Here is a 1,153,433-nt window from a genome sequence, read left to right on the forward strand (position 1 = left end):
TTGAACCCAACCTTGGAATGTAAGACAAACGCTGTTATTGAAGCAGGACGGCCTAAAATGTTTCCATAAATCAGTAAAGGCTTTAACCTGTCTGGGAACGGGGTTCCGCTAGGCGAACCCCGTTCCGCTAGCAGAACCCCTCGCCAACATCCAATGAAATTGCAGGGCGCCAAATACAAATCAACAGAAATCTCATAAATCAAATTTCTCAAACATACAAGTATTAGGCACAATTTTAAAGATACAATTCTCGTTAATCTACCCACAGTGTCTGATTTAAAAAATGCTTTACAGCGAAAGCTCCACAAACGATTGTTAGGTCACCACCAATTCACAGAAAAACCCAGCCAAAGAGAGAAGTCACAAAAAGCACAAATAGAGATAAAATAAATCACTAACCTTTGATGATCTTCATCAGATGACACTCATAGGACTTCATGTTACACAATATATGTATGTTTTGTTCGATAAAGTGCATATTTATATCCAAAAATCTAATTTTACTTTGGCGTGTTATGTTCAGTAGTTCCAAAACATGCAGTGATTTTTCAGAGAGCCACATCAATTCACAGAAATACTCATTATAAATGTAGATGAAAATGCAAGTGTTTTGCATGGAACTTTAGATAAACTTCTCCTTAATCTTTTTGGGATAGGGGGCAGCATTTTCACTTTTGGATGAATATCGTGCCCAGACTGAACTGCCTCCTACTCTGTCCCACATGCTAATATATGCATTTTATTAATAATATTGGATAGAAAACACTCTGAAAGTTTCTAAAACTGTTTGGATGATGTCTGTGAGTATAACAGAACTCATATGGCAGGCAAAAACCTGAGAAGAAATCCAAATAGGAAGTGAGAAATCGATTTTCAAAACAGTGCCTGTTGAACTCCGTGAGATATGAATGAGGATGTACTTCCGAGGGCCTCCACTAGATGTCACCATCTTTCGAAACTGGTTTGAGGATTCTACTATAAAGGAGGGGCTCATAATAGCTCTTTGTGTGAGTGGTCTGGCAGAGAGCCCCGGTCTCATGACGCGCGAGTTTGCTCTCGTTCCAATGCTTTTCTTCAGACAATGAAATTCTCCGGTTGGAACCTTATTGACTCATTTCCCTCTCATTCAGTCCTCCTTCATAGTAGAAGCCTCAAATAACATTCTAAAGGCGGTTGACATCTAGTGGAAGCCTTAGGAAGTGCAACCTAACCAATATTCCACTGTGTATTCGATAGGGGCTGAGTTGAAAAACTGCAAACCTCAGATTTCCCATTTCCTGTTTGGATTTCTTCTCAGGTTTTTACCTGCCATATGAGTTCTGTTATACTCACAGACATCATTCAAACAGTTTTAGAAACTTCAGAGTGTTTTCTATCCAATACTACTAATGATATGCATATATTAGCATCTGGGACTGAGTAGGAGGCAGTTTACTCTGGGCAAGCTTTTCATCAAAAAGTGAAAATGCTGCCCCCTATCCCAAAGAAGTTAATGACTCAATCATGGACACCCTTACTGACAGTTGTGGCTGCGTCGCGTGATTTATAGTGTCTCTACCTTCTTGCCCTTTGTGCTGTTGTCTGTGCCCAATAATGTTTGTACCATGTTGTGCTGCTGCCATGTTGTGTTGCTACCATGTTGTGTTGCTACGATGCTGTGTTGTCATGTGTTGCTGCCATACTATGTTGTTTTCATAGGCCTATCTTTATGTAGTGTAGTGGTGTCTCTTGTCATGATGTGTGTTTTGTCCTTATTTTTAATTTTTAATCCCGGCCCCTGTAGGAGGCCTTTTGCCTTTTGGTAGGCATTTATTGTAAATACGAATTTGTTCTTAAACTGACTTGCCTAGTTAAATAAAGGTTAAATAAATAAATACAAATAAAAACATAGCGTAAATTATTTTTAAATTTTTAAATTTGAGTTTAGTTTATTAATTCGGCCATTTTAAAAAACAACATCATTGAGGATTACACACAAAGTCTGGGACTTATTTCCATTGTGGTCCTCTTGAGACAAGATGGCTATACAAGATCGAACACAGTATGGCAATGAAATAATAAAACAAAAACATAAAAGAACATCTATCTCATCATTCCAGTTACATCATAGGGGTTATTCATACAGGCACAGAAGACATCAAACATATTTTTACTTTATTTTTAAAGCTGTCCAGAGACGACATTGTTTTTATAGGCAACTCATTCCATTCTGAGGCTCCAGTATACAAGAAAGTACCGTTCCCAGCATTACTCCTGAACCTGTATAAGCACACATCAGCAACACCTGATCTGGTGCATCCCTAACACGAGGAAAGTAATCACTTAGATATCTAGGCGCAGGACCATAAATATGCCTGTAAACCAAACCTAGTCTAATCTGGGACACCCTAGCCTCAACAGGCAGCCAGTTTAGTTCCTGAAAGCAGCTCCTGCCTATGTGAGTATGTTGACTCAACTTCAACACTACCCTGATTAATTTATTCTGGGCTATCTGGAGCTTCCACCTCATACATTTAGATAAGCCCCCAAACCAGGAAGCACTAGCATAGTCAAAATGGCATTGAATGAGGGCAGTAGCTAGCACCTTCATGGAGTCCTTATCAAGCAACTTGGACTTTCTAGACAAAAACGTAATCCTTCCCTAGCACCTTATTGCCCATGCTCACACCCCCTCAAGCTTCCATCAAGGATACATCCCAAGTAGCTAACAGAGGTTTTAGTAGTCAGCACCTCACCCCCTAACTCCACTCTGATTTCAGACAACCTACACAATTTAGTTCTGGAACCAAACATAATTGCTTCAGTTTTCCCTAAGTACAGAGATAGCTTATTATCTTCAAGCCATTTGCTAATGTTAGTAAGCTCTGTGCTAAGTAGGCTCTCCAACATAGTTTTACTTGTGTGAGACACCAGAAGTGTAGAGTCATCCGCATAAAGAAAAAGATGGCAAGAACAAGCATCTTTCATATTATTAATATCATGAATATAAAAACAGCAGAGGCCTGTTGAATTTATTATGGATTTATTATGGATAAATGAATAAAGAATATCCCCATTTTAAATAGAATTGTATCTAGGTAAACTTATACTCTGTTGTATAAGTAATAGACAATATGAGTTCATAAGAATAAATTGTGTGACAGGACAAGGAGTAATAAAATGTTAATGAACACCATTCCAACTAGGCAGGAACAAATGGGTTGTGGACTGTGTAAACACATAAGGTCGTTAGCCTATGGTTGACCCAACTGAAACTTAGCTCTGGGGTTTTTAGATAAGGCAGTGAGTGCATTCCTAGGGTTTCTGTTAATTAAAACTGTCAGTTCAGTGGTGATCGATAATGTTGAGGGGTCAAAAGTTATCTGGGAGTGTGTTAGTAAGTTAGAATGAACCTTTCACCTTACTTTGTCCTGGTCGAGAGGAGGGGATTCGGTTAAGGCAGTGAAATGACGTCATGATCTGTATATAAACTGATGCATGTGTTTAAGTGGTAGCGCGCTCCGAGAATAAATTCTATTACCTATTATTTAAAGACTGGTCTGCGCCTATTTTATGCAAACAAGAAATCTTACAAATTCTCATAAAATAGATTAAGGGCTTTCAATTGATGAAAGCACATTGTCATAATTAAATTATACTAACAAGGCCCAAGCATGCTCCCCTGCGGAACACCACAACTCATTGGTTTTGCCTGAGACAGTGAACCATTAACCTCTACTACTTGCTCCCTTCCTGATACATATGACTTTATCCAGCCTAGAGGGATACTGCTTAACCCCAGTGCCTCCAGTTTGGAGATAAGAAGACAGTGGTTAACTGTATCAAAGGCCTTCTGTAAGTCAAGCAGTACCATTCCACAGAGATTTCCCTCATCAATCTCTTTCCTGATTAAGTCAGTCAAGTAAAGTAGACATGAATCAGTGGAGTATGTTTTTCTAAAACCCGACTGAAAATCATACATTAGACCCTGTTTGTTAACATATTCATTCATTTGCTCATGTTCAATTCTCTCCAGGATCTTTGATGTTACACAGAGGTTAGATACAGGCCTATAATTCCCAGGGTCAGACTTTATCCCCTTCTTATACAGAGGTATAACTTTAGCTTGTTTCATGTCCCTGGGAAAGGTGCCTTGTTCAAGAGAGAGATTAACAATATGCGTAATACAAGGGCCAATTTGCTCAGCAGAATCTATTAGAAACCTTGCAGGAATATTATCCAGGCCTGTGGCTTTGGAGCATTTAAGCTCTGCTAGCATACTGACTATTTTGGCTGTTGCTACCTTTGCAAAAAAAAGAGTTTGGCTGAACCCCTAACTCTACATAATACTTCTTGACTTGGTTGCTTCCATACAAACCAGAACTGGTGGGCAGCTTTCTAACCAGCTTGCTGACAACAGAAGTTTAAAAAAAGAGTTGAATTCATTGGCAACCTCTGCCTTTTCTTATACCATCTCCCCTTTGATGTTCAGTCCAATACTGTTTCGTTTGTTTTTTGGTAGTACTACTACAGCCTAGTTCCTTAAATGATTTCCAAAGCTTTTTAGGGTCATTATTTTCTCAGCAAAGTAACCCCTCTTTAGCTTCATCCATCCTGCTGTGTGCTTCATTTCTGTGATGTTTATATAGGACAAAATCATGCTGCTCTTGAGAGTTCTTAAATGCCTTATTCCTTGCTTGGATAGATTCTTTAATCTCATGATTAAACCAAGGGCTAGATCTCTGCTTTACCCTGACCCATCTAATGGGAGCCATCACATTCACCACATCAAGGAATCTACATTTAAAGGCTTCCCAGGCACTGTCTACCCCTACACTATCTAGCACAGGTGACCAGAGTCAATTTTACCCACTTCCTCCCTAAACTTTTCTACACAGTATTTTTGAGTCCTCTGATTCTAATGGTTTTGTGACACTTAAATATATATTGAAAAATCCTCCTTGTGCAAAATGTGATAAAATGATCACTGATTCCATAGACTAGTACTCCACTGCGATATTTTTGATTTATCAGACACCAATACTAAGTCAATTGTACTTTGCACTGTTTCACATATCCTGGTGGGATCTTTTATAATTTGGGTCAGAGCAGGTGATCTAAAAAAGTGAATAAATACATTGTGGGTTGGGCTATTCTTTTTTGTGGACATCAGTATTGAAATCCCCTAACAAAATGATTTCCTTCAACAGCGAATCATTACAGTTTGACAACACAATTTCAAGACCTTCATAGAATGCATTCTGCTTGGGCGGCCTATAACACACCCCCAACAAAATCGGCTTGGTTTTGGGAAGGCAGATATCCAGCCAGACAATCTCCAGATCAGCGTTTAAATCTGATCTGACGTTAAAAACAATGTCTGATCTTACAAACGCACATATCCCCCCACCGTTCTGATCCTTCCTGACAACAGAGTAATTACTTAACTCAATTTCTGAGTCACAAACAGATGAATCCAACCATGTCTCTGTAAAACATAAGACACCCACCTCTGATTTGCAAACCAACAGACGTATCTCATCGATCTTCGGTTGTAGGCTTCGGACATTTAAGTGCACAAAATGTAAGCCCTTCTCCCCAAAGGCCTCATTGAATTCCCGATCCACTTGTAACTCGCCCCCCACTGCACTGCCATCTTCCCACTGCCCTGCAACCGGTGGCCTCTCTGTCGCCATGGAGCACCCCTCCCCAGATGCCACTCCATCGTCCTCACCACCATGTCCCCCGTCACTTGCCTCTGGTTGCCTCCGCTCCGCTGTGGACCCCCCCTCCTCCGGTGCACTCTCCACCCTCGGTAAGTTCTATTATATATATATAATTCCACAGGATCCATAGCTCTATGGATTGTCTTTCAGAGCTTTCCTCCTTGCATCTCAACTGTGGTTTCACTGGTGACTTTTGGCCTAGGTTGCTCCTAATTTATTTGCTTCTTACAATGCTGAATAAACTCAATCAATGGTTATATAATTTTGAGGAACATGCGTAGATAGCATTTTAATGACAGAAAATGCAATGCAGTTTTCTTTGTCACAATTATTTTTGTACCCTTAATGTGTGCGTGCGTGCGTGTCTTTTTGTAAATGTTTGTGTACTTGTTTGTGTGTACTACATGTGTGCCTATGTGTATTCACACACACACGTGTATTCATTCAGGAATCTGACGCAGCTTCAGCACGTCGAAGGCCATCGCCGCCCAGAAGGAGCAGAGCCGGAAGATTCCCTTCAACAGGTGGCAATTTTCTTATTACCACTCTTCTCCACATTCCCCATCTCCGCTTTTCAGCTTTCTTCCTAATCCTGTCAGAGGTCAAATCAATAGTGATAAGAAGCAACAGTATTATTCAGCCAAATTATATATTTTTTCGTTTTCTGTAAGTTATTTTTTTACTTATTGTCTACATAATGTTGCTGCTACTGTCTCTTATGACCGAAAATAACTTCTGGACATAAGAAAAGCATTTACTCACGGCAGCCTGCTTTCAATGGAACAGGCTCAGATCCACGCCTTGTGTGTGAAGAAAAGATACGGGAAAAGGCGACGCAGATCTGGGATCCTTCTGAGAATCCAGAGGCGAGGAGTAAACTCCCAATGCCTTCCATTCTCCTTGCTAACGTGCAATCGTTAGAAAATAAAATTGATGACCTACTATTAAGATTATTCTAGAGCATCAGCTGTTCTGGATAACTGTGTGATAACGCTCTCGGTAGCCGATGTGGGGCGGCAGGGTAGCCTAGTGGTTAGAGCGTTGGACTAGTAACCAGAAAGTTGCAAGTTCAAACCCCCGAGCTGACAAGGTACAAATCTGTCGTTCTGCCCCTGAACAGGCAGTTAACCCACTGTTCCTAGGCCGTCATTGAAAATAAGAATCTGTTCTTAACTGACTTGCCTAGTTAAATAAAGGTAAAATAAATAAAAAATGTGAACAAAACCTTAAACAGGTTAACATTCACAAAGCCGCTGGGCCAGATGGATTACCAGGACATGTACTCAAAGCATGCGCGGACCAACTGTCAAGTGTCTTCACTGACATTTTCAACCTCTTCCTGACAGAGTCTGTAATATCTACATGTTTCAAGCAGACCACCATAGTCCCTGTGCCCAAGGAAGCGAAGGTAACCTGCCTAAATGATTAATCAAATTAAATTTACAAATACAGCCCCTCTTACATCAGCTGATATCTCAAAGTGCTGTGCAGAAACCCAGCCTAAAACCCCAAACAGCAAACAATGCAGGTGTAGAAGCACGCCCCGTGGCACTCACATCGGTAGCCATGAAGTGCTTGAAAGGCTGGTCATGGCTCCCTTCAAATGCATCCTCCTGGACACCCTGGACCCACTCCAATTCGCATACCGCCCCAACAGATCCACAGATGATGCAATCTCAATCGCACGCCACACCGCCCTTTGTCACCTGTACAAAAGGAACACCTATGTGAGAATGCTGTTCATCGAGTACAGCTTTGCGTTCAACACCATAATGCCCATGAAACTCATCACTAAGCTAAGGACTCTGGGACTAAACACCTCCCTCTGCAACTGGATCCTGGACTTCCTGACGGGCCATCTCTAGGGGGTAAGAGTAGGCAACAACACGTCCGCCACACTGATCACGTCCGCCACACAAATTGAAGGAGCTGAAGCTTCCGGCGCCGACAGAGATGGCCGCCTCGCTTCGCGTTCCTAGGAAACTATGAAGTATTTTGTTATTTTTACATGTTATTTCTTACATTGGTACCCCAGGTAATCTTAGGTTTTATAACATACAGTCGGGAGGAACTACTGGTTATAAGAGCAACGTCAACTCACCATCATTACGACCAGGAATACGACTTTCCCGAAGCGGACCACCCAGGACAATGGATCGGATCCCAGTTGCCGAACCAAAACAACAACGCCGTAAAAGGGTCACACAAAGCGGTCTTCTGGTCAGGCTCCGAAGACTAACGTTCTTTATTTCACAGAAACATGTCTCACTCGAGACACGCTATCGGAGTCGGTACTGCCAGCTAGTTTCTTCACGCATTGTGCCGACAGAAACAAGCATATTTCTGGTAAGAAGAAGGGCGGGGGGGTATGCCTTATGATTATTGAGACGTGTGTCACGTTCGTTGAATGGAGGAGACCAAGGCGCAGCGTGATATGAATACATACTTTTTAATGAAGACGAAGAACACTTAACAAACTATACAAAAACAACAAACCGCACCGAATACTTGTGCAGGCACAGTCAACTAGACATAGACAATAACCCACCAAATTCCCAAAGAAGATGGCTGCCTAAATATGGTAAACGATAAACAGCTACCTCTAATTGAGAACCAATCTACGCAACCATAGACATACATAAACACCTAGATGGTAAACAACCCCATAAACATACAAAACCCCTAGACAGTACCAAAAACACATACATCACCCATGTCACACCCAGGACGTGACAACGTGGTGTGATCATAACAAAATATAGGAACTCAAGTCCTTCTGTTCACCTGACTAAGAATTCTTCACAGTCAAATGTCGACCGCATTATCTACCAAGAGAATTCTCTTCAATTATAATCACAGCCGCATATATTCCCCCCGAAGCAGACGCATCGATGGCCCTGAACGAACTTTATTTGACTCTATGTAAACTGGAAACCACATATTCAGAGGCTGCATTCATTGTAGCTGGGGATTTTAACAAGGCTAATCTGAAAACAAGAATCCCTAAATTCTATCAGCATATCGATTGTGCTACCAGAGCTGGTAAAACCCTGGATCATTGTTATCCTAACTTCCGCGACGCATATAAGGCCCTCCGCCCTCCATTCGGAAAAGCTGACCACAACTCCATTTTGTTGCTTCCAGCCTATAGACAGAAACTAAAACAGGAAGCTCCCGTGCTCAGGTCTGTTTAACGCTGGTCCGACCAATCTGATTCCACGCTTCAAGATTGCTTCGATCACGTGGATTGGGATATGTTCCGCATTGCGTCAAACAACAACATTGATGAATACGCTGATTCGGTGAGTGAGTTTATTAGCAAGTGCATCGGCGATGTCGTACCCACAGCAACTATTAAAACATTCCCAAACCAGAAACCGTGGATTGATGGCAGCATTTGAGCGAAACTGAAAGCTCGAACCACTGCTTTTAACCAGGGCAAGGTGACCGGAAACATGACCGAATACAAACAGTGTAGTTATTCCCTCGGCAAGGCAATCAAACAAGCTAAGCGTAAGTATAGAGACAAAGTAGAGTTGCAATTCAACGGCTCAGACACAAGAGGTATGTGGCAGGGTCTACAGTCAATCACGGATTACAAAAAGAAAACCAGCCACATTGCGGACCATGATGTCTTGCTCCCAGACAGACTAAACAACTTCTGTTCGCTTTGAGGACAGTGCCACTGACACAACCCGCTACCAAAACCTGCGGACTCTCCTTCACTGCAGCCGACGTGAGCAAAACATTTAAACGTGTTAACCCTTGCAAGGCAGCAGGACCAGACGGCATCCCTAGCCACGTCCTCAGAGCATGTGCAGACCAGCTGGCTGGTGTGTTTACAGACATATTCAATCAATGCTTATCCCAGTCTGCTGTTCCCACATGCTTCAAGAGGGCCACCATTGTTCCTGTTCCCAAGAAAGCTAAGGTAACTGAGCTAAACGACTACTGCTTTGAGAGACTAGTCAAGGAACATATCACCTCCACCCTACCTGACACCCTAGACCCACTCCAATATGCTTACCACCCCAATAGGTCCACCGACAACGCAATCGCAACCACACTGCACACTGCCCTAACCCATCTGGACAAGAGGAATACCTATGTGAGAATGCTGTTCATCGACTACAGCTCAGCATTTAACACCATAGTACCCTCCAAACTCGTCATCAAGCTCTGTTCAACTGGGTACTGGACTTCCTGACGGGCCGCCCCCAGGTGGTGAGGGTAGGTAACAACATCTCCCCTCCGCTGATCCTCAACACCGGGGCCCCAAAAGGGTGTGTTCTGAGCCCTCTCCTGTACTCCCTGTTCACCCATGACTGCGTGGCCATGCATGCCTCCAACTCAATCATCAAGTTTACAGACAACACTACAGTGGTATGCTTGATTACCAACAACGATGAGACGGCCTACAGGGAGGAGGTGAGGGCGCTCGGAGTGTGGTGTCAGGAAAATAACGTCACACTCAATGTCAACGAAACAAAGGAGATGATCGTGGACTTCAAGAAACAGCAGAGGGAGCACCCAACATTCCACATCGATGGGACAGTAGTGGGGAGGAAAGAAGGTTCCTTCCTTGGCGTACACATCACAGACAAACTAAATTGGTCCATCCACACAGACAGCGTGGTGAAGAAGGCGCAGCAGCACCTCTTCAACCTCAGGAGGCTGAAGAAATTCGGTTTGTCACCAAAAGCACTCACAAACTTTTACAGATGCACAATCGGGAACATGCTGTCGGGCTGTATCGCCGCCTAGTACGGCAACTGCTCCGCCCATAACCGTAAGGCTCTCCAGAGGGTAGTGAGGTCTGCACAACACATCACAGGCTGCAAACTACCTGCCCTTCAGGACATCTACACACCCGATGTCACAGGAAGGCCAAAAAGATAATCAAGGACAACAACCACCCGAGCCACTGCCTGTTCACCCCGCTATCATCCAGAAAGGCGAGGTCAGTACAGGTGCATCAAAGCAGGGACCGAGAGACTGAAAAACAGCTTCTATCTCAAGGCCACGACTAACATTGAGTGGCTGCTGCCAACATACTGACTCAACTCCAGCCACTTTAATAATGGAAAAATCACTAGCCACTTTAAACAATGCCACTTAATATAATGTTTACATAACTTACATTATTTATCTCATATGTATACGTATATACTGTACTCTATATCATCTACTGCATCTTTATGTAATACATGTATCACTAGCCACTTCAAACTATGCCACTTTGTTTACATACTCATCTCATATGTATATACTGTACTCGATACCATCTACTGCATGTTGCCTATGCCATTCTGTACCATCACTCATTCATATATCTTTATGTACATATTCTACATCCCTTTACACTTGTGTGTATAAGGTAGTTGTTGTGAAATTGTTAGGTTAGATTACTCGTTGGTTATTACTGCATTTTCGGAACTAGAAGCACAAGCATTTCGCTACACTCGCATTGACATCTGCTAACCATGTGTATGTGACAAATACAATTTGATTTGATTTGACGCAGTTTTGCCTTGAAGAATGGGCAAATAATCTCAGTGGCTAGATGTGCTAAGCTTATAGAGACAACCCCCAAGAGACTTGCAGCTGTAATTCGGCAAAAGGTGGTTCTACAAAGTATTGACTTTGGGGGGGGGGGGGGGGTGAATTGTTGTGCACACTCAAGTTTTCTGTTTTTTTTTTGTCTTATTTCTTGTTTGTTTCACCCACAAAAATATTTTGCATCTTCAAAGTGGTAGACATGTTGTGTAAATCAAATGATACAAACCCCACAAAAATCTATTTTAATTCCAAGTTGTAAGGCAGCAAAATAGGAAAAATGCCAAAGGGGTGAATACTTTCACAAGCCACTGTAGACGAAGAAGCATTCCAAAGTTCTATGCAGGTAAAGTTTAGTCTTGACAAGTCAGAAGGCAACAAAGATATTGATTGTATACATGGAGAAAAAAAAGAGACCTTATTTAACAAAAACCTTCATGTTCCACCCAATTAAAAAGGTAGATCGCAACAGTAGCCCAGGTGCTGGTGCTGAATGGCCAATGTGATGTACCATTGATATGCCTGGTTGGTCCCCTTGCAATTGAAACGCTTTTGCATGCAGAACCACGATTGCCTGAGATATTCACCTGAGGTTTGGAGATAGAACTGACTGCAGACAGGAAAAGTTTAATTAGCTTTCATACCACCTAGCTTTGTTATGGTCATTGCTGTGACTTTTCTGTTGCAGTAATTGCCATAAGTCATTTCTGCAACAGTCATCGCCGTAACAGTCACTTCTGTAACAGTGTTATTTGGTACTGTTGGGTTCTATGTCTTCATAGACGATACATTATCGGAAAGCACAAGTTAAAATGCACTTGGAAGCTGTTCCTTATAAAAGTAATTATGTGTGTATGCGCAAAAAAACATTTTTTAATTTCTGGTCATGTCCAATGTGTATATTTTGGTAATTGTGTGTGTGTGTGTGTATGTATGTATGTGTGTGTGTGTGTGTGTGTGTGCATAAAATGAATGGAATAGTGGCAAAAAGGGTCTTTCTAAAATCCAAAAACCTATAAAGATTATATTCTAATTTCACTGCTCGTTTCTTGGCTCCACCAAACCTCCCATGTGGGCGGACTGTCTGTTGACGTTTTTGTCTGATTACAAAATGGGGCTCAACAGTTCTCATATCGGGCCAAATTCCAACAGTTTTATATTAAGTGTATTTTTTTCACTTTCTTTGTTGATTCAACTACTGCACACTACTTTATAGTGAAAACTAGAAGTAGGGTTACTACCTCTGTCATGCTTAATCCCACTCGCCTTCTCTGGCGCTCAAACGTCGCCAGTCTACTAACCACCGGTCCTAGCACCATCATTAGTCAAACCTGCTCCCTATCATTATTCACACCTGGACCTCATGACCAATATTTATCTGACTATCACCTTGATTACTCTCCCTTTATTTAGCCTCAGTCATCAGGCAGTTGGTTTTGTCTCGTTCAGTACGCTTCATGTTTTGTTTATCTACCTATTATTATTTATAAATGTGCCTTCTGCACCTGCTTCCTGACTCCCAGCAATTACGTTACACTCTAACTCTATCGGGGTCCATGAAAAATACTGTATCTGAATTTGGGAGATGCGTGACTTCCCCAAGAAATATGTAATTATGAAAATGATCTAATTAAGTCTGACCAAGGCATCTAACAATATTGTGTAGGAAGTCCTAATTCACCTGTGGAGGGAGTCTAGTTGCTGTGTTTTGCATTTGCCATAGGGACTAAACAAATATTTATCTGACAATGTGTAAAATACTGCAAATCAGGTTTGACATGAGCTGTATGTTTGAGTGAGTTAAGTCAAGTATGGTAGCAGCCAAGCAATAGTCATTATATAGTAATTTATTCAGTTTTGGCAGATGTCATCTGTAGGGCAACTTACAGGGTTTACTAGAGCCATAGTACAATACTTTATAATTACAACATTTTACAGCTGCAGTTCAAATGTTTTTTACATGGAGCAATGGAGACATGTGCTGCTGCAAAGAAACCGCATATAATGTGAACACACAGCCGATCGGGAAAAGTGTGCAACATGTTACATGAACCCTCTGTCATAAGCCAGAGAGCACCTTAAAAGAAAAATTCAATCATTTTGAATGTTATCGTTTTTGGGAATCTTCGAGCAATGTTCTATCGATTCTCAGTGTCATTTCATGTACTTATTTTGCCATCTTGGGCAGAAATACAGCCGGTATAGGTCAGTTTATGTCAAATGTCTTCACTACATGTCTATAACAGCTTGTAAGGCTTGATGAAAGAGCGTACAAGCAAAGGGTTTACACAACATATTCAAGCAGACAGGCAAACAACTGACACATTGGCACTTCCTGGATACACTCAAATCACCTTCCTCTTAGCTGAGCATAGACTAGCACTCATCTTCATGTACCCATTTGAGACTTATGTACATGAAAGTTGATTCGATTGCACATTATAATGAAGTAATGATCACATAAAACATGTGTCTTTGAATGTATAAAAGCAGATTGCATTGACAGTGTTGACACTATGCACATTGAATGTAAATGTGTACATGGTTGAAGTGGACCACAAGCAATTTGGGTTCAAACTTTTCAATCAGAATACTTTATATTCTACAACACTCTTCTTCAAATAGAAAAATGATGCAGATTTATGAACATATATTTCTTCAAAATAACATTTTGTGGGTAAAGACCTATTCAATATTGTCCAGTATACACTACATGACCAAAAGTATGTGGGCACCTGGTTCTCTAACATCTCATTCCTAAATGATTGGCATTAATATGAATTTGGTCCCCCTTTTGCTGCGATAACAGCCTCCACTCTTTTGGGAAGCCTTTCCAAAAGATGTTGGAATGTTGCTGCTTCCATTCAGCCACAAGAACATTAGTGAGGTCGGAAACTGATGTTGGGAGATTAGGCCTGGCTTGCAGTTCATCCCAAAGGTTTTCGATGGGGTTGAGGAAAGGGCTCTGTGCAGGCCAGTCAAGTTCTTCCACACTGATCTCGCCAAAACATTTCTGTATGGACCTCGCTTTGTGCATGGGGGGCATTGTCATGCGGAAACAGAATAGGGCCTTCCCCAAAATGTTGCCACAAAGTTGGAAGCACAGAATCATGATTCCAACTGAAATAGCTGAATCCACTAATTTGAAGAGGTGTCCACATACTTTTATATATGCAGTACAAGTCAAAAGTTTTAGAATACCTACTTATTCAAGGGTTTTTCTATATTTTTCTATTGTATTTTTCTATTATTCTACAAAAATATGAAATAACACATGGAATCATGTAGTAACCAAAAAATGTTAAACAAATCACAATATATTTTACATTTTAGATTATTTAAAGTAACCACCCTTTGCCCTGATGACAGCTTTGCACACTCTTGGTATTCTCTCAACCACTTTCATTAGGTAGTCACCTGAAATGTATTTCAATTAACAGGTGTGCTTTGTTAAAAGTTAATTTGTGGAATTTATTTCCTTCTTAATGTATCTGAGCCAATCAATTATGTTGTGACAAGGTAGGGGTGGTATACAGAATATAGGGGCGGCAGGGTAGCCTAGTGGTTAGAGCATTGGACTAGTAACCGAAAGGTTGCAAGTTCAAATCCCCGAGCTGACAAGGTACAAAATCTGTCGTTCTGCCTTTGAACAGGCAGTTAACCCACTGTTCCTAGGCTGTCATTGAAAATAAGAATTTGTTCTTAACTGACTTGCCTAGTAAAATAAAGTTCAAATAAAAAAAATTGCCCTATTTGGCAAAAGACCAAGTCCATATTATGGCAAGAACAGCTCAAATAAGTAGAGAAACAACAGACTTTAATAACTTTAATACAGTCAATATGGAACATTTCAAGAACTTTGAAAGTTTCTTCAAGTGCAGTCGCTATGATGAAACTGGCTCTCATGAGGACCGCCATAGAAAAGGAAGATCCAGAGTTAGCTCTGCTGCAGAGAATTGTCACGTTCGTCATAGTGAGTGAGGCTCAGCGTGATTTGAATACATTCTTCTTTTATTAACGAAGAACACCAAACAAAAATAACAAAACGAACGTGACGCTATGATAAACCGAGTGCTGACACAGGCAACTACACATTGACAATAACCCACAAAATACCCAATGAATATGGCTACCTAAATATGGTCCCCAATCAAAGACAATGATAAACAGCTTCCTCTGATTGAGAAACAATCCAGGCAACCATAGACATATAAACCCCTAGATATGCAAAAACCCCTAGACAATACAAAAACTAAACAAACCACCCGTGTCACACACTGACCTAACCAAAATAATAAAGAAAACAAAGTTAACTAAGGTCAGGGCGTGACAGGAACCCCCGCCCCCCAAAGGAGCGGACTCCCGGCCGCAAACCTAAACATATATGGGAGGGTCTGGGTGGGCATCTAACTTTGGTGGTGGCTCTGGCTCTGGACGCTGCCCCTTTTACATTGAGCCCTCCGCCCTTGTAGCACTGACCCATGGATCATCGCCGGAGGCTCATTACTGCGGATCATCGCTGGCGACCTCGGACTGGGGACCTTCGCTGGAGACCCCAGCTGGGGACCATCACTGCATGGATCATCACCGGAGGCCCCGGGCTGGGGACCGTCGCTGGAGTACCCGGGCTGGGGACCGTCGCTGTAGACCCCGGGCTGTGGTCCGTTGTTGTAGGTTCCGGACTTTGGCCCGACATTTGAGGTTCCGGACTGTGGCCCGTCGTTGGAGGTTCCGGACTGTGGCCCATCGTTGGAGGTTCCGGACTGTGGCCCGTCGTTGGAGGTTCCGGACTGTGGCCCGTCGTTGGAGGTTCCGGACTGTGGCCCGTCGTTGGAGGTTCCGGACTGTGGCCCGTCGCCGGACGCTCCGGACTGGGTACTGTCGCCGGACGCTCCGGACTGGGTACTGTCGCCGGACGCTCTGGACTGCCAAGGCACACTGTAGGCCTGGTGCGTGATGCCGGCACTGGTGGTACCGGGCTGGGGACACGCACCTCAGGACGAGTGCGAGGAGCAGGGACAGGGTGTACTGGACTGTGGAGGCGCACTATAGGCCTGGTGCGTGGTGTCGGCACTGGTGGTACAGGGCTACGGACACGCACCTCAGGGAGAGTGCGAGGAGCAGGAACAGGGCGTCCTGGACTGCCGAGGCGCACTATAGGCCTGGTGTGTGGTGTTGGCACTGGTGGTACATGGCTGGGGACACACACCTCAGGGCGAGTGCGGGGAGGAGGCACAGGATACACTGAACCGTGGAGACTCATTGGAGATCCAGAACATAGAGCTGGCTCGATACGTCCTGGCTGGATGCCCATTCTAGCCCGGCAAATGCGAGTAGCTGGAATAGAGCGTGCCAGGCTAGAATAGCGCACTGGAGACACCGTGCGCATCTCTGCATAACACCGTGCCTGACCAGTTACACGCTCCCCATGGTAAGCACGAGGAGTTGGCTCAGGTCTCCCACCTGACTCATGCAATCTCCTCGTGTGCCTCCCCAGAAAGAAAAATATTGGGGCTGCCTCTCGGGCTTCCGTGCTAGCCGTGTACCTTCATATCGTCGCCGTTCCTCTATTGTCTGGTATTTCTCCTCATAGTATCGCCGTTCCGCTTTCGCTGCCTCTCTTTCCTCCTCAGAAAGGCGATACTCCCCTGGCTGTGTCCAGGGTCCTGCCCCATCCAATATTTCCTCATTAAATCAGGTCCATCTCCCCATTAAATGCTGCTGCTCCTCCTTTTCATGCTGCTTGGTCCTTGTTTGGTGGGGTACTCTGTCACGTTCGTCATAGTGAGGAGACCAAGGCGCAGCGCGATTTGAATAAATTCTTATTTTATTAACGAAGAACACTAAACCAACTACCAAAAACAAAACGAACGTGAAGCTATGATAAAATGAGTGCTGAAATAAGCAACTACACATAGACAATAACCCACAAAACACCCAATGAATATGGCTACCTAAATATGGTTCCCAATCAGAGACAAAGATAAACAGCTGCCTCTGATTGAGAACCAATCCAGACAACCATAGACATATAAACCCCTAGACATACAAAAACCCCTAGACAAACAAAACCACTAGACAATACAAAAACAAAACAAACCACCCATGTCCCACCCTGACCTAACCAAAATAATAAAGAAAACTAAGATAACTAAGGTCAGGGCGTGACAAGAATAAGGTCATTACCAGCCTCAGTCATTGCAGCCCAATTAAATGCTTCACACAGATCAAGTAACAGACACATCTCAGTATCAGTGACCCAACACACCTCCAGGCTGTGTAAGGGCTATTTGACTAAGAACGAGAGTGATGGAGTGCTGCATCAGATGACCTGGCTTCCACAATCACCCAACCTCAAACCAGTTGAGATGGTTTGAGAATAGTTGGACCGCAGAGTGAAAGAAAAGCAGCCAATAAGTGCTCATCATATGTGGGAACTCCTTCCAGACTGTTGGAAAAGCATTCCAGGTGAAGCTGACTGAGTGAATGCCAAGAGTGTGCAAAGCTGCCATCAAGGCAAAGGTTGGCTACTTTGAAGAATCTCAAATATAAAATACATTTTGATTTGTTTAACACATTTTTGGTTAGTACATGATTCCATATGTGTTATTTCATATTTTTGATGTCTTCACTATTATTCTACAATGTAGGAAATAGCAAAAATAAAGAAAAACCCTTGAATAAGTTGGTATTCTAAAACTTTTGATTGGTACTTTATATACAAAAGTATATGGACACCACCACTTTCATTTAAATGATTTGCCACATATAAGAATCCATGGAACAGTAATTTCTGTCTTTCCATAGAGGGCCATATTATATACATATAAAACATATTTAACGAGAAATGGAAGGTGAACTTGCCTGAATAAACATTTAAGATCAGTGTACAGTAAGCTCCATAGTATTGCCCTTCTAAGAAAAATAATTCTGTCCGTCTTTCTTTACCTCTCCCTCTCGCTCTCGCTCAAACACACCTAATCACACACCTTAAATTGTAAAGACAGCCACTCACATACTCATGGCACTGTTACACTCCCCCAACAATTCCCTTTCACTTCCACCCTCATACCATAGCAACCTTTACCACCATGAGTACTGATTCCAACTGTCTGAAATACCATTCAGTGCATTGGTCATTGTTCACAAGGGTTTATATTAATTCAATTAAGTCGACATTGGACAAAGATTAGTGCAAAAAAAAGTCAAATAGCTAACCCATGTACAGCATGTCAAACTAATTTGGAAAAGGTTGGTGTATTAATAATTTATAGAGCTCCCAAATAATAAATAGACAAATAAATAAATAAACAAGCAGGCAAGCAAGCATCAACAAACACATTTTTTTCTTCATTGTAAAAAAAAACACAAAACAACTCAGGAATCCAGTGTCCGACTGTCACCATATTTTGGGAAAATTGTTTCTGATTGATGAATCAACTGCCAAGGCCATAATTGCCAATGAAATAGATAACCCGCAATGAATGACAGCTAGAGAAGAAGTTAGCTAATGCTACAGTCAGTTAGACATCTAGCAGATGTGTATGGTTCTTAGTTATGTGTTTGTATGTTCTGTTTGTGTGTTTCCAGCATGACTCCATGTGAAAGGCTACGTTGACATCGACAGAGCCGCGAAGATGAGCGGGCGGCTCGTGAACACATTGCAAAGAAATTAGCTAGTTCAACCGAATGGAAACATCTAACCGTCCTGCCACAATTGTCTACTGAACATTAGCCAGTGCTGCAACATGTACATTGTTCCTGTTTTCCTAGCCAACAACCCATAAGCTTTTCTTCTTAGTGGTCCTTTGCAGCTCTCCAATGTGCTTTAACACCCCATTGTAATTTCCACAGCCATTTTATCTCATTGGGATGAAACATTTTGGACTCAATGCAATAGCTTGATCCAATCGGTGGATGAAACCAAGGTGTCCTGACGGGAGGGCTGGTCGTAAGGTGTCCTGACACAGTGTTGCACGGTGTATCATCAAGTCTGGCTGTATGCCTATCTGTCTGTACACAGAGTCTCCAAGGTGGAGGTTGGGGTTGGAGGGGCTAAAGCACTGTGGCATTGTGGCCCTCCATCCGTGGCAGCCTCGGGTCCTGCACCGTCCCCATGGTGACCAGCAGAGGGAGGCTGTCCTCGGCTTTGGCCGTCGTCGAGTGGCTCAGCGACAGCTGGGTCCCCGCCACTCCTCTCTGGAGGGCCACGGGTGGCGGGGGAGGGGGCGGTGGAGGAGTGGGGTTGACAGAGACCGGATTCTGGTGGTGGTGGGCTGCCTCTAGGGGTAACCCTTGCTCCTGGTAGCCATAGCCGATGTTCCCGCAGGGGAATCTGCGAAGTCTAAATAGAGGGACCGGGGGTAGGGCGGCGGAATCTAACAGGAGCGGGGAAGGGGTAGGATCAGTGGTACACAAGGAGGTAGCCTGGGGTGGTGGCGGAGGTGGCAAAAGCGGCCTGCAGAACCCCTGCTGTTGCTGCTGCTGGTTTTGTAAGAGCTGCATCTGCTGTTGCTGCTGTGGATGGAAGGGGTATGGTGGCTGGAACTGCTGCTTGTGCTGCTGGAGACTCAGGGCCCCCACCGCCTCGGGCACAGTCCGTCCCTTGTGCTCCTGCCCCTCGCCTGGCACCCTCCCACCTCCAACTCCCCCACCTCCACTGCCCACTCTTTCCTGCTTTTGCTGCAGCTGTTGTTGTTGCTGCGGTTGTTGCTGATGCTGCTGCTTCTTCTGCTGTTGCAGCTGGAGGAACCAGGAGCCGTAAGTGGGGTTCCACAGGTTGGTGGGTTTCCCATTGCGACCCTCCTTATCCCCAGGGTGGCCCTGGGTGAAGGCCAGATTGACGTGGCCACCGTCTGGGTTAGGTTGCTGGGTGGAGATGGGGGGAGGTGCCTTGGAGGTGGCTGTGGTTATGGTGAATGTCTGGGGATGGGGCTGGAGTTGTTGAGCCATCGCCTGGGGCTTGCAGGTTTCGGGGAGCTGGTTGGTAAGGAGGAGGGGTTGTTCAACTCTTCGGTTCTCCTCGGTGGGCTTGGGGGCTGACGATGGCGGTGCGGGGCCCACACCGTCAGGCATCAGAGTGGACACCAGCAGGGGGGAGGCCGTGGGGTCCTCAGGGCGCATGGGTACCTGCTCCTCCTCTTCAGGGAGGGGGCCATATTCCACAGGCAAGGGAACAGTCACCACATCGGGGTCCTGGAGAGGATAGAGGAGCAATGTTACTAGCATTAGACACAAACAATTGTGAACAACAAACTATGATATTAACATTACAAATGTCTGAATTTGTAGAAATTCCCAAAAGGAATATAGATTTTACACGGACATACAGGTTATGAGCTATGTCACTTCTTAAAATAGTCAAACATATTAAAATAATCTCTTGGCAGTTAGACAGTCATAATAATACTTGAGCACATTTCAAGTGCAGAGGTGTTGACTCTCAATTGTCACGCTCCCTACCTGTAAGCAGTAGTCAATCCTTTCCAAGATGGTGGAGAAGTTGGGCCTGTCTTCCGGTTGATGCTGCCAACTCTGTGTCATTATCCGGTACCTGAGAGAGAGGGAGACACACACACACACACACACACACACACACTCCAAAATGTTTCTTCTATTTGAACTTTGCACAAGTTGACTAGTCTCTAGACAGACGGTTTACTTCTGGCAATGTATCAATGCTCCAGCGGCATCAGTTGGGAAAGAAATTGGAAGTGTCACCGGGAACGTCCCTGCCATATCTACTTGCAACCTTAGCTAATCATGAGCACAATTCCTGCCTGCATTTTAAGCCTCGCCTACCGAAACTTGTGATTTGTCTGGAGAGTTGGCTGTCTGAAGATTCCTTTTGAAATGTACAAGAGAAGCTGACATTCTCCTCAGACCTTGTGCCTTTGCTGCCTAGCTCACGATGCTCCAAGGTCTGGGATATCCGAGACCACACTTTGACAAACAGTTAAAAAACATGTTCCCCCATTCACTAATACACTTGACAAACTCGCACACAATGATGGCAATAAAGTGTAACATCCCACTAGTTTGAGTGATTACTGTTGGAAAGTCAGTGGCGGTTAAACTGAACCCATTATTGGCAGGGCTGATTTGCCTCTTGTGTAATATGCTGTGGTAATGTGAGCTAGTCATGATGAAGTTTACTACATGGGGACTGTGTCTGTTTTTGTGTGAAAAAATTATCACAGAAGAAAAGGGTGGCGAGCACGTGATAGTTTGAGAAGTTATGGGTGTGTGTGTACGCTTGAATCCCTGTGTAAGTCTGCATACTGTGTGTGCATGGGTGAAACTGTATACTGTGTGAGGGTGTATTATGTGTGTAACAGAATAAGTTCCATCCCTGTCTGAGTGTCAGTTCAGAAAGGGGCGGAAGTTGACTGAGCGACAGTTCACTTTTCAATCTTCACTAGCCTGCTAGCTCACATCTGCTACATGTGTTTGGGTGAAGTGTGATAGTTTTGGTGGTATTTTGGACTTACACAGGCCCTGGGCAGTTTTTGGGAGGGTCCATCCTTCCCCCACTGGTGACAAACTCCAACACTTCCTGGTTACTGCGACTGGGATAGGGCATATAGCCCAAAGAGAAGATCTCCCATAGCAGCACCCCAAAGGACCTGAGAGAGAGGGGGAAAGAGGTAGGAGGAAGAAGGAGATGGGGGGAGGGAAAGAATCATAAAGGTGACAGGGGTGAAGGAGAGAGGGAGAAAGTAGTGAGGCTTTCAAAAGGTGAAAAAGCATATTCTCCATTAGGACAGAGAGGGGGAGGTGAGGTAGACTGGAGCGGTGAAATGAAAGGGGGTGACATTCAAGATAACTAAAGTGTTATTGAGAGTGTGTTTCAATGAAACGTACCATGTGTCTGTTTTGGATGTGAAGATCCCCTCCATGAAGGCTTCCGGAGGCATCCACTTCACAGGCAGCATGGCGCGCCCACCCTTTCTGTAGTAGCTGGCCCTGTGGGGAGACACAGACACACACACAGTTGATTTTGTTAGTGCTTTTGCAGGACTCCATTTACTGCACAACAGGTAGAGAAAGGGATGAAAAGAGATAGGGCAGAGCCAAAGTTCAGTCACACCAGTGTTTCCATAGAAACAGCACAACATCAGATCTAATAATTGGATCCTCCTTTTACACAGCGATAATGCGCCGTGCTGATCCAATCAGTGGAATTTTACAATAACTGTAACAGAACGAGTGGACGCCCACGAATGTACTCAGTCCTCCTTATCTTCAAGAGAAAGGGGGGGTATTTAAATTTTTTCACAGACCGAGTTGTTTTAAACTGTCTCACGCACCTGCTGTGAGCTTGTTATCTGATAGGCAGCAGAGTTATCAGTTTCATCTTCACCAGTCCCGAACACGCACTGAGAAGATAAACGTTAACTTGGAATTGCACCTTCTGATTTTGCATTGTTTTTTGGCTTGCTTCTCTAGAAATTCTGGTGGCCATGACAGATGGTAAACGTGAGTTGCCTTGGGGGTGTGGTTTGATGTGAGTATTTCTTGGGTGTGTCCTTGTAGAATGTTTTGAGGGATTGACGGCCCATGACAAACCTTTTCATTGTCCTGAGGGGGAAGAGGCTCTGTCACACCTCCTTCACAACTGTGCAGGTGTGAGTGGGCCATTTTAAGGCCTTTAAGGTGAGTTTAAGGCCTTTAAGGTTGAGTTGGACACCAAGGAACTTAAAGCTCTCAACCCGCTCCACTGCAGCCCTGTAGTCCACGATTAGCTCCTTGGTCTTCTTGATGTTGAGGGAGAGGTTGTTGTCCCAGCACCACACTGCCAGGTCACTGACCTCCTCCCTGTAGGCTGTCCCATCATCGCCGGTGATCAGGCCCACCACCGCAGTCAACAAACTTCATGATTGTGTTGAATCAAATCTAGCTTTATTTATACAGCACATGGAATGCAACACAACAAGAAAAAACGAATTAAAACAATGAAAATAACTGAAAGAAAAACTGAATGAAGCTAAAATGGTGTGTTTTAAGATCTCTTTTAAAAATGTCCACAGTTTCGGCCGACAGGCTATTTCAGAGGCTGGGGGCACAATAACTAATGGCTGCCTCGCCATGCCTCTTGGTCCTAGGCTTTGGGATAGTTAAAAGGCCAGAGCACCTGAGGGATCTACTGGGTACATAACTTAAAAGCATGTCTCACATGTATTAGAGTGTACAATTCTTATATTGGAAGAATTGTATTTAAAAACCAAATTGAAGAATCTTATAATGAGGGATCTCAGGCTAGTAATAGGCTAGTAATAGCGGTTGAATAGGCTAGTAATAGGGATTGCAACCATTTTGGCTGATCATTTTAGAACGAGAGGGTCCAGATTATCTAGCCAAGCTGATTTGTACGGGTCCAGGTGTTGCTGCTCTTTCAGGACTTTAGGTCTTTGGATTTGGGTGAAGGAGAAGCGGGGCGGGTTTGGGCAAGTTGCTGCAGGGGGTGCTGAGGTGTTGGCTGGGGTAGGGGTAGCCAAGTGGAAAGCATGGCCAGCCGTGGAAAAATACTTATTGAAATGATCGATTATCGTAGATTTTATCGGTGGTGACAGTGTTTCCTATTCTCAGTGCAGTGGGCAGCTGGGAGGAGGTGCTCTTATTCTCCATGGACTTTACAGTGTCCCAAAACTTTTTGGAATTAGTGCTGCAGAATGCAAATATCTGTTTGAAAAAGCTAGCCTTAGATTTCCTAACTGACTGAGTATATTGGTCCCTGACGAGTTAGATTTCACGGGGGCTCGATGCTAATGCAGAACGCCACAGGATGTTTTTGTGCTGGTCAAGGGCAGTCAAGTCTGGGGTGAACCATGGGATATGTCTGTTCTTAGTTCTACATATTTTGAATGGGGCATGCTTATTTAAGATGGAGAGAAAAGCACTTTCAAACAACAACCAGGCATCCTCTACTGACAGGATGAGGTCAATATCCTTCCAGGATACCCAGGCCAGGTCGGTTAGAAAGGCCTGCTCACTGAAGTGTTTTAGGGAGCGTTTGGCAGTGATGAGGAATGGTCGTTTGACCGTGGACCCATTATGCACGCAGGCAATGAGGCAGTGACTGCTGAGATCCTGGTTGAAGACAGCAGACGTGTATTTAGAGGGCAAGTTGGTCAGGAGGATATCTACGAGGGTGCCCATGGTTACGGATTTAGGGTTGTACCTGGTAGGTTTCATGATCATTTGTGTGAGATTGAGGGCATCTAGCTTAGATTGTAGGATGGCCGGGGTGTTAAACATGTCCCAGTTTAGGTTACCTAACAGTACAAACTCTGAAGATAGATGGGTGGTGATCAATTCACATATGGTGTCCAGGGAACATCTGGGGGCTGAAGGGGGTCTATAACAAGTGGCAACGGTAAGAGACTTGTTTCTGGAAAGGTTCAAATTGTTTGGGCACAGACCTGGATAGTATGACTGAACTCTGCAGTAGATTGCAACTCCATCCCCTTTGGCAGTTCTATCTTGTTAGAAAATGTTGTAGTTAGGGATGGAAATTTCAGGATTTTGGGGTGGCCTTCCTAAGCCAGGGTTCAGACATGGCTAGGACATCCGGATTGGCGGAATGTGTTAAAGCAGTGAATAAAACAAACTTGGGGATCAGACCTCTAATGTTAACATGCATGAAACATATGCTTTTACGGTTACAGAAGTCAACAAATGAGAGCGCCTGGGTTAACCTCTACATCACCAGAGGAACAGAGGAACAGAGGAGGAGTAGTATAAGAATACGGCTAAAATAACTGGTCGTCTAGTGCGTTCAGAACAGAGAGTAAGGGGACAGGTTTCTGGGCACAGAAGGATAGATTCAAGGCATAATGTACAGACAAGGGTCTGTATAGGATGTGAGTACTGTGGAGGTAAGCCTAGGCATTGAGTGACGATGAGAGAGTTTTTGTCTCTCGAAGTACCATTTAAGCCAGGTGAGGTCACCGTATGTGTACAAGGCATATAGACATTAGGGAGAGGCATGTGTAGCCGACTAATCATAGAGTCAAGTGAGTAGCTAGGTGAGCTGGAGGCATGGAGATTCAGACAGCTAGCAGGCCGGGGCTAGCAGCAGGCTAGCAGATGGGCCTCAGGGGAACGTCACAACGGGGCGGCAGGGTAGCCTAGTGGTTAGAGCGTTGGGCTAGTAACCGGAAGGTTGCAAGTTCAAACCCCCGAGCTGACAAGGTACAAATCTGTCGTTCTGCCCCTGAACAGGCTGTTAACCCACTGTTCCTAGGCCGTCATTGAAAATAAGAATTTGTTCTTAACTGACTTGCCTGGTTAAATAAAGAAAAAAGAAAAAACAGGGGAGCCTGTGGAAACCACCTTGGACAGTTACGTTGGCAGAACAGTCGTGATGGATCGACGGGGCTCTGTGTCGGCAGCAAAGGGTCCAGGCCAATTGGCAAAAGAGGTATTGAAGCCCAGGGATTATCTGATAGATTTCTTTGGCTAGACGGGGGATGGGCTGATGGATTTATCAGGCCATCAATGGTTGAGAAGAGCTCTCTAATTATTCTGATTATTAGTGATCAAGTTACAAAAATTTGCCTGTCTGGCATTTCAAATTGCCTTGTTATATATTCCAAGTGTCTCTCTCAGAATGTCATAACGGACCTGCAACTTTGACTTTCTCCACTTCAGCTCTGCCTTTCTCCATTTTCTCTTTAATTGATTTGTTTCATCACTCATGTAAGGGGCTCTCCGTATGGATGCTGCCTTTTTCAACTTTTCTGGAACTATGGCATCAATGGTTGCCCTTAATTTGCTATTAAAGTCATCAACAAAATCATCACAAGAGGAAGGCAGAATAGGGGATGGAGTATTGATCATACACTCAATATCTGTATCAACTTCAGATGTAAGACAGTGTTTCTTAATAATGTGGTTATGGGTGGGCCCAGTAGAAAGCCCCATGGTAATAACCAGGTCAAGAGTATGGCCACGGTTATGGGTGGGCCCAGTAGAAAGCCCCATGGTAATAACCAGGTCCAGAGTATGGCCACGGTTATGGGTGGGCCCAGTAGAAGCTCCAAGCTCGTCATCAAGCTCGAGACCCTGGGTCGCGACCCCGCCCTGTGCAACTGGGTACTGGACTTCCTGACGGGCCGCCCCCAGGTGGTGAGGGTAGGCAACAACATCTCCACCCCGCTGATCCTCAACACTGGGGCCCCACAAGGGTGCATTCTGAGCCCTCTCCTGTACTCCCTGTTCACCCACGACTGTGTGGCCACGCACGCCTCCAACTCAATCATCAAGTTTGCGGATGACACAACAGTGGTAGGCTTGATTACCAACAACGACGAGACGACCTACAGGGAGGAGGTGAGGGCCCTCGGAGTGTGGTGTCAGGAAAATAACCTCACACTCAACGTCAACAAAACTAAGGAGATTTTTTTCCATTTTTTTTTCGCCTTTATTTAACCAGGTAGGCTAGTTGAGAACAAGTTCTCATTTGCAACTGCGACCTGGCCAAGATAAAGCATAGCAGTGTGAACAGACAACACAGAGTTACACATGGAGTAAACAATTAACACGTCAATAACACAGTAGAAAAAAGGGGGGAGTCTATATACAATGTGTGCAAAAGGCATGAGGTAGGCGAATAATTAAAATTTTGCAGTTTAACACTGGAGTGATAAATGATCAGATGGTCATGTACAGGTAAAGATATTGGTGTGCAAAAGAGCAGAAAAGTAAATAAATAAAACAGTATGGGGATGAGGTAGGTGAAAATGGGTGGGCTATTTACCAATAGACTATGTACAGCTGCAGCGATCAGTTAGCTGCTCAGATAGCTGATGTTTGAAGTTGGTGAGGGAGATAAAAGTCTCCAACTTCAGCGATTTTTGCAATTCATTCCAGTCACAGGCAGCAGAGTACTGGAACGAAAGGCGGCCGAATGAGGTGTTGGCTTTAGGGATGATCAATGAGATACACCTGCTGGAGCGCGTGCTACGGATGGGTGTTGCCATCGTGACCAGTGAACTGAGATAAGGCGGAGCTTTACCTAGCATGGACTTGTAGATGACCTGGAGCCAGTGGGTCTGGCGACGAATATGTAGCGAGGGCCAGCCGACTAGAGCATACAAGTCGCAGTGGTGGGTGGTATAAGGTGCTTTAGTGACAAAACGGATGGCACTGTGATAGACTGCATCCAGTTTGCTGAGTAGAGTGTTGGAAGCCATTTTGTAGATGACATCGCCGAAGTCGAGGATCGGTAGGATAGTCAGTTTTACTAGGGTAAGCTTGGCGGCGTGAGTGAAGGAGGCTTTGTTGCGGAATAGAAAGCCGACTCTTGATTTGATTTTCGATTGGAGATGTTTGATATGAGTCTGGAAGGAGAGTTTGCAGTCTAGCCAGACACCTAGGTACTTATAGATGTCCACATATTCAAGGTCGGAACCATCCAGGGTGGTGATGCTAGTCGGGCATGCGGGTGCAGGCAGCGATCGGTTGAAAAGCATGCATTTGGTTTTACTAGCGTTTAAGAGCAGTTGGAGGCCACGGAAGGAGTGTTGCATGGCATTGAAGCTCATTTGGAGGTTAGATAGCACAGTGTCCAATGACGGGCCGAAAGTATATAGAATGGTGTCGTCTGCGTAGAGGTGGATCAGGGAATCGCCCGCAGCAAGAGCAACATCATTGATATATACAGAGAAAAGAGTCGGCCCGAGAATTGAACCCTGTGGCACCCCCATAGAGACTGCCAGAGGACCGGACAGCATGCCCTCCGATTTGACACACTGAACTCTGTCTGCAAAGTAATTGGTGAACCAGGCAAGGCAGTCATCCGAAAAACCGAGGCTACTGAGTCTGCCGATAAGAATATGGTGATTGACAGAGTCGAAGGCCTTGGCAAGGTCGATGAAGACGGCTGCACAGTACTGTCTTTTATTGATGGCGGTTATGATATCGTTTAGTACCTTGAGTGTGGCTGAGGTGCACCCGTGACCGGCTCGGAAACCAGATTGCACAGCGGAGAAGGTACGGTGGGATTCGAGATGGTCAGTGACCTGTTTGTTGACTTGGCTTTCGAAGACCTTAGATAGGCAGGGCAGGATGGATATAGGTCTGTAACAGTTTGGGTCCAGGGTGTCTCCCCCTTTGAAGAGGGGGATGACTGCGGCAGCTTTCCAATCCTTGGGGATCTCGGACGATATGAAAGAGAGGTTGAACAGGCTGGTAATAGGGGTTGCGACAAAGGCGGCGGATAGTTTCAGAAATAGAGGGTCCAGATTGTCAAGCCCAGCTGATTTGTACGGGTCCAGGTTTTGGAGCTCTTTCAGAACATCTGCTATCTGGATTTGGGTAAAGGAGAACTTGGAGAGGCTTGGGCGAGTAGCTGCGGGGGGGGCGGAGCTGTTGGCCGAGGTTGGAGAAGCCAGGCGGAAGGCATGGCCAGCCGTTGAGAAATGCTTATTGAAGTTTTCGATAATCATGGACTTATCGGTGGTGACCGTGTTACCTAGCCTAGTGCAGTGGGCAGCTGGGAGGAGGTGCTCTTGTTCTCCATGGACTTCACAGTGTCCCAGAACTTTTTGGAGTTGGAGCTACAGGATGCAAACTTCTGCCTGAAGAAGATGGCCTTAGCTTTCCTGACTGACTGCGTGTATTGGTTCCTGACTTCCCTGAACAGTTGCATATCACGGGGACTCTTCGATGCTATTGCAGTCCGCCACAGGATGTTTTTGTGCTGGTCGAGGGCAGTCAGGTCTGGAGTGAACCAAGGGCTGTATCTGTTCTTGGTTCTGCATTTTTTGAACGGAGCATGCTTATCTAAAATGGAGAGGAAGTTGCTTTTAAAGAATGACCAGGCATCCTCAACTGACGGGATGAGGTCAATGTCCTTCCAGGATACCCGGGCCAGGTCGATTAGGAAGGCCTGCTCACAGAAGTGTTTTAGGGAGCGTTTGACAGTGATGAGGGGTGGGCGTTTGACTGCGGCTCCGTAGCGGATACAGGCAATGAGGCAGTGATCGCTGAGATCCTGGTTGAAGACAGCGGAGGTGTATTTGGAGGGCCAGTTGGTCAGGATGACGTCTATGAGGGTGCCCTTGTTTACAGAGTTAGGGTTGTATCTGGTGGGTTCCTTGATGATTTGTGTGAGATTGAGGGCATCTAGCTTAGATTGTAGGACTGCCGGGGTGTTAAGCATATCCCAGCTTAGGTCACCTAACAGAACAAACTCTGACGCTAGATGGGGGGCGATCAAATCACAAATGGTGTCCAGAGCACAGCTGGGAGCTGAGGGGGGTCGGTAGCAGGCGGCAACAGTGAGAGACTTATTTCTGGAGAGAGTCATTTTCAAAATTAGTAGTTCGAACTGTTTGGGTATGGACCTGGAAAGTATGACATTACAAAGATGATTGTGGACTTCAGGAAACAGCAGAGGGAACACCCCCCTATCCACATCGATGGAACAGTAGTGGAGAGGGTAGTAAGTTTTAAGTTCCTCGGCGTACACATCACAGACAAACTGAATTGGTCCACCCACACAGACAGCATCGTGAAGAAGGCGCAGCAGCGCCTCTTCAACCTCAGGAGGCTGAAGAAATTTGGCTTGTCATCAAAAACACTCACAAACTTCTACAGATGCACAATCGAGAGCATCCTGTCGGGCTGTATCATCGCCTGGTACGGCAACTGCTCCGCCCACAACCGTAAGGCTCTCCAGAGGGTAGTGAGGTCTGCACAACGCATCACCGGGGGCAAACTACCTGCCCTCCAGGACACCTACACCACCCGATGTCACAGGAAAGCCATAAAGATCATCAAGGACAACAACCACCCGAGCCACTGCCTGTTCACCCCGCTATCATCCAGAAGGCGAGGTCAGTAGAGGTGCTTCAAAGCTGGGACCGAGAGACTGAAAAACAGCTTCTATCTCAAGGCCACCAGACTGTTAACCACTAACATTGAGTGGCTGCTGCCAACACACTGACTCAACTCCAGCCACTTTAATAATGGGAATTGATGGGAAATGATGTAAAATATATCACTAGCCACTATAAACAATGCTACCTAATATAATGTTTACACACCCTACATTATTCATATCATATGTATACGTATATACTGTACTCTATATCATCTACTGCATCTTTATGTAATACATGTATTACTAGCCACTTTAACGATGCCACTTTGTTTGCATACTCATCTCATATGTATATACTGTACTCAATACCATCTACTGTATCTTGCCTATGCCGCTCTGTACCATCACTCATTCATATATCTTTATATACATATTCTTTATCCCCTTACACTGTCTATAAGGTAGTAGTTTTGGAATTGTTAGCTAGATTACTTGTTGGTTATTACTGCATTGTCGGAACTAGAAGCACAAGCATTTCGCTACACTCGCATTAACATCTGCTAACCATGTGTTTGTGACAAATACAATTTGATTTGATTTGATTTAGAAAGCCCCTTGGTAATAACCAGGTCCAGAGTATGGCCACGGTTATGGGTGGGCCCAGTAGAAAGCCCCTTGGTAATAAGCAGGTCCAGAGTATGGCCACGGTTATGGGTGGGCCCAGTAGAAAGCCCCATTGTAATTACCAGGTCCAGAGTATGGCCATGGTTATGTGTGGGCCCCGTAATTTGTTAGATAAAGTCTATAGATCTCAAAAGATTCAGAAATTCAAAGGCCTTGGAGTCAGTCTCTGTCACCCAACACAATGATTTTATCATAGTTCTCAATGAACATAGACGATAGTTCAGAGAATTCAGTAAAGAAAGTGGGGCAGGGCATTGGTGGCCTATACAGACCAAAAGTCGCCAAATGAAATGGTCTGACACCCGAGAGCAATAGTAAAAATAGAGGTTTTCCTCCCAACCTTTTTCAATAGAATATGAAAAGTTGTAGTACAGGTGGAGGCTTCAATAAGAGTGGCACTACATCCTGAACACAGCCATGTTTCAGTGAGAAATATGCAAACAACTTTGAGCTCGGTAATGAGGTCATTCATGAGAATGGTTTAACTAGTGATTGCTCTAACATTTAAAAGTCCCATATTAAATGAGTGTGGGCCACTCTGCCTGTGGGGCGTCTGCCTAGAGGTAACCAATCAAATACGAACCAAATTATTAACGTTACAACCACGTTTTCTGACAGTGTCCAATCTACCAGAATGGTAGGAGTTCACAGTTTTTATAAACTCAGGCGGAGTTAAAGGAACATCAATTAGGTTACTCACAATAACCGTAGTGCCATTTCTATAGGAGTTCTGACCTTAGTTCCTTTATTTATGTCTTTGTGTTAGGTTGGTCAGGGCGTGAGTTCGGGTGGGTAGTCTATGTTATTTTTTCTGTGTTGTGTTTTTGTGTTTGGCCTGGTATGGTTCTCAATCGGAGGCAGGTGTCGTTCATTGTCTCTGATTGAGAATCATACTTAGGTAGCCTGTTTTCCCCATTTTAGTTGTGGGTGATATTTTCTGCTTAGTGTGTCTGCACCAGACAGAACTGTTTCGGTTTCATTTTTGGTTCTCTTGTTGTTTTTTGTCATTAACTATTAAATATCATGAACACTTACCAAACTGCGTATTGGTCTGATCTTTCCTACTCCTCCTCAGAAGAGGAGGAGAATCGTTACACTCAGTTGGTTATTCTGACAGGGAGAACTGGAGCACTACCAGACCCTGTCTGTCAGTCTCTAAAACGGTTTGAGATGTTGCTGGAAATAACACTGTAACCCCATGTGGGTGCTGGTTGCTCCCACAAAAATAAACATTCCCGTCGTTGCAAAGCTTTTTCAGGTACTTGTTTAGGGCAAAGTGTCGTCTGAAATGTACCGAACCCCTTTGGTAGCACGGGAGGGAGCCAGAGATAATTATTCTCTTCCCTGTGCTAGCGAGTGTCTTTAAAAACATTTTGCAGTCCTCCCTAAGTTCCTCAGATCGCCTAAAACTAAGGCCACGTGAGTGACGATGGTGTCAATATTGGAGTAGTTGGCCAGAACCGTGGGCAGGAGAGAGTTGATGTCATGGACACAGGTTCCTGGGTGACAGTGGTCCACGGACCGTAGGCAGGCCAAACTCTCTCACCATTGAGCTGCCCACAATGATTGTGGTACTGATGGAATGGGGAAACAACCTTCTGAACTGTGGTGGCCGTGGAGGAGGATGCCACTGGGCGGCCGCTGGCTGTTGGTATACACCCAGGATCTGTGCTGACTCCAGGGACTGGTAGGTCCATCTCAAGTGGGGCAAAGTTGTTTGATAGCTGGATCGGATCTTCTCAGATAGATGGGTGGCCACACTACCTCTCCAATCTCCTACGCCTTACGAATATCCAGTCTTCCATGGGCTAAAGAATTGAGCTTAACATCTGTCCGTTGGATTGAGATCAACGCCGGCCATCTCATCGGCAGCTTTGCTATAGCATTTAAAACTGAGATTCTGTTTTCCTGGGTTACAGCAAGGTCAGTGTACTTAGAAAGCAAATGTTCCTTTACTCACAGACGAGCTAACAGCCAAAGGATCTGTTCTGTAAAATGCTTGATGGTAGTGCATTTAGGGCAGACAAATTGCTGTCCATTTTCCAGTTCCCCCTTATCTTCATGTGATTGTCTGGAAATCATCTAACACCTGAAGTATTTGTGCTCAGCCATGGATAAAAACACTGGTGGGCTTGAACTGCTAGCGTTAGCCTGCTCCATTTTCAGCTAACTGTTACTTAACAGGAATCCGAAACACAAACTTGTGGTCTCAGTCGTAAAGACTAACCGCATTGCGGAATCAGTAGCAATACAACTTCAGCTATGAATAAAAACGATTTAACGAAACCGATTTCATAAAAACAACAAAACGAGTGTAGACAGTACACTGTTCTGTTGCACTCTCTGATGACGTGGCTCTTCAAAGTGGAGTCCAATAGACACTGAATTAGATTCTCCCCAGAAACACGTGGCCACTCAGTCATGGGTAAATAGGTAGTACAAGAGCACACGCCACTGTGGAAAACACCCCTGTGGGCCCCCCGTGTTGACGGTCAGAGTGGCAGAGGTGATGTTGCCTACCCTCACCACCTGGGGTCAGCCCGTCAGGAAATCCAGGATCCAGTTGCAGAGGGGGGTGTTCAGTCCCAGGGTCTTAAGCTTGGTGACGAGCTTGGAGGGGAGAATGGTGTTGAAGGCAAATGTATAGTGAGATGAACGGATGATGGAGGAAGCTTTGAATAGGTCAGTAAATACATATTAAGATGGTTTCTCCCTCACCATTTTAACTGATACCATTCAATTCAATAATATAAAATACAATACAAGTAAAAGTTGTCTAACAGAAAAACAAGGTCAATGATTGTTTGAGAAATAACGACGTGATCTTGTATAGAAGTTAATTCTACGCTTTACAGATATAGACGGATTGGATTAGATTCAGGCCGGTGACGCAGTTACACTATGCATGTTTTGCCATGGCCCTGGGTTGGTTTGAGTTTGTTGCTGATAGTTAATACAATGTTGTAGTCAGACATGAGTTAGCTAGTACCACAATTGCTGCATAAAATATTTATTTGTGTACTAGACCTGGGTTGCACCTTGGAGGCTAATGTGACTGTTTGGTCTAAAGTACACACATTTAGAGTGGCATGGAAATATGATAACATTGCTAAAGTAGTAAAAATAATTAGTAGGAAACATATTTTACTTTAGAGAGCTGCCAATATTGCCATAACTGTTACGAGCAAAGTTCATCAGATAGCTAGCAATGCTAATGTTAACTAGCTCAATTACGGGAGTACCCTCAATCTTAGTTAGCGTGCTAAAGTTATAACGTAAACTCACTCACTGTTGTCGCCTTGGTCCGTACAATTGACCTTATTTTAGCGCCCCAAAAATGCAATACTTCCAGATAAACTGTAATGTATGAGCTCCACACTGCCCAATTCTGCATATTTCAACAAGGCAATGAGCTCCGTCGGGTCGTTTTAAAAATGGCGGGTGGGGAAGCTAAACTAATGCGTGATAGTGCGAAGGACAGTTGTCGTGTGGGAAAACTGCTTTTTTTCACTCGATCTGTCCAACTTATCACCTTATCGCCTCTAAAATGTAAATAAACACTATAAAGAGTTTATATAATGTGTCATTACATACCTATTTGAAGGTTTGTGTCGAATTTTAATCGGGTTTTTAGGGCAGTTCTAAAGTGATCTTCAGAAGTAAACAACGGCTTTGAGAGTCATGATCGCATGCAGTGATGGCGCAAAAATGACTAGGTATCCCCCCTTACCCCCGTCACTGTCCATTTCTTGTTTTTAAACGATGAGAGAAGTGCTACACCTGGTGGTGAGAGATTGTAAGACAGAAATAGTAACTTTATGCGTGATGCACGTTACGACATGACACGCCATGATGTAACGGCGGGTCCATTTTTTCCCAAATTTCTCCAATACAATAGAGCCCTTAACATGTCGATCAACGCGTGAATAGAAATATAGTTCACACCCCAGATTTTGAAGTCAACACAGTCGCTACAGTCCCATTACTTTTCTTTGCAGCCTCGTTTGAATGTCGCGGTTGCGCACATTTAACGGGATGGGGTGAGTTTATCACAATCATGACAAAAGGTTTTCCTACTAATTATTTGCCTTCTTTTGAAATGTATCGTGTTCCCAAGCCAAATCCGTTTTGTATTCAGGTAGGCTAAAGTTAGCCAGCTAGTTATTTAGGTTAGCTAGCTAGCTAACTCTCCTATATAGCGATGATAGTGATAATGATTATCAGATACATAACCAGCATGTTCTAGTTGCCGGTATACTCACCACCTCTAGGGACCAACAAACTCCAACCACCTATTCCTGCATAATATTGTCCTTCAGCAGGGGAGGCAAACCAGTTGGCTGTGCATCCTGCTGGAAGCATGCATTGTATCGTCAATCCGTATAGGGCTTTAAAGTTTAAAACATCTGTGATCCTTTGAAAGTGAAACAATAATTTACTTATTACGCACTGAGGTACCAAACTCTATTTTAGACCAGACTAACCTTGTGACCAAAATTATCCTATTTATACTTTGTAGTCAATTTTGACACTAAAATAAATGTTTCATATGAATCATATTGATGCCACATAGGCCGTTTTCAAAGGGATAAGTTGTTTTTTAGGTTCAGCCACAGACTCCCATCACTCTCCCCTGCGATTCGCCTCATAAAAACTCTACCTGATGGACTGTGCGACGGGAGTTGTTAAAAAACTGGCAAGCGTGGGAGGCCTGTTGAAAGAAAGAAGCATGTTTTGATGTTTATATAGTTTCTATATACTGTAGTATATCTGTGGTGCTTTGGTGGAAGTGTTTATGTAAGGCAACTTGGATTTATGGTATTTTGTGATACGGTTAGTCAGTGGCGATTTCAGCTGTCCCATGATCCTTGTACAAACAGAGTTGACATTTGTTGTCATAATCCTGACAAAGGGGTAATTCCACAAAGGGTAAACCCCATACCAGCCAGACATACAGTCAATGTTGGGACACAAATGTTGCACCATTTATGTTTAATATAAAAAGACATGTAATTCATAAAGCTATCCATCTCTTTGAGGCTTTTTAATCAGGCCTGAGTCACATCGGTGTGCATGTGTCTGTCTGTACGTGTTGGTGTGTTTATGTGTGTGAGTAAATGAGAATATAAGTGGGAGGAAATGATGGAGAAAGAGAAAAAAAAGAGTATATCGTAGGCTATATGGAGGAAAAAGGAAAAAAGGTATAAGTCCTACTCCAGTTTTCTTTTCACCTCATTTAACACCTGATTTACTTAACAAAGGGTGCATCCACGAATGACATGACATTGGCTCAAGTGGGGTGTGGGCCTTTACTCTAGTGTTCTCTATTGCTCCTCTATTGTTCCTCAAGCAAAAGGAGGCTGATGACATCATATCAGCACGCAGACCAACTCTTTGAATGCCCTACTCCTTGAAGTTTGAGTTTATGTTTAAAAACACGATTTCTAAATCACGAGGATGCGGAGGTATTAGGGCTGGGCAATATGGCCTAAAAACTGTATCTCTATTTTTTTTATTTTTTTATTTAACTTATGGGCAATTCACGATATATATCTCTTTAAAAAAACTTTTCTCTAAATAAGTTTTGTTGCACAATTAAAAGGTCAACACACTGCATTTCAAACAGTCAGGAATTCAAAATTATAATTCAAAATTATACCTATCCCACTAATAATGAAATGATTTAATCAAGCATTTCATATGTTTTTATCAAAATGCATCATTTGGCAGGAATACCTTCTCAAACATGTGAACTTTCATGCTCCTTAAAAACAAACTTGTATGCCATCTGTAAATACAAATAAATTTGTTAAATTACGAGCCTAGTTGATTTGGCCACAGAAAAAGTCAGCAATCTTCCCACTAGCCATGATTGGCTGAGATAATAAGTTGGCTGGAGATGCCGAGAGATGAGTTTGGAGTATTCTGCGGTGTAGAATCTTGTGCTCGTTATGCGTAGATAATCCTTTCTACTGCAGTTTTTTCTAACGATATAATGTTAGCCATGGAGAAGTGCAAATATATTGCTACTGCTCTCAATAACATTGCTGCCCTGAATTTATCAGGCGCTATTGACAAAGGTCAGTGGAAAAAAGGACGATCGTGCCATGCTGACTCTCTTTGACTCTGAACATTTCTTAAAAGGGGTTGCAGTCTGCCTTGAAGCTTTCATCCATGTATACGGGTAAGAATCTAGCTACAGTTTCAGGTATTACATGTTTCTAATTTGTCAGAAAGTTGTTTTCATTACAAGTTAAATACTTCTTGTGACTCTCAAACCCGGATACGGGAGCATAATCATCGCCTGACACTAATTAGCATAACGCAACGGATATAAAATCTTAAAATAGGAAAATCTTCCTATTCATGAAAATCACAAATGAAATATGAAATATATTGAGACACAGCTTAGCCTTTTGTTAATCACACTCTCTTTCCTCGGGTCTAAGATCAAATTTCCCAATGTCCCAAGGTATAGATTGGGGACACTGCCCTGTGTAGGGATGGTGCCAGGTTTCCTCCAGATGTGACGCTTGGCATTCAAGCCAAAGAGTTCAATCTTGGTTTCATCAGACCAAAGAATCTTGTTTTTCATGGTCTGGGAGTCCTTTAGGTGCCATTTGACAAACTCCAAGCGGGCTGTCATGTGCCTTTTACTGAGGAGTGGTTTCTGTTCGGCCACTCTACCACAAAGGCCAGATTGATAGAGTTCCTCTGTGGAGATGGGAGAACCTTCCAGAAGGACAAACATCTCTGCAGCACTCCACCTGAGTGACCATCACATCCCTTGGTCACATCCCTGATCAATGCCCTTCTCCCCTGATTGATCAGTTTGGCCGGGCGGCCAGCTCTGGGAAGAGTATTGGTGGGTCCAAACTTTTTCAATTTAAGAATGATGGAGGCCACTATTCTTGGGGACCTTCAATGCTGCAGAAATATTTTGGTACCCCTTCCCCAGGTCTGTGCCTCGAAACAATCCTGTCATGGAACTCTCTGACAATTCCTTCGACCTCATGGCTTGGTTTTTGCTCTGATATGCACTGTCAACTGTAGGACCTTATATAGACAGGTGTGTGCCTTTCCAAATCATGTCCAATCATTTGAGTTAACCACAGCTAGACTCCATGAAAGTTTTATTTTTTTAACGGAGCACTGGAGATCAATTTCGAGTCTCAGAGCAAAGGGTCTAAATACAAAGGGTCTGAATACAAAGGGTCTGAATACTCCCTCTGTTTAGTTTTTATAAATTTGCTAACATATGTTAAAACCAGTTTTTGCTCTGGGATATTGTGTGTAGATTGATGAGCAATTTTTTAATAAGGCTGTAATGTAACAAAATGTGGGAAAAGTCAAGGGGTCTGAATACTTTCAGAACGCACTGTTTTTCCATCAAAGTAGATTTTTTATTGGTAAACTTGGATCTATTTGCTTAGAACTGGTCTATCCAACATGGCATAGCAGTCGGTCGTGTGTTTGTCTTGTCCTGTGTTATTAGTCTGTAAATAGTCTGTTTTTCTTTTTTTTCATATATATTTTAATCTCACTTTCCATCTCACTTTCCATCCGCCTCACCCAATGTGGTATGGATCTGCTATTTTTATACCTTATGACTGGAACCTCCATCCGAAACTAGCCAGCAAACTAGCTCTTGTCATTGTTTGCCACTGCTAGCGCTCCTCATCTCAGCTCAGACAATTAGCTCAGAAAACACCAGCCAGCTTGAGCTCAGACCATTACCTGCCAGTCTGCACAGCGCGATGTCAACCCAGAGCATATCGGACTGCTGACACATCACCGGATTCCTGCCACAAGCTCTGGACCATTGCACCGGATCATCGCAGCTAGCTAGCTGCAACCGAGTGGCTATTGTTGGCTAACGCCTCGGTCCCGAAGCAAGCACCAGTTAGCCTTGAGCTAGCCTCAAGCTAGACTCATCTCTTGGCTAGCCGACGGAGTATACCAGCTAATTCTTGGGCTACAATACCTCTTTTGCCAATTGGCCTGGACCCTTTATTGTCGACACGGAGCCCAGCCGATCCATCACGACTAGTCTGCCGACGCAATCGTCCGATGTGGTTTCAACAGGCTTTTCCACTGCGATGTAGCCGAAGACCCATCTGCTAGCTCCGGCCTGCTAGCTTTCAGAACGCCATGTCTCCCGCTTACCTATTGTAGTAGCGACTACTGAACGGCTCCTATTGCTGCTCATTGAACCCTATGGATCTATGGACCTGGCTACACAGCTGATGCCAGCTGGACTGTTCATTAACACCACACATCATTTTATTTATCTGTCAACCACAGTCTCGAACTCAGGTCCTGTGTGTACCTAACTGACCCTCCCTGCCCATTCATCACCATTTACCCGTTGTTGTCTTAGCTCTCCCACCAACACCTGTGATCGCTTTATGCCTCTCTCTAATGTCAATATGCCTTGGCTACTGCTGTTTCGGTTAGGTCTTATTGTTTAATTTCACTCTAGAGCCCCCAGTCCTGCTCAACATGCTTTAGATAGCTCTCTTGTCCCACCCCCACACATGGGGAGACCTCACCTGGCTTAACTGGTGCCTTCAGGGACGCAACCTCTCTCATCGTCACTCAATGCCTAGGTTTACCTACACTGTATTCACATTCTAGCATACCTTGTCTGTACATTATGCCCTGAATCTTTTCTACCATGCCCAGAAATCTGCTCCCTTTATTCTCTGTTCCCAACGCACTAGATGACCAGTTCTTATAGCCTTTAGCCGTACCCTTATCCTACTCCTCCTACGTTCCTCTGGTGATGTAGAGGTTAACCCAGGCCCTGTAGCCCCCTGTACAACACCTATTCCCCAGGCCCTCTAATTTGTTGACTTCTGTAACCGTAAAAGCCTTGGTTTCATGTTTGTTTTATTCACTGCTTTAGCACCTTCTGCCAAACCTGATGTCCAAGCCTTGTCTGAATACTGGTTTAGGAAGGCCACCAAAAGTTCTGAAATTTCCATCCCGAACTACAACATTTTCCGTCAAGATAGAACTGCCAAAGTGGGCGGAGTTAGCCTGCAGAATTCTGTCTTACTATCCAGGTCTGTGCCCAAACAGTTCTAGCTTCTAATCCACCTTTCCAAAAACAAGTCTCTCACTGTTGCCGCTGTTATAGGCCCCCCTCAGCTCCCAGCTGTGCCCTGGACAACATATGTGAATTGATATCCCCCCACCTATCTTCAGAGTTCGTACTGTTAGGTGACCTAATCTGGGATATGCTTAACACCCCGGCCGTCCTACAATATAAGCTAGATGCCCTCAAACTCACACAAATGATCAAGGAACCTACCAGGTACAACTCTAAATCTGTAAACATGGGCACCCTCATAGATATCATCCTGACCAACTTGCCCTCCAATTACACCTCTGTTTCTTCAACCAGGATCTCAGCGATCACTGCCTCATTGCCTGCGTCCGTAATAGGTCCGTGGTCAAACGACCATTCCTCATCACTGTCAAACAATCCCTAAAACATTTCAGTGAGCAGGCCTTTCTAATCGACCTGGCCCGGGTATCCTGGAAGAATATTGACCTCATCCTGTCAGTAGAGGATGCCTGGTTGTTCTTTAAAAGTGCTTTCCTGCATCTTAAATAAGCATTCCCCATTCTTAAAATGTAGAACTAAGAACAGATATAGCCCCTGGTTCCCTCCTGACTTGACTGCCCTTGGCCAGCGCAAAAACATCCTGTGATATACTGCAATAGCATTGAATAGCCCCTGTGATATTCAACTTTTCAGGGAAGTCAGAAACCAATATACACAGTCAGATCGGAAAACAAATGCTAGCTTTTTCAAACAAAAATGTGCATTCTGTAGCACTAATTCCAAAAAGTTTTGGGACACTGTAAAGTCCATGGAGAATAAGAGCACCTCCTCCCAGCTGTCCACTGCACAGAGGATAGGAAACACTGTCATGATCATTATCACATTATCTACGAATTTCGATAAGCATTTTTCTACGGCCGGCCATGCTTTCCACCTGGCTACCCCTACCCCGGCCAACAGCTCTAAGCTCCCCGTAGCAACTTGCCCAAGCGCCCCCCCTTCACCCAAATACAGATAGCTGATGTTTTGAAAGAGCTGCAAAATCTGGACCCGTACAAATCAGCTGAGCTAGACAATCGGGACCATCTCTTTCTAAAATTATCTGCTGCAATTGTTACAACCCCTATTACTATCCTGTTCAACCTCTCTTTCGCATCGCCTGAGATCCCTAAAGATTGGAAAGCTGCTGCAGTCATCCCCCTCTTCAAAGGGGGAGACACTCTAGACCCCAACTGTTACAGATCTATATCCATCCTGCCCTGCTTTTCTAAAGTCTTCGAAAGCCAAGTTAATAAACAGATCACAAACCATTTTGAAACCCACCATACCTTCTCCGCTATGCAATCTGGTTTCCGAGCTGGTCATTGGTGCACCTCAGCTACGCTCAAGGTCCAAACAATATCATAACCACCATCGATAAAAGACAGTACTGTGCAACCATCTTCATCGACCTGGCTAAGGCTTTCGACTCTGTCAATCACTGCATTCTTATCGGCACCCCCATAGAGACTGCCTCGCCTGGTTCACCAATTACTTCTCAGATAGAGTTCAGTGTGTCAAATCGGAGGGCCTGTTGTCCGGACCTCTGGCAGTCTCTATGGTGGTGCCACAGGGTTCAATTCTTGGGCCGACTCTTTTCTCTGTATACATCAATGATGTCACTCTTGCTGCTTGTGATTCTTTGATCCACCTCTACGCAGACGACACCATTCTGTATACATCTGGCCCTTCTTTGGACACCAAACCTCCAAACGAGCTTCAATGCCATTACAACCCTCCTTCCAGTGCCTTCAACTGCTCTTAAATGCAAGTAAAACTAAAGGCATGCTCTTCAAACGATCACTGCCCACACCCGCCCGCCAGACTAGCATCACTACTCTGGACGGTTCTGACTTAGAATATGTGGACAACTATTTGCGCATTCATCTTCTGCACATCTATCACTCCAGTGTTTAATTGCTAAATTGTAATTATTTCACCACTATGGCCTATTTATTGCCTTTTTATTGCCTCCCTTATCTTACCTCATTTCTACACACTGTATATAGACTTTTCTATTGTGTTATTGACTGTATGCTTGTTTATTCCATGTGTAACTGTGTTGTTGTTTGTGTCACACTGCTTTGCTTTATCTTGGCCAGGAAGCAGTTGTAAATGAGAACTTGGTCTCAACTGGCCTACCTGGTTAAATAAAGGTGATTTTTTTTTAACTGCTATGAATACACATTCCTGTCCATCTCCAACTGTTTGAACAACATTGCCTGTTCACTTTGTTTAGATATTGAAATCAAGTGGTTTACCTAGATAAGATGTTTACTTCTCAGAATGACAATGTATTGCCATTTCCCTATATACATTTTTTTTTATGCTCATTGCACATTAACATTATAGACAGACTAGACAGCTAGCACATACGTTTGTGGCTAAAATGCTGCTATTGCCACACATGGCAGAAACTGAGCCTTAATTTCCACAATCATGCTTATTGATACTCTTGTTTTAGTAGGATCTGCTCTGTTCTACATTTTAGGAGTTGAGACATTGAAAGGGTATCGTTAGAAAGGTTAAGTTCTGGTCCATTACAGTAGAATAATGTCTCTAAGTGTGTCTGTCCATATGACTGTTGGACCAAACATCAAATGCAAATAGCGAGTTTAAGCTTCTTCTTTTCATGGCAGGGGGAGGGACTTGATGTCTGTGTGTGGGTGGGAAGGTGCACAGTGCAAACAGCATATAATGAGCGAAGGGGACGCGCAGTGGTGGAAAAATTACCCAATTGTCATACTTGAGTAAAGGTGGATACCTTAAAAGAAAATGACTCAAGATAAAAGTGAGTCACCCAGTAAAATACATTTTGAGTAAAAGTCTACAAGTCTATCAAACGTGAAAGTATAAATCATAAAAAATCCTTATATTAACCTTTCTAGCGCAGGCGTTCCGCTAGCGACCCATCTGGACAATATTTGATGAAATTGCAGAGAAATGTATATTTAAAATTCATGAAAATACATGTGGAATACATCAAAATAAATCTTAACATCTTGTTAATCCAGCCGCTGTGTCAGATTTCAAAAATACTTTACGGCGAAAGCACACCATGCGATTATCTGAGGACAGCACCCCGCATACAAAACCATGAAAAACATTTTTTCAACCTGGCAAGTGGGCCACGAAAGTCAGAAATAGCGATATAATATACGCCTTACCTTTGAAGATCTTCTGTTGGCACTCCCAGTTACCTCACAAATGGTCCTTTTGTTTGATAAAGTCCTTCTTTATATCCATAAAAACTCAGTTTAGCTGGCACGCTTCAGTCAATAATTCACCGGTTTCCCTCCTTCAAGATGAATCCCAAACGTTACCAATAAACTTATCCAAACAAATCAAACAACGTTTATAATCAAACCTTAGGTACCCTAATACGTAAATAAACGATACAATTTAAGAAGGAGAATAGTATGTTCATTACCGGATAAATAACAAAGAATGTGCTTTCCTCCACGCACATGGAAACACTACAGCCAAAATGGGAGCCACATACAACTTCCAGCTAATTGTTCCAAAAACCAGCCTGAAACTCTTTCTAAAGACTGTTGACATCTAGTGGAAGCCCTAGGAACTGCAATCAGGGAGGTTTTCGCCTTATAATAAAAGTGACAGCCATTGAAAACAGTGGTTATTTTGGGGGGTTGGCTTGTCCTCTGTTATATTCACTTTAGAGTGTTTTCTATCCAAATCTACCAATTACATGCATATCCTAGCTTCTGGGCCTGAGTAACAGGCAGTTTACTTTGGGCACGCTTTTCATCCGGACATCAAAATTCTGCCCCGTATCCCAAAGAGGGTTAAGCAAACCAGACGACAATATTTAAATGTTTTAAATTTTTATTATTTACTGATAGCCAGTGACGGCCTACACCGGCCAAACCCGGATGACGCTGGGCCAAATGTGCGCTGCCCTATGGGACTCCCAATCATGGCCGATTGTGATACAGCCTGGATTCGTACCAGGGTGTCTGTAGTGACACCTCAAGCACTGAGATGCAGTGCCTTAGACTGCTGCGCCACTCAGAAGCCTGAGTATACTATAACATTCCATAGTCAGTACCACTCCTGATGAGCGAGGGATACTACAGTGTGTAGTATAGTATTCTACAGTATACTACAGTTTACTATAGAATTCTATATTAAATTGTAGTATTTTTTCATGTGTGTTATAACATTCATCCTCCAATTCTTTGTGACGGCAAACTGAGATTTGGGTGGTGGAGGTGATTTCCTCATTGGGTTGTGCATTCGTGAACGGTGCAGTGTGGATTGGAATTGCAACTGGGAAAACACCTCAAGTCAGTATGCAATCACAAGGACTTTGAGGATGAATAAAACTGTAAAATTAAGATTAAGATCGCTTTATTCATCAATTGTACACAAGGTCCAACCAAAATGTGGCTTCTACTTTTAACCTCCTAGCCTTCCTGTGTTTGTGAGACATTATCATTTGCACCAAAAGCTATCAAATTGAAATGAAATGCCCCCAGCAATCTTCAAATTGACATTCTAGATAGAATTGGCATTCTACAACTAGACATAAAGTGTTTGGTGCCATCATGGCAGCCATTACTAACTAAACGGTGTATCCATGGATCGCACTCAGATTAAAAAAAAAAAAATTGTAATCGACTTTGTTTCCCAGTAGAAGAAATGGACTGTGTCACTAGCAACAGACACAGGCAGTAATAAACAGAATTATAAACTAGATAGTTTGGGTCCTGGATAATGATTGTCTGAAAACTGTGGTATATTTAACTAATAAGGCCCAAGGAGGTGTGGTATATGGCCAATATACCACGACCTAGACACAGCCATTAGCCGTGGTGTATTGGCCATACATCACAAACCCCCGAGGAGCCTTATTACTATTATAAACTGGTTACCAACGGGTGGTTTGAGCCCTGAATTCTGACTGGCTGAAAGCCATGGTATATCAGAATGTATACCAGGGGTATAACAAAATATTTAGTTTTACTGCCCTAATTATGTTGGTAACCAGTTTACAACAGCAATAAGTCTCCTCAGGGGTTTGTGATATATGGCCAATACACCACGGCTAATGGCTGTGTCCAGGCACTCCGTGTTGCGTCATACAGAAGAACAGCCTTTAGCCGTAGTATATTGGCCACATCTCCTTGGGCCTTGTTTAAATATATATTTTTGTAAGGATCGACGCTGATAGACGAGAAGGAAGTACAGGGAGTGAACATTTAATTAATTAACAATGGACATGAAACTGGACAGGACAGCGTCTGGCCATGAAAACATAACAACATTAAAGCTGACTTGGGGAACCAACTGAGGAACAGACAGATATTGATGGGGCAATCAACAAGGTGAAGGAGTCCAGGTGAGTCCATTGAGCGCTGATGAGTGTAATGATGGTGACAGGTGTGCATAATGAAGGTATAGGCAGCCTGGTGCCCTCGAGCGCCAGAGAGGGAGAGTGGGAGCAGGCGTGACAATCATTATTATTTTAAAGGAGTGGGGCAGTCCCACTCCTTTGGTATTTTGTCATGTTTGAAAAGAGATAGACAGATTTGAAACTTAGGAGAGATGGTGCTGAAGTAGCAACAGGCCATACTCCAACTCATGCTGGCAGCGGTATATCGTACATGTGCTCCAGAGGCAACTGCCCAGAACGCCAGACCACCCCAGTCCACATATACCTTTATCGTAGCTGGGTTTAATGACTTTTTATTATGGCAGTACCTATAAATGTCTCTGGCCATTCCAAAGTCCCCGATCTTGGCCACTCTCCCCGGTCCTTTGGTGGTCAGCAGGCAGTTCCGGGCCGCAATGTCCCTGCAAAATGACAAGACAAGAAGAACCTTACAGGGGTGTATTCGTGTTAGTGTGTGTGTCTCTGTCTATCTGTGCATGTGTGTGCTCATCTGTATGTGCGTTAGTGTGTGTGCGCTCATCTGTATGTGCGTTAGTGTGTGTGCGAGCTTGTCTGTCTGTCTGCGTTAGTGTGTGCGAGCTTGTCTGTCCGTCTGCGTTAGTGTGTGCGAGCTTGTCTGTCTGTCTGTCTGTCTGTCCGTCTGCGTTAGTGTGTGCGAGCTTGTCCGTCCGTCTGCGTTAGTGTGTGCGAGCTTGTCCGTCCGTCCGTCCTTCTGTCTGTCGGTGTGTATCTTATCCCCATGGTAGAATAAGGGCAAACAGAGGACTCAAAACACATATCTGTGAGAATCATGTAGTGTAGCCCATTGTGTTGTGTGCATGTTGGTTTCCACTCCCACCCTTAAACAATTGAGTGTGATTATTGGAATAACAGATTAATGTATTAAAGCATTAAGCATTAACTGAACTGTTTGAATTCGGATTAAACAAAGCAATGTTATTCACAGCCAGATTTAGCATATGCATACATTTATTTGTATGGGATTGTAATAAGATTTAAGAGGCTGCAGAATTTGAGTGGTATGACAAAGCAGCAAACACACTCTTCGAGATATTGCATGTCGTCAATGCAGGTTTTCCTCAAGAAAATATAGTCTAGTGACACGTACTCACACGTAGTGGCCTCAAGGATGATGATGGTGGCTGTGATTTGTAATAAGGAGTCGTGCTGGTGTGTGTGTGTATAGTGTGTGTAGCCTAGTGCTTCTGTGTGTTGTGTTCGTGTGTGTGCATGCGAGGGTCTGCGTGTGTGTCTGTAGCTACACTCCTGTGACACCATTAGGCAGTATAATTGTTGACAGCACATTTTGATGTAAATTAGCTTTAATTGGGCTCGTTTGTCATTGGATGACTTGCAGGAAGTTGCGGGTTAAAGGGAAAATCCTGTCACAGGTTAAGGACGCAGTGGAAACCGAGCAAGGTGATTGCTGGGGTTGCGGGGGGAAGCAGGCAAACCGTTCTATTCCCATCTGTTTTTGTTTGGGAGGGTGTGAATGTGGGGGACTGTGTCTTTGTGGTGTGTGCGTGCACTGCTATTTGTGTGTTTGTGTGTGCGTATGTATACAGTAAGTGGGTGAAATGAGTGTCTGTGTGCGAGAGTGTATTTGTATGTCATTGCATATTGTGTGGGTTTGATTATACATTATGTGCACACACATAAATCCATGTACAGTATGTTTCTCTACCACATTAGGCCTACCGGTGTATAAACTGGTTCTCCTCCAGGTATTGGCATCCCTGTGCTATGTCTCTGGCCACGTTGAGCAGGTCCTCCATGGATAGACTAGAAGGGTGCTCCTATAGAGAGATACCAGATAGAGAGGAAGAGATCAGGCTCATATATACATAGGGCTTGATTCAATCCGTAGAGCTGAAGACCTGCTCTACAGCACGATTGAAATTTGAAGACAATGTTCCCGTGTTCTCAGAGACTGTACTCATGGTAAACGCTGTCTGCTCAATTGGAAATTACCTTAACATTTCAATCGCCCTATAATGCGGATCTAAATAAGAATTTTTTCTTAACTGACTTGCCTAGTTAAATAAAGGTTACATTTAAAAAGTGTGTATCTTATCCCCATGGTAGAATAAAGTCCAAACAGAGAACTCAGAACATATATATGTGAGAATCGTGTAGTGTAGCCCACTGTCTTGTGTGCATGTTGGTTTCCACTCCCACCCTTAAAACAATTGTGTGATTATTGGAATAACAGATTCATGTGTAAAAGCAGTCTCTATGGGGGTGCCACAGGGTTCAATTCTCGGGCCGACTCTTTTCTCTGTATAAATCAATGATGTCGCTCTTGCTGTGGGTGATTCTTTGATCCACCTCTATGCAGATGACACCATCATGTTTCGGGCTAGGCCCCTTAGTTCCAATGAAGGGAAATCTTAACGCTACAGCATACTATGAAATTTGAGAAAATTCTGTGCCTCCAACTTTGTGAACAGTTTGGGGAAGGCCCTTTCCTGTTTCAGTTGACAGGTCCATACAGAAATGGTCCCCACAACAATGTTCCAACATCTAGTACAGTGCCTTGCAAAAGTATTCATCCTCCTTGGCATTTTTCCTATTTTGTTGCATTACAACCTGTAATTTAAAATAGATATTAATTTGAATTTCATGTAATGGACATACACAAAATAGTCTGAATTGGTGAAGTGAAATGATTATTATAATTTTTTTTTAAATGCAAAAATATAAAAAACTGAAAAGTGGTCCGTGCATATGTATTCACCCCCTTTGCTATGAAGCCCCTAAATTAGATCTGGTGCAACCAATTACCTTCCGAAGTCACATAATTAGTTAAATAAAGTCCACCTGTGTGCAATCTGTGTCACACGATCTGTCACATGATCTCAGTGTATATACACCTGTTCTGAAAGGCTCCAGAGTCTGCAACACCACTAAGCAAGTGGCACCATGAAGACAAAGGAGCTCTTCAAACGGGTCAGGGACAAAGTTGTGGAAAAGAACAGATCAGGGTTCGGTTACAAAAAAATATCAGATACTTTGATAATCCCACAGAGCACCATTAAATCCATTACTAAAAAATTGGAAAGAATTCGGCACCACAACTAACCTGCCTAGAGAGGGCTGCCCACCACAACTCAAAGGAAAGGAATATGCTATGTCTGGGGCAAACCCAACAACTCCTATCACCCCGAGAATATCATCCCCAAAGTGAAGCATGGTGGTGGCAGCATCATGCTGTGGGGATGCTTTTCATCGGCAGGGACAGGGAAACTGGTCAGAATTGAAGGAATGCTCAATGGGGCTAAATACAGGAAAATTCTTGAAGGAAACCTGTTTCAGTCTTCCAAAGATTTGAGACTGTGACGGACGTTCACCTTCCAGGTGGACAATGACCCTAAGCATACTGCTAAAGCAACACGAGTGGTTTAAAGGGAAACAACTGAAACAACCTTTCGGTTACTAGTTCAACACTCTGACCACCAGGCTACCTGCCACCCCAATGACCCTAAGCATACTACTAAAGCAACATTCGAGTGATTTAAGGGGAAACATTTAAATGTCTTGGAATAGCCTAGTCAAAGCCCAGACTTCAATCCAATTTTGAATCTGTGGTATGACGTAAAGATTGCTGTACACCAGTGGAACCCATCCAAATTGAAGGAGCTAGAGCAGTTTGCCTTGAAGAATGGGCAAAAATCCCAGTGGCTAGATGTGCCAAGCTTATAGAGACATACACCAAGAGAATTGCAGCTGTAATTGCTGCAATTGGTGGCTCTACAAAGTATTGACTTGGGGGGGTGAATAATTATGAACACTCAACTTTTCATATTTTTTTTGTCTTATTTCCTGTTTGTTTCACAATAGAAATTTGCATCTTCAACGTGGTTGGCATGTTGTGTAAATTAAATTATACAAACCCCGCAGAAATCTATTTTAATTCCAGGTTGTAAGGCAACAAAATAGTAAAAATACCAAGGGGGTGAATACTTCCGCAAGCCACTTTACAAAGCCTTCCCAGAAGAGGACGTGTCCACATACTTTTGGTCATGTAGTTTATATGCTAATATAGCCTAGTGTATTTATGCAATGAGGCACATATAATTGTATTCAAACTAAATATTAATGAATACCTGATACCATTAGAGAATATACTGTATATATAAGTGCATTCTAAGAAACAAAAATTAAAATTTTACAATAAATTGAATACCCTAATTCCACCAAATCCCAGAACTTCATGTTTTATTTGTCCATTGCCGGTAAAATATTTTAAGTGCTATTATCCAGTCAATATGTGATTGGAAAAAAACAACAGTTATCCACTATGCAACTGTTGCATTTATTACAAATAAAGAATCAACTGTTGCATTTATTCAAACCTTTTAACAATTTGGCAAATGTAGTCAAACTTACTTTCCAAGGTTTCAGAAATCTCTGCTCCAAGGTACCATCTCTGGCTGTTGTGACTTAGAGCAAGACAACATATTCCTCTAAACAAAAAACACTTGAGCTGTGCACTAAAGCACTACCGCTCTGAACTAACGCACTGTACATTTTAAAATATACAAGACAAACTGGCAACTGAACTGACCAGTCTGGGTCGCGTCTCTCTCAGGAAACTCTTGAGGTCTCCTCCAGCCATCAATTCCAATAGGATGAAGCGTGGTAGGGCCTGTAGACTCACCCCTATACACCGCACTATGTTCTGGTGGCTGAATTTACTGCAGGGGGAGAGGAATTAAAAAAAGAGAGGGGGATGAATGGAGGGAGGAGAGAGAGGAAAGGAGGGAAAGGAGGGAGGAGGAAGAAGGAAAGAAGGGAGAGAGTTGAGGATGAGGGGGAGATAGAGGGAGGAAAGGGGAAAGTAAAGGGAGAAGGAGAGGGTTTGAAAGGAAGTGAGATTACAGTACATGGTTGCTGAAGAATGGTCTGCCATGGAGCATGTTTGCAATATGTCTTCAACCAAAAGCTGTGTGTAAGTGTGTGTGTGTGTGTGTGTGTGAGAGAGAGAGAGAGAGAGTGTTTAAGTGCGTGTGCTTAGGTTTGTGTGACTGTAACTAGGTTTCCATCCAATTGCCGAGATATGTTCATGTTAATATTTAAAAATCTGCATAAAAACAATATGGACATTTTTCCATCAGTGATGTGTTTCCATCAAATTGATTTGTTGTGGATAAAAGGCTGTGCGTGATGAGGTAGTTCACATAAAAATAACTTTTGTGGTTAAAGTCCCATGTACCAAATAAAAAAACATAAGTCACATTTTCAACTCCACTGGCAGTTTTGTCACAAAAAACGGTTGCGTTTTATAGCATATCATATGCACGCCATCTGGTTTTGGAGCATGCTCTCTAGACAATAGTTAGCTGACAAAATGGGGGTAGGTTTTAAATTATGAAATGGAATGAGACCAACGTCATTTTTATTGGATAATTGGCAGCCAAGTGTTTGTCATCGTGTCACGAGCCTTCAAATAAAACCCTAGATATTTATTGGAAATGTGCATGAAGCTCATCACTGTCCATCACTTAACCACCAGGAAAGTTAATCAAAACTATTTAATCTTCCTATAAACTCTAATGCTTTTCCACGTTGTAGTGGATAAGCATGTCATCGGGTGGCTCCAAGTTTACTTTGATATGATGGTTTATTATATAAATAATTGCGCATAAAATAGTTTCCACCGCAATTGTCACATAATTAATTTTACCGACACAAAAAGATCCCACCATGTCGAATGAACAAATTGTCTGTCAACATTTGTGAAATTGTACCAACACTTTGTTTCCATCACACCTGTTATGATTTATTTGCATACAGTATGACTTTGCTTGCATGAAAACTGTGGATGGAAACGTGGTTCGTGTTACCTGATAATGAGAGCCTCCATGAGAAAGTCGAGCTCATCCTGCTCAGAGCACACCTCAGGGAGTGTCTATAGGGGATGCACACAGAACACACAATGAGGACATTCAGAGAGAACATAGACAACGCTGTGTAGACAGATGTGCAGAACTAAGGATACATCTGCACAGGAGGGCTCATTGCAGGGCTCCATCACAAGTTACCTTGGTCTCAATAGGACTCCCCTGCCTAAATAAAGGTTGAATAAAAAAATCAACATAAGCTCACTGAAATGTTGTGAATAAAATACGTACCCAATACACACACATTCTTGCTGATATTACAGATGAATGAAGCCCAGTATATTCATTCTGTGTGTAAGTTTGTTTGTCTATTTCTTGTTTTTTTGTTTGTGTCAGGGCTCACCTTGACTGCTACTTGCATGGGACTGGGCTCTCCAGGTATCCCCACTGCCATCCCTTCATACACTTCACCAAAGGCACCATGTCCCAGACCCCTATACACATACAAGGAAGAACACGCACACATGCAAGCACGCGCACACACACACACGCACGCACGCACACAGACAAACAAAAGGGCTCACAAACTTTGAGATGCATATTGGTAAGATAATGTCTTATAGACCAAATGTAAAGCGAAAGTATCCCTCCATAATGCCTTCACAATGCACTCACAGTACAAACTACAACATACAGTGGCTTGCGAAAGTATTCACTCCCCTTGGCATTTTTCCTATTTTGTTGCCTTACAACCTGGAATTAAAATGGATTTTTGGGGGGTTTGTATCATTTGATTTACACAACATGCGTTGAAGATGCAAAATATTTTTAATCGTGAAACAAACAAAAAATCTGACAACTTGAGCATGCATAACTATTTTATAATTGTACCTTTATTTAACCTGGCAAGTCAGTTAAGAACAAATTCTTATTTTCAATGACGGCCTAGGAACAGTGGGTTAACTGCCTGTTCAGGGGCAGAACGACAGATTTGTACCTTGTCAGCTCGGGGATTCGAACTTGCAACCTTTCGGTTACTAGTCCAACGCACTAACCACTAGGCTACCCTGCCGCCCCAAAGTCTGCCGCCCCAGATTCACCCCCCCCCCCCCCCCCAAAAGTCAATACTTTGTAGAGCCACCAATTGCAGCAATTACAGCTGCAAGTCTCTTGGGGTATGTCTCTATAAGATTGGCATATCTAGCCACTGGGTTTTTTGCCCAGTCATTGGGGTGGCAGGTAGCCTGGTGGTCAGAGCGTTGAACTACTAACCGAAAGGTTGCAAGATCAAATCCCCGAGCTGACAAGGTGAAAGTCTGTCGTTCTGCCTCTGAACAAGGCAGTTAACCCCCTGCTCCTAGGCTGTCATTGAAAATAAGAATAGGTTCTTAACTGACTTGCCTAGTTAAATAAAGGTCAAATAAAAGTAAAATTGTCCTGCTGGAAGGTGAACCTCTGTCACAGTCTCAAATCTCTGGAAGACTGAAACAGGTTTCCCTCAAGAAATACCCATCATTTAGCACCCTCTTTCCCTCGATCCTGACTAGTCTCCCAGTCCCTGCTGATGAAAAACATCCCCACAGCATGATGCTGCCACCACCATGCTTCACTGTGGGGATGGTATTCTCAGGGTGATGGGCGGTGTTTGGTTTGCACCGGACATAGCGTTTTCCTTGATGGCCAAAAAGTTCAATTTTACTCTCATCTGACCAGAGTACCTTCTTCCATATGTTTGGGAGTCTCCCACATGCCTTTTGGCGAACACCAAAATGTGTTTTCTTATTTTATTTCTTTAAGCAATGGCTTTTTTTCTGAACACTCTTCCATAAAGCCCAGCTCTGTGGAGTGTACGGCTTAAAGTGGTCCTATGGACAGATACTCCAATCTCCGCTGTGGAGCTTTGCAGCTCCTTCAAGGTTATCTTTGGTCTCTTTGTTGCCATTCTGATTAATGCCCTCCTTGCCTGGTCTGTGCATTTTGGTGGGCAGCCCTCTCTTGACAGGTTTGTTGTGGTGTCATATTCTTTCCATCTTATAATAATGATCTGTACTTCTCCACTACTTTGTCCCTGACCTGTTTGGAGAGTTCCTTGGTCTTCATAGTGCCGCTTGCTTGGTTGTGCCCCTTGCTTAGTGGCGTTGCAGACACTCTGGCCATTCAGAACAGGCATATATATACATAGATCATGTGACTGAACATGTGACACTTAGTTAGATTGCACACAGGCGGACATTATTTAACTATGTGACTTCTGAAGGTAATTCGCTGCACCAGATCTTATTTAGGGGATTCATAGCAAAGGGGTTGAATACATATGCATGGACCACTTTTCTGTTTTTTATTTTGTAGAATTTTTTTAAACAAGTAATTTTTTTCATTTCACTTCACCAATTTGAACTATTTTGAACTATTATATCCATTACATGAAATACAAATAAAAATATATTTAAATTACAGGTTGTTATGCAACAAAATAGGAAAAACGCCAAGGGGGCTGAATACTTTTGCAAGGCAGTAAGCATTCACAGTTGATGTCATTGATTATTGGGTGGAAGGAAAGTGGGCCTATGGACAGTATGTGTACCAGGTGGCTAGCTTAACCTTTCACAGTGATCTAACCTTCTCGGACATCTTAAGTACTGTCCCCGACCAATAAATGCCATGGCTTTCAGAGATCACTGGGTCAGCTGAAATGCTGGTGCTTTGTGAGGACATCACAGCATGTTAGTACAGGAAACGTTACCATATAAAACTATAGTATGTATAATATAATAATAAGGTTGAAACAAGTACTTTTATAACTAACCCAAGATAGACCACAGCCTGTTGTTTCCAATGGAAGCAAATTAATCATAGTGGGAAGAATAAGCAAGGAGGTGGGCAGAGCCAAACAAGAGCTAGCGAGATCCTATTGGTGTGTTCTAGCATGTATTTGCATATTTCCGTTCGGGAACGCCTACCTTGTGAAGTGAGCGTGTGCAATAACTCAATTAGTCCTTCCTTGCACTCCTTCTGAAAAACGCAATTATTATTTTTGTTTTTACTTTGGCAAAGGTTAAACTCTACAAAACTTGACCCACTCTGTTCATAACAGATCCTACTTTTAGGATCAGAAAATTAGCACAATGTCAGCCAAAATCCATCTCGCTCGATCTTCTCCCATTTCCAGCCACTGGGCTTCTTCTCTGAGCGGAAATGCCAACCGGATGCTTCTGATTCATACATTAGTGATGTAACCTTCATCAGTGATGTAACATCTGTCTCATTTAAACGTGTTAACCCTCGCAAGGCTACAGGCCCAGACGGCATCCCCAGCTGCGCCCTCAGAGCATGCGCAGACCAGCTGGCTGGGTGTGTTTACGGACATATTCAATCAATCCCTATCCCAGTCTGCTGTTCCCACATGCTTCAAGAGGGTCACCATTGTTCCTGTTCCCAAGAAAGCTAAAGTAACTGAGCTAAACGACTACCGCCCCGTAGCACTCACTTACGTCATCATGAAGTGCTTTGAGAGACTAGTCAAGGACCATATCACCTCCACCCTACCTGACACCCTAGACCCACTCCAATTTGCTTACCGCCCAAATAGGTCCACAGACGATGCAATCTCAACCACACTGCACACTGCCCTAACCCATCTGGACAAGAGGAATACCTATGCGAGAATGCTGTTCATCGAAAACAGCTCAGCATTTAACACCATAGTACCCTCCAAACTCGTCATCAAGCTCGAGACCCTGGGTCGCGACCCCGCCCTGTGCAACTGGGTACTGGACTTCTTGACGGGCCGCCCCCAGGTGGTGAGGGTAGGCAACAACATCTCCTGTACTCCCTGTTCACCCACGACTGTGGCCACGCACGCCTCCAACTCAATCATCAAGTTTGCGGACGACACAACGGTGGTAGGCTTGATTACCAACAACGACGAGACGGCCTACAGGGAGGAGGTGAGGGCGCTCGGAGTGTGGTGTCAGGAAAATAACCTCACACTCAACGTCAACAAAACTAAGGAGATGATTGTGGACTTCAGGAAACAGCAGAGGGAACACACCCCTATCCACATCGATGGAACAGTAGTGGAGAGGGTAGTAAGTTTTAAGTTCCTCGGCGTACACATCACAGACAAACTGAATTGGTCCACCCACACAGACAGCATCGTGAAGAAGGCGCAGCAGCGCCTCTTCAACCTCAGGAGGCTGAAGAAATTTGGCTTGTCACCAAAAGCACTCACAAACTTCTACAGATACACAATCAAGAGCATCCTGTCGGGCTGTATCACCGCCTGGTACGGCAACTGCTCCGCCCACAACCGTAAGGCTTTCCAGAGGGTAGTGAGGTCTGCACAACGCATCACCGGGGGCAAACTACCTGCCCTCCAGGACACCTACACCACCCGATGTCACAGGAAGCCCATAAAGATCATCAAGGACAACAACCACCCGAGCCACTGCCTGTTCACCCCGCTATCATCCAGAAGGCGAGGTCAGTAGAGGTGCATCAAAGCTGGGACCGAGAGACTGAAAAACAGCTTCTATCTCAAGGCCATCAGACTGTTAAACAGCCACCACTAACATTGAGTGGCTGTTGCCAATACACTGACAATACACTGACTCCAGCCACTTTAATAATGGGAATTGATGGGAATTGATGTAAAATATATCACTAGCCACTTTAAACAATGCTACTTAATATAATGTTTACATACCCTACATTATTTATCTCATATGTATACGTATATATACTGTACTCTATATCATCTACTGCATCTTTATGTAATACATGTATCACTAGTCACTTTAAACCATGCCACTTTGTTTACATACTCATCTCATATGTATATACTGTACTCGATACCATCTACTGCATCTTGCCTATGCCGCTCTGTACCATCACTCATTCATATATCTTTATGTACATATTCTTTATCCCTTTACAATTGTTTGTATAAGGTAGTAGTTTTGGAATTGTTAGCTAGATTACTCGTTGGTAATTACTGCATTGTCGGAACTAGAAGCACAAGCATTTCGCTACACTCGCATTAACATCTGTATGTGACAAATACAATTTGATTTGATTTGATCTATGGTTCAACCGTTTTCAAACCGTTTTCAAATGTGAGGAAGGCACTTTAGCTTTTAGCATGGAAGTCCATTTAACTGAATTGCTCTAGTTTGCAAAGCAGGAGGAACATTTACATTCCACTTAAAGATGGCTGAAGATAGGATTTCTGGTCCTGTGTGACTCAGTCAGTAAAAGCATAGCGTTAGAAATGCAAGGTTGTCGGTTCAATTCCTGCAGTTTCCTGCAGTGTGAAACCCTCTGTATTTTCAAGTATTGTGATGGCAACATTATGTTATGGGTATGCAAGGTAGGAGTTTATCAGGATCAAAATATATACGAAAGGAGCAAATTCCGGGTAAGGAAAACCTGCCTATTTATTTTTGAGAGGGACAATTATACAAATTGAGTGCCAAAGACACACCAGAATTGCTTTCCAATAGGTGTTGAGTGTCCCCCAGAGATCCAGTCTCAGGCCTTACTTTAAATCTGCTTAAAATTCAAAAACTGCTGTCCATCAATGATTCACAACCAAAATTACTGAACTTGTTACAATTTTTTAGCAATTTTTAGAAAAACAATGGATGCATTGGGAAAGTATTCAGACCACTTCAAATTGTAGAATAATAGTGAAGACATCAAAACTATGAAATAACACATGTAATCATGTAGGAACCAAAAAAGTGTTAAACAAATCAAAATATATTTTATATTTGAGATTCTTCAAATAGCCAACCTTTGCCTTGATGACAGCTTTGCGCACTCTTGGCATTGTCTCAACCAGCTTCATGAGGAAGTCACCTGGAATGCGTTTCAATTCATTAACAGGTGTGCCTTGTTAAAAATGTATATGTGGAATTTCTTTCCTTCTTAATGCGTTTGAGCCAATCAGTTGTGTTGTGACAAGGTAGGGGTGCTATACACAAGATAGCCTTATTTTGTAAACGACCAAGTCCATATTATGGCAAGAACAGCTCAAATAAGCAAAGATAAACGACAGTCCTTCATTACTTTAAGATATGATGGTCAGTTAATAGAGAACATTTCAAGAACTTTGAAAGTTTCTTCAAGTGCAGTTGCAAATACCATCAAGCACTATGGTGAAACAGGCTCTCATGAGGTCCGCCACAGAAATAGAAGACCCAGAATGATATCTTCTGAAGAGGATAAGTTCAGAAATTGCAGGCCAAATAAATGCTTCACAGAGTTCATGTAACAGGCAAATCTCAATATCAACTGTTCAGAGGAGACTGTGAATCAGGCCTTCGTGGTTGAATTGCTGCAAATAAACCACTACTAAAGGACACCAATAATAATAAGAAACTTGCTTGGGCCAAGAAACACGAGCAATGGACATTAGACATCTGTGTCTCAACACAATCCTGTCTCGGAGCTCCATGGACAATTCCTTCAACCTCATGGCTTGGTTTTTTGCTCTGACATGCACTGTCAACTGTGGGACCTTATATAGACAGGTGTTTGCCTTTCCAAATCATGTCCAATCAATTGAATTTACCACAGGTGGACTCCAATCAAGTTGGGGAAACATCTCAAGGACGATCAATGGAAACAAGATGCACTTGAGCTTAATTTTGAGTCTCATAGCAAAGGGTCTGAATACTTATATATATAAGGTATTTCTGTTTTTTATTTTTAATAAATGACAAACATTTCTTAAAACCTCTTGTCACTTTGTCATTATGGGGTATTTTGTGTAGATTGATGAGGATAAACATGTATTTAATCCATTTAAGATTAAGGCTGTATTTAAACATTTTTTGGGAAAAAGTCCAGGGGTTTGAATCCTTGTCGAATGCACTGTATGTTGCTCTAAGAGTTGTGTAGAGTTGGTAGAATCTTATTCAAAATTATTTACAGCTGAAATTGCTGCCTAAGGGCCTTCCACCAAGTATCAATTCTGGGTTGTGAAGACATTCGCAATAAAGACATCTTCGTTTTAAGTTTGTTATTAAGTTATTAATAAATTTAAAAAACTTCTATACTTTTTCTTTCACTTTGAAAATGTGCAGTAGATTGTGTAGATCTGTAGGAAAAACATCTAGTTTAATAATTTTTTAGATAGATGTTTCAGGCAGCAAAATGTGACAAAATAGGCACTATGTGCCTAGGGGGGAATTCCGTCAAGAGTTATTGTGTGGTTAATGGAACAATTCCCTTTTTAGGCAATATTCTCTCTACCCGTATCCAGACCTTGAACTTAAGAATGATAATATTATGCTATTCACCAACTATTCTTTTGGGGTGGATATCAAAGACATGAAGGTGTGGCGGAGGTGTGTCTACAGATATGCCGTATTTTGACAGTGACTCAATTCCCTCATAATTGTACCACGAATAAGGTCGAGCGAACCTACCGGTTCCAAGTGTAAAAAGCATCTAATTTATTTTTTCTGATGGAAATAAAAGCATTCTCCATGCACTGTAATTTAAAAATTGCTAAGTGCTATTAATAAGAGAGAGGTAAAAAGTCATCCATTTCGAGAAGGGGATTGTAAATACACAAATAAATAGTTTTAGATGATTTTTCCTTATGATCCCTAGACACGAATGAGAAACCATATAGAAACAAACTGAAAATCATATCAACATGACATGTATTGCGGCCCCTTTTCAACAGAGACTAAAAATAGCTGTGCCTTTATTCAGAGTTTTTATTCATCCCCTCATAATTTGCGGGGATGAAATTTGGAGACCCAAGCTATAGGCAGGCCTCTGCAGCACCAAACCTGCATAGTTGATTGAATGCGCTTTAGAATGGTTTAATTATTTGCAAGGGCTTTTCTCAGTTTTAGGCTATTTTACCATTTGTATCATGTTAAATATTAGCCACTATTGGCAGCCTCCGTCAGTAATACCCACATACATTTATATTTTCCTTTGTAGGAAACTAGTTTAAATTTGTAACCTTTCTTTTCTCTGTCACGTCCGGTGTAGTTGTTCCTGAGAGTCGCTAGCAATAGTGGATTATATAAGGCTCACATTGTGTAATAATTTGTGTCACGTTGGTAACCATGATTCGGGAGACAGGCACAGGAATGTGAAATATATATATATGTTTTATTATACCCTAAATTACGGCGTGCCGTGTAAAGGCACTGGGACGAAGACCAAACAAACACGTAACAAAAACAAAGGGTAGAAACCCAAAACAATAGAGTGAGGAGTACCTTGAATAAATAGCACATGTGCACAATGATTAACACACCGGACGAGACCCGTAATCATCTGGGCAATCCACAAATGCTCAAAAGCCAAAACACACAGGACAGGTACTCACACGTACCAACGGACATTGTAACAATAAATCGACAGCGCCGTGGTGAACAAAGGGCACATTTGTACACAGTACAACCACTACTGATTGTAATACAAATACAATCAGTAGGAATAGGGCGCAATGAAAGTTCCAGAGGGATCCATGACAATTTGGGACATGTAGCCCATATGAATTATTATGGAATTCAGACCACATGTAGCAGTTTAAAGATGGAACCTGGTGCACGGTTCACGATGACTGGACTGTGGTCATACAGTTCCATGACTAGTTGAGGATTAGGGTTGGTTTATAGGACTATTGTTCAACCCCTATTGTACACTTCCAATATTTCATGGGTTGAATTTGAATATGGAAACTTTTCAGGATGAATCAAACCACTGCATTTTGGATTCATCAATATATTCACTGCATAAAGGATCTCCAAACATGTTTTTTTTTTCTCATTTTATTGATACATACTTTCCTAACACAAGAATTTGACAAAATAATCGACAAGATCAGTGTATTTTCAAGTGGACCTGTTGAAGTAGAAATGGCATATATCTAAATATCAAAATAGGCATATATCTAAATGGTTTTCTTTCACTGATCTCTATATTCTGAACCTGATCTCTCGATGTATTCTAGTGAGTCTGTTGACAAAATTTGAATTAAAGTTACACCGTATTTAACATCCCGTTAAATTTAAGATAAACGCGCTGAAAACCCTATTGAATGAAAACTCGACCAGCAATTGGGAGGATTTTCAATGGTTGGATTACATTTATTCAGTGCCTGCAAGGTAGCCACACCTATAGAGCCCATTACGCACCTGCATAGGCAAGTCTGAATATCAACTACTGAGAAAGGTGTAGGAAAGGTGTGTGTAAGAAATGTGTACATTTCCTAAGTCTGAATCGGCCCCCTAGTGAACACCACCCTGATGTGTGGTGAGATTTCTAGCTCAAATGACTGCTGTGGCATCACCCAGGTGGTAGTGGGTGAGGCAAGTTTTAAGACAGCTGAAGTAAACTTATTCTAATTGTTGTTGTTTATGACTTTTTGAAGGCTAGTGTACCTTGTGAGGGAGATGTTGCGTCGGGGCACCTCCTTCAGGTCGTTGACAGAGGCGGACTTCCCAGCGAAGCAGTAGTTGGGGTTGTAGTCAGTCATGATGGTTGAAGCCCTCAGCTTGCTCAGTTTACAGTCCGGGCTCTGGAGCTCCAGCTGAATGGACTGGAGCTCTGTATGCTTACGTCTGTACACTGCATAGACAAGAATATACATATACTATGAGGAAATATGGACAGTTATGTGAAGGGTTGTAAAAAAGGACCCATGTTGGTACATCGTCAACAGACGCTTCATATGCAAACGTAAAACATATGACGGGTGATAATAACAGGTGCTTTCTTCTGGTGCTTTGCCAAATGTGTCATGACCCTTTAATGTATATAGTATGAAATGTGCTTATGAAATAATACTGAAATATCTACGTAGGCCTTATAAAGGGTTCACTACACCTTTAGAAAGCATACTCTGTTTAAAGTGTGACCAAATATTATCATAGTATGTCAAGAACATATGTATATGCAGAATGCAAATAAACGATGTAGTATGTACACATGGAAACAAACACACCACATGACATACACAGAAGTCAAACAGTGGGACAGCCACATACAGTATGCCACACGGCACTCCCCTCCCCCTCTTATACATATGTACACATACACACATTAACACCCTAGAGCGCTGCAGCAGACAAACAAACGGCTCCGACCAGGGCTGCAAACACATAAGTTGCTGAATTTACAATATGTGAACTTATTTATTTATGATGCACGGTAATGCACGAGCTCTGTCAACTGCCAGTTAACTGGTTGTCCATCATTAGTGTCTTTCATTCATCAGTGTGTGTGGGTGGGTGTGTGTGCGCGCTCTCGCATGTGTGTGTGAGTCATTCATTGTTGCAATGCCGCCACACGTCTTCTTCCCCCACCTGTACATCATGCTGATGTGATGAAGCCACCCCCCCAAGGGTATTTATTCCAGTAAGTAAGTGCTTTCGGATTCTGTATAGAAATCTCCAGGGAATCTACAGCCTTTGTAAGTGACAGTGTGGATGAGTGGGTGTTTGTAAAGAATGTAAATGCAATGTGTGTGTGCATTATTATTCCTGTGTGTGTGTTTATGCACATACAGTACCAGTCAAAAGTTTGGACACATTTACTCATTCAAGGGTGTAGTATAATAGTGAAGACATCAACTATGAAATAACAGTTATGGAATCATGTAGTAACCAAAAAAGTGTTAAACAAATCAAAATAGATTTTATTTTTGAGATTCTTCAAAAAAGTAGCCACCCTTTGCCTTGATGACAGCTTTGCACACTCATTTGAGCCAATCGGTTGTATTATGATAAGATAGGTGTGGAATACAGAAGATAGCCCTATTTGGTAAAAGACCAAGTCCCATATTATTGCAAGAACAGCTTGCCAAAAAGCAAAGAGAAACGACAGTACATCGTATCTTTAAAACATGAAGGTCAGTCAACACGGAACATTTCAAGACCTTTGAAAGTTTCTTCAAGTGCAGTCGCAAAAAACATTACGCGCTATGATGAAACTGGCTCTCAAGGGGTTCCGCCACAGGAAAGGAAGACCTCTGCTGCAGAGGATTAGTTCATTACCGTTACCAGCCTCTGAAATTGCAGCACAAATAAATGCTTCACAGAGCTCAAATAACAGACACATCTCAACATCAACTGTTCAGAGGGGATTGCGTGAATCAGACCTTTATTGATGAATTGCTGCAAAGAAACCACTAGTAAAGGACACCAATAATAAGAAGAGACTTGCTTGGGCCAAAAAACACGAGCAATGGACATTAGACATCACCAACAAATTAACTTGGTCCAAGCACACCAACACAGACGTGAAGAGGGCATGACAAAACCTATTCCCCCTCAGGAGACTGAAAAGATTTGGCATGGGTCCTCAGATCCTCTACAGCAGCACCATCGAGAGCTGGTGCAGCCACGCCTGCTATGGCAACTGCTCGGCCTCCGACCGCAAGGCACTACAGAGGGTAGTAGTGCGTACGGCCCAGTACAACACTGGGGCCAATCTTCCTGCCATCCAGGACCTCTATAACAGGCAGTGTCAGAGGATGGCCCTAAAAATTGTCAAAGCCTCCAGCCACCCTAGTCAAAAAATGTTCTCTCTGCTACTGCATGGCAAGCGGTACCGGAGTACCAAGTCTAGGTCCAGCTTCTACCCCCAAACCATAAGACTCCTGAACATCTAATCGAATGGCTACCCAGACGACCTCCATTGCTCCCCCCCCCATCTTTTACGCTGCTGCTACTCTCTTATCTATGCAGAGTCATTTTAATAACTGTAAACTACGTACATGTACTGTACATATTACTTCAAGTACCTCAACTAACCAGTGCTCCCGCACATTGACTCTGTACCGGTACCCCCTGTATATAGCCTTGCTATTGTTATTTTACGTCTTATTCTTATTTTTTAGGTATTTTTTAAAATCTGCATTGTTGGTTAGGGCTTGTAAGTAAGAATTTAAGGTCTAAGGTGTCTACAGGTTGTCTACCTGTTGTATTCGGCGCATGTGACAAATAACATTTGATATGATTTAATTTAGACTGGTGGAAATCTGTCCTTCAGTATGATGAGTCCGTGTCTTTGTGAGATGCAGACTAGGTGAATGGATGATCTCCTCATGTGTGGTTCCCACCGTGAAGCATGGCGGAGGAGGTGTGGGGGTGCTTTGCTGGTGACACTGTCAGTGATTTATTTAGACTTCAAGGCACACTTAACTAGCATGGCTACCACAGCTTTCTGAAGTGATCCCATATGGTTTGCACTGGTAGGACTATCATTTGTTTTTCAAGAGGACCATGACAACACACCTTCAGGCTGTGTAAGGGCTGTTTGACAAAGAAGGAGAGTGATGGAGTTCTGCATCAGAGGACCTTGCCTCCACAATCACCCGAACTCAACCCTTTTGAGATGGTTTGGGATGATTTGGACCGCAGAGTGAAGGAAAAGCAGTCAACAAGTGCTCAGCATATGTGGGAACTACTTCAAGACTGTTGGAAAATTATTCCAGGTGAAACTGGTTTAGAGAATGCCAAGAGTGTGCAAAGTTGTTTTGGTTAATACTTGATTCCAAATGTGTTATTTCATATTTGTGATGTCTGCACTATTATTCTACAGTGTAGAAAATAGTACAAACAACGAAAAACCCGGGATTGAGTAGGTGTCGAAACTTTTGACTTGAACTGTACATGTGCGCACATAACATGTGTTCAGATGCAATGGTGTGTGTTGTGTGCTCACAGTACAGTATGTATGTATGGATAACCCCAAATACCCACGTTTGCAATATTCCTCATGCTAAAAGTGTGCGTGCATATGTGTCCCCGAATAAGTCTGTGTTTGTATCCTATGCATTTCACCACCTACTGATCATGACTCCAGACACAGCCAACAGCAGGGTAGCAATGAGGGCTGAAGTCCCCACAGACAAAACCAGGGCCAACTGGGACAGGGAGGGCTGGGGAGGCAGGGGAGACACCTCTGTCAGGGGAGAGAAGAGATCAGATCTGGGTCAAATACATCTTATTTTAAGAGCACCAAGACATTAACTGAATATTAGTGATGGACACTAAACTATTGCTATATATTGGTTTAATAAAAAACATTCCAAATGTGTGAATGTTCACTTCTCTGTTCAAGTGCTTGCTGATTGCCCATCGAGCCAGGTGTGAGTGTTCGGAGAGTCTAAACTTACCCATATCAAACACTATGTGTGTGTGCGTGCTGTCAGGACTTGCCCTTTTGGGTGAGGATCATATGCGCCAGACCCCCCCCCCCCCCCTCTCCCACCACAGTTTTATAACGGTCGTAAATACCTGCAGGAAAACACTCTCTCCCACTCATTCAGAAATGGAAGTTAAATTCCATTGCTACCACAGAGAGAGATGTTGCAGTACGGTAACATCAAATGGTTGAATAATTAAACTATTTCTGTAATCCAAACAGTTTGAAAGGTCCATGGGTACTTAAAGAACAATTATGTCAGAGCAGTTGTTTTGGGATCTCATTAAGGTTGGTATAACAACATAACTGTATCTCTGAATGTGTATATTTCCCAGTTATCAGGTTTACATCTAAATGCTGTGGAATTAACAGTTGAAGTCAGAAGTTTACATACACTTAGGTTGGAGGCATTTAAACTCGTTATTCAACCACTCCACGCATTTCTTGTTAACAAACTATAGTTTTGTGCATGACACAAGTAATTTTTTCAAGAATTGTTTAGACAGATTAGTTCACTAATAATTCACTGTAATCACAATTCCAGTGGGATAGATGTTTAGATACACTAAGTTGACTGTGCCTTTAAACAGCTTGGGAAATTCCAGAAAATTATGCTGTGTCTTTAGAAGATTCTGCTAATTGACATAATTTGAGTCAATTGGAGGTGTACCTGTGGAGGTATTTAAAGGCCTACCTTCAAACTCATTGCCTCTTTGCCTGACATCATGGGAAAATCAAAAGAAAGCTGCCAAGACCTCAGGAAAAAAATTCTAGACCTCCACAAGTTTGGTTCATCCAATTTTCAAATGCCTGAAAGTACCACGTTCATCTGTACAAACAATAGTATGCAAGACAAACACCATGGGACCACGCAGCCATCAAACGGCTCAGGAAAGAGATGCGTTCTGTCTCCTAGAGATTAATGTACTTTGGTGCGAAAAGTGCAAATCCATCCCAGAACAACAGCAAAGGACCTTGTGAATATGCTGTAGGAAACAGGTACAAAAGTATCTATATCCACAGTAAAACAAGTCCTATATCGACATAACCTGAAAGGTCACTCAGCAAGGAAGAAGCCACTGCTCCAAAACCGCCATAAAAAAGCCAGACTACGGTTTGCAAATGCACATAGGGACAAAGATTGTACTTTTTGGAGAAATGTCCTCTGGTCTGATGAAACAAAAAAAGAACTGTTTGGCCATAATGACCATCACTATGTTTATAGGAAAAGGGGGAGGCTTGCAAGCCGATGAACACCATTCCAAACGTGAAGCACGGGGGTGTCAGCATCATGTTGTGGGGGTGCTTTTGTGTAGTAGGAACTGGTGCACTTCACAAAATAGATGGCATCATGAGGCAGGAGAATTATGTGGATATATTGAAGCAACATCTCAAGACATCAGTCAGGAAGTAATTAGTAACCGGAAGGTTGCAAGTTCAAATCCCTGAGCTGACAAGGTACAAATCTGTCGTTCTGCCCCTGAACAGGCATTTAACCCACTAGGCTGTCACTGAAAATAAGAATTTGTTCTTAACTGACTTGCCTAGTTAAATAAAGGTAAAAAAATAAAAAGCTTGGTCGCAAATGGGTCTTCCAAATGGACATAGACCCTAAGCATACTTCCAAAGTTGTGGCAAAATGGCTTAAGGACAACAAAGTCAAGGTATTGGAGTGGCCATCACAAAGCCCTGACCTCAATCCTATAGACGATTTGTGGGCAGAACTGAAAAAGCATGTGCGAGCAAGGAGACCTACAAACCTGATTCAGTTACACCAGCTCTGTCAAGAGGAATGGGCCAAAATTCACCCAACTTATCTTAGCTTATGGAAGGTTACCCAAAACGTTTGACCCAAGTTAAACAATTTAAAGGCAATGCTACCAAATAATAATTGAGTGTATGTAAACTTCTGACCCACTGGGAATGTGATGAAAGAAATAAAAGTTGAAAGAAATAATTCTCTCTACTATTATTCTGACATTTCACATTCTTAGAATAAGACAGGGAATTTTTACTAGGATTAAATGTCAGGAATTGTGAAAAACTGAGTTTAAATGTATTTGGCTAAGTTGTGCGTAAACTTCCGACTTCAACTGTATATTATTAAGTATGAAACTATTTGTGAGAAGATGAAATGTGATGTTAGCCTTCTAAATGAGAATTGTTTTTCATATAATAGTTTCACCAAGTCAGGAAGCACGGCCATGTGAGCACAGACATTGTGGCAACGTGATGGATCCGCCCTCCAAAGGTGAGTGCTCATAAACGACTGCTAACGAAATGTACATTAGACCAGAGAACGTGAGGATGCAGTCCACACGTAGAAATGGGTAAGAAATGTACATCTCTAGAGACCAGTACATTGTCGGGTTGCTACGGGCGTGTAAAATGGTTCTAGCTCTACATTAGACCAGCGTCATCAGTACATCAGCGTGAGCTGAAATGTACGAAATGGTTAGAAACTCTGAAACTCTCTCTCTCGAAGAAGACTTCACAGGAACATTCAGTTTGCAGCTGTTTAAGTACTTTAGTCTAGTAAACTCAACCGAGAACCACCGGGTGGTACTCTGAAAGACCCATTCTAAAGACCCATTCTACAAAAGACAGGGTGATCTCTGGTGGACAACCAGAGACTTACAACTCGAGACTTCATGTCAAATTACTCCCTGTAGATGGATTGAGTGTTTTCAACAGACAGACAGCAAAGACATACACACGTAAATATGTACATGGCAATTCTTTAACCTGTTAGTACTCTAGGGGCAGTATTTCATTTTTGGATAAAAAGACGTGCCCGTTTTAAGCGCAATATTTTGTCATGAAAAGATGCTCGAATATGCTTGGAATTGATAGTTTTGGAAAGAAGAGACTCTTACGTTTCCAGAACTGCAAAGATTTTCACTGTGAGTCCCTTAGAACAAATGCTTCGGGCAAAACCAAGATGTATGACCGACCAGGAAATGAACAGGATTTTTGAGGCTATGTTTTCCATGATCGCCTTATATGGCTGTGAATGCGACAGGAATAAACGGACACTTTATCTTGTTTCCCCAAGGTCTCTGCAGCATTGTGACGTATTTGTAGGCATATCATTGGAAGATTGACCATAAGAGACTACAATTGCCAAGTGTCCCGCTTGGTGTCTGCGTGGCATTTGGTGCGCAAAAGTCAGCTCCCAGTATTTTTCCATTCGAATCAGACAACAAAGCAGGCTTCAAGGACGGTGCTTTCAATGGAGAGATATATGCCAAACCACCTTCAGGATTGATTCAAACAACGTTTTCCATGTTTCAGTCGATATTATGGAGTTAATTCGGAAAAAAGTTCGACGTGTAGGTGACTGAATTTTCGGTTAGTTTCGGTAGCCAAATGCATAGTAACAAAAGGGAACGATGTGTCCTACACAATAATCTTTCAGGAAAAACTGGACATCTGCTATGTAACTGAGAGTCTCCTCATTGAAACATCTGAAGTTCTTCAAAGGTAAATTATTTTATTTGATTCCTTGGCTGGTTTTTGTGAATATGTTGCGTGCTAAATGCTAACGCTAAATGCTAAGCTAGCTATCACCACTCTTACACAAATTATTGATTTTCTCTGGTTCTAAAGCATATTTTGAAAATCTGAGACGACAGGATTGTTAAGAAAAGGATAAGCTTGAGAGCAGGCATATTTATTTCATTTGCGATTTTTAGAAATCGCTAACGTTGCGTTATGGTAATGAGCTTGAGGCTGTAGTAAGGTGAAAGCACCAATTTGTAAGTCGCTCTGGATAAGAGCGTCTGCTAAATGACTTAAATGTAATGTAAATGTAATGTAAATGTAACGATACCGCATGCGGGATGGGGCGGACTATGAGGTTAAAATGAGCGGCCGTTCATGTGCAAAGTATTTGCATTTCCTTGAGCATAGTTATCAGCTGTATGTACGTTAGTGGAATTCCTTTGTCTCTCCCTTTCCTTCTCTTTTGAATCCGTCATATCAGTTCAATCCACTAGGGATTTTTCATTGCATTGTGTAGTAATCAATGTGTAAGCTCTCCTGTTTGTATGTTTATGTAATTCTGTGTGATTATTTAGTTAGTTAGTAAATAAATAATTAAGCCTAGTTGTATATCGCTGATTCATCATTTATGCTAGGGTTCGTGTAGATATCCAAGAGTTTTGCGACATTCAGAATGAAACTAAAGGTAAATAGGAATTAATGAATTGACTGTGACTGATGTAACAGATATGTATATCTTTAGAGTTTAGTCGGGAGAAAGTAACTCGTTAAACAACTTTTTCCACGGTGCCCCAGATTACTACTTAATTAATTGTTAAATTATTCATTTAATGGCGTAATAATTGAACGTGGTATGTAATAATTTTATAAAATAACAGTCAAACACTATTAATGATAGTCAAGGCTCATTTGTGTGTCAACTACCTATTTGTATAACTTTTCAAATATCTGTTTCATTTTTACTTACTGTCCACAACTGGATCCAAACAATGTGTTCAATTGCAGTTTGTGTGTGTGTGTGTGTGTGTGTGTGTGTGTATGAGAGTGAGAGAGAGTGTGTGTGTCTCTGACCTGTTGATGAGTTGATACAAGACACACCGTCGCGGGCCAGTACAAAGTCCACGTCACAGTAACACAAGGTCCCCTCCTCGTTCTTGTGACATTCGCCCGTCTCACAGAGGCTACAGTTTAGCACGGGGCCGATGATCACCTCTCCGTCACTTTCCATACCTACAGGCACAGACACCGGACATGGTCAACAGGATACATGCTCCGTCATGGTTCAGTTCCCACTTTTATCGCCCGGGGCTTGAACCAGGAACTTCCGGCTACTAATCCACCTCACTAACCTTTTACCTTGCCGGTTGCCGCCCTATAGTTCATAGAAAGTGTTAGTGTGATTGTCTCTCATTTCATCATCTGTTACCTTTCAGAGGGTCCAGGAAGGTCTCTCCCTCTGGGCTGATGAAAGAGGAGCCGTCGTCTCCATCCTGCTTTGGGTCATTAGCTTCAGAGGTGCTGCCACCTAGAGAAAGGGATGAGGATGGTGTTGGTAATAAAATAACACAATTAGTCAGTGAACTTATTACAGAGTACCTTAATGGCATAAATGTTTTATTTAATCTAAAGTGCTACCTGATGAAATATGTAATGACAGATAATGATAATTTGTTAGACCAACCAATGGCAAAGGGACAACCTACCTTAACATGTTAAGGCAAGACTGGAGATGTAATGTCATATTAGTTTTGTTATATATTCATGTTACAATGCTATATACTGTATATTTACTGTAAATATGTTTTCACTTACCTCTATAGCCCCCTCCTCCACCACCGGTTGTACAGGCACCACCCCCTCCCCCGAAACCCCCTCGGGTCTCCCAGCTGAACTTAATGCAGGGCTGCCCCCCCTGGCCTCCGAGTATGAGGGGTCTCCCGCCCTGAGACCCAGGGTTACTGTCATGCCAACCTCCGCCTCCACCTGACACACACAAAGACACAAAGGAAAAACCTCAAGACAGTTTTACGCTGAAATAAATAATGTACACACATTTACAGATACTTCTTGGATATCCAATAAATCAATTGATCATTGATTGAGTGGTTGATTGATTGATTGATTCCTGGATTGTCATAGTATTTGAAAGTTGCAAGTAAGTCTTCACACGGGGCACAATATAATGTAGATGTAGGATGTTTTCATGGGATGGGCAATGATAATATTATGATTATTTGATTCAAACTCCTTAACATCCACCCATTCACACTCAGGTCCATTGTCTGAAATAACATCACAAGGAATGCCTCCGGCACCAAGACAGTAAATACCCCTGTATCTGAACAGAGACTTGGCAGTAATTTGTAGTTGGGGCCTCCCCCTCTCCTGTCACAAGCAGGTTCGAGCTGTAGTCGGCACTAAAAACCCTCAATTAAACCTACCAACACTCTCCCGGCTTGCGTCTTGCCCTAATCTCTCCTCCTCTTTCTCCTCTTGGTTACAGAGAGAATGAAACAAACAAAGTAAATCCAAAACTTGTAAAAAAAGAACACCATATGAATGCCAGCAACAAACAGCACAGGCAGAGTGAATATTTCATTTCGCGCTCACCAGGCTCCACTCACAGTAAGCCTAAGGCCTACTGAACAGCCTAATCAATATATTATGTTCTGCGAGGTGCAGTCAACTCAAAACGAGTGAATAATGGAGACCAAGATGTGTACAAAATAACGGTAATGGAGAGGCGTTGTGTTTGCACCCAGGGTAGAACAGGAGAGAGAAAAATCGTGAAGGAATAGACATGCAAGATTGTCGTCTTGTCCTGTCTTGTTTTACTAGTAAGAAAGATAAATATGACTATGCACAGAGGTAGCAAGGCTATGAAACGCATGCATCAGGGATGGAATAGAAGTACATAAATGTTTTTTTAAATAGCATGTTAATGTATGTTTCTATCTGGGAGCAAACACATTTTCTTAGGACTGTCAAACGATTTACTTAACAGATGTCTACCTGGAGTACACCCAGGCAGACATACCCTCATAAAGACACTAAAACATAACTACCAATCCAATTAAGTGATTGAGTACAAACTCAAACTGTTACTGTTGGACAATATACTCAATAATATTCTCTATTGCCATTAACAGAACTACACAAGCAAAACTGGAATACACCCAAAATCAGTGTATCTTATCCAATACGACATTCTACAGTAAATCTCTTGCATTTTGCAACTCAAACTTCAACCCGAAACATCAAACTTTCCATTTTCCTTGCTGACAAAAACAAAAAACAACTGTATACAAGCTGATTTAGCAATAATGCAAACTAACATTATCTATCCACTCCAAAGGATACTCCAGAGCACAAGCCACTGAAAACATGCTTTAATTTATTAGGATCCCCATTACCCAGCGACAAAAATGACAGCCAGTCTTACTGGGGTCCGTCATATAACTAAAAAGACATTACAGACAAAATACTTCACAATTTAAATTAGCATGTAGTGTGAGTGCATCTATCAATTACACATACATGTCAGTACATGTCAGTACATACACAACAAGTAGGTCACATGTTGGAGAGACAGTGTGTTGTGAGGTTTTTCTTTATATGTTTTTTGAAGCCAGGTTTGCTGTTCACTTCCGCTACATAAAATGAAAGGGAGTCCTGTATATGAGATGGAAGGGAGTTCCATACACTCATGGCTCTGTATATTAGATGAAAGGGAGTTCCATACACTCATGGCTCTGTATATTAGATGAAAGGGAGTTCCATGCACCCATGGCTCTGTATATGAGATGGAAGGGAGTTCCATGCACTCATGGCTCTGTATATTAGATGAAAGGGAGTTCCATACACTCATGGCTCTGTATATGAGATGGAAGGGAGTTCCATACACTCATGGCTCTGTATATGAGATGGAAGGGAGTTCCATACATTCATGGCTCTGTATATTAGATGAAAGGGAGTTCCATACACTCATGGCTCTGTATATGAGATGAAAGGGTTCCATACACTCATGGCTCTGTATATGAGATGGAAGGGAGTCCCATGCACTCATGGCTCTGTATATGAGATGGAAGGGAGTCCCATACACTCATGGCTCTGTATTTGAGATGGAAGGGAGTTCCATGCACTCATGGCTCGGTATATGAGATGAAAGGGAGTACCATACACTCATGGCTCTGTATATGAGATGGAAGGGAGTTCCATATACTCATGGCTCTGTATATGAGATGGAAGGGAGTTCCATACACTCACGGCTCTGTATATGAGATGGAAGGGAGTTCCATACACTCACGGCTCTGTATATGAGATGGAAGAGAGTTCCATACACTCATGGCTCTGTATATGAGATGGAAGGGAGTTCCATACACTCATGGCTCTGTATATGAGATGGAAGGGAGTTCCATACACTCATGGCTCTGTATATGAGATGGAAGGGAGTCCCATACACTCATGGCTCTGTATATGAGATGGAAGGGAGTTCCATGCACTCATGGCTCTGTATATGAGATGAAAGGGAGTACCATACACTCATGGCTCTGTATATGAGATGGAAGGGAGTTCCATACACTCATGGCTCGGTATATGAGAGTTCCATACACTCATGGCTCTGTATATGAGATGGAAGGGAGTTCCATACACTCATGGCTCTGTATATGAGATGGAAGGGAGTTCAATACACTCATGGCTCTGTATATGAGATGGAAGGGAGTTCCATACACTCATGGCTCTGTATATGAGATGGAAGGGAGTTCAATACACTCATGGCTCTGTATATGAGATGGAAGGGAGTTCAATACACTCATGGCTCTGTATATGAGATGGAAGGGAGTTCCATACACTCATGGCTCTGTATATGAGATGGGAGGGAGTTCCATACACTCATGGCTCTGTATATGAGATGGAAGGGAGTTCCATACACTCATGGCTCTGTATATTAGATGAAAGGGAGTTCCATACACTCATGGCTCTGTATATGAGATGGAAGGGAGTTCCATGGCTCTGTATATGAGATGGAAGGGAGTTCCATGCACTCATGGCTCTGTATATTAGATGAAAGGGAGTTCCATACACTCATGGCTCTGTATATGAGATGGAAGGGAGTTCCATACACTCATGGCTCTGTATATGAGATGGAAGGGAGTTCCATGCACTCACGGCTCTGTATATGAGATGGAAGGGAGTTCCATACACTCACGGCTCTGTATATGAGGTGGAAGGGAGTTCCATACACTCATGGCGCTGTATATGAGATGGAAGGGAGTTCCATACACTCATGGCTCTGTATATGAGATGGAAGGGAGTTCCATACACTCATGGCTCTGTATATGAGATGGAAGGGAGTTCCATGCACTCATGGCTCTGTATTATACTGTACACTGCCTTGAATTTGTTCTGGACCTGGGGACTGTGAAAAGACCCATGGTGGCATGTCTGGTGGCGTAAGTGTGTGTGTCAGTGTTGTGTTGTGTGTAAGTTGACTTTGCAAACAATGTGGAATTTCTAACACGTTAATGTGTTTTATAAAAACAAGAGGTGACGCAGTCAGTCTTTTCTCACCTCTTAGCCAAGAGAGACTGGCATGCATAGTATTAATATTATCACTTCACTACGTATTTCATTGCAGCACAATACATATGACTGGACAATAATTAAGGTAAGATAAAACTAGAGCCTACAGGACATGCTTTGTGGAGTGTGGTGTCAAAAAAGCATAGCATCTCTTTATTACGGACAGACCTCTACCCATCAGTTTACAATCTAAGGTAACACCAAGTCATTTAATCTCCTCAACTTGTTCAACAGCCACACCATTCATTACCAGGTCTAGAACTTAGGGACTATTACTGGCCACACATTCCAAAACAGACTGCAACTCTTTGATAAGAGTTTCAGTGACCTCCTTAGCTGTGGTTGCTGATGCGTATATACGGTTGAATCATCAGCAAACATGGACACACATGCTTTGTTTAATGTCAGTAGCAGTTCATCGGTACACATAGAACAGAGTAGAGGGCCTAGAGAGTTGCCCTGCCGTACACCACAGTTTACATTTGACATTAGAGAAGCGTACATTAAAGAAAACCCTTTGAGTTCTGTTTGATAGAAAGCTCTGAATCTGCACTGAAATCTAACAATACAGTTCCCACAATCTTCTTATTATCAATTTTTTTCAATCAATCATCAGTAATTTGTGTCAGTGCAGTACACGTTGAGTGCCCTTCTCTATAAGCATGCTGAAAGACTGTTGTTAATATATTTACAGAAAGTGGCATTGTATTTGGTCAAAGAATATTTTTTCCAACAGTTTGCTAAGAGCTGGCAGCAAGCTGATAGATCTGCTGTTATAGCAGTGAAGGCTGCTTTACCACTCTTGGGTATCGGAATTAATTATGCTTCCCTCCAGGGAGTGGCTATAGAGTCAGCTACCATCCTCAGTAGCTTTTCATCTAAGTTGTCAATGCCATGTTTGTCATTGCTGTCACAATCGTGAGGAGAAACGGACCAAGGCGCAACGGATGTAGAGTTCCACATATTTATTACAAAGTGAAACTTAGCAAAAACAAAACAATAAATCAATAAACTAAAAACGAAACGTGACTACGTGGTACACAAAATAATATCCCACAAACACAGGTGGGAAATATGTTACCTAAATATGATCCCCAATTAGAGACAATGATTACCAGCTGCTTCTAATTGGGAATCATACAAATCACCAACATAGAAAAATAAACTAGAACACCACATAGAAATAACAAACTAGAATACCCCCAGTCACGCCCTGACCTACTACATCATAGAGAAACAAGGGCTCTCTATATGGTCAGGCTGTGACAATTGCTGATCAATAACAATCTTTTTTCCACCTCTCCCACTACCTTTACAAAATTCAAACTTGCAAATGCCTTTCTTTCAATATTATTTTTTTTATACATGTGTTCAATGGCTCACTCTTCATTGTTTGTATTTGCCCACAAGTAATCATAAAAATAATTGGCTACATAAAATTGTTTTGTGATGAAAAAGCCATTCAATTTAAAGTACTCCAAAGTTTTTTCCCTTCGTTCTTTCTATCATTGAGCTTGGCTTCATAATACAATTTATTCTTATTTTTGTTGAGTTTAGTCACCACTTTTACATTTGCAGTAAGCCAATTGGGGTCACTCCTCAATTGTCTGGTGTGCCTTGTTAAAAGTTGACCATAATTACCTCGACTAACCTGTCCCCCACACATTGGCTTGGTACTGGTACCCCCTTAGCATGTAGCCTAATAACAATAACAATAGCCTTGTTATTGTTATTTATTGTGTAACTTTTTTTTACTATAGTATATTTAGCAATTATTTTCTTACTCTGCATTGTTGGTTAAGGGCTAGTAAGTAATTTTAATAAAGCATTCACGGTAATGTCTGCACCTGTTGTATTCGGCTCATTTCAGATGAGTGGTAAATAATAATATTGATTTGTTAATAGAACTCAGTAGGGGAGCCCGCCTTTAAAATGCTGTAGTTTTAGTGAAATAAAACTAAAAGAGGGAGCGGGATACAGGAGACCAGAATGGATTCCGGGCACACACAGAGGCATGCATACGCACGCACGCACGTACGCACGCACGTACACACACACCAAATTAGTGTCATCCGTATACAAGCCGAAGAACACCATCCCAACCATCAAGCACGGTGGTGGCAGCATCATGTGGGGGTGCTTTGCTAAAGGAGGGACTGGTGCACGTCACAAAATAGATGGGATCATGAGGTAGGAAAATGATGTGGATATATTGAAGCAACATCTCAGGACGTCAGGCAGGGTAGCCTAGTGGTTAGAGCGTTGGACTAGTAACCGGAAGGTTGCAAGTTCAAACCCTCGAGCTAACAAGGTACAAATCTGTCGTTCTGCCCCTGAACAGGCAGTTAACCCACTGTTCCTAGGCTGTCACTGAAAATAAGAATTTGTTCTTTAACTGACTTGCCTAGTTAAATAAAGTTTCAAAAATAAATAGTTTGGTTGCAAATGGGTCTTCCAAATGGACAATGACCCCAAGCATACTTCCAAAGTTGTGGCAAAATGGCTTAAGGAAAACAAAGTCAAGGTATTGGAGTGGCCATCACAAAGCCCTGACCTCAATCACATAAAACATTTTTGGGCTGAACTGAAAAAGCGTATGAGAGCAAGGAGGCCTACAAACCTGGCTCAGTGACACTAGTTCTGTCAGGAGAAATGGTCCAAAATTCCCCCAACTTATTGTGGGAAGCTTGTGGAAGGCTACTCTAAACGTTTGACCCAAGTTAAACAATTTAAAGGCAATGCTACCAAATACTAATTAAGTGTATGTAAACTTCTGACCCACTGGGAATCTGATGATACAAATAAAACCTGAAAGAAATAATTCTCTGGATTTGTTGAGTTTAAATGTATTCCAGCAGCACGTTCGAGCAGGTATATCTCACTGATCATCCCCAAAGCCAACACCTCATTTGGTCGCCTTTTCTTCCTGTTCTCTGCTGCCAGTGACTGGAACGAATTGCAAAAATCGCTGAAGTTGGAGACTTTTATTTCCCTCACCCACTTTAAACATCAACTATCTGAGCAGCTAACCGATCAATGCAGCTGTACATAGTCCATCTGTAAATAGCCCTACCTACCTCATCCCCATACTGTTTTTATTTACTTTTCTGCTCTTTTGCACACCAGTATGTCTACTTGCACATCATCATCTGCTCATTTATCAATCCAGTGTTAATCTGCTAAATTGTAATTAAATAAAGTAAAAAAATAGTTTGAAAAGTAGTTGCTTTCTCAGATCTGTATTCAAATAGTTTTAAGTTGTAATTTTTTGTTGTAGTCCTCTCCAAAGTAACTTCGATCCCCCAGAAATGTTGTTACTTTCCACAAACCAGAGTTACAACTAAAGTCATCCCAGGTCTGGCACACACACACGGAAACATACATATAGTCAAGCAGTTCTTTACAATACACACAGTGATTTACCTGCTGCTCCAGACTTCCCATTGCGCCCTGGTACATCGAGGTCGTCCATCAACTCATCCTGGCTGTCGGATTGGCTGCTGTACCCACGTCCCCCACCCCCACCTGCGATGATCAGGGGGATGTGGACACCCCTCTGCACCTGTTACCATGGCAAATTAGTCAGTGTGACGTTATCAATCTCTAGCAGAGCCATACTCAACAGACGGATCAACAAAAATAATTAAATAATCGGAAACCATTTGATCCCTGGTACCATAAGATCACACATAAGGTAGGGCAAAATGTCTACAATTGCAGGAAATTAGCTTTAAAATTGTAACATTTTCTCTCCGGCCCATGGCAAAACGTGTAAATTGCAGGAAATTAGTTTTGAAACTGGCAAAACGTAATAGAATTGCAGGAAATTAGCTTGGAAACGGTTCTATCTGCCAATAAGAGGGGTGTGAACAGGAGATCTGGGACCAGGTTAGGCATTTTACTACATTATTCTACTTAATCTTTATAAATACACACATACATACATATGTATATACATATATATATAAGTATGTATATCTATATATATATATACACATCTATATACATATACATATGTATGTATGTATGTACATATATACATATATATATAAGTATGTATATCTATATATATATACACATATATATACATATACATACATATATATATATACATATATATATACACATATATATATATATATATATATACATATATATATACACACATATATATATATATATACACATATATATATATACATATATACATATATATATACACATATATATATATATATATATATATATACATATATATACATATATATACACATATATATATATATACATATATATATACACATATATACACACATATATATATATACACATATATATATACACACATATATATATATATATATTTATATATATACATATATATACAGTGCCTTGCGAAAGTATTCGGCCCCCTTGAACTTTGCGACCTTTTGCCACATTTCAGGCTTCAAACATAAAGATATAAAACTGTATTTTTTGGTGAAGAATCAACAACAAGTGGGACACAATCATGAAGTAGAACAACATTTATTGGATATTTCAAACTTTTCTAACAAATCAAAAACTTAAAAATTCGGCGTGCAAAATTATTCAGCCCCTTTACTTTCAGAGCAGCAAACTCTCTCCAGAAGTTCAGTGAGGATCTCTGAATGATCCAATGTTGACCTAAATGACTAATGATGATAAATCTCCGTATAAATGCACCTGCACTGTGATAGTCTCAGAGGTCCGTTAAAAGAGCATCATGAAGAACAAGGAACACACCAGGCAGGTCCGAGATACTGTTGTGAAGAAGTTTAAAGCCGGATTTGGATACAAAAATATTTCCCAAGCTTTAAACATCCCAAGGAGCACTGTGCAAGCGATAATATTGAAATGGAAGGAGTATCAGACCACTGCAAATCTACCAAGAACTGGCCGTCCTTCTAAACTTTCAGCTCATACAAGGAGAAGACTGATCAGAGATGCAGCCAAGAGGCCCATGATCACTCTGGAAGAACTGCAGAGATCTACAGCTGAGGTGGGAGACTCTGTCCATAGGATAACAATCAGTCGTATATTGCACAAATCTGGCCTTTATGGAAGAGTGGCAAGAAGAAAGCCATTTCTTAAAGATATCCATAAAAAGTGTTGTTTAAAGTTTGCCACAAGCCACCTGGGAGACACACCAAACATGTGGAAGAAGGTGCTCTGGTCAGATGAAACCAAAATTGAACTTTTTGGCAACAATGCAAAACATTATGTTTGGCGTAAAAGCAACACCCTGAACACACCATCCCCACTGTCAAACATGGTGGTGGCAGCATCATGGTTTGGGCCTGCTTTTCTTCAGCAGGGACAGGGAAGATGGTTAAGATCATGCGCATTTTCGCAGCTTTTTGTTAAAAATCGCGCAACATTTCAGCACCCTGCTACTCATGCCAGGAATATAGTATATGCATATGATTAGTATGTGTGGATAGAAAACACTCAGACGTTTCTAAAACTGAACGTGCGTTTCATCGAAAAGTGCAGGAAAATCTGATCACTGAAAATGGGAAAATATATCCATGGGCCAATTCAACCCGTTGTTAAACGTGACCCACATTAAATGGGTCTGAGGTTGCAATACCTACAGCTTCCACACGATGTCAACAGTCTTGTCATTTGTCTCGGATTTGTTTCTTGGTCAAACGGACGCAAGGCAGGGAATTTCTTCCAGTCTCCGACCGGATGTTTTGGTTGAGAAATATTTGGACATGATATCAGAACGTGGAGCTATTGAATATACATCGCCCCGTGATCATTTTCATAGATTATTCACGTTTACTAATACCTAAAGTTGCATTACAAAAGTATTTCGAAGTGTTTTGTGAAAGTTTATCGTCGACTTTTTTAATTTAAAAAAATGACGTTGCGTTATCAAACTCAGTTTTTTCCTTGATTACACAGTCTTCATAGATCGATATCTAGGCTATATATGGACCGATTTAATCGAGAAAAAAAAAACCCAATAGTGATGTTTATGGGACATCTAGGAATGCCAAGAAAGAAGCTTGTCAAAGGTAATGAATGTTTTATATTCTATTTCTGCGTTTTGGGTAGCGCCGGCTACCGCAAAATCTGTCGTGTTAGGTGACGTTGGAGTATTTTGAGGGTGAATGTCATCAGATAATAGCTTCTCATGCTTTCGCCGAAAAGCATTTTACAAATCTGACTTGGTGGATAGATTCACAATGAGTGTAGCTTTAATTCACTACCTTGAATGTGTCTTTTAATGAATGTTTGAGTTTTATCAAAAACTATAGGTGGCGCTCTGAATTTCCGCTGATTGATGTTCCTGCATGGGAACTATATTCTGCGTCATCCTTAAGAAGTTAAAATTGATGGGAAGATGGATGGAGCCAAATACAGGACCATTCTGGAAGAACCTGATGGAGTCTGCAAAAGACCTGTGTAACGGCGTTCTTCGTTTGTGGAAAGAGAGTCGGACCGAAATGCAGCGTGTTGGTTACTCATGACTTTAATGAATGAAATGCGGTACATGAAATAACTCAGAAATACAAAACAACAAACAGAACGTGAAACTAATTACAGCCTATCTGGTGACTACAACACAGAGACAGGAACAAACACCCACGAAATACAAAGCGAAACTGAGGCTGCCTAAATACGGTTCCCAATCCAAGACAACAAGAATCACCTGACTGATTGGGAATCGCCTCAGGCAGCCAATCCTTTACCACACCCCTAATCAGCCGCGATCCCAAATATTACAAACCCCAATACGACAACAACATATAAACCCATGTCACACCCTGGCCTACCCAAACATATAACGAAAACACAAAATATATTGACCAAGGCGTGACAACCTGAGACTGGGACGGAGATTTGTCTTCCAACAAGACAATGATCCAAAACATAAAGCAAAATCTACAATGGAATGGTTCAAAAATAAACATATCCAGGTGTTAGAATGGCCAAGTTAAAGTCCAGACCTGAATCCAATCGAGAATCTGTGGAAAGAACTGAAAACTGCTGTTCACAAATGCTCTCCATCCAACCTCACTGAGCTCGAGCTGTTTTGCAAGGAGGAATGGGAAAAAATGTCAGTCTCTCGATGTGCAAAACTGATAGAGACATACCCCAAGCGACTTACAGCTGTAATCGCAGCAAAAGGTGGCGCTACAAAGTATTCACTTAAGGGGGCTGAATAATTTTGCACGCCCAATTTGTCAGTTTTTGATTTGTTAAAAAAGTTTGAAATATCCAATAAATGTCGTTCCACTTCATGATTGTGTCCCACTTGTTGTTGATTCTTCACAAAAAATACAGTTTTATATCTTTATGTTTGAAGCCTGAAATGTGGCAAAAGATCGCAAAGTTGAAGGGGGCAAGGCACTGTATATATATACACATATATATATACACACACATATATATATATATAGCCAATTTCATTAGGTATTCACCTGGAATGCATTTCAATTAACAGGTGTTCCTTGTTAAAAGTAATTTTCGGGAATTTCTTTCCTACTTAATGCATTGAGCCAATCAGTTGTGTTGTGACAAGATAGGGGTGATTTACATAAGACCAAGCCCATATTATGGCAAGAACAGCTTAAATAAGCAAAGAGAAGCGCCAGTCCGTCATTACTTTAAGACATAATGGTCAGTCAATCTGGAAAATTTCAAAAACTTTGAACGTTTCTTCAAGTGCAGTCACAAAAACCATCAAGCGATATGATGAAACTGTCTCTCATGAGGACCGTCACAGGAAAGTAAGACCCAGAGTTACCTCTGCTGCAGAGGATGAATTAGAGTTACCAGCCTCAGAAATTGCTGCCCAGATAAATGCTTTACAGAGTTCAATTAACGTACACATCTCAACTGTGTGAATTAGGCCTTCATGGTTGAATTGCTGAAAAGAAACCACTACTAAAGGACACCAATAAGAAGCAGAGACTTGCTTGGGCCAAGAAACACAAGTAATTGCCATTGACCGCCGGAAATCTGTCCTTTGGTCTGATGAGTCATAATTTGAAATTTTTGGATCCAACCGCCGTGTCTTTGTGAAACACAGAGTAGGTGAATGGATTAACTTTGAAAGGGAAGCTTGGGGGAGGAGGTGTGATGTGTGGGAGTGATTTGCTGGTGACACTGTTAGTGATTTATTTAGAATTCAAGGCACACTTAACCAGCATGGCTACCACAGCATTCTGCAGCGTTACACCATCCCATCTGGTTTGCACATAGTGGGACTATCATTTGTTTTTCAACAGGAAAATTACCCAACACACCTCCAGGCTGTAGAAAAAGGTGGAACGGAAGTGCAACTAAGGTACACAATAGTAAGTTTTGGTAGATAGAAGGTGCTCTTTGGTAAAAGGGGTAAATTGGTCATCAAAAAGAAAGGAGGACCAAGGCACTCTTCATATAATTGATGAAAATGCCTTTATTAGTATGGCATGTTTAATAGAAACAAAGTTTTTTTTAAACAACGCGTTTCGGCTGCATGGCCTTCGTCAGGGAGTACAAAGAAAGAGGAATACAAGGTCCTCTTTTTAACAGCTTATCAATTAGCCCTAATTGGAAGAGGGAGTGGTTACACAATTGATGGGACACACCTAGCAAGCAATTCTATACACATTGAAACACTGTAGCTATGTTATCATAAAAATACAACTCCAAACTAGAAGTATCAGAACACTAAAAGGTAGTTCCTAACCTTAAATATGACTGGGAGACGTGTCAAGAATAAGAAAGCTAAATATACCATAGTACACTAGAACACAGAAAAACATGAACAACAACAGTCTAACCATAGCTGAGGGCAATAGAGCAAAATGTCCACTAGATGACAGCAAGGCTGTGTAAAGGCTATTTGAACAAGAAAGTTAGTGATGGAGTGCTGCATCAGATGACCTGGCCTCCACGATCACCTGACCTTAACCCTATTGACAATGTTTGGGATGAATTTCATAGTTTTGATGTCTTCACTATTATTCTACAATGTAGAAAATAGTAAAAATAAGGAAAAACCCTTGAATGAGTAGGTGTGTCCAAACTTTCGACTGCTACTGTATATATTTTGTTTACGCTATATTTTCGCCACAATTGGCAGTTACAATTCTTGTCTCATCGCTGCAACTCCCCAACGGACTCGGGAGAGGCGAAGGTCGAGACTTATGCACCCTTCGAAACACAAACTGCCAAGGCGCAGTGCTCCTGTACACACTGCTCTCTTAACCCGGAAGCAAGCCGAACCAATGTGTTGGAGGAAACACCATCCAAAGTCAGCTTGCAGGCTTCAGCCTGCCACATGGAGTCGCTAGAGCATAATGGGTTAAGGAAATCCCACCAGCCAAACTGTCCCCTAACCCGGACGACGCTGAGCCAGTTGTGCGCCACCCTATGGGGCGCACAGTCAGGCAGTGACACAGCCTAGGATCAAACCGAGGCTGTAGCGATGCCTCAGTGCCTTAGACCGCTACGCCACCCGGGAGGCCCTGGGTGTGAACAGTTTTGATTCTCATGGGTTGCGAGGTGGGGATTTGTTACTTCGCCGATAAATGACAATATTCATCTGGAACTTTGACAACCAGGAAATTTGTGTGACTTTAACAAATAATACTTCAATACCACTGTTCTAGCATATATTATACATTTAATGGATGTGTGTTTAGACCCGCTTCAGCCCAGCTTCAATTAAAAAGGAATAGCTGAAGGACACATAAAAAAACATATTCATAAATCTAAATCATCTAATATATCCCCTTTCCTTTCATTTATTTTCCTAACTTCTGTTCCTCATCAGACTCCTTCCTTCCTTCCTTCCTACGCATATCTGACAGTTGAAAGCAATATGAAATACATCTTTAGCCATATCAGTGATCAAGGAGGGCAAGAAAACTGGGAAAGCTTTATAAGACTATCGGGACGCGGCCTTCTCACCTTACCTTGAACACATAGGTGGCTCCGCCTCCTCCGCCCCCGCCCCCTTGGACCCGCGTCTTGTTTTCCAATGGCATCTGCTCCACACAGATCTTGTTTAGGATCTCGTTGGTCTACCAATGAGAATAGAAAAAGAGTGAATCCCTCAGTTTCTTTAATCAGGGCAAAATAACTAATTTGAGACATTGTATGTCTGTGCAATCCAGGCTTCCTCATAAATCATGCATTGATGTCAATGGGAGATATCCGCTGAAGTCAGTCCCAGGACTGTTTGTGGTGTCTTGCCAACTTCAACAGTCATTGTCCAGCGAACCAGATGTGACCAAGACCATATGAGTTGGCAAGACAGCACAAAGTGATCTGGGACCAGGCTTTTTACTGCATTTAGTGTGTTATTCTACCCAATCTGCCCATCGGCAACTTGGGCTATTGTAACAAATGAGAGACGTATCGAGAGCCAAACGACTAGCGGTGTTGAGGACAGGTAATAATAACCAAACAGCCAAGTCAGACCCGTCCTTCCAACCCAAAACTTTTCATCAACCTTGGCCAGTATGGGAGCAGCGAGAGCTCAATTTCACACAGAATTACCCCTAACCCCCACCTGTTGCTCTTGCCATCCTGCTAGGGTTGAGGCACATAGTTTGTATGTGTGTGTAATGGGATACAACTGAAATGAGTCTTCCACATTTAACCCAACACCTTAACCCAACACTTTAAGGCAGGGGGCTGCCTTAAATGACATCCACATCATCGGCGCCCCGGGGAGTTGTTAGGGGTTAACAGCCTTGCTCAAGGGAAGAACGGCAGATTTTGCCACCTTGCTGACTCTGGGATTCGAACCAGCGAACTTTTGGATACTGGCCCAATGTTCTTATCCCTAGGCTACCTGCCGCCCCGTGTGTGTGTGCATGCGTGCGTGGTGTGTTAAAGCCTAAAAGGATATTAATACTCCTACAGAGGGGAGGCTGTTTGAGAAACACTGAACACACCAACACCCTGAACTAATCATTTTTATAGCACCAACCACCTCTGGGAGTATCTACTCCCTTCGGGACTATAGACCTGATAGAGTCTGAGACCTCAAATGACTGCAGTTTCCCATTGACAATGTGTCTGGGCCACCTCTCTGCTTTCCCTTGTCTGACATTTTTTTTGATCCATTTTCCAAATGATTCCTGACTGAGAACCCCAAAGTGTAAGACAAATCCGGGATGAGGCCAAAAACAACATGATGGAATGAGAGTGAATTCATTCCAACAACGTTTACAGGTGAAATGGCAAGGCAATCAATGGGATTACAATTCAAACGTGTTCCCTTATGGTGTGAGAGGAGTTTTGAGGATGTTCTTCTTTTTCCGTATCCCTGAGACTTCAACATTCCAGTTTGGAATGTCGAGTTAGGCCATGCGGTAGTCTATAATAGGCTACTTATGGACTTCTGGCGATCTGACATAATTTTGTATTAGGTGTATAAGTGATAAAGCATTAGTGAAAGTATAAGTGATATATTCCACCTGGCTTATAAGAAGGCACAATTAAGCATTACTATAGCCCCAAAGACTCCGGAATAAGAACCTTGGTTTTACCTAGGTCTGTCTTCATTGTATTTGTTTTTTCCCCCCAAGTTATCAGGCCCTTCTTATAGCTATAGTCCTCTTAGATCTACAGTCCTGGAAAAAGGTATACCCAAATGCACTTCATCCCCCCCAAAAATATGAATTAACCCAGAACCATTTAACTGGTGATGGTTTGTCCTGTCAATAAATCTTTCTGATCGATGCAGAAACAGAGTGCTCTTTTTTCTTAATTTTCCTGGACAGTCAAAAGTTGAAGTGTCTTTTGGATCTACTCAGTCCTTTTAGCTCTGAGTGCCTTCCTCAGAGGTAGGAGATAGTGGCTGATTTGGGATGGGGCTTAAGTGTGAAAGTGTTGAGCCTTGACATTTATTCAGAATCGTTTTGGGGAAGATGGTACTCACATTGGGGCAGGCGTCCTCTCCTTTTTGGCCCACCAGGATGTGAAGCAACTCGCCCTCCTGAAGCAGGAAGTCTGCTGTGAGTTGGACACCATGTGACTTGGCCATGGTCAATACACTGCGACCTCCAGCTGCCCCACAAGCTGTGATCCTGTTTTGGACATACACACAAACGGAAAGGCATGAACCGCCAGTGCATGGCATTAGAAATAATTTAACTTAAAGGTCTACCCCACCAAATTCACATAGAAATGTGAGTTATAGATCTGTCACCCCCATAGAAACCAAGTCTGATAAGCTGTAGATCCGTTCTATGTGTGCTATTTCTATGCTTCCCGTCCCTAAGGTTAGCTTTTGAGTCTTTTTAATTTTGGTTATGTACTCCAGCTTTAAACAACTGAAAATACGATCTTTATATATACAGTACCAGTCAAAAGTTTGGACACACCTTCTCATTCAAGGGTTTTTCTTTATTTGTACTATTTTCTACATTGTAAAATACAAGTGAGGGCATGAAACTATGAAATAAAAATATGGAATCATGTAGCAACCAAAGTGTTAAACAAATCAATATACAGTTTAGATTTGAGTTCTTAAAAGTAGCCACCCTTTGCCTTGATGACAGCATTGGCACTCTCTCAACCAGTTTCACCTGGAATGATTTTCCAACAGTCTTGAAGGAGTTGCCACATATGCTGAGCACTTGTTGGCTGCTTTTCCTTCACTCTGGGGTCCAACTCATCCCAAACCATCTCAATTGGATTGAGGTTGGATTATTGTGGAGGCCAGGTCATCTGATGCAGCACTCCATCCCTCTACTTCTTCGTCAAATAGCCCTTAAACAGCCTGGAGGTGTGTTGGGTCATTGTCCTCTTGAAAAACAAATGATAGTCCCACTAGAGCAAACCAGATGGGATGGAGATCGCTGCAGAATGCTGTGTTAGCCATGCTGGTTAAGTGTGCCTTCAATTCTAAATAAATCACTGACAGTGTCACCAGCAAATCACTCCCACACATCACATCTCATAAAGACACGGTGGTTGGAACCAAAAATCCAAAATTTGGACTCATCAGACCAAAATGACATATTTCCACTGGTCTAATGTCCATTGCTAGTGTTTCTTGGCCCAAGCAAGTCTCTTCTTATTATTTTTGTCCTAAGGATCGGCATTCCGTTAACGGGACAGTTGTAAGTGATTCAACGCGTTATATCAAGAACTAAGATTTTAGAGTAAATACAAGTGTCTTATTTCGACTGAAAGCTTAAATTCCTCTTAGAACTCTCCCTCTATACTGCCCCTGTTGGAGAAAGTGCGTACCCATAGTAAACTGAAAATATTTTTTCCCAAAATTGCTAATATATGCATATAAAAATTATTATTGAATAGAAAACACTCTAAAGTTTCTAAAACCGTTTAAATTATGTCTGTATGTAAAGCAGAACTCTCAGGAGAGCCATTCTCCCAAACACTCTGTGAACAACAGAAAAGTTGGGTCAACTTTGACGTCATCGCCAACACCCTTCCCAGGCAGCTACGGATCCAGGAACAGTCTCTATCTGTTCAGCGCGATGTCTGCTTTCAAATGACGCGTTCATTCTGAGAATTGCACGAGCCCTGCACGTTTGGCGGGCGAAATTGCTCGTGTCCTTCTCAAATACAGGCACTCTATTGCGCGCGGCCGATTTGGGGAACGGTCTTTTCCAAGATACACAAATTGAAGCCGGTTTGTCTGTTCGCGCTGATCATTGTTTTACATGTTAAAAACATCATAAAGCTCGATTTTGCACATTGTTTGACCAGTTTAATCGACATATAATATGTAAATTGGAAGTTTTAATGCGCAGAGTGCTGGACCAGAAGTCATTTTTGATGCATTCCAGCTGAAGCTGTTAGCATATGCTAATACAGGGACACACAACGTGAAACCAAACGATTTATTGGGTAAGTATGACTCCTTCTACGTCTTCTGATGGAAGAACATCAAAGGTAAGGGTATTTATGTGGTTATTTTGGGTTTCTGTGGACTCCAAACGTAGAGGAGACATATGCTAATATCTGAGCGCCGACTCATAGTATAGCCCAGTGAACGATGTCTGTAACGTTAAAAATAAATGTAATACAGCGGTTGCATTAAGAAGAAGTGTATCTTTGTAAATATATGTAGAACATGTATATTTAGTCATGTTTATTGCTTGTTATCTGACGTTATCTGTCGGAGCTATCATCATTTCTCCTGACATTTGAGTAGCATGTTTTTTTTTTAAATGTCGTCACCTGAGATTTATGGATATTATATAGCATATTATTGAAAGAAAATTAAATGTACTGTGTAACATGTAATATTACTGTCATCTGATGAAGATTTTCAAAAGGTTAGTGAATTATTTATTTTTTAATCCTACTTTTAAATTTTATTTTTTTCTGGGACAAAATGGCCGCCGCTTGCCTTTTGTTTCGGTGGTGATCTAATATAAATATGTGCTATGTTTTCGCCGTAAAACATTTTAGAAATCTGACTTGCTGGGAAGATAAACAACTTGTTTATCTTTCATTTGAGCTATTTTACTTGTTAATGTGTGGAGGTTAAATATTTTTAGGAATATTTTTTCGCATTGTGCGTTATGCTAATGAGCTTGAGCCGTAGTCACGATACCGGATCCGGGATGGGTCGGACTATGAGGTTAATATAACTGCACTGTCCAATTTACAGTAGCTATTAGTAAGAAAAAATGCCCTGCTATTGTTTGAGGAGAGCTCCTGACAACAAAACACTTTTTTTAACGCAATAGGTTTGATAAATTCACCTCTGAAGGTGAAATGTGTACTTACATTCTGAAATCTTGCTCTGACTTATCATCCAAAGGGACCCAGAGATAACATGAAGTGTCATTTTGTTAGATAAAATACTTTTTCATATCCTATAAAGGTCCATATAGCACGCACAATGGATTTTGTATTTCCACCTGTTCAATTTGCAAAGAAAGGAATCTGTGAAAATCTCACCCTAAACATTGTTTGAACAAGTCAAATCACGGGAGTATCTGTTCCTCAGAGATCCTAGAAGGTAACAAGACTTCACTATTTCATTGGGGGTGTAGTATATCCTATAGGATACCATATTTGGTGTCCTATAGGCCTTTATGGCATGCCGATGACGTGGGCGGCCTTCACTTGAACAACTCTATCTTTGTCAAATAAGCCCCAATCGGGGTGAAACAAAGCTAGCTAGATAGCCATTGAGCTGGGCTTTACGGGAGTATCTGTAAGCCATATTTTTGCCAGAAATGACATACCCAAATCTAACTGAGAAGAGAAAGGCCATAATGTATTATTCCAGCCAAGGTGCAATTTAGATTTTGGCCACTTGTATGTGCAATGTTTTAGACTGATCCAATGAACCATTACATTTCTGTTCAAAATGTTCTATTAAGAATGACCAAATGTACCTAATTTGTTTCTTAACATTTTGTGACTAGGGGGCAGTATTTAAATTTTTGGAAAAATAACGTTCCCATAGTAAACGGGATATTTTGTCAGGACAAGATGCTAGAATATGCATATAATTGACAGCTTAGGATAGAAAACACACTTCCAAAACTGTAAAAATATTGTCTGTGAGTATAACAGAACTGATATTGCAGGCGAAAGCCTGAGGAAAATCCAATCCGGAAGTGACTCATCTTTTGAAAGCTCTGCGTTCCAATGCGTCCCAATTGAGCATTGAATGGGCTATCAACCAGGTTACTTTTTCTCCATATTCCCCAAGGTGTCTACGGCATTGTGACGTAGTTTTACGCATTTATGTTGAAGAATACCCGTAAGCGGCTACATTGCTCAAGTGGTCACCTGATGGCTCTCAGAGTGATTATTGCGTAAAATACAGAGGTAGCCATTATTCCAATCAGTCCTACTGAATATATTATCGAATAGATATTTGAAAAACACCTTGAGGATTGATTATAAACAATGTTTGCCATGTTTCTGTCGATATTATGGAGCTAATTTAGAATATATTTCGGGACTGCAATTTCTGGGCCATTTCTCAGCCAAACGTGAAGAACAAACGGAGCTATATTGTTTACACAAATGCTTGTCTAGCTTTGGCTGTAAAGCATATTTTGAAAATCTGAGATGACAGGGTGATTAACAAAAGGCTAAGCTGTGTCTCAATATATTTCACTTGTGATTTTCATGAATAGGAATATTTTCTAGGAATATTTATGTCCGTTGCGTTATGCTAATTAGTGTCAGTCGATGATTACACTCCCGGACCCGGGATGGGGAGTTACTAGAGGTTAATAACTCTTCATGTTCAAAATTGTGCACTCTCCTCAAACAATAGCATGTTATTCTTTCACTGTAAGAGCTACTGTAAATTGGACAGTGCAATTAAATTAACAAGAATTTAAGCTTTCTGCCAAAATCAGATATGTCTATGTCCTGGGAAATGTTCTTGTTATCTTGTTACTTACAACCTCATGCTAATCACCTTACCCTACATTAGCTCAACGTCCCGTGGAAGGGGTGCCGATCCCAAAGAAGTTTTAAGAACGAAAGAAATTCCACAAATTAACAAGGCACGCCTGTCACATTCCAGGTGACTACCTCATGAAGCTGTTTGAGAGAATACCACGAGTTTGGAAGCTGTCATCAAGGCAAAGGGTGGCTACTTTGAGGAATCTCAAATATAAAATATGTTTTGAATTGTTTAACACTTTTTGATTCCATTTGTGTTATTTCATAGTTTTGATGTCTTCACTATTATTCAAAAATGTAGAAAATGGTAAAAATAAAGAAAAACCCTTGAATAAGTAGATGTATCCAAACTTCTGACTGGTACTGTATATAACGACATCAATGTTGACACATGGGACAACCTGAGGAGCAGACAGATATAGAGGGGGTAATCTTCAAAATAATGGAGTCCAGGTGAGTCCAATATTAAGCGCCAGAGAGGGGGTGCGGGAACAGGCATGACAGTACCCTCCCCCTCGAGGGGTGCCACCCGGTGTCCCACCTGGGCAAGCCTGACGGGCTGGCCGAGGCATGGGCACTGAACAAGCTGGCTGAGGCGTGGGAGCCTGCTGAACTCGCTAAGGCATGGGAGCCTGATGGGCTGGCTGAAACATGATGTGGGGTGGGTGCCTGCCACGTCCAACCAAGGCAAGAAGACTTCTCGTGCCAGCTAAGGTGTGGAAGCCCGATGAGCTAGCTGAGGCACCCCCGCTTCCATCAGCGACGGCACCCGGACCCGACATCACCAACTAAAACAAAAACTCCCTGATGGTGTTAGCATTCTGTGGTATCAACGCTGGAGACGAGAAGCAGGTAGAGAGAGAACATTTCATAAACAATGGCCATGAAATAGAACAGGAACAGCTTCTGGACAGGGGAAAAAAAATAACGACATCAATGCTGACGCAGGGAACAACCTGAGGTGCAGACAGATATAGAGGGGTAATCAACAAAGTAATGGAGTCCAGGTGAGAGAGAGAGAAAAAGAGAGAGAGAGAAAGAGAGGCATAAGAAGCAGCCTCTTAATCACCGTGTGATTGTGGGTTACTGGAGCCGGGTGTAATAAGTGTGTGAGTCATGCTATTTAACCATTAGAGCCACACTCTCTAACCCAAAGACTCTGGTTAGCCAGTAATGCCCCGCTCGTTTAAGGAGGTGGAAACGATAGACGATTGCTGTCCGTGGACGAGAGAGCGAGGCTATAGATTTTTTATAGGCCGCTTGAGGGTTGGGAGGGAGATAGAGAGAGAGATAGAGTCTGTGCATGAGTGTCTAAAGCAAATCTGTATTGGACATTCTCCTAAGGATGTCAAATTAGACTATTGAGATGCAGCCCCTTTGTTACGCCTATGATGAAAGGAGGCCAATTTAGATTATTGAGATTGAGACTGTGTGCTACACCTACCTAAGCCAAGTTAGACTATTAAGATTCAGCATATGTGCTACATCTCCAAGCCAATTCAGACTATTGCGATTCAGTCTGTACTGTATGTTACACCTATCATGAAATTAAGCCAATTTCGACTTTTGAGATTCAGCCTATATGTTACACCTACCATGAAAGGAAGCCACTTAAGACTATTGAGATGCAGCCGGTGTTTTGATTTACCTGTAGCTGCCAGTCTCCGGCACTCTCCAGATTTGGATGCCTTTGAATGGGCTTCTGGTTACCACGGTAACGTTGATGTTGCTGTTCCGATATGAGCTGCTACACTGGGTTGGGGTGGGCCCCTCTGAACCCACTGCCCCACAAGTGTGAAAGGCCCATTTGGTGTCTGTAAAACACATTGATTACACATACATGAACATTTGCACACACACGTACACACACATTTGCACATGCATGGACACGCGCAAACACACACACACATGCACGCACACACACACACTCACAGGCAAATGAAGACACTCATCATTCAGAACACTGTTCAAACTCATCACATTTCCCATCACACAAATTGTGCCTCATCTTTCATTTCACTTCAACAAACCCCCCAACACTCTATAGTCTCACATCAATAAACCCCAACATAGTGAAATGCCAGAAACAATTTTTCCCTCCTACTCGTCTAACTCCTGATTGCGAGCAAGATATAACAGAATAAATAAAATAAGCATCTTCATCATGTTTCACTGTAGTAAAAAATGCCTATCATCACTGTCTGAAGAAAATCTCCAAACTCCATTTTGTCCATTTACATTTTTCAAATGATTTGAAGGCAATGAATATGTACTCCGAACATTTCATGACTCTAGGATCAAGAACATGTATTCCAAATAGTTTCTGAAGTTGGGTGTTTGTATGTTTGTAATCTCTCATGGACAGACTACGTAAACATAAATGGTATCTGTAGATCTCTTATGATTACAACGGGATGAGTGAGATAACGAGCAGCATTAGGAGCAGCATTAGTTAGTGCTTTGGACAAAGCATGATTTCCCAGGGAAGGTGACATTTGGCCCATAGACTTTCCGGTAACTTACAAAGAGAGAGGGTGGAGCTCTTCATTCCGGTTCTGATCCTCATTCTATCTCTTCTCTGATCACGTATGGACCCAGAACTGAATTGAGCATCTGACCTATTACCAAAGACTTTAGTTCTGGGTTAACCGAGATTAGTATATTCATGAATGGTAAAATATGGCATTTTCATCTGACAGCCACGCTGGACAGTGGGAATGGCACCATTTCCATCGTTCCCCCAAATCAGGATTTAGTGACTCGATCAGTGTTGTGGTCCAGCCATGTTTATCTGAGAAGACTAATCTCATGCAAATCTAGGCAAAAAATAACTCCCCATTCGCTACAGCCTGGGATTACACTGCACATGAGGAGAAAAGTTTGAGTTTGCTGCGCATTCAAACTGATTTTGCCATGTTTCACTGTAGTAAATTGAAACAATGGTAAGTGCAGTGTTCAGTATGGTTTAACCAGTTTAGAAATGACGAGGCAGTAAAGAATGATACAGTGGCTTGCGAAAGAATTCACCCCCTTGGCATTTATCCTATTTTGTTGCCTTACAACCTGGAATTAAAATGGATTTTTGGGGGGTTTGTGTCATTTGATTTACACAACATGCCTACCACTTTGAAGATGCAAAATATTTTTTATTGTGAAACAAACAGGGAAATAAAGACAAAAAAATAGAAAACTTGAGCGTGCATAACTATTCACCCCCTCAAAGTCAATACTTTGTAGAGCCACCTTTTGCAGAAATTACAGCTGCAAGTCTCTTGGGGTATGTCTCTATAAGCTTGGCACATCTAGCCACTGGGATTTTTACCCATTCTTCAAGGCAAAACTTCTCCAGCTGCTTCAATTTGGATAGGTTCTGCTGATATACAGCAATCTTTAAGTCATTGATAGAAGAATTTGTATGTTTAAGATAACAAATAAAGTATTCCACCCTGAAACCATATAATTGTGTGAAATGTGTTAGAATCATAAAACTATAATCTGATGATGTGTGTGGTTTTAGTCAGAATTAGAACCAGGACATTTTGTTCCTGTTTAGCTATGTAAGCAGGGTGCAAGTGTGAAACAAAGGATATGAGGAGCTATAGACAGACAAGTTGTGCTACTGTGAAACCAATAACAGGACATTCTGTCCCCACCCATGGAGGGGAGAAATTGTTAGGCTTGCAGAAAATTATGAAACATGTTGCAGATTATAACAAACAATGTATGTGTGTAATGGAAAAGTAACTGTCTGAGCAAGGCGTAACTTAAGATTTGAACATGTTTGTGTGTGTGTATAAAAATATTTTCTCTGCACTTGAAGGTGTGGTGGTTAATTTCTGTATTATCAAATGAGGAGAGTCAAACTTAACACACGAGTCAGAGATATACTTAAAGTACATCTTTAATAATAAGGGCTTTGCAATAGCAATGACTTTCAACAATTCACCATTTCTAATGAACCGAGTGATAAAACAAAAGTACAAAGATCTTTTATAGCCAAGATACACCGCTCTCAACCTACATGACAAACAACAGATACATAGAATGGTCACAAGTTTAAGATTTGTATGATAGACATCTATAATACATAGCAGACAGCAACTGCTGTTGCAACAGTTTTCATTGTATAGACCAGTGTCTGGTCCTCCTACTCCAAACTGGAGCCATCTCACCCTGGTACGGTACAGCACAAAAACATTACCTCATGTTCTCTGGAATGCTCTTTAGGTTTTATCACCCAAAGACATCGTACATCTCCTCTGTCAGTGTTATCTCATAGAGGGCCATCCTCAATAGAACACACACACAATAGTTAACAGAATACTCTATTCTGTCAAATAAAACAACCATTATAATGCAATACAAGCATTATAACATAATCTTGCAATTTCCATGACAAAGGGCAGAGCGCTCTCTGAATCAAGAATTGATCTATTGCAGGCTGAGACTGTCTATTTCTTTGAATTGGAGATTTACATCCTTCAGGAATTAGACAGAGATATAAAATAGTTCAGTTAGAACATCGGGATAGAAATTATCGTGACAGTCATACCACAGATTCTCAATTGGATTGAAGTCTGGGCTTTGACTAGGCCATTCCAAGACATTTGAATGTTTCACCTTAAAACACTTGGTTGTTGCTTTAGCAGTATGCTTAGGGTCATTGTCCTGCTGGAAAGTGAACCTCTGTCCTAGTCTCAAATCTCTGGAAGACAAATAGGTTTCCCTCAAGAATTTCCCGAAATGTAGCACCATCCATCATTCCTTCAATTCTGACCAGTTTTAAGGCTAGAAGTGCAAAGGCTTTAAAATATCCAGTAGAAGTAAATGTATTCTTAAGCCAGTCTTCTCTCCACCAAATACTTATAAAGAAGCTGTGAAGTCCCCAGGCCGAATCTGTCATTTTCAACCCAGGAACAGCAACCGCCTACAGACTTGTTGGTCGTTGCCCAACGTAAATCCATCCCTACTTATTCTATTATTCCAGGGCTGGGGCCAATTGATAACCGATCATGCTCATACACACACAGAGGTGCATGTAGGTACACACAAACACACACACAGGTCACGCTCTGCTGAACAACAAGAAAGGGAACGAGAGGAACAAGGTGTGTGGTCAATGTTAGATGTGGCTTCTGATTATGTAACTGGGGTATGATCAGATACAGTAGTAAATCGTTGACCACGACCACCACCTTGTGGTTGAGTTCATGGTCAACATACAGTGGGGAGAACAAGTATTTGATACACTGCCGATTTTGCAAGTTTTCCTACTACAAAGCATGTAGAGGTCTGTAATTTTTATCAACTGTGAGAGACGGAATCTAAAACAAAAATCCAGAAAATCACATTGTATTATTTTTAAGTAATTAATTTGCATTTTATTGCATAACATAAGTATTTGATCACCTACCAACCAGTAAGAATTCCGGCTCTCACAGAGTTTTTCTTTAAGAAGCCTTCCTGTTCTCCACTCATTACCTGTATTAATTGCACCTGTTTGAACTATTTACCTGTATAAAAGACACCTGTCCACACACTCAATCAAACAGACTCCAACCTCTCCACAATGACCAAGACCAGCGAGCTGTGTAAGGACATCAGGGTTAAATTGTAGACCTGCACAAGGCTGGGAAAGCAGCTTGGTGAGAAGGCAACAACTGTTGGCGCAATTATTAGAAAATGGAAGCAGTTCAAGATGACGTTTAATCACCCTCCGTCTGGGGCTCCATGCAAGATCTCACCTCGTGTGGCATTAATGAGGAAGGTGAGGGATCAGCCCAGAACTACACAGCAGGACCTGGTCAATGACCTGAAGAGAGCTGGGACCACAGTCAAAAAGAAAGCCATTAGTAACACACTATGTCGTCATGGATTAAAATCCTGCAGGGCACGCAAGGTCCCCCTGCTCAAGCCAGCGCATGTCCAGGCCCGTCTGAAGTTTGCCAATGACCATCTGGATGATCCAGAGGAGGAATGGGAGGAGGTCATGTGGTCTGATGAGACAAAAATAGAGGTTTTTGGTCTAAACTCCACTCGCCGTGTTTGGAGGAAGTAGAAGGATGAGTACAACCCCAAGAACACCATCCCAACCGTGAAGCATGGAGGTGGAAGCATCATTCTTTGGGAATGCTTTTCTGCAAAGGACCAGGACGACTGCACCGTATTGAGGGGAGGATGGATGGGGCCATGTATCGCGAGATCTTGACCAACAACCTCCTTCCCTCAGTAAGAGCATTGAAGATGGGTCATGGCTGGGTCTTCCAGCATGACAACGACCCGAAACACACAGCCAAGGCAACTAAGGAGTTGCTCCGTAAGAAGCATCTCAAGGTCCTGGAGTGGCCTAGCCGGTCTCCAGACCTGAACCCAATAGAAAATCTTTGGAGGGAGCTGAAAGTCTGTATTGCCCAGCGGCAGCCCCGAAACCTGAAGGATCTGGAGAAAGTCTGTATGGAGGAGTGGGCCAAAATCCCTGCTGCAGTGTGTGCAAACCTGGTCAAGACCTACAGGAAACATATGATCTCTGTAATTGCAAACAAAGGTTTTTGTACCAAATACTAAGTTCTGCTTTTCTGAAGTATCAAATACTTATGTCATGCAATAAAATGCAAAATAATTACTTAAAAATCATACAATGTGATTTTCTGGATTTTTCTTTTAGATTCCGTCTCTCACAGTTGAAGTGTACCTATGATAACAATTACAGACCTCTACATGCTTTGTAAGTAGGGAAACCTGCAAAATCTGCAGTGTATCAAATACTTGTTCTCCCCACTGTACATTGCTGAACAATGAGAAAGGAAAGGAACAGGGTGTGTGGTCAATGCTAGATATGGCCTCTTATTATGCAATTGGCACAAATCATTGACCATGACCAGTGGTGGAAAAAGTACCCGATTGTAATACTTGAGTTAAAGTAAAAATACCTTAGTAGAAAATGATTCAAGTTAAGTGAAATTCCCCCAGTAAAATACTACTTGAGTAATAGTCTAAAAGTATTTGGTTTGAAATATATCAAAAGTAAATATATCAAAAGTAAAATATATTTAAGTATCAAGTAAAAGTATAAATAATTTCAAAGTCTTTATATTAAGCAAACCAGACGGCACCATTTTCTTTCAGTTAAGGATAGCCAGGGGCACACTCCAACACTCAGAAATCATTAACAAACTAAGCTTTTGTGATTAGTGAGTCCGCCATATCAGAGGAAGTAGGGATAACCAGGAATGTTCTCTTGATAAGTGTGTGAATTTGACAATTTCCTGTCCTGCTAAGCATTCTAAATGTAACTAGTACTTTTGGGTGCCAGTGAAAATGTATAGAGTAGAAAGTACATAATTTTCTTTAGGAATGTAATGAGGTAAAAGTTGTCAAAACTATAAATAGTAAAGTAAAGTACAGATACCCCAAAAAACTACTTAAGTAGTACTTTCGAGTATTTTTACTTAAGTACTTTACACCACTGTCCATGACCACTAAATTGTAGTCTTCAACCATAGACGTTGACCATGAACACAAGGTTATGTGTAAGTCTCTCTCTCTCTCTCTCTCGATCTCTCTCTCTCAATTCAATTTCAAGTCAATTCAAGGATTTTATTGGCATGGGAAATGTATGTTAACATCGAAAATGCAAGTTAAAACCTCTTAAAGCTAGGGAGCAGAATTTTCACTTTTGGATAAATAGCGCGCCCAATTTCAACTTCCTGCTACTCATGCCAACAATATAAGATATGCATATTATTAATAGATTTGGATAGAAAACACTCTGAAGTTTCTAAAACTGTTTGAATTATGCCTGTGAGTATAACAGAACTTATGTAGCAGGCAAAACCCAGAGGACTAACTGTTCAGAATTTTAAAAAAGCCCATCTCTCTTCCCTATATGTCTTTGCCATTGGATATTTAATAGGAACCTATTTTCAGTTCCTTCACTTCCACGCGATGTCGCCAGTGTTTGGAATATGGCTGAGGTTATTCCTTTGTCTTATCAGGAAGTAGGCCAACTCGGGACAGGGGACACTTTTGTGAGTTGCGCAAGACATGAAGAGCAGAGCTTTTTTATTTTCGATCATGTATTGAATACAGATTACCCCGTCTACAATTTGATCGATTATTAACGTTTAAAAATACCTAACGTTGTATTACAAAAGTAGTTTGAAATATTTTGGCAAAGTTTATAGGCAACTTTTGAAATATTTTGTTGTGCCGTTGCGTTTTTCTCAGCTGTTTTTTTTGTTGATCAAACGCGCTTTATAAATGGACCTTTTCGATAAATATGGACGGAATTAATCGTACAAAAGGACCAATTGTGATGTTTATGGGACATATTGAAGTACCAACAAAAGAAGCTCGTCAAAGGTAATGCATATTTTATATTTTATTTCTGCTGGTGAGGATGGCTGCAGGCTATCAGATAATAGCTTCATATGCTTTCGCCGAAAAGCAACGAGTGTAGCTTTAATTGAGTATCTTACATGTGTGATTTAATGAAAGTTAGAATTTTATAGCATTTTATTTGAATCTAGCGCTCTGCATTTCCCCTGGCAATTGGCCAGTTGAGACGCTAGCGTCTCCCCTATCCATAAGAGGAGATAATAAAGTGAAATAAACAATAAAAATGTACATTAAACATTACACTGATGGGTTCTGACTTCTAAACTTGAAATATTGTTAATCATCAGGCATCTTATGGAGCAGAAAATAATGGTTATCTGTAGGAGGAATGTATATGTTTTGGTCAATTCATGTTGGATATGAGCCAGGGTCTCGGAATGTACTAAGTAAGGGAAAAGCAATAACATGTTTGAGTTCACTGATAAGGGTGAGCTGGGGATTCGTGAGGAATGGGGGCCGAGGTCAGGTCAGGTCACATTAAGGGCGAAGGAACAGTTTATTATCCACATCACTTACCTTCCTGCCTTGCAATACAGATGTAATGTTTAGAGGGAAGGAGGAGATTTCACCCAAATTGGGGTATATATACTTGTGCTGGTGGGAACATATCTTTGTCTGTTCAGCTATCTGACCCTTTGGGTGAATAACACTCACAAAAGTTCCAAAAGAATAAAGACATTTCCAATGTCATATTATGTGCAAATAATAGTAAGTACAACATAGAAACTAAATACAAATAAATAATGGTTGTATTGACAATGGTGTTTGTTCTTCACTGGTTGTCCTTTTCTTGTGGCAACAGGTCACAAATATTGCTGCTGTGATGCACTCTGTGGTATTTCACCCAGTATATATGGGAGTTGATCAAAATTGGGTTTGTTTTCAAATTCTTTGTGGATCAGTGTAATCTGAGGGAAATATGTGTACTCTCTGTTTAGGGACAAATAGCATTCTAGTTTGCTCAGTATTTATCTTAATTACTTGTCACATTGGAAATGGTTATATTTTTGTTTTCACGTGATTTGGTTGGGTCTAATTGGGTTGCTGTCCTGGTGCTCTGTGGGGTCTGTTTGTGTTTATGAACAGAGCCCCAAGACCAGCTTGCAGACCAGCTTGTCGGTGATGGCTTTGTTGTGGAAGGTTTGGGAATCACTTCCTTTTAGGTGGATGCAGAATTTAACAGATATTTTCTGGATTTTGATAACTGATTAGCGGGTATCGGCCTATTTCTGCTCTGCATGCATTATCTGGTGTTTTACGTTGTATACTGAGGATATTTTTGCAGACCAATATGGTGTTTTGTGTATTCTTGGTTGGTGAACAGACCCCCCCCCCCCCCTCTCTCTCTCAAGATGTGCTCCCACAGGGTCACACACAGGAATGGGAGCGCAAAAGGCATTGGTGTGAGTAACAATGGGGAAATGTTTGTTTGATAACTTTGAAAGTAAAATTGCTCAGTAAATGTGCTGCATAAACCTGTTCCTTTAGATCATTTGTGTCACGGGTTGATGGTCACTAGACTCAATGCTGTTTGTTATGTATTAATCTCTTATCCGTTGATAGTGATTGACATCAGACTGGAGGTAGACTGATAATGTATCTCTGATTCTGTAGCCAATGATGTTGTGACTTCCTCCCAGCCTCTTGGGCTGGTGTTAACAGAACATTACTGTCTGATAAATATATAAGTGCCTGTTAGACATTTTCTCTGCTTCTGTGCGGGAGGTGTCCCCGTGTTGCAACTTGTATTAAACCAGATTAATTTTGATTGACTTTATCGGCGACTGTTTTCTTTTATTCACCTGAACATCCCCTTTAGACTCCCACATAAGGATTTCTTTTTGACACCAATGAGTAGTTAGCATATCAGATTAAGTTCTGCATTGCTGATTGTCTCTCCTACAATTCCTATTGGATTATAATTGATTTTTTGTGGATTTACTTTTCTTTTTTTTTACTAAATGATCTGCATTAAACTAAATTGAACTAGCTTAACAACTGAATCAAATGTTTATTTTGTGACCTTTGAACTCTGGATTATTCATTGAATTGACTGTTGACTTGATTTGCTTTGATTGCTGGGTATAACCAATGCAGAAAGCCTTGCTGCATACACTTTTGAGTTGGTTTATGATTTATGCTGCTGCTCTATTGCTGCCATTTCATGACTAATCAAAGCTTTAATCTGATGTTTTAATGGTGTTTTGCTTTTTATTGTTTTTGTGCATATTCATACTGTTTCTATACCACAGAAAGGTAAAGTGGTCAAACTTCAATCCTTGTTTTATACAGCACGTATGTTTAGGAAAGGACAGGTGACTGTTATAAACGTTAATGAGCATGAAATAGTTTGATCTGTCTTTCACCAGAGACAGATGGCTATTTCATGCCTCTGACTCATTATGCACACTGCTAGTATGGTCATTGCATTGGAATATAACATTAAAAGGTTGTTCCACTTTGACTGGCCCATATTAATGCATGAAGGAAGATGAGTATGAGTTGAATTGGAGTCTCTAAGAAGTCCCCAGTCTATTTAATTTCAATATTGTATTCCAACATACGCACGCACACACACACAGTATCTTGTATTGTGGTGCTCATTATCAGTCACATGTCTGTCCAGGTGATTAATACCTCTTCCAAACACATGGGTTGTGTCTCAAATGGCACAGTATTCCCTACATGGAGCCCTATGGCTACTGGTCTTTAAGCACTGTATGGAATAGAGTTCCATTTGGGCCACAGACATGGAATAACAACAGCTCACAAACAAACAACTCAACACCACCATTTGATTTAACGACTAGTAAACAAGTATGTATTCTGCGTGTGGAATGTGGCTAATTAGCGACTAATAACAACGGTAACAGACAAAAAAAAAAACATGTTCCCCCTGATCTGCATAGTCATTATGGACCGATTTTGTTTAGTGCAGCTGTCAATCACTTGCTATTCTGCTGACAGGAGCCAATCAGATCGCTTCAGTCGGTCTCCTCTTCCTCTGTCCTTGGTGTTGTAAAATAATAGGCATACACACTTTCTCTCAAACACGACCACATACACAACTACTGCACACACTCATTTTGAAGTTGGTGACGAGTCCCTTTCCCATCGGGCGGCGAAGTAATCACAGTGAGAAAGTGAAGTGAGCTCATCAACTGAGAGTCTGTGAGAGAACTCTGTTGTTTCCCCGCATAGAAACGATGAGTCAGCAGTGAGAGAGTGACTGCGTCCCAAATGGCACCCTATTCCCTATATAGTGCACAGCTTTGACCAGAGCCATATGTACATTATGTAGTGAATAGGGTGCCATTTCAGACACATACACTGTCTGAGTACACACCTCATTGTAGGGTTGGGTTTCAGAGAAATAAAGGTGCAGAGAGACTTCATTCAACAGATCAATACATATAGATGGGCGAGAGAAACAATGAGGAGAGAAAAAGAAGGGGAGGAAGAGAAAGAGAGGTGAGAAAAAGCAGGGGAGAAAGAGGGAAGGAGCAGGGGAAATGAGAGAAAGAGTGGGAAAAGGATAGAACTCAAAGAAAGCAGAGTGAGAGACAAAACAGTGGAAATGAGTAAGAAGGGTCTGAAAGCAAGAAAGGTTAGAAAGAGTAAGTCTGAAAAAAAGAGAGAACAAGATGGGACAGTAAAAAAAGGTGTGAGAGAGAGCGAGTTATGAGAAGAGCGAGGTGCAAAGAAGAGCAGAGAGAGGGAGGTGCGAAGAAGAGCAGAGAGAGGTGCGAAAAAAGGCAGATAAAGGTGCAAAGAAGAACAGAGAGAAATGCGAAGAAGAGCAGAGAGAGGTAAGAAGAAGAGCAGAGAGCAATGAGGAGAGATAGAAATGACATTGATGTTTCCCAGGGTTAATCATTGAGCATGATGAGGAAGGAGGAGAGCTGCTTCAGAGTGACAGGCCCGCTGAACTAAAACACTCATCAGGCACTCACACACACTCATCAGGCTTTCTATCGTTTCCACCGCAGGCATCAAGCACATCAGCACTGGAGGGTTCCAGCCAAAGGGAGATGCAGAGCGAATATTAAAGCCCCCTTCAAAGTTGCCTATCAGAAGGCCAAGCCATAAATGCAAGTCCACTTATTAATCTCCTGGGAGAATGCCTATGATAATCCAAGGCCAAAGGACGAAAAGAAGGCTGACCCCGAAATCAGAGAGAGTCCTGCTTTTTTGAACACCCAATATATTAGATAGCCATTGTAATTTAAACACCATATGAGGAGGACTAGTTTACAGTCTTGGCTAAGATCCAGTCAGTTTTGGAAACCTATGCCAATATTCCGAGGAGACCACTAAAAATCACCATTATCAACAAATGATCAACTCTCATCATTGAATAACACATCGTCAAAAAACGTAGATGATATTTGAGATTCAATGATTGTGTGATGCTGTGGCTAGGCGACCTGTGTTTGAAGTCACTCGATATTGCATTATTTAATGGACACAGCTCTTACTTAGACACATTCTGGTTCCTCGTATCTTAATCACCAATAAAAAACACCTCACAGTTGGTTACAAAAGGTCTGTTACCAGGTTGATGCATATCGGATCAGGCATGTCAATTAATGCTTGAGTAGCCTGTGTTTGGAGGATAATTTGGCAAACCGTGCCAATATATCCTCCAAACACCGGCTTCGAGGGCATTATCACTTTTATACAACGGGTTACCAACATATTCAAATAAAGATTGACACATTTTCAATAAAAGCTTGATTTTGATGTATTTATTCATACTATTTCATCCTTCCACAAGATATAGTCCAGACACAAATCTAAGGTTGCTACCCAAACCGACCAGTCGTTCAGTCTTTTTGTTCTGTATCTACGCGACCCAGTTGTTTGTTCTAAATTGCCATACTGGCTGGAAACGTTCTTATCCCTTGCTTGCAAGCTAGCCAACTACGGCTAATTTACTGTAATGTCAAATAGCCAGAATAACAACGAAGTAGCTGCATTCACATTTGTTTAAGCAGTTTTCTAGTAAAATTGGTTGGGATGCATCCATAACAATGAGCTAATGATGCACGATTTCACCTGGCATAAATGTGCTCTCTTATCAGGACATGACTACTGCCCCATAGCACTCACATTGGTAGCCATGAAGTGCTTTGAAAGGTTGGTCATGGCTCATATCAACACCATCATGCCGGAAACCCTAGAACAACAACAATTTGCATACCGCCCCAACAGATCCACAGATGACACAATCTCTATTGCACTTCACACTGCCCTTTCCCACCTCGACAAAAGGAACACCTATGTGAGAATGGTGTTTATTGACTACAGCTCAGTGTTCAACAGCATAGCGCCCACAAAGATCATCAATAAGCTAAGGACCCATCGGACTAAACACCTCCCTCTGCAACTGGATCCTGGATATCCTGACTGGCCACCCCCAGGTGGTAAGGGTAGGCAACAACACATCTGCCACGCTGAACCTCAACATGGGGGCCCCTCAGGGTTGTGTGCTTAGTCCACTCCTGTAGTCCCTGTTCACCCACGACTGAGTGGCAAAGCATGATTCCAACACCATCATTAAGTTTGCTGACAACGCAACGGTGGTAGGCCTCATCACCAACAATGATGAGACAGCCTATAGGGAGGAGGTCAGAGACCTGGCCATGTGTGATGCCAGGACAACAACCTCTCCCTCAATGTGATCAAGACAAAGGAGCTGATCATGGACTACAGGAAAAGGAGGGCCAAACAAGACCCCATTAACATTGATGGACCTGAAGTGGAGCAGGTTGAGAGCTTCAAGTTCCTTGGTGTCCATATCACCAACAAACTATCATGGTCCAAACACACCAAGATAGTCATGAAGAGGGCATGACAATGCCTATTGCCCCTAGGAGACTGAAAAGATTTGGTATGGGTCCCCAGATCCTCAAAAAGTTATACAGCTGCACCATTGAGAGCATCCTGACCAGTTACATCACCGCCTGGTATGGCAACCGCTTGGCATCCGACTATAAGGTGCTACATAGGGTAGTGCGTATCGCCCAGTACATCACTGGGGCCAAGCTTCCTGCCATCCAGGACCTGGTGTCAGAGGAAGGCCCTAAAATTGGTCAAAGATGGTCAAAGACACCTGTCACCCAAATCATAGACTGTTCTCTCTGCAACCGCACAGCAAGTGGTACCGGAGCGCCAAGTCTTGGTCCAAAGGCTCCTTAACAGTTCTACCCTCAAGCCATAAGACTGCTGCACAATTAATCAAATGGCCACCCGGACTATTGGCATTAACCCCCCCCCCCCCCTTTGTTTTGACACTGTTGATACATACTGTTTATCATCTATGCATAGTCACTTCACCCCTACCTACATGTACAAATTACCACATGTACAAATTAAGTAGAGTAACCTGTACCCCCGCTCATTGACTTGGTACCGGTACCCCCTGTATATAGCCTCCTTACTGTTATTTTATTGTGTCACTTCTTTTACTTTAGTTTATTTAGTAAATATTTTCTTAACTCTTTGTTCTCAAAACTACATTGCATGTTAACCTCTTAAGTCGACCCTCTACTTTTTTGAACATTCTGTTAAAAATCGCGCAACATTTCAGCGCCCTGCTACTCATGCCAGGAATATAGTATATGCATTTGCTTAGTCTGTGTGGATAGAAAACACTCAGACGTTTAAAAAACTGGTTAAATCACTGCTGTGGCTTTACCAGAACGGCATTTACATCGAAAAGCACAGGAAAAACTGATCACTGAAAATGGGAAAATATATCCATGCGCTACTTGATCCCATTGATAAAGGTGAACCACAATTAATTGACTGAGGTTGCAGTACCTACAGCTTCCACACGGTGTCTAGAGTCTTGTCATTTCCCTTCGAGTTTTTTCTTGGTCAAACACATGCAGGACACCGTATTTCCTCCGGTCTAGGACCGGATATTTTCGTTGAGTTTCTAGCCGGACATTTTTCCAGACGGACAGCTAATGATCTTTACATCGCCTCCTGATGAATTTTATCGCTTATTAACGTTTACTAATACCTAAAGTTGCATTACAAACGTATTTCGAATTGTTTTGTGAAAGTTTATCGTCGACTTTTTGAATTTTAAAAAATGACGTTACGTTTTGAAACGATGTTTTTTTCGTTTATCACACAGTCTACATATAACGATATCTAGGCTTTATATGGACCGATTTAATCGAAATAAAGACCCAAATAGTGTTTATGGGACATCTAGGAGTGCCAACAAAGAAGATGGTGAAAGGTAATGAATGTTTTCTATTTTATTGTGCGGTTTGTGTAATGCCGAAATGCTAATTATTTTGTTTACGTCCCCTGTGGGTCTTTTGGGGTGTTGCATGCTATCAGATAATAGCTTCTCATGCTTTCGCCGAAAAGCATTTTAAAAATCTGACTTGTTGCCTGGATTCACAACGAGTGTAGCTTTAATTCGATACCCTGCATGTGTATTTTAATGAACTTTTGAGTTTTAACTAATACTATTAGCATTTAGCGTAGCGCATTTGCATTTCCAGAGCTCAAAAGTTCATTAAACGCAAGCGTCCCGAGTAGAAGCAACAGGTTAAAGGCTTATAGGTTGTATTCGGCGCGGGTGACAAATACAATTGGATTTGATTTAAATTCTTTGTATATATCCATAAAAATTATGCCAATTCATGATTTTGACTGGCTGAGAAAACCTGCCTACTTGTCTATCTCATCCCGACGCCCAACATATTCATTACTATGGGACAGCTGGAGATTGAAATTGAATAGTGAAACAATGTTGCAAATGTCGGAGAGACAAGACATCAAGGTTTATACAAATCTCTGATGTTGAAAACTAAATGTTAGTCTAAAAGAAATGTGAGATAATGTCTAGATGCTTTTAATAGTGGAGATCAAGTTTATAAATTGCCTGGCTGGGCTGATGAGACCATGGATCGCGCAGTCTGATGGAACAGAGTAAATAGGCACTTAAGCGTCATAGATTTAGCCGGTGGTAACTTGCAGAATAGACACCGACTGGAATGAGGTTTTAACCAATCAGCATTCAGGATTAGATCCACCCGTTCTATAATGAAGGAAAATGACTGCAAGGGAGTGTGTTAGCATGAGGCTGTGGCTAACAAGTCTTGACTGAACTGTGAATTTCACTCTTTGCAATGATGCTGAAGGGAATGTCATGAACATCATCTTGTTGCTTGGAGGAGTAAACAAGATGGTGATAAATGCAATTACTCTGAGATTCTCAGAGTATAAGGGCACTGGCATCAGCAGCCAGACAGGTATTTATAATGTCTGCGGTGGTGCTATTGGCTTGAAGACAAAGCGACAAGACAAAATACATGATTACTTCAATGATTATACTCCTGGAGAGTCAGTGTTGCGTGCTGTGTAAAATGTATCTAAAAGGAGCCAATTCCAGCTCTGCACTATCCACAGTGGTAATTTATGCAGTAGCTCGGTGCTTGGAAGAATCGAAGGTGGAAAATGTCAACTCTGTGAAAGGAGCTACATTTACATTCTATGGAAGCAAATTGGAACGTTTTGCAGATCAAAACTGTCCGTCCTGCTCCATTTAATCCAGAGTGAGATGTACAGTTACAGACGTGGGGATGAATCCAGTAGGTGGCACACTTACTTTGTTTGAGGAAAAAGCACTGTGCCTTTTCACAGCACGTGTGGAGTGAGTGTGAGTAGAAGTCATCCTGGGTAAGTGTGTGTGTGTGTGTGTGTGTGTGTGTGTGTGTGTGTGTGTGTGTGTGTGTGTGTGTGTTTTGTGTGTGTGTGTGTGCGTGTGTGTGCTTGTCAGTGAGCAAGCAGGGAGAGGATAGGAGAGAGCGTCTGTGTGTGGAATCAGAGACCATTGTTCTAGCTTGAGATCAGAGACAAAAATGTATCATCTTCCCTCTTAGACTGCCTTTTCTGTATACTACAGATACTACAGATACTGAGATACTCACAGCCATACGACAACAGGTGGACACTTACAGGCAGTCAGAGTTGGATGTTCTGACAAGGTTCTTGAGTTTCCATTGGACGGGGTGGTTGTTTTGATGTTCTGATTGGTTGGTTTCATTGGCAGTTTAGTGTTGCCAGTTACTGTAGGAGGAAAGTCGCCATTGGCTGAGGAGAGAAACAGACAAATAGCAATTTAGTGACATTCTTTGCAAGCCATATCTTTCCACAGCTCTCTAAATGCTAAACAGTTGAAGATAAGCAGGGTTGTGTTCATTAGGGACCAAACAAAAAGAAAAAAAAACTGAGACAAATGGGGACTACCTAGATTCCCTCATTTTCATTTTGCGTTGCAAAACATTTTAAACACTTTAAGTTTTTTCCCTAATGAACATGGCCCAGGGTTAAGTTTGGTGAATATTTGGCTGCATAACCCAATGACTGTATATATGAATGGACAAAACCATTGGTCATGTGACACCATTCATTCCTATGTGAAGACTCAATAGCGCATTGAAGCCAAATTGAGTCGTTTATGATGGTGTCTCATGGAGACTTAACATGCGCGGTTTGAGCTACTCCAGGAAGTGACTTCGCAGGGTAGCTCAGTGCTCTCATTGAGATTTTAAAATAATCGGTTGGAGACATATATCTGGTGTATTAGAAGCAATTATTGGTACCATGATTGTCCTCATAAAATGTTTTTATAGAAAGATTGACCACGAAGATTGTCATTTTTCCATTCACTATAATGGTGGTGCTGTTTTCTGCAAACAATGCCTGCAGTATCGGTCGGCCGTGAACTTCCGTGGCTTCAATGACACAGGGCAGTTGTTCTCCCCTGGGATATCTGAAGTTATACACAAGTTAATTTGTAAGTCGCTCTGGATAAGAGCGTCTGCTAAATGACTTAAATGTAAATGTAATACACTGTCGGTCTGTCCAATAGGGGGCACTCTTTCCTCAAGACCAATAGAGGTTGATATGGTGGTGGTGGGTAGGGGGTGCTTAAATCCAAATCCGCCCCATCTTCCTCCATACCTAAGTCACTAAGCTAATTGGATCCGGGGCTTTCATACCACTAGCTCAACCCAATCAAGCCTCTGGACAGACCAACCACCTCAACCTACCCCTTTTCCCCATCAACTTCAGAAATATATTTCCGTTGATTGGGTATTGCGCCTTTGGATATTAGGTACTAGCCTTTTCAGAGGCTGTAAAATATGTCCTGTCAGGAGGGCTATGACAATATGGGACTGCATACTGGACTGCATACTGGACACAATTACTATGGTGCAGTGGGGAAGAGGATAATGCTCTTTCCAATAATCAGCTGCCAGGACCAGGGGTAAATCCCAGTCTCTGATTGGTCTGAGCAGAAGAAATAGCCAATCAAGGGATTTGACGTTCCTCAAGAAATTATACAACAAACCAACCGTTCATAAAAAGGTAACAAAAAAGGCATGATTGTTGAATTGAACTGCTGAAATAGTAATTTACAATTTCATGGTATTGTTATTATCAATGGAAACCAATGTGGTTAAAAACTTCTTCAGGCTAGGGGGCACTATTTTCACGTCCGGATGAAAAGTGTGCCCAAAGTAAACTGCCTGCCACTCAGGCCCGGAAGCTAGGATATGCATATAATTGGTAGATTTGGATATAAAACACTCTAAAGTTTCTAAAACTGTTAGAATTATGTCTGTGAATATAACATAATTTATTTGGCAGGTGAAACTCCGAGGACAAACCATCAGGTTTTTTTTTTTAGGTCACTCTCTTTTCAATGAGATTTCTATATGGATCTATATTTCCAAGACACTTGCTTGCAGTTCCTTTCGCTTCCACTAGATGTCAACAGTCTTTAGATATTGGTTGATGTTTTTCCTTTGAGAAATGAAGAAGTAGCACTTTCCTATCTGGGTGGATAGCCAAGTGGACTGTTGTGGTAGGGGCGCACGACCTGAAAGCTCGCTCCACTTTGTTTTCATCCGGTTTTGAACACAGTTTATTCCATCTTAAATTGTATTGATTATTTATGTTTAAAAACACCTAAAGTTGGATTAGGAAAGTTGTTTGAAATGTTTGGAACAAGTCCACAGGTAACTTATTAGATACTTTGTAGTCATGTTGCGTGAGTTGGAACTGGTATATTTTCAGAATCAAACGTGCCAAACAAAGGGACATTTTGGGGATATAACGACAGAATTTATCGAACAAAAGGACCATTTGTGATGTTTAATGGACATATTGGAATGCCAACAGAAGAAGATCTTCAAATGTAAGACATGAATTATATCGTTATTTCTGACTTTTGTGTCGTAATGTACCTGGCGGGTTAAATTATGATTTTCATGTGTTTGTTTGATGGGGTGCTGTCCTCAGATAATAGCATGGTTTGCTTTCGCCGTAAAACCTTTTTGAAATCTGACACTGTGGCTGGATTAACAAGAATTCCATCTTTAATCCGATGTATAACACTTTTATGATTTATGAATTATAATTATGAGTATTTCTGTTTTTGTATTTGGCGCGCTGCTATTTCACTGGGTATTGTCAAATCAATCCCGTTAACGCGCGAATGGATCATTAAGAAGTTAATAGTCTCTAAAAACCTTTCTAAAGTCGAAGGGTAGTTCTGATTAACTATCCATTGTCAGTGTCGATGTGCGAAAAGCAGCATCACACTAGAGTCTTTGTCAAATCCATGTGAGATTCATTCAAATGTTAATAGCCAGGTTATATCATACCTGACTCTGTCACTCACTTGTGAACATACTGTTTGAGCAACTGTGACATTTTGTCTATGAAAGGGACTGTGATCTATCTGTTGGATATCTGTATTAGAATTTCATTAGCACTCCAAATGTCTTTCTTCATCTTTCATTTCCACTGAAGACACTTTTTTTTATATAAAACTTTGTTTTGACCCTGATCAGAAACTCTTTAAGTTAGAAGACCATTGTAAGTTGTAAAAGACGACTGATGCACAGAACTCCTGAACAGAAATAACTGGCAATTTACTAAGAAATTGCATAGTAAAATGGCAACACAAGAATTACTTCATTAAATCAAGCAACATTAGGCACCAATTGGTTACCAATAGTTTTTTTGAATTCTGTCAAATAGGTACAGATAGGTACCCGAGTAAATATGCAATAGTACTGTAAAAAATAAGAAGCAAAGTCCTATCAATGGTGTTCAACCAGGTGGCATGACTCAGAGGTCAATGCTGCGGTCACCACACCACTGGAGAGTAGAGAGTCTATGATATTGTATTGATCTCCATCACCCACATCTCGCAGCCTTATTTTGCCACCTTCTGCTGCAATCACAAACCTCTGTAACCACTCTATGTGTGGTCAACAGGCCCCTGTCCTTCAATTAACCAGTGGGTTACAGTATATTGCTAAAAGGTGCTTTTAAACCATTTTTGGCGCCTTTTCTTGTAGCAGTGGAGGCACTGCACAGCGGGCATTTTATTCTATATTAAAAGTTTTGCAGTCAACAACTGAAACATTTATTTATGAATTTATGATGTGACAAAAATAAATCACCAAAACAAAGCCTTTTCTGTTTTGGCACCAGGTCGTCAATCCATTTTCATTGTGAATGAAGAAGGAAGTAAGGGTAGCCCAGATGGTAATACCGACTCGGGAATGGTGTGGTCGCACAAACAAACCTCTTCCCTTTCATCCAACATAAAGCAAATAATTTAGACAAAACAAACTTGGTCCTTTTATATTACTTACCTAACACGGAGCTAAAGGACCGCACCATTTAGCTCCAGATACATAATCTATCCATCTCTGGGAAGCGCACAGAGGACTCTGTTTGCGACTAGCTTGTCTGAATATCAAGTCGAGAGCCGACTGCATGTTTCTTAATTATGATGACAGGTCACATGAGAGTCCTGCGTCGTATTGGCTTGCCAGCTCTTACTGGCTTGCTGAAAAGACATATCATCCCTTTCCCCCCACAAATCGTTCCACAAGCATTATGGGACATTGTGAAAAATGTCTACCTTTCATCTTTGTCTCTTTAATCATCTCCTAAAAACACATCCCTTTCAGTTCCCTCCACCCAGCTCCTCCGCCACCACTATCTCCTTGGGCTGAACTGCTCTCGTTCATCACAATATGGCAGGGGGCTCCCACCACAGCTGTGCACTGTACGTACCGACTCTAGAGAATGCCAACCAGCCAGGTTGTTCAAGATTAAGGTCGGAATTGGACAACTATCCATGTCCTGAGGATGTCGGATTGAATTAACCCTTCATTTAGAAATTTGACCTTTGGAGAAATGGAACGCTACAGAGCAGCAGGAGCAACAAAAACACTTCGAAATTTGACATTTGGAGCAACTTCGAAATTTGATGTATGGAGACTGTGGAAGAACGCATAGTTCTGCAGTGAGACTGAGAGCTTGTTGTGGAAAACATGGGACAGACGTCCATTTTCTTTGCCAGGCCACAAACATTTCCTACACTATGTTGCCTATATTTGTCACACCCTGACCATAGAGAGATTTTTATTCTCTATGTTGGTTAGGTCGTGGTGTGACTAGGGTGGGCCATCTTGGTGATTATATATCTATGTTGGCCTCCTGGCGGGCTGTATCACCGCCTGGTACGGCAACTGCTCCGCCCTCAACCGTAAGGCTCTCCAGAGGGTAGTGAGGTCTGCACAACGCATCACCGGGGGCAAACAACCTGCCCTCCAGGACACCTACACCACCCGATGTTACAGGAAGGCCATAAAGATCATCAAGGACATCAACCACCCGAACCACTGCCTGTTCACCCCGCTATCATCCAGAAGGTGAGGTCAGTACAGGTGCATCAAAGCTGGGACCGAGAGACTGAAAAACAGCTTCTATCTCAAGGCCATCAGACTGTTAAACAGCAATCACTAACATTGAGTGGCTGCTGCCAACACACTGTCATTGACACTGACCCAACTCCAGCCACTTTAATAATGGGAATTGATGGGAAATGATGTAAATATATCACTAGCCACTTTAAACAATGCTACCTTATATAATGTTACTTACCCTACATTATTCATCTCATATGCATATGTATATACTGTACTCTAGATCATCGACTGCACTCTTATGTCACTAGCCACTTTAACTATGCCACTTTGTTTACTTTGTCTACATACTCATCTTATATGTATATACTGTACTCGATACCATCTACTGTATGCTGCTCTGTACCATCACTCATTCATATATCCTTATGTTCATATTCCTTATCCCCTTACACTGTATAAGACAGTAGTTTTGGAATTGTTAGTTAGATTACTTGTTGGTTATCACTGCATTGTCGGAACTAGAAGCACAAGCATTTCGCTACACTCGCATTAACCTCTTACCTCTACCTGGGACGCTTGCGTCCCAACTAGAGCTCTGGAAATGCAAATGCGCTACGCTAAATGCTAATAGTATTAGTTAAAACTCAAAAGTTCATTAAAATACACATGCAGGGTATCAAATTAAAGCTACACTCGTTGTGAATCCAGGCAACAAGTCAGATTTTTAAAATGCTTTTCGGCGACAGCATGAGAAGCTATTATCTGATAGCATGCACCAATACACTACAACAGAAAAGCACAGCAGGGGACGTAAACAAAATAATTAGCATTTCGGCGTTACACAAACCGCACAATAAAATAGAAAACAGTCATTACCTTTCACCATCTTCTTTGTTGGCACTCCTAGATGTCCCATAAACACTATTGGGTCTTTATTTCGATTAAATCGGGCCATATAAAGCCAAGATATCGTTATATGTAGACTGTGTGATAAACGAAAAAAACAGCGATTTCACAACGTAACGTCATTTTTTAAAATTCAAAAAGTAGACGATAAACTTTCACAAAACACTTCGAAATACGTTTGTAATGCTACTTTAGGTATTAGTAAACGTTAATAAGCGATAAAAATCATCCGTAGGCGATGTATATATCATTAGCTGTCGTCTTGGAAAAAATTTCGGGAGAGAGCTCTTCCGGAATGATCTGGGCGGAGACCGGAGGTAAGCGGTGCCCCTCTTTCGGTTCAACCAAGAATCAAAGATGATTAAATTCACAAGATACTCGACTACATGGGGATGCTGTGGGAGTTGAATGCTCAGTCTTATCTAATTCGGCTCACTGTTAACAATTGCTGGAAGTGGCGCAAGGATATTTATTTCCATTTTCTGTGATCAGGTTTTCCTGCGCTTTCCGATGTAACGCACGTTATGTAATAGCCACAGTCGTGATTTAACCAGTTTTAAAAACGTCCGAGGGTTTCCTATACACACATTCTAACCATATGAACGTACTATATTCCTGGCATGAGTAGCAGGGCGCTGAAATGTTGCGCGATTTTTAACAAAATGTTCAAAAAAGTAGAGGGTAGGAGCAACAGGTTAACATCTGCTAACCATGTGTATGTGACAAATAAAATTTGATTTGATTTGATTTGTATGGTTCCCAATCAGAGGCAGCTGTTTATCGTTGTCTCTGATTGGGGATCATATTTAGGCAGCCTTTTCCCACCTGTTGTTTGTGGGATCTTGTTTTTGTGTAGTGCCTGTTAGCACTGCATTGTCATCAAGGTTAGTTTATTGTTTATTGTTTTGTTTTGCTGTGAGTTTCACAAAGAGATAAAAATATGTGGAACCCAGATCACGCTGCGCTTTGGTCCAGTTACTATGGCGAGCGTGACAGAAGATCCCACCAACAACGGACCAAGCAGCGTGCCCAGGAGGAAAGCCAGAAGTGGAGGATATCCTGGACGTGGGAAGAGATTATGGCAGGAGACAGAAGCTTGCCTTGGAAGCAGGCGGAAGTAGCGAGGGAGCAACAATGACGACACCGGGGTTTGCGGCCCCGACGGAAGCCCGAGAGGCAGCCTCCAAATATTTTTTGGGGGAGGCACACGGGGTGGTTGGCGGAGCCAGGGTTTGAACCAGAGCCAACTCCCCGTACTCACCTTGTTATGCCGGTCAGGCACCATGTTCTGCGGTGATATGCACTTTGTCTCCAGTGCGTATTCACAGCCCGGTGTGTTCTGTGCCAGCTCCTCGCACTTGTCGTGCTAAAGTGGGTATCTGTCCAGGACAGGTTGTGCCGACTCAGCACGCCTGGTCTCCAGTGTGCCTCCTCGATCCAGGATATCCTGCGCAGGCTCTATGTGCCGTATCTCCAGTGCACGTTCAGAGCAAAGTGTGTCTTGTGCCAGCTTCCCGCGTGACGGTGTTCATTTGTCCAGGACGCGTTGTGCCAGCTCTATGCTCCAGACCTCTAGTGCGCCTCCACAGTCCAGTACGTCCTGTGCCACCTCCCCGCACTCGCCCTGAGGTGAGTGTCACCAGCCCGGTGCCACCTGTACTGGCCCCATGCATCAGGCCTCCAGTGTGCCTCCACAGTCCAGTACGTCCTGTGCCTCCTCCCCGCACACGCCCTGAGGTGCGTGTCTCCAGCCCGGTACCACCAGTGCCGGCCCCACGCACCAAGCTTCCGGCGACAGTTCCCAGTCCAGAGCTTCCGGCGACATTTCCCAGTCCAGAGCTTTCGGCGACAGTTCCCAGTTTAGAGCTTCCTGCGACAGTTCCCAGTCCAGAGCATCCGGCGACAGTTCCCAGTCCGGAGCTTCCGCCGATGTTTCACAGTCCAGAGCCGCCATTGATGATGAGGTATCCGCGAGCGGAGCCTCCTCCGACGGTAGATGCCCACCCAGACCCTCCCCTAGTCAGGTTTTGCGGTCAGAGTCCGCACTTTTGGGGAGGCGGTACTGTCACGCCCTGGCCATAGAGAGCTTTTTATTCTCTATGTTGGTTAGGTCGGGGTGTCACTAGGTTGGGTCATCTAGGTGATTATATATCTATGTTGGCCTGGAATGGTTCCCAATCAGAGGCAGCTGTTTATCGTTCTCTGATTGCGGATCATATTTAGGCAGCCTTTCCCCACCTGTTATTTCTGGGATCTTGTTTTTGTGTAGTGCCTGTGAACACTGCATTTTCTTCATGTATCGTTCGTTCGCTTATTGTTTTGTTTTGCTGTGTTTCACACAGAAATAAAAATAACCCAGATCACACTGTGCTTTGGTCTAGTTATTATGGCGAGCATGACATTATTACTAACAAGATTTTCTTAAACATTGATTTCATACTTCATTTGACAGAAGTTCTTTGTCAGCTTAGAGCAAAAACTTATTGGGCTTTACTTGTGGCTGGCGCTAAGGAGGCACAAGTGTCAAACCCACAATAATTTGCAATTTTGCCATGTAAAAACTGGTGCACAGGCATTTTCCAGCCTTAACACCAGGTTTGGCAATTTACCTGTCTAACATCAGCTCGCTTGCTCTGAGAGGGAGGGGTGGCAATATTTGATGTGTTTTAGCAACCAGGAAATTATGTAGTGCATGTCGCACCTTTTATACCTTCCCATTAGTGCTGCATGAAATTGTCACTTTTAATCTTGTTTTTATGTGACAAAATGTACAGTTGTTTGAAGCTGGTATAAAAAAAAAGTGAAAGTAAAAGAAGCCGAAATGGAACATATGAACAGGAAGTATAGAGTATAGAAATAGCACACATCGAACATATCTACTACTTCATAGACTTGTGTTCAATGAGAATGACAGATCTACAGTATAACTCTGATTTCTATGTGAAGTTGGTCGGGTAGCTCAAAAAGTTACACATTGCAGCTTTAAGACCAACAAAAAGCAGGTCTTAACGGTAACACTGTTGATAAATGCATGGCTTTTGAGAGTGGAAGCGCAGCCTATCCAGCCGTGATGCACAGTGTCCATGGAAGGACAGATGTGCCTTTTGTGGTGGTAAATCTCGTACTTCGAAATAATTTTTTAAACGATTTGTTTCCCCCCATTTTGTTTAATTTGTCTAAAAAAACAAGCATAGCCTACCTTCCTCTTAATCAAGGCTTATTGAGCAGCAGCGCATAGGTGCATCATTAGCCTTTGAATAAAGGGTTTAAATGGTCTACTGAGAGTGCTTTGGAATATTTAGTAGGCTATCCATACCCATGTTTAAAGAGCCCCCTTTTCCGAGACATGCTCCTCACTATTCAGTCCTCCTATAATGCCATATCAAAGGAAGATTTCTTTGAGAATGTGCCTCGCACGTACGCAACGATAATATTGACAGGAGCCTAGTATTTTGTATAGACATGTAAATGTTATGATTAAAGAAATATAGGGCGACATGTGTACATAGTTCAATGGCATGAGAGAAGTGCTTCATGATATTATGCTTCTGACCCAATCATATTTAGAAATATTGTTGTTGGTTTAAAAAACATGTCTTTCATTCAATTTGATTTAATTTGCCTTTAGGGGGAGAATGTACCTGGCTCGAATGCAATCCCAAATGGCGCAGACATCAATTCAACATCTATTCCACATTGGTTCTATGTCATTTAATTGAAATGACAAGAAAACAATATTGATTCAACCAGTGCATGCCCAGCAGGATGCAAATTAATCTGCTATTTCTGGAGAAGTGCAAATATGATCTGTAAAATGGTCCTATGATGTTGATAAAACATTACACATGTGAGCGACATTCCCCCTTTCTCTTTATAGTGGATCTTTATTTGGATGTGCGTAAAACGCTTGTTGCCTTGTCTGTATTATGGTGCCTACAACCCTAACTGTTTTTAGACATAGCCTCTTTAAAACAAGCTTTTGTTTTGTTTTTATTACAACATGATTAGAATTATACTATGTCTTTTTAGGCCTTATCAAGAGCGTAGTGAATGTAATCTTTCGTATTGACTATCTCCAGACTGCAATTTACAGTAGACCTAGCCCCTATATTTGGGGTGGCAGGTAGCCTAGTGGTTAGAGTGTTGGGCCAGTAACTGCAAGGTTGCTGGATCAAATCCCTGAGCTGACAAGTTAAAAGCTGTGTCCCTGACATTGTAAATCAGATCATCATTTCATCAATCATCATTTGTTCTTAACCAACTTGCCTAGTAAAATAAAGTTTAAATGAATAATAATATATCATTGTGAATGATGTAGCCTACATTTTAACAATGTATTTTTATATTAAAGCAATGCAATTAGAACAATGTGGACTGCAAACATGTTCAACATATCTCGCAAATTCAGGGCAGACTATTTAACGAACTAGGCTATAATGGACTAACAATTCGAATTTGAATTGATGACAACACAATACATAAAAGACCATAAATACACAACTTGAATCAACCACATATTTAGCCATGGAGCACATTCTGATTGGCCAGTGAGGGGCCAAGCCTCAACACACTCAACACACTTGTTTATTCATCAAAACCCAGCTTTTTCCCTCCATCACGAGCTACTGCGCCCATAATTCCAGTTGTGAAAATATAAACAATATTTCTGACACACCCCCGAACCTATAACGCTACCGTCAGAGCTAAGATTTACCATTGCGTTAGGTTTGTTAAAATAGAGCCCACCTGTTAATGCTGCTGTGCTTGTCTTCCTTGCATGAACACTTGTACTTGTCTCTTATTACTATCACCGATTTTTCTGATAGCTGTTTTATTAAAGGGGCAATCAGCAGTTGCTATATCCATTTTTGGACTTATAAAATAATGATATGTACCCATTGATTCTTGAAGAAAATAACTTATAAACGCTTCATGGTTTTAATTCAACTGTCGTAGCTCATCAGAACCCAAAATATAAGCTTATAGGCAATTTTTTTAACTACATTTTGAAGAAAACTAAAAGTTCAATAGATGGACGATCATGGAAAGCAGGATAGTTCCTTCCAGTGGCGAACCGTGACTATTGGAGCTAGTCCCTCAGTTGCGGAAAAATATTTGACGTCATACATATAGATAGAGTCCTTGGATGCCTGTGTATACAGAGCATGACTTGAGACCTATGTAGGAGAAGCGATTATTTGATGACAGAGTCAAACGGTCCTAAGCCACGCCTCGGCTGTGGCTCACAGAAGCAACACACGTACACAATGGTTGCAAATATCAATAGCGGAACCACGTTAGAAGATAATACGGTTGGGTCGTTTCAAATAATCATTTGCCAAAACAAACAGTCTGTCACGTTCGTTATATGGATCCGACCAAGGCGGAGCGTGGTATGTGTACATCCTTATTTATTTAAAGAATGAACACTGAACAAACTAACAAAATAACAAAACGAAACATAAAGCTATACAAATGAGTGCTGACAGGCAACTAGACATAGACAAGATCCCACAAACACCAAAGGGAAATGGCTACATAAATATGATCCCCAATCAGAGACAACGATAAAGAGCTGCATCTGATTGGGAACCATATCAGGCCACCATAGACATACAAATCACTTAGACCTCAAAAGCCCTAAATATACAAAAACCTGAGACAATACAAAACTAGCGTACCCACCCTAGTCACACCCTGACCTAACCAAAATATAAAGAAAACAGAGATATTTCAGGTCAGGGCGTGACAGTACAACGACCCCCCCGGTTCTAGACGCAGCCCCCCCTCTTTACGCTGATCCCTCCGCCATTGTACAACCGGACCGTGGATCATCGCCGGAGGCTCTGGACTGCGGAACATCGCCGGAGCCCCCGGACTGGGAACCGTCACTGGAGACCCCGGACTGGGGACTGTCGCTAGAGACCCTAGACTGGGGACCGTCGCTGGAGACCCCGGACTTGGGACCGTTGCTGGAGGTTCCGGACTGTGGACCGTCGGTGGAGGTTCCGGACTGTGGACCGTCGGTGGAGGTTCCGGACTGTGGCCCGCCGTTGGAGGTTCCGGACTGTGGCTCTGTACTGGGAACTGTCGCCGAATGCTCTGGACTAGAAACTGTATACACAGTACACCGGAGACACAGTACGCAGAGCCGGCGTAGGATATCCTGGTCCAAGGAGGTGGATGGATGCCCATTCTAGCCCAGCAAATGCGAGGAGCTGGAATAGAGCGCACCGGGCTATGAATGCGAACTGGAGACACCGTGCGCATCACTGCGTAACATGGTGTCTGACCAGTCACACGCTCCCCACGGTAAGCACGGGGAGTTGGCTCAGGTCTAACCCTTGACTCTGCCAATCTCCCCATGTGCCCCCCCAAAAAAGTTTTTGGGGAGCTGCCTCTCAGGCTTCCATGCTAGCCGTGTCTCCTCGTATCGTCGCCGTTCCTCCTGCGCTATCTCCACCTGATTCCATATCAGGGTCTTGTCCCCTGTCATTACCTCCTCCCAGGTCCAGGATGTCCTCCACTCATCTTTCTCCCGAACCCAGGATGTCCACTCCTCTTGAACATGCTGCTTGCTCTTCTTGTGGTGGGATCTTCTGTCACGTTCGTTATAAGGATCGGACCAAGACGTAGACATACAAAAACCCTAGACAATAGAAAACTAGTGTACCCACCCTAGTCACACCCTGACCTAACCAAAATATAAAGAAAACAGAGATATCCCTAGCGGCGGAATAAATTCAAACACACAACTACTCACATTGTTTCAAGACCACGGACAGTACATGCTGTCAGAGAGAAAAAAGTTGCGCTGTATTCGATGTTCTATCTCCAGCATGCAACAATAAAGAAATGCACCACAACACAGAATGTCAAGTACCCAGTACTTCCAATTGCAATGTCATTACCTTGTTTTTACCACACAACCATTGATCTAAAGTTCAAATAATATTTTACACATTGTATTCAAAATGATATGAACGAGATAGCAACAAAAAGCAAGCTGTAGATGAAAACAAAAAGTCCCCTCACCATTATGAATATGATTTTAAACTGTCCATTCTCCTGTCCTTCTCTATGAAATCGGCAATGACAGGTTCATATAGCTTGTCTTTTGATTTTAAAACCGAAAGAAGTTATTTTCGATTGAGATCAAAGCCAGAGCTGACAGTCGCGCCTGTCCAGTGGGGTTCCTGGAATATGTCTTGATCCTTTTTAGTTTAGAAAATGCTCTTTCTACTGACGCAGTGGACACTGGAATGGTAAAAACTAGACAGGTAAGCAGATACAATTGGTGCATACTATCAATTAGTCTCTTCTGCTGGAGAAAGTGGGGCAGATCAGGCAGGCTCTTACCCTCGAAGTCAGACATTGAGTACACAACGTTGAGTTCTGTTTTAAGCCGCGGCAAATCAAAATTAGGGCCATAGCGTTCTTTGAGATTTGAGAACGCAGCGCTTGGAAATCTTGGTTTTCCCTATATATTGGGAACATTTGTGGGTCAAGGAGGGCAAGGAACATAAGCGTTTCATGGTTATTGAATCTGTTTCTTAGCTGACAATGTTGTCGCTGATAGCACTGTGTTGCTGTTGGTACTGCCTGGGAATGTCTCCTTGCATATGTGTTGTGCGCCCCCTTGGTACTCCGGTCTCATTCACAGTGTCCTCGTAGATGGAATCAAATTGACCTTTTCCCTCTCTGTGGTGTTGCAGAAGTCGTCCACCCTGGACAAGCAGAACTGCATGTCAAACTCCCTGTTCTGCAATATTACAAACAGCATGTCGGAGTATGCAAATATGGAGTAGAACGCGGATAGCAGAAAGCAGAACTCGAAGCTTGTCAGGTGCATCATGTATCCATCTGCGCTGTGAACGGTGTCTTCATCAAAGTCATCGTGATGGTCCACTATGTATTCAAAGAGTTTAATGAGTTTAGCCTTTTTTTCATACACAGTGCAAACTAAGTGTGAGGAGAAGTTCCATCGTATTGGCGCCACTCTGGGTAGTCTTCGCTGGCATATTTCATCCAGTAGTTTGACAGATCTTCAGAAAAATGCTGCTATGCCACCCCAATATTTTTTGCATTCTATTAGTTTACCAGCATCTTGCGACATCACCTGATTAAGAGTGTGCGCATATCAATGAATGAATGAACAGAGCTTGTGGGATAGTTTCTTTCACCTTGGCTTGTACTCCGTTTATACCAGAGGCCATGACTGCAGCCCCATCATAACACTGAGCCACAACTTTGGCCTTGCATTCACATATCTCTAAAAAGCTGATCATTCAGGCAGCAACCGCTTCTGCCCATTTATCCCCAGTTATATCCTCAAATTTCCTTTCCTTCACATCACCATCGGTAGTGTAACGCAACACATAAGACATTTGGGCTACATTGCTGATGTCTATCGTCTCGTCAACCATGATGGTTACAAAGGGGGATTTCACCAATTCTACCTTCATGACACCTGTCATTACATTCACGACCGCGTGTATCAGGTCATTTTGGATTTTGCTGGAAGTGCTTGTGAGCACGGTAGCTGTAACCAAATGGCAGTCTAACGTGCTGTCATGCTCAGCCAAGAAATCCACTATTTCCAAGTAGTTTCCCTGATTAGCTGATTCTTTACCCTCATAATGTCCTCTGAATGCTAATTCTTGCTTGCCTAAAAAAACAACCGTATGAATAAGGTGCATTAGAATCTCCATTGTGCCTGACTTTATCATTGTGAGCAAGTGTCTCATTGTGCCGCTTCTCGTTAATAAGAAGGTCTACTCTTGTTTCTCCAATTGTTTTTAAACTCACTGTAGCTCGCAGGTGTGAAGCTGAGTTTTGGTGTCGAAGTGCTGACTTTGTCAAACAGGCTAAATCTTTGAAAACAGTTGTCCAATTTGAGCTATTATCGCTGCTGAAGAGTAGCTTTTTTGTCAGCTCTCAGTCGGTTATTAAAGATATCTGTACCCCTATGGAACCCATCCAACTTGAAGGAGCTAGAGCAGTTTTGCCTTGAAGAATGGTTAAAAATCCCAGTGGCTAGATGTGCCAAGCTTTATAGAGACATATCCCAAGAGACTTGAAGCTGTAATTGCTGGCTCAACAAAATATTGCCTTTGGGGGGGGTGAATAGTATTTGTATTTAATATTCCTGCCACCAACAGAATTCTATATATACTGTATGGGGCATACAACAATCTCAGCTCTGTAGATTTTGCTGCGAAGAGACAGAATCAATAGATTATTTATTCTGGTTTTGCCACTACGTAGCTTGTTTCTGGTCACAGGTTTAGGAATGGTTAAAAAATCACAACATGCACTTAAAATTAACCTTGAAAATTGCAGTGTTGGGTGATTTGGAAAGCCAAATAATACTCGTAAGAAAGGTTTTCATCTTTACCTCACAATCTGTGTATACTATACGTTTAGAAAGGTTAAAAAAATGATGTAAAACATCACAGCACAATTTAAAAATGTATGGCACATGGAAACCAAATGAGAGTGGTCCATGCTGATCGGTGGGATGGGCTGAGTGTGGCTGAGGGTTGGAATTAAAGAGCTTATGTTTGGTAATGCATTATTGGTATGTTACTGCTTTATATAAAAGTGCCATGTATGCAAAATGTGTATGTGAAATGTAAATATAAAATGTATATATAAAATGTATGTAAATGTCGTAGAAAAGCTGTAAAAAAAAACAAACAACAAAAAACACTTCGGGGGGTGGTGGATCGGTTAATAAAATACATTTAAAAAACTTTAGAGCGATAAATACATGTGTACTTTGTTATTGAATAAAAATAATAATAATATATATAAATATATATATATATATAAAAAACAAAAAAGCTCAATTCCTTATGGTAGACTGAACGTCTTAGTACATTAAACAAACTAACCTTTTCACCACACAAGAACTACAGGAAATATACATTTTTACATCAGATTGGTGGTGTTAGTATAAAAGGTCAATATCTTCGGTTTAGTAATAGTGATTTTGTCATTTGCGCCTGTCCATAGTGGGTAGCTATGATTTTCAGACAACGGTGGCAAGAAAAAATGTGGGCGCTCCTCCTATTAACGTCTCTGGAATGACATGAATTAGTGGATTTGAGGGTTAACGCTATTATTCCAATGAAAGCCAACCCCTGTTGCTATTTAGAAACCAATGTGTTATGATGATTCGTTGAAATGATCCAGTCAAAAAAGTGTTGTTACCTTCTTCGCATTGGCTGAGTTAATAAATGGCTACTACAGGCTCTCATTTATCAACTGGTATGCAGTATACCCAAGTACATTGAGGTGTGTCTGTCACTGCAGTTATTATCATTACTCCCACATTTATAAACCATTTACTAGTCATTAGTCAAATGTTTTTGCAGCCCCTAATCTAGTGAGCGCTATATGTGCTTTATAAATACTTTAAATGTTTTGAATGACATGTCATTTCTCAAAAAAAGATGGACATGCCATTCATTGGTAGATATTCCAGCAGTACCTGGTAAAATAATAATCACACAACACAGGATATTTAAGGAAATATGTACACATTTGTGAATAACTAAATTAGATGGTTTGGGATGAGTTGGACTGCAGAGGGAAGGAAAAGCAGCCAACAAGTGCCCAGCATATGTGAGAGCTCCTTCAAGACGATTGGAAAATAATTCCAGGTGAAGCTGGTTGAGAGAATTCCAAAAGTGTCTAAAGCTGTCATCAAGGCAAAGGGTGGCTATTTTTAAGAATCTCAAATATATTTAACACTTTTTTGGAGTGTGGGGGTATTTGGTATTTTTTTAGGATCCCCATTAGCTGTTGAAAAAGCAGCAGCTACTCTTCCTGGGGTCCACACAAAACATGAAACATGATATAGAATGACATAATACAGAAGTACAGCTCACTACATACATAAAAAAGGCACATGTAGCCTACATATCAATACATACACACAAACTATCTAGATCAAATGGGGGGGTTCAATCCAAAAAATATTCAAATTAAAGCTACTGCATTTCTATACAATTTAAAAACTCTAAAATGCTATTTGGAGAACAGCAAAAACAAGCAAAAAATTACCCCAGCCGTTATCTCATTGGTTGCTGTAGCTTCATTCACCTCAGTCGGTCTACAAACACATAGCCTATTAGCTATACAATTATCTGCAACACATTTACTAACAGCACCGGGATTAAAAACTATAATTTAATATGCACAGGGGTCTTTAGCTGAAAAAGTATTTCATTAACAAAAGGTAAACAAATACGTTTGCTTTAAATAACTTTTTGTGTGCAGTTTTACAGCAGATTTCCTGAAAATATACACTTTGTGCCATTATTTATGTTATGTTAATATTTGGGGCGGCAGGTGGTGGTTAGAACATTGGGCCAGTAACTGTAAGGTTCCTAGATTGAATCCCTGAGCTGACAAGGTAAAAATCTGTTGGTCTGCCCCTGAACAAGGCAGTTAACCCACTGTTCCTACGCCTTCATTGTAAATTAGAATTTGTTCTTAACGCTTTCCTCAATGCCAAGAGCTATTCAGCTTTACCAATTTTTATAAGCATGCCTTTATAATGCACTATTATCAAGCTTATAAGTCTATGTAGAAAGTTTTCAATTGAATCAAAATGGCTGATCATACATGGGTTACATAAATGCATTATAATGCACAGCAACACCTATGGATAGGGTGTGTGTAAGGGAATGCCACATGGGAAGGGGATGTCAAATTATATTTCCTTAGCATTCCTTGCACACCCTTGATAAAGCATTAGACCTGTCTGTGTTGAGTAATGTTTTAAGTATACAATGATTATATCTCCGTTTATGTGGGATTGTCTCAAGTGGATGGTCTGCACCATGACTAATGCACCTCTTAAAATGACAGATTGGCCATTTGCAGAAATCTGTTTTTTCTATTGCCTTTGGCCAGGAGCAGCCAATTGTTCCCAACCAAATGCAGTCCTTGGCACTCTCCAATCCTAGGGAGGGACATTGCACTGATGATCCAGTCATGTGTGCCAGGCCTAGAAAAACAGTGGAAGCCACATTCCCAGTGACATTAGTTTTGGAGTCGCTACGGTGACCTACAGTGGATACTCTGCATAATGTGCATACGGTAGTCTATGTTTTCCTACTCCAACATATTATGGGTTGCATCACAATGTGAGAAAGATCCATATAGCTAATGCTGATCGTGCAGACTGATCGAATTTGATCAGATCAAGTCAAATTGTATTAGTCACATACGCAGAATACAACAGGTTTACAGTGAAATAATTACGTATGAGCCCCTAACCAACAATGCAGTTAAAAAAGTATGGATAAGAATAAGAAATAAAAGTAACTAATTAAAGAACAGCAGTAAAATAACAATAGTGAGACTATATACAGGGGGCTACAGAGTCCGGTACAGAGTCAATGTACCGGTACAGAGTCAATGTGCTTAGGCACCGGTTAGTTGAGGTAATATATGCATGTAGGTAGAGTTATTAAGTGACTATGCATAGATGATAACAACAGAGTAGCAGCGGTGTAAAGGTGGGGGGGGGGGGGGGCAATGCAAATAGTCTGGATAGCCATTTGATTAGATGTTCAGGAGTCTTATGGCTTGGGGGTAGAAGCTGTTGAGAAGCCTCTTGGACCTAGACTTGGTGCTCCGGTATTGCTTGCCGTGTAGTAGCAGAGAGACCAGTCTATGACTAGAGTGGCTGGAGTCTGGCAATTTTTAGGGCCTTCCTCTGACACCGCCTGATGTAGAGGTCCTGGATGGCAGTAAGCTTGGCACCAGTGATGTACTGGGCCATTCGCACTACCCTCTGTACTGTCGTGCCTTGCTGTCGGAGGCCGAGCAGTTGCCATACCAGGCAGTGATGCAACCAGTCAGGATGCTCTCGTTGGTGTAGCTGTAGAATCTTTTGAGAATCTGAGGACCCATTCCAAAACCTCCTGAGGGGGAATAGGCTTAGTCGTGCCCTTCTCACGACTGTCTTGGTGTGCTTGGTCCATGTTAGTTTGTTGGTGATATGAACACCAAGGAACTTGAAGCTCTCAACCTGCTCACTACAGCACTGTCGATGAGAATGGGGGCGTGCTCTTTTTCCTGTAGTTCACAATCATCTCCTTTGTCTTGTTCACATAGAGGGAGAGATTGTTATCCTGGCACCACATGGCCAGGTCTCTGACCTCCTCCCTGTAGGATGTCTCGTCGTTGTCGGTGATCAGGCTGTGTGTCATCAACAAACTTATTGATGGTGTTGGAGTCGTGCCTGGCCGTGCAGTCATGAGTGAACAGGGAGTTCAGAAAGGGACTGAGCACGCACCCCTGAGGGGCCCCTGTGTTTAGGATCAGCATGGCAGATGTGTTGGCACTGTGGTGTTGAACGCTGAGCTGTAGTCATTGAATAGCATTCTCACATAGGTGTTCCTTTTGTCCAGGTGGGAAAGGGCAGTGTGGAGTACAATAGAGATTGCATCATCTTTGGATCTGTTGTGGTGGTATGCAAATTGGAGTGGGTCTAGGGTTTCTGGGATAATGGTGATGTTGTGAGCCATGACCAGCCTTTCAAAGCACTTCATGGCTACAGACGTGAGTGCTATGGGTCTGTAGTAATTTAGGCAGGTTACCTTAGTGTTCTTGGGCACAGGGACTATGGTGGTCTGCATAAAACATGTTGGTATTACAGACTCGGACAGGGAGAGGTTGAAAATGTCAGTGAAGACTTAATATATATAGGGGTGGACCAGAGTAATATTGCGGAAAGATTGTTGCTTCCATCAATGTAATTGTCTGCATCATTTCCAATCCCCATATCTTTTTTTGGTAAATATACTTGTCCATATACATACATGTGCATACATAAACATTCATACATATACATACATACATACAGTGAGGGAAAAAAGTATTTGATCCCCTGCTGATTTTGTACGTTTGCCCACTGACAAACAAATGATCAGTCTATAATTTTAATGGTAGGTTTATTTGAACATTGAGAAACAGAATAACAACAAAAAAATCCAGAAAAACGCATGTCAAAAATGTTATAAATTGATTTGCATTTTAATGAGGGAAATAAGTATTTGACCCCTCTGCAAAACATGACTTAGTACTTGGTGGCAAAACCCTTGTTAGCAATCACAGAGGTCAAACGTTTCTTGTAGTTGGCCACCAGGTTTGCACACATCTCAGGAGGGATTTTGTCCCACTCCTCTTTGCAGATCTTCTCCAAGCCATTAGGGTTTCAAGGCTGACATTTGGCAACTCGAACCTTCAGCTCCCTCCACAGATTTTCTATGGGATTAAGGTCTGGAGACTGGCTAGGCCACTCCAGGACCTTAATGTGCTTCTTCTTGAGCCACTCCTTTGTTGCCTTGTGGCCTTGTGTTTTGGGTCATTGTCATGCTGGAATACCCATCCACGACCCATTTTCAATGCCCTGGCTGAGGGAAGGAGGTTCTCACCCAAGATTTGACGGTACATGGCCTCGTCCTTTGATGCGGTGAAGTTGTCCTCCCGTGTAGTTCTGGCCTGATTCCTCACCGTTCTCATGATCATTGCAACTCCACGAGGTGAGATCTTGCATGGAGCCCCAGTCAGAGGGGGATTGACAGTTATTTTGTGTTTCTTCCATTTGCGAATAATCGCACCAACTGTTGTCACCTCCTCACCAAGCTGCTTGGCGATGGTCTAGTAGCCCATTCCAGCCTTGTGTAGGTCTACAATCTTGTCCCTGACATCCTTGGAGAGCTCTTTGGTCTTGGCCATGGTGGAGAGTTTGGAATCTGATTGATTGATTGCTTCTGTGGACAGGTGTCTTTTATACAGGTAACAAACTGAGATTAGGAGCACTCCCTTTAAGATTGTGCCCCTAATCTCAGCTCGTTACCTGTATAAAAGACACCTGGGAGCCAGAAATCGTTCTGATTGAGAGGGGGTCAAATACTTATTTCCCTCATTAAAATGCAAATCGATTTATAACATTGTTTACATGCTTTTTTCGGGATGTTTTTGTTGTTATTCTGTCTCCCACTGTTCAAATAAACATACCATTAAAATTATAGACTGATCATTTCTTTGTCAGTGTGCAAACGTACAAAATCAGCAGGGGATCAAACACGTTTTTCCTTCACTGTACATACATACATAGATACATACATACACGTACCTGTATAGATATACATACTTTTTTTTAGAATATACCTTTATCATTCCCGCAAACCCTACCACCCTTCCCCCATTGGAGTAAACTAATAAACAACAACACTTAGGCCTCTACCTTCAGTTTATGCATATTATACACATTTTACAGACACAATCTATTTTATAATAGTTATATTTTGCTTGTTAGTCCTTCCTCTATTTCTGATGTCTATCCAGTTTGATGTCTATCCAGTTTCTATTTGTAACAGTGCTATTTCACAACATTTCTGAACCTATGTACATTTTACAGACCCCGTATGTTTTACATTAGTTATCTTGTTATTAGTCCCACCCTTCAGCTCCATTCAACGCCTCCCATCTATCTCCTAACACCATCCATTTTGGATTTCTATTTGCCATATATTTTTCTCAACTGTGCTGTGATGTTTCACAAAAGTACTGAACCTTTCTATTCTCATAGCTTTGACAGATTGTAAATTAAAGACAAACATTTTAGTTAAAATACTGATATTATTGATTGATTGACTATGACTTTTCAAATCTCCCAGTGTTGCTATCTGCAGTGTTAGTTCTAGGCAAATGTTGCAATTCTTCAGCTATTCCTGGACCTGTGACCAAAAACGAGCTACATGATGACAATACCAAAATAAATTATTTAATATCTCTGCCTCCTCACAGCAAAATCTGCAGAGCTGGGAAGATTGTATCCCCCATATAAATAACATTCTATTGGTTGCAAGAATTTTGTATATTAATTTAAATTGAAAAATGCAATGTTTTGTATCCGACGTTGTTTTGCGTGTCAATTCATAAACCATGTGCCATGGAAAATCTCCTCCCAACTATTTTGAAATGTATATGGCACATCTATCAATTTTTCTGGCCATTAAATGAATTTGGTGTAGGTTTTTATTTATCACACTTTTCTTTAACAATTTACGTTCTTTAATGCAGGGCCGACAGACAAGTTTCTTACTTTTTTCCCCTTCAACTTGCCTCCTCCATTTTTATGATAATTTCGCAATTAGTTGGTTGTAATTTTGGGTAGAGCAGACATTTCCATATGTCTGTGTTAACCGCATGTGTGACATAACTCCACCAGTCTTACTTATGATATCATTCTCAAAGGTATACCTTTTTTAAACATTTCATCGAAAAATATATATATATTTTTAGTATATTTGAGTTTTAACACTATTTGTTGTATTATTTGTTCTGTCCTTTCAGGTGGATCAAACTTAAGCCCTTTGTCAGAAGACACATGCCAGTTGTTCAGCGCATGCTCGCAGTACATGTTCTGGTAATCAGTCTGGCCCTGCAGCCTTGTGAATGTTGACCTGTTTAAAAGGTCTTACCCACATCGGCTGCGAAGAGTGTGATCACACAGTCTTCCGGAACAGCTGATGCTCTCATTGCATGTTTTAGTGTTATTTTCCTCAAAGCGAGCATAGAAGTAGTTTAGCTCATCTGGTAGGCTCGTGTCACTGGGTAGCTCTCGGCTGTGATTCCCTTTGTTCTTCCCTTTGTAGTCTGTAATGATTTGCAAGCCCTGCCACATCCAATGAGCGCCAGATCTGATCCATCTGGAGGAGGATCTGCCTGGTGATAGATGATGTCAACCCATTTACTTCAGAAAGTGTTCATACCCCTTGACCAATTCCACATTTTGTTGTGTTACAGCCCAAATTCAAAATGGATTAAATGCAATCTACCCATCTACACAATATACCCCAGTCTAAGGTTGTTTGCACTCTGAAGCAGGTTCTCATCAAGGATTTTCCTGCCTGTATTTGGCTCCATTCATTGTTCCCTCTATCATTACCAGTCTCAATGTCACGTTCTGTCCATTGTTCGTATGTGTTTTCCTTGTTTTAGTGTTGGTCAGGACGTGAGCTGGGTGGGCATTCTATGTTGTGTGTCTGGTTTGTCTATTTCTATGTTTGGCCTGATATGGTTCTCAATCAGAGGCAGGTGTTAGTCATTGTCTCTGATTGGGAACCATATTTAGGTAGCCTGTTTTGTGTTGGGTTTTGTGGGTGATTGTTCCTGTCTCTGTGTTTGCACCAGATAGGACTGTTTATTAGGTTTTCACATTTCTTGTTTTGTATAGTGTGTTCATGTATAGTCGTCTTTATTAAAAACATGAATAACCACCACGCTGCATTTTGGTCCGCCTCTCTTTCACCAGAAGAAAACCCTTACACTCAAAGTCCGTGCCACTAAAAAGCATCCCTACACCATGATGCTGCCATCACTATTCCTTTTGGTAGGGATGATGTTAGACAGGTGATGAGCTGTGCCTGGTTTCTCCAGACATAGTGCTTTGCATTCAGACCAAATAGCAACATTTTTGTCTCATCAGACCACATAATCTTTTGCCTTATGATCTGTATTTCATGTGACTTTTTGCAAAGTACAGGCGTGCCGTCATGTGCCTTTTTCTCAGGAGTAGCTTCCGTCTGGCCACTCTCCCATAAAGCCCATGTTGGTGAAGTGCTTTAGAGACTGTTGTCCTTCCGGGAGGTTCTCCCATTTCAATCAAGGAACTCTCTGTGTCAGTGGTCACCTCCCTGACCAAGGTCCTTCTTGCCCGGGTGCTCAGTTTGTTCAGAGCCAGCTCTAGGCAGAGCCTGGGTAGTTTCATATTTTTTTCCTTTTCCCAATGATGGAGACCACTGTGCTCTTGGAAACTTTCAACACTGTAGAAATTGTTTTATACCTTTCCCCAGATATATGCCTCATCACAATTCTTGGAGATCTACGGACAGTTCCTTGGACTTCATTGTATAGTTTCTGCTCTGACATGCACTGTCAAATGAGATATCTTATATAGACAGGTGGGTTTCTCTCTAAAGTATGTCCAAACAATTGAATAGGCCACAGGTGGACTCCAATCAAGTTGTAGTGACATCTCAAGGTTAATCAAAGGAATTGGATTTACCTGAGCTCAATTTGGAGAGTCATAGCAAAGGGGTGTGAATACATTTCTAAAAACATGTCTTCACTTTGTCATTATCTGGTATTGAATGAGAAAAAAATACAACAAAATGTGGAAAAGTCAAGGGGTATGAATACTTTCTGAAGGCACTGTAGATGCCCTGATCCTAAAATCAAATATAATCAAAGTTTATTTTGGTCATGTACACAGTTTAGCAGATGTTATAGTGGGTGTAGCAAAAAGCTTGTGTTACTACAGTAGCCCCTAACAATGCAGTAAAATATCAAACAAGTGCACAAATAATAAAAACAGACAAATTAAGACAAATCAAGAAATGTCGGAACAAATCCAATTAACAACCCAAATAGCATTATCCAACCGTAATCCAAATGCGGTCTATACCTGTATATATACAGGATTCATTGACGCAACATATACTAAGAATGATATGTACAGCAGTAGATATATTAGAGGGAGCCAGCTATGTCAAGAACACAGAATATAAATAAATATGCAGTGTGTATAAGCAGTGTAACAACTACAGTATGTAAATACATGGTACAAAACCCCATTGCAAAATGGATAGAAGTGCAGAAAAGTAGCTTCCGGACCGGAGTCCGGAATATAAATATAATGTGTATGTATGTGAATGGTGTATAGACAGTATGGACAGTATGTGAACAGAAAAGGAGTGTACAGCAGATGAGCCATGACTAGAATAGTATATACATATAAAGTGGGACATATGAGGTAGTGTTGATATAGGGTGATTGCAATGGTACTGTTTTAATACTATACTATACACCTAGTACTGAGGCCCATCTCTACACCTGTTTTAATACGATATGAATAACATAGTAATAACAGTGAACTACACAATCACCCCATTCCTGTTTCAATTTGAATTCATATCCTCATCAGAGCCAGACCTCGATTCATAATTTACTTTCTGCCTACCTGACTGAGCAGGCAGATTAATTAGTGAAATCAACTGTACTTTAGGAGAAGATTTCAGATTTCCGCAGATTTCCGCCCCGCAGAACCTCATTTTGTCTCCTTCGGTATTTTGTATTTTTTAATTGTATTTATTTAACCTTTATTTAACCAGGTAGGCCAGTTGAGAACAAGTTCTCATTTACAACTGCGACCTGGCCAAGATAAAGCAAAGCAGATGGGTTTAGTCATTTAAATCACACCCGTTTTTCCTTAATGACTGACTCACTGTCCGTCTTCGAAGAGGCATCAGTGGCAGCTTGCTATTCTGGGCACAGAGCAGTTACTTGAGAGAGTTAGGGAAAGACAGAGGGATATAGAGCATGTCTTTCTCTCTTTTCTTTTCTCCAAATGTGAGACACAAATGTCATGACGCTGTTGTTTCTCCACTGATATAACATCCCAATCTTCGTTATGGATAAAGTGGGAAAGGCTAGACAAGTTTTGACCTTTAATATGTATGAGAATATGTGGACACTTAAGCTCCCGGACTTCACCCATATCGTGGACAGTGAGAGATTGTCTATACTGATATTATGTAGGAGAGATAAGTGTATATCTCACCAATGATACCAGAGGTGAAGAAATAAGTAAATAATGTCAATGTTTGACTTTAGTCATAATTCAAGATATGTATTTTGTCTAGAGCTGGGCTAGCGGGTAAGATATTTAAAATGATCTTGCTTATTAGGTATTTTGTTCAAATACTTAACCAGAACATAACAATCGTTAAAGTATGAATATAGCAGGAGAAAGTCCTTCTCCGATATCAAGGCATATACACACAAATTATTTGTGCATGAATGATTGTATATTTGGTAAACATCTAGAAGAATTTATACACTGCAGCAAAAAAACATTAAACGGGCCAAAAATGTAGATATTTTAACATATAATTGAAGCTTACAGCCATTATTTCTCATTTCTCTGTAACGGCTGTCCTCTTCGTCTGATGAGGAATATGAAGGATCGGACCAAAACGCAGCGTGGTAAGTGTTCATGTTGTAAATTTAATCAAAACTGAACACTCAACAAAATAACAACAAGGAATAACGAGTACGAAACAGTTCTGTCAGGTGATACACACAAAACAGAAAACAACTACCCACAACTCATAGTGGGAAAACAGGCTGCCTAAGTATGGTTCTCAATCAGAGACAACGATTGACAGCTGCCTCTGATTGGGAACCAAACCAGGCCAAACACATAGAAATACAACACAGAACAAAACATAGTATGCCCACCCCAACTCACACCCTGACCAAATGAAAAGAGTGACATAAAAAGGAACTAAGGTCAGGACTTGACATTGTCACTATAATTGTGACAGATTGTAAATGTAAATTATAGTCTGTTCTTAATTGACTTAAAACCTCTTAAAGAGCATGTGAATTTTTTAAAGCTTTTTTTTAAAAATCGCGCAAAATTTCAACGTCCTGCTACTCATGCCAGGAATATAGTATATGCATATGATTAGTATGTGTGGATAGAAGACAGTCTGAAGTTTCTAAAACTGGTTAAACATGTCTGTGACTATAACAGAACGTGTGTAGCAGGCAAAACCCCAAGGAAAATTGTTCACAAAAAATATATATATATCCCTCCGCCAGTACTCTGTATGTCTATGGCAATGGAAAATAGATTGCGCCCAGTTTACAGTTCCTACAGATTCCACACGATGTCGCCAGTGTTGGGAATTGGGTTGAAGTTAATCCTTGGTGAAATGAGCAATAGGCACTTCCTGTCATCGGGTACACCGGGGGAAGTTATGAAAGGCAGAATATCGACCATGATTTCAAGACTTGCTGCTATTGAATACAGATCGCCCCGTGATCAATTTGATCGATTATTAACGTTTACTAATACCTAAAGTTGGATTACAAAAGTAGTTTGAAGTGTTTTGTCAAAGTTTATAGTCAACTTTTTTAATTTAAAAAAATTACGTTGCGTTTTGGAAAGCTGTTTTTTCCTGGATCAGACAGGCTTCATAAATGGACATTTTGGGTATACATGGACGGATTTAATCGAAAAAAAAGAACCAATTGTGATGTTTATGGGACATATTGGAGTGCCAACAAAGAAGCTCGTCAAAGGTAATGAATGTTTTATATTTTATTTCTGCGTTTTGTGTAGCGCCGGCTACGCTAATTATTTTGTTTACGTCCCCTTCAGGTATTTCGGGGGGTTGCATGCTATCAGATAATAGCTTCTCAAGCTTTCGCCGAAAAGCATTTTAAAAATCTGACATGTTGGCTAGATTCACAACGAGTGTAGCTTTAATTGAGTACCCTGCATGTGTGTTTTAATGAAAGTTTGAGTTATATCGAGTACTATTAGTTGTCACTCTGAAATTTCCCCTGATGTTGATCCCTGTACAGGGACAGCAGTCATATAAGGTTTAAATAAATTGTTAAATTGTCTTCTGCTATTGAAAGTCTGAAATTTTTGCTTTAAACAAGTAAACTCTGTTTACAGATGCCGTATTTATACTGAACAAAATATAAACACAACATGTAAAGTGTTATTCCCAGCTTTCATGAACTGAAATAAAAGATCCCAGAAATGTTAGATGCACAAAAAACGTATTTCTCTCAAATTTTGTGCACAAATTTGTTTACATGCCTGTTAGTCGGCATTTCTCCTGTGCCAAGATAATCCATCCACCTGAAAGGTGTGGCGTGTCAAGAAGCTGATTAAACATTATAATCATTACATGGGGTGGCAGGTAGCCTAGTGGTTAGAGCGTTGGACTTGTAACTGAAAGGTAGTTAGAGCGTTGGATTTGTAACCGAAAGGTGGTTAGAGCATTGGACTTGTAACCGAAAGGTTGCAAGATCAAATCCCCGAGCTGTTAAAGTAAAAATCTGTTGTTCTGCCCCTGAACAAGGCAGTTAACCCACTGCTCCTAGGCTGTCATTGAAAATAAGAATTTGCTCTTAACTGACTTGCCTAGTAAAAAAATGGTTAATCTTGTGCTGGGGACAATAAAAGGACAATCTATATTGTGCAGTTTTGTCACATAACACAATGCCACAGATGTCTCAAGTTTTAAGTGAGCGTGCAATTGGCATGTTGACTGCAGGAATTTCCCCCAGAGCTGTTGCCAGATAATTTAATGTTAATTTCTCTACCATAAGCCACCTCCAGCTTTGTTTGAGAGAATTTGGCAGTACGTTCAACCGGCCTCACAACCAGCAGACCCATGTAACCATGCAAGCCCAGGACCTCCACATTCTGCTTCTTCACCTGTGGGATTGTCTGAGATCAGTCACCCGGACAGGAGTATTTCTGTCCAATAAAGCCCTGTAATGGGGAAAAACTAATTTTATTGGCTGGACCTGGCTCCCAAGTGGGTGGGCCTATGCCCTCCAATGCCCACCCAGGGCTGCACCCCTACCTAGTCATGTGAAATCCATAGATTAGGGCCTAATTTATTTAAATTGACTGATTTCCTTATATGAACTAATGAACCCAGTAAAATTGTTTGAAATTATTGCATGTTGCATTTATATTTTTGTTCAGTATCTCACAGCAGTAAAATAATCCTACAGCAATAGGAAATGTGAATTAAAATGTGGATTATAATTAATGGCATTTTTTGCAGGGGTTGATACATGTCTTGTTAGGGCAAATCAGGTTTGACATTTTATAGTGGAAATTCTAAACTCTAGAAGCCTTTTTAAACCTTCAATACACTAGAAGCGTGCATTTACTGCTGTGCAGGATACGGCATCTGTAAGCAGGTATTGTGGGTAAGTTGAGGAGATATGAATGTATTACTTGTTATGTGTTGATTGGGTCCAAAGCCCTTGTTTTGTCTGTCATAAAAAAAAATGCTTAAGTCAAATAACAAATTATGTGTGCTGTAGAACATCAATGAAATACTCACAGGCCAGGAAGCAGTCCATACTGAAGGAGATGTTATCCAGACAAATGGCTGATCCTGGACCTGGTCCATTGTCAGCGCTGAACTGGAGCCAGAACCTGAGGAGAAACAAAATCTGATCTTTGAACAGTAGAGACAATCTGGATTTAGAACACAACATAAATGACCACAAGCTGCATCAATCAAGTCCTTGAGATGAGGGGAAGATGAAGTATATCTGCTTGGTGATAAACTTCCTTAATTAAGTGTATCATTCAAGTCTAGGATAAAATAAAAAAAAAGGCTAGATTCAATCCATAACGCTTAAGTTCAGTGTTGTAACACGATTGACATTTAATGGCAGTTGTTCCGCAGTAAAATCTGCATATGCTGGTTCAAATGGAAATTACGTTTAAATTTCAAGCGTGGTACTAAAGTATTCTACTAGCACAAATACATACTTCAAAAACAACATTGTTGATTGCAACCTGAATAATGAGTTTTACGCCAGTACTCCAGTAGGACATGTCATAATAGTCTGCTATTAGAAACTGCAAATAGATAGAACACTGATGGATGACCACGAAGACCACAATTTACATTACTGTGACCCTGTACTGAATGTACAAATCTACTACACTGAATTACCTATTTTCCCAAGCATGTGCGCCACACAGAGTTGGTAGAATAACCAATTAAAAAAAAAAAAAACCTGAGTTTGTGTTTTTCACCTACTGCTCTTTTCTCTTCCATTTGCAGAACACAGAGGAGAGAGAATATAAATGACAGACTACTGTTGGGAGCCAAATCTGAAGACATTCACATACTGTGCTTGCGAAAAAAATCCACTTGAGTTCATAAGGTGCAAGGACATGCATTTTAATTAAGAACGTGAGCAGAACAAACTCCATAAAACCGGAAATAGAAACTGAATCAATATCTGAAAACCAGGATTAGCTTGGCTCCAACGATAAAGAGAGCCCAATCAAGCACGCCGAGATGAAACAAGTCATCCAACCTTTTTCCTTCTTTTTAAATTTTTTTTAATATCAGGTCCTCACACTGAAGAACAAAAAAATCAAGTGCTAATTGTAGGAAAAGGCGGGTGAATGGAGGCCTCTGTATCGATTTTTACTACCCTATTTTAAAAATACAGGGTGATACAGTGAGCGATAAGGAGAATATTGGGACCCATGATGAAAGGGAGGCTTATCTTAAAATGTAATGTAAATACTGAAATTCGGAAGGAAGAACTGAAGAAAAAAGCTATGCATTACTGTGTCTTTGGACCTGAAAGGCGAAATGTGTTTTCTTTCATCCTAAAAGAACACACAATGCATCGTTGTGGTTTGCTGGTTCTTTTATGCTTTGACGTGATGCATGTTTCAAATGTAGTATGATCCTATGATCTCACAATCTAATGAAGCAGTGCCCCAATTTGACCGTGTTACATATTCATACACTGCACTCTGTTTTTCCAAAGGCCGTGATTGGCCAAATCACTTGTCAGTCTGTCAATGGAGCAACTTGATTCGCCTTACCAGTCAACAAGTCCGTAGAGAGGAAGCATAATGAGTCTCCAGCCTCTCTCCGTCTTGGGCTCGCTGGCAGAGTGCCACAGTCTGCGCTGCTCCTTAGGTCCTGTGCTGTTCTCCACCAGCCACAAAGATAGCGCCCACCTCTGGCCACCTCCGGAACACATCCAGAACCGTACCTGTTGGGGAAATCACATTATATTATGAGTCAGAATAGGAATTGCATAGGACTTGACTGAGACACACATTGACATCTCAAATCATCAGATTGTGATGTTATACTGTCATAATTACTAGTTCAGAAGTAGTGTACGCACATCCAGTTACTTGTTCCCACAGTGTTATTAAGTGCAATATTTTGACCAGAAAGGTTTTACTCCAGCCAGACCTTCATGGAAGACATTTGGGTCTAAACACTGCACTTGATAAAACTGTAGAGGCAGTCTGAGGGTATCTTTCTTTAAATGGAAGTTGTAGTTACACCTACAGATTCATAAATTGTCTCAGCTGTACACCATGCCGTATTAATATCCCTATTCCATGTTGCTCATATTTTTCTCTAATGGAACAACAATACTCCCATCTAAATGCTATATTTCTGTCTCTCCAATATGCAGAGCTGACTATGGTTTCCCTATAATCAACATTTAAACTATAATTTCTATGTGTAGTACAAGGTCTTCTATCAAAGCGTACTCCCTCACTTAATTGTCATTGATCCAGATTTCACCTTTGCAAAACTGTGAGAAGTTCCCTGACATCAAGATTATAGAAGTCAAACCGTGTTTGCCCGGCATTACTTGAAGATGGACATGATCTGCTACTAATGCCCAAGCCAATATACTCTTGAGATTGGGTGCTGCGGCAGACAAAGCAGACAGGCAGGCAGGTAGGGTACATTGGACAGCTCAGGGTCGTGTAAAGAGAGATTGAGGTGCTAATCTGGAATCACGGCTAATCTTTAGTCCAGTGCCAAGGAACTGCTGACTTCGGCTAGCTAGAATGTAGCTTTAGGCACTGTTATAGGACTGAACTTTACTTCAGACATAACTCAGTAGCTGTCGCTCAGAGGCCCACTTTATGTCCCCCTCTATCCTCTCTTTCACTTTCTTTTTTCCCTTCTTCCATTTTCTGTCTCCCATAGATTCTCTCCTTGTGCATCCTATGTCTGTGACGATACCCGTATCGCCAAACATTTTCCATGGGAAAATGAAAACATGGTGTGGGCCAAACTCTTTGGTCTTTTAATAACCTGTTGTATGTAAGATACTGATGCTTGTATAAGTATTCACCCACCTTGGCATTTTTCCTATTTTGTTTCCTTACAACCTGTAATTAAAATGTATTTTGGGGGGGGTTTGTATCATTTGATTTACACAACATGCTTACCACATTGAAGATGCAAAATATGTTTTATTGTGAAACAAACAAGAAATAAGACAAAAACCTTAAACTTAAGCGGTCATAACTATTCACCCCCTCCAAAGGTAATACTTTGTAGAGCCACCTTTTGCAGCAATTACAGCTGCAAGTCTCTTGGGGTGTCTCTATAAGCTTGGCACATCTAGCCACTGGGATTGTTGCCCATTCTTCAAGACAAAACTGCTCCAGCTCCTTCCAGATGGATAGGTTCTGCTGGTGTACAGATATCTTTAAGTCGTATCACAGATTTTCAATTGGATTGAAGTCTGGCTTTGGCTAGGCCATTCCAAGACATTTGAATGTTTCCCCTTAAACCACTCAAGTGTTGCTTTAGCAGTATGATTAGGGTCATTGTCCTGCTGGAAGGTGAACCTCCGTGCCAGTCTCAAATCTCTGGAAGGCTGAAACAGGTTTCCCTCAAGAATTTCCCTGTATTTAGCGCCATCCATCAATCATTCAATTCTGACCAGTTTCCCAGTCTCTGCCGATGAAAAACATCCCCACACCATGATGCTGCCACCACGCATCACTGTGGGGATGTTGTTCTTGGGGAGATGAGAGGTGTTGGGTTTGCGCCAGACATGGCATTTTCTTTGATGGCCAAAAAGCTTCTTCCATATGTTTGAAGAGTCTCCCATATGCATTTTGGCGAACACCAAACATGTCAGCTTGCTTTTTTTCTGGCCACTCTTCCGTAAAGCCCAGCTCTATGGAGTGTATGGCATAAAGAGGTCCTATGGACAGATATTCCAATTTCCGCTGTGGAGCTTTGCAGCTCTTTCAGGGTTATCTTTGTTCTCTTTGTTGCCTCACTGATTAATGCCCTCATTGCCTGGTCCGCGAGTTTTGGTGGGTGGCCCTCTGTTGGCAGGTTTGTTGTGGTGCCATATTCTTTACGTTTTTTAAATAATGGATTCAAATGGTGCTCAAAGTTTTGGATATTTTTTTATAACACAACCCTGATCTGTACTTCTCCTCAACTTTGTCTTTGACCTGTTTGGAGAGCTCCTTGGTCTTCATAGTGCCGCTTACTTGGTGGTGCCCCTTGCTTAGTGGTGTTGCAGACTCTGGGGACAAAAAGTATTTAGTCAGCCACCAAAAGACACCTGTCCACAACCTCAAACAGTCACACTCCAAACTCCACTACGGCCAAGACCAAAGAGCTGTCAAAGGACACCAGAAACAAAATTGTAGATCTGCACCAGGCTGGGAAGACTGAATCTGCAATAGGTAAGCAGCTTGGTTTGAAGAAATCAACTGTGGGAGCAATTATTAGGAAATGGAAGACATACAAGACCACTGATAATCTCCCTCGATCTGGGGCTCCACGCAAGATCTCACACCGTGGGGTCAAAATGATCTCAAGAACGGTGAGCAAAAATCCCAGAACCACACGGGGGGACCTAGTGAATGACCTGCAGAGAGCTGGGACCAAAGTAACTGTCACGGTTTTCTTCTAACTCCTCCTCTGACGAAGAGGTGTAGCAAGGATCGGACCAAAATACGGCGTAGTTGGTGTTCATGTTCTTTAATAAAGGAAAAACTCAAACATGAACATAATACAAAAAACAAACAACGTGAAAAACCGAAACAGCCTATGCTGGTGCAAACTAACACAGAGACAGGAACAATCACCCACGAAACACTCAAAGAATATGGATGCCTAAATATGGTTCCCAATCAGAGACAACGATAATCATTTGCCTCTGATTGAGAACCACTTCAGGCAACCATAGACTTTACTAGATAACCCTACTAAGCCACAATCCCAATACCTACTAAAACCCCAAGACAAAACACACCACATAATAAACCCATGTCACACCCTGGACTGACCAAAATAATAAAGAAAACACAAAATACTAAGACCAGGGCATGACAGTAACAAAGCCTACCATCAGTAACACACTACGCCGCCAGGGACTCAGAAGAAGATTGGGAGAATGTTACATGGTCAGATGAAACCAAAATATAACTTTTTGGTAAAAACTCAACTCGTCGTGTTTGGAGGACAAAGAACGCTGAGTTGCATCCAAAGAACACCATACTTACTGTGAAGCATGGGGGTGGAAACATCAAACACTCTAACGTTTCCAAAAATAGTGTCTGTGTATAACAGAACTGATTTGGCAGGCGAAAACCTGAGAAAAATCCATTCAGGAAGTAGGATTTTTATATTCATTGCCATTACAGTATCCATTGACTTAGGACTCAAATTGCAGTTCCTATGGCTTCCACCAGATATCAACAGTCTTTAGAAATGGTTTCAGGCTTGTATTTTGAAAAAATGAGGGAGTAAGAGCAGTCTGAAAGAGTGGACCCTGCCGTGTCAGAGCTTTTTCGTGCGCATGACCAAAGAGAGTGCCTTTCTTGTTTAACTTTTATATTGACAACATTATTGTCCGGTTTAAATATGATTGATTATTTAGCCTAAAAACAACCTGAGGGTAGAATATAAACATCGTTTGACATGTTTCTATGAACTTTACGGATGCAATTTTGATTATTTTTTCTGCCTGTTGTGACTGCGTTTGAGCCTGTGGATTATTGAAGAAAACGCACGAACAAAACAGAGGTTTTTTGGATATAAAGAGAGACTTTATCGAACAAAAATAACATTTATTGAATAAATGAATGTCTTCTGAGTGCAAACATATGAAGATCATCAAAGGTAAGTGAATCATTTTATCTCTATTTCTGACTTGTGTAACTTTTCTACCTGGCTGGTTACTGTTTGTAATGATTTGTCTGCTGGGCTATGTTCTCAAATAATTGTAAGGTATGCTTTCGCCGTAAAACATTTTTAAATCTGACACCGTGGTTGGATTCACAAGAAGTTCATCTTTAAACCTATGTTTAATAGTTGTATCTTTTCTGAATTTTTATAATGAGTATTTCTGTATTTGAATTTGGCGCTATGCAATCTCACTGGATGTTGGCCAGGTGGGACGCTAGCGTCCCACATACCCTAGAGAGGTTAAGGAGTTCCGTCTTTCGAATTTACTCTTAGAGATTTAAAGAACTCTTACATTTCAGTCATCAATCAGTCATTCATTATTATTTTCCTTCTATCAGTCTCATCTGAATGTCGTAAAAGTCTTGGTTATCTGCATGAACCCTAGTTTCCATAATGAATCAGCAATATACAAATTGGTTTAATTATTTATTTACTAACTAATCACAGAAATACATAACAAACAGTAGATATTGGTTACTAACAATGATAGAAAGGTCCCTAGTGGGCTAAGCCGATATGACAGCTTGGTAGAAAAAATGTCTTCCCTGTTGGAATCCTCGGACGTCCGGTAGGGTTCCTCAGAGTGTCTGGTTCACTTTCCCAGAAGTCACGATGTCTTTCGTGGTTGTAGGTAGTTAGAATGGATACTTCAGAGTACCATCATTTCGAGCCATGTAGCCTATGTGCCACGTGGTATGGTCTTGTCATTTGGTAGATTTGTAGTGCCAAATATTTCAATATGTCACGTCAGCTGCATGTTTTATAGTCTTAGAAATTCAACCATTTGCAAACTTAGCATACACCGGGGTTTGCGTGGTCTGGTGTGAATTCCGTCACGAATGGGTTTTTATACAGTTCAGAGAAAAGGGCAGTTCCATGACGCCGACATAATGTCTAGTTAATATTTATATGAAAATCCATACTCTCATTTAGAAGGTTAACATCACATTACACCTTTTCACGAATAGTTTCATGTTTAATCACATACGTTTCAGAGTATTTAGATGTAAACCTGACATCTGGGAAATGTACACTTTAACCTCTTAAGTCGACCCTCTACTTTTTTGAACATTCTGTTAAAAATCGCGCCACCTTTCAGCGCCCTGCTACTCATGCCAGGAATATAGTATATGCATTTGCTTAGTCTGTGTGGATAGAAAACACTCAGACGTTTAAAAAACTGGTTAAATCACTGCTGTGGCTTTACCAGAACGGCATTTACATCGAAAAGCACAGGAAAAACTGATCACTGAAAATGGGAAAATATATCCATGCGCTACTTGAACCCATTGATAAATGTGAACCAGAATTAATTGACTGAGGTTGCAGTACCTACAGCTTCCACACGGTGTCTAGAGTCTTGTCATTTCCCTTCGAGTTTTTTCTTGGTCAAACACATACAGGACACCGTATCTCCTCCGGTCTAGGACCGGATATTTTCGTTGAGTTTCTAGCCGGACATTTTTCCAGACGGACAGCTAATGATCTTTACATCGCCTCCTGATGAATTTTATCGCTTATTAACGTTTACTAATACCTAAAGTTGCATTACAAACGTATTTCGAAGTGTTTTGTCAAAGTTTATCGTCGACTTTTTGAATTTTAAAAAATGACGTTACGTTTTGAAACGATGTTTTTTTCGTTTATCACACAGTCTACATATAACGATATCTAGGCTTTATATGGACCGATTTAATCGAAATAAAGACCCAAATAGTGTTTATGGGACATCTAGGAGTGCCAACAAAGAAGATGGTGAAAGGTAATGAATGTTTTCTATTTTATTGTGCGGTTTGTGTAACGCCGAAATGCTAATTATTTTGTTTACGTCCCCTGTGGGTCTTTTGGGGTGTTGCATGCTATCAGATAATAGCTTCTCATGCTTTCGCCGAAAAGCATTTTAAAAATCTGACTTGTTGCCTGGATTCACAACGAGTGTAGCTTTAATTCGATACCCTGCATGTGTATTTTAATGAACTTTTGAGTTTTAACTAATACTATTAGCATTTAGCGTAGTGCATTTGCATTTCCAGAGCTCTAGTTGGGACGCAAGCGTCCCGAGTAGAAGCAACAGGTTAAGTGACACCGTTATGTGTTTCCTGTCCTTCATGAGATCACCAAATGAAACACACGTGTCATAACTGTCCCTTAAGTGTCCACAGACCATTCCCACCTTCTCAAAGTAGAAATATGATTTAATTCTCGCATTTTGAGGAATAGGAGTTTGGCCAAAAGAGGTGCTTTGTTCTCTTAGACTTTCTCAATACTGCATGACAGTTTCTACCAGGTATTTATGACCTGTGGTAAAGTTACACAAAGTGAAAGGGCTAAGTGAAGTTAAGACATTGATGCTGTCCTAACAAAAACACCGTACTAACCTCTAAATACAATATTAGCCAACTTGCCAGACAGACACCTATCAAGAGGCAGACTTTTAAAACCATAGCCATGGACTCACGATGTCTCGACCTGACTGACAACCTCGCTGACCAATAATGCATTTGAAATTCTCCATTATATATTTCTTGTCATCAGATTGACAGGCACGGTCTCTTATGTTTATTGATTGGGTTGACCTCGTGTCTGGAAATCCTATCCCTGGGAAATATCACCGACTTCTTATCTTGCTAAACCACCACTATCAGGGTTGGGATCAAACTTCTGTCAATTCAGGAAATACATTTTAAATTAATAAGTGAATAAATGTCCACTGCAGCTCTTACCAGGTCAGTGTAAATGTGTGCGTGTGTGTGTGCGCGCATCTGTCTGTCTGTGTTTTTAGGCAACTAGTTATATGAAAACAAAGTGCTCCAATGTATTCAACTAGGACTTTTCAATCCATTAGATGAATTCATATCCTTAAGTAAGGAGAGCTCTTCTTATTATATCTAAAAAATGTATGTTTAGTCATTCAGCAATACTGCCATTATCAATAACTTAGTATTTCAAACCAGTTTCAAAAGAAACACAACTGTATTTTTCTTCACAGTGTGCCTGTTTGCTTCCAGATACTCCTCTCTTACATAATTTCTGTCCATTCATTCATGTTTTTGTTTGTTCTCTATGTGCTAATACACACTTTGTCTCTGTCCCAAATTACACCCTATTCCCTACATAGTGCTCTGGTCTAAAGTAGTGCACTGTAATGGAAATAAGGTGCCATTTGGGACACAGACGGTGTGTAAGTCTGTTTGCTTAGACTTAAAAGACCACATCTGCACACAACAGGAAGGCTTTGTGTGTGTGTGTGTATGTGTGTGTGTCTTTCCTTCTGTCTGACTGTCTGTGAGTGTCTGCTGTGTATCTATCTCTGTGTGTGTGTGTGTGTGTGCATGTGTGTGTGTGTAGGAGAAAGAGCACTCCTTTGCTCTCACCTCACATGGAGAGTTCCGTAGGGGAGGAGGGAAGAGAGGGCTCCTGAGCAATGCGGACCCCTGCTGACCCTTGGACAGTCCTCCATCCACACTGAACATGGCACCTGGAAGACAAACATCACACAAATAAATAATGACAGAAGATTGTACAAGCTTCTATGAAACATGTTGGGCATATTTTTTTATTTTTTACTTTAACCCCTGTTTCTCCCCAATTGGTAGATACAGTCTTGTCCCATCGCTGCAACTCCCCAACGAACTTCGGAAAGGAGAACATCGAGAGCCAAGGATCTTCCGAAATATGACCCTGCCAAGCCACACTGCTTCTTGACACACTGCATGCTTAACCCGGAAGCCAGCAACACCAATGTGTCAGCTTGCAGGCGCCCAGCCTGCTACAAAGAGTCGCTAGAGCGCGATGGGACAAGGAAATCCTGGCCGGCCAAACCCTCCCCCAACCTGGACAACGCTGGGCCAATTGTGTGCCACCTCATGAGTCTCCCGGTCACGGCCGGCTGTGACACTGCCTGGGGTCGAACCCGGGTCTATAGAGACGCCTCATTTATAATCCACATAATAATAAAAAATGTCCTGTTGCTGCAGGATTATTTTCCTGCTGTGAGAAACTGGGTCAAATTAAGATACAGGGTCTGTACACAAGTACAGGCTTCAGCATGCTTTCATTTTGGCTGGCCCTTAGCCGAACTCGACTAGCCGAAAATAACTTTGCTTGGAAAATGAGAAAAAAGCGACAATAGTACAGTTTGTCCATTTTGAGACTCCATAGCCAGTATACACATTAATGGAAGATAACTTACGTAGTCGGTCATACATTTTTACATTTTTGCCGAAGAGTTCTTAGTCGCACAATTTCACATTTAAGACATTTGGTGCCGTATTTTTCTATCAAAAAAATTGCATGAAAATGAGTCTCATTGAATGTCAATAAAGATTTAATTGACATTTCCGTACTGTTGACCAATCACTGACAAAGGGGCGTAAACTTATGCTCCGAACCTCGGCTTGCCTCCAGAATAATGTGTGCCCGAACAGCCGAAAAAACCCTCACCAAAGTCTAAAACGAACAAAAACGTCACAGAATGTTGTCAATGCGCCACAGGTTTAGCAAGAGAGCGATAACTTAAATCAAATGGCATCTGTAATTACATTTTAGAGTCTACCAAACTGTTTCGGCTGGGAAGCATGCCAGGAAGTTACCCCCTTAAGGGGTAACAGAGTGATTTGGGATAGCTAGGGTTGGTGGACATGGCCCATATGATTGATAAACTCAGCAAAAAAAGAAACGTCCTCTCACTGTCAACAGTATTTATTTTCAGCAAACTTAAAATGTGTTAATATTTGTATGAACATAACAAGATTCAACAACTGAGACATAAACTGAACAAGTTCCACAGACATGTGACTAACAGAAATGGATTAATGTGTCCCTGAACAAAGGGGGGTGGGGTCAAAATCAAAAGTAACAGTCAGTATCTGGTGGCCACCAGCTGCATTAAGTACTGCAGTACATCTCCTCATGGACTGCACCCAATTTGCCAGTTCTTGCTGTGAGATGTTACCCCACTCTTCCACCAAGGCACCTGCAAATTCCCGGACATTTATGGCAGGGAATGGCCCTATCCCCCACCCTCCAATCCAACAGCTCCCATAATTTGCAAATAAATTCATAAAAAATCCTACAATGTGATTTTCTGGATTTTTTTTTCTCATTTTGTCTGTCATAGTTGAAGTGTACCTATGATGAAAATGACAGGCCTCTCTCATCTTTTTAAGTGGGAGAACTTGCACAATTGGTGGCTGACTAAATACTTTTCTGCCCCACTGTATACATATTTAAGTGACGACATGTCTTTAAAAAGCACTGATGATTCACCTGAGGATGATGGACAGCTAGGCCGCACCTTCTTTGGAATGGTGCGAACACGCCTCCAGGAGGATCCCTTGGCTGCAATTGGCTGCCATCCGCACTCACCGTCCTCGAAGGAGCAATAGCTGCCATTGAGAAACTGACCTGAAATTGAGAGATAGCGGTAGAGAGAGAAGAGAGTGAGTAGCCTCAAACGAGCTGTAACTGCAGATAAATTGACCTAGGAGAGAAAGAGCGAGAGAGCAAGAGAGTGGGGAGCCATCCAAACAACTTGCTTGTACAAGTCTGAAAGACATGAAGATAATTAGACCTCTGAGTTAGACCTCTGGGCTGGGGTGTCGGAGAGAGGGAGGAGAAAGAAAATCAGAGATATCAAAATAAGGGAAAAAAGGGGAGGGGATTCAAGCCTGCTGCGAATGGGGGTGTCTGTACTGTACACAGTATTTAACTGCCTAAAAGTCCCTTCATAGGGGGTAGGTAGTTGTCCAAGCCTTCTAGTAGGACCATTAGACATGTTTCACATAGAATTTGCCAAGTTATCTCAGCAAGGATGCATGCTGCTAACCAGTGGTGATTTTAGCATGTAAATCTTGGTGGGGCAGAAAAATTTAATTGGGATGCATGCCAGCACAGCCACTACACAACACAACACTAAACACTACATTAATTGCACTATATCGGTGACAAATGGTGCCCACAAACTGTTAGGGCCTACATAAAGCTGTCCTAACAGCAAACACCCAACAGCAGTCTCAACATCTTACCACTGGTACACCTGGCTATCAGTAAAGCCTTATCAGGCAGCAAAACAGTTCATTCAGGCTCATTTACTGCCTTTAAAAAAATACATAGCTGACTTGCTTAAACAAATGACAATTGGGATGTACAAACTATGGCATAAGGGGACGACAAGCGGATAAGAGGCAATCCGTCATTAATGAGCGAGCTAGGATGACGTAGTCAATATAACTATTTGTTCAGCACTTTTGAAATGTGCAGCGAACATGGGCCATTCAGTTCAAATCAGAACTGTAGGATAAATAAAGGGGACATATAAGCAGACAATGAAAGCTCTTATAATATTTCATGATTACACTTCTCTAAAACAGGTCATAGGCTCCATGTGCACTACCAAGTCAGAACAGTAGGCAAAATTAAGAGGAGAAAATAGACCAAATGATTAGGCCAGTGATTGCTTTACAATGCTTGCAGTTAGCCGCTTATTCCATCCAAACCACATTGTTGAATTTGCGATTTCCAACTTGTTGTGTAATGTTTATGTCCAATGGCTGATGAGCACCAATGTATTTTATCAATAGTTTTTCTTCATGATTTCTCTTTGTATGACAAGGATTGACCATGCTGGTCCTCTATGAACATCTTTAGAACAATCTGGCCATGTACTCTTATAATCTCCACCCGGCGTGGCCAATAGAGGACTGGCCTCCCCTCAGAGCCTGGTTCCTCTTTAAGTTTCTTCCTAGGTTCCTACCTTTCTACATCTGCATTGCTTGATGTGTGGGTTTTATGCTGGGTTGCTGTATAGCACTTTGTGACATCTGCTGATTTAAAATGGGCTTTTTAAATACATTTGATTGATTGAATTTGACCAGCAGAGACTTTGGTCCTCTAACCTGGGCGGATGTGTAAAATAAAAATCTGGGGGACATCCACCCCCACCCTACGCCACCTTCTTCCATCCTCAATGTCAATGTCAGATATTTGATGACATCATGACATGAGCTGAGCTAGATTCTACTTTTCTTCTTCTCCCTTTTCCAGTCAATGAGTTTTGGCAACATGCGTTGTCGTGCTTAATTAGATTAAAGGAAAAGATAAATCATGGCTGGATCACATTGAATAGGTTATGCCGAAGGGTAAGACAGTGTGCTTTGGTACTCAGAGTCGCGAATATCCCATGGCGGGTAGGATGACGCAATTGCAGGGCACAGCTGTAAGTGACTGAAGGGGAGGGAGGGAGGGAGAAAAGAGAGAGTGGACAGAGAGACATGGGAGAGAGTGGGTGGGGGGGAAGGAGAGAGAAAGATAGAAAGGGAGGGAGAAATGTGACAGAGAAAGAGGGAGGAAAGAAGAAGAGAGAGTGAGAGAAAAGATCATGGGCAGGGTGAGGAGAGTAAATTGAGAGAAATACAAAAAAACACATGAATCACTGGTAATAGTGCCTAATGGAAAATAAAAAAAGTGAAGTAATTCCCTCTCAGATCTGACAGATTGAGAGCGAGAGGGAGAGCGAGAGACAGAAAGACAGAGAGGAGAGCTCTAGGTTCCCAACACAGTTTAATCAGCCTTTATGTCTTTACTATCATGTTGCAATCATCAGGAAATGGGCTGGTGATCCATTGCTTTTACAAAAGTAGAGTAATATAATTTGGTACTTTCTCTTTCATGTTTCTGTTTTACCCACTTCTCATGTCAAATACAGTCAATCCAATAAATGAGATCAATGATGTAACTAGTGTTGTCATAGCCATGGACAAATAACTACTCAACATTTGACAAGGTAGAATGGCATTATTCGCAGATAAGATATAGCAGAGCATTTGCCACAAAGCGTGAGCAAACATTTGATATTGGATGTGTGTTGGATGCGTAACGAGCGTCCTAATCATGTTATAAACACCTCTCAAGTCACTCCCTGTAGAAAGACCATGGCATCATGAATTCCAGTGAATATGAGGCTGTGCAACCTCTGGTTGTTATACATACTGATTTCCATGCATTTCATGTTTTAAGTGGTGCTTAATTAAACTAATTATACTCAGAATCCCTTTCATTAAATAGTTTGTCTCTCTGGGGCATCTCCAACACACAGCACATTCAAATGTACACTACCTACTGGATTAGCACGCACGTAGTGTCATTAGCAGGGAAAAAGCCTCTTATCTCGCTAGCCCCCCCAGTTTGTCAACCTATAAGCACAGGGGAGCAGCCATCATGCTAATAAGTGGCACACAGGAGGCTAATCATGCACTGTGGGGGCATGTTCTTAAGTCAGCTTCATATGTATGTGCATGGAAGGTAAGTCATTTAGTATAAATTAACATTCTGTATGCTTTTCCGGAATTCACTTCAAATGTATTTCCAGAGATATGTGTATCGACACACATGCAATTATATATGTATAAATGATAAACTACACACACACACACACACACACACACACACACACACACACACACGCATCATGTACCTAATTATTTTTAGGGAGCATTGATGGCCAAATTCAATTGCTTTGAAGTAATCATGCCTTAAAGAACTACTATCTTCTATATTTTCAGTGTACATCGGGAAAAAACTGAGGACTGTGCATTTCAATGGGCACGACGACCTTGCACACAAACATATCCAGCTACACACACATATACAAATATCCAGGGCTAGGGGACTTTCTAACCCAACTTTGGCAGAACAATTATTCCTGAGCCTTGAGATAACGAATGTGTACTAGAATCAAAAATTACTACCACAGGAAACGTCAAGGGTGAGAAGCAGATAGGCTCTACTCACGGCACATGTTCCCTTCATCGTCGCCGAACGGGCAGTCCATCTTGAAGTCACACAGCTGTCCAAGAGGGACCCCTGGGCCCTGGTTACAGTGGTACTGGCCCTGGAGGGTGATGTTGTGGATTGGGTAGGGATCTGGAGAGAAGCAAAGAGAGAGATAGAAACATATCGGTCAACAGAGGCCAATGAATCATCATCAGAATGACATGATTGAGGCTTTAGGGTCTTAAAATGGACACGTATGCCAAACTGGTATTATGTAGGGGAGAGTTGGGTAAGACATTTTCTTTGAGAGACGCAGAGTAGGTGAAAGGATGATCTCCGCCTGTGTACTTCCCGCCGTGAACCAGGGAGGAGGAGGTGTGATGGTGTGGGGGTGATTTGCTGGTGACACTGTTAGTGATTTATTTAGAATTCAAGGCACACTTAACCAACAAGGCTACCACAGCATTCTGCAGCGATACACCATCCCACCTGGTTTGCACTTAGTGGGTCTTGACGCAAGAGCACAAAAAAAGAGCTTTGAGGACACCTCACCCTGGGTGAACTTGATGGAAGATTTGGGTTTAGATGATCCATAGACACAGCCACCAGATCACTGCAACTAATAATAGCACTGCCACCTCACGACACAGCCACCCGAAGCACTGCAACTAGCAACTAGCACTGAAGTGCGAGTTGCACTTCAGTGCGAGGATACGCCGCTTTAAAAATAGAATTCAGAGCATGGGTTGACTTGGTCCTGAAGAAAGAGTATATAAGAAGCATGCTTTCAATGGAAAGGCATGATAGTGCTACTTGACTTATCACTGACAGACAGCTCGTGATACTTCAAATATCATCAACCTAAAAGGTAATATCTGACTTTCATACTCTAGAACAATTGTATCCCTTGACTTCTGATTTCTGAATGAGACATACTGAGACAACTACCCAATACACTCCTTGTGCTGAGTACATCCACCTCCTAACCGGAGTGGATAAATAGCATCAGTGGTGTTACAAAGGGTCTTGATCTCGAACCGTTCTCTTCACTAATCTGTAAATCATAGTACAACTTCTAGTAGGAGAAACAGATACTGAGTGATTGGATAAGCCTCTAGAGCAATTGTGAGTGGAAGAACATACTCTTTGGGGACCAACCAGGTCAACCTACGCTAAGGTAATTAACCGCTTGTTGTAATACATATATAAGGCATTAATAGTAGTAAGTGTTTTGATGATGTGTGATGTTATAGATTAAGGACCAGAAAGAAACTGTAATAACGTATACAACTGTGTGAACTGCAAACATTGAATAAAAAGTAGAAACTAGACCCAAAACCCTAGGGGGAGAACACCTCTGACACTCCCAATCTAGGGAAACAAGTCTAGTTTCTGCACTAAAGACAATATAATGGTTTGGACAGAATAATCATTTTATTGTAACAGGTATTCTCTATATTAATATTCAAGTAGTATTAGTCGACGGACATAGACTGTAAATCGTAACCAAGTTATAGATTACGTGAGTCTAGATATAAGAGCATACAAAGGGAAAGTAAAGCAAGCGGTACTCTAAGTCTGAATGATATTATCTAAGATCCCGAAACCAGCCTAACGGCATCACATAAGGCTAATCTCTGAATAAAAGGGCAGGATACATAACCAGGTCAGTCCGGCGGACCTGTGAGTCACCTGTTAGCCGGGTGACATAAGAACGTGAGTGAGACGACTTGTATCACTCTCGACGGGGGTATCTTAACGGACCTATAGCAAAATCCCCTACCGCGACAGACTATCATTTGTTTTTTAACAGGACAATGACCCAACACACCTCCAGGCTGTGTAAGGGCTATTTGATCAAGAAGGAGAGTGATGGACTGCTGCATCAAATGACCTGGCCTCCACAATCACCCCAACCTCAACCCAGTAGATATGGTTTGGGATGAGTTTGACCGCAGAGGGAAGGAAAAGAAGCCAACAAGTGCTCAGAATGTGGTAACTCCTTCAAGATTGCTGGAAAAGCATTCCAGGTGAAGCTGGTTGAGAAAATCCTAAGAGTGTGCAAAGCTGTCATCTAGGAAAAGGGTGGCTACTTTGAAGAATCTCAAATCTCAAATAAATGTAGACTTGTTTAACATTTTTGTTGGTTACTACATGATTCCATATAAGTTATTTAATTATTTTGATGTCTTCACTATTATTTTACAATCTAGAAAATAGTAAAAATAAAGAAAAACCCTTGAATGAGTAGGTGTCCAAACTTCTGACTGTTACACAACATCCTGAAATATACTATATCCCTACACATGATCAGAATTCATGTGAACATTAGTTTCAAAATATATGGGATAAGTTGAGCGACAGGACAGTAAGTTAAGTCGCCTACACATTTCTCTACTGAATAAAATATTACCATGTGTATCTTTATTTCACAAACACAATTCAACTCAATAACAATTTTGCATCCACACACCAAACATACACTTTCTACTTTTTTAAACACTTTTAACACGGGCCCTGTTTTTACTTCATATCCCAGTGATAATAACTTACATTACGCTTGGAAAGAAAACTTCAATTTGCTCAACTTGACATTGACTCAACCATTGAATGCTGAAGACACATTTCGGTTGAGTGCATTCACTTGTGCAACTGACGAGGTCCTTTCCCATTCCCCATGGTCATTGGTCCAACTTACCCCAAGGCAAACATTTTTACTATAATAGACCACACAGCTACAAGGATTCACTTTCGTGCTAGGTTTACGACCACATATCGAAGCTTTTTGAGACCCCAACTTAAGTACAATCTTAAAAAGATCTACCTTGGTTTAGATATAAGCATCATGAAACCTCTAACACACATGTGTCAAACTCTTCCATGGAAGGCCGAGTGTCTGCAGGTTTTCACTCCTCCTTTGTACTTGATTGATGAATTAAGGTCACTAATTAGTAAAGAACTCCCCTCACCTGGTTGTCTAGGTCTTATAGGAAAGGGAAAATAAAACCCACAGACACTAGGCCCTCCATGGAATGAGTTTGACACCCCTGCTCAAACACAATAAATTCATTTGACTTGGTGAAAATCCATTATTTGGACCTAACTTGCTTACCACTTTTTCTGTGTGGTTTCTTCAATCACAGACTTCATGAAATAATGACCTCTTCCTAAATATTTGTTCAAATGATTGATTTTGGGTTTCCTAGAAATAAGTGTGGCTCAACTGACCCCACTCTCCCCTACCATTTACAACAAAAAGTATACATTGTAAACATATACACACACATGTACTTTATATACATATGATATGCTACCATGTTATAAATGCAACACGCAACAATTTCAACGATGTTACATAAGGAAATCAGCCAATTGAAATACACTGCTCAAAAAAATTAAGGGAACACAAAAATAACACATCCTAGATCTGAATGAATGAAATATTCTTATTAAATACTTTTTTCTTTACATAGTTGAATGTGCTGACAACAAAATTACACAAAAATGATCAATGGAAATCAAATTTATCAACCCATGGAGGTCTGGATTTGGAGTCACACTCAAAATTAACGTGGAAAACCACACTACAGGCTGATCCAACTGTGATGTAATGTCCTTAAAACAAGTCAACATGAGGCTCCGTTGTGTGTGGCCTCCACGTGCCTGTATGACTTCCCTACAACGCCTGGGCATGCTCCTGATGAGGTGGCGGATGGTCTCCTGAGGGATCTCCTCCCAGACCTGGACTAAAGCATCCACCAACTCCTGGACAGTCTGTGGTGCAACGTGGCGTTGGTGGATGGAGCGAGATATTATGTCCCAGATGTGCTCAATTGGATTCAGGTCTGGGGAACGGGCGGTCCATAGCATCAATGCCTTCCTCTTGCAGGAACTGCTGACACACTCCAGCCACATGAGGTCTAGCATTAGGAGGAACCCAGGTCCAACCGCAACAGCATATGGTCTCACAAGGGGTCTGAGGATCTCATCTCGGTACCTAATGGCAGTCAGGCTACCTCTGGCGAGCACATGGAGGGCTGTGCGGCGTCTCCAGACTCTGTCACGTCTATCACATGTGCTCAGTGTGAACCTGCTTTCATCTGTGAAGAGCACAGGGCGCCAGTGGCGAATTTGCCAAACGTCTTGCACGGTGTTGGGCTGTAAGCACAACCCCCACCTGTGGACGTCGGGCCCTCATACCACCCTCATGTAGTCTGTTTCTGACCGTTTGAGCAAACACATGCACATTTGTGGCCTGCTGGAGGTCATTTTGCAGGGCTCTGGCAGTGCTCCTCCTGCTCCTCTTTGCACAAAGGTGGAGGTAGCGGTCCTGCTGCTGGGTTGTTGCCCTCCTACGGCCTCCTCCACGTCTCCTGACGTACTGGCCTGTCTCCTGGTGGCGCCTCCATGCTCTGGACATTACGCTGACAGACACAGCAAACCTTCTTGCCACAGCTCGCATTGATGTGTCATCCTGGATGAGCTGCACTACCTGAGCCCCTTGTGTGGGTTGTAGACTCCGTCTCATGCTACCACTAGAGTGAAAGCACCCCCAGCATTCAAAAGTGACCAAAACATCAGTCAGGAAGCATAGGAACTGAGAAGTGGTCTGTGGTCACCACCTGCAGAACCACTCCTTTATTGGGGGTGTCTTGCTAATTGCCTATCATTTCCACCTGTTGTCTATTCCATTTGCACAACAGCATGTGAAATGTATTGTCAATCAGTGTTGCTTCCTAAGTGGACAGTTTGATTTCATAGAAGTGTGATTGACTTGGAGTTACATTGTGTTGTTTAAGTGTTCCCTTGATTTCTTTGAGCAGTGTACATACATTTGGCAGTAATTTATGGACTTCACATGACTGGAAATACAGATGCTCACAGATACCTTAAAAAAAAGGTAGATCAGAAAACTAGTCAGTATCTGGTGACCACCATTTGCAGCGCCACACATCTCCTTCATATAGAATTGATCAGGCTGTTGATTGTGGTCTGTGGAATATTGTCCCACTCCATCTTGTGGATGGAATTGCAGAATCTCCACATGAGACCTGGACAGAGTCTTAGGACAAAGTCAGGGAAATGATCTCGGAGGAACTGAAGATGGACCACAGGAAGATTGAGGTGGAGCGCGCCCACAGGACTGGAAAACCCACTACCGGCCCAGGTGACAGTCCCAGGTCGATGGTGGTCAAATTGCTGAGGTTCAAGGACAAGGTACCTGTTCTGGAAAGAGCCAAGAACTTGAGAGGAACATACATTATCTTAAACGAGGACTATTTTAAAGCTATGCGCAAGAAGAGGAAAGAACTTATCCCAGCTATGAAAGCTACCAGAGCATTTGGGGACATTGTCCACCTTCCCTCCCAAAAGCCTGGAATGGATGAGAGAGCCAGGCCTATGTGTTCATTGGCTTGGCTCTCTCATACCTTTTCCACATGATGTATATCTCCAATAATCTACCTAGGAAAGGGCTGAAAATGCCCATACTAATATTCACGTCATGATCAAAAGTATGTGGACACTCATCGAACATCTCATTCCAAAATCATGGGCATTAATATGGTGTTGGTCCCCCATTTGCTGCTATAACAGCTTCCACTCTTCTGGGAAGGTTTTCCACTAGATGTTGGAACATTGCTGAGGGGATTAAGATTTCCATTCAGTGGAACTAAGGGGTCTAGCCCAAACCATGAAAAACTGCCCCAGACTATTATTCCTCCTCCGCCAAACTTTACAGTTGGCACTATGCATTGGGGCAGGTAGCGTTCTCCTGGTATCCGCCAAACCAAGATTCGTCCGTCGGAATGTCAGATGGTGAAGCGCGACTCATCACTCCAGAGAAGGTGTTTCCACTGCTCTAGAGACCAATGTCAGCAAGCTTTACACCACTCCAGCCAACACTTGGCATTGCGCATGGTGATCTTAGGCTTGTGCGAGGATACTCAGCCATGGAAACCCATTTCATGAAGCTTCCGTTGAACAGTTCTTGTGCTGAGTGTTGTAACCGAGGACAGACGATTGTTATGCGCTACGTGCTTCAGCACTCAGTGGGCCTGTTCTGTGAGCTTGTGTTGCCTACGACTTCGCAGCTGAGCCTTTGTTGCTCCTAGACGTTTCCACTTCACATTAACCGTTGATCGGGGCAGATCTAGCAGGGCAGAAATTTGACAAACTGACTTCTTGGAAAGGTGGCATTCTATGTCACTGAGTTCTTCCGTGAGGCCATTCTACTGCCAATGTTTGTCTATGGAGATTGGATGGCAGGGTGCTCAATTGTATATATCTGTCAGCAACGTGTGTGGATGAAACAGCATAATCCACTCATTTGAAAGGGTGTCCACATACTTATTTTTATATATATAGTGTATCCTGATGCCTAGTCACCTTACCTCTATACATATCTACCCCTACCATTTCAGTATCCCTTCACATTGTAAATATGGTAATGGTACTGACTCTGGAACTGACCCTTTATATAACTTACTTCCTTCTGTTCTTCTTATTTCTATTTCCTGTGTTTTTGTTAAACTCCACTTTATTTTATAGTATCATATTTTTACTACTGGTATTGCTTACTGCATTGTTGGGAAAGAGCTGGCAAATGAAAAGCATTTCAATGTACTTGTGCACGTGACAATACAACTTTAATATAAATACTCTAACAATATTAAGGCTGGTTTGCCCCCTAGGGCCACCGTACAATATGAAAACAGGATATGAATCACTCTTTCTCATACCGTCTCAAGGTCTAGAAAGATTTCACAGGTCACAAACAAGTTTCACCTTATAATGACATTTCCCGTATCACCGCCCAGAATCAGGAAGCCACTGTTTCGGTCCTGCCATTTGATTTCTTATTTCTTACTGGTATATTATACAGAAGCCACAAGGGGAAAATATGTGTGCCGATAAGGAATGGTGATAGCTCGGCTCTGTTATGAAATGCTGATTGTCTGGCTCTGTTAAAGTGATGATGCACTGTGAAAATAAACTGCGAGACAAGAAATGATGGAATACTAGTAGCCTAGAGCTTCTTTCTCCCCCTTATGATTTCTGTAGCCATCATCAAGCTGTCAAGAAGAATGATGATAAGAATTTGTCTTTGATAGGTTTGATGAAGTTAGTGTCAGTGGGGAGCAGTTTTTGCTCTTTGAAAAGTGCCAAAATAACCAACAGCTAAGTAATGAACAACAATATTAAACTCTATTACTATCATATTGTGTCAAGAATGTTAGTCAGGCATGTCGGCTTGGACCTTACTGGTGCCCTATTAAGATAAATGTAATATATTATTAACATCATGGTCATTTGAACCTACTCTAAACAACTTGGAATAATACACTGATGATACCAATATGGGTATAAGGTGTCCATATTAGGACAGCCTCTAAGTCAGTATGGATGCACCACCAACATACAGAACAGCCAACCAACCCACATTTGCCAAAAGATTTACATGTGACATGCTCAGTATGACAAATTAAAAGAGACAGATTGAGATCAGGCCGGTAAGTACATCTGGGGGAAATATTTTGATTGCAAGATCACGTAAAAACAAGAAGTTCCGAGACCTCATTTGAATTCAACTTTCACTGTGGCTGGGTTAAGAATTTAACAGTGATTTGAATAATGACTGATTAAGTTAGTCTATTGAAGCATAAGCCATAAACAAGTCTATGGCAGATGTGAATGTGCATTTCTGTTTTTCTAATTTGGCATGAGAGGGTGAGTCACCTCTAATCACAATTATTGTCGGGACCGACATCTGGAGAATCTATTGAAAAGTTTTCTGTACACAACTCCATCAAGTCTAGCTTGTACTCTAGGGATGACGTTTGTTCTTTAACAAGCCTCTAATAAGGTACCTTAGTTATCTTCCTTACTATCCCTGCTGATTATACAAACAACATTACACCAATAATAATGCTTTGGACTTCCCTAATTGTGTTTGTCATTAAATGTACTTTAAAACATTTGCGTGAGTCAATGAGTAGAAGTACTCCAGAGTTGCTTGTATATTACGAACAGAACTGGACCATTTATTTTCTTGTGCGGTTGTAATTCCATATACATTTCCCTACGTAATATATTGTTTGCCTTAATATATCGCTAAACTATTTGAATTATTTTCTTATTCTTTCCCATCCAAGTCATCTATTTCCCTGTTTTAACCCATTATCCAACAACTCTTATTGCCAAAATAGACAATGGTTACGGTTTAATTTACAGTCTCCTATTATCTGGTATTGTACTTAATATTTTCATGGTAACATAGTAATAATCCAATAATTATTTAATAGTAGGTTTTCTTTGGGATTTATGGAAACAAGCACTTTGTACTATGTAGTGACCAATTCTGTTGAAAGAACGACCAGAAAGTACCCATTCGTACCACACCATTTCCCTGTAAAACAGTAGGCAAACACCTGCTGAAACAGGACAATAAAACTGAGAACTACAACCAGAGCCACATATACTGTAGTCTATATTATGGCTCTGATTACCAACACACCACTGCCTTGTTTCAATAGTGGACTTTCCATTTGATACCCGGTAGTTACCAATTGTGTTGAATGTACCAGAAAGTACACATTTGTACCACAATGTTTCCCTATAAAGACTAGCAAATACCTACTAAATCAGGACAGTTAAATTAAGCACTACCACTACACGACTGCTTTGTTTTCATACTGGGCTCTCCACTCTCACCCAGGAGAATCTGGGGGCTTCTCAGGGGTCACACAAGGGTGAGCACTTCACTCACACAAATCTCTGGTGGCAGAATGGGGAGATATTCATGGAGATTTACAGTCGGCGGAATCCTAAGATGGATGCCCCTGACGCTCCCTCTGGACAGTGAACAGGACAGGAGGCATTCGCTCAAGAATTCAATTAACTGCCCAGAGCCATGCTCTATTGGTCAGAGTACAGCCCAATCACGATCCATCTCTGTCAGAGGAAGCCACTCAGTAGGAGGAGAAGGGGGATCTATGCCGGGTGCATTGCGAGTGTGGAGACCAATGTGACAAAATGGAAAATACATGGAAAGAAGCATCTTCGTTTCATTTTGACAAACTTTTGTGTAAAGTGTGTCTCAGAAATTATATTCATGGATTGAAATGATGACTGTTTACTTAGTTATATGTAAAATAAACAAGATTACAATGGAATTAATTAGTACAATAATGAACTGCTAGCAATGTTAAGTATCTGAAGTATTTTGCCCAATAAACAACTTCATTCAAGTAAGAGAAAATAATAGTAGGAATGATGTAATATGCAATGGTGCATTTTCAATCAACTGAATAAAATATTTATCATTAAATTGACATGTCCCTGCACATTTTGATTGTACACATTTTTTGGTTTACCTTGTTGACTTTTGTCCTCCATATATCCTATTCATTACATACGTCACATGTCAGATGGATGCCTTGGCCAGAAATACATTTGAAAGAGACATACTAAGTGTCTTGCAGACACAGTGCAAAGAGACATGTTTACTTTTCTTTTCTCACCTTCTTTGAAGCCTTCGAGGTGAGACTCACTACTAACGTGGACACGCCTAGCCCTCTGGGAGAGTGAGGGTATAGCAACAACAACAAAATGAAGCTACCAACATGTATAGAGTGGCAAGGTACATTAAAGCACCACAGAGTGGTGGGAGTGTGTCTTTTTGTAAAGCCATGTGCTACACTGAGTCAGCTTTGATACATTGGTGGTCCCCTGTCCTTGATGTACAGTTGTTTTCTCTGTTGGGTCACAGAGGAGCTAGCGATGCTCCCAGCTCCCTTTCAAATGAAAATCATCACACGTGGAGTGATTTTAAAGTATGGCGGCATTTGGGGGTGGAGCTACTATCTAGTCTACTGATTTGCAGGGTTTATAGTCATTCACCAAAGCAAAGTTATCAAATTAACACCGCACTTGAATTCCGTATTATGAGCTCATGAAATACTATTATGAACAAGCCACTTAACGTGACCTCTTTGTGTATATTTTGAGTGCATGTGACATGTAATTATTAGTTGTTTTCTGTTGCAAAGCCATAAGACATACAGGAAAGTAGTTTTTTTTACAAATCTATGTACCGACACTGTAATCACACTAATGAACATCATGTATGTTATCACCATGTTATCATATAGGTTTTAACGACACCTCAGAAGTTCAGATCATTTAAGTGTAGGCCGAGTTCTACCACCTCAAGAAAACAGCAAAACAAAACGTTGAGGTCGTTCAATCAACATCAATGATTTCAATCTCCATTCAAAATCTATGTTCTACTCTCACAGGAGACTAGGCTGATCCAGATGTCGGCTGTATTTGGCATCCGTCGTTATATTAACATTTCACCCAACTAGCCCAGGGCAATTGAAGACCTCCTCAATATCATCAAATAAGACCCGCAGCTATGGTTGCATCTGAGAGGGTGGGTTTGTAATACGGATATGGTTTGTATTGGTAAAGAGAGGGACATTTCTCACAAGTTGTTTTTGGAAGGGCCTAAGGGTGGAGAACAGAGGGATAGAAGAGGAGATGAGGCTGAGAGCCGCGAGATATAGACAGGGTGGATATTTTAGCAAGTTGAGGATAAGTGAGATTAAAAGCAAAACATCACTAATTCATGCTATTAAAGTGTTTTGTAAGTAAAAAAAAAAATTCAGTGGGGTGAGATACATCTTAATTCTAAAAAAAGCACAAAACGCTTTAACATGCATAAATGTACGTATGTTACATTTGCAGGAGTACACACACACACACACACACACACACACACACACACACACACACACTGGAATTGTTTATGTGTGCTACATTGTGTTTGCCTCTTACTACTTCCATTTACCAATACCCATGTCATGCATTGTGATTTTTTTCAGGTCCCTTGATCACTATATTCATTCCACTTGGATGAGGCCATATCTACAAACCCAATGCATTTATTGATTCATGAGTGTTTCACTAGCTGGCCATTGGGCCTAACATTTACTAGGCTGATTGGCATGAGAGACAATAAAATCTCAATTACGCCAACCATCGCCAATCATCCTTATTAGATTGCAATTGGGTCTTTAAATTCCGTTCCTACCACTCATTTATTTTGTCTCATTCTCATCTATGCTCGTTTCCCATATGGCATCCTATTCCCTATATAGTGCACTACATTTGACCAGAGCGTTTTGGCCCCTGGTCAAAAGCAGTGCACTATGTAGGGAATAGTGTACCATTTGGGACGCATTCTATTTCTGTACTCGATCTCAGCAAGTGGATACATACCTATTCTGTGTCCATCATTCTTAGGTAATTCATGTGCAGTTTTTTTTGTACAATAGACCGTTGACTTTGATTCCAGATCAATTCACCAAGATGCTAGCATTGTGAAAAAAACTGATAATTGATAGAGTTTAACAATAGGATGCCTCCTGTCTCAGCCTCCAGTATTTATGCTGCAGTAGTTTATCTGTCGGGGGGCTAGGGTAAGTTTGTTATATCTGGAGTACTTCTCCTGTCCTATTCGGTGTCCTGTGTGAATTTAAGTGTGCTCTCTCTAATTCTCTCTTTCTCTCTTTCTTTCTCTCTCTCGGAGGACCTGAGCCCTAGGACCATGCATCAGGACTACCTGACATGATGACTTCTTGCTGTCCCCAGTCCACCTGGCCGTGCTGCTGCTCCAGTTTCAACTGTTCTGCCTTATTATTATTGGACCATGCTGGTCATTTATGAACATTTGAACATCTTGGCCATGTTCTGTTATAATCTCCACCCGGCACAGCCAGAAGAGGACTGGCCAACCCTCATAGCCTGGTTCCTCTCTAGGTTTCTTCCTAGGTTTTGGCCTTTCTAGGGAGTTTTTCCTAGCCACTGTGCTTCTACACCTATATTGCTTGCTGTTTGGGGTTTTAGGCTGGGTTTCTGTATAGCACTTTGAGATATCAGCTGATGTACGAAGGGCTATATAAATACATTTGATTTGAACACTAGAACCGCCAATGCCATCTTATTGGTGTCATGTGAATACATTTTTTATTATTACTGTATCTCTAAAAAATATATATATTTAAAATAATATACAGTACCAATCAAAAGTTTAGACACACCTACTAATTGAAGGGTTTTTATATATGTTTACTATTTTCTACATTTAAATGCTTCCATCCATCCATCCCTATACCCGACACTCTATCCACTCCACCACCTAACTCATTTCACTTCCCTGGCTCCCCAGAATAGAAGTGATTGATGGGTAAGGTGAAACCCTCCCGCCATTGTGTAGCAAATCACTGAGTATATACTTGCAGTAACGCCCCATTAGAGGCCTGCAGCAGCATGTTGTAATGGTTAGGGAAATGGGCCAGGGTAGAGGAGGTTAGAGGTTCAAGTCCCCTGAAGGGACTTGCTGTTGCCTTATCTGGTGTACTTATCCATTGGTGACAATATGTTAGAAATATCTGCAAAGCGAAACAAACTAGAAGTGTATAAACAGGAGTGTAAACAGGACTTAACATATGGTATGACAAGTGATGATCCAGTGTTCATAAGCAAGGGTTATTGTCATATGCCCCTGTGCTTTACTATGGCACAGACAGACAGAAACTGAAACACATTTATTATTGACACGATCTGTTAATGAACTCATGTGCCAGTCCTTTATTTCGCTAACACTCCTGTTTCTTTTGTGTGAGACAAACTGGGAGAGTGCGGACGGCTGCGATTCTCCTGAATAACAAGCTCATCTGTATGCCAATACAACAGCCGGTGCGAAATACAGACATGTCACCGGTGATATGCCGGAGACATTTCGACTTGTCAAAGGGAACAATGAGCCTAAGCGATAGATGCGTCAGCACTCAAGTTGCTTTTGGGTAATGCATGGGAATCACTTTTTGGCCCCTTGGCAGATGAGTTCATTAGCGTTGCAGGATGAAAAAAGCTTAAGGACACATTGCTTGATTAATTTGGCCTGTGTGGCTGTTAGCTGACGAATATCTCACCAAGCCACGGCTTCAGTAATCGCTGTGCAGGGAAGATGCCACAAAAGGAAGGAGCGTGTCAGATTTAAGAACTATCTGTAGATCTTAGCATTTGCGGGTTCTCTCAAATTGCAACATTTGATCTGAGGCACGGTCACAAACTCAAAAGACTGCCGTGAACTACATGTTCAATTTACATGAATTCCGTTGATCAAATATTGTACTTATCATGGCCTACACACCGAGAATGAGACACAAATACAAGTTCTGGTGTGCAACTCTTAACCCCAACGTACTACAAAACGCATACGCTGGGATTTGGGAAGCATATACAGGGCGTGAATAATTTGGTAAATAAACTAACATGGACAAAACAAGAAACACGAGTAGTGTACAGACATTAAAAACAAAGAGTCAATAACACCTCGGGAAAGAACCAAAGGGAGTGACATATATAGGGAAGGTAATCAGGCAGGTGATTGAGTCCAGGTGAGTCTGATGAGGCATTGATGCGCGTAACGATGGTGACAGGTGTGCGTAATAATGAGCAGCCTGACAACCTCATGTGCCGGAGAGGGAGTATGACCCCCCCCCCCCCCGAAGCTTCACAATACCGATCATTAATAGTCCCAATTAACTCATTACGGAAGCAGAGACTGGAACAAATAAGGCAAATAAGCAATCCCCATAAGGGATTTGAGTTTGAGAGTGGGCCTTATCAAACACACAGCAGAGGCAGGTAATTCGAGCCAGGCCTAGCGGCAGGTGCTCGAGGGACGAGCAGTACACTGCGCACAGTTCTCCTCCATTGTTGATCAGCTGATAGCTGTTGTGGAGAGCTGGTGCGACGGATTAAGGTTTAGCTTGGAGAGACATGCAGAGGTGGATGGGTGTACTGTTGAAATGTACCCAGGTGCTGTTTTAGGAAAGAACAGAGTGTGCGTGTGTTGTTGGCCCCAGAATGGGGACGTTGTGAGCTACCCAACAGGAGAACAATTAGAGTCTTGTCTAATTCTTGGATTTGCATGAGCAACAGCAATCTGTTCTGTTCTGTTCTGTTGTTGGAGGTCTGAGAGGCACTGTTACGCAAATAGTAGGGATGAGTTTTATGTGTGGAGCGGGTGCCTGCTTTTGTGTGTGTGTGTGTGTGTGTGTGTGTATGTGTGTGTGTTGGGATCATCAAATAGATTTTTGCATTAAATGTAAAGTGCTGCATGTGGAAAATGAGGAAGTAATACAGCCAAAATACATTTGCTTGCATCGATGTGCGTGAGCATTCAATATGTTTGCGTCTCTGATAACTCAATCATGATAACTCAATGGATCAGTCCGGTGCATTTCATTTGATAACATCTGTGAGTTTTGGGCTCAATTAGACAGCTGCCAGAAATAATATCACTTCAAACATTATAAATCAGTAGATTTACTGACAGAATTATTGAACTGCTCTGATTCAAAAAATTTTTTTTATTAAAGCACCTCAAATTGAATCAGAAAATTGGAGCCTTAAGACTTCAGAGTCAAAGAAGTGTATTTATTTTCTGGACTAAAAACACTGAAATATTCTGCTTGAACAATCAGTCTCAGCCTCTCCATAGAGTGATATGGTTCCCTTTCAATAAAGGCTGGTAGATTTAAATGTACCTTCCTTTCGGTTCAAACAGAAGACATGGAGTACAATAATGACCTTTTAAGGGAGACATTCATCCTAAAAAAAAAATGTTAAAATGTTTGGGGTGTTCGAACATTTGTAAAAACCTAGAGTTGAAAGGGGTTTGGATTTACATGTTTCTAGGACCATGGTTTCTTGGCTATATATACGTAGTTCTCCTCAGTAAACTTTTATCTCTTCTTGTCGGTGTTAAGACTCAGAGCGATGCAGTAGAACTGTTTAAAGGGGAAACTGTGTATCAAACTGAAGGTTGTGACTACCTCCTAAACTTTTCTGTCACTGTTTGTTAGAAGATAAGTTGTCTGCACTTTGATGTGCAATGGTTCTTAAAGTTTAGTACTTGCAGACTACTCTGTTTGCAGCTTCTATCTAGTAACTCACAAAACAGATTTCTGAAAAACATAGTTAACTTAAGAGTTTGGGACATTCTCTCAATTGACTTTTGTGTAAAGTCTGTGCCTAAACAGTCAAGCTCCATGGTGACGCTTGGTCACTTGCGAATATCAATTTAGTGCGGACATCCCATCAAGTATTTGTCCACACTCTGTTTCTCTACTTTTACTGACACACAACAGCTGCTGTAACAGTGATTTGCCTGTTCTAATAACCCAAAGTGGAAAACTATAACTCAACTTGTTACTCTTTTGAAATCCACATCTTATACCACATTTCTATAATAATGTACACTTCCTCAAAACCTCAAAGCAAGGGTCCCTACTTTTCTGCATCCAGCTTTGAGGAAATTGAATCAGCAGGATTAACCTAATTTAAGGACCTCTCAAGGTTCAAATAGAGCGATACTATCCCCCTGTAGCACGCCATCCGTGCATTTAATTCCACAACATACAGTAATTGGGTTAGCATCCAGAACGGCAGCCGTTAAAATCTCCAGTTTAAAACATTTGCAAGGCTTTTCAAACACCCATTGCTGTGCCATCAAAGCTTTAGCTATGAAAGCAGCAACTGTTTCCAAAGTTCACTGTAATTCCACAGAAGCAAATACAGTTAATTTAGCTAATTTAACTAAGTTTTTCAATCCAAAGACAAATAATATGAAATAATGATAATAAGATGAAATAATAAAATATAACATTCATATTACATAAATATTACATTTAAGCTATTTATTCAGTTATTTTATTTAGTAATTTTCAATACATCACTGAGAGCATTGTGCTTGGAACACAGTAAATTGAACAAAAAGGAAGTGTAAAGATGTGAGCAAGGAACCTTTGACACTCGATTCAAGGCTACAGAATAATGAAATGTATACTTCACATGCCTTCAAAGACAGGCATTTTGGTAAGCTTTTAATTAATATGTATTTATTGTTTTGATTGTGTTATTGTTTCATTTTTTTGTTTATAAATATGTGTCTAACTTTTTAAATCTGCACTGTTGGGAATGGGTTCATAAGTAACATTTCACTGTAGAGTCTACACCTGTTGTATTCAGCACATGTGACCAATAACATTTTGTTTGATTTAAATAAAGTAGGGGGAACAGTAGATGAGAATTTTTGAGCGAATCAGAAATGTTATCTACATAGATGTGGATGTACAGCACCCACTTGAGGTAGACAGTGCCCATATAACCACATATCCAGGACCAGATTAGACAACTCCAAATCCTAACCTTCTCTATAAGGAACTATTAGTAGAACCCAAATATTTGATCTTGGATCAGTCTTTAGCCTCAACTTCTACCCACTCCACAGCACAATCAGTAGCGTGCAGACACACAACACAGCAATTGCTAGCTTAGATGTTCACTTACCCACTGTGCAGTTGGTGGTGAAGCCCGGTTCGATGGTAGTGGTGAAACCCGGGTCGATGGTGGCAGTGGCGTCCTGCTCGATCGGCCGGTCATAACTGGCCTGGATCCTGAAGGGCGTGGTTCCGCGGGATCCCAGGGTGAGGTGGACCACCGCCCAGCTGCCGAGGAGAGAGATGAGCATCAAGATCAGGGCCACTAGTAGACACCCCGGGCGACAGGACCCCCCGTGCCTACTGTTGGTGTAGGGGGTCAGAGCAGGGGTCCCCTCTTCCTCCAGCTGAGTTTCCCCCTCCATACTGGTCTCGGGAGAGGAGGCAGACTGGGTTCCCGTAGAGCCTGTGGGGTTCGAGTCCCCCTCCTCCTCCCCTTGCAATTTTGGAGGGTCCCCCTCTTCCTTAGCCTGGTGGTGCATGCCCCTTTTCAGTTCCCACCCCTGGGTATTTTCCGCCGGGTTATGGGTGGACAAGCTTTTGGTGGAGACTCTTTCTAAAGCTGACAGGTGGCGTGCGTAGATGACACCCTGCACCTCAGTGCGAGAGGTGGCTGAAATGGAGTGTGCAAGTGTGTGTGTGTGTCAAAGTCAGAATGGATGTGTGCACACTTCACACACCACTGCTAGCCCCTGTGTGCAAGTTAGGGGCAGAGGAGATCCTGAAGCGAATGCTCTCCCCAGCCAGCCACCGCCTGCCTTTGTGTAGTTCAACGTGGTCCATAATTTTATTAAGCAAATTGCAGCTTATTTCACTTTGGCTCCGGGCTACTGACCAATGATTTATCCCTCCCTCTTTCTCTCTCTCTCTCTCTCCTTCCTCTCCTCTCTCTGTCCAATCATCCACCATAACCATGTGCGTTTCCTGTCATATTTACCTATGACACATGTGGCCTCTCCCCTCTCTATTGGATCAACATGAGGAAGTACAGTAGCTGTGGATGTGGCTACTCAATTAACACTCAATTACAAACGTGCACATACACGCACAACACACACACACACAGACACACACACTTACTGTGTGTGTGTCTGTGGTACTTAAATTGACGTATATGGTTAACTCTTGTTTCCCATGCATTTTACATCATTTAACCTTTTAGTGACATCACTGTTGTTTAATGTTGAAAATATAGATGAATCATTAGTTAATCAATTGAAATCTTAATGTTTTAATAACGTAACAAAAAATCAATCTTAACATTGCATGTGTTTTGACAGAATGATTGTCAATTCTTAATTTAATTTAGTGTACAGTTCCAGTCAAAGGTTGACACACCTATTAATTCCAGGTTTTTCTTAATTTTTTACTATTTTCTACATTGTAGAATAATAGTGAAGACATCAAAACTATGAAATAACAAAAAAAGACACCAAAAAGTATTATTTTATATTTGAGATTCATAAAAGTAGCCACCCTTTGCCTCGATGACAGCTTTGCACACTCTTGGCATTCTCTCAACCAGCTTCATGAACTACCTCTGCTGCAGAGAAGAAGTTCATTGGAGTTACAAGCCTCAGAAATTGCAGCCCAAATAAAAGTAAAATATACATCTTAACCTCAACTGTTCAGAGGAGACTGCATGAATCAGGCCTTCATGTTTAAATTGCTGCAAAGAAACCATTACTAAAGTACACCAATAAGAAGAGACTTGCTTGGGCCAAGAAACATGAGCAATGGACAATAGACAGGTGGACATTTGTCCTTTGATCTGATGAATCCAATTTTGAGATTTTTGGTTCCAACAGCCTTGTCTTTGTGAGACGCAGAGTAGGTGAACGGATGATCTCTGCATGTGTGGATCCCACCATGAAGCATGGAGGAGGAGGTGCGATGGTGTGGGGGTGCTTTGATGGTGACATTGTTGGTGATTTATTTAGAATTCAAGGCACACTTAACCAGCATGGCTACCACAGCATTCCGTAGTGGTACGCCATTCCATCTGGTTTGCGCTTGATAGTGGGACTATAATTTGTTTTTCAACATGAAAATGACCCAACACACCTCTAGGCTGTGTAAGGGCTATTTGACCTAGAAGGAGAGTGATTATAATTTTTTTGTTTTTGTTTTGGAGTGCTGCATCAGATGACCTGGCCTCCACAATAACCCGACCTCAACCCAGTTGGGATGAGTGTACTGCAGAGTAAAGAAAAAGCAGCCAACAAGTGCTCAGCATATTTGGGAGCTCCTTTAAGACTATTGGAAAAAACATTCCAGGTGAAGCTGGTTGAGAGAATGCCAAGAGTGTGCAAAGCTGTCATCAAGGCAAAGGGTGGCTACTTTGAAGAGTCTAAAATATAAAATATATTTAGATTTGTTTAACACCTTTTTGGTTACTACATGATTCCATTTGTGTTATTTCATAGTGTTGATGTGTCTTCTACAATGTAGAAAATAGTAAAAATAAAGAAAAAACGAGTAGGTGTGTCCAAAATGTTTACTGGTACTCTATGTGGGAACTGCTTCGACTGGGAGGCATGCAACAGGCTTTACCAGGCAAAAGTGTGTCTGTGACGGCAAATACAGCGCAGCTGTATGGGCTGCTTGTCCAATCAGCATCCAGGATCCAAACAACCCGTTTTATAAATCTCATTTAGACTCTCAGAGGTTACGTCCCAATGGCACCCTATTCCTACATAGCACACTTCATTTTACCAGAGCCCTATGGGCCCTGGTAGAAAGTAGTGCACTATATAGGGAATAGGGTGCAATTTGGAACAGATTCTCAGAAAGGAGTGTAATGATAACGACCTGTCACTGAGCTTTAGACAAATGGACCTTTGCGGCTTTGTGTATAGTCCTGCGTTTCTCAAAGCCCATCCATAGACCACAATTTACCCTCATTGTACGGAAACAAAAATAGACGAAAGACTCAGTTAGCTAGACTACTGCCCGTTTCCAATTAATCTAATACATTTCATCATGCTATTCATAATTTAGTTATTTTTAGAGAGGGTTTATTTTGGATAATGTGCTCTCGCTCTGTTTGTGTTCATTTGGTGGGTTGGGGTTGTTAAGGTTGTAATCGGATTGGCCATGTTTGTTTGTCATTAGCTTTTTATCCATACACATTAGTTTACGCTGTATACATCCAATGTCATTGACTGTAATGTGCTAGCAAGATGAACTCTTGCCCACCATCCTTTGTCTATGGTAATAACAGTATAGTATATGGCTGGTACAGTAGGTTATAGTAGATAAGGTAAATATTAAGGTCAATGTGAATGTAGCACATCATTGAACATTTATATGGAAATATTTGGATGTCTGGAAGCTTTAAATTGATGTGGCGTGCTGTTGGCCACTGTCTTGAAACTGTACACACACACACACACACTGCTGTCTCAGCTGACAGCACTGCAGCACTGGCATCACAGTGAAGTCCCCACAGACTTTTCCTACCTTGAAGAGACATGTTTCATTCAGAGGCCATCACGAAGTCAACAGGACATAATGATAGACCTGTCACTCCAGGCAGCCTTGTTTTGCACTGTTTGTGTGTGTGTGTGTGTGTGTGTGTGTGTGTGTGTGAGAGAGAGAGAGATTGTGTGTTTTGCAGGACTATCAGGGTCACAGTTTAATGGACTCTTCCCCCTGTGTGAAATGTATTTATTCTTCTCAGGACTTGATTGCCTTGTCACAGCATGATTTACATGCAAACTGCTCCGACGTGCAAAACACTCATTCTCCAGTCCCATCTTATCAGTAGATTATGAAAATAATGTACAGTCCTAGTACAACAATCAAAACAACATAAATTGACAGGGAAATAAATCGTAACCAAAATATTTCCGTGTCAGGTAAAATAACATTTCCCCCCAGGTAATCCTTCTATAATTTTCCTGCGTTTATTTTAAAAACACTGTGATACTGAGGTTACCTTGTATCATATGGTAGCTGTGACATCATGACATTTTTTTTTGTGTCATTTAGTTCGACTGCACGACTAGGCTCCAAAGATACAGCCACGAACTGTCCTGTATCACTGCCCGTACGAACTGCAACTCTTCTCGACTAGGCTCCAAAGAAACAGCCACGAACTGTCCTGTATCACTGCCCGTACGAACCGCCACTCTACCTGACTAGGCTCCAAAGAAACAGCCACGAACTGTCATGTTTCACTGCCCGTACGAACCGCCACTCTTCTCGACTAGGCTCCAAAGAAACAGCCACGAACTGTCCTGTATCACTGCCCGTACGAACCGCCACTCTACCTGACTAGGCTCCAAGGAAACAGCCACGAACTGTCCTGTATCACTGCCCGTACGAACCGCCACTCTACTCGACTAGGCTCCAAAGAAACAGCCACGAACTGTCCTGTATCACTGCCCGTACGAACCGCCACTCTACCTGACTAGGCTCCAAGGAAACAGCCACGAACTGTCCTGTATCACTGCCCGTACGAACCGCCACTCTACTCGACTAGGCTTCAAAGAAACAGCCACGAACTGTCCTGTATCACTGCCCGTACGAACCGCCACTCTACGCACTGCTGTCAGACTGTATAATAACTCAAATGTTTTCCCCCCCAAAAACAATGTTTAACAATCACTATTTAACATTTCAGTTTCCATTGTGAAAAATGTCCTGCAATGTTTTAAGTGTCTTGTATTCTATTTTAGGAAATGTATTATTACATTTTAAGTTAGTTTTTTCTTTTGCTATTCTCCACACAATTTCATTATGATGTATATTCTGCCATTTTATCTGTGAGCTAGAATCAATAAACTCATACTACTTCAACTTGTAAGCATAAAGTATTGCCAATGGCAGTCTTCATGCAACACTGAATGTAGCATCAATCAATCAAATGTGAATTGTACTGTAAACTGTACAGCAGTTTACATTATACAGGATAGCAATTATTATACTGCAAAAGTTATAGTCTGGCAGAATCAAGCTAAATCCACATAAAAGTCCATGACAGCAACACTATAATTGGTTAAAGCACAACCATTCTAGGTTCAAGTCCCAGTAACTCAAAGGGGTTAACTACCCAGTAGAGTCCCAGTATGTATCTATAGCAACAGGGGAGGATCATAGCCTAGTATGGAGACATGGCTTAATATTATAATAGAATTTCCCCTCAGACACACACAGCCAAGCAGACTTTGATCATGCAGGGACTGTGGATGGTTAACATCACATTGGCTTTTTATATCCCTGAGATGAAATCGATTGAAATCGAGGTGGCTGGAAGAGGTCTGGAGGTAGAGGTGTTTGGAGATTGCAGGATCAGGGTATCTATTAAAGCCACATTGGTTTCGACTGTCCAATAGCATACTGCACAACAAGTGGGGCCTGCCGCGCAGAGAAAACCGTTGATAAGATCGACCGCTTTGACAAGCCAGACTGTGTGAATGCTACTTCCTCAAAATTAAATGGGAAACATTTGAATGTTATCTGTCGAGGGGGCTGGGAACCTGGTGCGCCACTCCTTCATGTGATTGGGTGAGAAACGGTGAGGGGCATGCGGTGGTTGGGTTTGCTCTGTGTGGTCAAAGGGAAACCAATAGAAAATGCAAAATCTGACATGCTCAACTCAAAGTTCTGCAAATAACTCAATCTTCCATTCAAAGTTTCATTCAGGTGAAAGGTGAGTACAACTGTTTTGACTGTTTGTTGTTGTCGTGACATCAAGCAGCATCTAAAATCGCACCTCTCATTGAACTATGGACCTTTATTTCCCAGAATTCATGAAAATAACATAGTTTACTGACCACTATGAAGCTTAACTCAAGGTTAGCAAAGTTGTTCACAGCTGAGTCACAAAAGTGACTTGTCCCGCCTTTCTATGCTAAGCAAATTAGCTAGTGTGAGAAAGCAACAATCAAAGCGAACCCTCAGCTATTTCATTGTATACAATTTTCACAGGAAGCGAAACAAACAAACAAACCAGGAAGGAAAAAAGGACTACTACTAGTGAGTCGGCGAGGGATTTGTGTTGGGGTGGCAATTTCACATGCCCTAGAAACACCAACAGAAGCACAGCAAGCAATGAGACAGGCAGGAACACACAGTCAATGCCCCTCTCTCTCAACTCTCTCGAACTGATTCAGGCCGCGTGAGGCAGCCAGCCTGGCTCAAAATAAAAGAGAGAAAGATTGAGGAGAGAGAGAGGAATATGAAGAGAGAGATAGTGAGAAGGACGGAGAGAGATTTGTAGGCTCTGAAATCCCTAAACTTCCATTGAGCTCCAAGTCGACCCCCATGTCACAACTGACAAAAACCTTTCAAGACCAAACCATGTTGTCTCTTTGAGTTCCATCTCATGGTCAGGGAACCATGCGGCTTCAATATGATACACTGTTCACACTACTGAGTAGAGTCAAATTCAGCAGTATTGTGGTGGCCTGGTTACACATCTACCAGAAAGGTATTGTACAGGCATTGTCCTTTCCAGCAAAGTTGCAACAACTATGGTGGGTGTAGAGAAGAAGCAAGAACATTCATAAAAAAATATATACTGTATATCTGAGCCAGAACAGAATGGTTCAGGTCGGCACGCTATTGTGAAAAGGGCATGAGTCAGTTCCTCCTACACCTCCCCATACAGAGACACAGTCCATCCCTAATCTTAGGCCTAAAAGACACAGGAAAAAATTGAAACAGCACTGACTGTCAATATGCCAGGCTAAGTGGTCAAATTGAGTGACATTGATATAAATTAATAGTGTTTAAGGAATCCAAATGTGGACTAAATAAGAAGACAAGTGTGGGGACGATATGAATGACGAAAACACAACTGACAGTAACTGTCATCCCACGTGGGTGTTGTGTGTGCATGTGTGTCACCCACAAGAATATAGGTGAAGTCACAGTAGCTGGTGGTGTGTGTGTGGTTACTTAAGTGAATAAATAAATCGGGTCCTTGTGAGTCGGCGCTCCCCAGGCCAGCTGCTGAATGTTAAGGAAGTGAGAACTGACAGGATGCTAGCTGTGGCTGTCATCATGCTTCTGCCGCCCGTATCCTGTGTCTGCGGGGCTAATCTGGGAAGTGTTATAGTGGCAGGGCTAATCACATTAGACCTGTAATTGGTTTGCAATGCGACATGCATCTGGGCCCATATGCTAAATGCTACCTATATAGTGCTCTGGGAAGTTGGAAAAGGCTCAGAGGGTAGAGAGGATTGGCTGTTTTTCAGACTTGTTTCAGCTGGTATTTGCAAAGAAAATGGTACTTTCCCTCAAATAATTCAACCAAATTGATAAGTACCGGTTCTGTGTTGGTGACACTTCATTTCAGGCATGTTTCAACTGGTTTTTAAATAGAATTTACTAGGAAAATGTGTGGTAAGAAGGATTATTTCGGGTGCTTACCCTGAACTGAAGTAATTCAACCGAAGTGGTAACTACTGTACCTGGTACTAACTGGTAGGAAATGCATGTTTCAATGAATCTCAATGACACTGACATGTAACCGACTTCGCCCCCACTTCGGCACGGCTTTAGGTGTGTTACTGAAGCTACTGTCACTGTGGAGGAGTTTCTGGTCGCCGTAGGAGAGAAGAACGTGACGCATGTTGCTTATGCGTCACGGATTAATAACGCGGTGGTGGCATTTCTTAAAGAATAGCGCCTTGTAGATCGTATGGTTGAGCATGGCGTACTTCTTTCTTAAAGGAATGTTTATTCAAGTTATACCACTTTTTTATCCTTCATTGCGGTTTGGGAAGTTCGCAAGTTCAATTAAGATTGTCCTGTTGGGTTGCAAACACCCGGCTTTGAAACAGGTTATGTCGTTTCGGCAACAGGTGTTTATGTTTTTGGACTCACTGTAGCACACTTTGGAGTTATCATTTAAAGTCAAGTATGACAACAGACTGTATATGGCTTATTCTAGTATGCTAGTACAGGTAGTCAACAGTGTTTTGAGTGTGGGGGTATTGACCATAAGCAACATGCTTGCCCGAAAATGGAGAAGACAGAGGGAGGGGCGCAGGTGGTCCTCGTAATGCCTGGGCCCACTGATGTAGGGAGAGGTGGGCCGACAGTGGTAGAGCAGCCACAAGCACCTGTTGCTGAAGAACAAGTTGTCCATGTTGAGGGCACAGAGTTACAACTTGTATTAGAGGGAAATGTTATGCAGCAGAAAAATATTGTTGTAGAAGGTCAGGATGGATCTGAAGAGCCATTTCCTCAGACTGGTGAGGAGGTGCCCAGTGCTGGCGTACAGGAGGGGGTTCATGTGGAGCTAATCTCCCAGATAGTGGAGGAGATGCCCACTATGATAAATGGGGTACAGGAGGGGGTTCAGGTGGGGCTAGTCTCCCAGGTAGTGGAGGAGATGCCTGGTATGAGTGATGGGCTGCAAGTGAGGAGTGTTGAGAGGGATGTGGTAGAAGGGAGTCAAGGGTCTGTGGCCTCAGTTGAGGAGGATCAGGAGAATGATATGGATATCTCTATTGATAACCAGCTGGCGACGACTCAATTTACAATCTAGAGGAGTTAACCTCTTCAGTCGACCCTCTACTTTTTTGAACATTCTGTTAAAAATCGCGCAACATTTCAGCGCCCTGCTACTCATGCCAGGAATATAGTATATGCATTTGCTTAGTCTGTGTGGATAGAAAACACTCAGACGTTTAAAAAATTGGTTAAATCACTGCTGTGGCTTTACCAGAACGGCATTTACATCGAAAAGCACAGGAAAAACTGATCACTGAAAATGGGGAAAATATATCCATGCGCTACTTGAACCCATTGATAAACGTGAACCACAATTAATTGACTGAGGTTGCAGTACCTACAGCTTCCACAGGGTGTCTAGAGTCTTGTCATTTCCCTTCGAGTTTTTTCTTGGTCAAACACATACAGGACACCGTATCTAATCCGGTCTAGGACCGGATATTTTCGTTGAGTTTCTAGCCGGACATTTTTCCAGACGGACAGCTAATGATCTTTACATCGCCTCCTGATGAATTTTATCGCTTATTAACGTTTACTAATACCTAAAGTTGCATTACAAACGTATTTCGAAGTGTTTTGTGAAAGTTTATCGTCGACTTTTTGAATTTTAAAAAATGACGTTACGTTTTGAAACAATGTTTTTTTCGTTTATCACACAGTCTACATATAACGATATCTAGGCTTTATATGGACCGATTTAATCGAAATAAAGACCCAAATAGTGTTTATGGGACATCTAGGAGTGCCAACAAAGAAGATGGTGAAAGGTAATGCATGTTTTCTATTTTATTGTGCGGTTTGTGTAACGCCGAAATGCTAATTATTTTGTTTACGTCCCCTGTGGGTCTTTTGGGGTGTTGCATGCTATCAGATAATAACTTCTCATAGCTTTCCCCAAAAAGCATTTTAAAAATCTGACTTGTTGCCTGGATTCACAACGAGTGTAGCTTTAATTCGATACCCTGCATGTGTATTTTAATGAACTTTTGAGATTTAACTAATACTATTAGCATTTAGCGTAGCGCATTTGCATTTCCAGAGCTCTAGTTGGGACGCAAGCGTCCCGAGTAGAAGCAACAGGTTAAATGGGTTCCTGGATCAGACTTTCGGGAAATCTGTCAAATTGGCAGATTTTTTTGATGTTGAGTTTGTGAGGTCAGCTGTGATGTTACAGAAGACGGTGGGGTTAGACCAGTTGAGTGAGAAGAAACGTTTTCACTTCAGGAAATTTGTTACTGCTGTAACTGCAGCAAAAGGTAGTGGGAAATGTGGTCAGGTTAATAGAAAATTAAATGATGATGATCATACCTCATAGGGAGTGTTTTTCCTCTTTGATTTCTCTGTGGTTTCTTCTGATTTTCCTTTCTCTTTTCTATATGGAGGTACTAAGGGTAGGTTCTCTCAATATTAATGGGGGAAGGGACAGGAATAAGAGGGCTTGGGTTTAGAAGTAATAAAAAATAAAAGGCTCAATGTAGTTTTTCTACAGGAGACACATAGTGATGAGGCTAATGAGGTTGACTGGGGTATGTGGTGGGAGGGGCAGCACATGCTCAGTTATGGTACTAATTGCAGTGCTGTGGTGGCAATTTTGTTTTCCTCAGGCTTAGGGGTAACTGTGGTATCTATAACAGAGATGGTCAAGGGACTGGTTTTATTGGTCAAGGTGGATGTAATGTTCATTTTTAATTTGTTTATGTTTGTGCTCCTAATGAGGGTACAGAGCATATTGTTGTTTTTGATGAAATAAAGGAAACGTTAAGACAGTGTGACCAAGAGGGGTTTTAGGGGGGGACTGGAATTGTACAGTAGATTTTACTGTTGACTGCTGAAGAACCTCATCTGCGGTCAGCCACTCGCCTGTCTGGCCTATTAACTGAGTTTGAGCTTTCTGATGTGTGGAGAGTAAGGAATGCAAAAGTTAGGCTTGGTTAAATGTTATTGAAGGTTGTGTCAGTGCAACAAGGTTAGACAGGTTGTATGTATCTCAGCAATACTGTAGTAGGGTTGTAAGGTGTGATATTACTCCTGTGGGTTTCTCTGATCACCATATTGTTACTGTTGATATTCACTTGTCCTGTCCACGAAGGTCATCACCTTACTGGTATTTTAATGTTAATTTGTTACATGATGCCATGTTTTGTGAAAGGTTTTTGTTGTTTTGGGAAAAATGGAGGGTGGGAGGTTGGAAAGGCCCAAATACAATTGTTTTGTCAACAGTATACTGCCCTGTCTTGTATTGAAGTTAGAGACTATCAGGGCCCTTGAACAGGACATCAAATCTAAAGTTCTGAAGTTGTTCACTCAGAATGACCCAGGACTAGTTATGAACTTACAGGACAAGAGACTGAGGTCGTTTTTACATAAAAGGGTGAAGGGTGCCTTGATTAGGTCTCGTTTTGCTACCCTCAAGGATATGGATGCTCCTAGGGCTTAAAAAACCCTAGGACAGTCAACATTGCAACGCAAACAGATGGTCTGCTTTCGTCTCCCTGATGGGAAGGTGACCACTGATGACAGTAAAATGCGCCAACCTGCCGTGGATTTTTTGTTTGCCCTCTATAAGGCGGAGGATTGTGATTCTCTGTGTACTGAACAGTTGCTAAATGGACTTCCTCAATTGGGCCCTGAGCAGAGAGTTGTTTTGGACTCTGACATTACTCTGCAGGAGCGGTCCACAGCAGTTATGCAGCTCTCAACAGGCCGAGCCCCTGGCATCGATGGTTTAACCAGTTGGATTTAGGCGGCGCTATTTAAATTTTGGGATGAAAAACGTTCCCGTTTTAAACAAGATATTTTGTCACGAAAAGATGCTCAACTATGCATATAATTGACAGCTTTGGAAAGAAGACACTCTGACGTTTCCAAAACTGCAAAGATATTGTCTGTGAGGGCCACAGAACTGATGTTACAAGCGAAACCCAGATAAAAATCCAACCAGGAAGTGCCGCATTTTTTAAAACCGCCTCATGCCAATGACTCCTTATATGGCTGTGAATGAGCTACGAATGAGCTTACATTTTACACGTTTTCCCCAAGGTGTCTACAGCATTGTGACGTCTTTTTAGGCATTTCCCTTGAAGAATGGCTGTAAGAGACCATATATGGCATGTGGTCACATGGTGTCTCCCGCAGAAAACCTTGCGTAAAATACTGAGGTAGCCATTTTTCCAATCGCTTCTTATGAGAAACCAACTGCCTCGACGGATATAATATATTTGTTAAAAACACCTTGAGGATGGATCCTAAACAACGTTTGCCGTGTTTCTGTCGATATTATGGAGCAAATTTTGAAAAAAGTTTGCCGTTATAGTTGTAGCATTTTAGGGTCGATTTCTCAGCCAAGCATGATGAACAAACGGGAGCTAATGTGTTTGAGGCCATGATTACGCTCCCGGATATACGGGTTTGCTCGTCGCAAAAGGTTAACATCTGAGTTTTATAAGCACTTTTGGGGTCTATTGGGGAGGATTTTTATGAAGTGGTTTGTGGATCTTTTCATGAGGGTTCTCTTCCTGTATCCTGTCAATGTGCAGTGCTTTCATTGTTGCCAAAAAAGGGGGATTTGGCTCTTATAAAAAATTGCCGACCTGTTTCATTTCTGTGTGCAGAATATAAAATGGTATCTAAATGTCTTTCAAACAGGTTGAAAGAGTATCTGGGGCTGTTGGTCCACAAGGACCAGTCTTACTGTGTACCTGACCGCTTGTCCTGTTAACTTGTTTCTAATAAGAGATGTTTTAAACATGTGTAAACTGCCTAATGTAAATGTGGGTTTTCTTTCTTTGGATCAGGAGAAGGTCTTTGATCGTGTGGACCACCAGTACATGTTCAAAACAATGAAAGCCTTTGGGTTTGATGATGTTTTTTTTTCCTGGATGAGTTTACTGTATGCTGGGGCCTCATGTATGGTGAAGGTGGGGGGTGGTTTGAGTTGCCCCATCACTGTCAAAAGGGGTAGTTATATTGTCTGGCAATTGATCCAATGCTTTGTTTTTAAAGAGCGAGGCTTACTGGTTTCTCTGTGCCAGGGGTAATGATAGCACTGTCTGTGTATGCAGATGACGTGACAGTTTTTATTACAGGGGCTGAGGATGTTAAGGTTCTCTCAAACACTTTAGCTGAGGAGGTCCCCTCATACACCTTTAGAGTCGATTGGGGAAAGAGTGAATCGCTGTGGGCAGGTCAGCTTCAGACGGGGTCCGCTCCACAGTTACCAGGGTGGCTTCAGTGGGGCAGAGATGGGATGAAGACTTTGGGTTTTTCTAGGCTCTGATGCATTTCAGAAAAAGAACTGGGAGGGTGTAGTGGAGAAAGTGTGTGCCAGACTGTCAAGGTAGAAATGGGTGCTACCCCAGCTGTCTTATAGGGGAAGGGTACTGGTTGTCTGAGAGAACCAAAAGAGGTTCTCTCTTCCCAAATGTTTATATTTGGGCTAAAGTATTTCGTCGAAGGAGTGTAAATATTTTGCTTAATTTTGTGTTAGGTACAGCTAAATTAGCAATTTGGACGACCCGAAAGAAGGGGGTCTGTGGATGTGGTGGGAATGCTGGAGGGAATGTTGGCAGCGAGACTGAGGGTTGAGTTTGCCTATTACAAACTGATTAACAATATTGATCTGTTTATGAGTATATGGGGTATTCAGAGTCCATTGTGTTTAGTTACTGTGGAGGAGGATTTGGTACTGTGTTTTTAATTGATTGTGGTTTTAATTGATTGCGCCTAAAACTTAGCCAGGACAGCCTTTCATAGTCTGACACCTCACACTAAATTCTTCCGCTGCTCTGTCATTTGCTGCAGACTTTACTCTAAATCTGCCATAATTGAAAGTCGTTTGGGTGATGCTGTTTGTGGTGAATGCAAAGTCATCAGCAATTGGATCATCTCTAACCAATCACAGTATCAAAGCCAATTACGTACTTGGAAAGCGACGCTTCACCCATGACTGTTCTGGCTCTGGCCCAACCCATCGGTTTCTGGGACCCATCATGAAGGCCTCGAATGTGTTTTCATTTTGTAAAGGGTCATGGAGTATGGTCAGATCCCGACTCCTTGTGGAAAACCATTATACCAAAAGGCTAAAAGGTGTTGGTTTTGTACTAAGGTTGTTTAATATTTTTTACAAGGGGCTCACATTTAATTACATTTTATGCACCTGATCACTTCACTTTTCAAAAAAAGAAATCCATTAAACAGTAAATCAACATTGTATGGCCTTACTTCAGAAGAGGAGAACCTACATATGATGGATTTACAGTTGGGTACTGGGGTCTTTTGGCAGTCTTATAGGAAGTGTAGTTTGTTGCCATTTGATATTAATATCAAAGAACATGCAGTGCTTCTGTACTTGCTATGCTTGAAAAGGCATGAATGCTTTGTTAGATGCACTCTAGTGAAGTATGCTTATGGGGGATGTGTTGCTGTATATATTCAGAGTCGTATCCCTGTAATGCTAAAGAGAAGATCTTATGTCAAGTGTTATTGAAGTTTTGTGGTTGCAGGTTCACTTGGCACTGTCACACCCTGATCTGTTTCACCTGTCCTTGTGATTTTCTCCACCGCCTCCAGGTGTCACTTATTATCCTCACTGTATATATGCCAATGCTTCCAGTCTCTCTGTGCCAGTTCATCTTGTTTGCCAAGTCAACCAGGGTTTCCTTGTTCCTATTTTTTTGTTCTAGTCCTCCTGGTTTTGACCCTTGCCTGTCTTGACTCCGAACCCGCCTGCTTTTGACCACTCTGCCTGTTCTGTCTTCAAGCGACTTACCTGCATATCCCCTTGTACTGCTTGGACTTGGATCTGGTTACTGAACCCCTGTCTGGCCTGACCTTGAGTTGCCCTTCGTCTGGTACTGTTTTGGAATCGGTTAATGAACTCTCGCCTGTCCCCGACCTACCTTTTGCCTGCCCCTTGGATTAATACAAATTGGAGCTCACCCATCTGCTTCCTGTGTCTGCATTTGGGTCTCACCTTGTGTCCTTATAGGCACATCTAAAGCCTTTTAATTTAGGGTGTTCCTATAGGCCACCAAGTGCTAACAATCAGTATCTAAATAATATGTATGAAATGCTTTATAGTGTATGTGATGTAAACAGAGAGGTCTACTTTCTTGGGGACCTGAATATTGATTGGTTTTCATCAAGCTGTCCGCTCAAGAGGAGGCTTCTTACTGTAACCAGTGCCTGTAATCTCGTTCAGGTTCTTAATAAACCTACCAGGGTGTTTACAAACACTACAGGAACAAGATCATCCACATGTATCGATCACAATTTTACTAATGCTGTAGAACTTCATTCTAAAGCTGTATCCGTATCCATTGGATGACGTGATCACAATATAGTGGCTATATCCAGGAATGCCAAAGTTCCAACAGCTGGGCCTAAAATACTGGATAAGAGATCATACAAAATATTTTGCTGTGACTTATGTGGATGATGTTAGAAATATGTGTTTATATTGTGATTAATGAGAAGCATCCAGACACTGTACTTGATGAATTTATGAAATTGCTTCTTATAATTTTTGACAAACATGAAACTGACTGTTAGAACTGTTAAGGCTCCATGGATTGATGAGGAATTGAAAAACTGTATGGTCGAAAGAGATGGGGGAAAAGGAGTGGCTAATAAGTATGGCGGCACATCTGAGTGGCTTACTTACTGCAAATTGAGAAATGATGTGACTAAACTCAACAAAAAGAAGAAGACATTTATGAAGCCAAGATCAATGATATTAAGAACGGTGGAAAAAATATTGAGTTCTTCAAATTAAATTATCGGCAGAAAGACAAATTCAACTCCATGTTTCATCGACTCAGATGGCTTAATCATCACAATACCATTTGATGTTGCCAATTATTTTTATAATTATTTCATTGGAAAAGTGGGCAAACATTGGCAGGAAATGCCAACAACGAACAGTGAGCAATTGTATATTGCATAAAAAACAAATAATGAATGAAAATCATTGCAAGTTTGAATTTTGTAAAGTTAGTGTGGGAGAGGCGGGGGAAATGTATTATCGATCAATAATGACAAACCTTCTGGCATTGACAACTTAGATGGAAAGCTACTGAGGATAGAAGCTGACTCTATAGCCACTCTGTCACGACTTCCGCCGAAGTCCTCTCCTTGTTAGGGCGGCGTATAGGTGGTCGACGTCACCGGCTTTCTAGCCATCGCCGCTCCATTTTTCATGTACCTATTTGTTTTGTCTTGTTCCCTGCACACCTGGTTTTCAGTCCCCAATCAATCTACATGTATTTATTCCTCTGTTCCCCATCATGTCTTTGTGTAAGATTGCTTGTGTTACGTGTTTGTAGTCAGCAGGAGCAGGTACCCCTGTCAGAGGAGTCGAGGAACGCATCCAGGAACACGTAGCAATGCTACATCATCGCATTGCCATGATGGATCGTGTTGTCCAGACCATGGACTGCTGGGAGAGACAGGAAGTCTCTCCAGCGCCTCGACCAGCGCAACCTCTACCCGTCCCGTGCGGAACTAGCTCCAGTGAGATGCGTCTCTCCCTTCCCAGGGAGTATGATGGGACAGTATGATGGGACAGTGCCAGGGGTTCCTTTTTCAACTCGACCTATACCTGGCCACCGTTCACCCAGCTCCCTCAGGAAGGGAGAGAGTATCCGCCCTCGTCACATGCCTCTCGGGGAGAGATCTGGAGTGGGCAAACGCCATGTGGGGAGAGGAAGACGCGGTGTTGGACCTCTTCGAGGAGTTCACCCGCCGCTTCCGGGGCGTCTTTGACCATCCTCCCGAAGGTAGAGCGGCTGGGGAACGACTTTTCCATTTGAGGCAGGGGACAAGGAGCGCACAGGATTTCGTGCTGGAGTTCCGGACCTTGGCCGCCGGAGCAGGATGGGACGACGGGGCCCTCATCGACCACTATCGATGAAGCCTACGTGAGGACGTCCGACGGGAGTTGGCCTGCAGGGATGCCACCATCACCTTTGGCCAACTGGTTGATCTGTCCCTCCGGTTGGATAACCTGCTGGTCATCCGTGGACGTCCTGAAGGGGCTCTGTCGGTTCCATCTCCCAGCACTCCCGCTCCGGTGCCCATAGAGTTTGGAGGGGCTACATGTAAGGAGGCTGGAGGAGGGGCCTTCACGTTTTGTCTTGTTCCCTGCACACCTGGTTTTCAGTCCACAATCAATCTACATGTATTTATTCCTCTGTTCCCCATCATCTCTTTGTGTAAGATTGTTTGTGTTACGTGTTTGTTATTGACGCGCCAGACTGGTTTGTTTTTTCCGTGGTATTTCTTCATGAAGATGTTTATTGTTAAACATAATTCTTGTGACTGTTTTGCGCGTTTTGCACTTTTGCCTCAATAAAGCCTGTTCACAAATATTTGCTCTCCTGCACCTGACTTTACTACCAGTATGCACACACCTGACACAATCTGTCATATCTTTAATCTGAGCATAGAGGAACGTCTTTGTCCTCAGGCCTGGAGGGAAGCAAAAGTAATTCCACTAGTGGTAAAGCGGCCTTTACTGGTTCTAACAGCAGAAATATAAGCTTGCTGTCAGCTCTTAGCAAACTGTTGGAAAAAATTGTGTTTGACCAAATACAAAGCTATTTCTCTGTAAACAAATTAACAACAGACTTTCAGCATGCTTATAGAGAAGGGCACTCAACATGTACTGCACTGACACAAATTACTGATGATTGGTTGAAGGAAATCGATAATAAGAAGATTGTGGGAGCTGTACTGATAGATTTCAGAGCAGCTTTTGATATTATTGACCATTACCTGTTGTTGAAAAAATGTATGTGCTATGGCTTTTCAACCTCTAACGAAATCTGGATTCAGAGCTATCTATCTAATAGAACTCAAAGGGTTTTCTTTAATGGAAGCTTCTCTAATGTCAAACATATAAAGTGTGGTGTTACGCAGGGCAGCTCTCTAGGCATCAGCAAGCACAGCTAATGAACTCACTGAAACCCTTAACAAAGAGTTGCAGTCTGTTTTGGAATGGGTGGCCAGTAATAAACTGGTCCTGAACACCTCTAAAACTTTGAGCATTGTATTTGGTAAAAATCATCCTTAAGTGCTAGACCTCAGCTGAATTTGGTAGTGAATGGTGTGGCTGTTGAACAAGTTGAGGAGACTAAATTACTTGGCGTTACCTTAGATTGTAAACTGCCATGGTCAAAACATATAGATGTAACGCGTGTAAAGATGGGGAGAGGTCTAGCATTAATAAAGTGATCCTCTGCTTTTTTTTGACACCACACTCCAAAAAGCAAGTTCTACTTCAGTACTTCAGGCTCTAGTTTTGTCTAATATTGATTATTGTCCAGTCGTGTGGTCCAGTGCTGCAAGGAAAGACCTAGTTAAGTTTTTTTTCCCACCTTTATTTAACCAGGTAGGCTAGTTGAGAACAAGTTCTCATTTACAACTGCGACCTGGCCAAGATAAAGCATAGCAGTGTGAACAGACAACACAGAGTTACACATGGAGTAAACAATTAACAAGTCAATAACACAGTAGAAAAAAAAGAGAGTCTATATACATTGTGTGCAAAAGGCATGAGGAGGTAGGCGAATAATTACAATTTTGCAGATTAACACTGGAGTGATAAATGATCAGATGGCCATGTACAGGTAGAGATATTGGTGTGCAAAAGAGCAGAAAAGTAAATAAATAAAAATAGTATGGGGATGAGGTAGGTAAAAATGGGTGGGCTATTTACCGATAGACTATGTACAGCTGCAGCGATCGGTTAGCTGCTCAGATAGCAGATGTTTGAAGTTGGTGAGGGAGATAAAAGTCTCCAACTTCAGCGATTTTTGCAATTCGTTCCAGTCACAGGCAGCAGAGAACTGGAACGAAAGGCGGCCAAATGAGGTGTTGGCTTTAGGGATGATCAGTGAGATACACCTGCTGGAGCGCGTGCTACGGGTGGGTGTTGCCATCGTGACCAGTGAACTGAGATAAGGCGGAGCTTTACCTAGCATGGACTTGTAGATGACTTGGAGCCAGTGGGTCTGGCGACGAATATGTAGCGAGGGCCAGCCGACTAGAGCATACAGGTCGCAGTGGTGGGTGGTATAAGGTGCTTTAGTGACAAAACGGATGGCACTGTGATAAATTGCATCCAGTTTTCTGAGTAGAGTGTTGGAAGCTATTTTGTAGATGACTTCGCCGATGTCGAGGATCGGTAGGATAGTCAGTTTTACAAGGGTAAGTTTGGCGGCGTGAGTGAAGGAGGTTTGTTGCGGAATAGAAAGCCGACTCTAGATTTGATTTTCGATTGGAGATGTTTGATATGGGTCTGGAAGGAGAGTTTACAGTCTAACCAGACACCTAAGTATTTGTAGTTGTCCACGTATTCTAAGTCAGAGCCGTCCAGGGTGGTGATGCTAGTCAGGCATGCGGGTGCAGGCAGCGAACGGTTGAAAAGCATGCATTTGGTTTTACTAGCGTTTAAGAGCAGTTGGAGGCCACGGAAGGAGTGTTGTATGGCATTGAAGCTCGTTTGGAGGTTAGATAGCACAGTGTCCAAGGACGGGCCGGAAGTATATAGAATGGTGTCGTCTGCGTAGAGGTGGATCAGGGAATTTCCCGCAGCAAGAGCAACATCATTGATATATACAGAGAAAAGAGTCGGCCCGAGAATTGAACCCTGTGGCACCCCCATAGAGACTGCCAGAGGACCGGACAGCATGCCCTCCGATTTGACACACTGAACTCTGTCTGCAAAGTAGTTGAAAAACCGAGGCTACTGAGTCTGCCGATAAGAATATGGTGATTGACAGAGTCGAAAGCCTTGGCAAGGTCGATGAAGACGGCTGCACAGTACTGTCTTTTATCGATGGCGGTTATGATATCGTTTAGTACCTTGAGCGTGGCTGAGGTGCACACGTGACCGGCTCGGAAACCAGATTGCACAGCGGAGAAGGTACGGTGGGATTCGAGATGGTCAGTGACCTGTTTGTTGACTTGGCTTTCGAAGACCTTAGATAGGCAGGGCAGGATGGATATAGGTCTGTAAAACTTTGGGTCCAGGGTGTCTCCCCCTTTGAAGAGGGGGATGACTGCGGCAGCTTTCCAATCCTTGGGGATCTCAGACGATATGATCTCAGACGATATGAAAGTTGCAGCTGGCCCAGAACAGAGCGGCACGCTTTGCTCTTAATTGTAATCAGAGGGCTGATATAAATACTATGCATGCCAGTCTCTCTTGGCTAAGAGTTGAGGAGAGACTGACTGAATCACTACTTCTTTTCATAAGAAACATTGTGTTGAAAATCCCAAATTGTATGCATAGTCAATTTACACAGCTCTGACACACACACTTATCCCAACAGACATGACACCAGGTATCTCTTCACAGTCTCCAAATCCAGAACAAATTCAAGAAACCGTACAGTATTATATAGAGACCTTATTGCATGGATCTTCCTTCCATCTCATATTGCTAAAATAAACATCAGATAAAGCATCACCTCGCGGTACAATGCATCTCGCATATTTGACCTAGATATTTTGTGTGTATGCATTGATACGTAAGCTATGTGTGCCTTTAAAAAAAATGTATATAGTTCTGTCCTTGAGCTGTTCTTATCTATTGATATTCTCTATTATGTCATTCTATATCATGTTTCATGTTTGTGTGGACGAGTTGCTGCTGCTTTTGCAACAGCTAATGGGGATCCTAATAAAATACCATATACTGTATAAAGTATATAATAGAGGTGAATGCTGCAGATTACTCATTGGCCTACTGGCTGTTGTAACCTGAGTGCGTCCTTGGTGGAAAATATCTCTCACTCCCTCTTTATCACTCCGTCCTTCTCTCCACACTCTAACTCTTAGTTACCCCACTTCTCTGTCTATGGGTACATCTGCTTCTCTCTCTCCCTATTTGCTTCTCTGTCATTCTGTTTCTGTGCCTCTATTCCTCTGTTGTTATCTCTGTCTCCCGTCTGTTTATTATTTCTCTCTCTCCTCTCGCTCACTGTCACTTTTTATCTCCCCCTCTATCATCTCTGCTTTTCTGTCATCCCCTTTCCTCTCTCTGTCTGTCTTTCTGTCACCCTCTCTGTCATTCTGTCTCTCTCTCTCTCAGTTGTCTGTCTGTACATTATCTCTTGCTCTCTCTCCCTCTGCCCCTTCATGTGACCTATGACAGGGTTTGATCTCATTTGATTGTGTCTAATGTGGAAAAGAAATTAAGGATCTCCTGAATACAAAGTGTTATGGTTGGGGAAAATCCAATACAACACATCAATGAGTACCACTATTCATATTTTCAACCATGGTGGTGACCGCATAATTTTTATTTTATTTTTTATTTCACCATGTAGGCCAGCAACTGTGACCTGGCCAAGAGAGAGGAGAGGTACACATGGGATAAACAAACATACAATCAATAACACAATAGAAAAGTATATATACAGTGTGTGCAAATGTAGTAAGATTAGGGAGGTAAGGCAATAAATAAGCCATAGTGGCAAAATAATTACAATTTAGCAATTAAACCCTGGAGTGATAGACGGAAGATGAATGTGCAAGTAGAGATACGGGGTGCAAAGGAGCAAAAAAAGATAACAATATGGGGATGAGGTAGTCGGGTGGGCTATTTACAGATGCAATGATGGGTAAGCTGCTCTGACAGCTGATGCTTAAAGTTAGTGGGGGAGATATAAGAATCCAGCTTCAGTGATTTTTGCAATTCGATCCAGTCATTGGCATCAGAGAACTGGAAGGAAAGGCGGCCAAAGAGGAGTTGGCTTTGGGGGTGACCAGTGAAATATACCTGCTGGAGCGCGTGCTACGGGTGGGTGTTGCTATGGTGACCAGTGAGCTGATATAAGGCGGGGGCTTTACCTAGCAAAGACTTATAGATGACCTGGAGCCAGTGGGTTTGGCAACGAAGCGAGGGCCAGCCAACGAGAACATACAGGTTGCAGTGGTGGGTAGTATATGGGGCTTCGGTGACAAAACCGATGGCACTGTGACAGACTACATCCAATTTGCTGAGTAGAGTGGTGAAGGCTATTTTGTAAATGACATTGCCGAAGTCAAGGATCGGTAGGATAGTCAGTTTTATGAGGGTATGTTTGGCAGCATGAGTGAAGGATGCTTTGTTTGCGAAATAGGAAGCCGATTCTAGATTTAACTTTGGATTGGAGATGCATAATGTGAGTCTGAAAGGAGAGTTTACAGTCTAACCAGACACCTAGTTATTTGTAGTTGTCCACATATTCAGAACCGTCCAGAGTAGTGATGCTAGAAGGGCAGAGGTTGGTGCGGGCTGCGATTGGTTGTAGAGCATGCATTTAGTTTTGCTTGCATTTAAGTGCAGTTGGAGGCCACAGAATGAGTGTTGTATGGCATTGAAGCTCGCCTGGAGGTTTGTTAACACAGTGTCCAAAGAAGGGCCAGAAGGATACGAACGCCGCAGCCCGTCTGGTGTTCAACCTTCCCAAGTTCTCTCACGTCACCCTGCTCCTCCGCTCTCTCCACTGGCTTCCAGTTGAAGCTCGCATCCGCTACAAGACCATGGTGCTTGCCTACGGAGCTGTGAGGGGAACGGCACCTCAGTACCTCCAGGCTCTGATCAGGCCTTACACCCAAACAAGGGCACTGCGTTCATCCACCTCTGGCCTGCTCGCCTCCCTACCACTGAGGAAGTACAGTTCCTGCGCAGCCCAGTCAAAACTGTTCGCTGCTCTGGCCCCCCAATGGTGGAACAAACTCCCTCACGACGCCAGGACAGCGGAGTCAATCACCACCTTCCGGAGACACCTGAAACCCCACCTCTTTCAGGAATACCTAGGATAGGATAAAGTAATCCTTCTCACCCCCCTTAAAATATTTAGATGCACTATTGTAAAGTGGCTGTTCCACTGGATGTCTTAAGGTGAACGCACCAATTTGTAAGTCGCTCTGGATAAGAGCGTCTGCTAAATGACTTAAATGTAATGTAAATGTAAATGGATACAGAATGGTGTCGTCTGCATAGAGGTGGATCAGAGAATAACCAGCAGCAAGAGCGACATCATTGATGTATGCAGAGAAAAGAGTCGGTCTGCGAATTGAACCCTGTGGCACACTAACCGTCTGTACCACCGCGTCCCAATCACTCTCTGACCCCATTTACTTTCTATCTCTTTTTGATTTTTAATTTGTTTATACCTTCCGGAAACCTGCCTCACCCAATGTGATACGGAATCGCTATTACTTTTACTCTTATTTTTATTTTTATGACACTCAAGAACCTCCAGACGCTAACCAGCTAACTAGCTACAAGCTAGTTAGTCATTGTTTAGTTAAAAAAAAAAAAAAAAAAAAAACCTGAATCACTCGCCAGCCCCCCTGCCCATCCACCGCTGCCCCCTGGACACTGATCTCTTGGCTACATAGCTGACGCACGCTGGACTGTCCATTAATCACGGTACTCCCTTCTGCTTGTTTGTCTTACCTGTCGGCCCCGTTGCCCTAGTCAACGCCATTTTACCTGCTGTTTGTTGTGCTAGCGGAATAGCCTCGCCTACTGTTTTTAGCTAGCTTTCCAAATTCAACACCTGTGATTACTGTATGCCTCGCTGTATGTCTCTCTCAGATGTCAATATGCCTTGTATACTGTTGTTCAGGTTAGTTATAATTGTTTTAGTTCACAATGGAGCCCTAGACCCACTCTGCATACCCCTGTTACCTCCTTTGTCCCACCTCCCACACATGCGGTGACCTCACCCATTACAACCAGCATGTCCAGAGATACAACCTGTCTCATCATCACCCAGTGCCTGGGCTTACCTCCGCTGTACCCGCACCCCACCATACCCCTGTCTGTGCATTATGCCCTGAATATATTCTACCATGCCCAGAAACCTGCTCCTCTTATCCTCTGCCCCCAACGCTCTAGGCGACCAGTTTTGATAGCCTTTAGCCGCACCCTCATACTACTCCTTCTCTGTTGCGGGTGATGTGGAGGTAAACCCAGGCCCTGCATGTCCCCAGGTACCCTCATTTGTTGACTTCTGTGATCGAAAAGCCTTGGTTTTATGCATGTCAACATCAGAAGCCTCCTCCCTAAGTTTGTTTTACTCACTGCTTTAGCACACTCTGCTAACCCTGATGTCCTTGCCGTGTCTGAATCCTGGCTCAGGAAGGCCACCAAAATTCAGAGATTTCCATACCCAACTATAACATCTTCCGTCAAGATAGAACTACCAAAGGGGGCGGAGTTGCAGTCTACTGCAGAGATAGCCTGCAAAGTAATGTCATACTTTCCAGGTCCATACCCAAACAGTTCGAACTACTAATTTTGAAAATTACCCTCTCCAGAAATAAGTCTCTCACTGTTGCCGCCTGCTACCGGCCACCCTCAGCTCCCAGCTGTGCCCTGGACACCATTTGTGAATTGATCGCCCCCATCTAGCTTCAGAGTTTGTTCTGTTAGGTGACCTAAACTGGGATATGCTTAACACCCCGGCAGTCCTACAATGTAAGCTAGATGCCCTCAATCTCACTCAAATCATCAAGGAACCCACCAGGTACAACCCTAACTCTGTAAACAAGGGCACCTCATAGACGTCATCCTGACCAACTGGCCCTCCAAATACACCTCCGCTGTCTTCAACCAGGATCTCAGCGATCATTGCCTCATTGCCTGTATCCGCCACGGAGCCGCAGTCAAACGACCACCCCTCATCACTGTCAAACGCTCCCTAAAACACTTCTGTGAGCAGGCCTTTCTAATCGACCTGGCCCGGGTATCCTGGAAGGACATTGACCTCATCCCGCCAGTTGAGGATGCCTGGTCATTCTTTAAAAGTAACTTCCTCACCATTTTAGATAAGCATGCTCCGTTCAAAAAATGCAGAACCAAGAACAGATACAGCCCTTGGTTCACTCCCAGACCTGACTGCCTCGACCAGCACAAAACATCCTGTGGCGGACTGCAATAGCATCGAATAGCCCCGTGATATGCAACTGTTCAGGGAAGTCAGGAACCAATACACGCAGTCAGTCAGGAAAGCTAAGGCCAGCTTCTTCAGGCAGAAGTTTGCATCCTGTAGCTCCAACTCCAAAAAGTTCTGGGACACTGTGAAGTCCATGGAGAACAAGAGTACCTCCTCCCAGCTGCCCACTGCACTGAGGCTAGGTAACACGGTCTCCACCGATAATTCCACGATTATCGAAAGCTTCAATAAGCACTTTCAACGGCTGGCCATGCCTTCCGCCTGGCTACTCCAACCTCGGCCAACAGCTCCGCCCCGCAGCCTCGCCCAAGCCTCTCCAGGTTCTCCTTTACCCAAATCCAGATAGCAGATGTTCTGAAAGAGCTGCAAAACCTAGACCCGTACAAATCAGCTGGGCTTGACAATCTGGACCCTCTATTTCTGAAACTATCTGCCGCCATTGTCGCAACCCCTATTACCAGCCTGTTCAACCTCTCTTTCATATCGTCTGAGATCCCCAAGGATTGGAAAGCTGCCGCAGTTATCCCCTCTTCAAAGGGGGAGACACCCTGGACCCAAACTGCTATAGACCTATATCCATCCTGCCCTGCCTATCTAAGGTCTTGAAAGCCAAGTCAACAAACAGGTCACTGACCATCTCGAATCCCACCGTACCTTCTCCGCTGTGCAATCTGGTTTCCGAGCCGGTCACGGGTGCACCTCAGCCACGCTCAAGGTACTAAACGATATCATAACCGCCATCGATAAAAGACAGTACTGTGCAGCCGTCTTCATCGACCTCGCCAAGGCTTTCGACTCTGTCAATCACCATATTCTTATCGGCAGACTCAATAGCCTCGGTTTCTCTCGGATGACTGCCTTGCCTGGTTCACCAATTACTTTGCAGACAGAGTTCAGTGTGTCAAATCGGAGGGCATGCTGTCCGGTCCTCTGGCAGTCTCTATGGGGGTGCCACAGGGTTCAACCTCGGGCCGACTCTTTTCTCTGAATATATCAATGATGTTGCTCTTGCTGCGGGCGATTCCCTGATCCACCTCTACGCAGACGACACCATTCTATATACTTTCGGCCCGTCATTGGACACTGTGCTATCTAACCTCCAAACGAGCTTCAATGCCATACAGCACTCCTTCCGTGGCCTCCAACTGCTCTTAAACGCGAGTAAAACCAAATGCATGCTTTTCAACCGATCGCTGCCTGCACCCGCATGCCCGACTAGCATCACCACCCTGGATGGTTCCGACCTTGAATATGTGGACATCTATAAGTACCTAGGTGTCTGGCTAGACTGCAAACTCTCCTTCCAGACTCACATCAAACATCTCCAATCGAAAATCAAATCAAGAGTCGGCTTTCTATTCCGCAACAAAGCCTCCTTCACTCACGCCGCCAAGCTTACCCTAGTAAAACTGACTATCCTACCGATCCTCGATTTCGGCGATGTCATCTACAAAATGGCTTCCAACACTCTACTCAGCAAACTGGATGCAGTCTATCATAGTGCCATCCGTTTTGTCACCAAAGCACCTTATACCACCCACCACTGCGACTTGTATGCTCTAGTCGGCTGGCCCTCGCTACATATTCGTCGCCAGACCCACTGGCTCCAGGTCATCTACAAGTCCATGCTAGGTAAAGCTCCGCCTTATCTCAGTTCACTGGTCACGATGGCAACACCCATCCGTAGCACACGCTCCAGCAGGTGTATCTCACTGATCATCCCTAAAGCCAACACCTCATTTGGCCGCCGCTCGTTCCAGTACTCTGCTGCCTGTGACTGGAATGAACTGCAAAATCGCTGAAGTTGGAGACTTTTATCTCCTCACCAACTTCAAACATCAGCTATCCGAGCAGCTAACCGATCGCTGCAGCTGTACATAGTCTATTGGTAAATAGCCCACCCATTTTCACCTACCTCATCCCCATACTGTTTTTATACTGTTTTTTTATTTTATTTATTTATTTACCTTTCTGCTCTTTTGCACACCAATATCTCTACCTGTACATGACCATCTGATCATTTATCACCCCAGTGTTAATCTGCAAAATTGTATTATTCGCCTACCTCATGCCTTTTGCACACATTGTATATAGACTGCCCATTTTTTTTCTACTGTGTTATTGACTTGTTAATTGTTTACTCCATGTGTAACTCTGTGTTGTCTGTTCACACTGCTATGCTTTATCTTGGCCAGGTCGCAGTTGCAAATGAGAACTTGTTCTCAACTAGCCTACCTGGTTAAATAAAGGTGAAATAAATAAATAAATAAAAACACCCATAGATACTGCCAGAGGTCCGGACAACAGGCCCTCCGATTTTACATACTGAACTCTATCTGAGAATAGTTGGTGAACCAGGCGAGGCAGACATTTGAGAAACCAAGGCTGTGGTGTCTGCCAATAAGAATGCAGTGATTGACAGAGTCAAAAGCCTTGGCCAGGTCTATGAATACGGGTGCAAAGTATTGTCTTTTATAGATGTCGGTCGATTTATTATGATATCGTTTAGGACCTTGAGCGTGGCTGAGGTACACCCATGGCCAGCTTGGAAACCAGATTGCATAGCGGAGAAGGTCCGGTGGGATTCGAAATGGTCGGTGATCTCTTTGTTAACTTTTATTTATTTATTTTTATTTCACCTTTATTTAACCAGATAGGCAAGTTGAGAACAAGTTCTAATTTACAATTGCGACCTGGCCAAGATAAAGCAAAGCAGTTCGACACATACAACGATACAGAGTTACACATGGAGTAAAACAAACATACAGTCCATAATACAGGATAAACAAGTCTATATACGATGTGAGCAAATGAGGTGAGATAAGGGAGGTAAAGGCAAAAAAAGTCCATGGTGGCAAAGTAAATACAATATAGCAAGTAAAACACTGGAATGGTAGATTTGCAATGGAAGAATGTGGAAAGTAGAAATAAAAATAATGGGGTGCAAAGGAGCAAAATAAATAAACACATTAAATACAGTAGGGAAAGAGGTAGTTGTTTGGGCTAAATTATAGGTGGGCTATGTACAGGTGCAGTAATCTGTGAGCTGCTCTGACAGTTGGTGCTTAAAGCTAGTGAGGGAGATAAGTGTTTCCAGTTTCAGAGATTTTTGTAGTTCGTTCCAGTCATTGGCAGCAGAGAACTGGAAGGAGAGGCGGCCAAAGAAAGAATTGGTTTTGGGGGTGACTAGAGAGATATACCTGCTGGAGCGTGTGCTACAGGTGACCAGCGAGCTGACATAAGGGGGGACTTTACCTAGCAGGGTCTTGTAGATGACATGGAGCCAGTGGGTTTGGCAACGAGTATGAAGCGAGGGCCAGCCAACGAGAGCGTACAGGTCGCAATGGTGGGTAGTATATGGGGCTTTGGTGACAAAACGGATTGCACTGTGATAGACTGCATCCAATTTGTTGAGTAGGGTATTGGAGGCTATTTTGTAAATGACATCGCCAAAGTCGAGGATTGGTAGGATGGTCAGTTTTACAAGGGTATGTTTGGCAGCATGAGTGAATGATGCTTTGTTGCGAAATAGGAAGCCAATTCTAGATTTAACTTTGGATTGGAGATGTTTGATATGGGTCTGGAAGGAGAGTTTACAGTCTAACCAGACACCTAAGTATTTGTAGTTGTCCACGTATTCTAAGTCAGAGCCGTCCAGAGTAGTGATGTTGGATAGGCGGGTAGGTGCAGGTAGCGATCGGTTGAAGAGCATGCATTTAGTTTTACTTGTATTTAAGAGCAATTGGAGGCCACGGAAGGAGAGTTGTATGGCATTGAAGCTTGCCTGGAGGGTTGTTAATGGAGCAAAGAGACTTCGTTGTTCATTGATCGAGTGTTGAGGAGACCAAGTGTTGTGAGACAGGTGAGTTTATGGAAAGTGGAATGAGAGGGTGAATGTGATGAAATTAATAGAGGGATTCATGCACTGCTTTTGTGTATTCGGAATAAGCGGAAGAGTAAACACCCAGGTCTACAATTAAGAAAAATGACCAAAGCTCAAGTGGAAATCGGATAGAGCATATATTAAGCTATGCTAACATTGCTTAATATTAGCATTGCTTAATAATAACCCCCTCCTCACCCACTTTACTTTTTTTCCCCGTTACTAGCTCTGCCAGCTACTTTATCGAGGAGAAATGTACTTCCTATGACTGTGAGATGTGGTTGTCCCACCTAGCCATATTAAGATAAATGCGCTAACTGATGCGCTAATTCGCTAAATTCCCTAAGTCGCTCTGGATAAGAGTGTCTGCTAAATGACTCAAATGTAAATGTAAATTAGGGAGGACTCTGCAAATACCACACTCCCAATAAGTATACATTTTTTTTAACATATCTAAATCCTGTTAATGATTGCAATGCAATGAAACCCTGTCTCTTGCTTCCTAACAGTGGTACATGTCCTATATTAGTGTGACATTACTGACTGCACACTTTTATGGCAAAATCTTGTAGAAAATATATAAAATACTAATCTGATATTGTAAAATTACACTTCAAATGGAGTACAGGTCCATTGTGATCCTTTGTAATTCCTGCTTTTATGATGGGTAAGACATAACACTGCATTTGTAGTTTTTCTTCAGCATTGTGTTTGTAGCTTTTGTATCACTTCAGAAATCAGCGGGAGAAAATGTTGTCATCAAAGAGCTTTCTCCCCAGCTGGTACATTGCACTTCGGCACCTTATTATCTTTGCAATAATGATGTGCTCCCACCTGCTGAATGAAGTCCTGTGATGCAATTAGGTTTTTTCATATTTCATTCAAATTAACAAACAAAAATTATTTCATTGTCATTTTTTTGTCAACGACACAAAATCATCTGTAATATCAAAGTGGAAGAGTCTCTAAGAGCTTTGCACACCTGGATTGTACAATATTTGCATGTTATTATTTTAAAAATAATTCAAGCTCTGTCAAGTTGGTTGTTGATTATTGCTAGACAGCCATTTTCAAGTCTTTCCATACATTTTCAAGCCGATCTAAGTCAAAACTGTAAAACCTGGCCGCTCAGGAACATTCAATGTCATCTTAGTAAGCAACTACAGTGTATATTTGGCCTTGTATTTTAGGTTATTGTCCTGCTTAGAGGTTAATTTATCTCCTAGTGTCTATTGGAATTCAAACAGAACCAGGTTTTCCTCTAGGATTTTTCCTGTGTTAAATTCTATTTGAATCCTGTAGCACAAACACTCAAAGATCTGGGACACTGTAAAGTCCATGGAGAATAAGAGCACCTCCTCCCAGCTGCCCACTGCACTGAGGATAGAAAACACTGTCACCACTGATAAATCTATGATAATAGAGAATTTAAATAAGCATTTTTCTACGGCTGGACATGCTTTCCACCCCGGTCCACAGCAACTTGCCCAAGCTTCCCCCATTTCTCCTTCACCCAAACCCATATAGCTGATGTTTTGAAAGAGCGGCAAAATCTGGACCCCTACAAATCATATGGGCTAGATAATCTGGTCCCTGTCTTTCTAAAATTATCTGCTGCAATTGTTGCAACCCCTATTACTAGCCTGTTCAACCTCTCTTACATATTATCTGAGATCCCCAAAGACTGGAAAGCTGCCGGGGTCATCCCCCTCTTCAAAGGGGTTGACACTCTAAACTGTTTACAGACCTAAATCTATCCTACCCTGCCTTTCTAAAGTCTTCGAAAGCTAAGTTAATCAAGCTAATCAATGAGGTCGCTCTTGCTGCTGGTGAGTCTCTGATCCACCTCTACGCAGACGACACCATTCTGTATACTTCTGGCCCTTCTTTGGACACTGTGTTAACTTGTTAACGGTACAGGTTCCCCAAGGGGTACCACCCCCCCCCCGCTCAACTGAAACAGTGGTGCACAGAATGCAAAAATATTCTTAGAAATATTTAACCTCCACACATTAACAAGTCCAATAGCTCAAATGAAAGATAAACACCTTGTTCATCTACCCAGCGTGTCAGATTTCTAAAATGTTTTACGGCGAAAACATGGCACATATTTATTATCTGACAACAAGCTAGACTTCCTTCTCCTAACTGAATCCTGGAAACAACCTGGTGATATATTTTCCCCTCCTTCCGCTGGTTATGGCTACCTGGGTCACCCCCGCTCCACCGGCCGTGGTGGCGGCCTCACTTTACAACTCCAAAATCTATAGAACTGAAGTGTCTTTCCCTACTGTCTTCTCATTTGAATACATTGCTTACAAAACATTTTGCTCCATGACCACAATCCTTGTGTACTCTCCTCTTCAAGCTAATGAATCATTCCTGTCACCATTGCTGTCTCACTCTTCCCCCGCTTACTGCTGCTTGGAGATATGAATATTTACGTGTACTCAAACTCAAAACTTGCCTCTGATTTAATTGCTGTTCTGGACTATTTAAATATTACCCAGCATGTCAAGGGACACATACAAGCCCTCGTATGCTCTGTTAGCCTCATCCTAACTCATATTTCCCCCTCCCTGTTCCAACTGTCTGACCACAAGATTCTTAATTTCTCTCTTACCTCATACTCACCCCACAACACTGACAAACACCTCATCTCCTTCCGCAACATAAAAGTTGTTCGCCCCCTCCAGCTCTCTGATGCCATCTGCTCTGCCCTGCCCCTTGACCACGCCCCCAACTCACCTGATTTCAACCCGGCACAGCCAAAAGACAACTGGCCACCCTTCAGAGCCTGGTAAATCTCTAGCTAGGGAGTCTTTCCTAGCCACCATGCTTCTACATCTGCATTGTTTGGGGTTTTAGGCTGGGTTTCTGTATAGCACTTTGTTACATTGGCTGATGTAACAAGGGCTTTATAAATACATTTGATTGATTGATTGATCTGATGAACATGCTGCTCTATCTGTCTCCCTCAACTCTCTGACCCTCCTCCAAACTAAACCTGTCTCCTTGTCCTCCTCTTCCCCCTGGTTTATCCCTGAGCTCCGCTCCCTGAAGCATGCTGGCCACCACCTGGAGTGCCTGGGCACGAAGTCTGGGCTCAATGTACACACTGAGGCCTATAAACTCCACCTCTCCACCTACAGGGATGCCCTCAGTGCTGCAAGGTCCACCTACTTCTCCAACATCATCAACAGCTCCAAAAGGTTCTCCACTGTCAGCAAACTACTTCAGCCCCATGATGATACCTTCTCTACTCCCTCCAATGAACTCTGCAACTACTTCAATTATTAAAGGACAAGATCACCCCCTTATATACTCATCACTGACTGATCAATCTCCCTCAGCTGCCCTTCACCCTGACAACCTCCCAACCATCATACCGGAAACTCGGCTCTCCATATTTGCCCCCATTGACTCTCCCTATATCTCAAAACTCATCATGTCATCCAAGACTACAACTTGCTCCCTGGATCCTCTCCCCACTGTTCTCATCAAAGCCTGCCTGCCTGCTCTCTAACCATATTTCACACATATCGTCAACCTCTCCCTCGCCCATGAAACTGTCCCCTCCAATTACAAAACAGCTGCATTGACCCCCATCTTAAAAAAGTGAGGACTGGACACCACCATCCTCAATAATTTCCTCCCCATTTCCAACCCCCTTTTCCTTGCCAAGACTGAAACGTGCTGTTGCCTCCCAATTACAAACCCACTTTTTTTTATTGAATTTAATTCATTTTGGGTAACAGACATATATAAGAAAAAAAGGACAATGTGGACCCAGAGGACCCCTCACTTGACAGTATTAATTAAAACGCTTGTTTCCCAAAGTGGCCCTTGGTGGTAAAAACAATAAAACATATAATGATAAAAAGGGAAGACAAAATTACAAACAACCTTAAGTACATTCATCTATATTGACATCCTACAATGTGGTACGATTCACTGCACTTTTCCCTAACCTTAAAAATCAACCTTATTGATTTCACATTAAAACAATTATTAATTGCACATCATACCGATCCTTCAATTTTCATACCTATCATTCAAATAATACACCTGACCAGCAGTAGGGGGCACAAGGGACAGTGGAGTGGTTTGTCTTACTTAGACAACCTTGTCCAAATGAAAAACTTTGCCTGATCTCCAAGGGGAGGCTATTCTGTAAACAAATGCCTGTATTAAAATATTGTGCTCCTTGCAGTAGTGTTTACTCTTGGGATTTTACATGACATAACATATAGCTCTGGTATTGTAACTGTGGTGGTTATAGACCATATGTGGTTTTTAATATAACCTGGGGCATAATCATTTAAGGTGTCAAACATATGTTTAAGTTTAGGTTGGTCCACTCTGGCCTCCAAAGGCAACAAGCCCACCTCCCAGAACTCCTGTACCAGTATGTGCGTCCTAGGGGGGAAGTTCAGCATAAACCTGATAACAATGTTTTGCATGACCTGCATTCTCTTTTTCAGCTTTTTTGATAGCCCACTATACCAATCAGAGCAGGCGTAATAAAAATGACACTGAATCAAGGTTGAGACAAGCAGTTTCTTAACTATGATGTTAAAATATCTATTGTTACGTTATAAAATGTCAATTTATTCGCCATTTTATTTTAGCAGCAGTCAGGTCTCCAGACAGGGATTGATCTATGGACACACCAGGATAAATTACACTTGTTTTAGATTCAATCTCCTTGCCTGCACAGTTTACCTTTATCTTGTCAACCCTAAACAATTTACGTTTTGTTCCAAACAAAATCAATTCCGTTTTAACCAAATGTAGTGACAATTTATCTCTAACAAAATGCAATTCCTTACTCAGGGTCTATGTAAACTATATCCTTCCCTGATACCAGTATGGCTGAATCGTCAGCATAAAGCAAGAGTTTGCACTTTATTGTATCTAGTAATATCATTAATGTATATAAGAAATAAGAGGGGCCCTAAAATGATCCCTGCGGTACTCCACAGGATATTTCTTTAGCCTCTGACAGAACATCACCAACATTACATACTTGTGATCTGTTGGTCAGATAAGACCTAAACCAATTCACTGCTACACCATTTAGACCAACGCATTTCAGTTTCAATATCATTGGTTCACAGTGTCAAAAGCTTTCTGCAAGTCTAACATGACCATACCTGTTTAGTTCCCTTTCTCACTTTTCTGCTAGATGCGGTCAAAAAGGTGGATAAGGCAAGTGGAATGAGCTGTTGTAAAGCTAGATTAGAGTTCATAAAGAAGTTTGTGCTCAAGAAAGTATCCCTCAAGTTGATTAAAAACAAATCTCTCAACAACTTTGGATAAGGTGCTGAGGATTGACACAGGCCTGTAATTTCCTACATTTGTTTTACTGCTCTTCTTGTGGTGCAGAACTACCCAGGCTGTTTTGAGATCATTGGGAAATGTACCAACCATAGAAAGGTTTACAATATGGGTTATCATTTTAGCAGTGACACAAGCACTATCCTTTCTGAATCTTGCAGGAAGGTTATCCAGCCCAGTTACTTTGTTTGTGCTCATTAAGCATAGTAGATCGGAAACTTTGTCCTTTGTTACCATGCACAGCTCATACACATCCTTTGTGATACCTTTGCTATTGCAAAAGTTGTTAATGAAAGACGAAACATCGTGTCCAGAGCAGGTCGGTAACTTCTTAACCAAAGATTAGGATATAGTAGTAAAACGTGTTAAAATAATGTGCAACTTTTCCCTGCTCGTAGCATAAAACATCAGGATATTACCTTATGGGAAGTTTTTGAGCCAATGTCATAACATTCTCCACAGTTTATGAGGCTGATGTAAATTGTCATTAACAGCATCTATGTAATGTTGGGATTTAGCCTTATCCATTTTGTATCTTGCCTGCTTTCTACAGTTAATATAACCATCGTAATATTGTTGTAGATTTGTTCTTCTAAATTTGTCCAGGTAGCGATCCTTTTTCCGTATGAGGTCTAAGATCTCTGAAGTTATTCATTTCCCTGATTGCGGTTTGATTTGAATTTGTTTAATTCGAGCCAGAGAGTTGAGTGCAGACAGAAACAGATCTTTAAAAAGATACCAAGCTTGATCAACATCATCACAGTTTGGTACATGACCAATCCAAAATCCCAAGTACTTCTACAAAATGTTCCTTTGAGTATCGTTTCATACACCGTACCTTCATGTAGTTAATCAACAACCAGTTTGAGCCCCTCCAGTCTCGTTTCTACCCCCTCCACAGTAGTGAAACTGCACTCCTCAAAGTTTTCAATGACCTCCTCACCAATGCTGATGCTGGTGCCTTCAACATCCTGATTCTCCTAGACATGATTGCCACTTTTGACACAGTGAGCCATCAGATCCTCCTCACCAGGCTGGAGGGCTTGGGTTTTGATGGAACTGCATTATACTGGCTACAATCATTCGTCAAAAACTGGACCAACTACAACTTCCTCAATGGCCCCACCTCAGACTCAGCTGCAGTTATACAGGGTGTCTCCTCTGTGCTGGGTCCCTTACTCTTCATTATCTACATTCTCCCTCTTGGTCAGATCCCCTGCCACTTGAACCATGACCACTGCTATGCCAATGACACCCGGATCTACCTCAGCACCAAATCCCTCCTCAACCCATATCTTACCCACTTTGAATCCTGCCTCTCTACAATAAAGACATAGATGCAACAAAACTTTCTGAAGCTCAACAGTGATAAAACAGAACTCTTCCTCATAGGCACCACATCCACCCTCACCAAAGCTGGCAACCTCACCCTCACCATTGACGACACCACTGCAATGACCTCCCTCCATGCACACAACCTTAAAGTCTTCCTGGCTCCGCTATCTCATTTGACCACTTCACATTTTTCCACCTCCGCAACATTGCCAAATTCAGGTCCACCATCTCCCGTCCTGGCGCTGTAATTCTCATACATGCATTCATCTCATCCCATCTTGACTACTGCAACTCACAACTCTCCGGCATCAACTCAAGCTCCCTCCATAAAATCCAAATGGTTCAAAACTCTGCAGCCCAACTCCTCACACACAATAAGTTGTGGCAGCACACCACCCCTGTCCTCCGTGGCTCCCTGTCTCCCAATGCATTGATGACAAGATCCTCCTTCTGCCCTACAAAGCCCTTCACCACCTTACAGTGGCTTGCGAAAGAATTCACCCCCTTGGCATTTTTCCAATTTTGTTGCCTTACAACCTGGATTTAAAATTGATTTTATGGGGGTTTGAAACATTTGATTTACACAACATGCCTACCACTTTGAAGACGCAAAATATGTTTTATTGTGATGAGAAAATAATGAACTTGAGTGTGCATAATTATTCACCCCCCCAAAGTCAATACTTTGTAGAGACACCTTTTGCAGCAAATACAGCTACAAGTCTCTTGGGGTATGTCTCTATCAGCTTGGCACATCTAGCCACTGAGATTTTTAACCATTCTTCAAGGCAAAACTGCTCCAGCTCATTCAAGTTGGATGGGTTCCGCTGGTCTAAAGCAATCTTTAAGTCATACCACAGATTCTCAATTGGATTGAGGCCTGGAGTTTGATTAAGTCATGCCAAGACATTTAAATGATTCCCCTTAAGCCACTCCAGCAATTGTCCTGCTGGAAGGTGAACCTCTGTCCCAGTCTCAAATCTCTGGAAGACTGTAACAGGTTTCCCTTAAGAATTTACCTGTATTTAGCGCCATCCATCATACCTTCAATTCTGACAAGTTTCCCAGTCCCTGCTGATAAAAAAAAACATTCCCACAGCATGATGCTGCCATCACCATGCTTCACTGTGGGGATGGTATTCTCGGGGTGATGAGAAGTGTTTGTAGCAGATATAGTTTTTTCCTTGATGGCCAAAAAGTTCAATTTTACTCTCATCTGACCAGAGTACCTTCTTCCATATGTTTGGGAATCTCCCACATGCCTTTTGGCGAACACCAAACGTGTTTGCTTATTTCTTTCATTAAGCAATGGCTTTTTTCTGGCCACTCTTCTGTAAAGCCCAGCTCCGTGGAGTGTATGGCTTAAAGTGGTCCTATGGACAGATACTCCGATCTTCGCTGTGGAGCTTTGCAGCTCCTTCAGGGCTACCTTGGTCTCTGATTAATGCCCTCCATGCCTGGTCTGTGAGTATTGGCGGGCGGCCCCCTTTTAGCAGGTTTTTTGTGGTGCCATATTCTTTACATTTTTTAATAATGGATTTAATGGGGCTCCGTGGGATGTTCAAAGTTTCAGATTGTTTTTATAACCCAACCCTGATCTGTACTTCTCCAGAACTTTGTCCCTGACCTGTTTGGAGAGCTCCTTGGTCTTCATAGCGCCACTTGCTTGGTGGTACCCCTTGCTTAGTAGTGTTGCAGACTCTTGGGACTTCAGAACAGATGTGTATATATACTAAGATCATGTAACAGATCATGTGACACTTAGATTGCACACAGGTGGACTTTATTAAAATAATTTTGTGACTTCTTTGGTTGCACCAGACCAGACTTATACAGACCAGATTTATTTAGGGGCTTCATAGGAAAGGGGGTGAATACATGTGCACGCACCACTTTTCAATTTTTTTATTTTTAATTTTTTCAAATGTGATTATTTTAAGTAATTTTTTTCATTTCACTTCACCAATTTGGACTATTTTTTGTATGTCCATTATGATTTTATGAATACTTTTGCAAGGCACTGTACCTCTGACCTTCTTCTCCCCCACTAACCCACACGCACCCTCCGGTCCACCACAGCAGTCCACCGTGTCATCCCCAGGTCAAAGCTCCCGAGCTTCGGTAATAGGGCCTTCTCCAGGCTCTGGAACTCCCTCTGTCCAGCCATCCTTTTCTTTCAGTCCCTCCTAAAGCCCCACATCTTTGACAAGGCCTACCCCATATCCTAATCCCAACCCTCCCCGCACACTGACACATCACACTCTTTCCCTTCATTGAGCCCACCCCTGTCTTTATTGATGTCTAGTTTAGTCTGATGTTTTGTTGTTTTGCTTTTTCATTTCTATAATTGTTAGGTGACTTTGGGTCATTGAAAAGTGCTACATAGGCCATGTGTTATTAACATTTTTTAAATGATTCAAATAGAATTATACTTCTGTCATTCAAGTAGACTGAAACTGGGCCAGGGTGACTGACATGTACTGCAGTGAATACCGAAATTAATAGGCACTAAAAATACCTTGACAACACATCTTCAGATATGCAACCAGAAACAGATGAGTCAACCAATCTCACCATGTTATCACTATCTCTGTTATCTGTAGATGTTTCTCTGCTCCATGAACTCTTTAGTATGTATATTTGTATCTAGACTTCACCCAGCTTCATAAGACCCCAACATTCTTCAATCTCATTATATTGCAGCTTGAGAGCTTTGGAGAATACCTTACATAAGCTAATTGAATTGTTTTGCAAACATTAACAATGACCTCCAGATCGAGCTGTCAGCACATCATTTGATTGCTCTAAAGCCAAAGGTTTCCTTTCCAATTGTATTGGGCTTGGATGCAGGTGCAAGTAATATTAGTCCAATAACCAAGAAGGAGCAACAAGCAGTCCCCCTTTAGCAGAGCGCAGAAACCTACCACAACCATTGTCTCATAATGAGGTCATAGTTCAAAACACCCCCTACACTGAAGTATCCTTACACTAGAGCCTAGTCTAGACGTTATCCTGATACCACTCCTTGTAAGAATTGAGGATGGCCAGGAAGAGATCATTTGTCCTCAATCTACACCATTTTGAAATCAGCTACATCCATTCTTCCTCAAGGGAGATCCTTAGTACTTTCTGCCCTTGGTTGTTTAGTACCTTCCCTCCTGTTCCTCTCTGCTTTCCACTTGCCAACTGTTTCCACCCTTCTCCCCTTCCCTGAAAACATGTGATAAGATCAGAACACACCTTGAGGTGTACTGTGTATTCTTGCTAGAGGTCAGATTTGAGATGTTTGCTGTAAAGATACATGCAGGTTCAGAACAGATTGTCCACTGGCCTTAACTCCCCACAACACTGCTATCCTTAGGAGGAACTATGTAAAGTGTTAGGTTTTGTGAAGTTTTACATTTACATTACATTTAAGTCATTTAGCAGACGCTCTTATCCAGGGCGACTTACAAATTGGTGCGTTCACCTTAAGACATCCAGTGGAACAGCCACTTTACAATAGTGCATCTAAATCTTTTAAGGGGGGTGAGAAGGATTACTTTATCCTATCCTAGGTATTCCTGAAAGAGGTGGGGTTTCAGGTGTCTCCGGAAGGTGGTGATTGACTCCGCTGTCCTGGCGTCGTGAGGGAGTTTGTTCCACCATTGGGGGGCCAGAGCAGCAAACAGTTTTGACTGGGCTGCGCGGGAACTGTACTTCCTCAGTGGTAGGGAGGCGAGCAGGCCAGAGGTGGATGAACGCAGTGCCCTTGTTTGGGTGTAGGGCCTGATCAGAGCCTGAGGTACTGAGGTGCCGTTCCCTCACAGCTCCGTAGGCAAGCACCATGGTCTTGTAGCGGATGCGAGCTTCAACTGGAAGCCAGTGGAGAGAGCGGAGGAGCGGGGTGACGTGAGAGAACTTGGGAAGGTTGAACACCAGACGGGCTGCGGCGTTCTGGATGAGTTGTAGGGGTTTAATGGCACAGGCAGGGAGCCCAGCCAACAGCGAGTTGCAGTAATCCAGACGGGAGATGACAAGTGCCTGGATTAGGACCTGCGCTGCTTCCTGTGTGAGGCAGGGTCGTACTCTGCGGATGTTGTAGAGCATGAACCTACAAGAACGGGCCACCGCGTTTTATATACAGTGGGGCAAAAAAGTATTTAGTAAGCCACCAATTGTGCAAGTTCTCCCACTTAAAAAGATGAAAGAGGCCTGTAACTACCTAGGATAGGATAAAGTAATCCCTCTCACCCCCCTTAAAAGATTTAGATGCACTACTGTTCCACTGGATGTCATTAGGTGAATGCACCAATTTGTAAGTCGCTCTGGATAAGAGCGTCTGCTAAATGACTTAAATGTAATGTAAATGTAATCATAGGTAGACTTCAACTATGACAGACAAAATGAGAAAAAAATTCCAGAAAATCAAATTGTAGGATTTTTAAAGAATTTATTTGCAAATTATGGTGGAAAATAAGTATTTGGTCAATAGCAAAAGTGTATCTCAATACTTTGTTATATAGCCTTTGTTGGCAATAACAGAGGTCAAATGTTTTCTGTAAGTCTTCACAAGGTTTCCACACACTGTTGCTGGTATTTTGTCCCATTCCTCCATGCAGGTCTCCTATAGAGCAGTGATGTTTTAGGGCTGTTGCTGGGCAACACGGACTTTCAACTCCCTATATTTTCTATGGGGTTGAGATCTGGAGACTGGCTAGGCCACTCCAGTACCTTGAAATGCTTCTTACGAAGCCACTCCTTCGTTGCCCGGGTGGTGTGTTTGGGATCATTGTCATGCTGAAAGATTTAAACTTATTTAAACTGAACACACAAAACAAAATAACAAAGTGAATGAAATAAACAAAACAGTTATGTCAGGTGATACACACAAAACAGAAAACAACTACCCACAAATCATAGTGGGAACACAGGCTACCTAAGCATGGTTCTCAATCAGAGACAACGATTGACAGCTGCCTTTGATTGGGAACCATACCAGGCAAAAGCAGAAATACAAAACATAGAACAAAAACATAGAATGCCCTCCCCAACTCACTCCCTGACCAAACTAAAACAGAGACATAAAAAAGGAACTAAGGTCAGGACGTGACACCTACCTTTAAACTCAGTGCCTCTTTGCTTGACCTCATGGGGAGAAAAAAACAGCCAAGACCTTAGAAAAATTTGGAGACCTCCACAAGTCTGGATCATCCTTGGGAGCAATTTCCAAATGCCTGAAGGTACCACGTTCATCTGTACAAACAACAGTACGCAAGTATAAACAACATGGGACCATGGTGCAATCAGGACCTTGGAAGGAGACGTAATCTGTCTACTACAGATGATCGTACTTTGGTGCAAAAAGTGCAAATCAATCCCAGAACAACAGCAAAGGACCTTGTGAAGATGCTGTAGGAAACAGGTACAAAAGTATCTATATCCAGTATAAAACCATTCCTATATTGACATAACCTGAAAGGCCGCTCAGCAAGGAAGAAGCCACTGCTCCAAAACCGCCATAAAAAAGACTACGGTTTGCAACTGCACATGGGGACAAAGATCGCACTTTTTGGAGAAATGTCCTCTGGTCTGATGAAACAAAAATAGAACTGTTTGGCTATAATGTCCATTATGTTTGGAGAAAAAAGAGGGAGGCTTGCAAGCCGAAGAACACCTTTCAAACCGTGAAGCACGGGGGTGGCAGAATCATGTTGTGGGGGTCATTTGCTGCAGGAGGGACTGGTGGACTTCACAAAATGGATGGCATCCTGAGGAAGGAAAATATTGTGGATATATATTGAAGCAACATCTCAAGACATCAGTCAGGAAGTTAAAGCTTGGTTGCATACGGGTCTTCCAAATGGACAATGGCCCCAAGCATACTTCCAAAGTTGTGGCAAAATGGCTTAAACACAACAAAGTCAAGGTATTGGAGTGGCCATCACAAAGCCCTGACCTCAATCCAATAGAAAATGTGTGGGCAGAACTTAAAAAGCTTGTGGGAGCAAGGAGGCCTACAAACCTGACTCAGTTATACCAGCTCTGTCAGGAGGAATGGGCCAAAATTCACCCAACTTATTTTGGGAAGTTTGTGGAAGGCTACCCGAAACATTTGACCCAAATAACTTATTCGAGATAGGGGGCGCTCTTTTAATTTTTGGGATAAAAACGTTCCCGTTTTAACCTGTTAAGACTCTAGGGGCAGTATTTCATTTTTGGATAAAAAGACGTGCCCGTTTTAAGCGCAATATTTTGTCACGAAAAGATGCTCGACTATGCATGGAATATGGAATTGATAGCTTTGGAAAGAAAACACTCTGACGTTTCCAGAACTGCAAAGATTTTCACTGTGAGTGCCCTAGAACAAAACCTTCAGGCAAAACCAAGATGTTTCAGCAACCAGGAAATTAACAGGATTTCCGAAGCTACGTTTTCCATGATCTCCTTATATGGCTGTGAATGCGCCAGGAATGAGCCTGCACTTTCTGTCGTTTCCCCAAGGTGTCTGCAGCATTGTGACGTATTTGCAGGCATATCATTGGAAGATTGACCATAAGAGACTACATTTACCAGGTGTCCCGCACGGTGTCCTGCGTGGAAATTGGTGCGTAAAACTCAGCTACTAGTATTTTTCCATGCAATTCTGAGAACAAGGCAAGCTTCCAGGAACGGCATTTCAATGAAGAGATATATGACAAAACACCTTGAGGATTGATTCAAACAACGTTTGTCATGTTTCAGTCGATATTATGGAGTTAATTCGGAAAAAAGTTCGACGTGTAGGTGACTGAATTTTCGGTTAGTTTCGGTAGCCAAATGCATAGTAACAAAACGGAACGATGTGTCCTACACAAAGAATCTTTCAGGAAAAACTGGACATCTGCTATGTAACTGAGAGTCTCCTCATTGAAACATCTGAAGTTCTTCAAAGGTAAATTATTTTATTTGATTCCTTTGCTGGTTTTTGTGAATATGTTGCGTGATAAATGCTAACGCTAAATGCTAAGCTAGCTATCAACACTTACACAAATGATTGATTTTCTCTGGTTCAAAAGCATATTTTGAAAATCTGAGATGACAGGATTGTTAAGAAAAGGATAAGCTTGAGAGCAGGCATATTTATTTCATTTCATTTGCGATTTTTAGAAATCGCTAACGTTGCGTTATGGTAATGAGCTTGAGGCTGTAGTCAGGAACCCGCATGCGGGGGGGGTGTAGTATGAAGTTAAACAAGATATTTTGTCACGAAAAGATGCTCGACTATGCATGTAATTGACAGCTTTGGATAGAAAACACTCCGACGTTTCCAAAACTGCAAAGATATTATCTGTGAGTGCCCCAGAACTAATGCTACAGGCGAAGCCAAGATGTAATTTCATACAGGAAATGCCCCAGATTCTGAAGGCGCTGTGTTCCAATGTCTCCTTATATGGCTGTGAATGCGCCAGGAATGAGCCTGCCCTTTCTGTCGTTTCCCCAAGGTGTCTGCAGCATTGTGACATATTTGTAGGCATATCATTGGAAGATTGACCATAAGAGACTACATTTACCAGGTGTCCGCCCGGTGTCCTGTGTCGAAATTATTGCGTAATCTCTTGGTCCATGCGCGTTCCATTTCTTCAGAGGAGAAAGTCAACTGCCACGAAGGATTTATCATCGATATATATGTGAAAAACACCTTGAGGATTTATTCTAAACAACGTTTGCCATGTTTCTGTCGATATTATGGAGTTAATTTGGAAAAAAAGTTTGCGTTAAAATGACTTAATTTTAATTTTTTTCTTACCCAAACGTGATGAAGAAAACGGAGCGATTTGTCTACACAAATAATATTTTTGTAAAAACTGAACATTTGCTATCTAACTGAGAGTCTCCTCATTGAAAACATCTGAAGTTCTTCAAAGGTAAATGCTTTTCTTGTTTTTGTGAAAATGTTGCATGCTGAATGCCAGGCTAAATGCTATGCTAGGCTATCAACACTGTTACACAAATGCTTGTTTAGCTATGGTTCAAAAGCATATTTTGAAAATCTGAAATGACAGTTAACAAAAGGCTAAGCTTGAGAGCTAATATATTTATTTCATTTCATTTGCGATTTTCATGAATAGTTAACGTTGCGTTATGCTAATGAGCTTGCGAATAGAATTACACTCCTGGATACAGGTTTTTTCTGCAGCTAAACGTGATGAACAAAACGGAGCGATTTGTCCTTCACAAATATTTTTTGGGTAAAAACTGAACATTTGCTCTCTAACTGAGAGTCTCCTCATTGAAAACATCTGAAGTTCTTCAAAGGTAAATTATTTTATTTGAATGCTTTTCTTGTTTTTGTGAAAATGTTGCATGCTGAATGCTAGGCTAAATGCTATGCTAGGCTATCAATACTCTTACACAAATGCTTGTTTAGCTATGGTTCAAAAGCATATTTTGAAAATCTGAGATGACAGTGTTGTTAACAAAAGGCTAAGCTTGAGAGCAAATATATTTATTTCATTTCATTTGCGATTTTCATGAATAGTTAACGTTGCGTTATGGTAATGAGTTTGAGGCTGTATTCACGATCCCGGATCCGGGATGGCTAGAATCAAGAGTTAAACAATTTAAAGGCATTGCTACCAAATACTAATTGAGTGTATGTAAACTTCTGACCCACTGGTAATGTGATGAAAGAAATAAATGCTGAAGTAAATAATTCTCTCTATTATTCTGATGTGTTACATTCTTAAAATAAAGTGGTGAAAAAACTTGTGAATTGTGAAAATATTTGGCTAAGGTATATGTAAACTTCCGACTTCAACTGTACATAGGCATACAGAGTCCCATTATCAGCAACCATCACTCCTGTGTTCCAAGGAGTGTTAGCTAATCCACGTTTATAATTTTAAAAGGCTAATTGATCATTAGAAACCTCTTTGCAACTATTTTAGCACAGTTGAAAACTGCTGTTCTGATTAACCTCTTCAGTCGACCCTCTACTTTTTTGAACATTTTGTTAAAAATCGCGCAACATTTCAGTGCCCTGCTACTCATGCCAGGAATATAGTACGTTCATATGGTTAGAATGTGTGGATAGGAAACACTCGGACGTTTTTAAAACTGGTTAAATCACGACTGTGGCTATTACATAACGTGCGTTACATCGGAAAGCGCAGGAAAACCTGATCACAGAAAATGGAAATAAATATCCTTGCGCCACTTCCAGCAATTGTTAACAGTGAGCCGAATTAGATAAGACCGAGCATTCAACTCCCACAGCATCCCCGTGTTGTCGAGTATCTTGTGAATTTAATCATCTTTGATTCTTGGTTGAACCGAAAGAGGGGCACCGCTTACCTCCGGTCTCCGCCCAGATCATTCCGGAAGAGCTCTCTCCTGAAATTTTTTCCAAGACGACAGCTAATGATATTTACATCGCCTACGGATGATTTTTATCGCTTATTAACGTTTACTAATACCTAAAGTAGCATTACAAACGTATTTCGAAGTGTTTTGTGAAAGTTTATCGTCTACTTTTTGAATTTTAAAAAATGACGTTACGTTGTGAAATCGCTGTTTTTTTCGTTTATCACACAGTCTACATATAACGATATCTTGGCTTTATATGGCCCGATTTAATCGAAATAAAGACCCAATAGTGTTTATGGGACATCTAGGAGTGCCAACAAAGAAGATGGTGAAAGGTAATGACTGTTTTCTATTTTATTGTGCGGTTTGTGTAACGCCGAAATGCTAATTATTTTGTTTACGTCCCCTGCTGTGCTTTTCTGTTGTAGTGTATTGGTGCATGCTATCAGATAATAGCTTCTCATGCTGTCGCCGAAAAGCATTTTAAAAATCGGACTTGTTGCCTGGATTCACAACGAGTGTAGCTTTAATTTGATACCCTGCATGTGTATTTTAATGAACTTTTGAGTTTTAACTAATACTATTAGCATTTAGCGTAGCGCATTTGCATTTCCAGAGCTCTAGTTGGGACGCAAGCGTCCCAAGTAGAGGCAACAGGTTAAAGAACTAATAAAACTCTCCGTCTTTAGACTAGTTGAGTATCTGGAGCATCAGCATTTGTGGGTGCCATTACAGGCTCAATATGGCTAGAAACAAAGAACTTTCATCTGAAACTCGTCTGTCTATTCTTGTTCTGAGAAATGAAGGCTATTTCATGGTGGAAATTGCCAAGAAACTACAGATCTCGTACAAAACTGTGTACAGTGGTGGCCAACATTTTTGAGAATGACACAAATATTAATTTTCACAAAGTCTGCTGCCTCTGGTTGTATGATGCAATTTGCACCTACTCCAGAATGTTATGAAGAGTGATCAGATGAATTGCAATTAATTGCAAAGTCCCTCTTTGCCATGCAAATGAACTGAATCCCCCCAAAACATGTCCACTGAATTTCAGCCCTGCCACAAAAGGACCAGCTGACATCATGTCAGTGAATCTCTCGTTAACACAGGTGTGAGTGTTGAAGAGGACAAGGCCGGAGATCACTCTGTCATGCTGATTGAGTTCGAATAACAGACTGGAAGCTTCAAAAGGAGGGTGGTGCTTGGAATCATTGTTCTTCATCTGTCAACCATGGTTACCTGCAAGGAAACATGTGCCGTCATTGCTTTGCACATAAAGCGCTTCACAGACATGGATGTTGCTGCCAGTAAGATTGCACCTAAATCAACCACCTAAATCAAGACCTTCAAGGAGAGCGGTTCAATTCTTGTGAAGAAGGCTTCAGGGCGCCAAAGAAAGTCCAGCAAGCGCCAGGACCATCTTCTAAACCAGCACAGGCGTAACAAAATCACACACTGCATTAAAATAAATCATTTACCTTTGACAATCTTCGTCTGTTTGCAATCCCAATGCTCATTGTTACACAATGAATTATGTTTTGTTTGATAAAATCCATTTTTATAGCCTAACACGAAACATTTTGTGTACCGCTTGTGTCGTGAATTCCGTCTCATTCCATTTTCGACAACACATTCCAGGTAAATAATTCACACAAAACGTGACTTTTCCAGTCATGTTTGGTTTCATTTGCAATCAACTTTTTTGTTTGTAACACAACCAAACCTGATGGGCCATTTTGCGGGACGTATTGACTGAAAGAAACCGATTTGAAGACAACAAGTAATGACATCACTGTGCACCAATGATATGACCACTGTTTTGTTGATTGACTGCATTTTAACCCAATGACCACTGATCGTCTTGAAATCTAGCTGGGTAGATAGCCAGTGAGCCTCTCTCTCCAGATGAAATCTCGCGTCTTGTGACGGCCGGCCGCCCAACAACCTGCCCGCTTGACCCTATTCCCTCCTCTCTTCTCCAGACCATTTCCGGAGACCTTCTCCCTTACCTCACCTCGCTCATCAACTCATCCCTGACCGCTGGCTACGTCCCTTCTGTCTTCAAGAGAGCGAGAGTTGCACCCCTTCTGAAAAAACCTACACTCGATCCCTCCGATGTCAACAACTACAGACCAGTATCCCTTCTTTCTTTTCTCTCCAAAACTCTTGAACGTGCCGTCCTTGGCCAGCTCTCCCGCTATCTCTCTCAGAATGACCTTCTTGATCCAAATCAGTCAGGTTTCAAGACTAGTCATTCAACTGAGACTGCTCTTCTCTGTATCACGGAGGCCCTCCGCACTGCTAAAGCTAACTCTCTCTCCTCTGCTCTCATCCTTCTAGACCTATCGGCTGCCTTCGATACTGTGAACCATCAGATCCTCCTCTCCATCCTCTCCGAGTTGGGCATCTCCGGCGCGGCCCACGCTTGGATTGCGTCCTACCTGACAGGTCGCTCCTACCAGGTGGCGTGGCGAGAATCTGTCTCCTCACCACGCGCTCTCACCACTGGCGTCCCCAGGGCTCTGTTCTAGGCCCTCTCCTATTCTCGCTATACACCAAGTCACTTGGCTCTGTCATAACCTCACATGGTCTCTCCTATCATTGCTATGCAGACGACACACAATTAATCTTCTCCTTTCCCCCTTCTGATGACCAGGTGGCGAATCGCATCTCTGCATGTCTGGCAGACATATCAGTGTGGATGACGGATCACCACCTCAAGCTGAACCTCGGCAAGACGGAGCTGCTCTTCCTCCCGGGAAGGACTGCCCGTTCCATGATCTCGCCATCACGGTTGACAACTCCATTGTGTCCTCCTCCCAGAGCGCTAAGAACCTTGGCGTGATCCTGGACAACACCCTGTCGTTCTCAACTAACATCAAGGCGGTGGCCCGTTCTTGTAGGTTCATGCTCTACAACATCCGCAGAGTACGACCCTGCCTCACACAGGAAGCAGCGCAGGTCCTAATCCAGGCACTTGTCATCTCCCGTCTGGATTACTGCAACTCGCTGTTGGCTGGGCTCCCTGCCTGTGCCATTAAACCCCTACAACTCATCCAGAACGCCGCAGCCCGTCTGGTGTTCAACCTTCCCAAGTTCTCTCACGTCACCCCGCTCCTCCGCTCTCCACTGGCTTCCAGTTGAAGCTCGCATCCGCTACAAGACCATGGTGCTTGCCTACGGAGCTGTGAGGGGAACGGCACCTCAGTACCTCCAGGCTCTGATCAGGCCCAACACCAAAACAAGGGCACTGCGTTCATCCACCTCTGGCCTGCTCGCCTCCCTACCACTGAGGAAGTACAGTTCCCGCGCAGCCCAGTCAAAACTGTTCGCTGCTCTGGCCCCCCAATGGTGGAACAAACTCCCTCACGACGCCAGGACAGCGGAGTCAATCACCACCTTCCGGAGACACCTGAAACCCCACCTCTTTCAGGAATACCTAGGATAGGATAAAGTAATCCTTCTCACCCCCCCCCTTAAAAGATTTAGATGCACTATTGTAAAGTGGCTGTTCCACTGGATGTCTTAAGGTGAACGCACCAATTTGTAAGTCGCTCTGGATAAGAGCGTCTGCTAAATGACTTAAATGTAAATGTAAATGTAAGCTGAGGTGAACGGCAATGGTTGTGTGTTGGAAGACCAACCCATGTCGTAAACTCCGGCGTAAAGAGAGTCATTCGCTATTGACGTTTTATTCCGGAAGTAGCTACGCATTTTACGCACAGCGTTGTTTTGGTCAACGCGCAGATTCAGCTGTTTATATACCAATCAGTATGGCGACTAAGTCAGGGAAATCTAAGTCTAGATATAGAGATGTACACACAATTTTAGAAGAAATTGATTGGAAAAGTGAGACAGAGATTGTTGTAGGACGATTCATTTTGCGATTCCCAAGTGGAGGAATATTTTTTGAACGGAGAGGACAGAGGACACCGTTGTAGCCACTGTGTATAATCTGTAATGGTGCCTGCAGAAGAGGAACAATGTCACCGTTTTGGACTGGTAAGTTCTTCTCATGCTAATGCCCTTGTTTGAAATTAATAATATTTAATATTATTTGTTTTTTTAAATTTTAGAAGCAATACATAAACATGTAATGTAATGAAATGATGTAATAAAAAGTGATGAAATGTGTCTGCCGCCCCACCCCAACCCACATGAAATAGCCTATATGAGGCTGTTGAGGGGAGGGCAGGCCCACAATAATGGCCAAAGTGAAATGGAGACAGTAGATACAGCTGGTCCGTTGTAATATAATAAAGACAGTAGATCTAGCTGGTCTGGCATAATATAATAGAGACAGTAGATCTAGCAGGTCTATAATAATATATTCAACCTTATGTTCCCTGTTATCTTTGGAGGGAGCTGAAAGTCCGTATTGCCCAGCGACAGCCCCGAAACCTGAAGGATCTGGAGAAGGTCTGTATGGAGGAGTGGGCCAAAATCCCTGCTGCAGTGTGTGCAAACCTGGTCAAGAACTACAGGAAACGTATGATCTCTGTAATTGCAAACAAAGGTTTCTGTACCAAATATTAAGTTCTGCTTTTCTGATGTATCAAATACTAATGTCATGCAATAAAATGCAAATTAATTACTTAAAAATCATACAATGTGATTTTCTATATTTTGTTTTAGATTCCATCTCTCACAGTTGAAGTGTACCTATGATAAAAATGACAGACCTCTACATGCTTTGTAAGTAGGAAAACCTGCAAAATCGGGCAGTGTTTCAAATACTTGTTCTCCCCACTGTATATATATATATATATATATATATATATATATATATATATATATTCTTAACCATGTTATTGCTATGCCAAAGGTCAAAATGTTGAAATACTAGCACAATAAAAAAGTGGTGTGAAGCAAGCACTGGCTGACTTACCGTTAGACAGAAGAGGCAATTGCCTCAGGCCTCACATCATCAAGGGGCCTCATGAGATGGGCATAAAAATAAATGAATTAATAATTAATATGCTTGAGGCCCCCCCAGGCATAATAAATAAATAATACAAAAAAATCCCCTTCACAGTCCATCTGTTTAAGCTAGAGACGACTCTTTTTTGCATGGGCGTATCTAAATCCACTGCATCCGCCAATGTCGGCCTTCCACATCTGGTGGCTGAGCTCCAGCAATGTTTGTAAGACCAGGAGGCGTCCTAAAAATCGGTCTCCTCACAAAGAGGTCTGTGGCGTCCAAGAAGTTTGGGCTGCACACTGATATGACCCCTCTATGGAAAGGAAAAACTCATTTGACGGGGTAGCAGGTAGCCTAGTGGTTAGAGCGTTGGACTAGTAACTGAAAGGTTGCCAGATTGAATCCCCGAGCTGACAAGGTAAAAATGTGTTGTTCTGCCACTGAATAAGGCGGTTAGCCCACTGTTCCTAGTCCATCATTGAAAATAAGAATGTGTTCTTAAACTAGCTTGCCTAGTTAAATAATGGTAAAATTTAAAATTCAATCTGGCCTCTGCCTGGGTACTCCAAATCACTAAGTCCACCCCTTGAGGCAAATCCAGTCTGGAGGACTTTCTCGAGTCTTAACTTTTGTTGTAAATTACCAGAGCCCCTGCAAATAATCTCTAGAGCACTTGCAAAATAATGGCCTGGGCCCAAATTCAGTCTAAATTCTTGCATAAACACTGCTACGGTGCTCACTTTCAGTGTACAACACAGCCTCCTGTGGATTCTATTTCAGTACACATAGCCTGTTTTTCGCCTACAGGGCTTCTAGTCCCAAATGCCTCACAATGGTTATGTGCACCACAATATTGAAAGTTCTCCAATGAGAATGGGGCCTTAAATCTCAAGCTCGCACTGCTCCATGCTTCCTGTATCCTGTATACCTGTTTTATCATACAAGCACAGTATTAAGGGGAAATCCAAGCATATTTTGTTGTGGAGATGAGGAAACACATAAAACACACTCAGGGAAGGTTCCAGCGAAGATTGATCATATATTCCCATTGCTGCAGGCGATAGATTACATGTCAAAAGTGCACAAGAGAGCAAATATTTCAGGAAATAAGCATTGGGGGAGGGTTCTCCTGGTGATATGGGACACAGCCAAGAGAAAGGTTCATATGACCTCTGATCTGTTTGTTCTAGTAGAGTGATGGCTGCCTTTTAACCTGCCTGACATTATCACGGTGAACTGTAGTGACAGACCGGCCCTGTGGAGTATGAGCCTCACTAGATGGAATCTCCCCTGTGCTTTAGTTTGGTCAATTGGGAACACAGCCTACTCCGGACTACACACGGCCCCTTGAGACCAGGGTTCCTCCTCATCACGGTTCAACAATAGCATCTATCTGAAAAACAATAAATAATATGAAAGCGGGACAGAAATCTGTTCTTGAACAGGTTACGGAGGGCGACATTACATGCTTCCATACTGGTTGTTATGCTTTATTGATATTATGAGCTCATGCAGTATTTTAAGTGTCAGTTAATCATTATAGACAGTGTTTTTTTTTATTGAACAAAAAAACATAGACTCTGCTCTGGAGGAAATTGTAGATTGTAGCAACCCTAATCCTATCACGTTGTGCTGGTTTACTGATGTAGATGGCTTGCTTGTGATTCAAATACTACACCAAGATTAATTTGCTCTTTGATAGAAGACATCAATCAACCCATCCTCGATGTGGATACATGAAATCTAACCATATCTAAAATGCAATTAAATCATTTTTCTACATGATTTTGATGAAGTATTTGCTCGTTCAATAAATCATTTATATGAACTAAATACTTCTTATGTCAAGTCTTTAGTTACATGTGGACATCTCAGATGGGATAACTCCATGTGTAGTCTGTAGCAAAGCATGTCACTTTGCCACACAGACACTTGGGTGATTGAACATGCAAAACTCTTCCGAAAGTATTTTGAAGTGAAATGTGGGCGACATCACTTGAAGTGTTCTGACAATCCAGTACGGCCATTAAAAGGCTAAAAAACTCCTTCTCCTTTATGAAATGAGTATTAGCAGAAGACACTATGGACCTTGCCTGAAGGTGCGAACAAATCGTTTCTCTCCATCAGGGCTGTCCAATCCTCACTCCGACAAGCCATTGTGAACGGATTAGCACCGAGAACAACCTGTACCCCCCAGTCATTCTATAGTGTAAATCTATGCCTTGGCATTGGACCAAGCCCCTCATGATGTCTCTTTTCCCACATTATGTGTGACAATTCCAATAAATATAGCTAGGTACAAAATGTCCCATATCTTTTGTGTCACTGCAATTTGGTAACCCCGCTCGATTTACGCGATTGGATTAGCATCATCAGGATATATTCCACACACCCTTCAGCTTTCCAAAAAAATAACACACACAGTATTCATGTGTTTTTATTTTATATGCATTTTATGACTGAAAATGTAGTGCGCATTGCAGTTAAAACTGTCCTCTATATTACTGGCACATTTAAGGTCAGATATCTCGCTCAAGGGCACTAAAGTAAAGACAATGTCCACCTTGATTGGTAACCAACATTCACTAGGCTACAATCCAACTCTCTACACTCCCCACACCATTATACCTCTACCAACCTCTGTAATCAAGCTGTTTCCAATGGCTGGTCTCCCATCAGCATTGACTACTCCCCCACGTCTGTCTAAAAATCCTGCCACCTTTCATCCCTGCCCCCCTCCCCCATCCACTACGACTCGTGTTAGGAGCCCTTCACGACTGACTTACCCCCCATTACCATAGCTGACCGCTGCCTTCCTCCTCTCACCCTCTCTCTCTCCTCTATCTGTTCCCTACATCTCCCCTCTCAACTTCTCTCCTCGCCGTTAATACGTTCCCCAGAATTCCTTGTGGTCCCTGATACATCAGCGGTGCAATCAATCACGGTACCCTCCTTTCGTCGCGCCTTTTCCCAGATTGATGTGTGAGGCATCAAATGACTGTCATCCCGGCAGTCCCCTCCATGTCTCTATATGGGTCTTGTATTTGGAGTATATTAGTAAAGTTAGCACACTGGGGGAAGTTGTTAACCAAACTGTCCATCCTCCATGGAGATATGTGAGCTTAAAGCAGGTTCAATGATATTGTGGCTTGTGCATGACATACACTACATGACTAAAAGTATGTGGGCACCTGCTCGTCAAATATCTCATTCCAAAATCATGGGCTTGTACCCCCTTTGTTGCTATAACAGCCTAATACCTATAATAACACTCTTCTGGGAAGGCTTTCCACATTGATGCGGGAAGTTACTTCCATTCAGCCACAAGAGCATTAGTGAGGTCGGCACTGATGTTGGCCAGTTAGGCCTGGTTCGCAGTCGACGATCTTGACTAATCATTTCTGTATGGACCTCGTTTGTGCACTGGGGCATTGTCATGCTGAAATAGGAAAGGTTCTTCCCCAAACTGTTGCTACAAAGTTGAAAGCACAGCATCGTCTAGAATGTCATTGTATGCTGTAGCGTAAAGATAACTGACTTGGAAAGGTGGCATCTTATGACGGTGCCACGTTGAAAGTCACTGAGCTCTTCAGTAAGGCCATTCTACTGCCGATGTTTGTCTATGGAGTTTGCATGGCTGTGTACTCGATTGTATACATCTGTCAGCAACGGGTGTGGCTGAAGTAGCCAAATCCACATACTTTTGTATATACAGTGTCTGAGAAAGAGCCATGAGTAATACTTCAAATTAACTGTGCATTAAATGCTATATGAATGCAGATTGCTGTGTTACTATTACTGTTACTAGATACTGTTGTGAATAAGTATGTAGCCCTATTAGGAAGCAATGTTGAAGTTGGAAAATGGTTGACATTTAATTCAGATTCAGAACCTTGCAATCTTCTAATTACAATAGTGGGTGAGCTACTGCAGCAATGGCCCAACTAATAGACCGTGTGTGACAGAGTAATGAACAACTGAAGAGTGATGCTTAAGCTACTGTTCTGTTTTGTGAATCCGGTTCCTGCATTATTGATTGGACACACACTGTGGTCACATCCGCAGACGATCAGGGATACAGAAAGCATCCAGTGTCAAGCCAGTGAAGCCGCAGAACTGCCACAGGAAACACATGACGAAATGGAGACATTTAACCAACCAAGAACCAACCTTCTTGAGTTTTGCACCATATAAATTCCCCTGTGCTGAAAGTGAAGTCCATACAGAAATTATTAATCAAGACCCACGACTGCGAGTCAGGCCTAATCTCCCAACATCAGTGCCCGACCTCACTAATTGTCACGTTCTGTCCATCGTTCGTATGTGTTTTCCTTGTTTTAGTGTTGGTCAGGACGTGAGCTGGGTGGGCATTCTATGTTGTGTGTCTGGTTTGTCTATTTCTATGTTTGGCCTGATATGGTTCTCAATCAGAGGCAGGTGTTAGTCATTGTCTCTGATTGGGAACCATATTTAGGTAGCCTGTTTTGTGTTGGGTTTTGTGGGTGATTGTTCCTGTCTCTGTGTTTGCACCAGATAGGACTGTTTAGGTTTTCACGTTTCTTGTTTTGTTTAGTCTGTTCATGTATAGTCGTCTTTATTAAAAACATGAATAACCACCACGCTGCATTTTGGTCCGCCTCTCTTTCACCAGAAGAAAACCGTTACACTAATGCTCTTGTGGCTGAATGTACATGTCCACAAGAACTGACATAGATTATTTTAATCTGTACCTGACTGAAAATAAAGAAATGCAAACCATCCAACCTCTCTGAGCCCTCCCTGAAAGTTATTCTAAGTCCTATATTAAAGCTAAAAAGCAAGAGCATGTGCTTTACATACACTACATGACTAAAAGTACGTGGACACCTGCTTGTTGAACATCTCATTCCAAAATCATGGGTATAAATTTGGAGTTGGTCCCCTCTTTGTTGCTATAACAGCCTCCACTCTTCTGTGCGGGGACTTACTTACATTCAGCCACAAGAGCATTCGTGAGGTCGGGCACTGATGTTGGGAGATTAGGCCTGACTCGCAGTCGGCAGGCTTGATTAGTAATTTCTGTATGGACTTCACTTTCTGCACAGGAGCATTGTCGTGCTGAAAAAGGAAAGGGTCTTCCCCAAACTGTTGCCACAAGTTGGAATCACAGAATCGGCTAGATTGTCATTATATGCTGCAGTGTTTAAGATTTCCCTTCACTGGCAGTAAGGGGCTTAGCCCACTCGGCCATGGAAACCCATTTCATAAAGCTACCGACAAACAGTTATTGTGCTGACGTTGCTTTCTGAGGCAGTTTGGAACATCGGTGGTGAGTGTTGCAACCGAGGACAGGGGATTTTATGCTCTACAGCACTCTGCGATTTCGTTCTGTGAGCTTGTGTGGCCTACCACTTCAAGACTTGCTCCTAGAGATTTCCACTTCACAACAACAGCACTTACAGTTGACCTGGGCAGCTCTAGCAGGGCATATATTTGATGAACTGACTTGTTGGAAAGATGGCTTTCTATGACGGTGCCAGTTTTAAAAGTAATTGAGCTCTTCAGTAAGGCCATTCTTCTGCCAATGTTTGTCTATGAGATTGCATGGCTGTGTACTCGATTGTATACACCTGTCAGCAACGGGTGTGGCTGAAATAGCCAATTCCACTCATTTGAAAGGGTGTCCACATACACTATTTATACAAAAGTATCTGGTCTTAGAGCTGGAGGAGTCTCATAGTCCAGCAGTGGTGCTAGACGGTCTACCTCAGGAGACTCCACAGAACAGAGTTAATCAAGCCTGAACCCCCAGTAGATAACGGCCAAAGGCGAATATCAACCTCACCTTTAATCCTCACAGAGGCCATTGCTCCCTCAAAGCTCGCTGTGGAAACACAGGCTACTACAGTATTTAATTAACCGAAGAAATTGAAAAAGATTGAAATGTGATGAAAAAAGCGGTAAAGGTCTCCTGAAGGGACTATGGAAACCACTCTACCGATGTTTAATGGCATTTTGTAACAGGTTAAATACGAAAAAAGGCATCGTTGTGCGGTTGGATCATTAATTTCATGCAGACCATGTTTGAAAGCCATTAGCGTTGATGTAAAAGGGCCGCGACCCAGGGTTTCAAAAAGGCAGGTAAGTGTCATTAATATTTGGTGATGCCTAGGCACTAAGCTACCTACTAATTGTTTTCATTGCGGTCCTGGAAGATGAGTTCAAACTACTCTCCCAGGCCCTGAGGTGGCTTAGTCACCAAGATAGAGATGGGTTGTTGAATACAACATTTCAAATTCACGTTAAATGCAGCCCAGAAATGGTGAGACTGTTTCACATGCAGTACACCATCCTAGTGTTGATATGTTGTGATATTGTTTAAAACTAACTGTTTTTTTAAAGGGTTCTTTTTCATCAGAAGTACTTTGACTTGTTTCAATAGCATTTAATTGGTTAGTAAAAGTAGAAGTAGTGACGACATTAGTGATGGAAATAGTGATTGTAGCCCAGTAGTAAAAGTTGTAAAAAAGTAGCAGTAGTAGTCGTAGCACTAGAGGTTCCAAATAATAATAAGTCAGAAGTAAAAGAATGATTTTCAGTATGACTGCTGAAACTAAGCAAGTCACATTAAAAAGCATGCTGCAACAAGTACTGTAGCAAGTAGCTAGTAGTGAAGGGAATGTTGGCTCGATTTAATGACTTTTACTGATATTTTCGACTCATTCAGTTCATTTGAATCAGTCATCAAATCAAATTTTATTTGTCACATACACATGGTTATCAGATGTTAATGTAAGTGTAGCAAAATGCTTGTGCTTCTAGTTCCGACCATGCAGTAATATCTAACAAGTAATCTAACCTAACAATTTCACAACAACTACCTTATACACAGACAAGTGTAAAGGAATGAATAAGAATATGTACATAGAAATATATGAATGAACGATGGCCGAACAGCATAGGCAAGATGCAGTAGATGGAATAGAGAAGAGTAATGTAGGGTATGTAAACATTATATAAAGTGGCATTGTTTAAAGTGGCTAGTGATACATTTATTACATCCATTTTTTCATTATTAAAGTGGCTAGAGATGAGTTAGTATGTTGGCAGCAGCCACTCAATATTAATTAATCTATGATCGTATGCTATCCATTTGTTGTTTGTATGACATTTTAATATTTGATAATTAACCAATGATATTGCGGCACTCTTGGCCAAGATTACAGACACCTGTGTCTTTTGACACTACATAAACGAGTCATCCCGCAGTGTTTGTGATTATACCCTGATGAAGACAGCTTGGCTGTCGAAACGTTGGTAATTACATTTTTGCATCTAAGCTCCTAGAGTGTGCGGCTCGCTTTTATTTTCAAGTGATGGCTGTTTAACAGTCTGATGGCCTTGAGATAGAAGATGTTTTTCCATCTCTCGGTCCCAGTTTTGATGCACCTGTACTGACCTCGCCTTCTGGATGATAGCAGGGTGAACAGGCAGTGGCTCGGGTGGTTGTTGTCCTTGATTATCCTTTTGGCCTTCCTGTGACATCGGGTGATGTAGGTGTCCTGGAGGGCAGGTAGTTTGCCCCCGGTGATGCATTGTGCAGCCCTCACTACCCTCTGGAGAGCCTTACAGTTGTGGGCAGAGCAGTTGCCATACCAGGCGGTGATACAGCCCAACAGGGTGCTCTCGATTGTGCATCTGTAAAAGTTTGAGAGTGTTTTGGTGACAGGCTGAATTTCTTCAGCCTCCTGAGGTTGAAGAGGCGCTGCTGCACCTTCTTCACCATGCTGTCTGTGTGGGTGGACCATTTCAGTTTGTCCGTAATGTCTATGCCGAGGCACTTAAAACTTTCCACCTTCTCCACTACTGTCCCGTCGATGTGGATAGGGGGCTGTTCCCTCTGCTGTTTCCTGAAGTACACGATCATCTCCTTTGTTTTGTTGACATTGAGTGTGAGGTTATATTCCTGACACCACACTCCGAGGGCCCTCACCTCTTCCCTGTAGGCCGTCTCGTTGTTGTTGGTAATCAAGCAAACTTGATGATTGAGTTGGAGGCGTGCATGGCCACGCAATCATGGGTGAGCAGGGAGTACAGGAGAGGGCTGAGAACGCACCCTTGTGGGGCCCCAGTGTTGATGATCAGCGGGGTGGAGATGTTGTTACCTACCCTCACCACCTGGGGGGGCCCGTCAGGAAGTCCAGGGCCCAGTTGCACAGGGTGGGGTCGAGACCCAGGGTCTTGAGCTGAAGGACGAGTTTGGAGGGTGTTAAATGCTGAGCTGTAGTCGATGAACAGCATTCTCACATAGGTATTCCTCTTGTCCAGATGGGTTAGGGCAGTGTGCAGTGTGATTGCGATTGCGTCGTCTGTGGACCTATTGGGGCGTTAAGGAAAATGAAGTGGGTCTAGGTTGTCAGGTAGGGTGGAGGTGATATGGTCCTTGACTAGTCTCTCAAAGCACTTCATGATGACGGAAGTGACTATCGCCCTGATAGTCATTTAACTCAGTTACCTTCACTTTCTTGGAAACAGGAACAACGGTGGCTTTCGAGGCATGTGGGAACAGCAGACTGGGATAAGGATGGATTGAATATGTCCGTAAACACACCAGCCAGCTGGTCCGCACATGCCCTAAGGACGCGGCTGGGGATGCAGCTTTGCGAGGGTTAACCTGTTTAAATGTTTTACTCACGTTGGCTGCAGTGATGGAGAGCCCGCAGGTTTTGGTAGTGAGCCGTGTCAGTGGCACTGTATTGTCCTCAAAAGCGAGCAAAGAAGTTGTTTAGTTTGTCTGGGAACAAGACATCGTGGTCCGCGACGGGGCAGTAAAGCCCAGAGCATGCAGTTCGCCCCACTGGTGAACAATGAACTGAAAACTCGAAAGAGTCAAACTTCTACAAGCCTCTCGTTCACATGTCGTTCACCATAGGGGGTTTGTTGGACCTGTATTTTGACTGAGACTTGTAAACATGTACTTTACACAATGTACATTTGTTGACTGCTAGGCACACAAATTCTATTATTTCTTAATACATTTGAAACAAGGTCTAGTTGTGGCCGCAACCAGACTAGATTGTGAACGACTCTTGGTGGAATGCATTGCTTGCCTGCTGTGAGGGTGACAAGCACAGTTGTTCGCAAACTGCAGCACCCCAAACAATTTGTTCTCGAGTTTGTTGAGCAGAGGCTGTGCATGTTCTGGTTCTACGAAGCTGTGTCCATCATGACATTCAATGATAAATTAACTGCAGTCATTCTTGCACAATGCGCTAAATGATTCTAAACGTGTATTCTTCTCTATGCTCATGATCTATTTTCCTGAGCACATATGACAGACAGTTGGTGGTCGAAGCACGTCTATAGCCAAAGGAACTTGTATTAATCCTGCTGTAGGACTCTTTGCAGCCAGCACAAGCAGGTCAAACATAGACTAAAATGATCAAGGCTCGCAGAAAACAAATCATGACTCTCGAGTCAGTAAAAAATGTTGTTCACAAAGAACGAATCGAACTGCACATCACTAGTAGCTAGCTACTTGATGTAGTAAAGACCATGTCTGGCTGCTATGTATGAATTAGTTAGCTATGAGGATATGTCTTTTATACTCATTTTAATAAAACAAAAGCCGTAAGCAAGTAAATACTTTTCCATCCACAACAGTGTTCCGTTTCTATGAATACATAGTATCCCGTTGGATAGCTAGCTAGCTAGCCATCTCTAACTATCCTTTCAGGAAAACACACAATGCACATAATCTAGCTAGCAGCACACTTATGTCCTCAGTTAGAAATCTAGATACATGCAGCATCTTATGGAGTTGTGTGTAGTTAGTGCTTGTATCCAGACTTTGCTCTTGTTAGCAAAACTAGTTAGCCAGCCTAATTTTCATCTCTGGTTCACCTTTGCTGAGCTAGCCAGCCAAAAAGCTAGCTAGCTATCTAGATACTACAGAAAATGTAATGTGGATATTTGTGAGAGTGAATGACTGGTTGAGTTGGCCAAATAACAATTAGATACTGAAGCTTAGGTGAAGTTAGTGAGCACTTGCTGTTTGTAGCCAGAGGCATTAGCTAGCTAGTGAGCTAGCCCAACATAAACCCTTGTGATTGGGGTGTGCTAGCTTACTAGCTTCAGCAGATGTCTAAAAAGCACTGTAAATTCTAGCTAGCTACCGGTAGTTAATGTTTGGAGCTCGCCTCAACAAGCGCTATGGAGGCTGATTAGGGACAACATGCATTTTAAACTGCATATCACTGAAACAATAGGGTAAATGGCAAATTGGTCTTCACATTGTTTTTTATTTCGATATGATATTGTGATAAACTGAGCTTATAATCCATATGGTCACACCCTGATTGATTCACCTGCGTGCATGTAACTGGGGGAACTGTGCAGAAGAGACAGGACTCTTGAAACCCCGTTCAATTGTGTTTGGGGAACCATTGTGGCAAGGATGCTGCATTGGAGTGGTGTGGAGCCAAACGTCACTTGCTCTGTAGTAGCATGCATTTATAGCCAAGAGTATTGTTACAGATAGAACAATGAGCCAGATATTTAACCAGATGTATAAACGCGAAGCATCTGGTTGGCGTTTCCACTCACTACCAAATATGGTGATGAGAGGAAGTCCAGTGGCCGGCTGTGGGAGAAGATGGAGCAAGACGAAAATATGCAAATAAATACTAGAATGCGTCAATAGGATCTCACTTGCTCGTGCTTGGCTGTTCCCACCTCCTTGCTTGTTCTGCCCACTATTATTAATTTGCTCCAATTAGAAACCACAGGCTCTAGTCTTTCTTGGGTTAGCTATAAAAAGTATTTGGTTTTGTTACCTGTAGCGTAACTTGGCTAGTGCCCGAACGTGTGCATTTAAGTATGGACAGAGTATTGGGAATTTAGGTCTGAAGAGTACCGCTATATGTAACGTTGCTTAGCTTGGCTTATGCTATAGATGTGTGAGTGTGCGAAATCACAATGAAGGCTGGTCTGTCAGCATAACCAATTATATGCTGGTTGGCAAGCAAAACCAACTAGACCAGTGGTTCCTAACCAGGAGTACTCTACTAGGGTACTTGGCCTATCCACATGGGGGAATTGAGAAGACTCATGAAGTCTACTGGTAAAATGCACATGAATAGGTACTTCAGGGGTACTCAAAGGCAGAACAAAATTTTGTTGGTGGTACAGTAACCGAGAAAGGTTGGGAACCACTGAGCTAGGCCATTCTGGTCAGACTAGCTTGACCAGTATCCATCCACCATTGACCAGCATTTAGCAGGGACATATACGGACAGCAGTTAGGTGCATCTTTAGTAACGGGTCGTTCACGAATGAGTCGGCTCTAAGAGCCGGCTATTGTAGGTGAACGTTGGGAGTCGGCTCGCATATCAGAAGAGCCGTATCTATTTATAAAAAATAAAGATATGAATAATCAAAAGATTTACATGAATAGAATGAACTAATTCAAAGAATGAAAAAATAAAATATAGTATAATGCTCAAGTGCACACACATTCGTTCTGAATGTCTGCTCAGACTAACAGTCTCACCTGTTGTTCCTGTCAATCAGACACGCAGTGTCAACCAAAGAACCAAAGATGCGTGAGGGAGGGCCGAGTCAACTCACTCACAGTCACACACTTAACAGCCTAGGAGAGAGAGGAAGGACAGCTGTGAAAACAACAGCTGGAAAATGAGTCGGAAGCACAGTAGCATTTGGATGCATTTTAATAATGTACTGTAGACAATCTTAGAGCACAGTGTAGAATTTGACAAAACAACATCTCATATAAAGCCGGTTCTACGCACAACCTACACCAGCATATGCGAACTGTGCACCCAACTGTGAAGCTAGCTGTAGCGGAGCTTTGAGAAACTAGCAGGCCTGCTAGTGATAGTTGTGGAGCCAGCACCTCCACATATGGATATGTGTCAAGTAGGCCTACTCCATGACCCACAGCAACGTAGTTTTTTATGGACCAGTTTATGCCAAAGTCTATGTCTGTAGCAAAACAAGGCCAAATTGATATTGCATTGGCTAAAATGATTGCCACCGATTTCCAGCCATTTTCGATCGTGAGGACAGAGGCTTTAGAAATTATAGCAATAGTCTAAATCCAATGTACACACTTCTAAGCAGGAAAACCCTTTCACAATCACTTATTCCACAACTGTACAAGAGCACACATGCTTCAGTGTGGGAAAGTGTCCAAAAAGCTACTGCAGTTTGCCTTACCACTGACTGCTGGACATCAAGGGTAACCACTTCTTACATGTCGGTTACATGTCACTTCATTGAAGATTTTTCGATGTCTAGCTGTCTTCTGGACTGCTTTGAGTTCAGTGACAGACACACCTCAGAGAACTTGGCAGAGCAACTGTTGAGAGTGGCCAGAGAATGGCAAGCAGACGGAAAAGTGGTCTGTTGTGTTAGCGACAATGCAGCTAACATAACCAAAGCCATGGACATTTTAAAATGGACCCATCATCCATGTCTTGCCCACACACTCAACCTGATTGTAAGAGATGCTATGAAGGTGATGAAGCCCACTGTGGACAAAGTGAAAGCAGATGTGGAATACTTCCACAGGAGCACAGTAGGTGCTGAAAAACTAAAGTCTACACAATGCCAGATGGGGATGTCTGAGCTGTGGTCTAAACAAGACTGCACTACAAGGTGCAATTCAACATTTTATATGTTGAAGAAGCGGTTTCTTGAGTCAAAGGAGGCCATCATCTCTACCCTGGCCATTGTCAATGCACCTGTTGATGCTCTGACCCAAGAGGAATGGGAGGTGGTGGAGGAGGTGTGCAGAGTCCTGGAAACCTTTGAGCAGGTCACTGTGGAGATCAGTGGAGAGAGGTAAAGTAAGCAGTTATTACTACATCATTGTTTAATCCAGTACTATATATGTTCAGTTAAAGTCAAATGTTTACATACACCTTAGCCAAATACATTTAAACTCAGTTAATTCCTGACATTTAATACTAGTAAAAATGCCCTGTCTTAGGTCTGTTAGGATCACCACTTTATTTTAAGAATGTGAAATGTCATAATAATAGTAGAGAGAATGATTTATTTCAGCTTTTATTTCTTTCATCATATTCCCAGTGGGTCAGAAAATTACATACACTCAATTAGTATTTGGTAGCATTGCCTTTAAATTGTTTAACTTGGGTCAAACATTTCAGGTAGCCTTCCACAAGCTTCCCACAATAAGTTGGGTGAATTTTGGTCCATTCCTCCTGACAGAGCTGGTGTAACTGAGTCAGGTTTGTAGGCCTCCTTTGCCCCCTCACACTTTTTCAGTTCTTCCCACATATTTTCTATAGGATTGAGGTCGGGGCTTTGTGATGGCCACTCCAAAACCTTGACTTTGTTGTCCTTAAGCCTTTTTGCCACAACTTTGCTTGGGGTCATTGTCTGTTTGGAAGAAAAGTTAGCGACCAAGCTTTAACTTCTTTAACTGATGTCTTGAGATGTTGCTTCAATATATCCACATAATTGTCCTTCCTCACGGTGCCATCTATTTGAAGTGCACCAGTCCCTCCTGCAGCAAAGCACCCCCACAACATGATTCTGCTTCCCTGTGCTTCACGGTTTGAAAGGTGTTCTTCGGCTTGCAAGCCTCCCTCTTTTTCCTCCAAACATAACAATGGACATTATGGCCAAACAGTTCTATTTTTGTTTCATCAGACCAGAGGACATTTCTCCAAAAAGTGCGATCTTTGTCCCCATGTGCAGTTGCAAACCGTAGTCTGGCTTTTTTATGGCGGTTTTGGAGCAGTGGCTTCTTCCTTGCTGATCAGCCTTTCAGGATGTGTCGATATAGGACTTATTTTACTGTGGATATAGATACTTTTGTACCTGTTTCCTCCAGCATCTTCACAAGGTCCTTTGTTGTTGTTCTGGGATTGATTTGCACTTCTCACACCAAAGTTACCTCTAGGAGACAGAAGAACACGTCTCCTTCCTGAGCGGTATGACGGCTGCTTGGTGCCATGGTGCTTATACTTGAGTAATGTTGTTTGTACAGATGAACGTGGTACCTTCATGCGTTTGGAAATTGCTCCCAAGGATGATCCAGACTTGTGGGGATCTTGGCTTAATTATTTTGATTTTCCCATGATGTCAAGCAAAGAGGCACTGAGTTTGAAGGTAGGCCTTGAAATACATCCACAGGTTCACCTCCAATTGACTCAAATGATGTCAATTAGCCCATCAAATGAGCACTTTGAAGTAATTGTTTGACAATCAGATGGAAACGTCATGACTGGTTGTTTTTATGCCACAATAAAAGTTAAATGGCAAATCTTTACAACTAGGCACACAGAGATCCTATATGTAATTTTATGATTAGGCCCATACGTGCAAGCGCGTGCACATATAGGAGGTCACATACCGGGAATAAATGTATTCTACTTTCACCCCTGGTACAGACTAGACCAGCCAGTTCTGAATGAGAGATAATTCAAAGTAGGTCTTCATGATAAATCAACGAGACAAAATTGAATTTTGGATCAAATCACAGAGTTTAGCTAAGTAGCGTATCCATGACGACACGTCTGAACTAGGCCGATTTGAACGTGCTGATTCGAGGTAAATATGTATTCCTGGAGAACGGCCATTTGCTGTTCTTGGCTTAATTTACATTATTAAAACATGCGGCTGTGTTCAGAACCAGCTAATATTCCCAATTAACAGCATAATTGATTATACAAGCGAGGGTGGCTTAGTGTCCAGGTGGTCAGGACCAATAGGTCACTATCAATAAACATCACAATAAGGTGCAGTGCATTCGATTTGCCTGCTGGGGGGCAAGGGGACCCTCACCTCCTCTAAAACCGTTGACCACTACGTGCTGCTTTCATTATTTTTTACATAAATGTTAACTATTTGTTTGTAATATCATCAAAGGTCAGATTATTCCATGTAAAACAATTGTGCACATTTACCATCAGAGAGATACAGCATGTAACGGCATGCTTTTAATAACAAGTAAACATCAATTGATCATGTCACAATCTCTCAATTTTGGCCACCATTAATATGATACTTGTGTGATATAAAATGAAAGGTAACTATACCTGACAAGTATGAGTGGTTTAGGTTCATTTCCCATCCTTTGTGGGCCCTGCCTGTCAAGCAATAGAAGGGCGTATTTGCAGATGTGCTCTTAGAGTTTAAACTTTACTTTGCAAGCTTACCGGTAGAATCTTTGTACAGTTGGCTAAAAATAGTGGTAAATAAACCTAATGTACTGTTTTCTCCAACCAACATAGGCCTACCTAACAAAGGTAGCCCTTTTCAACATTGTTTTTAAGAGTGTTTAATTTAATCACGATTGATGCTAACAGACATGATATGTTACATTGATTGATGGACTACGTCAAATTGACTATCTAGCTAATAAGAGATCAAGTTGATATGGCCAGTTAATCCCAGAGAGTTGATTAAATCACATAAAAAAATACCAGCCTCAGAAATTGCAGCCCAATTAAATGCTTCACAGAGTTCAAGTAACAGACACATCTCAACATCAACTGTTCAGAGGAGACTGCGTGAATCAGGCCTTCTTGGTCAAATTGCTGCAAAGAAACCACTACTAAAGGACACCAATATAATAAGAAGAGACTTGCTAAATTCCCACAGCATGCTTCACCGTAGCAACAAAAGAAATCCCACAGCATGCTTCACTGTAGCATGAGGTGGTTTCCTCCAGACATGACGCAAGTTCAATCTTGGTTTCATCAGACCAGAGAACCTGGTTTCTCTGTGAGTCTTTAGGTGCCGTTTCACAATAATAAATATTTTGCAACTTCAAAGTGGTAGTCATTTTGTGTAAATCAAATGATACAAACCCCCCAAAAATCTATTTTAATTGCAGGTTGTAAGGCATCAAAATAGGAAAAATGCCAAGGTGGGTGAATACTTTCGCAAGCCACTATATGTAGAGTGGTACTCAGTAATGTGTTGTATCAGATTTGCCCAAAACATAACACTTTGTATTCAGGATAAAAAGTGAAGTGCAAAAGTATTTTGCAGTATTACTTGATTGTTTTGGAATATTTATATATTAAAATTCTGTACAGGCTTCCTTCTTTTCACTCTGTCAATTAGGTTAGTAATATGGAGTAACTACAATGCTATTGATCCATCCTCAGATCTCTCCTATCACAGCCATTAAACTCTGTAACTGTTTTAAAGTCATCGTTGAGTTAGGAAGGACGCCTGTACCATTGTAGTGTATTGATACACCATCAAATGTGTAATTAATAACTTCACCATGCTCAAAAGGATATTCAATGTCTGCTTTTTTTACCCATCTACCAATAGGTGGCTTTCTTTGCAAGGCATTGGAAAACCTCCCTCGTCTTTGTAGTTGAATCTGTGAAATTCACTGCTTGATTGAGTGACCTCACAGATAATTGTATGTATGGTGTACAAAGATGAGGTACTGTATAGTAGTTCAAAAGTTTTAAACACTATTATTACACATGAGTGATTCCATGTAACTTATTGTGTGACTTGTTGAGCAAATATTTACTCCTGAATTTATTTAGGCATAAAGGGGTTGAATAGTTATTGACTGAAGACATTTCAGCTTTAAATGTTTTATTAATTTGTTCAAATTTCTAAAAACACAATTCCACTTTGACATTTTCGGGTATTGTGTGTAGGCCTGTCACGCCCTGGCCATAGAGAGGCTTTTATTATCTATGTTGGTGAGGCCAGGGTGTGACTATGGTGGGCATTCTAGTTTCTTTATTTCTATGTTTTCTGTTTCTATGTTTTGGCCGGGTATGGTTCTCAATCAGGGACAGCTGTCTATCGTTGCCTCTGATTGGGAATCATACTTAGGCAGCCTGTTTTCCTTTGTATTTTGTGGGTAGTTGTCTTTGTTAGTGGCCTGTATAGCCCTAGTAAGCTTCACGGTCATTTGTGTTGTTTCTTGTTTTTGTTGGCGACATTCTGAATAAAAAAGAAATGTACACTCACCACGCTGCACCTTGGCCTGGTCATTTCCGTGACAAGTCCAGTGACACAAACGCAACAAAATGAGGAATTGATGTTTCCACTCATGAAAATAAGGCAGTTATTTGCTGTATAACTCTGATGATAGAGCTAAATGTGCGTAATTGTTTTGCATGGAATAATCAGAATTGTGTAGTTCTGACTATGCTCTTCGAGAGGTGACGATATTATGACCAAATAGATAACATTTATTTAACAATCACTTTAACACGGCATGTAGTTGTCAATGCTTTTAGTGGAGCTGGGGGTCCGCTTGTCCCCTGGCAGCCAAATCGAACACTGCGTCGTATTGTGAAGTTTTATTGATAACAACATTCAAGAAACGACAATCCCTCTCTCACCCACAATGGTTCAGATGGCATACCCCTGATCAGATGAAGATGTACAGTTAATTCGGAATGCATTCGGAAAGTTTTCAGACCCCTTGGCTTTTTCCACATTTTGTTACAGCCTTATTTTAAAATTAATTAAAATATATATTTTTTAACTCATCTACACACAATACCCCATAATGACAAAACGAAAACAGATTTTTTTGCACACAAAAAATAAAAATACCTTATTTACATAAGTATTCAGACCCTTTGCTATGAGACTCGAAATTGAGCTCAGGTGCATCCTGTTTCCATTGGTCATCATTGAGATGTTTCTACAACTTGATTGGAGTCCACCTGTGGTAAATTCAATTGATTGGACATGATTTGGAAAGGCACACACCTGTCTATGTAAGGTCCCACAGTGGACTCCAATCAAATTGAAGAAACAAAGGGTCTGAATACTTATGTAAATAAGACATCTGTTTTTATTTTTAATACATTTGAAAAAAAATGTAAAAACCTCTTTTTGCTTTGTCATTATGGGGTATTGTGAGTAGATTGACGAGTTTTATATTTTTATTTAATCAATTTTAGAACAAGGCTGTAACGTATCAAAATTTGGAAAAGGGGAAGCTGAGTACTTTCCTAATGCACTGTAAATATCCCAAAATTGCCAACTACAGCCAAGATGGATGGAACACTTTAAAAAAATGTTTTTATTTAACTAGGCAAGTCAGTTCAGAACAAATTCTTAGTTTCAATGACGGCCTAGGAACAGTGGGTTAACTGCCTGTTCAGGGGCAGAACGACAGATTTTAACCTTGTCAGCTCAGAGATTTGATCTTGCAACCTTTCGGTTACTAGTCCAACGCGCTAACCAATAGGCTACCTGCCGCTCCATCATGTTCATTTGTATTCTGAGTAAACTTTACAGATGGTATAGACATTGAAGCAAGAACACTTACCCTCAGATGGACAAAGAGGTTCATTGTTTTTTCTGTTTAAATGTTTACAAATGGCTTTGAATTTCTCAACAGTATTTTCAGGTATCATAAAATGAACTGCAGATGTTGAAAGTGTCATACAGTGGTTGAGTGTCAACTTCTTTATACTTGTTTATTTATACCATTGGTTGATTGGTTTGACCTGATTATCTACACATTGGGCCTCGTTAGGAGAATGGAAATGTACATATATAAATGTATTGTGTAGATCAAATATGATCTACGGTCAGATAGATTAAAATATTCTAGGAAATTGTGTGTGTGATCTATTCATTATATTTCTATCTGCAACATGCAGTTCCAGATAAAGCCCTGCCATTAGTTGATGGCACTCAATCCAACAAACAGTTCCAGATAAAGCCCTGCCATTAGTTGATGGCAGCCAATCCAACATGCAGTTCCAGATAAAGCCCTGCCATTAGTTGATGGCAGCCAATTCAACATACAGTTCCAGATAAAGCCCTGCCATTAGTTGACGGCAGCCAATCCAGCATACAGTTTCAGATGAAGCCCTGCCATGGTCTATGCAATGGTCTTCAAAGGAACTGAACTTTTGCCCAACATATCAAAGGGGTTGTGGGCGTTAGTTGCTCTTTGATGTAAAATACTACCAATAGTGCCAGAAACCTGGCAATTAACAATAATGAAAGTAACGCAACAGAGATCAGATGGCAAAGATAATGATCAAGACATGGCCAAATGGATACTGAGGACAAATATTCAGAAGAGGAATTTGCTTTGGAATAGGGACTAAGTTACAGTATGAACTAAGTTCATGTAAGAGTATGTAACTTGTTTTTCTCAGCGCGAGCCAAAGGTAACTGGGAGTTACAGTGACAGGACTGTATAATGTACAAATGTAGGATCTTATTTTGAGCCATTTTCCAACAATAGGAAATGTGGATTATAATTAATGCATATATATTTGTAGGGGTCTGAAATTTGTGGAAATTAGAAACTTTAGATGCCTTTTTAAATCTCAAATACAATATAAGTTTTAAATGTCCTCAAAGGTTAATCAAATGAAGATCCTACATCTGTAGGAGTCAAAAGTGAACTTCTCTTTGTCCTACCTCCTCCTAATTTAGCGGGTAATAAGATACGTTTACTGACCGCAGTAAAAAGAGACAGTCATAGCAGATGCTCGCTTTGTATTATGCAAATCAGATTTTCTGGGGGCTGTATTGATTCAGACCTCCTACTGACTCATAGCTGAATGTCTTGTATTTCGTAAGATCATTTTGCAGATGGGCTCTTTGCCAATAAGCACAATGAATGTCAGGGTGCATGAGGGTCATCCAAGTGAGTAGGTGTTGAACCATAGGGGCATTTTGTCTTTCCTGGCGCTACGTGTGTAAGCCAACATACTTCGGCACTGCGAAGATAAAAATCAAGCTGTGAAGACGCGGGAGGTGTCAAATGTAATCAATGGGAGGTTCTTTGGATAAGGGCATGAGCTGAGCAAACAGTTAGAATCTCAATTCACTGTGGCTTGCATCAGGGAAATGAGCCCCTGAGCAACAGTTCTCCTGCGTAGGAATATGCTGATTATCACTTCAATAGGTGTATTAAACATGGTGGATGTGTGATGCTTTCCTAAGATGAAAATGTCTGGGTGCTCTCTAGAGGAAGCCTTCCCTGTTCACCTTCCTTTCCTCCCTGATCATTTCATCGATAGCGCTTGACGCTTGGCAGAATCTTTATCTGTTGAGGAAGGCGGTGTGGATTGGAAAGGGAGGGGTGGAGAGAGGGAGTCAAGGAAGGTGTTTGAGAGGTAGTTAGGGAGCACAACTGTTTCTGGCAGTTTGACCTTTCGAATCAGACCATTGCTTGAACCTGCTTCTCCTCTAGGGATGCCATGAGAGCCGATGCCACCTGAATGTGCTCCCGAGTGGCACAGCGGTATAAGGTACTGCATCTAAGTGCTAGAGGCATCACTACAGACCATTTTGTTATGTTACTGCCTTATTCTAAAAGGCATTAAATAAAAAATAAAAATATCCTCAATCTTCACACAATACCCCATAACGACGAATCGTAAATAGGTTTTTACAAATTGATGCAAATGTATTAAATATAATAAACAGAAATGCCTTATTTACATAAATATTCAGACCCTTTGCTATGAGACTCTAAATTGAGCTCAAGTGCATCCTTTCTTCATTATCATCCTTGAGATGTTTCTACAACTTGATTAGAGTCCACCTGTGGCCAATTCAATTGAATGGACATGATATAAAAGGCACACACCTGTCTATATAGGGTCCCACAGTTGACAGCGGGCCTCCAATCAAGTTGTAGAAATATCTCAAGGATGACCAATGGAAACAGGATGCACCTGAGCTCAATTTCGTGTGTCATAACTTCCGGAAAGTAGCAGCATCCACCTTCTGGACATTAGCAGCATCCAGCGGATGGAATGAGAAGACACTTTGTACGCTATTCAGAAGAGGACTGCACAAGGAGGTTCAGATGGAACTGACCTGTCCAGATGACAGCCTCTCCTTGGACTCAGTCATTGCATTGGCCTTCCCTCTGGATAACTGTCGTGGAATTACAACATTATGTTAATCACATTACTTTTATATTAGTGTATCCCTATATTAATACATTCACACTGTCTGTTATATCTAATAGGCAACAGAATAGTGTTCTTAGAACTCTGTGTGAATTGAGATTTTAACACTGACAGTAGATTTACAATGGTTTGGTGATAAGACAACATTTCATTCCATGATTGGGGTCTGTGTGCCTGTCTGTCGGGGCCAGGGAGACACAATCTCATTTTCCTCTGCTATTTGGCAGATGAACACTGAACTTAATCATTTTAAAAATGTATTTATTTGACCCCCTTTTTCTCCCCAATTTGGTGGTATCCAATTATTAGAAGTTACTGTCTTGTCTCATCGCTACAACTCCCTTACGGGCTCGGGAGAGACGAAGGTCGAGAGCCATGCACACATCCCAACCAAGCAGCACCGCTTCTTAAAACAGCACGCATCCAACCCGGAAGCCAGCTGCACCAACGTGTCTGTTGCATAAGAGCACAATGTACATTTGTATAAATTCTCTCATCTGTGATTTGTCATGAACATCCAGGAGGATGGACTTTGCTATAAAATGCTTTGGCTTAGTCCCGCTAGTTGAGTTCTCAGTGATCACCTTTCAGGGTGGGGAACTACCAACTCCATTACTGCAGTAATTAAATAATAAAGTTCAATTGTTTTGAGGAAGTCTAAATGTCTAATTTGATTAGAATAATTCCACCACAATAACCTTCTTCGGGAGCGTCGTCACTGTCATCGCTTCTCTCCCTCCCTCAGTGAACACTTTGGATCAGAGCCTGAACCAATAGAGGTAGGGGTCACACGGCTAAACGACAACATGAACAACATTCAGCTGGCTGGTTTTATATTGTATCGGCAGGATAGAACAGCAGCCTCTGGTAAAACAAGGGGTGACGGTTTATGTATATTTGTAAACAACAGTTGGTGCATGATATTGTCACGTATCATCACTGACAACGACGTCAAACATGGAACGAGACAGGATAAGGGGAGGTAATAATAGGTGATGAGTGAGTCCAGGTGAGTCCAATATCGCTGATACGCGTGACGAGGGAAGGCAGGTGTGTGTAATGGATGATAGGAGTGCGTGATGCAGGGCAGTCTGGCGCCCTAAAGCACCGGGGGGGGGAGCAGACATGACAGATATCTAAGGAAGTCTCAAGGTTTTGCTCACCTGATGTAGAGTATCTCATGACAAGCAGTAGTCCACACTATCTAGCTAGAGAGTTTTCATCTGTATATTTCGTTGCTGTCTGCATACCACCACAGACCGATGCTGGCACACAATGAGCTGTATTCTGCACAATGAGCTTTTTATCTGCCATAATCAAACAGGAAAATGCTCATTCAGAGGCTTCTAGTGGCCTGGGACTTTCATGCAGAGAAACTTAAATCAGTTTTACCAAATTTCCACCAGCATGTTTGTACATGGGCATCCAGAGGGAAAAATCTCTAGACCACCTTTACTCCACACACAGAGACGCGTACAAAGCTCTCCCTCGCCCTCCAATTGGCAAATCTGACCATAATTCTATCCTCCTGATTCCTGATTACGGGTCAGTAAAAAAAGTGGTCAGATGAAGCAGATGCTAAGCTACAGGGCTGTTTTGCTGGCACAGACTGGATTATGTTCTGGGATTCTTCCAATGGCATTGAGGAGTACACCACATCAGTCACTGGCTTCAGTCACTGGCTGCATGAGAGCACCAGCTGTTCTGGATGACTTTGCGATCACGCTATCCGCAGCTGATCTTAGTTAAACCTTTAAACAGGTCAACATTCACAAGGCCGCAGGGCCAGACGGATTACCAGGACATGTACTCCGAGCATGCGCTGACCAACTGGCAAGTATCTTCACTGACATTTTCAACATGTTTCAAGCAGACCACCATAGCCCTGTGCCCAAGAACACTAAGCTAACCCGTAGCACTCACGTCAGTATTCATGAAGTGCTTTGAAAGGCTGGTCATGGCTCAACACCATTATTCATTAAAACTCTAGACCAACTCCAATTTGCATACCGCCCTGACAGATCCACAGTTGACGTAATCTCTATTGCACTCCACACTTCCCTTTCCGACATGGACAAAAGGTGAGAATGCTTTTCATTGACTACAGCTCAGTGTTCAACACCATAGTGCCCTCAAAGCTCATCTAAGCTGAGGTCCCTGGGACTAAAGACGTCCCTCTGCAACTGGATCCTGGACTTCCTGGTGGGCCGCCCCCAGGTGGTAAGGGTAGGTAACAACACATCCGCCATGCTGATCCTCAACACGGGGGCCCCTCAGGGGTGCAGGCTCAGTCCCCTCCTGTACTCCCTGTTCACTCATGACTGCACAGCCAGGCACGACTCCAACACCATCATTAAGTTTGCCAATGACACAAGAGTGATAGGCCTCATCACTGACAACGACGAGACATCCTATAGGGAGGATGTGGTGTGGTCGTGTGGTGCCAGGACAACAACCTCTCCCTCAACGTGATCAAGACAAAGGAGATGATTGTGACCTACAGGAAAAGGAGGACCGAGCACGCCCCCATTCTCATCGACGGGGCTGTAGTGAAGCAGGTTGAGAGCTTCAAGTTCTTTAGTGTCCACATCACCAACAAACTAACATGGTCCAAGCACACCAAGACAGTTGTGAAGAGGGCACAACAAAACCTATTCCCCCTCAGGAGACTGAAAAAATTTGGCATGTGTCTTCAGATCCTCAAAAGGTTCCAGTGCTACACCATCGAGAGCATCCTGACTGGTTGCATCACTGCCTGGTGTGGCAACTGCCTGGCCTCCGATAGCAAGTCACTACAGAGTGTGATGCGTACGGCCCAGTACTTTACTGGGGCCAAGCTTCCTGCCATCAGGAAGTCTATACCAGGTGGTGTCAGAGGAAGACCCTAAAAATTGTCAAAGACTCCAGCCACCCTAGTCATAGACGGTTCTCTCTGCTACCACATGGCAATCGGTACCGGAGCGCCATGTCTATGTCCAAGAGGGTTCTAAACTGCTTCTACCCCCAAGCTATAAGACTCCTGAAACCTAATCAAATGGCTACCCAGACCATTTGCATTGTCCCCGCACACTTTTTACACTGCTGCTACTCTCTGTTATTATCTATGCATAGTCACTTTACTAAGTTGTTTTTAATTATAACTGCATTGTTGGTCAGGGCTTGTATGTAAGCATGTGAAAAATACAATTTGATTTGATCTACCCTCTGTCGCTGGCTGAAACTCAGGCCATGGAAGAGTACATCCATGAGGCTCTCGAACAAGGTTTCTTCCGCACGTCCACTTCTCCTGCATCAGCAGATTTCTTCTTCGTGGCCAAGAAGGATGGGGTTACTCCCATGTATTGATTACAGAGGACTCAATGAAATCCCCACCAAGTACCATTACTCTCTCCTGTTGGTGCCGGCAGCCATCGAGCAGCTTCACGGGGCCCGGTTCTTTACCAAATTGAACCTACGGTGTGCATACAATCTCATCCGCATCCGGGAGGGGGATGACTGGAAGACAGCTATTAGCACTATTGGTCACTATGAGTATTTGGTGATGCCATTTGGCTTAGCCAATGCTCCGTCAGTGTTCCAGGCATTTGTCAATGAAGTGTTCCCGGGCATGTATATTGACGACATCCTGGGGGAAGTTCTGTCTCAACGACAAGGTAAACCACAGAAATATCCGTGTGCATGTTAAACTTTCCCCGGCAGAGAGGAAATGCAACTTCGGTGATCGAGAGCTCCTGGCTCATAGCTGGATGTATTGTTTAATTTATGATCATGTTACAAATGGGCTCTTTGACAAGAAGCACAATGAATGTCGGGGTGCATGAGAGTCATCCGAGTGAGTAGGTTTTGTACAATAGGGTCCGTTTGTGATTTTTGGCGCTACATGTGTAAGCCAAAAAGCTTCGGGCCCTGCAAAGATGCCGGGAAGTGTCAAATGTAATCAATGCGAGGTCCTTTGGATAAGGGAGAAGATAGGAGAGGGAGCAGTCTGTACTTCTCAAAGAAACAGGGAGGGTGACAGTTAAGAAACTAGAGGTTAGAGTTCACTTCAGGGATAGGGGAATGCCTGGGGACCACAAATCCTTACTAGCAAGAATCAGGTATAGCTAACCGGTCTATGATTACACATTCTGATAGGCTACATAACAAACTAGAACATGGATGGGCAACTGGCACCCCTTTTGTAGGCCCTCGGATCAGCACAAGGTGCAATTTCAGAATTTAAAGGGCCCCCAAAAGGCTAGGCTCTGTATGGATGTGAGTATGCAGACTCACAAGCCACTGTAGCCCCTCATGATGAGTTCAGATTTTTTTGTTGCTCCACCCCCATCAAAATTGCCCATTCCTGTACTAGACCATAATATGTCATTATAATATTACAGTAGTTAGTAGGATAATATAGCTTTGTATAACTAAGTGAAATACTAGTTGGTACAGTATACTATAGTATATGGGTGATTCTACAGAAGTGATGTAAATTGATGTCCCACCCCCAAAATTTTTTTTTTTTTAAACTGTTAAGTCTCCAAACTTAGTACATTTATTTACGTCATGATACAATATGTTTTAATTTAATCTATCTATCTGTCATGGAGAGCAATACTCAACTAACTATCTATATTGCTCACAGAACTATTACCAACCTAGGACTGGTGATAGCGCCACCTACTGGTTTGATGAGCAGGCATCATTTATCCCTCTATAACACTCCTTCCCCCATAAATCTGAACTAACAATAACAGCAACCATTCTTATTGTAACTGGTAAGTAATATCTTAACCTAGCATCAATAACATAACCTTAGAGTGTGTTTCTTTCAACTGAACAACTGATTCAGTGTTTGCATTGTCATTTCACTTTTGTTTATTGGAAGCAAGGGTAGACAACCTTTTTCCTGAAGGAGATAAGGTCACATTCTAGCACATGAGAAACAAATATCTCATTCACTTTCTAAACTCTCCAAAATGAGCTGGTTTCCTAACTCTTTGAGAGCGTCGTAATTCCCCTCTAGGTGTACCTTTGATGGTGTCAAGTGCATTGTCCGTTGGTGGCCTTGGAGTACCTGTGTCCTGTGGTAACTCCTCGCCTGCTGGACTGAGCTCTGTGCTGCATGGCTCTGCATAGTCCTGTTCCTGTCTGCTGTACTCGTCTCTGTTGTCTGTCACAGGCTCTGCATAGTCCTGTTCCTGTCTGCTGTACTCGTCTCTGTTGTCTATCACAGGCTCTGCATAGTCCTGTTCCTGTCCGCTGAACAGTTGATCAATGTGCCTACATACTCCTCTACCATACCCCACTAGCACAGTGTACGACATGGGCCCTGTGACTTCTTGAACCAACCCAGGTATCCATTTAGGTCCATAACCAAAGTTCTTGGTTTACACTGAGTCTCCGACTACAAAATTGCGAGCTTTTGCATGTTTGTCATGGTAAGTTTTCTGTCCTGCTTGCTTAGTCTGCACCTTACTCTTTAGGTCTGCGTGTATCAGGTCTAATGTGAACCTCAACTTCCTACCCATCATCATCTCAGCCAGTGAAATTCCAGTGGCTGATTGTGGTGTGACACGATAGCTAAACAACACTCTACTCGGATGTGTCTCCATCGAGTCGCCTGCACTCTTTTTCCATTAGCTCTTTCAATGTCTGACTGTCTCTCTCTGCCAAACCATTCCGCGCAGGATGGTGTGGTTCCGAAGTGACATGAGTGATTCCAGTCTTTGTCATGAACTCCTTACTGTTCCCACATACAAAACACATAGTGTTGTCTGAATCATCTCTGGAATGCCATGCATATGGAAACTGTTCCTGAGGCACTCCATGGCAGCAGATGTAGCTGAGTTCACTGGATATACATCCAACCATTTTGAGTGAGCGTCTACTATCACCAAAAACATCTTCCCCATGAAAGGACCTGCATTGTCTATGTGTAGCCTTCTCCAGGGCTTACTGGGCCACTCCCATGGATGGAGTGGTGCACTAGCAGGTGTTTTCCTTTTCTCTTGGCATGTGTCAGAGTCCATATCTCTTCAATGTCAGAGTCCATATTAGGCCTCCACATGTAGCTCCTGCCCAAGCCTTTCATTCTGGTCATGCCAGGATGACTCTGATGTAGCTGCTCCATCATCACTGTGTGTCCTCTCTCCGGAACGATGACATGGGCTCCCCACAGCACACGGGCTCCTCACAGTCCTGGAAACTGAGCTCGTTTTGTATGGAGCAAACTCGGGTCCCACATTGTGATCTGGGCACCTCCTCAGTGTGTACTCACGAACCCTCGATTGGACTGGATCTTTCTCTGTTCAGCTCTGGATTTGCTGGGAGGTCATCAGTGGGTTTTTCTCCTGGTACAACATCAGCACTCGTTCCTCCGGAGGCAGACTGCTTGGACACTTTGGGAGAGGGAGGCGGCTGAGAGCATTTACATTACCATTGTCCTTGCCTGTTCTGTAAGTAATAACATACTCATATGCTCGTAGTGTTACTGCCCATCTCATTATTCTAGGAGCTCATTATTCTAGGAGCTGTGGCACTGCTTTCATTTCATTCAACAGACTGATAAGAGGCCTATGGTCTGTATAGATTTCAAACTTTCTCCCTTATAGATACTTATGAATCTTCTGCACCCCAAATATGATAGCTAACCCCTCCTTATCAAGTTTGAATAGTTATTCTCTGCAGGTGAGAGAGTTTGTGATACAACCCCTATTGGCTTCTACCCCCCCATCTGGCATGCGATGAGACAACACCGCCCCTACCCCGTAGCGAGAGACATCACAGGAAAGTATCAGTTATTTTCCTTCATCGTAATGCACTAACACTCTGCTCGACTGCAACAGTTCTTTTGACAGTTTGAAAGCCTTTTGTTGTTCTGATCCCCAACACCATGGCTTGTCCTTCCTCAGCAGCTTGTGCATAGGAGCCAATAGTGTCGACAATAGTGTAGGAAACTATTATAGTAGTGTAATAGGCCCAGATACGATTTCAGTTCTGTGACTGTGGTAGGCATTGGTGCGTCCTGCACCTCCTTTACTTTCTCTGGCACTGGAAGCCGTCCAGTAGCGTCCACCTTGTGTCCTAGATATGTCACTTCCTTCTCCATGAATCTGAACTTACTCCGTTTCAAGCGTAGCCCAGCCTCCTCCAGCGGGACAGGAGCTGATGCCAAAGGGTAACCTGGCATAGGTGAATAGTCCCTTGTGTGTGTGTTCACTGTGACATATTTCTTTGAATCTTCATCTATCACAATCTGCTGGTTAGCATGACTCATGTATAGTTTGATGAATTTTTCTCCTCCAGCTAAGGATGTGAACATGTCCTCCATTTTAGTAATGGGGTACTATTCTAGTGATTACATTATTTTTACAGTAACCACACAATCTCACAGTACCGTTTGGTTTTAACACTGGGACTAATGGTGCTGCCCAGTCTGAGAACTTCCCTGTTTCCATGATTTTGATGTCCTGGCAACGATCTAAATCAGCCTCTATCTTAGTTTTCATTGCCAACGGTACTGACCTTGGCCTGAAGAAACAGGGTGTGGCATCACTTGATACGTACACAGTACAGTACACAGTCCACGTACAACATGATGATCCACGCTCACCCCAGCAGGTTTGGTCCTGAACCAACTACATCTACAACTGGTAGATCTTAAACTATTCCTTTGTAGGATCAGCTAAGGTGAAAGTTGAATACAATGTCCACTTTCTGTTCTGTATATGTTTTCAGACTCATAAAACATGTACCTTTCCCTGGAACTTTTGCTTTCTTCCCTAGCCTAGCATACTCTGACTGTGACATTGTTACACTACAGCCAGGGTCCATCTCATATTTCACTTTACATCCACGTACATTTAAAAACTGTCTACGCGGAGGTACCTTAGTAAAGGTAGTGTCCATATTGTGAATAGTAAACACATCCGCACTACACTCTTCCTCTTCCTGTATGAAATTTGCCCTTTCCGAATGTCTCTCTTTCCCTCCTTGAGTCGTTTTAGGAGCCTGTGTGCTCGTTTTGTCTGCGACTGTAATTCTGCAGGCCCTCTTTATGTGCCCCATCTTACCACAGTTGTGAAACTTTTCTCCCATGAACTTGCACTAATTTGTCCACCACATCTGTAGCATTTTCCCTCCTACTGTGTCTTCGCACGCGCGTCCATTTTGTCAATTGTCCCCGCCGCCGGTTGACCCCCTTCGCTCAGGCAGTTCAAATCCTTCATGTTCTTGATGGCTGCTTCAATGGCCTGTGCTTTCCTTAGTGCTGTGTCAAATGTCAAAATCTCCTCAAGTAAAAGGCTCCGCTGTATCTTATCATCATTTACCCCACATACTAATCTGTCACGTAGCATCACTGTGAGGGTGTCTCCATAGTTACAGTCCTGTGTTAGCTTCCTTAGCTCCGCCACATATTCAATAATACTTTCCTCTGGTTTCCTATTTTTCGAGTTGAATTTCCACCTTTGTACTATTTCACTCGGTTTAGGATTTAAATGTGTTGCCAGTAGACTCACCAAGTCGTCAAATGATTTCTCTCGTGGATTTGCTGGGCTCAGCTTCACCACATCAATAGCTTTCACTCGCTTAGCTTAGCCTTTCCTAGCTAACTAGCGTGCTAATATTCACTCACGGTAGTTTCACAAGTTCATAACTCATAAAACTTATCACGATTTTGCCTCGTCGCCAAATTTAGCATCTTGAATAGACCAACATATAATTGGAGAACACAGGATGTAATCTTTTCTTGTCATTTATTAGGAACTGATTTACACTACTATCTATCATGGATACCAATACTCAACTAACTATCTCTATTGCTCACAGAACAGTTACCAACCTAGGACCGGTGATAGTGCCACCTATTGGTTAGATGAGCCAGCATCATTTATCACTCTATAACAGTACATATGTCCAAGTGAAAGATATCCAGCCATATGTTAGCTATTGCGATTATTTAAAGTTCTATTCAAAAATGTATCTGTAATAGAAGGTTTTAATCAAAATTATTACTACTTTGCATGGTTTTCCCTTGTTTCAGTAGTGACACATTTTGTGGGTTGGTAAGGAATTCATGTAGTGTCCAACATATGTTGGAAGACGTGTGCTAAAAGTTGTGGATAGTTGGGAGAAATGGAATACAAATGTGATATTTTTTTAAACCCTAATTTAAACCACTTCGGTAGAACGACCCATATAGCCATATGTAGCAGAGTTCTGAACGAGCATTAAATTCACTTCACAGTTAGCTTGAAATGTCACAGATTGATCCAACTTTTGGGTGGCTCAAACCATTGGTATGTTGTCAAGGAGGGCGGTTAGGTGTGTTGCGAAGGAAGCATCACTGGTTTGAGCCCAGTATGAACCAATCGGACTCGGGCAGCGGAGGAATCTTAGTTGTTAGCGGTTTATTGACCCCCATAACAGTGGCGTCTAGTGACTTGGATGCACAGTTGGGCTCAGCTCACAGTAGGTTTAAATGTCACAGATGGCTCCAAACAAGATTCACCTTTCGGGTGGCTCAAACCTTTAGAATATTCTCAAGGAGGGCGGTCACATGTGTTAGCAAAACAGAGGACCAGAGTTTGAGCTGAATTGTTGGGAAGTATATTCGCTAAGCAAGAAACGTGATCTCCATAACACATACCATATGTTTTTTTTCCAGGCCTAGTGTGAGCCTGGATTGTGCTGCTGTTCCAGTGGATGAGGGAGGGGTATTGGTTAGGATGGATCAAGACGACAAGCATGACCCTGGGACACTGGTGGAGGAGTTGTAATGTGGCTGTGATGTGGTAAGCGAAGGTAAGGGAATGAAGCGTCAACAACAAATCCCAGAACGCTTGGTGATGAGGGGAATTAGACAGGACTGTCTGGACACAAATAAGCAGCTATGGGCGTGCACCAGTTCACTGGGGCAGACTGGGGGGGGGGGGGGGGGGTCAGTAAGCAATTTCAGCCCGCGAGGCATGGCTTCTGGTTGGGCCATTTGGCTAGGTCTGCTCTGCCAGCTTCTAATAATGAACAAGGTACCATGTATGTGCAAATTGATGATGATAGAGCTGCCATATTGCGAAAAACGTCTCTGTCGGAGGAATTATACAGCCCGCTAATCTAATTGGGCTGCCAAAAAACGGTAAACCAGCATTTACCGCAATAGGCATCACGCATCAGGAAAGGTACATTTATCTTGTGCAGCACCTTCCTGCGACATGTTAACTTAATTCCTCTGTTTGGAACCAACTTAATCTTGTCCAGACCCTATGGCTGGAGACAAAGATGCTTTTCAGATGTGTTTATTCCAGGCTGGCAGACAAAGAGAGAGAGAGCTGCGAGCTGCCCCGTGAACACTGTTAACAAGAGAAAAACATATTTACTGTGCTTAAATCTTACTCTAAAGAATTTATCGCAGCCTTATAAAAGGCTTAAAATATTGTAACTTACCTTGTTTTATGAAACCAAGGCTCTTGAATATTTGCTTTCAATAGCTGAGGTAAGTCAATCACTATGATAATACAACCGAACCATTGCATATACTGTATGAAAATAGGTAACTTTATTTTCCATTCTTTCAACTTCCTGAATCAAACACTCATCCAAGTGAATTCATCTTTTAACCTCATCTTTGTCTCTGGGCAAGTACAGTATACTGTACTACTTTACTTCCCCTTCAGACGGCTCTGATCTTTCCCTTAATAGCTTTCCCGTCCACTCATTCCATCATCTCTCACCACACTCATATCTTTACCCCCACAATATCGTCCAGTGTTTTCTTCATCCTGCATTTTGCTTACCACCATCACAACAACATTTTTGTGCACATATATCCCATTCAATTATATGGTTTTGTGCATCTCACTACCATTCTCTTTGTTCTCTTTTCAATCTTTCTATTTTCCTCTAGTCTAACTTGACCTCACCCGCTGCACCCCATGTCTCACCCTCTGTATCACTTTCAATCTATTCAACTGCGCCACCCTTTCTCCCACCTTAGTTCGTAGTCCCTTGTTTAGGTTCTAATCTAGAGGCTTACTTTCTAACACGACCGTAACACAAGCCTTTTAAATCCTCTGAAATATTTAGTTCATACATGCAGGCCTGTCTCATTATTCCCTCTATTACTACCCTCCTTTTTCTTCCTCATGCGCATGAAAGTTTAATTTGGTTTCATCAAAACTTGCCTTCACTCTCTTCTCTTTGGTCGCTCTCTCTCTCTTTCTTTTATTCATAAATTAATTATGTTCTATCGTTCTCCTTTCTTAATGTGATTCATCTTTTTCACAGAGACTGGTTTAAGCAGCGGTTTCCCAGCAAGAATGTATTAGCCGAGGAAGTAATACAAACACGTAAAAAGATTGAGTTCTGGGTATAAAGGATGGGACGAGGTAGGATAAAGTAAAGGTGGACGGGGGATGTGGAGCGCTAGAGATGGTGAAGAGGGATGGAGGAATGAAGAGAGGAAGGGTGAAGAGGGGAAGATGGGCCAGTTATGTAACTAACTCATGGGAATAAAGGCTGCATGCCCCTGCCTTACTGCCCACATTAGTATAGAGAGAGAGAGAGAGCTTTTGTAGAACATGAAAGGAAGGCAGGCTCAAGAGAGCATGTTCCTTTTGGTTGGTCGGTACACTATCTCTTATATTCGGTGAAAGGTCCAAAAACAAGTAACAGCAGGCACGTCCTTGTATTTTAGCAGCACTGAATGTCACTAATGTGGCAGACAATAGCCTCTCTTTGAGGCATTGTTACCAGTAAGAAGTACTCCGAAGGCACGGCTTACATTTCTCCTCTCTCAGTGATGGATGCAAACCTTTGACAACTCCGGGGGAGCTCAACATAAGGCAGGACATGAGCCGTCCATCTAACAGCTATTTTCACTCTGGTATTACTGGCATATGCCGCTAAGTTAACTGTCAATATACCAGCAGCCATGATGGGTGATCAGTGTTCGTCAATGTTTGCTGCATGCAAACTAACAATGATCTAGCTGATCTAGCCTTCATTTCACAACCCTGTGATTATTACTGCATATTATACCAGTTATGTCATACTTATAACAGTGCAATAACAGCTTTATGAATGCACATTCAAGTAAAGTGTTCCTGACTCTTCCTGCTCTGTACATGGGCCTTTGTCGACTGACTCCTTCCCTCCTGCTGACACAAAAACACCAGACGACCCTTCTTGTTGTTTTAAATGATTCAATATGTTTCTATCAAACAGCTGTCTGATCTTTAGTTCTCCCAGTGGCACCTCTGATGCATGCTTCACATACATAACTCCAGCATAATAAGGAGATACACATAGGATGCGTCCCAAATGGAACCCTATTCCCTACACAGTGCACTTCTTTTGTCTTGGGCTCATACGGCTCTGATCAAAAGTAGTGCACTAAGTACGGTGTGATTTTGGACGCATCCACAGAGATACATTCCCACATACTGTATCAGTATCAATATTGGAGCAACGGCGTCAACGGCCTAGCCACGATGGTATGTCACCCAGTTACATCATGTCCTGACTAGCTGCTTCTACCTTTGAACAGACTCCGTTTCCCTCTCTCTCAACCCCTCAGACCCATTATCATCTCTGACAACATGCTGGAGCGAGTGTGTTAGAGTGTGACCCAAAAATCAAGTGACACTTCCGCATGCTGTTGGTCTTTTCAGCTCTTTTTCCCTCTGCTAGGTGACAATGGCTGCCTTGCAAGCGCGGGCTAACGTCAACCAGTGTCATAGCAATGTCAAGAGCGCACTGGAATATTCCGGAGAGCATGTGTTTGTTGTTGACAGCTGGTTCCAATAGCCACACTAGAAATGTATGCTCAATACAGGGCTCCATTCTGAATGGTTTGCAAGTGTGAAAATGGGAACAGGGCCATAGTCAAAGCTGGATAATGGTAAGAGAGCCTTTGATTATGGTAGATGCTTCATGAGTTATACAAGGTAAACAGAGAAGGCGTTCTGTTGTTCGGAGTGCTTAGCCGCCCCATGATACTTCCACACTTCAACACACGGCAAACTGGCTATATTGTAACAGGTGTTAATGAATCTTCGGAGACCTACACAAATGGATGAAATAAAACAAGGATGAGTTGTTTTTATCTCCAGTGTTTTCTTTAGCATTTTTATCTCCAGTGTGTGTTTGTGTGTAGTTATGTCTGTCTCTATTGTCTGTCTGTGCGTGTATGCCTGAACGTATATGCTTATGTGTATATTGGTATGTGCATGCATGTGTTTATGTGTGAGTTAGAGTATATACAATAAGTATCCGTGTGCCTCTGTTTACTGTTTGAAAGCGGACCAAGGCCTGGATGGAGAGACAAGCACATCTGGATCTGAACTACCGATATGAGACTCACTGTGAGAGAAAATGAACCAGCTACAGCGAGCAGATACTGCCAAAACGGTAACAGCCCCATGCCTCTATACCAGTGCCAAACCTCTTTCATTTAGTGAACAAAATGTCCATAGCCCAAGGAAGATGTACACAAAAACAAAGCCAAACCTTTAACTTTAATGAGTGCACCAAACCCAGGCACCTTACACACACTAAATAACTACTATCTTTAGAAATAAATGTCACTGCTTTTTCTTCTTCATTTGATTTAATATTCAAGGAAGGGGGAGCTTAACGCTAGTCTCAGGCTGTTATGAAACATAACCTGCTCTTCCCGGAAAGCGATTAAAACAAGATGCACTGTATCAATTAACATTTCCAAATAAACACAGGTACAATTCACACAGGATAATTATTTATTTCAAATTAGGTTGCTCCGTTAATTGGTGGTCCTATTGCATTATCTCAAGTGATGGCAAAATATGAAACAAATTAAACATTATAGGTAGAGAACCTATTCCCGACCCCGACTCAGGTAGCAACTGCTGATTGAAGAGGGAGAGAAAGTTAGAAAGAAAGTGAGAGAGAGAGAGAAAGAAAGATAGAGAAGGAGATGAGAGGCCAGAGAGATTGAAGTAGCACATTTAAAATGGATTAGTAGGGAGAATGAGGAAGAATAAACAGAGAGCCTGGAAGGTGAGAAATTGATGGATGGACATAGAGATGGGAACAAAGGTGGAGATATAGAAAAAGTGTGAAATAGTGAATGAAAAAAGGAATGTCAGAGATAGAGATGCATATACAGTGCCTAAAGTCTGATTATCCCTTGCGCTGTCTTGATATTTAATTTAAAACTGGATTTTTTTCCTACCGATGTACACAACCTCCACATTTTCAAATTAAAAGAACAAGTATAGAAAATTGTCCAAATGAATAACACATTTAAAAGTAAGATATCTTGATTGTGTATGTCTCCACACCCGAGTTAGTACTTAATGGAAGCACCTTTGGTAGACATTACAACTGTGAATAATATTGAATAAGATTCTACCATAGACTTAGTTAGACATCACTTCTTTGTATCCATCCCATTATAGAGTCAGTGACAGCATGAAACTGAAACTGAAAGGGTGCATACTGCCACCAGGTGTGTGTTGTTTGAACAGGTTGGTGATTTACTGCCACCCACAGTTGTGGAATGTTTGCTCATTAATATAATCCATTGGCTGATACCTCCTGATGACCTGGATGAAATGATGTGATCCTTCCTTAACCCATAAACAGTCCTACCCACTTCCTCAATGCCGCTGCCCATGCTAAAACATTTTGGGGGCGCTAAAGATGTCTATCTACATCTATGTCAGTTACCAACTTTGCACAACTGTTAAGGCAACATAGCTAAGTAAATTTGATTGGGAATCATTGAATGATAGCAATATTCAAACCTTGTCTTGGCAGATGCAAGTCAGGACTGACACTGCCCCCTTTAGGAACACTAAAAATCTATTGGAAAGCAATTTGTCTCTAACATTAAAATATGTGTAATTGTCCCGCTGAAAATAAAACTAACCCTATCCCAGGGTTAGGTATTCAGAAGACTGAGACAGGGTTTCCTCGAACATTTCATTTTGCTTTTGATCCTGACAAACTCTCCAGTCCCTGCCGGTGACAAGTATATCTATAACATGATGCTGCCACTACAATACTTTAAAATACAGAAGGGGAACAACATTGCATTCACTCCATATTAGTGGCCTGTGTTAAAAATCCACTCCAAATCATTCATTCTGTTTGCAACAAGAATGTTAAGTAAGACAACAAGGCAAAGAAGTTAGCTTTTTGGCCTTAAATTAAAAGATTTTCAGGATCAAAAGAGAAATATAAAATTAGCAAATATACAAGTAGTAAAAAGTTAGAAAGGAAGACAGTTTGGAGTCCATGGACCAGAAGTATTCTGTACAATACAGGATATCGTCCAATGACCTTTTCTTCTCTGACCCTAACGGGAAGGTACGAAGTCTATTAAACAGGTGGAACTCCCCAAGATTGGAACACCATGCTCAAGATAAAAACATTTTTTTAAATTCAACGTCGGAAAGATACAACTATGTACCATTTACAAAACAGATAGAAATAGATAGACCAAGGTACATTTGAAAGGCCTTGCCATATGACAGCCTTATGATATTAACTTTTATTACTATCCGAGAACACACGAGATTCTTCTGCTTCTTCACAAGCTAGAAGCAAACTGAAATGAATCTCTCCAAGGCATTCACAGAGGAACAACGTCAACATAAGAGTATCACGACGTCTTGAGATCTGTCACCTCTCAAAGTTTTTTTGTTGCCAGTCTACAAACACCCAGATTACAGTAACTCACACATTGTTGCATGTGAAGGAATCATAATACAAGCAATAAAGAGAAGTGTCCTCTATTTCATCTGGGCTGCATTGAAAAGCTCATTAAGGGCCTCCCGGGTGGCGCAGTGGTTAAGGGCGCCTTACTGCATCAGCGCCAGCTGTGCCACCAGAGACTCGTAACCGGCAGCGACTGGGAGGTCCGTGGGGCGACGCACAATTGGCCTAGCGTCGTCCGGGTTAGGGAGGGTTTGGCCGGTAGGGAAACCCTTGTCTCATCGCGCACCAGCGACTCCTGTGACGTACCGGTGTTTCCTCCGACACATTGGTGCGGCTGGCTTCCGGGTTGGATGGCACTGTTTTAAGAAGCAGTGCGGCTTGGTTGGGTTGTGTATCGGATACCACGAAATTGGGGAGAAAAAGGGGTAAAATTAAAAGGAAAAAGAAAAAAAGAAAAAGAAAAGCTCATTAAGACACAAAGACGTGAGAGTGAGTAGTCTTTGAGCGCTGCTTTGATTATTTTATCATTGCAGCTCTGAATGTCCATTTCATAACCATCAAACCTTCTCGGTGAGCGTCAAAACGGAACTGGCCCAGAATGTACTCTACCTAGATGGAGTTACCCGAGTATGTATGAGAATGCGAGTGACTGTGTGTGTATGTGTGTGTGTGTGTGTGTGTGTGTGTGTGTGTGTGTGTGTGTGTGTGTTTGTGCATGTCTGTAAACAAGTGCTTGTACTCATGTGTGTGGGTGAGTGTCTGCACGGGTGTTCTTGAGGCAACAAGCGAGCTGCGAACAAGTTCAAACACGAAACACACCGAGCACTAGGCTGCTACTCCAGGGATACATAAAATATATAATCTAAGTAATCAGAAACAAGATGCTAAACTTTGAAGTTTATTTTTAAAGCTGTTCCTAATCAAATAGAATTATTTACCCAAAAAGGGGGAGATGAGATGTAGCCAAGGCTTTTTTTTACTGATCTCATACATAATTTGTATTTCTGAGTTCTTCTGTCAGACATTGTGTCACACAAATATTGTCACCCTGATCTGTTTCACCTATCTTTGTGCTTGTCTCCACCTCCCTCCAGGTGTCGCCCATCTTCCCCATTTTCCTCAGTGTATTTATACCTGTGTTCTCTGTTTGTCTGTTGCTAGTTCGTTATGTCCGTCAAGCCTACCGGCGGTTTTCCCCTTGCTCATGTCTTTTTTGAGGTCCTGTTTTCTAGTTTTCATGGTTTGACCACTCTCCCTGCCCTGAGCCTGCTTGCCGTTCTGTACCTTGTCACACCGCCCTGGATTACTGACCTCTGCCTGCCCTGTCCCTGAGACTGCCTGCTGTTCTGTATCTTTTGACTCTGATCTGGATTACTGATCTCTGCTTGACCTGTCGTTTTACCTGCCCCTGTTCTACTAATACCGTTTTGTTACTTCGACACTGTCTGCATCTGGATCTTCCCTAAAACGTTGTTTTACCTGCCCCTGTTCTAGTAATACACTTTTGTTACTTCAACAATGTCTGCATCTGGATCTTCCCTAAAACGTGTTAGTACGAACTGGCCATGACTGACCCAGCAGACTTGGACCAGCTCTGCAACGCCATCTCTTCCCAAGGAGCCATCATCGGAAGGCACAAGGATTTGCTTCATGGTCTTGTGGAAGGTTTCCAGACCTTGGTTGAACGCCATGACCGAGCGTTGAACACATTGCTGGAGCAATTCCGCGGGTTGCCTGTTAGGGAGCCTACAGTGGTTATTCCTTTAAAAGTTGTGTCACACTGCAGCACACCTTGCGGGCTGCCGACAAATTCTATGGCATGTTACTTAATTGTTAGCCATTGTTACCATTAACGCTAGTTAGTGCTAGTTTGACCACCATTGGGCATCTTTGAGAAGCATTTGATAGCCTTCAATATTGTCTGTACTAGAGAATTTAAAACATTTTTTAGTAGGAACATAGTATATTGGATTGATTTTAAGAAATGTAGCTGAACTAATTTGACTAATATTATGGTGTTTCTATTCCAAGAAAAACGAAACCCTCAGGGTTTCCGTTAGGATGGAAGGAAAATATGGTGCCGTACAACGTGACGGTCGGGATTAGGCTACAGTACTAAGAACATAACATTTCCAGACCCTAATTGTAGTCTAACCAATACCCAAATGGAGTCCCCATGCATGTCTCAGAGCAAAAAGAAACGGTGCTGAAATAGTTGACCACACAATGGTAGGCTAATGCTTCAAATCCTATTGCTTCAAACTTAAATATGCTTTTTAAATAAAAAACAATGCTACTTTTAGCAGCACATTACTCAACACTAGAGAGACTCATGTCGCCGACAGTAGGCCTACAGTATACCAAAAAAAACAAAAGAATTCAATGACGTGACTCTCTGCCAATAATTAGATTTAGAGGATTCTAAATTAATATCTAAGGGGCATGTTTCATTAGGGCAAATCTGATCTGTGAGAAAATCTAAGGGGCTTTCATACCATTCTAAATGACTTAATAATAATAAAAATCACTTTGTTTAAAAATATATATACATTTTGGAGATACTTGTATTTTCAAATAACCTAAAGTGAGTGATTGGAATCTGAATGAAGGCCAAAATATTTATTTATGTTTTTAGAGGGAGAGAAACCATAAACCCACCGTGCCTATTTTATGGACAAGGACATCCCAGCCGGGTAAACCCTCCCCTAACCCAGTTAACACTGGGCAAATTGTGCATCGCCCTATGGGACTCCCAAACACGGTTGAATGTGATACAGCCTGGATTTGAACCAGGAACTGTAGTGATGCCTCTTGCACTGAGATGCAGTGCCTTAGACCACTGTGCCACTCAAGAGCAATGACCAATATGATCAATATATATCCAAGAAACGTTGTTTGTAGAATTCAGAGCCTGCTACGCTTGTGAAACACCGGGTTAATAATAATACTTTTTCCTCCATCCACTTGTCAAAGGTTCACATTGATAAAGTTTCCTGCTAATAACCCATAATGGTCTAGTATAATACATGATGAGTCTATTGTCCTGCTAATAACCCAAAATGGTCTAGTATAATACATGAGGAGTCTATTGTCCTGCTAAATAACCCAAAATGGTCTATTATAATACATGGTGAGACTATTGTCCTGCTAATAACCCATGATGGTCTATTATAATACATGGTGAGTCTATTGTCCTGCTAATAACCCATAATGGTCTAGTATAATACATGATGAGTCTATTGTCCTGCTAATAAACGAAAATGGTCTATTATAATACATGGTGAGTCTATTTTCCTGCTAATAACCCATAATGGTCTAGTATAATACATGGTGAGTCTATGGTCCTGCTAATAACCCATAATGGTCTATTATAATACATGGGGAGTCTATTGTCCTGCTAATAACCCATAATGGTCTAGTATAATACATGGTGAGTCTATGGTCCTGCTAATAACCCATAATGGTCTATTATAATACATGGGGAGTCTATTGTCCTGCTAATAACCCATAATGGACTATTATAGTACATGGTGAGTCTATTGTCCTGCTAAAAGACCATAATGGTCTAGTATAATACATTGTGATTATTTTGTACTGCGAATAACCCATAATGGTCTATTATAATACATGGTGAGTCTATTGTCCTGCTAATAGCCCATAATGGTCTATTATAATACATGGTGAGTTTAATGTCCTGCAAATAACCCATAATGGCCTATTCTAATACATGGTGAGTCTATTGTCCTGCTAACAGACCATAATGGTCTATTATAATACATTTTTACATTTACATTTAAGTCATTTAGCAGACGCTCTTATCCAGAGCGACTTACAAATTGGTGCGTTCACCTTAAGACATCCAGTGGAACAGCCACTTTACAAGAAGGATTACTTTATCCTATCCTAGGTATTCCTGAAAGAGGTGGGGTTTCAGGTGTCTCCGGAAGGTGGTGATTGACTCCGCTGTCCTGGCGTCGTGAGGGAGTTTGTTCCACCATTGGGGGGCCAGAGCAGCGAACAGTTTTGACTGGGCTGCGCGGGAACTGTACTTCCTCAGTGGTAGGGAGGCGAGCAGGCCAGAGGTGGATGAACGCAGTGCCCTTGTTTGGGTGTAGGGCCTGATCAGAGCCTGGAGGTACTGAGGTGCCGTTCCCCTCACAGCTCCGTAGGCAAGCACCATGGTCTTGTAGCGGATGCGAGCTTCAACTGGAAGCCAGTGGAGAGAGCGGAGGAGCGGGGTGACGTGAGAGAACTTGGGAAGGTTGAACACCAGACGGGCTGCGGCGTTCTGGATGAGTTGTAGGGGTTTAATGGCACAGGCAGGGAGCCCAGCCAACAGCGAGTTGCAGTAATCCAGACGGGAGATGACAAGTGCCTGGATTAGGACCTGCGCTGCTTCCTGTGTGAGGCAGGGTCGTACTCTGCGGATGTTGTAGAGCATGAACCTACAAGAACGGGCCACCGCCTTGATGTTAGTTGAGAACGACAGGGTGTTGTCCAGGATCACGCCAAGGTTATTAGCGCTCTGGGAGGAGGACACAATGGAGTTGTCAACCGTGATGGCGAGATCATGGAACGGGCCAGTCCTTCCCGGGAGGAAGAGCAGCTCCGTCTTGCCGAGGTTCAGCTTGAGGTGGTGATCCGTCATCCACACTGATATGTCTGCCAGACATGCAGAGATGCGATTCGCCACCTGGTCATCAGAAGGGGGAAAGGAGAAGATTAATTGTGTGTCGTCTGCATAGCAATGATAGGAGAGACCATGTGAGGTTATGACAGAGCCAAGTGACTTGGTGTATAGCGAGAATAGGAGAGGGCCTAGAACAGAGCCCTGGGGGACGCCAGTGGTGAGAGCGCGTGGTGAGGAGACAGATTCTCGCCACGCCACCTGGTAGGAGCGACCTGTCAGGTAGGACGCAATCCAAGCGTGGGCCGCGCCGGAGATTCCCAACTCGGAGAGGGTGGAGAGGAGGATCTGATGGTTCACAGTATCGAAGGCAGCCGATAGGTCTAGAAGGATGAGAGCAGAGGAGAGAGAGTTAGCTTTAGCAGTGCGGAGGGCCTCCGTGATACAGAGAAGAGCAGTCTCAGTTGAATGACTAGTCTTGAAACCTGACTGATTTGGATCAAGAAGGTCATTCTGAGAGATAGCGGGAGAGCTGGCCAAGGACGGCACGTTCAAGAGTTTTGGAGAGAAAAGAAAGAAGGGATACTGGTCTGTAGTTGTTGACATCGGAGGGATCGAGTGTAGGTTTTTTCAGAAGGGGTGCAACTCTCGCTCTCTTGAAGACAGAAGGGACGTAGCCAGCGGTCATGGTGAGACTATTGTCCTGCTAATACCCCATAATGGACTATTATAATACATGGTGAGTCTATGGTCCTGCTAACAGCCGTAATGCTCTATTATAGTACATGGGGGGTCTATTGTCCTGCTAACAGCCCACCATGCTCTATTATAGTACATGGGGAGTTTATTGTACTGCTAATAACCCATAATGGTCTAGTATAATACATGGTGAATCTATTGTCCTGCTAACAGCCCACAGTGCTCTATTATAGTACATGGGGAGTCTATTGTACTGCTAAAAACCCATAATGGTCTAGTATAATACATGGTTAGTCTATTGTCCTGCTAACAGACCATAATGGTCTATTATAATACATGGTTAGTCTATTGTCCTGCTAACAGACCATCATGGTCTATTATAATACATGGTGAGTCTATTGTCCTGCTAACAGTCCATAATGGTATATTATAATACATGGTGAGTCTAATTTCCTGCTAACAGCCCATAATGGTCTATTATAATACATGTTCAGTCTATTGTCCTGCTAATAACCCATAATGGTCTAGTATAATACATGATGAGACAATTGTCCTGCTAATAACCCATAATGGTCTAGTATAATACATGGTGAATCTATTGCCCTGCTAATAACCCATAATGGTCTATTATAATACATGGTGGATCTATTGTCCTGCTAACAGACCATAATGGTCTATTATAATACATGGTGAGTCTATTGTCCTGCTAACAGTCCATAATGGTATATTATAATACATGGTGAGTCTAATTTCCTGCTAACAGCCCATAATGGTCTATTATAATACATGTTGAGTCTATTGTCCTGCTAATAACCCATAATGGTCTAGTATAATACATGATGAGTCTAATTTCCTGCTAACAGCCCATAATGGTCTATTATAATACATGTTGAGTCTATTGTCCTGCTAATAACCCATAATGGTCTAGTATAATACATGATGAGTCCATTGTCCTGCTAATAACCCATAATGGTCTAGTATAATACATGATGAGTCTATTGTCCTGCTAATAACCCAAAATGGTCTAGTATAATACATGAGGAGTCTATTGTCCTGCTAAATAACCCAAAATGGTCTATTATAATACATGGTGAGACTATTGTCCTGCTAATAACCCATGATGGTCTATTATAATACATGGTGAGTCCATTGTCCTGCTAATAACCCATAATGGTCTAGTATAATACATGATGAGTCTATTGTCCTGCTAATAACCCAAAATGGTCTAGTATAATACATGAGGAGTCTATTGTCCTGCTAAATAACCCAAAATGGTCTATTATAATACATGGTGAGACTATTGTCCTGCTAATAACCCATGATGGTCTATTATAATACATGGTGAGTCTATTGTCCTGCTAATAACCCATAATGGTCTAGTATAATACATGATGAGTCTATTGTCCTGCTAATAAACGAAAATGGTCTATTATAATACATGGTGAGTCTATTTTCCTGCTAATAACCCATAATGGTCTAGTATAATACATGGTGAGTCTATGGTCCTGCTAATAACCCATAATGGTCTATTATAATACATGGGGAGTCTATTGTCCTGCTAATAACCCATAATGGTCTAGTATAATACATGATGAGACAATTGTCCTGCTAATAACCCATAATGGTCTAGTATAATACATGGTGAATCTATTGCCCTGCTAATAACCCATAATGGTCTATTATAATACATGGTGGATCTATTGTCCTGCTAATAACCATAATGGTCTATTATAATACATGGTGAGTTTAATGTCCTGCTAAAAACCCATAATGGTCTATTATAATACATGGTGTGTCTATTGTCCTGCTAACAGACCATAATGGTCTATTATAATACATGGTGAGTCTATTGTCCTGCTAACAGTCCATAATGGTATATTATAATACATGGTGAGTCTATTGTCCTGCTAATAACCCATAATGGTCTAGTATAATACATGATGAGTCTATTGTCCTGCTAATAAACCAAAATGGTCTATTATAATACATGGTGAGTCTATTGTCCTGCTAATAACCCATAATGGTCTAGTATAATACATGGTGAGTCTATGGTCCTGCTAATAACCCATAATGGTCTATTATAATACATGGGGAGTCTATTGTCCTGCTAATAACCCATAATGGTCTAGTATAATACATGGTGCATCTATTGTCCTGCTAATAACCCATAATGGACTATTATAGTACATGGTGAGTCTATTGTCCTGCTTAAAGACCATAATGGTCTAGTATAATACATTGTGATTATATTGTACTGCGAATAACCCATAATGGTCTATTATAATACATGGTGAGTCTATTGTCCTGCTAATAGCCCATAATGGTCTATTATAATACATGGTGAGTTTAATGTCCTGCAAATAACCCATAATGGCCTATTCTAATACATGGTGCATCTATTGTCCTGCTAATAACCCATAATGGACTATTATAGTACATGGTGAGTCTATTGTCCTGCTAAAAGACCATAATGGTCTAGTATAATACATTGTGATTATATTGTACTGCGAATAACCCATAATGGTCTATTATAATACATGGTGAGTCTATTGTCCTGCTAATAGCCCATAATGGTCTATTATAATACATGGTGAGTTTAATGTCCTGCAAATAACCCATAATGGCCTATTCTAATACATGGTGAGTCTATTGTCCTGCTAACAGACCATAATGGTCTATTATAAAACATGGTGAGACTATTGTCCTGCTAATACCCCATAATGGACTATTATAATACATGGTGAGTCTATGGTCCTGCTAACAGCCGTAATGCTCTATTATAGTACATGGGGGGTCTATTGTCCTGCTAACAGCCCACAGTGCTCTATTATAGTACATGGGGAGTTTATTGTACTGCTAATAACCCATAATGGTCTAGTATAATACATGGTGAATCTATTGTCCTGCTAACAGCCCACAGTGCTCTATTATAGTACATGGGGAGTCTATTGTACTGTTAAAACCCATAATGGTCTAGTATAATGTCCTGCTAACAGACCTTAGTGGTTGATTATAATACATGGTGAGTCTATTGTCCTGCTAATAACCCATAATGGTCTATTATAATACATGGTGAGACTATTGTCCTGCTAATAACCCATAATGGTCTATTATAATACATGGTGGATCTATTGTCCTGCTAATAACCCATAATGGTATATTATAGTACATGGTGGATCTATTGTCCTGCTAATAACCCATAATGGTCTATTATAATACATGCGTCTATTGTACTGCTAATAACCCATAATGGACTAGTACAATACATGGTGAATCTATTGTCCTGCTAATAACCCATAATGGTCTATTATATTACATGATGAGTCTATTGTACTGCTAATAACCCATAATGGTCTATTATAATACATGGTGAGTCTATTGTCTTGCTAATAACCCATCATGGTCTATTTTAATACATGGTGATTCTATTATCCTGCTAATAACCCATAATGGTCTAGTATAATACATGATGAATCTATTGTCCTGCTAATACCCCATAATGGTCTAGTATAATACATGGTGATTCTATTGTCCTGCTAATAGCCCATAATGGTCTATTATAATACATGGTGAGTCTATTGTCCTGCTAATAACCCATAATGGACTAGAATAACACATGGTGAGTCTATTGTCCTGCTAATAACCCATAATGGTCTAGTATAATACATGATGAGTCTATTGTCCAGGTAATAACCCAAAATGGTCTATTATAATACATGGTGAGACTATTGTCCTGCTAATAACCCATGATGGTCTATTATAATACATGGTGAGACTATGGTCCTGCTAACAGCCCATAATGGACTAGTATAGTACATGCTGATTTTATTGTCCTGCTAATAACCAATAATGGTCTGGTAAAATACATGTTGAGTCTATTGTCCTGCTAACAGACCAGAATGGTCTAGTATAATACATGGTGATTCTATTGTCCCGCTAATAACCCATAATGGTCTAGTATAATACATGGTGAGTCTATTATCCTGCTAAAAGACCATAATGGTCTAGTATAATACATGGTGAGTTTAATGTACTGCTAATAACCCATAATGGTCTATTATAATACATGGTGAGACTATTGTCCTGCTAATACCCATAATGGACTATTATAATACATGGTGAGTCTATGGTCCTGCTAACAGCCCGTAATGCTCTATTATAGTACATGGGGGGTCTATTGTCTTGCTAACAGCCCACAGTGCTCTATTATAGTACATGGGGAGTCTATTGTACTGCTAATAATACATGGTGAGTCTATTGTCCTGCTAATAACCCATAATGGTCTAGTATAATACATGGTGAATCTATTGTCCTGCTAACAGCCCACAGTGCTCTATTATAGTACATGGGGAGTCTATTGTCTATTGCCCCACAGCATAATCTCAAAACATTTACTTAGCAACCACTGTACCACGGCGGTAACCTTCCAGCCTCTCAATAACCCGGCTGTTAGCTGCGCCGCCTCCATGGCTACCCCGGTTTCCCAGGAACCCTGTTTACCTCCCCCGGAATCCATCGATGGAGAGTCGGGCATCTGTCGGAAGTTTCTTGATCAGAGTTGCCTCATCATCGATCTACAACCCTCCTGCTTCCCCTGGACCGCTCTAAGATAGCGTACCACTTCACGCTGATTGCCTGGGAGGGCTCTTGCCATGAATTTCAGCATTATGGGAACTGCAGTCGGATGTATGCTTCAGTCTGGTGGAGAAGGTAAAGAAAGTTTTTGATGCTCCATTGTCCGGGAGAGAGGCTGCTCGGGAAGTTACTCCATGTTCGAAAAGACCCATGGTGTGCCAGACTATGTGGTGGATTTCCACATGTTGGCAGCTGAGAGTGCCTCGAACTCGGAGGCGCTGTTCGACATGTTCCTGCACGGAATATCAGAGGAAATAAAGGATGAGCTTGCAGACGACTACAGACGGCTCTCAACTCGCTCATCGTCTTGACCATTCGGATCGATGGGCGACCACAGAAAGGAAGAAGAGGAGATTTGATTTCACCCAAGGCTTCCACCTCGTCTTCGAGGCATCCCAGATGTACCTGATGACTTCGTTGCCGAGAGAACCTGAGGCTACCCGATTTCCCCGAGAGTCTCCGAAAGCTGCCGATTCACTTCTTCCCAAGCCAATGCAACTAGGCAGAGCCAGGCTGTCTCCAGCCAAATGGCTATACAGGATTCACACTAAGAGTTGCCTGTATTGCGGGATTACTGGTCATTTCGTCTCCACCTGTCCACCAAAAGACCAGGCTAACCTGTAGGAGTGAGTACTCTGGTGGGCCATATGGAGAACTTTTCCTCTCCCCTTACTCACAACACTTTTCATGCCGTTCTGCTGTGGGGAAACCAGTCAAAATCTCTCTGGGTTCTCATCAACTCTGGGTCTGATGAAACCTTTATGGACGCTACCCAGGCATCAGAGGTAGGCATCCCCACTCAGCCCCTCTCCATTCCCATGGACCTTAGATCGGTGGACAAGTGCTATAAAGTCCAGGTCACCCACAATACCACCCCCATCATCCTCCGGGTGTCAGGGAACAACAGCGAGACGATCAAGTTCTGCTCATTAACCTGTTGCGTCGAGCAATCCCGTATCCGGGAGCGTAATTATAGCCTCAAAAGCTCATTACCATAACGCAACGTTAACTATTCATGAAAATCGCAAATGAAATAAAATAAATATATTGGCTCACAAGCTTAGCCTTTTGTTAACAACACTGTCATCTCAGATTTTCAAAATATGCTTTTCAACCATAGCTACACAAGCATTTGTGTAAGAGTATTGATAGCTAGCATAGCATTAAGCCTAGCATTCAGCAGGCAACATTTTCACAAAAACAAGAAAAGCATTCAAATAAAATAATTTACCTTAGAAGAACTTTGGATGTTTTCAATGAGGAGACTCTCAGTTAGATAGCAAATGTTCAGTTTTTCCAAAAAGATTATTTGTGTAGGAGAAATCGTTCCGTTTTGTTCATCACATTTGGCTAAGAAAACAAAACGAAAATTTAATTTTTTCCAAATTAACTACATAATATCGACAGAAACATGGCAAACGTTGTTTAGAATCAATCCTCAAGGTGTTTTTCACGTATCTATTAGATGATAAGTCATTCGTGGCAGTTTGGTTTCTCCTCTGAAGCAAATGGTAAAATACAGGCAGCTGGAGATTACGCAATAATTGCAACGGAGGACACCAACCGGAGCACCTGGTAAATGTAGTCTCTTATGGTCAATCTTCCAATGATATGCCTACAAATACGTCACAATGCTGCAGACACCTTGGGGAAACGACAGAAAGTGTAGGCTCATTCCTTGCGCATTCACAGCCATATAAGGAGACATTGGAAAAAAGCGCATTCAAAATCTGGGGTATTTCCTGTTTGAAATTTCATCTTGGTTTTGCCTGTAGCATCAGTTCTGTGGCACTCACAAATAATATCTTTGCAGATTTGGAAACGTCAGAGTGTTTTCTTTCCAAAGCTATCAATTATATGCATAGTCGAGCATCTTTTCATGACAAAATATCTTGTTTAAAACGGGAACGTTTTTTTATCCATAAATTATGTTAGAGCCGATTTGGACATATTTGTATAAAAGACCGAACATATGGAGCTCCATGTATATTTGTGTAAATATATTAAATATGAATGTATATGATGAAATATTAGGTACGTACCTTTATGATTTATATTTACCTGATTGAGATATATTCATTTGTTGTTAGTGTAACTTAGTTTTTGGCCCCCCCTCTTGCCTATTCATTGTATTGTGGTAAGTGTGTTAGGATAAAGGCAGGAAGTTGGGCCTTCGGGGGGGGAGTCCTTGCTAGATGCGGGAGCGGTATAGTTTTTTGACCATACAGACATATAGACAGACATACAGACATATAGACAGACATACAGACAGGTCATAATATGTATTTTCCATATCAAGTATTCTATGCTTTAAGTTGATTGGAGACTCATTTATTTGTTAGATATAAGAAGAATAAACATTTTTGTTGCACCATATCCCTGGATGTCATTGAATGTTTGGCCGTTTGGAAACCTTGACTGTGGACTGTATGCGTACCAAACAACCCCGCTTCAGGCTTGGGCAGTGGCTATGGTAAAGACTAAAGGAAGCCACTACAAATTAAAAGAGCGCCCCCTATATCCAAGAGGTTAAGTCTTCTCAGGTTCCCATGGTATTAGGATTCTCTTGGCTCCAGTGACACAATCCCATTACTGACTGGTTTGCTGGTGCATTCATGGGTTGGAGCCCGTTCTGCCATGCTCAGTGCCTGAGGTCAGCACAGCCTGCCCCGGGACAGCTTCCTGGGGGCTCAGACGTTGCCCCGGACCTCTCCCTACCAGGACGTCTGAGAGGGCTACTTCGCTTTCGCCGCACCGACCCTATGACTGCGGGATTGACCTTCTCCCAGGCATCACTCCGCCCCGGGGACGCCTGTACTCTCTGTCGGGTCTGGAGACCAAGGCTATGGAAACCTACATTGAGGACTCCCTAGCTTTTCATCCATCCTTCTGCCTCCCCCACCGGCGCAGGATTCTTCATTGTGGAGAAGAAGGACATAACACTGCCTGTGCATCGACTACCAGGGTCTCAACAAGATCACGGTGAAGACCGACTAACCGCTACCACTCATCTCCTCAACCTTCGAGATGCTTCACGGGGTCACCGTGTTCTCCAAGCTGGACCTACGGAAAGCCTACCACCTGATGCGGATACGGGATGGGGATGAGTGGAAGACTGCATTCAACACAGGCAGAGGTCACTATGAGTATCTGGTCATGCCATTTGGCCTTACCAACGCCCCTGCTGTGTTCCAGGCTCTGGTTAACACTCCCAACTGTTAATATTTTGGGAAGATTTTTTTGAAATTATACATAAATAATGACAATGTTTAGGCCACAGGTTGAAAACCACTGGTTTACAGATGGATTTGTGTAAGAGAGTCCAAATACTTTCTTTGGGAGTTCCTAAATAGAGGACATATGTTGGTTTTTCAATATTATTGGCATGACCACACATCATTGAAATGCCATTCACCACTCCGGCGGAAAGTTGCCCATCAATTAGGCACAGATAACAACTAAATGAAACTGCCATTTCAAAGCAGTAGGCATTTCATAAATGTTTCACTCAAAACTTATCTAATAAGCATCGCTGTAAACAGATACGTCGTGATAGCTGTGTGATATGCCTGACACGTTCAATTGTCTTTCCTGGCTATGGCCCCCACTACCTGCAGACTGAGTGGGTCAGTGTCTCTTGTCTGGATAACGCTAACGTTGCATTTGAACGTAGCTGGCAGACCTCTGTATGTCGACAGGGTGGAAAAAACAATGCTTCATTAAGGAGTAGGAACTGCTGTGTTGTGTTCAGGGGAAGAGCTACAGCTGAAGATAATGGTAGTTGACAGCTTTCTGCAGCTCTCCAGCTCTTATCTGTAGCCGAAGACACTGTAACCAAATTAGCTGTAATTCAATCTGCCCTCCTTTTCCCCTCTCTTCTTCTCCACTCCTTTTTTAGCGCAGACATAGCCAATCATAATAATCGCTGTAGTACTTCCTCCCGTCAAGACGTCAGTTGCCAGGGTCTTTTCATTAGAGACAGATTTTGTCCCTCTGATACTCTGGAGCGAACCCGGCCATGTGTACATGTGCCCCTTTTAAGGGTGTGAGCACAAAGGTACAGAGTGAAACAAACTCACAGAAGTACACAGGCATTACTATACAAGCATGCGCACACACATAAAACAATGCTTTGGTGAGCTCCACAGCATTGATCGGCCAAATAACATAATGTTGAAACATGTATCTACCCCCTACTGTTTAGTGATGTATTTTGAGTGGATCCCGAGCTGAATGATTTTGGAGTGCTCTGCACATCCAGTAATTCAAACAAATGACAATGGCAACATCTGAAATTTAAAAAATAATACAAGATTTGAATGGGAGCTACAATTATTATGTAGCTATCAGTGTTGTCAGATTGTAGAAATTTTAACAACTACTGACAAATAGCTTTTAAATCAACTTCCAGTGGTTGGACGCATGGTAAAGGCCTCGGGGCATCCAGACAAATAGATCCATGGAACTGCACTGCATCAGCATTATTATACGTCAACTGGGCCTAAAGAGTTCAGGTGAGGACAAGATACAAACTGGTGCCGGTAAACAATTGATAATAAACTCTGGTCATCAATGTTCAAAGTTCACTCAGGGGTGACCAACCAGCAGAGTCAGACAAAACAAAAACATTGTGGGGATATCATACCAAGGAAAATATGTTGACAAATTTATTTGCATAAAAGCAGTTATTTGGTAGAGAGTGGACCAGGTGCATGTTAGAATTCAGACACCTGGATGACTTTGGGTCATACTGGAAATGCAGCCATTGGTTGTAGTTTGACTACATTGCAGTCGGTGACTGCAGACTGACTGAGCTACAAATCACCTTGCATCCATCAGTCTGCTCAGTCGGTCATCAGCAACTGAGCATAGGTGATGCTCTTGAACAGAAGTATTGGTAATTAGATGATAGAGACCGCTAGTGGAAAAGGGAAATGATAATAACATGAGATAATGTGGGGACAAACAGACTAGCCTTCTAGAAGCCCTGTAATGGAGAAACAGTGTTGGCATTTGTCAGTGCCGGTGTTATATTTAAGCAATAAGGCCCGAGGGGGTGTGGTATAAGGCCAATATACCACGGCTAAGGGCTGTTCTTAAGCACGATGCAACGCGGGACACAGCCCTTAGCCGTGGTATATTGGCCATATATCACAAACCCCAGAGGTGCCTTACTGCTGTTATAAACTGGTTACCAACATAATTAGGGCAGTAAAGAACAAATGTTTTGTCATACCCATTTTCACACCCTGATCTATTTCACCTGTCTTTGTGCTTGTCTCCACTCCCCTCCAATGTGTGTCACACATTTTCCTCATTATCCCCACTCAGCCCCTTTCCTTTCCCATGGACGTTAGAGCGCTGGACGGGCCCATCAACATACGAGTGTCAGGCAATCCAAATTATGCTGATTAAGTCTCCTCAGGTTCCCGTGGTATTGGGATTTGCAGGGATCCAGCGACACAATCCCTTTACAGACTGGACTGCTGGTGCCATTATGGGCTGGAGCCCGTTCTGCCAAGCCCATTCTCTGAAGTCAGCGTAGCCTGCCTTCCTGTGGGCTTGAAAGTTGCCCTGGACCTCTCTGCCATTCCCGCAGAGTATCAAGACCTCCGGGGGGTTTTCAGTAAGGCCTGGGCCACTTCGCTTCCTCTGCAACGACACTATGACTGCGGGATCGACCTTCTCCCAGGCAGCACCCTGCCCCGGGGACATCTATACTCTATGTCGGGTCCATAGACCAAGGCTATGGAGACCTACATCAAGGACTCTCTAGTTGCAGGGTGTCTTTCTACCTCCCCTGCCGGCGCAGAGTTCTTCTTTGTGGAGATGGTCAAAACCCTGCGCCCGTGCATCGACTATTGGGGCCTCAATAACATGAAGGTGAAGAAGTGCTACCCGCTACCACTCATCACCTTGGCATTCGAGCCGCTCCAGGGGACCACCGTTTTCTCCAAGTTGGACCTGCGGAAAGTCTACCGTACTTCACGTCTGACAGGTCCTCCAGCGCCTGCTGAAAGTGGAAGTGGATAAATACGAATTCCATCGCTCCACCATCCCTTTCCTTGGTTACATCATCCCTGCAGGGAACGTACAGATGGATCCTGGAAAGGTGAGAGCGGTGGTGGATTGGCCCCAGCCTACGTCCAAAGTGCAGCTGCAACGTTTCCTGGGATTTTCCAATTTATATTGCCGCTTTATCCAGGGTCACAGCACCCTGGCTTCCCCCGTCTGTACTCACCTCTCCCAAGTTTCCGATCACATGGTCCCCAGCTGCTGACTGGGCATTCCGGGACCTCAGACACCGCTTCACCACTGCTCCCACATTGGTTCATCCTGACCCGTCCCATCAGTTTGTGGTGGAGGATGTTGGAGTGGGGGCTGTCCTGTCCCAACTTTTTGCCCTGGACCTCAAGTTACATCCCTGCACCTGCGTCTCCCATCGCCTCAACGCCACGGAGAAGAACTCGCGTTGAAGATGGCATTGGAGGAGTGGAGACACTGGTTGGAGGGGGCGGGTGATCCGTTCATTGGATTAAAAGAACCCGGAATATCTCCACACCAGCAAGCATCTAAATTCCAAGCAAGCTAGGTGGGCCCTGCTTTTCACCTAGTTTAATTTCTCCCTCGCCTACCGACCAGGATCCAAGAACATCAAGCCGGATGCGTTGTCACGCCTCAATAGCCCCACAACTACACCCTCAGACCCCGAGACCATCATTCGACACTTCGTGCCTGGCGATGGCACTCAGCTGGGTGAAGCAGGTCTGCAAGGCACAGAGTTCCCAGCCGAACCCCAGGGGGGCCCAGATAACTGGATGTTTGTACCTGACACTGTCCGCTCCTCGGTCCTGGAGTGGGCCCACTCTTCCAGGATTGCCTGCCACCCGGGCTCCTGTCGAACCCTTGCCTTTTGGTGGCCTACCATGGTCCTGGATGTCTCCACGTTCGTCGCCGCTGTTGAGCGCAGCCACCTCCACTGTTGTGCGCAGAACAAGACTCCTTGACAAGCTCCGGCTGGTCTTCTTCAACCACTGCCTGTCCCTCAACGTCCCTGGTCTCACATATCCTTGGATTCCGTTACGGGTCTTCCCCTGTCTGATGGCAACACCGCCATCCTGACCATAGTGGACCAGTTTACCAAAGCCGCACACTTCATTCTTCTCCCCAAGCATCCCTCTGCCGAAGAGACGGCCCAGCTCATGGTGCAGCACGTCTTCCGGATACATGGACTCCCGATAGACATGGACTCCAACCGGAGTCCTCAGTTCTTGTTCCGGTTCTGGAAGGCGTTCTGCACACTCATTGGGTCATGGGCCAGCCTGTCCTAAGGGTTCCACCCGCAGACCAATGGCCAGTCGGAACGAGCCAACCAAGACGTGGAGACTCTTCCTGCCTTGTCTCCACCAACCCCACCACCTGGAGCCAGCAACTCGTGTGGGTTGAATACCCCCTCAACACCCTCCCCTGTCTGCCACTGGGCTCTGACCTTTCAAGTGTTCCCTGGGATATCAGCCCCCACTCTACCCGGAGCAAGAGGAAAAGGTTGGCATACCCTCGGCCCAGAGGGTATGTTTGTCTGCCGCTGTGGGCCGTACTTGGAGGAGAGCCCGTTCGGCTCTTTTTAAGGCCACCTCCAGGTATCGACGGCAAGCGTACTGCCACCGGACCCCGGCTCCCCGGTATTGTCTCGGGCAGAGGGTATGGCTGTCCCCCTGGGATCTGCCCCTCCTGGTAGTCCCACAAACTTTCCCCCCGCTTAATCGACCCTTTCCCCACCTCCAAGATAATTAGCCTCTCTGTTCTTTGTCTTCTGTTGCCCCGTACCCTCCGTATTTATCCCACTTTTCATATGTCTCACAGCCCTTTTTACTCCTGTTTTCAGATATTGCCTCTGCCTGCCTTTGGCCTGTCTTTTTTGCTTGCCCCCTGTTTGAGTCAATAAACATCTGTGATTCTAGCTTTCTGCATCTGGGTCTTATGCTGAGTTCTGATACCCATGGTATATAGTCTGATGAACCGTGGATTTCAGCCAATCAGCATTCAGGGCTTGAACAGCCCAGTTTATAATTAAGCAATAAGGCACAAAGGGGTATGGTACATGGCCAATATGCCACGGCTAATGGCTGTTCTTAACCTCTCTAGGGTATGTGGGACGCTAGCGTCCCATCTGGCCAACATCCAGTGAGGTTGCAGAGCGCCAAATTCAATTACAGAAATGCTCAATATAAAAATTCCGGAAAAAAAACATATTTTACATAGGTTTAAAGATTAATTATGAACTTCTTGTTACACCAACCACAGTGTCATATTTATAAAATGCTTTTCGGCGAAAGCATACCTAAACCAGAACATAGCCCAGTTGACAAATTATTACAAACAGTAACCAGCCAAGGAGAAAACTCAGAAATAGAGATAAAATTAATCCCTTACCTTTGATGATCTTCATATGGTGGCAATCAGAAGACATTCATTTACTCAATAAATGTTCCTTTTGTTCGATGAAGTCTCTTTATATCCAAAACCCTCCGTTTTGTTAGTGCGTTTTGTTCAGTAATCCACAGCCTCAAACTCAGTCAAAACAATCAGACAAAAAATCCAAATTGTATCCGTAAAGTTCATAGAAACATGTCAAACGATGTTTATATTCAATCCTCAGGTTGCTTTTTAGCCTAAATGATCTATAATATTTCAACCGGACAACGTCGTCAATATAAAAGGTAAACAAGAAATGCACATGCACCTGAAAAAACTATGCGACACGTTAGGGTCCACTCGTTCAGACTGGTCTTACTCCCTCATTTATAAGAATACAAGCCTGAAATGATTTCTAAAGACTGTTGACATCTAGTGGAAGGCATAGGAACTGCAAATGGAGTCCTAAGTCAATGGATACTGTAATGGCATTGAATGGAAAACTACAAAAGTTTTCGCCTGCTAAATCAGTTCTGTTATACTCACAGACACTATTTTAACAGTTTTGGAAACTTTAGAGTGTTTTCTATCCAAATTTACCAGTTATATGCATATCATATCTTCCGGGCCCGAGTAGCAGGCCGTTTAATTAGGGCATGCTTTTCATCCAAAATTCCGAATGTTGCCCCTTACCCTAGAGAGGTTAAGTACGACGCAACGCGGAGTGCCTGGATACAGCCCTTAGCCATGGTATATTGGCCATATACCACAATCCCCCAAGGTGCCTTTTTGCTATTATAAACTGTTACCAACGTAATTAGAGCAGTAAAAATAAATGTTTTGTCATACCCGTGGTATACGGTCTGACTTACCACGGCTGCCAGCCAATCAGCATTCAGGGCATGTACCACCCAGTTTATAATGGTAGTTAGCTAACAATGTGGGAAACACGTAATTGGTAAGCAGGTATGCAAATACAGTAATGTTCTGGAGATGGTGTTGTGTGAGTGACAGTAAATAATGCGTAACTGTGTTAGCTTACATAAGATTATAGCGCAGGTTCTGACATTTGAACACTCACTGAGGCAAAAATAAACCATTGATACTCTTACCCACATATAAAAACTGCATACACAAATGTTATTGAGTGCATGTGTGTGTTTTCACAGTTAATTAATCCTGGACAGGGCACAGACAATGAGCTTTCAGAGCAGAAGGAACAACATAGTCATAATTGAGATTTCCATTCTGGACAAATACACATGAAGAGTTTATTTCCGAAATGCTACATATCCATTTTCAGAAATATTGGTAAATGAGCTTTTATTGTTTAAAGATTTTATGAAAGAGATTGGTGTGTTTTGTCACTATCTAATCATGGCATGTTCAATGGCAGACATGTATTTGTTAAAAATGTATCACTTGACGGTTTAATTACAGATCGAAAAAAATAAACCTGTTTTTGCAAAACTCCTCTCTGTCAGAAAAATAAGTAAATGTTATTTTTACACAGTGAAATGTACTAATATATTTTTCATAAAGAACTGTACAAATTATACATTTGTGACATCAAAATTGTATTTATTTATTCAATACAGTAGTATGAGATCAGAATGCAAAACATTTACATGTTAATGTATGAATAAAAATTCTGAGAACAGTAATATTTTACAAACACACGGAGGTTCCCATAAGCAATCATTTCTGATGAAAAAACACAAATGTGAAAAATGTATGGATATACAGTAACATTTTGGAAATAAACTCTTCACATACTCATCAGAGTTCTGGGGTTCTTATAAAACCCTCTCCACCTGGCCAACATCACCACTCAACCTAGGGCTATATAGTTAGGCGAGATGCCTCTTGTTCCAGGAGGACACCCACACTCATCCCTATCTGGCAGCCCTTCCTGGTCCCAAGTGACACAGGGGCCACTCTACCAGCCGGTAACACACTTTCCTTCCTCTTGACCAAGGACGTCTTTTGGAATTAGAGCCCCAAGACTGCCCCTGCTTGAGGTGGATTAATTCAATTTGAAAAGTCAAGAGGGGGGTGGGGGAGATGACAACACGATAAGAGCAGAAATTCACTTTTCCACTTCCTCATTTGCAGGTGAATTATCGCAATCTGTTTTCCTAGGCTGAGGAGGCTTATGTCATGGAGCAGTATGAGGCTTGGACATTGTTGAAGTCTGCAGGCAGCCAGGAGGAATGTGTGTGCCCATTCCAAGGCAAATATGATGTTACTAGGCAAACAGAATGTGGTGAGGGTTTTAGTGTGTGTTTTAAATGTATAAATATGCTGTAACACTGCATTGATGCATAAACAAGATTCGAAGAGGAGTGCTCTTGAGCTAATAATGACAAAATAAATAAATAGGCTACATAAATGGACGTCATCCTGTACACAAATAAATCATTTATCCTAATTTACATGCCTAAAATTTAACATTTCAGCATTCAAGGTTCCAATTTATATGAGTTGTTGACAAATAATACACACATAAATATCACTTCATGGGTAATGTCTGGTTGGTCAGGCGTTAGTTTGTTCACTAGGCAACAATGCTACTCCTCAGCACTTTCGCCTAAGGTGATGAAATCAACTATTCGGTTGGCTGTGAAAAACTAGGTTACTGTCCCGTTGCAAATGTTCCCTCTGTGTTGCTTCTTCTCCAGTCAAGCTCAGGGGGACATAGAATGTATCTTGAGAATATACAATTAGAGATGGTAAAAATGAGAGAGGGAGAGTGTGAATGCAGAGAGAGAGCGAGAAAAGGAGGGGGATAAAGGTCTTGGGCTTACATAACCGTCTGGGAAGACGAAAAGCAGTCCATCTATCAGACGCACTTTAATATTCAACATGGCTCGCTAGGAAGAGAGAAAGAGAGAGGGACTTTCGCCTGCCACTGTAATGCATCTGAAGTTGACAAGAGATCTCTCATTCAAAGACAAGCTGTTGTTTTTTCATCAGTCTTTATATGAGGCTAAAGTTTTTCATTTCTACAGCAACTGTGGCTTTGTACTGTAAGACCTACCAGAAGTTGGAGTAGCATCGCAAACACGTCTGTAATCATGTTTTGTTGCAACACAAAGAGAGAAAGGGAGGGTGAGAGAGGGATAGGAGGGGGAGATGGATAGACATAGACAGGCAGACAAAAAGGGGTGGAGGAATGCAAGTTGAAAAGTGAGTGACAAATAGAGGTTAGGTGAAACAGAGAGAGAAAGAGATACATTGCACCGTTAGAATTCATATAGATGTTGTGACCGCTATAGTTGTTTTCTTCTTCTTTTCAAAACACAACATTTTTTTTGTTGGAGTTTGTAAAGAGTTTTGTTGATTTGTGAAAGTGGTCGACTGGCTAATTAAAGTGTATCAAGACAAGACTTTGATGTGGGAAAATCGTATAGCCTCAGGCAATACAGTTCTGGCTCCATCTCAACTCCATGTCCTCAAAAGTCTAATCCTCATGATTATATTTTATGAAAAATTTATAAATAGTTTACTCTGCAGTAGTTGTAGTAACAAGAGCAGAGAATGCAATACAGAAAGTATGAAGTTGTGTTACTGTCAGAATAAATAGCCGTAATTGTACAGGGTGAAAAATGGTTGCTTCAGGGTGCTTTTATGCTTCTAGAAAGTATTTTGGATTTGTGGCACAGCGGTCTAAGGCACTGCTTCGCAGTGTTGCAACGTCACTACAGTGTTGCGGCGTCACTACAGTGTTGAGGTGTCACTACAGTGTTGAGGCGTCACTACAGTGTTGCGGCGTCACTACAGTGTTGAGGCGTCACTATAGTGTTGAGGCGTCACTATAGTGTTGAGGAGTCACTATAGTGTTGAGGCGTCACTACAGTGTTGCGGCGTCACTACAGGGGTGCGCCGTCACTACAGTGTTGAGGCGTCACTACAGGGGTGCGGCGTCACTACAGTGTTGAGGCGTCACTACAGGGGTGCAGCGTCACTACAGGTGTGCGGCGTCACTACAGGTGTGCGGCGTCACTACAGTGAGGCGTCACTACAGTGTTGCGGCGTCACTACAGTGTTGCGGCGTCACTACAGTATTGAGGCGTCACTAAAGTGTTGCGGCGTCACTACAGTGTTGCGGCGTCACTACAGTGTTAAGGCGTCGCTACAGTGTTGCGGCGTCGCTACAGTGTTGAGGCGTCGCTACAGTGTTGAGGCGTCGCTACAGGTGTGCGGCGTCACTACAGGGGTGCGGCGTCACTACAGGGGTGCGGCGTCACTACAGTGTTGCATCATCACTACAGTGTTGCGGCGACATTCGATTAAACTCACCAACTGCTCCTGACTCCCTGCGTCTCCGTTACAACTCAACTCAGCAAAAAAAGAAACGTCCCTTTTTCAGGAACCTGTTTTTCCAAGATAATTCGTAAAAATCCAAACAACTTCACAGATCTTAATTGTAAATTGTTTAAGCACTGTTTCCCATGCTTGTTCAACGAATCATAAACAATTAATTAACATGGCCTTTCAACTGATTCTGAAAAACACCAATAGAAAGATGCCCAGAGTCCCTGCTCATCTGCGTGAATGTTCCTTAGGCACGTTGCGAGGAGGCAGGAGGACTGCATATGTGGCCAGGGCAATAAATTGCAATGTCCATACTGTGAGACGCCTAAGACAGCGCAACAAGGAGACAGGACGGACAGCTGATCGTCCTTGCAGGGGCAGCACACGTATAACAGCACCTGCACAGGATCCAAACATCACACCTGAGGGACAGGTACAGGATGGCAACAACAACTGCCCGCACAATTCCTCCATCAGTGCTCAGACTGTCCACAATAGGCTGAGAGAGGCTGGACTGAGGGCTTGCAGGCCTGCTGTAAGGCAGGTCCTCACCAGACATCACCGGCAACAATGTCGCCTATGGGCACAAACCCACCGTCGCTGGACCAGACAGGACTGGCAAAAAGTGCTCTTCACTGATGAGTCACGGTTTTGTCTCACCAGGGGTGATGGTGGGATTTCTATTTATTGTCAAAGGAATGAGCGTTACACCGAGGCCGGTACTCTGGAGCGGGATCGATTTGGAGGTGGAGGGTCCATCATGGTCTGTGGCGGTGTGTCACAGCATCATTGGACTGAGCTTGTTGTCATTACAGGCAATCTCAACGCTGTGCGTTACAGGGAAGACATCCTCCTCCCTCATGTGGTACCCTTCCTGCAGGCTCATCCTGACATGACCCTCAAGCATGACAATGTCACCAGCCATACTGCTCATTCACATTTTCATTTCATTTCATTACAGTACAACGGTTTGATTTGTTTGATCGTAGCTAGCTACATAGCTAGCTACATAGCCGTCTTTGTATCAAAGATAATTGTGTAGTCTAGAGCGATTTTCTAGGTTAGCTAGCCAGCTATTGTCGTTCTTTTAACGCAACGTAACGTAATCAACACTGCTAGCTAGCCAGCTAGCCCCCGAATAGCAGCACTGTTGAAACTATCACACTCAACGGAACGACTTGATTAGTGTAGCGCCAACAACGCAGCCACTGCCAGCTAGCCTACAAAGTCAACAACACAGCCACTGCCAGCTAGCCTACTTCAGCAGTACTGTATCATTTTAATCATTTTAGTCAATAAGATTCTTGCTACGTAAGCTTAACTTTCTGAACATTCGAGACGTGTAGTCCACTTGTCATTCCAATCTCCTTTGCATTAGCGTAGCCTCTTCTGTAGCCTGTCAACTATGTGTCTGTCTATCCCTGTTCTCTCCTCTCTGCACAGACCATACAAACGCTCCACACCGCGTGGCCGCGGCCACCCTAATCTGGTGGTCCCAGCGCGCACGACCCACGTGGAGTTCCAGGTCTCCGGTAGCCTCTGGAACTGCCGATCTGCGGCCAACAAGGCATAGTTCATCTCAGCCTATGCCTCCCTCCAGTCCCTCGACTTCTTGGCACTGACGGAAACATGGATCACCACAGATAACACTGCTACTCCTACTGCTCTCTCTTCGTCCGCCCACGTGTTCTCGCACACCCCGAGAGCTTCTGGTCAGCGGGGTGGTGGCACCGGGATCCTCATCTCTCCCAAGTGGTCATTCTCTCTTTCTCCCCTTACCCATCTGTCTATCGCCTCCTTTGAATTCCATGCTGTCACAGTTACCAGCCCTTTCAAGCTTAACATCCTTATCATTTATCGCCCTCCAGGTTCCCTCGGAGAGTTCATCAATGAGCTTGATGCCTTGATAAGCTCCTTTCCTGAGGACGGCTCACCTCTCACAGTTCTGGGCGACTTTAACCTCTTACCTCTACCTGGGACGCTTGCGTCCCAACTAGAGCTCTGGAAATGCAAATGCGCTACGCTAAATGCTAATAGTATTAGTTAAAACTCAAAAGTTCATTAAAATACACATGCAGGGTATCAAATTAAAGCTACACTCGTTGTGAATCCAGGCAACAAGTCAGATTTTTAAAATGCTTTTCGGCGACAGCATGAGAAGCTATTATCTGATAGCATGCACCAATACACTACAACAGAAAAGCACAGCAGGGGACGTAAACAAAATAATTAGCATTTCGGCGTTACACAAACCGCACAATAAAATAGAAAACAGTCATTACCTTTCACCATCTTCTTTGTTGGCACTCCTAGATGTCCCATAAACACTATTGGGTCTTTATTTCGATTAAATCGGGCCATATAAAGCCAAGATATCGTTATATGTAGACTGTGTGATAAACGAAAAAAACAGCGATTTCACAACGTAACGTCATTTTTAAAATTCAAAAAGTAGACGATAAACTTTCACAAAACACTTCGAAATACGTTTGTAATGCTACTTTAGGTATTAGTAAACGTTAATAAGCGATAAAAATCATCCGTGGCGATGTACATATCATTAGCTGTCATCTTGGAAAAAATTTCAGGAGAGAGCTCTTCCGGAATGATCTGGGCGGAGACCGGAGGTACGTCGTGCCCCTCTTTCGGTTCAACCAAGAATCAAAGAGGATTAAATTCACAAGATACTCGACTACATGGGGATGCTGTGGGAGTTGAATGCTCGGTCTTATCTAATTCGGCTCACTGTTAACAATTGCTGGAAGTGGCGCAAGGATATTTATTTCCATTTTCTGTGATCAGGTTTTCCTGCGCTTTCCGATGTAACGCACGTTATGTAATAGCCACAGTCGTGATTTAACCAGTTTTAAAAACGTCCGAGGGTTTCCTATACACACATTCTAACCATATGAACGTACTATATTCCTGGCATGAGTAGCAGGGCGCTGAAATGTTGCGCGATTTTTAACAAAATGTTCAAAAAAGTAGAGGGTAGGAGCAACTAGTTAACCTCCCCACGTCTACCTTTGACTCATTCCTCTCTGCCTCCTTCTTTCCACTCCTCTCCTCTTTTGACCTCACCCTCTCACCTTCCCCCCCTACTCACAAGGCAGGCAATACGCTCGACCTCATCTTTACTAGATGCTGTTCTTCCACTAACCTCACTGCAACTCCCCTCCAAGTCTCCACCACTACCTTGTATCCTTTTCCCTCTCGCTCTCATCCAACACTTCCCACACTGCCCCTACTCGGATGGTATCGCGCCGTCCCAACCTTCGCTCTCTCTCCCCCGCTACTCTCTCCTCTTCCATCCTATCATCTCTTCCCTCTGCTCAAACCTTCTCCAACCTATCTCCTGATTCTGCTCCTCAACCCTCCTCTCCTCCCTTTCTGCATCCTTTGACTCTCTATGTCCCCTATCCTCCAGGCCGGCTCGGTCCTCCCCTCCCGCTCCGTGGCTCGACGACTCATTGCGAGCTCACAGAACAGGGCTCCGGGCAGCAAAACGGAAATGGAGGAAAACTCGCCTCCCTGCGGACCTGGCATCCTTTCACTCCCTCCTCTCTACATTTTCCTCTTCTGTCTCTGCTGCTAAAGCCACTTTCTACCACTCTAAATTCCAAGCATCTGCCTCTAACCCTAGGAAGCTCTTTGCCACCTTCTCCTCCCTCCTGAATCCTCCTCCCCCTCCCCCTCCTCCCTCTCTGCAGATGACTTCGTCAACCATTTTGAAAAGAAGGTCGACGACATCCGATCCTCGTTTGCTAAGTCAAACGACACCGCTGGTTCTGCTCACACTGCCCTACCCTGTGCTCTGACCTCTTTCTCCCTCTCTCTCCAGATGAAATCTCGCGTCTTGTGACGGCCGGCCGCCCAACAACCTGCCCGCTTGACCCTATCCCCTCCTCTCTTCTCCAGACCATTTCCGGAGACCTTCTCCCTTACCTCACCTCGCTCATCAACTCATCCCTGACCGCTGGCTACGTCCCTTCCGTCTTCAAGAGAGCGAGAGTTGCACCCCTTCTGAAAAAACCTACACTCGATCCCTCCGATGTCAACAACTACAGACCAGTATCCCTTCTTTCTTTTCTCTCCAAAACTCTTGAACGTGCCGTCCTTGGCCAGCTCTCCCACTATCTCTCTCAGAATGACCTTCTTGATCCAAATCAGTCAGGTTTCAAGACTAGTCATTCAACTGAGACTGCTCTTCTCTGTATCACGGAGGCGCTCCGCACTGCTAAAGCTAACTCTCTCTCCTCTGCTCTCATCCTTCTAGACCTATCGGCTGCCTTCGATACTGTGAACCATCAGATCCTCCTCTCCACCCTCTCCGAGTTGGGCATCTCCGGCGTGGCCCACGCTGGATTGCGTCCTACCTGACAGGTCGCTCCTACCAGGTGGCGTGGCGAGAATCTGTCTCCTCACCACGCGCTCTCACCACTGGCGTCCCCCAGGGCTCTGTTCTAGGCCCTCTCCTATTCTCGCTATACACCAAGTCACTTGGCTCTGTCATAACCTCACATGGTCTCTCCTATCATTGCTATGCAGACGACACACAATTAATCTTCTCCTTTCCCCCTTCTGATGACCAGGTGGCGAATCGCATCTCTGCATGTCTGGCAGACATATCAGTGTGGATGACGGATCACCACCTCAAGCTGAACCTCAGCAAGACGGAGCTGCTCTTCCTCCCGGGGAAGGACTGCCCGTTCCATGATCTCGCCATCACGGTTGACAACTCCATTGTCTCCTCCTCCCAGAGCGCTAAGAACCTTGGCGTGATCCTCGACAACACCCTGTCGTTCTCAACTAACATCAAGGCGGTGGCCCGTTCCTGTAGGTTCATGCTCTACAACATCCGCAGAGTACGACCCTGCCTCACACAGGAAGCGGCGCAGGTCCTAATCCAGGCACTTGTCATCTCCCGTCTGGATTACTGCAACTCGCTGTTGGCTGGGCTCCCTGCCTGTGCCATTAAACCCCTACAACTCATCCAGAACGCCGCAGCCCGTCTGGTGTTCAACCTTCCCAAGTTCTCTCACGTCACCCCGCTCCTCCGCTCTCTCCACTGGCTTCCAGTTGAAGCTCGCATCCGCTACAAGACCATGGTGCTTGCCTACGGAGCTGTGAGGGGAACGGCACCTCAGTACCTCCAGGCTCTGATCAGGCCCTACACCCAAACAAGGGCACTGCGTTCATCCACCTCTGGCCTGCTCGCCTCCCTACCACTGAGGAAGTACAGTTCCCGCGCAGCCCAGTCAAAACTGTTCGCTGCCCTGGCACCCCAATGGTGGAACAAACTCCCTCACGACGCCAGGACAGCGGAGTCAATCACCACCTTCCGGAGACACCTGAAACCCCACCTCTTTCAGGAATACCTAGGATAGGATAAAGTAATCCTTCTCACCCCCCTTAAAAGATTTAGATGCACTATTGTAAAGTGGCTGTTCCACTGGATGTCTTAAGGTGAACGCACCAATTTGTAAGTCGCTCTGGATAAGAGCGTCTGCTAAATGACTTAAATGTAAATGTAAATGTGTGTGATTTCCAGCATTTCCTGCAGTATTCTGCCATGGCCAGAGAAAAGCCCAGATCTCAATCCCATTGACCACATCTGGGACCTGTTGGATCGGAGGGTGAGGGCTAGGGCCATGCCCCCCAGAAATGTCCAGGAACTTGCAGGTGCCTTGGTGGAAGAGTGGGGTAACATCTCACTGCAAGAACTGGCAAATCTGGTGCAGTCCATGAGGAGGAGATGCATTGCAGTACTTAATGCAGCTGGAGGCCACACCAGATACTGACTGTTACTTTTGATTTTGAACCCCCCACCCTTTGTTCAGGGACACATTATTCAATTTCTGTTAATCACATATCTGTGGAACTTTTTCAGTTTATGTCTCAGTTGTTAAATGTTGTTATGTTCATACAAATATTTACACATGTTAACCTGTTGCTTCTACTCGGGACGCTTGCGTCCCAACTAGAGCTCTGGAAATGCAAATGCGCTACGCTAAATGCTAATAGTATTAGTTAAAACTCAAAAGTTCATTAAAATACACATGCAGGGTATCGAATTAAAGCTACACTCGTTGTGAATCCAGGCAACAAGTCAGATTTTTAAAATGCTTTTCGGCGAAAGCATGAGAAGCTATTATCTGATAGCATGCAACACCCCAAAAGACCCACAGGGGACATAAACAAAATAATTAGCATTTCGGCGTTACACAAACCGCACAATAAAATAGAAAACATTCATTACCTTTCACCATCTTCTTTGTTGGCACTCCTAGATGTCCCATAAACACTATTTGGGTCTTTATTTCGATTAAATCGGTCCATATAAAGCCTAGATATCGTTATATGTAGACTGTGTGATAAACGAAAAAAACATTGTTTCAAAACGTAACGTCATTTTTTTAAAATTCAAAAAGTTGACGATAAACTTTCACAAAACACTTCGAAATACGTTTGTAATGCAACTTTAGGTATTAGTAAACGTTAATAAGCAATAAAATTCATCAGGAGGCGATGTAAAGATCATTAGCTGTCCGTCTGGAAAAATGTCCGGCTAGAAACTCAACGAAAATATCCGGTCCTAGACCGGAGGAGATACGGTGTCCTGCATGTGTTTGACCAAGAAAAAACTCGAAGGGAAATGACAAGACTCTAGACACCGTATGGAAGCTGTAGGTACTGCAACCTCAGTCAATTAATTGTGGTTCACCTTTATCAATGGGATCAAGTAGCGCATGGATATATTTTCCCATTTTCAGTGATCAGTTTTTCCTGTGCTTTTCGATGTAAATGCCGTTCTGGTAAAGCCACAGCAGTGATTTAACCAGTTTTTTAAACGTCTGAGTGTTTTCTATCCACACAGACTAAGCAAATGCATATACTATATTCCTGGCATGAGTAGCAGGGCGCTGAAATGTTGCGCGATTTTTAACAGAATGTTCAAAAAAGTAGAGGGTCGACTGAAGAGGTTAAGTTTGCTCAAAATAAATGCAATTGACAGTGAGAGGATGTTTCTTTTTTTGCTGAGTTTATATAGGGAATAGGGTATCATTTGGGATAGATCCTTATATAACTTGTATGTGGAAGAAGTAACAATGCACCCTTCTGCCACACACTAAGGTCAACATTTTACTTTTCTTTAAACCCTCCTTGTTAGGCAAACAATGGGTAGGATTATGCACTGTTGGTAATGGGGTGATATAATAGTAATGATAAATGAATGGAAGGAATTTATTTATTTAGGATTTGAAAGGAAACACTTTAAAGTTTGTGGAAATGTGAATTGAATGTAGGAGAATATAACAAAATAGATCTGCTGGAAGAAAATACAAAGAAAAAACCAACCAGTCTTTTTCTACCACCATCTTTGAATGTGTAATTGTAATTCCAATAGTGTTCACAAGATGGCAGCAGTGTATGTGGAAAGTTTCAGATGGATAACCTGAAAAATAAGTGAACAAGACTTTTAGTGTCATATGGGAAAATCGTGAATGAGACATCACATTCATATTCCATTTTTCTGCAAGAATATTGTCAAATGAGTATACTTGGACTTTGATTTAGCTTTCCAAGTATTGGTAGTCATATTATAAGTTCAAACAATTGCAAAACAACCAGTTTTCATAACTTCATAACATAATAATATTCTTATACGTTGTGTCAAAAAGGAAAAGGCATGCTGTCACAAAAAGATATCGCCTACATTTTGTGACCGAGACGGGGTGTCCAGATACTCCCGTAAAGCCCAGATCATTGGCTATCTAGCTAGCTGTGTTCGAATCCGATTGGTGCTTATTTGACAAAGATAGTCGTTCAAGTGATGGCCGCCTGCGTCATCGGCGTGCCATGAAGGCGTCGCTCTCCGACCAAATATGGTGTCCTATAGGATATACTACACCCCTAATGAAAGAGTTGTTACCTTCTAGGATCTCTGAGGAATACATAAAATGTGATTTGACTCATTCAAATCACTTTTAGGGTGAGATTTTCACAGATTCCTTTGTTTGCAAATAGAACAAGTGGAAATACAAAATTGATCGTAACTTTTTAGGATTGAAAAAGGATTATATCTAACAAAACGGCACTTCATGTTATCTCTGGGTCCCTTTGGATGATAAATCAGAGCAAGATTTCAGAATGTAGGTACACATTTCACCTACAGAGGTGAATTTATCAAACCTATAGTGTTGTTTTTTTGTTCCATCTTTTAAATGCAAGAGAAAGGCCATTTACTTCCGGCGCCGACAGAGATGGCCGCCTCGCTTCGCGTTCCTAGGAAACTATGCAGTGTTATTTCTTACATTGGTACCCCAGGTCATCTCAGGTTTCATTACATACAGTCGAGAAGAACTACTGAATATAAGAGCAGCGTCAACTCACCATCAGTACGACCAAGAATATGACTTTCGCGAAGTGGATCCTGTGTTCTGCCTTTCACCCAGGACAACGGAATGGATCCCAGCCGGCGACCCAAAAAAACGACTTCGTAAAAGGGGTCAGACTCCGGAGACGGGCACATCGTGCACCACTCCCTAGCATTCTTCTCGGCAATTTCCAGTCTCTTGACAACAAGGTTGATGAAATCCGAGCAAGGGTAGCATTCCAGAGGGACATCAGAGACTGTAACGTTCTTTGCTTCACGGAAACATGGCTCACTGGAGAGACTCTATTGGAGTCGGTGCAGCCAGCTTGTTTCTCCACGCATCGCGCCGACAGAGACAAACATCTTTCTGGTAAGAAGAGGGGCGGGGGCGTATGCTTTATGGTTAACGACACGTGGTGTGGCCACAACAACATACAGGAACTCAAGTCCTTATGTTCACCTGATTTAGAATTCCTCACAATCAAATGTCGACCGCATTATCTACCAAGGGAATTCTCTTCGATTATAATCACAGCCGTATATATTCCCCCCCAAGCAGACACGTCGATGGCTCTGAACGAAATTTATTTGACTCTTTGCAAACTGAAATCCATATATCCGGAGGCTGCATTCATTGTAGCTGGGGATTTTAACAAGGCTAATCTGAAAACAAGACTCCCTAAATTGTATCAGCATATCGATTGCGCAACCAGGGCTGGAAAAACCTTGGATCATTGCTATTCTAACTTCCGCGACGCATATAAGGCCCTGCCCCACCCTCCTTTCGGAAAAGCTGACCACGACTCCATTTTGTTGATCCCTGCATACAGACAGAAACTAAAACAAGAAGCTCCCGCACTGAGGTCTGTTCAACGCTGGTCCGACCAATCTGATTCCACACTCCAAGACTGCTTCCATCACGTGGACTGGGATATGTTTCGTATTGCGTCAGACAACAACATTGACGAATACGCTGATTCGGTGAGCGAGTTCATTAGAACGTGCGTTGAAGATGTCGTTCCCATAGCAACGATTAAAACATTCCCAAACCAGAAACCGTGGATTGATGGCAGCATTCGCGTGAAACTGAAAGCGCGAACCACTGCTTTTAATCAGGGCAAGGTGACCGGAAACATGACCGAATACAAACAGTGTAACTATTCCCTCCGCAAGGCAATCAAACAAGCTAAGCGTCAGTATAGAGACAAAGTAGAATCTCAATTCAACGGCTCAGACACAAGAGGTATGTGGCAGGGTCTACAGTCAATCACGGATTACAAAAAGAAATCCAGCCCTGTCACGGACCAGGATGTCTTGCTCCCTATTATTGCTCCCCACACTATTCATCTCATATGCATATGTATATACTGTACTCTAGATCATCGACTGCATTCTTATGTCACTAGCCACTTTAACTATGCCACTTTGTTTACTTTGTCTACATACTCATCTCATATGTATATACTGTACTCGATACCATCTACTGTATGCTGCTCTGTACCATCACTCATTCATATATCCTTATGTACATATTCCTTATCCCCTTACACTGTGTATAAGACAGTAGTTTTGGAATTGTTAGTTAGATTACTTGTTGGTTATCACTGCATTGTCGGAACTAGAAGCACAAGCATTTCGCTACACTCGCATTAACATCTGCTAACCATGTGTATGTGACAAATAAAATTTGATTTGATTCGATTTGATTTGATTCCCAGGCAGACTAAATAACTTTTTTGCCCGCTTTGAGGACAATACAGTGCCACTGACACGGCCTGCAACCAAAACATGCGGACTCTCCTTCACTGCAGCCGACGTGAGGAAAACATTTAAACGTGTCAACCCTCGCAAGGCTGCAGGCCCAGACGGCATCCCCAGCCGCGCCCTCAGGGCATGCGCAGACCAGCTGGCTGGTGTGTTTACGGACATATTCAATCAATCCCTATCCCAGTCTGTTGTTCCCACATGCTTCAAGTAGGCCACCATTGTTCCTGTTCCCAAGAAAGCTAAGGTAACTGAGCTAAACGACTAGTAGCACTCACTTCCGTCATCATGAAGTGCTTTGAGAGACTAGTCAAGGACCACATCACCTCCACCCTACCTGACACCCTAGACCCACTCCAATTTGCTTACCGCCCAAATAGGTCCACAGACGATGCAATCTCAACCACACTGCACACTGCCCTAACCCATCTGGACAAGAGGAATACCTATGTGAGAATGCTGTTCATCGACTACAGCTCGGCATTTAACACCATGGTGCCCTCCAAGCTCGTCATCAAGCCCGAGACCCTGGGTCTCGACCCCGCCCTGTGCAACTGGGTACTGGACTTCCTGACGGGCCGCCCCCCAGGTGGTGAGGGTAGGCAACAACATCTCCACCCCGCTGATCCTCAACACTGGGGCCCCACAAGGGTGCGTTCTGAGCCCTCTCATGTACTCCCTGTTTACCCACGACTGCGTGGCCACGCACTCCTCCAACTCAATCATCAAGTTTGCGGACGACACAACAGTGGTAGGCTTGATTACCAACAACGACGAGACTGCCGTCAGGGAGGAGGTGAGGGCACTCGGAGTGTGGTGTCAGGAAAATAACCTCACACTCAATGTCAACAAAACAAAGGAGATGATCGTGGACTTCAAGAAACAGCAGAGGGAGCACCCCCCTATCCACATCGACGGGACGGTAGTGGAGAGGGTGGAAAGTTTTGAGTTCCTCAGTGTACACATCACGGACAAACTGAAATGGTTTACCCACACAGACAGCATGGCAGCGCAGCAGCGCCTCTTCAACCTCAGGAGGCTGAATAAATTTGGCTTGTCACCAAAAACACTCACAAACTTTTACAGATGCACAATCGAGAGCACCCTGTTGGGCTGTATCACCGCCTGCTACGGCAGCTGCTCCGCCCATAACCATAAGGCTCTCCAGAAGGTTGTGAGGTCTGCACAACGCATCACAGGGTGCAAACTACCTGCCCTCCAGGACATCTACACACCCGATGTCACAGGAAGGCCAAAAAGATCATCAAGGACAACAACCACCTGAGCCACTGCCTGTTCACCCCACTATCATCCAGAAGGCGAGATCAGTACAGGTGCATCAAAGCAGGGACCGAGAGACTGAAAAAGAGCTTCTATCTCAAGGCCATCAGACTGTTAAACAGCCATCACTAACATTGAGTGGCTGCTACCAACATACTGACTCATCTCTAGCCACTTTAATAGTGGAAAAATTGATGTAGTAAATGTACAGGTATCACTAGCCACTTTAAACAATTCCACTTTATATAATGTTTTCATACCCTACATTACTCATCTCATATGTATATACTGTACTCTATACCATCTACTGCATCTTGCCTATTCCGTTCGGCCATCACTCATTCATATATTTTTACGTACATATTCGTATGCATTTCTTTACACTTGTGTGTATAAGGTAGTTGTTGTGAAATTGTTAGGTTAGAAAACTTGTTAGATATTACTGCACGGTCAGAACTAGAAGCACAAGCATTTCGCTACACCCGCGTTAACATCTGCTAACCATGTGTATGTGACAAATACAATTTGATTTGAAAACAGTCTGATTTCCACTAAAGCCAACTTAACTAAGAAATACATTTTGTTGTTTGCCATGGTGAATAATCCAGTAATAATTAGTAGAACATCTAAAAGGAAACATCAAAGAGTTTACCGGAATCTCTAAATTAAAATACTGGCAGATCAATAAAATGTCCTTGTACAGTAGTAGATCTAATACAATTTAATATCTATAACTATACAATTAGAATGCAGGGTTAATAATGAATTCAAATATTTGAACACTGCGTGTCAATTCATAAACCATGTGCCATGGAATTGGTTCTTCAAAAATCTCTTCCCAACTATTTTGCAATCTATATGGCACAGCTGTCAATTGAACATATAGTCAATTTGTGCCACAATTTGGACAACCGATAGATCAGCGTTGTAACTACCACTGATGGTAGCTGCATAAGCTCAAAACGTTTAAAGGAAGAGCCACTGTAAATATACTTACATTTTAATGGCTAATAGATTTAGATAAAATATGAGACATAATAATTGTAATCAGAAGATACTATTAACATGCAAATATTATTGGTAACAGAATAAATAGCAGAAGAATAACTGGAGATTAAATTATGCTGTAATTGAAATATTTTCACCAAATGTAGCCCCCTTTTAAGAGCTAGAAATTATTTTGTTGTGATTCTCACTAAATATGCCGTTGTCTTTGTTAACAAATCAAACGATTGAATAAAGAGCTTATGAAGCACTCTTAGCCTATAGATAAATAATCTGAAATATATAATATTTTTGGCTTTCTGTGCATCCTTGACAATCGCTAATCAATATCAGAAAACAGCACATGTTTCTTCCATGAACCTGGGGTGTAATCATTAGCCAGACATTCAACTAAAACGAGAGTTTCTATTAAACAAATGTATGTAGGTTCCTCCCCGTTTCGTTCTGTCTGCTTCTATTTAAGAAACGTTTGACAACAGAATTGGTTTCATGAATACGCCCCTGTATATCATCATCTTCTCTATTTTGTGGCACCCAATGTGAGGGGTTATGGCAGGGGAAACAATGTTTCAGTAGTCTAGTGTGCGTGCGGGAATAATGACAAGTGAACCTGGGGAGCTTTGTATTCACATTGCCCTAAAAAAAGGAAACCGGACGTAGAAATTCAAGTGAAACCGGGGGCTCCTTTGAGGGTATTCACACTGCACAAAAAAATTAAGCGAACCGCACTGAGTTCACAAAAATTGTCTGAAAGGGACGAAGTGTGAAAACACCCTCAGTCTCAGTGGAGTCTTCAGAGGGAAGATGACGTCACTTTACTTAGTCATCCACGAATACTATATACTCATAAATGTCACAGAAGTGGTACATGACTACTCACTGTGACTGGTAAAGCGACTGGTATCTGTGGAGCAATATATTCAATGTTACTTTCCGTTGTAAAAAGCAGTGAGTAACAGCAGAAACTAAACACATTGCATAAAAACACAAACCAAGCTACTCGTATAATATTAACAGCTACTGGTTTCACAGCTCATGTGTAGCAGGAGAGTGAATGTATGCACCTATAACGGCCTAAAATGGGTAGGAAGAACACTGAGTGCATGACATGTTAGGCATTAGTTAATTATCTATTTTGTTTTTCAATTATGATGCACGAAAGCTGAAAAATAATGAGCTGTTAAACAACTTTTAAGAGCATATATAAAAAATGCTAAAGTGCTTTAATGATTGTGAAATGTTGCACTGCTTCATTTTGGGATGTTGTTGTTCGACTGGCGAGACAAAAATATGACCTTTTTAGAGAAGACTACAACAAAAATGTAATGTTAATTTATTTTGTTCAGGATAAAGACTTATTTTCTTTAATTACGGAACACATTAAAATAATTTTGCCGATCCACGTTGACAGTACTAGATCCATTCTTGGTTTGCTACCCCTTTTGCCTCTCTTTATGAGTGCCATAAACTGGGATGTACTCAACTAGAAATCCATGTGCAAAGCCATGCATTGATGTACTGAGTTATCACCACCACCATGACAGTTGGGTACGAGTACATTATACTCTTTCAATAACTTTACAGTATTCATACATGTAAGCATATAATTGGTAGCATTGGATAGAAACCACTCTGGAGTTTCTAGAACTGTTAAATAATGTCTGTGAGTATAACAGAACTGATATGGCAGGCAAAAACCCGAAGACAATCCATCTGGATTTTTTTTTTTTCACAGTCCATTTCGATGCTTGTCTATGGGATATTCAAAGGAATTCCTCCCAGATTGCAGTTCCTATGGCTTCCACTAGATATCAACAGTCTTTAGAAAGGGTTTCAGGCTTGTTTAAAAAAAATGATTGTTTAGTTGTTGTTTTTCCAAGGTGTCTCTCATTAGAAATGTAGTCTTGTTGCGCATGTGAATGTTGCGCACTCTCTTCATGATTTATCTTCCCTATTGAACATACTATTCTCCGTCTTACATTTTATTGTTTATTTAGATAATAGAATACCTGAGGATTAATTAGAAACATCTTTTGACTTGTTTGGACGAACTTTACTGGTAACTTTTTGGGTTCGTTTGTATGCATGTTGAAAGAGTGGATTACTGAATCAAGCGCGCAAACTAAACTGACATTTTTGGGATATAAAGAAGGACTTTATCAAACAAAATGATAATTTGTTGTGTAGCTGGGAACCTTGGGATTGCAAAAAGAGGAAGATCTTCAAAAGGTAAGTGATTTATTTTATCGCTATTTGGGATTTTATGACGACTGTGCTGGTTTGGAAAAGTATTTTGGTGTGGGACGTTGTCCTCAGATAATCACATGTTATGCTTTCGCCGTTTTTGAAATCTGATAACGCGGTTGGATTGAGAAGAATTTAAGCTTTTAAACGATGTAAGACACTTGTATTTTCATGAATGTTTAATGTTATGATTTTGTCATTTGAAATTTGCGTGCTCCAGCTTCACAGGATGTTGTCGATGTTGATTCCTTCAGTGGGATCTGTGTGCTAAGAGGTTTTAATGCGTGTTGTCACACCTCCTGGCTTTGATATACACTGAGTGTACAATACATTAAGAACATATACTTTCCATGACATAGAATGACCAGGTGAATCCAGGTGAAAGCTATGATCACTTATTGATGTCACTTGTTAAATCCACTTCAATCAGTGTAGATGAAGGAGAGGTTAATTAATGATTTTTAATGATTTTTAAGCATTGAGACATGGATTGTGTGCCAAACATTATGAGGGTGAATGGGCAAGAGACAAAATATTTAAGTGCCTTTGAACGGGATATGGTAGTAAGTGCCAGGTGTACCGGTTTGTGTCAAGAACTGCAACGCTGCTGGGTTTTTCACGTTCAACAGTTTCCCGTGTGTATCAAGAAGAGTCAGTGCCCTGACAAATTGAGGCTGTTCTGAGGACAAAAGGTGAGGGGGGTATGCAACTCAATGTTCCTAATGTTTGGTGCACTCCGTTTATATTGTCATAATGTCTTTCATTAATGGGTCATAGCCTTACCAGTTGAGGTAATGTATCCAATTGTTCAGGAGCCCAGGGGAGACCATGGGAAGAGAGAGTATGTTATTGTGTGTGCATATGTGTGCACGCGCATGCCTGTGTGGACTACAGGAAAAGGAGGACCGAGCACGTACCCATTCTCATCGACGGGGCTGTACTGGAGCAGGTTGAGAGCTTCAAGTTCCTTGGTGTCCACATCAACAACAAACTAACATGGTCCAAGCACACCAATCAGTCGTGAAGAGGGCACAACAAAGCCTATTCCCCCTCAGGAGACTGAAATGTTTTGGCATGGGTCCTTAGATCCTCAAAAGGTTCTACAGCTGCACCATCGAGAGCATCTTGACTGGATGCATCACTGCTCAGTATGGTAACTGCTCGGCCTCCGACCGCAAGGCACTACAGAGGGTAGAGCGAATGGCCCAGTACATCACTGGGGCCAAGCTTCCTGCCATCAGGACCTCTATACCAGGCGGTGTCAGAGGAAGGCCCTAAAAAATTGTCAAAGGCACCTGCCAGTCATAGACTGTTCTCTCTGCTACCGCACATCAAGCGGTACCGGAGCACCAAGTCTAGGTCCAAAAAGCTTCTAAACAGCTTCTACCCCCAAGCCGTTAGACTTCTGAACATCTAATCAAATGGCTACCCAGACTATTTGCATAGTCACTTTAATAACTACCTACATGTACATATTACCTCAATTAACTCGAATAACCGGTGCTCCTGTACATTAGCTTTGTACTCCCTGTGAATAGTCTCTCTATTGTTATTTTACTGCTGCTCTTTAATTACTTGTTCCTTTTATTTATTATTCTTATTCATATTTTTTCAACTGCATTGTTAGTTAGGGGCTTGTAAGTAAGTATTTCACTCTAAGGTATTCGGGTCATGTGACTAATATGATTTGTTTTGATACCTTGACCCTCATGGGCTAGATCCAATCTTCTCATTAATGCCACATCCCCCCACCTCCTCCCCCCAGGCAGCACTGACAACTCACCTCTGACAGGTATTGTAACATCCTCCATCTCAATCCAACCCCCCACCTGACTGTGACTCTTATCCCCCTGACAGATGCACAGTGTGAACTAGTAGTCTTTGAAGAGCAGAGGGACTAGCAGAAGCCCTGAGGCTGATGTTTAGGTAGAAAGACATGGAGGTACAATGAAGCATTTTTGTTGATTTGGTAATACTATACTGAAAGCCAACAGGCATAATTGTAGTATTATGAGCCAATAGTATGAGAGTAATAACATACTGCATGCAACTGACTCAACAACGGCAGATACAGTATACAAGTTGAATGGGTTTAAAATAATTGTCCTTCAACAAGTTATTATATTATGGTTAGAGACAGAAAAAAACATATATATATATATATATATACATATATACAGTGCCTTGCATATATATATATATATATACAGTGCCTTGCGAAAGTATTCGGCCCCCTTGAACTTTGCGACCTTTTGCCACATTTCAGGCTTCAAACATAAAGATATAAAACTGTATTTTTTTTGTGAAGAATCAACAACAAGTGGGACACAATCATGAAGTGGAACGACATTTATTGGATATTTCAAACTTTTTCAACAAATCAAAAACTGAAAACTGAAAAATTGGGCGTGCAAAATTATTCAGCCCCTTTACTTTCAGTGCAGCAAACTCTCTCCAGAAGTTCAGTGAGGATCTCTGAATGATCCAATGTTGACCTAAATGACTAATGATGATAAATACAATCCACCTGTGTGTAATCAAGTCTCCGTATAAATGCACCTGCACTGTGATAGTCTCAGAGGACCGTTAAAAGCGCAGAGAGCATCATGAAGAACAAGGAACACACCAGGCAGGTCCGAGATACTGTTGTGAAGAAGTTTAAAGCCGGATTTGGATACAAAAAGATTTCCCAAGCTTTAAACATCCCAAGGAGCACTGTGCAAGCGATAATATTGAAATGGAAGGAGTATCAGACCACTGCAAATCTACCAAGACCTGGCCGTCCCTCTAAACTTTCAGCTCATACAAGGAGAAGACTGATCAGAGATGCTGCCAAGAGGCCCATGATCACTCTGGATGAACTGCAGAGATCTACAGCTGAGGTGGGAGACTCTGTCCATAGGACAACAATCAGTCGTATATTGCACAAATCTGGCCTTTATGGAGGAGTGGCAAGAAGAAAGCCATTTCTTAAAGATATCCATAAAAAGTGTTGTTTAAAGTTTGCCACAAGCCACCTGGGAGACACACCAAACATGTGGAAGAAGGTGCTCTGGTCAGATGAAACCAAAATTGAACTTTTTGGCAACAATGCAAAACGTTATGTTTGGCGTAAAAGCAACACAGCTCATCACCCTGAACACACCATGCCCACTGTCAAACATGGTGGTGGCAGCATCATGGTTTGGGCCTGCTTTTCTTCAGCAGGGACAGGAAAGATGGTTAAAATTGATGGGAAGATGGATGGAGCCAAATACAGGACCATTCTGGAAGAAAACATGATGGAGTCTGCAAACGACCTGAGACTGGGACAGAGATTTGTCTTCCAACAAGACAATGATCCAAAACATAAAGCAAAATCTACAATGGAATGGTTCAAAAATAAACATATCCAGGTGTTAGAATGGCCAAGTCAAAGTCCAGACCTGAATCCAATCCAGAATCTGTGGAAAGAACTGAAAACTGCTGTTCACAAATGCTCTCCATCCAACCTCACTGAGCTCAAGCTGTTTTGCAAGGAGGAATGGGAAAAAAATTCAGTCTCTCGATGTGCAAAACTGATAGAGACATACCCCAAGCGACTTACAGCTGTAATCGCAGCAAAAGGTGGCGCTACAAAGTATTAACTTAAGGGGGCTGAATAATTTTGCACGCCCAATTTTTCAGTTTTTGATTTGTTAAAAACGTTTGAAATATCCAATAAATGTCGTTCCACTTCATGATTGTGTCCCACTTTGTTGTTGATTCTTCACAAAAAAATACAGTTTTATATCTTTATGTTTGAAGCCTGAAATGTGGCAAAAGGTCGCAAAGTTCAAGGGGGCCGAATACTTTCACAAGGCACTGTATATATATATATATATATATATATATATATATTACTCTGTCAATGCTTGACACACTTTCTTTGGACCTTGGCACCTTCAATAGTTGGAGAAGCACTTTATTTAAGATGTGCCAACCAACATTTTATTTTTGCTTCAACCAACTCTTTCTGAGTCTGGTTTTGGGACAGGTGCGAGGTGTGTCGCATTATTCTTAGGCCCCCTAGGCAGCAGGGGAACTCAGGGGATTATGTTGTCATCTTATTTAGATATGTATTCATTTCATCCATGATGAATCTGTGAGTCACTACCGTGTTAAAGTTTTTACTACCAAATAAAGTCTACATGTCATCAAGAAGCTGAGTGCAAATGCTAATACAAATCTGTCACACACCTGTAAATAGGGTCTAATACTTTCAGAATATACACCTGGACATATTCATGCACGTTTATCCAACTAAATGAAGAAAAACCCTGCAGCAAACATTATTTAACCCCACCCTCTGTGGAAAAAAAAACAAGATTATGTTCAAGCACACAATATTTTTCACTATGTTGGAGCAGGTAACCTTCCCTTTCCAGCCATTTTATGGAACATTTTCAGTGATTGTAAAATGGTTCAAAACATTGTTGTGATCTTGAAAGCAGAGCAACATACTAATTATTTATCAACCAAACCTAACAATTTCTCCCCAGTCCTTTTAGTGTTTTTCTCTGTGCTCCTGTGTGTGTTTTTGTGTTTGTGTGTGTTCGTCTCTCTCTCTCTCTCTCTCTCTCTCTCTCTCTCTCTCTCTCTCTCTCTCTCTCTATGATATTGAGCATTCCCCTAGCAGAGTGCTAGAGAGGAGAAAGGAGTTGGCTAGGCTCAGGACTGATAGTGTGTGGGCGGATGACTGGGCCTGACTACCTAATCCATCACACGTGTAACAACCGAGTCCCTGGTGTGCGTTTGGGGTTGGACACATGCAGACACACAACTACGCACATAGACATACTGTACGTATGTCGGCATACACATAGGAAAACCACCGTTTTTTCGATCCAGCACCTGATACACTGGATACACACAGAAGACATGCAGACACGCACAATCTCATGCACATGCTCTTACATCAGGGCTCTCCAGCCCTGTTCCTGGAGAGCTACTGTCCTGTACGTTGTCAGCCCAACTCTAATCTAGCGCACCTGATTCTAATATTTAGCTGGATGATAAATTGAATAAGGTTAGTTATAACTGGGGTTGAAGTGAAAAGGGTAGCTCTCCAGGAACAGAGTTGGAGAGCCCTGTCTTAGATGCATGCAAGCACACATGCAAGCACACACACACACATTGGAGGATAGATGGAAACACCTTTAGTAAAGGGCATCAACGCAATTTTTTGGTTGTGATTTTCTTGTGATTAGTTTGTGTTTTAAAAGGTCTGTATGTTGCGGTTGAATTATTCTGCATACCCCAGCTATCAGACATTTGCTTGTACGTGTGCATGAATGTTTGTGTTTACATAGGCCAAGGGCTCAATACAATCATACCCGCATTGCAGTATTTACACAGTAGCTCTTTTTCCAGTGGTCAAATTAACTCACTGGTCTTGGGTACTGTATACAAACCTACAACTACTACCAGTGCAACCACCTTCACAGGTGTAGTGTCTTAACACTTAGTACTTATTTATGTAATAAGAAAGACTCGGAATACAAGCAATTGAACTGGAGCTTCACATTTACTCAAACTAGTTAGTACCAGAATAACATAGAACAATACTGCGCATGACCAAGGGTGCTCCATCCTTAAAGGGGACATCAGTAATTAACAGAACATAACATTCCTTCTCTTATACAATCAGAGTTACTTTTACCAAACCACAACTGAAACATTTCCCAGAACTTCTTGTAGTTATTTTGCATCTTTTAATTTGAACTTGAACAGTTCGTTTTTGTTTGTTTGTTTATAAGTCTAGTCTGTCTGGTGGACGGTGCCTTCGTTCTGGGTAGCGCCTCGGATTGTCTGGAGGCTCCTGAACATCCTCAGTGTGTGCTTGTTCCATTATAGCGTCTGCTATAGCAGCACCTTCATCAACACGTTCCCTTCTTTCAGCCTGGGGTCTCTCTACTGCCCCACCGTCCTCTACAGTTCCCTGTGTGTCACTCTCAGGAGCTCTCTGTGCCTGTTCTCTCTCGATTGTTGTGCTGTTTTCCGTGGAATGCATTTGGTTAATGTGACGCCGCCACATTATGTCTGGGCTCACTTGAACCTGGTAAGTTCTGGGTCCCGTTTGTGTGTGTACGGTCCCTCTTGTCCATTTCCCTCCTCTTCTGTAGTCTCGCACCATCACTTCCTGTCCTGTTTGGAGATGGCGCTCCCGGCCACCGGAGAGCATCTTGGCTTGTTTGTTCAGCACTTCATTACGCCTGTTTGGCTTCATGATGTCCAGCTGTGTGCGGAGAGGCCTCCCGAACATCAGTGCGGCTGGGCTTTCATTTGTCGTGGCATGTGGGGTGTTTCGGTAGGAGGCCAGGAACTTGGCCAGTTTTGTTTGCAAAGTCCCTTCGTCTCGTTTTGCTGCACGGAGTCCTTGCTTTAGGGTTTGCACAAAGCGTTCTGCCAGCCCATTGGTGGCAGGGTGGTACGGAGCTGAGGTTGAGTGTTTGATTCCATTTACTGACATGAATCTTGTAAACTCGTCACTTACAAAAGCTTGCGCGTTGTCACTTACCAGCTGCAGTGGCAAACCGAAGCGTGCAAACGTTGTTCTGAGACACTCTATCGTCTGAGCTGAGGTGGAGGAGTCAGTGCAAAACACCTCTGGCCATTTGGAATGGGCATCAACTATAACCAGAAACATGTGCTTTTCAAAGGGACCAGCGTAGTCCACATGAATTCTCTGCCATGGCTCTGCGGGCCATTCCCATGGGTGGACTGGGACAGGAGCAGGCATGTGAAGGGTTTCCAAACATCCACTACAGTTCTTTGCCATATTTTCTATCTGTTGGTCCAGACCTGGCCACCAGAAGTGGCTCCTCGCGAGCAGCTTCATTTTGACAATTCCAACATGACCTTCATGTAGTTGCTGCAAGACTAGATGTTGGCATTTCTGGGGTATCATGACTCTCATTCCCCACATCAAACATCCTTGGTACGTTGTAATTTCGTTTCTCCGCTGGAAATGCGGAGTCAGCTCCTTTCTGCCAGTAGCTGGCCATCCTGACATGGTGTAGGTGTACACTTTTGACAAGGTCACATCTTTCCTTGTCTCCTGTTTGATAACTGTGCTTGTGACTGGTAGTGCCTCAAGCTGAGCGGTATGGAACATGTCCACTGCATCCACCCTCCTTTGTCTTTCTCTTGTACACGGCAGTCTGGATAATCCATCTGCATTTGTGTGGAGGGATGACGGCTTAAACTCAATGTCATACATATGACTGGCAAGGAACAGGGCATATCGCTGTAACCTGGCTGCTGTCATTGCCGGAATGCATTTCTTTGGACTGAAAATGGAAAGCAACGGCTGGTGATCTGTAACCAGTGTGAAACGCTTGCCATATAGGTATGCGTGGAATTTCTTGACGCCCCACACTAGTGCCAGTGCTTCTTTGTCGATTTGTGAGTAGTTTTCTCTGCATCATTCAATGTTCGTGACGCGAATGCAACTGGCCTCTCTGACCCATCTTTCAGTGTGTGTGAAAGGACTGCCCCTAATCCATAAGGGGACGCATCACAAGCCAACTTCACTGGCATTTCAGGGTCGTAATGCATCAGGACCTGTTCAGATGTTATGAGCCGTTTTGCCTCCAGAAATGCATTTTCACACTGCTCTGTCCACCGCCATGTCCTATTCTTTTCCAGGAGCTGATTTAGAGGCTGGAGTACTGCTGAAAGGTTTGGGAGGAATCTTCTGTAGTAATTAATCAGTCCCGTGAAAGATCTCACTTCTGTGATATTTTGTGGTCGTGGTGCCTGTACCACTGCCTCGATTTTGTCCTGTGTTTTGTGCAATCCATTGCAGTCAATCTCATATCCACAGAAGACAATCTTGTCTTTGAAGAACTCACACTTCTTTAAGTTTGCCTGTAGACCATACTCTTTCAGTCTTTTCAGGACCTCTTCCAGGTTAGCCAGGTGCTCTTTGTCGGTGCGTCCTGTTATGATCATGTCATCCAGGATACACTGGGTTCCTGGGATTCCTTGCAAAATCTGGTCAATAGTTCGTTGCCAAATGGCTGGGGCTGATGCAATGCCAAAAACCAGGCGGTTATACCTGTATAGACCTTTGTGTGTGTTTATTGTCAGGTACTGTTTGGAACTCTCTTCAACCGGTAGCTGCAGGTAAGCCTGTTTCAGATCGATTTTACTGAAGTGTTTCCCACCAGCTAGTGCAGCAAAGATGTCATCCAGACGTGGTAGGGGTATTGGTCCACATGCAACATTGGATTCACAGTTACCTTGAAGTCCCCACACATTCTAACAGACCCGTCTTTCTTCACAATAGGAACTATGGGTGTGGCCCATTCGCTTCTGTCCACTTTCGTCAGGATCCCTGTATCCTGCAAGCGCTCGATTTCCGCTTCCACCTTTGGTCTCAGGGAGTATGGAACAGATCTGGCTTTGCAGAATTTTGGGGTTGCATCATCTCTTAGTACAAGTTTTGCTGTGAAGCCTTTTACTGTTCCCATCTGATCACTGAAAACTGTGTTGTATTTCTTCCGCAAGTGTTCCAGTGTTTGGTCTGTGCCTTTCTCTTTGGACTGGAACGTGTGGAGCATTTTCAAGTCACACCAATTCAGCTTTATTTTTGAAAGCCATTCCCTGCCAAATAATGGGGGCCAGTTCCAGGCACAACATACAGCTGTAACTGCTGTGTTTGCCCCCATAATGCACTCTGACTTGCAACGCCCCCATTGGACTCAATCTCTCTCCTGAGTATGTCTTCAGCAACACATTTGTGTTCTTCAGCTTGATAGCCTTAAAATGCTCATTGTAGACAGTAGTGGAAATTATAGACACTGCAGATCCTGTGTCCAGCTCCATTTTGAGGGGTTTGCCTTCGATATCTGGTGTCACCCATATTATGCTACTGCTGGGAGAAGTCACTGTGTTTAACTCCATTGTACCAATTAATCGTTAATCTGAATCACTGCCACTGTTCTCTGCTAGTGCATTCACAGACCCTTTAATTTTCTCAGTTTCCCTGTTGTGACTGAATTTTGCTTTGCATGCTCTTTGAATGTGCCCCATTCTACTGCATTTGTGACAAATTTCGTCTTTGAAACGGCAATCCTCTGCTCTGTGACCATCTCTGTCACACCTGTTGCATTTTTCGGCCACACGGGGGCGCTGTCGACTGCGTGAAAACTTGTGCAGGGAAATTTGTGACAGGTCAGTACTTCTTTTACTTTGCAACTCAAATGCATCTTTAGTCGCGATTTCCATAGCCACAGCAATTTCAACAGCCTTTGCAAACGTGAGCTCTGATTCTGTGAGCAAACGTTTTTGAATGTGTTCATGTTTCAGTCCACAAACAAATCTATCCCTTAATGTGTCATTTAGGTTCTCTCCCAACTGGCAATGTTCCGACAGTTTCTTCAACACTGCTACATATGTACTAACCCCTCCCCCTCATTCTGATCTCTCTTGTGGAAACGAAAACGTTCCGCGATGAGGAGTGGTTTAGGTGATAGGTGATTTTGCAATATCTCCACAATCTCTGTGAATGTTTTATTTGAGGGCTTCAGAGGGGCAGTCAGATCTCTTAGCAAACTGTATGGTTTTGGGCCAATTAAACTCAACAACGCTGGTACTCTTTTGTTATCAGCAATGTCGTTTGCAATGAAGTACTGTTCCAGTCGTTCAATGTAAGTTGCCCAGTTTTCTTGCGTGTCATCAAACACATCTATTTTCCCGATGCTAGCCATTCTCTTTACCTCCGGCTCCACAGGTCTTTGATCTGCCGCCTCGTTCTCGTCAGCTCTCCCCTCGTTTTCACTGCTTGCTAGCTGTTGTGCTACAGGGTCAAAATCTTCCTCTCTTCCTACGAACTCCATCTGTATTCGTGATGCACACTGCAGGTAATCATCCTCGTCGCCATTGTAGTGTCTTAACACTTAGTACTTATTTATGTAATAAGAAAGACTCGGAATACAAGCAATTGAACTGGAGCTTCACATTTACTCAAACTAGTTAGTACCAGAATAACATAGAACAATACTGCGCATGACCAAGGGTGCTCCATCCTTAAAGGGGACATCAGTAATTAACAGAACATAACAACAGGTATGCTTTCACTTTTCAGAATTAGAAGTGTGTGGGCACAGGATAAAAATGATAAATGAAGACACAGCGTAAACATCAAGCATGGTGGTGGTAGGGCCTGGATGACTTGTCTTAATAGTAAGGAACCATGAATTCTGCTCTGTATCAGAGAACTCTACAGGACAATGTCAAGCTATCCGTCAGGGAGCTGAAGCTGAAGTGCAGCTGGGTCATGCAGCGAGACAATGATCCAAAACACACAATCAAGTCTACATGAACATAGTTCAAAAGCAGCAAATTAGAAGTTTTGGAATGGCCTAGTCGAAGTCCAGACTTAATCCCAATTGAGACTTTGTGGCAGGACTTGAAACGAGCAGTTCATGCTTGAAAACCCACAAATTTGGCTGAGTTAAAGCAGTTCTGCATGGAAGAGTGGGCCAAAATTCCTCCACTGCGATGTGATAGACTGATCAACAACTACAGGAAGTGTTTGGTTGCAGCCATTGCAGTTAAAGGTAGCACAACCAGTTATTGAGTGTAAGGGAGCAATTACTTTTTCACACAGGGGAATTGGGTGTTGCATAACTTTCTTAATGAAATAAATAAAATAAGTATACCTTTTATTTTGTTATTTGTAAACTCAGGTTCCCTTAATTTAATATTAGGTTTTGGTTGAAGATATGATAACATTCAGTATATATTTTTTTGAAAAATAGAGAAAATCAGAAAGGGGGCAAATACTTCTTCAAGGCACTATATGCTCCTGGAGGCAGCTGGTCGATCCCCCGTTCTGCCACGCACTTCTTGTGCAATATCCCTCTCATCTATCTGCCAATCTATATTTCTAAATAACAGTTACATTCTCCTTGAAAAAATAAATAAAAATGAAGGACTGCTTACCCTGTGATGCGCGGCAGCGTGTCAGTGGACAGGAGGGTTAGCGGATGTTTGTCCCTCTCGATGAGCCACACTGTGTAGCGTCCGCTCTTCTGGGGGTGCAGGAACACGGCCATGTCCAGCCCGCAGGGGTCCCGACCTCCCCACAGCCAGGGGCTCAGGACCCAGGGACCGGCCAATGCAGAGTCGTTCACCCACAGAAACTGACCTGAGCAAAATAGAGATATAAAGTTGTTATCTCTGTCATTTGATACTTGCAATCCTTCAGCATTGATTTGACAATATTTTTTATTTTATTTTCTTTTGAATTTGTGGGAATCCCTTGCCCCTACTTGCTAGACACTTGTGTAGAACTTAAAATATTGGATAGATGGGTACAATATGGCCAATATGGAACAACTACCATCTACATGAAATGGCTAGGGGAAGGGGCTACGGGTAAGACGTGGGGTGGAGGTATCATTATTGTTATTATTAACATAAAGACATGTGCCTCTGTCAGGGTAATGGTTAGTAATAGAACAAATGTTCCACATGAACTCTACATGATACTCATACCAATCAATGACTGGTCTGCCATAATGGAGGACAAACTGCTACCATAGGGCTATTGACTCAGTCATTGGTACTGCATTTGATGGATAGTACAAGACAACCATGCTCAGGGATGGACTGGGACCATTTCAAACACAGAAGAGCCTCACACAAGTAAAAACATTTCCCCGTGGCTCCCACACCGGCCCATTTCTTTGCTCGAGGTCACCATGATTGGCCAAATAATTATAACTCTGTGTAAAAAAACAAACAAACAATTTAGATATGCCTACTGGGCTAAAGATGGACCAGATCATCTGGCATTTGCCCAAACTGTCATGTGGCCGGTTCATTTCTGACCTTGCTTAATTGTCTAGTTCAAATCCTGGCTAATTCAGGCTCTACAATATTGTACAATATTTACATTCTTTATAGACAAAATCACAACATTTAAAAGAGAAAATTAAACGAGACAACACCATAAAATATAGTGATCTATAGGATTAATCTATTACTCTTATTAACACATAAGAATTGACTTGAATGAGTAGAACAAAATGTAATAACCTAGTGGTTAGAGCATTGGATTTGTAACTGAAAGGTTGCTAGATCAAATCCCCTAGCTGACAAGGTAAAAATCTGTCGTACTGCCCCTGAACAAGGCAGTTAACCCACTGTTCCTAGGCCGTCATTGTAAATAAGAATTTGTTCTTAACTGATTTTCTTAGTTAAATAAAGGTTTAAAAAATGAAGTACACCATCAAACCATGAATACAGGGCATATCCTATGCTCTAGTTTTGAAAAGTTCTTTAATCATAAATGTTGAGACATACTTATAAAACATGAATAGACTTCTTTAGGTTTTATCTTCAACATGAGAATTAGAGGTTACTTCAGGTTAGCTTCTTCAAAGTGAGACAAGTCGTGTGAGAAAGCTATTCATAAAAACTGAATTAGATGCATAGTGTATTTTAAAAGCTGCACTTTATAACCAATATAATGCAATCACACGCCAGACACAAAGGACTACTGTCAGATAATTTGTATTTCCTCTGGCAAAGACCAACAGGATAAATACACAATGAAATCTCTTGACTTTGAAATGATAATGTTCAGTTTGACGTGGTTGAAATATGAGAACAATGTCACAGGGCCATTCATCTGGCTATTAACGTGTCCATATTAGGACAGCCTTAGGCCATTTATTTTCATGAGAAGAAGAAGACCTACAGTATAGCTATATCAAAGCGGCGTCTACAGTCTTTGATATGATGTCCCAACTCTCCAACAGACTCACTGAGCTCGTTTCAAATCAGGAAGTTCACCAGAAACAGCGGCGGGGAAAAAAACTACAAAGACTTTCCGCTTTAAAAAAGAAAATCCATGTTTAAAGTAATAAAAAGTAATAAAAAGTCAGGGTGAAGGAGGAAACTGGCAAAACAACAGCAAAAACATCCTGTGGAAAGTGTTTTTTATATGTACAGGGAAATCCAACAAGGATTTAATGCTACATTATTGTTTTCCACTGAGGTGAGGATGGAGCAGGAACCTGGTTTCACAGAACTGATAAAGCTGTCCTAAAACTTATGACCTTCGACGATTCTAGCTGATAGTCTTATTATTTTGTCACTTACAGTGAGAATTTACTACTCGCTTGGAAAATACATTGTTAATAATATATCAGATTCTGTGGTATCACAATGTATCAAATCCACCACACTAACAAGAACATGGAATGTATTGTGTGTCACTTGTGCACTCTTTCAACCTCTCACGGACGACGCCATGTGAAAAGATCTGTCACAGAAACATATGAGAAGTGGATGGTGATGCATTGAAGACATGAATCCTCTAATGTCATAATGGGTGGGATTAGCATGCACTGTCAATCAAAACCTGTTTCAAACCAATGAGAAACCTTTGATGTGGAGCGCTCAGTGTCTCTTCTGGGTCACATGGTTCAGTGACTGACAAGGCCTGAAATTTCTACACTCAACATACTGCAGAGGTTTCTCTCGTTTCATCATTGGTGTGACAAGTTACAGTGCAGTACAGGTGTAAGATCTTAATTTGAGGCAGTTTTCTACAGCAGGAAAATAATCCTGCAGCAACAGGAAATGTGAATTATTATGCGGAGTATACTTCACGGACATTTTTGTTGGGGTTGATACATCAAGGTTGAAAATCAAGTCTGAAATTTCAAAGTGGAAATCACAAACGTCAGAAGTCTTTTTAAACCTCAAACACAATACAAGTTTTACATTTCCTGCTTTGCAGGAAGGTTCTCCTGCAACAGTATGATCAAACCAAGATCCTACATCTGTATGTGTGCATATAATGCAGCTGTATATTTCAATCCATTTTAAGGTTATTTTCTGCCACACACTTTTTCGCTGCCTCTGGAGTTTACCACAAGAAACTCAATGACAATACCCAGAGGGCCAATGAGAACAAACATGTTTACACGTAGATTTAGCCCCAAATCAATGAAAATCAAGCAACTTGAATAAAATAGTCCTGAGTACAGTAGAAAGGTTGTTCATTCCTATTATCCCTTTTTGAAGGTGGCCATCGTCCCCCAAAAGCTTTCAGGGACGATGGAGAAATCGGAGGCCCTCAATATGCTTCTCTCTTCCCATTTGAATGATGTATAATGTTCAGAGGATCCAGACAATTTGTCTGAGGGAGGCTGATGCTCAGAGTGTTTCCAAAAAGTTTTCCGGGCGCCGCCTGCCCACACACATTCTCCACAACCTCCTGTTATTTGATACAAAGCTGCTTTCAGGACTAAGCCTTAAAAGGGAAGTATCATTCAGTGTTTCCTTCCTCGTGGAGATGAAATACCTGCTCACTACAATTATCAGCAGGTCACAGATTTTTCAGCAAACTACAAAGTTGAAAACTGGAATTCCATTAGCGGATATCTTTGCCCTTCTGGCATAGCTTACGACAATGAACTATGCCCGAATATTATTCCTGCATAACATAAAAAAGCTTTTCGGCTAATGCCAAAGTTCCGGCGACATCACTAGGAATGGTTGAGCAGACACTTTTGTCCAGGAGAAACTGGAAGGCTTATGTTTGAAATTTGTTCTTTGATAGAGCTGGGTATTTACTTAAGCGAGGTATATTCGATTACTCAAGGGGGCTTACACAACAGCTTCTTCCCCACCTGTTCATTCAACTTTGAGTTCTGCTGTGCTCAGCCAGACTTACACTGCGTTTTACTGCACCTATCAGTCTGTGAAATGAAACAGAATGCCGTAATTGTGCTAGTGTCAGATCCAGTCCTAACCAAAGTACAATTTTGTTCGAAATTTTAGCTTTTCCATTATTAAACACAGTTGTCTGGTCCTGCTGCAACAAGTCTACAACTTCCATCAAACAGACATTGTTGTTTTTGGTATATGTCGAGGAAGATATTTGTGGAAAAATTACATTCTCACATTTATTTTGCTTGGGGAGAACCCCTCAATGTCCACAGATTTTGAGCCATTTGCCATGCAAGCTCTTGTAAGTTGGGCTATTTTGCCACAGTTAATGGACTTTGTTGGAGGCAATTTCTAATTTAGCTCTAATGTGCACAGTAGCCATATTACACCCTACAGTATGTGTGAGGATAATTACGTTGTTTGCTCTATAACCTGTTAGTTCATATGCCTCGACAACGTGATATATAGGCCTAAGGTGGAGACAATAAGAATAAGAATAATACATTCAACCAAACCATTGTTTCATTACAAAACCAAAACCAGAGAGCAACATCTGTCCCATGGAGTTCACAAAGCCTATTGCACATAACAAACAGTTACATGACCTACAGCATAGTCAAGCAAGGTAATGTTTCTGACATTTTCAGACTACTAAACTATTGATTTAGATCACCGGAAAGTTTGTGCAACTCGCTACCAATACCCCCTGTATATAGCCTCGTTATTGTTGTTTTATTGCGTTACTTTATTTGGTAAATATCTTCTTCATTCTTCTTGAACTACACTGTTGGGCTTGTAGGTAAGCATGTCACGATAAGGTCTAAAGTTGTTGTATTCGGCGCATGTGACATATAAAGTTTGATTTGGTTTGAATATCATGCTCCTGTCCATGTGACTGATTTCTATGTGTGTGTGTGTGTGTGTGTGTGTGTGTGTGTGTGTGTGTGTGTGTGTGTGTGTGTGTAAGTAGAAAAAAACATGTTGACTCACCCTACTTGTAGAAAAACGCCAATGCCATTTTTGTTGTCCTCGGCGACCTGGCAAAGTTAACATTAGCCTACTACATCTAGATAAGAATAAGAACTTCCATCCTCTCAAGCTAGATGCACAATGTATGAGTTTATGGTTGGAACAGAGTCACCGTTATAATCATTGGCCTGTACTTTTTTCCCTCACTGTAAGTCGCTCTGGATAAGAGCGTCTTGTAAATGTATCAAATGTAACAGAGACAGAGGGGTTGCTGTTATTCTCGCTCTGATGCTTTCTCCTGTCAAATATATTCAGGGAAATTATGAAACACAGAGAAACTAAGGACTAATTATGTCATATGTATTTAGATTTTTTTATTGCTATTTTTTTGGGGGAAGCCTGGCTTCCATTGGGATCTATGAATACACACCACTGTTCATCAGTAGTAGCTGAAGTGGAGATACATTGTGATTGTATAGCTTAAGTTGTAGTAATGTTGTGATACAAGATTGCTTATGATAGTATCATTAGTGTAGTAGCAAGACAATAGCTATATTGAACATTTATTGCTGCATGCCCTAATCTTGACCTGAATACTTTATAGCCCATGGAAACTCTCACATCTCTATCTTACATCAACATACAAAAGCAATGTCACATGTCTTTCTGTCTATTGAATTGATTGAGCATGTGCACTTGCATGAAGTATTGAAGATGTTGTTGACTCATCACTGGTCGCGATTCAATATTTATTTAAAAGGGAAATCTGGGATTGGTACATCATTTTTTTAAACGTTTTAAATTAATGATAAATAGCTAGCCATTGATTCTTGACAAATATAACTTATTGGCTTAGTTCAACTGCTTTACCCCAAATTACCTAAAACATTGACTTTGTTGTTGTTGTTGAATCCCAGATTGGCCCTTTAAAAACAACAAGGAGAATGAGAAGAAATAGTCCACAATTAGCCCAAATTAAATTAGCTGAGTAGAAAGGATGCCCTGTTTAATGAATTGATTGCTCCAAGCCCTTTATCTTTGTAGTTGCAACCTTGATAATCATAATTAAGTCTGATAATAACCGTCAACTGGAATTTGTGTAAGTACCCTTCTGCTACCCCAATCAATAGAAGATAGTTCAGCTAAATAAACCATATGATCTGTTGCAAATATGTATTTACTGATGAATCTTTAGAAGCTCACATGCAGTGCCTTCAGAAAGTATTCATACCCCTTGACTTATTCTGCATGTTGTTGTGTTACAGCCTGAATTCAAAATGGTTTAAATAAATAACAAATCTCACCCATCTACGCACAGTACCCGACAATGACCAAGTGAAAACATGCTTTTAAAAATGTGTGCACATTTTCTGAAAAGGAAATACATAATTTACATAATAATTCACACCCGAGTTAATACATACTTTGATGAAGCACCTTTGTCAGTGATTACAGTTGTGAGTCTTTTTGGGTAGGTCTATAAGAGCTTTCCACACGTGGATTGTGCAACATTTTCCCATTATTCTTTAAAAAATTCTTCAAGTTCTGTCAATTTTCAGGTCTTGCCATTGATTTTCAAGTACATTTAAGTCAAAACAGTAACTTGGCCACTAAAGAACATTCACTGACTGTCTTCTTTGTAAGCAACTCCAGTGTAGATTTGGCCTTGTGTTTTAAGTTATTGTCCTGCTGAAAGGTGAATTCATCTCCCAGGGTCCTGTGGAAAGCAGACTGAACCAGGTTTTCCTCTAGGATTTTGCCTGTGTTTAGCTCCATTTATTTATTTTTTTTTTATCCTGAAATACTCCCCAGTCCTTAATGGTTACAAACATACCCATAGCATGATGGAGCCACTCCTATGCTTGAAAATATGGAGAGTGGTACTCAGTAATGCGTTGTATCAAATATAACACTTTGTATCAGGACGAAAAGTGAATTGCTTTGAAATGTGTTTTGCATCATTATATTAGTGCCCTGTTGCAATCAGGATGCATGTTTTGGAATGTTTGTATTCTGTACACGTGTCCTTCTTTTCACTCTGTCAATTAGGTTAGTGTGGAGTAACTACAATGTTGTTAATCCATCCTCAGTTTTCTCCTATCACAGCCATTAAACTCTGTAACAGTTTTTAGTCACCATTGGCATCATGGTGAAATCATTGAGATGTTTGCGGTTCCCTTCCTTTCCAGCAACTGATTTAGGAAGGACGCATACAGAATATCTTTGTAGTGACTGGGTTTACTGATACACCATCTAAAGTGTAATAAACAACTTCACCATGCTCAAAGGGTTAATCAATGCCTGCTTTTTTTACCCAATAGGTGCCCTTCTTTGCGAGGCATTGGAAAACCTCCCTGGTCTTTGTGTTTGAAATGCACTGCTTGACTGAGGGACCTTACAAATATGTGTATGTGTTTGTGTCACGCCTTGGTCATTGTATTTTGTGTTTTTGTTATATGTTTGGGTAGGCCAGGGTGTGACATGGGTTTATATGTTGTTTTTCGTATTGGGGTTTGTAGTTTTGGGATCGCGGCTGATTAGGGGTGTTGTATAGGCTTGGCTGCCTGAGGCGATTCTCAATCAGAGTCAGGTGATTCTCGTTGTCTCTGATTGGGAACCGTATTTAGGTAGCCTCAGTTTCGCTTTGTATTTCGTGGGTGATTGTTCCTGTCTTTGTGTAGTGTGCACCAGATAGGCTGTTATAGGTTTCACGTTCCGTTTGTTGTTTTCGTCTTTGTCAGTTATGTCATGTATCGTTCCATTTTCATACATTAAAGTAACATGAGTAACCACCACGCTGCATTTCGGTCCGACTCTCTTTCGACAAACGAAGAACGCCGTTACAGTTTGGGGTACAGAGATGAGGTAGACATTCAAAAATCATGTTATACACTATGATTGCACACAAAGTGAGTCCATGCAACTTATGATGTGACTTGTGAAACGAATATTTACTCCTAAACGTATTCAGGCTTGGCATAACAAAGGGGTTGAATAATTATTGACTCAAGACAGTTCAGCATTTCATTTTTTATTTATTTGTAACACTTTTGAAGAACAAAATTCTACTTAATGATAGATAACTAGCCATTGACTCTTAACAAATATAACTCCTTACCCCAGAATATGAGCTTGTAAACAGTGTAATTGGAAAATACAAATAAAAACTGTTCATTTTCAATACATATTTAAAAATACAATTTTAATCTTATGTATTTGATATTTGATATTTGTATTCAAAACTCTGTCTTTGAATTTGAGAGTGGTTGTGTTCAGCCTCAGTGACAAAAAAAAATCACAATTTAATTCATTTTAAATTCAGGCTCTAACACAACAAAATGGTCAACGACTGTGAAGGCACTGTACATCATGTTCGCAACCAGCACACTCCTACACTTGTTGCATAACTACAGGCAGAAATACAAACACCTACAGTATACAGACACATCCTTGCAAACAGCATATGAATGTAAATAAACAGAACAACTTCACTCTAGTAACTCCCCATCCCGGGTGCGGGAGCGTAATCATCGACTGACACTAATTAGCATAACGCAACGGACATAAATATTCCTAGAAAATATTCCTATTCATGAAAATCACAAGTGAAATATATTGAGACACAGCTTAGCCTTTTGTTAATCACCCTGTCATCTCAGATTTTGAAAATATGCATTACAGCCAAAGTTAGACAAGCATTTGTGTAAGTTTATCGATAGCCTAGCATAGCATTTTGTCCAGCTAGCAGCAGGTAACTTGGTCACGGAAATCAGAATAGCAATCAAATTAACCTGTTGCTTCTACCCTCTACTTTTTTGAACATTCTGTTAAAAATCGCGCAACATTTCAGCGCCCTGCTACTCATGCCAGGAATATAGTATATGCATTTGCTTAGTCTGTGTGGATAGAAAACACTCAGACGTTTATAAAACTGGTTAAATCACTGCTGTGGCTTTACCAGAACGGCATTTACATCGAAAAGCACAGGGAAAATATATCCATGCGCTACTTGAACCCATTGATAAAGGTGAACCACAATTAATTGACTGAGGTTGCAGTACCTACAGCTTCCACACGGTGTCTAGAGTCTTGTCATTTCCCTTCGAGTTTTTTCTTGGTCAAACACATGCAGGGCACCGTATTTCTTCAGGTCTAGGACCGGATATTTTCGTTGAGTTTCTAGCCGGACATTTTTCCAGACGGACAGCTAATGATCTTTACATCGCCTCCTGATGAATTTTATCGCTTATTAACGTTTACTAATACCTAAAGTTGCATTACAAACGTATTTCGAAGTGTTTTGTGAAAGTTTATCGTCGACTTTTTGAATTTTAAAAATGACGTTACGTTTTGAAAACGCTGTTTTTTTCGTTTATCACACAGTCTACATATAACGATATCTTGGCTTTATATGGACCGATTTAATCGAAATAAAGACCCAATAGTGTTTATGGGACATCTAGGAGTGCCAACAAAGAAGATGGTGAAAGGTAATGACTGTTTTCTATTTTATTGTGCGGTTTGTGTAACGCCGAAATGCTAATTATTTTGTTTACGTCCCCTGCGTGGCTTTTGTGTTGTAGTGTATTGGTGCATGCTATCAGATAATAGCTTCTCATGCTTTCGCCGAAAAGCATTTTAAAATTCTGACTTGTTGCCTGGATTCACAACGAGTGTAGCTTTAATTCGATACCCTGCATGTGTATTTTAATGAACGTTTGAGTTTTAACTAATACTATTAGCATTTAGCGTAGCGCATTTGCATTTCCAGAGCTCTAGTTGGGACGCAAGCGTCTCAGGTAGAAGCAAGAGGTTAAATTGTTTACCTTTGATGAGCTTCGAATGTTTTTACTCACGAGACTCCCAGTTAGATGGCCAATGTTCCTTTTTCCCCAAAAATAGCACTGTTTGTTCTTCACGTTTGGCTGAGAAATCGCCCGAAAATTGAAGTCACATAAACGCCAAAAACTATTCCAAATTAGCTCCATAATATCTACAGAAACATGGCAAACGTTGTTTATAATCAATCCTCAAGGTGTTTTTCAAATATCTATTCGATAATATATCCACCGGGACAATTGGTTTTTCAGTAGGACCAATTGGAATAATGGCTACCTCTGTATTTTACGCAAGAATCACTCTGGGAGGCATCAGGTGACCAGTTGCGCAATGTAGCCGCTTACGGGTATTCTTCAACATGAATGCGTAAAACTACGTCACAATGCTGTAAACACGTTGGGGAATACGGAGAAAAAGTAATCTGGTTGATAGCCCATTCACTGCTCAATAGGGACGCATTGGAACGCAGAGCTTTCAAAAGATGAGTCACTTCCCGGATTGGATTTGTCTCAGGCTTTCGTCTGCAATATCAGTTCTGTTATACTCACAGACACGATTTTTACAGTTTTGGAAACTTTAGAGTGTTTTCTATCCTAAACTGTCAATTATATGCATATTCTAGCATCTTGTCCTGACAAAATATCCCGTTTACTACGGGAATGTTATTTTTCCAAAAATGAAAATACTGCCCCCTAGTCACAAAAGGTTACTTACCTTAAAATATACAGTTGAAGTTGGATGTTTACATACACTTAGGTTGGCGTCATTAAAACTCATTTTCAAACACTTATTTCACTTATAATTCACTGTATTACAATTCCAGTGGGTCAGAAGTTTACATACACTAAGTTGACTGTGCCTTCAATCAGCTTGGAAAATTCCCGAAAATCATGTTTTGGCTTTAGAAGCTTCTGATAGGTTAATTGACGTCAATTGGAGGTGTACCTGTGGATGTATTTCAAGGCCTGCCTTCAATCTCAGTGCCTATTTGCTTGACATCATGTGAATATCAAAAGAAATCAGTAGACCTCCACAAGTCTGGTTCATCCTTGGGAGCAATTTCCAAATGCATGAAGGTACCAAATTAATCCGTACAAACAATAGTACGCAAGTATAAACACCATGGGACCACGTAGCCGTCATACCGCTCAGGAAGGAGACACGTTCTGTCTCCTGGAGGTGAACGTACTTTGGTGTGAAGTTGCAAATCAATCCCAGAACAACAGCAAAGGACCTTGTGAAGATGCTGGAGGAAACAGGTCCAAAAGTATCTATATCCACAGTAAAACGAGTCCTATATCGACATAACCTGAAAGGCTGCTCAGTAAGGAAGATGCCACAGCTCCAAAACCGCCATAAAAAAAGCCAGACTACGGTTTGCAACTGCACATGGGGACAAAGATCGTACTTTTTGAAGAAATGTATTCTGGTGTGATGAAACACAAATAGGAAAATTTAGCCATCATTATGTTTGGAGGGAAAAGGGGGAGGCTTGCAAGCCGAAGAACTCCATCCCAACCATGAAGCACAGGGGTGGCAGCATCATGTTGTGGGGGTGCTTTGCTGCAGGAGGGACTGGTGCACTTCACAAAATGGTTGGCATCATGAGGGAGGGAAATTATGTGGGTATATTGAAGCAACATCTCAAGATATCAGTCAGGAAGTTAAAGCTTGGTCGCAAATGGGTCTTCCAAATGGACAATGACCCCAACCATACGTCCAAAGTTGTGGCACAATGGATTAAGGACAACAAAGTCAAGGTAATGGAGTGGCCATCACAAAGCCCTGACCTCAATCACATATAACATTTTTAGGCAGATCTGAAAAAGCCTGTGTAAACTTCCGACTTCAACTGTAATACATAAAGTATCCAGAAATTATGAATTAAACTTGTATCAAATGGCCTTGCAATAAGCAGACAAGTTCCAGCAGAGTTATACTTTATGATCTACTGAGAAATGAAGAGAGAGAAAGAGAGAGAAAAAAGGGTAAAGAAAGTTACAGGTATAGATAGAACATAAGGGAGTTTACTTATACTGTCCAATGAAACGAAAGCACATCAACTGTTTTATATTTCATTACTCAAATTCATGCCTGTGTTTTACGGATCAGTGTGTGTACGTGCCTGAGTGGAAGTGAGGTGGAGGAGGTGGAGGAAAAAGGAGGGTAGAGACTATTAACACATGCAAAATCTGCCAGGGAGTCAACAGAGAGTTTTTAACAGGGATTTAAAGAGGGTTAGCAAGTGCAGCATTTGCCTGAGGGGGCTAGCGCCGGCCTAACTGACTGATTTAGCAGCGTTGTTTATCGCATTTGCTGATGGAGGCGAGTTCCGTGAGAGATGCCATATAGGCTGTAGGCAGTGCCAGGCCGGTAGGTCAATATGCCTTGCACTCGGAATGGTGGGAAAAGGACCAAGGAGAGGCTTATTTCTGTATCATTTTACTTTAGCTACAGACTGCAAAAAAATCAATAGGTAATATTCTTGCCTGGCCTCGGTTTGGCTTAGATTATCCAAGTGCAAATCCCAAAGTAGTTGGGCAAAACTTTACCCTACCCCCTCTCATTGATTTTGAGCTGAGAATGGAAAAAGTTGAGGCTTTTTTAAACATGAAATGAGTTCAGACCATTTCCCTATCAAGCAAAGTACAATGTGACAACAAAGGAACATTATGGAACAGTCTAGATGGTACTGGCTTCTGTCACAAGCGTTGCCTAATGTCCATTTAATGTGAATTTGAGACATTGATGGGGACAAACTGCGAGCAATGATAGTGGCTCAACTAAGGGGGAAGCGGGAGCGAGATCCAACACCCAGGAAATATATAAAGAATTGGGACACCACAGCCTTTGTAGTTGAGACAAAAAGGAATGAATCCATAAATTAGTGGAACCTCCGAGCCGGAAACACACCAGAGGGCCCCTGCAAATCCCTCACAGCAACAGATCCCAGGCCAAGGGACGCCGGCATGGTCATTTAATAGGAATGGGAGAGAAGGAGGGAAAATGAAGAGAAGAGATGTTGCTTGTTGATAATTCCCCCGAGAATGGCTTTTGAAATCCTGTGGAGCGTATCCGTGTAGGCAGGGAAATCGACTTGATTAAGTTACATTAGGAGAAGACACAGTGGTAATACCTTCACCAAATACCTTGGGGCAGCAGGTAGTCTAGTGGTTAGAGCATTGGACTAGTATCCAGAAGGTTGACAAGGTAAAAATATGTCGTCCTGCCCCTGAACAAGGCTGTTAACCCACTGTTTCTAGGCTGTCATTGTAAATAAGAATTTGAACGCTTACACATGAGTGCAACCAATCGCATCAGATTCTCTCCAATCCCATCCACTCCAACTCTCTCTTTCTCACGCATACACACCCTCTCCAGAAAACCCTCTACACACTATCTCTTTTTCACACACACACACACGTGCGCATGCATGCACACACAGACACACACTCAACCTCTGATCTCTTGAGCTCACTTTTTTCTACCCCACAGCATGTTTTCTCTCGTCTCGATGATACATACCATTGCTATTCGTCTGTAGATGCACCAAAACAAGAATTATACACTGATGTGCTTTGAAACTCCCATCACGAACTGTGCATCATGTAGCAGCTGCATGATATGCAAAATAATGTCTAATACATGCTATTAATGTGTAATTAATGTGTTATTACACAAATGTTCCATTATATTCTTCAGGGCATAGACAGCTCCACAACCAAAAGTACTGTATGGTGATGCAAACGTATCTGCGCTAAGAATGACTTATCTGTTATCTGTACCATAACATTTCTGGTCAGACTCGTTTAGGTTCCATTTCTCTTCAGCAGAGTAGATTTGGCTAATGAGTACACGTGACATGTGATCTAGTATGATTGTGAATGTGTGTTGACACAGTGTGTTTGACTGCTTATACACCTGTGTGTGTGTTATTTGTGTCATGACTTTCCCTCCTGGGTAAATGTTCAAAGAGAGCCCCCCCTCTCCCACCTTAGAGGCAGGGAGGGGAAGTGGGCCGGTACTATCACTTTAACAACCGGTCGTAAACTTTCTCTCTCTGGACCTGCAGTATTGAACAAAGGAATCTGATGTATGTTACATTCCACAGTTTCTGTGCTGTTTTGGGTTTGTATGTGTGTGTGTGTGTGTTTCAGGATGGCTTCCTGGATTCCAAGCAGCTGATTGGTCGGCCCCATTGCAGATTGGCGGTCATTGCAGATTGGCGTTCTGACCTCTCGTCAGGGGATACAGCTGTTAAAATTACCGACTCCTTCTGCAGCTTGAAAAGCCAGTGCTCCTTTGTTAGGAGAAAGAGAGCTCAGTCTCAATGTGGAATCAGACGTCATATCAATGAACTGGTCCTCCTATGCAGAGCTGAAACAAGTTGGAGCTGGTGCATTGAAAGGATCACTCACCCAGTCATATTGGGAACTGTTTTCAGGGAAGTACTTTTTAAAGAATCCCATCAGTGATGAAATATGCTCCTTAATATATGGAATCACTGAGGTGCCATAATAGTCAGTAGTGTCAACAAATTCATGCAGGTTCTCGAATGAGTCAGTATTTCCTTCATCAAGTCGCCTTCCCCACATTACAAGCTTTCGAGTGAAAGAGCTGATCTGGTCTGTGACCTGAGGGAGGTGTTTATCTTTCCCTTGAAGCTGTAGATTTAATTCATTTAGCTTTCCAAATATGTCACTCAGCTAGGCCAGTTTTGCTAGGAAATTTTCATCACTACATTTTTTTGCGAGGTCATACTTGTGCTCCTGCTCCGAAAACATTCGTATCTGCTCTCTGAGCTCAAAAACTCAGGACAAGACTTTTCCTCGTGACAGCCACCTTGCTTCACTGTTAAACAGCACAGCTTGATGTTCAGCTCCCATCTCCTCACAGATAGCAGAGAAGACTTGTTTTTAGTGGTCTGGTCTTTATAAAATTGACTACACCTACAATGTCAGTCATAACCTCACTTAATTCAGAGGAAAGGTGCCTTGATGCCAGTGCTTCTCTGTGTATAACACAGTGTGTCCACTCAGCATTAGGTGAGGCCTTCTTGATCAGTGCCCGAAGTCCTTTTCTCATCCCTGCTATGGTCTGTGCACCATCACTGCAAACACCAATGCAGTTCTCCCACTTGAGCCCATTCTCAGTCAGGAAGCAGTCCAGCATTTTGAATAGCTCTTCAGCTGTGGCTCTGTCTCTGACATATTTTCAAAAAAGTAGATCCTCACACAGGGAGTTTGTCATGTCAAAACGTACATAAGCGATAAACAAACAGTCTTTGTTGCTGTCAGTTGCTTCATCGAACTGTAAGGCAAAAAGTTTGTCTTTGAGTTAATCTACCAACTGATCGTTAAGATCATTAGCAATGTCATTTATACGTCTGGCGACAGTGTCATTGGACAGAGGGATAGTTTTTATTTTTGCAGCACTTGCGTCATCCAGCACGAAAGAGACCATGTCTAATGCTGCAGGCAGTATCAGCTCCTCTGCTATGGAGTGGGGGTTTTCACTGAGCAATTTGGTATGCCACCTTATATGATCCTAACAGTGCTGGTTTACTGAAGTAGCATTCACAAAGCAGGACGATTGTTGACATTATTCGGCACGTTTTCACTGAAAAAACTCAAGCAGCTTATCAGCGTGATTGGGATGTAATGTCTTTAAGTGACGCCTTAATTTGTTTGGCTTCATGCTGTCCGCTGCCAACATTTCTAGACACAGTAAACATACCGGTCTTTCCTCGTCTCCCACCGTAGTCACAGTGAAGCCAAGCACTACATACGCTTCGTCATATTTCCCCGTCTTAGCTTTCGGTAGACTTACGTTTGTCTCATTATCTCCGTCTCTCTCTGCCTTTCTTTTCATCCCTGTAAACATTTTTTTTGGGGTGTCTCTTAAGGGTTTGTTATCTGCTCTTCATATCTCCTGCTCTGTGCTGTGTGCTCTTGTTCGGTGCAACAAAAAAAAACTACTCCCTGCGGCAAAAAAAAAGCGTGTTCCCCGGGGTCACACGCGCCCCCCTGGCATCGCTCCGAGCCCCCCCAGGGTGGCGTGCCCCACTATTTGAGAAGTACTGCCGTAATTGAAACAAACTTAGACACAAGACGGCAAGGGGGGCTGGTCAGGGTAAGAGGTCCATCAGCTGAGGTAATGCCTTGATGGATCACTCTCCAGAGGGGGTTCTGCACCTCTCCCCTGCCACACTCAGCCTAAGGGGGAGAGCCTCAGCTAGGCTGAGCTGAGCAAGTGGGCCAGAACCAGGAACCACCGTGGCTAAGTGCCAGTCAGTCCATGGGGGTATAGGGAGTGTGGGGGTAGGGTGTGTGTTTGTGAGTCATTCTTACACACACCCATAACCAGAAACATACAAACTCTCAATCCGCAGCTTTCAACCAACTCAAACTTGTACATGCAGCGCCCCCATGGCCCCCGTCAGTGTCACATTCCGTCTTCCGGCACACAAGACGCCATGATGATCACAGAGACAGTGGGAGACTGCGGAAATCTCGCCGTACCTAGAATGATTGGGAACTATTACTGCAGGCCCTTCAGTCATGCTCAACAAGTCTCTCTGTTTATTATCAGATGGCAGCCTTCATTTCCCGCTGCCATGTGACACTCACACAGAAAGTGGTATTGACAGCTAGCAGGGAGAGGCACAGGCTTTCAAGGGGGGGGAGGAATGTGTTTGTGTGTGTTGTTTGATAGAACCTCTTGGGCATAATTAGGGATGTGTGATTGTGTGGCACACACACAGAGGCAGATGCACACACACACAAACGTGAAACCCACACTTACTTGTAGGTGAAGGCACAAACACACACCAGCTCACCGAAGGTGTCTCAGGGGGAGTTGGGATATGCAAAAAAACATTTCCAATTGACAAATTGTGAATACACACTTCTACATGTGTGAAAACGTACAAATATAAGCACCCACCAAATTATTATTATTATTAATTATGCACAGACACACACCTCCCCCACCCGACACACACTCATATTAATTTAAAATATTTGACTTCCAACCAGAGTTCAGGATATTAAAGGTGATGTATATAAAGACATGGAAATATAAACAACAACAATGGTATCCTATAGAGAGGCTGCCCACAACAACTGACAAAAATCAATCCCTAGCCAGCCGCTTGGCCTTTTTTTCCAAAAGGCACAGTTGGCTTCAACACAGAGTTTGCTGAATATTAACACAAAAACCTGAAATTCAAGGCTGTCAAAAATGGCAAGTAAAGACTGGTATTTTAAAAGCTAAAATGCTGATTTTCTTCATCCATCAATGAGTCAAATGAACAGTTTAGTTTCTGTAATATGAAAATATTCACCTGATATCATCCATAAACACACCTCCCCCACACACACCCAGCACCACTACACACACCTAGCCCCACTACACACACAAAATTTCACAGCAATACACACACCTAGCCCCCCATGATGATCTCATGAATGCCACGTCCATAACAGTGTGTGCTAATTTAATTACCTATCCTGCCAAACAGAAGCCATTTAAATGATTTACCACTGTGGCAAGCAACGTCTATTACAGCTCTGAAAAGAACAAGACTGCGTCCCAAATTTCACCCTATTCCCAATTTAGTGCACTACTTTTGACCAAGGGCTCTGGTCAAAAGTAGTGCACTTTATAGGGAACAGGGTGTCATTTGGGACACAAGCGGGACTCACCAGGGTTTTTCTAACTAATGATCTGAGCGTATGTAGACGGCAGATCTGTACAGCTCTGAATCACACCATACGCTCCGAAATGACTATGGGCTGCACTCAATCAAAGCAGCATTTCCTGGAGAGTTTAGAAAACAGCATCCTTCAAGAGATTCTGGAGTCATGTACCAAGCAAAATAATGTTTTTGTCATGTGAAAAGAACATGATCTTAATTGTATTATAGACTGATCGTGATGTTTTTTACTTAATCTCAGAAACCCTGTTAGCAATTGTGATGGAACGATGAGCTGTTCAATCGACTATTACTTTGATTTGAGGAAAGGGTGACAGGTTAGATGAGAGACGATGGAGGCATAGTTTTTTTCATCACGACATTCCTCACACCAATCCCCCTGCAGACCACAACAAACTGTGTCATGTGATCTGGCATCATCTGGCATGATTACTCTTCGACTGGTCCCAATGGTGGCCAAGCTCACATGTAGCTACTCTTATTGATCGCTTTCCCCATCTGACCTGCCAACCCCTGTGCTCAATCTGATAGAAAAAACTGCATGTATGCATACGCACACAACAAGGATTTATGTTCATACACACAAACACATACACTTCCTGTATATACTGTACACTTAGCGTGTGAATCAGTCAGTCAGGTATAATCAGAGGTAGCCACAGAAAGACGTCTTCCTAACAAACCACTGAGCAAAATAGTCACATTTCATACACCGAGGCATGGGAGTAATTTTTTACTAGGGACTGGGGGACTTGTCCCATCCCACTTTTATCAAAGGTTCTATAACTCAAATAGATGTGACACTAGATGCACTAAGGTGTTTCATGGGGTGTTTGATCTGTCTGGGGTAGGACTCCCAGACCCCTACCAGTTGTTGTCCCCTCAACATCTCAAATCAAAGGTATGGCCCTCACTGTAAGCCTCATGAAGCACTTCTCAATAAAGTACCTGGTACCTTTCTAAGCTATACTTCAACAACATAGCAATAAAGTGAGTTCTTCTCTATGTCTTCTCTTTATATAGTTGGTTGTATATTTGCTATTTCATATTGTAAGGGTTGACAGTGCCTGAGAAGCCTTTAAATGTAGATTCCTTGATGTGATGGCTCCCATTAGATGGGTCAGAGTAAAGCAGAGATCTAGCCCTTGGTTTAATCATGAGACTGTAGAATCTATCAAAGCAAGGAATAAGGCCATTAAGACATGTAAGAACTCTCAAGAGCAGCCTGATTTTCTTCTATATAAACATCACAGAAATGAAGCACAGAGCAGGATGGATGAAGCTAAGAGGGGTTACTTTGCTGATAAAATCACTGAGAACAAAAATTACTTTAAAAAGCTTTGGAAATCATTTAAGGAACTAGGCTGTATTAGTACTACCAAAAACAAACTATTGGACTGAACATCAGGGGGAGATGGTATATGAAAAAGCAGGGGTTGCCAATTAATTCAACTCTTTTTTTTTACCTCTGTTGCCAGCAAGCTGCCCACCAGTTCTGGTTTGTATGGAAACAACCAAGTCAAGAAGTATTATGCAGAGTTAGGGGTTCAACCAACTCTTTTTATTTTGCAAAGGTAGCAACAGCCAACGTAGCAGGTATGCTAACAGAGCTTAAATGCCTCAAAGCGACAGGCCTGGATAATATTCCTACAAGGTTTCTTAGAGCAAATTGCCCCTTGTATTACGCATATCGTTAATGTTTCATACCTATAGGCTTGATCCAGTTGTTTACAGGAAGACTAGAATAACTTATTCTCTAATTGTAACTAGTAACACCAAAACCATTGGTGCAAAACAATAGGGAAGGGGTTCCGTAAACATTTTGGCCCACTACCCCATTTTGATATCTGAAAATTCTCAGGACCCCAATCATTTGAAAACAAATATGTAATTAACTGCCAATGTTTTATTTTATTTTAATTGGGGCTATGGCAGTCAATTGCAAAATGTTCTAACAGTATTTCTGATTGCATTCTCAACTCACCATCATATACTTTTAATGTGGGGCTATGCCAGTCAATTGCAAATCAGCCAAACATAGTTTATCTTATCTCACCACCACTAATGAGATGGGTGTGCTTGATGCATGTTGCGTCAGAGCTTCTCAAAGTCAAAGGGGGTGGTCGACAGTGCACACCTCATCTCTCCTGTCACATCCAACCTGGATCGATATTTGTTTTTAATGCAAATGAGAGCACTGAATCAGCCTACCATGAGTTGTATTGCTCGGAGGGAGACGGCACAGTCAGGAACCAAAACTCCTCCATAGTGACCCGTGAATGCATTGTCTGCAGCATTCGATCACGACAGCTAGATCAGGTGTTCGATTTCAATTACAGGCATGTCAAATGAGCCAGGATCACAGTCAAATGGATTTTGTTGAATTGGTCAATAACTTTTTTGTGTTTCCTATGCATGCTTGCATTCAGTTCGTTCAGTTTACCAAATATGTCTGTTACATATTCAAAGAGACACAAAGTCAACAAAAGTCAATTTTTTTACATTCATTGTGAATGATAACAGTAACTTTCTCAATTCCAAAAATCTTTCCAACACTCCCACTCGATAACCACCTAGCCTCGGTGTGAAATAGAACATTGTCATGCTCTGATCCCATATCTCCACATAGTTTTGTGAACAGGCGTGCTCGTGTAGCTTACAATTGAAGTTACCTGCTGCATATCTCTGAGTGTTGCACTCAGCTCTTTTGCCACCAGTTGCTTTCGGTGTATCTATTATAGCTCAGTGGGTGTATCATACAATGTGTCCATATGGCAGATGGAGAATCATTGAGAGGCCTGCACGCTGTCTTGTGATAGATGGAGCCCCATCTGTGCAAAAGCCCACAATTCAATCCCATGGAATCTGTTTTCGTCAATATAGTCACAGAGCACACTGAATATCCCCTGTGTCGTTTCATGCTCGGGAACTGTGAGACAGAACAATATGTCCTCGTGAATAGCATCCTCCGACAAAGTCAATGCATGGGCTTCTCGGCTCTAACTTCCATTTGGAGAGCAAAAGGTGCAGAGTTTTTGAGTCGTTCTGTGAGCGTTTCCTCTTGATTGCTAGCTATAGCATCAATTCTTAGTTTCAAAGTGTTATCTGACAAAGGTATTGATGTGAATTTCTGTGCCTCTGCCTCCCCACACATTGTTTTCACCATATCAATTGCGGACGGTAATATCAAAGTCTCTGCAATAGTGGGTGGTTTCATAGCGTAGTGGGCATATCCATTCACCCTGGGAATGATTCATGTGGAACGGTCAAGTGTGACCTTTTCACACGATCTAACGGCGCTCTCTGGTTGAATTATTACTTTTATATTTGAATAACTGTCATTTCGATTTTTAAGGTCAACCACATTACAATGATTTTGAGAGACAAAGACGATATAATATTTTTTATTTAAAAAATGTATATATTTGGGAAATTCCCCTGCCACCCCTCGTTTGGGAACCGCTGCAATAAGGAAAGGAAAAGTGAGTAGAGATAGTTAGATAAACAGACACTGCATGCAGCTAGCTAGCAACCTAAACCCCAATCAGGTGCTCTCTTTTGTCCTTAAAAAGAAATGCTACAAGTTTTTAGCTCGCTAGCATGGTTACTAACTCAAGAAATAAAAACTGTCTGGGTCTTCACAATGAACACATTGCTGACTATGATTAGTTAGTTTAGTTGTTCATCTCTAAACGGCTGATAAGCAGGACGAGATCGCCTGCTAGTGAGCTATCGTGTCCGACGCGTTAGCTAGTTTAAGATAAGGCTGGTAAACACCATTGACTTAAATTTTGAATTCAAAATTCATATGAATGTAATTTGTTGAACATTTTAACATATTTTGATGAATAAATAAATAATTTAAACAGTTATTCCTTATCCTTCTGGAAATCTTTCCCAAGTTGGGACTTCTGTCCTCCAGCAAGCAGGTGGATGAAAACTGACTTGACAGCCCAACCCACCGCATTAATGCCTGAGAACCTGAGAATTATCGTGTGACATCTCCCGTCAAGGGCTGTTCTGACGCCAGAGGCGAAGCCCTTGGGGGGAGTTGTCACACGATTGTTCCCGGGTTTGAGGGCATTATTGCTTTTATAAAATGGTTGTAAACATATTTATATAAATATGAATTACATTCTATAATCAAAAACATTATTTTAACAAGTAAATTTGTTTTTGCATTCTGCAGTTGCTACCCAAGCTGGCTGGTCATTAGTTATTTTGTCATGTTTTGACCCAGTCGTTCATTATATTCATTCATCGTTGCTATGCTAAACAAATCATTGGCATGTCGCTAGCTAGCAGAGATTCAATGATGATGAGAGACAATAATTGAATAAATATCCAATAGGCCTACATAGGCCGCACTGTGCTGGTTAATGAACGAATGGAATTCTGAGTATTTTCGGTTTCCATGGTGAATTATTAGTTGCAGGTTCATTCTTGGGCTCGGTAGCCTACTGGCAAGGGAGATCGCATTTGTAAAATTATACATTGTTGCACAGATCGTAGAGGCAGACAGGTAGGTTTAAACATCTCCAAACTGTTGCAAAACAAATAGTGGCATGGAAAAATACTGTGTAGACACTTTTTTTCCATAGGGAGATGAAGTTTATGAATTTCCTGACTGGGCTGCGGGACAGTGGAATTACGAGATGAATATGTCATGGTATTTTGCGGGAGTTGTTGTCCCACAACTTCTGCACATCAACCAATTAGCATCCAGGATCCAACCAACCCGTTTTAGAAACACCCATATTTAGATAGGAGGGGTGGGTTGAGAAAGAAGAATGGTGAGAGGCTTTGTGAGAAATGTAGGAAATTGCAAAGGCAGAGCAAACTTGGGTAAGGGAAATTCTGTTCTATAAAAAAAAGGTAACAAATTAAATGATTTAGCAGGCGTATTTTCACTATAGTGCATACTTGTAATGTATGAAATTAAAATCTGCTCATTTTTCAGTTTACTAAAATGGAGAGAGAGCAAAAAATAGTGAGAATTAGCTCTGGATGGTTAATAGGGGATCAAGAGGTATGATACCGACTGTGAGAAGGAACCACTAACGCAGACAGAGAGAAAGACGATAAGACCGAGATATAGAGATCATTTGAGGCATGAAGATGGATATAAAAGCATAATAGGTAGATTGAGAGTGGGGAGAGAGTGATTGAGAGAAAATAACCCTCTGACAGAAATGGTTTGCGCCCTATTTTCCTTTGACACTTGAGGTAGATAAAAAGTTGGCTCCATGCTGTTCGAAAATGGGAAAGTAAAAGAGAGAAAATGATTTTGAAATAAGCCACCAGCATACATATGTCACGCCCTGGTCTAAGTATTTTGTGTTTATCTTTATGTATTGGGTCAGGCCAGGGTGTGGCATGGAGTTTTTGTATTGTGGTGTGTTTTGTCTGGGGGTTTTGGTGTGTATGTTAGTGGGATTGTAGCTTAGTAGGGTGTTCTAGGAAAGTCTATGGCTGTCTGGAGTGGTTCTCAATCAGAGGCAGGTGGTTATCGTTGTCTCTGATTGGGAACCATATTTAGGCAGCCATATTCTTTGGTTGTATTGTGGGTGATTGTCCTTAGTTGTCCTTAGTGTCCTTATTCTGTGGTAGTTTGCACCAGTTTAGGCTGTTTCGGTTTTCATTACGTTTATTGTTTTGTTGAGTTTGTATTTTGATTCGTGTTACGTTGTTTTATTAAACATGGATCGAAATCTACACGCTGCAGTTTGGTCCGACTCTCCTTCACCAATAGAAAACCGTTACAACATACATAAAATCAGATTACATGTCAAGGTAATGTGTTAACATTTAATCCTGTGAGTTCATGAAATCAGATTACATGTCGAGGTAATGTGTTAACATTTAATCCTCTGAGGTCATGAAATGGCATGCATTCCCCAAATGAATCACATATCTATTACATTTACATTACATTTAAGTCATTTAGCAGACGCTCTTATCCAGAGCGACTTACAAATTGGTGCGTTCACCTTAAGACATCCAGTGGAACAGCCACTTTACAATAGTGCATCTAAATATTTTAAGGGGGGTGAGAAGCATTACTTTATCCTATCCTAGGTATTCCTGAAAGAGGTGGGGTTTCAGGTGTCTCCGGAAGGTGGTGATTGACTCCGCTGTCCTGGCGTCGTGAGGGAGTTTGTTCCACCATTGGGGGGCCAGAGCAGCGAACAGTTTTGACTGGGCTGCGCAGGAACTGTACTTCCTCAGTGGTAGGGAGGCGAGCAGGCCAGAGGTGGATGAACGCAGTGCCCTTGTTTGGGTGTAGGGCCTGATCAGAGCCTGGAGGTACTGAGGTGCCGTTCCCCTCACAGCTCCGTGAGGCAAGCACCATGGTCTTGTAGCGGATGCGAGCTTCAACTGGAAGCCAGTGGAGAGAGCGGAGGAGCGGGGTGACGTGAGAGAACTTGAAAGGTTGAACACCAGACGGGCTGCGGCGTTCTGGATGAGTTGTAGGGGTTTAATGGCACAGGCAGGGAGCCCAGCCAACAGCGAGTTGCAGTAATCCAGACGGGAGATGACAAGTGCCTGGATTAGGACCTGCGCTGCTTCCTGTGTGAGGCAGGGTCGTACTCTGCGGATGTTGTAGAGCATGAACCTACAAAAACGGGCCACCGCCTTGATGTTAGTTGAGAACGACAGGGTGTTGTCCAGGATCACGCCAAGGTTCTTAGCGCTCTGGGAGGAGGACACAATGGAGTTGTCAACCGTGATGGCGAGATCATGGAATGGGCAGTCCTTCCCGGGAGGAAGAGCAGCTCCGTCTTGCCGAGGTTCAGCTTGAGGTGGTGATCCGTCATCCACACTGATATGTCTGCCAGACATGCAGAGATGCGATTCGCCACCTGGTCATCAGAAGGGGAAAGGAGAAGATTAATTGTGTGTCATCTGCATAGCAATGATAGGAGAGACCATGTGAGGTTATGACAGAGCCAAGTGACTTGGTGTATAGCGAGAATAGGAGAGGGCCTAGAACAGAGCCCTGGGGGACGCCAGTGGTGAGAGCGCGTGGTGAGGAGACAGATTCTCGCCACGCCACCTGGTAGGAGCGACCTGTCAGGTAGGACGCAATCCAAGCGTGGGCGCGCCGGAGATGCCCAACTCGGAGAGGGTGGAGAGGAGGATCTGATGGTTCACAGTATCGAAGGCAGCCGATAGGTCTAGAAGGATGAGAGCAGAGGAGAGAGAGTTAGCTTTAGCAGTGCGGAGGGCCTCCGTGATACAGAGAAGAGCAGTCTCAGTTGAATGACTAGTCTTGAAACCTGACTGATTTGGATCAAGAAGGTCATTCTGAGAGAGATAGCGGGAGAGCTGGCCAAGGACGGCACGTTCAAGAGTTTTGGAGAGAAAAGAAAGAAGGGATACTGGTCTGTAGTTGTTGACATCGGAGGGATCGAGTGTAGGTTTTTTCAGAAGGGGTGCAACTCTCGCTCTCTTGAAGACAGAAGGGACGTAGCCAGCGGTCAGGGATGAGTTGATGAGCGAGGTGAGGTAAGGGAGAAGGTCTCCGGAAATGGTCTGGAGAAGAGAGGAGGGATAGGGTCAAGCGGGCAGGTTGTAGGGCGGCCGGCCGTCACAAGACGCGAGATTTCATCTGGAGAGAGAGGGGAGAAAGAGGTCAGAGCACAGGGTAGGGCAGTGTGAGCAGAACCAGCGGTGTCGTTTGACTTAGCAAACGAGGATCGGATGTCGTCGACCTTCTTTTCAAAATGGTTGACGAAGTCATCTGCAGAGAGGGAGGAGGGGGAGGAGGATTCAGGAGGGAGGAGAAGGTGGCAAAGAGCTTCCTAGGGTTAGAGGCAGATGCTTGGAATTTAGAGTGGTAGAAAGTGGCTTTAGCAGCAGAGACAGAAGAGGAAAATGTAGAGAGGAGGGAGTGAAAGGATGCCAGGTCCGCAGGGAGGCGAGTTTTCCTCCATTTCCGCTCGGCTGCCCGGAGCCCTGTTCTGTGAGCTCGCAATGAGTCGTCGAGCCACGGAGCAGGAGGGGAGGACCGAGCCGGCCTGGAGGATAGGGGACATAGAGAATCAAGGGATGCAGAAAGGGAGGAGAGGAGGGTTGAGAAGGCAGAATCAGGAGATAGGTTGGAGAAGGTTTGAGCAGAGGGAAGAGATGATAGGATGGAAGAGAGAGAGAGTAGCGGGGAGAGAGAGCGAAGATTGGGACGGCGCGATACCATCCGAGTAGGGGCAGTGTGGGAAGTGTTGGATGAGAGCAAGAGGGAAAAGGATACAAGGTAGTGGTCGGAGACTTGGAGGGGAGTTGCAGTGAGGTTAGTGGAAGAACAGCATCTAGTAAAGATGAGGTCGAGCGTATTGCCTGCCTTGTGAGTAGAGGGGAAGGTGAGAGGGTGAGGTCAAAAGAGGAGAGGAGTGGAAAGAAGGAGGCAGAGAGGAATGAGTCAAAGGTAGACGTGGGGAGGTTAAAGTCGCCCAGAACTGTGAGAGGTGAGCCGTCCTCAGGAAAGGAGCTTATCAAGGCATCAAGCTCATTGATGAACTCTCCGAGGGAACCTGGAGGGCGATAAATGATAAGGATGTTAAGCTTGAAAGGGCTGGTAACTGTGACAGCATGGAATTCAAAGGAGGCGATAGACAGATGGGTAAGGGGAGAAAGAGAGAATGACCACTTGGGAGAGATGAGGATCCCGGTGCCACCACCCCGCTGACCAGAAGCTCTCGGGGTGTGCGAGAACACGTGGGCGGACGAAGAGAGAGCAGTAGGAGTAGCAGTGTTATCTGTGGTGATCCATGTTTCCGTCAGTGCCAAGAAGTCGAGGGACTGGAGGGAGGCATAGGCTGAGATGAACTCTGCCTTGTTGGCCGCAGATCGGCAGTTCCAGAGGCTACCGGAGACCTGGAACTCCACGTGGGTCGTGCGCGCTGGGACCACCAGATTAGAGTGGCCGCGGCCACGCGGTGTGGAGCGTTTGTATGGTCTGTGCAGAGAGGAGAGAACAGGGATAGACAGACACATAGTTGACAGGCTACAGAAGAGGCTACGCTAATGCAAAGGAGATTGGAATGACAAGTGGACTACACGTCTCGAATGTTCAGAAAGTTAAGCTTACGTAGCAGGAATCTTATTGACTAAAATAATTCAAATGATACAGTACTGCTGAAGTAGGCTAGCTGGCAGTGGCTGCGTTGTTGTTGTTCTATCTCTCTATAGTGCTGTTTCTTGTATTATGGTCTCTTGTTTCTTTAGAGGTTTCACTTTGTTGTCCTTTTTCTTTTCCTTTTTCTTCTGTCCTTATTTTGTCTTCCTTTCTTCTGTTAACTAGATATTTTTTGTTGTTATTATTTGTAAGCTAGCTAGCTTCTTCCAGGAGAGTCCCTAGCAACTGCTTAGCAACAAGTAAACAATTCAGCTAGCAATTCAGCTAGCTAAGATAACTGTACAATTTTATGAAAAATAGTTACTTCTTCAAAAGCCTGTCTTTTTGGTTTGTTCCTTGTTTTGTCTTCTATTGAGTCTTGCAGTTTTCTCTTGATTTTTTCGATGTACTTCACTCTAAAAAAACATTTAAATCTCAATATATACAGGAGCTCATTTTTCAGCAGCTGCTCAATTTAGAACTCACAGATTCTTTCATTCATTCATTCTATTCATTCTTTGATTCATTTCCATGCTTTTGCGCTTTATATCCAGGCATTCCATGAACTAATTATGTTTGAACAAAAAATTTACTCAATGTATTCACTTGTGTCTTAGTAATATCTGGATAACAAAACAAGTGAAAAAAACAATATATGGTCCCCACTCAAACCTATTTACATGGTTATTACATTGGCAGCTACTGTGAAACACAACAGACTACAGCAATGAAACTTCTGAGTACAGTACAGCCAATATAACTACCCTAAAGACCTTTTTATATCATCACTTCACAGAAACTCAGATCATGTATCTATCTAACATTAAAAGCTGTGCCATCATAAAAACCTCTTTGTCAGGTATGTAGATGTACACTTTCGTTTCCACTGACCTAGGTCCTCCCTGGACTGATAAGGTGGCAGCCAAGTCCCTATTAGTGTACATCAACCCAGCGCTAAATGCCAGTGTGATGGACTGACTGGCTGCTGCAGAATTCAACAAGCCTGGAAAGTGAGGGGGAGAGAGTTGGATGTCTTGCCCAGTACCGCCCTCACCACTCAGAATAGCACATGCCCAGATTGCAAGGGGAGAGAGGTGGCAGCCAACCCCCTCAAAATATCGCCAGCCAGGATAGCGAGGGGGGAGAGGGGGCCGCCTTGCCCAGTTCCGCACCCCTCTTTGTGACCGAGCTGGAGCTCAATTGGAGCCGGAGCACACAGTGTAATGTGCAGATCAATCTAGAGTGCCATTACTAAAGAAAGAGAGTGTGGGAAAGAGAGGGAAGGTGATGGGAAATAAACTGGGTGGGCAGTTAGCTGGGTCAAATCGGTTGACCCCAGAATGAGCTAAAGCACCTGCTCTTCTCTAGACGCACCTGTTGATGTGGAGGGTGTACTACTTGGAGTCAAAAGGACAGGAACTTGAGGTACAGTACCAGTCAAGAGTTTGGACACACCGACATATTCAAGGGTGGTTCTTATTTTATTAGAATAATATTGAAGACATCAAAAATATGAAATAACACTTAGTAATTAAAAAAGGTTAAACAAATCAAAATATATGTTATATTTGAGATTCTTCAAATAAGCCACCCTTTGCCTTGATAACAGCTTTGCACACTCTTGGCATTCTCTCATCCAGCTTCATGAGATAGTCACCTATAATGCAAGTTAATTTGTGGAATTTATTTCCTTCTTAATGCTTGTGACCAATGTAGGGGTGGTGTACAGAAGATAGCCATATTTAGTGAAAGACCAAGTCCATATTATGGCAAGAACAGCTCAAATAATCAAAGACAAATGACAGTCCATCATTACTTTAAGACATGAAGGTCAGTCAATCTGAAAATGTCAAGAACTTTGAAGGATTCTTTAAGTACAGTCGCAAAAACCATCAAGCGCTATGATGAAACTGGCTCTTATGAGGACCGCCACAGGAAAGGAAGACCCAGAGTTACCTCTGCTGCAGAGGATAAGTTTATTAGGGTTAACTGCACCTGAGATTGCAGTCCAAATAAATGCTTCACAGAGAACAAGTAACAGACACATCTCAACATCAACTATTCAGAGGAGACTGTTTGAATCAGGCCTTCATGGGTGAATTGCTGCAAAAGGACACCAATAATAATAAGAAACTTGCTTGGGCCAAGAAACACAAGCAATGGACATTAGACCAGTGGAAATCTGTCCTTTGGTCTGATGAGTCCAAATTTGAGATTTTTGCTTCCAACCGCCGTGTCTTTGTGAGACGCAGAGTAGGTGAACGGTTGATCTCTGCATGTGTGGTTCCCACCGTAAAGCATGGATGAGGAGGTGTGATGGTGTGAGGGCGCTTTGCTGGTGACACTGTCAGTGATTTATTTAGAATTCAAGGCACACTTAACCAGCATGGCTACCACAGCATTCTGCAGCAATACGCCATCCCATCTGGTTTGGGCTTAGTGGGACTATCATTCGTTTTTCAACAGGACAATGACCCAACACACCTCCAGGGTGTTTAAGGGATATTTTACCAAGGAGAGTGATGGAGAGTGATCATCTGACCTCCACAATCACCCGACCTCAACCCAATTCTGATGGTTTGGGATGAGTTGGACTGCAGAGTGAAAGAAAAACAGCCAACAAGTGCTCAGCATATGTGGGAACTCCTTCAAGACTGTTGGAAAATAATTCCTCATGAAGCTGGATGAGAGAATGCCAAGAGTGTGCAAAGCTGTTATCAAAGCAAAGGGTGGCTAGTTTGGTGAATACATGATTCCATATGTGTTATTTCATCATTTTGATGTCTTCACTATTATTCTACAATGTAGAAAATAGTCCAACTAAATAAAAACCCTGGAATAAGTAGGTATGTCCAAACTTTTGACTGGTACTGTATATTGAGGTATATTCAATATAGACAGGAACAGCAGTGCCAATAGCCTGTGCGGGCTTTAGATTTAACTTCTCATTCTTGTGCTGGTCAAACAGTGAATAATACAAGTAATGACAAGAGGAAGATACTGCTAAAACCAAAAATCTATATTCTCCCCAAAAGAGTCTTGCTTGTGTGTGCCAGGCTGTTCTTGTCAATATCTACTGGAAGAATTGAAGAAGTGTATTTCACAAAGTAACTCATAACTGAGAAGATAGCATTACATCAGACAGCTGTGTTACTTTCATCCTCAGGCTATCAACAGGCACTTAGTATCAATTCTCCCTCTTTGACTCACACTGGCTGATGGTAATTCATGTAAATGAATAAATCTCTCCCCATTTTCCAAAATGACTCAGGTGAGACCAATTCATTCTTAAGGTCCGGAGATGCACAGAGCGAATAGTGGCTCCGTCGATCAAATGCGGAATCATTTGCACATAAATTGGGGAAAAGCCTGTTTTGCAAATTGCAGATATTCATCGTCAAATCTTTATATGTGGTATTTCACCTTAGGCATTTTCAGTGGTTGTGGCCACCATGCATATAACCTCTCCCTATGTTTGCATAGATACAGTGAATCACCCCTGTGTGTGTGTGTTTTACAAATCAGCTCTGGGGCTTAAAACAGGATGAGGCTTGAATGGCAATTAGGTGTCCTGTCGTTAAGGCAGCAGTACACCGACTTGGAGACTCTGGCTATGTTCCAATGACCATACTATTTAGAATGCATGCCCACTACATTAATTAATTTTATGTTGTATGCAAGTGTGGACATGGAATCTGAACCACTTGATACTGCTTGGTGTGAATCACCCAGACTTTGACCCATCTCTCTCACTGGTTCCTATTCGCTGTAACCTTAGTGTTAGATGAACAGAGCTATGGGGAGCTATGGGGATCACATTCATCCTACCCACAAGCAGGGCAGAACCACATTTGGAGAGCAGGAGAGATCAAGTGTGGTGAGTGGCCCTGGGAGGAGCACATCAAAACATTGAGTTCTTCTTGAGAGTACAGGTTGTTTTTGGCCCTAAGGGTTAAGGCTTGGGCTTACTTGTTTCTTGAATATGTGCAGCGTTTAGTTTATTAATTCAACCATTTAAAAAAAAACAAGCACACAAACTTGAAAAGCCACACGTGCACATGAGTAAAATAATTGAGGATAACACACAAAGTCTGCTGCATTGTGGTCCTCTTTAGAGAAGATGTTTTGGCAAGATCCAACACGGTTGCACACAGAATAACCGTGAGATAATAAAACATAAAAACAAGGAAGAAGAACATCCGTTGCATCGTAAGGTACATTCAAATGGGCACAGAAGATATGAAACAGTGTTTTCCTTTATTTTTAAAGCTGCCCAGAAAGTACATTCAGAACCTCACCCCTAACTCCACTTTTATTTCAGAGGACTTACATATTTTAGGTCTGGACCCAAAGAGAATTGCCTCAGTTTTACCTAAGTGCAGACTTTATTATCTCCAAGCCATTTGTTAATGTAAGCTCTGTGCTAAGTATGCTCTCCAACATAGTTTACTTTTATGAGACACCAGAAGTGTAGAGTAATTTGCATAAAGAAAAAGATGGCAAGAATAAGTATCATTCATATAGTTTATATACAGTAAAAACAGTGGAGGCCCAAGCACAGTGCCCTGCGGAACACCACACCTCATTGGTTTTGCCTGAGACAGTGAACCATTAAACTCTACCACTTGCTCACTACCTGACAAGTAGGACTTTACCCAGCCTAGAGGGATACTGCTTAACCCCAGTGCCTCCACTTTGGAGATTAGGGGACAGTGGTTAACTGTATCAAAGGCCTTCTGTAGGTCAAGCAATACCATTCCACAGTTTTCCCTCATCAATTTTTTTCCTGATGAAGTCAGTCAAGTAAAGTAGACATGAATCAGTGGAGTATGCTTTTATAAACCCTGAAAATCATACATTAGACTTTGTTGACATATTCATACATTTGCTCATATACAACTCTATCCAGAATCTTTGATGTTATATTGAGGATAGATACAGGCCTATAATTCCAAGGTTCAGACGTTATCCACTTCTTATACAGAGGCATAACTTTAGCTTGTTTAATGTCCCTGGGAAAGATACCTTTTTCAAGAGAATGATTAAACAACAACAACTTGAACCAGCACTGAAATTTGAGCAGTGAGCTTAATTTCTCTCCACTTGTCTGTGCTTGATCCAGGTTGAAGGACATCCCACCCTGACAACCAGACATATGTAAAGAACTTGGGAACCTCTCAGCCATCAGGATAATCATCATATCCCAAGATCTGATTGTGAAGTGTGCAACATCACAATGTTTTACACTTACTGCACTGTTTACACTTACTGCACTGTTGGAGCTAGCATTTCACTGCACCTGCCATAACATCTGCTAATCTGTGGAAACAACCAATAAACTCTGATTTGAGATAGATTCATAGAAATAGATTCACTCATGTTATTGTTTAATCATGTAGATTTTTCAGGTCATTGTAAATTAAGTTCAAGTCTTCATATATATTTATTATGGCCATTGAAATGCTAGCTATTAAAAGTATATCCAAAAAGAACATCACGGGGTAAGAAATCCAGGATCTAAAAACAAACGTGTCAATGTATGCCGATGACTCAAGTGTTTTCTTAAGTCTGCAATCTGGATCCCTGCACAGTCTCATTGAAGATCTTGATCAACTTTCTAGACTCTCTGGACTTAAACCTAATTCAGACAAGTGTACCACATTATGTATTGGATTGTTAAAACATATGGTGAAGTAGACATCAGTGGAGGCGCCTCAGAGGAGGAAGGGGAGGACCATCCTCCTCAGTGAAACTTCGTGAAACATAAAAAAAGTTGTCCTTTTTAGATAAACTATATTAAATATACTAATATGTCACCAAATTATTAAATAATTAAAATAAATAATGTTTTGCAATGAAGGTCTATAGTAACTTCAACAGCACTGTCTGGGGTAGCACCATGGTGTAGCCAGAGAACAGCTAGCGTCCATCCTCCTCTGGCTACATTGACACCAATACAAAACCCATGAGGCTTGTAGGCCTCACCACTTTCCATAGACATTCATGGTAATTATGACCGCTTCCGGAGGACTTCCTCCAACCAATCAAAGCTTTTGCAGTATGAACTGACATGTTGTCCATCCAATCAAAGAATTAGGATCAGAGATTGAACCTAGTGAGTTATATTGGGATTCTGCCATGGAGCATCATGGGGGTTCTATGTGTCGAGAAGCTTGGTGACATTGTTGGATAGAGATTAAGAGTGAAAAGTGATAGTTGAGCATTTTTGGGATATTATTCAATTCAAATTAGTTTTCGCAAATTACAGGAGACTGAGGAGGTATATTAAATTGTTTTCTTGGTTTTAGAACTTTATTTGTGTGTCCAGTTAGTGCAATATATTAACATATGCCTTGCTAACTTCAATAGCTATCTAGCTACCAGAGCGAGTGTGCAGTTTTCTCTGCCAGAATGGAGAATGGCTAACGCTGCCGAAAATGTTGTGGACTTTTTGAAGTACACCTTTCATTCTCTGGGGTACATGGAAAAACCTCTGCCTGAGATCAGGATAATAAAGAAGGATGAAAAGGTGAGGGCGTTCAATAACAACTGATATCAAAAGTATAGCTGGTTAACAGGGAACCTTTAATCAAGCCGCCTGTTTTGCTGGCCTTGCCTGCTTTTTGGAAAGTCTGAGCCTTGGTTGAAAGGTGGGTACAGTGGCCTGAAGTACATTGATCATTGAAGTGGCAAAACAAATGAAGTGGCAAAACAAAAACAGGGAGCATGTAAATGCTCACATCATATTCAAGCAACAAGGAAAAAGCTGCATCGATTAGGTCGAAGGTCTGCGTATTCAAACTGCAGAACACAACGAGAAACTAAGAAGAAACAGGGATGTCCTCAAGCAGCTGATTAACACCACTGCGTTTTTAGGTATGCAATCATTTGCTTTTAGAGGATACAGCGAGAGGGACAGTTCAGCCGACAAGGTTCAACTACAAGAGCTTGCAGAGACAAATGCACGTTAGGATGCTTTACTTGCTGAAAATATCGAACTTTCGACTGTCAATTCCGAATTATTTGATAGCTTCCATCGCATCATACATTAAATGATTAAAGAGAGAGGTTGACGCAGCAACTTTTTTCACATGCGCTTTCTTCCAGTATTTATTTAGCAAAAATAACACTCAGGACAAACAAATGCAAAAACTTGTGAATTGTTGCAGCAGCCTAGGCTACACCTAAACATTAGAAATCTGCTCTATGGAATGTAAACAATACTATTTTTTCAGTCTGATCAACTGTAGACTACCCCTAAGAGCAGCTGTATACTGTAAGGAGTGCGCTTACAGTCGGTAAACAAGTACATGGACTGAGTGTTTTAATAAATAAACAAAACAATAAACGCACTGACATGAAACAGAGTTAATAACACCTGAGGAAAGAACCAATGGGAGTGACAGATATAGAGAAAATAATCAAGCAGGTGATGGAGTCCAGGTGAGTTTTATGATGCGCAGGTGCGTGAGATGATGCTGACAGGTGTGCGGGATAATCAGCAGCCTGATGACCTAGAGGCCGGAGAGGGAGTACAGTGCCTTGCAAAAGTATTCATGCCCCTCTGTGTTTTTCCTATTTTTTTGCATTACAAACTGTAATTTAAAAGGATTTTAATTTCGATGTCCACCATGTAATGGACATAGACAAAATAGTCCAAATTGGTGAAGTGAAATGAAAAAAAATTACTTTCAGGATTTTTTTTTTTAAAGTTCAGAAAAAAAAGCAGAAAAGTGGTGCATGCAAATGTATTCATTCTATTAATATGCTGTATAGCAGCAAGGCTATTTGAACAAAATGTTATTCCTTGCACAGACAGGGCAGCATTGATGAAAGGGTGTTGAGTCCTATTGCTTCCATGGTATACCACAGGTTGTCATTATCAGAGAGCTTTTGTCTGGGGTATAGATAAAAGGTTGTTCGGGTAATTTAGAAAGAGATTTTTCTAGCGATGCCACTGGGCAGAGGTCCTTCCCTAAGTTCTCATACATGCAGCCGCGATGATTCTCTCCGTCGCTTTCCATTGGATTTGTGTGGTTCTTCATTGAATCTCAGTGTTGCGTATCTCAATCCATTTTTCTCCTCATTTATTACAAAGGGGTCTAGGCTTCAGTTTGCAATTTCCTTCATTGCATCTTTGGCCAAAGTGCAACTGCAAATCAAACCACACCTTTTTCAGTAATCCTCCAGTAGTGGCGGGGCTCAAAAGGCTTCGGACTTGCAGAGGATTTTTAGGTCCTGCTGTGTTATAGCGGGTGTTGGCTGGTTCTGTTCCTGCCCTCAGCTCTTTTAAGATACCAGCAAAGACATTGTTTGAATTCAAGAACTCAGTATCTCTCATCGGGCACCAAGACTGGCTCAGAGGCGGCTCATTTAAGTTACGGTTTAGGCCTGCCCGTAGTCCAGCGACGCTGCTGATTCCGTATCGGTCTCCTTTAGCAGTCCTTGCAGTGGCGTTGAAACTCCGGAGAATATTACCCATCTCCTGTTTTGAAACAATTGCCAGATCGATGTTTATCCCCTGTTCTGACAGCCTTTCCTGAAAAGTTGGTTTGACTTGATGTAGCCTTTTCATTTCTCTCCTTTTCTATGTCGTCTATAGCAGCAGGTGCTAAGAACAGTAGTTTTAAAAGTAGTAGCGGTAGTGGGTTGCTAGTTAACAATGCCACTTTATATGAAAGTGGCCATGTATACATTGTCTCATATATAATGGGCAGGAGAGGCTCTAACAATGGGAATTCCAAACCACCGTTGTATAATGTGACATAAAGTGCATTGCAAAAGTATTCATCCCCCTTGGTGTTTTTCCTATTTTGTTGCATTACAACCTGTAATTTAAATGGATTTTTATTTGGATTTCATATAATGGACATAGACAAAATAGTCAAAATTGGTGAAGTGAAATGAAAAAAAGATAACCTTGTTTTAAAAAATTCAGGGAAAAAAAGGAAAAGTGGTGCGTGCATATATACTCACCCCTTTGCCATGTCGCCCGTAAATAAGATCTGGTGCAACCAATTACCTTCAGAAGTCACATAATTTGTTAAATAAAGTCCACCTGTCTGCAATCTAACTTTCACATGATCTCAGTATATATACATCTGTTCTGAAAGGCCCCAGAGTCTGCAACACCACTAAGCAAGGGGCGCCACCAAGCAAGGGGCACCATGAAGACCAAGGAGCTATCCAAACAGGTCAGGGACAAAGTTCTGGAGAAGTACCGATCAGGGTTGGGTTATAAAAAATATCCAAAACTTTGAACATCCCACGGAGCACCATTAAATCCATTATTTAAAAATGGAAAGAATATGGCACCACAACAAAGCTGCCAAGAGAGGGCTGCCCACCAGTCAAGGAGGGCATTAATTAGAGAGGCAACAAAGAAACCAAAGATAACCCTGAAGAAGCTGCAAAGCTCCACAGAGATTGGAGTATCTGTCCATAGGACCACTTTAAGCCATACACTCCACAGAGCTGAACTTTACAGAAGAGTGGCCAGAAAAAAGCCATTGCTTAAAGAAAAAATTAAGCAAACACGTTTGGTGTTTGCCAGAAGGCATGTGGGAGACTCCCAAAACATTTGGAAGAAGTTACTCTGGTCAGATGAGACAAAAATTTCACTTTTTGGCCATCAAGGAAAACGCTATGTCTGGCGCAAACCCAACACTTCACATCACCCCCCGAGGACACCATCCCCATCCCGAAGCATGGTGGTGGCAGCATCATGCTGTGGGGATGTTTTTCATCGGCAGGGACTGGGAAACAGGTCAGAAGGGAAGGAATGATTGATGGTGCTAAATACAGGGAAATTCTTGAGGGACTGGGACGGAGGTTCACTTTCCAGCAGGACAATGACCCTAAGCATATTGTTAAAGTAACACTCATAAATGGTTTGGAATGGCCTAGTCATAGCCCAGACTTCAATCCAATTGAGAATATGTGGTATGACACAAAGATTGCTGTACACCAGCGGAACCCATCCAACTTGAAGAGCTGGAGCAGAATTGCCTTCAAGAATGGGCAAAAATCTCAATGGCTAGATGTCTCAAGCGTATAGCGGCATACCCCAAGAGACTTGCAGCTGTAATTGCTGCAAAAGGTGGCTCTACAAAGTATTGACTTTGGCGGGTGTGTATAGTTATGCACGCTCAATATATATATATTTTGTCTTATTTCTTGTTTGTTACACAATAAAAAACATTTTGCATCTTCAAAGTGGTAGGCATGTTGTGTAAATCAAATGATACAAAAAAAATCTAAAAAGTCTATTTTAATTCCAGGTTGTAAATCAACTAAATAGGAAAAATGCCAAGGTGGGTGAATACTTTCGCAAGCCAATGTACCGATTCCATGACACTTGGTTTATGAATTGGTTCAAAACACTTGATCAGTACTTTCAATTTGAGTTATTATACTAAATTCTTGATTTTGCTGCAAAGAGACAGAATTAATAGATCATTTATTCTGGTATTGTCCCTTAACTTCTTGCGTCGAGCCATCCCGGATCCGTGATCGTGACTACAGCCTCAAGTCCATTACCATAACGCAACGTTAACTATTCATGAAAATCGCAAATGAAATGAAATCAACATGCTAGCTCTCAAGCTTAGCCTTTTGTTAACAACACTGTCATCTGAGATTTTCAAAATATGCTTCTCAACCATAGCAAAACAGGCATGTGTGTAACAGTATTGATAGCCTAGCATGGGATTATGCCTAGGATTCAGCAGGCAACATCTTCACAAAAACCAGAAAAGCATTCAAATAAAATAATTTACCTTTGAAGAACTTCAGATGTTTTCAATGAGGAGACATTCAGTTAGATAGCAAATGTTCAGTTTTTACAAAAATATTATTTGTGTTGACAAATTGCTCCGTTTTCTTCTTCATCACGTTTGGGTAAGAAAAAAAAATAAAAGAAAAATTAAGTCATTAAAACGCGAACTTTTTTCCAAATTAACTCCATAATATCGACAGAAACATGGCAAACGATGTTTAGAATCAATCCTCAAGGTGTTTTTCAGATATCTATCGATGATAAATCCTTCGTGGCAGTTGACTTTCTCTTCTGAAGAAATGGTAAATGTAGTCTCTTATGGTCAATCTTCCAATGATATGCCTACAAATACGTCACAATGCTGCAGACACCTTGGAGAAAGGGCAGGCTCATTCCTGGCGCATTCACAGCCATATAAGGAGACATTGGAACACAGCGCCTTCAGAATCTGGAGCATTTCCTTTATGAAACTTCATCTTGGTTTCGCCTGTAGCATTAGTTCTGGGGCACTCACAGATAATATCTTTGCAGTTTTGGAAACGTCAAGAGTTTTTTCTTTCCAAAGCTGTCAATTACATGCATAGTCGAGCATCTTTTCGTGACAAAATATCTTGTTTAAAACGGGAACGTTTTTTATCCAAAAATTAAAAGAGCGCCCCCTATCTTGAAGAAGTTAATAATACAAATAAAAAAGTCTTAAATTTAGACCACAATTAGTTGAATGAAGTGTTGGTGAAGGGCTGGAACAAAAACCTATAAACTCCTGCCCTGTGTATATTTATAAAAAAAACTGTAGCTGTCAGTAGGTCTACTGAACAGGCTTATGTTGGAAGTTTATCTCCTTGAGATGACCCTCACTTGTACAATGGACAGTGTTTTAAGGACTCATGCACAGATACAAGAAAACCAATAAAACTGTTACCATTTATTCTAAAATGACAAGTGTTGATGTGTCCACACGTTTCTGGTTTTGAGGCTTGGGCATCTGGTGAAAGCAGTTCATCTGTCTAATCCCATAAAAGGAGAGAGAAATTCATCAATAATATTACAATGCTGTGCTCATTTCATCCCGTTTGATATGAATTTATATAATTACTGTATATTGGACGTAGAAAAATATTAGCTTCACAGTGAAACACCACTATTGTGCCAATCCTTTCATTTGTAAAAAGTCACTAAAATAGCTTCCTTAGCTATCTCAAAAAACCATAGCCTCTATCATGCATTCAAGCTTACCTGTCATATTTCCATCGATGGAGCAGCAGACCAAGCAATATGCCATAGGAGGAGATCGATTATGTTACTTGTTGACAGAAATGTCAATTTTGTGATAGTTGTTCACTGAATTGATAGCACTAGTTGCTCACACTGCTACAGTGGCTACAATGTAAACAAAGGTCTTGCGCTCGGTTGAATATGTTATCACATGATGCTGCCAGGTAGGCAGCAGGCAGCTAGCTGCCTTTGGATTGAGACACAGCCAAAGTCATTTGCATCCGCCATGGCAAGGGTGGAGCCACTGGACAGCAGTGTGCATTGCACTGAGTGCATCAGAAGTCCATAGGAACATTGTCAGGCTACAAGGGACTTGTCTTTGAGTTTGTACTGGGAATGTGATGACACAACAAACTAAACAAAACACTGATACACTCTAATGACAAACGAGGACCTATCGTCTGCTAAACTCTCAGTTTAAAGTTTCATCAAATACAGTAGTCCTAACAGGATGCAATGCAGAAACACCAGAACAACAGAACCCAGCTCCTTTGCGAACACTCTTGCTCTTCTCTCCTCTGTGAGGTTGTGTGTGTGTGCCTGTCATGCTGTGCAACTTTCTTGTGCTGCTTATGATTGTGTTTCTTTAGTCTTTGAAACAATATATGAATTGCCTCCGGTGCCGAGTGCCGCTCTTGACGTGAGAAGAAAGAAATCTCGGCGATACCAGTGAAGGCTGCTTTTTTACCTCCTTCAAAGGTGTGAGTCACAGCCAGGGCCTTTGGAAAGCTGGGTTGGTTAATGGGAAAGAACAGGGAGGAGAGGGAGAGAGAGAGCATGGATGAGAGAGAAAGAGAGCATGAATGAGAGAGAGGGAACAGTAAAGGAGACGGAAAGAGTGAGAGTTTGCGAGAGCAAAACATGGTGTAGGAGACAGAGATTTGCAGAGAACGGAAGAGAGAGCGGATTTTTGGAAAGATTTACCCATTTTGAATGTTATATAGTTTTGGGGCATCTCTGAACATTGTTCTATCAATTCCTGGGGTCATTTCATGTGTATCATGAGCTTTTGCCATTCATGCAAGCAGAAATACAGCCGGTATGACGTAGCATTGTGAAAAGCTGCTCTCACTGGAAATTAAAAGGAAGATTGCTTTTAGTTCGCAAACACATCTTTCATAGATGTCAAATTTCTATACTGGCCAATGTCATAATGTGGGAGCTTGTCTTCTCTGGAATGAGCCATTGATCATTTTTTTTGCAATATTACTACATCAAAAAATGTGTAATATAAAAGATGGTCCACCACAGTTAATCTATTTTTCTGTCTCTTCTGCTCTCCTCGGATTCAATTTAAAATCAGGTACAGCCACACTAACAAGCTTTACGCGACACTACCATCAGCGACTGCTGCGGGTCATATAACCCTAGACAAGCAACAGTTGCTTCCTTCCTACCTCTCCATGCAAACTTCCCATGTGACTCAACGGACTGCCTTGGCCTGCTGGGCCACATAGACCTCTCAATAGTACCTCTACTATTGACTCCAGGTTCCTACACGACCCTCTCCAGAGTAAATCCAACAGGCATGCATACAACCTGGCCTCAACCATTATTCTCAAACCACTCCTATAGTCATTAATCATTAACATCACCATCATTGTACAAGACCCCCTCCGGAGTAAAGTAAATAGAGATCCATTCAACCTTAACCTAGCCGCAACCTTTTAATTCAAGTCTTTCCTGAATTCATTCACCATCATCAACACCCATCTCCAACTACCCGTGATCGACTACCCACCACTTTCTCTCAATATAATTAGTGTCAGGGCTCAGTTCATCTTCTAACCACCCACCATAAAAGCTCTTGACTCAATGAAGCATGTTAGTGAAGCTATGGAGAGGGGGGAGACAGTGGAAGAAAGAAAATGCCATCTTTGAAGTGCAAAATAAGACAGGGCAGGTAAATCTTGTGCGGGAGATTTGTCAGGCTTTGTAACATTGCTGCAACCGAAGAGCACACTTTACTGTTGCGTTGTGTGACCCACTTTGTGTATCGATGAGGCTTAGCAACGAGGCTTAGCAAGGGACTGCTATTTTCATGTAGACAGCCGCCAACAGGTGATTGGTCACTGCTGGTCACAACAAATATACTGTAATTGTGTTATATGACAGTTAATAGTTCTAAAGAAAGTTTCTTAAAAATGGTATGTTACTGCCAGGTGTGAACTCCATTTGTACTTATTGATAAACAACAAAAATCAGTACAATAACTATTGTATATTACTGTCACGCTCGCTATCCTCAAACTCCCTGTCATAAATCAACCAAGGTGCAGTGTGCATGTAGTTCCACATCTTTTAATGAAAGTGAAACCGAAATAACCAAAAAAACTAACAGGTAAACAGCAAAGAACGTGACACAAACGAGGTGCACACAAACACACACGGAAAAATAATGACCCACAAAACACAGGTGGGAATGGTTCTCAGTCAGAGACAACGATTGACAGCTGCCTCTGATTGGGAACCATACCAGGCCAAACACATAGAAATAGAAAATAATTACTGCATTTTCATGTGCAAACTGTGGTTCAAATCTGTGATCCTGCATGTCAGGACTGTTAGCCAATTAATTAAGATGAAATGTAAATATGTGAATATTCTAGCTCAGGCAAGGTCATCACATTGTTGTGGTTCACAAAACCACCCCAACTACATTCACATGCAGTTTATCTGCCACAATTAGATGCAGCTTCCATGTTTCCCATACAGATACTGTAAGGGATTTCTCACATCGTTCTTCACATGGCACATGAGTAAATCTTATCCATAAATAGTCTCATACCATTTTGCTTGCGGATATCGCCCGACTCAGATCCCTGCAGCTTATACTTACAGCGATGTCTGTAGATCTAGATAAGTCTAGTTAACTATAGGATGAAATGCCAAGGGACAGTTGCAGGACGCATGTTAGCCGATAGCACTTCCTCTGCCCACGCTATATCAAATGAAAAATGCGACAGCTGTCGAATTATCAGCATGGCGCAGGCCTGTCTTGTATTTTTGAACTTACTCTTCCTCAGCTAGAACAAAGTGAATACACAAAGAAGTGCGTCACTTTCAAAGTGTACATTTCAAATCCTCCTCGATGCATGCTTTGTTTGAATGAGGATAAACATGTGGCTTCTTCACAACAACAATACTTCAAATTGCTGACCCTCTAGTAATATTTATGCTAATGTCTTCTTTGAGCTATAAAATATTAAAGGGGCCTGTTTATTGACCATTCAGAGTTTAGTTACAGATCTGGCAACATCCTTCATCCCGACAATGCTAGACCAAAGGCCTTCCTTCCACTAAACCAGACGCAAACAGCATAAGTCATTTTTTTTCTCTGTGCTTCGGAGAGAGAATCAACTTCTGTCCTCTCTCTCGCGCTTTCTCCCCATCCTCTCTTTCTCTGTCATGCTCTGTCTCCCTCTCTCTTTACTCTCACTCTCTTTATTCTTTAGAAGCGAGGTTTACATTTCTGTCTTTTATGGAACCTTTGGCCTATACTTTCCCAATGTAAAATATTCTAAATGCAAACGTTCTGCTCACAGGCCAGACCGGAAGAAAACATATGAAATATAGAAAATCAACCAAGAAAGAGACTATACATAAAACGTATTATAAAAATCACCCATACCCTCCTTTATCTCCCATCCACTTCCACTATGTAGGCCTACATGTAATGTTTGTTTATGTGTTTCGGTGTCTATGACTGCCATGTGTATTATTAAACACCTCACAGCATTAAAGGCCCACTCCTTAATAATAAAATATACAGTACATATATCACAGATTGGGGCCTTTTATAATGTGTAATATCCTCCAAGAGAAAGACAAGAGGGAGGGAGTGAGTGAGTGAGGAGTGAGTGAGTGAGTGAGTGAGTGAGTGAGTGCTCAGGTACAGTGCCTTTTTCTCACTCATCTACATATAATGACAAAGTGAAAACATGTTTTTTGAAATATTTGCAAATGTACTGAAAATGAAATACAGAAATGTCTCATTTACATAAGTAGTCACACCCTTCAGTCAATACATGCCAGACTCACCTTCAGCAGCGATTCCAGCTGTGGGTCTTTCTAGGTAATTCTCTAAGAGCTTTACACACCTGGATTGTACAATATTTGGCCAAAAATATTGTTTTAATTCTTCAAGCTCTGTCAAGTTGGTTGATGATCATTGATAGTCAGAAATCTTTAACCTGTTAAGCCCACCCGACACGCAGGCGTCCCATCTAGCCATCTGGAAATGCAAATGCGCTACGCTAAATGCTAATAGCACCCGTTAAAACTCAAATGTTCATTAAAACACACATGCAGGGTACTGAATTAAAGCTACACTCGTTGTGAATCCAGCCAACAAGTCAGATTTTTTAAATGCTTTTCGGCGAAAGCATGAGAAGCTATTATCTGATAGCATGCAACACCCCGAAATACCTGAAGGGGACGTAAACAAAATAATTAGCATAGCCGGCGCTACACAAAACACAGAAATAAAATATAAAACATTCATTACCTTTGACGAGCTTCTTTGTTGGCACTCCTAGATGTCCCATAAACATCACTATTGGGTCTTTTTTTCGATTAAATCGGTCCATATATACCCTAAATATCGATCTATGAAAAGTGTGTGATCCAGGAAAAAACACCTGTTTTAAAACGCAACGTCATTTTTTTTTATTAAAAAAGTCGACGATAAACTTTCACAAAACACTTCGAAATACTTTTGTAATCCAACTTCAGGTATTAGTAAACGTTAATAATCTATCAAATTGATCACGGGGCGATGTGTATTCAATAGCTCCACGTCTTCAAATCATGGACGAAAATTTCTCTTCCAAAACTTCCTGTCGGAGACCGGAAGGAAGGAATGGGCTCTCTCTTACTCGTTTGACCAAGAAACAAAGCCCAGGCAATTGACAAGACTGGCGACATCGTGTGGAAGCTGTAAGACTTGCAATCTCAGCCCCATGTAATTTCCTTTCCCATAGACAATACATGCAAGTGGCGCATTGATATTTTTTCCAGTTTTCCGTGATCAGTTTTTCTTGCGCTTTTCGATGAAACACAAGTTCTGTTATAGTCACAGCCGTGATTTAACCAGTTTTAGAAACGTCAGAGTGTTTTCTATCCACACATACTAATCATATGCATATACTATATTCCTGGCATGAGTAGCAGGACACTGAAATGTTGCGCGATTTTTAACAGAATGTTCGAAAAAGTAAGGGGTAGGCTTAAGTGGTCTTGTCAAAGATTTCAAGCCAATTTAAGTCAAAACTATAGCTAGGCCACTCATGAATGTTCAATGTCATCTTTGTAAGTAACTCCAGTGTATATTCTGTACAGGTTTCCTTTTTTTGTGGAGTAACTACAATGTTGTTGATCCATCCTCAGTTCTTCTCCTATCTCTGCCATTAAAATATGTAACCATTGACCTCATGGTGAAATCCCTGAGCGGTTTCCTTATTCTCCAGCAAATGAGTTGTAATGACTGGGTGTATTGATACACCACCCAAAGTGTAATTAATAACTTAACATGCTGAAAGGGATATTCAATGTCCTTCTTTGCGAGGCATTGTAAAACTTCCCTGGTCATTGTGGTTGAATCTGCATTTGAAATCCACTGCTCGACTGAGCGACCTTGCAGATATGTGGGGTACAGAGAAGAGGTAGTCATTCAAAAATCCTGTTAACTTCTTGCGTCGAGCCATCCCGGATCTGGGATCGTGAATACAGCCTCAAGCTCATTACCATAACGCAACGTTAACTATTCATGAAAATCACAAATGAAATGAAATAAATATGCTAGCTCTCAAGCTTAGTATTTTGTTAACAACACTGTCATCTCAGATTTTCAAAAATATGCTTCTTAACCATAGCAAAACAAGCATTTGTGTAGCAGCATTTAGCGTTAGCATAGCATTTAGCGTTAGCATTCAGCAGGCAACATTTTCACAAAAAACAGAAAACCATTCAAATAAAATAATTTACCTTTGAAGAACTACGGATGTTTTCAATGAGGAGACTCTCAGTTAGATAGCAAATGTTCCGTTTGTCCTGAAAGATTATTTCTTTAGGAGAAATCGCTCCATTTTGTGCGTCACGTTTAGCTACTAAAAAAACCTGTATCCAGGATTGTGTAAATCTATCCGCAAGCTCATTAGCATAACACAACGTTAACTATTCATGAAAATCGCAAATGAAATGAAATCAATATGCTAGCTCTCAAGCTTAGCCTTTTGTTAACAACACTGTCATCTCAGATTTTCAAAAACATGCTTCTCAACCATAGCAAAACTAGCATTTGTGTAACAGTATTGATAGCTATTGATAGCTAGCATTAGAATTTAGCGTTAGCATCAGCAGGCAACATTTTCACAAAAACCAGAAAAATATTCAAATAAATCATTTACCTTTGAAGAACTTCGGATGTTTTCAATGAGGAGACTCTCAGTTAGATAGCAAATGTTCCGTTTTTCCTGAAAGATTATTTCTTTAGGAGAAATCGGTCCGTTTTCTGCGTCATGTTTGGCTACCAAAAAACCCCGAAAATTCAGTTATAAAAACGCCAAACTTTTTCCAAAATAACTCCATAATATCGACTGAAACATGGCAAACGTTGTTTAGAATCAATCCTCAAGGTGTTTTTCTACATATCTCTTCGATGATATATCGTTCGTGGAAGTGTGCTTTCCCCTCTGAATCCCATGGGAAAATGCCTGCAGCTGAAGATTACACACCAATTTAGACAAAGGACACCGGGCGGACCCTTGGCAAATGTAGTCTCTTATGGCCAATCTTCCAATGATATGCCTACAAATACGTCACAATGCTGCAGACACCTTGGACGAACGGCAGCTCTTAGTACAAAACTCAAAACAGATCATCAAAAAGGCAATTGTTTTAAAACTCTAATGACAACACACAAAATCTTACAGTCACTTTTTCATCAAACATAATCAGTGTTTCATCTAGAAACAGGCGTCATGCCCATGGGGGGAACAGGGGCACATACCTCCTCAGATTTGTCCTGTACATTTTTCTTTCTTTAAAAGTAACATTTCTGTTGTTTCTCTGTAATACTACTAGTCACCTAGACATTTCCTGAAGATGGCTTTAGCCCAGATAGGTTCCCAAACTTCCAAACTAGCTACCAAGAAGCCATTTCAAGCCATCAATCTTAGAGTAGCTAGCTTGTCTAACTATCAGCCCAGTACATCACCGGGCCAAGCTTCTTGCCGTCCAGGACCTCCACACCAGGCGGTGTCAGAGGAAACCCCTAAAATGTTCAAATACACCATCCACCCTAGTCATAGACTGTTCTCTCTGCTACCGCACGGCAAGCGGTACCGGGCCTCCAAGTCTAGTTCCAAGAGGCTTCTATATAGCTTCTATCCCCCAAGCCATAAGACTCCTGAACAGTTAATCATATGGCTATCCAGACTATTTACAACCCCCACCCCCACCTCCACGCTGCTGCTACAGTCTGTTATCATCTATGCATAGCCACTTTAATAACCCTATCTGCATGTACATAATTACCTCAACTACCTCGACACCAGTGCCCTCGCTCATTGACACATTGACTCTGAACCGGTACCCCCGAATATAGCCCCGCTATTGTTATTTACTGTTGCTCTTTAATTATTTGTTTTTCTTATCTCTGTCTTTTTTTAGGTATCTTCTTAAAACTGCATTGTTGGTTCAGGGCTTGTAAGTAAGCATTTCACAGTCAGGTCGACACCTGTTGTATTCGGCGCATGTGACATACGTTTCGATTTGAGATGCAGAGAAGCAAATTTAGTTTCTTAATTGATAATCACTAAAACGTTTGGTACACCTAAAGGTTTTAAATTGGTTTATACAAACTCAGAAAAAAAGGAATGTCCCTTTTTCAAGACTCTGTCTTTCAAAGATAATTTGTAAAGAGTTTAAACACTGTTTCCCATGCTTTTTCAATGAACCATAGACAATCAAATTGAGCAGCTGCTGAAAAATGAGCTCCTGTATATATTGAGATTTAAATGGTTTTTTAGAGTGAAGTACATCGAAAAAATCAAGAGAAAACTGCAAGACTCAATAGAAGACAAAACAAGGAACAAACCAAAAAGACAGGCTTTTGAAGAAGTAACTATTTTTCATAAAATTGTACAGTTATCTTAGCTAGCTGAATTGCTAGCTGAATTGTTTACTTGTTGCTAAGCAGTTGCTAGGGACTCTCCTGGAAGAAGCTAGCTAGCTTACAAAGAATAACAACAAAAAATATCTAGTTAACAGAAGAAAGGAAGACAAAATAAGGACAGAAGAAAAAGGAAAAGAAAAAGGACAACAAAGTGAAACCTCTAAAGAAACAAGAGACCATAATACAAGAAACAGCACTATAGAGAGATAGAACAACAACAACGCAGCCACTGCCAGCTAGCCTACTTCAGCAGTACTGTATCATTTGAATTATTTTAGTCAATAAGATTCCTGCTACGTAAGCTTAACTTTCTGAACATTCGAGACGTGTAGTCCATTTGTCATTCCAATCTCCTTTGCATTAGCGTAGTCTCTTCTGTAGCCTGTCAACTATGTGTCTGTCTATCCCTGTTCTCTCCTCTCTGCACAGACCATACAAACGCTCCACACCGCGTGGCCGCGGCCACTCTAATCTGGTGGTCCCAGCGCGCACGACCCACGTGGAGTTCCAGGTCTCCGGTAGCCTCTGGAACTGCCGATCTGCGGCCAACAAGGCAGAGTTCATCTCAGCCTATGCCTCCCTCCAGTCCCTCGACTTCTTGGCACTGATGGAAACATGGATCACCACAGATAACACTGCTACTCCTACTGCTCTCTCTTCGTCCGCCCACGTGTTCGCACACCCGAGAGCTTCTGGTCAGCGGGGTGGTGGCACCGGGATCCTCATCTCTCCCAAGTGGTCATTCTCCCTTTCTCCCCTTACCCATCTGTCTATCGCCTCCTTTGAATTCCATGCTGTCACAGTTACCAGCCCTTTCAAGCTTAACATCCTTATCATTTATCGCCCTCCAGGTTCCTCGGAGAGTTCATCAATGAGCTTGATGCCTTGATAAGCTCCTTTCCTGAGGATGGCTCACCTCTCACAGTTCTGGGCGACTTTAACCTCCCCACGTCTACCTTTGACTCATTCCTCTCTGCCTCCTTCTTTCCACTCCTCTCCTCTTTTGACCTCACCCTCTCACCTTCCCCCTCTACTCACAAGGCAGGCAATACGCTCGACCTCATCTTTACTAGATGCTGTTCTTCCACTAACCTCACTGCAACTCCCCTCCAAGTCTCCGACCACTACCTTGTATCCTTTTCCCTCTTGCTCTCATCCAACACTTCCCACACTGCCCCTACTCGGATGGTATCGCGCCGTCCCAATCTTCGCTCTCTCTCCCCCGCTACTCTCTCCTCTTCCATCCTATCATCTCTTCCCTCTGCTCAAACCTATCTCCTGATTCTGCCTACTCAACCCTCCTCTCCTCCCTTTCTGCATCCCTTGATTCTCTATGTCCCCTATCCTCCAGGCCGGCTCGGTCCTCCCCTCCTGCTCCGTGGCTCGACGACTCATTGCGAGCTCACAGAACAGGGCTCCGGGCAGCCGAGCGGAAATGGAGGAAAACTCGCCTCCCTGCGGACCTGGCATCCTTTCACTCCCTCCTCTCTACATTTTCCTCTTCTGTCTCTGCAGCTAAAGCCACTTTCTACCACTCTAAAGTCCAAGCATCTGCCTCTAACCCTAGGAAGCTCTTTGCCACCTTCTCCTCCCTCCTGAATCCTCCTCCCCCTCCCCCTCCTCCTCTCTGCAGATGACTTCGTCAACCATTTTGAAAAGAAGGTCGACGACATCCGATCCTCGTTTGCTAAGTCAAACGACACCGCTGGTTCTGCTCACACTGCCCTACCCTGTGCTCTGACCTCTTTCTCCCTCTCTCTCCAGATGAAATCTCGCGTCTTGTGACGGCCGGCCGCCCAACAACCTGCCCGCTTGACCCTATTCCCTCCTCTCTTCTCCAGACCATTTCCGGAGACCTTCTCCCTTACCTCACCTCGCTCATCAACTCATCCCTGTCCGCTGGCTACGTCCCTTCTGTCTTCAAGAGAGCGAGAGTTGCACCCCTTCTGAAAAAACCTACACTCGATCCCTCCGATGTCAACAACTACAGACCAGTATCCCTTCTTTCTTTTCTCTCCAAAACTCTTGAACGTGCCGTCCTTGGCCAGCTCTCCCGCTATCTCTCTCAGAATGACCTTCTTGATCCAAATCAGTCAGGTTTCAAGACTAGTCATTCAACTGAGACTGCTCTTCTCTGTATCACGGAGGCCCTCCGCACTGCTAAAGCTAACTCTCTCTCCTCTGCTCTCATCCTTCTAGACCTATCGGCTGCCTTCGATACTGTGAACCATCAGATCCTCCTCTCCACCCTCTCCGAGTTGGGCATCTCCGGCGCGGCCCACGCTTGATTGCGTCCTACCTGACAGGTCGCTCCTACCAGGTGGCGTGGCGAGAATCTGTCTCCTCACCACGCGCTCTCACCACTGGCGTCCCCCAGGGCTCTGTTCTAGGCCCTCTCCTATTCTCGCTATACACCAAGTCACTTGGCTCTGTCATAACCTCACATGGTCTCTCCTATCATTGCTATGCAGACGACACACAATTAATCTTCTCCTTTCCCCCTTCTGATGACCAGGTGGCGAATCGCATCTCTGCATGTCTGGCAGACATATCAGTGTGGATGACGGATCACCACCTCAAGCTGAACCTCGGCAAGACGGAGCTGCTCTTCCTCCCGGGAAGGACTGCCCGTTCCATGATCTCGCCATCACGGTTGACAACTCCATTGTGTCCTCCTCCCAGAGCGCTAAGAACCTTGGCGTGATCCTGGACAACACCCTGTCGTTCTCAACTAACATCAAGGCGGTGGCCCGTTCTTGTAGGTTCATGCTCTACAACATCCGCAGAGTACGACCCTGCCTCACACAGGAAGCAGCGCAGGTCCTAATCCAGGCACTTGTCATCTCCCGTCTGGATTACTGCAACTCGCTGTTGGCTGGGCTCCCTGCCTGTGCCATTAAACCCCTACAACTCATCCAGAACGCCGCAGCCCGTCTGGTGTTCAACCTTCCCAAGTTCTCTCACGTCACCCCGCTCCTCCGCTCTCTCCACTGGCTTCCAGTTGAAGCTCGCATCCGCTACAAGACCATGGTGCTTGCCTACGGAGCTGTGAGGGGAACGGCACCTCAGTACCTCCAGGCTCTGATCAGGCCCTACACCCAAACAAGGGCACTGCGTTCATCCACCTCTGGCCTGCTCGCCTCCCTACCACTGAGGAAGTACAGTTCCCGTGCAGCCCAGTCAAAACTGTTCGCTGCTCTGGCCCCCCAATGGTGGAACAAACTCCCTCACGACGCCAGGACAGCGGAGTCAATCACCACCTTCCGGAGACACCTGAAACCCCACCTCTTTCAGGAATACCTAGGATAGGATAAAGTAATCCTTCTCACCCCCCCCCTTAAAAGATTTAGATGCACTATTGTAAAGTGGCTGTTCCACTGGATGTCTTAAGGTGAACGCACCAATTTGTAAGTCGCTCTGGATAAGAGCGTCTGCTAAATGACTTAAATGTAAATGTAAATGTAATTAATAAACATGCACCTGTGGAATGGTCGTTAATTAAGACACTAAGAGCTTACAGACGGTAGGCAATTAAGGTCACAGTTATGAAAACTTAGGACACTAAAGAGGCCTTTCTACTCACTCTGAAAAACACCATCATCTTCGTGAACGTGCCTTAGGCATGCTACAAGGAGGCATGAGGACTGCAGATGTGGCCCGGGCAATTAATTGCAATATCCGTACTGTGAGACACCTAAGACAGCGCTACAGGGAGACAGGACGGACAGCTGATCGTCCTTGCAGGGGCAGCACACGTATAACAGCACCTGCACAGGATCGGTACATCCGAACATCACACCTGCGGGACAGGTACAGGATGGTAACAACAACTGCTCGAGTTACACCAGGAACGCACAATCCCTCCTTCAGTGCTCAGACTGTCCGCAATAGGCTGAGAGTCTGGACTGAGGGCTTGTAGGCAACAACGTCACCTATGGGCACAAACCCACCATCGCTGGACCAAACAGGGCTGGCAAAAAGTGCTCTTCACTGACGAGTCGCGGTTTTGTCTCACCAGGGGTGATGGTCGGATTCGTATTTATCGTCGAAGAATTTGGCATTACACCGAGGCCTGCACTCTGAAGCGGGATCGATTTGGAGGTGGAGGGTCCGTCATGGTATGGGGTGGTGTGTCACAGCCTCATTGGACTGAGCTTGCAGGCAATCTCAATGCTGTGCGTTACAGGGAAGACATCCTCCCTCATGTGGTACCTTTCTTGCAGGCTCATCCTGACATGACCCTCCAGCATGACAATTCCACCAGCCATACTGCTCGCTCTGTGCGTGATTTCCTGCTAGACAGAAATGTCAGTGTTCTGCCATGGCCAGCGACGAGCCCAGATCTCAATCCCATTGAACCACATCTGGGACCTGTTGGATCGGAGGGTGAGGGCTAGGGCCATGCCCCCCAGAAATGTCCAGGAACTTGCAGGTGCCTTGGTGGAAGAGTGGGGTAACATCTCACAGCAAGAACTGGCAAATCTGGTGCAGTCCATGAGGAGGAGATGCACTGCAGTAGTTAATGCAGCTGGTGGCCACACCAGATACTGACTTTTACTTTTGATTTTTACCCCCCCCCCCTTTGTTCAGGGACACATTATTCCATTTCTGTTAGTCACATGTCTGTGAAACTTGTTCAGTTTATGTCTTAGTTGTTGAATCTTATGTTCATACAAATATTTACACATGTTAAGTTTGCTGAAAATAATTGCAGTTGACAGTGAGAGGAGTTTACTACATATTTTGAGAACTACATAATGAAAATCTGTCTGTAAAGCGGAAACATGTGATGTACTATTATGATGATGACTATTTTGATTTTACTTCACAATAAGTTTTTAAAAAATCTGAATTTGACAAGATCAGATATGTACTGTATGTAACAAATGCATATGTACAAATAACATGTGTCCAAAATGAAGTTGCTGGGGTGGGGATCACACTGCTTTACTAAAATTGCATTAGCCAAAACAATACTTTAACGCTTTTATCAAAAGTGACAACTGTGTTTAAACACATTTTAGTATGAGACCCCAGTGGGTATCAAAACCCACACATCTGACGTTGCTAGTGTCATGCTCTTACAAACTGAGTCACGTACAGGACCATTAAAAGACATAAGAACAGGGCCTCCCGAGTGGTGCACTGCTTGAGGCGTCACTACAGACCCGGGTTCGATCCCAGGCTGTGTCACAACCACCGTGACCGGGAGTCCCATAGGGTGGTACACAATTGGCCCAGCGTAGTCCAGGTTAGGGGAGTGTTTGGCCGGGGGGGGCTTTACTTGGCTCATCGTGCTCTAGTGACTCCTTGTGGCGGGCCGGGCGCTTGAAGGATGACTTTGGTTGTCAGTTGAACAGTGTTCCCTCGACACATTGGTGCAGCTGGCTTCCGGGTTAAGCAGGCGAGTGTTAAGAAGCGGGGTTTGGCGGGTCATGTTTCGGGAAGACGCAGTACTCGACCTTTGCCTCTCCCGAGCAAGCGGGCGTGACTAGGGGGTGATCTAGTATATATATTGCTATGTTGGTGCTAATGTGGTTCCCAATTAGAGGCGGCTGTTTATCATTGCCTCTGATTGGGGATCATATTTAGGTAGCATTTTCCCCACCTGTGTTTTGTGGGATATTAATTGTTGGTTAGTGTGTTTGGGCACTAAGTCCTCACAGTCGTTGTAAGTTTTGTTAGTTCCACTTAAATAAATATGTGGAACTATACTCACGCTGTGCCTTGGTCCGCTCATTTCCAAGACCGTGTCAGAATATCCCACCACAACAGGACCAAGCAGCGTGCCCAGGAGGAGAAGGTATCCTGGACTTGGGAGGAAATCATCGCAGGACAGGATAGCTTTCCTTGGCGGGAGTCGCCAAGGAGCATGGAAGGACAGCGACGACACCGGGGACCACGGCCACAGAAACCCCAAGATTTTTTTGGGGGGGTCACATGGAGCTGGCGGTCGAGCAGCGGAGAGTGCCGGAACCTGTTTGAGAGTTGGATGAGGAAATTTGATGAAAGATTCCGGAGAGGTGGTAGCGATGAGAATGCTGCCGTACAGGCCTCCAGTGTGCCTTCCCAGTCCGATACGTCCTGTGTCAGCTCCCCGCACTCGCTCTCATGTCACCAGGCCAGTGCAACCTGTACCGGCCCCGCGCATCAGGCCTCCAGTGTGCCGTCCAAGTCCTGGTACGTCTTGTATTCCTCCTCACACTTGCCCTGAAGTGTGTGTCACCAGTCCGGAACCACCTCTGCCGGCTCCACGCAGCAGGCCTCCAGTGCGCATTTACAGTCCAGACCTTCCGGCGACGGTTCACAGTCCGGAGCTTCCGGAGGCGGTTCCCAGTCCGGAGCTTCCGGCGACGGTTCCCGGTCCGGAGCTTCCGGCGACGGTTCCCGGTCCGGAACCTCCTGCGACGGTACCCGGTCCGGAACCGCCTGCGACGGTCCACGGTCCGGAACCTCCTGCGACGGTCCACGGTCCGGAACCTCCTGCGACGGTCCACCGTCCAAAACCTCCAGCGACGGTCCATGGTCCGGAACCTCCGGGCATGGTGTTCAGCTCCACTCCAGGGCAGGAGACTTCCTCTGCGCCGGTGTCCAGTCCAGCTCCATGGCCGGACCCTTCCTCTGCGCCGGTGCCCAGTCAAGGCACGGTGTCCAGTCCTGCTCCATGGCCAGTGCATTATTCTGCACCAGTGCCCAGTACAGGCACGGCGTCCAGTTCAGCTCCAGTGCAGGAGCCTTCCTTGCCCTGCTGCCCAGTCCAGACACGGCGTTCAGTCCCGCTCCAAGGTCGGAGCCTTCCTCTGCGCCCAGTCCAGGCACTGCGGCCAACCCAGCTCCATGGCCAGAGCCCTCCTTTGCGCCATTGCCCAGTCCAGGCACGGTGTTCAGCCCGGCACAATGGCCGGGGTCTGGGCGGGGGGCTATGACCTGCACCAGATCCGCCACTGACACTAATCACCCCCCTACCCTCCCCATTTGGTTTCAGGTTTTGTGGTCGGAGTCCGCACCTTTGGGGGAGGGGGAGTACTGACACGCCCTGACCATAGAGAGCCCTTAGTTCTCTATGATGTAGTAGGTCAGGACGTGACTAGGGGGTGATCTAGTATATATATTTCTATATTTGTGGAAAAATATATACAGTGCCTTGCGAAAGTATTCGGCCCCCTTGAACTTTGCGACCTTTTGCCACATTACAGGCTTCAAACATAAAGATATAAAACTGTATTTTTTTGTGAAGAATCAACAACAAGTGGGACACAATCATGAAGTGGAACGACATTTATTGGATATTTCAAACTTTTTTAACAAAATTATTCAGCCCCTTTACTTTCAGTGCAGCAAACTCTCTCCAGAAGTTCAGTGAGGATCTCTGAATGATCCAATGTTGACCTAAATGACAAATGATGATAAATACAATCCACCTGTGTGTAATCAAGTCTCCGTATAAATGCACCTGCACTGTGATAGTCTCAGAGGTCCGTTAAAAGCGCAGAGAGCATCATGAAGAACAAGGAACACACCAGGCAGGTCCGAGATACTGTTGTGAAGAAATTTAAAGCCGGATTTGGATACAAAAACATTTCCCAAGCTTTAAACATCCTAAGGAGCACTGTGCAAGCGATAATATTGAAATGGAAGGAGTATCAGACCACTGCAAATCTACCAAGACCTGGCCGTCCCTCTAAACTTTCAGCTCATACAAGGAGAAGACTGATCAGAGATGCAGCCAAGAGGCCCATTATTACTCTGGATGAACTGCAGAGATCTACAGCTGAGGTGGGAGACTGTCTATAGGACAGCAATCAATCAGTATATTGCACAAATCTGGCCTTTATGGAAGAGTGGCAAGAAGAAAGCCATTTCTTAAAGATATCCATAAAAAGTGTTGTTTAAAGTTTGCCACAAGCCACCTGGGAGACACACCAAACATGTGGAAGAAGGTGCTCTGGTCAGATGAAACCAAAATGGTACTTTTTGGCAACAATGCAAAACGTTATGTTTGGCGTAAAAGCAACACAGCTCATCACCCTGAACACACCATCCCCACTGTCAAACATGGTGGTGGCAGCATCATGGTTTGGGCCTGCTTTTCTTCAGCAGGGACAGGGAAGATGGTTAAAATTGATGGGAAGATGGATGGAGCCAAATACAGGACCATTCTGGAAGAAAACCTGATGGAGTCTGCAAAAGACCTGAGACTGGGACGGAGATTTGTCTTCCAACAAGACAATGATCCAAAACATAAAGCAAAATCTACAATGGAATGGTTCAAAAATAAACATATCCAGGTGTTAGAATGACCAAGTCAAAGTCCAGACCTGAATCCAATCGAGAATCTGTGGCAAGAACTGAAAACTGCTGTTCACAAATGCTCTCCATCCAACCTCACTGAGCTCGAGCTGTTTTGCAAGGAGGAATGGGAAAAAATTTCAGTCTCTCGATGTGCAAAACTGATAGAGACATACCCCAAGCGACTTACAGCTGTAATCGCAGCAAAAGGTGACGCTACAAAGTATTAACTTAAGGGGGCTGAATAAATTTGCACGCCCAATTATTCAGTTTTTGATTTGTTAAAAAAGTTTGAAATAGCCAATAAATGTCGTTCCACTTCATGATTGTGTCCCACTTGTTGTTGATTCTTCACAAAAAATACCGTTTTATATCTTTATGTTTGAAGCCTGAAATGTGGCAAAAGGTCGCAAAGTTCAAGGGGGCCGAATACTTTCGCAAGGCACTGTATATAAGCAAAAAAAAATAAAAAATCCTGAGTGGCCATTGCTGCTGATTCTCCATTAAAATGTCTTTGAGAAAGAGGGAAGGGTAGTGGGTAGGATGGAAGGGACACAGGATGACGCTAACCTGGGCTGATCCTACTGGGCTCTGGGTCTGACAGCCACACCGGGGTGCTCGGTGACAAGGTTACCAATGAGGTGGTGAGGGGGTGGTTGTGATCTGGATGCGGGGAGAGGAAGGTGAGCATCGTTTGACACCTGTCTGTCTTTCTATCTCTTTTCTATCTTCATGCTCAATGCTCACTCCGTGAGTCTGCATCTTTTCTCTTTCTTTAACTTCACCGCCCTCCAACATTCTCTGTCTTACAGCTCTCTCTCTCTCTTGCTTCCCTCAGAGTAGATTTAGCATAATTTACACTGATAGCACAGACAGAGCATAATTGCCCCCTCCGTTTGGAAGAGATGTAGATTGAACTGTATGTTCTTGAAAAACACGTTTAAAAAAAATTCACCTTAAAATCGTAATACTTACAACTCAAATAAGATCTTCTGGTTCCGCTTTAAATGAACACTAAATACATGTGTCAGAAAACATCTATAACTGTAAGTCATGCTCTATAAATGTGGCAGAACTGTGTGACATAACCAACTACGTAAAATTAAGCAATAATACACTCGAGGCTATGCATTAAGACATTTTTATCATGGCTGTGATGTGGTCATAGCCACGGAGCGAAGCCAAGTTTATTATTGCTTTTATACAACGGGTTACCAGCGTTTAAAATCCAGATTACTTCCCGAATTATCCATTTTTAGACAAAACATGATGCTACATTCACTAACACTTGTCAAGTGATATTTTAGACGTTCTCTGGTCGTTATTTATTTTCGTATTGACTGCCATGTAAAACAAAACCCAAGCACTGGTTGATAGTTCCAGAACCTTGGTTCGTAGGGACGTTGTCCATGGTTCTGAAAACAATGCGGAAATATTGTAGCAAAGACATTGATTCAGCGGATCAGAATAAGAACCACAATGACACTTTTTTTCCGGATGATCACAGCATTGACAGCTATTTATTTGTGATACACACTCAGTGTGCAGTTAGTGAAGTAGCTGTGTAATGTCTGGTCTCATTGGGCGCCATTTCTCAAGAACAACTGCCTTGTCGGACACAGCTGTTAGAATGTTAACCCATCTCCTCCTATTTTCCGTGGACGGCTTCCAATAGCCCTGTGCCCGCTCACACTCATCTCTCTGGCATCCAGACCTGCATCAGAGAGCTAATGGAAGGTAGTCGTCATGATGCAGTGGTTGGCATACCTAAGGGATGAGCCAGCTTCCTAGAGAGAGCGAGCGAGCGAGCGATTATTAATGACAATATGACAATGATTATTTTCATGTTTATTCTATTAATATGCTGTATTGCAGCATGGCTATTTGAACAAAATGTTATTCCTTGCACAGACAGGGCAGCATTGATGAAAGGGTGTTGATTCCCATTGCTTCCATGGTATACCACGCATTGTCATTATCAGAGAGCTTTTGTCTGGGGTATAGATAAAAGGTTGTTCGTGTCATTTAGAGAGAGATTTTTCTAGCGATGCCACCAGGCAGAGGTCCTTCCCTAGGTTCTCCTACATGCAGCCGCGACGATTCTCTCTGTCGCTTTCCATTGGATTGTGGTGTTTTTTTCATTGAAACTCAGTGTTGCGTATCTCAATCCAATTCTGTCCTCATTTATTACGAAGGAGTCTGGCTTCAGTGTGCAATTTCCTTCATTGCATCTTTGGCCAAAGTGCAACTGCAAATCAAACCACACCTTTTTCAGTAATCCTCCAGTAGTGGCGGGGCTCAAGGCTTCGGACTTGCAGAGGATTTGTAGATCCTGCTGTGTTATAGCGGGTGTTGGCTGGTTCTGTTCCTGCCCTCAGCTCTTTCATGATACCAGCAAAGACATTGTTTGAATTCAAGAACTCAGTATCTCTCATCGGGCACCAAGACTGGCTCAGAGGCGGCTCATTTAAGTTACGGTTTAGGCCTGCCCGTAGTCCAGCGACGCTGCTGATTCCGTATCGGTCTCCTTTAGCAGTCCTTGCGGTGGCGTTGAAACTCCGGAGAATATTACCCATCTCCTGTTTTGAAACAATTGCCAGATCGATGTTTATCCCCTGTTCTGACAGCCTTTCCTGAAAAGTTGGTTTGACTTGATGTAGCCTTTTCATTTCTCTCCTTTTCTATGTCGTCTATAGCAGCGCTACTGATTTCTGCATGTCTAACATTAATGCCAGACTTAGGTTGCTGGTCCACTTACTCTTCTTCTTGTTTCATTTCTTTCACATCCTCCTCCTCTTCTTGTTGACACCATTCTTCAAATGTTAGTGGATTAAACAAATCAGAAGTGACTTTAAAATCATCCATTATGACTTACAGGTGCTAAGAATAGTAGTTTTAAAAGTAGTAGCCGTAGTGGATTGCTAGTAAACATAGCCACTTTATATGAACGTGGCCATGTATATGTTGTCTCATACTGTATATGATTGGCAGGAGAGGCTCTAACAATGGGAATTCCAAAACACCCGTTGTATAATATGACATACAATAGGAGAAACACCAAAGGGGATGAATAGTTTTTCCTTGCAAAAGTATTCAACCCCTTTGGTGTTTCTCCTATTTTCTTTCATTACAACCTGTCATTTAAATGGATTTTTATTTTGATGTCATGTAATGGACATACGCAAAATAGTGAAGTTAAATGAAAAAAAATGACTTGTTAAAAATGTTTGTGAAGAAAAAGGAAAAGTGGTGCGTGCATATGTATTCACCCCCTTTGCTATGAAGCCTCTAAATAAGATCTGGTGCAACCAATTACCTTCAGAAGTCACATAATTAATTATATTGCAACAAAGAGACCAAAGATAACCCTGAATGAGCTGCAAAGCTTCACAGCGGAGATTGGAGTATCTGTCATAAGACCACTTTGAGCCGTACACTCCACAGGGCTGGGCTTTACGGATAAGTGGCCAGAAAAAAAGCCATTGCTTAAAGAAAAAAAATGTTGGAGACTCCCCAAACATATGGAAGAAGTTACTCTGGTCAGATAAGACTGTCACGATCGTCGTAGTAAGGAGACCAAAGTGCAGCGTCGTGTGAATACATCCTTTTAATGATAGATGAAAAAACACGAAGTACACAAAACGAACAAACAAAATAGCAAGACGAACGTGACCGCTATCAAAACTGAGTGCAAACATTCATCATCACATAGACAATAACCCACAAACCACAATACAAAACAGGCTACCTAAATATGGTTCCCGATCAGAGACAACAACAAACACCTGCCACTGATTGAGAACCATATCAGGCCAAAATACATAGAAACAGACTAACTAGACATGCAACATAGAATGCCCACTCATATCACACCCTGACCAAACAAAACATAGAAACAAACAACGCAAATAATGGTCAGAGTGTGACAGAGACTAAAATTGAGCTATTTGGCCATGAAGGAAAACGCTATGTCTGGCGCACACTCGAAACCTCTCATCACCCCAAGAATATCATCCACACAGTGATGCATTGTGGTGGCAGCAACATGCTGTGGGGATGTTTTTCATTGGCAAGGAATGGGAAACTGGTCAGTATTGAAGGATTGATACAAAATACAGGGAATTTCTTGAGGGAAACCTGTTTCAGTCTTCCAGAGATTTGAGACTGACGGAGGTTCACCTTCCAGCAGGACAATGACCCCAAGCATACTGCTAAAGCATCACTCAGGTGTTTTAAGGGGAAAGATTTATATGTCTTGGAATGGCCTAGTCAAAGCACAAGATGAAATTTCATACAGGAAGTGCCCCAGATTTTGAATGTGCTGTGTTCCAATGTCTCCTTATATGGCTGTGTATGGGTCATGAATGAGCTTAGGCTTTCTGTCATTTCCCCAAGGTGTCGACAGCATTGTGACGTATTTGTAGGCAAATCATTGGAAGATTGACCATAAGAGACTACATCTACCAGGTGGCCGCTTGGTGTCCTCCGTTGCAATTATTATGCTGCGTGTATTTTTCGTTTGCTTCAAGGAGAAACACAGCTGCCATGAATGATTTATCATCGAATAGATATGTGAAAAACACCTTGAGGATTGATTCTAAACAACGTTTGCCATGTCTCTGTCGATATTATGGAGTTAATTTGGTAAAAAGTTCGGCGTTGTAGAGACTGCATTTTCAGATTTTTTTCTTAGCCAAACGTGATGAACAAAACGGAGCGATTGCTTCTACACAAGTAATCTTTTTGGAAAAACTGAACATTTGCTATCTAACTGAGAGTCTCCTCATTGAAAACCTCCCGAAGTTCTTCAAAGGTAAATGATTTTATTTGAATGCTTTTCTTGTTTTTGTGAAAATGTTGCCTGCTGAATCCTAGGCTTAATGCTATGCTAGCTATCAATACTCTTACACAAATGCTTGTGTAGCTATGGTTGAAAAGCATATTTTGAAAATCTGAAATGACAGTGTTGTTAACAAAAGACTAAGCTTGTGAGCCAATATATTTATTTAATTTAATTTGCGATTTTCATGAATAGTTAACGTTGCGTTATGGTAATGAGCTTGAGGCTATGATTACGCTCCCGGATACGGGATTGCTCGACGCTAGAGGTTAAAGTACAACGTCATGCGATATAGAGTCTTTATGAATGTGTTATCAATTACCAAAGGTGTCTCACTTCAAATTAAGCATTACAGAACACCACATAAAATGTCAATAAATAGGTTATTGACGTTCTGCTGATTTAAGAAGATTCTCGTCTTGTGCTGTTGTCAGTAGGTGCACCCGATTCAGCTGCACTGTGCGACGAGTAGGCGAGGTGTTTCGATTTGGAATCATTTCATGTGTCTGAAGGTACAAACTCTGCCTTCCTGGTGGGCCTGGTGAGCACATCAAGTGCGCTATAGGTCTACCGCTGGCCAATCGGATGGCTCAGATTACCGTGTCTGCAGTAATGTAGCAGGCGTAAAAGCAAGGTACAGCAAAGTTGATACTGTGAGATTTCTAAACTTTTCAAACCACCATGATCATATAGCCTACCTCCAATTTTGAAATAAAGCAACAATGAATTGGGCAGGGCAATTCAAGAAGCAAAGCCAATATGCGGTGATAATGTATTGGGCCTATAGCCTACAGCACAAATTGCATTGCTACAGACCTGTTTTTATAGGTTCATGTTGCATAGGCTTATTTTTTTTGAGTCATGTTAAAACAAACCTGAGCATTAGATCTTGGCTTGCATTTTGACTCAGAAAATGATCTTGACTGAGAAAAGGTTGATGACCACTGCTGTAGAGTAAGAGAGGTATTTAAATGAGTTGATGGACCTACAAAGCTTGCGTGCGTGTGTGTGTGTGTGTGTGTGTGTGTGCCAGAGACCAGATGATTTGAGGTAGTCCAACCTGAGACTACCGTATTCCTCTTTTGTTCTCATGCTGGAGACCAGGGCTTGATTACAACCTGTTACAATGATGCCAACCTTTTGTGGCTGATCTTTCAGCAGGTGAGCGGGTGAATGTGTCAAAGGCCTGACTGGGAACATCACTGTACGGTATGGCTCATTATATTGTTGTGTGCGTGTTTGTATACTGAGGAACATGTAACTTGGTTCCAGAAGAAAGCCACTTTACATGTTGGGGGCTTTCATCAAGGTAAGTGTTTCTTGGTGGAACGTTGTCCCCAGGCTATTGCGCTGACAGCACATATACGTCTGTCATATCAACAATTCAAAGTTGGCCTTAGTGGGAATGAGCATAGTATTTTTTATTTTTTTTATTTCACCTTTATTTAAACAGGTAGGCAAGTTGAGAACAAGTTCTCATTTGCAATTGCGACCTGGCCAAGATAAAGCAAAGCAGTTCGACACATACAACGACACAGAGTTACACATGGAGTAAAACAAACATACAGTCAATAATACAGTATAAACAAGTCTATATACGATGTGAGCAAATGAGGTGAGATAAGGGAGGTAAAGGCAAAAAAAAGGCCATGGTGGCAAAGTAAATACAATATAGCTGTCACGACTCCGACCTACGGTGGCTCCCCTTCCCTTTCGGGTGGCGCTCGGCAGTCGTCGTCGCCGGCCTACTAGCTGCCACTGATTATTTCCTCCCCCTCCTTATGTGTTTATTGAGTACACCTGTTTTGAGTTGGGTATAATTAGTGAGGCTTTATTAGTCACCCGGCCCGCCTGGTTCTTTGTGCGGGATTGATTATTGTGACCTTCTGTTTTGTATGTAGAGGAGCGTGTTTGTTCCTGGTCGTATATTTTGGTTGTGAGCACCCTGTGTTGCGTTTTTTGGACATTAAATAGCCCAGCCTCGCACTCTCTTTTTCCTGCGTCTGACTCCACATCCCCGACACCCGGAGCGTTACAATAGCAAGTAAAACACTGGAATGGTAGATTTGCAATGGAAAAATGTGCAAAGTAGAGTACAGTAGGGAAAGAGGTAGTTGTTTGGGCTAAATTATAGGTGGGCTATGTACAGGTGCAGTAATCTGTGAGCTGCTCTGACAGTTAGTGCTTAAAGCTAGTGAGGGAGAGAAGTGTTTCCAGTTTCAGAGATTTTTGTAGTTCGTTCCAGTCATTGGCAGCAGGGAACTGGAAGGAGAGGCGGCCAAAGAAAGAATTGGTTTTGGGGGTGACTAGAGAGATATACCTGCTGGAGCGTGTGCTACAGGTGGGAGATGCTATGGTGACCAGCGAGCTGAGATAAGGGGGGACTTTACCTAGCATGGTCTTGTAGATGACATGGAGCCAGTGGGTTTGGCGACGAGTATGAAGCGAGGGCCAGCCAACGAGAGCATACAGGTCGCAATGGTGGGTAGTATATGGGGCTTTGGTGACAAAACGGATTGCACTGTGATAGACTGCATCCAATTTATTGAGTAGGGTATTGGAGGCTATTTTGTAAATGACATCGCCAAAGTCGAGGATTGGTAGGATGGTCAGTTTTACAAGGGTATGTTTGGCAGCATGAGTGAAGGATGCTTTGTTGCGAAATAGGAAGCCAATTCTAGATTTAACTTTGGATTGGAGATGTTTGATATGGGTCTGGAAGGAGAGTTTACAGTCTAACCAGACACCTAAGTATTTGTAGTTGTCCACGTATTATAAGTCAGAGCCGTCTAGAGTAGTGATGTTGGATAGGCGGGCAGGTGCAGGTAGCGATCGGTTGAAGAGCATGCATTTAGTTTTACTTGCATTTAAGAGCAATTGGAGGCCACAGAAGGAGAGTTGTATGGCATTGAAGCTTGCCTGGAGGGTTGTTAACACAGTGTCCAAAGAAGGGCCAGAAGTATACAGAATGGTGTCGTCTGCGTAGAGGTGGATCAGAGACTCACCAGCAGCAAGAGCGACCTCATTGATGTATACAGAGAAGAGAGTCGGTCCAAGAATTGAACCCTGTGGCACCCCCATAGAGACTGCCAGAGGTCCGGACAGCAGAACCTCCGATTTGACACACTGAACTCTATCAGAGAAGTAGTTGGTGAACCAGGCGAGGCAATCATTTGAGAAACCAAGGCTGTCGAGTCTGCCGATGAGGATGTGGTGATTGACAGAGTCGAAAGCCTTGGCCAGATCAATGAATACGGCTGCACAGTAATGTTTCTTATCGATGGCGGTTAAGATATTGTTTATGACCTTGAGCATGGCTGAGGTGCACCCATGACCAGCTCTGAAACCAGATTGCATAGCAGAGAAGGTATGGTGAGATTCGAAATGGTCGGTAATCTGTTTGTTGACTTTGCTTTCGAAGAACTTAGAAAGGCATGGTAGGATAGATATAGGTCTGTAGCAGTTTGGGTCAAGAGTGTCCCCCCCTTTGAAGAGGGGGATGACCGCAGCTGCTTTCCAATCTTTGGGAATCTCAAACGACACGAAAGAGAGGTTGAACAGGCTAGTAATAGGGGTGGCAACAATTGACAGATAATTTTAGAAAGAAAGGGTCCAAATTGTCTAGCCCGGCTGATTTGTAGGGGTCCAGATTTTGCAGCTCTTTCAGAACATCAGCTGAACGGATTTGGGAGAAGGAGAAATGGGGAAGGCTTGGGCGAGTTGCTGTGGGGGGTGCAGTGCTGTTGACCGGGGTAGGAGTAGCCAGGTAGAAAGCATGGCCAGCCGTAGAAAAATGCTTATTGAAATTCTCAATTATGGTTGATTTGTCAGTGGTGACAGTGTTTCCTATCTTCAGTGCAGTGGGTAGCTGGGAGGAGGTGTTCATATTCACCATGGACTTTACAGTTTCCCAGAACTTTTTTGAGTTAGTGTTGCAGGAAGTACATTTCTGCTTGAAAAAGCTAGCCTTGGCTTTTCTAACTGCCTGTGTATAATGGTTTCTAGCTTCCCTGAACAGCTGCATATCACAGGGGCTGTTCGATGCTAATGCAAAACGCCATAGGATGTTTTTGTGTTGGTTAAGGGCAGTCAGGTCTGGGGAGAACCAAGGGCTATATCTGTTCCTGGTTCTAAATTTCTTGAATGGGGCATGTTTATTTAAGATGGTTAGGAAGGCATTTAAAAAAAAATCCAGGCATCCTCTACTGACGGGATGAGATCAATATCCTTCCAGGATACCCCGGCCAGGTCGATTAGAAAGGCCTGCTCGCTGAAGTGTTTCAGGGAGCGTTTTACAGTGATGAGTGGAGGTCGTTTGACCGCTGACCCGTTACGGATGCAGGCAATGAGGCAGTGATCGCTGAGATCTTGGTTGAAGACAGCAGAGGTGTATTTAGAGGGGAAGTTGGTTAGGATGATATCTATGAGGGTGCCCGTGTTCAAGGCTTTGGGGGGGTACCTGGTAGGTTCATTGATAATTTGTGTGAGATTGAGGGCATCGAGTTTAGATTTTAGGATGGCTGGGGTGTTAAGCATGTTCCAGTTTAGGTCGCCTAGCAGCACGAGCTCTGAAGATAGATGGGGGGCAATCAGTTCACATATGGTGTCCATGGCACAGCTGGGGGCAGAGGGTGGTCTATAGCAGGCGGCAACGGTGAGAGACTTGTTTTTAGAGAGGTGGATTTTTAAAAGTAGAAGTTCAAATTGTTTGGGTACAGACCTGGATAGTAGGACAGAACTCTGCAGGCTATCTTTGCAGTAGATTGCAACACCGCCCCCTTTGGCAGTTCTATCTTGTCAGAAAATGTTGTAGTTTTGAATTAAAATGTCAGAATTTTTGGTGGTCTTCCTAGGCCAGGATTCAGACACAGCTAGAACATCCGGGTTGGCAGAGTGTGCTAAAGCAGTGAATAGAACAAATTTAGGGAGGAGACTTCTAATGTTAACATGCATGAAACCAAGGCTATTACGGTTACAGAAGTCATCAAAAGAGAGCGCCTGGGGAATAAGAGTGGAGCTAGGCACTGCAGGGCCTGGATTCACCTCTACATCGTCAGAGGAACAGAGGAGGAGTAGAATAAGGGTGCGGCTGAAAGCAATAAGAATTGGTCGTCTAGAACGTCTGGAACAGAGAGTAAAAGGAGGTTTCTGGGGGCGATAAAATAGCATCAAGGTATAATGTACAGACAAAGGTATGGTAGGATGTGAATACAGTGGAGGTAAACCTTGGTATTGAGTGATGAAGAGAGAGATATTGTCTCTAGAAACGTCATTGAAACCAGGAGATGTCATTGTATGTGTGGGTGGTGGAACTAATAGGTTGGATAAGGTATAGTGAGCAGGACTAGAAGCTCTAAAGTGAAATAAACCAATAGACACTAACCAGAACAGCAATGGACAAGGCATATTGAGAGAGGCATGCTTAGTCGAGTGATCAAAAGGGTCCAGTGAGTGGAGAGGTTGTTTGGGGGTCACGGCGATTTAGACAGCTAGCCAGGCCATCGGTAGCAAGCTAGCATAGGATGGAGGTCTGTTATTAGTCACCTCTTGCGTTCCGTCAGTAGATTAGTGGGGTTTTTTCTGTTGGGGCTAGCCCTGAATACTGCCCCTTCTGGAGGAATTCGGCACCCATATAAACCATGATAAATTTTTGTCAAAAGTTGCTAATATATGCATATAAAAATTATTATCGAATAGGAAACACTCTAAAGCTTATAAAACCGTTTAAATTTTGTCTCTATGTAAAGCAGAAGTCTCAGGGCATGCATTCTCCCAAAGTCTCTCTTGTAATGGGAAAAGTTGCCACCACTTTGACGTCATCGTATACACACTTCCCAAACAGTTATAACCATGGAAACAGTTTCTACGTCTTCAGCGTGAAGCCTGCTTTCGATGAGGCGTGTAACTGTGAGAATCGCGCACTCACGAGACGTTCAGCGTGCCCAAACGTCCCGGTGACGCAAAAAAAAAGTTTCACCAATGGGAGCTGGGAAATTTCTCTCTCTTTCCCTCAGGACGGACTGAACAACGTGTGCTTCTCTGTTCGCCCTCACGATTGCTGTAGACCTTTATAACATGCTAAGGCTTAATTATAAACATAGTTTGACAAGTTTACTCTAAATATAATGTATACTTTCGACGTTTTGGTGCGCATCCACTTGAAATTTGCATACATTTCGACCGAAAAGTGTCTATTTGAGAACGGAAAGACACAGACTTGAAAACTGAACGCTAACTTGGTGAGTATTAACCCTTCCAGGTCTTCTGAAGCAAGAACAGCCATGGTAAGGGAATATTTATGTCTTCATTTTGGGTTTCTGTCGACTCCATGATAGAGGAGTCAGTATGCTAAATGAGAGCGCCGACTCTCTATTATAGCCTAGTGAACGCCAAATGTAACGTTAAAAATAATTGTAACAAAGCAATTGCATTTAGAAGAAGTTTATCTTGCCATACATATGTAAAACATGCATATTTAGTCAAAGTTTATGATGTGTATTCCTTGTTAGCTGACGTTATCTGCCGGAGCTATTTATTTCTCCTGACATTGCAGTAGCATTTTTTGAACGATGCATAATTGTAAACAGAGATTTATGGATATATATTGCATATTATTGAAAAAAAAATGAATGTACTGTGTAACATGTTATATTACTGTCATCTGATGAAGATTTCAAAAGGTTAGTGAAATGATTTTTCTTTTAATCCTGCGTTTGTTGATTGCATATTTTTTCCTACTTGGCTAAGCTAATGAGGTATGTATGCAGTGGTGGTTGGACATAAATATGTGCTATGTTTTCGCCATAAAACATTTTAGAAATCTGACTTGCTGGGTAGATAAATAACTTCTTTATCTTTCATTTGAGCCATTTTTCAAGCGATTCTGTGGAGGTTAAATATTTTTAGGATTATTTCTTGCGTTCCCTGCGCCACATTACAGCTCAGGGGGGGTGGGGGGAGTTCCCAAAGGGGAACTAGTAGCTCTAACAGGTTTTAACCTGTTAGGGACCAAACTTCAAATAGTTTTTTTTCAAACTTAGTTTATTTTGGAAATTACAGAGCTCTACCTGGTGGTTGAGGAGTCAAAGGGGAGTAATACCAGCAATGCCATATTAGAATGGCAATTTGCATAACATTTTTACTAATCTCAACAATATTACATGAATTACTTTAGATACGCTTCAATGGCTTTTATAGGAAGGTAAGCATTGTTAAATGAGGACAGATGTTTTCAAATTGGAACAGATAATGGTAATTTTGTGTGTCTGTAACATGAATATTCAATTACATTGAAATTAATGCATTTTTAGATGGTGTATAGTGCAATGTCCCCTAAAACAGTTCTCTTAAATATGAAATTATCTAGGTTTTTCCACCATCTTTCACACAGACAACATTTTGAGATAATATTTGACCAAAAAATGTTTTAATGACTATTATAGGCCTTATTTTATAATCAACCTTTAGTGTGAATATGGATTAATTGACCCCAGGGAGGCCACGCGGGAGTCCGGCGTTCAACACATTTTTTAGTGTCAGTTTGGCTACAGCCAATACTGTTCAGCCTTTCTTTCCGACACAAAGGAATTCATAGTGGACACCTACAAAGGACTGTGTGATGATGGGATCTCAGGTAAGCAGCATTGGGCATTCTTCCGTCCAACTTCTACATAGCTAGTAGTTAGCTCCTACGATTCAGTGTCGGTTCATGACATTCTACTATATTACATAGATACATACATACCGTCAAATAATAAATCATGAAATTATTATTCTCAAGCTAACCAAAAACATTTAGCTACGAACGACTGTTCTCGCCATTTTCAGTTGAATTCATCTAACTTTCTTTCATGGCAACTCATAAGCAGGCCATGTCCTATTTGTTTCATAGTCGATATATAATCATAATTCATGACGTGTAACGGTTAGATATTTTTACAGAAGGATGAAAGAACACTATGTCTGTCAGGGAATGCTATTCTGATATGTTAGATGAAAAGTTAGACCAGAAAGTCAGGGCCATTAATTTGATTGCTTTTCTGATTTTCGTGACCAAGCTACCTAATGCTAAGTGTACTTAACGTTTTGTCATGCGATAATCTTACACAAACGCTTGGATTGCTTTCGCTGTAAAGCATAATTTCAAAATCTGAGACGACAGGTGGATTAACAAAAGGCTAAGCTGAGTTTTGCAATATTGCACTTGTGATTTCATGAATATTAATATTTTTAATAATATTATTTGACTGAGGCACTATGCTATTCAGCGGTTGCTGATGACAATTATCCCGCTTAAGGGAAGGGTAGCGTCAAGAACTTAAAGCAAGGATGCCCCATTCGAGCTTTAGAATGGTCAAAGGAAGTCCCAGACCAATGGCCAAGAGTTAGGGAGTCTTTGCAGCATGTAGACGGTGCAGGTATCATTACCAGAATGATCCAGCTTCGTTGCATTGCTCGGCAAAAATACTCTGTTCCTGCTCCCCTGTCTCTCGTCCACAATGATACAAATCATATAGTGATAAGGTGCTAAGATGTATAATGTCTCCAACAAATCTAAGAAGTTATTTAACCTCTAGTGACTCCCCATCCCGCGTGAGGGAGCGTAATCATCGACTGACACTAATTAGCATAACGCAACGGACATAAATATTCCTAGAAAATATTCCTATTCATCAAAATCACAAGTGAAATATAGTGTAACAGAGCTTAGACTTTTGTTAATCACCCTGTCATCTCAGATTTTCAAAATATGCTTTACAGCCAAAGCTAGACAAGCATTTGTGTAAGTTTATCGATAGCCTAGCATAGCATTTTGTCCAGCTGGCAGCAGGTAACTTGGTCACGGAAATCAGAAAAGCAATCAAATTAAATCATTTACCTTTGATGTGCTTTGGATGTTTTAACTCCCAGTTAGATAGCCAATGTTCCTTTTTTCCAAAAATATTATTTTTAGGCGAAATATCTCCGTTTGTTCTTCACGTTTGGCTGAGAAATCGGCCGGAAATTGCAGTCACGAAAACGCCGAAAAATATTCCAAATTAGCTCCATAATAATTGACAGAAACATGGCAAACGTTGTTTATAATCAATCCTCAAGGTCTTTTTCAAATATCTATTCGATAATATATCCACCGGGACAATTGGTTTTTCAGTAGGACCGATTGGAATAATGGCTACCTATTTTACGCGAGAATCACTCTTGGAGCCATCAGGTAACATAAATGCATAAAACTACGTCACAATGCTGTAGACACCTTGGGGAATACGGAGAAAAAGTAATCTGGTTGATAGCCCATTCACTGCTCAATAGGGACGCATTGGAACGCAGAGCTTTCAAAAGATGAGTCACTTCCGGATTGGATTTTTCTCAGGCTTTCGCCTGCAATATCAGTTCTGTTATACTCACAGACAATATTTTACAGTTTTTGAAACTTTAGTGTGTTTTCTATCCTAAGCTGTCAATTATATGCATATTCTAGCATCTAAAAGGTTCAACTTTTTCATACTTACTTATTCGTAGGCAAAATTTCAATGATGTATAAAATTGGAGTTGTTCTTCATCAACTGGTAATACATAAATGATGAAGCAGGTTAATAGGTTAAACATTTGACTTTTAACTCCAATGCTTTTTTTCAAGATACAACACTGTCATCTTTGGCGGTATAGATGGATTTTCAGGTTACGTAAGTATATTATTTTGTATACATTATTGCATATTCCCCATCACCTAATGAACAACCACAATATCAGTTTCTTAAGCTTTCTGTGCTGTATTGACATATCCTGAAAATGACATCTGCTGCTTTGGATTGAACGGTCATATCTCAGTTAATGTTTTCATATCTACATAAAATAAGCTATTTTCTTTACTTTCAGAGTGGGGGCTTATCAAAAGGTTGAAAATGTAGATATTGCCAGATGTATGTTCACTGTCTGAGGAACAGGCCGTGGAAGCTTTATTGCTGGCACAAGTGTCCATAACCAGAGGTAATTAGGGATAGGCTAGGCGTACCGCTAGCGCCCGGCCACGACAACATCCGGTGAAATTGCAGAGCGCGAAACTCAAAATACAAAGGTCGTAATATTAAACATTAATGAAAATACAAGTGTCATACATCATTTAAAAGCTTAATTTCTTGTTAATCCAGCCGCTTTGTCATATTTCAAAAAGGCTTTACGGCAAAAGGACACCATGCGATTACCTGAGGACAGCGCCCCGCATACATACATTTTCCAACCAAGCAGAGGCATCACGAAAGTCAGAAATAGCGATAAAATAAATCACTTACCTCTGAAGATCTTCCCCTGTTTGCAATCCAAAGGGTCCAAGCTACATCACAAGTGGTCATTTTGTTCGAAAAATACAGTGCTTCATTCAATAATCCACCGGTTTCCCCTTGTTCAAAATGCATACAAAATGAATCCCAAACGTTACCAATAAACTTCATCCAAACAAGTCAAACAACGTTTCTAATCAATCCTTAGGTACCCTAAAATGTAAATAAATTATAACATTTAAGAAAGAGAATAGTAAGTTCATTACCGGAGATAAATAACTAAGTGCGCGCTCTCATCCACGCGCATCATAACACTACAGCCAAAATGGGAGCCACTTAGAAAAACTATATATTCTAGCTCAATTTTTCAAAAATCAAACCAGAGACTGTTGACATATGCTGGAAGCCCTAGGAACTGCAATCTGGGAGGATGTCCATTGATTTCCCCATAGACAGGCATTTTAAATGGTGTCACCTCCAAAAAACATTTTTTCCGGATGGATTCTCCTCAGGTTTTCGCCTTCTATATCAGTTCTGTTATACTCACATACATTATTTTAACAGTTTTGGAAACTTTAGAGTGTTTTCTGTCCAATACTACCAATTATATGCATATCCTAGGCCTGGGTAACAGGCAGTTTACGTTGGGCACCTATTTCATCCAAACTTCTGAATACTGCCCCCTATCCCTAAGTAGCTGTTCTGTGTTATTCTTCTCTCTTCCTCTCTGCCTGTCTTGTTGTACATGGAACCTGTCTCACATGCATTAAAAAAACTTAAGATGTCAGCTGCTAATTTTAAGATTTACACCACATAAACACTCAGCCATTTTCAAGCCCCTGCTGCTGCCAAATTTATCATCACTAATACAGATTTTTTGTTGTTGTTGAGCATTTCAGATTCAGCAGGTGGAGGACATGCTTTATCAGGAGGATAATCTGGAATCTGGAAACACTAACAATGGGGTCATTGTTCCTGACATCACATGCCCCCTTGTCTACTGAGAATCTTGCTGTTCTGCTATGTCAAGTGAACTCTACTACTGACTCCTCATCTTTTGTTCAGGACATATACATGCATGCTCTTCGAATAGTTATGAGTTTCCAGGCTTTTTAGATGCAGTCCTCCCAAACTATGTAGGATATTGTTTTAGCCCCAGGTCCACTCTTGATAATGGCAAATATTTGTATTTTTTGGAGGAGGTTGAAAGGATAGCAGGCCCAGCCTGTCAAAGTGATAGAGTAGGCTATTCTGGATAGAGCAGGGACTTTTGTGTAAAAAGTATACTTCTTGTGAGGTTTTCTGTCTGCAGATTAAGAGGTCCCAATGAAGAGCAGAGGTTCTCAGTCCTGGTCCTGGGGACTCAAAGGGTGCACATTTTTGTTTTTGCCTCAGCACTACACATCTGATTCAAATGATCAACTCATCATCAAGCTTCAAGTGGTATTTATGTATTATTTTGTTACGCTATCCTTGACATGATCCTGCTATTGTCACGTATCTATCTATCCAATGTTATCATGATTTGTTATAAGGGATATTATACTTATATTATACAGGAAGTACTATTAAAGAGATGCTTTACATTGAAATAGAGATGTAGTAGTCCCAGAGTTAATAATCCAAGGTCAATTTTGCATTTCACCTCCTGATGATTATGATGACTGACCGTGTTAGAATAAAAAAACAAAGCTTAATCATGCTCTCGATCCATCTGTCTCTCGTCTGCAGGTAGGTTTTGATGTGAGGGAGGAAACCAGTCCCGTCATCGCCACCTCACCCGCTCTTAAGATAACCTTCGGGTTGACTGGGAGCCCAAGGCTGGTTAGGAGACAACGCTAGAGACACTATGTAATTGTGATGAACTGAGAGAATATTAGGGTAGCACTGTAATTCATTAATCATATGAAGTCTTCCCTGCTCCTCTGTTTTACCTCTTTCCCTTTCTGTCTTCTACACCTCTCTGCCCACCTCATCTTTCTTCCTCTTTTTTATAATGCACACCATATGTGCATTGAAGTGCAGATTGAACTTGTATTTATAATATAATATTAATTATAACATGTATAATGCATGTATTTATACCACCTGGATAATGAACTTTCAATGAAGCGTTTCACATTCTCCACTGGTTGAAATTAAGTATCTCATTGAAATACTATCCTGTGTGCTCAGATTAATGCAGATGAAGGGAGTTAGATATGCATAGGTGTATTTCTGTATATATGAATTACAAATCAATCATGTTTCTAGTCTATTGCATAGTTACAATGTGTAATCATTGATGTCCCAGGAGCAGGAGTGGTAAACACTGTTGAAGTATATAATTGTAATACATACATGCAGACACAGCATCACTCAAAGAATGGAGTTCGATACACCTGGTATTGGATATGACTGAAAAAGAATGTCTCAGAGATTTATACCTGAACCACACCTTTATTTGCCAAGGAAGAGTACATGATCAGTGAATATATTCAATGTACAGGCTACAATGTAGGGATCTCATGCGCGGTAAAAACTTGAAGATAGCTGAGGTTCATAGATTGATATGGATATTATTTCAGAACATAACGTTTTAGGGTCCATACACAGATCGGCTGCATGCTGTAGCTTGCTACACATCCATAGGCATAGAGTTATTTTTATCCTCCACTACACAATAAACAAGTGAATAGTTAGCTAGCTATGTTACTTCAGCTGCATTGCACGGCAAGGCAAGCTTACACAATTGTACATTCAATTTGCAGTAAATGCTTTAGCTAGCTAGATTCGTTACATCCACTGTTTCCCAAGACGAAAGCCTGGTTTGCTGGTTTTCTCAGGAGTCCCTAAAATATTAAACACGAATTACAATGTCATACTCATGTTTTAACACCAGCTAGCTAGCGAGTCAGCAAACTTGCTAAATAGCTATTTATTTGTAAATTAACTTCATGACAAAAAAAATTCCACAATCATTTGTCTCTACATGAACTAATATACCTTGCTGTACCTTATGTTGACCTATCAACCACCTGGTTTAGCACATTTTGCAAAATTCTTGCTTTTTTTATTTGTACATTTTAACCATTTATTTGACATATTCCTACTCCTCAAGGTCTTTACTACAGGAATGGTGAAATAATGTATCCCTCACCAACTGAATTCCTGTCTTTCATACAGCCCTCTTAATGGGCAGCGGGGTTGACCAATAAGGTCAAGTGAAGATTTTTTACATATCCACTTTTAAATCCACTGTCAAAACAACAGTTAAAGGGTCAGTAGTGTTGTGATAGGCAGTGGCTTAGTGAGTGGAAACGCATCGCAAGGCTCCAATTTCAGACATGTGCTGTGTGTGTGTGTCTGTGTGTGTGTGTGTGTGTACGTGTATATGTGTGTGTGTGTGTCTACACGCACCTCTATGTGCGTCTGTCTGTGTGTTCATGCACCTGTGTCTTTGTGTGTGTGTGCATGTGTACTTGCACCTTTGTTTGTTCGTTCGTATTTGTGTGTGTATCTTTGTGTGTGTGTACTTGTATATGCACCTGTTTGTGTGTGGAGTGGAGTGGTGTGGGTTAGTGACTGCCGTGATCACAGTAGTGGAACTAATGGAACGATATGACCCTGTGAGCTTTGACTGAGGCTCTGTGGCAAGAGACAGGGAGAGACGAAAAAAGAGAAATGTTATGAAGGAAAGAGATGGAGATTGTGACAGAAAGAGAAAATAGAAAGATTGAAAGAGATAGTAATGGGAAATAAAGAAAAAGAGAGAATAAAATTAAGAGTGTGTAAGAAGTAGAGAGAATAAGGCTATGAGAAACAGACATGACCAGAGAGAGAGTGGAGAAGTGAAGGAAAAAAATAATCAGTGTGCTCAATTCTACACACACAACAACCCCAATTTATGGCCCCAATGAGGTATACACTACTGCGGCATCTCTCCATTCTCTAAAACATCCCTCCTATACAGTAGCTCCTACAGGTTCAGATGCTTCCATGAACAGCATGGAAGGGAAGGGCTTTGCAAAATGTGTATATATATCAGCATCTATTTGTTATTTTTTGAAAGAAACCACCCACAAGATGAGGCACAATACTATTTCCTTTGAGTGAAAAACGTCTAAGTCGGGTTTATCGCTTATGGGTTAATTTTGCTCGAACACCTTGGAAGTGAATGTGAATTACAAGAATGCTTGTGCACACACACACATGCACAGGCACATGATGAAAACCTCCCTCAAAGTGTCCACATGTGTCCACACACACACACACACACACACACACACACACACACACACACACACACTCATGTACCCTAAAAGGTCAAAAGGAGAAAGATAAACTTTCATGTCGCTCGCTGCTGTGCACTCCAAACTATTGTTAATAGTCAGGGCTGAATAACATATAATTGCATTGATTATTTATTGAACCTTGACAAGGAGTAAGACGAGTCATTATTCGATGTCCATCCATGTCTGAGGACGTTGGGAGATGACCACTAGGGGGCAACAGTGACTTCTGTTACCTTGGCGTTAATGTCTTAATTTAACCTTTGGAACAACTTTGAAATTTGACGTTTGAGAAACATGGATGAACGTCTAATTCTGACGTGAGACTGCGAGAGCTGGTTGGTCTGCTACAGATGAGCCTTGTAATTACAAAAAATATAGATTGTACGTCTGTACGTAGGTTAAACATTAAGTCAGGTATGACAGAAGTTTGTGCAAGAGGGCTTTATAAACAAAAAGAGTGTAATGCATCAATCTACGGGACTTCAAAGAGGGCCTGTGTACTGAACCTGTTGCCCGTAATGAATCCAAAGGCTTCAATACAGTGGCAGCTGGATTCAGACAGACAATATCACAATAATCTATATCCGGTGTGAATGTCGACTGAATTATTTGTTTTCTGCTATTTAACGAAAGGCATGACCTATTCCTATAAAGCAAGCCCGTTTTAATTATTATACTCAGATATTTATAAGCGGGTAAACAATCAATATTGTACATATGCATAAATCCACAGATACATTTTTAAGCATTATACTTGTATGGTACATGTACTTCGTTTTACCTGCATTAAATACATATTTCAGTTGAACAAAGGCTTTCTGCAAAGCAGAATGAATGAATTCTCCACAGCATGCTCCGGCCTCCATCAGCATTTTGACCCATCACTGTAAAGATGACACTACATATCTAATAATAACCATTGACTCCCAAGTTAAATCTATTTAAACTGTGAGTACACTACGTTACCAAAAGTATGTGGACACCTGCTCGTTGAACCTCTCATTCCACAATCATGGGCATTAATATAGAGTTGGTACCCCTTTAGCTGGTATAACAGCCTCCACTCTTCTGGGAAGGCTTTCCAATAGATGTTGGAACATTGCTGTGAGGACTTGATTCCATTCAGCCACAAGACCAATAGTGAGGTTGGGCACTGATGTTGTGCGATTAGGCCTGACTCGCAGTCAGCGTTCCAATTCGTTGCACGGGGGCATTATCATGCTGAAACAGGAAAGAGTCTTCCCAAACTGTTGCCACAAAGTTGGAAGCACAGAATAGTCTAGAATGTCATTCTATGCTGTATCGTTAAGATTTCCCTTCACTGGAACTAAGGGGCCTAGCTTGAACCATGAAAAAAAGTCCCAGACAATTATTCAATCTCCACCAAACTTGACAGTTGGCAATATGCATTCTGGCAGGTGGCATCCGCCAAACCCAAATTCATCCGTCGGACTGCCAGATCGTGAAGCATGATTCATTACTCCAGAGAACGCTTTTCCACTGCTCCAATGGCGGCGAGCTTTACACCACTCCAGCTGACGTATGTGGCTGCTCGACCATGGAAACCCATTTCATGAAGCTGCCGACAAACAGTTCTTGTGCTGACCTTGCTTCCAGAGGCAGTTTGGAACTTGGTTGTGAGTGTTGCTATCGAGGACAGACGATTTTTTACACGCTACGTGCTTCAGTACTCCCAGGGTCCCATTTTGTGAGCTTATGTGGCCTAACACTTCACGGCGGAGACACTGCTGATCCTAGACATTTCCACTTCACAATAGCAACACTTACAGTTGAAATTTGACAAACTGACTTGTTGGAAAGTTGGCATCATATGACGGTGCAGTGTTGAAAGTCACTGTGCCCTTCAGTAAGGTTATTCTACTGTGAATGTTTTTCCTATGGAGATTGCATGGCCGTGTCCACTTATTTGAGGGTGTCCATACCTTTGTATATACTGTATAGTGTAAATCCTGCCTCTACTCCCGCCCTCCCCTTTATCATCTCTCACACCCTCCCTCTCCTCTCTTCCTCCCTGTCTCCTCTTTATCAAATCTTTCACCCTCCCTCCCCTCTATTCCACCCTCACTCCTCTTTATCAATCTTTCACCCTCCCTCCCCCCTCTTCCTCCCTCTCTCCTCTGTATCATCTCTCACACCCTCCCTCCCCTCTCTTCCTCCCTCTCTCCTCTGTATCATCTCTCACACCCTCCCTCCCCTCTCCTCTTTGTCATCTCTCACACCCTCCCTCCCCTCTCTTCCTCCCTCTCTCCTCTGTATCATCTCTCACACCCTCCCTCCCCTCTCTTCCTCCCTCCCTCCTCTTAATCATCTCCATCCCTCTTTCTTCCCTCTCTCCCGCTTTATGATCTCCATCTCCTCCTCTCTCTCCCTCGCTCTTTCTCCCCTCTCTTTCTCTTTATAATATCCCTCCATCTCCTCCTCTCTCTCCATCTCTCTTTCTCCCCTCTCTTTCTCTTTATAGTCTCCCTCCATCAACTCCCATCTCTCCATCTCTCTTTCTCCCCTCTCTTTCTCTTTATAGTCTCACTCCATCAACTCCCATCACTCCATCTCTCTTTCTCCCCTCTCTTTCTCTTTATAGTCTCACTCCATCAACTCCCATCACTCCATCTCTATTTCTCCCCTCTCTTTCTCTTTATAATCTCCCTCCATCTCCTCCTCTCTCTCCATCTCTCTTTCTCCCCTCTCTTTCTCTTTATAGTCTCCCTCCATCAGCTCCCATCTCTCCATCTCTCTTTCTCTTTATAAACTCCCTCCATCAACACCCATCTCTCCATCTCTCTTTCTCCACTCTCTTTCTCTTTATAATCTCCCTCCATCAACTCCCATCTCTCCATCTCTCTTTCTCCCCTCTCTTTCTCTTTATAATCTCCCTCCAACTCCCATCTCTCTTTCTCCCCTCTCTTTCTATTCATAATCTCCCTCCATCAACTCCTCTCCCTCCCCTCTATTCCTCCCTCTCTCTTTCTCCTCTCTTTCTCTTTATAATCTCCCTCCATCAACTCCCATCTCTCCTTCTCCCCTCTCTTTCTCTTTATAATCTCACTCCATCAACTCCCATCTCTCATCTCTCTTTCTCCCCTCACTTTCTCTTTATAATCTCCCTCCTTCAACTCCCATCTCTCCATCTCTCTTTCTCCTCTCTTTGTCTTTATAGTCTCCCTCCATCAACTCCCATCTCTCCATCTCTCTTTCTCCTCTCTCTTTATGATCTCCCTCAATCAACTCCTCTCCCTCCCCTCTCTTCCTCCCTCTCTCTCTCTTTATAATCTCCATCCATCAATTCCCATCTTTCCCTCTCTTTCTCCCCTCTCATTCTCTTTATAATCTCCCTCCATCAACTCCTCTCTCTTTCTCCCCTCTTTCTCTTTATAATCTCCCTCCATCAACTCCTCTCTCTCCTTCTCTCTTTCTCCCCTCTCTTTCTCTTTATGATCTCCCTCCCCTTCATGCGGACACCCTAGCACTCTGTGAATACCGGTGGGGGTGAGTCATAGTTAGAGCTAATTAACTCAAGCCTGGCCCCGTCTTTATCATCCCATCTGACACTAATGCCATTAGGTGATATGCATAGCAATGTGACTTCATGAGATTATGGGAGCCGTGTGGCTTTGGTGAGCCTGTGCAGACCCAGCATTAGCAATTAGCAGTAGCTTTAGCATCGGCAGATGCCCCCAACCTCCAGATCCATCCAGAGTGAATGAGATTATCCGTTAGCTAAGCTCTGACAGGCCTCATCAGTACACATCAGGAGTGAGATACACCATGCCACCTCCAGGAGGTAGGTGAGGGGATGGAGGAGGGGGGGGGGGGGTGAAGAGGGTTGTGGTGTGTGTGAGGGGGGTTATATTTTGTGTTTGTGCGTGTAAGTATCTTTGATAAAACTGTACTTGTGTGAGTGAATGTGGAACTGTACAATGTGTGTGAAAGTCTTTTTGACCTTGTTTGTCTAGTGCTGTATTAATGTATGTGCATGTCAAACTTATTTTCATGTCAAACTTATTTTGTGTTTAACTTACGGAAGCCACTCCTCAGTAAAAGGCACATGACCTTGGCCTGAATGCCAAGCATCATGTCTGGAGGAAACCAGGCACCATCCCTACGGTGAAGCATGGTGGTGGCAGGATCATGCTGAGGGGATGTTTTTTAGCGTCAGGGAGACTATTCACGATCGAGGGAAAGATTAATGGAGCAAAGTACAGAGAGATCCTTGATGAAAATCTGCACCAGAGCTCACAGTACCTCAGTCTGGGGCCAAGGTTCACCTTCCAACAAGACAACCACCATAAGCACACAGCCAAGACAATGTAGGAGTGGCTTTGGAACTTGAACCCAAACGAAAATCTCTGGAGAGACCTGAAAATATCTGTTTAGTGACGCTCCCCATCCAACCCGACAAAGCTTTAGAGGATCTGCAGAGAAGAATGGGAGAAACTCCCCAAATACAGGTGTTGTCACGGATATCGTCCTCTTCGTCTGAGGAGGAGTAAGGATCGGACCAAAGCGCAGCGTGATAAGTGTTCATGATGATTTTAATGAACACTGAATCAAAACAAGAAACGATGACGTGAATTTACAAATCCGAAACAGTACCGTGTGGCCCAAACACACACACGGAAACAAACACCCACAAACCTGATTGAGAAAAAGTGAAAACAAAAACCCAGGCTACCTAAAACAAAGAATAAAATAACACAACTATGATGATTCTCAATCAGGGACAACAATTGAAAGCTGCCTCTGATTGAGAACCATACTAGGCCGAACTCAAAAACTAACATAGAAAAACAAACAGACTGCCCACCCCAACTCACGGCCTGACCATACTAAAACAAAGAATAAAATAACACAACTATGATCAGAACGTGACAGGTGCCAAGCTTGTCGTGTCATACCCAAGAAGACTCAAGGCTGTAATTAATCTCTGACAAAGGTGCTTCAACAAAGTACTGAGAAATGGGTATGAATACTTAATTATTATTTTTTAAATTTTACTAGGCAAGTCAGTTAAGAACAAATTCTTATTTTCAATGACGGCCTAGGAACAGTGGGTTAACTGCCTGTTCAGGGGCAGAACGACAGATTTGTACCTTGTCAGCTCAGGGATTTGAACTTGCAACCTTTCGGTTACTAGTCCAACGCTCTAACCACTAGGCTACCCTGCCACCTCACATAAGTAAATGTCATTACAGTTTCTTAAATACATTTCTAAAAATAAAACAGTTTTTGCTTTGTCATTATGGGATATTGTGTGTAGATTGATGAGGTAATCAAACAATGTAATCAATTTCAGAATAAGGCTGTAACGTAACAAAATGTGGAAAATACCTTCTAAATGCACTGTATCTAATTATTGGTCTATTTAGAGTTTTTCTAAATCTTTCTCTATTGATTTAATACTTGTTGCATTTACTAAAACGTTGTTGGAGTACAAGGATATTTCTCCATATTGTGTCAGGCCTGGTGTTTACTAAATTGTATTGAGAGAGGTTATCTACATTTTGAAATAGTCTCTGAATAGTTGTAACAGAAGTAATAATCTTTGCCTATCCAATAGCCGACTTTGTCTGGGTTTTGAAATCAATTCAGAATATATAATCCTCTGGTCACATGTTCGATACATTTTTGAATATGTACAGTACATGTCAATATGTTTAAGTTATTATTTTGAGTGGGTCATTTGTCAAAGTTACTAAAGTTGAAATACCTTGAGTTGTTTGTTGTGTTGAGTGTTAATCATTTACACAATGGGAGATTCCTATTGACATGAAGAGTTTGGCTCTTTAAATTTAACTTGTAATTGTCATTTGTTGTGTTTTTGAGCTATGCCTATTTGTTTCAAATGTGTGAGAATTTGCTTTATCTTGAAACTCAGCATTCAGAATTATAATGGGGTCATTCAGTTATTTCATGTTTATTCACAAGCATGAGTGTGATGGCTTAGTATTTGAATAAATGCATGCATGTTGGTCTATATGTGTACATCTGTTTGTTTGTGTAGGTCATCTGTGTGTGTGTGTGTGTGTTTGTGTGTGTGAGCGCTCCCAAACTGATAACGAAGTGTCTCCTCCTTTCAATTCACACAGGCCTCTGCCCTACAAGTGCAGATGTTCCTCAACGTGGCCCTCACATCACTGCCAATATCATTAAGGGCTGAGCCAAGTACACACAGATTCATGTTAATGATAGCAACAGACATGGAACAAATTGATGGCTACAAGCTCCAATGACAAATGTCCAACCTATCTTTTACATTGACTACAACCGACAGCCAATGGCATCTATTCCAAGGTGAGTCGTCGGGTAGGTTAGGTTGAGTGGACTGTGTTTGATAATGCCAGGGTCCTGTTCAGTAGAGCACACCGTAATAAAACTCTTCTTGGATAGTTTAAGGTAGTCCCTTCTTGTTTCCGTCTGTTTCTTTCCCTTTGGTGTTTAATGAACATGACCCATCTCTAAGTTTACCTCAGAATGGACAATGTTCATTGTTCTCAGATCACGTGCGAGGCCTTTAACAGGGGACTGTTCACGGCATGGACACGGATCTAAAATCTGTGAAAGTCCCTCGCCCTGGGCTTTCCTACCGTAAGACCACTGCTGTGCTGTGCTGCACCTGGATCAGTGAAAATCCATTCCTTCCGGGCATCTGCCGCAGTGATCAAGGCCAAGAGACTCAGGAGAGAATTGAAGTGGGATACATTGACTGAGCGCCATGCTGCCTCCCCTACGCTACAGTGATTTCAGAAGGTGGAGGAGGCAAGTTGTTGTTCACCCAGCAGATGTAATCACACAAACAAACACACACCCAGAAATGAACACTCACCTAAACACAAATATGAACAAAACACAAACATGCATACCAACTCTGCACAGAAAAGTGTACCAACTGTGCACACAAATCATACACACAAAGAAATACACATGCAGGCTTACATATAAATTCTCAAATATCGAACATGATCACAGTTTAGATGTGACTTATTGCTTGTTTTTGCCACTGAAACCCATTAATCCATATAGGATCTGAGAGAATATAAAGGGCAAGCAATAGAAAGGGCATTTGTATTCCTGGGACCACAGCCCTTTGTCTGCTTTCTCTTTGGACACCCTGGAGGGTATTGTAAAAGAAATGCAAAGGCACTAACGGGGAATATTTTTTTACTTGACAAAAGTTTTGGTACCTGCTAATTCAACACACCAGCCTGTTCTGATTTATATATACTAATCAAGTGTTTATTAAGCATTAATTAATTGGTGGCAATGTATGAGGAAAGTACATTGAATACACGTTTGTCTCGGTGTGCAGGGAGGGAAAGAGCATGCAAACGGCCTTTTGATAATGCCAAGTTCAAACAGAGGGTGAGGGCGACACTTGACTTCTCAGACATGCACAAGTACGGCATCGATTTTAAGAAACCCTTTGCATGAGGCTTGGCACTGAGCGGGTCCTAAAATGGACCTCATACACACAAACCACTTGAGCACTCAGTAACGTGTCAGGTGTTTATCTACTTTATGTTCCTTGCCATAACTCTTCCGTGGGCGGTCGAAAGGATTATTTTGCCCGGAGACTGGAGAGCTAATCAGTCGTTAGCTGGAGTAGGGATTGGCATGAGTAAATGGTGTTTTTGCGCGGCCCCAGTGGAATGGTCAGAACAGGGAGGATATGTCAAGCTCAGAGGTAAAGGGTAAATCTTTCAGTGGTAAATTTGGTTCAATTGCTGGATCAGGGCAAACTGGGACCAATGATGCTCCCTCAAATCTGCAACCAAACCCCATCCTATCGCTGAAGTTGTATGATGAGTATGGAGAATTGGGTTGGAAAATAAATTGAATATGCAGTTTGTGTTGTTGGATAAGGGTTTTACACTGAGATATTTGAGTCTTTCACTGTCTCGCTCTGTTTCACTGTTTTAAAAGTTTGATGAATTGTGTTTACTAGACGTGAGTGTTTGTTTTTGGAGAGTAAAAGGATCATTAGTAGGTACAGTAGCTGCACTTTTTCGTTAAGCACTGCTTGTAAAATGGAACTCCCCACAAATTGTGTCAATCTCTTTATTTTTCAAGGAATTCTGTAAACACACAGTGTTTACACGAGGTGTTTGTAAGATGAAAAATCAGAACGGCAATATATATTTTATTATGTCTATGTCTGCGTTAATAATGACAAGGGAAAGAAACTCCATCTTCTCGCACCCCATTCTTCTTCTCCCCCTTCGTTTTTAAAATAATTTGATTCCCGAGCTCATTTTTCCACTCACAACCCGTTACCTACTTCCTGGTAGACCACAGATAAGTCATCACCACTCCAGGTAGAGGAAGAGAAAAACCATTAAGCACCCCTAAGAAGGAAACTAAAGGAAGCAGGCACATCCATCTTTCCCTTGCCCGAAACTCAGTTATATACATTTCCTCTGTATATGGATCTCCTTATGGATCATCCTTTGCGGGGGTTGGAAAAATGAGAATGGCGCACTGTCCCGACGTTAGTGAGGCACTAATGACTTCCTGAGCAAGAGAAATGAGGCCTTGTCTCACATCTGTTTGTGTTTCTTCACCAAACTCCTGCAGCCATTGCCAAACAGATCTGGGATCAGCCAAGGTTAAGAGAAATGTGCTCCCACTCTCAATATGGCCCTGTCGGCCCACGGTGAGACAATGTAGATGGATTGTGAATCGTTCAGGAGGGGCCCGCGCTACAGCCGTCGTGTGAATGATTTTTGACCTACTTGTTTTGGTGGACCGAGGGTGAATTTTCTGACTGAGCACATGACTGCTCACTAGGCGGTCAGTCGATAAACCTGCAACCTTTCCCCATTTCCCCACCCGCCACTCCAAAAATAAGTTATTAAATAATTGTATTTTTAAAAAAAAATTTTTTTTTTTAACTAGGCTAGCCAGTTAACAAGATGTTTATCTTTCATTTGCTGTATTGGACCTGTTAATGTGTGAAAGCTACATATTTCAAAAAAGTATTTTTGAATTTCCCGTGCTGCCTTTTCAGAGGAATGTTGTGGGGGGGGGGTCCGCTAGTGGAACGTGTGTCCTAGACAGGTTGAAATAATGTTTGTGAGTATAACATAACTGAAATGGCAAGCGAAACATCGAGGACAAACAATCCCCCCCAAAAGCAATTCATCCTACCACTGATTTCAATGGCTGGCACTTTTATAATAGGGCAAAATCGTGCCTGATTGCAGTTCCTAGGGCTTCCACTAGATGTCAACATTCTTTAGAAAGAGTTTCAGGCAGGATTTTGGAAAAATGAGCCAGATATTGTAGTTTTTCTAGGTTGCTCCCATTTTGGCTGTAGTGTTTCCAAGCGCGTGAATGAGAGCGCATTCTTTGGTATTTTTTTTTTATTTTTCTCCGGTAAAGACAATAACGATTCTCCGCCTTAAATTTGATCATTTATTTGCGTATTAGGGTACCTAAGGTTTGATTGATTGATTGACTTGTTTGGATAAGTTGATTGGTAACGTTTGGGATTCATTTTGTATACATTTTTAAGGAGGAAACCAAGTGGATTATTGACTGAAGCGCGCCAGCTACACTGAGTTTTTATGGATATAAAGAAGGACATTATCGAACAAAATGACCATTTGTGATGTAACTGGGACCTTTTGGAGTGCCAACAGAAGAAGATCTTCAAAGGTAAAGGCATATATTATATCGCTATTTCTGACTTTCGTGTCGCAACTCCCTGGGTGAAAATGATCTGTTATGCATTTGTGTGCTGGGCGCTGTCCTTTCGCCGTAAGGGCTTTTGGAAAGTTTTGCACTTGTGATTTGATGAAAGTTGAATATTTATAGTAATTTAATTTGAATTTGGCGCATTGCAATTTTTTTTCTTTCTATTAATTTCTTTTTTTTACTTCCTTTTTCTCCCCAATTTCGTGGTATCCAATTATTAGTAGTTACTGTCTTGTCTCATCGCTACAACTCCTGTATGGGCTCGGGAGAGACGAAGGTTGAGAGCCATGCGTCCTCTGAAACACAACCTAACCAAGCCTCGCTGCCTCTTATTAACACAGCAAGCATACAACCCGGAAGCCAGCCGCACCAATGTGTCAGAGGAAACACCGTACACCTAGCGACCTGGTCAACGTGCACTGCGCCCGGCCCGCCACAGGAGTCGCTAGTGCGCGATGAGACAAGGATATCCCTACCGGCCAAACCCTCCCTAACCCGGCCGGCTGTGACAGAGCCTGGGCTTGAACCCAGAGTCTCTGGTGGCACAGCTAGCACTGCGATGCAGTGTCTTAGACCACTGTACCTGGGAGGCCCCCGGTGCTCTGCAATTTCACCAGAAGTTTTCGAAATGGAACGCTAGAGTCCCACTGATCCGCAATACGTTTTTAAGGACACTTTCTTATTTACAACGATGGTCTACACCGGCCAAACCCTGACACTGGGCCAATTGTTCGCCGCCCTATGGGACTCCCAATCACGGCCAGTTATGATAGGGCCTGCAATCAAACCAGGGTCTGTAGTGATGCCTCTAGCACCGAGATGCAGTGCCTTAGACCGCTGCTCTACTCGGGAGAGAGAGCTCCTTGTCGTAGTTAATGCTCTGTCAATCATTGTTGTGCCGCTTATTCTCTATTCGCCACTCAAGGGACGCTAAGGAGGTGGACTAAGACAATTATGGAGTGGGGTCCACGTCCAGCGCCAGAGCCGCCACCGTGGACAGATGCCCACCCAGACCCTCCCCTATAGGTTTAGGTTGTGCGTTCCGAGTCCGCACCTTGGGGGGGGGGGGGGGTTCTGTCACGTTCTGTCCATCGTTCGTATGTGTTTTCCTTGTTTTAGTGTTGGTCAGGACGTGAGCTGGGTGGGCATTCTATGTTGTGTGTCTCGTTTGTCTATTTCTATGTTTGGCCTGATATGATTCTCAATCAGAGGCAGGTGTTAGTCATTGTCTCTGATTGGGAACCATATTTAGGTAGCCTGTTTTGTGTTGGGTTTTGTGGGTGATTTTTCCTGTCTCTGTGTTTGCACCAGATAGGACTGTTTAGGTTTTCACTTTTCTTGTTTTGTTTAGTCTGTTCATGTATAGTCGTCTTTATTAAAAACATGATTCCCACCACGCTGCATTTTGGTCCGCCTCTCTTTCACCAGAAGAAAACCGTTACAGCAGGGCAGCTCTCTAGGCCCTCTACTCTTTTATATTTCTACCAATGACCTCCCACGGGCGCTAAACAACGCATGTATGTCCACGTTTACTAATGATTCAACTATACAGCATCCGCGTCAGCAACCACAGCTAATAAAGTCACTGAAACGCTTAACAAGGAGTTGCAGTTAGTTTTGGAATGGGTGGCTAGTAATAAACTGATACTGAACATCTGTAAAACTAAGAGCAAAAATAATTTGCTAACTTCTATACCTCAGCTGAATCTGGTAATGAATGGCTGTAGAACAAGTTGAGGAGTCTAAATTACTTGGTGTTACCTCAGATTGTAAACTGTCAAGGTCATAACATACACAGTGCATTTCAAAAGTATTTAGACCACTTGACATTTTCCACATTTTGTTACAGTACAGTCTTATTCTAAAATGGATTTTAAAAAACTGTGCCTCTTCAATCTACCCACAATACCCCATAATGACAAAGTGAAAACATCTTTGCACATTAATTAAAAATAACAAACAGAAATACCTTATATACATAAGTATTCAGACCCTTTACTATGAGACTCGAAATTGAGCTCAGGTGGGTCCTGTTTCCATTGATTTTCCTTGAGATATTTCTACAACTTGATTGGGGTCCACCTGTGGTGTATTCAACTGATTGGACATCATTTGGAAAGGCACACACCTGTCTATATAAGGTTCCACAGTTGACAGTGCATGTCAGAGCAAAAACCAAGTCATGAGGTCAAAGGAATTGTCCGTAGAGCTCCGAGACAGGATTGTGTCGAGGCACAGATCTGTGGAAGGGTATCAAAAAATGTCTGCAGCATTGAAGGTCCCCAAGAACACAGTGCCTCCATCATTCCTAAATGGAAGAAGTTTGGAAACACCAAGACTCTTCCTAGAGCTGGCCGTCCGGACAAACTGAGCAATCAGGGGAGAAGGGCCCTCAGGTGACCAAGAACCCAATGGTCACTCTGACAGAGCTCCAGAGTTCCTCTGTGGAGATGGGAGAACCTTCTGTCGCCGCTCGCGTCAGCTAATGTGGTCCTAATAAATCAAATCAAAAATCCCTCTCTCGCTATCTGTTTTTGTGCTTTTTCCTTTGCATTTCTTTACCTTATCTCGCTCTTTCGTTCACTCATGGTACCTCGTTCTATTTCTCAACCGTCTCTTTTTTTCCAGCTTGCTCCAAACTCCTTCTCACTGCCCCCTTACTTATCTATCGTTCCCCATCAGTCATCATGCTTTGCTCCGACTATGAATAATGAAAGAAGGAAGAATGGGATAAAAGACAGAATATAGAAATGAATGATGTGTCAAGTCAACTTATACCCCACATACAGTATTTCTTCTGGGAGAGCGGGAGACATGGAAGGACATGTAGTTTTTAGTTATCTGAAGATGAGGGGCTGTTCACACAGATGAAAGTGGTTGCCAAAGAGAGACGAGATCGGAAGAAGGAAAAATAATTCCAGATTGTGTTACGCCCTGAAAAATGTGCATGCCTCTGTATACATACTGTGTGTGTGTGTGTGTGTGTGTGTGTGTGTGTGTGTGTGTGTGTGTGTGTGTGTGTTTGTGTGTGTGTGTTTGCAGGCCTCTGCACTGTGGTAAATTTTCTTCTCTAAATCCTTGTGGATTAGCTATGATCTCCACAGATCCAGTTTGTGCCTCAGCCAATACAACACGAATGTGGGACACAGATTGGGAACACATTTATTTCTCTATTTCATTTCATTCAAAAGCATGGCTTGAAAGACCATCCATAAATTATGTATTACAAAATAAATGTCTAAATATGAGTATTTCAGATAACATTATGCAAACCGGATACTTCGTTTTTCTGGTTGATATTACCATATGACTTTGATTTGGGATCTAAAGAGTCTAAAGAGTATAGTGTATGACCTTGGGATTTGTTTTGGTGCTTTGGGGAGTTAAGATCAGTCCTAACTTCAGTCATAGAATGTTTTTCTGTTGATTAACTGCATTTTCAGAGGTCTGTTTGCTGGATATTGTCTCAGACAGATTGTTTTCCCCGGTCTGGTAATGAATGGGTCATGGTAGAAGACTGATGATTTCTAAATTAAGTGTCAACTCCTTCCACATTACAGGACACACTGTTAGGCAAATCAAATACACTTCCGAAAGGACAAATGTAAAGCTTGGTCGCAAATGGGTCTTCCAAATGAACAATGACCGCAAGCATACTTCCAAAGTTGTGGCAAAATGGCTTAAGGACAACAAAGCCCTGACCTCAATCCAATAGAAAATGTGTGGGAAGAACTGTAAAAGTGTGTGCGAGCAAGGAGGCCTACAAACCTGACTCAGTTACACCAGCTCTGTCAGGAGGAATGGGCCAAAATTCACCCAATTTATTGTGGGAAGCTTGTGGAAGGCTACCTGAAAAGTTTGACCCCAGTTAAACAATTTAAAGGCAATGCTACCAAATACTAATTGAGTGTATGTAAACTTCTGACCCACTGGGAACTTGATGAAAGAAATAAAAGCTGAAATAAATAATTCTCTCTACTATTATTCTGACATATCACATTCTTAAAATAAAGTGGTGATCCTAACTGACCTAAGACAGGGAATTTTTACAGAGATTAAATGTCAAGAATTGTGAAAAACTGAGTTTAAATGTATTTGGCTAAGGTGTATGTAAACCTCCGACTTCAACTGTTTAAAAATGGGAGGCAAGCAAATACCTTTCGCTGAGCTGTGTACAGACAGATTGACAGGGGTCAGACAATTAATTGTAATTTATCTTAATGTGATTTTGTTGTTTGCAGGTGCACTATCCTTCTGACCCTATGCAGCCAGCTGCCATCTACTTTTTATCTTCTCGCAAGTGTGGCTTCTTTGGTGTCTGCCTTTGAAGGAATTCCACAACAAGTCAACTACTTGATCGATGAAGGCATGTCATCCAGCAAAGGCAGCAGCACAGTAATCATGTGAAGGACACCATTGTGACAGTGGTCAACATCCCACACCTGGTTGGACTGGAGGATGGTACGATACTGGTGGAAAGCTATGGCTGGCATCAACACCTGACTCCGTACCTCAGGCCGCTGCCACAGATCAAGCAGTACCAGGACTTATTGTGAATATAATTTTCATTGTATGAGGATATTCTTCTTATCTAAACTTTGGAGGTGAATTGATGTTGTAATGTCTTCTAATTTTTGTTATTTCCTGTTTTACAGCTCTGGAGCCTTGGTCTTGTTGCCGCCAAAGTGTGTTCGGACTCAGTCAGGAACAGATTTCAACTGCTCTGCAACACTGGCATGCTTCCTCCATAGATGGTCGGCCTGTACAAGCACCACCTGGACTGGACACAGCTTGATAAGCGTATATTTTTGAGAAGATCAGGGAGTTTTGCAACGAAGAGGCTATGGACTTCACATGCCCTGCACTAAAGTTAAGGGCAGGACAGAAACAGGCTCTCCGAATATAGATTACCTTGTTCATGTGTGGTTCAGAAGGACCAGTCATCAGCACTATCTGCAGTGCCTCTATTCAAGTGACTCTCTCCTAACACATATGGCTGCTACTATTTTTTATCCTGCTGCTCAGCCAATTTACCCCCAGATTGTATGCATAACAACCTTGCCTATCACTGATATCGTTATTGATATTGTTCTTGTACATACTGTATATTATTTTATTTATATTGACACTATCTATTTCTGATATTGCTACTATGCACGTAACCATTTGGCTGTACCGTTTACACATTCTATAGAGACCCATCCACTTAGCAAGATGTGGCCAGTGGTGTAAAGTACTTAAGTATTTTGGGGGGGATTTCTGAACTTGACTATTTACATTTTTGGCAACTTTTACTTCACTACATTCCGAAATAAAATAATGTACTTTTTATTCCATTTTCCCTGACATCCAAAAGTACTCGTTACATTTTGACAGGAAAATTGTCCAATTCACACACTTATGAAGAGAACATCCCTGGTCATCCCTACTGCATCTGATCTGGCAGACTCACTAAACACAAATGCTTCGTTTCTAAATTATGTCTGGACTGTGCCCCTGGCTATCGGTCAATAAAAAAATAGATATATCAAATTGTGCCATCTGGTTTGCTTAATATAAGGAATTTGAAATATTCATACTTTTACTTTTGATACTTAAGTACATTTTAGCAATTGCATTTACTTTTGATGCTTAAGTATTTTTAAAACCTAATACTTTGAGACTTTCACTGAAGTAGTATTTTTCCTGGGTAACTTTTACATTTCCTTGAGTGATTTTCTATTAAGGTAGCTTTACTTTTACTCAAGTATGACAATTTAGTACATTTTCCACCAATGGATGTGGCTGGGGGTTATAGTATAAATCAATTTCGACAAGTGTGTCTGGGTAAGCTTCATCTAATATTTATTAAATATTTTTATGTAGACACATTCTGTTTACCTGGAATTTTTCGTTATTGTGGGCTACTACTTTTACCACTTTTAATCTTAATCTTTCCTACACTACACACTGCTTAGCACATGTCTGCACATGTGAATCCTTAAAGAGATGGGTGGGGCTGGCTTGAGAGGGTGTGAACAATGCTGAATGGGTGTACACAAAAGAGAGCTCTCCAGTAGGTACCAAAACATTCAAAGGTTTATCAACTTTCAAAGCATAATTACTTACCCATTGTTTCTAAAATGCAGTGTTTGATATACCATTTTGTAGCTCTGAGTCTCTACTTTTATCCAATGTAAAAAACACAATTTCAAATTTTTCTACATAAGACCTATTTGAGCCGGTCGGTCTCATATTATCTCCAATGTATTGTCTGTGTAAAAAAACCTGTCTGATTTGGAGGAATAATATCTTTTTAATTCTATGCGCTATGCACTTTGATAGAATTTTTGCATCGCAACACTGAAGTGTAAAGGGCCTCCAATTTTTTAAATGGACTGGATCTTTATATTTACCACCTGAGTCCTGTTTCAGTAATAATAAAAACAGACCTTCTTGTTGAGTATCTGATAATAAACCATTTTTATAGGATTGGTTAAAACGTGCCAATAACGGTCAACTGAGTACATTAAAAAAGGCTTGGTATACCTCAACTGGTATGCCACCCAGCCCTGGAGTTTTCCCAGACTTAAAGCCTTTATATATCCATCAAGAAGTTCCTCATCTGTAATTTGGCCTTCACATGAGTCTTTCTGTACAGCTGTGAAATCCTTACAAAAATCTTTACAATTAACTTTGGTGAGTAGACACTGAAACTAAAACATATGCTTCATGTACTGTGCTTCCTCTTTCAAAATATTGTTTGGTGAATCATGGGTGACTGTCAACAAGTGTTAGTAAATTATTTTTGGTAGCATTTCTATGTTGAAGATTTCAAAAAAATGTGTTGCATTTTTCTCTTGCCTGAAACTTGCAAAGAAAGGGGGGTGATCTAACGCCTGCTTCCACTCCTCGTTGTCCACCATGATGAATCAGGGAGGGGACTATGATTCTGTCTCCGTCCATTCATTCGTACGTCACACCTGATATGTCAGACACCACTAGCCGGATTTTGATTATACTTGGGTGAATGATGCGTCTTGCCATAGAGCTAAAATTTAATTTCTGGGTTTCCAAGATTACAATACATCCGACAAATATGAAAAAAGAATGGTACTGTAGCCACTGCATCCTAATTTGAGCCAGTTTTACACAGAAGGAAAATAATCCTGCAGCAACAAGAAATGTGAAATGTTATGTGGATTATAATTGATGGACATTTTTTGTAGGGGTTGATAGATTTTTCACATGGGCAAATCAAGTCTAAAATGTTTAAGTGGAAATTACAATCTTTAGAAACCTCGAATACACTACAAGGAAAAGTCCTGCAACAAAAGAGTGATCAAATTAAGATACAGCGTCTGTAATGAATTGAGAGTCTAACCCATTGGTGTTAAATCAAATTGTCAATAGGCTTATCAGGCTTCATTACTCAAGCGGAGTTCATTGCTACAGCTTCTTAACATTGTCCACATTAAATCAACAATATATTCTGATGAGTGTGTAATCAAGGGACAGGAGACACAATGATGAGACTGATAGCCATACAGGACTGTACAGTAGTACAGGAATATTCAAAACAGCAACCCTCCACAGTATTTCTGGCAATGCAGATGAAGTGTTGTTTGTCCAACTTCTTTCTTGTTAACTTTTACAGAAATCCTCCATTTGCACCAGAGTAAGTTTTACACAAATGTTCCAATTAAGTCAATGCACCTAAGGCCAGAATACGGTCCTTAGTGTTTGACGGCTGTCTTTAGATTTCTCTATATATTTAGTGTTCATGCATTGTGCACCTTGGTCCCTGAATAGTCTTCAGAGCTCAAATTAGAGTGCATTCAATTAGATGAATAGTCTGTAGAACTCAAATTAGAGTGCATTCAATTAGATGAATAGTCTGTAGAACTCAAATTAGAGTGCATTCAATTAGATGAATAGTCTTTAGAACTCAAATTAGAGTGCATTCAATTAGATGAATAGTCTGTAGAACTCAAATTAGAGTGCATTCAATTAGATGAATAGTCTTTAGAACTCAAATTAGAGTGCATTCAATTAGATGAATAGTCTTTAGAACTCAAATTAGAGTGCACTCAAATTAGAGTGCATTCAATTAGATGAATAGTCTTTAGAACTCAAATTAGAGTGCATTCAATTAGATGAATAGTCTGTAGAACTCAAATTAGAGTGCATTCAATTAGATGAATAGTCTTTAGAACTCAAATTAGAGTGCATTCAATTAGATGAATAGTCTTTAGAACTCGAATTAGAGTGCATTCAATTAGATGAATAGTTTTAGAACTCAAATTAGAGTGCATTCAATTAGATGAATAGTCTGTAGAACTCAAATTAGAGTGCATTCAATTAGATGAATAGTCTGTAGAACTCAAATTAGAGTGCATTCAATTAGATGAATAGTCTTTAGAACTCAAATTAGAGTGCATTCAATTAGATGAATAGTTGTAGAACTCAAATTATAGTGCATTCAATTAGATGAATAGTCTTTAGAACTCAAATTAGAGTGCATTTAATTAGATGAATAGTCTTTAGAACTCAAATTAGAGTGCATTCAATTATATGAATAGTCTTTAGAACTCAAATTAGAGTGCATTTAATTAGATGACTAGTCTTTAGAACTCAAATTAGAGTGCATTCAATTAGATGAATAGTCTTTAGAACTCAAATTAGAGTGCATTCAATTAGATGAATATTCTTTAGAACTCAAATTAGAGTGCATTCAATTAGATGAATAGTCTGTAGAACTCAAATTAGAGTGCATTCAATTAGATGAATTCAACAAAATAATGATGATTATCTGCATGATGTAGCATTTGTAAGTAAATCTAAATCATATGGGGCTTTTCATTTTATAGGAGCATGTGTTTACTTTAATGTATTTTAGTGCCCGTTTCCTTGATACAGATTAAGCCTAGTCCTAAACTATGAAGCATGTTCAATAGATATATCCATTTAGGGACGGTTAACCGGACACAGATTAATCCTAGACCAAAACTATAATGTATCAATGGAGATACTTTAAACTGATTTCCATTCATTACCATATCTCAATGGGAAATACTGGTAGACGGTAGACTCAGCAAATGACGTAGGTGCACAAAGTAAACAGTGGATACACTGTGGATACATTTCCGCAACAACTAAGAGTGTTGAAGTGCGTGGCTCAACTTCTCAGCTGTTGTGGTCCCGTACCTACCACACTCTAACAGCGTGAAGCGAACCCATGCACATGCGCAGGTACTATGTGTGACTGTGTGAGAGCGTCTTGCATCTCGCTCATCTTAATATCTGCGGTGCTGCTCGTGGCAAAGTCATTTCGCTGAGTCGACCTTGAATAATGTCGATAACATAAAGCCGATATGAAAGTAAAAACATCACATCCTCTTTCAGTGGTCACTGCTTTTTCAAGGTCATTGGATCCCTTGACATGCAATATGGAAGAAGCTATTAAATGTGCCATACCTCCTCCCAGAATTGGGATTCAATAACAGTTTGTTCAAACATAGGAGACAAAATGATAAACACATGCTCTACTCTACAGATGAGTGCTTTATCCCAGAGAGAATGATGATGAAAGAAAAGAGGAAGAGGCAGGAGAAATCCATAGGCCCCAAGCAGAATTTATGCAAGGGCAAATAGATCCACATTGTTTTCTATTCAGTAGAATAAGCATTTGTAAGTGCTGGGGAGTTTTAATGTCATTTGAATCCAGTACAGTACAAAAGCCTGGGGAGCCTGCGGAGGAATATTGCGGAGAAGTCGTGAACTGTGTTTCAAATCAACCGTAGGCAACGGCTGTGAGGAAAAACACAGTTTTGCCTTAGAATAACAATATCAAGAATGTTTTCGTTTAGACAAACTGAATATTTTTTATATCTAAATGACTGTGGTAGCTCTGGAAGTTTCGAGAATGATATTAACTACGAAATTTATGAAAGTGTTTGTTTCCTCCCACTGAATGACCAGAAAGCTCTCTCTTATTGCTAAATCAGAGAGCTCCCTACATTATCAGCTTAATATCCAACTGCCTTTGCCATGCCTAACTAATATTATACTTTGCTGTTATGAGCAGTCCCTATGGAGAAAACTGAAAAAATCGGAAAAATAAGACAATGTAATTCTTAAATGTTTTCGTTACCTAATTAGATTTTTAACAGAATGTTCAAAAAAGTAGAGGGTAGAAGCAACAGGTTAACAAGACTGCCAAAGTAGCCAGTGGAGAAAAAAAAAGGTTCCGGACCTTGTTTCTTTTTCAGCAAATAACAAAAATACATCCAAATGTGACAGATGAGTTGACTCACTCACTCACTCACTCACTCACTCACTCACTCACTCACTCACTCACTCACTCACTCACTCACTCACTCACTCACTCACATGTACAGACAACCACATACATTAAAAATTAAGCACTTGGGGTTGAAAGTGTTATTTGAATGTTCTTAGAAGAAGACTACTTTATAATCCAATTTTCTTACAGTCAGAAATCTTTTTTTTTTGCTTAAAAACCAAAACGCCTGAGACAAACACACAACCGATGGATTGGTAGCACAGGGTCAGCCACAGTGCAGTACCCCTGGAGCAGTTAGGGACTTGCTGTCGAGTCAAGTGTTGTTTTTGTGCTTATAACCTTCTCCACTCCTCCCCCTAATATTTAGTAATACTTGGCCAAGAACATGCCATCAGGTATTTCACCTCATATGTTTATATTGCACCTGGGGCCATATGTCTCAGAGTAGGAGTGCTGATCTAGGAGCAAGTTCTCCCTGTCCATGTAATCTCATTATTGTGGTCTAAAAAGCCAAAACTGAACCGAAATCAGCACTCATTCTCTAAGACACTTGATACATGTTGTAGGATGAAGTTGCCCGAGATACACATATTGGGTTAGTTTAGCATTTTCACCACTAACGGTTAAAGTTAAAGTTAGGATTGGGGGTGGGGAAAGCTGACCCTAGAGCTGTACCTAAGGGCAACTTCACCACAGAGCCTTGATACATACTGCACCTGGTCTAATGCATACTCCTTTACTCCTTGTGAACCTTGTGGCTCTAGGACCGGCATCAAAGAATGCATCTTGAACCCATTCTCATTCCCTAAACCAAAGCACCATTCATGTTTTATTGCCCAAGTCATCGGTAATTGGTTTCCATTTTCAATTCCATAATAATAATTACTATCTGTGGCAACGGCAGCTTGTGGCGATAGCCGAGACGCTTTATTTATTGATTTATCTTGGGTCACTTCTCAACAATATCAACATTTCGTCTGTCTGGCTAAGCTATTAGATATGATAAAACTGCAACAGGGCAATCAGAAGGCTTTGCCTGGCCCGACTTTGCGCTTATATAGTTCTAATCACATACTCAATCATTTTATTAGTTGCCAACGTGATATTTACTGCTATTCGTTTGGCTTGGTCGAACCCGCTTAGATCTCCTTCGCACTCGGTTTCCAAAAGTCTCCTCCTTTATTAGAGTGGCATTATTATTATTTAAAGACAGGCACATTTTGGAGACCGAATGGGAGTCTGGCCTGCAGGGTACATCCCTAAATGAGGGCCGTAGGGCCCCTCTAATTGAATTTTCATCTGTGAAATGCAGTCGTCATTACTCTGGCTAATGTGCTGGTCTGTTTTCACTCTGCCCTGACCAGACAACACTATCCTATCCTCGCCAAAACGATGAACTGAATGGAGTAATGTGTCCTATCCTCAGCCCGCCCTTGAAATCCTCCCTCATTCCTGCAGACAAACTTTTGACAGAACTGCGGCAGTCGGAGAAACACAGAGAGGTTTATACTCAGTTTCAAAGACAAGACTCCCAAAATAGCACCAGAGTAATACATGTACTTGTGACTTCCAAATAGGTGAAAATACAGAGCTTTGCAATATAAAGTCTTTTCATTTTGTTTTGGGAAAGGCAACAAGTTCCCTATGAGAAATACCCTTATCTTTGAGAGGATATAGTAGGCGAAGCTCTTTACAGTCGTACCCGTATTGAAAATTGAGGATTTGGGCACTGATAAGTGCCTAAATTGGAACTTAGTGGCTGTACAGTAACACGCTATAAATGACGTCAGAGCTCAGGCTCTGCGCTTCATAGCTCTGTATGTGTTTTGACTGACAGACGTTCTGAACTTGAGCACCACACGCAACAAGAAGCTGCCCCATCTCTCCCACTAATTGGGCAACTTTCGAATGTTTTGTTGTTGTTTGAGTGAGGGAAATGCTGTAAGTTTAGAGGACTTGATATATTTTGAAAGATGAGATGTCTAAAATGTGCACTTCACATTTCCATGTAATAAAACTCATGTCATATGCAGTGTCAATGTTTCTGATCACTATGTTTGATGTACAGTTACAAGATGGCATGGCGTCACACCCTGGGTTGTTCTGAACACAATGAGCCTGTTGGTCTATAAGAAATAAGCACCTGAATGCACGCATGACTCCTTTCTATGCACACCAAAATGACCATCAAATTTTATAACTTAGCTAGTCATGTTGGCAATATAAACGTTTTCAAATTATGCCCACCTGACCCAGATTGCACATTTATAGTGGACTGTTTTTGGATTGCGTTAACAACAACAGTAATTGTGTGATGGCGGGGATATAGGGTTGTGTTCCAAAGAAAACATCTACAAGTGTGCTTGTTCTAGTTCCTCAGCTAGGAGAGCTAAACAAAAATCACCTAAGTGCATTGAAATGACTGCACACTTTGGAGGTGTGTGGCCACTTGGAGACAACAGTTAGTCCTCTCACTCAAACCCATGTCATTTGTTTGTTGTATTTTACACCTACCACAGATTGTTATTAAATGTATTTTCAGATTTTGTAAAATGCACATACAATCAACAGTGTAATGTTTGGATTCAGTCTTGTGTCAGGTAAACTGTTGTCCTCAAGTTTGGTCTAATAATTTTCCCATAATCTCCAAACTATTACCTTTCAATTGCTTCCATGCCTCTGCATTTTCATGTTTCTTCTGTAAGAAGCATTTCAATGTAGCCCTATTCATATAGATCAGTTCCCACAAGTGTAAAGGGTTAAGAGCACCCTACATTGTTGAGCTGACATCTTCATCTTTGATTAAACCAACGGTTTAGAAAAAAGAGAAGGGCAAAGTGTATGGAGGGCGAGCAGGTTTCAAAACACACTAGTCATCTTTGATGCCGGAGGCTTCAAAGCCTCCCAGAAAGGTAATAGAGAAGGGAGAGCATGTCAAATCAAATAAAAATCGAATCAATTTTTATTTGTCACATGCACCAAATACAACACCTTACAGTGAAATGCTTATTTACAAGCCCTTAATAACAAACAATGCAGTTTCTTTTAAATACCTAAAAAAGTAAGAATTTAAAATAAAATAAAACAATTAAAGAGTAGCAGCAAAATAACAATAGCGAGGCTATAGGCACCGGATAGTGGAGGTAATTGAGGTAATATGTCCAAGACAGTGTGAACAGGGCCTCCGCTCACCTCTGCGTGTTCCCAGGAGGAGTACATCTGGCATTGGAAGCACTATGTGTGTGTGGGTTTTGGCCTTTTCCATGTCACCAGTGATTGTTCATGTGCTAAGGCCGACACTGAGGACTTGTAAAGAGCAGAATAAACAACCTCTGCATCATAGGGATTATTGGAAAGACCCCATAAACTCTCCAAGGTGTCACCAAGGATGGATCCCAAAGGACACCCTATTCCCTATATCATGCACTGATTTTGACCAGAGCCCAAAACAAAAGTAGCACACTATATAGGGGATATCGTGCCATTTGGGGCGCAGCGCTCTCCACTGGAAGGAGATTTAATCTGTCTATAAATGGGCTCCAGTGCAAAACTCGACCGGCATAATTCCAGGGATGAATGCAGGTTTGGGCCTTTACTTTGCCATTAAACACAGGTGCTACCTGCTACCTGTTCAGGTCAAGATCAATAGACTGATTGATTGAGTACGGAGGAATTTATTTTCCAATATGAACTGAAGTGAATGGATATCGGATTGAATATGGAGGACATTGGCCCTCAAGATAGAAATTGATCGGACTTGTGAGATCGATGCTCCCGAGTGGCGCAGCGGTCTAAGGCACTACATCTCAGTGCTAGAGGTGTCACTACAGACACCCTGGTTTAAATTCAGGCTGTATCACAATCGGCGGGAGTCCCATAGGGCGGTGCAAAATTGGCCAAGCATTGTCCGAGTTTGGCTGGTGTAAGCCTAAATTGTAAATAATAATAGTTCTTAACTGACTTGCCTAGTTAAATAACTGTTAAATAAAATAAAATGTAAAAATGCCAGGTCGCTAAAATAGCTCGCCTGGTAGGTGAGTGACTTATGTGGCTGCATTGACGGTATATGTGTGAGGAAGATTTATCGTGGCTGTATTGGAAGTTTATGTGTAAGATTATGTTGATTGATTGAACCCTACTTTGGATGAATTTGAAAGTGCATTTCACAACATACTTATCCAACATGTCACCATTGTGCAATGCACTGTCTACCAATCATAGTTCAGAGTAAGAAAGGACCATAACCTACTAAAGTAAGCCATTACTGTCACCTTTACTAGTTAAGGTACAGTACATGTTTGCAAAGGGATGATCAAAATTTGAAAGCATTGAACAAATCAGACATAGCCTGGTCATAGCCCAACCTGTGCTGTATAGCTGTACCAATTGGCCTTAAGATTGAGCTCCCTGTTTTTATTACATTACACATGGAATCAGCCAAAGCTCAACCCAAAACATTATGTACACATTTACCTCACTCACTCACTCACACAAACAAAGGGTTCCGGGACGTCACCAAAGTGGCATTAATTGGAAAGATTGCTGAATGTATTGTAATTACATCACAACAAACATCAGGGATAATTATTTTTTTTCCCCTTGTAGCTGTAATTACTACCCTTGATTTATGTATTTTTCGTCTTCTCTAGACAGGCTTGGTGCATGCAGGCTGACAGTGCATCTCCTTGTCATAGGTAGGTATTTGCCTAAGCAAGCATACAGGAGGGCTGAAAGGTGGTGGAGCGCCACCATCTGGAAGTGTAAGGAATTTCACATCCTTTTTGGATCTGTTCTGTTCTCCAGATTGAGGTCTTTGTCCAAACATAAAGCCAAATACATTTACATATCAGTAGTATCATTCAGTTCTGCTATATGGATGGAAATCTGACAGTAACTTGAGTGATAATAATTTCAGGTAATTTTATGTAAGGTTCAATTGAGGACATTCATTGTGGGATCCGTTTGGTTAAACATTCAGTTTGTCACGTCTACTCCCGCTCCTCCCCTCCAGCTTTCGAAGTTGACGGTTTACTAGCCACCAGTCCTGGCATTCATCATTACGCACACCTGTGCTTCATCATTAGGCACACCTGGACTTCACTGATTACCTCCCCTATATCTGTCACTCCCTTGGTCAATGGAACTATGTTTTTCATGTCTGCATGCGACTCATATGTCTTGTTAAGGACTTTGTTGTCCTTAAGCCATTTTGCCACAACTTTGGAAGTATGCTTGGGGTCATTGCCCATTTGAAAACCCAATTGTGACCAGGCTTTAAAAGCAAATTAAGTGCAACCATTGATGCCATAGCTCCAGTAAAGTTGAAAAAGACCACATCCAAATGGAGACCCCCTTGGATAAGTGAAGAAACAAATCAATTAAAGAGAAATTGGAGAAAGTGAAAGTTGCAGGTCCATTATGATATTCTGAGAGAGCAACTTGGCATATATAACAAGGCAATTAGAAATACAATACGGGCTCATTTTTCTAACTTGATCACTAATAATCAGAATAATTAGAGAGTGCTCTTCTCAACCGTTGATAGCCTGATAAATCCTACTGTCAAGTTTGTCAAAATTGTGGAAATGACAGGATCAACGTGCAGCGTGGTGAGCGTACATTTTTCTTTATTATAAATGTCACCAACAAAACAAGAAACAACAAAAACGACCGTGAAGCTTACTAGGGCTATACAGGCCACTAACAAAGACAACTACCCACAACATACAAAAGGAAAAAAGGCTGCCTAAGTATGATTCCCAATCAGAGACAACAATAGACAGCTGTCCCTGATTGAGAACCCTACCCGGCCAAAACATAGAAACACAGAACATAGAGTTTCCCACCTGAGTCACACCCTGACCAACCAAACATAGAGAATAAAAAGATCTCTACGGTCAGGGTGTGACACCTCCCCCCTGTAACTTGTGTGAACTTTCCTCCACATCTAAATGTGATGAGTTGGCAGCATTTTTCAGAGAGAAGGCACAGTCATGCCGAAACATTGGTGATTTACCCAATAAATTACTGGGAGTGTGTGACTCTATTAGAGTGTGTGACTCTCTTTATTTTGATAGTTTATTAACCGTTAGTCAGTACCTCTACATCAAATAATTTCCTCTGGGTGTGCAAGCTCATGTTTTTTTATTAGCGATAAGATAGCAAACATTTGTCTGGGTATCAGTCAAGCAAGACCTGTTGAGAAGTTTGATGATATTTGCCCTAGCCTTCCACTTAAAGGCACTATGGAGTTATTTTCCCTGGTTGACACAGGCATGCTTAGGAAAGTGATATCACAATTTATACCTGCATTCTCGATCCTATCCCCACCACCTTCTTCAAAGCAGTTTTTAATTGCATATCTGAAGAAGTGCAAGCAATTGTTAATCACTCCCTGGTCACAGGCACTTTCCACACTGCACTAAAAACTGATATGGTAAAACCCTTTCTGAAGAAAAGTAATCTAATAGATTATTCAGCTCTTAGCAATTAGCAATCTCCAACCTTCCATTCTTAAAACCTGTTTGGGAGAGGGGGCAGCATTTTCATGTTCGGATGAAAAGCGTGCCCAGAGTAAACTGCCTCCTACTCAAGCCCAGAAGCTAATATATGCATATTATAGATTTGTAGATTTGGATAGAAAACACTCTGAAGTTTGTAAAAATGTTTGAATGATGAGTATAACAGAACTCACATGGCAGTTGAAAACCTGAGAATTATCCAACCAGGAAGTGGGAAATCTGAGGTTTGAAGTTTTTCAACTCATTACCTATCGAATATACAGTGTCTATGGGGTCATATTGCACTCCTTAAGGCTTCCACTAGATGTCAACAGGCTTTAGAACCTTGTTTCAGGCTTCTACTGTGAAGGATGAGAGAGAATGAGAGCTGTTTCAATCAGGTGTCTGGCAGAAGGCCATGAGCTGGTCACGTGCATGGCCGTGAGAGCAACCTGCCTTCCATTGCATTTCGAAAGACAAAGGACTCTGGTGGTTGAAACATTATTGAAGATTTATGTTAAAAAATCCTAAAGATTGATTCTATACATCTTTTGACATGTTTCTACGAACTGTAATATAACCTTTTGGACTTTGTCTGGACTTTCACCTGGACTTGCCCGCGCCTCGAGAGTTTGGATTTGTGAACTAAACGAGGTATTTGGACATAAATTATGGACTTTAATTTATTGTGGAACTGGGATCCACACTTTTATTACAAGAAGGCTTTAATGGCTTCTTCGAATTATTACAATGTTACGATTCTGTATTAATAATCAGTGATGTGGTAAAAAGAAAGTTGGGTAATGGGGTAAACTATTAACTCCAGTGGACGATCAAGTTAACATGAACAACCACTGATTTAAACTAAAGAAATAGCATTTTTAAATGCTGTTTAACTTCTTCGGCATGCAGGGCAGTGTTTGGAAATTCGGATGACTGACATGCCCAAAATAAACTGCCTGTTGCATTGGATAGGAAAAACTCTGAAGTGTCTAAAGCGGTTAAATCATTTCTGTGAGTATGACAGAACTGATATGGCAGGCGAAAACCCGTGGAGAATCCATCCAGATTTTTTTTTTGAGGTCACAGGCCATTTCAATGCTAGCCTATGGGATATACAAATAACGAGCTAAACACCCTCTTCACCCACTTTGAGGAAAACAACATTGAGCGGCCAACGCAGGCCCCCAACGCTCACAAGGACTGTGTGCTCTTGTTCTTTGTGGCCGACATGAGTAAGTCATTTAAGTGTCTTAACCTCTCTAGGGTAGGTGAGACGCTAACGTCCCACCAGGCCAACATCCGGTGAAACTGCAGAGCGCTAACATTCTAAATACACCATTTGTTATAGTAAACATTCTTATAAATACATGTATCTTACATCATTTAAAATATGGACGCCTTATTAATCCAGCCGCTGTGTCAGATATCAAAAAGCCTTTACTGCGAAAGCAAGCCATGCGATTTTCTGAGGACTGCTCCCCGCATACACAAGTATTACTAGCATTTTCCAACCAAGCATTAGCATCACGAAAGTCAGAAATAACAATAAAATAAATTGCTTACCTTTGACGATCTTCCTCTGGTGGCAATGCCAAGTGTCCTAACTATACAGTGAATGTTCGTTTTGTTTGATAACATCCATTTTTATAGCCTAACACGTAAACCGCGTGTGTCGTGATTTCCGCCTCATTCAACTTTGGACGAAGCGTTCGTGGTAATTACACACACTAAACAAACGTTTTTCCAGTAATGGTTGGTTTCATTGCAATCCTCTGGTTGTTACTAACACAACCATACTTGATGGTTCTTTTCCTGGGACGTATTGACCAAAACAAACCAATATGAAGAAACCAATCAATGACCTCATTGCGCACCAATGGTAGGACCGGTCTATAGTTGATTGACTGTATTTTGGCCCAATGACCACTGATCATCTTGAAATCTAGCTTGGAAGATAGCCATTGAGCTGAGGTAAACTGTAATATGTAATGGTTATATGTTCGAAGACCAGCCTTTGTCGTAAACTCTGGCGTAAAAAAGGTTCATTCGCCATTGCAAATACTACTTGACGGAGCCACGAGTGTTACGCATAGCAACACATATTCAACAGCATTTTCAACAAGTTTATATATTTAAATTATGGCGAATAAATCAGAAAAAGCTCAAACAAAGTATAGGTACACAGATTTAACCCAAATTATAGAGGAAATTGATAGAGAAAGTGAGACCGAGTTGCTTCAGGAAGATGAATCTTTCAACGAAGCTAGTTTTGACTTCCAGGCAGAAGACATGTTTCTGCACGGCGAGGATGCCATTCTGGACTGGTAAGTTCTAATACTAATGTCGTTGTTTGAAATTAATAATATCAAATATTATTCATTTGAGATATATAAAAATATATTCAGTAATGAAATGTGTAAAGTACACATTGGCTATACTGTGTGTGTGTTATATTTTTTACATTTATTTTACATAAACATGGAATGGAACAGCACTTCACCATAGTGATTATGTTCCCTGTACTCTATATATATATGTTCATTTTACATGTTGATACAGGTCTCATAGGTGAAAGTATTGTTCCTGATTTAAAAAAAATCTTTCACAGTGGCAGTGATTCTGATTATGAGCCGCCAATGTCTAGGTATCCATCTCCCTCTGAAGCTGGTTCATCCAGCCGGACCCCCGCTGTCTCCGGCTCCACACCTACCTGGCCATCTAGAGGTGTGAAGTCAGTGACAAAGGTGGGGAAGAGAGAAACCTGCAGACAGGGGCCAGATGGTCGTTGGCACTATGTGTTGGAAGATGATGTGGACCTCCAATAAGTACGGGGCTAAGAAGCAGGCAGGAAAGAAAGAGGCATAGAAGACCATATCCATGTCAGACCTTTTCTGCTACCTTTCAATGGTCATTTACATGGGGCTGGTGAAGTAGAAAACTCTAAGGGACTACTGTAAAAACATCAGCTCTCTATCAACTGCCTTTCCCCATGACTGTCATGTCTTGTAAAAGGTTTCTGACTATCTCACAGGCGCTTCACATCAGTGACCCAGAAGTTGATGGGGAGAATGACAAGAAGAGAGGCACACCAAGGATTGATAGGCTCTGCAAAATCAAACCTCTCTACCCCAACATCGTTGAGGCCTGCAAGACCTATTTTCAGCCCGCCCAGAACCTGTCCATCGATGAGAGGATGGTAGCCTCAAAGGGCAGAATCATCCTCAAGCAATCCATGCGAAACAAAACCAACCAAATGGGGTTACAAACAGTTTGTTTTGGCTGATTCTGTGTGTGCCTACACTTGCAATTTTTTTGTTTATGAGGGGAAAAACAGTTTTGCTACCGGTAATGGACTGAGTTATTGGATTTTCGACTACTTGGGGAAGGGCTACAAACTGTTTGTGGACAACTTCTACACAAGCCCTACCCTGTTTACAGAGCTGAAGAAGTGCGATGTGTGGGCTTGTGGCACCATTCGGACCAACAGAGTGGACTTTCCAAAAACAAAGGTGAACGACATGCCTAAGCGGGCTGAGCGGGGTACCATGTGATGGATTCGTGAAGATGGCCTGCTCTTTGTAAAGTGGATGAATACCAGAGAGGTGGTCATGTGCACAACTATCCACAAGTCCTTCAGTGGCAATTACGTCGTCAGGCGTGTGAAGGATGGTAGCGGGGCATGGACCACAAAAAATGGGCATGGGGGCAACAAGGGCATTGGAGGTGTGGACCTGTCAGATGCACTGATAGGATACTACAATGTTGTCCACAAGACCATGAAATGGTACAAGACATTTTTCTATCATTTCATTGACATTGCTGTGGTGAATGCCATCAACCTCCAGAAGGAAATGGCCTAGAGCTGTGGACAGCCCAACATCTCACAGCTAGCCTTCAGGGAGCTGCTCATCAAGGAGCTTGCTAGATACAGAAAGTCCACTGTAAGCACCTTCTGTTCCCTCTACCTCTGTCCCTTCTGCTCCAACCAATGGTGTTCACCTGGCCAGATTTGTCTCTGCAGGCATGAATGTGCCTCAGGGCAAAAAGGTGCACATTAGGGAGACGTCGTTGTGCCCTTTGTCACAGGAAATTCCCCATCACCTGTTCAGTAAGCATCTGCTTTACAGTAGAAAGAGACTGCTATGGGCCATGGCACCAGCAGCACAATATTGTGGAGGACTGAGGGTCATCAAAATATTGTAAATAGAAACCCTTGTTATTTGTTTGTTTCATTATTATTATTATGTTATTTTTGGGGGTGTGTTAGAATAACATTTATGTATTTTGTATATAGTTATTTCATTCAAAATGTATCACTGTACCAATTCTGCCACTTGGGTACATTTGTGTGGGACACCTGGGTGACTTCATGCTCAATGTCATGTAGCTCGCTCATTTTTAAAGTTATCTGTCTAAAACTGTGCTCAGCTATTGTTGCCATCTTATGTTCTTCATTCAGCATCCTATCTGTAAGTTTGGCTGTTCTTGGTCATTTCAAAGATGATGCAGCAACAATAAAAAAACAGAATACGTATGTTTATTTCCTTGTATTGTCTTCTAGTAGATCTATTGTGTTATATTCTCCTACATTCAATTCACATTTCCACAAAACTCAGAGTGATTCCTTTCAAATGATACCAACAATATGCATATCCTTGCTTCTGGGCCTGAGCTACAGTGGGTAAGATTAGGGTATGTCTTTAGGCGGAAATTGAGAAGAAAGGGGGGTACCCCAAAAAAGTTAACCCTCGCAGGGATGCTGGTCCAGACGGCAACCCAAGCTGCATCTTCAGAGCATGTGCAGACCAGCTGGCTGGAGTGTTTTATGGACATATCCTTATCCCAGTCTGCTGTTTCAAACTCGGTGCCTCTTTGCCTGACATCATGGGAAAATCAAAAGAAATCAGACATTACCTCAGAAAAAAATTGTAGACCTCCACAAGTCTGAGTCATCCTTGGGAGCAATTTCCAAACGCCTGAAGGTACCACATTCATCTGTACAAACAACAGTACGCAAGTATAAACACCATGGGACCACGCAGACGTGATACCGCTCAGGAAGGAGACGGGTTCTGTCTCCTGGAGATGAACGTACTTTGGTGCGAAAAGTGCAAATCAATCCCAGAACAACAGCAAAGGAACTTGTGAAGATGCTGGAGGAAACAGGTACACAAGTATCTTTATCCACAGTAAAACGAGTCCTATATCGACATCAGGTTATGCCGCTTAGCAGGGAAGAAGCCACTGCTCCAAAACCGCCATAAAAAAAGCCAGACTACGGTTTGCAACTGCACATGGAGACAAAGAATGTACTTTTTGGAGAAATGTCCTCTGGTCTGATGAAACAAAAATAGAGCTGCTTGGCCATAATGACCATCGTTATGTTTGGAGGAAAAAGGGGGAGGCTTGCAAGCTGAGGGACACCATCCCAACCGTGAAGCACGGGGGAGGCAGCATCATGTTGTGGGGGTGCTTTGCTGCAGGAGGAACTGGTGCACTTCACAAAATAGATGGCATCCTGAGAAAGGACAATTATGTGGATATATTGAAGCAACATCTCAAGACATCAGTCAGAAAGTTAAAGCTTGGTCCCAAATGGACAATGACCCCAAGCATACTTCCAAAGTTGTGGCAAAATGTCCTAAGGACATCAAAGTCAAGGTATTGGAGTGGCCATCACAAAGCTCTGACCTCAGTCCCATAGAACATTTGTGGGCAGAACTGAAAATTGTGTGCAAGCAAGGAGGCCTACAAACCTGACTCAGTTACACCAGCTCTGTCAGGAGGAATGGGACAAAATTCACCTAACTTATTGTGGGAAGCTTGTGGAAGGCTAACTGAAACATTTGACCCAAGTTAAACAATTTAAAGGCAATGCTACCAAATACTAATTGAGTGTATGTAAACTTCTTACCCACTGGTATTGTGATGAAATAAATTAAAGCTGAAATAAATCATTCTCTCTACTATTATTCTGACATTTCACATTCATAAAATAAAGTGGTGATCTTAACTGACCTAAGACAGGGAAGTTTTATTAGGATTAAATGTCAGGAATTGTGAAAAACTGACTAGGGTCTATTTTTCTCCATTTCTGCCTGACTGACATGCCCAAAGTAAACTGCCTGTTGCTCAGGCCCTGAAGCCAGGATATGTATATAATTGGTACCATTGGAAAGAAAACACCCTGGCATTTATAGAAATGATAAATAATGTAGGAGAAAATCCAAAGATTTTATTTTTTGAGAGCCCATGCTCATCCAATGGATTGAATCAAGACATAATTAAATATATCTCCCAGTATGCAATTCCTATGGCTTCCACTGGGTGTCAGTAGTCTTTGTTCAAGGTTTCAGGCTTGTTTCTTCCAAAACGTGTAAGAAATATGAGTTTTACTACAGGGACACAGACTTGGAAATGTGTGTATGCGCGCAATGAAGACGATGACGTGCGCCTGCTAATATCGCTTTCCTATTGAACATACTTCTTTCCGCATGAAATATTATAGTTTGATTACATTTTAGGGTATCTGAGGATTAAATAGAAACGTATTTTGACTTGTTGAAACAAAGTTTAGGGGTACATTTTTTTATTTCTATCTTGGCATTTTGAACGAGTGGATAACTCAAATCGATTGCGCCAGCTAAACTGACTTTTTGGGACATAAAGAAGGATTTTATCGAACAAAAACACACTACATGTTATAGCTGGGACCCTTTGGATGACAAATCAGAGGAAGATTTTCAAAAAGTAAGTGAATATTTAATTGCTATTTGTGAATTTCTGAAACCTGTGCTGGTGGAAAAATATTTTGATGTGGGACGCCGTCCTCATATGGCATGCTTTCGCTCTAAATCGGACAGTGCAGTTGGATTAACAAGCTTTTAACCTCTTAAGCCCACCCGACACGCATGCGTCCCATCTAGCCATCTGGAAATGCAAATGCGCTACGCTAAATGCTAATAGCACTCGTTAAAACTCAAACGTTCATTAAAACACACATGCAGGGTACTGAATTAAAGCTACACTCGTTGTGAATCCAGCCAACAAGTCAGATTTTTAAAATGCTTTTCGGCGGAAGCATGAGAAGCTATTATCTGATAGCATGCAACACCCCGAAATACCTGAAGGGGACGTAAACAAAATAATTAGCATAGCCGGCGCTACACAAAACGCAGAAATAAAATATAAAACATTCATTACCTTTGACGAGCTTCTTTGTTGGCACTCCTAGATGTCCCATAAACATCACTATTGGGTCTTTTTTTCGATTAAATCGGTCCATACATACCCTAAATACACTTCGAAATACTTTTGTAATCCAACTTTAGGTATTAGTAAACGTTAATAATCTATCAAAATGAACACGGGCGATGTGTATTCAATAGCTCCACGTCTTAAAATCATGGTCGAAAATTTCTCTTCCAAAACATCCTGTCGGAGACCGGAAGGAATGGGCTCTCTCTTACTCGTTTGACCAAGAAACAAAGCCCAGGCAATTGACAAGACTGGCGACATCGTGTGGAAGCTGTAGGACTTGCAATCTCAGCCCCATGTAATTTGCTTTCCCATAGACAATACATGCAAGTGGCACATTGATATTTTTTCCAGTTTTCGGTGATCAGTTTTTCTTGCGCTTTTCGATGAAACACACGTTATGTTATAGTCACAGCTGTGATTTAACCAGTTTTAGAAACGTCAGAGTGTTTTCTATCCACACATACTAATCATATGCATATACTATATTCCTGGCATGAGTAGGAGGATGCTGAAATGTTGCGCGATTTTTAACAGAATGTTCGAAAAAGTAAGGGGTAGGCTTAAGTGCGATATAAGACACTTGTATGTACCTAAATGTTTAATATCCATAATTTTTGTGATTATTTACTTGAATTGCGCACCCTCCAGTTTCCCCGGAAGTTGTCCCGCTAAGCGGGATGCCTAGCCTTAAGAAGTTTTAAATGTATTTGGCTAAGCTGTCTGTAAACTTCTGACTTCAACTGTATGTGTAACTGATACATGCACACACACACACACACACACACACACACACACACACACACACACACACACACACACACACACAACCTACATGTTTATGTTTTTCAATGTATGTAAATTGTGAAGTATTTTGTCTGTAATGTATTTTTTCGTTATGTGTCGGACACCAGTAAGACTAGCTTTCGCTAATGGAGTTCCAAATAAATCATATCACATCTATGGTGGGTTACCTAATGTTTAGCGCCACAAACAAATTATATCCGCCCCATCTGTTTGTAGATGCCATCAGCACAGATATTCCCATTCCATATGGGAGGGAGTTGGTTCCTCAAGCTGCCCTTTAAACATTTATAGAGTGAATGATTACCCATGTCATGATGCGCTAATAGGGTTTGCCACTGTCTGGGCATGATATGTCATATCTTTTAATATAGACTTTAAAAGCAGGTTTCCTAGACAGATTAGGCATAGCCCTTGACCAAAAAGCATACTTAAAAAGGAGAACTGCCTCCTAGAACAAACTTATCTGCTTATAAACAGCCTATGTGGCATCGATATGTGTCAAACATGAATTCTAGTGTCAAAATTGACTAAAAACTGTAAATAGATCATTTTTGTCCAAAATGTCCGTCTAGTCCAAAAAAAGATGCCCACTTTGCCAATGATGTTTGTTCTACACAGAGATCTGAATTAGTAGATCATCTTGGCATAGTGAGTCAGTCAGGTAGGGAGAAGTACTCAACTTCAAAACTTCTCTCTATAGCTAAACTATGCAACTCACTACAGCCCTTGTTTTGTATGTGCTGATTGAATGGCAAAGACACACCCAAGAAACACCCACAATAAACCACACCCCAAAGATAACTCTCGTTTGTGCTTCAAAATGGCCTCTGCATTCCTTATGAAGCCCCGGAGGAAACACATCGGTGAGTGCAGTTAAACTTTAATGGAGAATCTAAACACTCATTCAACAGTGATTTTTAGTCCAGGACTAGTTTAACCCGTAGAAAAAAATATTGAGGTGCTGTAACTACAGTCGACTGGTATTTTGGATGCATTAATTGCAAAATAACTACAGTGTCACTCCAAAATTACTGCATTTAAAAAAACAGTGTTATTTTGGATGCAGTATTTGCAGAATAGGCCTACTACAGGTATACCACACGCTGACTGCAAACTTTTTTCATAATAGGGTAATAATCTTTGTCTGGGAAACTGGCCCTATTTGAGTTGGAATTCCCCCCAACCAAGTAAATCTAACTGTTACATTCTCTTTTTCATCACCTGTTTTTTCAGTGGTTGCTCTCACTCTCATCGCATACTTTAGCAATGTGTCCATCCTCATCACACATAGCCATGTATCCAAGCACGTTGCCATAGAGACATGGCACTACTTTGCATGTCCTGTTACTGCCCGCCCTATCAGGTCATGGGAAGAGAAAGCGGAGGCCGATGAGGATGATGGCCAGTGCTTCACCGAAATGCCAGGATGAGCTAGTGCCGAACAGCAAAGCATAACAAATGGCCTCCCATCCAAAGTATTACCTCTTAATTATTTTCCTAAATAGGAGCAGTTTCTGGGAAAAAAAATTGTTGGCGGCTGGGGTTTATTTGTCCTTAGTGTAGATGGAGCACCATCGATCCACTCGGAACATAATCTAACAGAGCAGAGACGTAAATAAACCAGGAGCCGGAAGACTGGTCGCATTTCTTAACTCTTGTGTCAAACTTTGAGGACTTGGTTTAGCACTTGATTGAACTTCAAAGCGAATGCTGACAAAATCAAACATAACCGTGGAAACTTGGGAAGGTCAGTAGGAGTAGAATTGATGGTGCCTAAAATGGAACAATGTTTGAAATAATTCAGTAAAATAAACTGAAAAGTTGCCCGTTGCATTTTTAAACTGCAGAGTGTGGAACTTTAGTGTAGAACTTATACATAACTTGAACTTCCAAAGGAATGCTGACTAACCTGAACATAAACATAGGAAGGTCAGTAAGAGCAGAGGAATTGTCGGTGGCTAAAAAGGAATGATGTTCTGCTTCTCTAAATGCTTTGAAAAATGTCCTAAAGCAGTCATTTGTACTCTGTAAGCGGGGTTAACTGATTACCCAAAGCCGCATTTGTTCTGGTCATAGTGACATAGGAATCAGAAATTCTACAATGATCAACATCAGATCAAATTGTGCCTTCCGTTAAAACCTGTTGGGGCTAGGGGGCAGCATTTTCACTTTTGGATGAAAGGCGTGCCCAGAGTAAACTGCCTCCTACTCTTTCCCAGATGGGAATATATGCATATTATTATTACTGGTGGATAGAAAACACTCTGAAGTTTCTAAAACTGTTTGAATTATGTCTGTGAGTAGAACAAAACTCATATGGCAGACAAAAACCTGAGAAGAAATCCAAACAGGAAGTGAGAACTCAATTTTGAAAACAGTGCCATTTGATGTCCATCTTAGATATGGATGACCATGCACTTCCTAGGGCTTCCACAAGATGTCACCGTCTTTAGATTCTGGTTGTATGATTCTACTATAAAGGAGGGGCTCATAATAGCTCTTTGAGTGGGTGGTCTGGCAGAAAGCCTCGGTCTCATTGCGCGCGGTCACGAGAGAGTGTTCTTGCGTTCCAATGCGTTTCTTCAGAGAATTAAATTCTCCGGTTGGAACCTTATTGCTGATTAATGTTTAAAACATCCTAAATATGGATTGCATACATCATTTGACTTGTTTCTACGACCTGTAACGGAACGTTTTGAGTTTTTGTCTGGAGGAATTGCTCGTGCTTTTTGAGGATTGAATGCTGGGCTGAACATGCTAACAACAAGTGGCTAAATGATGGGCTTTTTGGAACTTTATGGACCAAATCAGTCATTTATTGTCGAACTGGGATTCCTGGAACTGCCTTCTGATGAAGATATTCAAAGGTAAGTGAATATTTATAGTGTTTTTTGTAGCTTCTGGTGACGCCAAAATGGCGGCTATTTCTTTGGGTTCTGAGCGCAGTTCTCAGATTATTATTTTTCCGTAACATTTTTTATTTTTAATCTGACACAGCGGTTGTATAGAGGATACGTTTATCTTTAATTCTGTGAATAACACTTGCATCTTTTATCAATGTTTATTGTGAGTATTTCTGCAAAATCACAGGATGTTTTGGATTCAAAACATTACTGCACGTAACGTGCCAAAGTAAACTGAGATGTTTTTTATATATATATATATATATATATATGCACATTATCGAACAAAACACACAATAAATGTATAACATGATGTCCTATGAGTGTCATCTGATGGAGATAATCAAAGGTTAGTGATTCATTTTATCTATATTTATGCTTTTGTGACTGTGAAAAATTGCTGTGTGTGTTTTTGAATTTGGTGGTGATCTAACATAAATATACGATGGGTAGATTAACAAGATGTTTATCTTTCATTTGCTGTTTTTGGACTTGTTAATGTGTGAAAGTTAAATATTTCTAAAGAAAAAAAAAATCAGCTGAATGGTAGGGGGTGTTCCCTTTAGGGAACTCCTTGTGCCCCCTAGCCCCAACAGGTTTTTAAATGTTTGTATTTTACTTATTGCATAATCTTGCACATCTCCAAACTATTATGTGTATGTATGATCGGCTATGAAAAGCCAACTGACATTTACTCCTGAGGTGCTGACCTGTTGCACCCTCGACAACTACTGTGATTATTATTATTTGACCATGTTGGTCACTTATAAACATCTTGGCCATGTTCTGTTATAATCTCCAACCGGCACAGCCAGAAGCGGACTGGCCACCCCTCATAGCCTTGTTCCTCTCTAGGTTTCTTCCTAGCTTCTGGCCTTTTAGGGAGTTTTTCCTAGCCACCGTGCTTCTACACCTGCATTGCTTGCTGTTTGGGGTTTTAGGCTGGGTTTCTGTACAGCACTTTTGAGATATAATTTTGATTTGATGTCAAATAATTTACCCTTCGACTTCTTTGTTGGGCTGTTTTCCCAGAAACAGATTAAGTCCATTATTGGTTTAAAAAGCACTGTCAATGGAGATTCAGCATGTTTGTGTGGTATTTCTTCAAATGTCAATTCCTTAGACCTAGGGTTAAATAGAATAGATCTTTATTCGTCAATATTCACAGATATGTATTTGCTGCCACAATACCCATCCCAAGACATTACATGGATGACAGATTGGGAGCAGCAAAGGATGAGCCGCAATGCACAGTAAAGATGTCATATCTTAATTTCAACAATCTTATTTTATTAAAATCAAATGTTCTTTGTCACGTGCCGAATACTTGCAAAAATAAAGGAGAGCCGCACACTAGGAGCTCAGATGCAAAAAATGTAATGTCCAACGTTTCGACAGACAGGCTGTCTTCATCAGGGTATAATGACAAACAATGTGGGGTGACTCATTAATATAGTGTCAAAAGACACACACAGGTGTCTCTAATCATGGCCGGGTGTGGCCTGATATCATTGGTTGATTCTCATATATTAAAATAGCATACAAAAAACATAAATGGATAGCGTACGATCATAAGTAGACCTTAACCAACAATGCAGTTTAAGAAAATACCAGAAATTTCCAACAATTGTTTAGACAGATTATTTCACTAATAATTCACTGTATCACAATTCCAGTGGGTCAGAAGTGTACATACACTAAGTTGACTGTGCCTTTAAACATCTTGGAAATATCCAGAAAATGATGTCATGGATTTAGAAGCTTCTGGTAGGCTAATTGACATAATTTCAGTCAATTGGAGGTGTAGTTGTGGATGTATTTCAAGGCCTACCTTCAAACTCAGTGGCTCTTTGCTTGGCATCATGGGAAAATCAAAAGAAATCAGCCAAGACCTCAGAAAAAAAATGTAGACCTCCACAAGTCTGGTTCCTTCTTGGGAGCAATTTCCAAATGCCTGAAGGTACCACATTCATCTGTACAAACAATGGTATGCAAGTGTAAACACCATGGGACCATTCATCTGTACAAACAATGGTTCTGTCTGGAAGTGTAAAAAGTGCAAATCAATCCCAGAACAACAGCAAAGACCACTTGTGAAGATGGGGGACGGGTACAAAGTATCTATATCCACAATAAAAAGAGTCCTATATCGACACCATCCCAGCACAGGAAGAAGCCACTGCTCAAAACCACCATAAAAATCCAGACTATGGTTTGCAACTGTGGGGACAAAGAATGTACTTTTTGGAGAAATATCCTTTGGTCTGACTGAAACAAAAATAGAACTGTTAGGCCATAACGACCATCAATATGTTTGGAGGAAAAGGAGGGTGGGTGGGTGGGGGGGATATTGCCGAAAATCACCATCCCAACAGTGAACAGTATTTGAAGGAGGACTGGTGCACTTCACAAAATAGATGGCATCATGAGGTAGGAAAATAATTTGGGTATATTGAAGTAACATTTCAAGACATCAGTCAGGAAGTTAAAGCTTGGTCCCAAATGGACAATGACCCCAAGCATACTAAGTTGTGGCAAAATGGCTTAAGGACAACAAAGTCAAGGTATTGGAGTGGCCATCACAAAGCCCTGACCTCAATCCCATTGAAAATTTGCTGGCAGAACTGAAAAAGCGTGTGTGAGCAAGGAGGCCTTACAAACCTGACTCGGTTACACCAGATCTGTCAGGAGGAATGGGCCAAAATTCACCCAACTTATTGTGGGAAGCTTCCAAATACTAATTGAGTATATGTAAACTTCTGACCCACTGGTAATGTGATGAAAGAAATAAACACTGAAATAAATCATCTCTATTATTATTGTGTCATTTCACTTTCTTACAATAAAGTGGTGATCCTAACTGACCTAAGACAGGAACTTTTTTATAGGATTAGATGTCAGGAAATGTGAAAAACTGAGTTTAAATGTATTTGGCTAAGGTGTATGTAAACTTCCGACTTCAACTGTATATTTTCGACCCCTTGGTCAGCTCGCTCTCTGAAAGTAAAAATAACAGATAATTTTTTATAGACATGAAAACAATAACTGAGATATGACCGTTCAATCTTAAGCAGCAGATGTCATTTGTTGGATACGTCAATACAGCCCAGTGCTGCTTACCTGAGATGCCATCTTCGTAGGTGTCTGCTTTGACTTCCTTTGTGGCAGAAATGTTTTGCTTTCAGAACAATTATTTTTTATCTCGACAAAAAGACACAAATGTGCATCCATAGCATATATCAATTAGTCTGTGAATAATCACACCTTCATACAAACGTGCTACTGTATGCAGAATTCTTGACGCACAACAGAATATGCTGCCACATCCTGCCAGCACGCCTGCAAGCAAGCCACTCAGGAGCAGAATGCTCTGATTGGGAACCATACTAGGCCAACAAAGAAATAGAAACATAGATTTGCCCACCCAAGTCACACCCTGACCTAACCAAATAGAGAATAAAAAGGGCTCTAAGGTCAGGGCGTGACATTCTCAATGGACATGCAGGTGCTTTCGTAAATTCACTCTGGCTATCTATAGGCTGGATAGTAGAACGAGTCAAAATTCACCCAAGGCTGAAAAACGGTTAAAGAACGTTGGCTAAACTGGAACACTAGCGCGAGCCCATAGCAAATGAATGGAATCGAATGTTCGCAAACCCTGTTTTGACTGGAGTGATGCTTAGAAATCCACTAAAAATGTATCCCTTTTTATTTTACCACTACAATTTGTTCATTGGACGAAACTGAAACTACTTCTGTAGGAAGTAAACATCCGCACCTCGATGATGTCAACTGTGCTTATGTCTGTGTAATGAAAAAGTAGGGGAAAAATAAAAACATATTACTATTTCTGGTCTAGCAATCGATGACAAACGAGCATGCTGCCCAGGCTTACATGATTTAAAATGGTGCCTGCGTAACAGTTTTAGCTTCTGTCCATCTCCTCGCCCCTACCTGGGCTCAAACCGGGGACCCTCTGCACACATAGACAACAGCCACCCTTGAAGCATCGTTACCCATCACTCCACAAAAGCCACGGCCCTTGCAGAGCAAGGGGAACAACTACTTCCAGGTCTCAGAGCAAGTAACGTCGCCGATTGAAACACTATTAGTGTGCATCCCGCTAACTAGATAGCCATTTTGCACCAGTTACACCCGACTTGAAAAAAATCTAAATATACACATTGCGAGATAATTGGTGAAATAGACAGACATGCCTATATTTCCCCGATAGAAAACAATGGGAAGACCGCAGAGCTCCGAAATTATTTTTGTTGTTTACATTTGAACTATAAAACAACGTGAGCAGGTCTCATTGTCAACAATAACAAAGCAGGAATTGTGATGTTGAACAATAAACTGTGAATAAAACGTTCAGAAGGCGAGTTGGTGCCACGGTGCTCAATAGAACTGACAGTTTGAAAAATGCACTAAAATAAGGCCTGTTTTTTCGCGATTACTTCAAAACGACTGCCTTACCGGCTCTGCTAGGGTGAGTAAAATTGTCAGAGTGGGCTCATTTGTGTCTGGAATTAGCTAGCCAACATTAGCTTGGGTGCTTGACTGCCGTTGTAAGGAACGCTCAAATTAACCATACTCCTCGGCCCGAACATCCAGTGTGCTCTCCGAGAGCAAAACGGTCTGAATTTACAAACACCATAATATTAATCAAATTAATTAAGCCAAATGTATTGAAATCTATCACATATACTATTTTATTTCAAAAAAGGTTTTCAATTCTCTGGTAATGCCAATACGGAATATTATAAAATGCTTCTCAAAGATGACCTCTGGTGGTGAAACTAGCCATAACTTCAATACAGAAAAAGGGCTGAAAATTAAATGACGTGCCACAGAATGCTGCAGCAGCACGCGTCGTGTGCCGCAGTATGATACAGTGGTTCCTCCTTTAAAAGTTGCGAGCTTGTTAGAGAGATGTTTATTCCTTGTCAGCACAATGAACTGACAATCCAGATGGCTGGACTTACTCCGACTATATATCCCAAGAGAGCGATGCTACAGTGGTTCCTCCTTTAAAGGTTGTAACATCACTCTCTCGGGTTATATAGTCGGAGAAAGTCCAGCCATCTGGATTGTAAGTTCATTGTGCTGACAGGAATAAACATCTCTCTAACAAGCTCACAACTTTAAAGGAGGAACCATTACAATCCCTGATGTCTCTCTGAAAATAAATTATTTTCCTGATCTTGTCAAATTTGTTATATTGTGACTGAACATTAGCAAGTAATATACTCGGAAGCGGTGGGTGGTGTGCGCACCTCCTAAATCGGACTAGAAGACCGCTCCGAATATCTACTCCGCAGGCGTTGTTTTGGGTCGGCCTCTGGAATCAGTTCAATTGCTCTGGATGGTGCGAACAAAGGATTCGCTTCCGCTTCAGTAAAGTGGTAATGCTGGTGGTGCTGGTAGGTTACCTCTGCTCTGATATCCAATAATTCACGGCTTTATGTAATAACATATACAAATACATTTTTTGTTAGGACAAAGCAAGACTGAAATTATAAAGTGGAATGTACAAACTTTTGAAGTCTTTTTACACCTTGAATACACTATAAGTTTTCATTTACTGCTGTGTAGGAAAATTCCTATAACAAAATGATAATCAAATGAAGATCCGTAGCACTCCTGAAGCAGTTTTAGCGGTTAAGTGTCTTGCTCAAGGGCACAGTAGCAGTGGATAGCACCTGGGATATTCATGTCAGGAACCCACCAGATCCAGGTCGCCTGGAATTCCAACCAACAACCCTCTGGGTAGTGGCCCTGCTTCTCTAACCTCAGGTCCACCATCTACCTTGCTAAGTCTTTGAATGAATGGTATGACTCAAGTAACATACTACTCATACAGATTACTCTGTAACCTCAAAGGCTACAACCACCTCACTACTGTAGTTATTTAAATGTACAGTATGCAGTATGATGACTTAATCAATATATCATATGACTCAAGCATGGTGTATCTCCGCGCAACTCAACCCTTCTACTCACTTCACCAACTATTTTATTTTACTCTCTCATCGAGAGTGTCTGTTGCAGACGCAACTTTGCCACTCCACTCTTGGCTGATGAAGCAGCAGATGAAGACGAATACAGTGCCAGCCAGGAGCCAGCCGAGACACAAAATCAACCATCTCCCTTTGCCAGTAGCTAGCCACGCCCACAACAACTATTGCCATCTTTCTTGCCTGCCCAGCCATGCTGCTGTTTGTTGTTGCCTCTCTACTTTTGCAGAGAAATACACTTCAGACAGAAAACCTTGATAGCAAAGACAGAGTTTTAAAATGCTTGGCAGCTGCAGTATATTGTGTCCTCCCCTAGAGCCATTCATGCTATATTGGAGATGAATCAGGAGGCGTGTCATGTGACCTTGTTGTACTGTAAAGGTGTGCAACAGGTGCTTTAGAGTACGGTGTCATTCTATCCTGCACCTAGAGACCCACTGAGTGTGCAGGCATTTGTTATGACTCAGTATGGCACACCTGACAAAGGCCTGATAATAATTTGATTTGCTGTATCAAGTCTGTTTGTGCTGGGCTAGAACAAACACCTGCAAATCCTGTGGACCAGGATTGAAAAAGTGTATTAGAGGGGAGCAAACACAGTGACAGTATCATAACAACCGTAACCATGCAGAAATCAGTCATAAAGGTACATTAAATAAAGGGTTATTTTGATTGGACCAATTAGACTGTTGTCATTTAATCCTTATTTTACCAGGTAAGTTGACTGGGAACACATTCTCATTTACATCAAAGATCTGGGAAATAGTTACAGGGGAGAGGAGGAGGGAAGGGTCACCACGGGTTTAACAGGGAGATCCAAAAAGTTTGCCCTCTAAATAAATTGGATGGACAAGGAAATGCAACTGTAGGTAAACAAATGAAGTGGAAAGTAAATAAATATATTGTTTGGTACTTTAATTACCAGCCTGAGTGCGACTGGTACAAATATCTATGCAAGCCTTTCTGGAATCTTGTTGCAGTTTACTCTAGAGACCCATTTGAGTGGACGGTTTTAAGAAGCAATGCAGGAGCAACTTTTTTCTCTCAACCTTCAATTTGGATGTTTCTTAGTAATACTTTAAAGGAACAGTTGCTGGTGTCTGTGACGAAAAAATAAGCATTAATAAAATCAATGTAATAGAACCTACCTCCTGAAATTTTGCCTCTGAGATAATTGCTGCTGCATGTACTCCCTAACAACACTCACTTTCCCTTTGAAAATAATTGCTTCACTAAATGATTTATTCTTTCCAAAGTGTACAAGGTGCATCATTCTATTTGCTTACAACTGTATTAGTATGTGTCACAGACAGAAGAGGTGAGTGTGTGTCTGGCCTATGAAGTAGATCCCAGGCCTCACAGTAAACATCCAAATTCACTTGCAGAAATTGCTTGATAATGTCACCACATTAGCAGGTACGTTATTACATTTTTAAAGATGTAAAGGCCTGCATTGCAAACAAGAATCTGTGTGTCTGTGTCTAGCCTGTATGCACAAGTACGATATCCATATTAGGACAGCCTCAATGAGTCCAGGAGAATTGTTTCCCTAGAAAATGCTCCTGTCAGTTCCGATGTTTATTGTCACAAGACCCCGATCTGATATTTGAGTCACTTAGTATTTACAGGCAGACTGACAAAGGTATAAGTATGTGAAAAATGTGTTGAATTCTCCAGCTCATGGGTTCTGACCTGAAGATAATCTAGCAATAACACAGCAACAGCAGGTTTAGGAAAATAGATGCAGCCACCCACCTTCACTTCCTTATTCCCCCCTCTATCTCGCTCTCTCTCTCTCTTTCTTCCCTTTTGGCATAGCAAGGTTGAGAAGTCCCATACTCTGCTCCCATTCAAAACAAAAAAGCTGGCTTTGGGGCACTCCGTTGAATACAAACAAATTAATGGCCGCGGAAAACAAGCGGCTTACTGGATATTTCTACCCTGCACGTCCCCCTCTGGGCCAGCTGATGACGTGGGTGAGTGAAAATCATGTGTAATCATGTTCACACTAATCCTGTGTGAGTGACAGCGGGGGCTAGATGTGGAATTGAGAACGGCCCTCTGAAATTGAGGGGTCGCGAGAGAAGCCAACCGCTTTGGAAATCATTTTATTTTTCTTATCGGGCTTGATCTCTTCTAAATCTGAACTCCCATTGAAACCTCTTCAGACTCCATACTTGACATAGGTGATTCATTTGTAATCTGCTCTAGTCGCCACACCAGCCGTATTTGGCTCAAAGACAGCTGTACGGTTATTTGACAGGCTATGCAGATTTCCCCACTGCCACCTTTAGCCTGGCTATGATTTAAGCCAATGTCTCCTATTGCCACCTGTTCACCACTGTGGACAAACACTTCCTGGTGCCTTCTGACACTGAACCCAGCCTTTGCAGTCACACAGCCTTAACATGAACCAAGATAATCTGAATTCTACCCCATGAACCCATATGCTAATTGCCTGGTCAAGGGCATCATTGCCCCAAGGTGTTGCATCATCAAGCCGCATCTCTAAAATGGCAAATCGTCACCTCTCAGATTACAAATTGGGCAGAGCGGGGTGTGGTGCGGTCACTTAGCATGCTACGCTAAACCCTGATTTGCTAGTGTGGATAAAGAGTTCCACCACTGAGTGGGATTAGCTATAAATTAAGAGTACTTACTCCAGGACAAACCAAATCAGTATAGGCTTCAAAAAGATGTAGACTTTGTTCTGTGCCAAGTCAGTAAAAACATACGAAATATTGGTGAACCTTAAAGTAGGATTACTAACTCTAAGAATTGTGCTGTCTGAAAGTGAGGTGCATTTACTGAATACTTTCAGTGGTCTGTAAGAAAATAAATTGTAGTCTCCAAGGAATGTACTGGCCAAACACCATACAAAACAAAGAGATTTCTGGAAAATGACGATGGATCGGGCACACCTTGAGGAAACCACCCACCAACACGACCAGATAAGCTCTGACCTGGAACCCACAGGGGAAAAGAAAACCGGAAAGACCCAGGAACAGCTGGAGAAGGTCTGTGGAGGCAGAACTAAAAGAAACAGGATCATCCTTGAAAGAACACTGAACAACACACTCAGCCCCAAACTCGATTTTTGTGAATTGTCTTTGCTCCCCGAAGAGAAAAAGGGTTTAAGTCAAGTAATTTCCCTTTCCCCAACAATTATATACAGTACCTAGAAGTGTATGAACAGACAGTGCATTCTGAAAGTATTCAGACCCCTTCCCTTTTTCCACATTTTGTTATGTTACAGCCCTATTCTAAAATGGATTAAATAAACATGTTTACTTATGCATCTACACACATTACCCCATCATGACAAAGTGAGAACAGGTTTTTAGGAATGTTTAAAAATGTATAATAAAATAAATAAACAAAAACTAATTTACATAATTATTCAGAACCCTTTGCTATATGTCAGAGAAAAAAACAAGCCATTAGGTCAAGGGAATTTTCAGTAGAGCTTCGATACAGGATTGTGCCGAGGCACAGATCTGCAAAAGGGTACCACCATTTTTTTTGCAGCATTGAAGGTCCCCAAGAACACAGTGGCCTCCATCATTCTTAAGTGGAAGAAGTTTGGAAACACCAAGACTCTTCCTACAGCTGACCATACGGCCAAATTGAGCAAGCTGGGCATAAGGGCCTTGGTCAGGGAGGTGACCAAGAACCCTATGGTCAATATGACAGAGCTCCAGAGTTCCTCTGTGGAGATGGCAGAACCTTCCAGAAGGACAACCATCTTGTCAGTACTCACATCTCACACAGAAGACACTCGTCAGTAAAAGGCACAAGACAGCACACTTGGAGTTAGTCAAAAGGCACCTAAAGGACTAACAAGATTGAACTCTTTGACCTGAATGCCAATCGTCACATCTGGAGGAAACCAGGCACCATCCCTACGGTGAAGCATAGTGGTGGCAGCATCATGCTGTGGGGATGTTTTAAAGCAGCAGGGACTGCGAGACTAGTCAGGATCAAGGGAAAGATGAACAAAGCAAAGTACAAATAGATCCTTGATGAAAACCTGCTCCAGAGCACTCAGGACCTCAGACTGGGGCAACGGTTTACCTTCCAACAGGACAACGACCCTAAACACAGGTTTGACAATGCAGGAGTGGCTTCGGGACAAGTCTCTGAATGTCCTTGAGTGGTCCAGCCAAAGCCCAGACTCTAACCCGATCAAACGTCTCTGGAAAGACCTGAAAATAGTTGTGCAGCGACGCTCCACATCCAACCTGACAGAGCTTGAGAGGTTCTGCTGAGAATAATGGGAGAAAATCCCCAAATACAGTTTTGCCAAGCTTGTAGCATTATACCCAAGAAGACTCGAGGCTGTAATTGCTGCCAAAGGTGCTTCATCAAAGTACTGAATAAAGGGTATGAATATTTATGTAAATGTAATATTTCAGTTTCATTCTACATTTAAAAACATTTCTAAAAGTATGTTTATGCTTTGTCATTATGGGGTATTGTGTGTAGATTGATGAGGTGAAAAAAAGTTGAAGGGGTCTGAATACTTTCCGAATGCACTGGATGTATGCCAAAGCGATTGCCCACTTCCGATGGCCCAAAAGACACATCCATGCTTCATCAACCTTTGCATGATAGTTTACCCACAGCCCTCACTTAAAAGCACCAAGCCAGTATTGCCATGAATCACAGGTACCCAGTATCCCCACATGAAGGCAATGAAGTTTGACAGCCTCAAAATGTACCATCACCGGAGAATAATGGAAGAGTAAATAGATCTGGCATTTCCCCGTATCATATTCATTGAACTATTCATCCCTTATTTTCATCCCTATAAATTGCAGGCACTGGTAGAATACACTGAGACGGCAGCTTCGTCTAATCATTCAAAGCACGCCCACTGCATTGAGCCATATCTGACGGGTTGAGGTGATTGTGCACATACACTTTCTTTGCACTTTGCTTCTTTTTACCTTGAACCATGTAAAGTGCTCTCTATTTTTATTGTTACCCACATGTACATTACTTTTATTGTTGTAGCGCGGTTGCATGTGGTGGGAGAGACGGGGGCCTGAACAGGTAAATGTTGAGTTGGCTGTTGCTTTAAAGTCAGATCACTTTAAGCGCCACATTTTTTAGCATTGTCATGACTGGCCTGTGAGGATCAGGTTACAGCAGATCACAGTTCTACAGAGATATCTCTCCCTCCAGCAGAGGGAAAGTGTTATAGAGGAATTGATGGGGTGTGTGTTCATGACACCTCATATATTCTAATCCTTCTTCCTTTAGAGTTGGGGATTGGAATGTCTGTGTGTGCCTTAGGGAGAGTTTACCTCAGAACTGTAACATGCAATAAATGGACTTTGGTACTGATAGATGAAAATGAATGTCGATTTTGTAATGTCATTCAAAGTTAAATGAGGGCGTTATAACAAAAACATTGCAACTTGAAGAGTTTTCATAATGTGTATATGATGTTTGGATCAAAGATAATGTTTTTTTGATGATGAGGCCGTGATTTTAGTTGTCTAACGAGATCAAAGCCATTTGTGATACCTTGCCTCATAACTAGCTACACCCTTGGGAACCCAGCGAACGTGTCTTGAAGACGGGAATGCCCCTTTCTACCCTGGGGTATAAAACACGTGAGTTAAGAATTTACATATCAGACTAGAGGACTACACGCTGCAGCTAGGGTCCACGATTAGTCACATAGTGCTTCCATTACAATGCTGGTAGTGTCGACACGGCTGATTAGCCTCCTCAGAAGCCCAGTCTCACAGAACGAGTGCAAGGAAACAGACAACTAAGAGAAAGGACATTGTGACATCTTGAAGAAGAATCAGAAACTTACACCTGAAGCCGAAAGACCCGAACATCAGAGATGCCCAACAGACATACAACACGTACAGTGGGGGGGGGGAGTATTTAGTCAGCCACCAATTGTGCAAGTTCTCCCGCTTAAAAAGATGAGAGGCCTGTAATTTTCATCTATGACAGACAACATGAGAAAAAAATGAATTTATTTGCAAATTATGGTGGAAAATAAGTATTTGGTCCTTAACAAAAGTTTATCTCAATACTTTGTTATATACCCTTTGTTGGCAATGACAGAGGTCAAACGTTTTCTGTAAGTCTTCACAAGGTTTTCACACACTGTTGCTGGTATTTTGGCCCATTCCTCCATGCAGATCTCCTCTAGATGATGTTTTGGGGCTGTTGCTGGGCAACACAGACTTTCAACTCCCTCCAAAGATTTTCTGTGGGGTTGAGATCTGGAGACTAGCTAGGCCACTCCAGGACCTTGAAATGCTTCTTACGAAGCCACTCCTTCGTTGCCCGGGCAGTGTGTTTGGGATCATTGTCATGCTGAAAGACCCAGCCACGTTTCATCTTCAATGGCCTTGCTGATGGAAGGAGGTTTTCACACAAAATCTCACGATTACATGGCCCCATTCTTTCTTTCCTTTACACGGATCAGTCATCCTGGTCCCTTTGCAGAAAAACAGCCCCAAAGCATGATTTTCCACCCCCATGCTTCACAGTAGATATGGTGTTCTTTGAATGCAACTCAGCATTCTTTGTCCTCCAAACACGACGAGTTAAAAACGAGTTCATCTGACCATATGACATTCTCCCAATCTTCTTCTGGATCATCCAAATGCTCTCTAGCAAACTTCAGACGGGCCTGGACATGTACTAGCTTAAGCAGGGGGACACGTCTGGCACTGCAGGATTTGAGTCCCTGGCGGCGTAGTGTGTTACTGATGGTAGGCTTTGTTACTTTGGTCCCAGCTCTCTGCAGGTCATTCACTAGGTCCCCCCGTGTGGTTCTGGGATTTTTGCTCACCAATCTTATGATCATTTTGACCCCACGTGGTGAGATCTTGCGTGGAGCCCCAGATCGAGGGAGATTATCAGTGGTCTTGTATGTCTTCCATTTCCTAATAATTGCTCCCACAGTTGATTTATTCAAACCAAACTGCTTACCTATTGCAGATTCAACAATTTTGTTTCTGGTGTCCTTTTGACAGCTCTTTGGTCTTGGCCATAGTGGAGTTTGGAGTGTGACTGTTTGAGGTTGTGGACAGGTGTCTTTTATACTGATAACAAGTTCAAAAAGGTGCCATCAATGCAGGTAACGAGTGGAGGACAGAGGAGCTTCTTAACCTGTTGCTTCTACTCGGGACGCTTGCGTCCCAACTAGAGCTCTGGAAATGCAAATGCGCTACGCAAATTCTAATAGTATTAGTTAAAACTCAAAAGTTCATTAAAATACACATGCAGGGTATCCAATTAAAGCTACACTCGTTGTGAATCCAGGCAACAAGTCAGATTTTTAAAATGCTTTTCGGCGAAAGCATGAGAAGCTATTATCTGATAGCATGCAACACCCCAAAAGACCCACAGGGGACGTAAACAAAATAATTAGCATTTCGGCGTTACACAAACCGCACAATAAAATAGAAAACATTCATTACCTTTCACCATCTTCTTTGTTGGCACTCCTAGATGTCCCATAAACACTATTTGGGTCTTTATTTCGATTAAATCGGTCCATATAAAGCCTAGATATCGTTATATGTAGACTGTGTGATAAACGAAAAAAACATTGTTTCAAAACGTAACGTCATTTTTTAAAATTCAAAAAGTCGACGATAAACTTTCACAAAACACTTCGAAATACGTTTGTAATGCAACTTTAGGTATTAGTAAACGTTAATAAGCGATAAAATTCATCAGGAGGCGATGTAAAGATCATTAGCTGTCCGTCTGGAAAAATGTCCGGCTAGAAACTCAACGAAAATATCCGGTCCTAGGCCTGGAGGAGATACGGTGTCCTGTATGTGTTTGACCAAGAAAAAACTCGAAGGGAAATGACAAGACTCTAGACACCCTGTGGAAGCTGTAGGTACTGCAACCTCAGTCAATTAATTGTGGTTCACGTTTATCAATGGGTTCAAGTAGCGCATGGATATATTTTCCCCATTTTCAGTGATCAGTTTTTCCTGTGCTTTTCGATGTAAATGCCGTTCTGGTAAAGCCACAGCACTGATTTAACCAGTTTTTTAACCTCTTCAGTCGACCCTCTACTTTTTTGAACATTTTGTTAAAAATCGCGCAACATTTCAGCGCCCTGCTACTCATGCCAGGAATATAGTACGTTCATATGGTTAGAATGTTTGTATAGGAAACCCTCGGACGTTTTTAAAACTGGTTAAATCACGACTGTGGCTATTACATAACGTGCGTTACATCGGAAAGCGCAGGAAAACCTGATCACAGAAAATGGAAATAAATATCCTTGCGCCACTACCGCAATTGTTAACAGTGAGCCGAATTAGATAAGACCGAGCATTCAACTCCCACAGCATCCCCATGTTGTCGAGTATCTTGTGAATTTAATCATCTTTGATTCTTGGTTGAACCGAAAGAGGGGCACCGCTTACCTCCGGTCTCCGCCCAGATCATTCCGGAAGAGCTCTCTCCTGAAATTTTTTCCAAGACGACAGCTAATGATATTTACATCGCCACGGATGATTTTTATCGCTTATTAACGTTTACTAATACCTAAAGTAGCATTACAAACGTATTTCAAGTGTTTTGTGAAAGTTTATCGTCTACTTTTTGAATTTTAAAAATGACGTTACGTTGTGAAATCGCTGTTTTTTTCGTTTATCACACAGTCTACATATAACGATATCTTGGCTTTATATGGCCCGATTTAATCGAAATAAAGACCCAATAGTGTTTATGGGACATCTAGGAGTGCCAACAAAGAAGATGGTGAAAGGTAATGACTGTTTTCTATTTTATTGTGCGGTTTGTGTAACGCCGAAATGCTAATTATTTTGTTTACGTCCCCTGCTGTGCTTTTCTGTTGTAGTGTATTGGTGCATGCTATCAGATAATAGCTTCTCATGCTGTCGCCGAAAAGCATTTTAAAAATCTGACTTGTTGCCTGGATTCACAACGAGTGTAGCTTTAATTTGATACCCTGCATGTGTATTTTAATGAACTTTTGAGTTTTAACTAATACTATTAGCATTTAGCGTAGCACATTTGCATTTCCAGACCTCTAGTTGGGACGCAAGCGTCCCAGGTAGAGGTAAGAGGTTAAACGTCTGAGTGTTTTCTATCCACACAGACTAAGCAAATGCATATACTATATTCCTGGCATGAGTAGCAGGTCGCTGAAATGTTGCGCGATTTTTAACAGAATGTTCAAAAAAGTAGAGGGTCGACTTAAGAGGTTAAAGAAGAAGTTACAGGTCTGCGAGACCCAGAAATCTTGCTTGTTTGTAGGTGACCAAATACTTATTTTCCACCATAATTTGCAAATAAATTCATTCAAAATCCTACAATGTGATTTTTTCTCATTTTGTCTGTCATAATTGAAATGTACCTATGACGAAAATGACAGGCCTCTCATCTTTTTAAGTTGGAGAACTTGCGCAATTGGTGGCTGACTAAATACTTTTTTGCCCCACTGTATATACATGCATTACAATTTTAACCCATAATAGCGGCAGTTCGGGGCAAGGTGTTAGGGCTAAACTAAGCATAGTTTACAAATTTATCCAAGTGTTGCTTTTCTCTCTTGCTTTCTCTCTCTTTATTTAAATCTCCTTCTTGTGTAACACGTGTCATATTTTGTTGGTCCGCCAGGGACGGCAGGGTAGCCTAATGGTTAGAGCGTTGGACTAGTAACCGGAAGGTTGCAAGTTCAAATCCCGAGCTGACAATGTACAAATCTGTCATTCTGCCCCCTGAACAAGGCAGTTAACCCACTGTTCTTAAGCCGTCATTGAAAATAAGAATTTGTTCTTAACTGACTTGCCTAGTTAAATAAAGGTAATATAAAATAAAAAAAAATAAAAAGGGACCTGTTGTCATTGTATTAAGTTCTTACCAATAACCTAGACTGTATGTGTATCTTATATTATAATTTAGCTTGTGAGTAAATAAATATTCAACTAAATTTGTGTATTACAGAATGATTAGTGAGACCCGGGTTTGTGCAGATTTACGAATTATGCAACGTTCAGAATGAGACTGATGAGGAAATTAATCAAATTAGTGAATGCTATGAAATCGAACTATTCTGAAAGTTAATTTGGGAAACGGTAACTCATTAAGTTAACAAACTTTTCTCATGGTGCCCCAGGTTGCTGAATGAATGGTTACAGGATTAATTTAATCACATAATTATAATCATAGTTAATTATTCGATAAATAGCATGTCATCACATCCTCCTTGTGTAATTCTGTAACGGCATTCATCCTTCTCTGACTAGGAGTATGAGAGATCAGACCAATGTGCAGCGTGGTAAGTCTTGGTCATTTTTAATGAAAAGTCACTGAACACGAAAATACAAAATCACAAAGTGAAAGACAGAAACGAAAAACAAAACAGTTCTTTCTGGTGAAGACACAGAGACAGAAAGCAATCACCCACAACTCAATTGGGAAAAACAGGCTGCCTAAGTATGGTTCTCAATCATAGACAAAAATTACACCTGCCTCTGATTGATAACCATAGCAGGCCAAACACATAAATACTACATAGAAAAAAAGAACACAGACTACCCACCCTAAACTCACGCCCTGACCAAACTAACACAAAGACATAATAAAGGAACTAAGGTCAGAACGTGACAAATTCATCCATGTAATATTACAATTGTAAATTCCTGCCTTCGGCACAAATCCTACCTTCAACTCTCTTTGAGAAAAGTTGAGTTTATAAGATTCGGAAACAGTTGGAAGAGTAAGAGTCAAATTTCATGAATGTTTTCGCATGATTTTTCTGGAGTCTTGCAAGAGAGGCAAGTGTTACAATGATTTCAGGGCAGGCAGGTGCACATATATGGCTCTACCTGTGTAGAGGATATGCCCCTTTGCCCTTTCAATCTCCAACGTGCCCTTTTTGGGGGGTTGCGAGTCAAAATGTTTGAAAACCATTGGGATACATGATAGTGGCAAGAGATGGAGTTGGGTTGGATATACAGTGAGGGGAAAAAGTATTTGATCCCCTGCTGATTTTGTACGTTTGCCCACTGACAAAGAAATGATCAGTCTATAATTTTAATGGTAGGTTTATTTGTACAGTGAGAGACAGAATAACAACAAAAAAATCCAGAAAAACGCATGTCATAAATTGATTTCCATTTTAATGAGGGAAATAAGTATTTGACCCCTCTGCAAAACATTACTTGGTACTTGGTGGCAAAACCCTTGTTGGCAATCACAGAGGTCAGACGTTTCTTGTAGTTGGCCACCAGATTTGCACACATCTCAGGAGGGATTTTGTCCCACTCCTCTTTGTAGATCTTCTCCAAGTCATTAAGGTTTCGAGGCTGATGTTTGGCAACTCGAACCTTCAGCTCCCTCCACAGATTTTCTATGGGATTAAGGTCTGGAGACTGGCTAGGCCACTCCAGGACCTTAATGTGCTTCTTCTTCAGCCACTCCTTTGTTACCTTGGCCGTGTGTTTTGGGTCATTGTCATGCTGGAATACCCATCCATGACCCATTTTCAATGCCCTGGCTGAGGGAAGGAGGTTCTCACCCAAGATTTGATGGTACATGGCCCCATCCATCATCCCTTTGATGCGGTGAAGTTATCCTGTCCCTTTAGCAGAAAAACACCCCAAAGCTGCCTTGAGATCATTGACAAGATCCTCCTGTGCAGTCCTGGGCTGATTTACTCACCGTTCTCATGATCATTGCAACTCCGCGAGGTGAGATCTTGCATGGAGCCCCAGGCCAAGGGAGATTGACAGTTCTTATGTGTTTCTTCCATTTGCGAATAATCGCACCAACTGTTGTCACCTTCTCACCAAGCTGCTTGGCGATGGTCTTGTAGCCCATTCCTGCCTTGTGTAGTATGTCTACAATCTTGTCACTGGCATCCTTGGAGAGCTCTTTGGTCTTGGCCATGGTGGAGAGTTTGGAATCTGATTGATTGCTTCTGTGGACAGGTATCTTTTATACAGGTAACAAACTGAGATTAGGAGCACTCCCTTTAAGATTGTGCTCCTAATCTCAGCTCGTTACCTGTATAATAGACACCTGGGAGACAGAAATCTTTCTGATTGAGAGGGGGTCAAATACTTATTTCCCTCATTAAAATGCAAATCAATTTATAAAATTTTTCAGGATTTTTTTGTTATTATTCTGTCTCTCACTGTTCAAATAAACCTACCATTAAAATTAAAAGGCTGCAGTATTTCTTCCAATCTTCAAATTTGACTGGAATTGTGTTGATCCTTGTTAATACATGCATCATTTAATTCAGTTCAAAATTGTTTTGTTAGATCAGATTGTGCTGTTTCCTCTCTTCTTGTAACAACTGCTCAATGTGTCTGTGACCGCGGTTGTGGGAATTCTTTTTTTGGGGTACCAACATTTTTTATATAATTGCACGTCCCAAAAAGGCCTGCGCACGGCCCTGTTTCAGAGAGCATGAATAAGTATGTTTCTTATCAGGTATAGGAGTTTACAAATTCTCATCTGAGCTTTCTGTAAATATTCAATGCCACGGTCAAGCGTGTCCCGAGAGGACGAGATTCAACAGCTATGACGGTGCGTTATTCGAAGGATGATTCTTGTCCCCAAAGAATTAGCTACCTCATAGGTCTGCCACATGTGATTCAATAGCAATGGCTGTTGGTTACTCAAAAGGGGGCTTCTTAACCTTATTAAAACATGAGCTAGCTCCTAGGCCCACCGCATGTTGATGTGACTGTGTGCATTACTGTAAGGGTGCTTCTTATCCCCAAAAATCTGCTACCTCATAGGCCTTCCAAATGTTGATATGATTCAATAGCCATGACCTTTCGTTACTCAAATGGGGCTTCTTACCCCAAAATCATAAGCTACCTCATAGGCCTTACACATCTTGATGTGATTTAATAGCAATGACCTTTCATTGCTCAAAAAGGGGTGTCGTAGCCCAAAAATTAGCTACCTCATAGGCCAACCACATGTCGGGTTTTTAATTGTTATACCTTTATTTAACTAGGCAAGTCAGTTAGGAACAAATTCTTATTTACAATGATGGCCTAGGAACAGTGGATTAACTGCCTTGTTCAGGGGCAAAACGGCAGATTTTGACATTGTTAGCGAGGGGATTCGAGCTTGCAGCCATTTCGGTTACTGGCCCACCACTCTAACCACTAGGCTACCTGCCGCCCGGGTTTGATTCAGACATTTCATGAAAATTAAATTAGTTATGTCTGATTTTCTGGTCCACTGTGGCAAAACGAACTCAGAATGTATCTGCAGTTAAACATTTATGAGATACCATCTTTGATCAATTTCCCATTATGTTTGTTTGGACTGTTTTATGTGGGTTGTTTTTAGTTGCTATCATTACCTTGCAAATTCAAAGACTTTCCGGACACCCTCACACATTAGAAGGCAATTGTTGCGATTGAAAGTGGGAATGAGAGAGAGAGAGGTGTCTGGACTGCATTGAGATTTGTTTTGATTTTCCTTTGAAGTGCAGAAGTTGTGCCTCAAGAGCTTGTAATTCTCGGAAACAAAGTGCCACCTGACTGACTAATGAGGAAGCTTTGTAGGCCCCAACCCCAATCCCCCACCACACACAACTTCTCTCTCTCTTTCACTCTCTCATTTCATCACTCTATTGCTTCTCTGAAACAGAAATGAATGCATCAAACCTTAACCCCCACCACACACACACCTCTCTCGCACCATCACTCCTATCTCTCTCTCTCTCTCTCTCATTCCATCACTATCCCTTATTTGAAATGGAAATAAATGCATTCACTTTCTAGACAAATGCTTTATGGATTAATGTGGACTCAGACGCCGTTGTTCTGCAGATGAAAAAACATAGAAGACAGAGAGTCATACAGGACCTACCCAGACATTTGACCATCCCACCGGCTCTCACTTTCTTTCTCTCTCTTTTTCTCTCTTTCGATTACGCATTTTAAATTCCTTCCTTTGTTTAGCCAACCCCCAACCACTTAATGTATCACCAAGAGCGTTGGATCTAAACTCCCTGCTACCCGACAAGTTCCTTATCCACAATAAAACATATGTCCCGACCCAGGTAATTGGGAGGACACGATAACAATCATAATAGCATGTAAGTAAATGTACAACATCACTTCTGGAAATGGACTGAAAGAAGATGATTTCTCATTTGACAAACAACTCACTCATTCTTCAAAAGGGACACTATTCAAGGTTTCTCAATAACACTGAAATACACTGAGTATATCAAACATTAGGAACACCTTCCTAATATTGAGTTGAGCAGCGTTTCAGTTCTTGACATAAACCGGAGTACCTACTGGCACCTACTAGCATACCCCATTCAAAGGACCTTAAATCTTTTGTCTTGCCAATTCACCCTCTGAATGGCACACATACGCAATCCACATTTCAATTGTCTCAATTGTCTCCTTATTTAACCTCTCTCCTCCCCTTCATCTACACTGATTTTAAGTGGATTTAACAAGTGACATCAATAAGGGATCATAGCTTTCACCAGGTCAGTCTATGTCATGGAAATAGGTGTTCTTAATGTTAATGTTTTGTGTACTCAATGTAGAGTTTAACTTTGATGCATGTCGTGTAGTATTCTACCTGGAGGTTTCCCCCAATTAAAAGCATTTTTTTAACCTTCAGCAGTGTATGTTTCTGCTTTTGTGTTCTCATAGTGTGAGATTATCTATTCACTTTTCTCCTGTAGCACCACTGTTGTCAAATGTATTGGTTGAACCAAGGTAGTAGAACAAACACAAATTCAGCTTTTCCAATTAGAGTTATTCCTGAAAATAATCTTAGATATGAGTGTTGGTTGTCACCCGTGTATGAAAGACAATGCCTCCAGTTAAGTCCTGCTGACTGAGGCTGTCGTAATATGGACACGGTACTCCTGAATAATTTTGGAATTACTATATGAAACATGCAATTATGTAGAAGGTACTTCCCTGGCTCGGAGGGAATTGTGATACCTTTATTCATACCTTCCTCCCAGCCCTGTGGACTTCCTCCTTTCCTTTCCATCCTCTCGTTCCCCTCTTCCCAAGGGTTCTCCGCCACCACCACGCTCCACGTGAAATAAGGGTTATATTCGGGGTACGGGCGGTCACATGACTTCCTTTTTCCAGGGCACCCGATATCTAAAGGGAGAAGATATACAGTCAATATATGGCATGTAGCAACTATGGACAAACTATGTCATAAGCCATAAATACAATGGCTGCATCTCAAGTCTTTAGTGGCCTCCTTCCCCTTGCCTTTTCTTTCAAGCACTGATCTGAATGGACAGGATGACAGTAACATGGCTGGAGGCCCACGGTTTGTTGCCCTAAGTCAGTTTGGATCAAGGAAATGAGGCAAGTGGAGAAAGCTACTTTTGAGTATTGACATCACAGGAGGTTGGTGCAACATAATTGGGGAGAACGGGCTCGTGGTAATGATTTCAGCCGTCATGATTATTTCCTCATTTTGATGGCATCAAAAGTTTTAAAAACGATTAATAGGAGACAGAATGCAATCGGACCACCATTTAATTGGCCCTCAAGTACTTTACACCACTGGTAAGTGTTACATAAGTACCACAAAAGTAGTTTGGGGTATCTGTACTCTACTTTACATTTTATATTTTTTACAACTTTTACTTGTACATTCCTAAAGAAAATAATGTACTTTTTGCTCCATACATTTTCCGTGACACCCAAAAGTACTCGTTACATTATGAATGCTTAACAGGAAAGGAAAATGGTCAGATTCAAACACTTATTAAGATAACATCCTTGGTCATACCTACTGCCTCTGATCTGGCGGACTCACTAAACACACATGCTTCATTTGTAAAATATGTCTGAGCGTTGGACTGTGCCCTTGACGATCCATAAAAAAAACTATTGGGCCGTTTGTATTGCCTAATAGAAGTAATTTGAAACGATTTAAACTTTAACTTTTAATACTTAAGTATATTTTTGCAATCACATACTTTTGATACTCAAGTATATTTAAAACGGAATACTTTTAGACTTTTACTCAAGTAGTATTTTACTGTCACCACCGATAAATCCACTATAATTTCAATAAGCATTTTTCTACGGCTGGCCATGCTTTCCACCTGGCTACCCCTACCCCACTCAACAGCACTGCACCCCCCACAGCAAATCGCCCAAGCCTTCCCCATTTCTCCTTCTCCCAAATCCAGTCAGCTGATGTTCTGAAAGAGCTGCAAAATCTGGACCCCTACAAATCAGTCGGGCAAGAAAATCTGGACCCTTTCTTTCAAAAATGATCTGCCAAAATTGTTGCAACCCCTTTTACTAGCCTGTTCAACCTCTCTTTCGTGTCGTCTGAGATTCCCAAAGATTGGAAAGCAGCTGCGGTCATCCCCCTCTTCAAAGGGGGGGACACTCTTGACCCAAACTGCTACAAACCTATATCTATCCTACCCTGCCTTTCTAAGGTCTTCAAAAGCCAAGTCAAAAAACTGATTACCGACCATTTCGAATCGCACCGCACCTTCTCCGCTATGCAATCTGGTTTCAGAGCTGGTCATGGGTGCACCTCAGCCATGCGCAAGGTCCTAAACGATATCTTAACTGCCATCGATAAGAAACAATACTGTGCAGGCGTATTCATTGACCTGGCCAAGGCTTTCGACTCTGTCAATCACCGCAGACTCGATAGCCTTGGTTTCTGAAATGGTTGCCTCGCCTGGTTCACCAACTACTTCTCTGATTTAGGTCAGTGTGTCAAATCGGAGGGCCTGTTGTCCGGGCCTCTGGCAGTCTCTATGGGGGTGCCACAGGGTTCAATTCTTGGGCCGACTCTCTTCTCTGTATAAATCAATGATGTCGCTCGGGCTGCTGGTGAGTCTCTGATCCACCTCTATGCAGACGACACCATTTGGTATACTTCTGGCCCTTATTTGGACACTCTGTTAACAACCCTCCAGACGAGCTTCAATGCTATACAACTCTCCTTCCGTGGCCTCCAACTGCTCTTAAATACAAGTAAAACTAAATGCATGCTCTTCAACCGATCGCTGCCTGCACCTGCCCAGTTCAGCATCACTACTCTGGACGGTTCTGACTTAGAATATGTGGACAAATACCTAGGTGTCTGGTTAGACTGTAAACTCTCCTTCCAGACTCACATCAAACATCTCCCATCCAAAGTTAAATCTAGAATTGGCGTCCTATTTCGCAACAAAGCATCCTTCACTCATGCTGCCAAACATACCCTTGTAAAACTGACCATCCTACCAATCCTCGACTTTGGCGATGTCATTTACAAAATAGCCTCCAATACCCTACTCAACAAATTGGATGCAGTCTATCACAGTGCAATCCGTTTTGTCACCAAAGCCCCATATACTACCCACCATTGCGACCTGTACGCTCTCGTTTGCTGGCCCTCGCTTCATTCTCGTCGCCAAACCCACTGGCTCCATGTCATCTACAAGACCCTGCTAGGTAAACTCCCCCTTATCTCAGCTCGCTGGTCACCATAGCAGCACCCACCTGTAGCACACACTCCAGCAGGTATCTCTCTCTGGTCACCCCCAAAACCAATTCTTCCTTTGGCCGCCTCTCCTTCCAGTTCTCTGCTGCCAATGACTGGAACGAACTACAAAAATCTCTGAAACTGGAAACACTTATCTCCCTCACTAGCTTTAAGCAGCTCACGAATTACTGCACCTGTACATAGCCCATCTATAATTTAACCCATACAACTACCTCTTCCCCAACTGTATTCACTTATTTATTTTGCTCCTTTGCACCCTATTATTTCTATCTCTACTTGGCAAATTATTCCACTACAAATCTACCATTCCAGTGTTTTACTTGCTATATTGTATTTACTTCGCCACCATGGCCTTTTTTTTGCCTTTACCTCCCTTATCTCACCTCATTTGCTCACTTATTTTTCTACTGTATTATTGCCTGTATGTTTGTTTCACTCCATGTGTAACTCTGTGTTGTTGTATGTGTCGAACTGCTTTGCTTTATCTTGGCCAGGTCGCAATTGTAAATGAGAACTTGTTCTCAACTTGCCTACCTGGTTAAATAAAGGTTAAATAAAACGTAAAACACTGGGTGACTTTCACTTTTATCGTCTGGGGAAGGAGAGGAGGACCAAGGTGCAGCGTGGTAAGTGTTCATAATTTAAATATTTTAATGAACACTGAAAACAATAAACAACCAACGAACAGTCCTGTAAGGTGCAACACAACACTAAACAGAAAATAACCACCCACAAAACACAATGGAAAACAGGCTACCTAAATATGGTTCTCAAACAGGGACAACGATTGAGCTGCCTCTGATTGAGAACCATACCAGGCCAAACACAGAAATAGAAAATCCTAGACAAACTAACCCACCCAACTCACACCCTGACCATACTAAAACAAAAGACAAAACAAAGGAACTAAGGTCAGAAAGTGACAGTTCTTGTATTTTTACTTTCACTCGAGTATGAAAAATGGGTACTTTGTTCAAAACTGACTCTTACAGAATTTCCCAGTGGACGGGGATATCGTAAATTTAATCAAAGCCTATTGAATGACAATTTGTTCTTAACTAAAACAAAATAATTAATAATTAACTCACTTTTTTTCTGCACACCGCAGATCCCACAGCAGATCCCCTTATTGTATGGGACACTTTTAAATGTACTTTTAGAGGCCATTCAACACGATACTTATCATTAAAACTAAGCAGTTTGGGTCAAATGAGATTAGACTAATAAAGGAAATAGAGGAAGTAACAGAGCAGGTAGATGGTAATGGAAACTGAACTATAGAGACACAAAATAGGTTATAGGAAAAACAAAAATAATTGGAGGTACTCATTCAAGAACGATCAAGTGTCATTTATTTGATTATAAAAGGAGAATTGGATAAAAAACGTGAAAAATGCACTCAATTTTTCTTGAATCTTCAACATAGAAATGCAGGGCTTGATGTTATACCAGTAGAGGTACATCAGAACTTTTTTGATGTACTCAAACATCCATTATTAGCATGTTTCAAATACTCTTATAAAAGTGGTAGACTTTCAGGTATTCAATAAGAAGGTCTGATTTCATTACTACTGAAACAGGATCCAGGTTGTAAGTATAAAGGACCAGTCCATTTTTTTTTTTAAACTGGAGGGTCCTTACACTTCCATGTTGTTATGTGAAAATCGTGACAAAATGCATAGAATAAAAAAGGTTTTACCAGATATGGTTCATCCTGATCAGACAGGTTTTTTACATGGACAGAATATATGACAATTACTTGAAACAACTCTTGATTCAACAGTTAGAGTTTTCCAATTTAAATTATTATACAAAATTCTTGCCACCAACAGAATGCTATATATATGGGGCATACAACAATCTCAGCTCTGTAGATTTCGCTGCGAAGAGACAGAATCATTAGATCATTTATTCTGGTATTGTCCCTATGTAGCTTGTTTCTGATCACAGGTTCAGGAATGGTTAAATAATAAATAATCACAACATTAAAATTAACGTTACAAATAGCAGTGTTGGGCGATTTGGAAAGCCATAGTCAGTCAATAAATAATATAATAATACCCATAGGAAAGGTTGTCATCTTTAGCTCACAATCTGTGTATACTATACGCTTAGAAAGGTAAAAATTTATGTTATGTGATTGCTGTATTTAAAAGTACCATGTATGTATGTGAAATGTGTACGTAAAAAAACTAAAATATTTGTGTCCTCCTAAATTGGTTAAAAAAAAGAAAGAAATTATAGTAAATGACTGTTGCGGAATTATTGGAATCGTAACAAATACAATAAACACATTTCCAGGTGTTTGACGCCATTCCATTTGCTCTGTTCCGTCCATTAAGTCTTTCTCCCCACAGCAGCCTCCTGTGACTGACACGTACCCCATGTAGAAGTGCAGAAGATAAATGATGAGGATGAAAATTCTAAATGAGAGGCATATTGTCTCTAAAAGAGAGCTGTACTGTAAGCCTATCTGTGACTGTTTATAATGAGCTGTGAGACCAGCAGGCTTTGAAAACGATTGTTGGAAAAGTGAACACAAAGACATCAGTTAACAGCTTCAGAAATAATTTAATTTGTAGCGCACATGGCAAGGTAATCCACAGGGGTTGAGATAAAATTGCTGTTTTCAAGGGGAGGTTAGCCTGTCACTATTGAGTTTTGAAACAATCCGTTGTTATCACAATAATATACCATTCAGAAAAGTATCACTCAGACAGATAATTGCACAGTGATGGTGCACACTCTCCTTCCTTCCTTCCTTCCTTCCTTTCCTTCCTTCCTTCCTTCCTTCCTTCCTTCCTTCCTTCCTTCATTCATTCATTCATTCATTCATTCCCTCCCTTCATCTATCCATATATTCATTGTTCACTACCGAGAGGATGGCCACCAGCAGAGAAACAGATGTTCCTGTGGCTTCGGTAACTGACAATCTGTCTTTGAGCGTGCCCTATCAGTTCCAGATGGATTCTCAACAAAAATCTAAAAATGTGTGCAAGTATTCCTTTTGCCAACACAACCCTGCACCACCCTTCCAGAAAGGCCAGTCCCACCCTACACCATTGGGCCCCTTCCAGAGAGGACAGCTCCACCCTACACCACCAGGCCCCCTCCAGAGAGGCCAGCTCCACCCTACACCACCAGGCCCCATTCAGAGTGGCCAACACAACCTTGCACCATCAGGCCCTTTGTAGAGTGGACAGCACCCCCCACCCGCATGCCCCCCATGCTAACAGGACAACACCCCAATCACCATAGACCAGCAGTCCAGCAACACAGCTATGCAGAAGTGACATGAAGTATAGAGCACCCTGCTGCAGCCGGGCTAAACCAGATAAGGAATCAGATGAACATAATCTGCTAAAACTAATCCATTCATTCCTTCTCTGTTATTATCAGAAATAGGATTATTGAAATAGAACCTATAATGATTATGAATTCAGTTTGAGATAAGCAACCCAGGAAAGGGTTGACGTTAGCTCATATAAATGTACTGAATGTAGCCTCAGAAAACAAGTTCATTAGATTTATAATTTGCTAATTTTAGATCATTTGAATATATTAACCGTTTCTGAGACTCACTTAGTCAGCACTTTGATGATACAGCAGTAGGAATTCAAGGAAATAACATGTATAGAAAAGTCAGGAATGTCTACGGGGGAGATGTTGCTGTATATATTCAGAGCCAGATTCCTGTAAAACTCAGAGAAAAGCTAGTGACATGAAGTAGAAGTGCTGTGGTTGCAGGTTCATCTGCCTCATCTGAAGCCTCTTCTTTTAGGGTGCTGCTATAGAAAGCATCTGGAGAATTTGTGTGAGGTTAGATAAGGTCTAATGATGCAAATAGAGAAAAATATTTTCTGAATATTGACTGGTTTTCATTTAGTTGTCCTCTCAAGAGGAAGCGTCTAACTGTGACTCATGCCTGTAACATGACCTAGGGTATCACTCAACCAACTAGAGTGTAAACCACTAGTATTGGATCTGTTACATCCACTTGTATTGATCATATCTTCACCCATGCTGCAGCGCTTGCTCCAAAACAATATCAGTTCCCATTCTTATTGGTGACCATAACATTGTGGCAATAAAAATAAAAGCCAAAAAAACAAAAGCAGGGCATAAAGTTATTGATAAGAGATCATTCAAAATGTTTTCTCTGGACTCTTTTGTTGAAGATGTAAATCACATACAGTACCAGTCAAAAGTTTGGACACAAGGCTGTTTATTTATTTGTAGAATAATAGTGAAGACATCAAAACTATGAAACAACCCATATGTAATCATTTAGTAACTAAAATAGTGTTAAACAAATCAAAATACATTTCATATTTTAGATTCTTAAAAAGTAGCCACCCTTTGCCATGATGACAGCTTTGCACACTCTTGGCATTCTCTCAACCAGCTTCACGAGGAATGCTTTTCCAATAGTCTTGAAGGTGCTGAGCACTTGTTGGCTGCTTTTCCTTCACTCTGCTGTCCAACTCATACCAAACCATCTCAATTTGGTTGAGGTCAGGTGATTTGATTGTGGATGACAGGTCATCTGATGCAGCACCATCACTCTCCTTCTTGGTCAAATAGACCTTACACAGCCTGAGTATGTGTTTGGGGTAATTGTCTTGTTGAAAAACAAATTATAGTCCTACTAAGCACAAACCAGATGGGATGGTGTATTGCTGCAGAATGCTGTGGTAACCATGCTGGTTAAGTGTGCCTTGAATTCTAAATAAATCACAGACAGTGTCACCAGCAAAGCACCACCACACCATCACACCATGTCCTTCATGCGTCACAGTAGGAACAAAGATCATCTGTTCACTTACTTTGTGTCTCAGAAAGACACAGCGGTTGGAACCAAAAATGTCAGATTTCCACCAGTCCATTGTTCATGTTCCTTGGCCCAAGCAGGTCTCTCCTTCTTATTGGTGTCCTTTAGTAGTGGTCTATTTGCAGCAATTCAACCATGGATGACTGATCAATTTATAAATCAAATGTATTTCTAAAGCCCTTTTTACATCAGCCGATGTACAAAGTGCTATACAGAAACCCAGCCTAAAACCCTCAGTAGACTCAGAGCTACAAAATGGTACATCATACATTGCATTCCAGGAAACAATGGAAAAGTAATTCTGCTTTGAAAGTTGATCAACTCACTTTTGAGAAAACTGTCTTTCAATGTTTTGGTACTATTATTGGAGAGCCCTCTTTGTCTACACCCATTCAACATTGTTCACACCCTCTTAAGCCTTAGCCCCACCCATCTCTTTAAGGGTTGATCTCACCATTCTGTACTAACTTTCCAGCAACTTCCAGACATCTAAGAGAGAGAGAGAACAGCTCACTGAACATTACTCTCCTTAGCAGAGCTGGTTAGGCTGTTATGTTATCTGCAACTGTGCTGTCAGATTGTCCCTTCGTAAATTCAGAGTGTTTCGCGTTCACACTGGATGTTCTGCCCAATTAGTAGGGTTGTGTCGAAAGCTCTGACCTCACAATGACAGTCAAGCACGCAAGCTAACTGGCAAACTGGCTAACATTGGCTAGCTACTTCCAGACACATAATGAGAGAGCACCCCACTCAGCCTGACCATTTTACTCACGTTAGCAGAGCTGGTTAGGCAGTTTTAATGTTATCCAAAGTGCTGGTGACTAACTGTGCTGCTGGCAACAATTGAATTACAGTTTGTTGCTGACGTCTACTGACACCGGACATATTCAACGGGTGTTGAGCGTTCAATAGTTGATCAGTTATTGAGCTCTCTGGCACACTAAGACGAGTATTTTGATAAATGTAGCTAGCTAGATAGCTATCTAGGTAAACAATGAATCCCAACGCATGAGGTAGCGTTACTAAGCTAACTAGCTAACAGTACACTTTAACCTCGCTTCATACTCGTCGCCAAATCTACTGGCTACAGGTTATCTACAAGTCTCTGCTAGGTAAAGCCCCGCCTTATCTCAGCTCACTGCTCACCATAGCAGCACCCACTCGTAGCACGCGCTCCAGCAGGTATATCTCACTGGTCACCCCCAAAAACAATTCCTCCTTTGGTCGTCTTTCCTTCCAGTTCTCTGCTGCCCATGACTGGAACGAATTGCAAATATCTCTGAAGCTGGAGACTCACATCTCCCTCACTAGCTTTAAGCACCAGCTGTCAGAGAAGCTTACAGATCACTGCACCTGTACATAGCCCATCTGTAAACAGCCCATCTATCTACCTACCTCATCCCTATACTGGTATTTATTTATTTATTTTGCTCCTTTGCACCCTAGTATCTCTAACTGCAGATTCATGTTTAATTGCTATATTGTAATTACTTCGCCACCGTGGCCTATTTATTTCCTCAACTTACCTCAATTGCACTTACTGTATGTATACTTTTTGTTTTCTTTTGTTCTACTGTATTATTGACTGTTTTGTTTATTCCATGTGTAACTCGGTGTTGCTGTATGTGTCGAATTGCTACACTTTATCTTGGCCAGGTCGCAGTTGCAAATGAGAACTTGTCCTCAACTAGCCTACCTGGTTAATAAATAAAGGTGAAATAAAAATAAAATAAATGAAATAAGACTTGAAATGAAAATACTTTGTCAAAATTAGAGTGGAGAGTGTAGCTAGCTAGCTAAACAATGGACCATAATCACATCTCATGACGTTACTACCCTGCATGAATCTGCAGGTAACTAACCAACTAACTAGTCAAGCAAATGTGTCTGAGATACAAAGAATAAGATCATACACGATGTTAGCTAGCAACCCAGCCAGCTAACATTAGCTTGCTAACAGTACACTTGAAATGAAACCACTTTCTGTGTAATAGAAATGTGTAATATCTGAAAATGTAGCTAACTAGATGTATACTGTCTTACCAGTATACATCATGGTTGGATGCGTCTCCTGTCTGATGCCATGCATGGTTGCCCTTAGTTTGAGGATGTAGTCCAGACTGGTGTTTTCTCCATCTCGTTAGCTGTCATACTCAAACTCCACTGATTTCAAAACTCGGTCCTCCAGATACTAGCGTTAGCTAGCTAACAGTACACTTTAACTTGACATTAGGTTTATTCAGTTTTACTAAGCAATACATTTTAAAAAACAACATTCGACACGATTACCTAAACATACTGATCAGCTCCAATAGACAGTTGTGTGCTATATGGCAGACCAATCCAAACTCTTCTCTCGGCATGTCCAGCCCACTCATTATCTCAGCCAATCATGGCTAGTGGTAAGGTTCTCACTTTTTCTGTGGCTAAAACAACTTGGCCCTTAATTTAACAATTCTATTCATATTTACAGATGGCATACAAGTTTGATATTAAGGCACATGAAAGTTCACATGTCCGAGAAGGCATTTCTGCCCCAAAATATTTTTCATGTTCAAACATCCGGTGAACAGGTCTTGTGAAGTCGTGACTTACGACATACGCCTAGTTTTCTGAATCGGGTCACACATGTCAGTTGGCTTTTCATAGCCGATCATTCAGAGTTAGGGACAGCAGGTGCGGTAGAGAGAGAGTCAAAAACAGCAGGTCCGGGACAAGGTAGCAAGTCCGGTGAACAGGTCAGGGTTCCATATCCGCAGGCAGAACAGTTGAAACTGGAGCAGCAGCATGAACAGGTGGACTGGGGACAGCAAGGAGTCATCAGGCCAGGTAGTCCTGGAATGTAATCTAAGGTGCAGTCAACTCTAATGAACTGATTCACACAGTCTCCTCTGAACAGTTGATGTTGAGATTTGTGTTATTTGTCTGTTATTTGAACTCTGTGAAGCATTTATTTGGGCTGCAATCTGAGATGCAGTCAAATCTAATGAATGTATCCTCTGCTGCAAAGGTAACTATTGGTCTTCCTTTCCTGTGAGCCAGTTTCATCATAGTGCTTGAAAGTTTTTGCGACTGCACTTGAAATTATCCGGATTGACTGATCTTCATGTCTTAAAGTAATGATGGACTATCGTTTCTCTTTGCTTTTTTGAGTTGTTTTAGCCATAATATGGACTTGGTCTTTTACCAAATAGGGCTATCTTCTGTATACCCACCCCTAGTGTCACAAACACATTCAGGAAACATATTCCACAAATTAAACTTTTAACAAGTCACACCTTTAAATGCATTCCAGGTGAATACCTCATAAAGCTGGTTGAGAGAATGCCAAGAGTATGCAACGCTGTCATCAAGGTAAAGGGGTGGCTAATTTGAAGAATCTAAAATATATTTGATTAACACTTTTTTGGTTACTATATAATTCCATATGCGTTATTTCATAATTTTGATGTCTACACGATTATTATACACTTGAATGAGTAGGTGTGGCCAAACTTTTGACTGTTAGTGTATACTTATTTATTTTTTTCATTCTGTTTAGGCATATTCTTTGGCCAAATTAGGTTCCAACTGTAATGTTGTGTTTGCCGCAATATAATATAATTACTGTTAGGTCTACTATAGGGCTACATGCACTCAAACCATTAAAATAAAGAGGGTGAGACGCTAAACTTAATTTAATGATGCAATATAAGAATATTTTTGTATTTTCCCTATAAACAATGTCTGGCTTACTTTTGATATTACAGTAATAAAGTTAAGAAACTTGTGTGATGGTGTGGTATGGCTATTATTAGGCTTAGTTACTGAAGGCCTATGAAGGCAGTATGCGCCAGCACTCCTACAGGTGAACTTGTGGTGAGGGAGAATATTTAAGGCCTACCAGACTTACAATATAATTATTATCTTTATTAAAAATACTCTGATAGAAAATGTAAGAATTAGCCTCCTTCTGTGCAGTAGTAGCCTATCTGACAAAGAAAAGATAAATGCATGTTGGTGTGGGGAACATGGCCCCGGCAGATCTTTCTCTCGGTCTCGCTAATATTATACAGGGTACACTGAGGCCTATTTGCATGCAAAGTCCTGATGCATTTAGCACTCAAGTCTCTGCTGAACCATGAGGTGGACAATTATTGTTTTAGGAAGGTAAAAACCAATAAAACAATAGGCTATGCATTTTTTTATATGCTACACATCCAAACACAACAAATAGTTTTTTGTAATTTGCTATAGGCATTTTTTTAAGGACACTTAACTGTGTTACATGGCCAATATTGCTTTTTTATTGATGGCACTGGCAGTGCCTGGTCTAAGGTTTCTTTCTACACTCGGATCTGAACCACTCATTGAGCTAACTCTAGTTACCATTGGATCATGAAACTACTTCTTAACTTCCTTCATACTGGTCACAAACCACGTTTCAAGCCACAGTTTTTACGTGAGTAAAGTCATAATGTATAAAAAAAAGTCACGACAGCTGTGATGGAAACAGGAAGTTTCAGTACAATTTTATAAATGCCGACAGATCATTTGTTCGTTTGTCATGGTGGGATCTTTTTGTGTCTGTAAAGTGAATTATTCATGAAATGGCGCTTTTATTCGCAAATATTGATACAACACTCATCATATCAATGTAAACTTGGAGTCACAAGATGATATGGTGTGTGGTCCTCCCACTACTGTACAACTCAGGAAAAGATACAGTTTATTAGGCTACAGATGAAATAAGTTGTGATGAACTTCACAGGGTGGTGAAGGTGCACGGTGATCTTGGTGCTCCTTTCTTTCCAATAAATATCGAGGGTCTTATTCTGGTGCCATGATGATCGATGCTTTGACAAAAACAAATAATATCACTCCATAATAATCTCTTCATGTAGACTAGCCTACCCGCACAGCCTAACCGCACTGTATCTGCAAGCTGTAGGGTAGAGCACACATGCCAAGACAAGAGTATGCACATTTGCTATTTAACTCAAATGCAATGGAAACACAGTGAATCTTCTGCAACAAGTTTGGTGGAAATACACCACTGGTGGGAAAATGTGCATATTTATTTCAGAATATTGACAATCTTTCGCCAATTGGATCGAAACCTTGCTACTGAGACATAAAAATGGTATCCACAAGTGAATTTGACTCTGGGGAAGTAGATAAAGGACTTCATTGCCAAACCCAAAATAATCCCTTTAAGGAGTGTCAATGTCATGCATTAGGCCTACTTCTGCATAAACACCTTCCTCTAAATTACTGGGTGGCATTACTGGCATTTATTTTCTCCTAAACAAAATATTAGGTCTTCCATATAGAGAGCGACCATGTCAAATCAAATCAAAATGTATTTGACGCGTATAGAACTTACAGTGAAATGCTTACTCAAAAGCCCTAACCAACAGTGCCATTTTTAAGTAAAAAATAGGAATTAGGTAAACAATAAGTAAAATGACAGTGAAAATAACAGTAGCGAAGCTATATACAGATGGTAAATGCAAATAGTCCAGGTAGGCATTTGATTACCTGTTCAGGAGTCTTATGGCTTGGTGTTAAAATCTGTTGAGAAGCCTTTTGGTCCTAGACTTGCCGCTCCGGTACCGCTTGCCATGCGGTAGTAGAGATAACAGACTCTGACTGAGGTGGCTAGGGTTTTTGACAGTTTTTAGGGCCTTCCACTGACACCACCTGGTGTAGAGGTCCTTGATGGCAGGCAGCTTAGCCCCAGTGATGTAATGGGCCATACACACTACCCTCTGTAGTGCCTTGCGGTCGGAGGCCGAGCAGTTGCCGTACCAGGCAGTGATGCAACCAGTCAGGATAACCTCAATGTTGCAGCTGTAGAACCTTTTGAGGATCTGAGGACCCATGCCAAATATTTTCAGTCTCCTGAGGGGGAATACAGTTTGTCGTGCCCTCTTCACGACTGTCTTGGTGTGTTTGGACCATTCTTGTTTGTTGGTGATGTGGACACCAAGGAACTTGAAGCTCTCCACCTGCTCCACTACAGCCCCGTCGATGAGAATGGGGGTGTGCTCGATTCTCCTTTTCCTGTAGTCCACGATTGTCTTGATTACGTTGTTATTCTGGCACCACCCGGCCAGGTCTATGACCTCCTCCCTATAGGTTGTCTCGTCATTGTCTGTGTTTAGGCCTACCACTGTTGTGTCGTCTGCAAACTTAATGATGGTGTTGGAGTCTGCCTGGCCATGCAGTCGTGGGTGAACAGGAGGGGACTGAGCACACACCTCTGAGGGGTTCCAGCGTTGAGGATCAGCGTGGCAGGTGTGTTGCTACCTACCCTCACCACCTGGGGACGGCCCGTCAAGTCGTCCAGGATCCAGTTGCAGAGGGATGTGTTTAACCCCAGGATCCTTAGCTTAGTGATGAGCTTTGAGGGCACTATCGTGTTGAACGCTGATCATCTGTGGATCTGCTTGAGCCGTATGAAAATTGGAGTGGGTCTAGTGTTTCTGGGATAATGGTGTTAATGTGAGCCATTACCAGCCTTTCAAAGCACTTCATGTCTACGGATCTGTAGTCATTTAAGCAGGTTACCTTAGTGTTCTTGGGCACAGGGAATATGGTGGTCTGCTTGAACCATGTTGGTATTACAGACTCAATCAGGGACATGTTGAAAATGTCAAAAGACACCTGCCAGTTGGTCAGCACATGCACACATCCTGGTAATCCGTTTGGCCCAGCGGCCTTGTGAATGTCCTGCCGTACATACCTACACATACGCTACGGTCACAAGACGCAGGCCTCCTAATTGTCCCTCGAATTTCTAAGCAAACAGCTGGAGGCAGGGCTTTCTCCTATAGAGCAACATATTTATGGAATGGTGTGCCTACCCATGTGAGAGATGCAAACTCAGTCTCAACCTATAAGTCTTTACTGAAGACTCATCTCTTCAGTGGGTCATATGATTGAGTGTAGTCTGGCCCTGGAGTGTGAAGGTGAACGGAAAGGCTCTGGAGCAACGAACCGCCCTTGCTGTCTCTGCCTGGCCAGTTCCCCTCTTTCCACTGTGATTCTCTGCCTCTAACCCTATTATAGGGGCTGAGTCACTGGCTTACTGGTGCCCTTTCATGCCGTCCCTAGGAGGGGTGCGTCACTTGAGTGGATTGAGTCACTGATGTGATCTTCCTGTCTGGGTTGGCGCCCCCCTTGGGTTGTGCCATGGCGGAGATCTTTGTGGGCTATACTCGGCCTTGTCTCAGGATGGTAAGTTGGTGGTTGAAGATATCCATCTAGTGGTGTGGGGGCTGAACTTTGGCAAAGTGGGTGGGGTTATATCCTTCCTGTTTGGGGCCACAGTGTCTCCTGACCCCTCCTGTCTCAGCCTCCAGTATTTATGCTGCAGTAGTTTTTGTCTGGGGCTAGGGTCAGTTTGTTATATCTGGAGTACTTCTCCTGTCTTATCCGGGGTCCTGTGTGAATTTAAGTATGCTCTCTCTAATTCTCTCTTTATTTCTTTCTCTCTCAGAGGACCTGAGCCCAAGGACCATGCCTCAGGACTACCTGGCATGATGACTCCTTGCTGTCCCCAGTCCACCTGGCCGTGCTGCTGCTCCAGTTTGAACTGTTCTACCTGCGGCTATGGAATCCTGACCTGTTCACCGGACGTGCTACCTGTCCCAGACCTGCTGTTTTCAGCTCTCTAGAGAAGGCAGGAGTGGTAGAGATACTTTTAATGATCGGCTATGAAAAGCCAATTGACATTTACTCCTGAGGTGCTGACTTGCTGCACCATCGACAACTACTGTGATTATTATTATTTGACCATGCTGGTCATTTATGAACATTTAAACATCTTGGCCATGTTCTGTTATAATCTCTAGGCTGGGTTTCTGTACAGCACTTTGAGATATCAGCTGATGTACGAAGGGCTATATAAATACATTTGATTTGAATGTTGACTTGTTTAAAAGGTCTTACTCATGTCGACTATGGAGTGCGTGATCACACAGTCGTCCGGAACAGGTGATGCTCTCATGCATGCCTCAGTGTTGCAAGCCTCGAAGTCAGTATAGAAGTGATTTAGCTCGTCTGGTAGGCTCTTGTCACTGGGCAGTTCGCGGCTGTGCTTCCCTTTGTAGTTTGTAATAGTGTACAGGCCCTGCCACATCCGACGAGCGTCAGAGCCAGTGTAGTACGATTCAATCTTAGTCCTGTATTGGTGTTTTGCCTGTTTGATGGTTCGTTGGAGCCCATAACAGGATTTAATCTAAGCTTCCGGGTTAGAGTACCGCACCTTGAAAGAGGCAGCTCTACCCTTTAGCTCAGTGCAAATGTGTCCTGTAATCCATGGCTTCTGGTTGAGATATGTACGTACAGTCACTGTGGGGACGACGTCCTCAATGCACTTATTGATAAAGCCAGTGGTGTACTCCTCAATGCCATCGGAAGAATCCAGGAAAATATTCCAATCGGTGCTAGCAAAACTGTCCTGTAGTTTAGCATCTGCTTCATCTGAACACTTTTTTATAGACCGATCAGGAGGATAGGATTATGTTCACATTTTCCAAATGGAGGGAGAGGGAGATCTTTATTTTTTCCCCTCTATTGGCGCATTTAACATGCTGATAGAAATTGGGTAAAACTGATTTAAGTTTCCCTGCATTAAAACCTCTAGGGGGAGTATTTTCATTTCTGGAAAAAAAACGTTCCCGTTTTAAAACGGGATATTTTGTCAGGACAAGATGCTAGAATATGCATATAATTGACAGTTTAGGATAGAAAACACTCTAACGATATTGTCTGTGAGTATAACAGAACTGATGTTGCAGGCGAAAGCCTGAGAAAAATCCAATCCGGAAGTGCCCCATATTTTGAAAGCGCTGCGTACCAATGAGTCCCTATTGAGCTGTGAATGTGCTATCAACCAGATTACGCTTTCTACGTATTCCCCAAGGTGTCTACAGCATTGTGACGTAGTTTTACGCATTTATGTTGAAGAATAGCCGTAGGCGGCTACATTGCACAAGTGGTCACCTGACGCCCCCAGAGATATTCTCGCGTAAAATACAGAGGTAGCCATTACTCGAATCGGTCCTACTGAAAAACTAATTGTCCCGATGGATATATTATCGAATAGATATTTGAAAAACACCTTGAGGATTGATTACAAACAACGTTTGCCATGTTTCTGTCGATATTATGAAGCTAATTTGGAATATTTTTCGCAGTTTTCGTGACTGTAATTTCCGGGCGATTTCTCAGCCAAACGTGAAGAACAAACAGACCTATTTCACCTATAAAAATAATATTTTTGGAAAAAAGGAACATTTGCTATCTAACTGGGAGTCTCGTGAGTGAAAACATCCGAAGCTCATCAAAGGTAAACGATTTAATTTGATTGCTTTTCTGATTTCCGTGACCAAGTTACCTGCTGCTAGCTGGACAAAATGCTATGCTAGGCTATCGATAAACTTACACAAATGCTTGTCTAGCTTTTGCTGTAAAGCATATTTTGAAAATCTGAGAAGACAGGGTGGTTGACAAAAGGCTAAGCTGTGTCTCAATATATGTCATTTGTGATTTTCATGAATATGAATCTTTTCTAGGGATATTTATGTCCGTTGTGTTACGCTAATTAGTGTCAGGCGATGATTATGCTCCCGCATGCGGGATGGGAGTCAGTAGAGATTAAAGTCCATGGCCACTAGGAGCGCTACCTCTGGGTGAGTGGTTTCCTGTTTGCTTATTTCCTTATACCACCGACTGAGTGCGGTCTTAGCACCAGCATCTGCCTGTGGTGGAAAATAAACAGCCATGAAAAAAATTGATGAAAAGTCTATTGGCAAATAGTGTGTCTATATCTTATCATGAGATACTCTACCTCATGCAAGCAAAATCTAGAGACTTCCTTGATTTCATGCACCGGCTGTTGTTTACAAATATACACAGACTGTCCCCTCTCGTCTTAACGGAGTGTGCTGTTCTGACGTTTTTCCATGTCGTCATTCAGCCACAATTCGGTGAAACATAAGATATTACAGTTTTTTATGTCCCGTTGGTAGGATATTTGTGATCGACCCATTTCTTCCGGCGCCATCGTTCTTTCATGTGGAACTCAGTCAGTGGCCTATGAATGAATTTCTGCGTGACTTTCTGAACGATAACTCTGACCCTTAAAACTGCTTGCGGATCAGTGGGACACTAGCATCCCAATTCGACAACTTCAAATTAAATTACTATAAATATGAAACTTTCATGAAATCATAAGTGCAATACATCAAAATAAAGCTTAACTTGTTGTTAATCCAGCCGCCGTTTCAGATTTCAAAAAAGCTTTACGGCGAAAGCAAACCATGTGATTATCTGAGGACAGGGCTCAGCAAATCATTTTCAACCATGGAGTTGCGACACGAAAGTCAGAAATAGCGATATAATATATGCCTTACCTTAGAAGATCTTCTTCTGTTGGCACTCCAAAAGGTCCCGGTTACATAAAAATGATCATTTTGTTCGATAAACTCCTTCTATATATCCATAAAAACTCAGTTTAGCTGGTGCGCTTCAGTCAATAATCCACTCAGTTTCCCTCATTCAAAATGAATCCCAAACAAGTCAATCAATGTTTATAATCAAACCTTAGGTACCATAATACGCAAATAAATTATCAAATTTAAGACAGAGAATCGTTATTGTCTTTACTGGAGAAAAATACCAAAGAACGCGCTCTCATTCACGCTCTTGGAAACACTACAGCCAAAATGGGAGCCACCTAGAAAAACTACAAATTCTGGCTCATTTTTTCAAAAGCCAGAAAAAACATCTAGTGGAAGCCCTAGGAACTGCAAACGGGCACGATTTCACCCTATTATAAAAATGCCAGCCATTGAAATCAGTGGTAGGATCAATTCTTTGGGGGGGATGGTTTGTCCTCTGTGTTTCGCCTGCCATTTCAGTTCTGTTATACCCACAAACAGTATTTTAAGAGTGTTTCCTATCCAAATCTACCAATCAGTTTACTTTGGGCATGCTTTCCATCCGGAAGTGAAAATACCGCCCACCATCCCAAAGAAGTTAAATGAGGTGATATTTGAGCAGCACTGCATTAGGGCTGCTTTATATTGCTTGGCTGCACAGATGAAAAATAACCTAATTTTAAAGAACATTAGGAACAATTGCTCCCCAGCCACTTAGTGACAGTAATAGTAATGTTTTCGATTGTTAAAATGTGTAGTTTGGCAAAAACATTGATTTCTTTGCTGGCCAAGTAGGAGAATAAACAGTGAACACAAATTATGTGATGTGAACAGTTTTTAAAGGTTAAAATTCAAGGCTGCCATATAGGGCTAATTCTGGTTAAATTTTGATTCTGGTCAATAAATGCCAGCACGCCCGACGAGTTGCAGTGGGTTTGTGGTGTTGCTGGAATTTACATTTACATTTACATTTAAGTCATTTAGCAGACGCTCTTATCCAGAGCGACTTACAAATTGGTGCGTTCACCTTAAGACATCCAGTGGAACAGCCACTTTACAATAGTGCATCTAAATCTTTTAAGGGGGTGAGAAGGATTACTTTATCCTATCCTAGGTATTCCTGAAAGAGGTGGGGTTTCAGGTGTCTCCGGAAGGTGGTGATTGACTCCGCTGTCCTGGCGTCGTGAGGGAGTTTGTTCCACCATTGGGGGGCCAGAGCAGCGAACAGTTTTGACTGGGCTGCGCGGGAACTGTACTTCCTCAGTGGTAGGGAGGCAAGCAGGCCAGAGGTGGATGAACGCAGTGCCCTTGTTTGGGTGTAGGGCCTGATCAGAGCCTGGAGGTACTGAGGTGCCGTTCCCCTCACAGCTCCGTAGGCAAGCACCATGGTCTTGTAGCGGATGCGAGCTTCAACTGGAAGCCAGTGGAGAGAGCGGAGGAGCGGGGTGACGTGAGAGAACTTGGGAAGGTTGAACACCAGACGGGCTGCGGCGTTCTGGATGAGTTGTAGGGGTTTAATGGCACAGGCAGGGAGCCCAGCCAACAGCGAGTTGCAGTAATCCAGACGGGAGATGACAAGTGCCTGGATTAGGACCTGCGCTGCTTCCTGTGTGAGGCAGGGTCGTACTCTGCGGATGTTGTAGAGCATGAACCTACAAGAACGGGCCACCGCCTTGATGTTAGTTGAGAACGACAGGGTGTTGTCCAGGATCACGCCAAGGTTCTTAGCGCTCTGGGAGGAGGACACAATGTACAAATTTAACGGGTCGTTTTCACAATGAGGGCCAGTGATCTGTACAGTGAACTTGAGTGCCCACTGAAGCTGATGTTAAAACAGTGAGGAGTTGAATAACTTGGCTTAGAAACACACACACACACACACACACACACACACACACACACACACACACACACACAGAGAGAGACTCTTATCTTCTATACATGACTCTCTAGCAGAAAATGCTAAGAGGCCGTATTCGCTCTTTTAAGGTCCTTACTACTGAATAGTGTCTGTTACTCTCTAGCAGACAAATGTATGCAAGACACTAATACAGACAAAGAATTGTCTCTGCACTCACAGATAGACTTTATCTTATTAACGAGTCTCTAGCAGACACAAAGATCACAACCACTGCACATTTGGCTCTTTTCTCCCTTATTTCATACTCAATAGTATACCCCACACATTAACTAATGCAAAAACACATTTGTTCACACTCTGACTCATTTAGTGCTTGTGCACATTGCCAATTGGACCAGAGACATAACTCAACAGAATATCTATGTATTTGGATATGACACAAGATTTTCCCACCCACTACATGAGCAAACTGGGTGAGAATTGATGACTTACCAAATTACCAGGGACAGAGATTGTATTGCCCATTTATCCTCATTTGGAGCCCTCATTTATTCTTATATCTTAATGCGCGCCTGAATACGTAATCATATCTGCTTTGACGAAGCTACGTATAACGGTTCGATTACACCATCGAAGATGACAAGATAATTCTAAATTTCTGCAACTGCCAATGCCAACAAAGAGAAGCGTTTCTACCGAAAGGGGTGCATTATTGTATTATAATCTATTTTGTTTGGCAAAGAGGTGTTTTTTCGGAGAAGGCCGAGGTAAAATGGAGTTGTTAAGCAATTAGACATTGAAAAACAGGAACAGGTCTCTGCACACATCTAGTCAGATAAAAAACAATAATAAATGTAGCTAAGCTACACTTAGAATGAAAATAGTTTCTAAAGAACTTGGTTAAAAGTCCAAGTTCTTTAGAAACTATTTTCATTCTAAGTGTAGCTTAGCTACATTTATTATTGTTTTGCATGTTAGCTGTTTCAGTGAGGTGAAGGTTTTACTAGAATGTTCAATATCCCAGCCCGTGTTATTAATCTACATATTTTACAGATTGAAAATGGTAGTGAAAAAGGACTGTTTACCAGAAGCCAAACCTCTGGTCATTTGAAAAAAAATGAAGAAATATACATTTGTGAGGAACTAGAATGCAGACATTCTCTCCCAATCACTCTTTCAAACCTTTGGTCACGAATACAGAAGAAGACATTACTGTAAACATTAATATTTTGTACCACCTGAATCACCTTGCTGAAGGAAACGTTACCAAGGAAAGTTACCCAGACATTCAAAGTTGAGATCCTTTCCATCTGTCACATCACACAGCAAAACAGCCATGCACATTAACAAATTACGCTCCGCCTCTAAGGGTATGTCCAAATGACACCATATTCCCTAGTGCACTACTTTTGACCAGGGCCCACAGGGAAATGCTTAGTGCACTACTTTTGACCAGGGCCCAGAAGGTTCTAGTAAGGAATAGGGTGCCATTTGAGATGCAGAATAGGAGAATAGGTTAAATCTGTTGCTTACATTATGAATCAGAAACAAAAGAGTGCCTCAAACCCCCTTAGTACAAGGGTAACTATCTTGTTAATCCCCTTTGTGCAAGGCTACTCTCCATTGATTTAGCTAATGAACACCACTTTCCCCTACAAGGCCATTTCAACCTTTTAACACTACGTTCAAAGGAGAAACGTAATTTACTTGCCTGGGGATATTTTTCTAAACATTTGACTTGATCCCTATGAGCATAAGGTGTACAAAACACTGCTGAGTTTACGTAGCAGGCGTCATTATGATGTATCTTATTCAAATAATATGTGATCACACAATAACATGTCATAATCAGTCAAATGAGATGATGTTGTGACAACTGGCTTAACACAATTGTTGCAAATGCTACCATGAAGATGAGCTATTTGCGTAACGTTATTCTTAGCCAACTACAGTATCTGACCTTTATAATAGTTTGAGTGATGACTGAAAAGTTGGTTGTCTTAATAAGCAAGTGGCAGCTGTCGTGAACAAACTGAGCCATATTGTATCTTACTAAGCCATCTAACACTGGATCTTTGCAGGTCAATCAAGACATCAACATGTCAAAAGCATGGAGTTGAGTTAGCATTTTTGTAATAAAAAATAAAAAATCTCAATGGCTTTGCATTGACCATCTATTATTATATTAATACAAAAACTACAGTTTAAGTGAAATATTAACTTTTGTCTTAATCCCGAAAATCCCGAAAGATAATTTGACCTGTGCACTAACAAGGCTTTTCAGCATAAGAATATGAGTATTGTAGCTTTATTGATTGACTGTAGAACAGATTTAAACCTTCTCTCAAAGAGCCTAATACATCGGTTTACCCCATGTATGTTTATTTTATTTATTTCACCTTTATTGAATCAGGTAGGCCAGTTAAGAAAAGTTCTAATTTACAACTGCGACCTGGCCAAGATAAAGCAAAGCAGTGTGACAAAAACAACAACACAGAGTTACACATGGGATAAACAAATGTACAGTCAATAACACAATTGAAAAATCTGTATACAGTATGTGCAAATGAAGTAAGGAGGTAAGGAAATAAATAGGCCAATAGTGGCAAAGTAATTACAATTTATCAATTTACACTGGAGTGATATATGTAGAAATACTGGTGTGCAAAAGAGCAGAAAAACGAAAACAAATACGGGGATGAGGTAGGTAATTAGTTGGATGGGCTGTGTCCAGCTGCAGCTATTGGTAAGCTGCTCTGACAGCTGACGCTTAAAGTTAGTGAGGGAGATATAAGTCACCAACTTCAGGGATCTTTGCTATGGTGACCTGAGCTGAGGTAAGGCGGAGCTTAATCTAGCAAAGACTTATAGATGACCTGGAGCCAATGAGTTTGGCGACGAATATGTAGCGAGGAAGAGCCAACGAGCTCATACAGGTCGCAGTGGTGGGTAGTATATGGGGCTTTGGTGACAAAACGGATGGCAATGTGATAGAATGCATCCAATTTGCTGAGTAGAGTGCTATTTTGTAAATGACATCGCCTAAGTCAAGGATCGGTAGGTTAGTCAGTTTTACAAGGGTATGTTTGGGTGAAGGAGGATTTGTTTTGCGAAATAGGTAGCCAATTGTAGATTTAACTTTGGATTGGAGATCCTTAATGTGAGTCTGGAAGGAGAATTTACAGTCTAGTCAGACACCTAGGTATTTATAGTTGTTCACATATTCTAAGTCAGAGCTGTCCAGAGTAGTGATGCTAGTCGGGCTGGCGGGTGCGGGCAGCGATCGACTCAAGAACATGCATTTCATTATACCAGCATTCAAGAGCAGTTGGAGGCCACGGAAGGAGTGTTTTATGGCATTGAAGCTCGTTTGGAGGTTTGTTAATTAACACAGTGTCCAAAGAAGGGCCAGATATATACAGAATGGTGTCATCTGCATAGAGGTGGATCAAAGAATCACCCTCGGCAAGAGCGACATCATTGATATATACAAAGAAAAAGTCTGCCCGAGAATTGAACCGTGTGGCACCCCCATAGAGACTGCCAGAGGTCCGGACAACATGCCCTCTCTTTCTTTCTCTCTCTCGGAGGACCTGAGCCCTAGGACCGTGCCCCAGGACTACCTGACATGATGACTCCTTGCTGTCCCCAGTCCACCTGACTGTGCTGCTGCTCCAGTTTCAACTGTTCTGCCTTATTATTATTCGACCATGCTGGTCATTTATGAACATTTGAACATCTTGGTCATGTTCTGTTATAATCTCTACCCGGCACAGCCAGAAGAGGACTGGCCACCCCACATAGCCTGGTTCCTCTCTAGGTTTCTTCCTAGGTTTTGGCCTTTCTAGGGAGTTTTTCCTAGCCACCGTGCTTTTACACCAGCATTGTTTGCTGTTTGGGGTTTTAGGCTGGGTTTCTGTACAGCACTTTGAGATATCAGCTGATGTACGAAGGGCTATATAAATAAATTTGATTTGATTTGATTTGATTTGACACACTGAACTCTATCTGAGAAGTAGTTGGTGAACCAGGCGAGGCAGTCATTAGAGAAACCAAGGCTGATGAGTCTGCCGATAAGAATACGGTGATTAATAGAGTCAAAAGCCTTAGCCAGGTCGATGAAAACGACTGCACAGTACTGTTTTTTTATCGATGGCGGTTATGATATTGTTAGGTGCACCCGTGACCAGCTCAGAAACCATATTGCATAACAGAGAAGGTACGGTGGGATTCGAAATAGTTGGTGATCTGTCTGTTCACTTGCCTTTCGAAGAATTTATAAAGGCAAGGCAGGATTGATACAGGTCTGTAACAGTTTGGGTCTAGAGGGTCTCCCCCTTTGAAGAGGGGGATGACCGCGGCAGCTTTCCAATATTTAGGAATCTCAGCCGATAGGAAAGAGAGGTTGAACAGACTAGTAATAGGGGTTGCAAAAATGGTGGTGGATAATTTTAGAAAGAAAGGGTCCAGATTGTCTAGCCTAGCTGATTTGTAGGGATCCAGATTTTGCAGCTCTTTGGATTTGGTTGAAGGAAAATTGTGTGTTGGGGGCTTGGGCCAGTTGACGCGGGGGGTGCAGAGCTGTTGGCTGGGGTTGGGGTAGTCAGGTGGAAAGCATGGCCAGCAGTAGAGAAATGCTCAGAAATGTATCAGTGGTGACAGTGTTTCCAAGTCTCAGCGCAGTGGGCAGCTGGAAGGAGGTACTCTTATTCTCCATGGACTTTACAGTGTCCCAAACTATTTTGGAATTAGTGCTGCAGGATGCAAATTTCTTTTTGGGACAGCTAGCCTTTGCTTTCCTAAATAAATAAATGTGTGTATTGGTTCCTGACTTCCCTGAAAAGTTGCATATTATTCGATGCAAGTGCAGTGCGCCACAGGGTGTTTTTGTGCTGGTCAAGGGCAGTCAAGTCTGGAGTGAACCAAGGGCTATATCTGTTCTTAGTTCTACATTTTTTGAAAGGGTGAGATGGTGAGGAAAGCACTTTTAAAGAACAACCAGGCATCCTCTACTGTCGGGATGAGGTCAATTAGAAAGGCCTGCTCGCAGAAGTGTTTTAGGGAGCGTTTGACAGTGATGGGGTGGTCATTTGACCGTGGACCCATAACAGACGCAGGCAATGAGGCAGTGATCGCTGAGATCCTGGTTGAAAAGAGCAGAGGTGAATTTAGAGGGCAAGTTGGTGCCCATGTTTACGGATTTGGGGTTGTACCTGGTAGGTTCCATGATAATTTGTGTGCGATAGAGGGCATCTAGCTTAGATTGCAGGACGGCCGGGGTGTTAAGCATATCCCAATTTAGGTCACCTAGCAGTATGAACTCTGATGATAGATGGGGGCAATCAATTCACATATAGTGTCCAGGGTCACAGCTGGGAGCTGAGGGGGGTCTATAACAAGTAACAACAGTCAGGAACTTATTTCTGGAGAGATGGATCTTTAAAAGTAGAAGGTTTAACTGTTTGGGCATAGACCTGGATAGTATGATAAAACTCTGTAGGCTATATCTTCAGTAGATTGCAATTCTGACCCCTTTAGCAGTTCTGTCTTGACGGAGAATGTTGTAATTGGGGATGGAAATCTCAGATTTTTTGGTGGCCTTCCTAAGCCAGGATTCAGACACGGTCAGGATATCAGGGTTGGCGTAGTGTCCTAAAGCAGTGAATAAAGCAAACTTAGGGAGGAGGCTTCTGATAACATGTATGAACCCAATGCTTTTACGGTTGCAGAAGTCAACAAATGAGAGCGCCTGGGGAATGGGAGTGGTGCTGAGGGCTGCAGGGCCTGGGTAAATCTTCTACATCACCAGAGGAACAGAGGAGGAGTAGAATGAGGGTACGGCTAAAGGCTATAATCACCGGTCGTCTAGTGCTTTGAGAACAGAGAATAAAAAGAGCAGATTTCTGGGTGTGGTAGGACAGATTGAAGGCATAGTGTACAGACAAGGGTATGGTAGGGTGTGAGTACAGTGGGGGTAAACCTAGCCATTGAGTGACGATGAGATAGGTTGCATCTCTGGAGGCACCAGTTAATCTAGGTCTATGTGTGGGGGGTGGGACAATGGAGCTATCTGAGGCATGATGAGCAGGTCTAGGGACTCCACAGTAAAATAAAACAATGAGAGCTACCCTAAACAACAGTATACAAGGCATATTGACATTAGAGAGAGGCATAAAGCAATCACAGGTGTTGATTGGGAGAGCTAAGACAACAACAACGGGTAAATGGAAATGAATGGGCAGAGAGGGTCAGTTTGAGGCTGGGGCCGACAGATAAACAAAATTAAGTACTGTGTTAATGAACAGTCTAGCAGGCATCAGCAGTGTAGTTGAGTGATCATAGGGTCCAATGAGCAGCAATAGATGAAACAGGGAGACAATGCGTTCAGGAAGCTAACGTTAGCGGGCCGGGGCAAGCAGATGGATCATCACCAACATCCACGATGCAGAGGCCGGTTGAGAGCACATCGGACGATTTGCGTCAGCAGACCAGTCGTGATGGATCGGCGGGGCTCTGTGTCGACAAGGGTCCAGGCCAATTGGCAAGAGAGGTATTGTAGTTGGTGTACATAATTTGCTAGCCCGGGGATGGGCCTAGCTTGAGGCTAACTGGTGCATACTTCTGGACAAGGGCCACAATAGCCACTCGGTAGCAGCTAAGATCTGGTATAATGGTCCAGAGCTTGCGGCAGGAATGTAGTGAAGTAGTGGGGAAAAAGCAGTCCGATATGCTCAGGGCTGATTTCTCGCTCTGCAGACTGACAGGTATTATCCGTGCTAAAGCGGCTGGTGTCCGAGCTAAAAGGTAAAGACCGCTAGCAGTGGCTAACAATGACTGAATGGCTAGTAAGCTAATTAGCTGGCTAGCTTCTGATGGAGGTTCCAGTTATAAGGTCTAAAAAATAGCAGATCTGTACCACATTGAGTGAGGCGGGTTGCAGGTACTTGGTAATGTTTTTTCATGACCAATCGAAAATCTCAAGTCAAAATGATTTATAGTCCAGGACTACGAAACTGCTACTTAAACCTACATTTGACCTAGCCTAATACATAAGCCTACTCAGATGGGAAATGGACAAGGTAGTTGACAGCTCTTGAAACATATTTTGAAGCAATACATAGTTTATTTTCCTGTCAGAACCAATGGAGCAATTCAATCTTATATTTTGGGTTATGGTAGGTTAAAATGGTCAATCTGTGATTGCTTCATATTTTTTATTATTATTTACACATATAAATGCCTCATTTACATCCCAACCAGAAGCCATTAATTACAGGCAACATCCGCATCGAGCTAAAGGCTAGAGCTGCCACTTTCAAGGGGAGGGACACTAATCCGGACACTTATAAGAAATCACGCTATGCCCTCACACGAACCATCAAACAAGCAAAGCTTCAGTATAGGATAAAGATTGAACCCTACGACACTGGCTCTGATGCTCATCGGATGAGGCAGGGCTTGAAAAGTATTACGGACTAAAATGGAAAAAGGAGACTTGAAATGCCCAGTGACGCGAGCCAACCAGAAGAGCTAAATGCCTTTTATGCACTCTTCGAGGCAAGCAACACTGATGCATGCACGAGATCACCAGCTGCTCTGGACGGCTGTGTGATAACGCTTTTGGTAGCCGATATGAGCAAGACTTTTTGTCAACATTCACAAAGCTGAAGTGCTTGACGGATTTCCAGGATGTGTACTCAAACCATGCGCCGACCAACTGGCAAGTGTCTTCACTGACATTTTCAACCTCTCCCTGACCGAGTCTATAATAATAATATAATGTTTCAAGCAGACCACCAAAGTCCCTTTGCCCAAGGAAACTAAGGTAACCTTCCAAAATGATTACCACCCTGTAGCACTCACATCGGTAGCCATGAAGTGCTTTGAAAGACTGGTCATGGCTCACATAAACAGCATCCTCCCGGATAGCCAAGACCCACTCCAATTCACATACCGCCCCAACAGTTCCACAGATTATGCAATTGCACTCCACACTGCCCTTTCCCACCTGGACTAAAGGAACACCTATGTGAGAATGCTGTTCATTGACTACAACTCAGCGTTCAACACCATAGTGCCCACGAAGCTCATCATTAACCTCTCTGCGCACGGAACCCGGTAGCGGGCTGAAATTCCACAACATATGGTGATCGCTTCATAAATAGTTATATTAAACATTCATGAAAATACAAGTGTCTCACATGTGTCGAAAGCCTAGAATCTTGCTAATCCAACTGCGTTGTCAGATTTAAAAAAGGATTTACTGCGAAAGAATCCCATAAAAAAAACTATTTCAACCAGTACAGGCGTAACAAAATCACAAACTGCATTAAAATAAATTGTTTACCTTTGACGATCTTCGTCTGTTTGCAATCCCAATGCTCATTGTTACACAATGAATGATTTTGTTTGAAAAAATCTGTTTTTATAGCCTAACACGAAACATTTTGTGAACTGCTTGTGTCGTGAATTCCGTCTCATTCCATTTTCTACGACACATTCTAGGGTAAATACCCACACAAAACGTGACTTTTCCAGTCATGTTTGGTGTCATTGCAATCAACTGGTTTGTTTGCAACACAACCAAACCTGATGGGCCATTTCGCGGGACGTATTGACTGAAAGAAACCGATTTGAAGACAACAAGTAATGACATCACTGTTCACCAATGATATGACCACTGTTTCGTTGATTGACTGCATTTGAACCCAATGACCACTGATCGTCTTGAAATCTAGCTGGGTAGATGGCAATATGCAATGGTTATGTGTTGGAAGACCAACCCATGTCATAAACTCCGGCGTAAAGAGAGTCATTCGCTATTGAAGTTTTATACCGGAAGGAGCTACGCATATTATGCACTGCATTGTTTGGTAAACGCGCAGATTCAGCTGTTTATATATCAATCAGTATGGTGACTAAGTCAGGGAAAGCTAAATCGAAGTTTAGATATACAGGTGTACACACAATTTTAGAAGAAATTGATCGGAAAAATGAGACCGAGATTGTTGTAGGACGATTCATTTAGCGATTCCCAAGTAGAGGAATATTTTTGGAATGTTTTGGACTGGTAAGTTCTTCTCATGCTAATGCCCTTGTTTGAAATTACTAATCTAAAATATTATTTTATTTTAGAAGCAATATATAAAAATGTAATGTAAATTAAATGTGAGATGTGTGTGTCTGCCGCCCCACCCCAACCCACATGAAATAGCCTATTTGAGGCTGTTGAGGGCAGGGCAGGCCCACAACAATGGCCAAAGTGAAATAGACAGTAGATACAGCTGGTCTGTCATAATATAAAATAGACAGTAGATCTAGCAGGACTATAATAAAATATTAAACCTTATGTTCCCTGTACACTATATATATATATCTATTTATTATACCTGTTGATACTCACAGCAGAAAGAGACTGGCATCAGCAGCACAATATTGTGTAGAGCTTTGGCAAAGTGGGTGGGGTTATATTCTTCCTGTTTGGCCCTGTCCGGGGCTCTCATCGGATGGGGCAACAGTGTCTCCTGACCCCTCCTGTCTCAGCCTCCAGTATTTATGCTGCAGTCGTTTATTTGTCGGGGGCTAGGGTCAGTTTGTTATATCTGGTGTACTTCTTCTGTCTTATCCGGTGTCCTGTGTTAATTTAAGTATGCTCTCTCTAATTCTCTCTTTCTCTCTCTCAGAGGACCTGAGCCCTAGGACCATGCGTCAGGACTACCTGGCATGATGACTCCTTGCTGTCCCCAGTCCACCTTGCTGTCCCCAGGCCACCCCTCATAGCCTGGTTCCTCTCTGATATACGAAGGGCTATATAAATAAATACATTTGATTTGATAGAGGACTGAGGGTCTTCCAAATATTGAAAGTGTGTAAATGTATATATTTTTTTCTTCATATTTTTTTCCCATATTTTTCTCTCCATTTTGGCATTTTGTATATAGTTATTTGTTTCAAAATGTATACCTTCACCTATTTGTCCACTTGGTTACATTTGGGCTACTTGTGTGGGACACCTGGGTGACTTCATGATAAATGTCATGTAGCACACTCATTTTGGATGTTATCATTCTGAAACTTTGCACAAGTACTGTTGCCCTCTTCTATTTTTCACTGAAATTGTCCCCATCATCCTATCTGAATGTTCGTTTTATCTTGTTCATTTTAAATATGATATACAACAATAAAAAGAAAAAAACGTATGTTTTTTTTCATTGTATTATCTAAACCAGATCTATTGTGTTATATTCTCCTACATTCAATTCACGTTTACAAACACTTCAGAGTGTTTTCTTTCAAATGGTACCAATAATATGCATATCCTTGCTTCTGGGCCAGAGCTACAGGCAGTTAGATTTGGGTATGTCTTCAGGCGGAAATTGAAAAAAGTAGGGAGGTAGCGCTAAGAGGATAAGCTAAGGACCCTGAGACTAAACACCTCCCTCTGCAACTGGATCCTGGACCTCCCGACGGCCGCCCCCAGGTGGTAAGAATAGGCAACAACACATCTGCCATTCTGATCCTCAACATGGGAGCCCCTCAGGGGTGTGTACTTACATTGCCTTGCAAAATTATTCATCCCATTTGGCATTTTCCCTATTTTGCTGCATTACAACCTGAAGTTTAAATTGATTTTTGTGAAGTGAAATGAAAAAAATATCTTGTTTCAGAAATGCTAAAAAATTTAAAACGGAAAAGTGGTGCATGCATATGTTTTCACCCCCTTTGCTATGAAGCCCCTAAATAAGGTCTGGTGCAACCATATTCCCTTCAGAATTCACATAATGAGTTAAATAAAGTCCACCTGTGTGCAATCTAAGTGTCACAAGATCTCAGTATATATACATCTGTTCTGAAAGGCCCCAGAGTCTGGCGGCGTAGTGTGTTACTGATGGTAGGCTTTGTTACTTTGGTCCCAGCTCTCTGCAGGTCATTCACTAGGTCCCCCCGTGTGGTTCTGGGATTTTTGCTCACCGTTCTTATGATCATTTTGACCCCACGGTGTGAGATCTTGCATGGAGCCCCAGATCGAGGGAGATTATCAGTGGTCTTGTATGTCTTCCATTTCCTAATAATTGCTCCCACAGTTGATTTATTCAAACCAAACTGCTTACCTATTGCAGATTCAGTCTTCCCAGCCTGGTGCAGGTCTACAATTTTGTTTCTGGTGTCCTTTGACAGCTCTTTGGTCTTGGCCATTGTGGAGTTTGGAGTGTGACTGTCTGAGGTTGTGGACAGGTGTCTTTTATACTGATAACAAGTTCAAACAGGTGCCATTAATACAGGTAACGAGTGGAGGACAGAGGAGCCTCTTAAAGAAGAAGTTACAGGTCTGTGAGAGCCAGAAATCTTGCTTGTTTGTAGGTGACCAAATACTTATTTTCCACCATAATTTGCAAATAAATTCATAAAAAATCCTACAATGTGATTTTCTGGATTTTCTTTTCTAATTCTGTCTGTCATAGTTGAAGTGTACTTATGATGAAAATTACAGGCCTCTCTCATCTTTTTAAGTGGGAGAACTTGCACAATTGGTGGCTGACTAAATACTTTTTTGCCCCACTGTATATACCGTTTCAGAGCTCTCAAAGCATTGAGGCCTCGATGCCATCTTGTTTCTGGGCTAAAAGCCCATTTTGCGAAACCTGTGCTCACCCAGTTTCGTCTTCGAAGTATTTTCCGTTTAGGAGAAATGGCCATGTCACTTTGGTGATGTTTTGTCCATTTGCAATAAGCAGCCAGTTGCCATCTGGTGGAATTTTCCGGAACAGCGGAAAAATAACCAAAAAGTTAACATTTTGTGAAACAGAAACCAAGTGTTTGAGAGACTTTATTTGATGACTTCCCGGAAGATCCAGCCCTGGGGCACAAACTGAGGCCGTCTGCCTATTTTAGTAACACTAGTGGACATCTAGTAAGGGACCGTACATTTGCAATATGGAGATCCTCATCAACCATACAGGTAATGCCATCGACGTCCCTGCAAGTACATGTCAATAAAATTAGATTTGGATTTGATATGTAGTCACTAGTTGATCCAGGTGACCAGGACTGCCCTACTCATCTGATATTTTGCACAAACAATATTTTACAGTACTTTTGAAAAAGCGTCTGGCCTCCAACTAGCAGCTGTGCAGTCGCCGGCTGGGAGAATGGCAGATCATGTGCGTCTGGGCTGCTTGAGAAAAATGGCATGTGAATGGCAGGAGCAAGGCTGCCTCTTGACAAAGCCACATATTGCGGGCGATGGGTATGGTGCGGGATCACTCTGGAGGGACGCCAGCCTCACGATTTCTCTTTGGTTCTTTGACCGATAACAGGCGGAGGAGAGGAATAGGATCTGCAAAGGACGTCACCAACAATAAGAGGATGGCTACACCTGCAGTAAGATTGTTACAAGGAGCGTGTGTGTAGGCTTCCTTTGTCTTATTTCTCCCCCCTTTCCCTTTCTCCCTCTCTCCTTCTCTCTCAAAATGTGGTGGCTGAGTATAATGAACTCCACAAAACTCTCACTGCCATCAATGAGCAGGGCAAACTGTATTGCCCTCTAACTGGCCTCAGTTCCATGTGCAACACGCACGAACAGCGGGCTAATGGAAGTTAACAGAGTCTTATGGAGTGTACTGTGATATGAATTATGTAGACTTCAGCCCCTTTTTTATTGTCAGAGCTTGTCTTGTGTAGTGAACAGTGCCACAAGCTAATGTAGCAGACTGTATAACACTAGTGCATGGTTCAACAATGTGACCATTATTAGAGACTATACAGTGGATTCGGAAAGTATTCAGACCCTTTGACTTTTTCCACATTGTGTTACATTAGCCTTATTCTAAAATTGATTAAATTGTTTTCTGTCCTTATCAATCTACATACAATACCCCATAACGACAAAACAAAAACAGGTTTTAGACATTTTTACAAATTTTAAAAAACGTATCACATTTACATAAGTATTCAGACCCTTGACTCGGTACTTTGTTGAAACACCTTTGGCAGCGATTACAGCTTCGAGTCTCCTTGGGATGACGTTACATGCCTGGCATACCTGTATTTGGGGATTTTATCCCATTCTTCTCTGCAGATCCTCTCAAGCTCTGTGAGGTTGGATGGGGAGCTTCGCTGCACAGCTATTTTCAGGTCTCTCCAGAGATGTTCGATCGGGTCAGTTGGGGCTCTGGCTTGGCCACTCAAGGATTTACCAAGATTTGTCCGGAAGCCACTCCTGTATTGTCTTGGCTGTGTGCTTAGAGTCATTAATTACGAGCATAGTTGGTTTAGTCATAGAAAAAGTGAGCAACCTTCCCACTAGCCATGATTGGCTGAGATAATGAGTGGGCTGGACATGCCGAGAGATGCTTTTGGATTGGTCTGCTATGTTGTACGCTTCTGTGTAATTTTGCCAGTGATCAGTATGTGTAGGTAATCCTGTCTAACACTGCTTTTAAAAAATATATATTGTGTTGTAGAACTGCATAAGTGTTGCTCTCCACATTCTGGAGGACCCGGGTTTTGAAATCAGTGGAAGTAGTATTCAACGCCCTTGGCATTTTTCTATTTTGTTGCTTTACGACCTGGAATTAAAATAGATTTTTTGGGGGGGTTGAATAATTTGATTTACACAACATGCCTACCACTTTGAAGATGCAAAATAAGAAATAAGACAAAAAAACGGAACTTTAGCGTGCATAACTGTCACGACTTCAGCCGAAGATGGTCCCTCTCCTTCTTTGGGAGGCGTTCGGGGGTTGACGTCACCGGCTTTCTAGACACCACCGATCTATGTTTCATTTTCGTTTTGTTTTGTCTTGTCTTGATCATACACACCTGGTTTCCATCCCATTAATTATGTTCCTTATTTAACCTTCTGATTTCCCTCTCTGGTTTGTGTGTTATTGTTTGTCATGTGGGTTCTCGTTGTTCGTGCTTGGGATTATTGTATTTGATCCTTGTTGGAATGTTACTTATTTTGGAGTGAATTTTGGATGATTACTCAGAACTGTGTCCTTCGACTGACTGTGCATTTTTTCATTTTACCAACGTCCTCACAGAATAACGCACCTCAAATGGAGTCAGCAGGTACAGTCAGTCAGCCCTCCTCTCCGAATGGAGGAGCGTGTTCAGCAGCAAGCGACCATGTTACAGAGTCTCGGTACAGCCATGGATCGCGTGCTGCAAACCATGGACCGATGGGGAGAGGAGGTTTTCCGGTTCACCCATCAGCACCTTCCCAGCTCACATATCAACTGACAAAGAGATCCACACTTCCTTCATCAGAATCCAGTGGGATTCGACTCTCGCTCCCGGGAGCATATGATGGAACGGCTGCCGGGTGCCAGCGGTTCCTACTCCAGCTGGAACTCTACCTGGCAGCTGTTCAGCCAGCCCCCTCAGAGAGAGTGAGCGCCCTCATCTCTTGTCTGACTCGAAAAGCAGTGCTCTGGGCCAACGCCATCTGGGGAGAAGAAGGCCCAACGTTGGACAATTACGAAGATTTCACCCGCCGCTTCCGGGCAGAATTTCGATCATCCTCCTGAGGGGAGAGTGGCGGGGGAACGTTTGTTCCATTTAAGACAAGGGATGAGGAGCGCTCAAGAGTTCGCTCTGGATTTTAGAACTCTGGCCGCCGGCGCAGGATGGAATAAGTGGGCCCTGATCGACCACCACAGGTGGAGTTTACACGAGGACATTCGTAGGGAGTTAGCCTGCAGGGACACCACCCTTAATCTGGACCTATCCATCCAGCTGGATAACCTGTTGGCATCCCACGGCTTTCCAGATTGGGGTCCGTCAGTTCCATCCCCCAGCACGTCTGATCCTACCCCTATGGAGCTGGGAGGTGCTGCTATGAGGGGGACCGGAGGGGGGACCGTTCCCTGCACCAACTGTGGCCGCAGAGGACACACTGCTGGTCGGTGCTGGGGAGGTTTCCCAGGTAATCGAGGTGGCAGGCGGAGCACTGGTGGATCATCTCAGATCAGTAGGCACACAACTCACCTAGAGCTCCCTGCTACACACATGTGGTTGTATGTAGCCTTTCCTGAGTTTTCCCAGAATTCCCAGCATAAGGCGCTAGTAGATTCAGGCACAGCTGGGAACTTTATTAGCCGTACCTTTGCACTTAGTTTAGGGATTCCTATTGTTCCTGTTGATGTCCCCTCCCTGTACATGCCTTAGATAGTCGTCCGTTGGGGTCAGGGCTAATCAGGGAGGTCACAGCTCCACTCCGTATGATAACGCAGGAGAACCATGAGAGAATTAGTCTCTTTCTGATCGACTCTCCTGCGTTTCCTGTTGTGTTGGGCCTTCCCTGGTTGGCTTCTCATGATCCTATTATTTCGTGGCAACAGAGGGCTCTCAAGGGATGGTCTCATCAGTGCTCAGGGAGGTGTGTAGATGTTTCCTTAGGTGCCACAATGGTGGAGAGTCCAAACCAGGTATCCACCGTGCACATTCCCCCAGAATATGCAGATTTGGCACTCGCCTTCTGTAATAAAAAAAAAAGGTGACTCAATTTCCACCCCATCGACTGGGGGATTGTGCGATAAATCTTCTGGTAGATGCTGCACTTCCCAGGAGTCACGTGTATCCTCTGTCACAGGAGGAGATGGTGGCTATGGAAACATATGTTACCGAATCTCTGGGACAGGGAAACATTCGGCCTTCCATTTCACCTGTCTCCTCGAGTTTCTTTTTGATGAAGAAGAAGGATGGAGGTTTGCGCCCATGTATTGACTATCGAGGTTTGAATCAGATCACGATAAAATACAGTTACCCACTACCTCTCATAGCCAGTATGACAGAGTCATTGCATGGGGCGCGCTTCTTCAGAAAATTGGACCTCAGGAGCGCTTACAACCTGGTGTGTATCAAGGGGGGGGGGGGTGAGTGGAAGACTGCATTTAGCACTACATCTGGGCACTATGAATATCTAGTCATGCCGTACGGGGTTAATGAATGCTTCAACAGTTTTCCAATCCTTTGTAGACAATATTTTCTGGGACCTGCACTGGCAGGGTGTAGTGGTGTATATAGATGACATTCTAATATACTCTGCTACACGCGCCGAGCATGTGTCTCTCGTGCGCAAGGTGCTTGGTCGACTGTTGGAGCATGAACTGCACGTCAAGGCTGAGAAATGTTTGTTCTTCCAACAGTCCATCTCCTTCCTAGGGTACCGCTTTTCCGCATCAGGGGTGGAGATGGAGAAAAACAGCATTTTAGCCATGCGTAATTGGCCGACTCCAACCACGGTAAAGGAGGTTCTTAGGGTTTGCCAACTACTACCAGAGATTTATCAGAGGTTTCGGTCAGGTAGCGGCTCCCATTACCTCCTTGCTGAAGGGGGGACAGGTGCGACTGCAGTGGTCAGCGGAGGCGGACAGGGCTTTATGTCAACTGAAGGCTCTGTTTACCTCAGCTCCCGTGCTGGCTCATCCTGATCCCTCCTTAGCGTTCATAGTTGAGGTGGATGCGTCCGAGGCTGGGATAGGGGCTGTGCTGTCTCAGCACTCGGGTACGCCACTAAAGCTCCGCCCCTGCGCTTTATTTTCGAAAAGGCTCAAACCAGCGGATCGAAACTATGATGTGGGAGACCGGGAGCTGTTGGTTGTTGTCAGGGCTCTGAAAGCGTGGAGACATTGGCTTGAGGGGGCTAAACACCCTTTCCTCAGTTGGACTGACCTCAGCAATCTGGAGACTGAACCCTCGCCAGGCGAGGTGGGCCATGTTTTTCACCCGCTTTGTTTTCACTCTATCCTACAGACCAGGTTCCCAGAATGTTAAGGCAGACGCAAGGTCCAGGATGTATGACATGGAGGAGCGGTCCGCAGAGCCCAGTTGGAGAGAGTTGGAGAGAGTAAACCAGGATGTGGGTAGGTTTCTGCGGTCCTATTGCCAGGACCGGCCGGGGGAGTGGTCGGTTTTCATCCCCTGGGCGGAGATGGCCCAAAACTCCCTTCGCCACTCTTCCACTAACCTATCCCCTTTCCAGTGTGTGCTAGGTTATCAGCCAGTCCTGGCACCTTGGCATCAGAGCCAGATCGAGGCTCCTGCGGTGGATGAATGGCTTCCGCACTCGGAGGCGACATGGGATGCTGTTCATGTGCGTTTACAACGGGCCATCAGGCGGCAGAAGGTGAGTGCCGACTGCAGTGAGGCTCCGGTGTATGCACCCTTCGCCTGCCCTGCCGGAAGCTGCGTCCGCGGTTTGTGGGGCCATTTAAAGTCCTGAGGAGAGTGAACAAGGTTTGTAATAGGTTACAACTTCCCCCTGATTACCGTATTAACCCCTCGTTCCATGTGTCTGTCCTCAGGCCGGTGGTGGCTGGTCCGATCCAGCAGTCTGAGGTGCCGTAGGTTCCTCTGCCCCTTCTGGACATCGAGGGGGCCCCGGCATATACTTGCGAGCCATCATGGGCCAGAGGCCTTCAGTACCTCATGGAGTGGGAGGGGTACGGTACGGAGGAGAGATGCTGGGTGCCGGTGGAGGACATCCTGGATCCATCATTACAGCAGGAATTTCACCGCCTCCATCCGGATCGCCCTGCGCCTCGTCCTCCGGGTCGTCCCCGGGGCCGGTGTCGGCGCACTGCTGGAGCCGCGCGTCAAGGGGGGGTAATGTCATGACTTCGGCCAAAGTTGGTCCCTCTCCTTCTTCGGGCGGCGTTCGGCGGTTGACTTCACCGGCTTTCTAGACACCACCGATCTATGTTTTATCTTGATCATACACACCTGGTTTCCATTCCATTAATTATGTTCCTTATTTAACCCTCTGATTTCCCTCTCTGTTTTGTGCGTTATTGTTTGTCATGTGGGTTCTCGTTGTTCGTGCTTGGGATTATTGTACTTGTTCCTTGTTGGAATCTTATTTATTTTGGAGTAACTTTTGGATGATTACTCAGAACTGTGTCCTGCGCCTGACTCTGCATTTTTTCATTTTACCAACGTCCTCACAATAACTATTCATCCCCCCAAAGTCAATACTTTGTAGAGCCACATTTTGCAGCAATTACAGCTGCAAGTCTATATAAGCTTGGCACATCTAGCCACTGGAACTTTTGCCCATTCTTCAAGGTAAAACTGCTCCGGGTTCCGCTGGTATACAGCAATCTTTATATCATACCACATATTCTCAATTGGATTGAGGTCTGGGCTTTGACTAGGCCATTCCATGACGTGTAAATGTTTCCCCTTATTAAACCACTCAAGTTTTGCTTTAGCTATATGCTTAGGGTCATCGTCCTGCTGGAAGTTGAACCTCCGTCCCAATTTCAAATCTCTGGATGACCGAAACAGGTTTCCCTTAAGAATTTCCCTGTATTTAGTGCCATCCATCATTCCTTCAATTCTGACCAGTTTCCCAGTCCCTGCCGATGAAAAACATGGGATGGTGTCTCGGAGTGATGACAGGTGTTGGGTTTGTGCGAGACATAGTTTTCCTTGATGGCCAAAAAACTACACTTTAGTCTCATCTGACCAGAGTATCTTCTTCCAAATGTTAGGGGAGTGTCCCACATGCCTTTTGGCGAACATCAAACGTGTTTGCTCATGTTTTTATTTAAGCAATGGATTTTTCTGGCCACTCTTCCGTAAAGCCCAGCTCTGTGGAGTGTATGTCTTAAAGTGGTCCTATGGACAGATGCTCCAATCTCCGCTGTGAAGCTTTGCAGCTCCTTCACGGTTATCTTTGTTTCCACTCTGATTCATGCCCTCCATGCCTGGTCTGTGAGTTTTATTGGGCAGCCATCTCTTGGCAGGTTTGTTGTGGTGCCATATTATTTCCATTTTTAAATAATGGATTTAATGGTGCTCCTGTGGGATGTTCAAAGTTGTGGATTTTTTTTAGAACCCATTCCTGATCTGTACTTCTCCACAACTTTGTCCCTGACCTGTTTGGAGAGCTCCTTGGTCTTCATGGTGCCACTTTCTTGGTGGTACTCCTTACTTAGTAGTATTGCAGACTCTGGGGCCTTTCAGAACAGGTGACAGAGCATGTGAGACTTAGATTGCACACAGGTGGACTTTATTTCACTAACTATGTTACATCCTCGGGTAATTGGTTGCACCAGATCTTGTTTAGGGACTTCATAGCAAAGGGGGTGAAAACATATGCACATACCACTTTTCCGTTTTTCAAATTTTGGGGGATGTTTTTAAATATTCTTCTTTCATTTCACTTCACCAATTTGGACTATTTTGTGTATGTCCATTACATGAAATCCAAATAATCCAAATAATCCAAATCCATTTAAATTACAGATTGTAATGAAACAAAATAGGAAAAAAACGCAAAGGGGAAGAATACTTTTGCAAGGGACTGTATATAGGACAGGTGTGCCTTTCCAAATCATGTCCAATCAATTGAATTAACCACAGGTGGACTCCAATCAAGCTGTAACATATCAATGGAATCAGGATGCACCTGCGCTCAAATTCAAGTCTCAAAGCAAAGGGTCTGAATACTTATGCAAATATGTTATTTCTGTTTTTTAATACATTTGAGAACATTTCTAGGAACCTTTTTTAGCTTTGTCATTATGGGGTATTGTGTGTAGATTGCTAAGGAAATTGTTTTATTTTAATCCATTTTAGAATAAGGCTGTAACGTAAGGGGTCTGAATACTTTCTGAAGGTACTGTAGTCAGTTAACTAGTTGATTGTGTCGTGACGTGACTTTCATTAATCTGATGACTGTTATGTATCTTATCAACTAACTGTGTTTAACGAGTTACCATCTCCCAAATTAAACTCAAGATGATATAAGATACATCAATAACAGTCAGTTATTAATCATTACCTCATATTAGTCTAATTCTGAATGTCGCAGACTTCTTCAATCCGCAAGAACCCCAGCCTTTTCTGATTATTCAGTTCTACACAAATTGATATAACTATTTATTTACTAACTAACTAAATAATAACACAGAATACACATTCCTTAGTGGACTGACCGGATATGACAGCTTATTACACAGAGATGGAAAGGGGGGTGGGGAAAATAGAGAGATAGGGAAAAAAGGGACATTTATCGTACATTTGGTAACTACACTTAAAGTAACCAGTTGCACACGAGCCGCTGCCTGTTTGGGTAAGAAACACAATGTATTTATGTGAAGATGTCTTTGTTTGTTGTCTCTCTGTTGAAACCAGCCAATCCTTTTATTGGGAATGGCTCAATGGGTGTAAGGCTCTGGTTATCCACCAGAGGTCACAATGTCCTCCTTCGTAGTTGTCTTGTAGGGGAGTGTTCAAATAGAACAGATCTTCAGATGCACCGATGGTTGTCTGAGATATGATTTACTTCCTTCCCACCTCGTGTCTTTAATAATCAAAGTTCTAGGACCACGTTTACATGTCCAGCTGCAGACTGGCAATGGGTCTAGTCCTTATTAATTTCACCTCATGTGGAGATGCAAAGTTCTAACCATTTTCAGCCGTGTAGCCACAGCTGCATGTTTTCTGGTCTTAGAGTTTCAACCATTTGTAATGTTTAGCTCACACTAGTCTGCTGGTCTAATATGTTAATTCTTAGCGAGTCCTTTTAAGCACATGAAAACTAAAATCACATTCATATCTTAACAAGAATATTTTCATTGTTCTTCATATTGTATTAACATCATATTGGACGGAAGAGAGGGTTCTGTGCTGCATAAGATTTACGATTGGCGTGAGGTGTCATAAATCTGCCCATCCCCCCTCTCTTCTTCTGTGGGTGAGAGGGGTCTGGTCATGTCAGCCATTTGCCAAGCTGATCTGAGGCCTTAGATCCTGGAGAGTCACGACAATTGTTTTGTCTTTTTTCTACCGATGTAATTCATGTGGAAATGGCCAAATCTGCTTGCTATAGCTAGCTAGTCTGTCAGGCAAGAAAAGTAGGGTGTAGCTGTACATTTACACTGCGGGCACAAAGGGTCAACCTTGTCATTTTCACTAGCTATCCAACAGACAACCAGCTAACTAGCCACTGAAATGAAAGGTAGAGTAATTTGTATTTATCTGTTGGGCTTAGGTTATGGTTAGTCATGTCTGCTAGGTGCAGATATTTATAGGCTAACGCAACATTCAAACGAGGCTACAAAGAAAACTAATGGGACTGTAGCGACTGTGTTGACTTCAAAATCAGGGGTGTGAACTACGTTTCTATTCAAGCGTTGATCGACATAGTAATAGCTCTATAGTATTGGAGAAAAGTTGACTAAACTGACCCTCCGTTACGTCTTGACGTGTCATGTCATAACGTACATCACGCCTAAAGGTACTATTTCTGTCTTACAATCTCTCTCCACCAGGTGTAGCACTTCTATCATCCTTTAAAAACAAGAAATGGACAGTGACTGGGGTAAGGGGGGTGGTATACCTAGTCATTTTTTGCGTCATCATTGCATGGATCATCATTCTCAAAGCCGCTGTTTACTTCTAAGATCACTTTAGCACCGTCCTAAAAACCCGATTCAAATTCGACACAAGCCTTCAAATAGGTATGTAATGATACATTATATAAACTCTTTATAGTGTTTTATTTACATTTTAGAGGCAATAAGGTGATAAGTTGGACTGATCGAGTGAAAAAAAGCCATTTTCCCACACGTCATCTCTCCTTCTCACTATCACGCATTAGATTCGCTTCCCCACCTGCCATTTTTAAAAAGACCCGACGGGGCTCATTACCTGCTTGAATCATGCAGAAACGGGCAGCGTTTAGGTCATGTAATTGATTTTGCTGGAAAGGGGAGAAATTGTGCTTTACAATGGTATTGACCTTAAAGTCGATCTGGAAGTATTACGTTTTTTGGGGCGCTAAAATAAGGGCAATTGTACGGACCAAGGCGGTGTACGAGTTTACGTTATACATTGCCTCGTTATTTCTACAGCTTAACTGTCGTCTTAGGGTAGATGCCCGCGCAATGGAGCTCATATGATATTGAGTTGGATATTTGTTTACCTAGCCAGCTAACAAGTTGCTTGTTTTGTCCTGTTTCTACCATTGCAATTAATTTGGAAACTGTCCCAGCTTCACAACTAATCAGCTAACATTGGGAAACTCTGTGTTTAGTCTGTCAGGCACGAAATCGAGAGTTGATTGGAGGTGAGAGAGAGCGTGTGTGGAATGGGAGATGTGTAACTGTATCACACAAAGAGCAATAGATTTTTTTCCTGACCACAATTATATCCTATTTATTTCTCCTCTCCCTCTGTTTCTCTAGTTCATTGAAAGCGAGTGAAGTGGAGAGTCAGAGATGATTAGAGGGATAGAGATGTGGATTTGGCATTGGAACCTCCCTGGTCTTTGTGGTTGAATCTGTGTTTGAAATGCACTGCTTGACTAAGGGAACTTACAGATAATTGTATGTGTGGGGTAGAGCGATGAGGTAGTCATTCAAAAATCATGTTTAAACACTATTACACACATAGTGAGTCCATGGAACTTATTATGTGATTTGCTAAGCACATTTTTACTCCTGAACTTATTGAGGCTTTTCGTAACAAAAGATGTTGAATACAGTTTTTCATTTTGTATTAATTTGTAAGAATTTAAAAAAAAACACATTTCCACTTTGACATTATTGGGAATTGTTTGTAGGCCAGTGACAAAACAAATCGAAATGTAATCTATTTTAAATTCAGGCAGTAAACACAACTAAATGTGAAAAAGGTCAAGGGGTGTGTCACACTCTGACCATAGTTTGCGTTGTTTGGTTCTATGTTTTGTTTGGTCAGGGTGTGATATCAGTGGGCATTCTATGTTGTATGTCTAGTTTGTCTGTTTCGATGTGTTTGGCCTGATATGGTTCTCAATCAGAGGCAGGTGTTAGTCGTTGTCTCTGATTGGGAACCATATTTAGGTAGCCTGTTTTGTATTCTGGGGTGTGGGTGATTGTTCCTGTTTCGTCTTCGTTCATTTTGTCGGTTTATTGTTTTTGTTCGTTGTTATAGTATTCTATTCAAATGCATAATCATCACGCTGCATTTTGGTCCTCCTCTCTTTCGCCCGACGAAGAACGTTACAGTGTGTGAATACTTTCTGAAGGCACTGTAGGAATAGTCATAGCTATATAACATTATATTTCTGTTTGATGAAACTGTCATGACAATATGCTATTGTATGTAATTTGAGCATTGGTTTGATTAGCTAACTAGCAAGCTATGGTGAAGGGGATTTGATGCACCAAAATGAACGTTTGCAGCTGATCTGACCTCATGGCTGTTAGGTAGTGCTACCTTGAATTACATTTTGAATATTCTAAAAATGTGTGTAGCTAGCTACTGTTGCTAAGGTAAGAGAGAGTGGCTATGTTTCAGTTTTGCATCACATTTTGGTACATAGAACAGATAGATCTCCACTGAGGACTTGCTGCCTTTCTCACTTTGAATGAGACTATGATCTGTAATCCTGATTCTGTTTCTTCTAAAACAAAAAAAATGAATATTAATAAGTTAGCCCCCATGTAATTAGTTAGCTTTCCTTCTTCATTGTTTGTTGTAAAAGATTGTATTAAATTAACAAAACCTTTCTAGAATTTTCAAACGGGAGGAAGTGGTCCTAATTAATCACTCGCTGTGATTCGAGTGTCACTGTTGACAAATTTGTGGATTTTCACTGAGGTAATTTAAAAAATCGGATAACGCTAATATTTCAAACCCACTTTTTGCATGACAACTGGCCAACCGATCGAGGTGCCATCTGGCTACCATTTAAGAAATGAAGAACAAAGGGTCAGACGTGAAGTGAACAATCTCATTCACTGTTTCAAAGTCAGTTTCACCTGTATTTAAAAAGAAAACTTTGCATTGAAGTCCATCCTTGCCATTATATATTTCTGGATGCAGTTACCCTTAGTAATTTCATCAGAGCCATTATGTTCGGTGGTCTTTATAGGTTTATAGGGCCCAATTCCGATTTAGGAAATTATGCCATTCTTGCACACGCCTTTCCTACGCACTTCTCGGTAGTTGGTATTCAGACTTACCTTATGAAGGTGCATAACGGGTTTCGTAGGTGTGGTTCACTTGCTGATTCTTTTTTTTTAACTGCTGAAAACACTCCTACTTGCTTGCCAACAGATTTTCTCATGGGCCATCACTTTCAATACAGTGTACCTTTTAGTTTGAGTTTTGTAGACAGACAGAATATATCAAGTGAATGGGTTCAGAATATTAGGGATCAATGATAGAAAGCCATCTGAATATATACATATTTGTCTCTAACTGGTAGATTTAAAAATACTTGTAGATAATTTAGGGTTTGGAAAATATTTATGAATTCTAAAAAATGATTGGAGAGCCTTGTTTGATTCAGAAAATTACCACATTCTGTTGTTTAACCCATGGTAATGCTGGAAGATAGTGTACATGGAATTATAATAGGGAGAATAGTGTACATAGAATTATAATAGGGAGAATAGTGTACAAATATAGGCTATACCTTCATCTATTGCCTGCACTAACCATGGAACTGTGTGATCACACATCCAAGTATTGCGCCATGGGTTCAAACTGTTACGGCTTGGTCTGCGCTCAGCTCTACAATGTTTAATTAGCCTATTATCAATTGTTACTAATGATCCTTAGCAACAGTCACATGGCCATAACAGCGTTTACAGAGGAAGCAAATGAAGGTAAATGAAACAATGTATTTAAATGGAATGAAGGGAACGAACAATTAATTGGCAGTTGAATATGTGATGTTAGAAGACCTGCAAATATTTAACATGATAGAAATAGGAAACAGAGAAAGGCAGGGTAGCCTTTAAATAAGACATTCGATAGCGCCCATCCCTGCAAGTTGAAAGGCCGTATAATACAAATTCTGCATAATGGCACATTATTTCATAATCTTTACTGTGGGAAAGTTGATATGCTTCAGTTTGCTGCCATACGGCTGGTTTTAGCACCGTCTCCAGCGAATATTTAAGGGATAATCAACGAGGGGCTTTATGTGTTCCAGAGAACGCAAGTTGATTATCACTTTTATACCATGGCTATAAGGTTACACATTTGCCGCAATTTTTAATTTAAATTTTAGGTAGAAATGTGTTGAATATCCACTGAAGTTGGTAGGAAGTTTACCATATTGCTACTGTAGTTGCCTTGGTAACCAAACAAACAGACTTGCTGGTTTAGCTAAGCAAACCATCAGTCCTAGCTTACTATTATGAAAATCTAATTCAACGATGGCAAATATGTTTTCAATTCAACTTCTGCTTTCAAAAGCAGCTCCAAAATATTAAGGTGCTTTTCCCACTTGGAACCAGTAGGTTCGCTAGAATTTATTCATGGCTTCCTCGAGTGTAAAGGTGGCGGAATTATTAGGGAATTAAGTCAAGTTTAAAAATGGTGTATCTGTAGACACACCTCTGCGACACCTTCATGTATTTAATCTCCACCCAAAATGAATAGCAGGTGAATAGCATAAAATACACAGAGAAAAAAGTGAATTACGTTCCATTTACCCACGCTTAACTCAGGTCGGAATCGGGCCTATAGTGAATAACTTCAGATTAAATGGTCTCTTCCTGGATCTATTTCCAGCCGTTGCTTTTGTTAGCTCGTTGAATAGTCTCTCGACAAAACAGCCACCCATAGTAATTAAATGAGGCTAGTGGTCCAAATGGCACTCTATTCATTATATAGTGCACTACTTTTGAAAAGAGTGAACTATATAGGGAATAGAGTGCCATTTGGGACGCCTACCTGATCTATGAATACTAATGCCCTGGAGATGGCAGTCGTTGGGTGCTGCATGCTGCTTTCTGGACATAAGGCTTGGAGCCATAAAGCAGGGGTACTCTGCTTTATGAGAATGTCCAGTAACACACATTTCCTAGGTGGCAAAGGTCCGGAAGGATGTTGTAATTTATCGATGTAATAACAAACCCCCACCTCGCAAACCCGGCGACCCCAAACTATTTTCATTTGTATTTATTATGGATCCCCATTAGTTGCTGCCACTCTTCCTGGGGTCCAGCTAAATTAAGGCAGTTTATACAATTTAAAAAACATTACAATACATTCACAGACTGTGTGCCCTCAGGCCCCTACTTCACCACTACCGCATATACATGTGTGTATAGTGCGTATGCTGTCGTGTGTGTGTTTGTATGCATGTGCCTGTGCCTATGTTTGTATTGCTTCACAGTCTCCGCTGTTCCATAAGGTGTTTTTTAAATCTAATTTTACTGCTTGCATGAGTTCCTTGATGTGGAATCCATGTAGTCATGGCTCTATTTAGTAGTGTGCGCTTTCCATAGTCTGTTCTGGACCTGAGGACTGTGAAGAGGCCTTCTTGTGGTGTATGCATGGGTGTCCGAGCTGTGCGCCAGTAGTTCAAACAGACAGCTCAGTGCATTCAACATGTCAATACCTCTCAAAAATACAGGCAGTGTTGAATCGTGACTAGAACCAAAAAATGAGATCATATTACTCCAGTGGTAGCCTCCCTATACTGGCTTCCTGTCAAGGCAAGGGCTGATTTCAAGGTTTTACTGCTAACCTACAAAGCATTACATGGGCTTGCTCCTACCTATCTCTCTGATCTTTGTGGGCTATACATGGCCTTGTCTCAGGATGGTAAGTTGGTGGTTGAAGATATCCCTCTAGTGGTGTGGGGGCTGTGCTTTGGCAAAGTGGGTGGGGTTATATCCTTCCTGTTTGGCCCTGTCCGGGGGTAACATCAGATGGGGCCACAGTGTCTCCTGACCCCTCCTGTTTCAGCCTCCAGTGTTTATGCTGCAGTAGTTTGTGTTGGGGGGATAGGGTCAGTTTGTTATATCTGGAGTACTTCTCCTGTCTTATCCGGTGTCCTGTGTGAATTTAAGTATGCTCTCTCTTTCTCTCTCTCGGAGGACCTGAGCCCTAGGACCATGCCTCAGGACTACCTGGCATGATGACTCCTTGCTGTCCCCAGTCCACCTGGCCGTGCTGCTGCTCCAGTTTCTACTATTCTGCTTGCCGCTATGGAATCCTGACCTGTTCACCGGACGTGCTACCTGTCCCAGACCTATTATTTGACCATGCTGGTCATTTATGAACATTTGAACATCTTGGCCATGTTCTGTTATAATCTCCACCTGGCACAGCCAGAAGAGGACTGGCTACCCCTCATATCCTGGTTCCTCTCTAGGTTTCTTCCTAGGTTTTGGCCTTTCTAGGGAGTTTTTCCTAGCCAACGTGCTTCAACACCTGCATTGCTTGCTGTTTGGGGTTTTAGGCTGGGTTTCTGTACAGCACTTTGAGGAATCAGCTGATGTACGAAATTTGATTTGATTTGAAGTCAATTTCTTCTCTTTCTTCTCTTTCTTCTCTTTCTTCTCCAATTTCTTCTTCTCTTTTCAGTTCGCTGCAGCTAACGACTGGAACGAGCTGCAACAAACACTCAAACTGGACAGTTTTATTTCAATCTCTAAATTCATAAATTCAATCATGGACACTCTTTCTGACAGTTGTGGCTGCTTTGTGTGATGTATTGTTGTCTCTACCTTCTTGCCCTTTGTGCTGTTGTCTGTGTCCAATAATGGTTTTACCACGTTTTGTGCTGCTACCATGTTGTTGTCATGTTGTGTTGCTGCCTGCTATGTTGTTGTCTTAGGTCTCTCGTTATGTGGTGTTGTGTTGTCTTTCTTGTCATGATGTGTGTTTTGTCCTATATTTACAGTTGAAGTTGGAAGTTTACATACACCTTAGCCAAATACATTTCAACTCAGTTTTTCACAATTACTAACATTTAATCGGAGTAAAAAGTCCCTGTCTTAGGTCAGATGTATTTTAAGAATGTGAAATGTCAGAATAATAGTTGAGAGAAAGATTAATTTCAGCTTTTACTTCTTTCATCACATTCTCAGTGGGTCAGAAGTTTACATACACTCAATTAGTGTTTGGTAGCATTGCCTTTCATTTGTTTAACTTGGGTCAAACACTTGGGGTAGCCTTCCACAAGCTCCCCACAATAAGTTGGATGTAACGGGTGTCATCATCTGAAGAGAAAGAATCGGACCAAAGCCCAGCGTGGTAAGGGTTCATGACTTGTATTGAACTGAACACTAGAACAAAAATAACAGACTAAACTAAACCAAAACAGTCCTGTCAGGTGCAGAAAAAACTAAACAGAAAATATCTACCCACAAAACATGGGTGGGAAAAGCTACCTAAGTATGGTCCCCAATCAGAGACAACTATAGTCAGCTGTCCCTGATTGAAAACCATACCCAGCCAAAACAAAGAAATACAAAACATAGAAAAAGGAGCATAGAATGCCCACCCAAATCACACCCTGACCAAACCAAAATAGAGACATAAAAAGCTCTCTAAGGTCAGGGTGTGACATTGTGTGAATTTTGGCCCATTCCTCCTGACAGAGCTGGTGTAACTGAGTCAGGTTTGGAGGCCTCCTTGCTCGCACATGCTTTTTCAGATCTGCTGTTGTCCTTAAGCCATTTTGCCACAACTTTGGAAGTATGCTTGGGGTCAATGGAAGACCCATTTGCGACCAAGATTTAACTTCCTTATTGATGTCTTGAGAGGTTGCTTCAATATATCCACATTATTGTCCTCCCTCATCATGCCATCTATTTTGTGAAGTGCACCAGTCCCTCCTTCAGCAAAGCACCCCCACCCCTGTGCTTCACGGTTGGGATGGTGTTCTTCGGCTTGCAAGCATAATGATGATCGTTATGGCCAAACAGTTTTATTTTTGTTAAGTCAGACCAGAAGACATTTCTCCAAAAAGTAGAGATCTTTGTCCCATGTGCAGTTGCAAACCGTAGCCTGGCTTCTTTATGGCGGTTTTGGAGCAGTGGCTTCTTCCTTGCTGAGCGGCCTTTCAGGCTATGTTGATATAGAACTCGTTTTATTGTGGATATAGATAATTTTGTTCTTCACAAGGTACTTTGCTGTTGTTCTGGGATTGATTTGCACTTTTTGCACCAAAGTACGTTCATCGCTAGGAGACAGAACGCGTCTCCCTCCTGAGCGGTATGGTGGCTGTGTGGTCCCATGGTGTTTATACTTGCGTACTATTGTTTGTACAGATGCACGTGGTACCTTCAGTCATTTGGAAATTGCTCCCAAGGATGAACCAGAGGTCTCGGCTGACTTCTTTTGATTTTCCCATGATGTCAAGCAAAGAGGCACTGAGTTTGAAGGTAGGCCCAGAAATATATCCACAGATACACCTCCAATTGACTCAAATTATGTCAATTAGCCTATCAGATGCTTCTAAAGCCATACTTTTCGGGAAAGGCACAGTCAATTTAGATTAGGTAAACTTCTGACCCACTGAAATTGTTATACAGTGAAATAATCTGTCTGTAAACAATTGTTGGAAAAATGACTTGTGTCATGCACAAAGTAGATGTCCTAACTGACTTGCCAAAACTATAGTTTGTTAACAAGAAATTTTGTGGAGTGGTTGAAAAACGAGTATAATAATAGTGATAGTAGTAATAGTATAATAATAGTGAAGACATCAAAACTATGAAATAACACATTTTTAATCATGTAGGAACCCAATCAAAATTGTTAAACAATCAAAATTCTTCAAATAGCCACCCTTTGCCTTGATGACATCTTTGCACACTCTTGGCAATCTCTCAACGAGGTAGTCATCTGGAATGCATTTCAATTAACATGTATGTCTTCTTAAAAGTGGAACTGGCTTCCAGTTGAAGCTCGCATCCGCTACAAGACCATGGTGCTTGCCTACGGAGCTGTGAGGGGAACGGCACCTCAGTACCTCCAGGCTCTGATCAGGCCCTTACACCCAAACAAGGGCACTGCGTTCATCCACCTCTGGCCTGCTCGCCTCCCTACCACTGAGGAAGTACAGTTCCCGCGCAGCCCAGTCAAAACTGTTCGCTGCTCTGGCCCCCCAATGGTGGAACAAACTCCCTCACGATGCCAGGACAGCGGAGTCAATCACCACCTTCCGGAGACACCTGAAACCCCACCTCTTTCAGGAATACCTAGGATAGGATAAAGTAATCCTTCTCACCCCCCTTAAAAGATTTAGATGCACTATTGTAAAGTGGCTGTTCCACTGGATGTCTTAAGGTGAACGCACCAATTTGTAAGTCGCTCTGGATAAGAGCGTCTGCTAAATGACTTAAATGTAAATGTAAAAGTTAAAGAAAGAAATTCCACAAATTAATGCATTTGAGCCTATCAATTGTGTTGTGTCAATGTAGGGGTGGTGTACAGAAGATAGCCCTATTTGGTAGAAGACCAAGTCCATATTATGGCAAGAACAGCTCAAATAAGCAAAGAGAAATTACAGTCCATCGGTACTTTAGGACATGAAGGTCAGTCAATACGGAACATTTCTTCAAGTGTGGTCTCAAAAACCATCAAGTGCTATGATGAAACTGGCTCTCATGAGGAACGCCACAGGAATGGAAGACCCAGAGTTACCTCTGCTGCAGAGGACAAGTTCATTAGAGTTATCAGTCTCAGAAATTGCAGCCCAAATAAATTGTAGCCCAAATAAATGCTTCACAGAGTTCAAGGAACAGACACATCAACATCAACTGTTCAGAGGAGACTGTGTGAATCAGGCCTTCATGGTCGAATTGCTGCAAAGAAACCACTGCTAAAGGAACACCAATAATAAGAAGAGACTTGCTTGGGCCAAGTAACACGTACAATGGACATTTAATGTCCTTTAATCTGAAGTCCAAATTGGATTTTTTTTTAATTTAAACTTCTGTGTCTTTGTGAGACGCGCTGTGGGTGAACAGATGATCTCCGCATGTGTATTTCCCACCGTAAAGCATGGATGAGGAGGTGTGATGGTGTGGGGGTGCTTTGCTGGTGACACTGTCTGTGATTTATTTAGAAATCAAGGCACACTTAACCAACATGGCTACCACAGCATTCTGCAGCGACAAACCATCTGGTTTGGGCTTAGTGTGACTATCATTTGTTTTTCAACAGGACAATGACCCAACACAACTCCAGGCTGTGCAAGGGCTATTTTACCAAGAGGGAGAGTGATGGAGTGCTGCATCAGATGACCTGGCATCCACAATCACCCGACCTCGACCCAATTGAGATTATTTGGGATGAGTCGGAACGCAGAGAAAATGAAAATCAGCCAACAAGTACTCAGCATATGTGGGAACTCCTTCAAGACTGTTGGAAAAGCATTCCAGGTGAAGCTGGTTGAGAGAATGCCAAGAGTGTGCAAAGCTGTCATCAAGGCTAAGGGTGTCTATTTGAATGCTTTTTTGGTAATAACATGATTTCATGTGGACATCTATAAGTACCTAGGTGTCTGGCTAGACTGCAAACTCTCCTTCCAGACTCATATCAAACATCTCCAATCGAAAATCAAATCAAGAGTCGGCTTTCTATTCCGCAACAAAGCCTCCTTCACTCACGCCGCCAAGCTTACCCTAGTAAAACTGACTATCCTACCGATCCTCGACTTCGGCGATGTCATCTACAAAATGGCTTCCAACACTCTACTCAGCAAACTGGATGCAGTCCATCACAGTGCCATCCGTTTTGTCACTAAAGCACCTTATACCACCCAACACTGCGACTTGTATGCTCTAGTCGGCTGGCCCTCGCTACATATTCGTCGCCAGACCCACTGGCTCCAAGTCATCTACAAGTCCATGCTAGGTAAAGCTCCGCCTTATCTCAGTTCACTGGTCACGATGGCAACACCCATCCGTAGCACGCGCTCCAGCAGGTGTATCTCACTGATCATCCCTAAAGCCAACACCTCATTTGGCCGCCTTTCGTTCCAGTACTCTGCTGCCTGTGACTGGAACGAACTGTAAAAAATCGCTGAAGTTGGAGACTTTTATCTCCCTCACCAACTTCAAACATCAGCTATCTGAGCAGCTAACCGATCGCTGCAGCTGTACATAGTCTATTGGTAAATAGCCCACCCATTTTCACCTACCTCATTCCCATACTGTTTTTATACTGTTCTTATTTATTTACTTTTCTGCTCTTTTGCACACCAATATCTCTACCTGTACATGACCATCTGATCATTTATCACTCCAGTGTTAATCTGCAAAATTGTAATTATTCGCCTACCTCCTCATGCCTTTTGCACACATTGTATATAGACTCCCCCTTTTTTCTACTGTGTTATTGACTTGTTAATTGTTTACTCCATGTGTAACTCTGTGTTGTCTGTTCACACTGCTATGCTTTATCTTGGCCAGGTCGCAGTTGCAAATGAGAACTTGTTCTCAACTAGCCTACCTGGTTAAATAAAGGTGAAATAAAAAATCAAATAAAAATTTCATAGTTTTGATGTCTTCACTATTATTCTGCAATGTTGAAAATAGTAAGACTAAAGATAACTTACTCATTCAAGGGTTTCTAAAAATGGTGACCGTTGGTGTATATATATGGGATGCAGGCACATACTGTACCTTTCACTGAGCTGTGTACAGACAGATTGGCAGGGGTGAGACAATTCATTTATCTTAATGTCCTTTTGCTGTTTACAGGTGCACTATCCTTCTGACCCTATGCAGCCAGGTCCCATTTCCTTTTTAACTCCTCGCAAATGTGTCTTGTTTGGTGTCTGCCGTGAAGGAATACCACAACAAGTCAACTACTTGATCAATGAATGAAGGCACGTCATCCAACAAAGGCAGCAGCGCAGTCATCAACTACATGCACCATTTCTTCACCAACTACAGATGGGGAAACACGTGTGGACCTGAATTGTGATAACTGCAGTGGCCAAAACAAGAACAAGTTTGTGCTCTGGTATTGTGCCTGGCCAACCATGCACAAGCTCCACCACAGTTTGGAACTTCACTTCCTGATCACAGGCCACACCAAGTTTGCCCCCAACTGGTGCTTCTGCCTCATCAAGCAGCTCTTCAGAAAGACCAGAGTCAACACTGCCTGAAATGTCTGGTGTTGTGAAGGACAGCACTGTGACATGGGTCAACATCCCACAGCTGGTTGGACTAGAGGATGGTATGGTGCTGGCAGAAAGCTATGGCTGGCAACAACACCTGACTCCTTACTTCAGGCCGCTGCCACAGATCAAGCAGTACCAGCACTTCAGGTGAATATAATTTAATTGCATTGTATGAGGTTATTCTTCTTATCTAAACTTGGGAGGTGAACTGATGTTGTGCAAGGTTGTAATGTCTTCTCAAAATGTTTTGTTATTTCCTGATTTACAGCTGTGATCCTCTGGAGCCTGGTGTTGTTGTCAAGGAGTGTTCGGACTCAGTCAGGACCAGGTTTCAGCTGCTGCGCAACGCTGACATCTTTCCTCCCATAGATGGTCTGCCTGTACAAGCACCACCTGGACTGGACATAGCTAGACAAACTTATTTTTTCGAGAAGATCAGGGAGTTTTGCGACGAAGAGGCTATGGACTTCACATGCCCTGCACTAAAGTTAAGGGCAGGACAGAAACAGGCTGTTATAATCACAGCCGTATATATCCCCCCCCAAGCAGACACATCGATGGCTCTGAACGAACTTTATTTAACTCTTTGCAAACTGGAAACCATTTATCCGGAGGCTGCATTCATTGTAGCTGGGGATTTTAACAAAGCTAATCTGAAAACAAGACTCCCTAAATTTTACCAGCATATCGATTGCGCAACCAGGGGTGGTAAAACCTTGGATCATTGTTACTCTAACTTCCGCGACGCATATAAGGCCCTGCCCTGCCCCCCTTTCGGAAAAGCTGACCACGACTCCATTTTGCTGATCCCTGCCTACAGGCAGAAACTAAAACAAGAGGCTCCCACGCTGAGGTCTGTCCAACGCTGGTCAGACCAAGCTGACTCCACACTCCAAGACTGCTTCCATCACGTGGACTGGGACATGTTTCGTATTGCGTCAGATGGAAATATTGACGAATACGCTGATTCGGTGTGCGAGTTCATTAGAACGTGCGTCGAAGATGTCGTTCCCATAGCAACGATAAAAACATTCCCAAACCAGAAACCGTGGATTGATGGCAGCATTCGCGTGAAACTGAAAGCGCGAACCACTGCTTTTAATCAGGGCAAGGTGTCTGGTAATATGTCCGAATATAAACAATGCAGCTATTCCCTCCAAGGCTATTAAACAAGCTAAGCGTCAGTACAGAGACAAAGTGGAATCTCAATTCAATGGCTCAGACACAAGAGGCATGTGGCAGGGTCTACAGTCAATCACGGACTACAAGAAGAAACCCAGCCCAGTCACGGACCAGGATGTCTTGCTCCCAGGCAGACTAAATCACTTTTTGCCCGCTTTGAGGACAATACAGTGCCACTGACACTGACCTGCAACGAAAACATGCGGTCTCTCCTTCACTGCAGCCGAGGTGAGTAAGACATTTAAACGTGTTAACCCTCGCAAGGCTGCAGGCCCAGACAGCATCCCCAGCCGCGCCCTCAGAGCATGCGCAGACCAGCTGGCCGGTGTGTTTACGGACATATTCAATCAATCCCTATACCAGTCTGCTGTTCCCACATGCTTTAAGAGGGCCACCATTGTTCCTGTTCCCAAGAAAGCTAAGGTAACTGAGCTAAACGACTACCGCCCCGTAGCACTCACTTCAATCATCAAGTTTGCGGACGACACAACAGTGGTAGGCTTGATTACCAACAACGACGAGACGGCCTACAGGGAGGAGGTGAGGGCCCTCGGAGTGTGGTGTCAGGAAAATAACCTCACACTCAACGTCAACAAAACTAAGGAGATGATTGTGGACTTCAGGAAACAGCAGAGGAACACCCCTATCCACATCGATGGAACAGTAGTGGAGAGGGTAGCAAGTTTTAAGTTCCTCGGCATACACATCACAGACAAACTGAATTGGTCCACTCACACTGACAGCGTCGTGAAGAAGGCGCAGCAGCGCCTCTTCAACCTCAGGAGGCTGAAGAAATTCGGCTTGTCACCAAAAGCACTCACAAACTTCTACAGATGCACAATCGAGAGCATCCTGGCGGGCTGTATCACCGCCTGGTACGGCAACTGCTCCGCCCTCAACCGTAAGGCTCTCCAGAGGGTAGTGAGGTCTGCACAACGCATCACCGGGGGCAAACTACCTGCCCTCCAGGACACCTACACCACCCGATGTTACAGGAAGGCCATAAAGATCATCAAGGACATCAACCACCCGAACCACTGCCTGTTCACCCCGCTATCATCAGAAGGCGAGGTCAGTACAGGTGCATCAAAGCTGGGACTGAGAGACTGAAAAACAGCTTCTATCTCAAGGCTATCAGACTGTTAGGCAACAGCCACCATTGAGTGGCTGCTGCCAACACACTGTCATTGACACTGACCCAACTCCAGCCACTTTAATAATGGGAATTGATGGGAAATGATGTAAATATATCACTAGCCACTTTAAACAATGCTACCTTATATAATGTTACTTACCCTACATTATTCATCTCATATGCATACGTATATACTGTACTCTACATCATCGACTGCATCCTTATGTAATACATGTATCACTAGCCACTTTAACTATGCCACTTTGTTTACTTTGTCTACATACTCATCTCATATGTATATACTGTACTCGATACCATCTACTGTATGCTGCTCTGTACCATCACTCACTCATATATCCTTATGTACATATTCTTTATCCCCTTACACTGTGTATAAGACAGTAGTTTTAGAATTGTTAGTTAGATTACTTGTTGGTTATCACTGCATTGTCGGAACTAGAAGCACAAGCATTTCGCTACTCTCGCATTAACATCTGCTAACCATGTGTATGTGACAAATAAAATTTGATTTGATTTGATTGAGGCTCTCCGAATATAGATTACCTTGTTCATGTGTGGTTCGGACAGACCAGTCATCAGCTCTATCTGCAGTGCCTCTATTCAAATGACTCTCTCCTAACACACACACGCCATACGTTGTGCTACTGTTATTTTATGCTGCTGCTCAGCCAATTTACCCCACATTGTATGCGTATAACTACCTCGTCTATCACTGACATCGTTATTGATATTGTTCATGTCCATACTGTATATTATTGTATTTATATTGACACTATCTATTTCTGATATTGCTACTATGCAAGTAACCATATGGCTGTATTGTTTGCACCTTCTGTAGAGACCCATCCACTTAGCAAGACTAAGCAAAATATTGATACATAAAATGAACATTGATATTTGTGGTCATAGCATGATGTTGTGACATACCACACAGACTCACGAAACACAAATGCTTTGTTTGTAAATTATGTCAGAGTATTGGAGTGTGCTCCTGGCTATATGTCAATAAAACAAAATAAAAACATTGGGACATCTCGTTTAATATAAGGAATTTGAAATTATTTATACTTTTACTTTTGGTACATAACTACATTTTAGCAATTCCGTTTACTTTTGATGCTAAAGTATTTTTAAAACCAAATACTTTTAGACTTTTACTCAAGTAGTATTTTACTGGGTGACTTTTACTTCAGTCATTTTCTAATAAGGTATTTTTACATTTACTCAAGTATGACAATTTAATATTTTTTCCACCACTGAATGTGGCTATAGCATTTCTTTCACATGACCCATCAATTTTGGCAAGTGGGTCTGGGCAACCCACCATTATTACGCACACCTGCGCCCAATCATCAGTCACACCTGGACTTTACTACCTTGATTACTTACTATTTATCTAGCACTGTTATTTCAGTCATCAGGTAGTATCTTTTATCTTGTTAGACCCCTTCTCTTGTTTTGTATTTGTTTAATGTTCATTTTCATTAAACTCACACTGCACTTGCTTCCACTCTCCCTGTATCTATGTTACACCTACAGTAGCAAGAATGTCTTATTTTTTTTTCAAATTGATACCTGGAGTCAAATATTGATATAGTATAGTACCAAAATAATATTGCAATATGTAACTGTATTGATTTTTTCCCCAATCACTACCGTATTGACCGCGTTCTGGGTCCAGGTCCGCCAGATGAGTATGGCTGCAATAAATAATTTGGAGGCTCTGTAAACGCCCATGCCGTTTATTGGCTGTAAATTTGCGAAACTCAAAATGGCCAGTTATTCCGTCTTCATTTCATCTGTAATTGGTATCGTAAAGTCAAATCCAACTACACAGGAATTGCAGAATGACCCAGACAACAAAACAAAAGCACCAAAGCAGTGAATGTGCAGTCCAAGAGTGCCATCCGTTCAGTCAGTGAAGGCCATTTTTATTTTACCTTTATTTAACCAGTCAGTTAAGAACAAATTCTTATTTTCAATGATGGCCTAGGAACAGTGGGTTAACTGCCTGTTCAGGGGCAGAACGACAGCTTTGTACCTTTTCAGCTCGGGGGTTTTAACTCGCAACCTTCCGGTTACTAGTCACACGCTCTAACCACTAGGCTACCCTGCCGCCATGTAGAGGACCTCTCCTAAAGTATGTGATAACAGTCCACTGTGGCTCTGTATCCTTCCTTCCTTGAGATAAGCATAGATAAGTGAAAGAAAACTTACCAGCCTATTACTCTAACAAATTCAATCAATTCCGATTTGTAAATTCCTCAAAGGTAGGAAGGGAGGGATGTCCAAATATAATGTACAAGCAGGGGTCACGACTGCATTCGTGAGGTCAATTTATAAATGTATTGCTATTCTAATTCAATTGCAAAGTGGTCCATTCATGGTGAATGGAAATATTGTTAGCCTATATTTGATGGTGCTGCTCCATGACTGTAAACGTAATTGATAGTTTATAACTAACAGGGTAGCAATTTCAATGAAAATGGTGTCGGTTGATGTACAAACACAGCTGTTTATCCTGTGTGAATATAAATGTTTAGTCATTCTAAACAAAGTCGGTACATGGTGCCGAACAATGGATTCGCTAGTGTTCCCTAAATTTAATTAATTAATTGCCATTAACAGGTGAATCATGTTAAGTGTAAGTCTGTGAATAATTAATGGTAGTATGCTAGAGTTCTCATTGCATTTGGCTGTGTTAACAAGGTTCCTGATTTTTAATGAGCCTTTCACGATACAACGACACCGACCCCATATATCAAAGGTACTGTAGCAGAGACGGAGCACCATTGTAGCTTTTCAGAGTCGGGGTGTCATTTGGATGCAGGCCAATGGTGACCATCTTGATTTAGAATCCAAATAAACTTCCTCCATTTGAGCCGCGCAGCACAATGTAAATTCTTCTGAATACGAAAACCGCTCCATGTGTTTGCATTCGAGAGCCTTTCAAAAAGATAATTAGTGGAATTTCTATTTTAAAGGTACAGTAGGTCATCTTTAATATTTCAGATAGATTGTACACCACCGATCAAAAGTTTTAGAACACCTACTCATTCAAGGGTTTTTATTTATTCTTACTATTTTCCACATTGCAGAATAATAGTGAAGACATCAAAACTATGAAATAACACATATGGAAACATGTAATAACCAAAAAAGTGTTCAAATAGACACCCTTTGTCTTGATGACAGCTATGCACACTCTTGGCATTTTCTCAACCAGCTTCATCTGGAATACATTTCCAACAGTCTTGAAGGGGTTCCCACATATGCTGAGCACTTGTCTGCTTTTCATTTACTCTGCGTTCCGACTTATCCCAGAATATCTCAATTGGGTCGAGGTCGGGTGATTGGGGATGCCAGGTCATCTGATGCAGCATTCCATCACTCTCCCTCTTGGTAAAATAGCCCTTGCACAGCCTGGAGTTGTGTTGGGTCATTGTCCTGTTGAAAAACAAATGATAGTCACACTAAGACCAAACCAGATGGGATGGCGTGTCATTGTGGTAGCCATGTTGGTTAAGTGTGCCTCGAATTCTAAATAAATCACAGACAGTGTCACCAGCAAAGCACCCCCACACAATAACACCTTTTCCTCCATGCTTTACGGTGGGAAATACACATCCGGAGATCATCCGTTGACCCACAGCGCGTCTCACAAAGACACAGAAGTTTAGATCAAAAATCTCCAATTTGGACATCAGATCAAAGGACAAATTTCCACCAGTCTAATGTCCATTGCACGTGTTACTTGGCCCAAGCAAGTCTTTTCTTCTTATTGGTGTCCTTTAGCAGTGGTTTCTTTGCAGCAATTCGACCATGAAGGCCTGATTCACACAGTCTCCTCTGAACAGTTGACATTGATGTGTCTGTTACTTGAACTCTGTGAAGCATTTATTTGGGCTGCAACTTCTGAGACTGATAACTCTAATGAATCTATCCTCTGCAGCAGAGGTAACTCTGGGTCTTCCATTCCTGTGGCGGTCCTCATGAAAGCCAGTTTCATCATTGAGCTTGATGGTTTTTGTGACGAGACTTGAAGAAAAATTCTTGAAATTTTCCGTATTGACTGACCTTGGCATATTATGGACTTGGTCTTCTACCAAATAGGGCTATCTTCTGTATACCACCCCTACCTTGTCACAACACAATTGATTGGCTCAAACGCACATTTCAGTTACCTACCTTACGTGTATGATCGTATTAGAGCCATTTGCTTAGCTAGCTATAGCCTAATGTTAGCTAACTAACATTAAACTTGGTTGGTTAGCTACCTGCAGATTCATGCAGGATCGTAACATCATGAGTTGGGATTATGGTTCATTGTTTACCTATCTAGCTAGCTACATGTCTTAACAAAAGACTCCACTATGCAAGTAACCATTTCGGGTGCGTTCGTAAATTCAGTCTGGCCGTCTACTCTGATTTCAGTGCACTCTCCTCTGAGTGTGCCAGAGCGCAGGATAACTGATATATTTACGAAAGCTCAACACCCGCTCAACACATTCACATGCCACTGTAGCTAGCAAGTTTGCTTGGGTGCTTGACTTCTGTTGTTAGTACAGAACGCATGGATCAACCCTTAAAGAGATGGGTGGGGCTAAAGCTTAAGAGGGTGTGAACGATGCTGAATGGGTGTAGACAGAGAAGGGATCTCCTGTAGTAGTACTAAAAGTTGCAAATGCAATTTTCTCAAAAGTGAGTTTACAAGTTTATCAACTTTCAAAGCAAAATTACTTTCCCATTGTTCCTCGACTGTAGTGTATGATATACCATTTTGTAGCTCTGAGTCTCTACTTTTATCTATTGTAAAAAACACAATTTACAATTTTGCTACATAAGACCGCTTTTAGTCATCTCAAATGTCTCCATACTTGATCTGGGGAAACACTGGGTAAATATTGGGCTCTTGTCGAAGAGAGAAGTTTGTCCGGGCAAAGAGTAATGCCTCAAACGTAAATTGTCCGTAACAGTGAAATGGGCTACTTCTTTGTGAATTAATGAGTAGGTGGAACACACCTCAATTCAAACTGTTGTTAGAAAAGGAAAATAATTTGATATTGTCAAGTTGAAACATAGCCTATAGATAATTAGCAGGAAGCGTGCCATGGTGTGAGGGCAGCATGGGTTAACTGTCCTGTTGTGGAACAATCACATTTTGGAACACTGAGTGTATTCTGACATCACGAGCATTAAAAAAAACTCACTCTGGGGCGACTCTTAAGAGATATTTGGAACTTAGGTGTGAAAAGGTGAAACAAATTTTAACTCCTGAACTTATTTATGCTTGATATAAAAGAGGTTGAATACTTAAGATATTTCAGCTTTTCACACGTAACAAACTACTGTGATGATTTTACAGTGGTCCCTGCAGCATAGGCACAAACCAATGTTTGAATGCTCATTTAGAACGTCCAGTTTCGAATGTTTCACAGAAACATTTTGCACAAACACAGTCCTTACAAAGTTATGTCCTGAATGTGGCCAGCTTTTTTGGGATGCAATATTCAGACATTCACAAAAGTATCGACAGCATAAACAATCATCCAAACCGGAAAATGTAGGCAACATTAGTCCTAGCGCTAACTGAGGAAAGATTGACGTAACACAATCCGTTATATTTAGATAACTCCCGGCTGATAGAACCCACAATATGAATTAGCTAATAGCAAATAGTATTTATAATTCACATCAGGGGTGCGCTCACCATTGATCAAAATAATTGAGTAAAACACTTTCTATGAAACGAAAGTAATCAGACAACGGGTAGTTTGTTTTTAACATCAACCAAAGATAATAAGAGGAGACAAGATGAGTTTGGTCTGTTTGCAGTATGCATGTTGAAGGGGGTGTGTCGGCTGATTATTCACTTCCCTTCATTCACTTCCGGAAGTTTACTTGAAAGATGAGAGAACCATTCCTTCACTTAATTTTAACATCTTTGGTCTGACAGACGTTTATGTGACTCCCAGAATGCATTCTATAATGTCTACAAACATGGTGCCGCACATAGCTGGCAGATTAATCCCCTTTGGCATTTTTCCTAGTTTGTTGTGTCACGAGCGTCGTCAGAGAAATGACCGGACCAAGGTGCAGCGTTCTGAGCTTACATTTTATTTTTATTTATAAATGTCGCCAACAAGAAACAACAAAAACGTGTAGCTGGCTATACAGCACACTAACACAGACAACTACCCACAACTAAGGTGGAACAGGCTGCCTAAGTATGATTCCCAATCAGAGACAACGATAGAAAGCTGTCCCTGATTGAGAACCCTTCCCGGCCAAAACATAGAAAACCTAGAAATAAAGAAACTAGAATGCCCACCCTAGTCACACCCTGGCCTAACCAAAATAGAGAATAAAAGCCCTGTGACATGTTGCCTTACACCCTGGAATTAAAATAGATTTTTGTGGGTTTGTATCATTTGATTTACAAAACATGCCTACCACTTTGAAGATGCAAAATATTTTTTATTGTTATACAAACAAGAAATAAGACAACAAAAACTTGACTGTGCATTCACCCCTCCAAAGTCAATACTTTGTAGAGACGCCTTTTGCTGCAAGAGGTATGTGGTATGTCTCTATAAGCTTGGCACATCTAGCCACTGGGATTTTTACCCATTCTCCCAGTCCCTGCCGATGAAAAATATGGGATAGTGTTCTTGGTGTGATGAGAGGTGTGGGGGTTTGCGCCAGACATAGCACTTAACTTGATGGCCAAAAAGCTCAATTTTAGTCTCTTCTGATCAGAGTACTTTCTTCCATATGTTTGGAGAGTCTCCCACATGCCTTTTGGCGAACACCAAATGTGTTAGCTTCAGCTACCTGCAGATTCATATTATAGCCTTTCATCCATGGTGGCTAGCTATGATAATCAGTTAGTATTGCTAGTAGTATGAGTTGGGATTATGTTTCATTGTTTTGCTAGCATGTCTGAAATAAAATGTATTTGTATCCAAAAATGTATCCTGCCTTTTGTGCCTATGGAACATTTCTGGGATAGTTTTATTTCAACTCATGAAACATGGGACCAACACATTATATATTGAGTTTCGTATTTTTTTCAGTATAGTTTACACACCCATTTTTACCACTACATCACTGGACCCAACCAACCCAGGTGCAAAAAATGCATCAAACGTTGACATTGTGATCATGGGTGAATCAGCCCTGAAGAGCCACATGATTGGGGAAAGACACAACGCCACATCCTATGCTGGTGCCAGTTCTACATTGTGACTTTTTCTCTGCAACAATCTCCAGAGCTTTTTTGTAAATTGCCTGATTCACAGGGCGCCTGCGATATTCCGCTTTAGCAAGCGGCAGCCATACTCCTGCCTTTCTGGTGGCCATTCACGTGTCGTTTTCCTTGCACAGATCACCCGCCATTCTCCCAATCGGTGACACTAAAGCTGCCAGTCAGAAGCAAGATGCTTTTTCATTGCTATTAAGTAGTAGATTCCCAAAGGGACAATAAAAACAGACATTAAGTTGAAATTGTGTAGTAATGTGAATAGGAAATGTGTGTCCACCAGTAGGCATGTTCCAAAACTGCTCATCACTTCTCAAATCACAAAATCATCAGTACTGACTTACTACTCATGTATGTAGTAAATAAGTAGTGAAACAGCGTATTATTGAGTAGAACGTGTAAGGTGTGATGAATATAGTAAATCCTTTTTTTTCTTCATGAGGTTGTGGTATACTGCCATCTGGTGGTGACTAGAAATAATTGCATAATATGAACTGTTACAAATGGATGGTTCTTGAAATTAAAAATAACTTTAAAGTCCTTGAATTTGACTTGCCACTGTCTGTAAGAACCCTCGGTTGTTTACTACACTACCTTACTCACTCTGTTCAGCACATGGCCTCACATGTGAATCCTTAAAGAGATGGGTGGGGCTAAGGCTTAAAAGGGTTTGAACGATGCTGAATAATAGGTGTAGACAAAGAAGAGCTTTCCAGCAGGTGTCCCAAACATTCAATGGCCATTTACTCAAAAGTTGGATTACAAGTTTATGAACTTTCAAATAATTACTTTCCCATGTTCCTCCACTGCAGTGTATGATATACCATTTTTTGCTTTGAGTCTCTACTTTTATCCAATGTAAAAAACAAACATTTCTAATTTTGCTACGTAAGACTGAATTGAGGTGGTCGGTCACAATCATGAAAACAGAGAAACGAAAGATAAATTATTTTATAATTGTTATTTGTTTATTGGTCACATACTTGGGGAAGCCTGGCTTCCCTTGGCATCCATGAATACACACCACTGGCTGTAACACAACAAACTGTGGAAAAAGTAAAAGGGTTGTGACTACTTTCTGAAGGCACTATATGTATCCATTCCACTGTTTTATGTCCTGTTTTTTTCTGTGGTAAATTCAGTTACTGTCTTCCAAGATGGAGCCACACTGTGAAATATATACAATTAGAGTAGATGAATAGATGCGTAGTGAGTCATCTTTGACAGATAGAGGAAACGAGAGACGATGTGGACAGGATAAATGAAATAAAACGTAAAAGCTACGACAGACACACTGGGAGGAACAAACATTTATGAGAATCTTTTTCTCCCCGTGCTTGTTTTGCTGGATTAAGATGGGTTTTTGAAGGAAATCAATTTTGCTCTCATTTTATTATCAAGGCAACTGCCTGGATGCGTGGCCTCAACTCAGGGTCGTGGTAGATGAGGGGAAGTGATTTGGGCAGGTCAGAGAGGAGAGAGAAATAGTAAATGAAGTAGACGGAAGGGAGGATGAAGTGTCAACTATCAGCGAAGAGGTTGGATGATGATCAGATGATGGGGTTTCACTCTCACAATGTCAGGTCTCGTCAGGTATTGGTGATTCAACCATACTTGACAGGTGTTGACACAGGGGCAATTCTGGGATTGAAGAAAAAAAGTCAGCCTTTGAATACCCCCCCCCAACCCCACCCCCGTTCAACCTGCTTCTTACCCTTCACGCTGACAACCACCCATCAAAACAACAAAAGCATCCTCTCAGGAAGGGGGTCATGTGGAAATCTACACAATCAAATTAAATACATTTTTATTGGTCACATGGTTAGCAGATGTTATTGCGAGTGTAGCGAAATGCTTGTGCTTCTAGTTCCGAGAGTGCAGTAATATCTAACAAGTAATCTAACAATTCCACAACAACTACCTAATACACACAAATCTAAGTAAGGGAATGGAATAAGAATATATAATTGTAAATATATTGATGAGCGATGAGCGATCGGCAAAGGCAAGCTGCAATAGATGGTATAAAATACAGTGTATCCATATGAGATGAGTAATGCAAGATATGTAAATGTTATTAAAGTGGCATTATTAAAGTGACTAGTGATCCATTTATTAAAGTGGACTATCTGTATCTGTGTTAGCCTCGCTGTGTTAGTGATGGCTATTTAACAGTCTAATGGCCTTGAGATAGAAGCTGTTATTCAGTCTCCTGGGTTACCAACTTTGATGCACCTGTACTGACCTCGCCTTCTAGATGGTAGCGGGGTGAACAGGCAGTGGCTCGGGTGGTTGTTGTCCTTGATGATCTTTTTGGCCCTCCTGTGACATCAGGTGCTGTAGGTGTCCTGGAGGGCAGGTAGGTTGCCCCGGCAATGCGTTGTGCGGTCTGCTCTGGAGAGCCTTCCAGTTGTGGGCGGTGCAGTTTCCGTACCAGGCGGTGATACAGCCCGACAGGATGCTCTCAATTGTGCATCTGTAAAAGTTTGTGAGGGTTTTAGGTGACAAGCCACATTTCTTCATCCTCCTGAGGTTGAAGAGGCGCTATTGCGCCTTCTTCACCACACTGCCTGTATGGGTGGACCATTTCAGTTTGTCCGTGATGTGTACGCCAAGGTACTTAAAACTTTCTCCACTGCTGTCCCATCGATTTGGATAGGGGGGTGCTCCCTCTGCTGTTTCCTGAAGTCCACGATCATCTCCTTTGTTTTGTTGACATTGAGTGAGAGGTTGTTTTCCTGACACCACACTCCGGGTGCCCTTACCTCCTCACTGTAAGCTATCTTGTCATTGTTGGTAATCAAGCCCACTACTGTTGTTTCGTCTGTAAACTTGATGATTGAGTTGGAGGCGTGCATGGCCACTCAATCATGGGTGAACAGTGAGTACAGGAGGGGGCTCTGTAAGGCTCCACTAACTCATACCCCCAACACAACCAAAACAGACAGCAAATGCATCCAACAAATGTATAGAGTCACAGGCTTGCTGTAATCATTGTATGCTATGAATATGGGACCCAATAATTAACTTTTTACTACTTTAATAAGTGAACACGTGAATTTGTCCCAATACTTTTGGTCCCCTAAAATGGGGGGCCTAAGTACAAAATGTGTTGTCACTTCTAAACTGTTCACCCGATATGATTGAAATACCCTCAAATTAAAGCTGGCGGATTGCACTTTAAAATCATAGTCATTGTATCAAATCCAAAGTGCTGGAATAAAGAGCAAAAACAACAAAAATGTGTGACTGTCTCAATACTTTTGGAGCTCACAGTAGTTGGAGAGAGTGCGCTAGAGTGGGAAAAGATGGAGGGAGAGAGGGAAAGAAAGAAGGGAGATTTGCCAATGCTGCTGGTGGCGAGCGGCCATACAGTCTGCCTGGGCTCTTGCGGCGGGTAATAAATGCCAGCGCTGAGCAGATGCGTGGAGACATCTCAGATCTATCACCAGGCCTGCAGCAGCACAGTAGTGCACACCACCCCCTCCCTTCCCTCCCTCCCTCCCTCCCTCCACTCGGCTCCACTCTCCACCCTGTCCCTATCCGCACTGTGCACTTCTCTACCCCTGCCTGTTCCTCAACGAACTGACATTACACCCAAGTGGGGCTGTCAGCTCGTCCTGTCGGTACAGTATTGGTTCGGAATAACAAACAGTGTAGAAGCTAGTGTGGAAGGCAATATAAATTTAACTATTTCATTGGGCTCAACAGTACCCAATGCTCGGATGCTTTCAACCATCCAATAGGTTTGCCAAACATGTTAAGAGTTTTGGGCCCAGTTAAAGCTCTTGGCCCATATCCACAAAGAGTCTCAGAGCAAGACTGTTGATATAGGGTCAGTTTAGCCTGTTAGGTCATAATAAGATAATATGGACGGGGGGACCTGATAGTAGCACTTACACTCTGAGATGCTTTTTGTATTTTAAGGGTCATGAATTTCACAATCTCCTCCTGTTTTTGGCAACTGAACATTTGCCAAAACGTACACATTGCCATCAAACATAAAATGCCAGTATGAGTTAACTAATACATGTTGGTCACCACTAAATTTGATTTACCTTCACAAGGGCCTTATTTGAGGATGCATTCTCGTTCTGAGCTGTTGTGGTCATCTGCGCATTTTATGTTCTAAATATATTTTCTTCTCATTCCCAGCTAACTATCCTGTTTTATAATTCTCTAAGGCACTGTGCTTATTAGAAGCGCTTTCCTTTGTCATTTTTGTTTTCCCCCTTTTTGCGGGGCAAGTGGGGGGGGTGTCACTGGACGAGACGCAACACAAGCACAGGCAGTGCTTATGTCGGGACAAACGGGCCATTTCCCTCTAAATTAACATGGAGACCCGTCGTACAAAGTGACAACAATTACGTTGCCTCAAAGCTACCCGTCACAGGCAGTCAAGCCTAAGTTGCCAGGAATCACAGGGAGTGAAGAGCTTTCATAAACAGTCCACAGTGACAGTTTGGTGCCAGCACGGCTCTGAATTATCGCTTACAAAACCACCTCTGACCTCTTGAGGACTGCCAGGAGGGACTTTTTTTTTAGCATTTTAGCATTACAAAAACTTGAGATATGCTCCTTTTTTTCTTGTGTGTAAAGTATTCTGAATCCTGATGTAATGGGAATATTTAAGACGAATGCATTTCTATTCAGTTAGGAGTAATTAACACAATGATTAGTATATTTATGTCTCCTCTTTCTGTAATACACATGATTCCCTGTGTTCTGTTTGAGACACATTAGTACGGGTTGACAACATGATATAGGAAAACGTCATCCGGGTATATTTTTGCAAAAAGATCAAATGTCACGGTAGCTGATGTTCTTCTCAGTACATTGCAGACAATGGGAAAAGATGCGTTTCGCAGGGTTTATGTTTTTTTCAATGCATTGCAGTCAATGGGAAAAGATGAGTGCCACAGGGTTGACATTTTTCTCAGTACATCAATGACCCGTTTTTGACAACTGGCCTGCCAATCATTAATGGGGCCATAATAGCTTATAGTCCAAACCGTTCACACCTTAGAGCCAAATTCATAGGACCAAAACAAATTCAACATGCCACAATGACTTTAAAAATTATTGGGTGCAGAGTCAAAGGCCAGCCCACCTGTACCGAAGTGTCTGCATGGTCCTAAAGTACACTGGAGCTGGGGGTTTTTACAGCCTGCAATTTCACAATTCTTCGACCATTGAAAGTTACGGGGCTGGACCGAAAACATTTGGGGCTGAAGCCCCGGAAGCCCATTCTGAACAACACAGATGGATTGTTCTCATATCTTCTGATAGTGATTGACGACAGACTGGAGGTACAAGGACAGAGGACACGTTATGTTATTGTATTCTGTCAGACTGTGTGATTCACTGCCTAGTGTTATGCATTTTGTTATGTGTTTACAGAACATACAGTGCCTTGCGAAAGTATTCGGCCCCCTTGAACTTTTCGACCTTTTGCCACATTTCAGGCTTCAAACATAAAGATATAAAACTGTATTTTTTTGTGAAGAATCAACAACAAGTGGGACACGATCAGGAAGTGGAACGACATTTATTGGATATTTCAAACTTTTTTAACAAATCAAAAACTGAAAAATTGGGCGTGCAAAATTATTCAGCCCCTTTACTTTCAGTGCAGCAAACTCTCTCCAGAAGTTCAGTGAGGATCTCTGAATGATCCAATGTTGACCTAAATGACTAATGATGATAAATACAATCCACCTGTGTGTAATCAAGTCTCCGTATAAATGCACCTGCACTGTGATAGTCTCAGAGGTCCGTTAAAAGCGCAGAGAGCATCATGAAGAACAAGGAACACACCAGGCAGGTCCGAGATACTGTTGTGAAGAAGTTTAAAGCCGGATTTGGATACAAAAAGATTTCCCAAGCTTTAAACATCCCAAGGAGCACTGTGCAAGCGATAATATTGAAATGGAAGGAGTATCAGACCACTGCAAATCTACCAAGACCTGGCCGTCCCTCTAAACTTTCAGCTCATACAAGGAGAAGACTGATCAGAGATGCAGCCAAGAGGCCCATGATCACTCTGGATGAACTGCAGAGATCTACAGCTGAGGTGGGAGACTCTGTCCATAGAACAACAATCAGTCGTATATTGCACAAATCTGGCCTTTATGGAAGAGTGGCAAAGAAGAAAGCCATTTCTTAAAGATATCCATAAAAAGTGTTCTTTAAAGTTTGCCACAAGCCACCTGGGAGACACACCAAACATGTGGAAGAAGGTGCTCTGGTCAGATGAAACCAAAATTGAACTTTTTGGCAACAATGCAAAACGTTATGTTTGGCGTAAAAGCAACACAGCAATCACCCTGAACACACCATCCCCACTGTCAAACATGGTGGTGGCAGCATCATGGTTTGGGCCTGCTTTTCTTCAGCAGGGACAGGGAAGATGGTTAAAATTGATGGGAAGATGGATGGAGCCAAATACAGGACCATTCTGGAAGAAAACCTGATGGAGTCTGCAAAAGACCTGAGACTGGGACGGAGATTTGTCTTCCAACAAGACAATGATCCAAAATATAAAGCAAAATCTACAATGGAATGGTTCAAAAATAAACATATCCAGGTGTTAGAATGGCCAAGTCAAAGTCCAGACCTGAATCCAATCGAGAATCTGTGGAAAGAACTGAAAACTGCTGTTCACAAATGCTCTCCATCCAACCTCACTGAGCTCGAGCTGTTTTGCAAGGAGGAATGGGAAAAAAATTCAGTCTCTCGATGTGCAAAACTGATAGAGACATACCCCAAGCGACTTACAGCTGTAATCGCAGCAAAAGGTGGCGCTACAAAGTATTAACTTAAGGGGGCTGAATAATTTTGCACGCCCAATTTTTCAGTTTTTGATTTGTTAAAAAAGTTTGAAATATCCAATAAATGTCGTTCCACTTCAGGATTGTGTCCCACTTGTTGTTGATTCTTCACAAAAAAATACAGTTTTATATCTTTGTTTGAAGCCGGAAATGTGGCAAAAGGTCGCAAAGTTCAAGGGGGCCGAATACTTTCGCAAGGCACTGTATGTGATTGGGATATAAGGGCCTGCTCCGAGAAGGCTTGTTAAACTTTTCTCCTCTGTAATTTTAACTGTATGTTCGACCTGCTTAAGGTGCTGACGTGATACTCACTTGGACTTGTGTACTGGGCCTCGCCAGAACCACTTGGCGAATTAATTAACATAAACACATTTAGCATCTACTGGCTTCCGCACCTAAAAGCCACTGATGCAGACCCATGGAACATCTACATTTAAAACAGTCTAATAAATATATGTAATATTTGTATTAATTTTACATTTTTTATTTCACCTTTATCTAACCAGGTAGGCCAGTTGAGAACAAGTTCTTATTTACAACTGCTACCTGGCCAAGATAGAGTAAAGCAGTGCGTCACAAACAACACATAGTTACACATGGGATAAACCTACACGCTCACATTGAAGCCATTATTTATTTTAGACCGGTCTAAAGAAGCATGATATGAAGAAAATGTAGTCTATTTCAGAAGAAAATAATAGAATATTCTGATGAAGCTATGCCAAATGGCTGTGGGGTACACTTGTTCATTTAGCAGACAAGATTTGCTTAGAATTCCATGGCATTATTTTACAGTATGAAGAATACAATTGAACAAAGCTGAATAAAATATAAATATTTTCTCCAAATGATTTGAGGGAGTGCGCCCATGCATGTGTTCTATATGCTTAATTTAGAGTTATTAATGTAACTTTGGGCTATATGTTTAGATTTTTTTAATACATTGAACGGCTGCATGATGCGATTCTAATGATGATTTGAAAAAAGTTGTTTGAAATGCATATGAGCTCTGTTTTGTTTTTTTGCTCAGGCTGTACACACTTCATTAGTATCTCATTCACAATTTGACAAGCACTTGATAATGCCTCGAATTTCACTTCGTGGCCATAATGCACCCCCAAAAAATCAATGCCTTTTGCGGCCAGTGGTCGTTGTGCCCTTGGGCTGAATAGAGTAATTATAATTTCCTTCTTCCTTCTATGTGCTCCAAAGAACCTCTCACTCACATGGCTCTCTCAGATATCTCAGTTCTTATTAGCCAATGCCCATCACTTGATCGGGTCCTTTTCACAGGCAGACACATCTGTGGATGCAACTTATAGAATTCCGAGGCGCATATTGAAGCAGTTGGTAAAACTGTCTACATTTACTTTTAATCAGCCAACGAGATGAGTAGGCCTTACAGTGCCTTGCAAAAGTATTCATCCTCCTTGGCGTTTTTCTTATTTTGTTGCATTACAACCTGTAATTTAAATGTATTTAAATTGTGAATATTTTCGCAAGCCACTGTAACGAACAGCAAAAGCACTAGTCATTATCCATGAACTATCCCCCATAGGACAAAAGTTGACCTATTCTATTGGTCAACTTGTCCATCTGTGCGTCAATAAATATTTCCAAAATCATCTGGGATACGATACATCCCTAACATATACAACCACTAGCATCAAAACAACCTTTAAACGCAATGAGGCTGATGCAACAGATAAGAACGTTTAGCTTAAAATGTTGATAAACTAAATGTTATTTCAAATCAAAATGTATTTGTCACATGCACCGAATACCTTACAGTGAAGTGCTTACTTACAAGCCCTTAACCAACAATGCAGTTTTAAGAAAAATTAAGTGCTAAGAATGTAATAACCTGAAGTAAACAATAAATAAATAGAATAGAAAAATGACAAATAATTAAAGAACAAAAATAAAATAACATAAACGGGGCTATTAGCAGCATGTACCAGTACGTAGTCAATGTGCATGGGGCAGAGGTGTGGACTCGAGTCACATGACTTGGACTTGAGTCAGACTCAAGTCACAAATATGATGACTTGCAACTCGACTTTGACTTTAACACCAATGACTCGTGACTTTACTTGGACTTGAGCTGACTTGATACCCTCCCCAAGCCCATATATAAAAAATTACGCTATTAAAAAAAGTGTGCAGCATCAACTCTTACTTTAACGGATTACAGTGTTAATCGGACAGCAGCCAATCAAATTGTGCCAGCTGAGAAAAAGTTGCACGTGGCAGAGCAGTGGAACATTTCCGAGTGAATTCAGATGGAGCCCTTGGAAAGATGATACCCCAAATTATTATTTTCGGATATAAAGACTACGCTGTATCAACAAAAAATGGATTGCAACTTGCAAAACATGCGGGAAGAAAATGACAGACGGAGGCGCAACAACTTCCAACTTTGTTCGACATTTAAAGCGGCACAAAGAACGGTAAGTCGTGGCTAATATAGCCGACAGCTATATCATTCATAACTTTGCCAGTGTAGCATGTTGGCTAACGTAACGTTAAATCAATGAGCCTCCACACAGTCAGTCAGTGCGGAAACGTGATCATTACACCCAAGATTGAGCCTCAACTGACTAGGCAATTGGTAGCCTAAATCCTGCCTGATGTTACCTCTGTTCCTAAAGCCATTGACATATGTTCGCCTACTGTAACCACACACACTGGGTGTGTTAAGGTTGGGCGATTGTGTATAAGCCTACATCGCTCCATTGCGCCCCATAGCGATCCTCGATAGTTGATTGCTATTGGGGGGGTCTTTCTAATGGCTACCCATGGAAAAATAAAGTTTATTTGGACAGTAATACATCTATTTTTTTAAAGCATTCATGATTTGTGTAAATGTAATATACTAACTATTACTCTGGTTAAAAATATGAAATGGTATTACATTTGATGAAGAGCACATGATGTCTTGTTTAGGACTTCAGACTGGACTTGATACTTGTCGGTCTTGACTTGAGACTTGACTCGGAATTGCCTGTCTTGACTTGGGACTTGAGTGCTAAGACGTGAGAGTTACTGTGACTTGGTCCCACCTCTGTGTGGGGGCACAGGTTAGTCGAGATAATTGAGGAAATATGTACATGTTGGTAGAGGTAAAGTGACTATGCATAGATAATAAACAGAGAACAGCAGCAGTGTAAAATTGGGGGGCGGGGCAATGCAAATAGTCTGGGTAGCCATTTGGTTAGCTGTTCAGGAATCTTCTTGTAACGATGTACTCTGAGAGTCAGGAAGCAAGTTCAGGGAGTAAATACGACATGAAACAATGACGAAGAAACCAAAGGGAGTGACATAAAGGGCAGGTAAACAAGGAGGTGATTTAGTCCAGGTGAGTATCATTATGCACGTACCGCTAGTGACAGGTGTGTGCCCTAACGAGCAGGCTGACGACCTAGAGGCCGGAGAGGGAGCACACATGACACTTAAGCCTTTTGGACCTAGACTTGGCACACTATGCAGTGTGTGCAGCAATGCGCAGTAGGCTATGAATGGCAGATGTTCCAAAATGCAATCAATTAGTGGGAAAACACCATTTTCAAAAGTGACCGCAAATATGATTATGCATATAATGCATTAGAAAGGTGCCGTTTAATGGTCAAAATTATCTTCCCCAAACTTGAAACTCAAGCGCCACCTATGAATGCCAGTGAGGCTTTACACCGGTTGTAAAGGGGATTCATGTGCTTAATTTGAAGAAGTCATTTGGCCACTTTAGTTGTGATACAAACCTTATAGGCCCATGGGCTAGGCTACATGAGTTGCGCGACTATGATTTGAAAAAAGTTGCAAAAAAACGGAATGCGCTGTTTCTTGCCTTACTGCACCAGCTGGGCATCATTCACAAGTGAAATATATATAATTGACAAGGGATAGGCTAATATTGTCATCAGACTATTCTTTATTTAATCTTATCTTTACATATACTAAATAATATATATGTGCATTTTTTATTTATTTAGAATGGACCATGATCATGCACCTGTATCGAAAGAGGGGGGGATACATGTCATCTATGCACTTAAATAGTGAATGGAGAACACTTTTCCCATGGTTCATTTTCATGCCAGCCAGGTAGGCTATACTTCTGTTGTAAAGAGAAGCGATGTACTTAATAACTTGTTGGGGATAGGGGGCAGTATTTTCACTTTGGATGAATTGCGTGCCCATAGTGAACTGCATCCTACTTTGTCCTAGATTGCTAATATATGCATATTAGTATTACTATTGGATAGAAAACACTCGGAAGTTTCTAAAACTGTTTGAATTATGTCTGTGAGTATAACAGAACTCATAGGGCAGGCAATCTTCCAAACAGGAAGTGAAATTCTGAATGTGGGTCAAATTTGACATCATCGCCCCTTCCCTTCCAAATAACATATGGATATGTTAGCACTTCCTACGCCTTCCACTAGATGTCCTCATTCAGTAGAATGTGGAATGGAGCCTCTGGTGTGAACTTTGATCGAATGGGAGGGGAAATAGTCACTGTCTTGGCAGAATGCAATTTCCCTGTGGCGCATTTGTCTGTTGTCACCGTCGTTCCATTTGGCTGCAGATGAAAAAGTATGATCCGGTTGGAACGTTATTGGATATATATGAAAATAACATCCTGAAGATTGATTCTCTACTTAGTTTGACCAGTTTATTCGACCTGGAATATATATTTTAGAAATTTTCGTCCGAGTTCTCCTGGACCAGCGTCAGCTTTTGGGCACGTGAGCTGAAAGTGCTAGCAAATGCAGCTAATTGGACACTAGTATTGGACATTATGGAACAAAACAACAATTTATTGTGGAACTAGGACTCCTTGCACTGCATTCTGATGAAAGATCATCAAAGGTAAGGGAATATTTATGATGTCATTTCGTATTTCTGTTGACTCCAACATGGCGGAGAAATATATTTACGTCTGAGTGCTGTCTCAGATTATTGCATGGTAGGCTTTTTTCGTAACGTTAAAAAAAAATCTGACAGCGGTTTCATTAAGAACCAGTGTATCTTTAATTATATGTAGAACATGTATCTTTAGTCAAAGTTTATGATGAGTATTTATGTTATCTGGCATAGCTTTCTATAATTCCTCCAGATATTTTGGAGGCATTTCTGAACATGGCGTCAATGTAAACCGAGATTTGTGGATATGAATATTATCGAACAAAACATAAATGTATTGTGTAACATGTCATATGAGTGTCATCTGATGAAGATTTCAAAAGGTTAGTGATTCATTTTATCTCTAATCCTGCTTTTGTAACTATCTTTGGCTGGGAAAAATGGCTGTGTTTTTATTTTTTATTTGGTGGTGGTCTAACATAAATATATGTTGTGTTTTCGCTGTAAAAATGTTATGTTGTGTTTTCGCTTGCCATAACAGGTTTTAATATTAGGTAAGTTGAGAAAAAAATATAGTAGACCTAGCCTATTGAAAGCTGATGGGATCCTCCTCATTTTAATAGAGGCCATCACTCTGTTTTCTTGCGCAATTACATAGCCTATAGGAATGTTGTGCAACATGAGATCATGGAGTGTTTGATTAGATTTTCAATTACATTTGCATTGATGTCAGATTGATCAGAGGGACAAAAGGGTGTCCTGGAAGGATATTGACCTCATCCCATCAGTAGAGGATGCCTGTTTATTCTTTAAAAGTTCTTTCCTCACCATCTTAAATAAGCATGCCATATTCAAAAAATGTGGAACTAAGAACAGACATAGCCCTTGGTTCACTCCAGACTTGACATCCCTTGACCAGCACAAAAACATCCTGTGGCGTACTGCATTAGCATCGAATAGCCCCCGCGATATGCAACTTTTCAGGGAAGTTAGGAACCAATATACACAGGCGGTTAGGTAAGCAAAGGCTAGCTTTTTCAAACAGAAATTTGCGTCCTGCAGCACACACTCCAAATGTTCTGGGACACTGTAAAGTCCATGGAGAATAAGAGCACCTCCTCCCAGCTGCCCACTGCACTGAGGCTAGGAAACACTGTCACCACCGATAAATCTACGATAATCGAGAATTTCAATAAGCATTTTTCTACGGCTGGCCATGCTTCCATCTGGTTACCCCTACCCAACAGCTCTGCACGCCCTACAGCAACTTGCCCAAGCCTCCCCATTTCTCCCTCATCCAAATCCAGATAGCTGATGTTCTGAAAGAGCTGCAAAATCTGGACCACTACAAATCAGCTGGGCAAGACAATCTGGACCCTCTCTTTCTAAAATGATCCACCGCAAATGTTGCAACCCCTATTACTAGCCTGTTCAACCACTCTTTCGTATCTTCTGAGATTGCTAAAGATTGGAAAGCTGCCGCAGTCATCCCCCTCTTCAAAGGGGGAGACATTCTGTACTCAAACTGTTACAGAACTATATATCTATCCTACCCTGCCTTTCTAAAGTCTTTGAAAACCAAGTTATCAAACAGATCACCGACCATTTAGAATCTCACTGTACCTTCTCCGCTATGCAATCTGGTTTCCGAGCTGGTCATGTGTGCACCTCAGCCATGCTCAAGGTCCTAAACGATATCATTATCGCCATCGATAAAAGACAATACTGTGCAGCCGTCTTCATCGACCTGGCCAAGGCATTCAACCCTGTCAACAACCACATTCTTATCGGCAGACTCAACCGCCTTGGTTTCTCAAATGGCTGCCTCGCCTGGTTCACCAACTACTTCTCAGATAGAGTTCATTGTGTCAAATCGGAGGGCCTGTTGTCCGGACATCTGGCAGTCTCTATGGTGGAGCCACAGTGTTCAATTCTTGGGCTGACTCTTTTCTCGGTATATATCAATGATGTAGCTCTTGCTGCTGGTGATTCTCTGATCCACCTCTATGCAGATGACATCAATCTGTATACTGCTGGGCGTTCTTTGGACACTGTGTTAACCTGTTAAGTCCACCAGGCGTCTCATCTAGCCATCTGGAAATGCAAATGCGCTACGCTAAATGCTAATAGCACTCGTTAAAACTCAAACGTTCATTAAAACACACATGCAGGGTACTGAATTAAAGCTACACTCGTTGTGAATCCAGCCAACAAGTCAGATTTTTAAATTAGCATAGCCGGCGCTACACAAAAGGCAGAAATAAAATATAAAACATTACATTACCTTTGACGATCTTCTTTGTTGGCACTCCTAGATGTCCCATAAACATCACTATTGGGTCTTTTTTTTTCGATTAAATCGGCCATATATACCCTAAATATCGATCCATGGAAAGTGTGTGATCCAGGAAAAAACAGCGTTTTAAAACGGAACGTCATTTTTTTTAATTAAAAATGTCGACGATAAACTTTCACAAAACACTTCGAAATACTTTTGTAATCCAACTTTAGGTATTAGTAAATGTTAATAATCTATCAAATTGATCACGGGGTGATGTGTATTCAATAGCTCCACGTCTTGAAATCATGTTCGGAAATTTCTCCTCCAAAACATCCTCTCGGAGACCGGAAGGAATGGGCTCGTTTGACCAAGAAACAAAGCCCAGGCAATTGACAAGACTGGCGACATCGTGTGGAAGCTGTAGGACTTGCAATCTCAGCCCCATGTAATTTGCTTTCCAATAGACAATACATGCAAGTGGCGCATTGATATATTTTCCAGATTTTGGTGATCAGTTTTTCTTCCGCTTTTCGATGAAACACACGTTATGTTATAGTCACAGCCGTGATTTAACCAGTTTTAGAAACGTCAGAGTGTTTTCTATCCACATATACTAATCATATGCATATACTATATTCCTGGCATGAGTAGCAGGACGCTGAAATGTTGCGCGATTTTTAACAGAATGTTCGAAAAAGTAGGGGGTAGGCTTAAGTGGTTTTAACAAACCTCCAGACCAGCCTCAATGCCATACAACTCTCCTTCCGTGGCCTCCAACTGCTCTTAAATGCAAATAAAACTAAATGCAACCAATCGCTGCCCGCACCCACCCGCCCGTCTAGCATCACTACTCTGGACAGTTCTGACTTAGAATATGTGGACAACTACAAATACCTAGGTGTCTCGTTAGATTATACACTTCTCCTTCTAGACTCACATTAAGCATTGCCCATCCAGAATGAAATCTAGAAAAGGCTTCCTATTTCACTCATGCTGCCAAACATACCCTCGTAAAACTGACTATCTTACAAATCCTTGACTTCGGCAATGTCCTTTACAAAATAGCCTCCAACACTCTACTCAGCAAATTGGATGTTGTCTACCACAGTGCCATCCATTTTGTCACCAAAGCCCCATATACTACCCTCCACTGCGACCTGTATGTTCTCGTTGGCTGGCCCTCGCTTCATATTTGTCACCAAACCCATTGGCTCCAGGTCATCTATGTCCTTGCTAGGTAAAGCCCTGCCTTATCTCAGCTCACTTGTCACCATAGCAGCACCCACCCATAGCACGTGCTCCAGCAGGTATATTTCACTGGTCATCCCCAAAGCCAACTCCTATTTTGGCCGCCTTTCCTTCCAGTTCTCCACTGCCAATGACTGGAAGAAATTTCAAAAATCACTGAAGCTGGAGTCTTATATCTCCCTCACTAACTTTAAGCATCAGCTGTCAGAGCAGCTTACCGATCATTGCACACCCAACTACCTCATCCCCATATTTGTATCTTTTTTTGTTCCTTTGCACCCCAGTATCTCTATTTGCACATTCATCGTCTGCACATCTAATACTCCAGTGTTTAATTGCTAAATTGTAATTTTGCCACTATTGCCTATTTATTGACTTACTTCCTTAACCTCTTACCTCTACCTGGGACGCTTGCGTCCCAACTAGAGCTCTGGAAATGCAAATGTGCTACGCTAAATGCTAATAGTATTAGTTAAAACTCAAAAGTTCATTAAAATACACATGCAGGGTATCAAATTAAAGCTACACTCGTTGTGAATCCAGGCAACAAGTCAGATTTTTAAAATGCTTTTCGGCGACAGCATGAGAAGCTATTATCTGATAGCATGCACCAATACACTACAACAGAAAAGCACAGCAGGGGACGTAAACAAAATAATTAGCATTTCGGCGTTACACAAACCGCACAATAAAATAGAAAACAGTCATTACCTTTCACCATCTTCTTTGTTGGCACTCCTAGATGTCCCATAAACACTATTGGGTCTTTATTTCGATTAAATCGGGCCATATAAAGCCAAGATATCGTTATATGTAGACTGTGTGATAAACGAAAAAAACAGCGATTTCACAACGTAACGTCATTTTTAAAATTCAAAAAGTAGACGGAAATACGTTTGTAATGCTACTTTAGGTATTAGTAAACGTTAATAAGCGATAAAATTCATCCGTAGGCGATGTACATATCATTAGCTGTCTTCTTGGAAAAAATTTCAGGAGAGAGCTCTTCCGGAATGATCTGGGCGGAGACCGGAGGTACGTCGTGCCCCTCTTTCGGTTCAACCAAGAATCAAAGAGGATTAAATTCACAAGATACTCGACTACATGGGGATGCTGTGGGAGTTGAATGCTCGGTCTTATCTAATTCGGCTCACTGTTAACAATTGCTGGAAGTGGCGCAAGGATATTTATTTCCATTTTCTGTGATCAGGTTTTCCTGCGCTTTCCGATGTAACGCACGTTATGTAATAGCCACAGTCGTGATTTAACCAGTTTTAAAAACGTCCGAGGGTTTCCTATACACACATTCTAACCATATTGACGTACTATATTCCTGGCATGAGTAGCAGGGCGCTGAAATGTTGCGCGATTTTTAACAAAATGTTCAAAAAAGTAGAGGGTAGGAGCAAGAAGTTAACTAGTTGAAATAAAAAAGTAGAAATAAATATCCTTGCGCCACTTCCAGCAATTGTTAACAGTGAGCCGAATTAGATAAGACCGAGCATTCAACTCCCACAGCATCCCCATGCAGTCGAGTATCTTGTGAATTTAATCCTCTTTGATTCTTGGTTGAACCGAAAGAGGGGCACGACGTACCTCCGGTCTCCGCCCAGATCATTCCGGAAGAGCTCTCTCCTGAAATTTTTTCCAAGACGACAGCTAATGATATGTACATCGCCTACGGATGATTTTTATCGCTTATTAACGTTTACTAATACCTAAAGTAGCATTACAAATGTATTTCGAAGTGTTTTGTGAAAGTTTATCGTCTACTTTTTGAATTTTAAAAAATGACGTTACGTTGTGAAATCGCTGTTTTTTTCGTTTATCACACAGTCTACATATAACGATATCTTGGCTTTATATGGCCCGATTTAATCGAAATAAAGACCCAATAGTGTTTATGGGACATCTAGGAGTGCCAACAAAGAAGATGGTGAAAGGTAATGACTGTTTTCTATTTTATTGTGCGGTTTGTGTAACGCCGAAATGCTAATTATTTTGTTTACGTCCCCTGCTGTGCTTTTCTGTTGTAGTGTATTGGTGCATGCTATCAGATAATAGCTTCTCATGCTGTCGCCGAAAAGCATTTTAAAAATCTGACTTGTTGCCTGGATTCACAACGAGTGTAGCTTTAATTTGATACCCTGCATGTGTATTTTAATGAACTTTTGAGTTTTAACTAATACTATTAGCATTTAGCGTAGCACAATTGCATTTCCAGAGCTCTAGTTGGGACGCAAGCGTCCCAGGTAGAGGTAAGAGGTTAACCTCTCTAGGGTATGTGGGATGCATCCCACCTGGCCAACATCCAGTGAGATTGCAGAGCGCCAAATTCAAATACAGAAATACTCATTTTAAAAATTCAGAAAAGATACAATTTTTTTTACATAGGTTAAAAGATTAACTTCTTGTGAATCCAATCATGGTGTCAGATTTCACGGCGAAAGCATACCTTACAGTTATTTGAGAACATAGCCCAGCAGACAAATCAGTACAAACAGTAACCAGCCAAGTAGAGAGTTACACAAGTCAGAAATAGAGATTAAATTAATCACTTACCTTTGATGATCTTCACATGTTTGCACTCAGAAGACATTAATTTATTCAATAAATGTTCCTTTTGTTCGAGAAAGTCTCTCTTTATATCTGATAACCTCCGTTTTGTTCGCATGTTTTCTTCAGTAATCCACAGGCTCAAATGCAGTCACAACAGGCAGACAAAAAAATCCAAATTGTATCCGTAAAGTTCATAGAAACATGTCAAACGATCTTTGTATTTAATCTTCAGGTTGTTTTAGCCTAAATAATCGATAATATTTCAACCAGACTATAACGTTGTCAATATAAAAGGTAAACAATAAAGGCACTCTCTCGGTCGTGCGCATGAAAAAGCTCTGTGATACGGCAGTGTTTCACTCATTCTGACTGCTCTTACTCCCTATTTTTTCAGAATACAAGCCTGAAACTATTTCTAAAGACTGTTGACATCTAGTGGAATGCATAGGAACTGCAATTTGAGTCCTAAGTCAATGGATACTGTCATGGCATTGAATAGAAAACGACAACAACAACAAAAATCCTAATTCCTGAATGGATTTCTCTCAGGTTTTCACCTGCCAAATCAGTTCTGTTATACTCACAGACGTTGTTTTAACAGTTCTTGGAAACTTTAGAGTGTTTTCTATCCAAATCTACTAATTGTATGCATATCCTATCTTCTGGGCCTGAGTCGAAGGCAGTTTAATTTGGGCATGCTTTTCATCCAAAATTCCAAATGCTGACCCCTACCCTAGAGAAGTTAATCTTATACATTTGCACACACTGTATATAGACGTTGTTATTGTGTAATTGACTGTACGTTTGTTTATCAGGCAGTCAGCAGATTTGATAGGCTACTAATGACTATCAGCAGCATCAGAGCTTGGAGAAGTCTAATTACCATGACTAAACAGTCACGTGGAATTGACGGCGTTCATGACTCGTGACAGCCGGTGTGGCAGTAATACGGTCACCGCAACAGCCCTAATCTACACACAATACCCCATAATGTCAAAGTAAAAACAGTTTTTGCTAATTTATAAAAAATAAAATAAAAGTATTACAGAAGTATTCAGACCCTTTACCCAGTTCTTTGTTGAAGCACCTTTGGCAGCAATTACAGCCTTGAGTCTTCTTGGGTATGATAATACAAGCTTGGTGCACATGCATTTGGGGAGTTTCTCCCATTCTTCTCTGCAAATCCTCTCAAGCTCTGTCAGGATGGATGGGGAGCTTTGCTGCACAGCTATTTTCAGGTCTCTCCAGAGATGTTTGATCGAGTTCAAGTCCAGGCTCTGGCTTGGCCACTCAAGGACATTCAGAGACTTGTCCCGAAGCCACTCATGCGTTGTCTTGGCTGTGTGCTTAGGGTCGTTGTCCTGTTGGAAGGTGAACCTTCGCCCAGTCTGAGGACCTGAGTGCTCTGGAGCAGGTTTTCATCAAGGATCTCTCTGTACTTTGCCCATTCATCTTTGCCTTGAGCCTAACTAGTCTCCTAGTCCCTGCCGCCGAAAAACATCCCCACAGCATGATGCTGCCACCACCGTGCTTCACCATAGGGATGACGCCAGCTTTCCTCCAGACATGATGCTTGGCATTCAGGCCAAAGAGTTCAATCTTGGTTTCATCAAACCAGATAATCTTGTTTCTCATGGTCTGAGAGTCTTTATGGGTCTTTTGGCAAACTCCAAGCGGCTGTCATGTGCCTTTTACTGAGGACTGGCTTCCGTCTTGCCACTCTACCATAAAGGCCTGATATGGTGTCATGCTGCAGAAATGGTTGTCCTTCTGGAAGGTTCTCCCATCTCCACAGAGGAACTCTAGAGCTCTGTCAGAGTGACCATAGGGTATTTGGTCACCTCCCTGACCAAGAACCTGATGGGAGGCCAGCTCTAGGAAGAGTCTTGGTGGTTACATTTAAGAATGATGGAGGCCACTGTGTTCTTGGGGACCTTCAATTCTGCAGGAATGTTTTGCTCCGAAAATGCTGTTTCAAGGCTCTACGGACATTTCCAGCAACCTCATGGCTTGGTTTTTGCTCTGACATGCACTGTCAACTGGGTTTGTGTCTTTCTAAATCATGTCCAATCAATTTAATTTACCACAAGTGGACTCCAATCAAGTTGTAGAAATATCTCAAGGATGATCAATGGAAACAGGATGCACCTGATCTCAACTTCGAATCTCATAGCAAAGGGTCTAGGTACTTATGTCATTATGGGGTATTATGTGTAGACTGCTGAGTAACTTCTTTTTATTTAATCCATTTTAGAATAAAGCTTTAATGTAACAATATGTGAAAAAAGTCAAGGGGTCTGAAGACTTTCCGAAAGGCAGTGTATATACTCAACTCAATAACTGTAGCTAATACCTCAATAAATGAAAACACATAGGTTTTTGTATCTAAAATGGCTTTGAACACCACACATGATATGTAGGTAGCAAGGATTTGTCTGCCTCACACACATTCCTCAAATTGCAGTTGCATTTCACTGGTCAGAAACAATATAAAATAGTCTTAGTCATTTAAAATAAATGTATATCTTTGATGTAGACAATTATTGATGCCGCAGAGGCCTAAAGTCCTGAGAGAAAGCAATTAGTTGACTTACTGTATGTTTGGATTCTATGTTTATTAAATATGTAATATCGTTCCTTGTGTTGCCTTGCAGCTCCAATGGACTTAATGATTTAGCATACAGAAATAAACAAGCACTCGCAAGATTACTTCTTAATGCCTGGATCATTTTAAATAAGATTTGGAAAGAATGGACATTTAATGAAGTTTCATTACTTTGGCATTACTGTGTAGTCTTGACATCAGCCAAGTTTCATGAAAGACCAGTTTTCAAAAGAATTGCTAATTTTCTTTGACAACACAAGACTAATAAATATTCAATGAATAGTAATTGGACAAAATCCACTCTTGCTCAAGGTCATCTTTCTTGATTTGCTTCTTTCATCATATGTTTCTTCCCATGTACTGTATAGTTTGCACTTGGGTTTTAGTATCACTTGAAATTCAGTTACACTTCAGTAAAACTTGTTTCAGAGTATTTCACTGTATCAGACACACTTGAAACAAGGTAAGACTTGTTTCAGTAACACTTGCCCATTTCAGTGGAAAATCAGTGACCTCAACAAAGACCATCCCAGAAGCTGCTAACTTTAAAGCATGGCGGGGATGGTGAAAAGCAAAAGCGACGAGACAGAGACGCTTATGGGTGTTGATGGAGAGCTGACGCAACGTGTCACATCACATAAAGAGAGTGCCATCTCTCCTGGCCAAAGGACGTTGGGGCCGGTCTGTTTAGCTGAGAGGCTCTGATAACAAGACTCTCACCTGACGTCGGTGCCATGACCTTGGGGGAGTTCAGCTCATCCTGGGCCATCCAGGAGAAGTTCCAGTAACCTCGGGGGACGCCCAGTCCGGATCGACCTGCCAGCGGCTCCCCTGGAGGAAAGAGTAGAAGACATGGTCACAATAATGCAACACAACAAACAAGTAATTCCTTTAAAGGAGAACGGAATAATGTTCAATGTTCGTATTCGTTGTTTATTCAGATACACATAATGAGAGGGGGACAGGTGAGAGAGGGTTGAATAAATAGTTGAAAGAGTTTAATCAAGGAATCAAATGCCAATTCCCCAGGGGCCATGTGGGCCAACATTTATATTTTTAAATGAGTGGGGCAGTCCCATGTTTCATGTTTATTGGATTGAATAGAGATAGAGGAGATGTGCTGAAATAATGTAGCAGTGGGCCAGAGGCAGTGGCTTAGACCGCTAGACCACCCCAGTCCGCAACCTCTGGCACTTTTTATGTGTATTTCTACATAATTCAGTAATGATCATCCCGTGGTGTGCCTGCATGCTTTGACAATGTGCCATTCATTTTTCTCGACTCAAGCATTTAAGTGATCAAATTGTTGCCTGTTGTTTTTACACCAGACACACTGTGAACGGAGATCACAGTGGGTAGAATTATTAGTTTTTCTGTTCATCAATTTAATCTCAAATCTCTAGATTCCTTTGTTCTCTACAACAATGTTGAAATACATATATTTTTATACTTTCTCTTTAAAGTTACACATTTTATCTGGACCACTATAAGTATCTACTGATATCAAATCAAACTGTATTTGTCACATGCACAGAATACAACACAGTAAGGACTACAACAAGTGTAGTTCTTACTGTGAAATGCTTACTTACAAGCCCTTAACCTGTTAACAAACAGTACAGTTCAAGAAGAGTTAAGAACATATTTACCAATTAAACTAAAGTTAAAAAATAATAAAAAATAACCCAATAACATAACAGTAACGAGGCTATATACAGCAGGTACCGTTACCGAGTCAGTGTGCGGGGGTACAGGTTAGACGAGGTAATTTGTACATCTAGGTAGGGGTGAAGTGACTATGCATAGAAAATAAACAGCGAGTAGCAGAAGTGTACAAAACAAATGGAGTGGGTCAATGTAAATAGCCCGGTGGCCATTGAATTAATTGTTCAGCAGTCTTATGGCTTGGGGTTAGAAGCTGGTAAGGAGCCCTTTGGTCCTAGACTTATAATGCTCCGGTACCGCCTGCCGTGCGGCAGCAGAGAAAACCCTCTGTAGTGCCTTATGGTCAGATGCCAAGCAGTTGTCATACCAGCCGTTGATGCAACCGGTCAGGATGCTCTCGATGGTGCAGCTGTAGAACTTTTTGAGGATCTGGGGACCCATGACAAATCTTTTCATTTCCCGAGGGGAGAACGTTTTTGTCATGCCCTCTTCACGACTGTCTTGGTGTGGTTTGTCCATGAGAGTTCATTGGTGATGTGGACACCAAGGAACTTAACTCTCGACCCGCTCCACTACAGCCCTGTCGGTGTTATTGTGGGCCTGTTCGGCCCACCTTTTCCTGTAGTCCACAATCAGCACCTTCGCCTTGCTCAAATTGAGGGAGAGGTTGTTGTCCTGGCACCACACTGCCAGTTCTCTGACCTCCTCCCTATAGGCTGTCTCATTGTTGTGATCAGGCCTACCACTGTTTGTGTCCGTCAGCAAACTTAATGATGGTGTTTGGGTCGTGTTTGGCCACGCAGTCGTGGGTAAACAGGGAGTACAGGAGGGGACTAAGTACACACCCCTGAGGGGCCCCAGTGTTGAGGATCAGCGTGGCAGACGTGTTGTTACCTACCCTTACCACGTGGGGGTGGCCATTCAGGAAGTCCAAGATCCAGTTGCAGAGGGAGGGGTTTAGTCCCAGGGTACTTAGCTTAGTAATGAGCATCGTGGGCACTATAGTGTTGAACGCTGAGCTGTAGTGAATGAACAGCTTTCTCACATAGGTGTTCCTTTTGTCGAGGTGGGAATGGGCAGTGTGGAGTGCAATAGAGATTGATACTGTATGTTTGTGCAGGAAAAACACCAAACATCACAATGAGGTGAAGGTTAAGGGATCAAGGGCTTCTAATGTTTCTAGCCCAGTTCTATCACTCCAGACTCCTGAGAACAGCATTCACTATGAGTACCGTGGGATATCTACTTCATTTGTAGCGTTTCAAGTCTCGTTTTGCTATAGTAGATCCATAATGACACCATAATGATTCCAGCAGTGAGTTATTGGCAGTATGGATGTGTGTATTTGTTAACTTACTTATTTCTATATTGATATGTGTATACCATGTTGATATTCTCACCCCCCCCCTTAAAAGATTTAGATGCACTATTGTAAAGTGGCTGTTCCACTGGATGTCATAAGGTGAACGCACCAATTTGTAAGTCGCTCTGGATAAGAGCGTCTGCTAAATGACTTAAATGTAATGTTAAATGTAAATGTAAATATGTGCTTCTCATAGTTGCTTCTCCACTCGAATACACAAAACATTAAGAACACCTACTCTTTCCATGACATAGACTGGCCAGGTGAATCCAGGTGAAAGCTATGATCCCTTGTTAAATCCACTTCAATGAGTGTAGATGTAGTGTAGCAGATAGGTTAAAGAAGGATTTTCTAGCCTTGAGACATGGATTGTGCATGTATCACACCCTGATCTGTTTCGCTTGTCTCCACCCCCCACCAGGTGTCTCCCATCTCCCCTCATTATCCTCTGTGTATTTATACCGGTGTTTTCTGTTGCCAGTTCGTTTTGTTCGTCATGCCTACCAGCGGTTTTCCCCTCGCTCCTGTTTGTTTCTAGTTCCTGTTTTCCCGGGTTTGAACATTCTGCCTGACCCTGAGACTGCCTGCTGTACTGTACCTTTTGGACTTTGATCTGGATTACAGACTGCCCTTGACCTGTCGTTTTGCCTGTCCCCTGTTCTAGTAATACATTTTTCTGGGTCTTCCCTAAAACTTGATACTATGTGTGCCATTCAGAGGGTAAATGGGCAAAACAAAATATTTAATTATCTTTAAACGGGGTATGGTAGTAGGTGCCAGTAAGTGCCAGGTGGGAAGCATTGGTATCAACATGGGCACTTTATATGTATTTATAAGTAATCCAGTAATGATCATCCCGTGGTGTGTCTGCATGCTTTGACAATGTTTCTGTGGATCGATTGTTTATGGCTCACATACCCAATTCATGTTTCAAGCCCCCCACCAACGACAGCGCTCACAGGGATGTTGACTCCAATGCTTCCCACAGTTGATTGAAGTTTGCTGGATTTTCTTTTTGGTGCTGTACCATTCTTGATACACATGGAAAACTGTTGAGCGTGAGAAACACAACAGCTTTGTAGTTCTTGACACACTCAAACTGGTGCGCCTGGCACCTACTACCATACCCTGTTCAAAGGCACTTAAATCTTTTGTGTTGCCCATTCACCCTCTGAATGGCACACGTACACAATCTATTTTTCAATTGTCTCAAGGCTTAAAAATCCTTCTGTAACCTCTCTCCTCCCCTTCATCTACACTGTCTACAGCACTTTGAATGTGAAAGAGCCGCACTACAACAAGGGTTTCAAATATGCCACTCACACAAATATGAGTTTGGTCCCTCGGTTTCCCTGACTTTGTTTAAACCCTCAAAACTGGGAAGCAATTTGATTTGGAACCAATTTATGTTCTGATGCTATAAAAGAGATGGGACAGTAGTTAATTAGAAGTACCTAAGATCTGCTGAGGGCTTTTCTTTCTCTCCCTCTGTCCTTATGTTTATTTCTGTCTTATGTTCTTTCTCTCTCCCTTCTGTCTTCATAGTTCATAGTTGTAATGAGTGAGATGATTCATGCAATACACTGTACAGGGGCAAACCTAAATCTTTTAATAATTTCAAATGAGCACTAAAGGGGGGATCGATATTAAACAAAGCATGACTTCCATAAGCCAGGGAGCACAGTGTAAAGTGCCTTGCAAAAATATTCATCCCACTTGTCGTTTTTCCTATTTTGGTGCAGCGCAACCTGTACTTTAAATGTATTTTTATTTGGATATACACAAAATAGTCCAAATTGGTGAAGTAAAATGAAACAAATTACTTGTTTCAAAAAATTAAAAATGATAAAAACAGAAAAGTGTTGATTGCATATGTATTCACCCCCTTTGCTATGAAGCCCCTAAATAAGATCCGGTGCAACCAATTACCTTCAGAAGTCACATAACTAGTTAAATAAAGTCCACCTGTGTGCAATCTAAGTGTCACATGATCTCAGTATATATACACCTGTTCTGAAAGGCCCCGGAGTCTGCAATACCACTAAGCAAGCGGCACCACCACCAAGCAAGCGGCACTATGAAGACCAAGGAGATCTCCAAACAAGTCAGGGACACAGTTCTGGAGAAGTACAGATCAGGGTTGGGTTATAAAAAAATATCCAAAACTTTGAACATCCCACAGAGCACCATTAAATCCATTATTAAAAAATGGAATGAATATGGCACCACAACAAACCTGCCAAGAGAAGGCCACCCACCAAAACTCTAAATACAGGGAAATTCTTGAGGGAAACCTGTTTCAGTCTTCCAGAGATTTGAGACTGGGACGGAGGTTCACCTTTCAGCAGGACAATTTCCCTAAGCATACTGCTAAAGCAACACTCGAGTGGTTTAAGGGCAAACATTGAAATATCTTAGAATGGCCTAGACAATGCCCAGACCTCAATCAAATTGAGAATATGTTGTATGATTTAAAGATTACTGTACACCAGCGGAACCAATCCTACTTGAAGGAGCTGGAGCAGTTTTGCCTTGAAGAATTGGCAAAAATCCCAGTGGCTAGATGTGCCAAGTTTATAGTGACATACCCAAGATACTTGCAGCTGTAATTGCTGCAAAAGGTGGCTCTACAAAGTATTGACTTTGGGGGGTGAATAGTTATGCACGCTCAAGTTATCCGTTTTCTTTGTCTTATTTCTTGTTTGTATCACAATAAAACATGTTTTGCATATTCAAAGTGGTAGTCATTTTGTGTAAATCAAATTATACAAACCCCCAAAAATCTATGTTTATTTGTTGAGCTTGACTTTAAAGACACAGGGATTATATTTGAGCAAAATGTATATAGGTATAGTGGAGTATAAAATGCTCTTGCAGAGACTCCAACGCACTCTTATGTGTACACTAGTTTTTCCTCTTTTCCACTCCCTTTTCATACCTCTCCAAAGGGCCTCTCAAATGCCAGCATGTACATTTGTAAGGGGTGCGTACTGGCGGCAGAGAGGTCAGGCGCAGGAGAGCAAAAACTGTGTTACAACAGCGCAGTTTAATAATAAAAATCACCGTAAACAGAACAATCAATACAAAATGGTACAAAACCCGTCGCACACCAGAATAACGTGCACAAGAACTTACAATAAACAATTCCGAACAAGGACTTGGGGGGGGGAACAGAGGGTTAAATACACAACATGTAATGATGGTATTAAAACCAGGTAGGTGGGAAGACAAAACAAAAGGAAAATGAAAAGTGGATCGATGATGGCAAGAAGACCGGTGACGCCGACAGCTACCCGAACAAGGAGAGGAAACAACAGTGGAACTCCTGCCGCATTGAAGGGTCCAACACGTCCTCGACCGGAACCCAGCACATTTCCTCCGGACCGTACCCCTCCCACTCCACGAGATACTGAAGGCCCCTCGCCCGACGCCTCGAATCCAGTGTGGAGCGACCGGAGTACTCCGGGGCCCCCTCGATGTCTAGAGGGGGCGGAGGAACCTCCCACACCTCAGACTCCTGGAGCGGGCCAGCCACCACCAGCCTGAAGAGAAATACATGAAACGAAGGGTTAATACGGTAACCCATAACAAACCTCGTTCCCTTTCCTCAGGACTTTAAATGGCCTCACTAACCGCGGACCCAGTTTCCAGCAGGGCAGGCGGAGGGGCAGGTTTCGGGTCGAGGGCCAGACCCAGTCCCCCGTTGCGAATACCGGGGCCTCACTGTGACGGTCTGCGTTCTCAGTATGCACTGGAACGGAGAGAGGTTAGTGGAGGAGTGGCGAAGCGAGTTCTATGCCATCTCGGCCCAGGGCACGAACACAGCCCACTCCCCCGGCCGGTCCTGGCAATAAGACCATAGAAACCTGCCCACATCCTGGTTTACTCTCTCCATCTGCCCATTACTCTCGGGGTGAAACCCCAAAGTAAGGCTGATCGAGACCCCCAAACGTTCCATGAATGCCTTCCAGACCCTAGACGTGAACTGGGGACCTCGATCAGACACTATATCCTCAGGCACCCCGTAGTGCCGGGAGATGTGCGTTTACAAGGCCTCCGCAGTCTATAGAGCCGTAGGGAGACCGGGCAGAGGAAGGAGACGACAGGACTTAGAGAACCGATCCACAACAACCAGGATCGCAGTGTTACTCTGTGAGGGGGGAGACCGGTAAGAAAATCCACCGACAGGTGCGACCAAGGCCGTTGTGGAACGGGTAAGGGGTGTAGCTTATCTATGGGCAGGTGCCTAGGAGCCTTGCACTGGGCACACATCGAGCAGCAGGAAACATAAACCCTCACGTCCTTAGCCAAGGTAGGCAACCAGTAACTCCCGCTGGGAGTAGGATCCATGGCCTGCTCCTCTGTGTCATACAGCCGGGTCAATGCGTCTGCCTTCACGTTCTGGGAGCCTGGTCTGTAGGAAAGGGTGAAAACAAAACGGGTGAAAAACATGGCCCACCTTGCCTGGCGAGGGTTCAGTCTCCTTGCTGCCCGGATGTACTCCAGATTGCGGTGGTCAGTCTAGATGAGAAAAGGATGTTTTGCCACCTCAGGCCAATGTCTCCACGCCTTCAAGGCCTTGACGACAGCCAAAAACTCCCGGTCACCCACGTCATAGTTTCGCTCCGCCGGGCTGAGCTTCTTCGAGAAGAAGGCAAAAGGGCGGCGCTTCGGTGGCGTACCCAAGCACTGAGAGAGCACAGCTCCTATCCCAGCCTCGGACGCGTCCACCTCCACTATGAACGCCAAAGAGGGATTCGGATGGGCCAGCACCGGAGCCAAGGTAAACAGAGCCCTCAGGTGACAAAAAGCCCTGTCCGCCTCAGCCGACCACTGCAAACGTACTGGGCCCCCCTTCAGTAGTGAGGTAATGGGAGCCGTTACCTGACCAAAACTGCGGATAAACCTCCGGTAGTAGTTGGCAAAACCTAAGAACCGCTGCACCTCCTTTACCGTGGTGGGAGTCGGCCAATTACGCATGGCTAAAATGCGGTCAGGCATTTCTCAGCCTTGACGTACAGGTCATGCTCCAACAGGCGACCAAGCACCCTGCGCACCAGGGACACATGCTCGGCGCGTGTAGCGGAGTATATCAGAATGTCATCAATATACACCACTACACCCTGCCCGTGCAGGTCCCTGAAAATCTTGTCTACAAAAGCTTGGAAGACTGATGGCGCATTCATCAACCCGTATGGCATGACGAGGTACTCATGGTGCCCTGAGGTGGTACTGAAAGCCGTCTCCCACTCGTCTCCCTCCCGGATACACACCAGGTTGTAAGCGCTCCTGAGATCTAGTTTGGTGAAGAAGTGCGCCCTGTGCATTGACTCTATCGCTGTGGCAATGAGCGGTAACTATACCTCACAGTTATCTGGTTCAGACCTCGATAGTCAATACACGGGCGCAGACCTCCCTCCTTCTTCACAAAAAAGAAACTCGAGGAGGCAGGTGAAGTGGAAGACCGAATGTACCCCTGAAGCAGGGATTCGGAGACATATGTTTCCATAGCCTCCATCTCTGCCTGTGATAGGGAATACACATGACTCTTGGGAAGTGCAGCGTCTACCAGGAGATCTATCGCACAATCGCCCCGTCGATGGGGTGGTAATTGAGTCGCCTTCTTTTTGGAGAAGGCGAGAGCCAAATTGGTATATTCATGAGGAATGCGCACGGTGGAGACCTGGTCTGGACTTTCCACCGTAGTAGCACCAATGGAAACCCCTAAACACCTCCCCAAGCACTCGCAACCAGAGAGTGAGAGCCCTCTGTTGCCAAGAAACAGTGGGGTCATGACAAGCTAACCAGGGTAGGCCTAGCACCACGGGAAACGCAGGAGAGTCAATAAGGAAGAGACTAATTCTCTCCTTGTGACATCCCTGCTTCACCATGCCCAGCGGAGCGGTGTTCTCCCTAATCAACCCTGACCCTAATGGTCGACTATCTAAGGCGTGAACGGGGAAAGGCACAGCCACGGGAACAATGGGGATCCCTAAACTATGGGCGAACGATCTATCTATAATTCCCAGCCGCGCCTGAATCTACGAGCACCTTATGCTGGGAATGTGGGGAAAACTCAGGAAAAATGATACACAAAAACAACTCAAACTGGTCCAACGCCGCATCTCCCTCTCTCCACATTACGTTGGCCCACTCCAAGGCTTTCCCCGTGAGGCACGAGACGAGGGAGGACGGTTGCCAGGTATAAGTCTAGCTACAACAGGAACCCCTAGCAGTTTGCAGCTGCCCAATCGTATTCATGGGGAAGGGAGAGACGAATCCCACTGGGACCAGGAGAAGGGGGCGCGAGTAGTGGAGACCCCGGTTGTGTTGGTGGAGGCGCTGGTAGAATTCCCTGTCTCTCCCAGCAGTCCATTCTCTGGATTACACGGTCCATGGCGGTGCCAGGATGGTGGAGCATTGCTGCGTGCTCCCGGACGTGCTTCTCCACCCCTATGCCCGGGGAACCTGCTCCTGCTGACTCCAAAAGTTTGGTCTGGAATTCTGTAAGATGTGTGTACTGGCGGCAGAGAAGTCAGGCGCAGGAGAGCAAAAGCTGTTACGACGGAGCAGTTTAATAATAAAAATCCCCGTAAACAGAACAATTAATACAAAAGTGTACAAAACCCGTCGTGCACACGCACTTACAATAAACAATTCTGGACAAAGACATGGGGGGAACAGAGGGTTAAATACACAACATGTAATGGTGGAATTGAAACCAGGTGTGTGGGAAGACAAGACAACACAAAAGGAAAATGAATGGTGAATCGATGATGGCTAGAAAACCGGCGACGCCTACCTCCGAAGGTCGCCCAAACAAGGAGAGGAACCAACTTCGGCGGAAGTCATGAAAACATTATCATACATGTTTATAAAAGTCCTTTCAGTCCATGTCAACCAGGGCCTCGGCACTATCTGACTGTATTATTAAAAAATGTATTTATGTGGCGATGGTTGGAGGATCATCTCCCACAACAGACTCAATTTACTTCACATCAGTTTCACCAAACAACCATTACATTTACATTTAACATTTAAGTCATTTAGCAGACGCTCTTATCCAGAGCGACTTACAAATTGGTGCGTTCACCTTAAGTGGAACAGCCACTTTACTAGGGGGGGGGGGGTGAGAAGGATTACTTTATCCTATCCTAGGTATTCCTGAAAGAGGTGGGGTTTTAGAGCAGTGGTCACCAAAGTAGTTCATGATGTATATAGCAATGATGGCCTTTGTTTCACTGTGGTGCAACGAGCCAGAAATAAACCCAATTGCCCATGGTGGATAAACGGGAATGCTTTATATAGCGAGGGGATCTGCTTTGGGATATGAGACTCACAAACACAGACAGAAGGAGGCATAAGGAATAGAGCAGTCAGGTGTCATTCGCAAATGTGCTAAATACTGTTCCAATAAGCAAACCCAGCATCAAACTAAAATACTGAGCTTCTACTCATAACATTGAATGGTGAGAACTTGAAGACAGACAAAAAAATTAAGAGCATTACATTAAGAGCTTTGCTAAATTCCCCACATGGCCCATTCCCTCTACCTCCCAAACCCCATTTCCCCCAGTCTGACTAGAGACCACTACTGATATAGTTAAGCCATCCCCTCCACCCTCATCCCCCATCCATGTTCTCAATGACCGGAATGTTACTACGCTTAATGAGGTCTAAACAACCCACCTGTCCACCCATCCAATGGTAGATGATTCACTGGTGATGTTCAGGCAGTATATATTTCCCATTAAAATGAACACCTGGGTTCCACTCAATTCAGAAAAGGTCCAGTTTCTGATACCAAGTGACTAATAAGTAGCAGGTTAATTTCATTGCCCAAGGTTGTATAGGGCAATTGAGGCAGGGCACTTATGATAGGGGGCTTATGCCATTCGGAGAGGATCATTGCATTTGTTTAAGTAAAATCATAGTACCAGGGCATGCTCCAAGCCATGTACAGTATTATGGAGTCACTCAAGTGGGGAATGTGCTGAGGTATTTGCCAAGTCTTCAGGCAAAGGTTACCGATCACACAAGGCAAGCTTGGCAAACTAACCTCTTGGATTATTCTTACTGTGGTATAATATTTAATACAAATATTTAAATTAATTTGAAAAGCAACAGGCAACAAAGCACCATGCAGCTTTACAATTTGTTCAGGGAAATTGTGGCTTTTCAAGACAGTCTCTGTCAGAACACAGAGATACTAAACAAGTTTGAGAAATATTACATTTAAATACATTTCAGGTAAATATAGGACACAAACTATCATGACAACTTTTTTAACCATTCCCACAACTAGTTGCAGATGCTGTGAAGATCACTATCTATCAAATATTCTGTTACCAAAAGCCCAAGTATGATTATTACTAAAAATATTTCAGGTGGGTATAGGACACCTAAGCTAATGAAACATGTGCTTAACCATTCCCTACAACTTGTTGTTGTTGCTGTGAAGACAACGACCTATTAAATATTTAACCATCATTTGTTGCATGACTGCCGTGTTTTGGGGAAAACCCCTCTGGACATCTATGATATTTGACATGTGTTCCAAAGTTCAAAAGGTACTGTTTACATTCTTTCTGTTGTGTGCTTTGTTCACAGTATTCCCTTTTGATAGAGCTGCTGTAGGAGAGCCCCCTACCTCATGTCGACAACGGAGATGTCAAGCACGTGTCATTGTTTGTTAGAGAGTTTCAATATTTTACCCCTGTTGCTGCTTGCTTCTGCCAGCGTTTTCCATAAGTGTTTGTATATTTGGCACTCAGACAACTAGCAGTCGCAGCATGCGACAGTAGAGTAGTGCCACTGGGTTGGAGCTTTTGAGTGTAGTACATTGGAGTTAAGTTGTGTCTACAGATGCTGTATCTTAATTTAAACCAGTTTCACACATCAGGAAAATAATCCTGCAGCAACAGGAAATGTGAATTGTTATCTGGATTATAATCATTGACATTTTTTTGTAGAGGTTGATACATCTTTTGTTCGTGCAAATCAAGTCTGAAATGTTAAAGTAGAATTGACATGCTTCAAACCCCGAAGTCACTAAAAGTTTGCATTTCTTGCAACAACAAGATGATCACATTATTATACGGCATCTGTAGTTATTTTCAATGGAGCAATTCTTCTACCTTAATCAGTTTGGATTTTACACCAAAATCCGTGAATTTTAAAGCTAGTGTACATCTACCCCACATCTCCTCTGGTACACAGAAACCTTGTTTGAATAACATCAATGTATCCTTCCTTCCTAATTCCTTCAGGTAAGCACATATCTTGAAGTGGTTGGATAGGTGAAAGCAAGGTTAGGTTACCACCCTATTACTTTCGCCAATTCAACCAATTCAAATCTGCCATTACTTTTTTTAAGACAGGAAGGATGCAGTTCTAAGGTATTTCAACAGGACCTTCGCCTTTTTCTTACCATAGGCTATTCAGAAGCATGGTTAATAAACAAATGTACATGATGACTCTCAAAAGTCTAAACGGAATCCTTGAGACATTCCAAATCTGACGTCACCCCATTGAAGTTGGGGGTGGCGCTGTGGAATATCTGACCATTCCAGACTGGGTTCAATCTTGTCAAAATGTTTGTAATGATACACTACATGACCAAAAGTATATGGACACATGCTCGTCGAACATCTCATTCCGAAATCATGGGCATTAATATGGAGTTTGTCCCCCCTTTGCTGCTATAACAACCTCCACTCTTCTGAGAAGGCTTTCCACTAGATGTTGGAACATTGCTGCGGGGACTTTCTTCCATTCAGCCACAAGATAATTAATGAGGTCGGGCAATGATGTTGGGCGGTTAGGCCTAGCTCGCAGTTGGCATTGCAATTCATCCAAAAGTTGTAAGATGGGGTTGATGTCAGGGCTCTGTCCAGGCCAGTTACTTTTTTCCACACTGATCTCGATAAACCATTTCTGTATGGACCTCTCTTTGTGCACGGGGGCATTGTCATGCTGAAAAAGGAAAGGGCCTTCCCCAAACTGTTGCCACAAAGTTGGGAGCACAGAGTTCTCTTGGCATCTGCCAAACTCAGATTCATCCGTCGGACTGCAAGACGGTGAGGACACATTCATCACTCCAGAGAACGAGTCCAATGGCGGCAAGCTTTACACCACTCCAGCCGACGCTTGGCATAAGATGGTGATCTTAGGCTTGTGTGCAGCTGCTCGTCCATGGAATCCCATTTCATGTGCTGACGTTGCTTCCAGAGGCAGTTTGGAACTTGGTAGTGAGTGTTGCAACCGAGGACAGACGTGTCTTACTCACTTCAGCACTCGGCGGTTCCATTCTGTGATCTTGTGATCTACTTCGCAGGTGAGATGTTGTTGCTCCTAGAAGTTTCTACTTCACAATAGCTGACGGGCAGCTCCAGCAGGGCAGACATTTTAAGAAATGTCTTGTTGGAAAGGTGGCATCCTATGACGGTCCTTCATTGAAAGTCACTGAGCTCTTCAGTAAGGCCATTCTACTGCCAATGTTTGTCTATGGAGATTGCATGGCTGTGTGCTTGATTTTATACACTTGACTGCAATGGGTGTGGCTGAAATAGCAGAACCCACCAATTTGAAGGGGTGTCCTTCAAATTAGCAGAAGGTCGGATTATTGTAAATATGTATCAAGCGAATACCCAGAAATCTACCCGATAATTTCCTTTTATCCAATATGTGTTGTAATGCTCTGCTGGAGCTTATTGATCAACTTGAAGTACACTAGAATGATGGCATTGACTCCTGGTATGACAGATTTTGTGCCTGACTGGGCCAAGGGTAAATCTGTAAATGCGTCCAGAAAAAATAAAGGCCCAAAAGTAGGTAACCCCTTCTGGAATAAGGAACTACATGCATTATGGTCACAGATGAGGTTGTCTGAAAAAAGGTTTCTAAAGTGTAAAGGAAATAAAAAGCTGAACGAAGAGCTAAGAAATGAATTGAAAACGTGCCAACATACATTTGATAAAAGATTAAGGTCTATATATGTCAACTCCTCTCCCTGTTCCACCGATCCCCTTTTCCTTTTCTGGTTGTTTTGTTTGTGTTCCTTTTCACACCTGGTTTCAATTGCCGTTTATTTCTGTGTGTTTATAGGGCACCTGTTGCCTGCCTTAATTCGTGCAGGATTAAGTTTGTGTGTATTTGCGTTGATGATCTATGATGTTTATTGTTTTCGCTATTAGGTACCTGTAGTTAAGTTTCGGAACTGAGTTTGTTCCTCTGGTGTTTGGCACGAGTTTCTGTATTGTCTTCACTATTTAGGCACTTGTATGTAGTGTCGGAACTGTGGTTGTTCTCCGTGTATTGGCACAAGTTTCTGTTCCTTCGAGAGCGTAATTTTGGATTTTCATCTGTGCCAATTTTGTATTGGTGGACTATGTATGTATATATATATATATATATATATATATATTAAACACGCTTCTCAAAATTCCCTGCTCTCCTGCGCCTGACTCCTACACCTCTCAACTAGACGCACCTTATCACACTATAAAGCGTAGATTTAGTTGTGGGCAGGAATTACAATTGGAACAGCTACAGACCAACAACACACAACAGTTGGAGTGAGATAAACAAGTTGAGCCCCAAAAAGGCTCAGAAAATTCCAATGGAAATTGTTTTAGAAAATGGAGAACTTTTATTTTCAGGCGTTAACAGGCCTTCTAGATTTGATTATGATTTTTTTAAAGAAACATGTGCTCGTAAAGATGAGTTGGAGGAATAAAAGTACAAAGGGAGTCAGTCATACTCCCCTAACCAGTATCTCAATGCCAGTCTTACCCTACAAGAGGTCAGAAAGGTGGTTGAGTGTGCTAAACCAAAGAAAGCTACAGGAATTGATGATTGGTCTAATGAAGTTTTGTTAGTCACCTAAATTGTTCCAAATACTATTTGAACTCTTCCAGCTTTGTTTTAAGAATGGCATTGTTCCATCTTAATGGTACAAATCCATAATCAAGCATGTCCTCAAATCCTCCAAAATTCCCATTGAACTGTAGAGGGAAAAGTCTCATTAACATTGTATGTACATTTTATTCTTGCATTCTAATTAACAGAACTGTCTAGTCAGAATGCTAATGAACAGAATGGTTTTAGGAAAGTCAGAGCTTGTATATACCATACAGTTCATATATACTGTCTCCACAGTGGTCCAGGCTAGAATCCAAGAGAGAAAACCAACTTTTGCCTGTTTTATTGATTTTCAGAAGGCTTTCGATTGGGTGAATAGAGACTTCCTTGCTTTAGGACTAATTAAAATGGGAATTGAAGGAAGATTCTATGATGCAATCTAAGCTCTTTATCGGGCTCCTGTTGCCTGTGTTCAGGTCAATGACCTCAGGTCTGGCTGGTTTCCCACCCCTTACGGTGTAAAGCAGGGACACGTACTCTCAACCACTTTATTTACACTATATGTTAATGATTTAGCCCTACAAATCAAGCATGTAAAACTTGGTGTTGAAGTTGCATGCTGATGACCAAAGATGACCTCCAGAATATGTTGAATATTGTTAATTTAGGTTGTACTAAATGGAGACTAGTGATAAATTAAGAGAACACCCAGATTGTTCATTTCAGAAAGAAGAAGAAGGAAGGCAGGCGTGCAGAGAAGTGCACACAACTTTTGTTTTGGTACAACCCCATTATTCTTCACTGTGCTTTATATATACTTTGGTTTCACTCTGGATGAACACATGCCCTTTGAAGAATACATTATATCACTGGCAGATTCTGCAGGTAGAGCCTTGGGGTCAGTGTTCAACAAATTGAAAATATGTAAGGGTCTCGGTCACTGTGATTATTCTCAGCTATAGTATATACATTTTGTATGTGTTCAGTGATGGACAATCCTGCTGGGGTATGGGGATCCAAAGTGCGCACTAATTATAACAGTGTTCAAAACAGAATAATCTGCTGCTTTCTTGGTTTGCACAAACTGACTGCAAACCTGGCCATCTGTGAAGGTATGGGTTGGGAACCATGTGAAGTTAGTCAAAAAGGGGACATGGTACATCTATGGAACATACTGATAAATATGCCAGAACACAGAATCACAAAAAAAAGGTTTTGACTGGGACCTAACTATCCTTGGGCTAGAACTGGATTTCACAAACTCGGCTCCCCCTAAATGCAAGTTTTCTTTTTTGCCATAGCACTACACAGCTGGAGAAGAAGGATAAAGGTACTTTTTGGGTAGTGTGGCTAGATGGTAGCTGAACTTACCATATTTATTGTACGCGTTTAATTTGTATAATTGTATTTTGTTCTGTAGTGCCTTGTAAGCACATGTCGGCTTGGAAATGGTAGGTGTATGACACCTAAATCAATCACAAAAAATGAAGTTTTAAAATAGAGGTAAGGGGCTAGTGTAAAGTTAGCGGTTAAGGTTAGAGTGCAAGGGATGGACATCCCAAGGATTCCGGATAGCACTAATCATGACTCCCCCATCTTTAGCGTTCTCAAGTAGCCCAGAGGAAAGATTGCCTCATACTCGTACATTGTCACATTCTTTAAGGGACAGTTCCGAAAAATAACAAAACCAAAATGTGCTTTTAAGACATGGTTAAAACCTATATATTTTTTATTTAACTAGGCAAGTCAGTTAAGAACAAATTCTTACTTACAATGACAGCCTAGGAACAGTGGGTTAACTGTCTTGTTCAGGGGTAGAACAACAGATCTTTACCTTGTCAGCTCGGGAATTCGATCTAGCAACCTTCTGGTTACTGGCCCAACGCCCTAACCACTAGGCTACCTGCCACCCCTATATACAGTGCATTTGGAAACTATTCAGATGCCTTATTCTAAAATTTATAAAATTGTTTTTTCCCTCATCAATCTACACACAATACTGGTTTTAGACATTTAAAAAAAAAAATTAAATAAATAAAAAAAACTTAAATATGACATTTACATAAGTACCCTTTGCTATGAGACTTTTTTATTTTATCTTTATTTTAATAGGCAAGTCAGTTAAGAACAAATTGTTAATTTCAATGATGGCCTAGGAACAGTGGGTTAACTGCCTGTTCAGGGGCAGAACGACAGATTTGTACCTTGTCAGCTCAGGGACTCGAACTTGCAACCTTTCAGTTACTAGTCCAACGCTCAAACCACTAGGCTACCCTGCTGCCCCTTGAAGTTGAGCTCAGGTGCATCCTGTTTCAATTGATCATCCTTGAGATATTTCTACAACTTGATTGGAGTCCACCTGTGGCACACATCTGTCTAAGTTCTCACAGTTGGCATGTCAGAGCAAAAATTCTAAAAACCTGTTTTCGCTTTGTCATTATGGGTTATTGTGTGTAGAAAGTTGAGGATTTGTATTTATTTAATCCATTTTAGAATAAAGCTGTAATATAACAAAATGTGAAAAGTAAAGGGATCTAAATATTTTCCAAGGGCACTGTAAATATGTAATATCATGGAACTATCCTTTTAAGCAGTAGTTCAACGTCTTTCCCTAGAGCTCTCCCATCCAAACAATATCATTATCCCCACGTGGCAAGAGCTCTTCATGATATGTTGCCACTGGGAAACCTTAGCATTCTGGAGTTAATTCGTAAATTATGTGTTTTGTATCATCAAAGGACATTCCCCACTAGATCCTCACCTCTAAGAGCCAATCATGGCCTTTGATTGAAGCCTGTTTTTGAACCTCTATTATTTGCCAGCAGGAGACTGCCATGTTGAGGGTTTGTGTTCAATCAACTGAATGATTCATGGGATCTATTTCTACTAGGTGCACAAGGGGATGCTAATTAGAAAAGATGGAACTTGTTTCACAAATATACATTGTATACATTGCCCAGCAGAGTTTATGGAATGAGAGTCCGACACGTACAGTGCCCTGCAAAAGTATTCATCCCCCTTGGCTTTTTTCCTATTTTGTTGCATTACAACCTGGAATTTCAATTTCATGTAATGGACATACACAAAATAGTACAAATTGGTGAAGTGAAATGGAAAAGTTGTGCCCCTTTTGCTGTGAAGCCCCAAAATAAGATCTGGTGCAACCAAATACCTTCAGAAGTCACAATTAAATAAAGTGCACTTGTATGCAATCTAAGTGTCACATGATTATACACATCAGTATATATACCCCCAGTGTCTGCAACACCACCAAGCAAGCGGCACTATGAAGACCAAGGAGCTCTCCAAACAGGTCAGGGACAAAGTTGTGGAGAAGTACAGATCAGTGCTGGGTTATAAGAAAATATCCAAAACTTTGAACATCCTACGGAGCACCATTAAAAAATGTAAAGAATTTGGCACCACAACAAACCTGCCAAGGGAGGGCCGCCCACCAAAACTCACTAACCAGGCAAGGAGGGCATTAATCATAGAGGCAACAAAGAGACCAAAGATAACCCTGAATGAGCTGCAAAGCTCCACAGCGGAGATTGGAGTATCTGTCCATAGGATCACTTTAAGCCGTACACACAACAGAGCTGGGCTTTACGGAAGAGTGGCCAGAAAAAAATGAGCAAACAAGTTTGATATTTTGCCAAAAGGCATGTGGGAGACTCCCCAAACATATGGAAGATGGTGCTCTGGTCAGATGCGACTAAAATCGAGCTTTTTGGCCGTCAAGGAAAACACTATGTCTGGCAACAAACCCAACACCTCTCATCACCCCGAGATTCGCGTCCCAAGCAGCATCATGCTATGGGGATGTTTTTTATCAGCAGGGACTGGGAAACTGGTCATAATTGAAGGAATGATGAATGGCACTAAATACAGGGGTATTCTTGAGGGAAACCTGTTTCAGTCTTACAGAGATTTGAGACTGGGACGGAGGTTCACCTTCCAGCAGGACAATGACCCTAAGCATACTGCTAAAGCAACACTCGAGTGGTTTAAGGGAAAACATTTACATGTCTTGGAATGGCTTAGTCAAAGCCCAGACCTCAGTCCAATTGAGAATCTGTGGTAGGACTTAAAGATTGCTATACACCAGCGGAACCCATCCAACTTGACGGAGCTGGAGCACTTCTGCCTTGAAGAATGGGCAAAAATCCCAGTGGCAAGACAGGCCAAGCTTATAGAGACATATCTTAACCTTTTATAACTAGGGGGCGCTATTTTAATTTTTGGATGAAAAACGTTCCCGTTTTAAACAAGATATTTTTTCACGAAAAGATGCTCGACTATGCATATAATTGACAGCTTTGGAAAGAAAACACTCTGACGTTTCCAAAACTGCAAAGATATTGTCTGTGAGTGCCACAGAACTGATGTTACAGAAAAAAAACTGATAAAAATCCAATCAGGAAGTGCCGCATTTTTTGAAACCGCCTCATGGCAATGACTCCTTATATGGCTGTGGAGGAGCTAGGAGTCAGCTTACTTTTTCCCCAAGGTGTCTGCAGCATTGTGATGTATTTGTAGGCATATCATTGGAAGATTGACCATAAGAGACTACATCTACCAGGTGGTAGCTTGGTGTCCTCCGTCGCAATTATTGCGTAATCTCCAGCTGCAGTATTTTTCCGTTTGCCTCTGATGAGAAACCAACTGCCACGAATGATTTTTCATCGAATAGAATTGTGAAAAACACCTTGAGGATTGATTCTAAACAACGTTTGCCATGTTTCTGTCGATATTATGGAGCTAATTTGGAAAAAAGTTTGGCGTTGTAGTGACTGCATTTTCGGGGGGTTTTCTTAGCCAAACGTGATGAACAAAACGGAGCTATTTCTACTACACAAATCATCTTTTGCTATCTAACTGAGAGTCTCGTCATTGAAAACATCCGAAGTTCTTCAAATGTAAATGATTTTATTTGAATGCTTTTCTTGTTTTTGTGAAAATGTTGCCTGCTGAATGCTAGGCTTAATGCTATGCTAGGCTAACAATACTCTTACACAAATGCTTGTGTAGCTTTGGTTGAAAAGCATATTATTTTGAAAATCTGAGATGACAGTGTTGTTAACAAAAGGCTAAGCTTGTGTTTCAATATATTTATTTCATTTAATTTGCGATTTTCATGAATAGGAAACGTTGCGTTATGGTAATGAGCTTGAGGCTATGAATTACGCTCCCGGATACGGGTTTGGAGTCGCAAGAAGACTTGCAGCTGTAATTGATGCAGAAGGTGGCTCTACAAAGATTTAACTTTGGGGGATGAATCGTTACGCTCGCACAAGTTGTATGCCTTATTTCTGGTTTGTTTCACAATAAAAAATATTTTGCATCTTCAAAGTGGTAGGCATGTATAGTAAATCAAACGATACAAACCCCCAAAAATTTATTTTCATTCCAGGTTGTAAGGAAAAAATAGGAAAAATGCCAATGGGGGGTGAATACTTTCGCAAGCCACTGTACAGTAATGTTTACGTTCCGTAAAGGAAAGAGCTGTAACTGTAGGTATTGTGCCTAGTTATTTGCGTAATTACTGGAACAAAAGCCTTTACAAATCAGCTGTTCCTTTAAGAGCTGTTTTGCACTGCATTTTGAGATTGCCATGAAAATAATGAAGTTCAAGGTGCCAATGTTGCAATGCATGGTTTTGTTACAATTCTAAGTAAAGTGAACTTTAAAGGAGTATGTGGGCACCATAAGGGCATACATATATGTTTTAAAGAGTGGGGGAAGCAAAAATTAAATGCAATCTTTAAAGTAAACCAAACTAACCTTTACCCATGAGTGGTTCTTCATGCAACCTCTCACAAGTAAAGAAATATTGGAAATGTCACGTTCTGACAATAGTTATTTTGTGTTTTCCTTGTTTTAGTGTTGGTCAGGACGTGAGCTGGGTGGGCATTCTATGTTGTGTGTCTAGTTTGTCCGTTTCTATGTATGGCCTGATAGGGTTCTAAATCAGAGGCAGGTGTTAGTCATTGTCTCTGATTGGGAACCATGTTTTGTGTTGGGGTTTGTGGGTGGTTGTTTCCCGTGTGGCGAAGCCAGGTAGGAGACCTGCGCCAACTTCCTGTGCTTCCCTGAGGGCGAGAGAGACCGGGCAGGCACCGTGTTATGCTGTGGAGCGCACGGTGTCCACAGTGCGGGTGCATAGCCCGGTGCGGTACATACCAGCTCCTCGTATCGGCCGGGCTAGAGTGGGCATCGAGCCAGGTGCCATGAAGCCGGCTCTACGCATCTGGTCTCCAGTGCGTCTCCTTAGGCCGGCGTACATGGCACCAGCCTTACGCATGTTGTTCCTGGTTCGCCAGCACAGCCCAGTGCGGGCTATTCACCTCGCCTCACTGGCAGGGTGACCGGGAGCATTCAACCAGGTTAGGTTGGGCAGGCTCGGTGCTCAAGAGCTCCAGTGCGCCTGCACGGTCCGATCCAGTACCACCTCCACACACCAGCCCTCTGGGGGCAGACCCCTGCACCAGGCTGTCTCTCCGTCTCAGCCCTACAGGTGCTCCCGCCTGTCCGGCGCTGCCAGAGCCTTCCTCCTCTCCAGCGCCGCCAGAGTCTCCCGTCTATCCAGAGCCGCTAGAGTCTCCCGTCTGTCCAGAGCCGCTAGAGTCTCCCACCTGTCCAGAGCCGCTAAGAGTCTCCCGTCTGTCATGAGCCGCCAGTCTGCAAGGAGCCGCCAGAGCCGCAAGGAGCCGCCAGAGCCGCCAGTCTGCAAGGAGCCGCCAGAGCCGCCAGTCTGCAAGGAGCCGCCAGAGCCGCAAGGAGCCGCCAGAGCCGCCAGTCTGCAAGGAGCCGCCAGAGCCGCCAGTCTGCAAGGAGCCGCCAGAGCCGCCAGTCTGCCATGATCCGTCCAGAGCCGCCAGTCAGCCAGGATCCGCCAGAGCCGTCAATCGGCCAGGATCCGCTAGAGCCGTCAGTCAGCCAGAAGCTGCCAGAGCCGTCAACCAGCATGAGCTACCTCTCAGTCATGAGCTGCCCTTCAGTCCGGAGGAGTTTCCTCAGTCATGAGCTACCTCTCAGTCATGAGCTGCCCCTCAGTCCGGAACTGTCCCTCAGTCCGGAGGAGTTTCCTCAGTCATGAGGCACCCCTCAGTCCAGAGGCGCTCCTCAGTCCAGTGGGGCCCTTTGTAAGGGTTCCTAGGCTAAGGTCGGCGGCGAGGGTCGCCACTCAAAGGACACTAAGGAGGTGGACAAAGACAATGGTGGAGTGGGGTCCACGTCCAGCGCCAGAGCTGCCACTGCGGACAGATGCCCACCCAGACCCTCCCCTACAGGTTTAGGTTGTGCGGTCAGAGTCCGCACCTTGGGGGGAGGGGGGGGTGGTACTGTCACGTTCGGACCATAGTTATTTTGTGTTTTCCTTGTTTTAGTGTTGGTCAGGACGTGAGCTGGGTGGGCATTCTATGTTGTGTGGCTACATTTACATTACATTTAAGTCATTTAGCAGACGCTCTTATCCAGAGCGACTTACAAATTAGTGCGTTCACCTTAAGACATCCAGTGGAACAGCCACTTTACAATAGTGCATCTAAATATTTTAAGGGGGGGGTGAGAAGGATTACTTTATCCTATCCTAGGTATTCCTGAAAGAGGTGGGGTTTCAGGTGTCTCCTAGGTGTTTTTTAGGTGGCTAGTTTGTCCGTTTCTATGTATGGGCTGATATGTTTCTCAATCAGAGGCAGGTGTTAGTCATTGTCTCTGATTGGGAACCATATTTAGGTCGCTTGTTTTGTGTTGGGGTTTGTGGGTGGTTGTTTCCTGTCCTTGTGTTCTCTGCACCAGATAGGACTGTTTCGGGTTTTGCTACGTTTGTTGTTTTTGTAATTGTGTTCATGTTTAGTTTCTCTTATTAAACACCATGAACTCTAACCACGCTGCATTTTGGTCCTCCTCTCCTTCTACGGAAGAAAACTGTTACAGTAAATCTTTGAGGGAAGGCTGACTGTCATTGATATAGGACTCTGATGGGTGACTGATATGGCTGACTGCTTTCATTTGGACCATTTCTAGCTTTAGTTTAGTTTATTTTATTTTTACAGGGACAGTGCACATTAATCAACGTTTCAGTAAAAGTGCCGGTTTTAGCCAGCCGGCTAATTTTCAACCGCAGTCCCTGGGCAGGTTATTAAAAACAATTACAATATAGACAATAGCACCATAGAACAAGCAAGACATAGCAACATAGGACAAGCAAGACATAGCATACAGACAGAGCAACATAGAACAAAAAGCAGCAAGACAATATTCATAAAAGCAACAAAGTGTTTCCACACCTCACAAGCTACAGACAACAGACAACATGGAAAGCGGCAACACACAGCTAGGGACCATGTTCACAAATCTGATTGACCTTTAGCCAGGTCTTCAAGCATTTTGTGAAAGTGTGATATGTGGTGCAGTTATGTGTGTCTGATGGCAGTGTATTCCAGACATGGGAAGCTCTCACAGAGAATGCAGATTTACTAAAGGTGCTTTTCCTTAGGGGAACTATACAGTCACCTCTCATGGCAGACCTTGTGGATCTGCTGCCATATGTCTGGGTTTTCTGTTTAACAAAAATATTGAGTGGAGGGGAGCCAGGCCATTAAGGATCTTGAATACAAGACATGCGCCGGTGTATTGCACAAGATTTTCCCAACTCAAGAGCTCATGCTTTCTAAGGATGTGACAATGATGATGGCTATTGGGCTTCCTATCAAGCACTTTGAGAGCCTGTTTGTAGACAGACTGAATAGGTTTTAATGTTGTACAGCAAGCTTGGGCCCAACTAGTCAAGCAGTATGTTAAGTGGGGAGTATCATAGATTTGAAGTACAGTTTTGCTACCTCTGTAGTCAAACAATTTTGTATAAATCGGAAATTAGCTAGATTGAATTTAGTTATTTGAATTACCTTTTTCACATGCTTTTTAAAAGAGAGGTTGGAATCAAGTATGATGCCAAGGTACTTAAAATCGGATACCACCTGGAGCTTCTCCCCTGACACATAGACATCTGGCTCAGTAGCATCTGTTGCCCTCTTTGTGAAGAACATGCAAACAGTTTTTTTCACATTGAGATGCAAACACGAGTCACTGAGCCACTTTGTAACCTGGACCATTACAGTAGTGAGTTCTTGTGCAGCTTGTTGTTTGCTCTTTGCATGCACATATATCACTGTATCATCTGCATATATTTGAACTTCAGACCCAGTACAGACAGAAGGCAGATCATTAATGTTTAGGCTGAACAGGAGGGGCCCCAGTATTGACCCTTGGGGCACGCCCACATCATAGCTACGAGTGGGCGACAGCTCATTGCTCACTCTGACACACTGAGTTCTGCCTTCAAGGTATGATTTCATCCATCTCAAGGCATCAGGGGAAAAGTTGAACTTGGACAATTTTGTGATGAGAATCTCATGGTTAACAGTATCAAAAGCCTTCCTTAGGTCCAGAAACACAGCCCCAACAGCACCCCTTTGTCCATCTTGGACTTCACATTTTCAGAAGAAAGCAGTTGGCCGTTTCTGTGGAGTGTTTCGCTCTGAAGCCAAACTGCATGGAGTGTAATGTGAAGGGGCTGTTGTTGAGGTGGGCAATCAGTTGTTCTGCTACACACTTTTCAACAACCTTTGACACCACAGGTAGTATACTAATGGGCCTGTATTTACTCACGTCAGCAGGGTCACCTGATTTAAAGATGGCCGTTATTATGGCCGACTTCCATACCCTTGGAAACACACCGAGACCAATAGATGTGTTGGTGACCTTAGTAATGGGGCCAATGAGTGACTCTTTGTAGTTTTTAAGAAAGGTAGAGTTCATCCCAAACACATCTTTGGCTTTAGAGTTCTTTAGTGAGCTAATCACCTTGTTCACCTTTGACTCAGAAACCTCCCTTATGATGAAGACAGGTTGAGTGTCATTCACTAGCACTGAGCCCAAGAAATCAGTGGAGGGGTTCTGTGTCAGTAACCTGACAGAGTCAATAAAGTAGGAATTGAAGGCTGTTGCTATTTCAACTGCATCCTGTGTTAGATTGTTATTCACCATGATTTCTAGTCTTTTTGCAGTGTTACTATGGTCTTTCCCTGTTAACTTTTTTAGATTCTCCCATATCAATTTAGAATTTCCCTTTGCTTCACCAATTATGTTAATAAAAAAGTTTGCCTTGGCCTGTCTGATTTCTTTTATCACCTTATTTCTCAACATGGTAAACCTACGTCTGTCATGCTCCAATTTAGATTTTAGGGCTATTTTTAGAGCATAATCTCGTTCTTTCATCAATTTCCAGATTTCTCCATTTAGCCAAGGAAGAGTACTCTTTTGGCCAGGTTTGGATTTGACTTTCTTTAGGAAGCCATTTATTGTAGTCTGGATTGTGGATAGAAAAACCTGACTATCAGCTTCCACGTCTGTATAGGACAAGAGATCATTCCAGTTTATTCCCTTAATTGCTTTTTCAAAATAGTTTAAGTCACTCTTAGGTATTCTGAGTTGATCCGGCTTTCTAACAGTAGAGAGGTTAAACCTGCTCTTAGACAGCTTTCTGGCTATAAGTGTCAGATTATGATCAGACAGCCCAGTAACCATATTGAATGATTTAGTCACTCTCTCTGGTTTATTACTGAACACCAAATCAATCTGTGTTTTAGAGCAACAAGTCACCCTGGTTGGCCCTTTAACTAGCTGTGTAAGGTCAAAGGTATTAGTGATCCGTTTGAGCGTTTTCCTACAACACTTGTCTTCATAATTAATGTTAAAATCTCCCATTAAGATGACCTCTTTCCCAAAATCACATTCCCTAAGCATGGTATTAAACTGATCAAAAAACACACTTTTGGTGGAAGGTGGCCTATACATTCCAATGAGGGTAAAAGACATTTGGGGAGACAGTGTAACGTTCAGGCCGATACATTCTAGTTCATTATCACATGACCACTCAATTTGTTTACATCGGATATGTTCTTTAATGTAAATCATCACACCCCCACCTCTTCCTTCAATCCTGTCTCTCCTGAAAACATTGTAGCCAGGCACAATCAAAGCAGCATATGGAGAGTGTTTATGGAGCCATGTCTCTGAGAGGCTGAGAAAGTCAAGGTTGGAGTCTGTGAGTAGATGTTGAATTTGATCACTTTTTGGAATGACACTACGAATGTTCAAGTGCCCCCCTAGTAGTCCCCCGGGCTTAGCTTGCGGGTCTCAGATGACTCGAGAGTGATTGACACATTGAAAAAAGTTAAATTTTCTGTGTTTTCTGACGGCTGGGTTTAGGCCGTTTTGTTTCGTTTTGATTAGGGGCAGTTCGGTAGCGCAATTAACAATCCCTCCCGCCTGCACTGGATGCGGGGAACTAATTAAAATAGCTTGCGTACCAGAAGCAGAGTCAGGGATCGCATATAGTGACTCTGGTATGTTTGAAGAGTCAAAATCTATCCTGGAGCCAGGTGAGTCGAGAGAAACCATAGGACCATAGCACTCACCCACTTCCACAGCGGCGACGACCAGTGGACGAGGCCTTCCACCGCTCTCCACTCCGGTGCGTATCACTGGCTCGGTGATATTGGGCCCAGGGTTGAGTTGTACATCCCCGGAGAGCAGGAGGGTAGTGAACAGGTAGTTTAACAGTTTCCGATAAATGTTGGACTTGTGTTTGTTACGCCTAAGCGGTTCAGTAGAATAAGGAGCGAGGTAGACTTGGCCATTATTCAGAACATTATGGTATGCTGTGTACTGTCCGCTCCCGTGGAACGGTGAACCAATGTGTTTGGTGTTGATATTCTCCGGTAGTAGACTGATTGTGTCATCCCAGCAAGGACGCACTGAGATTATCAGTAAAGCAGCTACATAACTGACAATCATGGCAGAGTACTGGAGATAAAACACATAATTGCGCTTTAACTCTTTGCGTGAGTTACTTAGCTGGGGTCGGCGTACACCTGATGGTTTAGATAAAATTACAGCATTCGAATGAGAAGCGGCACCTGCCGCACCACCCTGTCTTCCGTCCGCCATTTTCCGTGTGTGCGTCAATGCGCACCTGTAGACCTGTAGATCTGTCCACAGGCAGATCATGTCTGCTCATGTCTGGTTTATATTGAACCCTTGTCCTGAATGACAGGCGACATGGACCATTATTACTATCTAGTTGTGATTGCTGGCACATGGCTCTGTACCATATAGTGCAGCAATAGGCACTGAAATCGATACTGGCTGTCACTAACCAGTCCGTAACATTTCCAGTATGCCCAATGATTACACCTTGAAGGAAGCAGTCTGTCTATACACACTGATCTGTATATCATCAATCATTATCCATTTAACCTGCTATACTGCACAGGGGGATTTTACACTTCAGCAAAACTGGAATTATTTGTTTGATACTTCAGACCAAAATAACAAATAAACCCAAAATGTGATGATTTATACATCTCATATCTCATTATTAAAGGGTACAATTGAAACTGAGACAATATGGTACTTAGAATCCAATTGCCTCTGATCTTGTGTAACTAATGAAAGCCTCTATTGATCACGCCAGCCTAATGAGGCTCTATATTATTTCATCATCATAGACTGGAGGGGATGAGGTAACTTCAACTTTGTGTGAAGTGAAACGTGCCTATCAGCTGTCCTGATGTTGAGTTTCAGTGGACTCATAAACGAGCAGCAGCCAGAAAACCGACAGTGCGGGTGGAATCTTACATCAAAAGGATGTTTATTTACATTCAACATTCAACGTGAGTAAAACATTTAAACGTTAACCCTCGCAAGGCTGCCGGCCCAGACGGCATCCCTAGCCGCGTCCTCAGAGCATGTGTAGACTTGCCTGGTGTGTTTACGGACATATTCAATCAATCCATATCCCAGTCTGCTGTTCCCAAGAAAGCAAAGGTAAGTGAGGAAACTACTATCGCCCTGTAGCACTCACTTCCATCATCATGAAGTGCTTTGAGAGACTAGTCAAGGATCATATCTCCTCCACCCTACAAGACACCCTAGACTCACTCCAATTTGCTTACCGCCCCAGTAGGTCCACAGACGATGCAATCGCAATCCCACTGCACACTGCCATAACCCATCTGGACAAGAGGAATAGCTTTGTAAGAATGTTGTTCATCGACTACAGCTCAGCATTTAACACCATAGTACCCTCCAAACTTGTCAGTAAGCTTGAGACCCTGGGTTTCGACACCGTCCTGTGCAACTGGGTTATGGACTTTCTGACGGCCGCCCCCAGGTGGTGAGGGTAGGAAACAACATCTCCACCCCGCTGATCTTCAACACTGGGGCCCCACAAAGATGCTTTCTCAACCCTCTCTTGTACTCCCTGTTCACCCACGACTGCGTGGCCATGCACGTCTCCAACTCAATCATCGAGTTTGCAGACGACACTACAGTGGTAGGCTTGATTACCAACAACGACGAGAAGGCCTACAGGGGGGAGGTGAGGGCCCTTGGAGTGTGGTGTCAGAAAAATAACCTCACACTCAACGTCAACAAAACAAAGGAGATGATCGTGGACTTCAGGAAACAGCACCCCCCCCCCCCTATCCACATCGATGGGACAGTAGTGGAGAGAGTGGAAAGTTTTAAGGTCCTCGGCGTACACATAGCGGATAAACTGAAATGGTCCACCCACACAGACAGCGTGGTGAAGAAGGCGCAGCAGCAAATCTCTAGCCACTTCTAATAATTACAAGTTAGATGTAATAAATGTATCACTAGTCACTTTAAACAATGCCACTTCATTTAATGTTTACATACCCTACATTACTCATCTCATACTGTATGTATATACTGTACTCTATACCGTCTACTGCATCTTTTCTATGCCGCACGGCCATCACTCATCCATATATTTGTATGTACATATACTTATTCATTCCTTTACACTTGTGTGTATAAGGTAGTTGTTGATAGATGACTTGTTAGATATTACTGCACGGTCAGAACTAGAAGAACAAGCATTTCGCTACACTCGCATTAACATCAGCTAACCATGTGTATGTGACAAATCAAATCTGATGGCTTAATTACATGGCAGTCACTTTTTTATCATTACAGATAACGATAGTGATAATGATGATGACAATGAGGAGATGATTTCAACACTCTTTATTGCAATCCGAAAAAATGAACAAGCAATTCAGATTGTGTGTGCTCGTTTTGAATTGTCTCGTACAACATCAACACATCTAAAAATGGCACTCACAAACAAATCCGTCACTGATAAGCCTGGAAGTAACATGTTAATTAAGGTGCAAATGTGGTGAAGAAGTATTTTTGGTGTAAAATTAAAGCATAACATGCTTTCTTCTGTCACTTCTTACAGAAAGACTAATTATATCTCAGTCCCATCCCCAGTCACTAGCTAGTGATACATGGACAAAGGAGAATGTCTCAAGACAGGATTGCAATCAGTGTGCTATTTCTGTGGAATATCTGTCTTGCGGGTAATGTCTGAGTCCCAGTTGGCAGTCTATTCCCTATGTCGTGCACTACTTTTGACCAGAGCCCTATAGGGGAAGGCAGCATACGTGTCAAACAGAGAGTTTCATCTATAGCTCTTCCCTCTCTCTTCTGAAGCTTGAAAATGTGGGTGACCTCAGTTTCCCTCCCTCCACTCTCTAATGTGGAAGATGTATTCTTGATAATGAACTAGTAATGAGCTAATAAAAGAAGGGAAGAAGGGAATAAGGGGAAGACTGCCAGGAACAGATAGATGATAGATGAGTAATTTACGACGACAGGCCTCCTAATAAATATTCCTACCCTTTTCATACTGCTGTACTTGGCTGGCCTGGTTAGTTGCTGGAACCTAGCTGGAAAGGACAGAAGTTAAATATCCGAGCCAGCATAGCACGGTTCACAGATCCATTGACAGATCCAACCCCACGCCTCAGATGCACCCAAACAGAGCATAAAAAACGAGATAAAAATTCTGATACACCTGAGCACAGTTGCCGTGGCAGTGTATCGACCGACCGTTCCTGGGGAGTGGGGGGTGGACGAGCAAACACTATATATCAATAAAGCACCACAGCGGCACTGTATGAAAGTGGACATGATTTACCGCTGTGCCTTTCCTGCTCCCCAATAATTTGAGTTAATGTAATGCGGGGCAGGTTTTTAAAAAGTGGAGCGCCACTCCATAAATCTGGCCTAGTCTACTGACCCCGTCCCCCCCTTCCCTTCATCCTCTCCATCCTCCCCTCACTCTCTCTGATGCTGAGCCGCTGCAATGGGACAGCTAGTGCTAAATCAGGGAGTCACCACCCCTCTCGGGTTGCGTTGCCCCATTCAAGGGGTGCTCCTCTCTCTAAAGGTTTTTCTGAAGGGTGCCCCATCCAAACCCACTTTTATCCTGTGTTTCTCTGTTATACCTATATCCCTGCCTCCCGGATGCTCAAAGAGAACAACCTACACCACTCTGGGTAAACATTTGTTCCAATATAAACACTAGAATACTATTAAGAATGATTGGATTGGGCACGGTATACTAGTAAGGACATTGGAACACGCACCATTCCACTGCACATTTTACAGTATAAAAAAAATCTGAAAAAAACGTGGAAAATCACATGATTTCATATAAAATTTCATATAAAATTTTACGTGTGAAATAATGTGTAGTTTCATGTTATCACATGTGAAATATAATGACATTTTTTGAACACTTCACATGTAAAGGAGTTACTAATCAGTTATTCCTTAGCAGTTTTTTTTTCACTTCAAATTATTCAACCAAAAATGAATCACTATATGGCTGGGTTTGATAGCTGAGCAATGCAACATCAAGAGAAATAGACATGGAAGTGGCATAATAAAAATGCAATACACAACTCAAAATGTACATACACAAATCTCACACTTACTCAGACCCACATGTTCCCAATATAACCTCGCCCATCTCACAATAACACATTTCTCATCCTCTGGACATCTCCAGTACTTTCAATATTTCATGCCATATGGCTTCAAACTGCACTATTCTGCCTCTCTCTTTCTGTAGCCCACATTATATGTTGATAGTAATGCATTTGATTCATCCACTGTCTTAGCGATGGAGGATCATTTGATTTTCAGTTTTTAAGCAAAATGATTGACAAAAAAGTAAAGTCCAACTCATTGGGTAGACTAGCATCCTGTCCAGGCGGTGTACTTGTACATCAAGCTGCTTCACGCTACAGGAAATAGGCTCCTGCCCTGTGAGCCGTACCAGCCAAGGCTTGTGCAAGGCTACTTACTTGCTTTACAAACTGTTGTGTATCTCACCCCACCCCCAAATGCCATGCCTTGATATATGAATTAAAAGTAATTAAAACTTCTGACAAGCAACTGTCTAACTTCACCCATAGCTTTTAGACTTTATAGAACTCCCAGAAGGCATGAATCATTGAGTCACTGTTAGTTTTACACTTAAGACAGGACTCCGCCATTGTGCTGTAGAATTAATGATTTTTTTTGTCCTGTATAATAAATTCTGTACATTAGTTGGATTAAGCATACATTTCTGTTAACTGTAATTCCGTTAGTTTTGTTCCAACACTCCCTCCATCGTGTGCCAATATCCGTTTTGTTTAGTTCTTGGTTCTGAAAGTAAATATTTTTTCTAAGAGATTCAATTCTAAGAGACTAGGCTTTCTGCAAGGAAGTGGAATTTTCTGTAGGAAAGAGAATGTTAGTTATAGTGGAGAGTTTGTAACACATCACTGTGTGGAAATCTGGCTCTCTGGATCTGTTAGTGTCTGATGAATGATTGTGCATCGAGGGAGGAGTGGTGTCGTGTGTTGGTGTATGATAGGAGGTGCATGCGCTTTACACAAAAACACAACATTTGCTGGAGGAGGACTAATGTGTCTGTGAGTGTGTGTGTGTGTGTGTCTGTCTCAGTACACATCAGCCTCACACCAGTATCGATCCACCGTGTGCTGCTGTGTGTGCTGTGCCTCTCTGATTAAAGCTGACTGAATATGCATCCTAATCGATGGGGGCCAGAAGGGGCCGACGATAGCTCCAGTGCTAAACAAGCTACCCCATCAGTGTGTGTGAGAGAGAGAGCATGCGTGTGTGTGTGTCTGTGAATATGTGTATGTGTGGCACCATCTCCCCCCTCAAAAAACACAGTAATTCTGCGATAATTCTGAGTGAATTACCAACAATCATCATGATCCTAATGGGTCTGTGTTTTCAGAGTGTGGCTAAAGCTTACCTGAAAGGCGCGGTGACACAACATGTGCCAGGAAAACATTCCTCACAATACTACACCACCACCACCAGCATGTACCATGGACTCATGCTGCTTACGCCAAACCCTGGAACAGGGATTCGTCGGACCAGGCAATGTTTTTCCACCCACTGGAGCGATATCTTCATGTTTTTAGCTAATAAGAGTGGAACTCAGTGTGGCCACGAGGACCTACAAATTGTGCGTTCCGAGATGCCGTTCAGTGCACCACTGTTGTACTGCAACGTTATTTGCCTGTTTGTGGCATGCCTGTTAGCTTGCACGATTCTTGCCATTCTCCTTCTACCTCTCTCATCAACAAAGTGTTTTCGTCCACATGACTGACGCTGACTGGATGTTTTTTGAACGGAGCAAAGTGCAGAGAGATCCTTGATGAAAACCTGCTCCAGAGTGCTCAGAACCTCAGACTGGGGCGACACTTCACCTTCCAACAGGAGAACAACACTAAGCACACAGCCAAGACAACCCAGTAGTGGCTTCGGGACAAGTCTCTGAATGTCCTTGAGTGGCTCAGCGGGTGAGTGGCCCAGCGGACTTGAACCCGATTGAACATGTCTGGAGAGACCTGAAAATAGCTATGCAGAGAAGAATGGGAGAAACTCCCCAAATACAGGTGTGCCAAGCCTGTAGCATCTTACCCAAGACGACTCGAGGCTGTAATCGCTGCCAAAGGTGTTTCAACAAATTACTGAGTATCGGGTCTGAATACTTATGGAAATGTGATATTTTAGTTAAAACAATGTAATACAATTGCAAAAATGTTCTAAAAACGTGTTTTTCCTTTGTCATTGTAGGGTATTTTGTGTAGAAAAACAACAATTTAATACATTTTAGAATAAGGCTGTATCGTAACAAAATGTGGAAAAAGTCAAGCCGTCTGAATATTTCCTAATGCATTGCATACACATTGACATACTGAATTACTAAATTAATGCGTAAGGTAAGGGATATAATTTGCTCTGGATCTTCTAACAGTGACACGTCTGTTCTGGTGTGTGCATGGATTATAAATTAGCAGCGTGGCAGTTTTCCCAAAGTTCCCAAAGTAGGTGTATCTAACTGGCTACAATAACAGCTAAGGATGTTCGCTAGCTTATTTGTTTGTGCTTTGATTACACGTAAGTGTCCAGGTCAGAAGTTTACACAGATGACTTATAAAAAACCTTCCACAGCAAAATATACCTAGCTACCTTCCTTTTGCTTCTCATCCAACAGCTAGCTGCTACTGTTGGACAGCAATCGAGTTGCACCCGGTTAAGGTACTCTGAGATTCGGCTGAAAAGATGTTAGCATCGTTAGACATGCCATGTGAAAGCCGTAAATTGTGAATTTTATAAAACCCTACAAACTTATTCAGTCCAAATGGATCTAAGTCTAATGGTCACCTAATGGATGGTGTAACCTCGTTTTTTAGGAGCCGTCTAAAATTTGAGCAAGATTTGGGCAAAAAAATTGTCTGACGACCCTAATGCTGTCAGAAATTCAGTATTGCGGCTCTCGGTAACGACCGGAAGGATCATCATGATTGGCGTTAAGTGTGTTGTGTACCTCCAATCAAGTTGATTTGCAAATTTTCATCGACATTGTTTTCATATTGGCTTAGATATGAAGGTAGGGTGATTTGAATTTAACATTGAGCTTTAAATAAAGGTTGTGAGTGAGTGATGAATATCTTTAACAACCAGGTTGACTGTGTGCATCAATTGACTGGAACGGAGGGGAAAGGGGGGTGTTGAGTGAAAAATCAACTTGCCCAAGGGTGCGCAACTGCTTCAACCAATCAATAGCCCTGAGGATTGATGCCAGAACCCATGCTGAATGCATGTAAGGGAAGACCCCCCTGTATTGGACAAAAATGAATGGCAAGTCATTGGCATCGGACAAACCATATACACATTGTCCAATACCACCCAATTCGGCGTTGATTCATGCAAAGCATATTGCAAATGCCATATGGCTATTGCCAGTTGTAACACTTTAAAAATTCAACAGGTGGCGAATCCGCTCCACCGTGGTTTTTCATATTGGATATGTAACCCAAGTCAACGTCCAAAAGCAAAATTTTGAAAAAATGAATTTTTTGTAAAAAACTTATCACCCCTTAAAAAAGTGCTTTCTGGACCGTTTTTCGAAATTCTTTCGATTTTTTTGTCAATTACACATGTGTAAGAACTGTATGAATATACTTTTGTCCAATTTTTATTATCATAATTTTTTTTTTTTTTTACATGCGCATAAGGAATATGTTTTGTCCATTTTCAATATGATTTCATACGAAGTCAAAAGTCAAAAATGTCAAAATTTTGGAAAAAACTTCACACACCCTTAAAAAAGTGCTTTCTGGACCGTTTTTCAAAATTCTTTCAAATTTTGTGTCAATTACACACGTATAAGAACTGTATCAACATACTTTAGTTGTATTTTAATATCATATATATATATATTTTTTTTTACTTGTGCATAAGGAATATGATTTGTCCATTTACAATATGATTTCATAGGAAGTCAAAAGTCAAAGTCAAAATTCACTTTTTTTGGGGCCAAATGCCATATGAAATTTGACATGCTCAAAAATGCTAAATTGACTGGCCTGATGAACACAGGATGGCCGAGCAGTGATAGTTGTACCTTTCCATCACTCGTTGTGTTGATTTCATCATGTCCATTAGGTGATGTTTTTTCACTATAGAATCATATTGCAAGTGCACGTGCATTTGCAATATGGTTCAATTGGCATTTACCATATGAAATTTGAAATGCTCAAAAATGCAAAATTGACTGGCCTGATGAACACAGGATGGCCGAGCAGTGATAGTTGTACCTTTCCATCACTCGTTGTGTTGATTTCATCATGTCCATTTGTTTATGTTTTCTCACTTTTGCAAAGTCACTGTGCATTTGCAATATGGTTCAATGGGCAGGTACCATCACGAATTTGTCATGCTATAAAAATCCTGCAGGAATGTGAAATTGACTGGCCCGATGAACTCGGGATGGCTCGGCAGTGATTCTGGTTCATCTCAATCGCTCGTTAGGGTTGATTTCAGAATGTCCATTAGGTGATGTTTTTTCACTATAGAATCATATTGCAAATGCACGTGCATTGTTGTGCAACTGGTAACCCAAAAATAAAAATAAGGTGATTTCTATATGTCCATTTGTTTATGTTTTCTTACTTTTGCAAAGTCACTGTGCATTTGCAATATGGTTCAATGGGCATTTACCATATGAAATTTGACATGCTCAAAAATCCTGCAGAAATGCAAAATTGACTGGCCAGATGAACTCGGGATGGCCTGGCAGTGATAGTTGCTCCTTTCCATCGCTCGTTGTGTTGATTTCATCATGTCCATTAGGTGATGTTTTTTCACTATAGAATCATATTGCAAATGCACGTGCATTTGCAATATGGTTCAATTGGCATTTACCATATGAAATTTGAAATGCTCAAAAATGCAAAATTGACTGGCCTGATGAACACAGGATGGCCGAGCAGTGATAGTTGTACCTTTCCATCACTCGTGTTGATTTCATCATGTCCATTTGTTTATGTTTTCTCACTTTTGCAAAGTCACTGTGCATTTGCAATATGGTTCAATGGGCAGGTACCATCACAAATTTGTCATGCTATAAAAATCCTGCAGGAATGTGAAATTGACTGGCCCGATGAACTCGGGATGGCTGGGCAGTGATTCTGGTTCATCTCAATGGCTCGTTAGGGTTGATTTCAGAATGTCACTTTTGGTGATGGTACCTCACTGTTTAAACATATTGCAAATGGACAAGAGTCACCAGCAAGTCACCGTCCATCAGTCAGTTAGATATCATTCTGACACCAAACTGATACAAACTGACACTAACCCCACTTTTTCCAACTTGTTTAGTAGCCAACTATCACATACTTCAGAGCTGGCCCAAAATTCACAACGCCTTCGGTTCAAACCATAAAACACATAGTTACGTTCTAGCTGCGGGTCCATTTCTTATGTTACGTGTAGGCCTAGCTGAGACGACCCCGAATCCCAAGTTTCGGCTCGATCGGTCATTTGGTGTCCGAGCAAAACCCTAATTGGTGCTGAAAATCAACTTTTTTCTATGACTTGCTACGGGGTCCTTGAATGAGCTATCGGACCGAAACGTTGAGGTCTGTCTATATGGACCGAGACGGTCGCAATGCACCTAGTCGTGTGTCTCTGAGACATTTCTAAATGTCGCCATTTTCGTAATGGTCAAAATGAATTGAAGTCATTGCAAATGTACGAAGCTGTTTCTCGGTCCGAGAACCGTCTAGAGCCACACAACTCACCACGCACTATTGACCTGAGGTATAGAACAGGATTCTAAAGTTTCGGAACTCTAGGTCTGACGGTTCTTTAAAAGTTCCAACAAGGTTAACTAAAGCAGGCAGTGTATGTCTCTACGCACCCCAATGGGTCCCTCCTTCCAAGCTGTGTGTGTGTGTGATTTAGTTTTCCTTTGAAATTTTATGGGAAAAATGACTGATTTACAGTTCATGGGGGTTGCCTAATCACATATATGAAGTTTTGGAAAGATCTGACTTTTTTAACCCCTCGAAACAGCCCAAGAGACACCAATTATGGCACTTCCGGTTGGCACAGGACGCTATAAGTCAACACATATCCTCATTGGGGTATGCTTTTACAGAATCCTGAGTTTTAAGTCTTTACGTTAAGAACTGACTGATTTACACAGGGTTGAATGCACTATGTCTATCAAACTGCAGGCAGAGTATGGAAAAACACTTTTAGGGTGATTTTAACCACTTCCGGTTGATCCAGGAAGCTCAGAATCAACACAGGTAGACCTCATACTGGCCTGATGGACTGTCACCAAAGACAGGTTCATACGGCATTCATAACCCATATAAGCTTCAGGTTGAATTTAGGGGTGCAGGCAATGTATTCCTATGGGGAGAGAAGTCAATGCAAACTCTTTGAAGTAAACACCTTCTTTTACCTATTAAGGGTTAATGCCACACGGTCAAGGTTAGGCTTGCACGGATCGGGAGGACCTTAGGAACGTACCTGAGGTTGAATTGTGCTTCTCACCCTAACGGTTCACTCTCTGTCACCCAAAAGCAAATGACGTTGTGGGGCAGGCTTAATTTTGGGCCTACTTTTCTAATGGTGGCTGCGCTTAGACCGAGCGAGCTACGGTCAAGCGGGATATCTCGTTGAACTCGGCACGGCCTAGAGATTATGGTAATGCCATTGCCTGCTCTCTGTGTCTTTAAGAACCGCACTTTTTAACTCCATCCTTGCTGTGTGTGCGTGTGAGAGCTTTTCTTTGACATCTATTGGGAGAAATGACTGATTTACAGTTTAGGAGGGTTACCTAGTCACACATATGAAGTTTTGGAGAGATATGACTTTTCTAACCCTTCAAAACAGACAGTGTGACCCAATTAAAGGCACTTCCGGTTGGCACAGGAAGCTATAAGTAAACACATGTCTTGATTGACATAAACACTTACAGAATCCTGAGTTTTAAGTCTTTAAGTTAAGAATTGACTGATCTACGATCTACACAGTGTTGAATGCAGTCATTTTCACCTTTGAAGGTTATGTACATCAAAAAACACCTTTTGGGTCAATTTAACCACTTCCGGTTGCTCCAGGAAGCTTAGAATCGACACATAGTGGTCTGATGGACTGTCATAGACGACAGGTTCATTAGGCATTCATAACCCACATAGGCTTCAGGTTGAATTTAGAGGTGCAGGCAATGTATTCCTATGGGGAGAGAAGTCAATGCAAACTCTTTGATGTTAATGCCACAGGGTCAAGGTTAGGCTTGCATGGATCGGGAGGACCTTAGGAACGTACCTGAGGTCGAATTGTGCTTCTCACCCTAACGGTTCTCTCACTGTCACCCAAAAGCAAATGACATTGAGGGCCAGCCTTCCTTTTGCGCCTTCTTTTTTTCAAGGTCGCTGCACTCAGCGCGAGCTACGGTCAAGCGGGGCGTCTCGTTGAACTCTGCACAGTCTGGAGACTATGGTGATGCCATTTTTTGTGTTGATTTCAGAATGCCATTTTGGTGATGGTCCCTCTCCGTTTAAACATATTGCTAATGTACAAAAGTCAACTAGCAAGTCAGTGTCCATCAGTCAATTAGATGTCATTCTGACACCAAACTGATAACAATTGACACCAAACCCACTTTTTAGGCTTTGTGTGTCTTTAAGCACCGCACTTTGTCACTCCATCCTTGCTGTGTGTGTGTGTGAGAGAGAGCTTTTCTTTGACATCTGTTGGGAGAAATGACTGACTTACAGTTTATGGGGGTTGCCTAATCATACATATGAAGTTTTGAAAAGATCTGACCTTTTTAACCCTTGGAAACTGCCACTGTGACACCATTTAAGGCACTTCCGGTTGGCACAGGAAGCTATAAATAAACTCATATCATGATTTGGGTATGCCTTTACAGAATCCTGAGTTTGAAGTCTTTACGTTAAGAACTGAGTTATTTACGGAGGGTTTAGTGAGTGTGTGTTATTTCAGAAAATCATAGAAAATCACAGAAATCTCGCAGAGCTCCGCAGCACACTTTAAAAAGATTCGTAAGAACACCCTGCAACTGGATCTGTAACCGTTGAAAAAGAAAACACCTATCCGTGAACATCACCTAGGTGTCGTTGTACGATTTCTCTTAAATGACGATAGATAAATGGCTGGTTCTTTTTTTATTGACACTGGAGGCTCCTTGACTTTGACGTGAAGTGGAAAAATAATTTCTCTATTTTCATTTTGGACCTTTAATCCCAGATAAATGGCCATAACTCAAAAACCGTTGAGGCCTAGACGCCATCTTGTTCGGGGCCAACTGCCCATTATGCTGCCCCTACGCTCACCGAGTTTCGGCTTCTAAATATTTTCAGTTTTCGAGATAAGGCCCCGTCGTGAATCGTGATGTTTTGTCCAATAGCAATATGATTGCTTATGCCCTCTTGTGGGAATTTCCGGGACAGCGGAAAAATGACCTAAATCTTATTATTTTTGTAAAACGGAAACCGAATGTCCGACAAAGTTCATTTGATGACTTCCTGGTAGGTCCGGCCCTGCCGCTCGGCCCGACGCCGTCCGCGAATTTTACAAACGATTTCGGACGTCTAGTAAGGGACCGTACATTTGCAATATGGACTTTCTCACTAACCATACAGGTACTGCCGAAATCTTCCCTTAAGGTATGTACAGTGCCTTGCAAAGTATTCACCCCCCTTGGTGTTTTTCCTATTTTGTTGCAATACAACCTGTATTTTCAATTGGAAAAGTTGTGCGTGCATACGTATTCACCCCCTAAATAAGATCTGGTGCAACCAATTACCTTCAGAAGTCACATAATTAATTAAATAAAGTCCACCTGTGTGCAATCTAAGTGTCGCATGATCTGTCACATGATCTCAGTATATATACGCCTGTTCTGAAAGGCCCGAGAGTCTGCAACACCACTAAGAAAGGGGAACCACCAAGCAAGGGGAGCTATCCAAACAAGTTAACATCCCATGGAGCACCATTCAATTATTATTATTTTTTAAGAATATGGCACCACAACAAACCTGTCAAGAGCGGGCCGTCCCCACCAAAACTCACTGACCAGGCAAGGTGGGTATTAATCAGAGGCAACAAAGAGAACCCTGAAGGAGCTGCAAAGCTCCACAGCGGAGATTGGAGTATCTGTCCATAGGCCCACTTTAAGCCGTGCACTCCACAGAGCTGGGCTTTACGGAAGAGTGATCAGAAAAAAGCCATTGCTTAAAGAAAAAAATAAGCAAACATGTTTGGTGTTCGCCAAAAGGCATGTGGGAGACTCCCTAACATATGTCAGATGAGACTAAAATTGAGCTTTTTGGCCATCAAGGAAAACACTATGTCTGGCGCAAACCCAACACCTCTCATCACCCCGAGAACCCTATCCTCACAGTAAAGCAAGATGGTGGCACCATCATGCTGTGGGGATGTTTTTCATCGGCAGGGACTGGTCATAATTGAAGGAATGATGGATGGCGCTAAATACAGTGACATTCTTGAGGGAAACCTGTTTCAGTCTTATAGAGATTTGAGACCGGGACGGAGGTTCACCTTCCAGCAGGACAATGACCCTAAGCATACTGCTAAAGCAACACTCGAGTGGAGAAACATTTAAATGTCTTGGAATGGCTTCATCAAAGCCCAGACTTCAATCCAGTTGAGAACCTGTGGTATGACTTAAAGATTGCGGCACCCATCCAACTTGAAGGAGCTGGATCACTTTTGCCTTGACAAATGGGCAAAAATACCTGTGGCTAGATGTGCCAAGCTTATAGAGACATACCCCAAGAGACTTGCAGCTGTAATTGCTGCAAAAGGTGTCTCTACAAAGTATTGACTTTGTTGGGGTGAAAAGTTATGCATGCTCAAGTTCTGTTTTTTTTGTCTTATTTCTTGTTTGTTTACAATAAAAAATATTTTGCATCTTCAAAGTGGTAGGCATGTTGTGTAAATCAAATGATACAACCCCCCCAAAAATCTATTTGAATTCCATGTTGTAAGGCAAAAAAAATAGGAAAAATGCCAAGGGGATGAATACTTTCGCAAGCCACTGTAGAGAGGGATACAGTATATATGTGGTGGCTCAGGACACCAGGCTGAGAAGGAACAGGAATTAAAACCCTCTGTCTGACAAAACATAAATAACCTATAACACCGGTATCCATTCCCACAATCATGCCGACCAGAACCGTACCATGCTTTCTTTTTGCATTGTCCTTTCCAGCACAGTTCCAGGTCCTGTGGTGGATGCTACCTAGGCCAACCCAGTACAGCTTGGCTTGGTTTGGCCCTATAGTGTGAATCCGGATACAGTTTCTCAAATCTGGTCCTGGTAACCACTTGGAATAAAGTGTTTCCTGTGAACCAGTTACGCCTATTAACAAAAATAATGAACTACTGTAGCTATTTGAAGTGTTGCAGGTAGAAACCCATTCTTATGGCTGGCATGTGTCTTCACATGTCTGATCATATTTCAAAGATGTGTTTTAGATGGAAATTCAGATATAAAAGCTGACATGTAAACTAATGAGTTTCATTGAAGCTCAGCTGGAGTAAGAACCAGTATGTACACACAGTGGATTCCTTACCCAGGATCTACTTTGGGTCCATACACACTCACACAAGCGTTGTGGAGACACAACACAATGGTTGTGTAAATATTTTTTGTGCAGAAAAACATCAGTTGAATCAAAACCATTGTGTCAGATTTGTTATACATCAATTGTATGTATAACAAGGCCTCTGAGACACACTGATGTGAGGTCCATGGCACCCCTCAAACACACACACTCCCTCTCTGCTCGCATCCCCCAACACACACTAGCTGATATTTATGCCTTTTAGTTGCCATAAAACCTCAACCTTGTCCTTGTACACCTTGGATCCACTGATGTGTTTGATAGGCAACGCATTCAATCTAACATTTATTTGGCTCCTTCCTCATCGTTTTTGCTCTTTCCTGCGCATATTACCCAAGTATGTGTGCGTTCACGCCCACGTGTATATACAAGTGCCTCAGTCTCAGCCTAATATTTCACGCTTTGCATGGCGCCTTGAGGAGCGTTAAGGGCCTTTCCCACTTCTACTGGCGCCATTTGATCGAACAACAGTCATAAAAGAATTGGAAAGCCTGCGGTTGAGAATGGCATCAGCAGATACTTCATACTGAGTGACAGATGGTCACGTGTCCGGAGAAACAATATATGTTTTAGTGGCTGCGGTGAACAATTTAGAATGCTATTCTGCAATGGTGTTTAGTCAAACAATTTCCCCAGAATACTATTCTGCATGGGGTGTCACGGTTAGGGCTGTTACAGTGACCATAATACCGCCACGCCGCCGGTCACGAGTCATGACCGCAGTCAAAGTCCATGTGACCATTTAGTCACAGTAACTAGGCTTCTCCAAGAGTGCTGCTGATGTTCATTAGTAGCCAACCAAACTTGCTAACTATATGTTTTGATAAGGTTTGTATGGCAACTAAAGTTGCCAAATGACTACTTCAAATTAAGCACATTAATCCGCTTTCCAACCAGTGTAAAGCCTAACTGGAATTTATAGGTGGCGCGTTAGTTTCAAGTTTGGCGAAGATCGTTTTGACCATAAAAAGGCACCTTTATAATAAAGCATTACATGCATAATCACATTTCCGGTCACTTTTGAGAAGAGTGTTTTCCCAATAATTGATTGGATTTTGGAACATTCACGCTTATAGCGTGTGAGCATTGCTCCACTTAAAATGTGAAGAAGTAGCCAAACAAGATTTTAAGCTAAACGTTCTGATCTGTTGCATCAGCCTCATTGCTTTTAAAATATTTTTAGATACTAGTTGTTGTATTAATTTGGGATGTATCCCATCCCACAACTGTCCAAGACTATTTTTGGATATTTATTTAATGTGCAGAAGGACTAGTTGACCAATAGAATAGGTCTACTTTTGTACTATGGGGGGGAAGTAGATTGATGTGTCTGTTTCCCAGATGTCTCTGTCTTCACTTGTAGTCTGTAAGAAGGACCCGATCAAGTGACGGACATTGGTTAATAAGAATTTAGATATCTGAGAGAGCCATGTGATAGTGAGAGGTTCTGCAGAGCACGCAGCAGGGAGAAGGGAATTCTAATCACTATATTCAGCCCAAGGCACTACGGCCACTGGCTGCAAAAGGCATGGATTGTTTTAGGGGGACTTAAATACTACCGGGAAATTCAAGGCAATATCAAGTAAAATTGTGAATGAGAGACTGATGACGTGTGTGCAGCCTGCGCAAAAAAACTAAGCAGAGCTCATGCTTTTCATGCGACTTTAAAAAAATCATCATTAGAGTTACATCATGCAGCCTTAGAAGGTATTAAATAAAAACATATGGACTTTTGGACCTGTTACTTTGTTAACCACTCAACACAGAATAGCCACCACATGTGCCCACTCCATCAAATTGTTTGTAGAAAATATCCTTTCTATTTTATTCAGCTACTGTATGTTCAATTGTATTCTTCATACTATGAAATAATGCCCAAAACATCTAAGCAAATATTGTCTGCCAAATGAACAAGTGCAGCCCACAGCCATATGGCATAGCCAGATCAGGGCCTACCATAAGGTGGCAGGGTAGCCTAGTGCTTAGAGCGTTGGACTAGTAACCGAAAGGTTGCAAGTTCATATCCCCGAGCTGACAAGGTACAAATCTATCGTTCTGCCCCTGAACTGACTTGCCTAGTTAAATAAAGGTAAAATAAGGATAACTCAGAGTATGCTATTCTGTTTAAATTATGTTTCTTTAGACCTGTCTAAAATAAATAATATAATTATTGTGATGGTGTAGGCTATATTAAATTGATTTACTAGTCATTTTAAAATGTAGATGTCCCAAAGCTCTACATCAGTGGCTTGTAGGCTATGTGTTTGTTAATTAACTGTCAATTACCATGAGACCGGCAGTTATTTGCTTGACAACCACCAGTTGAAATAATTTCATGACCACCACAGCCCTAGTCGTGGTCAATTCGTTTCCCTTAGGTGGTAATTTCTCAAGGGTCAAATCTTGGTGGTGTTTTCAGTCGTTAACTGCTTGTTTGCCATGTAGTGATGTAGCTAACTACTGGAACTACAGTGCCTTCGGAAAGTATTCAGACCCCTTGAGTTTTTCCACATTTTGTTAAGTTACAGACATATTTTAAAATGGATTAAATAAATAAAAAATAATCAGCAATCTACACACAACACCCTATGTCAAAGCTAAAACAAGCCTTTAAATATTTTTTCAAAAAATGTCCTTTAGCACCTCATTACCTAAGTATTCAGAACCTTTGCTATGAGACTCAACATTTAACTCCTGTTTCCATTGATCATCCTTGAGATGTTTCTACAACTTGATTGGAGTCCCTCTGTTGTAAATTCAATTGATTGGACATGATTTGGAAAGGCACACACCTGTTTATATAAGGTATGTCAGTTAATAGTGCATGTCAGAGCAAAAAACCAAGCAATGAACCTGATGGTCACTCTTACAGAGCTCTAGAGTTCCGCTGTGGAGATGGGAGAACCTTCCAGATGGACAGCCATCTCTGCAGCTCTCCACCAATCAGGACATTATGATAGAGTGGTCAGACGGAAGCCACTCCTCAGTAGGGATCCGTGACAGCCCGCTTGAAGTTTGCCAAACGCATCTAAAGACTCTCAGACCATGACAAACAAGATTCTCTGGCCTGAAGAAACCAATATAGAACTCTTTGGCCTAAATGCCAAGCATCACGTCTGGAGGAAACCTGGCACCATCCCTACAGTGAAGCATGGTGGTGGGAATGTTTTTCAGTGGCATGGACTGGAAGACTAATCAGGATTGAGGCAAAGATGAATGGAGAGATCCTTGATGAAAACCTGCTCCAGAGCACTCACAACCTTAGACGGGGGCGAAGGATAACGATCCTTAGCACACAGCCAAACAACACAGGAGTGGTTTGGGACATGTCTCTGAAGGTCCTTGAGTGGCCCAGCCAGAGCCCAGACACAAACCCAATCGAACATCTCTGGACAGACCTGAAAAAAGCTATGCAGCAACGCTCCCCATCCAACCTGACAGAGTTTGAGAGGATCTGCAGAGAGGAATGGGAGAAACTCCCCAAATACAGATGTGCCAAGCTTGTAGAGTCATACCCAAAAAGACTTGAGGCTGTCATCGCTGCCAACGGTGCTCCAACAAAGTACTACATAAAGGGTCGGGATACTTATGTAGATGTGATATTTCAGTTTGTAATTTTTTTATACATTTGCAAAGAATTTCAAAAAAAGTTTTTTTGCTTTGTCCTTATGGGGTATTGTGTGTAGATTGACGAGGGGAAAAAACAATGTATACAAATTCAGAATAAGTGTCACGTTCTGACCTTAGCTCCTTTATTATGTCTGTGTGTGAGTTGGGGTGGGTAGTCTATGTTCATTTTTCTGTTGTATTTCTGTGTTTGGCCTGGTAAGGTTCTCAATCAGAGGCAGCTGTCGATCATTGTCTCTGATTGAGAATCATACTTAGGTAGCCTGTTGTGGGTGTTTAATGTCTGTTCACCTGGCAGAACTGTTTAGTTTTCTCTTCACTATTATTTTGTGTAGTGTTCAGTTTGTTCAATTAAAACATGATGAATACTTACCACGCTACATTTTGGTCCTCCTCTCCTTCCACCAACGAGAAGCGTTACAAAAAGGCTGTAGCATAATAAAATGTGGAAAAATTCAAGGGGTCTCAATACTTTCCGAATGCACTGTACACACAACATGTTTTGCAAAAATAAAATATAGGTGAAGTAGGCAAGCATGTTTCTTTTTCAGCATCAGACCTGCCTAATTCTCACTTGAAACGCTTTTTAGGCTACAGCTGCCGCTTTCAAGGAGCAGGACACTAACCTGGACACTTATAAGAAATCTCACTACGCTCTTCGACGAACCAACAAACAGGCAAAGGGTAAATACAGGACTTAGATTGAATCCTTCAACACCACCTCTGACACTCGTCGGATGTGGCAGAGAGATTACAAAGGGAAGCCCAGCCTCTCCCTGGCCCAGTTTATTATACCTACACATTTCAAGATGTCCACCATAGTCCCTGTGCCCAAGAACACCAAGGTAATCTGTTTGAATGACTATTGCCCTGTATCACTCAAATCTGTAGCCATTCAATTCTTTGAAAGGCTGGTCATGGCTCACATCAACACCATCATCCCAGATACCCTGGACCCACTACAATTTTCATACCTTCCCAACAGATGACACTGCCCTTTCCCACTTGGATAAAAAAAACACCTACATGAGAATGCTGTTCATTGACTACTGCTCAGAGTTCAACACAATGGGGCCCACAAAGCTCCTCACTAAGTTACGCAACAACACATCCGCCACGCTGACCTTCAACACGGGGGTCCCTCAGGGGTGAGTGTTTAGTCCTCGACTTTTTACATTTGTTATGCTTAGCAGGACAAGAAAATGGTTCAATTCACGCACTTATTAAAGAACAATCCTGCAAAAAAACAATTATATTGTGCCGTTTGGCATGCTTAATTAATATAAGGAATTTGAAATAATGAATACTTTTACCTTTGATACTAAAGTATATTTACAATATTTACAATCTGGAACTTTTTCCAACACTTCAGGTAAATGTAAATGTAAATGTGATACCAATGCAACACGTCTGGAACCAACAGGACCCTGATCAGCTTCTACACCAAAACCATAAGACTGCTAAATTGTTAGCAAAATAGTTAACCAAATAGCTACCTGGACTATCTGCCTTTACCTTTTTGCTTTCTTTTTTTTGCTCATCACATACACTGCTGCTACTGTTTACGATCTGAAAAGTGTGTGCCAAATTCTGTTAAAACTTGTTAGGGATTAGCTCCCTCTGTTGGGATCAAATCAGCGGAAATTTCAAGAGCGCCACGTATAGTTTTTGATAAAACTCAAACTTTCATTAAAACACACATGCAAGGTACTGAATTAAAGCTACACTCGTGAATCTATCCACCAAGTCAGATTTGTAAAATGCTTTTCGGCGAAAGCATGAGATGCTATTATCTGATAGCATGCACCCCCAAAGTACTGGAACGTCACCTAAAACAACAGATTTTGCGGTAGCCGGCGCTACCCAAAACGCAGAAATAAAATATAAAACATTCATTACCTTTGACGAGCTTCTTTCTTGGCACTCCTATATATCCCATAAACATCACAATTGAGTCTTTTTCCCGATTAAATCCGTCATTGTATAGCCAAAATGTCGTTTTCCTTAGACAAGTCTGATCCAGGAATATTCCATTTTACAAGACGCCACGTCCTTTTTAAAATTACAAAAGTTGCCTATAAACTTTTACAAATCACTTCAAACTACTTTTCTAAACCAACTTTAGGTATTAATAAACGTGAATAATCTATACAATTCATCACGGGGCGATCTGTATTCGATAGCAGCTAGTCTTGAAATCAGCGTCCATCTTTTCCATTTTAACAACATCCCGTTGAGAGACTAAAACAGGAAAGGCCAAAACGTCATACAACCAAGGATTAAGTCTGCTGGAAATGCCAGAACTGGCGACATCGTGTGGAAGTTGTAGGCGTTTACAGGGCATCTTCATGTATTTGCAGTCGCCTTAAACAATACATTGACTGGTGGATTAATATATTTTTTGTGTTTTTGGAGAACAGTTTTTCGAGGGATTATTTCTCCTAAACAAGTTATGTTATAGCCACAGACACGATTTAACCAGTTTTAGAGACTTCAGAGTGTTTTCTATACACACATACTTATCATTTGCATATACTATATTCCTGGCATGAGTAGCAGGAAATGTTGCGCGATTTTTAACCTCATAGTCCTCTAGGGGCATTATTTCATTTTTGGATAAAAAGACGTGCCCGTTTTAAGCGCAATATTTTGTCACGAAAAGATGCTCGACTATGCATGGAATTGATAGCTTTGGAAAGAAAACACTCTGACGTTTCCAGAACTGCAAAGATTTTCACTGTGAGTGCCCTAGAACAAAACCTTCAGGCAAAACCAAGATGTTTCAGCAACCAGGAAATGAACAGGATTTCCGAAGCTACGTTTTCCATGATCTCCTTATATGGCTGTGAATGCGCCAGGAATGAGCCTGCACTTTCTGTCGTTTCCCCAAGGTGTCTGCAGCATTGTGACGTATTTGCAGGCATATCATTGGAAGATTGACCATAAGAGACTACAATTGCCAAGTGTCCGCAAGGTGTCCTGCGTGGAAATTGGTGCGCAAAACTCAGCTACTGGTATTTTTCCATGCGATTCTGTGAAGAAAGCATGCTTCCACGAACGGCATTTCAATGAAGAGATATATGACAAAACACCTTGAGGATTGATTCAAACAACGTTTGCCATGTTTCAGTCGATATTATGGAGTTAATTCGGAAAAAAGTTTGACGTGTAGGTGACTGAATTTTCGGTTAGTTTCGGTAGCCAAATGCATAGTAACAAAACGGAGCGATTTGTCCTACACAAAGAATCTTTCAGGAAAAACTGGACATCTGCTATGTAACTGAGAGTCTCTTCATTGAAACATCTGAAGTTCTTCAAAGGTAAATTATTTTATTTGATTCCTTTGCTGGTTTTTGTAAATATGTTGCGTGCTAAATGCTACGCTAAATGCTAAGCTAGCTATCAACACTTACACAAATGATTGATTTTCTCTGGTTCAAAAGCATATTTTGAAAATCTGAGATGACAGTGTTGTTAAGAAAAGGATAAGCTTGAGAGCAGGCATATTTATTTCATTTCATTTGCGATTTTTAGAAATCGCTAACGTTGCGTTATGGTAATGAGCTTGAGGCTGTAGTCAGGAACCCGCATGCGGGGTGGGGCGGACTATGAAGTTAACAAAAAGCTGCGAAAATGTGCATGATCCATAACAGGTTTTTAACATCTGACTCCAGAGTGAACTGTTCTGCAATTTGTACTCCATGACATTTCACATATGATAATTTTTCACAAAGTAGTTTTTTTCAAAGTAATTTTAGTTAAGTAAAATGTATTCTTCTTACTGCTAGCTTTAGTGTAGCTTGGTAAACAATATTTTTAGAGTAGTATCCCCAACCGTTTCAGAGACACAAAGGGAGAGGTGGCCTGCATCATTCTTTTGTGTGTGTTTTTGACTGATGGGCCAGAAGCAGGTACAGCAAAATTGGAAGAAGAGCGAATTGGAAAGAAAGCTTATCACAGACATTGGTAGTTCATTCTGTTTCCCTGTGCCTCGGGAGACCAAACCAAAATAATAAGACATGGGCCGGGAAATAATCAGCAGTGTGCCTCATGGTCTGGTCCCAGAGCGAAGTACTATTGACCGGACAAGTTCATCCGCTCAAGGAGGGATGGATCGCTGTGTTTGGGTGTTTTCTTTTTATTGTTTGGGTCTTTTTCACCCCATAAAACGACTACATTTCCCATCCTTCTTCTTTTCTCTCTCTGTCAGTTTTGCTCTCGCTCTTTGTTTCTTTTCAATGAGTTTTCCCCTAGAAGTACTTTATCTCCTCTCCTTCCTCCAATGTCCCTCTCTCTCCCTTTGACTCTCTCCCTCTACCCCCATTCCTTCCTCCATTTCTCTCTCTCTCTACCCCCCTTCCCTCAGGTGAACCTGGGGGATTCATGATGCAGCAGGAAGACTACGAGGCTACGGCGGTCTCATTTGTAATTTCGATGTGCGGCGTGGAGAAAAATGCCAACTAAGCACCACCACTCCAGTGATTAAGGTGATATTGACGGCTGAATTAATTCCTGATTGGCTCGAGGGGGACAGCCTCTGCAACCGTGCCTCCCAAACGAAAACCAATCCGCTCTATAAAGATTTTCCCCCTCCCCACGCACAGTCTTTCTTTCTCTTTTAATCCCCTCTCTTTCCTATACATTTTCCCCCTTTTCTTATTTCAGACAAATTCCGAAGTATGGATTCGTTCCGACTCCAGCAATTAAAGAACAGTTCTGCCTTTTTTTACCTAATTGTACCTTTTGTTTCTGACAAGAGGGAGCTATAATATATGAATCTCTGTCCTTTAGCTTTTATGATGTCCTTCCCATTCCCATTCATATATCAATGATTTCACCATTTCTCCATTATGTGGCCTTGCTGTCCGATCGGCAATAACAACGACATTCACTGCAGTGGTAATGATAATAACACTTGGAACCCAGGACACGATTTCCAACAGGCTGAGGTGAGAGCCTGTCAGAGCAGCAAGCTGCCAAGTGTCAGCCGGCGTCACTCAACGCACTGTCAAATGGAGACGCAAATGGCAAAAGTCTGATCCCTGCACAGCGTCTTACCTGACAGCTGCCATGATGGCAAGAGTGGGCCGAGACTTTAAAGTCATCCACAGAAAGAGAGTGTTCGGCTTTGGTAATGTTATCATAAAGGAGACATGCAGTGGTGTCAAGAGGATGATGAGTAGGTGAGTAAGCACACGCACACTCAGAATCTGACCAACCCATGGTATATACATACACACATGCATATACAGTTGTGGCCAAAAGTTTTGAGAATGACACAAATATAAATTTTCACAAAGTTTGCTGCTTCCGTGTCTTTAGATATTTTTGTCAGATGTTACTATGGTATACAGAAGTATAATTACAAGCATTTCATAAGTGTCAAAAGGATTTTATTGACAATTACATGAAGTTGATTTAGATTCAATAATTTTTTCAAGACCTCTGCAATCCGCCCTGGCATGCTGTCAATTAACTTCTGGGCCACATCCTGACTGATTGCTGAACCATTCTTGCATAATCAATGCTTGGAGTTTGTCAGAATTTGTGGGGTTTTGTTTGTCCACCCGCCTCTTGAGGATTGACCACAAGTTCTCAATGGGATTAAGGTCTGGGGAGTATCCTGGCCATGGACCAAAAATATCAATGTTTTGTTTCCCGAGCCACTTAGTCATGACTTTTGCCTTATGTCAAGGTGCTCCATCATGCTGGAAAAGGCATTGTTTGTCACCAAACTGTTCCTGGATGGTTGGGAGAAGTTGCTCTCGGAGGATGTGTTGGTACCATTCTTAGGCAAAATTGTGAGTGAGCCCATTTCCTTGGCTGAGAAGCAACCCCAAACATGAATGGTCTCAGGATGCTTTACTGTTGGCATGACACAGGACTGATGGTAGCGCTCACCTTGTCTTTTCCAAATGCCCCAAACAATCGGAAAGGGGATTCGTCAGAGAAAATGACTTTACCCCAGTCCTCAGCAGTCCAATCCCTGTACCTTTTGCAGAATATCAGTCTGTCCCTGATGTTATTCCTGGAGAGAAGTAGCTTCTTTTGCTGCCCTTCTTGACACCAGGCCATCCTCCAAAAGTCTTCGCCTCACTGTACGTGCAGATGCACTCACACCTGCCTGCTGCCATTCCTGAGCAAGCTCTGTACTGGTGTTTCCATGATCCCACAGCTGAATCAACTCTAGGAGATGGTTCTGTCGCTTGCTGGACTTTCTTGGGTGCCCTGAAGCCTTCTTCACAACAATTGAACTGCTCTCCTTGAAGTTCTTGATGATCTGAATTTTATTTTATTTTAGGTACAATCTTACTGGCAGAACTATCCTTGCCGGTGAAAGCAATGATGACGGCACATGTTTCCTTGCAGGTAACCATGATTGACAGAGGAAGAACAGTGATTCCAAGCACCACCCTCCTTTTGAAGTGATCTCCAGCCTTATCCTCGTCAACACTCACACCTGTGTTAACGAGAGAATCACTGACATGATGTCAGCTGGTCCTTTTGTGGCAGGGCTGAAATGCAGTGGAAATGTTTTTGGGGGATTCAGTTCATTTGCAAAGAGGGACTTTGCAATTAATTGTAATTCATCTGATCACTCTTCATAACATTCTGGATTATATGCAAATTGCCATCATACAAACTGAGGTTGCAGACTTTGTGAAAATGAATATTTGTGTCGTTCTCAACTTTTGGCCACGACTGTACACCCACACACAGCAATCAACAACAGAATGAGAGAAGATGGGTCTAGCTAGGTGACAAAGGGGTTCATAGAGGGCTGTCATAACAGCGGCTAGACGTGAGGAGCAACACATTGCTCTGGCAGAGAGAGAAAAGGGTTACCCATTTGCTGGGCATCTGTGTGATTTTATTGAACCTGCTTGCTCCCTCTATGAGACCGGGAAAGAATTAGGTCTGAAAGTCTAAAAGAGTCTCCTTGGGATTCTTTACACATGCTCAGGCACCCAACCATTTCTAAGCTACCAAAATCGATACTTTGCTTCAAAGCCTCTTTCTGAAACAACAGTGTTAAAAGGTAGGCTAGTGTTTAAAGAAATGGTATAACGAGAACAACTATAATGCACTATCAAGATCCTGACTTTCAATCTACTGATATATAATTATTAAGATTGATTGAGTATTAACAAGAAGGTCCACAGTACTATTGTTACTTCTTAATGTTACATTGTGTACAACACAAACATATAGGTATGTAAGTTGGCCAGTGCATAACAACAGTACAAGTGGCCTTCACCCTTGTGTTTTTTTAAATGACCTCCAAACCCATACTCTGTCTCTCCAGATGCAGTGTGGTACTTTCACTCTAGACAGACTGATAAACTAAATAAACAAAAATATGTGGATTTGGCTATTTCAGCCACACGCGTTGCTGACAGGTGTTTAAAATCGAGCACACAGCCATGTATTTTCCATAGACAAACATTGCCAGTGGAATGTCTTTACCGACATAGGATGCCACCTTTACAACAAGTCAGTTTGTCAAATGTATTCCCTGCTAAAGCTGCCCCGGTCAAGTGTCCTCGATGTGACTTGTTTTCCTGTTGTTATTGTCTGTAAACCCTGACACATACGTCTCGTGTCTAAGCCGTTGAATTGTGACACCACTTTGTCTCAATATTGACATTTTGCCCGTTTTTGTCACGACTTCAGCCGAAGTTGATCCCTCTCCTTGTTCGGGTGGCGTTCGGCGGTCGATGTCACCGGCTTTCTAGTCACCACCGATCCATGTTTCATTTTCGTTTTGTTTTGTCTTCATTTTTACACACCTGGTTTCCGTTCCTTATTTAACCCTCTGGCTTCCCTTTCCCTTGTTTTGTGAGTGATTGTCATGTGGGTTCGTTCTTTGTGCTCTGGATATTTGTTATTTTCCTTACATTTTGAGTAAATTCAGATGATTACTCATACCTGTGTCCTGCGCCTAACTCCACTTATACATTCACCCAATCGCTGACAGTTTGATTGCCTTGCGGAGGGAACGACTACTCTGTTTACCATCGGTTTCTGGTTAGGGTAGGTTTTAAAAGTCACACTGGGTACAACATCTCCTATACACTTCTTGATAAACTCAGGGGCCGTTTCGGTGTACACGTCCATATTATTCTCAGACCCTACCCGGAAAATATCCCAGTCCACGTGAACAAAACAATCTTGAAGCGTGGATTCCAATTGGTCAGACCAGCATTGAATAGTCCTTAGCACGGGTAATTCCTGTTTGAGTTTCTGCCTATAGGAAGGGGAGGAGCAAAATGGAGTTGTAGTCAGATTTCAGGGCGGGGAGGGCCTTTTGCAGGTTAGTATCAATGGTCAACTGTTTTTTTCCAATCAATATGCTGATAGAATTTGTAACCATTTCCTCAAATTTGCTTTGTTATAATCCCCAGCTACAATAAATGCAGCCTCAGGATAAATGGTTTCCAGTTTGCATAAAGTCCAGTAAAGTTCCTTGACGGCCGTCATGGTATCAGCTTGAGGGAAGATGTACACCGCTGTGACAATAACCAAAGAGAATTCTCTTGGCATTTGATTGTGAGGAATTCTAGGTCAGGTGAACAAAATGACTTGAGTTCCAGTATGTTGTTACAATTACACCATGAGCCGTATAATCACGAAACATACACCCCCGTTTTATTCCTGTTGTACTGAGAATCCAGGTGGCAGTACCGATTCCGACAGCATGTCCCTGAGGTCTCCTTGCCCTGATCTCATCAATGTTGTTATCTAGGGACTGGACATTAGCGTGTAATAGACTCGGGAAGTGGTGGTTGGTGGGCGCACCTCCTAAGCCTCACTAGAAGACTGCTCCGACTCCCTCTCATTCGGCGGTGTTGTTTTGTGTCGGCCTCTGGGATCAGTTCAAATGCCCTGGGTGGTGCAAAGAAAGGGTCCGCTTTGGGAAAGTCTTATTCCTGGTCATAGTGCAGGTAAGTTGACGCCACTCTGATATCCAATACTTAGGATTTTCTGGGCGAACAATGTAAGAAATAATACATAAAAAAAACAAAATACTGCAAAGTTTCATATCAAATCAAATCAAATCAAATTTTATTTGTCACATACACATGGTTAGCAGATGTTAATGCGAGTGTAGCGAAATGCTTGTGCTTCTAGTTCCGACAATGCAGTGATAACCAACAAGTAATCTAACTAACAATTCTAAAACTACTGTCTTATACACAGTGTAAGGGGATAAAGAATATGTACATAAGGATATATGAGTGAGTGATGGTACAGAGCAGCATACAGTAGATGGTATCGAGTACAGTATATACATATGAGATGAGTATGTAGACAAAGTAAACAAAGTGGCATAGTTAAAGTGGCTAGTGATACATGTATTACATAAGGATGCAGTCGATGATGTAGAGTACAGTATATACATATGCATATGAGATGAATAATGTAGGGTAAGTAACATTATATAAGGTAGCATTGTTGCTAGTGATATATTTACATCATTTCCCATCAATTCCCATTATTAAAGTGGCTGGAGTTGGGTCAGTGTCAATGACAGTGTGTTGGCAGCAGCCACTCAATGTTAGTGATTGCTGTTTAACAGTCTGATAGCCTTGAGATAGAAGCTGTTTTTCAGTCTCTCAGTCCCAGCTTTGATGCACCTGTACTGACCTCGCCTTCTGGATGATAGCGGGGTGAACAGGCAGTGGTTCGGGTGGTTGATGTCCTTGATGATCTTTATGGCCTTCCTGTAACATCGGGTGGTGTAGGTGTCCTGGAGGGCAGGTAGTTTGCCCCCGGTGATGCGTTGTGCAGACCTCACTACCCTCTGGAGAGCCTTACGGTTGAGGGCGGAGCAGTTGCCGTACCAGGCGGTGATACAGCCCGCCAGGATGCTCTCGATTGTGCATCTGTAGAAGTTTGTGAGTGCTTTTGGTGACAAGCCGAATTTCTTCAGCCTCCTGAGGTTGAAGAGGCGCTGCTGCGCCTTCTTCACGACGCTGTCAGTGTGAGTGGACCAATTCAGTTTGTCTGTGATGTGTATGCCGAGGAACTTAAAACTTGCTACCCTCTCCACTACTGTTCCATCGATGTGGATAGGGGGTGTTCCCTCTGCTGTTTCCTGAAGTCCACAATCATCTCCTTAGTTTTGTTGACGTTGAGTGTGAGGTTATTTTCCTGACACCACACTCCGAGGGCCCTCACCTCCTCCCTGTAGGCCGCCTCGTCGTTGTTGGTAATCAAGCCTACCACTGTTGTGTCGTCCGCAAACTTGATGATTGAGTTGGAGGCGTGCGTGGCCACGCAGTCGTGGGTGAACAGGGAGTACAGGAGAGGGCTCAGAACGCACCCTTGTGGGGCCCCGTGTTGAGGATCAGCGGGGAGGAGATGTTGTTGCCTACCCTCACCACCTGGGGCGGCCCGTCAGGAAGTCCAGTACCCAGTTGCACAGGGCGGGGTCGAGACCCAGGGTCTCGAGCTTGATGACGAGCTTGGAGGGTACTATGGTGTTGAATGCCGAGCTGTAGTCGATGAACAGCATTCTCACATAGGTATTCCTCTTGTCCAGGTGGGTTAGGGCAGTGTGCAGTGTGGTTGAGATTGCATCGTCTGTGGACCTATTTGGGCGGTAAGCAAATTGGAGTGGGTCTAGGGTGTCAGGTAGGGTGGAGGTGATATGGTCCTTGACTAGTCTCTCAAAGCACTTCATGATGACGGAAGTGAGTGCTACGGGGCGGTAGTCGTTTAGCTCAGTTACCTTAGCTTTCTTGGGAACAGGAACAATGGTGGCCCTCTTGAAGCATGTGGGAACAGCAGACTGGTATAGGGATTGATTGAATATGTCCGTAAACACACCGGCCAGCTGGTCTGCGCATGCTCTGAGGGCGCGGCTGGGGATGCCGTCTGGGCCTGCAGCCTTGCGAGGGTTAACACGTTTAAATGTCTTACTCACCTCGGCTGCAGTGAAGGAGAGACCGCATGTTTTCGTTGCAGGCCGTGTCAGTGGCACTGTATTGTCCTCAAAGCGGGCAAAAAAGTTATTTAGTCTGCCTGGGAGCAAGACATCCTGGTCCGTGACTGGGCTGGGTTTCTTCTTGTAGTCCGTGATTGACTGTAGACCCTGCCACATGCCTCTTGTGTCTGAGCCATTGAATTGAGATTCCACTTTGTCTCTGTACTGACGCTTAGCTTGTTTAATAGCCTTGCAGAGGGAATAGCTGCATTGTTTATATTCGGACATGTTACCAGACACCTTGCCCTGATTAAAAGCAGTGGTTCGTGCTTTGTTTCACGCGAATGCTGCCATCAATCCACGGTTTCTGGTTTGGGAATGTTTTTATCGTTGCTATGGGAACGACATCTTCGACGCACGTTCTAATGAACTCGCACACCGAATCAGCGTATTCGTCAATATTTTCATCTGACGCAATACGAAACATGTCCCAGTCCACGTGATGGAAGCAGTCTTGGAGTGTGGAGTCAGCTTGGTCTGACCAGCGTTGGACAGACCTCAGTGTGGGAGCCTCTTGTTTAAGTTTCTGCCTGTAGGCAGGGATCAACAAAATGGAGTCGTGGTCAGCTTTTCCGAAAGGGGGGCGGGGCAGGGCCTTATATGCGTCGCGGAAGTTAGAGTAACAATGATCCAAGGTTTTACCACCCCTGGTTGCGCAATCGATATGCTGATAAAATTTAGGGAGTCTTGTTTTCAGATTAGCTTTGTTAAAATCCCCAGCTACAATGAATGCAGCCTCCGGATAAATGGTTTCCAGTTTGCAAAGAGTTAAATAAAGTTCGTTCAGAGCCATCGATGTGTCTGCTTGGGGGGGATATATACGGCTGTGATTATAATCGAAGAGAATTCTAGTCCTCATAAGGACTAGAAGCGAGGCAGCCTTCTCTGTCGGCGCCATTTTCATCCTTTGGGGCAACAGTTTGAGGATGGCCCTTTCCTCTTTTCAGCATGGCAATGCCCCCATACATAAATGGTTTGTTGAGATCGGTGTGGAAGAACTTGACTGGCCTGTACAGAGCGCTGACCTAAATAACAACTGTGAGACCTCACTAATGCTCTTGTGGCTGAATGGAAATTAAATGACTAAACTAAAGTCCCCACAGCAATGTTCCAACATCCAGTGGAAAGCCTTCCCAGAAGAATGGAGGCTATTAACTTTTTATGGCTGGGGGGCAGTATTGAGTAGCTTGGATGAATAAGGTTCCCAATGTAAATGGCCTACTCCTCAGTCTCAGTTGCTAATATATGTATATTATTATTAGTGTTGGATAGAAAACACTCTAAAGTTTCTAAAACTGTTTGAATGATGTCTGTGAGTATAGCAGAACTCATATGACAAGCAAACTCCTGAGGAGAAATCAAAACAGGAAGTGAGATATCTGGGCTTTGTATGTATTCACTAGAGTCCCCAATGAAATCCCCTTGAGATATGAATGATGTCGCACTGTCTAGGGCTTCCACTAGATGTCAACCATTAATAGAAATTATAATGAGGCTTCTATGTTGTTGTGGGAGTGAATGAGAGCAGAATATATCAGCTGTCCATCAAGCAGCCATTTTGTGAATGCGCTTTTTCCTCATGGTACCCACTTGCGTTCCACGGCTCACGAAGACTAGAAGCAATACTCTGTTTGGAACTTTATTGAAGCTATATGTTAAAAACATCCTAATGATTAATTCTGTACTTAGTTTGAAATGTTTCTTCGACCGGTAATATCACTTTTTGAAGTTTTAGTCCGATATAACGCTGACCAGAATTAGCGTTTGGATATGTATACCAAACGCTCTAACAAAAGAAGGTATTTGGACATAAATAACGGACATTTTCGAACAAAACAAACATTTATTGTGGACCTGGGATTCCTGGAGTACTTTCTGATGTAGATCATCAAAGGTAAGGGAATATTTATCATGTAATTTCTTGTTTATGTTGACGCCATCTTTGCGGCTGTGGTGTTTTTAAATTTGGCTGCGTCTCAGATTATTGCATGCATTTCTTTTTCCATAAAGCTTTTTTGAAATCTGACACAGCGGTTGCATTAAGGAGAGGTATATCTATAATTCCATGTGTATAACTATATTATCATCTACATTTATGATGAGTCTTTCTGTTGAATGATGTGGCTATGCAAAATCACTTGATGTTTTTGGAACTGGTGAATCTAACGCGCCAATGTAAACTCAGATTTTTAAAAATATAAATATGAACTTTATCAAACAAAACATGTATGTATTGTGTAACATGAAGTCCTATGAGTGTCATCTGATGAAGATAATTCAAGGTTAGTGATTAATTTTATCTTCTGTTTTTTCTGAATGCTATATTTTGCTGGAAAATGGCTGTGCTTATTGTGGTTTGGTGGAGACCTAACATAATTGTTTGTAGTGCTCTCGCTGAAAAGCCCATTTGAAATCGGACACTTTGGTGGGATTAACAACGAAACTAGATTTAAAATGATATAAAACACATGTATGTTTTAGGAATTGTAATTATGAGATTTTTGTGGTTTGAATTTTGGCGCCCTCTATTTTCACTTGTAGTAGTCATATCGATCCCGGTATCGGGATTGCAGCCATAACCGGTTAACACAGCAATTATTAATGCCCATGACTTTGGAATGAGATGTTCGATGACCAGGTGTCCACATGCTTTTGGTAGTGTACGTGCCCAGTCTCACTGAAGCCACCTCAGCATGGGTGGCTGTGAATCAAGACTATGGAACTCTGGACTGGACTCAGAACAACCTCCCGCCTAGGAAAAGGAGGATGACGGAGATTGATAAATGAAGCGATGAGAAAGGAGGAAACGGATAGACAAGTAAACCATATAGGCAGAGAATTAGCGATTAGCAGTTAGCGCAAAAGAGGCAAATTCACCGCCAAGTCATCAGATGGATGCTAATTGTACATTCCCTGTATCTTTTAGTTGGGCGGAGTAGGAATTAGTTGATTAGGCTCTGTTCATTCGTTTGCCTCTTCGACAACGCTGTTGTAATAAGAAATACTGTGAATTTAAAGGGGGCAAATATAGGGAAATACAGCACCATTGGCCCAAAAGTGCTGAGCTCCCTATGGTTTGCAAATGTAGCAGCATATGTAGAAATGCACCAAAATTAAAACATTCGCTTTTGTTTCTGAATTGTGTCCTCGGTAATCATGATTTATGTGTTGTGGTGAAATGAGGACATTTCTGTGAGCGATGTCCTCGCAAAGCATGTTTCTTAGTTACTATAGAGAGTGCTGTGGTATAAACTAAACAATACATTAGGATATGTACAGTATATCATAGCTCACAGAACAAAGTTAATAATATCGCTGTTCTGTCTGTTACTTTGAAGTGTTTGTCTATACATGTAGCAGGCTTTATACAAATGTTATACAGCACTACGGCTGTTCTGTTGCTACTTCACTACCTCATTTACACACAATTATAATCGATAACTCAAGCATCGTCTATAGAGAGATGGGCACAGGCAGTGCCATGGAGAAATATACAGCATTGCGATCTCTATACGACAGCGGGAAACAGAAATTGGATAGAATCCCGTTTCTTACGATAATCAGTCAAATTTACAAACTTATAAAATATAGATGACTATGTATAGCTTTGTAAGACTTTAAATGACCAACCACCCAGCTTTGGAGTTATTAAAATGTATATGTCCTTGCTTTTGAAAGGAGCTGACTTGTAGTTCCTGGAGACTTCTAGCAATTGCGCTAAGCTAACAATATTGTAGCGAATTCGGGGGGTTGCCCCAGCCGGGACTTGAATTCAGGTCCAGCGACTGTCAAGCCAACACTCTTGACAAGGTCATTAGGTGTTGGGTTAAGTTCAATACAATATGATACCTTCAACTTCCTGCATACTGCATGCAGAGACATCAAAATGGTATCCATGATTTCGTCTGAATCTGGGTAAGTATGATTTCCCAAATCACAAAGTATCCCTTTAAAAACACTGCACCAATTCCCTTTAAAGGGAATAGCCTATCCTTTTTTAGGGCAGTTCACGACTACACTCTTAGAATAAAGGGTTCTTCGGCTGTTCCCATAAGATAATTCTCTGTGGAAAGAGTTCTACATGGAACCTAAAATGGTTCTACCAGGTTCTAGATTCCACACTTTTTTCTAAGAGTGTATCATCCCCACCTGTAATCCAGCATGGTGTTTACTGAAGTCTGCTGCCTGCCCTACAACCTCTCCCTTGCAGTTTCAGAACTTGCCTGTGTCCCTATAGCCTACGTGTCGGCACACACTCCCAACCCCAAGGTCACTAGGTCGTGTCCTCATAAATCACCATTTCACTGCCATCCACCACCATACTGCTGCCATCCTAACCATGGATCTTACCATCTGACCAGCTATTTCAGCCAGTCAGGGACAGAGTTCCCTGCCTCCCCTGGGAGACTGGGGTCACAGGGAGTCTCCTATGTGAGCGTTGGGGTGAAGTGTCACCGGCTCCTGGTGCCCTCTAGTCAGCCCTAAACTCATTGACTTGTCAAACAAATCACTCCTAGCAGCTGTTCCCAGATCTGCCTGCTGGGCCGAGCGATGAGTGGCGGCGGGCCATCAATTCCCAGCACTGCTGCGACTTCCAATCAGGCACCATATGGACAACCATAAGGCCTAAAGAGTCAGACAGCCTTATTCTTCACCATAGAAAAGAGGATCCCTCAGAGTTTCCAAGCGCCTGAGATTAAGCAGTCATTCATTATTCATCCAAAGGAGCTGCAGGCACAGCCTGCAGTATCATTCCTGGCGGGGAAATTACGAGACTCCGTTCAACCTCCGCAATTGTGCTGAACATACAGATACATACAGTGGGGCAAAAAAGTATTTAGTCAGCCTCCAATTGTGAAAGTTCTCCCACTTAAAAAGATGAGAGAGGCCTGTAATTTTAATCCATGACAGACAAAATTAGAAAAAAAATCCAGAAAATCACATTGTAAGATTTTTAATGAATTTATTTGCAAATTATGGTGGAAAATAAGTATTTGGTCACCTACAAACAAGCATTTCTGGCTCTCACAGACCTGTAACTTCTTCTTTAAGAGGCTCCTCTGTCCTCCACTCGTTACCTGTATTAATGGCACCTGTTTGAACTTGTTATCAGTATAAAAGACACATGTCCACAACCTCAAACAGTCACACTCCAAACTCCACTATGGCCAAGACCAAAGAGCTGTCAAAGGACACCAGAAACAAAATTGTAGACCTGCACCAGGCTGGGAAGACTGAATCTGCAATAGTTAAGCAGCTTGGTTTGAAGAAATCAACTGTGGGAGCAATTATTAGGAAATGAAAGACATACAAGACCACTGATAATCTCCCTCAATCTGGGGCTCCTGCAGTGCCAGACGTGTCCCCCTGCTTAAGCCAGTACATGTCCAGGCCCGTCCGAAGTTTGCTAGAGAGCATTTGGATGATCCAGAAGAAGATTGGGAGAATGTCATATGGTCAGATGAAACCAAAATATAACTTTTTGGTAAAAACTCAACTCGTCGTGTTTGGAGGACAAAGAACACCATACCTACTGTGAAGCATGGGGGTGGAAACATCATGCTTTGGGGCTGTTTTTCTGCAAAGGGACCAGGGCGACTGATCCGTGTAAAGGAAAGAATGAATGGGGCCATGTATCGTGAGATTTTGAGTGAAAACCTCCTTCCATCAGCAAGGGCATTGAAGATGAAACGTAGCTGGGTCTTTCAGCATGATAATGATCCCAAACACACCGCCTGGGCAACAAAGGAGTGGCTTCGTAAGAAGCATTTCAAGGTCCTGGAGTGTCCTTGCCAGTCTCCAGATCTCAACCCCATAGAAAATATTTGGAGGGCGTTGAAAGTCTGTGTTGCCCAGAAACAGCCCCAAAACATCACTGCTCTAGAGGAGATCTTCATGGAGGAATGGGCCAAAATACCAGCAACAGTGTGTGAAAACCTTGTGAAGACTTACAGAAAATGTTTTACCTCTGTCATTGCCAACAAAGGGTATTTTACAAAGTATTGAGATAAATTTTTGTTATTGACCAAATACTTATTTTCCACCATAATTTGCAAATAATTTCATTAAAAATCCTACAATGTGATTTTTTGGATTTTTTTTCTCATTTTGTCTGTCATAGTTGAAGTGTACCTATGATGAAAATTTACAGGCCTCTCTCATCTTTTTAAGTGGGAGAACTTGCACAAAAAATACTTTTTTGCCCCACTGTAATTATTGGCACCTTTGATAAAAATTTGCAAAAAAGACTGTTTAAATAAATAAAACAAATACTGAGCTAAATTGTATGCAGAAAAATTGGGACATTATGTTATTTTATACTGATACAATTGCTCAAAGAAAGAGATTTTGTTTAACTTCTCGTTGACTGGGGGGCAGTATTGAGTATTGCCCAGAGTAAACTGCCTGCTGCTAGAATAATAATTAGTATATTTGGATAGAAAACACTCTGAAGTTTCTAAAACTGTTTGAATGATGTCTTTGAGTATAACAGAACTCATAAATCCAACCAGGATGTGGGAAATCTGAGGTTTGTAGTTTTTCAACTCATTGCCATTCTAATATACAGTGTCTGTGGGGTCATTTTGCACTTCCTAAGGCTTCCAATAGATTTCAACAGTCTTTAGAACCTTGTTTGATGCTTCTACTGAATGAGAGGGCATTGAGCCAGGTGTCTGGCAACTTTCACATGACGCACGGTCATGTGAAAGTTAGCTTGCGTTCCATTGCTATTCTACAGACAAAGGAATTCTCCGGTTGGAACATTATTGAAGATTTATGATAAGAACATCCTAAAGATTGAATCTATACAACTTTTTGGACTTTTCGTCTGACCTTTTGCCTGGACTTGTACGCAAGTTTGGATTTGTTTACCAAATGCCCTAACAAAAGGAGGCATTTGGACATAAATTATGAACTTTATCGAACAAATCAAACATTTATTGTGGAACTGGGATTCCTGGGAGTGCATTCTGATGAGATCATCAAAGGTAAGTGAATCTTTATAATGCTATTTCTGACTAATGTTGACTCCACAACATGGCGGATATCTCTTTGGCTGTTTTGGTCTCTGAGCGCTGTTGTCAGATTATTGGTATGCTTTTTCTGTAAAGTTTTTTTTACATCTGACACCGCGGTTGCACCTCTCTGGGATAGGCGGGACGCAAATGTCCACCTGGCCAATTGCCAGGGAAAATGCAGAGCGCCAAATTCAAATAAAATACTATAAAATTCAAACTTTCAATAAATCACACATGTAAGATACCAAATTAAAGCTACACTAGTTGTGAATCCAGTCAACATGTCAGATTTCAAAAAGGCTTTTCGGTGAGAGTAGCATATTTCAACCCTGCAGGCACCACACAAAACGCAGAAATAAAATATAAATTATGCCTTACCTTTGACGAGCTTCTTTTGTTCACAAAATGGTCCTTTTGTTCAATTAATTCCGTCGATATATATCCAAAATATCAATTTATTTGATGCGTTTGATCCAGAAAAAAACAGCTTCCAATTTGTGCACCGTCACGCCAAAACATTTCAAACTACTTTTGTAATACAACTTTAGGTATTTTTAAACATTAATAATCAATTAAATTGTAGACGGGACAATCTGTGTTCAATACAGGAAGACAACAAACTCACGCTACTTTTCCAGTCATGCGCCTTCTCAAAAGTACACTTACATTTACATTTAAGTCATTTAGCAGACGCTCTTATCCAGAGCGACTTACAAATTGGTGCATTCACCTTATGACATCCAGTGGAACAGCCACTTTACAATAGTGCATCTAAATCTTTTAAGGGGGGGGGTGAGAAGGATTACTTTATCCTATCCTAGGTATTCCTTAAAGAGGTGGGGTTTCAGGTGTCTCCGGAAGGTGGTGATTGACTCCGCTGTCCTGGCGTCGTGAGGGAGTTTGTTCCACCATTGGGGGGCCAGAGCAGCGAACAGTTTTGACTGGGCTGAGCGGGAACTGTACTTCCTCAGTGGTAGGGAGGCGAGCAGGCCAGAGGTGGATGAACGCAGTGCCCTTGTTTGGGTGTAGGGCCTGATCAGAGCCTGGAGGTACTGAGGTGCCGTTCCCCTCACAGCTCCGTAGGCAAGCACCATGGTCTTGTAGCGGATGCGAGCTTCAACTGGAAGCCAGTGGAGAGAGCGGAGGAGCGGGGTGACGTGAGAGAACTTGGGAAGGTTGAACACCAGACGGGCTGCGGCGTTCTGGATGAGTTGTAGGGGTTTAATGGCACAGGCAGGGAGCCCAGCCAACAGCGAGTTGCAGTAATCCAGACGGGAGATGACAAGTGCCTGGATTAGGACCTGCGCCGCTTCCTGTGTGAGGCAGGGTCGATGACACAAATTCAAGATGGCCGTACTTCTTCATTACACAAAGAAATAACCTCAACCAATTTCCAAAAACTGGTAGGAACTGCAAACAAGTGCCTTAGGAATCCCGTTTTCCAATGAAAACCCATTGAATAGACAGTGAACTCAACAACAACAAAAAATCTGAATGGTTAGTGCTTGGGGTTTTGCCTGCTACATACGTTTGGTTATACTATCCAAATCTACTAATCATATGCATGTCTTATATTCTTGGCATGAGTAGCAGGAAGTTGAAATTGGGCACACTATTTATCCAAAAGTGAAAATGCTGCCCCCTATCCCAAAGAGGTTTTAAGGAGAAGTTTATCTAAAGTTCCATGAATACTAATTGTATCTTTTATCAATGTTTATTATGAGTATTTATGTAAATACATGTGGCTCTCTGCAAAATCACAGCATGTTTTGGAACTACTGAACATAACACACCAATGAGATTTTTGGATATAAATATGCACTTTATCAAACAGAACGTACATGTATTGTGTAACATGAAGTCCTATGAGTGTCATCTGATGAAGATCATCAAAGGTTACTGATTCATTTTATCTACATTTCTGCTTTTTGTGACTCCTCTCTTTGGCTGGAAAAATGGCTGTGTTTTTCTGTGACTTGGTGGTGACCTAACAATCGTTTGTGGTGCTTTCGCTGTAAAGCCTTTTTGAAATCAGACACTGTGGCTGGATTAATGAGAATTTTATTTTTAAAATGGTGTAAAATACTGGTATGCTTGAGGAATTTTAATTATGACATTTTTGTTGCTTTGAATTTGGCGCCCTGCACTTTCACTGGCTGTTGGCGGGGTGGGACGCTACCGTCCCGAATATCCCAGAGAGTTTAACCAATTATAAAACAATCTAAAAAAGACGGGTCAAAATTATTGGCAGTTCTGTTTTAAATTCTCTACCATATTTTTTGAGCATCATGTTCAGATGATCTGTGACGTCTGTGAGCTTCACAAGCAATTGTAGATACTTTCAGATGATTTTGATGCGCGAACAATGATAATATCGGTCCTATGACTTGAATGGGATTTTTGCCACAAATGCTAAAACGTTAGCATTTGGATATCAAAGCACAGATTGCTGTCATACCTTGTCCACAGACTGCGTACAAGGTAAGAAAACTATTATCATTTTGTAATTTGGGTTAACTCTCCATTTAACTTCAAGGAAGTCTTACATCTAACTAACTGTATGAGCAGCAGATAACATTCTTATTCGCTGTCTACATAGACAATAGACAACCCTCTTTCCAGGCCATAAGCAATGTCAACAGCACTACTGATTTGCATCCTTCCCCTCTAATCGGGAACATATTCAGACCCAGGACGCCAGGTTAGTGGATTCACTGGCCAGTAATCAAATCAAATCATCAAATTTTATTAGTCACATGCGCCGAATACAACAGGTCTGAAATGCTTACTTACGAGCCCCTAACCAACAATGCAGTTTAACCTCTTGGAACACAAGGGGCAGTATTTCATTTTTGGATGAAAAAACGTTCCCGTTTTAAACAAGATATTTTGTCACGAAAAGATGCTCGACTATGCATATAATTGACAGCTCTGGAAAGAAAACACTCTGACATTTCCAAAACGGCAAAGATATTATCTGTGAGTGCCACAGAACTGATGAAACTTCAAACAGGAAATGAGCAAAAGTTTTGAGGCGCTGTTTTCCATTGTCTCCTTATATGGCTGTGAATGCGCCCTGAATGAGCCTACATGTTCTGCCGTTTCCCCAAGGTGTCTGCAGCATTGTGACGTGTTTGTAGGCATATCATTGGAAGATTGGCCATAAGAGACTACATTTACCAGGTGTCCGCCCGGTGTCCTTTGTCGAAATTGGTGCGTAATCTCCAGCTGCAAGCATTCTGCCATGTGATTCAGAGGAGAGAGGAGACTTCCACGAACGATATATCATCGAAGAGATTTGTGAAAAACACCTTGAGGATTGATTCTAAACAACGTTTACCATGTTTCAGTTGATATTATGGAGTTAATTTGGAAAAAAGTTCGGCGTTTTGATGACATTTTCGTTTTTTTTGGTAGCCAAACGTGACTAACAAAACGAAGCGATTTCTCCTACACAAAGAATCTTTCAGGAAAAACTGAACATTTGCTATCTAACTGAGTCTCCTCATTGAAAACATCCGAAGTTCTTCAAAGGTAAATTATTTTATTTGAATGTTTTTCTTGTTTTTGTGAAAATGTTGCCCGCTGAATGCTAACGCTAAATGCTACACTAGCTATTAATACTGTTACACAAATGCTTGTTTTGCTATGGTTGAAAAGCAATTTTTGAAAATCTGAGAGGACAGTGTTGTTAACAAAAGGCTAAGCTTGAGAGCTAATATATTTATTTCATTTAATTTGCGATTTTCATGAATAGTTAACGTTGTGTTATGCTAATGAGCTTGCGGGATAATTACACTCCTGGATACAGGTTTTTTCGTAGCTAAACGTGATAAACAAAACGGAGCGATTTGTCCTAAACAAATAATCTTTTTGGAAAAACTGAACATTTGCTATCTGAGAGTCTCCTCATTGAAAACATCTGAAGTTCTTCAAAGGTAAATGATTTTATTTGAATGCTTTTCTTGTTTTTGTGAAAATGTTGCATGCTAAATGCTACGCTAGCTATCAATAATCTTACACAAATGCTTGTTTTGCTATGGTTGAAAAGCATATTTTGAAAATCTGAGATGACAGTGTTGTTAACAAAAGGCTAAACTTGAGAGCTAGCATATTTATTTCATTTGCGATTTTCATGAATAGTTAACATTGCGTTATGGTAATGAGCTTGAGGCTGTATTCACGATCCCGGATCCAGGATGGCTAGAATCAAGAGGTAAAAAAATATATATGGATAATTAAGAGATAAAAGTAATAAGTAATTAAAGAGCAACAGTAAAATAACAATATCACATCAAATGTATTTGTTACATACACATGGTTAGCAGATGTTAATGCGAGTGTAGCGAAATGCTTGTGCTTCTAGTTTCGACAATGCAGGGGGGGTAAAAGCGAGACTATATACAGGGGGGTACTGATACAGAGTCAATGTGCGGGGGCACCGGTTACTTGAGGTAGTATGTAGGTGGAGTTATTAAAGTGAATATGCATAGATGACAACAGGGAGTAGCAGTGGCGTAAACAGGGGGAGAGTGCACTGCAAATAGTCTGGGTAACCATTTGACTAGATATTCATGAGTCTTATGGCTTTGGGTAGAAGCTGTTTAGAAGCTTCTTGGACCTAGACTTGGTGTTCATGTACCACATGGTACCAGAGAGAACAGTCTATGACTAGGGTGGCTGGAGTCTTTGACAATTTTTAGGGCCTTCCTCTGACACCGCCTGGTATAGAGGTCCTGGATGGCAGGAAGCTTGGCCCCAGTGATGTACTGGGCCATTCGCACTACCCTCTGTAGTGCCTTGCAGTCAGAGGCCGAGCAGTTGTCATACCAGGCAGTGATGCAACCAGGATGCTCTCGATGGTGCAGCTGTAGAACCTTTTTACGATCTGAGGACCCATGCCAAATCTTTTCAGTCTCCTGAGGAGGAATAGGTTTTGTCGTGCCCTAGTCACGGTGTGCTTGTACCATGTTAGTTTGTTGGTGATGTGGACACCAAGGAAATTGATGCTCTCAACCTGCTCCATTGCAGCCCCGTCAATGAGAATGGGGGTGTGCTCGGTCCTCTTTTTCCTGTAGTCCACAATCATCTCCTTTGTCTTGATCACGTTGAGAGAGAGGTTGTTGTCCTGGCACCATACGGCCAGGTCTCTGACCTCCTCCCTATAGGCTGTCTGGTGTTCAGGCCTATCACTGTTGTGTGGTGACTAGGGAGAGAAGAGAACCAGCCATGCTGCTGACCTTGATGCTTGGATTTGAGCATCCCTGCTATAGAAGGAAGAGTGATGGGAGAAGACAGGAAGGGGCAAAACTTAGAAGTCTATCTTGAACACATTGATTTGTTTAATGAGGTGTCCTAAGCATGCTGTAACTGCTCTACTATCCTGCTGAAAACTACAGGAAAAAAACCCATCTGAACTGTTTTATTTGATCTTTTTTTACCCCCCAAACACATCTATCCATCTAGCCTCCTATCTCCGCAGCCTTTCTTCTCTTTTTCTCTCACATTCTCGTTCCTCTCTCCCAGTTCATCTCTACTCTGTCTGTCGTCCTCACGCTTCTTTCATCCCTGTCACATGGATGGTGGGCAGGCATTTCCAAGGTAATTCCGGCTTGCCTGCTTCATGGCGTTGTGTATTTGGTGGATAGGTGCCTGCAAAACAGGTTTTTCATGTCGAATAGTGTTTCAGAGAGGAGCCCCTTCCAGAATGTGGTGGTATTCCCTCAGTCCTAATGGCCTGCTGTTCCAAACACTAGCGCAGCGGAGGGAGGAGGGGGATTTGTGAGTGATGATGCACTACAGATTTCCTGGCAAGGTGATTGACCTGGCACGGTCCTTATTTGTCAACACTACAATCTCGAACACAGGAACCTGTGGCGGAGGGGGTATGGGGATGTAGTCACTATAACCGTCTTGGCTTGGACATTGGTATCTTTACCTTGTCCCATGTTTATGCTGTCATATTACGAGAATGTGCATTATTGGTTAGCTAGCTCGCTCTGTGTTAACATTGTGACTAATCTATAAGGAGCAGCTATTGTGGAAGTCTGTAAGTACTCATTAATAATTGGTGGTTTATCAGGGGTAGACATCAAATCAAAATGCAACATTTTTGACTTTTTGTATTAAAAAAACTCAGTTTAGGTTCATGTTGGATTGATAACGGATGCCGCATGCCGGGGTCTTATCATTGGTACAGCATTTGACAGGGTTTGTGGCGTTGCTCAAGGTCAGAACAGAACATTTATTTTACATCAAGTGAAATATGAACCAAATTTCAGGTAGGAACAGGTCGTTATCAGGATTTGTTTGGATCGGTGCAGAGTTGGATGTCAGCTATCCCCAAATTACATCTGCTAATTGTAATTATTAGCTTTTAGAACATCTCATTCTCCAAGCTAAGGTATTTTGACCTCGGAGGGCAAGTGCATTAAAAGGAAAATTCTTTAAATGCTAAATGTCTCTGACTAATTAACACATGTACATTTGCTCAAAAAGGCATTTGGGGATTTTTTTGTATCTGCATATTTTAGAATAATAAAAAAATTATATATATTTTTTTTAAATAATAAAATAATAAAAAAGCAGAGCATTAACTGCTCTACGGTTTTTAATCGTTTTTCACCCAAAAATCACCTGTGATACCAAAATGTGCCATGACCATTTGGATTTGATTGCAGTCTAAGGCCACATTTAGATTAATTGCAGAAAAATGCACAACAGGTTCACTTAGAGAAAGGTGTAGTTCCGCATCAATATTCAATGACCACGTCTGTGAGTGGAACAGCTACTGAGTGAAACCACAGTGTGTTTTCCATTTTCTGCAATTGATTGTAATGGGGGCCTTAAGACACATGTTTGGGGATTGTTGTTAATATAGGGACATTATGATAAACAGCTTTGATTAAGTCCATTTAAAACATTGTTAGATTACAAATGTTACCTTTCACATTATGTTTTGTATTTCTGCCCTAATGGTAGTGTCCACAGAAAAGCCTAACCTCCAATTTGTGCAAGATCTGCCACTATCAGTATAACGATTTACATATTTGAAGTGAATGTGTTTGGACGTCAGCAAGCAGCCTCTGACGTTTTTCGCTTTCCACTCACTTTTGTTTAAGTTAGCCTTTCAGGGGAAACAAACTGAGTCACTTCTGGGCTTTCTGTTGCTGCTACTTGCATAAGCATGAGAAGTGACACTTTTCAAAGCCTTAGTCAACACCTATTCAGTTATTCTAAAAGCTTTTTGGACCATTGTAAAGGGACTCATCATTTTATTCAATTCTTTCTCTCTGTCTTCTAAAGTGAGGGTCACTCAGGCAGACCTCTGCCATGCAATTTTCTTCCCGCTATATCCAAAAGAATCAATCTAAGACTGCATTGTTTTCGCTCATCGCTACAGACAGAAATGCATGAGTGCCAAGGGGTAGTTTAGTGCTTTGATCTGGAAAAAATAGAGGCCAGTCTGGAATGAGAGCATTTTCAAATGGACGGGTGTGGATGTTTTCCAGGCAATGCTTCATGTCAAGTTTAGCCCTCAATGTCTCAAAAACAAAAGTCATTTTGCATCTTCCTGAGAGCTCCTAAATTGTTCATCCAGGATCAAAACTTCCTTTAGCCACACAAATCATGGCACTTTATCATTGAAGGGTCCATCTGGGTATATACATCCAAGCTGATACAATAACCCCTGAAAGACAATTCAAGCCTTGACTATATGTGGCTGATGCACTTTTGTAAGTTACACTTTATTCAGACAGTTATCAAATCAAAGGGGGAGACAGGCAAGCAGGAAAAACTATGGGAAGGGTGGATTGAACCCCGGTCTCCAGGGTCGTATACGTGTCAGATCCAGGAGCGTTATCAATCCACCATGGGTTCTAGACAATTCAAACAGTTTGTCCATCTACATGCATGGTTAGTCAAGAGGAGGCCATCTGCTGAAGTGAACCATTGTCTCTGACAGCAGACTAGACAATGTTCCTTTGTGTGTCTAGACGACAATGAATACACTCTGACCTCACCAAGTCCTGATTGGCACTTTCACAAAGAGAACCACGTCACCGAAGGTTACGGCGGCAGGTTAATTACGAACAAAATTACGGCACACGCAGGCAGGTGGCTTGACATGGTTTGGCATATGCTTTGTTCAAAGTAATCACAGTTTCGTTATATCTGTAAGACAGTGATTTTCACAGAAAACAGCCCTTTTTCTATATATATCTAAACATAGGCATTTGTATTCGTATAAGACAGTGATGATATTGAGACAGTTTAATATTGACATTCAAGTGTTTTTTTATTTATTGTGTCTTGGTTGATTGTAATAATTTATTTGTGTTGTAACTGCTGTGTTTTATTAAATTATCTTGTTCATTTGTGAATTTTTTGTTTTCAGGGCACCATTGAGAAGGAGACCTTGGTCTCAATTTGGCTCTCCTGCATGAAAAAAATGAATGAAAAAAAATTATAAATCAGTGGGAAATGTTTTGCCATATTCTTTAATTCAACAATGTCCCACTGTCAACCCCCTCCTAGCTCAAGCCCAAACAAAGGGGAAGTGACATACTACCGTCTCTACAAACCACAATGTGAGTGAGCTAAAGGAGAACGAATGGTGTCACCTTACACTCCCCAACAGTGGCGTCTCGCCCATTAGGCGAGCCATGATTGGTAAAAAAAAAAAAAAAAAAAATGTTTTTTATAAATACAAATATTATTTTTTTAACAAGACATATATAATAGGAGGATTATGTTTAAAATGAATGTCCATAAAAGTGTGGTTCATTTGTGTACAAAAATGTTTCAAAAATATATTGTTCAAAACAAGCAGTTCAGTTGCCTGCTGCTCTGCCGTCAGCTGCTCATTACCCGCTATTGCATGTTTGCTATTGTGGAGGACTGCAACAATGAGATTGCAGGATTTCATCACATGATTTTGGACCTTCAAGTGGAACTAAAGTCATTGGTGAACTCATCATCCTTGTGACATTATTCCAGCTAGCTATCCCCAGTTTAGAAGATTTGTTTTTACTTGTAAAATGTCCCTTGTGCCGTCTGATACATTGTATAGCTAGCTGCACTGCTAGTGATTGGCAGCATGGGAAGCAGCGGTGATTCTGTTTACATGAAAACGAGAAATAGGTGTATTTACAGTGCATTCCAAAGGTATTCAGACCCCTTGACTTTTTCCACTTTTTGTTACATTACAGCCTTATTTTAAAATTAATTTAAATAGATTTTCTTCCTCATCAATTGACACAGAATACTATACTCTATAATTATGAAGGAAAAACAGATTTAAATAAGTATTCAGACCTTTGTTAACTTAGTACTTTGTTGAAGCACCTTTTGCAGCGATTACAGCCTGTAGTTTTCTCGGGTATGACGCTACAAGCTTGGCACAGCTGTATTTGGGGAGTTTCTCCCATTCTTCACTGCATATACTCTAAAGTTAGTTCGGGTTCAAGTCCAGGCTCTGACTGGGCCACTTGTGGGGATTAGACATGTGTGATTAGACATTAGACCATTAGACATGTGTAAGCATAATGTAAGCACAATCAATATAGGGTTAACCATTAGACATGTGTAAGCAGAATGTAAGCAGAATCTATGTGATTGTGCAAAGCTGGATCAACACAGGCCTAGCTGTTCTGGGTCATTCCTGGTCTTGTAAAGGCCATTGGATAGGCACATTGGTTAACTTCTCTAGGGTAGGGGGCAGCATTTGGAATTTTGGATAAAAAGCGTGCCCAAATTAACTTTTTATGGCTGCAGGGGCAGTATTGAGTAGCTTGGATGAAAGGTGCCCATATCAAACGGCCTGCTCCTCAGTCATAGTTGCTAATATTTGCATATTATTAGTAGTATTGGATAGAAAACACTCTGACGTTTCTAAAACTGTTTGAATGATGTCTATGAGTATAACAGAATTCATATTGGCAGGCAAAATCCTGAGTTGAAATCAAAACAGGAAGTCAGAAATCTGAGCTTGTATGTATTCACCAGAGTCCCCAATGAAATCCCCTTGAGATAGTAATGATGTTGCACTGTCTAGGGGTTCCACTAGATGTCAATCATCAATAGAAATTATAATGAGGCTTCTATGTTGTTGTGGGAGTGAATGAGAGCAGAATATATCAGATGTCCATCAAGCAGCCATTTTGTGATTGTGCTTTTTCCTCATGGTAATCACTTGTGTTCCATTGCTCACGAAGACAATAAGGAATACTCCGGTTGGAACTTTGAGGCTATATGTTAAAAACATCGTAATGATTGATTCTGTACTTAGTTTGAAATGTTTCTTCGACCGGTAATATCACTTTTTGAAGTTTTTGTCCAATACAACGCTGACCAGAATTAGCGTTTGGATATATATACCAAAAGAGGGTATTTGGACATAAATAACGGACATTTTCGAACAAAACAAACATGTATTGTGGACCTGGGATTCCTTTCTAATGTAGATCATCAAAGGTAAGGGAATATTTATCATGTAATTTCTTGTTTATGTTGACGCCATCTTTATGGCTGTGGTGTTTTTACTTTTGAGCACTGTCTCAGATTATTGTTTGCGTTTCTTTTTCCGTAAAGTTTTTTTGAAATCTGACACAGCGGTTGCATTAAGGAGAGGTATAGCTATAATTCCATGTGAATAACTTGTATTATCATCTCCATTTTTGATGAGTATTTCTGTTGAAATGATGTGGCTATGCTAGTAACTAGTGAATCTGAATAGCCAATGTAAACTCAGATTTTTTAAATATAAATATTAACTTTATCAAACAAAACATACATATATTGTGTAACATGAAGTCCTACGAGTGTCATCTGATGACGATAATTCAAGGTTAGTGATTCATTTTATCTGTATCTATGCTTTTTGTGAATGCTATATTTTGCATAATAATTTGTAGTGCTTTCGCTGAAAAGCCTATTTGAAACCGGACACTTCAGTGGGATTAACAATGAGAATAGTGTTAATTATATAAGACACATGTATGTTTTAGGAGTTGTAATTATGAGATTTCTGGGGTTTGAATTTGGCGCCCTCTCTTTTCACTTTTCAATTGCGGTATCGGGATTGCAGCCATAACAGGTTAAACTGCCTTCTACTTAGGCCCAGAATATAGGATATGGATAGAAAACACTCTAAAGTTTCCAAAACTGTTAAAATAATGTCTTTGAGTTCAACTGATTTGGCAGGTGAAAACCTGAGAAAAATACATTCAGGAAGTAGGATTTTTGTTGTTGTTGTAGTTTTCTATTCAATGCCATTACAGTATCCATTGATTTAGGCTTAGGTTTCAGGCTTGTATTCTGAAAAATAAGTGAGTAAGAGCAATCTGAATGAGTGGACCCTGCCGTGTCACAGAGCTTTTTCATGCGCGCGACCGAGAGAGTGCCTTTGTTTACCTTTTATATTTCAAAGATGTTATTGTCCTGTTCAAATATTATAGATTATTTAGGCTAAAAACAACCTGATGATCGAATATAAACCTCGTTTGACATGTTTCTATGAACTTTATATAATTTTGATTTTTTTGTCTGCCTGTTGTGACTGCGTTTGAGCCTATAGATTACTGAAGAAAACGAGCGAACAAAACAGGTTTTTGGAAATAAAGAGAGACTTTATCGAACAAAATAATGTCTTCTGAGCGCAACCATATGAAGATCATCAAAGGTAAGTGATTAATTTTATCTCTATTTCTGACTTGTGTAACTCTTCTATTTGGCTGGTTACTGTTCGTAATGATTTGTCTGCTGGGCTATGTTCTCAAATAATTGTAAGGTATGCTTTTGCTGTAAAGCATTTTTTAAATCTGTCTCCGTGGTTGGGTTCACAAGAAGTTAATATTTAAACCTATGTAAAATAGTTGTATCTTTTCTGAATTTTTAGAATGAGCACTCTGCAATCTCAATGGATGTTGGCCAGGTGGGACACTAGCATCCCACATACCCTAGAGAGGTTAATGTAAATGAATAAAACCCTTCCGCCTTTCGCTACAATTATCTTTCAGTCTCATTTCTGATTTATTTATGCCCATTTTAGATTATATTGGTAGCATCACCATAGTACCAATATAAAAGATTATACATACATATGTTCCTAATACAGGTGCATGTCTAATAGTACTTAATTAATACAAACATACCGTCCTAATACAGATGCATGTCTAATGGTGCCTTTAACTGATTAATTGGAACTCTAGGGCCAGTATTGTCATTTTTGGAGAAAAAAATGTTCCCGTTTTAAACAGGATATTTTGTCAGGAAAAGATGCTAGAATATGCATATAATTGACAGCTTTCGATAGAAAACACTCTAACGTTTCCAAAACTGTAAAGATATTGTCTGTGATTATAACAGAACTGATGTTGCAAGCGAAAGCCTGAGAAAAATCCAATCCGGAAGTGCCCCAGGTTTTGAAAGCGCTGCGTTCCAATGACTCCCTATATGGCTGTGAATGTACCATCAACGAGCTTACGCTTTCTACATATTCCCCAAGATGTCCACAGCACTGTGATGTAGTTTTACACATTTCTGTTGAAGAATAGCCGTATGGGGGCACATTGCGTAAGCCGTCACATGGTGGCTCCGAGAGAGATTCTTGCATAAAGTACAGAGGTAGCCATTACTCCAATCGGTCCTAGAGAAAAAGGAATTGTCCTGACCGATATATTATCGAATAGATATTAGAAAAACACCTTGAGCATGGATTCTAAACAACGTTTGCCATGTTTCTGTCGATATTATGGAGCTAATTTGGAAAAACAATTGGCGTTGTGGTGACCGCAATTTCCGGGCGATTCCTCAGCCAAACGTGAAGAACAAACGGAGCTGTTTCACCTAAAAAAATAATATTTAGGGAAGAAATGAAATTTGGCTATCTACCTGGGAGTCTCGTGAGTGAAAACATCTGAAGTTCATCAAAGGTAAACGATTTAATTTGATTGCTTTTCTGATTTCCGTGACAAGATTGCTTGCTGCTAGCAAGGCATAATGCTATGCTAGACTATTATAAACTTACACAAATGCTTGTCTAGCATTGGCTGTAACGCATATTTTGAAAATCTGAGATGACAGGGTGATTAACAAAAGGCTAAGCTGTGTCTCAATATATTTAATTTGTGATATTCATGAATAGGAACATTTTCTAGGGGTATTTATGTCCGCTGCGTTATGCTAATTCGTTTGAGGCTAAGATTACGCTTCCGGATCCGGGATTGCTAGTCACAAGAAGTTAAGAGGAGTGACTATGTGTGTACGGATGAAACTGTATAACAGGAGTGTGCTGAGACTGGAAAGATCAGCTGATCCATGGACCAGCTCGGCTTGTTACTTTGTAATAGTCTATTTCAATTCACAAGCTCTGGTATCTGAGAAATATTATTGGGCCAATATTTCTACGACACACTCAAGAACATTCCGAGACTTGTCCCGATGCGATTCCTGCATTGTCTTGGCTGTGTGCTTAGGGTTGTTGTCCTGCTGGAAGGTATACTTTCCCCTAAGTCTGAGGTACTGAGTGCTCTGGAGCAGGTTTTCATCAAGGATCTCTCTGAACTTTGCTCCATTCATCTTTGCCTCGAACCTGACTAGTCTTCCAGTCCATGCCACTGAAAAATATTCCCACAGTATGATGCTGCCACCATCACGCTTCACCGTAGGGATTGTGCCACATTTCCTCCAGACATGATGCTTGTCATTCAGGCCAAAGACTTCAATCTTGGTTCCATCAGACCAGATAATCTTGTTTGTCATGGTCTGAAAGTCCTTTAAGTGGCTTCTTGGCAAACTCCAAGCGGGCTGTCGTGCTTTTTACTGAGGAGTGGCTTCGATCTTGCCACTCTACCATAAAGGCCTGATTGGTGGAGTGCTGCCGAGATGTTTGTCCTTCTGGAGGGTTCTCTCATCTCCACAGAGGAACTCTGTCAGAGTGACCACATCGGGCTCTTGGTCACATCCCTGATCAAGGCCCTTCTCCCCCAAATGCTCAATTTGGTCGGGCTCTAGGTATAATCTTGGTTGTTCCAAACTTGTTCCAATTAAGAATGATGGAGGCCACTGTGTTCTTGGGCAACTTCAATGCTGCAGAAATTTTTTGGTACCCCTTCCCCAGGTCTGTTTCTCGACACAATCCTGTTTCGGAGCTCTCGGACAATTCCTTCAACCTCATGGCTTGTTTTTTTCTCTGACATGCACTGTCAACTATGGGACCTTATATAGACGTGTGTGCCTTTCCAAATCATGTCCAATCAATTGAATCTACATAGTGCACTACTTTCAACCTTGTTAAAAGTAATTAACTATACAGGGTATAGGGTGCCATTTGGGAAGGAGTCATGATACATAATGGAAAGGTAAATCTATTCTGAATGTTAGGTCCACACTAGTGTAGCACAGTGAGAAATAAAAGCTCCAGTTTATCAAAAGGAGGTTTACCTTTGGACTACATGCATTACATGTGATATTTCACTGAGGGTTAAGCGGGCATTGTGTCAAGAAGCAGTGCAGCTTGGTTGGGTCGTGTTTAGGAGGATACAACGGCTCTCAACCTCTGAGTCCGTACGGGGGTTGCAGCGATTAGACAAGACTGTAACTTCCAATTGGATACCACAAAATTGGGGAGAAAAAGGAGTAAAAGTGTAAAAAAGAAATGCCTTCTGAAACATTCTGAACTTTCTTGTGCCTTAATAACAAACTTGTATGCCATCTGTAAATACGAATAAAATTGTTAAATTACAAGCCTAATTGGTTTAGCCACAGAAAAAGTCAAGAACCTCCCCGCTAGCCATGATTGGCTGAGATAATGGGTGGAGTGGACATGCCGAGAGTTTGGATTGGTCTGCCATGTAGCATGCTGGTCAATATGTGTAGGTAATCCTTTTTAATGCAGCTTTTTTTTAAAGATATCCTGAAGTGGAACTGCCAAGGTGCTGCTCTCCACTTTCTGGGGGACAGAGTTTTGAAATTAATGGAATGCACGCTGGAATTAGAGTCTGATAGCTAAGGAGATGTAGATAATTCTGGCGTTTGATTGCAAATATGCAGACAGACGAAAAGAGAACACACAGAAGGCTGTTTTTATAAAACACCGATCTCCGGATTACATCTTCAAACTAAGGCAAACATGGTATCTGTGACAGAGGGAGTAGCGTCCACACATGTATACAGGTAAGATTGTGTAGCTAGCTACATTTTAAGATATTACACATTTCTCATTTTATCAGAAAGTTATTTTCATTTCAAGTTAAAGCGTACTGTTAGCTAGCTAGCTCACTAGTCAACATTACATGTATGATCTGTGTAGCTATATTATTCCTATCTCATAGCTATTTGTATTGCTATTTATATCTAACGTTAGCTAGCTAACATTGAACCTGGTTGGTTAGCTACCTGCAGATTCATGCAGCATAGTAATGTTATGAATTGGGATTAAGGTTTAGCTAGCTAGCTACATGTCTAAACAAAAGACTCCACTATGCAAGTAACCATTTTAATAGAATGTTCATGATGTCATGGACAACTGCCGATTGACATAGTTGGTAAATTCGCTCTGGCTACCTACTCTGATTTCAGTGCTCTCGTCTGTGTGCCAGAGCACAGAATCATTTACGAATTTACGAATGCTCGAAACCCATTGAATATGGCCAGTGTCAGTAAACGTTGGCAAAAATGAGTAAGTAAATTGTTACCAGTAGCACAGTTGCAGTCACCAACGCTCTGGATAACAAAAAAACTGCCTAACCAGCTCTGCTAGGGCGAGTAAAATAGTCAGAGTGAGCTGTTCCCTCATTTTTGTCTGGAAGTAGTTCTGCAAGAGCAGCCTGAGCCACACACCCGTGAAGCAGTAGATAGATGCAACATGCCAAGAGATAGCATGCCAAGTCTATTTTTCATAGACTCCTCAGATATGACTTACATTGGTCTATACAGGGTTGTATACATTACTACAGACAATAGCAAAATTATTTGCAACAGAAGACACAAACAAGTGTTACTTATTGGACAAATTCAGGTAGGTCCATCCCGTTTGGCTTTAGTTTGGTTCCTAGTGAATACGACCCAGGAGACACTGCATGGTTCAGTGCCCTTGAACCATAGTAATATAACATCCTTGCATTATATACAATCATAAGCTTTACAAGATTTGTAATGGGTTTTATAACGATGTGTTATAAAATTGTGTGTGTGTGAGAACATTGGGTGAGAAATTCAAAGCACATGCACTTAGAGCAATGCGGTTGCACCTTTCTCTTTCACTGGTTCCCTTCTCTTTCTCATCTGCCAAGGCTGCAGCTTTAGGATAAAAGTACAAGGACTGGGGGGGAAGATTGCTGTCAACACAGACACGCACACAGAGACACATGCACACACTAATTGATTGAGGGTTTAGGATAGCAGCTCGTAAACGTGAGGGACAACTTAAGATAAACCTAGTGAAGGGTGAAATATATATGTGTGTGTATGTCAGAAAGATAAATATTTGGGATGGCGCCCCCAATTTCACATTCAGCTTTACCTGAATGAGGCCCAATGAAACTCCAAACCACCTAATTATCTGACCATACATGTGGGAACACATCTATGAAGGCCATGTTTTTTTTTTAAGTGTGGTAGTCATGCCTTGTGTCAATTGACCCCGATGTTGCCCCATCGCACGTTTCCAAGGGCACTGTCAAGGTTCAATCCAATACGAAAGTATGAGAACAATAGTGGAGAAGATATGGGTCACGCCATAGCAAGATTCAATTCAACAGTCTGCGATCTGGGAGTCTGTTCAATGGTAATTTCCTATCTTGGTATTTGATTCTTGAAATATATAGCATAAATGTGTCATGAGTGCTGTCTAAATGAGTTTGGAAGTGGTTACATTTTCTAATCATACCAAAAGAAGTGGTGTGCTGCTGTTTAGTTATTTCTCCAATTCTCAGAATGTAGCTTTAACACACAGGAAGAAGCGAAAAAGAAAGAAGCAAGAAGGAAAGGAACACAAGGTGAAGGTCAACTCAGGAATAAAAAATAACAGAGATTGTATTTTTGGCACAAAAAAAGTTAAAATCTTGTTACAACTCAGTCCAGTCAATGGCCTATTGATTTGTTACTGCAATTGTGGTAGCTTCACATTCTATCCACTCCCAGAAAAAGTACAGAGTAGCAAGCCTCAAAGGAAATGCTGCATTACCTGCTTGTTGTTCATCTCCCCGAGTTTCACATGAAGTTTAAAGTGAGAGGAGTTCTGAGTGTGTAGTAAAACCTAATGTCAAACAAAGCATGGGATTTTGAAAGCCAAAGCAGCAGCTACTCTTCTGGGGTCCAGCAATATGAAGGCATTTTATACAATTGTAAAACATTACAATACATTCACAGATTTCACAACACACTGTGTGCCCTCAGGCCCCTACTCCACCACTACCACATTATCTACAGTACTAAATCCATGTGTATGCATGGTGCGTATGTTATCGTGTGTGTGTGTGTTTACGCATGTGTCTGTGCCAATGTTTGTGTTGCTTCACAGTCCCCACTGTTCCATAAGGTGTTTTTTATCTGCTTTTTTAAAATTAATTTTACTGCTTGCGTCAGTTACTTGATGTGGAATAGAGTTCCATGTAGTCATGGCTCTATGAAGTACTGTGTGCCTCCTATAGTCTGTTCTGGACTTGGAGAAGAGACCTCTCGTGGCATGTCTTGTGGGGTATGCATGGGTGTCCGAGCTGTGTGTCAGTAGTTTAGACAGACAGCTCGGTGCATTCAACATATCAATACCTCTCATAAATAAAAGTAGTGATGAAGTCAATCTCTCCTCCACTTCAGCCAGGAGAGATTGACATGCATATTAGCTCTTTGTGTACATCCAAGGGCCAGCCGTGCTGCCTGTTCTGATTTGTGGCACCTGAGCACACGACTGACCAAGTAGTCAAGGTGCGACAAAACTAGGGCCTGTAGGACCTGCCTTGTTGATAGTGTTGCTAAGGCAGAGCATCGCTTTATTATAGACTTCTCCCTATCTTAGCTACTAATGCATCAATATGTTTTGACCATGACAGTTTACAATCTAGTGTTACACCAAGCAGTTTAGTCATCTCAACTTGCTCAATTTCCACATTATGTATTACAAGATTTAGTTGAGGTTTAGTGATTGTTTTGTTCCAAATACAATGCTTTTAGTTATATAAATATTTAGGGCTAACTTATTCCTTGCCACCCACTCTGAAACGAACTGCAGCTCTTTGTATAGTGTTGAGTCATCTGCATACATAGAGACTGTGGCATGTCATTAGTAAAAGTTTAAAAAAGCAAGGGGCCTAAACAGCTACCCTGGGGAATTCCTGATTCTAACTGGATTATGTTTGATAGGCTTCCATTAAAGAACACCCTCTGTGTTCTGTTAGACAATTAACTCTTTATCCACATTATAGCAGGGGGTGTAAATATTCTGCCCCCAAGCCATAACACATGTGTTTTTCCAGCAGCAGACTGATTGATGATGTCAAAAGCTGCACTGAAGTCTAACAAGACAGCCCCCAAAATAATTTTAACATCAATTTATATCAGCCATTCATCAGTCATTTGTGTAAGTGCTGTGCTTGTTGAGTGTCCTTCTCTGTAAGCATGCTGAAATGTTGTTGTGAATTTGCTTACTGTGAAATAGCATTGTATCTGGGCAGACCCAATTTTTTCCAAAAGCTTACTAAGGGTTGGTAACAGGCTGATTGGTCAGTTGTTTGAGCCAGTAAAGGGGGCTTTACAATTCTTGGGTGGTGGAATGACTTTAGTTTCCCTCCAGGCCTGAGGGCACACACTCTCTAGTAGGCTTAATTTGAAGATATAGCAAATAGGAGTGGCAATATCGTCTGCTTTCATCCTCAGTAATTTTCCATCTAGGCTTGTCATTGTTGATAGACAACAATAATTTTTTCACCTTTTCCACTCTGACTTTACGGAATTCAAAAGTACAATTCTTGTCTTTCATAATGTGGTCCGATATACTTGGATGTGTAGTGTCAGCGTTTGTTGCTGGCATGTCCTCCCTAAGTTTGCTTATCTCGCCAAAGAAAAAGTCATTAAAGTAACTTGCAATATCATTGGGATTTGTGATGAATGAGCCATCTGATTCAATGAATGAAGGAGCCGAGTTGTCTTTTTTCCCCCAAAGTTTCAGGTGCACCAAAGCTTTCTATTATCATTCTTTATATAATTTATTCATTCATCGATTCAGTTGTAGTTCCATAGCGGGAACATTTTTTGTTATGCTCAAGCTGAAAACAATAGAACATTTTCTTTCATACCATGACTGGTTTTCAAATCGATATCTCCCTGTTTTTCTGAAGGTGGGCGAAATGTCCCATTGCACCTAGGTGCGAAGATCCACTTTTTTGTCCTTTGAGAAATCAGGTAAAAATAGTCCAGCATGGTTAGATAGACAGTAAAAGAATGTTCAACATATGACATTAAAACAACAACATCGTTACATACATTTCTCACAAGCTGCATTGCAGTAACTCCTGTATTGGCATAAATGGCATTTGAGAATATGTAGGACAGTGTTGCATCCCAACACATAATTTTTTAAGTCTTGTGCTTTACTGAGATGGCAACAGAAAGAGATTGAGTGGGAAGGCTGGACGAGGAGCCCGAACCCTGGTATCCCGGGTTGCAACATACTAAGAATCAGAAGTGTTACCACTGAACAACAGGCTCCGTACACCACTAGCTTGTGTACATCTCTGTAAACTACATCACAGGAAAAGCAACCATACATATAGAGGCCTCATCAACAGCCATGTTATTGAGGATCTACAAGGCGACACCAATCCATCCGGGAAAAGACGAGAGTGTGTCCCAACTGGCACCCTATTCCCTATTTAGTGCACTACATTTGACAAGAATCCATAGGGCTCTGGTCAAAAGTAGTGCACAATAAAGGAAATAGGGTACCATTTGTGACACAGACACGACGTCTCTGTTCATTTCTTCCGCTTCTGCTTCCAACATATGACCCACTTTGAATGTAGCCCTACTGTACTCCTATAAGGATGGGGTAGTGATATTTATGCAGACGAGACACCAAGAGCAAGGAAAGGATGTCCTATTGGGATAATTTGGGTCCCAATTTTTGTAACAGATCGATACAATTCCTCAAGGCTCCCCTCGAAGCTAGTTCCCCCCTGTTATATCAGAGTAAGTCAGATGTAGAGGTGCTGCTGACCATCTCAGCACCTCTCTCTTTGTCTGTCTCCCTCTCCATCTCTGTCTCTAGCTCTGATTCCCTCCATCTTTCTGTCTCCTGTAGAAATGCAGGTCATGCCTTTCCTCCATTTCCTGTCACTCAATCACCCAAGTTGTCGCAATAATGACAAAAGAGAAAAACATAGGTTGAGGCTTTTTTTGGGCCATATGCTGTTCCTCCTTTGGAAAGGCCTGCCATTGGGGTGCACATCCAACGAGCATGTGGAGGAAAAGGAGAAGAGAGAATCTCCAGATGTGTCTGAGGTAGTCGTAGTGCTATCATCACGACAGATCAGCTGCAGTACGCGTGGAAAGTAAATACACATGGAATAAGAATAGCTAAATGTAAACAACTCGAGACATCACATTATTTTTGGAGACGTTATTTACAAGACCGTGCAATGCAGCTAGCAAAAGTCTATAGGAGCAGTTTACTTTTGACATTTGTGACACAAGCGTATTGACATCCTAAAACAATTTAATCATAACTCTTCCAACCAAATCTTCCATTTCAACAAAACAGTTAGTTCAATAATTACTGTTCAAAATTATTCCTGGAAACTGAATGAAGCCTTAAATAAAGCAAGCAGCAGAACTTATTCCCTATTCAAAGCTTACAATTGTAATTACACTGAAAAGGCAAAAATTGGGGGGAACCGTATGATTACTCTGAATAGAGACATATAATCACATCTTGAAGCCCACTTGACAGGCAGAGCATACTCTTTCTTAACCTTAATTCCTCAATTAACGTTTGAATATTGGTACAATAAAAACAGTTCAAGCGGCAAACACTCAAGAAATCTAATCTAGCCAGACCCTCCTCGTGGCAAAACCAGTCGTAACACTATTAAAATAAAGACATGATAACGTCACTCAGAGCATTCAAGAAGCAAAGCAAAACAAATGTTGAGCACAGTTGGGTCTAGACATGCTTATTAAATCGTATTAAATTGAGGAAAGGACCCACACAGCCTTTCCCAGACACTCCCGCGACGGTAGACCCAGCCAAGCATTGAAATGCAGGCTGGGAAAACATGCACCCTTAGGTAAGAAGTCTTTGGCCTGTTATGATCTTGGCGCCCGTAGCAGTACATCTCTCTTCGCAAAATAAACCAAAAGCGTGTCGTGAGCAATAGGCAAACCGTCTGACTTGTCTTCCCTTTACTGCTCCCTGCTCTGTATGTGATAACATCTGTCCCTGTTCGCCCGGCCCAGACGGATGGCAAACAGGGGGAAGAGGGAGTGAGAGATGGAGGAGAGAGAGAAAGAGAGTGGTACCAGGGGATTTGGCTGGCTCTCTGTCTTCTCATTGCTACACATTCCTCCTGATGGGGGAAACAAGTCTGGGGAGCCTGGGAAGCGTGTCTGAGAAACAAAGGCATCAAGAACATGTTGGATGTCATTATCCAACAGAGGACATCAATGATGACTTGATTCCAGAGGAAACCGATATAAATAACAACAGAAGAGGTTACATGGAAAAATGGACTGGGTGTAGTAGACGTATCTTCCCTTCTCTAATGGGCATTATGTTATCTTCATAGACGTTAAAGGCTACGTTAGGTAGATAAATAAAAGGACAATAACTGCTTGTCAGATCTGATAAGTGGCCCACCCTACCGCACAACAACTTTTCAAAATGTATGTATATACGATGCCTTCAGAAAGTATTCATACTCTTATTCCACATTATGTTCTGTTACAGCCTTACTTCAAAATGTATTAAATATTTAAGAAATTGCACCCATCCACACACAATACCCCATGTTTTTTGGAATTTTTGCAAATGTATTGAAAATGAAGTACAGAAATACCTAATTTCCATAAGTATTCAGCCATTTGAGTCAGTTAGCAGACGCTCTTTTCCAGAGCATCTTACAAGAGCAATTGGGTTTAAGTGCCTTGCTCACCTCCGAGTCAATACATGTTAGAATCACCTATGGCAGTGATTACAGCTGTGAGTCTTTCTGGGTAAGTCTCTAGCTTTGAACACCTGGATTGTAAAATATTTGCACATTATTCTTTAAAAAATGTGTCAAGTTGTTTGTTGATAATTGCTAGACACCCATTTTGCCATATTTTTCCAAGACAATTTAAGTCAAAACTTTAACTAGGCCACTCAAGAACATACAATGTAATCTTGGTAAGCAACTCCAGTGTATATTTGGCCATGTGTTTCCCTGTAGGATTTTGCATGTGCTTAGCTACATTCTGTTTATTTTTACCCCCCCAAAAAAACTCCTTAGTCCTTGCTGATGACAAGCATACCCATAACATGATGCAACCACTACCAAGCTTGAAAATATGAAAAGTGATACTTTGTGATATGTTTTGTTGGATTTGCCCCAAACACAATGCTTTGTATTCAGGACATAAAGTTAATGTCCTTGCCACACTGCAGTTTTACTTTGGTGCCTTATTGCAAACAGGACACATGTTTTGGAAAAATATTCCAAAACATTCTGTACAGGCATCATTCTTTTCACAATGTAATTTACGTTAGTATTGTGGAGTAACTACAATGTTGTTGATCGACCCACAGCTCTTTCCTGTCACAACCTTTTCACACGTGAATTCCTAATCTCTAACGGTCGCCCCAGTGGGGTTCTTGTATGCTTGTGATGTCAGAATGCACTCACTGTTACGCAACAGGAAAGTTAACCCACGCTGCCCTCAGGTTTATTTTAGAACAGTTTGAATTGAGGTGTGTTCCACCTCTTCATTAATTTACATACGTGGAACTCAAGTCCTTTTGTTCACCTGACCTAGGATTCCTTACAATCAAATGACGACCATATTCTCTTCAATTAAAGTCACAGCTGTGTATACCCCCCCCAAGCAGATACCTCGACGGCCCTGAAATAATTTCACTGGACTCTATGTACACTGGAAAACATATATCCTGAGGCTGCATTTATTGACGCTGGGGATTTCAACAAAGCTAATTTGAGAACAAGGTTACCTAAACTCTACCAGCCCATTGAATTTTGCACCCGCTCGAGCAATACATTGGACCACTTCTACTCTAAAATCCACGATGCATACAAGGCCCTCCCCTGCCCTCCTTTCGGCGAATCTGACCATGACTCCATCTTGTTGCTCGTCTCCTATAGGCAGAAACTAAAGCAGGTCACACCCGTGCTTAGGTCTATCCAACGCTGGTCTGAACAATTGAATTCCACGCTTCAAGATTGCTTCGATCATGTGGACTGGGATATATTCCGGGTAGCCTTAGACAACAACATCGACGTATATGCTGATTCGGTGAGTGAGTTTATCAGGAAGTGCATTGGAGATGTTGTACCCATTGTGATTATTGAAACCTTCCCTAACCAGAAACCGTGGATTGATGACAGCATTCACGCAAAACTGAAAGCGCGAACCACCGCATTTAATCACGGCAAGGTGACTGGAAACATGACCGAATACAAACAGTGTAGCTATTCCCTCCGCAAGGCAATCAAACAAGCAAAGCGTCAGTATAGAGACAAAGTAATCGCAATTCAACGGCTCAAACACGAGACGTATGTGGAAGGGTCTACAGACAATCACGGATTACAAAAACAAAACCAGCCCCATTGCAGACATCGACGTGCTTATAAACCTGCATTGCTTGCTGCTTGGGGTTTTAGGCTGGGTTTCTGTACAGCACTTTGTGACATAAGCTGATGTAAGAAGGGGTTAATAAATCAATTTGATTGATCGACGTCTGTCTCAGACAAATTAAATAACTTATTTTGCGTGCTTTGAGGACAATACAGTGCCACCGACTCGGCCCGCTACCAAAGACTGTGGGCTCTCCTTCAACGTGGCCGACGTGAGTAAAACATTGAAATGTGCTAACCCTTGTCAGACTGCTGGCCTAGCTGTAGGACAAATCTCCACTGGTCTATTGCTCGTGTGTCTTGGCCCAAGAAAGTATGTTCTTCTTATTGATGTCCTTTAGTAGTTTCTTTGCAGCAATTTGACCATGAAGGCCTGATTCACAAAGTCTCCTCTGAACAGTTGATGTTGAGATGTGTCTGTTATGTGAACTCTGTGAAGCATTTATTTGGGCTGCAATATCTGAGGCTGGAAACTCTAATGAACTAATCCTCTGCAGCAGAGTTAACTCTGGGTCTTCCTTTCCTGCGGAGGTCATCATGAGAGACAGTTTTATCATAGTGCTTGATGGTTTATGCGACTTCACTTGAAGAAACTTTCAAAGTTCTTGACATTTTCCAGATTGACTTACCTTTATGTGTTAAAGTAATGATGGACTGTCGTTTATCTTTGATTATTTGAGCAGTTCTTGCCATAATATGCACTTTTACCAAATAGGGCGATCTTCTGTATACCCCCCTACCTTGTCACAACACAACTGATTGGCTCAAATTTTAAGAAGGCACCTCTGTTAATTGAAATGCATTCCAGGTGACGACCTCATGAAGGTGGTTGAGAGAATGCCAAGAGTGTGCAAAGCTGTCATCAAGGCAAAGGGTGGCTATTTGAAGAATCTCAAATAGAATTTGTTTAACACTTTTTTGGTTACTACATGATTCTATATGTGTTATTTCATAGTTGTGATGTCTTCACTATTATTCTACAATGTTAGAAAATAGTAAAGTATAGAACAATCCTGGAATGAGTAGGTGTGTCCAAACTTTTGACTGGTACTTGCTGGAACAGAAAATGACAGTCAGCAGTGCAGTACTGGGCTATTTACGAGGAAGGAGTAGGCTGTCCTTGTAAATAAGAATTTGTTCATAACTGACTTGCCTAGTTAAATAAAGGTTACACTAAGAGCATAACTTTTCTGCACCCTAATTTAATAATTATTGTCTAACCAATACCCAAATGGAGATTAAGTGAAATATAAACATCCGCATTTGAATGTCCTTTCTCATTCTCATTTTATTTTATTAGGAAACATAAATATGTTGAAGAAATACTGTACTGCTGTTTTGAGTTAGAAATGTAACACTTTAGAGTACTTACGCATTGAATACATTGCAAGTTGAGGGATTTCAAAACAGTAGCCACAGTAACACTGGCTTCCAGTTGAAGCTCGCATCCGCTACAAGACCATGGTGCTTGCCTACGGAGCTGTGAGGGGAACGGCACCTCAGTACCTCCAGGCTCTGATCAGGCCCTACACCCAAACAAGGGCACTGCGTTCATCCACCTCTGGCCTGCTCGCCTCCCTACCACTGAGGAAGTACAGTTCCCGCGCAGCCCAGTCAAAACTGTTCGCTGCTCTGGCCCCCCAATGGTGGAACAAACTCCCTCACGACGCCAGGACAGCGGAGTCAATCACCACCTTCCGGAGACACCTGAAACCCCACCTCTTTCAGGAATACCTAGGATAGGATAAAGTAATCCTTCTCACCCCCCTTAAAAGATTTAGATGCACTATTGTAAAGTGGCTGTTCCACTGGATGTCTTAAGGTGAACGCACCAATTTGTAAGTCGCTCTGGATAAGAGCGTCTGCTAAATGACTTAAATGTAAAATGTAATGTTATAAAAAGTATATTGTCCTGCTAATAGGAATCATTTGCATGATTGGCTACACCTGCTACAGTTGTGATGTCTTCACTATTATTCTACAATGTAGAAAATAGTAAAAATAGAAAAATCCTTGAATGAGTAGGTGTATCCAGACTTTTGACTGGTACTTGCTTAATTAATTAGATTAAATGGTGTTTCTGTTATGATGGAACAGAAAATATGGCGCTGTTCAACAGTACAGTACTGGGCTAAAGAATCCCTGTGTCGTGCTTGTCTCAGAGCAGCACAAAACAGTGATAAAATAGTTGTAGGCTTTTGCATCAATATGCTCTACACCATTTTTAACAGTATATCAAAAAATGTTTTTTTCAATGATGTGGCTCTCCGCCAATAATTACATTTAGAGGATTGGAGGACTCTATATTAATATCTAAGGGGCATTTTCCATTAGGATCTGTGAGAATATCTAAGAGGCTTTTAAATCCTTTAATGAAAAACAATAATCGCTTTGTTTAAAAAGTAACATCATTTTGGATATTTAGTTTTCATTTAACCCAGAGTGAGCAAGAGAAAGGCAATTGTTGAACATGGGGTGAGACATTCTCACTAATTTGTATATAAAGCCAGTTATTTGAAATTATTTATTTCTGGAGAAACCTAACTTGATTATTTAGCAGACATCACTTGCTTATATTCAGTCAACACGTATCTTAACTTCACTAGTGTAGGGGGCAGCATTCGGATTTTTGGATGAAAAGCTTGCCCAAATTAAACTGCCTGCTACTCAGGCCCAGAAGATAGGATATGCATATAATTAGTCGATTTGGATAGAAAACACTTCCAGTTTCCAAAACTGTTACAATAATATCTGTGAGTATAACAGAGCTGATATGGCGGGCGAAAACCAGAGGAAAATCCAACCAGGAAGTACTATTATTTTGAAAGGCTGTTTTTCCATTGAATGCCTATCCACCATACAAAGACTTAGGACCCAGTTCACAAGCTCTGTGCCTTCCTCTACATGTGACCAGTCTTTAGGCATTGTTTCAGGCTTTTAATCTGAAATAATGAGGGAGATACAGCACTTTCAATCAGTGACCAGTGGAAATTTCCAGCCAAGTGCCCTGATCGTGACCCTGCTTTTCTTGTTTCTACTTTCCTATTGATGTAGATTTTGTCCGGTTGAAATATTATTGATTTTTTTATGACAAAAACAACTGGAGGATTTATTTTAAAAATCGTTTGGCATGTTTCTACTAACTTTTATTGTACTTTTAAAAAACTTTTAGTCTGGACTTAGTGCACACGCCTTAAGCATTCGGATTACTGGACAAAACACGTGAACAAAAAGGAGGTTTTGGTCATGAAGAGGGACATTATCGAACAAAGAAACATTTATTGTCCAACATGGAGACCTGGGAGTGCCATCTGATGAAGATCATCAAAGGTTAGTGATTCATTTTATCTCTATTTCTGCTTGTTGTGACTCCTCTCTTTGGCTGGAAAAATGCCTGTATGGTTTTCGGTGACTAGGTGCTGACCTAACATAATCGCATGGTGTGCTTTTACAGTAAAGCCTTTTTGAAATCGGACACTGTGGTAGGATTTACAAGACGTTTATCTTTAAAATGGTGTATAATACTTGTATATTTTAGGAATTTTAATAATGGGATTTCTGTTGTTTTGAATTTGGCGCACTGCAATTTCACTGGCTGTTGTCGAGGTGAGACGCTACCGTCCCACTTGTACCAGAGAGGTTAAGAATATTCTCCATGCTTGTCTCAGAGCAGCGCAAAACGGTGCTGAAATATATGGCCACAGCAGGAAGGCTATCTCTCTTAGGTTACACATCCTTGGAACAGCAGAACAGCATAAAGGTCCATGCAGCCCTTGTGGTGCCTGGTTAGCAGTTGGTCAAGTTCTGTTGTCAGAAGAGCAATGGAAATGTCAGGGTGAACCAAAAACCTGATGAACCCACCACATACTGTACTGTATGTTGACTCTGCCCTTCAGAGTTGGAGTTCCAGAGCTCACAGGTGTGCCTGGCATGGATTGTGACGTCATCTCGTTCCTTTTCAACGCGTGAGTGAGTCAATGACCATTCAAGCCATTGACTCACTGATGAATAAAGATGATGAGCGATCAGCAAAGACAATCTGTAATCTGCAGGCATCACGGCTTGGTAAGAAATATTTTATATATACATATATATATACAGTAGAGTCAGTTGGGACATCTACTTTGTGCATGACACAAGTAATTTCCCAAAAATTGTTTAGACAGATTATTTCACTTATAATTCACTGTATCAGAAGTTTACCTACACTAAGTTGACTGTTCCTTTAAACAGCTTGGAAAATTCCAGAAAATGATGTCATGGCTTCAGAAGCTTCTGATAGGCTGATTGACATCATTTGAGTCAATTGGAGGTGTACCTGTGGATGTATTTCGAGACATACCTTCAAACTCAGTGCCTCTGCTTGACATCATGGGAAAATCAAAAGAAATCAGCCAAGACCTCAGAAAAAAAAGGTAGACCTCCACAAGTCAAGTTCATCCTTGGGAGCAATTTTCAAATGCCTGAAGGTACCACGTTCATCAGTACAAAAAATAGTATGCAAGTATAAACACCATGGGACCACGCAGCCGTCATACCACTCAGGAAGGAGACGCGTTCTGTCTCCTAGAGATGAACGTACTTTGGTGCGAAAAGTGTAAATCAATCCCAGAACAGCAAAAGACCTTGTGAAAATGGAGGAAACCGGTACAATAGCATCTATATCCACAGTAAAATGAGTCCTATATTGACATAACCTGAAAGCCTTCTCCGCAAAGGAAGAAGCCACTGCTCCAAAACGGTTTGCAATGCAATGATCATACTTTTTGGAGAAATGTCCTCTGGTCTGATGAAAAAAATATATAACTGTTTGGCCATAATGACCATCGATATGTTTGGAGGAAAAAAGGGGAGGCTTGCAAGCCGAAGAACACCATCCCAACCGTCAAACACGGGGGTGGCAGCATCATGTTGTGGGGGTGCTTTGTTGCAGGAGGAACTGGTGCACTCTACAAAATAGATGGCATCTAGAGGTAGGAAAATTACATGGGTATATTGAAGCAACATCTCAATACATCAGTCAGGAAGTTAAAGCTTGGTTGCAAGTGGTTCTTCCAAATGGACAATGACCCCAAGCATACTTCCAAAGTTGTGGCAAAACGGCTTAAGGACAACAAAGTCAAGGTATTGGAGTGGCCATCACAAAGCCCTGACCTCAAACCTATAGAAAATATGTGGGCAGAACTGAAAAGGCGTGTGAGGGCAAAGGAGGCCTACAAACCTGATTCAGTTACACCAGCTCTGTCAGGAGGAATGGGCCAAAATTCACCCAACTTGTTGTGGAAGGCTACCCAAAACATTTGACCCAAGTTAAACAATTTACAGGCAATGCTACCAAATACGAATTGAGTGTTTGTAAACTTCTGACCCACTGGGAATGTGATGAAAGAAATAAAAGCTGAAATAAATCATTCTCTCTACTATTATTCTGACATTTCACATTCTTAATAAAATAAAGTGGTGATCCTAACTGACCAAATACAGGGAATTTTTACTAGGATTACATGTCAGAAATGGTGAAAAACTGAGTTTAAATGTATTTGGCTAAGGTGTATGTAAACTTCCGACTCCAACTCTATTTTATTTAAAAATAATTCTCACATTAACCATGTGTGTTCCCTTGTTTTGTACTGTTCTGTAGTTTCGACCCAATGATTCGTCTGACAAACAAAGAACATTCAATGACGTCATCTTCACAGACGAATCAACCGTGGCCCTTGAGCAATTTGCTCAAATTTGCTATAGAAAATCAAGAAGATAATGAAAGCATAAAGATGAAGACATGCTTTTTGAGTTAGAAATCTAACACTTTAGAGTACTTACGCATCGAATACATTGCAAGTTGAGGGATTTTCACAACAGTAGCCGAGCTATAAAAAGTATTGTCCTGCTAATAGGAGTCATTTGCATGATGGGCTACATTCTTTATTGTAACCACAATGTCATACATTTATTTTATTTTTTTATTTTACCTTTATTTAACCAGGAAAGTCAGTTAAGAACACATTCTTATTTTCAATGACGGCCTGGGAACAGTGGGTTAACTGCCTGTTCAGGGGCAGAGCGACAGATTTGTACCTTGTCAGCTCGGGGGTTTGAACTCGCAACCTTCCGGTTGGGTTTGTATCTACCTTTCCAATTACTCCAATTACTTTTAAAGTTTGAGAATTACAAATGTGTGCTTTCTTTTTAATTACATTGTTTTAGCTCGAACGTGCAGACTTTTTTTCTTTAAATGATTGTTTTATGTAGGATGCTTCATTTTTGACCAGTTGGAATTGTAAGTAGACCTAATAAAAAAACTACTTCTATTAGGCTGTTAAGCCTCATAGCCTACCTCAGCCAGTTAAGTTATTTTATGTAGTTCTAGGCTCCTAAGAAATAGACTCCAATTAAGCCCTCTTCAAAAGGCACTTGCACATCTGAGCTATCTTTTTTGCAGGTGCATGACAACAGGCGGATAAGATGAGGAAAAAGAAGAAGGAACCCCCACACTGCTCTTTAATAAGCTTTACGAATTGGACTTTGTCCGAGCTTTTGTGAGTTTTTTAAATTAGCACCCTTATGTAGACCTAGCCACACCCACATCAGTACCACGCATGGAAAGGGGTTGGAGGCGAAGGAAAAACAAATAAGTGCTACCAAATATAACAAAATGCATTTCATAAATATTCAAATAAAGTGTGTACATAAAATGTATTAAACACGTCTGTAAAACCACTATGAGGACATCGACCTACCAAGCAAGTTTTCATAAATCATTGGGTATAGTGTAAGAAAAACATCAGAGTTATCTTAAATAGAAGCATAATTCATGTTCAAATTTACAACATAACGTAGTAAACTCCTAACTTTAACTGTACATAGGCATTTCATCATTAAGACCTTTAGGAAATAATGTCTGGAGGGTGAAAATCCCAAAACATTCTGGATGATTTTATTTAGTGGGTGGCAGTTGGCATGGACCAAATTATCACGTAAATAAAACATGCCAGTGTTTCTTGACCGCATCTCCCACTTTTCGTGAGTTCAAAGTATATGTAGTTGTGAACATTACAGAGTGTTCTTTAGCTTTAGCGGGTCTCTTTTGTAGCAGTTCATCTCGTGTTTCCCCCAAATTAAGAGCATCATCCACACATTGTGGAGAATTAGCCTCTTCTTAGAAACCTATTGCGCATCTCCGCTGCTTTTTCTAGATTGTCCTGAAAATGATTTGTTGGGGAAGAAGGAGGGTTTCACACCTAGCTCAAATTGGGGAGGGGGGTTCACACCTAGCCCCGGCTATTATACAATTCTTTAGTAAAGGTTGAATAGTCTATTGTTCAGCTAATAGCCCATCCTGCTACGCTTGTGAAAAACAAATAATAATACTTTTCCCCCTTTCCACATGTTAAAGATTCCAATGGATTAAGTGTTTTTAGGCCCCAACCCCAATTAATACCTTTGGGCACAGTCGATAGAGTGCTGGACTTTGGGGTACGAAACCTGCTCCCTGCTTGCTATAATGATTGAGTTTGAGACACCTGGTATTGGAAATGGCTGAAAAAATCTTGCTAATAGCGATTTTCGTAAATTCACTTCGTTTGTCTCTACATTAACTAACATGTTCCTCTCAATTGTTCATTTTTTGCTTGACTCGACATTATAATTACTTACATTTGCTTCCCCGTAATGTTTTGTCAGCCATCTTTACTGAAGTCACCAGGGACAGGTGGCCCGCATCAAATTCGGAACCACTCGATATGATTGGTCATATAAAAACCTTGGGACCCAAATGCATAATGATTGGTCTAACTCCCCCTTGTGGTGGTCTGGAGCAGTGAAGCTGGTTACCTCTAAGTCCTGCGGTGTAAGCTCGCAACTTTTAAAGGAGGAACCACTGTATGTGTGGCATCATGTTTGCTGACATCATACAATGCATTCTGGTTGTCAAGTAAGTGTCTGTCAGACCAAAGGTATTATAACAGGATAGTTTTTTTTGTTTTGTTTTTTTAACCAGGCAAGTCAGTTAAGAACAAATTCTTATTTTCAATGACGGCCTAGGAACAGTGGGTTAAGTGCCTGTTCAGGGGCAGAACGACAGATTTGTACCTTGTCAGCTCGGGGGTTTGAACTTGCAACCTTCCGGTTACTAGTCCAACGCTCTAACCACTAGGCTACCCTGCCTAGTTCAATCAACTAGGAAAAATACGATGTCAAATCATGACGTCAGTGATCTTCAGGTCGGAAAGTCTGAGCTCTAGAAAGAGGCCCACGTTCAAGAGTTGGAATTCGGAGTTGGATGACCGTTCGAAGCTATTTCTCCAGAGTTCCCTGTTGTCTTGAACGCACTGAAGTGAAAGTCTGAGATTTCTTAGTACCCAGTTGACAGTTGTTTTGGACATGGCATCAGCTTGTAACTATGGTACCTCAGGGTTTCCAGCACCAATTCCAGGGGTTTTATTTTTATTTAGCATATAAACTTCTGTGTTTGCCACCCATTTATTGATAAATTCCCCATAGTCTCATTTCCTGCATCGTATTCCCCCCACAATATCTTCCCCATGGAATTGAAAACCCCCATACAAATGAAATGAACGTCTTATGGGCTGAACATTTTTTGGGATGGTTTGTCCTCGGGGTTTCGCCTGCCATATCAGTTATGTTATAAACTCACAGACATTATTTTAACAATTTTGGAAACTTCAGAGTGTTTCTATCCAGATCTACCAATCATATGCATATCCTAGCTACTGGGCCGGAATAACAGGCAGTTTACTTTGGGCACGCTTTTCATTCGGCCGTGAAAATACTGCCCCCAACCCAAGAGAGGTTAACCCCCCAACAAACCCCATCCATGTGTAGCTTTTACCCTACGGCTAGGCTAGGCAGTAGGCTTGTATTCGGGGTGATGATCTGTGAGGTGATAACATTTTATTTACTTTGTGATTTGTCAAAAACGGTAAACGACTTGTCAAGTCATGTGCTCCGTTTTTTGAAGATTTGTAATATGTTGAAAAGTGGCTAAACTCAGTTCATATTTTTCATGCAATGGGCACAGTCATCTTTGACTTTCTTTATTTTCATCCTATAGTGAATGGCATTATGGGATTGGGGAGTTTTCCCTTGTCTAACATAAACAAACATGGCTGCAATCTTAAAGAATTTAGCTGCTGTTAGCTTAGCTGACACGCATCTCTTTTCTAAGCAATATTACATTTCTCCCTTGTGCTCACCAGACATGTGGTACATTGTAAAAAAGTCTAGCTGTTAGGTCAGTAACTTATGTTTAGTTGTTTTGTCTGTTATTTAGACTGATTTATGGAATGGGTTTGGCTGTGGATGTGTTCCATGTGCAGTTTGAATGATAAAATTTACATTAAAACGTGAAATTGAAGAATAAAGTTGTGAAGACCTTGGATGGTGTTTCAATACACCCAGTCACTTCAAAGATACTGGCATCTTCTCAGAGACTTCACCATGAGCCCAGTGGTCACTTTAACCCTTTGATGCATGCTATCACATATGTGTGATCATTGTTGACTGGTCTCTGCAGCGTACCATCACAAATATGTTATTGGAACAGTAGCAAAAGAAAGGAAGATGCAACAAACACATCTAAACAGCATTGTTGTCTGAAAGTATCTAAACCATGTTTTGTGTATGTCATTGACCTATGCATTATAGTTCATAATGTCAAAGTGGAATTATGTTTTTTGAAAAGCTGAAATGTCTTGAGTCAATAAGTATTCAACCCCTTTGTTTTGGCAAGCCTAAATAAGTTCAGGAGAAATATGTGCCTAACAGGTCACATAATAAGGTGCATGGACTCACTCTGTGTGCAATAATGGTGTTTAACATGTACCACACACATACAATTATTTGTAAGGTCCCTAAGTCGAGTAGTGAATTTCCAAATGCAGATTCAACCACAAAGACCAGGGAGGTTTTCCAATGCCTCGCAAAGAAGGACACCTATTGTTAGATTGGTAAAAATATAGAAAATTCCTTTGAGCATGGTGTAGTTATTACACTTTGGGTGGTAAATCAAAGATACAGGCGTCCTTCCTAACTAAGTTGCCGGTGAGGAAGGAAACCACTTAGGGATTTCACCATAAAGACAATGGTGACTTAAAAACAGTTACAGTTTAATGCCTGTGATAGGAGAAAACTGAGGATCAACAATATTGTAGTTACTCCACAATACCAACCTAATTGACAGAGTGAAAAGAAGGAAGCCTGATCAGACATGTACAGAGTATGATTAGCTCGGTTTCAAGGCTGTTTATTTAAATAATTAATCGAAAGGGATAGGTCTACCCCATGAGACCCCCTCCGGGATACCATCTTCTTGGCTCCGGGTCTTGCTGTATCCTGTTGGGCACAAAAACTGACCACCCTTCTCATACCTCTGCAACCGTCCCCAACTATACAGGAGTCCTTTCTTCCCCCGCTCTTCCATGTGTGCTGCCCTTCTGGCAGTTTTATGGGCCTTGCACAGCTGGTGAGCAATCAGCCCTTGATTACTCACCAGCTCCCCAATCAGCCCCAATTAGTCCAGGCCAGAGAGCCCATCGAGACCTGGCACGTCCAGCAGATGGAGCCATCTCCTCGTGATGTATACTCCATCTGTCTCCAGGCCTAAACAAGTCTCCCCCTGGTGGCTGACCTGCTGTACGCCACAGCACGCACTCATTAAGAAGATGACTGTAAAAACTATTAAATCCCCTTGGATTGATGAGGAATTGAAAAATTGTATGGTTGAGAGGGATGAGGCAAAAGGTATGGCAAATAAGTCTGGCAGCCCAAATGATTGGCAAACATACTGAAAATGAAGAAATCATGTGACTAAACTAATTTAAAATGAACTATACTATGAAACAAAGATACATTATATAAAGAATGATAGTAAAAAGCTTTGGGGCACCTTAAATTACATTTTGGGGAAAAAGGCCAACTCGGCTTCATCGTTCATCGTTCATCGTCTCATTCATCACAAAGCCCACTGACATTGTCAACTTCTTTCATTACTTTTTCAATGGCAAGATAAGCAAATTTAGGGATGACATGCCAGCAACAAACACTGAAACTACACATCCAAGTATATCGGAGTAAATTATGAAAGACAAGAATTGTACTTTTGAATTCAGTAAAGTCAGCGTGGAAGAGGTGAAAAAAGTATTGTCTATCAACAATGACAAGCCTGGTCTGACAATCTGGATGGAAAATTATTGAGGATAATATCAGACGATATTGCCACTCCTATTTGCCGCATCTTCAATTTAAGCCTACTAGAGAGTGTGTGCCGTCAGGCACGGAGGGAAGCTAAAGTCATTCCGCTACCCAAGAATAGTAAAGCCTCCTTTACTGGCTCAAATAGCCAACCAATCAGTTTGTTACCAACCCTTAGTAAACTTCTGGAAATTGTGTTGGACCAGATACAATGCTATTTCATGGTTAACAAATTGACAACAGACTTTCAGCACACTTATAGGAAAGGACACTCAACAAGCACAGCACTTACACAAAGTACTGATGATTGGCTGAGAGAAATTGATGATAAAATGATTGGGAGAGCTGTCTTGTTAGGCTTCAGTGCAGCTTTTGACATTATCAATCATAGTCTGCTGCTGGAAAAGCTTGTGTCATCAAATCAAACTATATGTCACATGCGCCGAATACAACAAGTGTAGACTTTACCATAAAATGCTTACTTACAAGCCCTTAACCAACAGTGCAGTTCAAGAAGAGTTAAGAAAATATTTACCAAGTAGACTAAAATAAAAAGTAACACAATGAGACCAATAACAATAACGAGGCTATATACAGGGGTAACCGGTACCAAGTCAGTGTGCGGGGGTACAGGCTAGTTGAGGTCATCTGTACATGTCATTGGGGGTGAAGTGACTATGCCTAGATAACAAGCAAACAGCGAGAAGCAACAGTGTACAAAGGGGGGTCATTGTAAATTGTCCGGTGGTGATTTATTAATTGTTCAGCAGTCTTATGGCTTGGGGGCAGAAGATTTACACCCCCTGCTAAAATGTGGATAAAAGAGTTACTCGTCTAACAGAAAACAGAGGGTGTACTTTTCTCTCAAACATAATCCAGGTAGAATCAAGAATTCCCCAGGGTAGAATTCCCCCTTGCTTTCTTCCATTTTTACTAACGACATGCCACTGACTTTAAGTAAAGCCAGAGTTTCTATGTATGCGGATGACTCAATACTACACACGTCAGCTACTACAGTGACTGAAATGACTGCAACACTTAACAAAGAGTTGCAGTTACTTTCAGAGTGGGTGGAAAGGAATAAGTTAAGCCCTAAATATTTCTAAAACTAAAAGCCTTATATTTGGGACAAAACATGAACTAAACCCTAAACCTCAACTAAATAAATTATGTGGAAATTGAACAAATTGAGATGACTAAACTGCTGTGAGTAACCCTAGATTATAATCTATCATGGTCAAAACATATTGATACAATAGGAGCTAATATGGGGAGTAGTCTGTCCATAAAAACGTGCTGCTCTGCCATCTTAATAACAACACTATCATCAAGGCAGCTCCAACAGGCCATAGTTTTGTAGCAACTTGACTACTGTCCAGTCAGGAAAATTGCAATTGGCTCAGAACAGGGCAACATGGCTGGCCCTTGGATGTGCACAGAAAGCTAATAGTAATCATATGCATGTCAATCTCTCCTGGCTCAAAGTGGAGGAGAGATTGACTTAATCACTAATTTTATTTATGAGAGGTATTGACATGTTGAATGCACAGAGCTGTCTGTCTAAACTACTGGCACACAGCTCAGACACCCATGCATACCCCACAAGACATGCAGCAAGAGATCTCTACACAGTCCCCAAGTCCAGAACAGACTATAGGAGGCACACAGTACTACATAGAGCCATGGAACTCTATTCCACATCAAGAAAATGATGCAAGCAGTAAAATTAGATTTAAAAAAACAGATAAAAAACACCTTATGGAACACAGTGGACTGTGAAGCAACACAAACAGGCGCAAACACATACATACACGATAACATACGCACTATACACACACATAGACATGGATTTAGTACTGTAGATATGTGGTAGTGGTGGAGTAGGAGCCTGAGGGCACACAGTGTGTTGTGAAATCTGCGATTGTATTGTAATGTTTTTTAAATTTTATAAACTGCATTCATTTTGCTGGAACCCAGGATCCATAATAAATACAAATACATCAGTCACTGGCTTCATCTATAAGTGCATCGATGATGTCGCCCACACAGTGACCGAAGGTACATAGCCCAAATGGAAGCCATGGATTACAGGAAACATCTGCACTGAGCTAAAGGGTAACACTGTCACTTTCAAGGAGTGGGACTCTAACCAGGAAGCTTATAAGAAATCCTGCTATATCCGCCGACGAACCATCAAACAGGCAAAGCATCAATACAGGACTAAGATTGAATCATACTACACTGGCTCTGCTTGTTGGATGTGGCAGGGCTTGCAAACTGTTAGACTACAAAGGGAAGAATAGCAGCGAGCTGCCCAGTGACACAATCCTACCAGACAATCTAAATTACTTCTCTGCTCGTTTCGAGGCAAGTAACACTGAAACAACATGAGAGCATCAGATGCTCTGGATGACTGTGTGATCACGCTCTCTGTAGCCGATGTGAGTAAGACCTTTAAACAGGTCAAATTTCACAAGGCCGCAGGGCCAGAAGGATTAACAGGATGGTCTTCACTGACTGAGTCTGTAATACCAATATGCTTCAAGACGACCACCATAGGCCCTGTGCCCAAGACACTGAAACTTACCACCTCCCTCTGCAACTGGATCCTGGACATCCTGACGGGCCCACCCCAGGTGGTAAGGGTAGGTAACAACACATCCACCACGCTGATCCTCAACATGGGGGACCCTCAAGGGTGCGTGCTCAGTCCGCTCCTGTGCTCCCTGTTCACTCATGACTGCATGGCCAGCACGACTCCAACACCATCATTAAGTTTGCCATAGACACAACAGTGATAGGCCTCATCACCAACAACGATGAGACAGCCTATAGGGAGGAGGTCAGAGACCTGGCCGTGTGGTGCCAGAACAACTACCTCTCCCTTAATGTGATCAAGACAAAGTGGATGATTGTGGAATACAGGAAAAGTAGGGCGGAGCACCTCCCCATTCTCATTGACGGGGCATTGACTGGTTGCATCACTGCCTGGTATGGCAACTGCTCAGCCTCCGACCGCAAGGCACTAGAGGGTAGTGCATCACTGGGACCAAGCTTCCTGTCATCCAGGACCTCTATACCAGAGTGTGTCAGAAGAAGGCCTTAAATTGTCAAGACTCCAGCCACTCCAGTCTAGGTCCAAAAAAGCTTCTTAACAGCTAATACCCCCAACCCATAAGACTCCTGAACAGCTAATAAAAGGGATACCCAGACTATTTACGTCTTCTCACTGTCAACTGCGGTTATTTCCAGCAAACTTAGCATGTGTAAATATTTGAATGAACATAACAAGATTCAACAACTGAGACATAAACTGAACTAATTCCACAAATATGTGATTAACAGAAATGGAATACTGTGTCCCTGAACAAAGGGGGGGATTCAAAATCAAAAGTAACAGTCAGTATCTGGTGTGGCCACCAGCTGCATTAAGTACTGCAGTGCATCTCCTCCTCGTGGACTGCACCAGATTTGCCAGTTCTTGCTGTGAGATGTTCCCCACTCTCCCACCAAGGCACCTGCAAGTTCCTGGACATTTCTGGGGGGAATGGCCCTAGCCCTCACCCTCCAATCTAACAGGTCCCAGACTTGCTCAATGGGATTGAGATCTGGGCTCTTCGCTGTCCATGGTAGAACACTGACATTCCTGTCTTGTGGAAATCACGCACAGAATGAGAAGTATGGCTGGTGGTGTTGTCTTGCTGGAGGGTCATGGCAGGATGAGCCTGTAGGACGGGAACCACATGAAGGAGGAGGATGTCTTCCCTGTAACGCACAGCGTTGAGATTGCCTGCAATGACAACAAGCTCAGTCCGATAATGCTGTGACACACCGCCCCAGACCATGACGGACCCTCCACCTCCAAATCGATCCCGCTGCAGAATACAGGCCTCGGTGTAATGCTCATTCCTTCAATGATAAACGCGAATCCGACCATCACCCCTGGTGAGACAAAACCGCGACTCGTCAGTGAAGTGCACTTTTTGCCAGTCCTGTGTGGTCCAGCGACGGTGGGTTTGTACCCATAGGTGACGTTGTTGCCGGTGATGTCTGGTGAGGTCCTGCCTTACAACAGGCCTACAAGTCCTCAGTCCAGCCTCTCTCAGCCTGTTACGGACAGTCTGAGCACTGATAGAGATCGATTGTGCGTTCCTGGTGTAACTTGGGCAGTTGTTGTTGCCATCCTGTACCTGTCCCACAGGTGTGATGTTCGGCTGTACCGATCCTGTGCAGGTGTTGTTACATGCGGTCTGCCACTGTGAGGACGATCAGCTGTCCGTCCTGTCTCCCTGTAGCTCTGTCTTAGGCATCTCACAGTACAGACATTGCAATTTATTGCCTTGGCCACATCTGCAGTCCTCATGCCTCCTTGTCACTGCAGATGAGCAGGGACCCTGGGCATCTTTCTTTTGGTGTTTTCCAGAGCCAGTTGAAAGGCCTCTTAAGTGTCCTAGGTTTTCATAACTGTGACCTTAGTTGCCTACCGTCTGTAAGCTGTGAGTGTCTTAACGACCGTTCCACAGGTGCATGTTCATTAATTGATTATGGTTCATTGAACAAGCATGGGAAAGTGTTTAAACCCTTTACAATGAAGATCTGTGGATGAAGGTCTATTTGGATTTTTACGAATTATCTTTGAAAGACTGGGTACTGAAAAAGGGGCTTTTTTAGCTGAGTTTATAACATTGATAAGATTCCTACAAAATGATCTGCTTTTCATAGACAAGCATTTATAGCGTGGTCTTTAATATATAAAAATGTTTTCCTCGCATAGGCATTTCATTTGGATCAATAAGGACATTTTGTATAGAAACAAGTCTTTATTTTTTAAGAACTGAATAATCATATCCTGCTGGTGATTCAACTTATGAATGCAGAAGGATTGTTAATTGTTAATTATGAGGAATTTTTATCTCGTTACAATATCCCTGTTACACCAAGAGAGTTCGCCATAGTCTTTGATGCTATTCCATCTGGAACTCTCATGTTGTTTAGATGTGTAGCCAGACCTCACCTTCTTGACCTACCCTCACTTAATCCAGTTGACTCTCCAATAGGAAAATATGTTTCTCCTTGCTCCCTCAGAACAACAGATATTATTGACAAATGTCAAAACATGCTTTATTTCAAAGGGATATTTTATCCATTCCTTATGTCACAACTTACTGGTATACATTTGTCAATAATATCTGTTGGTCAGATAAGTCCGGTTATTACGAAACAAGGGCAGAGATCTCTTTCAGAATGATCCATAAGTATTACCCTGTTGTCACGTTTGTCGTAATAATGGTTGGACCAAGCTGCAGCGCAATATGGTTTCCACATAATTTATTCAAGTAAAAAACGTAGAAAAAACAAATAAGGACACAAACAACGAACCGTGACTAATGAGATGCTACATACACTTACTCAAAACACATACATTCAAACAATATCCCATAACCCACAGGTGGAAAAATGCAACTTAAGTATGATCCCCAATTAGAGACAACGATTACCAGCTGCCTCTAATTGGGAATCATGCACAAACCCCAACATAGAAAATTAAACCTAGAACCCCACATAGAAATAATAAACTAAAATATATATATTTATATATATATATAAACTAAAATAATAGACTAAAACCCATAGGTCACGCCCTGACCTACTCTACCATAGAAAATATAGGCGTTCTATGGTCAGGACGTGACACCTGTGAATCATTACCTGAAGAAACTCAAAAACGACATTAACACTAACTGTACTTTTTGTGTTGAGCATCCAGCAACAGTTTTGCATTTATTTCGTCATTGTCTTCATGTAAAGAAATTATGGAAAGATGTTCATAGATTTATAATTGTTAATATTCTTGATGACTTTTTATGAGAGAATGTGCTGCTTGGTTTCCTTAACTACATATAACAATGTTACCTCATACATCTAATTGTACTCATGGCAAAATGTCATACTCCTAAATGTAAATTCACAAATAAAAACAATCTTCTGTGTTTTCTATAAGGAATTTGATTATATAATCTGTCATTTGTTGTACCCCCTACCAGGGCAGGGCAGGGTAGCCTAGTGGACTAGTAACCGGAAGGTTTCAAGTTCAAATCCCCGAGCTGACAAGGTACAAATCTTTCGTTCTGCCCCTGAACAGGCAGCTAACCCACTGTTCCTAGGCCGTCATTGAAAATAAGAATGTATTCTTAACTGACTTGCCTAGTTAAATAAAGGTAAAATAAATATGTTATTGTCACGTGTGCTCCCTCTCTGGCCTCTAGGTCACCAGGCTGCTCGTTATGGCGTACACCTGTCACCATCGTTACGTGCTCCTGCGTGTCATCAGACTCACCTGGACTCTATCACTTCCATGATTACAAACATACTTCCTCCCAATAACGTTTCTATGTGAGAATTGCCAGAACTGCCAGAACAATCTGAGATATTTTTCGGGCTATGCTGGCATGGAATCACCCATACAGTATATCCTTTTATCTCTGGAGTAAGGTGTAAGACGCTCTCCTAAGCCTTTATTAGAAGGACAGTAATACATGGAAAGGCCAGGATTGGAGGAGTGGGCGGTCGTACCTTGAGAAACAAGCACGGGTGCGGTATGATATCTACAGTATAATAAGGTAGCACAGCATTGTCTCACATGACATCTCTCTAACCAACTAGACCAGGCTTGACAAAAATTAAATGGGGAGGGACTATATTTATACATTTTTTTAATGAAAAAAACAACTTTATTTTAACAGGGAAGACATGTTGAGACAGGTCTCTTTATCAAATGCGCCCTTTTTGCGTGTCCTAATTAACACGACCCAGCACACCTCGTCACTTCTACCAACCAATCACACAATGACTGTCTTAGCCGAATCGTGTGGTCACTCAATCTGAATGGATGTCTGATGTGTATTAGCTCGACAAATTGTCTATTTTCTCCTGGCCAATAATGCACAGTGGCTTATTCCAGATGTCAGGTTAAATGAGTGTCGGGATTCCCCATTAGGAAGCCGTAATCTTGGCTTGGTGCGTCGACTACATCTAGAGCAGTGGTTACCTACCAGGGGTACTAGGACCCTATCCACAGGGGGCACTTAAGAAGACTCATGAGACCATAGGCCTGCTGGTATAATGCACGAGGAGGTACATCAGGGGTACTCCGGGCAGAGTCAAATTTAGTTGGTGGTACAGTAACCGAAAAAGGTTGAGAAACACTGATCTAGAAAAAAAAACTATCAACGCCACGCCAATTAGACTCTATCTACCTTCAACCCCCCCCCCCCTTCTCAAGGGGAGGGGGGGTTGATTGTTTTTTTTCTAGATCAATGTTTCTCAACCTTTTTGGTCTCATGAGTGCCCCCTGTGGATAGGGTCCTAGTACCCCTGGTAGGTAACCACTGCTCTCTTTCTCTGCAGTCCCCCCTCTTTCTCTCTCTCTGTATCTCCATCTATCATTTCCATGCAACTGATCAAATATAATGTCGTCACGCTTCTCCATGCTGTCCTCCCAGCATCAGGAAAATGTTAGTAGTCCTTTTCACGTCACCATCACATCCCTCTTCCCAATGTCATACACTGACGAGTATCTAGGAAACTTCATGTATGCACCCATTGTTTATGTATTTCCCCCTGTCGTCTGTCCTTCCGTTACACATCGCAGGCAGTGGTAACTGATCTAATATGATGCTGCAACACTTCTCAATTCCTGCCAGTCGAAGTATGTAGAAGGGGGATGTACTTTAACATTTCGCTCCGCCATCTTTCCTCCTCCTCAATGTCATGGTCTGTCGAGTATCTAGAAACTGGATGGATGGATGGATGTACCCGGCACTTGTTTATTTTAAAAAGCTTTAAGGGAATGGGGGATTCTGGCTGCTGAGATAACTAGACAAGTCTGGCCTAAGTTGTATAGCGTAAGACAGCTAGGATGCGTCCCAAATGACACCCTGTTCAAATGGGTACTGGTCAAAAGAAGTGTACTATATATGGAATAGGGTGCCATTTGGAACTCATCCCTACAGCTCGAGCTATCAAGTCAAAATACGGGGTGACAAACCCGGTTGGGAACGACTGATAATGAGAAGAAGAAATGACTCCCTCTTTCTCTCTCCCTCTCCTAGAGCTGCCCAGACATTGTAAACCAGACAGGTAGAAAAAAGGATAATATTACCCTTTACTTTGTAATCTCCGACATAGCTTGCTAGGTGACTGAAAAAAAAACTTTCCTATTTACAAGAATAAACTTGTTTGTGGAAAAGTTGGAGTATTATTTATCAGTACTCTTAAATGCCAGTGCCCTTATACTGTATGACGCAAATGCAATCTGACAAGTGCAGAGGCATAGGCAAAATTCCATGACGTGCTTCGCAGTTAGTGAGATAGTTGGTAGTCTGTGAAAAAGAATGGTGCAAACACAATTTTTGGTGCATTTCTCGCTGTAAACAAATTAAGCGAGCTGCGCTTTCTGGTCATTTGTGAATCATTAAAAAAGATATACGAATAAAGTGGTAAGTATCCCCGCCTGTCACACTAGGCTCAATTTCCCAACAGTGAGGAGTGGTGGTGGTGGTCCTGCGTGGCTCAATTGGTAGATGATCTCTCATGGACAGACTACGTAAATATAAATTGTATATACTAGATCTGTCATGATACAACAGAATGTGTGAGATAACAAGCAGCATTAGTTGTGGTGCTTTGGACAAATCACGATTTCGCATGTGTTAGCATCTTTCGAATTTCGGAAGGGGAGGAGACATTTGGCCCATAGTCTTTCCTTGCAAAGAGACACGGTAGAGCTCTTCATTCCGGTTCCAATCTTTTCTCTTAAAACATATGGACCCAGAACTTAATTGAGCATATGCCCAATTCTGTGAGACTTTAATCTAGCATCTGACCTATTACGCGAGACTTTCGTTCTGGGTTAACGAAGATTAAATGGCAGAGCATGGAGCTTGCAACATCACGATCCATGTCAGTAACACAACCAAATACATTGTAAAATCTGAATTGAATACACTGACTTGTACAGTATATGATTGCTTCAAGCTTCTTGTTGAAAAAGTCCAACACAAGAGACCAGAAGGGAAATCAGCCTAACCCAAGCCAGAAAGGGAGTTCTTCACTCAGAGAAAGCTACAACACATTGCTAATGAGAGGAATTGCAATACAGTTTGACTGTGCGGGCACAATAGTTTCACAGGAGCTGAATACCATTTCACATTCCCATCTGAGTCTTTTTAATGTCACGGAAGGATGGTATGAGGGTCGTGTTCATTACGGCATGCAATGAAAAACAACAAACGTTTTGCGATGGATAATGATTGCTTCATGGAGTCCCTCCCTTCCTGTTTGTTTCAGTAGAATTTATTCCGTTGAGCGCCTAATTAACATAACCCAGAATTGGGGTGACAGGGGATTCCTTGCTGCAGGACCACCTGTGGAGGGAAATCTCAAAATCCCTCTGATTGGTCCTTTGGTCAGTTAAGGTGTGCACACACCTCACCGAATGTTGATCTGACGTTAGTTTGTTTGTTGTTTGTTCGCCCTTTGTTCGGTGCGGTATGTTTTAGGGACCACTTGTAGGTGGGGGTCTAACTGACAACATTTTCGTGTGATTCTACATGTACACCACTGCACTCTCTCCTCATCTCCTTCTCAAAACAAATTTGATGCGAAAGCCAGAGGTCCCTCAACTCTGACCTTCGCCTCCAATGGCTTTTGTGAAGGAGACGAGGGAGGATGCAAAAAATATGCAATTGAGAAAAGGTCGAAGGGTGGCCCACCCTCCACCTTTCTGGAGAGCTAAAATTCTACCGTTTTGATCAAACCCTACTCTAACACACCCGATTGAATTAATCAACCTGAGGACTTATTTATCAACCGTATGTACATTTCTCATGGAATTCTGGCTCATAATTTATAGTTCAATATTTACACGTGTATTGGGAAAGGATGTGGTGCAGCGTATACACTGAGCAGTATAATAAGAGTCTGGTAGCAGCAGTTGTGATGTGTGTAGCACTCAGTGGCCAGTTTATTAGGTACACACATCTAGTACCCCCTTTGACTCCAGAACAGCCTGAATTCTTCAGAGATTGGAACTGTTGTTTAATTGGTAACAAGGGACCTAACGTGTACGAGGAAAACATTCCCCTCACTATTACACCACCGCCACCAGCCTGTACCATTGACACCAGGCAGGATGGTGCCATGGACTCATGCAGTTTACGCAACAGGAAACATGCCATCAGCATTAAGCAACAGGAACCAGGACTTGTCGAACTCGGAAATGTTTTTCCACTCCACAGTTGTCCAGTGTTGGTGATTGCGTGCCGTGTTTTTAGATGATAGGTGTGGAATGCGGTGTGGTCACCTGCTGCAATAGCCCATCCATGACAAGGACCGACAAGTTGTGTGTTCCCCAGATGCCGTTCTGCACACCACTGTTGTACTGCTCCTTTAATGTGGCCTGCCTGTTTACACGGTTCTTGATTCTTGCCATTCTCCTTCCACCTCTCATCAACAAGCTGTTTTTCCCCCACAGGACTGCAGCAGACTGGATGTTTTGTTTGTTGCACCATTCTCGGTAAACCCTAGACAGACACTGTCGTGCGTGAAAATCCCAGGAGGCCGGCCATTACTTTTGATACTGGAACTGGCGCGCCTGGCACCAACGATCATACCACGTTCAAAGTCGCTTTGGTCACTTGTTTTGCCCATATACATTCTCGTGTATATGTCTGTGTGTGTGCATGAGTGAGTGCATTTGTGTGAAGGTATGGAGAATCAGAGCAGGTGGACAGTCCAGTTCAAGTGTTCAGCAATCTGATGGCTTGTAGATAGAAACCGTCTCTGAGACCACATGCTCCGATACCGTCTGCTCATGGATGGGGTATGTGGGGTCCTTGATTATGCTGCGTGCCTTCCTCAGGTACCATTTTGAGTAGATGTCCTGGATGGGTGGGAACAAGGTCAGAGTGATGGTTGGTGTTAAAATTAGGGTTAGGGGTTAAGGTTAGGGAAAATAGGATTTTGAATGGAAATACATAGGTATTTAGGTCCCCACAAGGATAGTGATACCAAAAATATACAACAGTCAACAGTTGGGTCTGCTAAGGAATAATAAAAAAAAAGGTTATTCTAAAAATCATTCAAGTGTCTCTCTCTCTCTCTCTCTCTCTCTCTCTCTGTGTGTTTAGGCGGGACAAAAGAGTTAGCTGATGGCTGCGAGAAGGGTGATTAAACTAACACTGTGTAATGTCCCATGCTATCCATTGCACGGTACGAAGGTCCACATTTTCACGAATACGAAAAGATTGGCAATGTACAATGGAAAGGCCTATGGGTAATCTATCCCGATGGAGGCCAACTGGAATAATTCACAGACCTCACTAAAAGAGTGTGTTTTAATCTGTACAAATGATATGATGGCCTTTACATGTTGTATGTTGCATACAGACCTGGGCATAAATAGTATTTGTTTCATAACTGAATGTTTTCAGTGTTTGATTGAGCCTGCCTGGAGTGCCAGATGGGCGGGGTTTGCAATTTTGGGACTATGCCATTGGTTCCATTGTAACAGCTCAATCAAGTGCAGTTCAAGATTTGAAAGAAAATGAATACTATTTGAACCCAGGTTGGGTTGAACACTGTACATCTTCAACTAATCTAGTGCCATTTGGTGATAAGAACCTGGAAGAAACGAAAGCTGGTAAAATATCAAAAATCAAGACCATTCTTCACACACTGTAACTTCTCAAAGAAACAAAATAGCCTTTTCCATCCAGTTTCTGATTTGTGCTATTCCCAAAAACTAGCTACAAACAGTACATACTCTATCAGAGCAGATCCCAAAGTGCACCAAAGGATTTGGGATCATTTTTTCTCACCCATTTATTTTTCATATTTGTTTCAGTTACAGTAGGCTATAAGAAAACATTCCCCCATATTGCTGGTTAACCATTCCAGATGGGAAGCTACAGTAGTAGCGGTAAGCAGAAATGTATGCAGTTTTCTGCGTGGCAACACTCCTAAAAAATGTATCCTACACCTTTGGGAAAGACAGCTAACAAGGCCCACATGCTGCAGCACAGTGGGGAAAAGGCTCCCCTGCTTTACATACATATGGAGATTAACCTGTTAGACAAGCAGGAAAGTACAAGTTGTTCAGCAATAACGAGAAGTGGGATTGACGGCTTTAATTCAACTAAGCTCACCTGGCAATACCTCAGAGGGTTCAGAGAATTTTCTTGCATGCTGCACCCCAGATTTTCTCGCCTGGATGTTGTCAAAGCAAACAGCGAGAGCTTCACAGTGCAGACATAATTAGGCAGAGATCAAATGAAGCCGTGCAAACTCCCGAAATGGAGGGAAACCCGCCCCCTAGCATCTCCAATTGAACTTTAAATGAGGTAACATCATGGTAGATCATTAGTCAACTGTTAATTAGCTGTTAATAAATTAGGGCAAACCCCAGACAAATAGAAATGTTGTCATCTAAACATCTTGACCAAGTTTTATTTAGTTGCTGATAGCAGTGTTTCATTGTTTGGTTTACTTTCTGATGACACCACTTAGGCGGAGAAGACTGAAACTCCAGTACACACACTTTCCTTCTTCTTTGCTTTTAAAAACACCATGGTCAGAGAGAGGAGAGGAAAGGAGAAGTAGATATAGAAAAAGAGGGAGACAGAAGAGAGAGAGGAAAGGAAAGAACAAGAAGGAAAAAAAGAGACATGGAGGGAAGTCTATACAGTATGGAGGCTGTGGCTAGAGAATTTACATGAGAAAGTACAGTCCAGGCTATATGTTTTACAGTAAAACCATTTCAATATATACATGACTGATTGAGTTTCTTTAGAACGGTATACACAAACAAGTATACCAATATTTTGTAACATGGGTATGTGTATTCAATTCGTAATAGCCTATATCCCTTTCGTTATACAGGCAGGGGATAATCCTTCTTGCTCTGTTAGTTGACGATCAGAACTGACTTCAAATATTAATTGAAGGAGAGCGTGAATGGATCATGTGAGAGTTTTCATACAATTCTCGAGGTCGGCATGAGTTGATTCTAATACCCCAGTGAATAGTTATTTAGCAAAAACATCCAGCAAAAGTGTGCAGAGTACATACATTACATTCACCCACACATTGTGAATACTATTCATCCAGTTTTATTGACCTTTAAAGAGAGCACCGATCTTAGGCCTTTTATTGTGTAAATCCATGTTGGACCAATTAGGTGAGGCACATTGGTGACAAGGTCAGGGTGACAATGGTCGAACTGTGTACAGCACTGTATTGTACTGGATGCACCATATTATTTGAATCATAGAAATAGATTATTATTGATGTGTATCACTCCACTCACAAACAGGATGTGTACTAAAAACATATGTATCAGATGTCGCAGAGTGGAAGTGCTAATCTGGGATCAGTTCTTCCCTAACCATGTGATCTTATTCATTATGATCCTATTCAGAGACCCTTGATGAATAAGAGCCATGGTGTTTACAGTCCAAGATAAAAAAAAAATAGCCTTTTTCCTATTTAAGACTTATCTGTTCCAATCTGACTGTAATGACTGCCATGTAAGAGCTACTGTATTTTCATTGGTGACAATTTTCTTCACCTACAATTGGGCTACTTCTAGTAGATTTGCTGGAATTTTGGTTCAGTGTTGAAAAGTGGAATGACATCTGGCAATACTTTTACCCCTACATTTACTCATGAATGAAAGTCATGATGAGACATTACTGGTTTAATTAAGGAATTAAGGCTGACAAGTTTACACCCTACAGCAGTAGTAGTAGGGCAGACAGACAGGCCCCTTAAATCAACTCTATATGCTTCCGACGATACAACGCACTGGGCAAAAACCAGTTGAATCAACATTGTTGCCACGTCATTTCAACCCATAAAATCAATGTGATGACGTTGAATCAACATGGAAAACTAATTGGATTTGCAAAAAGTCATCAACGTAAGGGCTTTTTGTTCTTTTTTAAACCAACGTTGAACCGAAATCCAATGACATTGCAAATGTTGTTGTTGACTTCACGTTGAATTCACGTTAGTTGACAACTCAACCAAATGTAAAACTAGATTTTGAACTGACTTCTGTGCCCAGTGGGAAAACAGGTCCTGTGGCTGCACAACTCGTTAAACTTGACACAACAAATAATTAGCGAAAACCACTATAGGCACAACGCATCAGACGTCTTCTAATGGCGTCTTCTTCATGCAGGATGGAGGAGTGTGTACCCGAGCATTGCTAATGATTTCCATGCGGCAATTATAAAAGCAGAAATTGTAAACGAGGAGGCAACAGAGATAATAACGATTCTGTTTTGGCGCCATCAGTCTTCTTTGAAGATTCTTGAGTGCGCAGTCAAGGCTGAGGCGGGATTATGGGAGCTTCGTTATCGGAGACGAATTTTGACATTTTCCATTTAAAAATGCTGATATGTGAGAGCCATCGGTTTGGTTTAATGCTCTAATTTCCCAAAGGTGCCGGCTGGATGGATGGATGAAATTGGATGCGAAGGCAGACATGGAAAACAATTAAGAGACTTAACCTTTTGTGCAGGGAAGATAAGATTAGTTAAATGGCCTTGCGTAGAAGCATGGGAGAGGGTTGAGGTGGGATGGGCAATGATTAAGCTATAGATGTAAATTCATACATATCGCCATCTATTCCTCCATCTGCACGAGTTGTCTATATTTCTCAGCTGACAACCCAACAAAGACATAATGAGGCATTTGCAACATTGTGCCATATTTTCTTCAATAAGAGTGGTTGGAAAAAACAGGAGTTGTATACAGTACAAGAGTAAAAGAGAGGTTGGTTGATTTCAAAGGAAATACGTTACAGTGAGGTGGTACATGAATATGAATCAGTGGGGAGTGGGACTCAGTGTGTTGGTTAAACTCTTCTTAAAAGAAGATTAGAATTTTCTAAAGAGTGCTCGCACAAAGTGTGAAGGGGTGGCTTCTTTGTGGCAACGAGTGAGGCGCTAACATAATTTAAATGCAGGAAATTACAGAGAAATTAAGGTGGCGTTTTGCTAAATTCTCTCTTCTTTCACTATTATTGAAGAAAATATAGTATGAGGTTGCGAAAAGCCTCTATGTCAGAACGTCAGAATTATGTTTTGGCAGAAACACTAGAGGGAATGTGTGCATTATTTTGATTTGAGTAAAAACAATTATTTGTAGTATCTAATCTTTGCTGTCCAACTGTCTAGCTGCCACCATGCATAAACCATTATAGCCACCCCTCCCCTCCCTGGAAAAAAATATAAATTTTAAAAAGAATTCTACAGAGTTCCTCAATTAACCTATACAAGAATCAACAGTTTGGTCTGGTTAAGGAATCTAAAAAAAGGTTTGTATCTAAAAATCATTCAAGTCTCTCGGTGTGTGTGTGTGGTCGAGGTGACTGGTATGGGCCTTTTCCCAGACTAGGTTCACTAACGCTCGGGTAGCCTTTGCCTGTGGATCTTCTCTTGACCACACAGTGGATCAACTCCCACCACGTGCCGTATGCCTGGATTATCCCGCACGATATGAGCCTCTTTCTTGGTGGGGCCTTCCTGTTTTCCTACTCGAGGCTGAGTTAGCAGTGAAGCCCTCTTGGTCTATCTCTGCTTGCCACAGAAGTTAGCTCACTCCTTGCTACTGTTAACACTTCACAGGTAGTTTATGACACTGTATAATATGCATCAGCGGGGGCTATTTTTGTGTACAACACCAACAAGCAATCAAATAATTATTTATAGTCCTCTGTGCTATTTTCACTCAGCCCAGCTATAATTAGGAGTTCTCGCCTTTCACGCAGGATACATTCAACCACGGGGTTATACTATTTTTATGAGCGGCACAATCTCATACACTTCTGCTAGCAGCTGGTCATCGGTTTCTAGTTGACCGGACAACACCAGCAGGGGTGAGTCACACTCTCTAAATCGCGGGTTTCAGCTAAAACTAACTTAATGAAATTACCTTTTAGATGAAAGCAGGGGTTCGACACTTCGTCTGAGTAAGGTCAAACTATAGATACACAGTGCTCCTTTTGTGTCTTTCACACAGTTACCCTGGAGCTCCGCTGTGTTTTTTTGCTGGAGCCCACAATATGGTCTGGCCGCAGGACACCCAGGGTGAAACCCCTGAGCCTGTAGTTGTTACAATGCTACTCTTCTTCTTCAGCACTTTATTCAACAAATAATATAACTAGTTAATGAAAACCATTAACATTTCTCTTTCGGTTCCACAGCTTCACAACTGATGGATTGTATTGTTTTTTATACAGCAATTATAATGCAAAAGCTTCTAATATTAATAATCAAGTTCTGTTCTTACCTTACCCCTTCTAAACTAATACGTCAATCAGCTTCTAATCTGTCTTCCTTAGAATCTCTGCTACATTCCTCTGCTTCCCTATCTTTTACATTGGGTTTTATACCCCTTAAATGCCAGGCACATAACTCCTTTGTCTACAGCCACACAAGACATCCTACCCCTTACACTTGACATTTAACTTCTTGAAGCTAGGGGGCACTATTTTTATGTTTGGAAAAATAATGTTCCCAAAGTAAACGGCCTATTTCTCATGACCAGATGCTAGAATATGCATATAATTGACAGATTAGGATAGTAAACACTCTAAAGTTTCCAAAACTGTATATAAAAATATTGTCTGTGGGTATAACAGAACTGATATTGCAGGCGAAAGCCTAAGGATAATCCAATCAGGAAGAGCCTCTTATTTTGAAACCTCTGTGTTCCTATGCGTGCCTGTTCTCCATTTAAAGGGATATCAACCAGATTCCTTTTTCTGTAGCTTCCCTAAAGTGTCAACAGTCTTTAGACATAGTTTCAGGCTTTTATTTTGAAAAATGAGCGTGAAGGATCACATTGCGTAAGTGGAGAGGTGGGGGCTCTCAGAGTGAGATGGTGCGCAATTGAGTGAATCGGCCATTGTTCCTCCCGCTGTTATGGAAAAAGCTACACACTCGGTTGATATATTATCGAATATATACACTGCTCAAAAAAATAAAGGGAACACTTAAACAACACAATGTAACTCTAAGTCAATCACACTTCTGTGAAATCAAACTGTCCACTTAGGAAGCAACACTGATTGACAATGAATTTCACATGCTGTTGAGCAAGTGGAATAGAAAACAGGTGGAAATTATACGCAATAAGCATGACACCCCCAAAAAAGGAGTGGTTCTACAGGTGGGGACCACAGACTACTTCTCAGTTCCTATGCTTCCTGGCTGATGTTTTGGTAACTTTTGAATGCTTGCGGTGCTTTCACTCTAGTGGTAGCATGAGACGGAGTCTACAACCCACACAAGTGGCTCAGGTAGTGCAGCTCATCCAGGATGACACATCAATGCGAGCTGTGGCAAGAAGGTTTGCTGTGTCTGTCAGCGTAGTGTCCAGAGCATGGAGGCGCTACCAGGAGACAGGCCAGTACATCAGGAGACGTGGAGGAGGCCGTAGGAGGGCAACAACCCAGCAGCAGGACCGCTACCTCCGCCTTTGTGCAAGGAGGAGCAGGAGGAGCACTGCCAGAGCCCTGCAAAATGACCTCCAGCAGGACACAAATGTGTCTGTTCAAACGGTCGGAAACAGACTCCATGAGGGTGGTATGAGGGCCCGACATCCACAGGTGGGGGTTGTGCTTACAGCCCAACACCGTGCAGGACGTTTTTCATTTGCCAGAGAACACCAAGATTGGCAAATTCGCCACAGGCGCCCTGTGCTCTTCACAGATGAAAGCAGGTTCACACTGAGCACATGTGACAGTCTGGAGATGCTGTGGAGAACGTTCTGCTGCCTGCAACATCCTCAAGCATGACCAGTTTGGAGGTGGGTCAGTCATGGTGTGGGATGGCATTTCTTTGGGGGAGCCGCACAGCCCTCCATGTGCTCGCCAGAGGTAGCCTGACTGCCATAAGGTACCGAGATGAGATCCTCAAACCCCCTGTGAGACCATATCCTGGTCCGGTTGGCCCTGGGTTCCTCCTAATGCAAGACAATGCTAGACCTCATGTGGCTGGAGTTTGTCAGCAGTTCCTGCAAGAGGAAGGCATTGATGCTATGGACTGGCCCGCCCGTTCCCCAGACCTGAATCCAAATGAGCACATCTGGGACATCATGTGTCGCTCCATCCACCAATGCCACGTTGCACCACAGACTGTCCAGGAGTTGGCGGATGCTTTAGTCCAGGTCTGGGAGGAGATCCCTCAGGAGACCATCCGCCACCTCATCAGGAGCATGCCCAGGCGTAGGGAGGTCATACAGGCACGTGGAGGTCACACACACTACTGAGTCTCATTTTGACTTGTTTTAAGGACATAACATCAAAGTTGGATCAGCCTGTAGTGTGGTTTTCCACTTTAATTTTGAGTGTGACTCCAAATCCAGACCTTCATGGGTTGATAAATTAGATTTCCATTGATAATTTTGTGTGCTTTTGTTGTCAGCACATTCAACTATGTAATGAAAAAAGTATTTAAGCAAAGTTACTTAACACATGTATTTTTTTTCATTACGTGGTAGATCTGCTTTAATATTGCAGATAAATTGTAGCGTCCATCAATGTAATTGTCTTCCTCACTTCCAATTCCCCATATATTTATTTTAAAATAATACATACATACATACATACATACATACATACATACATACATACATACATGCATGCAACTACTTTGCAGACAGAGTTCAGTGTGTCAAATCGGAGGGCATCTTGTCCGGTCCTCTGGCAGTCTCTATGGGGGTCTTTTCTCTGTATATATCAATGATGTTGCTCTTGCTGCGGGCGATTCCCTGATCCACCTCTACGCAGACGACACCATTCTGTATACTTCTGGCCCTTCCTTGGACACTGTGCTATCTAACCTTCAAACGAGCTTCAATGCCATACAACACTCCTTCCGTGGCCTCCAACTGCTCTTAAACGCTAGTAAAACCAAATGCATGCTTTTCAACCGTTCGCTGCCTGCACCCGCACGCCCGACTAGCATCACCACCCTGGATGGTTCCGACCTAGAATACATGGACATCTATAAGTACCTAGGTGTCTGGCTAGACTGTAAACTCTCCTTACAGACTCATATCAAACATCTCCAATCCAAAATCAAATCTAGAATCGGCTTTCTATTTCGCAACAAAGTCTCCTTCACTGACGCCGCCAAACTTACCCTAGTAAAACTGACTATCCTACCGATCCTCGACCTCGGCGATGTCATCTACAAAATAGCTTCCGACACTCTATTCAGCAAACTGGATGCAGTTTATCACAGTGCCATCCATTTTGTTACTAAAGCACCTTATACCACCCACCACTGCGACCTGTATGCTATAGGCGGCTCGCTACATATTCGTCGCCAGACCCACTGGCTCCAGGTCATCTACAAGTCCATGCTAGGTAAAGCTCCGCCTTATCTCGGTCACGATGGCAACACCCACCCGTAGCACGCGTTCCAGCAGGTGTATCTCACTGATCACCCCTAAAGCCAACACCTCATTTGGCCGCCTTTCCTTCCAGTTCTCTGCTGCCTGTGACTGGAACGAATTGCAAAAATCATTGAAGCTGGAGACTTTTACCTCCCTCACCAACTTTAAACATCTGCTATCTGAGCAGCTAATCGATCGCTGCAGCTGTACATAGTCCATCGGTAAATAGCCCTACCTCATCCCCATACTGTTTTAATTTATTTACTTTTCTGCTCTTTTGCACACCAGTATCTCTACCTGCACATGACCATCTGATCATTTATCACTCCAGTGTTAATCTGCTTGTAATTATTCGCCTACCTCCTCATGCCTTTTGCACACAATGTATATCTACTCTTATTTTTTATTTTTATTTTTTTTTATTCTACTGTGTTATTGACTTGTTTATTGTTTACTCCATGTGTAACTCTGTGTTGTTGTCTGTTCACACTGCTATGCTTTATCTTGGCCAGGTCGCAGTTGTAAATGAGAACTTGTTCTCAACTAGCCTACCTGGTTAAATAAAGGTGAAATAAAATAAAAAATAAAATAAAAAATACACATACATACAGTGGGGGAAAAAAGTATTTAGTCAGCCACCAATTGTGCAAGTTCTCCGACTTAAACAAGATGAGAGAGGCCTGTAATTTTCATCATGGGTACACTTCAACTATGACAGACAAAATTAGAAAAAAAATCCAGAAAATCCCATTGTAGGATTTTTTATTAATATATTTGCAAATTATGGTGGAAAATAAGTATCTGGTCACCTACAAACAAGCAAGATTTCTGGCTCTCACAGACCTGTAACTTCTTCTTTAAGAGGCTCCTCTGTCCTCCACTCGTTACCTGTATTAATGGCACCTGTTTGAACTTGTTATCAGTATAAAAGACACCTGTCCACAACCTCAAACAGTCACACTCCAGACTCTACTATGGCCAAGACCAAAGAGCTGTCAAAGGACACCAGAAACAAAAATTGTAGACCTGCGCCAGGCTGGGAAGACTGAATCTGCAATAGGTAAGCAGCTTGGTTTGAAGAAATGAACTGTGGGAGCAATTATTAGGAAATGGAAGACATACAAGACCACTGATAATCTCCCTCGATCTGGGGCTCCACGCAAGAACCACACGGGGGGACCTAGTGAATGACCTGCAGAGAGCTGGAACCAAAGTAACAAAGCCTACCATCAGTAACACACTACGCCGCCAGGGACTCAAATCCTGCAGTGCCAGAAGTTTGCTAGAGAGCATTTGAATGATCCAGAAGAAGATTGGGAGGATGTCATATGGTCAGATGAAATTAAAATATAACTTTTTGGTAAAAACTCAACTCGTCGTGTTTGGACGACAAAGAATGCTGAGTTTCATCCAAAGAACACCATACCTACTGTGAAGCATGGGGGTGGAAACATCATGCTTTGGGGCTGTTTGTCTGCAAAGGGACCAGGACGAATGAATGGGGCCATGTATCGTGAGATTTTGAGTGAAAACCTCCTTCCATCAGCAACGGCATTGAAGATGAAACGTGGCTGGGTCTTTCAGGGTGACAATGATCCCAAACACACAGCCCGGGCAACAAAGTAGTGGCTTCATAAGAAGCATTTCAAGGTCCTGGAGTGGCCTAGTCTCCAGATCTCAACCCCATAGAAAATCTTTGGAGGGAGTTGAAAGTCCATGTTGCCCAGCAACAGCCCCAAAACATCACTGCTCTAGAGGAGATCTGCATGGAGGAATGGGACAAAATACCAGCAACAGTGTGTGAAAACCTCTGTCACTGCCAACAAAGGGTATATAACAAAGTATTGAGATAAACTTTTGTTATTGACCAAATACTTATTTTCCACCATAATTTGCAAAAAAAATCATTAAAAATCCTACAATGTGATTTTCTGGATTTGTTCCCCTCATTTTGTCTGTCATAGTTGAAGTGTACCTATGATGAAAATTACAGGCCTCTCTCAGTAACCCACAAGCCAACTGTGACCTTCACTTGTCAAGGCCAGACATAAGAGAGATAACAAAGGGTAAACCTGATCTTAACTTCCAATGCTCCATCCCTCTGCCCAACACCCCTCCACGCCACTCCGGCAACCGCCAGGATGCCCGGCATCAGAACATTCCAGGCATTCCCGTGATTGGCATGTCGGACCCCGCTAACACTGGGTACTGGTAAGTACAACACAACCACCTACTAGCCTAACACATAACACACAGCTGTCTGTGCGGGTCGCTACACGGCCCCCCCACCACAAAGTCCCTTGTCCCCAAGGTAACAAACAAAGTCTCTGACGCGACCCGGAGGTCTCCTTTGCCTGCGTGGCCGTGATGGTCGCAGAGTGCCCCTCTGGGAACCAGGGGATGAAGGCAGGGATATGGGGGAGAAGGAAGCGGGAACGGGTAATACAGTCCGTGGCTCTGGGGAACCACGCGGTGACACGGGGGAGACAGGGGGAGTGGGTTGTCTGGAGCCTTGTCTGCGGCACCTGGGGGTGGGTGCCTGGAGAATGTAATTGTCAGAGAGGGGAATTGTGGGGGTCCCTGGGGTTTGGGGAGAAGAGGCCCCTCTGTATGGGGCTAACCTGTCCCGGTGGAGTGCCACCTTCCTCCCCCTGAGAGGAAGCTGCACCCGGTAAACAACCCCTCCTACCCTCTCCAGGACACAGCAGGTTCCCACCCAGTGACTGTCCAACTTGGGGCATCTGCCTTTTTTTCTTAGGGGGCTGTTAGACCCAGACCATCTCCCCAGCCAAAAAGTGCCTTCCCCGGGTGTGCACGCCATAGTTCCTCTTCTGCCTCACACCTGCATTCACCAGCTGCTCTCTGGTGAAGGTGTGGGCTGTCTCCAGGCGGTCCTGGAGGGGGAACATGAGGGCTATCCAGGGGCCGACCAAACGCCATATCCGCTGGGGTGCGTGCCTCCCTCCCCAGCATGAGGAGGGCAGGCATGCAGGAGTTGGAGTCTTGGACAGCGGAGCGGCATGCCATGAGGACCATACGCAGGTGCTTGTCCCAGTCACACTGGTGTTTGGAAGAGACGATGGCCAGCTGCTGTCCAAGCGTTTTGTTGAAGCGCTCCACAAGGCCATCACTTTGAGGATGGAGAGAAGTAGTGCAGGTCTTGTGTATACCCAGCATCTCACACATGGTGGCGAACACACGGGACTCAAAGTTTCTGCCTTGGTCACTGTGGATGGACTCCGCAGTGCCAAACCTGCTGAACATCCCCGCTGTCAGGGCGTCGACGATGGTCTCTGCCTCCTGGTCAGGCAGAGCATAGGCCTCGGGCCATTTTGGGAAATAGACCATGGCCGTGAGCACCCAGCGGTTTCCACTGTCTGTGGTGGGGAACGGCAGAGGGAGCACCCCCCTATCCACATCGATGGGACAGTAGTGGAGAGGGTAGTAAGTTTTAAGTTCCTCTGCGTAAACATCACAGACAAACTGAATTGGTCCACCCACACAGACCGCATCGTGAAGAAGGCGCAGCAGCGCCTCTTCAACCTCAGGAGGCTGAAGAAATTCTGCTTGTCACCAAAAACACTCACAAACTTCTACAGATGCACAATCGAGAGCAATGAGGTCTGCACAACGCATCACCGGGGGCAAACTACCTGCCCTCCAGGACACCTACACCACCCGATGTCACAGGAAGGCCATAAAGATCATCAAGGACAACAACCACCCGAGCCACTGCCTGTTCACCCCGCTATCATCCATAAGGCGAGGTCAGTACAGGTGCATCAAAGCTGGGACCGAGAGACTGAAAAACAGCTTCTCTCTCAAGGCCATCAGACTGTTAAACAGCCACCACTAACATTGAGTGGCTGTTGCCAACACACTGACTCAACTCCAGCCACTTTAATAATGGGAATTGATGGAAATTGATGTAAAATATATCACTAGCCACTTTAAACAATGCTACTTAATATAATGTTTACATACCCTACATTATTCATCTCATATGTATATGTATATAATGTACCCTATATCATCTACTGCATCTTTATGTAATACATGTATCACTAAACACTTTAAACTATGCCACTTTGTTTACATACCCTACATTACTCACCCCCATGTATATACTGTACTCGATACCATCTACTGCATCTTGCCTATGCCGTTCTGTACTATCACTCATTCATATATCTTTATGTACATGTGCTTTATCCCTTTACACTTGTGTGTATAATGTAGTAGTTTTGGAATTGTTAGGGTAGATTACTCGTTGGTTATTACTGCATTGTCGGAACTAGAAGCACAAGCATTTCGCTACGCTCGCATTAACATCTGCTAACCATGTGTATGTGACAAATACATTTGATTTGATTTTAGGGGAATGATATTTGATTTTTACATCCACTCCCACCCTCTCCATGGGAGCCCCCACTGGGAGCTGAGCATGAGAGTGGCCTGGGGGGCCCTTTCTCGCTGTGCAGTTGTCACAGCGGCGGAAAAAGTCCTCCACATCCCTCTTGTGCTGCCCCCAGTAAAAGCCCTGACGGAGGCGGCGCAGTGTTTTTGTGACCCCAAAGTGTCCAGTCCCCACCCCCCCATGAGTACTCTAGAGCACAGCCTCCCGCAATGCTTTTGGGACCACCACCTGCCACCTCTCCTCTCCCGTAGCCGACTCCTTCCATGCCCGCTGTAGCATGCCGTCAGCCAGCCGCAGTCTCTCAAACTTTGACCGCAACCCTTTGGTCGCGAGTGAGTGCCCTGTCACCTCTTCCTATGGTGGCCTCACCTGCACCTCTACCCACTGTAGCACTGGCTGTAGATCTGTGTCCCGTCCCTGCTGCTGCCCCCATTCAGCCACGTCGACAGTGTGCAGCTCACAGCAGACGGGCCCGCTCGTCCAACACACTGTGGCACAGACCCCCTCCTCAGCACACAGCTCTCTCTCCCATCCCTCTCTACGCTTAAAGTGGCGGCAGCCGTCTGCAGTACAGGGCCAACGGGACATGGCGTCGGAGGGGTGTGCCCCTGCCCTGTGCACCACTGCAAGTCATACGGCTGAAGCTCCTCCAACCAGCATGCCACCTGCCCATCTGGCTCTCTGAAAGACATGAGCCACTGGAGAGCAGAGTGGTCAGTCCTTACAGTAAAGGGCAGGCCACCCAGGTAGTACTTGAAGTGTGTGATGGAAGCCACAACAGCCAAGAGCTCCCGCCGGGTGACACAGTAGCGGCGCTCATGTTTGTCAAATGTTTTTCTGAAGTATGCCACCACTCTCTCCCCCTCTGGCCCCACCTGGGGAAGCACCCCAACCATGCTCGTGTCTGTGTCCAGGATAAAGGGCAAGGTGAGGTCAGGGGGGGCGAGCACGGGGGCCTCGATCAGTGCACGTTTGAGGGTGTTGAAGGCCTCGTCACACTCCACAGTCCAAGTGAAGGCCTTGTCCTTCGGCAGCAGGCGGTTCAGGGGAGCAGCGACGCTTGAGAAGCCCCGTACAAACCTCCTGTAGTATGGGGCCAGGCCCAGGAAGCTCAACAGCTGACGCTGGTCGGTGAGGGTGGGCCAGTCTCTGACAGCCCCCACCTTTTCCTCCATGGTGCTGATCCCCTCCTTCCCCACTTGGTGGCCCAAGAAGGACAACTCCCTCCTCATGAAGTGGCACTTCTCGGGGTGGAGCTTCACACCTGCTGCAGCCACGCTCTCCAGCACACGTCGTAGAGCCACCAGGGCTGACTGGAAGGAGCTGCCATGGGCCAGGATGTCATCGAGGCACAGTACCTAGGTGTCTGGCTAGACTGTAAACTCACCTTCCAATCTAAAATCAAATCTAGAGTCTGCTTTCTATTCTGCAACAAAGCCTCCTTCACTCACGTCGCCAAACTTACCCTAGTAAAACTGACTATCCTACCGATCCTCGACTTCAGCGATGTCATCTACAAAATAGCTTCCAATACTCTACTCAGCAAACTGGATGCAGTTTATCACAGTGCCATCCGTTTTGTTACTAAAGCACCTTATGCCACCCACCACTGCGACCTGTATGCTCTAGTCGGCTGGCCCTCGCTACATATTCGTCGCCAGACCCTCTGGCTCCAGGTCATCTACAAGTCCATGCTAGGTAAAGCTCCGCCTTATCTCAGTTCACTGGTCACGATGGCAACACCCACCTGTAGCACGTACTCCAGCAGGTGTATCTCACTGATAATCCCTAAAGCCAACACCTCATTTGGCTGCCTTTCGTTCCAGTTCTCTGCTGCCTGTGACTGGAAAGAATTGCAAAAATCGCTGAAGTTGGAGACTTTTATCTCCCTCACCAACTTCAAACATCTGCTATTTGAGCAGCTAACCGATAGCTAACCAATAGTCTATCGGTTAATAGCCCACCCAATTTGACCTACCTCATCCCCATACTGTTTATATTTATTTACTTTTCTGATCTTTTGCACACCAATATCTCTACCTGTACATGACCATCTGATCATTTATCACTCCAGTGTTAATCTGCAAAATTGTAATTATTCGCCTACCTCTTCATGCCTTTTGCACACAATGTATATAGACTCTTTTAAAAAAAATTATACTGTGTTATTGACTTGTTAATTGTTTACTCCATGTGTAACTCTGTGTTGTCTGATCACACTGCTATGCTTTATCTTGGCCAGGTCGCAGTTGCAAATGAGAACTTGTTCTCAACTAGCCTACCTGGTTAAATAAAGGTAAAATAAAATAAATAAATTAAATAAAAAATTAAAATACCAGACACTGGTGTCGGGGGATGCCATACAGCACCCTGTCCATCAAACGCTCATAAGTAGCTGGAGCGTTGCACAGGCCGAGGCACAGGACCTTGAACTGCCAGTGTCCTCTGTTCGTGGAGAATGCAGTTGGCCTCTGGGGAGAGGGGCACCTGCCAGTAGCCACTGCGGAGGTCTAGTGAGGAGACCCCCTAACCAGGTCCAGCGACTCATCAATACGTGGTATGGGGTATGAGTTCTTCCTGGTTACCTCATTCAGGCGCCTGTAGTCCGCACAGAACCTCAGCTTGCCCCCCTTCTTAGGAACCATGACGACTGGCGCCGCCCAGGGGCTGTCTGAGGGCTCGATGAACTCTGCCCGCTGCATCTCCAACAAAGCCTTGTCTGACGCCTCCTGGCGTGCCAGCGGGATACGGCGGGGACGCATCTTGATGGCTCGAGCATCACCTGTGTCGATCTCATGCTGCACCAGATGAGTCTGACCCACCACTTCCTCACTCAGCGGAAAGCTGTCTCTGAATTCAAACAGCAACTGCCACAACCGTTCCTGCTGCTCGGTGTCAAGACCAACACAGTTCCTCCCCATATCTCCCTCACTGCAGACAGTGTCCTCTCCTCTCCCATCTGGGGTTGCTGGGCTGGGGGGGCGCGGCCCGGGCTCACAGAGGGCTGTGTCGTGGAGGTAGCTGGGGGAATGTAAAACACAAGCGTAGGTGACAGGGGGGCTGGGGAAAAGCCACACACAGATATGGGGGGGGGGGGGGGACAGACAGCCATGAGTCTCTGCTGCTTTAACTGTTGGAGTAAAGGGTTTGTTGGGTTGAGTGAATGTGACATTAGTGGGGGCCATGGTGACTGCCGGACCTCCCTGGAAGCTCAGTGTGCCCCCATTTAGGTCTAACTGGCAGCCTGTGCTCCTAGGAAAGTCCAACCCCAGGATACAAGGGTCCTGCACAGCCGCCACCCACACAGGATGACAGACAGACCTGCCCCCTACCGTCAGAGTCATTATTCCCTTCCCTTTCATGGGTGCCAACTCACCTGTGACTGTGCAGAGCTGCACAGTTGTTGACTCAAACTGAGTCCAGCCTGGCACAATATCCGGCCTCACCAGGGTTACTGTGGACCCAGTTTTCCACCAGGGTGGAGCAGGGCACCCCCTCCACAGTGACAGGGACATGACAAAAGTCCCCAACACAGGTCCGGCCCACCACAACAACAGGCTCCATCCGCTTTCCCTCGTCTGCTTCTGGGAGAAGTGGAGCCTTGCTTCCCCATCTGTGCCGGTGGTCTCCTCCTGAAGAAGATGGTGGTTGGGGTAGAAAACCAGGGGTCCGCAGTACCCGGTCTATGTGGACCCCAAGCCGTTTCCCTGAGCTCTGGGGGATATGGGGCAATCCCGGCGCAGATGGCCTGGCTGGCCACAACCCCAGCAGACCCTGGGATCAGGGCGTGTGTTTCGTGCCGCCTGTAGCGACACAGCACGAATGAGTTCTTGTTATTTCATCCACCCATGCAGGCTTTTCTGGCTCCGGGCTGCAATGCCCCCCAGCTCGCACAGAGGGTCTGTCTCCCTGCACCCCCACCAAAGCCCCAGCTGAAGCCCCAGCCCACACCAGCTCCCTCTCCAAGGCTACCTGCAATGACTCATAATGAGCCAGCTAGTTTGTATGCGCAGCTCCGTAGGAGAGAGCGCCTGTATGAACTGGTCCCGTGCTAGCTCGCTCTGCACGGAGGGGGGCATGTGAGCATATGCCCACCCGAGAGAAGCTCTCAATGTCATAAGCTAGCACCCGTAGAGGCTCTCCAGGCTGCCTGCGTCTATTACTCAGTTCGGTGTGCAGTAGGCCGTACACACTGTCCATAGCGCCTCCTCAGTGCCCCCACTAAAGCACCCTAATCACGTCTGTCCTCGGGGCTAATCAATATCAAACAGGCCAGAGCATCATCCGTGAGGCATAAAGCCAATTGCAGTGCCCTTTCTTCATTCAACCACCCTCTAAAATGAGCTAACAGTTCAAACTGAGCATGAAAAGCTTCCCAATCCGCCTCACCGGAATACTTCAGGGTCTTCACAGATACGAACGCAGCCGGGAACCGGGCGCCGCCATGTTTGTTTACATCCTGAGCCCCAGATTCCTCATCCGGCCCCTTCGACGTCACCCCTTCAGTCTGCCCACCAGAATCTGTGCGAAGCATAGTCGACGAGGCACTCATGCCCGCTTCAGCCGCCATCACTCTAACGTCCTCCCTCAAGCGGCCTCTGGGCTCCGACGCCCTGGCGATCTCCCCAGCCAGATTCTCCGACGCCCATGCACATGCACCTCACTTTCGGGTTCCCTCTAAGCATTTCCAACCCTGTTCTCACCTACGGTAGCTAACCACAGAAGTCAGATAGCTAGCTGGCTAACTTTTATCAACGTTTTTACTTCTGACACCAATGTAATGAAACAGTAGGGAGCAGGTCTCCAACCCTCGACCTTCGAGCCCGGGCTCGTGCGGCAGAGTCGATTTCCGCACTTGTAAACCCAGGGTCGTTACAATACATACATCCTTACATACATATATATTTTGTAAATATACTTCCTTTATTACCCTCCAAACCTACCACCCCTCCCCAATTGGAGCAAACTAGTGAACAACAACACTTAGGCCTGTGTTTCCAGTTGATACATACTGTACTATATACATTTTATGGACTGTCTATTTTACAATATTTTTATTATGTTTGTTTTTAACTCTTGTCCTTCCTCAACCTCGACCATATATTTATGATGTCCATCCGGTTTGATTTCTATTTGCCATATCTTTCAAACTGTGCTCTTTCAAAAAAGTTCTTAACCTATAGGCGTGTTACGGGCACAGTATGTTTTACATTAGTTATCTTGTTGTTTTTAGTTGTTATTAGTCCCAACCTTCAGCTCCATTCAACCCCTCCCATCTATCTCTTATCACCATCCATATTGGATTTTTAATTGCCATACATTTTTCAACTGTGCTGTGATGTTTCACAAAAGTTCTGAACCTTTCTATTCTCATGTCTCCTTTGCACGTGATGTCTACACAGAGTCAGGTAACACATAAGTTCCTTCGTAGGTGATGACAATCCATGATGTCATCTGCTTCATGGCCCACGTGCCATCAGGCAACTCCAACACAGGGCCGAGATCTGACGGAGTGTCGCCTTGTAAGATGAACCTCCGCCCTCTGGCAGAGGAACATCTGCTTACAGTCTACCCACAACCCTAATTTCTTCTCTGCCTTTGACTGGGTCCTGCCGCTCTTTGGCTGCAGCTGCTTGTGGTTGAGGCCTCTTCCTCTCCTTCTTCCAACTCTTCTTTTATTTTCTTGTTTCAGTATTACGAGTCTTGTCTGGGGACTGGGGGAATCACAAGGTCATATTGACTAGACCCTTTCACAACAGCGTGCATGCACGTGTGTGTGTGTGTGTCAAGATTATCATAGTAAACTTAAGTTGAAATTAAAACTAAAACTATACTGAAACTATTATATTTGACTCCAAAACTGCCTAAATGCTGCCAGGAGATGGCGATGTTTCAAAAATACCTAGTTTGTGCATCGCTATCACTAGCTAACAATCGACTAGGTGTAACTTGATTATTCTTACATGTACTGTACTACTTCAGCTAAAAAGCAGTGAATTGTTGTAAACATGAGCGAGAGGGAGTTTCCTTCCACCATCTTTTTTGCAGCAGTCTCGGTGCTATTCTATTGAAATCCAGAAGACTCATTCCTGCAATTTTTTTCCTGTAGAAAAACAATATCCCACGTTTAAATACAGTAATGTATACATACTTAAGGGTAAAAGACAATTCTTTAGAGCAACACAAAAAATGTTTGACACAACTGCAAACTTCAACTGGAAGGTCATTTGCTTGCAGGAACAATAGGGCAGCAATAAAGAACGAAAGAGGAAAGCCCCCCACGTCATGAGGATACCTGGACCACCTATTGAGATGTGGAATTTTCTAAGTAAATCAGGTGATAAATTAGGTGAAAAGGAGACTGGAGTAGTAACCTAACCTTATGACCTGACATATCACCTTATGTATTATTGCCCCCAGTTGCAAGAAGTGACATCCCCAAAAACACCCCCAAAATTGCTATACAACACAAATAGCTCCTAGCCTCCAACACATGCTGTAATGGGTTCGTGCGGCTGGCAGGGAAGTCAGGCGCAGTGTGAACTTGGTGTGAACTTGGTATAAACGGAGCAGTTTAATAAAATTCAAAACAACTCCGGAAACCAAAATATACAAAATAAAATAAGAGGGTGCAAAACCCGTCGCACACCAGAACATAACTAGCACCAATACATACAACAAACAATCACCAACAAGGACATGAGGGGAAACAGAGGGTTAAAAACACAACATGTAATTGATGGGATTGGAACCAGGTGTGAAGGAAGACAAGACAAAACCAATGGAAAATGAAAAATGGATCAGTGATGGCTAGAAGATTGGTGACGTCGACCGCAGAACACCGCCCGAACAAGGACTTCGGCGGAAGTAGTGACACATGCATTCTGTCCATAACACTAAATCTGAAACTAATTAATATACAAATGAAATATCTATATTTGTATGCAACTAAAACTAAATAAATAATAGTAAATCAGTTTTGAAAACTAACTTTAAACTAAATATAAAATATAAAACCACAACTTTAATAACCTGTGTGTGTGTGTGTGTGTGTGTGTGTGTGTGTGTGTGTGTGCCTGTTCATGCACAGGACAATAAAGTCTTACCATTACTATGACATTACTATGACATGGTCCTTGGAGTGTCACTATTATAAAGGATTATAAAGGATGCTCATGATATAAAGGATGCTCATTCTCAGAAATTAATATCTAATTATTTCCCTTTTTCATAGCATTGGAAGTGGCATATTACAAGATGCTATACAGGAAATTGCAAACAGTTTAGCAAAATGGCTGCCCAGCTCAGTGAGCCACAATGGTGATGGATGTTAGGTGAGTTCCCCACTTATAACATAAAGTGCTTTGAGATTGTAAAAAGCACTATGTTAATCCGTTATCTTAATCATTATGCATTATGGAGACAAAAAGTTAAAAAGGGCAGCTACTTTATGGTTTATTGCAGTGTAATTACATATTTTATACCGTGTCCATATTTATTTATTTTTTTATTTTATTTCACCTTGTTTAGCCAGGTAGGCTAGTTGAGAACAAGTTCTCATTTACAACTGAGACTTGGCCAAGATAAAGCAAAGCAGTGCGACAGAAACAACAACACAGAGTTACACATGGAATAAACAAGTGTACAGTCAATAACACAATAGAAAAAAAATGTGTGCAAATGGCATGAGGAGGTAAGGCAATAACTAGGCCATAGTAGCAGAGTAATTACAAATGAGCAGATTTACACTGGAGTGATAGATGAGCAGATAATGATGAGCAGATTATGGTGAGTAAGTAGTGATACTGGTGTGCAAAAGAGCAGGAAAGTAAATAAAAAACAGTATGGGGATGAGGTAGGTAGATTGGGTGCTGCAGAGATAGGTTAGCTGCTCAAATAGCTGATGTTTAAAGTTAGAGAAGGAAATTTAAGTCTCCAGCTTCAGTGATTTTTGCAATTCGTGCCAGTCACTGGTGGCAGAGAACTGGAAGGAAAGGCGGCCAAAGGAGGTGTTGGCTTTGGGGATGACCAGTGAGATATACCTGATATATTAGGCACTGTTACCTGTCCACGGAAGTCGTGTCAAAGTCACTTGGAGATGTTGACGATCTAAGCCCTGTATCTACTTACCCAGAGTCTGATGAACTATGAATACCATTTTGTTTTTAATCTTGCACTATCCATTTAATATGGACACTGTATATTTTAGATTACATAATGTAAAGTAGGACCCTTTCATTAAAAACAATGAAGGTGACTGGCCATAGGGCAGTTCGAGCAAAAGTCAGATGGACTGGTCCATTTTTAGTCTAGTGGGCCTGTCTAAATGAGTTGTTATGTGACTCGAGGGAAAGAAATAGGCCAGTGTAGTGGCCTTGAGGAACAAGGCCCAGGCCAATTCCTTGTCCCAGTCCTTCCCTGAAACAGTGTATAAAGCAACACATTTCCAATTAGATTTACTCAAAGGAAAGAAGGCATGTCTCCTAGATGGGGGACTAATTCAGTCATACCAAATGCTTGCTTTAATTTCCCTTTATCCCTCTCCATGATATGATGATGCACACATCAAGAGAATATGATTATACATTTTATGGCTCGCTACGTTTCAGAGCTACTGAAGCATTGAGTCGGAAGAACAAAATAAAGCCCTTGTTCAAGGGATGCACATGTAAGCTTTCAGTGCGTCCCAAATGGCACCCTATTCCCTACATAGTGCACCACTTCTGACCAGGACCCATAGGGCTCTAGTCAAAAGTAGCGCACTATGTAGGGAATAGGGTGTCATTTGGGATGCAAATTTGTTCTAGCTTAGCATTCCGAGAGCAATCCATGCCTGCCTTCCATGAAGGAAACTGGCAATGCATTCATCCTGGTGGTTTCAGTGGGGATACGGAAGTGAGGAAAGTTGATGAAAGAAGAAATTTAGCAGCATCAGTGGGAACACCATGGTCTGTTTCGGCTTCGCTCGGCTAACCAAGCATCATGCGCACAGTGAGGCTTCAACCATGGGATGCACATAGGCTTCATAATTCTTGTTTCCTCACTGTTAAACACAAACTCTTTAGTGTTTTACCTATCTGTGTGTGTGTGTTGGAGCGCATGTCAAGTGTAGATGGGACATGATGGGGAATAAGAACAGCTCAAGGCAGATGGCTAGATGAGGTACAGTATATTGTAGATGAAGTGTATTCTCCTGTGTGCACTTTACGATTAAGAGAAAAACACATAGTCACACAAACACACACACACACAGCTCTTCTGCCAGGGGCTATATACTGTAAGTGCGGTGGCCATGTGGCAAGTAAGCTGCGCACAGGGCATAATTAATCTTGATAAAAGTACCAGCTGATATGTGGATATAAATATAAATAATTCCCCCCTCGATGGGCATTTAGTTAAATAAACATGTGTAAACATGGGTTAGGTTTTTTGTTGACAGATTTATGGATGGGTTTTCCTGTTAGAAATTGTTAGAAATTGGAACAATTTGCAAATCGTCTTTCAATCTGGCACGTCAAGCGCTTAGACCAAAGTCTTCAGAAGGAAAAAGTGAAACAATGACCAGACAAACTATTTAATGTCCCTTTTTAGCAACTACTTTCCCTTCTGGACTCCTTTTTGGTAATCTCGTATTACATGTAAAAACTTAATTTGTTTACTTGCAGGGATTCCCTACTGCCTATTTTTCATAATAGCTTATGCCATCTTGTTTCATCCTACTAATCCTTGGTCTTACAGTAGCTAAAAAAAACTCTTAATATATATTTTGTACAATGTGTTGCATTGTTTTACACTATAGCCTATATGCATATCATGCAATATGATACACATTGTAAAGTGGGACCCATATTTCTTCTCTTGCACAAGGTTTATAGTCTAATTGCCTTTGATTCTTGTCTTAAAAATGGATATCACACAAGTCCTTCAAAGAATAATGGTTTATTGTTCAATGGTACAAAAGGGTCAACGACTTATGCACCCTTGTAGTCGCTTCACTCTGAAAAAAAAAATGGAATGTTTAATGTGCACTATGCAATGTCGCATACTGTAGCATATTGATCAGACATGGGGGTCAAACCAATTTCCGAAGATGAACAGATATCAAATAGAAAAAATATATATCTTCTTCATTGCTATATTTGCATTTGTCTTATTCCCTACATGCATTGTCCAAAGCTCCGCCTCAATGCTGGGTTCACAGGAGAATTAACTGGACTCCCAAGAAAGGTTTGAGCAACTTTTTTATAATATGAGCTTTTCCAGCAATTGTGTCATGACATTAAAATCAAAATTTCCTGGCAACGTAAACATCTACTGAACCTCAACCAATACACTACGAATATAAAACGTCCATGGCATTTTACAAAAATGAATGGGATGCTCTTATGTTTCTATACCATTGCAGTCGAATAACCACACTAAGCTACTAATGTATGCAGCCAAATAATATACAGTACATGACTTTAATGAAATAGTACTAAGAAAATAAGCTCTCACAGTTCACTCACATGGTTTTGTGGAATGGGAACATAGCATCAGCCCTTTGTCAGCTGGGTCAAAGGGATGATGGGTTTGTATTGCTGGAAGACATGTGAATGAACCCTCTTTACAATATCATCTCTCTCTTTCTTTCCCTCTCGCTGACTCATAGACTACAGATCCTTGACGTGTGTATGCCTGAACACCCTCCAATATGAATATGGAGAGGCATAGACACCACTCACTCACTCCACTGCATAACAGCTGTCAATCATCCCATCCCCTGTCACCACCCACATCTAAGAGCACATACTGATTAATGACGCTTGATCAAGAAAAATAGCAGCCTATCCGAGCCCATACTCCATTTGTATCCCTGCCGAGGAAAGGAACAGTGTTAATTTAATGAGCAGCGTGGGTGTAAACAACAAGATAGATACTCAAGATGAAACCAATTTGCACATGTCAATGGCAGTAATGTGGCAATAACAAGAACGAAATAGACGTAGATAAAGAGACTGGAGATGAAAAATAATCCAGGGAGTTACTGGGGCTTCGTTTCCATTACTTTTTTTGTTCCTGAAGCATTTTTCCTATTAAGAAGCTAGATGCCAATTAAGACCGCCATGCTTTGTGATTCAGCAGAGTGATTACGGCGACATCGATCATATTAAGGAGTCCGGCTAAAACAAGCTTGCGGGGGCCCGGTGACAGCGAGACAACCGTACATTTTTTGACAAGGTGACTAACTGAATAACCCCCTCTCAATCTGTGAAAAAAATAGAAATGGTGCCAAGATATTTATCTAAGCCTACCACACCTCCCCTAATTGGAGTAAACTAATGTAAAACAACACTTAGGCTTCTACTTCCAGCTTATACATACTATATACATTTAACAGACAATCTATTTTACAATAGTTATCTTTTGTTTGTTTTTAATCCCATCATTCAGCTCCATTGAACCCCTCCCATCTATCTCTTAAGACCATCCAGTTTTAATTAATTTCCATGTATTTTTTTACTGTGCTGTGATGTTTCACAAATGCTCTGATCCTTTCTATTCTCCTAGTTTCTACAAATTAAAGACAACATTTGTTGAAGGAAAGAATTATTATATTATTGATTAATTGACTATAACTTTTCAAATCATCCAGCAGTGCTATCTGCAGTGTTAGCTCCAGATAAATGTTATAATTCTTCAGCCATTCCTGAACCTGCCGCAAAAAACAAGCTACATATGGACAGTACCAAAATAAATGATCTAATGTTTCTGTCTCTTCGCAGCAAAATCTGCAGAGCTGGGATGGTTGTAACCCCAATACATATTTAACATTCTATTGGTTGCAAGATTTTTGAATCCGGTATTGTTTTGTGTATCAGCTCATAAACCATGTGCCATGGAATCAGCACATTGAAAATCTCTTTCTAACTATTTTGCAATCTACATGGCACAGCTGTCAATGTTGGTCCTTAAAATAAACTGGTATACTTTTTTTAATCAACATTTTCCTAAACCAATTTTGGTCTTTAATGCAGGGCCGAAAGACATGCTTGCCTCTTACATTTTTCCAGTAATGCTGCAATTAGGTGGTTGTAATAATGGGTAGAGCAGAAACTTCCATATATTTTTGATAGCTGCGTGTGTGACATACAGTTGAAGTCGGAAGTTTACATACACTTAGGTTGGAGTCATTAAAACTCGTTATCAACCACTTCACAAATTTCTTGCTAACAAACTATAGTTTTGGCAAGTTGGTAAGGACATCCACATTGTGCAAAATCACACAAGTAATTTCTCCAACAATTGTTTACAGACAGATTATTTCACTTGTAATTCACTGTATCACAATTCCAGTGGGTCAGAAGTTTACATACACTAAGTTGACTATGCCTTTAAACAGCTCGGAAAATTCCAGAAAATGATGTCATGGCTTTAGAAGTTTCTGTTAGGCTAATTGACATCATTTGAGTCAATTGGAGGTGTACCTGTGGATGTATTTCAAGGCCTACCTTCAAACTCAGTGCCTCTTTGCTTGACATCATGGGAAAATCTAAAGAAATCAGCCAAGACCACAGAAATAAATTGTAGACCTCCACAAGTCTGGTTCATCATTGGGAGCAATTTCCAAATGCCTGAAGGTACCACGTTCATCTGTACAAACAATAGTATGCAATAGTATGCAAGTATAAACACCATGGGACCACGCAGCCGTCATACCGCTCAGGAAGGAGATGTGTTCTGTCTACTACAGATGAACGTACTTTGGTGCGAAAAATGCAAATCAATCCCAGAACAACAGCAAAAGATCTTGTGAAGATGCTGGAGGAAACAGGTACACAAGTATCTATATCCACAGTAAAATGAGTCCTATATAAACATAACCTGAAAGGCTGCTCAGTCAGGAAGAAGCCACTGCTCCAAAACCGCCATAAAAAAGCCAGACTACGGTTTGCAACTGCACATGGAGACAAAGATCATGCGTTTTGGAGAAATGTCCTCTGGTCTGATGAAACAAAAATAGAACTATTTGGCCATAATGACCATCGTTATGTTTGGAGGAAAAAGGAGGCTTGCAAACCGTGACTGTGAACTGTGAAGCACGGGGGTGACAGCATCATGTTGTGGGAGTGTTTTGCTGCAGGGGGGACTGGTGCACTTCACAAAATATATGGCATCATGAGGAGGGACAATTATGTGGATATATTGAAGCAACATCAGTCACATCAGTCAACATCAAGACATCAGTCAGGAAGTTTAAGCTTGGTCGCAAATGTGTCTTCCAAATGGACAATGACCCCAAGAATACTTACAAAGTTGTGGCAAAATGGCTTCAGGACAACAAAGTCAAGGTAATGGATTGGCCATCACAAATCCCTGACCTCAATGCTACAGAACATGTGTGGGCAAAACTGAAAAAGTGTGTGCAAGCAAGGAGGCCTACAAACCTGACTCAGTTATACCAGCTCTGTCAGGAGGAATGGGCCAAAATTCACCCAACTTATTTTGGGAAACTTGTGGAAGGCTACCCGAAACGTTTGTACCAGGTTATACAATTTAAAGTTTTAATGTATTTGGCTAAGGTGTATGTAAACTTCTGACTTCAGCTGTAACTTCACCAGTACTATTTATGATATAATTTACAAAGATTATATATATTTTTTTAAACAGGAATCATCAGCGTACAATGACACCTTTGCTTTTAAGCCCTGGATTTCTAACCCCTTGATATTAATGTTGGGTATTAAAACATTTCTGCAACACTGAAGGTCCCCAAGAACACTGTGTCCTCCATCATTCTTAAATGGAAGAAGTGGGTGGGGTTATATCCTTCCTGTTTGGCCCTGTCCGGGGGTGTCCTCGGATGGGGCCACAGTGTCTCCTGACCCCTCCTGTCTCAGCCTCCAGTATTCATGCTCAGTAGTTTATGTGTCGGGGGGCTAGGGTCAGTTTGTTATATCTGGAGTACTTCTCCTGTCCTATTCGGTGTCCTGTGTGAATCTAAGTGTGCGTTCTCTAATTCTCTCCTTCTCTCTTTCTTTCTCTCTCTCGGAGGACCTGAGCCCTAGGACCATGCCCCAGGACTACCTGACATGATGACTCCTTGCTGTCCCCAGTCCACCTGACTGTGCTGCTGCTCCAGTTTCAACTGTTCTGCCTTATTATTATTCGACCATGCTGGTCATTTATGAACATTTGAACATCTTGGCCATGTTCTGTTATAATCTCTACCCGGCACAGCCAGAAGAGGACTGGCCACCCCACATAGCCTGGTTCCTCTCTAGGTTTCTTCCTAGGTTTTGGCCTTTCTAGGGAGTTTTTCCTAGCCACCGTGCTTTTACACCTGCATTGCTTGCTGTTTGGGGTTTTAGGCTGGGTTTCTGTACAGCACTTTGAGATATCAGCTGATGTACGAAGGGCTATATAAATCAATCTGATTTGATTTTGAACCACAAAGACTCTTCCTCGAGCTGGCCAAACTGAGCAATCTGGGGAGAAGGCCTTGGTCAGGGAGGTGACCAAGATCCCGATTGTCACTCTGAAGGAGCTCCATAGTTCTGGAGCTTGGAGTTTGCCAAAAGTCACCTATAGGACTCTCAGACCATGAGAAACAAGATTCTCTGGTCTGATAAAACCAAGATTGAACTCTTTGGCCTGAATGCCAAGCATCACCTCTGGCACCGTCCCTACTGTGAAGCATGGTGGTGGCAGCATCATGCTATGGGGATTTTTCATCTGCAAGGACTGGGAGACTAGTCAGGATTGAGGGAAAGATGAACGGAGTAAAGTACAGAGAGAACCTTGATGAAAACCTGTTCCAGAGTGGTCAGGACCTCAGACTGGAGCGAAGGTTCACCTTCCAACAGGACAACGACCCTAAGCACACAGCCAAGACTACAAAGGAGTGGCTTTGGGACAAGTTTCTGAATGTCCTTGAGTTGCCCAGCCAGAACCCGGACTTGAAACCGATCGAACATCTCGAGAGACCTGAAAATAGCTGTGCTGTGACGAACCACATCCAACCTGACAGAGCTTGAGAAACTCCCCAAATATAGGTGTGCCATGCTTGTAGCGTCAATCCCGAGAAGACTTGAGGCTGTAATCCCTGTTTATGGTGCTTCAACAAAGTACTGAGTAAAGGGTCTGAATATTTATGTGTATTTAAGTTGTTGTTTTTTTTGTTTTTTGTTTTTTATCAAAAAAATAATTTTCACTTTGTCTTTATAGGGTAATGTGTGTAGGTTGATTAGAATAAAAATGTATATTTCATCATCATTTTAGAATAAGGCTTTAATGTAACAAAATGTGGATAAAGTCAAGGGGTCTGAACCTTAACCTCATACACTGTATGTTATGTTAGAAAAAGTCAGCTATTCATTTTTCAGTCATCCAATAGACTTTGATTACATTTCCAGTATCCTCACCCACGTGGAAATTATGTAAGGGTAATGTATATGCCAATTATTTGACTGTCCGACAGCATCCTGTCCCCTGTCAATACTTTAACTTTTGGTGCCAGTGAGAATGACATAAGAAAGTAGTCGAGACGACTATCTTGATTGAGCCAGCGCCATGTATATCTCACTAGATCAGGGTATTTAAGCCTCCATATACCCACTAGTTCCAATTTATCCATGATATTCCAGCATGAGGGTGAAAGTTCCTAGTGTGATTTCCTTTACGGTCCATTGAGGTATTAAAAACCATATTATGATATCTCACCATAATAGTAGAATATTGTATTGCATGTAGGGTTAAACAATTATTATTGTAACGGTTCTCTTGTGGTGGAGAGTCGGTCCAAAATGCAGCGTGTAGATTGCGATCCATGTTTAATAAACAAACGTAAACCACGAATCAATTATAAACACTACAAAATAAAGAAACAGCCTATACTTGTGTAAACTGAGACAGGAACAAGGACACTAAGGACAATCACCCACGAAACACTCAAAGAATATGGCTGCCTAAATATGGTCCCAATCAGAGACAACGATAAACACCTGCCTCTGATTGAGAACCACTTCAGACAGCCATAGACTTAACTAGAACACCCCACTAAGCTACAATCCCAATACATACACACCACATACAAAAACCCATGCCACACCCTGGCCTGACCAAATCAATGAAGATAAACACAAAATACTTTGACCAGGGCGTGACAATTATATATATTTTCAAAGAAGGGTGGATCATCAATATTTGAACCGTATAGATTAATGAGCCAAATATAATAACATATATTTAAAATAATCCATCTACCCTGTGGATCTGTTTGAAAATGTTGCACATTCCGATCAAAATTATTGTTAATTAATTTCTTCACCCCCTTTGAGTCTCTTTGCCCATGGGATAAGTCCTTTTTCCACACGACTTCATAAAAAACTGTTGAATGAGTTTCCTGTAAACATTCAATATTATATTTATTATCTTTTAGCCAGGTAAACACTGATCGTATTTTCTTATTATCCACGATGTCGACTTCAGCTGTCGAGACAAACTCTCGGAGGACCAGTCCCTCATCTGCTTTGACATGGATTTTCTCCATCCCTCTCCAAGGGCCCTTACATATCTATGCAGTGCGCGGCTACCTGTGCTCTCATGCTTCAGTAACACAGTTAATGGGAGCTTTAGCCTTGCCGAAGAGAACTGCAGTAAAAGGAGAGCCCGGTCATACTAATTCGAACAGGGCCTAAGTCACTGTTGAAACCAAACACTGCGCAATTTTACCATCCTCTAGATTTCTGTCTTTGGTAAACATAAAGGGACACTGTAATCAAATATTTTTTTTATGTTGGCTTTACTGTAAGTTACATTCATTTAAATGAATGATGAATGTTACTTGTGATGGCGAATAAACCTCAGTTGCATTGTTCTGCTGATAAGTATTCTAGCATTATCCAGGTGTAGCGTTGTGGAATATCTGTGGAAACTTTTGCTCTTTCACAGTCTTAGTGAAAAGGAAGGAAAGAGAGGGGATTTGGCTGCAGGCTTTGGAGAGAGACCCAGTTCTACTAATCTCTGGTGGTCAAGACTTGTTCAGCCTAGGAATCTCACCTCAAATGAGCTCCCTAGGGAGGAGTCATCAGATCAGCACATCCACACCGGCACACATACATGCACACACGCGCACACACACACGCCTCACACCCTTCTCTTCAACTATTTAGAACCTGGATGGGCAACTTTGATGGGAATCGGGGGCCACAAATAATCTGAACTCATCATGAGAGGTTGCAGTTGCTCACGAGTTTGCCAGCAAAACATTTTAGTACCCCCCCCTCTTGACAGCGGAGAGATATCTATTTTTGGGAGTTTATTTCATGCAATTCTACTCTTTTTGGCATGGAGTGGAGAGGAAAATTAGCTTTTTTTACAGCAACTGTTCTGCAATTCTACACATTTTGCCATAGGGTGGAGAGAAATGTTTGCAGTTTTTAATATGATATCTGAGTGAGACTGATTAACAAAATCAATGGGGGCATCCGGCCGGTAATTCGACCATGATAACAAGTTTAGATAGCTGGCTGATAAACTCATTTAACAATCTACAAAAAAAATTGCTGACATGATATAATGTATAATCAAATTTCGAAATTGCACCTTGTGTATTCTACTATTCTAACTCGCAACAGTAAGTTGAGACTCCCATTGTAATCCTAAATATACAGTGCATTCGGACTGTATTTAGACCCCGTGACTTTTTCCACATTTTGTTACATTACCGCCATATTCTAAAATTCATTCAAAAAATAAAAAACTCAGCAATCTACACACAGCAATATATTTTTTATTTTAGCAAATGTATAAAAAATAATAAACAGATACCTTATTTACATAAGTATTCAGATGTTTTACTATGAGACTCGAAATTGTACTTAGGTGCATCCTGTTTCCATTGATCGTCCTTGAGATGTTTCTACAACTTGATTGGAGTCCACCTGTGGTAAATTCAATTGATTGGACACGATTTCAAAAGACAAACTGTCACGGGTGTCATTGGATGTAGACCAAAGTGCAGCGTAGTTAGCGTACATTTTATTTTATTTTAAAATGTCGCCAACAGAACAACAAATGAAAGAAACAACCGTGAAGCTTACAGGGCTAAGTGCCACTAACAAAGTTAACTACCCACACTGAAAGGAGGGAAAAAGGGCTACTAATCAGAGACAACAATAGACAGCTGTCCTCTTATTGTTATGTTTTGGCCATACCCGGCCAAAACATAGAAATAAAGAAACATAGAAAACAAAAAATAGAACGCCCACCCCACATCACATCCTGACCTAACCAAATAGAGAAATAAAACGTCTCTCTAATGTCAGGGCGTGACACAAACACCTGTCTATATAAATGAGTGATTAGAGAGTTGGGCAGGTAACTGAAAGGTTGCTGGATCAAATCCCCGAGCTGGCATGGTAAAAAACCTGTCGTTCTGCCCCTGAGCAAGGCAGTTAACCCACTGTTCCCTGGGCCACGAAAATGTGGATGTCGATTATGGCAGCCCCCCGCACCTCTCTGATTCAGAGGGGTTGGGTTAAATGCGGAAGACATATTTCAGTTGGCATTCAGTTGTACAACTGACTAGGTATCCCCCTTTCCCTTTCTCACTGTTGACAGTTCATGCCAGAGCAAAAACCAAGCCATGAGGTCGAAGGTATTGTCCGTAGAGCTCCAAGACAGGATTGTGTCAAGGAACAGATCTGGGGAAGTGTATCAAAACATGTATGCAGCATTGAAGGTCCCCAAGAACACAGTGGCCTCCATCGTTCTCAAATAGATTAGGCTTGGAACCACCAAGGCTCTTCCTAGAGCTAGCCGCCTGGCCAAATTGAGCAACAGGGGGAGAAGGGGCTTGGTCAGGGAAGTGACCAACAACCCGATGTTCACTCTAACAGAGCTCTAGAGATCCTCTTTGGAGATGGGAGAAACTTCCAGGAGGGACACCATCTCTGCATCACTCCACCAATCAGGCCTTTATGGTAGAGTGGACAGACAGAAGCCACTCCTCAGTAAAAGGCACATGACAGCCCGCTTGGAGTTTGTCAAAAGGCACCCAAAGACTCTCAGTCTATGAGAAACAAGATTATCTGGTCTGATGAAACCAAAATTAAACTCTTTCGCCTGAATGCCAAGCAACACATCTGGAGGAAATCTGGCACCGTCCCTACGGTGAAGCCTGGTGGTGGTAGCATCATGCTGTGGGGATTTTTTCCAGGGGCAAGGACTGTGAGACTAATCAGGATTGAGGCAAAGATGAACAGAGCAAAGTACAGAGAGATCCTTGATGAAAACCTGATTCAGAGTGCTCAGGACCTCAGACTGGAGCGAAGGTTCACCTTCCAACAGGACAACACAGGAGTGGCTTCGGGACAAGTCTCTGAGTGGCCCAGTCAGAGCCCAGACTTGAACGTCTTTGGGGAGACCTGAAAATAGCTGTGCAGCGACGCTCTCCATTCAATCTGACAGAGCTTGAGAGGATCTGCAGAGAAGAATGGGAGAAACTCCTCAAATAAAGGTATGCCAAGCTTGCAGTGTTTTACCCAAGAAGACTCGATGCTGTAATCGCTGCCTGAGGTTTTTCAAAAAAGTACAGAGTAAAGGGTCTGAATACTTAAGTAAATGTGATAATTCATTTTTTTTATATGTAATAAATTTGCAAGCATTTCTAAAAATGTATTGTATTGTCATTATGAAGTGTGTAGATTGATGAGGGGGAAAATATATTTAATAAATGTAGAATAAAGTTTTAATGTAACAAAATGTGTAAAAAGTCAAGGGGTCTGAATACTTTCTCGAGGCACTGTATATATTTGTTTGTTTTGTGGGAATTTATCCGAGGGCCTTCAATTAGGCCTGATTTAGACAGTGAGTACATGCACTCATCTAGTACAGGGTCAGAACATCCTGAATTCTATAGGCATAGAAATGTTGCTCAATTGGTATCAAGGGACCTAACATGTGCCAGGAAAACATTCCCCACACCATTACACCACCACCATCAGCCTGTACCGTTGAAACCTGGCAGGATGGGGCCATGGGCTCATGCTGCTATCGCCAAATCCTAACTCTCATCAGCATTGCACTGATACCAAGTTGATTAGGTCCCTCGTTTTTCCCATTCTAACGTTCAATCGCAAAGTAACTGAATGCCTTGATAACTGTCTGCCTGCTTTATATAGTAAGCAACGGCCACTATGTGTACATTTGTCTATAGGAGAGAAACATTTTCATGAACAGGGTGATGTACCTAATAAACTGGCCCAAGTGTACAGTACAGTACTCATGAGTGAGAGAAGACAGAGAGCCAGAGAGATAAAGACAAAATATGAGAAAAACAAATGTGAAATACAGTGAGCAATCAATCGTTCATTTTGGGAAGGTAAAGATGGCAGAGAGATGATTGCACGGTGCAGTGGGTAAGAAAAAGGGCAAACTAAGCACGCTCTATCTATTAGATCTTGACACTTTTCTTAACAAGACCTGATAAGCTTAGGAGGGAGAAAGATAACCTCTGCCTGTTAGTGAGAGAGGAAAATAGTCTATGATACAGAAACACTGTGGCTGGTGACAATGGAAAGAGAAAATGTGTGCTAATTTGACTGTGTGTGTGAGAGTGTGTGTGTACGCGGACGGAGTTGTAACCCTAACCCAATTTTGGACACTGTATGTCTCGGTTCAGGGCTTTACAAGTTCCTTTGATTCTAAGAGTTTTGGCTGAATATAGGGTTGATTTACAGGCATTTCAGCGAGAGTTATACACATGGATTGGATTTTAGGCTGGCTGGCATTGATGAGGTTATCAGTGCTCTCGACTTGGAGAGGGTACAAGATGTTTTGAGGAAAATGTACTGGATGGACTGATATGAGAGTGTGGAAGAGGAAGATAAACTGAGTGAGTGGATGTTGAAAAGAAAGTGAGGAGGCGTGAGAACAGGTTGAAGTTTGTCTAGGTTATGAGCGATCGACAACCAAGTGCCATGTCGAGTGCACAACAAGATATTTGAAGATATGGACTGAAATAAAATCAATAAAATAATCTATTCTGCATGTAGATATAAATACACTTTTTCCATATTTGACTTCACAGTGACACAACTGACACAATTCATTTCTTTAGCAAGACAACCTTGGAGGGCCACATTAAATCGGCTTTTGAATACAGTATACAGTATACTACAGTATACTCAAGTCTACTCAAATGCATGACACTGTTTCCCACAGGCAGTTGGCACTGAACTGTCTATCCAAAGTCGTTTTTCCCTCAGTGAAAACCCTGTCCTCCTGCAACTGTACTTTGATGCCACTGCAAATGTTGATATATCTTGCCTGGGCTGCCTATATTACCATACATTTGGCCCTCTTATCAGCTGTATGCAATAATTTCCTCTGTGTTGTCTTAGGAATTCAGAATTCTCTGTGCTGATCTCTAAAACCCCCATTGTCTCACCTCTGAGACGCAGGAATTCAGCATTCTCACTGTTGATCTCTAAAACCCCCATTGTCTCACCTCTGAGACGCAGGAATTCAGCATTCTCTGTGCTGATCTCTAAAACCCCCATTGTCTCACCTCTGAGACGCAGGAATTCAGCATTCTCACTGTTGATCTCTAAAAAACCCATTGTCTCACCACTGATAAGCAGGAATTCAGCATTCTCTGAGTGTTCTCTAAAACCCCCATTGTCTGACCTCTGAGAAGCAGAGGTTACATCATGTCGTCTGATATTTGATTGAAGGTTAACTTTACAGTAATACTATTGGTTAACGACTGAGTGTTTGAATCTAAACAACTCAGATGCTTATTAAATGGTGTTTGTTTCATGAACCTTTGTGGTGAGATTCTCTCTCTCTCTCTCTCTCTCAAAATCTCATGATACATGGCCCCATTCATTCTTTCCTTTACACGGATCAGTCGTCCTGGTCCCTTTGCAGAAAAACAGCCCCAAAGCATGATGTTTCCATCCCCATGCTTCACAGTAGGTATGGTGTTCTTTGGATGCAACTCAGCATTCGTTGTCCTCCAAACACGACAAGTTGAGTTTTTACCAAAAAGTTATATTTTGGTTTCATCTGACCATATGACATTCTCCCAATCTTCTTCTGGATCATCCAAATGCTCTCTAGCAAACTTCAGACGGGCCTGGACATGTACTGGCTTAAGCAGGGGGACATGTCTACACTGCAGGATTTGAGTCCCTGGCGGCATAGTGTGTTACTGATGGTAGGCTTTGTTACTTTGGTCCCAGCTCTCTGCAGGTCATTCACTAGGTCCCCCCGTGTGGTTCTGAGATTTTTTTATTGTGATCATTTTGACCCCACGGGGTGAGATCTTGTGTGGAGCCCCAGATCGAGGGAGATTATCAGTGGTCTTGTATGTCTTCCATTTCCTAATAATTGCTCCCACCGTTGATTTCTTCAAACCAAGCTGCTTATCTATTGCAGATTCAGTCTTCCCAGCCTGGTGCAGGTCTACAATTTTGTTTTTGGTGTCCTTTGACAGCTTTGGTCTTGGCCATAGTGGAGTTTGGAGTGTGACTGTTTGAGGTTGTGGACAGGTGTCTTTTATACTGATAATAAGTTCAAACAGGTGCCATTAATACAGGTAACGAGTGGAAGACAGAGGAGCCTCTTAAAGAAGAAGTTACAGGTCTGTGTGAGCCAGAAATGTTGCTTGTTTGTAGGTGACCAAATACTTATTTTCCACCATAATTTGCAAATAAATTCATTAAAAATCCTACAATGTGATTTTCTGGATATTTTTTTCTCATTTTGTCTGTCATAGTTGAAGTGTACCTATGATGAAAATGACAGGCCTCTTTCATCTTTTTAAGTGGGAGAACTTGCACAATTGGTGGCTGACTAAATACTTTTTTGCCCCACTGTATATAATATACTGTATATGTCATACATGATAAATATTACTACACCTGTTTGTATGTGCCCCTCTTCGCTGCACCTGGGCTAGTGAATTCTTCAGATATACTCCATATACTGTCCCTATTGTCTATACACCACATAATGTGTGTATATATCCGACATTGCTCGTCCTAATATTTCTATATTTCTTAATTCCATTGTTTTACTTTTTAGATTAGTCTGTATTGTTAGATATTACTGCACTATTTGAGCTTGGAGCACAAGCATTTAGTTAGATATTACTGCACTGTTGGAGCTAGGAGCACAAGCATTTCAATACACCCACAAATACAGTATGTGTATGCGACCAATACAATTTGATTGCATTTGCTTGAGACTGCTTGGTAATGTGTGTGTGTCTTTTATATGTTTTTCCGTATGATTAATCACACTAACACAGCTCTTTACTATGCAATTGTGTTCCTTGGCATAGTCCTAACCTGGCTCAGGGACTTAATTCTGGCTGAAGAAGGCTAGACTCATCTCCCTTTAGTCCTCCCTTTCTTACCAAGGAAGATCCCATACTGCACACCCAGACTCAACTGTCCTCCCTCTGCTTCCCAGTAGTCAGCAGTCGTTTCTTACTGTATGTACGGTGACCAAAAAGGTGCAGCATACCTAGACCAAAGGTCACAGACTGAGCCTTAAAGGGATAGTTCACCTCATTTACTGAATTACTTATTTGTTTCCTTACTCTGAATACAGTCAAAGAATGGACAGGGAAGAGCAACTGCAACCTACATTTGGAGTTTGTTTACCTAGCCACCAAATGCTAACTTAAGCATTTTCTAACCGAAAAAACAATATACATTCAATCTACCCCAAATTAGCATTATTTTTGTCATTTCAAAATCATCTAAAATCACTTCAAACCAAGTCATTATTGAGCAAAACAATCATTTCAAAATTACTATTAGACCCGTAAAAAAAATGTAATGGATCATTAGAGATCAAGGTATAACTGGGGAATGAATTATTTATCCTATGTAGACAGAAACCTTTAATCAACATTTATTTGTAGGACCAAACTAGTCCAATTAAACTGTATAGAAGCCATATACTCGCCTGATCGTTGCATTCACCATTCTGATTCACTTCATGTATCAGTCTGGCCTTTATCCAATGGATGGGCTTTTGGAATAAGTTAGAAAATGACTGATCCAATCAGCATCCTCTCAGAAAAAATGGGTGGGTTTAGGACAAACACTGTGCTTTGAATTTGGCTGTCCTCTCACTGGTTGAAGGAGATCCACTCACTGACAAGTTAGTTTTGACTAATGCCCCTCATCTCAGAGGTAGGTTCAAACTGTTAAAGTGAGGAGGACTAGCAGACTGATATTATGTCAAGTGATATGTGAAATAGAATGGTGAACGCAGCAAACTGTCTGGTTCCACCAGGCTATATAGAAATCAGTGATTGGACAAAGCAGGTTATGCATGAACAGCAGATCTGCTACAGTCTCCTCACTATACTTACACTGTAGTGCCATGTTGCTTTTATGAAAATCAAACTGACTTATGTTGAGCCAGGGAGTAAACAGGCTTTCTGACAGAATTCCCGGGAATTCTAACCCAAAGTCACAACACAAGTGTGACTGCAAGGCTGATATGCAAGCCTTGTGACAGTACTGTGTCAGCTTCCGCCTCATCTATCAGACGTCTACACCGCTCAAAACCCATATTTATTTTTGCAACCACAAGCAATTCACAAAGTAACATCAGAACAAGAATAATGGCAGTCTCGCGATCCCATAAAATGTGAAATAAACAGAATATTTAGCGTCATGTCAGCATTGGTTATTAAAAATGAACTTTGGGCGGGAAACGGGAGGTAAAATGAGAACTGTGTATGTGTGCTTGTCTGTCTGTGTATAGTGTGTGTGGGTGTGGGTGCACGGCCGGCCCGCTCATTAGGCAGGATTAGGTGGCAGCAGATTGACGAGGGCAGAATTTTCTGAGCTAAACTGACCAAGACGCACCTCCAACAACAACACATAAAACCTCACATAATTCTGCCCAAAACCAATTAAATTATGTCTCAACTGGTGGCATATGAGCTCTTTAAGTGAGTGCTGAGCCCGCCCTTTGACAACCAGTGCCCACTTAGTCAAAGGCAGTGACGCACAATATTTTGCTCTTCCATTCCCAGCGTGCCTTTCCAGGTTGCTGTTGGAGAGACACATCTCTGCAGCGCTCCACCAACGTTCAGTCATACATCTAACATAAACCACGTAGCAGATATAGGATATGGTAGAAAGAGTATGTGGCCTTTTCTGTAGCCTACAGGCTGGAGATAAAATGTAGGACAATGTAATGAGACGGACACTTTTTACATCATGCAGGTTTCTCCAGATCAAATAGCCTGACCTGAATGGTGCTCAATCAAATAAAACGTGATGTCATGTTAACAAACAACATATCCTAAAAGGACAGGTCAAAGTGAATTGGACAATATGGAATGGCCAATCATAACTGTTGTTCAGGAGTTTCACCCCATTGTCATGATCAGTGGTTTCAAGTTTGTATCGGTCCATTTTGTACAAGCTGATCATATCGAAAAATGTAATACTTCTGCATTTCCCGCGGTGTTAACACAATGCAAATAAGCTCAGGATAACTCCTGATGAAGTTGGGTAGCTGATATACAGAGCTTAAATCGCCAAATTGATTAGTCACAGGAATCAGAACTAATAAAGCCAATGCAATGGCCTATTTTTCAAACGGTAAGCTTACCACATAGATGGGAACTCGTACAATTCCATTGCAAGCAACACTGTAGGCTACATGTCAGTAAGCAGGGGTGCAGTTCCGGACTGGCCTTGATTTTCACATACAAAGACATTTGTTTTTGTTTTTTCAGATTGCAATATTTGGTTCAGATTTTTTCCGGTGTGGACCAGCCTTGATTTGGTCCAAACATAGACATCTATAAATTACTTATTTTCAATTTTCATTCAGAACCGAAAATTAACCTGATTTCAATATCCTGGAAAAAACATATTTTACACATATGGAAAATAACTTTGCACCTTTCATTCGGAACCTAAATTGAACCTAACATCAACGTCTGGAAAATACGTATTTAATATGTATTTACAACGTGGGGGGCGGCATTTTATGGTCTCGCGTATGGCGGCAGAACGGCAAGGATCGGCCGTGTGTGCGCGTTTGCGAGAGGAGGGTTGGAAAAAAGACAATCCACTGATTCCTCATCATTAAAAAACATCGGCAGCGTCTTCGCAACCTAGTTATGCAAAGCCAGAAGCAGAACTGTGTTCAGTGAGATAGAAAATAAAGGTACAAGGAGGGAATGGAAAGATGAAGATGGATGGAGGGAAGGAACAGAGGAGGGGGCCAGCTTGCTTTTAATTGGCTCTTTGTTTTTTATCAGTCCCGGCTGAGACATTAGTTGCATCCCAAAAGGCACCCTGGGACCTGGCCAAAAGTAGTGTACTAGAAAGGGAATAGTGTGCCATTTGGAATGCCGACATTATTTATGAGTTTGATCTTTGGGAAGTTTTGCTGGGTGCTAACAAGACTGCATGCATGGCGGTGGAATCAGATCTAATAGCAATGATGAATACCTCGCATGGTGCCAAACAGCCAATGTTTTCTCTGTGACATTTTGAGTAGGGTTTCCTGTTTGGGTTGTGCTGTTGCTACGCCGTACCTTAGAAGTACTGTGTGAAAGTCATTCAAAGACTGTAGATGAAATTGAAAGCAATTGCAGAGAGGGTGTTCACTTTAATTTGCACTTGTGATTTCATATGCCACTCCAAAGATGTGGCACTAGCAGCAGGGATAGCTGTAGTGACAAAATACATAGCAGTGGAAGTAGTTGTCTAATACCTAGGCATTTGGCTTTAGCTCAGCAGGTTAATGCAGTTGTGGTGTGCAGAAGACCTGTGTTCAAGCCATGTATTTGTAATAGCATATTAGTAGGGACAGGTTAAAGAAGTAGCAGTTCATAGGATTTCCTAGGAGTTGTATTGATCAAGAGGAGTGGTAGTATAGCAGTAGTGAAATCTTAGCAGACATTGTTGTAGGTGAAAGCAGTTATGAGGAACAGTTTGAGAGTTTCAAATCAAATCAAATCCAATTCTATTGGTCACATGCGCCGAATACAACAGGTGTAACCTTAGAGTGAAATTCTTACTTTACGAGCCCCTAACCAACAATGCAGTTTAAAAATAAAATATGGATAAGAATAAGAGAAAAAAGTAAGAAATAATTAAATAGCAGCAGTAAAAAATAACAATACATACAGGGTGCCGGTACAGAGTCAATGTGCGGGGGCACCGGTTACTTGAGGTAGTATGTAGGTAGAGTTATTAAAGTGACTATGCATAGATGACAACAGAGAGTGGACCTGGTGTGGAGAGGGGAGGGGGGGGGGCAATGCAATAGTCTGGTTAACCATTTGACTAGATGTTCAGGAGTCATGATTTGGGGGTAGGAGCTGTTTAGAAGCCTCTTGGACCTAGACTTGGCGCTCTGCCGTGCAGTAGCAGAGAGAAAAGTCTATGACTAGGATGGCTGGAGTCTTTGACAATTTATTAGGGCATTCCTCTGACACCATCTGGTATAGAGGTCCTGGATGGCATGAAGCTTGGCCCCGGTGATGTACTGAGTAGTGCCTGGCGATCAGAGGCCGAGCAGTTGCCATACCAGGCAGTGATGCAACCAGTCAGGATGCTCTCGATGTTGCAGCTGTAGAACCTATTGAGGATCTCAGGACCCATGCCAAATATGTTTAGTTTCCTGAGGGGGAATAGGCTTTGTCGTGCCCTCTTCACGACTGTCTTGGTGTGTTTGGATCATTTTAGTTTGTTGTTGATGTGGACACCAAGGAACTTGAAGCTCTCAAGCTGCTCCACTACAGCCCCGTTGATGAGAATGGCGGTGTGCTCGGTCCTTCTTTTCCTGTAAGTCCACAATCATCTCCTTAGTCTTGGTCACATTGAGGGAGAGGTTGGTATTCTGGCACCACACGGCCAGGTCTTTGACTTCCTCCCTGTAGGCTGTCTCGTCGTTGTCGGTGATCAGGCCTACCACTGTTGTGTCATCTGCAAACTTAATGATGGTGTTGGAGTCATGCCTGGCCATGCAGTCGTGGGTGAACAAGGAGTACAGGAGGGGACTGAGCACGCACCCCTGGGGAGCTCCTGTGTTGCTACCTACCCTCACCACCTGGGGGCAGCCCGTCAGGAAGTCCAGGATCCAGTTGCAGAGTGAGGTGTTTAGTCCCAGGATCCTTAGCTTAGTGATGAACTTTGAGAGTACTATGTTGTTGAATGCTGAGCAGTAGTCAATGAATAGCATTCTCACATAAGTGTTCATTTTGTCCAGGTGGGAAAGAGCAGTGTGGAGTGCAATAGAGATTGCATCATCTGTGGATCTGTTTGGGCGGTATGCAAATTGGAGTGGGTCTAGGGTTTCTGGGATAATGGTGTTGATGTGAGCCATTACCAACCTTTCAAAGCACTTCATGGCTACTCCAGTCTGCACAAGCAAAACAGTCCTGTAGCTTAGCATCTGCTTCATCTGACTACTTTTTTATTGATCTAGTCACTGGTGCTTCCTGCTTTAATTTTTGCTTGTAAGCAGGAATCAGGAGGATGGAATTATGGTCACATTTAACATGCTGATAGAAATTTGATTAAAACTGATTTAAGTTTCCCTGCATTAAAGTCCCCGGCTACTAGGAGCGCCGCCTCGGTGTGAGCGTTTTCTTGTTTGCCTATGGAGGAATACAGCTCATTCAATGCTATTTTAGTGCCAACCTCTGAGGTGGTATGTAAACAGCTACGAAGAATACAGATGAGAACTCTCTCGGTAGGTAGTGCGGTCTCCAGCTTATCGTGATATACTCAACCTCAGGCGAGCAATAGCTCGAGACTTCCTTAGATATCGTGCACCAGCTGTTATTTACAAAAATACATAGTCCGCCGCCCCTTGTCTTACCAGACGCCGCTGTTCTATCCTGACGTTACAGTTTGCCATGGTAATAGAGTTTATGGCAGGGCACAAGTAGTACAAGCAATGTTAGTACTAGAGGTTTTACTTTCGGGAGATATTGTGACAAGATTATTACACTATATGGTCAGTATGAGTTCTGTGCGGTACCAGGGGCTGGTAGTGGTAGTACTGTCATCCCGAACAACATACGCCCCTGGAGGCAGCAGTTCAAATCCCCATTTCGCCAATCATCTGTCTGTCTCTATCCTAAATCTGTCAATAAAAATATATATTCTGTGTGATTATGCAGTCAGAAAATGTTACCCTTAGAGGTAGCAGGATTGGATACAGCTCAGCACCAGTTGGAGAAGTATTTGAAAAAGTTGAAATTAGACTGTCATAATGCCCACACCATAATTTGGATTAATTTGACTCTATAATGAATATCAGGGTGATGTGAAAAGAGTACGAGAAACCAAACCAATTGGCTGGAATCAGATAAAATATGCGAGCGGGCAGACTTGCATAATTGAACGGCCAGACAGATAAGGCCAGGCAACTAGAAATATTGAGGATATTAACCCCATAAGGTCGATGTCCACACCCCCGCGGAAATCGAGGTAGCATAATCAAAACAATATTTTAAAAAGTTTTAACTAGAGTTATCTGTTTTTTTTTGCTTTGGACGGTGGATTAAGTTCCTTGCTCGGAATCTATTTGTAACAAATTTCACAATTTCAAACTCAGACCTATTCTGCCAAGGTTGTAGTCTAAAACTACCTGCTCTAATCGGTAGACCTCTTGAAAGGTTTTGACATGTTTCAGTTCTTAGGTAGAGACAGAGAATGACCTTGAGGGAGACATGACTAAGGAACACTAGAAACATACACACACACACACACACTGGTAAGCAAAAACACACTCCCCTATGGACACTCTTCCACACTTTATGCATGCACCCAAATGCACACTATGCACTCTCTTTGCACTCTCACTCTCTCTCTTTTGGCATATACCGATGCAATTCCTATGACACAGGCATACAAAGTCAATGACACACACACTCCCACAGGTAATCCCGCAGGCTTTGTTGAGGTGACAGTTGTTCTTTATGCTGTCCGTCTCGAACCGAGCGCCTTGATGTTACCCAGGAGGGTTAGCCAGCTAGCAAGGCCACTCTGTACGGCACGCTCTCAGTTCTCTCCAAAGTCAAATCAAATTTTAATAGTCACATGCGCCGAATACAACAGTGAAATTCTTACTCACGAGCCCCTAATCAACAATGCAGTTTTGAAAAAATACGGAATAGTATAAGAGATAAAAGTAAGAAGTAATTAAAGAGCAGCAGTAAAATAACAATAGCGAGACTATATATAGGGGGATACTCTTACAGAGTCAATGTGCGGGGGCACCAGTTAGTTGAGGTAGTATGTACATGTAGGTAGAGTTATTAAAGCGACTATGCATAGATGACAACAGAGAGTAGCAGTGGTGTAAAGATGGGGTTGGGGGGTGGCACTGCAAATAGTCTGGATAGCCATTTGACTAAATGTTCAGGAGTCTTATGACTTGGTGGTATGAGCTGTTTTAGAAGCCTCTTGGTACCGCTTGCCGTGCAGTAGCAGAGAGAACAATCTATGACTAGGGTGGCTGGAGTCTTTGACAATTTTAAGACCTTCCTCTGACACCATCTGGTGTAGAGGTCCTGGATGGCAGGAAGCTTGGCCCCAGTGATGTACTGGGCCGTTCGCACTACCCTCTGTAGTGCCTTGCGGTCGGAGGCCGAGCAGTTGCCATACCAGACAGTGATGCAACCAGTCAGGATGCTCTCGATGGTGCAGCTGTAGAACCTTTTTACGATCTGAGGACCCATGCCAAACCTTTTCAGTCTCCTGAGAGGGAATAGGTTTTCTTGTCCCCTCTTCACGACTGTCACAGCGAGATAGGCATATCCTCAGGTAGTTTCACCTGAAGGCCCCCTCCGCCTAGTCCAACCCACAGAGGACCAATACAAGCCTCCAGCACCGCTACCACAAAATCTATGTGCTGAATATCAATGCACCAGGGCATCACTTTAGGCAGGGAACTACAGTAGTTGCTTTGGCGCCAAGTTGGCATGAGTAGGGGTTGTTGAGCATAATGTATCTAACAAAAGTTTGATTTGGCTGGAAGTTTCCCTAAGGCACAGGATGGGAATTGTGGTTTGCTATTCTCAAAGAATAGAACACAGTGAGTGAGAGAGAGACTGAGTGAGAGCGAGAAAGATTTTTGTATCTTTCTACTCTACTAGACCTATGGGGGTTTATGAGTTTGTATGTGAGGAAGTATTTTAAGATTACTCTCAACAGAAATGTGAAGGTCTAATGGAGGGTGATGGCTCTGAACTATTCAAAGTCAATGTTTTCGTCAAAACAGTGTAATATAGTTGAAAACTACCTGAAATCCCTCTAATCAAACAACAAACAATTCCAGGCTCTCCCATGGACTTAGACAACACATCTTTGTATATGTCCTATCATGGCATCTGTGAGGGCATGGGCAGCACCATTAAGGCCATCTCCATTTTGAAGAAGTCAATGTTCTTCTTCTACTACTTCAATGAGTTTGTAAACAAACTGAACGGGTGCGTACTGCCAACAGGAGTGTGTTGTTTGAACAGGTTGGTGATTTACTGCCACCTACAGTTATATCCTGATGGAATTTTGTGATCCTTCCTTAACCAATAGGAAGTCCACAGAGTTGATTACTTTAAAATGGTGGAAGTGCTCAATGGCAATGTCCATGCAAAAACAGGTTATTTCCAAATAGTGATCTTTATTTATCTTTATAGGCTGTTTTAACAATGGGGGGTGGGTTTCTCCGCCCAATCATTGCTGACGCATGCCAGATCTTACAACGCCTGGATAGGTATTTTATGTGTCAGCTAACCACACCATATGTTATAGCAATCTGGTGCCAACGGCACAGTCGATGACATGGTTGATGCATACAACGTCTGAGCAGAGGGTCCTGCAGCCTAACTCAAGATGGCCGCTATGGGTTGGACACACCTCCACCACACACATACCTGCTGCATAATAGGCAATTATCACCACAACACAGTGTCTTAACAAAGTCTTGGCCAAGTACATACATCAACACATTATTTTCATAGATTTATAATCACATTCATTTTAGGGGCAATGTTTAATTTTTCATTGCTTTCACAGTAGCACATGTTACAATGCAACAGTTAAGTTAATAGTGCACATCTCACATTTTTGAGCCCTAACGGAATAGATTGCTCTCCTCTTGTAAAATATCACACCTGTCCTAGATAATTTGACACTAATAATTAAATCATTATTATAATCGAATTGAAGTACATTGTAAGTATAGGGATGATTGCGTCCCACTTTTAAGCCACTTTAAGCTATTTATTGTTACTCTATCAACAAATCTTACAAGCACTCAGGCAAGTCATTTGTTTGCTCCCTGGTTTTCTCTTAAGTGAAAACCTACCGCATTAATATTAATGAATAAATATAGTAGCCACTGTAGAAATCCATAAAAATGTACATGAGCAAACCAGTTCAGTGCTTAGAGCAACGTAGAGGTACATGGGGGTGCATGGCCTATCTACAGGGGGTATGTGTAGTTTCTCATAAAATGTATACAAAACCCACAGGGTGTGCAGTCTTTTATTCCAGCCCAGTACTAACGCATTGCTCATATCCTTGAAAAGGGTATTTATGCTCTACAGATGGAGATGAGAGCAACCACCAAAACGATAAGATAACTCAGAGAAAATGTTCCATGTCAATTTGGCCTCAAATCTCATAAACATTATGTCCACATTGTACAGCCAAGCATGAAAACCGACAAGAAAAAAGTATTCCACACTAAAGCATTTATTCATCATACCTTAATCAACCCCACCCAGCCACACATATCAAGCACTGCTGCAAGGCATGATGATGGACATGCTCGGCGGAAATCAGTCCGTCAGAGATACTTTGAGCTTGTCTGGGGCCCAAGAAAAAGCACGGGGATGCCGAGCAGACGACGGCTGGTCGTCCTCAGCCTCCAGACCCAAAACAAGAAGGTGAAGCGGGCGGGGAGGAACGAGGATGACCAGAGAGACACACTGGGGGCCTCCATCATGTCCACGGTTTCGGATAAGCCACTTTTGCTGCCATTTTCAAAGCGGTGGCCAGCGCACTATAGCCTCTACGCCTAGCATGTGAGCCAGCGGGCAAGGCAGGCGGCGCAGGGTATAAAGAAGAGGAAGGGGGAACAGAAAAATGGGGAGAGAGGAAGATTGAGAGAGAGAAAGAGACAGGGAGGGAGATGAAGGAAAGAGAAGAGGAGAGAGAGGGAGAAAGGAAGGAAGAACACTGCCTCAATTAGCTATGAGGCATCTGGGTGCCAGAGAAGTGCAAGACATTGAGACGCTCACACACACACACACACACACACACACACACACACACACACACACACACACATCCCAGAGGCCCCTACGGCCAAAGCTCCATGGTGTGCATAATTAGATTTCAAATCCGTGAGTTTGCATCCACTGGAAAATGAGCAACAGCTTTCTCTCTCCCTCTCTCTTTGTTTTTCTCGCTCTGTCGCTCTCACTTGTTTTCGCCCTCTCTCACACTGTTTTTCTCTCTGAGCTGATGAGAAAGGAAAATAGGCCTGCTCTCTCTTTTGGCAAAGAGTAGAGACTGACCTTCTCTGTCTCTTTCCTCTATCTCTCTCTCTTTTTGTTTGTCACCCTCTCCATCTTTCTAGGCTAGGGCAAGAAAGAGGTCCACGCTCTCTCTCCCTCAATTTTTCCCTTCCTCTAAGGTTTAAATATCACCAACAGGTGTCACCATTGAAGGCCGTTGTACACTTTTAAACCGCTTCACTGCTAAAGAGGCACTTCAGGGCTAATGGAAAAGTAAACAATGGTAAAGAAGGGAATGATTTGGGGGAAAAAACATTCAACAGAAAACGTCCCTTACATTCGATCCCATGCACAGCAATGTAGTGAAACGATGCCTGTGGAGGAAGGTTCAATTTGCTGTCTCTATTCGTTACGAAATGAATTGCGAGTGAGTGCATAAACAACGACAAGTGGGGGACTTTGTCACAGGCAATCGCACTTCGACTAGAGACATCCATTCAATCATATAAACTAAAAAGTGTGCCATCCATCCAAGTTGGCCACTACGGTGGCCTGGAAGCTCACTTGTCATTCTAAATGCATTTTAATCAATTTATTTTAATCAATTTGATCCCCCTAATTAAAACCTTCCCTCCCTTCATCCACAATAAGACCCATCAGACTTTAAGGTTTATTTACTCTCAAATCAGTGTGTGGATGCTAATATGATCAGCTAATGTGATTTGCCATAAACATGGTAAGACTTGACTTGTGGAGACATCTAGTTTGATCCAACTTCTGCATATAACTCAATACGGATTATTCATGAATATTCTTGTGATTAATTCCATTTCTTCATTATAAAATGCCAGAATTCCTATACTCTTGAATTAGCATCAGTTGTAATTAAGCCTTAGAATTATATGATATTAAGTGGGTCTTGGTAAGAACTAGTCAGGTAATTAATAAAACTTGGAACCATTTAAGCCCTCAAGGCCAGGAACTCCCTTGCCCAAATAACAAAATTGTCTACTGCTGCCAAGTTCACCAAATCTCTCTCACTTATCTTTTATTCTTTCTCTTCTCTCTCGTTCGCTATGGCACTGGAAGATGTGGCAAATTGCTATCAATATGATTTGTGAGTGTATTAGTGCTCTTAAGGATCTTAATTTGAGCCAGTTTGCTACAGCAGATAAATAATCCTGCAGCAACAGGAATGTCCATAATCCACAGAAAAAAAATACATTTTTGCAGGGGTTGATACATCTCTCTTAAGGAAAAATCAAGTCTGAAATCTGAAAAGTGGAAATGACAAACTTCAGAAGCCTTTTCAAACCTCAAATACACTACACGTTTTATATTTCCTGCATTACAGGAAAGTTCTCCTGCAACAGGGCGGCAGGGTAGCCTAGTGGTTAGAGCATTGGACTAGTAACCGAAAGGTTGCAAGTTCAAATCCCCGAACTGACAAGGTACAAAATCTGTCGTTCTGCCCCTGAACAGGCAGTTAACCCACTGTTCCTAGGCCATCATTGAAAATAAGAATTTGTTCTTAACTGACTTGCCTAGTAAAATAAAGGTAAAATTTTTAAAAAATAAACAGGTGATCAAATTCAGATCCTACATATGTACTATGTAGACTGTATCATATGTTCCATAGTCCATATTGGCATACACTTTAATGGAGCAATGTATTGGGCATGCATCCTAAGTGGTATACAAGGGTGGCTATTAAAACAGTGTTTAACTGTTAGTGTGTGTGGGTATGAGTTTCATGTTTATGTATGACTTTCTAAGTATGTGAAATGTTTGAAAGTTTCAATGTTTAAGGTAGCCAAAGGTGGAAATGCATACAGGAGCCTAAAGCACTAATGATGGAATGTGTGTAGAGGTCTGTTTATGTGTATGTTTTTTACTAACATTTCCCAAAGGGTAGGTGTGTGTGTGTGTGTGTGTGTGTGTGTGTGTGTGTGTGTGTGTGTGTGTGTGTGTGTGTGTGTGTGTGTGTGTGTGTGTGTGTACTTGTCAGGATAACCTGATAACCTGAATAATGGCTGACTTCACAACAATCGACAACATGAGTGAGGGGGTGATGCAACATTTTCCCTTTTCTAACAATGTCGAATGCATCATCAGTCATCCTGTGCCATCAAAAAACATAGGGATGGAGACAGCCAGAACGTGGACCGCTGAAACCAGTCCTTTTTTTTATTTCCTTGGTTGCGAACCAGAAACCATTTGGCTGCATGATCATGTTGCTGTTCCCAGAAGTCCCCAGCGGTTAGCCAGAGCTAAACCACAAGCCCCCAGCAGGCCAGGTGATCCTCCCTGGGCAGCTGGGAGTCATTAGCCCCTGAGAAACGTACTCCTCACTCAACCATATTACATCTGTAGGCCTGTTGTCTTTTTCCACATTATCTCATTCATTTGTCTTTGTGGGTATGATTTGTTTTGAGGACATGGGCTTTTATGAGCCATGTAACATACATGGGGTTGATTGCATGTAAAGTGCAGGCAGCACAGGAACAAACACTCAAACCATGTATTTGAACAGTGAAGCTACACTACGTGACCAAAAGTATGTGGACACCTGCTTGTCGAACAACTTATTCCAAAATCATGGGCGTTAATATGGAGTTGGTCCCCCCTTTGCTGCTATAACAGCCTCCACTCTTCTGGTAAGGCTTTCCACTAGATGTTGGAACGTTGCTGTGGCCACTAGACCATTAGTAAGGTTGGGCACTGATGTTGGGCGATTAGGCCTGGCTCGCAGTCAGAGTTCCAATTCATCCCAAAGGTGTTAGATGGGGTTGAGGTCAGGCCTCTGTACAGGCCAGTTCTTCCACACCAATCTCAACAATACATTTCTGTATGGACCTCGCTTTGTGCACGGGGGGCATTGTCATTCTGAAACAGGAAAGGGCCTTCCCCAAACTGTTGCCTCAAAGTTGGAAGCACAGAATCGTCTAGAATGTCATTGAATGCTGTAGCGTTAAGATTTCCCTTCACTGGAACTAAGGTTGGTGAAGCGTGATTCATCACTCCAGAGAATGTGTTTCCACTGCTCCAGAGTCCAGTGGCGGCAAGCTTTGCAAGCTTTACACCCCTCGAGCCGATACTTGGCATTACGAAGGGTGATTTTAGGCTTGTGTGCAGCTGCTCGGCCATGGAAACCCATTTCATGAAGCTCCCAACAAACAGTTCTTGTGCCGACGTTGCTTCCAGAGGCAGGAACTCGGTAGCGAGTTTTGCAACCGGTGACAGACCATTTTTATGCGCTACATGCTTCAGCACTCGGTGGTCCCATTTTGTTAGAGTTAGTGTGGCCTACCTAGACGTTTCCACTTCACAGTAACAGCACTTGCAGTTGACCAGGGCAGCTCTAACAGGTCAGAAATTTGACTAACTGACTTGTTGAAAAGGTGGCATCGTATGACAGTGCCACATTGAAAGTCACTGAGCTCTTCAGTAAGTCCATTCTACTACCAATGTTTGTCTATGGAGATTGCATGGCTGTGTGCTCAACTGTATACACCTGTCAGCAATGGATGTAGCTGAAATAGCCAAATCCACTCCTTTGAAAGGGTGTCCACATACTTTTGTATATGTGGTGTATATGTATGAAAACAGATAAGTATGAAAATACACCAAACAAAATGTTACATTCTCTACTCTCACCTCATAAAAAATATTTGATCTTTTTATTTTAGCTTCACTGTCCAAAATGCATAGGCCTGCATGGTGTTGAGAGTAGATCGTTGTGTGTGAACTGTTTCAGTTTTAGATTTCCACCAAAAGTTATTTAGCTTTCATGGCCTTTGTTGGTGCAGAGCAAGTGAGACTTTACCTCAATAATATGCACTAATAACTCACTGGAGAATTTATCAAGGTAAAATTAAAAACTGCAATAAATAATCTGTTTAACTTGTTGTTCATACATACACCGACATGCTAGACGTACGGCCTTCGGGAGATGCACAACTCACAGCAGATCAGGGCAACACACTCTAAAACACTAGCTAGTTTACATAACACTTTCTGTGAGACACAGGCCGAACACAATGGCTGCAGATACTCTCCAACGTTTGCACAACCCTCCCATTGACATCATGTCTTGATTTAAACTAAGTTTGAGTTATGATTCAGGCCTAGGACAGCATTCAAAGGAAAGACTACTTGTCTTACGTAGTGAGGCAAACCAGAGCAATATTTATGCAGTGGTGCAGTAGTAGTATTAATACTAAGTAAAGGAGCTCTTCCAGCAGAAGTAAAGTGGGAAATGTCTCCTGAGTGGTGTCTAGGGCTTCCCCCACCTCTCTCTTTACCTTTCTCTCTCTCTACCTTTCTCTCTCCACCAGGACCCAGTGTTGACACCACTGGTCTGGTGCATGTGTGTGCTGTTGCTTAAAGTAACTCAATTCAGCTGTAAATCCTCTCTCTCTCTCTCTCTCTCTCTCTCTCTCTCTCTCTCTCTCTCCTGACAACATTTCTCCCAAATTCCAAATAAAAATATTCTAATTTAGAGCATTTAATTGCAGAAAATGACAACTGGTCAAAATAACAAAAAAGTTGCAGTGTTGTCAGACGTCGAATAATGCAAAAGAAAATAAGTTCATATTCATTATTAAACAACACAATACTAATGTTTTAACTTAGGAAGAGTTCAGAAATAAATATTTGATGGAATAACCCTGATTTTCAATTACAGCTTTCATGCGTCTTGACATCATCTCCACCAGTCTTTCACATTGATGTTGGGTGACTTTATGCCACTCCTGGAGCAAAAATTCAAGCAGCTCAGCTTTGTTTGATGGCTTGTGACCATCCATCTTCCTCTTTATCACATTCCAGAGGTTTTCAATGGGGTTCAGGTCTGGAGATTGGGCTGGCCATGACAGGGTCTTGATCTGGTGGTCCTCCATCCACACCTTGATTGACCTGGCTGTGTGGCATGGAGCATTGTCCTGATGGAAAAACCAATCCTCAGAGTTGGGGAACATTGTCAGAGCAGAAAGAAACAAGTTTTCTTCCAGGACAACCTTGTATGTGGCTTGATTCATGCATCCTTCACAAAGACAAATCTGTCTGATTCCAGCCTTGCTCAAGCACCCCCAGATCATCACCGATCCTCCACCAAATTTCACAGTGGATACGAGATCTGGAGAGGCCTACAAGCCACAGTGTCTCATTGTGACATGACCCCCCCCCCCTTTTTTACACTGTTGCTACTCTCTGTTATTATCTATACATAAGTCACTGTATGTCACATAAGTCCAGTATGATGATGTAAGAGGCAAGAGGACGATGGTTGAACCAACTTGCAAGTAGCTTACCAATAAGCATGTTATTCTTCAATGTATCAAGATAAGCAAAGCTGATTATTTCATTCAAATATATGAAGCTAAAGTAATATGATAAACTAGATAAATAAAGGCTATATAAATAAAGTTGAAACATTCTCATAATTTGAGCATGTTTGTAAGCTAGCTATCTAACTTAGATAGCTCAACCGAAAAAGCTAGGCTACTTTAATTCACCACTTTACAAGCTAGACAGCCAACTCTTTTAAAAATGTTGTTTTATTATGGGATATGCCAAATAGAGCTACAGACATTTTATTTTATTTCAGTGTAGAGTCAATTGAGGGGGATGGGGGACTATATTTCATGAAGCCATTAGAAGACTGTCTGACAGAGGAGGTATGTATACATTAATTATAAGAAGTTATGTATAAGAAGACTTCAAGATTTTAATATCCTAGTTAATCATTACATGACTTCAAACACACTATCTCTGTTTTGCTCAGTCTGGCAGTAACCCAGAACTATCAGAGGCAGAGGATCTCTCTTTTGGCTGTTGATGACAACAACTGCATGTATAAGTTGTTCTTCTACATCATAATAATGATATGTCTGCATAGCATTTAGTCTTCATTTTGGCAGATGAAATCATGCTTATTTCTGAAGATGAACTCATGTTTTAGCTCCTTTTTTCTTCTTCTCTGGAACCAGTCAGGCAACAACCCATACTGTACTGGCGGAAGGTAGCCCAACAGCTAAGGATTTGGACCTATGGCCGAAAGGTGGCCTTGTTCGAATCCCAGGCTGGGCGCTGGAAAAAACGGGTTGTTGATTTGACAACTGGAGAGCTGCTGGGTTCCCAATATTCCCCTACCGTGGGGCCCTTGATCAAGGCCCCTAACCTCATAACATGCTCACCATCCAGGGGCACTGCACTGCAGTTTGAACCTGTGCTTGTCTTAACTGTATGTGTGAGTTCTGCTGTTTAGGCGGGTTGAGAACAGAGCAGAAGCCACATTTTTGTTGTTCGCTGTAACTAATGGACAAAGTTGTATTGTAAAGAAGTCCGCCAGAGTTGACGTGGGCCATCAAAGAGATGCCTCCCTGGCCACTAGTGCACATTTCTGAACTATATTGAAAATACATTTGAAAAACTGTTTAATAAATTATGATTTAAAAAGGAAATACTATTTAATAGTAGTAGCCATAATTCATAAATGGCACCATGCAGGGTTCTATATTGAACCATTTTGGTTCAGTGAAGAAGAACCTCTTGGGTTCTGATAAAAATAACCCTTTAAAAGGTTTCTATATAGATTTTGTAGGGGTTCCATATACAGTGCATTCGGAAAGTATTCAGACCACTTGACTTTTTCCACATTTTTACATTACAGCCTTATTCTAAAATTGAAAAAATAAAAATAAAATCCTCATCAATCTACATACCCCATAATGACAAAGCAAAAATGGTTTAGTTTTATTTTTTACATTTGTGCTAATTTATTAATTACATTTTATTATTATTATTTTTATCCAGACCCTTTACTCAGTACTTTGTTGAAGCACCTTTGGCAGCGATTATAGCCTTGAGTATTCTTGGGTATGATGCTACAAGCTAGGCACACCTGAATTTAGGGTTTCTGTAACAGAGACGCTGAGAGTCGAGAAGCAGGTGCAGGTGAAACGTTTTGTAAAACAACAAACATGGAATGAGACAACATAACAGTAGCGTCTACACATAACACAAGAACAATACTGACTGCCAAATACCTAAGAGACTGCCAAATACAGGGGAGGTTATACGTGAGGTAATAGAGTCCAGGTGTGCCTCATGATGATGTGCAGGTGCGCGTAATGATTGATGCCAGGTGTAAGTAATGATGAATCCCAGAACCGGTGGTTAGTACACCAGCGACGTCGAATGCCAGAGGGGAGGGGCGGAAATAGACGTGACAGGGTTGCTGCACAGCTATTTTCAGGTCTCTCCAGAGATGTTCGATCAGATTCTAGTCCAGGCTCTGGCTGGGCAACTCAAGGACATTCAGAGACTTGTCCTGAAGCCACACCTGCATTGTCTTGACTGTTTGCTTAAGGTCGTTGTCCTGTTGGAAGGTGAACCTTCATCCCAGTCTGAGGTTCTGAGCACTCTGGATTAGGTTTTCATCTAGGATGTCTCTGTACTTTGCTTCGTTCAGCTTTCCCCCGATCCTGACTAGTCTCCCAGTCCTTGTTGCTGAAAAACATCCTCACAGCAAGCTGCCACCACCATGCTTCGCCATGCTTCAACCTGGTTGGTGTCAGGTTTCTTCCAGACATGATGCTTGGCCATCAGGCCAAAGAGTTCTATCTTGTTTTCAAGAGAGTTCTTTAAGAGCCTTTAGGCAAACTCAAAGCCGCTGTCGTGTGCCTTTTACTGAGGAGTGGCTTCCATCTGGCCACTTTACTATAAAGGCCTAATTGGTGCGGCAGAGATGGTTGTTCTTCTGGAAGGTTCCCCCGTCTCCATATAGGGACTCTGGAGCTCTGCCCAAACATCAGCTGTGATGGCCATCGGCGTGGACACAGAAATAAAGGACGCCTTTATTAAATCCCTCAGTGTGAGTTGTCAGTCACAAAAGTATCACGCACACAAACGTGTGCACCCACACAAACATGCTTATCCTAGTCCAGGTCACATCTAGAGGACTGTGGCCTGACGGTGCTAAAACAAACACGGATGTTTGTTTATTAGCCTACCCATTGTAATGGCAAAGGATTGGATACCTCCTTTAAAGGGATGGGAGGGAGGGATGGACCAGTGTGTGGGAAGGGTGTGTATGTGTGCATGTGAGCCTGCATGTCTGTGTGTCACTTTGGTCTGCTAGGGTTACTTTCTATAAGGAATGAAAGGGATATTACCCTTTTCATATACCTTTCAGGGATAACTTCATGGAAGGATGCATTTTTAAAGTACTCAAACAGGGGTTCACACACATATTCTGCAGATATACATACCCCGCCTGCCCCTGACTCCTTGTTGTATCTCATCCCTGCCTATCTTAACACACAGGGCCAAAGCTATATTTAGGGATGGATAAACGACTGGAGAGGTGTGGGTCAAATCAAAGTTGCGTCTCACTAAAGTCCTTTTCAGGCAGCAACACTGAGGACAGAGCCTGACAGATTGGTTTGGGGGTGGATTGTGTGTGTGTGAATGTGTGCACGAGATAATTACATATGTACATTGTATGCACACACGTTACTTCACATGCATATTCCCCTTCCTTACATCCCCCTTCCTCTGCCTGCATTGTATCTCAACACCAGCAGTAGTAGAAGGTGGGAGTGAATGTTTGTTGAGTATAATGTTGGGGTATTGACTCAGGTCCAAGGGTTTGACGCTAATGTAGCCAAGCCCCCCTGCCACCCCGTCTCACCGTCACCTGGGATGTGGAGCGGCAGGAAACGTCCGCTCCCGAGGTAAACGGGATCTCACCATGCTACAGAACATGCTAGAGAAACACACGCTACGTAGGTGGAGGCATTCATTCCATTCAAGCCATTACAATGTGCCATCTTCCTGATTTGTCCCTACACCAGCCTCCACTGATGCCCATCTCAGCACTGATGTACTCCATACGGAGAAGTAGGGAGCATGTAGGCCCCCTTAGAATGGATCTTCTCATAATGACTATATCACAGCAAATTATAGTCACTTTAAAACGTATATAAAGAGAAGTTAAAGTAAAGTTAGACTTTTTCAGCAAGCTTAAAAGTGCTACCAAGTTCCTAATAGCTAAGATGTAGGTGGAAAGTACAAACCTAGCAAACGCAGGGCTAGCCGCTAGATTACATATTATTAATTAACTACCAAGCTGGTTTGATGTAAGAAACATCTAAACTAATAGCCTACACATGTTACTTAAAGGTCCAATGCAGCTGTTTTTATCTCAACATCAAATAATTTATGGGTAACAATTAAGTACCTTACTGTGACTATTATAATTAAAATGGTAAAAAAATCTTTAAAAAAAAGCAATTTCTCAAGCAAGGATTTTTCTAGGAGTGGTCTGTGAGTGGTCTGAGTGAGGAGGGGAAAACTGAAAACTAGCTGTTGGCAAAGAGGTTTGGAACTATCTTTTTTGGGGGGTCTATTAACTAATTTACCACCTGGTGATGCCAACAGACAGACCAAAACTCTTTGTTTTCAAACAGCTCTTACCCTAAAAGGGCATTATCATCTTTTTCACAATTTCACAGTATTATTCCAACCTCATAGTGTGGAAATATATATAAAACACAGGGAAATCACATTTTGGACTGCGCTAGGCCTTTAATACAGATGCCGTGTCTTAATTTGATCATCCTGTTGTTGCAGACATTTTCCTGCACAGCAGGAAATGCAAACATGTAGTGTATTCAAGATTTAAAAACGCTTCTAAAGTTTGTAAATTCAACTTTAAAATGTCACAGACTTGATTTCCCTAACGAAAAATGTATCATCCCCCACAAAAATGTCAATTCATTATAATTCACATAACAATTCACATTTCCTTTTGCTATAGGATTATTTTCCTGCTGTGGGAAACTGGCTAAAATTAAGATACGGCATCTGTACTTATTCAAATACCCCACCTGCCATTGTATGTAAACCGCAGATCAACAAACAGTATCAGAGCTAGATTGCATTCACCCTTTAGCATTCTTGTGTCTCAATGCTAATTTGGTTTAGCCACGACTACATATGCACACTTGTTAGTTTTTTTTTGTTCAGGTTTGTTTTATTCCCCCCCCCTCACAGGCAGCTGTTGAAAACCTGTAAAATACATTTCTGTGGGTTCACGTACAAAGCCAATTGAATAATATGAATAGGTAAGCAGCAATTATCAAGATATATTTTTGCACTGTACCCAGTGTGGTAGCTGGACTGACTTTGAAGCCTGGGAAAGAGGATATAAGATCTCCCACGCAAAACTGGTCAATGGTTAATGCAGCACCAGTGGGTCTCTTGCTTTTCAAATTAGCATGAGAAGCAGTGTTATTTTCATAATAATCATCCAATTTACATGCTGGAGGATATGAGGCTGTAATGTGCTTTTGAATACAATGAAATGCAACGCCATGATGCCCATTTTAAGAATATTTTGAAGATAAATACACAACGCAGAAGACTAACGGGCAAGAGGGAATTAACGATCAATGGAAATAGTGTTTTTTCTGTAATGGGGAATTAATGATCAATGGGCCAGAGATGGGAGGAATTTGTCTAGGCATTGAGCCTGAAACAGGATACTTGTTATTTGGCCATTGGCCCCGTTTTATTGCAATGAATTCTAATAGGTAAACCACAGGCTTATAAAACTACATCCTGTCTCTTTGTTCTGTGGAGAGAATCACCGAGGACAGGGGAGAATGAACATCTACCTCTCAGCATAACATCTATGATTTTTCCTCTATGAATACATGTATTTTCTCCCCCTGGTTTGCCTTGGGGTCTGTGTTATTGAAAAGTAACATCAACTGCTAACATCATGAATGGGGTGGACGGCAGAGAATGCATGGTACTCCAGGCTTCTAAATCAACAATTGCTTGGAGTAATCAAGATGATGACTTGTTTAAGAGTCATTCATTTTCAATTGGAGAATGACAATCCTCTCAAATTCTCCATATGATGATGAACTGAGCGGGAACATTTCCACCCCAGCAATTCTGTTTCCTGCATTCCTCGGTTTAAACTCGATTTTTAATGAGAGTTCAATTTCAACATGACGATGATTCCATAGCCCTTAACAGTGCTACTACAGCACCATTAAGATAATTCAAGCCCTTCTTGTATCAAATTTTTGTGAAATGCAACTTTCTTTCATTACCTTTGCAAAAAAATATATGGATTATCAAGATTTCTTATTACCCCGAGGCTTTGGCGAAGCGAGATGTTCACGGCGGCTTCACTTCCTTTTCAAGGTAATGAAAGAGAATTTGCGTCTGTTTATTAGGCCTTCCAGTCTCTAGGGTAGACAGATTCGACAAGAGAACGGAGCAGTCTTAAACAAAGAGATATAATGAGCAAACAGTGCTGATGGTGGGAACTATAACTCGGCATCAAGGCTCAGACAGAAGACAATTTAACTATGCATATTTTTCCTCGACTCTAATTCTAAATATGGCTTCGGTACGGAATGGAAGATTCAGTACCAAGTATTGTCTGATGTAAGAGATGTTCTTCTGTCGCCTACCTGGGTCGTGTTCTATAGGGGGCATGATGTAGCGAGACGTTTTGTGATGGAAATTAAAATGTTTTTTTGTTCTTTAACTCAGCATAGACTGCTTATTATAGTGGTAAAAATACTAAAGAAAAGTACACACTGTTTGAGACAACGCCAGTTCAAAATACAATAATCTGCAAGTTCCATCAGACAATTATATTTTTGGACAACGTTTCCACTCAGCGGTTTAAGCTGCTACTTTAGAAGAATGACTCCAAATAATGATTCGAATATGGGCTTATGGTAGGATTGTGTTCAGAGGGGCCCACCTCTGAGCAACAAAAAAAACGAACCATCTCTTGTTTTCTCCGCTTTCAAAGTTCTCAGCGAATCTAACAAATAAATTGATCTGTTGACCTCATAATGCAATTGACAACAGCCATCACATACCCAGGTAATCACATCAAGCCATTTAAGACCCCAGTTGTCCTTGAAGATGGCCATTAGAAAAACAAACATGGCCACCATTGCCTGCATGGCCTTTGATGGTATTCCTCACATATAGAGAAGAGGGTTGGGATCTGCACCAAGGAAAATTATAATTGAGTCAAGTTAGGCACTCCCACTCAAACCATATTAGAAAATATCAGAACGTTCAATTATACTCCATACTTGACCTTATAGTATCTGTCAGAAAATACATCTTGTCCCAACATCGTGAAAAAGCCTAGAGCACTAACCTTGACCAGTTTTTCCTAGGTTTCTTTTTTCCCATAAGATTGGACAAAGTAAGAATAAAAAACAATGCCCTTCTGGAAAGGTCAAAGCTGATTGGCTGGGGGTCAACTAATCACAGTCCACCAATAATACAGTATAGTCCATTATTGGAATCCTACAGAAGCAATCTACTGTTGGTAATTTCTTCACGTATTGTGACCCATTGGTGGCTGTACATTGGGGTGGTGGGAGGGCTAGATGGGTTGGGTAAAGGGTGATTACTAGTGCCTTGTCAAAAGCAATCATTCCGAATCGTTTCCTGTCACCCATCATCTACTCCTTGTACACACTCTCACACATACTGTACCTTCGAAATCAAGTCATCGTCAAGTAATAGTCACAGGTCTTTGCTTTTAGCATCATGGGACCTATTACAGAATAACAGTATTATTCGGAACTCTTATGGTTGGTTGCGTCGTACCGACAAATCAGAACCTTTTTTTCCCCAACCCACCAATTGGTTCTTGGTTGCAGTGTGAGCAAATCTGAGAAGAATGAGAATGAGAATGAGAAGAATGACAACTTCAAACTGACAATTGATGAGGTGTGGCTACATGTTGACATTGTAGGAAATATAAGATAGCTGTGTGATATTTCCTCTGAGTGTTGGGTAAGAGGATATAACAATCCAAACGTGTGTATTTTCCAAGACAAGTAAATAGACAATAGAATATAGGTTGAATTACATTTTACATGACAATTACCTGTTGTATTTAGCCCTATTCGGATGGGATTAATATTACTATACAGAGCAGCATGTCTTGCCCTTCACTGTACTCAGAGGCATAATATCGACACATGAATTTTTTGGGCCTCAAATAAATTTTCTTTAGCTGATTTTGGTCTTTAATGCAGGGCCAACATACAGGTTCCCTACATTCTCTCCCTTCTACATGCCTCTTCTATTTTTTTAGGTAATTCTGCAATTACTTTGTTGTAATTTCGAGTAAAGCAGACATTTCCATATATTTTGGTTAGCTGCATGTGTGACATAACTCCACCTGTCCTATTTATGATATAATTAACAGATTAATTAAGATTACACAGTTTTTTAATATTAGTTAAAAATAACGTTTTTTTTTATCAATTAGTATATTTGAGTAGCCATAATATTTGTTGTGTCTTTTCTGCTGGATTTAACTAAAATTGCAACCAACTTTCTATGGCTTTTTTAAAATATAGCAATATTTTGGAGATAACCGAATGTGAGAGGTTGTACTCTGAATCCAAGGAAAAAGGCCTTTCTTGAAAATGGGGTGAGACATTCTTACTAATGAGAACCAGTTTGGATTTAAGTATAGCTTTTGTATGACTGAAGTTTTTAGTGAGAGCTCTAAGGCTTTAATTATATAACCATTTCTGCCCTCCGAATTCATATTCATTACATAAATAGGCCCGTTTAATTTTGTTTGGCTTGCCCTTTCAAATAAAAATGAATATTTTTTGCTCATATAATTTCAAACAAGTTGCAAGGTGTAGGCAAGGCCATAAGTAAATAGGTAAACTTAGATATGACTAAAGAGTTCATCAGGGTGATTTTTCCACAAATATACAGGTATTTTCCTTTAAACGGGAGAAAGATCTTATCTATTTTTGCTAACTTTCTATAAAAATTCTAATTTATTTCGGGATATGAAACCAGGTATGTCCATTTCATCATCAGTCCATTTTATTTGTAATCTACATTGTAATTTAAATGTTGTATTCAGACCCCTTGACGTTTTCCACATTTTGTAACGTTTTATTCTATTTTTTATTTTATTTAATCTACACACAATACCCCATAATGACACAGCGAAAACAGGTTTTTAGAAATGTTCGCAAATGTATTAAAAATAAAAAACAGATACTTTATTTACATAAGTATTCAGACCCTTTGATATGAGACTTGAAATTGTGCATCCAGCGACGCTCCCAATCCAACCTGACAAAACTTGAGAGAATCCTCAGTAGAATGGGAGAAACTCCCAAAATACAGGTGTGCCAAGTTTGTAGCATCATACCCATGAAGACTTGAGGCCGTAATCGCTGCCAAAGGTGCTTCAACAGAGGCTTTAATTGCATCAATAAGTTTCTCTCTAAATGGGCTGTTCATTATAAATGATTAATTTGAAAAAAATCCTTCAAATGAACTTCGGTTAGTGGAGATGGGGGAGACGGAAACAAAAACATATGCTTAAAGTACTTTCCTATTTCAAAATATTGTTTGGGGAACCATGGGTGACCATTTCATTTGTAACAAGTTTCAATCAATTCTTTTTGGTCGCATTTCTATGTTGAAGATTAAAAAATAATTTGGTGCATTTTTTACCCATATTCCATCCAGTTCGCTTTATTTTTTATAATATATTACACTTGATCTTTATTGAATAAGTTCCTCTATTTCCTTTTGTTTTCCTCTAACGTATTCTGTGCCTCCACAGTACGTTTTTTTTATTGCTATCTATCTATCTGTACTGTTAGTCCCTCTATTTCCTTTCTTAATATGAATTATTTTGACATAAATTGCTTTTGTTTTATGTATGAGTATTAAATTGCATGGCCTCTAAAGGCACATTTAAAAGCATCCCATACAATAAGGGGATCTGCTGTACCTATGTGTGAAAAAGTCAGCTATACATTTTCAGTACTAGTTAAAAACAAGTTCTCAGTCAATAGACTTTGATTACATTTTCAATATATTCACTCACGTGGAAATTCTGTAATTGTAAGATATATGCCAATTATTTGACTGTCCCATATCAACACTTTTGGTGCCAGTGAGAATGACATAGGAAAGTAGTCGAGACGACTAGCTTGATTGAGCCTTCGCCATGTATATCTCACTAGATCAGGGTATTTAAGCCCCATATATTCACTAGTTCCAATATATCCATGATATTTGGGATTTCCTTAAGTGCATGAGGGCAATTAGTTTGTTCGGTGATTTCCTGTATGGTTCAATGAGGTATTTATAACTGTATTATCATCTCCCACCATAATAATAGTATTGTATTGCTTGATAAATTATTATGTATATTTTCAAAGAAGCGTGGATCATCATTATTTGGAAAATATAGATTAATGAGCCAAATCTGTTTATGGTACAATAATATATTTAAAATAATCCATTTACCTTGAGCATCTGTTTGAACAATTTGCACATCCGGATCAAAATGATTGTAAATTAATACCATCACCCCTTTTAAGTTTCTTTGCCCATGGGAGAAGTATATTCACCCCCCTCCCCCCATTTTTTCTCTACACATCTTCATCTAAAAATGTTGAATGAGTTTCCTGTAAACAATAGATATTATATTCCTTCTCCTTTAGCCAGGTAAATACTGATCATCTTTTGTATTATCTGCTAAGCCATTACAATTATAACTGTAATTGACCAATTACCAATTACCATAATGAGACAAGTTTCAGTTCTATATATCATAATTTATGTTTGTACTTAACATTAAAAAGTACCATAATGATTGAGTGTCTATTTAGCTATACCATGGTATTTGCATTGCTACTGAGTAAACCTCCAATTGTTCTCCACTATTTCATCCGCTTGAACTTCCCCCATTCCAAGATGGATTGTCGTCCCAGTGACTGGCAGACCACCCCTGTCAACCTGTATCCTAGGGCCTTTGAGAGATTGGGACCCATCCTTTAAAAAGAGCATGCAGAACAGAAGCAGATTAACTACCAAAGGCATTTCCAACGCACTGTACTCGATTGGATTACAGTTATATATATATTTTTTTTGTTTTCGGAAAGTATTCAGACACCTTGACTTTTTCCACATTTTGACATGTTACAGCATTATTCTAAAATGGATTAAATAAAAAATGTTCCTCAGCAATCTACACACAATATCCCATAAAGACAAAGTGAATACGTTATGCCAAAACAGAAATGCCAAATTTACATAAGTATCAGGACCCTTTGCTATGAAACTCAAAATGGAGCTCAAGTTTCCATTGATCATCCTTGATGTTTCTATAACTTGATTGGAGTCCACCTGTGGTAAATTCATTTGATTGGACATGGCACACAGCTGTCTATATAAAGTCTGACAGTTGACAGAGCATATCAAAGCAAAAACCAACGTAGGCTTTGATCTGAAGCCATTCTTTGAATTTTGCCATTGTAAATGTTTGTCGGCATATGTAGCCAAATTGTATCTATGATCGTACGCTATCCATTTATGTTTTTTGTTCTCATTAATATATGAGAAGTAACCAATGATATTAGGCCATACCCGGCCATGATTACAGACACCTGTGTGTCTTTTGAAACGATATAAACGAGTCACCACGCAATGTTTGTCATTATACCCTGATGACGACAACTTGTCTGTCGAAACGTTGGACATTCAATTTTTGCATCTGAGCTCCTAGAATGTGCGGCTCTCCTTTATTTTTCAAGTGTTCCACTCCTCTAGCCAGCACCTTACCTAAATAGGTGTGCGTTTCTTTCGCCTCGAGAGCAAAAACCAAGCCATGAGGTCGAAGGAATTGTCGGTAGAGCTCCGAGACAGGATTATCTTGAGGCACAGATCTGGGGAAGGGTACCAAAACATTTCTGTAGCATTGAAGGTCCCAAAGAACAAAGTGGTCTCCATCATTCTTAAATGGAAGAAGTTCGGAACCACCAAGACACTTCCTAGAGCTGGCCGCCTGGCCAAACTGAGCAATCTGGGGAGAATGGTCTTCGTCAGGGAGGTGACCAAGAACCTGATGGTCACTCTGACAGAGCTCTAGAGTTCCTCTGTGGAGATGGGAGAACCTTCCAGAAGGACAACCATCTCTGCAGCACTCCACCAATCCGGCCTTTATGGAAGGGTGGCCAGACGGAAGACACTCCCAAGTAAAAGGCACATGACCACCCGCTTGAAGTTTGTCAAAAGGCACCTAATGACTCTTAGACCTTGAGGAACAAGATTCTCTGGTCTGATGAAACCAAGCATTTAACTCTTTGGCCTAAATGCTAAGCATCACGTATGGAGAAAATCTGGCACCATCCCTATGGTGAAGCATGGTGGTGGCAGCATCATGCTGTGGGCATGTTTTTAGTGGCAGGGACTGGGAGACCAGTCAGGATCGAGGCAAAGAAGAACGGAGCAAAGTACAGAGAGATCCTTGATTAAAAACCAGGTCCAGAGTGCTCAGGGCCTCAGATTGGGGCAAAGGTTCACCTTCCAACAGGACAACAACCCTAAGCACACAGCCAAGACAATGCAGGAGTGGCTTTGGGACAAGTCTCTCAATGACCTTGAGTGACCCAGCCAGAGCCCGGACTTGAACACGATCAAACATGTCTGGAAAGACCTGAAAATAGCTGTGCAGCAACGCTCCCCATCCAACCTGCCAGAGCTTGAGAGGATCTGCAGAGAAGAATTGGAGAAACTCCTCAAATACAGGTGTGCCAAGCTTGTAGCATCATACCCAAGAAAACTCTAGGCTGAAATCGCTGCCAAAGTTGCTTTGACAAAGTACTACGTAAAGGGTCTGAGTACTTCTGTATATGTGATATTTCAGTTTTTTTATGTAACTTTGCAAAAATGTATAAAAATGTTTTTGCTTTTTCATTATGAGGTATTGTATGTAGATTGACGATAGGAAAAAAACAATTGAATCAATTTGAGAATAGGCTGTAACCTAACAACATTTTGAAAAAGTCAAAGGTCAAACCCTTTCAAAGGTCAAATGCTTAGGCACACAATATGTAAAAAGAAACGTCCTCTCACTGTCATCTGCGTTCATTTTCAGCAAACGTAACAATTGTAAATATTTGTATGAATATAACAAGATTCAACAACTGAGACATAAACTGAACATGATCTACAGACATGTGACTAAAATAAATGGAATAAATGTGTCCGTGAACAACGGGAGGGTCAAAATCAAAAGCAACAGTTAGTATCTGGTGTGGCCACCAGCTGCATTAAGTACTGCAGTGCATGTCATCCTCATGGACTGCACCAGATTTGCCAGTTCTTGTAGTGAGATGTTCCCCACACTTCCACCAAGGCACCTGCAAGTTCCCAGACATTTCTGGGGGGAATGGCTCAATGGGATTGAGATCCGGGCTCTTCGCTGTCCATGGCAGAACACTGACATTCCTGTCTTGCAGGAAATCACGCACAGAATGAGCAGTATGGCTGGTGGTATTGTCATGCTGAAGGGTCATGAGGGAAGAGGTTGTCTTCCCTGTAATGCACAGTTGAGATTACCTGCAATGACAACAAGCTCAGTGCAATGATGCTGTGACACATTGCCCCAGATCATGATGGACCCTCCACATCGATCCCGCTTCAGAGTACAGGCCTCGATGTAACGCTTCTACGATAAACACAAATCTGACCTTCACCCCAGGGCAGACAAAACCACGACTCGTGGGTGGGTTTGTGCCCATAGGCGACGTTGTTGCCTGTTATGTCTGGTGAGGACCTGCCTTCAACAGGCCCACAAGCCCTCAGTCCAGCCTCTCTCAGCCTATTGCAGACAGTCTGAGCACTGATGGAGGGATTGTGAGTTCCTGGTGTAATTCGGGCGGTTGTTGTTGCCATCCTGTACCTGTCCGGTGTGATGTTCGGATGTACCGGTCCTGTGCAGGTGTTGTTACACGTGGTCTGCCACTGCGAGGACCATCAGCTGTCCGTCCTGTCTCCCTGTAGCATTGTCTTAGGCATCTCACAGTACAGACATTGCAATTTATTGCCCTGGTCACATCTGCAGTCCTCATGCCTCCTTCTGACATTCCTAGGGCATGTTCATGCAGATGAGCAGGGACCCTGGGCATCTTTCTTTTGGTATTTTTCAGAGCCAGTTGAAAAGCCTTTTTAGTGTCCTAAGTTTTCATAACTGTGACCTTAATTGCCTACCTTCTGTTAGCTGTGAGTGTCTTAACGACCGTTCCACAGGTGCATGTTCATTTATTGATTATGGTTCATTGAACAGGCATGGAAAACAGTGTTTAAGCTCTTTACAATGAAGATCTGTGAAGTTATTTGGATTTTTACGCAGATGACAGTTAGATGATATATATACACTGCTCAAAAAAATAAAGGGAACACTAAAATAACACATCCTAGATCTGAATGAATGAAATATTCTTATTAAATACTTGTTTCTTTACATAGTTGAATGTGCTGACAACAAAATCACACAAAAGGTATCAATGGAAATCAAATGTATCAACCCATGGAGGTCTGTATTTGGAGTCACACTCAAAATTAAAGTGGAAAACCACACTACAGGCTGATCCAACTTTGATGTAATGTCCTTAAAACAAGTCACAATGAGGCACAGTAGTGTGTGTGGCCTCCACGTGCCTGTATGACCTCCCTACAATGCCTGGGCATGCTCCTGAGGAGGTGGCGGATGGTCTCCTGAGGGATCTCCTCCCAGACCTGGACTAAAGCATCCGCCAACTCCTGGACAGTCTGTGGTGCAACGTGGCATTGGTGGATGGAGCGAGACATGATATCCCAGATGTGCTCAATTGGATTCAGATCTGGGGAACGGGCGGGCCAGTCCATAGCATCAATGCCTTCCTCTTGCAGGAACTGCTGACACAATCCAGCCACATGAGGTCTAGCATGGTCTTGCATTAGGAGGAACCCAGGGCCAACCGCACCAGCATATGGTCTCACAAGGGGTCTGAGGATCTCATCTCGGTACCTAATGGCAGTCAGGCTACCTCTGGCGAGCACATGGAGGGCTGTGCGGCCCCCCAAAGAAATGCCACCCCACACCATGACTGACCCACGGCCAAACCGGTCATGCTGGAGGATGTTGCAGGCAGCAGAACATTCTCCACGGCATCTCCAGACTCTGTCACGTCTGTCACATGTGCTCAGTGTGAACCTGCTTTCATCTGTGAAGAGCACAGGGCGCCAGTGGTGAATTTGCCAATCTTGGTGTTCTCTGGCAAATGCCAAACGTCCTGCACAGTGTTGGACTGTAAGCACAACCCCCACTTGTGGACGTCGGGCCCTCATACCACCCTCATGGAGTCTGTTTCTGATCGTTTGAGCAGACACATGCACATTTGTGGCCTGCTGGAGGTCATTTTACAGGGCTCTGGCAGTGCTCCTCCTGCTCCTCCTTGCACAAAGGCGGAGGTAGCGGTCCTGCTGCTGGGTTGTTGCCCTCCTACGGCCTCCTCAATGTCTCCTGATGTACTGGCCTGTCTCCTGGTATTCTTGCCACAGCTTGCATTGATGTGCCATCCTGGATGAGCTGCACTACTTGAGCCACTTGTGTGGGTTGTAGACTCTGTCTCATGCTACCACTAGAGTGAAAGCACCGCCAGCATTCAAAAGTGACCAAAACATCAGCCAGGAAGCATAGGAATTGAGAAGTGGTCTGTGGTCACCACATGCAGAACCACTCCTTTATTGGGGGTGTCTTGCTAATTGCCTATAATTTCCACCTGTTGTCTATTCCATTTGCACAACAGCATGTGACATTTATTGTCAATCAGTGTTGCTTCCTAAGTGGACAGTTTGATTTCACAGAAGTGTGATTGACTTGGAGATACATTGTGTTGTTTAAGTGTTCCCTTTATTTTTTTGAGCAGTGTATATATATATATATTAAAATCTGGTATATCTTAATTTATTTCCACAGTCAATAATATGCGTAATAATTTTGGCAGTTCATACTAAGGAAGGTTACCTATAACCAGGAATGGAATTGTAAAATTACATTTTTGGCAAGCAATAATTTGTTTGGCAAACAATTATTGTGATTCTTCCTGTATTGTCCCTAACATCTTTGCCCCCTAGCAACAGATGTGGGATAAAGACACACACACACTCCCCACCCTTCCCCCACAAACAACCACCAGCTCAGATGTTCAACAGTTGTTCTATCCCCAAGCCCAACTCAAGAAAGGACTTGATGTGCGAATGCATACACAGTTGTAGCTGTTTGAGAAGGCATGCAAAATTGTGCAAGAATGGGGAGATTTGATTAATAACCTCTACAGGATCAGTGTCCCTAAATCAGGACAGTTGTTGTTCATTATGCGATAATATGGCTAGAATGATGTTGTAAACAACAGCCAACTTTGCAGGTCTATGGGCAGAAAGCTTAAATTCTTGTTAATCTAACTGCCGTGTCCAATTTACAGTAGCTATTACAGCGAAAAAATACCATGCTAATGTTTGAGGAGAGTGCTCAACAACAAAACACTTATCACAGCAACTGGTTTGATACATTCACCTCTGAAGGTAAATAATGTACTTACATTCAGTAATCTTGCTCTGATTTGTCATCCTGAGGGTCTCAGAGATAAAATGTAGCTTAGTTTTGTTTGATAAAAATCAATTTTTACATTTAAATGTAGGAACTGGCTTTGGAACCCACCCCGCCCAGCCATCTAGATGTGTGAAAGTTAGTGTATTTCCTGTTGGGAAGCTAATGATCAATCATGTATGACATTCCTGTGAGTGTGTGAACATTTATATGTGTTATGTTCTGTTAATTACTGATGTCCCCTTTAAGGATGGAGCACCCTTGGTCATGCGCAGTGTTGTTCTATGTTATTCTGGTACTAACTCGTTTGAGTAAATGTGAAGCTCCAGTTCAATTGCTTGTATTCCGAGTCTTTCTTATTACATAAATAAGTACTAAGTGTTAAGACACTACAATATTTATTACCATAGCATTTTTGTACGTTCTCTACAGTTATGTAATTGAAAATGTATCAATTGACCAATTCGGCACATTTGAGTAAACTCGTGAAAGACACCTGGCAGATTTGATACCAAATACTGTTTCGTGATGTAATTCTTCAATGGCTTAGTCTGAAACTTTGCACACACACTGCTGCCATATTGTGGACAACAACTAAATTACATCTAGGATCCTACGTCTGGCCTTGCTCTTGCATTTCAAAGATGATGCAAAAAAAATTGAAAACATGTTTTGTTTTTTTGTATTATCTTTGTATTTTTTGTTTGTATGATCTAATGTGTTATATTCTCTTATATTAATTTCACATTTCCACAAAATTCAAAGTGTTCCCTTTCAAATGGTACCAAGAATATGCATATCCTTGCTTCAGGTCCTGAGCTACAGGCAGTTAGATTTGGGTATGTAATTAATTTTAGGCGGAAATTGAAAAAATGTGTCCGATCCTTTTAACCAATGTCAAGCCCTAGCTGATGGCGCTCAGATACACCACCCTACCCTGAAAGACACAAACGCTGGTCCCCTGTTGTGACCATATTCCCAAGCATCTCTGTGCAGTCAGACCTTTTGATTATTTTGTGCCACCAGGAACACAATTTGCCCCCTCTCTGATTGTCCGAGTGTGACCCCCTCCCCATGGGTTACAGCAGCTAGTGTTGCCGGCACTGCCACTGCCTGGGTGGGGGCACCGCACCGGAATCGCCACTGGCTAGGTACAATGTCATCAAGGTTCTCATTAGCAGCTTTGAGAAATTCCTTGTAAATTATGCTCACCCATCCGGGCGGCTTTGGCTTTGTTGGACCAACCCTGCCAGGCAGGCTCAGAATCTTGAGGGGGCAGTTCTGCTTTAGTGGGTCTCTGACCGAGTTTATGTTTCTGTCTTGGCTGCATATAAACTACTTGCAGGAGGCCTATAAAACAGATAAAGAATTTTAAAATGTTGTCTTGCCCACTCACCCTCTGAATGGCACAATCCATGTCTCAATTGTCTCAAGTCTAGAACATTCTTCTAATACCTGTCTCCTCCCCTTCATCTACACTGATTGAAGTGGATTGACAGGTGACATCAATACGGGATCACCTGGTCAGTCTATGTCATGGAAAGAACAGGTATCCTAATGTTTTGTACACTCATGTACAGGATATACATTACCTTTCAAACGTTTGTGGTCACTTAGAAATGTCCTTGTTCTTGAAAGAAAAGCACATTTTTTGTCCATTAAAATAACAACAAATTGATCAGAAATACAGATGTTACAGACAGGACTAACCCTAGAATTGTAGATTGTTTTCATTCAGAATTTACCGTTAAAGGAGGCCTGGAGGCTGTTCTAGGAGTGAAGATATTTCAACTTGTCTAAGGTTCGGAAAAAGTCTAAATAATAATGCAATTCAATAAAAAACCATGAACTGTTTGCAGACATTGAATTAGCTGACGTATTTGGTGATTTCAGTTATTGGCTAAATGAATCTGCAGGTAACTAACCTATCAGGTTCAATTGTAGCTAGCTAACATTAGGCTATAAATATCAATGCAAATGGCTCCGAGACTCGAATAAAATAACTACACAGATCATACACATAATGTTAGCTAGCAAGCCAGCCAGCTAACATTAGCTAGCTAGCTAACAGTACACTTTAACTTGAAATGAAAATTACTTTCTGACCAAATTAGAAACGTGTAATCTGAAAATGTAGCCAGCTAAACACTTATCTGTATACATGGACAGTTCTCACTCTCTGTGTCATGCCCTGGCCATAGAGAGGCTTTTATTCTCTATTTTGGTTAGGCCAGGGTGTGACTAGGGGGGGAATTCTATGTTCTTTTTTCTATGATTTTGTATTTCTATGTTTTTGCCCGGGTATGGTTCTCAATCAGGGACAGCTGCCGATCATTGTTAGCTTTTCCCCACATGGGTTTTGTGGGTAGTTGTTTTCTATATTGTTAGTTTCCTTACAGAAATGTTTGTTTTCCTCTTTGTTATTTTTTGTTCTAGTGTTCTGATTTTAATAAAATATCATGAACACGTCTCACGCTGCGCCTTGGTCCAGTCATTCACAAGAAGAGGATCGTTACACTCTGTCACGGATGCCATGGTTGCCCTAAGTTTGAAGATCCGGAGACAGGTGTTTTATACAACAGCCTTCTGTGTGTTTTCTTTTCAACTCCCTCTGCATATATTGCAAGCAAACGCCAGAATTTTAGCTGTCATACTCCTTAGCTATCATACTCTAATCTCCTCTGCTCTCATCCTTCTAGACCTATCGGCTGCCTTCGATACTGTGAACCATCAGATCCTCCTCTCCACCCTCTCCGAGTTGGGCATCTCCGGCGCGGCCCACGCTTGGATTGCGTCCTACCTGACAGGTCGCTCCTACCAGGTGGCGTGGCGAGAATCTGTCTCCTCACCACGCGCTCTCACCACTGGCGTCCCCCAGGGCTCTGTTCTAGGCCCTCTCCTATTCTCGCTATACACCAAGTCACTTGGCTCTGTCATAACCTCACATGGTCTCTCCTATCATTGCTATGCAGACGACACACAATTAATCTTCTCCTTTCCCCCTTCTGATGACCAGGTGGCGAATCGCATCTCTGCATGTCTGGCAGACATATCAGTGTGGATGACGGATCACCACCTCAAGCTGAACCTCGGCAAGACGGAGCTGCTCTTCCTCCCGGGAAGGACTGCCCGTTCCATGATCTCGCCATCACGGTTGACAACTCCATTGTGTCCTCCTCCCAGAGCGCTAAGAACCTTGGCGTGATCCTGGACAACACCCTGTCGTTCTCAACTAACATCAAGGCGGTGGCCCGTTCTTGTAGGTTCATGCTCTACAACATCCGCAGAGTACGACCCTGCCTCACACAGGAAGCAGCGCAGGTCCTAATCCAGGCACTTGTCATCTCCCGTCTGGATTACTGCAACTCGCTGTTGGCTGGGCTCCCTGCCTGTGCCATTAAACCCCTACAACTCATCCAGAACGCCGCAGCCCGTCTGGTGTTCAACCTTCCCAAGTTCTCTCACGTCACCCCGCTCCTCCGCTCTCTCCACTGGCTTCCAGTTGAAGCTCGCATCCGCTACAAGACCATGGTGCTTGCCTACGGAGCTGTGAGGGGAACGGCACCTCAGTACCTCCAGGCTCTGATCAGGCCCTACACCCAAACAAGGGCACTGCGTTCATCCACCTCTGGCCTGCTCGCCTCCCTACCACTGAGGAAGTACAGTTCCCGCGCAGCCCAGTCAAAACTGTTCGCTGCTCTGGCCCCCCAATGGTGGAACAAACTCCCTCACGACGCCAGGACAGCGGAGTCAATCACCACCTTCCGGAGACACCTGAAACCCCACCTCTTTCAGGAATACCTAGGATAGGATAAAGTAATCCTTCTCACCCCCCTTAAAAGATTTAGATGCACTATTGTAAAGTGGCTGTTCCACTGGATGTCTTAAGGTGAACGCACCAATTTGTAAGTCGCTCTGGATAAGAGCGTCTGCTAAATGACTTAAATGTAAATGTAAATGTAATTCCACTGATTTCAAAATTCCGTTCCCCAGAAATTGGAGAGCAACACTTATGCAGTTCTACTTCGGGATATCTTTCAAAAAAGTCACTTTAAAAAGGATTACCAACACATACTGACCAGCTCATGTTATAGACAGAAGCGGGCTATATGGCAGACCAATCCAAACTCATCTCTTGGCATGTCCAGCCCACTCATTATCTGAGCCAATCATGGCTAGCGGGAAGGTTGCTGGCTTTCTCGATGGCTAAACCAACTAGGCTCGTAATGTATCAATTTTATTCGTATTTATAGATGGCATACAAGTTTGTTATTTAGGTACATGAAAGTTCACATTTTCCAGAAGGTATTTCTACCCAAGAACACATTTTTATAAAATAAAAAAGTTTATGCTCAAATGGCTCTCCTGTGAAGTAGGGACTTGAGACATGCGCCTAGCTTCCTGAAACGAGTCACAAATATATTCCTGATGCTCCTATATTTTATGTGGTGCTCGTAACCTTTTAGGGCACAAATGAAAAGCTTGCCTAATAATTTTGAATAATTGGTTGGTCACAGATACCTTAAAAATAAGGTAGGGGCGTGGATCAGAAAACAAGTCAGTATCTGGTGTGACCACCATTTTCCTCATGCAGCGCGACACATCTCCAGCACATAGAGTTGATCAGGCTGTTGATTGTGGCCTGTGGAATATTGTCCCACTCCTCTTCAATGAATGTGTAAATTTGCTGGATATTGGTGGGATTTGGAACACACTGTTGTACACGTTGATCCAGATAATCTCAAACATGTCTGGTGAGTATGCAGGCCATGGAAGAACTGGGACATTTTCAGCTTCCAGGGAATTGTGCACAGATCCTTGTGACATGGGGCCATGCATTATCGTGCTGAAACATAAGGTGATGGCGGCGGATGAATGGCACAACAATGGGCCTCGGGATCTCATCACGGTATGTCTGTGCTTTCAAATTGCCATCGATAAAATGCAATTGTGTTCTTTGCCTGTAGCTTATGCCTGCCCATACCATAACCCCACCGCCACCATGGGGCACTCAGTTCACAATGTTGACATCAGCAAACTTCTCGTCTGCCATTTGTCCGGTACCTGGGATTAATCCATGAAGAGCACGCGTGCTCCCCAGAGTGCCAGTGACATCGAAGGTGAGCAATTATTCACTGCAGTCAGATCGAGGCCCTGGTCAACAAGCACGTTAGAGGCGGTTTCAGACAGGAATTCTTTGGTTGTGCAAACCCACAGTTTCATTAGCTTTCTGGATGGCTGGTCTCAGACGATCCCGCAGGTGAAGAAGCTGGATATGGAGGTCCTGGGCTGGCGTGGTTATACGTGGTGTGCTGTTGTGAGGCTGGTTGGATGCACTATCTGGCAACAGCTCTGGTTGGCATTCCTGCAGTCAGCATGCCAATTGCATGCTCCTCAAAACTTGAGACATCTGTGGCATTATGTTATGTGAAAAAATTTCAAATTTTAGAGTGACCTTTTATTGTCCCCAGCACAAGGTGAACCTGTGTAATGATCATGCTGTTTAATCAGCTTCTTGATATGCCACAACTGTCAGGTGGATGGATTATCTTGGCAAAGTAGAAATGCTTACTAACAGGGTGCTTACTAACAAATTTGTGCACAAAATGAGAGAAGTAAGCTTTTTGTTTGTATGGAAAAATTCTGGGATCATTTATCTCCCCAGTAAAACGAATCCTGTCCGAACAGGGCTTTGACAATTACCTGACTTTAATTTATGTTCCTAATTACTTCTTCAAAACTACACACAGTTGGTCTGTTTTTAAACTCACTTTGTGGATATGCCAATCTAATATAGGCCGTTTTCATTTTCAACATGTGAAAAGTGCCTTAGACATTCTTCGAGACATGAGGAAGTCCAGTCGTGAGGGAGAAGACAAGAGGCATGAAGGCTGAAACTCTGGGGAACTGAACTCTGTAGAGCTGAACTTTGCTTGACTGTAATACATTAATACAAAGTCATATTCAACACTACTTAGAGGTTTTTGTGCTTGTTGGGAACAGTGCCATGGCCTTTCGAAAAACAAAGAATGTGAAAGCCCTCATTGTCTGCTCAGCTCGTTGCTACTGGACAGGAAATTAGGCGAGGCATCGGAATCTGCATGTTAGCCACACTAATTGCCTCCGCCCAAACACAGGGACTTGAACGATTTGGAGTGGATTAGAAGTCTTGTTACAGATCATATAGCCAACCTATTATTAAATGAGGATTGGCCACTATGGCAGAGTTCCCAGACTGTTATAAGCAGAGTGCGCTGCCAGGCTTGGTGCCAGTTTGATAATATTGTTTGGTATGGGAACACTAGCGAGTGCACATTATATGCAACACATTCATTTAAATCCCTGCGTATGATTCTGTTGTGATTGTGGTGTTGATACGCTTCTATGGTGGTGATAAGTCAGAATGATGTTGCTTGTTTTGTCCAGATATTCCCCCCAAGGTGTACCTGTGTAATGTTTATCACGGTGGGCAATCTATTTTGAAAGTTGGCTGGCATTGCTGGTTGCCTGAGTACGTATTTCCAAGTCACAAGTAAGGTCAGTCTTTATGGGTGTGAATTGTTGTATGCTCAAAACAACTCATTTGCCATTGGGATTTTTCCAGTTATTTTTTGTGAGAAGTACCATATGTTTTTTTATTTGTTGTTATTTAACCTTTATTTAACCAGGTAAAACCCATTGAGGTTAAGACCCTCTTTTGCGAGGGCGACCTGGCAAGAAGGCAAAACAAGGAAACAGCAGCGTGTCCAGAAAACACTACAGAAAATACAGAATACACACAAAAGACAAAGTGTCACAATTGAAGATTAGAAGCAACTGCAGTTATCACAAACAGTGTTGTCGATCGGAGTCTTAAAAACAGGCAAAGACACTAACTGCCCTAACTTTAAAATCTTCTGAAGCATGTTCCAGGATGAAGGGGCATTATGGGAAAAATATTGTTTCCCCATCTCAGTTCTAGCCTTAAGGACAGACAAGGACAGCAGTGACTGTGAACGAAGACTGTATTGAGTGACTGATCTGGTCAGTGAAGAACAGAGATACAAAGGGAGTTGTCCCATCCAGCCTCCTGGTGGAGAGAGAGGTCCAATGCACCATAGCATACAGATCACAGTGATGGGTGAGGGATCGAGCATTTGTAATGAATCTTAAAGCACCATGATACACTGTGTCCAGAGTTTAAGGTACTTGCTGCGGCATATAGACAATATCACCATAATCCAGCACTGATTAAAAGAGTGCTTTGAACAAGATATTTTCTGACTAACATTGAAATGCAAGATTTGTTCCTGAAATAGAAACCCCATTTCAACTTGGTCAAGGTATCAATGTGCTTTTTAAAATTCAGCTTTTCATCTAACCAAATCCCAAGATACTTATAGGAGGTGACCCTATCAATTTGTTTCGCCTGTTATAGTTCAAATCTGCATCTGTTAACTTTCAGGGAAGAGAAAACCATAAACTGTTTTCCTTTCATTAACACAAGTTTCAATTGGAAAAGCTGCCTTTGAATAACAAAGGTCAACTGTAAGTCCAGAAAAGCCTTCTCAATCCAATGCATCAACACTTAAACCTTTTTTTAGTCTATTCAACAACAGGGCATGGCTTCGATAAGTCAATAAAAAGTTAAAGTGATTTTTCTTGTCCTGAGCTAGAATATCACCGACAACCTTACCTACAACCTTACTTACAGCAGTAATTGTACTACGCTTGGCTCTAAAACTCGACTGGAGTTTTAGTTATTATAAAAGAAAGTCTTTGAACTGTGAGTCCACCAGGTTTTCCAAAACTTTTGCTAGTGCATAGTTTAGATACGGGACAATAGTTATCCAACTGGGACGGATATACACCTTTATGTGAAGGCGTGACATAGGCTGCTTTCCAGACTTTTGGAATGGTATTAGTCGTCAATTAAAGATTTAATATATGAGGGAAAGGGGCAGCAATAATCTCTCTCTCTCTCTTGAAAATATGTCTTTAATTCATCCGGGCCAGCTGCTTTCTTAATATCAATAGATTTGAGTTACTTTACAACATCTGAAAGCTCAATCTCTGTAAAATAAAATAGATGAGCAGTAGGCCGGCATGTGGCAGTTTCATTCACAGCCTCATTCGAGATGTTCGGAAGGAGTTCATTATCAAATAAATGCCCAGCTTTAGCAAAATGCTCATTAAACATGTCAAGCAGTTCATTCTTGTCAGTCTCATCCATTGAATTTGAGGTCAATTTCAGTGGAAGACCAGAGGAGTTAGTGTTCATGGATTTAATGGTTTTCCATAATTTTGTCGGGTTATTGAGGTTTGCCTTTGTAGATTCGTAATAGAAGCTAGATTTGCATTTTTGTATTAACAAGGTGCAGTTATTTCTCAGTGCCCTGAATAACTGCCATTCAGCCTGGAAATGACCCTTTCTGGCCCATTGTGTATTTCTGGATCCAATCAGATAAGTCCCCTGTAAACCAGGGGTTGTCTACCTCTTACCAGGTACATTTTGAAAGGGGCGTGTTTATCACAGATAGTAGAAAACATAGAATGAAAATAGAATGCCTCTTCGATATCTGGAATAAGTGCAATCGTATCCCAGTTGCATGCATACAATTCATGCAGGAATGCCTGCTCACAGAACTACATAAAATGTTGTTTGACTATGAACCGAGGGGGCGCTTTGGGGATTTTGGTGTCTCTAATGCAAGCAACTGAACAATGATCACTTAAATCATTAGCAAAAATACCAACAGGTGAGTATTTATGCGGATTGTTTGTTGGAATAACATCAATAAATGTTGATTTAGAGATGTCTTTGGGATTGAGTCTTGTGACTGCATGTATAATTAAATGTAATGTATTGCACAGTCCTCTTATGTTCTCAGAGTTTGGAGATAACCAAACCCAACTTAAATCGAGCATAAGGACCATTTAATTTTTCCCCCAACCACGCATCAGTTCAGCCAGAGAATCCAGGGATTCTACTTTTGCAGATGGAGGTCTATTACATCCTATCAAATCTAAGTTCACAGCTTTCGATAACTGCAGCTCAATGCTAAAAACTCAAACTGTTTTGGTTTAGATAAAGAGCTTAGTTCAGTAGCCACATATGTCTTTAATATACGTAGATGGCTATACCTTCCATCTTTACTTTTTTTTTAAACAAAAATACACATTTTAACCACTGAATCCAACAATTCACTGAAACAAAAAGAAAACTAATTAAAATATGCTGAGTCAGTCTTTTGAAACCTTAAATTCCCCAAACATGTTCAGCTGTAGCCTACAGGTCTAGTAGAATTAGAAAGAAAGTGTGTGCACAAGCATTGTTGCCTTATTTAGAGCATTCAGCGCGTTCAACAGCCGCTGCAGGACTATACTAAAAGGGATTTCGCACAGTGTGTGGGTCTGGTCAATGCACCCAGTCACTTTGCAGTAGACTACTGCACAGTGAGGCAGAGCGGGCCCAGTAGTAGACCGGCCAATCACGGCAGGGGTATCCTGGGCTAGGAAGCCCAGTGCATCTAGATGTTATGTCACAGCACAGATACCAACCTCCGGCTTCCACCGCACAGTCAGAAGACTCCGGTAGAATGGCGAAACACAGATAAAAACCTGACCTTCGAGGAGTATCTAAGGCTGGTGGCCCAATGTGTCCAGACCGGCAGTCACAGCACAGATGTATCCTCTCTGGCTTTAAGGGAGGGAACCACACGGCTTTATCTCCTCGTGTAGAAAACTGCAGATGTCAATTTGACGCTTTAATTGCTTTAATCCTGTAGGATTTGAGATTTTGCCTGTTGTTTAATGACAACTCTCGCAGCCCATAATGGTTTTGCTAAGTAATAAAAACTTGTAACACTTGAAACAAACAAACAGTGTGACACAACACGCTCAGCAAAACTGCTCTGCGCCATCTTGGATGTTTATGAATCTGAGTTTGGCAGATGCCATGTATAATATAGTAACAAAAATGTCTTTCAACTAATGTACCATACGTGAACATGTTTCCCCCTGAATATCCATGCCCAGTATGGTGCCAAGAGGGATCATGGTTCTAAGCCCACATTCCACTCCATAAAGTGTGTGTGTGCTCCTGTGTGTGTGGAGGAGTATGCCATAGAGGAAGTGCCTCACAGGGCTAGAGGATGGAGGTAATACAGAACATACAGCATGAGACTCAGCCATGTTCCCCCAGAGAAGCAGTACCACTAGAGTGGAAGAGCTAAACCAACTTTCCTTGAGTGCTGGCAAATTGTGGAGATGGCACCCTGGTGACGAGTTCTCAGACTAATACAATCCTATTCTGTCAGTCTTCACAGCCTGGCAGCCACAGTCCAGTCACCGCCACACCCCAGCAAACACAGTGGCAACTACACTGAACAAAAATAGAATTGGGATGCTCTGGAAGGACGTGCAAGACAGCGTGTTCCAGTTCCCCCAAATATCCAACAAGGAGATGTGTTGTGCTGCATGAGGCAAGAGAAGTTCACATCAGATAATGACTGGTTATCTGATCCATACCCCTACCTTTTTTAAGGTATCTAACTGTGACCCACAGATGCATATCAGTATTCCCAGTCATGTGAAATCCATAAATTAGGGCCTAATTTATTTACTTCCATTAACTGTGACTCAGTAAAATCTTTGAAATTGCTGCATGTTGCGTTTATATTTTTGTTCAGTGTAGTTAAGGTCTGGGTGGCATAAAAAATGAAAGTAAAGTAAATGCTTTACTCTATAACCCCCTAGAGTCTAAGTAACATAATACAAAAATCCCCATCAATCTGTCAGTTTGTTGGTGATATCTTATTTTTTGCATTGGATGCGTCTCAATGCACTTCCAGGTCTACGGTGAAAGGTGGCAGAGCGAGAGCTGTGTGTCAGACCATGAGACATCCCAAAAATCCATTCTCATGAAAACGTATGTAGCATACAAATGGTTTGACCTTCAAACTATTATTAAGCGTCACGCGACTCTTCTGAAATCGGTACCGATCGATGTGCCAACTTCTGTTTGTAGCGTTCAAACCATTTGGGATACAAACTGTGGCCCCACTGTGGAAGTGTGAGATTCTTACAAACACGATGGTGATCTCCGTTTTGCTCGACAACACCCACATGTGTCACAAGAGTCGTCTGAAGGTGAAGGTAGCTGTGTGAAGGTAGTTTTGTGTCTACCCAAAAATGGGGTTAAATTGGTGTAATTAGTTTTTACATATTTCCTGAGCTTTCTTATATCTCCTAGATAGAGGACAAACACTTCAAAATCTTGTTTCTTATTTGTTTTACTGTCTACCATTTATGAATGTGTTATTCAATGAGTTTCTCTGGGCTATAGTAGTAAAGGCCAAATTCAACAAAAAAAATCAAACACTTAAATATTTTCCTTTGATACCTGAAGGGATCCTAAAATTCCAAATCAAATAGCTAAATAATTGATAGTATGACCATCATAAAACAATTCCATATATCAGCTTAATAACACCCCACCCCCCCAGACTTTTAAGAAACAACTTTCTTCAGCTGGTCCCAATTCACCACCTACCCCTCCCCCTTGGCCCCAGTCATCTGTAAGGACAAAGCTTCACTACTTAATACCTGTCCAGACCCTTCAGATTTGCAAACATCAAAGAATTAGGGCCAGGGCGAGCAGTAGGTAGTGAGATGGGTCTGCTATCACATCTTCACACTTTCTAAATAAAGGCATCCCAACAAATATGCATTTTTCCTGCTTCAGGAGTTCAGCTTCGCGCCATCTGACAAACATGTTGGGAGGGGTAGTAGTTGGTAGAGTTTGGTATGAGGGTTTTGGCGTGGATGATGTTCAGGGAGGCCAGCTTCCAGTTGTTGACCGGGGCTGGTCAGCTTCCAGTTGTGGACCGGGGCTGGTCAGCTTCCAATTGTGGACCGGGGCTGGTCAGCTTCCAGTTGTTGACCGGGGCTGGTCAGCTTCCAGTTGTGGACCGGGGCTGGTCAGCTTCCAGTTGTTGACCGGGGCTGGTCAGCTTCCAGTTGTGGACCGGGGCTGGTCAGCTTCCAGTTGTGGACCGGGGCTGGTCAGCTTCCAGTTGTGGACCGGGGCTAAGCAATCATTTCTAATGAAAAAACATTGGTGGCTACAGTGTTTTGGAAAATAACTCTTCACATATTGTCTGAAACACAGGTCATTTAGCACTGCTGCTACAAATGATAGATAAAGGGATTAGGAATTGTTATTTTTTCTCTAGATAAAGGCTACTAGAAGGGTAACAACATGCATATACATATATAATCACACTGTGATATGGGTTCTTCTTCTAAATGGGTTCTTCTTTGAAAGCCAGTCCGTTTCAGCAGACAGTCATCAATAATGGCACGTCTTAATCCACTCTGCCTTCAGCAGGCATCTGCTGGATTTCCAGAATCCTTTTGGATTACTGCTCAGCATATCGACAAACAGTATCACAGATACCGAGGGCTTACATCATTATGCATGACAAATGACCGGCGCTCAGTCGGTGCGACAGTTGGCTTTTCTTTCCAATTAGTGTTTACCATTGGCTTCCAGCTTGAGGCATTGCACATTATGAATCTTTATTCCCCCCCATCCTGTGGCGTCACAGAAACAGAGAGGGACCCGAGAACTGGGAACTGTGGCTTGATTCATGAGGTGATAGCACCAAGATAAGTATATTGATACACTGACCTCTCGAGAGGATCAAGCCAATGCCCAATTCCCTATTCGCTATTACCCCAATCCCTAGTCATTGCCAAGGAAACTGGAAATGAAGATGAAAGGAAACTGGGTTTTCTAATTAAGAGACAACAGATAAGCAAGCACTCCCGATGCTTGGGTATTCAAACAGCACCTGCCTATCTTAGAACATTTCAAGACGGCCATAATACAATGGCTGGTTAAATAGTAATTTTGCGTTTCGCCCCAGACACCAACACAGAGCATCTTATTTGTGCTTGAAGCGACTAGAATCATCTCGTTTGAAGCCGCAAGAACAAGCAAGTCAGAGGGTAATAAGATTTTCAGAGCCAAAACATTGTTAGAAGATGGTTATCACACGTTTGCAAATTAAGACATGCGAAGTGACACATTTGCCACTCCCCAACAGCTCTCCCTAATGGTTGGGATGAACACCAACAACCCCAAAAACTTTTTTCCGACGGGGGAAGAGGGAAGCGGGAGAAAGCTGTTTGTTAGGATTTGAAAGAAAAAACAATTGTGTGACTCATTCATACATTGAACCCATTTGTTGTGGAATTGGAGTCAACTGTCACTCTGGCAGAGAGGGAGATTGTTTAGAGCTATTGGCAGGCTGCTAAGAGCAATTCATCTCCCCCTAAAATGCCTGTGTAATCCGTCTAATGGATCCTGCCTATTCTCACCTGTGGCTGAAGGAGACTCATATGTGTTCACTGCAGCTAGTCGGCAGCCACATTTACTCCAGGATGTACATACACTTGCTGTACGTTTCTCATTCACTAATATATGGGGACCCAAATACTATACACACTTCCTCAAGACTGATATCTGCATATGTTACACAAATACTGTATATGGAGACCCCCTACTATAAAACACTTATTCAAGACTGATATTTACATATATTACACATACGCTGTATGCCCTCATTCCTTAGGGATATGCTCAATACACAATTACTCAATACTAATATTTACATACACTTGCTGTATGTTGTCACGTCCTGACCTTAGTTCCCTTTTTATGTCTCTATTTTAGTTTGGTCAGGGCGTGATTTGGGGTGGGCATTCTATGTTTTGTTCTATGTTTGGTATTACTAGGTGTTTGGCCTGGTATGGTTCCCAATCAGAGGCAGCTGTCAATCGTTGTCTCTGATTGAGAACCATACTTAGGTAGCCTGTTTTGCCACTTTTGTTTGTGGGTGGTTATTTTCCGTTTCAGTGTTTGCACCATACGGGACTGTTTCGGTTTTCATTTATGATCTTGTTCTTTTGTATTTAGTTCAGTGTATTAAAGTTAACATGGACATGTACCACGCTGCGCTTTGGTCTACTCCTTCTTCAACCAACGAAAATCGCTACATATGTCCACATTCACTAATACGGAAAGGGAAAGAGGATACCTAGTCAGTTGCACAACTGAATGCATTCAATTGAAATGTGTCTTCTGCATTTAACCCAACCCCTCTGAATCAGAGAGGTGCAGGGGGCTGCCATTAATCGACGTCATCAGAGCCCAGGAAACAGTTTGTTGGTTTGTTAACTGCCTTGCTCAAGGGCAGAACGGCAGATTTTTCCACCTTTCGATTACTGGCCGAACACTCTTAACCACTAGGATATGTACATGCTATGCTATGCACACTTACTCAAGACTTATATAAAAATGATCTCCTCTGGAGACAGATGCTATGACGAAGGTCACTTCAGTCTACTTTGGTGTGTTTGTGTGTGTGTGGGGGGGGGATTGTGTGTGTGTGTGTGCGTGTGTGTGTGCATGTGTGTGTGTGTGCATGTGTGTGTGTGGGACAATGTGTGTGTGTGGGGGGGATTGTGTGTGTGTGTGTGTGTGTGTGTGTGTGTGTGTGTGTGTGTGTGTGTGTGTGTGTGTGTGTGTGTGTGTGTGTGTGTGTGTGTGTGTGTGTGTGTGTGTGGGACAATGTGTGTGTGTGTGTGTGACACTGTTTGTGTGTGTGGGACACTGTTTGTGTGTGTGTGTGTGTGTGTGTGTGTGCGTGTGTGTGTGTGGGACAATGTGTGTGTGTGTGTGTGTGTGTGTGACACTGTTTGTGTGTGTGGGACACTGTTTGTGTGTGTGTGTGTGTGTGTGTGTGTGTGTGTGTGTGTGTGTGTGTGTGTGTGTGTGTGTGTGTGTGTGTCTGTGTGTGTGTGTGTGGGGGGGGACACTGTTTGTGTATGTGGGACACTGTTTGTGTGTGTGTGTGTGTGTGTGTGTGTGTGTGTGTGTGTGTGTGTGTGTGTGTGTGTGTGTGTGTGTGTGTGTGTGTGTGTGTGTGTGAGAGAGAGTCTATGGAAGTGTGTGAGTTAGCCGATTAACTGGAGGGGGATGAAGGAACAGCTTCCTTATCAACAGCTAATTAAATCTATTGTAGGACACAGGAGGACCTGACAGAACAATATCCATTTTAATCAAACCCTTTCCTCTGTCATAAAGACATCTCAACAGCTGTCCCTTTTCTGAAGGGAATGTCCCAAATGGCACCCTGTTCCCTATATAGTGCAATACTTTTGACCTCGGCCCATAGGATTCCCATAGGGCTCTATTCTAAAGTAGTACACTATGCAGGGAATAGGGTGGCATTTTGGGGGCCATCTACAATATGTCTGTTATTTCAGCATCTCTCTTTAATTATTAATTCCACTTTCTCTTTTTTGACATTTCGCAATTGGAGATGGGCAGTTAGTTTTTGTTATTTTCATGCTGTTTTGGAGGAGAAACAGAATAGGAAAATGATAAGAGTGAATCAGCTAACACATGGAACTTTTGCCTCTGGCTTAAAAACATAATTGATAGTTTTGTTGTTTAACTTCTTTGAGAAATTATCGGTGGCACTGTTAGTCCTTGCATCCACAACTCCATCTATGAATTTGAAACTGTTTTTTTTTGTGGCGAGACCACTGTTGACTGAGAACGAATGACGGTTGTTGGCTTTAAAGCCTGCAAGTATGTAATGCATTAGTATGTGGTTAGGATGCATTTTAAGACTTGTCATAAGCATGCCTTTATCAAGCCAGTGTAAAGTAGTGAAGACAGAAATCACACTTTGGAAGCATACAGTAGCAGTATGCATTACCGTTCCCTGCCCATCATTGGCTTGAACTGCCAGCATCATACAATTATTGACAATACGCAAAACTCTGAAACAATTTTAAAACTACTGAGCTGAGCCGAACCAAGCTAAGCTGGCCTGGTTACACATACAATGTTTCGTAAGTGAAAATCCAGTTTGAAATTTCAAAGTGGAAATTACAAACTTCAGAAGCCTTTTTAAACCTCAAATACACTACAAGTTTTATATTTCCTGCATTACAGGAAAGTTCTCCTGCAACAGGTGATCAAATTAATATCCTACATCTTTAGACTGGCAAACAGTTCTCTTCACGATCAAAGAACCCTGCCTGTGTCCCAAATGGCACTCGATTCCCTATATAGGCCCTGGTCAAAAGCAGTGCACTACATAGGGCAGGACCGACCAAACTAGGATTTTGGCCCACGACTAAGTTTGGTTTGGTCAACCAGGACCTCTATTGATAACCACTATGAACAATAATATATATTTTTAGGAAGTCAGTCGGGTCTCAACTTACTGTTGAGAGATAGCATAGTAGAATACAAAACATGCAATTTTGAAATTTGGTAGTGCATCAGCATTTTTACTCAGTTTTACTCTGTCCGTCACTGACAGTCAATCAATTAGCCCATGTTAGCTAACATTTTATAGATTGCTAGCTAGGTAAGTTAGTCTAGCCAGCTATCTAAACGTTGTAGTAATCATGCCCGATTCGCTGACAAGGCACCCAAGGCACGTGCCGATGGGACCTGACCACCAGTGGGCTGCAATGCATTTTGTTAGTCACTCTCACTCAAATGTAATATGAACATGGCAGGGAATTTGCATTAAAACTGCAACATTTTCTCTCCATCCCATGGCAAAATTAATAGAATCACATGAAATTAGTTTTAAAACAACATTTCCCCTCTGCTCCATTGAAACATTTGTAGAATTGAAGAAAATCTGCTTTAAAACTGCAACCTTTTCTCCACGCCCCATGTAAAACAAACCAAAAAATTGCAGGACATTAACATTAAACCTGTAAATGTTTCTCTCCGCTGCCAAGAGGGGGGCCACTCAAATGTTTTGCCTGCAATCAAATCTTTCTTAGGGCCCCCAAAATGCTAGAGGCCATGCACATATTCAAGTTATTAGCCTTACACTACTATGGTCAAATGTAATACATCTTTTGTACTGGTAATCAGAATGTGTAAGTTAGGTGTCAAGTTTGGCTTTGATTTGAAGTGTCATTTTATGATTACTCCTCCTCTTTATGATTACTATTGTTCCTAGACTCTAAAAAGCTATTGTTACCTTTAATATTTCTAAATAAATCATTTCAATTTCATCAGCCAATGGCCCAAAGGTTTGAGCACCCCTGACATAGGGAATAGGGTACCATTTGGGACAGTCACAATGTTTTATTTCCCTGTAGATCAATCTCTATGTATGTCTGTACTCTCTACTCTTTCATTCCCTCTTCCTTTTCATATCCACAGTCCTGACGAACAGGATTGGTTTCATTCATCAGTAATGATTATCCATTGTTACTGCGGACGTCTTTCTGTTCAGACGTCTTGAAGACTTATGCCGTGTTACCAGTGCCTCATCAAGCACTAGTAGCTAGAAGTAGAGTATTTACATAAGTACATTATATACGACACTCTAATAAAAAGGGTTCTAAAAGGGTTCTGCAGCATATGATAACCATTTTTGGTTCCAAGTAGAACTCTTTAAGGCCCCATGTAGAACCTTTTGAAGAAAGGGTTCCACACGGAATCCTATGGGGATGGCCGAAGAACCATTTTTAGTTCTAGATATACTGTAGCACCATTTCTTCTAAGAGTGTACTCAGATACATACAGTTGAAGTCGGAAGTTTACATATACCTGAGCGGAATACATTTAAACTCAGTTTTTCACAATTCCTGACATGTAATCCTAGCAAAAATGACCTGTCTTAGGTCAGTTAGGATCACCACCTTATTTTAAGAATGTGAAATGTCAGAATAATAGTAGAGAGAATGATTTATTTCAGCTTTAATTACTTTCATTACATTCCCAGTGGGTCAGAAGTTTACATACGCTCAATTAGAATTTAGTAGCATTGCCTTTAAATTGTTTAACTTGGGTCAAACATCTCGAGTAGTCTTCCACTTCTTCCCACAATAGGTTAGGTGAATTTTGGCCCATTCCTCATGACAGAGCTGGCGTAACTGAGTCAGGTTTGTAGGCCTCCTTCTATATGATTGAGGCTTTGTGATGGCCACTCCAATACCTTGACTTTGTTGTTCTTAAGCCATTTTGCCACAACTTTGGAAGTATGCTTGGGGTCATTGTGGAAGACCCATTTGAGACCAAGCTTTAACTTCCTGACTGATATCTTGAGATGTTTCAATATATTCACATAATTTTCCTACCTCATGATACCATCTATTTTGTGAAGTGCACCAGTCCCTCCTGCAACAAAGCAACACCACAACATGATGCTGCCACCACCGTGCTTCACAGTTGGGATGGTGTTCTTCGGCTTGCAAGCTTCCCCCTTTTTCCTCCAAACATAAGGATGGTCATTATGGCCAAACAGTTATTTTTTTGTTTCATCAGACCAGAGGACATTTCTCCAAAAAATATGATCTGTGTCCCCATGTGCAGTTGCAAACAGTTGTCTGGCTTTTTTATGTTGGTTTTGGAGCTGTGGCTTCTTCCTTACTGAGCAGCCTTTCAGGTTATGTCGATATAGGACTCGTTTTACTGTGGATATAGATGCCTTTGTACCGGTTTCCTCCAGCATCTTCACAAGGTCCTTTGCTGTTGTTCTGGGATTGATTTGCACTTTTGTACCAAGTACGTTCATCTCTAGGAGACAGAACGCGTCACCTTCCTGTGCGGTACGACGGCTACTTGGTCCCATGGTTTTTATACTTGCGTACTATTGTTTGTACAGATGAACTTGGTACCTTCAGGCATTTGGAAAATGCTCCCAAGGATGAACCAGACTTGTGGAGGTCTACAATTTTGTTTCTGAGGTCTTGGCTGATATCTTTTGATTTTCCCATGATGCCAAGCTAAGAGGCACTGAGTTTAAAGGTAAGCCTTGAAATACATCCACAGGTACACCTCCAATTGTCTCAAATTATGTCAATTAGCCTATCAGAAGCTTTTAAAGCCATGACATCATTTTCTGGAATTTTCCAACCTGTTTAAAGGCACAGTCAACTTAGTGTATTTAAACTTCTGACCCACTGGAATTGTGATACAGTGAATTATAAGTGAAATGATCTGTCTGTAAACAATTGTTGGAGAAATGACTTGTGTCCTGCACAAAGTAGATGTCCTAACCGACTTGCCAAAACTATAGTTTGTTAACAAGACGTTTCTGGAGTGGTTGAAAATGAGTTTTAATGACTCCAACCTAAGTGTATGTAAACCTACGACTTCAACTGTATGTAATATGTGGCGAGCGGAAATCATCCGGTATTTGATTGTGATGATGTATTCACCTAGCAGCGGATACTCCGCCAGAGCAAGACTACCTTTATTATGCATTTGACAGCGGACACCTCTCCACATTTGCAATATTCATGCAGGCTGAAAATGTATGGATCAGTCATGAAATATGGGCGATTTAACAGTGTTCCAAACTCATTCCCCAAGAACGCCTGTTTCCTAATTGGATCCAGAGATCTTTTTTTCCATCACACGCCCTCCTTCATCCCTTCTTTCCTCTTCCTCTCCTCTTTTCCCTCCCACTCTCCACTGTGTTCAGGAGCGAGTTGGGACAGGGGGCAGGCAACAGAGCTAATTGCATTAGCATCAATTTACTGGTGCGGCAGAGAACAGCTGTGTACGCCAATGTGATAACTCGGCAAGCAAACCAAAAGTGTCTGTATATGAGAGAGAAAGTGTACACGTGGTAGAGAAAGTGTGTGTGTCTGAGAGAGAAAGTGTACATGTGGTAGAGAAAGTGTGTGTGTCTGAGATAGAAAGTATACATGTGGTAGAGAAAGTGTGTGTGGCTGAGAGAGAAAGTGTACACGTGGTAGAGAAAGTGTGTGTGTCTGAGATAGAAAGTATACATGTGGTAGAGAAAGTGTGTGTGGCTGAGAGAGAAAGTGTACACGTGGTAGAGAAAGTGTGTGTGGCTGAGAGAGAAAGTGTACACGTGGTAGAGAAAGTGTGTGTGGCTGAGAGAGAAAGTGTACACGTGGTAGAGAAAGTGTGTGTGGCTGAGAGAGAAAGTGTACACGTGGTAGAGAAAGTGTGTGTGGCTCAGAGAGAAAGTGTACACGTGGTAGAGAAAGTGTGTGTGGCTGAGAGAGAAAGTGTACACGTGGTAGAGAAAGTGTGTGTGGCTGAGAGAGAAAGTGTACACGTGGTAGAGAAAGTGTGTGTGTCTGAGAGAAAAAGTGTACACGTGGTAGAGAAAGAGTGTGTGTCTGAGAGAGAAAGTGTACACGTGGTAGAGAAAGTGTGTGTATCTGAGAGAGAAAGTGTACACGTGGTAGAGAAAGAGTGTGTGGCTGAGAGAGAAAGTATGTGTGTGTGGTAGAGAAGTGTGTGTGTGTGAGAGAGAAAGTGTACATGTGGTAGAGAAAGTGTGTGTATCGGAGAAAGTGTACATGTGGTAGAGAAAGTGTGTGTGTCTGAGAGAGAAAGTGTGTGTGTGTGTGTTCAGCGGCTCTCCGAAGAGAGACTGTACTGCTACGTCAAGTTATGCAGATTGAGCCAAGATGGCTCATTCACACTCTCACACACACTTACACTCCCGTGGTGACCTCCTCCTGTTTAGAGATGATGAATCATATTTATGGCCTTGTGTCTCGGTTACTCCAGCATCAAGGACCCCACATGGGGGAGAATTCAAATATCATGTCACAGCCTCTTAGTGCCTTCAGATCACTGAGTATACGTCCCCTTTCTTCCCTCTGCCCCGAAGGCACATGGCATGAGTAAATGCCATGCAGGTGGAAAGAAACATATTGATAGTATCTCCATAATGTCTGTGTGGGAGGGAAAAAGTGTGTCTACTGGTGTGCGCGTGACACCAGACACCAGACACCACTGACTTCTAAGGGGACTTCTATGCAACACAGACTCAAACTGGTAGCAAATCAGTTTTAAAAAGCCACGTCACCATTTGAAAACCTCAAAATTAGTTTTAAAATCAGATCTTGTTTTACATTTCTGGGTAAATGAATTAGTAATTATACAATGGGTGGGTCTAATCCTGAATGCTGACTGGTTAAAACCGCATTCCAGCCGGTGTCTATTTCACAAGTTACCACCGGCTAAATATATGACGTTGAAATGCCTATTGACTCTGTTTCATCTCACTGTGCAATCCAAGGTCTCATCCACCCTGCCAGGAAATTTATAAATTTGATCTCCACTATTAAAAGCATCTAGACTTTATCTCCCATTTCTTTCAGACTAGCATTTTGGTTTTCAACAGCAGAAATTTGTATAAACCGTGTTGGCTGTCTCTCTGACCTGTTCAATATTGTTTCAATATTGAATTGCGATCTCCGCTGTCCCATATAAAGTGAATGTGTCCGAACGAGACAGACAGCAAATTGAGCTGCTTGTCATAGCAACATACAACACTTTTTTCAGTTGACTGGCTAAATCGATACATTGTTACGAAAACTAAAATGGATGAGTGGAACATTTCTTTTGATCTTTTCGGCAGCATGACTTTGGATGAATAGGAAAAAGAGATGGCAATAATACCCAGGCATGCAGATTTGGAGGATACCGAATACTGACCTAGAGAAAAGCCACAACGAAAAAACACAGTTAAGAATACAAACTGGGCTGTGCGTTGCTTCGAGGGCTGGCTAGCAGAGAATAAAAAAGTTGCTGACTTCAAAACTGTCACATCCTTCTCTGACAGTTTTATGGAAATTGTTACAGACCTATATCCTCAACGGCTGGCCATGCCTTCCGCCTGGCTACTCCAACCTCGGCCAACAGCTCCCCCCCCGCAGCTACTCGCCCAAGCCTCTCCAGGTTCTCCTTTATTTCTGAAACTATCCGCCGCCATTGTCGCAACCCCTATTACCAGCCTGTTCAACCTCTCTTTCATATCGTCTGAGATCCCCAAGGATTGGAAAGCTGCCGCAGTCATACCCTCTTCAAAGGGGGAGACACCCTGGACCCAAACTGTTACAGACCTATATCCATCCTGCCCTGCCTATCTAAGGTATTCGAAAGCCAAGTCAACAAACAGGTCACTGACCATCTCGAATCCCACCGTACCAGAGGATCTTGACCACCAAAGTCCATTTGATTTCACAAAGCTGTCCAGTAGTTAAAAAAATAGTCTCCTGTTTCCAGTGGTTTGCAGAAGATGATGTCTTCCTTAATTAACCCTCCATAAACGTAACGGACATATACTGTAACTGGGACTCATCAGCTGTAATGCATAGAATTCACTGGCTTGTATGCGAAGCAGTAATTTTTTCAAAACATCTCCTGCCATGTCACTGATGCGTCGTGTAACAGTGCAGGTGTAGTACTGATAGTGGTAGCAGTATGACCAGTAGAGCTGGTTTGTGTCTCTATGGACACAAACCACCTCTCCGCTGTACCTTCTCCGCTGTGCAATCTGGTTTCCGAGCCGGTCACGGGTGCACCTCAGCCACGCTCAAGGTACTAAACGACATCATAACCGCCATCGATAAAAGACAGTACTGTGCAGCCGTCTTCATCGACCTTGCCAAGGCTTTCGACTCTGTCAATCACCATATTCTTATCGGCAGACTCAGTAGCCTCGGTTTTTCGGATAACTGCCTTGCCTGGTTCACCAATTACTTTGCAGACAGAGTTCAGTGTGTCAAATCGGAGGGCATGCTGTCCGGTCCTCTGCCAGTCTCTATGGGGGTGCCACAGGGTTCAATTCTCAGGCCGACTCTTTTCTCTGTATATATCAATGATGTTGCTCTTGCTGCGGGCGATTCCCTGATCCACCTCTACGCAGACGACACCATTCTATATACTTCCGGCCCGTCCTTGGACACTGTGCTATCTAACCTCCAAACGAGCTTCAATGCCATACAACACTCCTTCCGTGGCCTCCAACTGCTCTTAAACACTAGTAAAACTAAATGCATGCTCTTCAACCGATCGCTGCCCGCACCTGCCCACCCGTCCAACATCACTACTCTGGACGGTTCTGACTTAGAATATGTGAACTACAAATACCTAGGTGTCTGGTTAGACTGTAAACTCTCCTTCCAGACTCACATCAAACATCTACAATCCAAAATTAAATCTAGAATCGGTTTCCTATTTCGCAACAAAGCATCCTTCACTCTTGCTGCCAAACATACCCTCGTAAAACTGACCATCCTACCGATCCCCGACTTCGGTGATGTCATTTACAAAATAGACTCCAACACTCTATCCAACAATTTGGATGCAGTCTATCACAGTGCCATCCGTTTATCACCAAAGCCCCATATACTACCCACCACTGCGACCTGTACACTCTCGTTGGCTGGCCCTCGCTTCATACTCGTCGCCAAACCCACTAAGCCCCGCCTTATCTCAGCTCACTGGTCACCATAGCAGCATTGCAGCCAGGTCACAGTTGTAAATGAGAACTTGTTCTCAACTAGACTACCTGGTTAAATAAAGATGAAAAAATATATATTATAATAAAAAATTCTATACTATCTATTCACAAACTGGGGCACGCACAATGTCGTCGGGGGTACGCCAAATAAAATGTGATTCACATTTTCAAACAGTCCAATTAGATTTTCCAAAGAGCCTATACATTTGGGTGATGTATTTTTCAATGCCTGAGTAGCCTCGGTCCACTGCCAAAATGTAATTTGACTAGTGAAATAATTAAGATCCAATCACATGAACTGTTACTCTCTCAGGGGAACTCCACTAACGGTCCGTATGTAGCCAAATGTAGCTGCTGCTCATTTTGTTTGCTCGAAAATTGATAAATGGTCAAAAAAAAGTAAGGCCCACGTCCATAGAGACACAAACCAGCTCTACTGGTCGTACTGCTACCACTATCAGTACTACACCTGCACTGTTACACGACGCATCAGTGACATGGCAGGAGATGTTTTGAAAAAATTACTGCTTCGCATACAAGCCAGTGAATTCTATGCATTACAGCTGATGAGTCCCAGTTACAGTATATGTCCGTTACGTTTATGGAGGGTTAATTAAGGAAGACATCATCTTCTGCAAACCACTGGAAACAGGAGACTATTTTTTTAACTACTGGACAGCTTTGTGAAATCAAATGGACTTTGGTGGTCAAGATGTGTTGGTATCTGTACTGATGGTGCAAAAGCCATGACAGGGAGACATAGTGGAGTGGTAACGCGCATTCAAGCAGTTGCTCCTGAGCAGTCCATCGAGTCGCTCTTGCTGCCAAGGGAATGTCTGACAGCTTGAAAGACGTTTTGGGCACTTCGTTAAAGCAAGGCCCCTGAACTCTCGTCTGTTTTCTGTGTTATGCAATGATATGGCAGTGACCTTGTAACGTTTTTACACAAGTGTATTGGTTATCAAGGGGCAAAGTATTGACACGGTTTTTTTAATTGAGAGACAAGCATAAAGTTTTCTTAACTGACCATAATTTTCATTTGTCTGACTGCTTACATGATGACTAGTTTCTCACATGACTGGCCTATCTGGGTGATGTTTTTTCTCACCTGAAAGATGTGAATCAAGGATTACAGGGACTACAGCTGAACTACAGCTGAATTCTGAAGTATACATACACTTAGGTTGGAAACATTAAAATTTGTTTTCAACCAATCCACACATTTCTTGTTAACAAACTAGGGTTTTGGCAAGTCGGTTAGGACATCTACTTTGTGGATGACACAAGTAATTTTTCCTACAACTGTTTACATACAGATTATTTCACTTAGAATTCACTGTATCACAATTCCAGTGGGTCAGAGGTTTAAATAAACTAAGTTGACTGTGCCTTTCAGCAGCTTGGAAAATTCCAGAAAATTATGTCATGGCTTTAGAAGTTTCTGAATTGCTAATTGACATAATTTGAGTCAATTGGAGGTGTACCTGTGGATGTATTTCAAGGCCTACCTTCAAACTCAGTGCCTCTTTGATTGACGTCATGGGAAAATCAAAAGAAATCAGCCAATACCTCAGGAAAAGCAATTGTAGACCGCCACAAGTCTGGTTCATCCTTGGGAGCAATTTCCAAACGCCTGAATGTACCGCGTTCATCTGTACAAACAAAAATCACCATGGGACAGCGCAGCCGTCATACCGCTCAGGAAGGAGACGCGTTCTGTCTCCTAGAGATTAAGGTATTTTGGTGGGAAAAGTTCAAATCAAGCCCAAAACAATAGCAAAGGAGCTTGTGAAGATGCTGGAGGAAACAGATACAAAAGCATCTATATCCACAGTAAAACGAGTTCTATATATCGAAATAATCTGAAAGGCCACTCACCAAGAAAGAAGCCACTGCTCCAAAGCCAGTTTTACAAATACTTCCAAAGATGTGGAAAAATGGCTTAAGGACAACAAAGCCAAGGTATTGGCGTGGCCATCACCAAGCCCTGACCTCAATCTTATAGAAATATTTGTTGGCAGAACTGAAAGAGCGTGTGCGAGCAAGAGGCCTACAAACCTGACTTAGTTACACAAGCTCTGTCAGGAGGAATGGGCCAAAATTCACCTAACTTATTGTGGGAAGCTTGTGGAAGGCTACCTGAAACGTTTGACCCAAGTTAAACAATTGAAAGGCAATGCTACCAAATACTAAAAAAGTTACCCACTGGGAATGTGATGAAATAAATAATAGCTGAATAATAGCTGAAATAAATCATTCTCTCTACTATTATCCTGACATTTCAAATTCTTAAAATAAAGTGCTAATTCTAACTGACCTAAAACAGGGAATTTTTACTCAGATTAAATGTCAGGAATTGTGAAAAACTGAATTTAAATGTCTTTGTCTCAGGTGTATGTAAACTTCCAAATTTCAAACAGTATATTTAATGTATGGGACAACATTGAGGTTTTGATTAAGAAGTTGAAGTTGAAGTTGAAGCTCTTCTCTGTCTACATTAACAAGGACAACACACAGGTTTTTCCATCACTGTATGATTTTTTTGTGTGGAAATGAACTCAAGCTTTCGGACAATGTCAAATACGCAGGTAATTACGCAGGTAATTTCCCGAAACGGATGACACAGCTGGATTCGTTATCCCTTTCATGCCCTGCCTCCAGTCCACTTACATCTGAACAAGAGAGCCTCGTCGAAATTGCAACAATCGGTTCTGTGAAAATTGAATTTAATCAGAAGCCACTGACAGATTTATGGATAGGGCTGCGCACAGAGTATCCTGCCTTGGCAAATCGCGCTGTTAAGACACTGATGCCCTTTGCAACCACGTACCTATGTGAGAGTGGATTCTCGGCCCTCACTAGCATGAAAAGTAAATACAGGCACAGACTGTGTGTGGAAAATTATTTAAGTCTGATACTCTCTCCAATACAACCCAACATTGCAGAGTGTTGTATATCCTTCAAGCACACCCTTCCCATTAACCTGTGGTGAGTTATTCACAATATTTGATTAACACATAAGGTTTTATATGTAAATAAAGAGCAAAATTATCTATTATTATATTATTAGTTGTGCCCTGGTCCTATAAACGCTCTTTGTCACTTCCCATGAGCCGGGTTGTGACAAAAACTCACACTCATTCTTATGTTTAATAAATGTATCGTATAGTGTGCGTGTGGCAGGCTTACAATGATGGCAAAAAACAACATTTGAGATTGCACTGACCCTGGTGCTAGAGGGGCTGGAGGTTGAATGTTTGAAGGGATACAGAACTATAAAAAGTTTGGGAATCACTGCTCTATTGCATCTTAGCCTATGCCGCTCTGTCATTGCTCATCCATATATTTATAAATTCCTTATTCCATTAGGTATTTGTTGTGTAAATGTTATATTACTTGTTAGATATTGCTGCACTGTCAGAACTAGAAGCACAAGCACTTCGCTACACTCGCAGTAACATCTGCTAACCATGTGTATGTGACCAATACCATTTGATTTGATTTGCTAGGCAAACCCCCACCCGACCCCCCCACATGCTCTCTCTCACACACCCACAACCCATGAGTCTTTTTACTCAGTTAGGAGCCCAACCGATACCCACACAGATTCTATTTGCATGGCTTTGATGTCGCTCCCAACCTCTCTGAAACAGAAAACGATTATCTTTACTCTCTAATGCCAGGACTGTGTTCTGCACACATACACACACACAAGCAAACACTCTTTCACACACACACCCACACAAACAAACACTGTTATACACGCAAATACATACACACACAATCACTCTCTTACACACATACATGGAAGCACTGTTTACATGGAAGCACACACTGCAGGGTGTTGCTGTTGCCGCAGATTGAAACCTCTCCTCCCCCTGTGCTATGGCACCGGATATTTGCTCTCCGCTGCAACTGTACAGCATGAGAGTGTGTGTGTGTGTGTGTGTGTGTGTGTGTGTGTGTGTGTGTGTGTGTGTGTGTGTGTGTGTGTGTGTGTGTGTGTGTGTGTGTGTGTGTGTGTGTGTGTGTGTGTGTGTGTGTGTGTGTGTGTGTGTGTGTGTGCGCACGAGCGCTGGTGTATTGTGATCAGCATTGCACCACTTTTGTCTCTTTTATTTTCCATTGTTTGGCTTTAATTAAAATCGGCTAAAGGCAAATGCTCTGTGAATACAGCTACCCTGAATACACTGTTGCCTTGCATTTCTTTCTGAGAATGAGAGCAAGCACAATACCACTCAACCAATTAATGGACTAAACAGAGAGTGGTACAGATGCGGTATCTTAATTTGACCCAGTTTCTCACAGCAGGAAAATAATCCTGCAGCAACAGGAAATGTGCATTATTATGTGGATTATAATTAATGGACATTTTCTGTAGGGATTGATACACTTTTTGTTTTGGCAAATTAAGTCTGACATTTTAAATTGGAAATTACAAACTTTACAAGCCTCTGTAAACCTTGAATAACAAAAGGTGGCATTTCCTGCAACAACAAGATTATCAAATTAAGATATGGCATCTGTACGTGATCAGAATCCTCAGAGGCAAAGGTATATGATGTGGGTGGCTAGCATACTGTTAGACAATAAAGTGCAGTAAAGTAATGGGGCGGACCACACAAAGAGATTGGACTCAAGTGGAAGGGAGAGAGAGAGAGAGTGTGTGTGTGTGTGTGTGTGTGTGTGTGTGTGTGTGTGTGTGTGTGTGTGTGTGTGTGTGTGTGTGTGTGTGTGTGTGTGTGTGTGTGTGTAATTGGTACATATTCCAGTTCAAAACGCCCACATAGCATCAGAAAGTATAACAAGTCAACAGTAAACATGTTGTCCCCCACGAATGATGATACTCACACTTGGGCCAATTAGTGGCAACAATTCAAACTAGACTATACTGATAGCAACAAAACATGTGCCCACTATAGCTCCACCGTGTGGTCGATATGAATGGTCTCGCATATAATTCTTGACAGTGTTTGCAGCATGTATACCATATTTTGTTACAATACGCATGCCCGTGACTGATTGATATGTATTTATGTACCAGACCCAGCCCACGTGAATATTTATTGGTAAATAGCGGCCATGTTGTTTTAGGTACTAATCGGGAAAATATTGCGTTGAGACACCTTTTCCCATAGATGCCACATATCAAGTTTCATGCAGATCAGTCATTTGGTGCCAGAGGAGTAGCGTTTTAAGTGTTTTTTACAAAATTCCAAATGAGGGAAAATCCATCATGGTGGACCTTATGGGTCCTGAGGGCAAATGTGTTCCTTGTGAGGAGAGGGACCTAAACACCAAATTTAATGACTTTAGGTCAAATGTTGTGAGGAGTGTGACCTTTAAAAGTTTACATTTTCAATCGATTTTTATAGCGCCACCATCTAGCCAATCAGCATAATTGTGTAAATGCTGGACCTCAATGGCAAGAGGCATCATTCACCCATGTTTCGTAAAAATCGGGCAAGGTGTCTGAGATATCGCGTGTGATGCGTACATATGTATGGAGACAGATCCATAGGTCCCCTTGCCGTTTTCATATTGCGGGACGATGAAAAAAGACTAAAGAACTTCACTGTACTTTTGGAGTGTACTGTACTTGTTTTGTGTGGGAGAGAGTGCAATAGAGAGGAGAGAGAGAGAGAGAAAGAAAGAAAGAGGTAGACAGGAATCGCTGAAACACTGAAGAACTAAAGAAGTAACACAGCGGTTAAAATGGGTGAAAAATACAAAAACATAATAGAAAAATCCCATTGTTCCACTGCTTAAGGTACATTTACTAAGATCAGATGCAGAAAACTTTCAAGAGTTCATTTTACTTCTGCTTTTATGGTCCTTCTTAGGGCGACTGTTAAAACCTGCACCTCTATATCCACGACATGCGTCGGTTAACGAGGTCCCCAACATTAACACTTAATCAAATTAGGACTTTTAATGGGGCTCGCATAACTAGAAGGAAACACTGTTGTGTTACAGTCCTTGACTTTATAGCTTTGTTTTCCGAGCTCGATGCCTGTTGTTCCAGTTTGTTGGACAGCCGACCTGACGCAGCAACGTTATTAAATCTCTCTGAGAATATATTGTTCATCGCAAAACGCCATCCTCAACGGCAGAAGAGATGCATGTTCCTCCCCTCATCGTAAAAAGAAGCAATCGGAACATCTTAGTTTATCTACTGACGAAGGCAATTACTGCACTCAAACTCAACTTAGTTGTAAGGGTGGCAGATGTCAGCGTTTAATGTATACATTTTTCTTTCACCTCGATTAAAATTAACATCAATTACACTCAATTACACTCAACTAAAGTTTTAGGTCATTTGAAGAATTTCAAATACAATTTTTTTCTGCTTACTACATGATTCCATGTGTTATTTCATAACTTAGATGTCTTCACTATTATTCTACAATGTAGAAAATAGTTGTTTTTTAACAAAAAAAAACTGGAATGAGTAGGTGTTTTAAATCTTTTGACCGGTAGTGTACGTTGATAACTCGAGGGGACTTGATTTGTGCTCTTAAGTTAAAATAGTGTTCTCATTAGTTATCAAATCCAAAGAAATCTACAGCAGTAGTGATGTGTGGGCAAAATCACTGGGGAAGTCAGTAAAAAAGCCATAATGACAACCTATGTTATGATATTTGTGTTGTTTGCTCTATAACCCATTTGTTCATATGCCACCGTGATCTACAATAAGGCTGTGACAATAAAAACACAACAGTCACACAGTGGCGCAATAAATTCAACTACACATATACGTTTGTTTCATCACAAAATGGGAGAGCCATATCTGTCCGATGAAGTCCACAAAGCAAATATTGTAACAAAAAAGTTATATGACATGCAGCATGGTCAAGCAAGTTAATGTTTGACAGTTTACAAAAAAACAACTGATTTATTAGAACCACGGAGTCACCACAAGTGTAAGGGGCTTAATACCGTTGTATTCCAGCCACCAGGGGGTACTTGGGTGAAGCCCATAGGAAATAAAGATGAATAATGTAAGTGTACTGTGGGAGAAGAAGAAAAACGAACCAAAATTCTGTAAACTGCTGTTACATCGTGCTGACATGATTAAAATTCAAGTAAACAGTACCTTTCGCGTTTGAGTTTATCTTATAGGCTCATAGAAAGGAAAACAAATATGTTGAGATTTATTTTCACGTGAGCACCCAACCTATATTCCTTGAACGGAGAGTAGCTAGCTAATATTAGCAGGCTAACCACCAAACTATCTTGCCATTGCCTGCATTGTAGTTGTTGCCACGTGAGTAGGACAATGTGAGTCAAGGGAGGGAGACATTGTTGGATGAAATCAAACAGAGTCTATGAACTTTAACTGAGGACAATTTAAGGAATAGGAGGTATGGATGACTCTGAAGTAAAAGGAAAGAGCCATCACGCATTGCGGTGTGAACTGATTCAAGACTACTGTGAGGATTTAATGGAATCAGAGGATGTCTTGGCTGCTTCAACTGAAAGACGGCACCAACGACGCAAGTGGACAGCGAACCCAGCAGAGAGACAGGAGCTGAGGCAGGACGAAAAGAGGAGGTAGGGGCAGCCCAGCAGAGAGGTTGGCCCAGCTCCAGAAAGGCACACACCACAGAGAGAGAGTGGAGTGGAGTATGGCCAGTCAGAAAGACTTTAAAATCCATGGACAGATCGGAATCAGAAAGATAAGCTCAGCTTCAGCAGCCTAGAACATCAGATTGCAAATGGACTGAGAAAAGGATACAGTGAAATAGACATCATAGATGCAGTAATCAGAGCTGTGAGCCCAGGACTTAAGATGACATTATGCAGACAATGACAACACTGAACTGTATCACAGGTTGACGAAGGCAACACAAGTGCCGGGAGAGTCTGCCTTGGAATTCCTAGTCCGAGTCTTCGACCTGAGACAGAAAATGTTTGTGCTCAATCAGGACTGAAATATGGCACAGAGTAAGTCAAGAGCCATATCTGCAGGCTATTGTTATTGTATTAACAAGTGATAACATCAGGGCAGAGATGAGAGTGCATCTCCAGAATATTAACACAAGTGGTGTAAAGTGCTCAATTAATTAATAAGTAAAAAATACTTGAGAAGTACAACTTAAGTAGATGTTTGGGTTATTTGTACATTACTATTTATATTTTTGACAATTTATGATGTACAGTGCATTCGGAAAGTATTCAGACCCCTTGACATAAGTAACTGAGGTTTTAGACATTTTTGCAAATTTATAAAAAAATATATTTTATTGTTTGTACAGATGAACGTGGTACCTTCAGGCATTTGGAAATTGCTCCCAAGAATGAACTTGTGGAGGTCTACAATGTTGTTTCTGAGGTCTTGGCTGATTTCTTTTGATTTTCCCATGATGTCAAGCAAAGAGGCACTGAGTTTGAAGTTAGGCCTTGAAATACATCCATAGGTACACCTCCAATTGACTCAAATGTTGTCAATTAGCCAATCAGAAGTTTCTAAAGCCATGACATAATTATCTGAAATTTTCCGAGCTGGCACAGTCAACTTAGTGTATGTAAACTTCTGACCCACTGGAATTGTGATACAATGAATAAGTGAAATAATCTGTCTGAAAACAATTGTTGGATAAATGACTTGTGCCATGCACAAAGTAGTGTCCTAACCAACTTGCCAAAACTATAGTTTTGTTTTAATGATTCCAACCTAAGTGTATGTAAACTTCCGACTTCAAACCAAATACTTTTATACTTTTACTCAATTCCGATTTTATTGGGTGACTATCACTTTTACTTTCACTTTTATTTTTCTATTAAGGTGTCTTTTCTTTTACTGAAGTTCGACAATTTAGTTCTTTTTCCACCACTGATTAACAACAGTGAACTGTTGCTTGAGAATATGCAAATTTCCCAGGGAAATGAAAGTGAACGCATAAGTTTTCAAATAAGTTCACACCCACATGAGTGAAAGCAGTACAGAGGTGATGATAACGGGGAGAGCAGAGAGGAATGTGCACAGGCAGAGCCCCCGGTCCAAAATCAAAAGAAATATAAACCCCCTCCCGAGTAAAATGATGTAAGGGGCGGTAGGGTAGCCTAGTGTTTAGAGCGTTGGACTAGTAACCGGAAGGTTGCAAGTTCAAATCCCCGAGCTGACAAGGTACAAATCTGTCGTTCTTCCCCTGAATAGGCAGTTAACCCACAGTTCCTAGGCAGTCATTGAAAATAAGAATTTGTTCTTTGTTTTCATAAAATAAATCTGCCTATTGTTCCAAAGTTTGCCAACAGGATCATTGGAAATAGCACCAACCTACATGTAAGACTGCTCACAAGACTGACCACAACTCCCCTTGTCCCATGACACAGAGAGAGTGGGGGCCAACTACCCCAGCTACCACAGGACATTGTAATATAGCACAGCTCATTGGTAAAAAATGTAAAGTGTGGTGTTATATGGAGGGCGTAAAGATGCAAAAACTATGGGACACAGGGGTTCAGGTATCCATCATAAGTGAGAAATGGAGAAGACGGCATTTGACAGACACACAAATTAGATCATGGGTGATACAGAGAAACTGGATCTGAGGGCAGCCAATGGCACTGAAATTCCCTTTCTGGGTTGGATGGACATTTGTTTTAGTTTGCTTGATCCCAAAGCTGATGTCATTGCAAGAAAATAATTGAGAGTTCCTATATTAATCACAAATGAAAGACTGGAGAAACCAATCATTGGATTTTTGGCTATTGAAGAAATAGTCAAAACAAAAAGTAACAGCCCTCCGAGCTGATGTACACAGTAAAGCTGCTAAGAAATGCACTTAAGGCCAGGCACCACAGCCTAATAGGGATATTTTTTGCTTTACTCTCATCAGACTGAAACTTTACCACTTTATAATAAGGCTGTAACGTAACCATCCTCACTTATATCTAATGCCACATCTCCCCTGGAGCACTCCTGCATTCTGGAGGAAGTGTAAACACTCCTCCTAAATGCATCACGATCACCTTCAGTGTGCACATTCTTTCATGACAGAATTACAGAATCCCTGGTTGGTGGGGTCTATGGTGATATTCAGTCCAGTGTTTAGACACTTAGGGTAACTCAAATCATGTATAAATTTGTTTATTTGTGACATGTGGAATAAAAGCCACTGTTGGCTAGCTGGTTGGCTGCTGTCTGGTTGATCGCTGCTAGCTGTCATCTTCATCTCAATTCATTTGCATCTCGCCGAGAATTTTCACATACTGTAGGTATATTTGAGATTTTCTCATTTTTCTTCTCTTTTCGTGGATTATTCGTAGGAGATATTTTCAAACAAGAAAGTGCTGCGCGTGAGGCATTTTAACCAATCAGGTTGCCTGAAAGGCCAGTAACCAATTGGATGTCAGGAAATTACTCATCTTTCAGCACGAAGCACTACGTCTACAAAGGATATAGCCATGTATGGACTAGCTAACGATATCCACTGGAAAACAAGCTTTTGAATGATATATGATTCAAAATGGAGAGTTTTAAAAATAGTGGTTGAAGTTCTACATGAAACATGCTAACAAGAACAAAAGTTATGCTATGTGTAGATGGAGATGGGAAAAAATGATACAAATCAACTATTTATATATATTATTGCTGATTTATTTTTACATTTCATGAAAGTATGGAAGATATAGTTGCAAAATATTCCAAAATCTGAAAATTGACATGAGCCTGGCCCTGACACCGGTCACATAGAGTGGTGGGACCCACCTGTACAGCACTTGAGCTAAGAACATAAGAATTAGTCAAACAGATGCTCAGAGAGGAATCAGCCATTTTTGCCAAAGATGACATTGGCATAGGGTGCATTAAAAATCTCCAAATGGAGATAACATTGACTGATAACATACCAGTGGCAAATAGATACAACGGTGTGCCACGCCCCTTGTGTGCTGAGTTGAAAAGCCACCTTCAGGGGCTCCTGAACAAAAACTTCATCAGGAAGTCAACTTCGTCATACGCATCACCTCTGGTCTGTGCTCGGAAAAAGGATTGGCATTTAAGATTTTGTGTTGATTACAGAGGATTGAAAAAGAAGACTGTTCTGGACAGGCATCCCATACCCCGTATACAGGAAATACTTGATAGTTTGGGAGGAAACTGGTTTACAGTTTTAGATCATGGAAAGGAAAGATCACACTGTGAGGACTAAATTCATGTGGTGGTAACCAGGAAAGGTGATGACAGCCCTGTCTATGAGGTCGGCCCCGAGAGGGCCCGGGTTCTGTATCGCAATATGCTCATATTATGTAATTCCCTACCATTTGAGGAACCAGTTCAAGCACCACGTAGAGGTCTGTGGAGAAGGGAACCACCCCAGCAAAAGCAGCAAAATGCAGAGAGCGCTGAGTCTGAGAGCTCAGATGAGGATTCTTATCCAGTGATCATCAACAGGCCACGAGGGATGAAGAGAGCAGACAGAGTAGCACACAGCTAGTATCAAATCACACAGCTCATTTCAGATAATAGTGAGGAACAGGGTCAAACTTCGCTGTGAAGGAGTGCCAGCCTGTCTTCAGGGAAATCCCCCGGGAGGACAGGGGTAAATATGGAAACAGCTGAGGGCTCAGAGACTCAAACATCCCGTGATGAAGTGGACACGGATTCATTGGGGTTACCAATGACCTTGCCCCACCTTTCATTCTGTTAGAATCCAAATCAGTCAGGTTTCAAGACTAGTCATTCAACTGAGACTGCTCTTCTCTGTATCACGGAGGCCCTCCGCACTGCTAAAGCTAACTCTCTCTCCTCTGCTCTCATCCTTCTAGACCTATCGGCTGCCTTCGATACTGTGAACCATCAGATCCTCCTCTCCACCCTCTCCGAGTTGGGCATCTCCGGCGCGGCCCACGCTTGGATTGCGTCCTACCTGACAGGTCGCTCCTACCAGGTGGCGTGGCGAGTATCTGTCTCCTCACCACGCGCTCTCACCACTGGCGTCCCCCAGGGCTCTGTTCTAGGCCCTCTCCTATTCTCGCTATACACCAAGTCACTTGGCTCTGTCATAACCTCACATGGTCTCTCCTATCATTGCTATGCAGACGACACACAATTAATCTTCTCCTTTCCTCCTTCTGATGACCAGGTGGCGAATCGCATCTCTGCATGTCTGGCAGACATATCAGTGTGGATGACGGATCACCACCTCAAGCTGAACCTCGGCAAGACGGAGCTGCTCTTCCTCCCGGGGAAGGACTGCCCGTTCCATGATCTCGCCATCACGGTTGACAACTCCATTGTGTCCTCCTCCCAGAGCGCTAAGAACCTTGCGTGATCCTGGACAACACCCCGTCGTTCTCAACTAACATCAAGGCGGTGGCCCGTTCTTGTAGGTTCATGCTCTACAACATCCGCAGAGTACGACCCTGCCTCACACAGGAAGCAGCGCAGGTCCTAATCCAGGCACTTGTCATCTCCCGTCTGGATTACTGCAACTCGCTGTTGGCTGGGCTCCCTGCCTGTGCCATTAAACCCCTACAACTCATCCAGAACGCCGCAGCCCGTCTGGTGTTCAACCTTCCCAAGTTCTCTCACGTCACCCCGCTCCTCCGCTCTCTCCACTGGCTTCCAGTTGAAGCTCGCATCCGCTACAAGACCATGGTGCTTGCCTACGGAGCTGTGAGGGGAACGGCACCTCAGTACCTCCAGGCTCTGATCAGGCCCTACACCCAAACAAGGGCACTGCGTTCATCCACCTCTGGCCTGCTCGCCTCCCTACCACTGAGGAAGTACAGTTCCCGCGCAGCCCAGTCAAAACTGTTCGCTGCTCTGGCCCCCAATGGTGGAACAAACTCCCTCACGACGCCAGGACAGCGGAGTCAATCACCACCTTCCGGAGACACCTGAAACCCCACCTCTTTCAGGAATACCTAGGATAGGATAAAGTAATCCTTCTCACCCCCCCCCCCTAAAAGATTTAGATGCACTATTGTAAAGTGGCTGTTCCACTGGATGTCTTAAGGTGAACGCACCAATTTGTAAGTCGCTCTGGATAAGAGCGTCTGCTAAATGACTTAAATGTAATGTAAATGTTAGAGGTGGCCCAGAGACATTCTAACCTAGCTCGTATCAGGATACTAACTAGAGATGCTAAGAAATATATATATATATTTTTTACCTTTACTAATCATAGTGTGATAATGGGGAGTGGGGGTTGAGTCTTTGCCCATATAGACCGTACATGTCTATATACAGTAGTTATATGGGTGTTAGTCAATTTTTTTCAGGTGTTCTTCTGACCAGTATTTACGTCCTCTGTGTTTGTTTTGGGGGCAGTGAAATGTTTGGGACAACTTTACATTTTTGCAGTGGGGTGTTGTAAGGGGCTTAATATTTGTATTCCAGCCACTAGGGGGTAGTAGGGTGACGCCCATGGGAAATGTTTATTTATTTATTTATTTCACCTTTATTTAACCAGGTAAGCAAGTTGAGAACAAGTTCTCATTTACAATTGCGACCTGGCCAAGATAAAGCAAAGCAGTTCGACACATACAACGACACAGAGTTACACATGGAGTAAAACAAACATACAGTCAATAATACAGTAAAAAAAACAAGTCTATATACAATGTGAGCAAATTAGGTGAGAAGGGAGGTAAAGGCAAAAAAGGCCATGGTGGCAAAGTAAATACAATATAGCAAGTAAAACACTGGAATGGTAGTTTTGCAATGGAAGAATGTGCAAAGTAGAAATAAAAATAATGGGGTGCAAAGGAGCAAAATAAATAAATAAATTAAATACAGTTGGGAAAGAGGTAGTTGTTTGGGCTAAATTATAGGTGGGCTATGTACAGGTGCAGTAATCTGTAAAATGCTCTGACAGTTGGTGCTTAAAGCTAGTGAGGGAGATAAGTGTTTCCAATTTAAGAGATTTTTGTAGTTCGTTCCAGTCATTGGCAGCAGAGAACTGGAAGGAGAGGCGGCCAAAGAAATAATTGGTTTTGGGGGTGACTAGAGATATACCTGCTGGAGCGTGTGCTACAGGTGGGAGATGCTATGGTGACCAGCGAGCTGAGATAAGGGGGACTTTACCTAGCAGGGTCTTGTAGATGACATGGAGCCAGTGGGTTTGGCGACGAGTATGAAGCGAGGGCCAGCCAACGAGAGCGTACAGGTCGCAATGGTGGGTAGTATATGGGGCTTTGGTGACAAAACGGATTGCACTGTGATAGACTGCATCCAATTTGTTGAGTAGGGTATTGGAGGCTATTTTGTAAATGACATCGCCAAAGTCGAGGATTGGTAGGATGGTCAATTTTACAAGGGTATGTTTGGCAGCATGAGTGAAGGATGCTTTGTTGCGAAATAGGAAGCCAATTCTAGATTTAACTTTGGATTGGAGATGTTTGATATGGGTCTGGAAGGAGAGTTTACAGTCTAACCAGACACCTAAGTATTTGTAGTTGTCCACGTATTCTAAGTCAGAGCCGTCCAGAGTAGTGATGTTGGACAGGCGGGTAGGTGCAGGTAGCGATCGGTTGAAGAGCATGCATTTAGTTTTACTTGTATTTAAGAGCAATTGGAGGCCACGGAAGGAGAGTTGTATGGCATTGAAGCTTGCCTGGAGGGTTGTTAACACAGTGTCCAAAGAAGGGCCGGAAGTATACAGAATGGTGTCGTCTGCGTAGAGGTGGATCAGAGACTCACCAGCAGCAAGAGCGACCTCATTGATGTATACAGAGAAGAGAGTCGGTCCAAGAATTGAACCCTGTGGCACCCCATAGAGACTGCCAGAGGTCCGGACAGCAGACCCTCCGATTTGACACACTGAACTCTATCAGAGAAGTAGTTGGTGAACCAGGCGAGGCAATCATTTTAGAAACCAAGGCTGTCGAGTCTGCCGATGAGGATGCGGTGGTTGACAGAGTCGAAAGCCTTGGCCAGATCAATGAATACGGCTGCACAGTAATGTTTCTTATCGATGGCGGTTAAGATATCGTTTAGGACCTTGAGCGTGGCTGAGGTGCACCCATGACCAGCTCTGAAACCAGATTGCATAGCAGAGAAGGTATGGTGAGATTCGAAATGGTCGGTAATCTGTTTGTTGACTTGGCTTTCGAAGACCTTAGAAAAGCATGGTAGGATAGATATAGGTCTGTAGCAGTTTGGGTCAAGAGTGTCCCCCCCTTTGAAGAGGGGGATGACCGCAGCTGCTTTCCAATCTTTGGGAATCTCAGATGACACGAAAGAGAGGTTGAACAGGCTAGTAATAGGGGTGGCAACAATTTCGGCAGATAATTTTAGAAAGAAAGGGTCCAGATTGTCTAGCCCGGCTGATTTGTAGGGGTCCAGATTTTTCAGCTCTTTCAGAACTTCAGCTGAATGGATTTGGGAGAAGGAGAAATGGGGAAGGCTTGGGGGTGCAGTGCTGTTGACCGGGGTAGGAGTTGCCAGGTGGAAAGCATGGCCAGCCGTAGAAAAATGCTTATTGAAATTCTCAATTATGGTGGATTTATCAGTGGTGACAGTGTTTCCTATCTTCAGTGCAGTGGGCAGCTGGGAGGAGGTGTTCTTATTCTCCATGGACTTTACAGTGTCCCAGAACTTTTTAGAGTTAGTGTTGCAGGAAGCAAATTTCTGCTTGAAAAAGCTAGCCTTGGCTTTTCTAACTGCCTGTGTGTAACGGTTTCTAGCTTCCCTGAACAGCTGCATATCACGGGGGCTGTTCGATGCTAATGCAGAACGCCATAGGATGTTTTTGTGTTGGTTAAGGGCAGTCAGGTCTGGGGAGAACCAAGGGCTATATCTGTTCCTGGTTCTAATTTTCTTGAATGGGGCATGTTTATTTAAGATTGTTAGGAAGGCATTTAAAAAAAATATCCAGGCATCCTCTACTGACGGGATGAGATCAATATCCTTCCAGGACACCCCGGCCAGGTCGATTAGAAAGGCCTGCTCGCTGAAGTGTTTCAGGGAGCGTTTTACAGTGATGAGTGGAGGTCGTTTGACCGCTGACCCATTACGGATGCAGGCAATGAGGCAGTGATCGCTGAGATCTTGGTTGAAGACAGCAGAGGTGTATTTAGAGGGGAAGTTGGTTAGGATGATATCTATGAGGGTGCCCGTGTTTAAGGCTTTGGGGGGGTACCTGGTAGGTTCATTGATAATTTGTGTGAGATTGAGGGCATCAAGTTTGGATTGTACTTTGGCTGGGGTGTTAAGCATGTTCCAGTTTAGGTCGCCTAGCAGCACGAGCTCTGAAGATAGATGGGGGGCAATCAGTTCACATATGGTGTCCAGAGCACAGCTGGGGGCAGAGGGTGGTCTATAGCAGGCGGCAACGGTGAGAGACTTGTTTTTAGAGAGGTGGATTTTTAAAAGTAGAAGTTCAAATTGTTTGGGTACAGACCTGGATAGTAGGACAGAACTCTGCAGGCTATCTTTGCAGTAGATTGCAACACCGCCCCCTAAAGAAGAAGTTTAAGTGGACTGGTGGAGAGGAAGAAAAACTAACAAAACATTTTGTAAACTGCTGTTACGTCATGCTGACATGATTAAAATTCAAGTAAACGGCACCTTTTGCGTTAGCCTTTATATGAGCCTATAATATAAACTCTAACACAAGTCAGCACAAAAACAACAGGAGCACTGCCTCTGCTATTCCAGCACCATTTCAACAAGGCTAAACCGCAAGGCTATATATGCTTAGTTTAAAACACTGAAAACAAACTTAAACATACCGAAAACTATTTAGTCCAATCAATGTTGCTAAATATCATGTGTCTGTCCATGAATGATGGAGGCCACAGACTGTTTTTCAATGGTCTTCAGTAGCCTCAGCACCACTGTAGGGTAGCACCATGGTGTAGCTGGAGGATAGCTAACTTCTGTCCTCCTCTGGGTATATTGACTTCAATACAAAGCCTAGGAGGCTCATGGTTCTCACCCCTTCCAGACTTCAAAAGTAATTATAACTTCCAGAGGATGTCCTCCAACCTATCGGAGAGAGAGACAGAGAGAAAGAGAGAGAGCGAAAACACTAGCTATGTTTGGTTGTTTTTGTTTTACTTTCACTTTCACTTACCTAGCAAATGCAGCTAACTAGTTTAGCCTATTCAAACAACAGAGAGGGATGCTATGTTAGCTAGCTGGCTATGGCCATCCAACACTGGATCTCTTCCAAGTCAAGGTTAGCTTTTGATGTTGTTAATTTGTTGCCACTGGGCCCGCCGGTGAAACTGCTTATGCAGCTAGCTAGTCTAGCTTACTCAAACACCTGGCAGAATCAGAGGCTGTGTTTGAATACCCATACTAACATACTATATACAACATACTTAATGAGTAAATACTACATACTATATACTATTAGTTAATTGTTGTATACTGTAAATGAACTGTATCGTTTCAAATAAATAAATAAAAACAATTCAATTGAGCGTACTAGAGCTTCGCCTGTCTATCGGAAATTGATGCTGTTGCTATGCAGCCTCTTGCTAGCTTGTTAGTATAACAAATTACTAGCTAAACATTTTACGATTTCAGGTGCGCTCTGGGTGTTTGGAAATCAAGGGTGCAGTCAAGCCCCCAAGCTACCTGGTTAACGTTGGCTAGCTACTTCCAGACGCAAATGAGAGAATGCCTCACTCTGACCATTTTACACGCCCTAGCAGAGCTGGTTAGGCTGTTTTCGTGTTATCCAGAGCATTGGCGACTGTAACTGTGCTGCTGGCAATAATTTAATTATGCATTTTTTTGGCCAATGTTTACTGACCCCGGCCATATTCAACGGGTGTTGAGTGTTTATAAATTCATAATTTATTCTGAGTGAGAGTGCTCTGAAATCGGAGTAGATCGCCAGAATTAACAATGTCCATTGAAACGCACAATGACTATACCACTTAGTTAAGAATGATGTGAATAATTAAGTTAATAAATGTTGGGTAGATAGTTAATATACTGCCTGGCAAGTTCGAGTAGCCAACTATCGTTTGGTAACTAGCTAACATACCCGGTACATACTGCTGTACTGGGATGCGGTTCGTATGGTAGCATAGCTAACAAATTGTCAGCCAACATAACATGTAACTTGTTTGAAAAGTCATTACTTTATTATTTGCTCAACATTTTCTTAAAATTTCTCATAATTAGTTAAAGCATTGAATTTGCATCTGCTCTCGTCAGACTTCGGCTGCATATTTTCCACCATTTTCTTCAAATCTGAAAATGCCCATTAAATGAATTGCATTATGGGCCCTAAAAGTACAGAAATAGTGTCCACTGAATGTATACTTTGTATTTTGGCGAATTTAGTACGACACCCGGGAACTTTTGGCATACTAACTATATCCATACTATGACCAATAAGCATACTATATACTCAATTCACGTCACAATTAGTGCGGTTAGTATGAGTATTCGAACACAGCTAGAGAGGGATGCTATGCTAGCTAGTTAGCTAGCTATGACTATCCAACACTGGAACACTTCCAAGTCAAGGTAAGCTTTTGGTTTTATTTATTTATTGTCACCGGGGCGTCCGGTGTAACTGCTAAACTGTTTTCTGACTGTACACTGTATTGCATGATTGTAGCGGGTTTACTAACGCGTTAGTTCTAGTAGTTCTAATTGACTATAACATGACAACGATGTAGGCTGTGTATAGCGATTAGCGGTCATGATATGAAGGTTTGGCGCGGAAAGGTTTTTTCGCCTGGTTACAGACAGCTGTTGTGTTGGGCACTGAAGTCCACAAGCGAAGGGAAAAGGTGAGAGGAGGAGAGCGTGTATATAGTTGCGAGAACTAATTATATATACAACTTGCAAAGTGATCATGCTGTTTTTATGTGGCCGCTATGAAAGTGAACTGTGTTTGCGTGTGGTCAGGGGTGTATTCATTCCACCGATTCTGTTGAAAAAACGTTTCTTAAATGGAAGCAAATGAAACAGGGATAAACATAAACAATAGAAACTCTAATTTGAAACTGTTTGACTAATGATTAAACCCTAGATCTGTGAGATGCAGGCCAGAGTGTGTCACTATCTGTCACCTTGATTACTCAAAATTCTCTCGACCAGTGCTCCTACATTGTAAACTTTAATTCATAGGCCAGGTTGTTGTAGCAACCTCATGATGGGTACAGGGAAAATGTTAGTGCTCATAAAAAATATTAAAAATCCTCCCTCATCTTAAACGGCACCGACCACCACTGATGTATACAAATGTAGGATCTCATTTGATCACTCTTTTGTTGCAGGAAATGCAAACTTGTAGTGTATTTGTCATTTTCACTTCGAAAAATGTATCTACAAAATGTTCATTTAATTATAATACACAAAATAATTCATATTTCCTGTTGCTGCAGGATTATTTTCCTGCTGTAGCAAACTGGCTTAAATTAAGTTGGCATTATGGGATTGTCTTGACAGTCACAGCCTTAGAGAAAGAGACTACAGACATTTGGTATTTTGGGGGTATTTTATTAGGATCACCATTACTCTTCCTTGGGTTCACACAAAACATGACACATTACGTTATACAGAACATTAATAGACAAGAACAGCTCATGGACAGAACTACATCAAAAAAAAAATTAAGTCACATATAAATACATACAGACAAACTATCAAATAGATAGTATAAGGCTGAGATTAGGGTATTTCTGGTGGTATTTTTTGGTGTTTTGTAAAATGAATCCTACTCCGAGATGCTCATTGAATACAGGCCCTGATGATTTGTAACAAGGCAAAGGAGGAACGTTCCCCAAACTGTTAGCAACCCTATTAATGACACACGTCCTTGTGGGAGTCACACTTTGACATCTTAAAAAGCTCCACACATGGATGCATCCCAAATGGCACCCTATCCCCTATATAGTGCACTACTACTAAAAGTAGTGCAATAAATAAGGGATAGGATGCCATTTGGGACACAGTCAGGCTGAAAGAAACTAGCACTTTAGAATGCTCTCCCTTGTGTGCATTGCCTAAAATAATGAAAATCACCCGTCTCCCTAAAGTGTTTTCCCATTTCTCCTCCGGTGTACTTTCCACTTACTACGTGGGCGCTTTTCACAGTACATGCTCCAGCTGAGAGGAGAAGGGAAAAACAAAGAAAGTACTGAATGTGTTAAAACATTTTCCCAAAAAGAATGAAGTGAAAACAGTTCAGTGAGTTGAAAACTGTCACGCCTACTCCCGCTCGACATTGCTGGTCTACTAACCACTGGTCCTGGCACCATCATTACGCACACCTGGACCTCATCACTTTAATTACTCTCCCTTTATTTAGCCCTCAGTAGCCTCAGTCATCAGGCAGTATGGGTTTTGTCTTGTTCAGTATGCGTCTCCTGTTTTGTTTATCTGCCTTTTACTATTATTATACTCACCTTCTGCATCTGCTCCCTGACTCCCAGCGAATACGTTACAAAAACAACTAAATATGCAAATGTTTTTTTCTGTCATGGTCTTTTTTTTGTGCCCGGGGCTGAGAATACAGAGTTTCGACCCCCGCCCCACCCCTTTGGAAACCTTTTTCTCAAAGCTACAGATCCGGATAGCTTCTGCACAGGTCATATTTTACGCACACACTTTTTTCTACATAGCTGCTGCTCACATTACACTCCCTTCACATTTATCTCATTACTCACCCTCTTCTGAACCATGATGATGTAGCTTATGTCGCTGCCTCATATTTCTGAACAGCTGAAATAAAAACCCAGCCATATTGTAGCCACGAGCCAGAGTTGCTGAAAAATAACACTAATTTGACTGCCTGTCTGCCTCCTGCTTAGCCAATGTTTGCAATGATGATGAAAAAACATTCCATTGTGTGTCTGTGTCTTTCTTGTGTTTGATATGCTGCCTAGATAGCTGCATGTAACTCCCCACTTGAGTTTTTGGGACAAAAATCTATCTGCGAGTTTGTACGAAACATGTTGATCATGTCTTTTGTGTACAACATGTAGGCTAAATAGCTGCATGTAGCCTAACTCCCCTCCTGAAAAAAGAACATGACATCGCACTTATGCTGAGGCATGGAATGCAATAGTTTGAATCAAAGTCATGTAACATGTCAACCATGTCCATTTGGTACAACATGAAGTTTGTAAGCTACACCAGCCAAAGGCATTCATCGCTGACAAGGAGGGGGACTACGTAGGCAGCAGCTACATAAAAGACAAGCATGCACATTTAGGGCTCCCGAGTGGCCGCAGTGGTATAAGGCACTGCATTTCAGTGCTAAAGTTGTCACTACAGACACCCTGGTTTGATTCCAGGCTGTATCACAACCGGCCGTGATTGGGAGTCCCATAGGGCGGCACACAGTTGGCCCCCGGGTTTGGCCGGTGTAGGCCGTCACTGTAAATAAGAATTTGTTCTTAACTGACTTGCCTAGTTAAATAAAGGTTTACACACACACACACACACGCACACCACACTGATCAAAAAGTAATTTTGTTGGCATTTACGTATGTCCCCATTACCAATGAAACATAATCAAAACCTATTTCTTTCACTTACTTGCTGTGCTGTTTTGCTGGTAAAGTTGTCTCGCGCACCTACAGTGGTGGTCATAAAAAAAAGCCATCTAGCTCATGGATGCAAACAATGTTCTTCCTAAAAAACATAGCAAAACAACAATCTCTTTCAGTAGCTATAGTTAGCTAGCTAACTATATAGCTAGGTGTCATCATCTAAAATAACCCAAATTTATAACACAGTTCTTATTTGATTAATGGTGGTCGGACCCATCTATGTGAAGCTAGCCACAATAAGGATTAGCCACAACAGTGGCCTTTGCGGTTAGCCTTCAAAATAACAGTATGGCATAATTCTACTATTTCTATTCATTTGCATCACGGTCAATGGCATACTTTTATTTTGAAGGTAAACCAAAAATTGTCTTCATTTTTCAAATGACTGCTTGGCTTGTTGACTGCTCGATCCACACAGCAGCCATGTGGGCTAGGTTAGGGATGCTGTGTTGCACGTGTAGCGCAACACAATTCATGGTCCAATTCATGCACTTAGCAAGAGAACATCCCTGGTCATCCCTACTGTCTCTGATCTGCCGACTCACTAAGCACAAATGCTTCACTTGTAAATGGATTGACTTTTGCAGTTTTACTGTAGAATAGCATGAGATTAGCTATAAAACTGCACATTTTCTCTTTGCCCCATGGCAAAATTTGTACAATTTCAAGAAGTTAGCTGCCTCTCCCCCCAGGGCCCACCTGAATTTCTGGCTATGCCACTGACGCACACACAAAAAGATTCACACACACATAGAGGAGCGAGAGAGAGGGAAGAGAGGTGAATTAAATTCTGCTCACTGAAGTCTGTTGCGTTGTTCATTCATAATCAATCAATAAAAAAATGGAGTGGCTGCTTTTCCGGATTTTCTAAAAACCTGATTTGCCGTGGTTAAAACGTGATTCATGCTTGATCCGACAATGCAGTCTGGAGACTCCGTAGGGTGTGACGCAATTGCAGGGCTCCTGAAGGCTTGCAGAGGCCAAATCGAGCTCCGTACGGCTATACCATGCGCCTCCCAAATCTGACTAGCACTGCTTGCTATGAATTCTATCTGATGGTGCTTGCATGTTTCACGTTCTGACCTTAGTTATTTTATTATGTCTTTGTTTTAGTTTTGTCAGGGCGTGAGTTGGGGTGGGCAGTCTATGTTCGTTTTTCTATGTTGTGTTTTGCATTTGGCCTGGTATGGTATGGTTCTCAATCAGAGGCAGGTGTTGTTAGTTGTCTCTGATTGAGAATCATACTTAGGGAGCCTTTTTCACCTGTGTTTCGTGGGTGATTATTTTCTGTTCTGTGTTTTGTAATTCACTGTTCAGGACTGTTTCGTTTCGTTCTCGTTGTTTTTGTTTTGTGTTCATATAATAAATACAATATGGACACTTACCTTGTTTTGTGTTCATATAATAAATACAATATGGACACTTACCATTTTCCTCAGAAGAGGAGGACGAGAACCGTTACAGCATGTGTACGTAAAAAGGCAAATCATGTCCCATTTGGAACACTGACAAGTAAAGAGCAGTTAAAAATATTGAACAAATTAAAGTTAAATGTGTTTTGCTCAATCTGATTGGGTGGGCCTGTGTTTGGACGTGTTTAACTACACTTGTGGCGACCAGAAGTCTCTTCAAGAATAGTAAACTAACCAAATTTGACCAACTGGGGACAAGATCAAATGCTTTTTCTAGGGGTTTAGGGTTAAGGTTAGAATTAGGTTATGGTTAGGAGCTAGGGCAGTGTTACAATGTTTTGTCAGGGGGCCACTTTGGGTTGAGACAATCATTCAGAGGCCCGCGGAGATCTTTAATTTGTTGTACTTTTCCTTCCAATATTATAAATGATCAATTGAGAGCAAATTCAGAGCAATGTGCAATTGATTTGATGTACACCCCATCACAAATATATACATACACACATCAAATAGGCTACATCACATGTATAAGAACCATGTTAAGGGTTACCTCAGTAGTTGGATGAGCAAAAATGTCCCTTCTAAATGTATAGTCTGTTTTTGCTATCCTTGTGAGGCAATCCAGGTGTGCATTGGTCAGTCTGTTTCTCTGTTTTTGTTTCACAATGTTCATTGTTGTAAATGGTGCTTCACATGAATAAGTGCTGACAAAAAATGATGTCACCTTTCGCACACACTGCTTCAGAAGGGGATACTCTGTGTCTGACACAAGGCTCCAGAAGTGGGTATCACCTGACCTTAGTTCACCTTGCAATGTGTCATTTGCCTGCAGCTCCACTATCTCACTCTCTATTCCAGCACGGTCAGGACAGAGGTATGTGATGACTGGCGTCAGAGATGACACTGGCACATGAAAGGGGTTCTCAGTGAAGTTGAACAACTTCTTGTACTCCATGATATCCTTGAATCAAACTCCAACGTCAACTCGTCCAACACATGCACAAATGCATCATAGTTAAAATGTTGCAGTATGTCTGGGTTGGATGTGGTGACTGCTCTGAGTTTTGGGAAATGAACAAACTGTTTGTCAGGTGATTATATTTTGAAATGCTGTGACCACACTCAGCACTTTGTCCAGAGTTTTAGCTTTCCTTTGGAGGTGGAGCTCCACCACGTTCAGGTGGCAGGTGATGTCAGTTTTTTTTAAACAGTTTAATATCCACTGTGGATCATCCAGCTCTGGCTTGCAACAAATTCACGGATTTGAGGGAGGAGAGAGAGAAATCTTTCCAAAAGTCTGCCACGAGACAGCCATCTCACCTCATTGTGAAATATCAAGTCAACGTATTCTGTCTGTTATTCCTCCAGCAACTCGTAGAATTGCCGTTGATTCAGTGCCCTCGCAATAATAATGTTCATCACGCCCACGACTTGCTGCATCACATTCTGTAAGTCAGTCTTTGAGTTTAGCCACAATTCGTGAATATCCTCTCTCTTTCTCACCAGGCCTATGAGTCCCTTCTCCTTCCCTCGCATGTTTGGGGTGCCATCAGTGCACACAGATGCCAGATTTGACCAGTCAATATTATCACCAGCAAAAAAATGTTACAAGAGCTTTCAGAACATCCTCTCCTCGTGTCCTTGAAGGGGCAGTAAATATAAAAGTTCCTCTCAGAACGACTCGTTTTGAGGGAAGCGGACCCAAACACATAATTAGGTCATGTCACTTACGTCAGTGCTTTTGTCAAAGCGCCATACTAAAACACAGCGCCACGGATGTGTCAGTAATCAGTTGCTTACCGATGTCCTCGCCAATGACTTCTACACATCTTGCAGTCCCTTAATTTGCTTTAAAATAGCTTCCTTGTTTGTGAAATCAGCATACAATATTTTGGCTGGGGCCAAAAAAACATTCTTTGACAATCTCCACGTCTGTGATGGCCTTCTTGTTTCTCACAAGTATCCAACCAATGTTATCTCTGTCGTTTTCTCTGCAACAGTGCTAGATCTGTCCATCATTTGTTGTTGTCATTTGAGATTAACTATTTTGTCGTTTCTGAGGTTGCTTTGTGGCAGTTATGTTTTGTCAGAGTGGGCATGGTGTGACTGGAAACGTCACTCTAAATGTGCTCATTTTAAACCTTTTGTCTTTCTTCTGGCGAATAAGACAAAGTGAGCTTGGCCCATCATGCAGTATGAAAAAATACTTGTCTGTCCATTTCTCTTGGAACTTTTTGTGTTCTTCTTGAAACGACTGTATACTCCTCTTAGCCACGTTAGCTACGTTAGCTAGCTGCATTTCCCCGCCGCCATCTTCCTGATTTTCCTGGTTCTCCGGTGGTTGTTCGTTCATAGCTGTCACGTTGTTCTCCAGCTCTTCCCCCTCATTTTCATTGTCAATAGATTTATGTTTATTTTTTACAATAAATCGATCCATGTCGACCAAACTGCAAAATTAGCTAGTAGCAAACTGACATGTGTTGGTCGCTGTAGCTGAGCAGTTGTGTTCTATTTCGGCAAGCGTTCTATTTCAGACTTTCGGTTCAACAGCTGCGCTATACTGCCATCTATCTGCCATCCAGGGAACAATATATTGGGCGGCAGGGTAGCCTAGTGGTTAGAGCGTTGGACTAATAACCGGAATGTTGCGAGTTCAAACCCCCGAGCTGACAAGGTACAAATCTGTCGTTCAGCCCCTGAACAGGCAGTTAACCCACTGTTCCTAGCCTGTCATTGAAAATAAGAATGTGTTCTTAACTGACTTGCCTGGTTAAATAAAGGTCAAATTAAAAAATTTAATATTCAACTAAGTGATTCAGGCCTGCATTAAAGACATTGAATTTAAATTGTATCATTGTTATGCATTATGAATGGAAAATAGGAAAATCAGCGCTAGCTGCAAATTAAGGATTTGCGGGCGGCCTGCGGGCCGTGAAATGAGTACCACTGAGCTAGGGTTAGGGTTAGGTTTCGAGGATAAGGTTAGGTTAGGAGTTAGGAAAAATAGGATTTTGACTGGGACTGAATTATGTGCCCCCACAAGGTTAGTTATACAAGAATATGTGTCTGTGTGCCCCACCTTCTTCTGAGATCAATTAGACCTCTCCCACTGGGTACAAACGTCAATTCAACATCTATTCCACCTTGGTTCAACATAATTTCATTGAAATTACATGGAAACAACGTTGATTCTGCCCAGTGGGCTGGTACTGACCAGTGGCTGGAGGAAAAGATAATTAAGCTAGCAGACGCCAACACTGTGGCTCAGCAACTCTTGGCTGGCAGAGGAAACAATGGAGATACGCTCAGGGACGGCCTCTCGGCCCAATCATGAAGCAATTAAGTGATGATGGCCCAACTCTGTCTCCGCGGAAAGACGTCAGACAGAAAGGAAGGCCGTCATGGAATGGGGCAGAAACGTCTTCTAAGATGCAGAGAATTATTGGTGGTAGGGTTAATCTAGACTAAATGGATTGGGCGGCTCATTTATTGGACACCCTGAATAGGGAGTGAATTCCGATTGCATTCCCCCTGCTTGGAATTTGGTTACTGTTGGAATTGTTGTTGACTTTATGCTGTCTTGTTTAAGTAAACGGATAGTTCAATTTCTTGGAAGTGTGTCACTTATTTCGACTTAATTAGGGTGCTGTCATCATCACTTTCCCCTTTACAAATATTACCGAAAGGTTGCTGGATTGACTCCCCGAGCAGACAAGGTAAATATCTGTCATTCTGCCCCTGAGCAAGGCAGTTAACCCACTGTTCCCTGGGCGCCGAAGACGTGGAAGTCGATTAAGGCAGCCCCTTCACCTCTCTGATTCAGAGGGGTTAGGTTAAATGCGAAAGACACATTTCAGTTGAAGGCATTCAGTTGTACAACTGACTAGGTATCCCCCTTTCCCTTTCCCATCCATACTGTGATTAGCATTAGCATCATCATTATCATCTACAGTTGAAGGCATTCAGTTGTACAACTGACTAGGTATCCCCATTTCCCTTTATCATCCATACTGTGATTAGCATTAGCGTCATCATTATCATCTACAGCTGAAGTCATTCAGTTGTACAACTGACTAGGTATCCCCCTTTCCCTTTCCATTTATCATCCATACTGTGATTAGCATTAGCATCTTCATTATCATCTACAGCTGAAGTCATTCAGTTGTACAACTGACTAGGTATCCCCCTTTCCCTTTCCCTTTATCATCCATACTGTGATTAGCATTAGCATCATCATTATCATCTACAGCTGAAGTCATTCAGTTGTACAACTGACTAGGTATCCCCCTTTCCCTTTCCCTTTATCAACCATACTGTGATTAGCATTAGCATCATCTTTATCATCTACAGTTGAAGTCGGAAGTTTACATACACCTTAGCCAACTACATTTAAACTCAGTTTTTCACAAATACTGACATTTAATCTTTGTAAACATCCCTGTCTTGGGTAACCTTCCACAAGCTTTGTGATGGTCACTCCAATACCTTGAATGTGTTGTCCTTAAGCCATTTTGCCACAACTTTGGAAGTATGCTTGGGGTCATTGTCCATTTGGAAGACTCATTTGAGACCAAGCTTTAACTGATGTCTTGAGATGTTGCTTTAATATATCCACATAATTTTTCTACCTCATGATGCCATCTATTTTGTGAAGTGCACCAGACCCTCCTGCAGCAAAGCACCCCACAACATAATGCTCCCACCCCCGTGCTTGACGGTTGGGATGGTGTTCTTCGGCATGCAAGCCTCCCCCCTTTTCCTCCAAACATAACGATGGTCATTATGGCCAAACATTTCTATTTTTGTTTAATCAGACCAGAGAACATTTCTCCAAAAAGTACGATCTTTGTTCCCATGTGCAGTTGCAAATTGTAGTCTGGCATTTTTATGGCAGTTTTGAAGCAGTGTCTTCTTCCTTGCTGAGTGGCCTTTCAGGTTATGTCGATATAGGACTCGTTTTTACTTTGGATATAGATACTTTTGTACATGTTTCCTCCAGCATCTTTACAAGGTCCTTTGCTGTTGATCTGGGATTGATTTGCACTTTTTTCCCCAATGTGCATTCATCTCTAGGAGACAGAACGCATCTCCTTCCTGAGCGGTATGACGGCTGTGTCCTCCCGTGGTGTTTATACTTGCGTACTATTGTTTGTACAGATAAACGTGGTACCTTCAGGCGTTTGGAAATTTCTCTCAAGGATGAACCAGACTTGTGGAGGTCAACAATTTTGTTTCTGAGGTCTTGGCTGATATCGTTTGATTTTCCCATGATGTCAAGCAACGAGGCCCTGAGTTTGAAGGTAGGCCTTTGAAATGCATCCACAGGTACAACTCCAATTACCTCAAATGATGTCAATTAGCCTATCAGAAGCTTCTAAAGCTGTGCCATCAATTTCTGGATATTTCCAAAGTGTTTAAAGGCATAGTCTTACATACTTAGTGTATGTAAACTTCTGATACACTGGAATTGTGATACAGTGAATTACAAGTGAAAAAATCCCTCTGTAAAAAATTGTTGGAAAAATGACTTGTGTCATGCACAAAGTAGATGTCCTAACCGACTTGCCAAAACTATAGCTTAATAACAAGAAATGTGTGGAGTGGTTGAAAAATGAGTTGTAATGACTCCAACCTATGTGTATGTAAACTTCCGACTACAACTGTATAATGTGATTTTCATTAGCACGCTAATTACCATACTCAATCATGGTTCCATTGGTGTCATTGTCTTTACATACATGAATGCCATAGCAAAAAATGGTGTACCGCAAATTGTTTCCTCATGCTTCGCACCGCCTATTTAACAATGCTAATGGCATAAAGCTAATTGGTTAAACTAATTACTAGATGCCCTGCTTGGTACGTAATAGGGTCTTCAAAGTGTCAAAATTAGCTCACTGGAAAATAACGTTTCACAAGTTATATGAGGCAGTAGGCTACATATCCTTCATCTCTCTTTGAGGCATGTTTTTGAAATCTAAACTGACATATTTTGTGAAGTACCTCTCTTGAGAACATGATAACAATAAAAAAGAAAAACAACATTGGGCTTGTGATTCCAGTTGGACATTGTGAGATGCAGTTGTGCCAAGAATTTGAAAAACTTAGCTGTGTAGGTAGACTTTAAACAAAGGACACAGGGTGATAGGAAACAAAGTTGTGAAAAAGTTTGCCAGCCTATCCTGTAGAGAGTTGCATATTTGTACTTCCTGTATGGTTTCTACATCCTGTTTGTGTTTGTATATGGGCTGGTTCGATAACACTTGCCTAGTTTTCCAGACACACTACTTGTCACTGTCACACACACAAATAGGGACTGTTTGTGGTCCAACTTTCCAAAACATATCTGGGTCATCTTTTATCCTCAGTCTTTCCTACATGTTCCCCAGTGATTGCTTATTCAGAATGGGTGTATAATGGCCACCTGTCCATTTTTCACCAGGGCCGTCTGGTTACCAACTTCACTTCCAAGTGAAATATTGGATTTCCAATGTCCATCTCCTAATTTGTGAAATGTGGACATATTATTTGTACACTCTTGTTACAGATGTAGGATGTTAATTTGAGCCAGTTTGCTATAGCAGGAAAATAATCCTGCAGCAACTGGACGTGAATTATTATGTGTATTATAATTTTTGTATGGCCTTTTCAACCCTCAAATGCAGTGCCTTGCAAAAGTATTCATCCCCCTTTGAGTTTTTCCTATTTTGTTGCATTACAATCGGTATTTTAAATTTATTTTTATTTGGAATTAATGTAATGAACATGCACAAAATAGTCCAAATTGGTGAAGTGAAATGAAAATGATTACTTGTTTCAAAATATTTTTTTTTTAAAGAAACGGAAAAATGGTGCGTGCATATGTATTCACCCCCTTTGCTATGAAGCCCCTAAATAAGATCTGGTGCAACCAATTACCTTCAGAAGTCACACAGTGAGTTAAATAAAGTCCACCTGTGTGCAATCTAACTGTCACATGATCTCAGTTTATATACACCTGTTCTAAAGGCCCCAGAGTTTGGGGCAACACCAAGTAAGCGGCACCATGAAGACCAAGGTGCTCTCCAAACAGGTCAGGGACAAAGTTGTGGAGAAGTACAGATTAGGGATGGGTTATAAAAACATATCCGGAACTTTGAACATCCCACGGAGCACCATTACATTTATTATAAAAAATGGAAAGAATATGGAACCACAACAAACCTGCCAAGAGAGGTCCGCCCACAAAAACTCACAGACCAGGCAAGGAGGGCATTAATCAGAGAGGTAACAAAGAGACCAAAGATAACCCTGAAGGAGCTGCAAAGCTCCACAGCGGAGATTGGAGTATCTGTTCATAGGACCACTTTAAGCCCTACACTCCACAGAACTGGGCATCACGGAAGAGTGGGCAAAAAAAACAATTTCTTAAAGAAAAAAACAAGCACACACGTTTGGCGTTTTCTAAAAGGCATGTGGGAGACTCCCCAAACATATGGAAGAAGGTAGTCAGGTCAAAAAAAAGCTAACATTTAGCTTTTTGGCCATCAGAGGAAAATGCTGTCTGGCGCAAACCCAACACCTCTCATCACCACGAGAATACCATCCCCACAGTGAAGCATGGTGGTGTCAACATCATGCTGTGGGGATGTTTTTCATCGGCAGGGACTGGGAAACTGGTCAGAATTGAAGGAATGATGAATACACTAAATACAAGGAAATTCTTGAGGGAAACCTGTTTCAGTCTTCCAGAGATTTGAGGCTGGGACGGAGGTTCACCTTCTAGCAGGACAATGACCCTAAGCATACTGCTAAAGCAACACTCGAGTGGTTTAAGGGGAAACATGTAAATGTCTTGGAATGGCCCAGACAAAGTCCAGACCTGAGAATCTGTGGTATGACTTAAAGATGACTGTACACCAGCGGAACCCATCCAACTTGAAGGAGCTGGAGCAGTTTTGCCTTGAAGAATGGGAAAAAATCCCAGTGGCTAGATGTGCCAAGCTTATAGAGACATACCCCAAGAGACTTGCAGCTGTAATTGCTGCAAAAGGTGGCTCTACATGCTTGCACGCTCAAGTTTTCTGTTTTTTGTTTGTTTCACAATAAAAAATATTTTGCATTTTCAAAGTGGTAGACATGTTGTGTAAATCCAATGATACAAACCCCCAAAAACTATATTTTATTTCCAGGTTGTAAGGCAAAAAAATAGGAAAAATGCCAAGGAGGTGAGTACTTTCACAAGTCACTCTACAATACAAGTTTTATAGTTCTTGCGATGCGAAAAAGTTTTCCTGCAACAGGTTGATCAAATTGAGATCCTTCATCTGTACAATTTACATTAATACATGCATCTCTTTCAATAGCTGTCTTCAGTTAATGTGACTGACCGACTCGATTCGGTCTTCTGTAGCAAAATTTGAAATTGTGTTTTTACATTGGATAGAAGTAGAGACACTACATTTAAGGAACAATGGGAAAGTAATTCTGCTTTGAAAGTTGCTAAACTTGTAACCTCACTTTTGAGAAAATGGCCCTTGAATGTTTTGGTCCTACTGGAGTGCTCTTCATTGTCTACACCCATTCAGCATCATTCACACCCTCTTAAGCTTTAGCCACACCCATCTCTTTAAAGATTCACATGTGAGGCTATGTACTAAACAACCAAAGACTTCAAGACTTACTTTTAAAAGAATTACTTTTAGACCGGGTTGGAGCGAGCGGTCGCATCTGCACTCGGTCCGCAGGTAGTATTACATTTCATTACATTTCATTATAGTACAACGGTTTGATTTGTCTAATCTTAGCAATTTCTTCTTAGCTAGCTACACAGCCGTCTTTGTATCATAGATAATTGCGTAATAGATAGATAATTGCGTAATTATCGTATTTCGTCGTCCTAACGCAGTCTACACTGCCCTGCAGCTAGCCAGCTAGCTAACGTCCACCGTTAGCTAGTCCACCGTCTACCGATTAGCAGCACAACTATTACACTCAACTGAACGACTTGATTAGTGTAGTGTTAGCTAGCTACATAGGTGTCTTTGCTGTCTTCGTACCCAAGATAATTGTGTAGTTTAGAGTGTGTAGTTTTATGTCGTCCTTAACATAGGAGACTCTGCTAGCTAGCCAACAGCTAGCCAACGTCTACCGAACAGAACTTCTGCACTCAACAATCCGGTCGCATTTCGCTTCGCTCCACAGGTAGTATCACATTTTTCATTTAATTTCATTACAGTACAACGGCTTGATTTGTTTGATCGTAGCTAGCTACATAGCTAGCTACATAGCCGTCTTTGTATCAAAGATAATTGTGTAGTCTAGAGCGATTTCCTAGGTTAGCTAGCCAGCTATTGTCGTTCTTTTAACGCAACGTAACGTAATCAACACTGCTAGCTAGCCAGCTAGCCCCGAATAGCAGCACAGTAGAAACTATTACACTCAACGGAACGACTTGATTAGTGTAGTGTCAACAACGCAGCCAATGCCAACTAGCCTACTTAGTCAACAACGCAGCCTCTGCCAGCTAGCCTACTTCAGCAGTACTGTATCATTTTAATAATTTTAGTCAATAAGATTCTTGCTACGTAAGCTTAACTTTCTGAACACTCGTGACGTGTAGTCCACTTGTCATTCCAATCTCCTTTGCATTAGCGTAGCCTCTTGTGTAGCCTGTCAACTATGTGTCTGTCTATCCCTGTTCTCTCCTCTCTGCACAGACCATACAAACGCTCCACACCGCGTGGCCGCGGCCACCCTAATCTGGTGGTCCCAGCGCGCACGACCCACGTGGAGTTCCAGGTCTCCGGTAGCCTCTGGAACTGCCGATCTGCGGCCAACAAGGCAGAGTTCATCTCCGCCTATGTCTCCCTCCAGTCCCTCGACTTCTTGGCACTGACGGAAACATGGATCACCACAGACAACACTGCTACTCCTACTGCTCTCTCTTCGTCTGCCCACGTGTTCTCGCACACCCCGAGAGCTTCTGGTCAGCGGGGTGGTGGCACCGGGATCCTCATCTCTCCCAAGTGGTCATTCTCTCTTTCTCCCCTTACCCATCTGTCTATCGCCTCCTTTGAATTCCATGCTGTCACAGTTACCAGCCCTTTCAAGCTTAACATCCTTATCATTTATCGCCCTCCAGGTTCCCTCGGAGAGTTCATCAATGAGCTTGATGCCTTGATAAGCTCCTTTCCTGAGGACGGCTCACCTCTCACAGTTCTGGGCGACTTTAACCTCCCCACGCCTACCTTTGACTCATTCCTCTCTGCCTCCTTCTTTCCACTCCTCTCCTCTTTTGACCTCACCCTCTCACCTTCCCCCCCTACTCACAAGGCAGGAAATACGCTCGACCTCATCTTTACTAGATGCTGTTCTTCCACTAACCTCGTTGCAACTCCCCTCCAAGTCTCCGACCACTACCTTGTATCCTTTTCCCTCTCGCTCTCATCCAACACTTCCCACACTGCCCCTACTCGGATGGTATCGCGCCGTCCCAACCTTCGCTCTCTCTCCCCCGCTACTCTCTCCTCTTCCATCCTATCATCTCTTCCCTCTGCTCAAACCTTCTCCAACCTATCTCCTGATTCTGCCTCCTCAACCCTCCTCTCCTCCCTTTCTGCATCCTTTGACTCTCTATGTCCCCTATCCTCCAGGCCGGCTCGGTCCTCCCCTCCCGCTCCGTGGCTCGACGACTCATTGCGAGCTCACAGAACAGGGCTCCGGGCAGCCGAGCGGAAATGGAGGAAAACTCGCCTCCCTGCGGACCTGACATCCTTTCACTCCCTCCTCTCTACATTTTCCTCTTCTCTCTCTGCTGCTAAAGCCACTTTCTACCACTCTAAATTCCAAGCATCTGCCTCTAACCCTAGGAAGCTCTTTGCAACCTTCTCCTCCCTCCTGAATCCTCCTCCCCCTCCCCCTCCTCCCTCTCTGCAGATGACTTCGTCAACCATTTTGAAAAGAAGGTCGACGACATCCGATCCTCGTTTGCTAAGTCAAACGACACCGCTGGTTCTGCTCACACTGCCCTACCCTGTGCTCTGACTTCTTTCTCCCCTCTCTCTCCAGATGAAATCTCGCGTCTTGTGACGGCCGGCCGCCCTACAACCTGCCCGCTTGAGCCTATCCCCTCCTCTCTTCTCCAGACCATTTCCGGAGACCTCCTCCCTTACCTCACCTCGCTCATCAACTCATCCCTGACCGCTGGCTACGTCCCTTCCGTCTTCAAGAGAGCGAGAGTTGCACCCCTTCTGAAAAAACCTACACTCGATCCCTCCGATGTCAACAACTACAGACCAGTATCCCTTCTTTCTTTTCTCTCCAAAACTCTTGAACGTGCCGTCCTTGGCCAGCTCTCCCGCTATCTCTCTCAGAATGACCTTCTTGATCCAAATCAGTCAGGTTTCAAGACTAGTCATTCAACTGAGACTGCTCTTCTCTGTATCACGGAGGCGCTCCGCACTGCTAAAGCTAACTCTCTCTCCTCTGCTCTCATCCTTCTAGACCTATCGGCTGCCTTCGATACTGTGAACCATCAGATCCTCCTCTCCACCCTCTCCGAGTTGGGCATCTCCGGCGCGGCCCACGCTTGGATTGCGTCCTACCTGACAGGTCGCTCCTACCAGGTGGCGTGGCGAGAATCCGTCTCCACACCACGTGCTCTCACCACTGGTGTCCCCAGGGCTCTGTTCTAGGCCCTCTCCTATTCTCGCTATACACCAAGTCACTTGGCTCTGTCATAACCTCACATGGTCTCTCCTATCATTGCTATGCAGACGACACACAATTAATCTTCTCCTTTCCCCTTCTGATGACCAGGTGGCGAATCGCATCTCTGCATGTCTGGCAGACATATCCGTGTGGATGACGGATCACCACCTCAAGCTGAACCTCGGCAAGACGGAGCTGCTCTTCCTCCCGGGGAAGGACTGCCCGTTCCATGATCTCGCCATCACGGTTGACAACTCCATTGTGTCCTCCTCCCAGAGCGCTAAGAACCTTGGCGTGATCCTGGACAACACCCTGTCGTTCTCAACTAACATCAAGGCGGTGGCCCGTTCCTGTAGGTTCATGCTCTACAACATCCGCAGAGTACGACCCTGCCTCACACAGGAAGCGGCGCAGGTCCTAATCCAGGCACTTGTCATCTCCCGTCTGGATTACTGCAACTCGCTGTTGGCTGGGCTCCCTGCCTGTGCCATTAAACCCCTACAACTCATCCAGAACGCCGCAGCCCGTCTGGTGTTCAACCTTCCCAAGTTCTCTCACGTCACCCCGCTCCTCCGCTCCCTCCACTGGCTTCCAGTTGAAGCTCGCATCCGCTACAAGACCATGGTGCTTGCCTACGGAGCTGTGAGGGGAACGGCACCTCAGTACCTCCAGGCTCTGATCAGGCCCTACACCCAAACAAGGGCACTGCGTTCATCCACCTCTGGCCTGCTCGCCTCCCTACCACTGAGGAAGTACAGTTCCCGCTCAGCCCAGTCAAAACTGTTCGCTGCTCTGGCCCCCCAATGGTGGAACAAACTCCCTCACGACGCCAGGACAGCGGAGTCAATCACCACCTTCCGGAGACACCTGAAACCCCACCTCTTTAAGGAATACCTAGGATAGGATAAAGTAATCCCTCTCACCCCCCCTCCCCCTGAAAAGATTTAGATGCACTACTGTTCCACTGGAGGTCATAAGGTGAATGCACCAATTTGTAAGTCGCTCTGGATAAGAGCGTCTGCTAAATGACTTAAATGTAAATGTAAATGTAAGACTAAAGGCTGGTTTATAGTATGGGTTTGTTCGTAAATTTAATCTGGAGTGCCAAAGTTTGCTATGGGCATTTGTAAACTCAGAGCATTATCCGATTGTCCGTTGTAAATTCAGAGTGTTTCAGTCTCGGAGCGTTCAGAGTGCACACTGGACTCTGGCCGAGGAGTAGGGTTGATCCGAGCGTTCTGACCTAACAACAGCAGTCATGCACCCAAGCTAAATGGGCTCATAATTTAGCCATTTTATTCGCATTTACAGATGACATATACATTTCTTATTAAGGCACATGAAAGCTCACATGTTCCAAGGCATTTCTGCCAAAAAAACATTTGGATTTACTTTTTTGGGTGTGCGTCTTTAGTTACTACTCAACTTTTTTAAAAGGGTGGCAACCCTAATTTAGAATATCACTGAAAATGTATGCATTTTTATAACCATACATTTCTCTATTTTTATTTATCTAGGCAAGTCAGTTAAGAAGAAATTCTTATTTTCAATAACGGCCTAGGAACAGTGGGTTAGCTGCCTGTTCAGGGGCAGAACGACAGATTTGTACCTTGTCAGCTCAGGGGTTTGAACTTGCAACCTTCGCAACCAACGCTCTAACCACTAGGCTACCCTGCCGCCTCAATAAGGGGTTACAATGAGCTGAACTCGATTGTTGTAGTTGATTTATCTTAAACGCATCACTTCTTCTTTCCTTACATCAGATTCTTGAAATAATTTAAGTCTCATAAGCAACATGCTACAACACAGTCAACAAGCAAGCACATATGAGAAAGCAACTGCCAAGCATGGACAGCGTTTGGGAGTGGTCATTGAGTTGAGGTCTAATTTTAAAGAGGTGTTTTCTTTAATGGGCTATTCATCACATATTTTTTTAAAGATATCACTCTTCTCACCATTTGATTTGCAGTGAAGATGCAGCATTAGTAAATGGTGGATGTTCTAAAAGCAGCTGTCAAGCTCTGCAGTCTTGATATGTTCTCTTGCATAATACAACTCTGCCTTCAGGGAAGCCGTAGGTGCAAACCCGTCTCTGGTTTGACATATTACAAATCCCATTCATCAAGTAAAAGTTCAAGGTGTAGTATTAGACCTATAATATGATATTATGCGCAAACTTCCATAAATCAATCACCAATTAAGTCAGAATGTTTAAGTAATTATCCTGCTATTCTCCAATATAGGCATTGCATAACATAATATAATAGAATTAGGGAGATGAAACACCTAAACCCAGGGCTTAGCTGGTCCTGCTCCAGAGCACCACTATTTGGGTAATTGCCCTAGGATACGCATGGAACTTTTACTGGCCATTCACACTTAGTCATTTTGTTAACGAATGCTTGTGTGAAGGTAGCTCAGGGCTAGTTTTTTCTCTCTCAGTCAATGCAGAGTGAAAAGCTCTAAAGGGTGTCAATAACCATTGAAACGCCATTGAAACATACTTTGTTGTTCCAAACATCAGCGATAAGAGTCAAAAGGGCCATATCATAGGAATGGTTCATAGAATACTCTGTGGGCTCGGTGCCTGCAGAATCTCTGAGGATAACAGCACATGCAGCTCTAACTGCAAAAGAGCGGTTGGATTTCAATTGAACAGCCAGCTGTTACGTGAACACAGCAGCAGAAACTCTCCTGGGCGCATACAGACGGAAGGCCTCAGAGTGATGAGGGGAAATTACATATTGGTTTTATGCTATCGTACCTAACTGACTACATTTTCAACAAGAGATTGACTGAAGCATGTGAAAGTCTAAAATGGACTGCAAGCACATCGAAGTCTGGATGGTTGATCATGTTCGTCCCTAGGTAACTTCTGCAGTTTCTCTGTTTCTTTCACTTCAGTAGATAGAGAATATAACTTTAAAACTCTGGGGAAGCATGCAGTTTATAGGAGGGGATTGGATATCTGAGTTGTTGAAATGGACATTTGACAGATACTTGTTCTTAGATGTGTTGCTGATAATGTCAGTGTTATACATATAAATATAGCACCAGTCAAAAGTTTGGACATTGGGTTATTCTTTAGTTTGACTATTTTCTACATTGTAGAATAATTGTGAAGACATCAAAACTATGAAATTAATACATATGGAATCATGTAGTAACCAAAAAAAGTGTTAAACAAATCAGACCATGAGACATCTGCTGTGAAAGGTGGCAGAGCTAGAGCGGTATTTGTTAGACCATGAGACATCTGCTGTGAAAGGTAGCAGAGCTAGAGCGGTGTTTGTTAGACCAAACCACAAAACAAATATATGAAAATGGTGCTGACAGAGATGGTCGCCTTGCTTCGCGTTCTTAGGAAACTATGCAGTATTTAGTTTTTCTATGTATTATTTCTTACATTGTTACCCCAGGAAATCTTAACTTCTTGGTGACAGGGGCAGTATTTTCACGTCCGGATGAAATGCATGCCCATATTCAATTGCCTGCTACTCATCCCCAGAAGATAAGATATTAATATTATTATTTTGATAGAAAACAATCTGAAGTTTCTAAAACTGTTTGAATCATGTCTGTGAGTATAACAGAACTTATGTAGCAGGCGAAACCCAGAGGAAAGAATATTTAGATTTTTTTTTTTTAGGTCACTCTCTTTTCAATGGGCTTTCATTGGGACTCCAGATTTCTAAGGGATCTTCTTGCAGTTCCTACCACTTCCACTAGATGTCACCAGTCTTTAGAAATTGGTTGAGGTTTTTCCTTTGTGTAATGAAGAAGTAGCCCTGTTCAAAACGAGGGTCACTTCAAGTGTACTGTTTGTTAGAGGCGCGTGACCAGAAAGGTAGCGTCAGTTTGTTTTCTTCCTGTATTGAACACAGATCATCCCGTCTTCAATTTGATCAATTATTTACTTTGAAAAATACCTAAAGTTGAATTACAAAAGTAGTTTGAAATGTTTTGGCAAAGATTGCACGTAACTTTTGAGATATTTTGTAGTCACGTTGCGCAAGTTGGAACCAGTGTTTTTCTGGATCAAACACGCCAAATCAAAATAAATCAGCCAAGGCAATGCTACCAAATACTAATTGAGTGTATGTAAACTTCTGACCCACTGGAAATGTGATGAAAGACATAAAAGCTGAAATAAATCACTCTTCTATTATTCTGACATTTCACATTCTTAAAATAAAGTGGTGATCCTAACTGACCCAAAACAGAGAATTGATACTAGGATTAAATGTCAGGAATTGTGAAAAACTGAGTTTAAATGTACTTGGCTAAGGTGTATGTAAACTTCCGACTTCAACTCTAGTATAGTTGAGGCTTTCAATGACAGTACTGTGTGTGTAACGATAATGGGCTGTATTTAAGAAAGGTTTTATGTCACCTTTCACTTGGTGGAACTCTCAAATTCGTGAATGTGTTCTTTTGCACTTTAGAGACGCAATGCTGACCGCTTGTCCATAGATGTTGACATATGAAGACCTTTGTATACCAGTGTTCAGAATGGCCTCTATCAACACAGAAAATTCCCAAACACTGTCCTGAGTTTTGAATAAGAGGCCATCACCGACTACACAACATGCAGACCTCACTTGACTTGACTTCATCCACTCTGGCTATAGAGAAACACAAGGGTGGGTAGGGGAGTAAACTGACCCCATCTGCTGCCATGTCTATTTAGGTGGAATTGTCATAAAGTCAATATGATCAATGGCTAATGGCCTCTTCCCCTTTGATGGCCTCTGTTTAATCAGAGTAAGAGCTGGGGCCATCCTCCTGCCTGGTCACGGCCATTAATACGCCTCTTCTTTCATTTGTTTTCTTTTTATTGCCACTCCGGCAGCCGGCCGGCAATCACGCGGCTGATTGAGTCCTGCTCAATACTAAACCAGTAAGGCGTGTAAGATGAATAACCCGTGGCCCAGCGAGCTGATTCATACCACCACTGCCCTGCCCCAACATGTGTACTTCCTCCGGGGATATACACCAAAATACCTTTTTACAATTCGAGCAATGTTGGGAATAGGGATGTAGGTCCAGCTCTCATATTCCACATTTTTCTTCATCGTTCAATTATATCTTATGTTCTTCGTGTGTCACACCCTGATCTGTTTCACCTCTTTGTGTGCTAGTCTCTCCTCCCCCCTCCAGGTGTCGCCCATCTTCCCCATTATCCCCAGAAATAGTCATATTTAACATTCATGATAATACAAAGTGTCATACATCAAAATAAAGCTTAACTTCTTGTTAATCCAGACGCTGTGTGAGATTTCAAAAAGGCTTTATGGCGCAATCATACCATGCGATTATCTGACCATGCGATTACAAACATTTTCAAGCCAAGTAGAGGAGTCACAAAAGTCAAAAATAGCGATAAAATGAATCACCTACCTTTGATGATCTTCATCTGGTTGCACTCACAAGAGTCCCTGTTACACAATAAATGTTTGTTTTGTTCGATAAAGTTCCTCTTTATGTCCCAAAAACTCTGTTTTGTTGGTGCATTTTGTTCAGTAATCCACTGGCTCAAAGGCGGTCACAACAGGCAGACAAATACATCCTAATAGTACCGGTAGTACTCCTGATTTTCCTTGTCTCTGTTTTCCAGCCCTCCTAGTTCCGACCTGTTCTGCCCGCCCTGACACTGAGGCCGCCTACCTGACCATTCAGCCTGCCCTGACCTCGAGCCTGCCTGCCCCGTTGTACCATTCGGACTCTGACCTGGTTAATGAACTTCTGCCTGTCCTCGACCTGCTTATTGCCTGCCCCTAATAAATATCAGAGACTCAAACCATCTGACTCCTGTGTCTGCATCTAAGTCTCGACCTGTGTTGTTATATCGTGTTCTAGGAAATTATATTAAGTTAAGCAGCTCTTGTCTGTGCCAACCTTTTTTGGAAATGTGGGGTTCCACAGGGATCGTATCGGGCCCACTCCACATTTAGTTCTGGTTGAGATGAGAACACATTAATGGGAGCTCGTTTTACATCAGTACATGGCAAAGTTCACCCTGGAAAAAAACCTTTGGATCAAAACAGCTGTCAGGCTTCCCGTCCCTTAGAAAAATGTCCCCTCTACCCCTTAAAGTCATTAGCAATAGCCGGTCTACTCCTCCATGGTCGTCCAGTGACCTGGCGGTTGGGTTCCTATTCTCAGGCCATGTTAGAGCCGTCACACTGCAAAGAACAGTTCCAGGCTCAGTGACCAGGGCTATTCCATTACATGAGTTACTGCTGCTGAGGGGGACAGACGGCACAGTCACAGCTAATAATTTAAACCGAAGGCCTGTCAGAGCTATACATGTATAGTACCTGTATTGTCATTGTAGAGCACAGCCAAACTCAACTGGCGGACCATGGTCCGAGTCCGGACCCAGAGAAGGGTCATCTCGGACCGGACAACATCGCATTTTGTTATATAAAAGTCAATACATTATTTTTAGACAGCTTTTTAAAAAGATACCGGGAGCAGGGGCTTGTTTTTCTCGCTCGCTCTCTCTCTAAGCAAAGCCCAACTAGTAGTGCCCTGTCTGATCCAATCGCGTGGTTATATAGTTCCAACCCGTACTTCCGGGTTGGAGCGAGCGGTCGCATCTGCACTCGGTCCGCAGGTAGTATTACATTTCATTACATTTCATTATAGTACAACGGTTTGATTTGTCTAATCTTAGCAATTTCTTCTTAGCTAGCTACATAGCCGTCTTTGTATCATAGATAATTGCGTAATTATCGTATTTCGTCGTCCTAACGCAGTCTACACTGCCCTGCAGCTAGCCAGCTAGCTAACGTCCACCGTTAGCTAGTCCACCGTCTACCGATTAGCAGCACAACTATTACACTCAACTGAACGACTTGATTAGTGTAGTGTTAGCTAGCTACATAGTTGTCTTTGCTGTCTTCGTATCCAAGATAATTGTGTAGTTTAGAGTGTGTAGTTTTAGAGTGATTATCTTAATTTACCGAGGTTAGCTAGCCAGCTATTTGTCGTCCTTAACGTAGGAGACTCTGCTAGCTAGCCAACAGCTAGCCAACGTCTACCGAACAGAACTTCTGCACTCAACAATCCGGTCGCATTTCGCTTCGCTCCACAGGTAGTATCACATTTTTCATTTCATTTCATTACAGTACAACGGCTTGATCTGTTTGATCGTAGCTAGCTACATAGCTAGCTACATAGCCGTCTTTGTATCAAAGATAATTGTGTAGTCTAGAGCGATTTCCTAGGTTAGCTAGCCAGCTATTGTCGTTCTTTTAACGCAACGTAACGTAATCAACACTGCTAGCTAGCCAGCTAGCCCTGAATAGCAGCACAGTAGAAACTATTACACTCAACGGAACGACTTGATTAGTGTAGTGTCAACAACGCAGCCAATGCCAGCTAGCCTACATAGTCAACAACGCAGCCTCTGCCAGCTAGCCTACTTCAGCAGTACTGTATCATTTTAATCATTTTAGTCAATAAGATTCTTGCTACGTAAGCTTAACTTTCTGAACTCTCGAGACGTGTAGTCCACTTGTCATTCCAATCTCCTTTGCATTAGCGTAGCCTCTTGTGTAGCCTGTCAACTATGTGTCTGTCTATCCCTGTTCTCTCCTCTCTGCACAGACCATACAAACGCTCCACACCGCGTGGCCGCGGCCACCCTAATCTGGTGGTCCCAGCGCGCACGACCCACGTGGAGTTCCAGGTCTCCGGTAGCCTCTGGAACTGCCGATCTGCGGCCAACAAGGCAGAGTTCATCTCAGCCTATGCCTCCCTCCAGTCCCTCGACTTCTTGGCACCTACGGAAACATGGATCACCACAGACAACACTGCTACTCCTACTGCTCTCTCTTCGTCTGCCCACGTGTTCTCGCACACCCCGAGAGCTTCTGGTCAGCGGGGTGGTGGCACCGGGATCCTCATCTCTCCCAAGTGGTCATTCTCTCTTTCTCCCCTTACCCATCTGTCTATCGCCTCCTTTGAATTCCATGCTGTCACAGTTACCAGCCCTTTCAAGCTTAACATCCTTATCATTTATCGCCCTCCAGGTTCCCTCGGAGAGTTCATCAATGAGCTTGATGCCTTGATAAGCTCCTTTCCTGAGGACGGCTCACCTCTCACAGTTCTGGGCAACTTTAACCTCCCCACGTCTACCTTTGACTCATTCCTCTCTGCCTCCTTCTTTCCACTCCTCTCCTCTTTTGACCTCACCCTCTCACCTTCCCCCCTACTCACAAGGCAGGAAATACGCTCGACCTCATCTTTACTAGATGCTGTTCTTCCACTAACCTCATTGCAACTCCCCTCCAAGTCTCCGACCACTACCTTGTATCCTTTTCCCTCTCGCTCTCATCCAACACTTCCCACACTGCCCCTACTCGGATGGTATCGCGCCGTCCCAACCTTCGCTCTCTCTCCCCGCTACTCTCTCCTCTTCCATCCTATCATCCCTTCCCTCTGCTCAAACCTTCTCCAACCTATCTCCTGATTCTGCCTCCTCAACCCTCCTCTCCTCCCTTTCTGCATCCTTTGACTCTCTATGTCCCCTATCCTCCAGGCCGGCTCGGTCCTCCCCTCCCGCTCCGTGGCTCGACGACTCATTGCAAGCTCACAGAACAGGGCTCCGGGCAGCCGAGCGGAAATGGAGGAAAACTCGCCTCCCTGCGGACCTGACATCCTTTCACTCCCTCCTCTCTACATTTTCCTCTTCTCTCTCTGCTGCTAAAGCCACTTTCTACCACTCTAAATTCCAAGCATCTGCCTCTAACCCTAGGAAGCTCTTTGCAATCTTCTCCTCCCTCCTAATCCTCCCCCCCCCCTCCTCCCTCTCTGCAGATGACTTCGTCAACCATTTTGAAAAGAAGGTCGACGACATCCGATCCTCGTTTGCTAAGTCAAACGACACCGCTGGTTCTGCTCACACTGCCCTACCCTGTGCTCTGACCTCTTTCTCCCCTCTCTCTCCAGATGAAATCTCGCGTCTTTTGACGGCCGGCCGCCCAACAACCTGCCCGCTTGACCCTATCCCCTCCTCTCTTCTCCAGACCATTTCCGGAGACCTTCTCCCTTACCTCACCTCGCTCATCAACTCATCCCTGACCGCTGGCTTACGTCCCTTCCGTCTTCAAGAGAGCGAGAGTTGCACCCCTTCTGAAAAAACCTACACTCGATCCCTCCGATGTCAACAACTACAGACCAGTATCCCTTCTTTCTTTTCTCTCCAAAACTCTTGAACGTGCCGTCCTTGGCCAGCTCTCCCGCTATCTCTCTCAGAATGACCTTCTTGATCCAAATCAGTCAGGTTTCAAGACTAGTCATTCAACTGAGACTGCTCTTCTCTGTATCACGGAGGCGCTCCGCACTGCTAAAGCTAACTCTCTCTCCTCTGCTCTCATCCTTCTAGACCTATCGGCTGCCTTCGATACTGTGAACCATCAGATCCTCCTCTCCACCCTCTCCGAGTTGGGCATCTCCGGCGCGGCCCACGCTTGGATTGCGTCCTACCTGACAGGTCGCTCCTACCAGGTGGCGTGGCGAGAATCCGTCTCCACACCACGTGCTCTCACCACTGGTGTCCCCCAGGGCTCTGTTCTGGGCCCTCTCCTATTCTCGCTATACACCAAGTCACTTGGCTCTGTCATAACCTCACATGGTCTCTCCTATCATTGCTATGCAGATGACACACAATTAATCTTCTCCTTTCCCCCTTCTGATGACCAGGTGGCGAATCGCATCTCTGCATGTCTGGCAGACATATCAGTGTGGATGACGGATCACCACCTCAAGCTGAACCTCGGCAAGACGGAGCTGTTCTTCGTCCCGGGGAAGGACTGCCCGTTCCATGATCTCGCCATCACGGTTGACAACTCCATTGTGTCCTCCTCCCAGAGCGCTAAGAACCTTGGCGTGATCCTGGACAACACCCTGTCGTTCTCAACTAACATCAAGGCGGTGGCCCGTTCCTGTAGGTTCGTGCTCTACAACATCCGCAGAGTACGACCCTGCCTCACACAGGAAGCGGCGCAGGTCCTAATCCAGGCACTTGTCATCTCCCGTCTGGATTACTGCAACTCGCTGTTGGCTGGGCTCCCTGCCTGTGCCATTAAACCCCTACAACTCATCCAGAACGCCGCAGCCCGTCTGGTGTTCAACCTTCCCAAGTTCTCTCACGTCACCCCGCTCCTCCGCTCTCTCCACTGGCTTCCAGTTGAAGCTCGCATCCGCTACAAGACCATGGTGCTTGCCTACGGAGCTGTGAGGGGAACGGCACCTCAGTACCTCCAGGCTCTGATCAGGCCCTACACCCAAACAAGGGCACTGCGTTCATCCACCTCTGGCCTGCTCGCCTCCCTACCACTGAGGAAGTACAGTTCCCGCTCAGCCCAGTCAAAACTGTTCGCTGCTCTGGCCCCCCAATGGTGGAACAAACTCCCTCACGACGCCAGGACAGCGGAGTCAATCACCACCTTCCGGAGACACCTGAAACCCCACCTCTTTAAGGAATACCTAGGATAGGATAAAGTAATCCCTCTCACCCCCCTTAAAAGATTTAGATGCACTACTGTTCCACTGGATGTCATAAGGTGAATGCACCAATTTGTAAGTCGCTCTGGATAAGAGCGTCTGCTAAATGACTTAAATGTAAATGTAAATATGCAAATACAAGAGACTGCATCTTACCCAATCACATGAATCCAAATATCCTCCGCAGAACCTTTTGGAAAGCAGGCAGAAAGAAACAGCACGATATGACTGCCATTCAACTGTAAATTTCACAGATAGAAGGAGCTTAGATTCCAGTATCTTTGTTAATATGGCTTGTTTAAAAATAAAAAAAAGTTTACTCTGAATACCGTATATTCAAAGACGAGTGGACGGAACAGTAAATGCACCAATTTGTAAGTCGCTCTGGATAAGAGCGTCTGCTAAATGACTTAAATGTAAATGTAATGTATTTATTCAATCGCCCTGCAATTAGCAAAAAAACAATGTGCCTGATATGCAGTGAGTCTGGCACTTTTCACGAGAGCTACAATGTTAAGCGCCATTATGACACCAGGCTTAGTAAATTCGATCAAACGTATCCTCTGAACACGGAGGTGAGAAGAAACAAGATTAACCAATTGAAATCCTAATATGAGCGGTCCACTAAAATCCTTGTCAATTCCCTGACAGCCAAAAAACCTGCAATGGAGTGTTTCCTGGGGATATTTACAGATGCTGGGATGGTAAAATAATGCATGTGTGAAGTTGCTGACATCTTGCTTGAGCGGAAAACAAAAAGATGAGCTCAGGGAAGAAAATGTGTCTGTGAAGGAGCAGGCTGGTGGTTGTGACCCTGTCACTTTCTGGGGAAATATGGTGCCTGCAGCTGATGTCCGTGTGCTCAGGAGACTGGCACTATACATGCTGACCATGTTTGGTTCCACATACAGCTGTGAATCAGCCTTCTCCACAATGAACTTTATTAAAAACAAACACCGCACCAGGCTCACCAATGAACACCTGCACCAGTGTCTCAGAGTTTCTCTCACACCATTTGTGCCAAAGTTCAAAGGATTGGCAGGAGACAGAAAGTATAATTTCTCTCATTATTACAAGGCAAGGCCCAGACTGATTTATACATTGCATGGCCCACAGTGACGTTCTGTGCATTCAGATGATTATTTTTGTTCCTCTCCTTTGTTCTCCATATTTTTTGTATTATTCAAGGCCCATGTACAATGGTTCACAGTGCACGTTTTGCATGGACAACTATGCAACTACTTTGTTCTTCAGCAATGTTCATGCAATGCTGCACATGTTTACATTCAAAAGAAGTTGTGAGTAATTCGTAGTCATATAATGTACATTTTATATGACAACATGTTTCCAGCGCCGATAAAGCACGATACCCATCCGGACCTTTGCCACCTAGGAAATGTGTATCACTGGACCTACTCAAATATTAGTACCCCTGGTATAGCTTAATGAGAGCTTCAGTTCCTTATGTCTCATCCTGTACTGTGTGTGTGTGTGTGTGTGTGTGTGTGTGTGTGTGTGTGTGTGTGTGTGTGTGTGTGTGTGTGTGTGTGTGTGTGTGTGTGTGTGTGTGTGTGTGTGTGTGTGTGTGTGTGTGTGTGTGTGTGTGTGTGTGTCTAGGTACGTGTGTGTGTCTAGGTACGTGTGTGTGTCTAGGTATGTGTGTGTGCGTGTCTAGGTACGTGTGTGTGTGTGTCTAGGTACGTGTGTGTGTGTGTGTGTGTCTGATCCATGTCAATAAGGTATTCCAATAGTTACATTCCCTTTATTCCCACCTGAACAGTAGGCCATCTTAGTATGCATACCTATAATGAAATGGTTTTCATCCCTGTTATTCAAGGGCTTTTCCCACAGGTATTCACCGTCTGTATCCTCCAATAGATGACAGTTTAATCTAGAATGTTAGATTGTGACATGAGCCGTGACATGGCTAAGTGTTACTGTCCCTTTCAATGGAGAGTTTAGATACAGGTTCTCTCCGGTATTCTTCAAGCTTGGCACTCATTCACAAAGAAACATCAATATCAATCTGAATTGGACATCGACATCCACCCCTCCTCTCTTCCAATGGCCTAAGCAAAAACCATGCAACTTAAAAAACCCTCTGCTTGATTTTTGATTGGTATCGGATGGCAAATAGGAAATGAGCCAAACTCGCTTCCTATACCTATGGCCATGCGCTGGTTGAGCTGTGTCTGCCCATTTCGCTTCGGTTTAATCGCAACAAACGCTATCACAGCAAGGAGACCCCAAGTGCTTTAGGGTCAGCAAGTTTCGTATAAGTGATAAGCAAAAGATCGTTGCGGCAGCGCTATATTGACGAAAACGTTGTCCAATGGGTGAATTCATTACCCTGACCCTGTTACACTGCTAGCCCTCCTTGTTAAGTCTTCATTTCGTTTCTATCTTTTTACCTACCAACAAGCAAGGTCAGGAAATGGCTGGTGAAAAAAGGGAGTGAGGGGGCAAGGGCCAGACTGAGCCTGGGCTGAGGACAGACTCCATGGACAAATGCAAGCAAGCCATCAAGGTCGCCCCCGATGTCATCCAGCTGGCAGTAGTGGCGAAATGCAGAGCTTTTTGATTTCTCCATGTTGCACTGCTGATGTGGCTGCATGGAGCCTGGCTACTGACTCATCATGTTCTACTGTTCCAGCAGGACCAATGACTGAATGGTATCCAGCTGCATCAAAGCACCCCACTATACCCAGGACTGTTTTAAATCAAACCTCCTTAGCCTTGTAGCTATTCAAATATTTGGACAGAAGGTCCCTTGATTAATTAAAAGGATGACTGAGATATGAGTGTACACTACAGCTACATCATTGCAAGAGGTGGTGGGCATGGGTAGATTATAGTTGAATGGTAGTGTTCCAACGACATATCCTGCTGTCCACTGTTGGTGTACCATGCTGTAGTAATGACCATGGTTCTTGCCTACAGAGCAGCAAGAGGAACTGGCCTTCCCTACCTTCAGGCTATGCTCAAAACCTACACCCCAACCCAAGCAACCCGTCCTGCCACCTCTGGTCTCTTGGCCCTCCAACTCGGAAAACATCTGAAATCCTACCTCTTCAAGGAGTATTTTAAATAGTCCCACAGTTACCCTTGCACCCCCTTCTCACCTCCCCCCCAAAAAAGAACGCCTTTTGTGAACTAACACCCACAGTTTACTTTTATTTGTATTTATTTAATCCTTTAATACCTCTGACTTTGCTAATAGCTACTTTATTGAGGAAAAAATGTACTTACTATGATTGTGATATGTGGTAGTTCCACTTAGCTATCTTAAAATGAATTCACTGACTAAGTCACTCTGGATAAGATCGTCTGCTAAATGACTAAAATTAAAAATGTCTAATGTGGTGTGTCCTTAAACTGACAATGACTGTACTCAAATGTTTCACATAGTGACCAAAGCCTCTACAATACCATTTACAAGGCAAACAGGGAAAACTATATAAATACAACATTTCTTTGTTTATTCAAGGTGTTGCCGTCTGGCGAGACACGAATATCGGAGGTCGGTAAACAGCAAGCAAAGTAAATAGCTATCCCTCTTAGATAATCCATTTTCAACATCACATCAATGAAAATGGGTGGCAACAAATAAGGAATGGCACAACAAATAAACACCAGACCTTGATTTATGTTTGTTTAAATCAATCCCAACATGCAAACAATTCTTCTCATTTAGACCGTCTTCATTTATTTGCCAGCATATTTCTGCCCGAAAAATCTGTGCTATCAAGTGTGGAGCGGGAAGCCTAATGCCTAATGCACTGAAACTTCTCCACTGAAAACGAGGAATAAGAACAACAGCGAAAGGGCCCGACTCCATCAAACTTCTCCACTGAAAACGAGGAATAAGAACAACAGCGAAAGGGCCCGACTCCATCAAACTTCTCCACTGAAAACGAGGAATAAGAACAACAGCGAAAGGGCCCGACTCCATCAAACTTCTCCACTGAAAACGAGGAATAAGAACAACAGCGAAAGGGCCCGACTCCATCAAACTTCTCCATGCTGAGTGCACTCTCCGCCGCTCAAGCCGAGAAGATACACCAACTGTTCGGAGACGTCAGAGAGTGGGTACAAAAACATCCGTGGCTGTGCCTCGATCCTATCAACCTCTCCACTCCGCTGAGCACATTGGGGCGTCCTCTCAGGCGCTCCCGCTGATTAGATCATTCCAAACAGCTCCTCTAGCCCCTCCAGTGCCATTACTCGCCCCACCTCTCTCCCTTCTGACCATCTCACCCACCTCTCACCATCTCTGCCCTAACCTCCCCAATCTACGCTTTTCACGGCTGGGGTGCATTCCACGGGCCTGATGGTGCAGTGGAGAGATGGGTGAACTGTTACATACCATGCCCGTCTCTTAAATATGAGGTGTGTGATTACGAGAGGTGATCGGAAAAGGAAAGGAAATTATTGTAGAAACTGTGCTTTCTCCAGAAGCTCCAGAGTGCCGATACTTCTTCCCCCTTTCATTGTGAATCATATCATATTATAAGTGGGTTTTGTCCAGTGAAAATGATACGTTGCACTCCCTGCTCCTCGACAATCCCATTATGGATGATAAAGGGAGTTGGGGATGTTTGGGATGTGGCCTGAGAGCACTCAGGGGCTCCGTCCTAAATGGCACCCTATTCCCTATTTAATGCACTTCTTTTGGTGAGGGCCCATACGGCTCTGGTCAAAAGTAGTGCACTATATAGGGAATAAGGTGCCATTTAGTGACTCACACTCTGTGCTTCAGACTAAAGGCATTGAGGGAGGATGTATAAATGGGATCTAAAGCGATCTGCATCATCACATGGCTAGTTTCTCCCCCTGCACATCCTCTTGTTCATGTTTGATCATGGGCATCATGAGAGGCTGTTAATTTTGACACCAGTACCCACACTCGCTAATTGTGCTAGCTATGAACACACGACCACACACACTAATTGTGCTAATTGTGACTACAATCACATGCACACACACACACACACACACACACACACACACACACACACACACACACACACACACACACGCGGCTCACAGAATGACATCAGCAAAGAAATAGGTTTATTGATGTCCTACTACTTTTGGGAGAAACTGGGTGTGTTAATCCACAAAGCCGCATAGATATAGATTGTAAGTAAGTCTGTGTGACATTCTGACTCAGTCATTAACCATGTGGGTGATCACAATATGTCTGCCTTTGTGTGGTATGTACTCATCCCAAAATAGTTGACTTAAGTTTAATTTTTGACGTTCAAAAAACAACAATTATTGAATGTATATACAATTGAATCCGTGTTCGTGAGTCTGTGTGGCCATAGCCTAAGGATTAGCACGGTTGCACAGCAATAGGTATAGTGTGCTCTCCACAGTAATAGCACATGTGAAATCCTTATAGAGTACAATCATTTTACCTCATGTTTCAGTTGTAGCCGAGTCTCAAGGATGGAATAAACTGACAATTGGTAGAAAGAACTCCTGCCTTGCCATGTTTTGAAAAGGTTGCTTCTTGGTAGGTAGATTTTACATCATAGCAATGGCACTTGAATTAAAACATGCAATCAAAATGTGGTACATAAACTGAAAATCTCTTTCCTAGGTCTCGTTCCAACAGGAATGTAGAAAATGTCACACATTTCTCACTGTGACACACTGTTGCCTATTATGGCAGAGCAGAGAAACCTAGGTCTACATTTGTGTCATAGCATTCCAAATTCCACACACACCAAGTATCGCCACCAATGTAACTCACACATAAACACTCTCCGACTTCCTACACGTTGCACGTAACCTCTTCCCTGAGCATTGTAAAGTGGAGCATCTCTGAAAAAAGTGGCTGCATAAATAAGCAACTAATGTGTGCCTCTTTCTCCATAAGTAGCATTAAGCTAAAACACACGTGCCCTAGCGTCCATATGCACTACGCAATTAATACAAAAAATCTGTTGGAGGTTCTACAAGAACAAACAAAAAAAGTGACATAAATAACAAAAACATCCGGGAACGGAGACAGAGGTGACCAGCAGACCACACAAAGTGGCTAGAACAACATCAATGTCACCTTGAATTAAATGATGTCATCATATCAAATAATGGCCCTGGTATTAAACGCGAGTGCAGTGACTTAACATCATTAGAAGCATTAGGCGCCTGCACCACCAATTTTTGCAATCTCTTCCAAGCTCCATGGTATTTTGCTATAATGAATCATAAACAGAAATGTTTCAAATGTTTTGGAACACAGACAGAAAGCCTAATGATTTTGTTATTCCTCTTGCTGCTTTTGTCATGAGGAGAAGTGAGTGGTCGGACTGCACTGGCCGTCCAACCGAATGTTTAGATCACAAATAGATTGTGGCAGATTCAAGGGTCGCCTCATTAATATGCATTAAGTTCAGTAGAGGCTGCTGAGGGGAGGACGGCTTATAATAAATGACTGGAATGGAGCGAATGGAATAGCATCAAACCATGTGTTTGATGTATTTGACATATTCCACTGATTCCGCTCCAGCCATTACCACGAGCCCGTCCTCCCTAATTAAGGTGCCACCAACCTCCAGTGATTAATTTCATTCACCTGGACCTATCAGAGGTTTGCTTTGGAAAGCGCATATTTCCTAATACTGGGCCCTTTGAAATGAAAAGGGTGGGAGAGGAGGGCCTCATCTGAATCACATTATCAATACAGCAGAAAAGATGTGAAAAAATAGACTCACGGACGTAAATTACTGTAATTAAGCAATCAGAACTCGTTTGGCAACGGTTCATTGGATGTCAGTCAAACAGGACTGATTTTCTGATTGGTTGGCTGGAAATGTAACATTATGCTAGTTGTATGCACAGTTGAAGTCAGAAGTTTACATACACTTAGGTTGGAGTCATTAAAACTCGTTTTTAAACCACAGCACAAATTTCTTGTTAACGAACTATGGTTTGGGCAAGTCGGTTAGGACATCTACTTTGTGCATGACACAAGTCATTTTTCCAATAATTGTTTACAGACAGATTATTTCACTGAAAATTCACTGTATCACAATTCCAGTGGGAATTGGGAATTCCAATTCTCACATTTACCTCTTTGATGGTGGATAATACTTGGTTTCACATTACCTTTCCAAGGAGGGATGTGTGTGGAAAGAAGCATTCTGTACTAATACGTCACTGACAGTTCAACAGTCACAATACCAGGAGGCGTATTTACAGTAGATGAGAAAAGAACTACAAATGTTTGACCTAGTTGATAACATTTGATGACATAGGGCTGTGCAGTTATTTTTATGTTGAGGGATGTTTTCTGTGTGTCTGACTGATGTTGACTCACCCAGCCAGGTGGAAGGCTGCAAAGCCACACATAAAGTGACAATGCAGACCCGTGTCAATGAGGACAGGGGACCACCACATGGCAATCAATGACACACTTGACATTTAAAGCTTGTATAAATCAGCTGCTAATGGGAAAGTCAATGGAAAGTCAAAATGACACAGCAGTTCATTATTTATGTATCTCAAATAATCAATGGGAACTCAAGGAGTTGCCCAATTACGAGTGACACCGTCGCCCTGTCTCTCCCCGCTCAAGTCCTAAAGGTGTTTGCTTGTTCAGTCCCTGATCAATACACACTGGGCACACGCTGGTTGAATCAACATGGAATAGACAAACAATTGAAGTCTGTGCCCAGTGGGTAAGTAGTATTGCGCTAGATCAAGCGGGTTTCATTTTTTCTCACTCTCGCCCCATACATGTTGTCCCATCACATTATAAAGTACATATGACATCAAAACCATATATAATGATAGTTAAGTTAAATAAAAGCATTTAAGGATATTTGCCAACGGTGACATGTACATGTTTGTGATTACATCATGCCTCCGTGGGAATGGCACACAGTTGAAGTCGTAAGTTTACATACACCATAGCCAAATACATTTAAAATCAGTTTTGAACAATTCCAGACATTTAATCCTTGTAAAAATTCCCTGTTTTATGTCAGTTAGGATCACCACTTGATTTTAAGAATGTGAAATGTCAGAATAATAGTTGAGAGAATTATTTATTTCAGCTTGTATTTCTTTCATCACATTCCCAGTGGGTCAGAAGTTTACATACACTCAATTAGTATTTGGTAGCATTGTCTTTAAATTGTTTAACTTCAGTCAAATGTTTCAGGTAGCCTTCCACGAGCGTTTTTGCCCATTCCTCCTGACAGAGCTGATGTAACTGAGTCAGGTTTGTAGGCCTCCTTGCTCGCACATTTTCTATGGGATTTAGGTAATTTTCCTTCCTCATGAAGCTATCTATTTTGTGAAGTGCACCAGTCCTTCCTGCAGCAAAGCACCCTCACAACATGATGCTGCCACCCTCGTGCCTCATGGCTGGGATGGTGTTCTTCGGCTTACAAGCTTCCCCATTTTTCCTCCAAACATAACGATGGTCAAGTTCTATTTTTGTTTCATCAGACCAGAGGACATTTCTCCAAAAAAGTATGATCTTGGTCCTCATCTGCAAACAGTAGTTTGGCTTTTTTATGGCGGTTTTGGAGCAGTGGCTTCTTCCTTGCTGAGCGGCCTTTCAGGTTATGTCGATATAGGACTCGTTTTTACTGTGGATATAGATGCTTTTGTACCTGTTTCCTCCAGCATATTCACAAGGTCCTTTGCTGTTGTTCTGGGATTGATTTGTACTTTTCGCACCAAAGTACATTCATCTCTAGGAGACAGAAGACGTCTCCTTCCTGAGCTTCCATGGCTGCGCTGTTCCATGATGTTTATACTTGCTTACTTTTGCTTGTACAGATGAACGTGGTATCTTCAGGCGTTTGGAAATTGCTCCCAAGGATGAACCAGACTTCTGGAGGTCTACAATTTTTTTCTGCTGTCTTGGCTGATTTCTTTTGATTTTCTCATGATGTCAAAAAGGCGAGTTTGAAGAGTTTGAAGGTAGGCCTTGAAATACATCCACAGGTGCATCTCCAATTGACTCAAATTATGTCAATTAGCCTATCAGAAGCGTCTAAAGCCATGACATAATTTTCTGGAATTTTCCAAGCTGTCTAAAGGCACAGTCAACTTAGTGTATGTAAAGTTCTGACCCACTGGAATTGTGATACAGTGAATTATAGGTGAAATAATCTGTCTGTAAACAATTGTTGGAAAAATTACTTCTGCCATGCACAAAGCAGATGTCCTAACCGACTTGCCAAACTATAGTTTATTAACAAGAAATTTGTGGAGTGGTTGAAAAAACTAGTTTTAAAGACTCCAACCTAAATGTATGTAAACTTCCGACTTCAATTGTATGTAAATAGGTATTTCTGTTTTTCTATTTGAATACATTTCCAAATATTTCAAAAAAACGATTTTTGCTTTGTCTTCATTGGGTATTGTGTGTGGATTGATGAGAAAAAAAAGCAATTTAATCAATTTTAGAATAAGGCTGTAGTGTAACAAATTGTGGAAAAAGTCAAGGGGTCTGAATACTTTCTAAATGCACTATAGGTGGGCTGAAACCCAGACTTAATCCGTACATAGGTCATGCTCAGGATTATGTTTCTCAAATAAATAAGAATAGCCCGGTGGCAAAGGAGGACTATAAGCGCAAACATTGAGAAATTAATCCATGAAGTACACTGAGAGAGTCAAATCAAAAATGTAATCAAATTTTATTTGTCACAGACACGTGTTCAGCAGATGTTATTGCGGGTGTAGCGAAATGTAACAAAATGTAGCAAAGTGCTCTCGGCAATTACTTCTATTTAATTCCAAGCTAATTAGTTCTCATATTTACCTCTTCGATGGTGGATAATACTTGGTTTCACAACTTTTCCCTCTAGGCAATGACAGGTTGAGACACCGGGAGGTGTTTTTCGAACATTGCAGGGTTAACGAAGTAGGGGTCAGCTATGGTTTGCTCTTGTAATCACAAGATACTATAACCATCCTACTAATCACACCAGTAGGTACAAGCGTTATATATTCATAGTAGTGGGACCCTTATAGTATATTCTGATTACAATAGAACATAGGGCTTAAGCAAACCAGAGTTGAGAGTTGTTAAACCAGAGTTGACTTTGTTAAACCTGCAATGAAAATGGGCCATCATGGTGGATGTAACAGTGAGGAGGATCCCACTTTTGAAACCAGTAGCTACAATAAGAGCTGTATACAGTATAAAGTATGTCTCTTATTGTAACTACTGGTGACAGTGCTCTTTAGATCTGAGTATGGAGGTGTGGGATTGGTTGGTTCAAATGGAAACATTGTTGGGGTGAAAAAGGAGGGTCTCGGACAATCAAGTTGGCTAAGAATGAATGGAAACACTCGACATGGGGGAACGGTGCTATCAGTCTTAGACCAAGCAGTTTGCTTATCTGACTGCACCCTCATCAAAGCGATTTAAGCAATTATGATGATTACAGTGCACTGACGAAATGGGGAAGCATCTTCAAGTGTTGAGTACTAAGCATTCGCCAAGATAACTGCTTAATTTGTGCTTGATCAAAATAAATGTTTTGTTTTGTATTTTTATCCCTGTCACGCCCTGATCTGTTTCACCTGTCCTTGTGCTTGTGTCCACCCCCCTCCAGGTGTCGCCCATCTTCCCCATTATCCCCTGTGTACTTATACCTGTGTTTTCTGTTTGTCTGTTGCCAGTTCCTCTTATTTGGCAAGTTTACCAGCATTAATCCTGTCAGCTGCTGCCTTTTCTAGTCTCTCTTTTCTCGCCCTCCTGGTTTTGACCATTGCCTGTCCTGACACCGAGCCCGCCTGACTGACCACTCTACCTGAACCTGAGCCTGCCTGCCGTCCGGTACCTTTGCTCCACCTCTGGAATACTGATCTCTACCTGAACCTGAGCCTGCCTGCCGTCCGGTACCTTTGCTCCACCTCTGGATTACTGATCTCTGCCTGTCCCTGAACCTTAGCCTGCCTGCCGTCCTGTACCTTTGCTCCACCTCTGGAATACTGATCTCTACCTGACCCTTAGCCTGCCTGCCGACCTGTACCTTGCCCCCCTCTGGAATACTGATCTCTACCTGACCCTGAGCCTGCCTGCCGACCTGTACCTTGCCCCCCTCTGGAATACTGATCTCTACCTGACCCTGATCCTGCCTGCCATCCTGTACCTTTGCTCCACCTCTGGATTACTGATCTCTGCCTGTCCCAGACCCTGCCTGCCATCCGGTACCTTTGCTCCACCTCTGGATTACTGATCTCTGCCTGTCCCTGAGCCTGAGCCTGAGCCTGCCTGCCGCCCGGTACCTTTGCTCCACCTCTGTATTACTGATCTCTGCCTGTCCCTGACCCTGAGCCTGCCGGCCATCCTGTACCTTTGCTCCACCTCTGGATTACTGATCTCTGCCTGTCCCTGAGCCTGCCTGCCGTCAGGTACCTTTGCTCCACCTTTGGATTACTGATCTCTGCCTGTCCCTGACCCTGAGCCTGCCTGCCGTCCGGTACCTTTGTGCCACCTCTGGATTACTGATCTCTGCCTGTCCCTGACCCTGCCTGACATCCGGTACCTTTGCTCCACCTCTGGATTACTGATCTCTGCCTATCCCTGACCCTGAGCCTGCCTGCCGCCCGGTACCTTTGCTCCACCTCTGGGTTACTGATCTCTGCCTGTCCCTGAGCCTGCCTGCCGACCTGTACCTTGCCCCCCTCTGGAATACTGATCTCTGCCTGTCCCTGACCCTGCCTGCCGACCTGTACCTTGCCCCCTCTGGAATACTGATCTCTGACTGTCCCTGAGCCTGCCTGCCGACCTGTACCTTGCCCCCCTTTGGATTACTGATCTCTGCCTGTCCCTGAGCCTGCCTGCCATTCGGTACCTTTGCTCCACCTCTGGATTACTGATCTCTGCCTGTCCCTGACCCTGCCTGCCATTCGGTACCTTTGCTCCACCTCTGGATTACTGATCTCTGCCTGTCCCTCCCTGAGCCTGAGCCTGAGCCTGCCTGTCCCGCCTGGTACCTTTGCTCCACCTCTGGATTACTGATCCCTGCCTGTCCCTGACCCTGAGCCTGCCTGCCATTCTGTACCTTTGCTCCACCTCTGGATTACTGATCTCTGCCTGTCCCTGTCCCTGACCCTGCCTGCCGACCTGTACCTTGCCCCCCTTTGGATTACTGATCTCTGCCTGTCCCTGAGCCTGCCTGCCGACCTGTACCTTGCCCCCTCTGGATTACTGATCTCTGCCTGTCCCTGACCCTGCCTGCCGACCTGTACCTTGCCCCCCTCTGGATTACTGATCTCTGCCTGTCCCTGACCCTGCCTGCCGACCTGTACCTTGCCCCCCTCTGGATTACTGATCTCTGCCTGTCCCTGACCCTGCCTGCCGACCTGTACCTTGCCCCCCTCTGGATTACTGATCTCTGCCTGTCCCTGACCCTGCCTGCCGACCTGTACCTTGCCCCCCTCTGGAATACTGATCTCTACCTGACCCTGAGCCTGCCTGCCGACCTGTACCTTGCCCCCCTCTGGATTACTGATCTCTACCTGTCCCTGAGCCTGCCTGCCGACCTGTACCTTGCCCCCCTCTGGATTACTGATCTCTGCTTGTCCCTGACCCTGCCTGCCGCCTGTGTACCTTTGCACCACCTCTGGACCTTGCTCCCCCTCTTTACTGATCTCTGCCTGTCCCTGACCCTGAGCCTGCCTGCTGTCCTGTCCCTGTGACCTTTGCACCACCTCTGGATTACTGATCTCTGCCTGTCCCTGACCCTGAGCCTGCCTGCCGACCTGTACCTTGCCCCCCTCTGGATTACTGATCTCTGCCTGTCCCTGAGCCCTGCCTGCCGACCTGTACCTTGCCCCCCTCTGGATTACTGATCTCTGCCTGTCCCTGACCCTGCCTGCCAACCTGTACCTTGCCCTCCTCTGGATTACTGATCTCTGCCTGTCCCTGACCCTGCCTGCCGACCTGTACCTTGCCCCCCTCTGGAATACTGATCTCTACCTGACCCTGAGCCTGCCTGCCGACCTGTACCTTGCCCCCCTCTGGATTACTGATCTCTGCCTGACCCTGAGCCTGCCTGCCGACCTGTACCTTGCCCCCCTCTGGATTACTGATCTCTGCTTGTCCCTGACCCTGCCTGCTGACCGGGAACCTTTGCTCCACCTCTGGATTACTGATCTCTGCCTGTCCCTGTCCCTGACCCTGCCTGCCGACCTGTACCTTGCTGCCCCCTCTGGATTACTGATCTCTACCTGACCCTGAGACCCTGCCTGCCGACCTGTACCTTGCCCCCTCTGGATTACTGATCTCTACCTGACCCTGAGCCTGCCTGCCGACCTGTACCTTGCCCCCCTCTGGATTACTGATCTCTGCTTGTCCCTGACCCTGCCTGCTGACCGGGAACCTTTGCTCCACCTCTGGATTACTGATCTCTGCCTGTCCCTGTCCCTGACCCTGCCTGCCGACCTGTACCTTGCCCCCCTCTGGATTACTGATCTCTACCTGACCCTGAGCCTGCCTGCCGACCTGTACCTTGCCCCCCTCTGGAATACTGATCTCTACCTGACCCTGATCCTGCCTGCCATCCTGTACCTTTGCTCCACCTCTGGATTACTGATCTCTGCCTGTCCCTGACCCTGCCTGCCATTCGGTACCTTTGCTCCACCTCTGGATTACTGATCTCTGCCTGTCCCTGAGCCTGAGCCTGAGCCTGCCTGCCGCCCGGTACCTTTGCTCCACCTCTGTATTACTGATCTCTGCCTGTCCCTGACCCTGAGCCTGCCTGCCATCCTGTACCTTTGCTCCACCTCTGGATTACTGATCTCTGTCCCTGTCCCTGAGCCTGCCTGCCGACCTGTACCTTTGCTCCCCTTTGGATTACTGATCTCTGCCTGTCCCTGAGCCTGCCTGCCGACCTGTACCTTGCCCCCCTCTGGATTACTGATCTCTGCCTGTCCCTGACCCTGCCTGCCGACCTGTACCTTGCTCCACCTCTGGATTACTGATCTCTGCCTGTCCCTGACCCTGCCTGCCGACCTGTACCTTGCCCCCCTCTGGATTACTGATCTCTGCCTGTCCCTGACCCTGCCTGCCGACCTGTACCTTGCCCCCTCTGGATTACTGATCTCTGCCTGTCCCTGAGCCCTGCCTGTCCCTGACCTGTACCTGCCCCCCCTCTGGATTACTGATCTCTGCCTGTCCCTGACCCTGCCTGCCAACCTGTACCTTGCCCTCCTCTGGATTACTGATCTCTGCCTGTCCCTGACCCTGCCTGCCGACCTGTACCTTGCCCCCTCTGAATACTGATCTCTGACCCTGACCCTGAGCCTGCCTGCCGACCTGTACCTTGCCCCCTCTGGATTACTGATCTCTGCCTGTCCCTGAGCCTGCCTGCCGACCTGTACCTTGCCCCCTCTGGATTACTGATCTCTGCTTGTCCCTGACCCTGCCTGCTGACCGGGAACCTTTGCTCCACCTCTGGATTACTGATCTCTGCCTGTCCCTGTCCCTGACCCTGCCTGCCGACCTGTACCTTGCCCCCCTCTGGATTACTGATCTCTACCTGACCCTGAGCCTGCCTGCCGACCTGTACCTTGCCCCCCTCTGGATTACTGATCTCTACCTGACCCTGAGCCTGCCTGCCGACCTGTACCTTGCCCCCTCTGGATTGCCGGCCCGTACCTTTGTCCCCCTCTGACTGATCTCTGCTTGTCCCTGACCCTGCCTGCTGACCGGGAACCTTTGCTCCACCTCTGGATTACTGATCTCTGCCTGTCCCTGTCCCTGACCCTGCCTGCCGACCTGTACCTTGCCCCCCTCTGGATTACTGATCTCTACCTGACCCTGAGCCTGCCTGCCGACCTGTACCTTGCCCCCCTCTGGAATACTGATCTCTACCTGACCCTGATCCTGCCTGCCATCCTGTACCTTTGCTCCACCTCTGGATTACTGATCTCTGCCTGTCCCTGACCCTGCCTGCCATTCGGTACCTTTGCTCCACCTCTGGATTACTGATCTCTGCCTGTCCCTGAGCCTGAGCCTGAGCCTGCCTGCCGCCCGGTACCTTTGCTCCACCTCTGTATTACTGATCTCTGCCTGTCCCTGACCCTGAGCCTGCCTGCCATCCTGTACCTTTGCTCCACCTCTGGATTACTGATCTCTGACTGTCCCTGAGCCTGCCTGCCGACCTGTACCTTTCCCCCCTTTGGATTACTGATCTCTGCCTGTCCCTGAGCCCGCCTGCCGACCTGTACCTTGCCCCCCTCTGGATTACTGATCTCTGCCTGTCCCTGACCCTGCCTGCCGACCTGTACCTTGCCCCCTTCTGGATTACTGATCTCTGCCTGTCCCTGACCCTGCCTGCCGACCTGTACCTTGCCCCCTCTGGATTACTGATCTCTGCCTGTCCCTGACCCTGCCTGCCGACCTGTACCTTGCCCCCCTCTGGATTACTGATCTCTGCCTGTCCCTGACCCTGCCTGCCGACCTGTACCTTGCCCCCCTCTGGATTACTGATCTCTGCCTGTCCCTGACCCTGCCTGCCGACCTGTACCTTGCCCCCCTCTGGATTACTGATCTCTGCCTGTCCCTGACCCTGCCTGCCGACCTGTACCTTGCCCCCCTCTGGAATACTGATCTCTACCTGACCCTGAGCCTGCCTGCCGACCTGTACCTTGCCCCCCTCTGGATTACTGATCTCTACCTGACCCTGAGCCTGCCTGCCGACCTGTACCTTGCCCCCCTCTGGAATACTGATCTCTGCTTGTCCCTGACCCTGCCTGCCGTCCGGTACCTTTGCACCACCTCTGGATTTACTGATCTCTGCCTGTCCCTGACCCTGAGCCTGCCTGCTGTCCGGTACCTTTGCACCACCTCTGGATTACTGATCTCTGCCTGCCCCTGACCCTGAGCCTGCCTGCCGACCTGTACCTTGCCCCCCTCTGGATTACTGATCTCTGCCTGTCCCTGAGCCCGCCTGCCGACCTGTACCTTGCCCCCCTCTGGATTACTGATCTCTGCCTGTCCCTGACCCTGCCTGCCAAACTGTACCTTGCCCTCCTCTGGATTACTGATCTCTGCCTGTCCCTGACCCTGCCTGCCGACCTGTACCTTGCCCCCCTCTGGAATACTGATCTCTACCTGACCCTGAGCCTGCCTGCCGACCTGTACCTTGCCCCCCTCTGGATTACTGATCTCTGCCTGTCCCTGAGCCTGCCTGCCGACCTGTACCTTGCCCCCCTCTGGATTACTGATCTCTGCTTGTCCCTGACCCTGCCTGCTGACCGGGAACCTTTGCTCCACCTCTGGATTACTGATCTCTGCCTGTCCCTGTCCCTGACCCTGCCTGCCGACCTGTACCTTGCCCCCCTCTGGATTACTGATCTCTACCTGACCCTGAGCCTGCCTGCCGACCTGTACCTTGCCCCCCTCTGGATTACTGATCTCTACCTGACCCTGAGCCTGCCTGCCGACCTGTACCTTGCCCCCCTCTGGATTACTGATCTCTGCTTGTCCCTGACCCTGCCTGCTGACCGGGAACCTTTGCTCCACCTCTGGATTACTGATCTCTGCCTGTCCCTGTCCCTGACCCTGCCTGCCGACCTGTACCTTGCCCCCCTCTGGATTACTGATCTCTACCTGACCCTGAGCCTGCCTGCCGACCTGTACCTTGCCCCCTCTGGAATACTGATCTCTACCTGACCCTGATCCTGCCTGCCATCCCATCCTGTACCTTTGCTCCACCTCTGGATTACTGATCTCTGCCTGTCCCTGACCCTGCCTGCCATTCGGTACCTTTGCTCCACCTCTGGATTACTGATCTCTGCCTGTCCCTGAGCCTGAGCCTGAGCCTGCCTGCCGCCCGGTACCTTTGCTCCACCTCTGTATTACTGATCTCTGCCTGTCCCTGACCCTGAGCCTGCCTGCCATCCTGTACCTTTGCTCCACCTCTGGATTACTGATCTCTGACTGTCCCTGAGCCTGCCTGCCGACCTGTACCTTGCCCCGCTTTGGATTACTGATCTCTGCCTGTCCCTGAGCCCGCCTGCCGACCTGTACCTTGCCCCCCTCTGGATTACTGATCTCTGCCTGTCCCTGACCCTGCCTGCCGACCTGTACCTTGCCCCCCTCTGGATTACTGATCTCTGCCTGTCCCTGACCCTGCCTGCCGACCTGTACCTTGCCCCCCTCTGGATTACTGATCTCTGCCTGTCCCTGACCCTGCCTACCGACCTGTACATTGCCCCCCTCTGGATTACTGATCTCTGCCTGTCCCTGACCCTGCCTGCCGACCTGTACCTTGCCCCCCTCTGGATTACTGATCTCTGCTTGTCCCTGACCCTGCCTGCCGTCCGGTACCTTTGCACCACCTCTGGATTACTGATCTCTGCCTGTCCCTGACCCTGAGCCTGCCTGCTGTCCGGTACCTTTGCTCCACCTCTGGATTACTGATCTCTGCCTGTCCCTGACCCTGAGCCTGCCTGCTGTCCGGTACCTTTGCTCCACCTCTGGATTACTGATCTCTGCCTGTCCCTGACCCTGCCTGCCGACCTGTACCTTGCCCCCCTCTGGAATACTGATCTCTGCCTGTCCCTGACCCTGCCTGCCGACCTGCACCTTGCCCCCCTCTGGAATACTGATCTCTGACTGTCCCTGAGCCTGCCTGCCGACCTGTACCTTGCCCCCCTTTGGATTACTGATCTCTGCCTGTCCCTGAGCCTGCCTGCCAACCTGTACCTTGCCCCCTCTGGATTACTGATCTCTGCCTGTCCCTGACCCTGCCTGCCGACCTGTACCTTGCCCCCCTCTGGAATACTGATCTCTACCTGACCCTGAGCCTGCCTGCCGACCTGTACCTTGCCCCCCTCTGGATTACTGATCTCTACCTGACCCTGAGCCTGCCTGCCGACCTGTACCTTGCCCCCCTCTGGATTACTGATCTCTGCTTGTCCCTGACCCTGCCTGCCGACCGGTACCTTTGCTCCACCTCTGGATTACTGATCTCAGCCTGTCCCTGTCCCTGACCCTGCCTGCCGACCTGTACCTTGCCCCCCTCTGGATTACTGATCTCTGTCTGTCCCTGAGCCTGCCTGCCGACCTGTACCTTGCCCCCCTCTGTAATACTGATCTCTGACTGTCCCTGAGCCTGCCTGCCGACCTGTACCTTGCCCCCCTTTGGATTACTGATCTCTGCCTGTCCCTGAGCCCGCCTGCCGACCTGTACCTTGCCCCCCTCTGGATTACTGATCTCTGCCTGTCCCTGACCCTGCCTGCCAACCTGTACCTTGCCCTCCTCTGGATTACTGATCTCTGCCTGTCCCTGACCCTGCCTGCCGACCTGTACCTTGCCCCCCTCTGGAATACTGATCTCTACCTGACCCTGAGCCTGCCTGCCGACCTGTACCTTGCCCCCCTCTGGATTACTGATCTCTACCTGACCCTGAGCCTGCCTGCCGACCTGTACCTTGCCCCCCTCTGGAATACTGATCTCTGCTTGGCCCTGACCCTGCCTGCCGTCCGGTACCTTTGCACCACCTCTGGATTACTGATCTCTGCCTGTCCCTGACCCTGAGCCTGCCTGCTGTCCGGTACCTTTGCTCCACCTCTGGATTACTGATCTCTGCCTGTCCCTGACCCTGAGCCTGCCTGCCATCTTGTACCTTTGCTCCACCTCTGGATTACTGATCTTTGCCTGTCCCTGACCCTGAGCCTTATTTTCCACCATAATTTGCAAATAAATTAATTTACAAATCCTACAATGTGATTTTCTGGATTTTTTTTCTCATTTTGTCTGTCATAGTTGAAGTGTACCTATGATGAAAATTACAGGCCTCTCTCATATTTTTAAGTGGGAGAACTTGCACAATTGGTGGCTGACTAAATACTTTTTTGCCCCACTGTAGATGCTGTATAATGTTTAATACAGCAGTAATATCCGCACTCAATGTAGTCTTATTGCAAAATGAAGTGAGCAACTGCTCTCAATGTTGTCTTTTGATGAACCCCAACCTATTCACAATACCCCCATCATTATTAAAGAAATGCCAACTGTTAAATAGACCTAACAGAAACACAATTTGCTCATACAGACAAGAGTGCCCTGTAATTTGACGCAACACCATCACCACAGGCACCTTCTTTCATGTATCGCCAACATTCGTAGAATATGACGATATAACATGAGTCATTATTTACTACTGATTGAGTAGCTGGACTCTGTTACATAAGCACTAAGCCTAGGGTAACGTAGGGTAACGTGGGGTAACCAGCCACCTGGGGTACCTGCCCCCACTACTCTTGCTCATTGTTATCCATCTCATCTAAAACTGTTAAGTCACTAACAAAACGATTCTTAGGTAAGTCAATCTAATATTTCATCATTTAGAAAAAGTTACAAACACAATCTGATTAAGTTAGATCTATAAACATACATACACCCGATTCAACTGGTTAACTAATCATCAAGCCCTTGATTTATTAAATCAGATGTGCTAGTTAGTGCTGGAATAGATCAAACAGATGGAATGGTTATGTGCACTCAATAAAATTAGATTTAGAAGCACTGACATACTATATAGAGTGCATTCAGAAAGTATTCAGAGCTTTTCACTTTTTTCCACAATTTATTGTGTTACAGCCTTATTCTAAAATGTATTCAATAGTTTTTTCTCCTCATCAATCTACACACAATACCCCATGGTGGCAGCATGATGCTGATGCAGCATGGTGCTGCCACCACGCTTCACCGTAGAAATGGTATTGCCCAGGTGACGAGCAGTCGTGACCCTTTGCATTCAGGCCGAAGTTCAATTTTGGTTTCATCAGACCAGAGAATCTTGTTTACCCCCCTTTTTCGTCATATACAATGATGAAATTGTCTCATCGCTGCAGCTCCCCAAATGGGCTCGGGAGAGGCGAAGGTCGAGCCATGCGTCCTCCGAAACATGACCCGCCAAACCGCCCTCCTTAACACCTGCCCTCTCAACTTGGAAGCCAGCCACCCCAATGTGTCGGAGGAAACACCGTTCAACTGACGACCGAGGTCAGCCTGCAGGAGCCCGGCCCGCCACAAGGAGTCGCTAGAGCATGATGAGACAAGTAAAGCCCCCCCGGCCAAACCCTAACCCGGATGACGCTAGGACTCCCGGTCATGGGATTGAACCCAGGTCTGTAATGTCACCTCAAGTACTGCGATGCAGTGCCTTAGACCGCTGTGCCACTCGTGAGGCCTCTGTGTTTTTTTTTTGTTGTGTTTTTTAAATTTGCAAACCACCCTCAAAACCTATTTTTGTTTTGTCATTATGGGGTATTGTGCGTAGATTGACGAGAGGAAAAAATATTTAATCATTTTTAGAATGAGGCTGTAACGTAACAAAATGTAGAAAAGGTCAAGGGGTCTGAATACGTTCTAAATGCACTGTTTATACACACCATTAGTGGAGCATAAAGATAATTATAAACTGGGTGGTTCGAGCCCTGAATGCTGATTGGCTGAAAGCCATGGTATATATCAGACCGTATACCACGGGTATGACAAAATATTTATTTTTATTGCTCTAATTACTTTGTTAAGCAGTTTATAATAGCAATAAAGCTTTTCGGGCTGAGGGCTGTGTCCAACGCATTGTGTCATATACCACACCCCCTTGTACCTTATTGCTTAAATAATCCAGAGTTTTTAATGAAGCAGTAACATTTAAGGCAATCCAATGCAAGTCAATGGTACCTAAATTAGCATTTTCCATGTCCAAATTATGTACAGGTAAATGTATTGAGTTACACAGTCAGTTTTTAGATACTTTATTTTAAGGATGATTTGAGCATGATTTGTCACGAAAATTTGTCACAAAACCTCATCCTAATGAGGATATTAATAGTGAAATTTGCAATGCCATTTTGTTTCAATATGTGATTAGTTGAATTAAATAAAAATTGATAAAATAGCTTTTAACACACTAGTCTTTGGGGGCAAGATACCCAGGTACTTGGGAAAAACTCCCCTTTTCTAAACACATATCATTAAATAACAACAACAAAAAAGTGTCAATTGTAGCCACTTAATATCCTTCATAGTTTGTTTTCCTAAGCATGACCATCATCCACATACCAAATGTTTTAACCAAACTTAAGTTTTCTTGTGTCAACAATTGGTCATTGTTCTTAGGGGGGAACCTAAGTCACCCTACTTTTGCCACATAACTCAGAAAGTAATACCACAGTGCCATCAGTCTGTGTAAAAATGTATCCAAGAGCAGTAGGAAATAGCCGAGCCCTAAAGCTATCTATCAAACCAAATAACCTTATCAACCCCAACAACACTATCAAACGTTTATCCTGAAGTTTCCAGACAGTGCAAAGGAACAAGCAGCCTTACGTATATCAACCAACCAACACTAAGAGTGTGGTCATTGTGGTCATCGTTCATTCATTGATACAGTTAATTGTCGCTCAATGAGGCATTGCAATATGAGAACGTGTGTGTGTGTGTGTGTGTGTGTGTGTGTGTGTGTGTGTGTGTGTGTGTGTGTGTGTGTGCGTGCGTGTATGCGTGTGCGCGTGCGTGTGTGACAGATAAATTAGGAGGGATCGCAATCCAAAACCTTACCTCGGGAGGCTATATGAATAAATAGTCGGGGATCAGCTGCTCGTATCGCCGCGGTGTACTTGTCCTCTCTCCCGGGAACCTGTGCTTTTTTTTCTGGCATAAGCCGGACCCTTAGCCGGCCCCCTTCGGCGCCCAACCACCATTCTAAAATAGTTGTTAGGTCCATTTCCAGGAAAAATACCGGGTCTTCTTCGTAGACTGTCAGTCCACCGCAACCCGTTTTAACCACGTCCTCCCCAATTTCCACCACGACTTGATTTGATTTTCGGCTGGCTTTCGTCAAACCCAAATTCAGAACTTTGGACAGCAACGGATTGTAGTGGTAAGAGAACTGTCCACCAGCACTGGTTGAATTCTCTGCCGCCATGCTATCGATTGCAGCCAACTTTGGGTCGAGAAAAGTAGCAACCGTTTTTTGTAAGGGTATGCAGTTCATCCTTAAGTTAGCGCGCACCATATAGCACCCATTAAAAGTCAGACAATTTCCGTTAAGTGGGCGTTTGATCAACTCTGCCATGTAGTAGCGCAACAGAGAGGGCACTGCAAAATCAATGGCCAGGTTTTTCCTCTTGAGTCGGGAGTTGTAGGTCTGGTTGGAGTCTTTTTTGCTGCTGACATCCCCGCCGCTGCTGTTGCCGAGCCCCGCGGAGGGGAACGCAAGCCCTGTGGTGGTCCTTTGCAAGGCGCACTGCAGCTCGGCGAGAAACGCTGCAGACCAAACGAGCAAGAATAACATCCTGGTCGTCATGCTTGGAATTGGAAATTCTCCTTTTTGATTCTCTTTTACCACCTTTCCCTTCCCTCCTTTTTTTCACCGACACAGCACAAAATCAAAGCGCAAATCAATTATGATGCGGGCTCTGTAGTTCTGGCATGTGACACCCGCGGCACATTTGTTTGGTGATAGCGGTGACTGTTGCTTCTATCCCCTTTTCCTTAAAGCCGAAAAGTGTAATCCTTTTTCCTCCCTAAATTATGTCCTTTGTCACGGGTATATGGCCCCAATTACTGCAGGGCGCTGCTTGATATGCCACTCGGGTCCGCTTCAGTGGCTGTCAAAGGCTCCTTGTGTGTGTCTCGTGGAACAGTTGTGGCAGTACAAGTAGTCGTTTTGTCAGCAGAGATATGCAGTATTGCTTGCTCCTCTCATAACGCCTCGCACACACCGGGTGGGTTAACCTGCATGCGTTCCAGCAAAAGCCCATTCATTTCAGTGAAAGGCAAAGGCACCGCTGCTACTCATCTGACGGACTACAGTATTTTGCGATACGTGGCACAACGTGCAGTGTTTCCCATGCATTAGATTTTTTTCCATTTGTGCGTTGCTTTGCAGTGCGGTACCAGTAGTAAACCACCGAAGAAGTTGCTAATGTTTCGCGTGATTCTTTTTGTTGTGATGCGGCACATAGACTGTGAAGACTAAGTAAAATGTACCGTATGACAATCATTTGTGTGCAGGAGGTTTAAGTCTTTACTGACCATGCCAGCATTCAGCAAAAGCTGTTTAACAAATTGACTGACCGTGAACCAATTTAGGCCTACTCCAATATGCATCCTCGATTAAATTCACCACCCGAGTTTGGAGCCGTCAAGCATATAGTGCAACTTCAAATCTTAATAATATAGAGATTTCCCTCGAATAGGACTATACCCTCTCTGTCAGGACGCAGTGTCTTCCAGGTTATATCACCTCTGTAGTAGGATGGATCCTCTTCACAACTGGATTAATTTATTCCAGGGACGTGTTTTTTTCTATGTTTTTTGCTAAGGTTTTTTTGTATGAGTCACCTGTTCTCCCCAGGTTCCCATTGTAAACTAATTTATACATCCCGATGACGTCTGTGTGAAGCCAGTTATCCTCGAATATGCAAAAGTTTAGCCTGTAGCCTCAATAGGATCGTCTGCCAGTTGAATGTATGTTGCGGGTAGGAATACAGTCCATTAAAGCGCCTTGAATCGCATTGAAATTACGCATGCCAAATGGTGAGCTACAGCAGCAGTGCTCCAGAATTCGCCCCAAATGAATTTCAATGAATCATCAAGCCTTTTGCAAGCAAATTATTTACCCACCACTCTCTCCAAATGTATCCTGAATTGGTCATTGTTTTGTGTAACCAACCCATTAACAATTTGGTCTTACCAAAAGCTAAGACAAATAAGCGGAAGGTGTCATAGCCTACCCTAAAGAAAATTAGATGGATAGGTTATCCAAGGCTTTAAATTTTAATTCAAATCAAATCCAATTTTATTTGTCACATACACATGGTTAGCAGATGTTAGTGCGAGTGTAGCGCAATTAATAACCAACAAGTAATCTAGCTAACAATTCAAAAACTACTACCTTATAGACACACGTGTAAGGGGATAAAGAATTTGACAGCTGAAACATCATTTGAGTGCCTGGTTATCTTTGACCCAGTCAGTTTGACACTTAGTTTGGTTATTGAGCTATGGCCCACTGGTTCAGATCAGAAGATTGGAGATGTGGGTTTCAGATAGTTATTTTTGGCCACCCATGAGAGAAAAACGTAATTCAGTTTCATCTGTTCTGTTGTTGTCACTGATCCCTCTGGAAATGTCATTGCGCACACCTGGCCCCTATATTTCCACTGATTGCATTTGTATATACAGTTGAAGTCGGAAGTTTACATAAACCTTTGCCAAAAACATTTGAACTAAGCTTTTCGCAATTCCTGACATTTAATCCTAGTAAGAATTCCCTGTCTTAGGTCAGTTAGGATCAACACATTATTTTAAAAATGTGAAATGTCCGAATAATAGTAGAGAGAATGTTTTATTTCAGCTTTTATTTATGTCATCATTCCAAGTGGGTCAGAAGTTTACACACACTCAATTAGTATTTGGTAGCATTGCCTTTAAATAGTTTAACTTGGGTCAAACGTTTCCGGTAGCCTTCCACAAGCTTCCCACAATAAGTTGGGTGAATTTTGGCCCATTCCTCTTGACAGAGGTGGTGTAACTAAGTCAGGTTTGTAGGCCTCCTTCCTCGCACACACTTTTTCAGTTCTGCCCACAAATGTTCTATAGGATTGAGGTCAGGGCTTTGTGATGGCCACTCCCAATACCTTCACTTTGCTGTCCTTAATGAAGCCATTTTGCCACAACTTTGGAAGTATGCTTGGGGTCATTGTCCATTTGGAAGACCCATTTGTGACCAGGCTTTAACTTCCTGACTGATGTCTTGAGATGTTGCTTGAATATATCCACGTAATTTTCCTACCTCATGAAGCCATCTATTTTGTGAAGTGCACCAGTCACTGCTGCAGCGAAGCACCCCCACAACATGATGCTGTCACCCCCGTGCTTCACAGTTGGGATGATGTACTTCAGCTTGCAAGCCACCCCCTTTTTTCTCCTAACATAACGATGATCATTATGGTCAAAAAGTTATATTTTTGTTTCATCAGACCAGAGGACATTTCTCCAAAAAGTATGATCTTTGTCCCAATGTGCAGTTGTAAAACTGGCTTTTTTTATTGTGGTTTTGGAGCAGTGGCTTCTTCCTTGCTGAGTGCCCTTTCAGATTATATCGATATAGGACTCGTTTTACTGTGGATATAGATGCTTTTGTACCTGTTTCCTCCAGCATCTTCACAAGCTCCTTTGCTGTTGTTTTGGGATTGATATGCACTTTTCGAACCAAAGTACGTTAATCTCTAGGAGACAGAGCGCGTCTCCTTCCTGTCCCATGGTGATTATTGTTTGTACAGATGAACGCGGCACATTCAGGCATTTGGAAATTGCTCCCACAGATGAACCAGACTTGTGGCTGTCTACAATTTATTTTCCTGAGGTATTGGCTGATTTCTTTTGATTTTCCCATGACGTCAAGCGAAGAGGCACTGCGTTTGAAGGTAGGCCTTGAAATACAGGTACACCTCCAATTGACTCAAATTATGTCAATTAGCCATTCAGAAACTTCTAAAGCCATGACATTATTTACTGGAATTTTCCAAGCTGTTTAACGGCACAGTCAATTTAGTGTATGTAAACTTCTGATCCACTGGAATTGTGATACAGTGAATTATAAGTGAAATAATCTGTCTGTAAGAAATTGTTGGAAAAATGACTTGTGTCATGCACAAAGTAGATGTCCTAAACAAGTTGCCAAAACTATAGTTTGTTAACGAGAAATGTGTGGAGTGGTTGAAAAACAAGTTTTAATGACTCCAACCTAAGTGTATGTAAACTTCCGACTTCAACTGCATGTACCCTTTGTTCACCATGGCGCTGTCGATTATTGTTGCAACATCTGTTGGTGCGTGTGAGCACCTGTGCTGTGTGCTTTGGGCTTTCGTGCCCTTGTGGATTGTGCAGATGATTACGGGTCTCGTCCCGTGTGATAATCATTGTGCGCTAGTGTTATTTATTCGAGTAACTCCTCATGCTTTTGTTTGGGTTTCAACCCTTTTTTTTGTTACATGTTTGTTACTTTATACGGCACGCCGTAATTTGGGTAAAATAAAAAAAACCTGTTACGCATTCCTGCGCTTGTCAGTATATGTGAAAATTAACATACCAAAATGAACTGCAAAGCATACTGGGTATTATTATTGGCCTTGTTTTTGGGCGGAGCTCATTGGAATAATACTCAGCATACTTTGAAATTGTACATTCTTACATATACATTTGCATTTCATTAATTTAGCAGACGCTTTTATCACACCATAGTGTCATCAGACTTCTGACACCAATGCAGGGTGAAAGGGGGCCACAAAATGGTGAACCGCTATTAAAAAAAATGGTATAGAAAAGTGTTTTGCATATTTACAATACAAATTACAGCTCTCAAGACTATCTTGTTACAAAATATATTGGAGTGTAGTTCAGCCTAGTGTAATCCAAATCACAAAATCCTCAGATGTAATTGAAACACATATTTCAAATACATGTAACACAAGAATTTACCATCTCTGTGAGCCCTGACACTTTTGTAGCTTAATGAGGCTTACACAAGTTGAGTTCCTCAACTGCTTATGCATATCCCAATGTTGGAATAGTTACCACTTTGTTATAAAGTTTAAATAATAATGTTATTAATTGTACATTAAAATATGTAATGTGCAAAAATATTGAAGGACAAGTTTAATTTGCTTTGTACAAATATAACAGGAATTATATATATTCTCACGGGTGGCCAAAAATACCTCTCTGGAGGCCAATATTCAAATTACCTTCAATATTTTTGCTAATTACATATTTCAATATGAAATGAATAACATTATTATTAAAATATTTTAACAAGGTGGTAACGATCCCAACATTGAGATACACATAGGCATTTAAATAACTCCTATTTTTGTGTAGTTCTTATTAAAGCTACAAAAGTATCAGTGCCCTACCTTAACATGTGTTGATATGACAACAGAACAGATGAACTAAAATGACATTTACTCTCACGGGTGGCCAAAAATAACTGATTCTGGCTTGGTGAGATGTATATGCGGCATTAAATGGGGGGGTTGACGTGTTAATAATGCGTGACATGTATATCGGCATGAATGTTTTTGACGGCGTTTAATCGTGTCTGCATTTCTTCACTGCACGGATGTTTCTGCATGGACCCTTTTAAACACGGAACACAGCAAGGAACACAGCTACAGTCAATGCTTGCACCTTTAGCTACATCGCTGAAGACCCTGTGCTTCTAGCCAAAATCATGTCAAAGTTATGCCCAATATTATCTGAGCTATGTTTTTACTTTATGCCATGGATTCGTGCGCATGTGTTGGGCCATTTTAAACTACTCGCTGTGGTGTGGTAATATTTGATATATGCATATTATACTGTACATGCAACTCATAATAAGACTATGCAATTAGCCCATTAAATGAATTATCTGACTTCATAAGATAAATAGCAATATGCAAGAGACTATAGATAAACAATGTGCAATCAAGTATTATGCATTTAGCTGACTGAGATCAAGGAAAGATCATGATAATGGAATTCTAAATACAAGTGTATTGTAAAATGAATGATAACATTATACAAGGCATAAACTTAATTTACAACAAATTAACAAGTATTACAAGGCATTATTCTAGGCATGATCAGAGAGAGAGCTAAACAAAGAAACCATGGCTTGAGCCATGGCCTATAGCTAATGGGAGAGAGAAATAAAGAGTGTAGGTATCTCACCAGAGGAAGTCAGAAACATAAGAAAAATAACAAATAATCTAAGCCCCTTTTAGAAGCATCTGAGTTGTTTGGATTCAGAGTTGTTGACCAACAGTATTACTGTAAAGTTAACCTCCAAACAGATATCAGACTACATTGATTGATTGAATTTATTTGACAATTTGTAAAAACCATACATAAGGCGTCACATCGTCTGGTAACGCCTCCACATACAATTTAAGAAAATCATCAAGGATAACACAATAAACTTAACAGCTTCATTTCCATTGTAGTCCTTTTGAAGAGGGAAAGGGGTAGGGGGAATACAACAAGGTTAGGCGGCTATTGTAATGACAACAGACAATGACAGACACAATTCGTTTATTTCACAGCATTAGATAATGAATCCAATTTCTGTTCCTAATAAACAACTATGGACAGGTACATCTTCCTTGTCTCACATACAGTGGCTTGTATTCACCCCCTTGGCATTGTTCCTATTTTGTTGCCTTACAACCTGGAATTTAAAAAAATTGTAAAACAAAAAGAAATAAGATTTTAAAAAACAGAAAACTTGAGCGTGCAAACCCCCCCCCCCAAAAAAAAATGTTGGAAAAATTATTTGTGTCATGCACACCGACTTGCCAAAACTATAGTTTGTTAACAAGAAATGTGTGGAGTGGTTGAAAAACGAGTTTTAATGACTCCGACCTAAGTGTATGTAAACTTCCAAACTTCAACTGTATATACAGTGGGGAGAACAAGTATTTGATACACTGCCGATTTTGCAGGTTTTCCTACTTACAAAGCATGTAGAGGTCTGTCATTTTTATCATAGGTGCACTTCAACTGTGAGAGACGGAATCTAAAACAAAAATCCAGAAAATCACATTGTATGATTTTTAAGTAATTAATTAGCATTTTATTGCATGACAATAAGTATTTGACACATCAGAAAAGCAGAACTTAATATTTGGTACAGAAATCTTTGTTTGCAATTACATAGATCATACGTTTCCTGTAGTTCTTGACCAGGTTAGCACACACTGCAGCAAAGATTTTGGCCCAGTCCTCCATACAGACCTTCTCCAGATCCTTCAGGTTTTGGGGCTGTCGCTGTGCAATACGGGCTTTCAGCTCCTTCCAAAGATTTTCTATTGGGTTCAGGTCTGGAGACTGGCTAGGCCACTCCAGGACCTTGAGATGCTTCTTACTCCTTAGTTGCCCTGGCTGTGTGTTTCGGGTCATTGTTATGCTGGAAGACCCAGCCACGACCCATCTTCAATGCTCTTACTGAGGGAAGGAGGTTGTTGGCCAAGATCATGGCCCCATCCATCCTCCCCTCAATACGGTGCAGACGTCCTGTCCCCTTTGCAGAAAAGCATCAACAAAGAATGATGTTTCCACCTAAATGCATAACGGTTGGAATGGTGTTCTTGTGGTTGTATTCATCCTTCTTCTTACTCCAAACACGGCGAGTGGAGTTTAGACCAAAAAGCTCTATTTTTGTCTCATCAGACCACATGACCTTCTCCCATTCCTCCTCTCGATCATCCAGATGGTCATTGGCAAACTTCAGAAGGACCTGGACATGCGCTGGCTTGAGCAGGGGGACCTTGCATGCACTGCAGGATTTTAATCCATGACGGCGTAGTGTGTTACTAATGGTTTTCTTTGAGACTGTGGTCCCAGCTCTCTTCAGGTCATTGACCAGGTCCTGCCGTGTAGTTCTGGGCTGATCCCTCACCTTCCTTATGATCATTGATGCCCCACGAGGTGAGATCTTGCATGGAGCCCCAGACCGAGGGTGATTGACCGTCATCTTGAACTTCTTCCATTTTCTAATAATTGCGCCAACAGTTGTTGCCTTCTCACCAAGTTGCTTGCCTATTGTCCTTTTGCCCATCCCAGCCTTGTGCAGGCTTACACTTTTATCCCTGATGTCCTTACACAGCTCTCTGGTCTTGGCCATTGTGGAGAGGTTGGCGTCTGTTTGATTGAGTGTGTGGACAGGTGTCTTTTATACAGGTAACGAGTTCAAACAGGTGCAGTTAATACAGGTAATGAGTGGAGAACAGGAGGGATTCTTTCAGAAAAACGAACAGGTCTGTGAGAGCCGGAATTCTTACTGGTTGGTAGGTGATCAAATACTTATGTCATGCAATAAAATCAAAATTAATAACTTAAAAATCATACAATGTGATTTTCTGGATTTTTGTTTTAGATTCTGTCTCTCACAGTTGAAGTGCACCTATGATAAAAATGACAGACCTCTACATGCTTTGTAAGTAGGAAAACCTGCAAAATCGGCAGTGTATCAAATACTTGTTCTCCCCACTGTATATACACACAAGACAATCACATTATAATAAACAACAGACACCAAAAAGGCAGACCATGCTATCCCGGGCATAATCCTTCTAGTTGAATAGTTCTGGTTATCCCTTACTAAGTTAAAGTAGTTACATAAGTATCTGGAGACCCTACTGTGGACAATCTGATGTACAAGACACACTTTAATCTGAGCGACTCTCTCCTCCACTTTAAGCCATCTCAGGCTTTCAAAGTGGGAATAGTCCAGATGTGTAACTGCTGGCAGTTTAAGAATAATCCTGACATGATGTAATCACAACAGAACCTCTGCTTCTCAGAGGGTTTGCAAGATCAAACCAGAGAATGATGAATTCCTAAGACAAAACAGACAAAATTCTTGCACACAGATCAAATCAAATCCAAATGTATTGGTCACCTACACATGCCTAGCAAATGTTACTGCGAGTGTAGCGAAATGCTTGTGCTTCTATTTCCGACAGTGCAGTAATAACTAACAAGTAATCTAACAATTTCCCAACAACTACCTAATACACACAAATGTAAAGGCATTGAATAAGGATATGTACATATGAATATATGGATGAGCGATGGCTAAGCGGAATAGGCAATAGGCAAATGTAAAATACAGTATATACAGTACATATGAGATGAGTAATGTAAGATATGTAAACATTATTAAAGTGGCATTTTTTAAAGTGTCCAGTGATCCATTTATTAAAATGGCTGACGATTTGAGTCTGTATGTAGGCAGCAGCCTCTGCGTTAGTGATGGCTGTTTCACAGTCTGATGGCCTTGAGATAGAAGCTGAGAAGTGAGTGCTACAGGGCGATAGTCATTTAGTTCAGTTATCTTTGCCTTCTTGGGTACAGGAGCAATGGTGGCCGTCTTGAAGCATGTGGGGACAGCAGACTGGGATAGGGAGCGATTGAATATGTCAGTTAACACACCAACCAGCTGGTCTGCACATGCTCTGAGGAAGAGTTACTTCGGGGGCTTCCATACACTTGCGAGCCGCTATTTTATGGTTTAATAACATACAACATTGTTTAGCTAGCTATTCATGTTATCTAGCTAGCTAGCAACCTGATAACTTATTATTGAACACTGACTATAGGCTACAAATTTGAATAGCACAGGAAGAACTGAAAAGGAATAGGCTACTCAAAGATATGCTTCAAAGGTAGGCTGCATATGCAAAAGTGGGATGTGTATAATAATGTGTGAGAGAGAGTGTGGAAGGAAGGGAGGGAGGGAGGGTGAGTGTGTGTGTAGGCCTATGTGTGTAAAGTTATCTAAACAGTACAGATGGTTACAGTGTTTTCATTACATTGTTGTACAAGTTAAAAAGGTCTTTGTTATGGAAAAAAAATAACTGGCTGTATGGATAAAAAGAACAAAGAGGGAGGGACGGAGGGAGGGTGTGCAGGTCTATGTGTGTAAAGTTATCTGAACAGTACAGATTATTACAGTGTTGTCATAACATTGTTGTACCAGTTAAAAAGCTCTTTGTTCCTTTTTATCCATGGAACCAGTTCTTTTTTTCTATAGTCGCACTCATTTAGAATGCCCGAAGCTTTAACAGTACTTAAAGCTGTATGTGTGTGTGAAAGAGAAAGAGAGAGAGTGTGTGTGTGTGTGTATATGTGTCTGCTGTGAGCAAGTGCTAAACTTCAAGAACACTGATAAGAGGGAGTAGGCCTACGTAAACATTGGGAGCAGTAATAGCTGTATGTTACAGTGACTTTGGTGTTGTTTATGATGAAAATACTCTTCCGGGTTGGAGCGAGCGGTCGCATCCACACTCGGTCCGCAGGTAGTATTACATTTCATTACATTTCATTATAGTACAACGGTTTGATTTGTCTAATCTTAGCAATTTCTTCTTAGCTAGCTACATAGCCGTCTTTGTATCATAGATAATTGCGTAATTATCGTATTTCGTCGTCCTAACGCAGTCTACACTGCTATCTGCCCTGCAGCTAGCCAGCTAGCTAACGTCCACCGTCTACCGATTAGCAGCACAACTATTACACTCAACTGAACGACTTGATTAGTGTAGTGTTAGCTAGCTACATAGTTGTCTTTGCTGTCTTCGTATCCAAGATAATTGTGTAGTTTAGAGTGTGTAGTTTTAGAGTGATTATTTTAATTTACCGGTTAGCTAGCCAGCAATTTGTCGTCCTTAACGTAGGAGACACTGCTAGCTAGCCAACAGCTAGCCAACGTTTACCGAACAGAACTTCCGCACTCAACAACCCGGTCGCATTTCGCTTCGCTCCACAGGTAGTATCACATTTTTCATTTCATTTCATTACAGTACAACGGCTTGATTTGTTTGATCGTAGCTAGCTACATAGCAAAGATAATTGTGTAGTCTAGAGCGATTTCCTAGGTTAGCTAGCCAGCTATTGTCGTTCTTTTAACGCAACGTAACGTAATCAACACTGCTAACTAGCCAGCTAGCCCCGAATAGCAGCACAGTAGAAACTATTACACTCAACGGAACGACTTGATTAGTGTAGTGTCAACAACGCAGCCACTGCCAGCTAGCCTACATAGTCAACAACGCAGCCTCTGCCAGCTAGCCTACTTCAGCAGTACTGTATCATTTTAATCATTTTAGTCAATAAGATTCTTGCTACGTAAGCTTAACTTTCTGAACACTCGAGACGTGTAGTCCACTTGTCATTCCAATCTCCTTTGCATTAGCGTAGCCTCTTGTGTAGCCTGTCAACTATGTGTCTGTCTATCCCTGTTCTCTCCTCTCTGCACAGACCATACAAACGCTCCACACCGCGTGGCGCGGCCACCCTAATCTGGTGGTCCCAGCGCGCACGACCCACGTGGAGTTCCAGGTCTCCGGTAGCCTCTGGAACTGCCGATCTGCGGCCAACAAGGCAGAGTTCATCTCAGCCTATGCCTCCCTCCAGTCCCTCGACTTCTTGGCACTGACGAAAACATGGATCACCACAGACAACACTGCTACTCCTACTGCTCTCTCTTTGTCTGCCCACGTGTTCTCGCACACCCCGAGAGCTTCTGGTCAGCGGGGTGGTGGCACCGGGATCCTCATCTCTCCCAAGTGGTCATTCTCTCTTTCTCCCCTTACCCATCTGTCTATCGCCTCCTTTGAATTCCATGCTGTCACAGTTACCAGCCCTTTCAAGCTTAACATCCTTATCATTTATCGCCCTCCAGGTTCCCTCGGAGAGTTCATCAATGAGCTTGATGCCTTGATAAGCTCCTTTCCTGAGGACGGCTCACCTCTCACAGTTCTGGGCGACTTTAACCTCCCCACGTCTACCTTTGACTCATTCCTCTCTGCCTCCTTCTTTCCACTCCTCTCCTCTTTTGACCTCACCCTCTCACCTTCCCCCCCTACTTACAAGGCAGGAAATACGCTCGACCTCATCTTTACTAGATGCTGTTCTTCCACTAACCTCATTGCAACTCCCCTCCAAGTCTCCGACCACTACCTTGTATCCTTTTCCCTCTCGCTCTCATCCAACATTTCCCACACTGCCCCTACTCGGATGGTATCGCGCCGTCCCAACCTTCGCTCTCTCTCCCCCGCTACTCTCTCCTCTTCCATCCTATCATCTCTTCCCTCTGCTCAAACCTTCTCCAACCTATCTCCTGATTCTGCCTCCTCAACCCTCCTCTCCTCCCTTTCTGCATCCTTTGACTCTCTATGTCACCTATCCTCCAGGCCGGCTCGGTCCTCCCTTCCCGCTCCGTGGCTCGACGACTCATTGCGAGCTCACAGAACAGGGCTCCGGGCAGCCGAGCGGAAATGCGGGAAAACTCGCCTCCCTGCGGACCTGGCATCCTTTCACTCCCTCCTCTCTACATTTTCCTCTTCTCTCTCTGCTGCTAAAGCCACTTTCTACCACTCTAAATTCCAAGCATCTGCCTCTAACCCTAGGAAGCTCTTTGCCACCTTCTCCTCCCTCCTGAATCCTCCTCCCCCTCCCCCCCCCCCTCCTCCCTCTCTGCAGATGACTTCGTCAACCATTTTGAAAAGAAGGTCGACGACATCCGATCCTCGTTTGCTAAGTCAAACGACACCGCTGGTTCTGCTCACACTGCCCTACCCTGTGCTCTGACCTTTTTCTCCCCTCTCTCTCCAGATGAAATCTCGTGTCTTGTGACGGCCGGCCGCCCAACAACCTGCCCGCTTGACCCTATCTCCTCCTCTCTTCTCCAGACCATTTCCGGAGACCTTCTCCCTTACCTCGCTCATCAACTCATCCCTGACCGCTGGCTACGTCCCTTCCGTCTTCAAGAGAGCGAGAGTTGCACCCCTTCTGAAAAAACCTACACTCGATCCCTCCGATGTCAACAACTACAGACCAGTATCCCTTCTTTCTTTTCTCTCCAAAACTCTTGAACGTGCCGTCCTTGGCCAGCTCTCCCGCTATCTCTCTCAGAATGACCTTCTTGATCCATATCAGTCAGGTTTCAAGACTAGTCATTCAACTGAGACTGCTCTTCTCTGTATCACGGAGGCGCTCCGCACTGCTAAAGCTAACTCTCTCTCCTCTGCTCTCATCCTTCTAGACCTATCGGCTGCCTTCGATACTGTGAACCATCAGATCCTCCTCTCCACCCTCCCCGAGTTGGGAATCTCCGGCGCGGCCCACGCTTGGATTGTGTCCTACCTGACAGGTCGCTCCTACCAGGTGGCGTGGCGAGAATCCGTCTCCACACCACGTGCTCTCACCACCGGTGTCCCCCAGGGCTCTGTTCTAGGCCCTCTCCTATTCTCGCTATACACCAAGTCACTTGGCTCTGTCATAACCTCACATGGTCTCTCCTATCATTGCTATGCAGACGACACACAATTAATCTTCTCCTTTCCCCCTTCTGATGACCAGGTGGCGAATCGCATCTCTGCATGTCTGGCAGACATATCAGTGTGGATGACGGATCACCACCTCAAGCTGAACCTCGGCAAGACGGAGCTGCTCTTCCTCCAGGGGAAGGACTGCCCGTTCCATGATCTCGCCATCACGGTTGACAACTCCATTGTGTCCTCCTCCCAGAGCGCTAAGAACCTTGGCGTGATCCTGGACAACACCCTGTCGTTCTCAACTAACATCAAGGCGGTGGCCCGTTCCTGTAGGTTCATGCTCTACAACATCCGCAGAGTACGACCCTGCCTCACACAGGAAGCGGCGCAGGTCCTAATCCAGGCACTTGTCATCTCCCGTCTGGATTACTGCAACTCGCTGTTGGCTGGGCTCCCTGCCTGTGCCATTAAACCCCTACAACTCATCCAGAACGCCGCAGCCCGTCTGGTGTTCAACCTTCCCAAGTTCTCTCACGTCACCCCGCTCCTCCGCTCTCTCCACTGGCTTCCAGTTGAAGCTCGCATCCGCTACAAGACCATGGTGCTTGCCTACGGAGCTGTGAGGGGAACGGCACCTCAGTACCTCCAGGCTCTGATCAGGCCCTACACCCAAACAAGGGCACTGCGTTCATCCACCTCTGGCCTGCTCGCCTCCCTACCACTGAGGAAGTACAGTTCCCGCGCAGCCCAGTCAAAACTCTTCGCTGCTCTGGCCCCCCAATGGTGGAACAAACTCCCTCACGACGCCAGGACAGCGGAGTCAATCACCACCTTCCGGAGACACCTGAAACCCCACCTCTTTAAGGAATACCTAGGATAGGATAAAGTAATCCCTCTCACCCCCCCTTAAAAGATTTAGATGCACTACTGTTCCACTGGATGTCATAAGGTGAATGCACCAATTTGTAAGTCGCTCTGGATAAGAGCGTCTGCTAAATGACTTAAATGTAAATGTTAAATGTAAAATACTATTAAAACATTCTGATGTACGCTTCCGGTCAAAAGATTTAGAACACCTACTCATTCAGGGATTTTTCTGTATTTCTACTATTTTCTACATTGTAGAATAATAGTGAAGGCATCAAAACTATGAAATAACACATATGGAATCATGTCGTAACCATAAAAGTGTTAAACAAATCAAAATATATTTTATATTTGAGATTCTTCAGCTAGCCACCCTTTGCCTTGATGACAGCTTTACACACTCTTGGCATACTCTCAACCATTTTCATGAGGTAGTCACCTGGAATGCATTTCAATTAAGAGGTGTGCCTTGTTAAAAGTTAATTTGTGAAATGTCTTTCCTTAATGAGTTTGAGCCAATCAGTTGTGTTGTAACAATGTAGGGGGGTATACAGATGATAGCCCTATTTGGTAAAATACCAAGGCCATATTATGGCAAGAACAGCTAAAAAAGCAAAGAGAAACGACAGTCCATCATTACTTTAAGACATGAAGTACATATTCTTATTCATTCCTTTACACTTGTGTGTATAAGGTAGTTGTTGTGAAATTGTTAGGTTAGATTACTTGTTAGATATTACTGCATGGTCAGAACTATAAGCACAATCATTTAGCTACACTCGCATTAACATCTGCTAACCATGTGTATGTGACCAATAAAATTGGATATTATTTGATTTGAAGGTCAGTCAATGCGGAAAATTTGCAGTCGCAAAAACCATCAAGTGCTATGATGAAACTAGCTCTCATGAGGACCACCACAGGAATGGAAGACCCAGAGTCACCTCTGCTGCAGAGGATAAGTTCATTAGAGTTACCAGCCTAAGAAATTGCAGCCCAAATAAATGCTTCACAGAGTTCAAGTAAAAGACACATCTCAACATCAACTCGTCAGAGGAGACTATGTGAATCAGACCTTCATGGTCGAATTGTTGCAAAGAAACCACTACTAAAGGACACCAATAATAATAAGAGACTTGCTTGGGCCAAGAAACACGAGCAATGGACATTAGATCGGTGGAAATTTGTCCTTTGGTCTGGAGTCGAAACTGGAGATTTTTGGTTCCAACTGCCGTGTCTTTGTGAGATGTGGTGTAGGTGAACGGATGATCTCTGCATGTGTATTTCCCACCGTATGCATGGAGGAGGAGGTGTTATGGTGTGGGGGTGGTTTGCTGGTGATACTCTCTGTAATGTATCTAGAATTCAAGGCACATTTAACCAGCATGGCTACCACAGCATTCTGCAGCAATACGCCATCCCATCTAATCAAGTACATTTTTATTGGTCACATACATGTGTTTAGCAGATGTTATTGCAGGTGTAATGAAATGCTTGTGCTTCTAGCACCGACAGTGCAGTAATATCTAACAAGTAATATCTAACAGTTTCACAACATATACCCAAAATACACGTAAAGTAAGGAATGGATTAAGAATACACAGTTGAAGTCGGAAGCTTACACACACTGACCTTGGGTTGGAGTCATTAAAACTCGTTTTTCAACCACTCCACAAACTACAGTTTTGGCAAGTCGGTTAGGACATCTACTTTGTGCATGACACAAGTAATTTTTCCAATAATTGTTTACAGACAGATTATTTCACTTATAATTCACTGTATCACAATTCCAGTGGGTCAGAAGTATACATACACTAAGTTGACTGTGTCTTTAAACACCTTGGAAAATTCCAGAAAATTATATAATGTCTTTATAAGCTTCTGATAGGCTAATTGACATCCTTTGAGTCAATTGGAGGTGTACCTGTGGATGTATTTCAAGGCCTACCTTCAAACTCTGCCTCTTTGCTTGACATCATGGGAAATTCTAAATAAATCAGCCAAGACCTCGTTTAAAAAAATAGTTGACCTCCACAAGTTTGGTTCATCCATGGGAGCAATTTCCAAATGCCTGAAGGTACCACGTTCATCTGTACAAACAATAGTACCCAAGTAGAAACACCATGGGACCACGCAGCCGTCATACCGCTCAGGAAGAAGACACGTTCTGTCTCCTAGAGATGAACGTACTTTGGTGCAAAAAGTGCAAATCAATCCCAAAACAACAGCAAAGGACCTTGTGAAGATGCTGGAGGAAACAGGTACAAAAGCATCTATATCCACAGTAAAACGAGTCCTATATCGACATAACCTGAAAGACCGCTCAGCAAGGAAGAAGCCACTGCTCCAAAACCGCCATAAAAAAAGCCAGACTACGGTTTGCAACTGCACTTGGGGACAAAGATTGTACTTTGAAACAAAAATAGAACTGTTTGGCCATAATGACCATCATTATGTTTGGAGGAAAAAGGGGGACGCTTGCAAGCTGAAGAACACCATCCCAACCGTGAAGCATGAGGGTGGCAGCATCATTTTGTGGGGGTGCTTTGCTGCAGGAGGGACTGGGGCACTTCACAAAATAGATGGCTTCATGAGGGAGGAAAAAGATGTGGATATGTTGAAGAAACATCTCAAGACATCAGTCAGGAAGTTAAAGCTTGGTCACAAATGGGTCTTCCAAATTGACAATGACCCCAAGCATACTTCGGAAGTTGTGGCAAAATGGCTTAAGGACAACAAAGTCAAGGTATTGGAATGGCCATCACAAATCCCTGACCTCAATCCTTTAGAAAATGTGTGGGCAGAACTGAAAAAGTGTGTGCAAGCAAGGAGGCCTACAAACCTGATCCAGCTCTGTCTGGAGGAATGGGCAAAAATTCACCCAGTTGTGGGAAGCTTGTGGAAGGCTACCGGAAAGGTTTGACCCAAGTTAAGCAATTTACAGGCAATGCTACCAAATACTAATTGAGTGTATGTAAACTTCTGACCCACTGGGAATGTGATGAAAGAAATAAAAGCTGAAATAAATCATTCTCTCTACTATTATTCTGACATTTCACATTCTTAAAATCAAGTGGTGATCCTAACTGACCCAAGACAGGGATTTTTTACTAGGATTAAATGTCAGGAATTGTGAAAAACTTAGTTTAAACACATTTGGCTAAGGTGTACGTAAACTTCTGACTTCAACTGTATATACATATACACTACCGTTCAAACGTTTGAAATGTGTTTTGAAAGAAACATTAAAATAACATCAAATTGATCAGAAATACAGTGTTTATTTTTTTTTCACCTTTATTTAACCAGGTAGGCAAGTAGGCTTAACCAGGTAGGCTCATTTACAATTGCGACCTGGCCAAGATAAAGCAAAGCAGTTCGACACATACAACAACACAGAGTTACACATGGAGTAAAACAAACATACAGTAGAAAAATAAGTCTATATACAATGTGAGCAAATGAGGTAAGATAAGGGAGGTAAAGGCAAAAAAAGGCCATGGTGGCGAAGTAAATACAATATAGCAAGTAAAACACTGGAATGGTAGATTTGCAGTGGAAGAATGTGCAAAGTCGAGATAGAAATAATGGGGTGCTAAGGAGCAAAATAAATCAATACAGTAGGGGGAGAGGTAGTTGTGTGGGCTAAATTATAGATGGGCTATGTACAGGTGCAGTTATCTGTGAGCTGCTCTGACAGCTCGTGCTGAAAGCTAGTGAGGGAGATAAGTGTTTCCAGTTTCAGAGATTTTTTGTAGTTCGTTCCAGTCATTGGCAGCAGAGAACTGGAAGGAGAGGCGGCCAAAGGAAGAATTGGTTTTGGGGGTGACCAGAGAGATATACCTGCTGGAGCGCAGGCTACAGGTGGGTGCTGCTATGGTGACCAGCGAGCTGAGATAAGGGGGGACTTTACCTAGCAAAGACTTGTAGATGACGTGGAGAAGGTGGGTTTGGCGACGAGTATGAAGCGAGGGCCAGCCAACGAGAGCGTACAGGTCACAGTGGTGGATAGTATATGGGGCTTTGGTGACAAAACGGATGGCACTGTGATAGACTGCATCCAATTTATTGAGTAGGGTATTGGAGGCTATTTTGTAAATGACATCGCCGAAGTTGAGGAGCCGTAGGATGGTTAGTTTTACAAGGGTATGTTTGGCAGCATGAGTGAAGGATGCTTTGTTGCGAAATAGGAAGCTAATTCTAGATTTAACTTTGGATTGGAGATGTTTGATGTGAGTCTGGAAGGAGAGTTTACAGTCTATCCAGACACCTAGGTATTTGTAGTTGTCCACATAAGTCAGAACCGTCCAGAGTAGTGATGTTGGACGGGCAGGCAGGTGCAGGCAGCGATCGGATGAAGAGCATGCATTTAGTTTGACTTGTATTTAAGAGCAATTGGAGGCAACGGAGGTAGAGTTGTATGGCATTGAAGCTCGTCTGGAAGGTTGTTAACACAGTGTCCAAAGAAGGGACAGAGATATCGTCTGAAATACAGTGTAGACATTGTTGATGTTGTAAATGACAATTGTAGCTGGAAACGGCAGATTTTTTATGGATTATCTACCTATGCGTTCAGAGGCCCATTGTCAGCAAACATCACTCCTGTGTTCCAATGGCACGTTGTGTTAGCTAATCCAAGTTTATCATTTTAAAAGGCTAATTGATCATTAGAAAACACTTTTGCAATTATGTTAGCACAGCTGAAAACTGTGTTTCTGATTAAAGAAGCAATAAAACTGTCCTTCTTTAGACTAGTATCTGGAGCATCAGCATTTGTGGGTTCGATTACAGGCTAAAAATGGCCAGAAGCAAAGAACTTTCTTCTGAAACTCGTCAGTCTATTATTTTTCTAAGAAATGAAGGCTATTCCATTTGAGAAATTGTCAAGAAACTGAAGATCTCGTACAACGCTGTGTACTACTCCCTTCACAGAACAGAGCAAACTGGCTCTATCCATAATAGAAAGAGGAGTGGGATGCCCCGGTGCACAACTGAGCAAGAGGACAAATACATTAGACTGTCAAGTTTGAGAAACAGACACCTCATAAGTCCTCAACTGGCAGCTTCATTAAATAGTACCTGCAAAACACCAGTCTCAACGTCAACAGTGAAGAGGTGACTCTGGGATGCTGGCCTTCTAGGCAGAGATCCTCTGTCCAGTGTCTGTGTTTTTTTGCCCGTTTTAATCTTTTATTTTTATTGGCCTGTCTGAGATATGGCTTTGTCTTTGCAACTGTCAAGAAGGCCAGATTCCTGGAGTCGCTTTGTAGATATTCTTTTTTTTTTTTTAATCTGCCGTTTCCAGCTACAATAGTAATTTACAACATTACCAAAGTCTACTCTGTATTTCTGATACATTTTATGTTATTTTAATGGACAAAAAAAATGTGATTTTCTTTCAAAAACAAGGACATTTTTAAGTGACCCCAAACCTTTGAACGGTAGTGTATGTCCGAGCGGCATTGGACTAAGATACAGTGGCATAGTATAGAGTACAGTTTACACATATGAGATGAGTAATGCAAGATACGGAGACATTATTAAAGTGGCTAATGTTTAATTTCCTGAAAGTGGCCAGTGATTCCTAATCTATGTCTATAGGCAGCAGCCTCTGATGTGCTGGAGATGGCTGTTTAACAGTCAGTGGTGTAGTATAGAATACAATACAGTATATACATATAAACTGGGTGATGCAATATGTAAACACAATTTAAAAGTTACTAAGATACCATAGAATAGTGTGGAGTACAGTTTATACATAATGCTTGATACATTATTAAGCCTACTCTGCTCAGCATTATCCTTCTGAATAAAATATATTGATACTTACCGGCAACCGCTAGGTGGTGCTAATAAACATGTGTAGCCTAAACCTAATTGCATTCTGTCATTTCATAATCTCTGTGTAGGCCATTTGACTATGACAAATCATTAATGCTTTCATAGATTCAAATTTGTACAACATGCCATTAAAGCATTATCACTCCTGAAAATAGTAGGAATAATTGCTCAATGTATAATACCTTTGTTAGGCTGTGAGTGAGACAAACCGGCTAATTGTAAAATAAACAAACGTCTGTGTTTTACAATGAAGCAGGTGGGTATTTTCATGAACTATGGATTTTAACCAGTCAGGTTTAAGGACTGTTTGGGTATGAACAAATCAAGTTCTGAGGTATTTGGACATGAACCAAGCAGGTTTAAGGGTAGGTCTCTGAGGTTAGTTACAACCGATAACAACAACAACAATCACCCTGGTTTGTGTGGTAAGAGTGTAAAGCTAGCAATGCCATGGTTGTGAGTTCAATTCCTGCAGGGATCACAAACCCATACTATGTATGCACTCACTGTACTGTAAATTGCGTCGATGAGAGTTTTCTAAGTGGCATATTATCATTATCACCTAGCCAACACTGGTTGTGGTAACTATGGGATTTTATGACAAGGCTATTAATAACAACATGATATATGGACCTATACTAAGATCATTAATGGATGCATTTCTCTAAAATAGGGCTTCCCAACCCTCTTCCTGGAGATCTACAGCTCTGTAGGTTTTCAGTCCAACCCTAATTTAGCATACCTGATTGTACTTATTAGATTATTATAACCCAGAGCCTTGAGTATATACAAAAGAGGGCTTACGAAACTGGAATATTAGTTTGTAAGAGGCTTAAATCTAGAGAAAAACTATTAAAGTGTAGGGATATTTATACCTCACCTACTCATCTGTATGTGGTCAATCTTATCCTATATCTTCTCTGCTCAAACAAGTATCCTTATGCCGCATTGCTCTGTCCATTTCAGCACCATGGCACTGTCCTCAAGTGCTGCCCAATCTCTACGGCGCCCCAACCATTTCAGCACCATGGTCCTGTCCACCAAATGCATAGACACATGCCAAACAGAACTCACACACCTGATACAAATTTCCCTTGCAAAACACTGAGATAATAGTCAGAGTTGACAAAAGCAGCAGTACTCCAGGCTTCATTGGCGCCAAATATTTAAGAAAAATACATTCTTAAAGTGATAGTTCACTCAAAAAATATATTTTTGTATTTAATTAATTAGTCAACTGTTAATTCAATCCCCAAAACCTTTTTAAGATAGAACACTTTCAATATGAGAACAAACTGTAATAACATTGCGTTTTAGCTAAATAGTCCTATAATTTTGCGGCGATTGTATTAACAGTGGTCCTAATGAACAGAATACTAAAACTATCCCTTCAAACCCAAATATAGATCATCTCACCTAATTGTCTACAGAGTCTACAGCCCCAGAGGTTACTGGGTCTGAACCTAACATCTCATACAGACGCCATATCTAAATTTGATCCAGTTTCTCATAGCAGGAAAATAATAATAATCCTGAAGCAACAGGAAATGTGAATTATTATGTGGAGTATAATTAATGGACATTTCTTGAAGGGGTTGATACATTTTTTTGTTAGGTCAAATTAAGTCTGACATTTGAAAGGGGAACATACAAACTAGAAGCCTTTTTAAACCTTGAATAGACCTCAAGTTTGCATTTCCTGCCCTGCAGGAAAACTCCTTCAACAACAGGATGATCAAATTAAGATACAGCTTAGTTTCAGGCAGTCAATGATATTTTTCCTAGTGATTCTGCGGTGTAAAACTTGCCTCTACCACTCCCCTTTCTCACCTGATCCTCTTATATTTTCCATATTGGGTCTGTGAGTGTGGGTGTGTGTTGGGTGCTTACTGAGCTCCTGTGCTGTAAACTGTGACCCAGTGACTCCTCCATGAAATACATTTTCCCAAGGGGCTTAGGAAGGGATTGTGGGGGTATGGTATTGGTTGATGCTTCCTTTGTAGAGTATGGGCTGCACAGATTCTCTCTTCCGCTTCATCTGGCTTTGCTGCTTTGCTCCTCCATCCTCTCCATTTGTGCTGCAGCTCTGAAAGGGCATTGGTGATTTAATGGTGTTTGTGTCTGATTTTGTGTGTTCGTGTGTACGCTTCTGACAAAGGCTGTGTTAGTTTGTGTGAATGCTCGACCATGAATGTGTGTTTTTGCATTTAAGATTTTTTGCAATGTGTGTTTGAGCTTATGTGCATTATGGTAGCATGGATGTAAATGCCACTCATTATGTGTGTGTGTGTGTGCGTGCGTGTGCGTGTGTGCGTGTGTGCGCGTGTGTGCGCGTGCGTGTGCGCGTGTGCTTGTGTGCGTGTGTGTGTGTGTGTGTGTGTGTACCTTTCTGACCAAGTCTGTTTTTCAATCACAAGCATTACAGAGACATGTTACAAGAGAGCTTCTCTATAAAACTCATCATATTTGGTTTACAAGCCAGGCCTGGTGTGCATCACACACAGAGAGAGAAAGCAGCTGCTCATTCTGCAAACCCAAGAAAGTCAAACCCACCAACCAATTCCTTCAATGCCTGGCAGTCTTCTTTTTATGCCCCGTATTCCTACTGCATCTGAGCATATTGAATATTACTGAAGACAAGCAGGTTTATTCATATTTGAAGGCTCGCAAAGGGGACAGAAGAAGAATCACAATGCAGGTGAATCACAAGGCCAGTAAAAGGAGGGAGGGAGGGAGGGTGGTGACATTGAGACTCTGAATTCAATATCTCATCTGAGATTCTGTACTCATGGTCTCACACAAAATGAAGAGCACAACAGAATTCACCCAGGAACTCTATTTACATGCATTAACTATGGGCCCTAGTTAAAAGTAGTGCACTGTGTATGAAATAGGGTGCGATTTGGGACGCAGCCTAGGGCATCAATACCTAGACGCCTAGATATCGCACCCTATTTCGTACACATGGGTAATTGCCTAGGGGCGCAGCTGGACCTGTTTGAACAGAATTATAGAATTAGGGACAGCATGCTTAAAGTAGCATTAGCATATGCTTAACACAAACTTTACAATTTAAGGCAAAGAGTCGAGGGGGATTGTTTAAGGCTCTGTAATCACTCATTGGAATAAGGCATGTCTGCAGTTATTAATACGAGATTAGGAGTTAAACCTAGAAGCTGGAAGTTGAATTGATTTTTAAGTACCCTTACCATAATGCCAACTCATGCATAGCCTGAAAGTTCCATTATTTATACTAAATATAGTTTAATTGCCGCTACTTGTCTATGAATGTTTGGGATTGTTATGCAAGACAGCGTGTGTGCGTTTTGATGGTTGCTTTTCATCTACGGTGGTACTGTTCCACTTAAATCAGGATTTGCTAACAGCTATCGCTAACATGAGCATGCTTTGGAAAACACTGCCGAGAAATGAATAAGGGGGGTGATACTAAGCTAGCTATGGAATGGAATTGTTTTAGGATTGGTCGTACTGTACCATGGATCATTTGCTATTTGATTTAGGATTTTAGGACTCCTGTAGGTATACCATTTTTTTACGTTTTATTATTATATTGAATTTGGCCTTTACTGCTATAGCCCATAAAAACGCATTGAATAACACGTTCATAAATGGCAAATCAGGAATAAGGTTTTGAGTTGTGTCTTATATCTAGGACATATAAGAAAGCTAAGGAATTATTTATCATTTTTTTGGACGCATATTTAGCCCTTTAATTTGGTGGGCACAAAACTACTTCCATTCATTTTTTTTAACCGATACTGGGTTGCCTTTAAATGAGTCCCGTGACGCTTGTGGGGGTCATAGAGAAAAACAGAGAACACCATCTTTCTATAGAAGTCATATTAGTTTGTAGGCCAAACCATTCAGACGCTACAGATATTTTCATGAGAAGATTGGTTTTTGGGATGTCTCCTGGTCTGACAAACAGCGATATAGCTCTGCCGCTTTCCACCTTAGATATGAAAGGCTGACATAGTCGGATGTGGTGGATTGAGACGCAACCCATGATTTTAAAAAAGTTAAACAGCTTAAACAGACAGATTTGAATAGCAATGTTTTTATTATGTTAATTAGATTGACACACGGATGCATCAATCGACACTATTAACAAATAATTATCTGTTACATGACCCATAATTCACACTGTTCTCCACAAAGCTGGGTCTTTTTAATCATTGCCACTTTTGGAACCCTGCTCACCCTTGGGGAAGACTGGATAAGTGGAAGATAGACGACAGGGGATTTTATAAATTGCAGGCATATACAGCGTACTGGGAAAGTATTCAGACCTCTTGACTTTTTCCACATTTTATTCCTTTACAGCCTTATTTTAAAATTGATTAAATTGTATTTTTCCCTCCTCAATCTACACACAATACTCCTTAACAACGAAGCAAAAACAGGTTTTTAGTCATTTTTGCAAATGTATTAGAAATCCAAAACTTAAATATCAAATTTACATAAGTATTCAGACCCTTTACTCAATCCTTTGTTGAAGCACCTTTGGCAGCGATTACAACATCGAGTCTTTTTGGGTATGACATTACAAGCTTGGCACACCTGTATTTGGGGAATTCCTACATGTCAGGTTGGATGAGGAGCATCTCTACAGAGCTATTTTCAGGTCTTTCCAGAGATGTTACATCAGGTTTAAGTCCGGACTCTGGCTGGGCCACTCAAGGACATTCAGAGACTTGTCCCGATGCCATTCCTGAGTTGTCTTGTAAACTTTCACCCCAGTCTGAAGTCCTGAGCACTCTGGAGCAGGTTTTCATCAATGATCTCTCTGTACTTTGCTTCGTTAATCTTTCCCTCAATCTAGTTTCCCAGTCCCTGCTGCTGAAAAACATCCCCACTGCATGATGCTGCCACCGCCATGCTTCACCGTAGGGATGGTAACATTATTCCTCTAGACATGACACTTGGCATTCAGGCCAAAGTTCAATCTTAGTTTTATCAGACAAGAGAATCTTGTTTCTCGTGGTCTGAGAGACCTTTAGGTGCCTTTTGGTAAACACCAAGCAAGCTATCATGTGCCTTTTTCTGGGGCGTGGCTTTCATCTGGCCACTCTACCATAAAGGCCTGATTGCTGGATTGCTGCAAATATGATTGGTGGAATGCCGCAACAGCGCCTCTTCAACCTCAGGAGGCTGAAGAAATTTGGCTTGTCACCCAAAACCCTGACTAACTTTTACAGATCCACAATCGAGAGCATCCTGTCAGGCTGTATCAGTGCAAGGCTCTCCAGAGGGTGGTGCGGTCTGCACAATGCATCACTGGGGAAAACTACCTGCCCTCCATCCCTCCATATAGCACCCGATGTCACAGGAAGGAAAAAAAGATAAAGAAAAAAAAGATAAAGAAAACAACTACCCGAGCCACTGCCTGTTCACACCGCTACCATCCAGAAGGCGGGGTCAGTACAGCTGCATCAAAGCTGGGACCGAGAGACTGAAGAACAGCTTCTATCTCAAGGTCATCAGACTGCTAAACAGCAATCACTAACTCAGAGAGGCTGCTGCTTACATAGAGATCCAATCACTGGCCACTTTAACAAATGGATCACTAGTCACTTTAACTTCAGGATAGGGGGCAGTATTCGGATGTTTGGATTAATGAGGTGCCCAAAGTAAACTGCCTGTTACTCAGGCCCAGAAGCTAGGATATGCATATAATTGGTAGCATTGGATAGAAAACACTCTAACGTTTCAAGAATTGTTAAAATAATGTCTGTGAGTATAACATAACTGATATGGCAGGTGAAAACCCGAGGACAATCCATCCAGAATAGTTTTTTCCAGCTCACCCCTGATTACTATGGCTGTCAATGGGAATATAAAAGGAATACCTCCCAGATTGCAGTTCCTAGAGTTTCCACTAGATGTCAACAGTCTTTAGAAAGAGTTTCAGGCTTGTTTTTTGAAACATGAGTTAGAATTTGTAGTTTTTCTAAGTGGCTCCCATTTTGGCTGTAGTGTTTGTAGCGCGTTCCGGTGAGGGCTCGCACTTCGTTATTTATCTCCGGTAACGACAATACTATTCTTCGTCTTACATTGTATAGTTTATTTACATATTAGGGTACCTGGGGATTGATTAGGAATGTTGTTTGGCTTGTTTGGAAGAATTTTATTGGTAACTTACAGGATTCATTTGTATGCATTTTGAACGAGGGAAACCGGTGGATTACTGAGTCAAGCGCGCCAACAAAACTGACTTTTTGGGGATATAAAGAAGGACTTTATCGAACAAAACTACCATTTGTGATGTAGCTGGGACCCTCTGGATCGCAAAGGGACCCTTTTTATTGCTATTTTTGACTTTCGTGATGCATCTGATTGGTTGGAAAATGCTTTTAATGCTTTTGTACGCAGGGCACTGTCCTCAGATAATCGCATGGTATGCTTTCGCCTACAAATACGGTGAAAATGCAGGGCGCGAAATTCAAAATACAAAAATTGTAATATTAAACATTCATGAAAATACAAGTGTCTTGCATCGTTTGACCTTTCTAGCGCAGGTGTTTCTCTAGCGGAACACCTCGACAACATTCCGCTGAAAAGGCAGCACGCGAAATTCAAAAATATTTTGGGGAAATATGTAACTTTCACACATTAACCTTTTTGGGATAGGGGGCAGCATTTTCACTTTTGGATGAATAGTGTGCCCAGAGTGCCCATAACCATTCCATCTGTTTGATCTATTCCAGCACATCTGATTTAACCAATCAAGGGCTTGATGATTTGAATCAGTTGAATCAGGTGTGATAGTGCTGAAATATATCAAATAAGTGGAACAGCTGGGAGCACTCACGGGAGGTTTGAGAAACACTTTTATTCTGTATATTATTCTGATCAAAACCTTAATTCAATTGAACAAAGAGGAATAGCTACGGTCATTCAATAACCCCCCTCAACCCCCCTCCACCACTACACCACTCTAGTCAAAATCCTCCTTCCTTCAAAGCCCCTTCCCCTACTGTTTTCACCAGAGAGAGACAGGGGGAGAAGAAATCTGAAAGCATTTGTGGTTGCCTTATCATGTTCACCAATAGGCACGAATACCTTATAAGGAATTTATTTCCTCGCTCAATCCCTCGTCTCGACTGGCTTTATGTAGAGAATGTAAAAAAATTGGCAAGCTGACCACTTCCAAAGAAATTCATCTTGTCTTGAAAAATGATTTTCTACAACCCCCTTCATGGCTCCACCTATAGAATAGGGACCATAGAGGGTTATAAAAAATAAATAATAATAAACTGGATTGTGAGGTGTACCGTAGTTCCGACAAAAGCACACATACGTTCACCTCTCCACATACTGTCAATGCTTCTCCAACACGCAGCCCATCAACTCCTATATGGGATTAGATCTTTCAGGTTTAATGTGTTTAAAGGCCCAGTGCAGTAAAAAATGTGATTTTACCGTGTTTTTTTTATATTTCCACACTATGGGGTTGAAATAAAATGTGATTTTACCGTGTTTTTTTTATATTTCCACACTATAGGGTTGAAATGTATTTATATAGCCCTTCGTACATCAGCTGCTATCTCAAAGTGCTGTACAAAAACCCAGCCTAAAACACCAAACAGCAAGCAATGCAGGTGTTGAAGCACATTGGCTAGGAAAAACTCCCTAGAAAGTTCAAAACCTAGGAAGAAACCTAGAGAGGAACCAGACTATGAGGGGTGGCCAGTCCTCTTCTGGCTGTGCCGGGTGGAGATTATAACAGAACATGCTCAAGATGTTCAAATGTTCATAAATGACAAGCATGGTCAAATAATAGGTCTGGGACAGGTAGCACGTCCGGTGAACAGGTCAGGATTGCATAGCCGCAGGCAGAACAGTTGAAACTGGAGCAGCAGCATGGCCAGGTGGACTGGGGACAGCAAGGAGTCATCATGCCAGGTAGTCCTCAGGTATGGTCCTTGGGCTCAGGTCCTCCGAGAGAGAGAGAGAGAGAGAGAGAGAGAGAGAGAGAGAGAGAGAGAGAGAAAGAAAGAGAGAAAGAGAGAGCATACTTAAATTCACACAGGACACCAGATAAGACAGGAGAAGTACTCCAGATATAACAAACTGACCCTAAGCCCCCCGACACATAAACTACTGCAGCATAAATACTGGAGGCTGAGACAGGAGGGGTCAGGAGACACTTTGGCCCCATCTGATGATACCCCCGGACAGGGCCAAACAGGAAGGATATAACCCCACCCGCTTTGCCAAAGCACAGCCCCCACACCACTAGAGGGATATCTTCAACCACCAACTTACCATCCTGAGACAAGGCCAAGTATAGCCCACAAAGATCAGAGAGATAGGTAGGAGCAAGCCCATGTAATGCTTTGTAGGTTAGCAGTAAAACCTTGAAATCAGCCCTTGCCTTGACAGGAAGCCAGTGTAGGGAGGCTAGCACTGGAGTAATATGATCAAATTTTGGGCTTCTAGTCAGGATTCTAGCAGCCGTATTTAGCACTAACTGAAGTTTATTTAGTGCTTTATCCGGGTAGCCGGAAAGTAGAGCAATGCAGTAGTCTAACCTAGAAGTAACAAAAGCATGGATTAATTTTTCTGCAAAAAACATTAAGATCCACAACATTTATTCCATGGGACAAAACTAGGTCCAGAGTATGACTCTGACAGTGAGTAGGTCCAGAGACATGTTGGACAAAACCCACTGAGTCGATGATGGCTCCGAAAGCCTTTTGGAGTGAGTCTGTGGACTTTTCCATGTGAATATTAAAGTCACCAAAAATGTGAATATTTTCTGCTATGACTACAAGGTCCGATAGGAATTCAGGGAACTCAATGAGGAATGCTGTATATGGCCCAGGAGGCCTGTAAACAGTAGCTATAAAAAGTGATTGAGTAGGCTGCATAGATTTCATGACTAGAAGCTCAAAAGACGAAAACGTCTATTTTTTTTTTGTAAATTGAAATTTGCTATCGGAAATGTTAGCAACACCTCCGCCTTTGCGGGATGCACGGGGGATATGGTCACTAGTGTAACCAGGAGGTGAGGTCTCATTTAACACAGGAAATTCATCAGGCTTAAGACATGTTTCAGTCAGGCCAATCACATCAAGATTATGATCAGTGATTAGTTTGACTATAATTGCCTTTGAAGTAAGGGATCTAACATTAAGTAGCCCTATTTTGAGATGTGAGGTTTACATTTACATTTAAGTCATTTAGCAGACGCTCTTATCCAGAGCGACTTACAAATTGGTGCATTCACCTTATGACATCCAGTGGAACAGTAGTGCATCTAAAAGGTTCACGATCTCTTTCAATAATGACAGGAATGGAGGAGGTCTTTATCCTAGTGAGATTGCTAAGGCGAACATCGCCATGTTTAGTTTTGCACAACCCAGGTTGAGGCACAGACACGGTCTCAATAGGGATAGCTGAGCTGACTACACTGACTGTGCTGGTGGCAGACTCCACTAAGCTGGCAGGCTGGCTAACAGCCTGCTGCCTGGCCTGCATCCTATTTCATTGTGGAGCTAGAGGAGTTAGAGCCCTGTCTATGTTGGTAGATAAGATGAGAGCACCCCTCCAAATAGGATGGAGTCCGTCACTCAGCAGGTCAGCAGGTCAGCAGGTCAGGCTTGGTCCTGTTTGTGGGTGAGTCCCAGAAAGAGGGCCAATTATCTTCAAATTCTACCTTTTGGAGGGGCAGATAACAGTTTTCAACCAGCGATTGAGTTGTGAGACTCTGCTGTAGAGCTCATCACTCCCCCTAACTGGGAGGGGGCCAGAGACAATTACTCGATGCCGACACATCTTTCTAGCTGATTTACACGCTGAAGCTATGTTGCGCTTGGTGACCTCTGACTGTTTCATCCTAAAAATCGTTGGTGCCGACGTGGATAACAATATCCCTATACTCTCTACACTCGCCAGTTTTAGCTTTAGCCAGCACCATCTTCAGATTATCCTTAACGTCGGTAGCCCTGCCCCCTGGTAAACAGTGTATGATAGCTGGATGATTTGTTTTAAGTCTAATACTGCGGGTAATGGAGTCGCCAATGACTAGAGTTTTCAATTTGTCAGAGCTAATGGTGGGAAGCTTCGGCGTCTCAGACCCCGTAACGGGAAGGGTAGAGACAACCTGTTGAAAGTTTCTATCGGCTGAATGAGCGACACCGGTTGAGCATTCCTACAGCATTTCCCTCCAGAAACCATGAGAAAGTTGTCCGGCTGCGGGGACCGTGCGAGGGGATTTATACTAACGTTACTATCTGTACTTACTGGTGGCACAGACGCTGTTTCATCCTTTCCTACACTGAAATTACCCTTGCCTAAAGATTGCGTCTGAGGCTGGGCTTGCAGCACAGCTATCCTCGCCGTAAGATGATCGTTCTCATGTATATTATGAGTACAGCGACTGCAATTAGAAGGCATCAAGTTAATGTTACTACTTAGCTTCGGCTGGTGGAGGTCCTGACGAACCACGTCCAGATAAAGCGTCCGGAGTGAAAAAGTTGAATGGGGGAAAAAAATAAAGAAAAAAAAGAGCTGTTTGAAAATGCATTTCAGCCTATTTTGGTGGGATGGAGTTTGGCTTGCCTGGTGACATTAGTCAATAGACCAATAAGAAAGAAAGTGCCAAACCTCTCTGCCAATAAAAGACCGTTTTCGGTTTCCCCCTCCCCACTCAGACCACTCCCAGACAGTCCTAGCAAAATTATTGCTTGAGAAAGAAGCAATTTTTGTTTATTTTTTTACCATTTTAACTGAAAACACTCACAGTAAGGTATTATAATTATTTCATAATAATTACCCATAAATTATTTGATATTGATTTAAACAGCTGCATTGAGCCCTTAAAGCTGGTGGTATAGGGAGAGTTACCTAAATGGGGATTAAACCACCATGGCCTTCAAAAGCCTTCTGAGGCAGTTTATAGGAGCGTTGATATGCACATGCATACAAAATGTGTGCGTCAAGACACCTTACCGCCTGATACTGAGCTCGCTGAATCTCAAAAAACAAACTTGATACTAGTATTGAAGCAATGTTGAAGCAGTAAGTCTGAACTGAAGAAACTAGACACTATAGTTTACCTGAAATATTCTGAATCCCAAATCAACCCCTGGTGTAGATCTGAGAGGATTGTATAGGTGTCCATGATTAGGTGACAAATCCCCTTGGCCTATCAGAGGGAAAGGTGGAGTTATCACTCCGTTGCTTACATGTATCCAATCCTCTCAAGTACCTAGAGGGTAAGGGCTAAGGGTTTATGGAATTCAGGGACTACTTCACTGCCGCTACCTGCCACGTTATGCCCATTTCATACACAACACAGGAAAAGTACTTGCACATAAATTACAGAATAGGTGACCTTGATCAATCACGTCATTATCGGATTTCATCATTTGTCAGACTGGCAACGCGTCTATTAGTCAAGGCAACCAATCAAAGCAAATCTTTTTGCGTTAGGGGATATTGATGTTGACCAAGGATGTTATTCCCTCGCAGCGCTCCCCTCCAAATTGGTCCAGATAGACACCAACGGATGACCCCGCGATTAGTTAACCATCGACCTGCAAGTGTCTAATGGTCCATTTCCAGGAAACTTGAACGGGTGCACTGATGGATTCCCACACAGAGATATAGCGTTTCACCGGCAGCGCTCGCCAATTCAATTAACTTCACAGACCAAGAAGGGGGGGGATATTAAAGGTATAGGGGAGATTTTTCAATATGAGCCATCTAGTTGTAAGCTAGCACTAGCGGGTATAAATGACTCAGAAGCTAGAAGGAAATCATACAAGGCGAACAAGAGTGTTTGGCATTTGACATACATCAAGAGGTTGGGGTTAAATTATTTAGACAAGACAATGGTTTGATGGATGTTCTATGCAGGCAGTCGTATGATAGGAAATACAGTGGCTTGCGAAAGTATTCACCCCTTGGCACTCTTATTTTGTTGCCTTACAACCTGGATTTAAAATAGATTTTTTGGGGAGTTTGTGTCATTTGATTTACACAGCATATCTACCATTTTGATGATGCTAAATAGTTTTTGGGGTGAAACTAACAAGAAATAAGGCAGAAGAACAGAAAACTTGAGAGTGCATACCTATTCACCCCCCCCCCCCCCCCCCCCCAAAAAAGTCAATACTTTGTAGAACCAACCTTTTGCAGCAATTACAGCTGCAAGTCTCTTGGGTTATGTCTCTATCAACCTCGCACATCTAGCCACTGGGATTTTTGTCCATTCTTCAAAGCAAAACTGCTCCAGCTCCTTCAAGTCAGATGGGTTCCTCTGGTGTACAGCAATTTTTAAGTCATACCACAGATTATCAATTGGATTCGAGTTCGGGCTTTGACTAGGACATTCAAAGACATTTAAATGTTTCCCCTTAAACCACTCAAGTGTTGCTTTAGCAGTATGCTTAGGGTCATTGTCCTGCTGGAAGGTGAACCTCCTAAGCAATGGCTTTTTTCTGGTGACTCTTCCTTAAAACCTGTTAAGGCTACCCCTGACTACTGCCCCTTCTGGAGGAATTCGGTACCCATATAAAACATGATACATTTTTGTCAAAAGTTGCTAATATATGCATATAAAAAATATTATCGAATAGAAAACACTCTAAAGCTTCTAAAACCGTTTAAATTTTGTCTCTATGTAAAGCAGAAGTGTCAGGGCATGCATTCTCCCAAAGTCTCTCTTGTAATGAAAAAAGTTGCCACCACTTTGACGTCATCGTATATGCACTTACCAAGCAGTTATAACCATGGGAACAGTTTCTACGTCTTCAGCGCGAAGCCTGCTTTCGATGAGGCGTGTAACTGTGAGAATCGCGCGCTCACGAGACGTTCAGCGTGCCGAAAGGTCTCGGTCACGCCAAAAAAAAGTTTACCCAATGCGCGCTCTGAAGTTTTTCTCTCTTTCCCTCAGGATCGATTGAACAACGTGTGTGTCTGTTCGCCCTCACGATTGCTGTAGACCTTTATAACATGTTAACTAGTTGCTCCTACCCTCTACTTTTTTGAACATTTTGTTAAAAATCGCGCAACATTTCAGCGCCCTGCTACTCATGCCAGGAATATAGTACGTTCATATGGTTAGAATGTGTGTATAGGAAACCCTCGGACGTTTTTAAAACTGGTTAAATCACGACTGTGGCTATTACATAACGTGCGTTACATCGGAAAGCGCAGGAAAACCTGATCACAGAAAATGGAAATAAATATCCTTGCGCCACTTCCAGCAATTGTTAACAGTGAGCCGAATTAGATAAGACCGAGCATTCAACTCCCACAGCATCCCCATGTAGTCGAGTATCTTGTGAATTTAATCCTCTTTGATTCTTGGTTGAACCGAAAGAGGGGCACGACGTACCTCCGGTCTCCGCCCAGATCATTCCGGAAGAGCTCTCTCCTGAAATTTTTTCCAAGACGACAGCTAATGATATGTACATCGCCACGGATGATTTGTATCGCTTATTAACGTTTACTAATACCTAAAGTAGCATTACAAACGTATTTCAAGTGTTTTGTGAAAGTTTATCGTCTACTTTTTGAATTTTAAAAATGACGTTACGTTGTGAAATCGCTGTTTTTTTCGTTTATCACACAGTCTACATATAACGATATCTTGGGTTTATATGGCCCGATTTAATCGAAATAAAGACCCAATAGTGTTTATGGGACATCTAGGAGTGCCAACAAAGAAGATGGTGAAAGGTAATGACTGTTTTCTATTTTATTGTGCGGTTTGTGTAACGCCGAAATGCTAATTATTTTGTTTACGTCCCCTGCTGTGCTTTTCTGTTGTAGTGTATTGGTGCATGCTATCAGATAATAGCTTCTCATGCTGTCGCCGAAAAGCATTTTAAAAATCTGACTTGTTGCCTGGATTCACAACGAGTGTAGCTTTAATTTGATACCCTGCATGTGTATTTTAATGAACTTTTGAGTTTTAACTAATACTATTAGCATTTAGCGTAGCGCATTTGCATTTCCAGAGCTCTAGTTGGGACGCAAGCGTCCCAGGTAGAGGTAAGAGGTTAAGGCTTAATTATGAACATAGTTTGACAAGTTTACTCGACATATAATGTATACTTTCGACGTTTTGGTGCGCATCCTCTATAAATTTGCATACATTTCGACCGAAATGTGGCTAGTTTGAGAACCGAAAGACACAGACTTGAAAACTGAACGCTAACTTGGTGAGTATTAACCCTTCCAGGTCTTCTGATGGAAGAACAGCAACGGTAAGGGAATATTTATGTGTTAATTTTGGGTTTCTGTCGACTCCAAGATAGAGGAGTCATTATGCTAATATGGGAGCGCCGACTCCCTATTATAGCCTAGTGAACGCAAAATGTAACGTTAAAAATAAATGTAACACAGCGATTGCATTTAGAAGAAGTGTATCTTGCCATACATATGTAAAACATGCATATTTAGTCAAAGTTTATGATGTGTATTCCTTGTTAGCTGACGTTATCTGCCGGAGCTATTTCATTTCTCCTGACATTGCAGTAGCATTTTTTGAACGATGCATAATTGTAAACAGAGATTTATGGATATATATTGCAGATTATTGAAAAAAAAATGAATGTACTGTGTAACATGTTATATTACTGTCATCTGATGAAGATTTCAAAAGGTTAGTGAAATGATTTTTCTTTTAATCCTGCGTTTGTTGATTGCATATTTTTTCCTACTTGGCTATGCTAATGAGGTATGTCTGCAGTGGTGGTTGGACATAAATATGTGCTATGTTTTCGCCGTAAAACATTTTAGAAATCTGACTTGCTGGGTAGATAAACAACTTGTTTATCTTTCATTTGAGCCATTTTTCTTGCTAATCTGTGGAGGTTAAATATTTTTAGGATTATTTCTTACGTTCCCTGCGCCACATTACAGCTCAGGGGGTGTGGGCGGGGTTCCCAAAGTGGAACTATGGCCCCAAAAGGTTAAAGCCCAGCTCTGTGGAGTGTACAGCTTAAAGTTGTCTTGTGGACAGATACTCCAATCTCCATTGTGGACCTTTGCAGCTCTTTCAAGGTTATCTTTGGTATCTTTGTTGCCTCTCTGATTAATGCCCTCCTTGCCTGGTCTGTGAGTTTTGGTGGGCGGCCCTCTGTTGGGAGGTTTGTTGTGGTGCCATATGCTTTCCATTTTTTAATCATGGATTTAATGGTGCTCTGTGTGATGTTTAAAGTTCAGAGTTCAAAGTTAATTTTTTTATAACCTAACCCTGATCTGTGCTTCTCCAGAACTTTGCCCCTGACCTGTTTGGCAAGCTCCTTGGTCTTCATGGTGCCGCTTGCTTGGTGGTGCCCCTTGCTTACTGGTGTTGCAGGTTCTGGGGCATTTCAGGACAGGTGTATATATACTGAGATCATGTGACACTTAATAAAGTCCACCTGTGTGCAATCTAAATAATTATGTGACTTCTGAAGGTAATTGGTTGCACCAGATCTTATTTAGGGGCTTCATAGCAAAGGGGTTGAATACATATGCACGCACCACTTTTCTGTTTTTAACTTTTTTAAAAAATTTGAAACAAGTAATTTTTTTCATTTCACTTCACCAATTTGGACTATTTTGTGTATGTCCATTACATGAAATCCAAATAAAAATCCATTTCAATTACAGGTTGTAATGCAACAAAATTGTCACACCCTGATCTGTTTCACCTGTCATTGTGCTTGTCTCGACCACCTCCAGGTGTCACCCATCTTCCCCATTATCCCCTGGGTATTTATACCTGTGTTTTCTGTCTGTCTGTGTCAGTTTGTCTTGTCAAGTCAACAAGCGTGTTACTCCGTGTGCCTGCTTTTTCCTCTTCTCTCTTTTTTTGCTAGTCCTCCCGGTTTTGACCCTTGCCTGCCTTGACTCTGTACCCGCCTGCCTGACCATACTGCCTGCCCTGACCTCGAGCCTGCCTTCCACTCTGTACCTCCTGGACTCTGACCTTGTTATGATCCTTTGCCTGTCCACAACCATTCTCTTGCCTGCCCCTTGGATACTAATAAATATCAGAGATTGGAACCATCTGGGTCTCGCCCTGTGTCCTGGAAAAATGCCAAGGGGGATGAATACTTTTGCAAGGCACTGTTTTAGGGTGTGTGTGACTATAGTGTCCAAAAAGTGACCATTGGACTTAACATTTTGGTTTGACTAAGTTTGTAGGTTCAACAGTTTTTATTAAATGTATTATTTCTGGCTCTCACTTGCTAATGTCTGTCCATTTAGAACCAACATTGGTTACCTTTTTGTAGCATTTCTGACAATGCTAACATTTTTCCAGCCGAATCTCAGAGTTCTAAAACCTGGGCCAGCAACCTGGTTGCTTCGCAACAGCAGCTGTAGCTAGCTACTTAATGCCAGTCGGATGAGACGCAAGCTACAAGCAAAAGAAGTTAGCTAGATATACAGTGGGGCAAAAAATATTTAGTCAGCCACCAATTGTGCAAGTTCTCCCACTTAAAAAGATGAGAGGCCTGTAATTTTCATCATAGGTAAACTTCAACTATGACAGACAAAATGAGAAGGAAAAAAATCCATAAAATCACATTGTAGGATTTTTTATGAATTTATTTACAAATTATGGTGGAAAAAGCAAGCCAACTAGACTGTAGCTACCAATGTTGACAATATATCCTAGCCAGCTATCTACCCAGGTAAGTAAAGTGCATAGTTAACACCAAACTTTGGGAAACTGACGTGCTGCTAACTTATAATACATGCAATTGGCATTAGTCATCTTACTCCGGCATGATACAGTCAAGCTGGCTAGATAGATGTCAGTTTCAACACAAACACTGCTAGCTAGCCTACATTTCCTAAACCAAGATCAGTCCTCATAACACAAACTGTAGCTGATAAAATGAATAGTCTCGCTAAGAAACAGATAGCTATGTTGTATCTAAACCCGGCCAATACACATTCAAGTAGCACATTGGCTGTGCATTGCAGTGAGTGTACACATGCTACTGTAGCTAGCTAACTAGCCACCTAATTAGCTAGATCAAAACACGAGACAGACACATTGCTGCTTTAGCATCCAGAACCAATTCCAGCCCTTACCTTATGATGCATTAATTCAGTATACTCTCCTCTGTCAATGCAATTTTCTGCATTCCATTTTAATCCACATTTGCGCTGACTGATCAACAGTGCCAAGTTACTTTTCAGTGTGTTCCCAGAAATCTGAACCTAGTAACAAAATTACATTGAAAGAATATTTTCCAGCTGAAAATACATATTTTTTAAGAAGTTTAAAATCCGGAATATGTTTTTCCGGACGTTGAAATCGGTTTATTTTCTGTTCTGAATTCATGTTGAAAAGACTCTATTTTTTTGACTGTACTGTAATGTACAGCACTCTGCTGTGCTCTACTGAAGTGGTTCTCAAACCTCTCCTCTGGGACCCCCAGATATTTCACAATTTTGCTGTAGCTCTGAACTAGCTATTCAAGAGTTTGAGGATTAGTTGACAAGTTGAATCACGTGTGCTAGCTCTGGAATAGATCAATTACATGGAACGGCCTGGGGTCCCGATGGAGAGTTTTGAGAGCCATTACTCTCCTGTACTGTACTGTGCTGTCCAAACTCGTGAACCATATACAGTGCATTCAGAAAGTATTCACACCCCTTGACTTTTTCAACATTTTGTTACGTTCCAGCCTTGTTCTAAAATGGATTACATCATTTTCCCCCCTCATCAATCTAGACACTTTACCCCATAATGACAAATCAAAAACAGGTTTTTCGAAAATGTTTTCAAATTTGTAAAAATCTATGGTATAGAGGGAAATAGTCCTATAATTCCAATAATAACTACAACCTAAAACTTCTTACCTGGGAATATTGAAGACTCATGTGAAAAGGAACCACCAGCTTTCACATGTTCTCATGTTCTGAGCAAGGAACTTAAACGTTAGCAGTTTACATGGCACATATTGCACTTTTACTTTCTTCTCCAACACTTTGATTTTGCATTATTTCAACCAAATTGAACATGTTTCATTTTTATTTGAGGCTAAATAGATTTTATTGATTATATTAAAATTAAGTTAAAATAAGTGTCCATTCAGTATTGTTGTAATTGTCATTATTACAAATAAATTTAAAGAATTGGCCGATTAATCTGTATCGGCTTTTTTGGTCCTCCAATAATCGGTATTGGCGTTGAAAAATCATAGTCGGTCAACCTCTTACACACACAAACACCAACACACACACGCACAGTACCTTCATATACATATTGTACAAGCACACATCTGTGACCGAAGGATCAACCAAATTGTATGTGACCTGATCATAGTCATGTATTTTTATGTTCCTGTCTCTCGTTGCCAGTATTCTCACACAACCTCTAAAACTATGTACAGTACCCCCCAAAAAACAGCCTAATACATTTTTTGGGGGGCAGTTTGTGAAATTCCTCCAACTCTGGCATCTAATTGTACACCTCATTGGGAAATCGCTAAGCTACTAATTCCTTTGTGAGCATTCTGTTTCTCAGAGAGTTCTGCAAGAATGCTCCGTGACGTTTGTATTTGTTTCTCTCTCTTGCAGTTCTCACACTTTTTTCACTCACTCTCTGTGTATCGCTCCCTACCGTCCCCCTCTCTGCATCTCCCCCCTTGGTGTATCTCCCCCCCCTCTCTCTCTCTCTCTCTCTCTGTCTCTCTCTCTCATTTCTGCACTCTCTGTCTCTGTGCATCCCTGTACTCATCTCCCCACCCATGTACCCATCTCATGGTAGCAGAGGTAAACAAGACTTATAGAGTTGGTCTGTGCAGAGGAATACATATTGCAGGTTTAGTTTGCTATGCAAGGCTCTGGAGTTTTCATTACACCCGAAGCACAACAACAACGACATCAACAACCGCACAGGCACATGGCCTATTACAAATGTGTTTACTAACCGCCGCCCGAATGCAGAAATGGAAAAGGAATGGTGGGGGAATGCAAACACAGGGCCAAAATGGTTGGTGGGAAGAAGAAATTGCCATGATTCCTACCTTTTCTGTATCTTGTTATGCCTTAAATTGCAACTGGGGTAACCAGATGTGGCCCCAGTCTTGCTTTCTTTTTTTCTCTCTCTCATTTCAAAGGGCATTATTGGCATGAGAAACATATGTTTACATTGCCAAAACAAATGGAATAGACAATAAACAAAAGTCAAATAAACAACGGAAACATTAATTTCAAATGTTATCTTATTGGCTATGTACAATGCTGTAATAATGTGAAAGTAGTTGAAGTGTGAAAGGGAAATAAATAAACATTTACAATGTTGTTTGTGCTCCACTGGTTGCTCTTTTCTCATGACAACAGGCCACAAATCCTGCTGCTGTGACTGCACACTGCTGTATTTCGCCTAACAGATATGGAAGTTTATCAATGTTTGATTTGTTTTCAAATTCTGTGTGATCTGTGGGAAATATTTGTCTCTCATGTGGTCATACATTTGGCAGGAGGTTAGGAAGTGCAGCTCGGTTTCTACCTCATCTTGTGGGCGGTGTGCACATGTCTACAGTACTTCTCTCTCTCTCACTCTCTCTTTTCACACACAATTAAAATGGCCTAGTTGAATTTAGCTCTCTCGCTTCTTATAATCCCAGTCGTTTTTGGAAAACTACAATGTCTAGGTTAATTTCTGTGTGAGAGTATAGCATGGGCGACCTAACGGCAGCGTCTTGCTGTCTTTCTGAGTTAATTGCTGCGTGGGAAAGCATATGAATAGTCCATTAACACGTAATGTGTGTAAATTGTCCTTGCATAACAAACTAGAGTTTTGTTCATTAGGCGGCAAACGGGAGAAAACGGAATGAAAAAGGGAGGGACTACCTGGACTCATTTTTAAATGTTTTCCATTGCAATCCCTAATGAACATGGCCCATCTGTTAAAGCTAGCCAACAGGGTCGTATTCATTAGGCACCAAAAGGAAGAAAATCGACCGATACAAGAAGGCACTACCTGGAATTATCCAGTTACAGACACACATCTTTGTTTTCTGTTGCAAAACGTTTTCAAACTTGTGAAATGCCAAAAGGTTTTGATGCTGATAGGCTGCTGTAAGGGATTGTAGGATAACTACTGTGTCCATATTAGGACAGCCTCAGGACAGCCTGCTGGTTGGGTTGAATACTAATATGTGTACTGCGTGTTTATGTCTCCCCTGGATAGTGGAAAGATAGAGTACCGTTCTGACAGCAGCAACCTTTTTCCTCAACTTTGCCTGAAGCTGGCCACCTGGATGGTATTTCGCATTGCAAAACAGCCCCCTGAAAAATGTTGATGCCGTGGTTCTTCGGGTAACGCTGCCAAAGAACTGCCCTTACTGGTTCAATGTTAATTGGCCATCCTCATCCCCCTTCCCTCCATCGCTCCCTTTCTTCATCCTCCCATCCCTTTCTCCCTCTCCCTGTCCTCCTTCCCACCAAGTTTTGAAGATGTCTCAGGAAGCGCTGAGGTTTAGTCCCTCCCTTTTTCTCTCTCCCTCAAGTTTCTCCTTCTCTCTCTCCCTCCATTTTTTTCTCCCTCCCCCTCTCTATTTATATCTATATCTCTCTTAATTTGATCACCATGTTGCAGGAGAAATTTCCTGCGATGCAGAACATTTAAAAATTGTAGTGCATTTGCGGTTTAAAAAGGCTTCTGAAGTTCCACTTTTCCCTTAAGATTTTCCCTGAAGAAAAATGTATCAACCCTTACAACAAATATCCATTAATTATAACCAACATAATAATTTGAATTTCCTGTTGCTGCAGGATTATTTTCATGCTGCTAGCGAACTCAAACTGCCTCAAATTAAAATCCTACATCTGTACAGACCTAAAGTTGGGTTGGGGGAGCGGGCCGAGGATTTAAACTGCTCGGTTTAGCTTCTGTTCTTTAATGATGTCTCTATTTAGAAAAAATAGAAGGAACGATTAAGTTCGCCCACTGAAACTGATTCATCCTTCAGCAAGCGATACTAAAGATATTCATTTGCCTGTGGGGTAGTTCCATAATCCTACTTCCTTCTGTCCTGGCACCTCATCATTCTCCCACTAATGTGAGTCATATGGTTTTATTGCTGCAAGCCCCCTCCACTTCCTTTCTCTCTCCCCCTCCGCCCCTCCCACTGCCCCAACTGCTCACTTATAATAGCCTCTGCAATTGATATTTTCCCTTCCAATTAAATAATTGATCTCTCAGTTGTTTCATTTTGTACATAAATGCTTTCTTTTTTAGCCTGGTTGTCACGTTTCCCCAGGTCAAGGCATCTAAAGATTGAATCGACATCTTGGACAGTTTTGCTGCTTTCATCTTTGTCCCGTTTTTACCCACAATGCTTTCAGAAAAATTGGGAAATTGTTCTCGGAGGAGCGCTGGCAGAGTTTAGCTAGTCCATTAGGCGCTAATACATAACTTAATTTCCTTAGATAATCATTTAATTATATTTACATGGTACTTTACCAGCTGACAGCTGTTTACTTTTCCTGTCATCACTTGATAAATACCATCTAGAAATGTGAGGAAACTTGTCAACACGAGTAGCATTCACACCCACACTTGTAATATTGCACAGTGTTGTTTCTCCACTGTAAACTATCTTAATTTGGCCTAATGGGCCTAGCATGAATCACAGGTGAGCCAGATACACAGTATGTTCCATATAAATATATGTATTACATTGTAATAGCTCATTTATAAATGTATTGAACTTAATTACAGGCATAGGCCGAGCCAGAATGCATCATTAACCCCCGTAGCTAAGTTGGCTTGCTTTTGCGATGTTGTGCTGCTTGTTCTATACAGTATGTTTTATATTAAAAGTTCCCGAACAATGGGGGGGGGGGGGGGAATCATCACATTTTATAATATTTGGATGAAATCATTTCATAATAAATGACCCAAGTATGAAAAATGACTGTAGCTTGTACATTACATTGACAAAGTTGATCATAAAGTTACCGGTCCCCTTTTTAAAAAAACTTTATTTGACTAGGCAAGTCATTTAAGAACAAATTCAGGAGCATTACTTCTGGCATCATGCAACGTCACGCAATGCCGGACATTTTATACACCAATGGTAGCTTCTTATAATCTTAACTAATTGAAATATGCAATGCCTTTATTAAACTGTCATCACATGTGCGCATCATACGGCTTTGTTTACAGAACGTGGCAGAACAATACTGGTAACTAACCCCTTTTCATCTGTGCAAGCTACTTTCCAGCATGCCGTAAAAAGTGCACTGTGTTGTGACTGGATGCCATAGTGTCAATTTAACAATTTTCTGAAGAATGAAGACATCCGACAGCAGTGGCTGATTTTCACTTCGGGTGGACAGGCTGCACCGAAAATACGATCATGACTTGGGTGAGTGCACATTTCAAACTAAGTTGGATTTAATAGTCGCATGTGCAGGGTTGCAGTGTCACATTCTGACTTCAGTTCCTTTATTATGTTCTTGTGTTAGTTTGGTCAGGGCGTGAGTTGGGGTGGGTAGTCTATGTTATTTTTTCTATGTAGTATTTATGTGTTTGGCCTGGTATGGTTCTCAATCAGAGGCAGGTGTCGTTCGTTGTCTCTGATTGAGAATCATACTTAGGCAGCCTGTTTTCCCCATTTTAGTTGTGGGTGATTGTTTTCTGTCTCTGTGTCTTCACCAGACAGAACTGTTTCGTTTTCGTTCGTTCTCCTTGTTATTTTGTTTTTTTGTGTTCAGTGTTAATAAATCTCAACATGGACACGTACCACGCTGCATATTGGTCCGATCCTTCATACTCCTCGTCAGAGGAAGACGAATCGCGTTACATGCAGATGTACTTACAGGGTACAGTGAAATTCTTGAGCGCTGAGCTCCAACAATGCAAGACAAAGTCAGATAATACAATAAATAGATACAAATACCGATATTAATAATAACATACAACGTAAATATTAACAATTGTGGCAATGATAAATGTCCAATGAGGTGGGGGCAGGGTAAATGTCCATTGGGGGAGGGAGAGGGGCAGGGGGTAGAAGGGGGGAGACCGGCGGTGCAGAAGGGGACAGGGGGAGCAGGTAGCTGACTAGTGGTGACTATTCAGCAGTGTGATGGTCTGGGGGTAAAGGTTATTGTGTCTGAGTGATGGAAATGGGAAGAACAGGCTGTGGCTGGGGTGGCTGGGGTCTCTGATATTTTCCTGCGACACCTGGCTTCGTAGGTGTCCTGGAGGGCAGGCAGTGTGCACCGAATAGTGCGTTCGGCTAAGCGTACCACCCTCTGTAGTGCTTTAAGGTCCGCGGCGGTAGAGTTGTCTTACCAGGCTGTGATGCGGCCCAACAGTATGCTCTCAAATGGTGCTCCTGTAGAACAGTGTCAGGACCCTCGGGGAGTGGCCAAATTTCTTCAGGCTCTTGAGGTTGAAGAGTCACGGTCGTGCCTTCTTCACTACGGTGTCCATGTGGTTTGACCATTTCAGTTCCTTGAAGTTTTTGACCGTCTCTACGGCGGCCACGTTGATTAGGATGGGGGCATGCCCTGTCTGGTTCCTCCTGAAGTCCACAATCAGCTCCTTTGTTTTGCTGATGTTGAAGGAAAGGTTATTTACCTAACCTCCTCCCTGTAGGGCGTCTTGTCATTGTTGGTAATTAGGCCTACTACTGTCGTGTTGTCAGCTAACTTGATGATAGAGTTAGAACTGTGTTATGCCTCGCAGTCATGGGTATACAGGGAGTACAAGAGGGGACTGAGAAAGTCCCCTTGTCAAATCAAGTCAAATTTCATTTGTCACATGCGCCGAAAACAACAGGTGTAGTAGACCTTACAGTGAAATGCTTACATACAAACTCTTAACCAACCATGCAGTTTTAAGAAAATACCAACAACAACAACAAAAAGGTAAGAGATAAGAATAACAAATAATTAAAGAGCAGCAGTAAATAACAACAGTGGGGCTATATACAGGAGGTACCGGTACAGAGTCAATGTGCGGGGGCACCGGTGTTGAGGTAATATGTAGGTAGAGTTATTAAAGTGACTATGCATAGGTATAACAGAGAGTAGCAGCAGCGTTCCTGGGGAGGGGGGGGGGGGGGGGTTCTGGGTAGCCATTTGATTAGCTGTTCAGGAGTCTTATGGCTTGGGTGTAGAAGCTATTTAGGAGCCTCTTGGACCTAGACTTGGCGCTCTGGTACCACTTGCCGTGCGGTAGCAGAGAGAAAGCACTGACGCTCTGATGTACTGGGCCGTATGCATTACCCTCTGTAGTGCCTTGTGGTCGGAGTCCGAGCAGTTGCCATACCAGGCCGTGATGCAACCCGTCAGGATGATATCGATGGTGCAGCTGTAAAATCTTTTGATTATCTGAGGACCCATGCCAAATATTTTCAGAATCCTGAGGGGGAGTAGGTTTTGTCATGCTCTCTTCATGACTGTCTTGGTGTGCTTGGACCCTGTTCGTTTGTTGGTGATGTGGACGCCAAGGAACGTGAAGCTCTCAACCTGCTCCACTACAGCCCCGTCGATGAGAATGGGGGAATGCTCGGTCCTCCTTTCCCTGTAGTGGGGAATCATCTCCTTTGTCTTGATCACATTGAGGGAGAGGTTGTTGTCCTGGCACCACTCTGCCAGGTCTCTGACCTCCTCCCTATAGGCTGTCTCATCGTTGTCTGTGATCAGGTGTGGTGCCAGGACAACAACCTCTCCGTCAACGGGATCAAGACAAAGGAGATGATTGTGGACTACAGGACAAGGAGGACCGAGCATGCCCCCATTCTCATTGACGGGGCTGAAAGGTAGTGGGGTGCCGTGTCAAGAATGGCTATGCCTGTAACTGTGGCTGTTTGACTTGTGAGCAGTATGTTTTCTGTAGTAGTCACTATATGTGTTTCACTATATATTTTAGTTTTTCCATCCCTAAGCCTCCTACATTGAGTCAGAGAACTGCCAGCACACAGCTGACACAAAGGAATGTTGTCCACAAAAGGAGCTGTGTTTCTAGTATTTGTAATTTACCCCTGAAAATCATATTTTGCAATTCCATTGTGTGGGTTGTTGTCTTACAGTTGATGTAGCTTGGGTCATTGGGGCTAATCATGTTGATTAGAGGGTGAGGGGGTGGGTTATTAGTATTTCACTTTTAATTTCCTTTTTCCACTATTATCAAGTTGTAATCATATACATTTTACAAAATTCAACATCTACTCTGTCTGGTGTACAGCAATCTTTAAGTCATACCACAGATTCTCAATTGGATTGAGGTCTCTGCTTTGACTGGGCCATTCCAAGACATTTAAATGTTTCCCTTTAAACCACTCAAGTGTTGCTTTAGCAGTATGCTTAGGGTCATTGTCCTGCTGGAAGGTGAACCTCCGTCCCGGTCTCAAATCTCTGGAAGACTGAAACAGGTTTCTCTCAACAATTTCCCTGTATTTAGCGCCATCCATAATTCCTTCAATTCTGACCAGTTTCCCAGTCCCTGACATGAAAAACATCCCCACAGCATGATGCTGCCACCACCATGCTGTTGGTATTCTCGGGATGATGTTCTCGGGGTGATGAGAGGTGTTGGGTTTGCGCCAGACATAGCGTTTTCCTTGATGGCCAAAAAGCAACATTCTAGTCTCATCTGACCAGAGTACCTTCTTCCATATGTTTGGAGAGTCTCCCACATGCCTTTTGGCGAACACCAAACATGCTTGCTTATTTTTTTCTTTAATCAATGGCTTTTTTCTGGACATTCTTTTGTAAAGCCCAGCTCTGTAGAGTGTGCGGCTTAAAGTGGTCCTATGGACAGATACTCTAATCTCCGCTGTGAAGCTTTGCAGCTCCTTCAGGGTTATTTTTAGTCTCTTTGTTGCCTCTCTGATTAATGCCCTCCTTGCCTGGTCTGTGAGTTTTGGTGGGCGGCCCTCTCTTGGCAGGTTTGTTGTGGTGCCATATTCTTTCAGTTTTGTAACAATGGATTTAATGGCGCTCCGTGGGATTTTCAAAGTTTTGAATATTTTTTTATAACCCAACCCTGATCTGTGCTTCTCCACAACTTTGTCCCTGACCTGTTTGGCGAGCTCTTTCATCGTGCCGCGTGCTTGGTTGTGCCTCTTGCTTAGTGGTGTTGCAGACTCGTGGACCTTTCAGACCAGATGTGACAGATCATGTGACACTTAGATTGCACACAGGTGGACTTTATTTAACTAATTATGTGACTTCTGAATGTGATTGGTTGCACTAGATCTTATTTAGGGGCTTCATAGCAAAGGGGGTGAATACATAAGCACACACTTCCTTAATTTAAAAAAAAAAAAAATACAATTTTGAAACAAGTCATTTTGTTAATTTCACTATTTTGTGTATGTCAATTACATTAAATCCAAATAAAATGTAAAGTTAAATTACAGGTTGTAATGCAACAAAATAAGAACAACGCCAACGGGGATGAATACTTTTGCATGGCACTGTGCCTGTTCTATGATGTTAGCAATTCGTTTATGATCTACTCATTCTACAATGTGTTTTCTGGCATTTTTGAAGTATACAATTTGAAATATACAATATTCGGTTGTGCACTTTCTGGTGAAGGTTTTTAAATGTTTCTATTTGGAATATGTGTGCCTGAAATGCTCAATTGATTTTGAATTGAATAACTATGACTTACAATATGTCTTCACAGGTTTCACAGCATGTCCCCCCTTCTTTGGTCTGTCTTCACAGTTTTCACAGCATGTCCCCCCTTCTTTGTCTTAGGAAAGCTGATTTTGTATCACAGCATTACTGCTGCGATGATTGCCTGGGTAGCTGTGGAACCCATCCAACTTGAAGGAGCTGGAGCAGTTTTGCCTTGAAGAATGGGCAAAAATCACAGTGGCTAGATGTGCCAAGCCTATAGAGACAACCCCCAAGAGACTTGCAGCGGTAATTGCTATAAAGTATTGACTTTGGGGGGGGGGTGAATAGTTATGCACGCTCAAGTTTTCAGGTTTTTTTTTTTTCTTGTTTGTTTCACAATAAAAAATATTTTGCTTCTTCAAAGTGGTAGGCATGTTGTGTAAATGAAATGATACACACCCTCAAAATCTCAATTATAATTCCAGGTTGTATGGCAACAAAATAAGAAAAATGCCAAGGGGGGTGAATACCACTAACGAAAGGAAATTAAATCCAATACCCATATAATAAACATTTCCCTTTTCAAAAACATTACAGTCTACTCCTCTTCAACAAGGTCACCGTTGATCCAGCGACATATGTGAGGAAGCTGTGCGAGCTGTCCATCCCAGGACCCCTGTCTGCCCAGTATGAGAGGCCTGACAAGGATAATCATTTTTCTCCTGCTTCAAACTTGGGGATGACTGAAGCCAAATGGGTGACTGAAACCTGCTTGATTGAAGCTGGGAACATGGGTCCCCCTCTCTCCCACTCCCCTCCCCATCAATCTCTGTAGTTGGTTGTATTTCCTAAAGCCTAAGTTATTCTATTTGTTTTTTCAACCATTCAGACAGGGGATGAATGTTACAAATTATATGAATCAATGGGGTCCTGCACAATGTAGGGTGGCCAGGTGCCTATATTAGGCTTATGGCTCTGATAAAAAAGTTCTGTAAAATGACGTCTCACCATTATTTCTCATGAGTGTTCATGTTGATCGATATTTTGGCTATGATGGCCTATTATAACTTATCTAATGAATGTCTAATGCTAATGTAGAGGCACCTATAAATTGTCCCGTACACTTATTGTATGCTGTTTTCATGTACATTCCCTTATGTCTAACCTTCTAAGGTTTTACTAATTAATGTGAAGAAGTGCATCAGTGAACTGGATTCTGTAATTACACTGAACAAAAATATAAACGCAACATATTCACAAAAAACTTTTTTCTCTCAAATGAGGTGCACGAATTTGCTTACATTCCTGTTACTGAACATTTCTCCTTTGCCAAGATAATCCACATGACACGTGTGGCATTACAGGTGTGGCATTACAAGAAGCTGATTAAAAACATGATCATTACACAGGTGCACCTTGTGCTGGAGATAAAAGGTCACTTTAAAATGTGCACTTTTGTCACAACACAGTGCCAATAATGTCTCAAGTTTTGTGGGAGATTGCAATTGGCATGCTGACTGCAGGAATGTCCACCAGAGCTGTTGTCAGAGAATTGAATGTTAATTTCTCTCCCATAAGCTGCCTTCAATGTTGTTTTAGAGAATTTGACATTAAATCCAACCACCCTCATGTTGCTAAGATTTGTACACAATTCCTGGAAGCTGAAAAAGTCGCTCTGGATCGACGTGTACGACAGGGTGTTCCAGTTCCTGCCAATATCCAGCAACTTCGCACAGTCATTGAAGAGGAGTGGGACAACATCCCACAGGCCACAATCAACAGCCTGATCAACTCAATACGAAGGAGATGTGTCACGCTGCATGAGGAAAATGGTGGTCACACCAGATACTGATTGGTTTTCTGATCCACGCCCCTACCTTTTTTGTAAAGTATCTGTGACCAACAGATGCATATCTGTATTCCTAGTCATGTGAAATCCATAGATTAGGGCCTAATTAATTAATTTAATTTGACTGATTTCCTTATCTGAACTGTAACTAAGAAATATTTTTGAAATTGTTTATATTTTTGATCAGCGTAGTTACAAAAAAATAAACATGCAATTGTGTATTGCTGCTGTCTGTCTAAAATCCAACAGTCTATGATCATCTATGTTGTCCGTGAGAGAATTTTGCTGAGAACATGGGGTGAGGTATACTAGGCTCAGAATGACATAGGGGCCATTGTTTACCTGGTCATCAATGACATGTGGCCCATTGTTTGCCTGGTTACCTGGCACCTACGACAACAGTTTTTTCAAAAAGCAGTCAGTCAAGGCGAGCTCGTGAATATAAGCTCCCCGCCTACTCAGCCTGTTCTTTAAGGCTTCTTGATAGTTAGAGATGAGAGAAAGGGTCAAATGTTTAAATTCGGAGCATTATAATAGTGTAAAAATATTAAGGGTTATATTTTGTTCTATATCTAGGCCTGAGAGAGGATGGTATATCAAATCCAATCTCATGAATAATTAGTCACAAAACTCCTACTTCCATCAAGTTTGTATGTCACATAAGTATACATAGAAGAATGTGAAATAGTGTGAACCTATGACATGTCCTATGTCTACATATGTGACATTCTATGAATGAACAACCCTATATCATAAATGTACTATGACTAACAGGTGTTGTTTGGCACTAGTAATACATTACAGGAGTAATAAATTACATTTTATTACAGTGTAATAACTCATTTATAAACATTGAAACACTAATAACTCCTAATAAATAATGATTATCTAGTAGCTACTGATTAGCATCTTACTCTTCCCTTTACCTTAGACTGTGTATTGAATTCAAACCATTTTGGAGCAGAGGTTGCGTGTGCCTGTGCGATCATACACAAAGTGAATTCATCCACTAGAGGAGAGAGAAAACGAAGAAAAACCCACAGCGACCAACAGTGTTTTCTTGAGCTGTTGAGTCATCCAGACGACCTTCACAATTTGGAACATTTAAATGCAAATGCACAAGGGGCCCTCATCTCCCAGTGACTCCTACACAACATAGCACTGTGTACTCTTTCTTCACCCCATCCCCCATCCCCGAAAGGTAGGCCTAATAAATATATCCGCCAACAAATAGTGTTGTTCTCTGTGTATTGGAGGAGGCGAAAAAATAATACAAGAATTATGAGTCACTCTTTATGCTGTTCCGTCAGCAATAACTAGTCAGCCTCCCAATGTAGACGGCTTTAATATTTTTAATTAGAACCAGGCTATTTTGCTAACAACGATTACATAAAAGTAATTTGTCTTTTTGATTAACTGGACGACGTGCCCGCCATAGTAAAACTTGCCTTATTAGTTTTGTATTCCACATGGTGAGGGATTGCTGCCTGTTGGGGTTTGTGTTGTGGAGGTGATTGCCTGAAAATGCTGTTGGAGTATAATGTATGTTATGTTATTCAGTCAATCAATAAAATGTATTTCATAATCCATTTTAACATTAGCCTTTGTCACAAAGTGCTTTTCTGATATGCACAACAGCCTCAGCCTCAAAGAGCAAGCAACGCAGAAGCAGAAGCACAGTGGCCAGGAGGAATTCTCCTGAAGGACCTAGGAAGGAACCTAGAGAGGAACGGCAGTTGTTGAGAAAAAGAGGAAAAAATCAAATGTGTTATTCATTTAAATTTAGAGTGCAGTCAAAAGTCTGTACAACAAGCCATCGCTAAAATGTGATCTAGTCATTTATGATTTTACAAAGGATCAAAGTACTCCTCCAAAGTACATCAAAGTACATCAAAGTACATTTCCTTGAAGTAAAAACATCACTGCAGTCTTTAAATCACAAAACATTGAACATGGAGAACCCTTCAAACAACTTATGACAAGGGTTATCCTCTTCAGCAGTTCCTGTAAAGGCCTCATAGATTTTACTGTAAGGGCAGTAGATAGCCTAGCCCTAGAGGTTAGAGGGGCGGGCCAGAAACTGGAGGGTTGACGGGAGAAAATACTAGGTGTCATGTCCCGCCGATGTGCCTTTGAGCAAGGCATTTAACCCCTAAAACTGCTCTAAGGGTGCGACACAAGAAAAATCTTCATGGACAATTAAATCATCTTATAAAGCCCTTGACAGTTTCCCCTCGAATGCTAGAAAACAGTAGCCTGGCACCAGATCTGTGTGCTGTCTTGCCGAGCAGATCTGGGACTAGGCTAAATAAACCATCCTTCTGAGAAACAAACTGCTCTCTACATGACAAAAATATCAAAACTGTCTCTAAGCCCTTCATGACTGTCATCTGAAAGCTCTATAAATGCTGCAAATGCTACACAAGGTCCAGTATCGAAACAGTTTCCTCGCCGACCCCCACTTCTCCTTTCCTCTAAGCACGCAGCGGCTGAGCCTGCATCTCTTCAGGGGTTATGAACCATGGCTGGCGAGGCGCAGACACATCTGAGCGTGATCCCTCCTTAGCCCCCCCCATGGAAAGCTGTTAGCAGGCCTTTGTCAAAGTGTTGTCGCTCCTTACCTCTGCCTGCCCCGACACTGCCTGCCGTTCTGTACCTTGTGGACTCTGATCTGGATTATTGACCTCTGCCTGCTCTTGACCTGCCCTTGTTCTAGAAATCAACGTTTGTCTGGATCTGGGTCTTCCCTAAAACATGATACAAAAGATTATCATTAAAAAAAGTATTATTTCTTGGGATAGGCAGTTATGAAAGAGAGGGAGAGAAAGGTATATTTAATGAGACACAGACATATGAGCAGTGCTAACACAATGAATATGTGCTGCAGGTGGCGTCACTCACTAGACCAGGGATCATCAACCATATACTCTAGATTCAGCCTCAGGGTGACTTTTTCTGGTGTGGATGGTCGGGGGCCGGAACATAATTACAAATCATTTGTAGAGTACAAAAAAAGCCCAAAGAAATATCATGTTTGACTAAAACTTAATAATTTCAAACCTTGCTTACATTTGTATACGATCACATGTCTATCTATGTCATGGCATTCCTCCTCCTCTTCTGAGTAGCGAGAAGGATCGGAGGACCAATGTGCAGCGTGGTAAGTGTCCATAACGTTTATTTTAAGACATAAACTGAACACTATGAAATACAAAACAATAAACGTGAACATGAAACGAAAACTGAAACAGTACCGTGTGGCAACAAACACTCACACGGAAACAAACACCCACAAACCAAAAGTGAAACCCAGGCTACCTAAGTATGATTCTCAATCAGAGACAACTAACGACACCTGCCTCTGATTGAGAACCATACTAGGCTGAACTCAAAACCCCAACATAGAAAAACACACAGACTGCCCACCCCAACTCACGCCCTGACCATACTAAATAAAGACAAAACAAAGGAAATAAAGGTCAGAACGTGACAATCTACTTAAATTAAAATCACTTAGAGCTGATTTCCTGGTGCTTTTACAGTCTTTTATGTCTAACACTGAAAATATTTTGGGGGGCCAAATAAAACTAACCCGCGTGTTAAATTTGCCCGCAGGCTGCCAGTTAGGGTACCCTGCACTACACCAGCATCGGGCATTGAAACGTCATGTTTTCAACTTATAACATATAATATCGTCAGCTTTGAATTGTGAACCAGAGTCTCAGCTATTCTCCTATGGTTAAAAACGCTAGCATGTTTTGGCTAGTGCTACATTCCCCCCTAAAAGGTCTTGGACCCAGAGTCCAGGGAATGCTTGCGGTGCGGTCACACCGGGGTCCACGTGAGAAGAAGGGTCACGTGGGCCCTGTAAAATATTGATTGGGCCCCAACTAATACTGTTTGAGCATTTCTTACCATTTCTTGTACCATGTATATTGTCCTTTTTGGAACTCAGCCTTGTCGCTGGCTTTACAAGGTGTTGAGGACTTCAGCCTAGTGTGCGCATCAGGCTTAGGGTCAATTCCATTTAAATTGTCAATTCAGAAAGTAAACTGAAATTCCAAATAGATTTTTTCTCAATGGTTTTCAATTAGATCAAATTGGAATTGGAATTACTTCCTGAAACTGTGCACCTTGAAGGTGATGAATGGTGGTTACTAGGGACTCACAATGCAAGGCTGGAGGTACTGTAGACTCTCTTCTTGCTCTTATGCAACATCTGGTACATCCTTCACTGTCAGCACCTATCAAATTCTTCTACATTTTCTGTTGAGGTAACATACCAGTGTCATAAAAAATAAGGAGAGAAGGAGCGAGAGGAAGAGAGGGATAAAGAAAGAACACAGGAAACAGAGAGTGAAAGAGAATAGGGAGAGAGAGAGAGAAAGAGAGAGAGAGAATGAAAGAGATGAAGAAATAATTTATAAAGCTGGTTAACCAGGTGTCTGGTCAAGCAAGCTGTGCGGCTGTTTGTGACTGGTCATAGGGGTCAAGGACTTCCCTCTTATTATTTCTCTGAAAATAAGAAGAGAAGAAGGACAAGAACAGACTAGCCCAGAGGGGCATCAGAACGGAATGAGGCCAGCGGTGTTTCTGTTAGGAAAATTACTTATGCTCTTTGCCATTCAATCACCAGGCATTATGCAACAAAGAAAATACCAACTTCCCAGCAAACCAAAATTGATTCTCAGAAAGTTCCCAGAACATTCGATAGGTTGCGGAAAATGTTCTCATAGCATAAAAACCCTTCAGTTGTGCTGATGATTATACAATGTTTGGATAAAACATTTGCCTGATATTGCAAGAGCGTTCCCTCTCACATTTTGTTTTGGCAGTATGTTGTAAAAACTTTACTGGTGCATTGTGTTAATACATTACCTGGAAACCGAATGAGAACACTTGGGAAATGTTCTGTGGTGGTTGTTACAGATGTTGTGCACAACATTTTAGTGTGTTAGAAGAACATATATCCAACGATATTTCATATAAAACATATTACATATTACCAATATTACCCATTACCAATATTACCATTACCCATTAAGTTCTAGTTAGGGTTTTATCTAACATTAGAATGATAATAAAAAATATATACAGTACCAGTCAAAAGTTTGGACACACCTACTTCTTCAAGGGTTTTTCTTTTTTTGTACTTTTTTCGACATTGAGGAATAATAGTGAAGACATCAAAACTATGAAATAACACATATAGAATCATGTAGTAAGAAAAAACGTGTTAAATAAATCAAAATATATTTTATATTTGAGATTCTTCAAAGTAGCCACCCTTTGACTTCATGACAGTTTTGAACACTCTTGGCATTCTCTCAACCAGCTTCATGAGGTAGTCACCTGGAATGCATTTCAATTAACAAGCGTGCCCTTGTTCAAATTTAATTTGTGGAATTTCTTTCCTTCTTACTGCGTTTGAGGGTTGGTGTACAGAAGATACTTGGTAAAAGACAGAGTCCATATTATGGAAAGAACAGCTCAAATAAGCAAAGAGAAACAACAGTCCATCATTACTTTAAGACATGAAGATCAGTCAATACGAAAAATGTCAAGAACTTTGAAAGTTGCTTCAAGTGCAGTCGCAAAAACCATCAAGAGCTATGATGAAGCTGGCTCTCATGAGGACAGCCACAGGAAAAGAAGACAAAGAGTTACCTCTGATGCAGAGGATAAGTTTATCATAGATACCAGCCTAAAAAATTCAAGTTCAAGACACATCTCAGCATCAACTGTTCAGAGGAGACTGCGTGAATCAGTCCTTCATTTTTTTATTTTTTTATTTAATCTTTATTTAACCAGGTAGGCCAGTTAAGAACAAGTTCTCATTTACAACTGCAACCTGGCCAAGATGATGCAAAGTAGTGTGACAAAATCATCAACACAGTTACACATAAACAAACATACAGTCAATAACACAACAGAAGAATATATGTACAGTTTGTGCAAATGTAGAAGAGTAGAGTGACAAAACGGATGGCACTATGATAGACTACATGCAGTTTGCTGAGTAGAGTATTGAAGGCTATTTTGTAAATGACATCGCCGAAGTCAAGGACCGGTAGGATCGTCCGTTTTATGAGGGTATGTTTGAGTGAAGGAGGCTTTGTTGTGAAATAGGAAGCTGATTCTAGATTTAATTTTGGATTGGAGATGCTTAATGTGAGTCTGGAAGGAGAGTTTACAGTCTAACCAGACACCTACAGTTGAAGTCTTAGGTCAGCTAGGATCACCACTTGATTTTAAGAATCTGAAATGTCAGAATAATAGAAGAGAGAATTATTTATTTCAGCTTTTATTTATGTAATCGCATTCCCAGTGGGTCAGAAGTTTACATACACTCAATTAGTATTTGGTTGCATTGCCTTTATATTGTTTAACTTGTTCAAACGTGTCCGGTAGCCTTCCACAAGATTCCCACAATAAGTTGGGTGAATTTTGGCCCATTCCTCCTGACAGAGCTGGTGTAAGTGGCTTCTTCCTTGCTGAGCGACCTTTCAGGTTATGTCGATATAGGACTCGTTTTACTGTGGATATAGATACTTTTGTACCTGTTTTCTCCAGCATCTTCACAAGGTCCTTTGCTGCTGTTCTGGGATTAATTTGCACTTTTCACACCAAAGTACAGTACGTTCATCTGTAAGAGACAGAACGCGTCTCCTTCCTGAGCGGTATCATGGCTGCGCTGTTCCATGGTGTTTATACTTGCATACTATTGTTTGTACAGATGAACGTGGTACCTTCAGGTGTTTTCGAAATTGCTCCCAAGGATGAACTTCTGGGGGTCTACATTTTTTTTCTGAGGTCTTGGCTGATTTCTTTTGATTTTCCCATGATGTCAAGCAAAGAGGTACTGAGTTTGAAGGTAGGCCTTGAAACACATCCACAGGTACACCCGCAATTGACTCAAATGATGCCAAATGATGTCAATTAGCCTATCAGAAGCTTCTAAAGCCATGACATAATTTTCTGGAATTTTCCAAGCTGTTTAAAAGCAGTCAACTTAGTGTATGTAAACTTCTGGCCCACTGGAATTGTGATACAGTGAATTATAAGTGAAATAATCTGTCTGTAAACAATTTTTGGAAAAATTACTTGTGTGATTTTGCACAAAGTAGCTGTTCTAACCGACCTGCCAAAACTATAGTTTGTTAACAAGAAATTTGTGAAGTGGTTGAAAATGAGTTTTAATGACTCCAACCTAGTGTATGTAAATTTACGACTTCAACTGTAGGTATTTGTAGTTGTCCACATATTCTAAGTCAGAACCGCCCTTAGTAGTGATGCTAGTCAGATGGGAGGGTGCGGGCAGCAATCGGTTGAGGAGCATGCACTTAGTTTTACTTGTATTTAAAAGCAGTTGGAGGCCTCTGAAGGAGTGTTGTGTGGCATTGAAACTCGTTTGGAGGTTTGTTAGCACAGTGTCCAAAAAAGGACACCAGATGTCTACAGAATGGTGCCGTCTGCATAGAGGTGGATCAGAGAATCACCAGCAGCAAGAGCGACATCATTGATATATACAGAGAAAAGAGTAGGCCCGAGAATTGAACCCTGTGGCACCCCCATAGAGACACAATGAACTCTATCTGAGAAGTAGTTGGTGAGTAAGGCGAGGCAGTCATTTGAGAAGCCAAGGCTATTGAGTCTGCCGATAAGAATGCTGTGATTGACAGAGTCGAAAGCCTTGGCCAGGTTGATGAAGACGGCTGCACAGTACTGTCTTTTATCGATGGCGGTTATGATATCGTTAAGACCTTGAGCGTGGCTGTGACCAGCTCGGAAACCGGATTGCATAGTGGAGAAGGATTGCATATTGCATACGGTGGGATTCGAAATGGTCGGTGATCTATTTGTTCACTTGGCTTTCAAAGATTTTAGAAAGGCAGGGCAGGATGGATATAGGTCTATAACAGTTTGGGTCTAGAGTGTCTCCTCCTTTGAAGAGGGAGATGACCGCGGCAGCTTTCCAATCTTTGGGGATCTCAGACGATTCGAGAGAGAGGTTGAATAAGCTAGTAATATGGGTTGCAACAATTTCGGCGGATAATTTTAGAAAGAGAGGGTCCAGAATGTCTAGCCCAGCTGATTTGTAGGGATCCAGATTTTGCAGCTCTTTCAGAACATCAGCTGTCTGGATTTGGGTGAAGTTGCTACAGGGGTTGCTGAGATGTTGGACGGGGTAGTGGTAGCCAGGTGAAAAGCATGGCCAGCCTTAGAAAAATGCTTATTGAAATTATTGTTTATCATTGATTTATCAGTGGTGACAATGTTTCCTATCCTCAGTGCAGTGGGCAGCTGGAAGGAGGTGCTCTTATTCTCCATGGACTTTATAGTGTCCCAAAACTTTTTGGAATTAGTGCTACAGGATGCAAATTTCTGTTTGAAATGCTAGCCTTAGCTTTCCTAACTGACTGAGTATATTGGTTCCTGACTTCCCTGAAAATCCTTCCCTGAAAATTCAGAAAGGATATTTGACACTTCTCTGTTTTCTCAATGACATTCAAATCAGCATTGAAAAAAGGTGCAAGTTTAAGTTTGTTCCACCTGAGCAAGTCTGACCACAAGTCAGAGAACACTATGATGACACACCAAATGTGTTTTGATGGATCGTGGGAAAAGAGCAGGAATAGGCTTTTGTGGGCTATTATTTGTAAACATTTCAACTGTATCAAATGGCAACTTTTTGTCAATTCCTCCAAAAATTAACACCCATCAACATAAAGTTATCTTTCTTATCTTTCTTGTGATGTAAGTGTCCAGATGATGTGTTAAATCCCAGATGCAGCTTTAGCGTTCTTATAGACAATGTATTCAATTGAGCCCATTTCAGTCATTACCGGGTGTGTTTGATAAGGCATTACAACCATTTCCGTCGTCCTATTCGTTAATGGGAAAAACGGCAGGCACTAGCAAGAGTATGATAGAGTCACAGAAGTCAAATGAAACCATCAATCTAGTGAGATGTAAAGTGACAAGTGGATTTTGCATCCCTCAAACACATGTCTGAAAATGACAGATCCTCAGGTGGGAGGGGAATGCAGGTTGCATGTACAATACATACAATCTATTAACTGACAGACAAACCCTCTGATTACTGATCCAGGCAATTATTACAGCAAATGAAAGATAAACATCTTGTTCATCTACCCATCATGTCCGATTTTTTTAATGTTTTACAGCGAAAACACAACATATATTTATGTTAGAGCACCACCAAATCAAAAAAAAAATCCCAGCCAAAGATAGAGTCACAAAAGCAGGATTAGAGATGAAACCGCTGTGTCAGATTATTTAAAAAAGATTATTTAACGTTACGAAAAAAGCCTACCATGCAATAATCTGAGACCGCGCTCAGACGTAAATATATTTCTCCGCCATGTTGGAATCAACAGAAATACAAAATTACATCAGAAATATTCCCTTACCTTAGATGATCTTTCATCAGAATGCAGTGCAAGGAGTCCTAGTTCCACAATAAATTGTTGTTTTGTTCCATAATGTCCAATACTAGTGTCCAATTAGCTGCATTTTCTAGCACTTTCAGCTCACGTGCACAAAAGCTGACGCTGGTCCAGGAGAACTTGGACGAAAACTTCAAAAATATATATTCCAGGTCGAATAAACTGGTAAAACTAAGTAGAGAATCAATCTTCAGGATGTTATTTTCATATATATCCAATAACGTTCCAACCGGATCATACGTTTTCATCTGCAGCCAAATGGAACGACGGTGACATCAACAAATGCACCACAGGGAAATTCCATTCTGCCAAGACCGTGACTATTTCCCCTCCCATTCGGTCAAAGTTCACACCAGAGGCTCCATTCCACTTTCTACTGAATGAGGACATATCCATATCTTATTTGGAAGGGAAGGGGCGATGACATCAAATTTGACGCACATTCAGAATTTCACTTCTTGTTTGGAAGATTGCCTGCCCTATTTTTATTTAACCAGGCAAGTCAGTTAAGAACAAATTCTTATTTTCAATGACGGCCTAGGAACAGTGGGTTAACTGCCTGTTCAGGGGCAGAACGACAGATTTGTACCTTGTCAGCTCGGGGGTTTGAACTTGCAACCTTGCGGTTACAAGTCCAATGCTCTAACCACTAGGCTACCCTGCCGCCTATCAGTTCTGTTATACTCACAGACATAATTCAAACAGTTTTAGAAACTTTTCTATCCAATAGTAATAATAATATGCATATATTAGCAATCTAGGACAGAGTAGGATGCAGTTCACTATGGGCACGCAATTCATCCAAAGTGAAAATACTGCCCCCTTTCCCCAACAAGCTTTAGTAGATAGTTAGTTAGAACCAAATAAGCATCTTGAGAGCGATGCCATAGGGAAAACATTTTAGGGTCTTTGAAGACCAATTAATGGAATGGTTCTTTGAAGAACCACACAAAAATCCTAAACCAGAAAAATGTTGGCCCTCCAGGACCAGAATTCCAATCAAATCAAATTATATGGTCGAATACACATATTTAGCAGATGTTACTGCGGGTGTAGCGAAATGCTTCCTAGCGCCAACAGTGCAGTAGTATCTAACAATTCACAACAACACACAATCTAAAAGGAAAATAAATATATAAATATTTGGATGAGCATTGACTAGAATACAGTATAATACAGTATAGACATATGGAATGAATTGAGTAAAACAGTATGCAAACATTGTTAAAGTGACCAGTGATTCCATGTCTATGTACATAGGGCAGCAGCCTCTAAGGTGCAGGTTTAAGTGGCCGGGTGGTAGCCGGCTAGTGACAGTGAACAAGTTCAGGGCAGGGTACTGGGTGAAAGCCGGCAAGTGAATTGAATAGTCCTGCTGTAGGGTGTGGAGCCTTATTAGCATATTATTCCGGGTTCCTTTCGAGTGAATTTTAGAGTTACCAGTACCACCCATGACTGTTTGCTAATGACAGAGACAAGGTTGTTGCATTCATTTTCAATCGTGTGGTCTTCCCCATTAGATTCTAAGTGAATGTGTTGTCATAAAATGTTTCATCTTTAAGGTTAACACAATACATATTTCACAAGGCCTTATTTTGAGGACCTAGTTTTATCCTAATACAGTGGCTTGCAAAGTGATGCGTATTTCCAATTGGAATCTGGCCAAAGTGAGGATATCCAACATTTGGAATTTCTATTCACCAGCAACCTGCATTCAGAATGAATGCCAGGGTTAGGAAGACTAAGATATGAGACTACCTAAACTGTCTAAACCAGAACAACCATTTCAGTAATGGGTGCAATAAGTCCAAGTAACAGATTGTAATAGTTTAGAAAAATGTATGTTATTTAGATTTGAGCAGCATAATAGTAATCAATCAATGTACATGCAAAAAATAAATATTGAAACAAACAATTCTAAACATTAACCTGCAATAAAGCATGCTGGGAAATATGAAAATGATGGGCTTGGTTTTGGTTTCACACTGGGGTTCTTGTACACCACTGAATATTCATTTAACTATATACAGTGTTAATTTAACTCCTGAATAAACAATAGATATGTTACACTAAAAATTAACACTGCCCAATTTGCTGTGTGCTATGAAAGGGACACATCTGCAGGCTTCCATACTGTACATTTCAAGAACCTTTTCGAATTCGCAAGAACTGTAGACGCCACATTAAGAACCCCTCACTTAATTCAAAGGTTCTTTATCGGGGAAGAGCCGAGGAAGAACCAGTTAAGAACTGTATTTTCTTCCGTGTAGGGTTGTAAAGGAGGTGGTGGGGGTGTCATAGCAACCACTGTCACTATTTCTAATTACTGTATGCCATGGCCTGTGAGTAATCCTCAAATGAGATGCAAAAGCAACACAAAAGCAACAGAGAGGTGAAATGATAAACCACATACAGTATAATGTACTCTAATGTAATGGTTGCAAATACAACAAAATGTCATGGTTATTATGCATGCACAAAACATTCTGAATTCAAGTTAATTATTTCACACTTTTTCTACTGATTTTATCAAACCTATATCCTCACAACTGTATTTTTAGTCACCATGAAGTTGGCAAAATGAGGATTTATACAGAAGTTCAGCACCATATTATGCTTACATTGGGTTATGCTTACAGTGGTAATGCTTACACTGGGTAATCCAGAAAGTTTGTTTTCCTGTGTGGATTCTAATACAAAAAAAATGATATGAACCTATTAATCTGATGATGCCTCTTCTTTTAAACCACTGAGGGTCATTTCCCTCAATGCCATATCCAGTTTATCCAATATTATTTCATAATTATTGCCTCAATGGACAAATCAATGGAGACACTGCACTACGTTAATTATTATTTAGCCTAGCTAAAATAACCTTGGTATTAGAGTTGCAATACAGGCGGTAAGGTTCTCTTCTATCAACTACATGACCTTAATATCAAAAGAACTGTGTAGAGATGTTTTCAGCACACAAGCGAGAGACAGAAGAGAGAAAATAAAATAGAGGAGGAAAAGAGAGAAAGAGGCTATGTCCCAATTATCTCTCCTTCCTCCCAAAGTGTGCACATGTTACTTCCCTCCACCAATTTAATGCTTTTAGATTTGTGGGAGGTAGCGAACGAGTATAGGAGAAAGGAGCTATTATTGGAACACACCCAGAGAACAAGGTGAGCGAGACAGACAGGGACGCTAACCCACTTTTGACACTTTGGAAAACACCATATCAAAGGGCAACACGCCTCACTGGAAAATGGCAGAGATAAGAAGGGTGTCAGGTAATCGATAGTGTGTTTTGGGGGAGAGCAACATGGAGGCTCTGAGGTCTTGAGTCCATTACTATCATGTCAAGAAGACAGTGTTTAATAAGATGTGGTCCCCTCTCATCCCTTTCACCATCATCAAGTGCACCCTTAGAAAAAAAGATGCTCTCTAGAACCAAAAAGTGTTCTTCAGCTGTCCCCATACGAGAACCCTTTGAAAATTCATTTTGGAACCAAAAAGGGTTCTCCTATGGGGACAGCCGCAGAACCCTTTTGGAACCCTTTTTTCTAAGAGTTTGAGGTATTCCAGAAAGCAGGATTATTACGTTAGCCAGCTAACTTTGATAAACAGATACATAAACAGATACAGATACTCTTGATTTTGTGGTTGATTAAAACTTAGATTCAATCAGATCAAGCGTTGACTGTCAAAACGGTGAGCAGCTGCTTGATCAGTCACAACGCCACACCCGTCCCACTTGCGTTAGAAGTTCAGTGTTCGAACTTGTAAGCAAGGCTGCACAGGATTTATCGTAGTACGACTCTATGCAGCTAATGGCAATGTCCACTTTATGTATAATGCCAGGAACCGCTTGTGGATTTGACAACTCTAACACAGTTCCACCTCCGACACCGCCAAAACAACTGCTATGCGGATGTCGGCTAAAGTGGATCTTATTGAATAAATGTATAAAATGTTGGGATTTCCCTGATCATGTAGCTTCCTCCTATGGGGAGGTGTGGGGTGGAGGGGTGTGTGAGTTGTACTAATATTTTCCACTTGTAGGACAAAAAAAGTCCACAAGACACTATCCACTTTATATTGTAAACACAATCACACTTGACTGCACATTCATCATTTATACTGTATTTCCTATTTCTTACATATCCGTTTTATTAATATGTAAACGACTTCTCTTCTACTTACTTGTTATTGTTTTATTTGACTTTTAATAATTATTGATATGGATATTTGTACTGCATTGTGCTATACTCCTGAAAGGGGAAATGTAGAAATAAATCACACGGAGATGTAGCTACGGCTTCAAGTCACTTGATTTTCATATCCAATCATCCATTTACAGTACCAGTTAAAAGTTTGGACACACCTACTCATTCCAGGGTTTTTCTTTATTTGTACTATTTTCTACACTGTTGAATAATAGTGAAGACATCAAAACTATGAAATAACACATATGGAATCATGTAGTAACCAAAAAAGTGTTAAACAAATCAAAATATATTTTATGTTTGAGATTCTTTAAAGTAGCCACCCTTTGCCTTGATGACAGCTTTGCACACTCTTGACATTCTCTCAACCAGCTTCATGAGGTAGTCACCTGGAATGCATTTCAATTAAACGGTGTGCCTTCTTAAAAGTTAATTTGTGGAATTTCTTTCCTTCTTAATGCATTTGAGGAAATCAGTTGTTTTATGACAAGGTAGTACAGAAGATAGGATTATTTGGTAAAATACCAAGTCCATAATATGGCAAGAAAAGCTCAAATATGCAAAGAGAAACAACAGTCCATCATTACTTTAAGTCAGTCTGAACATTTTAAGAACTTTGAAAGTTTCTTCAAATGCAGTCACAAAAACCATCAAGCATCATGTGATGAAACTGGCTCTCATGAGGACCGCCACAGGAAAGGAAGACCCAGAGTTACCTCTGCTGCAGAGGATAAGTTAATTAGAGTTACCAGCTTCAGAAATTGCAGCCCAAATAAAAGCTTCACAGACACATCTCAATATCAACTATTCAGAGGAGATTGCGTTAATCAGGCCTTCATGGCTGAATTGCTGCAAAGAAACCACTACTAAAGGACACCAATAAGAAGAAGAGACTTGCTTGGGCCAAGAAACACGAGCAATGGACATTAGACCAGTGGAAATCTGTCCAAATTGGAGATTTTTGGTTCCAACCGTCGTGTCTATATGAGACATAGGTGAACAGGTGATCTCTGCATGTGTGGTTCCCACCAAGAAGCCTGGAAAAGGAGGTGTGATGGTGTGGGGGTGCTTCTGGTGACAATGCCTGTGATTTATTTAGAATTCAAGGCACACTTAACCAACACTGCTACCAAAGTTTCTGCAGCAATATGTCATCCCATCTGGTTGCGCTTAGTGGGACAATCGTTAGATTTTCAACAGGACAATGACCCAACACACCTCCAGGCTGTGTAAGGACTATTTGACCAAGAAGGAGAGTGTTAGAGTGGTGAATCAGATGACCTGGCCCCCTACAATCACCAAACCTCCACCAACAAGTGCTCAACATAAAGTCGGGCAAAAAAGTATTTAGTCAGCCACCAATTGTGCAAGTTCTCCCACTTAAAAAGATACACTTAGGTACACTTCAACTATGACAGACAAATTGAGAAAAAAAATCCAGAAAATCACATTGTAGGATTTTTAATTTATTTATTTGCAAATTATGGTGGAAAATAAGTATTTGGTCAATAACAAAAGTTTATCTCAATACTTTGTTATATACCCGTTGTTGGCAATGACAGAGGTCAAACGTTTTCTGTAAGTCTTCACAAGGTATTCACACACTGTTGCTGGTATTTTGGCCCATTCCTCCATGCAGATCTCCTCTAGAGCAGTGATGTTTTGGGGCTGTTGCTGGGCAACACGGACTTTCAACTCCCTCCAAAGATTTTCTATGGGGTTGAGATCTGGAGACTGGCTAGGCCACTCCAGGACCTTGAAATGCTTCTTACGAAGCCACTCCTTCGTTGCCCGGGCAGTGTGTTTGGGATCATTGTCATGCTGAAAGACCCACGTTTCATCTTCAATGCCCTTGCTGATGGAAGGAGGTTTTCACTCAAAATCTCACGATACATGGCCCCATTCATTCTTTCCTTTACACAGATCAGTCGTCCTGGTCCCTTTGCAGAAAAACAGCCCCAAAGCATGATGTTTCCACCCCCATGCTTCACAGTAGGTATGGTGTTCTTTGGATGCAACTCAGCATTCTTTGTCCTCCAAACACGACGAGTTGAGTTTTTACCAAAAAGTTATATTTTGGTTTCATCTGACCATATGACATTCTCCCAATCTTCTTCTGGATCATCCAAATGCTCTCTAGCAAACTTCAGACGGGCCTGGACATGTACTGGCTTAAGCAGGGGGACACGTCTGGCACTGCAGGATTTGAGTCCCTGGCGGCATAGTGTGTTACTGATGGTAGGCTTTGTTACTTTGGTCCCAGTTCTCTGCAGGTCATTCACTAGGTCCCCCTGTGTGGTTCTGGGATTTTTGCTCACAGTTCTTGTGATCATTTTGACCTCACGGGGTGAGATCTTGCGTGGAGCCCCAGATCGAGGGAGATTATCAGTGGTCTTGTATGTCTTCCATTTCCTAATAATTGCTCCCACAGTTGATTTCTTCAAACCAAGCTGCTTACCTATTGCAGATTCAGTCTTCCCAGCCTGGTGCAGGTCTACAATTGTGTTTCTGGTGTCCTTTGACAGCTCTTTGGTCTTGGCCATAGTGGAGTTTGGAGTGTGACTGTTTGAGGTTGTGGACAGGTGTCTTTTATACTGATAACAAGTTCAAACAGGTGCCATTAATACAGGTAACGAGTGGAGGACAGAGGAGCCTCTTAAAGAAGAAGTTACAGGTCTGTGAGAGCCAGAAATCTTGCTTGTTTGTAGGTGACCAAATACTTATTTTCCACCATAATTTGCAAATAAATTCATTAAAAATCCTACAATGTGATTTTATGGATTTCTTTTCTCATTTTGTCTGTCATAGTTGAAGTGTACCTATGATGAAAATTACAGGCCTCTCTCATCTTTTTAAGTGGGAGAACTTGCACAATTGGTGGCTGACTAAATACTTTTTTGCCCCACTGTATAACAAATATATTTTAGTTTATCAAATTCGTTTTAATCTTTTTTTAAATATATATTTTTCTTCCATTTTGACATTACAGAGTATTTTGAGTAGATTGTTGACAAAAATGACATATTCATTTTAATCTCACTTTGTAACACAATGAAATGTGAAGAAATCCAAGGGGTATGAGTTTCATGGCAATGCACTGTATTTGTCTTCCATCTCCCTCTTATATATAGAATATCTGAGATCTGAAAGTGAAACTCAAAGTTAATAAAATATGTAATGCTACATTATATTCATTACCCCTCCTTATTATTTCCCTATCATTAGGGTGCAATCATTTTAAGGTGATTGAGAATTGCGGCCGGAGGATATTACTTTGGTTGCGTACTGCTTTTTACAGTCTCTGCTGGTAAAGCATTGAGTCCTCTTTACTAACCTAGTCAGAGAAAGAATCCTTGAAACCTGAGGTGATGTTTGCTGTTGTCATGTATTTCTACATACCTTTGATGTTTTTGCCCCTTCTCTTTTTATTCCCTTTTCACTTTGAGAAGTGCTGGAGAGCAATGTATCTAACAAGCAAACCACAGCAGTGGTCCAATTACCCTCAAGATACCTGTCTGAGTTATTTTTGCTCGAAATGTAGGAAGAGAAGAGGGAAAAGGAGAATGGGAAAAAAACGAAGTGTCTAAAATGGCTGTCATTTTGACAGTGCACCGCCAACTCATCACAGCGGGCCGAGCGTCCCAAGGGTTGCCGCCCTTGACTGAGAGCCCAGTCCCGTTCATTACGGAGAGATGAGGAAGAACCTGGAACTCGGCGCTACTCATCTTCAGTCCTGAGAGGGCCTTCATCAGCTGGTTTCTCTGACTGCCCCCGATCCTTCCCTCCCCTCCCTCCCAAGCCACCATTTAGACTGTCTCTTAAGAGCAGAGATAGGAAGCCAAATTGGTTCAATCATGACAGATAATTTGCCGGAATCAGCCAGTGTCCCTGCCTGCAGAGTCACTTAGATCAAGGTTTCAGAAGCTCCCCTTCAGCTCTCTTCAGTCATCAGGAAACGTGGAAGTTCCCATGTGCCAGTCTTCTATGGAGAGTGCTATAATGGGAGAGTATATATAAGATATACCCAGCGCGCAAAATTGGACAAAACTGGGTAAATTGGCACAGGTAGAGTTCTTGCAATAGCATCAATACAACTGCCCCCTTTCATTGAAGCATTGGCGTTTAAGGCCGACTGGGGTACTGCAGGCTGTTGTATCCAGAAAGCAGGATCCCTCATTATGATAAAATAGCAATCTTTGTGGTCAATATTCGTGTAAATACATAACAACTTTGAAGATAATTATGGTACCAATAACTGCTTCTATTACACCAAATGTACACTACCGTTCCAAAGGTTGGGGTCACTTAGAAATGTCCTTGTTTTTGAAAGAAAAGCTCATTGTTTGTCCATTAAAATAACATCAAATTGATCAGAAATACAGTGTAGACATTGTTAATGTTGTAAATGACAATTTTTTTATGGAATATCTACAAAGGCCTACAGTGGCCCATTATCAGCAACCATCACTCCTGTGTTCCAATGGCACATTGTGTTAACTAATCATTAGAAAAAAACCTTTTCCAATTATGTTAGCACAACTGAAAACTGTTGTTCTGATTAAAGAAGCAATGAAGCTGGTTTTCTTTAGACTAGTTGAGTATCTAGAGCATCAGTATTTGTGGGTACGATTACAGGCTCAAAATGGCCAGAAACAAAGCACTTTCTTCTGAAACTCGTCAGTCTATTCTTGTTCTGAGAAATGAAGGCTATTCCATGCGAGAAATTGCCAAGAAACTGAAGATCTCGTACAACACTGTGTACTAACAGAACAGCGCAAACTGGCTCTAACCAGAAAAGAAAGAGGAGTGGGAGGCCCCGGTGCACAACTGAGCAAGAGGACAAATACATTAGAGTGTCTAGTTTGAGAAATAGATGCCTCACAAGTCCTGATGCCTCACAACTGGCAGCTTCGTTAAATAGTATCTGCAAAGCACCAGTCTCAACGTCAACAGTGAAGAGGCGACTCCGGGATGCGGACCAGACATAGCATTTTCCTTGATGGCCAAAAAGCTACATTTTAGTCTCATCTGACCAGAGTGCCTTCGTCCATATGTTTGGGGAGTCTCCCACATGCCTTTTGGCGAACACCAAACATGCTTGCTTATTTTTTTCTTTAAGCAATGGCTTTTTTCTGACCTCTCTTCTGTAAAGCCCAGCTCTGTGGAGTGTACGGCTTAAAGTGGTCCTATGGACAGATACTGCAATCTCCGCTGTGGAGCTTTGCAGCTCATTCAGGGTTATCTTTGGTCTCTTTGTTGCCTCTCTGATTAATGCCCTCGATGCATTTTGGTGGGTGTCCCTCTCTTGGCAGGTTTGTTGTGGTGCCATATTCTTTTTTTTTATTAAAAGGAATTTAATGGTGCTCCGTGGGATGTTCAAAGTTAATTATGTTTTTTTTATAACCCAACTTCTCCAGAACTTTGTCCCTGACCTGTTTGGAGAACTCCTTGGTCTTCATGGTGCTGCTTGCTTGGTGGTGCCCCTTGCTTGGTGGTGTTGCAGACTCTGGGGCCTTTCAGAACAGGTGTATATATACTGAGATCATGTGACAGATCATGTAACACTTAGATTGCACACAGGTGGACTTTATTTAACTAATTATGTGACTTCTGAAGGTAATTGGTTGCACCAGATCTTCTTTAGGGGCTTCATAGCAAAGGGGGTGGTTGCATATGCACGCACCACTTTACCATTAAAAAAAAAATTAAACAAGGTATTTGTTTCATTTCACTTCACCAATTTGGACTGTTTTGTGTATGTCCATTACATGAAATCCAAATAAAAATCCATTTAAATTACAGATTGTAAATCAACAAAATAGGAAAATGCCAAGGGGGGTGAATCCTTTTGCAAGGCACTCTATTAGGCATTTATTCAGTCATCTTTCTTCTTTATCTAATACATGTGTTTATTCATTCACAATTAGGATGTTGCTGGGCCTAGCACAGGCAGCGTGGTCCCCTGGTCATCTGGTACCAGTGCTGTGGGAAAGGATGCTAGGCCTAGCAGAGACAGCTCAGAGGTGAGTGCAGTGGAGGTAGGAAGAAAACAGAGACACAGATGTACTGACAGTTCCTTAATATATTCTATACTGTATGTAATAGCAATTTACACTTAGGAGTGACAGACAGCGTGACAGGCAAACAGAGGAGCACAAGGAGAAGCAAAGACAGATTGACAATGGAGGAGAACAAAGAGAATCACAGACAGAAAGACGGACAGAGTGACAGACGGAGAGACGAAAAGACAGACCGAGACAGAGTGACAGCAGAGAAGATACAGAGACAGACTGTTCAACAGGGAGGCAACAGAGACACAGTTATAGTGGTACGTTGTATCTCCAGTGGTGCTTTTACATGTTGGATGTGTCTTAGCTGGTTAAAAAAGGAGCACTATGTTTCACCGGTCACAGTCCGCCCCTGGACAAGAGACTCATTGAATATCACACAAAACAATGCTAGCTATCATAAGTCAAAGGTAAACGTGAACAACGACGAGAACATTAGAATTAAGTCGGTGCCGTCTGGCACCAATGAGGATGACGTTTTGCGACTGGGGGCCAGTCGAACAGGCATAAACACCCATCTTAGGAGCTCGGAGGGAAGAGTCAAGCGACTTGAATGAGGGGAAAGGAGGAGGAGAAGGGGGGGGGGCTTGGCTGCGCGGCTTGATGATGAAACACTTTGTTTATTAGAGGAAACAGACATGAATCACTCCCAGCAACGGCCCAGGGGCCAATAATGCGAGGCGGCAACACAGGAGATTAGGAGGTGTGCGTATGTGGGGGGAGGTGGGGATAGGATTCCTGTAAATGATTAGCATGCCGAAATTATTATCAGCTAATTTAGAGGAATGACATGCGAATGTCGAGTGACTTCCTCCTCAGAGACGGATTAGAGCATGTAGCTCATGGTAGAAGTAGACAACATCACACAAGGGGAAGATGAGTGGAGACGAGGGTGTTGATGTCACTTCCTGTGCCATGTCCCTCATGCACAAGGGGAATTCTGTCGGTCACAGTTTCCCCTCTCTGAAGGTGTAGCCTATCTGGCTTGCTTAACTTACCACATTCTTCTGTTCTGTTATCATCTGCAAGGTTAAAGGCGGTAATTGAAATTTGGCCCCCTGGTAGGGAACGCTCTCAGAGATGCTGTGTTACGCTGGCCTAGAATAGAGGCCTGGATGTATCGACAAATTATCAAGAGACAAATCCCTAAACACCTGTATAGGAAGTAAAAAGTGACACTTTTATGATAAGAGCCCAGACATTTTTAATAACGCCCCAGGTGGGGGATTTATCAAAGTCCTGAGGCAATCGAGACGTCTCTTCAAGAATAGCGAGAGAAATGGAGTGGATTTTCCAACACAAGCATCTCTATTCACTCCAAATCAAAGGGTGTGATCTGGCCTGAAAACTTGATGTTAGCCGTTTTAGCGGTATCATGCCAACCCTCCGACGGCTTAGATCAAGACACAGCTTTTGTTACTGAAAGGTTGGCTTCGGACCAAAGGTGAGAGGGAAATCCGAGGGAGGAGATGTTTGCTATCTCAGCACGACAGACTCTTTGATGTGAACCACAAGGTGTCTGTCTGCTTACCAGAGACAGTAATGACATTCCTTCTTCTTCTGTTGTTGTTGGTTTGTTCTGTGTTGCACAGGCCCACTGTTGCAAGCCATCGATGTAATGAGTACTCTGATTCTTCTTTTCGACATGGGGGTTGACATTTGGCGGCAGCAGTGGGATCCAGTGAATAGAATGGTAGAAAAAACACGAGTGGGGATGGGTATGATTTCGCGCCTCTTCAGCATCAAATAGACACTTTTGGACTCAAACTCAATGGAAATTGGACATATGCAGAGGGCTAAATCATCTGTTTACATTTACCACTGTTGAGAGCAACACAGATCCCCAAGACAGATCCATCCAGCAACAAATTGTGTTTATTATGTCTGGAACAAACCGGTAACACGAGTTGTGTTATTTCATGACAAAAAGAGAGCAACCTGGTTACCCTGAAGCTAAAATATAGACTCGGCTAGAACACAAATAAGTCCCCCGAATCGTTGAGTCATCACTGTGTGTTCTCTCATTCTCACCCCCAACCTCTGCAATAATGTCAGTAACAGAGGGAGGAGGGGTAAGCCAGTTTCCTAACTGACTACACTATATACACAAAAGTATGTGGCCAACCCTTCAAATGAGTGGATTCTGCTATTTCAGCCACAACTGTTGCTGACAGGTGTGTAAAATAGAGCACACAGATGTGCAACCTACATAGAAAAACATTGGCAGTAGAATGGCCTTACTGAAGAGCTCTGTGACATTCAACGTGGCACCATCATAGGATGCCACCTTTCGAACAAGTCAGTTCTTCAAATTTCTGCCCTGCTAGAGCTGTTATTGTGAAGTGGAAATGTCTAGGAGTAACAACGGCTCAGCCGCAAAGCGGTATGCCACACAAGCTCAGTGCTTAGCGCGTAAAAAATAATCTGTCCTCGGTTGCAACACTCACTACCGAGCACAAGAACAGTTTGCCGCCATTGGACTCTGGAGCAGTGGGAACGCATTCTCTGGAGTGATGAATCATGCTTCGCGGATGCCAGGCGAACGCTACCTGCCAGAATGTACAGTTCCAACTGTAAAGTTTGGTGTAGGAGGAATAATGGTCTGGGGCTGTTTTTCATGGTTCAGGATAGGACCCTTAGTTCCAGTGAAGGGAAGTCTTAACACAACAGCATACAATGACATTCTAGACGATTCTGTGCTTCCAACTTTGTGGAAACAGTTTGGGGAAGACCCTTTTCTGTTTCAACATGACAATGCCCCCGTTTCAGCAGGACGATACCAATGTGCACAGAGATAATGCGGTACAGAAAAAGTGTGTCAATAATCGGTGTGATAGAAGTTGACTGGTCTGCATAGAGCCCTGACCTCAACCCCATCGAACACCTTTGGGATGAATTGGAATGCAGACTGCAAGACAGGCCTAATCGCCCAACATCAGTGCCCGACGTCACTAATGCACTTGTGGCTGAATGGAAGCAAGTCCCCGCAGCAATGTTCCAACATCTAGTGGAAAGCCTTCCCAGAAGAGTGGAGGCTGTTATAGCAACAAACTCCATATTAATACCCATGATTTTGGAATCAGATGTTCGATGAGCAGGTGTCCACATACATTTGGTCATGTAGTGTAACTCCCCCGGGGGACGTCTTAAATCGCAGCAGTAAATCCTGTCAGAACCATCCAGGGTAAGCACATTATAATTAATTTCAGTCCATAAAATAAACGTCACACTCTCTTTACTTCTTCATATCTTTCTGGGTTTCCGTTAAATATACCTAACAAGAGCACCTTTGGGAATGTTTGGGGTGATGAAGGTGAAGACGGCTAGGGAACATTATGAACAATTAAATGGTTACAGTTGAAAAAGTAGGAGTAGTATTAAAAAGACAAGTAATCTAAGTTGGGTCATTCTGAAGATCTCAACGTTGGTTTGGTGTTGAGAGCTTCAACGGTGTAAGAAGAAATGTTTCCCATGTAAGGATTCCAAAAAGGTTCTTCGGCTGTCCCCATAGAAGAACCCTTTTTGGTTCAAGGTAAAACCCTATTGGGTTCCATGTAGAACCCTTTCCCCAGAGGGTTCTATGTGGATCCTAAAATAGTTCTACCTGGAACCAAAAATGGTTCATCAAAGGGTTGTCCTATGGGGACAGCCAAAGGACCTTTTTAAGTTCTAGATAGCTCTATTTTTCAAGAGTGTAGGGCCCTTTTATTACGATTGAAATGCATTGGGAGCTCATTTAAATATTGTTGTAGTACAAAAAGTATAAATGCTATCAAAAATATTTTCATGTTAATAGCTTAAATCGTGTAAGCAGTCGAGAGGGCTAAATAGATGGAGTTGTGCTTTGATTTCAGCAAGGCAGCAGGCTAGTCAGCATCCATGCACACATAATTCAAATAATAATAATAACATTTCATTTGTAGAGCGCATTTCCCACGCTCAATACACAAAGTAGAAAACAACAACAAAACAAAAAACACCATCAATACATCAATAAGTAGAAACAACAATCACAATACATCAAAACATAACATGTTAATGCAAAAGATAAACTAATGCAAAAGATACAAAATCTAGCAAATTCCTTCTTAAAAGTCTAAGCTGTAGGGGGGGGGGGGGGGGGGGGGGGGTTTAAAGCTGACATGTGGAATTGTTAAGAAGGTCATACCATGCATGGATAATTTAGCCATTTGAATTTGAATTTTAGGAGCCCTTTAGGTATCCCAAAAATAATATTCAAAAATTATTTGATAAAATATTGAATTTGGTAATGCGTTGAATAACACTTTCACAAATGGCAAAAAAGACAACAATGTATCATAAGGAAGAGTCTGTCCTATATCTAGGAGATATGTAACGGTTTTCTAATGGTGAAGGAGAGTCGGACCAAACTGCAGCGTGTAGATTTCGATCCATGTTTAATAAAACAACGTAACACGAATCAAAATACAAACTCAACAAAACAGTAAACGTAATGAAAACCGAAACAGCCTAAACTGGTGCAAACTAACACAGACTAAGGACATCAAGACACTAAGGACACTCAGGACAATACAACCAAAGAATATGGCTGCCTAAATATGGTTCCCAATCAGAGACAACGATAACCACCTGCCTCTGATTGAGAACCACTCCAGACAGCCATAGACTTTCCTAGAACACCCTACTAAGCTACAATCCCACTAACATACACACCAAAACCCCCAGACAAAACACACCACAATACAAAAACTCCATGCCACACCCTGGCCTGACCCAATACATAAAGATAATAACAAAATACTTAGACCAGGGTGTGACAGAACCACCCCCCCTAAGGTGCGGACTCCCGAACGCACCTCAACACAATAGGGAGGGTCCGGGTGGGCGTCTGTCCATGGTGGCAGTTCCGGCGCAGGACGTGGACCCCACTCAGTTAATGTCTTAGTCCCTCTTCCTCGCGTCCCTGGATAGTCCACCCTCGCCGCCGACCATGGCCTAGTAGTCCTCACCCAGAACCCCACTGGACTGAGGAGCAGATCGGGACTGAAGGACAGCTCGGGACTGAGGCAGCTCGGGAGTGAGAGGAAGCTTGGGAGTGAGAGGAAGCTCGGGAGTGAGAGGAAGCTCGGGAGTGAAAGGAAGCTCAGGCAGGTAGATAGATCTACCAGATCCTGGCTGGCTGGTGGTCTCAGCAGATCCTGGCCGACTGGCAGATCCTGGCCGACTGGCAGATCCTGGCCGACTGGCAGATCCTGGCCGACTGGCAGATACTGGCGGATACTGGCCGACTGGCGGATCCTGGCCGACTGGCGGATCCTGGCCGACTGGCGGATCCTGGCCGACTGGCAGATCTGGAAGAGTCTGGTTGACTGGCAGATCTGGAAGAATCTGGTTGACTGGCAGATCTGGAAGAATCTGGTTGACTGGCAGATCTGGAAGAATCTGGTTGACTGGCAGATCTGGAAGAGTCTGGTTGACTGGCAGATCTGGAAGAGTCTGGTTGACTGGCAGATCTGGAAGAGTCTGGTTGACTGGCAGATCTGGAAGAGTCTGGTTGACTGGCAGATCTGGAAGAGTCTGGTTGACTGGCAGATCTGGAAGAGTCTGGTTGACTGGCAGATCTGGAAGAGTCTGGTTGACTGGCAGATCTGGAAGAGTCTGGCTGACTGGCAGATCTGGAAGAGTCTGGCTGACTGGCAGATCTGGAAGAGTCTGGCTGACTGGCAGTTCTGGAAGAGTCTGGCTGACTGGCAGTTCTGGAAGAGTCTGGCTGACTGGCAGTTCTGGAAGAGTCTGGCTGACTGGCAGTTCTGGAAGAGTCTGGCTGACTGGCAGTTCTGGAAGAGTCTGGCTGACTGGCAGTTCTGGAAGAGTCTGGCTGACTGGCAGATCTGGAAGAGTCTGGCTGACTGGCAGATCTGGAAGAGTCTGGCTGACTGGCAGATCTGGAAGATCCTGGCTGACTGGTGCTACTGGCAGATCCTGGCCGACTGGTGCTACTGGCAGATCCTGGCCGACTGGTGCTACTGGCAGATCCTGGCCGACTGGCGCTACTGGCGGATCCTGGCTGACTGGCACTTCTGGCGGATCCTGGCTGACTGGCACTTCTGGCGGATCCTGGCAGACTGGTGGATCCTGGCTGACTGAAGACTCCGGCAGCGCAGGAGAGGAGAAAGGCTCCGACAGCGCTAAACAGGCTGGAGACTCCGGCAGCGCAGGAGAGGAGACAGGCTCCGGCTGCGCTAAACAGGCGGGAGGCTCCGGCAGCGCAGGAGAGGAGACAGGCTCCGGCTGCGCTAAACAGGCGGGAGGCTCCGGCAGCGCAGGAGAGGAGACAGGCTCCAGCTGCGCTAAACAGGCGGGAGACTCCGGCAGCGCAGGAGAAGAGAAAGGCTCCGACAGCGCTAAACAGGCGAGGCGCACTGAAGGCCTGGTGCGTGGTGCTGGAACTGGATAGAGGACACGCACAGGAAGCCTGGTGCGGGGAGCTGCTACCGGAGGACTAGAGTGAGGAGGTGGCACAGGATGGGCTAGACCGTGAAGGCGTACTGGAGATCTTGAGAGCAGTGTTGGCACAGGACGTGTAAGGCTAGGGATGTGCACAGGAGGCCTGGTGCGTGAAGCTGGCACCAACTTCACCAGCCGACTAACACGCACCTCAGGACGAGTATGGAGCGCTAACCCAGGTGCCATCAAATCCCAGACACGTTCCGTCGGTCGAATTCCATGCAAAAAGCACCAACACAGCAACTCCCTCATTTCTCTCTCCTCCAATTTCCCCATTAACTCCTTCACAGTCTCGGTTTCGCTCACCTCCAACACCGGCTCTGGTTTTGGTCTCCTCCTTGGCTCCTCACGATAAACAGGGAGAGTTGGCTCAGGTCTGACTCCTGACTCTGCCACACTCTCCCTGAGCCTCCCCCCAATAAATTTTTGGGGCCGATTCTCAGGCTTACGTCCGCGTCGCCGTGCTGCCTCCTCATATCTGCGCCTCTCAGCTTTCGCCGCCTCCAGTTCTTCCTTGGGGCGGCGATATTCTCCAGCCTGAGCCCAGGGTCCTTCTCCGTTTAGGATTTCCTCCCATGTCCAGAAATCCTTATCGCGCTTCTCCTCTTTGGGCTGCTCCTGCCTTTTGACACGCTGCTTGGTCCGTTGGTGGTGGGTGATTCTGTAACGGTTTTCTAATGGTGAAGGAGAGTCGGACCAAACTGCAGCGTGTAGATTTCGATCCATGTTTAATAAAACAACGTAACACGAATCAAAATACAAACTCAACAAAACAGTAAACGTAATGAAAACCGAAACAGCCTAAACTTGTGCAAACTACCACAGCATAAGGACATCAAGACACTAAGGACACTCAGGACAATACAACCAAAGAATATGGCTGCCTAAATATGGTTCCCAATCAGAGACAACGATAACCACCTGCCTCTGATTGAGAACCACTCCAGACAGCCATAGACTTTCCTAGAACACCCTACTAAGCTACAATCCCACTAACATACACACCAAAACCCCCAGACAAAACACACCACAATACAAAAACTCCATGCCACACCCTGGCCTGACCCAATACATAAAGATAAACACAAAATACTTAGACCAGGGCGTGACAAGATATAAGAAAGCACAGGACATATTTTTGTCTATTCTGACACATATTTAACCACTTATTTGTATTGGCACAAAACTATCTCCATACTTCCATTAATTTATATAGGTTACCTTTAGACGAGTCCTGTGACACTTGTGGGGGTTATATTAGTTTGTAGCCTAAAAAGTTTGGACACTACAGACTAATGTTGGCGTATCAGCTTTACCAACTTCAGACGAGTCCGTGGGGCTTGTGAGAGTCTCCCCTTTTTATAGAGTAGGTCATATTAGTTTGTAGGCCAAAGCATTCAGATGCTACATATGTTTTTGTGAGAAGACCGATATTCGAGATGTCTGCTGGTCTGACAAACAGCGCTGTAGCTCTGACACTTTCGACTGCAGATGCGGAAGGGTGACAGGTGGATGAGGTGGATTGAGACATTGCTCAGCCCAAAAAATAGCTCTAGCTTAAACTGCCACATTTTAATGTTTTTTTATTTTATTATGTTACTTAGATTGATGCACCGTTGCATCAATGGACTCTGGAGGGTTATTAAGCGATCAAACATGAAAAGCTAGCTTGAATAGTATGTCTTAAGTAGTTTTTAAATGAATAATTACAAGATACCTCTTTTACATGTACAGGTGAGTATTCCAGAGCTGAGGGGCCACATGTGAGAAGGCCCTGTCACCATAGCCACAGGAAGTAAGGATCCTGATTAATTGAAAAATATATATACAGTACCAGTCAAAAGTTTGGACACACCTACTCATTCCAGGGTTTTTCTTTAATTTGACTATTTTCTACATTGTAGAATAATAGTGAAGAAATCAAAACTATGAAATAACACATATGGAATCTGCTAAATGACTTAAATGTAATGTAAATATGTAGTAACCAAAAAAGTGTTAAACAAATCAAATATAAAGTAGCCACCCTTTGCCTTGATGACAGCTTTGCCATCGAATTCAACTACAACTAGCGGAGGGACTCCTACCACGAGTCATCCCAGCGAGCCATCCCCCCAGCCCACACAGCAGTCAACCCAGGGAGGCAATGCCCGACTGTCCCTCCCAGACAAGTATGACGGGACTCCATCCAAATGCTGTGGCTTCCTATCCAGCAGTCCCTCTATTTCGCCCATCAGATGGGAGCCCTCACTTTCCTCACCCTCACCTTCTGGATCGTGGCAGCCTCCAGTAGATGGAATGAACTGGCACTCTGCACCCTATTCCGTAGAGGACTGTGCGAGGTGGTGCAGACGGAGTTGGCGTGCCAGGACGACAACCTTTCCTTGGACATGCTCATCTCTGTGGCCATCCCTATGGACAACCTTCTTCAGGAGGCATCTTCCTCTCCCCTTGCCCTTCTCCTTTGGCCGTCCTGAGGCAGAGCCTGAACCCATGGCGGTAGGGGCCATACACCTCTCCGAGGCAAAGCGGCATCGCTGGAGACAGCTGGGACATTGTTCCTATTGCGGCCTGGAGGGGCACCAGCTTCAGCGGTGTCCGGTGCGTCCCAAACCGGGATCCACTGGGGCAGAGGGGCGGCCCTCAGATCATCCGTCTCCCAGGGTAGGCATGAGTATTCCATCATCATCGTTTTCCTCCAGACCCTTCCTGGTTTCCATTTCACTGGTTGGCTGTCCTTCAGGTGTTGTCTCTACAGCTCTAGTAGACTTCCATGTCACAGGGAATTTCATCAACCAGGCTCTCGCCTCCTCCCTGAACATCACCTCGTACCCGCTTTTCTCTCCTTTTTTACAGTCCAAGCCCTGTATAATCAACCATTGTGATCCGGCACAATCACGCACATCACAGAACCACCAAGAAAATCTTCCGTTCCACATCATCACCGCACCTGAACACAAAGTCGTCCTCGGCCTCCCATGGCTCCAACGTCATAACCCCACCATCTCCTGGTCAAGGATGAAAATCACCACCTGAGCACCAGAAGACCTGCTTTCTCTTACCCTGTGGTTCCACATCGGTTTAGAGTCATGTAGGTGCCCTCCAGCCTATCATTCCATCGTCCTGTATCGTTGGCCCCGTGTTTTGGGACATAGATGTGGACATCAATCCAGGCTCTGGAGAGGAAACCCGCCTGCTACCTGCCCTCCTGAGAGCATATACAGTGGGACAAAAAGTATTTAGTCAGCCACCAATTGTGCAAGTTCTCCCACTTAAAAAGATGAGAGATGCCTGTAATTTTCATCATAGGTACACTTCAACTATGACAGACAAAATGAGAAGGAAAAAAATCCATAAAATCACATTGTAGGATTTTTAATGAATTTATTTGCAAATTATGGTGGAAAATAAGTATTTGGTCACCTACAAACAAGCAAGATTTCTGGCTCTCACAGACCTGTAACTTCTTCTTTAAGAGGCTCCTCTGTCCTCCACTCGTTACCTGTATTAATGGCACCTGTTTGAACTTGTTATCAGTATAAAAGACACCTGTCCACAACCTCAAACAGTCACACTCCAAACTCCACTATGGCCAAGACCAAAGAGCTGACAACTGAAACAACATTGTAGACCTGCACCAGGCTGGGAAGAATGAATCTACAATAGGTCAGCAGCTTGGTTTGAAGAAATCAACTGTGGGAGCAATTATTAGGAAATGGAAGACATACAAGACCACTGCTAATCTCCCTCGATCAGGGGCTCCACGCAAGATCTCACCCCGTGGGGTCAAAATGATCACAAGAACTGTGAGCAAAAATCCCAGAACCACGCGGGGGGACCTAGTGAATGACCTGCAGAGAGCTGGGACCAAGGTAACAAAGCCTACCATCAGTAACACACTACGTCGCCAGGGACTCAAATCCTGCAGTGCCAGACGTGTCCCCCTGCTTAAGCCAGTACATGTCCAAGCCCGTCTGAAGTTTGCTAGAGAGCATTTGGATGATCCAGAAGAAGATTGGGAGAATGTCATATGGTCAGATGAAACCAAAATATAACTTTTTGGTAAAAACTAAACTCGTCGTGTTTGGAGGACAAAGAATGCTGAGTTGCATCCAAAGAACACCATATGAAGCATGGGGGTGGAAACATCATGCTTTGGGGCTGTTTTTCTGCAAAGGGACCAGGACGACTGATCTGTGTAAAGGAAAGAATGAATGGGGCCATGTATCGTGAGATTTTGAGTGAAAACCTCCTTCCATCAGCAAGGGCATTGAAGCTGAAACGTGACTGGGTCTTTCAGCATGACAATGATCCCAAACACACCGCCCGGGCAACGAAGGAGTGGCTTTGTAAGAAGCATTTCAAGGTCCTGGAGTGGCCTAGCCAGTCTCCAGATCTCAACCCCATAGAAAATCTTTGGAGGAAGTTGAAAGTCCATGTTGCCCAGCAACAGCCCCAAAACATCACTGCTCTAGAGGAGATCTGCATGGAGGAGTGGGCCAAAATACCAGCAACAATTACAGGCCTCTCTCCTCTTTTTAAGTGGGAGAACTTGCACAATTGGTGGCTGACTAAATACTTTTTTGCCCCACTGTACATCCCCATGGGGTAAGGCTGTTGAAATATCCCTCAACGCTGGACACCCAGGTATCACCCGCACCAATCAATCCATCTCCGCTAAGTACTGGTGGCCCACCTTGTTGCAAGACATCGCTCACTATCTCAACTCTTGCTCCTTATGTGCCCAAACCAAATCTTCCCGGTACGCTCCAGCAGTGCTTCAGCAGCCTTGGTTCCATCTGCCCATAAATTCCGTTACTGATCTCCCTCCGTCTGATGGTTTCACCACTATTATGGTTGTTGTGGACAGATTCTCTAAATCCTGCCATTTTATCCTTCTCTCTGGTCTCTCTACCGCTCCCTAGGTCACTGAGGCACTGTTCCAGCAGGTACTATCGCCATCCGGAGGACATCGTGGAGCCCAGCCTGTCTTCTTTTCAAATCAGATCAAATTGTATTTGTTACATGCGCTGAATACAACCTTACAGTGAAATGCTTACTTACAAGCCCCTAACCAGCAATGCAGTTAAAAAATGCATATAAAAAAATACTTGAACAAAAAATAAAAGTTACAAATAATTCAAGAGCAGCAGTAAAATAACAATAGCGAGGCTATATACAGAGGGGTACCGGTACAGAGTCAATGTGCAGGGGCACTGGTTAGTCCAGGTAATTGAGGTCATTTGTACATGTAGGTAGAGTTATTGAAGTGACTATGCATAGATAATAACAAAAAGTAGCAGCAGCATACAATAGGGGAGGGCAACGCAAATAGTCTGGGTAGCCATTGTATTAGATGTTCAGGAGTCTTATGACTTGGGGGTAAAAGCTGTTTAGAAGCCTCTTGGACCTAGACTTGGCGCTCTGGTATCGCTTGCCATGCTGTAGCAGAGAGAACAGTCTATGACTACTGTGGCTGGAGTCTTTGACAATTCTTAGGGCCTTCCTCTGACACCACCTGATATAGAGGTCCAGGATGGCAGGAAGCTTGGCTCCAGTGATGTACTGGGCCGCACGCACTACCCTCTGTAGTGCCTTGTGGTCGGTGGCCAAGCAGTTGCCATACCAGGCATTGAAGTAACCCGATCAAGGTGCTCTCGATGGTGCAGCTGTAGAACCTTTTTGAGGATCTGAGGACTCATGCCAAATCTTTTCAGTCTCCTGAGGGGGAATAGGTTTAGTCGTGCGCTCTTCACGACTGTCTTGGTGTGCTTGGACCATGTTAGTTTGTTGGTGATGTGGACAACAAGGAACTTGAAGCTCTCATCCTGCTCCACTACAGCCCCGTCAATGAGAATGGGGGCGTCCTTTGTCCTCCTTTTCCTGAAGTCCACAATCATCTCCAATGCCTTGATCACATTGAGTGAGAGGTTGTCTCGTCGTTGTCGATGATAACTGCATCCTGTAGCTCCAACTCCAAAAGATTCTGGGACACTGTGAAGTCCATGGAGAACAAGAGCACCTCCTCCCAGCTGCCCACTGCACTGAGGCTAGGCAACACGGTCACCACCGATAAATCCATGATTATCGAAAACTTCAACAAGCATTTCTCAACGGCTGGCCATGCCTTCCGCCTGGCTACTCCAACCTCGGCCAACAGCTCCGCCCCCCCCGCAGCTACTCGCCCAAGCCTCTCCAGGTTCTCCTTTACCCAAATCCAGATAGCAGATGTTCTGAAAGAGCTGCAAAACCTGGACCCGTACAAATCAGCTGGGCTTGACAATCTGGACCCTCTATTTCTGAAACTATCCGCCGCCATTGTCGCAACCCCTATTACCAGCCTGTTCAACCTCTCTTTCATATCGTCTGAGATCCCCAAGGACTGGAAAGCTGCCACAGTCATTCCCCTCTTCAAAGGGGGAGACACCCTGGACCCAAACTGTTACAGACCTATATCCATCCTGCCCTGCCTATCTAAGGTCCTCGAAAGCCAAGTCAACAAACAGGTCACTGACCATCTCGAATCCCACCGTACCTTCTCCGCTGTGCAATCTGGTTTCCGAGCCAGTCACGGGTGCACCTCAGCCACGCTCAAGGTACTAAACGATATCATAACCGCCATCGATAAAAGACAGTACTGTGCAGCCGTCTTCATCGACCTTGCCAAGGCTTTCGACTCGGTCAATCACCATATTCTTATCGGCAGACTCAGCAGCCTCGGTTTTTCGGATGACTGCCTTGCCTGGTTCACCAATTACTTTGCAGACAGAGTTCAGTGTGTCAAATCGGAGGGCATGCTGTCCGGTCCTCTGGAAGTCTCTATGGGGGTGCCACAGGGTTCAATCCTCGGGCCGACTCTTTTTTCTGTATATATCAATGATGTTGCTCTTGCTGCGGGCGATTCCCTGATCCACCTCTACGCAGACGACACCATTCTATATACTTCCGGCCCGTCCTTGGACACTGTGCTATCTAACCTCCAAACGAGCTTCAATGCCATACAACACTCCTTCCGTGGCCTCCAACTGCTCTTAAACGCTAGTAAAACCAAATGCATGCTTTTCAACCGTTCGCTGCCTGCACCCGCACGCCTGACCAGCATCACCACCCTGGATGGTTCCAACCTTGAATATGTGGACATCTATAAGTACCTAGGTGTCTGGCTAGACTGTAAACTCTCCTTCCAGACTCATATCAAACATCTCCAATCGAAAATCAAATCAAGAGTCGGCTTTCTATTCCGCAACAAAGCCTCCTTCACTCACGCCGCCAAACTTACCCTAGTAAAACTGACTATCCTACCGATCCTCGACTTCGGCGATGTCATCTACAAAATTGCTTCCAACACTCTACTCAGCAAACTGGATGCAGTTTATCACAGTGCCATCCGTTTTGTCACTAAAGCACCTTATACCACCCACCACTGCGACTTGTACGCTCTAGTCGGCTGGCCCTCGCTACATATTCGTTGCCAGACCCACTGGCTCCAGGTCATCTACAAGTCCATGCTAGGTAAAGCTCCGCCTTATCTCAGTTCACTGGTCACGATGGCAACACCCATCCGTAGCACGCGCTCCAGCAGGTGTATCTCACTGATCATCCCTAAAGCCAACACCTCATTTGGCCGCCTTTCGTTCCAGTTCTCTGCTGCCTGTGACTGGAACGAATTGCAAAAATCGCTGAAGTTGGAGACTTTTATCTCCCTCACTAACTTCAAACATTTGCTATCTGAGCAGCTAACCGATCGCTGCAGCTGTACATAGTCTATCGGCAAATAGCCCACCCATTTTTACCTACCTCATCCCCATACTGTTTTTATTTATTTACTTTTCTGCTCTTTTGCACACAAATATCTCTACCTGTACATGACCATCTGATCATTTATCACTCCAGTGTTAATCTGGAAAATTGTAATTATTCGCCTACCTCATGCCTTTTGCACACAATGTATATAGACTCCCCTTTTTTTCTTCCATTTGTGTTATTGACTTGTTAATTGTTTACTCCATGTGTAACTCTGTGTTGTCTGCTCACACTGCTATGCTTTATCTTGGCCAGGTCGCAGTTGCAAATGAGAACTTGTTCTCAACTAGCCTACCTGGTTAAATAAAGGTGAAATAAAAAAAAACTGTTGTGTCATCAGCAAACTTAATGGTGTTGGAGTCATGCCTGGCCGTGCAGTCATGAGTGAACAGGGAGTACATGAGGGGACTGAGCACGCACCCCTGAGGGAACCCCGTGTTGAGGATCAGCATTGTGGATGTGTTGTTACCTACCCTTAGCATCTGCAACTGGAACACCAGGATCCAGTTGCAGAGGGAGGTGTTTAGTCCCAGGGTCCTTAGCTTAGTGATGAGCTTTGAGGGTACTATGGTGTTGAACGCTGAGCTGTAGTCAATGAATAGCATTCTCACGTAGCTTTTCCTTTTGTCCAGGTGGGAAAGGGCAGTGTGGAGTGCAATAGAGATTGCATCATCTGTGGATCTGTTAGGTCGGTATGCAAATTGGAGTGGGTTTTGTTGCTCCCAGGCTATAGACAGAAACTAAAACAGGAAACGCCCGTGTTCGGGTCAATACAACGCTGGTCTGACCAATCGGATTCCACGCTTCAGGATTGCTTCGATCACGTGGACGGGGATATGTTCCGGATAGCCTCAGACGATAACATTGACGTATATGCTGACTCGGTGAGCGAGTTTATTAGCAAGTGCATCGGAGATGTCGTTCCTTCTGTGACCATTAAAATCTTCCCTAACCAGAAACCGTGGATTGATGGCAGCATTCGAGCGAAACTGAAAGCACAAACCACTGCTTTTAATCATGGCAAGGTGACCGGAAATACGACCGAATACAAACAGTGCAGCTATTCCCTCCACGAGGCAATCAAACAAGCAAAGCGTCAGTATAGAGACAAAGTAGAGTCACAATTCAACGGCTCAAACACGAGACGTATTAGGCAGGGTCTACAGTCAATCACGGATTACAAAAAGAAAACCAGCCCCGTCGCGGACACCGACGTCTTGCTTCCAGACATATTAAACAACTTCTTTGCTCACTTTGAGGACAATACAGTGCCACTGACATGGCCCGCTACCAAAGCCTGTGGGCTCCCCTTCTACGCGGGCAACGTGAGTAAAACATTTCAACTTGTTAACCCTCGCAAGACTGCCAGCTCAGACGGCATCCCTAGCCGCGTCCTCAGAGCATGCACAGACCAGCTGGCTGGTGTGTTTACGGACATATTCAACCAATCCCTATCCCAGTCTGTTGTCCCCACATGCTTCAAGATGGCCACCATTGTTCCTGTTCCCAAGAAAGCTAAGGTAACTGAACTAAATGACTATCACGCCATTGGACTCACTCCTGTGATCATGAAGTGCTTTGAGAGACTTGTCAAGGACCATATCACCTCCACCCTACATGATACCCAAGACCCACTCCAATTTGCATACCGCCCCAATAGATCCACTGAAGATAAAATCGCCGTCACACTGCCCTATCCCATCTGAACAAGAGGAATACCTATGTAAGAATGCGACTTTCTGACGGGCCACCCCCAGGTGGTGAAGGTAGGAAGCAACATCTCCACCCCGCTGATCCTCAACACTGGGGCCCCACGGGGGTGTGTTCTCAGCCTTCTCCTGTACTCCCTGTTCACCCATGACTGCGTGGCCATGCATGCTGCCAACTCAATCATCAAGTTTGCAGACGAAACTACAGTGGTAGGCCTGATTACCAACAACGACAAGACAGCCTACAGGGAGGAGGTGAGGGCACTCAGAGTGTGGTGTCAGGAAAATAACCTCACTCAACGTCAACAAAACAAAGGAGATGATCGTGGACTTCAGGGAACAGCAGAGGGAGCACCCCCCATCCACATCGACGGGACGGTAGTGGAGAAGTGGGAGAAGTTTTAAGTTCCTCGGTATATACATCACGGACAAACTGAAATGTTCCACCCACACAGACAGCGTGGTGAAAAAAGATCAACAGCGCCTCTTCAACCTCAGGAGGCTGAAGAAACTTGGCTTGTCATCTAAACACTCACAAACTTTTACAGATGCACAATCGAGAGCATCCTGTCGGGCTGTATCACCGCCTGGTACGGCAACTGCTCCGCCCACAACCGTAAGGCTCTCCAGAGGGTAGTGAGGTCTGCACAACGCATCACCGGGGGCAAACTACCTGCCCTCCAGGAAACCTACACCACCCGATGTCACAGGAAGGCCATAAAGATCATCAAGGACAACAACCACCCGAGCCACTGCCTGTTCACCCCGCTATCATCCAGAAGGCGAGGCCAGTACAGGTGCATCAAAGCTGGGCCCGAGAAACTGAAAAACAGCTTTTAGGCCATCAGACTGTTAAACAGCCACTAACGTAGAGAGGCTGCTGCCAACATACAGACTCAAATCTCTGGCTACTTAAATAACTGACTTAATAAAGGTATCACTAGTCACTTTCAATAACGGCACTCAGTTTCCTTCTCCAGCGAATCACGGGGATCGGGGCCTGGTTGGGTGTCTGCAGTATATCCCTCGTGTCCGACTCATTGAAGAAGAGCTTCTCGTCCAATTTGAGGTGAATAATCCCAGTTCTGATGTCCAGAAGCTCTTTTCGGTCATAAGAGACGGTAGCAACAGCGTGAAAAAAATAACAAAATAGCATGATTGGTTGAGAGCCGATAAGACGGCAGCCCTACCCACCGGCACCATCACTAGTATGTATTAACGTGATGAAGTTCTCCGCTAAGATGAGAGATTTGTTTTCACATGGCTAGCAGCTAGCAAGCTTTCTTTTGTTATTTAAAAGAGTTCAATGCACAAAATCTCAGCAAAAAATAACGCAAATGGCTGCTCATTTATTGCCTCTTGGACAAAGGAATGTGGATACGTTTTACAGAAGGGCCGGTCTGTTTGGCTCTCTAAGGTCAGAACGTGACAGTTGTAAAACCGTTGTTTTTCAGACATCAAGTGTACACGTCATTTTGAAACGAGGCATAAGAAAAACTTAAAGGATGAGGCGGACAAAGCTAAAAGGATCAAGAGGGCCGTGTCCAGGTAGGAAAAGCAAAGCAGTGTGTTTACAAATCTATCTGCAGTCAAAAATCAAGCTACAGAGGGGAGTTGCAAAGATGCTCAGTGCATCGCTAAACATGGAAAACCATTTACTGATGGGGAATAATATATCAAAGAGGCTTTCCTCAGTAGTTCGCAGGCTTTATTTGATGGATTGCCTAACAAAGACACAATCATCTCAAAGATAAAAGACATGCCTGTGTCTGCCAGAACTGTTGAAAGGCACGTGACCGAGATGGTTGAAAATGTAAAGGAGCAGCAAACTGTAGCTTTAAAAGATGCACCTGTGTTTAGTGTGGCTCTTGATGAGAGTTTTGATGTGAATGACATTCCACATCTGGCAGTTGTTGCAAGATACTGTGACTCAGAGCAGGTACATGAGGAGCTGCTTTGTCTAAAGCCCAAGCATGACTCCCAAGTGGCGCAGCGGTCTAACAGGCTGACTACACTGCTCGCGTCGTGTGCGCGAGCGTTGCAAAAATAAATGTAGAAATTTATATTATTCAATTATTGCACCCACACTGCTCGCATGCACCAACGAGTGTCTGCGTTGCCAAGGGCTAAAATAGAAGTCAGTTCTGACGCAGATCGCTCTGCAAGTCCTGCCTCTCCCATATCCTTATTGGTTTATAGACGCAGGAACCCACGTGCCATCTCCTCATTAGTTATACCCATGTGGGTGACTGAAAGACGAACGAGGTCAGTGGCGGCAATGCACCTAATTTATGAACGTTGCCAATCTCAATATAAAGTCCAGAGAAGAAAAGGGCTGAAAGGAGGAGAGATGACTAGAAACAATTCAGTTGATCATTTTATGTGTGGATTAATTGTCGGGGTAGAGGACCTTGTGCATTTCAGGCAAAATAACAACTCAATATTAGCTAGCAACAGCAAGCTTGCTAGATAAATTGCCATAAATGTTTAATACTTTTCCCAAATGAATGTAATTGGTTCAGAGTTTGTTTTGTACAGCAGCAGTAGATGTCATGATCGCGTTTGGTGTGGGGGGACAAAATAAATCTATGCACGATGGCGCACACGCACAGCCGGTTTGAGTTCCGTTTTAGTCACTACATCTCAGTGCAAGACGAGTCACGATTCCAGGCTGTATCACAACTGACCTGATTGGGAGTCCCATAGCGAGGTGCACAATTAGCTCAGCATCGTCCGGGTTTGGCCGGAGTAGGCCGTCATTGTAAATAAGAATTTGTTCTTAACCTGTTGCGACGAGCAATCCCGTATCCGGGAGCATAATTATAGCCTCAAGCTCATTACCATAACGCAACGTTAACTATTCATGAAAATCGCAAATGAAATGAAATAAATATATTGGCTCACAAGCTTAGCCTTTTGTTAACAACACTGTCATCTCAGATTTTCAAAAAATGCTTTTCAACCATAGCTACACAAGCATTTGTGTAAGATTATTGATAGCTAGCATAGCATTAAGCCTAGCATTCAGCAGGCAACATTTTCACAAAAACAAGAAAAGCATTCAAATAAAATCATTTACCTTTGAAGAACTTCAGATGTTTTCAATGAGGAGACTCTCAGTTAGATAGCAAATGTTCAGTTTTTCCAAAAAGATTATTTGTGTAGGAGAAATCGCTCCGTTTTGTTTGGCTAAGAAAAAAACCTGAAAATTCAGTCATTACAACGCAAACTTTTTTCCAAATTAACTCCATAATATCGACAGAAACATGGCAAACGTTGTTTAGAATCAATCCTCAAGGTGTTTTTCACATATCTATTCGATGATAAATCACTCGTTGCAGTTTGGTTTCTCCTCTGTTTAAAATGGAAAAATGCACGCACCTGGAGATTACGCAATAGTTTCGACGGAGGACACCGAGCGGACACCTGGTAAATGTAGTCTCTTATGGTCAATTTTCCAATGATATGCCTTCAAATACGTCACAATGCTGCAAACACCTTGGGGAAACGACAGAAAGTGTAGGCTCATTCCTTGCGCATTCACAGCCATATAAGGAGACATTGGAACACAGTGCCTCCAAAATCTGGCTCACTTCCTGTATGAAATTTCATCTTGGTTTCGCCTGTAGCATTAGTTCTGTGGCACTCACAGACAATATCTTTGCAGTTTTGGAAATGTCAGAGTGTTTTCTTTCCGAAGCTGTCAATTATATGCATAGTCGAGCATCTTTTCGTGACAAAATATCTTGTTTAAAACGGGAATGTTTTTCATCCAAAAATGAAATACTGCCCCCAGAGGTTCAAGAGGTTAACTGACGTGCCTAGTTGAAAAAGTGTTCATAAAAAATTAAATACTAAAGGGGTAATGTAGCAAAGACTTCACAGATCATCTTGAGGAGAGAGGTGTCGATATTAAAAACTATTTTGCTATTAAAAAATTGCGCTGGAAGAAATCGCAGCAGTTTTACAGGGGAGCCCAAGCAATTGTGCTTTTTCGCATTATTTGTAACTTATTTTGTACATAATGTTTCTGCAACCGTATCTTACGGCAAAAAATAACTTCTGGATATCAGGACAGCGATCACTCACCTCGGATTAGATTAAGATTTTTTCTACAACAAAGACGACGCACAAGACATTCTCCAAACACCCCACCGGACTGACATCCCCGTTATTTGCAAGAGGAAGCGACGCAGGTACAGAGGACAAAGAGCCAGATGCCAGGTCAAGACCCGGAGAAGGCGACTGGGAATGCTGCCGTTACCGTCAATACTACTCGCCAACGTGCAATCATTGGACAATAAATTAGACGAGGTACGATCACGAATATCCTACCAACGGGACATCAAAAACTGTAATATCCTATGTTTCACGGAATCGTGGCTGAATGACGACATGGATATTCAGCTAGCAGGATATACGCTGCACCAGCAAGATAGAACAGCACACTCCGGTAAGACAAGGGGAGCGGTCTGTGCATATTTGTAAACAACAGCTGGCGCACGAAATCTAAGGAAGTCTCTAGATTTTGCTCGCCTGATGTAGAATATATGTGACAAATTGCAGGCTCTACTTGCCTAGAGAGTTTTCAGCTATACTTTTCGTGTCTATTTATTTACCACCAGAGACAGATGCTGGCACTCAGACCGCACTCAGTCAGCTGTATAAGGAATTAAGCAAACAGAAAACCACTCACCCAGAGGCGGTGCTCCTAGTGGCCGGAGACTTTTTAAAACCATTTTATTTTACCCCCTTTTTCTCCCCAATTTCGTGGTATCCAATTGTTATTATCTACTATCTTGTCTCATCGCTACAACTCCCGTGCGGGCTCAGGAGAGACGAAGGTTGAAAGTCATGCGTCCTCCGATACACAACCCAACCAAGCCGCACTGCTTCTTAACACAGCGCGCATCCAACCCGGAAGCCAGCCGCACCAATGTGTCGGAGGAAACACCGTGCACCTGGCAACCTTGGTTAGCGTGCACTGTGCCTGGCCCGCCCCAGGAGTCGCTGGTGCGCGATGAGACAAGGATATCCCTACCGGCCAAACCCTCCCTAACCCGGACGACGCTATGCCAATTGTGCGTCGCCTCACGGACATCCCGGTCGCGGCCGGGTTCCAACAGAGCCTGTGCGCGAACCCAGAGTCTCTGGTGGCGCAGCTGGCGCTGCAGTACAGCACCCTTAACAACTGCGCAACCCGGGAGGCCCATGGCCGGAGACTTTAATGCAGGTAAACTTAAATCAGTTCTACCAAATTTCTATCAACATGTTAAATGTGCAACCACAGGGGGAAAAATTCTAGATCACCTGTACTCCACACACAGAGACGCGTACAAAGCTCTCCCTCGCCCTCCATTTGGTAAATCCGACCACAACTCTATCCTCCTGATTCCTGCTTACAATATAAATTAAAGCAGGAAGCACCAGTGACTCGGTCTATAAAAAAGTGGTCAGATGAAGCAGATGCTAAACTACAGTACTGTTTTGTTATCACAAACTGGAACATGTTTTGGAATTCATCCGATGGCATTGAGGAGTACACCACATCAGTCACTGGCTTTATCAATAAGTGCATCGAGGACGTCGTCCCCACAGCGACTGTACGTACATACCCCAACCAGAAGCCATGGATTACAGGCAACATTAGCACTGAGCTACAGTGGGGCAAAAAAGTATTTAGTCAGCCACCAATTATGCAAGTTCTTCCACTTAAAAAGATGAGAGAGGCCTGTAATTTTCATCATATGTACACTTCAACTATGACAGACAAAATGAGCAAAAAAATCCAGAAAATCACATTGTAGGATTTTTTTATGAATTTATTTGCAAATTATGGTGGAAAATAAGTATTTGGTCACCTACAAACAAGCAAGATTTTTCTTATTTTAAGAGGCTCTTCTGTCCTCCACTCGTTACCTGTATATTAATGGCACCTGTTTGAACTTGTTATCAGTATAAAAGACACCTGTCCACAACCTCAAACAGTCACACTCCAAACTCCACTATGGCCAAGACCAAAGAGCTGTCAAAGGACACCAGAAACAAAATTGTAGACCTGCACCAGGCTGGGAAGACTGAATCTGCAATAGGTAAGCAGCTTGGTTTGAAGAAATCAACTGTGGGAGCAATTATTAGGAAATGGAAGACATACAAGACCACTGATAATCTCCCTCGATCTGGGGCTCCACGCAAGATCTCAATCATCAAGTTTGCAGACGAAACTACAGTGGTAGGCCTGATCACAGACAACGATGAGACAGCCTATAGGGAAGAGGTCAGAGACCTGGCCGTGTGGTGCCAGAATAACAACCTATCCCTCAACGTAACCAAGACTAAGGAGATGATTGTGGACTACAGGAAAAGGAGGACCAAGCACGCCCCCATTCTCATCGACGGAGCTGTAGTGGAGCAGGTTGAGAGCTTCAAGTTCCTCGGTGTCCACATCAACAACAAACTAGAATAACGCAAATGGCTGCTCATTTATTGCCTCTTGGACAAAGGAATGTGGATACGTTTTACAGAAGGGCCGGTCTGTTTGGCTCTCTAAGGTCAGAACGTGACAGTTGTAAAACCGTTGTTTTTCAGACATCAAGTGTACACGTCATTTTGAAACGAGGCATAAGAAAAACTTAAAGGATGAGGCGGACAAAGCTAAAAGGATCAAGAGGGCCGTGTCCAGGTAGGTAAAGCAAAGCAGTGTGTTTACAAATCTATCTGCAGTCAAAAATCAAGCTACAGAGGGGAGTTGCAAAGATGCTCAGTGCATCGCTAAACATGGAAAACCATTTACTGATGGGGAATAATATATCAAAGAGGCTTTCCTCAGTAGTTCGCAGGCTTTATTTGATGGATTGCCTAACAAAGACACAATCATCTCAAAGATAAAAGACATGCCTGTGTCTGCCAGAACTGTTGAAAGGCACGTGACCGAGATGGTTGAAAATGTAAAGGAGCAGCAAACTGTAGCTTTAAAAGATGCACCTGTGTTTAGTGTGGCTCTTGATGAGAGTTTTGATGTGAATGACATTCCACATCTGGCAGTTGTTGCAAGATACTGTGACTCAGAGCAGGTACATGAGGAGCTGCTTTGTCCAGGATATAAATTTCCATTAGTTGCATAACTTGACCTTCATCATATTAAGGTAATTCTTCCTTGTGGGAGAATCAATTAAGCTTACCTTAAATCCCTTACATTATCAGAGTAAATTTGTTTAAGTAATACTATAGATTTGTGCAAGTTGCAAAGGGATCATTCTCTTCGTTTAAAAAATGAAACAACATTGACACCCAGTGGCTGTTGTCGAAAACAACCATCCAAAATGCAACATCTCTGTACTGTAGGCTACTTACTTGCTATTGTATTTGCCCTTGGCCTCTTTGGAAATGGATAGGACCCTTCATCTCAATTTCCGCCTAAAATTACATACCAAAATCTAACTGTCTGTAGCTAAGGATCTGAAGCGAGGACATGGATATTCTTGATACTATTCGAAAGGAAACACTTTGAAGTTTGTGGAGATGAGAAATTAATGTAGGAAAATATATAGATCTGGTAAAAGAGAAACAAAAAACATGGGGTTTCTATTTGAAATTGTTCCATCATCTTTGAAATGCAAAATGTCATACATTGAGATAGGAAGCTGGGATAGATGTTGTCCACAACAGGGCAGAATGAGAGAGCTACATAATATTTAGTATGAAGTCTCCCAGGTGTCCTTCACGATTTGCCCAAATGTACCCAAGGGGCCTCCGAGTGGCCGAATTGGTCAATTGATACATTTTCAAGTACATAACTATAGAGAACATAAAAATGTTTACACACTCCCAGGAATGTCATACATGATGGATCATTAGCTTCCCTTCATAAATGGTACTAATAGGAGACCCGATCCAATACTTCCCAACACAGAAGTGAACTATTTAAGATAAGGGCCAAGTTAGCAGCCAACATTTATCAAATTTCATAAGTACACACACCACACACAAAATGGAAAAAAAAAAACTATTTAGACACTATTTACAATTCGAGTTGATGCCAAGTCCCATAGAATACACTTTCTGCTGTGAAGCAGAGGGTAACAGCACAAGTAGTGCAGGTGATGGGAGATTTCTTGTGGCACAGATTACATCAACACCTCCCTGCTGTGCTCTTTTGGCCAATTAAGCATTTTAGTCGGAATGGGGTGGGTGTGGAGCCAGAGAAGGCAGCAGGGGTCAGACTCGAGGAACCAGTTCCTACGTTTGTATTTTAGGTTATTGTCCCACTGAAAGGTGAATTCATCTCGCAGTGTCTGGTGGAAAGCAGACAACCTGTGCTTCTCGGATTTTGCCTGTGCGGAGCTCCATTCCATTTATTTTTTATCCTGAAAAACTCCCAAGTCCTTAACGATTATAAGCATACACATAACATGATGCAGCCACCATTATGTTTGAAAATATGGAGAGTGGTACTCAGTAATGTGTTGTATTGGATTTGCCCCAAACATAACACTTTGTATTCAGGAAAAAACATGTAATGCTTTGCCCAATTTTCTGCAGTATTACTTTAGTACCTTGTTGCAAACAGGATGCATGTTTTGTAATACTTATATTATGTACAGGTTTCCTTCTCACTCTGTCAATTAGGTTAGTATTGTGGAGTAACTACAATGTTGTTGATCCATCCTCAGTTCTCCTATCACAGCCATTAAACTCTAACTGTTTTAAAGTCACATTTGTCCTCATGGTAAAATCCCTTAGTGGTTTCCTTCCTCTCTGACAACTGAGTTAGGAAGGACGGCTGTATCTTTGTAGTGACTGGGTGTATTGATACACCATCCAAAGTGTAATTAATAACTTCACCATGCTCAAAGGGATAATCAATGTCTGCTTTTCTTTTCTTTACCAATAGGGGCCCTTCTTTGCGAGGCATTTGAAAACCTCCATGGTCTTTGTGGTTGAATCTGTGTTTAAAATTCACTGGTTGACTGAGGGACCTTATAGAAAATAATATGTGTGGGGTACAGATATGAAGTAGTCATTCAAAAATCATGTTAAACACTATTATTGCACACAGTGGATCCATTCACTTTATTACGTGACTTAAGAACATTTTTGCTCCTGAGTTTATTTAGGCTTGCCAGAACAAAGGTGTTGGATACTTATTGACTCAAAACATTTAAGCTTTTCATATTTATTAATTTGTAAACATTTCGAAAAACAATTCCACATTGCCATTATCCATTTTAAATTCAGGCTGTAACACAAGAAAATTTGAAAAAAGTCCAAGTGTGTGAATGCTTTTTGAAGGCACTGTAAGTCAATAAAGTGAAAACACACAATTATTAAATACATTGCTATATGGGCCTGAGGGTTGCCTTGCATGTAAGGTCGCCACCCTCGGCAAAATATACAATGTAAGTACACATCATAAAAAGCAAGTCCACCAGCTGAGCAAGTGGGGAATTTAATGCCTGAGCAATGCGACGTCATGGTGTCACGCCCTGACCATAGAGGGCCCTCGGGGTTCTAGGGGGTTGACTAGGGCATGACTAGGGGGTTTCTAGGTATTATATTTCTATGTTGGTGTGTGTGTGTATGGTTCCCAATTGGAGGCAGCTGATGATCGTTACCTCTAATTGGGGATCATTCCTAATGTGTCCCTTTTCCCACCTGCGATGTGCGCTACGTATTTCACGATCGTTATGTCGCTGTTGTTTTGGAATTTTCACAATCATTAAAATGTGGAACTCTACTCACGCTGCGCCTTGGTCTAATCATTCATACGACGGTCGTGACACATGGGCAACACACCCATGCTGGGAAAGACTGTACTGTGCATCCAAACAATAAAATCCAGAAATTCGTGGAAAACAAGAACTACATGGACATTTTGGGTTTATTTATTTTTTAAAGCATATTTTAAAAAGTCCCACCATCGCATATGGAGACATTTTTTTTGTGGAAGTTTGCTAATGAGTTCCCAATATAGGTTTCCTGTGCGCACTAAGAGTGCATTAGCCCGCTATGCCAACTAAGCATTACCTTTCTGATTCAATGTAATTGTTCAGCTCTTAGGCATACAAAGTTACTCATCACACAAGCATGGTAACTGATTACCACCTTGTTACACTTCATTCCCCTTTGACCTCTTCACACTCATCCTCGCAGAAACCCATTAAGGTCAAGGCACCAATGTGACCAACCTCTGTTACACTAATAACTTTACCTGGAAAGCGGTTTCACAACAATCTGAGCATGTAATGGGGTGTAGGTAGAATGCCAATTGTGTTCTGTTTACCCAAAGTCAAGACACTGTACAAAGATTACATTTAGCACACTCAGTCCATACAGTAGAAATATAAATGGTGAACAGCATCCACAGGATATTAAGACAATAGGTAAACACCCACAACATTGTAAAACACCCCCAAGATAGTAACACAGTAGGCCAATATCAATGGTCAACACCGCCAAGATATTAAGATAACAGGCCTATATCAATGGTCAACACTCCCAATATCTTAAGATAACAGGCCTATATCAATGGTAAACACCCCCAAGATATTAAGATAACAGGCCTATATCAATGGTCAACACCCCCAAGATATTAAGATAACAGGCCTATATCAATGGTCAACACCACCAAGATATTAAGATAACAGGCCTATATTAATGGTCAACACCCCCAAGATATTAAGATAACAGGCCTATATTAATGGTCAACATCTCCAAGATATTAAGATAGCAGGCCTATATCAATGGTCAACACCCCCAGTAATTAAGACAGTAGTCCTATATTAATGGTCAACACCCCAAGATATTACGAAAGTAGGCCTATATCAATGGTCAAAATCCCCAAGATATTAAGACAGTAGGCCTATATCAATGGTCAACACCCCCAATATATTAAAACAGTAGGCCTATATCAATGGTCAACACCCCCAATAAACACTGCTCAAAAAAATAAAGGGAACACTAAAATAACACATCCAAAATCTGAATGAATGAAATATTCTTATTAAATACTTTTTTCTTTACATAGTTGAATGTGCTAACAACAAAATCACACAAAAATTATCAATGGAAATCAAATGTATCAACCCACGGAGGTCTGGATTTGGAGTCACACTCAAAATTAAAGTGGAAAACCACACTACAGGCTGATCCAACTTTGATGTAATGTCCTTAAAACAAGTCAAAATGAGGCTCAGTAGTGTGTGTGGCCTCCACGTGCCTGTATGACCTCCCTACAACGCCTGGCATGCTCCTGATGAGGTGGCGGATGGTCTCCTGAGGGATCTACTCCCAGACCTGGACTAAAGCATCCACCAACTCCTGGACAGTCTGTTGGTGGATGGAGCGAGACATGATGTCCCAGATGTGCTCAATTGGATTCAGGTCTGGGGAACAGTCCATAGCATCAATGCCTTCCTCTTGCAGGAACTGCCGACAACACTCCAGTACATGAGGTCTAGCATTGTCTTGCATTAGGAGGAACCCAGGGCCAACCGCACCAGCATTTGGTCTCACAAGGGGTCTGAGGATCACATCTCGGTACCTAATGGCAGTCAGGCTACCTCTGGCGAGCACATGGAGGGCTATGCGGCCCCCCAAAGAAATGCCACCCCACACCATGACTGACCCACCACCAAACCGGTTAAGCTGGAGGATGTTGCAGGCAGCAGAACCTTCTCCACGGCGTCTCCAGACTCTGTCACGTGCTCAGTGTGAACCTGCTTTCATCTGTGAAGAGCACAGGGCGCCAGTGGCGAATTTGCCAATCTTGGTGTTCTCTGGCAAATGCCAAACGTGCTGTAAGCACAACCCCCACCTGTGGACGTCGGGCCCTCATACCTACCACCCTCATTGAGTTTGTTTCTGACCGTTTGAGCAGACACATGCACATTTGTGGCCTGCTGGAGGTCATTTTGCAGGGCTCTGGCAGTGCTCCTCCTTGCACAAAGGCGGAGGTAGCGGTCCTGCTGCTGGGTGGTTGCCCTCCTCCACATCTCCTGATGTACTGGCCTGTCTCCTGGTAGCGCCTCCATGATCTGGACACTACGCTGACAGACACAGCAAACCTTCTTGCCACAGCTCGCAATGATGTACCATCCTGGATGAGCTGCACTACCTGAGCAACTTGTGTGGGTTGTAGACTCCGTCTCATGCTACCACTAGAGTGAAAGCACCACCAGGAGTCAAAAGTGACCAAAACATCAGCCAGGTAGCATTGGAACTGAGAAGTGGTCTGTGGTCACCACCTTTAGAACCACTCCTTTATTGGGGGTGTCTTGCTAATTGCCTATAATTTCCAACTGTTGTCTATTCCATTTGCACAACAGCACGTGAAATGTATTGTCAATCAGTGTTGCTTCCTAAGTGGACAGTTTGATTTCACAGAAGCGTGATTGACTTGGAGTTACATTGTGTTTAAGTGTTCCCTTTATTTCTTTGAGCAGTGTATATACTCATTAAAGGTTTAATATTGTTCCAGTATTTTCTAATCTCTGCCTCTTATAAAGACAATGTGAGAAATGTGTGACTGAGACAGAACTCTGCAGGGGAGTGTAAGAGAAGAGTCAGACATTCCACTATAATTCAACTTGAGTGGACATTTACTGCTGAGCTTTTAGATAACACAAACTCTTGTTTATATAGCTGTGTTGGCATGGTTTTGGTCTCATGAGTAGAAGGTAATGATGTAGGCAGTGACATCACTAAGATATGACTGTAGGAATAATAAAACTCGGACCCTTTTCTAGTTCTTGTTGTCAACTTGTCTGCAATTGCATTAAAGGTTGAATAACTTAATTAAAAGATAGTCTGAATGGCAATTCCACCAGTGAGCCAATGATTGACCAGGAACAAGGAACAATATCCTGCCTGGTTGGCTCTGTCCGAAGGTATTTTCGAAAGGGGCCAGAGTCCCCATCCCGTTTTCGACCTGCTCTTGATTTGGATACTAGTTTACTTGAGGGAAATCAGACAGTGTGAATGTTAAACTAAATCAACAGTCAGTCAGTTTATTCAAGTAAACTAGCATCCAAAACAGCATTGTTAAAAAAAAATACAAAAAAGTGCCCTTTGATCACGTTCCCTGCATTTAGACAGCCACAATTTAACCAGCCATTTATACACCTAAATCGAGCCAAGTTCACCTCTTTTCTCCAGTCCCCAATCCAGCTATGATTAAAAGGCAGTGGACACTGACTGCCAAGCCCCACCCCCCCAAAAAAAAAGCATTGCACAAAAGGAATTAAGGACACCAAAAACAGATTCAGAAAATAAAACAAAGGTTCAGTTGGAGACTTTACAGAAGAATATTTAATACCAAGAAACCTGGGGGAGGGGTGGGTAGCTCAGGAAAGAGGGGGACTCAAACACTACTGTTCATACTGATTTACATTGAGTGGGGGCATGACCCATTAGTCAAGGTTAAATCCCAAATGGCACCCTATATAGTTAAATACTTAGAACAAGGGCACATAGCTAGCTACTTTTGACCAGTCCTATGCAGGAAATATGCAGCCCATGTCTGGCAACAAGCCCACCTTTTCTCTGGAACAAGCAGTGCGGACGATGGTCACATACACATGGTTTACACCCAGAACCACAGATCAAGTGGAAAAAAGGCGGCGATTGGGGGAGAAGCATGGCGCTTGAGCCTCGTCCAGCTTCAAAATATGGGGCTTTCAGGTTGGTAGTGGGGTGGGTATTTAACACCACCTCCATAGTGGAGGTCCCTGGTTGTGGCACGATGGTGGCCTCACTCACCGCCATATACCAACCACTGCCTGCCCATTTTTGTCTATAAAACCATTTTGTTCTGATAAGAAAATCAAAAGGATAAAAATAAATGAAAGTACATATAAATCTTTCAGGTCCATTTGTAGTTTATTTTGTTAAATTGGTTTCCTTCGCTTGTCACTCCTCCTCGCTCTCGTTCCCCGGTTCTATGTCGGAATCACCAGTCACTTTTGATTCCATCCTCATGCCTTCCTCCGCCTCGTCTTCCATGGTCTCATCCTCCCAGTTCTGCACAGAACAGAAACGCACAATACAGTGAGACACTTCACTCTTCACATCAACATTCCAATAAATGCAATGTCAGTGAGAATGTGTTAGTTCAAGAGCAAAAGTGCACTTTACGACACATTGTATAATCTGTATTGTATTCCTTTCCACCCAAACACAGCACTAGTCCTATAGACCCATAGGGGTGCACGTTATATTGTTTTTTACCAACGGTTTCCAACTTAATCAAAGGCTTGGTGAAGAGTTGAATCGAGTGTTAGTGTAAGGGTTATATTGATGATTCCCCTTGCCACTTTATTGAGCCAATGGGTTTTTGGTTTTAGTTTAGTCTTGCCTTCACCTACTCAACATGGCATCTTGTTGGCTGGTTTGCGTAGCTTGCTTACGAGGGAGGATGTTTCAGTTAGAATCATCCCAGTGAACAAGCACAAAACCAGCCGTAATTTGTTGGTTGCAGAGCACGTCAAAAAGGATTTTTATACCCAAGTGATTTAAATATACAATTTATATAAATTTGTTTGTAAATGTTCTTTGAACATCACACAAGATGCAGCGTTTGTGAATATTTGTTGTGCATTTTGTTGTAGAGAAGTCCCACTAATACTAGCTAGCAACTTACTGTGTCTGGGGGGCTTCGTATATTTTGTACAGTGCGTGAGTGCAGAGTTGGACGTGCAATTTTGTGCTGTACCTATCAGAATAAATCTCCATGACTGGTGCCACAAGGTGGAGTTGGTGTCTATGATTGATTGTATTCAAGAGTACCGTTACATTAGTGCTAGGGTAAAAAAAACATGCACCCATTTGGGATTGGGAAACACCTTCCTATTTACTTGATAAAGCATTTAACAATCCATCTGTATTCCATCCCACCCACAGCCCCTTTGTGTCATTTTAACCACCTACATCAGAATCCTCATCTGGAAGACCTTCGTCACCTGAAGCATTGTCTTCATCAGACTCTAAAGTGGAGAAGACAAAACTGGTCAGTCAAAGCCAAAGTCCAGACACTTTACAGAACCACTACACAGATTTTTATATTGAACAAAAATATCAATTTCAAAGACATTACAGAGTTCTGTAACTTCAAAAGAAAAGCAGTCATAAAAATAAATAAGCCCACCCACTTGACAGCCAGGCCTAACCAATCAGAATGAGATTATCCCCAACAAAAATGGCTTTATTACAGACAGAAATACCCCCCCAATCTCATGATCATGCAGGTAAAGAAGCTGTGGTGAGTCCAGTTGGAGGTACTGACAAATCTAAAATGTTGGTAGCGAAATGAACAATCAATTCTGGCAACAGCTCTTTTGGACATTCTTGCAGTCAGCATGACAATTGCACATGCCCTCAACTTGAGACATCTGTGAAATTGTGTGGTGACAAATACAACACAAGGTGCACCTGTGTAATGTTCATGCTGTTTAATCAGCTTCTTGATTTGTAACACCTGTCAGGTGGAACGATTATCTTGGCAAAGGAGAAATGCTCACTAACAGGATGTAAACAAATTTGTGCACAAAATGAAATAAACTATGGAAAACTGCTGGGATTTTTTTTTGCTCATAAAACATGGGACCAACACTTTACATGTTGCATTTCAATTTGTGTATATTGATTAGTCAGAACAGAGAAAGACCGCCAGAGACCGAGAACACATACTGAAAGAGGGAAAATAGAGTTACGCGAGGAGAATAAACTGTTGAACAAAGCCCTGTGTTGAAGTGCACACATCCCTTCTCGAATGCTGTTGGGGAAACATCCTTATTTGCATTTGAATTCTTAAAAAAAGAAAACGCAACTATGACACACGGGGGTCTTGACTGATTGCTTGATGTAATTCGTAGCGAAAGCAAATGCATACAGTAAGTCAGCTATATTGTGTAGAGTAGCAGTATTTACACAGTTATCACTGTTCATGGTAAAGAGAAATACAGAGGGAGGACGGTGTGTGTGGCGGCGAAGTTCAGGGTTTGTTTGACAGCTAAGCAGAGCATTGTGTTTGAATACAGAACGGATTTATTATTTTGACTCCTACATAACCACAAATGGAGAGGTGCAGCTACAAACACCGAACCCTCTGGAGACTTAAACAGAAGGGCCACCGTGAGGGTGTAATCCTTTAGGGCGTCTTCAAAGTAATTCTGCATGATCAGATTTAGAATTTGATCAATTGGAGGTACACGTGACCTCAAAGAAATAAAGTGACAAGTTAAGGACAGGAACGTCCAAACAGCATCTGCGTTAGGGCTGTCACGACTAAAAATCTTGGTCGATCGAACGTAGTCTGTCCTTTTGACCAATACATTTTTGAAATGGTATATTTTTCCATATATACACACACCTATGTATTTTAATAAAATCAACTACATGCGTCGAGCTTGTCTGATGCTTTGGTGAATAAAATGCCTCAAGAGGGCACCAGAGGTCTAGAAGAACAGAAAATGTACAAAAATAAATACATATAAAGTAAACTTGACCCGAGTAAATCACCTCCTGGTCCTGCTGGTTTTAGCAGATTCTACCATGCCTCTCCTGAAGATGCAGCTACACGAAGAGTCTGCTACCTTTCATGTGGAATGTCAATTTACCTTACAATTTTTACCAATCTGCATGGCAGTTATGGTTCTCATATGCACATTTGTGAAAGTTATATTTAATTTATAGTAACCTATTCTCAAAATCATTGTCATGTGGTTATATCACAACTCTATCCAAAAGAAAATAAATAAAGTTAATTCTATTGACACGGCCAGCCATGTAAAAAATAGCCTACATAAAGCCAACAAATAAAAACATCACAGCGGGCCGGTAGAAAATATCCTGATAAAAACACATTTGCTAAACATGACATGCAACATTGTATAAAAATAGTCAGGGATCTCAGGAGTTTTCCGAGCCAGTGAGCTTGGGACAAACAGCTGTAGGATATTTGCTTAGGGATAAGCAGCAACGCTTGACATGGGCAGGAGCTTACCGGCGCGCAGAGTACCAGCACCTCAAATGTTCTACTACTTGAGCTCCTGTTCCTCTTGTAGAATGTTACCTCAAAAGTATTGTGGAGCGCTTGCAACTACAGTGCATTCTGAAAGTATTCAGACCACTTCACTCTTTGCAGTTACGTTACAGCCTTATTCTAAGATAGACAAACTATTTAATCTACATACAATACCACAATGACAAAGCAAAAACAGATTTAGACATTTCTTCAAATGTATAATTTATAAAACTGACATTTAAATAAGTATAGAGACCCTTCACTCAGTACTTTGTTAACCTTGTTACTAGGGGGCAGTATTTTCATTTTTGGAGAAAAAAAAGTTCCCATAGTAAAATGGGATGTTTTGTCAGAACAAGATGCTAGAATATGCATATAATTGACAGCTTAGGATAGAAAACACTAAAGTTTCCAAAAATGTAAAAATATTGTCTGTGAGTATAACAGAACTGATGTTGCAGGCAAAAGCCTGAGAAAAATCCAATCCGGAAGTGCCTCATGTTTTGAAAGCGCTGCGTTCCAATGTGTCCCTATTGAGCAGTGAATGGGCTATCATTCACTGCTCTTTCTCCATATTCCCGAAGGTGCCTACAGCATTGTGACGTAGTTTTACACATTTATGTTGAAGAATACCCGTAGGCGGCTGATGCTCCGAGAAATTCTCGCGTAAAATACAGACGTGGCCATTACTCCAATCGGTCTTACTGAAAAACAAATTGTCCCGATGGATATATTATCAAATAGATATTTGAAAAACATCTTGAGGATTGATTATAAACAACTTTTGCCATGTTTGTCGAAATTATGGAGCTAATTTTGAATATTTTTAGCCGTTTTCGTGACTGCAATTTCCGGGCGATTTCTCAGCCAAACGTGAAGAACAAACGGAGCTATTCCACCTACAAAAATAATATTTTTGGAAAAAAGGAACATTGGCTATCTAACTGGGAGTCTCGTGAGTGAAACCATCTGAAGCTCAAAGGTAAACTATTTAATTTGATTGCTTTTCTGATTTCCGTGACCAAGTTACCTGCTGCTAGCTGGACAAAATGCTATGCTAGGTTATCGATAAACTTACAAATGCTTGTCTAGCTTTGGCTGTAAAGCACATTTTGAAAATCTGAGATGACAGGGTGATTAACAAAAGGCTAAGCTGAGTCTCAATATATTTCACTTGTGATTTTCATGAATAGGAATATTTTCTAGTAATATTTATGTCTGTTGCGTTATGCTAATTAGTGTCAGATGACAACGGTCCCGTTCACGGGATGGGGTGTCACTAGAGGTTAAAGCACCTTTGGCAGCGATTACAGCCTTGCGTCATCTCGAGTATGACAAGCTTGGCACACCTGTATTTGGAGATTTCTCCCATTCTCTGCAGATCCTCTCAAGCTCTGTCAGGTTGGATGGGGAGTGTTGCTGCGCAGCTATTTTCAGGTCTCTCCAGAGATGTTCGATCGGGTTCAATCAAGTCCTGGCTCTGGCTGGGCCATTGAAGGACATTCAGGGGCTTGTCCCAAAGCCACTTCTGCGTCGTCTTGGCTGTGTGCTTAGGGTCATGGTCCTGTTGGAAGGTAAACCTTCGCCCCAATCGGAGGTCCTGAGCGCTCTGGAGCAGGTTTTCATTAAGAATCTCTGTACTTTGCTCCGTTCATAATTTCCCTCGATCCTGACTAGTCTCCCAGTCCCTGCCGCTGGGTAGCACTCCACCAAAGAAGTCTGGAGCTGTCAGTGACCATTGGGTTCTTGGTCACCTCCCCTGACCTTTCTACCCAGATTGATCAGTTTGGCCGGGCATCACTTAAGAATGATGGAGTACACTCATTGGGGACCTTCGTTGAGTGTGCAGCTGAACACTATGCTGGAAACACTTATTTTTGACTTAAACATAACCAAAACACCAAACTTGTTTTTGTATGGATTCCGTGACGTGATTAGCTGTTAAAAACTAGGACCTCCATTTCTCGTCCCAGAATCCCGCTTAACTGACAGGTTGACAGAGCCGCTAACCTAGCTGAACTGCTAGCCATCAAGTTATTTAAGTTAGCCAGATGTTTTACAACAGAGCACTCCGTCTGGAGAAGTAACTGAACAGTTCCACCGCTGTAACTACTACACTTTATTTTGGGACTTAAAAGCCCCAATGCAGCAATTGTTTGCCTGTCAATGATTATAAGCTTGTGGCTTCCTTGATCACGCAGGTTGCCAGCCTATGTAAGAAAGTTGGAAAACGCAGAGTGGAACAGTTGCTTTTCTACGCTGGTGGCTGGACGGCGTCCGTGCATTATAAGGCTGTGTTTGAGACAATGACTTTGTCAATGACCCAAGTCCAGCTCAGCTAATCACTACCATTGCGACGCCATAACGCTTTAGCACATGTACATAAGACAAAGTTACCAAATTTATGCCCCTCTAACAACCCCCTGAATGCCTCTGCTGAGCCTACAGCTATTGCACGCATCAATCACACTCCTATGAACCATATTTATGCTGTTTGCACTGAGGCGGTGTGCCTTAGGAGGAAGTTCACTGTGCTGCTCACCCAACACTAACATAAATAACATGAGAATATCTACTTCTGCTAAGCTTCCCAGTAAAGCAATGAACACAAGCAAGCATCCCAGAAATGCTCAAAAATAGCCCACGTTAACACAAGGTTCATGAAATGATTAATGTGCTAGTAGCAGATCATTCATTTTCTGACTACCCCCGAAACTCAATTAGACAAAACCTTTGATGATAGCGGTAGCAATACAAGGTTATAACATTTACAGAAGACAGAAACACAAGTGGGGGTGTTGCGGTTAATATTCAGAACCACATTCCTAGAAGGCTTAGAGAGGATTTCATTTTAAGTACTGTTGAAGTAACACAGCTACAGGTTAATCTGCCGCACATAAAGCCCCTTCTTGTGAGACGCTACTATAGACCACCAAGTGCCAACAGTCAGTATCCGAATAACGTGAAATTCTTGATAAATGAATGTGATAGTATTTAAGTCACCCAGAAAATGTCTGATGGGCTTTCATCAAGCTTCCCACTCATAAAGCTTCAAACTAACTAGTGGCTGCAACCTACTAGGGTTGTTACAAACAGCACAGGAATGAAAACATGTGTTAAATCACATCTTTACTAATGCTGCAGAAATGTTCTGGAAAGCAGTATCCACATCCATCGGATGTAGTGATCACAATATAGTATCATATCTAGGAAAACCAAAGATCCAAAGGCTGGACCTAACAGTGTATAAGATGTCACACAATAAGTTATGTAGTCATTGCTACGTTGTTGAAAATAATATTTCTTGGTCCATGGGAAGGGGAGCAAACAGACGCTGCACATTTCTGAAATGGCTTAAACCAGTTAATAAGCATGGGCCCATTAAGAAAATGACTGTCAATACCCTATGGACTGATGAGGAATTAAACAAATAAAATGGTATGGTTGAGAGGGATGAGGCAAAGGGAATGGCAAATTAGTCTGGTTGCATAACCAATAGGCAAATGTATTGCAAATTGAAAAATCATGTGACTAAACTGAATAAAAACGACACTGAAACAAACATAGTAAAGGGCTTTGGAGCACCTACAATGACATTAAGGGAATAAAGGCAAACTCCGCTCCATCATTGAATGATGGCTCATTGAATGATGGCTCCTTCCTCACAAAACCGACTGATCTTGCCAAAGAAACATGCATTAAAGTATTTGGCAATATTAGCAAAATGATGCATGACATGCCAGCAACAAACACTGACACTACACATCTAAGTATAAGTACATCTGACCAAATTATTAAAGACAAGCACTGTAATTTTAATTTCCATAAAGTGATTGTTGATAGACAATGACAAGCCATCAGGATCTGACAACTAGGATGGAAAATTACTGAGGATAATAGCAAACGATATTGCCACTCCTATTTGCCATATCTTCAATTTACCATAAAATGTGTGCACTCAGGCCTGGGGGGGAAGCAAGTAATTCCACTACCTAAGAATGCTTATAGGAAAGGACATTCAACAAGCATGGCACTTACACACAAATAACTGATTATTGGCTAAGAGAAATGTATGATAAAAAACATGGCTTTTACATTCCCTGCTATATTGTGGATAAAGGGTGATCGGTCTTACACGGTTCTTTAATGGAAGACTCTCCAACCCAGTCCAGGTAGAATCAGGAATTCCCCAGGGCAGCTTTCTTTGCCCCTTTTTTCAATCTCTACTAACATACCACTGGCTTTGAGTAAAGTCGGTGTATATGTATGCGGATGACTCAACACGTCAGCTACTACAGTGACTGAAACACTTAGAGCTGCAATTAGTTTCAGAATGGGTGGCAAGGAATATATTAGACCTAAATAATTCATGAACTAAGAGCATTGTACTTGGGACAAATCCTTCACTAAACCTAGTAATAAATAAATGTGGAAATTGAGCAGAGGTGACTAAACTGCTTGTAGTACCCGGTATTGTGAACGTGCCATGGTCAAAACATTGATACCACAGCAGCTAAGAGGGCGAGAAGCATGTCCATAATAAAGCCCTACTACCTTAACAGCACTATCAACAAGGTAGGGCCAAGTGGCTCTAGTTGTGTCGCACCTGGGCTACTGTTCAGTCATGCGGTCAGGTGCCACAAAAAAGGAATTTAGACAATTGCAAATGGCTCAGAACAGCACATCAGGCCCTTGGATGTACACAGAGATTTAACAATAATATGCACGTGAATCTCTGTCTCAAAGTGGAGGAGAGACTTAATCACGACTTGTATTTGTGTCTGTTTAAATGAATAGCACAGAGCTCAGGCATCCATGCACACCCCACCAGAAGTCTCTTCACAGTCCCAAAGTCCAGAAAAGAGTGAGGTGCACAGTACTACATGGCAGTCTATTCCACATCAGGTAACCGATGCAAGCAGTAGAATCAGATTGTTTAAAAAGATACAAAAAATACACCTCATGGAACAGATGGGATTGTGAAGCAACAGAAACATAGGCACTCATGATTTCATACGCACTACACACGTATTTGGTCATGTATATAAGTCGTAGTGGAGTAGGGGCACACACTGTGCGTTGTTAATGTATTGAAGAGTAGGCACTGCCTTGGCAGCAGCTAATGGGGATCCAAAAACACAATACAGGAGAGAATTCATTTCAAGCTATTTTACACATTTTGCCATGGGGCGGAGAAAAATGTTTGAAATGTTTTATAATATCCGAGTGAGACTAACAAAATCAACGGGGGACCCCAGCCGGTAATTTGATCAGGACAACAAGTTTAGATGCCAATTTAGTTTACCAGATATAAAAAAAAATAATGTTAGCTAACTTGGGATAATTGACTGGCAATCAGCGAGACATGAGGAAAAACTGCTGATGCACAACCTAAAATGTCAAAATGGCATCTTGTGTAATGTACTATTCTAATTAGCAACAAAAAGTAAATTGAAACTGATTGACATCCTAAATATACAGTACCAGTCAAACGATGACACCTACTCGTTCCAGGACTCTTTATTTGTATTATTTTCTACATTGTAGAATAATGAAATAACACATATGGAATCGTAGTAACCAAAAAAAGTGATGCATTTTATATTGGAAATTCTCAAAGTAGCCACCTTTTGCCTTGAAAGCTTTGCACACTCTCAGCATTCTTTCAACCAGCTTCACCTATCCCTTTCCTTCTTAGTCAAATAGCCATAACACAGCCTGAAGGTGTTTTGGGTCATTGTCCTGTGAAAAGAAAAAAGATATAGCGGAACTATGCGCAAACCAGACCTGATGGCGTGTCGCAGCCTTGAATTTGACTTTTTTTTATTAAAAAAAAGAAAAATTATATATATAATCTACAGAAGCGCGCTCAGATTTTGGGTTTATTACACTTGGCGTTTGCAATGTTCTGGTTGCAGTATGGTTTTGATGAACTGCCGTCCATTTAAGTGGTATTTGCGATTGGTTCGCCCAATGGAAATAAGTTGCCATTAATTTCTCTCCATTTCATGGGGGTCTTCCCTTACCAAGAAGACAGATTATTACTGAGTACCTGAGTTAGTCGACTTACCTTGATTTAAGTCATGAATATACATCCCATGCGGTTCAATAAACCATTTTATACAGCTCTATAATTAGAGACCGGGTCAAGTGTTGTTTACTGAAAATAATTGTGGGGGGCTTTGAATTGAACACGTTGGCGTCGGTCACCCAGTATCAGGAGTAATCGTAGTCTGGCGTGCCTTGCTGTGTATTAGCAAGTCTGACTAAGGATATACAAATGTCCTGGAATGCAAATCGTAACCAGCAATGAGTAGATAATGAGCTAGGAATAACAACGCATCATTGTACTGTAAAAGAGACAGCTTATTCAGATGATCCTTTGCGTATATCAAATACAATATCTCTACCGTTGGTGTCAATCCATTACCGTAAACCTTCCATTAATAGCCACAGTGTTTATTTGCTTAAAACACTGGAAACAGGTGGTTAGAGACAGGCTTCTATTTGAGCCAGCATTTTTCCTTTGTCTGAGTATAACAGAACTTGTAGCAGGCAAAACCCGAGGACTAACCATTCAGAATTATTTATTTTTGAGGTCGCTGTCTGTTCAATATGTTCTCACGGGGAAACAATATTTCTTAGGCACTTGTTTGCAGTTCCTACCGCTTCCACTGGATGTCACCAGTTTTTGGAATTTGGTTGAGGTTATTCCTTTGTGCAATGAAGTACGGCCATTCTGGAAAAGGGTAACGCTGTTGAGTTGGCCAAGACTTGAAAAGTAGCGTTAGTTTCCTCTCGTCCTCTATTGAAAACAGATAGACCAGTCTTCAATTTGATCGATTATTAACGTTTAAAAATACCTAAAGTTGTATTACAAAAATAGTTGAAATATTTTGGCAAAGTCTACAGCTAACTTTAAAAAGATGTTTTGTAGTGACTTTGCTCAAATTGGAAGCGTTGTTTATCTGGATCAAACACGCAAAATAAATGGACATTTCGGATATATATGGACGGAATTAATCAAACAAAAAGGACCAATTGTGATGTTTATGGGACATATCGGAGTGCCAACAAAAGAAGCTCGGCAAAGGTAAGGCATGTTTTATATTTTATTTCTGCGTCGTGTAGCGCCTGCGGGGTTGAAATATGCTACTCTTTGTTTACTGCTGTGCTATCATTAGATAGCTTCTAGTGCTTTTGCCAAAAAGCCTTTTTGAAATCTTACATGTTAGCTCGATTCACAACGAGTGTAAGTTTTAATTTGCTAACTTGCATGTGTGATTTAACGAAAGTTTGAATTTTATTTGAATCTGGCGTTTTCCCTGGCAATTGGCCAAGTGGGATATTTGCGTCCCCCTATCCCAGAGGTTAATGCATATGGCGTTTGCTTAAATTGTAGCATTTTTATACAATGCACTGTTATCATTTACAAATCCTTACCTTGTTTCTTTGATCTTAGTAAGCATCTATAAAAAAATAGATATATTCTCCTCTGAATTTTCTAGTTCTTACTTCTGCCACGAGAAGGCCATCTGCCAATTTCTTGGAGTCGGTTCTCCCGAAGTTTACTGTTTGCCAGATAGCTAGTAGTTCTCAGCTGTTCGCAGTCAATGGCTAGCAGTTTTACTAGCAATATAAACAGATTGCCATAAATTGTTTGTCATTACGAAATTATTTAATGTAACAAATCAAACAAACCTTGTAAACAAGTCATGGTAATTAATATTAACCATGCAAACGCATTTAGACCGGGCGTTTATTGTTGAAATGTGTGCCGTTGCCCAGCAATAAAAATAAATAAAAGGGACGAGATTCTGCATTTAATATAAGTTAGGGTATATTAGTTGTGAGACAAATCTAATTGGACTAGAGCTCCTACAGATAAATGGTGCATTAATTTCTTAATTTGCACTAACATTAAATTGTTCTCCTGCGATTTCAAATCAGTGTCAATAAAGTGAAGGATATAAAGGGAACACCACTTAAGGGAGCTGAAATGCACATAGTGAATGTGTGAAGAGAAAATTGAAAAAAGAAAGTGGGAAGTGTGGCCATTACCCTCTTCATAGACAAGCTTGGCCGTGTAGTCCACGTCTTTGACTTCGTTGCTGCTTGTCGCCACCTGGTGGAGGGAAGAAATTATTTAAAGGCAGCGGTTAACACAAGTGGGGAACACCTAGCAGCAACAGCGGCTCAACAAACTGTTAGGCCATACAAGCTCACCAGAACGGGACCAACGAGTACCGATGCGAGTAAAAATATGTCCTTGGTTGCAACAATCACTACTTAGTAACAAACTGCCTCGAAGGAACATAAGTACAAGAACGGTTCTTCGAGGGCTCCATGAAATAGGTTTCATGGCTGAGCAGCCACATAAGCCAGGGACACTACAGAATACAATGATATTCTAAAGAATTCTGTGCTTCCAACTTTGTAGCAACAGTTTGGGGAAGGCCCTTTTTGGTTTCAGCATGACAAAGCCCTCATGCACAAAGCTACATACGTACGTCAACGAGATCGGTGTGCCATTTACCATGACCTCAACCCCAGTTGAACAGCTTTTGTAGAAATTGGAACGCCAACTGCGAACCAAGTCTAATCTCCCCACATCAGTGCACCACCTCACTAATACTTGTGGCTTAATGGAAGCAAGTCCCCCACAACAATGTCCAAACGGTGCATTCAGACCCCTTGACCTTCTACACATTGTTACATTACTGCCATGTTATAAAATTGATTAAAAAATGTTTTCCCCCCACCTCAATTCACACACAATACCCCATAACAAAGCTAAAAACAGGTTCAGAAATGTTAACTGTAGTAACTGAAATATTTATATAAGTACTCAGACCCTTTACTCAGTACTTTGTTGAAGCGCCATTGGCAGTGACTACAGCCTTGCATCTTCTTGGGTATGACACCACAAACTCGGCACACCTGTATTTGGGAGAGTTTCTCTCATTCTTCTCTGCAGACCCTCTCAAGCTCTGTCAGGTTGGATGGGGAGCGTTGCTGCACAGCTATTTTCAGGTCTACCCAGATGTTCGATCGGGCCCAAGTCCAGGACACTGAGACTTCTCAGAAGTGTGTGCTTAGGGTCGTTGTCCCGTTGGAAGATGAACCACCACGCTTCACCATCAGGATGGTGCCAGTTTTCCTTCAAACGTGACGCTTGGCATTCAGGCGAGTTCAATCTGGGTTTCAGACCAGAGAATCTTGTTTCTCACGGTCAGAGTACTTTAGGTGCCTTCCGGCAAACTCAGAGCAGGCTGTCATGTGCTTTTTACCGAGAAGTGGCTTCAGTCTGGTCACTACCATAAAGGACTGAATGTAGGAGTACTACAAAGATGGTCGTCCTTCTGGAACGTTCTCCAATCTCCAGCTTTGTCAGAGTCACCATCGGGTTCTTGGTCATCTCGCTGACCTTGTCCGTTCACGCAGTTTGGACGGGCCACCAGTTCTAGCGAGAGTCTTGGTGGCTTCAAACTTCCACAAAAAAATTATGAGACCACTGTTCTTGGGGACCTTGAAAGCTGCATACATTTTTTGGTACCCTTCCACAATCATGTCTCTGAGCTTTACGGGCATTTCCTTACACCTCAGGCATGTTTTTTTCCTCTCTCTGACAAGCACTATCAACTGTAGCAGGTGTTAATTGGAACTACCCATTCCGGATCTGGGAGCATTGTCATCAACTACACTAATTAGCATAGCGCAACGGTGAAAAAATATTACTAGAAAATATTCATATTCATGAAATCACAAGTGAAATAGTGAAAGACAGCTTAGCCTTTTGTTATTCACCCTGTCATCTCAGATTTTGAAATTATGCTTTACAGCCAAAGCAAGACACGCGTTTGTGTAAGTTTATCGATAGCCTAGCATAGCGTCCAGCTAGCAGCAGGAAGCTTGGTCACGAAAATCAGAAAAGCAATCAAATGAATAATTGACCTTTGATGAGCTTCGGATGTTTTCACTCACGAGACTCCCAGTTAGACAGCAAATGTTCCTTTTGTTCCATAAAGATAATTTTTTATACCCAAAATACCTCCGTTTGTTGGTCACGTTAAGTTGAGAAATCCACCGGAAATAGCGGTCACAACGGCAAAAAGAAGATCTAAATTATATCCATAATATCGACAAACGTTTTTTTATTATCAATCCTCAAGGTGTTTTTCAAATATCTATTCGATAATATATCAACCGGGACAATTGGCTTTTCAGTAGGAGCGAGGGGAAAAAATTACTACCCCTGTCTTTTACGCAAGAATCACTCGAGAGCCCTCAGCTGGCCACTTACGCAATGTAGTCGTTTACGCTCATTCTTCAACATAAAGGCGTGAAACTATGTCAAAATGCTGTAGACACCTTAGGGTATACGTAGAAATAGGAATCTGGTTGATATCCCTTTCAATGGCCAATAGGGGTGCATAGGAACACAACGGTTTCAAAACATGAGTCACTTCCTGATTGGATTTAATAGGCTTTCACCTGCAATATCAGTTCTGTTATACTCACAGACAATATGAAAATAGTGCCCCCTAGCCTCGAAGCTAGGGGGCACTATTTTTATTTTTGGAAAAATAACTTTCCAAAAGTGAATGGCCTATTTCTAAAGGACCAGATGCTAGAATATGCATATAATTGACAGCTTCGGATAGAAAACACAAAAGTTTCCAAACCTGTAATAAATATCGTCTGTGAGTAACAGAACTGATATTGCAGGCGAAAGCCTGAGAAAAATCCAATCAGGAGGAGACTTAATTTGAAAGCTCTGTGTTCCTATGCATCCCTATTGACCATTGAAAGGGATATCAACCGGATTCCTTTTTCTATGGCTTCCCTAAGGTGTCTACAGACGTTAGACATAGTTTCAGGCCTTTATTTTGAAGAATGAGCGCGAACGACCACATTACGTAAGTGGTCAGGTGGGGGCTCTGAGTGATTTTTGCGCAAAAGTGAGAAGCAGCCATTGTTCCTCCCGGTCCTAGTGAAAAAGCCAACTGTCCCGGTTGATATATTTTCGAATAGATATTTGAAAAACACCTTGAGGATTGATTATAAAAACCATTTGCCATGTTTGTCGACATTATGGATATAATTTGGAATTGGTCTGCGTTGTCGTGACCGCTATTTCCGGTGAATTCCTGGGCATAACGCACCAAACTAACGGAGGTATTTGGATATAAAAAATATCTTAATGGAACAAAAGGAACATTTGCTGTCTAACGGGGCATCTCGTGATTGAAAACATCCGAAGCTCAAAGGTAAATGATTAATTTGATTGCTTTTCTGATTTGTGACCAAGCTTCCTGATGCTAAGTGTACATAATCTTATGCTATCGATAAACTTAGACGCTTGTATTGCTTTCGCTGTAAAGCATAATTTCAAAATCTGAGACGACAGGGTGATTAATGCGAGTGTAGCGAAATGCTTGCACTTCTAGTTCAGACCATGAAGTAATATCTAACAAGTAATCTAACAAATTCACAACCACTACCTAATACACAGAAATGTAAGGGATGAATAAGAATGTGCATATAAATATATGGATGAGCGATGGCCGTGCGGCATAGGCAAGTAGATGGTACAGAGCAGTATATACATATGAGATGAGAAATGTAGGATATGTAAACATTATTGAAGTGGCGTATTTAAAGTGATTCCTTTATTTAAGTGGCCAGAGATTTCAGTCTTAGTGATTGCTGTTTAACAGTCTCATGGCCTAAAAGCTGTTTTTCAGTCTCTCGATCCCAGCTTTGATGCACCTGTACTGACCACGCCTTCTGGATGAACAGGCAGTGGCTCGGGTGGTTGTTGTCCTTGATTCTTTTGGCCTTCCTGTGAAATCGGGTGCTGAAGGTGTCCTGGAGGGGCAGGTAGTTTGCCCCCGGTGATACATTTTGCAGACCGCACCACCCTCTGGTGAGCCTTGCGGTTGAGGGCGGGGCAGTTGCCGTACCAGGCGGTGATACAGCCCGACAGGATGCTCTTGATTGTGCATCTGTATAAGTTGGCAAGTGTTTCTGGTGACAAGCCAATTTTTTTCAGCGTCCTGAGGTTGAAGAGGTGCTGTTGCACCTTCACCTGCTGTCTGTGCGGGTGGGCCATTTGTTGATGTGGAGTGAGGTTATTTTCCTAACACCACACTCGAGGGCCCTCACCTCCTCCCTGTAGACCGTCGCGTCATTGTTGGTAATCAAGCCTACCACTGTGGTGTCTACAAACTTGATGATTTGAGTTGGAAGCGTGCATGGCCACGCAGTCATGGGTGAAGAGTGAGTACAGGAGAGGGCTGAGAACAGGGCTGAGAACACAACCTTGTGGGGCCCCAGTGTTGAGGATCAGCGGGGTGGAGATGTTTCCTACCTTCACCACCTGGGGGCTGCCCGTCAGAAAGTCCAGGACCCAGTTGCACAGGGCGGGTTCGAGACCCAGGGTCTCAAGCTTAATGAAGATTTAACGGTACTATGGTGTTAAAAGCTGAGCTGTAGTCAATGAAAAGCACTCTTACATTAGGTATTCCTCATGTCCAGATGGGATAGGGCAGAGTGCAGTGTGATGGTGATTGTATCATTGTTGACTTATTGGGGCGATAAGCAAATTGGAGTGCGTCTAGGGTATCAGGTAGGGTGGAGGTGATCTGCTCCTTGACAAGTCTCTCAAAGCACTTCATGATAACAGGTGTGCAATGGGGTTATAGTCAGTTCAGTTATCTTAGCTTTCTTGGTAACAGGAACAATGGTGGCCAACTTAAAGCATGGAGGGACAACAGAATGGGATAGGGATTGATTGAATATGTCCGTAAACACACCAGCCAGCTGGTTTGCACGTGCTCTGAGGAACGCGGCTGGGGATGCCGTCTGCGCTGGCAGCCTTGCGAGGGTTAACAAGTTTAAATGTTTTATTCATGTCGGCCACGTAGAAGGAGAGCCCACAGGCTTTGGTAGTGGGCTGTGTCAGTGGCACTATTGTCCTCAAAGCGAGCAAAGTGGTTTAATATGTCTGGGAGCAAGACTGTCGGCGACGGGGCTGGTTTTCTTTTTGTAATCCGTGATTGATTGTAGACCCTGCCTAATACGTCTCGTGTTTGAGCAGTTGAATTGCGACTCCACACTGACGCTTTGCTTATCCAATTGCCTTTGAGAGGATAGCTACACTGTATTCGGTCATGTTTCCAGTCATCTTGCCATGATTAAAAGCAGTGGTTCGCACTTTCACATGTGGCCATCATTCCACAGTTTCTGGTAAGGGAAGATTTTAATGGTCACAAAAGGAACGACATCTCCGATGCACTTGCTAATAAACCCGCTCACCGAGTCAGCGTATGCGTCAATGTTGTCTCAGGCTATCCAGAACATATTCCAGTCCACTTGATCGTCGCTGTACCAGCTCTAACATATGCAGAGTGAGCCATGTTTCTGTGAAACAATGTTACTATCTCTGATGTCTCTCTAGAAGGCAACTCTTGCCCTAATTTCATCCACCTTGTTATCTAGAGTTTGGCCCTTGGCGAGTAATATGCCCGGGAGTAGGGGGTCTGAGTCTGACCAGTAGGCCAGTAAGTCCGCCTCTCCTGCAGTAGGCCACAGGGATATGATCCCATGTCCAAGGTGGAGGTCCAAATAAAGGATTTCCTTCGGGAAAGACATATTCCTGGTCGTAATGTTGGTAAGTTGTCATCGCTTTTATATCCAGTAGCTCTTCCCGGCTGTATGTAATAACACTTGAGATTTCCTGAGAACCAGGGTTTGGTAGGGACAAAGGGCACATCAAACAGGGAAAGGCTCTCTTCACTGTTGCTGCACTATCAATGACCTGGCCATCAAAGGGTCAGTCACTTTTGATACAGGGTAGTAGTGGCTTCACTGTCTAATCATCCATCTCAAACAGTTTCACCAAACCTCTACTCGAGTACCCCCAACCAGTTCCACTTATTTGGGTTATTCCAGCATTAACACACCTGAATGAACTGGTCAATCACAGCCCTTGAATAAGTGGGCCTAGTTTCGGGACCCATCTGTGTGTAGAGTAATGGGAATGGCACTGGCAATCAAATAATACATTTGTGAAAGATTAACTATTTTGCTACAACTGCTGAGACGTACCTGTGTCATGAGCAGATAGAGCTTGCCGTGCAGCTTGGTCAGCTTGTGGAACATCTTGACTCTACTCTCAATCATGTGGTACAGTACTCCCAGCTGAAACACCAGGTCTGGCAACTGGTACAGAGGATTGAACACACATAAATTAGTATGCATGATTGCATTATTCCTTGAATTTGTTTAAATGAAGATTAAATGTTGACCCGGTCATTCTGTCAATAACACTGAGTTTAACTAATTTCTCAAGAGCAAGGAATTCAAAGCTTAAACCGCAAGACTCAACTCCGATATGATTTGAGGACTACTGGGATCTACCGGGGAACAGTGGGTTAACTGCCTTGCTCAAGGGCAGAAAGACAGATTGTACATTGTCGGCTCAGGTATTTGATCCAGCAACCTTTGTTACCGGCCCAACGCTGTAACCACTAGGCTACCTGCAGAGTGTAACTGTATTGATGCCATTCATTCTGCTGGTCAAGCCATGTTTTAGACCTGAAGCTTTAAGGCGCTACACGAAGACACCCATAGAAAAACTCACAGAGGCTAAGTAGGAGGTGTGCTGCATGAGAACAGCCTTGAGCCATCGCACCATCAGCACTGCCCTGTAGTACAAAGGGGAAGAGGAGTTAAGGGTGCAGATAGGGTCGCTTTAGGCAACAAGTTCTGGGGATTTAGAAATTACACCAATTGATTTGACTAAAACGGCTCAAAAGGTAATATTGATGTAAAGCTAGAGAGTGAACAAAATGGGTATTACAGATTCATTCCTGACAAAAAAAAAAATTCTCAGCACAAAATTGATACTCTTAATTTTAGCATCAATGTAGAGAAATATTAAAATTCATCATGCGAATGCTGATATTGAGATCTGATTATTTCTGATAACAGATTCAACGGTGTTCACTTACATGTATGGATGCCCTTGCATTCTCTTGGTGATCTCCTCCACCAATGGCAAGACGGCAGGGAGGGGTACCCGCGCAACTGTTTTCTTTATCAACATGTCCTTCCGGGTCTGAAACACTTTCTGTGGGGCGGAGGAGAGACCAATGTCAGAAGAGACAAAGACTAATAGTTAGAAGTGTTAATATCAATTCTAAATTAATGTCAACTACAATAAGGAGGCAGAGATGTCTTGGATCTTACTGTCCAGCAAACTATTAAGATTTAAGGAATTGTTTTACAGTCAAAAGGATCATGTTACTTGAAAAGAATTTTAAAACATATACACATTTGAAAAAATATGTATTTGGCCTAACTGCCAAAAGCATTGGACAGCACCCCACCCCCGCAATTTTTTGCCAATATCTGAGAGATAAGTTAGGACACCTTGGAATTGGACATGTATTTAACCACTTATTTTTGTCACTAAACAGTGTCCATATACTGTATACTCCCATTAATGTTTGACTGATACTGGGGGGCCTTCATAACAGTCTTGTGGGAGTCCTAGATGGTGTCTAATACCCAACCCCTCCGACCTCAGCTTCGTCTTCATGCTGCGTTAATTTGGGTGTCGGGGTGCTAGGGTCAGTCTGTATCTGGAGTATTTCTCCTGTCTTATCCGGTGTGAATTTAAGTATGCCCTCTAAATATTTTTCTCTTGAGGAGTTTTTCCTAGCCACCGTGCTTCTACGCCTGCATTGCTTGCTGTTTGTGGTTTTAGGCTGAGTTTCTGTACAGCACTTTGAGATATCAGCTGATGTAAGAAAAGCTTTATAAATACATGATTGATTGAGCAGAACCACCAACATGTATCATGAGGGAGTTACATGGATTGCATTTTAATTTACAGGTGTGCCTTCTTAAAAAAGTTAATTTGTGGAATTTTACTTCTTAATGCATTTGAGCCAATCAGTTGTGTTGTGACAAGGTAGGGGTGGTATACAGAAGATAGGGCTATTCGGTAAACGACCAAGTCCATATTATGTCAAGAAAAGCTCATAAGCAGAGAGAAACAGTCCATCATTACTTTAAGACATGAAGGTCAGCCAATTGGGGAAACAGTATGAATTTTGGTTTAGGTGCAGACACAAATACCATCAAGCGCTATGATGAAACTGGCTCTCATAAGGACCACAACAGGAAAGACCCAGAGATACCTCTGCTGCAGACAAGTTCATTAGATATCAGCCTCAGAAATTACAGCTCAAATAAATGCTTCAGAGTTAGTGAAATTGAAACTTTTGAAACTAAGTGGGTTAACTGCCTTGTGTAAACTAGATGAACTTAGTGGGACTATCATTTATTTTTAAACAGGACAATGACCCAACACCTCCCGGCTGTGTAAGGACTATTTGACCACAGCCTCCACGATCACCCAACGTCAACACAACTGAGATGGTTTGGGATGTGATGGACCCCAGAGTGAAGGAAAAGCAGCTAACAAGTACTAAGCGTTGGAAAACATTCCAGGTGAAGCTGGTTGAGAGAATACCAAGTGTGTGCTTCCGTTCAGAAGCTACAAACTCAGATCACTAACTGACAGATTTGTATGGGATTTTAGTATTATGTTAGACTTCCAATGACCCCAATCATACTTCCAAAGTTATGTCAAAATGGCTTAAGGACAACAAAGTCAAGGTATTGAAGTGGCCATCAACAAGCCCTGACCTCAACCTACAGAAATTGTGGGATGAACTGAAAAAGCATGTGTGAGCAAGAAGGCCCACAAACCTGACTCAGTTACACCAGCTGTCAGGAGGAATGGGCCAAAATTCACCCAACTTATTGTGGGAAGCTTGTGGAAGGCTACCCAAAACCCAGTTTGACCCAATGCTACCAAATACTAATTGAGTGTATGTAAACTTCTGACCCACTGGGAATGTGATGAAAGACATAAGCTGAAATAAATCACTCTATTATTCTGACATTTTACATCAGTAAAATAAAGTGGTGATCCTATCTGACCTAAGACTAAGATTAAATGTCAGGAACTGTGAAAAACTGAGTTTAAATGTAATTGGCTAAAGTGTATGTAAACTTCGACTTCAACTGTATACAACAAAAAGGGTACACTCACATTGAGGATGTTGGCGTCCTTGCTCTCCAGGCCCTGCACCAGCAGCACCGCAAAGTTGTCGGTCTGCAGAGAAGGGGCCCCCTTGACACCCTTTTCAGATGACATCTCAATCTTGCCCAGTCGCTCCTCTATAGACATCTGAAGAAGAAAAGGATGAGTAGCAGTGATTGAGTTAACATAGTTAAATGAGGGTGGCAACTTGGCAGCTGACAGATGAGGGAAGAGCAATACAGTATTGTTTTTGCTGTGCTACAATGTATTCACTCCATTGACTGGGTAAGGCACAGGACGGCGCTCAACCTTAAGCGAGTGGACAGAAACTAGCATGGTGTCGGATTGCATTTACTACTGAGAGTGTAACAATTCTACCATGCATGATGAAAGAAACTAGTCCTCAGTAGTGCAGTGCAGTAGTGCACTACTGAGGACCAGTTTTATTAACTGGTCCTCAGAATTAACTAAAGTCTCATTCATTGACATTTTTACCAAGGAGATCATAGTCGCTCAATTAAAACATTTAACTAAAATGTTTACAGTATTTTTCAATGTAGAAATTAGCATTGAAACGAGTCTTGTTGAATGACGACTTTATTAAGGATCCGCTCCTCAGTAAAAAGCACATGACAGCCTGCTTGGAGTTTCCCAGAAGACACTTAAAGGTGCAGATTCTCTGGTCTGATAAAACCAAGACTGAACTTGTTGGGCTGATGTGATGCTTGGTATTCTAGAGGAAACCTGGCACCATCCCTATGGTGAAGCATGGTGGCAGCATCATGCTGTGGTGGATGTTTTTCAGCAGAAGGGACTGGGAGATTAGTCAGGATCGAGGGGAAAAGATGAACAGAGCAAAGTACTGAGATCCTTGATGAAAACCTGCTCAGGACCTTAGACTGGGGCAAAGGTTCACCTTCCAACAGGACAACGACCTGAAGCACACAGCCAAGACAATGCAGAAGTGGCTTTGGGACAAGTCTTGAAGTGTCCAGGAAGTGAGCCCGAGCAAACATCTCTGGAGAGACCAGCAAACAGTGCAGCAGCGCTCCCCATCCAACCTGACAGAGCTTGAGAGGGTCTGCAGAGAATGGGAGAAACTCTCCAAATACAGGTGTGCCAAGCTTGTAGCGTCATACTCTTTGGCTGTAATCACGGCCAAAGGTGCTTCAACAAATTACTGAGTAAAGTGTCTGAATACTTTCTGAATGCACTGTATGTACGGCAGGACTAAATCTGAGAGATGGGTAGGAGCAAGTCCATGTAATGGTTTGTAGTATAACCTTAAATCAGCCCTATCCTGAACAGGAAGCAATCCCCGATCTCTTTCCAGGTGTTCTAACACATTTTTGTGTCTTTGAATCCCTACACGAGGTGTCATGAAGATGTTTTATGGGGCCTTGTTTTGATAACCTTTAGTCAAAGTTCTTCCATGTTGTCAGTGAGTATTGTTTAGACAGGATGAACCGCCCCCACCTACCGTCAACCAATCATGTCAATACGGACCTATGCGGAGCCCTCCGCATGTGTACCCTCCTGCCTGCGCCACTTCTATTTCTTAGGGCCCAAATACTGTTCATAACTTTTCAGACCACTCTTGTTGGAGAGAATTTGCCGTTTAAACTTAGGGATGGAATCTGTGGAATGTGCCCCGCAGATGTGAGCTCTGGAACAGGCATCCTATGTTAGGCAGTGTGCGACGCTGGGCTACTGATATTCCCTGGGTTTTTTTGGCAGGTAAAATGTACTTGTAAGCGCAATGGCTGTCAACAGATGCATTCTTATTTGACAGTGAAGGAGAGGACGCATCAGTTGTCACAAGGTATTTTCGGAAGGTAGAAATGAATATGGAGAAAAAAAAAATGATTGTGAATCAGCGATTCGTCATTTGAGTATTTTTCTGACCTCTGCATTTCGATTGGTTTGAGTATCTTAAATCATTTGAGTCGGCAACCGATGCGTATCGGTGAATAGTTGCATCCCTAATATATTCCCTTTAAGACTTTTTTTTTTATCCAAAGGGTCTTAGTAATGCGTGCATACATTTTACGCATGAATGATCCCATCAATTTAACCAACAGATGTTTTAACGAGGAACTGCTGTCGTGTGCAGATTTATCCTCGGTGATTAGTACAAATCACAATTCCGCAGGTGTTTGCATCATTTCTGAAAGTGAGGGTACATTTGGCACATAGACTTGCAAAGAGACGCGATGGAGCTACTGTCCTGCTTCCGCTTCTCATTCTAGTACCTTCAACAGACGCCTACCCCCATAACTTTATAGAGCATCTGACAATTACACAAGATTTAAGTTCTGGGTTTTTAGAGATGACTTCAAATATTCATCTTAAGTCAAGGTTTTTATTGCTATCGCCAACAGAGTTGAAAGGCAAGTTGGAGTCAGGTATTCGAGCAAGAAACACTCAGTGTTCAACCTTGAAAGGCCAAGTTGGTCTTGGTTGAGGTGTATGCAAGACAATACCTCTTTGGCATCTGTGCCCTTTCTCTTCTCGGATCCCAGGGCTCCTTTGACCGGCGCTTGGTGACCGGGAAGCCCAGGGACGACAACTTTGCTCTTGGCATTAACTACTGGGGTTTTCACCTGTAACAAGAGAGTATGTCACTGTTTTTCCATTTTTACCAAACAAACCACTCAACTTCAATGACCCATTTCCCAATCAACATGTACATTTTTGAAAACAACAATGCAAGCTTTCAGGGATCAGGGGTGTGTTTAAACTCATGCTCTGATTATTGTCACTTAATTGAGCAACGCAACAGTATCGTGCCATACCACTGGTCCAGTTGCTCAGAACAGTAAATAAAACTAAATTGCTGCCGCTGGGAATTACCTTGGAGACTGTGGTTTCCATGGTGAGGGAGAGGGTGGTGTGGACATCACGGGTCAGGCAAACATGTCTCTCTGCCGTGTTCACCTCCTTAAGGAGGGGACAGTCAGTTACAGTAAAAATAATTTAAATATAAAGCACTATACATTTCTATAATTATATCTGCTGTGGTACAACGTATTCACTCCTCCGTTGACTGGGTGAGGAACAGGACAGCACTTGCCGTGAGGAAGGAGTGAAACGACACTTCATACTACTGACCGAGTAAGACAGTATGTCTGTGCGTAATGGCAGGAAGGGACGGGGGGATACCTACTCAGTTGAACAACTGAACACATTCAATTGAAATCTGTCATCTGCATTTAACCCCACCACTCTGAACAGGAAGCATTTTGCAGAATATTCCGTAAGGTCTACCTACTCACATTTCGCCTCTAACCTAAATATTTGTGGCGAAGTGTACAAACCAAATCAAAAACATTCCTTAAGTGTTAACTGTATATTGAAAAGCCAATATGACGCTCAAGTCAGGGACATTGCTAGAGTTTTGTCATCAGCCTAGATTTAAAACAAAACATTTATTAGCTAGAACATTCAACTGTGAGTCATTTTTGAAAAGGTTAGAATAATTGCACACTGGAGTATACAACACATGTATGAATTCAACTCACCACTCTCTCCATGACAGGCTGCAAGTGGTTGCCGTAGGCCAGCAGCAAGCTGTGTGTGTCTATAGTGAGGGCCGCAGCCAACAGGGGAACGGGAATGGGGCTGTCCCCCACCCCAGTCATCTGCACTGTACACAACGGGGACAGGGGCTTCTTACAGGGCCTACAGAGGAAACAATAATATTCATTAATGAACATGACATAGGTATCAAAGAAGTGTGCCATGTAATGTGTACCAATACTAAAATGACAGAACTAGAGAAATGTATCAGTTGTCAGTACTATATAATAATTTATAAATACTGCGCTGAAAATGTTCAATTAAGCTTGATCAATGAAAAACACCCGCTGTGTGAATAATGTGGGCTCCCAAGTGGTGCAGCGGTCTAAGGCACTGCATCTCAGTGATAGAGGCTTCGCTACAGACACCCTGGTTCGAATCCAGGCTGCATCACAACCGGCCATGATTGTGAATAGGGCGGCACACAAATGGCCCAGCGTGGTCGGGGTTTGGCTGTCATTGTAAATAAGAATTTGTTCTTAACTTCTTATGGCCGGGGGGCGCCGTTTTCACGTTCGGATGAAAAGCGTGCCCAGAAGCTAAGATATATTATTATTAGCATATTAGGATAGAAAACAGATTCTTAAACTGTTTGAATGATGTCTGAGTATAACAGAAATCATATGGCAGGCCAAAACCTGAGAAAAAAACTTCAAACCAGGAAGTGGGAAATCGGAGGTTTGTAGTTTTTCAAGTGATTGCCTTTCCAATATGAAGTGTAATGGGGTCATATTGCACTTCCTAAAGCTTCCACTAGAGGTCAGTCTTTAGAACCTTCTTTCAGGCTTCTACTATGAAGGGGGAGCAAATAAGAGCCGTTTGAATCAGGGGTCTGGCAGAAAGCCATTAGTTTAGTCACGGAGCACGAGCTCTGTTGCTTTTCATTTCTAAAATGAAAGGAATTGTCTAGCTGAAACTATTGAAGATTTATGATAAAAACATTCTAAAGATTGATTCCATACATCGTTTGACATGTTTCTACGAACTGTAATAGAACTTGTTTGACTTTGTCTCGAATTAGTGCTCGTGCTTTGTGCATTTGGATTACTGGACTAAACACGACCAAAAGGAGGTATTTGGACATAAATGGACTTATCGAACAAAACAAACATTTATTGTGGAACTGGGATTCCTGGGAGTGCATTCCGATGACCATCAAAGGTAAGTGAATATTTACAACGCTATTTCTGACTTTTATTGACACAACAAACATGGCGGATATCTGTTTGGAGGCTGAGCACTGTACTCAGATTATCGCATGGTGTGCTTTTGCCATGAAGCTTTTTTGAAATCTGGCACAGCGGTTGTATTAATTAAGGAGAAGTATATATTTAATTCCATGCATAACACTTGTATCTTCCAACAATGTTTATGATGAGCATTTCTGTAAATTGATGTGGCTCTCTGCAAAATCCCTGGATGTTTGGAGGTAAAACATTACTGAACAAAACGCGCCAATGTAGACCGATTTTTGGATATAAATATGAACGTCATCGAACAAAACATAGATGTATCGTGTAACATGAAGTCCTATGAGTGCCATCTGATGAAGAACATCAAAAGGTTAGTGATTAATTTTCTTTCTTCTTTTTGTGACTACTCCCTTTGGCTGGAAAATGGCTGTGTTTGTGACTAGGTGCTGACCTAACATAATCGCATGGTATGCTTTCATCGTAAAGCCTTTTTGAAATCGGACACTGGTGGGATTAACAACAAGTGTATCTTTAAAATGGTGTATAATACTTATGTTTGAGGAATTTTAATGAGATTTGTTGTTTTGAATTTGGCGCCCTGCACCCTCACTGGCCTTTGTCAAATCGATCCCGTTAACTGAGTTGCCTAGTTAAATATAGGTTCAATAAAAAAAAAGTGTATTTAAATAATGGTTTGGTCACCACTTGATGGGATTCAAGAGTGATATATTGTTCCCTTCACCCTACATCACTACTAAAATTGCCATTTGTCATAAGTCTGTGCCCATAGCATGAACCAGCCTTTTTCCTCACTGAATAGAGATGACTGGGATGAACATGGACTCGTTCACTCTTCCCCTGCCAGATATAAGACTGTGCCATAAGAAAGACAGCGCCTTGCCCAGTGACAGGGTAATATTATGTGTTAGTAAATCAACTTGAACACGAGGATGAGGGTTTTTAAACTCACCCGTTCAAAAAATGCTCAAAGAGATGAAGCTGGCCGTCTTTACACACCACTGCTAGCCTCAACACCTAAGAGAAGGAGAAATTGGATTAGGCATGTGTCTTAGCGGTCCAGTCCCAAATCAGCCCCTACACCATTATCTTGGACAACCTGCACATCCCGTTATTAAGGAATGTCTTGAACCAAGGGAGGCACAAGAGACCAAGCTTGGTCAACCACCACCTCCCCTCTAACAAATGATCGGGTCAATGGTCCCCTTAGGTCTCATCTTAGTCATTTGGCCAGGTCACACCGTGCTGACAATGGGAGAGATTCAGACAGCGAGACAAAACGAAAGCCTTCCACAATGAGTGCGCTTAAGCGCGACACTATTTTTCCACTGGGGAATGTTTGGCTAACTTCAGCTGGCACTTGTTTAGGCAAAACTAACACCCTACTCCAAATAACCTCCAGTGAAGCACAGCCATCTCACCTCTTCCTTGCTGTTGGAGGTGAAGAGGTCTATGTGGTGAGGCTCGTCAGTCAGGTTGAAGGACACCACTGAGTTCTTGTCCTTGCCGTCCTCCCGGACTTGCCTAAGGGGTGGACAGACATGAATATGTAGCGTATACACAGCACACGAGTCAGCCCAAAGACAAACCAGTTGGCTTTGCTTTGTTCATTTAACCTTGAGTTCTTGATAGCAAGTGAACACTAGAAATCAAAACACTTGTTCTTTATTTAATCAGACTGTCAAGACAAATGACAGGTCTGTTTATTTTTTTGTAAGGGAGTATTTTGTAAGAAACTGACATGACACTTCATATCACATGCAACACAAAACAACCCCTGTGTATTGTGGGTCTATTGAGAGAAGCGCTGTGGCGTTCATTACTCACCACACGCTGAGGAGTCTGTCGTGGGCCGCGCCGGAGAGGAAGTAGAGGCCGTTACTATCCGGGGGGCGTGTGGTGGCGAAGCGCAGGGTCGTCACCGCTGTGGAGTGACCTGTGAACTTCTGATGGAGGAGGGAGAAAACAGGTGGGAGGTGTAAGTTTGGAGAAAACATCTTGATCCAAAGACAGGGGAATCTGAGGTAATCACTGAACTGGCTCATGTTCATTAGGGCACACAATGAAAAAGGCTGATGAAGAGGTGGTCCTCTTGTTGGCAATGTCCAGGTACTACACCTGAGCTGCTTACTCTTTTCATCCATTTGGTGACAACTGAACACGACCCAATTACTTATGGATCTGTTTGAAATTTACTGTTACGGGGGTGTAAATGCATCTGCTACATGAAAGTATAAGTGTAAGGACCTTAGGCCTGTCAGCTACCCTGCATAATAGCATGACAAATTCATGTGAGTGTCTGCCACGTAACTGCTGCGTATGCAGTCTGGGCAAGATCCACTTAATAAAAGCAACATTTATGCTTGATCATAAAATGTGTTCCGAGGCTTTGTATGGAGGGTGTGAGGTCAAGTCAAGCTCATAACCCCATGGCTGAGTGCCTCAAATTTTGTAACAATGCAGAGGGCTCCATATTGACATGATTGGTTGACAGTAGGTGTGGACGGGAGGTCCTGTACAAACACGCTTCCTTGACAAGTAGTGGTAGGAACGCCCTGACATCTGCAGAGGCCGTATGACCGTAAATGATGCATGGCCAATGCAGACATCAGATTGACCAAGCAGTGCCTTTTACCCGGTACACCTCCTTGGTCTCGAGGTCCCACATCTTGATGGTATGTCCCGCTGAGAGCAGCAGCTTGCCATCCGGACTCACACACAGACTGGTCACTGGGGCACGATCAGCCTTCCACTTACTGTGGAGAAGAAAAAATTATGGGCCTTCTATAAAATAGAGGAAGAAATCCATAATTCCAACCCTTTCACTCATGTCCAAACATTTTCTTAAACATTTTTACAGTGCGGGGGGAAATATCCGATGACTGAAACGTGGGCCAATCTCAGATCGATTGTCTGGGGCCAAGTTGACCACCCCTTTCATGCAAGAACGTCAACACCATTTTGCTTTGCGAGAAAGAGGATCATATGTACATTTAACAGAGTTAATCCAATTCCAATCCCCTTGCTTAAGGGGTCTGGGGTCCTCCCCAGGATCTGAGAAGCTCAGTTCTGGTGACTTTTTAGAGGGACATTCATTCTACTCCCAACTGAATGGAAATATAACACTGACACCATGTAAAATACAATTTCCACCTAAAAAAATGAGACTAATAACAATGGCTTTTAACATATTGGACCATGCATATAGCCTATAAAGTCTATATCAGGGGTATTTAACACTTACCCTACGAGGCCCAGAACCTTCTGATTTTGGGTTCTACCTGATAATTAATTGACCTGGTATCCCAGATCTAAAATCAGTCCCTGATTAAAGTTGGGATGAAAAAAAGCTGTGGAACTGGCTTCAGGGCCCAGAGTTGAATATGATGGTCGAAAGCAGGGCTCTCCCAGTTACTAGAGAGCTACCCTCGTGTGGCTTCACTCCAACCATAGTTATAACTAACCTGATTCATCTTATCAACCAGCTAATTAATAGAACCACGTGCACTAGATTAAGGTTGGAATGAAAACCCACAGGATGGTAGTGCTCCAGGAACAGTGTTGGAGAGCACTGGTCTATATTAATAAATGTTCTATAAGCAATAAGAATCATCGGCTGTAACCCAACTGATGCAGAATAGTGGCTATAAAATATCCTGCATTTTCCCATTGACACAACATCCCGATTGTTATTACTATACATCAATAATTATATACTTATTTTGATCTAATACATGTTTCCCTCCCTATGGCTCTGGAAACTTGAATGCGCCTCGAGAAGAATATTTCTCACAGAACACACAATAAGGCAAATAATTAAATAGGTAAACTATTTTGCTATGGGGTTGTCGGATTTTGTTAACATTACATGGCAAAAAAAGGCAACACTAGTATTGAATTACTTTTGCCAGTTGCTAGAGTAGGCTACACACCGAGTTGAGCGAAGCGGTGGTGGGCATTTGAATTCCCTTCATCTGAACATTGGCGTGTCAGCAACAATTGTGCATGTAAGTTCAGCGCACACAACAATACACAAAAACAAGAATGCATTTATTTGGGAATATATTTAGAACAGACATGCTTCTGTTTTAGGATGCATGTAATTACAACCCCCCCTCCCCCCCAGAGATTTGTATTGCAGATATACACTGACCTCTATACTTTCCACCAAATTCAATCTGACAAGTGTGTGAGCATGAGTAGGACCTCATCTGCCAAAAGACACTATATAGCAATGAGTGGCCTAATTAGTCAACAATAATTATTCCTGACAATACTGCTGAGACCGTGTAAGCTTATGCACTCCAAGACTTCAATCAGCAACCAGTGAATTTAAGTTAACCGGGTCAAAAAGCCAGGACCACCATTTTCTATCGAAATTATCCTGCACCTATGAGCAGTTATGCCAAGGCTCATGCAAGTCTGGCTACCTACTTAAATGTAAATAAGGTTGAAGCGCCATCAGACTTGAAATGCACATTGGATTGTGTATGTAACACATTCCTACAGCGAGACAAATCCGGTGTAAAACAGACCCTTCATCACCACAAAAGGTGTTACTGCTGAACCATGGAGGACTGTCGCAGAGAAAACCCTTTTTTGGTTTAAACCAGTTTTATTCGATTTCCCCACCACCGACCGGTACCCACCAGCGCGCCTTGCCCGTCTGTAGGTCCCACTCTACGATGTGTGTGTCGTCTGAGCCACTGTACAGCAGGCAGTCCTCAGGGTGCCACTGCACACAGTTCACCACACCACTGTGACTTCCGTCCTGGGAAAGAGCAGATGTCAACAATATTCTTTGATAGTGTGATAGAACATTGAGAAAAATTCATAGGGTTCACAATTGGAATAAAAACAGTACCAGATGTTTCACTAACTTCATGGTATCCGATATGCACGATTGAGGGTAAAAACGTTGTGAAATGACATGTCACCGCAGCATATTATAGAACATGGCATAAATCCTGTGGCATTTAGAAAAAGCCACAGGATGGTTTAACCTCTAGTGACTCCCCATCCCGCATGAGGGAGCATAATCATCAACTGACACGAATTAGCTTAACGCAACAGACATAAATATTCCTAGAAAATATTCCTATGGTTTAAGTTTAATAAATGTGAATATTTGTAGTTACTTTTTAAGTAAATACCTGCAGTGCAATACGTTAGGAGATAAACATAATGTTCTTCATTTCACCTGTCACATTATGAAGATTACAGTCAAGGGGTGTTTGTTTACAATCACAACTAGAGTCGGGAGCCTTGTGAATCACTCACTGTTGAACAGCAACAGGTGATCTAATTACAGCATGGAATTCCCAACTAAATGTTTGCAAGCTACATAGCTCACAACTACTAAGTTAAGTGTTTAAAATGTGCTAAATGCTCTGCAGTTGTGCATTTGGTTAGGTAACTTTGTAGATCGTTACCTAGCTATGGGGTTAGCTTCTTTCAAAATTAAGCATTCACTCGGTAACAGCAGAGAATACCTTGCTGGATTAAGATCCCTACCAGCTAATATTTGTTTTGTGCATTCAGGAAACTAGCATTTTTGTTACTTTTAGTTTAGGTCAGAAACCGTACAAAATGTTAGCAATGCGTTCATTGGCATTTAACATTCTCTATGGGATTTTAGCATTGCTAACATGTCAGATTACAGAGTACAAGTATGGATTGAAAACAGCACCCCTTGTGTTCAGTGGCGGTGTTACCAAATATCCCAGTGTGGAACATTTACATTTACATTTAAGTCATTTAGCAGACGCTCTTATCCAGAGCGACTTACAAATTGGTGCATTCACCTTATGACATCCAGTGGAACAATAGTGCATCTAAATATTTTAAGGGGGGTGAGAGGGATTACTTTATCCTATCCTAGGTATTCCTTAAAGAGGTGGGGTTTCAGGTGTCTCCGGAAGGTGGTGATTGACTCCGCTGTCCTGGCGTCGTGAGGAGTTTGTTCCACCATTGGGGGCCAGAGCAGCGAACAGTTTTGACTGGGCTGAGCGGGAACTGTACTTCCTCAGTGGTAGGGAGGCGAGCAGGCCAGAGGTGGATGAACGCAGTGCCCTTGTTTGGGTGTAGGGCCTGATCAGAGCCTGGAGGTACTGAGGTGCCGTTCCCCTCACAGCTCCGTAGGCAAGCACCATGGTCTTTTAGCGGATGCGAGCTTCAACTGGAAGCCAGTGGAGAGAGCGGAGGAGCGGGGTGACGTAAGAGAACTTGGGAAGGTTGAACACCAGACGGGCTGCGGCGTTCTGGATGAGTTGTAGGGGTTTAATGGCACAGGCAGGGAGCCCAGCCAACAGCGAGTTGCAGTAATCCAGCATTCACCAAGAGTTGCAGTAAGGAGATGACAAGTGCCTGGATTAGGACCTGCGCCGCTTCGGTGTGAGGCAGGGTCGTACTCTGCGGATGTTGTAGAGCATGAACCTACAGGAACGGGCCACCGTCTTGATGTTAGTTGAGAACGACAGGGTGTTGTCCAGGATCACGCCAAGGTTCTTAGCGCTCTGGGAGGAGGACACAATGGAGTTGTCAACCGTGATGGCGAGATCATGGGACGGGCAGTCCTTCCCGGGAGGAAGAGCAGCTCCGTCTTGCCGAGGTTCAGCTTGAGGTGGTGATCCGTCATCCACACTGATATGTCTGCCAGACATGCAGAGATGCGATTCGCCACCTGATCATCAGAAGGGGGAAAGGAGAAGATTAATTGTGTGTCGTCTGCATAGCAATGATAGGAGAGACCATGTGAGGTTATGACAGAGCCAAGTGACTTGGTGTATAGCGAGAATAGGAGAGGGCCTAGAACAGAGCCCTGGGGACACACCAGTGGTGAGAGCACGTGGTGTGGAGACGGATTCTCGCCACGCCACCTGGTAGGAGCGACCTGTCAGGTAGGACACAATCAAGCGTGGGCCGCGCCGGAGATGCCCAACTCGGAGAGGGTGGAGAGGAGGATCTGATGGTTCACAGTATCGAAGGCAGCCGATAGGTCTAGAAGGATGAGAGCAGAGGAGAGAGAGTTAGCTTTAGCAGTGCGGAGCGCCTCCGTGATACAGAGAAGAGCAGTCTCAGTTGAATGACTAGTCTTGAAACCTGACTGATATGGATCAAGAAGGTCATTCTGAGAGAGATAGCGGGAGAGCTGGCCAAGGACGGCACGTTCAAGAGTTTTGGAGAGAAAAGAAAGAAGGGATACTGGTCTGTAGTTGTTGACATCGGAGGGATCGAGTGTAGGTTTTTTCAGAAGGGGTGCAACTCTCGCTCTCTTGAAGACGGAAGGGACGTAGCCAGCGGTCAGGGATGAGTTGATGAGCGAGGTGAGGTAAGGGAGAAGGTCTCCGGAAATGGTCTGGAGAAGAGAGGGGATAGGGTCAAGCGGGCAGGTTGTTGGGCGGCCGGCCGTCACAAGACGCGAGATTTCATCTGGAGAGAGGGGGAGAAAGAGGTCAGAGCACAGGGTAGGGCAGTGTGAGCAGAACCAGCGGTGTCGTTTGACTTAGCAAACGAGGATCGGATGTCGTCGACCTTCTTTTCAAAATGGTTGACGAAGTCATCTGCAGAGAGGGAGGGGGGGGATTCAGGAGGGAGGAGAAGGTTGCAAAGAGCTTCCTAGGGTTAGAGGCAGATGCTTGGAATTTAGAGTGGTAGAAAGTGGCTTTAGCAGCAGAGAGAGAAGAGGAAAATGTAGAGAGGAGGGAGTGAAAGGATGTCAGGTCCGCAGGGAGGCGAGTTTTCCTCCATTTCCGCTCAACTGCCCGGAGCCCTGTTCTGTGAGCTCGCAATGAGTCGTTGAGCCACGGAGCGGGAGGGGAGGACCGAGCCGGCCTGGAGGATAGGGGACATAGAGAGTCAAAGGATGCAGAAAGGGAGGAGAGGAGGGTTGAGGAGGCAGAATCAGGAGATAGGTTGGAGAAGGTTTGAGCAGAGGGAAGAGATGATAGGATGGAAGAGGAGAGAGTAGCGGGGGAGAGAGAGCGAAGGTTGGGACGGCGCGATACCATCCGAGTAGGGGCAGTGTGGGAAGTGTTGGATGAGAGCGAGAGGGAGAAGGATACAAGGTAGTGGTCGGAGACTTTGAGGGGAGTTGCAATGAGGTTAGTGGAAGAACAGCACCTAGTAAAGATGAGGTCGAGCGTATTTCCTGCCTTGTAAGTAGGGGGGGAAGGTGAGAGGGTGAGGTCAAAAGAGGAGAGGAGTGGAAAGAAGGAGGCAGAGAGGAATGAGTCAAAGGTAGACGTGGGGAAGTTAAAGTCGCCCAGAACTGTGAGAGGTGAGCCGTCCTCAGGAAAGGAGCTTATCAAGGCATCAAGCTCATTGATGAACTCTCCGAGGGAACCTGGAGGGCGATAAATGATAAGGATGTTAAGCTTGAAAGGGCTGGTAACTGTGACAGCATGGAATTCAAAGGAGGCGATAGACAGATGGGTAAGGGGAGAAAGAGAGAATGACCACTTGGGAGAGATGAGGATCCCGGTGCCACCACCCCGCTGACCAGAAGCTCTCGGGGTGTGCGAGAACACGTGGGCAGACGAAGAGAGAGCAGTAGGAGTAGCAGTGTTGTCTGTGGTGATCCATGTTTCCGTCAGTGCCAAGAAGTCGAGGGACTGGAGGGAGGCATAGGCTGAGATGAACTCTGCCTTGTTGGCCGCAGATCGGCAGTTCCAGAGGCTACCGGAGACCTGGAACTCCACGTGGGTCGTGCGCGCTGGGACCACCAGATCAGGGTGGCCGCGGCCACGCGGTGTGGAGCGTTTGTATGGTCTGTGCAGAGGAGAGAACAGGGATAGACAGACACATAGTTGACAGGCTACACAAGAGGCTACGCTAATGCAAAGGAGATTGGAATGACAAGTGGACTACACGTCTCGAGTGTTCAGAAAGTTAAGCTTACGTAGCAAGAATCTTGACTAAAATGATTAAAATGATACAGTACTGCTGAAGTAGGCTAGCTGGCAGAGGCTGCGTTGTTGACTATGTAGGCTAGCTGGCAGTGTCTGCGTTGTTGACACTACACTAATCAAGTCGTTCCGTTGAGTGTAATGGTTTCTACTGTGCTGCTATTCGGGGCTAGCTGGCTAGCTAGCAGTGTTGATTTACGTTACGTTGCGTTAAAAGAACAAGGTCAATAAGGTCAGTATGAAGTTATGACAATCTGGTCACCGCCCAAACCTATAAAGTAACACTTCCAACCATAAGGCAAACATTGTCTTCTATTATGCAGGCAACATGTTTCATTTTACTAGTCAATATGGTCTACTAGAAGTTCTCAATTGTATGATTTTTGGTACATCCCCAAATGGTCAGAGACAGTGGCGCTACATCCCACTCCTTACCAGTGTACAGTGCAGTGCTCCTTTCACTGTGCTGTAGATGATAACGCTGCCCACAGCCGTGCCCAGAGCCAACAGGTCCACCTGATTCTCCACCTGTCCTGCCTCTGATTTCCTCTTCTTCCGTTGAGGTCCCTCCTGTAGTACAAATACTCATTAGCCAATATTAACTATTAAATTCACTTTTTTAACTGACTGATAAAACTAGGGACACCGTTCATTTTCCTTGGTGCAACACTGTTTTGCTGGTCATGTAACCATTTAGATTGTTGAGTGACTTTGGGTAGAAACTACCCCCGTGTCGGTGCATTAGAAATGCATACAGGTACAAATATAAACGGTTTTTTATTTTACCTTTATTTTTACTAGGCAAGTCAGTTAAGAACAAATTCTTATTTTCAATGACGGCCTAGGAACAGTGGGTGAACTTGCCTGTTCAGGGGCAGAACGACAGATTTGTACCTTGTCGGCTCAGGGATTTGAACTTGCAACCTTTTGGTTACTAGTCCAACGCTCTAACCACTAGGCTACCCTGCCGCCCCATGTGCACGCAACTAAGAAAATAAAAAGCATTCGGTGCTTCCAATGTATTGAGCCATTGTAGATTCTGACCAACCTCTCACTCAACGTCAACAAAACAAAGGAGATGATCGTGGACGTCAGGAAACAGCAGAGGGAGCACCCCCCTATCCACATCAAAGGTGATAAGTTAAGTTCCTCTGTGTACACAGCACGGACAAACTGAAAAGGTCCACCCACACAGACATTCTCGTAAAGAAGGCGCAACATTGCCTCATCAACCTCGGGACGCTGAAGGAATTTGGCAGCAGATAGCCTAATGGTTAGTGTTGGGCCAGTAACCGAAAGGTTGCTAGATCAAATCCCCGAGCGGACAACGTAAACATATCTAGTTCTGCCCTTGAACAGGGCAGTTAAATAAGAATTTGTTCTTAACTGACTAGCCTAGTTAAATAAAAGGTTGAATAAAAAAATGCAACATTTAAAAACCCTGACAACCTTCCGGTCTTGCTATATCACAGCCTGGTATGGCAACTGCACCGCCCTCAATCGCAAAGCTCTCCAGCGTGTGGTGCGGTCTGCACAACACATCACCAAATCAAATCAAAATGTATTTGTCACATACACATGGTTAGCAGATGTTAATGCGAGTGTAGCGAAATGCTTGTGCTTCTAGTTCCGACAATGCAGTGATAACCAACAAGTAATCTAACTAACAATTCCAAAACTACTGTCTTATACACAGTGTAAGAGGATAAGGAATATGTACATAAGGATATATGAATGAGTGATGGTACAGAGCAGCATACAGTAGATGGTATCGAGTACAGTATATACATATGAGATGAGTATGTAGACAAAGTAAACAAAGTGGCATAGTTAAAGTGGCTAGTGACATAAGAATGCAGTCGATGATCTAGAGTACAGTATATACATATGCATATGAGATGAATAATGTAGGGTAAGTAACATTATATAAGGTAGCATTGTTTAAAGTGGCTAGTGATATATTTACATCATTTCCCATCAATTCCCATTATTAAAGTGGCTGGAGTTGGGTCAGTGTCAATGACAGTGTGTTGGCAGCAGCCACTCAATGTTAGTGATTGCTGTTTAACAGTCTGATGGCCTTGAGATAGAAGCTGTTTTTCAGTCTCTCAGTCCCAGCTTTGATGCACCTGTACTGACCTCGCCTTCTGGATGATAGCGGGGTGAACAGGCAGTGGTTCGGGTGGTTGATGTCCTTGATGATCTTTATGGCCTTCCTGTAACATCGGGTGGTGTAGGTGTCCTGGAGGGCAGGTAGTTTGCCCCCGGTGATGCGTTGTGCAGACCTCACTACCCTCTGGAGAGCCTTACGGTTGAGGGCGGAGCAGTTGCCGTACCAGGCGGTGATACAGCCCGCCAGGATGCTCTCGATTGTGCATCTGTAGAAGTTTGTGAGTGCTTTTGGTGACACCGGGGTCAAACTACCTGCCCTCCATGACACCCACAGCACACGATGTCACAGGAAGGCCAAAAAGATCAAGGACAACAACCACCCAAGCCACTGCCTGTTCAGTACAGGTGCATCAAAGCTGGGAACAGCGAGACTGAAAAAAAAAAAAAATCACTAACAGCTGCCTACATTGAAACCTAATCACTGGTCACTTTAATAAATGTTAATAATATAATATATGTATATACTGTATTTTATACCATCTACTGCACTATGACTATGCAGCTCAGCCATCGCTCATTCATATACTTTATTTTATACCTTTATTTAACCAGGCAAGTCAGTTAAGAACAAATTCTTATTGTCAATGACGGCCTAGGAACAGTGGGTTAACTAACTGCCTGTTCAGGGGACAGATTTGTACCTTGTCAGCTCGGGGGTTTGAACTCACAACCTTACTAGTCCAACGCTCTAACCACTAGGCTACCCTGCCGCCACTTATACGTACATTTTCTCATTCACCCCTTTACATTTGTCTGTATTAGATAGTTGTTAGGGAATTGTTAGATATTACTGCAATGTCAGAAGTAGAAGCACTTCGCTACACTGCTAACCACATGCATGGGACCAATAACATTTGATTTGACCTGTGCATGGTGAGTGATTCACCTTGGGGTGCCGAAACGTCCTTTTTCGGTTGCTTGTAAATTTGTATCTATACCTTTTTTAAGTACATGTCAGTTGTAACAGGAGTAAATGATGATAGTTGCTCAGGGAAATTCCATATATGGGGAGTATCAAACTTATTTTGACATTGAAGGCTTGCGGAGCTTGTCAAATGAAAGTTTGAGTCGGAGCTTCCTGGGTGTTGGGAGCCATGAAATACTCATCGTCGACATTGCTTACAGGTAACCCTTGCATTGACAGGAAGCCGAAATCACAGTAACTAGACCACAAAAGCCAACTGCAAAATCATTAAGTTGTCAAAACGGTTTCTTATTGTGACACTAAATACCATGTCACTTGAATAGCCACCCCCCTACTTAACACCTGTTTTACTTTAAACGTGTAGCTGTCTAGATTCATACTAAAGGAAGTAAGGTTAAATAGATTGTCGTCCCTTGTCAGAACGCCTCGATTTAAAGTAATTTCCGTAGAAGGTAAGGCGAGAGTTTTCGATAACCCTACCCCTTTTCCTAACTTCATCCGGTTTCCTAACCTGCCACGTTATTTATTCTAACCTGGTGCTTAAATTATCCTAACCTACTACGAAAAAGCACTTCGGCATCGAAATGGCGTGAAGTGTTTCCCATCTGACACGTATGTGAAACGATAGCTAACAAGTTAAAGGTGGGTAAACGTGGTCGAGACAAACGCATTACTGTGGTCAAATTCAATGACATAAAAAATAAGACAAAGAAAATAACTCCGCAGTCGTGTATTGTTGTTATACATTAGAGGGGTACGGAAAATAACGTTACAAAATTGGATTTGGAAATCAAAATCTGCGTCACATGGTGAATAGGTAGCTAACGTTAGCTAGCTGTTCTAATCTAGTTAGCTAACCCTTTACGGTTGGCTATTTACATTTGTGTTAGTATTTGAAAAGCAACTGTCCTTATATGTATTTGTTTGACTTAGTCGTTCTTAGTCTGAATCAAGACACATTCAAGGAACTCGTGGCAATTTGGGGCTACCACCATGTGCAACTAACATGTGCGTCCTGTAGGACAGGAGGTAACGTTAGCTAGCGTTAGTTTCAACAAGCTAAACGTGGCAAATACAACACACCACACAACAAAATTGTAAACGACTTAAGATATAATTCCATCACAAGTCTAAATGCATTTATTGGATTAAAGTTATCAGAAAGTTGTTTTACTAGCAGGAACGCCTGGGCCTTTACGCCTCCCCCGACACATACCTTGGCCTTTCGGCATGGTCCCCAAGATATGCAGGTACAAGTGGCACTCAAGTGTGCTGAAGGCACGTATTCTTGATTAAGTGTTTTAATATCTGTGTTCCAAATACGAAGTCTGCCATCCTGAGCACATACAGCAAGGTATTGACGTGACTTTGGAGAGAAAACGCAGGGTAGCCCCAAAGAAAAAGTACCTCCATCAGCCGCCATTATTGAACCAATGTCTGCGTGGATTGCCAAGAACCACGTGTTTATTGCCCACAGAGCAGGCGCGTTGGTGCATCAGTTGGAGACTTTTCATTGGTTAGTGTGAGATTTTTGGGGCGTGGTTAGAATTAAAAGTGTGAAAATGGGAAGAGATATGTATTCAATGACGAAGAAAGAGTACAAGCTGTTTTCGAATACCCACAATAACATACTGTATACGACATACTTAATGAGTTCATTTTAGTAAAATAACGGTATCCTTTCAGTTGAGCATACTAGCGCTACGCCTTTCTACCGGAAATGGATGCTGTTGCTATGCAACCTCTTACCATCATAACAAATTACTAGCTAGACATTTTACGTATGTTCGTAAATTCAATCTGGGGTGCCAGAGTGCGCTCTGGGCGTTCATAAATTCAGAGCGGAAGAGTAGGAGTGATCCGAGCATTCTGACCATCACAACAAGCTAAATGGTTAGCTACGTCGACACAAATGATAGAACATCTCAAAACAATTTTACTGGTCCAATCAGAGCTGGATAGGCTGTTTTCTTGTTATCCAGAGCGTTGGTGACTGTAACTGTGCTGCGGGCAAAAATGTAATTATTTTTTTCCCCCTAAATTTACTGACACCGGACATATTCAACTGGTGTTGAGCATTCGTAAATTCGTCAGTTATGCTGCGTTCTGGCACACAGCGATTAATGTCCATTGAGAACGCACTATACCTTTTAGCTAGAATTTTTTACATAGGTAAGAATGACTTGAATAATCAAGCTAAACGTTGGGTAGTTAGTTAGAAATCATACAGTTAATATACTGGCAAGTTCGATGTATTAGTAACCAGCTAACGTTAGGTAACTATGTTACGTAGCTAGCTAACATACCGGTACCTAGTAATGATGATCTATGTGGTGTGTAAGGTTAGCGAAATAAAAAATTGTCAGCCAGTGCAACTTAAGTCTTTGAAAAATCATTACTTTCTTACATTGCTCAACATGTCATAATTAGTTAAAGCAATGAATTTGTATCCGCTCTCGTTGGTCACACTTCGGCTACAAGTTTTCCGCCATTTTCTACAAATCTAAAAACGTTGAAGCCACGCCCATTTTCGGAAGAACTGCATATTGGGCCCAGAAAGAACGGAAATAGTGTCCACTACTTAGTATACATTACATTTACATTTAAGTCATTTAGCAGACGCTCTTATCCAGAGCGACTTACAAATTGGTGCTTTCACCTTATACTTCGGTAGCATTCCAAACACTTAGGACACCCACTCCCCTCAGCCCTCAAATTAAGTGGACACTTCTGATGACGTCTGACGAGCATACACTTGCAGGACAAGTGTGGAACGCCGTTTGGATTTTTGCATGTCAAAAGAGACACGTCAAATAACACGATTTGACGTACCAAATAAGCTTGTTGACCAATCAGGACCTGAATATGACTGCACGTCACATACATTTAACGCATTCATAAATGTTTTACGTAGTTATTACTCATTGATTACACTTTCACTCATATTTCATATGTCACAACGATTCATCGATATGTATGCTATGATGCTGGTAAACGTGCACCTACAGCGCTGGTCATAAAAAAAAGATAGCTAGTTCATTGATGCAAACAATGTTCTACCGCAAAAACATAGCAAAACGACAATCTGTTTCAGTAGCTATAGTTACCTAGGTGTCATCTAAAATAACTCTAATTTTCTTATTTGATCACTGGTGGTCGGACCCATCTATGTGAAGCTAGCCACAATAAGGATTTAGCCACAACAATCGACTTTGCGGTTAGCCTTCAAAATAAGTGTCATTGACAGTGATGCAAATGAATACAAATAGTAGAATTATGACATAATTGAATAGATCATGCTAAACGAGGTTGAATTGTTATATAAAATCAACAAAAGACTATTTGTTAATTTGCCAAAAATCAGTTGAAATTACACTGGATGTATTAGACTTTAGAATTGCATGAGGGGCATACTTATTTCACTGTACAGTATTTGTATTTATTTAAAAAAAATATATATATATATATATATATATATATATATATATAACCTTTATTTAACTAGGCAAGTCAGTTAAGAACAAATTCTTATTTAAAATGAAGGCCTAGGAACAGTGGGTTAACTGCCTTGTTCAGTGGCAGAACAACAGATTTTTCTTTACCTTGGCAGCTTGGGGATTCGATCTAGCAGCCATTATGTTACTGGCCCAACACTGTAACCATAAGAGCTACACCTCTAATATGTGTGTAAACTCTACTCAGTTGTGTTCTTCTTCACATTCCAACCTTGTTTTAACATTATCTAAACTAAATATGACATGATTCCACCATTTGTAACCGTCTGCATCACTTTCAAATAGGTACTTTTATTTTTAAGGCAAACAGCAAATTCCAATATTGTGCCTATTCGTTATTGTGGCAAGTTTCTTAACACATAACCCTGTCTGGTCGAGCATCATGAAGCTAGCTGGCTGCTTATAACGTTAGCATTGGGTAACAGGGTTTAGTAGCTGGCTAGCTATTTATTTTCATGAATTGAAGTTTTCAATTTTAATAGGCTAACAACAAGTGGCTACCTAGTTAATACCAGAAGTTGCAGTCCAACACAACATTCTAGAATATACATTTACATTTAAGTCATTTAGCAGACGCTCTTATCCAGAGCGACTTACAAATTGGTGCGTTCACCTTAAGACATCCAGTGGAACAGCCACTTTACAATAGTGCATCTAAATCTTTTAAGGGGGGTGAGAAGGATTACTTTATCCTATCCTAGGTATTCCTGAAAGAGGTGGGGTTTCAGGTGTCTCCGGAAGGTGGTGATTGACTCCGCTGTCCTGGCGTCGTGAGGGAGTTTGTTCCACCATTGGGGGGCCAGAGCAGCGAACAGTTTTGACTGGGCTGCGCGGGAACTGTACTTCCTCAGTGGTAGGGAGGCGAGCAGGCCAGAGGTGGATGAACGCAGTGCCCTTGTTTGGGTGTAGGGCCTGATCAGAGCCTGGAGGTACTGAGGTGCCGTTCCCCTCACAGCTCCGTAGGCAAGCACCATGGTCTTGTAGCGGATGCGAGCTTCAACTGGAAGCCAGTGGAGAGAGCGGAGGAGCGGGGTGACGTGAGAGAACTTGGGAAGGTTGAACACCAGACGGGCTGCGGCGTTCTGGATGAGTTGTAGGGGTTTAATGGCACAGACAGGGAGCCCAGCCAACAGCGAGTTGCAGTAATCCAGACGGGAGATGACAAGTGCCTGGATTAGGACCTGCGCCGCTTCCTGTGTGAGGCAGGGTCGTACTCTGCGGATGTTGTAGAGCATGAACCTACAAGAACGGGCCACCGCCTTGATGTTAGTTGAGAACGACAGGGTGTTGTCCAGGATCACGCCAAGGTTCTTAGCGCTCTGGGAGGAGGACACAATGGAGTTGTCAACCGTGATGGCGAGATCATGGAATGGGCAGTCCTTCCCGGGAGGAAGAGCAGCTCCGTCTTGCCGAGGTTCAGCTTGAGGTGGTGATCCGTCATCCACACTGATATGTCTGCCAGACATGCAGAGATGCGATTCGCCACCTGGTCATCAGAAGGGGGAAAGGAGAAGATTAATTGTGTGTCGTCTGCATAGCAATGATAGGAGAGACCATGTGAGGTTATGACAGAGCCAAGTGACTTGGTGTATAGCGAGAATAGGAGAGGGCCTAGAACAGAGCCCTGGGGGACGCCAGTGGTGAGAGCGCGTGGTGAGGAGACAGATTCTCGCCACGCCACCTGGTAGGAGCGACCTGTCAGGTAGGACGCAATCCAAGCGTGGGCCGCGCCGGAGATGCCCAACTCGGAGAGGGTGGAGAGGAGGATCTGATGGTTCACAGTATCGAAGGCAGCCGATAGGTCTAGAAGGATGAGAGCAGAGGAGAGAGAGTTAGCTTTAGCAGTGCGGAGGGCCTCCGTGATACAGAGAAGAGCATAATTAAACTGTGTTATTTGACGTGTCAAATTAAAAGCTTATTTAATGTGTTAAATAGTGTTATTCAATGTGTATCTTTTTTGACACGCAACGACCCAAACAGCGTTCCATAGACAAGGGGCGAGGGAGGAATGTGGGTGCTCAAGATGGCTGCACGAGACAGTGTAACATTTCATGCTGAGGGCCAATTTGACATGCTGACTACACCGCTCATGTCGCGTGTGCAAGTGTTGCAAAATACATTTTGACATACATGTTTTCAAATATTGCACCAACGAGTGTCTGCGCTGCCAAGGGCTAAAATAGAAGTCAGTTCTATTTCTGACGCAGATTTCGCTGCAAGTCCTGCCTCTCCCATCTCCTCATTGGTTTATAGAAGCTTGTACCCACGTGCCATCTCACTCATCCACACATAAAACGGTCAACCGAATCGTTTCTAGTCATCTGTCCTCCTTCCAGGCTTTTTCTTATCTTGACTTTATATTGCGATTGCCTCCTTATGCCATCTCATTATGCCGTCTCCTCATTGGTTATACCCACATGGGTGACTGAGAGGCGAACAAGGTCATTGCCGTAATTTATGAAAGTTGCCAATCGCAATATAAAGTCAAGATACTACCTATGCAAAAATGTTGACCAAATTCTGTTGTTATTCACTCTTATTAGCAAAAATGTGGTGCAAATGAAGCACTGTTCTGGGACATTTTATCTCTTTGAAAATCTAAATCTAGATATATACATGCATTGTTAACACTTTCAGACAGCCATGTGTATGTCCTAATAAATATAGGCAGATTGTTCACACATGGGCCATGGGATATTTGTCTCTAACAGGGTGGAAATATCCCATGTGTGAACAAACGGCCTATATTTATTAGGATTTAAGTGCTTAAGCTTGACCAATATGTCCTTTTCTGATAGAATACAAACATTTTTTTCAAAAGAATGGCTCAGCTAGCTATTTGGTTGTATTTTTTTTCACTTTCACTTAGCTAGCTGACTGCAGCTAGCTAGTTTAGCCTACTCAAACACCCGGCTCAAACAGAGAGTGATGTTATGTTAGCTAGCTGGCTATGGCTATCCAACACTGGAACTCTTCCAAGTTAAGGTAAGCTTTTGGTTTTATTAATATTTTGCCGCCGGTGTAACTGCTAAACTGATTTCTGACTGTACTGCATGATTGTAGTGGGTTGACTAACTCGTTTATCCCCGATTCGAAACGGGGATAAATATACCTGAATTTGTCCAATGGAAACTCTCATTTGCAACTGTTGGACTAATGATTACACCCTAGATCAGCTAGATGCAGGCAAGAGTGTGACAGGCAGTGTTGAATGTGTCACTGTCTGTCACCTTGATTACTCAAAGTTCTCTCGACCTGTGCATCTACGTTGTAAACTTTAATTCATAGGCTAGATTGTAGCCACCTCATGATGGGTACTGGGAATATTCAAGTATCATGCAGTAACTTAAAACTATCGATGTTACATTGAGCTGGGTGAATGGAATATGAATGACAGTCATCCAATATGCTGTAATAGAAATAAGACCATTGTCATTTTAAAAAATCATCCTCCCTTATCTTAAACGACACCGACCGCCACTGATGTGCAACCTGTAGATGTTTGTTGATCTCGTGTATCGCATGAGTCCAGGGCGTCAGTGTGCTGCTATGCTCTTGTCCAGGGCTTTATGTTAACCACGGTTGCTTGTGCAGCTAGCTAGTACAACACTAGCTACTTAGGAGCTATAGGCGGACGGGCTCATTGTGATGGCTGGAATGGAATAAATGGAGCCGCCTTTGGCAGCGATTTAAAGCTTTGAGTCTTCTTGGCCATGACGCTTCAAGCTTGGCACACCTGTATTTGGGGAGTATCTCCCATTCTGCACTGCAGATCCTCTCAAGCTCTGAAATATTGGATGGGGAGCGTTGCTGCACTGCTATTGTCAGGTCTCTCCAGAGATGTTCAATCGGGTTCAAGTCCGGGCTCTGGCTGGGTCACTTCAGGACATTCAGAGACTTGTCCCGAAGCTACTTCTGCATTGTTTTTGGCGGTGTGCTTAGGGTCGTTTTCCTGTTGGAAGGTGAACCAAGCCATTTCACATCAGTTACATATGCTGCTGCATAAATAATGTAAAATGCCAGAGAGATACAGTGCCTTGCGAAAGTATTCGGCCCCCTTGAACTTTGCGACCTTTTGCCACATTTAAGGCTTCAAACATAAAGATATAAAACTGTATTTTTTTATGAAGAATCAACAACAAGTGGGACACAATCATGAAGTGGAACAACATTTATTGGATATTTCAAACTTTTTTAACAAATCAAAAACTGAAAAATTGGGCGTGCAAAATTAGTCAGCCCCTTTACTTTCAGTGCAGCAAACTCTCTCCAGAAGTTCAGTGAGGATCTCTGAATGATCCAATGTTGACCTAAATAACTAATGATGGTAAATACAATCCACCTGTGTGTAATCAAGTCTCCTTATAAATGCACCTGGCAGGTCCGAGATACTGTTGTGAAGAAGTTTAAAGCCGGATTTGGATACAAAAAGATTTCCCAAGCTTTAAACATCCCAAGGAGCACTGTGCAAGCGATAATATTGAAATGGAAGGAGTATCAGACCACTGCAAATCTACCAAGACCTGGCCGTCCCTCTAAACTTTCAGCTCATACAAGGAGAAGACTGATCAGAGATGCAGCCAAGAGGCCCATGATCACTCTGGATGAACTGCAGAGATCTACAGCTGAGGTGGGAGACTCTGTCCATAGGACAACAATCAGTCGTATATTACACAAATCTGGCCTTTATGGAAGAGTGGCAAGAAGAAAGCCATTTCTTAAAGATATCCATAAAAAGTGTTGTTTAAAGTTTGCCACAAGCTACCTGGGAGACACACCTAACATGTGGAAGAAGGTGCTCTGGTCAGATGAAACCAAAATTGAACTTTTTGGCAACAATGCAAAACGTTATGTTTGGCGTAAAAGCAACACAGCTCATCACCCTGAATAAACCATCCCCACTGTCAAACATGGTGGTGGCAGCATCATGGTTTGGGCCTGCTTTTCTTCAGCAGGGACAGGGAAGATGGTTAAAATTGATGGGAAGATGGATGGAGCCAAATACAGGACCATTCTGGAAGAAAACCTGATGGAGTCTGCAAAAGACCTGAGACTGGGACGGAGATTTGTCTTCCAACAAGACAATGATCCAAAACATAAAGCAAAATCTACAATGGAATGGTTCAAAAATAAACATATCCAGGTGTTAGAATGGCCAAGTCAAAGTCCAGACCTGAATCCAATCGAGAATCCGTGGAAAGAACTGAAAACTGCTGTTCACAAATGCTCTCCATCCAACCTCACTGAGCTCGAGCTGTTTTGCAAGGACGAATGGGAAAAAATTTCAGTCTCTCGATGTGCAAAACTGATAGAGACATACCCCAAGCGACTTACAGCTGTAATCGCAGCAAAAGGTGGCGCTACAAAGTATTAACTTAAGGGGGCTGAATAATTTTGCACGCCCAATTTTTCAGTTTTTGATTTGTTAAAAAGTTTGAAATATCCAATAAATGTCGTTCCACGTCATGATTGTGTCCCACTTGTTGTTGATTCTTCACAAAAAAATACAGTTTTATATCTTTATGTTTGAAGCCTTAAATGTGGCAAAAGGTCGCAAAGTTCAAGGGGGGCGAATACTTTCGCAAGGCACTATATGTGAGAATGCTGTTCATCGACTACAGCGCAGCATTTAACCATAGTACCCTCCAAACTCGTCATCAAGCTCAAGACCCTGGGTCTCGACCCCGCCCTGTGCAACTGGGTACTGGACTTCCTGACGGGCCGCCCCCAGGTGGTGAGGATAGGTAACAACATCTCCACCCCGCTGATCCTCAACACTGGGGCCCCACAAGGGTGCTTTCTGAGCCCTCTCCTGTACTCCCTGTTCACCCACGACTGCGTGGCCATGCACGCCTCCAACTCAATCATCAAGTTTGCGGACGACACCACAGTGATAGGCTTGATTACCAACAACGACGAGACGGCCTACAGGGAGGAGGTGAGTGCCGTCGGAGTGTGGTGTCGGGAAAATGACCTCACACTCAACAAAACAAAGGAGATGATTGTGGACTTCAGGAAACAGCAGAGGGAGCACCCCCCTATCCACATCGACGGAACAGTAGTGGAGAGGGTAGTAAGTTTTAAGTTCCCCGGCATACACATCACGGACAAACTGAATTGGTCCACCCACACAGACAGCGTTGTGAAGAAAGCGCAGCAGCAGGAGGCTGAAGAAATTCGGCTTGTCATCAAAAGCACTCACAAACAATCGAGAGCATCCTGTTGGGCTATATCGCCGCCTGGTACGGCAACTCCTCCACCCACAACCGTAAGTCTTTCCAGAGGGTAGTGAGGTCTGCACAATGCATCACCAGGGGCAAACTACCTGCCCTACAGGACACCTACACCACCCAATGTCACAGGAAGGCCATAAAGATCATCAAGGACAACAACCACCCGAGCCACTGCCTGTTCACCTCGCTATCACCCAGAAGGCGAGGTCAGTAAAAAAAGATTTACATGTTAAAATTGCCACTGTATGGTATATTGGCCACATACCATAACCCCTGTGCCTTCTTGCTTAATCATATTGCTTAATCATAGCAGTCAAACAAGTTAAATTGATATCCATTGATGGAAAATGATCTGGTGAGTTTAATAAGGGTTAATTATCTTTTCTCTTGTGACATATTCATATTCCTGTATTACGTCATGTCACACATAGCTTGCAATAATTATTACTTTGAGTAAAAACAAATTTAGCTTCTAACGTTGTTATTACGATACTCCTTAATTGACTCAAAAAACTTTATGGAAAAATGGTTTATTGTATAAATGTGGCAACTCCTCTCTTGCTGTGACATTTTTGGAGGACAAGTTTTCAGGCCTTTTGGGTGGGTTTTGAGTAGTAATTGGGCAAGAAATATGAGCTTGACCTGGCAACCCTGCTCCCAGAGGAAGTCTACGAGAGAGCGGGAGGAAGACGGTGAGCTTGAGGCAGTTAAAAATGGCGAGGAAAAGGGAGATGTTTGTTAAAGAAGGATGGTAGAAAGTGTAAGCAGAGCGAGCTGAAGACAGGAGGATGTGAATGAGGGTGTGAATGAGGGCGACATATTGGAGGTGGTAGGTGTGGTGAAGTTCTCAGAGCCCGAGGCTTGCACCGAGGGTCAGGATAAAGATGAGTCTGGGACAGAAGGAATTGTGAAATGTGAATTGTTTTGCTCTCAAGAAAAGGGCACCATTGAAAGGAGTGATTACTGGGGTAGCAGTACATGTAAAAGTTGAACAACTGAAGGGGAAGATTCCGGGTTTGTGATGCTCGTCGTTTGGTGCGACGCAGGCAGGGTGGTGAGACTGGTGAAAAAGAAGAGTCATTGTCTGTTCTTTTGAGTTTTGATGTTGAGTCTTTGCCTGACAGTGATGTAAGGAAATGTAAGTTATCCTGTACAAGCTTTTGTGCCAAATACATTACGTTGTTACAGATGTCAAGCTTATGGGCATGTGGCAGCAGCGTGTAGGAGGGAGGTTCCTAGGTGTGAGAAGTGTGCAGATGGGCATGAGATAAAGGAATGTGTATCATTGGGGAGAAGTTGTCATATGCTGAGGCAGTGAAGAAAGTAGAGGAAGATGGATCAAGGGGGAGGGATCCTGAGAGGAGTGATATGAGTAGTAGATCTGTACCAGTACAGAGGGATAGGCCAACAAGTGATATGTTTCAGTAAGATTAGATTTTTAGCATATATAGCAATGGTTATCAACTGTACTGCAGGGATGGAACGTAGGTTGCAGAAAATTGAGGTTCTGGCGGCAACTGCAGAGAGGTATTTTGGTGTGCGAGACTTGAAATCATAAGAGTTATAGGGTGTATGAGGTGGTGGTGTCCCATCCTTTCAGGTTGTTTGTCTGATGTAGGACTAAATAGATTTAAATAGTGTAGTAGGGTGGTGTTATTTTTATAAAAACAAAAAAATGTTGTGAGTGTAGTGTTAGAATAGGTGGTAAGGTATTTATTTATTTTTTCAAGCAAAGAATAATGGAGTTGTTCTCCATTCTAGTTGTTAGCGGTAATGCAACATATTGGGTGCCAACCGCTTTTAAACATAATCGAAGAAGAAGAACCCAGCTGCCAGTTTTTCAACCAGTCGTTCAACGAAGCCCAGGTGTCTAATTCCGTATGAAAAGTAAACAGTCTATGTCTTTGATACCTTGAAGTGGCTCTGGCTATTAGTTCAATTATTAAACGAGTTCAACTAGAGACAAATTAATGTCTCAAAGAAATGTATAGGTCTATCTGTGGCAGTATTATAGCTGCCAACTACCGTGCAAAGAGCAACAAATTATGTGTGGATGCCATAGCAATTGTTACCTTTTTATTTCTCCTTTGCATGGTGGCATGACATTACCTTTTTATTTCTCTTTTGCATGGTGGCATGACATTACCTTTTTATTTCTCCTTTGCATGGTGGCATGACATTACCTTTTTATTTCTCCTTTGCATGGTGGCATGGCCTTTTTATTGTAAACATTAGCAACTGAGTACATCACTTTTTGGAGAGGACATGTGCATTTATCGCCAGGAAATAATGATTTAATCAGCACCATCTAGTGGTAAATAGAAAGTACGGCATCCGTGGTCTGTCGCTTTGCATTGACGTAGAACACATGCGTTTTCCAGCATGGCGACATCCATAGTGTAAAGCAACGGGCAAGGACCGAAACGGTAAGTTAATGACATTTAAAAAAAATAGGTGATCTATGTACAACGTCTTCTGTACGCTATCTGCCATTACCTCCTGAAATGTAAACGCGCTGTCAATTTTGTTCATGATTCTTGATGTAAATGTATAGTATACTGTATATTTACATTAATTACTCTCGTCTCTGTCTTCTCTCATTTGTGAAGGACCGGACTTTTCAAATGTGGGTTATTATTCTCCATCAAAGTTCGTTGTGAAATCGAGTCACTGTCAGCATCATATGTCATTTGTCAAGTGTCACTTAGTGATTTGAAAAAGCATTGAACACTGAATGCAACATGCTGGTGTCATGAAAACACTGTCTACATGGTACCAATTCAGCACACACAGTTTTACTCCACTTCGCACTGATGTCTGTTGGATTTCAGTTAGGTGGGTCTCTTTTCACACAAAGACTGGTGCGGATATGTGTCACCTGCATTGGCCAGCAGGGATACAGGCAGCTCCTTCCCAAAAGTCGACTCCCTACATGTACACTGTACACAAGGAGCTTTGGGACTGATCCTAAGGGGGAGAAAGGGGAAAATGAGAACTGGAGCAAAACAACAGACAACCTTGACCCCTCACCCCAGACTCTAACCCCTATGCACACCCAGGGAAGAGGTTTGTTTGGTAAAAGGCGACCACTCTCACCCTTGGAGAGGATTAGCCGCCTTTTGCCTCAGGACTCACTAGCCCCAGAATTGTTGGCGCTGAGAGAGAAGGAGAACCCGGAAGTGGAACAGGGGGAACCTGATGGGGTTGGGGTTCAAAAAGACCACAACACTTCAGCAGCTTCAGTGACTGAGACTAAGACCCACAGCTCACAAGGAGAAGTAGAAAGTGCAGAACCACAGGTGCACATAGGACATGACACAGTTAGACCGAGAGAAGAAAAAGAGGAGGGTACTGTCATTGATAACACAGTACTAGAGCCAAATGGTTGCCCGATTCTCAGAGAGGTAACAAATTCTTCACAAGAGGAGGGATACGTGACTCCTATGACTCCCACCCTTCTTCCCGGGGAGCATTTACTCACTTTTGGGGAACTGCTGTTGGCGGAGTACCGGAAGAAGGGCCGCGTGGAGTTTAGGAAGATGTTTCAGCTGCAGGATGGGCAACGTCTCCAGAGCAGTTGGGGCACCATCGGACACAGTGACATCGTCGGCCGCCACGCAGGAGACTTCATTCGGACCATCCACGGGACACCCATCCTTATACGGCGGCCCAACCTGGAGGAATACGTGCTTTATATGAAGAGGGGGCCGGCAATCGCCTATCCAAAGGTATTGTATGTAGCAGATGCTCCTTTCTGGCACTGGAAGAGGCATAACCTTTTTTCCCCAGAATACATCATGCTACTGAGCAGTATTATTGTTGCTTATGGAGAGTGCATGCAGTGCTATCACCAGCGCAATGGTATAGTCTTGACTGTGTTGGCTTGGCTTGTGGAATCAAACATTACATGATTTGATATCAGAGATTATACTTTAACTGCACAGTACATACTAAGCTACAACAGCTCATTGTAGGAAAGACTTATATCCTATGAGTTTTTCTGTCTCTTTCACACTCTCTTCTTTCTTCCTCTCTCCAGGATGCCAGTATGATGCTGATGATGATGGACGTCACAGAGGGAGACTGTGTGTTGGAGTCAGGCTCCGGGTCAGGGGCCATGTCGCTTTTCCTGTCCCGAGCTGGTTTGTATATTTATTTTATCACCTGTTTGCTATCATGATGAGTGGAAGTGGACAAATGCTTGTGTGGCTGGTTGTCATACAATAGAGGGGAAAGATAAACTGCATCCATATCTTAAGCCTTCACTAGGATGAATCAGAAAGTCTTATTCTCAACGTGAATAGTCCAAGATTGGCAATTTGGGGTGTCCCCGATACCCCTCGTTCTTGTCTTGGTCCTGTGTGACTCAGTCGGTAAGAACATAGCGTTTGCAACGCCAGGGGTTATGAGTTTGATTCCCGCTGGGGCCAAACAAACAGTCATGCGTGTATACATTTTTGTAAGTCACCTGGATGCACTCTGGGGTTTCACAAAGTGCAGGACAAGCCATTCAATCAGTGTGTTATCATACGGCTAGATATACCTACTTAGATGTTGGAAGCAAATCTAATTTTATTTGTTGCATACACGTGTTTAGCAGATGTTATTGTGGGTTTAGCGAAATGCTTGGGTTCCTAGCTCCAACAGTGCAGTACACACAAATGTAAAAGAATGGAATACATTTTTCTTAAGGTGAGCGATGTCGGACTGTGTGTGTGTGTATATACCGGTACACACACACACACACACACAGTTGAAGTTTACATACACCTTAGCCAAATACATTTAAACTCAGTTTTTCACAATTCCAGACATTTAATCCGAGTAAAATTTCCCTGTTTTACGTCAGTTAGGATCACCACTTTATTTTAAGAATGTGAAATGTCAGAATAATAGTTGAGAGTGATTTATTTCAGCTTTTATTTTTTTCAGCTTTTATTTCTTTCATCACATTCCCAGTGGGTCAGAAGTTTACATACACTCAATTTGTATTTGGTAGCATTGCCTGTAAATTGTTTAACTTGGGTCAAATGTTTCGGGTAGCCTTCCACAAGCTTCCCAAAATAAGTTTGGTGAGTTTTGGCCCATTCCTCCTGACAGAGCTGGTGTAACTGAGTCAGGTTTGTAGGCCTTCTTGCTCACACACACCTTTTCAGTTCTGCCCACAAATTTTCTATAGGATTGAGGTCAGGGCTTTGTGATGGCCACTCCAATATCTTGACTTGCACCAGTCCCTCCTGCAGCAAAGCACCCCTACAACATGATGCTGCCACCCTCGTGCTTCACGGTTGGGATGGTGTTCTTCAGCTTGCAAGCGTCCCCCTTTTTCCTCTAAACATAACGATGGCCATTATGGCCAAACAGTTCTATTTTGTTTCATCAGACCAGTGGACATTTTTCCAAAAAGTACGATCTTTGTTCCCATGTGCAGTTGCAAACCGTAGTCAGGATTTTTTTATGGCGGTTTTGGAGCAGTGGCTTCTTCCTTGCTGAGCGGCTTTTCAGGTTATGTTGATATAGGACTCGTTTTACTGTGGATATAGATCATTTTGTACCTGTTTCCTCCAGCATCTTCACAAGGTCCTTTGCTGCTGTTCTGAGATTGATTTGCACTTTCGCACCAAAGTGCGTTCATCTCTAGGAGACAGAATGCGTCTCCTTCCTGAGCAGTATGACGGCTGCGTGGTCCCATGGTGTTTATACTTGCATACTATTGTCTGTACAGATGAACGTGGTCCCTTCAGGTGTTTGGAAATTGCTCCCAAGGATGAACCAGACTTGTGGAGGTCTACAATTTATTGGTCTTGGCTGATATCTTTTGATTTTCCCATGATGTCAAGCAAAGAGGCACTGAGTTTGAAGGTAGGCCTTGAAATACATCCACAGGTACACCTCCAATTGACTCAAATGATGTCAATTAGCCTATCAGAAGCTTCTAAAGCCATGACATAATTTTCTGGAATTTTCCAAGCTGAAAAAAGTCACAGTCAACTTAGTTCATGTTAACTTCTGACCCGCTGGAATTGTGATCCAGTGAAATAATTTGTCGGTAAACAATTGTTGGAAAAATTACTTGCCATGCACAAAGTAGATGTCCTACCCGACTTGCCAAAACTATAGTTTAACAATACATTTGTGGAGTGGTTGAAAAACAAGTTTTAATGACTCCAACCTAAGTGTATTTAAACTTCCCACTTCAATTTTGTGTGTGTATGTATATATATCTATCTATATGGACACACCTACTCATTCAAGGGTTTTTCTTTCTTTTACTCTTTTCTACACTGTAGAAAAAGCTTTGAAATAACACATGGAATAATGTAGTAACCAAAAAAGCTTCACCTGCAATGCTTTTCCAACCGTCTTGAAGATAGTCCCGCATATGCTGAGCACTTGTTGGATGCTTTCCCTTCACTCTCCAGTCCAACTCATCGCCAACCATCTCAATTGGGTTGAGGCTGTGTGATTGTGGAGGCCACATCATCTGATGCAGCACCATCACTCTCCTTCTTGGTCATATAGCCCTTACACAGCCTGGAGGGAGCAAACCAGGTTGGACTGCGTATCACTGCGGAATGCTGTGGTAGCCATGCTGGTTAAGTGTGCCTTGAATTCTAAATGATTGGATGACATCGTCACCAGCAAAGCACCATCACACCTCCATCTTTCATGGTGGAGAGATCATCCGTTCACCTACTCTGCATCTCACCAAAAATCTCACGTTTGGACTCACCAGACCAAAAGGACAGATTTCCAACGGTCTAATGTCCATTGGTCATGTTTCTTGGTCCAAACAAGTCTCTTCTTCTTATTGGTGTCCTTTTAGTAGTGGTTTCTTTGCAGGTATCAACCATGAAGGCCTGATTCACAAACTCCTCTGAAAAGTTGATATTGAGATGTGTCTGTAACTTGGTATTTTATTTGGATCCCCATTGGCTGATGGAATGGAGTTCAATGCAATAATGGCTCTAAATAATACTCTACTCTTTCTTGAATTTGTTCTGGATTTGGGGACTGTGAAAAGACTGGCATGTCTGGTGGGATAAGTGTGTGTCAGAGCTGTGTGTAAGTTGACTATGCAAACAATTAGGAATTTTCAACACATTAATGCAATCAGTCTCTCATCAACTCTTAGCCAAGAGAGACTGGCATGCATAGTATTTATATCAGTCCTCTGATTACAATTGAAGAGCAAGATGTGCTGGGCCAGCTGCAGCTTAACTAGGTCTTTCCTTGCAGCACTGGACCACACTCTGTGAAGCTTTTGTTTGGGCTGCAATCTGAGGTGCAGTTCACTCTAATAAACTTATCCTCTGCAGCAGAGGTAACTCTGGGTCTTCTTTTCCTGGGCTGGTCCTCATGAGCCAGTTTCATCATAGCGCTTGATGGTTTTCGCATCTGCTTTTGAAGACATTTTCCGGATTGACTGACCTTAATGTCTTAAAGTTGATGAGTTCTGATGAGGACTCTAAACTTGAAATATTGTTAATTATCAGGTATCCTGTTGAAATATTGAGTGCCATAGTCTGGTTTCTACACCAGAAGTGAATGATTATCTGTAGGAGGAATGTATATGGTGTCAATTAAGCTTGGAATGTGCTGAATAAAGGAAAGGCAATCACATGTTGACAGGCACTGATGGAGAGATGTGGTTTAGTGAGGGATGAGGTCAGGTCACATTTAAGGGAGAAGGAACAGTTGATTGCCCGCATCACTTAATTTCCTGCCTAGCAATAAAGTTGTAATGTTTAGAGAGATGTCACCCAAATTGGGGTATATATACTACCACTGGTGGAAATATGTCTTTGTCTAATGCAGTTGTATGACCCAATGGGTGAATAAACTTGGTTTAAGCTTTACTAATCATACATGAGTTTTACTCTTTGTTTAGAACCCAACAAAGTAATGATGGACTGTCGTTTCTCTTTGCTTATGTGAGCTGTTCTTGCCATAATATGGACTTGGTCTTTTACCAAATAGGGCTATCTTCTGTATTCCACCCCTATCCTGTCACAACACAACTGATTGGCTCAAACGCATTAAGAAGGAATGAAATTCCAAAAATACATTTTTAACAAGTCACACATTTTAATTTAAATGCATTCCAGGTGTCTACCTTGTGACGCTGGTTGAGAGAATGCCAAGAGTGTGCAAAGCTGTCATCAAGGCAAAGGGTGGCTACTTTAAAGAGTCTCAAATATAAAATATATTTAGATTTATTTTACTCTTTTGGTTACGACATGATTCCATGTGTTATTTCATAGTTTTGAAATAATATTTTCTACAATTGTAGAATAATAGTGAGTGTCAGTGGACCTCCAGGCTGTGTAAGGGTTATATATACTGACATTTTCTACATGGAAAATTTTATACAATGTAGAAAATAGTAAAAATAAAGAAAAACCCTGGAATGAGTAGATGTGTCCAAACTTTTGACTGGTACTGGCTACCAGCCTACATCACATCCGACCGTGAATGGGAGTTCCATAGGGCAGCTCACAATTGGCCCAGCGTCGTCCGGGTTTGTCCGGGGTAAGCCGTCATTGTAAATAAGAATTTGTTCTTAACTGACTTGCCTAGTTAAATAAAGGTTACATACTGTGCATATGAAATGGGTAAAACCATATGTAAACATTATTGACCAGTGTTCCATGTCTATGTACATAGGGCAGCCTCTAAGGTGCCGGGGGGAGTAATGGGGTGGTAGCCGGCTAGTGACGGTGACTAAGTTCAGGGCAGGGTACTGGGTGGAGTCCGACAAGTGATGGCTATTTAACAGTCTGATGGCTTAAATAAATAATGAAAACATGTTCAATTTGGTTTAAATAATGCAAAAACAAAGTGTTGGAGAAGTAAAAGTGCCATGTAAGAAAGCTAACGTTTAAGTTCCTTTCTCAGAACATGAGAACATATGAAAGCTGGTGGTTCCTTTTAACATGAGACTTCAATATTCCCAGGTAAGAGGTTTTAGGTTGTAGTTAATATAGTATTTATAGGACTATTTCTCTCTATACCATTTGTATTTCATATACCTTTGACTATTGGATGTTCTTATAGGCACTTTAGTATTGCAAGTGTAACAGTATAGCTTCCATCCCTCTCCTCGCCGCTACCTGGCCTCAAACCATGAATGCATCGATAACAGCCACCCTCGAAGCAGCTTTACCCATCGCTCCACAAAAGCCGCGGCCCTTGCAGCGCAAGGGGAATAACTACTCCAAGTCTCAGAGCGAGTAATGTTTGAAACGCTATTAGCGCGCACCCCGCTAACTAGCTAGCCATTTCACATCGGTTACACCAGCCATTAGGCTGATAGGCTTGAAGTCATAAACAGTGCTGTGCTTGCGAAGAGCTGCTGGCAAAACGCACGAAAGTGCTGTTTGAATGAATTCTTATGAGCCTGCTGCTGCCTACCACCGCTCAGTCAGACTGCTCTATCAAATATCAAACCATAGACTTAATTCTAACATAATAACACATAAATACGAGCCTTTGGTCATTAATATGGTCGAATCCGAAAACGATAATTTCGAAAACAAAACATTTATTTTTCAGTGAAATACGGAACCGTTCGGTATTTTATCTAACGGGTGGCATCCCTAAGTCTAAATATTCTTGTTACATTGCACAACCTTCAATGTTATGTCATAATTACGTAAAATTCTGGCAAATTAGTTCGCAATGAGACAGGCTGCCCAAACTGTTGCAATTTCACCTGGTTAATATTGCCTAATAACCTGGATTTCTTTTAGCTAAATATGCAGGTTTAAAAATATGTACTTCTGTGTATTGATTTTAAGAAAGGCATGGGTGTTTATTGTTAGGTACAGTCGTCCAACGATTGTGCTTTTTTCGCGAATGCGCTTTTGTTAAATCATCCCCCAGCGTTGCATCGATGATAGGCAACGCAGGACACGCTAGATAAACTAGTAATATCATCAACCATGTGTGATAACTAGTGATTATGATTGTTTTTTATAAGATAAGTTTAATGCTAGCTAGCAACTTACCTTGGCTTCTACTGCATTCGCGTAACAGTCTTCTTGTGGAGTGCAACGAGAGGCATGTGGTTAGAGGGTTGGACAAGTTAAGTGTAAGGTTGCAAGATTGAATCCCCAGAGCTGACAAGGTGAAAATCTGTCATTCTGCCCCTGAACAAGGCAGTTAACCCACCGTTCCTAGGCCGTCATTGAAAATAAGAATGTCTTCTTGACTGACTTGCCTAGTTAAATAAAGGTATAATAAAAAATATCTGCAAAATCGGCTCCCAAAAATACCTTGAATAACTTCAATAATTTGAAATCGGCCCTAATGAATCTGTCATTCCGATTGATCGGTCGACCTCTACTCTGGAGAGCCCTGAGGACAGTGCAGTTGCCGTACCAGGCGGTGATGCAGCCTGACAGGATGCTCTCAATGGTGCATCTGTAAATGTTTTAAGTCTTACGGGCCAAGCCAAATTTCTTCAGCCTCCTGAGGTTGAAGAGGCACTGTTGCGCCTTCTTTACCACACTGTCTGTGTTGGTGCACCATTTTTACATTGTCCGTGTATGCCAAGGAACTTAACTTTTCACCTTCTCCACTATGGCCCCATCGATGTGGATGGGGGAGTGCTCCCTCTGCTGTCTCCTGAAGTCCACGATCAGCTCCTTTTTGTTTTGATGACGTTGAAGGTTATTTTCCTGGCACCACTCTACTATTTGATTGCATTTAATTAAAATATGAGACATAATCATTTTAATCAGAAGGTACTATTAACATGTACATTTTATTGCTAACATAATAAATACAGGATAACTGCAGAATAAATAATGCTATAATTGAAAAGTGTACACCCAAGGTAAGCTACTGCCCCTTTAAGAGCTAAAATAGATTGTGTACTCTGTGATTCTCACCAAATAGGTTGTCTTCTCACACTATTCAAACTCTACAATCAATAAACAGCTTAGGAAGCAACCTTAGCCTACAGATCATATATTGCAAACCAATCTTAACTACAAACTCCACAAATGTTGGAATTTTTGTGAGTCCTTGACAATTGGTAATCAATATACAAAAACAGCACACATTTTCCAGCGAACCTGCACATCATCATCTTCTCTCTTTTTGTGGCACCAATATGAGGATGTTGCAGTAGTCTAGTGTGTGGTGAGGGAATAATGACAAGCAAAACCTGGGGAGCTTTGAGTTCACATTGCCCTAAAAAAGGGAACCAGACGCGGAATTCAAGCGAACCAAACTCAGACCACCTCTCGATATGGTTTCAGTTTGGTTCACTTCAGGGGCTCTTTTGAGTGGTCTGAGTTACTTTGGAGTGTTCACACTGCACAAAAAATTCAGCGAACCCTACTGAGTTTACAAAAATTGGTTGAAAGGGACCAAGTGTGAAAACACCCTAAAAGTGGCTGCTTAATGGCATGTATTATTATTATTATTATTGTTCTCCCCAGTGGGCTCCAAGGGCAGTGTTATGAGTGTGGAAATCAGGGAGGACCACCACAGACGAGCCGTGCTCAACTACAACCGCTGGTGTTCCTCCTGGATCCTGCGGCGAGGAGAGGAATGGCCCGACAACGTCCAGTTTCATAACTCTGACCTGCAGGGGGCATCCTTGCTCCTCGCCGGGCGAGGGTTTCACTCTGTAAGGATATGTATTTTTTGCTTGTAATTTAGTGCATTTCACTTATAGTTTTCATTGAGCAATTCTGTAAACTGGTGTATTTTTGTATAATTGATTTTTTTGCAGTGGAAAGCAAATCACCTTGGAAATCTTATAATTTATGATAGGGCATACAGAGAAATAGAGGGGCAGAAGTAGGGCCCCTAATCCTGGGGGCAAAGACTGAGTGGCCGAGACAGGGCTTGAACCCCGTCACCATGGGAGTATGCGGGTCACGATTCGGGAGCATTACTGCTGCGCCAGATTCCGGCACTAATCATGGTTTTCAGCCCAGGAGTTGAATCTGTGTCTGGGAAACCCTCCCTTGACCAGTCACTAACCTTCAGAAACGTGTGTGTGTGTGTTTCAGATTGCTCTGGATATGATAAACCCTCAATTGGTTTTGCCCACTGTGACTCCACATCTCCATCCTGGAGCAGTTTGTGCTGTCTACCTAGCCAAGTGAGTAACCTCGACCCGTCCATAAACAACCCCTAGCCCATACCCCATAAACACTGCCTCCACCTGTCCAGTCTTTGCTTTCAAGTGTGTTTTCCATTTTTTGAGGTACTTTACGTGTCTCCTTCACGCTCTTCTGTGTGATTTAGTATAACGCAGGTCATTGATCTACTGGAGGGCCTCCGATGCTCTGCCCTCCCCCTGCTGTGTGAACGTATCATCGAAGTGCAGCTCAGGGATTGGCTGTTGGCTCCGGCAATCCAGAAAGATGGGCGGTTCTGCCGCAGGAAAGCTCCTCCCTCAGCGAGAAACCAGGAGGAAGGGGAGAATAACAAGTCGGATGAAGAAAAAGGTGATTTCTTGTTCAAATCATCCGGTCACATGGGGATCCTTGGATGTCATAATGTCTGTCTAAACTAAAGGCAATTACAATATCCCGCTGCAGTTGCATTATATGATTCCCTTATACAGAAATGTGTTATTCTGACCCTGTCTTTCACATGGCCACTGACATTTTCAAAATAAAAGCCCTCTATTTGGTAATATTGTGTGTTAACACACATTTTGTTATTCTTTCAGAATACACAAGCAGTCCGGAACCCGCACCATATGGGAGTGTCCCTTACATTGCTCGACCTCACCCGGAACAAGCTAGCCACACGGGTTAGTGTCAATAACCACGTTTCCATAAAGTTAAGTCATATGACAAATCAGATGTATACTGGACTTCCTTTAATGGTGGTTAAGTGATTATATTTATTGGAAATTTGCATCAAACTTGTTATTTGAATGCTAATTATTAAGTATTGCTCTCATCATAACCTACCATGTCCACTTCACCAGCAAACCATTGTCTAGATTAGAGAGCATGCGCCAAATCCAGATTGGGCAAGTTTGATATTTATGTGTAGTTTGGATAATGCAATGGGAACACATTGAACCACATAAGCGCCAAGTGGTTTATGTGCCCCACGTCATCATGCACAGCCTTAAGTCAGTTTGATGGAAAATGTGATCAAATGAGCATGAAACCACTACGTAACCTATTCGATGTGGGGTCTGTTGGGATAGATATGATTATCTGCTACATTCAGAATACATCCATGGTATTGTGTTGTTCACTGTGGCATTTTGTCCTTTCAGCATTCCTGGTGAAACTGAGGAAGAGTCAGGGGTAGCTAGCCTCCGAAGACACATCAGAAGAGCGATTGGGTGTATTATATTCAGAAATGTGATTTGGTACTGCAGAGAAATGTAGTTGCCCTATAATCAGTCTAGAAATTGAAATTCATACTGCTTGACAACACACCAAATATAAAGACTCAATAAAACACCAAACTAAGGGGGACATAAGCCTTTATTGTCAGTATCACAAAACATACCCAAGCCTTCACTCATGGATCAAATGCTGTACAGATCCTTCCAGCTGATTTATATTTAAGGAATTAGTCAACAGTTCCCACCCCATGTGCAAGACCTTGAAGTGCTATAGCAAATAAATAAGTGTTTTGAGGGATTAATCAGTTCTGTTAAGAGTGTCCACCTTTAAGGAATAATAGCACAGAGGCCCGAGAGTTTGACTTAAGTCCTTGTACATAAAAAGTATACACAGAACAATGTGAAGCGAATGTTTTACATTTCATGACATGTGTCAGGACAGTTGAAGGAAATGTTACATGCCTTTATCCAAAGTTAAGCCCTGAACCAATTCCTAACTTGATAAATGAGACAAAACTACACTCGAGTTACACCTCTCCTCAAGATAGGATTTATTCCCCTGTGAATGCTAGTTTCCATTTAAACCACCTAATCGAGGTAGAGCAGTAAATTGGCATTCTAAAGATGCTATGAAATATATGTTTCACAGGACCAGGGTTGGGAAATGTAGTCCTGAGTTGGTTTTTGTAGTACTATTCTACTCCTCGTTGATCCAGTCCATAGACGGGTCGTGTCCTGCTCCACAATAAGACTCGTTCCCTGACGAAACACATTCAAATTGTTAGCTAAGACATGAGTGTTGTTAAAGGAGCAAGATAACTTGAGTGTCTAACAAATCTTTGCTGGGTGTTTTACTTCAGAACATAAGTTAAAACTTGGCTGCTGTCACTCTATATTGATTCTATTTTAATGTAACTTCAAGCAAGCCTTGCCAATCAATATGTTGTCATCCTTTTGCTTCCAAATTATGATTAAGAAATGAACCATAGCACATAGCACAGCCATCCTGTAACCAACGCCTGCACTCACTTGGGGCCTCCTCTGTGCAGCAGCAGGGGCGCTGGGCCTTGGTCTTTCTTTGGCCCGGTCTGCGGGAGGATGAAACCTGGGACCTGGGTGGAGTAGTCTCCAGGGAGAGGGCCAGGGCAAAGGGTAGCGGGGAGGACGAGGAGGGGGTAAGGGAGGTTGAGGATCCAGAGGCCGAGGAGGAAGAGAGGCCCAGGCCGGAGCTCTTGGCGCAGAGGGCACAGGGGGCGGGGGAGGCGGAGGGCCCACGGGGCATGTGGACCTTTTCCCGGTCGCCAATGTAGAACCGCTGAGCGCCGCTGTGGTGCTCGGCGCGCTCCCGCTGCCAGATAAAGTGGGTAGGCACGATGGCCATCACCTGGAAGGAGGGCGTGTTCCCAGACAAGGATAAATACACATGGTTAAAGACACAGCCAATTCAAGAGGAGAGATGGTACATTTTGTATTGTCAGAGTTCATAGATACATTTACATTGCGGCTGACAATAGCAGTAAGACACAGGAACGAATCCTAGTAACTTGACCCACATGAATGTATCTGAAATGTTGGCCCAAATCTGACTGACAGCATGCTTGAGTTATGCACTGATGCATCAAGTTAGAATTCCATCCAGGTCAAGAGAAAGCGGAAGACCTACACCATCATTTCATGTAATGGTTTTGTATACCTACCTCCTCGCAGCAGCGGCGGCTGACGGCAGCCCGGTACTCGATGCGAGCCCACAGCTTGTCCCGCTGCTTGAGAAAGCGAGGGAAGTGCTTCCTCCAGGTCTTACCAAGCGCCCATGGGAAGATCTCGTACTTGCTCTCCTCCTCGTCCTCCTCCATGGTGTTGGCTAGGTATCTGTGAAAATAAAAAAGTGGCATGAAATATCAGAAATAGGATTCCTAGCTTTTTGTTGCCAGTTGTACAATTAATTCTCTCCCTCTTTGGGGGGGATAAGTTGCTCTACAATTACAACGGTTGTTTGTCACAGTCTGCACCGGTCCATTCGATTCTCAACAAATGATACATTTAGAACTTGTGGACTGATATAAATGCATCCATTGAAAGTTACTGAGATGTTCAGAATACAGCGAGTCAACTATTTATTTCAGAGTAGTAGATTCACAGAACTTACAGTGCAATGAAAAAGTTTGTTCTGTTGTGCTCGCCAATAGTGAAGCGAGCCCTCTTGAAGTAGACAAACGCCATGGCTAGAAGGTACTGAAATAGGGAAGAGAGGTTGAATTGAAATGAGTTTATATATGATGCATCATCATGGCTTGTATACAGGGATGGGCTTTTGACATTTTTTTTTTCAAATACTCAGTTGTACTTGAATAAAAACATTTTTAGAACAAGTCCCGCACTGGGGAAAAAATGTGCACATTCATCGACAGTACTAGTCAAAAGTTGGGACATGCCCACTCATCTCGGAGTTTTTCTTTATTTTTACTATTTTCTACATTGTAGAATGATAGTTAAGAGAAACTATAAAATAACACATATGGAATCATGTAGTAACCAAAAAAGTGTTAAATAAATCAAAATATACTTTATATTTGAGATTCTTCAAAGTAGCCACCATTTGCCTTGACAGCTTTACGCATTCTCTCAACCAGCTTCACCTGGAATGCTTTTCCAACAGTCTTGAAGTTTCCGGATTGACTGACCATGTCAAAGTAATGGACTGTCGTTTCTCTTTGCTCATTTGAGATGTTCTTGCCATAATATGAACTTGGTCTTTTACCAAATAGGGCTATCTTCGGTATACCACCCCTACCTTGTCACAACACAACTGATTGGCTCAAACGCATTAAGAAGCTGGTTGAGAGAATGCCACGTGTGTGCAAAGCTGTCATCCAAGGCAAAGGGTGGTTACTTCGTAAAATCTCAAATATAAAATATATTTGTTTAACACTTATTTGGTTACTACGTGATTCAATACGTGATATTTCATAGTTTTGATGTCTTCACTATTATTCTACAGTCGTGGCAAATAGTTTTGAGAATGACACAAATATTAATTTTCACCAAGTCTGCTGCCTCAGTTTGTATGATGGCAATTTGCATACACTCCAGAATGTTATGAAGAGTGATCAGATGATTTGCAATGAATTGCAACGTCTCTCTTTGCCATGCAAATGAACTGAATCGCCAAAACATTTCCACTGCATTTCAGCCCCGTCACAAAAAGACCAGCTGACATGTCAGTGATTCTCTCGTTAACACAGGTGTGAGTGTTGATGAGGACAAGGCTGGAGATCACCCTGTCATGCTGATTGAGTTTGAATAACAGACTAAGGGTGGTGCTTAGAATCATTGTTCTTCCTCTGTCAACCATGGTTACCTGCAAGGAAACACACACTGTCATCATTACTTTGTACAAAAAGGGCTTCACAGGCAAGGATATTGCTGCCAGTAAGATTGCACCTAAATCAAACATTTATCGGATCATCAAGAACTTCAAGGAGAGCGGTTCAATTGTCGTTAAGGCGGCTTCAGGGCACCCAAGAAAGTCCAGCAAGCACCAGGACCGTCTCCTAAAGTTAATTCAGCTGCAGGATCGGGGCACCACCAGTATAGAGCTTGCTCGGGAATGGCAGCAGGCAGGTGTGAGTGCATCTGAACGCACAGTGAGGCGAAGACTTTTGGAGGATGGCCCGGTGTCAAGAAGGGCAGCATAGAAGCCACTTCTCTCCAGGAAAAACATCAGGGACAGACTGATATTCTACAAAAGGTACAGGGATTGGAATGCTGAGGCCCGGGGTAAAGTCATTTTCTCTGATGAATCCACTTTCAGATTGTTCGAGGCATCCGGAAAAAAGCTTGTCCGGAGAAGACAAGGTGAGCGCTACCATCAGTCCTGTGTCATGCCAACAGTAAAGCATCCGGAGACCGTTCATGTGTGGGGTTGCTTCTCATCCAAGGGAGTGGGCTCACTCACAATTTTGCCTAAGAACACAGCCATGAATAAAGAATGGTACCAACACATCCTCCGAGAGCAACTTCTCCCAACCATCCAGGAACATTTAGGTGACGAACAATGCCCTTTTCCACATGATGGAACACCTTGCCATAAGGAAAGTGATAACTAAGTGGCTCGGGGAACAAAACATCGATGGCCAGGAAACTCCCTAGACCTTAATCCCATTGAGAACTTGTAGTCAATCCTCAAGAGGTAGGTGGACAAACTAAAACTGACCAATTCTGACAAACTACAAGTATTGATTATGCAAGAATGGGCTGCCATCAGTCGGGACGTGGCCCAGAAGTTAATTGACAGCATGCCAGGGCGGATTGCGGTCTTGAAAAAGGGTCAACACTGCAAATATTGACTCTTTCCATCAAATTCATGTAATTGTCAATAAAAGCCTTGGACACTTATGAAATGCTTGTAATTATACTTCAGTATTCCATAGTAACATCTGACAAAAATATCTAAAGACACTGAGGCAAGCAGACTTTGTGAAAATTAATATTTGTGTTATTCTCAAAACTTTAGGCCACGATTGTACAATATAGAAAATAGTAAAAATAAAGAAAAACACTTGGGAGTTGGTGTGTCCAAACGTTTGACTGGTACTGTATATGCGCAACAATGCATAATTTATCACCATTATGAATCCTATTTGCGGAAATTATAATTCAGTCAAAAAAAATAAGTATTATATATATATTTTTTTACATTATATCGTGGAACACAATCTTCAAAGAGGTAGTAACCTCAGTCACGCATGCTTGTAGAAGCCTATGGCTGTGCAATGGCCTTGTTTTGTTAATTTAGCAGACATGATGCTCTTATTTCCTGAGCCCTTACTACAGTCAAGACACCTATTTTATAGTAAAAAAAACATGTAATATACCAGAATGTGCGAAGTGATGAGCATCTCGAATAGTTCTCAATTAGTGATTATTTGAAACTGGGCTCAATATGGCAAGTCTAAATAAAAAATATTCAGGGTTACAAACCAACATCTGTCTTGTTTTGACTTAGTTAATTCTGCCTGTTCTTTGGAATTTTCTAAATGGATTAACAATTCCACATTGAACACACTTCATGGGGATGAATTACAGTCATGGCATCTGTTTGGTGAGTTGGCCTAGGCTTACCGTAATGATTCTGATAAATACACTCCGTCTCTATCAAACAGATGATTTTGCTTATTGTCAGTGTGAAACCTGTCTATGTTTAGGGAGTTTATAGCCTAGGCTAACCAATTCTAAATGGCACTAGCAGTTCGCAAAAGTACGGTCGGCACTAGTTACCATAGCCACAAAGTCAAACCTGACCTATTTCTACAATGTATCTTCTTTAAAACCTAACCACACTGCTAACCTTATGCCTAACATTAAGACCAAAAAGCTATTTTTTGTTTTCAGGAATGTCTTCAATATAGCCAAGTTTGACTTTGTGACATGGTAACTAATGACAACCGCAAAGTAGCCCAAGCATTAAATAGACTGGACGCAATTAGTCCAAAACTCCAGCTAGTTGTTGTAAAATATTTCCCTACTTCAGTCAACCAGTCCATTTTGAATTTGTGATAAAACTGTAATAATTTGGCAAGGAATGTAGCTTGTGTATCCCGTCAGATACGTTTTTATAGGCATTTATTTCTGTAGGCCTAAAGGGAGGGAGAAGGGAATTTAGAAAGAACTGTGACGCTTGGATCCTTTTTTGTTGTCATGTAAATGCACATGTACAAATGGAACACTAGATTCAGAGAAAATTAACGTGATCTTCAAGACATGTTGACCAAATAGATTTACAGTATTTTTATTTATTTATCCCTGGTTAAAGATAAAGTTTATGTCCGTTCGAGTACTCATGTCCATCCGAAGTTGTATACGTTAATCACTACACAAATAAAATTGGTACCCTCCAAAGCAATGCTTTTTACCTTGTCTGTGACTTTGCAACAGCAGTCCATCCACAGAAAGTCTTGTATCAAATCGTCATCTGTAATCAAATAAAATTGCATGAGAAACCGACTGCTCATTGTCTCTAATCTGAGATGTGCCAAGCCTCAATAAAACAAACAAATTGTTGAGTGGGCTCTATCAACTTTTAACAAACAACCTCAGATATTATGACTGGTGTAAGTGGACTGTTCTCTTTGGCTCACCAAAAAGTCTGAAGAAGGCTGCCATCTCTTCTCGTTGAATGACAAGTGTCGGGCCCCATATGATTTTGCCCTTTGCGGCCTCGACATGACTTTGGCTGGGTTGACTCTTGCCCGGAGGCCCCTGGGCCACTTGCAGGTTGGGTCTCTTCAGCCTCAGGCCTCTCTTGATCTGGAGGGTGTGTGCTGTGTTGGGTTTGATTCTCACCGTGACTGAGGGGGGTGTCTGGCACCAGCTGTGTGTGTGTTTCATCATGCTGCTGATTTGTTCATGAATGGTCACTAGTGAAATGTTTTCTGAGGGAGTGTTCCTGACCTGGTAGTGACATAAGTAGTGTGGGAGAAATTAATGACTGGCAACAATGTGATACAATTCTATTTTGACATGTTTAGTAGCTAGTTGACGTAGATAAATTAGTTAAGAACCAATTCCTTTCAAACTAGCTACGCTGGAGAAATGATAGCGAGTTAGAAGGTCAGCAAGCATAGACATTCATTTTGTAGCGAACTGGCTAGCAACATAAACAACTACGTTACTGCACAGCTAGTTAGCCGGCTCCGTTGGATAACGACAGAAGCGGTCACTTCGGCTGGCTATGACAGGAGCCGGCAGCCAAAAGTCTATGGGGACAACCACACAATTCATTTAGTTGACTTACGAATATGTTGGTCTACAGATGAAGTAGCCATATCTTACCTTTGCTTAGAACAGATAGTAGTGTGGTGTCTGAGTCAGACGTGGAAATCAAGACTTGAAGAAATCTGAAAGGTTTCCTCAGATCGTCCTATGCTACAGTAACTAGCTAGCTGCTATGTTGTTGTGACAGGGCAAGGAAAACAGTTGTTATTCGAGTAAACGTGTATCAACTGGGTAATTGGTATGTGTATGGTTATTTCAGTAAACAATTATTTAATGAGGGGGAAACTGTCAATGGTGAAATGAAAGGTGTCTCCTCGTCCTCTCACACAGGTGCAGGCGACTAACTGCTTGACGGGAGCGCGCTTAAAGACACGTCGAAGAATGGAACTGATTTTTATCAGAACCGCGCAATGTCGTTTACAGACGGGCAATTGAACAGGGAGAAAACCCGCCTACGATGTGTAGAGACCTAGGTCCAAATCGCCTCCTTCAATTTCACCTCGGCCTTCCATTAGTGCGCCTCCGCCATATTTTATTTATTTATTTCACCTTTATTTAACCAGGTAAGCAAGTCGAGAACAAGTTCTCATTTACAATTGCGACCATATGCACAAATGTCCCAAAACTTGGGGCTTGAACATTGTGTACGGATAATTAGACACTTCAAAGTGGTATCCATTCATCATTTTTTGAGTTTGCGCAATTTCACACAAAGTAATGGAGAGACGTGCCTAATTACGATCAACCAGTATTTGTTTGTATTTAATATCGAGGCTTGACACGTCACGTGAAGTACCTCGAGTACCAAATTAAATGTTTAAAATATCAGGGTGAATTTTCTCATTCGCATTGCATTCTCGTTTTATAATTTAAATGTGCACCATTCATTGCATCATTCAAGTGTGTCCCACTGAAGTACAATAAGAACGGTGTGCCCCCCGAAATGTATGTTTTTTTGTTGTTGTTGTAGGCTACAGGTAGGAATTAGGGATGCAAGCAGAGGATGCTGATGAAGTAGGCCTATAGCAAGAAGTAAAAAATAGTTAGCCCAACTAAGTAATCATTAAAGATTTGCATTATCTCAATTATAATTATGTCACTGCATGATATTGAACATTTATTATAACCGACAATTATTATAGTCTTTGAAGCCAAAATCAGGACATGTATTTTGGGGAAATGCTCTAAATAGCAAGTTGTTCAGATGTGTTTATTTTCATACCAATATATGAAACCAAAATTGCACTAGTTTACTGAAAAAATATAAATTAGGCTTACAACTATCACAGCCAGGGGCACATTGGCCATTTGGCAATTCTGGTAAATTACAGATGGGCTGGACCATTCTTGTGTTGTGTGGGCTCGTGGAAATTGACACCCACAAAAAAAATGTAAATAAACTCAAATAAAACAATGAAAAAGGTCACATTGTCGGTGGTCCAAGGGCCTGTTAAGATCATTTTAAAAGATCTTTGCTTAATTTCATTGTTATAGTAATCTGTAATGTGGTGGCATCAGTTAAGCTAAACCTAGGGAATGGCAAAATCTCTAAAATTATTTTTGGAGAACAGCAAAAACAAACAAAAATTACTCCAAGCATGAATTATATTAGGTTTAAAGCCTGTGGAACTCTGTGTACAATTTCAAGCACTACTCAACCTCCTCATAAATTAACTCTACTTGTGGAACTGCAACATGAAATAGATGCATAATACACGCTACCAAGTCACAACAAGGCTGACTTCAAATACCGCCATCACTGTGAAAATAACCAGTGAATAAAACAGCTGACGCAAATGCAAACTATGCCAGATAAATCCTACACATGCATTGAAATAAAAGGCATACACTGCCGTTCAAAAATGTTGGCCAATTAAAATAACATCAAATTGATCAGAAATACAGTGTAGACATTGTTAATGTTGTAAATTACTATTTTAGCTGAGATCGTCTGATTATTAATTAAATATCTACATAGGCATACAGAGGCCCATTATCAGCAACCATCACTCCTGTGTTCCAATGGCACGTTGTGTTAACTAATCCAAGTTTATAATTTTAAAAGGTTAATTGGTCATTAGAAAACCTTCTGCAATTATGTTAGTAAAACTGTCCTTCTTTAGACTAGTTGAGTATCTGGAGCTTCAGTATTTGTGGGTTCGATTACAGGCTCAAAATGGCCAGAAACAAATAACTTTCTTCTGATACTCGTCAGTCTATTCTTGTTCTAAGAAATGAAGGCTATTCCATGTGAGAAATTGAAACTGAAGATCTCGTACAATGCTGTGTACTACTCCCTTCACAGAACAGCGAAAACTGGCTCTAACCAGAAAAGAAAGAGGAGTGGGAGGCCCCAGTGCACAACTGAGCAAGAGTACATTAGAGTGTCTAGTTTGAGAAATAGACGCCTCACAAGTCCTCAGCTGGCAGCTTCATTAAATAGTACCGCCAAAACACCAGTCTCAACGTCAACAGTGAAGAGGCAACTACGGGATGCTGGCCTTCTAGGCAGAGTTGCAAAGAAAAAGCCATATCTCAGACTGGCCAATAAAAAGAAAAGATTAAGATGGGCAAAAGAACACAGACACTTGACAGAGGCAAGTTTATTTTGCTGCTTTAATCAGAACAACAGTTTTCAGCTGTGCTAACATAATTGCAAAAGGGTTTTCTAGTGATCAATTTGCATTTTAAAATGATAAACTTGGATTAGCTAACACAACGTGCCATTGGAACACAAGAGTGATAGTTGCTGATAATGGGCCTCTGTGCGCATATGTAGATATTCCTTAAAAAGTCTGCCGTTTCCAGCTACAATAGTCATTTACAACATTAACAATGGTGGCCCCAGGACCAACTTTTGGAAACACATAGTGGAGCTCCGTGGCATGGTGGTGAATAAACTGCGCCCAACACAGCTGATCTAGTCGCCAGCTATATAATTATTTTTTTCCGATTTTTTTCTTCTCAGTTAGGTAATCTACAATGCATAGAGTTGAAGTCAGAAGTTTACATACACTTAGGTTGGAGTCATTAAAACTCGTTTTTCAACCACTCCACAAATTTCTTGTTAAACTATAGTTTTAGCAAGTCGGATATGACATCTACTTTGTGCATGACAAGTAATTTTTCCAACAATTGTTTACAGGCAGATTATTTCAGTTATAATTCACAGTATCACAATTCCAGTGGGTCAGAAGTTTACTTACACTAGGTTGACTGTGCCTTTAAACAGCATAGAAAATTCCAGAAAATGATGTCATGGCTTTAGAAGCTTCTGGTAGGCTAATTGACGTAATTTGAGTCAATTGGAGGTGTACCTGTGAATGTATTTCAAGGCCTACCTTCAAACTCAGTGCCTCTTTGCTTGACATCATGGGGAAATCAAAAGAAATCAGCCAAGACCTCAGAAATAAATTGTAGATATCCACAAGTCTGGTTCATCATTGGGAGCAATTTCCAAATGCCTGAAGGTACCACGTTCATCTGTACAAACAGTACTACGCAAGTATAAACACCATAAGACCACGCAACTGTCACACCGCTCAGGAAGGAGATGCGTTCTGTCTCCTAGAGATGAACGTACTTTGGTTCGAAAAGTAGAAATCAATCCCAGAACAACGGCAAAGGATCTTGTGAAGATGATTGAGGAAACAGGTACAAAAGTATCTATATCCACAGTAAAACGAGTCTTGTATTGACATAACCTGAAAGGCCGCTCAGCAAGGAAGAAGCCACTGCTCCAAAACTGCCATAAAAAAGCCAGACTACGGTTTGCAACTGGACATTGGGACAAAGAATGTACTTTTTGGAGAAATGTCCTCTGGTCTGATGAAACAGAAATAGAACTGTTTGGCCACAATGACCATCATTATGTTTGGAGAAAAAAGGGGGAGGCTTGCAAGCCGAAGAATACCATCCCAACTGTGAAGCACGGGGGTGGCAGCATCATGTTGTAGGGGTGCTTTGCTGCAGGAGGGACTGGTGCGCTTCACAAAATAGATGGCATCATGAGGAAGGAAAATTATGTGGATATATTGAAGCAACATCTCAAGACATCAGTCAGGAAGTTAAAGCATGGTCGCAAATGGGTCTTCCAAATGGACAATGACCCCAAGCATACTTCCAAAGTTGTGGCAAACTGGCTTAAGGACAACAAAGTCAAGGCCATCACAAAGACCTGACCTCAATCCTATAGGAAATGTGTGGGCAGAACTGAAAAAGCGTGTGTGAACAAGAAGGCCTACAAACCTGACTCAGTTACACCAGCTCTGTCAGGAGGAATGGGCCAAAATTCACCCACCTTATTGTGGGAAGCTTGTGGAAGGCTACCCGAAACGTTTGACCCAAGTTAAACAATTTAAAGGTAATGCTACCAAATACTAATTGAGTGTATGTAAACTTCTGACCCACTGGGAATGTGATGAACGAAATAAAAGCTGAAATAAATAATTCTCTATACTATTATTCTGACATTTCACACACTTAAAATAAAGTGGTGATCCTAACTGACTTAAGACAGGGAATTTTTACTAGGATTAAATGTCAGGAATTGTGAAAAAATGAGTTTAAATGTATTTGGCTAAGGTGTATGTAAACTTCCATCTTCAACTGTATATGAAAATCATATAGGTCTGGCAAAGGGGACAAGAAGTCCTGTTGGTGTCTACATCAAAATGTATGGTCTTATTATTAGTAGGCTTTACTTAAATGGTGAAAAAAGTTAACTGACAGCCTACCTATCCTTGCCTTTCTCATTTCTCTTACCTGTTTAGTGAGGTCAATTCCCTCCACATCATTCAAATAAAAACAGAAAATATTAACTTTATTTCCCGCCTTCCTTCATTTCTATTCCCTAAAATGACCTTGATAGCTCACAACAGTGAATGGCAATGAAGGGCTTCACAACATTACACACACACACACACACACACACACACACACACACACACACACACACACAGGCTGTGCAACTAAGCCTAGGGTGCCAATAATTTTGTCCATGCCATTTGTCTTTTTTCAAATTTATTTCACCTTTATTTTACCAGGTAGGCTAGTTGAGAACAAGTTCTCATTTACAACTGCGACCTGGCCAGGATAAAGCATAGCAGTGTGAACAGACAACACAGAGTTACATATGGAGTAAACAATTAACAAGTCACAGTGGTGGAAAAAGTACTCAATTGTGATACCTGAATACAAGTAAAACGTCAAAGTAAATGCTATACATCAAGTTCCTTATATTTATCAAACCAGACGGGATGATTTTCTTGTTTTTTATTTATTTACGGACAGACAGAGGCACACTCTCACACAGAGACATAATTTACAAACGCAGTATTTGTGTTGAGTGAGTCCACCAGATCAGAGGCAGTAGGAATTTATTTTATTTTACCTTTATTTTACTAGGCAAGTCAGTTAAGAACAAATTCTTATTTTCAATGACGGCCTAGGAACAGTGGGTTAACTGCCTGTTCAGGGGCAGAACGACAGATTTTGTACCTTGTCAGCTCTGGGATTTGAACTTGCAACCTTTCGGTTACTAGTCCAACGCCCACTAGGCTACCCTGCCGCCCCAGGAATGACAATGTGTTATATTGATAGGTGCTTGAATTGGACCATATTGCTGTCCTGCCTGAGCATTAGAAACGTAACGAGTACTTTTGGGTGTCAGGTAAAATGTATGAGAGTAAAGACTACATATTTTCTTTTGGAATGTAGTGGAGTAGAAGTTGTCAAAAATATAAATAGCAAAGTAAAGTTCTGATACCCCCCAAAACAACTTAAATATTAGTTCAAAGTATGTTTACTTAAGTCATTTACCCCACTGTTATTTTCAAAATAAAAATTCTAAACTTCAGTTTACAAAAATAAAATGGATTCGGCAATGCTGAAAATCCAATAACAAGGTGTAGAGACCAAAGTTTGGGATTTTTTTAATTTCAATTTATTTGAGAAGAAACAGGGAATTATTTAAGAAAAGTGCAAGGGTGCCAATATATTTGGCCACTACTGTAGAAATATCCTTACACCTTTGATTAAAATACCACACACCTTTGCTTTTACCACACAATTCATACTTTTTGCAAAAACTAAACTAGAGGCTATATGCCTCCACTTTTCTTTCTCACGTTTTATTTATTTAAAAAGTTACAAATAAGATTAGTCATAAGATTAGCAGTGTGGTTAAGGTTAGGGTTGAGATTAGGTTTAAAATCAGATATTAAGAAGAGAAATTGTAGAAATGTGCGGGGTTTATGACTTTGACTGTGGTAACCAGTGACGACCTCTTGGCATAGATAGTTACCTAACAGTCATAAGTAATATGCCTTTTCGTAATTATATTATTCCTAAACCATACCCGGGGAAGAGGCCAAACTCTTTGGCCATGACTTAAAGTAGTGGGACGGTTCTTCTCTACACCAATTCCAAGAGGGTTCCTAAAACCGTTGCACTCAAAAAAGCCGGGCTGCTCGTAGCCGGAGTGGCTTTTGGTTGAAGCAGAGACGAAGAGGAAGAGAGAGCCCAAAACCGTCTGAAGATTTGTCTCCCTCCACAGTAGGTGGTGTTTTTTCGCCGACTAAGGAACGAGTTTTTGTATGCAGGTCGATGAGAGAGTGTCGAATTTGGTCACCAAAAAATGTAAGGTTTATTTGCTACGTGAGGTTTATTTGATCGAATAGACGTTCCATAATGCATAATACGAGTGTACTGACAAAAGTAGGACACGTGACATCCTGGAAACTGAGAAAAAAACACTTAATTTCGGAGTTGTTTCGAGAATGCATATTCATGATTGAGGCAAGTAGCATAGCGTCTCTCTCCAATGAACACAGGAGGTTGACGTCAACAACCCTCATCGAATATTTAAGTTAAAGGCCCAACCGGGGTGTGGTATATGGCCCATATACCATGGCTAAGGGCTGTTCTTAGGCATGACTCAAAGCCGTGGTATATTAGCCATGCACCACAAACCCCGAGGTTCTTTATTGCTATCATAAACGTAATTAGGGCAGTAAAAATACATGTTTTGTCACACCCATTATATATGGTCTGATATACCACGGCGGTCAGCCAATCAGCATTCAGGGATCGAACCACACAGTTTATAATTCAAAATAGGTTACAATAATTAGATGTATCCACCAATCCAAAGAAAGGATAGGCGGGAGCTAAACGGTGCGCCGTGCCGCTTTGAGGTCAACGACTGCCATTATTCGGGCGGATAGACAAGTTTCTTGTCAGTATATCCATAATCTTTGCTTGAAGAGAACGTTGTCAGAGAGCAGACTTTCGAAAAGCTTCTGGACAGTGCGAGAGCCTTCACGGAACAGAAAGGGAAGAGAAAGCATGGCTTTAAACCTTACCATCAACAGTAGCAACCCTCCTTTAGGTAAGCGTGATAGTATTGTTTGCTAGGTAAAGCTAAAATATGGATAAGAATCTTTGGCTAGTAAAAGTAAGCTATCATGTGTCGCCTGACAATGAGGGTCCGTGATGACAGTTCATTATAGCTACTGAGAGCTAGCTAGACTTCTGTTGTCGTGACACAATGTCGAAACTATCGCCAGGAAATAAGTAATTATAGATATGTTGATATTTAATGTAGTAAATTGATCATCCTAGCTATAGTTAGATATTTTAAGTTCTTAATGCATGCTGTAACAATAGTCGTTGGAAATGTCAGCTAAATAAGTCACAACACAGCTAGCTAGCTTAATAATGAAGCTACGCTAGATGGGAAGTGAACCAGTATTTGGACCGACGATGAATATGACGAGATGATCTTTCTGCCCAGAATGCTTCTAGTCATCTAACCATTAGACAGCTCTGCAAGCGTTGACTTACTGTATGTCAACGCGTTCGTTACTCACCAAATACCTGCCCTGCCTGCAACTATCTTCATTTACTTTTGTTTCGCCCGGTACAGTACCTTAAAATATTCACACCCCTTGACCTTAACCACATTTTGTTGTTACAGCCGACATTTTTAAATGGATTACGTTTATATTTTGTCACTGATCTACACACGATACCCCATCATGTCAACGGGGAATTATATTTTAGAAATGTTTACAAAATAAAATAATGCAAAAATATATTGAATCTGTAAGTATTCAGCCCCTTTTATGGCAAGCCTAAATAACTTAATTAAGGAGTAAAAATGTCCTAACAAGTCAGATAAATTGTATGGACTAACTGTGTCCAATGGTGTGTAACATGATTTTCTTTTAATGACTACCCCATCTCTGTACCCCACACAAACACAGCAAAAAAAGAAAGGCCCTCACTGTCAACTGCGTTTATTTTCAGCAAACTTAACATGTGTAAATATTTGTAAGAACATAACAAGATTCAACAACTGAGACAAACTGAACAAGTTCCACAGACATGTGACGAACAGAAATGGAATAATGTGTCCCTGAACAAAGGGGTGTCAAAATCAAAGTAACAGTCAGTATCTGGTGTGGTCACCAGCTGCATTAAGTACTGCAGTGCATCTCCTCCTCGTGACTGCACCAGATTTGCCAGTTCTTGCTGTGAGATGTTACCCCACTCTTCGACCAAGGCACCTGCAAGTTCCCGGACATTTCTGGGGGGAATGGCCCTAGCCCTCACCTGCCGATCCAACAGGTCCCAGACGTGCTCAATGGGATTGAGATCCGGGCTTGTCGCTGGCCATGGCAGAACACTGACACTCCTGTCTTGCAGGAAATCACACACACAACGAGCAGTATGGCTGGTGGCATTGTCATGCTGTAGGGTCAGGTCAGGATGAGCCTGCAGGAAGGGTACCACATGAGGGAGGAGGATGTCTTCCTGTAACGCACAGCGTTGAGATTGCCTGCAATGACAACAAAGCAAAGTCCACTGATGCTGTGAATACTCTGCCCCAGACCACGACGGACCCGCCACCTCCAAATCGATCCCGCTCCAGAGTACAAGCCTCGGTGTAACTCTCATTCCTTCAATGATAAACACGAATCTGACCAACCGTGACTCGTCAGTGAAGAGCACATTTTGCCAGTCCTGTCTGGTCCAGTGACGGTGGGTTTGTACCCATAGGCGACATTGTTGCCGGTGATGTCTGGTGAGGACCTGCCTTACAACAGGCCTACAAGTCCTCAGTCCAGCCTCTCTCAGCCTATTGCGGACAGTCTGAGGACTGATGGAGGGATTGTGTGTACCTGGTGTAACTCTGGCAGCTGTTGTTGCCATCCTGTACCTGTCCCACAGGTGCGATGTTCAGATGTACTGTGCACGTGTTGTTACACGTGGTCTGTCACTGCGAGGACGATCAGCTGTCCGTCCTGTCTCCCTGTAGCGCTGTCTTAGGCGTCTCACAGTACAGACATGGCAATTTACTGCCCTGGCCACATCTGCAGTCCTCATGCCTCCTTGCAGCATGCCTAAGGCACATTCACGCAGATGAGCAGGGACCCTGGGCACCTTTCTTTTGGTGTTTTTCAGAGCCAGTTGAAAGGCCTCTTTAGTGTCCGAAGTTTTCATAATTGACCTTAATTGCCTACCGTCTGTAAGCTGTTAGTGTCTTAATGACCGTTCCACAGGTGCATGTTCATTAATTGTTTATGGTTCATTGAACAAGCATGGGAACCGTGTTCAAATCCTTTACAATGAAGATCTGTGAAGTTATTTTGATTTTTTTTACAAATTGTCTTTGAAAGACTGTCCTATCTTTTTTTTTTTTATGAGTTTACAAATATCTGTAAGGCCCTTCAAAGTCATGCCGGGAGTTTCAAGCACAGATTCAACCACACACACCAGAGAGGTTTTCTGACAGCTGGTGCAATTGAGTCAGGTTTGTGGGCCTACTTGCTCGCACATGCTTTTTCAGTTCTGCCCACAAACTTTCTATGGGATTGAGGTCAGGGCGTTGTGATGGCCACTTCAGTACCTTGACTTTGTTGTCCTGAAGCCATTTTGCCACAACTTTGGAAGCATGCTTTGGGTCTTGGTCCTTTTGGAAGACCCATTTGTGACCAAGCTTTAACTTCCTGACTGATTTCTTGAGATTTTGCTATAATATATCCACATTATTTTCCTGCCTCCTGATGATGCTGTCTATTTTGTCACGTGCAGCAAAGCACCCCCACCCCCACAACATGATGCTGCCACCCCCTTGCTTCACGGTTGGAATGGTGTTCTTCAGCTTGCAAGCCGCCCCGTTTTTCTCCAAACATAACATAACGATGGTCATTATGGACAAACAATAATATTTTTGTTTCATCAGACCAGAGGACATTTCTCCAAAAAGTACAATCTTTGTCCTCGTGTGCAGTTGCAAACCGTAGTCTGTTTTTTTATGGCGGTTTTGGAGCAGTGGCTTCTTCCTTGCTGAGCGGCCTTTCAGGTTATGTCGATATAGGAGTCGTTTTACTGTGGGTATCAATACTTTTCTACTGGTTTCCTCCAGCATCTCCATGAGGTCCTTTGCTGTTGTTCTGGGATTGATTTGCAGTTTTCACACCAAAGTATGTTAATCTCTAGGAGACAGAAAGTGTCTTCTTCCTGAGTGGTGTGACAGCTGCGTGGTCCTATGGTGTTTATACTTGCGTACTATTGTTTGTACAGATGAACGTGGTACCTTCAGGCATTTGGAAGTTGCTCCCAATGATGAACCAGACTTGTGGAGGTCTACAATTTATTTCTGAGGTCTTGGCTGATATCTTTTTATTTTCCCATGATGTCAAGCAAAGAGGCACTGAGTTTGAAGGTAGGCCTTGAAATACATCCACAGGTACACCTCCAATTGACTCAAATTATGTCAATTAGACTATAAGAAGCCTCTAAAGCAATGACATCATTTTCTGGAATTTTCTAAGCTGTTTAAAGACAGTCAACTTAGTGTATGTTAACTTCTGACCCACAGGAATTGTGATACAGTGAAATAATCTGTCGGTAAACAATTGTTGGAAAAATGAGTTATGCACAAAGTATATGTTTTAACTGACTTGCCAAAACTATAGTTTTAACAATACATTTGTGAAGTGGTTGAAACACATAGGTTGGAGTCATTAAAACTTGTTTATCTAAACTTCCGACTTCAACTGTAGGTACCTCAGTTGCATATTTGGTGAGTAAATGGCTATCTGGTTAATTAAAACATTTTGCGAAATGTTTCTTGCAAGGTCATAAGATGGCTGCATCTTAAGTCATTTTCGCACATGGTTCAAGATGATCCAGCCACCCTAATCATACCGCACCGCAAGCGATACCTGAGTACCAAGTCTTGGTCCAGAATGCTTCTTAACAGCTTCTACCCCCAAAGCCATGAGACTGCTAAATGAATGGCTATCTGGACTATTTGCACTGACTCCCCCTCCATTTTTACACTGCTGCTCCTAGCTGTTTTATTATCTATGTGTATGTGTTAAGTGACTATCTACATGTACAGTACCAGTCAAAAGTTTGGACACATCTACTCATAACAGAGTTAAAAATAAAAATGAATTCTACGTTGTAGAACAATAGTGAAGACATCAAGTATGTAAACACATGTGGAATCATGTACTAACCAAAAAAGCTTCACCTGGAATGCTATATTTTATGAGATTCTTCAAAGTATCCACCCTTTGCCTTGACAGCTTTGCACACTCTTGGCATTCTCTCAACCAGCTTCATGAGATAGTCACCTGGAATGAATTTCAATTGACAGATGTTTCTTGTTAAATGTTAATTTGTGGAGTTTCTTTCCTTCTTAATGCATTTGAGGCAATCAGTTGTGTTGTGACAAGGTAGGGGTGGTATACAGAAGATGGCCCTATTTGGTGAAATACCATATTATGGCAATAACAGCTCAAATTAGCAAAGAGAAACGACAGTCCATTACTTGACTGACATTCATGTCTTAAATCTGGAAAATTTCAAGAACTTTGACAGTTTCTTCAAGTGCAGTCGCAAAACCCACCAAGCGCTGTGATGAAACCGGCTCTCATGAGGACTGCCACAGGAAAGGAAGATCCAGAGTTACCTCTGCTGCAGAGGATAAGTTCATTAGAGTTACCAGTCTAAGAAATTGCAGCCCAAATAAATGCTTCAGAGTTCAAGTAACAGACACATCTCAACATCAACTGTTCAGAGGAGAATGCATGAATCAGACTTTCATGGTATAATTGCTGCAAAGAAACCACTACTAAAGGACGCCAATAAGAAGAGACTTTATTTTGCCAAGAAACGCAAGCAATGGACATTAGACCGGTGGAAATCTGTCCTTTGGTCTGATGAGTCCAAATGTGAGATTTTTGGTGTGGGCCCGCTTTGCTGGTGACACTGTCAGTGATTTAAAAAAAATAATAATAATAAATTGAAATCAAGGCACACTTAACCAGCATGGCTACCACAGCATTCTTCAGTGATTCGCCAGTCCCATTAAGCACAAACCAGATAGGATATCATTTGTTTTTCAACAGAAAATGACCCAAAACATACCTTTAGGCTGTGTAAGGGCTATTTGACCAAGGAGAGGGATGATGCTGCATCAGATGACATGGCCTCCACATCGCCTGACCTCAACCCAATTGAGATGGTTTGGGATGAGTTGGACCGCAGAGTGAAGGAAAAGCAGCCAACAAGTGCTCAGCATATGTGGGAACTCCTTCAAGACTGTTGGAAAAGCATTCCAGGTGAAGCATTTTTGTTTACTACATGATTCCATATGTGTTATCATAGTTTGTCTTCACTAGTATTCTACAATGTATAAAAAATAAATACCCCTGAATCTTATTTAATTTTTTCCTTTATTTAACTAGGCAAGTCAGTTAAGAACAAATTCTTATTTTCAATGACGGCCTAGGAACAGTGGGTTTAACTGCCTGTTCAGGGGCAGAACGACAGATTTGTACCTTGTCAGCTCAGGGATTCGAACTTGCAACCTTTCGGTTACTAGTCCAACGCTCTAACCACTAAGCTACCCTGAGTAGGTGTGTCCAAATTTTTGACTGTTACTGTACATATTACATCAATTACCTTAACTAACCTGTGGCCCCACACATTGACTCGTTACCTACCCCCCTGTATATAGCCTCGTTACTCTTTTTTTAACATTAAAAAAAATGTTTTACTTGGTAAATATTTTCTTAATGTTGGTTAAGCTTGTAAGTAACCATTTCACGGTAAGGTCTACTACACTTGTTGTATTCGCATGTAACAAATGACATTTAATTTGAGTCTATATTTTTCTTTGGATAGTTGCTGTCATGGCGTTTGCAATAATAACTTGCTGATGCAAACGACATAAGAGACCAGCTGGAATTACTTGAACTGGTTTATGCATTCCAATCAGAATTTATCATTGGCCTGTTGATGGGAAGTTATTCACAGTTCAAAGCTGTTGAGTACACAACTGAGAAACCACTCTTGTGACTTTTGTCACAGAACAATTTTGGCAAGTTTCTTAAGTACGCATACTAGCTAGTCTAAAATGCCAAACACAAGCATTCTGGATGATATCATAATCATGTTTGTTTCCAACATTTAGGGTTGTTTTTCATCAACAAGTCAGTTCTGCTTTGTGTTTTGTTTCCTTGCCTTGATACTAACGAGGATCGTGATACTGGTATCATCCCGGCCCTAGTTGACAGACATTTGTCAATTAGACCGACCGCCTCAATTCGGTCTTATGTTGCAACATTTGAAATCATGTTTTTTTTACTTTTTTTTTTTTACATTGGGTAAAAGTAGATTCAGATCAACAAAATGGTATATCAAACACTGCAGTTGAGGAACAGTGGGAAAGTAATTCTGATTTGAAAAGTAATTAACTTGTAACCCTCCTTTTGATAAAATGGCTTTGAATGTTTTGGTACGCCTACTGGAGAGCTCTTTGTCTACACCTATTGTCATAGCTAGCCACCATGCATGTAACGCTGGAGTATGAATCTGCAGGTAGGTAAAGCTAACCAACTAGGTTCAGTGTTAACTAGCTAACAGTACGCTTTAACTTGCAAGGAAAACAACTTTCTGACAAAATTAGAAACTCATAATATCTGAAAATGTAGTTAGACTCTTACCCATACACATGGATGAATACTTCACAGCAGCGTGTCTTTTCTGGGCAGCAATGTTGAGCGCAGTAGCAGTAGCAACACTTCTGCAGTTTTCCATGGCTAATGTTATATTTTTCAAAAAAGCTGCAGTAGCAAGGATTGTCTACACATACTGAGCAGCTAATGTTATAGACAGGGTTGCCAACTAATTTTCAGGGTAAGTTGCTCGAGACAGGTTGATTTGTTGCTAAATTACGTTGTGATGTCATTGCGTGACAATGTAAACTGCGTCATTACGTAGAATACACAATAACTTTACTCAAATTGACTGGTCATCTCTGCAAAAAAATATGATTTGACATTTGTTCAGGTACAGACAGCGACTCTTTTCTGTACTTCTGTACAATTTTGATTGAGACATGTTGATTCATGTTCTGTTCAAGATCGAACATTCATGACCAACTATATTCATTGGGTTTGGCTCGTCGAACCAGTACTACTGCTGCTGTCAGCCAACAATGATTTGCAATTTGCTGAAATTGCTGCTGGCCTGCTGCTGCCTGTGCACGACCTGAGCGGCTGCTGCTGACTTCACTCACAATGCACTTTCTCAGCCAGGCATGTGACTGAGTGTGTGACAGAGAAAATAGTTTTTGTGTCATTTAGAGGGAAAATGCTTGCATTTTAGCATTTGAGTCACTTTTCAAAAGTTGCTAAAATTGTTGCCAGGGTAGTCTGAAAAGTTGCCTAATCTAGCAACAAAATTGCTAAATTTGCATCACTGGTTATAGACCGAAGCGCGCTACATGGCAGACCAATCCGATCTCATCTCTAGGCATGTCCAGCCTATCCATTATCCTATCCATTGTCTGGCACACAACAATGTGAGAACATAACATTTTGTGTGTTTTGGAACTTGTTTAGTCTCTGGGGTGCCCCCTGGTTAGTTGGTAACTAAGGGTTATGAAATCAACACACACACACACACACTTTCCACTTTATATTTAGGGCACTCTGTCAAGTAATGGATGCGTGATAGGACTGGTGAGGTCTTTAGTTTCCAATTACATTGTGATTACTTTCTTTGCCTGCAGGGGCGCTGTTGGCAGCCGAGCATGTGAAGGGCAGCGTGAACTTGTCTGTGGATGAGGGCAAAGACAACAAGCTCCGTGTCTCAGAGTGAGTACACAACTACCACAACACCTAGCAATGGTTTTTTCTTCACAAATGTTCTCGTGACAATGTGTCATTGATGTGTGAAGAGAGAGTAAAGGATTTGTTACATTTTACGTTTAGCTACTTGACACTGTTTAGTGTTTTTTGCCGAAGTACCAATAGTGACTAGGCTTATATAAGGACGTTTTCTAAGACACTGACTGTGCAATAATCAAGCGTTTTGTCTGGCTGACAGTGGTTATTCTCCCCCTCTCTCCCTCAGGTCAGTGCAGTTCAGCGACGTGAACTCCATCACTCGCTACCTTGCCCGTGTGACTCCCACTCTGAGCTTGTACGGCTCCAACATGCTGGAACAAACTGAGGTGATAGACTAGCACTGCCACACTGATTCCCAAGTGCTTGGGCTTGCCCAAAATTTACCCAGCATTATTAGCTCTCGCTGTGTTATGGCTACTCAACTCAGAGCTTGGAGGCCCCACTAAATACATTTTTATATATTTTTTTTAACCCCCTTTTTCTCCTTAATTTTCATATCCAATTGGTAATCCCGTACGGACTCAGGAGAGGCGAAGGTCCTCAAACAGAACCCTGCCAAGCCGCACTGCTTCTTGACACAATGCACACTTAACCTAGAAGCCAGCCACACCAATGTGTCGGAGGAAACGCCGTACACCTGGCGACCATGTCAGCGTGCATGCGCCCGGCCCGCCACAGGAATTACTAGAGCCCGATGGGACATGGACATCCCTGCCGGCCTAACCCAGACGACGCTGGGCCAATTGTACGTCGCCTCATGAATCTCCCAGTCGCGGCCGGCTGAGACACAGCTTGATATCAAACAAGGATCTGTAGTAATGCAGTGTCTTAGACCGCTGCACCACTCGGGAGGCCCTCACTAAATTAATTCAGCCATTCACTGCTATTTAATGGATCAACTTATTATTACTTGAGCGTTATCAGTTGCGATTTTTTATTTATTTTTACCTTTATTTAACTAGGCAAGTCAGTTAAGAACAAATTCTTATTTTCAATGACGGCCTAGGAACAGTGGGTTAACTGCCTGTTCAGGGGCAGACCTTGTCAGCTCGGGGGTTTGAACTTGCAACCTTCCGGTTACTAGTCCAACGCTCTAACCACTAGGCTACCCTGCCGCGATGCAGCTATATCCAAGGCATTTCAGATTGTGTGCCATTCGGTCCCCTCCTCCTTACTATTGCTCAACCGGTCTACTTTTCAATACCCTCCCCTTCATCCCCTCTGTCTCTCTCCAGGTGGACCACTGGATGGAGTTCAGTACGCGGCGCGTGTGTGGCCAGTCGGGCCTAGCTACGGCCCTGGGGGAGCTGGACATGGCCTTGGCTCTGCGCACATTCCTGGTGGGCCACAGCCTGACTCTGGCCGACCTGTGTGTGTGGGCCGCGCTCAAAGGTCAGTCAGTCCCAGTGATTCAGCTGACCCTAGCAGGCGTCTAACTATATAACCAAAGATGGATGGGGTGTTGTCTTGTCTCTGACTATGATTCAATAATATGACATGCAATTTTATCAAATTGATTACCTAACGTTTAATTGATTACGTGATTGAATTAAACAAAGCAACAATTAAACCATTAATAACCTGGGGCACCACGGAAGCATTAAGTTATATAATTTATATAGTGGTTATCTCCTGAATCCACTCTCTTAAAGATATGAATATCTTTTATATCAATAGCAGTTAATTATTAATCGTCACCTCGATTGGTCTCATTCTGATTGTCGTAAGTACTTGGTTATCTGCACGAACCCTGGCTAAGAAGTTGAATCAGCAATACACAAATTGGCTCAATTATTTATTCACTAAATACCAAAATAATCACACAGAATTACACAGATCTTCATTGTAAAGGGTTTAAACACTGTTTTCCATGATTGTTCAATGAACCATAAACAATTAATGAACATGCACCTGTGGAACGGTCATTAAGACACTAACAGCTTAGACGGTTGGCAATTAAGGTGACAGTTATGAAAACTTGGGACACTAAAGAGGCCTTTCTAGTTACTCTGAAAAACACCAAAAGAAAGATGCCCAGGGTCCCTGCTCATCTGCGTGAACGCGCCTTAGGCATGCTGCAAGGAGGCATAAGGACTGCAGATGTGGCCAGGGTAAAAAATTGCAATGTCCGTACTGTGAGACGCCTAAGACAGCGCTACAGGGAGACAGGACGGACAGCTGATCGTCCTCGCAGTGACAGACCACGTGTAACAACACTTGCACAGGATCGGTACATCTGAACATCACACCTGCAGGACAGATACAGGATGGAAACAACAGCTGCCCGAGTTACACCAGGAACGCACAATCCCTCCATCAGTGCTCAGACTGTCCGCAATAGGCTGAGAGAGGCTGGACTGAGGGCTTGTAGGCCTGTTGTAAGGCAGATCCTCACCAGACATCACCGGCAAGAATGTCGCCTATGGGCACAAACCCACCATCGCTGGACCAGACAGGACTGGCAAAATGTGCTCTTCACTGACGAGTGGCGGGTTTCAAATAAAATGTTATTTGTCACATACACATGGTTAGCAGATGTTAATGCGAGTGTAGCGAAATGTGCTTGTGCTTCTAGTTCCGACAATGCAGTAATAACCAACGAGTAATCTAGCTAACAATTCCAAAACTACTACCTTATACACATAAGTGTAAAGGGATAAAGAATATGTACATAAAGATATATGAATGAGTGATGGTACAGAGCGGCATAGGCAAGATGCAGTAGATGGTATCGAGTACAGTATATACATATGAGATGAGTATGTAAACAAAGTGGCATAGTTTAAAGTGGCTAGTGATACATGTATTACATAAAGATGCAGTAGATGATATAGAGTACAGTGTATACATATGAGATAAATAATGTAGGGTATGTAAACATTATATTAAGTAGCATTGTTTAAAGTGGCTAGTGATATATTTTACATCAATTACCATTATTAAAGTGGCTGGAGTTGAGTCAGTGTGTTGGCAGCAGCCACTCAATGTTAGTGGTGGCTGTTTAACAGTCTGATGGCCTTGAGATAGAAGCTTTTTTTCAGTCTCTCGGTCCCAGCTTTGATGCACCTGTACTGACCTCGCCTTCTGGACGATAGCGGGGTGAACAGGCAGTGGCTCGGGTGGTTGTTGTCCTTGATGATCTTTATGGCCTTCCTGTAACATCGGGTGGTGTAGGTGTCCTGGAGGGCAGGTAGTTTGCCCCCGGTGATGCGTTGTGCAGACCTCACTACCCTCTGGAGAGCCTTACAGTTGTGGGCGGAGCAGTTGCCGTACCAGGCGGTGATACAGCCCGACAGGATGCTCTCGATTGTGCATCTGTAGAAGTTTGTGAGTGCTTTTGGTGACGAGCCGAATTTCTTCAGCCTCCTGAGGTTGAAGAGGCGCTGCTGCGCCTTCTTCACAATGCTGTCTGTGTGGGTGGACCAATTCAGTTTGTCTGTGATGTGTACACCGAGGAACTTAAAACTACTACCCTCTCCACTACTGTTCCATCGATGTGGATAGGGGGTGTTCCCGCTGTTTCCTGAAGTCCACAATCATCTCCTTAGTTTTGTTGACATGGGGTGTGAGGTTATTTTCCTGACACCACACTCCGAGGGCCCTCACCTCCTCCCTGTAGGCCGTCTCGTCGTTGTTGGTAATCAAGCCTACCACTGTTGTGTCGTCTGCAAACTTGATGATTGAGTTGGAGGCGTGCATGGCCACGCAGTCGTGGATGAACAGGGAGTACAGGAGAGTGCTCAGAAGGGCACCCTTGTGGGGCCCCAGTGTTGAGGATTAGCGGGGTGGAGATGTTGTTACCTACCCTCACCACCTGGGGGTGGCCCGTCAGGAAGTCCAGTACCCAGTTGCACAGGGTGGGGTCGAGACCCAGGGTCTCGTGCTTGATGATGAGTTTGGAGGGTACTATGGTGTTAAATGCTGAGCTGTAGTCGATGAACAGCATTCTCACATAGGTATTCCTCTTGTCCAGATGGGTTAGGGCAGTGTGCAGTGTGGTTGAGATTGCATCGTCTGTGGACCTATTTGGGCGGTAAGCAAATTGGAGTGGGTCTAGGGTGTGAGGTAGGGTGGAGGTGATATGGTCCTTGACTAGTCTCTCAAAGCACTTCATGATGACTGAAGTGAGTGCTACGGGGCGGTAGTCGTTTAGCTCAGTTACCTTAGCTTTCTTGGGAACAGGAACAATGGTGGCCCTCTTGAAGCATGTGGGAACAGCAGACTGGGATAGGGATTGATTGAATATGTCCGTAAACACACCAGCCAGCTGGTCTGCGCATGCTCTGATGGCGCAGCTTTGGATTCCGTCTGGGCCTGCAGCCTTGCGAGGGTTAACACGTATAAATGTTTTACTCACCTCGGCTGCAGTGAAGGAGAGTCCGCATGTTTTGGTTGCGGGCCCTGTCAGTGGCACTGTATTGTTCTCAAAGCGGGCAAAAAAGTTACTTAGTCTGCCTGGGAGCAAGGCATCCTGGTCTGTGACTGGGCTGGTTTTCTTTTTGTAATCCGTGATTGACTGTAGACCCTGCCACATACCTCTTGTGTCTGAGCCGTTGAATTGTCATTCTACTTAGTCTCTATACTGACGCTTAGCTTGTTTGATTGCCTTGCGGAGGGAATAGCTACACTGTTTGTATTCGGTCATGTTTCCGGTCACCCGGTTTGTCTCACCAGGAGTGATGGTCGGATTTGCGTTTATCATTGAAGGAATGAGCGTTACACTGAGGCCTGTACTCTGGAGCGGGATCGATTTGGAGGTGGAGGTTCCATCGTGGTCTGGGTCGGTGTGTCACAGCATCATCGGACTGAGCTTGTTGTCATTGCAGGCAATGACGCTGTGCGTTACAGGGAAGACAATCTCCTCCCAATCTCCTCCCTCATGTGGTACCCTTTCTGCAGGCTCATCCTGACATGATCCTCCAGCATGACAATGCCACCAGCCATACTGCTCGTTGTGTGTGTGATTTCCTGCAAGACAGGAGTGTCAGTGTTCTGCCGTGGCCAGCGACGAGCCCGGATCTCAATCGCATTGAGCACGTCTGGAACCTGTTGGATCGGCGGGTGAGGTCGAGGGCCATTCCCCCCAGAAATGTCCGGCAACTTGTAGGTGCCTTGGTGGAAGAGTGGGGTAACCTCTCACAGCAAGAACTGGCAAATCTGGTGCATTCCATGAGGAGTGCAGTACTTAATGCAGCTGGTGGCCACACCAGATACTGACTGTTACTTTGATTTTGACCCCCCTTTGTTCAGGGACACATTATTCCATTTCTGTTCGTCACATGTCTGTGGAACTTGTTCAGTTTGTCTGTTGAATCATACAAATATTTACACTTGTTAAGTTTGCTGAAAATAAACGCAGTTGACAGTGAGGACGTTTCAATTTTCTTGCTGAGTTTGATCTGTCCTGTCATGAAAAGCCCCTAGTGGGTTAACCCAATATGATGGCTGGTTACGCAAAGGAAGGGGGTTGGGTTTCAATGAAAGAGCGTAAATACAGAATCTTAAGCATTCTAATAACTGCCCATTCGGAAAAGGAAAATGCAATATATATGTTTACTCTATTCTGCGCTTCGATAGATGGGTCGAAGATTGAAGACTGGTTTTCCCAGCATTGTCCTTTTTGAAGAATCTTTCTGGTCGTAATGTTGTAGAGCGGATCCGTTAATGTACCTTGTTGTTATTAGGAGATTCTGTCCTTTCTTAGGCCATGTTGAATTATCAGCTCCAGCTGTAAGCGTACGTCTAGGAGGTATCACTTCTTCTTTAGGGAATAATCATTCAAAGTTCATACCAAGTTGCCACAATCAGCTCTCGCTGTATTCTAGTTGAAATGAACCATTTCTGCATGGTGATTGTCAGCTCCACGTTGAAATTCGCCCTTTTAAACGTATGAACACCAGTCCTCATGTCATTGGGAACTGAGGTTGACTTCTGTCAACGAGCTTTTGTACTGGGGGAGAGAAGGGTGTGTTTCATTGTTCTCAACCAATGTCTGTTCACTTGGGCGTGGCCACTGAGTGAGCATAAGTTTACTTATGAAAACAATTCTCTCATTTAGAAGCTAAAATCACTTTTCATCTCCTCCCAAATAGTTTCATATTTAAATTGCACAATTCCATGTGAATCTGCTAACTAGAATGTGTTGATTTTCCAAGATACAATTTGTCCCCATATCATCATATATAATGTTCCAGACAACAACTGATCTGACATCGTATTCTTTAAGTACCAACGGACACTTTCAACTGGTTGAGAAAGGGAAATATTGTTCCATTCTCCAACCTTGTGATGATACCGTACTTTCTCTGTGGTAACACAGGGTTTTCCAATAGTCCATTCTGTAGAGTGGCGAGAAAAGGGGGAAAGGTTATTTATGGGGGTCATAAACCTCACCCAACAGGGCAACGTCATGACAGGGTAGACAGTCGTACATAATAGCGCAGGCAAATGTATATCTAAAAACTAAACTATTTAGGTGCACCTTGTACTAAATGTACAGAGCTATATTGATAACATCTATCTGATGTTGAGGGGTCGAGGCTAGGCATTGATCTTGGACTTGACAGTTGTATGTTCTTGCCCTCTCTCTTTCTCTCTCACACATTCACACGTGTGTCTGTACAGGTAGCAACGAGTGGCAGTCAATCCAGAAGCAGGGGGGCGCGTTCTCTCACGTGGCTCGCTGGTTTTCCTTCCTGGGCTCCCAGGTACCCTTTACTGCAGTGGGCAACAAGTATGCCAACAGCAAGGCCCCTCGCATGTCCGATGTAAGTAACCTTTGGCAGTTGTGTTAACTCGCTGTATGTCTCCTCTTTGCATTGGAAATAATGGATTTCTGTCTGTAAATCCAATGTAAAGAGTGGAGTCCTACCTTGAAATCTGCACACTTCACACAAACTTACACTTAAATCAGCCATGCATGCATTCCCAAATCCCTCTGACTTTATCCTCCTTTCTCTGTCCCTACTCTCTGAGGAACAGGAGAAGAAGCAGGACTTGGGCAAGTTTGTGGAATTGCCGGGAGCCGAGATGGGAAAAGTGGTGGTTCGCTTCCCCCCTGAGGCCAGCGGGTGAGTGTCACCACTTGGCACAAAAACAACAGTGTTGTGTTCATTAGGAACAAACAGCAGAATGTATTTTTAACATTTAAAAGGGGAAATGAATAGCTGTTACTTGTATTAATATGTCTATTCCTCTCTCTCAGGTACCTGCACATTGGCCACGCCAAGGCTGCCCTGCTCAACCAGCACTACCAGGTGACATTCAAGGGCAAGCTTATCATGCGCTTTGACGACACCAACCCCGAGAAGGAGAAGGAGGACTTTGAGAAGGTATTCCCCCAAATGTCCCTTTTATTTTATTTTGGTTAGCTAAATTGTTTCATATCAGTTATTTTCTCTTGATTTATAAACCATCAAGTGTGAAAATACTGTCTTCATGCACGTTGAAGAATTGCTTACACATTGAGGCAATATAACGAGAGAAATAAAATACCACGTTAGTTACAACGCATTTGGGAAAATCTCCATGCTGATACAGGGTGGTATTTACGGTTGGGCGATATTACGATAGCATCGGTGATGATTGACTGTGTCTTTGATGGTGACAACATCGATGTGACAGGTGACCATTTAGTGTTTATCCTATTTGAACTTGAATTGGTCTGCACAGTAAAGAACGGAGTCTCGTAGTGCAGGGCAGCAGACAAAGGCTATAGCTAATAGAAATAGGAAAATTACTATTTCAATAAATATGTTATAGGCTAGAGAACGCAAGAGAGGAATCTAGGCCAGACGGAGCGGAGAAATCCACCAAAGCGGCACAAAATGTCCAGTCAGAAAATATATTTTTTCCCCGCTGTCTGATGCATTATCAGTCGTAGACTATATCCTAAACCTAACCTAATATTTTTTTTATTATAATGGACACTCCTTAACCTGTTGCGTCGAGCAATCCCGTATCCGGAAGCGTAATTATAGCCTCAAGCTCATTACCATAACGCAACGTTAACTATTCATGAAAATCGCAAATTAAATAAATATATTGGCTCACAAGCTTAGCCTTTTGTTAACAACACTGTCATCTCAGATTTTCAAAATATGCTTTTCAACCAAAGCTACACAAGCATTTGTGTAAGAGTATTGATAGCTAGCATAGCATTAAGCCTAACATTCAGCAGGCAACATTTTCACAAAAACAAGAAAAGCATTCAAATAAAATCATTTACCTTTGAAGAACTTCGGATGTTTTCAATGAGGAGACTGTTATATAGCAAATGTTCAGTTTTTCCAAAAATATTATTTGTGTACGAGAAATCGCTCCGTTTTATTCATCACGTTTGGCTAAGGAAAAAAAACAAATTCAGTCATTACAACGCCAAACTTTTTTCCAAATTAACTCCATAATATCGACAGAAACATGGCAAACGTTTTTTAAAATCAATCCTCAAGGTGTTTTTCACATATCTATTTGATGATAAGTCATTCCTGGCAGTTTGGTTTCTCCTCTGAACCACATGGTAAAATGCACGCAGCTGGAGATTGCGCAATAATTGCAACGGAGGGCACCAAGCGGGGCACCTGGTAAATGTAGTCTCTTATGGTCAATCTTCCAATGATATGCCTACAAATACGTCACAATGCTGCAGACACCTTGGGGAAACGACAAAATTGCAGGCTCATTCCTTGCGCATTCACAGCCATATAAGGAGACATTGGAACAAAGTGCATTCAAAATCTGGGGCATTTCCTGTTTGAAATTTCATCTTGGTTTCGCTTGTAGCATCAGTTCTGTGGCACTCACAGATAATATCTTTGCAGAAATGGAAACGTCAGAGTTTTTTCTTTCCAAAGCTGTCAATTATATGCATAGTCGACAAAATATCTTGTTTAAAACGGGAACATTTTTAATCAAAAAATTAAAAGAGCGCCCCCTATATCAAAGAAGTTAACTCTTTTCTCTAGCTGTTTTAAAAAACGTGGCCTATATTCTCTTCTCTCTTAATTGGACTTCGGGCTACAGGCTACGCTTTTATTATTTTATGCATGGCTTTCTCCTGATCAAACAATGATTGTAACGGAGTTCCATCTGTTTGACTAGCCTAAAAATGTAAAGTAGCCATGGGACTAATAATAAGAGCGAACAAACAATATCAATAGCCTATAGAAAAATGAAATTCCAAGTTTATTCAAGTTTATGCTTATTAAGAAAAATTATTCATGCGGCCTATAAAATCCCTCCATGTGCGAGGGTGAAAAGCAAATGGCCAATAACCTATCCTCCTAGGCTCTTCATAAAAGAGAAGTTAACTCTTAAGGATTCGCAGATATGCATATTCTTGGTACCATTTGAAAGGAAACACTTTCAAGTTTGTGGAAATGTGAAAGGAATGTAGCAGAATATATCACAATAGATCTGGTAGAAGATGATACGATGAAATAAACAATTACCATCTTTGACATGCAAGAGAAAGGCCATAATGTATTATTCGAGCCCAGGTGCAATGTGTGAATGTGCAAAGTTTTAGACTGATCCAATGAACCATTGCATTTCTGTTCAAAATGTTGTATCAAGACTGCCCAAATGTGCCTAATTTGTTTATTATTAACTTTTCATGTTCAAAATTGTGCACTCTCCTCAAACAATAGCATGGTATTATTTCACTGTAATAGCTTCTGTAAATTGGACAGTGCTTTTAAATTAACACTAATTTAAGCTTTCTGCCAATATCAGATATGTCTATGTCCTGGGAAAGTTTCTTGTTACTTACAACCCTCAAACTAATTGCTTTAGCCGAAGTTAGCTCAACCATCCCGTGCAAGGGACACCGATCCCGAAGAATTTTATAGTCTAATCCTATAGGCTATTTTCAAATCACGGCTTTGAGAGATGGAACAAACAATATTGTTTATTTACTATTATTTTATGAGGCAAATAAAGAAACTCTCTAGTTGTGAATACAGTCGACTGCTTCTATCCAGCCCATGATGTATAACCTAAGGCCGTCAGACTGTCACTGCTCCAGCATGTGCGCCCCACGAAGACAAACCCCCTCCGTTTCATGCAGAAGCTCCTCCACCAGAAAGGAATATTAAAAAGATGTGCCGCCACTTAGCCTCTGCCCAGGCTATCGACAACGTTATGATTCATCCAGTTCATTCCTTTTGGGGTAATGGGCCAACTGGCTATTGAGTTTTGGGGGAGGGGTTGGCCAATAAGAAGCAATACATTCATATATCAATGCTTTCTGGGTCCATAATCACAATAGGACAAAGGTTGACATCACCCAACCCTAGTGCTATTCTGACCTGAGATCCTTGTGCCTTACTCAAATGTTCGTACATGTCTCCATTGACATAAATCTGAAAGTGTGCGTTTCACATGTTTATTTAAACTCGGAATTGGACTCTAATGGCATGTTTCCACAGTAAGAATTGCTTGGCCTAAAGACAGACTTTTGTGTTTCCATCTCTTGAGTATAACTGACCTGAAAAAAGACTCTGTGTGCCTTGAGGACTTTGGTTGTAATGAAACCCCTGAAAACTCTATCCACCTGTTCCCTCTGTTTTATCACAGGTGATCCTGGAGGACGTGGCCATGCTGCAGATCAAGCCTGACCAGTTCACCTACACCAGCGACCACTTCCCTCGCATCCAGGGCATGGCGGAGCAGCTGCTGAGGGAGGGCAAGGCCTACATCGATGACACACCCCCAGAGCAGATGAAGGCGGCGAGGGAACAGCGCACCGAGTCCCGCCACCGCAGCAACTGTAAGGGGAATGGGAGTGGAGCAATGGCTGAATTTCACCCCAATCCGTAGGCACTGTTAGATCTGAAACTATTTCATATGATCATCTTCACCCCTCTCGCTCTCCCCCAGCGGTGGAGGAGAACCTGAAGATGTGGGAGGAGATGAAGGCAGGCACGGAGTACGGCCAGACGTGCTGCATGCGGGCCAAGATTGACATGGCCTCCAACAACGGCTGCATGCGCGACCCCACCCTCTACCGCTGTAAGAATGCCCCCCACCCCCGCACTGGCAGCACCTACAGGTAGGGGGACACGGCATGCTACCAACATTTTTAAAATGGAATTAATGCACTTTTTAAAATGATTTCACCTAATGCACTAGCAAATAAACGATTTCTGTTAATTTTTTATATTTTTTATAAAGTGTTAAGGACAGGTTTTACAATACCAAAAAACTCTAATCAAATCAAACTTTATTTGTCACATGAGCTGAAAACCAGGTGTAGACCTTCCTGTGAAATGCTTACTTACATGCCTTAACCTCTTGCTTCTACTCGGGACGCTTGCGTCCCAACTAGAGCTCTGGAAATGCAAATGCGCTACGCTAAATGCTAATAGTATTAGTTAAAACTCAAAAGTTCATTAAAATACACATGCAGGGTATCGAATTAAAGCTACACTCGTTGTGAATCCAGGCAACAAGTCAGATTTTTAAAATGCTTTTCGGCGAAAGCATGAGAAGCTATTATCTGATAGCATGTAACACCCCAAAAGACCCACAGGGGACGTAAACAAAATAATTAGCATTTCGGCGTTACACAAACCGCACAATAAAATAGAAAACATTCATTACCTTTCACCATCTTCTTTGTTGGCACTCCTAGATGTCCCATAAACACTATTTGGGTCTTTATTTCGATTAAATCGGTCCATATAAAGCCTAGATATCGTTATATGTAGACTGTGTGATAAACGAAAAAAACATTGTTTCAAAACGTAACGTCATTTTTTAAAATTCAAAAAGTCGACGATAAACTTTCACAAAACACTTCGAAATACGTTTGTAATGCAACTTTAGGTATTAGTAAACGTTAATAAGCTATAAAATTCATCAGGAGGCGATGTAAAGATCATTAGCTGTCCGTCTGGAAAAATGTCCGGCTAGAAACTCAACGAAAATATCCGGTCCTAGACCTAAGGAGATACGGTGCCCTGCATGTGTTTGACCAAGAAAAAACTCGAAGGGAAATGACAAGACTCTAGACACCGTGTGGAAGCTGTAGGTACTGCAACCTCAGTCAATTAATCGTGGTTCACCTTTATCAATGGGTTCAAGTAGCGCATGGATATATTTTCCCATTTTCAGTGATCAGTTTTTCCTGTGCTTTTCGATGTAAATGCCGTTCTGGTAAAGCCACAGCAGTGATTTAACCAGTTTTATAAACGTCTGAGTGTTTTCTATCCACACAGACTAAGCAAATGCATATACTATATTCCTGGCATGAGTAGCAGGGCGCTGAAATGTTGCGCGATTTTTAACAGAATGTTCAAAAAAGTAGAGAGTCGACTTAAGAGGTTAACCAGCAATGCAGTTCAGAAAGAGCTAAGAAAATATTTACCAAATAAACTAAAGTAAAAAGTATCACAATAAAATAACGAGCTTATATACAGGGGGTACTTGTACCGAGTCAATGTGCAGGGGTTAGTCGAGGTAATTTGTACATGTAGGTAGGGGTAAAGTGACTGCATAGATAATAAACAGCGAACAGCAGCAGTGTAAAAACAAATGGTGGGGGGGTCAATGTAAAATAGTCTGGTGGCCATTTGATGAATTGTTCAGCAGTCTCAGGGATATAAGCTGGATAGGAGCCTTTTGGTCCTATACTTGGTGCTCCGGTACCGCTTGTCATGAGGTAGCAGATAGAACAGTTTGACTTAGGTGGCTGGAGTCTTTGACAATTTTTAGGGCCTTCCTCTGACACCGCCTAGCGTAGAGGTCCTGGATGGCAGGAAGCTTGGCCTCAGGAATGTACTGGGCCGTACGCACTACCCTCTGTAGTGCCTTGCGGTCGGAGGCTGAGCAGTTGCCATACCAGGCGGCGATGCAGCCTGTCAGGATGCTCTCGATGGTGCAGCTGTAGAACTTTCTGGGGACCCATGCCAAATATTTTCCGTCTCCTGAGGGGGAATCGGCGTTTTCGTGCCATCTCCTCGACTGTCCTGGTGTGTTTGTACCATGCTTCAAGGAACTTGAAGCTCCCGACATGCTCCACTACAGCCCTGACAATGTTCATGGGGGCCTGTTCGACCTCCCTTTTCCTCCAGTCCACAATCGGCTCCTTTGTCTTGCTCACATTGAGGGAGAGGTTGTTGTCTCTGACCTCCCTATAGGCTGTCTCATCGTTGTCGATATTCAGGCCTACCACTGTTGTCATCAGCAAACTTAATGATGGTGTTGGTGTTGTGCTTGGTCATGCAGTTGTAGGTGAACAGGGAGTACAGGAGTGGACTAAGCACGCACCCCTGAGGGGCCCCAGTCTTGAGGATCAGCGTGGCAGATGTGTTGTTTCCTCAATTACTTCCTGGGGGTGGCCCGTCAGGAAGTCCAGGTTCCAGTTGCAGAGGAAGGTGTTCAGTCCCAGGGTCCTTAGCTTATTGATGAGCTTGGAGGGCACTATGGTTTGAGTTTGAGTTTATTTTTACAGGGACAGTGCACATTAATCAACGTTTCAGTAAAAGTGCTGGTTTTAGCCAGCCGGCTAATTTTCAACCGCAGTCCCTGGGCAGGTTATTAAAAACAATTACAATATAGACAATGGTAACATAGAACAAGCAAGACATAGGACAAGCAAGACATAGCATACAGACAGAGCAACATAGGACAAGCAAGACGTAGCATACAGACAGAGCAACATAGAACAAAAAGCAGCAAGACAAAATTCATAAAAGCAACAAAGTGTTTCCACACCTCACAAGCTACAGACAACATGGAAAGCGGCAACACACAGCTAGGGACCATGTTCACAAATCTGATTGACCTTTAGCTATGTCTTCAAGCGTTTTGTGAAAGTGTGATATGTGGTGCAGTTATGTGTGTCTGATGGCAGTGTATTCCAGACATGGGAAGCTCTCACAGAGAATGCAGATTTACTAAAGGTGCTTTTCCTTAGGGGAACTATACAGTCACCTCTCATGGCAGACCTTGTGGATCTGCTGCCATATGTCTGGGTTTTCTGTTTAACAAAAATATTGAGTGGAGGGGGAGCCAGGCCATTAAGGATCTTGAATACAAGACATGCGTCGGTGTATTGCACAAGATTTTCCCAACTCAAGAGCTCATGCTTTCTAAGGATGTGACAATGATGATGGCTATTGGGCTTCCTATCAAGCACTTTGAGAGCCTGTTTGTAGACAGACTGAATAGGTTTTAATGTTGTACAGCAAGCTTGGGCCCAACTAGTCAAGCAGTATGTTAAGTGGGGGAGTATCATAGATTCGAAGTACAGTTTTGCTACCTCTGTAGTCAAACAGAGTGGTGTTTGGTGTTGAACGCTGAGCTGTAGTCAATGAATAGCATACTCACATAGCTGTTTTTTTTGTCGTGGGAAAGGGCAGTGTGGAGTGCGATTGAGATTGTCGTCTGTGGATCTGTTGGGACGGTATGAGAATTGTGTGAGTGGGTCTAAGGCAGGTGTGCCCAACCTTCTTTGACGTGAGATCTACTTCTTCATTTGCCATCCTGATATGAGATCTACCAGTCTCTAAACCAACCAACAAAATGTATGAAACTCAACACACCACTGAGTATGGACCTGCTGCTATGATACCTATTTGATACCCAAATATAATGTGGACCAAAAACATGTTTTCCACAATTAGTGCAACTCATTTAATTTCCTACCTTAGTGTGTTTTTTGGCATTGGGTGGAGGCAAGTAGTTTTTCATAGTCTGTAGCAGCTTGTTGCAAGTCTCATGCAGGCCACAAGTTGGTCCTCAGTCATAGTAAATCTGTACTTGGACTTTATTATCTTCATGTGAGAAAATGCAGACTCAGAGGTAGGTTGATCCAAAAAGGGCTGATAAGTTGAGAGCACATCTTGTTATGTTGGGATACTTCTCTTCTTGCAGTAGCTCCCAGAACTCTTCCTTCATCTCAGTGGCTGGCCTGAATATCAGCTGAATGTCATGTTTAATGGTGAGAAATTCAGTTTCTGCTTTAGTTGTGTCCAACTGAAAAAGTGATCCTATTTTGGAGGCTATGACTTCCACATTTATGTCTGTGACAAATGTAAAGCACATATAAGTGGCAATAGGCTCAAGTGATGCAAAGTCAGAGAAACTACTGTCAAACTCAGATAAGATACTCTGGACTTGTTTCACGTAACGTGCATTGTAAAGCTGAGCTGTGTCCTTGCCCTGTCGTTCAAGTTCTGAATGCATTTGTTGACAGAAGTGCAGGTCCTTACGTTTCAGCTTTCTTGTGAGCAGTCGTAGTTTGCATTTAAATGTTCACAGAGCTGATCATGTCAGTTACATCTTTTCCTTTTCCTTGCAGTTCTACATTCAATTCATTAAGCATGTAAGTTATGTCAATGAGAAAATGCTCAATCCAGGAGTCACTGTGTGTGCTCTAGCTGTGCATATTCTGCATGTTTGGAAACCTTGAGAAACTCCTTGATTTCAGGCAACAACTCACTGAAACTCCCACAACCATGTGCAGCAGCAGGTCTGTGTTCTCCGCTTTAGTCTCTTCTAAGTGAATAGTAATTAGACTGCTACAAATAATATAGATGGGAACTCTTGGTAGATAGTGTGGTCTACAGCTTATCTTAAGTTACTCTACCTCAGGTGAGCAATACCTCAACTTCTTTAATAGTAGACATCGTGCACCAGCTGTTATTGACAAATAGACACACACCCTCGCCCCTTGTCAGGCCTGCCGATGAGTGGAAAATTCCACCAGCTCTATATTATCTGTGTCGTCGTTCAGCCACGACTTGGTGGGACATAAGATATTACTGTTTTTAATGTCTCGTTGGTAGGATAGTCTTGATCGTATATCATTAATTTTGTTTTCCAATGATTGCACGTTGACCAATAGAACGGATGGTATTGGAGGTTTACTCACTTGCCTATGAATTCACAGAAGGCAGCCTGACCTCTGCCCCGTTTTTCTCCGTCTTTTCTTCACGCAAATGGGCCTGTTCCCAAGAAAGCAGTATATCCTTCGCACCGGACTCATTCATTTGTTTTTTTCCATTTCGAGGTGATTAATGGCTGTTCTGATGTCCAGAATTTATTTTCGGTCATAAGAGACGGTAGCAGCAACATTATGTAAAAAAATAAGTTACAAACAATGAGAAAAATAGCACAGGTTAGGAGCCCTTAAAATGGCAGCCATCCCCTCCGGCGCCTTTCATTGGGCGTGGGTGAAATTTTGCTGTTTTTAAGCTAACTTCCTGCAAATCAACACATTTTGCAATGTTATACTGTCACTCACTCAAGCGCAACAAAATCAGTGGGGCACCCCATGCAACAAATTGTAGATTCTCCCCAACTGTCTAGTTTTAATTCCTTTATAGATGATCTTATAAAAAATATATAGCTCCATAATTTTTTATACATACTTTGTATGGTTTTAGTCATTTCAAGGTTACACTGAAATATTTTTGCCTGCCCACGCTGCTGCTGGTATCACTCTTGGCTCACGCCTGGCAAATATGGTATATCCTGTGCAGCAGCTCACAAAGGTGCATTACAGGTTTCACACATTTCATAAAGACATACAGGGGGACAGTATAGAAGCATCCTCCTTTCCAAAATAGTGACTCAACCCTCTCTCTACACCTCCCCCAGGGTGTACCCCACGTACGACTTTGCCTGCCCCATCGTTGACAGTGTGGAGGGCGTGACTCATGCGCTGCGCACAACAGAGTACCACGATCGCGACGACCAGTTCTACTGGGTGATCGAGGCGTTGCGTCTGCGCAAGCCCTACATTTGGGAGTACGCCCGGCTCAACCTCAACAACACTGTGCTCTCCAAGCGCAAGCTCACCTGGTTCGTTAACCAGGGCTACGTCGATGGCTGGTGAGTCCACTAATATCCTTTCTACACGACAGGGTGTTGGGTTCACTAGGACACACCATAGCAAAATTGTATGTAACTGTAAATGAAGACCGGTGTTCTAATTTGACAAGTGCAGGAAGTACCACTCTGTTTTTTTTAAACAATCTCTCTGGAATAAATAGTCACTTTCCGCTGATGAAGTAGATTTTTGAGATCCGTTGGTATAAGATAATCTTCACTATTTTCTTTCCCCTCTCCCTCAGGGACGACCCTCGCTTCCCAACTGTCAGAGGTGTCCTGCGCAGAGGAATGACCGTTGAGGGCCTCAAGCAGTTCATCGCTGCCCAGGTGTGTGTGTGTGTTGCTATGTACAACCCTGTTTTGAGAAGTGACTGTCAACTGCTTTCTAGTACTCAGTGGTTCCTCAGATCTTAATGAACTGTGTGTGTCTAAGAACCTTGTTGATGTTCATCCCATCTTACTTTCAGGTTTTTAGCCTGTACCCCCCCCCCCCTTTTATTCCCTTGTTGATTCCTTCTTTGAAACCTTATTTTGTTTTTTCCCCCCCACTCACCCAGGGTGGATCCAGGTCCGTGGTCAACATGGAATGGGACAAGATCTGGGCATTCAACAAGAAGGTATGCATGCATGAACACTGATATTCCCATCCACATACTCCCTACATACCCATTTGGACTGATCCTGATTGAATCCTGCCCCTTGATCCTAATTAAAGCCTGCCACTTTGAAACCCACTGTAGGGGTGAAGCTGGTCACCTCACACCCATCCCATATATGAAAATCGGTGGCATGAGGGGAAAATACATTGTTGGTAGATTTGACAAGACTGTATTGTAGGTTTTTAGAAATGTTCAGTTATTGAAGGTTTTGGTTGCCCAAATTGGTTGGTGCAAAATGAAATGCTCTGAATCCCTAAGGAAGCTTGTTTCACGTGCACACACATGGTTCCTTTGATAGGGTGCCTACTCACAGCTTGCATTGCTGCCTTCCTTGTGCTGCTCTTTTTCTCCTCTGCTTTACTCATTTTCCTCCCTTCATCCCCCACTTTCCATCCTTCTGTCCAGGACATTCTACACAGGGACACCTGAAGTCAATCTTAAATGAATTATTCTTTATTGTCAGCAAGCTGGAGATGTAACAGTCAAACTTAGATGCATAAAGTACTGGTCTGAAATGAGCTCCACCGGGGCAGTCCCGTTAGATCTCTTATATACTGATTACACAGACAAGCTACATTTGCATGATTTAGCTTCTTCATCATTAACGTTTGGTTCATGCATGTGACCGACCAATACTGGTTCATACATGTTACCGACCAATACCTCACGAGGCTTCTTCTCTCCAAGCCGAGACCTTGAAACTGAGAGAACCCTTTCGATTCTCAAAACAATGTTCTGGGTGTACTGCCAAATTGCTTATTCTAATAGTGAGGATTCCTCTCAGGCACGATGAATCAGTCACTTGCATGAACCCAGTCGAATTGGTTATTAGAAAAGCACAAACATATTTTCCTTCACATTCCCTCTTCATGACTTAGCTCTGTCAGTGGCTTAAACTTAGAGGGGCCGTTTAATGAAGAATGTACAACTTCTTCTTCTTACCTTAACTATAAGGGTCGGTTTCATAGACCTAGATTAAGTGTAGTTCTGGACTAAAAAGAATGGTCAATGGAGAATCTCCACTAAACTTTATTTTTATTCCACGAATAGATTTAAGGCCCATGGAAACAGACTCTACTGTTTGAGGAGACTCTAGGTTCCTGTCCAAATCATTAGCCTTTACGTTTGATTGATATGATCATGAAACAAGTTTCTCTCAAAATAAACGTGAATGTTACCGTCCAGCATACCTTATACATACTGGGTGTCACAAACTGATTAAAGTTGTAGAAGTATTTGGCCGATTTTTATTTGTATTTTAAAAAAATATATATATATTATATATATATTTTTTTGCCACAGATAATACAATTCAGCCCCATCTGGGAGACTCTAACATTCATTGCAATCATATCCCCCTAATTTATACACTCCTCGCTACCTTTCAGAATTTCATGTAAATCTTGGCATTCCATTGTCTGTCTGCATGCAGTAACTGCCTCCTCTTAAATCTGCGCACCTATGCATCTGGGCTGGATGACGTCATGCAAAAGTGCTCCTCCATGGTCAGGGGGGCTAGGTGTTGTCAAGGTGCCATTTTTTTGTGTCCAATATACAAACACCCCATTCTTCTAAACCATTAATGATTTAAACATTGCTATGTATGTCATATATTATATCTAGGGAAGACATTTATTTCCCCTCTAAGCCCATGATATTTGCAATGAGGAGGGGAGGGATGTAGTAGATGTACCCAATCCTGTCTGAACTTGTTTTACCCACTCCGAACCTCCAGTCTCTCTCTCGTTTGACATTGAACTGCATCTCACTTTGTTTCCAAGCTGCCAATTAGCTGTATCAAGGTACTCCTCCTCCTTCCCTCCATCTTTGTGCTTTCCATCCTGTCCCTCCCCCGTCTTCTCCAATCTGCATTTTCATTAATTCTACAACAATTTAGCTTAAATCCCACTCGGAGCAAATGTTAAGCTCATTCTGGAGTCTGAATCCTAGTCACTTCTGAGAAGAACATCCCTATAAAGTTAACTTTTTCCCCTACCCCCATACTGCTCTCCTAGACACTCCTGTCCCATTGCTTATGTGTCCCTGATTTTCCGGCCACCTCCCATTCCCACAACTGGCAGCTTTGAGGTGTAGAGGTGACTAGCACAAGGAAAACAGTGGATTCCAGTAGTCTTCGAAAAGTGACTATTCTTTTGGCAGACATATTTTGGAAGACTACTAGTATCTATAAACTCTGATTAGGAAAACCTTTGGTGGCACCGCCATACCTGTATATAACATGACAGCAGTGCATTGTTAGGCTCTGTTTTTACTTGGCTACAGGATGTGAAACATTCAAAGGTCCTCCTCTCCCCATGGTTATAGATGCTCCCATTTTGCTTTTAGTCTGTGTAGTTGGCAATACATACTGCAAAACTGGATCCCCCTCTACGTTCTATCCTCCATGTCGTCCCTGTACTCTGCCACCACCATCCACCCCTTCTTTTCTTCCTTCAATGGTGTGTATGGTGAAAGTGTTTCTGTTCACTTGCCCAGAAAAATACTATTTTGACACTTGAGCCAAGCTGTACTGTGCTGGGTTGGTTATTTTCCTTTCACTTTGTTGTTTCCAGCATGGTTCCAACAACTATGGTGGATGCATAACTAGGCCAGCACAGTACCCCTCTGCTCTATAGGCTCAGCTGGTTAGTGTGAAATAAGTTGAAGATGTTCCGGTCCAATTGAACTGTCCTCTGTGGACTAGTCTTCAGTCAGGATTTTGAATTAGTTTTTATGTCTACACAGGAAATCATTGCAATAATGAACCTCTTCCATTTCTGTGTGTCTGTAGATTATCGACCCAGTGGCCCCCAGATACACGGCCCTGTCAGGATCCTACTCAGTCCCTGTTGTCATCCCTGAGGCAACAGAGGAGATGAAGGAGGCAGTCAAACACCCCAAGGTACCCTGATGCCAATTATTTGCACTGAAGTGGCACACTATTCCCGACAAAGTACAATCCAAAAGCCAAAAGTAGTGCACTATATAGGGATTATGGTGTCATTTTGGAGAAAGCCTGACAAGATAGAAGTATTGCACTCCAATCTAGTTTTCAGCAGCTAAAGTATGACATGTATATTACTCTGACAATGTTAAGAGTTCCCCTCACAATCAAAATACCTCAGTCGAGTTGAGTGTATATGATGTACATTATCAACCAACTTAAATCTTTCCCAAATTAATAACCAAATTAATATAGGCAAATAAACCGCCAAATCAACCAAATATAGTCAATCAATCATACCACCTGCTACTAAACCTGGCAAATGTATTTTTTTACCCTCCCAGAACACAGAGGTGGGGATGAAAGAGGTGTGGTACGGACCCAGGGTGCTGGTGGAGGGGGCAGATGCAGAGACCTTCACAAAGGGAGAGATAGTAACCTTCATCAACTGGGGAAACATCATCATCACCCAGATCCACAAGTAAGATTGTGATCCCACCTTGAAATTCAACTTATAAAACATGCATACAGGCTTCATAAGCACCATACAAATGCTTCTCAAATCATCTATATGAGCATGTCATACTTTAAAAATGGTCTATAGACATTATGGATGTGCATATTTCCCTTTCAAGACCATTTGATACGTATCTAGATACATGGGCTCCGATACGATAACATAATAAATGACATTGGTTGTCACTCAACTGATAAAGCCTAATTTTGCGCAAGCTATTTTACAAATGTTTGAATGCTGAAAGTGACTCGCTGCCAACCTGTCATTGGTCAGCATGCGAAACAGTGCGCAGTTTGACTAGGCTACTGATATTGCCTGGGTTGTTCGGGATGCAAAATGACTTGTCAACACAGTTACATGCCTAGTTTGACACTAAAGTAGAGGACACATCAGTTGTCACAGAAGATTAGGGATATTTTCGGAAGGTTGAAAGAAAGTAATACAAGCAACAACAACAAAGTAATGTTTCAGTCGATGTTATGACCGATGCTTGCTACATTTGGATCAGTTTGGGGTCCCGTGGACCAATGCACTCACCTTAAACATTTGGACTGGGGACCGATGCCTATTGGTGAATCATTACATCCCTAATAAACAGTGTGTTATGTCGGTGGTTCTCAATGTTTTTGCCTTGGCCCTACACACCAATTCATCATTAAGCTTTGAATCAGATCATTTGAATCATCTGTATAGTGCTAAGGCAAAAACAAAATTGTGAACCCCTTTGAGTCCCCAGGAACAGGCTTAAGAACCACTGCGTTATGTCACATTTGGAAATTCACCCAACCGTGGGAATTACGTCAAATGAAATCAAATTTTTTCACATGCGCCGAATACAGACCTTACAGTGAATTGCTTTCTTACAAGCCCTTAACCAACAATGCAGTTAAGAAAAATACCTGTAAAAAAAAAAATTTAAGTAACAAATAAAGAGCAGCAGTAAAGAGTTTAGCAAGGCTATATACAGGGGTGACTAAAGTGACTAAGCATAGATAATAACAGAGTAGCAGCAGTGTAAAAGAGGGTGGGGAGACAATGCAAATAGTCTGGATAGCCATTTGATTAGATGTTCAGGTGTTTCAAATACCTTTATTTAACTAGGCAAGTCAGTTAAGAACACATTCTTATTTTCAATGAAGGCCTAGGAACGGTGGGTTAACTGCCTCGTTCAGGGGCAGAACAACAGATTTTCACCTTGTCAGCTCGGGGGATTCAATCTTGCAACCTTACAGTTAACTTGTCACACACAATAACAACCTACCTCTCTCTCGTTGCACTCCACTAGGAGACTGCCTGTTACGCGAATGCAGTGAGCCAAGGTATGTTGCTAGCTAGCATTAAACTTATAAAAAACAATCAATCATAATCACTAGTTAACTACACATGGTTGATATTACTAGATATTATCTAGCGTGTCCTGCGTTGCATATAATCTGACTGAGCATACAAGTATCTGACTGAGCGGTGGTAGGCAGAAGCAGGTGTGTAAACATTCATTCAAACAGCACTTTCGTGCGTTTTGCCAGCAGCTCTTCGTTGTGCGTCAAGCATTGCGCTGTTTATGACTTAAAGCCTATCAACTCCCGAGATGAGGCTGGTGTAACCGAAGTGAAATGGCTAGCTAGTTAGCGCTCGCTAATAGTGTTTCAAACTTCACTCGCTCTGAGCCTTCTAGTAGTTGTTCCCCTTGCTCCGCATGGGTGACGCTGCTTCGATGGTGGCTGTTGTCGTTGTGTTGCTGGTTCGAGCCCAGGGAGGAGCGAGGAGAGGGACGGAAGCTATACTGTTACACTGGCAATACTGAAGTGCCTATAATAACATCCAATAGTCAAAGGTTAATGAAATACAAATGGTATAGAGGGAAATAGTCCTATAATAACAACTAAAAACGTCTTACCTGGGAATATTGAAGACTCATGTGAAAAGGAACCACCAGCTTTCATATGTTCTCATGTTCTGAGCAAGGAACTGAAACGTTAGCTTTCTTACATAGCACATATTGCACTTTTACTTTCTTCTCAAACACTTTGTTTTTGCATTATTTAAACCAAATTGAACGTTCATTTTTTTTATTTGAGGCTAAATAGATTTTATTTATGTATGATATTAAGTTAAAATAAGTATTATTTCAGTATTGTTGTAATTGTCATTATTACAAATAAAATCAAATTGGCCGATTTAAAAAAAAAAAAAAAATAATAATAATAATAATATTATTTTTTTTTATCGGTATCACCTTTTTGGTCCTCCAATTATCGGTATCGGGATTGAAAAATCATGATCGGTCGACCTCTGGAAAGGATGCTCTCTGGTGCAGCTGTAAAACCTTTTAAGGATCTGAGGACCCGTGCCAAATCTTTTGGTCTACTGAGGGGGAATAGGTTTTGTCGTGCCCTCTTCACGACTGTCTTGGTGTGCTAGGACCATGTTAGTTTGTTGGTGATGTGGACGCCAAGGAACTTGAAGCTCTCAACTTTTCCACTACAGACCCGTCGATGAGAATGGGGGCATGCTCGGTCCTCCATTTCCTGTAGTCCACAATCATCTCCTTTGTCTTGATCACGTTGAGGGAGAGGTTGTTGTCCTGGCACCATACGTTCAGGTCTCTGACCTCCCTATAGGCTGTCTCATCGTTGTCTGTGATCAGGCCTACCATTGTTGTGTCATCAGCAAACTTAATGTTGGAGTCGTGCCTGGCCATGCAGTCATGAGTGAAGAGGAAGTACGGGAGGGGACTCAGCGCACACCCTAGAGGGGCCCCTGTGTTGAGGATCAGTGTGGCCGATGTGTTGTTACCTACCCTCACCACCTGGGGGCGGCCCGTCAGGAAGTCCAGGATCCAGTTGCAGAGGGAGGTGTTCAGTCCCAGGGTCCTTAGCTTATTGAATAGCTTTGAGGGCACTATGGTGTTGAATGCTGAGCTGTAGTCAATGAATAGCATTCTCACATAGCTGTTCCTTTTGTCCAGGTGGGAAAGGGCAGTGTGGAGTGCAATAGAGATTGCGTCATCTGTGGATCTGTTGGGGCGGTATGCAAATTGGAGTGGGTCTAGGGTTTCTGGGATAATGGTGTTGATGTGAGCCATGACCAGCCTTTCAAAGCACTTCATGGCTACAGACTCATTATAAACCATAACATAATCCTATAGATTTGTGAAGCATTTATTTTGTGCTTGACGCTTTTATGTATGCTATATAAAGTCTTCATAAATGGTTCTTAATTTAAAGTGGGATCGGAATATATTTTTTAGATGTGCAGCTTTTTACAGAAGGCTATTCCAGAGGGCTTTGACTAGGCAAGTGTTCACCTAGTCCCAGGAAACTGCAGTACCAGCTAAGCAGTAAAACACAAAATTCAACTAAGATCACTTGATACGTTGTGTGTGTATATTTATAAAAATATATACAGTGGGGCAAAAAAGTATTTAGTCAGCCACCAATTGTGCAAGTTCTCCCACTTAAAAAGATGAGAGGCCTGTAATTTTCATCATAGGTACACTTCAACTATGACAGACAAAATTAGGGGGAAAAATCCATAAAATCACATTGTAGGATTTTTAATGAATTTATTTGCAAATTATGGTGGAAAATAAGTATTTGGTCACCTACAAACAAACAAGATTTCTGGCTCTCACAGACCTGTAACTTCTTCTTTAAGAGGCTCCTCTGTCCTCCACTCGTTACCTGTATTAATAGCATCTGCTTGAACTTGTTATCAGTATAAAAGACACCTGTCCACAACCTCAAACAGTCACACTCCAAACTCCACTATGGCCAAGACCAAAGAGCTGTCAAAGGACACCAGAAACAAAATTGTAGACCTGCACCAGGCTAGGAAGACTGAATCTGCAATAGGTAAGCAGCTTGGTTTGAAGAAATCAACTGTGGGAGCAATTATTAGGAAATGGAAGACATACAAGACCACTGATAATCTCCCTCGATCTGGGGCTCCACGCAACACACTACGCCGCCAGGGACTCAAATCCTGCAGTGCCAGACGTGTCCCCCTGCTTAAGCCAGTACATGTCCACGCCCGTCTGAAGTTTGCTAGAGAGCATTTGGATGATCCAGAAGAAGATTGGGAGAATGTCATATGGTCAGATGAAACCAAAATAGAATTTTTTGGTAAAAACTCAACTCGTCGTGTTTGGAGGACAAAGAATGCTGAGTTGCATCCAAAGAACACATTTACATTTACATTTAAGTCATTTAGCAGACGCTCTTATCTTATTACAAATTGGTGCATTCACCTTATGACATCCAGTGGAACAGCCACTTTACAATAGTGCATCTAAATATTTTAAGGGGGGGGGAGGTGAGAAGGATTACTTTATCCTATCCTAGGTATTCCTTAAAGAGGTGGGGTTTCAGGTGTCTCCGGAAGGTGGTGATTGACTCCGCTGTCCTGGCGTCGTGAGGGAGTTTGTTCCACCATTGGGGGGCCAGAGCAGCGAACAGTTTTGACTGGGCTGAGCGGGAACTGTACTTCCTCAGTGGTAGGGAGGCGAGCAGGCCAGAGGTGGATGAACGCAGTGCCCTTGTTTGGGTGTAGGGCCTGATCAGAGCCTGGAGGTACTGAGGTGCCGTTCCCCTCACAGCTCCGTAGGCAAGCACCATGGTCTTGTAGCGGATGCGAGCTTCAACTGGAAGCCAGTGGAGAGAGCGGAGGAGCGGGGTGACGTGAGAGAACTTGGGAAGGTTGAACACCAGACGGGCTGCGGCGTTCTGGATGAGTTGTAGGGGTTTAATGGCACAGGCAGGGAGCCCAGCCAACAGCGAGTTGCAGTAATCCAGACGGGAGATGACAAGTTCCTGGATTAGGACCTGCGCCGCTTCCTGTGTGAGGCAGGGTCGTACTCTGCGGATGTTGTAGAGCATGAACCTACAGGAACGGGCCACCGCCTTGATGTTAGTTGAGAACGACAGGGTGTTGTCCAGGATCAAGCCAAGGTTCTTAGCGCTCTGGGAGGAGGACACAGTGGAGTTGTCAACCGTGATGGCGAGATCATGGAACGGGCAGTCCTTCCCCGGGAGGAAGAGCAGCTCAGTCTTGCCGAGGTTCAGCTTGAGGTGGTGATCCGTCATCCACACTGATATGTCTGCCAGACATGCAGAGATGCGATTCGCCACCTGGTCATCAGAACACCATACCTACTGTGAAGCATGGGGGTGGAAACATCATGCTTTGGGGCTCTATTTCTGCAAAGGGACCAGGACGACTGATCCGTGTAAAGGAAAGAATGAATGGGGCCATGTATCGTGAGATTTTGAGTGAAAACCTCCCATCAGCAAGGGCATTGAATCTGAAATGTGGCTGGGTATTTCAGCATGACAATGATCCCAAACACACCGCCCGGGCAACGAAGGAGTGGCTTTGTAAGAAGCATTTCAAGGTCCTGGAGTGGCCTAGCCAGTCTCCAGATCTCAACCCCATAGAAAATATAGGGAGTTGAAAGTCCGTGTTGCCCAGCAACAGCCCCAAAACATCACTGCTCTAGAGGAGATCTGTATGGAGGAATGGGCCAAAATACCAGCAACAGTGTGTGAAAACCCTGTGAAGACTTCTAGAAAATGTTTGACCTCTGTCATGGCCAACAAAGGGTGTATAACAAAGTTTTGAGAAACTTTTGTTATTGACCAAATACTTATTTTCCTCCATAATTTGCAAATAAATTCATAAAATATCCTGCAATTTGATTTTCTGGATTTTTTTTCTTCTCATTTTGTCTGTCATAGTTGGAGTGTACCTATGATGAAAATTACAGGCCTCATCTTTTTAAGTAGGAGAACTTGCACAATTGGTTGCTGATTAAATACTTTTTTGCCCCACTGTATTTTATTTAATCTCAGCCCCCGTTACCGCAGGAGGCCTTTTTCCTTCTTAGTAGGCTGTCATTGTCAATAAGAACTGACTTGCCTAGTTAAATAAATGTAAAAAATAAAATATGCTGTGGCTCTCCACATGCACTAGCCTAGATGGTATAGCTACACCATGTAACTAATATACAGTGCCTTCAGAAAATATTTAGACCCCTTCACTTATTCCACATTTTGTTATGTTATGGCCTTATTCAAAAATGGTTTTAAACATTTTAAAAATCCTGCGCATTCTGCACATAATACCCCATAATGACAAAGCGAAAACAGGTTTTTTGCAAATGTATAAAAAATGAAAATAATTAAATATTGCATTTACTTAAGTATTCAGACCCTTTGCTATGAGACTTGAAATTGAGCTCAGGTGCATCTTGTTTCCATTGCTCATTCAATGTTTCTACAACTTGATTGGAGTCCACCTGTAGTAGATTGAATTGATTGGACATGAGATTTGGAAAGGTACACCTGTCTATATAAAGATCCCACGGTTGACTGCATGTCAGAGCTAAAACCAAGCCATGAGGTCAAAGGAATTGTCCGTAGAGCTCCGAGTCAGGATTGTGTCGATGCACAGATTTGGGGAAGGGTACCAAAGCACTTCTGCAGTGTTGAAGTTCTCCAAGAAGGAGGAGAAGGGCCTTGGTCAAGGAGGTGACCAAGAACCCCATGGTCACTCTCACAGTGCTCTAGAGTTCCTCTGTGGAGTTGGTTGTCCTTCTGGAAGGTTCTCCCATCTCTGCAGCACTCCACCAATCAGGCCTTTATCGTAGAGTGGCCAGATGGAAGCCACTCCTCAGTAAAAGGCACATCACGGTCTGCTTGGAGTTTATCAAAAGGCACCTAAAGACTCTGACCATAAGGAACAAGATTCTCTGGTCTGATGAAACCAAGATTGAACTCTTTGGCCTGAATGCCAAGCGTTATGTCTGGAGGGAACCTGGCACCATCTCTACAGTGAAGCATGGTGGTGACAGCATCATGCTGTGGGGGTGTTTTTCAGCGGCAGGGACTGGGAGACTAGTCAGGTTTGAGGGAAAGATGAACAAAGCAATGTACAGAGAGATCCTTGATGAAAACCTGCTCCAGAGCGCTCAGGACCTCAGACTGGGGCAAAGGTTCACCTTCCAACAGGACAACGACCCTAAGAACATCCATGGGTATGACGCTGCAAGCTTGGCACACCTGTATTTGGGGAGTTTCTCCCATTCTTCTCAAGCTCTGTCAGGTTGGATGGGGAGTGTTGCTGCACAGCCATTTTCAGGTCTCTCCACAAATATTTGACCGGGTTCAAGTCCAGGCTCTGACTGGGCCACTCAAGGACATTCAGAAACTTGTCCGGAAGCCACTCCTACGTTGTCTTGGCTGTAATTGCTGCCAACGGTACCTCAACAAAGTACTGTGTAAATGGTCTGAATACTTACTTATTTTCTAAATTAGTAAACCTGATTTTGCTTTATCATTAGGGGGTATTGTGTGTAGATTGAGGGTGGGAAAAAATATTTAATACAGTTAGGCTGAAACCTAACTGTGGAAAAAGTCAAGGGGTCTGAATACTTTCTGAAGGCACTGTATATTTTCCTTCTGTCTTTCTCTCGCTCAAAATGTTGCCAAATGTACAATGATGGTAAAAAGACATGTCAACTTCCTAACTCCTACCCCCCCCATCCCCCCCCCCACACACACACACACACACTCTACCTCACTTGATCTCTGTGACACAGAGAAGCCAGCGGTAAGGTCACCTCCCTGGACGGAAAACTGAACCTGGATAACAAGGACTACAAGAAGACTACCAAGATCACGTGGCTGGCCGAGACCCCCCGCGCGCCCCTGCTGCCCACCGTCTGCGTCAACTACCAGCACCTCATCACCAAGCCTGTCATAGGCAAGGAGGATGACTTCAAGGAGTACATCAACAAACAGAGCAAGGTGGGTGAGCAAGGGTGAGATGGGTCAAGAATAGGTGTGTGTGTGTCAAGGGTGTTTGTCTATGCAATGTGTGTCGTGTGAGGGAGTGTTTTTATTTGTAAAAATGTTATGAGAATTAAGTATATTCCTCCTTGGGGGATCAGGTTTTCAGCTTGACCGCCCCCAGCCTCTGGAATGACCTCCCGGACCACTTCCTTTAAAAAGTGGCCTAATGACCATTGGAAGGCTTTAGGAAGGCTTTCTGTTGATAGCGGTGCTCCTTGGTGGTGTTATCCCTTGTAGTGTCAGCTGGCCTGTCTATTTAAAAAAAAATATTGGATTTGGTGTTTATTTTATGCACTTTTGGAATATTCTGTATAATGAAACGTGCTTTACCAATGTAATGTATTATTAAAGCACATCATTCTGAATAGAGCAGATATCATTGACCAGTATAGAGGAACACTCTTCTAATCCTTCGGAAGACTGAAAAGGTTTTCCTTTTTCTCCTCACACCCCTCTATCACATTCTTTCTCTTCTTCACATCTGTCTCACATCCTTTCTTTCTGGCAGCTGGAGGAGAAGATGCTGGGAGACCCCTGTCTGAAGGACCTGAAGAAGGGTGACATCATCCAGCTGCAGAGGCGGGGCTTCTACATCTGTGACCAGCCCTACGAGCCAATCAGGTTCTGTCTCCTCTACAAGATATTTGACTAGTTGATTTGACTGTGTTTGGGCCAGTGGGAGGGATGCGTGGGTGGATGGATTGATGGTTTGATAGTTGGATGAGATAATAAATCAATGGATGGATATTCTCTAAAGGAAAAGCACAATGCCCTTTCAAAATGAAGTACTACTGCATTGTTCCAGAGTGTGTCTGTATTAATACACTGTCCCTGGTAACTAGACTAGACTTGGGCCAGAGGATTGGATGGGTGCTACATTTCCTAAATGCAGAAGCACGTCGTTCCAGTGTCTGTATTACTAACGTGTCCCTGGTGTTGTCACCCAGTACCCACAGCTGTAAGGAGAGTCCCTGTGTGCTGCTGTTCATCCCCGATGGCCACACCAAGGAGATGCCCACCACCGGCTCCAAGGAGAAGTGCAAGGCCACCACCACCACAGTGAGTCTTAATACTTACTCCTCTATTTCCCCTCTTCTAGAGTTCTCCTTTACTGCAACAGAAAGGAAATAACTACGGGCTCATCTCAATAGTCTGAAGTCGCTTCCTCTACTTGTCTCCTCATTTATCTGCACTGATCTGAAAATATAGGTTAAGTAAAATCAATATAGCTGAGGCTCACCTGGCGATGTGCTTCCACCTGATTTTTCCGAAACACCCTGTATTCTTATAGATTCATGTAAATAACTGATTATTGTAGATTTTGTTACATTTCTGTAATATAAGGAATAAACTCCTTGTCTCCTCTTAGGTTCCCTTCCCAGCCACGTGCAAAGGCGCTCCCATCTCTGCCCCAGCTAGCGATGCCTGCGCCGTTTTCTCCGGCATCGTGGCTCAAGGTGAGAAGGTACGCGATCTGAAAACCGCCAAGGCCTCCAAGGAGAGGGTGGACAAAGTGGTAAAGGATCTACTGTCACTCAAGGCCCAGTTCAAGCAGCTGACTGGCCAGGACTACAAACCAGGCATGGCTCCACCCGCCAGCTCCACCACTCAGAAGGCCGCAACCCCCACACCTTCTGCTGACTCCATCTCCTGCCCCTTTGCTTGCATCACCCAGCAGGAGGAGCTGAAGTCAGAGAAGGCTTCCAAGGTTTGAGTATATTTTTCTCGTTTATCATTTGGCTCTTTTTTGTATTTTTATGGATTCGATTTTGAATCCTGAGTTGAAATAGCCTGCTACACAATTAGAAGTAGTTCCACTTTCTTCCACGAGTGGAAGATTAAACATTATTCATTTCATTTTTGTTTTTGATGCCTCCTAGTCACAAGTTAAAATATTTTCTACCTGTAGAAATAAAAAATAGGTTACTTTTTTAAAACGCTCTTGTTTTTTCTCTCTCCCGGACCAGGTTGATGCTGTAGTCAAGCAGCTTCCGGATTTTAAAGCAGAGTTCCATCAGATCACAGGCAAGGAGTACAAGCCAGGGATGACCCCTCCTTCTGCTGCCCAAGCCAAGACTGCTCTCTCTGCCTCATCCCCCCCATCCTCTCCCTCAGGCCTATACGAACGTGTGACCGAACAGGGAGACACTGTGAGGAAGCTTAAATCTGAGAAATCAGTGAAGGTAAGGAAGACAAGTTCAGTATAATGCTTTACCTGTGAGGAAGCTTAAATCTGAGAAATCAGCGAAGGTAAGGAAGACAAGTTCAGTATAATGCTTTACTTTTAGCCTGCAGGTATTGGGAATTATGCGGTTATAGTACATTGTAAGACTTGTCTCATCTCTATTTGCTCCAACTGTTCATAACTGTTCTCTACATTTTACCATTGATAGAACATTACATCCCTCTAACCACTGTATTTGATCAATCTCTCCACAAAGGACCAGGTTGATGCTGCAGTGAAGCAGCTCTTGGACTTGAAGGCAGAGTACAAACAGGCGACAGGTCAGGACTACAAGCCAGGAACTGCCCCAGTCCCTGCTGCTGCCCCAGTCCAGAGCACCCAAGCCCCCACAGTCACATCTGGCTCAGGCATCTATGAACATGTGACTCAGCAGGGTGACTTGGTGAGGAAGCTGAAAACCGAGAAGGCCCCCAAGGTGAGGACAACAGGAAGGAATGATGTGCCTAATGAAAGCCAGCCTAAGTTGGATAAAATTATTCATAAATGAATATAGATGATGAAAATGTGTCTTCTGTATTAACCCAACCCTCCGATATACATACATACACTAGTCTGGAGGGAGAATTGACATGCCTGCTCTATTTCAACATTGTTTACAATATGAATCCATCAGAGTCTAAGCCTCGTCTAAGCCAGGGGAGGAGGTGGGGGTGGTTCTACTATATGGCGTTTTAAGGTCATACCAAGGATCATTTAGCTATTTGATTTTGAATTTTACGGCCCCTTGAAGTATCCCCAGAAATATATACACTAATTATTTGCTAAAATGATTTTTGGTCTTACTGCTATTAGCCCATACAAAGGCATTGTACCACATGGAACAACAAATAGTCCTCACAACATATCAAAAGGAAGTTTGTTCTGAAGTGTCTTATATCTAAGAGAGATTTTTAAAAAGTATCCTGATCTTTCTTATGTACTTAACCCCATATTTTGGGCATTAACAGCTTTATTAATTAATTTACGGTAGTTTAAAAGAAAGTGACATGAACCCTTCTGTTTTTGTCCACTCCCTCTCAGGACCAGATGGACGCAGCCATCAAGCATCTGCTGTCTCTCAAAGCAGAGTACAAGCAGGTGACTGGCCAGGACTACAAACCAGGCATGGCCCCAGCCACCAGCCCTGCCCCTGTCCAGGCTAGCCCTGCCCCCGAGGCCCAGTCTATCTCTTCCGTTAAGGTGCTCTTCTCCCAGGTGTCCCATCAGGGGGAGTTAGTGAGGAAGCTGAAGTCGGAGAAGGCTCCTAAGGTTAGTGAGATTTAATTTCACCTCACGTAAATCTATGCCTAAAAGTGCTGAAAACATGTTGACCAGAACAAGCTATTCAGATGAGGAATGCTGAAATTTTGGCGCATGTATAACTTAGAATAGCTAGCTAACGTTGGCAACTGTAGCTACTTGTACCAATGTTAAATGATAATCAGATTTCAATCTTAATATTGTTATTCAGGGATAGTCCTGATTGTTGAGTAATTAAATGCAACAGACCGCATAACACAACCAATGTAAAATGGCATCCTTGTAACCAGGACCAGCTGGACGGTGCCGTGAAGGAGCTTCTGGCCCTGAAGACCCAGTACAAGGCCCTCACAGGAGAGGAGTATAAACCTGTGGCTTCCGCCGGAGCCTCGGGCGGAGAGGACAAGAACCGCAAAGACCGAGAGAACAAGTCTGAGAAACAGGGAGGTGGTAGTGGCGGAGGAGGAGGGAAGAAGCAGCCCAAAGGAGACAAAGTCAAGGAGGTCTCGTCGGGAGGTGCAGGGGGAGGAGGAGAGGGGGGTCCCAAGAAACAGACACGGTGAGAGGGTTGGATGGGTGGATGAAGGAGAGAGTGGGAAGCAGAGATGGATGAATAGAGATCATTGGTACTTTAATGGAGTGGAGATTTGAAAATGGAATGATAGATGGCAGAAATCAAGGGAGATGGTGATGAATGTTGGCTGAATGTGGATGTGGTCCTGTGTGACTCAGTTGGTAGAGCTTGGCGCTTGCAATGTCAGAGTAGTGGTTTCGATTTCCTGCTGGGGTCAGCAATACGAGAATGTGTGCACGCGTTATGATATTCTTACCTGTGGTTTGATCTGTTGTGCCATAGGCCCAAAACATTGCCCTTGGACAATGCTGTACCGTCAGAGCCTTCAGAGGAAGCCTAAGAATATTTCAACCGAAAATTAAAGGTTTAAGTGATTGAAAATTACATTAGTCTTGTCAATCATGATCATGATTCGTCTCTTGTGTTCAGAGTGGTGTCTGGTGGGGAAGGGAAAAATGAAAACAGGAATAGCTATCCAATCAGGGTTTTCCGGTATCTGAGGAGAAATCTTCCCCTGATCCTACCAGCAGGGCCTTGGATTGATGGCATGATTAGCCAATCCGATTTTGATATGTAGTGCCCTGTGGCTCAGTTGGCAGAGCATGGCGCTTGCAACGGCAGGGTTGTGGGTTCGGTTCCCACGGGGGACCAGTATGAAATGATATGCACTCACTACTGTAAGTCACTCTGGATAAGAGTGACTGCTAAATGACGACTAAAATTGAAATCATGTAAATGTAGTGCAGTGGAACAGTTTTTTTAAATTTTCAATGGACATGCATATTTTGTCATGGCATTTCTCGACTGTCATGTTAGTGACACCATTTGCCGTCTCTACTCAATCTCATTTCTGTATGTCGTTTTGGTGTCCCCCATGGGTGCATTCCCATGGATTCAGGGCCTGGCTAGCAGACGGGTTGGTGCTGAAGTTGAGCAGTTTTCCCAGGCCCAGAGCTAGGTAGCTAGCTGGCTACAGTAGACGCTACAACATGATAGACTTTCTGTTTTCAACTTATTCACGGCTGGCTGTTGATAACTTTCTACAATAGCATGATTTTTTATCTTGGATTTAAAAGCAAAGGACAAACATCTTATGATTCACCATTTTAACTGTACCGGAAGATGGATTTCTGCTGAGTGTTGGCACTATTCTGTAGGGATGAGTTGATTAATCGTTTAGTCTGTCTAATTCATCCGTATCTATTTGAAATAGGGAATTGAAAAACACCAATTGAAGTGATATTTTCCATTGCTGGGCAAAGTGGGCATAGATTTGACTTCTCTAGATACAAAACATGGCTTTCCCTCTGCAATAGACAAGTCACCATGTCTAGTATGCATGCACAGCTCTTCCTATATTTTGGCCCCAGCAACCATCAACTAATCGATAAAATAGAAAAGTTTGTTGAACTCATCCGTAGTATACTGTGTAGTTTTCACACCTGATTTCTGTGTATTTTCCTCATGTAGACTGGGACTGGAGGCTAAGAAGGAGGAGAACCTGTCTGATTGGTACTCTCAGGTGAGTCTGTACACCTGTGCGAGTGACTATTGCCCCAGTTTTTGGACTAGCAGTCTAAACTCTACTAAAGCCAGTAGTTTTGGGATTGTCACAAACCTCTCTTGGACTGAAGCCCAATTCCATTTCTACTCCTTGTACACTCCCCTGGTGGATTTAAAAGGATGTGAAAAAGTCATTGGGAATAGGGCCTGGAGCTAGGGTGTGCACTTGCACACTTCCTGTCATTGATTTAACAATGGTGGAAAGTCCCTCCAGCCAATGATAACACCAATCTAGTGGTTTTAGATCCATTAGAGGATTGGGAAAAGGGTGGAGAATCTGAATGCAGCCATGGTATAGTGCTCAAGATAAGTGTCTACCTTCACATCTGCCCCTCCAGGTGATCACTAAGGCGGAAATGATTGAGTACTACGATGTGAGCGGCTGCTATGTGCTGCGGCCCTGGTCATACTCCATCTGGGAGTCCATCAAGGAGTTTGTTGACCGCGAGATCAAGAAGTTGGGCGTGGAGAACTGCTACTTCCCCATGTTTGTCTCACAGGCTGCCCTGGAGAAGGAGAAGTCCCACATCGCAGATTTTGCCCCTGAGGTGGGTGTTGCGAAGTGTGTGTGTGTGTGTGGTGTTGGAAGGGGGTGTTCCTGACACCATCTAGTGGTGAGATGTGGTGTCAGTGTTTATCTTTCTCTATTGGAAATCCTGGTCCTCGCTTCTCAAGTGATGTGTGATCACCATATTTCTTGTCATACTGAAGATCCCCCTTTAAGTGATTTGACACATTTGTAGTGAACTGTGTTTGTGTGTGTGTGCTGCCTCCAGGTCGCCTGGGTAACGCGGTCAGGGAACACTGAGCTTGCCGAGCCCGTCGCTATCCGACCCACTAGTGAAACTGGTAAGACAAACACACCTGACCACTTCTGTCAGACTTTAAAGTTAAACTTGACACATTGAATTTCCAGATGCTTTTCACTAGGTCTCAAAGATCTACATTGTACAGGTGTAATTCACGACACAACGTATCTATGGATATTTTCATGCAAGGCACTTACTACTTCTACCCTCTCTATGCCATATATGTATTAATTTACTAATTCACACCCTGACCAATGCATTCTTCGTCTTTTCTTTTTACAGTGATGTACCCTTCCTATGCCAAATGGGTCCAGTCCCACAGAGACCTCCCCATCAAACTCAACCAGTGGTGCAACGTTGTGGTCAGTGTCCAATCCACGAATGATAATTGTCATATTCACCATCACTGTTAGGGTCAGTACAATTTCAAAATGGAAAAACCTACTGAAAATGGAAGACTTCAACCCTGTCTAGTATGTCCACTGTCTTTTTTGTCAGAACTGTTTAGGACAGTGGTCACCAACCAGTTGATCGCAAGGCATTCCCAGTCGATCACCAAACATTTCTGTAGAAAAGCCAACAATAAAGGCTTGCGCTCCTTTTTTAAATGTTTTTTATTTGTGTTGCATTGTGAATAGTTGCACTTGATTCAGAAGCCCTGCACACTGTGTAAGCACAGTTTTCCCATTTTGACCCGATGGACCGGGAGATCTGTGGCGAACTCGAGTACGCCTACAGCGCTGGCCAATCGGATCACTCAAATTATCGTGCCTGGAGAGCTTCCACAACCCTGGCCACAGCAAAGTTTGATAGGCTACTAGCCTAAGTAAGATTGAAGCACTTAAAACCATGACCACAGAGAGACTGTCAAAGAATACAGGGGGAAACGTGATCTGACTGGGATCATTTTGAATTCCAAGTCGGAAACTGGGGTGTCTTTCTAGAGCTCGGACTTTCCGACCTGAAGATCACTGATGTCGAGTTCCCAGTTGTCTTGAAAGCACCATGACCATCAGATACAGTTACAATCAGTCCAGTAAAATAAAAAGCGAATTATTTCAATTCATGCCCTGCAGTGCTTTGCAAGTGCTACACCAACTGATCTATTTTATTAAAGCTTGAGTTTTGAAGTGTAATATGGTCTGAGAATAATAATATTTGCAGGCCAGGGATATATCCAATATGCTTTGATAATGTATAAGGCCTACTGCCCAAACCTCATTCCTACCGAATTGTTTGTATTAGGTTATTGTTGAATTTAAGTAATGCTTGCTGTTTGACTGCGAATGTGATCTTTTCAGAATGTATCGTGATTTTTACTATTTCTCTCATTTCTCTTTTGCTTTCTCTCACTCATCCCCAGAGGTGGGAGTTCAAGCACCCCCAACCCTTCCTGAGGACCAGAGAGTTCCTGTGGCAGGAGGGACACACTGCTTTCGCCACCAAAGAGGAGGCCACCGAAGAGGTAACGAGGCCAATGTATTATTAACAGTCCATTTTCTCTTGTGAATGTTGAGTAAAAAACATAGAACTTGTCATGTCTGGGGAGTGCATTCAAACAATGCTTAACATAGTTTTTTTTTGTGTAAGTTGGATTTAGACGCATATATTTGAAAGTTTGCAGTCTTGTCAAATTCAGTGTTTCCTTGACAATGGACCGCCCTGACCAAAATGGCTGCCACTGTGAACTTGTAGTCCATGGGCCCTGGATCTCTTTTCCATGGATTCTGGGGATAAATTTGTACTACACCTTGGTTACTGTTGCTAACTCTGACAAGCTTTGCCTTTTATTTTCCTGTGAAAATGGAAAAGCGCATAGTAATAACGCTAAGGGAACTCCCCAAGTACTAAGTTACTTTTGGAGACAACCATCACTTATATCAGATTGGAGCAAACTAAAGGATCCTCAGTATGCCTTTTGAAGGCTGTATTCACGAAATAATTATGCAGGAGCTTAACACAGCAAGCAAGAGGACTAGGATAGAGGCAAAGTCTACAGGTCCCAGTGTAAGAGGGAGAAACACCAGTAGCTGATCATCGAGGCAGAGGCTGATGACAAAGGAGCAACATTGTTCCTAAACTGCAGGGTAGGTCTCACAATCATTTAAAAACCAAACTCATACAAATGCAGCTAGCTGTTATGCTAACGTAAACAACCAACGCCCTCGCTTCAACAAATATACTGTTCTATGCTAGCTCCACAGGTTACTGCATGTTGTTGGGCTGATCCACACCTTGGACCTCTGGAGAGCACCAGATAAAATTTCCACTACAAGCTTGCCACAACAGTTGCATAAGTCAAGAGACAAGAAGATTGATTCCTATTGAAGCCTATTACAGCGGTCGGGGTGGCAAAGGCAAAAGTGAGTCGGAAAAGAAGACCAGTCTACTGCAGTTACAACTGATAGGTGAGCTACACGTGAATGTCTTGTTTACAATCTCTAATGCATGTTGTAATCAATCCAACCAAGAGGGTATTATAACCTAGGCAAGTCCATTATCTTTCACTGTTAGCTACATATCAAAGAAACCCATGTTAGACGTGGGCAGGTACTTACTGTATTGGCACAAATCTATGGTGTGCAGCAGAAACAGTAGGGTATGCATAAACGGATGTCATGTTTTCACCTTCATGTTTGCATGCTTATGTTCCTAGGACAGTGTCAAAGTGAACAGATTTACATTTACTGATGAATGTGTAGCTGGAAGTTGGACAGCATACTAACCACAAAGCATATCTTGTTTTATGTTTCCTCATCTGGAATTGGGGATCTTACATGATACTACTTTAAACTTCTTAATTTTGGCTATTTCCCTTTCCACGTGCACCTTATGTTTCAAAATGTTTGTCATCTCGGTATTTGTAGGGAGGAATGTTCAGTCTAAGGCCAATTTCCTCTGTCTTTCTCAGTTACATGCACATAATATGATTATTGTGGATAGTCAGATTTATATAATAGTTTGATTAAAGTGTTAACATTCTTTTCAAGAAGAACGATTTCCCTAATAACTCTGAAATCAGGCTACCTGATGGCACTCTGATAAATGCAGACAATTGGCAACCAACATAAACATTCCACCATGTTATTTTTGGGAAGCATATTGGATTCTGTTTGGACATATGAAGTTTGTTTAAACTACTTCTAAGATGCATTCGTTCCGAACTCACTTCAGTCACACTAAAGAGGGAGGCTGGCTCGGCTGGTGCTAGCAAATGCGCAGATCAAACCCACCACTGGAACGCCCACTTAAACTATTTACATGTCCGAATCATTCTAAAGAGGGCTCAGAAAACAGGTGTTTTAATCAGCGTATGCTTACTTAGATTTGTACCTTAAGACAATTCAAGATAAGCAGAGTAAGATGTTTACATGACTATTGCATAATCTGCCTGCTTCCATAGTCAGTTTAATATCGAATTATCACTGTGCATGTAAACACTCATTGAGAAACCCCTCGTCTGCCATAGGCCCATCACCTCTCTTAAGGTAGCCACATTGAAGCAAATTTTGCAGTAGCTCTGTGATGTTACTGTTTACACAGGATCCATTTCTGAGAGAGAAGTATTTTAAAGGGTGAATGCAAACATAAATGAGCCACATCAGTCACATACTATCAAGAGACTTTGGTCACATACTATCAAGAGACTTCTGTGTGTTGATAGACTTGTAGATGGAATAAGTTTGGCTTTGAAGTTTTCAACCTCCACTGAGTCAGTAATCCGAAGGTTAGCTATGTTAACAAATACATGTAAAATCCCTTAAACAATGCCAACGAGCTCATTGTAAACTTTTTGTACAGTCCTGAAGTATTGCGGGACAGGATACTGCAGGACAGGAAACCCAGCTCAAAGTTATACAAGTAACAAAGAAATTTTACTAACAGTTTGCTGCACGCACAAAATAAATATTAGACGGCAAGGCTCTTGATCCAGGAGGGGATTCTCTGCTGTTACCAAGGAAAGCTTTCTCTTTTTCTGAAGAGGCTAACTGCTTAGCTAGATGGCTAACTAGGTAATAAATTGACAAACCAAATGCACAACTGCTAAGCATTTAGCACATGTTATACAGTTAACTTAGTTATAAGATATCTAACTAGCTGGCAAACATTTAGTTGTGAATTCCATGCTGTAATTAGATCACCTGGTACATGCTGCACAACAGTGAGTGACTCACAAGGCTCCAGTCTCCTAGTTGTATGCTTGTAAACAAACACCATGTGACTGGGGACTACTGGTAAGCTTCATAATGAAAAATTATGTGACTGGTGAAAGAATACAATGTTGTGCAATACGTTAAGAGTTAAACAAGTTCACTGCAGATATTTACTGAAAGTATCTACAAATATTAAAATGTATATAAACTTCAAATAAATAGTTTGAAATGTATTGAAAAACCATACCATGGTTATTTCCAAATACCCTGGTATATCTACACCCAAGCCTACTTTGCAGGAGCAATGAGCTTGGTTTCTCCATCTTTAACTCAGTGCAATCTAGTATTGCAAAGGTCGTTGGAAAATCTCTCCTGTAGTTGTCTGGCATGTTTTCTGTGATGTTGTCCTTGTGAGGCCATACAGACAACTGAGCCTGTCCAAAATAAAGTCCATTGAATAAAGTGCTAACACTTTGTAAATCCATATGAAATGTACAAGCCAAGATCGTTCAGGTCAAAATTGTCTTAAGTTTCATCGGCACAAGCAGAAACTGCATCTGCCGATCTACTCTTGTATGTCAAGGGGATAGCTGTCTGTGGGGATATGTTTCTGATTTGGTAATGTGAAAAATGTGCACAAGTTATTAAACTGACCATAAGTAAACCCAGTGCAGTATTGGAAGAAGTTGGGGGGACACTGCTGTTATTTACTGACTCTGGCGTTAACCGGTTAGGGGTTTGAGTTTCCTGAAGAGCATGGATTTTTTTTTCTTAATACTAGTCCATTTCCTCATACTTTTGAGCTAGTAGAATCTTTAAGCTCATCCCTTCCTTTTCTTCTTCCAACTGGGGATGCTCCTCTATGTACTCTGGAAACACAAAATACACAATGAAAAAAATTGAATTTCTACCATACATGATTTAAACAAGTTGGTGCTTTGTAAAAGCTGTTTTTCCTCTGTTCTTTTGCAGCTCCCACTATTGGAGAACAGCACCACCACCATCCTCCTCCAACCCTATGGATGAGTTCCCAACATTTCCTCTGCTGTCAACAACCAAGATGTTTCTCTACAGTTCTGAATGAAAATAAGATATTACAACAGTGATATAATGATCTCCCAGTCTGAAGCACTGGAAAAAGAGACAAGATGGCAGAGCAACAACACCCGCTATGGCGTCTGCTCCCAGCCACTTACTTCGTCTTTTTAAGAGGTTGTGCTCCAAGGTAGCAGACTGACAGTCTTGCCACCAGCATGCAGAGGAAGAAGACCGTGCAGACCAAGGCGATGACGATAGACCTGGAGTTTGAGCTGCTGACAGCAGCACCGTATACTGAAGTCACTGGGCACAAAGTGTTCCCATGTGGCTTTGTTGTCAACCCCCACTCCCTCCATTAGGCATCTCCTGACAGGAAAGTCTAGAGTAATGAGAACCCAAGCCATGGCTTCTGGAAATAAAGTGCCCAAACAAAGTCAACTTTACTGGTAGTAAATCTCTCTGTCAAAGAGCTGATGGTACCTATGCTTACAAACCTAATCATGAGTTCCTCTACCATAGTATGGGACAAATGGGAATCACAGGGATGCCGTGGTGTGATTTTATTTGTCATGTGTAAAAATGACTTTCACCTGGAGTGTGTCCACTTTAATGCAGAAAAGTGGGATAGCATGAAAAGCCAGCTGGACTGCTGATTTTTTTTAAATTAAGCATTTCTTGCCGGCCCTGTGCAGATAATTCCTCCTTTGTTGAACTATCATCTCCGGTATCCTCTGGTGATTTGGTTGCTGTCTCTCCTGTGGTGTTAGTGGAAGCTGCATCTTGCACAGGGCTCTACGCTGACTTTTTTTTTTTTTACAAGGAGCACGTGTGCCTTCATTTTTTTTTTTTTTAAATAGGCTTGCACAAATTTAGGAGCACAATGAAAAATGTGAGATGTTGAAGCTAGAATCTTAAATTTTTGCTAAGCGCACTGGAATTCCTAAATAAAAATTCCAGGTTGCACAGCAAAATATTTAAGCGCATATGCAAGTAAAATGGCCGCACTGTAGAGCCCTGTTGCACATCAGATCTTAATCTGTAGATACGGGATGATACATGTAATGTTATTCATCCAGATATTTAGTGTTAGGGTTATATTGTTTCACTGGTCTTCTGAATCAAATGTGTAAATCAGACATTTGCTGCCTACATTGTACTTGTGATTACATTAACTTATGTATGAGTTATATAAGTTGTGTATAATTTATGTATATGTGAGATAAACTTGACCCCTGGTGTCTGTCGATATTTGGTCATGTATGATAGGTTTGGCAAAACCTCATATTACAGTAAAGCAGCTGGATTTGGGTACTGAAGACTTGGATTCCCATCAACACATTGCGGAACGAAATTAGCCAGCTAAAGATTTGTGATACATGTAGTCTAACAAAGCTAGCTAAGTTAGCAATGTTTAGCTTAGTTGTGTAATGTTAAAGTTGTTGCCGACTTTGTCTAGACATTTTTTTTTTTTTTTATCTATTGTGATATCACACATTATGCAAAAGATTAACATAGTTGCTTACCTTGGAGCAAACATATATGCATCCTTCATTATTTTGCTTGTGTTCGACTGTGCATGAAGTTGTCCACAAAGCTTTTTCCACAATTTACACGTCTCTCCATTAGAGCTCATGGAAGCCGTGAGGATTTTTTCTGACGTGTCCGAGTGGTTGGTTGGTTGCGGTTGTTAAGCTCTGATTGGACAATTGCTGTTCGAGAGCAGAGTTTAGTGAAGGGTTAATTAGGCCTAATACAATTACCATTATTGTCCATTTGCACAGAGATTGACATTGTTGGTGGATGATTTCAGTGATAACTTAATGTTAGGGTAGCTAATACCTCCCAGTTTCAGAATTATTTTCCAGTTACATGCCTTCTGAATATGTTAGTATTTGTAATAAAAACTGACTTGTCTTGTCCCTCCTCCTGTGCGTGTGTCCAGGTGTTACAGATCCTGGACCTGTATGCGCGGGTGTACGAGGAGCTCATGGCCATCCCCGTGGTAAAGGGCAGGAAGACTGAGAAGGAGAAGTTTGCCGGAGGTGACTACACTACCACCGTGGAGGCCTTCATCTCTGCCAGTGGCAGAGCCATCCAGGTACTCTTGAGGTTTGCACACATCGCACTGAATGTGGATCTAGCGTTCGTATGCCGATCGTTCAGCGTAGTGGTTTTTAGGGACAACCCACTGTAGACGTCTGACTCACAATTTTTTACTCGATTCTACATGTAAAATCGGTGCGCACTTGGTTTGCAAATTACGTTCGGAGGTGTACGAATAACAATACGCTAGAGCCCTTTGACGCCCGATGTCCACCAGATGCATATGCGTTTTGTTTTGCCTAATGTCTTACCTGCATTTTCCGTACTTGATGCACATAATGGCATCAGAGGAGATGACTGCCGTTTTATCGTCTCCAAACCAATTGTGATATTGTGTTTTTTTTTCGTATCATTTGTAACTTATTTTGTACATAATGTTTCTGCCACCCTCTCTTATGACCGAAAAGAGCTTCTGGATATCAAAAGTGATTACTCGCCTCCTACTGGACAAAGATTTTTTCTTTAACACAACGTACGCGAAGGATTTATTATAGACACCGGACAAGGCCCAAATCCCTGTCATTCACATGAAGAAGAGACTGAGATGTAGGTTGGGGTGCCTTGTAAAAATCCGACGGTGAGTGGGTCCCCCACCTCTACCATCTGTCCATTTGGCCAACGTGCAATTATTGGATAATAAACTGGATGAGCTCCGATCAAGACTATCCTACCAACGGGACATTAAAAACTGTAAAATCTTAGTCGTGGCTGAACGACGACATGGACAACATACAGCTGCCTCCGGTAACACAAGGGGTGACTGCCTGTGTCTAGTTGTCAATAACAGCTGGTGCATGAAATCTAATATTAATTAAGTCTCAAGGTTTTGCTCGCCTGAGGTAGTCTCGTGATAAGCTGTAGACCACACTATTTACCAATAGTTTATCTACTATTTACCATAACAAACTGTTACGAGAATTTTCAATCCCAATGATAATAACTGACAATCAATAGCTCTGACCAATCCCCGAGATCTGTAAGACCATGGGTTTAATAATAATTTGTCAAAGACTCAGTTTATGCAAAAAGATAGTACAGTTTATTCAGAGAACATTCTAAAGTCCATTATACAAAGACATCCATTCCATAGCTGTGCACATACTTCCACAAAAACAGTATGTATCCTACGCACATACTTCCACACAAACAGTAGGTGAGTTTTATCTCCATAGTTCTCACCACTGTGTATCCCTGCCCAGCCGACAGTTCCATTCCCTCGAGATTAGGGAAACCTTGAAGTACTCCCTTTGCTCTCATAGGTTCCTCAGAGGCCTAGCCAGGTCGGTAGAAACAGTTTTAATTGTTCTTCGGTATTTTCCTAGGCACCCACACACAAGTTAAAATCCTAAGCAACACCTTGCTCAGACAGTCTGTGTTTTTCCACTATACAGATACATTGTTTTACCTAATTCCGATAAAACTACACACATCAGATTATAATTTTATGATTCTAATCAATTTCATACAGTTATAAGGTTTCAGAGTGGAATTATTTTATCATTATCGTTCAACCTATGCTGGCACTAAGACCACACTCAACGAGCTGTATAAGGCAATAAACAAGAAAATTCTCATCCAGAAGTGGCGCTCCTAGTGGCCGGGGACTTTAATGCATGCAAACTTAAATCTGTTTCACCTAATTTCTACCAGCATGTTACATGTGTAGCCAGAGGGAAAAAAAACTCTAGACCACCTTTACTCCACACAGACTCATACAAAGCTCACCCTCGCCCTCCATTTGGAAAATCTGACCATAACTCTATTCTCCTCACTTGTGCTTACAAGCAAAAACTAAAGCAGGAAGTAACAGTGACTCACTCAATACGGAAGTGGTCAGATGCTAAACTACAGGACTGTTTTGCTAGAACAGACTGGAATATGTTCCTGGGATTCTTCCGATGGCATTGAGTACACCACATCTGTCATTGGCTTCATTAATAAGTGCATCGACAACGTCGTCCCCACAGTGACTGTACGTACATACCCCAACCAGAAGCCATGGATTACAGTCAACATCCGCAGTGAGATAGAAGGTAGAGCTGCCACTTTTAAAGAGTGGGACTCTAACCTGGACACTTTATTTATTTCACCTTTATTTAACCAGGAGTCTAGTTGAGAACAAGTTCTCATTTACAACTGCGACTTGGCCAAGATTAAGCAAAGCAGTGTGACACAAACAACAGAGTTACACATGGAATAAACAAACAGTCTATATACAGTGTGTGCATATGAGGTAGGATAAAGGAGGTAAGGCAATGAATGGGCCGTAGTGGTGCAATAATTACAATATAGCAATTAAACACTGGAGTGATAGATGTGCAGAGGATGAATGTGCAAGTAGAGCTAGTGGGGTGCAAACGAGCAAAATAAATAACAGTATGGGGATAAGGTAGTTGGATGGGCTATTTACAGATGGGCTATGTGCAGGCATCTGTGAGCTGCTCTGACTTCTGGTGCTTATAGTTAGTGAGGGAGATATGGGTCTCCAGCTTCAGTGATTTTTGCCGTTCATTCCAGTCATTGGCAGCAGAGACCTGGAAGGAAAGGCGGCCAAAGGAGGAGTTTGCTTTGGGGTTGACCAGTGAAATATACCTGCTGGAGCGCGTGCTACGGGTGGGTGCTGCTATGGTGATCAGTGAGCTGAGATAAGGTGGGGCTTTATCTAGCAAAAACTTATAGATGACCTGGAGCTAGTGGGTCTGGTGATGAATATGAAGCGAGGGCCAGCCAACGAGAGCATACAGGTTGCAGTGGTGGGTATTAGATGTGGCTTTGGTTACAAAACGGATGGCACTGTGATATACTGCATCAAATTTGCTGAGTAGAGTGTTGGAGGCTATTTTGTAAATGACATCGCCGAAGTCAAGGACAGAGTAGTACACACATGAATAAGGATAGTTGCACACTATATGCTCCCTATAATTTTATGGAGTAAACGCCTAGGGAGAATATTTAGGGTGAGCAAGATGATCTTTATATATTTTTTAGATTCTAACAGCCAAACATAAACTAGGACCTTGGATGAAAGCCACTTTTCCTGGCCCCTTGTAAGCAATATGTAGGAAACTCTTCTAAAATAGCTGGAGCCTTCCACATGAGTGCTTACACCTATCAAGTTTATTCAGACATGTACAGACCAAAGGGGGAAAATATCTAGGAGCAGACTAAAGGAGTCAACAAGTACTTAGCAGTCGAACTAAAGCACACAGTGAAAAAACATCTCTTAGGCATGCCTTTTTACAGATCTGGGTTCAAATGTAATTTCAAATACTTTAGTTGTGCTTGACTGACCTTACCTGTTGCAATGAACATGTATAGAAAAGTCCCCAAAGTGCAAACACCACCCACCTGCCACTCCAGGTAGGCTCAAGGAAAAAATAGATATTTGAAAGATTTTATACCGTATTTTAACCCAGGTCTGCTTTTTAACAATAAGAAAACAACCAAGCTAAATGTTTCTCTTCTGCTCAGGGCGCCACGTCCCATCACTTGGGACAGAACTTCTCGCGGATGTTTGAGATTGTGTTCGAGGACCCCAAGAAGCCAGGTGAAAAGCAGCTGGCCTATCAGAACTCGTGGGGCATCACCACCCGCACCATCGGCGTGCTCACCATGGTCCACGGTGACAACATGGGCCTGGTGCTGCCCCCCAAAGTCGCATGTCTCCAGGTATGTTTTTTTATTTTACCAGGAAATTCTTATTTACAATGATGGAAAAAGGTAAATCATTTAGATTTGTAAAACAACCCTTATAAGAATGAGTCAAGTTGATTCAGTGCCAATTCAAATTGATTTAACTCTGCATCTTTTCCTGCTCCTCTTCTCACCCAGGTGATCATCATCCCATGTGGTATCACGGCCTCCCTGCCCGAGGCTGAGAAAGAGGTTCTCTTGGCCCAGTGTTCCAAGTACCTGGCTCGGCTGCAGAGGGGAGAGATCCGAGTCAAGGCAGACCTCAGAGAAAACTACTCCCCTGGCTGGAAGTTCAACCACTGGGAGCTCAAGGTAAAACCACAACTCCTGGCCATGTTTGGGTCACTTTGTAAGAGCGTGGCTCTAGCAACGCCAGGGTCGTGGGTTCGATTCCCAATGGGGTCGTACACAAAAAAAGAAATCCCCTTTTAGGTGTTTGTAGCCTTGTCATTCAGTGCCTCCTCTACAATGGACCGCACTGGCCGAAATGACTGCCACCGTGAACCTGTAGTCCATGGGCCTCCTGTCCCATCTCCATGGATCCTGTGGATACATTTGTACTACTGACAATTAGATGATTTCAGGGATGAACTTCTCATCAGTCCAATATCAAGTGTCTAATCAAAGGGAAAGGTCTCACTCTATTTCCGTCTCTTTTTCTCTTGCTCATTCCCTCTTGTTCTCTCTATTCCCCTCCCTCTCTCCATCCATCCCTCTAAGGGTGTGCCCATTCGTCTGGAAGTGGGTCCTAAGGACCTGAAGCAGGGTCAGTGTGTGGCCGTGAGGAGAGACACGGGGGAGAAGATCACCCTACCCGAGGCCGACACAGAGAAGAGGCTCACACAGCTACTGGAGGACATCCAGACCAACCTCTTCAAGAGGTAGAATGCATGTACATTCACGCACTCGTACAAGTGTGGAGACGCACACTTTCGAAAATCAAGGCCAACCTCTAGGTAACACACACACACACACACACGTTATAAGAATTATCAGCATATACACATGCTTCACACACATACAGTTGAAGTCAGAAGTATACATACACTTAGATTGGAGTCATTAAAACTCGTTTTCAACAACTCCACAAATTTCTTGTTAAAAAACTATAGTTTTGGCAAGTCTGTTAGGACATCTACTTTGTGCACGACACAAGTCATTTTTCCAACAATTGTTTACATACAGATTATTTCACTTATAATTCACTGTAATCACAATTCCAGTGGGTCAGAAGTTGACTGTGCCTTTAAACAGCTTGGAAAATTCTGATAGGCTAATTGACATCATTTGAGTCAATTGGAGGTGTACCTGAGAATGTATTTCAAGGTCTACCTTCAAACTCAGTACCTCTTTGCTCGACATCATGGGAAAATCAAAAGAAATCAGCCAAGACCTCAGGGAAAAAAATTGTAGACCTCCAAGTCTGGTTCATCCTTGGGAGCAATTTCCTAATCCCTGAAGGTACCACGTTCATCTGTACAAACAATAGTACACAAGTACAAACACCATGGGACCACGCAGCTGTCATACCGCTCAGGAAGGAGACGCGTTCTGTTTCCTAGAGATGGACGTACTTTGGTGTGAAAAGTGGAAATCCATCCCAGAACAACAGCAAAGGACCTTGTGAAGATGCCTTTTCAGCAATGCCTTTTCCAGAATGATGGACCACCTTACCATAAGGCAAAAGTGATAACTAAGTGGCTCGGGGAACAAAACATCGATATTTTGGGTCCATGGCCAGGAAACTCACCAGACCTTAATCCCATTGAGAACTTGTGGTCATTCCTCAAGATGCGGGTGGACAAACAAAACCCCACAAATTCTGACAATCTCCAAGCATTGATTATGCAAGAATGGGCTGCCATCAGTCAATGTGGCCCAGAAGTTAATTGACAGCATGCCAGGGTGGATTGCAGAGGTCTTGAAAATGAAGGGTCAACACTGCAAATATTGACTCTTTGCTTCAACTTCATGTAATTGGCAATAAAAGCCTTTGGCACTTATGAAATGCCTGTAATTATTCTTCAGTATTTCATAGTAACATCTGACAAAAATATCTAAAGACACTGAAGCAGCAAACTTTGTGGAAATTAATGTGTCATTCTCAACTTTTGGCCACGACTGTACATGCTCTCTGTTTTGCGCTCTTTATGTGCGTCTCTCTCGGTCTCTGTGTATCTCTCTCAGCTACTGCACTGGGGCTAATGTACACCACACACACACACACACACACACGTGTGACCTGTCGAATACTGGACTAATATCAAATATTTCTGTGTCGCAGGGCATCAGACGATTTGAACAAGCACATGGTGGTAGCAGACTCTATGGAACAGTTCCAGAAAGACCTGGACCAGGGCATGGTGAGTTACACTGTTTATCTGTTATATATGTTGAACCTACATCAGAGATGAAGTCTTCATGGCCTGTGTGGTACAGCGGTTACAGCCGCTCACCCCGGAACACATGTAAGCCAGAGTCTTCATAGGTTCGTATCCGGCCCACTGCCCTTTGACTCACCCTTCCCTGTATATCATTTACATTTACATTTCACATTGTACTATCTCTTCAATAAAGCTAAAGAAAACTGACAGGAGTGGGGGAAAAAATATATAAAGTAGGGGCAGTCCCACTCCTGTCAGTTTTCTTCACTAATACAAACACACTGACCATTTTTATTTTTTGGGGGGGGATGTCCACAGATTGTCCAGATCCCCTTCTGTGGAGAAATCGAGTGTGAAGACTGGATCAAGAAGACCACTGCCAAGTACGTATCTCTCAATGACCGTGATGCATATATACGTACATTGGGGAGAACAAATATTTGATACACTGACGATTTTGCAGGTTTTCCTACTTACAAAGCATGTAGAAGTCTGTAATTTTTATCATAGGTACACTTCAACTGTGAGAGATGAATGTAAAACAAAAACCCAGAAAATCACATTGTATGATTTTCAAGTAATGAATTTGCATTTTATTGCATGACATAAGTATTTGATACATCAGAAAAGCAGAACTTAATATTTGGTACAGAAACCTTTGTTTGCAATTACAGAGATCATACGTTTCCTGTAGTTCTTGACCAGGTTTGCACACACTGCAGCAGGGATTTTGGCCCACTCCTCCATACGGATCTTCTCCAGGTCCTTCAGGTTTCGGGGCTGTCGCTGGGCAATACGGACTTTCAGCTCCCTCCAAAGATGTTCTATTGGGTTCAGGTCTGGAGACTGGCTAGGCCACTCCAGGACCTTGACGCTTCTTACAGAGCCACTCCTTAGTTGCCCTGGCTGTGTGTTTCGGGTTGTTGTCATGCTGGAAGACCCAGCCACGACCCATCTTCAATGCTCTTACTGAGGGAAGGAGGTTGTTGGCCAAGATCTCGCGATACATGGCCCCATCCCTCCTCCCCTCAATACGGTGCAGTCGTCCTGTCCCCTTTGCAGAAAAGCATCCCCAAAGAATGATGTTTTCACCTCCATGCTTCACAGTTGGGATGGTGTTTTTGGGGTTGTACTCATCCTTCTTCCTCCAAACACGGCGAGTGGCGTTTAGACCAAAAAGCTCTATTTTTGTCTCATCAGACCACATGACCTTCTCCCATTCCTCCTCTGGATCATCCAGATGGTCATTGGCAAACTTCAGATGGGCCTGGACATGCGCTGGCTTGAGCAGGGGGACATTGCGTGCGCTGCAGGATTTTAATCCATGACGGCGTAGTGTGTTACTAATGGTTTTCTTTGAGACTGTGGTCTGGAGCTGAGACCCAGCTCTCTTCAGGTCATTGACCAGGTCCTGCCGTGTAGTTCAAGATCATTGATGCCCCACGAGGTGAGATCTTGCATGGAGCCCCAGACCGAGGGTGATTGACCGTCATCTTGAACTACTTACATTTTCTAATAATTGCGCCAACAGTTGTTGCCTTCTCACCAAGCTGCTTGCCTATTGTCCTGTAGCCCATCCCAGCCTTGTGCAGGTCTACAATTTTATCCCTGATGTCCTTACACAGCTCTCTGGTCTTGGCCATTGTGGAGAGGCTGGAGTCTGTTTGATTGAGTGTGTGGACAGGTGTCTTTAATACAGGTAATGAGTTCAAACAGGTGCAGTTAATACAGGTAATGAGTGGAGAACAGGGGGCTTCTTAAAGAAAAACTAACAGGTCTGTGAGAGCCAGAATTCTTACTGGTTGGTAGGTGATCAAATACTTATGTCATGCAATAAAATGCAAATTAATTACTTAAAAATCATACAATGTGATTTTCTGGATTTTTGTTTTAGATTCCGTCTCTCACAGTTGAAGTTTACCTATGATAAAAAATTACAGACCTCTACATGCTTTGTAAATAGGAAACACTGCTGATTTTGCAGGTTATCATATACTTGTTCTCCTCGCTGTACATGTGTATAACAAGTCTTGCAATTCTTTATAATCGCATCAATATGCATTATCGTCTCTTAGTGAAGTGTTAGCAAATGTAGAATGAAGCTCAATACATCTGTCAACTCCCTATCCTGTCTCTTTGTCCCCCCTCTCCAGGGACCAGGATCAGGAGCCCGGTGCCCCCTCCATGGGTGCAAAGAGCCTGTGTATCCCCTTCAAGCCCCTCAAGCCCCTGCAGCCGGGCCAGATGTGCGTCAGCGGCAAGGAGGCCGCCCAGTACTACACTCTGTTTGGCCGTAGCTACTAAATACACACCTGAAGGGTGTATCTCAATCGTCTGAAATGGCTTCCTCTCCTCGTCACTTCTCCTTTGTCTGGGAAATGTGAAGAACAAGATTGTTGAAAACCAAGAAATTCTCTGAGTGTTTCCCCCTATCATGCTCTTTTGAATGAGCAGAGATGAAGTCACTTCAGACTATTGAGATATACCGAGTCAACACCCCATAGTGTGTTCCCTTTCTTTCAGCCCTTAACCATGTTGCAATGGTGGCCCAACCCCTTGAAAGTGACTAAAGAAAGGCACTCTCCGTAATCAACTATTATCTCCCCACTTGCCCCAAATGTAACACAAAAAGCATGTTTTTTTTTACCGGGTGACAGTCTTGTCCCTTTCTCCCTCCCACCCTAACTTATCTCAGGACCTTTTACAGGTATAAAAGATGTCCTTGTACTCAGGCAAGATGTTTTAGTACCTCCCCACTAACTGAACTGACATTGACCCCTCTCTGTCATAGCAATTGGGAGTGGTGAGGGTTGTTTCCTGGAGATTTTCGACTCGTTATTCCGGTGTACCAACTCATAGGAATACTCATAGCCCCTCTAGTAATTTAATAGGATCTATGTCATAAACAGCCCTCAAAGCTCCAGAATGTGGTTAAAATAGCAGCCATAGAAGCAGTAATGAGGTCAATGGATCTCAACCAAAACAATGGAAATGCGTAGGGAAAAGATCCCAACTCTTCTCATTGCCCCCCAGCAAAATGTTCCTTCTTTTAGGCTGCTATTGTGTATTTCACACTGTTGAGGTAAAACAAATATTAATAATCAACTGGATTTCAGTTAAAAACAATTGACTACCACCACCGATTTCTCTATGCTAGCTGTGCTACCAGCTTATACGAACGGGAGGTAGCATTTAGCAGTTACTTCTTCTAAACCTGAAAAGGAACTACTTCTAAATGTTATGCAGCGTAAACATCCAAATATATCCAAATCTGCCTTTTCGTAACCACATTGTGGGCCTGCTACAATACATCAATAATGAGGGATTTGATGAATATCCACTTTGTTCGATCAGATTTGAAGGTGCTCCCCCACGGTCTGCGTTCCATTGACCTCTTTACCCCATCTATATTGGTCAGGGAGAAATCCAAACCAGTCTAATTGAAATTGATGGCAGTAGAGGCATAATCCTGATTTTTCTTATGCAGGAAAATAAAAGTAAGGCATTTGATTTCAGAAATTGTGTATTAGAATTGTGAACTTAAAATATTGTAATATAATTATAAGTATAGTTTTTATACGGGTTTATTGTGAATGCTGTGTATAAATAGCCTCTAAAAACAGGGCTGTCCAACTATTCCTGGAGAGCCACCCTCCTGTAGGTTTTTGCTCCAACCCCAGTTGTAACTAAAAGGATTCAGCTTATCAACCAGCTAATTATTTGAATCAGTTGCGCTAGATTAGGGTTGGAGTGAAAACCTACTGGACAGTAGCGCTCCGGAAACATGGTTGGCGAGCCCTGCTCTATAATATATATGGAAAAAGACCATAAATGTCTGCATTTTTGTTTTCTTGGAAAGCTGTGAGTGTTTATTATATGATACAATGTCAATACTTGTTGCATTTACAACTTTGTTTAAGTACTATCATCAACTGATTTGAGACATGCTGTGGATTGATGGCATTGTTTGAATGGAATGTTGTCATATTGGCAGTTAATTTGAAAAATGTATTGAATCATTCCTCTGAAGCTGGCTACCTAACAAACATACAGTGCAGATACATTCTTCAAATTCATTATTTTACACTATCACAGCACTGGCGAACCATGGTTGACCACCTCCCTGACCAAAATGGCTGACCTTTGTTCCACCATAAGAAGGTTCATGTCCATACTAGCATCCTCATTCTATTGGAATATGTACTATGACATACCTGTACTGTAATCTTTGATTTACTCCAACTCATGCAATTGTGGAACTTGTCTATAATAATAAAGGGAATTTCCACTGTATAGTTTCAGGTGATTTCTGTTGGGGAGATGCGTTATCATTTGAGTGCTTCTTTATCTGTAAATTATGGTCACTTTATATGAAAATGTGTGGATTCTTGTCCAAACAGGTGCACATCATTGTTCTATGGTCAGTGTGGAAAAGTGAAACTCCACTTTCCCAGAGATCATGTAAAATGGCGCCGGACGAAATGGCAGCAGTTTTACGGGCGCCCAACCAATTGTGCTATTATGTTTTTTTCGTGTTATTTGTAACTTATTTTGTACATAATGTTTCTGCAACTATATCTTACTGCGAAAAAGAGCTGGATATTAGGACAGCGATTACTCACCTTGGATTAGCCAAAGACTTTTCTACAACAAGGACGACGCACAAGGCATTCTCCAAACACCCCACAGGGCCGACATCCCCGCTATTTGCAAGAGGAAGCGACGCAGGTTCAGAGGACAAAGAGCCGGATGCCTGGTCAGGACGGATGCAAGGCGACTGGGAAAGCTGCCTTTACCGTCAATACTACTCGCCAACGTGCAATCATTGGACAATAAATTAGACGAGGCACGATCACGAATATCCTACCAACGGGACATCAAAAACTGTAATATCCTATGTTTCACGGAATCGTGGCTGAATGACGACATGGATGTTCAGCTAGCATGATATACGCTGCACCGGCAAGATAGAACAGCACACTCCGGTAAGACAAGGGGGGTGGTCTGTGTATATTTGTAAACAGCTGGTGCATGAACTCTAAGGAAGGTTCTAGATTTTGCTCGCCTGAAGTCGAGGATATTGTGATAAATTGCAGGCCACACTACTTGCCTAGAGTTTTTCTTATTTTTTATATTCAGACTTTTCGTGGCTGTTTATTTACCACCAAAGACTGATGCTGGCACTAAGACCGCACTGTCAGCTGTATAAGGAAATAAGCAAACAGAAAACCACTTTCCCAGAGGCGGCGCTCCTAGTGGCCGGAGGCTTTAATGCAGGGAAACTTAAATCAGTAAAACCAAATTTCTATCAACATGTTAAATGTTCAACCAGAGGGAAAATAATTCTATATCACCTGTACTCCACACACAGAGGCGTGTACAAAGCTCTCCCTCGCCCTCCATTTGGTAAATCCGCAACTCTACAACTCTATCCTCCTGATTCCTACTTGCAAGCAAAAATTAAAGCAGGAAGCACCAGTGACTCGGTCTATAAAAAAAGTGGTCAGATGAAGCAGATGCTAAACTACTGGACTGTTTTGCTATCACAGACTGGAACATGTTCCGGGATTCTTCCGATGGTATTGAGTACACCACATCAGTCACTGGCTTTATCAATAAGTGCATCGAGGACGTTGTCCCCACAGCGACTGTACGTACATACCCCAACCAGAAGCCATGGATTACATGCACTGCCACTTTCAAGGTGCGGGACTCTAACCCGGAAGCTTACAAGAAAACCTGCTATGCCCTGCGACGAACCATCAAACAGGCAAAGCGTCAGTACAGGGCTAAGATTGAATCATACTAAAACCTCCTTGAAGCGAATTGTATCAAACCACCGAATTATCGAGAACAAACCGCATAATTCATCACCAGTAAACAAAAGGATGCAACAAAAACTTGAGGTAAGATACTTGTCGTGGAAATTACCATCAGGGACACCTGAAGTCAATATTAAATTAATAATTTATCAGCAAGCTGGAGAGGTTCCAACAAACTCATTAACATTTGTTTCATGCATGTGACTGACCAATACCTCACAAGGCTGCTCTCCAAGCTGAGACCTTGAAACTGAGACACCCCTTTCAGTTCTCAAAACAATGTTCTCGGTGTACTGCCAAATTGTTTATTCTAATATTGAGGATTCCTCTCAGGCACGATGAATCAGTCACTTGCACGAACCCAGTCGAATTGGTTATTAGAAAAGCACAAACATATTTTCCTTCACATTCCCTCTTATCACTGATAATTATTGTTACATTTTAAGGTAAGCATTAGATTATAGCTTCTATTAAAGTAAGTGAAATCAATACATAAAACCATAAAACTTCATTCTTTCAAACCCTTCACTCTGGGTTCTACAATCTAAAATACAGACAAGGGATCTGTAGACTCTGATTGTTTCCATAGCTCTTACCTATAAAACCATTGCAGTAGAATGTTTTAACTTAAGACCTTTGCTTCATTACACAATTTCAATTATGGCATTGACATCAGCTGGAGCTTTTGTTGCAAGTGGCATGTTAATGACAGATCGGTATCTTAATGCATTTTTTGTTGTCTAAATGACTATACATTTCGCAGTGTGTAGACCTCCACAATTAACCTGAAAACCAAATAAACCATTTTGGACAAGCATACATCAATTGCGGGCATGGTTGATCACTCCTCTCCCTCCAGGCACTCATTCTTCTGGTGTTTTTTCATTTTCTTCGGGTAGTGTCTTAGTTCGTGCACAGGTTGCTGGCTTGGACTCAGGTCTCCGGGCAGAAGTGGTGAAGGACCATAGTGAACACCATTGTCGCCATTACTTCAGCGAGGGGGTGAGGCTCACACTGTTCTTGGTCAAATGATCCTTTCCATGCATCTTGACACCATCTTTGGTCACCTTCGCCATAACCTCGAGAGAGGACAGACCAGAACAACAGTTTAGTTTAGGGCATTTCTGATTCAGGAAATACAGTAATAGTTTGCCTGGATGACAAATTATTACTATTACCAATATTCTTAGACATTTGTATGAAGACAAATGTCAAAGAGAATAACACAGTTGAAACCATTTTTGCAAATTGTCTTATACCTCACTATCATCTTGGCGATCTCCCCGCAGAGATACAGGGTCAGGGAGTTAGAGGCTAATACTTAGGGAGAAATCCACACTATCCTGCAGACCCAATCTGGTGAGATTTGTATTGAAGCTTGACAAAAACAAAACAACATGCACACAAAACAATAACATACACTCCCTTGTGACACGTCTCAAATCATGGTTCCTAAATAAACACCACCGCTCGTGGTCCGAATCACACATGACTATTGATCAATTATTAACTTCCTAATTATCAGTGTTTACTCTGCGTTCATTTAAGTGTGGCGCTGCGCCGCGGCAGAATCATTGCTGCCACACAAAAATAAATATCCTGTCTCTACCAAACATAGTTTCAATAAAGTTCTGTAAAGCACATTCGCTTTTGTTGGAAATAGATAATCTGTCTGTGTTCAACACAGTTCTGAAGGCTATTTAGCTGTGTGAGCTGTGGCAGGCAGCCTGCAACTCAAGAAACAGAGCGTGCCAGTGACCAGTGCTTGATTCAGACGCTCTGTGATACAAAACACAATTCACTTGAATCACTTCAGAATGCACCTGTGCCAGAAATGGCACGCCATTGACCAGTGCTCGAGTGACCAGTGCGCAATACAATTCACTTGAATCATCTCAGTGCTCCTGCGTGAGAAATTGCAAGAAAGGTACGTTAGCTTCTTTGTCTAACGTTAGCTAGCCAACTAGTTAACTACATAAACTAGGTTTAACCTAAAAACTCAACATATTTTAGATCTATAATATTGCTGCCACAATTGTAACGGCAATAAGCTATCCAATATCCACAAGTATGTTGAAGATAGAAACATGGTTAACTAAAGTTACTAGTCAAGCAAGTTAGCTAGTTGGTTCGTTTGTAACTGTATCAGGTGCAAGCAAGGTAGCTACATTTTTCTGTCTTCGATTAGATTTTTTTTTTCTCAGATGAGTTTAAATATTTCCAGCCACAGCAGCAAAAGAGAAAGGAAAAGCAGGGGCAAGAGTATCAGGTAACGTTAACTTAGCTGTCTAACGTCAAATCAGCCTGAATTAAATGAACCTTTTTTAGTTAGCTAACTCTTTAAATGCTTAAGATGTCATTTTATCAAGACAGAGAAGAGGCAGAATCCCGGGAGTGAGGTATGGATGCACGAGGGACAGAAAGGCAGAGAAGAGGGAGCCAAGAGGGGAGATGGAAGGAGAAAATGAGAGAGGAGAGCAGAGTGGAATAAAGGAAAGGATAGAGCCAGGAAGAGAGATGGAGGAGAGCAGAGATAAGGATTAGATAGAGGAGTAAGGCCAAGTGCTCACCAGTGGCAATCCGGATGGGACCCTAAGTGGCTTTAAATTGACAGACTGAAGCCGTGGCTATATAATAAGCCACATGGTTAGTCAAATTTCCTTTAATTAGGCTAAGGGCTACAAATGTTTACTTTGTACTACAGCATTGTGTTTATTTCTGAGCCAACTCCACCAGGACCTCGATGACCCAATGGGTCTGGGTGCATTCAACATCAAGGAGAAGGAGAAAGGGAGAGGCCAGGTGGAGAAGACCAAGACCAGGGAGCAGTTCTGGGTTTGGTTCAGAGAGGAGGTAAAAACATTGGTTTCATCACAGCATTAGAAAGCAAATGTTACATCATGTGTGTTGGATAAACGAAAACAAACAGCTATTGCTAACTTTCTTTTGATGTAATTAGGTAATGGATCCATATCTTGTTGGCCTCCAGGACAGCCTAGACTGGAGGTTCCAACACTTGGAGATTCTGGGGGCCTTCAGTGTGTTGGGACCTGTGTTCTCTAGTGAGAGGATAATCACCTTTAACCTGACCCTCCTCTCCAGCCACTTCTTGCAAGCCCTAGAGGCTGCAAGAGTGGCCCTCTTACAAGCAACATGTGCTAGTTGGAACATTCAAGGTATGGCATGAGTGTGACAATCTTTTGAAGAGAACATTTTAGGCCAGTGTTGCCCAACACTTTTCCCTGTTGAACTATCACTCTGCTGACTCTTCTTTAATGTTGGACATCTTTTTGTTTTTCGTGTATTTCAGGGGTTGGACCAGGGGACGACAATGACAAAGCTTCCCTCACAGTTTGATGAGTGGGGGCAGTCTACCCCTGCCTTAGCAGGCCGGCATCAATCGCACTGACTATACCAGTCTTCTGTTAATTGTGAGGGACTTATCTGCAATGAAATGAGGAAGAACATTTACATGTGAAAGTTGATCCTCTTTGTCCCTCTCCCTTGTCTTATTATTCTTTCTGTTATTGTAGGTCAAAACAGACTTGAGGAACAGACTGCAGGGAGAGCATCAAGCCGCCTGCATGCAGCGCTCCATCAACGGCCCTCCCATCAAGAAGCTCAATTACAGGAGGGCGTTGGAAATCTTTTTCCAAAAGCCCAGAAGAATAAAGTGCTCTGACAAAGGCTGTAAACTACAGTTGAAGTTGGAAGTTTACATAGACTTATGTTGGAGTCATTAAAACACGTTTTTCAACCATTCCACACATTTCTTGTTAACAAACTATAGTTTTGGCAAGTCGGTTAGGACATCTGCTTTGTGCATGACACAAGTACTTTTTCCAACAATTGTTTACAGCAGTTTATTTAACTTATAATTCACTGTATCACAATTCCAGTGGGTCAGAAGTTTAAATACACTAAGTTGACAGTGTCACGTCTGCTCCCGCTCGTCCCTGGCACTTGAGGGCGCCAGATTACCCTGCATCACACGCTCCTGCCATCCATCACTCACACCTGCCCTCCCTCTACACTCGCATCAGCGTTTTTGGTCTCACCAGTGTAACAGGGTTATATTGGTGATTCCCTTGCCACTTTATTGTTAAGCCAATGGGTTTTTGGTTTGAGTTTGTCTTGCCTTCACCTACTCAACATGGCATCTTATTGGCTGGTTTGCGTAGCTTGCTTACGAGGGGGTTCGTTCCAGTTAAAATCGTCCCAGTGAACAAGCACCAAACCAGCGGTAAGTTGTTGGTTGCAAAGCACTGTACATCAAAAGTGATTTTTATACTCTCAAGTGATGATTTAAATGTACAATTTATATCAAATTGTTTGTAAATGTTATTCGAACATCACACATAAGATGCAGCGGTTTTTGGAGAATATTTGTTGTGCATTTTGTTGTAGAGAATTCCCGCCAGTACTAGCTAGCAACTTACTGTGGTGGGGGGGTTCATATATTTTGTACAGTGCGTGAATGCAGAGTTGGATGGTGAGATGTGCATTGCATGACGTGCAATTTTGTGTCGTTCCTATCAGAATAAATCTACATGACTGGTGCTACATGTTGGAGTTCCGTGTCGATGACTGATTGTACACAACGCAAGAAGAGTACTGTTACACCTGGACTCATTGCAACTGCACATGGAGACAAAGATCATACTTTTTGGAGAAATGACATCTGGTCTGATGAAACAAAAATATAACTATTTGGCCATAATGACCATCGTTATGTTTGGATGAAAAAGGGGGAGGCTTGCAAGCCCGAAGAACACCATCCCAACCGTGAAGCACGGGTTGGCAGCATCATGTTGTGGGGGTACTTTGCTGCAGGAGGGACTGGTGCACGTCACAAAATAGAAGGCATCATGAGAAGGGAAAATTATGTGGATATATTGACGCAACATCTCAAAACATCAGTCCGGAAGTTAAAATTTGGTCGCAAATGGGTCTTCCAAATGGACTATGACCCCAAGCATACTTCCAAAGTTGTGACAAAATGGCTTAAGGACAACAAAGTCAAGGTATTGGAGTGGCCATCACAAAGTCCTGACCTCAATCCTATAGAACATTTGTAGGCAGAACTGAAAAGGCATGTGTGAGCAAGGAGGCTTTTACAAACCTGACTCAGTTACACCAGCTCTTGTCAGGAGGAATTTGCCAAATTTCACCAAACGTATTGTGTGAAACTTGTGGAAGGCTACCCGAAACGTTTGACTCAAGTTAAACAAATTAAAGGCAATGCTACCAAATACTAATTGAGTGTATGTAAACTTCTGACCCACTGGGAATGCGATGAAATAAATAAAAGATTAAATACATCATTCTCTCTTCTATTATTCTGACATTTCACATTCTTAAAATAAAGTGGTGATCCTAACTGACCTAAAACAGGGAATTTCTACTTGGATTAAATGTCAGGAATTATGAAAAACTGAGTTTAAATGTAATTGGCTCAGATGTATGTAAACTTTCGACTTCAACTGTATGTCTGAAGTAGTTTTTTTGTGATTAACATGAATTCGTTGGCTCTAATTCATGTTCAGTCAAATGTTCCTCTGTTAATTTTGTTAAGATAAACTTGTTTTATTTCAGAAACAAGGTCTCTGTTGTGTTTCTTTAGATAGCTGCAGCACTTAACCTTAAAACCTCTTAGGGAAGTTCAGAATTCAAGCAGATTTTCGCAGCTTTTTGTTAAAAATTGCGCAACATTTCAGCACCCTGCTATTCATGCCAGGAATATAGTATATGCATATGATTAGTGTGTGTGGATAGAAAACACTCAGACGTTTCCAAAACTGTTTAAATCACGCCTGTGGCATTTACAGAACGTGCGTTTCATCGAATAGTGCATGAAAATCTGTTCACTGAAAATGGAAAAATATATTCTTCCACGACTACAGGCAATTGTTCAAAGCGAACAGAATTACATAGAGCCGAGTTTTCATTGGCTACAGCTTCCACAGGTTGTCTAGAGTCACGTCATTTGTTGCGCAATTGATTCTTGGTCTAACCGAAACAAGGGAACTCCTTTCCTACTGTCCCCGCCCAGATTTTGGTTCGACCTTTTCAAGACATCATTTTCTCCACGGACAAGCTAATCATTTCACATCGCCTCCTGAGGAATTTTATCGCTTATTAACGTGTACTAATACCTAAAGTTGCATTACAAAAGTATTTCGAAGTGTTTTGTGAAAGTTTATCGTCGACTTTTTGAATTTTAAAAAATTACGTTACGTTATGAAATGCAATTTTTTTTCTTTACTCGCAACGGAGTCGTAGCTCGATATCTAGGCTATATATGGACCGATTTAATCGAAAAAAGACCCTAAATGATGTTTATGGGACATCTAGGAGTGCCAAGAAAGAAGCTCGTCAAAGGTAATGAATGTTTTATATTTTATTTCAGCGTTTTCGTTTGCGACGGCTAACGCAAAATCTGTAGTTTTAGGTGACGGTGCAGTATTTTGAGGGTGCATGGTATCAGATAATAGCTTCTCATGCTTTCCCCGAAAAGCATTTTACAAATCTGACTTGGTCGATAGATTCACGAGTGTAGCTTTAATTCAGTATATTGTATGTCAATTTTAATGAAAGTTTGAGGTTTATCAACCTCTATGGTGGCGTTCTTGAGCATTTCTGCTGATTGTGGTCCCCACTTCGGTACCACGTCCTCAACAAGTTAAATTGCATCCTGTATACTATAATCCTTTTATCAATACATTGTTGAGCTCATTTCTGAGGGTGGAAATTAATTTGAGAGATTTTTCCTTTTAAAAAGTCCCCAAAACCCAGCTTTTCAGTATATATTTTTTTGGGGGGTGGGGACCCCATAACACCCCAAAAAGTCCCCCCCCCCCCCCCCCCCCGCTAACTTTTCCTCCACAGCTAACACATTTTTCAGAGGAAACACTGGTTTACATATTGCATTTCAATCTCACCCAATGTCTCTAGCCTTTCTAGTTAGGGTGATCAGGCCTCACCAGAAGGTCAGGTTTGAGGTCATTCCACCTCATTGAGTGTTTCTTTCCCCGTACCTTATTTCCACTGAGGAAGCTCAAACTAGGGAGACTGCCTACTTTATGGAGGCAGGAGTTTTGATGTGTAAATGGGCAGGTCATAACACAGTTAGTAACTGGAGTGAAGTGTGTCAAATGGTTGTTCCTACACAGTTCTGACAGCAGGTGCTATGACTCGCCCATGACTAGACGTGGTCCGGACATTTGGGGATCATGAAGACTTATAACCTAGTCCTTCAACATTTTTTCTGGCCAGTTTTGAAGTCTGACGTGGTCCAATTTTGTGAAACATATCATGTATGTCAACTCACTGGGAAAGCGAATCAAACAGTTCCTTGAGCGCCGCTCTGCCCGATTCCTGTGGTCGGGGAACCGTTTGAACGAGTGATAATCGATTGTGTAGTTCCGTTGCCAAAAACCAGGTCAGGTAACCAGTTCTTACTAACAATAATGTGCAGTGCTACTCGATACCCAGAGGCTATCCCTCTCCGTACGATAATGGCTAAGACTGTGGTGAAGTTCTTCTCCAAGTTTGAACTCTCTAAAGTAATCCAAACTGATCAGGGAACCAACTTTGTCATAACTGTTCTCAAATGTGTAAAGACACTGTGTCTTTCCCATCAGGTCTCCAGTCCGTATCATCCGGAGAGTCAAGGGGCTCTCGGACGCTGGCATCAGACGCTAAAGGCGATGCTACGCAAGTATTGCATGGACACCAGTACCGATTGGAATGAGGGGCTGCCCTTTGTCCTATTTGCAATCAGGGAAACAATACAAGAGTCCTTAGGTTTCAGCCCTGCTGACCTTGAGTTTGAACACACCCCACAGGGTCCGCTAAAAGTTTTGAAGGAGCATATCTTATCTCCTACACTCAGTAGCGCTGAGATTATTATCTTACTGGATTATGTCAGTAAAATGCGGGAGACTGCACGCCGCATGTGCGTTAGCCCAAAAGTCTCTCTCCTTGTCTCAAATATGCATGAAGTTACATTATGACAAAGAGGCTGTTGGTCGATCTTTTGCACCAGGGGGATCAAGTTTTAGTTTTGTTGCCAATCCCTGGCTCCCTGGCTCATCTCTGTCGGCACGTTTTTCTGGGCCATATCTTGTGGAAAAGAAACTCTGTGACACCAATTATGTGATAAAGACCCCAGATCGTGGGCATTCTTCCCGTGTGTGTCATGTTAACATGCTGAAAGCATATTACGTGCGTGATTCTCCAGACAGTTCCTCAAGTAAGCCGGTCCATCCCACCGTCTCCAGTGTGGCTGCGGTGGTGCTGAAGCCTGACTGGGACCTAGAAGAGGATAAGGAGGACGGGTTGTAGTTACGCCATATGATACAGCAGTGTGAACGCTTATGTAATTCAGAGACGCTGAAAAAGTTACCCTCTCAAATGAAACATTTGGATAACGATCAAACTAAGGATCTTATCCTATTGATAAATAGTTTTCTCAATGTGTTTCAGGGCGTTGCAAGTTGCACGTCCATCTTGGAACATGACGTGGATGTGGAGAACGCTGCTCCTATACGTCAGCATCCATTCCCGGGTTAACACTGAGAAAAGGGAGGTAATGAAAAGTGAGGTAGCTTATTTATTAAAGAATGACATGGCAAAACCTAGTAACAGCTCCTGGAGTTCCCCGTGTATTCTCATTCCTAAGCCTGACGGTATGTCCCGCTTATGTACGGACTATCGTCGCATAAATGCCGTTACAAAGTCTGATTCTTTTCCTTTACCTCGCTTAGATGACTGCATTGATAGAATTGGCTCTGTTGCTTACGTTAGTAAGTTAGATTTGCGAAAAGGTTATAGGCAGGTGCCTCTGACTTCTTGAGCTTCTGACATCTCAGCCTTCGTTACACCTGATTACTTCGTACAATACACTGTGATGCCCTTTGGAATGTGTAATGCACCTGCTACTTTTCAGCGCCTAGTTAACATTGTGTTTGCAGATGTGCCCAATTGTACTGCTTACCTTGACGATGTGGTGATACATTCGTCTACTTGGTCTGATCATCTCACCACCTTGAAAAGTGTGTTTCAGCGGTTGGAGAATGCTTCTTTAGCCCTCAATTTGGCCAAGTGTGAGTTTGGGAAGGCTACTGTGACTTACTTAGGGAAGCAGGTGGGACGAGGTCAAGTGCGCCCAGTAACTGGCAAAGTGGAAGCAATTGTTGCTTTTCCTGCTCCCACGACTCGCCACCAGTTGAGCAGATTCCTGGGGATGGTAGGGTACTATTGTACGTCCTGTAAGAATTTTTTGATGGTAGTAGCTCCCCTTACATCTCTGCTTAGTCCCAAAGTACCATTGAAGTGGTCCCAGGACTGTAACTATGCTGTTGAGTCCGCCAAAGCACTACTTTGTAGTGTCCCAGTGCTTGCAGCCCACAACTTTGACAAACCTTTTAAGTTGGAGGTAGACGCTAGTGTAGTGGGGGTGGGTGCGGTTATCTTGCAGGAAGATGAAGAGGGAGTGGATCGGCCCGTCAGTTTCAAATCTCCCATAAGTTCAACTCGTGTCAGTCAAGGTACTCCACCAGTGAACAAGAGACGCTGGCTTTATTGCTAGCCTTACAGTTTTTTTAGGTGTTTGTGGGCTCCAGTGCCTTGCCTGTACTGGTCTTCACAGACCATAATCCTTAGTTTTTCTTCGGCAAATGTACAATCAGAACCACCGCCTTATGCGTTGGGCTCTGATTGTACAAGGATACAATATACAGATTAACTATGTGAAGGGTTCGGCGAATGTGGTTACCGACGCTCTATCACGGGTTTAGTAACTGGGGATGCGTGATGGTTTTTATTGTTGCAAACTGGGAGTTTGCAGGTTTTGGGGTGGGCGTGTTACGTTCCCCAGTTTATGTGTTGTAGGATTGTATGTATGTGTATATGTTCAGGATGGCTTCCTGGACTCCAAGCAGCTGATTGGTCGGCCCCATTGCAGATTGGAGCTCTGACCCCGCCCTCTCGTCAGGGGATAGAGCTGTCTGCAATTACCGATTCCTTCTGCAGCTTTAAAAGCCAGTGTTCCTTTGTTAGGCGAGAGAGCTTCTTTGTATATACTGTGTTTCATTGTTGGTCTGTATAAGTTGTGGTAAAGTATTTAATAGCCGGTCCTACAGAGGTATGTGTATGCCATTTTTGGTTTATTCAAATTGTTCACTGAGTTTGGTGATTTATTCTGTTTTTGTTCCCAGGGGGGAATGCACCTTGGGAGTGTTTAGGCAAGAGACCTGGGTGGACCACCCCCTCTATTTTGGTTAGCGCGCCAGGTGGCGTTAAGAATAGGTAAGTAGTGGGTAGGCAGGTAAGGTAGGAGAGGGGGCTCTTTAACTGTAACTTTCTTTAGTTCCGTCCAGCCCCTTTTCCCCACATTTAACGTGTTCATGAAATCAATTCCCCTTTAATGATAATATTCTCTGCCTCTGTCATCCTTACCCGCACTTACAATCCCATACTTCTTTCACTCCATGGGGAGTTGAGTGTAGCAGTGCGTTGCGTTCTGTCCTCCAAGAGGTGTACGAAACACTCATTATTTAAAGACATTTCAAATATTCTGTGTACCAGGTTTACATTGAGGTTTTTAAGTGTATTTCTTATCAAGAGAATTTCCATGTGTGCAACCAAAACTCGGACAATAGATACTTTCGAAACTGTCATTTGTGTACCCTTTAATGTGCATCTATCTATCCTGTGGAAAACCCCACTAAAACCCCAATAAAAATACACCAAACAATAAATCGAACACAGTATTGACACCACTAACAAATATTCATAACAGGTGGGTTCTGTGTGGCTGCTGGTATGTGGTAAAACTTAGGGTAAAAACAAACTGGCCAGACCTTAAATAATTTGGGAGCTCCCTGAACAACCGGATCCGGGTACCTTTATACTAACTGTTCTCCCAAGACACCTGCCTCAGAAAGCATTTCAAAGGGAGAGATACAGAATCATTGGTAAACTCAAACTGTCCTGGAAGAAAGAAAATAAATGTGCTTAAACACTATGCTACATATTAATCAGTCCTAAAAAATCTTAATCATAATCGAGTTTACTGCGTCTTGGTCAGGAATTATTGATAACCATGCGTAAACAGAATCATACTTCAGACACATCAGATGATACTGTCGCGTTAAGCAGAAAAGGCACCTTCTAAAGTAAACGATCCCAGAGTCCCTTTCTTGTAATCTTGTCATTTTGACCTGTTGGATTGACAGATGTCCTGTACTGACTGTCCCTGTGACATCAACTTGTCAAAATACAGAACCTTTTGCTTAACAAATCTGCTAGGTCCTTCAAAACATTTGGTGCATTTACTTGGATCGACTTCAATTTTGGACACAGTTCCACATAATGGAAACAGATTGTTTTAGATGACATGACCTTCTTACTGAAACACCGGTGCTACCCAAACTATAGATTTGAGTAATAATAATTGGAAATGGTCAAAAACGTCTCATTCAATTATTCATACCCAAATGTCCCACTGTGTCCCTCACAGCCTGTATGAGTTCAATGGCGCATTATCTGTTTGTCCACAGGAAGCTTATCTCGAACCTAAACACCAGATGGCAGCCTCTAATATAATGCCCCAAGACTCAATCCCTCTGTTCGTCATGGGACCTTGTTTTGAAACATTTACTTCTTCAAATTACTAAAATATTGCATTATTGGAGTGAGATCTGAAAGCCACTAATATTACCATTCACTTTGTTACTTTCACTAGTCTCCATATTTTTCCTTCAACTAAAACGCTCAAGACCCTCCCAATCACTACTGCTAATACACACGGACCACTCTCAAATAATGCACTGCTTTTAAGGTTTAACCTTTTCACACGTACCAACAAACGGGTGTGATCATTCTACAGTGGTCCCTGGAGCGTACGATCAGGAAGTAGCAACAGCAAACACAATCATCCAAACCTGTAAAATGTAAGCTACATTAGTCTTGAGGAAATATTGACGTTACACAAGCAGTAATATTTAGATAACTCTCAGCTGACTGAAACCATGAATTAGCTAATAGCAATTACTATTTAGAATTCATAACATCACAGGTCAGCTCAACATTGATAGAAATAATTGAGTAAAAAACTTTCTAGAAATCGTAAGTAATCCGATGAAGGATAGTTTGTGCTCACTAAATTTTTATTTATTTTTTACAGCGTTTCTGCTACATGTACAGTTGAAGTCGGAAGTTTACATACACCTTAGCCAAATACATTTAAACTCAGTTTTTCACAATTCCTGACATTTAATCTTCGTAAAAATTCCCTGTTTTAGGGTAGGTAGGATCACCACTTTATTTTAAGAATGTGAAATGTCAGAATAATAGTAGAGAATGATTTATTTCAGCTTTTATTTCTTTCATCACATTCCCAGTGGGTCAGAAGTTTACATGCACTCAATTAGTATTTGGTAGCATTGCCTTTAAATTGTTTAACTTGGATCAAACGTTTTGGGTAGCCTTCCACAAGCTTTCCACAATAAGAATTTTGGCCCATTCCTGTAACGGTTTTCTTGAGTCGAAGGAGAGGCGGACCAAAACGCAGCGTGGTTATTATTCATGGTTCTTTAATAAAGAAACTATACATGAATAGACTAACAAAACCAAGAAATGTGAAAAACCAAAACAGCCCTATCTGGTGCAAACACAGAGACAGGAACGGAACAATCACCCACAAAACCCAACACCAAACAGGCTACCTAAATATGGTTCCCAATCAGAGACAATGACTAACGCCTGCCTCTGATTGAGAACCATATCAGGCCAAACACAGAAACAGACAAACTAGACACACAACATAGAATGCCCACTCAGATCACACCCTGACCAAACAAAACATAGAAACATACAAAGCAAACTATGGTCAGGGTGTGACAATTCCTCCTGACAGCTGGTGTAACTGAGACAGGTTTGTAGGCCTCCTGGCTCGCACATGCTTTTTCAGTTCTGCCTACAAATCTTCTATAGGATTGAGGTCAGGGCTTTGTGATGGCCACTCCAATGGCTTGAATTTGTTGTCCTTACGCCATTTGACTGATACCTTGAGATGTTGCTTCAATATATCCACATCATTTTCCTTTCTTATGATGCCATCTATTTTGACGTGCACCAAAGCACCCCCACAACATGATGCTGCCACCCTCGTGCTTCATGGTTGGGATGGTGTTTTTCGGCTTGCAAGCCTCCCCCTTTTTCCTCCAAACATAACGATGATCATTATGGCCAAACAGTTCTATTTTTGTTTCATCAGACCAGAGGACATTTCTCCAAAAAGTACGATCTTTGTCCCCATGTGCAGTTGCAAACCGTAGTCTGGCTTTTTTTATGGCGGTTTTGGAGCAGTGGCTTCTTCCTTGCTGAGCGGCCTTTCAGGTTATATCGATATAGGACTCTTTTTCCTGTGGATATAGATACTTTTGTACCCGTTTCCTCCAGCATCTTCACAAGGTCCTTTGTTGTTGTTCTGGGATTGATTTGCACTTTTCGAACCAAAGTACATTCATCTCTAGGAGACAGAACGCGTCTCCTTCCTGAGCTGTATGGCGGCTGCGTGGTCCCATGGTGTTTATACTTGTGTACTACTGTTTGCACAGATGAACGTGGTACCTTCAGGCATTTGGAAATTGCTCCCAAGGATGAACCAGACTTATGGTCTACAATTTATTTTCTGAGGTCTTGGCTGATTTCTTTTGATTTTCCTATGATGTCAAGCAAAGAGGTAGTGAGTTTGAGGGTAGGCCTTGAAATACATCCACAGGAACACCTCCAATTGACTCAAATTATGTCAATTAGCCTATCAGAAGCTTCTAAAGCCATAACATAATTTTCTGGAATTTTCCAAGCTGTTTAAAGACACAATCAACTTAGTGTGTGTAAACTTCTGACCCACTCGAATTGCGATACAGTGAATTATATGTGGAATCATCTGTCTGTAAACAATTGTTGGAAAAATTGCTTGTGTCATGCACAAAGTAGATGTCCTAACCGACTTGCCAAAACTATAGTTTGTTCACAAGAAATTTGTGGAGTGGTTGAAAAACAAGTTTTAATGACTCCAACCTAAGTGTATGTAAACTTCTGACTTTAACTGTACATTTTACATAAACATTTTACATACAGTGGGGCAAAAAAGTATTTAGTCAGCCACCAATTGTGCATGTTCTCCCACTTAAAAAGATGAGAGAGACCTGTAATTTCCATCATAGGTACACTTCAACTATGACAGACAAAATGAGAAAAAAAATCCAGAGAATCACATTGTAGGATTTTTAATGAATTTATTTGCAAATTATGGTGGAAAATAAGTATTTGGTCAATAACAAAAGTTTCTCTCAAAATTTGTTATATACCATTTGTTGGCAATGACAGAGGTCAAACGTTTTCTGTAAGTCTTCACAAGGTTTTCACAAACTGTTGCTGGTATTTTGGCCCATTCCTCCATGCAGATCTCCTCTAGGGCAGTGATGTTTTGGGGCTGTTGCTGGGCAACACGGACTTTCAACTCCCTTTCAACTCCCTCCAAAGATTTATGGGGTTGAGATCTGGAGACTGGCTAGGCCACTCCAGGACCTTGAAATACAATTGGCTAGGCCACTCCTTCGTTGCCCGGGCGGTGTATTTGGGATCATTGTCATGCTGAAAGACCCAGCCATATTTCATCTTCAATGCCCTTGCTGGTGGAAGGAGGTTTTCACTCAAAATACATGGCCCCATTCATTCTTTCCTTTACACGGATCCGTCGTCCTGGTCCCTTTGCAGAAAAAAAGCCCCAAAGCATGATGATTCCACCCCCATGCTTCACAGTAGGTATGGTGTTCTTTGGATGCAACTCAGCATTCTTTGTCCTCCAAACATGACGAGTTGAGTTTTTACCAAAAAGTTCTATTTTGGTTTTATCTGACCATATGACATTCTCCCAATCTTTTTCTGGATCATACAAATGCTCTCTAGCAAACTTCAGACGGTTCTGGACATGTACTGGCTTAAGCGGGGGGACACGTCTGGCACTGCAAGATTTGAGTCCCTGGCGGCGTAGTGTGTTACTGATGGTAGGCTTTGTTACTTTGGTCCCAGCTCTCTGCAGGTCATTCACTAGGACCCCCATGTGGTTCTGGGATTTTTGTTCACCGTTCTTGTGATCATTTTGACCCCTCGGGGTGAGATCTTGCGTGGAGCCCCTTGATCGAGGGAGATTATCAGTGGTCTCAGTTGTTGAATCTTATGTTCATACAAATACCTACACGTTAAGTTTGCTGAAAATAAACATAGTTGACTGAGAGGACGTTTCTTTTTTTGCTGAGTTTATGATGACTGAATTGCACATTGCCAATATTCCACCAAGATTTTGAACGTTTTAAATACCTGGTTTGCATACCCATTGTTGCCTTAGCATTTACTGGTAGATATCATAATTTGGAACATCTTTCCTACTGCTTTCCTCCAAGCAACAACCAGGTCAAATGTCATTAGTCACATGCGCCAAATACAGCAGGTGTAGACCTTACAGCGAAATGCTTACTTACGAGCCCCTAACCAACAATGCAAAAAACATCATACGAATAAGAAATGAAAAGTAACAAGTAATTAAAGAGCAGCAGTGAAATAGCAAGACTATTTACAGTGGGGTACCGGTACAGAGTCAATGTGCTGGGGCATTGGTTAGTCGAGATAATTGAGGACTATGTACATGTAGGTAGAGTTATTAAAATTACTATGCGTAGATGATAACAGAGAGTAGCATTGGTGTAAGGGGGGGGGGGGGGGCAATGCAAATAGTCTGGGTAGTTATTTGATTAGATGTTCAGGAGTTGTATGACTTGGACCTAGACTTAGCACTCCGGTACCGCTTGCCGTCTGGTAGCCGAGAGAACAGTCTATGACTAGGGTGGCTGGAATCTTTGACTATTTTTAGGGCCTAGCCGTTCCTCAGCTATTGTATGTGTGTTGAAGTCTCCTACCACTATTAGCTGCCAGTGTACAGTATAGCGCATGTGCCATTTTCTGCTATTGCTTGTATACATTTGCTGCTATTTATGTCATATCATAAACATCATATCACAATGCTAGTCCAACAGATCGAGGCCATGGAGAGGCCCCCCATGAGGATGCTGTCACCCTAGCCAACCAGCCCAATGACAGAGGTGCAGCGACAACGAGTGCCCGAGCCTGCCCTACGACTGCTACCGAGGCCCAAGCTCCACACTAGACCCCATAATATAACTTTTATTAACAAAAAAGGGGCGTGTTTACCAGAGGAATAAATATAAAGGAGAAATTTTCTAGAGCCAACTCATTACAGGAGAGGCTGACAGTGGCTAAATCAGAGTAGAACATGGCTTGTAAAAACCCTTGAGCAGAAAACATTTTAAAATGTGTCTATTCAATTAAACAGGGATTAGTATTTTGCTATTTCGTATCTCCAATACATACTATGGGATAATGAACACTGAGATCATATGCAAATACTACACATATTTAGTTGTTGTAAGAATTAAATCAATCAATAAAGAGTTAACACATTTGGCCGTGTGGGTTTTGAGATCAATTGAGTCAGATTAAAATCAATGCTTATACTCTTAAATTGATTTGAGGCCGGGGATAGCCAATGCAGATTAATATCCCCTAAAATGACCAACTCTGAGTACAGAAAAGGTGTTAAACACTCAGATATAGCACCAATAGCATCCACCATACAGCAGGGGGGTGGTAAATCCAAGCAACAAATAAACGTGTATTCTGGTTTATGGACACATCTACAACCAGGAGCTCAAATTTCTTGGGAACAGAAATATTGAAAGGTTGAGAAGCCATGACATTTGATTTTACATGTATGGCATGGGAGGGAGGTTTTAGGGGGAATTGGGTAGGGGGAAGAGGGTATGGAGGTCAGTGTAAGCTCAACTCTGCGTGAGGCCTCTTTTACTGTGTACAGCTTGGGCATAAGCGCAGTGTATCTGCATGTAGTTCTTGGGAGAGAAGTGGTGTAGCTGGGGAAGGTCCAGTGTTGCTGGCTGTTCTCCAGTCTCTGTGAAGTGTCTGGGTATAATAATAATGTAAGATTAGCACTACTAGCTACCATAGCTTGCTAGCTAGCGTTTGTTGAAAGATTCAACATTGTGTGTGCAGCAGTAAGTAGTGTGGAAGGACCACCAGAGGGCAGGCTGGGCTCATGGATAGTAGCCCAACAAGGCATGGGAGACAAGGTAACCAGAGGCAATTAAGCACAACTGACGGTACTAATGACATACTCTCCTTCCCCTATAAGAGAGAGAATGGAACCAGCAGAGAGGGGGGGAAAACTATCTCTGGAAGATGGCCACCGAGAGAAAGGAGCTATCCTGGAAGAACCACTAAGACGGTGACAAGCCCGTGACTTTTTGTTGTAGTTTAATGATAAGCCTATTGTGTTCCGGTTTCATCCGGAGAAGAAGATGTATGTTTTTCCCTGGAAGATTTTCATTGATTATGTTGGACTGTTTGTGTTGACCAAATGCCCTCAATAGAGAACTGTGTTCAATCAAGAAAACTTACTCCTGACTCGTTTATTCCACCTTCCCGCTTTAGAGTGACGCCCAATTACTTGGTCCGCTCACAGTAGGTAGATAGTTGGTTAGCAGCATGATTTCAGTGACTGGCTCAGCTAACATTAGCATTAATGTTGGACAAATGTATGCTAGCTTTCGTGCCATAGTCAAACTTCAGAAATAGTGTTCATTAAAGCACAAGAATCCTTAGCTAGATGTAAAATGGGGTGACTAAGACTTCCTCGCCAAAAAAGCATTAACATTATTGACATATTTATTGTTTTAGCATAGATTAATTCCGACAGATGAGGCAGAAATGGGTTTCATCAGACGATAACACCTAGGTAATATTTATGAATGTTAGACTGCACATTGTAGCAGAACTACTTTCGAGCTATCCCATTACCCTTTGCGAGATACGAGACAGATCAGGGCAGGTGGAATCGACGTGCTATCTCACGTAATGGCTGAGATCCTTTTAACACCGGAAATCCACCTAGCACGTTGGGCGCGATGAAACACCACGGAAGCCCATTAATTTTCAATGAAGGAAACGAAGTGGGCGGGGGAACTTTGGGCAATACGAGCTTGGATGAGGGACATGAACAGGGAGGGTCCAAAGTTGGAATAAGCGGAACTTTATTCAAATACTCTGCAACATCATGTCGTGATTGACCAATCGAAGTTATACTATAGTTTCCAGCCCCTACCGGATTGGCTGTTGATACTGTAACTAGCACTACCTTGCCTGCTTGCTAGCATGAGGGTGATGCAAGCGTTGCCAAGGATCTTGGCTGTTAGACAATGGCCCACTCTAGCTATCTAACACTATCAGTTTACAGAGTCACGTGTCATGGATCTCCACTGTAACCACCTCCAAGGATCAGGTTACAGTGGATCAGCATTCAATGGAGCCCTCTCACCCGCAGAGGGGGTTGGGGGGATTGATGTGGGGGTTTTATGACACCTCACGTTGATCGTAAATTGTAAGCAGCAGACAATTCCTTTTGGTTTCCAGTTTGGGCGAATAAAATGTCTCTTTGTTACAGAAGAGTTTGCTGCCCAAAACTTCATCATCAAACAATGAACACTGGGACAATATATTTCAACATCCGTATACTGTCCTCCTCTTGCGTTAATGGTGCATATTTTGACAGCAACATAAACAACTTTACATCAATAACCCTCAAAGCATGATCTCCATATTCACAAGATTTATTGAGTTGAAATAGAGTGAAACTGAAAACAAAGACAACAATGTCTGCATAAGACAATATAATCTGTCCTTAAATACAAACTAGATATGAACGTAACCTGATATTTTGCTGACACTGACAGCTAGCAAAAGCTAGGCTAACATACTGTAGCAATTAAGTCAAGCTTCGGGATGTATGGTGAGTCATGGGGCCCATTAACTTGCTTGCTTAGGGACTCTGATAATGTATTTTACAAGAAGGAGCATGATGGGAGCCTTGGGTTCATGTTCTGGGATGAGGTCAGCAAGGAGTTTCAGGCGTCTGGAGTTGGGATCTTAGATCGGTTGTTCGAGATTTCATTTCACTCGATGAGTGGAAGACTGACTTGCCCATCCATAGATTCTATCTGGTAACTGTTGGCTCTTCTTCCTACTGTCTCCATCACTCCAGTGCAGGTCTTAAGGCAGTAGGGAGAGCTGGGGCCTTGTACCCTGAAGACATCGAAGAACTCAGAATGAACCAATGATCTGTTGCTTTGCACGTCGAGGATGGCATAGAATTTCACTGCTCTATCTCAGTAGCCTGTTGGGTAGATTTTGAAGAGGCAGATTCTAGAGGTTCTCGCCGCAGACTTATGTATGCTGAGACGTTACATCGGAAGGAGGTGTGAGCTCTTCCTCCCCACCATGGTCTGTAGGAAGGTCTGCTTTTTTGACCCAGGTGGGTGGTCCTGGATGAAGGGCGGCGTTATGACTCTCATTCTCACATTCTGCGCAGCTAACGCTTGACTTGCAGTTCTTGGCAAAGTGACAGGAGGATGAACAACATCTAAAGCCTATGCCATTCTCTTTCAGGAAAGCCTTGTGTTGGTCCAATGGTTTCTCACAGAAGATGCGGCACTTCCAAAAGGGGTGAGGCTTCTTGTGAATAGGGCACTGCCGTTCGGAGTTCTCTGCTTTCTTGATAGGCTTGTCTGAGTCGGAGGAGGTAGTGGGGGATACCTTTTGTTTTGTGAACTGAGACTTTCTGTGTAACAGCCGTTGTTGGTGGAAGAAGGTGAGGACCAAGGTGCAGCGTGGTATATGTCCATATTTATTAAATGAACACGAAAATAACTAAGAGAAACGACCGAAAACAGTTCTGGCGGGTGCAGACACACAACAGAAAACAAGCACCCACAACTCAAAAGTGAAACCAGGCTACCTAAGTATGGTTCTCAATCAGGGACAACGACTGACAGCTGCCTCTAATTGAGAACCATACCAGGCCAAACACAGAAATCCCAAATCATAGAAAAAAGAACATAGACAACTGTCGTAGCAGAATCAGAATTAGTTGGGTAACATAGATAAGATGTTCTATTTTCATAATATGCTTGTGAGATACTTGTCATTTAGAATGTATTTTGTTGTACTATAGTGTTGGCTGTTTGCAGTTATCATTTCTCTGTCAGTGCTCAATTACTTGGGCCCCAGAAAGGGGAGAGGTCAAGCTTGTCTTCATATGTAAACATATATTTTAAACCATGTGAAGGAATGATTGAGGGGGAACCAATTATCTCTTGGCTCCACAATGTCTGTGTGCCAGTCACTCCCTACTTTTCCCATCGGGGAGAGGAGGATGGCAGTGTCTGGAACCATTCTATGTTCCCTCTGAGGTTGCCCTTATCTTGACCTAGAGAGCCACTCTCCTCTCCGTGAGCTTGTACAGGATGGGTTGTATTTGGGATGGGAGTGTCTAAAATGACAATTGATATATACCATTGGGTGAGGTAATGTCTTGGTACTATTTTGTACCAAGAACGAGATAAGAGCTTCGTTTAGGAGACCAAACTGAACGATAATTTATCGCTAAATACTGTCTGGCGATGGGATACTCCTCTCTCTCAAGTAAAATCTTTCTTTGTATAATGTTCTTAAGATCTGTTATTTGTCATGTCGACTAGGGGGGGGTGTCTTTGCTATAAAGGATCTCAGTTGCAATGTGTAAGCACTCTCAGAGAATTCATTTATAGACACTGAATTGATCTGAGAGTCACAGGGTTGTGATTGAGCTCATATAATTAAAGATGGACTTTATGATACCTCTGACTTGTGTGTGGTTTGCTCTCATGATTTGGTAATACAGGAAATTTCCACTACACAACCCACCCAACTCACGCCCTGACCACACTAAAACAAAGACACAACAAAAGAACTAAGGTCAGAACGTGACACTCTGTCTGCTTTGCTTCCAGGGAACATTGTCTGCTTTAGCAGGAACATTGGCAACAAGGTTGAAACTGGGGTCGTTCCTGATTCTGGCTTGCTGCATGACAAAGTCAACAAAGGAGATTCCCTTTGTTGATATTGTTGCTTGTAGTTGGAACCAATGGAGATTAATTTCTCTTTTATTCCAAAGGGCAGTTTCTGGAGTATAGGGTTAACACCTTGAGCTGTATGGAGAAAAGCTAGGCCAGGGAGGTCTCCTTCGGCCTTGGCGGACTGAAGCTCAAACCCCCTCAGCTTTGGGTAATCCTTGTTGGAGATCTTGGGGGAACTGTTGATTAGTTTGGTGATTGCACTCTCTATCACCTCTGGCGAACAGTAGCATTCCTCAAGTTTGTCTGGATGGTTTACATGAATGGGTAAGATTCGTTTTATATCTTCAGCAGACTCAAACAAGCCATTTCACTGTAGGTTAAGTCTAAGCCTCTCATGGTGTTGTGAAAGGAGCACCGCCAAGCCCTGTAGCTCTCCGGTTGGTCATCAACTTGGAGTAGACCCGTGGTGATGAGCTCATGATGAGCGAAGTACCTCACGAAGTCGGTAACGTTTTGGTTCTCACTTTGGGGGTCTTCCCATGTGCGCTTGTAATGTGGAGCAGGTGGATGACTCCTTTCATTGTGCATACCTCTTTGGGTCCAACTGTTGTTCTGGCCTTCTCAAAGGGAACCGTGTACGCTAGAGGTGAGGTGAAACTGCTGGGCTGGCCTTGACTCCGGATTAGGGAAGCGGCGGTCTACAACAGTAGTGGTGTCAACAGGAGGGGAACTGATCTCAGGCTTGAGATGCTGTAATATGGTGTTACGTCCATCTCTGGCCTGTAATATCCCTGTCTTGTCTCGTCATCAGAGGATGGCTCTATTCCTGTCATTGGCTTGCGAGTGTCGTAGGATTTAGCTTGCTCCGTGAGATACTCCTTAGTTCGCTGTGTGGGGTGGAGTCAAGCTTGAGGCTGCAGCTACTTTTCTGACTGCTTAAATCAGCAGCGGCCTCTAGAGCCTCAGCTTCAGCCACTGCTGCAGCCGCTTCCTTTTCCTCTTTCAGCACATCTATAGATGCACAAGCTTTTGCAGCTTCTTCTTTTGCCCTAGCTATAGCGGCTGCGGCTCCTGTAGATGAACTGCTTGAATGGTGGGATGAGGCTGAGGCACGAGACCTGGTCTTGAAGGTGGATGCCTGCTCCCCCGCCATAGTGTGTTGGAGGTTGTCTGTCCACTGACGTAATTGTCGTAGGCCTCTCTTGGCGTTGTGACCGATTAGCAGTGTCTGTTGCTTGATCCAACTTGTGGTCCTGCCCGCTAGAGTGCTGTCATTTCTCAATACTGTCCTCCGTATGCATTCCTGTGCATATTTTGACAGCAAAATAAACGCCTTTACATCAATAACCCTCAATGCATGATCTCCATGTTCATAAGATTTATTGAGTTGAAACAGCATGAAACTGAAACACAAAAACAACAATGTCTGCATAAGACAATGTAATCTGTCCTTAAATACAAACTAGATATGAAAGTAACCTGATATTTTGCTCACACTGACAACTAGCAAAAGCTAGGCTAACATACTGTTGCAATTAAGCTAGTGCTGTACATCTATTCCACAAAGTAAACACATCCAAATTCCACAAATAATGCTCGGAAACTAAAGATATATGCAAAAGCAATGAAGATACTCACTGACAAAGCCTCCTAAGGCATATACAGTGGGGCAAAAAAGTATTTAGTCAGCCACCAATTGTGCAAGTTCTCCCACTTAAAAAGATGAAAGAGGCCTGTAATTTTCATCATAGGTACACTTCAACTATGACAGACAAAATGAGAAAAAAATCCTGAAAATCACATTGTAGGATTTTTAATGAATTTATTTGCAAATTATGGCTGTTGGCCTGTGGGCTTGTAGCTGCGCTAAAGCGGTGCTAACAGAGTGGGAAAGTATATGTTTCACTAGACTCTAAATTCGGATTTGAAAGGCCTGTGTGTTAATGAATCGAAAGTGCCCATTTTAAGAGACGCCGTCACACTTTTTGATGGGGGGTAGGCAGATATCTGGACATACTGTATGTATGATAGTGCAAACCTTGGTTTCAAACAATCTCCTACAGAGAGAGAGAAAGGGGCCTTGAGTGCAGATGCCTGGGCATTGTTGTTTTTGAAACACTCACACCCGCGCACGCGGTCTAGACATACTGTATTCTTTCTGGGGTGTTTGACATTTTACCCCCCCCCCAACCACATCCTCTGGGGTGTTTGAATTTAAATTCGGATTTGAAAGGCCTGTGTGTTAATGAATCGAAAGTGCCCATTTTAAGAGACGCCGTCACACTTTTTGATGGGGGGTAGGCAGATATCTGGACATACTGTATGTATGATAGTGCACACCTTGGTTTCAAACAATCTCCTACAGAGAGAGAGAAAGGGGCCTTGAGTGCAGATGCCTGGGCATTGTTGTTTTTGAAACACTCACACCCGCGCACGCACCCTGATTTTCCTTAAGTCTTTTTCTCATGGGGCATGCTTGGTGATAGATGGAAAGGACATATTCCTATCGTTAAAGGGTGAGATACTGTTTTAAATTCCTTTTATTTAATTCCAAGATTTTTAGTACAAACTTTTTGAAGACGTACTAAACTTTAATAGCCTTTAATGTTGTAGGAAAGACTATAAAATAATACATTTTTTATTATTTTTTAAGACATTGCATCTCTCTGCGACAGACTGGGGCGAGAGAGAAAACGAGAGATCCCCTTTCGTTAAAGGGTGAGATACAATTTTAAAACCATTTATTTAATTCAAAATATTAAGTACAAACTTTTTTAAGACATGTCATAATTAATTAAACCTTTTTACTATTCCTTTCTTACAGATATAGGTCCTGGTTAGCCCTGACCATTATCCGTTTCCAATTCACGATCGCTAAGATGCTTGCACACTCCATCAAGGCTCCGTAAATTTTCCCTCCATGGGTAGATAATCCGTCCGGCATGTAAGTCCTGGGTATGCCCACAGCATTAAATAATAAGATTGGTAGAAAATGAATCTGTTTAAGTCATAAGTAAAGGCCTTTCATAAAGAGGCTGTCATGATTGACTGTGACACATATTTAACCCGTATTGCTTGTTACAGAAGACTACTGTTGTACATTGAATATCCACTAGCTGATTTTTGTAGCATCTCCACCATATCTGTCATGTTACTGTGGTCTTTTTAAAAGTTAATAAACATGCGTAAAATGTACACTTTTGTTTCACTGTAGATTTGTTTAAGCCCACCAAGAAACACCTGATTTATCCCACAGCATTAATGAATAAGATGGGTAGCAAATTATTATGTTTAAGTCATAAGTAAAGGCCTTTCGAAAAAGGGGCTGTCATGATTGACTGTGGCACATATTTAACACGTATTGCTTGTTACAGAAGACTACTGTTGTACATTGAATATCCACTAGCAGATTTTTTGTAGCATCTCCACTATAGACGGGTAGAAAATGAATCTGTTTAAGTCATAAGTATAAAGGCCTTTCATAAAGAGGCTGTCATGATTGACTGTGGCACATTGTACATTGAATATCCATTCATCCCTGTTACACCTTTATGTGTTGGCTCTCTATGTCTGTACACAGTGTGAAATGTGGTTTCCCTAAAGTTATTACACCCTAAACCTGAATCTGAAATTACCTTTAGGATCTTTCTTTGGGGTTCTAATCTCCCCGGTGTATATGCACCGAACATCCATAGGCTGGAGCCACCTGGAAGCTCTGTGCATGTACATATAAAGAGAACTAAATAGGAAACTCAACAGTGTGTTAGGCCAAGAAACATTATTTAGATGGCTGTTTTATTGTTGTTGAAAGCTTGAAATGTACACAATGAGAAGGGACCTTGTTTCTACACACACACACACACACACACACACACACACACACACACACACACACACACACACACACACACACACTATCACCCTCCCAGACATTCCTGCTTCATAGACAACAGCCCTAAGGTCAATAAAACAGGGGGTGTGGGGCCATTCTCTTTCAAAAGTTCAAACACAGAACCCCTCAGTTCAACCAGGTACCTAGACATCAATCATCATGACAACTTCAAAGGAATAGATACAATATATGCATAAATTAGCACACCCTCTAATGCATGAGAACAGGATGCCCATATATGGGCATAAGCACGATGTCCTGACCGGATGCCCAAATATGGGCATGCACACGTCATCATGACATAGGGTTATAAATCAAACGTTTGACGTGCGCCGTCTACTTTATTCTCTCTAATGTAGGCCTGCCTACATTCCATGAGACTTTTGAAAAAAAACATGCAGTGTTTGACATGAACCTGTTTATCCACTTGTCCTTCAGACAAGGTGGTGACTGGAAATGGTGTTGTCCACTTCACAAAAGAAAATTATTTATTATTCCCATACCATTATTACAGAGAATACAGCAAATTATGCTTCCCTCTGCCTACTGGCTAATTAGCTTATTCAAGCCTGTCTCAAAATACTGCCAGCTTAACCCTGGTGTTTGGGTCTTGGGACCCATTTTCAATGTTTGCTAAAATTAATATTATACAATGAATAATTTTTTCAACCTGAGACACATTGGCCTTGGCTCATTTTCTGTGACAAACATGTAAAATAACACATTTTCATTGAGCTTTCATTCATTGAGCACTGTGCACCCCCCTACACATTTATACAACAATAAATGATGTTTACCCGAACATCACATTATGTGGTGTTCGGGTCCACTGGAGGGTAATAAAAGTGTGGAAAAGTGTGTGTGTGTGTAGGTGAAAACAACTAAAAATGAAACAAAAAGATTTGCTGTGTGCCTTCACTCTGTCTTCCTCCTCCCTAGGCTTGCTGTTTCAACATCGTACCAAGAACCTGTCTGTCTACCTGCCTGTCTCCCACTTTTCTCACACTCTTTACCCTTTGTAGTGTGTGAAACTACACAATGTCTTGTACGAAACTGCACAATATTATTACAATATATTATTTTGATACATTATTTTGATACATTGTAAAAAATGCAGTATTTTCCCACGCTCTTACCCCAGCCAGGTGCAAATTGGGGGAGGGACACAACAAATAAATAGCGTTGCATGTATAAGTCCTGACTACAATCAATCAGTATGGCAAAAATAACCTCGGTTCAGAGGGCCTTAGAAATCATTTTTGCAGAGAGAGAAGCTGGTGTGGAAGGAGCGTCTTTCACTTTGGAAGGTGAAGAACTTTCTGAATATGAGGATCATGTCTCTGTCAATTCAGAGTCTGACAGTGAGTTGGGAGAAGAGGATGAGATTGACCCTCAGCCAGCCCCAGGGCCAGCCCGTCAGCCTGCAGTAGGATAAATATGGATGTCAAAAAATTGTGAAATTGAATGGTCTTCTTTCCCAAAGAATGAGCCAGCCTGCATGGCTGCCAATGGGATAAGGATAAAAACCAGGGCTGTTGTGGATGGCAGTTACTCATGTGCAGCACATTTAAAAATATATATATATATTTCACCTTTATTTAACCAGGTAGGCTAGTTGAGAACAAGTTCTCACATAAAGTATTCTTTTGAACTGTTCATCCCAGACACCATCCAGAAAATCACTCTGAACTGCACTAATTTGGAGGGAAGGTGTGTTTTTGGAGAGAGATGGAAGGAGATGGACCAAACTCATTTACATACATACTTCGGGGTTCTTACCCTTGCTGGTGTTTTCAGATCCAATGGGGAATCCACAGAATCCCTGTGGGATGCAGGAACCGGCAGAGAACTTTTCCACATTATTTCCAGTATTATCCGCTTCGATAACCGAGACAACAGACCAGCTAGGTGGCAGAAAGACAAGCTAGCGTGTTGACCGCATTCCCATGTTTTACAACCCTGGGTCCAACGTTACTGTCGATGAGCAGCTTATGCCATTTAGGGGCCGCTGCCCCATCAGGCAGTACATACCATCTAAACCCGCAAAATATGGAATCAAGATCTGGGCTGCCTGTAATGCTGCTTCATCATATGCGTGGAACTTGCGAGTGTATAAGGGGAAGCCAGATGGAGGAGCCCCTGAGAAGAACCAAGGGATGCGGGTTGTCCTGGACGTGACACAGGGACTCCGTGGCCACAACTTCACATGTAATAACTTGTTAACTTCGCACAAGCTGGAACAGGTGCTCCTCAAGAGGAAGCTGACGATGGTAGGAACAGTATGAAAAAACAAGCCAGAGCTCCCACCTCAGCTGTTGAATACACAGAACAGGCCTATCAATTCCTCTAAGTTTGTGTTCACGACTGACACGTCCCTAGTGTCCTACGTGCCAAAGAAAGCCCCCAAAAATGTGGTACTCATGAGTACGCTGCATAGGGATGGGAGAATCTGTGGCCAGGAACATCAAAAAACAGAAATCATAATGGATTACAATGCCACAAAAGGAGGGGTGGACAATTTAGACAATCTGGGTGACTGGCTACAGCTGCAAAAGATGAACCCTATGCTGGCCACTTGTGATATTCTTCAACATCTTGGACATCTCAGAGTACAACACGTTTGTCATCTGGATGGCATTGAACCCAGATTGGAACAGAGGGAAGCTCCAGAGGAGACGGATCTTTCTTGAGTAGGGCAAGGCATTGGTTCGACCTCAAATCCAGAGTAGGCAACATATCCCAAGGACAACCGCTTCTGCAGCCATCGTGAGGAGGATTCAGGAGAAGGATGCTGGTGCCCCATCCACCCGACCCACAGATCCAACAACTCCAATACTGGAAATAAGTGTGAGTGATGTTGTTGCGTGTGTATATGTCTGACTCTCCTACCTTGGCCTGAGAAATACTGCACCAAACAGCTTTGTTTAATGTGAAAATATATGACTGATTTCTTGATTTATCTTAGATTAATTTGGAGGATTTTGAGGAAGTGTATACTGGCTATGTTGTTGCTTCGGCATCTCAAGAGGGACAAACAGTAATAATGCAGTAAAAAAAAGGAAGCATGCGAGGCACAGACGTTCGCTTCGCCAAGCTGAGTTGTGCTAAGAGCAACTGAACAAAGTATGCGGTCGCCTTTATGATCAGCTGTGCTTAGCAGAGCCTTCTGAGTAGATTTGTAGGCATTGGTTAATTTTGTTGAAGCAAAGATCAATTGTTTTACTATGCCTTATAGCACATGTAACGTATTGCTGATAAGAAGGCTGAGTCTTTTTGAGTTTACCGGTGATTTTGACTCTGTTCGAGTGACATTGGCTGTGGGTGGAATATACACTAGAATGATAAAGAACTGACCGAATTCTTAAGGAGCTCCACATCTGATGAGCAGTGTGATCTGCTCCACACTTTCTCGAAATAAATGCAAAACCCGCCTCTGTGCTTTTCCCCATTGCTCGCATAGTCTCTGTCAAGCCTGTATGGTGTACCGAATGTCCAAACTAAGCTCGGAGTCAATGACCATCTCATCTAACCATGTTTCAGAAAGTAAGACAGATAAGGCTGGCCTCTCGGTATGCCCATTGGAACATAACTTTGGCATGTAGTGCATCCATTTTTATCACAGAGAGATCTTTGTTTGTAAAGAAGTATTCATACAAAGAGCTATGTTTTAAGTGAAATATTAGCTTTTGTCTGAAGCGGAAAAAGACGGGAAATTGTAAAGCTAATTTTACCTATGCACTAACAAGGGTTTTCAGCATAAGCAGCTTGACTACTGCTAGAGTATAGTAGCTCTATTGATCTACTGTACTTTAATAACAGATGTACTCACATTAGATGGGTTCATTAGGATTCAAACCATCTCTCAAATAGCCTAATACGTACTCTTAGAGTAGGTTTACCCCATTAATGTACCTGGTAATGTAAACAGGATTTTCATATAAGACATCATCCCATTTCACTCATTTAAATCGGGAGGTTTTCCCGGACACAGATTAAGCCTAGTCTAGGACTAAAAAGCAAGATGGGTGGAAAATCACCAGCCAAAATTATTTCTAGTCCAGGACTAGGTGTAATCTGTGTCCTCAGAACCGCTCGTAACCCTTCATTTGACCTAGCCTAATAAATAAGCCGACAAAGTAGTTGACAGCTTTTAACATATTTTGAAACTATACATGGTTTATATTCCTGTTATAAACAATGGAGTAATGCAAACTTATATTTTGGTTTATCATAGGGTAAGACATAACTTATAGTATTTAAAGCACAGATACACTACAGGTTCAAAAGTGGTGCAAACTTTCTACGTGTCTTTTCTGGGGCGGGCAGTTTTTCCTGATCTCATGACCTTGTCAGGTAAACCTTTGGTTCCTATTTATAGGCTATGACTGGGCCCAAAGCTAACTTTTTCTGTCACTGGCACGACCAGGCCAGCTGGCCAAAAATCTACTGGCCGAACAGCAATTCTACTGGCCAGGACATGGTGTAGTTTTTAATGCAAAGGGGTCATGCAGGGCCTATAGGTTGGCATGCTTTCTCTCTATTTGCAGCTATTAATAGGCTATATTAATAATAAATAAATACAAATAATTTGATGGGTTCTTATGTTTGTCCACCCCCAAATATTTACTTCTTCAACTCAATTGTTTGTAAACAATGTAATTGTTTGTAATTGGCATGCTGACTGCAGGAATGTCCACCAGCTGTTGCTGGAGAATTTAAGGTTAATTTCACTACCATAAGCCGTCTCCAACGTTGTTTTAGAGAATTTGGAAATACATCCAACCAGCCTTATAACCGCAGACCACGTGTAACCATGCCAGTCGAGGACCTCCACATCCGGCTTCTTCACCTGCAGGATCGTCTGAGATCAGCCACCAGGACAGCTGATGAAACTGTGGGTTTGCACAACCAAAGCATTAATGCGTGCTTGTCGTCCTCACCAGGGTCTTGACCTGACTGCAGTTCGGCGTTGTAACCAACTTCAGTGGGCAAATGCTCCCCTTCGATGGCCACTGGCATGCTGGATAAGTGTGCTCTTCACGGATTAATCCCGGTTTCAACTGTACTGTCCATCATGTTGGCAAGCGGTTTGCTTATGTCAACGTTGTGAACCATGGTGTTGGTGGGGTTATGGTATGGGCCGGCATAAGCTACGGACAATGAACACAATTGCATTTTATCGATAGCAATTGAAACGCACAAAGACACTGTGACAAGATCCTAAGGCCCATTATTGTGCCATTCTTCCACCGCCATCACCTCGTGTTTCAGCATGATAACACACGGCCCCATGTCGCAAGGATCTCTACACAATTTCTGGAAGCTGAAAATGTCCCAGTTCTTCCATGGCCTGCATACTCAACAGACATGTCACCCATTGAGCATGTGTTGGATGCTTTGGATTGATGTGAACAACAGCGTGTTCCAGTTCCTACCAATATACAGCAACTTTGCACAGCCATTGAAGGAGTGGGACAACATTCCACGGGCCACAATCAATAGCCCGATCAACTCTATGTGAAGGAGATGTTGCACTGCATGAGGCAAATGGTGGTCACACCAGACACGGACTGGTTTTCTGATCCACGCCCCTACCCTTGTTTTTAACGGTATCTGTGACCAACAGATATATCTGTATTCCCAGTCGTGAAATCCATAGATTAGGGCCTAATTTATTTATTTTGGCAGATTTCCTTATATGAACTGTAACTCAGTAAAATATTTGAAATTGTTGCATGTTGTGTTTATATTTTTGTTCAGTGTATGTAAATACATTGTTTATATATTCTGTCTGTATATTCTGTATATTGTCTGTATTTTACGTTTATTGTGTACATTCTGTTAATTGTGTATATTCTATTTATTTTTGCAGCAACATTTGACCATGTAAAATTCCTGGTACATGCAAATGTACTTGGTGAATAAAGGTGTTCATGATTCTAAATATTATTTCCATTATACCCATTTTCACCAGATTTGACCTTTGACCATCGAAAATGCCCTTAAAAATCTAAATTTAACTGACAGCAGATCAATTGTGGATGACAGCCTGTAACAAAAATAAATTCAAGCACTCCTTTCAGGCTGGTCTACTATTATACTGGGTTATATTTGTAAATAATTTCACTTGTGCATGCACTAGACTCGTAGGCTAAATGGTATTTAGTTGTACTATGCCTTCATCTTGTGGCAACATTAATAAACTAACTTCCAAGCAGTCTTCATTACTCCATATATCACGGAAAAGTTTCTGCAAATGAATAAAAGGTTTGAATTATTTTATGAGCCGTGATAATATAGCAAAGTACAAATTAAACATAAATTTGCATTTCTATTGAACTGCGGCGCTTTGAATTTCTGTACAGTCGTACATAATACGACGTAGCCAAAGATATATATAACTAACCCAAGATAGTTCATCTGTGTAGTTTACAGTGGGAGCAAATGAAGCAGAGTGGGCAGAACAAGCAAAGACGTGGCCAAAGCCATGCACGAGGTAGAGATCCTATTGGCGTTGTTTTAGCATATATTTGCATATTTCTGTTAGTGAACGCCTCTTCTGAAGTGCGCGTGTGCACAAACTCAATTCGACCTTGCACTCTTTCTAAACAACACCATTTTTAAATACTTTGGCATAGCGTTTGTCTATAAAACGTAGTCCACTGTGTTCGTAACATATTATAGTTATGGGAACATAAACATGTATTGAGATCAGATGTTTCTTCGATGAGAGAATTTGCAGAATGTCAGCCCAGTTTCACTTAGTTCCATCCTCTTCTCTCACTCCCATATATGGTGGTGAGAACACGTTCTGAACGGTTGCTTAGCTGTTTAGCCCTGACTGACGAAGCTAGACGCTCCCAGTCGAGCCGTTTTTGGAGGGGCTCTTTTTACTTCCTCACTTCAGTGGCCGTGCCTTGCTGCTCATCGCACACACACCAACAACCTAGCACTTCTCCGTCTTCTTCTAGAGGTAGATATCCAAGTAAAATGACCGACCAAGGCTTATCAGACGAGGCCGCGGCAGCAGCGTGCAAAGATGGAAACCCACTTACGAAGGTGAGTAAAGCTATATCTAGCAGTCCACTCTTGAATTCTGCCCAAGTGGAACTCGCAATACTAAAGTTAGGCACATAGGCCGGTTATGCAGTTTCATAGCTTTTACAGCTGGGCTCACGCGCAGGTGAACATCGTCTGCCAGATGCAACGTTTGCAAAAGTGAAATAGCTTTTGCTGTTTGCGTCTTATTTATAGACTTTAGTGCATTCTACTGATACACCGTCCGCAGTGCTACTAACTATGAAACTCTATACTTCGAAGTGACATTTGGACTTTGGAGGGATTACATCCGACCATGTTTGTTGTGCCTCTGCTAGCACTGATGGTGTATACAACTGCAAAACAGGAACTCTGTGTTCATTTTTTGCCCACTCTTCTATAGAATAGAACCTATAGACACACACACTTATAGATAGGCTTTACATTTACTTACTTTACTCCATTTCTGTTATGTAATGATGCCGTATTGGTATTGTTTATTTGCCAGCCAGACCTAGGTCTGTGATAAGCAAGTCCGTGTCCGCGCTTGTGTAGGCCAGAGCGTCCCTGTATTACTGATACTTGACTGTATATCATGCTATTACAAACTCGCATCTACAGTGTTGGTAGTCGCAACAGTTGTTTAATAAGAACTTAAATGTTTCGTTCTCGTACACCTTTCCGGACATTAAGAAACGACGTGCTACCTTCTTGTAGCATTTCTATGTTCTATAACACCAGATCGGTTGCTCAGCAACAACACAGCTGCTTGCACCACGCTGCCATTCGTAAGAATTGTATGCGAACAAGCCTAGGCTATTGTGTGTATATAGCTAACTGTTGTCAATCAATACATGCAAACAGGTATTTTGATACCTAGCTAACGTTAGCGTGCTTGGACAAAGTCCAGCAGTTAGCCTCTGACTGTAACTAGCTAAAACCAGTCAGTTGAAAGCTAACATGGCTAGCTAACGAACGGGCAAGTACGTTAAAGGTAGCTACCCAATGAATGTGTTTTTTATTTTTATTATCTAGCTAAGGTAAAGTTATACCAGTCGGATGAGAGCTGAAATTTGCTAGATGTCGGCCCAGGCGGCATCCCTAGACGTGTCCTCAGAGCATGCGCAGACCAGCTGTCTGGAGTGTTTCCTGACATATTCAGTCTCTCCCTATCCCTGCCTGCTGTCCCCATTTGCTTCAATATGTCCACCGTTTTTCCTGTACCCAAGAAAGCAAAGGTAACTGAATTAAATGACTATCGCCCCATAGGACTAATTTCTATCATCATGATGTGCTTTTGAGGCTCCACCTTACCTGACACCCTAGACCCACTGCAATTTGCATACCGCCCCAATAGACCCACAGATGATGCCATCGCACTGCACACTGCCCTATCCCATCTGGACAAGAGGAATACCAATGTAAGAATGCTTTCCATTGACTACAGCTCATCAACCCCGTCCTGTGCAATTGGGTCCACACATGCATCCAACTCAAATCAAGTTTGCAGACTACACAACAGTAGGCCTGATTACCAACAATTACGAGACAGTATACAGGGAGGAGGTGAGGGCCCTGGGTGAGTGGTACCAGGAAAATAATCTAACTCAACGTCAACAAAATGAAGGAGTTGATCATGGACTTCAGGAAACAGCCGAGGGAGCATGCCCCTATCCACATCGGCGGGGCCGCAGTGGAGAAGGTGAAAGCTTCAAGTTCCTTGGCGTACACATTATTGACGTTCTGAAATGGCCCACACAGGCAGTGTGGCAAAGAAGGCGCACCGGCGCCACTTCAACCTCAGGAGACTGAAGATATTGGGCTTGGCCCCTAAAACCCTCACAAAATTGAGCAATGTCGGAGTGGCATTTACTAAATCTAATATTTATATTTTTCTTCCAGTCTTTTACTTACATTTTTGTGTTGTAAATTGTTAGATACTACTGCACTGTTTGCTACACCCGCACACCGTTGAAGTCGGAAGTTTACATACACCTTAGCCAAATACATTTAAACTCATTTTTTCACAATTCCCAACATTTAATCCAAGTAAAAATTCCCTGTGTTAGGTCAGGTGGGATCACCACTTTTATTTTAAGAATCTGAAATATCAGAATAATAGTAGTGATTTATTTCATATTTGATTTCTTTTGTCACATTCCCAGTGGGTCAGAAGTTTACATACACTCAATTAGTATTTGGTAGAATTGCCTTTAAATTTAACTTGGGTCAAATGTTTTGGGTAGCCTTCCACAAGCTTCCCACAATAAGTTGGGTGAATTTTGTCCCATTCCTCCTGAAAGCTGGTGTAACTGAGTCAGGTTTGTAGGCCTACTTGCTCGCACATGCTTTTTCAGTTCTACCCACACATTTTCTATATGATTGAGGTCAGGGCTTTTGTGCTTGGGGTCATTGTCCATTTGGAAGACCCATTTGCGACCAAGCTTTAACTTCCTGACTGATGTCTTGAGTTGTTGCTTCAATATATCCACATTTTCCACCTCATGATGCCATCTATTTTGTGAAGTGCACCGGTCCCTCCTGCAGCAAAGCACCCCCACAACATGATGCTGCCACCCTCGTGCTTCACGGTTGGGATGGTGTTCTTCAGCTTGCAAGCCTCCCCATTTGTCCTCCAAACATAACGATGGTCATAATGGCCTAACGGTTACATTTTTGTTTCATCAGACCAGAAGACAGTTCTCCAAAAAGTATGATCTTTGTCTCCATGTGCAGTTGCAGACCGTAGTCTGGCTTTTTTATGGCAGTTTTGGAGCAGGTGCTTCTTCCTTACTGAGTGGCTTTTCAGGTTATTTTGATATAGGACTCGTTTTACTGTGGATATAGATACTTTTGTGCCTGTTTCCTCCAGCGATTGGTTTGCACTTTTCGCACCACAGTACGTTAATCTCTAGGAGACCGAACGCGTCTCCTTCCTGAGCGGTATGATGGCTGAGTGGTCCCATGGTGTTTATACTTGCATACTATTGTTTGTACAGATGAACGTGGTACCTTCAGGCATTTGGAAATAGCTTCTAAGAATGAACCAGACTTGTGGAGGTCTTCAATGTTTTTTTTCTGAGGTCTTGGCTGATTTCCTTAGATTTTCCCATGATGTCAAGCAAAGAGGCACTGAGTTTGAAGGTAGGCCTTGAAATACATCCACAGGTACACCTCCAATTGACTCAAATTGTAGAATAATAGTGAAGGCATCAACTATTAAATAGCACACATGGAGTAACTAAAAAAAAAAGTTAAACAAATCCAAATGTTTTTGTTTCTTCCAAGTAGCCATCCTTTTCCTTGATGACAGCATTGCACTCTCAACCAGCTTCACCTGGAATGCTTTTCTAACAGTATTGAAGGAGTTCCCACATATGCTGAGCACTTGTTGGCTGCTTTTCCTTCACTCTGCGTTCTGATTCATCCCATACCATCTCAATTGGGTCTTTGGGTTTGTGACGTGGCAGTGAGTGTGATGGTGCATCTCACTAGAGACCAGCTTTCAAGGCCTTGATACATTGGATATTTTTTAGGCAATGTTGCTGGCAACTGAGTGGGATATGAGACACTTGAGCAATTAGCACATGGACATGAATAATAGATTTCATATTAATCATATGTTAACTACATTTTCCCATTTATTTACTCATCTCCTATAGCTTCTTGTTGACTGCCACGTCTGTACTGGAATTTCTTAGCTAATAGACAAGCAACAGAGGTGTTGCCGCTGCCCTGGGCATCCACTCAATCTACTGCCAGGCAAGTCAATGGCAATGCAGACAAAAGGATAACTAGAGTTAGAAAATGTTTTACTTCAAAATTCTAAGCTAGGAAGTGTAAATGGTATTCATCAAGATGGCAAGCTTGTTAAACATACAAAAGAGAATCTAATACATAACTAAATGTACAACTACATGGCTAGCAGAATACCAGATCTTATAGCCTTTAGCCGTACCCTCATCCTACTCCTGTTCCTCTGGTGATGTAGAGGTTATTCCAGGCCCTGTGTGCCCCCAGGCGCTCTCATTTGCTGACTTCTGCAACCGTAAAAACCTTGGGTTCATGCATGTTAACGTCAGAAGCCTCCTCCCTAAGTTTGCTTTATTCACTGCTTTAACACACTCCGCCAACCCTAGCCATGTCTGAATCCTGGCTTAGGAAGGCCACTAAAAATTAGGAATTTTCCATCCCCAATTACATTTTCCGTCAAGACCGAACTGCTGAAGGGGGCGGAATTGCAATCTACTGTGGAGAGAACCTGCAGAGTTCTGTCATTACTATCCAGGTCTGTGCCCAAACGATTTGAGCTTCTACTTTTAAAAATCCATCTCTCCAGAAATAAGTCCCTCACTGTTGCTGCTTGTTATAGACGCTCCCAGCTGTGCCCTGGACAACATGTGAATTGATTGCCCCCCAATCTATTGTTAGAGTCCGTACTGCTAGGTGACCTAAATTGGGATATGTTTAACACCCTGGCCGTCCTACAATCTAAGCTAGATGCTCTCAATCTCACACAAATGATCAAAGAACCTACCAGGTACAACCCCAAATCCGTAAACATGGGCACCCTCATAGATATCATCCTGATCAACTTTCCCTCTAAATACACCTCTGCTGTCTTCAACCAGGAGCTTAGCGATCACTGACTCATTGCCTGTGTCCGTTATGGGTCTGCGGTCAAACACTCCCTGAAACACTTCTGCGAGCAGGCCTTCCTAATCGACCTGGCCCGGGTATCCTAGAAGGATATTGACTTCATCCTGTCAGACTGTCTTTTTCATACAAATTTGCATCCTGCAGCACTAATTCCAAAATGTTTTGTGACACTAAAGTCCATGGAGACTAAGAAACACTGTCACCACTGATAAATCCACGATAAGCGAGAATTTCAATAAGCGATTCTCTACGGCTGGACATGCTTTCCACCTGCCCCCCCCCCCCGCTTCTCCTTCACCCAAATCCAGACATCTGATGTTCTGAAAGAGCTGCAAGATCTGGATCCCTACAAATCAGCTGGGCTCGACAATCTGGACCCTCTCTTCCTAAAATTATCTGCCACTGTTGTTGTAACCCCTATTACTCTGTTCAACCTCTCCTACTTTTCATCTGAAATTCCTAAAGATTGGAAAGTGGCCGCGGTCATTCCCCCCCCCCACAGGGGGAGACACTCTTTCTAGACCTTAACTGTCACAGACTTATAAAGCCAAGTGAACAAACAGATCACTGACCATTTCGAAATCCCACCGTACCTTCTCCGCTATGCAATCTGGTTTCCGAGCTGGTCACGGGTGCACCTCAGCCACACTCAAGGTCCTAAACGACATCATAACCACCATCGATAAGAGAGAGTACTGTGCAGCTGTCTTCATCGACCTGGCCAAGGCTTTCGACACTGTCAATCACAGCTTTCTTATCGGCCGACTCAACTGCCTTGGTTTCTCAAATGACTGCCTCGCCTGGTTCACCAACTACTTCTCAGAGTTCAGTGTGTCAAATCGGAGGGCCTGTTGTCCGGACCTCTGGCAGTCTCTATGGGGGTGCCACAGGGTTAAATTCTAGGGCTGACTCTTTTCTCTGTATATATCAATGATGTCGGTCTTGCTCCGGGTGATTTCTTTGATCCACCTACGTAGTCGACACCATTCTGTATACATCTGGCCCTTCTTTGGACACTTAACAAACCTCCAAACAACCTTCAACGCCATACAACACTCCTTCCGTGGTCTCCAACTGCTCTTAAATGCTAGTGAAAAGAAATGCATGATCTTCAACCGATCGCTACCCACCCTCCCGACTAGCATCACTACTCTGGATGGTTCTCACTTAAAATATGTGGCTAGACTGTAAACTCTCCTTCCAGACTCACATTTAAGCATCTCCAATCCAAAATCAAATCTAGAATCGGCTTCCTATTTCACAACAAAGCCTCCTTCACTCATGCTGCCAAATTTACCCTGGGAAAACTGACTATCCTACCGACCCTTGACTTTGATGTCATTTACAAATTAGCCTCCCACACACTACTCAGCAATTTGGATGTAGTCTATTACAGTGCCATCAGTTTTGTCACCAAAGCGTCATATACTACCCACCACTGTGACCTGTATGCTCTCGTTGGCTGGTCCTCGCTACGTATTCATCGCCAAACCCACTGGCTCCAGGTCATCTACAAGTCTTTGCTAGGTTTAGCTCTGCCTTATCTCAGCTCACTGGTCATCATAGCAACACCCACCCATAGTACATGCTCCAGCAGGTACTTCGGAAGTTTACATACACCTTAGCCAAATACATTTTAAACTCAGTTTTTCACAATTCCTGACATTTAATCCTAGTAAGAATTTCCTGTTTTAGGTCAGTTAGGATCACCACCATACGTTCATCTCTAGGAGACAGAACGCGTCTCCTTCCTAAGTGGGATGCCGTCTGCGTGGTCCCATGGTGTTTACACTTGCGCACTATTGTTTGTACAGATGAGCGTGGTACCTTAGGGCATTTGGAAATTGCTCCCAAGGATGAACCATACTTTTTTTCTGACATCTTGTCTGATTTCTTTTGATTTTCCCATCATGTCAAGCAAAGAGGTACTGAGAAACACATCCACAGGTACAACGTCAATTGACTCAAATTATGTCAATTAGCCTATCGGAAGCTTCTAAAGCCATGACATAGGTTTCTGGAATTTTCCAAGCTGTTTAAAAGCACAGTCAACTTAGTGTATGTAATCTTCTGACCCACTGGAATTGTGATACAGTGAAATTGTCTGTAAGCAATTTGTTGGAAAAATTACTTGTCATGCACAACGTAAATGTCCTAACCAACTTGCCAAAACTATGGTTTGTTAACAAGACATTTGTGGAGTGGTTTAAAAATGAGTTTTAATGACTCCAAACGAAGTGAATGTAAACTTCCGACTTCAACTTTATATTTCACTGGTCATCCCCAAAGCCAACTCCTCCTTTGGCTGTCTTTCCTTCCAGTTCTCTGCTGCCAATGACGGGAACAAATGGCTAAAATCACAGATGTTGGAGACATCTCCCTCACCATCTTTATGCTGCTCTGACAGCTGATGCTTACCGATCGCTACAGCTGTACACAGCCCATCTGTAAATAGCCCATCCAACCAACTACCTACCTCATTCCTGTACTTTTTTCTACTGTTTTGCACACCAGTATTTCTACTAGCACATCCTCATCTGCACATCTCACTCCAGTGTAAATTGATAAATTGTAAGTACTTTGCCACTATTGGTCTATTTATTGCCTTTCCTCCTTACTTCATTTGCACACACTGTATACATTTTTTCTATTGTGTTATAGACTGTACGATTGTTTATCCCATGTGTAACTGGTGTTTTCGTCGCACTTTGCTTTATTTTGGCCAGGTCGCAGTTGTAAATGAGAAGTTCTCAACTGGCCTACCTGGTTCAATAAAGTTTTTTATATTTTTTATATAAATAACTGGGGAGTTGACTAATGCGCAACACCTGTTGAATATGGCAAGTGTTTGTGAAGGATATAAAAAAAACGGAATGAAATTGTTGCTAGCAGCACAGTTGGTCACTAACGTTCTGGATAACATGAAAACAGCCTGACTTTAGGCTGTTTGGGCTCTTGATTGCCTTCGTGAGGTCAGAACGCTTGCATCAACCCGACTCCTCGGCCAGAGTGTCCAGTGTGCGCTCTGAAATTCCGAACAGCACAGAGCGCACTCTGACACACTGGAGGACATTTTAGGAATGCACCCTTTAAAGGCGCTACATGGTCATTTCGATGTCTACATTGGCCATGCAACATTTGCGTTGTTTTGACCTCTGCAGAAGTCAGGGCTATCTGGCTATGCCTCCGGAGGCTTCACAATTGCGTCACACATCCATACAGCGTCTCCGACCACATTTTCGGATCAAGCATGAATTGTCTCTTTGTGCCAATTCAAATGCTCGAGGTACACATGGTACTTTTGTACACTATCAATACTTAAAATGTATGCTCTGTTCCAAGTCTGAGTTCTCCCACCTGTTTTCATAATAATGCTGCCATTTATAAATGAGGCTATGTGCTCTTTTACTTGAGTTGGACAGCTGTGTACTACATTATTTAGGACAGAGCTACAAAAATGTCCTAAATAATGTAGTACAAGTTCTTTATTCAAGGATTTAGAGCACCTATCCAATTTCAGATTTGTAGATAAGTCTAATTGTACAAGTGTTTTACATTTTTAATGACTATTTTACACGTGTTTCTCAGCAGTTTAATTTTGTTGAAGTGTTTGTACCAGGAGTTAACAACATTGCTCTTGATGATCTACAGCGGTAGGCAGGCTTTTCTGCCCAGTGCTACCACCACACTCTTCAACGAGACCATCAATTAGGTGTGGTTAGAACTGGGCTTGAACAAAAAAGCCAGTATAAACCTGTAGCTTGTCAAAAGCAATTGTGGCCATCCCTGAATTGTATTTACAAAGTTGACTATATCTGATGAATGTACATGTGGTTGTACATTAAAACATTTTTTTTTTTTTTTTAGTTCCAAGTCAATTTTGTTTACAGGTAATATACTACTAGACATTTTCCCAGTGGAAAATCCGCTGTTAATATTAAATCAATACTAACTACATTATTTCTGACGCCAGTTGTCATGATTGTTTAAGTTTACTTTTATTGCTGTATTATGTTGCTTCATCACCAAGGTTTTCCAGCATTCAGCTTTGACCTACTACAGTAGCTGTGTTGGTATTGTACTTCAAACTATGTGTGGGCAGTTTGCTTAGCATTCAAACCTTCTCAAACAGCCCAATTCATAATCTTCAGAGTGATAAAGGCAATTAGTGTCCTGCTGTTAAAAGGATGGGGGGGTGTGGGGTTGCATGAGCTGCAGACAGCTGTATTGGTCCTCTAATACAGGACGATTTAATGGCGCAGTGTACAAAACAAAAACATTTTATTTTGGACAGTATGACAAATCCTGCAAAGCACGACTGTCTCGGAATGTACAGCGTGAGACTCCCATTACTGTACTGAAACATAATGATTAGTCTTAGATCATTGTAGTTAGGAGTATGTTTGCTCCGAAACATGTAAGCAAGCATGAACGATTATTGAAGGAAATCAAGTTACCACCCTGAATTTACAGGTGTACCTGTTTTTCAATGCTCACTTCTTTTTGAGGTAAAACATAAGTCCTAGAATTAAGAATAATTCCTAGAATTGGGAATTATGTGGTGTTCCAGGATTTCATGATGCAGCAGACCATGCTGAGGGTGAAGGATCCAGTGAAATCCCTGGACTTCTATACCAGGATCATGGGAATGACGTGAGTGCCAACCGTTGCCCCACCAATGTTGTCTGGTCATTGGATCACGAGAAATACAGTACCTCTATTCTTTCAAATAAAACTTTAACTAGATTAATTTCATGACAGTTTTAACCAAAGTAAATTGATTTAGGACGAGCAGTAATAGGACGAGGTGAAGGCACTTACTTACTTACTTGACAGTTACTTAGTAAAATGCTACAATAAGCTAGCTTTGGTCCTGCACTTCTTGGAATAAAGATGACAAGTTGGCTAAAGATTAAACAAATGGCATAACCCTGAAACCAGCCTGAACTCTGTGCTCAACACGTGGCACACGTATTGAGCGCAGCTGTCAGGCTGGTTCATGAGACTATCGACTGGCAATAAGCAAATGGTAAAACACTACAACCCTCCTGACGCGTCAATAGAGCAGATACTTTGCCATTTTCCAATATGTAGTGCTGTTTCTCCCCTCATGCAGTCATACAACACGGGTAACTTTTCTTTGTCCCTTCCCTCCAGGTTACTCCAAAAGTTTGACTTCCCCTCCATGCACTTCTCCCTTTACTTCCTGGGTTACGAGGACAAGAAGGAGATCCCTGCTGACGTGAAAGAAAGAACGGCCTGGACCTTCTCCAGACGAGCCACCATTGAGCTCACCCAGTAAGGCTGCTTTGGATTTTGGGCGATAGGCAAAAGCGCTCCTCACTATTCACAAGAGGCCTGGGCATGATCAGAAGGTCTACTCTTACTCCAGTCCTAGAGATATCCTTGAAATGGTTTTTTAGTGCGGGCGTGGTGTGGATTATCAGAGGAGCCAGGGGGGCTCAACTCCCCTGAAGGAGACGTTGGCTGCCCTAAATGCAACAAAAGTAAAACTGGGGGATCTTCTAAATAATTCCAATTTAACCATTCTCTAATTTGTTTAAAATGCAGTGGTAAATATGAAAATTAACGAACACCCCCACCTCTCTGTCATGGTTTAAACCATTTTATTTGTGGCGGCGATGTCCATGCAGATTATTTTTTGCCTCGGCTGAGATTTTCCTTTGTACTTCCTCTTTTTCGCATTTGTTTTGACATGCGTACTCGATTAAATAAAATAAATGCCTTTATTCCAATGCATTAGATGTACAGTGCATTCGGAAAGTATTCATACCCCTTGACTTTTTCCACATTTTGTTACGTTACAGCCTTATATTAAAATGAAGTACATTTTTCCCTCGATCTACACATAATACCCCATAATGACAAAGCAAAAACTGGTCAAAATCTGAAATAATCACATTTACACACGTATTCAGGCTCTGTACTTTGTTGAAGCACCTTTTGACAGCAATTACAGCTAGAGTCTTCTTGGGTATGACGCTACAAGCTTGGCACACCTGAATTTGGGGAGTTTGTCCCATTTCTTCTCTGCAGATCCCCTCAAGCTCTGTCAGGTTGGATGGGGAGCGTCGCTGCACAGCTATTTTCAGGTCTCCAGAGATATTTGATTGGGTTCAAGTCCAGGCTCTGGCTGGGTCACTCAAGAACATTTAGAGACTCATCCCGAAGCCATTCCTGCGTTGTCTTGACTGTGTGCTTAGGGTCATTGTGTTGTTGGAAGGTGAACCTTCTCCCCAGTCTGAGGTTATGCGCACTATCTATGAGCAGATTTTCATCAAGGATCTCTCTATTTTGCTTCGTTTATTTTTCCCTCGATCCTGACACGTCACCCAGTTCCTGCTGCTGAAAAACAACCCCACAACATGTTGCCACCACCATGCTTTACCGTAGGGTTGTTGCCAGGTTTCCTCCAGACGTGACGCTTGGAAATTCAGGCCAAAGAGTTCAATCTTGGTTTCGCCAGACCAGAGAATCCCTTCCCTTTCTAAAAAGCTGTTTGCTTTGTCAATATGGGCTATTGTGTGTAGATTGAGGATTTTTAAAATTTAGAATAAGGTTATAATGTGGCGAAGGGGTCTGAATACTTTCTGAATGCACTCTGTTGATTTATCATTGTTAAATCAGCTGTTTATAGCGCTCATTGCTTTGTTTTTCAGGTGCGTGCAGGTTTTTAACTTTTTTAAATTATTTTTTTTACTTGCAATACCTGATGATCAACAATATTACTAGACAACTAGCTACAGCTAGACAACTGCATCCAAGTAAATGTTAATGACATTAGGCCGATAGTTGACTCTTTCGGTGTGCCCATGAGAATTGTTTTTACGGCAAAATGTAATTAAATGTTACATAGTTACGCTTACAGTGCATTTTTGAAACCTCCAAGATATGATTCGTACAGGGTTTAAGTTATCTTTAAATTGCTAAATGCTTAATAATGACATTGTCGATAAGGAAAGGTAGTGTTATGTCACACAATCTGTGAAGACTCCACGCATTAACTCATGAATTATGGACAACTCATGAACTATGGTGTAAAACATGTTTTGAATCAATTCCTGTATTATATTGAATGTGGGCTACCTATTCTGCGTGTGTTCCTGTTTGCCTTGGCTGAGAGGGTAGGCTACCGGCACTGGTATAGCCCACTTTTAAATTTAACTTAAAAAGCCATTTAAAGCATGGTGAGCGTTACTTTTTTGACCACGACCGGCGAATCAGTCAACACTACATCACTGGCTTCTGGTAGGCCTATTTGAAGTTCACAGTAATACACATTGTAGCCTAGCCTAATAAGTTGACCCTGTGTTTAGGGTGACCTTCCTGGTTTTCCTAGAATGGTTTCAGCCTCATTTTAGGTGTCCCAACTTCTCAGGCTACATTTATTTTCAATTTGTCAGCAAGACACACGTCTATTACCATTCATCAAATGGCATGAGTAGACATGCAGTTTGGATGCTGGAATTGTTTTGAAATGGACGTACATGCCTACTTTTTAAAGTAATTTGTTTGACAATCAGATAAATGTCATGATGGGTTGTGTTCATGCCACATTAAAATGTCATTTATTTTTTTAAATATCGGATGTGTTATCTTACATTCCTATAATTTGATAGTTTTGTATTGCATTGTTTTTTTTCTGTGCCTCTTAGTAACTGGGGCTCTGAGAGTGACGCTAGCCAGTCTTACCACAATGGCAACTCGGACCCTCGTGGCTTTGGTGAGTCTCTACTCTACACTGAAGCTCAGTAATCATCCCATAGTACCTTGCCGTACCACTGTACGTAAAGTCTGCTGGAATAATCAATTATTTTTTTCAGTTATAATGCATTGTAAGACTTCTCATTGACATGTTTGACCCACTTTTGTCTTATTGTATATCTGTAAGAAGGACACTTTTTAAAAGGCCCATGCATGCTTATAACCAGTTATAAAGCATTATATCTGCAGGCTTCATTGTTACCCACCCTGCCATTTATATCTTTTGGATTGTTATTCTTCCTAATGGATAGTTTTTGTTCAAGACTTAGATATACACCCTCAGCTGTTCTCCAAGTCGTTGAGTTGATTAACTGCATACGTGGCGTAAACTAGTTAGTCAGCAATGTGTTATGTTCATTCTCGCGCATCATAGGGCACATTGGAATTGCGGTGCCTGACGTCTATGCTGCCTGCAAGCTGTTTGAAGAGCAAGCAGTCACCTTTGTCAAGAAGCCTGATGATGGTAAGAGTAGCCCCACAGTACTACTCACACTTGGCTTTTTTTGTAAGCAAAATTTGGGTGTGTGAAACATTTGCTTGGTGTCATAAAATATTTGAGACCAGATTGAAAAAGTGGGTTAAAAAGTGTGCGTGTGTTTGGACACCTACTCATTCAATTTTTGTAGATAATATTGAAGATATCAAAACTATGAAATATCACATGGAATCGTGTAGTAACCAAAAAAGTGTTCAACAAATCAAAATCTATTTTAGATTCTTCAAAGTAGCCACCCTTTGCCTTTGACAGCTTTGCACACTCTTGGAATAAGTAGGCGTCTTCAAACTTTTGACTTGTACTGTATATGCAGTACAAGTCAAAGAAGTTTGATAACATGACAATTCCCATTATTTGCTTGACTATGCCTTCTGGATACTTTCCTGCTGGGTTCCATAAAAATGAAGGCCCTAAGAAACCACCTCATGCTTTCACCCAGTCTTCCCCGTCAGACCCCAGGCTCCCAGAGGTGTTCCCAAGCCATTTTGTCATTTTCACTTTGCTCCCGATCTCCTTCCTCCATAGCCACGCGATCGATATACACGTGCGTTGGTCTTAATCATCTTTACTTTAAGATGAGGTAAAGTTGATTAATTCAGCACTGTAGCACTGAGTCATCTCACACTGCAGGAGATGTGATGCTATTATTACAGCAAACTTCCCCTTCGGTGATGTGGCCTCCTGTATACAGGGATCTGTGGCTATTCTTTTAAGCGTTGTACCTTCTTTGACAAACCCAGCTGTCCTTCCTCTCCTACAAGCCATCCCCTGTAACAATATACATAAAGTGGTAAAGTTCCCCAGAGACTCTATTACCCACTTCCTTAATTTATGACCCCCACTTCCCTGTAATGTTAATTAATGCCTTGGTTTTGGGACTCCACAGAATACACTGTCGGTCCTGCCAGACTCTGCAATTATAACAGCCTTATGCAAACATTGTCTCAAACACAGGCCCCGCATGTACCTCACCACCTGCTACAAATACATTTGTACATAAATCATTCCATCTCACCCATAACACATTAGTCACTAATACTAATCCACTTCTATAGTTCTAAACATACTAAAACATTCAAGTCAAATAGTTCATTTCCACCAATCCTACCTCTGGAACAATGATCACTCTTATGTTCCACGACACCTAGAAACATATTGACTTGAACATGGAAGAAAGACAATACATGGTTGGTCCAAGCTATCATATAGTGGCTTCTCTAATAACCTCCCTCTCGGAGGACACTAAACGATAAGGTTTCACAAGGAGAAAAACCCTCCCTCGACCCAATAATTTCGAGCAGCGCATCCTCCCCTCACATTGTGCTCTCCTCACAGCTCACAGCTCATCACAGGAATTCAAGCCCCTCAACCTAGCACACCATCACGGTTAGAAAGTACATTTACAAACGGGACCATATATTACCGATAATAACTTCTCATTACAACCCCCATTTGTCCCGGTTTTACTGTCGCAAGTGCCATGTTAATGACAGATCGGTATCTCACTGCGTTTTTACTTTAAATTACTATGCTTTGTGCTGACCTCCACAAACAACCTGATACTTATTTATTTTTATTTTTTATTTTTCACCTTTATTTAACCAGGTAGGCTAGTTGAGAACAAGTTCTCATTTGCAACTGCGACCTGGCCAAGATAAGGCATAGCAGTGTGAACAGACAACACAGAGTTACACATGGAGTAAACAATTAACAAGTCAATAATACAGTAGAAAAAAGGAGAGTATATACATTGTGTGCAAAAGGCATGAGGAGGTAGGCGAATAATTACAATTTTGCAGATTAACACTGGAGTGATAAATGATCAGATGGTCATGTACAGGTAGAGATATTGGTGTGCAAAAGAGCATAAAATAAAATAAATAAAAACAGTATGGGGATGAGGTAGGTAAAAATGGGTGGGCTATTTACCGATACGACTACCGCCCCGTAGCACTCACTTCCGTCATCATGAAGTGCTTTGAGAGACTAGTCAAGGACCATATCACCTCCACCCTACCTGACACCCTAGACCCACTCCAATTTGCTTACCGCCCAAATAGGTCCACAGACGATGCAATCTCAACCACACTGCACACTGCCCTAACCCACCTGGACAAGAGGAATACCTATGTGAGAATGCTGTTCATCGACTACAGCTCGGCATTCAACACCATAGTACCCTCCAAGCTCGTCATCAAGCTCGAGACCCTGGGTCTCGACCCCGCCCTGTGCAACTGGGTACTGGACTTCCTGACGGGCCGCCCACAGGTGGTGAGGGTAGGCAACAACATCTCCTCCCCGCTGATCCTCAACACGGGGGCCCCACAAGGGTGCGTTCTGAGCCCTCTCCTGTACTCCCTGTTCACCCACGACTGCGTGGCCACGCACGCTCCAACTCAATCATCAAGTTTGCGGACGACACAACAGTGGTAGGCTTGATTACCAACAACGACGAGACGGCCTACAGGGAGGAGGTGAGGGCCCTCGGAATGTGGTGTCAGGAAAATAACCTCACACTCAACGTCAACAAAACTAAGGAGATGATTGTGGACTTCAGGAAACCGCAGAGGGAACACCCCCCTATCCACATCGATGGAACAGTAGTGGAGAGGGTAGCAAGTTTTAAGTTCCTCGGCATACACATCACAGACAAACTGAATTGGTCCACTCACACTGACAGCGTCGTGAAGAAGGCGCAACAGCGCCTCTTCAACCTCAGGAGGCTGAAGAAATTTGGCTTGTCACCAAAAGCACTCACAAACTTCTACAGATGCACAATCGAGAGCATCCTGGCGGGCTGTATCACCGCCTGGTACGGCAACTGCTCCGCCCTCAACCGTAAGGCTCTCCAGAGGGTAGTGAGGTCTGCACAACGCATCACCGGGGGCAAACTACCTGCCCTCCAGGACACCTACACCACCCGATGTTACAGGAAGGCCATAAAGATCATCAAGGACATCAACCACCCAAACCACTGCCTGTTCACCCCGCTATCATCCAGAAGGCGAGGTCAGTACAGGTGCATCAAAGCTGGGACCGAGAGACTGAAAAACAGCTTCTATCTCAAGGCCATCAGACTGTTAAACAGCCACCACTAACATTGAGTGGCTGCTGCCAACACACTGTCATTGACACTGACCCAACTCCAGCCACTTTAATAATGGGAATTGATGGAAAATGATGGAAATATATCACTAGCCACTTTAAACAATGCTACCTTATATAATGTTACTTACCCTACATTATTCATCTCATATGCGTACGTATATACTGTACTCTACATCATCGACTGCATCCTTATGTAATACATGTATCACTAGCCACTTTAACTATGCCACTTTGTTTACTTTGTCTACATACTCATCTCATATGTATATACTGTACTCTATACCATCTACTGTATGCTGCTCTGTACCATCACTCATTCATATATCCTTATGTACATATTCTTTATCCCCTTACACTGTGTATAAGACAGTAGTTTTGGAATTGTTAGTTAGATGACTTGTTGGTTATCACTGCATTGTCGGAACTAGAAGCACAAGCATTTCGCTACACTCGCATTAACATCTGCTAACCATGTGTATGTGACAAATAAAATTTGATTTGATAGACTATGTACAGCGGCAGCGATCGGTTAGCTGCTCAGATAGCAGATGTTTGAAGTTGGTGAGGGAGATAAAAGTCTCCAACTTCAGCGATTTTTGCAATTCGTCACAGGCAGCAGAGAACTGGAACGAAAGGCGGCCAAATGAGGTGTTGGCTTTAGGGATGATCAGTGAGATACACCTGCTGGAGCGCGTGTTACGGGTGAGTGTTGCCATCGTGACCAGTGAACTGAGATAAGGCGGAGCTTTACCTAGCATGGACTTGTAGATGACCTGGAGCCAGTGGGTCTGGCGACGAATATGTAGCGAGGGCCAGCCGACTAGAGCATACAGGTCGCAGTGGTGGGTGGTATAAGGTGCTTTAGTGACAAAACGGATGGCACTGTGATAAACTGCATCCAGTTTGCTGAGTAGAGTGTTGGAAGCAATTTTGTAGATGACATCGCCGAAGTCGAGGATCGGTAGGATAGTCAGTTTTACTAGGGTAAGTTTGGCGGCGTGAGTGAAGGAGGCTTTGTTGCGGAATAGAAACCCCGACTCTTGATTTGATTTTTGATTGGAGATGTTTGATATGAGTCTGGAAGGAGAGTTTACAGTCTAGCCAGACACCTAGGTACTTATAGATGTCCACATATTCAAGGTCGGAACCATCCAGGGTGGTGATGCTGTTCAGGCATGCGGGTGCAGGCAGCGATCGGTTGAAGAGCATGCATTTAGTTTTACTAGTGTTTAAGAGCAGTTGGAGGCCACGGAAGGAGTGTTGTATGGCATTGAAGCTCGTTTGGAGGTTAGATAGCACAGTGTCCAGTGACGGGCCAAAAGTATATAGAATGGTGTCGTCTGCGTAGAGGTGGATCAGGGAATCGCCCGCAGCAAGAGCAACATCATTGATATATACAGAGAAAAGAGTCGGCCCGAGAATTGAACCCTGTGGCACCCCCATAGACTGCCAGAGGACCGGACAGCATGCCCTCCGATTCGACACACTGAACTCTGTCTGCAAAGTAATTGGTGAACCAGGCAAGCAGTCATCCCGAAAAACCGAGGCTACTGAGTCTGCCGATAAGAATATGGTGATTGACAGAGTCGAAAGCCTTGGCAAGGTCGATGAAGACGGCTGCACAGTACTGTCTTTTATCGATGGCGGTTATGATATCGTTTAGTACCTTTAGCGTGGCTGAGGTGCACCCGTGACCGGCTCGGAAACCAGATTGCACAGCGGAGAAGGTACGGTGGGATTCGAGATGGTCAATCATACCCCAAATAAAGTATTACGTGCACGGTTGACCCACCCCCTTCTCCAGCACTCATCCTTTTAGCGTCTTCAATGGTTCTTCAGATAGCGTTAGTTTATCTTCCCAACGGCACATGGGTAACTCATGCCCGTCACAGTTGATGTCATTATAATGTCCGGATTCTCAATATCTGAGAAAATTTTCTGATTTTTCCAAGTACACGAGTCTCTCACCTGAGCCGCTACCACCATTCTGTACAATCTATTCTGTCTGGTTATTTTTCCCACCAGTGCATCAGCAGTATGAGAGGAGTTTGACCTTGATCTCACTCCACATGCACAGCCTCATGCCATATTCCTGCTGCTCGTACTCAAGTTGCTGGCTCAGACTCGGGTCACAGGTAGGAGGGGTGAGAAACAAGGTTGTAGTGAACGCCTTTGTCGCTATTCTTCAGCCGGTTAGGGAGGGTTGAGGTTCACAATGTTCTTGGTCAAATTATCCACCCCATGCATCAAGATACCATCTGTGGTCACCTTTGCCATCTCGCAGTTACCGGGTCAGGGAGTTGGAGCTCTAACCCTTCGGGAGAAATCCCCAAAATACAGCAGACCCAATCTGGTGAGATTTGTAACGAAACAAAGACAAGAACAACAGCAATACACATCACAATCCATTTGGAGTAACTGTCAACCATTACTAACATATATTTTCCTTTTTATATGCAGACTGAACAAAATACATTTGCATATATACCAATCGGCTGGTTCCCAGGGAACTGGTTATTTCCCCTTGAGCCCTTGACATCATGATTAATAAACAAACATCCTGATTAATCAAAAAAATGTTTTCTTTCCCTGTAATTCTTCAATAAAACTATAGACGTCCCTCATTCATATTTCTTTGAGGTTTTAACAACAGTGTTTTCTTTCCCTGTACTTCTTCAATAACCGTTTAACAACATTTCAAACATTTTCCATCATTCTGCAAACCCAGTTCACAACCAATTTTTAAGACCACAAACAATAATTCAAACATGATATTAACACCACTAACACATATTCATAACTGATGAGGGGGTTGTGTGTATGGTACACTCTAGGGCTAAAACACACAAATAGCCAGGCCTTACTTATCTGGGAGCTCCCTTTTACGGACTAATCCGGATACTTTTATACTTAACTGCAGAATTTCACTAACTGCTCTCCCAAGACCACAGTCTCGGGAAACATTCCAAAGAGATAATGACACCCCCTCTCATGGAAGAGAATGTGTACATTTCGTTAGCATTCACTATGCTGCATCTTAATCAGAAACCCAGACGTTTTAATGAAACTAAACATTTAAAGTTCACAGTCCGCCCTCCAATCATCGCTTTCAGAGCAGCGTACCGATCACTGTACCTGTACACAGCCAATCTGTAAATAGCACGCCCAACTACCTCATCCCCGTGGTGTTATTTATCTTTTTGCTCTTTTGCATGCCAGTATCTCTACTTGCACATCGATCACTCAAGTGTTAATGCTAAATTGTAATTATTTCACCTCTATGGCCTATTTATTGCCTTGTTTTCTGAGTTTGCTAGGAGTGTTTGGCCTGGTAATTTTTTAAAGTCTTTTTAGAATCTATTCGCCTGGAATTTCGCATAGATTCTCCAACCCCAAAATCAACTCCACTTCTTCCCATGTAAAATGATCTGTGTATTGTTACTGGTCCTATGATCAGAGATATGGGTAGTAGCTGGATCGCTTTCGATTCTTCCCCGGTTACCTTGCTGAATGCAAAACTTCCCTGTTGTAAATTTAGCACATTCCTCATTGTAAGGAATCGGCTATATTTGATCCCAGGCATCTATTAGAAAGTTGTGTGAGACGTGGCCTCTTACGTCTCCCTTCACATAGAAACTCATCTCTATGAACCACTATTGATTGAACGAAGGCCATACACCGCTGTTTGAGTTTCCTGCCCCGCTGCTTTCAAGAGTGTTTGCTGCTGGTTCTTCTTCCCTACGCTACTTTTCACTCCCTGTTTCTTTGTCTTCTCTTGGCCATTGAAACACTGTTAGTGACCTTTCAGAAGCTGTGTTAACCCCTCGCACGACTACGAAGTGAGCAGAGTTAGATTCCACTCTCAAAGCATCCTGCTCCATTTCATCCACTACCCCCGCAACTGCAGTTTTGTCAAACCTGCCATCAAAGTAGACGTACAAATTCTGTCAATGTACTCACGTACCCAGTCTTTTTGCAGCTGAGTACATCTACTAATTTTGGGTTTATCGGTTTCTTTTTTGTTGATAGAATGCTGACTTCAAAACGCTGGTGTATTGAGCTTGCGATTTCTCATTCATGTCATTGTACCACATTACAACAGCATCTCTGAGTTCTTTATTTGATTGGAATTTTCACTCCGTAGGGAAATACTGACCAATTTGCAAAAAATGTTATCCATATTTGAGCCCGATTAGTAGATTCCTTGTGCGCTTGGTTTAGTGCATCAATGGCTTTATTAAACTTTCCTTCTAGCCCTGCTTTAAAAGGTGAATCTCAGCTGTCGGTCTCCATTTCAATAGTTATTCTGACACCTCTCCGGACGGTGTCCAGGGTGTTTAGATCTCCTCACCCACTGCTCTAATACTCGCCAATTTGAACTATTTTTCATGTTGTGATATCCACTTCCCGGAGTAGTTATGGTATAGGTGCCTAATCATTTGGTCACGGGACCTGATACCTTATTCGAACCAAAACTAAAGCATCTGCAAATGTATTACTGGAGGATACAGGTGACCTAATGTCTTCTTCCAGTGTCAAATATCACTGTTGTTGACAACTCACATTACCAAAATTATTCAGTTGTCTCCACATAATCTGTCACGGTTCCTTGCCCTAATGGGGCATAAATAAATCAACCTCTCTCCTTATTGCTACTGTTAATACACACAATGTTCAAATATCTTCTTGCTTGAATTTTTTAAATTTTTACCATTAGTGTGGCTCTCATGAACACGCTGTGCTCCAGCCTAATATATTAGGGGCCTAAACCCTTCTAGGTATGCAGTACCTAGTCCTACGTTTCAACTGGGTTGAGGTCGGGTAATTAGGAGGCCAAGTCATCTGATGCAGCATTCCATCACTCAGTCTTGGTCAAGTATCCCTTGCACAACCTGGAAGTGTGTTTTGGGTTATTGTCCTGTTGAAAAACAAATGATAGTCCCACTAAGCGCAAACCAGATGGGATGGCGTATCGCTGCAGAATGCTGTGGTAGCCATGCTTGTTAAGTGTGCCTTGAATTCTAAATAAATCACTGACCGTGTCACCAGGAATGCACCATCACACCACCTCCATGCTTCACGGTGGGAACCACACATGTAGAGATCATCCGTTAACCTACTCTGCGTCTCACAAAGACGAGACCAAAAATTTCATTTGGGAAAAAATAAATAATAATTTGGACTCATCCGATCAAAGGACAGATTTCCACCGGTCTAATGTCCATTGGTCGTGTTCCTTGGCCCAAGCAAGTCTTCTTATTGGTGTCCTTTAGTAGTGGTTTCTTTGCAGCAATTTGACCATGAAGGCCTGATTTCACGCAGTCTCCTCTGAACACTTGATGTTGAGGTGTGTTTGTTACTTGAGCTGCAATTTCTGAGGCTGGTAACTCGAATGCACTTATCCTCTGCAGCAGATGTAACTCTGGGTCTTCCTTTCCTGTGGTGGTCCTCATGAGAGCCAGTTTCAGCATAGCGCTGGATGGTTTTTGCGACTGCAAAAAGAAAGAAGAAACATTCAAAGTTCTCAACATTTTCCAGATTGACTGACCTTCATGTCTTAAAGTAATGATGAACTGTCGTTTCTCTGATTTATTTGAGCTGTTCTTGTCACAACACAACTGATTGGCTCAAACACATTAAGAATAATAGAAATTCCACAAATGTACTTTTAACAAGGCACACCTGTTAATTGAAATGCATTCCAGGTGACTACTTCATGAAGCTGGTTGAGAGAATGCCAAAAGTGTGCAAAGCTGTCATCAAGGCAAAGGGTGTCAACTTTGAAGAATTTGAAATATAAAATACATTTTGAATTCATTTTTGGTTACTACATGATTCCATGTGTTATTTGATCGTTTTGATGCCTTCACTATTACTCTACAAATGTAGAAAATAGTACAAATAAAAACCCTTGAATGAGTAGGTGTCAACTTTTGACTGGTACTGTATTATATTTATGCCAGATGTATAAATAGACTTGAGGATTGTTGTGCTGGCATTCCTCAATGGTGTTAGTTTTCATAGCTTAGCATTTTGCCAAACGGGTGAGGGAATCATCATATTTGTCTAGAGTTCTCTGTAGTTAAAACATAGGATTGGGTTACATTACAAGAACTGTCTTGGCAACATGACATCATTGATTTCACATAAAAGTGAGGCAGTTTTGGTCAATAACATTAACACTTCATGGCCACATTGAGGCATGTTCTATATGACATATCAAAGTTAACAACGTTGGGCCCTGTTGAACGTGGCCCAGGTGTTACTGTTGGTGGGTATGATTAACACCTTTTCAATGTGTGTTGCTTCAGTCACAGGGAAATCATCCTGGTGTTTTTATGGTTATGTATGAAACCAGGAAGAGTCCATTTACTGTACAGAAAAGAAAAGTTTTTGTAAATTCAATAAACTAAATGGATAATGCAATTCTATAAATATATTTTCTTAGACGCAACAGTTAATTTAGGATATTTCTTACTCTGGAAATACTTTAATTCAGCTCATGTGCTCTTTGGATGTTTATTCTATTCCTGCTCCAATGTGTATCCTGACAATTTTAATCAGGAGCATTTCTATCTATCTCATGGTGTTTTGTCTTCTCCATTCTCGTCTCTATCACCCTCTGCTCTTCTCTCAGGTAAAATGAAGGGGTTGGCGTTTGTACAGGACCCTGATGGCTACTGGATCGAGATTCTCAGCCCCAACAACATGGTCTCCATCACCTCTTAGAGGCAACAAGGATCCCCCCCCAACGGGATACAGTGGCGTTATTTGGGATGTAGATTTTGCCAACAATTTAGGAAAACCCCCCCAGTTCCATGAAGGATACTTATGGGAGTAGCAGTGACACGACATAAGGACAAGGCACACTCTTCTATTGTCTTGAGAGCTCGTGGCAATGAAATGCAACCCGGCATTGGGAAAAGGGCCAATCGTAAAGAATTAGGGTTGTATTTCTCATTGAGTTTAATGGCTGAGCACCGGTTTGGCGGACATTTTGTTTTGAGTATACAGCGATGCCTGACTTAACCTTCTAATGTGCAGTAAAGCTAAACACCACTGTTCAAAGCTACAGTTACTGTTGTCGTTTTTTCTTTACTTAAACTCTGTTTTACATGAAGGTAGAGTGAGCAATATAACATTAGTGGTAGTCTTGGCAGATTGGAATTCTGCTGTGGACCCTGCCACAATGCTGTCTGAAATGTCAAATTGTGGAGTCTACCTTTTTACTGTAGACTTATGCAATCAGCAAACCTGTCTTTTGGTTTTTACTTGTCCTGGGCCTGGTTTCCCAAAAGCATCTTAAAGAAGGCTAAGTTTATTGTTAAGATCCCATAGTTCTATTGTTCTAACGATGAGCTTTGCCTGAAGATGCTTTTGGGAAACCGGGCCCAGGGACTGTATCCACAAAGCGTCTCAGAGATGGAAAATTTGGTCGTAAGTGCTGAGAAGAGACATTTTTACACCTAATCTTATGCTAAAAGCTATGCATGAAGCCTCTAGTCATAGGGGTCCTACCTAGTCGACATATGTAGGACACCTCATGAGGAGTTGGAGTTTAGTTGAAAGAATGTTTTGATATTTCTGTATGAATGATCTGGATCTACATGCTTTTGAAAATTATTTCATATGATAATCCTTAATTGTTTTGTCACCTACACCAGATAAGTGCTGTGAAATGTGCTAATTTACAGGGTCAGCCATAATAGTATGGAGATCCTGGAGCAAATTAGGGTTATGTGCCTTGTTCAAGGACATCGACATTTTTCACCTTGACAGTTTAGGTATTCGAACCAGTGACCTTTCAGTTGCTGGCACAACACTATAACCGCTAGGCTAACTGCTGCCCTATATCTGCAGGTTAATAAATTAACACTTATTTTGGTTATTTAATTATCCTTATGTCAAATATCCATTTGTAGCGCAATAACATGTTTTTAAAAAGTGCCTAAATTGGGCCTTTAACTTTGATTCTGTAAGATGAAAAATGAAATGCAACATTATTGGCAAGGGAAATGATGCCAGCGTGTTGATATAACTAACGGCTGCAACTTTAGTTTTAGAAGTGGGGGGGCATCATTTTTATTTATTTTTTCAGGGGTAGATCAGCTTTTATATTGCAGGTTTACAGCAATGTAATTGTCTGCATTTCCAATCCCCCCCCCCCCAATTTTTTTGTGAATATATATTTTCCTTTTATTAACCCTACCATTCCTCCACTAATTGAAGTAAACTAATGGACACTTAGGCTTCTACTTCCAGTTTATACATACTATATACATTTCACGGACACAGTATATTTGACGATAGTTGTTTTGTTTTTAGTTCCATCCTTCAGCTCCACTCAAGCCCTCCCATATCTGAACACCATTGCCATCAATTTTTTTCAACTGTGCTGTGATGTTTCACAAGTTCAGAATCTCTTTATTCTCATAGATTATACATATTGTAAATTACATCCCTGCCTGCTTCTGGATTTTACTGCCACCTGTACGGACACACGTGAGTGTGTAAGAGAGAAAGGGTGAGAACATACAACTGACAAGTCCAAAATCGATGTCTACCTCTCAACATAGATGTTATTTAATTAGGCAAGTCAGTTAAGAACAAATCCTTATTTACAATGACAGCCTGGGATTTAAATAAATACTATAGAAATATAGGACCAAACACATCACAAGAAGAGACACAACACTACATAAAGAGAGACCTAAGATAACAACATAGCAAGGCAACAACATAGCATGGTACAAACATTATTGGGCACAGTCAACAGCACAAAGGTCAAGAAGGTAGAGACAACAATACATCACACAAAGCAGCCACAACTGTCAAAGTGTCCATGATTGACTCTGAATGAAGAGATTGAGATAAAACTTTCCAGTTTGAGTTGTTTGTTGCAGCTCGTTCCAGTTGCTAGCTGCAGCGAACTGAAAAGAGGAGCGACCCAGGGATGTGTGTGCCTTGGGGACCTTTAACAGAATGTGACTGGCAGAATGGGTGTTGTATGTGAAGGATGAGGGCTGCAGTAGATATCTGAGGGTTTTATAAATGAGCATCAACCAGTGGGTCTTGCGACGGGTATACAGAGATGACCAGTTGACAGAGGAGTATAGAGTGCAGTGATGTGTCCTATAAGGAGCATTGGTGGCCAATCTGATGGCCAAATGGTAAAGAAAATCTAGCTGCTCGAGAGCACCCTTACCTGCCGATCTATAAATTATGTCTCCGTAATCCAGCATGGGTAGAATGGCCATCTGAATCAGGGTTAATTTGGCTGCTGTGGTGAAAGAGGAGTGATTGAGGAACGATTCCTACAATTGAGGAAACCAAGTCTATATTTAACTTTAGCCTGCAGCTTTGATATGTGCTGAGAGAAGGACAGTGCACCTTCTAGCCATTCTCCCAAATACTTGTATGCGGTGACTACCTCAAGCTCTAAACCGTCAGAGGTAGTAATAACGCCTGTGGGAGGAGGGACATTCTTCTTACCAAACCACATTACCTCTTTTATTGCTCTGTGCATCTAGTACCTGGGTGAGTCTAGTTTAGTTTTTAGATGCACACTTTAATATATTTGCCTGTGCTGTTATGTATGACTGTCTACACCCCAGCCGTCTTCGGTTAAAGCGTTAGACGCCCATCTAGAAGGCGCATGTACGCTGATATGGTCGCCAGGTGTGTGGCGTTTCCTCCGACACATTGGCGTGGCTGGCTTCTAGATTGGCGTGGAAGGCATCCAGACCTTATGAAAGTTGCACAGTATACCCTTAATCTTAAAACAAATCTAGTGATACTGAACATAACATTTCTTCCATACATTGTGGGATGAAAACCAACTTTCCAATTAATGGCAATGCATTTATTAGCCACCACAAATGCTAGGTTACACAGTTTCTTCTGATAAATGTCCTGTATCAACATGTCCAAGCAAACAAAAACAGGGAGAATCTGTAGACAGAGTATCTCAGCCTTTGTCAGAATTCAGCCAGCCTTCAAAAGACCACAACATATGCAAACGTGTCCCCTTTTGTGCTTTACACCTCCAGCAGAATAATACAATTTCTGAGTGCATGATATTCACTCTTAAACTGCAGTAATTTATGTCTGAGATGATATGAACATGACTGGGCATTCTAACATATCTGTATCCATTCATCATCAATAAAGCCTCTATCAACCCTTGATACGGTTTGAACATAGCGTCCGTCTTGTCCAGTGTTTGCTGACAGAGAGAATCAAGTGTTGTCTGCAAAAATTCACCTCACCTCTCTGAGTCTGGTCTTCCCTGGCTGCCTGACTCTGCTGAGACCCCTGTCACCATCTGATCCTCCTAAAATGAGGCATGACAAAGAATTACCTTGGTGTACATTTATACATTGATTCTATTGTTGGATTATACAATGGTTCAATAACTGAAATGCCCAGACTGTACAGTGGCTTGTGAAAGTACTCACCCACTTGGCATTTTTCCTATTTTGTTGCCCTACAACCTGGAATTTAAAAAAAAATGTAGGTTTGTATCATTTGATTTACACAACATGCCCACCACTTTGAAGATGCAAAATATTTATTGTTAAACAAACAAGAAATAAGACACAGAACTTGAGCGTGCATAACAATTTACCCCCCCCCCCAAAGGTAATACTTTGTAGAGCCACCTTTTGCAGCAATTGCAGCTGCAAGTCTCTTGGGGTATGCCACTATAAGCTTGGCACATCTAGCCACTGGGATTTTTGCTCATTCTTCAAGGTAAAACTGCTCCAGCTCCTTCAAGTTGGATGGGTTCCGCTGGTGTACAGCAATCTTTGTCATACCACAGATTCTAAATTGGATTGAGGTCTGGGCTTTGACTAGGCCATTCCAAGACATATAAATGTTTCCCCTTAAACCACTCGAGTTTTGCTTTAGCAGTATGGTTAGCGTCATATTCCCGCAGAAAGGTGAACCTCTGTCCCGGTCTCAAATCTCTGGAAGACTGAAAAAGGTGTCCCTCAAGAATTTCCCTTTATTTAGCACCATTCATCATTCCTTCAATTCTGACCAGTTTCCCAGTCCCTGACGATATATATAATATATATATTAAAAAAAAACATCCCCTTAGCATGATGCTGCCACCACCATGCTTCACTGCGTGGATGGTGTTCTCGGGGTGATGAGGTGTTGGGTTTGCACCAGACATAGCGTTTTCCTTGATGGCCAAAAAGCTACATTTTAGTCTCATCTGACCAGAGTACCTTCTTCTGTATGTTTGGGGAGTTTTCCACATGCCTTTTCCAAACACCAAACATGTTTGCTTATTTTTTTTCTTTAAGTAATTGGAATTTTTCTGGCCACTCTTCTGTAAAGCCCAGCTCTGTGGAGTGTACGGCTTAAAGTGGTCCTGTGGAGCTTTGCAGCGCCTTTAGGGTTACATCTGGTCTCTTTGTTGCCTCTCTGATTAATGCCCTCCTTGCCTGGTTCATGCATTTTGGTGGCCGGCCCTCTCTTGGCAGGTTTCCATTTTTTTTAAATAATGGATTTAATGGTCCTCCGTGGGATGTTCATAGTTTCGGATATATTTTTTTATTTCTCCATGACTTTGTCCCTGAACTGTTTGGAGCGCTCCTTGGTCTTCATGTTGCCGCTTGCTTGGTGGTGCTCATTGCTTAGTGGTGTTGCAGACTCTGGGGCCTTTCAGAACAGGTCTATATCTACTGAGATCATGTGACACTTAAATAAAATCAACCTGTGCCCACCTAACTAATTATGTGACTTCTGAAGGTAATTGGCTGCACCAGATCTTATTTAGGGGCTTCATAGCAAAGGCGGTGAATATATATGCATGCAGAACTTTTCCATTTTTATAGAATTGTTTTAAAACAATTATTATTATTTATTTATTTTCGCTTCACGAATTTGGACAATCCTGTGTGTGTGTATTACATGAAATCCAAATAAAAATCTATTTAAACTACAGGTAGTAATGCAACAAAAAAGTTAACTCCAAGGGGGATGAATACACTATGTGCTGCATCCTCTCAGGCACACCCTTCTCATTAACCCGTGGTGAGTTATTCACAATTTTTGTTGAACAAATGTTTTATATGTAAAGATGGTTAAATAAAGAGCAAATGATTGATTATCCGGCCGCGACCGGGAGGTCCATGGGGCGACGCACAATTGGCCTAGCGTCGTCAGAGTTAGGGAGGGTTTGGCCAGTAGGGATATCTTTGTCTCATCACGCACTAGCGACTCCTGTGGCGGGCCGGGCACAGTGCACGCTAACCAGGTCGCCAGGTGCACGGTGTTTCCTCCGACACATTGGCTGGCTTCCGGGTTGGATGCGCGCTGTGTTAAGCAGTGCGGCTTGGTTGGGTTGTGTTTCGGAGGACGTATGGCTTTCGACCTTCGTCTCTCCCGAGGCCATACGGGAGATGTAGCGATGAGGCAAGATCGTGAGTTGGCTTCAAACCAAGACAGGCCATTCCTTTATCATTTCTTTAAAATGTTCAGATAACCACCTGTGTGTGTGTCCTTTCCCTCTCCACTCTGCAGGACTACCTTCTGTATTCATCCAGGTGACTGTCACAGCTGCAACATAACTATTCAACATAATAGACTGAGTAGTTATTGGATGTTGAGTGTTTCTTTGAACTATGAATACTGCTCCAGTGTTAATGTTATGGTGTGGCATTGGGTGTGCCGTGTTTTGGTAGCTTTCGTTATACTCAGGGGACCTGACTCAGACACAGTGTGGTAGCTTTACCCACCTGGTGGCTTGTAATTGGCTATAATAAGAATGGTGGAAACAGAGACAATGGGAGGATGTCCTGCAAAGAGCTAATCTTTTTTCCATACTTCCTTATTGGCGCGTGAGTGTCATTTACGGTTTAGGTTCACATGCCACTTACCGGAGGTCCTCCTATGTGTTCCAGTCTCCTGACCCCTGAAGCAACGCTGCCACCACTGCTGCACCTTCAGCCCAGACAAAACGTTATACTCCGCTAGCATCTCACGTAAACAAGGATGGACATTTCAAATTCCTTCATTAGAGTGTGACCACTTACGTTGTTAATAACATGCCATTTATCCTACTTCCACTTGTGTGTTCCAGGCTGCCTGTTGCCGGAGCTCCGGAGACTTTGCTTAACTGACTACAGTGAATCTGCAGTCCGCTGTTGTCACCAGGCTAAGTTCCCACACTTTCTTAGCAGAGAGGATCCGAGATGGACAAACTTAGCAGAAAATCAATGGTACATTAGTACAGCAAATTGGTTAAATGCAAAGATTCTGTTTTTTTATATTTTACTCTCTACATTTGGTTATGTTTTGTCTGACTAGTACACCCTACTGTCTTTCAGTTGGCTTTAGTTCTGCATTGACTGAACACATCTTTATCATCGAGTTTAGTTTTAGCACTACATACATACAGTACATTTTTAATCTGGTGTGCCTGTGTGTCTGCTCCCACTGTCACTGAGGTCGCTGAGCTGTTGGTGAGAAACAGAGCATCGGTCAACGTAGCTGACCTGTGGAATTTCACCCCTCTGAGGCTGCAGCCAAGGAAAAATAGCTAAGAGATCTGCTGATGCTCAAGGTTAGTCTTCCTTCCTGTGCCTTTCCTATTGGATCTTCAAAAATAATTGTTTGATTGACTGAAGGCTACTTGCATGCTTTAAAAAAATGTGTCATTACCATGCTATATATATAATGATATCCTTTTACTTGAGATGCTTTTCATACATTTGAATGACTAACCTGTCTGTGTGTATCCCCACCAAGAAGAACTGTGATGGTAACATGTCTTTGGACATGGTGAAGGAGGGAGACACGGGCATCCAGGACAAGCTGGAAGGAGATGCTGCTCTCCTTGAACACAGGGGTGACGACAACGCTCAGGTCAAAGGAGGCTCACCTCCCTGCGCAACACAGCCTGATATGGGGTGAGTCACTACAAAGAATACATCAGGCCCTTGAAGACGTTTTACATGCTGTACGGTTTGCTGTAAGGTTTTTACATAGACATAGATGACTCATACAAAACACATACTCTGACATTGTGGCCTATGTAACAGCTTGGATGTCATCAGGCTTTAGAAGACATTGTATGCATTGTTTAGTTCAGAAAACCATCCCTTCCATCACATAAAATATCACCCATTCTGTGATGCGACACAGTGGAAAGCCTACATATGTATTAGTGTGAATGTCAGTCTTTAGGCATGTCATGGGGATGTTAAATCATGTCCTCTGTCTCTCTTGCTTTTTTTCTTCTGTCCTCTTCTCTCCTCTACAGCACATGCACATTGCGGCCCTCCTGATCAAGTACCATGTCCGTATGAACGCCACAGACAAGTAGTTAGCCTTCAACCTGCTCCACATGGCAGCTCAGAATGTAAACATAGTGAATGTATGCATGTTATCTTTCTATTTGAACCAGTCTTCGACTTGCAATGACGTAGTCTGGTCACAATAATTCCAATCCAATATATTTTGACACACATGGCTAGAGAAACCCCTTATCACCCAGTAACTCTCCATCTGATCATGTTCTCCTCCTTCCTCATACTGAAGATAATGTATATGTGCCCTGTTGATAGACACTATGCCACGAGAAGCGGGATCACCAGCTCAAACTGTCCAATCTCTGGAGTGGACAACAGACATTTCTCAAATCTGTGCTTGACTCGGCCCATGTGCCACCCAGCCAAATGGACTAATGCATGAATCATTTAGCTTAACATTTTGTGTGTATTTCATACAAGCTTGCAGGTTATGTTATTTCTTTGCAACTCACAGCAAATGTGTAATCATATTCTGTTTACTCCATGTGTAACTCTGTGTTGTCTGCTCACACTGCTATGCTTTATCTTGGCCAGGTCGCAGTTGCAAATGAGAACTTGTTCTCAACTAGCCTACCTGGTTAAATAAAGGTGAAATAAAATAAAATAAAACATTAAAAAATTGTGTCCCTCAGGGCTACAATGTTAAAAGTCAGACTCCATTCCCTTATACACTGAAGTGAACTGATGTACAGTGGACCAGCAGCAGTCAGTTTGTAACCTGACACCACTGGAGGTCTTGATGGTATTTGTGAACAAGAAAGAAAACAAGTAGGCACTCAGTGAAAGCAAAAAGCTTTTGGGAACTATTTACAGGTAACATGTATAAAATAATACATATAAGTAGGACCAGATCAGCCTATAGTTTACAACAACATGAACATGACCATATCTCTGGCCAACGCCAGGGAGCTCCCTCATCCCAATACCACTCCTCCTCCTGTATGTCCTACTCGCCCATTAGGAGTGCCCACTGAAGCTCCCTTGTCTTCATTTGTTCAGGGTTTGGGAGGGCACTGGGTAAGGTTCCGCATGCTTCCCAGCCAAAACACGCCACCTCATCGGCGATTGGTCAACAATAGAGACTCTTTAATGAAGTGCCTGATGTTGTTCAACGAGAGACGACTCGAGAAATACTGCACCAAACATCCTAGTCAGATGCAAAATTGTGCGTCTAAGATCTCCTCGGCAAAAATGTTGTGCCCGAACAGCCGGGAAAAAACTTAAAGAAGTCCAAAACGGTCACAAAATGTTGTCATAATATATGCACTGTTATTTGAACTGTTTCGGCTTGGAAGCAAGCGGACACTTTTAAGCCATCCTCACATAAAACATAATGGCCCTGGCCTATTTCTGCGTGAAGGAGTTTTTCACCCCTTGAGGCAATTCTATATATTTTTAGATGCCATCCACCATAGCCTTAAAGAGTTTATACAGTGAGGGGAAAAAGTATTTGATCCCCTGCTGATTTTTTGTACTTTTGCCCACTGACAAAGAAATGATTAGTCTATAATTTTAATGGTAGGTTTATTTGAACAGTGAGAGAGGATAACAACAACAAAATCCATAAAAACGCATGTCAAAAATGTTAGAAATTGATTTGCATTTTAATGAGGGAAATAAGTATTTGACCCCCTCTCAATCAGAAAGATTTCTGGCTCCCAGGTGACTTTTATACAGGTAACGAGCTGAGATTAGGAGCACACTCTTAAAGGGAGTGCTCCTAATCTCAGCTTGTTACCTGTATAAAAGACACATGTCCACAGAAAGAATCAATCAATCAGATTCCAAACTCTCCACCATGGCCAAGACCAAAGAGCTCTTCAAGGATGTCAGGGACAAGATTGTAGACCTACACAAGGCTGGAATGGGCTACTAGACCATCGCCAAGCAGCTTGGTGAGAAGGTGACAACAGTTGGTGCGATTATTCGCAAATGGAAGAAACACAAAAGAACTGTCAATCTCCCTCAGCCTGGGGCTCCATGCAAGATCTCAACTCGTGGAGTTGCAATAATCATGAGGACGGTGAGGAATCATCCCAGAACAGGATCTTGTCAATGATCTCAATGCAGCTGGGACCATAGTCACCAAGAAAACAATTGGTAACATGCTACGCCGTGAAGGACTGAAATCCTGCAGTGCCCGCAAGGTCTCCCTGCTCAAGAAAGCACATATACATGCCCGTCTGAAGTTTGCCAATGAACATCTGAATGATTCAGAGGACAACTGGGTGAAAGTGTTGTGGTCAGATGAGACCAAAATGGAGCTCTTTGGCATCAACTCAACTCACCGTGTTTGGAGGAGGAGGAATGCTGCCTATGACCCCAGAACACCATCAAACATGGAGGTGGAAACATTATGCTTTGGGGTGTTTTTCTGCTAAGGGGACAGGAAAACTTCACCGCATCAAAGGGACGATGGACGGGGCCATGTACCGTCAAATCTTGGGTGAGAACCTCCTTCCCTCAGCCAGGGCATTGAAAATGGGTCATGGATGGGTATTCCAGCATGACAATGACCCAAAACACACGGCCAAGGCAACAAAGGAGTGGCTCAAGAAGAAGCACATTAAGGTCCTGGAGTGGCCTAGCCAGTCTCCAGACCTTAATCCCATAGAAAATCTGTGAAGCTGAAGGTTTGAGTTGCCAAACGTCATCCTCAACCTTACTGACTTGGAGAAGATCTGCAAAGAGGAGTAGGACAAAATCCCTCCTGAGATGTGTGCAAACCTGGTGGCCAAATACAAGAAACGTCTGACCTCTGGATTTGCCAACAAGGGGTTTGCCACCAAGTACTAAGTCATGTTTTGCAGAGGGGTCAAATACTTATTTCCCTCATTAAAATGCAAGTCAATTTATAACATTTTTGACATGCGTTTTTCTGGATTTTTGTTGTTATTCTGTCTCTCACTGTTCAAATAAACCTACCATTAAAACTATAGACGGATCATTTCTTTGTCAGTGGGCAAACGTACAAAATCAGCAGGGGATCAAATACTTTTCCCCCCTCACTGTGTGTATATATAAATATATATGAGAGAAGCACATCATAGACGAGGGCTATTAGTTTTATGTGAGGATGCGGGATGTTGAGATTGATTAAATTACATAGTTTTTAGTTAAAATATTCCTTTGTAAATAGATATCTGAACCAGTGTTACTCTGATTAAGCAATTGTTGATTGTTTTGAAAACAGAATATAAAGAACCTCATGCTGAACTCATTGAATTGACAAGCTGAAGAGTTCTGGCAGGGGTAAGAGAGGATGGTCCACCTATATTCACAGAAAGCCGTATCAGACACCACTCCTAATATTGGTTTGACATCACTCACAATATCAGTGGCTATATATGTTGTGAGCGTCTTATAGAATCCCGGTGGAGTTGATAAATTAATAGTACAAAAATCTTTTATCGTATTCTGTATGTCTATATTTTAGCTAGGTGACTGTACTGATTAATTGGGACACAGCTTGAATTAGACATTGGTTTGTTAATCGGTATATCATAACTGCATACGTTTTTACTAACTTTATTTTGCATTGTGTTAAACAGAATATATCATACAAATGTCTCCTGAGGTGCACACACAGTTGAAGTCAGATGTTTACATAAACTTAAGTTGAAGTAATTCAAACTCATTTTTCAACCACTCCACAAATGTATTGTTAACAAGTTTAGTTTTGGCAAGTCGGTTAGGACATCTACTTTCTGCATGACACAAGTAATTTTTCCAACAATTGTTTATTTCACTTATAATTCACTGTAACACAATTCCAGTGGGTCAGAAGTTTACATACACTAAGTTGACTGCCTTTAAACAGCTTGGAAAATTCCAGAAAATTATGTAATGGCTTTAGAAGATTCTGATTTACTAATTTAATTTACATCATTTGAGTCAATTGGAGGTGTACCTGTGGATGTATTTCAAGGTCTACCTTCAAACTCAGTTCCTCTTTGCTTGACATCATGGGAAAATCAAAAGAAATCAGCCAAGACCTCAGCTCAGAAAGAAAATGTAGACCTTCACAAGTCTGGTTCATCCTTGGGAGCAATTTCCAAACGCCTGAAGGTACCACGTTCATCTGTACAAACAATGGTACGCAAGTATAAACACCATGGGACCACACAGTCGTCATACCGCTCAGGAAGGAGACACTTTCTGTCTCCTAGAGATGAACGTTGTCACGTTCGTCATAAGAATTATCAGACCAAGGTGCAGCGTGGATATGGTTTCCACATGTTTATTAACTGAAACGCACAGAAACATTAAAGAATGAACGAAACCTGAAGACAATGAAGTGCTCACAGGCAATTACACATAACCAAGATCCCACCAACACAGGTGGGAAAAATAACTATTTAAATATTATCCCTAATTAGAGACCACGACTACCAGCTGCCTCTAATTGGGAATCATACAAAACACCAACATAGAAACTAGAACACAACATAGACATAGATATACTAGATCACCCCCTAGTCACGCCCTGACCTACTACACCATAGAGAAACAATGTCTCTCTATGGTCAGGGCGTGACAAACGTACTTAGGTGCGAAAAGTGCAAATCAATCCCAGAACAACAGCAAAAGACCTTGTGAAGATGCTGGAGGAAACGGGTACAAAAGTATCTATATCCACAGTAAAACGACTCCTATATCGACATAACCTGAAAGGCCGCTCAGCAAGGAAGAAGCCACTGCTCCAAAACCGCCATAGAAAAGCCAGACTACGGTTTGCAACTGCACATGGGGACAAAGAAATGGCCTCTGGTCTGATGAAACAAAAATAGAACTGTTTGGCCATAATGACCATCGTTATGTTTGGAGGAAAAAGGGGGAGGCTTGCAAGCTGAAGAACACCATCCCAACCGTGAAGCACGCCGGTGGCAGCATCATGTTGTGGGGGTGCTTTGCTGCAGAGGGACTGCGCTTCACAAAATAGACGGTATGAGTAAGGAAAATGATGTGGATATATTGAAGCAACATCTCAAGACATCAGTCAGGAAGTTAAAGCTTGGTCGCAAATGGGTCTTCCAAATGGACATTGACCCCAAGCATACTTCCAGAATTGTGGCAAAATGGTTTAAGGACAAAAAAGTAGAGATGTTGGAGTGGTCATTACAAATCCCTGAACTCAATCCATAGAAAATTTGTGGGCAGAACTGAAAAAGCGTGTGCGAGCAAGGAGGCCTACGAACCTGACTCAGTTACACCAGCTCTGTCAGGAGGAATGGGCCAAAATTCACCCAACTTATTGTGGGAAGCTTGTGGAAGGCTACCAAAAATGTTTGACCCAAGTTAAACAATTTAAAGGCAATGCTACTAAATACTAATTGTGTATGTAAACTTCTGACCACTGGGAATGTGATGAAAGAAATAAAAGCTGAAATAAATAATTCTCTCTACTATTATTCTGACATTTCACATTCTTAAAATAAAGTGTTGATCCAAACTGACCAAAGACAGGGAATTTTTACTAGAATTTAATGTCAGGAATTGTGAAAAATGGAGTTGAAATTTATTTGGCTAAGGTGTATGTAAACTTCCGACTTCAACTGTATAGAGCAAGCTAGAAGCACTGTCCTCATAGTCCTGAATACTTGCATACACAAAATGTTCTTCATGTTTCCAGTGGTTGTGACAGGGTTGTGTGGTGGTGCTTAATGCCTGCAGATTTCCCCTCCCCCACTGATCCACGACCCCGCTCTTAGCTTGCGCTGGAATGCATGTGCAAGCTGCTGCACACACTGTGCTCTGCTGGGCTCCAGTGCTAGTGCACATGTACTAATGGGATCCTGAAACTTGAACTAGTAAGATGTCAGCCCCCACGAATCAGCGTACGCAAGTAGATTTTGGTTGGGTATCTTGGAGGCTGTCTCTAGTTCTTATTATAGCTCAATGGGACAAAAATGCTGTCTTCTATAGCAGGTGGCATTGTTTCGTTTCTTTCACTCACCAAGCAAGGAGTTTTTGTATGGAGGTCAATGAAAGGGTGTCGAATTTGGTTCACAAAAAATGTAATGGCTTATTTGCTATGTGAGATTTATTTGATCTCATAGACGTTTTGTACACTTTATATCAGAGTTGACTCAAGATGGCTATGCATATTCATGACATGTGGCTAGTAGCATCGTTTCTCTCCATTGAATACAAGCAGTTGACATCAACACCGCTTCATTGGAGTTGTTTCGAGATGGCTATGCATATTCATGACATGTGGCTAGTAACATAGCGTCTCTCTCCATTGAATACTTGCTGTTCAACACCATATTCAATAAGGTACTAAAATAACGAGATGTATCCACAAATCCTAAGTGAGTAATAGGTGGAAGCTTGACAGCCTGCTGTTCTGCTCTTTGGACAACAAATCTCATTGTTAGGGTGTTAGCTGTAAATACACTACCGTTCAAAAGTTTGGGGTCACTTAGAAATGTCCTTGTTTTTGAAAGAAAAGCACTTTTTTTGTCCATTAAAATAACATCAGAGGGGAGCGGGTGCTGCGCGAATGGGGACAAGAGCTGTCACTTATTTTTTCTCAAGAAATGCTACTAGGGTAGCTGTAAATGTGAAAGTAGACCAACTGAAGGGGAAGATTCCCGGTGTTTGTGATGCTTTTCATTTGGTGCTGATGGGTTCAGATTTTTTTACTTTAAATATTATTAATCATTAGTTATAATAGCGACATGAAGGGTGCCATAGTCTGGTTTCTACACCAGAAGTGAATGGTTATCTGTAGGAGGAATGTATATGGCGGATGCAGTTAAGCTTGGAATGTACTGAGTGAGGGAAAGAATCACATGTGGCAGGAACTGATAAGGATGGAGTTATGTGGATTAGTAAGGAAGGGGGTCGAGGTCAGGTCACATTAAAGGAGAAGGAACAGTTTATTGCCAGCATCACTTAATTTCCTGCCTAGCAATAGAGATGTCCTCCTTCTCTCTAAACATTATGTCACCCAAATTGGGGTGTATATATACTACCACTGGTGAAAATATGTGACTCAGCACCTGGATTCGGTCTTATGTTGCAACATTTGAATTTCAGTTTTTTTCATTGGGTAAAAGTAGAGACAGAGCTACAAAATGGCATATCATACACTGCATTTGAGGAAACAATGGGAAAGTAACTCACTTTTGAGAACCATCTTTCAATGTATTCGTACTACTATTGGAGAGCCCTTCTTTGTCTACACTCATTCAGCATTTTTCACACCCTCTTAAGCCTTAGCCCCACCCGTCTCTTTAAGGGTTGATCCAACCGTTCTGTACTAACTTGCCAGCTACTTCCAGACATCAGAGAGAGAGAGAGAGAGAGAGAGAGAACAGCTCACTGAACATTACTCGCCCTGTGGTTTCACGTTCAGAGCGCACACTGGAAGCTCTGGCCAATAAGTGGGGTTGTTCCGAATGCTCTGACCTCACAACTAGTCCAGCACCCAAACTAACATTGGCTAGCTACTTCCAGACACATAATGAGAGACCCCACTCTGACCATTTTACTCGCCCTAGCAGAGCTGGTTAGGCTTTTTTCATGTTATCCAGAGTGTTGGTGACTAACTGTGCTGCTGGCAACAATTGAAATACGCTTTGTTGCCAACATTTACTGACACCGGACATATTCAACAGGTGTTGAGCATTCAAAATGCATCAGTTATTCTGCGCTCTGGCACACTAAGACGAGAGTCTTTTGTTAAGAAATCTACAGTGGGGCAAAAAAGTATTTAGTCAGCCACCAATTGTGCAAGTTCTCCCACTTAAAAAGACGAGAGAGGCCTGCAATTTTCAACATAGGTACACTTCAACTATGACAGACAAAATGAGAAAAGAAATCCAGAAAATCACATTGTAGGATGTTTAATGAATTTATTTGCAAATTATGGTGGAAAATAAGTATTTGGTCACCTACAAACAAGCAAGATTTCTGGCTCTCACAGACCTGTAACTTCTTCTTTAAGAGGCTCCTCTGTCCTCCACTCGTTGCCTGTATTAATGGCACCAGTTTGAACTTGTTATCAGTATAAAAGACACCTGTCCACAACCTCAAACAGTCACACTCCAAACTCCACTATGGCCAAGACCAAAGAGCTGTCAAAGGACACCAGAAACAAAATTGTAGACCTGCACCAGGCTGGGAAGACTGAATCTGCAATAGGTAAGCAGCTTGGTTTGAAGAAATCAACTGTGGGAGCAATTATTAGGAAATGGAAGACATACAAGACCACTGATAATCTCCCTCGATCTGGGGCTCCACGCAAGATCTCACCCCGTGGGGTCAAAATGATCACAAGAACGGATAGCAAAAATCCCAGAACCACACGGGGGGACCTAGTGAATGACCTGGGACCAAAGTAACAAAGCCTAACATCAGTAACACAATACGCCGCCAGGGACTCAAATCCTGCAGTGCCAGACGTGTCCCCCTGCTTAAGCCAGTACATGTCCACGCCCGTCTGAAGTTTGCTAGAGAGCATTTGGATGATCCAGAAGAAGATTGGGAGAATGTCATATGGTCAGATGAAACCAAAATAGAACTTTTTGGTAAAAACTCAACTCGTCGTGTTTGGAGGACAAAGAATGCTGAGTTGCATCCAAAGAACACCATACCTACTGTGAAGCATGGGGTGGAAGCATCATGCTTTGGGGCTGTTTTTCTGCAAAGGGACCAGGACGACTGATCCGTGAAAGGAAAGAATGAATGGGGCCTTGTATCGTGAGATTTTGAGTGAAAACCTCCTTCCACCAGCAAGGGCATTGAAGATGAAACGTGGCTGGGTCTTTCAGCATGACAATGATCCCAAACACACCGCCCGGGTGAAGGAGTGGCTTTGTAAGAAGCATTTCAAGGTCCTGGAGTGGCCTAGCCAGTCTCCAGATCTCAACCCCATAGAAAATCTTTGGAGGGAGTTGAAAGTCCGTGTTGCCCAGCAACAGCTCCAAAACATCACTGCTCTAGAGGAGATCTGCATGGAGGAATGGGCCAAAATACCAGCAACAGTGTGTGAAGACTTACAGAAAATGTTTGACCTCTATCATTGCCAACAAAGTGTATATAACAAAGTATTGAGAGAAACTTTTGTTATTGACCAAATACTTATTTTCCACCATAATTTGCAAATAAATTCATTAAAAATCCTACAATGTGATTTTCTGGATTTTTTTCCCTCATTTTGTCTGTCATAGTTGAAGTGTACCTATGATGAAAATTATAGGCCTTGTCTTTTTAAGTGGGAGAACTTGCACAATTGGTGGCTGACTAAATACTTTTTTGCCCCACTGTAGCTAGATGGCTAGCTAGGTAAACAATGGATCCCAACGCATGATGGAGTTAGCGAGCCAGCCAGCTAACATTAGCTAGCAGTACATTTTAACAACAGACCATAATCACAACTCATGACGTTACTACCCTTCATGAATCTGCAGGTAGCAATCCAACCAGGTTCTATGGCTATAGCTAGTCAAGCAAATGTGTCTGAGATATGAAGAATAAGATCATACACATAACGTTAGTTACAGCGTCCCAGCCAGCTAACACTAGCTAACAGTACACTTGAAATGAAACCACTCTTGTCAAAATTATAAATTTGTAATATCTGAATCTTACCAGGACACATCATGGTTGGACGCATCTCCTGTCAGATGCCATGCATGGCTGCATTAGGTTGACGATGTAATCCAGACTGGTGTTTTCTCCATCTCCTTAGCTATCAAACATGAATTCTACTGATTTCAAAACTTGGTCCTCCAGAAAGTGGAGAGTATACACATAACATTAGCTAGGTAACAGTACACTTTATCTTGACATTAGGTTTATGCAGTTTTACTACGCAATTTTAAAAAAGAAGTTAAAGCCGCGCTCGACGCGATTACCTAAACACACTGACCAGCTCCAATAGACACATGCTATATGGTCTACCAATCCAAACTCATCTCTCGGCATGTCCAGCCCACTCATTATCGCAGCCAATCATGGTTAGTGGGAAGGTTGCTCACTTTTTCTGTGGCTAAACCAACTAGGCTTGTCATTTAACAATTGTATTCATATTTACAGATGGCATACAAGTTTGATATTAAGGCACATGAAAGTTCACATGTTCAATAAGGCATTTCTGACAAATGCATTTTGATAAACTATTTTTGACTTTCAAACAGCTCACCTGTGAAGTTGTGACTTGCGACATACGCCTAGTTTCCTGAATCGGGTCACATATGTCTTTGTCTGTTCAGTTGTTCGATCTTTTGGGCGAATAAACTTGGTTGGAGCTTTCATAGCATCCTTCAATTTCTTACTCTGATTTTTAGAACCTAACAGTGCAACACAGACAGGATGGCATGAGTGGTGAAAGAGAAGAGTCATAGTCTGTTCCTTTTGAGTTGAGTCTTTGCCTTGACAAAGTGATGTTTGGATATTTCAGTTATCCCGTACAAGCTTATGTGCCAAATCCATTACGTTGTTACAGGTATCAAGCTTATGGGCATGTGGCAGCAGTGTGTAGGAGGGAGATTCCTAGGTGTGAGAAGTGTGCAGAAGGGCTTGATTCAAAGGAATCTGTAGTATTGGGGAAAGAAGCAGTATGTGTTAATTGTAGGGGTGCTCATGGGGCTGGCGATCAGAAGTGTCCGGTGCGAGAGAGGCAGGTTGAGGTTGCCAGGGTTAGAGTAGTGCAGAGGGTGTCCTATGCTGAGAAAAGAAAAGTGGATGAAGATGGTTCAAGGGGGAAGGATCCTCAGAGGATTTTGGCAAGACAGATCTTCCAAAGGTGGGGGAGTGGCAATCTTTACCAAGGATCACCTTCCGTGCTCAATTGTCTCTACCAAGTCTGTCCCCAAACAATTTGATTTGCTGGTTTTAAGCATTAAACTTTTAAATAGCTCTTTGTTGACTGTTGCTGGGTGCTATCGTCGTCCATCAGCACCGGCCTGTACACTACCTGCCTAAGCTCTCTCCTGGCCCCTTACACTAAGTCTGAATTTGTCCTGCTAGGTGACCTAAACTGGGACATGCTTAAACCACCTGACCAAGTCCTAAAGCAATGGGACTCCCTAAATCTTTCTCAGATTATCACCAATCCCACAAGGTATGACTCCAAACACTCAGAAAAGGCTACTCTCCCCAACGTTATCCTCACAAATGATCCAGATAGGTATTAGCCTGGTGTTTTCTGTAATGACCTTACTGATCACTGTTTTACAGCCTGTATTTGTAATGGCTGCTCAGTGAAACGACCTGTTCTGATTTGTCATAGACAGTTGCTAAAAAAACTTTATTGAGCAAGCCTTCCTTCATGAACTGACCTCTCTAAAATGGTATAGAATCAGCTTGATCCCCTCTGTCAAAGATGCTTGGACCTTCTTTTTTGATATTTTCAGTGGTATTGTTAACAAACGCCTCCCATAAAGAAAATGATAATTAAAAACAGGTTCAGCCCCTGGTTCGACTGTGATCTTGCAGAGTTACTCCATCTCAAGAATTGCATTTGGCGAAAGGATCGGCACACGCATACTCAGGCTGACTGGCTCTCATTCAGGCAAATGAGAAACAAGTGCACTCAGGCTATCCGGAAGGCCAAAGTTCGTTACTTTAAGGAGCAGTTCTCTCTCTGTGGGTCTAACCCCAAGAAGTTCTGGAAAACGGTTAAAGACCTGGAGAATAAACCCTCCTCATCACAGCTGCCCATGTCCCTTAATATTGATGATGTGGTTGTTATTGACAAGAAGCACATTGCTGAGTTCTTTAATCACCACTTCATTAAGTCAGGATTCCTATTTGACTCAGCCATTCCTCCTTGCCCGTCCAACATTTTCTCATCTCCCACCCCTTCTAATGAGACTATCCCCGATGCCTCTCCCTCCTTTTCCCCTGCCCCTCTACAAAGTTTCCCCCTGCTGGCAGTCACTGAGTCTGAGGTGCTAATGGAGCTCCTTAAATTTGAACCCCAAAAAACATCTGGGTCAGATGGTTTAGACCCTGTCTTCTTTAAGGTTCCTGCCCTATCATCGCAAAGTCTATCTCCAACCTTTTTAACCTCTCTCATTTCTGGGGAGGTTCCCATTGCTTGGAAGGCAGCCACAGTTCGTCCTTTATTTAAAGGGCGTGATTAAGCTGATCCTAACTAGTATAGGCCTATTTCTATTTTGCCCTGTTTATCAAAAGTGTTGGAAAAACTTGTCAATAATCAACTGACTGGGTTTCTTGATGTCTATAGTATTCTCTTGGTTATGCAATCTGGTTTCTGCTCAGGTTATGGATGTGTCACTGCAACCTTAAAGGTCTTCAATGATGTCACCATTGCCCTTGATTCTAAGCAATATTGTGCTGCTATTTTTATTACCTGGTTAAAGCTTTTGATAAGGTAGACCATTCCATTCTTGTGGGCCGGCTAAGGAGTATTGGTGTCTCTGAGGGGTCTTTGGCCTGGTTTTCTAACTACCTCAAAGAGTGCAGTTTATAAAGTCAGAAAATCTGCTGTCTCAGCCACTGCCTGTCACCAAGGGAGTAACCCAAGGCTCAATCCTAGGCCCCACGCTCTTCTCAATTTACAGCTCAGGCAGTAGGAAGCTCTCTCATCCATTTATATGCAGATGATAGTGTTATTCTCAGCTGGCCCCTCCCCGGATTGTGTGTTAAATGCTCTACAACATAGCTTTCTTAGTGTCCAACAAGCTTCCTCTACTCTTAACATTGTTTAGAACACCTCCAAAACAAAGGTCATGTGGTTTGTTAAGAAGAATGCCCCTCCTCCTACAGGTGTTATTACTACCTCTGACGGTTTAGAGCTTGAGGTAGTCACCGCATACAAGTTTTTGGGAGTATGGCTAGAAGGTGCACTGTCCTTTTCTCAGCACCTATCAAAGCTGCAGACTAAAGTTAAATCTAGACTTGGTTTCCTCTATCGTAATCACTCTTTCACCCCAGCTGACAAACTAACCCTGATTCAGATGGCCATCCTACCCATGCTAGATTACGGAGACATAATTTATAGATCGGCAGGTATGGGTGCTCTTGAGCAGCTAGATGTTCTTTACCATTCGGCAATCAGATTTGCAGATTTACTCCTCTGTAAACTGGTCATCTCTGTATACCCGTCGCAAGACCCACTATTTATAAAACCCTCTTAGGCCTCACTCCCCCTATCTGAGATATCTACTGCAGCCCTCATTCTCCATATACAACACCCGTTCTGCCAGTCACATTATGTTAAAGGTCCCCAAAGCGCACACATCCCTGGATCGCTCCTCTTTTCAGTTTGCTGCAGCTAGTGACTGGATTGAGCTGCAACAAACACTCAAACTGGACAGTTTATCTCAAGCTCTTCATTCATAGACTCAATCATGGGCACTCTTACTGACAGTTGTGGCTGCTTTGTGTAATGTATTGTTGTCTCTACCTTCTTGACCTTTGTGCTGTTGATTGTGCCCAATAATGTTTGTACCATGTTTTTGTGTTGCTACCATGCTGTGTTGTCATGTTTTGCTGCCTTGTTATGTTGTCTTAGGTCTCTCTTGTTGTGATGTGTTTTGTCCTATATTTATATTGTATTTATAAAATAAAAGAAGAGCCCAGACCCCTGTCCCCGCAGGAGGCGTTTTGCCTTTTGGTAGGCCGTCATTGTAAATAATAATTTGTTCTTAACCGACTTGCCTGGTTAAATAAATAAAACATTTACATTTGGACTCATCAGACTAAAGTACAGATTTCTACCGGTATAATGTCCATTGCTCGTGTTTCTTGGCTGAAGCAAGTCTCTTCTTATTATTGGTGTCCTTTAGTAGTGGTTTCTTTGCAGCAAATCGACCAACAAGGCCTGATTCGCGCAGTCTCCTCTGAACAGTTGTGATGTGTGTTTCTTGAGCTCTGTGAAGTATTTATTTGAGCTGCAATTTCTGAGGCTGCTTACTAATGAACTTTGCTGCAGAGGATGAGGTAACTCTGGGTCTTCCTTTGGCGGTTCTCATGAGAGCCAGTTTTATCATAGTGCTTGATGGTTTTTGCGACTGCACTTGAAGAAACTCTCAAAGTTCTTGACATTTTCCGGATTGACTGATCTTCACGTCTTAAAGTAAGGATGGACTGTCGTTTTATCTTTGCCTATTTGAGCTGCTCTTGCCATAATATTGTCTTGTTTTTTTTTTACCAAATAGGGCCATCTTCTGTATCCCACCCCTCCTTTGTGACAACACAACTGATTGTCTCAAACATTTTTTAAACTATTTTATTTACCCTTTATCTCCCCAATTTTGTGGTATCCAATTGGTAGTTAGTCTTGTCTCATCGTTGCAACTCCCGTACGGACTCGGGAGTGGCAAAGGTCGAGAGCCGTGCGTCCTCTGAAACACAACCCAGCCAAGCCGCACCGCTTCTTGACACAATGCCTGCTTAACCCGAAAGCCAGTCACACCAGTGTGTTGGAGGAAACCACGTACACCTGGTGACCGTGTCAGCGTGCATGTGCCCGGCCTGCCACAGGAGTCGCTAGAGCGCGATGGGACCAGGACATCCCTGCCGGCCAAACCCTCCCCTAACCCAGACGACGCTGGGCCAATTGTGCGCCGCCCCATGGGTCTCCTGGCCACGACCAGCTGCCACAGAGCCTGGACTCGAACCAGGATCTCTTGTGGCACAGCTAGCACAAATTCACTTTTTAACCAGGCACACCTGTTAATTAAATGCATTTCAGGTGACTGCGAGTCAGGCCTAATCACCCAACATCAGTGCACGATGTCACTAATGCTTTTGTGGCTGAATACTGCAGGGACTTGCTTCCAATGTTCCAACATCTAATAGAAAGTCTTCCCAGAAGAGTGGAGGCTGTAATAGCAGCAAAGGGGGACCAACTCCATATTAATGCCCATGATTTTGGAATGATGTTCGAAGAGCAGGTGTCCACATACTTTTAGTCATGTATTGTATATGCTTCTGTAAGATAGGCTTTTTAGCGTGAATAGCGATGGATATCAACTGTACCACAGAGATGGAACGTTAGTCACAGAAAATAAAGGTTGTGGCGGGTGTACGAGATCTGACGTCAGAAGATTTAGAGGGTGTGTTGAGTGGTGGAGTCCCGTCCTCCCAGGCCATTGGCCTGAGGTAGGACCAGATAGGTTTAAATAGTGGAATGGGGTGGTGGGTTTTCAATGAATGTAGGATTAGATGGCAGGGCATTTTCTATTTATATTTTCCCTTTCCCTTTATTCCTTGCAAAGTATAAGGGACCCCAGTCTAATTGGTGGCGGTAATGCAACATGTATTGGATTCCAACTGCCATTAAACCTCATTATATCCAAATCTCTGGTTGATTTTACTGCTGGTTTAGACTTTGTCTGGGCAGTGTCTTAACATCCTACAACCTTCTCTGAACTGGGATTTTTCTTCTTCTTAAAACAGGTTTAACAGGATTCCTAGAACCTTTTCTAAGATTCTTTGTGGATACGGGCCCTGGAATCTATCTGGTAAAGAAACCACAATTTCTGAAGACTTTCAACACTTGTGTTTGAAGTGTAGTAGGATTTCATAGAATCTGCAGAGAATTTGCAGCAACCAGTATACCACCCTGCATTCCACTGCTGGATTACCATTGACGCTAAGCAGGGTTGGTCTTGGTTGGTACCTGGATGGGAGGCCAGATGCTTCTTGAAGTTGTGTTGGTGTGTGAGTAGGAGGCACTCTTTCCTCTGATTCCAGGGCAGTTATTGGGGACATTATCCTTTGTGGGGTTCTGTCTTTTGGATGGGACATTAAAAGGGTGTCCTGACTATCTGTGGTCACTTATTGTAAGAGTAGGGGTGTTAAACAAATCAAATGTATTTATATAGCCCTTCTTACATCAGCTGATATCTCAAAGTGCTGTACAGAAACTCAGCCTAAAACGCCAAACAGCAAGCAATGCAGGAAGCATGGGGGCTAGGAAAAACTCCCTAGAAAGGCCAAAACCTAGGAAGAAACCTAACGAGGAACCAGGCTATGAGGGGTGGCCAGTCCTCTTCTGGCTGTGCTGGGTGGAGATTATAACAGAACATAGCCAAGATGTTAAAATGTTCATAAATGACCAGCATGGTCAAATAATAATCACAGTAGTTGTCGAGGGTGCAACAGGTCAGCACCTCAGGTGTAAATGTCAGTTGGCTTTTCATAGCTGATTATTCCGAGTATCTCTACCGCTCCTGCTGTCTCTAGAGAGTTAAAAACAGCAGGTCTGGGACAGGTAGCACGTCCGGTGAACAGGTCAGGATTCCATAGCCACAGGCAGAGCAGTTGAAACTGGAGCAGCAGCACAACCAGGTGGACTGGGGACAGCAAGGAGTCATCATGCCAGGTAGTCCTGAGGCATGGTCCTAGGGCTCAGGTCCTCCACGAGAGATTAAGAAAGAGAGAATTAGAGAGAGCATACTTAAATTCACACAGGACACCAGATAAAACAGGAGAAATACTCCAGATATAACAGACTAACCCTAGCCCCCCGACACATAAACTACTGCAGCATAAATACTGGAGGCTGAGACGGGAGGGGTCAGGAGACACTGTGGCCCCATCCGATGATACCCCCGGACAGGGCCAAACAGGTAGGATATAACCCCACCCACTTTGCCAAAGCAGAGCCCCTACACCACTAGAGGGATATCTTAACCCCAGTGTCTTGGTTAAATTCCCAATCTGACCATCATTGTACATAAATTATGTATTATTATTATTTTAGCTGATTCAATTTCAAAATGCTTTATAGTCAAATATAAAAATGCATCAATTTTATTGCTAGAAATATTTTTTACGAGCACACATTTTGCTGGTAGGTAGGATATGTATGTATCCTCGCCACAGAGGCGCTCATAAATGACTGATTACGTAACTGCCGCATTTCATTACTTAACAACATCCGGTTAGCATCCATAGCTACTTGTTTGCAACTGAAATCCCTGTGCTTGATATTGCATCTATGCTATTTTACTTTTGCCACTGACAGTGTTCAGGTTTGCTAAAAGAAGGTGCTGTTACTTGAAAGGGAAGACAATATAACGACTTCAGCTCAGGTAAGGAAATCGATGTATTTGCTAGTTATGTTAGCAGAGCAAGCTAGCTAACCAGAGCTAGCTGGCTAACGCTGGGAACTTATTTACGTCGATAAGCCTCCCGCGGCGTATGGCTATTTAATAGTGTCAGCGATTGAACTACATGCAAATGTCAGTGAGATAAATAAACTGGCCAATTAACGTTAGCTGGAAGCGACCTCAGTTCTACTAACTATAGGGTGACTAATGTCAAGATGGCGACAAGTGCGGTCGCTACAACCGTGTCCGCCTAATTTAAACTTTAATATCCTTCAAACTTTTTTTTTAGAAGCCATGAAAAAACTGTTTAACTAGGACTATAAAATAATTCCTCCATTAGTCGAAAGAACCTTCTAACATGTCGCAAGAGGAAAATGTAAAGAAGGCTAAGCTAGCCACAAGGATGCTGTGAAGAAATAGAAACGTTAGCTAGTTACTGAACATGATTACTCGACAGACATCCCCTTGGCTCTGACTCATCTGAGGACGACATGCTTACTGATGCGGAAGGGGTTTTGAGTGACTCGGATATCGCAGACCCAAATAAAGCCCTGCCCACAAGATGAAGCGAAATGATATCGCCCTTTATGATCTGCATGCGAACATCATCCAAGGAATTACGCGGTTAAAATCGACGAGAGTGCTGACAACCTGGAGAAGATGGTGAGGGAGAACGCATTATGCGTCTGTGAATGTTGCATTTAGCGAGATTCAAGTTATCAACAAACGGGGTTCCAGAAGAGACCAACGAAAATGTAAAGGTGATATCAGCCTGAATGTGGCACCTGAGCTTTGAAAGAAGTACATGGATAATGCTGTGGATGTTGCCCATCTCCTTGGAGGTCAATAAAACAAATGGTCCCGCTTGGTGATAATCATGTTTGCATCCCGTTTCGCGAGTTTTTTGTTCACAGAGAAGTTCTTACTTTCTATTATTTTATTTGACTTAATTTTATTTTATTTGAAGCTGGTTACTGTTTTCTATTTTGGAAAGACTGCGATGCGGATCTTATTTTTGTACAAGAGACTCATTCATGCTCGGAAGACGATACTTTTTGGAAATGTCAATGACATGGTTAGCGAACGGCTCTCTCTTGATTCAGCGGGGGGTTGGCCATTCTAGCCCACAATTTTAAAGGCAACGTTTTAGTGTCTAAAGCAGATACTAAAGGACAGTGGTTATTGATATTCCTGATAGACAATGTGTAATACACTGAGTGTACAAAACATAAAGAATGACCTTCCCTTTTGCCCTCAGAACGGTCTCAATTCGATGGGCTATGGACTCTACGAGGTGTCAAAAGCACTTCACAGGGATGCTGGCCCGTGTTGACGCCACAGTTGTGTCAACTTGGCTGGATGTCCTTTGGGTGGTGGACCATTCTTGATACACGGGAAACTGTTGAGAATGAAAAATCCAGCAGTTCTTGACACAAACCTGTGTGCCTGGCACCTACTACCACACCCCTTTCAAAAGCACTTAAATATTTTTCACCCTCTGAATGGCACACATAATCCATGAATCCAACGCTGTCCACTCTGTTACAGATTTTGGTTTTGGGAAACATAAAACTGTATGGAGATTAAATGTTTAATCGATGAGAATATTGGCCGAAATCTATCTTGCTCCATCTTCTCCCACTTGCTGCCCACTGGGATTCTTTGCATCACCATATTTGGTTGTGAGTGGAAACTCCAACCGGATGCTTCAGTTATAGAGCAATGAGAGACATTTCACAGGATCTATCTGTGGTATGTCTGTGATAGCTATCTGATGGAGAACATACAGTAAACCTATGTCATCATTGCCATCTCACACCCTTAGTTTCATTGCCAAATGATCAGAACTTGGACTTGCCGAATAGCATGACCTACTGTACGTTTGACAAGTGAATTTTATTCATGGTAGCTACTTCCTCAATAACAAGGTTACTTTCTTGTCTTGAGACAGACCTTTTGGCGCCCTTGACACACTTTAATTAGTAAAGGTGGTGTCTTATAGGCCTAGATTAACCTAACCTAATTGTTACTTTTCAGGAAATGGCCATACTGTGCATGAAATCCAAATTGCAGTTGTGGTTCTGATTAATCAGTGACTCATTCAAGAATTCTGATAGCTTTGTAGCCTATAGGCATATCTCGGATACCAATGCCAAGAATGTGTTCAATAACATGCTCTAACCCACTTAGTCACGCGACTTGGCTTTGATTTAAACTGAAATTCATTGAAAAATAGGTGGCGAATCGCATCTCTGCATGTCTGGCAGACATATCAGTGTGGATGACGGATCACCACCTCAAGCTGAACCTCGGCAAGACGGAGCTGCTCTTCCTCCCGGGGAAGGACTGCCCGTTCCATGATCTCGCCATCACGGTTGACAACTCCATTGTGTCCTCCTCCCAGAGCACTAAGAACCTTGGCGTGATCCTGGACAACACCCTGTCGTTCTCAACTAACATCAAGGCGGTGGCCCGTTCCTGTAGGTTCATGCTCTACAACATCCGCAGAGTACGACCCTGCCTCACACAGGAAGCGGCGCAGGTCCTAATCCAGGCACTTGTCATCTCCCGTCTGGATTACTGCAACTCGCTGTTGGCTGGGCTCCCTGCCTGTGCCATTAAACCCCTACAACTCATCCAGAAGGTACTGAGGCACCTCAGTACCTCCAGGCTCTGATCAGGCCCTACACCCAAACAAGGGCACTGCGTTCATCCACCTCTGGCCTGCTCGCCTCCCTACCACTGAGGAAGTACAGTTCCCGCTCAGCCCAGTCAAAACTGTTCGCTGCTCTGGCCCCCCAATGGTGGAACAAACTCCCTCACGACGCCAGGACAGCGGAGTCAATCACCACCTTCCGGAGACACCTGAAACCCCACCTCTTTAAGGAATACCTAGGATAGGATAAAGTAATCCCTCTCACCCCCCTTAAAAGATTTAGATGCACTACTGTTCCACTGGATGTCATAAGGTGAATGCACCAATTTGTAAGTCGCTCTGGATAAGAGCGTCTGCTAAATGACTTAAATGTAAATGTAAAAATAAGCAGTGAATGTAAAATTACTCCTCTCTCTCCCTCCAGATGTGACGGTGCCATCTTGCTGTGTGCCATGAGTAACAGCCACCCCCTGCGGTCACTGACCTCGGTGTCAGAGATAGACCACCTGCACCTGCTGTCAGAGCACCTGGGCGCTCTGGTGTCTGGCGAGGAGTACAGTGATGTCACCTTTGTTGTCGAGGGGAAGCGCTTCCCTGCCCACCGGGTCATCTTGGCGTCACGGTGCCAATATTTCAGGTAACTAGTAACTAAGGCTGGGACTGTTATTGGTCAGCCAAATTACTGCGGATACCGCAATATGTTTTTAAAGAGTTATTTTTTAAAAGTCTCACATTTTATTTTTTCCTCTGTTCGTGACTGCATGTGCTGCTGCAGGAGAGGGGCGATGCCTAGGCAACCAAAGACTTGTTTGCTACAACATCTGGCATGTTTCAGCTAGGAGCAACAACTTTTCATGTCCATGTTAGTGTAGAGACCATGTTACAGCAGAAACTGACTCAACCACACAAATCACGGCTGTCTGCTTTGTCAGCTGTTATGAGGCTTATTTTGTTTTCATGACGGTCTTCATCCATAATCCTTGGTAACACAGTTATACGGTAATTGTGCCAACCCTACTAGTGACTACAGGTTACTTTAGTCACTGTCTCTGAACCATGAGTTGGCAAGGCTGGGTCGTGTTAATTTAGGGCACGAAGATTAGCGCATTCTAGCCAATTGGTCAAGGTTATCCCTCCCTGTTTGTTTGGTGCCTAAGGAACATGACACTGGTCCTTGTATCATAACCAATGTATCCATTCGAGATTGACCCAACTAGCCTATTTGAATCAGGTGCTGCAGTGCTGGGTTGAAATCCTCCCATAACTCTTCAGGTTGAAGGTGCTCCCAACCCATTTTTTACACAAACCTGACAAGCATCCCTCCATCCCTCCACAGAGCCATGCTCTTTAATGGCATGAAGGAGTCCCAGCCCCAGGCCGAGGTGCCTCTGGAGGACACGCAGGTCGAGGCATTCTCCATGCTCCTGCAGTACCTGTACACGGGCCGGGCAAGCCTGAGTACGGCCCGCGAGGACGTTTTACTGGACTTCCTGGGTCTGGCGCACCGCTACGGCCTCCAGCCACTAGAGGACAGCACCTGTGAGTTTCTGCGCACGGTGCTGCACACGCAGAATGTATGCTTGGTGTACGATGTGGCCAGCCTCTACTGCCTGGGGGGCCTGGCGCAGGCGTGCTGCGCCTACATGGACCGGCAGGCGCCCGAGGTGCTGGCATCAGACTGCTTCCTCACTCTCTCTAAGGTAAGACAGTGGCAAATGTGGAAATACCTAGTAATAAAGTGCTTTATATGGATAAAAGGTAAAACTGTATGAAAGAACTTGAAAAGGTATGATGAGATGGATGGCTGGACAAACGAACAGTTGAAAGAAGTTATGATGACGGTATGGTTGGATGGATGAAAGTATGTTGCATGGATGGATAAAAGTTGACACTATGTTATGGTGGATGGATGAAAGCATATTTTGATGGATTTAGATGAAAAGGGTCCATGTCCTTTCTCTCCCTCTGCAGACTGCTCTTCTGGCTGTGGTGCAGCGGGACTCGTTTGCCGCCACCGAGCGGGAGATCTTCCAGGCACTGTGCCGCTGGTGCCGGCACAACTGTAACAACGAGGTGGCAGCGCAGGAAGTGATGTCGGCAGTGCGCCTGCCACTCATGAGCCTGATGGAGATGCTAAATGTGGTGCGGCCCTCTGGCCTCCTCAGTCCCGACAACTTGCTCGACGCCATTCAGACGCGCTCGGAGAGCCGCGACATGGACCTTAACTACCGAGGCATGCTCAGTGAGTAACTGGTCAACTATCCAGCCATAATAACACTATTAAACGTGGACATCAGTCTTTGCCAAAACTGTGGTGGTGTGTCTACTTGTTGAAATTACACTGAACAAAAATTTAAATGTAACATGTAACAATTTAAAAGATTTTATTGAGTTACAGTTCATATTAGGAAATCAGTCAATTTGAAATAAATTCATTAGGCCCTAATCTATGGATTTCACATGACTGGGAATACAGATATACATCTGTTGGTCACAGATGCCTTTAAAAAAAAGGTAGGGGCGTAGATCAGAACACCAGTTGATATCTGGTGTGACCACCATTTACCTCATGCAGCACGATGCATCTCCTTCCCGTAGAGTTGCTCAGGTGGTTTGGTAGTTGTGGCCTGTGGAATGTTGTCCCACTCCCAATGCAATTGTGTTCGTTGTCTGTAGCTTATGCCTGCCCATGCTAGAACACCACTGCCACCATGGGGCACTTTGTTTACAATGTTGACATCAGCAAACCACTTGCCCACACAACACCATACACGCCATCTGCCCGGTACAGTGGAAACTGGGATTCATCCGTGAAGAGCACACTTCTCCAGTGGCCATCGACAGTGAGCATTTGCCCTTCGGTTGTGCAAACCCACAGTTTCATCAGCTGTCTGGGTGGCTAGTCTCAGATGATCCCACAGGTGAAGAAGCCGAATGTGGTCCTGGGCTGGTGCGGTTACACGTGGTCTGAGGTTGTGAGGCCGGTTGACCGTACGGCCAAATTCTCTACAGTGATGTTGGTGGGGGCTTACGGAAGGGAAATAAACATTCAATTATTTGGCAATGGCTCTGGTGGATATTCCTGCAGTCACCATGCCAGTTTTCATCCTCGCTCAACTTGAGACATCTGTGGTGTTGTGTTGGATGACAAAACTGCACATTTCTAGTGTCCTTTTATTGTCCCCCAGCACAAGGTTTACCTGTAATGATCATGCTGTTTAATCAGCTTCTTGATATACCACACCAGTAAGGTGGATGGTTTATCTTGGCAAAGGAGAAATGTTCACTAACAGGGACATAAACAATTTTGTAGGGGGAAAATATTTGCAAAAAGCTTTTTGTGTGTATAGGAAATGTATGGGATCTGTTATTTCAGCTTATGAAACATGGGACCATGTTCAGTATAGATAGAGCATGATTAGTAAATGTGAAGAGCATTAACTGGGTAGCATTTTTTTGAGCAAATAGTAATGGTAACTGATGGTAACTTCTGTGAGGATCGGGTTATGCTTCCCCTTTCACCTCTTTCTAATGCTTTTGAATACACCACTAGCTGATACCAAAAGTGACCTAAACGGTGCTCCTTGACCCCCCCCACCAGTCCCTGAGGAGAACATTGCCACCATGAAGCACGGTGCCCAGGTGGTGAAGGGCGAGCTGAAGTCTGCGCTGCTGGACGGAGACACGCAGAACTATGACCTGGACCACGGCTTCTCCCGGCACCCCATCGAGGAGGACGGGCGAGCAGGCATCCAAGTCAAGCTGGGCCAACCCTACATTGTCAACCACGTACGCCTGCTGCTGTGGGACCGCGACAGCAGGTAACACCATTGACAAATTGTTGGTGGTGACGGTTTCTTTCTTCTTGTAATTGCACATCTCCATGATATTATTGGGGTTCCTTAGACAAACACTTCAGCCAATTTGAGATCTGATCTTTGCATTGCAACTGCAAAAGAGAATCCCGTAACACCTTTCAAACCTGGGTGAAATTCTTCATTCATGTTAGGCAGTCTGAATGTTCACTTCTGCTTGCATTTTCTTTTTTGAAATAGATTTTGATAGATTCTGTTTCCAAATATTAAGGCATCTGTTGGATTGTGTCAAGAAATTAGTATGACCCTAATCATGGATTTGTGATACTGTACATCACTCTTTCTCTCTATCTAGGTCGTACTCTTACTATGTGGAGGTGTCTATGGATGAGCTGGACTGGGTGCGTGTAGTGGACCACTCCAAGTTTCTCTGTCGTTCCTGGCAGAGTCTATTCTTCACAGCGCGTGTCTGCAGGTAAACTAACACACAGAGACCAAACCGCAAAGCAAAAACTTGCTTCCCCCTCTATTATAAATGAGAATTTTGAAAATCATTGTAAATAAGAATTGGTATTGAAGGGAATTGCCTGGTCAAATTAATGAAGTTGACATTTTTCAATGGGGGTAAAATGACAACTGTGGATGTATTTGGTTAAATATGACGGTCTAGCATAATAATGCACCTATAGACTAGTGTGATATGGTATCTTTACATTCATACAATTCGGCTACTTGTCTCATGAGCTGTTTTGTCTCACAGGTATGTACGCATTGTGGGGACACACAACACCGTGAACAAGGTGTTCCACCTGGTGGCCTTTGAGTGCATGTTCACACAGCGACGATACATTCTGGAGAAAGGACTCCTGGGTAAGGATGTTTTTCTGTCAGTTCTTGGGGATATTTTCATAGCTTTTCTATTAGGGATTGGGTGAAATATGTCCCCACATCAGTTTGCTTTGTTTAGTATGCCAAAACTGAATGTCCATAGAGATACTAAGGGCTGGTTTACTGAACCTATATGGAAACAAAAATATAAACGCAACAGTTCATAAAATAAAATCAGTTGAAATAAATAAATTAGCCCTTAATCTATGGATATCAGTTGACTGGGAATACAGATATGTATATTTTGGATACCAGAAAAAAGGTAGGGGTGTGGATCAGAAAGCCAGTCAATATCTGGTGTGACCACCATGTGCCTCATGCAGCACGACACATCTCCTTCGCATAGAGTTGATCAGGCTGTTGATTGTGGAATGTTGTCTCACTCCTCTTCAATGGCTGTATGACGTTGCTGGATATTGTCAGGATCTGGAACACGCTGTCGTACACGTCGATCCAGAGCATCCCAAACATGCTCAATGGGTGACATGTCTGGTGAGTATGCAGGCCATGGAAGAACTGGGATATTTTCAGCTTCCAGGAATTGTGTATAGATCCTTGCAACATGGGGCCATGCATTATTGTGCTGTAACATGAGGTGATGACGGCTGATGACTGGCACGACAATGGGCCTCAGGATCTCATCACAGTATCTCTGCGAATTCAAATTGCCATCGCTAAAATTAAATTGTGTTCGTTGTCCGTCCGTTGGTTGTCTGTTCACAATGTTGACATCAGCAAACCGATCTCCAACACAACGCCTTACACGCTTTCTGCCATCTGCCTGGTACAGTTGAAACCGGGATTCATCCATGAAGAGCACACTTCTCCAGCGTGCCAGTGGCCATCGAAGGTGAACATTTGCCCTCTGAAGTCAGTCACCACGCCGAACTGCAGTCAGGTCAAGACCCTGGTGAAGAACGACGAGCACGCTGATGAACTTCCCTGACACTGTTTCTGACAATTTGTGAAGAACGTCTTCGGTTGTGCAAACACACATTTTCATTAGCTGTCCGGGTGGCTGTTTTCAGACGATTCCGCAGGTGAAGAAGCCTGATGTGGATGTCCTGGACTGGTGTGGTTACACATGGTCTACTGTTGTGAGGTTGGTTGAACGTACTGCCAAATTCTCTAAAACAACATTGGTGGTGGCGTATGGTAGCAAAATGAACATTCAGTTCTCTGGCAACAGCTTTGGTGGACATTCCTCCAGTCAGCATGCCAATTGCACACTCCCTCAACTTGAGGCATCTGTGTCATTGTGACACAACTGCACATTTTAGTGGCCTTTTATTGTCCCAGCACAAGGTGCACCTGTGTTGATCATGCTGTTTAATCAGCTTCTTGATATGCCACACCAGGTGGATGGATTATCTTGGCAAAGGAGAAATGCTCAATAGCAGGTGTCGTGTCTTTGGCTATGCCGGATTAAGTGATATGACATGCTATTCTATAAAATCCTTTTTCTGTAATAAATGTTACCTGATTGAGCTAGTCATGTAAATGTAATTAACTAGAAAGTCAGGGCACCACGAAATAATATTTATAGACCTGTCTCTCCTGAATAAACTCTTAAAGACCTAGTAATATTTTACATCAATAGCAATCAATATTAATCATCACCTTATTTCAGTCTCATCTGAAAGTTGTAAATTCTTGGTTATCTTCACGAACCCTGGCTAACAAGTTGAATCAGCAATACAAATTTGTTTTAATTATTTATTTACTAAATACCTAACTAATCACACAATTTCATATACACAGAATGAATCTTACCTTGATTACAAATTATTTAATGAAGGTAAACGTCCCTAGCGGACGGAACAGATATGACAGCTGGCTACACAAAGAAAAGGGGGCTGTGTTTGAGTGAAAGAGCGGGAAGACTTGAGGAACAAAGGAAGAAGCCATGCTATCGTAAATACATTATCTTATGCATTCTAAATTACTGCCCATTTGGAAAAGGAAAATGCAAGAACGTTTTACTCTGAGCTGCGCTTCAATAGTTTGGCGGTAGATGGAAGGCCGTGTTGCCCAACAGAGTCCTTTGAAGAGCGTCCCTGGTGGGGAACGGAATACGTTGTAGTGTCGTCGTTGTGTGGTACACGGGATACTCTGTCTGTCCTCTCCTAGCCCACGTTTACAGCGGCCGCTGCTAACTCAACGGCTAGGAGGTATCACTTCTGTAGCGAATAAGAGTTCAAAGTTCATACCATTCGCAACCAAAGCTCACGCTGAGGTTGGCTTCATTCTGTAGTTACTATCTGAATCCTTCTGACATCGGACCGTCGTCCTAATGTACCCGGAACAGGAGGTTACATTTTCGTCAAGGCTTTATATAATGGCGGGAGAAGGGTGTGTTTCATAGTTTATAGCCCATGTCTCTTCACAGGGGTGGGCCACTGATTGAGCAGAGCAGTAACCTTATGAAAACCCAATCTCTCATTTGGAAGCTAAAATTACATTTAATCTTTTCACCAATAATGTTATATTTAAACATTTGAATTGCACAACAATTCCATGAGAATCTGATAACTATAATGTGTAGACTTTCCCAGGTACAGTTTAGGTCGTCCTGTCATCAGTCATAATGTCTCAGATGACAACCGAACTGACATCATATTCATTAAGTACCAATGCATATTTTCAACTGGTTCTATTACTGAAATATGGTTCCTTTCCCTCCACTTGTTTGATGTTCCCAGACTCTCTGTTTAACAAAGGCTATTCAAGAGTCCCTCTGTAGAGTCAAGAGAGAGGGAAGGGAGAAAGGTATTTATGGAGGGGGGGATCATTAACCTTACCCACAGGCCAACGTCATGATCAGGGATGTGAACAAATTTGTGTGAGCTGAGCTTGTGCGAATGAAAGATTTCTGTGATCTTTTATTTCAGCTCATGAAACCATGGGAACAACTCTTTACATGTTGCATTTATATTTTTGTTCTGTATATTTTGACCCTATTCCTGGATTAAAAAGCACAAATACTGAAGCATGTTTCTAGTCAGCACATGTATTCAAAAGGTCTCCGTTGGAGTGCTGATCAAGGATCTGGTCCTCCCTTGTCTATATCTTATTCCTTATGATCTACAAGGCTCAAATAGATTCAATATCACCACTCATACTGTTACTTTGGGAATTTCCAGTACTTGACTTAGTCCCAGTTTTCCAGACCCCAGTTGATTTTCTTGTAAGTAACCTCTTTTGGGCCTTAACAGCCCAATGTGATTAAGCTGCTAGCCAAATCCCTCACTCACCTCTCCCTCAACACCCCCTATTCAAGTCCCCGACCGTAACGTGGCAACCATCGCATGCGGGGCCAGTGTGATCGAGGGTGTGAGCCGGAGCCGCAACGCCCTGCTCAACGGGGACACCTCCAACTACGACTGGGACTCGGGCTACACCTGCCACCAGCTGGGCTCAGGGGCCATCGTCATCCAACTGGCCCAGCCCTACATGTTGGGCTCACTCAGGTAAGGGGGCTGTGCCTGAAATGGCACCCTATATAGTGCACTAATACAGCGCACAACTTTAGCCAGAGTTGATGCCATTGTCATCCAGCTCAGGTTGGGGGAGTGACCGAGACCCTGCCCTCAGCATCAGTCCAATGGTTTGTGTGTGTTTCTGGACAGACTGCTGCTCTGGGACTGTGATAACCGCAGTTACAGTTACTACATCGAGCTGTCCACCAACCAGCAGCAGTGGACCAAGGTGGTGGACCGTACCAAAGTGGCTTGCAGGTGAGAATGTGAATCCCCCTGTTTCAATGTATTCTTCTCTTGTCCCTCTTCTCTGCTGGTCTCTCTGTTATTTGCTTACTGTTTATTTATTTTTTATTTTTGTGGACAACTGTAAATTGTAAGTTTCCACTGTAGGGAAACATGGACAAGGAAAAAGAATGGAGACTTTTTTTTAATAGGGTTGTGAAAATCCCTGTTTTTGTGACAAAAACAAAACCCGAAGCAGACCAAACTATTTGGTCCTTTAAAAACCGGCTTTATGTCAAATGGTATGTGCTGTAGCTTAGACAGTAAACACATGTGACTCAACATAATGTTAGTTTCCAACATTAGAAACTAGACATTTTTAATCTGCTTCATGTTTAAAAATAATCTATGACCTCTTCATGTTTGGTTTCCTTGCCACACTTTTTCTGAGTATCATGATACTTGTCACAAGCCTACTTTTTGGTTGTCAAGGTTTTGGCTGCTCTACAACTACTTAAATGTTGCAGGAGTAGCATTTTATCTAACAATTTTAGATTGGCCGTAAAAAAAGAAAAGACAGCCATTTAAGCTTATGACCATATCGATCAAACTAAAGATCTGTTGGTCAGATCGGGGCTGCAGGTAGCCTAGTGGTTAGAGCGTTGGACTAGTAACCGGAAGGTTGCAAGATCGAATCCCCGTGCTGACAAGGTAAAAATCTGTCGTTCTGCCCCTGAACAAGGCAGTTAACCCACTGTTCCTAGGCCGTCATTGAAATTAAGAATTTGTTCTTAACTGACTTGCCTAGTTAAATAAAAAATAAAATAACTCTAGAATTTAACAAGAAAAGACAACAATGTGTTGACTCACTATATATTTAAGGACTAAGCTTTTGGTTTACATTGATTGAACAACTCTGCTCTAATTTATTGGACACTTTGTCAAATACAATATGATGGAATGCATCCCAAATGGCTTCCTATTTCCAACCGGTCCTGTAAGGAATGGAGAGCAATTAGGGACATAACCATAGAAATATCAACTTTTTATTTATTAATTGGCCCATCCTCCTTTTGAGGACAAAAGTATATCAACATTGTTTGTCTTGGTGTTGAAGGTCTTGGCAGACGCTGGTGTTTGACAAGCACCCCGCCTCCTTTGTGCGCATCGTGGGGACCCACAACACATCCAACGAGGTGGGGAGAGATGAGCAGGCTCGGGAAGTGAGCTGAACCTCGATGAGTCACACACCCCTAATGGTGTCCCAAAGCTGTCACTCTTTCCTTATTTTCTGTCTTCCATCCCTTTTTCCCTCTTCCATTCCTCCCCCTCTTTCTCGCTCACCCTTTCTCCCTTCTACATGCTACCTCATTTTTCATCCATCCAAAGTAACACACCTGCCTTTCTTTCTCGGGTCATTTGAATATGATGTCTGACCACAACCATGTAGAAAAGCATTTTAACAATCTAACATGTGTAAGCAGTTGATGTTGTTCTTCAATAAAACAGATCCCAAAGCAAATCAGGTGAATAAAATGGGTTTATTCAAAGAGAACAAATCTTAGTTATGCTGCAAAGTAGGTAATTCTTCCAAGTCCTCAGCGATTCTCCTCCACAGAACAAAGTGACAGGATATAATTTATAACCCAACCCTAGCCTGTGGTTGACCAATTACAATTTATTGCAATAAAATGGGGCCAATACCAAGTATCCTGTTTCAGTCTCAATGTATAGACTATTTGAACCAATAAGAACTTGCCACATGTGTCCCGGACTGAAATTCCTCCCGTGTCTCTGACCCATTACTCTTCAGTTCCCCATTACAGAAAAACAACTATTTCCATTGATCATTAATTCCCTCTTGACCTTAAGTCCTCTGCGTTGTGTATTTATCTTTGAATATTCTTAGACATGCATAGCTGTAAAAGTAACCAAATGTAAACATACTTTCTAAAATAATGAAAATCACAGCACTTGCACTGTATTTATTATTTGAATCTGTATTATAACCTCTCTCTGTCTCTCAGGTGTTCCACTGCGTCCACTTCGAGTGCCCCGCCCAGCTCGACACAGAGGTCAAAGAGGGCAGCCCGAACTCTAAGTCCCAGCAGCCTCCGCTACAGCCCCAATCACCCTCCCAGTCCCAGCTCCAACTCCCCACCCGGCCTTCCTCTGCCTCCTCGTCCTCACACTCCCACCCCCTCTAAGGGGTTTACCAACCCCAACCTCCCCCTTAGACTCCAGGGGAAAACCACAGACACTACCTTAGGCATCTCAATCCACACAAGCTTCTTTTGTGATGTTACTCAACATAATATGCTGCTCAAATGAAATAAATATATATTTATATGAAATTAAACCCTTGTTGTTGAATGTGATGTTAAGTTGATGTTGTGCCTGCCAAGGGAAAGTTCAACATTTATTTTTACTTTTCAAGAAGCAGCTGATTCTTCATTTTAATGACCAATTTAACCATCCCATCCATATTCACTCCATTTACAGTGCTTTCTCCATGTGTTTGGAGACTAAAGCTACAATTGTTCTTTTAGCTCTCTATTTCAGTGTTTCAGATTTGATGACAAGACAGAATTCAATAACAAGCATGAATTAATAAAGCATTTATGCAATCAAATGTACATTTCATGGAATCAGATTCACAAACTAGGCTAGACTTTAGATCAAATGATGAACCCTAAATGGTAGGTATAGAGATGGAGGTGGTGAGCTTTGGGCCAATCTGGAATGGACCCCTAGACGCTATGCCAAATGCACTTGTGGACATCCGACTAAATTACTTTGATTCGGCAACTCTATGCTTGTGGAGATGTGATAGAAGTTGAACGGTGCAGTAGAGTACCACAGTATGAGTCTTAACCTAGTGGTCAAACAATCAAATTGTTCCAATAGTTTTTCCACCATTAATTCTTCCCATGGGGGATTTTAGAAACACTTAAAATGTGTTTAGTGTAGGCTTATCCTGGGGTGCTGTTTTGATAACCGTTTAAATCTCTAGGAAATTGTGACTTATCAATATATTTGCTTGTATTTACCCCCCCAAAAATGAAATGCTTATCAGTGGCCAATGTGTTCATATTTTCTGAGATGTGAATACCAAGTATGTCTACTTCACCATCCGCCCATTTTTATTGGTAAACTACAAGGTAGTGTGAACATTTCATTTTAACGATCCAATACTTAATATGGTACACTTATCATAATTAGGGTTTAGTCCTTGAGATGGTGGTAATTATCCCCTGGATTTCTAACCCCTTGATGTTCTTGTTGGATCTCATTTTAATATCTAGCATTTCAATGGCCATAATAAATCGATATGGAGACAACAGACAGCCTTGTTTTACTCTTAAATGCTCAATACTTTCTGAGAAGTAACCGTTATTTACTATTTTACATCTGGGGTTGAGGTACATAACTTTAACCCATGTATAAGAGATTCACTGAAATTAAAGTACTCCAGGCCTTTATATATACATTCTAGATATGCTTTATCAAATGCCTTTTCAAAATCTATAAAGACCAGGTCTGGTATCTTTGTTCCATAATGTTCAATTGTTTCAAGTAATTGTCGTATATTATCTCCAATATATCTTCCATGTAAAAAGCCTGTCTGATCAGAATGAAAAATATCTGGTAAAACTTTTTTTATTCTATGCACTATGCATTTCACCAGGATCTTCGCATCACAACATTGAAGTGTAAGAGGCATCCAGTTTAAATGGACTGAATCTGTATACTTGTTTAAAAAGTAATGAAATTAGACCACCTTGTTGAGTACCTGAAAGGTGACCATTTTTATAGGAGTAATTAAAACATGCTAATAAAGGATCTTTGAGTACATAATAAAAGGTCTGATATACCTCTACTGGTATAACATCAAGCCCTGGTGTTTTTCCAGACTGAAAAGATTGAATTGCCTCAAAGTTCCTCCTCTGTAAATTGGCCATCACACAGGTCTGAAGTGGTCAACCCTCAGAGTATCGAATGAGACGAATGTATTATCAACAAATATCGAGCTGTGTGTCGCAGCCGGCCGCGATTGGGAAACCCATAAGATGGCGCACAATTGACCCAGCATCGTCCTTGTTAGGAGAGGGTTTGGCCGGCCGAGATGTCCTTGTCCCATTGCGCTCTAGCGACTCCCGTGGCGGGCCGTGCGCATGTACGCTGACACGGTCGCCAGTTGTACAGTGTTTCCTCCAACACATTGGTGCTCCTGGCTTCTGGGTTAAGCAAGCAGTGTGTCAAGAAGCAGGCTTAGCAGGGCCGTGTTTCCGAGGATGCATGGATCTTGACCTTCATCTCTCCCGAGTCCGTACGGGAGTTGCAGCGATGGGACAAGACTAACTAATAATTGGATATCACGAAATTGTGTAGAAAAAGTGGTTTAAAAAAAGCACCATGATGATTAAGTGTCCATATAGCTGCACCATAATATTTGCACTGTTAAGCATAGTGTAACTGCAACTGTGTAAACCTCTAATTGTCCTAATATTCCACCCACTAAATCCTCCCACCATATCTAGGTCTCTGTTCACTAAGACCATCTACCTGACTCATGATGCGCCTTTGCATCCTAAGGCAAAGGGAGATATGGGCAGTCCCATGATAACATAATTAGATTCTGCCACTCTTCACTCAAACATTCAAAGCCCCATAGGTCTAACTTTCACTGTAATAGCTATTTTAAATTGGACAGTGCAGTTAGATTAACAAGAATTTAAGCTTTCTGCCCGTATCAGATATGTCTATATGATATGTCTATGTCCTGGGAAATGTTCTTGTTTACTTACAACCTTATGCTAATCACATTAGCCTACGTTAGCGAAACCGTCCAGGGGGGGTACACCAATCCTGTAGATCCGGAGGATAAACTGATTAAAGTTAACCTGTTGCGACGAGCAATCCCGTATCCGGGATCGTAATTATAGCCTCAAGCTCATTACCATAACGCAACGTTAACTATTCATGAAAATCGCAAATGAAATGAAATAAATATATTGGCTCTCAAGCTTAGCCTTTTGTTAACAACACTGTCATCTCAGATTTTCAAAATATGCTTTTCAACCATAGCAAAACAAGCATTTGTGTAAGAGTATTGATAGCTAGCATAGCATTAAGCCTAGCATTCAGCAGGCAACATTTTCACAAAAACAAGAAAAGCATTCAAATAAAATAATTTACCTTTGAAGAACTTCAGATGTTTTCAATGAGGAGACTCTCAGTTAGATAGCAAATGTTAAGTTTTTCCCAAAAGATTATTTGTGTAGGAGAAATCGCTCCGTTTTGTTCATCACGTTTGGCTAAGAAAAAAAACAGAAAATTCAGTCATCAAAACGCCGAACTTTTTTCCAAATTAACTCCATAATATCGACAGAAACATGGCAAACGTTGTTTAGAATCAATCCTCAAGGTGTTTTTCATATATCTATTCGATGATAAGTCATTCGTGGCAGTTTGGTTTCTCCTCTGAATCACATGGAAAAATACATGCAGCTGGAGATTACGCACCAATTTCGACGGAGGACATCAGGCGGACACCTGGTAAATGTAGTCTCTTATGGTCAATCTTCCAATGATATGCCTACAAATATGTCAGAATTCTGCAGACACCTTGGGGAAACGACAGAAAGTGTAGGCTCGTTCCTGGCGCATTCACAGCCATATAAGGAGACATTGGAACACAGCGCCTCAAAAATCTGGCTCACTTCCTGTTTGAAGTTTCATCTTGGTTTCGCCTGTAGCATTAGTTCTGTGGCACTCACAGACAATATCTTTGCAGTTTTGGAAACGTCAGAGTGTTTTCTTTCCAAAGCTGTCAATTATATGCATAGTCGAGCATCTTTTCGTGACAAAATATCTTGTTTAAAACGAGAACGTTTTTCATCCAAAAATGAAATACTGCCCCCAGAGGTTCAAGAGGTAGGACCAACACTAACTGGCTTATGGAAGCACTTCTCTAAGCGAGAAGTATATTTTATAGTTCTATATGAGCTATTTATGCTACCTTTTTTATTCTTGATCCTAATGATATAGGCATGGGTGTAAAACAGCCGAGGTGATAGAGCAACAACCCTGGAATAAAAACAAAATGTGTATGGGTGGAGAGAGGGTTGGTTTTACAGGTTTACTCGCTCTGGATTGTCAGTACGGCATGTCTTCTTTGCTATCGTGCCATGGGTGTGTCAGGGTCGATTGTAAGTTAAACTTAGGTATTCCTTTATGGGTAGTGTGATGCCAAAGACACATTTTTACTGGCAGTCAGTAGTGTGTTAGAATCTATGTTCCTTTTTCCTTCCTTTTTGTCGGAATAAAACAGGATATAATGAGGACTACATGAAATATGTCTTGCATGTAATGGACATAAAGAACTGGATGTGCAATATTTGTATTTCTTTTTCTCTTCATTAAAAAAAAAAGTGTTCAAACAATTGGATCCAATGAACTGACATGCTTATACGCTTGCTATGACCCTCTAAATATGAGCATGAATCTATAATATTGTGCTGTTATTATTTATATTAATATAATCTATCATTGTAATTAATATTTTTTTCTGACTGTTTCCCATGTTATTTGGTTAGTTCTCTTAAAAAGCACCCTAATTGATATGCAATAGACAAATACCATGTTATTGTTTGAGGAGAGTGCACAGTTATGAACTTGAAAATGTATTAATAAACTAATTAGGCACATTTGGGCAGTCTTGATACATAATTTTGAACAGAAATGCAATGGTTCATTGAATCTGTCTAAAACTACACATACACTGCTGCCATCTAGTGGTGGCCAAAATCTAAATTGCGCCTAACCTGGACTATTACATTTTGGCCTTTCTCTTGCATCTCAAAGATGATGAAAAAAACCTGCATGTTTTTTAACTTTGTATTATCTTTTATAAGATCTAATGTGTTATATTCTACTACATTAATTTCACATTTCCACAAACTTCAAAGTGTTTCCTTTCAAATGGTATCAAGAATATGAATATCTTTGCTTCAGGTCCTGAGCTACAGGCATTTTAGGTGATTTTTGTTTTTTTACGTGTGCGGTCCCTAAGAGGTTTTAACCAGCCCGCCACACACTAATAGAGACAACAACCCTGTTGACAATACCCAATCCATTTGCCAGTGTGTATTGGAACAATAATACGTCTTTTACATTTTTAATACAGATCTCTTTGTTTCTTGTGACCTATAACTAGCATCTCTGATTTGTCAGAGTTTAAAAGTAACACATTTTCCACCATCCACTTCCTTATGTCTGAAACACAGGCTTCCAGGGTAGGCATTTTGGTGCTTCACCATGTTTAATGGAAATGTACAGCTGTGTGTCGTCTTCATAGCATTGAAAGTTGACATTGTGTTTCCGAATGACTTCACCAAGAGGTAGTATATACTGTACAGTGAAAACAATAGTGGTTCTAGAACGGAACCTTGAGGAAATTACCATGGATTTGTCAGAGGACAAACCACCCACAGAGACAAACTGATATTGTTCCAACAGATAAGACCTAAACCAGGCAAGAACTTGTCCACGTAAACCAATTACGGTTTCGAATGGCTCCAAAAGATTATGAACGATGGTGTCAAAAGCGGCACTAAGGTCTAGGAGCATGAGGATAGACGCAGAGCTTTGGTCTGACACCATTAAAAGGTCACTTACCACCATCATGAGTGCGGTGTCAGTACTAGGATGGGGTCTATAAAACAAGATTGGAGCATTTTGTAAACATTATTTGTCTTCAGGAGGGCAGTGAGTTGCTGAGCAACAGCTTTTTCAAAAATAATTGAGAGGAATGGGAGATTCGATATAAACTGGTCATCTTTTTTATTTTCCAGGTCAAGGTTTAGCTTTTTCAGGAGAGGCTTTATTATGGTCACTTTTAGTGAGTTTGTTACAGGGAGCTGTTTATTATGTTCAACATATATGGGCCAAGCACAGGAAGTAGCTATTTCAGTAGTTTAGTTGGAATAGTGTACAGACAGCTGGAAGGTTTAGAGTCCATTGCAATTTCTTTTGAATGTTTAGAGAGAAACTGGATAAAACAACTTGAGTGTCTCCATTGATCCGAGGTCCTGGCCGTTCTGTGCAGACTCAGGACAACTGAGTTTTGGAGAAATATGCATATTCACAGAGGAGTACGTAATTTGTTTTGTAATGATCATGATCTTTTCGTCGAAGAAGTTAATGAATTCATCACTGCTGAAGTGAAGGCCATCCTCACTTGAGGAATGCTGCCTTTTAGTTAGTTTTGCAACAGTATCCAAAATAAATGTTGGTGTCTGTCTGACAATGTTTCAAGTAAACACAAAGCCGACCCAGTTGTTGGACAATCAGCAGCAGCCGCACTCCTCGTATCCTTCACCTTTTTCAGATTGCAACCATACCGGTCCAGAATTGTTCTCCATTTTTCTTTTCGGTATTGGTGTTCAATTTTTTTGATATCTCCCACCAGCTATTATCTTTTGCGTTCCTGTCCGAATACAACCACATCGAAGGATTGTAGAGGTTATCGTATCATCTCACTTCCTTGCACAGATACTCCTTAAAACTGGATAGACATAATTGTGCGTAGCAAAGGTTCAAATTAAAGCCCCAAAAAGGACGCTTGCAAGTAGAATTGCAAGTAGAATAGCAGTATCAGCAAAGTAGAAGCACGTCCATCTCTTCTGTGATTATACCAGAAGGGATGTGAGGTAGACACAGGGCGGGACTTCCGTTGAAAAAGTTTTTCCAAGGAATGATACAGTTTGTCTCAATTTCCAGGTGACAAAAAACTGCATCGAATGCTGGAGCATATTATAAGGAGCCACGACATTGCAGTACTGCGGTACGCAACGTAAATTTAGTCTCCGTACTGTATGGGTTTCAGAGGAGGCTGGCGGGAGGAGCTATAGGAGGACGGGCTCATTGTATTGGCTGGAATGGATTCAATGGAATAGTACCAAACACAACTTTACATTAAGCAGGGCTGGTTAAAACCCTGGATGAGAGACCAAGTGGATAGCTGTAGATAGAGCAACTTTCCAGAAGGAAATGCGGCACAGCCTATAGCTTTTATAGTGGATATACTGTTGAAGATTTGATATTGTTTTAAAGATACAATTTCAACATATTTTTTACAAGATTTGTCTATGTTGAAAATTGGTTATAATAATAACATAATCCATTGGCTGACATTTCACCCTCAACACAACAGTTTATGTTCATTACTTTTTTTATGTAATTTGTCACAATTTGTTGACAAATGACATAAAGCACTTAAATGAGCAGGCCTTCATACCCTACCTGGCATCTGTACACTGGCCCAGAATTGACCTTATCGCCTAGCTTGGTCCTATTTTCCTATTTCCACTCAAGAAAGTTAGAACCAAAAATCGCTACAGCCCCTGGTTTAGCACTGAACTGTCTGAGCTAAAACACCTGCTCTGGCGCAAAGCAAAGGCCTCCATGATTGTCAACTCTTTAGGGAAACAAGAAACAAGTGCACTCAATCAATCAGGAAAGCAAAATAAAGATATTAGAAACAACAATTCGCTGCCTGTGGTTCTGACCCTAAGAAGTTTTGGAACACTATGAAAACCTTGGAAAATTTAAACTCATCATCTTAGCTACCTACTGCACTTAACTGTGGGAACACTATCACCTCTGACAAAGTCAGAATGGTTGAGAGCTTTAACAAGCACTTTCTCAGGGCTGGCAACGCCTTTCATTCTACTATGCCCACTCCCATGGCCAGCCATGCTGCCACTGTCCCCAGTAGAGGTCTCCCTCAGTGAGTCGCTGGAGGCTCCGGACTGCGGACTGTCGCTGGAGGCTCCGGACTGCGAACCGTCGCTGGAGGCTCCGGACTAGGGAACCGTCTCTGAAGGCTCCGGACTGGGGGATCGTCTCTGAAGGCTCCGGACTGGGGGACCGTCTCTGAAGGCTCCGGACTGGGGGATCGTCTCTGAAGGCTCCGGACTGGGGGACCGTCTCTGGAGACTCCGGACTGCGGACTGTCGCTGGAGGCTCCGGACTGCGGACCGTCGCTGGAGACTCCGGACTGCGGACCGTCGCTGGAGAGGCTCCGGACTGCGGACTGTCGCTGGAGGCTCCGGACTGCGGACTGTCGCTGGAGGCTCCGGACTGGGGGACCGTCGCTGGAGACTCCGGACTGCGGACCGTCGCTGGAGACTCCGGACTGTGGACCGTCGCTGGAGGCTCCGGACTGGGGGACCGTCTCTGAAGGCTCCGGACTGGGGGATCGTCTCTGGAGGCTCCGGACTGGGGGACCGTCTCTGGAGGCTCCGGACTGGGGGATCGTCTCTGAAGGCTCCGGACTGGGGGACCCTCTCTGAAGGCTCCGGACTGGGGGACCGTCTCTGGAGGCTCCGGACTGCGGACAGTCGCTGGAGGCTCCGGACTGCGGACCGTCGCTGGAGGCTCCGGACTGCGGACCGTCCCTGGAGACTCCGGACTGCGGACCGTCGCTGGAGACTCCGGACTGCGGACCGTCGCTGGAGACTCCGGACTGCGGACCGCCGCTGGAGGCTCCGGACTGCGGACCGTCGCTGGAGGCTCCGGACTGCGGACCGTCGCTGGAGGCTCCGGACTGCGGACCGTTGCTGGAGAGTCCGGACTGCGGACCGTCTCTGAAGACTCCAGACTGCGGGACCGTCGCTGGAGGCTCCGGACTGCGGGACCATCGCTGGAGACTCCGGACTGCGGACTGTCGCTGGAGCCTCCGGACTGGGGGACCGTCTCTGAAGGCTCCGGACTGGGGGACCGTCGCTGGAGACTCCGGACTGCGGACCGTCGCTGGAGACTCCGGACTGTGGACCGTCGCTGGAGGCTCCGGACTGGGGGACCGTCTCTGAAGGCTCCGGACTGGGGGATCGTCTCTGGAGGCTCCGGACTGGGGGACCGTCTCTGGAGGCTCCGGACTGGGGGATCGTCTCTGAAGGCTCCGGACTGGGGGACCCTCTCTGAAGGCTCCGGACTGGGGGACCGTCTCTGGAGGCTCCGGACTGCGGACAGTCGCTGGAGGCTCCGGACTGCGGACCGTCACTGGAGGCTCCGGACTGCGGACCGTCCCTGGAGACTCCGGACTGCGGACCGCCGCTGGAGACCGGACTGCGGACCGCCGCTGGAGACCGGACTGCGGACCGCCGCTGGAGGCCCGGACTGCGGACGCTGGAGGCCCGCTGGAGCCGCTGGAGGCTCCGGACTGCGGACCGTTGCTGGAGAGTCCGGACTGCGGACCGTCTCTGAAGACTCCAGACTGCGGGACCGTCGCTGGAGGCTCCGGACTGCGGGACCATCGCTGGAGACTCCGGACTGCGGACTGTCGCTGGAGCCTCCGGACTGGGGGACCGTCTCTGAAGGCTCCGGACTGTGGACCGTCGCTGGAGGCTCCGGACTGGGGACCGTCGCTGCAGGCTCCTTGCCTTGGATCGTCAATACAGGCTCCGGGCCATGGATCATCACTGGAGGCTTCGTGCCATGGATCATCACTGGAGGCTCCGGGCCATGGATCATCACTGTAAGGTGACATACACAAAACAGAAAACAACTACCCACAAATCAAGTGGGAAAAACAGGCTACCGAAATATGGTTCTCAATCAGGGACAACGATTGACAGGTGCCTCTGATTGAGAACCATACCAGTCCAAACACAGAAATAGCAAATCATGGAAAAACTAACATAGACAACCCACCCAACTCACGCCCTGACCATACTAAAACAAAGACATAACAAAAGAACTAAGGTCAGAACGTGACAGCCACCCCCCCCTAAAGGTGCGGACTCCGGCCACAAAACCTGAACCTATAGCGGAGGGTCTGGGTGGGTGTCTGTCTGCGATGGCGGCTCTGGCGCGGGACGTGGACCCCACTCCACCATAGTCCTTGTCCGCCTCTTAGCCCGCCTCTGTGGCCTCTTTAGAGCGGCGACCCTCGCCACCGACCTCGGACTGGGGACCCTAGCCACGGTCCCGAATGGACGGGAGACTCCGGCAGCACAGGACAGGCGGGAGACTCCGGTAGCCCCGGAGAGAAGGACCAGTTCTGTAAGGTGACAACATACACTAAACAGAAAACAACTACCCACAAATCAAGTGGGAAAAACAGGCTACCTAAATATGGTTCTCAATCAGGGACAACGATTGACAGCTGCCTCTGATTGAGAACCATACCAGGCCAAACACAGAAATAGCAAATCATAGAAAAACTAACATAGACAACCCACCCAACTTACGCCCTGACCATACTAAAACAAAGACATAACAAAAGAACTAAGGTCAGAACGTGACAGTAGGAAGACTGTATAATACACCTACCTGTTATCTTAGATAACATTTATGCACCAAATCAGGATAACAGTTCCTTCTTTACAAATGTATTTTCTCAATTGCCAAATATGGATACACATCACCTGAATTGTGTACTGTCGCCCAATCTGGATCGTAGCTCTCCTAGCGTATCATCTACATCAAAGACGGTACTCGCAATTCAGCTATTTCGTTTCCACAATCCCACCGCTAGGGAGTATTATTTTGTCTTGCCATTTCATAGACTACTTTTTCCTAGACAATAGATTTCTACCACTTATCACGGAGTATGATTACCAAGCTATAGTAATTTCAGATCCTTTCCCCCTTACTATGATACTACTTATACCAAATACACCGCCTAATTATCACCCTTGGCGGTGTAACTCTACTGCTATCAGATGAAACCTTGGTTGCTTTTATATCAGTTTCTTGAGCTTAAACAAGCTCCTGGAATGTCTCCTACAACAGTATGGGAATCAGTGAAGGCTTATCTAAGGGGCCAAATTATTTAGTACAGTGCAAGATTAAGGAAGTGCAGTTTTCAACGCCTAGGGGAACTTAAAAATAAAATCTGGGATTTGGATATGGAATATTCACACTCTTCTTCCGGAGACCTACTAAAACAACGTTTGACACTTCAGACAGAGTTTGATCTTCTTTCAACTCGACAAGCTGAGAATCTTATTAGTAAATCTTGATACCGAAATGATGAACATGGCGAGAAACCAGGGAAAATGTTAGCAGACCAGCTGCGTCAGAGAACCTCAAATCAAACCATACTTGAGATAAATGTTGAGCTGGGTAACAAATGTATTGATCATTTAGAGGTCAATTCATGCTTTCATAACTTTTACTCACAATTATACACTTCAGAATCCACTGGTAATGCTACCTTACTCCACACCTTCTTTGAGAACTTACAGTGCATTCAGAAAGTATTCAGACCCCTTCACTTTTTCCACATTTTGTTACGTTACAGCCTTATTCTAAAATTTATTACATACATTTTTCCTCTCATCAATACCCCATAATGACAAAGCGAAAACAGGTTTTTAGATTTTTGGGAAAATGTATAAAAAAAACAAAACGGATATCTTATTTACATAAGTATTCCGACCCTTTACTACGAGACTCGAAATTGAGCTCAGGTGCATCTGTTTCCATTGATAATCCTTGAGAAGGTTCTACAATTTTTTTTAGGGGGTGGATCAGCTTTAATATTGTAGATAGATTGTTGCTTCCATCAATGTAATTGTCTGCATCATTTCCAATCCCCCGTGTATTTTTTGGGTAAATATATATATATATATATATATACACATACATACACATAAATATATATATATATATATATATATATATATATATATATATATACACATACATACACATAAATATATATACACATCTTTGTAGAATATACCTTACTTTATTATTCCCACAAACCCTATCACCCCTCCCCCAATTGGAGTAAACTAATAAACAATAACACTTAGGCTTCTACCTTCAGTTTATACATACTATATATATTTTACAGACACAATCTATTTTACAATAGTTATATTTTGTTTGTTCTTAGTCCTGGCCTTCCTCTATTTCTGATGAGATCTGTTTTATTACATTTTTTACAGAAAAGTTGTTTGATGTAGTTGATATTTTGGTAATTTGGTAGTTGTTTTGATATTTTGTTCTCTTTTTGGGAAAACTGTTTCCATGAGGTAGAAGGAATGGAATTGTCCATAGAGCTCAGAGACAGGATTGTGTTGAGGCACTGATCTGGGGGAGAGTACCAAAACATTTATGCAGCATTTAATGAAGGATTGGACCCTTCTTTTGGAAGGAATTGGACCCTTCTTTTCAATTTCCGCCTAAAATGACATACCCAAATCTAACTGCCTGTAGCTCAGGACCTGAAGTAAGGATATGCATATTCTTCATATTATTTGAAAGAAAACACTTTGAAGTTTGTGGAAATGTGAAATTAATGTAGGAGAATATAACACATCAGATCTGGTAAAAGATAAAACCGTTTCAGACTGATACATTCAAGGATGATTGCTCTACATAATATTTTTAATCAAGTCTCCCAGGTGTCAAAAGATGGCGTCGACAGAGATGGTCGCCTCGCTTCGCGTTCTTAGGAAACATTTAGTTTTTTAATGTATTATTTCTTACATTGTTACCCAAGGAAATCTTAAGTCTTATTACATACAGCCAGGAAGAACTATTGGATATACAGTGCCTTGCGAAAGTATTCGGCCCCCTTGAACTTTACGACCTTTTGCCACATTTCAGGCTTCAAACATAAAGATATAAAACTGTATTTTTTTGTGAAGAATCAACAACAAGTGGGACACAATCATGAAGTGGAAAGACATTTATTGGATATTTCAAACTTTTTTAACAAATCAAAAACTGAAAAATTGGGCGTGCAAAATTATTATTATTACTCATCTCATATGTATATACTGTACTCTATACCATCTACTGCATTTGCCTATGCCGTTCGGCCATCACTCATTTATGTATTTTTATGTACATATTCGTATTCATTCCTTTACACTTGTGTGTATGAGGTAGTTGATGTGAAATTGTTAGGTTAAATTACTTGTTAGATATTACTGCATGGTCGGAACAAGAAGTACAAGAATTTCGCTACACTTGCATTAACATCTGCTAACCATGTGTATGTGACAACTACATTTGATTTGATTTGATTTTGATTATGAACTTGGATGCATTTCAATCACAAAATTATAGGCATGACACAAGATAAGATTCCAAACAGATGTAAATAACAAGTATTGCATATCCAGCAAGCTAGCTAGCTAAGTTTACTAGCAAATAGTGAGGTGAAACAATACTATAACAATTTACTGTTCTAAATCTCTAAAATTAGAGCTGGTTTTACTATAAAAAATATTTGCCTAAGCATGTCTGATAGACATGGCTGTAGGTAGATACTGTCTGCGTACCTACCTAGGCTCATTTGTACGGTCTGGTCCCTGTGCAAAGGTCGAGGGTTATACCATATTTCTTTCTATTAGGCTAGATATTGTTGTAAATGTAATCTCTGTGTCTGTGCACTTGTACACTTGTGCATTTGGACCTCTTGACTTTTTCCACATTTTGTTATGTTACAGCCTTATTCTAAAACTGATTAAATGTTTGTTTTCTCTCTGACTTATATCTACACACAACATCCCATAATGATGCAATTGTATAACAAAAAAACCTGAAATATCACATTTACAGAAGTATTCAGACCCTTTACTCAGTACTTTGTTGAAGCACCTTTGGCAGCGGTTACAGCATTCTTGGGTATGACACTACAAGCTTGGCACACCTGTATTTGGGGAGTTTCTCCCATTCTTCTCTACAGATCCTCTCAAGCTCTGTCAGGTTGGATTGGGAGCGTCGCTGCACAACCATTTTCGTTGCTTAGTTTAATTGTCCCGTTAGAAGGTGAATCTTCGCCCCCAGTCTAAGGTCCTGAGTGCTCTGGAGCAGGTTTTCATCAAGGATCCTGAGTAGACCCAGTCCCTGCCGCTGAAAAACATCCCCACATTATGATGCTGCCACCACCATGCTTCACTGTACGGATGGTGCCAGGTTTCCTACAGACATGACGCTTGGCATTCAGCCCAAAGAGTTCAAGCTTGGTTTCATCATACCAGAGAATCTTGTTTCTCATGGTCTGAGAGTCCTTTTGGTGCATTTTGGCAAACTCCAAGCAGTCTGTCATGTGCCTTTACAGAGGAGTTGCTTCCGTCTGGCCTCTCTACCATTAAAGCCTAATTGTTGGAGTGCTGCAGAGATGGTTGTCCAGCTAGAAGGTTCTCCCATCGCCACAGAGGAACTTTGGAGCTCTATCAGAGTGACCATCGGGTTCTTGCTCACTCTTTTAGAAAGAGTCTTGGTGGTTCCAAACTCCTTCCATTTAAGAATGATGGAGGCCACTGTGTTCTTGGGGACCTTCAATGCTGCATACATGTTTTGGTACCTTTCCACAATCCTGTCTCGGAACAATTCCTTCCACCTTATAGCTTGGTGTTTGCTCTGACATGCACTGTCAACTGTATAACCTTATACAGACAGGTGTGTGCCTTTCCAAATCATGTCAATTTTTTTTTTACCACAGGTGGACTCCAATCAAGTTCTAGAAATGTCTCAATCAATGGAAACCGGCTGCACCTGAGCTCGACTTCGAGTCTCATAGCAAAGGGTCTGAATAATTATGTAAATAAGGTATACATTTTTTTTTATATGTAAACCTGTTTTCACTTTGTCATTATGGAATATTGTGTGTAGATTGATGAGAGAAAAAAATACATTTAATCAATTTTAGAATATGGCTTAAAAAATGGAAAAAGTCCTGGGGTCTCGAATACTTTTCAGAATGCACTCTATGCATGTACAATTAGTCTACCTTAATGTTGATCCCTCTCGCTAGCATGGTTCAACTGTTGTTCAAACTGTACAAACTAAGTATAATTTTTGTTCAGAATCCACATCTTCATGGAGTGGATTCTGTATACAAAAATATAATTTCTTTCTGCGTGTGTCATTGTAGCTGAACTGTACCCCTCTCGGAGTATTAGACATTATGCTCGTTTTCAAGCAAGATGACTCATGAGGAGCTAAATGGCAGTTTGGTCAAAACACTCCTCCCACAGCTTTACAAGTATTCCCTGAACTTACTGTCTGTTTCTTTGGAATGGCAATTTCATAATGACCACCTCTCCCATCATCTGCTGATCACCAGTTCTCTTAGCTACCGATTGTTACACAAGATAATGTGATTTCACCATTACTATCCATTACTGGGAGTTATAGGAGAGGTACTGTTTGGTGTAGCACAGATAATTTTTTGACCAACCTTAGCTATGCTAAACCCAGGGTCATACACTACTCCCTCCTTTCAAAGATCGGGTCCTCGCGCTAGCTTGCGACTCTACGTCTTATAGGAATGCGCTCACTGGCCAAGCACACGCACTGTCGTGGATGCAAGGTCCGATCACTTCTGACACCAATGTAATGAAACAGGCAAGGGGCAGGTCTCGAACCCTCGACCTTCTAGCCCGAAGTCCAGCGTGCTATCGACTGTGCCCCAAAAGCATGCTCGAGCAGCTGAGTCGGTATCCACGCTTATAAACCCAGGGTCGTTCCACAACTAAGAAATCTGGGAAACCCAGATCTGCAATCTTCCGCCAGCTACTCAATTAAGTTCTGGGTAGAGATGTAGTGAAAGCAGGTCAGTAGTTCCACCCCACTCTCTCTGCAAGTTTCGGGCAAATCTACGGGCCAAATGGTCCCTCCCCTTCCGAAATTCGAAAGATGCAAACACCTGCAAAATCATGTTGGTCCAGATAGCCTAATCAGTTATGAAAAACATTTCACAAGAACAATGATCCTCATTAGTCATCACATCCATTTATGTTACCTGTGTCTGTCCACGAGACATAATTTCCAAAGCTGCGGTGTATAGCTGGATCTACACAACTGATGCTGTAGGATGTAGACTCATCTAGATTACTTTTGCAGCCTGAAAATATCTGACAAACTTTGATTTTGGAGTATAATGTCCCTTTAATGCTTATAGAGCATCGTTGAGGACATCTTCCCCTTCAGCTCATCACCATTTCTGTCACCTTGTCGGTCAATATTATCATGCAATATCATCAAAGCAAGTCAACAACAAGACAACAAGAGATGGCACAAACAGATTCTCACCTGGCTGTGCACAAGCTAAAGCCTCTTTCATTTTCTCAAGTCCCCAATCAACTTTAGATCTCCACAAAATCAAAAACAACACATAACTTTAGGTCGTCTCCCACCAGTTTTAATCTCCACGGTTTCACAAGCTTTGATTTATAAGTGGATGGAACCAACGAGCACGGCATTAAAGTCCTATCTCCAGGGGGAAATAATAAGGTGGCGCGTCAATCAAGCGTGGCGGCCTGGTGAGTGACAACATAATGCCACTTTCATTAAAGATGGAGGAGAACACAAAAACAGCTACCATCACAGAGCCGCAATTACCGCCAGTCTCCGACAGCTAGCGTAATCAGGGGACCTATCGTTGGGGGGGGGGGGGGGGGGGACTCATGGGAGGAAAGGGAGCCATAAGCATTGAGAGGCAGCTAGAGAGAGGCTGTGTTTGAAAACGTTTCTAAGTTGTTACCCCAGGTAGTGGTCTGATACAGAGAGACGGCAAGAGAGAACTGGTAAATGCGATGGTCCACACTTTGCTCTCAGTAGCACTTTCAATGTCATGCATCTGATGGAATTACAGACCTATACTTTTCCATATGCAATCTCCTGATGGACCAATGATGAACAACCATTTACACAAACTTGAAGAAATGTAGTTGCCTCACACACACACACACACACACACACACACACACACACACACACGCACACACACACACACACACACACACACACACACACACACACACACACACACACACACACACACACACACACACACACACACACACACACACACACACACACACACACACACACAGTCAGCTGTAGAGAGTTAGCAGTGTTCTCCTCCTTGGTCTCAATTGCCATGTGGAATGTGAGGAGATGAGCTTGGTAGGTCATTGACAAGTATATTGGTTGACAGAGATATCAACTTGAGTGTTCGGAAATGTATTGTTTAATAGGGAAGAGTCACTATTGAGAGGATCTTGATGCACTTTTGGTCATTGACAAGTATATTGGTTGACACTGAGACGCGTTGTGTCCATTTGAATCGGGGATGCTACTGGATAGAGTCTGATACATGGGTACCTTTATTTCAGACAATAGTTGTGAGCAGAAAACCAAAGTCTTTCGCATTAGGTTGTACAACAGGCCCAGATGGCCATTTCATTGGCCACACCTCCTGTGGAGCTACTGGTTCTGCAGGGGTTTGTTCCCTCCCTGCTTTAACACACCTGATTTAGCTAATCAAGGTACAGACGAGCAGCTGATTAGTAGAATAATCTATGTTAGAACAGGGTTGAAGCAAAATCTGGCAGCCAGTAGCTCTCCGAGAAGTGTGGTGCCACGCCTGTTCTATCTCTACAGCAAACCCTTGCCTCACTTTTCTCCTTCTATACTTCAATAAAGAAAATAAATGCAATGTATTTTCCGCATCTTCCACTAGTGATTACTGCATGATGATTCACAGATAACACTAGTCAAGTTGTATTAAACATCTACCCAGGGATGTAAGCCCAGTTTGTCAGTTATTAGTCAATTTCTTATTTCGCATACACAACCATGGTGTTCAGTTGTTATACAAAAGTATGTGAACACCCCTTTAAATTAGAGAATTTGGCTATTTCAGCACCAACCGTTGCTGATAGGTGTATAAAATCAAGCACCCAGTCATGCAATCTCCATAAACAAATATATATAATATTGGCTGTACTGTAGAATGGCCTTCAACGTGGCACCTTCATAGGATGCCACCTTTCCAACAAGTCAGTTTGTCAAATTTCTGCCCAACTAGAGCTGCCCCGATCAATTGTAAGTGCTGTTATTGTGAAGTGAAAACATCTAGGAGCAACAACAGCTCAGCCGCGAAGTGGGCCACACAAGCTCACAGAATGGAACCGCCGAGTGCTGAAGAGCATAAAAATCGTCTGTCCTTGATTGCAACACTCACTACCGAGTTCCAAACTGCCTCTGGTTCATGAAATGGCTTTCCATGGTCGAGCAGCTGCACACAAGCCTAAGATCACCATGCACAATGCCAAGCTTCAGTAAAGCTCGCAACCATTGGATTCTGGAGCAGTTGAAACCTGTTCTCTGGAGTGATGACTCACGCTTCACCATCTGGCAGTCTGACAGACTAATATGGGTTTTGGCGGATGCCAGGAGAATGCTAACTGCCCGAATCCATTTGTGCCAACTGTAAAGTTTGGTGGAGGAGGAATAATGTCTGGAGCTGTTTTTCAAGGTTCAGGTTAGGCCCCTTAGTTCCAGTGAAGGAAATCTTAACACTACAGCATACAATGACAGTCTAGACAATTCTGTGCTTCCAATTTTGTGGCAACAGTTTGGGGAAGGCACAGTTTGGACAATGCCCCTGTGCACAAAGCAAGGTCCATACAGAAATGGGTTGTCGAGAAGAACTTGACTGGCCTGCACAGAGCCCTGACCTCAACCCCATCGAACACCTTTGGGATGAATTGGAACGCCAACTGCGAGCCAGGGGTAATTGCCCAACGTCAGTGCCCGACCTCACTAATGCTCTTGTTGCTGAATGGAAGCAAGTCACCGCATCAATGTTCCAACATCTAGTTGAAAGCATTCCCAGAAGAGTGGAGGCTGTTATATAGTAGCAAAGGGGGGACCAACTCTATATTAATCCCCTTGACTTTGGAATGAGATGTTAGACAAGCATGTGTCCACATACTTTTGGTCATGTATTGTATATCAGTTACTTATACAATAACAATGTTGTCCTAATTGGCTATGTCCCTTTAGTATTAAAAATATTTCTGAATGATCTTTCCTCCATCACTTACATTCTATTTATTTGCCTCCTGAAATCTCATTAGAGTAGAAGGGGAGGGACTTTGGATCTTCTCCTCCAATATGTTTTGAGAAGGAGGCGAGGAATAAAAAGTGACTAGATTATTCAAAGAAAGACAACTAAGAAAGAGCCCTAAACAGTTCTTAAATCCAACTCCTATCCAGCCTGAGGAAGAGGAGGGAGGGCTGAGGAAGGAGGGTAAGGGAAAAGGAGTGAGGTAATATAGTTGCTTCCTTCCTGTTTATGACTCATTCCCATCAAGTTTCACACGTTGATTGTACATTAACATGCAAATTGACATGCATAATGCCAGAGTGTTCAGAAACACAAACCACTTGACAGGTGATTTAAAGGCAAGATTCATGACACTCCTATCATTGTGATGTTGACCAATTAAGAGGTGAAATTGAGTTCACACAAAAATGACCCGTAGACCTGACAACAAATCAAATTTCAAGATCCTAAAAAAAAGATTTAAAAACTGAATTGAAATAGCCTTTTAGTATGCAGGACTATACTTAAAGGGGAAATCAGCTAAAGGATGGGTCTGGAGAAATAGAACCACTCTCAAATTAGTAGGCAGAGCTATGGGTGCTTGGACTGACCATCCATGAAATCCAAATGATAGTTTTAACCATGTTTTAAACACATACAGTTTACAAACAATGGAGTAAAACAAATGCATAGTTCTGATGGGGAATAACAGTTGAACTAAACTCATGAGTGATTTATAAGTTCTATTATTTTAGAATGAATGGCTATACAGTATATCATTCATTCATTTAAATCCAAAAATGGATGTTCCAGTCCTGGATTACCCCTTTAATCTATGTCCGGGAAAACTTCTATGACTATAAATTATATCATTGAGCAGATTCTCCAATCCTCCATGAATGCTGAGCTAAAGATCACTTTGTCAGTTCCTATGGTAACACCACAGAGAATGAAAGAGGAAGCATCCCTATATCGTTTCCATTATGGCGACTTTGAGCGCACAGGCAGCACCAGAGAGGAAGAGGCGAAGCGAGAGGATTTACTCTGCCACAAAATCTGACCGTGTGAGATAAGACTATTTTTGTATGAAGGTCTATGAGAGAGTGTTGAATTATGTGAGGCGTATATTATCAAAATACGTTTTGTAATGTTTAGGCTGTTGCTAATGTTCTGGTATTTAAGTGGATGTACGTGGCATTCCAGCAACGACTAATTGGCTAGAATGGTCACCCTGATCTTTCCTGCTTTCAAACATTGAGGGCATGTATTTCCATTGTTAGAACAGTCACTCGGCTATCTTGTCAATATAATAGACCATGTTTGGCAGCACCATTGAGGCAATCTCCATTTTGATGTAGTACATTTTCTTCTTCTAACACTTCTTTGAGTTGGTAAACAAACGGAAAGAGTTCATACCGCCACCTGGAGCGTGTTGTTTGAACAGGTATAAAGCCAAGGTTGGCAATTTACTGCCACCTGCAGTTTTGGAATGTTTGCCCACGAGTATTATTCATTGGCTGTCCCTCCTGGTGACCCAGAAGGAGTCAGGTGATCCTTCCTTAATAACCCATAGGAAGTCTCACCCAGTAGACAACTTCAAAATTATGAAAGCAAAGATGGTGGATAAATTAAGATGTTACCTATTGGAAAAAATTGTCAAGGTTCCTGTCTGTGTAAATGGGCATTCCCTGTCTTGCATGAGCTTGCTTTCCCGCATGACAGATTAAGACTAACTGGGACTGATGGGACAACTCAGAGCTTCTGCTCTTTTCCGTCCATATAGTTCTCTTGGGAGGAAGTGGCAATGCAGGCAAGGATTGAGGATGGGAGGGTGTGGTTAGATCAAGGCATTTTCCTGCTTAAATGGTTTTGGTTTTAAGTGTGATTTGTGCTCTTGGGTCAAGTAGTTTCCCTGTAGGCATTCATCCAATGTGTTTTCCTGACATGATTTTATTTAAAACAAACTTTATTAGGTTAAAAGATAAGAGATAACTAAGAAATGATATAAGATATATAAAAAAAAGGTTTGGCTTGGTGGGGTTATTTTCTGGGTATAGGGTTGTGTTGGCTCAGTGTAGGTTCTTTGACAAAAGAAGATGGCACGGAAGAAGATGGCTGACGTTTTACATTCTCCCAACCTATTGTGCTATTTTGTTATTTTTTTGTGCATTTTGTCTGTAATACCTACATGTTTCAAGCAGACCACCATAGTCCCTGTGCCCAAGGAAGCAAAGGTAACCTGCCTAAATGATTACCGCCCCATGGCACTCACATCGGTAGCCATGAAGTGCTTTGAAAGGCTGGTCAGGCTCACATAAACAGCATCCTCCCGGACACCCTAGACCCACTCCAATTCACATACCGCCCCAACAGATCCACAGATGACGCAATCTCGATTGCACTCCACACTGCCCTTTCTCACCTGGACAAAATGAACACCTATGTGAGAATGCTGTTCATTGACTACAGGTCAGCGTTCAACACCAGTGCCCATGAAGCTCATTACTAAGCTAAGGACTCTGGGACTAAACATCTCCCTCTGCAACTGGATCCTGGACTTCCTAACAGGCCGCCCCCAGGTGGTAAAAGTAGGCAACAACACGTCTGTCACGCTGATCCTTAACACTGGGGCCCCTCAGGGGTGTGTACTTAGTCCCCTCCTGTATTCCTTGTTCACCCACAACTGCGTGGCCAAACACGACTCCAACATCATCATTAAGTTTGCTGACGACGCAACAGTGGTAGGCCTGATCACCAACAACGTTGAGACGGCCTATAGGGAGGAGGTCAGATAACTGGCTGTGTGGTGCCAGAACAACAACCTCTCCCTCAATGTGAGCAAGACAAAGGAGCTGATCGTGGACTACAGGAAAAGGCGGGCTGAACAGGCCCCCATTAACATCGACGGGGATTTAGTGGAGTGGGTCAAGAGTTTCAAGTTCCTTGGTGTCCACATCACCAACAAACTATCATGGTCCAAACAAGACGGTAGTAAAGGGGGCACAACAAAATCTTTTCCCCCTCAGGAGATTTGGCATGGGTTCCCAGATCCTCAGAAGGTTTTACAGCTGCACCATCTAGAGCATCCTGACATGTTGCATCAACGCCTGGTGGCAACTGCTCGGCATCTGACCATAAGGCGCAACAGAGGGTAGTGAAAACGGCCCAGTACATCACTGGGACCAAACTTTCTGACATCCAGGACCTATACAATAGGCGGTGTCAGAGGAAAGCCCATAAAATTGTCAGAGACTCCAGTCACCCAAGTTATAGACTATTTTCCCTGCTACCGCACGGCAAGATGTAACAGAACGCCAAGTCTAGGACCAAAAGGCTCCTCAACAGCTTCTACCCCCAAGCCATAAGACTGCTGAACAATTAATAAAATTGCCACTGGACAATTTACATTGACCCCCCTCCCCTTTGTACACTGCTGCAACTCGTTGTTTATTATCTATGTGTAGTCACTTCACCCACACCTACATGTACAGTCGTGGCCAAAGGTTTTGAGAATGACACAAATATAAATTTTCGCAAAGTTTGCAGCCTCAGTTTGTATGATGCCAATTTGCATATACAAAATGTTATGTTATGAAGAGTGATCAGATGAATTGCAATTAATTGCAAAGTCCTTCTTTGTCATGCAAAAGAACTGAATCCCCCAAAAACATTTCCACTGCATTTCAGCCATGCCACAAAAGGACCAGCTGACATCATGTCAGTGATTATCTCATTAACAGAGGTGTGAGTGTTGACGAGGATAAGGCTGGAGATCACTCTGTCATGCTGATTGAGTTTGAATAGCAGACTGGAAGTTTCAAAAGGAGGGTGGTGCTTGGAATCATTGTTCTTCCTCTGTCAACCATGGTTACCTGCAAGGAAACACACACCGTCATCATTGCTTTGCACAAAAAGGGCTTCACAGGCAAGGATATTGCTGCCGGTAAGATTGCACCTAAATCAACCATTTATCGGATCATCAAGAACTTCAAGGAGAGCGGTTCAATTGTTGTGAAGAAGGCATCGGGGCACCCAAGAAAATCCAGCAGACGCCAGGACTGTCTCCTAAAGTTGATCAGCTGCGGGATCGGGGCACCACCAGTACAGAGCTTGCTCACAAATGGCAGCAGGCAGGTGTGAGTGCATCTGCACGCACAGTGAGGTGAAGACTTTTGGAGGATGGCCTGGTGTCAAGAAGGGCAGCAAAGAAGCCACTTCTCTCCAGGAAAAACATCAGGGACAGACTGATATTCTGCAAGAGCTACAGGGATTGGACTGCTGAGGACTGGGGTAAAGTTATTTTCTCTGATGAATCCCCTTTCCGATTGTTTGGGGCATCCGGAAAAAAACTTGTCCGGAGAAGTCAAGGTGAGCGCTACAATCAGTCCTGTGTCATGCCAACAGTAAAGCATCCTGTGACCATTCATGTGTGGGGTTGCTTCTCAGCCAAAGGAGTGGGCTCACTCACAATTTTGCCTAAGAACACAGCCATGAATAAAGAATGGTACCAACACATCCTCTGAGAGCAACTTCTCCCAACCATCCAGGAACAGTTTGGTGACGAACAATGCATTTTCCAGCATGATGGAGCACCTTGCCAAAGGGCAAAAGTGATAACTAAGTGGCTCGGGGAACAAAACATCGATATTTTGGGTCCATGGCCAGGAACCTCCCCAGACCTTAATCCCCTTGAGAACTTGTGGTCAATCCTCAAGAGGCGGGTGGACAAACAAAACCCCACAAATTCTGACAAACTCATGCATTGACTATGCATGAATGGGTTGCCATCAGTCAGGATGTGGCCCAGAAGTTAATTGACAGCATGCCAGGGACTTTCCACGTGGCAACGTCATAGGATGCCACCTTTACAACAAGTCAGTTTGTCAAATGTTTGCCCTGCTAGAGCTTCCCCGGTCAACTGTAAGTGCTGTTATTGTGAAGTGGAAATGTCTAGGAGCATCAACGGCTCAGCCGCGAAGTGGTAGGCCACACAAGCTCACAGAACGTGACCACCATGTGATGAAGAATTATCTGTCCTCGGTTACAACACTCACTACCAAGTTCCAAACTGCCTCTGGAACCACAAGAACAATAACTGTTTCTTCGGGAGCTTCATGAAATGGGTTTTCATGGCCGAGCAGCCGCACACAAGCCTAATTTCATACGTAATGTCAAGCATCGGCTGGAGTGGTGTAAAGCTTGCCACCTTTGGACTCCGGAGTAGTGGAATCCCGCTTCACCATCTGGCTGTCCGACGGACAAATCTGAGTTTGGCGGATGCCAGGAGAACACTACCTGCCCCAAATGCATAGTGTCAACTGTAAAGTTTGGTGGATAAGGAATAATGGTCTGGGGATGTTTTTCATGGTTCGGGCTAGGCCCCTTAGTTCCAGTGAAGGGAAATCTTAACGCTACAGCATACAATGACATTCTAGACGTCAGTTTGGGGAAGGCCCTTTCCTGTTTCAGTATGAAAATGCCCCCGTGCACAAAGCAAGTTCCATACAGAAATAGTTTGTCGAGATTGGTGTGGAAGAACTTTACTGACCTACACAGAGCACTGACCTCAACCCCATCGAACATCTCTGGGATGAATTGGAAAGCCGACTGCTAGCCAGGCCTAAATACATAATGCTCTTGTGGCTGAATGGAAGAAAGTCCCCACAGCAATGTTCCAACATCTAGTGGAAATCCTTCCCAGAAGAGTAGAGGCTGTTATAGCAACAAAGGGGGGACCAACTCCATATTAATGCCCATGATTTTAGAATGAGATGTTCTACGAGCAGGTGTCCACATACTTTTGGTCATGTAGTGTATTTCATGATATCCAAATGCGATCATAGTTATGTGGAATCTCAATCACTGAAGAGGGTCTAACTGAACTACAGCCTGGGAGGCATATGTGTATGATGCATGTTGCTTGCCGAACCGAAACAAAAAAGAAAGTGAATAAAGTCAATACAATTTGTGTCCCTTTTTGAATGAAGTTACTGGGTATGAAGTATCACATCATCATCACCACACATCTCACTAAATCTGTTTAAAAGATGTTCAGACATTGGAGCATCTCTCCCTGTCAAGCATATTCCGTGTGATACCATAATGTGCAGTACATGCGCGCATGCAGTTTCTTGTTGTAGTTGAAGTAAAAAGGAGGAAAGGATGGGAAGGTGGTCACTTCTGACGTCATGGCTGACGGAGAAGCTGAAGAGTTTGGCGTCCAGATCCGGGAGCAGAGGACAAGGTCGAGGATGTCTGCAGTGGAGATGGAGGAGTGGATGTGTGTGGGTTTGTGGTTGTTGATGATGGTGAGGTTTGTACTGTCAAGGATGCCCCTTAGTGCTCTTCGTGAGCGTTTTGTGGGGTTGCAGTTAAAATCTGTGTGTTTGGCATTAAAATCTCCCATAATGATAGCGTGAAAGTTGTTTATTAATATAACAGTGCTTTTCTGAGGGGTTATTGTAGGTGGACAGTAGATACCAGGAGTGAGGTATGTGCGTTTAAAATGACTATTGCTGCTATGTACTCATTGTTGTCTAGATCTTCTCCCGTGTGAGACCATGGCACTGGTACACTTATTGTCCCCTCCCCGCTCTCCCCACCCACCCTGCCTCGACCAGACAGAATTAGCCAGTGAGATGTCTTCGCTTCTGGGGCACAGCCTCTGCGGGGCAGGGGCAATAAGTAGACCTGAGTGGCCCTGCCATGACAAATTAAGGAGTGGGGAGTCTTGCTTTCTCTACCAGTCCTCAATGGTGCTAGTAGAGAAATTCCTCAATGATGCTGCCCATGCTAATACAGGCATTTGGCCACTAGAGGCCTCTATCATCCTCTATGGGTAAGACACATCTGGCCATTTTAGGAGCTCAGTGAAGACAGGCAAAGATCAGAAATGATCGAACACAGTGGGTTTGTTTCTGGGTCACTCCGGGATATTCTCCTTTGAGTAAGATTAATCTGTGTTGGGGAAACCGGCCCAGTTTGTTTAAAGTCTAAGATTCATTATTAAAACAGTAAGCCTACAATCACACATTTTCAACCAATTTTTACACCACCTGTACTACCACCAACCTTGCTCTACATTTGATCCATGGCAGCCATAATCTTAGAAGGCACTGGTCGTACTTGGTCTTGAGGATTCTCCATACCACCAGGCTGTTTCGTGAAAACAATGATGTGATGATGTGATTGTTAATGTAGCTAGAACGAGCTGTGGCACAAGCAGCCTAAGAAAAAAAACGTTTTCAGTCAGACATTCACACTTCCATACAGAGTTGATATTTCTAGCCAACATTTTGAATTGAGAAACATTGCTTGATTTGACACTTGATTTGACACTTTGGCTTCAGTTATAAGCAAGTAGAAATGCATGCCAGTAGTTATTGCTCCTGCTCGAGAGTCTACACATTCTGGGTGATGCGAAACAACGTCATCATCTCACTGGCTTCTTCTCTGGTGAGCTCTAATTGGCTATTGCTGATCACAATTCTCAGAACCTGTTGTTGCACATCTCACACTACAAGAGCATTGCAGATTTTGTGCCGATAAAAATATTGGGGGTCTGGGACTGCTCAAAGACGGGATTGGTAGCCCTCAGATTGCATCTCTGACCCGTTTACATTAAACGAGCATCAGTGACAGCCGCGCGCCCCGAGTTGGCAGCGACATGGGGATTTAGTCTCCGATCTCAAAAACTGGTCTGGGACAGCTAAATTGGGGCTAAAATCATGTTGTGTGACATCCTTTTACAGATTCTCGGCTGGCAGTGGACATGCTAAAGCCCCTTTCATTTTCTCAAGTCCCCAAAAATCTTTAGATCTCCACAAAATCCCAAAAGAATGCAAAACTTCAATACATCCCCCCCAGTTTTAATCTCCACTAGAGCCTGACTTCATTGAACACTAGCCAGGTAAAACTTGATTCAAACTAGACTATAGAACAATTGTGATGTAGTTCAATCCTTTCAGATTACTGGGCGAGACCTGAGCAATTCTCCACAAGAGGGTGCACCAGGATAAGTAGTGGTGGCTGATGTGAACGGCTCTCTGTTCCGTTTTAAGTGAGCGCTTGGTAGTAGAGCTCACAGCCTGAATGAAGCCTTGTCCAGAATCACAAAACAACCCCTAACCCATTTTCCCTGGGCAGTACAGGCCCTCTTGGTCTGAAAGAATGGATAATGGTTGTCACATAGCCCTCTGATTTTTATTTTTTATTAAACTAGGCAAGTCAGTTAAAAACAAATTCTTACTTACAATGGCAGCCTAGGAACAGTGAGTTAACTGTCTTGTGCAGGGACAGAATGACAGATTTTTACCTTGTCAGCTCAGGGATTTGATCCTAGCAACCTTGCAGTTACTGGCTCAATGCTCTAACCACTAGGCTACCTGCCACCCCAGACTAGTGGAATTGCTTACTTATATCCAATCCCAGATCTAAACAAATCCAGAGTGGTTATTTCTGATTTCTACATTAGCTGAATATAACCATAGGATGTCATAAGGTCAGTGATACTGGAGGAAACATCTGGCATTTTATAGTTTTCTGTTTCGGAGTGTTTTATTAAAGAATGTGAAACAATGTTGTTTCTGGTTGCTCCTTTTCATTAAATCATGCATATCTGTTCTTTATTTGGCCTAAAATAAATCTGTTAATATGGGCAGAATATTATCTTACTGCATTTTCATCAGATATGAAAATAAAACATTTAATGAGGAAGAAATGTATCTGGTAAATAGCAGACATTTGGTACGTTTCAATTTAAAAAACTGTCACATGACTATAAAAATGGAAACATTGTGATTATAGAGACACAAAGTAACAATAGCCCACGTTTAAAGGACTCTCATCTCATCATCATCATCATCATCATCATCATCATTCACATAATTCCAATTCAATCAAGTCACAATTATCAGCTTTGGTATTGACATCAGTGAGGAGGCTTTCAGAGTGAGGAGAAACACATGGGTAGGCCTACCACCTGAAAATAAAAATAAAATATATATATTTTTATGCTTTTTACTCATTTTAACAGTGTAATAAGTCCATATAGTACAACATCACAAAATAATTTCATTTCGTCTCATGATTCGGAAAATGTTGGCTATTTAAAAAAAAAACGGAATAAAATATGTTTAATTAACTCTATAAGCTATTATACTAAAGATCTATCCAATGTTCAACTTTTTAAAACTATTTTGATACTCACCTCATGTCTTTATAATATGAATGAGAATGTAGACATTCACAAGACTATAATGTTGTAAAGCTCTGCACAACCATGGCTGGCGAGACACAGGCGAAGCCATGGAATAATTTGAATTACAAGGAAATTACGATTTTAAGCTTTTGAACATCTTTAAAAAATGCTATAGTTCTACATTTTTACCCTGTATAGTTTGGACTATCCTTTTCATAATTTATAAGACTTCAAAACATTCTAGAAAATCCTTACGTGCTATCACAACAGCTGTTCACTTTACTGTCATTTGGAAAATGAGCTTCTGAATTAGCTGATGATTGTTGAAACAGGCATCAATATCAAAGTCTACTTTCACAGGTAAATGCTTATTATATTGATAGGCAAACAACACTGCAAGGATCTAAAAGGGTTTTATTTCACACCATTTTTGACCTAAAATGTTATGTCTTACATTCCCATGACGCCCAAAAGATGGTTATAGTTTTATGAGGTCGTACTTAAATGTAAATAATAATAGGCACACAAACTAAAGAAAACTATTTTTGTATTTGATTAACTTATTAAGATTCTCACCAAGACAGACAGACAGTTGAGACAGACAAACAGTAGAGTAGGCTGTACATTGCACAATAAGGTTTAACAGAATGAATGCAAATGTCCACTGTATGCTGCTAATGAACAAAAACTAGGCCCAATTGATTACCTTTGAAACTATCCTCTTTAAACTGCTGGATCTGAATAAATGAGTTGGATGGATGGCTTCGATAGTCCAGCTATCGAATGGCAAGTCGTTCCTATGCTAATAACCAAAATATTCTTCTTAAAAAGATCTTGCACTGCTACCCTCAGCATTCATTATTCTTAAAGGAGGTCAGAACAAACAATGCAACCTGAATTCATCTTCTCTGTGCTAGGAAAAAATATCCTGACGCATGAAGGCTACACCTACAGACGTGAACGATAGACCACAAATAAGTCATTCTGGAAGTGCACTGAATATAATGCTTTCAAATGCAGAGGTCGTATAACCCTCACTGACGGGGTTATCTGGAGAACACAACCACAAGGAACAATTCTCGGATTCGGATCAGAAAGGTGATGGATGGCCTGAAGGAGGGAAGCCAGGAAGACCAAGTTGTGGACTGCCTGCATCTATTTGGGGAGAAATGCCCTCTGAAGCATCCACATTAATGTAGAAGTGTTTAGAATTTTTTTATATTCTTATCTACGATAAAAGTGACTCCAAAATGACACAATACATTACTTACCATTCATTCCTATTGGGCACAAAATAATGAAACACAACCAAAACAAAGATAAATTGCATCCAGCAATGCTTGATGAAGTCATTGCATGCTCTGAATATGGGACCACATTCTTAACTTTTTACTACTTTAATACACATAAGTGAATCTGTCTCAATAGTTTTGGTCCCATAAAATGGTTGGGCTATGTCAAAAAACTGCTTTAGTCTCTAAACGGTTCACCCAATATGGATGAAAAAACACTCAAATTAAAGCTGACTGACTGAACTTTAACATCAACGTCATTGTATCATTTAAAATCCAAAGTGTTGGAGTACAGAGCCAAAACAACAAAAAATGTGCCACTTTCCTCATTACTTTTGGACAGGGTTGCAACCTTGGTTTTTATAAGTGGTGGGGGCATAATAAAACACATTTACAGTAACAGTCAAAAGTTTGGACACACCTACTCATTCCAGGGTTTTTGTTCATTTTTACTCTTTTTTACATTGTAGAATAATAGTGAAGACATCAAAACTATTAAAAAACACATATGGAATCATGTAGTAACCAAAAAAGTGTTAAACAAATCCAAATATATTTTATATTTGAGATTATTCAAAGTAGCCACACTTTGCCTTGAAGACAGCTTTGCACACTGTTGGCATTCTCTCGACCAGCTTCATAAGGAATGCTTTTCCAACAGACTTGAAGGAGTTCCCACATATGCTGAGCACTTGTTGGCTGCTTTACCCTTACTATGCAGTCCAACTCATCCCAAACCATCTCAATTGGGTGATTGTGCAGGCCAGGTCATCTGATGCAGCACTCCATAATTTTCCTTCTTGGTAAAATAGGCCTTACACAGCCGGGAGGTGTGTTTTGGCTCATTGTCCTGTAGAAAAACAAATGATAGTCCCACTAAGCACAAACCAGATGGGATGGCGTATCGCTGCAGAATGCTGTGGTAACCATGCTGGTTAAGTGTGCCTTGAATTCTAAATATATCGCTGACAGTGTCACCAATAAAGCACCCCCACACCATCACACCTCCTCATCCATGCTTCACGGTGGGAACCACACATGCAGAGATCAACCGTTCACCTACTCTGTGTCTCACAAAGACACGGCGGTTGGAAGCAAAAATCTCAAATTTGGACTCATCAGACCAAAGGACAGATTTCTTGGCCAAAGCAATTATCTTATTATTATTGGTGTCCTTTAGTAGTGGTTTCTTTGCAGCAATTCACCCATGAAGGCATTATTCACGCAGTCTCCTATGAACAGTTGATGTTGAGATGTGTCTGTTACTTGAACTCTGTGGAGCATTTATTTGAGCTGCATTTTCTGAGGCTGGTAACTCTAATGAATCCTCTGCAGCAGAGGTAACTCGATCTTCCTTTCCTGTGGCGGTCCTCATGAGAGCCAGTTTCATCATAGCGCTTGATTGTTTTTGTGACTGTATTTGAAGAAACTTTCAAAGTTTTAGAAATTTTCCGGATTGACTGACCATCATGTCTGAAGGTAATGATGGATTGTTATTTCTCTTTGCTTATTTGAGCTGTTCTTGCCATAATATGGACTTGGTATTTTACCAAATAGGGCTATCTTCAGTATACCACCCCTACAATTCCAGGTGACTACCTCATGAAACTGATTAAGAGAATGCCAAGAGTGTGCAAAGCTGTCATCAAGGCGAAGGGTGGCTACTTTGAAGAATCTCAAATATAAAATATATTTTGATTTGTTTAACTATTTTTTGGTTACGACATGATTCCATGTGTCATTTCATAGTTTGGATGTCTTCACTATTATTCCACAATGTATAACATAGTACAAATATAGAAAAACCCTTGAATGAGTAGGTGTGTCCAAACTTTTGACTGGTACTGTATATACACGATCACCGGACAGTTTCCCTTCAGAACAGCCTGAAGGGAAACTGTTGGATGTTGGTCCATGGTCTGTTGGTCCATGCTGACGGGATGGTATCAAGCAGTTGTTGCATATACGAAGGCGGTACACCACCGTTGATACCAGACAGGATGGGTCCATGGAGTCATGCTGCTTACGCCAAATTCGTGATGCAACAGGAACTGGGATTCCTCGGAGCAGGTAATGTTTTTCCGCTCCTCAGTTATCCAGTGTTGGTGATGGCGTTCCCACTGGAGCCGCTCCTTCTTGTTTTTAGCTGATAGGAGTGGAACCCGGTGTGGTTGTCTGCTGAAATAAGGTTTGATGAGTTGTTCCCTTCCGAGATGCCCTTCTGCACACCACTGCATCGTTATTTGTCTGTTTGTGGCCCGCCTGTTAGCTTGCACGATTCTTGCCATTCTCCTTCGACCTCTCTCATCAACGAGCTGTTCAACGTCCACAGGACTGCCACTGACTGGATGATTCTTGTTTGTTTGTCAGTTAAACATTCCACTTAAACTGTCTGGCTAGTTAGCTGACAAACAAACATACTGTGCAGATATATCTATACATTTTTATAAATCCTGAGGCCGGAAATTCTAGAAGGTCCTGACGGTTCCCCACTGGTAAACATTAAAGTGTTCAATGACTCTATAGGGCAGAAGTCTCTAAGGTGCAGGGTAGAGTACTGGGTGGTATTCGGCTTGTAACAGTGTCTACGGCTAGTGGTGACTGTTTAACAGTGATGGCCTAGAGATAGAAGCTGTTTATCAGTCTCTCGGTCACAGCTTTGATGCACTTGTACTGTCTCCGCCTTCTAGATAATAGTGGGTTGAACACGCCCAGCTTGGTGAGATATGATTGACTTTACCCTTCCACGCAGAGGACAGAGACAGTCAAATGAATCATTATTGCCTTGCTCTCTTCATTATAGTGGGTTGAACTCTATCCAAGCTTTATTTTAATGTGGTTTGACTTGCATCATCTAAATTCACTGATGTTCTGAAACATGACATAGGGACTCTCCTCAACTGTGACCCCTGATGAACTTCCATTACAACATCAAACTCATTCCACATTCTCTCTGTTTTCTCTCTTTCTCCTTCACACCTCTTCTCATCCTATCCTCATCTCTCTCCCGTTTGCCAGGAGGTTTGTCTCTCTCCATATTCTCTTTGATCTCCCCTGTGTAACGGTCTTCCTCCTCTTCATCTGAAGAGGAGAGGCGAGAAGGACCAGAGGCGGACCAAAACGCAAGGTGGTTATTATTCATGGTTCTTTAATAAAGAAACTACACATGAATAGACTAACAAAACCAAGACATGTGAAAAACCAAACCAGCCCTATCTGGTGCAAACACAGAGACAGGAACAATCACCCACAAACCCCAACACCAAACAGGCTACCTAAATATGGTTCCCAATCAGAGACAATGACTATCACCTGCCTCTGATTGAGAACCATATCAGGCCAAACACAGAAACAGACAAACTAGACACACAACATAGAATGCCCACTCAGATCACACCCTGACCAAACAAAACATAGAAACATACAAAGCAAAACTATGGTCAGGGTGTGACACCCTGCCCTCCCTCCCTCCTGCCTTCCCTCCCTCCTTGCTCAGTTTCGGCGAATCAGGACCCCCCACAAACTTTGTCCTCAACTACGGTCAAACCCAAGTAGCTGTAGCTAGCGCAAACTATAGGCAGGGACGTGTCCCTATGCATTACACATTTCTGTATCTCATCTATCTGTTCTGCAGCTTTTCCCCACAACCATACTGAGGGGGGTAGAGGCATACAACAAATAAACTCCCCCGCTCATTAATTGCAGGGTGCACTGCTGCAATCTCCTGTGTTTCCCCCTCCGTAGTTTCTGGCTGTTTAGAGCTACTTTGATCAGCAGATAGAGTGATGGGAGAGAGGCCCGCCCTGCAAGCTTGCCTGTTGACCCCCCGCTTCCTTGCACAAGAGAGAAAGCGAGAGATGAGTTTGGGGGCATTTTGCTTCACATGCGTGTGGCTCTGCAATTCCAAGTCAAACAGCTGTTGTTTCCTCCCTCATGCCATGCATCCTTTCAGATATTTACCCACAAAGCAACCTTCCTATATGCCCCCGCAGGAGGCCTTTTGGAAGTCATTGTAAATAAGAATTTGTTCTTAACTGACTTGCCTAGTTAAATAAGGGTAAAATAAATATGTGAGTGTGCTACTAAACATTACCAAGAACCTGATCACTTAAGCCTTGGCAGTATATCCCAGCTGCCTCTCAACAAACCATACTCTGGCCTTGTAATAACAGTCAATAGGCACTTCTGAAGAACAACGAGATTGTTCCATACCAGCATGGGAGAAAAACTCTAATTTCGATCAGTGCTCATGTAATACATCACACACCATCGCACAACCAATTGCATTCCAGAATTGAGCATGTGTATGTATAGAACCAGTGAAATGAATGGCCTGGCTGCTGTAAGGTTGGGGTATCCCTCTCAGGAGGGATACAGCCCGCAAGAACCCCCCTATCTCACTGGAGGATTTATAACCACTAAAACGCCACTTGCTTACGCTGTCAATAACTGTCGGTCCTGATTGTCTGGGGAGGGTATTAAAAGATAATAAAGGGTCTCATTTATGGACAAACATGTACCCTTAAGGATTTACCATGCAATCCATGGTGACGCTGTTTTGGCAGAGCCTGCATCTGATATTAGCCGCCATGAATCAACTGTTGTTATTGACATGGGTTTTCAAAGCATAAACAAGCTTAATCAGCTGGCATTGTACATGAACAATGATTTGCGTGGGCTGGTATAATCATATTCACTTAGCCAATCCAGTACAATGTTGTGTTAGGCCAGACATGCTACTGGCAAGATTGTGTCGATGCTATCCGCCATCTCAGATGTGATGTAGTTATCTGATCTGTTCTCAAATCAAATCTTATTTGTCACATACACATGGTTAACAGATGTTAATGCGAGTGTAATGAAATGCTTGTGCTTCTAGTCCCGACAGTGCAGTAATGTCTAACAAGTAATCTAACAAAAGATGAGCAATGGCCTTTCAGCATAGGCAAGCTGCAATAGATGGTATAAAATACAGTATAAACATGTGATATGAGTAATGTAAGATATGTAAACATTATCAATCTGGAATTATTTAGAGTGCATTATATAACGTGACTAGTTGTCCATTTATTAAAGTGTCCACTGATTGGGGCTCAATGTAGGCAGCAGCCTCTCTGAGTTAGTGATTGCTGTTTAGCAGTCTGATGGCCTTGAGATAGAAGTGGTTTTTCAGACTCGGTCCCAGCTTTGATGCTGGTGTGAACAGCGGTGTGAACAGGCAGTGGCTCGGGTGGTTGATGTCCTTGATCTTTTTGGCCTTCCTGTGACATCGGGTGCTGTAGGTGTCATGGAGAGCAGGTAGTTTGACCCCGGTGATGCATTGTGCAGACTGCACCACCCTCTGGAGAGCCTTGCGGTTGAGGGCGGTGCAGTTGCCGTACCAGGCTGTGATACAGGATGCTCTTGATTGTGCATCTGCAAAGGTTTGTCAGTGTTTTTGGTGACAAGCCACATTTCTTCAAGCTCCTGAGGTTGAAGCGGCGCTGTTACGCCTTCTTGACCACACTGTCTGTGTTGGTGGACCATTTCAATTTGTCTGTGATGTGTACGCTGAGGAACTTAAAACTTTCCACCTTCTCCACGGCTGTCCCTTCAATGTGGATAGGGGGGTGCTCCCTCTGCTGTTTCCTGAAGTCCACGATCATCTCCTTTTTTTGTTGATGCTGACTAAGAGGTTGTTTTCCTGACATCACACTCAGAGTGCCCTCACCACCTCCCTCTAGGCTGTCTTGTCGTTGTTAGTAATCAAGCTACTGTTGTGTCGTCTGCAAACTTGATGATTGAGTTGGAGGCGTGCAAGGCCATGCAGTTGTGGGTGAACAGGGAGTACAGGAGGGGGCTGAGCGTGCACCCTTGTCGGGCCCCAGTGTTGAGGGTCAGTGACGTGGAGATGTTGTTTCCTACCTTCACCACCTAGGGGCGGCCCATCAGAAAGTCCAGGACCCAATTGCACAGGGCGGGGTTGAGACCCAGGGCCACCAGCTTGATGATGAGCTTGGAGGGTACTATGTGTTGAATGCTGAGCTGTAGTCAATGAACAGCATTCTTACATAGGTATTCCTTTTGTTCAGATGGGATAGGGCAGTGGGCAGTGTGATGGCCATTGCATTGTCTGTGGACCTGAATGGGGGCGATAATGCAAACTGAAGTGGGTCTAGGGTGGCAGGTAAGGTGGGGGTGATGTGATCCTTGGCTAGTGCTACGGGTCGGTAGTCCAGTTCCTTTGCCTTCTTGGGTACAGAAACAATGGTAGCCATCTTGAAGCATGTGGGGAAAACAGACTGGGACAGGGAGAGATTGAATATGCCCGTAAACACACCCGCCAGCTGGTCTGCACATGCTCTGAGGACGCGGCTAGGGATGTCGTCTGGGCTAGCAGCCTTGCGAGGGTTAACATGTTTAAATGTTTTACTCACGTCAGCCACTGAGAAGGAGAGGGGGGCGCAGTCTTTGTTAGCAATCCGCGATGGTGGCACTGTGTTATCCTCAAAGCGGGCAAAGAAGGTGTTTAATTTGTCTGGAAGCGTGACGTCAGTGTCCGTGACGTTGCTGGATTTCTTTCTGTAGACCGTGATTACCTGTAGACCCTGCAGGGGTCTCGTGTCTGAGCCGTTGAATTGCAACTCCACCTTGTCCCTGTGCTGGCATTTCGCTTGTTTGATTGCCTTGCGGAGGGAATAGCTACACTGTTTATATTCAGACATAAAACACTTCTGTGAGCAGGCCTTTCTAATCGACCTGGCCCGGGTATCCTGGAAGGACATTGACCTCATCCCGTCAGTTGAGGATGCCTGGTCATTCTTTAAAAGTAACTTCCTCACCATTTTAGATAAGCATGCTCCGTTAAAAAAATGCAGAACTAAGAACAGATATAGCCCTTGGTTCACTCCAGACCTGACTGCCCTCGACCAGCACAAAAACATCCTGTGGCGGACTGCAATAGCATCGAATAGTCCCCGCGATATGCAACTGTTCAGGGAAGTCAGAAACCAATACACGCAGTCAGTCAGGAAAGCTAAGGCCAGCTTCTTCATGCAGAAGTTTGCATCCTGTAGCTCCAACTCCAAAAAGTTCTGGGACACTGTGAAGTCCATGGAGAACAAGAGCACCTCCTCCCAGCTGCCCACTGCACTGAGGCTAGGTAACACGGTCACCACCGATAAACCCATGATTATCGAAAACTTCAACAAGCATTTCTCAACGGCTGGCCATGCTTGCCGCCTGGCTACTCCAACCTCGGCCAACAGCTCCCCCCGCAGCTACTCGCCCAAGCCTCTCCAGGTTCTCCTTTACCCAAATCCAGATAGCAGATGTGCTGAAAGAGCTGCAAAACCTGGACCCGTACAAATCAGCTGGCCTTGAAAATCTGGACCCTCTATTTCTGAAACTATCCGCCGCCATTGTCGCAACCCCTATTACCAGCCTGTTCAACCTCTCTTTCATATCGTCTGAGATCCCCAAGGATTGGAAAGCTGCCGCAGTCATCCCCCTCTTCAAAGGGGAAGACACCCTGGACCCAAACTGTTACAGACCTATATCCATCCTGCCCTGCCTATCTAAGGTCTTCGAAAGCCAAGTCAACAAACAGGTCACTGACCATCTCGAATCCCACCGTACCTTCTCCGCTGTGCAATCTGGTTTCCGAGCCGGTCACGGGTGCACCTCAGCCACGCTCAAGGTACTAAACGATATCATAACCGCCATCGATAAAAGACAGTACTGTGCAGCCGTCTTCATCGACCTTGCCAAGGCTTTCGACTCTGTCAATCACCATATTCTTATCGGCAGACTCAGTAGCCTCGGTTTTTCGGATGACTGCCTTGCCTGGTTCACCAATTACTTTGCAGACAGAGTTCAGTGTGTCAAATCGGAGGGCATGCTGTCCGGTCCTCTGGCAGTCTCTATGGGGGTGCCACAGGGTTCAATTCTCGGGCCGACTCTTTTCTCTGTATATATCAATGATGTTGCTCTTGCTGCGGGCGATTCCCTGATCCACCTCTACACAGACGACACCATTCTATATACTTCCGGCCCGTCCTTGGACACTGTGCTATCTAACCTCCAAACGAGCTTCAAAGCCATACAACACTCCTTCCGTGGCCTCCAACTGCTCTTAAACGCTAGTAAAACCAAATTCATGCTTTTCAACCGTTCGCTGCCTGCACCCGCACGCCTGACCAGCATCACCACCCTGGATGGTTCCGACCTTGAATATGTGGACATCTATAAGTACCTAGGTGTCTGGCTAGACTGTAAACTCTCCTTCCAGACTCATATCAAACATCTCCAATCGAAAATCAAATCAAGAGTCGGCTTTCTATTCCGCAACAAAGCCTCCTTCACTCACGCCGCCAAACTTACCCTAGTAAAACTGACTATCCTACCGATCCTCGACTTCGGCGATGTCATCTACAAAATTGCTTCCAACACTCTACTCAGCAAACTGGATGCAGTTTATCACAGTGCCATCCGTTTTGTCACTAAAGCACCTTATACCACCCACCACTGCGACCTGTATGCTCTAGTCGGCTGGCCCTCGCTACATATTCGTCGCCAGACCCACTGGCTCCAGGTCATCTACAAGTCCATGCTAGGTAAAGCTCCGCCTTATCTCAGTTCACTGGTCACGATGGCAACACCCACCCGTAACACGCGCTCCAGCAGGTGTATCTCACTGATCATCCCTAAAGCCAACACCTAATTTGGCCGCCTTTCGTTCCAGTTCTCTGCTGCCTGTGACTGGAACGAATTGCAAAAATCACTGAAGTTGGAGACTTTTATCTCCCTCACCAACTTCAAACATCTGCTATCTGAGCAGCTAACCGATCGCTGCCGCTGTACATAGTCTATTGGTAAATAGCCCACCCATTTTTAACTACCGCATCCCCATACTGTTTTTATTTATTTTATTTTCTGCTCTTTTGCACACCAATATCTCTACCTGTACATGACCATCTGATCATTTATCACTCCAGTGTTAATCTGCAAAATTGTAATTATTCGCCTACCTCCTCATGCCTTTTGCACACAATGTATATAGACTCTCCTTTTTTCTACTGTATTATTGACTTGTTTAATTGTTTACTCCATGTGTAACTCTGTGTTGTCTGTTCACACTGCTATGCTTTATCTTGGCCAGGTCGCAGTTGCAAATGAGAACTTGTTCTCAACTAGCCTACCTGGTTAAATAAAGGTGAAAATAAAATTAAAATAAATAAATAAACCTCTTTTTCCATGGTTAAATGCAGTGGATCGCGCTTTCAGTTTTGTGCAAATGCCACCATCGATCCATGGTTTCTGGCTAGGGTAGGTTTTAATAGTCACAGTGGGTACCACATCTTCAATGCTCTCCTTTATAAACTCACTCACCAAGTCAGCGTATAGGTCATGTTGTTCTCTGAGGCTGACTGGAACATATTCCATTCCGCATGAATCAAACAAAGCTTCTGATTCGTCGGGTCAGCGTTGAATGGTTCTCGTCACTTGTACATCCTGTTTGAGTTTCTGCCTATAAGATGGAAGGAGCAAGATGGCGTTGTGGTCGGATTTGCCGAAGGGAAATGCATTCTTTCTATGCTTCCTGTTCTTAAGTTTAGTTTTAGCGTATTTTACTTTCGGTTTTGTACACCAGCTTGGAAAACGGAAAATATATTTCACAGTGGTTTAGATGCTACAATGTTTCTCTACAGTATACTTGCTTATTTTGTCACATAAACTAAAATTAGACAAACTATCAGAATTTTAGCAAACAGGAAATGGCTGAACGATTTCTACGTCTTTAAAGATGCACTCTCAATCATTTGGATAACTTCAGCCAGAAGTTTGGAAAGTGGTGCTCACGAGCCAAAAGTGGTTCCTGTTTTTTTAGGTGTACTACGTCATCCATTTCCTGTGATATGCTGTGAATTTTGCAATTTGTGTGATATGTTACGAATACAATTCGTGCAATATGTTACAAATATGTTGTGCTTATAATCCCGGAGTGCGTCTTTAACCATGCAAACCATTTTTATCATCAGCTGCCACTCTTAACAATTTGTTTTCCAAATCATGATTAAATTGCGCCTAGTGGATAGATGCCAATGCAAGGTTTCATCTGTCAGGTCTACATTTTAAAGGGGTTGTGCATTCTTAATATTGATACACGCCTTCCAAGAACAGGACTTTGGAGTTAAATAAGACATTGGTCCTCATCTGGTGGTTACAGTCCCCTGTCATGTCTCATGTATGGCATCAGTGCAGTTTATTTTGAATTCTATTCCATATGAAATGTTACAATATACACTACATGACCAAAAGTATGCTGGTCGAACATCTCATTCCAAAATCATGGGCATTAATATGGAGTTCCCCATTCGCTGCAATAACAGCCTCCACTCTTCTGGGAAGGGTTTCCACTAGATGTTGGAAACTTGCTGTGGGGACTTGCTTCCATTCAGCCACAAGAGCATTAGTGAGGTCGGACACTGATGTTGGGCGATTAGGCCTGGCTTGCGTGTTCGATGGGGTTGAGGTCAGGGCTCTGTGCAGGCCAGTCAAGTTCTTCCACACCGATCTCGACAAACCATTTCTGTATGGAATTAGCTTTGTACACAGGGGCATGTTCATCCTGGAACAGGAAAGGGCCTTCCTTTGTTAATGTATGCTGTAGCGTTAAGATTTCCCTCCACTGGAACTAAGGGGCCTAGCCCCAACCATTACAAATAGCCCCAGACCATTATTCCTCATCCACCAAACTTTACAGTTGGCACTATGCATTGGGGCAGGTAGCGTTCTCCTGGCATCCGCCAAACCCAGATTTGTCCGTCGGACTGCCAGATGGTGAAGAGTGATTCATCACGCCAGAGAACACGTTTCCACTCCTCCAGATTTCAATGGTGGCGAGCTTTACCATCACTTCAGCCGACGCTTGGCATTGTTCATGGTGATCTTACGCTTGTATGAGGCTGCTCATCCATGGAAACCCATTTCATGAGCAGTTCTTGTGAACTCGGTAGTGAGAGTTGCAACCGAGGATGCGCTTCAGCACTCGGCAGTTCCGTTCTATGTGCTTGTGTGTCTTGTTGCTCCTAGACATATTTATTGCACAATAGCAGCACTTACAGTTGACGGGGGCAGCTCTAGCAGGGCAGAAATTTGACAAGCTGACTTCTTGGAAAGGTGGCATCCTATGACAGTGCCACGTTGAAAGTCACTGACTTCTTCTAAGGAGTGCTCAAATTGATACAGTTGAAATGGCCAAATCCACTAATTTGAAGAAGTGTCCACATACTTTTGTGTATATGGTAGGCATAGGGTCTACAGGCAAAGCAATCTGAATGGAAATAACAGACTGCCTCTCAAGCTCTTCAGTGTGATGATGGATACATGAAAAGAAGAATGTAGCCTTGCCCTTGCATGACAGCCTTGCCCTTGCATGAAGCATTTCCCCTATAGTCATAAACTTTGTGTCACATGAGTGAGCATTCATTAACCTGTGTAGAATTATTTCATTGGGCCATCACAGCGACATCATGTTCTCACTGACTCCTTTGCACATCAAAGTGTTGCTTACAGTGTGTGACAGCCTGGGTTAGAAGTGTGTCACTTGCATCACAAGACTGTGTTAACCTGCTGAGCTAAAGCCTAAGCATTACTTCGGGGATCTAACGCTAGTCTTCAGGTCTCAGGAAGGGTTATATTCATCACGCTAGCATGGTTCATGGAACCACCTGCATTACACATACTAGTAGTTCCCTGAACTAACCTCACCACCTAATATCTTCCTATTAAATTCATCAAAACTCCTCTGAGAGTGTGTTGCCTGTTTCCCATAGTCCTCCCCAGGGCAGAAAACAACAAGCAGCAGTTGTGACTCTTTTGGCTCTTTCCAAAGTATGACTGAATGTGACTCTTAGTATGATGTACAGTATGTACAGGTAACTAACAAAATAAAGGAAACACTTGATTAAATGAGGGTTCTAGCGGCTCTGTTATGGTGTGGGGTGCTTTTTCCCGGCATGGTTTAGATCCACTCGGCCTCTTTGAGGGCAAGGTAAATGGCAATAAATACACAGCCATTCTGAGTGATCACCTTCAACCTATAGTAAATCATTTCAATTCTGATGGGAGTGGTCTCTTCCAGGATGACAACGCCCCCCTTCACAGGGCACGAGTCGTCACTGAATGGTTTGATGAGCATGAAATCGATGTAAACCATATGCCATGGCCATTTCAATCAACAGATCTTAACCGAATTGAACACTTACGGGATTTATCGTGGAAGAATGGTGTCATTCCCTCCAATAGATTTCCAGACACTATGTCAATTCACACTGAAGCAGTTCTGGTGGCTCATGGTGGCCCAACGTTCTATTAAGGCACTTTATGTTGGTGTTTCCTTTATTTTGCCAGTTATCTGTACATGTCTTTCAGCCATTGGTGTTCTCATTCTCTGTAGTTTATCTAGGTGAGCATTCATTGCAAGTGGGCCGCATCCATCTTTTGATCCGGTGTCTAATTAATTCTTTAAGTGCTTGTATTTATTGTGCAGAGTGTACGTGTGAAGGTGGTAGTGATGGGGGAAATCAGGCTTTGAAGTTTATGCTGTGCAGTCTCTAGAGACCCTCAGGCCTTGGGCTGGATGATGGCGCTTCTGAAGAGAATAAACCCTCGGCAACATTCCTCTCTCTTCTCCCAACCACTACCACCACCACCAACTAACCATCCATCCATCCTCCTACCCACTTCTCCCATCCCCTGCTGCAGTATCTGTAGTTAACTCTGTTGGTTCACGTCATTAGTTACAGTATGTGTATTGGTGGTATCTTACAAGTGTGTGCTGTAAAGACAATATATTTTTGGGTATCATTTTTTATTTCACTCACTGTTCTGTTTCAGCTGGTATTTCATGAGACATTGTTATTAATTCAACACAATCTGCAACACAACTACTACAAAAAGTTTAAATACATCCCAAAGAAACCCCAAAGTAATTATGCTAGAGTGATTATCAGTTAAGAACAAAATATTCACCAATTGTCAGTGTAAAGTCTGTAATACCAGATTAAAGAAGACTATGAAATAACTGTTAACAACATAGCTAACCATACATCTACTTGAAATCTGACAATGGTAAGTATAGAGGCTGTTAAATTGTAGTATTATCATGATTCCTTATATTTGCCTTGATATTATTAAAGCAATATTAGCTTAGTGCACATCCAAAATTAAATCTAGAATCAGCTTCCTATATTGCAACAAAGCATCCTTCACTCATGCTGCCAAACATACCCTCGTAAAACTGACCAACCTACTGATCCTCGACTTCGGTGATGTCATCTATAAAATAGCCTCCAACACTCTACTCAACAAACTGCAGTCTATCACAGTGCCAGCTGTTTTGTCACCACAGCCCCATACACTACCCACCATTGCGACCTGTACACTCTCGTTGGTTGGCCCTCGCTTCATACTCGTCACCAAACCTACTGGCTACAGGTCATCTACAAGTCTCCTGCTAGGTAAAGCCCCGCCTTATCTCAGCTCACTGATCACCATAGCAGCACCCACTCGTAGCACGCGCTCCTTTGGACGTCTTTCCTTCCAGTTCTCTGCTGCCAATGACTGGAACGAACTGCAAAAATCTCTGAAGCTGAAAACACTTATCTCCCTCACTAGTTTAAGCACCAGCTGTCAGAGCAGCTCACAGATTACTGCACCTGTACATAGCCCATCTATAATTTAGCCCAAACAACTACCTCTCCCCCTACTGTATTTATTTTGCTCCTTTGCACCCTATTATTTATATTTCTACACATTCTTCCACTGCAAATCTACCATTCCAGTGTTTTACTTGCTATATTGTATTTACCTCGCCACCATGGCCTTTTTTGCCTTTACCTCCCTTATCTCACTTCATTTGCTCACAGTGTATATAGACTTATTTTTCTACTGTATTATTGACTGTATGTTTTGTTTATTCCATGTGTAACTCTGTGTTGTTGTATGTGTCAAATTGCTATGCTTTATCTT

General features: G+C 42.5%; 7 protein-coding genes, 1 long non-coding RNA gene and 2 other non-coding genes across 17 annotated transcripts; 6 read left to right on the forward strand and 4 right to left on the reverse strand.

Moving 5' to 3' along the window:
• Positions 1–15,247: 15,247 nt before the first annotated feature.
• On the reverse strand, positions 15,248–783,752 carry alk (ALK receptor tyrosine kinase). The gene is made up of 29 exons (XM_029621021.2): positions 783,005–783,752; positions 516,825–516,935; positions 433,584–433,739; positions 300,820–301,024; positions 166,722–166,879; positions 150,315–150,446; positions 146,793–146,930; positions 144,899–145,002; positions 137,372–137,544; positions 135,855–135,949; positions 107,189–107,323; positions 91,455–91,620; positions 85,332–85,479; positions 83,356–83,463; positions 76,838–76,976; positions 69,644–69,814; positions 69,258–69,356; positions 68,903–69,061; positions 63,971–64,084; positions 60,559–60,745; positions 51,549–51,639; positions 51,149–51,213; positions 49,870–49,999; positions 47,001–47,098; positions 45,611–45,703; positions 22,125–22,226; positions 21,752–21,886; positions 20,724–20,814; positions 15,248–20,456 (listed from the first exon to the last, which is right to left on the reverse strand). The coding sequence occupies exons 1-29, from the start codon at positions 783,750–783,752 to the stop codon at positions 19,317–19,319; spliced, it is 5,391 nt and encodes a 1,796-aa protein (XP_029476881.2). The 3' UTR covers positions 15,248–19,316.
• A 96,697-nt stretch (positions 783,753–880,449) lies between these two features.
• On the reverse strand, positions 880,450–919,545 carry wdr43 (WD repeat domain 43). The gene is made up of 17 exons (XM_029623114.2): positions 919,311–919,545; positions 915,433–915,567; positions 910,741–910,862; positions 908,727–908,847; positions 907,919–908,037; positions 907,513–907,615; positions 907,044–907,108; positions 904,823–904,982; positions 904,155–904,241; positions 903,785–903,904; positions 901,311–901,448; positions 899,197–899,315; positions 898,827–898,890; positions 898,292–898,405; positions 892,241–892,304; positions 882,085–882,140; positions 880,450–881,178 (listed from the first exon to the last, which is right to left on the reverse strand). The coding sequence occupies exons 1-17, from the start codon at positions 919,515–919,517 to the stop codon at positions 881,068–881,070; spliced, it is 1,905 nt and encodes a 634-aa protein (XP_029478974.1). The 5' UTR covers positions 919,518–919,545; the 3' UTR covers positions 880,450–881,067.
• A 10,365-nt stretch (positions 919,546–929,910) lies between these two features.
• Positions 929,911–941,298, forward strand: trmt61b (tRNA methyltransferase 61B). Its single transcript, XM_029623115.2, has 8 exons — positions 929,911–930,268; positions 930,452–931,570; positions 931,882–931,984; positions 939,293–939,483; positions 939,872–939,963; positions 940,110–940,312; positions 940,540–940,623; positions 941,104–941,298. The coding sequence occupies exons 2-8, from the start codon at positions 930,656–930,658 to the stop codon at positions 941,136–941,138; spliced, it is 1,623 nt and encodes a 540-aa protein (XP_029478975.1). The 5' UTR covers positions 929,911–930,268; positions 930,452–930,655; the 3' UTR covers positions 941,139–941,298.
• Position 941,299: 1 nt separating this feature from the next.
• Positions 941,300–948,475, reverse strand: spdya (speedy/RINGO cell cycle regulator family member A). Of its 2 annotated transcripts, XM_029623116.2 has the most exons (7): positions 948,010–948,470; positions 947,316–947,628; positions 947,091–947,149; positions 943,325–943,410; positions 942,876–943,047; positions 942,208–942,562; positions 941,300–941,937 (listed from the first exon to the last, which is right to left on the reverse strand). In XM_029623116.2, the coding sequence occupies exons 2-7, from the start codon at positions 947,566–947,568 to the stop codon at positions 941,876–941,878; spliced, it is 987 nt and encodes a 328-aa protein (XP_029478976.1). In that variant the 5' UTR covers positions 947,569–947,628; positions 948,010–948,470; the 3' UTR covers positions 941,300–941,875. The 2 variants fall into 2 exon arrangements, with proteins under 2 accessions (XP_029478976.1, XP_064868957.1); XM_065012885.1 differs by lacking the exon at positions 941,300–941,937 and having other exon boundaries at positions 942,051–942,562; positions 948,010–948,475.
• Positions 948,476–954,463: 5,988 nt separating this feature from the next.
• Positions 954,464–1,016,069, forward strand: LOC115102809 (bifunctional glutamate/proline--tRNA ligase-like). 5 transcript variants are annotated; one of them, XM_065012886.1, is made up of 34 exons: positions 954,464–954,591; positions 963,050–963,134; positions 963,394–963,493; positions 964,403–964,559; positions 969,792–969,934; positions 970,149–970,237; positions 970,372–970,498; positions 973,743–973,935; positions 974,046–974,217; positions 979,773–980,006; positions 980,249–980,333; positions 980,564–980,623; positions 983,457–983,567; positions 983,954–984,090; positions 991,724–991,931; positions 992,485–992,597; positions 992,924–993,035; positions 993,346–993,684; positions 993,944–994,159; positions 994,418–994,636; positions 995,242–995,469; positions 995,751–996,019; positions 997,505–997,556; positions 997,936–998,145; positions 998,374–998,446; positions 998,689–998,768; positions 999,770–999,871; positions 1,005,541–1,005,696; positions 1,009,173–1,009,370; positions 1,009,533–1,009,706; positions 1,010,115–1,010,275; positions 1,011,679–1,011,757; positions 1,012,097–1,012,161; positions 1,013,932–1,016,069. In XM_065012886.1, exons 1-34 carry the CDS (start codon positions 954,549–954,551, stop codon positions 1,014,080–1,014,082), a joined length of 4,941 nt encoding a protein of 1,646 aa, XP_064868958.1. In that variant the 5' UTR covers positions 954,464–954,548; the 3' UTR covers positions 1,014,083–1,016,069. The 5 variants fall into 5 exon arrangements, 2 of the variants coding, with proteins under 2 accessions (XP_064868958.1, XP_029478979.1); XM_029623119.2 differs by lacking the exon at positions 954,464–954,591 and adding an exon at positions 955,116–955,342; XR_010461710.1 differs by lacking the exons at positions 954,464–954,591; positions 1,012,097–1,012,161; positions 1,013,932–1,016,069 and adding an exon at positions 955,113–955,342 and having other exon boundaries at positions 1,010,115–1,010,350.
• On the forward strand, positions 1,000,026–1,000,160 carry LOC115103415 (small nucleolar RNA SNORA5). Its single transcript, XR_003859595.1, has one exon. It is a non-coding gene; the product is annotated as a small nucleolar RNA SNORA5 (small nucleolar RNA).
• LOC115103416 (small nucleolar RNA SNORA5) lies at positions 1,009,832–1,009,966 on the forward strand. Its single transcript, XR_003859596.1, has one exon. It is a non-coding gene; the product is annotated as a small nucleolar RNA SNORA5 (small nucleolar RNA).
• A 33,281-nt stretch (positions 1,016,070–1,049,350) lies between the features above and the next one.
• LOC115102811 (lactoylglutathione lyase-like) lies at positions 1,049,351–1,072,703 on the forward strand. The gene is made up of 6 exons (XM_029623121.2): positions 1,049,351–1,049,604; positions 1,058,813–1,058,895; positions 1,059,400–1,059,540; positions 1,061,919–1,061,986; positions 1,062,401–1,062,490; positions 1,072,269–1,072,703. Exons 1-6 carry the CDS (start codon positions 1,049,536–1,049,538, stop codon positions 1,072,358–1,072,360), a joined length of 543 nt encoding a protein of 180 aa, XP_029478981.2. The 5' UTR covers positions 1,049,351–1,049,535; the 3' UTR covers positions 1,072,361–1,072,703.
• A 23,037-nt stretch (positions 1,072,704–1,095,740) lies between these two features.
• Positions 1,095,741–1,097,502, reverse strand: LOC135565585 (uncharacterized). The gene is made up of 2 exons (XR_010461713.1): positions 1,097,435–1,097,502; positions 1,095,741–1,096,300 (listed from the first exon to the last, which is right to left on the reverse strand). It is a non-coding gene; the product is annotated as an uncharacterized LOC135565585 (long non-coding RNA).
• On the forward strand, positions 1,096,801–1,110,419 carry LOC115102813 (BTB/POZ domain-containing protein 9-like). Of its 3 annotated transcripts, none has more exons than XM_029623122.2 (11): positions 1,096,801–1,096,979; positions 1,100,078–1,100,290; positions 1,100,990–1,101,353; positions 1,101,625–1,101,895; positions 1,103,255–1,103,474; positions 1,103,824–1,103,943; positions 1,104,229–1,104,338; positions 1,107,637–1,107,826; positions 1,107,986–1,108,093; positions 1,109,178–1,109,283; positions 1,110,088–1,110,419. In XM_029623122.2, the coding sequence occupies exons 2-11, from the start codon at positions 1,100,106–1,100,108 to the stop codon at positions 1,110,265–1,110,267; spliced, it is 1,854 nt and encodes a 617-aa protein (XP_029478982.1). In that variant the 5' UTR covers positions 1,096,801–1,096,979; positions 1,100,078–1,100,105; the 3' UTR covers positions 1,110,268–1,110,419. The 3 variants fall into 3 exon arrangements, with proteins under 3 accessions (XP_029478982.1, XP_029478986.1, XP_029478985.1); XM_029623126.2 differs by having other exon boundaries at positions 1,096,802–1,096,979; positions 1,109,178–1,109,256; XM_029623125.2 differs by lacking the exon at positions 1,096,801–1,096,979 and adding an exon at positions 1,097,556–1,097,660.
• Positions 1,110,420–1,153,433: the final 43,014 nt, after the last annotated feature.

This window comes from Oncorhynchus nerka, linkage group LG28 (genome assembly GCF_034236695.1).
Source record: "Oncorhynchus nerka isolate Pitt River linkage group LG28, Oner_Uvic_2.0, whole genome shotgun sequence".
Classification (NCBI taxonomy): Eukaryota; Metazoa; Chordata; class Actinopteri; order Salmoniformes; family Salmonidae; genus Oncorhynchus; species Oncorhynchus nerka.

What these genes read in the sequence shown, in the direction of transcription:
- alk (XM_029621021.2), bottom strand. Translation starts at nt 783,752, where the DNA reads ATGACGACCAGGATGTTATTCTTGCTCGTTTGGTCTGCAGCGTTTCTC. An exon ending in GAGAGGACGCCTGCCCCAAT is followed by an intron (nt 83,464 to 85,331) that starts GTGAGTACCATC and finishes TCTCATTGGTAG; the next exon opens with ACCAACGAGATCCTAAACAA. An exon ending in ATGGAGGCTCTCATTATCAG is followed by an intron (nt 50,000 to 51,148) that starts GTAACACGAACC and finishes CTCCCCCTGCAG; the next exon opens with TAAATTCAGCCACCAGAACA.
- wdr43 (XM_029623114.2), bottom strand. Translation starts at nt 919,517, where the DNA reads ATGGCGGCTGATGGAGGTACTTTTTCTTTGGGGCTACCCTGCGTTTTC. An exon ending in GACCATGCCGAAAGGCCAAG is followed by an intron (nt 915,568 to 919,310) that starts GTATGTGTCGGG and finishes TTTGTACTACAG; the next exon opens with GAGGGACCTCAACGGAAGAA. An exon ending in CCTCCAACAGCAAGGAAGAG is followed by an intron (nt 907,109 to 907,512) that starts GTGAGATGGCTG and finishes TCCTTCTCTTAG; the next exon opens with GTGTTGAGGCTAGCAGTGGT.
- trmt61b (XM_029623115.2), top strand. Translation starts at nt 930,656, where the DNA reads ATGTCTGTTGGATTTCAGTTAGGTGGGTCTCTTTTCACACAAAGACTG. An exon ending in CCGGGCGAGGGTTTCACTCT is followed by an intron (nt 939,484 to 939,871) that starts GTAAGGATATGT and finishes TGTGTGTTTCAG; the next exon opens with ATTGCTCTGGATATGATAAA. An exon ending in GGAACAAGCTAGCCACACGG is followed by an intron (nt 940,624 to 941,103) that starts GTTAGTGTCAAT and finishes TTGTCCTTTCAG; the next exon opens with CATTCCTGGTGAAACTGAGG.
- spdya (XM_065012885.1), bottom strand. Translation starts at nt 947,568, where the DNA reads ATGATGAAACACACACACAGCTGGTGCCAGACACCCCCCTCAGTCACG. An exon ending in GTTGCAAAGTCACAGACAAG is followed by an intron (nt 943,411 to 947,090) that starts GTAAAAAGCATT and finishes TCCCTATTTCAG; the next exon opens with TACCTTCTAGCCATGGCGTT. An exon ending in GCCGCCGCTGCTGCGAGGAG is followed by an intron (nt 942,563 to 942,875) that starts GTAGGTATACAA and finishes CCCTCCTTCCAG; the next exon opens with GTGATGGCCATCGTGCCTAC.
- LOC115102809 (XM_065012886.1), top strand. Translation starts at nt 954,549, where the DNA reads ATGCAGGTCGATGAGAGAGTGTCGAATTTGGTCACCAAAAAAT. An exon ending in AGGCCCCTCGCATGTCCGAT is followed by an intron (nt 969,935 to 970,148) that starts GTAAGTAACCTT and finishes TCTGAGGAACAG; the next exon opens with GAGAAGAAGCAGGACTTGGG. An exon ending in AGGCAGTCAAACACCCCAAG is followed by an intron (nt 983,568 to 983,953) that starts GTACCCTGATGC and finishes TTACCCTCCCAG; the next exon opens with AACACAGAGGTGGGGATGAA.
- LOC115102811 (XM_029623121.2), top strand. Translation starts at nt 1,049,536, where the DNA reads ATGACCGACCAAGGCTTATCAGACGAGGCCGCGGCAGCAGCGTGCAAA. An exon ending in ATGGAAACCCACTTACGAAG is followed by an intron (nt 1,049,605 to 1,058,812) that starts GTGAGTAAAGCT and finishes GTGGTGTTCCAG; the next exon opens with GATTTCATGATGCAGCAGAC. An exon ending in GCCACCATTGAGCTCACCCA is followed by an intron (nt 1,059,541 to 1,061,918) that starts GTAAGGCTGCTT and finishes TGTGCCTCTTAG; the next exon opens with TAACTGGGGCTCTGAGAGTG.
- LOC115102813 (XM_029623122.2), top strand. Translation starts at nt 1,100,106, where the DNA reads ATGAGTAACAGCCACCCCCTGCGGTCACTGACCTCGGTGTCAGAGATA. An exon ending in TTCACAGCGCGTGTCTGCAG is followed by an intron (nt 1,103,944 to 1,104,228) that starts GTAAACTAACAC and finishes TTTGTCTCACAG; the next exon opens with GTATGTACGCATTGTGGGGA. An exon ending in TCTGGAGAAAGGACTCCTGG is followed by an intron (nt 1,104,339 to 1,107,636) that starts GTAAGGATGTTT and finishes CCCCTATTCAAG; the next exon opens with TCCCCGACCGTAACGTGGCA.